Source organism: Cervus elaphus, chromosome 5, assembly GCF_910594005.1.
Source record: "Cervus elaphus chromosome 5, mCerEla1.1, whole genome shotgun sequence".
Taxonomy (NCBI): Eukaryota; Metazoa; Chordata; class Mammalia; order Artiodactyla; family Cervidae; genus Cervus; species Cervus elaphus.
Window position 1 is genome coordinate 74,094,468 of NC_057819.1, and position 1,153,433 is coordinate 75,247,900.

The 1,153,433-nt window shown below is 38.7% G+C and overlaps 1 protein-coding gene and 1 pseudogene across 4 annotated transcripts; both read right to left on the minus strand.

The window, feature by feature from the left end:
- Nucleotides 1-4,049: 4,049 nt before the first annotated feature.
- On the minus strand, nt 4,050-825,116 carry CA10 (carbonic anhydrase 10). Of its 3 annotated transcripts, XM_043902702.1 has the most exons (9): nt 824,486-825,116; nt 705,354-705,428; nt 507,776-507,918; nt 167,480-167,665; nt 31,639-31,734; nt 16,047-16,119; nt 9,969-10,123; nt 7,262-7,436; nt 4,050-5,352 (listed from the first exon to the last, which is right to left on the minus strand). In XM_043902702.1, the coding sequence occupies exons 1-9, from the start codon at nt 824,544-824,546 to the stop codon at nt 5,330-5,332; spliced, it is 987 nt and encodes a 328-aa protein (XP_043758637.1). In that variant the 5' UTR covers nt 824,547-825,116; the 3' UTR covers nt 4,050-5,329. The 3 variants fall into 3 exon arrangements, with proteins under 3 accessions (XP_043758637.1, XP_043758638.1, XP_043758639.1); XM_043902703.1 differs by lacking the exon at nt 31,639-31,734 and having other exon boundaries at nt 824,486-825,001; XM_043902704.1 differs by lacking the exon at nt 7,262-7,436 and having other exon boundaries at nt 824,486-825,001.
- A 133,481-nt stretch (nt 825,117-958,597) lies between these two features.
- Nucleotides 958,598-959,286, minus strand: LOC122693178 (annotated as a pseudogene). Its single transcript, XR_006340842.1, has one exon. The product of XR_006340842.1 is annotated as an mRNA turnover protein 4 homolog (transcript).
- Nucleotides 959,287-1,153,433: the final 194,147 nt, after the last annotated feature.

The following is a 1,153,433-nucleotide window of genomic DNA, read 5'->3' on the forward strand; positions in this document are numbered from 1 at the left end:
CCTTTCTAAAACCAGCTGGAACATCTGGAAGTTCACCGTTCACGTATTGCTGAAGCCTCGCTTGGAGAATTTTGAGCATTACTTTACTACTGTGTGAGATGAGTGCAATTGTGTGGTAGTTTGAGCATTCTTTGGCATTATCTTTCTTTGGGTTTGGAATGAAAACTGACCTTTTCCAGTCCTGTGGCCACTGCTGAGTTTTCCAAATTTGCTGGCATATTGCATGCAGCACTTTCACAGCATCATCTTTTAGAATTTGACATAGCTCAACTGGAATTCCATCACCTCCACTAGCTTTGTTCGTAGTGATGCTTCCTAATGTCCACTTGAATTCACATTCCAGGATGTCCGGCTCCAGGTGAGTGGGAGTGATCACACCTTCGTGATTATCTGGGTCGTGAAGATCTTTTTTGTATAGTTCTTCTGTGTATCCTTGCCACCTCTTCTTAATATCTTCTCCTTCTGTTATGTCCATACCATGTCTGTCCTTTATTGAGCCCATCTTTACATGAAATATTCCCTTGGTATTGAGCGGGTAACAGGCAGGAAAGCTAGGGGTCTCCAAGCAGAGGAAATAGGCTGCAAGTGTCAGACACTTTTATCTCTCTTAAGCAGCAGGAGGAAACAGTCGAGAGATTTTTTTTTTCCTTCTCTAAGCAAATTTAAAAGGAGATTTCTCTTAAAATATTTGTTACCATAATGACACCTGGTTTCACCTGAAGTTAGCTATTCTCAAACCTTGAGTTAACCAGTGCCTTTTTGCTCATGGAAATGTTTGTTTTAAGCTATGTTAATGTACTATGCATTTACCCCTGACTCTGTCTTTAAGTCCGTTTGGCCTAATGGCTCATAACCTACTTGACAAACCAGTATGTTATACTCAGACATTGTTCCCCTAATTATGTAAATGGAACTATTTGTATGGTAATCTGCCCTTCTACAAGATTCAAGTCAATTGTTTTATGGTCCGGGATGAATCATCTGGTGCCAAGGTTATCCCAAAATACATCTTATGGATGAGGGCCTGGTGCCATTCTGAGGTTTAAGACATTCCTTTCTTTCATTAACAGACCACTAGTGACTATATAACATTCAGCTGAAGACTAGCAGGGGGTGCTTTTTCTTCCCCCTTCTGATGCCTATGCCAGAAACTTTCTCTATCTCCTTAATAGTTTAATAAAATTTTATTACACAAAAGCTCTGAGTGATCAAACCTCGTCCCTGGCCCTGGATTGAATTCTTCTCCTCCAGAGGCCAAGAATCCTGGCGTCTTTTCGTGGGTCAACAGCAACCTTTTAGTATCTCCAATTTTCTTGAAGAGATCTCTAGTCTTTCCCATTCTATTGTTTTCCTGTATTTCTTTGCATTGATCACTGAGGAAGGCTTTCTTATCTATCCTTGCTACTCTTTGGAACTCTGCCTTCAAATGAGTATCTTTCCTTTTCTCCTTTCCCTTTTGCTTCTTTTCTTTTCACAGCTATTTGTAAGGCCTCCTCAGACAGCCTTTTTTTTTTTTTTTTTTTTTTTGCATTTCTTTTTCTTGGGCATGGTCTTACTCCCTGTCTCCTGTACAATGTCACAAACCTCCATCCATAGTTCATCAGGTGCTCTGTCTATCAGATCTAGTCCCTTAAATCTATTTCTCACTTCCACTGTGTAGTCATAAGGGATTTGATTTAGGTTATACCTGAATGGCCTAGTGATTTTCCCCACTTTCTTCAATTTAATTCTGAATTTGGCAATAAGGAGTTCATGATCTGAGCCACAGGTAGTTCTTGACTTATGGTCAATTGTGCTAATTGGTGAATAATGAGAAAGTGAGTTTCTGCTTCTAGCAATCCCTCTCTTAAGTTTTCTGGAATAGAAGAACTGGGATACTCTTGTGAAATATCCTAGTTTCTGTTTTCATGTTCCAGAGAGCCTGAAACTGCTCTGGGGTCATGAAGGGTAAGTAAGGACTCCCCTAAAGGTGTTTTCATGTTAACTGATTTTCCTCAATCAGACATTTTAGCCTGGTGAAGGTGGATATGGGCCATGCCTGAGGACCAAACTCCTGTCCAAACACCAAATGACTGTCACATTTCAGAACATGTGGTGCTGTGAGTTGTGGTTGTTCTGACATCATTACGGACACTGAACTGCTACTGATGGAAGTGGGAACAAGTCCTTAAATGGTCTTGGAAACTGCAGAAAATGTTCTTAAGAGGGGAACTGTGGATCTCCACACTAAGAATAATTTTTCTCATACATCTTGCCCAGAGTTCCCTTCTGTGTATATTTACCTCCCTCTCCTATTTGTTAAGGAGGGAATTGAGTTCAACATATATTTTCCTGAAATGTCTAATTATCTTCCTAAGAAAGAGTGAAGGTGAAATTGTTAGTTGCTCAGTTGTGTCCAACTTCTCAGGGGAAAGGACTGTCCCTGTAAGCCTGTGGCTCATTGGGCAACACCAGATGGCCTTCACATGCTGAATAGCACAGCAGCAGCATCGCCCGACCTTCCTAAGCACCATGGACTGAAAATGAAAAATGCATTTTTATTCCTTGATATCTTTATCAAGCCAACTATCAGGGGCTTTGCTGCTTTTAAAAATTCTTCTTCTTCTTCACTTTTTAAAGTGGTATAAATCTAACTAATCTTTATTACTTCTACCTGGTTTGAAGGCAAAATACTCCAATTTTCACTTCATAGTTTGGAAAATCCAGTGAGTGGGAGAAAGGGCATTTTGGATGGGCTTAAGAGGTGGGAGACAGGCTAGTTCACTCCATTTTGAGTTCTGTTTGGCCAGAGTGAAATTCTGCCTGTGCCCAGGGACCCCCAAGGGATGACAACCTGATTTCCCTTTTTCATCTTTGTACTGATAACTGAAAAAGAGACAAGAGTGAAGGGATAATAGAAAGTCTGTGAGAGATCACTGTATCCAAGTCGCTTATGTACAAGAACATTCTTCCAGGGAGGTCAGTTGACTTGTCCAAAGTTACAGAAGATGCTGGTAACAGAACAAGGCCCAGAAACTCAGCCTCTTACCTTTTTCTCACTGATACTCTTTCCTTTTTGCCCCAACATACTCTATGTACTTACCTCTGTGCTGAATGCTGGATATCTATTGCTGTCATTTGGTATTTACTTGGTGCCCTTTTTGTGATTGGTGCTAACCCCTCCCTGGAGGGGAAAGTATGGTATGGTGCAGAAAAACCTTTAATAGGTAGGCCACACACATGCTCTATAGGCACTATTTATAGAACAATCATCGCAGGTATTTTGTGAGTTGCTTTAATCAGCTATGTAGCATTTAAGGCCTCTTAATTCATAGAAGCAGTTATTGAGATATCCAATTAACAGATCAGAGAAGTGGAAACTTGCCTAGGATCACACACAGCAAGTAGGCAAATGGTACACTGAAGATTTGAAGCCAGGCCTGGCTGATACAATATATCACTCCTTTTCATTGCAGTCTATAGAATATTTTGACTCAGAGGGAAGGCGGCAAGCCATACAGAGAAAGACTACCACTTGCCCACCCTAAATATTTTCAGGAAGATCTGGTTTTATGCAAAAAGTGATGCTTAGACACAGAGTCACATGTCATCATGGTTAAACCCATCATCGTTTTGGTACAAAATGTTTAAAAAATCCAATTAAGTGTATTATTTCAAATATGAAATATATGACAGATTTTTTTTTCCTTGTCAACAAACCTAGCTACCTGGCTGAAGTTTTTGACATATTTGTGAATGTTCCCATGTGCACAGACCATACATGCCTGTGTTTTCCCACTTTCTGGAGGCTATAACAGAAGTGAGAGATGAAAGTTATTTTTAATTTGGCCTCTGGATGAACATCCAAGTCTTCCTTTCCAGCAGCTAAGCCTATATGCTTTCTCAACAGGGTATTAATTATCTGGCTCTAGAAATATAAACAGATGGGCTGTTCTGGCAGGTTCAGCTGCCCTGCTGGCCATAATACAATTGCTTGTGGACACAGCAGGACTCTGAGGCTTCAGCAGAGAATACTGTCCTCTTCAATAAACTCAGACAGGGGTACTGAGTAACTTGTTAAACACATTTATTGATTTCTTGACAGTAATCAAACACAGTGAGTGACCATTATAAACAAGAAAAGAAAGGCATTCATTTGTACTTTGTGGGATCCAGTTGCACCTGGAGAGAAAAGACACCCCTTACCCAAGAATTTACAAGGCAAAGTGCATTCCTTCAAGGGAGCATCATTGGCATGGGGGTAGAAGTTTTGAAATGCAAGAAATCTGTTGCCTGCTATCTCAGGATGAAGCTCACCTCCTATGCATGATCAAGCCATGGAGTGGAATTAAAATTATGCTTAGCTTATCAAATGCATTCCTAATTGCCACAAATTCAGTAAAAACTGGCTGCAAATTAACAAAACATAGATGAAGGAACAAGTAAAAGCAAGAATGCAGTTGTATGAAAACAGGGCTGAGCCTGTAAGAAAGGAGAATAGATCAAAGCAAGAAAAATGAAATTAACTTGTTAAACACACTTATTGAGCTGTTAACAATAACCAAACACAATGTATGACCTTTGGAAAATAAGAAACAGCAATGGATCAATCTGATCTTGACAAATCCTAGTATAGATATATGACAAAGAGGAGTAATAATTCCATTTTTTAATAGTCTGTGTGGTTATATACATATATATATATATACACACACACACACACACACACACACTATGTATCTCTTCAATGTCTGTCCTTTTTAAATTGTTGAGTAAACAGAAGAATGATAATCTAGAAATGTGTCCTTGGCCAACTTTATCCTGGCTCACCTGTTACCAGCACCCTTAAAGGATCTTAGGACACTATACAAGATTACTCGATGCAAAGAACAAAGTCCACTTGATGCTGTCAGAGCTGTTTTCTCCTCTCTCTCAGAAGAATTTTGTATGTACAAAGGCTGAAAAGTCTCATTGGGTAGATTTATTTGTTCCAGAAAACAGTATCAAAATTGTAATCTGGTTAGTTGGTTATTTTCTTCTAAAACCTTTTATGAATGAGCCTTTTGTTTCTGAAACTTGACTTCCCATCTTGGGTGCTGTGTGAGTGTGTTTGTATGTAGATATATTTGCATGTGTGTGTGCTTGTGTGTGTGTGTTTGTGAGTGTGTGTAAGAGATGTACTCCTCTGCCAAGGTTTTGCAGACACTTTTTATGAAGGAAGGGCCAATCCACAGAGTGAATGAGGCTTGAAGGAGGGAAGGAGAGAGAAGAAAGAAGGGGGACATTTTAGGTTACATCAATTCACAGTCGTAGCATTTCACTGAGGTGGAATTCTTCTTGGCTTGGTTCCCTACTTGAGGAGCCATTCATTTACTGGAAAGAGAGAGAAAGAAACAAATAAAATGAACGACACAAAACAAGACATAATTGGATGAATTTGCACACAGGTTGGGCAGCTTACTTCAAAGGGGAAGGGACAGTTTTTAAATGTCTGCTTACTTGTATGTATCCCAACTAGCCTCTCCACCTTCCTATGAAACTCTGGGTCTGAGATATCTAATAGTATTGTCATTAGCTACATGTGGCTAATATATATATATTAAATTAAATAAAATATATATAAATTAAATTAAAATATAATATATATGTATATACATATATATATAAATTAATTAAAACTATTAGTTGCATTGTCATACTAGCCACACTTCAAATGTTCAATAGCCACATGTGGCCAGTAGCTACCATACTGGTCAGTGCAGACACAGAATACTTCCATGTGTCAAGAAGCTATAGTGGATGGTGTTGCTTTAGACCAGAGGTGGGCAAATGACAGCCTGCAAGCCAAATCCATCTGTGAACTGCTTTTGTGAATATAGTTTTATTAGAACACAGACACACTCATTTATTTACATATTGTCTATGGCTGCTTTCACATTAGAATATCAGAGTACATCAGAACACAAAGCCTATATTTCTCATCTGGCCCTTTGCAGAAAAAGTTAGCTGATCCCACTCTTAGACTATAAGTTCTGTAGGGACAGGGTCATGTCCTTCTTCATCACCTAGCTAAGTGCCTGGCACATAATAAGTGAAAGTGAAAGTCACTCAGTTGTGTCCGACTCTTTGCTACCCCATGGACTGTATAGTCCATGGAATTCTCCAGGCCAGAATACTGTAGTGGGTTGTCTTTCCCTTCTCCAGGGAATCTTCCCAACCCAGGGATCAAACCCAGGTCTCCCATATTGCAGGCAGATTCTTTACCAGCTGAGCCACCAGGGAAGCCCAGCACATAACAGGTGCATAATAAATAGATATTGAATAAAGTGAAGGCTCAATGAATGAATGAGTTGAGTATTTCTGGCTGGAAAGAAACAGAAATTATAGTTTTAGTACTCTGTGTCTGAAAGAGAGAGAAAACTAAAGAAATTTGGGGGAAGTTGGAGCAATACAGTGGAGGCTAGTAGTGGCAGTTGCTTCTAAAAGTTGTATGGTAACATCCACAATCCCCATATTCAAGGAACACATTATCAGTACAAAGGACTTCCCTATCCAGCCCCTCATTTTCTCCTCACAACAAATCATGATGTAGATGGTATAAAGACTGTCATGGGAGCCAGGGATGGAGAGGTAAATGATTTGACTTGTTAGTGTCAGAACCAGGCCTGGAACTCTGGTGTTCTATCTCCTGGTCGAGGACATCTCCATGACTCATCTCCACTTTCCTTTCCATATTGGAGATTTACGACAATGATAAATAGGTACTTAATGTGTAGACGGGAAGAGAGTGGGTTAGATGTGGACTAGAGGGTTGCAGAAAGTGGGAGGCACCTTGAATATCCCCTTTAGTAGGAATTCTAATCACTTCTAGACACAAGGCATTGGGGAAAAAATGTGTTCAGACACATATCTCATTGGCCCCTAGTCACCTGGTATCTAGAGTTATTTGCTCACCTTCTAGGGGAAAAGGGATCTCTTTGTATATAACTAAAAGCTCTAGTGCTTCTAGTTGTCCTATTTTAGCACATAACTTTGGGGAAATCAGCCTCTCTGAGTTCTTCTCTAAAATGGCAATAAAAATGCTATCTTGTCTGTACCAGACAAGATTTAAAGATTTGATCTGTGTTTCTGATTATGACATATAAACTTTTTCAATAGAAAAGCATCATGAAAATATCACTTATAATCATGATTCCTATAAAGAGAGATAGTTCAAAACCTTTCAGAGTAGGTTTAGGTAAGAAAACTAGAGGGATGTGTGTCGACTGCCCTCTGAACCCACCTCTATACTGAAGCTTCTGGGCCCGGTTGTTTGGACAGTCCTTCCCCTGTAAACTGAAGTTGATGTTGGTGCGGATGCAACGGTTGTTGAGTGACTGGACAGGCCTGAAATTGTCACTCATGCTCAGAAAGATCTGAGATGGTTGATTCTGGCTGAGCAGGCGTAAAGAATGCATCTGAGAGGAGAGAAACAGCGGTGAGAGCCACCCATCCTCTTACATGTAGTAGGGAAGAAGTAAGACTCCATAGACCATGGCCAGCCTGGGCAGTGCCATGGGTTCAGTGGGTACAACCCACTGATGCCTCCATGCTTAGAGAGAGCCTTAATTTAAGCTCACTGGTTCCTGGTGTGCCTCTGGACAAGTCAGCTATTATTTTCTGTCCTATGACACGCTGTCAAAGGAGGAAACCCAGATGGGTGTTCTCCAGAGACTCTTCCTCTCACACCCTGAAGTTGAGTAATTAAGGGAATGATTTTCTGATATGAGTATTATCAAAACTATAGTGACTGGCCCAGGAGTCAAAGCTAAACTAAGCTGGATTAATTAAGTTATTTTTCTGTGACTATCAGGACCAAGAACTGGACTAAAATGTTTTCAGCCATGTTCCACCCAGGACTGCAAAACTAAGGAAAACTCTCTAGCATAGAGGAGGATGAACCATGGTTTGGAGGGAGCAGGAGAGTGCAGAGAGAAAGGGTTTCTGCAGTTCTGATTCCAGTGAATTCTTGATATCAATTTCTGACCTTAAATTCCATAAGATGACCCAGGATGTCATGAGTAGATCCTTTTTCTAAGTTCAAGTTATCCTAAACAGTTTGCTTGTCACCAAGAATCCCAATAAATACAGATAGCATCAGGCACTTCAAATTGTTCAAAGAGTTGTCAGGTTGTGAGTACATGTCCTAAAAAGGAGTTTGGTTTTTCTTCCTTTGCTTGTGTTTTCTCTGAGCTTTTATAGACCATCACAATCACAGGATAGACTCATGTAATTTACCCCCTCATTATAAAGAAGATAATTCACTTCATAGAAGTGGGGCCACAGGCTTAGGAGTACATAATGATCCATTAACAAAGGTGACCTCAGAAGCCAGATTTCCTGATTCCCATCCAGTTCTGAGAAATGCTAGCTAGCCCAACAAGGAATATTGTGGGAAGCTCTAAAAAATCCTACATTCAAATATGTTTATGAAATGCTACACATCATATTGCCTCCTCTTGGAGATAGGCATATATTATCATTCTAAAGGCCCTGAGAAGTCTCCCAGCAATGAAACTGATTTAGCTCTTTTTAGGTACAGCTTTTTCAAACATATTTGACAATATCATCCATTTTGCTCATCTGATTTTTGAATACTAGAGTTGGTAGAGCACACTTTGGGAACTAACCCTGATTCCTTTCTCACTCAGGCAGGTAGGGCACATCTATAATTATTTCAAACTGAGTCTTTCCAGATGCTAATTCCTTAAACATAGGTGTGATGAGCTGAATTGTGTCCCCCCCTCCCCAGATGCAAATACTAGAGTCCTAACCCTCAGTACCTCAGAACATGACCTCATTGGGAAATAGGGTCCTTATGCTGTTCAATCACTCAGTTGTGTCCAACTATTCGCGACCACATGGACTGCAGCACACCAGACTTCTCTGTCCTTTACCATCTCTCAGAGACTGCTCAAATTCATGTCCATTGAGTTGGTGAGGCCATTCAACCACCTCATCCTCTGTCGTCCCCTTCTCCTTCTGCCTTCAATCTTTCCCAGCATCAGGGTCTGTTCCAATGAGTCAGTTCTTTGCATCAGGTGGCCAAAGTATTGGATCTTCAGCTTCAGAATCAGTCCTTCTAATGAATATTCAGGATTGATTTCCTTTAGGATTGACTGGTTTGATCTCCTTGCAGTACAAGGGACTCTCATGAGTTTTCTTAAACACCACAGTTCAAAAGCAGCAATCCTTCAGCATCCAGCCTTCTTTATGGTCCAACTCTCACAAACATGCTGACTACTAGAAAAACCATAGCTTTGACTATCTTGTCCTTTGTCAGCAAAGTAATATCTCTGCTTTTTAATATGCTGTCTAGATTTGCCATAGTTTTTCTCCCAAGGAGCAAGCACCTTTTAATTTCACAGGTGCAGTCATCATCTGCAGTGATTTTGAAGCCCAAGAATATAAAGTCTTTCACTGTTTCCATTGTTTCCCCATGAACTGATGGGAGGGGATGCCATGATCTTTGATTTTTGAATTTTGAGGATCACTATAGATGTAATTAAGTGAGGTTATTGAAGTGGGCTCTAATCTAATATGACTAATTGGGGTAGGCCCTAATCCCATTTGACTAATGTTCTTATTAAGGGGGATTTGGACAAAGAGACACAGACATTGGGAGAATGCCATGTAAAGATAAAGGCAGATTGAAGTGATGCTTCTATAAGCTAAGGAATACCAAAGCTTTCCAGAAAACTGACAGAAAACAGGGGAGAAGTATAGAACAAATTCCTCCTTACTTCATCTGAAGGAAATGTCTCTGCAGACAGCATGATCTTGGGCCTAGAGCTTCCAGAACTGTGAGGTAATATGTTTCCGTTTAAGCCACCAAATTTGTGATATTTTGTTAAAGCGGTCCAAGCAAATAAATACAATAAGCACTCCAAAAACCCAGCCAGTCTTCACATTTTCTTCCCCATTAACTAAAATACCACAGAGAAACTCACCTGCATCCTGGTTATATAGACAGGTTTGTTCATTATTATCCAGTTTGCTGTCTCATAGCAGGGTGGGATAGTCATGGACCCATCATAAGTAATGAAACTAGAGGTCTCTGGATATAGTTCCTCTATATTAAGTCCTTGTAGTAAATATGCATCATCTAAAGAAAAAAAAATAAGACTTAAGAATAAGGTTTCTTGAGAAAGTATTGGTTATTACTGATAATATATATTTTTGTTGTTGTCCTTTTCAGATTCCAGTAGACTGTCAGGATAGGCTGCAGGAACAAAGAGTCCCCCAAATATAATCATTTTAAACAAAAATATGTTTATTTCTTGTCTCAGTACTAGTCATGGCAATATGGAGCCACCAAAATGTTTTACACAGAGGAATAGCATGATAAGATTTGCACTTAATGATGCTTCCTCTCATGGTGGCTTGGCCATACAATGAATGTACTGAATTAGAAAAGGAAGCATCTGGCACATCTTTATTAAAGGTTAACATGATTTGTTTAACCAATCTTGCACTTGGACCATATTGGGTACTCTAGCATGCTGCTATTATTGTATTTTATTTTATTAAGGGTGGTGGGGAGGAGGAACTGAAGGAGACTGCAGAATAGGGGGCATTCCAGGCATGGTTCTAGAGTAAAGAAAAATAACACTAAGGTTTTTCTGAAACTATAATCAGCCTCTGTATTCCACCCACATTTGAGGACAGGGTTCAGGGTGTGTGTGTGTGTGTGTGTGTGTGTGTGTGTGTGTGTGTGTGTGTTGGGGTAGAGAGGGAAGGCCAGAAGCAAGAGGCTATCTTTATGGATTTAACCCATTTAGAAGGGTAACAATCCGCTTCCAAAACACGGTTGTGCTGATATCCCAGATTCTGCTGCTGTGTAGATTTTCTTTAAAAGACTTTCCAAAGTCAGCCTGAAATTAATTTAAGCTGTTTTTTTTTTTTTCCATTGTCAGTCTGGTTTAGTGAGAGTGTGTTATAAGATTTGCTCAGACATATGAAATCCAAACTTTCAAAGAAAGTAGAAGCTCACTAGGCTATTACCATCCACTGCATGGGTCCCACACAGGAGCAGGAGTTCATTTGAGTAAACAAGCTATGTTGCTTATGTGCCCTGTGTTGCATTCACCTTGAAGATAATTTTATTAAGTATTATATTGACCTTCCTCTCACCTCCCAAGAAGCTAGATTTGACCAAAACATTCCTATGGATAACAGAGAAACACATGTTATTAAGCACCTTGTTTATGCCAGTCTTTGTCCAGGCAACTGACTCATTACCTTATTTAACCCCCATCTCAATTCCCTCAATATCAGTATTAATATCCTCATTTTATTGATGAGAAAATTACTTCAGAGAGGTTAAGAAACTTGCCTGAAGTTATACAGTAAAGATATGGTAGAGCTAGGAGCTGAGGCCTGCTTAGTTTTATATCTCTTCACCAGAACATATTGAGTCCTCTCAGTATAGTGTAGTAGTATAGTCCTATATAGTATAGCCTTTAGTAGCATGTTGGCTTCCAAAATTCACAGTCCTTTTGGCAATATTCTCCTGTTTCCTCCTTTTATGGATTACTGGCATTGATTTTCTCAACTGGCTCAGCAGAATGATTTTGCACAGTTCCTTCTTTCTTCCTAGTCATCTAATGTATGTTCAAATCAGGCAAATGGACAGTTTGCCTACTGGCTGCCATTTTGTGCTGAATTTACCCCATGATTCCATGCTAACTCCTGCCTCTTTACACCTCTTGAACCAGTTGATGAGACAGATATGTAAGAGCCTCTTCCAGGGTAGAATTTTAAAACGTCTTTAGAAATTATTTGCAATGTTAAATCATGGGGATCTGAGCTGTTCTTTAAAAAATGAGGATATGTCTCTCTCTTCTCTATTTATTCTCTGCCATGATCTCACCCAGGTTTAAATGCTATCTTGATCCAAGTGACTTCCACATTTATATCTGTAGTTATCTCTCCTGAAACCCACACTCATATATACAGCTGCCTACTCTATACTTTTTTGAGGCCCATCTCGAGCTTAATATATTTGAAACTTCTGACTCCCTTCTCACCCATGAATGTGTTTCAACCAAGCAAATGGAGTGATCCTTTCACTAGATCATGTCACTCTCCACTGAGAGTCTTAGATTGACTTTTCATTATGAAACATCTCCAAAGGAAAGACTAATGCAGAAGATTGACCCCATCTAGTACTAATCTCTATGTCTCCTCTGGTTTCAGTATGTGCCCAATAATGGTGATGTCACTGTCTTCCTTTGAATGACAGTGATTTCCACCAGCAGTCCCATGCCAAAGGAGAAACAATAGTTGCAGGGGGCTTAGGATGGTATGAGTCTGACATTTCAAATTGCCCACAAGTTCTGTGCTTAGTTTATGACCCTTCCAAAGTGGAAACATTGGCAAAAAACAAAGAGAAGTCTCTTCAGACTGAACTAAAATTGGGATTAAGAGAAAAACAAGCTGAGAAGCTTCATGTAATGTGAGAGTATTAGCAATACAACTAGTTTTAAGACCTCAGAGCTAAGCTTTCCTTGCCCTTTAGGGAGGAAGACAATAGGAAATAAAGAGCCTAGGAACATCCCTGGGAGGACCTATGCTAAAATCCTTGCTATCCCACTATGGATGAGTAAACTATTGTTCAGGAAATGTTCATTCCCTTCCTAGCTCCAAATCCATGGGAGCATTTTGATGTTGGGCTTGGCCATGTGACTTGCTTTGAACAGTGAACAGTAGATAGAAGTGACAGTGTGTAAATTTCAAGACTAGGCCTTAAGCACCATCATGCATTTCTGATCCCCACCTTGAGAAGTACTTGATCTTTGACCAAAATAAATAAATAAATAAATAAGCCAAAGCCATGTTATCTGACCTTATCTGACCTGAAGATTTACAGAGTCACTCCAACCAACCCACAGATGCAGCAGTGAGAAATCAATGCCTATTGTTGAATGCTTGTTCATTACGCAGAATTTGCTGACTGATAGAGCCACTCATTAAATATATATCATTGACAGAGGGCTTCACTTCTTAGAACTTTGCTTTCCTCATCTGTAAACTGGGGTAACTATTAATACCTATTTTGGGAATAGGAATATGTGAGCACCAGGTGAGATGCTACATGTGAAGCTCTAGCAGAGAGCCTGGAGTATGGAAAATGCTTAGCTAGTATTATTTCCATGTTCCTGATGCTGAAGCAGTTAGCAGAGTGTGTACACATGAGTGAGTGTGGCAGATTGAAGCTATACTGGAGTCTAATTCTGGGTAGCAGCAGAAGAATGGGTTGGTCAGGGGCCAAGGTCAGGTGTTCCTGGGTATTGTGGTTGCATAGTAGCTGGGGAGATTCATTCCTTTCTTGCTTGCTTAAAAGCATGAAAGCAGAGGTACCTGGTAGGTGCCCCTGAGCAGGAGGTATTGTGTACCAGAGTTCATGGGAAAATGCCAGCTTGACCTGCTGTCTCCTGCAGAGCCCCTGGAGGGACTTCTCAGGCTTATGTTTCCCACCCATTGGCTGTGTCCTCACATGACTCCTGTTTCAGAAACGTCCTTGTTGCTCCCTTGTTTGGCAAAATTTCCACAGGCTGGCTGCCTCTAGGTGATTAGCTAGAAAGAAGAGTGTTGGCACTTTCCTGCTGAGAAAATTCATCCCTTTCAGCCACATGTCCTAGGTACTGCAGTGTCTAGGTCATTCTCACTTGTCCATGCAGAGGAAGAGCTGATGAAGGCAAACTTCCTGTCTTTGAACTCTTCAGAGGCCTTTAAGTCCCCCTCCTTGCATTTGTGTATGCTATTTGGAATGTCCTTCATTCTCTTCTTCCCTCCTTCTTTCCTTTCTTTTCCTCTCCTTCTTTCTCTGCCTCCCTCTTTTCCTCCCTCCCCCTTCCTCTCCTTTCTTTCCTCTATTCCTCCCTCCTTTTCTTTCCTTCTGTCTTTCCTCACCAAATGGTTGTTCATCTATTTAGCACTTATTTGAATAGCAATCCCTATTTAAAACTCTTCCATGAATTTTAGGCAGATTTTCTATGATCCCCAAGTGTATTTTCAATACACTGTGCTTATTATGCAAATCTTTAAGAAACACCATTATGTGTCTGGCTACCTGACTAGAAAGTGAGAGACTCATAGATGGGAAATATGTTCTATTGATCTCTCTGTTCACTGGCCCTCAGGATGATTTAATATTTGTAACATGAGTGAGTGAACAGATAAATGAAGGTAGTTGGTCTTAACATTGCTATCCACTTGAGTTATTGTCTAAGGCTGTCTTTCTCACTTCCTATAGACTCAATGGAGGTGAATCAGCAGGAACACCTCACTTGAAGTAGATGAAGTTGAAGTTCCCCTCATTGCCTTTATGGCTATGAAGTAGCCATAAAACTACTGTTCATCGCTGTTTCCAATAAAATCTGTCACCCTGGTTTTCCAGCCCCTATTTTCAACAGAATTGATACTCGTTCATGTGAAAGGCCACCTTCCCATAGCACAAACCCATATGACTGGCTTTATCTTTAGAAGCAGCCACATCACTTAATATTAATCAGCCTAGAGCTGTGAGATGGAGTGGGGTGCAAAGTTTGACTAAAGGTTGACTGCAGCTGGAAGTCTCTTAGATCGTGTGTTGGGGTTTAAAGTGTAATTTGATGGTTGTCCATGGTCTCTAAACTGCAAATTCAAGATTATTTGAAAGCATTTTATTTAACTTTATACTCCTTTAATAAAAAAGTTAAAAAACTAATAATCTTTATGAGCAGTTATAAAATGTATTTTCAACCCAACACAGAAATGTCTCCCTTTGCTGAGCAATCTAAGTTTGAGCTTAAAAGATGTTATAGGTAATTATGAGGAAGAGTAAGATGGTTTTGGAGATAATTCTTCTAGCTGATTCTCCAGGTTCATTTATTACCCCCCCCCCACCATCCCCAAACTCTTCATATGGCAGTGCTGTGTGTGGAGGGCTGGTGTCTGGCCCATCTTTATATCCCAAGAGCCTTACTTGGTGCTGTCATGAGGCAGGCATGAAAGAAATGCTTGCTGAATTGATGAATAATTGAACAAGAGAAGGGTTCTCCACACTCTTCCTCCAGTAGTCCTAGGTGAGATCTGTAAGGCATTCACTTTGTCTTTCCACATCACCATCCGTAGCAGTGTCCTCCACCAAGTGAGGACATGCCAAAGGGATGTGGGGTGTTGGAATGTTTGTGTACTGAATTTTACTTTTGCAAAACCATATTCAAAATCCTAGATTTAGAAGGACCTTAGAAACTGAATTTCAACTTCTTTACAAAGGAGGAAACAAAGTGAGGAAGCTCCTTGCTTAAGGACAAAATCCCACTTTCTTATTCACTTCTAATTAATTAAATTTTTTCCTATTATTTTCTTTAATCCCTTGGTGTATACTATTTCCATAACTCTTGCCAAGTCCTGCAACCTCTGGAATTGCTGCAGAAGACAGTGGCATCCTTTCCACTCTACTCATTTCAACTTTGCACCATTATCTCTTTTCTGCTTACAGATTCAGGGAATAATACACTCTAGAAACTCAAGGAAATTGGGCTAAATTCTATAGCTCATTGTGTCACACATGGAAATGAAGAAAAATGCCACCTTGTCTCACCTGAAAGGGAGACCCAGTGACACAGAGGGGAGATGTGGTCCAGCTGAGGGCCTTGGAATGTGTTGAAGTTGGATCAAACCACCTGGTGAATGCTTTCTCAATCACATAATTGGCAAAGCCCCAAATGTGGCCAGCGGATATGGTGGAGGCTGTCAGCTAGTAGAGTCTCCCAGCTCATTACTAATCCATAGGCTAATGATGACCATCATCATAATAATCATTATTGCTTTAGACAGGCATGGGTGAAAAAGGAACTCTGGGGGTTTCTGCTTGAAATGAGTTGTTTCTTAGCCAACCCTGACTCTCCAGGGTGATTTTCTACAGAATTGAATGATCACGAAGCTGAAAGAGGTCCTTGGAGATCATTAGTTCTGGCGTTCTGCCTTCAAATAGGACTAACCTTTACAGAATAGTTGCTATATAGAAAATTCTAACTTACTTTTATATGTTATTCTTGTGATAGTATCTCTGTTGAGCATTCGATTAAGAAATGGGTTCGATGAATCAGAAACCTGGAGGAGGGGAAAGAAAATATTAATAAAAGGTAGGGAGAAGTTAACAAAGTGCTTTGGTGGAAAAGGAGGAAGGGTGAGGAAAAACACATTGTGCACACATAGACATGGGAGAACTAGTCATTCTTAGGGAAGCATTTCAGGGTAGGTGAAAGTGAGAGTATGGAGGAAGGATGGGAGGTAAAGATAGAGAGGTAGGCAGGAGCTAGCTCATGCCAGGCGTTGAATGCCATATTAAGGCATTTACAGTTTATTTTCTAGGAATAGGGAACCATCAGGGGGTTTTAAGTAGCAAGTAGGGAGTGACATATTAGGAAGGGGATAGTTATCCAAGTACAGAGAGAAAGAGAAAGAGTGCCCAGAGTATTTGTGCTGATGTAACCCATGAAAGGAGAATCAAAAATAGATTGTCTTGTTAGGTAAGGAATCTGTCATGTCCTTTAATTGAGTGCCTTGGTTTCCTGGTACCTGGTGAGTCTGGGCAGAGCTAACATTAAGACTAGACCCTTCTGAGTTGATTGAAAATAATTGAAAAATGTCCAAAGTGCACACAATGTGTGGGCTCTAGTGTGTTGACTATGTGGGTAAGAGGATAAAATATTTACTTGGTATATATGCACTTAAATAGGAAGTTAATGGTGTGTGACTGAGCAGCAATCATAGCCAAATCTCTGTTCTCTCTGGTTATAGCAAATGTGGGGGATTAGGAGGGGACAGAGATAAGTGAAACCCACAGATAAACACATCTCTTATTTTAACAAACAATTCCAACCCTTTTATGACTCAGATTTTGGCTCATTGACATCTCAAGGGTTCAGCTGACCTAGTTATGGGGCTTCTCAATTTCTGTTACTGCTTACCTTGCAGGGAACTGTGAAGGGCAGGTAGAAAGATCAGAAGGAGGGGAAGAGTGCCAGAGGCTTTGTTCATGTCATTTCTAGGTATCAGTGCCCAGAAAAGTCTGGCCTGTGTCCCATGCACAATCAGTTTGGGAATGAGTGAATGGCAAGTCACAGTTTGGATGATTCACTGTGGAGCATCTGGGAGTTGATTATGTTGGACAAAGATAGAAATTCTAAAAAAAAAAAAAAAAAAGATAGAAATTCTGTAGCTTATTTTGAGATTCAGCCTGAAAACTTCAGGTTTGCTCAGGGAAAGAGTGGAAGCATCCCTAAGGGCCAAATTGTCCTGAGAAGATGCAGGAGCTAGGGACAATCCTTTTACTGATCTCAGGATCTGGGGCATAAGTTCTTCTCAATAACTCACAGGGAAACAATCAGGACCTGTGTCAGTAATCTAGTGAAATGAGTGTTTCTACAGAAGCCTGAGAATATTCCAGTAGTTTTCAGTTAGAAGGCTCTCTTCTGGCAAATCAATCACCTTGTCAGCTGTAATGTGCCCACATTGCCAGGATGACATTCACTGACTCGGAAACTTTGAGCAAAGTGAGGCGGTGTCAGTGGCTGAGGCTGAGGCACTCACCAAAGGTCAAGAGATGTTGGGCAGCCCATGTTGGTCATGAGAGTTACTCACAGAAGGCCTGGCATTGGGAAAGTTACAGATGTGAGCCCTTGGATATGCATTGCATAATATTGTGAAATGCCTTCAGGGTGCATAAGAGGAAGCATTCCCAGGTTGAACACAACAAGAAGTTATCAATGTCATAATTGGGGTTGGTTCAGGAATATAAGTCTTTGCCCTATGTTTGTGGGCAGCATGGGAATGTGGAGGGAAAGTTTTAAATGCTGTTTTCTCTTTTCTCCCTTCCAGCTCTACATGAACAAGGTCATTTGTGTCAATATTAAAGTCAAGCAAGACCTGGGTTCCTTTCCTGAATGTACTATTACGAGCTACATGAATGGGGATGTAATGTCAAAAATTCCCTGTACCATTTTCCTCATTTTCCTTAGGGAAACCCCACAGGTTTATTATTAGAATTAAATGACAAAATATGTATGTAAAGTAGATGTCTCAGTGCCTCACATTTAGTAATCTATTATTTTTTATAACAGGGTCTGTGATGATGCCAAGAGGTATAGAGCAGGGATTGGAAGGATCTGTCTGAACCAAGGCAAATTTCCTTTGGGAAGTTTTATTAGGGATTCAGTTCAGTCACTCAGTCATGTCTGACTCTTTGCGACCCCATGAATCACAGCACGCCAGGCCTCCCTATCTATCACCAACTCCCGGAGTCTACCCAAACACATGTCCATCGAGTCAGCGATGCCACCCAGCCATCCCATCCTCTGTCATCCCCTTCTCCTCCTGCCCCAAATCCTTCACAGCATTAAGGTCTTTTTCAATGAGTCAACTCTTTGCATGAGGTAAGAAAGCCTAAAATCATACTTACCTGGTCAAAAGCCTTTTTCTATATTTGCCAGTGACAACCTAAAGGAGGTGGGACTGGTGGTCAGTGGCAGCAGTATGTCCAGGGTTCAGCTCTCCTGGGACCACAAAAAGGCTTAATCTGACCCGGGTGAGGGAAGGAAGTTAGGAGACTGTGTGACCAGAGAGAGCAAAGTGCCTGTTGTAAAAGGTGATGCTCATGAGGAGGGAGGGGGTGTGGTGTCTGGGGCTGCCCCTGTGCCCATTCTGTGTGATGAAAATGTCTTCATGAGAGCTGTGTTAAAACTCCCTAGTGCCAAATGCTGAATTTCTGTTGACTGTCATCAGATTTGAACTTCTGATTAGGGCACTTCCTCTAATGGTCTGGCTAAAACTTTCCAAGGAGCCAGCACAATGACTGCCAAACTTCTAGTGCCACACTGCACCACCCCCTTTTGGAAAGACAGTTTTTTGTTTGTTTTTTTTTAAGAAATTAGAAATGTTTATTGTTTAAAACAAATATTAAAACAGCAAAAGCTAATTGATGGAAAAACTTGTATCTGAAAGTGAGTGTTTCCCATTTTAGGTTTTGTTTTCATAATAACTTGTATATATACTTAATATTGGCTAAATGACAGAATGATCTTGGTTCGTTTCCAAGGCAAACCATTCAATATCACGGTAATCTAAGTCTATGCCCTGACCAATAATGCTGAAGAAGCTGAAGTTGAACAGTTCTATGAAGACCTACAAGACCTTCTAGAATTAACACCCCAAAACGATATCCTTTTCATTATAGGGGACTGGAATGCAAAAGGAGGAAGTCAAGAAACAACTGGAGTAACAGGCAAATTTGGCCTTGGAGTACAGAATGAAGCAAGGCTATGGTTTTTCAAATGGTCATGTATGGATGTGAGAGTTGGACTGTGGAGAAAGCTGAGTGCTGAAAAATTGATGCTTTTTGAACTGTGGTGTTGGAGAAGACTCTTGAGAGTCCCTTGGACTGCAAGGACATCCAACCAGTCTATCCTAAAGGTGATCAGTCCTGGGTGTTCATTGGAAGGACTCATGCTGAAGCTGAAACTCCAATACTTTGGCCACCTCATGCGAAGAGTTGATTCATTGGAAAAGACCCTGATGCTGGGAGGGATTGGGGGTAGGAGGAGAAGGGGACGACAGAGGATGAGATGGCTGGATGACATCACCGACTCGACGGGCATGAGTTTGAGTAAACTCCGGGAGTTGGTGATGGACAGAGAGGCCTGGCCTGCTGCGATTCATGGGGTCGCAGAGAGTCGGACACAACTGAGCGACTGAACTGACTGACTGACTGACTGACAGAATGAAGCAGGGTAAAGGCTAATAGAGTTCTGCCAAGAGAATGCAAGGGTCATGGCAAACACCCTATTCCAACAATGTAGAGAAGACTTTACACACAGACATCACCAGATGGTCGACACTGAAATCAGATTGCTTATACTCTTTGCAGCCAAAGATGGAGAAGCTCTATACAGTCAGCAAAAACAAGACCGGGAGTTGACTGTGGTTCAGATCATGAACTCCTTATTGCCAAATTCAGAATTAAATTGAAGAAAGTGGAGAAAACCACTAGACCATTCAGGTATGACCTAAATCAAATCCCTTATGACTACATAGTGGAAGTGAGAAACAGATTTAAGGGACTAAATCTGATAGACAGAGTGTCTGATGAACTACGGATGGAGGTTCCTGACATTGTACAGGAGACAGGAATCAAGACCATCCCCAAGAAAAAGAAATGTGAAAAAGCAAAATGGCTGTCTGAGGAGGCCTTAAAAATAGCTGTGAAAAGAAGGGACGTCAAAATCAAAGGCGGAAAGGAAAGATATACCCATTTGAATGCAGAGTTCCAAAGAAGAGCAAGAAGAGATAAGAAAGCCTTCCTCAGTGATCAATGCAAAGAAATAGAGGAAAGCAATAGAATGGGAAAGACTATAGATCTCTTAAAGAAAAGTAAAGATACCAAGGGAACATTTCATGCAAAGATGGGCAAAATAAAGGACATAAATGGTATGGACCTAACAGAAGCAGAAGATATTAAGAAGAGGTGGCAAGAATACACAGAAGAACTGTACCAAAAAAAAAAAAAAAAAAAAACATCTTCACAACCCAGATAATCATGATGGTGTGATCACTCACTTGGAGCCAGACATCCTGGAATGTGAATTCAAGTGGGCCTTAGAAAGTATCACTATGAACAAAGCTAGTGGAGGTGATGGAATTCCAGTTGAGCTATGTCAAATCCTGAAAGATGATGCTGTGAAAGTGCTGCATGCAATATGCCAGCAAATCTGGAAAACTCAGCAGTAGCCACAGGACTGGAAAAGGTCAGTTTTCATTCCAATCCCAAAGAAAGATAATGCCAAAGAATGCTCAAAAAACCGCACAATGGCACTCATTTCACACACTAGTGAAGTAATACTTAAAATTCTCCAAGTCAGGCTTCAGTAATACGTGAACCATGAACTTCCAGATATTCAAGCTGGTTTTAGAAAAGGCAGAGGAACCAGAGAGTAAATTGCTAACATCTGCTGGATCATTGAAAAAGCAAGAGAGTTTTAGAAAAAAACATCTATTTCTGCTTTATTTACTATGCCAAAGCCTTTGACTGTGTGGATCACAATAAACTGTGGTAATTCTGAAAGAGATGGGAATACCAGACCACCTGACCTGCCTCTTGAGAAACCTATATGCAGGTCAGGAAGCAACAGTTAGAACTGGACATAGAACAACTGACTGGTTCCAAATAGGAAAAGGAGTATGCCAAGGCTCTATATTGTCACCCTGCTTATTTAACTTCTATGCAGAGTACATCATGAGAAACGCTGGGCTGGAGGAAGCACAAGCTGGAATCAAGATTGCAGGGAGAAATATCAATAATCTTAGATATGCAGATGACACCACCCTTATGGCAGAAAGTGAAGTAGAACTAAAGAGCCTTTTGATGAAAGTGAAGGAGGAGAGTGAAAATGTTGGCTTAAAGCTCAACAGTCAGAAAACTAAGATAATGGCATCCAGTCCCATCACTTCATGGCAAATAGATGGGGAAACAGTGGCTGACTTTATTTTTCTGTGCTCCAAAATCTCTGCAGATGGCAATTGCAGCCATTAAAAGATGCTTACTCCTTGGAAGGAAAGTTATGACCAACCTAGACAGCATATTAAAAAGCAGAGAGATTACTTTGCCAACAAAGGTCCATCTAGTCAAAGCTACAGTTTTTCCAGTTGTAATGTATGGATGTGAGAGTTGGACTATAAAGAAAGCTTAGCACCAAATAATTGATGTTTTTAAACTGTGGTGTTGGAGAAGACTCTTGAGTGTCCCTTGGACTGCAAGCAGATCCAATCATTCCATCCTAAAGAGATCAGTCCTGGGTGTTCATTGGAAGGACTGATGTTGAAGCTGAATCTCCAATACTTTGGCCACCTGATTCGAAGAGCTGACTCATTTGAAGAGACCCTGATACAGGGAACGATTGAGGGCAGGAGGAGAAGGGGATGACAGAGGATTAGATGGTTGGATGGCATCACCGACTCGATGGACATGGGTTTGGGTGAACTCTGGGAGTTGGTGATGGACAGGGACACCTGGCATACTACTGTTCATGGGATCTCAAAGAGTTTGACACGACTGAGCGACTGAACTGAACTGAACTGAACTGAAATATTGTCATTGAATTCAGGCTACAGATGGAGGTTGAAAAACAGTGAGGTAACTGTTAGTAGAGACTTAAAAAAAAATGGTTAACCAAGTTATGACAGAGAACATTTGGCAAAATTTTAATTTACAGGAACTTGGAGAGCAGACCCTTTGTCATACCTCTAAAAGCTCTAAGCTAAATATAAGAGTTCTCAGCAAGACAAATAGGCTGCTAATAATCCTAAGGACATTGTTTTTTGTTTTTTCCCCCTATAGGAGAGTGCTGCAACCAGAGTACAGAAAGCCGTGTCCTGGGGGGGAAAAAAAGGATGCAATTCACTACTTCAGAAGTAGTGAATTTTAGGACTTATATAGAGTAGATATACATCAGATTCAAAGAAAAGTTATGAAGTTTTAAAGTTCATTATGCCAATAAAAATACCTCCTTGGACAAAAAGAATTGCAGTCGTTCAAAAAGACGTAAGATTTCTGAACTTCTAACATTCTATGGATAGAAATCAGAATGAGAATAACAGATATTTCTTACCCAAAGAGGTGAAAACCCTAGAGGTAGAGCCGAGGGATTCAGAGGATTGTGAACAAGTTAATTATCTCAAGGAGCAGAAATGAAATCTAATCAAAGAATAGCCCCAGGCCCAGAGTAGGAGGACATTTTTAAAATTAATTTTTATTGGAGTATATCTGTTTTACAATATTGTGTTAGTTTCTACTGCATAAAAAAGTGAAGCAGCTATACATATGCATATATCCCCTCTTTTTTGGATTTCCTTCCCATTTAGGTCACAACAGAGCACTCACTAAGTAGTATTCCCTGAGCTATACAGCAGGTCTTCATTAGTTATCTATTTTCTATATAGTAACAATAGTGTGTATATGTCGATTCCAATTTCTCAAATCATCCAACCCCTCCTTCTCACCTTTGTGTCCATGTATTTGTATGCTATATCTGTGTCTCTATTTCTGTTTTGCAAATAAAGATCATGTATACCATTTTTCTCAGAGAAGGCAATGACACCCCACTCCAGTACTCTCGCCTGGAAAATCCCATGGACGGAAGAGCCTGGTAGGCTGCAGTCCATGGGGTCGCAAAGAGTCAGACATGACTGAGTGACTTCACTTTCACTTTTCATTTTTTATGCATTGGAGAAGGAAATGGCAACCCACTACAGTGTTGTTGCCTGGAGAATCCCAGGGATGGGGTCGCAGAGAGTCGGACACGACTGAAGTGACTTAGCAGCAGTAGCATACCATTTTTCTAGATATCACATATATGTGTTAATACCTGATATTTGGTTTCTCTCTTTCTGACTTACTTTACTCTGTATGATAGTCTATAGGTCCATTATCTAGATGGTAATCTCCAGATCCATTATCTATGTCCACTATCTAGGTATGATGGTATCTACAAATGATCCAGTATTCTTCATTTTTATGGCTATGTAATATCCCATTGTATATATATACAAATTATACACACCCACACACACACACACACACAGAGATTATATATATCTATATATCTCACATACTCTTTATCGATTCCTCTGCTGATGGATATTTAGATTGATTTTATGTCATGGCTATTCTAAATAGTGTTATGATGAACATTGGGGTGCATGTGTCCTTTTGAATTATGGATTTGTCTGAGTATAAGACCAGTAGTAGTGTTGCTAGGTCATATGGTAGTTTTATGTTTAGTTTTTTTTTTTTTTTTTTTTTTTCATTTATTTTTATTAGTTGGAGGCTAATTACTTTACAATATTGTAGCGGGTTTTGTCATACATTGACATGAATCAGCCATGGATTTACATGTATTCCCCATCCCGATCCCCCCTCCCACCTCCGTCTCTACCCAATCCCTCTGGGTCTTCGCAGTGCACCAGGCCCGAGCTCTTGTCTCATGCATTCAACCTGGGCTGGTGATCTGTTTCACTATAGATAATATACATGTTTCGATGCTGTTCTTTCGAAACATCCCACCCTCGCCTTCTCCCACAGAGTCCAAAAGTCTGTTCTGTACATCAGCTGCAGTACATATACTCCATGGAATATTACTCAGCCATTAAAAAGAATTCATTTGAATTAGTTCTAATGAGATGGATGAAACTGGAGCCCATTATACAGAGTGAAGTGCACCAGAAAGATAAAGAATATTTTTAGTTTTTTAAGGAACCTCCATATGGTTTTCCATGGTGGCTGTATCAATTTACATTTGCACCAACAGTACAGAAGGGTTTACTTTTCTCCACATTCTCTCCAGCATTTATTGTTTGCATAATTTTTTAAAATTTAATTTTAATTGGAGGATAATTGTTTTACAATGTGTTTTTTTGTAGATTTTTAAAATTATAGGCTGGCTGGTGTGAGGTAATACATATTGTAGTTTTGATTTACATTTATCTAGGAATTAGTGATGCTAAGCCTCTTTTCATGGCTTTGTTGGCCATCTATATGTATTTTTTGGATAAATATATGTTTAGGTCTTCAGCTCAATTTTTGATTGAGGTTTTTTTTATATTGAATGTATAAATTATATTTTAGAGATTAATCTTTTGTCAGTTGTTCCATTTGAAAATATTTTCTCCAATTCTGAAAGTTGTATTTTCATCTCATTTATGGTTTCCTTTGCTATGCAAAAGCTTTTAAGTTTCATCAGGTTCCATTTGTTAATTTTTGTTTTATTTTTATTACTCTAGAAGGTGGCTCAAAAAAGATCCTCCTGTAATTTATGTCATAGAGTATTCTGCCTATGTTTTCCTCCAAGAATTTATATGATCCTACCTTACCTTTAGGTCTTTAAATCATTTTGAGTTTATTTTTGTACATGGTGGTAGAGTGTTCTGATTTTATTGTTTTACATGTAACTGTCCAGTTCTCCCAGCACCATTTCTTAAGAGGCTATCTTTTCTCTATTGTGTATTCTTGTCTCGTTTGCCAAAGATAAGGTGTGTGACAGGGTTCATAGGTGTGTGAGTTTATCTCTGGTTTTCTTACCCTCTTCTACTGATCTGCATTTCTGTTTTTTTGTGCCAGTACCTTATTGTCTTAATGACTGTACCTTTGTCTATAATCTGAAATCAGGGAGCCTCATTGTCCAGTTCTGTCTTTCTTTCTCAAGATTGATTTGGCTTTTCAGGATCTTTTGTGTTTCCATACAAATTGTATAATTTTCTGTTCTAAGTTTTGTGAAAAATGCCATCAGTGATTTGATGGGGATTGCATTGAATCTGTAGATTGCTTTGGGTAATATAGTCATTTTCACAATATTGATTATTTGAGTCCAAGAACATGACATATCTTTCCATCTGTTTTTGTCATCTTAGATTTTTTTTTTTAAATCACTATCTTATAGTTTTCTGCACATAGATCTTTTGCCCCCTTAGGGAGGTTTATTCCTAGATATTTTATTATTTTTGTTGCAATGGTAAATGAAATTATTTTCTTGATTTCTCTTTCTGATGGTACATTGTTGGCATATAGGGTTTCAGATTTCTGTGTATTAATTCTGTCTTTTATGGCTTTACTAAATTCATTGATTAGCTCTAGTAGTTTTCTGGTGGCATCTTTAGGATTTTCTATGAATAGTATCATGCCATCTGAAAACAATGACAGTTTTACTTTGTTTTTGTTTTGTTTTGTTTGGATTCCTTCTATTTCTTTTTCTTTTCTGATTGCTGTGACTAGTATACTTCCAAGACTATGTTGAATGGTGAGAGAGGACAATCCCTTGTCTGATTTCTGATCTTAGAGGAATGCTTTTAAATTTTCACAATTGAGGAGTTTGTTTGCAAGAGTTTTTTCATTATATAGCCTTTATTATGTTGAGATATGTTTCCTCTTTGTCCATTTTCTGAAAACTTTTTTTTTTTATTCTAAATGGGTGTTGAATTTTGCCAAAAGTTTTTTCTGCATCTATTGAGATGATCACATGACACATGGTTTTTATTTTTCAGTTTGTTAACATGTTTTAGCACATTATTGATTTGCATATACTGATGAATCCTTACATCCCTTGGATAAACCCTGTTTGATCATGATGTATAATCCTCTTAATGTATTGTTGGATTCAGATTGCTAGTATTTTGTTGAGGAATGGCACATCTATATTCATTGGTATTATTGGGCTGTTTTTTGGGATATCTGTCTGGTTTTGGTATCAGGGTGATAGTGGCCTTGTAGATTGAGTGTGGGAGTGTCCCTCTCTCTGCAATATTTTTGGAAGTGTTTGAGAACAATAGGCATTAACTCATCTCTAAATGCTTGATAGGATTCATCTGAAAAGCCATCTGGTTCTGGGCTTTTGTCTATTGAAAGATTTTGAATCAGAGTTTCATTTTTATTATTTGTGATTGGTCTGTTAATATTTTCTGTTTCTTTCTGGTTCAATATTGTAAGGTTGCAACTTTTACAGAATTTGTTAATTTCTTCTAGATCTCCCATTTTATTGGCATATAGTTGCTTGTAGTAGTCCCTTATGATCCTTTATATTTCTTCAGTGTCAGTTGTATTAATTTAATTGACCTAATTTTATTTAATAATCTCTCCTTTTTTCATTTATAGTTTTATTGATTTGAGTCCCTTTCCTTTTTTTCCCCCTTGGGGAATCTGGCTGAGGTTGATCAGTTTTTTAAAAAATCTTCTCAAACAATGAACTTTTAGTTTCATTGATCTTTGCTATTGTTTCCTTCATTTCTATTTCATTTACTTCTGCTCTGACCTTCATAACATTTTTTCTCCTACTAACTTTTTCTTCTTTCTCTAGTTGCTTTAGTTGGAAGGTTAGGTCGTTTATTTGAGATTATTCTTGAATCTTGAGGTAGGACTGCATTTCTTTTCACTTCCCTCTTAGAATTGCTTTTGCTTTTGCTGCATCATATAGGTTTCAGGTTGTTGTGTTTTCATTGTCATTTGTTTCTAAGTATTTTTAAATTTCTCTTTGATTTCTTCAATAGTCTTTTGGCTACTTAGTAGCATACTATTTAGTCTCCATGTGTTTGTGGTTTTTACTGTGTGTGTGTGTATGTTTTTTTTTTTTTTCCCCTGCAATTGAATCCTAATTTTATAGTGCTGTAGTTGGAAAAGATGGAGAAGGCAGTGGCACCCCACTCCAGTACTCTTGCCTGGAAAATCCCATGGACAGAGGAGCCTGGTGGGCTGCAGTCCATGGGTTCGCTAAGAATCGGACACGACTGAGCGACTTCACTGTCACTTTTCACTTTCATGCATTGGAGAAGGAAATGGCAACCCACTCCAGTGTTCTTGCCTGGAGAATCCCAGGGACAGCGGAGCCTGGTGGGCTGCCATCTATGGGGTCGCACAGCGTGGGACATGACTGAAGTGACTTAGCAGCAGCAGCAGCAGCAGCAGTTGGAAAACACACTTGATGCAATTTCAATTTTCTTAAATTTAGCAACATTTGATTTGTTACTTTATATATGACCTATCCTGGAGAATGTTTTGCGTGCCCTTGAGAAAAAAAGTGTATTCTGCTGCTTTTAGATGTAATGTCATAAAAATATCAATTAAGTCTCTGTTTTAACCTGTCATTTAACGCCTTTGTTTTCTTATTAACTTTTTTGTCTGGATGATTAGCCCATTGGTGTACTTAGTATGTTTAAGTACCTCACTATCATTGTGTTACTATGGATTTCCCTTTTTTTATGGCTGTTAGCACTTGCTTTATGTATTTGGGTGCTCCTATATTAGGTGCATAAATATTTACAATTGTTATATCTTCTACATGGGTTGATCTCGTGATCATTATGTAGTGCCCTTCCTTATCTCTTGTAACAGTTGTTAAAGTCTTTTTTTTTTTTTTTTCTGATATGAGTTCTTGTATTCCTGCTCTCTTTTTATTTACATTTGCATGGAATATATTTTTTCTTCTCCTAATTTTCTGTCTGTATGTGTCCCTAGGTCTAAAGAGGACTTCTTGTGGACAGTACATATAGTCTTTTTAGAATCCATTCAGCCATCTTTGTCTTTTTGCTGACACATTTAATCCATTTATATTTAAGGTAATTATCAATATGTATGTTTCTCTTACCATTTACTTAACTGTGTTGGGTTTTTGTTGTTGTTGTTGCTGTTTTGTTTTTTTAAGTTATTTTTTTTCTTTTATTGTGTTTAGCATCTAGCAAAGATTTTTCAGCAATTTTTATAAAGCTAGTTTGTTCGTACTGAATTCTCTTAGCTTTCACTTATCTGTGAAGCTTTTGATTTCCCTTTTGAATATGAATGAGACCCTTGCTAGATAGAATAATTTTTGTTGTAGGTTTCCCCCTTTCATTACTTTAAATATATCCTGCCACTCCCTTCTGGGCTGCAGAGTTTCTGCTGAAACATCAGCTGATATCTTAGGATTCCCTGATATATTATTTCTTGTTTTTCCCTTAATGCTTTTATTATTTTTCTTTTAATTTTTGTTAGTTTGATTAATATATATCTTGGTGTGTTTCTTCTTGGGTTGTATCCTGTATGAGATTCTCTTTGCCTACCAGATTTGGGTGACTATTTCTTTTCCCACGTTAGGGAAGTTTTCAACTATAAATCTTTTGAAATATTTTCTAGGAAATTTTCTCCATCTCTTTTTCTTCTGAGACTCCTATTGTGTATTTAGCATTGTCACAGAGGTCTCTGAGACTGTCTTCATTTCTTTTCATTCTTTTTTCTTTATTCTGCTTTGCAGAAGTTATTTCCACCTTTCTATCTTCTTTGTCACTTATCCTTTCTTCTGCCTCAGTTATTCTGCTATTGATTCATTCTAGAGTGTTTTTATTTCCAGCTATTGGGTTGTTCATTACTGTTTATTTTTCAGTTCATCTAAGTCTTTGTTAAACACTTTATCTATCTTCTGTCCATGCCTACAAGTTTATTTCTGAGAATTGGGTCATCTTTACTATCACTACTCTGAATTATTTTTCAGATAGGTTGCCTATTTCCTCTTCACTTATTTGATCTTGTGTTTTTACCAGTTTCACCATATTTATTATTCTTCTTATTGTGTCTAACCTACTGTCTTTGAAGTCTCCTTTCTGCAGGTTGTAGAGCCATTGCTCCTCTTGCTTATGGTATCTGCCCCCAGTGGATAAGGTTGGCCCAATGGCTTGTGTAGGTTTCCATTTGGGAAGGACCGGTGCCTGTGCTCTGGTGGGTAGAGCTGAGTCTCATCCCTCTGATGGGCAGGCCCACATCATGTGGTGTGTTTTGGTATATCTGTGTGGTTAGCACTTTAGACAGCCGGTCTGTTAATAGATGGGTTTGTGTTCCAGTTATGCTTGTTTTTTAGCATGATGTATTAAGCACCTTGGAGTCAAGGTGGAGACTTTCTGATGAGATTTTGCCAATCAGTATTCCTTGGGTCTCAGAATTCTCTGAGATTTCCCAGGTGGTGCAGTGGTAAAGAATATGCTTGATAACATCATTGGCTCAATGGACATGAATTTGAGAAAACTCTGCAAGATAATGAAAGACAGAGGAGCCTAGGGTGTTGCAGTCCATGGGGTTGCAAAGAGCTAGACATGATTTAGTGACTGAACAACAACAAGAAGGAATTCCCCAGTGGTCCAATGTCCTGGCCTTGGCACTCCCACTTCAGAGGCTCAGGCCTAACCCCTGGTTAGGGAACCATGATCCTGCAAGCCACACAGTGCAATGAAAAAAGGGTCAGGAAAGAAAATAAACAGATAAACAAAACCCAAGACAAATAGCAAAGACAAAAACAAAGAACAATAGTTTTTTAAAAAGGAAAACAAATGAAGAAACAAATAAAACCCAAGACAGATGGTAAAAGAAAAATGAAACAAAGAAAAATAAAAATTAAAACACACACACACACACACACAAAGAAACAAAAAACAATCAAAATAAAAACCCAGAGAGCAACCAGACAAATAAAAGAACCTAAAAACCAAATCAGAGCAATTAAAAACAAAACCAAGAAAAACAAGAAAGAAAACCAAAGTAGAATACAAACTAAAAATGAAGTAAAATAAATGTTAAAAGCAAAGCAAGGAAAGAACACATAACAATGGAAAGGCAAAGTAAAAATAGAAAAATAAAAACTGCATTAAAAATAATGAAAGCAGCGACAGAACAGAACATATAAAAATAGCAATAAGTATATTTTCTTGGTGTCTCATCTGTCAGTGTTTTTACCCCCACTATGATCCCCAGCCAAACTCTGCTTTCCCTGGTATTCTCTAGGTGGGTTTCTGGACTTCTTGTGGACAACATGTGGGCAGTTCAGACTCTGAGCTGGCCCAACCATCATATGTACTTGACCCCATCGACTGGTCTCAGTTGTGGGAACACCCATTGTCCATTCATATATTCCACAGATGCAGAGTTTATCAAGATGATCATGGGGATTTAACTTGTGGCTTATGCAATAACATGAGAAGATTTTCATTCCTCTTCCTTATTCACTCAATTCTTGAGTGTTAGCTAAGGCTTTAGCCCCACCTCTGCATGTGGGCCTCCCACAGAGGTCTGCTCCTGAGGCTTCCCCAAAGCACTCAGGTCTGACCTGGTGAGGACAGGGCATGGAGGTGATCTGGCTGCTGGGTCACAGGAGCCCTGGCAAAGACAGGTGCATGGGGGATCAGTGGCTGCAAGAGATATTGTCCAGCCAGTGAGGAGGTACACAGGGAAACCAGTGGCCAGCGGTTCAAGAGATCCAGCTATAGTGGCAGCATTTCCCAGAATCCACTGTCTACAGTGAAAGGGTCAGTCCTGTTGGTGACCTTTCCTAGTGTCTGGTGACAGGTGCTTCTTCTTCTTTATTTTATTTTATTTTTTTTAATTTGCAAACCTGTTTCACCTAACAATGGTCAAAATGTTGTGTAATTTTTTAACAACTTAAACTTTTATTTGTTGGAAGTATGCTGTTGATGATGACTACAAGGAGATGTGGAGCCACCCTAGAATGTCATAAAGCCAGCATTGGTGAATTTTCTTAATTATTCACAGGGATGTTTACATGAGAGAGGTAAACTGGGAGGGAAAGATGATACTCAAAGCAATTCCTGAAAGCTGGAGGGAACTGTTTAGTGCAGTGGTTGGAGGGGAAGGGACATCTCACATTTTCTTTTTATCCCTTTTTCCAAGGGTCATCTGATTGACAGCCTTTTAATCCTGTGGGGTATAAGTGAGAAACCATCCCCCCTTCCATTGATTCCTTCTGATTCCTCTGCATGAGTGGACCTAAAACCTGCCCCTGGATCCAGCCTTGTTTTTCTCTCCAGGACAGAAACTATCTGGATCCTCAGGCCCCAGTGCTCTGAACTCATTGTTTTTGCAACTCACAGAAAGGGTCTTTATTTTTCATAAATCTCATGTACATAAATGTTGGACATAGATATTTACCTTTGGTAATATCTATGCAGCTTGGGTTATTTTGCTATTTTTCTAAGATTCAATGGGACTATAAATTGATATTGTGATTGGGGTGGAAATGGTAAGAAAAGAAGAATGAAGGAATGCAACACACTTACTTTTATAAATATAGAAACTACCACCAATCCATTTGGGCTCTTTGCAGCTTCTGTGACATTGGTATATAGCTCGTGGTTATAGTGGATGAGCTGCACCTGGCAGGAGGAAAAAGCAATAATGCAATAATGAGAACAACAATGTAACATTAAAAGATGTGAGGCACCCCATAGCCACCCTACATAAGGGTAAACTGTAAAGTAAATTGTAAAGCAATTGGAAAGATAATTCTATAATTAAGATTTGAGGGATATGGCATGTGTCATAAAATACATGCACATGCTCACACATATACAAAAATATCCATACATATTTGCAATTATTTTCTGGTAACAATCATGGCTTTAATAAGTTCAGTGCCCTTCTGGCTCTGGCTTCGTTTGAGGACATTTCCACTAAAGAGTATGCAAAATTATTTTTCCTTATTAGAAGCAGAACTGCCCTACAGAAGTGGGCCAGCTTTCCAGGCTGCACCTACAGTGCTCATTAGCAGCAAGAAAATCTTCCTCATGGCCATGGGCAAGCAGGGACTTGCTAGATCCTGTCAGTCAAGTGACTCTGAAGGAGACTGGCCCACCTGCAAGATGAAGTGCTCCTGAGGGAGAGGAAGTTGGTGGCTTAGGTTTCTGATGCATCAGCCTGCCCAGGTTATCTGTACAAGACTTAACTTGCTCCTCATTGAATGAAGATCAGTAATCTGCCTGTTGAACCTTTATGCATTCATTTCAGGCTGTGGTTTTAAAATATATTTTAACAGCATGGGGGTATAATTTTGTGATAAACTAAATGATAGAGAAGTTTAAAACAAAAGTTGCCCCCAACTTTTCTAATCATAGTCCAAGCAATATGATTATTAAGAGTTTAGTACATATCCTTCCATATATTTTTGTGTTTGTAACTCACTCGCTCACTCACACACACATTTTTAAAAAATATTAAATGAGTAAATTCCTAGACACATACAACCTACCAATATTTCATCAAGAGAAAATAGAAACCTGAGCAGATGAGTACAAATAAGGTGATTGAAGTAGCAATCAAAAACTTCTCAAATAAATAAATAAATAAAATCCCTGGATCAGATGGTTTTGTGGGTGAGTTCTTTCAAATAAGTACAGCCGCTATGGAGAACAGTGTGGAGATTTCTTAAAAAACTGGAAATAGAACTGCCATATGACCCAGCAATACCACTTCTGGGCATACACACTGAGGAAACCAGATCTGAAAGACACACGTGCACCCCAATGTTCATCGCATATCAATCCTTCTTAAACTCTTCCAAAACACAGAAGAAGAAAGAACATTCTCAAATTCATTTTATTAGGCCAGAATCATCCTGACACAAAACCAGACAAAGACACTGCAAGAAAATAGAACTAAAGGCCAATATCCTTAATAGTGTACCAGGTGGCACACTAGTGGTAAAGAACCTGCCTGACAATGCAGGAGACATACGAGATGAGATGCAGGTTAGATCCCTGGGTCTGGAAGATCCCCTGGAGGAGGGCATGACAACACACAATGTAACAGAACTGAGGGCCCTGAGATAAATCCTCACACTTATGGTCAACTGATCTTCAACAAGGGTGTCAAGAACACAGGATAGACTCTTTAGTAAATTATTTTGGGAAAACTAGCTATCCCATGCAGAATAATGAAATTGGACTCTGCTTCATACCACATATAGAAGTCAACTAAAAGTGGATTAGACTTATGTATTAAACCTGAAGCTGTAAAACGAGTAGATGAAAGAAAACATAGGAAAAGATTTTTTGACATTGGTCTTGGCAATGGCTTTTTTATTATGACAGCAAGAAGCACAGGCAATAAGCAAAACTAGAAAAGTGGAATTGTATCAAACTAGAAAGCTTCTGCAAAGTAAAATGTATGTGTGCTCAGTCACTCAGTCATGTCTGTTTCCTTGTAACCCATGGACAGTAGCCCTGCCAGGTTCCTCTGCCCATGGAATTTTCCATTTTCTATCATTTCCATTTCCTACTCCAGGGGATTTTCCCGAGCCAGGGATCTAATCTAATCATTTGCATCTTCCACATTGGCAGGTGGATACTTTACCACTACAGCCACCTAAGAAGCTCAAAGGAAGCAACCAAAACAATAAAATGGCAACCTACAGAAAAGGAGAAAATATTTCCAAACTATGTATCTTATAAGGATTAATATACAAAATATACAGGTAACTCACACAACTCAATAGCAAAAACAAAAACAGAAACCTGACTTTTAAAATGGGCAAATGATTTAAATTGACGTTTCTCGAAACAAAACACACAAATGTCCAATAGATACATGAAAAGGTGCACAATATCATAAATCATTGAGGAAATGCAAATCAAACCCATGATGAGATATAACCTAACACTTGTTATAATGGCTATTAAAAAAAAAAGACAAGGATAACAAGTATTGATGATGATGTGGAGAAAAGGGAACACTTGTGCACTGTTGGTGAAAGTATAAATTGGTGCTGCCACTATGGAAAACAATGTGAAAGTTCCTCAAAAAATGAAAAATAGAGCTGCTACATAATCCAGCAACACTACTGTGCATATATGTCCTAAAGAAATGAAATCTGACTCTTAAAGAGGTATTTGCACTTCCATGTTCATTGTATCATTATTCACAATAACTAAAATATGGAAGCAACATGAGGGTCCATTGATGGATGAATGAATAAGGAAAATGTGATACATGCCCCTTCCTTCCTACACACTGGAATATTATTCAATAATAATAGTGACTGAAATCCTATATGTGACAAGACCAATCAACTAGATGAGCCAGAAGTACTTTATGCTAAGTGAAATATGTCAGACACAGAAAGACACATACTTAATAAACTCACTCATATGTAGAAAATAAAGTAGTCAAACTCGCAAAAGGAGAGTATAGAATAAATGATTCAAAATCTTGAAAATGAAATGGAGTTACAGATAAAAAAGCCTGGAGACAACGATTGAGAAGATGTAAGAAATGTTTAAGAAGGACCTAGAAGAAATAAAAAAGAGTCAATCAATAATGAATAACTCAATAAATGAGATCAAAAACACCCTGGAGGGAACCAACAGTAGAACAACGGAGGCAGAAGATAGGATAAGTGAGGTAGAAGATAGAATGATAGAAATAAATGAAGCAGAGAGGAAAAAAAGAAAAAAAGAATTAAAAGAAGTGAGGACAACTTCAGAGACTTCTGGGACAATGTTCAATGCCTCAACATTCGAATCATAGGAGTCCCAGGAGAGCAAGACAAAAAGACCATGAAAAAATACATGAGGAGATAATAGTTGAAAACTTCCCTAAAATGGGAAAGGAAATAGTCACCCAAGTCCAAGAAACCCAGAGTGTCCCAAACAGGATAAGCCCAAGGCGAAACATCTCAAGACACATATTGATCAAATTAACAAAGATCAAACACAAAGAACAAATCTCAAAAACAGCAAAGGAAAAACAACAAATAAAACACAAGGGGATTCTCATAAGAATAACAGCTGAACTTTCAATAGAAACTCTTGAGGCCAGAAGGGAATGGCAGGGCATAATTAAAATGATGAAAGAGAAAAACCTACAACCCAGATTACTGTAGCCAGCAAGGATCTCATTCAAATATGAAGGAGAAATCAAAAGCTTCACAGACAAACAAAAGCTGAGAGAATTCAGCACCATCAAACCAGCTCTTCAACAAATGCTAAATGATCTTCTCTAGACAGGAAACACAGAAAGGTTGTATAAACTTGAAGCCAAAACAACAAAGTAAATGACAAGGAGATCATACTTATCAATAATTACCTTAAATGTAAATGGGTTGAATGCTCCAATCAAAAGACAAAGACTGGCTGAATGGATACAAAAACAAGACCCTTATATATGGCTGTCTACAAGAGACCCACCTCAAAACAAGGGACACATACAGACTGAAAGTGAAGGGCTGGAAAAAGATATTTCACACAAATGGAGACCAAAAGAAAGGCGGAATAGCAATACTCATATCAGATAAAATAGACTTTAAAATAAAGGCTGTGAAAAGAGACAAAGCAGGACACTACATAATGATCAAATAATCAATCCAATAAGAAGATATAACAATTATAAATATATGTGCACCCAACATAGGAGCACCACACTATGTAAGGCAAAAGCTAACAAGTATGAAACGGGAAATTAACAATAACACAATAATAGTGGGAGACTTAAATACCACACTCACACCTATGGATAGATCAACTAAACAGAATATTAACAAGGAAAAACAAACTTTAAATGATACAATGGACCAGCTAGGCCTAATTAGTATCTATAGGACATTTCACCCTAAAACAATCAATTTCAACTTTTTCTCAAGTGCACATGGAACCTTCTCCAGGATAGATCACATCCTGGGCCATAAATCTAGCCTTGGTAAATTTTAGAAAATGGAAATCCTTCCAATCATTTTTTTCTGACCACAATACAGTAAGATTAGATGTCAATTACAGGAGAAAAACTATTAAAAATTCCAACATATGGAGGCTAAAAACACATTTCTGAATAACCAACAAATCACAGAAGAAATCAAGAAAGAAATCAAAATATGCATAGAAATTAATGAAAACACAACAACCCCAAAACCTATGGGACACTGTAAAAGCAGTGCTAAGGGGACGGTTTGTAGCAATACAGGCTTACCTCAATAAATAAGAAAAAAAGTCAAATAAATAACCTAATTCTACACCTAAAGCAACTAGAAAAAAAAAGAAATGAAGCACCCCAGCGCTAGTAGAAGGAAAGAAATCTTAAAAATTAGGGCAGAAATAAATGCAAAAGAAACAAAAGAGACCATAGAAAAAATCAGCAAAGATAAAAGCTGGTTCTTTGGGAAGATATATAAAATTGACAAACCATTAGCCAGACTCATCGGGAAACAAAGGGAGAAGAATCAAACCAACAAAATTAGAAATGAAAATGGAGAAATCACAACAGACAACATAGAAATGCAAAGGAACATAAGAGACTACTATCAGCAACTATATGCCAATAAAATGGACAACTTGGAAGAAATGGACAAATTCTCAGAAAAGTACAACTTTCCAAAGCTGAACCAAGGGGAAATAGAAAATCTTATCAGACCCATCACAAGCATGGAAATAAAAACTGTAATCAGATATCTTCCAGTAAACAAAAGCCCAGGGCCAGATGGCTTCACAGCTGAATTCTACCAAAAATTCAGAGAAGAGCTAACATCTACCCTACTCAAACTCTTCCAGAAAATTGTAGAGGAAGGTAAACTTCCAAACTCATTCTATGAGGTCACCATCACGCTAATACCAAAACCAGACAAAGATGCCACAAAAAAAGAAAACTACAGGCCAATATCACTGATGAACATAGGTGCAAAAATCCTTTAAATATTCTACCAAACTGAATCCAAAAACGTATTAAAAAGATCATATATCATGACCAAGTGGGCTCATCCCAGGGATGCAAGGATTCTTTAATATCTGCAAGTCAACCAATGTAATACACCACATTAACAAATTGAAAGATAAAACTCATATGATTATCTCAATAGATGCAGAGAAAGCCTTTGACAAAATTCAACATCCATTTATGGTAAAATCCCCCAGAAAGCAGACATAGAAGGAACATACCTCAAATAATAAAAACTATGTATGAAAAACCCACAGCAAACATTATCCTCAATGGTAAAAAAGTGAAAGCATTTCCCCTAAGTCAGGAAAAAGACAAGGGTGCCCACTCTCACCACTACTGTTCAACATAGTTCTGGAAGTTTCAGCCACAGTGATCAGAGGAGAAAAAGAAATAAATGGAATACAGATGGGAAAGGAGTAAAACTCTCACTGTTTGCAGAAGATATGATCCTCTACATAGACAACACTAAAGACTCCACCAGAAAATTACTAGAGCTAATCAATGAATACAGTTAAGTTGCAGAATATAAAATTAACACACAGAAATTCCTTGAATTCCTATATACTAACAATGAGAAAATAGAAAGAGAAATTAAGAAAGCAATTCCATTCACCATTGCAACGAAAAGAATAAAAATAATTAGGACTATATCTAACTAAAGAAACAAAAGACCTATATATAGAAAACTATAAAACACTGATGAAAGATATCAAAGAGTACACAAATAGATGGAGAAATATACCATGTTTGTGGATTGAAAGAATCAATATAGTGAAAATGAGTATAGTACACAAAGTAATCTATAGATTCAATGCAATCAATCCCTATCAAGCTACCAACAATATTTTTCAGAGAACAAGAACAAATAATTTCACAATTTGTATGGAAATACAAAAAGCCTCAAATAGTCAAAGCAATCTTGAGAAAGAAGAATGGAACTGGAGGAATCAACCTACCTGACTTCAGTTCAGTTCAGTTTAGTTCAGTTGCTCAGTTGTGTCTAACTCTTTGTGACCCCATGAATAGCACACCAGGCATCCCTGTCCATCACCAACTCCCGGAGTTTACTCAAACTCATACCCATCGAGTCAGTGATGTCATCCAGCCATCTCATCCTCTGTCGTCCTCTTCTCCTCCTGCCCCCAATCCCTCCCAGCATCAGGGTCTTTTCCAATGAGTCAACTCTTCGCATGAAGTGGCCAAAGTATTGGAGTTTCAGCTTCAGCATCAGTCCTTCCAATGAACACCCAGGACTGATCACCTTTAGGATGGACTGGTTGGATCTCCTTGCAGTCTAAGGAATTCTCAAGAGTTTTCTCCAACACCACAGTTGAAAAGCATCAATTTTTTGGCGCTCACCTTTCTTCACAGTCCAACTCTCACATCCATAATGACTTCTGGAAAAACCATAGCCTTGACTAGAAGGACCTTTGTTGGCAAAGTAATGTCTCTGCTTTTTAATATGTCTGACTTCAGGCTATACTAAAAAGCTACAGTCATCATGACAGTATGGTACCGGCACAAAAACAGAAATATAGATCAATGGAACAAAATAGAAAGCCCATAGATAAATCTACACACCTATGGACACTTTATCTTTGACAAAGGAGGCAAGAATATACAATAGAAGAAAGACAATCTCTTTAACAAGTGCTGCTGGAAAAAACGGGTCAACCACTTGTAAAAGAATGAAACTAGAACACTTTCTAACACCATACACAAAAATAAACTCAAAATGGATTAAAGATCTAAATGTAAGACCAGAAACTATAAAACTCCTAGAGGAAAATATAGGCAAAACACTCCCCGACATAAACCACAGCAGGATCCTCTATGACCGACTTCCCAGAGTAATGGAAATAAAAGCAAAAATAAACAAATGGGATCTAATTAAGCTTAAAAGCTTTTGCACAACGAAGGAAACTATAAGCGAGGTGAAAAGATAGCCTTCAGAATGGGAGAAAATAATAGCAAATGAAGCAACTGACAAGGAATTCATCTCAAAAATATACAAGCAACTCCTGCAGCTCACTTCCAGAAAAATAAAAGACCAAATCAAAAACTGGGCCAAGAGCTAAACAGATGTTTCCCCAAGAAGACATACAGATGGCTAACAAATACATGAAAAGATACTCAACACTCATTATTAGAGAAATGCAAATCAAAATCACAATGAGGTACCATATCATGCTGGTCAGAATGGCTACTATCCAAAAGTGTACAAACAAGAAATGCTGGAGAGGGTGTGGAGAAAAGGGGACCCTCTTATACTGTTGGTGGGAATGCAAACTAGTACAGCCACTATGGAGAACATTGTGGAGATTCCTTTAAAAACTGGGAATAGAACTGTCATACGACCCAGCAATCCCACTGCTGGGCATACATGCCGAGGAAACCTGAATTGAAAGAGACACTTGTACCCCAATGTTCATCACAGCACGGTTTATAATAGCCAGGACATGGAAGCAATCTAGATGTCCATCGGCAGATGAATGGAGAAGAAAGCTGTGGTACATATACACAACGGAATATTATTCAGCCATTAAAATGAATACATTTGAATCAGTTCTAATGAAGTGGATGAAACTGGAGCCAATTATACAGAGCAAAGTAAGTCAGAAAGAAAAACACCAGTACAGTATACTAATGCATATATATGGAATTTAGAAAGATGGTAACGATAACCCTGTATGTGAGACAGCAAAAGAGACACGGATGCATAGAACTGTCTTTTGGACTCTGTGGGAGAAGGGGAGGGTGGGATGACTTGAGAAAAGAGCACTGAAACATGTATATTATATGTGAAACAGATCACTAGTCCAGGTTCAATACATGGGACAGGGTGTTCAGGGCTGGTGCACTGGGATGACTGAGAGGGATGGGATGCAGAAGACTGTGGGAGGGGGGTTCAGGATGAGGAACACATGTACACCCATGGTTAATTCATGTCAATGTATGGCAAAACCCACTACCATATTGTAAAGTAATTAGCCTCCAATTAAAAAACAAAAAAGGAATGGTGGTTGTCAGAGGTTGAGTGGAGAGGGAAATGAGGTTATTGTACTCTAGTACAAAGTTTCTGGAGCTCTGCAGCAACAGAATGGTGGTGATAGCTAACAATATTATATTGTAAACTTGGAATTTTCTAAAAGTATAGATCCTAAGTTAAATCTTATCACACATACTCATACACTGGTAACTATTTAGGGGTGATGGATAGGTTATTTAGTTTGATTCTGATGATCTTTCACAATGTGTACATGTATCAAAATGTCAAAGTGTACACCTTAAATGCATACAATTTTTATACATCAAAGATATCTCAGTAAAAATAAAAAGTGGAAAAAAAACAAAAACAGTGGACCCGGGGAAAAAAATGGAATATCTTTCTGGCTTACTTCACTGTGTATAATGGGCTCCAGTTTCATCCATCTCATTAGAACTGATTCAAATGAATTCTTTCAGGAAGGCCCAGAGAGATGGGATGGGGAGGGAGGTGGGAGGGGGCGATCAGGATGGGGAATACATGTAAACCCATGGCTGAGTCATGTCAATGTATGGCAAAAACCATTACAATATTGTAAAGTAATTAGCCTCCAACTAATAAAAATAAATGGAAAAAAAAGTTGAATTAAAAAAAAAAAGAAATAATACTCAGCCATAAAAAGGAACACATTTGAGTCAGTTCTAAGCAGGTGGATGAGCCTAGAGCCTATTATACAGAGTGAAGTAAGTCATAAAGAGAAAGATAAATATCATATTCTAACACATAAATACAGAATATAGAAAAACGTTACTGAAGAATTTATTTACAGGGCAGCAATGTAGAAGCAGATATACAGAAAAGATTTATGGACATGGGGAGAGAGGAGGAGAGGGTGAGATCTATTTTAAAAAAAGAAAGAAAGAAAGAATGTCAATGTATGACAAAAACCACTAGAATATTGTAAAGTAAATAGCCTCCAACTAATAAAAATAAATGAAAAAAAGAAAGGAAGAGCACTTCTGAAAGCATGTAAAGAGTTAGTCCAGATGAAAGTTCTTTTTGAACAGTTGGTGTAGGATGGCCTGGGGAGGGGCTTTTTAGGATGATGTCTCATTATTATCCATGTATTGTCAGAGTATCAGTGGACTTAGTGATAATTTTGATATTGAACTAAAATCCTATGATGAGGTCAATTGTTGTTACGGCTGGAGGAGCTCTTGTTATGGCTGGAGGAGATCAGGGACTAGGATTTACTCTGATATGTAGGGGTTTGGTGGTCATTGTCTGTTGTCATGTAAGTAAAGATTTACAGGAAGCCCCTACGTATGAAGTCGTTAAGTTTCAAAGGTGCAAACATGAGTTCTTTTGTCCAGTCACATAAGTTAGTTCATGTCTTACATATATTGTCACATACATGCATCCTATTTGTGTACTACACTGTACAGTACTGTATAGTGTTCAGTAGTACAGCACCTTTATTTAAAACCCAGGATGTCCGAGAGCAAGAGGGTAGATAGGATTGAATCCAGCAAGGAACCAAAACCTGTGCCATCATCGTCAGATGTGAGTGAAATCACAGCTTGCCCTCCATCTCCTACTGCTGATGATACTTCAGTTCTACCATTTCCCACCTCCTCTCTCTCCTCTAGTCAGTCAGTAACTCTTCTTGCCTGTTCACTCAATGCCAGCCCCTGTATGCCAGAAGTTGTACTGCACTGTAAGATTAAAAATGTTTTCTTTAATCTTTGTGTTTTTTTTAATATACTACTTGTGTAAAAAGTCCTATAATCTATTACAGCACAGTACTATAGAACCAATTGTGTTAAAAAAAAAAAAAAAAAGAAGGAAAAGAAAAGGAAAGAAACAATGGAAATGGAATCATTTGTATTTGTAAGTAATTATAAACTTGATTTTTAAAACTTTTTAAAAATTTTAAAAAAAGTTTGTAGATATCTTTCTAAGTCCATGTAAATGAATCTGCCTAAATCTTTCTAATAGTTGTAGAATTCTCCATCGTATAAATTCCTTGCAACATGTTTATCATCCTCTCAATACTTTTCAGGTTGTTTCCATTTTTTGTCTTTTGCAAATAATGTCAAAGAAAGATCAGCATACATCTTTCTTCCCTGGTGGCTCAGAGGTTAAAGCGTCTGCCTGGAATGCAGGAGACCCGGGTTCAATCCCTGAGTCTGGAAGATCCCCTGGAGAAGGAAATGGCAACCCACTCTAGTACTCTTGCCTGGAGAATCCCATGGAGGGAGGAGCCTGGTAGCCTACAGTCCATGGGGTCTCAAAGAGTTGGACATGACTGAGCGACTTCACTTTCTTTCTTTTCTTTCTATAATGATATTAGTATTTTCCACAGGTTGATGTGAGTATAATCAGTTCAGTTCAGTCACTCAGTCATGTTTGACTTTCATGCTGACTTTCAGCGACCCCATGGGCTGAAGCAAGCCAGGCTTCCCTGTCCATCACCAACTTCTGGAGTTTGCTCAAACTCAAGTCCATCGAGGTGGTGATACCATACAACCATCTCATCCTCTGCCGTCCCCTTCTCCTCCTGCCTTCAATCTTTCCCAGCCTCAGGGTCTTTTCAAATGAGTCAGTTCTTTGCATCAGGTGGCCAGAATATTGAAACTTCAGATTCAGCATCAGTCCTTCCAATTCAGGATTGATTTCCCTTAGCTTTCTTTATGGTCAACTCTTACATCCATACATGACTACTGGAAAAACCAGAGCTTTGACTAAGTGGACCTTTGTCAGCAAAGTAATGTCTCTGCTTTTTAATATGCTGTCTAGGTTTGTCATAGTTTTTCTTCCAAGGAGAAAGTGTCTTTTAATTTCATTGCTGCAGTCACCATCTGCAATGACTTTAGAGCCCAAAAAATAAAATCTCTCAATTTTTTTTTTCTATTCTTTTCCCCTTCTGTTTGCCATGAAGTGATGGAACCAGATGCCATGACCTTATTTTTTTGAATGTTGAGTTTTGTTTTGTTTTGTTTGTTTGTTTGTTTTCACTCTCCCGTTTCACTTTCATCAAGTCACTCTTTAGTTTTCCTTCACTTTCTGCCATAAGGGTGGTGTCGTCTGTGTGTCTGAGGTTATTGCTATTTCTCCTGACAATCTTGATTCCAGCACGTGTTTCACTCAGCCCAGAGCTTCTAATGATGTACTCTACATATAAGTTAAATAAGCAGGGTGACAATATACAGCCTTGAGGTACTCCTTTCCCAATTTGGAACCAGTTTGTTTTTCCATGTCTGGTTCTAGCTATTGCTTCTTGACCTGCATACAGATATCTCAGGAGGCAGGTAAGGTGGTCTGGTATTCCCATCTCTTGAAGAATTTTCCAGTTTATTGTGATCCACAGTCAAAGCTTTGGTGTATTCAACAAAGCAGTAGATGTTTTTCTGGAACTCTCTTGCTTTTTCAATGATCCAATGTCAAGAATACTGAAGTGGTTTGCCATTCCCTTCTCCAGTGGACCACTTTTTTTTCAGAACTCTCCACCATGACCCATCCACCTTGGGTGGCCCTACAGGGGGCTACTCATTGTTTCATTGAGTTAGACAAGGTGGTGGCCCATGTGATCAGTTTAATTAGTTTTCTGTGGTTGTGATTTTCATTCTGTCTGCCCTTTGATGAATAAGGATAAGATGCTTATAGAATCTTCCTGATTGGAGAGACTGACTCTGGAGGAAGCTGGACCACGCCCAGTAAATCTTTAATCCAAATTTCTGTTGATGGGCGCGGCTGTATTCCCTTCCTGTTGTTTGGCATGAGTCCAAATTGTCGACCCAAACCTCCACTGGAGACTCCTGAACACTCACAGGCAAGTCTGACTTAGTCTCTTATGGGAACACTGCTCCTTTCTTCTGGTTCCTGGTGCACACAAAGTTTTGCTTATGCCATCCAAGAGTCTGTTACCCCAGTCTTGTGGAAGTTCTGCAATCAAATCCCACTAGCCTCCAAAGTCCAATTTGCTGCATGTTCTGAGTCCCTTTGTCAGATTTGCAGATTGGGAAATCTGCTGTGGGTCTTAGAACTTTCTTAACAGCGTGAGAATTTCTTTGCTATAATTGTTCTGCATTTTTTGATTCATCTGCTCGGTGGCTGTATGGTGGGGTTAATGGTGACCTCCTCCAAGAGGACTTATGCCACACGCTGTGTGATCCAGGTCTGCTGCAGCCAGAGTCCCTGTCTCTGTGACAGACCACTGCTGACCATGCCGCCACAGGAGACACTCAAATATTCAAAGGCAGGTCTGGCTCAGTCTCTGTGAGGCCCCTGGGTCCTGGTGCCCATAAGGTTTTGTTTGAGCCCTCTGAACGTCTCTGGCAGGTATGGGGTTTGATTTTAAAAGCGAGTTCTCCCCTCCTACCCTCTTGTTGGAGTTTTTCCCATTGCCCTTAGATGTGGAGTATCTTTTTTTGTGGTATTCAACATTCTCCTGTCAATAGTTGTTCAGCAGCGAGTTGCAGTTTTGGAATTCTTGCATAAGAAGATGAGCAAAAGTCCTTCTACTTCTCCATCTTGTCATAAGCTATAAGACACTTATTGGACTACTCTAATATGTAGCACTACTTATTAGAGTATCTAATAAGATGGTGCATATAAAAGTGATTTATGACTCTGAAAGTATAAAGAGTATTCATTATTCCCAATATCTTATATTGGATTTTAAAAGGAGGTATTGTTTTAGAAACTGAGAAAGTCAATGACCAGAAAAGGGTATTTTTCCTTGATCTTTGCAAAAGCATTTCTAACCCAGTGAACTGCAACCTTCACTGTGCATCCAGTTCACCTGGGTGCTTTTAAAATCCACCTATGCCAAATTCTGATTCATTTATGGTGGGAACAAGGCACTGGTATTTTTTAAAACTCTCCAGTTAGAGGGTAGCTGGAGTGGAGGACCAGTGCAACATAGTCAATAAGCATCAATATCCCATATCCCATCAGTGTGTACTCAGAAGGATGGAACTTTTAATCTGAAAATATCCTGAACATCTTGGGTCTGTAGAGCTCCTCTCGTTGGGAGCACATATTATTGCTGCTCTCAAAATATCCTTTTTGTTTATCACTTCTTCACTTCTTGTGAGTTTTGCCAATGATGGCAAATGGTTATACAGCAGTTATTCTGCCATCAAAAAGGCAACCTCAGGCAGGAGTTAGTGAATCTGTTATGCCTGTACAGACCTCAAGCCAGGCAAACTTACAGGCCTGGGCTCATCAGTCCCCCCCCCCCCCCCCACACACACACACACCGACCACCTTTTCCCTCCCACCCACACAGCCAGGATTTTACATGGATGGAGAAACAGGAGCTAAGGAGGGACCTGTCACACCTCCTTTTAATGTTGAGTAAGCTTCTTAATGAGAATCAAAACACATTCTGCTATCTACTAAGACCTTCCTACCATGTGACCTAGAAAACATTCCTTGAAATTTCAGCATGTTCTGAGAACTAGGCTTTGGAGAACAGTCAAATAGAAGGCAACCCAGTGGAGTGATTATTCTCTCCAATGTATATGACTGAAAATGCAGGAAAATGTCTCTTGGTTGCCCCATAGAGTGGAGTTCCACGGGGCCAGGGACTGTGAGAAAGGGACTGGCAATATAGAAGTGAGGTTGTGCTCTCTCTAAACTCAAGTTAACATGCTTAGAATTTTGATCCAAAGTCTTTCTTCCTCTATGTTTCATGGTAAGTTGGCTAAGATTGAGATCAGATTGAACCATATGAAATTGACTTTTTAATTCACAAAAATGGTGATTTTATAAAGTTAACATAAAATAAATCTATTTTGAATAGATTTCCTCCTACTCCTCTCACAAATTAGATATTTTTAAAAGATGACATAGTACTTTGCTACTCACTGTGCAGTGCAGGGACCAGCCACAGATCTGGGAACTTGTTAGAAAAATGCAGAATCTTATTCCCTACTCTATACCTCCTAAATCATAATCTGTATTTTAACAAATTCCCAGTGATTTGAATGTAAATTATTAGTACTCGAGAAGTACTGGTTTAACAGATACTGCTGACTAGTTAGCAGGGTCCTATTTTGCCTGGCTGTTCACCCCTCTTCTGATTCATTTTGAGTAAGTTTAGGGGTGCATGTGTTATGCATGTTGGAAGACAGTGAGAAATGGAGTATTTCCTGCCATATCAGTGTTGACTTAAAAAATAGTCACAACATAAATGTTGAAAGTTATATTGTACATGGTGGGAACTTTAAGGACTTCAAGCTTGGGAGACAGCATTTCAAGTAACCCTGAGAGAACTGCATTGAGGAGGCGATGGGAGAAGTCAGGTTATGTAGAAGTCTTACAACAAAGGACAGTAATCTTTGAACATCAAAAGATTACTATTAACTAAAGAAAACCAGATATCTAAAATTAAGGAATTTAGCACTTTTCTGTGTATGGGAAGATTCAAGAGTCTGGCTCATTCCTCTCATATGCATCTCAGCTATCTGGGGCTGGTATCCTGTGTTTTTCAAACCCTGAGTTCCCTTTGGGCTCACTGTAGAGTGTCACTGCAGTCCTGGTGGCTGAGAGATCACAGAAATTCTTCTTTCCTGAATGCCTTTAGAGCCTACTTTGGAGGGCTAGAATCGCTGATGATGTGGCATCATTGGTTATTGATGAGAAATAAAATACTTTCTACTATATCAGTAAGCAAGGATGCCACAATCATCAGTGATTCCAACTTTCTGATGCCTAAACACATTTAGGAAGGAGAAGAATAACTATGATCTAACAGCCATCAGACTGCAGCTATTACTTAAGTTGAGCTCTGAGGAACTCAGGATGTGAAAAATACAGGATACTGGCCCCAGATATTTGAGGTGCATATGAAAGGAATGATTTCAGTTAACCCAGACTCTTGCAGCTTCACATTTAAAGAAAAGCACTATATTCCTTAATGTGATATATCTGGTTTACTTTAATTAACAATAATATTTTGATGTTCAGACTGCCTCCCCTCTGTTGTAAGATTTCTATATAACCTAACTCCTCTGCCTACTTCCTCAGAGCAGTTCTCTCAGGGTTACTTGAGATGCTGTTTCCTGGGCTTGAAGTCCTAAAGATTCCCACCAAATAAAAGATAACTCTCAACTTTAGGCTGGTATTTTTTTTTTTAGGCTAGTATTTTTATATTGACAGTTATGGTGACCATGAGGGAGCCAGAGCAGATTCCTCTCCTCCACCTGAACTCTTCGAGGATCTGGACCCTTGGTACCAGCAAGGTCACCTGTGTCCATCCACCTCCTTATGTTAAACAAATTTGAGTGAGTCCCTCCTGTTTCTAGGCTCTCCTGTTATTGGATGATGAGCTGAAGTTCTACTCAGTGGGAGAAGTAGTTATCCTTGAAACTTGGTTTCAAGAAGAGGTACCTGGATTGCTGTTTAGACAGTGAGTGGATTATCTTCAGTTGAAGGACTGGGAAGATTTTGCTCAGTTTAGGCACTGAGAAGGTTACCCTGGGTGTAAATGCACTGGGAAGACTCAGTTTGGATACTGAGTGGTTATTCTCAGTTCAGAAACTGGGAAGACTTGCTCAGTTACGTACTGCATAAAATGGAACTGAATGGTTAGGGGGAAGACTGGCCTGTCATTTTCCTTGAATTGGCTACCTTACTAAAGTTTGTAAAGATAAAACTGAAAATTTATAAGAGGTTCTGAGCACTGAAGAAGGGATTCTCTCCTCCTAGTCGGCAACAGCATTCTCAAGTAACTGAAAAGCTTGCAAGAGTGGTGGAAACAAGACTTCACACCACGAAGCTGTCCTTATAGGGAAACTCACTCGTGTAGTTAACAAACTGCTCAACCAGGGACATGCTTAAAAATTGGTCATTCCATGATCTGAGCACCACATCGTGGAAGATCTGAGCACACTGGGAGACCTGCAATATGATAGAAGGGGTTAAAACAACTCTGGAGCAAAATCAGAGAAGTTAAGCTCCCAAGCAGCATACAGAGGCCCACCACACAATCGTTACTAACAATTTTATCTTGACAAACTGACTTCAAAATAGGAAATAAAGGTTTCAAAATAAAAGAAGACAAAATGACAGACTGCTGGCCTCTAGCCAGTACACCAGCTAGGTAAATACATGTACAAAACTTACCTGGGAATTAAAGGAAATTTCACCCTGAAAATTGAGTGGTCTTTTTCATTGCACACACAGTTAAATTACATTAAGGTTGTACGCTGGATTAGAAATATATATATATATCTTTTCAGGCTTTAAACAAAGGCCTTCTAGGGGGAAATCTACATTTCTCTGTGTCTTTGAGATGTAAGTGTCCCATCTGATCTTCCTAGGACATTCTGTGTTTGTGTGTTTTGTTGGTGTTTTTGAAAATGTGGCCTTTGTCTTACTACTTTTGAGAGTAAACTCTCTGACTTTAGGTTATATCCTCCCCTTACATCTTAGTGGTTTGAATCACTATTGGGATAATGTTTATTGATGGCCAAATGAATCCTTTTAAAATTGGGGAAACTGACAAATCGGTGAATCTAGAGTGCTCTCATTATAAACAGTTATTTTATTGGTACCTATAAAACAAAAATTAAAGCTGAAAAACTGTATCTAATGTTTTACCTAAGAACTTTTGTTGTTTAAAGCAAGTAAGACAAACTTGTGAGGCTTCATATGTGATCTTTGCTTCCCCTCAATGGGTCTTAGATATGCTAACAAGAGCATTAGAATAATTGTTAACAGAAAAATTTGTAAGAAAAGTATAGTTATTATTTACAACAAGGTAAATTTTAAAAGGAATTATCTCAAATAAATAAAGAAATCTTTGTTTGGCTACCTAAAATGGGATAAATAAAATGGAAATTTATGTTATTAAAACAAGATTTGATATTACTACACTACCTAAAGTCCTCCCTGGTAGCTCAGCTGGTAAAGAATCTGCCTGCACTGCAAGAAACACCAGTTTGAATACTGGGTGAGGAAAATCCCCTGGAAAATGTATAGCCTACCCACTCCAATATTCTTGGGTTTCCCTGGTGCCTCAAATGGTAAGGCATCTGCGTGCAATGCACGAGATCCATCTGCAATGCAGAAGATCTGGGTTTGATCCCTAGGTTGGGAAGATTCCATGGAGGTGGGCATGGCAACCCACTCCAGTATTCTTGCCCGGAGAATCCCCATGGACAGAAGACCCTGGCAGGCTACAGTCCATGGGGTGGCAAAGAGTCAGATATGACTAAGCAACTAAGCACAGCACACTACCTAAGGTTAAATGGGCCAAAAGAGACCACTTACAATAAAAACTAAACAAATTTGTTCTATTTACTTCAATTTTAAAATATGTATCTAAGAGGCTAAAAGTGCTTGCACTGAGATATCTGGCCAGCAATTATTGGGACAAAATTAGGCCAAAGGCCTGACCTCCTTGGCTCAACCTCACTCTAGGGCTCCCAGAACTTTTATATAAAAGTAGGTAAAATGGACTGGGAATAGAAGAAAAAAAAAAAAAAAAAACTTTTAGAACTCCTCCTCTAAGACCAAAGTTTGTTGATTTGATCCTAATTTAAAAACTAAAGTTTAAATGCATAAAAATTGACCAAATTTAAATGAAAGTATATAAAATTGGTATAGTTAATAGGGGAAACATACTGACTGAAACCGCCCACCATAGCCAGGCTCTCTAGTAACCATTTGCATGAGTTGTTTTATGACAGGAGGTCCTGGTAAGGAACATGGAACTAATAAGCTACCACCAACAGGAAGAGTTTGGGAAAGGCCTAAAGGAGACACCATATGTCTGACCACCTCACAGAATCTTTCTCTCTGGCATCCATCTTGGCTGAGCAATGCCTACACCACCAACAAGGACTCTGAGTCAGAATGATTGGCTAAAGACAACCCAGAAACTAATCCCATCACCATAAATCCCAAAACTGTGAGCCATGTGGCAGAGCAGTTCTTCTGGGTTCCCTTACCCTACTGCTCTCCACATGGGTGCCCTTTCCCAATAAAATCTCTTGCTTTGTCAGCACATATGTCTCCTCAGACAATTCTTTTCCAAGTGTTAGAAACAGCCCACTCTCGTGGCCCTGGAAGGTGTCCCCCTTCCTACAACATATTTACATGGGACTTATATAAGATGGCTACATCTCTTGTATAATTGTATTATGTGATAGATACGTTTCACTGAGTGATAATTCCCCTGTGTGGTATTATAACACAAGACATATAGCTTGTCACTACGGAAATATTAACTAAACACACTTAACCAATAGGGTTACCTGAGACATACAAATAAGAAAAACTGGGAACTAACATATAAGTGCTAATAAAAATAAAAACAGTGATTTTGTTTTGGATTCAATTTGTAAACTCAGGAAGATCTTTACAAACAAGACTTTGCAGAAAGGCATGATAAATTAAACTGTAAAAGTTATAGACTGTAGAACTCATAAAATAAATTTCAGTTTAGTTAAAAATGTTGTCACTGATTTAAGTAACTTTAGGTGGCAAAACTGTTCTTTAGAAAACTAAAACAAATGGCTTTCTCTTACAAATCTCTACAAACCAAAATATAAATACAGGCCATAAGGACCTGAGACTAAGCCTAATTAGGTCAATTAGACAAGACTTGAAATCAAGGTGGGGAAATAGCAACTTAAAAATTCAAACCACTGGGAATGCTCCCTCAGCCAAACTTTACAGATGGTAACCCTTAATCATCTCAACAAGCAACCTTAATATACTCTCCAACTGTTTGTAACTTGCTAATTGTAAGTCACAATTGTAAGTAACTTACTAACTGTAAGTTAATTTTAACTTACTAATTGTAAGTTTATATTGTAATACCTGGTTCATAACTAAACTTTTAGTGAAGTATGAGAACTCTAAATTTGTCTGTTTATATCTGTGTACCCATTATAAACATGAGATATCACTACTTTTGGAAAGTATTATCAATATTAAATTTATAAAGAATTCTATTTAATTTAAAATGAAAACAGTTACCTTTAAAGAAACTGGCGAAAGTGACTTTCAAGTTCACACGACATGGGAAACATTCAATATTTAGTTGAATATTAAGTTGATACCTGGTATTAATGGGTATTATTGAGACCTGGTATTAATTAAAAATTGATTAATATTTAAGTTTGTTGACCCAATTAATGTAGCCATGTCATTGAGTCATTAAAATTAAATACAATACTTTACTGTAACTAGGTTTAATAAACAAGACCTTATTATATCAAAGAGTCATGTCTGACTCTTTGCAACCCCTTGGATGGTAGCCCACCAGGCTCCTCTGTCTTTGGAATTCTCCAGGTAGGAATACTGGAGTGGGTGGTTGTTCCCTTCTTCAGGAGATCTTCCGAATCCAGGGATTGAGCCCAGGTCTCCTGTATTGCACGCAGGTTCTTTACTCTCTGAGCCACCAGGGAAGCCTGCAACAGTTATAGTAAGGAATTCCCTGGTGGCTCAGAGGGTAAAGAATCTGCCTACAATGCGAGAGACCTAAGTTCGATCCCTGCGTTGGGAAGATCCCCTGAAGGAGGGCATGGCAAACCACTCCAGTATGTTTGCCTGGAGAATCCCCAAGGGCAGAGGAGCCTGGTGGGCTACAGTCCATGGGGTTGCAAAGAGGTGGGCATAACTGAGTGACTAAGCACAGCACAGCATATCTGTTGCAAGGAAAATAACTTGATATGATGAAATTTTAAAGTAAGTGTAAATGAGATCAGAGCTTTGGGGTAGTCTCTTTTACACTTTAGGAATGTCTACTTAAAATGTTCTTTCCAGATATTTGGTAACTTAATATAGAGCTGTGCTAATTTAAGTTAAGTGATGGAAGTTTATTAAATAGTAGAAGATACTGAGACATCAATTACTAAATAGAGAAACTGAAGGCATTTAGGACTCTTAATGAAAAACATTTGGTGTCACCCTGAGAGGTCCTCTATAAGAAAACAAATGTTTTTAAAAATTATCACTCACCGAACTATAAAATGCCAATGTAAAAGCTCATAATTGCTTACTTCTTAGCTTTTACTAAAAATTAAGGTTTTAAGATTTGAGGATTCTAATTTAAACATGTAATTAAAGCTTTTAAGAATGATACAGTAACATTTCAAGATATGGTAAGAAGTAGAATGTATGTTTTCAATAAAGAAGGTATGAGGAATGGAATTACATTTTATTGAGCAAAGAGAAAGAATGAGCTGGTTGATTTTATTCGGATAGAAAATGAGAGACAGGGTGGATACAAAAAATGATGAGACACTGTGAAAAGGAATCCTAAGGAGGAAAAACTTTTATGCTTAGGAAAGATTAACTAAGCTTAGATTGAAGTTAATTAAATTAATTTTGTTGAGTAAGCTAATGCAAGACTGTAGTTTGATTCCTCTTTCTGTTAAAAGTGCTCCTTTTTGATAAAAAATTGTGTTTCTATGCCTGTAAGTGATCTGTATTTATTTTTTAATAGTTATTGTGAATTTGGTTAAATTAATACATATATTTTTTCCAGTGACCTATGATCCTGTTTTCTTTTAAAACCTTTTTGATATTTCTAACAAATTTCCCAAATTCAAAATCTAAGTAAAGGTCTCTTAGCCTCCAGCTGACTCATATGCTTCAAAGAAACATCTCTGAGACAACTCAAAGAGGTATGTTAAACTAAGTTTATTTGGCATTTTTCATTCAGAAATGTTGTCAAGTGATTGAAGGTGAACCTTACGTTGTAATGTAGGTATAAATGTTATTCATATATTCCAGAATTTATACAGAATTACTAATCTGATATGTTCTAATATAATGTTATCAGTCATAATTCTACTGATTATTCTAAACTGTTATATGTTGCAGAAATATAAAGGTTTCCTGCTAATTGCATTGTACTCAAACCTTCAACCCCAGGACGTGACTGAGTGCAGCACAGCATATACAGCATACATGGCATATATGGCATAATGAGAATGTTGCCTGCTCTGGGATGAGCATCCCAGTGCTGTGGAACAAAAAAATGGTCATGAAATATCTCTTAAGTATTGGTTGAATTTTTTTTACCATGGTGAGGGACTGAGGAATGGAGCATTTCCTGCCATATCAGTAAACAAAGATGTCACAGTCATCAGTGATTCCAGCCCTCCAATGCTTAAAAGCACTCAAGGAGGAGAATACCTGTGATCTGACAGCCATAAGTTGAGTCCTGAGGAACTCAGATTGTGAAAAACACAGGATAGTGGCCCCAGATAGTTGAGATGCATATGAAAAGAATGATGTCAGTGAGCCTAGAATCTTGGATCTTCCCATACATAGAAAAGTACTAAATTCCTTAACTTGAGATATTTGGTTTTCTTTAACAATAATCTTTTTGATGTTCTGGCTACCTGTCCTTTGTTGTTGGATTTCTATATAACTTGGCTCCTCCCCTTACCTCATCAAAGCTTTCTTTCAAGGTTACTTGAGTTGCTGTCTCCTGGGTTTGAAGTCCTAAAAATTCCCACTGGATAAAACATAACTTCTATTTTTCAGGTTGTGATTATTATTATTATTTTTTTTTATGCTGACAATAGACTGGGTTCTGATCATAGGAGGTATAGACTAGGAACAAGGGAAAAGTGTGAACAGGAGATAACATAATCACTATGGACTGTAAGAGGGAGACAAGCAGGGAGGGACTGGAGATAGCTAGGATGTAATTTCTGGTGGCGGCTGTTACGGCAGAGAATGTTCCATAGGACTTTGCAGTTTATAGAATGTGCATGTGTGTGGCGAGTGGGCACCAAGAGATCCCCTAGGCCTCAGACCAGTCAGGACCACCAGAAGACTTCAGGAGGCAACTTGACAATGGCCAGTCTTCTTGTTTCCACCCATCAGAACACAATTTTGGCATCAAAGGCAAGAGGGAAATCCATGCATCAATAACAGGGCTTAACTATGAAAAAGTACTGCTTTCCTTTCACCTGCCTCCTAAGTCCTTGTCAGCAGCAATTATAATTCCTGTGGCTATTGATTTTGTTGTACCTTAGGCAGGCACAGTAGAGCCAATCCAATTCACACTAACCACGCACATCATGTATAGGTATGGGTAGATCTAGGGGCTAGGAGTCTGCTTCTTGTCCTTTTATTAATTTGGGATTGGAAGTTGAGAAATGAAATATTTCCTGCCATATCAATAAACAAGGATGTCACAGTCATCAGCGATTCCAGCCCTCCGATGTGAGCTCTAAGTGCGCTCAGGAAGGGGAATATCTGAGATTTGGTCACTCCCTACAGTGAGCCCCAAGGGAGCTCAAGCTGTGAAAACCAAGTGATACTGGCCCCAGAGAGGTGAGATGCATATAAACAGAACAGTTTCAGTGAACCCAAACTCTCTCATCTTCCCATACATAGAAAAGCACTATATTTCTTAACTTGAGATATCTGGCTTCCTTTAATTAACAATAATCCTTTGATGTTCAGACTACCTGCCATTTGTTGTAAAACTTCCATGTAACCTGTTTCTTCCCCTTGCCTCTTCAGAACAATTCTCTCAAGGTTACTTGAGATGCTGTCTCCCAGACTTGAAGTCCTAAAAATTCCTGTCAAATAAAACATAACTCAAATTTTAGGTTGTGAATAATTTTTTTTTTAAAGTTGACAGGAGCAGCTGTGTACAAATCTTATCCCACTAGGAAAAGAGTGTAAGATTAGTGAGTGAATCCTGAAAGTGATGTGTGTGGATACTTTCTGTCATTTATGGGTAATATTTTAAAATCGAATCCTACAAAGTCAGAATTTTGGATCATTTGCATGACCAGTTAAGCTGTAGTTTGAACACCAACTCCGGAGCTTACTCAAGGTTATCAAAATGTCTGACATGAGATGGGAGATTAATAAGTGAATGCTTGACCTTCTGAGCAAGAGTGTGAGACAGCTAGAACTTCAGGGACAATGTTAAAACTGCTTACAAGAGCAAACTCTTTGTGGGCTAATGATGATTTCAGAGAACTTTCTGTATCTAAGTTCCTGAGATCTGATGTGATTCATCATTGTGTGGCACTCTAATCTTGTGTTCTTATCCCAGAATATGATGTCTCACCTCAAATCTTTACAAGAATCTAGAACTTGTTCATTCAAATGAAAAAAAACAAAACAAAACACTTTTTTTTTGACGGCCATCTATGTGCTGAAACCAAATGAAGTGAGATTGATAAAATCCTTGTTCTCCTAGAGATCATTTTGGATGATAGGCCTCTCTACAGAAATGACACTGAAACTGAATTCTGCTGATGAAAAGGATCCAGGTATGGGAAGGCTAAAGGGAGGTGCATATTTGGCAAACAGTGGAGTCAACACAAAGAGCCTAAGGTAGGGATAAATAGCAGACTGGTTGGAAAGTGTAAAGGTGCCTCAAGATAGAACTAGCTCCTACAAGGCTTTGTAGACCCTGGTGAAGAGTTTTGATTTTATTCCAAATGCAACAGATGGTCACTGGCTTTAGGGAAAAAATCAAAATCAATTGGTCTATTGTGCATTGCTTTGTTTGCTTTTTCTGATGTGCACCTTTGAAAAATTCCTCTGGTCACCGTTACAGGGCAAAGTTGAAAGAAGAAGCTCTGTCTACTATTCTTTACCTTACAGTTCAGCTTTGGTTTCATCTTCCTCCAGACACATTCCATGAACCACTGACCCTGAGCATCAAGTGTAGCTCCTCTCTGGTATCATGTGCTTTCACTCAGTGGGCAAGTTCAAGATATCTTACAACCAGGATGGCATAAGTAGTTAGGTAATCAGAATAGATAAAAGCCATTGACAGCTGGTATAGTCACATGGTATAGTGACTATATAGGGTATATGTTGAATATCCTGTTGATGCTAGCAGCCATCATCATTTGTTGATGATCATCACCAACATTTGTTGAGTACTGCTTTGTGCCAGAGACAATACCAGTAGTAACTTCATCTCATTCAAATCTTACAAAACTGCACGAGAAAGTGGCACTATCTCCATTTAAGTTATGGGGAGCACTTGGCGACTGAAAGACTATTTTCTCAGGAAAATGGTAAAGTTAGGATTGTGCCTAGTTCCTATGACTATAGAGCACACATGCATGCCTCGTATGATTTTGAAACTGTTTTCTTTATGTCTGTATCTACTTTTGAAAAAAAGCATCTCAAGAGCAGGGATCTTCCTGGTGCCTGTCTTGGAACTTGGCTTAGAGGAGATGTTGGCAAGTGTTTGCCGAATGACTTTGAATTCGGCATCTCATAGAGTTGGGCATTAAAGAAAACCCAGGCCAGCCCACTTTTCAAAATGAAGAAACTGAGATAAGAAAAAGGCTCTGTCTCATCCAAGATTATATAGTCATTTGTATACCCATCTGTTCAAGAAGTATTTACTAGAAATTTGTAAAGTGAAGAAGAATCATATGAGGAGAAATCAAATAGGGAAGCAGGACCAAACTGTGGGGAGCCTGGCAGACCTAGGGTCTGGATTCCATTCTAAGGGTGACAGAAAATTAAGTTCATGTCCTAGAATTCTCTTAGGACCAAAAGGAAAGCTTCTCCTCTGCCCCATAACTGAAGTGCGGAGCAAGCAAACACTAGCCTTTGGTGACAAGCAACCCAGCTTTCAAACTAATTGACAAGAACTTATTTTTACTAAATGAGCAGACCTACTTCAAGCAGGCTTCCAAGTTGACAGTAAGTTGTCCTTGTTATTGGTTAGATTCTGTGCAATCTTTGGTATAAAGGTCTCCAATCACATCTTCACTTTGCAGCAGTGAGCTGATTTACCATTGTACACCTAGCTGCAGCTCAGTTGTTCCCCAGGCCTCAGCAGATAGACCAGCTGTGTTTTCAGATTGATTTATACACCTTATTTTGTCTTCCTCAACATAAAGTTGCATTAGCAGAAGTCCCTTATTTAATTCAGGAAAGATAAACCTTGCTCAGAGGACCATATTTGACATTTGGAGTGATAACACCACACCTGAAAATCCCTGCCCAAACACCTCAGTGGCTTGCTATTGCTTTTAAGACAAAGACACAAATCTGAGCACAGGCCTTGTGGACCCTAACTTTTCCAATCATGTCCCCTTGTTTAATGTGCTCTGGACAGAGAGACTTTCTTCTTGTCTTCCTTATGAACTATGCTTCCTTCTTCCTTAGAGTCTGTGAATACACTATCTTTCTGCTTAGAACACATTTCCTTACCTTCTGTGCCTAACTCCCATTTATGAGCAATTTGACTCCCATTATGAGCACTATGACTCCCATTTAGTTCTCAAGTTAAGGGTCATCAGTTGAGGGAGAGCCCCATAACCTAGTCTTATGTCATCTTGTACCTTTCCCCTTTGAAACACATATGAGAGCTTTATTTAAATATTTTTTGTGTGATTGACTAATGCCCATCACTTTCACTAGAACATAAGCTTCATCCAGGCAAAGACTATATCCAATTGCCTCTTGTGATGCTTCCATTACCCAGCATAGTATCTGCCACATATGAGAAGTAGTAACATAAAAATAGTTGTTAAATGAATAAAGAAAATTATGCAAGATGAAAATAATGCAACAAAATGTGATGTTCTGGGGGACAAGGAGAGAAAGGTGCTTGGCTGAGTCACTAGTGGAACAGTCCAGTATCATAAAGTGTATCTCTAATGGCAACCCAGAAACTAAATATCATATTAAGCCATATGGATTGTGAAGCCTGGCTTTGCTACTGGATTCAGTTCAGCTCAGTTCAGTTGCTTACTCTTGTCTGACTCTTTGTGACCCCATGGAGTGCAGCAAGCCACACAACCCTGTCCATCACCAATTTTCCAAGCTTGCTCAAACTCAGGTCCATCAATTCAGTGATGCCATCCAAAACTCTCATCCTCTGTCCTCACCTCCTCCTCCTGCCTCCAGTCTTTCCAAGCATCAAGGCCTTTTACAGTGAGCTATTTCTTCCCATCATGTGGAAAAGGTATTGGAGCTTTGGCTTCAGCGTCAATTCTTCCAATGAATTTTCAGGATTGATTTTCTTTAGGGTTGACAGGTTTGATTTTCTTGCAGGTGAAGAGATTCTCAAGAGTCTTCTCCAACACCATAGTTCAAAAGCATCAATTATTCATCAATCAGCTTCCTTTATAGACCAACTCTCACATCCATACATGACTACTGGAAAAACCATAACTTTGACTAGATAGACCTCTGTCGGCAAAGTAACGTCTCTGCTTTTTAATATGCTGTCTTAAGTTAGTCATAGCTTTTCTTCCAAGAATCAAGCGTCTTTTAATTTCATGCTGCAGTCACCATCTTCAGTGATTTTGGAGCCCAGAAAAATAAAGTCAGCCACTGTTTCTATTATTTCCCCATCTATTTGCCATGAAGTGATGACACCTGGTGCCCTGATCTTAATTTTTTAATGTTGAATTTAAGGCAACTTTTTCACTCTATTTCACTTTCATCAAGAAGTTCTTTAGTTCTTCTTCACTTTCTGCCATAATGGTGGTATCATCTGCATATCTGAGGTTATTGATATTGCTCCCAGCAATCTTGATTCCAGTTTGTGCTTCATCCAGCCTGGCATTTCACATGATGCACTCTGCATATAATTTAAATTAGCAGGGTATTCTCATCTCTTGAAGAATTTTCCACGGTTTGTTGTAATTCACAGAGTCAGAGGCTTTGGTGTAGTCAACAAAGCAGAAGCAGATGTTTTTCTGGAACTCTTTCGCTTTTTCAATGATCCAATGGATGTTAGCAATTTGATCTCTGGTTCCTCTGCCTTTTCTGAATCCAGTTTTAATGTCTGGAAGTTCAAGTGTGATTCATGTACTGTTGAAGCCTGGCTTGGAGAATTTTGAGCATTACTTTGCTAGTGTGTGCAATCGTGCAATAGTTTGAACATTCTTTGGCATTGCCTTTCTTTGGAATTGGAATGAAAACTGACCTTTTCCAGTCCTGTGGCCACTGCTGAGTTTTCCAAATTTGCTGGCATATTAAGTGCAGCACTTTAACAGCATCATCTTTTAAAACTTGAAATAGCTCACCTGGAATTCTATCACCACCACTAGCTTTGTTCATAGTGATGCTTCCTAAGGCCCACTTGACTTCACATTTCAGGATGTCTGGCTCTAGGTGAGTGATCACACCATTGTGGTTCTCTGAGTCATGAAGATCTTTTTTGTATAGTTCTTCTGTGTATTCTTGTGACCTTTTCTTAATATCTTCTGCTTCTGTTGGGTCCATACCATTTCTGTCCTTTATTGTGCCCATATTTGCATGAAATATTTCTTAGGTATCTCTAATTTTCTTGAAGACATCTCTAGTCTTTCCCATTCTGTTGTTTTCCTCTATTTCTTTGCATTGATCACTGAGGAAGGCTTTCTTTTGTCTTCTTGCTATTCTTTGGAACTCTGCATTCAGGTGGGTATATCTTTCCTTTTCACCTTTGCTTTTAGCTTCTCTTCTTTTCACCGCTATTTGTAAGGCCTCCTCAGACAACCATTTTGCCTTTTGCATTTCTTTTTCTTGGGGATGGCCTTGATCACTGCCTCCTTGTAGAAGGTCATGAACCTCTGTCCATAGTTCTTCAGGTACTCTGTCTATCATGTCTAGTCCCTTGAATCTATTTGTCACTTCCACTGTATAATCATAAGGGATTTGATTTAGGTTGTACCTGAATGGTCTAGTGGTTTTCCCTACTTTCTTCAACTTTAGTTTGAATTTGGTAATAAGGATTTCATGATCTGAGCCAGAGTCAGCTCCCAGTCTTGTTTTTGCTGACTGTATAGAGCTTCTCCATCTTTGGCACAAAGAATATAATCAATTTGATTTCAGTATTGACCATCTGGTGATGTCCATGTGTAGAGTCACCTCTTGTGTTGTTGGAAGAGGGTGTTTACTACGACCTTTCTCTCAGTGCTCTCTCTCAGCAAAACTCTGTTAGCCTTTTCCCTGTTTCATTCTATACTCCAAGACCAAATTTACCTGTTACTCCAGGTATCTCTTGATATTCTATTTTTGCATTCCAGCCCCATATGATGAAAATGACATCCTTTGGGGGTACTAGTTCTAGGACGTCTTGTGGGTCTTCAGAAAACCATTCAACTTCAGCTCCTTGAGCATTAGTGGTTGGGGCACAGACTTTGGATTACTGTGATATTGACTGGTTTACCTTGGAAATGAACAGAGATCATTCTGCTGTTTTGAGATTGTATCCAAGTACAGCATTTTGGACTCTTTTGTTCACTATGATGACTACTCCATCTTTTCTAAGGGATTCTTGTGCACAGTAGTAGATATAATGGTCATCTGAGTTAATTTCACCCATTCCAGTCCATTTTAGTTCACTGATTCCTAAAATGTCGATGTTCACTCTTGCCATCTCCTTTTTGACTGCTTCCTATTTACCTTGATTCATGGACCTAACATTCCAGGTTTCTTTTTTTTTTTTTTTTTAATTTTTTTATTAGTTGGAGGCTAATTACTTCACAACATTTCAGTGGGTTTTGTCATACATTGATATGAATCAGCCATAGATTTACACTTATTCCCCATCCCGATCCCCCCTCCCATCTCCCTCTCCACCCGATTCTTCTGGGTCTTCCCAGTGCACCAGGCCCGAGCACTTGTCTCATGCATCCCACCTGGGCTGGTGATCTGTTTCACCATAGATAGTATACATGTTGTTCTTTTGAAACATCCCACCCTCACCTTCTCCCACAGAGTTCAAAAGTCTGTTCTGTATTTCTGTGTCTCTTTTTCTGTTTTGCATATAGGGTTATCGTTACCATCTTTCTAAATTCCATATATATGTGTTAGTATGCTGTAATGTTCTTTATCTTTCTGGCTTACTTCACTCTGTATAATAGGCTCCAGTTTCATCCATCTCATTAGGACTGGTTCAAATGAATTCTTTTTGACGGCTGAGTAAAATTCCATGGTGTATATGTACCACAGCTTCCTTATCCATTCATCTGCTGATGGGCATCTAGGTTGCTTCCATGTCCTGGCTATTATAAACAGTGCTGCGATGAACATTGGGGTGCACGTGTCTCTTTCAGATCTGGTTTCCTCAGTGTGTATGCCCAGAAGTGGGATTGCTGGGTCATATGGCAGTTCTATTTCCAGTTTTTTAACGAATCTCCACACTGTTTTCCATAGTGGCTGTACTAGTTTGCATTCCCACCAACAGTGTAAGAGGGTTCCCTTTTCTCCACAGCCTCTCCAGCATTTATTGCTTGTAGACTTTTGGATAGCAGCCATCCTGACTGGTGTGTAATGGTAGCTCATTGTGGTTTTGATTTGCATTTCTCTAATAATGAGTGATGTTGAGCACCTTTTCATGTGTTTGTTAGCCATCTGTATGTCTTCTTTGGAGAAATGTCTGTTTAGTTCTTTGGCCCACTTTTTGATTGGGTCATTTATTTTTCTGGAATTGAGCTGCAGGAGTTGCTTGTATATTTTTGAGATTAATCCTTTGTCTGTTTCTTCATTTGCTATTATTTTCTCCCAATCTGACGGCTGTCTTTTCACCTTGCTTATAGTTTCTTTTGTAGTGCAAAAGCTTTTAAGTTTCATTAGATCCCATTTGTTTAGTTTTGCTTTTATTTCCAATATTCTGGGAGGTGGGTCATAGAGGATCTTGCTGTGATTTATGTCGGAGAGTGTTTTGCCTATGTTCTCCTCTAGGAGTTTTATAGTTTCTGGTCTTACATTTAGATCTTTAATCCATTTTGAGTTTATTTTTGTGTATGGTGTTAGAAAGTGTTCTAGTTTCATTCTTTTGCAAGTGGTTGACCAGTTTTCCCAGCACCACTTGTTAAAGAGGTTGTCTTTTTTCCATTGTATATCCTTGCCTCCTTTGTCAAAGATAAGGTTTCCATAGGTTCGTGGATTTATCTCTGGGCTTTCTATTCTGTTCCATTGGTCTATATTTCTGTCTTTGTGCCAGTACCACACTGTCTTGATGACTGTGGCTTTGTAGTAGAGTCTGAAGTCAGGCAGGTTGATTCCTCCAGTTCCATTCTTCTAACCCCACCCACTGGGTAAATCCTCCACAATAAAAAGGAACCACAGACCTCCAGAATACAGAAAGTCCACTCCAGACTCAGCAATCTAAACAAGATGAAAAGGCAAAGAAATATCCAACAGGTAAAGGAACATGAAAAATGCCCACCAAGTCAAACAAAAGAGGAGGAGATAGGGAATCTACCTGAAAAAGAATTTAGAATAATGATAATAAAAATGATCCAAAATCTTGAAAACAAAATGGAGTTACAGATAAATAGCCTGGAGACAAAGATTGAAAAGATACAAGAATTGTTTAATAAAGACCTAGAAGAAATAAAAAAGAGTCAATTAAAAATGAATAATGCAATGAATGAGATCAAAAACACTTTGGAGGGAACCAAGAGTAGAATAACGGAGGCAGAAGATAGGATAAGTGAGGTAGAAGATAAAATGGTGGAAATAAATGAAGCAGAGAGGAAAAAAGAAAAAAGGATCAAAAGAAATGAGGACAACCTCAGGGACCTCTGGGACACTGTGAAACGCCCCAACATTCGAATCATAGGAGTTCCAGAAGAAGAAGACAAAAAGAAAGGCCATGAGAAAATACTCGAGGAGATAATAGCTGAAAACTTCCCTAAAATGGGGAAGGAAATAGCCACTCAAGTCCAAGAAACCCAGAGAGTCCCAAACAGGATAAACCCAAGGCGAAACACCCCAAGACACATATTAATCAAATTAACAAAGATCAAACACAAAGAACAAATATTAAAAGCAGCAAGGGAAAAACAACAAATAACACACAAAGGGATTCCCATAAGGATAACAGCTGACCTATCAATAGAAACCCTCCAGGCCAGAAGGGAATGGCAGGACGTCCTGAAAGTAATGAAAGAGAATAACCTACAACCTAGATTACTGTATCCAGCAAGGATCTCATTCAGATATGAAGGAGAACTCAAAAGCTTTACAGATAAGCAAAAGCTGAGAGAATTCAGCACCACCAAACCAGCTCTTCAACAAATGCTAAAGGATCTTCTCTAGACAGGAAATGCAGAAAGGTTGTATAAACGTGAACCCAAAACAACAAAGTAAATGGCAACGGGACCACACCTATCAATAATTACCCTAAATGTAAATGGGTTGAATGCCCCAACCAAAAGACAAAGATTGGCTGAATGGATACAAAAACAAGACCCCCATATATGCTGTCTACAAGAGACCCACCTCAAAACAAGAGACACATACAGACTAAAAGTGAAGGGCTGGAAAAAAATATTTCATGCAAATGGAGACCAAAAGAAAGCAGGAGTCGCAATACTCATATCAGACATTCCAGGTTTCTATGCAATATTGTTCTTTACAGCATCAGCCTTTACTTCCGTCACCAGTCACATCCACAACTGGAGATGTTTTTCCTCTGGATCTGTCTCATTATTCTTTCTAGAGTTATTTCTCCATTATTTTCCAGTAGCATGTTGGGCAACTACCGACCTGGGGAGTTCATCTTTCAGTGTCATTTTTTTTTTTTTTTTAAACCTTTTCATACTGTTCATGTGGTTTTCAAGGAAAGATTACTGAAGCAGTTTGCCATTCCCTTCTCCAGTGGACCACGTTTTGTCAGAACTCACCACCCTTGTGCCCCTGGACAAGGCAGGCCTCTCATCTAAAAATAGGGATGATGCAGATGGCCAACAGGCATAGAAAAGATGCTCAACACCACTACAGGGAAATGAAAACCAAAACCATGATAAGCTATCCCCTCACACCTATCAGAATGTCTATCATCAAAAAGAACACAAATAAAAATTTTTGGCAAAGATGTGGAAAAAAGAGAACCCTCCTACACTGGGTTGGTGGAAATGTAATTGGTGTGGTCACTGTTGAAAACATTATGGATGTTTCTCAAAAAACTAAAAACAAAGTTACCAAAATGTGAAAGAAAGTGAAGGTCACTTAGTAGTGTTGGACTTTGTGACCCCATGAACTATACAGTCCATGGAATTCCCCAGCCAGAATAGTGGAGTGGGTAGCCTTTCCCTTCTCCAGAGGATCTTCCCAACCCAGGGATCAAACCCGTCTCCTACATTGCAGGTGGAATATTTACCAGCTGAGTACAAGGGAAACCCAAGACTGTCCTATGCCCAAACCCAAGGGTGTCCTATGCCTTCTCCAGTGGATCTTCCTGATCCAGGAATCAAACCAGGGTCTCCTGTATTGAAGGCCAATTCTTTGCCAACTGACCTATGAGGCAAGCCCCATGAGGGAAGCCACACAGGGTAACCCCATAGAGTCACCATATGATCCAACAATTCCACTCTTTTGTATGTATCCCCCCCCCAAAAAAAGAGGACACTAATTTGAAAAGATGAATGTATTGTCAGTGTTCATAGCAGTATTATTTGGGAAATATCCTAAGAGTCAATCAACAGATGAATGGATAAAGAAGATGTGGTATATACATATATATATATATATATATGTATATATGTATATATATATGTATATACATGTATACACACACACACACACACACACACACATATATATATACACATATATACAATGGAACACTCATTTTTTAAAAAATGAAATTTTTCCATTTGCATCAACATGGATAGACTTGGAGAGCTTTATGCTAAGTGAACTTTATCAGACAGAGAAATGCAAATACTGCATGATATCATTATATGTGGATCTAAAAAAATACAACAAGGTAACAAATATAACAAAAGAAACAGTTTCACAGATGTAGAGAACAAACTAGTGGCTATCAGTGGAGGGAGGAACAGGATGAAAAATAGGGGAAGAAGAATAAGAGGTACAAACTATTAGGTATAAAACTACCAGGATATACTGTGCTTCCTATTGGTGCTAGCAGTAAAGAACTTGCCTGCTAATGCAGTAGAGATGAGGGTTCAGTCCCTGGATCAGGAAGATCCCCTGGAGAAGGGCATGGCAACCCACTTCAGTATTCTTGCCTTGAGAATCCTATGGACAGAGGAGCCTGGCAGGCTGCAGTCCATAGGGTTGCACAAAGTCAAACACGACTGAAGCAACTTAGCACACACGTATATTGTACAACATGGGGAATATAGTCAATATTTTATAATAACTATCAATGGAATATAATCTTTAAAAACTATGACTCACTATATTGTACCTGTCACATACATCATATTGTACAGCAACAATACTTTAGTAAAAACAACATCATGATACTGATTAATTCATAGAACCATGCTGATGATTTTATGACACTGAATATAGAAATCTGATACTTGTTGAAATTGTTCAGTCGTGTCTGATCTTTGCGTCCCCATGGTATGTAGCCTGTCAGGCTCCTCTGTCCATGGAATTCACCAGGGAAGAATAGCCTTTCCCTTTTCCAGGGGATCTTCCCAACCCAGGGATTGAACCCAGGTCTTCTGCATTGCAGGCAGATTCTTTACCATCTTAGCCACCAAAGAATCTAGTAAGCACTCAATGATTAGTTATTTTTGTTTTCACACTATAATTATTATATAAAGCATATATAATAGAATTTTCAACTCCTGAAGAAACAGGGGTAGGTGTGTGCAGCCCTATTTTCTGGATTCTCACTTTGAGGTGTTGCCTATTCACAACCTATATCATTCTCCAATATATCTTGTTTCATTTAGACATGCATGGAGCACCTACTGTATTCCAAGTACTGGATGAGGTGAGAGCTTTTGAAAAGAAATGCCTCTCCAGTGGCTTATACTATAATTCAGGTAGTGGGAGAGTTTCTCTGTAAAGAATCATTTAACAAATATGATCATATTAGCTGTATGGCCTCCATTACAGCCATACAATGCTGCTTTTATATGAAAGCAGCTATAGACAAAATATAAAATAATGGGCATGGCTGGGTTCCAACAAATCTTTATTTACAAAAATGGTGGCAAACTATACTTTGGCTCTGCTGCTAGTTTAAATTTGAGAGATGAATACAATACTTTATGGGCATATATTTTCCATATATTATTCTATAGAGACCCTGGAGGAGGGCATGGCAACCCACTCCAGTATTCTTGCCTGGAGAATCCCCACAGACAGAGGAACCTGGTGGACTACAGTCCATTGGGTCATAAATAGTCGGACCTAACTAAGCAACTTAGCACAGCACAGCATTCTATAGAGAAAGGAAGAAAATACATATTTTAAAGAATCTAAATATTATACTCTCCCTTCCCTTTAAATTATAATGGTTACCATTTCACATTCCTATAGCCCTCTAAACCTTTCAAGGTATATATATCTCAAGTGAATTTAATAGTAGTCAGTGCACAAGTCTCATGTGACCATCCAATGTCAGACTCCAGAAGTCTAGAGGCAAATGCTATATAGTTCCAAATCCTTGAGGAGCTTGCCCATGTTGCCCCATTTGTTCCTAAAATAGACAAAAGATATAAGGAAGGTACAGAGAAGTTAAGCAACTCTTCCAAGGTCACACAGTCAAATTGTGATCCTGGTCCACTTTTCTTTTTGAGTGTACAACATTTTTTTCCACAGAGATGAAAGATGTTTAATATTTGAGGGTAGATTACATTTCAACAGCTGCTGCTGGAACAACAATTATAAGCTAGAATTTATTTATGGAAAGTCATTAACAAGTTTTTCTCTCTGTGTAAGAGCACACACAGTCTGCAGAGAAGCAGTTTGAGATTTAGCAACTGTCACATTCTCACCCTCAGTTTGGCAATTATCATTGGTCTGCCTGGTGACTGATGGTATCCTGCATTTTAAAATGCAATTATAGCTAAGAATAAAAAGAAGTGCTTAAGTTTCATTGAGTGAAAACCTCCAATGTGGTTCAGGTATCACACCACAACCTATAACATCAGAGTGATATATGGTGTTTCCACCACCACCACCTCCTCCAAGAAGATAACAAAATTTGGATTTTAAAGCATGGTGTTTTTCACAGAGTTCTGCAAATTGCACAAGTGTGGAATGAAATGTTTGGGTGCAGGGTGATGCTAGAAAAGGCAATCCTTTGGGCCTTCTCAGATACCCTTCTGTCCAATAACCTCAGGCTAGTGACTTAGCTCCTCTGTGCCTTAGTTTCTTCACATATAATATGGGGATGCATCTAAGGATTGTCATGAGAATAAAACAAGATAATCTACTACACAGTCTTTCAGGAACTAGGCAGAGTATAATCAAATAAGCAACATAAATGAGGTGACATATACAAAGAACCACACATATAAAAGGCAGTTATCAAATACTGTTTTTTCATTCCATGACACCAAGATCAAACATACTTTCCTTCTTATTGCTTTCCTGACTTCAAATTTGTTGTCACAAAAGAAACTGAACACCAAGAATCTTCCAGAGATTTTTCACACCCTTCTCACAGTTTTATAAGAATCATTGAATTAGGATGTTTCCTGATACTTTTTTCCCTGAAATATTCTGAAAAAAATATTAATAGCTGTTTCTAGAAGCTGATCTTTCCTCCTACAATCCTTTTTCTGAAGCAGCCATATCTCTACCACTTCTCATAAAAGAGACTGCTGAAAGCTGGAGCAAGATGGACCTTCTGTAATGAGGTCCACATGATCCCAGAATAGACCTACATGGACTGTTTGTTACCTGTCAGTATCTAAAGGTGGGGTCTGAAGGTACTTTTGGACTTCATCTAATTTTAATTAAGTCTCTGCCTCACTGTTTCCTGTAACCCAGACTTCATTGTTTCTATCTTATTTCTCTTCAACTGCCTACTTCCCATCTATGCTTTCTCTACCTTAAAAGCATCCCAGCAGAGAACATGAATGAGTATCACTTATTTGTTCTGGAGTCTAACATCCTAGGTTCAGGTCCTGGGTTATTTAGTCTTTTTTGAGTCTCAATTTCTTCACATGCAAAAATGGGATTACAATACAACCACTGAAAGAATCGTTGGGATGATTAAATGAGTCAAAGCATGTAAATGAGCTAAAGTGCATGAATGTGACAAAGCAGGCTTTAGATGCAATACCTGGCATTTTCTAAGTATGTAAATACTTCAATGGACAAACACATGTATGAAAATTCATCATGCTTGATCATTATAACGCAACATATGTCTAATGAAATATATATGTTTCCCCTTTTTCCTTGAAAATTGAAGTACTCAATACTCAATCTTTTCAGAATATCAATAAATAATTCTTGCAGATATCTCAATGGGAGTAGCTGGGGTTGAGACTGAGAGGCTACTTGGATGACCTCTTTAGAAGAAAAGGAAAGCAGCTCATCTGAGGAATAGTGAGACTCCTCTAGGAAAAAAACAGAGGTTAAATTAAGCAAATTACAGAGGAAGAACCTGTCACTCGAGGCTCTCAGATCAGAGCAAAACAACCACCAGACCAGGTTTTCTTAGATTCCAACCCTTTAAGCAAGTAACTATATCAAGACTTTTATGACATGTTGTTCAGTCACATTTGTTTTCTATAGAGGCCATAAACACCTATCACACAGGAAGAAAAGATTACATTCTCACAAACTACTTGCCAAAGTTGTTGTATTCAGTTGGTGTTAATTCAGAAGTGTCACTTTTGATGAGTGCTCTCCTAAGTGCTGCTACTAATGAAAATAGAAAAGCAACATCTATTAGATAAAGAGAGAAGTGTTTTCTTTACTTTTGTGAACAAAACTGCAGAGTAACTTGGATAAAATGCTAACAAAACTAGGCTTTATTTTGAACACATTAATTGCATAAAGTGTAATACTTAATAAATTAGAAATATATATTTTCAAAATCATTAAATATACATAAACAACATCTAAGATGGATTGACTTTGGGCATGAGGAGCAGAAAGAACCCTTAACTGATGTTAAGGAGATTTGGCTTTGAAGGACAGTTAGCCATCCAATAGTTGGGTAAGACCCTGCTTCCTTTTTTACCCCTTTATCTGGAAAACAGAGATTTCAAAGAGAGAGAGTTTTGTGATTTTTCTTAAAAAAAAAAAAAAATGCTCATTGGTAGTAGGTATAGGCTGTTGCTTTTTCAGTTTCCATTAAAGTCAATAGTGACATTAAATTGAAACCAAATGTTTAAATGAAAGTTTCAGTAGACAGCATGTTTAAGCTTAGGGTTGCAAATGGAGTGACTACAGGGGCCAAGCATGTTGTAAAGATAAGAGGAGGGTGCTGGGTATGACAACAGCCAAAGAACACATGTACAGGTCAGGAAGAGTCCCTGGGCCTCCTGGTTTCCAGTTTGTGACCTCTGGTTTCTCATATGATAATGTTTAGGCTAAATCAAATCAAACCCAAAGAAAACAAAATACCCCAAGTCTCAGAATTGATTCCCAAGTCTTCATTCATTTGGTCTTCAATATAGCTTATTTATATCTCCTATATACTTGGTACTTTGCTGGGTATGAAATGATAAAAAAGGTAAGATCTTAGAGCCAGAAGGAAGCACATGTCCAAAGGTCCTGTGGCATGTGTAAATGTACAGGTTGGAATGCAGAAGTTAAAGGGAAACTAAGGTAAAATAACCTAAGAGTAAAAAATAGGGGCCAGACTATTCCTAGTCTTGAAGACCCTGGAAAGAATTTTGCCTTTATCTTAAAAACAATGGAAAGTCATCAAAAATTTTAAGGTGAAAAGGAGCATGTGTGTAGAGGAGTGGGAATGGTGATAATATCAGATTTACTTTTTGTGCAGATCACACAACCAAAGACTGTAGAGGGAAGTCTGTAACTATTTTACTATAGAGATGTATAAGTCTCTTCACTAGAGAAGAGACTCTTCACTATAGCACATTTTCTCACTATGGTGTCTGACTCTTCCACGAATCACACTGCCAACTGCCTGTCAACTTTCCCCTATTGTTGCCCTTTCAGAATTTGCCTAGCTTTTCAGTCAGCCATGCATACCAAATCCTGGAATCAGGTCAATTAAATTCAATAACATACCTCATGCCACGGTGTTTTACAGGCTTAAAATAATTTGAATACCTGCCTACATATTTTAATCATTAAAGACACTACAAGTTATTTAGTGATTTTCTTTTCTTTTTTTTTTTTTTAATTTAAAAAAGAGTACGAAGGGATTCTGGTTCAAGAGGGTGGAGTAAAAAGACATGCTCTCATCTCCTCCTCTGAGAGCATAAAATTGCAACTGGCTGTTAAACAACCATTGACAAGACGATGCTGGAACCCACTTAAAAAAAAAAAAGATATCCCATGTACAAAGACAAAGAAAAAGCTGCAACGAGATGATAGGAGGGGCACAATCACGATAAAATCAAATTCTATACCTGCCAGGTGGGTGACCCACAGACTGGGGACAATAATACCAAAGAAGTTCTTGCACTGTTGTGAAGGTTCTGAACCCCATGTCATCCTGTGGATCTGACAAAGGGACAGGGAATGCACAGGGAATATGGCTTTGAGGGTCAGTGAGATTTGATTATAAGACTTCTGGAAGACTGGGGGAAATTGAGACTCCAGTCTTGGAGGGAGAAACAAAATTTTTCATTAACCAAGTCTCAGAGGAGAGAAGCAGTGACCCCACAGGAGACTGAACCAAACCACCTGCTAGTGTTGGAGGGCCTCCTGTGGAGGGGGCTGACCACAGGGACAGGACACTGGAAGGTCCCCTGTGGCATAAACCCTCTTGTTCATCATTAATTAACCTTACCATAGAGTCCATAGACCCCCAGGTCTGGGTCGCCTTAGGTCAAACTACCAGGGAGAGAGTACAATCCCACCTATCAGCAGATAATTGGATAAAAGCTTTAGTGAGCAAAACCCTGTCCACCAGAGCAAGACCCAGTTTTCCCATTACCAGTCCCTCCCATCAAGAAGCTTACCCAAGTCTCTTAGCCTCAGCCATCAGAGGGCAGACAGAAGAAACAAGAAGAAGCTCAGCCTCACAGCAGGTAAACCAAACCATTTTACAGAAAGCTAATCATGATAATAAAACAGAAAGCTGTGTCCCAGATGAAGGGACAAGATATAATCCCAGAAAACTAACTAAATGAAGTGGAGATAGGCAACGTTCCAGAAAAAGAATTCATAATAATGATAGTGAAGATGACCCAGAATCTTGGGAAAAGAATGAGGGCAAAGATTGAGAAGATGCAAGAAATGTTTACCAAAGACCTGGAAGAACTAAAGAACAAACAAACAGAGATGAATGATATACTAGAAGTAATCCGTAGCAGAATAATTGAGGCAGAAGAACAGATGAATAACCCGGAGGACAGAATGGTGGAAATCCCTGTCACAGAATAGAATATAGAAAAAAGAATGAAAAGAAATGCAGACAGCTTAAGAAACCTCTGGGACAACATTAAATCCACCAACATTTGCATCATAGGGGCCTCAGAAGGAGAAGAGAGAAAGGACCTTAGAAAATATTTGAAAAGATAATAGCTGAAAACTTCCCAAACATGGAAAAGGAAATAGTCAATCAAATCCAGGGAGCACAGAGAGTTCCAGGCAGGATAAACCCAAGGAGAAACACACTGAGACACATAGTAACCAAATTGACAAAAATTAAAGATAGAGATAAAATATTAAAAGGAGCAAGGGGAAAATGACAAATAACATACAAGGGAACTCCCATCAGGCTGTCAGCTGATTTCTCAACAAAAACTCTACAAGCCAGAAGGGAATGGCATGTTATATTTAAACTGATGAAAAGAGAAGAACCTGCAACCAAGAATACCCAGCAAGACTCTCCTTCAGATCTGATGGAGAAATCAAAAGCTTCCAGACAACCAAAGTTAAGAGAATTCAGCACCACCAACCAGCTTTACAACAAATGCTAAAGGAACTTCATTAGGCAGGAAACAAGAGAAGGAAAAGACCTACAGAAAATAAGCCTAAAACCATTAAGACAATGGTAATAGGATCATACATATCAAAAAATTACCTTTAATGTAAATGCACAAATCAAAAGACATAGAATGGCTGGGTGGATGAAAACATGTACATCACTTACCACATCACTCTGCTTGACTCCCCAGTTTGTACGCAATTATTTTGTATTGTTAAGTTAATCATCTTCCCATTATGGCTTGCGGTTGTAATTATCTTTTAGTTTTTTCTGGCTATTGATTGTGAAAACTGATAAACATCTTTTACTATTGTAATTATGTAACTGTAATAGTTGATACTGTAATCATTTAAAACTGTAATCACTTAATAGCATTGTTTCATGATTGATGAACAGAAAAATAATAGACTCTATATCACCAAAGCTAGGATCTAGTAGAAAAACCTGTAATCACTTTTTAAAAAATCCAGCTGCATTCAGAATTGCCTTGATTTTTTTTTTTTTTTTGAAAAATACAAATGCTCAGGTATTGCTGTTTTTTTTCCCTCCAGAGTTCCAGATATGTTTCTAATGAGTATTCTTTTTTGAAAACAACTGGACTATATGATGATCTTTTATCTAGCTTTTTTCATGTTTTCTATTTCATATCCAGTGCTCCCATTTCATTTAGTATATGTTCTCCAATTTCTGCATCTTTTTTTTTTAATATTCTTTCTCAAGTCTTTATCAAGAGTTCCACAAAGGCTTTTATATACATATATAATTAATATGTATAATATAAATATATTTTAGAAAACATTAATTTTTGCCTAACTAACAACATTGTGAGAGTTTGATTCCACTTGTTTGACCTAGTATGAATAGAATGCTAGCTTTCTAATTAAAAAAGAGATTTTTGCTAGGGAACTATAGCAAATATCTTGTAATAATTTATGATGGAAAATAATTTCCAAAATAATACATGTGTATTTTTATAATCAAATCACTTTGCTGTACAACTGAAACATCATAAGTCAACTATACGTCAATAGTATATATATATATATATATAATAAAAAAGAATAAGGAAAAAATATTAATCCATATTATAGGAAATGGAAGGCTATCAAACAGGTTTTGAAAAATCAGGAAAAATATCCAAGAATATTATGAAAGATCAATACAATGAATACAAAAGAACTTTGGGCAAATACAGAGAATTTAGTTTATTCTAAAAAGTAAGATGCAGGTCATCCAGTTATTAGAAAATAAATGATAAAAATACCAAGAAAGCCCCAGTACATAGGTAGAAAAGTGTAATAGTGATAATTCAGAAACTAATTTGCACATTGGTTCTGGCCTTTTATTGTAATTCAAAATTAAGCCAAAAGCCAGAGGATAGTGGAATCTGTTTTCAGAGTACTTAAATGCTTATAGGAGAGGGGGAGCTGCAAAGACAGACCACACTCTAGAGGAAGGAGGGGACCGTGATGAATGCAGAAGAATGGGCTTATTGTCAACCTAATATAGTCTTAGAATCCAGCCCTCATTCTCCAATCCAAGCAGTGTTTTATAATCAGGGAGTGGTAGACAGTTGGGTCCGGACAAGACTTTACTGTATGTGACTGTCCCATGCATTGCAGGGCCTTTACAAGCTTTGTTCCCCTCCCACTAATTGCTTCTTTACTCCTCTCCTCTGATCACGGTGACAATCCTAAAATACTAAAGGCCTCCCATACATTTTCAAACAACCTCTCCAGTATAAACAGCTATAGTATGGTGGGATGATGGTGATGTCTCTGCTTTTTATTATGCTGACTAGGTTTGTCATAGCTTTTCTTCCAAGGAGCAAGCATCTTTTAATTTCATGGCTGAATCACCATCTGATTTTGGAGCCCAAGAAAACAAAGTCTGTCACTGTTTTCTTTTTTCCCCCACTTATTCATCATGAAGTGATGGTTCAGGATGCCATGATCTTAGTTTTTTGAATGTTGAGCCAAACTCATTTCCCTTGGGGAAAGTTTTGAATGTACAGCTGATGTACAGCTATGACTCAATGACCAAAAAAATGGACTGAGACTCCCTTTTGTTCAGGACTTCATGCCCCTTTATCATAATCCTGTTCTTTGTGCTTCTACAATCAAAAGCCTGAGGAATCAAGAAATCAAGAAATAACGTTCTAAATGATGCCCTTCTAACTTCTCTCAACTCTCAGGCAGGGAGAACCAAGCTTCCCCTAACTCCTGCAAGTTCCCTTACTCCTTTTGATCAAATATTCTGATCAAACTAAGATCTCATCTCCCTAGAGGAAAAAATCCCTGCTAGGACAACATTTTATCAGCCAGTATGCCTCTGATATTAAGGCCAATTTGAGCAGTATTTGGTGTATATGTTAGCTGTGAAACTATGACTACAGAAAGGAGAGAGAACATTTTGATGCTGGATAGCCATGATATTTTTTAGGCTCCATAGAAAACTGGTTAAAATGAAACTGTTTTGGAATTGCAAAATGGTTTCTTTTTGTATTTGCAACAAGGCTTCCCTGGTGGCTTAGATGTTAAAGAATCCCCCTGCAATGTAGGAGGATTTGATTCCTCAGTTGGGAAAAATCCTTGGAGAAGGAAATGGCTACCCACTCCAGTCTTCTTGCCTGAAGAGTTCCAGGGACAGAGGAACCTGGCAGGCTACAGTCCATGGGGTTGCAAAGAGTAGGACATGACTGAGCGATGAATACCTTTCACTTAGAAAAAGATAGCTTCTTTACTTTTATTTGTTTGTTTGTTCATAATTTTGTCCCTGGGAGAACAAAAATATGCCTAGGAGAAAGCTTGAAGTTAACTCTTATCATATTCTTGAGATACACAGTCCACCTTGCCTTAGCTTTCACTCTTGGGTGAAAGGAAGGTGGGAAGCAGAAGGTATTTTACATCTCAAGTGGAAACTATGAGATCTCCATTTGTCTGGCAATATGTATATGTAACAGTATGTGTCTTTGTCTTTGGATAATATTGCTGAGGCTAATTTGTGAATGAGCTTAAAAGAAAAGTGCTAAGTCACTCAGTTGTGTCCAACTCTTTGCGACTCGATGGACTATAGCCCGCCAGGTTCCTCTGTCAATGAAACTCTCCAGGCAAGAATACTGGAGTGAGTTGCCATTTCCTTCTCCAAAAGAAAAATAAGTGCTTACAAATAAAATGACTTTAAATACAAGAGAAACACTAAAGATGTTTGGGTTTACTAGTCACGGGTCTCGTATTACATTGAGAAAAGAAATTGTGCCTTGGGAAAATACATGTTTTTAGAGGTTACAAAATATGTTCTCAAGTTTGCTAATTTAAAAATCGCCAATAGGACAAACAGTTCACAATTGCTTTCTTATTGGTTTTTGCTAAAAGTCAAGGTTTTTTAAGGGTTTAAAAATTATAATATGTGACCAGAGCTATTAAAGTGACAAGGGAAGTATTTTAGCTTGTAAAGCAAGTAGTTTATAGGTTGTTGGCAAAAGAAGAAATAAAGACTGGAGATAACCCTAACCCTCATTTGAAGAAAATGAGATTAATCGTGTCTTAGAACTAATTGTGTATAGATGGGAAGAAATGGAACAAGTTAATATGTATCTAGAAAATGATAAAAAGTCTGTGAAAAAGAAACACTGGGAAAAGAATTTTGTATGTCATCAGGACTTTCTAAAATTGATTAGGACTAGATTAAATTTAATTAGCCAAATAAGTTTTGTGATTAACAGTAAACTAGTCCCAGACTGGAATCTGGTCCCCTCTGTTAAGAGAGCAAGTTTTCATAGAGCACCAGGCTAGGCTCCCTGTACTATATAGCAACTTCCCACTAATTATTTTACACATAATAGTGAATATATGTGAAGGCTACCTTCTCAATTCATCCCATCCTCTCTTTCTCCCACTGTGTCCACAGGTCTGTTCTCTACATCTGTGTCTCCATTCCTTCCTTGCAAACAAGCTCATCAATACCATTTTTGTAGATCCCATATTATAAGTGTTAATATAAAATATTTTTTCTCTTTCAGATGGGGGAGGGGATGGAGGCTCAAGAGGGAAGGAATATTTGTATAATTATGACTGATTCTCATTGTTGTATGATAGAAACCAACACAATATTGTAAAGCAATTTTCCTCCAATTAAAAAAAAAAAAACTAAAAAACAAACAAACAAAACTAGTTACAATGCTAAGAAATGAAAGAGAGAGAGCAATTCTTCTTGGAATGCTGCTTTTGATAACAGGCTGTGTGAATTTCATTGCCTTTTGCCAACAAAGGTCTGTCTAGTCAAAGTTTTGGTTTTTCCAGTAGTCATGTATGGATGTGAGAGTTGAATTATATAGAAAGCTGAGCACCAAAGAACTGATGCTTTTGAACTGTGGTGTTGGAGAAGACTCTTGAGCATCCCTTGGACTGCAAGGAGATCCAATCAGTCCATCTTAAAGGAAATTGGTCCTGAATATTCACTGGAAGGACTGATGTTGAAGCTGAAACTCCAATAATTTGGCCACCTGATGCGAAGAACTGACTCATTGGAAAAGACCCTGATGTTGGGAAAGATTGAAGGTGAGAGGAGAAGGGGACGACAGAGGATGAAATGGTCAGATGGCATCACCGACTCAATGGACATGAGCTTGGGTAAACTCCGGGAGTTGGTGATGGCCAGGGAGGACTAGAGAGCTGCAGTCCATGGGGTCACAAAGATTTGGACATGACTGAGCGACTGAACTGAACTGAAGTGAATTTCATTCATCTTTAAAGTCATTTGTTACTTTGGTAAAGTAAATAATTATAATATTACTATGATTTATGAAGATTATGGACTTCCCTTGTAGCTCAGCTGGTAAAGAATCTGCCTGGGTTGGGTCCCTGGGTTGGGAAGATCTCCTGGAGAAGGGAAAGGCTACCCAGTCCAGTATTCTGGCCTGGAAAATTCCATGAACTGTATAGTCCATGGAGTTGCAAAGAGTCGGAAACGACTGAGCGACTTTTACTTTCACTATGAATTCTATGGCACAAAGTTCATTCTGCTTTCACAAAACTTAGCCCCTCTTAGTGAGACCTGTGCTATCCTAATGTCCTTGTAGCATGGCAATGGGCTGCTCCTAAATCAGATAATTTTAGATGGGTCAACAGGTGGCGCTAGTGGTAAAGAACCTACCTGCCAAAGCAGAGAGAGGCAGTTGGATCCCTGGCTCAGGAAGATCCCCTAGATGAGGGGATGGCAAGCCATTCCAGTATCCTCGCATGGAGAATCCCATGGACAGAGGAGCCTGGCAGGCTACAATCCACAGAGTCACAGAGTCAGACACAACTGAAGTGACTTAGCACTCACACAACAATAGCTGTAAACTAAACTATGGCAAGTCCAAATGGCCACTTGGCTCTTCCCAGGTCCCTGACAAACCTTATTATTATTTTTTTTTTTAATTTGATGGACAAGTCATACAAGCCTTAATAAAAACTTCACAAACTTCTTAAAATTATCACTGTCACTATCATCCTTAATCATCAGGGAAGGGCAACAAAACTAATGGGAAAACTGGGTTCAAACAGAAAAAAGATTATTTATATGGGATCAAACTAAGTGCTTAATATGATTATAAATTTTATGAATTTTTGTATTGTGGGTTTTTAATCTTTGCTTCTCAGATTTAAAAAAAAAAAAAAGAAAGAAAGAAACCTCTTTCCCTCAAGCTACTTATAATTTACCACAATTAAGTAACTTAAATTTAAAACACTTCTTTTCTCTCTGCCTGTCCCTTCAGAGATTGGAGATGCTTGAGTTCTATGCAGTCTTATCAGGTAAATTAAAAAAGAAAAAAATAGACTGTCTCTGGACATGTACAGAAATCTCAAAGTATTTTGAAAATCTCTTGAAGAGAGAAATCCTCCAAGAATGGAAAGCCCTTGGTTTGGCTTTCTTGGCCTTGAAAAGCCCTTGGGAATTTAGTCTGAGACGCCTGAGAAATTATGTGAGTCAATGTAAAGGAAACCTATGTGGTCAATGGGCCAACCTTATTTAAAAACAACAACAACAACAAATTAGTCTTGACTGTGTTTAATTAAAATGGGGGTAATTTTGAAAAAAAAATATTTCACTGAATATTAAGTTTTAGTTTTGTTAATTAAAGTCTGTATTTACCAAGAGTCATTTCACATATAATTCTTTGCTGAAAAGCTTAATTAAATTATTAAATGGTACTCTATGTTTATTTCTAAAGTTTATCTCAGCAATCTATCTTTGAATGAAGTTCAGATGCCCCACAACCTGCAATCAGGGGATTATGCATACTGGAAAAGACATAATGTAAAGGACTTTCTTCTACCTGGGTGGAAGGACTCTTATCAGGCACTTTTAACTAGCTCATGCACAAGGAAGCTGAAGGGAATTGACTCTTGGATTAGTTTCCACTCACAAAGGGCCACTGCACTGGACTGGTCTATAGAGAGGATTGCTGACTTCAAAATCACCTTAAAACAGTGCTCAAGCAGAGGAGAATATACACTCACATCAGGACAAGAAGAAGACGACATCAGAAGAAGACAGTTTGCCCAAGATCCTCAACCTGAAATATATGATCATTTATAATGTTTTCTTGACTTCTTGGATCTTTGCTTATGATCCTATGCTAGTTTAACATAATCAATCAAATTGCTGAGGGTGTGGCAAATTACCTGTGTCTAGTATTTCTGGGTTACCTGAGTGGATTTCTCCACTCCAAGGTTCTAACTGGTTGGCTGTTAAGAAATTTATTTTAAAAGAAAACTTAGAGTCATGTTTAAGCTATTATTGATATTTTTAGATGAGGATACCCACATCTGGCCAGTTTATAATACCTGCTCTGACCCTGTCAATAAATATAAAATATCCTCTATTACTCAAGTTCAATCACAGCAACAAGCATAATTTAAGCCAAGGAATAAAACATCCCACAAATATGGGATGAATTTATGTAGTTAATCATCAGGCTATGGTAATTTAAGTTTAAAAGCTCTTCTATTCTGGAAACAATTAAATCATACTTGTAGACCCTGGTTTGATCCCAGGGTCAGGAAGATCACCTGGAGGAGGGCAGGGCAACCCACTCCAATATTCTTGCCTGGAGAATCCCATGGACAGAGGAGCCTGGTAAGTTATAGTCCATGGGGGTCACAAAGTGTCAGACACGACTGAAGCAACTGAGCATGCAGTGAACAGACTAAGTCAGACAACCTGGGATGTACTAAGTTGTACCTAATGGAAGTTCTTGGCTTAATTCTTACTTATGACTTCACTAATACTGCTAGATATGTTATTTGCATTTTGCCTGTTTTACAAGATTGTTGTTTCTTGCATTACTAAAGTGTGATTGAGCCTCTAATAAAATTCTGTAGTTCCATATGAGATCAATGATTGCTATAATGTAACTCTTGCTATGGGAAGAAGCAGTAAGAGGGAATATTTTCCTGGTCCATAAGAGACTAGTAAGACAAGGTGGGCAGAGATTTTTTGCTACTACTGCTGCTGCTGCTAAGTCACATCAGTCGTGTCCGACTCTGTGTGACCCCATAGATGGCAGCCCACCAGGCTCCCCCGTCCCTGGGATTCTCCAGGCAAGAACACTGGAGTGGGTTGCCATTTCCTTCTCCAATGCATGAAAGTGAAAAGTGACAGTGAAGTCGCTCAGTCGTGTCCGATTCTTAGCGAACCCATGGACTGCAACCTACCAGGCTCCTCCGTCCATGGGATTTTCCAAGCAAAAGTACTGGAGTGGGTCACCAGTGCCTTCTCTGTTTTTGCTGCTAGTCTGGACTAATCCAATAATAGCAATTTGAGCAGCCCATCAGCAAAATATTTGCCAGACCTAGAAGTGAGCATTCTTATCACCATGGGATGAAATGATCATAGAATGCCCGTCCCAACTATGGTTGAATTTATGGTCATGACAAGATCCTACTGATTGGAAATTGGAGCTTGCCATCTATCTCTACAAAGATTAAACCATAGCCACTACAGCTGTTGACCTTCAACACTCCCTAAAAGGAGTGCAGAATGAAGATCAGAAATGAAGCACTCATCCTGTGCTCTAGGAAAAACTGACAAAATAGGCCTTCAGACAGTTGTTTTCAGGTAAGGATTTTCATGAACCCAGACTCTTACATTATCGCATACCTAGAAAAACACTAAAATTATTAATGGTGACAATTGCTTTGGTTTATGTGTTACTACCACATAAAAGGTTGAAATTTACTGAGATAAAATTAGACAAGTGGCTACCTGGCTACAAGTCTCCTTGAAGTGCCAGGTTTACGTTAGGATTCAGGTTTATTCTCTTGAAAATAAATAAGATATATTTTTTCTATTAATATTCAGGCTGTCACTCCTCCAACTATTTATGTATCTGCTATAACAATATTAGTCATACTGGGTTAATTTAAAAATACATTAAAAATAGGTATGACCATGCCAAATGGCTCCATACCTTTGGACAGGATAACCAAAGTGCTGACTCCATCTGGACCACAATCAAAATTGCTATCAAATGCAACTTGGTCCTTACTTCTGCTTTGGCTCTTGGTTACAATAGTTTGTTTTTGTTGTTGTTGTTTTACTGATCTTTGGCTTCTGCCTTTTTTAAAACCACTTGTTAAGTTTGTCTCTTTCAAGTTACAACAGTTTCACATGAAGATAATGGTGTTGCAGAGAATCCAGCCACTCCTCAGAACAGATCCTGCTGAAATAACAACAGAAGTAATTGTGGGGTGAGTGACACAGGGAGAGAGGTCTGTGATCCAATTAGGTAGGATCTATTAGCACTTTGCCAGTCTAAAGAAGCTACAGAATATAGACCATCATGCCTCATCCTCAAAATAAAGATCTCTTGGGGTTCTCATCTCTTGGGATGGGAGAGGATTTGATTACAACCCCGAAGAAAGGCAATGCCAAAGAATGCTCAAACTACCGCATGATTGCACTCATCTCACACACTAGTAAAGTAATGCTCAATATTCTCTAAGCCAGGGTTCAACAGTATGTGAACCGTGGACTTCCAGATGTTCAAGCTGGTTTTAGAAAAGGCAGAGGAACCAGAGATTAATTGCCAACATCCGTTGGATTATCAAAAAAGCAAGAGAGTTCCAGAGAAACATTTATTATTGCTTTATTGACTATGCCAAAGGCTATGACTGTGTGGATCACCACAAACTGTGGAAAATTCTTAAAGAGTCAGGAATACCAGATCAGCTGACTTGCCTCTTGAGGAATCTGTATGCAGTTCAGGAAGCAACAGTTAGAACTGGACATGGAACAACAGATTGGTTCCAAATAGGAAAAGGAATATGTCAAGGCTGTATATTGTCACCCTGCTTATTTATCTTATATGCAGAGTACATCATGAGAAACATTGGGCTGGATGAAGCACAAGCTGGAATCAAGATAGCTGGGAGAAATATCAATAACCTCAGATATGCAGATGACACCACCCTTATGGCAGAAAGCAAAGAAGAACCAAGGAGCCTCTTGATGAAAGTGAAAGAGGAGAGTGAAAAAGTGGTTTTAAGCTCAACATTCAGAAAACTAAGATCATGGCATCTGGGCCCATCACTTAATGGCAAGTAGATGGGAAACAGTGGAAACAGTAGCTGACTTTATTTTTGGGGGGTTCCAACATCACTACAGATGATGACTGCAGCCATGAAATTAAAAGACACTTGCTCCTTGTAAGAAAAGTTATATTCAACCTAGACAGCATATTAAAAAGCAGAGACATTACTTTGCCAGCAGATGTCCATCTAGTCAAGGCTATGTTTTTTCCAGTAGCCAAGTATGGATGTGAGAGTTGGACTATAAAGAAAGCTGAGCACCGAAGAGTTGATACTTTTGATGTGTGGTATCGAAGAAGACTCTTGAAAGCCCCTTGGACTGCAAGGAGATCCAACCAGTCCATCCTAAAGGAAACCAGTCCTGAATATTCATTGGAGGGACTGATGTTGAACTGAAACTCCAATACTTTGGCCACCTGATGTGAAGAACTGTCTCATTTGAAAAGACTCCGATTCTGGGAAAGATTGAAGGTGGGAGGAGCAGGGGATGACAGAGGATGAGATGGTTGGATGACATCATCGATTTAATGGACATGAGTTTGAGTAAACTCCAGGAGTTGGAGATGAACAGGGAGGCCTGGCACGCTGCAGTCCTTGAGGTGGCAAATAGTTGGACAGAACTGAGCGACTGAACTGAACTGAACTGGACTGATGCCGTCTACCAGGGTGGACAGCTGGTGTTTGTCACGTGGAGTAAAACTGAAGTTTTGTTCTCAATAAGATGAGAATGATGCCCTTTTCCTTTCTCCATTGAAACAGTGGGAATGAACTGGCAGTGAGTAATTTGTTGTGGCAAAAATAGAGTTGAGTAAATAGCCTTGGGCACTAACCAACCAAACAGGCTGTCAGAGTTATGCAATCTTGGTTATGCTTTAGCTGTTACTTCAAAAAAAAAACACTTGTATTTGGACTTGTCTTTCATGAAGCTCATTATTCTGAATCCACATGAATTATACTCTCCAACTTGCATTCTTCTCCCAGTACACTCCCTTGTAGCATTCTGCATTTCAGAAATAAATTCGCTAGCTGATAATCTCAGAGACCCCAGACCCAGTTACTGAGCTGCCTGACTCTTTCATCCAAAACTCTCTGTCTGTATTTCTCCTTGATAGAAAGCCAAGATTTTGGCAATATTATCTTGCTTGATCTTCAATTTCAAAAATATTGAGGGGGGAACTATTACATAGTTTTTTTATGATCCTGCAGGGTCCTGAATGCCTCTCATTTAATTCTTTTAACAACTGTACCAGCAGCAATTTTCCCCAGTTAACAGATGAGGAGACTGAGGTCAGAGAGGTGGAATGACTTGCCTAAAGTCTTCCAGCTAGCAAAATGTGGAGCCGTGAATCAAACCTGCTCTTTGGCCTTAGGTGAAGCCTCTGCTTCCACATGGTTCTTGTGCATGCCCTGCCTGCTTACAGCCTCATTGTTCATTCTGGTCTGCATTCTTTTTTCTTTCCTGAACCTCTGGGATACCAACTCATGTGTGAACGTGAGAGACTGAATGATACCTGAAACACCCTCCACCTCTGCCTTTCTCTGGCTGTATCTGGACTGTTCATTCCACTCTCAAATTTCCATGTGTTTATCTCATATCCACAATGAATCGTGACAGGAACACTTGTGAACATTATTACTGAGCCTGTAGTTGAACCAGGACTGTGTTAGTTCATTCACATACTCTGTCTAATTTAATCTTCACAAAAACTTCATGCATGAGAAAATTATCATTACCTCCAATTTACAGAAAAGGAAACTAAGGCATAGAGATGTTATGTAATATGTTCAAGTCACACAGTTATTAATGGATCAAGCAAGATGCCAAAGACAACATATTAACTGCCAAGTTATGCGGCCTCCAAATGGATGTAAATGCTTTGGACCTTGGAGTGATCATTCAGATTTGAGGGACTGGCTAAATAAATCACTCATTACGGCACGGAGGCCACTGACACTGAGTGTCCCTTAGTGTTAGTTGCAGAGAAAAGGCCCAGAGGCCCAGTCTCCTCTCTCACCCTCCAGTCTCAGCTCCAGCTGCCTGAGCTCCTATCCCTAAGGTTGGGAGGAGAGGCTCAGTGTGCCGAACTGCTGTGTCTCAGGTTCTGTCTCTCCTGGGCAGGAGATACTCCAGACACGCTGCCAATCACTCTCCTGCAAGTTCTGGCCTGGGATCAGCCTCTCGGATTTTCCCAACTGCTAATGCTGTCTCATTCCTCCTACCTCCAGGCCTCCCTGCCCTTTGTTGGTCCTCAGAGCCTCCACAGCCCCATCAACTTCTCCAGCATTCTCTCACACTCTTCTCTATTCCTTCCCCCACCCCAACTAGTCATGCAAGGGGCTCCTGGCTGCTCCCTCCATGTGCTGAATAGTTTCACACAGCTTGGCCTTTGCCTGTGCTGTTGCTCTTCACCTGGAATGGCCATTTCCTTAAGCCATCTTTTCTGCCAATTGAAAGACCCTCCTACCTGCCATGTTCTGCATATTAGCTTTCTTGATTTCCCTGTCTGAATTTGTTCTCTTCCTCTTTTTAAATTCTTATAGCACTAAAAGTTGGCTTTTACTGTTTTAAATGATAACTTTTGTATGTTTGTAAAAATCCCCCAAAAATCTCTAAGTAGTGGAAAGAATTGTAAATCTGACCCTGGCCCTGGCTTTATCTCTGCAACTTAGAGCCAGTGAGTTAACTTCTATGAACTTGAGTTTCTTCATCTTTAAGGTAGGGATTGTTATTCTTGCTCAGTTGCTAAGTTATGTCTAACTCTTTGCAACCGCATGGACTTCAGCACTCCAGGCTTCCTTGTCCTTCCCTGTGTCCTGAAATTTGCTCAAACTCATGTCCATTGAGTCAGTGATGCCATGAAACCATCTCATCTTCTGCTGCCCCCTTCTCTTTCTGCCCTCAATCTTTCCCAGCATCAGGGTCTCTTCCAATGAGTCGGCTCTTCACATCAGATGGTCCAATTATTGGAATTTCAGTTTCAGCATCAGTCCTTCCAACGTATATTCAGAGTTGATTTCCTGTAGGATTGACTGATTTGATCTCCTTGCTTTCCAAGGGAATCTCAAGAGTCTTCTCCAGTACTACAATTGGAAAACATCAATTCTTTGGCACTCCTCCTTCTTTATGGTCCAACTCTTACATCCAAACAGGACTACTGGAAAAAAACATAGCTTTGACTAGATGGACCTTTGTCAGCAAAGTGATGTCTCTGCTTTCTAATATGCTGTCTAGGTTTGTCATAGTTTTTCTTCTAAGGAGCAAGTGTCTATTAATTTTGTGGCTAGAGTCACCACAGTGATTTTGGAGCCCAAGAAAATAAAATCTGCTACTCTTTCCATTTTTCCCATCTGCTTGCCATGAAGTGATCAGACCAAATGTCATGATGTTATTTTTTTGAAAGTTGAGTTTTAAGCCAGCTTTTTCACTCTCTTTCACTCTTATCAAGAGACTCTTTAGTTCCTCTTTACTTTCGGCCATTAAATTGGTATCATCTCCATATCTGAGGTTATTGATATTTCTCCCAGTAATCTTGATTCCAGCTTGTGATTCATCCAGCCCAGCATTTCATATGATGTTCTCTGCATATGTTAAATAAGCAGGGTGACACTATACAACCTTGATGTACTCTTTTCCCAGTTTTGAGCCAGTCCATTGTTCCATGTCTGGTTCTCATTGTTGCTTCTTCACCTGCATGCACATTTCTCAGGAGACAAGTAAGGTGGTCTGCTAAAATTATTTCTCTAGTTTTTCAACTTATTAGCAAGGGGTTATATAAATTAATGCATATAAAATACCCAGCACATGCCAGGCATATACTAGGCCTTCAACAATCTTAATTTCCCCTTCAACTCAACTTTTTTATTACCTCTTCCCCAAAGTACAAATATACCTACATATACACATACCACCTCCATCACCACCACTGCTGCTATCAAGTAGATGGCTGCAATGTACATGGGTTCATAGCATGTCTGAGCTGTAAGTTTTATTAGCAGTTCATTGTTTTACATATAAGTTACTAATACATGGGTTGGGGGTCAGTTGCCCTAAGTTGCCCTAAGTTAGTGTAGTAATATAACTGACACTTATTGGTTTCCTAGTATATACTGGGTGTTGTACTTGGTGATTCACAAATATTATCTTATTTAATCCTCTCAATGAATCCCCTGTGAGGTCATAACATTTTCATCATCCCCCTTTTACAGAGGTGGGGTGGAACCAGGGCTTCTCTGATGGCTCAGTGGAAGAATCCGCTTTCAATGCATTCAAGGCAGAAGACATGGGTTTGATCCCTGAGTCAGAAAGATCTCCTGGAGGAGGGCATGACAACTCACTCCAGTATTCTTGCCTGGGAAATCCCTGAATAGAAGAGCCTCATGGGTTACAGTCAATAGAGTCACAAACAGACGAACACGACTGAAGTGACTGAGCATGCATGTATGCACACATTCAAGGAACTAAGGCTTAAAGAAGTTAAGTAGTTTTTCCAATATCCCATTTGCTAATGCATTTAAGACCTAGAATTTTAATCCCAGAGCCTAATTCCATTCCCAGCTCTTAACCAGAGGCCAAAATAATACTGGACTCCAGAGATCTTGCTTTCTTTCCAGAACCCTCTCCAGTGCCTCAGGTAGGGCTGCCGGAATTCAGGCAAAGCTCATGTCCCAATACCTCTGCCAGAGCTATTTGCCTGGCTCTGTACAATAGATCTGAATTAAACAGAAATAAATTCTGAATTAAACAGAAATAAATGGAATTTATTTCAGATCTCTTGCCCTTCCTTCAATAGATAAAATGAGTTCCCTCAGGGATCGGTTGCTTTCTGTGGGGAGTTCCAGTAAGCTTTGCAGGAGAGGAAGCCTGGAAGAACTCCAATAACTTAGGTTTTTCTGTGGCACACCCTTAGGCCTGCGCAAGAGACAAGAAGGTTAACTCTGTCTTGGACTGATACAAAAGCACACACCTCTCCTGCTGGTAATTGTGTTGAACATGCTTCACGCCTCATGGCCTGTTGAATTGAATGGGTTCCAGCAAGGACTATTCTTTGCTTTCTTGGTCAGTGAATGTAGAGAGAAGTAGAGCAGCGATGAGCAAACACAGCCTCCCAGTAACAGCCTTGAAGCTTCTTATGCTCATTCTCATTTTTCAGCATTTGGAAAGCAGAACGCCTAAAACCCCAGACAGGAAAGATACAGGGCCAACCCAAGGCAATCCCATATGGTTTCCCCAACTGGCTGTGGTAAATTTTTGTGTCTAGGCAAGGAAAACTTTGGAGCTCTTGCAGGGAATTTTATGTTCCAAGTTGCAACTGATACTAAACCATGCTCACAGTCTCACCACTTGGAATTCTCTTGGATCTGCTCCTCTTGCAAGCCCTCTTACAAGGCCATCATCCACCCAGCACTGCACTGATACACTTGCAACAGATCTGCTTAGGAAGACTCTTGTTTTTCTTATTCCTAGCAGTCACAAAGTCCTCTAGATTATCAGGAATATTTCTAATAGTTCTTTCAATTATCCCTGTCCTCTTTATTCCCAGTGCCACTACTTTAGTTCAGGGCCATGCCTAACCTTACCAGGATTATTTCATAACTTCCTAACTAGTGTTGCTGCTTCCAACCTTATGTCCCTCTAATATAGTCTAGGAACAGTGGGCATTATGATGACTTAAGTCTAAACATTTTACTCTCCTGCTTAGGGAATTCTTCTGACACCTCATTCTCCTTAGGGAAACATCTAGGCTCTTTTGCATCACTGAAAACCCCTTCACAATTTTGAACCTTGCACTGTTTCTGCAAACCATATATGCTAACCCTATGCAGTTTCCTAGACAGACCCACCTGTACATCTGCACCTTTGAAAATGCCTTTCCGCTCACCTGACCTGCTTCCTGAGCACTCAGTATGCAGGTCAAGAAGCAATAGTTAAAACTGTACATGGAACAACAGGCTGGTTCCAAATCAGGAAAGGAGTACATCAAGGCTGTATATTGTCACCCTGCTTGTTTAACTTATATGCAGAGTACATCATGAGAAGTGCTGGGCTGGATGAAGCACAAGCTGGAATCAAACTTGCGGGGAGAAATATCAATAACCTCAGATATGCAGATGACACCACCCTTAAGGCAGAAAGTGAGGAGGAACTAAAGAGCCTCTTGATGAAAGTGAAAGAGGAGAGTGAAAAAGTTGGCTTAAAGCTCAACATTCAGAAAACTAAGATCACGGTGTCTGGTCCCATCACTTCATGGCAAATAGATGGGAAACAATGGGAACAGTGAGAGAGTTTATTTATTTTCTTGGGCTCCAAAATCACTGCAGATGGTGACTGCAGGCATGGAATTAAAAGATGCTTGCTCCTTGGAAGAAAAACTATAACCAACCTAGACAGTATTTTAAAAAGCAGAGACATTACTTTGCCAACAAAAGTCCATCTAGTCAAAGCTATGGTTTTTCCAGTAGTCAAGTATGGATGTGAGAGTTTGATTATAAAGAAAGCTGAGCACTGAAGAATTGATGCTTTTGAACTGTGGTGTTGAAGAAGACTCTTGAGAGTCCCTTGGACTGCCAGGAGATCAAACCAGTCCATCCTAAAGGAAATCAGTCCTGAATATTCACTGGAAGGACTGATGCTGAAGCTGAAACTCCAACACTTTGGCCACCTGATGTGAAGAACTTTCTCATTTAAAAAGATCCTGATACTGGGAAATATTGAAGGTGGGAGGAGAAGGGGACGGCAGAGGATGAGATGGTTGGATAGCATCACTGACTCAATGGGCATGAGTTTGGGTAAACTCCGGGGGTTGGTGATGGACAAGGAGGCCTGGTGTGCTGCAGTCCATGGGGTTGCAAAGAGTCAGACACGACTGAGCGACTGAACTGAACTGAACTTCCCTCCCCCAGATATATCCTTCACTCCTGTGTCCATCTTGCAGACTCTTACTCATTCTTCAAAACCCTGCCCAGGCTTCACCTTCCAGGTGGGAAAGCGCTACTGTGCCTCTGTGCTACCTTTATTCCTACAACATAGTTTATTTACCACATAAACTAAGACATTTACCACTCCAAGTTACAAGTATTGTTCATAGAAACATCTCCCCAGAATGATGAGAATTACTGGAAAGCAGAATGTAACTAAAAGAAACTTTCTCCTCAGGAGCTAATATAGCCCCTCTTGCATCACTGTTACTAAATGCACTTTGTTGATATGAATTGATCAAGCTGATTCTTCTTACAGAGTACAACAATCACAGGGAAGAATTGTCCTCTTACTTAGGGAAAAATTACTTGACATGTCTTAAAACTATAAAATCTTTGAACAAGTATTTTGTTTTTCTTTTGCAACTACTTTTTTTCTTTTTTGTGTGTGGCTGTGCTCTACATAAATTGCCTGAGTTTTATTCATTTAATCAGTCTCAGATGATTATCTTGGGGGTAGGGTGGAATGTAACAAAAAATGATACAGTGTAGCTTTTCTTATTCTGAGAAACATATAGAGTAGCTTCTGAGGAAGTCATTATATTGGGAAAGATGCTGTTATATGCATTTTATTAATTAATCTATATATCTACCTGTCATTCTTTCTTTTCTATGGCCTTCCTCATAACAGTGGTGCACACTTCTGCTGTTGGTAAATTGGCACAATAAATCTGTTGGGCCAACCTCTATTTCCAGCAGTTAATTTAAGCATTTTATCACATGCCTATGATCTCAGGATTGAAGTCAGTTTTAAAGATTAATACCATTTAATCATCTACCTAGAAGGAGGATGCCAGAAATCTATTTAAAGTCTTGCTATTCATGCCTCCATTTCCTTTGTGCTTGTATTGTGATAAGCATAAACATCCTTTTTAGGCTGCTGCTAATAACTACTTAAAATGATTAAGGTAAGTAGTTATTTCCTGTAAGAAAATTGCTCTGCTGTTATTAACATGAAATTAACACAGCTCTCATTTCATTTTCAGCTTCAGCTCACAGACTTTTGCCTCCCAGTTGCCTTGAATAAACTGAGAACCATCTCAAGGAGGATGCTCCTTCATAAAAGATGAGCTCTAAAAAGGTAAGAAGGTCAGAAATTGTAGCTTTGCAGAGGACACTATGATAGAAACAGCTGCTGGGAGGGAACACCTGGCTTACCTCTGCCTTGTAAGCACATCCCCCTAACCTGCCAAGGGGTTTGCAGGAGTAAAACTGACATAATTAGCATAATTGTCATTGTTCTTCTAGCCTGAGCAATGTGAATGGGATCTGTGATTCTTTAAATCTCCCAATTCTCTGGGCTAATGGTTTTAAAATTTTGTCTTAACTGAACACATGCATGGCATCCACATGATACAGACTCCCATGGGAATAAGCTGCTTTTGAGAAAAACCCACAAATATCTTGTAGAATCATAAAGCGCTGTCAGTAATGGCTGGCTATGGCAGTTTCACACCATTAAGGTTGCTCAGTGTTACTTCAAGTGCAGTCTATAAACGTGTGTGCTAGGGCTTCTCAGGTGGCTCAGTGGCCTTGAAGTGGAATCTATGAACTTGTGTATACAAGTTTTTAAGCACCTATTTTCAATTATTTTGGATATATACCTAGGAGTAGAATTGCTGGGTCATATGGTAACTTTATGTTTAATCTTTTGAGAAACTGCCAAACTATTTTCTTACATTTAAAAACTGATCATTACCTGTGCCAGGCACAGAGTTAAAAAGTTTGCAAGGTAGAGTACTTGTCTAGAGACAGGAGGGAACCAAAGCATCGAGGTTCTGCAAGCAGATCTCTAGGATCCTCTCCCATTATCCTTCTCACTCACCTACTCTGAACTGTCCTGTGAGTGGCACATCCAGGATGAGCATCACCTAGGGGCTTGTTAGAAATGTAGAGTTGAGTGCCCTACCCAGACTATTGCATCAGCATCTCTGGCAGTTAAGCCCAGGCATATGTTTTCAAGCAATGCATGTGATTTTGATGGTTTCTCAAATTCCAGAAGCTCTGAGATAGATTTTGGGGTAACTTTACAGCTATCTTCTTTCCTCTTATATTAGAAAACCTACCTATAAGCAAAGTGAATGACAGAGACACTGCTTGAGGGGTAGATTTGAATTTTCTCTACTTGATATAAAATAACTCACTTGCAACACTCCTCACTTTGAGAAAACTGTGTGCGCCTTACCTTACTTCAATGACAATACCAGATCATTCTGTAGTTATGCATGAAGAGTCACCTCAGGCCCATGTCATGTCATTAAGCTCTCAACTGGTCCCTATAGGAAAGATCTAGGGTCTTTTTCCAGATTTCTTTTTTATTGAAGTATAACTGACATAAAATATCCTATTACTTTCAGGTTTACATCATACTGATTCAATACTAATATACATTAAGAAGTAATCACCATGATAAGTCTAATTACCATCTAGCACCATACAAAGTTATTACAGTATTAATAACTATATCCACTAGGTTATACATTATACCCTAATGACATTTATTTTATATCTGAAAGTTTGTACCTTTTAATCCCTTTCACCTATTTCACCTGCCCCTTCTCCTAACTTCTCCCCACTCTGGTGACCACCAATTTGTGTCTTGTATCTATGAATCTATTTTGTTTTATTTGTATTTTGTATTTCATATATGAGTAAAAATATGCAACATTTGTCTCTGTCTGACTTATTTAATTTAACATAATACCTTCTAGGTCCACCCATATTTCACAAATGGCAAGGTTTCATTTTTTGTGGTTACTATTCCATGATATATCTTCTTTATCCATTCATTTATTGATGGACACAGATGCTGCTGCTGCTGCTGCTAAGTCCTTTCAGTCGTGTCTGACTCTGTGCCACCCCATAGATGGCAGCCCACCAGGCTTCCCTGTCCCTGGGATTCTCCAGGCAGGAGTACTGGAGTGGGGTGCCATTGCCTTCTCCTGATGGACACAGGTTGCCTCCATATCTTCTCTATTGTAAATAATGCCAAAACAAATGGAGTGCAGATATCTCTTTGAATTAGTGTTCTTGCTTCCTTCAGATAAATATTCAGAAGTGGAATTGTTGGATTACATGGTAGTTGTACTCTATGATCTTCATAGTTATTACTGAGACTGTACTCTTCCTTAGCACCCAGGCCAAACTACAAGTATGACGATTGTTCTACAGTGGAGTCCACTGGTGTAAATTAACCCTCTGTGACTCCCGAATTGTCAAGGGCAAACTTGACTTGTGATATTTGAAGTTTGTGTTGAGTTTTTTTTTTTTTTTTTTGGTTACTACTGGTCAAGAAATGGCAATGTGGTAGTGTTTTGAAATACTATATATTTTGTTGTTATACAGACCAAATTCTGGTTCTGACATTTAAACTTGAATATGCTTCTTAATTCTCTAAGTCTTCAACCCCTTTCAGAAAAAATGGGTTATGCATTCCTGGGGAATGCATAAAGGAAATATGGTACATATATGCAATGGAATAATAGTTGGCCATTAAAAATGAAATAATGCCATTTGCAGCAATATGGAAGGACCCAGAGAATGCCATGCTGTGTGAAGTAAGTCAGACAGAGGAGAAATATTGTATAACATCCCTTATATGCAGGAACTAAAAATAAATGATATAAATAAACTTATTTATGAAACAGAAACAAACTCACAGGCTTAGAGAATGAATTTATGCTCCTCAGGGGGAAGGGTGAGGAGAAGACATAGTTATGGAGTTTGGGATCAACATGTACACTCTGCTATATTTAAAATGGATAACCAGCAAGGTCCTTCCGTATAGCCCAGGGAACTTTATTCAATGTTATATGGCAGCCTGGATGAGAGGGGAGTTTGGGAGAGAATGGGTGCATGTACATGTATGCCCAAGTCCCTTTGCTATCCGTCTGAAACTATCACAACATTGCTAACTGGCTATACTCCAAAATAAAATTTAAAAGTTTTAAAATAAATATATAAAACAAGATCTCATTACAAATCAACATTAAATATGAACATTCATAGTCAATTCTGATGATAAGAAACAGTAATTTTAAACTCCAATTAAGTAAAATGCTATTCTTTTCATTAGCAAACTTTTATTACTTAAAAAATAATCTCATTCATTATTGGCATCATATTTTTAATTTCATCAAGAAAAAACTGCAGAAATATTTAAAAAGTGTTGATAATGCTTGCTACATGGCATAAAATTTGTCCAATAAATAGTGGTTATTATTGTTATTAATCCTTGCTAATGGTAACTCTCCATGGTTCTCCTGCACCCCCCTCCTTGTTACCTTTTAATAATACTAGTAAAGAGAAATACATGGAAAGAGGAAGATAATTAAGGTGGAGGAGAAAGAACAAGAGAGGCACAACTGTCATGGATTCCTAAAGACTGCTTGGACTACTTCAGTCCTCTGGTTTCCTCCTGTCTCTAGATTTTTTTTTTTTTTTTTTTTTTTTTTTTTGCAAAGGGCTCTATCTGTGAACTACAGCTCAATGCTTGGCATAAGATAAGTGCCCTGCAAAAAAATGCAGTAAAACAATTTGGCAGTTCCTGAAAAAGTTAAACATATAGTTATCATGTAACCCAGCAATTACACTCTAAGGTGTATATCCAAAAGAATTAAAAGTAGGTACTCAAACAAAACCTGTACATGCATATTTATAGACATACTATTCATAATAGACAAAAGGTGTAAAAGATCCAAAGGTCTGTTAATAGACAAATGGATAAACAGACTGTGGCCTGTTCATATCACGGAATATCATTCAGTCAAAGAGAGGAATAAAATCCTGATACATGCTACAACAGAGATAAAACTTGGGAATATTGTGCTAAGTGAAAGAAGCTGGCAGACTCAAAAAGTCATATGTTGTATGATTCCATTTATATGAAATATTCAGAATAGTTAGATCCACATCAGAAAGCAGATTTGTGGCAGTCAGAGGTTGAGGGAGGGGGAGAATAGGGAGTAACTACTTAGTAAGCACAAGCTTTCTTTTTGGGGTGATGGGATTGTTTTGGAACTAAATAAAGGCAGTGTTTGCACAACATTATCAATGTTCTAAGAGCCATGGAATTGTTCACTTTAACACAGGCAATTTAATGATGCTAATACTAAAACTCAAGTTAAAAAATATTCATGTATATATATTTAAAGAACAAAATGAATGGAAGTTTGAGCCTGCATGATTTATGTTATTCCTGAAAAAACACAACCATTTAAAAAGATTCTGTTGCTTCCTGCTATAACTAAATATCCCTTGATCATGTGGGGATCTCAGTGAAGGATGAGTGGCTTCCAGCATGTGTTCATGGTTACAAATTTGACCTTGCTAGTCCAGGAATTTCACGTAGAAATAAGGAATTATGAAAGTTGTTAACAATTCAGCTGCTTCTAAAAGAGGCGAACATCTAATACAGGGTCAGAGGAATGGTTTAATGCAGCCAAGAGAAAAATATGAAGGTAAAGCATACAGGCAAGCCCTTCTGAGAGACAAATCAGGAGGATAAAATTGGCAGTTCTTCTCCAATCACAATTAGGGAGGATCTGAAATCTCCAAGATTCTGCCTCTCTCTTTATCTTAATTAACAAAGCAAATACTTGTTCTCTTTCCCTAATGGATTATCCAGAAAATAGAAAATCAAGCTTTTCAGAGAGACAGATAATAAAAAGAGTGAAGGGAAAGGGAGAAAAGGGCGGCCTGAAGACCAAGAGGTATATTAATTAAGCTTTCATAATCCATTAATTCACTCACTCTCAAAAGCAGTCATATTCCTTTTTTTGTGAAGTGTAAGGAATCAAAGATATATATGACAGACATATTTTGCCATCAAAGAGTTTACTGTCTACTGTGGAGAGGTGGAAGGTGAGCGTGTGGACACAATTAATAAGCAAGTCTTATCAGTGTGTATAGACTGTATTGTGTACATAAATCACTTGGAGAGCTCATTAAAATGAGAATTCTGATTCATTATACATGAGATTCTGAATTTCTCAAAGGACTGAGGTGAAATCCATGATGCTGGCCTGAGGACCACACTTGACATGGCAAGGAGCTAGAATGTGATAAACACAAAAAGAAAGTGGTGATATAAAGCAAGTTTCAGCAAATGATGGCCTGTGGGTCAAATATGGCTCGCTGACTGTTTTTGTATGGCCTATGAACTAAGTATGGTTATATACTTTTAAATGGTTGGGCAAAAACATGCTATCTCATGACAACTAAATATATATATAATTCCAATTTTAATGTTGTAAGTAACACTTCAGTGGAACATGGACACACCCATTCCTTTATACATAGGCTTGTGACTGCTTCCTTACCACAAAGGAAGCATTGAGAAGTTACTACTGAAACCATATGGCCTACAAAACCTAAAATATTTATTCTTTGGCCTTTTACAGGAAGCCTTTATTTTCCACTGATATAATATATTAAAGGATTTCAGAGTAGAAAGAGAGACTAGATTCTGTTTGATTAATCAGGGGAAACCTCAAGGAGAAAGTGCATCTGAGTGGTGAGTGCTTCTGATTTGGAAGTGCATTTGAGTAGGTAGGAATAGACTAGTGGACAGGACCTGAACAGCTGTGTTTAGGGGGAAAGAATTCTAGTAGGTACAAAATCTTGGGAATGGGAAAAGCAGGGGATGTGACTGCAGATCTCAGTGTCAAAAACACGAACAAACCAGGCAACTGACCAGAATGCCAATGTGAAAGCATCCCTAAAACTTCCCTTTGAATAAGAAAGAGAAATGATCTGATACAATGAAACCCCATTCCCAACTCTGGGAAGATGAAAACAACTGAATTACACATGTATCTGTGAGCCACAAAAAAGCACAGGCATAATATTGGAGTGAGAACTTGGGGCCCAGTATTCTCAAAGTTGGGTAGGGACACTGCCCCAAGGGAGTGTTGGGGTAGTGTGTTTCAGGCTGTCACAATAACTGGAGAATATCTGCTGACATTTACTGCCCAGGCGCCAGAGATGCTAAAAGGAACTGCAATGAAAAACAGAGGACTGTAATTCTGGGCAACATCAATATTTTTTTTTTTTTTGTAAATATCAATACCACTCCCACTAACAATGTCAGGCTAGGACTCTGCTATGGTGCAGAAAGGACATGGGTTGAGGAATAAAAAGACTGGATGAAGGGAGTGCCACTCACATGATACTGATGCTGATGCTTGGCTGAAAGGCTTTTATTTTTCCCCTCAGATTCCAAGGAAAGCCAAAATGCCAGAGAATGCACAAATCCAAAGGGAACCTGTGTTTTAAGTGATAATTACAGTGCCCTTGAAAGATAAGATTTGGGTAGGGATAACGGTCTGTGGCTACCGTTTACCCATGATCACTGTGTAGAGGGGCTAGACTGCTGGCCTTAAAATCAGAAAGAGCTTGGTATGATTTCAGTTTTGTCTTTTCTGAGCTGAGTAACCCTTAGTAAATTATTTAAATATTCTTAACCTTATTTTCCTAGCCTGTAAAATGGGTATGGTGAAGGATTGTTAAAAAGATTGACAGATAAACTTTGGGACAGGCTTAGCACAATATTTGGGCCCATAGTGGTACCCAGTAAATGTATTTCCTCTTTCTTTGCTTTGATGACCACAAATGGATTTCTTCTGCCAAAAGAGTTGCTGTTACAGGCTGGTTGGCAAAATTAGAGGGAGATCAATTTTAGTCAAGCATGACAATTGGTGTAAGGCAGTGTTTCCTTATCTCAGTACTATTAACATTTTGGGCTTGACAATTATTTGTTGTGAAGCTGTCCTGTGCATTGGGGGATTTTTAGAAGCATCCCTGGCATCTACCCTCTTCTGGGGGACCAAAACTGTGCATGGTTGAAAACCATTGGTTAGGGTGAGTGAAATAAGTTATAGCCATTCTGAATGAAAGGAGAAACATGGGTTGCTTTTATTTTATTTTATTTTTGTGTAAATCAAAATTATGACCACAGATCTCAAAACTCTGTGGTCTATAAATACCACAAAATATCACGTTTTCATTCAGTGCCAGCCACTGTACTCAGTCCTGGGTACAAGTCATGGCTTCTGTACTTCAGGTGAAGATAACCTGCTTTGCAGAGTCTAAGATCACGGCAATCTGATTCCATCAGTACAGTTCAGTTCAGTCGCTCAGTTGTGTCTGACTCTTTGTAACCCCATGAATCGCAGCACACCAGGCCTCCCTGTCCATCACCACCTCCTGGAGTTTACTCAAACTCATGCCCATCGAGTCGGTGATGCCATCCAGCCATCTCATCCTCTGTCATCCCCTTCTCCTCCTACCCCCAACCCCTCCCAGGATCAGGGTCTTTTCCAATGAGTCAACTCTTCGCATGAGGTGGCCAAATTATTGGAGTTTCAGCTTCAGCATCAGTCTTTCCAATGAACACCCAGGGTTGATCTCCTTTAGGATGGACTGGTTGGATCTCCTTGCACTCCAAGGGCTCTCAAGGGTCTTCTCCAACACCACAGTTCAGAAGCATCTATTTTTCGGTGTTCAGCTTTCCTCACAGTCCAACTCTCACATCCATACATGACCACTGGAAAAACCATAGCCTTGACTAGATGGACCTTTGTTGGCAAAGTAATGTCTCTGCTTTTTAATATGCTGTCTAGTTTGTCATAACTTTCCTTCCAAGGAGTTAAGTGTCTTTTAATTTCATGGCTGAAATCACCATCTGCAGGGATTTTGGAGCCCAAAAAAATAAAGTCTGACACAGTTTCCACTGTTTCCCCATCTATTTCCCATGAAGTGATGGGAACAGATGCCATGATCTTAGTTTTCTGAATGTTGAGCTTTAAGCCAACTTTTTCACTCTCCTCTTTCACTTTCATCAAGAGGTTTTTTTAGTTCATCTTCACTTTCTGCCATAAGGGTGGTGTCATCTGCATATCTGAGGTTATTGATACTTCTCCTGGCAATCTTGATTCCAGCTTGTGCTTCTTCCAGCCCAGCGTTTCTCATGATGCATATAAGTTTCTCATGATGCATATAAGTTAAATAAGCAGGGTGACAATATATAGCCTTGACATACTCCTTTCCCTATTTGGAACCAGTCTGTTGTTCCATGTCCAGTTCTAACTGTTGCATCCTGACCTGCATATAGGTTTCTCAAGAGACAGGTCAGGTGGTCTGGTATTCCCATCTCCTTCAGAATTTTCCACAGTTTATTGTGATCCACACAGTCAAAGGCTTTGGCATAGTCAGTAAATCAGAAATAGATGTCTTTCTGGAACTCTTGCTTTTTCAATGATCCAGCGGATGTTGGCAATTTGATCTCTGGTTCCTCCGCCTTTTCTAAAACCAGCTTGAATATCTGGAAGTTCACTGATTCCATCACTTCATGGAAATAGAAGGAGAAAAAGTGGAAGCAGTGACAGATTTTATTTTCTTGGTCTCTAAAATTTTAAAGTCACTGTGGATGGTAACTGCAGTCATGAAATTAGAAGATGTTTCCCTCTTGGAAGGAAAACTATGAAAAAGCTAGACAGTGTATTAAAAAGCAAAGATATCACTTTACCTGGAAAGGTCCTTATAGTTGAAGCTATGGTTTTTCCAGCAGTCATGTACAAATGGAAAATTGGATGATAAAGAAGGCAGAGTACTAAAGAATTGATGCTTTGAACTATGGTGCTGGAGAAGACTCTCAAGAGTCCATTGGACAGCAAGGAGATCAAACCAGTTAATCCTGAAGGAAATCAGCCCTGAATATTCACAGGAAGGACTGATACTAAAGCTGAAGCCCCTTAACTTCAGCTATCTGATGCAAAAAGCTGACTCATTGAAAAAGACCCTGATGCTGAGAAAGACTGAGAGTAAGAGGAGAAGGGGACGACAGAGAATGAGATGATTGGATGGCATCACCAATGGATGTGAACTTGAGCAAACTCTGGGAGACAGTGAGGGAGGCCTGGCATGTTGCACTCCATGGGGTTGCAAAGAATTGGACACAAGTTAAGGACTAAACAACAGGAAAGAAAGTTCTTCAAACTCTGACCACCAAGCAGCCATTCATTTTGCAGGTAAAGCCTGTCACTGTATGTCTGGAAAACATTTGGTTGGGCATCTGAACCGATAAGATGGGAGAGTAGGTAGATTTATGCTCATGTTTAATCTGAAAGGGAATGGCTACTCACTCCAGTATTCTTTCCTGGAGAATTTCGTGGACAGAGGAGCCTGATGGGTTACTGTCCATGAGGTCACAAAGAGTCAGACATGACTGAGCAGCTAACATTTGTTCACATTCACTTTTTAATCTGAATGCTGGGACCAGGCATAAGGCCAAACCCACTGGCAAAATGGAAGTGAGGATAGATTTATCTTAGAGGATGTAGTTTGTTTGATAGGAGACATTATGTGGAGGTGTATTGTTTATATAAGTGCAAAACACTCAGAGCTCAAGGCAGAAGGTAGGTCTTATAAATCAGTAGACAAGTAAAATAAATACATTAATCTAGATATTCCTGCTCCTTGAATAAGGGTGAAAGGGAATGGTGTAATAAATTTATTTAAGGGAATCATATAAACTTAATGGATTCTCCATCAAACTACCCAAAGGCTTAACTTCCACCCTGACCCGCCCAAGGCCATGTTCTCTATGAGAAAGTTCCAGAACTTTGGCATTAGAAGCTGAAGCTTGTCTTCTTAATACCAATAATCAAAAGTAAAGAAATGGAAAAACAACATGATTTAGATGAAGGCAGGGAGAAGAAATCTAAGGTTTAGAAAAGGCTGCTCTGTGCCAAGTACTTGATGCATACACCACCTTATTATATTTAATTCAAACAAAAATCCTGTGGGCCAATCATTTCTAAATTTGTCTGCTAATAAGAACTATCATATATGCTTATTACAAATCCATATTTGTGTTCTACCCTCAGACCTTCTGAAACTGACTTTCTGGGGGAAAAGGAAAATATGCATTTTTAACTATCACCTCAGGAGTTTTTAACAGCAAACTATAATTTATCATCCCTAGTTATAGATGTGGAAACTGGGTATTGCCTGACTTCTAAATCCTTTCTGTGGCTTCACACTGCTTGCTTAGATATGACAGGTCCAATTAAAACAACAAAGAAAGTGTTGTTGTTCAGTCATTCAGTGCTGTCCAACTCTTTGCGACCCCATGGACTGCAACACGCCAGGCTTCTCTGTCCATTTTCTAGAACTTGTTCAAACTCATGTCCATTGAGTCAGTGATGCCATTCAACCATCTCATCCTCTGTTGTCCCCTTCTTCTCTTGCTTTCAATCTTCCCCAGCATCAGAGTCTTTTCCAATGAGTCAGTTCTTTGCATCAGGTGGCCAAGTATTGGAGCTTCAGCTTCAGCATCAGTCCCTTCAGTGAACATTCAGGGTTGATTTCCTTTAGGATTGACTGGTTTGATCTCCTTGCTGTCCAAGGGACTCTCAAGAGTCTTCTCCAACACCACAGGTTGAAGGCATCAATTCTTCAGCGCTCAGCCTTCTTTATGGTCCAGCTCTCACATCTGTACATGACTACTGGAAAAACCATAGCTTTGACTATACGGACCTTGGGGCTTCCCTTGTGGCTCAGCTGGTAAAGAATTAGCCGACGATGTGGGAGACCTGGATTCAATCCCTGGATTTGGAAGATCCACTGAAGAAAGTGATGGCTACCCAGTCCAATATTCTGGCCTAGAGAATTCCATGAACTTTCACTTTCACTTTCATACAGATCATGGTTGGCAAAGTAATGTGTCTGCTTTTTAATATGCTGTCTAGGTTTCTCATAGCTTTTCTTCCAAGGAGCAAGTGTCTTTTAATTTCATGGCTGCAGTCACCATCTACAGTGATTTTGGAGCTCAAGAAAATAGTCTGTGACGCTTTCCTTTGTTTCCCCATCTATTTGCCAGGAAGTGATGGGACCGGATGCCATGATCTTAGTTTTTTAAATGTTGAGTTTTAAGCCAGTTTTTTCACTCTCCTCTTTCACTCTCATCAAAAGACTCCTTAGTTCCTCTTTGCTTTCTTCCGTAAGTATAGTGCCATCTGCATACATGAGGTTATTGATATTTCTCCCCGTAATCTTGATTCCAGCTTGTGCTTCATCCAGCCTGGCATTTTGCATGATGTAGTCTGCATATAAGTTAAATAAGCAGGGTGACAATATACAGCCTTCATGTACTCCTTTCCTGATTTGTAACCAGTCCATTGTTTCCTGTCTGATTCTAACTGTTGCTTCTTGACCTGCATACAGGTTTCTCAGGAGGTAGGTAAGATGGTCTTGTATTCCTATCTCTTTAAGAATTTTGCACAATTTATTGTGATCTACACAATCAAAAGCTTTAGCGTAGTCAATGAAGCAGAAGTAGATGTTTTTCTGGAATTCCCTTGCTTTTTTTATGATCCAGTGGATGTTGACAATTTGATTTCTGGTTCCTCTGCATTTTCTAAATGCAGCTTGAACATCTGGTCATTCTCAGTTCATGTACTGCTGAAGCCTAGCTTGGAGAATTTTGAGTGCTCTTTTGTTAGCGTTACTTTGTTCAAAGAAGATGGCCTTGAAATTTGTTACTGCTTTGCATATCAGCTTCTTAGAGCTTTGAGATCCCATGTGGTGAAGACAGCACCTGTGACTCCTAGGACTTAAACTCCAACCTTGCACATTATTAATTCTGTGACCTTGGGCAAGTTACTAAAGTTCTCCTAGTCACAGTTTTTTTCATTTTTAAAATGGTAATAAAAAATAATATTTGCTCCAACTGCCTCCAGACTCATTGTGTAGACTGAATTAGATAGTATATATGAAAGAGTTTTGCAAATGGCAAACTCTGTGAGGCCTTAACATTACAAAGTTCTGATTAGATTGACCCCCAACTATCCACAAAACCAGTTTTTATTTTGTGCAAAGCTTTTGTAAAGATTGAACTTTCCTTTTCACCTTTGAGTCACTTTCCATTGTCTGGTCAGTGTAAGAAAAAGGAATTCATACTTCAGTTCAGTTCAGTTCAGTCACTCAAACATGTCCTACTCTTTGTGACCCTATGGGCTGCAGCACGCCAAGCTTCCCTGTCCATCACCAACCCCTGGAGCTTATTGGAACTCATGCACATCGAGCCAGTGATGCCATCCAACCATCTCACCCTCTGTCATCCCCTTCTCCTCCTGCCCTCAATCTTTCCCAGCATCAGGGTCGTTCCAATGAGTCAGTCCTTCGTATCAGGTGGCCAAAGTATTGGAGTTTCAGCTTCACCATAAGTCCTTCCAATGAATATTTAGGAATGATTTCCTTTAGGAAGGATTGGTTTGATCTCCTTGCACTCCAAGGGACTCTCAAGAGTCTTCTCCAACACCACAGTTTAAAAGCATCAATTCTTCAGTGCTCGGCTTTCTTTATAGTCCAACTCTCACATCCATACATGACCACTGGAAAAACCATAGCGTTGACTAGACAGACCTTTGTTGGCAAAGTAATGTCTCTGCTTTTTAAAGTGCTATCTAGGTTGGTCATCGCTTTTCTTCCAAGGAGCAAGAGTCTTTTAGTTTCATGGTTGCAGTCACCATCCTCAGTGATTTTGGAGCCCAGAAAAATAAAGTCTGCCACTGTTTCCCTTATTTCCCCATCTATTTGCCATGAAGTGATGGGATTGAATGCAATGATCTTAGTTTGCTGAATGTTGAGTTTTAAGCCAAATTTTTCACTCTCCTCTTTCACTTTCATCAAGAGGCTCTTTAGTTCTTCTTTGCTTTCTGCCGTAAGGGTGGTGTCATCTGCACATCTGAGGTTATTGATATTTCTCTCAGCAATCTTGATTAAAGCTTGTTACTGACAGATAAAAGAAACATGAATAGTATTCCCATTGAAGCCTGTTACTCAACATAAGAAATCCAGGATAACCATTTACTGCAACATGGATAGGCCTAGAGATTGTCATATTGAGTGAAGTAAGTCAGATAGAGAAAGACAAATATCATGTGGAATACAGAAAAATGCTACAAATGAACTTACCTACAAAACAAAAATAGAGTCACAGATGTAGAAAACAAATTTACGCTTACCAGGGCTTAAGGGGGAGGGGAGGGGAAAATTGGGAAATTGGGATTAACATATACACAATAAATAGTTATCTACTGTATAGCACAGGGAACTCTACTTGGTACTCTGTAATGGACAATATGGAAGAATAATCTAAAAAAGAGTGGATATATGCACATGCATAGCTGATTCACTTTGCTATATACCTGAAACCAACACAACATTGTAAATCAACTATATGCCAATTAAAAAGAAATAATAATAATAGTGTCGGCCACCCTCCCATGCCATCTGTGCCCGGTCATGAAAATCCTGACGTGTGGCAGCAAATGCTCCAGTAGATTAATCCGGATACTGAATATTAACCAAGCTTTAGGAAGAATGGTTGAGTGTTGTCTGCACCCTCTAGTGGATAATGCTGTCAATGAACCTTCAGACATGTAGACTTTCATCCCTTCTGTTTCAGGCAGAATAATGCCACCCCCCTCCCCAACCCCACCCAAGAGACGTCCCTGTCTGATCTCTGAAATCTGATCCATTACTCTACATAGGAAAAAAGGACTTGGCAAATGTGATTAAATTAAGGATCCTGAGATGGAAAGATTATCTGGGATTATCCCAGTGAACTCATTTATCACAAAGGTCTTTGTAAGTGAAAGAGGAAGGAAGGGGAATAGAGGGAGGTCTTTGTGCTACAGGGGCACAAAGTATAGTGATCCAGTGTGAGAAAGGTTCAACAGACCACTGCTGGCTTTGAAGATGAATCCTTCCCTAGAGCCTCCAGAGAGAACACAGCCCTATCAGTATCTGAATTTTAGCCCAGGGAAGTTCATTTTAGACTTCTGATCTCCCGAATAGTACATAATAAATGTATGTTATTTAGAAGCACGAAGTTTGTGGTCATGTGTTAGAGCAGCCATAGGAAACTAAAGCATGCTCTCTCTGAGTGTTTATCAGTTGGCAGGCTAGTGCAAGTTGGTCCTGAGCGTTGCAAGGCATCTACAGTCCTGCAGGATGTTAATCTCAGCTTCCCTCCCAAGTCACTGTGATCACCCCAAACGTACCCATCTATGCCCAGATGCTTCATGGCATTGGCCCCGTTGAGAATAGCAACTTATACAGCTGAGGCATCTGGGGAGGAAAGGTGCATGTGGTAGCAGGCTTCAGAAAAGTCTGGAATGAAAAGCATATACACTTAAACCTCAACAATTTTTGTTAGCATTATTGGTACAGCAGTCTACTGGAAACTCCTTCATGCTTCTGTGACCCCTGCACACCAGGGTGCACCACTTGGCTGAGAGTACTGCTTTTTAAGTGTTTGTGAAGGAAATAAATAAGTTATTTGATTAATTATTTCTCAGGCCTCCAAGAAGTTTTTATTGTGCCTTAAAATATTAAAAAAATATAAGGCAGAAATAAAGAAATGAAATCTCATTAAAAGGATGAAAGAGATGTCCTGGTGCCTGGGGTGGGAGGGAGGAAGGATGGGGTTTGAGGTCCTGTTTCTGAGCACAAGTTTTGGCCCTGTATTCCTGACTGCAAAAGTTAGACAGGCAACAGCCACTTAAACTTCCTTGTAGGTCCCATGTGAGGGTCAAAGGTGAATCATAAGGGATGTCAGGAGTGACATATTGTTTTTCAGCCATGGTGTATGAAGACTCAAATGCTGGAAATGCAAATATATGTTTGATGTCCAGAAATGTTCCTTAAAATTAAGTGAGAGATGGTTGGAAAATACACCCAGCTTGATAAGAAATAGCCAGAGGCAGGCTGGTTTGAGTGGTTCACACAGCAGGGGAAGGAGAAGATGGGATGAATTGAGAGAGTAGTATTGATATGTATGCACTACACGCATGTGTGCTAAGTTGCTTCAGTCTTGTCCAACTCTTTGTGACCCTAGGGACTGTAGCCTTCCAGTCTCCTCTGTCTGTGGAATTCTCCAGGCAAGAATACTAGAGTGGGTTGCCATGCCCTCCTCCAGGGGATATTCTCAATTCAGGGATCAAACTGGTATCTCTTATGTCTCCGGCATTGGCAGGCAGGTTCTTTACACTGAGCCACTTGGGAAACCCATAGATACACTACCACGTGCAAAATAGATAACTAGTGGGCAAGTGCCGTATAGCACAAAGAGCTCAGTTCAGTGCTTGTGATGACCCAGAGAGAAGGGATGGAGTCGGGGAGGCAGGGTGGCTCAAGAGGGAGGAAACATATGTATACATAGAGCTAATTCATGTGGTTGTACAGCAGAAACTAACATGGCAATGTAAAGCAATTATACCTCACTTTAAAAAAAATGATGGACTGAAAAAAAGAAAAAAAAAAATTCAGATTTCTGAAGGCTATGGATGCCAGGGAGGATGGCATGAAGAATCAGAGTTGAAGCCTGTGAACTGTTAGAGACACACTGATTGTCGGTACACGACGAGAAGGAAGCCCTGAATGAGGTGGGTTAGAGGAGGGCTTGGGCGTCACTGTGTTTTCCAGAAAACGAAATGACCCACATCCAATGTGTTTCTTCCTGCCTCTACAAAGCTGCCTTTGTGTTACTGATGCTAAGGACCCATGTAATGGCCCTGCTAGAAGAATTTTAAATCTGTAAATGACAGCTTTTGCAGGCACAGCAAATCACGAAACCTTATAATCAAACACAGAGGGGCCCAGATCATTGAAGGACTTGGCATAATGGGTGATAAAATGAAGTTTAATGTGGACAAATGTGGAATAATATGTCTTGGAACAAACAATCAAAGGAGGAACAGATGCTAAATGAATTGTTTTGCATTACACTGACCAGGGAATAGAAATGGACCTGACCAGCAGCCAAAGATATAACAGAGAGGAAAGCTGGAGAAGCCAGTCTCCTTTGCTGAAAAAGAGCCCTAGAAAAGTCAAAGGGAGAAGAATGATCAGATAAATGCGTGCCTTGCAGGTGCCCTATGCTCCACACAGACAAATGACAAATGACAATTGCCTGCTGACCATTCTGTGAGTTAGGTCCTGACTGCTGCTTCTCATGCTCTTTCGCCAGCTCCTTTGGTCACTCTCTAAACATTTATGCACCCTATGCTTTGGTGCCACCTGAGGGCTTGGACCTTGCTCTTCTCCAGGCTCACTACCTTTGCAAAGAATCTCATTCAATTCCTTGACTTTAAGTATCATCTATAATCTGTTGACATTTAAAATTAAATCTTTAATTAGCCTTTCTCTGAAGCTCTAGGTCAGTGGGTCTCAAAGTTATCTAAATACTGGAATCACCTGAGGGTGATATTTTCAAAAATCTCAACATCCAGACCACACCCTAGACCAATTAGTCAGAATCTTTGGGGGTGGGACCCAAGCATCAGTGAGTTCAATGTGCAGGTGATTCCAATGTTCAACCAAGTTGAAAACCTCTGCTTTAGACTTCTTGACTCATTTCAGTTCACTTTAGTCGCTCATTCATGTCTGAGTCTTTGCAACCCCATGGACTACAGCACACCAGGCCTCCCTGTTCATTGCCAACTCCCAGAGTTTACCCAAACTTATGTCCATCGTGCCAGTGATCCCATCCAACCATCTCATCCTCTGTCGTCCCCTTTACCTCCCACCTTCAATCTTTCCCAGCATCAGGGTCTTTTCCAACGAGTCCATTCCTCACATCAGGTGGCCAAAGTACTGGAATTTCAGTTTCAACATCAGTTCTTCCAATGAATATTCAGAACTGATTTCCTTTAAGATTGACTATTTCATTTCTCTGATGGGATGTATAATTGATGTCTCAAACTTAACAGGGTCAAACATAATTATATCCCCACTCTATTCCTGGTTCTCTCCAGGCCTCCCCATCCACTAGTTGCTCAAGCTCCAAATCTAAATTTTATTTTTATTCTTGCTCTTTTGCTGTTTTTCTGAGTATCTATATCTAAGCTACCAGCAGATTCTTCAAATCTAACTTGAAAATAACAACATCCTCCAACCATCTAGCCTAGACTGGATCATTTAATATCTGCTTATTTTTTAATGTTTATTTATTTATTTTTGGCTGTGCTGGTCTTCATTGCTGCATGTAGGCTTTCTCTAGTTTCAGCAAGCTGGGGCCACCCTCAAGTCATGATGTGTGGGCTTCTCATTGTGGTGGCTTTTCTTGTGGTGGAGCACAGACGTTAGGGTGCAGGTTCAGTAGCTATGGTGTCTGCAACATGTGGAAACTTCCTGGACCAGGGATCGAAGCCGGTACCCCCTGCATTGGTAGGCAGACTCTTAACCACTGGACCACCAGGTCCTGTCTGCTTATATTTGTCTTCTCCCTCATTTATTCTCCTTTTGGTATCCAAAGTGATTTTACAGTTAAGACCAAGCTATGTCATACTCTGCTTAGAAACCTCTGATGGTTTCCATTTCATATAGAATAAAATCCAAGCTAATTATCCTGAATGTCGAAGCTCTCCATGACCTTTTGCATCTCTCCTTTATAATTTCATTTTATATTGTTCCTCTCTTATCCATAAGGCCTAGACATTCTGACCTGAAACATCAAGTTCATCCCCATGTTTGGAATCTTGAATCAACTGTTTCATACACACATAATGTAATTTTCTTGATCATCACGTGGTTCATGCAGTCTCATGATTTGTAGAGGCTGAGCTCTATAGCCTACACCAGTGGATTTCAGACCCTTGTCCAGTGTCTATTTCAGTTTTATTCTGAAGATTAAATGTGTCAAATGTCCTACACAAACTAGACCTCCCAATCTTTTCTGAACTTATTGTGGAGTCCTATCCCAAGGTCCCAGGTGCAAGGCCTTGCACCAAGGCCACAGAAGCAGAGCCTAGAACAAGTTTCCAAAAGTCACCCTGATCATCACCAGCAGGGTTTTTGACCTCAAATTAGTCAAAAATGTCCACACCAGTAGTCACCCTATAGCACCCTAACCTAATGGCAACTTTCAGCGGCAATTTCCTTTGTCTTGAGGCTATAAAAATTGACTGCTAACCCATGAAAAGCATCAACTCTCCCTGGTCTGTCAGGAGGTCAGTGCAGTGTGTGTAGGGTGCATTCATTATCTCTACTTTTTATTTTTAATAAAAGCACTCCCTTCTGAAATGTTCTATGTCTGGAAAGCCTTTTCCAACCTGCACTCAGACTGCCATGACACTTAAATTCTATGATATCCTTCCATTGCACACTCATCTCCAGTTGCATTGATGTCCTGGCTATTTTTCAAACTCATCAGGCAAGAGACTTGCACCAGTTCTTCCCTTTGCTCAAAACATGTCTCACTCAGATACCCTGTGTCTCACCTCTTCAAATGTTGGCTTGCATGTTTCCTCCTCCATGAGGTTTGTCTTGACTACAGTAATTAGCTCTGCACCCTCTTCCATCCACTCCTGAGACCATTCACTTTGCTTTTTCTGGCTGATGTGTCCCTGACAACTAGAAGAGAGCCTGGCATATAGTACTTGTGCTTAGTCACTCAGTCATGCCCAAAGCTTTGCAACCCCATGGACTGTACTCACCAGGCTCCTCTCTCCATGGAGATTCACCAGGCAAGAATACTGGAGGAGGTTGCCACACCCTCCTCCAGGGGATCTTGCCAACCCAGGGATCAAACCCAGGTCTCTTGTATTACAGTCAGATTCTTTACCATCTGAGCCACCAGGGAAGCCCACCACAAATATCTATTGAATGAAAGAATGAATAAGTAAATAAATGAATATATACATTCATCAAAGAATGAAATCTTTCAGCAACTGCAGTGAAATTAGCTATTATTGATGCATACCCCACTTCCCCAGTTTTCTTCATCCTGGGATTATGAACAATTCTAATGTTCCAACTTTACTACTGACACCCCTGCACAGCAGCAGGACCAACTCCCTCTCCTGACACTCTTATATCTTCTGTAGTCATTTATGAGGCCCTAAAGGGGTCCCTGCAGGAGGAAATGGCAACCCATTCCTGTATTCCTGCCTGGAAAATCCCATGGATGGAGAAGCCTGGTGGGCTCTAGTCCATGGGGTCATGAAAAGTCGGACACAACTGAGTGACTAACACAACAAAACAAAGTGGTCCCAGTTACCAGTCTGTTCCTTTTCTCCAGCTCCAGGCTTTCAGCGGCTTTAGATACTTGAAGTCATGAGGAGCCCTCCATGGGCTCCCTGCCCATGCTTCCCTGGCCCCCTCCTGACCCAGCAGGCCCTGCTGCTGCTTTCTCATTGCCCGGCATAGTATCTACTGCTACTGCTCTTCCATCATTGACTCTGACTACTATTGCTTTGTTCTCCCCAGAAAGGGAGAAAATGTTCCTCTCCCTACTCTCTGTTGCTAAGGCTCACCTGGACCCTGAAGCAAAACAACTTGTGCTCTAAGCCTTTCAAGATTGTGTGACAAATTGTGTCTTTTTCAGTTTTACTTAGGACTTAGAACAAACATATGACAGATGTGAACCTGCTACCCATTGTCACCTTTCCTCTGGTCTTTGCTCCAAGCTTCATTTGAACCAACCTCCTCCCTCTTCCTTCAGAGATGTGGGCAGCCCCCAGGGCATCAATTCATGTGAGTACCTATCTGCCAGCAGGTGTCCTCTGACCTCACACCCATCTTTCACTTAGCTTCAACCAAGACATCTCTCCCAAGCATGGAGAACAAAGCTAGTCTTCATTAAAAATAAAAAGAGCCTTATAGAAGAATCCAATGTGTTGAGTTATAATATGTTGGTAAACTGCTGTCCCATCTGAAGGTACAGTTCTGCATGAAAAGACTATGTTCCTGGCCCAACAGATGGCCTATGGCAACAGGTTATCACTGATCTTTTAAAATGAATTATGTTAAATGATAAATCATTCCCAGTTATGTGTATACCAGTTTCATCTCCTCATACAAATCAGTCTATTCATTTACAAGTTATTTTAGCAGTATTTATAGGCTGGTGGTTGCAGGGTAAAGAGAGGTGACTATTATTAGTACTATTTCCAATCACTTGCATTTATCTAGTGTTTTATGCTTTTTAATGCTTCCATAGTTGTTCCCTCATATGATTTCTGCAATATCCATAAGAGGTAGACATTAGAGTTGAGGACAATGAAACCCAGGAGTTCATGCAAGGTGAGAAACCCTTCTTTCCTCGCCAGGTCTCAGAGCCAGTTTATGTCAAGTCTGTGTCTAGAAACCAGACCTTTGAGTTATTGGCCTCCTAGGTGATTGATGCTGAGGAGAGAACGAGACAGGGAACACCAGCTCTGTCCGCTAACCAGCAGGGTCTTGCTGGGAAAACTGGCAAAGATCTCTGCACAGGGTGTTCTCTTAGCTGAATTGCTGTGGTGGCCTCTAACAGGTTCCCTCCTTGTATTCTTCCTTTGCTTCCATCTGTTCTCAATGCAGCATTTTCAGTCCGATTCCAGACTATGTGACTGCAACTCTCAGAACCATCCCACAGCTTCCTACCCAGGTCCACGTGAGAGCATAAACCCTGGCAATGGCTAACAAGGTCTGACCCCATGGTCACCTCTGATTGCTCATACTCCTGTCACATTGGCCTCCTTGGTGTTCCTCAAATGTGGCACACTCCACTGTGAGACCTCCACCACATCTGCTTCCTGCCTGGCATAGTCATTCCCCATCTCTGCTTGGCTCACCTCGTGCCCTCAAGTTTTGCTTATGTCTCACCTTCTCCAAGCTGCCTGCCCCACTTTCTTTAGACCTGCCTTGCCTGCCCACCCGCCTTCTTCCTTCCTCATCCTTCTCACCATGCTTTATATATTACTTTTCTCTCTAGCACCTACCATCTTTCAATATACTACATGTGTTAGCTTCCCTAGGCTGTTATAACAAATTACCACAAACTAAAAACAACAAAAATTTATCACAGCAATATAGTAAAAAAAAAAATTCAGATCTGTGTTTTAAAGTAAAGGGGAAAAAAGCAAAAATAAACAAATGGGACCTAATGATACTTAAAAGATTTTGTACAGCACTGGAAACAATTGACAAAACAAAAAGACAATCTACTGAAAGGGAGAAAATATTTGCAAGAGATATGACTGATAAGGGATTGATACCCAACATATATAAACCATTCACACAACTCAAAAACAAAAACAACCCAATTAAAAAATGGCAGATGAACTGAGTAGACATTTTTCCAAAGAGGAAATGCAGATTGCTAGTATGTATATGCAAAGATGCTCAACATCACCACTCATCAATTCAGTTCAGTTTCTAAGATGTGTTCAACTCTTTGCAACTCCATGGACTGCAGCTAATCATTAGTTAAATGCAAATCAAAATCACAATGAGATATCACTTCACACCAACTAGAATGATTATCATCAAAAAGAACAGAAATAACAAATATTGGTTGTGGAGAAAGGAAACACTCAACATTATTAGGAATGTAAATTGGTGCAGGCACTATGGGAAACAGCGTTCAGGTTTCTCAAAAAACTAAAAATAGGGCTACCCTATGGTCCAGCAATTCCACTCCTAGATGTATACCAAAAAAAGAAAGTAATACTAATGAGAAAAGATACATACATCCCAAAGATGAGAGCAGCATTTTTTGCAATTGCCAAGATATGAGACTAGCTTAAATATCCATTGACAGAAGAATGGATAAATAAATATATATATGTATATTTCACAATGGAACACTACTCAGCCATTAAAAAAATAAAGTTTTGCCCTTTGCAGTGATATGGATGGACTTGGAGGGCATTATGCTGAGTAAGATAAGTTCAACAGAAAAAGACAAAAGCTATGATATTACTTATAAGTGGAACCAAAAAAGTACAACAAACTACTGAATATGACAAAAATGAAACAGACACAGATATAGAGAAAAAGCTAGTGGTTACCACTAGTGGGGAGAGGGAAGGGGGAAGGACAATATAGGGGTAGGAGATTAAGGGGTACAAACTACTAGATGTATAATCTAGTCAAGGGTGTTTTTTCCAGTAGTCATGTATGGATGCAAGAGTTGAACTATAAAGAAAGCTGAGCACTGAAGAATTGATGCTTTTGAACTCTGGTGTTGGAGAAGACTTTTGAGGGTCGCTTGGACTGCAAGGAGATACAACCAGTCCATCCTAAAGCAGATCAGTCCTGGATGTTCATTAGAAGGACTGGTGTTGAAGCTGAAACTCCAATACTTTGGCCACCTGATGTGAAGAGCTGACTCACTTGAAAATATCCTGATGCTGGGAAAGATTGAGGGCAGGAGGAGAAGGGGGCAACAGAGGATGAGATGGTTGGATGGCATCACTGACTCAATGGACATGGGTTTGGGTAGACTCTGGCAGTTGGTGATGGACAGGGAGTCCTGGCATGCTGCGGTTCATGGGGTCGCAGAGTCGGACATGACTGAATGACTGAACTGAACTGAAGCTATCAGCATATATTGTACAACAGGAGAAATATAACCAATATTTGTTGTTGTTGTTCAGTCGCTCAGTCATGTCTGACTCGGTGACCCTATGGACTGCAGAATGACAGGGTCCCTGTCTTTCACTGTCTTCTGGAGTTTGCTCAAACTCACATCCTTTGAGTCAATAATTCCATCCAACCATCTTATCCTCTGTCACCCTTTTCTCCTCCCACCCTCAATCTTTCCCTGCATCAGGGTCTTTCCCATTGAGTCAGCTGTTTGCATCAGGTGGTCAATATATTTGAGTTTCAGCTTCAGTACTTCCAATGAATATTCAGGGTTGATTTATTTTAGGATTGACTTGTTTGATCTCCTTACTGTCCATGGTATGCTCAAGAGTCTTCTCCAGCACCACAGTTTGAAAGCATCAATTCTTCAGTGTTCAGCTTTCCTTTTAGCCCAACTCTCACATCTGTACACGACTACTGGAAAAACTATAGTTTTGACTATAAGGATCTTTGTAGGCAAACTGATGCCTTTTCTTTTTAATACACTGTCTAGTTCTCTCATAACTTTCTCTCCAAGGAGCAAGAGTCTTTTAATTTCATGGCTGCACCAATTGTTCATAGTGATTTTGGAGCCCAAGAAAATGTGACAGCCCAAGCCTGTGACTGTTTCCATTTCCCCCCTTTTCTTTTTAATACACTGTCTAGTTCTCTCATAACTTTCTCTCGAAGGAGCAAGAGTCTTTTAATTTCATGGCTGCACCAATTGTTCATAGTGATTTTGGAGCCCAAGAAAATGTGACAGCCCAAGCCTGTCACTGTTTCCATTTCCGCCCCCCCCCCCCCCCCCGTCTATTTGCATGAAGTGATGGCAATATTACATTATTTTGTAATAACTATAAATAGAGTATAACCTTTAAAAATTGTGAATCACTGTATTGTACACTTGTAACATGTATAATATTGTACAGCAACTATCCTTCACAGTTCTGGACACTAGAAGTCCAAACTTAGGTGTGGCCAGGGTGGACTCCTTTTGGTGTCTTTGAGGAAGATTCTGCCCTATGCCTCTCTCCTAGCTGCTGAAGAAAGCCAGCAATCTTTGGCAATACTTGGGTTGTGGCAGCATAGTTCCAGTCTCTGCCTCTGTCTTCATGTGGCTATTTTTTGTTTGCATGTGTCCAAATTTCCCTCTTATTACAAGGATACTAGTCCTTGGATGGAGGCCCACCCTGATGATATCACCTTAGCTAGAATGATTAAATCTGCTGAAATCATGTTTCCAAATAAAGTCATATTCACAGGTACTGGGAGTTAGAACTTGAACATAACCTTTTGGAAGCCACAATTCAAGCCATAATAATAATTTAATTTTTATATGTTTCTTGTTTATTGTCTGTTTCCCTAAGCTCTTGTTTCTTGCCTACTTTCTCTAAGTAAAGATTGGGACCTTTGTTATGTGCACTGGTTGAATCCCAAGATATTTAACAAACATCAACTTCCTTCCCTCAAGTTCTTAATTTTTAAAATATTATTTTTAACCTTAAATGAAATTTTTATAATAACTAATTATCAGGTATCCCTCCATATATGGAAACTGACCGAGAAAGGTAATTTCACAGTAATTTTTCTAATGTGTTGCCAGAAGAATCCTACTTTGACAAATTGGACATTCTATCAACATTTCTAGCTTATATTCAAATTTCACTTACTAGAGGCTGCCACAACTTGTTGGAGTCTGTATGAAAGGAGAGAAAATTTTTAGATGCGTTACCTCTATTTAGTACCCTTCTTTCTGCAGAGCTTGCAGTCACAGTTCCCTTCCCCATCCACCAGTCCTGCCTTAGTTTTGTCCTCAGCTTATTTCCTCCTTCAGATGTCCTTTCTCAGAACTTGGTTATCAGTCTAGTGAATCAGACTCCTATCATACAAAGGCCAGAGGGATACTGGTAATCATTCATTAATTCATTCACATCATAATATATTTATTGAACACCAACTATGTACCAGGCATTATGAGTTTCCCTTTCTACCACCTTAAAACCTCATAGCACACTGTTAGGTGGGCATTATGGCCTTGTAGTACAGACAAGGGCACAGAGGCAGAGAGAGGAATCATTGTGATGACTCATCTGGTAGGTGGTAGATCCACGTTCAAATCAAGATTCTTAGGATTACTGCCTTAAAACCCAGCTCCTTATCATTCAATTTGAAGAGGAGAAAAGTAGATCTTACTCTGCCTCTTCTTTTACATTACTCTCACCCCTTTTGCGGGGGCACACTAAACAGCACATAGAGGGGTGGTGACAGTTCTTACTCTCAAGCTAGTTAATAACTTTGTCACTAGTTTGGCGTTGTCTGTGTTACAGGCTCCTGTCCCTCCATGGACACATTACATTTGCATGCAGGTAGAGCAGGTGCTGTGTTCTGGTGGCTTCTATTTGTGCCCCTGGAGCCCCTCTCCATCCTTCTACACTCTACCTGGGGAGCCCAACTTGTGTACTGCACCAATTTGAACCTAGCATGCCCTCAAGCTATCCTGGGGTTCCACTAATGGCAGCCCTGGAAAAAAAAAACCAGAGGGAAGAAGTCAGGGAGATCAGGTCCTTATGCCCCTGTTTCCTGCCCTGTGAAGTTATCTTGAGCTGGCTGTGTCCCAAAGGCACACTGCTTCTTTCAGGGCTGCCAACCTTACAAGAATGTCTCTCTCTCTCCAGCTTCTGGTAACTTCTCCCTCCCTTCGTCCCTTTGTGCCTCCAAGCAATCTCTGGGTTAATGTATTATTCCAGGAGGCTCCCTCATATTCTTGCCTTTATAAACAGTCTTTTCGTAAAACACGTTCCTTAAATAATCCAATTTTGAGTGTTCTGTGTCTATCTTATTGGGAATTTCCTGTATACAAATTACTGTGTCCATTGGGTAGAAGAAAAGGCAGAGGTTTATGTGGAAAAAGTAGCTGACTAGGAGCTGGAATGAGGTCTCCAGTTTAGTGCTCTGAGGACACAGAAGAATGTCCAATTGGTCTGAGATAAACCTCTGGTAGGATACCCTGTATCTAATAGATCAATTAATTTTGGCTGATGACAAGTTGTGAAGTATGAGTTCCACTAAAGGAGAATGGCTTCTCTTTCAACTGTTGCTATGGGTGTTTTTGGAGTGTCAAAGAAAGATCATCCTTCTTTCTAAAGCTATTCATGCAACCTTCTATCCTTCCATCCATCCATTTCCCTCTGTGTTAATTCAGCCGACATAATCTGAGTACTTACTCCTGTCAAACATGGAAGATATAACATTAAATATGGCACAACTAATAGTCAACTAAAACAATAGTTAGAAACTCAAGAATCTAGGTCAGAAGACCTCGGTTTGAGTGCTTATTCTGTGATTTATGTGGCCATGTGGTCTTGGACAAGTCACATCTCTCTAGGCCAATTTTTTTTTTTTTTTTTCATACATAAAATGAAATCAGCCGAGCAACTGATTTGAGATCTTTTCCAGGTCAGACATGGTAAGATTCTACATCCAGATGAATTCAGTGTAAAATAAGCTCATCACAGAAGTGCAAATACTGCAATAATATAGTAAATAGTCTCCTCTGTATACTTAGCCCCTCCAGTCTATCTCCATAATGTAGGCAGAATGAGAGAGTGGGCCCTTCCAAAGAAAATCTGTCTTGTTTCTCTTTTCATTTGTCCTCTGAGGAGGGATTCCTATTCTTCTTAGGCTAAAGATCAACATGCTTAAGAAGGCCTTTATGACATTTTCTAACATTTAGTTTTACAGCAAGTCTTGATTTCCTTTCTTTGCTCCTTAAACTCTTAGCCCTCTTGTAACAAGGCCTCTGTATGAACCACTTGTCTTTTTCCCATCCTCTACCCAGGGAGAATCACTCATTTTTCAGTGAAAAGCTTACCCACCATTCTTCCGGGATACTTTCTCTCATCTCCCAGGCAGGGCCCGGCTCCTTTGTTGTATATATACATGTGTAAGTTGCTCACTCGTGGGCAACTCTTTGCAAACCCATGGACTGTAGCCCACCAGGCTTCTCTGTACATGGAGTTACCCAGGCAAGGATATTGGAGTGGATTGCCATTCCCTTCCCCAGTATGTATACATAGAACTGTGTTTTCTCTCCTTAGAGCACAAACCTTACTCTTATCCTAAGTCTTAATAAAGAGGTGTTTTGGTTTCATCTTTAGCTCCCCTACTAGCGTCTCAGTCTCATGAGAGCCTAAACACTGGTTGGGAGCATGAGTCTGGAAGTTGAACAGGGGTTGTTGGAGTAGTCATGGTTCCAGCACTGGGGAAGTCACTTTGCTCTAAGTCTCAACTTCCTCCTCTATGAAAACCATGGTATGTTTATTACTGGGTTGTTGGAAGAGGAAAATGAAGTTATGAAGGCTAAGAGCTTAATACAGAGTCCAGAATGTATTCAGTGTGCCATACATGGAAGTGTTGTCAATGAGGTTAATTTTCCATTTGTTGTGTTTCTGTGCTCATGATTATGGGTCCATGTGGTCTGCATTTGACTCCTGAGTGAATCTGTTTGCCAGAAGAGAACTCTCATGGGAACCGTGACTCCTCTTCTCTCTCCCTAGCATACCAAGTCCATCACCACCAGAGTTGGCTCTCCTTTCAAAATGTATCCAGAGTCCAACTGCTTCATCTATGCTTCTGCTGCTAATACTCAGTTCTAAGCTGCCAGCAGCTCTCACCAGATGATTGCACTGGTCTCCTAACTGGTCTCACTGACTCTGCCTTTATCCTCTAGTCTTTTTCTGGCACAATAGTCAGAACAAGCATGCTAAAATCTAAATGGAATCATGCCACTCCTCTGCTGGAAAACATCTTTAGTGCTCATTGCACTTAAAATGAAAGCCAAATTCTGCCCTTCAAAACCTTCATGATCTTTTCCAATCTGGATTCCTTTTATTTCTTTCTTTTCTCTGATTGCTGTGGCTAAAACTTCCAAAACTATATTGAATAGTAGTGGTGAGAGTGGGCACCCTTGTCTTGTTCCTGGCTTTAGGGGAAATGTTTTCAATTTTTCAACATTGAGGATAATGTTTGCTGTGGGTTTATCATATATGGTTTTTATTATGATGAGGTATGTTCCTTCTATACCTGCTTTCTGGAGGGTTTTATCATAAATGGATGTTGAATTTTGTCAAAGGCTTTTTCTTCATCTATTGAAATAATCATATGAGTTTTACCTTTCAATTTGTTAATGTGATGTATCACATTGATTGATTTGCAGATACTGAAGAATCCTTGCATCCCTGGGATAAAGCCCACTTGGTCATGATGTATGATCTTTTTAATATGTTGTTGGATTCTGTTTGCTAGAATTTTGCTAAGGATTTTTGCATCTATGTTCATCAGTGATATTGGCCTGTAGTTTTCTTTTTTTGTGGCATCTTTGTCTGGTTTTGGAATTAGGGTGATGGTGGCCTCATAGAATGAGTTTGGAAGTTTACCTTCCTCTGCAATTTTATGGAAGAGTTTGAGTAGGACTGGTATTAGCTCTTCTCTAAATTTTTGGTAGAATTCAGCTGTGAAGCCATCCGGTCCTGGGCTTTTGTTTGTTGGAAGATTTTTTATTACAGTTTTGATTTCTGTGCTTGTGATGGGTCTGTTAAGATTTTCCATTTCTTCCTCATTCAGTTTTGGAAAGTTGTACTTTTCTAAGAATTTTTTCTATTTCTTCCAAGTTGTCCATTTTATTGGCATATAGTTGCTTATAGTAGTCTCTTATGATCTTTTTTATTTCTGGGTTGTCTGTTTTGATTCCTCCATTTTCATTTCATTTCTTTTTTTTTTTTTTTTTCATTTATTTTTATTAGTTGGAGGCTAATTACTTTACAAAAAAAGCGCAGGACCAGATGGCTTCACAGCTGAATTCTACCAAAAATTTAGAGAAGAGCTAACACCTATCTTATCCGTTTTCATTTCTAATTTTGTTGATTTGATTCTTCTCCCTTTGTTTCTTGATGAGTATGGTTAATGGTTTGTCTATTTTATTTATCTTTTCTAAGAACCAACTTTTAGCTTTTTTTTTTTTTTTTTTTGGCTATGTTCTTCTTTGTTTCTTTTGCATTTATTTCTGCCCTAATTTTTATGATTTCATTCCTTCTACTAACCCTGGAGTGCTTCATTTCTTCTTTTTCTAGTTGCTCTAGGTGTAGAGTTAGGTAATTTATTTGATTTTTCTCCTGTTTCTTGAGGCAGGCTTGTATTGCTATGAACCTTCCCCTTAGCAGAGAAGGCAATGGCAACCCACTCCAGTACTCTTGCCTGGAAAATCCCATGGATGGAGGAGCCTGGTAGGCTGCAGTCCATGGGGTCACTAAGAGTCGGACACGACTGAGTGACTTCACTTTCACTTTTCACTTTCATGCATTGAAGAAGGAAATGGCAACCCACTACAGTGTTCTTGCCTGGAGAATCCCAGGGACCGGGGGCGGGGTGGGGGGGGCGTGGGTGGGGGCTGGTGGGCTGCTGTCTATGGGATCGCACAGAGTCGGACACGACTGAAGTGACTCAACAGCAGCAGCAGTTCCCCTTAGCACTGCTTTTACTGAATCCCATAGGGTTTGGGTTGTTGTGTTTTCACTTTCATTCGTTTCTATGGATATTTTGATATCTCTTTCAATTTCTTCTGTGATTTGTTAGTTATTCAGAAGTGTGAGATTTAACCTCCATATGTTTGTATTTTTAATAGTTTTTTTTTTCCCTCCTGTAGTTGACATCTAATCTTACCGCATTGTGATCAGAAAATATGCTTGAGATGATTTCACATTTTTTGAATTTACCAAGGCTAGATTTATGGCCCAGGATGTGATCTATTCTGGAGAAGGTTCTGTGTGCACTTTAGAAAAAGGTGAAATTCATTGTTTTGGGGTGAAATGCCCTATACATATCAATTAGGTCTAACTGGTCCATTGTATCATTTAAAGTTTGTGTTTCCTTGCTAATTTTCTGTTTAGCAAGTTGATCTATCCATAGCTATGGATAGTTGATCTATCCATAGGTATGAGTGGGGTATTCAAGTCTCCCACTATTATTGTGTTATTGTTAATTTCCCCTTTCATTTGCCTTACATATTGTGGTGCTCCTATGCTGGGTACATGTATATTTATAATTTTTATATCTTCTTCTTGGATTGATCCTTTGGTCATTATGTAGTGTCCTTCTTTGTCTCTTTTCATGGCCTTTATTTCAAAGTCTATTTTATCTGATATGAGTACCGCTATTCCTGCTTTCTTTTGTTTTCCACTTGCATGAAATATCTTTTTCCAGCCCTGCACTTTCAGTCTCTATGTGTCCCTAGGTTTGAGGTGGGTCTCTTGTAGACAGCATATATAGGGGTATTTTTTGTGTGTGTCCACTCAGCCAGTCTTTGTCTTTTAGTTGGGGACATTCAACCCATTTACATTTAAGGTAATTATTGATAAGTATGATCTCCTTGCCATTTAATTTGTTGTTTTGGCTTTGAGATTATAAACCTTTTCTCTGTTTCCTGTCTAGAGAAAATCCTTTGGCATTTGTTGAAGAGCTGGTTTGGTGGTGCTGAATTCTCTGAGCTTTTGCTTGTCTGTAAAGCTTTTGATTTCTCCTTCATATTTGAATGAGATCCTTGCTGGGTACAGTAATCTGGGTTGTAGGTTTTTCTCCTTCATTACTTTAAGTATGTCCTGCCATTTCCTTCTGGCTTGAAGAGTTTCTATTGAAAGCTCAGCTGTTATCCTTATGTGAATCCCTTTGTGAGTTATTTGTTGTTTTTCCCTTGCTGCTTTTAATATTTGTTCTTTGTGTTTGATCTTCATTAATTTGATAAATATCCAGATTGAAAAAGTAGAAGTAAAACTCTTACTGTTTAGATGACATGATCCTCTACATAGACAACCCTAAAGACTCCACCAGAAAATTACTAGGGCTAATCAATGAATATAGTAAAGTTGCAGGATATAAAATTAACACACAGAAATCCCTTACATTCCTATACACTAACAATGAGAAAACAGAAGGAGAAATTAAGGAAACAATTCCATTCACCATTGCAATGAAAAGAATAAAATACTGAGGAATAAATCTGCTTAATGAAACAAAATACCTTTATATAGAAAACTATAAAACACTGATGAAAGAAATCAAAGATGACACAAATATATGGAGAAATATACCATGGATTAGAAGAATCAATACAGTTAAAATAATTGCACTACCCAAGGCAATTTACAGATTCAATGCAATCCCTATCAAACAACCAACCGTATTTTTCAGAGAACTAAAACAAATAATTTCACAATTTGTATGGAAATACAAAAAACCTCGAATAGCCAAAGCAATCTTGAGGAAGAAGAATAGAACTGGAGGAATCAACCTGCCTGACTTCAGACTATCCTACAAAGCTGTGGTCATCAAGACAGTATGGTACTGGCACAAAGACAGAAATATAGACCAATGGAACAAAATAGAAAGCCCAGAGATAAATTCACGCACCTATGGACACCTCATCTTTGACAAAGGAGGCAAGAATATACAATGGAGAAAAGACAATCTCTTTATCAACTGGTGCTGGGAAAACTGGTCAACCATTTGGAAAAGAATGGAACACTTTATAACACCATACAAAAATAAACTCAAAATGGATTAAAGATCTAAACCTAAGACCAGAAACTACAAAATTCTCAGAGGAAAACATAGACAAAACACTCTCTGACTTAAATCTCAGCAGGATCCTCTATGACCCACCTCCCAAAGTAATGGAAATAAAAGCAAAAATAAACAAATGTGACCTAACTCAGCTTAAAAGCTTTTGTACAATGAAGGAAACTATAAGCAAGGTGAAAAGACAGCCTTCAGAATGGGGGAAAATAATAGCAAATGAAGCAACTGACAAAGAATTAATCTCAAAAATATACAAGCAGCTTATGCAGCTCAATACCAGAAAAGTCAATGACCCAACCAAAAAATGGGCCAAAGAACGAAACAGACATTTCTCCAAAGAAAACATACAAATGGCTGACAAACACATGAAAAGATGCTCAATATCACTCATTATCAAGGAAATGCAAATCAAAACCACAGTGAGGTACCATATCTTGGCAGTCAGAATGTCTGCTATCAAAAATTCTACAAACAATAAATGCTGGAGAGGGTGTGGAGAAAAGGGAACCTTCTTACATTGTTGGTGGGAATGCAAACTAGTACAGCCACTATGGAGAAAAGTGTGGAGATTCCTTGAAAAAACTAGAAATAGAACTGCCATATGACCCAGCAATCCCCCTGCTGGGCATACACACTGAGGAAACCAGAATTGAAAGAGACACATGTACCACAATGTTCATCACAACACTGTTTACAATTGCTAGGACATGGACGCAACCTAGATGTCCAGTGGAAGATGAATGGATTAGAAAGCTGTGGTACATATGCACAATGGAATATTACTCAGCTATTAAAAAGAATGCATTTGAAAGAGTTCTAATGAGGTGGATGAAACTGGAGCCTTTTATACAGAGTGAAGTAAGTGAGAAAGGAAAACACCAATATGCTGTATTAATGAATATATATGGAATTTAGAAAGATGGTAATAATGACCCTACATGTGAGACAGCAAAAGAGACACAGAGGTAAATAACAGACTTTTGGACTCTGTGGGAGAAGATGAGGGTGAGATAATTTGAGAGAATAGCATTGAACCATGTATATTGCCATATGTGAAATAGATTGACAGGTATGTCTGATGCATGAGACAGGGCGCTCAGGACCATTGCACTGGGATGACTCTGAGGGATTGGATGGGAAGGGAATTGGGAAAGACGTTCAGGATGGGGGACACATGGAAACCCATGGCTGATTCATGTCAATTTATGGCAAAAAATCACTACAATATTGTAAAGTAACTAGCCTCCAATTAAAATAAATAATTAGTTAAAAATACTGAAAATGGACCCCTATCTTCAGAAGTTCTTATTTAATTGATCTAAAGATGGGACATAAAGCAATTCTAATGTCTAGCCAGGGTTGCAATTCATGTATGTAGACCAGAAGAAAAATGCACTACAGTATCATGTGCAAAAGTCCTGAGGTATGGAAAAACTTGGAGTGTTTCCAGAGCAGAAAAAAGGAGGCTGTGGCTGGAGGGAGGGCCAGAATTGGAGAAAGAAGCAGGCCAGGGTGAACTGCTGAGCTTGCCATAGCTCTAGACCTGCACCCTGTAGTGAAGTGAAAGCTGCCCAGATGAGTTCGACCTTTTTTGACCCTATGGACTATACAGTCCATGGAATTCTCCAGACCAGAATACTGGGGCAGGTAGCCTTTTCCTTCTTAATAATTAAAGTGAGTCAACACTGAAGAACTGGTGGTATGATCTAGTTTAACAATTGATGTTTTCTTAGCAGAGAAATGCAATATCCATAATACATTATTTTGAGCTGAACAGAAGTTAACTAGAATAGAATTGTCTCAGGAGAGACCAATGACAATTTGGTAAAAATAAAATCTTTTTGAAGGCAACAGGAAACCTAAATTTCAAAAGCTGAAGTTGAGAAATGGTCTTAGGATCACATCTCAGGTGCCTGCAGTTTGGGGGCACTCCCAAGAGCTGTTCTGACACACCTCTCCCCTCTGCTTTGGTGGAACTCTAAAGGGAAGATAAACACAATTTCTGTGCTGTCTGAACACCCGAAGTTCAGAAGTCTGGCCTCAATCCTCACAATCAATAGAGAGACCCTATCAATGTTGGCCAGCTCTTATCCTAAGAATTAGGTTTGCATTTGCCTGGGGTCATATTACAGGAGATGGGAGGTGGGGGTGACTTTTTACTCATTTTTCTGAGAAAAGAAGAAGTGTTAAAAAAGTAAGTCACTTTCTCTGGGTGGCAAGTGTCCCAGTAAAGCATCCTCCACTGAGTTTAATGAAGAGTGAAATCTGCCAAACTTGAAAATGCCTTGGATTGAAGTCAAAGTTCTGGCAAGAGGTTGCAAGAGCTTCCTTTCTGTGCTTGCTGCACAGTCTCTCTTCTTGGGGCTGACTATCCAGCTTCAAAGGAAACAGAAATTGGCTCCATTCTGTCCTAATTTTATACAATTTGTGTTAGATTATGCCAAGGATTAAACAACATTTTGCTTTTTTAATTTTTTTGCTTTACCAACAATAGTCCAAGAAAACTTTCGATTAGAGTAGCAGAAAATACTGATTAGAATCAATCAACACCTCTAGAAGTTTAAATACTTAAGCTAATTAAATGGTTCAGTAAACCTGAAGCTAAACTTGCAAACAGAAATTGGAATATATAAAAGGATTCTCAGATTAAAACAGATAATTGTCTAACAAGATCAACATCGACGTCACCAAGGCTCTGTTGTTCATCAGTTTTCTTTTTTTTTTTTTTTTAATTTTTTTTTTGTTGTTGTTGTTCATCAGTTTTCAATGCAGTTCACACTAGCTTTAAAATTATTATTCAAAAACAAAAACGTATGACTCTTATCAGTAGATGTGATATTCTCACAAAGAACTGATTTAGAGATAGATTTTTGGGAAATTGGCAATGACCATGACCATGTGATTTTTAAATAGTCCTGAATGTTATAAGAGAACACTGTTTCCTTACCCTCAATACAAATAAAGCCATGCAAATGCAAATAGATCTTGCTTATTTTGTTTAATTTTAGGAGAAGCACCAATCTGAATGAGTGAAAAAATACTGTATGGATTCTTTTCAAAGACCTATCTTTTCTAACTCTTCTGCTACAAAACAAAGTCAAGCTATCTATCTTTGGTTGCGTTCCCCTAGACAAGGCATGCGATGAGGGGTCTAGTTCAAGTAATTTATTGGGAACATGTTCCCTAGACAAGGGGAGGAAGGAAAGCAAGACAGAGCTGGAACAAATATCTAAGCAAGGATGTTGACTCAGCTAGAGATTGCTTCACTCTGAGCCTTAGGGAAGTGCTAGAGTGTGGGTTACACAACAGAATTAGCCCCACCTGAAGCAGGGGTCCATTATGCTCCTGCCCTGTATACATAAGTCACTAGCTGTGGGCTTCTGCTGGGGATGGGTGAGAGTGTTGGGCATGGTCTCTTGGGCAATAGCAGGAGCAACTTCCCAGGAACAGGGTCAGCTGTCAGGTGCAATCAGTCACATCCCCTGGGGGAAGGGCTCAAGGCTACTAGATAGTATTTTGACAGCAGGACTGCTCTACTGGACCAAGGAATTTCTGCCTCATAGAGAGCACTGGGTGATTTTAGGACAGGGCTGAAAGCTACCTTTGATGACAAGTTCATTCTAAAGTGTGAGCCACTCCAGGCTCTAGACACTGTCCTGTTCACCTCTGAGCATATGAGCCACTTAACAAATGTTTGTTAAATAAATGGTAAACAGATCACTTACAGTGTTAACTGTAGATGCAGCAGTTTCCATGTCTTTTCCAAACATTTTACAAATACCCATGGGGAATACAACAAAAATACACTTCTTGAAGTTCACTCTCATCAGAAAACATGGGTGAGAACTCTAGTGTAGCTTTCCATTAGGTATGTGGCTTTGGACCTCAGTTGTCCAATCTTTAAGATAGGTAAATAAATAAAATTTTGCAAGGCTCTTATGAAGATTAATAGACATGGCACATACAAATACTTGGCAATTTGGCTTTTTTTCATAAAATGCTCTTTGGCAGAGAGGCTAGAGTTAAGGAGTAGAGCCACTTAAAGCTAAAGGATTAAAATGCTTTAATAATAAAAAAAATACTGTGTAAAGTTAAAACTATACTGGAACTGTGCTGTAAATTGATAGTCACTATGGATTAATATTATTCTATAGAACACATTTTTTAGGAATGAAGCTACTTCATAAAGCTAGGTAGACCTAGAGTAAGTGTCTCATTGTTTTATTTCCCAGCATAGTTTGAAACTCAGGCCCTGAACTTCTCTTAACTAGAGAAATGGTGAGTTGCAGGCTGAACATGAGTTTCCCATGTGTTGACCACTTGTAGAGTCTCTGTGCTGCTGCTACTGCTAAGTCACTTCAGTAGTGTCCGACTCTGTGCAACCCCATAGACGGCAGCCCACCAGGCTCCCCCATCCCTGGGATTCTCCAGACAAGAATGCTGGAGTGGGCTGCCATTTCCTTCTCAAATGCATGAAAGTGAAAAGTGAAAGTGAAGTGGCTCAGTCGTGTCCGACTCTTAGTGACATTATGGACTACAGCCTACCAGGCTCCTCTGTCCATGCGATTTTCCAGGCAAGAGTACTGGAGTGGGGTGCCATTGCCTTCTCCAAGGGTTTCTGTGCACATATGCACAATAACTATTACTCCCTTTTAGACTATCTTGTGTGACTTTTTGGGGTTGCAAAACACCCCCTATCACCTGCCAGGAAGGCAAAAAGAAAGCAAGAGGGCTCTTCAGATTAGGGCATGGTACTGCAGGCACTCTCTGCCTTGGTGTTATAGCTGTCTCTCTTGACCTCTACAGACTCTCCTTTTCTACCCCTGAGGAAAACTGTTCATGGATCCAGAACAGAAGGTCATTATGGAGATTCAGCCAAACTCTAAGTCATAGGTTAGATTTTTAATTATTTGGAACATGAACGTGTCAATTGTCCAACTGGGCGATTTCCACAGAATGTGTTCCTATTTTAGATTTCCTAAAGAATTTAGGAAATTCTGTCTGCTGTTCAGAATGACCTCTCTCACACACATCAAATGGTTTGAACATTATTCTTCTTGTCATTGACTAGGGACAGGACTAATCGTTGGACTTCGGTATGGTCAGAAAGAGGAAGGAATATATGACTGGCTATTTCTTGACTTGGTCGTGACCACAGTAAGGAAATAGAAACCTAACAGGCAGGTATAAGAGGAAAATTAGAATCATCCATTGACTGACCCCATCAAAGATGGGGACAGGGGGATCACCTGAGGAAAATGGTGATGGTAAACTCTTATGAAAAGAGTAGGGTCTGAAATAATATGAAAATGCTGTATATCGTTCCTAGATGTCATTCAAGCCTAGAAACTAGAACTAGATTCCCTGACCCCTAGGTTTACTTAGACCAGAGCAAAGAATAGAGTATGAGTTATGAATATTTTTTTTGCTATTCTGCCCAGAATCTATCTATTCTCCCCACCCTTCTTGATAATAGCATCCTGCCTTTCCTTTGGAGAACTGCCCCTGCCTTATTGTATACAGTAGGTGGGAAAATACCAGTCCTGGTTCATGACCTCACAAGTTAGGCTCGATTCAGTCTCCTAGGAATTTGAATTATAAGTGGAGTGAAATATGGCTGGAATATGATTAAGATAAGACAATTTGATGGCAATACATAAAAAGACTAAGTCTGAGATCCTTAGTTACTAACTATGCCAAAGCCTTTGACTGTGTGGATCACAATAAACTGTGGAAAATTCTGAAAGAGATGGGCATACCAGACCACCTAACCTGCCTCTTGAGAAATCTGTATGCAGTTCAGAAAGCATCAGTTAGAATTGGATATGGAACAACAGACTGGTTCCAAATAGGGAAAGGAGTACGTCAAGGCTGTATATTGTCACCCTGCTTATTCAACTTATATGCAGAGCACATCATGAGAAATGCTGGGCTGGAGGAAGCAAAGCTGGAGTCAAGATTGCTGGGAGAGATATCAATAACATCACATATGCAGATGACACCACTCTTATGGCAGAAAGTTAAGAAGAACTAAAGAGCCTTATTGATGAAAGTGAAAGAGGAGAGTGAAAAAGTTGTCTTAAAGCTCAGCATTCAGAAACTAAGATCATGGCATCCAGTTCCATCACTTCATGGCAAATAGATGGGGAAACAGTGGACACAGTGGATGACTTTATTTTTCAGGACTCCAAAATTACTGCAGATGGTGACTGCAGCCATGAAATTAAAAGATGCTTACTCCTTGGAAGGAAAGTTATGATCAACCTAGACAGCATATTAAAAAGCAGAGACATTACTTTGCCAACAAAGGTCTGTCCGGTCAAGGCTGTTGTTTTTCCAGTGGTCATGTATGGATGTGAGAGTTGGACTATAAAGAAAGCTGAGTGCTGAAGAGTTGATGCTTTTGAACTGTGGTGTTGGAGAAGACTTTTGAGAGTCCCTTGGACTGCAAGGAGATCCAACCAGTCCATCCTAAAGGAAATTCGTGCTGAATATTCACTGGAAGGACTGATGTTGAAGCTGAAACTCCAATACTTTGGCCACCTGATGCGAAGAGCTGACTCATTGGAAAAGACCCTGATGCTGGGAAATATTGAGGGCAGGAGAAAGGGACAACAGAGGATGAGATGGTTGGATAGCATCACCGACTCAATGGACATGGGCTTGGGTGGACTCTGGGAGTTGGTGATGGACAGGGAGGCCTGGCATGCTGCAGCTCATGGGGTCACAAAGAGTCAGGAACGACTGAGCAACTCAACTGAACTGAGATCTTTGTTGCTGACCTTATGTTCCTGACCATCTTGTGGCCTTTGATCACCATTTTTAAAAAGTTAATTTAATCCTTAAGTTTGCAAGGGTGGCTTTCTGTTGCTTATAGCCAAGGAAAAATTAGTACTTCAGTATAGAGGGCAGTAGCATACCAAAGGAGAGAAATGTCAGTCTCTATCTCTCTTCACTATTTCATATATGCACATACTTGGCTGATTTAAACACTGACAAGCTTCTTACACCTCCATGAAGTTTACTTCAGACTTTGTGTCAGTTTGAAAAAGGTAAGGTGTGATATTATGTGCTGTCATCCATTTCTGTCTCAAAGAGGCAGTGTTATAGTGGATTGAGTATAGATTTTGCAATCAAAGAAAACTGGGTTTGACTGCCAGTTCTATCATCTGCAATTTGTGCAACTCTGGGCAAGTTAGGCATCCTTTTATTTTCCCTACCTGCCAAAGTGGAACAATAACAGCTATCTTCTCATAGGGTGATGTGAGAGATAAATAAATCAATGCTTATAAAGGACCAAGTATTGCCACTTTCACTAGAACAAATTATTCCCTTCCTCCCTTTTGAGCTTCCTGGGAGGTGGGTTGGAATCCTCATCATCATAGTTATTTCACAGTGTTGAACCTTCTCAGGATACTAGATGAGGTCACACTCATCTAGTGGATGAGAGGTGGATGAGAAGAGACTGTCTGTGGTTTCAAACATTGGAGATATGATTGGAAAGTGATATATACTCTCATTAAGATAATGCACTTAAAAGGTGATGGGAGAAGCTTAGTTTAGATGTAAGCAATAGTGTGCTCATATGGAGACAGTAAAAGGAGTCTATAGACAGAAACATATGCAGAAAATAGATTCCATCTTTATTTATGTGAGACAGTTTCAATTAGTAGCCTGACAAGAGAGTGGGCAAGTAGGGATGAGAATTAACAGATCTCTTTCTGCTCTTGATCCTGGCTATATAGCTACTTATTATTCAGAGAATGGAAAAGCAGCATAGTCTGTTAGCACAAGAACACCTCTCTCAAATTCTATTTTAGAAGAGTTATAGCTTATCAGCAATCATATTTCCTTTAGCTTTATATTATCTCATTGTTAATTTGTCATAGGGGAAGGAACAAAATTATTGGGGTGGGGAAACAATTTAGGAGGACTGTTTCCAAGTAAGCTCCTTGGATAGCTCAGTTGGTGAAGAGCCTGTCTGCAATGCAGGAGCTGCTGCTGCGGCTGCTAAGTCTCCTCAGTCGTGTCCGACTCTGTGCGACCCCATTGACGGCAGCCCACCAGGCTCCCCTATCCCTGGGATTATCCAGGCAAGAACACTGGAGTGGGTTGCCATTTCCTTCTCCAATGCATGAAAGGAAACGTGAAAGTGAAGTCGCTCAGTCGTGTCCGACTCTTAGCGACCCCATGGAGTGCAGCCTACCAAGCTCCTCCGTCCACGGGGTTTTCCAGGCGAGAGTATTGGAATGGGTTGCCATTGCCTTCTCCAGCAATGCAGGAGACCCCAGTTCAATTCCTGGGTTGGGAAGGTCTGCTGGAGAAAGGATAAACTACTAACTCCAGTATTCCTGGGCTTCCCTTGTAGCTCAGTTAGTAAAGAATCCGCCTGCAATGTGGAAGATTTGGGTTTGATCCCTGGGTTGGGAAGACCCTCTGGAGAAGGGAAAGGCTAGCCACTCCAGTATTCTGGCCTGGAAATCCATGGGGTTGCAAAGAGTTGGACAGGACTGAGTGACTTTCACTTTCCAAGAAATTTCATTCAGAATTTTGTGTTATTATTTCTTGACTTAATAAATGCTATTCAAAACAATATAAAAAATGGCTCTGCTTTATTTCTCCTGCTCCTTATCCAAGGGCAGTCCCTTAGGCCACCTCACTCAGGGGTTTTCCCTCCGGATTTTATATAGCAAATAAGGTTTACACATGACAGCTCCTTGAATCATTTTCAGAGGAATTTGGTTGGAGTGGGGAGAGTCTGGGGCCTGAAGGTGATAAGATTAAGGAAATATTTGGGGGAGAAGAAATGCACCTGGGTAAGAAACTATATCCAAAGAAAAGATGTCTAGAATATTCAGTTCCTTCTTCTGTATCAAAAATGTCACACTGATTCAGAGGAGAAAAAGGGAGAAAAAAGAAAAAATGCCAATGTTATTCCTTTGGGTCCTTTCTCCTTCTCCTCTTCTCCCTCCAGGATTGAACCCTGGCTGGTGAAAGTAACAGAGCTTCCCTTTCAGGTGATGTCAGTATCATGGTTTAAGTAATACCTCACCATTTGCTAAATGTATAAACTTGGGAATCTCATTTTGCCCCATAATCTGCAATTTCTCCCATATTATTTGCAGAGGGGTATTTTAAGCATATACTACCTCCCCTACTAAATTGTAAGCCTCAATAAATGTCGAACTGAATATAAAATCTGTTCCTTATACACTCTTCAGGATTGCTGCTGAAAAATTGCTTTTACCTTTGACAGAAAGTCCAAGATTCACCAGGTTCATGGTGGGCCCAGCACTTGCTCATCAAGTTTTGTTCTTTCAAGCTTTGACAGTGGAGGCACGGGGACCTTAAGTAGGATGTGGACATGGAAAATTAATTACAGTGTTATGTGAGTAATCTATGAAATCTAAGTTGCCATTTTTGGAAACTTACTTCAGTGAGGAAGGCTTTTGTATCTCTCGCTTTTTTTTTTTTTTTTTTTTTTTTAAGCACAGCATTGTAAACTGGAAGCAGTAGGCAGTCCCCAGAAAGGTCACACCTTTCCTCTGATCTCACTCTAGTCTCTTTTTTCCTTCTGAGAGCTCATCTAAGGATACTGCATGTCAGCATGCATGCAAAACTACATTATGGAGAAGAGGAATTTGATGAATTATAAAATATCACACAGCACTGGAGAGAGTCCAGGATAAATGGGCTTTCAATAAATAAATGCCACCAAAACCCTCACATAAATGATGCATGACATTGCAAATTGAAGCATGAAATTTTAAACTCCCAGATGGTTCCCCTCCTTTTTCTTTTCAGCTTGTCCTCACAAAAACTTGTGCAATAATTATATCACTCATCACTGAACTTAGACGACACTTGAACTCAGCCTATTGCTGAAAACCAGACTGGGAAGTTGAGTTAATGGGGATTTAAAGGCACGATCTATGTTGTATTTCTCCCTGTAATCTCAAAATCTAATATAGGATAGGGATACAGTAGGTCTCAATAATTGTTTCTTGAAAGTTTCTGAATGGGACAAAGAGCTGTCTCTGTCTTAGAGAGGTTAAAACCCTTTTGCAGATGTCTATCCTTCATGATTTAAGAGGTTAAATATATGTGATGGAGATGAACCTGGATTTTCCAGCCTTTTAAAGAAGTGATGAGGTGGATGTTGAGACCAGATAGACGGCAATTTGATTCTGAGCTTTGGAATAAGGTAAGTATGTAACTTCTGAACTCTGGTTTTCCACCATTAAGATGAATGCAGCAGAAGTAATAGTAATAATAATAACAATCAATTATACCTTCATAACATTATTCCAAAGACTGAGCTAATAATAATGCACCAAGAATGACAGGTAACAACAGACATTATACAAATGCTTGCTCATGTTCAGGCTTCCTCAACTCTTTCAGTGATTTGGCCAGATTCCACTAGACCAACTTTTTGCTCCAACATCAAGGTCAATTCCAATCTTGTGGGTTTGTGACATTTTTTTTTCCTTTACAAGTACCTTCCATCAGGGCAGAAGTGAGTGTTCTTTTAATCCAGGTCTATTTTGTATGATTTGAAATTTTAATTGAAGAAGTGAGGAAGAGGGATGCATATTCACCATCTCAGTTCATGTAAGCAACTCTGCTAAATCTTAGGCTGTGGGATGGTGTCAGACTTTATGTCCACATATCAAAATTTACAGTGTATTGTGGTCTTTCACCCATTTTCTTATTTGACACTCACAACAGCTCTGGGGGGAAGCTTGGACTAGGTATTAACACTATTTTCCAAATGAGAAAATGGAATCTCAAAAAGACACATTGGTAATAAAAGAACCAAAGCATATTGAACCTGGAGGGTGTCTTGGAGATCATGTGGCACAACCCCTTCATTTTATGATTGGAAAATGAAGCCCAGATCAGGAATTGAGGGACTTGCCCAATGTCTCATGGTCTTTGGTAGATTGAAATCCATCTGTCTTGATCCTTACTTTGGTACATCTCTCCCTTGGTTACATCAGTAATGTCTTTCTCTCTTTTTTAATAACAAATGGCTTATTCCCCTTATACTACAGTCTATGAAGTAAAGACTCCTCGTGAAGTTAAGCCCCCACCTGATGAGACAAAGAGTGAATAGCTGATTGGGGAAAAAAAAGACCAAAAACAGTAACTCAGTTTTATCAATGAGCCTTCAAAGATGGGTTTCTGGTTCCTAATTATAAGATCGGGCCAAGTAAGTAAGTTTCCATGTACATAGGTTAGTGGAAGATGAATGCCAGGATGAATCAAACTTGGGTGTGTATTTATTCAAGCTATCTGAGGATATATCTTTTACTTGAGCATTTGAATTGTGATAAGGAAGATCAGATTTGTAGCTAGAAGAAAAGTGCCGAATGTCAAGTTCAAAGAGGGAAGCTAGGGGTGAAAATGGAGGATGAAACATGCAGGTGATACCAAGAGGCTCAGGAGCAGGATGAAGAACAATATTCAGAACTAAGGATGTGAATGGCCACTAAGTTCTATGAATGCCTGGGATATGGTGTGGGGACAAGCATGCTGCCTGGCAGTAGCACACAGGACTGGACATGATGTCCACTGAGTGATCCTGTGAGTGTCATCTATAGGAAAGACATCACTTTAGGGAAGTAAATAGTCATAAATTCAAATAATTACATTTTTTAGGTCGCTGGGGAAGTTTTCATTATAGTCCAACTCTCACATTCATACATGACTCCTGGAGGAACCATAGCTTTGACTAGACACACCTTTGTTGGCAAAGTAATGTCTCTGTTTTTTTATATGCTGTCTAGATTGGTCATAACTTTTTTCCAAGGGGCAAGTGTCTTTTAATTTCATGGCTGAAGTCACAATCTGCAGTAATTTTAGAGCACCCCAAAATAAAGTCTGTCACCATTTCCCTTATTCCCCATCTATTTGCCATGAAGTGATGGAACCAGATGTCATGACCTTAGTTCTTTGAGTGTTGAGTTTTAAGCCAGCTTTTTCACTCTCCTCTTTCACTGTCATCAATAAGGCTCTTTAGTTCTTCTTTGCTTTCTGCCACAAGGGTGGTGTTATCTGCATATCTGATATTATTGATATTTATCCTGGCAATCTTGACTCCAGCTTGTGCTTCCTCCAGCTCAGCATTTCTCATGATGTACTCTAGCATGTAAGTTGAATAAGCAGTGTGACAATACACAGCCTTGACATACTCCTTTCCTGATTTGGAACCAGTGTGCTGTTCCATGTCCAGTTCTAATTGTTGCTTCCTGACTTGCATACAGATTTCTCAGGAGGCAGGTCAAGTGGCCATCTCTTTAAGAATTTTCCACAGTTTATTGTGATCCACACAGTCAAAGGCTATGGCATAGTGAATAAAATAGAAGTAGATGTTTTTCTGGAACTCTCTTGTTTTTTCGAAGATCCAATGAATGTTGGCAATTTGATCTCTGGTTCCTCTGTCTTTTCTAAATCCAGTTTGTACATCTGGAAATTCAAGTGCAGTTCATGTACTGTTGAAGTCTGGCTTGGAGAATTTTGAGCATTACTTTGATTGTGTGTGAGATGAATGCAATTTTGCAGTAGTTTGAACATTCTTTAGCATTGCCTTTCTTTGGGATTGGAATGAAAACTGATATTTTCCAGTCCTGTGGCTACTGCTGCATTTTCCATATTTGCTGGCATATTGAGTGCGGCACCTTCACAGCATCATCTTTTAGGATTTGAAATAACTCAACTGGAATTCCATCACCTCCCTAGTTTTGTTTGTAGTGATTCTTCCTAAGGCCCACTTGACTTTGCATTCCAGGATGTCTGGATCTAAGTGAATGATCACACCATCGTGATTATCTGGGTTGTAAAGATCTTTTTTATATAGTTCTTCTTTGTATTCTTGCCATTTCATCTTAATATCTTCTGCTTCTTTTAGGTCCATACCATTTGTGTCTTTTATTGTACCCATCTTTACATGAAAGATTAAATGATTTTTGATAGATAAATTTAATAAATGAACTTAATAAATTAAAGATTTCCTGAGTATGGCACTGGCCATCAGAACAAAACCCCGTTTTCCCCTAGGTCAGGCTCTCCCATCAGGAATCTTCCATAACCCTCTTATCCTTCTCCATCAGAGAGCAGATAGACTGAAAACCACGATCACACACACACAAAAAAAAAACTAACCAATCTGATCACATGGACCACAGCCTTGTCTAACTCAATGAAACTATGAGCCATGCCATGTAGATCCACCCAAGATGGATGGGTCAAGGTTCTGACAAAATGTGACCCCCCGGAGAAGGGAATGGCAAACCACTTCAATACTGTTGCATTGAGAACCCTATGAACAATATGAAAAGGCAAAAAGATAAGACACTGAAAGATGAACCCCCAAGGTTGGTAGGTGTCCAATATGCTACTGGAGGTCAGAGGAGAAATAACTCTAGAAAGAATGAAGAGACAGAGTCAAAGCAAAAACAACATCCAGTTTTGGATGTGACTGGTGATGGAAGTAAACTCTGATGCTGTAAAGAGGAATATTACATAGGAACCTGGAATGTTAGGTCCATGAATCAAGGCAAATTGGAAGTGGTCAAACAGAACATGGCAAGAGTGAGAATCAACATTTTAGGAATCAGTGAACTAAAATGGACTGGAATGGGTGAATTTAGCTCAGATGACCATTATATCTACTACTGTGGGCAAGAATTTCTTAGAAGAAATGGAGTAGTCATCATAGGCAACAAAACAGTCCAAAATGAAGTACTTGGATGAAATCTCAAAAATGACAGAATGATCTCTGTTAGTTTCCAAGGAAAACCATTCAATATCATAGCAATCCAAGTCTAAACCATCACCAGCAATTCTGAGGAAGTTGAAGCTGAACGGTTCTATGAAGATATATAAGAACTTCTGGAACTAACACCCAAAAAAGATGTCCTTTTTGTTATAGGGGACTGGAATGCAAAAGTAGGAAGTAAAAAATACCTGGAGTAACAGTCAAATTTGACCTTGGAGTACAGAATGAAACAGGGGAAAGGCTAATAGAGTTTTGCCAAGAGAATGAACTGGTCATAGCAAACACCTTCTTCCAACAACACAAGAAAAGAGTCTATACATGGACATCACCAGATCGTCAATTCCAAAATCAGATTGATTATATTTTTTGCAGGCAAAGATAGAAAAGCTCTATATAGTCAGCAAAAACAAGACAGGGAGCTGACTGTGGCTCAGATTATGAATGCCTTATTGCCAAATTCAGGCTTAATTTGAAGAAAGTAGGGAACACCACTAGACCATTCAGGCATGACCTAAATCAAATCCCTTAGTATTATACAAAGGAAATTATAGATTCAAGGGATTAGATGTGATAGACAGAATGCCTGAAATATCATGGACAGAGGTTCACGACATTGTACAGGGGGCAGGGATCGAGACCATCCCCAAGAAAAAGAAATGCAAAAAGGAAAAATGTTTAAGTGAAGCAAAAGGCAAAGGAGAGAAGGAAAGATACACCCATTTAAATGCAGAGTTCCAAAGACTAGCAAGGAGAGATAAGGAAGCCTTCCTCAGTGTTCAATGAAAGGAAATAGGGGAAAACAATAAAATGGGAAAGCCTAATGATCTCTTCAAGAAAATTAGAGATACCAAGGGAATATTTCATGAAAAGATGGGCTCAATAAAGGACAGAAATGGTATGGACCTAACAGAAGCAGAAGATATTAGGAAGAGGTGTCAAGAATACACATAGGAAATATACAAAAAAGATCTTCATGAGCCAGATAAATACAATGGTGTGATCACTCACCTAGAGCCAGAGATCCTGGAATGCAAGGTCAACTGGGCCTTAGGAAGCATCACTACACACGAAGCTAGTGGAGGTGATGGGATTCCAGTTGAGCTCTTTCAAATCCTGAAGGATGATGTTATGAAAGTTCTGCACTCAATATGCCAGCAAATTTGGAAAATGCAGCAGTGGCCACAGGACTGGAAAATATCAGTTTTCATTCTAATCCCAGAGAAAGGCAATGCCAAAGAATGCTCAAACTACTGCACAATTGCACTCATCTCACATGCTAGCAAAGTAATGCTCAAAATTCTCCAAGCCAGGCTTCAACCTTACGTGAGCCATGGACTTTCAGAAGTTCAAGCTGGATTTAGAAAAGGCAGAGGAACCAGAGATCAAGTTGCCAACACCTGTTGGATCATCAAAAAGTGAGAGAAAACATCTATTTCTGCTTTATTGACTATGCCAAAGCCTTTGACTGTGTGGATCACAATAAACTATGGAAAATTCTGAAAGAGATGGGAATACCAGACCACCTGACCTGCCTGTTTAGAAACCTATATGCGAGTCAGGAAGTAACAGTTAAAACCGGACATGGAAAAACAGACTGGTTCTAAATCGGGAAAGTAATACATCAAGGCTGTGTATCGTCACTCTGCTTATTTAACTTATATGCAGAGTAAAGGTCTGTCTGGTCAAAGCTATGGTTTTTCCAGTGGTCATGTATGGATGTGAGAGTTGGACTATAAAGAAAGCTGAGCACCAAAAATCAATGCTTTTGAACTATGGTGTTGGAGAAGACTCTAGAGTCATTTGGACTGCAAGGAGATCCAACCAGTCCATCCTAAAGGAGATCAGTCCTGGGTGTTCACTGGAAGGACTGATGCTGAAGCTGAAACTCCAGTACTTTGGCCACCTCATGCGAAGTGTTGACTCACTGGAAAAGACCCTGATGCTGGGAAAGATTGAGGACAGGAGAAGAAGGGGATGACAGAGGATGAGATGGCTGGATGGCATCACCAACTCGATGGGCATGGAACTGAGTAGACTCCGGGAGTTGGTGATGGACAGGGAGGCCTGGCTTGCTGCAATTCATGGGGTCTCAAAGAGTTGGACACGACTGAGCAAGTGAACTAACTAACTAACTGACTAACTAAATATACCATGAGAAATGCTGGACTGGATGAAGCACAAGCTGGAATCAAGATTGCTGGTAGAAATATCAATAACCTCATGCATACTGCTGACACCACCCTTACAAAGAAAGCAAAGAACTAAAGAGCCTCTTGGTGAAAGTTAAAGAGGAGAGTGAAAAAGTTGGCTTAAGACTCAATATTTGGAAAACTAAGGTCATGGCATCTGGTTCCATCACTTCATGGCAAATAAATGGGAAAACAATGGAAACAGTGACAGTCTTTATTTTGGGGGCCTCTAAAGTCACTGAAGATGGTGACTGCAGCCATGAAATTAATAGACACTTTCTCCTTGGAAGAAAAGCTATGATCAACTTAGACAAGATATTAAAAAGCAGAGACATTACTTTGCCAGCAAAGGTTCATCTAGTCAAAGCTATGGTTTTCCCAATAGTCATTTATAGATGTGAGAGTTGGATTATAAAGAAAGCTGAGCACCATTGAATTGATGGTTTTGAACTGTGGTGTTATGAGAAGACTCTTGAGAGTCCCTTGGACTGCATGGAGATCCAACCAGTCCACCCTAAAGAAAATCAGTACTGAATATTCATTGGAAAGACTGACGTTGAAGCTGAAACTCCAATTCTTTGGCCACCTGATGTGATCTTTTCCCATTTGAAAAGACCCCAATGCTGGGAATGACTTAAGGCAGGAGGAGAAGGGGATCACAGTGGATGAGGTGGTTGGATGGCATCAGCGATTCAATGGACATGAGTTTGAGTAAGCTCTGGGAGTTTGTGATGGACAAGGAAGCCTGACGTACTGCAGTCCATGGGGTTGCAAAGAGTGGTACATGACTGAGTGATTGAACTGAACTAAACTTGCATGAAATGTTTGCATGAAATAGAATGCATACCTTCCACCTTTCTAGGAAGTTTGACTGTCAAGATTTCATTTTCCTGAGCCATGCGTCTCAGGAGAAATGTGCTCAGCTGCCCAGCATGTCATCAGGTTGAGGGGACTTTCCTAGTAACCCTCTCCATGGCAAGGCTAGTAGTGAGCCATCCCGGTGTCCCCAGTCCTTTGTAGCAAGTAGAAGTGGCACAAGGAAGATACCCTATAGCCACTCACTGGCTGATAGGGGAAGGATGATTTTTTCTATCTCCTTCTTCAGCATCAAAGAAGGTATGTTTGCTCATTGACAGGGGTCTCTTTTCTCTTACAACTTTTCTGTTTTTTTTTTTTTTTTTTCTGTATTCATCCTGATCCCTGTCCCTCAGATTTAATTAGGTGGTAGATACTAATGGTCAGCTGTATTTGTTTCAGAGTTTGTTCCTACAGTCTCATTCACTCATCCACTCATCTATACAGTGTCTATCCTCTGCTGGGTGTCACAGCTTTTCCTGGAGATAGATAGGTAAGAAAGACAGAGACCTTGAAAAATCTTGGATATGTAAAGACCCTCTGAGTATAAAAATTAAAAAAAAAAAAAAACTGTAGTATGCAACAATGACGCATACATATACAGATCCTGTGGGACCCTGAGGAGAGTAAGGGTGACGCTGGTGTAATAGTGAGTAATATTTGATGCCTGCAAGATAGGGGCATAGAGAGGACTTCAGAGCTGTGGTGGATATCTAACCTGAATCTTGAAGGAGAAGTAGGATTTGACAGGCCTTTAAGCAGGGCAAGAGAGTTGAGTGTCCTGGGCAGAGGAACTGCCTACTCAAAAGCCTGGAAATGCAGAACATGTTGTCAGAGAAATGACTGAAAAACTACTCTTTTGTTTTCTGTTTATGTAAATGTGATGCATTCTTTCAAGTCCCCTCTAACCCTCACTTTTTGTAAGAAGTGGACCTAGACCACCTAAGGAACACTCTGAATATTCATTGGCAGGACTGATGCTAAAGCTGAAGCTCCAATACTTTGGTCACTAATGTGAAGTGTTAACTCATTGGAAAAGCCCCTGATTCTGGGAAAGATTGAAGACAAGAAAAGAGCTGCAAAGGATAAAATGGTGAAATAGCATCATTGTCTCAATGGACATGAACTTGAGCAAACTCAGAGATAGCAGAGGACAGGGAAGCCTGGTGTGCTGCAGTCCATGGAGTCACAAAGTGTTGGACATGACTTAGTGCCTGATCAACAACAACAAGGGAATACTTGGCCTCCTTTTAAAAGAATCTTATAGAATTATTTGTCAACACTTATTCATCAAATGCCTTCTATTGTTACTTAACTTTTCAAGGTATGTCTCTTTTTTTCCTGACTATACTGCTGGTAGCTTTTGGAAAGCATGGAGAATATCCTATTCATATTCTGTTGCCCTACTATGACAAGTATAGTACAGAATTCCTAGAAATATTTAATATGAACTTTGAATGAGCCAGACAGGGACTTACTAGCTCTTCCAGAGATCTGTCCTCATTTGATAGATAAGAGGACCAGAGAGAGGAAATGAATTGCCTACATTTATGAAACCATTTGATGTGATCAGACCCAGGTCTTCCTGTTCTCAGGTATCAGTCTGTCTGTCCTATCAGCTGCTTCTTTAGTTACTGAATAGTTGGGTGATATATGGATGGATGAATGGGTAAGAATGGGTGGATACCATGGTGCTTGATACATGTCAACTGCACCTTTGTCTTGATGTGGCTCATTCTTCAGACACTTGCTAAGCTCCTTTACCTTTCATCCCAGTGCCCCCAACTATCACGGCTGAGGGGAGCTTACATTTCCAGAAGCTGAGATTCTTCATCAATGGACTATCTTTCACCTGAGCCTTCCAAGGACAATTTTCACTGAGCAGCTGGCATTTAGAGGTTGAAAGAGGAAGGAAGAGGAAATAATCTCCTGCTTTCACTTTTATACCTCATAAAAAAAAAAAAAAAAAAAAAGAAAGGAAAAAAAAAAACAAAAACAAGAAACTCTTCCCGTTGTGTTTGGCAAGTGTTTTCAGGGTAACAATCAGCTTTTGAGTAGTAATATCCCACACATTCTTAATAAACTCAGATTAATAAGATGTCAACAAGACGATTTAAAAAATTAACTTAAGTTCTCTTGTCTCAAAGTTTCTGAGTTGGAGAACCTTTATGAACAGAGTTGGCTGCAGGTCTGTGATGTCCAGTAGTGTCTTGATTCCATATAGTGACTTGTAGTGGTCTTGGACTAAGCTGTCACTTTTAGCAGCTATGCCCCCAGGAGATAGGCAGTCTTTCCCCCATTTCAAACATGAAAATGGAATAATAATGATATTCCCTTATGTTTGTAAAGAGCTGACTGCAAAATATTTTGCATTTGGCAAAGCATTTTATTTTCTTCATTTTTTAAACACTATCATTATTGAGTTGATTAAATATCCATCCTAATTATTTATTGAATATTTATTGAGATCCTAATACCACTGTAAACATTAGGGACAAAGCAGTAAAAAGAAGACAGTGCTTTAATACTGCAGAGCTGGCTTTTTAAAATATGTTTTATTTGAAATAATTTTGTATTTTCTGAAGAGTTGCAAAGATAATACAGAGAGTTTGCATATACCTTTCATCTGTCTTCCCTTAGTGTTATATAACTGTGGTAATTTTATTAATACTATGAAATTAACACTGGCACAAAACTATTAACAAAACTAGAGACTGCATTCAAATTTACCAGCTTTCTGCTACTGAACTTTTTCTGTTCCAGGTCCAATGCAGGATCCCACATTCATTTAGTTGCAATCTTTCCTTAGTCTCCTCCAATCTGACAAAGTTCTTTAGACTTTTTTTGTTTTTCACCATATTTTATACCTGTTTCTCAATTTGGATTTGTCTGAAGTTTTCCCATAATTATACTGGGATTATGGATTTTTGTTTGCAAAAATTACAAAGACAAAGTGCTCTCCTCTTCATGTCTCAGGAGTACCAGATACCCACATGACTTTTCTGCTGATGTTATGCTGATCACTTGTTCTGGATTTTTCCTCTGTGAAGTTACTATTTTCCCCTTTCAGCTCTCTATTATTTGGAAGCAAGTCTCCAAGTTCTGTCTCCACTCAAGAGGTGGGAAGTTAGAGTGGAGCTTCCCTTTTTAAAAGTATTTTTATTTATTTATTTGTCTGCACCGGGTTTTAGTTGCAGCACTTGGGATCTTTAATCTTTGTTGCAGCATGCAGGATCTTTAGCTGCTACATGCAAACTCTTGGTTGCAGCAAACGGGAACTAGTTCCCTGACCAGGGATCAAACCCAGGCTCCCTGCACTGGGAGCATGTAGTCTTAGCCACTAGACCACCAGGGAAGTCCCAGGTGGACTGTGCTTTTTAAGGGAAAGAGATAGGAAACTTCAAGTAATTGAGTAAACAAAAACAAAATTATCATCGGTGACTCAAAACAATGATCTCAGAGTTAAAACAGTCACTCTGTGACTGTGAGTGACTGGGCAACTCCAGTTGCGATCTGAATAACAAAAAGACAGAAGTGAAAAAGCTGGGGGAAGGCAATCTAAGGAGAGGGAAGCTTCTAATGCAGGAACAAGGGCAGCGTCATTCCACATTTCACTCTCTTCCAATTCCTTTCCACCCAGAGGGCATGCCAAAGCCCTTCCACTGGCCCACAAATCTCCACTCTCTGTCCTTCCCACCACTATCTCTCTGGCCTCACGCCTCTTCTACTAGACCCCACTGACGGCATTAATGTCCCCCAAAGGCAGCAAGCATAGTGAGGCGCCACACCCAGTCCTTGGCACTGGCTATTTCCTCCAAGGAAACTCTTCCCTCTCAGCACTGGTAGCCAGCCTCCTGACTTCCTTTAAGGTTTGCCTGAAATGTTATCTTTTCAGCGATGCCTACCTTGACATTCTTATCAAAAATAGCGTCATGGGCCTTCACTGCTGATAACTTCAAGATGCCTCCTCTGCTTTCTTTTTCTGTCTCAGCTTTAACTTGCAACACACACACACACACACACACACACACACACACACACACACACAACACACCCAAGACCCAGTGAGTGAGTAGGTTCCCCTGTCACTTGGGACATCAGCACTGAGTCAGAGGGAAGTCTCACATAAAACCATGCCATGGGCACTTTAGTTGACGGGGCCTGCATGGCAAGCCAATAGACAACGTAACTGTTTAATTTCCACAGCCTTTGCTGCTTTGGTTTTGACAGGTTTACAGGTTTACTCCTTCCTTGCTTTAGACACTGCATAACAGGTCTAAATGCACACTGGAGTTTACATTATCACACATAGGCATTCATGCATTCTGTTGCTCTCTCTTAATTTGCTGAAGGGGCATCTGCATCACGTTTCCTACCAACCTATGCATGAAAAACGTCTTTTGAGGAGAAACTGACATTTTGAGTGAAAGTTTCCAGTATTTCTAAAGGAGATAGAATCCAGGATTTCTAAAGCTTCCTTTATAGTCATCATTTTGGTCCAATTTTTGCCCACCCAATAAACACCTAGTCCTTGTAGCCCTCACTGGAGGCATTCCAGCAGGATAGACAAAGCTGGCCTTTTAATAGCTATGCTGTGATGGTAGAGAAAGGATAACTGGAAAGACCAGTAAAGCAGCCTGAAAACTTTAGCTGGCATATGTTGTACTGTATCATTCCATTCCTGCTAACTCTCACAAAACGGTTTTCTCTAATGATGTTGATATTGAGATGACATTTATTTTAAGAAAACATAAAAGTCAACTCAACCCACATGGTCAGTAAGGGGATATGTCTTGAATAGACCTCTCTCCCACATAGCCAATGAATCAATACAGAAGAATCAGTAAGGCATAAGTTGGCACCATTATTATCCCCATTTTATAGATGAGAAAACTAAGGCAAAGACTGATAAATAACTTCCCCAAGGCTAGTACCAGCACAGGAAGCTAGACTCAAGTTCGAGGAATCTGGATGCGTTCTTAACCCCATGTCAGTGGCTTTAGTGCAGATAATAGCAATCTTCTCTGTTTTCCTACTGCAGGCAGTGCTTTATCCTAGCACAAAAATTAACTTGCCAAGGACTGTAAATATCTCCTTACTAGAATGGAAGCTCCTGGAGGACATGGATTGTGCATTATTCATATTTGAACTCAGAGGGTGGCTAAAAAGGTCACCCAGCAGAAACTCAAATGTGTGTCTATAAGGAATACATTATATGTATAATCCATTACAGAGAGTTTTTGGAGTATTCATTATTTTGGATAAGTCATTCTAGTTCCTCAATGGAGAAGTTATTAGACACATCAGTCAAGAACATATTCTCCCTAGATTCTTTTTCTGAACTTGTTGAACATTATTTCCTAATATAAATGTCTTGTAAATCTGGCCTTGAAACCGAGACTTAAGCAAGGTTAAAGCAGTCAAAGTGTATTTGCAGTGAAGAAAATCATACTACAGCTTGCAAAACCAGTTTTGCAAATTCAACCCGGACCCCCAGCTCTTAACATGAACAAACTCTTTTTCCTTTTGAAGAAGAAATTGAATACATGCCAGTATAAAAAAAAAGAATGCATGTTCAATATTAAAGTTCCATTGGAACTGATTTTTTCTTATAAAATACTGAATCACTATGCTAGATACCTGAAACCAGAACAATACTGTAAATCAAAATACTTCAAAAACAACTTTTTAAGAGCTACAACTAATTTAAGATCATATGTAAAAAACAATGCTACACGTTATAATAAACCAAAATGAAAATGAGATTAAAAATAAGTGTATTGATATACTGACACAAAAACAAAACACCAACATTAAATAAGATAACCTGCAATGTTGATCAAATTCAACATTGAGTCTGATTAACATTGGAAACTGAATTTCTAAACAGTTGGAATTTTTTAAAACATTAATAATGAGAAAACTTTCAATGTGGATATTTTGGACTTCAATATTCAAACAAGTTTTGGAGAGGATCCTATATCTGAGACTCAGAGTTAAGTCAGTGCAAGGAATTGGATAAGTTGTGGGGTTGTCACAGCGCCTCGGAAGGGACAGATACTACATAAAAGTGAAATAAGGTGAGACTACGTCTCAAGGCACATTGATTATGTTGATAAATTTCCTGTGTTTTTTTTTTTTTTTTTGAAGGGTGGGTCTTATTGTAAATATTCTGTTCCAATTTACTCACAAATTTAGCTCCCCGAGTCTGCATTTTTTAAAATTCAAGACACTCATCAGCCCACTAAAGGAGAAGAAAAGAAGATATAGAGGGAAGGGGCTGAAAACATTCTTGATATCCTCTCTCTGTCATAAAAAGTACTAAGATTCTTTACCTGGCAATTTCTTTTTTATCCAAACAACCCTCTGAGACTGACATTATTATTACTTTTATTTTTTTCTCATTTAGGAGAAATCTACATAAATTGTTAAAGGATACACAATTAAGAGGCAGAACTGCCACTTGAATGCTAACCCTTAGATAATTTATTTGAGTCCAGCTTGTGACTTTTTTTTTTTTTTTTTTTTGCTTTGGCAGAAGCAAAGAAGGGGAAGAACAAATGTCAGCAACCAGGAAGGTGAGTGACACTGTTGTGATGTGCTCCTAATGTCCCTGTGATGTATAAGGTTGCTGTGGTTCTCAATTACAAGGTGCAAAACCCTTTGAATGCACAATATGGATTGACTACAGTTATTCTTTCCATTTATAAGTGATATTCCTATTTGCCTGGGATGCTTGCATCCATGCCAACAAAGGTCTGTCTGGTCAAGGCCATGGTTTTTCCAGTAGTCATGTATGGATGTGAGAGTTGAACTATAAAGAGAGCTGAGCACCGAAAAATTGATGCTTTTGAACTGTGGTGTTGGAGAAGATTCTTAAGAGTCCCTTGGACTGCAAGAAGATCCAACCAGTCCATCCTAAAGGAAATCAGTCCTGAGTATTCATTGGAAGGACTGATGTTGAAGCTGAAACTCCAATACTTTGGCCACCTGATATGAAAAACTGACTCATCTGAAAAGACCCTGATGCTGGGAGGGATTGGGGGCAGGAGGAGAAGGGGACGACAGAGGATGAGATGGCTGGATGGCATCACTGACTCAATGGACATGAGTTTGAGTAAACTCTGGGAGTTGGTGATAGACAGGGAGGCCTGGCGTGCTGCAGTCCATGGGGTCACAAGAGTCGGACACGACTGAGAGACTGAACTGAACTGAATCATTTCATTTTCTGGATGAAGAAAAGGAAAGTCAGAGAAGTAAGTTGCTTACTTAACTAAGGTTATCTAGACAGAGGGTGACCATATGATTGATACACTGTGCAAACTGCAGATGTTGTTATGATGTTACCAGGACCAGCTGGCATCAAGCTGGACTGTCCCAGGCAAACCAGGGCATGTGATCATCTTGTGTAAACACCTCAAAACTTTGCCTTCTACTCATAGGGAATGAGAAAACATGTCATTTGCTGATACCCTTTGTAAGAATGAGTTATTATATGGGGGTAGCAAAGGTGCTCCTAGCAGCCCAGAATGGGGGTAAACTTCCTTGTACTTGTTCAGTCTGATAAATTTTCCCCATAAGTCTAAGCCGGTGTTAGTAGGGGTTTGACTGACCTATGCAGAGCCTGCGTGAGCATTAGCAGAAGGTGCAAATCTGCTGAGGACAAATACACAAAGTAGGGGATGGTGACTTGTGCAGTATATGTTATGTTAGTGTTCCAAGGAGTATTAACACTGGTAAGAAAATGGCAATCAGAAAGGGCCTCAGACCCATCTTTGTAGAGTAAGAGTTTTTGGAATCAATTCACAATAGCTGATGGAATTTTTAGAAATCTTACCTCCCACACAGATGCCATTCTAGATTCTTGTTAAATGTTGATGGAGGATGAAAAATAACTCTATATCATGAGCATTACTGTTAGTCTCGTTAACAAGGGAACTGAGATACAAGGAGGTTGAATAACTTGTTTAAGGCCATAGCTGATAAGTGACAGATGAAGATTGAAACACAGGAATGAAAAATTGCATCAATTTTAACTTCTGCAATTAATAGCTGCTCACACAAGTAGGTCTCTGCTGCCCACCCGGGACAGGAAACACAACAGTCCTAGGGAGGCAGCACAGCAGGGAGGTAATGTGTCCTCCACAAAGGCCCTTATGGAGACAGCAGCCACTCTGGGGTGGCCACATGGGCCCACCACAATGAGTCTTTCTTGAAGCAGAGAATTATTTGCTTTGAAAAACTAGTATAGGGACACTAAGTACTGAGGCAGGAATCTGGCCCCTGGGTCTCTCCCTTCCTCTGGTTGGTAAAGTGATTTAAAACCTCCTGGCTATGCTCATTTTGTCAAATAGCTCCTGTAGGATTCAGTTTCAAGGCTCAAGCCAGAAATTTCTGGCTCAGCAAATAGATCCAAAGCAAGAAATTGTATTCACTCAAGCTACTTGTGAGACTAAGGAATATGGTTTCTCATGTTTTGCAGAGGGAAACAGATGTGTCTATTTACAACCAAATTCATAGATATATAATATCTTGCTTATAATATTTCAAAGAAGTGAGAGAAAAATATATGCATCTGTATGAAACTTTCCAGTTGCTATCCATTTGAGAGGAGAAGGCAAATGAAGCTATTATTGTTCTCAGAAGGCACTCGAAATGATTCTGTGTCATATTTTACATAGCAATTCTGCCACTTGGAGAAATAGGTTCCTGTCTCACTTTACAGTTAGAAAAACTTCAGGTTACTCTTAAGGCTGGTGTAGGACTGAGAGAGTCCAAAAGATCATTTCAGGTAACAGACATAATCATTTATGATCAGAGAGAACAGTATGATCAAGAAGCTACTTAAAGGCATAACTACAGAGGAGATCTGACTTATCTAAGGTCATTCAGTGCATTGCTAGGTTCAAATCCTAGCTCTTCTCCATACCAACCAACTGACTGAAGGCAGGCTCTTTGATCTTTCCAACTTTCCTTCCTTCTTTGTAAAATGATGCTGATGAGTGCTACCTCACAAGTTTCTTGTAAGGATTAGGTGCAATAAGGCACCAACTTTTGCTCAAAAGTTGGAACATAGTGTATGCTCAACAAATGAAATCTGATGGTAGTTATAACATCAGTACATTGTATCTTTATATGTTTTATCTGCAAGGATATTGGACTATATGAGCTCTACTGGCCAATAACTGATTTGCACAGCACTTTTTAAAGCCCTAGCTCAGTTTTGTCTTTTGTTTTTTGTTTTTTTTGACATCGCACAGTCACTCTAGAGTGTTTATAGAACTGACATTATTACCCCTTGTCACAGCTTAAAAGGTTAAGGAAGTACAAAGACTTGCCCAGTTCTGGCTTTATAAAGATCACACAGCTAGTAAATGACAGAATAGGGTCTTGAAGTCAGATCTACCTCAAAATGTTGCCCTCTGACCCGTGGTCCCAGTGTCTGTCTCCTGGGCCAAAGTTCTTTTCTCATGATGCATTTGTCTCTGCTTTCCTGCAGCTCTCTTCCAGACCAAGGCAATGAGTGCTCATGGAGACTGCCTCTAACAAGCTGATCCAATGAATAATCATGAGAAAAATCCTATTTTTGCCCTTTTACCACTGAGATGGGGACAGATTTATAGAGGATGAGTCTGGCTGGTATTTGGGAATGGATAGTTACTGTCACTTACTATATCCTAGACTGCTTTGACTAAATAATAACTGCCCAGAATTCTGTCCTTTCCAATCAATTCTGAATGTGAGCACACCACAGGCAACTAAGTGGCATAATTCGTTTGAGGTGACCATAAATCTAAGACTTCTGCCAGAAATGATGCAAAGAATTAATGGAACATGAAATCAAGTAAATGGAATTGAGTAGAGTAATTAGTTCATATTTTAATCCTCAGGTCTGTTTATTATCCATCAACTGGTGAGCAATTAAGTCAGCACCTCTGAAATGATTAGCTTTGTTTCAGCAAAAGTTTATTGATATGTCAGAGCAAATTAATCTGGAGGTTTTAAATGGTTTTATTTTGAATTGCATAGCAGCACATCCATGGATCAGCTAGACATCTAATTATTTAATTTTACAATATTATTAATTAGATTACTTATATTTAATATTACTGAATCTATAATGTTCTGGATGGTTATTGAGGAGAGTTGGTAAGAGGAATGATTCAAACTGTAGAAAAGCATGGCTTGTATCCTTGGGTTCTTAATGTAATAGTAAGGTTGCATTTTCTTATTGAGACAAAAATGAAGGACCTTTAAGGAATTTCACTTTTTAGTTTGACCTTCCAAATTTTTATGTCCATACTACTTGCAATCAGACACTATAATGGTTCTCAGATTGATGGTATTTTGGTTGGACACTCATCAATGCCCATGTTTGTAAAATAATTTGTCAATATCTTTGCTTTTATGAGTTTGATTGTATAAGTACCCTTGTGATGGGGTTCTGCTCACTAAAGCAGGAGGCCTGAATATCACAGTACACTTGCTTTCCTGGGCAACTAAACCAGCTGACCTGAAAGGGACTTTTGAATCTTAGGATTTTTAATAACTGAATTTTTATTTGGGCTTCCCTTGTGGCTCAGCTGGTAAAGAATCTGCTTGCAATATGGGAGACTTGGGTTCAATCCCTGGGTTGGGAAGATTTCCTGAAGAAGGGAAAGGCTACCCACTCCAGTATTCTGGCCAGGAGAATGCCATGGAATAGTCCATGGGGGTCTCAAAGAGTCTGTTGCAAAAGGGTCTTTTGAGTCTTAAGATTTTATATAATTGAGTTTTTATTTAGCATATTTTAAATCTCAAAGTAAGAGCCAGGAAATTTGGGTCCTGGTCCCAAATCTTGGTGATTTGGGGAAGGTCTCTTGCCCTCCCTGACTCTAATTTTCTGTGTAGGTAAGAATGTTGAAAGAAATGATCTCAGTGGGACCTGTAACACTGATACTTTAGATTGAGGCTTTGTGGAGACTTTTATAATAGCATGCATGCATTTTGGAGATGTGATCTGTGGTGAAAATTTTACAAATTTTAGTGAACATTGGAATTAGTCAGTCTAGTAGTGAAGAAGTTATTTTAGCTTGCATTTTCTTTTCCAGTTGATTTTATTGATTTTATTCATGTGGCTTTGGAAATTGACAAAAACATACAAATAAGAAGAGGTGGCAAGAGTACACAGAACTAAAAAAAAAAAAACAAACAACAACAACCCAGATCTTAATCATCCAGATAACCACGATGGTGTGATTACTCACCTAGAACTAGACATCCTGGAGTGTGAAGTCAAGTGGACCTTAGGAAGAATCACTACAAAGAAAAGCTAGTGGAGGTGATGGAATTCCAGTTGAGCTATTTCAAACCCTAAAAGATGATGCTGTTAAAATGCTGTACTCAATATGTCATTAAATTTGGAAAACTAAGCAGTGGCCACAGGACTGGAAAAAATCAGTTTTCATTCCAATCCCAAAGTAGGTAAATGCCAAAGAATGTTCAGACTACAGCACAATTGCACTCATTTCACATGGGATTCCCTGGTGGCTCAGACGGTAAAGCGTCTGCCTGCAACACGGGAGACCTGGGTTCGATCCCTAGGTTGGGAAGATCCCCTGGAGAAGGAAATGACAACCCACTCCAGTATTCTTGCCTAGAAAATTCCATGGATGGAGGAGCCTGGTGGGCTACAGTCCATGGGGTCCCAAAGAGTTGGACACGACTGAGCAACTTCACTTTCTTTCTTTCGCATGCTAGCAAGGTAACGCCCAAAATCTTTCAAGCTAGGCTTCAGCAGTATGTGAACTGAGAACTTCCATATGTACAAGCTGGATTTAGAAAAGGCAGAGGAACCAGAGTTCAAATTGCCAAAATCTGTTGGATCATAGAAAAAGCTAGTAGTAGTAGTGTTAGTTGCTCAGTCGAGTCCAGCTCTTTGTGATTCCACTGGACTGTAGCCTGCCAGGCTTCTCTGTCCATGGTATTCTAGAGGCAAGAATACTGGAGTGGACTGCCATTCCCTTATCCAGAGGATCTTTCTGACCCAGGGATCTAACCTGGGTTTCCTGCATTGCAGCCAGATTCTTTACCATTTGAGCTACAGAATTCCAGAAAAAGCATCCATTTCTGCTTCGTTGACTATGCTAACGCCTGTGACTATGTAGATCACAACAAACTGTGGAAAATTCTTGGGTCTTCCAGTTCAAGGTGACAAAGTAGAAGGGGGTGTGCTCATCTCCTGCAAGAGCAGCAATATTGCAACTAGCTGTTGAACAACATAGACAGGAGGATGCTAAAACTCATCAGAAAAAGATACCCCACATCCAAACACAAAGAAGAAGCTGCAGTGAGATGGTAGAAGGGGCACAATCACTACCAAATCAAATCCCACACCCTCTGGCTGGGTGATCCACACACTGCAGAACAATAACACCAAAGAAGTTCTCATACTATTGTGAAGGTTCTGAACCCCACATCAGTCTTCCCAGACTGGAGACCTGACAAAAGAGCTGGGAACACCCAGGCAACATGGCTTTGGGGGCCAGTGGGATTTGATTATAGGCCTTCCAGAGGACTGAGGGAAGCAAAGACTCCAGTCCTGGAGGGCAAAAACTTTTTTTTTTTTGGTCCTTTAGGAGAGGATCACTGACCTCACAGGAGACTGAACCAAAATTACCAGCTGGTGTTGGAGGGCCCCCTGTGGAGGCGTGGGTCAGCAGGGACTCACCACAGTGTCGGGGCACTGGAAGGTCCCCCTTGGTGTAAACCCTTTTGGAGTCCCCCATTAAACCTACCATAGACCCATTAAGCCATAGGCCCCATTAAGCCCATAGACCCCAGGATTGGGTCATCTCAGGCCAAAAAACTATCAGGAAAGGAGCGCAACCCCACCTATCAGCAGACAACTGGATTAAAGCTTTTCTGAGCAAGACCCTGCACACCAGAGCAACACCCAGTTTTCCCATCACCAGTCCTTCCATCAGGAAGCTTACACAAGCCTCTTAGGTTCAGACATCAGAGGGCAGACAGAAGAAGCAAGAAGAAGCATGCCCTCACAGTAGGCAAAACAAAAACCATATTACAGAAAGTTAATCATGATGATAAAGCTGAAAGTTATGTCTCAGTTGAAGGGAAAAGATAAAATCCCAGAAAAACAGCAAAATGAAGTGGATATAGGCAACCTTCTAGAAAAATAATCCATAATAATGATAGTGAAGATGATCCAGGATCTTTGGAAAAGAATGGAGGCAAAGACTGAGAAGATGCAAGAAGTGTTTACCAAAGATCTAGAAGAACTAAAGAACAAACAAACAGAGATGAACAATACACTAGAAAGAATCAAGAGCAGAATAACCATGGCCAGAATGATGGGAATCCCTGCCGCAGGACAGAATATAGAAAGAAGAATGAAAAGAAATGAAGACAGCTGAAGAGACCTCTGGCACACCAACTTTTGTATTATCAGGGTCCCAGAAGGAGTGGAGAGAGAGAAAGGACCTGAGATAATATTTGAAGATATAATAGCTGAAAAATTCCCAAACATAGGTAGCCAAGTCAAGGAAGCACAGAGAGTCCAGGAAGGATAAACCCAAGGAGGAACACACTGAGACATACAGTAATCAAATTGACAAAAATTAAAGACAGAGATAAATTATTAAAAAGAACAAGGGAAAATGACAAGTAACATACAAGGTACTCCCATTAGTCTATCAACTGATTTCTATCAACTGATTTCTCAACAGAAACATTATAAGCCAGAAAGGAATGACATGATATATTTAGTGATGAAAAGGAACCTATAACCAAAAATACTCTACCCAGCAAGACTCTCTTCCAGATTTGATGGAAAAACAAAAGCTTTCATGACAAGTAAAAGCTAAGAGAATTCAGCACCACCAACCAGCTTTACAACAAATGCTAAAGGAACTTCTCTAGGCAGGAAACACAAGAGAAGGAAAAGAAACAGAAAATAAACCCCAAACAATTAAGAAAATGATAATAGGATCATTCATACCAATTACCTTTAACGTAAAAGGATTAAATGCACCAAAAAACATAGACTGGCTAGGTGGATGAAAATATGTGCATGTGTGTACTTCCTTTTTACTACTTCACTCTGCTTGATCCCCCCAAACTGTATGTACTTATTTTATATTGTTAAGTTAATCATGTTCCCATTATGTCTTGCAATTGTAATTATCATTTATTTTTTTGTCTGGCTATTGATCATGAAAACTGATAAACATCTTTTACTATTATAATTATGTAACTATTACTCTCTTAATACAACTGTATTATGATTGATCAAAAGAAAAATAATAGAACTCTATATCACCAAATCTAGGATCTAATAGAAAAACCTGTAATCACTTTTTAAAAATCCAGATGTATATTAGAATTGTCTTGAATATTTTTTTAAAAAATACAAATGTTCAGTATTGCCTATTTCTCCAGAGCTCCAGATATGTTTTTAATGAGCAGTCATGTTTAAAAATAACTGGAGAATATCATGATCTTTTACTTTTATTTAGTTTGTTTCACTGTTTGTATTTTATATTCAGTGCTCCCATTTCATTCACTTTATGTTCTCCAATTTCTCCATTTCTTCATTTTTTTGATGTTCTTTAAGAAATCTTTATCAACTGTAGTAGAAAAGCTTTTGTATATACATATATAAATAAATTAAATATGTATTATTTATATTAGATAACTTATGAATTTTTGCCTAACTAAAAATATTATGACATTTTGATCCCACTTGTTTGACTTAGTATGAATAGAATGCTAGATTTCTAATGAAAAAAACAGATATTCAACAAACAATAAAGGTTTACTGTATAGCATAAGGAACTACAGTCTATATATTAAAATAACTTATGATGGAAAATAATTTTAAAAAGAATATATGTGCATTTGTATAATAAGTCATCTTGATGTGCACCTATATATGGTCATCCTGCTTATTTAATGTATATGCGGATTCTATCAGGCAAGACACTGGGCTGGATGAAGCACAAACTGGAATCAAGATTGTGGGAAGAAATATCAATAACCTCAGATATACAGATAATGCTACTTTTATGGCCAAAAGCAAAGAGGAACTAAAGAGACTCTTGATAAAGGATAAGGATAAAGGATAAGAGGATATTGAAAAAAAAAAAAACTAGCTTAAAACTCTACATTCAGAAACGAAGATCATGGGATCCGGTCCCATCACTTCAAGGCAAATAGATGGGGAAACAGTGGAGACAGTGACAGACTTTATTTTCTTGGGCTTCAGAGTCATTGTGGACAGTGACTGCAGCCATGAAATTAAAAGAAGTTTGCTGGTTGGAAGAAAAGCTATGACCAACCTAGACAGTGTATTAAAAAACAGAGATATCACTTTACCTACAAAGGTCTGTATAGTCAAAGTTAAGGTTTTTCCAGTAGTCATGTATAAAATGAGAGCTGGACAGTAAAGAAGGCTCAGCACCAAGGAATTGATGCTTTCAAACTGTGGTGCTGGAGAAGACTATTGAGAGTTCTTTGGACTGCAAGGAGAGCAAACCAGTCAATCCTAAAGGAAATCAGTCCTGACTATTCATTGGAAGGACTGATGCTGAAGCTGAAACTCCAATACTTGGCCAGCTAATGTGAAGAGCTAACTCATTGAAAAAGATACTGATGCTGGGAAAGATTGAAGGCAGGAGGAGAAGGAGATGACAGAGGATGAGATGATTTGATGCCATCACCGACTCATTGGGCATGAGTTTGAGCAAACTCCAGGAGATGGTGAAGAACAGGAAAGCCTGGTGTGCTGCAGTCCATGGGGTCACAAATAGCTAGACATGACTGAGCAGCTGAACAAAATAACACTAATTATTTCAATGGTGTCAACTTAAGTGCTTGCCAGTTGATGGTTCATGAGAGTGTTAAAACCAGTTGTTGTTTGTTGTTTAGTCATTCAGTCATGTATGACTCTTTTGAGATCATCATCAAGTGGAAAGATAAGAATCAAGTACAGGAAGATGGTGGCTGTCATAATGCCATCCTGGCAGGACCAGGTTCAATTATGCTGCAGGTTAGGATAGAATCAATGAGATAATGAGTTGATCTCAGCAATTTGTCTTCAAATGCAATGTCTTCTCTTTTGGGCAGCCACAAAGTGTCCATCTAAAATTGTAATCCAAGAAGCTGCTAACTGGACTGGGTTGTCCATTCCCTGAAGTAATTATAAAAATGTCCAAAGGGAAAAGTGCCTATACTTACATCAGCATCGTCACCTGCTTGCTGATACCATCAGAATCAGCTTTACCACTGGGCTTCTGATCTCTGTTTGCTTTGCTTCTTAAAAGCCAGTTTGCTTGCTGAGTGGGAATGCTTCCTGGAATCCAGAGCTTTGGCATCTAACACTGGCAAAGGCAAGTTCCCTGGTCTGATCTTACCAGTAATTCCAAGGCTAAGATGAAGAAATTAAACAAAATTTTCTAGCACACTAGCTATCAACTTTCCATTGTTATAGGTATATCAAAAATTCATTTACCTTATATTTGCAAATAATTTGATATAAACGCCAAGAACTTCTATTAATAATGCCATTGATTTTATTAGGTTTGCCTTTAAGACAGCAGAATGTATTTTATGACATAATGGGCATAATGTATACCTTCTGAAAATTACCATCTTGGATCACAACAAACTGAAAATTCTTAAAGAGGTGGGAATACCAGAAGACCTACTCTGTCTCCTGAGAAACTGGAGATGGAATGACAGATTAATTGAAAATTGAGAAAGGAGTACATCAAGGCCATATATTGTCACTCTACTTATTTAACTTCTATGCAGAGTACCTCACGTGAAATCCTGACTGGATGAATCAGAAGCTGGAATCAAGAATGCTGGGAGAAATATTAGCAACCTCAGATATGCAGATGACACCACTGTAATGTCAGAAAGTAAAGAGGAAGTTAAGAGCCTCTTGATGAAGGTGAAAGAGAAGAGTGAAAAAACTGGCTTAAAAGTAAACTGTCAGAAAACTAAGGTCACGGCATCTTGTCCCATCAATTCATGGCAAATAGAAGGGGAAAAAGTGGAAACAGTGACAGGTTTTATCTTCTTGGACTCCAAAATCACTGTGGATAGTGACTTGTAGACATGAAATTAAAAGATGCTTGCTCCTTGGAAGAAAAGCTATGACAAACTGAGACAGAGTATTAAAAAGCAGAAACATCATTTTGCTGACAAAAGTCCATACAGTCAAAGCTATGATTTTTTCCAGCAGTCCCGTACGGATGTTAGAAGAGGACCATAAAGAAGCCTGAAAGTGAAGTGAAAATGTTAGTTGCTCAGTCGTGTCTGACTCTTTGTGACCCCATGGACTGTAGCTTTCCTGGCTCCTCTGTCCATGGGATTCTTCAGGCAAGAATACTGGAGTGGGTTGCCATTCCTTTCTCCAGGAGATCTTCCCAACTCAGGGACTGAACCCAGGCCTCCTGCATTGCTAGCAGATTCTTTACCACTGAGCCAGAATTGGGCAGGAAAGAAGGCTAAGCATTGAGGAATTGATGCTTTCAAACTGTGGTGCTGGAGAAGACTATTGAGAGTTCTTTGGACTGCAAGGATATCAAATCAGTCGATCCTAAAGGCAACCAACTCTGAATATTCATTGGAAGCACTGATGCTGAAGCTGAAGCTCTAATACTTTGGCCACCTAATGCAAAGAGCTGACTCACTGGAAAAGACCCTGATGCAGGGAAAGATTGAGGGTAAGAGGAGAAGGGGGAGACAGAAGATGAGATGGTTGGATGGTATCTCTGACTCAATGGACGAGTTTGAGCAAACTCCAGAAGATAGTGAAAGACAGGGAAGCTTGGCATGCTGCAATTCATGGGGTCACTAAAGTCGGACACAACTTAGTGACTGTACAACAACAATCTTTTAAATGAAATTCATTTACTCATTCAATCTACTAAGTGTCTGTCACATGTATTGGAAGATATTACAAAGTACAACCTACTCTGTGGCTGAAGGGATTTAATAGTCTGTGGGAAAGTGGTATTTTCCAGTAGATTAATTACTCCTTAAAGGCAGGTGCATGGGGTTACAAAATAGTTGGACATAAGTGACTAAACAAAAGCACTCAGGCTTAATCACATTATAGGCAGGATTTTTACCTATTTTATTTATGGTAGCACATGGTAAGCTCTCAATCATTATTTGTTAACTAAATGAATAAATGAAAGTAAATCACAAAGCATATAAATAATGACTAGATGTTAGAGTGAGAATCTGTAGTCACCTACGGATGTGACTGAATAAGTTCTGGATTGCACTGCACAATAATTGATTCATGTCTGTGCCTTGTCCTCCCAATGGATACAAAATTCCTCCAAGGTGACACAATTGTTCAATTCCTTTCTGTCCTTTACCACATTTAGAATAGGATTAGGTTAGTGCCCTTTAAATACACTTTGATTTTCTCAAAAACATACCTCTTTTTCAGAAATCCCACAGTCTGTCTTAGTGATTACTTTGAACTACCAAATGGTTGGGATAGAGGGGAAGCATTTAAGACTGTCAGAGAGTGAAATAACTGATCTGTGACAGTCTGAATGGAATGAGAAATACGTAGAATCTATGCTGTGGCCATACATATCCCAGACAGGGATTCGAATCCACCAGAATGTGTGGTGGCTAGGAGCTGAGAGTGGCGTAGAGTGCTGTTGGCCGTGGGCAGACAGCCAGAGGGGACAGGAGGGAGGACATCTGTGGTGGGAAGTGCCCTTGGAGGAAAGCCAGGCAGCCTCGGGGGCGCGACACTACCGCTGAGTCAGGTGCAGGTGGTGGAGCCATCATTGAAACCTCTCTCTCCCCACACACTGGCACTGGCAGCTGACCAATAGAGAAAGACGTCAGTGAGGGTGGTACTTTGAGTACCTGTCACATTGAGCAATAGAGAAGGACCCCAGCCAGGGCCGCCCTCTGAGTGCCTCCTGTGCTAAGCAGTAGAAAAAGACCAGCTAGGAAGGCCCTTTGAATGTCAGCTGCCAGAGGCTAGAAAAGAATTCTGGTAGTGCCATATCTTCTGCACCTGTGACCATTGACTTCCCTGTGCATGTGGAGCCACTGGGATCCATGCGATCCAAGCAGTTGCATCACCTCCACACCAAATCCTCACTGGGACAGACCCAAATCCTCAAGGGAAGCCTCAGGACAAAACTCCTATGGATGACCTACATACAGAGATGAATATAAAATGACAGTTGAGATCCGGGGGTAGAGTGACTAAGGAAGAAGATGGAAAACTTTCCACCACCTCAACACACTGCAGATTAAATCCACATGATCAACTAAGTAGACTCTGAATCTATGGAATATATAAAAGGACAATGAATGTTCCCACAAGAGAAAATACTCTAGCTCTGGCAGCTGGGGACATTGGAGGCAAGAACATACAGGAGTAGGGCCAGATTAGTCTAAGCTGTCTCCATAGCAGGTCCAGAGACCAGCTTCCCCAGCAAGTCCAGAGACCAGCCCTCCCCAGTATGAATCAAACTATAATAATAATATCATTATTATACAGAGGGAGAAAAAATGCTGACAGTTGAAATCAAAGAAAAATATTTATTATTATTATAGTTTGATTCATTCTGTAGCTGGTTCTGGATTTTTTTTCTCTTCTTTTTTCTTCTATTGCTGTGTTTGTTATTTTTATTACTACTAAATCTCTAGTCATTCTTTAGGGAATGTTTTTAAAATCATACTTTTAATGTTTATATATATATACATATATATATATATTCCTACTTTTCCTTTGGCTTTCTATGGTTCTGTGTTTTGTTGTTATTTTCTTACAGTTTTTCTTTAATATATATGTAGATTTTTTATGTACTTCTATTTAATACTGCTTTTCTATTTTGTTATTTTTCTTTCTTTTTAACATGTTTGTTTTGTTTACTTTGCTTTATTCTTCATTTGGTACTTTATTTTGGTCTTGTTTTCGGTTTTGTGCTTTAATTAGTTTTGTTTTTAGTTGGTTGATATCATTTCTGGTTTCCTTTGCTTGCTGGGAAACTCTCTTGTACTTTCCTTTGGTCTGTTTTGGTTCATGTGTATGTATGTGTGTGTGTCTTTGTTCCTTTGTTTTTGTTTTTATTTGATTGATTTTACTTTTACCATTTGGGGTTCTCTTTTTGTTTTTTGCTTGCTTGCTTGCTTGCTTGTTTTTTGCTTGTCTGTTTTAATCCCCTTTATTGTCATAACAGACAGCTTGCACGGTCTTGGTTCTCCATCCAGAAGTCAGACCTGAGCCTCTGGGGTAGGAACAGTGAGTCTGGGGCAATAGACTACCAGAGACCTCTTGACCCCAGAGAATATCAATCAGTAAGAACTCCCATGAAGGCCTCCACTTATATCCAAGACCCAGTACCATCCAACTGCCTGCAGCAAAAAGTGCAAAAAACTTTACCCAAACAACAAGCAAAATAAGAATATAAAGCAAATCATCAATAGACATGCCTCACATAAATGCCCCAAAACAAGCCACATCACATGGCTCTGCTCATCAGCTGAGAAAAACTCACTTCCTCCCACCAGAATGCAGGCGGGAGTTCCTCCCAACATGAAACCTACAAAAGTCACTGGACCAACTTCACCTACTGGAGGCTGAGACCAAAAGCAAAAGGAAATACAAACCTATAGCTTGGGGAAAGGGCACATCAAACACAGTAAATTAGACAAAATAAAAAGGCAGAGAAATATTGTGCACATGAAGGAACAAGGTAAAAAACAATAATACCAAATAAATTAAGAGGAAATAGGCAAATTACATGAAAAATAATTTAGAGTAATGAAAGAAAAGATGATCCAAAAATCTCAATAATAGAATCCAGAAAATGCAAGAATCATTTAATACATTTAACAAGGACCTAGAAAAAATAAAGAATAAACAAACAGTGATGAACAGCATGATAACTGAAATTAAAAATATACTAGAAGGAATACATAGCAGAATAACTGAGGCAGAAAAATGGATACATGACAAAGAAGATAGAAAGGTAGAAATAACTGCTGAGGAGCAGAATTAAAAAACAAAACAAACAAACAAAAAAAGAATGAAAAGAATTGAAGTCAGTCTCAGAGATCTCTGGGACAATAATAAACAGATCAATGTTCAAATTATGGAGGTTCCCAGAATAAGGAGAGAAAAAGAAAGGGTCTGAGAAAATTTTTGAAGAGATTATAGTTGAAAACTTCCCTAACATGGGAAAATAAAATAATCAAGTGCAAGAAGCACAGAGAGTCCAATACAGGATAAACTGGATAAATTCAAGGAGAAACACACCAAGACACATATTAATCAAACTAACAAAAATTAAACATGAAAAAAAAAATTAAAAACAGCAAGGGAAAACCAACAAGTAATATACAAGGGACACCCCACAAGGTTAACAGCTACTTTCACCAGAAACTCTGCAGATGAAAAGGGAATGACAAGATATATTTAAAATAATGAAAGGGGAAAATTTGCAAACAAGGTTTCTGTACCCATCAAGGATCTCATTTAAATTGATGGAGAAATCAGAAACTTTACAGACAAGCAAAAGTTAAGAGAACTCAGCACCACCAATTCAGCTTTACAACAAATGCTAAAAGGACATATAGGGAAGAAGCACAAGAGAAAGAAAAGATCTACAAAAACAAACCCAAAACAATTAAGAAAATGGCACTGGGAACATATATTCAATACTTCCTTTAAACATAAGTGGATTAAATTCTCCACTCAAGAGATACAGATGACTGTATGGATTAAAAAAAATAAAAATGAAAATGAAAAAAGACCCTTTATATGTTGTGTACAAGAGATCTACTTCAGACCTAGAAACATATGCAGACTGAAAGTGAAAGAATGAAAAATATAGTTCATGCAAATGGAAATCAATAGAAAGCTGGAGTAGCAATTCTCATATTAGACAAAACAGACCTTAAAACAAAGATTTTTACATGAGATAAGGAAGGATACTAAACAATGACCAAGGGATTGATTGAAGAAGAAGACATAACAATTGTAAATATTTATGCACCTAACAAAGAAACACCTCAATACATAAGGCAAACACTAACAGCCATAAAATGGGAAATCAACAGTAAGGGATTTAACATCCCTTAGTAGGGGATAGTAGGGGATTTAACATCCCACTTACACCAAAGAACAGATCATCCAGATAGGAATTAATAAGGAAATACAAGCCTTAAATGGCATTAGACCAGATACACCTAACTGATATCTTTGGGACAGTCCATCCAATTGTGGAATATACTTTTTTCTCAAGTTCACATGAAACAGTCTCCCAGGTAGATCATATCTGGGGTCACAAATCAAGCCCTGGTAATTTTTTTTTTTAATGGAAATATACCAATCACCTTTTCTGACCAAAACACTGTAAGATTCATTATCAACTAAAGGGGAAAAAGCACACACACACACATACAAATGCACAGATGCTAAATAATACACTTCTGAGTAACCAAAAAGTCACTGAAGAAGTCAAAGAGGAAACAAAAAACTATTTGGAAACAAATGATCACAAAAGCACAATGACTCAAAACCTATGGGATGCAGCAAAAACAGTTCTAAGAGGGAAGTTTATAGCAATACAGTCTTACCTCAAGAAATAAGAAAAACATCAAATGGGAAATTTTACCTTATACCTAAAGCAACTGGAAAAAGAAGAACACAAAATCCCCAAGTTAGTTGAAGGAAGTAAATCATAAAGATCAGGAAAGAAATGAACAAGAAATGGACACAACAGCAAAGATCAATAAAATCAAAAGTTGACTTTTTGAGAAGCTAAACAAAATTAACAAAACATTAGCCAGATTCATCAAGGAATAAAAAGAGAGAAGGTTAAAATCAATACAATTAGAAATGAAAAAGAAGTTATAAAAGACAACATAGAAATAATAAGGATCATAAGAGACTAGTATGAGCAACTATATGCCAATAAATGGATAACCTAGAAGGAATGGACACATTCTTAGAAAATTTAAACCTTCCAAGCCTGAACCAGAAAGATATAGAAATCATGAACAGACAAATCACAAGCACTGAAATTGAAATTATGATTTAAAAATCTCCCCAAAAACAAAAGCCTAGGGACAGATTGTCTCACAGGTGAATTCTATTAAACATTTAGAGAAGAGATAATGCTTATTTTTCTCAAACTCATCCAAAAAACTGCAGAGGGAGGAACATTTTCAAACACATTCTATGAGTTCACCATCACCCTGATACCAAAACCAAAGACATCACACACACACACACACACACACACAATAATTACAGTCCAATATCACTGATGAACATAGACGCAAAATTCTAGCAAAGAGAGTACAATGACATATTATAAAGGTCAAACACCATGATTAAGTGGGGTTTATCCCAGGGGTGCAAATATTCTTTAATACATGCAAATAAATCAATGTGATACACTGTATTAACAAATTGAAAGATAAAATATTCACATGATAATCTCAATAGATACAGGAAAAGCTTTTGAAAGAATTCAGCACCAATCTATGATAAAAATTCTTCAGAAAATAGGTATAGAAGGAACCTACCTCAACATAATAAAGGCTATATATGATAAAGTGAAAGTGAAAGTGAAGTCGCTCAGTCGTGTCCAACTCTTTGCGACGCCACAGACTGTGGCCGACCAGGCTCCTCCATCCATGGGAATTTCCAGGCAAGAGTACTGGAGTGGGTAGCCATTTCCTTCTCCAGGGGATCTTCCCAACTCAGGGAACGAATCTGGGTCTCCTGCACTGCAGACAGATGCTTTACCGTCTGAGCCACCAGGGAAGCCTGGTATATGTATATATACATATACATATATATACATATACATATATATACATATACATATACATATACATATATATATGATAAACCCACAGTAAACATTATTGTCAATGATGAAAAACTGAAAGTATTTCCTGTAATTTCAGGAACAAGCCAAGGGTGCCCATTCTCACTATTATTATTGAACATAGTTTAGGAAGTCTTAGCTATAGCAATCAGAAAAGAAAAAGAATTAAAAATAATCCAGACTGGGAAAGAAGAAGTAAAACTTTCACTTTTTGCAGATGACATGATACTATACATAAAAAATCCCTAAAGATACTTTAAGAAAATTACTACAAATAATCAATGAATTTAGATTAATTGCAAGATTCAAAATCAATACACAGAAATTCCTTAATTTCTATATGATTAACACTGGAAAATCAGAAAGATAAGTTAAGGAATCTATCCCAACCATACCATTGCAACAAAAATAATAAAATACCTAGGAATAAGCCTACCTAAAGAGACAAAAGACCTGTATACAGAAAACTACAAGACACTCATAAAAGAAATCAAAGAAAATACAAACAAATGGATAGATGTATCCTGTTCTTGTATTGGAAGTATAAATATTGTGAAATTACTATATCACCCAAAGCAATTTACAGATCTGATGCAATCCCCATCAAATCACAAATAACATTTTTCACAGAACTAGAACAAAATTTTTTTACAGTTTGGATGGAAACGTAAAAGACCCTGAATACCCAAAGCAATCTTGAGAAAGAAAAATGGTGCTGGAGGAGTCAATTCTCCTGACTTTATATTACAAAGTTACAGGCATCAAGACAGTATGGTACTGGCACAAATTCAGAAATATAGATCAATGGAACAAGACAGAAAGCCCTGAGATAAACCCAAGCACCCATGGGCAACTTTGACAAAGGAGGTAAAATATACAGTGGAGAAAAGACAGTCTCTTCAATAAGTGGTGCTAGGAAAACTGGACAGTTACTTGTAAAAAACTGAAATGAGTAAACTTCCTAACACCATACACAAAAGTAAACTTAAAATGGGTTAAAGACTTAAATGTAAGAACAGAAACTATAAAACTCTTAGAGGAAAACACAGGCTTTGACATAAATTGCAGCACAATCCTCTGTGACCCACCTCCTAGAGTAATGGAAATAAAAATGAAAATAAACAAATGAGGCCTAGTTAAACTTAAAAATGTTTGCACAGCAAAGGAAACTATAATCAAGATGAAAAGACAACCTGAAAACAGAGAGAATAATAACAAATGAAGCAACTGAAAAAGGATTAATCTCCGAAATATACAAGCAACTCATGCCTCTCATAAATAAATAAATGGGCAGAAGACCTAAACAGACATTTCTCCAAAGAAGGTATCTGTAATGGCCAACAAATACATGAAAAGATGCTCAACATCACTCATTATTAGAGTAATGCAAATCAAAACTACAATGAGGTATTACCTCCCACTGGTCAGAATGGCCATCATCAAAAATCTACAAAATATAAATGCTGGAGAGTATGTGAAGAAAAGGAATCCTCTTGCACTATTGTTGAGAATGTAAATTGATAGAGCCACTATGGATAACAGTAAGGAGATTTCTCAAAAAGCTAGGAATAAAACTACCATATGACCCAGCAATACCACCTTAGGCATATACTCCAAGAAAACCGTAATTGAAAAAGACACATGTACTCCAATGTTCATTGCAGAACTATTGACAATAACCAGGACATGGAAGCAACCTAGACATCCGTCAACAGATAAATGGATAAAGAAGTTGTGTTACATATATACAATAGAATGTTACTTAGCCATAAACATAATGGATTTGAGTCAGTTGAACTCAGGTGGATGAACCTAGAGCCTGTTATACAGAGTGAATGAAGTATGTCAGAAAGAGAAAAACAAATATCATATATAAATGCATGTATATGGAATTTAGAAAAATGGTATTTGATGAACCTATTTACAGGGCAGGAATAGAGATGCAGGCAAAGAGAACAGCTTGTGGACTGAGCCAGGGGAGAGTCGGGTCAGATGGATTAAGAGATCAGTATTGACACATATATATTACCATGTGTGAAATAGAGAGTTAGTGCCGTATAACACAGGGAGCTCAACCCAGCATTCTGTAACACCTAGAGGGGTGGGATGGAGTGAGAAGGTGGGTAGAAGGTTCAAGAGGGTGGGGACATACGTATACTTGTGGCTGATTCACACTGTTGTTTGGCAGAAGCCAATACAACGTTGTAAATAATTAATTGTCCTCCAATTAAAAATTAAAAAAAAACAAACAGAAAAATGTTTCAGTTCCTAAAATGTAAGCTCAGTAGCTCCAGATCAGTTCAATTCAGTTCAGTCTCTCAGTCGTGTCCGATTCTATCCAATTCTGTGCAACAGTATAGTCTACAGCCTGACAGGCTCCTCTGTCCATGGGACTCTCCAGGCAAGAATGCAGGAATGGGTTGCAATGCCCTCCTCCAGGGGACCTTCCTTACTGAGGAATCGAACCCGCGTCTCTTAAGGTCTACCTGCATTGGCAGGCAGGTTCTTTACCACTAGCGCCACCTGGGAGTTACTGATTCAGTGACTGAGTGATTCATTTCACAAACAACAATTATTTTAGGAACTGTGCTAGGTGCATGACACACAAATATGAATAGCAACAACAACAACAAAAACCTGTCCTTGAGGGAATTACCAAGATTATTTATTCCTTAATTCAGCAAACATTTATTGACTCTGCTGTCATGTGACAGTTTAAGGTTCTGGGAATACAGTGATGATTAAGATTAAATTACTATTAACAAAGAACTCTGTTTCCAGAAATGAGAATAAACAACTAAAAAATTTATAGTGATGGGTAATTTAGTAGAATTGGGGTCAGCAAATTTTTTCTGTAAATGATAAGGTAGTAAATATTTTGGCTTTTGCAAGTCACATATGATTTCTGTTGCATATTCTTCTTTTTTAAAAAAGCCATCCTTTAAAAATATAAACCATCCTTTGCTCCTTGGTTATATTTGTCCCATGGTCTACAGTTTGTGGACTCTTATAATAGATGAATACAGGATTTTCTGGAAGTCAAAAGAAGACAACAACACTTTACAGGCTGGGAGGAGGGAAAGGGGCTTGGAAAACAAACCAGATGGGCTGTGCTGGATATAGGGGGAGGGAGACAGCTAGTAATCAGGCTAGAGGGAAGAGCTTTACTATGGCACTCAAGTAGCTCTTCCATGTTTATTACTTGCTTATCTATTATTTTTAAATATTCCAATTTTCATTTTCCCTTAAATCTCCAATTGTGCTAATGGATCATCCCTATCAGGAAGCCCCAGGCTCCCACAGAATGCTAGTTAGATTTCTCTAGTATCTCCACCAAGAAACATTCAGTATCTCACCAGGCTCTGATGCTCAGGCATGTGCACTTTCACACCCTTGCACACTTCAGGAAAATTTGGTTTTAGTTGCTTATTCTTACAAATTTGTGTTACTTTAATGAAATGAATCTCTCAAAGATGCAAATAATTGATTTTAAGAGGACAAGGCCTGCATTATCTGTCGTGTAGTCTCAGTTGTTTGTTCTGAGATACTTATTTCTCTATTCTGATTCAAAGTCACAAAAATACATATTTTACATTGGACCTTTATTTCTCTTTTTACTTAAACAGATCTTATCTACATAGCAACAGTTATAGATTTTTTCCATCTTCAAATGTGTTCAAACAGAATCAAGATTCAGGAAACTAGGTCTGGCCAGGAACTGGCCACAGGAATCCCAGGAAGTGGCTGGTACAATTCTCAGTGTATCCCCTGAACCCTTTGAAATTAAGAACTTAAAGAAGGTTTTAAAAATGATTACTTCCAATTCCCCCAAAATATAAAGATTCTTCCTATTTAGCCTCACTACTGCAACTTAATCCATAGAAATGATCATTTTCAAATATTATCTTTTTTCTGGTTAATGTATTTTTACTTTTCATTAATACCTTACTATATACTGGACATTAATTTAACCACTGAGACTTGATTAGCAAGCTAAAGGTCTTACTTATTAAAAATGGTCAATTTTCCCAACTTAAAAAATCTAGATATTTGAATATCTGAATATGCTCATTTATCACCAACCCCCAACAAAGCATCCAGGACTTATTGTGTAGGACATGAATAATTTTTATAAAAACACAGTTGCTGACTGTGTCATACATCCATGCAGCTTTATAAAACAAAGCAAATGATTGCCATCAATTACAATAACCTCACTAGACAAGACTGCAATTAATCTACAGCTCTTCAGATAAATGACTCTTCCATTGTGCCAAGGAAAATGCCTGACATTAATTGACTTATCACAATCTGTAATGATAGATGGGGCAGATGGCAATGTGATTATTCACCATCAACAAAATAAACACATGCTTTGTTCCTGAAGTGTCTACTTGGGTCCTCTCAGAGGATAACCCCAAATAGAAACCAAAGGAGGCTCTGAAAATAACTCAAAATAAAAATAAAATGTTAACATACAGGTTGTAATATAGTTACTTCACTGAGGCTAACCTTCAGCAGAATCCAACTGAAAAACAATTCCTCTAAGGAGATCATAGGTTAGGTAGGAATCTGGCATTAGAAGGTGCAGTAAAGCCCATGTCCCTTTGGAAGACAACCCAAATCATTCCTAGAACTGTTTCCTACAGATATAGGAAGGAGAGTCAGTCCTGCTCAGCCTGGTCCTCTAGGCAGCCCTTACTAACAGATCACAGATGAAATCCATGCACAGTGCCTTGACACAACTTAAGGCCTTTGCTGTCCCCCATTTCCTGCTTTATCTTTACTGTCTATCAACTATTGAGTACTTCTGGTGCTCCTTACATCTTTAATCCCACCTAATTTTCAAAACAACTAGAGAGGGGTCTAAACTCAGCTTTAGAAGGATTAAGTAACCATATAAAGGGCACACAATTAGTGTGTACCTTTGACTCCCAAACTTAAAATTGTTTTGCATTGCTTCTCTTCTCAGCCCAGTTCAAAGTGCACCTCCTCTGTGAAGCTTACTCTGAACCCGTCAATAAAAATTTGTCATTTCTTCCTTAAAGTTAGCCAGGGCCCTGTTACATCTCCATTACAGCAGAGAGTGCAGGCATGCTCAGTTTTGCAGTTGTGTCCAACTCCTGTGAACCCATGGGCTGTAGCCCACAAGGTTCCTCTGTCCATGGAATTTTCCAGGCAAGAATAGTGAAATGGGTTGCCACTTCCTACTCCAAGGGATCTTCCCAACCTAGGGATTGAACCCATGTCTCCTGTACTGGCATGCTAATTCTTTACCACTGCACCATCAGGAAGACCCTACAGCATGGCATTATACTTTACTGATTTGAAGATAGCATGTCTTTGAGCTCCTCTGTGGTAGGAGCTCTGTCTTTATTTTATTTTATATTTAATGTCCATGTCCCTAGTAACTAGCACAGTACCTAGTTAGGTCTTCAGTTGATATATTTTGAATGACCATGAAAATCTGGCCACTGTCCTCATTAAGCTTGCAGATCTCTTTTTCAGAGATGCCAAGTTTAAATATGATCTTGATTAAAAATATTAATCAATATTAGTCAAGACCAAATCAATAGTGAAATACATACTTCTGTTATTTCAAGAGGGTACTCTTGACATCAGTTATTGAGAACTCTTAAACAGAAACCTAGTTACAGGGTACTTAGCATATAAGCATGCCTGACCTCTAATGATAACCATCCTCACATGTAACGGGGGCAAAACAGGTCAAATTAACTACACCCTGCTTGTCAAGTGTCATAACACATATGATATTCATTTAAATTCTAGCTCTTGTCTATAACTGAAGGAGTAATTGGTTCACTGATGTGGTCTGAATTCTGTCTGGGTCAATGAACATGATGATACTCACACAATGACCTTTCCATCCTAGGGAAACTCAGACTATTTAGCTACCTGACATTTACCTTGCTATAAGTTATAGTTTTGTGTGAATAAGACCCATTCTACCAGAAGGGATAATTATGGAATTTATGTGAACACATATGACATATAGAAGACTGATTGCCCAGATAATGTGACTATTAATGAAGACACACATAGAAGGTGAGGGTTTAGGGTTGAAATAATGTTCTAGTGATATCTTATGGCATTAGTCACAAGGGAGCTTCACCAGTGTCTCAGGAAGAACTTTCAAGTATCACTGTGGTTTCCCTGGAAAACAGTGGAAGATCATTATAAACATCTATATCAACTTGCACAAGACAGATGGAGAAGGGAGGCACAGATCTTCTTATTTCACAGATTCAAGAGGAGTCTTTCAATCTGTCATTCCACCTTGGATATAAATAGGCATCACATTTTATTAACTGGCACTTACTCATACTACTTCAATAACCCACATACCTCCCCAGAGAAGGCTTGTCCATTGAGGAGGTGCTCTGACCCTTGGCTATCCTCACTCCCAAAGTGTAGCCGGATCTCCTCCAGCCGATGGCTGTATGTCATTGGCCCTCCTGATATGTTGACCAAGTGCTCCTTGTCCAGACGCAAGGACACATGTCTTCCAGTGTTGTACATGGTTCCACTGACCTGCAAGACAATGGGCAACAGGTAAAAAAAGGCTCTTCTTCCATTTCTAAGTTTCTCACTCAACTCAGCATGGTGTTTAGACCAATCCCTTCTGTTTCTTTTGGATAGCAAGACACTAAGCTAAGTCCACATACAGAGTAGGAAGTGACAGGCTTCCCAGAGGGCATTCCTGTCTTACATGGCCCCTATGGTACTTTCTGTGAGGCATAAGCCACATTGTCAATTAGGAATCTGAGGTAGAAATTCAAAGGAGACCTCCTCAACTGTGACTAATATTTTGGCCACTGCACCTTATAAAGAATTAACTTGGCTTCTTACCATAAATATTTGGAATGGAAAGATGCTTCAAAAGTTAAAATCTCAGGTATGAGAAATTGAAGAAAGCAATTAGTAAGGATGAGATGTTACAAAGACCAAGAGAGAGATGAGGAAGATAAAATGAGTAAACAGGAGCAAACTCTACAGGGAGACTGAGGCTTAGGTCTGAAGTCTCAAACATCCAGTCTGGAGTGTCTTGTTTAGGTCCTTCTCTTACCCTGTACAGAGTCAGAGTGTTGATCTGTCCTTGCAACTCATGGCCTCAATGTTGAGTTAAAGAGTTTCATACAAGTTTCTCATCTCACAGATTCTTATTCCATGTTGCTTCAGCCCATGCAAGCTGCTAATCTTACTACTTACTGTCTCTTTTCCTTCTTTCCTCTTTAACTTGATGCTCACTTTCATTTTCTTGACTATGACTTTAGTGCCTCTCAACACTTGATTCTAAAACACTGAATCCTACCTGGAACTTCATTGCCTTGGTCTCCTGGGTCAACCTAGCTCTAGGAGCAGACTGAAAGTTTAAAGGAAACTTTGAATGGGTCTGGATGATATGCTTCTGGGCTACTGGTTGCTGAGCTACTTGGATTTTCTACCCATTTACTCTGACTTCTTTGGGTTCAGCCCTAGGGACTTTTTAAGGGATTCACATAACTTCTGATAACTTCATTAGAAAGGTTTTTCATATATTTGCTCTATAGCATTAGCCTTACCTGCCCCTACAGTTCCCGAACACCAGTCCTGTGAATGATTCGTTATTTTAGTTCTACAGATTTCTCATTGTGGCAGAGACAGCAGTGCTCATTAAATATTTCACTGACTTATTAATACACCATCTTGCTATAAGGTAGAGCTCATGTGACTGATGTTGGCCATGGTCTGTGAGGGGCCATGACGAGTGTAATTTCCAGGCTGAAACAGTGAAACACTTATGCACAATTCTCCAGTCTCTTTCTTCACCTGATGTATCAATCAAGGGGGCAATATGGAAATATGTAAGTGTGGTACAGCTACAAGATGGAACCTGTGTCAGCCTGGGTCCTTGGCAGATTATTGGCAGATTGCAAAAAATGGTTAGAATTCTTCCTCTCCCTGTAATTACTCTACTTACAATGTGACCTTGTAGCTACTCACATCAAGATAGGAGTTTTCTCTTTCACCCCTTGAATTTGGACAGGTCTTGTCACTTGTTGGATACAATATTCTAATTCAAAGAGCAGGCTTTCAGAGACCTTGCATGTGTCTGTACTCCTTTTCAGAAACTTGAGACCAACATACAAACAAGCCTGGGATAGCCTGTTAGAGCATGACACCAGAGTGAGGAGAACCATCCCAGTAGAAGCCATTTTAGACTGGCCATACTATGACTGATCCAACAGTTGACTGGCTTAGTCTGGCCTAAACCAGAAGAATTTTCCACAGACCATAGCTTTCTATACCCTGTGGAGCTAAAACAACAATTGGCTGTTTACAGTACCTAAGCTTTGAGATTTGTTATAGAGCAAAATATAACTGACATATATTAAGCTAATCATCCTCTCTGTCCTGTGAGTCTGGAACTATCAACAAAAACTCTGGACAGTCTAGAGTAGCTGAACTAGAAAGTCACTTGGGTCTCAGATAGCCAGTCTGCTGGTCAGCTAGAAAGTCTTACCAAAGTAAGAGAAGGCAGCAGATATGCCAACAGTGGCAGAGGAAACTATGCAGAGACAGAGAATTGGAGATAATATCTACTTTACCTTCAGAAATCCCTTGCACATCTTTGTTCCAGTTCCTTCATGAGGCCCAGGCTGCACTTCCTCTGATACTTTATATCTTACAAAGGGATTTATTTTTTTTTTAAGTTGTCTATTCCCTGAACCAAATGATCCATATCAAAGACTCTACTTCTTTTTCCAATCTCAAATAAATGTATATTTAATCAGTGTTACAAAATGAGAGGTTGCCTTCTTTCCTTGTCTCAGTTCAAGGCTTTCTTTGCATTGAAATGGTAGAGATAGATTTGTGTTTGACACTGCTTTAATCTTTAAGCAAAATTTATTTTTTTTCTACTTATTAAGATAATACATAGGAATTATACATAAGTAGGAAGATACAGAACAGCTCAAGGAAAAAAAAATTCAGTCACAATTCCACAGCTAACCAATAATCAACACTAATATTTTGGTATATACCTCTTCATGCTCATAACCATATAGGCCCATATTTTAATGAAATCATTTTATATATGTAATAAATTATTTTCACATGGATTTCTATATATGTAAATATATTAAAATGTATATATCTAATATATTATATACTATCATGTATAATAGTTTAATATATTTATTACATATCATTTTATACTGATATATAGCAAACATATATTAGTTTTAGTCACTTGAATATTTTGAGGTTATTAACCATTCTGCTGCAATATCACTTTGAAATGGTTTCATAATATTCCACTGTAAAAATATATAACTTACTGTTGAATCTTTACAGCCCCTTCACCTTTTCACTATTGCTAAAAATATTGCAGTGTGGTTACCAGTGGGGAGAGGGAAGGAGGGGGAAGCAATATAGGAGTAAAAGAATAAAGGGATTAATATGGGATTATTTGAAATCATTTGTGTGAAAATTGTGCAGCACTGTAATTGGATCTTTGATTCAACAACAACAACAAAATACTGCAATGAACATCCTTATGGAAAAACATTTTTACTAGTTCAGAGATATTTCATTATGCAAACTCTGGGTTAGACGGTGTACACATTACAGTGCTTATTGTCTATTGCCAAATCCATATGCTGTCAAAAGTGGATCCCACAAAGCAGAACTGGATCTCAAATTCTCTTCAAATGACCTTAATTCAACTAGCAACATTCATGATGTACCTATAGTATGCAAGCTGTATACAGGAGCTACTTCAAATTATTAGAGGATATGTGCTCTATTCAAACAAACAAGTATATTTGACTTCCCTGCACTTCTAAAAATCATCTCAGTGTGTTTGTCGAACTTTCCTAAGAAACTTATTGCCCACTGAAGCAAAGCAGAGACCATGTCCTATGTTTGTCTGCACTTTCCAAGTACTTAGAAAACACCCTGATACAAAGTAGAGACAAGAATAAAGGGCTCTTGAGTCAAAAGATTCCTAATATGCCTCTTGGTTACTTGGGTAGTTCAGTTAATTTCTTGAAGCTTCAGTTTCCTTAATAGTAAAATAGAGACAAGAGAATTTCTCCTATGAAAATGAGGGATAAAAAAGTATAAGACATGTAGAATGAATACCAAAATGATAGAAATAAACTCTTCAGTAATTACTTCAAATGTAAGTGGATTCCACTTATATGAGGTACCTAGAATAGTCACATCATGAAAATAGAAAGAAGAATTATGGTTACCAGGGGTTGGGGAGGAGGGACAGAGAAGAATAGACGTTATTGCTTAATGGGCAAAGAGTTATGCCCATTGAGATGGGTAAGACAAAAAGAGTTCTAAAAAAAAAAAAAAAAAGAGTTCTAGAGGTGAATGGAGGTTGTACTTAATACTGCTGAATGTACAAGTTAAGGTTAAGATGTGGTTTTAAGATATGTGTTAAGATGTGGTTTTAATATATGTATTAAGATGTGGTTAAGATGTGATTTTTATACATAAAAAAACTGGGAAAAATTCCTTCATGAGTTTGTTGTGAGATTTAATACATGTAATGATCAAACATTTTAATTCTTTTCTTTCCTTACTTTTGACAGTGGGTGTCTAGCTGATGTGAAGGGACCTGATGTCGAGAGACTGTAGCCCAATGGAATATAGTGCCACTTTCTAAAAGTCACAATGAAGAACTTTTATTGACTTCCACATTGTGATGATTCAGTTGCCTCTCATTTTGGATTTTAAAGCTTCGGATACGGGAAATATCCAAGATCATTTTGAAGGCCACAAAGCAAACTTCAAACCAGGATAACCAGGAATAAACTAGTGTTCCTTCTAGTTCTTCCACTCCATACTTCCAGACTCCTCCTACTTCCAAGGCTCTATCTTTATTCATTCCTCTGTCTATGTTCTAGGATCTGGGGACGGTGTGGTGAGTGAAACCAGGAATGGTCCCTGCCCTCAAGAAACTCACAATATCCATTATTATAGAGACCAGAGTGAGGGAAGGAAGTTATGGGGAATCCATCTGAAATTCTACCATTTGCTTATGTATTCTAACAATTAGAGACAGCACCTCCATTCCCCAATCCTTCCCCCAGACACTGAGAAAAACAAACAAACAAACAAGCAAATACAAAATTGTGTAGCCAAGGTAATGGTGTGTTGCACTTTAATTTAAAAAATAAAGGCTTGACAACATTATATATGATATCTAATAGCACATCTGCACTGTAGTAATTAACATTGCAGCAGTGTCTTCTTACCTGCAATGCTAATTTACAGTGTTCCCAGTGAACTACTTTGATGCACAGCATGTTGGAAAAAAGTTGTATTATGCAGACCAGGAAACTGAGTTCAGACCATTCAGGATATAAGTTGAAGCTGCAGGAGATATCCAGGTTGCCTCTGGCTGCCTCACAGTTCTCCTTTTCATTTTATTTTAATTCACTACAAAATGAGATGAGAGATGTGATGCCCATTTTGTAAGTGAGAGAAGTAAGTGTGGTTGGTGAATGCTCAATGCTTTATCTCCTGATTCCAAATCCAATGATCTTGATATGAGCAAATGCTCACATTGTAAAGTTGGCTGTTCTAAGATGGCAGATACAGTGTTTTGTAGCAGTTCACAATTAACCAGGGCCTCTTATTAATGGACTCATTTCCTCTTTCATTCTGCTGACATTGCAGCATTAGAAGGAAAAAAAAATTCAGCCAAATATTTTTAAGGGGTTTTTCATTCTTTGAAAATGAGCAACAATCCTCTTTATAACACTTGGCATCTTGGTTTGACTCCTTAATTGGTGTCAGATATGGTTCTAAGTACAGGCTTCCTGGATGGCTCAATAGTAAAGAATCCACCTGCAATACAAGAGATGCAGGAGACTTGGGTTTGATCTCTGGGTCAGGAAGATCCCCTGGAAGAGGAAATGGCACCCCTCTACAGTACTCTTGCATGGGAAATTCCATGAACAGAGGGACCTGGTGAGCTGCATACAGTCCATGGGGTTGTAAAGAGTTGGACATGACTGAGCAGGCATGTACACACACATGGTGCTAAGTACTAAATCTGAGCTTAATTAATCTTCACAATTTCTCCATCACCAAATCCAGTGTGGTACTTAGATCTGTGCTGTTTGCTTCCTTTTGGATGGGAAGCTATGGGGCCAAGCCTGCATAGAGTGGAGGCCTTCCACAGGCATACCTGTTCTCCTTGACCTCTGTGGCTTTTTCGTGTCTTGAGGCAAAGAGAACAAGGGAGCCAGAGCTTGATCCCACATGTCTCTGGCCTATACTTTTAACCAATGGGAACTATTAGATCACACAACTGATTACAAAACAATGCATTCTTCAAATACGGATTGATAGAATAGGAAACCCATAGTGGTTCAGAGTTCATAATGTCTGGGTTTATTTATTATATTAGGGTTCTCCAGAGAAACAGAATCAATACAATGTGGAAAGAGATTTATTTTAAATAATTGGCTCATGTGATTATGGAGGCTAGTGAATCCAAAATCTGAAAGGTGTACTGGCAGGCTAGAGATCCCAGAAGTAACTGACAATGTAGTTCAGGTCCTAAGGCCAATTACTGTGGCATTCCTTCTAGCCTGGGGAGGCCAGTCTTTTTGTTCTACTCAGATTTTCAACTGATGCAATGAGGCCCAGCCAAATTATGAGGGGAAGTCTGCTTTATTCAAAGCCCACTGACTTAAAAACTTATATCATACAAAACTACCGCCACAGAAACATCCAAAATAGTGTTTGGCCAAATATCCAGGCAGCATAACTCAGACAATTTAACTCATAGGGATGGGGAAGGAGGTGGAAGGAGGATTCAGGATGGGGAATACATGTACACCCACGGCAGATTCAAGTCAATGTATGGCAAAACCAATACAATGTTGTAAAGTAAAATAAATAAATTAATTTTAAAAAAGAAAACAATAAAAAGTAATGTGTCATGAAAAAAAAAATAACTATCATATTTATCTTCAAATCCCATTTAATTTCTTTACTACATCTTCCTTAAATAGCTCCTAAGCAGCTGTGCTGATACCACACATACAGGGTGATATATGTCATATAATAGCATGTATTTTCTGTGGGCTCCCCTGGTGGCTCAGCAGTAAAGAATCAGCCTGCAACGCAGCGGCCACAGGAGATGCGATTTGATCCGTGGATTGGAAAGATCCCCTGAAGGCGGGCATGACAACCCACTCCATATTCTTGCCTGGAGAACCTCATGGGCAGAGGAGCCTAGGGGTCTACAGTCCATAAGGTCACAAAGAATCTGAAGTGACTTAGCATGCATGCACACATAATTTCTGTATTATATAGTTTAAAAAGTCAACTATACTAAAGTTGTTATCCAAACATCAGTCATATGGGAGGAGAGCCAGTTTGTAATAATGTATGTTTGAATTACAGAACAATTAAAAAGAAACAAGTTATTAATAACTTTTAAAGTAAATTGATTTTAATAAATTGGTTATATACACAACAATAGGTTTATCTCTGAGTTTGCATGGGATATCAGAGATGATTCTGCTCAAGTCCTTCAGGTTGTCAATCTCCCTATTATCAGATTGTGGAAAAAAGAGGAAGTCAATCTTTTTTAAAAGACCTAATTCACAAAATAAATATATTGACACTCTTTTGGCTTAATGGAGATAGCACTTGTATGGTTGATGTCTACTGTGGACAGCTAAGCTTGAGTGAATCTCACCTTCAGAAACTACAAAACACCCAATAAACAGTTACTTGTTTGGTGTGTTACAAAGCTTATGTGACATTTCTATTCTATTCTATTTCTATTCCCTCTCAAGGCAGTCTGAAATCTCCTCTAAATACTCAGAAATAATTCCCCACAGCATTCATGGAAAAGCAACACTACAAATAGAGTATAGAACAGGAAACAGATTTCCAGCTGTGTAAAAGGGAAAGACTGTCATCTGATGAACAAAGGTTGATTCTTAGCACAGATGGATGGGAGAGTCAGGGTAGAGGACACAAAAGAATTTTGAGAACTAATTATGTTTCACATGCCATGTCACATTTTGGATCATAAAATAGGTACAAGTAAAAGCTAATGACTATTCAAGGTTATGTGAGGAGCAAGAGAGGATGCTTCCACTCAAAAGACTTTCTGAGCAAAAGCTCATGTTCTTCCCACCGTCTTAGACAACAGCTTCAAAGCTACCATAGAGATACTGCACTCCATTTCTCAGTGACCCTGTAAACTTTAGAATTTAAATATTTTATTGTTGTTCAGTTGCTCAGTCATGTCCTAGCCTGCGACCCCATGGTCTGCAGCACTTCACACTTCCCTGTCCTTCACCATCTCCTACAGCTTGCTCAAACTAATGTCCTTTGAATCAGTGATGCCATCCAACCATCTCATCCTCTGTCGTCTCATTCTCTTCCTGCCTTTGATCTTTCCCAGTAGCTAACTTTCTACTGAGTAGCTCTTCACATCAGGTGGCCAATATTAAAGTTTCAGCTTCAGCGTCAGTACTTCCAATGAATTCAGGAATGATTTCCATTAGGATTGACTGGTTTGATCTCCTTGCAGCTCAAGGGACTCTCAAGAGTCTTCTCCAGCACCACAGTTCAAAAACATCAATTCTTTGGTGCTCAGCCCTCAGTCCAACTCTCACATCCACACATGCCTACTGGAAAAAACAAAGCTTTGACTAGACAGACATTTTTCAGCAAAATAATGTCTCTGATTTTTAATATGCTAAGTTTGTCATAGCTTTTCTTCCCAGGAGTAAACATATTTTAATTTAATGTCTACAGTCAACATCTGCAGTGAATTTGGAGCCCAAGAAAATAAAGTTTGTTACTGCTTCCCTTGTTTCCCAATCTATTTGCCATGAAGTGATGGAACTAGATGTTATTATCGTAATTTTTTGAATGTTAAATTTTAAACTAGCTTTTTCACTCTCCTCTTTCACCTTCATCAAGAGGCTCTTTACTACCTCTTCACTTTCTGCCATAAGGCTGTTGGCATCTGCAAGTCTGAGGTTACTGATATTTCTCCTGGAAATCATGATTCCAGCTTGTGCTTTATCCACCCCAGGATTTCACAAGATGTAATCTGCATATATGTTAAATAAGCAGGGTGACCATATACAGCCTTGTCATAATCCTTTCCCAATTTTGAACTAGCCTATCATTCCATGCCTGGTTCTAACTATCATTTCTTGACCTGCATACAGATTTCTCATGAGGCAGGTAACTTGATCTAGTATTCCCATCTCTTTCAGAATTTTCCATAGGTTGTTGTGATCTACACAGTCAAAGGCTTTAGCATAGTCAATGAAGCAGATGTAGATGTTTCCTGGAATTCTCTTCTATTTCTATGAGCCAACAGAAGTTGGCAATTTAATCTCTGGTTCCTCTGCCTTTTCTAAATCCAGCTTGAACATCTGGAAGTTCTTGGTTCACATAATGTTGAAGCCTAGCTTGGAGAAATTTAAGCATTACTTTATTAGTAAAGTAGCAGCACTACTAGTAGTAGTAGCACTACTTTACTAGTAAAGAACATTATTTTACTAGTGTGAAATAAGTGCCCTTTGTGTGGTAGTTTGAACATTTTTGTCTTTGCCTTTCCTTCGGATTGGAATGAAATTTGACCTTTAACAGTCCTATGGCCGCTGTTGAGTTTTTGAAATTTGCTGGCATATTGAGTGTAACACTTAACAGCATCATCTTTTAGGATTTGAAATAGCTTAGCTGGAACTCCATCATCTCCACTAGCTTTGTTCATAGTGATGCTTCCTAAGGCCCACTTGACTTTGCACTCCAGGGTGTTTGGCTCTAGGTGGGTGATCACACCATTGTGATCATTAAGATATCTTTTTTGTATATTTCTTCTCTGTATTCTTGCCACCTCTTCTTAATATCTTCTACTTCTGTTTGGTCCATACTGTTTCTGTCCTTTATTGTGCCAATCTTTGCATGAAATATTCCCTTGGTATCTTCAGTATTCTTGAAGTGATCTCTAGTCTTTCCCATTCTAGTGTATATCTCTATTTCTTTGCACTGATCACTGAGGACTTTCTTATTTCTCTGTGTTATTCTTTGGAACTCTGCATTCAGATGGGTATATCTTTCCTTTCCTCGTTTGCCTTTAACGTCTCTTCTTTTCTCAGCTATTTGTAAGGCCTCCTCAGAAAATCATTTTGCCTTTTTGCATTTCTTTTTCTTAGGAATGATTTTGATCACCATCTCCTGTACAATGTTATGAACCTCCATCCATAGTTCTTGCAGGCATTCTATCAGGTCTAATCCCTTGAATCTATTTGCCACTTACACTGTAGAATTTTAATAATAGTCTCAATTTATTTTTCCATATAGAAACCCTTCTCACCCCTACCAGAAGTGCTGGTACTCTTTCCTTTAGGATTCTTTCTTCTCTAGCAGGTTGTCTTTTTTTTTTTTTTTTCAATTATTTTTATTAGTTGGAGACTAATTACTTTGCAACATTGCAGTGGATTTTGTCATACATTGACATGATTCAGCCATGGAGTTACATATATTCCCCATCCCGATCCCCCCTCCCCCCCCCCCCCCCCCCCCCGCACCCGATTCCCCTGGGTCCTCTCAGTGCACCTGGCCCGAGAACCTGTCTCATGCATCCCACCTGGGTCGGTGGTCTCTTTCACCATAGATAATATACATGTTGTTCTCTTGAAACATCCCACCCTCACCTTCTCCCACAGAGTTCAAAAGTCTGTTCTGTACATCTGTGTCTCTTTTTCTGTTTTGCACATAGGGTTATCATTACCATCTTTCTAAATTCCATATATATGTGTTAGTATGCTGTCATGTTCTTTATCTTTCTGGCTTACTTCACTCTGTATAATGGGCTCCAGTTTCATCCATCTCATTAGAACTGATTCAAATGAATTCTTTTTAATGACTGAATAACATTCCATGGTGTATATGTACCACAGCTTCCTTATCCATTCTTCTGTTGATGGGCATCTAGGTTGCTTCCATGTCCTGGCTATTATAAATAGTGCTGCGATGAACATTGGGGTGCACATGTCTCTTTCAGATCTGGTTTCCTCAGTGTGTATGCCCAGAAGTGGGATTGCTGGGTCACATGGCAGTTCTATTTCCAGTTTTTTAAGAAATGTCCACACTGTTCTCCATAGTGGATGTACTAGTTTGCATTCTCACCAACAGTGTAAGAGGGTTCCCTTTTCTCCACACCCTCTCCAGCATTTATTGCTTGTAGACTTTTGGATAGCAGCCATCCTGACTGGCGTGTAATGGTACCTCATTGTGGTTTTGGTTTGCATTTCTCTGATAATGAGTGATGTTGAGCATCTTGTCATGTGTTTGTTAGCCATCTGTATGTCTTCTTTGGAGAAATGTCTGTTTAGTTCTTTGGCACATTTTTTGATTGGGTCATTTATTTTTTTGGAATTCAGCTTCAGGAGTTGCTTGTATATTTTTGTGATTAATCCTTTGTCTGTTGCTTCATTTGCTATTATTTTCTCCCAATCTGAGGGCTGTCTTTTCACCTTACTTATAGTTTCCTTTGTTGTGCAAAAGATTTTAAGTTTCATTAGGTCCCATTTGTTTATTTTTGCTTTTATTTCCAATATTCTGGGAGGTGGGTCATAGAGGATCCTGCTGTGATTCATGTAGGAGAGTGTTTTGCCTATGTTCTCCTCTAGGAGTTTTATAGTTTCTGGTCTTAAATTTAGATCTTTAACCCATTTTGAGTTTATTTTTGTGTATGGTGTTAGAAAGTGTTCTAGTTTCATTCTTTTACAAGTGGTTGACAAGTTTTCCCACTTGTTAAAGAGGTTGTCTTTTTTCCATTGTATATCCTTGCCTCTTTTGTTGAAGATAAGGTGTCCATAGGTTCGTGGATTTATCTCTGGGCTTTCTATTCTGTTCCATTGATCTATATTTCTGTCTTTGTGCCAGTACCACACTGTCTTGATGACTGTGGTTTTGTAGTAGAGTCTGAAGTCAGGCAGGTTGATTCCTCCAGTTCCATTCTTCTTTCTCAAGATTACTTTGGCTATTCGAGGTTTTCTGTATTTCCATACAAATTGAGAAATTATTTGTTCTAGTTCTGTGAAAAATACCATTGGTAGCTTACTAGGGGTTGCATTGAATCTATAGATTGCTTTGGGTAGAATAGCCATTTTGACAATATTGATTCTTCCAATCCATGAACACGGTATGTTTCTCCATCTGTTTGTGTCCTCTTTGATTTCTTTCATCAGTGTTTTATAGTTTTCTATGTATAGGTCTTTTGTTTCTTTAGGTAGATATACTCCTAAGTATTTTATTCTTTTTGTTGCAATGGTGAATGGTATTGTTTCCTTAATTTCTCTTTCTGTTTTCTCATTGGTAGTATATAGGAATGCAAGGGATTTCTGCGTGTTAATTTTATATCCTGCAACTTTACTATATTCATTGATTAGCTCTAGTAATTTTCTGGTAGAGTCTTTAGGGTTTTCTATGTAGAGGATCATGTCATCTGCAAACAGTGAGAGTTTCACTTCTTCTTTTCCTATCTGGATTCCTTTTACTTCTTTTTCTGCTCTGATTGCTGTGGCCAAAACTTCCAAAAGTATGTTGAATAGGAGTGGTGAGAGTGGGCACCCTTGTCTTGTTCCTGATTTCAGGGGAAATGCTTTCAATTTTTCACCATTGAGGGTGATGCTTGCTGTGGGTTTGTCATATATGGCTTTTATTATGTTGAGATATGTTCCTTCTATTCCTGCTTTCTGGAGAGTTTTAATCACAAATGAGTGTTGAATTTTGTCAAAGGCTTTCTCTGCATCTATTGAGAGTATCATATGGTTTTTATCTTTCAATTTGTTAATGTGGTGTATTACATTGATTGATTTGTGGATATTAAAGAATCCTTGCATTCCTGGGATAAAGCCCACTTGGTCATGGTGTATGATTTTTTTAATATGTTGTTGGATTCTCTTTGCTAGGATTTTGTTAGGGATTTTTGCATCTATGTTCATCAGTGATATTGGCCTGTAGTTTTCTTTTTTTGTGGCATCTTTGTCTGATTTTGGAATTAAGGTGATGTTGGCCTCATAGAATGAGTTTGGAAGTTTACCTTCTTCTGCAATTTTCTGGAAGAGTTTGAGTAAGATAGGTGTTAACTCTTCTTTAAATTTTTGGTAGAATTCAGCTGTGAAGCCATCAGGTCCTGGGCTTTTGTTTGCTGGCAGATTTCTGATTATGATTTTGATTTCCTTGCTTGTGATGGCTCTGTTAAGATCTTCTATTTCTTCCTGGTTCAGTTTTGGAAAGTTATACTTTTCTAAGAATTTGTCCATTTCTTCCAAATTGTCCATTTTATTGGCATAGAGCTGCTGGTAGTAGTCTCATATGATCCTTTGTATTTCAGTGTTGTCTGTTGTGATCTCTCCATTTTCATTTCTAATTTTGTTAATTTGGTTTTTCTCTGTTTCTTAATGAGTCTTGCTAATGGTTTGTCAATTTTGTTTATTTTTTCAAAAAACCAGCTTTTAGCTTTGTTGATTTTTGCTATGGTCTCTTTAGTTTCTTTTGCATTTATTTCTGCCCTAATTTTAAAGATTTCTTTCCTTCTACTAACCCTGGGGTTCTTCATTTCTTCCTGCTCTAATTGCTTTAGGTGTAGAGTTAGGTTATTTATTTGGCTTTTTTCTTGTTTCTTGATGTAAGCCTGTAATGCTACGCTTTTACAGTGTCCCATAGGTTTTGGGTTGTTGTGTTTTCATTTTCATTCATTTCTATGCATATTTTTATTTCTTTTTTGATTTCTTCTATGACTTGTTGGTTATTCAGAAGGGTGTTATTTAGCCTCCATATGTTTGAATTTTTAACAATTTTTTTTCCTGTAATTGAGATCTAATCTTACTGCACTGTGATCAGAAAAGATAACTGGAATGATTTCAATTTTTTTGAATTTTCTACCAGATTTGTGGCCCAGGATGTGATCTATTCTGGAGAAGGTTCCATGTGCACTTGAGAAAAAGGTGTAGTTGATTGTTTTGGGGTGAAATGTCCTATAGATATCAATTAGGTCTAGCTGGTCCATTGTGTCATTTAAAGTTTGTGTTTCCTTATTAAGTTTCTGTTTAGTTGATCTATCCATAGTTGTGAGTGGGGTGTTAAAGTCTCCCACTATTACTGTGTTACTATTAATTTACTCTTTCATACTCGTTAGCATTTGCCTTATGTATTGCGGTGCTCCTATGTTAGGTGCATATATATTTATAATTGTTATATCCTCTTCTTGCATTGATCCTTTGATCATTAAGTAGTGTCCTTCTTTGTCTCTTTTCACATCCTTTATTTGAAAGTCTATTTTATCTGATATGAGTATTGCGACTCCTGCTTTCTTTTGTTCTCCGTTTGCGTGAAATATTTTTTTCCAACCCTTCACTTTTAGTCTGTATGTGTCTCGTGTTTTGAGGTGGGTCTCTTGTAGACAGCATATATAGGGGTCTTGTTTTTGTATCCATTCAGCCAATCTTTGTCTTTTGGTTGGGGCATTCAACCCATTTACATTTAAGGTAATTATTGATAGGTGTGGTCCCGTTGCCATTTACTTTGTTGTTTTGGGTTCACGTTTATACAACCTTTCTAACAGGTTGTCTTTTACTGTAATTTGACTGAATACTCTGGACTGAGGAATGTAACCCTAACATCCACGACAGTATCAGTGATCATGTTGTGTGCCAGGGCTTGACTTACAGTCTACACTTAATTCCGTGCTGCCCATGTGAGGAAGACCTTAAGATCCATGTTACACAAGGAGGAGATGGAGGCTCAAGGCAATACATGACTCTATCTAAAGCTGTATGTTTAGGAAACTGGCAGAGTCAGAATGCTGCCCTGGCTTGTCTGATTCCAAATTATACAGCTCCTAAAAGAGAAAATGTCAGGAGTTGGCAGAAAGACTGTTTGGGAAATCATTTAGTTCACAAGTAGCTGCTGGGATTGGAGATAAACTCTTAAAATCCAAATATGATTCCCCACAGATGTGAGAGGTTGGGTTTAATTTTTTTTGGCTGAGCCTGGCCTAAATATCCTTGGGGATTTCTTGACCATCCAGGCAGCAGGAGAAACCTCTGTACCCACTTGCTGGTTGTTAAGAAATGGATTCATACCTCATTATCCTAGTGTTGGCTTTATCGACTGGATGGTCAAACTCATAATGTTGGCTCAGTGCCTACAGGGATTAGCGAAGAAGTTCCTACAATCATGTCATGTAATCAGGTATCATTTCTTTGGAACTGAGGTTTCCTATGATGTGCCTCTGATTGCTCTGCTGAGGTATGTAATAGACCTTTGAATGTAATTAGTGAGCCTAAGAAATTTAAGAACATCACTTAGTCCAGTTTCCTACTGAGTAGCTCAAGATACCAAAGAGTTGATTTGTAAAGGCTGAATTCATGAAGCTGATAGGTTTATTGTTCATATAGACACTCTGGAGGCATCCATGGAAGAATAAACGATGTGGCAGAAACAACTGGAGTCAAAGTATTGGCCTCACTACAGTGTACATATACACAGATTGGCAAAATAGGTGGATTTTAGAGTGAGAGGGGCTTCGGAAATAATCAAGCCCAACCTTTCACTCAATAAACCTGGAAAGTGGGACACAGAGAGGTTGAGAGACTTATGTAAGATTGTATAACAACTAAGTGGCAGACCCAAGACTAGAAATCAACCAGTTAACTCTGCTTCTTGCTCTGTGCAGCACATCACCCCTTCCTCTTATTCTTTTATTTGCCCTTTAAATTGTTTCACACTGAGGATACACTAGAATATGGACTCAGAAATGTCAGAGCACTGAGAAGTATATACACAACTACCACAGTCAATAGAAAAAAAAAAAAAATAGAAAAAAAAAAGCAGCCTGACACCTGGACATATCATTTACATATCACTCATCTGGATATAGAGCGCCTCTCAGTGGTTGTTCAAATGTTTTGTGCCATGACTTTAGAGCACTGAGTAGAAATGAAGGGGGTTAGATGCTGAGAGGTGAGATGAAGATAAACGATATGTAGTATTAGAAGCAGGCGTTTTTACAATGTACCTTTGAAAGAAAGAGAAGATAAATAGTTGGAGCTTGCGAGTTGGAGTAGTTAGAAAGGGAGTTACTAAGATGTGGGTAAAAAGAAAAAGGAGCTGGACTAGAATGATCAGCTTTGAGTTGGCATAGATGGAGCTGCACAGGCAGGTTAAAGGACAATCTCACCCACCACTCTTAACCCTGAAGAGAGGATAGAGGTTTTATTCCCTAGGAATACTAGTTTACTTGTCTCTCTGTAGCCCATCCATCTAAGTCACTCTGCTCTTCCTATATGAAGAAACTGAAAGTTTGGCGTCAATATTGAAAAACTAGATGCAATGTTCAAATATGCTTCTTACAATTATACTAATCCTATTATTATTATAAAGATAAAAATATAACCTACGTATGGTAACCCTGAGTCATCAAATCACAGATGATATCTTTCAATTTGAATACTTCAGGGTTTCTAGGCTGCAGTAAAGCATCCCTTAACATGATTGGTTCTGGTGGTAATGACAGGAGGAATTAGGAGTACTGTGAAAGATGCTGCCTGACCTGCAAAGGTATAGGCTATGTATAGAGAATGTCCTTTGTCTTCCATCTCTCTTAAAGGGACTGTAGGCAAGTAGCTGGCATTAGGCTTGGCATGTTCTTGCCTTACATAGTTGTTGGCACTGAAGCCTTTCCCCTATGCCCCAGGTTTGCCCAGTATCTGACCAGGGAGGGGGAAGTAGAAAGATGTGTCTGGAATGAGTTTTTCCACTATAACCCTCGTATATAGATTTTCAGGCATGAGTCCTATATATTTCTTTTTGTTCCATTGCTGTCAACTAATGATTTTATTAATTTAATGTTATTTGAATGATTTAATTTTATGAATAAAATTTAATTTTGATAATTTTACTTCTGTATCTTATGAACATTTTAAACCCTTACACAAAATCTGAAGGTAGTGTGATCTTCCCATTTTCCAGATGAGGAAATTGAAACACAGAAGATTATATTACTTGCTCAGTTACATTACAGCTAGTGGGCTAAAGAGTCAGGTATTGGATGCAGACTGCCTGATTTAAAGGTTGGTCTCTTTCTCGTCCACTCTGCTTCTCCTAGCCCTTAAAAAGCCAGCCTCATCTGTATCACTGTGGTTCAGTTTTGGGTGAAGGATTAGTTCTCCAATTCTCTTAGTTAGACTAGAACTCTAAATCAGCCTGCTAGGCATTTGAATGCCTAGAGAATTCTTGCCAAGCATCTCAGTTGTATCAAACTTTTGGGATTCTCTAGAGAGTGACCAATTGTACAGAATAATCGGAATCAAGGTGGTATCAGCTGATTGACCAGCAGTGCTGCCCTCGTGGAAATATTTGCTCATCTGCTCCTTTTGATGAAGGTGAAAGAATAGAGTTAAAAAGCTGGCCTAAAACTGAACATTCAAAAAACTAAGATCAAAAAACCAAAACTAAAACCAAACCAAAACAAAACAACAACAACAAAAAATACCTAAGATCATGGCATTCAGTTCCATCACTTCATGGCAAATAGATAGGGAAACAATGGAAACAATGATAGATTTTATTTTCTTGGGCTCTAAAATCACTGCAGATGGTGACTGTAGCCACAATTGAAAGATTCTTGCTCCTTGGAAGAAAAGTTATGACAAATCTAAACAGTGTATTAAAAAGCAAAGACATCACTTTGCTTACAAAGGTCCATATAGTCAAAGATGTGGGTTTTCCAATAGTCATGTACAAGTGTGAGAGTTGGACCATAAAGAAGGCTGAACACTGAAGAATGGTTGCTTTTGAACTATGGTGCTGGAGAAGACTCTTGAGCGTCCCTTGGACTGCAAGGAGATCAAACCAGTTAATCATAAAAGAATCAGCTCTGAATATTCATTGCAAGGACTGATGCTGAAGCAGAAACTCCATTTCTTTGGCCACCTGGTGCGAAGAGCTGACTCATTTGAAAAAACCCTGATGTTGGTAAAGATTGAAGGATTGAAGGCAGGGAGAAAAGGGGACAACAGAGGATGAGATGGTTGAATGCATCACTGACTCAAAGGACATGAGTTTAAGCTAACTCCAAGATATAGTGAAGGACAGGGAAGCCTGGCATGCTGCAGTTCATGGGGTCGCAAAGAGTCGGACACGACTGAGTGACTGAACTGGACTGAACTGAATGACTGAACAACAACTACTTCTTTTGGGGTTTGTGTGGTAGCTCAAATTAAGATTAGGTTGAGTACATGCCTATAAATAGAAATAATTTTTGGTAGGGAGGGGAATAATATAGACATGTTTCTCTGTATTTACCTTTCATACTTCCTGTTGTATCCCTAGTACCTCAATACTGCTTGCTTTTTATTTATTGTGATTTATTGTGAAGTGGACAAGATGATATTCTGAGCATATCTGGATGCTGCTCAGGTCCACCCTCAGATTAACCCAAAATGTCTGCGGTGGGACTCAGGAAACTGCCATCTTCTTCTTCCAGATTGCCCTTAATGTTCATTTTAAGCAAGCCAGACATATTCAGTACTGGTGGGTGTGCACAGTAGTATACTATAAGTTTCTTTATCTTTTCCCTATTCTTTATGTTTCAAGGAGTTTCTTTGATAATTATAAAGATGATAGCAAATTCAACACCCATGTATGATAAAAAAAAAAAAAATGCTCCAGAAAATGGGCATAGAAGGAGCCTACTGAAACATAATAAAGGTCATATATAATAAACCCACAGCAAACATTATTCTCAAAAGTGAAAAATTGAAAGTATTTCCTCTAAGACCAGGAACAAGACAAGGGCACCATTCTTGCCACTATACAATATAGTTTTGGAAGTCCTAGCCATGACAATGAGAGAAGACTCTCACTGTTTGCAGATAACATGATACAATACACAGAAAAAAATCTAAAGATGCCACCAAGAAAATTAAAAGAGCTATTCAGTGAACTTAGTAAAGTCATAGGATATAAAATTAATACACAGAAATCACTTGGATTCCTATACAATAATAACAAAATATCAGGAAGAGAAATTAAGGAAAGGATCCCATTCACCACTGAAAGAAAAAGAATAAAATACTTAAGAATAAACCTACCTAAGGAGACAAAGACCTGTATGCAGACATTTCCAACACTGATGAAAGAAATCAAAGACAGCACAAACAGATGGAGAGATATAGCATGTTCTTGGATAGGAAGAATCAGTACTGTGACAATGACTATACTACCCAAAGCAATCTGTAGGTTCAATGCAATCCCTATCAATTTTCCAATGACATTTTTCACAGAACTAGAACAACAAACAAAATTTACAATTCGTATGGAAACATAAAATACCTTGAATAGTCAAAGCAAACCTGAGAAAGAAAAACAGCTGGAAGAGTCAACCTTTCTGACTTCAGACTATACTAAAAAGCTACAATAATCGAGACAGTATAGTACTGTCACAAAACCATACATATATATATCAGTGGAACAAGATAGAAAGACCAGAGATAAACCACGCACTTATGGGCACCTTATATTTGACAAAGGAGGTAAGAAAGTACAATGGAGAAAAGACAAGTTCTTCAATAAATGGTGCTGGGAAGCTGGACTTAAATTAGAACACTTCCTAACAGTATTGCTGGTGCTGCTAAGTCGCTACAGTCATGTCCAACTCTGTGCAACCCTACGGACAGCAGCCCACCAGGCTCCTCTGTCTACAGGTTCCTCTAGGCAAGAATACTGGAGTGGGTGGCCATTTCCTTCTCCGTCCTAACAGTATAAACAGAAATAAATTCAAAATGGATTAAATACATAAACGTAAGAACAGAAACTATAAAACTCTTAGAGGAAAATATAGGCTTAAGAAATTTTGACATAAATCATAGCAAGATCCTCTTTGATGCACATTATAGACTAGTGGGAATAAAAACAGTAATAAGTAAATGGGACCTAATTAAACTTAAAAGCTTTTTCAAAGCAAAGGAAACTATGAACAAGATGAAAAGAAAGCCTTCATGATGGGAGAAGATAATTGCAAACAAAGCAACTGATAAAGGATTAATTTTCAAAATATGCAAGCAGCTCATGCAGCTCAATGTCAGAAAAACAAAATCCAATCAAAATACGGGCAGAAGACCTAAACAGACATTTCTCTAAAGAAGACATCTGTAATGGCCAACAAACACATCAAAGGATGCTCAACATTGCTCATTATTCAGTTCAGTTCAGTTCAGTTCAGTTGCTCAGTCATGTCCGACTCTTTGCAACCCCATGAATCGCAGCACACCAGGCCTTCCTGTCCATGACCAACTCCCGGAGTTTACTCAAACTCATGTCTATCAGTGATACCATCCAGCCATCTCATCCTCTGTCGTCCCCTTCTCCTCCTACCCTCAGTCCCTCCCAGCATCAGGGTCTTTTCCAATGAGTCAACTCTTCGCATCAGGTGGCCAAAGTGCTGGAGTTTCATTTTCAGCATCAGTCTTTCCAATGAACACCCAGGACTGATCGCCTTTAGGATGGACTGGTTGGATCTCCTTGCAGTCAAAGGGACTCTCAAGAGTCTTCTCCAACATCATCCAAAAGCATCAATTTTTTGGCGCTCAGCTTTCTTAACAGTCCAACTCTCACATCCATACATGACCACTTAGAGAAATGCAAATCAAAACTACAATGAGGTATCATTTCATACCTGTCTGAATGTCCATGAGCAAAAAATCTAAAAACAATAAATGCTGGAGAGGGTGTGGGGCAAAGGGAACCCTCTTGCACTGTTGATGGGAATGTAAATTGATATATCCACTATGGAAGAAAAAACTAGAAATAAAACAACAGTGCCATGACGTATTGAGTCATTTCAGCCATGTCCAACTCTGTGTGACCCTATGGGTTATAGCCTGTTAGGCTCCTCTGCCCATGGGATTCTTCAGGCAATAATACTGGAGTGGGTTGCCATGCTCTTCTACAAGGAATCTTCCCGACCCAGGGATTGAACCCACATCTCTTAAGTCTCCTGCATTGGCAGGCCTTTTCTTTACCAGTATGACCCAGCAATCCCACTACAGGGCATATACCTTGAGAAAACTATAATTAAGCAATTAAATATATATTATATTAAAAAAAAAGACATATGTACCCAAATATTCATTACAGCACTATTTACAATAGCTAGGATGTAGAAGCAACATAGATGTCCATTGTCAAATGAATGGATAATGAAGTGGTACATATATGCTACAGAATATTACTCAGCTGCAAAAAGAATGAAGTTGAGTCAGTTGAACTGAGGTGGCCAAGCCTAGAGCCCATTATACACAGTGAAGTAAGTCAGAAAGAGAAAAACAAATATCATATATTAAGCATATATATGGAATATAGAAAAATAGTACTGATAAACCTATTTGCAGGGCAGGAATAGAGACACAGACATAGAGAATGGACTTGTGGACACAGTAGTGGAAGAATAAGGTGAGATGAATTCAGAGAGTAGCTTTGAAATATATACATTAACACGTGTAAAATAGATTGCTGGTGAGAAGTTGCTATATAATAACATAGGGAGCCGAGCCTTGTGTTCTGTGATGACCGAGAGAGGTGAGATGAGGGAATGGGAGGGAGGCTCATGAGGGCGGGAATAGATGTATACTTGTAGCTGATTCACATTGTTGTATGGCAGAAAACAACCCAACATTATAAAGCGATTACTCTCCAGTTAAAAATAAAAATTAAAAAAAGATAATTCCAAGAAAGACAATAGTATAAAATCTCTTTCTAAATACATATTGACTCATTTTCAGGACACCATTTATCCTTACACTGTGAAAATTCAAGGTCAGTCCACCTTAGGTAACATACTAAAACTTGTCTTAGAAAAGTATTTCTAGCTTAATGTCACTTAATTCAATCTCTGATTTACAAGGCTTTAGGCAAGTAACTCTCCATCTCCAGTTATTTGGTGTCCAAAGAGAAAAATATCTTCTAAGAAGAGCTTGGTGGGACACAATGGCACATAGGCACCAAAAGAGCAGACAGATCACCTTCCTAACATTCTTCCACATGGGTGTCCTGGGTCCCACTGGTTGGGTTAGAATCCTTGATGTCAGTTTTTCAAAGAAATTAAAAATAGCAAATGTTTGGAGAGTGTTTAGAGAATAAGTCCTTTGGTTCATTCCTCATGCCACTGTATGCAAGATAAGTATTTAACATTTATCTCTCACCATGTTCTTGACCCTATGGACTCTTGTTTATCAAGAGCTGCTACCCTCTAGGACATACTCAAATGCCCACAGTGATCAGTGGGCAACATAAATAAGTGAGGTAGGTGAGGTGTGATGGAAATGGTGGGAGCAATTGGGGACAGTGTCCTGGGTATCTCTGGAAGGGTATACAAGATAAATCAGGTGATGCTTGCCTCAGGGGGAAGACAATGGGGATCAAGGAAAGGAAAGGCAGAGGACACAAAATTCACTTTGCATTCTTGTGCTCTTTGGTATTGTTTTAAATTTAAAAGTAAACAAAATGTTTTTTAAATTGAAATAAGATACACTTTGGACAATCACATCAAATGCTAAATCATGGATGAGGTACAATGATGACAATGTGGACCCAAGAGCTAGTCTAGAGTAGCTGCCCATAGAAATAGAAAACAAAGTTACATTTGCAATCTTAAATTTTCTAGTAGTGAAAAGTTACATGTAAAAAGAAAAAAAAAACAGTAAAATTAAGAAAGTATTTTGTTTAATCCAATATATCCAAAATATTACTTCAACCTGCAACCTATACAAAAGTATTAATGAGATGTTTGACTTTCATAATGTCTTTGAAATTCAGTATGTACTTTACGTTCAAAGAACATCAATTCAGACTTGCCACATTTCAGGTATGCAATAGCCACATGTGACTGCCTTATTGGACAGGGTAGCCTAGTCAGTCTTCTTTTCCAACCTGTTCTTTCTCATAGTTTCCTATTAAGGACTGAGCAAACTGGGAAGCTATTGGAGATGCTAGACTCAGGAGCACTAAACACCCTAGGAATAAATTAGGAGTATGGTATTAGTAAGTTTTATCTGCTTTCCACCTGCATACACAGTTCACTATCTGTTCAGGTTTTTCTTTTCCTCTCCCCTTATTTTTTTAGTGATTCATATAGTAAAGTTTAGGGAGCAACCATGCATGAAAGTAGACAAATGATCATCACCTGGGCTGGTGTTTAGAGCCTACTGTCCTTGAAACTCAGATATGCATGGCCTAGCACTATTCACTAAGGATGTACAATGTCCTGTTATCTAAATTATAAACCTTTTAATATTTCTCCTAAGAAGTTGGCTGAATCTGAAAATCATGAAATAAAATGAAAAGATAAATTACATAAAAGTGGGAAACCTTTTTCTCACAGGTATATTGGTGAATACAAATGGGAGAATTCCCAAGTGCTGCTATCCCACTGCTTCTTCTCCTCCCAGGAATAGACAGCCTATGTTTCATACATGGAAGTCATTTATTCTGTATTAATTAAAGCTCTCTGTCTTGTCAGTTAACAACTGTGCATTTGGGATTTCATATTGTCCAGTTTTTATGTGCTTTGCAATTTTCAGTGGCTCTGCAACCGTAATGAACATTTCCTGTGCTATGGAAGGAAGACTTAAGGTCTTTGGCTGATAAATAAATATAACCCACAAGCGAAATTCAAGGACGACAGACACAATCAAATATTTTCTTGGATTCATACTGCTGTCATTGACTGCTGCAGCCCCTAAAAAGTGAGGGGTGACTCTGAGAAAAGACACCAATTTCTAGAAACAGCATGGGTCCTTTCTGGAAACAGGCAGTCAAGAAAGTTACATTTTCTGACTAGAGGTCACATCTAGATCTACGGTGATGAATATATCAGCATCACTCTCATCTGTCAAGCCTGTGTGTCTATTGCTGTGCATGCATTAACAACTTGATCTTTGCTGCTGCCCTGAGAGACAGATATTTTTTATTATCACCATTTTGATGAAGAAATTGAGGCTCAGTGAGGGCAAATATGTCACAGAGCTGTGAGTGTCAGAGATGGTAAATGTGAAATGCATGTGGACTGCATACACTGGCTTTGAGGAGGGAGAGATGACTTCTATTCAGGAGTGCCAGTGATGTTTCCTAGAGGAGATGTTACTGAAACGAGCCTTGGGGATGAGCCTTGTGGATGTCCAGACATACTTAGGATAGCAGAGACATGGGGATGGGAAAATATAAAAGATGCAAAGGGGAATGGAAGAAGGAACTAGTATTCCTAGAGTGACTGAGACAGGAGCAAGGGTAGGATGACATGGGGAACCTGCGACCGGGGAGTGGCGGACTCCTAGCTAATGCTTTACACAGATCATCTCCTTTTCCTGTTTGCAAAATCTGTGAGGTTCTCTCTGTTACAGATAAGAAAAACTAGGCTCAGAGATGTTCAGGGATTTGTTGAGGCTGCACAGCCAGCGAGCAAAGAAGGAAGGATTTGAGTGCATATCCGTCCCACTCTTTCCACTATACTGTGAAATTATGTTAGAAAAGTACACTTTTCTTTAAAAAAAAATAATTTCCTGCTGGCATGTCCTGTTCTACTATACTGATTCTTCTGATTTGCCACATTTCTGTATCTCTCTGTCCTCTGTAATGCTTATCATTATACCAACCGCCATTGCCATCCCTGTCAACCCTCTTCTCCCTCTTCCCTAGTCTTTGACTAATAGGAATAAATCTAAAAATCACCAGTTAGTAAAAGCCCAAAATAAATGGTTAAGTGGCTGACAGTACCTGCTAGAATCTCACCTTAGGGATGAGAAGATAAATACTGCAAAAATAAAAATATCTCAGAAATACATGGCTCAATTTTATGCAACTGATACTCTATTTCATGGCTCCAAAGCATCATTTAGATGAGCTTATTTGGATCCTTAATATAGTAAAATGCCTACTGAAGGAATGCTGTGCAGTGTGTGTGCTGTGAGGGTGAAGATTCTTTGTAATGTATCCTAAAATTCTCTCTCTGGGTATTCAGGATGAGAAATCAAATAGTACCTTTCAATTTCATCCATGGCAAAAGTAGTGAATGGCTCAAAAGTAATTTGTACAATTGATGTAGCTGATAGTAGAAGAGCATATTCACAGATGAGTTTGAGCAAATTAAAGGCAATGCTATGTTTTCTATAGGGAGAAGACCATCTTAAACCCAGAGGGCCAAAAAGAAATCATCCAATTCTTTCCCACATGCCTTCCCTGTTCTGCTTCTATCATCCTACCCACTGAAAACTTATGCAGATTTATTTTTAATGAGGTGCTCTCAGAGCACCTTTCTGTTACGCAATCCCCTACTGGTGGCTCAGAAGGTAAAGGATCTGCCTATAATGAGGGAGACTGGGGTTTGATCAGTCTCTGGGTTGGGAAGATTCCCTGGAGAGGGGAATGGCTACCCACTCCAGTATTTTTGCCTAAAGAAATCCATGGACAGAGGAGCCTGTCAAGCCACAGTCCATGGGACTGCACAGAGTCAGACACGACTCAGTGACTAAAATACCTCTTTTAAAAAGAACCTGTAATATGGCGAAACCTCTTTTTACTAGTCTTCTAACTGTTGCCCCCCTCACCCCACCCCCCACACACACAAGAGGAACTCTCCTCATCTTTGTCACTGACATACAATTATTCAACAATTATTAAAAAATCTCACTTCCCCAAAGTCTTTATAATCTGTCCCCGTCTCTCTGCACACTAGGGTATAGAGTTCTGTTCCTATATACCTATATTTTATGCTGTCCTTTCCTTTCTACCTCTCAGTCACTGCCTAATTTAAACCTTTATTTTACTGTATTTTCTCAAATCTCAGATGTCATAGATTTTTTAAATGCACCATGATTTTATGTCCCACAATGAAAAGAAAAATTACTACAAATAAATTGACAAGCACCATCATTACAGAACACACCCGAAACAGATATTAAAATATGAAAAGAATATGTGTATCTTTAAAATTGACACACAGTTCCTCAACTAAACGCTTACAATTGTCTCCTAATCGCTCATACAATTTTATAGAGGGAGAGCAGCCTCTCCCTACCTCTCTCTACCCTGAATTATGTCTCCTTTTCCTCTGACTGGAGGTGGTGACGAATCAGGTGTAATGTAAATGATGGGAGCTGAAAATGAAGTTTTGTTCACTCATCCATAGCTCACCTCTGCTGTGGGTGCCTGATTCCTAACAGGCCGCAGACATTGTGGTCCATGGCCTGGGGTTTGGGGACTCCTGCTTTATAGACATGGTGATGAAGCTGTTTTGTCCAGGATTCCCATGGCATCCTGTGTAAAAATATACACACTGCTTTGTAATTATAAGCCTATAAGTTCCCCTCCAAGGACTATGAGGAATTTTAGGATAGGCTTCATCTCTTATTCACCTCAATATTCCAGGTCCTTGGCGCAGGGCAGGTCCTGGGCTAGATACTACTGAAAGCAGGTGAGGACTGCTTGATGCTCATATCTTCTGGTAACAGCAACTAGAGGGCAGTGTGGAACCATTCAGTTCAATCATTTGCTCAGCCATGTCTGACTTTCTGTAATCTCATGGACTGCAACACACCAGGTCTCCCTGTCTATCCACAATTCCTGGAGCTTACTCAAACTCATATCGATCGAGTTGGTAATGCCATCCCAACTATCTCATCCTCTGTCGTCCCCTTCTCCTCCCACCTTCAATCTTTCCCAGCACGAGGGTCTTTTCAAATGAGTCAGTTCTTCACATCAGGTGGCCAAAGTATTGCAGCTTCAGCTTCAGCATCAGTCCTTCCAATGAATATTCAGCACTGATTTCCATTAGGATGGACTGGTTGGATCTCCTTGCCATCCAAGGGACTCTCAAGAGTCTACTTCAACACCACAGTTCAAAAGCATCAATTCTTTGGTGCTCAGCTTTCTTTATAGTCCAACTCTCACATCCATACATACTACTGGAAAAACCATTGCTTTTATTAGACGGACCTTTGTTGGCAAAGTAATGTCTCTGCTTTTTAATATGCTAAGTTGGTCATAGCTATTCTTCCAAGAAGCAAGCATCTTTTAATTTCATGGCTTCAGTCACCATCTGCAGTGATTTTGGAGCCCCCCAAAATAAAGTCTGTCGCTGTTTCCATTGCTTCCCCATCTATTTGCCATGAAGAGATGGGTCCGGATGCCATGATCTTAGTTTTCTGAATGTTGAGTTTTAAGCCAACTTTTTCACTCTCCTCTTTTAGGTTCATCAATAGGCTCTTTAGGTCTTCTTTGCTTTCTGGCATAAGGGTGGAATCATCTGTACATCTGAGATTATTGATGGTTCTGGCAATCTTGATTCCAGCCTGTGCTTTATCCAGTCCATTAGGAATTGTTGTTCTCCAGGAATGTAGGTTGCAGAAATTAAAGGAAGCCAGCCTCCTGTGGGCAAACTGGCTGAGAGCCTCACAGGCTATAAAGTTCCACAGGCACCTCACTGTTCTGCAGGATCTACTTTGAGGATGCTTCTTACATCTCCCTGTCCCTGGTCAGCCCACCCACTAGGTGTTTTCAGGTGGCTGCCTCAGCACTTTAATAGGAACCAAATGCTCTTCCCAGCTTTCCATCCAGGGCAGAAGGGGGAGGCCATAGAGAGGGAAAAAAAAAAAATTCCTCCTTAACATCTCCATTCTCATTTCTAATAAAAACAGCCTTGCCATGAAGTGCCTGAAGTATAAGTGCTTCACTTTGAAAAACAACAGGTAGCAGCATCAATATTTGATTTTTTAAAAAAGGCTGTGTGAATACTTTTAAATATTAAAGATAAAGGCAGAGACTCAGATTGCCTTTTCATCTTAGCAGCTGAAACATTTTAAATGAAAAAATGGTGCTAATGAGCAGAATAAGACTGCGCAGCAAATGGTATCAGGTTACAATAAACCAAAATCATTTTGAGGTAGGAGAGGGGAGCAAGGGGTGGGAAGCAGTATCTTCACTAGGAAAGTTTTTTGTTCATTATCTCTTTAATGAGAGATATACTGTGCAGCCCTGCCAGAGTAACTTACTTCTAGATCATTGTGGGCTGTTTAGCTCCATCAATTAGTGGTCTGGGACAGGATCTGAGGAAACCTCATAAATTAACTACACAACTTCCTAGATAATGAACCCAATATGTCAATTTCCAGCGATCAAAATCATGGAATTCAATAAAGCACAGTTCTTTTAGTAACGGAATATACTTTTAAAATGGAGAACTGCAGGGTCCCAGTCCTCCTGAGATAACTATGGGCTAGAGTTAATAAAGGCATGGAGCTGTACTTACTATCTGGAGATACCCCATGGGGTTTGTGTGGCAGAGAATATCTTTCAGGGACAATAAATTCCTTCATTACGTTTCCATTACTGCATCAGTGCAGGGATCTCTGATTTACTTGTAACAAGAAGGCTGGGTATTCCTAAAGCTTGGTATTTAATGATAATGAGTGCTTGCAAGTCAGATAGCTCTGTGTGTGTGTGTGTGTGCACGCGCGCGCGTGTCTTGGGCTCAGGCAATCCAGCAGGAAAGTCAGCAACCTGTGAGGGCTCTAGGAAAGGCTTTGGAGGGCTTAGATGACTCAAGCCAGACAGACAAATAGATACCCAGGAAGTCAAGAATATATAGTCTGAGAGCCCTGAAATCATACTTGAGTAAAGAAGCTGAGGTTACTACTAGGTAGGTAGTACCAAGTGTGAAATCTGAACTGAAGATGCATGGGCTTTTTTAGGTAAGGTAAGTGAGATTCAATAATAAAAAAAAAAAAGGAGTGCTGGACAGGAAAAGAGTATAGGATCTAGGCTGGGAAGCAAGAAGAGATGCTTGGAATTCATACTGATTTGGAGTTGCCCATACAAGTGTATGAAGGACCAGTCACTTAGTGGTGATGGGGGCAAGGAAAACCCAGCTCAATGGGTATCTTTTTAAGAAGTTCCACATTCAGTAGCTCCTTTAAGAGCAAGGGCTTCATGGTCAGGCTTGCTTGATTCTATAATCTACATTCAAGGGTGAAAAAATAACTATTTGATTTAAAATACAGAAGTAGATGGAATAAATTTTTCACAACTCTCCATGCAGGAATAGATGATCCTCTGACATCCTGCCCAACTGTGTTGGGAAGCTCTGATTTGGAGGGAAAAAACAGATAGGAGAGATGAATTCACTAGTATTCTTCAGCTTGACTCTGGGGGAGAGGACAGATAACACAGAGGAAAAAGAACAGCTCTTAGAGTCAGGTTCAAGCTGATTTCTCTGCTCTTAGCTGGGTGGTATTGGGCAGGTTGCTCAACTTATCTGAGCTGTGGTTTCCTTAAATGACATTTAATTTGCTTGGCAGTCTATCTATTTCAAAGGAGATGGGAAGATAAATAAATACCACTTTACTTATTTTGGCTTATTTTCTGTTTATTTCTCTAAAACCAGAGAGAAGAAAAAACAAAAATCAGAATTCTTTCCCTTGAAGCAATTCTTACCTAGAGAGGAACTTACTTAGGAAAGTAAAGAAAGCGAAAGAGAAAGTGAAGTCACTCAGTCGTCTCTGACTCTTTGAGACCCGATGGACTGTATGTAGCCTACCAGGCTTCTCCGTCCATGGGCTTTTCCAGACAAGAGTACTGGAGTGGGTTGCCGTTTCCTTTTCCAGGGGATCTTCCCAACCCAGGGATTGAATCTGGGTCTCCCGTACTGCAGACAGATGCTTTACCAGCTGAGCCACCAGGAAAGCCCCGATTAAGATTGCTGTTAATTCAAATAACTTGGAAATAAATTTGTGGGAAAATAATATTTCCATAAGTCAAAGGGCTGCAATAATAATACATTAATTGTGGTGTTTATTTAAGGTGAGAAATGGATTGTGCCAAATTCAAACTATTGCCAGAGGTCCCTGATGGGCAACACTGGCAATGCCTATCAACTTTTCTTGTCCTTGAAATGAGATTTTCCTGGTTGTCTAGAAGTTGTGGGAGGTGGCTTGACAAAGATTTCCCACTATTTAATGGAAAAAAAAAAATCTCTTCTTCAGTTTTTGATACTTATCTTGGTCTTTACTAAATTCAACTAATGCACACTGGATATTTACCATCTATAAGTTTGTTTTATATGTTATGTCATTTAATCATTATAATGATTAGATGAAGATTGTTTAATTATGACTTTATGTTTTTAAAGATGAAAAAAACTGAGGCTCAGGTAGGTTAAGAACTTAAGCAGAGGGACAGCAAATAACAGGAGAGAGGAGCACCATATTCATGCCTTTGGATGGATTCCATGTCTCACATTATTTATTGTATTTAATTTATTTTCCTGAGTAATTTCTGGATTTGATCCTCTTAGATTTTTAAAATAAGCTTTACATTTGGGAATAATTTTAGGTTTAGGGAAAAGCTGCAAAGAGAGTATGGAGAGTTCTTGTATATCCCCACCCAAATTTCTTTAATGTTAACATTGTATATAACCACTGTATATTGCCACAGCTAAGAAATTAGCATTGGTGCATCACTACTAACTAAACTATAGGTTGTATTTGGATTTCATCAGGTTTTCCACTTGTGCCATTTTTCTGCTCCAGAATGCAATCCAAGATCAGTGCAGTTGCACAGTCATGTCCAACACTTTGCAAACCCATGGGCTACAGCATGCCAGGCTACCTTGTTCATCACCAACTTCCAAAGCTTGCTAAAATGCGTGTCCATAAAGTTGGTGATGCCATTAAACCTTCTCACCCTCTGTCATCCCCTTCTACTGCTGCCTTCAATCTTTTCCTGCATCAGAGTCTTTGCAATGAGTCAGATCTTCTCATCAGGTGGCCAAAGTATTAGAGCTTCAGCTTCAGCATCAATCCTTCTTGTGAATGTTCAGAACTGATTTCCTTTGGGATTGACTGGTTTGATCTCATTGTTATCCAAGGGACTCTCAGGAGTCTTCCCCAACACCACAGTTAAAAAGCATCAGTTCTTTGGCTCTCAGCTTTCTTTATGATCCAACTCTCACATACATACACAACTACTGGAAAAACCATAGTTTTGACTAGGTAGAACTTTTTAATATGTTGTCTAAGTTTGTCATAGCTTTCCATCCAGGAGCAAAAGACTTTTAATTTCATGGCTGCAGTCAACATCTGCAGTGATTTTGGACCCCAAGAAAATAAAAGTGTCAAAGTTTCCATTGTTTTCCTGTCTATTTGCCATGAAGGGACAGGACAAGATGCCATGATCTTCGTTTTTTGATTGTTGAGTTTTAAGCCAGCTTTTTCACTCTCCTCTTTCACTTTCATCCAGAGGCTCTTTAGTTCTTCTTCACTTTCTGTCATAATGGTGGTATCATTTTCATACCTGAGGTTATTGATATTTCTCTGTGAAATCTTAATTTCAGCTTATGCTTCACCCAGTCTGACATTTCACATGATGTATGCTGCACATAAGTGAAATAAGCAAGGTGACAATATACAGCCTTAACACACTTTTTTTCTCAATTTGGAACCAGTCCTTTGTTCCATGTCCAGTTCTAACTGTTGCTTCCTGACCTGCATACAGGTTTCTCAGGAGGCAGGTATGGTGGACTGGCATTCCTATATCTTTCAGAATTTTCCAGTTTGTCATGATCCACACAGTCAAAGGCTTAAGCATAGTCAATGAAGCAGAAGTAGATATGTTTTTGGAATTATCTTGCTTTTTCTATGATCAAATGGATGTTGGCAATTTGATCTCTGGTTCCTCTGCCTTTTCTAAATCCAGCTTGAACATCTGGTTCATGTACTGTTGAAGCCTAACTTGGAGAATTTTGAGCGTTACTTTACCAACATGTGAGATGGGGGGAAATTGTGCAGTAGTTTGAACATTCTTTGCCATTGCTTTTCTTTGGGATTGTAATGAAAATTGTTATTTCCCAGTCCTGTGGCTACTGCTGAGTTTTCCAAATTTGCTGGCATATTGAGTGCAGCACTTTCACAGCATCATCCTTTAGGATTTGAAACAGCTCTAATTCCATCACCTCCACTAGCTTTGTTCATAGTGATGCTTCATAAGGTGTAATGGACTTTGCACTCCAAGATGTCTGTTTCTAGGTGAGTGATCATACCATTGTGGTTATCTGGGTCATGAAGATCTTTTTTGTATAATTCTTCTATGTATTCTTGCCACCTCTTCTTAATAGCTTCTGCTTCTGTTAGGTCATTATCATTTCTGTCCTTTATTGAGCCCATCTTTGCATGAAGTGTTCCCCTGGTATCTCTAATTTTCTTGAAGAGATCTATAGGCTTTCCCATTCTATTATTCCTTCTATTATTCCTCTATTTCTTTGCATTGGTCACTGAGGAAGGCTTTCTTATCTCTCCTTGCTATTCTTTGGAATTCTGCATTCAGATTGATATGTCTTTCTTTTTCTACTTTGTCTTTAGCTTCTCTTCTTTTATCAGCTATTTGCAATACCTCCTCAGATAACCATTTTGCTTTTTTGCATTTCTTTTCCTGGGATGGTTTTGATCACTCCCTCTTGTACAATGTTACAAACCCCTATCCATAGTTCATCAGGCACTCTATCAGATCTAATCCCTTAAAACTATTTGTCACTTCCACTGTATAATTGTAAGGGATATGATTTAGGTCATACCTGAATGATCTAGTGGTTTTTCCTACTTTCTTCAATTTAAGTCTGAATTTGACAATAAGGAGTTCATGATCTGAGCCACAGTCAGCTTCTGATCTTGTTTTTGCTGACTGAATAGAGCTTCTCCATCTTTGGCTACAAATATATAGTCAGTATCATTTTGGTATTGATTATCTGGTGATGTCCATGTGTAAAGTCATCTCTTGTATTTTTGGAAGAGGGTTTTGCTATGACCAATGCATTCTTTTTTTTTTTTTTTTTTTTTCATTTATTTTTATTAGTTGGAGGCTAATTACTTTACAATATTGTAGTGGTTCTTGTCATACATTGACCTGAATCAGTCATGAATTTACATGTATTCCCCATCCCGATCCCCCCTCCCACCTCCCTCTCTACCTGATCCCTCTGGGTCTTCCCAGTGCACCAGGCTGGAGCATTTGTCTCATGCATCCAACCTGGGCTGGTGATCTGTTTCACCTTAGATAATATACATGTTTCGATGCTGTTCTCTCGAAACATCCCACCCTCGCCTTCTCCCACAGAGTCCAAAAGTCTGTTCTGTACATCTATGTCTCTTTTTCTCTTTTGCATATAGGGTTATCTTTACCATCTTTCTAAATTCCATATATATGTGTTAGTATACTGTATTGGTCTTTATCTTTCTGTCTTACTTCACTCTGTATAATGGGCTCCAGTTTCATCCATATCATTAGAACGGATTCAAATGAATTCTTTTTAATGGCTGAGTAATATTCCATGGTGTATATGTACCACAGCTTCCTTATCCATTCTTCTGTTGATGGGCATCTAGGTTGCTTCCATGTCCTGGCTATTATAAACAGTGCTGTGGTGAACATTGGGGTGCATGTGTCTCTTTCAGATCTGGTTTCCTCGGTGTGTATGCTCAGAAGTGGGATTGCTGGGTCATATGGCAGCCAATGCATTCTTTTGGCAAAACTTTTTAGCCTTTAGCCTGTTTCATTTTGTACTCCAAGGTCAAACTTACCTGTTACTCCAGGTATCTCTTGACTTCCTACTTTTGCATTCCAGTTCCCTATGATGGAAAGGACATCTTTTTTTGGTGTTAGTTCTAGGAGGTCTAGTAGGTCTTCCTAGAACCATTCAACATCAGCTTCTTCAGCACTAGTGGTTGATTAGCATCATCATTTTTGAGATTGCACCAAAGTACGGCATTTTGGACTCTTTATTGTCTATGAGGACTATCCCAGTTCTTCTAAGGGATTCTTGCCCACAGTAGTAGATATAATGGTCATCTGAATTAAATTCACCCATTCCATCTCATTTTAGTTCACTGATTCCTGAAATATTGATGTTCACTCTTGCTGTCTCCTGTTTTATCACTTCCAATTTACCTTGATTCATGGACCTAACGTTGCAGGTTCCTATGCAATATTGCTTTTTACAACCTTGGACTTTACTTCCATTAACAGTCACATCCACAACTGGGCATTGTTTTCACCTTGGCTCAGCCTTTTCATTCTTTCTGGAGCTATTTCTCCACTCTTCTCCAGTAGCATATTGAACACCTACCGACTTGGGGAGTTCATCTTTCAGTGTCTTTTTTGCCTTTTCATACTATTCATGGGGTTCTCAAGGCAAGAATAACTGAAATAGTTTGCCATTCCCTTCTCCAGTGGACCACGTTTTGTCAGAACACTCCACCATGACCTGTCCATCTTGGGTGGCTCTACACGACATGGCTCATAGTTTCATTGAGTTAGACAAGCCTGTGGCCCAAGTGACTGTCAGTTTTAATTTGTTTCAATTTCACTTGGGAGATGGTTGGCATAGGAATAAATTTAAAGTCCAATGTATTTGTATGTTGTATTCATTTTTAAAGATAAAGTAGTTTTTTGCTTTCTTTCTTTCTTTCTTTTTTTTTTTTTTTTTTGGTCGAAGCAATTCTGAAAACTTATTGCAAATGATACTTTCATTTTGTCTAGGAATCTTGGCTTGCTTTTACCGTGGCAATGAAGGTTTGAAATTGGGATTCAGATTTCAAAAGTAACTCTCCATCACTGTCTTCTTTCAAGGATGGAAAATTTCAAGTCAATTTTGGGCTTTAGTATTCACTGCACCAAACATTCCTGAAGTTTCCACACTTGCCTATAAATAAGATGTTCCATCATCTTTAAAATGTCAAATCTTCTGATAAATTGAATTTTGTAAAATATTGCTCTATTGGTGTTAGTGCATAACTTTCTATTGAAAATTTCTGACTGGGGCTTTTCTGTTGTGTACTTGCACAGATAGAGACATTTATGATGTCAGGTCCCTGACTCTAAATTCAGATCCTGGCACTACATCAAATGCAAACTGATCATAATGACCTTCTCCTCATTGCTGTCACCTTAACTTTGTAGTAAATTTTCTTTAATGCTTTCAAAATAATGTAGAGATGAGCCCTGTGAATCTACACTGTGGCTAGTGTAGTATAGTAGTATAGTACATAGTGGGTGTGTAATTTGTGCTTCCTTTTGCCCCAGAACAAAAGAAAGTCAAACTTGTCTCAGAACTCAATTTTGAGAGATCATTGCATTTACAGAAAGGCTATTGAGGAAAACTGATGACAGGACCATACTGAACAGGGAAAATTCAAAACAAACTGTTTCTCTTCACACCAACTTTCCCAGGGCTGCTCTCAAAATAATATGCAGTTATGTGCAGGTTTATTTCTATTTTTTTTTAAAGCAAATAACATTTTCATATCTTTATAATGAATGCCATCTGTTCTTGCCATTTGTTAGGGCAACTCAATGAGAAAATATTATTTGGATTGTTGTTGTTCAGTCACTCAGTCATATCCAACTCTTTGTGACCTGATGGACTGTAGCACACCAGGCTTCCATCCCTGTCCTTCACTATCTCTTGGAGTTTGCTCAAACTCAGGCCTGTTGAATCGATGATGCCATCCAACATCTGATCCTCTGTTGCCCCCCTCTCCTCCTGCCCTCAATCTTCCCCTGCATCAGGGTCTTTTCCAATGAGCTGGCTCTTTGCATTGGGTGGCCAAAGTATTGGGGCTTCAGCTTCAGCATCCTTCCTACCAATGAATATTCAGAGTTGATTTCCTTTAGGATTGACTGGTTTGATCTCCTTGTTGTCCAAGAGATTCTCAAGAGTCTTCTCCAACACCACAGTAAGAAAGCATCAATTCTTCAGTGCTCAGCCTTCTTTATGGTCCAAATCTCACATCTGTGCATGGTTACTGGAAAAACCATAGCTTCGACTTTATGGACCTTGTCAGCAAAGTGATATCTCTGCTTTTTAATATTCTGTCTAGGTTTGCCACAGCTTTTCTTCCAAGGAGCAAGTGTTTTTTATTGTTTGTTCTGTTTTTGTTTTTGTTTTAATTTTATGGCTGCAGTCACTGTCCACAGTGATTTTGAAGTCTAAGAAGATAAAGTTTGTCACTGTTTCCATTTTTCCCCATGTATTTGCCCTGAAGTTATGGGACCAAATACCATGATCTTCACTTTTGTCTGTTGAAGTTTAAGCCAGATTTTTCACTCTCCTCTTTCACTTTCATCAAGAGGCCCTTTAGTTCTTCTTCACTTTATGCCATTAGAGTGAAATCAACTGCATAAATGAGGTTATTGATATTTCTCCCAGCAGTCTTGATTCCAGCTTGTGCTTCATCCAGCCCAGAATTTTGCATGATGTACTCTGCATATAAGTTAAGTAAGCAGGGTGACAATATACAGCTTTAACATACTCCTTTCCCAATTTTGAACCAGTGCATTGTTCTATGTTCTGTTCTAACTGTTACTTCTTGATCTGCATACAGGTTTCTCAGGAGGCAGGTAAGATGGTCTGGTATTCCAATCTCTTTCAGAATTTTCCACAGTTTTTTTTTTTTTTTTTTGTGTGTGTGTGTGTGTGTGTATGTGTGATGCACACAGTCAAAGGCTTTAGCGTAGCCAAGGAAGCAGAAGTAGATGCTTTTCTGGAATTCCTTTGCTTCTTCTATGATCCAATAGATGTTACCAATTTGATCTCTGGTTCCTCTGCCTTTTCTAAATCCAGCTGTACATCTGGAAATTTTGTTTCACATACTGTTGAAGCCTAGCTTGAAGTATTTTGAGCATTACCTTGGTAGCATGTGAAATAAGGGCAATTGTGCAGTAGTTTGAACATTCTTTGGCATTGCCTTTCTTTGGTATTGCAATGAAAACTGACCTTTTCCAGTCCTTTGGCCATGGCATCATCTTTTAGGATTTGAAATAGCTCAACTGACTAGTATAAATATTTAGCCTGTTCATAATATTTTAAAAGGGTGACTGGCTTTCTTTGGGATAATACCCCAGGATCCATGGGATGCTAGAGAGATGAGAGCACTAAAAGGGGAGCTTTGCCACCATTAGCCAAACTGTGTCCTTCATCCAACATACTATGCTGTCCATGCTCCTTCTTTACTGGGGTGGACTCATGTGCTTCAGGGAAAACTCAAGAGCAAACTCCTGTGGGTGGCCCACACATAGATGTGGGGTTGAAATCACAGCTGAACTCCAGGGGACACGCAGCTAAGAAAGAAAAGCTGAAATTACTTCTCACAGTTGCCCAAGTAATGAACTGACACCCCTGTGACTGGCCTTGTAAACTCATTGCCTACAGAAGATCTGAATGGACAATGAATGCTCTTGCAACCAAGATGCAAATGCCTTAAGCTTTAGCATTTGTGGACTTTGTGGGCACATACACATGGGGGTTGGGCCAGGACAGAGTCAGAGTTGCCCCCGTAATGCCAACAGCAGGTCCAGATACTTGTTGATTGTTGCAATCCTGGGATTTGACTTCAATAAATCTATGCTGGGGGCCTGGTGAAAATAACATCCAGGGTCAGTTACTGGTAAACCCACAGTTAAGGTGAGACTGATAGAAGTCCCAACAATAGTATAATCTGAGAGCTCACACAGCAAGTGAAAGGTGACAACAGAATATACCCACAGTTGAACAGCTACACAAAAGGAATACTCAGCATCTTTCCTCCCAGTTGGAGCCCCAGTTTCACCTGCCTATCACTGCAGATCAGAAACACAAAGAAACTGATCTGAAGGCTTCTACTCCAACAACTAGGGAGCAGAACCCACCTCTGACAGGACAGTGACAACCACATAGTGAAAGAAGAGGCCCTGCTCAATACCCAGAGCAGGCTTGGGCCAGCACAACGTGTCATGCCTCCTACACAGGGGATAATGGCCAGCATAGACTGAGTAAAGAGGTGGCAGACATCAATACCATTAAAAAAAAAAAAATTGCACCAAAAAATTTTAAACCCATGTAGGCTACACAAATATGTTCCCACAGAAAAGAGTCCTCCAAGGTAGTCTGAAGATCTTATATCAGGCAGAACAAGCCCCAGAGCATTCAACATTGAAGACTGAAAGATTTTGAGTGCAGGAACTCCACAGGGCTGGGTGAAACAGAAACTCCATTCTTGGAGGATGCACACAAGTTCCCATGTACACTCGAACCCAGCACAAAGCAGTATCTGCATAGGAACCTGGGCTACACCTACCTAAGGGTTTTAGGGGTTCTCCTGGAGAGGTGAAAGTCAATTATCACTCACTGTGAGGGCAAGGACACTGGTAGCAGAAGCTCCAGGGGATATTGATCTGAGTGAGATCTCCTAGAAGTCCACATTTCAGCACCAAGACAAGGCCACCCTTAAACCTGCAGGCTCAAGAGCTAGAAAGCCTCAGACCAAGAAACCACCAAGACAGGAACACAGCCCCACCCATCAGAAGACAGGCTGGCTAAAGTTATACAGAGTTCGCAGCCACCTGAAAACACATCCATTGACACTTCCTTGCCTATCAGAGGGACAAGATCCAGCTCCTCCAATGAGAGGGCAGGAACCAAGAAGCCTACACAAGCCCCTGGATCAACCTCACCTAGCAGGGAGCAGACATCAGAAGCAAGAGGAATTATGATGCTGCAGCCCATGGAAAGTAGACCACAAACACCAAAATTCAGACAAATGAGTCAACAGGGAAATATGCTGTAAACAAAGGAACAAGGTAAATATGTGGAAGAAAAACCAAATGCAGCATAGATAGGCAATGTATCTGAAAAGAAATTCAAAGAAATGATAATAAAACTGATCCAAAATCTCAGAAAAATTGTGGAAGCACAGACAGTGAATATACAAGTAGAGTTTAACAAGGAGTCAGAAAATTTAAAGAAGATACACAGTAGTGGAAATCACGGCCACAGAATAGGATAAAGAAAAAGAATGAAAATAAATGAGGACAGACCCACTCAGAGATTTCTGGGACAATATCAAATGCACTAACATTTGCATTATATTGGTCCCAGAAGAATAGAGAAAGAGAAAGGGTCCAGAGTGGTTATAACCAAAAACTTCCCTAACATGGGAAAGAAAATAATCAGTCAAGTCCAGGAAGTGCAGAGTCCCATAAAGGATAAACCCAAGCAGAAACAAGCCAAGACACATATTAATCAAGCTAACAAAATTTAAAAACAAAGAAAAAATATAAAAAGCAGCAAGGGAAAAAAACAGCTAATAACATACAAGGGAATCCCTATGAGGTTAATAGCTGATCTTTCAACAGAAATTCTGCAGGCCAGAATGGAGTGGCAGAATATATTTAAAGTGATGAAAGAGAAAAACCTACAACCAAGAAAATTCAGTACCACCAGACCAGATTTTGGAGAAGGCAATGGCACCCCACTCCATTACTCTTGCCTGGAAAATCCCATGGATGGAGGAACTTGGTAGGCTGCAGTCCATGGGATCGCTAAGAGTTGGACATGACTGAGTGACTTCACCTTTACTTTTCACTTTCATTCGTTGGAGAAGGAAATGGCCACCCACTCCAGTGTTCTTGCCTGGAGAATCCTAGGGACAGGGGAGCCTGGTGGGCTGCTGTCTATGGGGTCACACAGAGTTGGACATGATTGAAGCGACTTAGCTGCAGCAGCAGCAGACCAGCTTTGCAACAAATGCTAAAGGAACTTCTCTAGTCAGGAAATACAAGAGAAGGAAAAGGCTCATAAAAACAATTAAAAATGGTAATAGGACTATACATATTGAAAATTACTTTAAATGTAAATGGATTAAATATTCCAACCAAAAGACATAGATTCGCTCAATGGATACAAAAATAAGATCTATATATATCCTATCTGTGAGACCCATTTCAGACCTAGGGACACATACAGATTGAAAATGAGGGGATGGAAAAAGATATTCCATGCAAATGGAAATCAAAAGAAAGCTGGAGTAGCAATACTTTAATCAAACTAAATAGAGTTTAAAATAAAGACTGTTAAAATAGACAAAGGACACTCCATAATGATCAAGGAATTAATCCAAGAAGATACAGCAATTCTAAATATTTATGGGCCCAACATAGGAGCACCTCAATGCATAAGGCAAATGCTAATATGTAATAATCACATATAATAATAACATATATAATATATATACATATAAATGTATATAATAACACTAATAATAATAAAACAAATCCATAAAAGGGGAAATCAACAGCAACACAATAGTGGATGACTTTAACACCCAACTTAGGCCAATGGAAATATCCTCCAGACAGAAAATTATTAAGGAAACACAAGTTGTAAATGATACATTAGACAATTAATTGATATTTAAGTAGACTTAATTGATATTTACAGGATATTTCATATAGAAGTAGCAAAACATGCTTTCTTCTTGACAGCACGTGAAACATTCTTCAGGACAGATTACATCATGGGTCACAAAAAAATCCTTGAAGTTGAGGATAATTGAAATCATCTCAGGGATCTTTTCTGGCCACAAGGCTATGAGGTTAGATATTGGTTATTGTGGAGGGGGGGGACAAACAAACCTTAATAAACATAAACACATGGAGGCTAAACAGTGTGCTACTAAATACCAAGAGATCACTGAAGAAATCAAAGAGAAAACAGAAAATCCCTAGAAAAAAATCACAGTGAAAACATGATGAGCCAAAATGCATGGGATGCAGTAAAAGCAGCTCTAAGAGGAAAGTTTATAGCAATACAATCCTACCTCAAGAGGCAAGAAAAATCTCAAATAAATATCCTAACCTTATAGCTAAAGCAATTAGAGAAAGAAAAACAAAATCCAGCCAGGAGAAGGAAAGAAATCCTAAAGATCAGATCAGAAATAAATGAAAAAGAAATGAAAGAAACAAGAGCAAAGATCAATAAAACTAACAGCTGGTTCTTTGAGAAGATAAGCAAAATTTATGAACCGTTACCAGACTCATCAAGAAAACAAGAGAGAAGACTCAAACCAATCAAGTCAAAAAAGGAAAATTTATGACTAATACCACAGAAATGCAAAGGATCATAAGAGGCTACTAGAAGCAACTATATGCCAATAAAATGGACAACTTGGAAGAAATGGACAAATTCTTAGAAAAGTATAACTTTCCAAGACTGAACCAGAAGAAAATAGAACCTATGAAAAAAAAAAAAAAAAAAGAACCTATGAATAGATCAATCATAAGTACTAAAATTGAAATGGTGATTAAAAATCTTCCAACAAGCAAAAGTCCAGGGCCAGGTGGCTTCAAAGGCAAATTCTATCAAATATTTAGAAAAGAACTAGCACCTATTTTTCTCAAACTCATCCAAAAAATTTCAGAAGACAGAACACTCCCAAACTTATTCTACAAATCCACCATCACCTTGACACCAAAATAAGACAAAGACATCGCAAAATAAATAAATAAATAAAATTACAAAACAATATTACTGATGAAAATAGATTAAAAAATCCTCAACAAAATTGTAGCAAGCATAGTCCAAAAACACATAAAAATGATCATACATCATGATCAAGTTGTGTTTATCCCAGGGATGCAGGCATTCTTCAAAATCCACAAATCAGTCAATATCATGTTAACAGACTGAAGGATAAAAGCCATATGACCATCTCAATAGATGCAGAAAAAGCTTTTGAAAAAATTCCACACCCATTTATAGTTAAAACTCTCTGGAAGTAGACACTGAGGGAACCTACCTCAACATAATGTATGCCATATATTACAAACTCACAATCAACACTATTCTCAGTGGTGAAAACCTGAAAAAATTTCCTCTAAGATCAGGAATAAGACAAGGATGTTCACTCTTCCTACTGTTGTTCATCATAGTATTGAATGTCCTAGCCATGATAATAAGAGAAGAAAAAGAAATAAAATGGATCCAAATTTGAAAAGAAGAAGTAAAACTGTCAGTTTGCAGATGTCATGATCCTATACTTAGAAAAGCCTAAAAGTGCCATCAGAAAATTCATAGAGCTAATCAATGAATTTAGTAAAGTTGCAGGATACAAGAGTAATACTCAAGAGTCTCTTGCATTCCTATACACTAATGATGAAAAATCATAAAGAGAAATTAAGGAAACAACCCCACTTAACATTGCAGCAAAATAAAAAAAATAAAAAAATAAAAAAAATAAAAAAAAAAACCTTTGAATAAACTTACCTAAAGAGACAAAAGACCTGTATGCTGATAACTATAAGACACTAATGAAAGAAATCAAAGATGGCACAAACAGATGAAGAGATATATTGTGCTTTTGGATTGGAAGAATAAATATTGTGAAATGACTACTACTCAAAGCAATCTACAGATTCATTGCAATCTGTATCAGATAACCAAAGGCATTTGTCACAGAACTAGAACAAAATTTTTACAATTTGTGTGGAAACATGAAAGATTACAAATAGACAAAGCGATCTTGAGAGGAAAAAAAAAAAAAAAAAATGGAGCAGGAGAAATCAGGTTCTCTGACTTCAGACTATACTACAACGATAGTCATCAAGACATGGCACTGGCACAATACCAGAAATAGAGACTAATGGAACAGGAAAGAAAGCCCAGGGACAAACTGACACACCTAGTGGGCAACTGACATTTGTCAAAGGAGGCAAAAATATACAACGGATAAAAGGTAGTCTCTTCAAAAAATAGTGCTCGGAAAACTGGACAGCTCCATGTAAAATAATGATATTAGAACACTTCTTAACTGCAAGTAGGAAAATGACCTCAAAATGGATTAAATACCTAAATATAAGGCCAGACAATGAAACTCTTAGAGGAAAACATAGAACAGTCCTTTAAAAAAAACAAATATTTCTTTTAACTTACAACATTGTTTTGATTTTGCCATACATTGACTTGAGTCCACCATGGGTGTACTCGTGTTCCCCATCCTAACCGCCCCTCCCCCCACCTCCCTCCCCATCTCATCCCTCTGGGTCATCCCAGTGCACCAGGCCTACGCATCCTGTATCATGCATTGAAACTGGACTGGTGATTCATTTCACATATGATAATTGACATGTTTCAATGCCATTCTCCCATATCATCCCACCCTCGTCCTCTCCCAGAGAGTCCAAAAGACTGTTCTATACATCTGTGTCTCTTTTGCTGTCTCGCATATAGGGTTATCATTACCATCTTTCTAAAATTCATATATATGCGTTAGTACACGGTATTGGTGTTTTTCTTTCTGTCTTACTTCACTGTGTATAAGAGGCTCCAGTTTCATCCATCTCATTAGAACTGATTCAAATGTGTTCTTTTCAATGCCTGAGTAATAGTCCATTGTGTATATGTACCACAGCTTTCTTATCCATTCATCTGCTGATGGGCATCTAGGTTGATTCTATGTCCTGGCTATTATAAACAGTGCTGTGATGAACATTGGGGTATAGGTGTTTCTTTCAGTTCTGGTTTCCTCAGTGTGTATGCCCAGCACTGGGATTGCTGGGTCATATGGCAGTTCTATTTCCAGTTTTTTAAGTAATCTCCACACTGTTCTCCATAGTGACTGTACTAGTTTGCATTCCCACAACTCATCAAGAAACAAAGGGAGAAAAATCAAATCAACAAAATTAGAAATGAAAATGGAGAGATCACAACAGACAATGCAGAAATACAAAGGATTATAAGAGACTATTATCAGCACCTATATCCAAATAAAATGGACAACTTGGAAGAAATGGAAAAATTCTTAGAAAAGTACAACTTTCCAAAATTGAACCAGGAAGAAATAGAAAATCTTAAAAGACACATCACAAGCATGGAAATTTAAACTGTAATCAGAAATCTTCCGACAAACAAAAGCCCAGGACCAGATGGCTTCACAGCTGAATTCTACCACAAATTTAGAGAAGAACTAACACTATCCTACTAAAACTCTTTCAGAGGAAGGTAAACTTCCAAACTCATTCTATAAGGACACCATCACCTTAATACCAAAATCTGACAAAGATGCCACACACACACACACACACACACAAAAAAAAACAAAACTATAGGCCAATATCACTGATAAACATAGATGCAAAAATCCTTAACAAAATTCTAGCAAACAGAATCCAACAACATATTAAAAAGATCATACATCATGACCAAGTGGGCTTTATCCCAGGGATGCAAGGATTCTTCAATATCTGCAAATCAATCATTGTAATACACCACATTAACAAATTGAAAAAATAAAACCCATGTGATTATCTGAATAGATGCAGAGAAAGCCTTTGACAAAATTCAACACTCATTTGTGATTAAAACTCTCCAGAAAGCAGGAATAGAAGGAACATATCTCAACATAAAAAAAGCTATATATGACAAACCGACAGCAAACATTCTCCTCAATGGTGAAAAAGTGAAAGCATTTCCCCTAAGTCAGGAACAAGACAAGGGTGCCCACTCTCACCACTACTATTCAATATAGTTTTGGAAGTTTTGGCCACAGCAATCAGAGCAAAAAAAAGAAATAAAAGGAATCCAGATTGGAAAAGAAGAAGTACAACTTTCACTGTTTGCAGAGGACATGATCCTCTACAGAGAAAACCCTAAAGACTCCACCAGAAAAGTACTAGAGCTAATCAATGAATATAGTAAAGTTGCAGGATACAAAATTAACACACAGAAATCCCTTGCATTCCTATACACTAACAATGAGAAAACAGAAAGAGAAATTAAGGAAACAATTCCATTCACCATTGCAATGAAAAGAATAAAATACTTAGGAATATATCTACCCAAAGAAACAAAAGACCTATACATAGAAAACTATAAAACACTGGTGAAAGAAATCAAAGAAGACACAAATAGACTCCTTACCTTTGACAAAGGAGGTAAAAATATACAATGGAGAAAAGACAATCTCTTTAACAAGTGGTGCTGGGAAAACTGGTCAACCACTTGTAAAAGAATGAAACTAGGACACTTTCTAACACCATACACAAAAATAGACTCAAAACGAATTAAAGATCTAAACGTAAGACCAGAAACTATAAAACTCCTAGGCAAAACACTCTCCGACATAAACCACAGCAGGATACTCTATGACGCACCTCCCAGAATATTGGAAATAAAAGTAAAAATAAACAAACGGGATCTAATTAAGCTTAAAAGCTTCTGTACAACAAAGGAGACTATAAGCAAGGTGAAAGGACAGCCTTCAGAATGAGAGAAAATAATAGCAAATGAAGCAACTGGCAAAGAATTAATCTCAAAAATATACAAGCAACTCCTGCAGCTCAATTCTGGAAAAATAAAAGACCCAATCAAAAAGTGGGCCAAATAACTAAACAGCCATTTCTCCAAAGAAGACAAAAAGATGGCTAACAAACACATGAAAAGATGCTCAACATCACTCATTAGCAGAGTAATGCAAATCAAAACCACAATGAGGTACCATTACTCGCCAGTCAGAATGGCTGCTATCCAAAAGTCTACAAGCAATAAATGCTTGAGAGGGTGTGGAGAAAAGGGAACCCTCTTACACTGTTGGTGGGAATGCAAACTAGTACAGAACAGTCTTTGACATAAAAATCTTTCACATAATCATAGCAAGGTCCTCTTTGACCACCCCCGTCCTTCTAGAGTAATGGAAATAAAGATAAAATAAACAAAGGGGTCTTAAATTTAAAAGCTTTTTGCACTGCAAAGTAAGCCATAAACAAAACAAAACAAAACAAAACAAAAAACAGCCCTCAGAATGGGAAAAAATATTTGCAAATGAAACAACTGACAAAACATTAAACTTTGAAATATATAAAAAATTCATGTAGTTCAATATCAAATGAACAACCCAATAAAAAAATGAGTGAGTGACCTAAATAGATATTTCTCCAAAGAAGACATACAGATGACCAACAAATACACGAAAAGGTGTTCAACGTCACTAATTACTATGGAAATGCAAATCAAAAGCACAATGAGATGTCACCTCACACTGGATACAATGGCCATCATTAAAAAATATACAAACAATAAATGCTGTAGAGAGTGTGGAAAAAAGGAAACCTCCTACACTGTTGGTGGCGATATAAATTAGTACAACCACTATGGTGAACAGTATGAAGGTCCCTTTAAAAAACTAAAAATAGAGCTACCATATGAGCCAGAAATCTCATTCCTGGGCATATATTCAGAGAAAACCATAATTTGAGAAGATGCATGCACCCAATCTAAATATTTATCAACAGAGGAATAGATGAAGAAGATGTAGTACATATATCCAGTGAAACATTGCTCAAGCATAAAAAAGAATGAATAATAATAAAAAGAATGTTGCTGCCACTTGCAGCAACATGAATGGACTTGAAGACTGTGGTACTGAATGAAGTAAGTCAGACAGAAGGACAAAAGTCATATGATACTGCTTATATGTGGAATCTTAAGGGTACAAATGAACTTACTAACAAAATTGAAATAGAGTAACAAATTTAGAAAACAAATTAATGGTTAACAAGGGGCACCTGGGGGAAGCATAACTTGGGAGATTGGCATTGAATTATGCACACTATGGGTTCGATAAAGGACAGAAATGGTATGGACATAACAGAAGCAGAAGATATTAAGAAGAGGTGGCAAGAATACACAGAACTGTACAAAAAAGATCTTCACGACCCAGATAATCATGATGGTGTGATCACTCACCTAGAGCCAGACATCCTGGAATGTGAAGTCAAGTGGGCCTTAGATAGCATCGCTACGAACAAAGCTAGTGGAGGTGATGGAATTCCAGTTGAGCTATTTCAAATCCTGAAAGATGATGCTGTGAAAGTGCTGCATGCAATATGCCAGCAAATTTGGAAAACTCAGCAGTGGCCACAGGACTGGAAAAGGTCAGTTTACATTCCAACCCCAAAGAAAGATAATGCCAAAGAATGCTCAAAAACCACACAATTGCACTCATCTCACATACTAGTACAGTAATACTTAAAATTATCCAAGCCAGGCTTCAACAATACTTGAGCCATGAATTTCCAGATATTCAAGCTGGTTTTAGAAAAGGCAAAGGAACCAGAGATCAAATTGACAACATCCACTGGATCATCAAAAAAGCAAGAGAGTTCTAGAAAAACATCTATTTCTGCTTTATTGACTATGCCAAAGCCTTTGACTGTGTGGATCACAATAAACTGTGGAAAATTCTGAAAGAGATGGGAATACCAGACCACCTGACCTTCCTCTTGAGAAACACATATGCAGGTCAGGAAGCAATAGTTGGAACTGGACATGGAACAGACTGGTTGCAAATAGGAAAATGAGTACATCAAGGCTCTATATTGTCACCCTGCTTATTTAACTTATATGCAGAGTACATCATGAGAAATGCTAGGCTGGAGGGAGCACAAGCTGGAATCAAGATTGTCAGGAGAAATATCAATAACCTCAGATATGCAGATGACACCACCCTTAAGGCAAAAAGTGAAGAGGAACTAAAAAGCCTCTTGATGAAAGTGACAGAGGAGAGTGAAAAAGTTGGCTTAGAGCTCACCATTCAGAAAACTAAGATCATGGCATCTCGTCCCATCACTTCATGGGAAATAGATGGGGAAACAATGGAAATAGTGTCAGACTTTATTTTTTTGGGCTCCAAAATCACTGCAGATGGTGATTGTAGCCATGAAATTAAAAGACACTTACTCCTTGGAAGGAAAGTTATGATCAACATAGATAGCATATTAAAAAGCAGAGACATTACTTTGGCAACAAAGGTCCATCTAGTCAAGGCTACGGTTTTTCCAGTGGTCATATATGGATGTGAGAGTTGGACTGTGAAGAAAGCTGAGCACTGAAGAATTGATGCTTTTAAAGTGTGTTAGAGAAGACTCTAGAGTGTCCCTCGGACTGCAAGGAGATCCAACCAGCCCATCCTAAAGGAGATCAGTCCTGGGTGTTCATTGGAAGGACTGATGCTGAAGCTGAAACTCCAGTACTTTGGCCACCTAATGCGAAAAGTTGGCTCATTGGAAAAGACCCTGATGCTGGGAGGGATTGGGGGCAGGAGGAGAAGGGGACAACAGAGGATGAGATGGCTGGATGGCATCACTGTCTCGATGGACGTGAGTTTGAGTAAACTCCAGGAGCTGGTGATGGACAGGGATGCCTAGCATGCTGCAATTCATGGGGTCGCAAATAGTCAGACACGACTGAGCGACTGAAATGAACTGAAGTGAACTGATATATAAAATAGATAACTAATAAGAACCTACTGAATAGCACAGGGAATTTTTCAATGCTCTGTAATGACTTAAATGAGAATAGAATCTAAACAAGAGTGGATATATGTGTATGTATAACTAACTCACTTTGCTGTATAACAGAAACTGACAAAACTTTGTAAATCAACTATACTCCAATAAAAATTTTAATTTAAAAAGAACACATATTGCCTAGCCTAAGTAAATCTCAAGGATTTCACATGTAGTCAAAGTAGAAATTATTAATAGGATATCTTACATGCATTTTTAAATCCATTATATACTTACTGTATAGTTACAGCACATCTCATTTTGAATAAATATCAACTTATATTTGGGAAAACTTGATATGAGTTTTTATTTCATAAAAGTTATAGTAGAAAAAGTAGATTCATACTCCTAATTTGTAAGCACACTTAGAAATTTCCCAATAATGGAATTGAGTGTAAGGTTTTACTTGAATCTCCCCGGGACCCATCAATTGCATGTGTATTGTCAATATGTGTCAAGTTCAGTGTTAGGTTCACAGGCGACTCTCCCAGGACTCCATTGACATCAGAGGAGGACCAGTGGCACAACCAGAAAGTCCTCCAGATTCAGTGTTTTCTGGAAGTCAGGTATAGCTGGCTGGCTTGTGGGCTTGTTGGTAGTTTCAGGGGTGTATTAATCATTGACTGGGTGACAGGACCAAATCTATTTTAGAACAGGGCCACGGTGTTTAGAACAAGGTGACACAGTCAGTGAAGTCTTACAGGATTCCACACTTTGTTAGAAGGTTTTATTCCATCATTTGATGATCTCATTTAGATGATATTGAAGAAAAGACACCTTGACCACATAATAACGGCCTTGATAGCTGTAAAATCACATCTAACATCTTTATACAAAGGAAATAGTCCAGTGCTTAATCATTTGTTCTTGTTGATGCTTTAAAGCGTTGACATTTTCCCAAGGCCTTGTGCTAAGGAATGGGAGCCCAAGGCTGAGCTGTTTTTGCTTCTGTTCAGGAGGCAGAATCAATAAACAGATAATCATGGTAGAATGTCTAGAAGGTTTGGTGGAGGGAATCACAGAAGCGAAGCTTCCAGCTCCAGCTGTATTATAGGGAGGAAAATATGGGGAAACTTGCTTGCATAAAGTAACCTATGATGAGACTGTTGATGAAACCGGAGCTCTGAGGTCTCATGTTGTCAGGTCAAAAAGTTGAGGGGAGGTGGGCCCTGGGAGTCATGAACTTCATTTCCCATCTTCTGCAAGCTGCAGTTGTGCATCAGTTGTTTGAACTGGGTACTTTTTGATTCACAAAATCAAAAACATAGATAGGCAGTTTGTGGCAGGAAGTGCTGGATCTGGAGATGCAAGGATACTGAAAACAATTAGGTGGTCAGAGCCAGGTAGGGTTAACAAATGGAGAGAGGTCTAGGGGTACGTAGTGACAGACCTTGCTTTCCATTTTCCAAAACTGGGGGAAATCTTAGTAGTGGATGGATTGAGAGCCCTGCTGAGGGTTTGGCATCTCAGGTTTCCTGCCTGTCTAGCAGTTTTCTCTGTACTCTACCCTCCAAGACAGGATTCTGGCCTGCAGATGAACACTGAATGGCTTTATAATTTAAAAAATTAAATTACTCCCCAAATAATTCATTACAAATTTTGTGTCCATGAGCTGTATTAATAGTGATTAAGAAACTAGTGCTCTCAGATTCAATTAGCAAAACCACAAGTACTCACAGAGGGTTATACTGGAAAACAGGAAAATAGGCAGGTGTGCAAATGTGACCTACCTGAAGGTGCTGCAGAAAAGCTTGAAAACGCATCCCCTTCAGCAAGTGCTTTCCTTGTATTGCCATTTTCTTTTTGGGTGACAAATGCAGCTGATGATGAGGCCAGTGGAACTTTAGGCTTGGACTCAGACTCTTAAGTCAGGATTCCCAGACTTGCCTGTTGAATTACTGCTTGTGAATATACAGATTCCTCAGCCCTACTTCTGGTGATTCAAGTTCAAGGAGTTCAGATACGGGGCTTAAAAATCTATAGCTTAAAAAGTAACTCACATGACTTGTCATAAGACAAGTTTGGGGAATGTGCTCCAAGTAGAAACTGGAGCTGATCACAGCTGTGAAATGCCATCTGTGGGGATGGATGATGATGGGACATGCGGATGCCATTTACTAGCTCTTTCTGGTTTGTTTTTGCCATAGATAATGTAGAAGACTATCTCTCTCTGTGGATTCTGAATAAGTAGTAGTTTAATCCAGTAAACACGAAAACAAGAAGACATCATGACTTGCTAATTAATTATCTCTCTTTTATATAAATAAAAGAAAACAAATAGCTTTGGGAATGTAACCATGGAAACCCAACCTGGATTTCTGGAACATTCTTGGTATTCTTGCAAGTAAAACCTTCTTTGACAAGAAAAGAGGAGAGTTTTTTACTTAAATGTCTTCCTGGCTCATAGAATTTTTAGGACAAAAAAGACATTGAAGAGAATGGAGTCTAATACCATCGTAGTGTAGATGAAAGTCTGCTAACTGAGACAGATGAGGCACCTGCCCAAGGCCACTCGAGTGATGAGACGAGCTATCTAAAGACAGGAGAAGTGACACCGTGTTTCCTGAACCTTGGCTTCTGGCTTCCAGTGCCTCCTTCTGGCACAACTACTGCCTCCGTGTTTCCTGAACCTTGGTTTCTGGCTTCCAGTGCCTCCTTCTGGCACAACTACTGCCTCTAAGATACTCTCATTATATGGCTACAATATGCTAGGGAGCAGGAAAGGAAGGAAGAACTGGAATTTGTTTCAATAAATACTAAATAAGAACCTAACATACTCGGTGAAATTGGTGGCATAATAGTTGTTGTTGTTTAGTCAGTAAGTCATCTCCTAATCTTTGTGACCCCATGAACTGCAGCACATCAGGCTCCCCCGTCCTTCACAATCCACTGGAGTTTGCTCAAATTCATGTCCATTGAATTGGTGATGCTATCTAACTGTCTCATTCTCTGCCACTCCCTTCTACCTTTGCCTTCAACCTTTTCCAGCATCAGGGTCTTCATCTGTTCACATTAGGTGGCCAAAGGATGGGAGCTTAACTTCAGCATTAGTCCATCCAATGAATGTGAAAGTGCAAGTCTCCAGTCGTGTCTGACTCTTTGAGACCCCATAGACTATACAGTCCATGAAATTCACCAGGCCAGAATACTGAAGTGGGTAACCATTTCCTTCTCCAGGGGATCTTCCTAACCCAGGGATCAAACCCAGGTCTCCTGCATTGGAGGCAGATTTTTTACCACTGAGCCACCAGGGAAGTCCTTCCAATGAATATTCAGTGTTGATTTCCTTCAGAATTTATTGGTTTGATCTCCTTACAGTCCAAGGGACTCTCAAGAGTCTTCCCCAGCACCACAATTTGAAAGCATCAATTCTTCAGCACTCAGCCTTCTTTATGGTCCAACTCCCACATCTGTACATGACTACTGGAAAAACCATAGCTTTGACTATATGGGACTTTGTCATCAAAATGATGTCTCTTCTTTTTAATGTGCTTTCTAGGCATGATAGATATACAGATACATAAAATAAGACTGCTGCCCTTTAGATTACAAAGGCATGTAAATGAATAACTGAAATACAGTGGAACAGACGCTAAGCAGAAATGTATGTAGAACAGTGGTAACTGCAGAGAGGAAGAAACAAACTTCTTGAGAAATCAGAAAGTCTCAGAGGGCTTTGAGTCAGAAGTTAAAGTTCACCATTCTAATGAAAGAAGTAGCACATAGGGCAGAAAGCAAATGTTCAAGAGGATGGAGGAGAGAAGACTCTAGAGTAGGTGTCATAAACATTTTCTGTGAAGAGCAAGGAAATAAAAATTTTAGGCTTTGTGGGTCATATGTTTGCTGCAACTGCTCTACTCTGTCAGCTACAGACAATGGGCAAGCAAATGGGCACATCCTTGCCTTAGGTTGTGTTTAGTTACTCAGTTTTGTCTGACCCTTTGTGACTCATTTCAGGCAAGAACACTGGAGTGGGTTGCCATTTCTTCCTCCAAGGAATATTTCCAACCCATGGACTGAATCTTCATCCCCTGTGTCTCCTGCTTTACAGGCAGATTCTTTACCTGCTGCGTCATCAGGGAAGCCCGTAAAATTAGGAGTTAGCCAGATTTGGCCCATGGGATATAGTTTGCATGTCAATCTAAAGTATATAAGTGGTTAACAATGGATGAATGGTTAACAAAACATGAATCTATTTAGCTTCAGTTCAGTTCAGTTCAGTTGCTCAGTCGTGCCCGACTCTTAGCAACCCCATGGACTGCAGTACACCAGGTTTCCCTGTCCATCATCAACTCCTAGAACTTGCTCCAACTCATGCCCATTGAGTCGGTGATGCCATCCAACCATCTCATCCTCTGTCATCCCCATCTCCTCTTGCCCTCAATCTTTCCCACCATCAAGGTCATCTCCAATGAGTCAGTTCTTCACATCAGCTTCAGTATCAATCCTTCCAATGAATATTCAGGACTGATTTCCTTTAGGGTTGACTGGTTTGATCTCCTTGCAGTCCAAGGGACTCTCAAGGGTCTTATCCAAAGCCAGAGTTCAAAAACATCAATTCTTTGGTGCTCAGCTTTCTTTATTGTCCAACTCTCACACCCATACCTGACGATTGGAAAAGCCATAGGTTTGACTAGATGGACCTTTGTTGGCAAAGTAAAGTCTCTGCTTTTTAATACATTGTCTAGGCAGGTCATAGCTTTTCTTCCAAGGAGCAAGTGTCTTTTAATTTCATGGCTGCATTCAACATCTGCAGTGATTTTGGAGTCCAAGAAAATAAAGTCTGTCACTGTTTCCATTGTTTCCCCACCTATTTGTCATGGAGTGATGGGACTGTATGCCATGATCTTGGTTTTTTGAATATTGTGTTTTAAACCAGCTTTTTTCACTCTCGCCTTTCACTTTCATCAAGAGGCTCTTTAGCTCCTCTTCAGTTTGTGTCATAAGGGTGGTGTCATCTGCATATATGAAGTTATTGATATTTTTCCTGGAAATATTGATTTCAGCTTGTGCTTCATCCAGCCTGGCATTTCACATGATGTACACTGCATATAAGTTAGATGTGCGGGTAACACTATACAGACTTGACATACTCCTTTCCTGATTTGGAACCGGTCTGTTATTTCATGTCTGTTTCTAACTGTTACTTCTTGACCTGCATACAGATATCTCAGGAGGCAGGAATGGTGGTCTGGTATTCCCATCTCCTTAAGAATTTTCCAGTTTGCTGTAATCCGCACAGTCATAGGCTTTGACATAATCAATAAAGCAGAAGTAAATATTTTTTGGAACTCTCTTGCTTTTTCTATGATCTTAGCTTGGTAAGGACCAAATTAAAAAGGGATTTGCATGGTAAAGACTTGCTTGCATGAGTCACTTATCTTCTCTGAGCCTTAGCATCTCTGAGCCAAGGCATCTTCTCTGAGCCTTGATTATGAAATAGCAATCAAAGTAACTCCCCAAGAAAGACTGTTGTGAATATTATCTGAGATAAATCTAGGACAATTCTCGGCATTTTGCTATAAAATATTAGTTGCTAATGCTCTACAAATAGGATACATTTAGAGATGGGGATGTTGATTTGCCATGGGTTCAGAATTGCCTCAAGAAGCGAAGTACTTGTTTCCAATAGCAGGGTAATAAGGAGAGAGGCTGTTTGGCTATAAGTTCAAAGGGGAAATATTCAATGGGATATTTTTCCACTGAGGCTTCAGGTCAAATGGCCTCTTATTATCTGAACTTACTTAGACTTCCAGGAGAAATATCAATAACTTAAGATATGCAGATAGCACCACCCTTATGGCCGAAAGTGAAGAACTAAAGAGCTTCTGGATGAAAGTGAAAGAGGAGAGTGAAAAAGTGGACTTAAAGCTCAGCATTCAGAAAACTGACATCATGGCACCCTTTTCCATCACTTCATGGCAAATAGATGGGGAAACAGTGGAAACAGTGGCCAGCTTTATTTTTGGGAGCTCCAAAATTACTGCAGACGGTGACTGAAGCCTTGAAATTAAAGGAAGCTTGCTCCTTGGAAGAAAAGGTGTGGCAAACCTAGACAGTGTATTAAAAAGCAGAGACATTACTTTGCCCACAAAGGTCTGTCTAGTTCAAAGGTATGATTTTTCCAGTAGTAATATACGGATGTGAGAGTTGGGCCATAAAGACTCTTGAGAGTACCTTGGACAGCTAGGAGATTAAACCAGTCAACCCTATAGGAAATCAACACTGAATGTTCATTGGAAGGGCTGATGATGAAGCTCCAATACTTTGGCCACCTGATGTGAAAAGACAGCTCATTGGAAAAGACCCTGATGCTGGGAAAGATTGAGGGCAGAATGAGAAGGGGGTGACAGAGGACGAGGTGGTTGGATGACATCACCAACTCAATGGACATGAATTTGAGGAAACTCCATGAGATAACAAAGGAGAAGCAAGCCTGTGGTCACAAAGAGCTGGACATGACTGAGCGACTGAACAACTAATATTAAGCCCAATGGAAAGTTATGAATATCCTTCCAACAAGTTTTCTCTTTATTAATTTCTTCCACTGGCTGTGAGCATCTTGAAAGTGTAACATTCATCTCTGTGTCCATGACATCTAGCAGCCAGTAGAACTCAGTGTTTGATAGAGATGCCTTGTATCCATCATTCCATCTGTGTGTCTTCTTTCTCATTCCTGTGCCATGTAGACTTTTGATCTTATAGCAGTAACAATATATAACATTTTTTTACTTCTTACTATATGCGAGGCACTATCCTCAACAATTTATGTACTTCAGTTCCATATCTTCTATTACATGGGGTAGATATTAAACAATGATATAGTTACATAACAGTGATGCATGTTATTACTCCTATTTTGCAGGTGATAAAACTGGGGCATAGAATACATTCTACAAATTTTATAGCTACTAAGTGAGAGGACTGGGATTTGAGTCAGATTTGTCTGATTTTAAAGCATATGATTGTGCCCTGGAAGGATACTTATTTGTGCACTATCTTTTGATGTTCCAAATTATTCATTGTAAGTCAGCCTCTTTCCTCAACCAGACTGTGTTTCTGAATATTTTTTTCTCAGTACCCAATTTAATATAGGAAAGCTAACACTTAATAAATTCCTGAAGACTTAATTTGAAAAGTCCTTTGTCCCACGGTCACTTGGATTGTTACAAAGAATGCATTACTAACTCATTCTTGGCCTTTGGAAAGTACCACTCTTTTGACATATGGCAAGAGTGGAAATAATTTTCTCCGTTTATATGCTAAGCAGCATTACAACAGCTGCCTGAAAATATTGGCCTGCCAACCATAACACATACCAACCTAGATAGCATATTGAAAAGCAGAGACATTACTTTGGCAACAAAGGTCCGTCTGGTCAAGGCTATGGTTTTTCCAGTGGTCATGTATGGATGTGAGAGTTGGACTGTGAAGAAAGCTGAGCACCGAAAAATTGATGCTTTTGAACTATGGGGTTGGAGAAGACTCTTGAGAGCCCCTTGGACTGCAAGGAGATCCAACCAGTCCATCTTAAAGGAGATCAGTCCTGGGGGTTCATTGGAAGGACTGATGCTGAAGCTGAAACTCCAGTACTTTGGCCACCTAATGCGAAGAGTTGACTCATTGGAAAAAACCCTGATGCTGGGAGGGATTGGGGGCAGGAGGAGAAGGGGACAACAGAGGATGAGATGGCTGGATGGCATCACCGACTTGATGGACATGGGTTTCAGTAAACTCCAGGAGCTGGTGATGGACAGGGAGGCCTGGCATGCTGCGATTCATGGGGTCGCAGAGTCAGACATGACTGAGCAACTGAACTGAACTGAACCATAACACAAGCACCTGGATATTTGAATTACAGACGACAAGTCAGCCCAGAAGTGCAGTCTCTCTGTTGAGGAGGCCTGATACTCAGCATCTTCTTGGAGAAAATACCTTCTCAGTTAAATTCAAATCATGGGGGCCGGTCCTAAGATAGCAGAGGAATAGGACAGGGAGACCACGTTCTCCCCCACAAATTCATCGAAAAAACACTTGAACGCTGAGCAAATTCCACAAAGCAACTTCTGAATTCAGGCAGAGGATATCAGACATCCAGAAAGGCAGCCCATTGTCTTCGAAAGGAGGTAGGACAAAATATAAAAGATGAAAAGAGAGGTAAAAGAGGTAGGGACGGAGATCTGTCCCGTGAAGGGAGTCTTAAAAGAGAAGTTTCCAAATACCAGGAAACACTCTCACCGGCAGGTCTGTGAGGAGTTTTGGGATCTCAGAGGGCAACATAACCAGGAGGAAAAATAAATAAATAAAACCCACAGATTACGTGCCTAATGGCAACTCCCAGCAGAGAAGTAGCCCAGACGCTCGCATCTGCCACCAGCAAGCAGGGGCTGACAGGGAGGTGCTGGCTACATTGCTTAGGGTAAGGTCCGGGCCTGAATGCCCTGAGGGCAATCTGAGGGAACTAACGTGAGCTAGCAACCCAAACTGTGGGATAGCCAAAGAGAGAGAGAGGGAAAAAAAAGAGAGAGAGGGAGAGAACTATCTCACGAAAAAGCCCTAACGTAAGGCACTGCCAGGTCCACTCACAGAACAAAGGACTGAGACAATACCAGCGGAGAGATAGCCAGGGGCAGACAGGCCCATCCCCCACCGGAGGCAGGGAGGCAGGCATGCAGGCCCAACAAAGGCTGCACCATTGTGGAGTACCCAAGAACCTGAACCTGAGTGGCTTAGACCTGGGAAGTGCACGCAAACCCAGGGCCCACCTAGGACAGTCTCCTGGTAGAGCAACCTATAGCCTGAGAAGTGTAGACTGGGAAAGCACACGTGCTGTGAGCGGGGGCAAACCCAGTGTGGCCGAGACACTGCAAGCATCGGCCAGTGATATTTGTTGCAGTGTTCCTCCCTCCCCACGGCACGACTGAACAAGTGAGCCTAAATAAGTCACCACCTTCGCCCCCTTGTGTGAGAGCGGAAATTAGACACTGAAGAGACCAGCAAACAGAAGCAGCTAAAATAAACAGAGGGAACCGCTTTGGAAGTGACAGGTGCAACAGATTAAAACCCTGTAGTTAGCACCAACTACATTGGAAGGGGCCTATAGATCTTGAGAAGTATAAGCTGGATCAAGGAACTATCTGAAACTGAACTGACCCCACACTGCCTGCAACAACTCCAAAGAAATTCCCAGATATATTTTTACTATTATCATTTTTCAATTTTTTAAATTTTAAGTCCTCTATTACTCCTTTAATTTTCATTTTTATAATCTACTGTTACCTTGCAAAAAAATCCTATTTTTAAAGCAAACTTCATATATATATATTATAATTTTTGTGACTTTGTTTTTTTTTTTTTTTTTTTTTAAGGTGAAACAGCTTCATGTTATTATTTTGATGGTTTTTAAATCTTTTCCCTTCCTGACAAAACAACCTATATGACACGTGACATTTTGGGATTTTTCAAGACAAATTCAAGAGAAAATTCAATTTGTCCTTCTGTTTTACTATATGGCTGAAGAAGAATGTAAACCTACAAATTTCTTCACTTTAATTCTTTTTTCTTCCCTTCCTTATTAAAACATGTCAGCCATTATGATCCTGCCTTCATGGTATCCTTTCTCTTCCTCTCAGTCATGTCGTGGTCTTCAGAACTGGAAGCATCATGGAATCATCACAAACACACAGCACTCGGCACTCACTGGGTGTGATCAGAGCCATAGGGACCCATCTCCCCACCAGGGGTGCAGGATTCCCTTCCCCAGACCCCTTCTGAGGCCGGGGATTCTCCCTAAGCTCCTGTGGGTCACAGATGGAAGGAACCCTGGGGTCCAGGGCAGGGCTGCTGCTGGCCCAGCTGGTATGTGGAGAGGCTGGAGCTCTGCGCCGGGCTCCTGATGCTGCATCCAGCCTGGCTTTCCAGCACCACGTTTGCTTTCTCACAAGGATACTATGAGGCGAACAGATACACGAGGCTAAGAGAATCCTGTGCGGCATTATGATATAGGTCAGAAACGTGCTGTGACTGTGAAATCTCATTTTCCCATACACCACGTGTTGGTGCTCTGGCAACTGGGGAGGGTCATCATAAACATGATGCTTTTATTTCCTCTTACCCAGCTGGCTTTTATTCCAGGAAACTGGGGGTCTGTGTGTCTTTTTTTTTTTTTTTGCCCTGCACTGTGAAAGGAAGGTCTCTTGCTGAATGCTTCAGTGAGTAAAACTTTCTTTGGTGTTCAGGTAATTCTCTGGTGCCTTTAAATGCAATTGTTTTGTTTTGTTTTTAAATCTCCAAAGATTTTGATGTTGAAATAATTCTCCAGCACTTCTAAATGCTACCAACCAAAACAAACAAATACAAACAACATTTTAACAATACAGATTTGTAAACATATACAAAAATATGAAAATAATCATAATGAAGCATTGTGTCCTATCACCTGGCATGAATAACCATTAATCGATAAGAGCCAATCCTTTTCCATTCACATTCCCAATCTTACCCCCACTTCTCATATTGCTTTGAAACAAATCCCAGATATTGTGTCATTTCATTATTGATTTTGTATATGCACCTCTTAAAGGTGAGTTCTTTTTTACCCCCACCATGATTACAATACTAGTATCACAGTAAAAATAATATCCTCTTAAATAAATCATCAAATTATCAGTCTTGGTTCAAATCTCCAACTATCTCAAAAATCACATCAATTAACATGTTCCCCTAACCAACCCTGTGTTTTCTTTTTTTTTTTTTCTTTTTTTTTTTTTTTTTTTTTGTTTTTTACACTTATTCCCCATCCCGATCCCCCCTCCCATCTCCCTCTCCACCCGATTCCTCTGGGTCTTCCCAGTGCACCAGGCCCGAGCACTTGTCTCATGCATCCCACCTGGGCTGGTGATCTGTTTCACCATAGATAGTATACATGCTGTTCTTTTGAAACATCCCACCCTCACCTTCTCCCACAGAGTTCAAAAGTCTGTTCTGTATTTCTGTGTCTCTTTTTCTGTTTTGCATATAGGGTTATCGTTACCATCTTTCTAAATTCCATATATATGTGTTAGTATGCTGTAATGTTCTTTATCTTTCTGGCTTACTTCACTCTGTATAAGGGGCTCCAGTTTCATCCATCTCATTAGGACTGGTTCAAATGAATTCTTTTTGACGGCTGAGTAAAATTCCATGGTGTATATGTACCACAGCTTCCTTATCCATTCATCTGCTGATGGGCATCTAGGTTGCTTCCATGTCCTGGCTATTATAAACAGTGCTGCGATGAACATTGGGGTGCATGTGTCTCTTTCAGATCTGGTTTCCTCAGTGTGTATGCCCAGAAGTGGGATTGCTGGGTCATATGGCAGTTCTATTTCCAGTTTTTTAACAAATCTCCACACTGTTTTCCATAGTGGCTGTACTAGTTTGCATTCCCACCAACAGTGTAAGAGGGTTCCCTTTTCTCCACACCCTCTCCAGCATTTATTGCTTGTAGACTTTTGGATAGGAGCCATCCTGACTGGTGTGTAATGGTACCTCATTGTGGTTTTGATTTGCATTTCTCTAATAATGAGTGATGTTGAGCACCTTTTCATGTGTTTGTTAGCCATCTGTATGTCTTCTCTGGAGAAATGTCTGTTTAGTTCTTTGGCCCACTTTTTGATTGGGTCATTTATTTTTCTGGAATTGAGCTGCAGGAGTTGCTTGTATATTTTTGAGATTAATCCTTTGTCTGTTTCTTCATTTGCTATTATTTTCTCCCAATCTGACGGCTGTCTTTTCACCTTACTTATAGTTTCTTTTGTAGTGCAAAAGCTTTTTGTTTTGTTTTTTTAATATTGTATTTTTGAGACTTTAACCTCTACTCTAGATTTTTAATCTTTGCTTTTTGGTATTTGCTATCACTTTTGTACTTTTAATAACCCAATCTTCAGTACCCAATTTTACTTGGGAGTTTGATTACTGGCTTGATTGTTCTCTCCCCCTTTTGACTCTCCATTTTCTCCACCAGGTTGCCTCTATCTTCTCCCTCCCTGTTCTTTTCTCTACCCAACTCTGTGAATCTCTTGTGTGTTCAGGGCTGTGGAGAGCACTTAGGGAACTGATTACTGGCTGGATCTGTCTCTCTCCTTTTGATTCCCCCTATTCTACTCCTGGTCACCTCTCTCTACTTCCTCCCTCTTCTCTTCTCCATGTAACTCTGTGAACCTATCTGGGTGTCCTTCACTGTGGTGAAGCTTTACATGATTAACCTAGATGTGTTATTACTGGTGCTGTATAGATGAAAACCAGAGGAAGGAGGCTTAAGTCCAAAACCTGAGAACACAAGAGAATGCCTGATTCCAGGGAATATTAATCAATAGGAGCTCATCAAAAAGCCTCCATACTTACACTGAAACCAAGCACCACCCAAGAGCCAACAAGTTCCAGAGCAAGACATACCACGCAAATTCTCCAGCAACACAGGAACATAACCCTGAACTTCAATATACAGGCTGGTCAAAGTCATACCAAACCCACAGACATCCCAAAACTCACTACTGGACACTTCATTGCACTCCAGAGAGAAGAAAACCAGCTCTACCCACCAGTACACCGACACAAGCTTCCCTAACCAGGAATCCTTGACAAGTCACCTGTCCAACCCCACCCACTGCAAGGAACCTCTACAATAAAGAGAAACCACAAACTGCCAGAATACAGAAAGGCTACCCCAAACACAGCAATCTAAACAAGATGAAAAGGCATAGAATTACTCAGCAAGTAAAGGAACATGGTAAATGCCCACCAAACCAAACAAAAGAGGAGGAGATATGTAGTCTACCTGAAAAAGAATTCAGAATAATGATAGTAAAAATGGTCAAAAATCTTGAAAATAAAATGAAGTTACAGATAAATAGCCTGGAGACAAGGATTGAGAAGATGCAAGAAATGTTTAACAAGGACCTAGAAGAAATAAAAAAGAGTCAATCAATACTGAATAATGCAATAAATGAGATAAAAAACACTCTGCTGGGAACCAACAGTAGAATAACAGAGGCAAAAGACAGGATAAGTGAAGTAGAAGATAGAATGGTAGAAATAAATGAAGAAAAGAGGAAAAAAGAAAAAAAAAAAAAGAATTAAAAGAAATGAGGACAACCTCAGAGACCTCTGGGACAATGTTGAATGCCCCAACATTCGAATCATAGGAGTCCCAGAAGAAGAAGACAAAAAGAAAGGCCATGGGAAAATACTTGAGGAGATAATAGTTTAAAACTTCCCTAAAATGGGGGAGGGAATAGTCACCCAAGTCCAAGAAATCCAGAGTCCCAAACAGGATAAACCCAAGGCAAAACACCCAAAGACACAACTCAATCAAATTAACAAAGATCAAACACAAAGAACAAATATTAAAAGCAGCAAGGGAAAAAAAAAAAATAACACACAAGGGGATTCCCATAAGGATAACAGTGCTGATCTTTCAAAAGAAACTCTTCAGGCCAGAAGGGAATGGAAGGACATACTTAAAGTGATGAAAGAGAAAAACCTACAAACCAGATTACTGTACCCAGCAATAGTCTCATTCAAATATGAAGGAGAAATCAAAAACTTTACAGACAAACAAAAGCTGAGAGAATTCAGCACCACCATACCAGCTCTTCAACAATTGCTAAAGGATTTTCTTTACACAGGAAACACAGAAAGGGTGTATAAACTCGAAGCCAAAACAGCAAAGTAAATTGCAACAGGATCATACTTATCAATAATTACCTTAAATGCAAACGGGTTGAATGCCGCAACCAAAAGACAAAGACTAGTTGAATGGATACAAAAGCAAGACCTCTATATATGCTGTCTATAAGAGACCCACCTCAAAACAATGGACACATACAGACTGAAAGTGAAGGGCTGGAAAAAGATATTCCATGCAAATAGAGACCAAAAGAAAGCAGGACTAGCAATACTCGTATCAGAACAAATTGACTTTAAAATAAAGGCTGTGAAAAGAGACAGAGAAGGACACTACATAATGATCAAAGGATTAATCCAAGAAGAAGATATAACAATTATAAATATATATGCACCCAACATAAGAGCACCACAATACGTAAGGCAAATGCTAACAAGTATGAAAGGGGAAAGTAACAATAACACAATAATAGTGGGAGATTGAATATCCCACTCACATCTATGGATAGATGAACTAAACAGAAAATTAACAAGGAAAAAAAAACTTTAAAAGATACAATGGACCAGTTAGACCTAGTTGATATTGATAGAATATTTCACCCCAAAATAATGAATTTCACCTTTTCTCAAGTGCACATGGAACCTTCTCCAGGATAGATCACATCCTGGGCCATAAATCTAGCCTTTATAAATTAAAAAAAAAAAAAAAAAAAGTAAAAAAGAAAAGAAATCTTTCCAAGCATCTTTTCTGACCACAACACCATAAGATTAGATGTCAATTACAGGAGAAAAACTATTAAAAATTCCAACACATGGAGGTTGAACAACACACTTCTGAATAACCAACAAATCACAGAAGAAATCAAAAAAGAAATCAAAATATGCATAGAAAAGAATGAAAATGAAAACACAACAACCCAAAACCTATGGGACACTGTAAAAGTAGTGATAAGGGGAAGGTTTATAGTAATATAGGCTTACATCAACAAACAAGAAAAAAGTCAAATAAATAACCTAACTCTTCACCTAAAGCAACTAGAAAAGGAAGAAATAAAGAACTCCAGGGTTAGTAGAAGGAAAGAAATCTTAAAATTAGTGCAGAAATAAATGCAAAAGAAACAGAAGAGACCATAGCAAAAACCAACAAAGCTAAAAGCTGGTTCTTTGAGAAGATAAATAAAATTGACAAACCATTAGCCAGACTCATCTAGAAACAAAGGGAGACAAACCAAATCAATAAAATTAGAAATGAAAATGGAGAAATCACAACAGACAACCCAGAAATACAAAGGATCATAAGAGACTACTATCAACAACTATATGCCAATAAAATGGACAACTTGGAAGAAATGGACAAATTCTTAGAAAAGTATAACTTTCCAGAGCTGATCCAGGAAGAAAGAGAAAATCTTAACAGACTCATCCCAAGCATGGAAATCGAAACTGTAATCAGAAATCTTCCAACAAAAAAAGCCCAGGACCAGACCAGCTTCACAGCTGAATTCTACCAAAAATTTAGAGAAAAGCTAACACCTATCCTACTCAAACTCTTCCAGAAAATTTCAAAGGAAGGTAAACTTTCAAACTCATTCTATGAGGCAACCATCACCCTAATACCAAAACCAGACAAAGATGCCACAAAAAAGAAAACTATGGGCCAATATCACTGATGAACATAGATGCAGAAATCCTTAACAAAATTCTAACAAACAGAATCCAACAACATATTAAAAAGATCATACATCATGACCAAGTGGGCTTTATCCCAGGGATGCAAGGATTCTTCAATATCTGCAAATCAATCAATGTAATACACCACATTAACAAATTGAAAGATAAAAACAATATGCTTATCTCAAGAGATGCAGAGAGGCTTTGACAAAATTCAGCATCCATTTATGGTAAAAACCCTCCAGAAAGCAGGAATAGAAGGAACATACCTCAACATAATAAAAGCTATATATGACAAACCCACAGCAAACATTCTCCTCAATGGTGAAAAGTTGAAAGCATTTCCCTAAGTCAGGAACAAGACAAGGGTGCCCACTCTCACCACTACTATTCAACATAGTTTTGGAAGTTTTGGCCACAGCAATTAGAACAGAAAAAGAAATAAAATGAATTCAGATTGGAAAAGAAGTATTAAAAGTCTCACTGTTTGAAGCTGACAAGATATTCTACATAGAAATCCCCTAGAGACACCACCAGTAAATTGCTAGAGTTAATCAATGAATATAGTAAAGGTGCAGGATGTAAAATTAACAAACAGAAATCCCTTGCATTCCTATACACTAACAATGAGAAAACAGAAAGAGAAATAAGGGAACAATTACATTCACCATTGCAATGAAAAGAATAAAATACTTAGGAATATATCTATCTGAAGAAACAAAAGACCTATATATAGAAAACTATAAACACTGGTGAAAGAAATGAAAGAGGACACAAATAGATGGAGAAATATACCATGTTCATGGATTGGAAGAATCAATATGGTGAAAATGAGTGTACTAACCAGAGCAATCTATAGATTCAATGTGATCCCTAACAAGCTACCAATGGTATTTTTTACAGAACTAGAACAGATAATTTCACAATTTGTATGGAAATACAAAAAAACTCAAATATCCAAAGCAATCTTGAGAAAGAAGGATGGAACTGGAGGAATCAACCTGCCTGATTACAGGCTATACTGCAAAGCTACAGTCATCAAGACAGTATGGTACTGGAACAAAGACAGAAATAAAGATCAATGGAACAGAATAGAAAGCTCTGAGATAAATCCACACACCTATGGACACCTTATCTTTGACAAATGAGGCAAGAATATACAATGGAGAAAAGACATTCTCTTTAACAAGTGGTGCTGGGAAAACTGGTCAACCACTTGTAAAAGAATGAAACTAGAAGACTTTCTAGCACCACACACAAAAACAAACTCCAAATGGATTAAAGATATAAATGTAAGACCAGAAAGTATAAAACTCCTAGAGGGAAACACAGGCAAAACACTCTCTGACATAAACCACAGCAGGATCCTCTATGACCCACCTCCCCGAGTAATGGAGATAAAAGCAAAAATAAACATATGGGACATAATTAAACTTAAAAGCTTTTGCACAACAAAGGAAACTATAAGCAAGGTGAAAAGACAGCCTTCAGAATGGGAGAAAATAATAGCAAATGAAGCAACTGGCAAAGAATTAATCTCAAAAATATACAAGCAACTCCTGCAGCTCAATTCTGGAAAAATAAATGACCAAATAAAAAAATGGGCCAAAGAACTAAACAGACATTTCTCCAAAGAAGACATATGGATGGCTAACAAACACATGAAAAGATGCTCAACATCACTCATTAGCAGAGTAATGCAAATCAAAACCACAATGAGGTACCATTTCATGCCAGTCAGAATGGCTGCTATCCAAAAGTCTACAAACAATAAATGCTTGAGAGGGTGTGGAGAAAAGGGAACACTCTTACACTGTTGGTGGGGATATAAACTAGTACAGCCACTATCAAGAACAGTGTAGAGATTCCTTAAAAAAAAGACTGGGAATAGAAATGCCATATGACCCAGCAATCCCACTGCTGGGCATACACACTGAGGAAACCAGAACTGAAAGAGAGACGTGTACCCCAATGTTCATCGCAGCACTGTTTATAAGAGCCAGGATATGGAAGCAACCTAGATGCCCATCAGCAGATGAATGGATAAGAAAGCTGTGGTACATATACAGAATGGAATATTAGTCAGGCATTAAAAAGAATATATTTGAATCAGCTCTAATGAGGTGGATAAAACTGGAGCCCATTATACAGAGTGAAGAAAGCCAGAAAGAAAAATGCCAATACAGTATACTAACATATATATATATATGCAATTTAGAAAGATGGTAATGACAACCTTATTTGTGAGGCAGCAAAGAGACACTGATGTATAGAACAGTCTTTTGGACTCTGTGGGAGAAGGTGAGGGTGGAATGATTTGAGAGAACAGCACTGAAACATGTATATTACCATATGTGAAACAGATCGCCAGTCCAGGTTCGATTCATGAGACAGGATGCTCAGGGCTGGTGCACTGGGATGATCCTGAGGGATGGGATGGGGAGGGAGGTGGGAGGGGGGTTCAGGATGGGGAACACATGTACACCCATTGCTGACTCATGTCAATGTATGGCAAAACCACTACAATACTGTAAAGTAATTAGCCTCCAATTAAAATAAATAAATTAAAAATAAATTCAAATCATGGTCCATTGGACTGTACTTCTTTTTTTTAATAGTGGTGATTGATGTCAAGCATTGATTCATTTTTTTCTGATAAGAAAAGACCATGGTTACTTTTTTAATCTCTCCATTTTCCATGGAAAAAGGATGCACAATAGACATAGGATGGTTTTCTGATTATCTAAAACCCAAGTCCTTTAGGAAGGAATCTATCTTTTCTCCTGTGTATGTGGTCTTGGCAGGAGAGCAGTTCCCAGTGCTTGTCTTCCTCTCTAGAAGTCTGAGGCTCAGATCCTTGCAATATTTCCTACAGCGAGGAAGTAGGAGACTGCATTTCACAATAGTAAGTGGTGACCTGACAGAGGTCAACTTGTCCTAATGATGGTGGAACAGTGATGGCAACAGTGATGTTTCAGAGCCTTTGATGGCCTCTTGACAAGAGGTGGTTGTTATAATGCTTGATATCTCTTGTTCCATGTATTCTCCTCTAGTCTTCCCTTAATATTCTTTCAACAAATATCCTTTTTGCTAAGACAACCAGTTATTTCTATTGCTTGCAACCAGTAATCCTGGGTGACACAGTTTGGAATATAGTTTTACTGACAATCTCCCAGTTATTTGTTGTCTAAAATAGTTTTTTTTTCCCCCCCAGAGCAGCTTCATTGGCTGATGGGAAACTTATTTCTTTCCTTTCTTCCCATATTTCAGAGATGTTGATGAGCAGGAAGATGTCCGCAGAGCAAGAACTTATTTGGAAATAAGTACTTATTCAAGTGGCCCATTAGAGAAGTACGAAAGCTAGTGTTTTCTTTTCTCATTGCTATGTGCCTAAAATGTAGAACAGTGTCTTGAACACACTGGGCACTCAATCAATACATATTTGATCACTTAATGAATTAATGGCATGTGTGCTAAGTCACCTCAGTCGTGTCCAACTCTTTGCAACCCTATGGACTGCAGCCTTCCAGGCTCCTCTGTCCATGGGATTCTCCAAGCAAGAATACTGGAGTGGGTTGCCATGCCCTCCTCCATGGGCTCTTCCCAAGTCATGGATTGAACCCACACCTCTTATATCTCCTGTATGGGCAGGAAGTTCTTTACCACTAATGACACCTGGGAAGCTCAATGAATTAATTAATTGGTCCTTATTAATACATAAAAACTCGGGTATTTTCACATTTGGTCTTTTTTTGTTGTTGTTACTATATGATTCTATTCATGTTAAGTTTCAGGGCAAGCAACACTAATTTAGATTGGTGATTCTCAACCGGGGTCAATCCCCACCCTTCACTGAGGGACATTTGGCAATGTCTGAGGACATTTCTTGCTTTCACAACTGGTAGGAGGTGGTTTACTACTGAAGTCAAGTGGGTAGAGCCTAGGGACACTGCCGAACATCCTATAGTACATGGGACAGCCCCTGCAACAAAGAATTATCGGCCCCAAATGTATTTGTGCCAAGGTGAACTCATTCTATGAAAATATAGAAGTAAAAAATCTATTCTATACATCTGTGCCTCTTGTTCTGTCTTGCATACAGAGTTATTGTTACCATCTTTCTAAATTCCATATATATGCGTTAGTATACTGTATTGGTGTTTATCTTTCTGGCTTACTTCACTCTGTATAATGGGCTCCAGTTTTATTCATCTCATTAGAACTGATTCAAATGTATTCTTTTTAATGTCTGAGTAATATTCCATTGTGTATGTGTACCACAGCTTTCTTATCCATTCATCTGCTCATGGCATCTAGGTTGCTTCCATCTCCTGCATCGAAACATGTATATTATCAAGTGTGAAACAGATCACCAGTCCAGATTGGATGCATGGGACAAGTGCTCAGGGCTGGTGCAGTGGGATGACCCAGAGGGATGGGATGGAGAGGAAGGTGGGAGGGGGGTTCAGGATGGGGAACACATGTAAATCCATGGCTGATTCTTGTCAATGTATGGCAAAAACCACTACAATATTGTAAAGTAATTAGCCTCCAACTAATAAAAATAAGTGAAAAAGAAAAAACAACAACAAAAAAGAAAATACAGAAGTCAGAAAAGTGGTTACTTATTGGGGAATGCTGACTGGAAGGACTACAAAGGAACTTTTCAGAATGGTAGAAATGCGCTATACCTGTGTTGTCTCAAAGATTAACTACTAGGCACATCACATTTAGTCTTCATAAACAATACCCAAACACTGTATTATCTACATTAGACAGATAGAAAAACTGAAACTCAGCAAGGTTAAGTCATTTTTTCAAGGTCTAATAGAGAAGCTGAAATTCACAGTAACAGCTACTACTGAAGTCCATCTAGTTCATGCTGTTCCACTCTCCATCCTGAGGCAGGGAAGAAGAAGATGAGATGCAAAGGAAGAGAAGACTAAAAAGAAGAAAGAAGAAAAGAGAAGGTAATAAAGTGAATCAAAGACCTGGTAGATTTCAGAATGAGTCACCTTACTGGGACAACTGAGAATTTCCTGAGGTATCCTTTCCTATTTGCAAAGAGAGGGCAAGGGCAGCTTGCATGGGTGCTGATGTTGGTGTAAGAGAATATAGGAGGCTCTTAGGTCTGGTTATGGGAATTAAATAGGTTTTCATTTAACATATGGTGGTTTTAAAAGACTCCCCCCCAAAATAAATAAATAAATAAAAGATTTCCATCAAAATCTACTATGGAGAATCTCCAGGGAACCCCATTTCTCCTCCTCCTGGAAGATTTTCCCTGACCACTCTACTGGGGCTTAAAAAATGAACAGATCCAGGCCCAATTCCAGGCTTTATTACTAATTATCTGTGTGATTCTGGACAAGTTACTTACCTACCTGAGGCTCAGTTTCCTTCTCTGAAACACTTCGATGAAAGAAAAACCTACGTACATAGAATATACCACTGAAGGAAAACTAAATAAATCTGGTTTTCCCTCTTCTTTTCCCTTTCCTCTGACATTCAGTGGCATTTACAGTATTTGTCATATAATTCAGTTCTCAATTAGACAATTTTCTAATAAAAGACATTTATCTTATTGTAACACTATAATGCTGTATTTATTTATAATTCACTTTTTTTTTTTCTATCAGATTACAGCCTGTAGCTTAAAGGAACAGGTTCAGTACATTTGCCATTAGCTTCTTCAATGCACCACAGACAAACCTTGCATTGATTCTGCCCTTTCAGGATACACTCCAATATACATCGCATGGTTTCTGGCTCCCAGCTGTAACCCTCTGCCAGTGTTGCACATGGTATTTCCCCTGCTGGGAAACCAACTGCTCTGCCCACTCTCACCTCCCCCAACTTCCACCTGGCTAACAATTTCTTAGGGAGGTAGTCCCTTAGCCCCAACTTGCAATGGCTCTCTAAGCTTGTTTCACATGCTGGGCATCAACACAGGTAGTGTTTACACCCCCATCCACAGACTCATTTGTCACTTTCCATTATAAGTGCCTAGAACAGTAGATCCTCTCATGTTCTATCTGTGAATCCCAGCAAATGGCTCTGGTTCTTAGCCTTAGGTGATAATGGGGAGATGACTCTCTGAAAGATGAAGATAGGTGGCTTCTCTAGACATAACTCTTCTCAGAATAAGGTATATGTCTCACCTCCCCATCATGTTCCAGGCCCTTTGGTGGGCCCACAGTCTGCACCAGCAGCAGCCAGCTCCATCCCTGCCCTGTTAAGTAAAGCCTGGTCAGTGGTTTACTTAGCTGCTTCCTTACTTGCTGGCCATGGAAGGAGGCATTGTAAATCACATGCTTTTACAGACCAATGAGTGAGGAACAAGAGCTCATTCTAGGTGGATGCCTGGGACTTGTCTTAATGTGCTGCTCCACTAGAGCCCTGACATCTGACTTCCCTTGCTTGCCTGGGCCCTTGATGACTGTGCCACAGTGAAGAGAATAAAGGAGAGCTCAGTAAGAATATGACAGTCAAATGTGCTTGCAGCTGGGCCTACTCTCCTATTTCCAATAGGATGGTGTTCCTGTTGTGACAACTGTCCTCTGAGTTGCAAGTAATAAATCTCTGCCTTAAGTGACTAACTGAGATTGTACCTCTTGCATTTGGCAAACCCATATTCATTTGCCATTTCTCCTGCCATTTTCCTAACTCAGGTAAGCACTCTCTCCACTTTGGCTTCTTCTCTGCCTTGGATGCAATTCTCTTCTTAAATTTACCAAAAATAGATTTTAATTTTTTTGCTTAAAAATGTGTCTTCTCTACAAAGTTGTGAAAAACTTGATTTCAAATTCATTCTGTTACTAAGAAAGAGTTAGATGAACAGGTGGATCAATTTTAAATGTTCTACTAGCTCTTTGAAAATGATGCTGTGAAAGTGCTGCACTCAATATGCCAGCAAAACTTAGCAGTGGCCACAGGACTGGAAAAGGTCAGTTTTCATTCCAATTCCAAAGAAAGGCAATGCCAAAGAATGATCAAACAACCACACAGTTGCACTCATCTCACACACTAGCAAAGTAATGCTCAAAATTCTCCAAGCCAGGCTTTAGCAATATGTGAACCATGAACTTCCAGATATGCAAGCCAGATTTAGGAAAGGCAGAGAAACCATAGATCAAATTGCCAACATCTGCTGGATCATAGAAAAGGCAAGAGAGTTCCAGGAAAGCATCTATTTCTGCTTTATTGACTATGCCAAAGCCTTTGGCTGTGTGGATCACAATAAACTGTGGAAAATTCAGAAAGAGATGGGAATACCTGACCACCTGACCTGCCTCTTGAGAAAACAGGTCAGGAAGCAACAGGTAGAACTGGAGATGGAACAACAGACTGGTCCCAAATAGGAAAAGGGGTTGTCAAGGCTGTACATTGCCACCCTGCTTATTTAAATTATATGCAGAGTACATCGTGAAAAGTGCTGAGCTGGATGAAGCACAAATTGGAATCAAGATTTCCAGGAGAAATATTAATAACCTCAGCTATGCAGATGACACCACCCTTATGCCAGAAAGGTAAGAAGCACTATAGAACCTCTTGATGAAAATGAAAGTGGAAAGTGAAAAATTTGGCTTAAAACTCAGCATTCAGAAAACTAAGACCATGGCATTTAGTACCATCTCTTCATGGCAAATAGATGGGGAAACACTGGAAACAGTGGCAGACTTTGCTTTGGGGGGCTCCAAAGTCACTGCAGATGGTGACTGCAGTGGATTTAAAAGATGCTTACCACTTGGAACAAAAGTTATGGCCAACCTAGATAGCGTATTAAAAAATAGAGACATTACTTTGCCAACAAAGGTCTATCTAGTCAAGGCTGTGGTTTTTCCAGTAGTCATGTATGGATGTGAGAATTGGACTATAAAGAAAGCTGAGCACCAAACAATTGATGCTTTTGAACTGTGGAGTTGGAGAAGACTCTTGAGAGTCACTTGGACTACAAGGAGAGCAAACTAGTCCATCCTAAAGGAAATCAGTCCTGAATATTCATTGGAAGGACTAATTTTAAAGCTAAAACTACAGTACTTTGGCCACCTGCTGCAAAGAACTGACTCATTTGAAAAGACCCTGATGCTGGGAAAGGTTGAAGGCAGGAGGAGAAGGGGACAACAGAGGATGAGATGGTTGGATGGCATCACCGACTCAATGGACATGAGTTTGAGTAAACTTCAGGAGTTGGTGATGGACAGGGAGGCCTGGCATGCTGCAATCCATGGGGTCACATAGAGTCGGATAGGATTGAGTGATTGAACTGAACTAGCTTTGTATCTTGGTCATATTGATGTTTGTTAACAATGTACTAAATGCTACTTGTAATAATTATCTGTATAGAGTTTCCCAACACATCATCACTTTCATAGATTTTATCTCCACTTTTGGGGCAAGGGGTAGTATCCACTTCCCATGGAAGCAACATAACATGTTGGTCAGGAGGACAAGCTATGGTTTGAGGTTTAAGTTCAGGCTCTCTCAGCTACGTAACGTGTTTTTGGGCAAGTTACTTGTCTTTACATAGCTTTAGTTTCTATATCTGGAAAATGATAACCAAGATACATACCTTGAAGAACTTTAGGAAGAATAGTGTTGATTATGTAAGTATTGAGAATATAGTTTCTCTCTGTACACTGTAATAGTATAGTGGATCACATACATAGTAAATAGTAGAGGTAGACAAAGCTCTATATGCTCCATTTATGACTTGCTTACTGTACTAGTCTAATGCTGCTAACAGAAGTGTCTGTCATTTTGAATTTCCACTCAAAACAGTTCATGTGATCAAATGGCAATATTACAATGAATTTTTAAAATTCTATCTTTAGATACAAAGGTACAATATCCCATCTATATAGTTTTGATTGAAATGTACAGTGCCTGTACACAATAGATATTCAACTGTTTGTTAAATACAACACCCTGTGGATTCTTAGCTCCTTTCCTTGCAACTGCTAAGCTTTCTCACTGACTACACCAGGAGGATATTTATATGACTCTTTGGATTGACTGATGCAGTCTCACTCTCTCTGGCTCATGCGTATGTGCTCAGTCACTAAGTCATGTCTGACTCTTTGGGACTCCATGGACTGTATCCCTCCAGGCTCCTCTGTGCATGGGATTTCCCAGGCAGGAATACTGGAGTGGGTTGCCATTTCCTTCTCCAGGGGATCTTCCAATCTAGGGATTAAACCCACATTTCCTGCATTGGCAAGAAGATTCCTTACCACTGAGCCACCAGAGAAGTCCCTCTCTGACTCATATTAGGGCAAATGTCTGTGACCAAGAACCTAAAGAAATTATTCCATACCCCATAAGCAGATGGAGGCCTGTGTCTGGGAATTATCAGCACTGTGTTGTCACCACCTCAGATGACTAGACACAAATGAATTCTTAATGGTGCTATGGTAGAATCAGCTCTTCTGGGTTAACTACATAAGTGAATATTCTCGTGTTGCCACTTGTGAGAATCCTGGTAGCCTTTGAAGGGAATTTAGTCTTTTCATTTCAGGTATTAATGCACTTCAACAGTAATGCTATAGAACTTGGTTTGAACCTCTCTTTTATAACCCATTCAATTCTGCTTTGCATGAAAATTACTTGGGTATATTTCTATATTTTCCACTAGATGGTAAATTCTTGAAAATAAGCACTACTCCTATCTACACGGAGAAACATCATGCATGATGTGTAGAGAGAGAACTTGAAGGATGAATAAGTAGAAAGATATGACATTGTACCTGCTCCTAGTTTAGGTATTTTGACAGGTACTTAACATATGCGCTTCCCAAGTGGTGCTTGTGGTAAAGAACCTGCCTGAGAATGCAGGAGACACAAGAGATGTGGGTTCAATCCCTGGGTGGGTAAGACCCCCTGGAGCAGGGCATGGCAACCCACTCCAGTATTCTTGTCTGAAGAATCCCATGGACAGAGGAGCCTGGTAAGCTACAGTCTACAGGATTGCAAAGTGTCAGACACAACTGAAGCAACTTAGGATGTACTCACACACTTAACACGTATTATGGGTAGTTCTCACCTGAGAGATAGATATTACTTCTCCAGTATTACCAAAGAGAAAACAGGCCCAGAGAGGTTAAGCAACTTGCTTTAAGTAATGACAAGTACAAATGGTGGAGCTAGAAAGAGCCCAATTTTGTTTGATTTCAAAACCTGTTCTTCCATTTTATGAGCTACCTCCTAATGCTTTGCTTAAAAACTTAGTAATTGTTGAATTGTGATCTGATAAACCCAATAACGGATAGAGGGTAAGTAATCATCAGTTCAGTTCTTTCAGTCACTCAGTTGTGTCCGACTCTTTGCGACCCCATGAATCGCAGCACACCAGGCCCCTCTGTCCATCACCAACTCTCGGAGTTCATTCAAACTCATGTCCATTGAGTCGGTGACACCATCCAGCCATCTCATTCTCCGTCGTCCCCTTCTCCTCCTGCCCCCAATCCCTCCCGGCATCAGGGTCTTTTTCAGTAAGTCAACTCTTCGCATGAGGTGGCCAAAGTATTGGAGTTTCAGCTTCAGCATCAATCCTTCCTTCAGCTAAGCATAATCAAATTCTATTTAACAGCTTCTAACTACTTGAGCAGTGGAAGATGGGTAACAGCATATGTTTATCAAAATAACTACATTATGAAAAGCCAATTCATTAAAATAGTAAGCAAAGATTGAACTAATGAATGAAGCCTAGTGTAGAAGCTCAGCCTCAGTTGCTAGATATATATTAAAGCCATTATGATAGCATTCTGTTGATTATGTTTAAATTAAAAACAAATTGACTAGTAGCTATTTTATGTCTTAATCCACCTAAGGGGAAAAAAAAAAAAAAGGAAAATGAGCACCAGGACAAAAAAGATCTAATGGAGAGGCTGGTGTGTATGATGCAAATAAGAGTCATAAATCATGTGTGAGTAAACTTTAGGGATGATTAATGTTTTTCCCAAAAGTTACTATTATAACTACAATAATATCTTATGTTTATGCAGCTACTTGTAACTTAAATGTAATGCCAAACTCCTCATCAATTTTAATCCTCAAGCAACACTATAAGGTATGTCTTATCACTCCCACTTCACAGGTGAGGAACAGAGGTTCAGAAGTTATTGTCCAAGGCTGTCAATAGTTAATTGAAAAGCAACAGTGAGAATGCAGACCTTCAAGGTACTGCTTTTCTTCAGAGTTTATTTTCCCTAGTTCATGGAGAGAACTGGTTATCTAGTCACTTTATTTCCATCTTCCATTCTTTCTGCATTGCCCATGTTACTGAGGAAACAGAATGCCTTGTATCTGAGTCCATCTATGTTGAAGGAATAACAAATGATGATTTGTGTTTTAAAATAAACTTGGAATAGAGGAAGGGGCAGAGAGAATTATGTGCCATGAACTGAATTACTGACAAATTCCTTTGGATCAGAGGCCATTTGGGGAAAAATTCAGAGAAACAAAAACCAAGATGCCTCCTTTGACAGCTATCTGGCTGTAGATTTATGTGATAAGATGGTCTAAGATTATTTGCCTGCCCCACTAGTTAGTCACATGACAAGTATATATTAAAGTCCAGAAGTCATTACTGGCTGAAAAATGAGGAAAAAATATAGATTATGTTAATTCTGCCCCATGTCAAAACTGCTTGGTCAAGACAGAAAGATAAAACCAATAGTGTTTGACTAGAGGTTGAGTTTAGAGAAATTTACTGAAACATTTCTCTTGTATGATGAAACAGTGGAAACACCAAAGAGCTCCTTTGTAAATTAGTACACAGATGTACATGGTACATATGTTCAGTTCAGGTCAGTCACTCAGTAGTGCCCAACTCTTTGTAACCCCATGGACTGCAGCACACCAGCCTTCCCTGTCTTTCAGCAACTCCAAGTGTTTTCTCAAAATCATGTCCATTGAGTTGGTGGTTCCATCAAGCCACCTCATCCTCTGTCATCACCTTATTTGCCTTCATTCTTTCCCAGCTTCAGGGTCCTTTCCAATGAGTCAATTCTTCACTTCTGGTGGCCAAAGTATTGGAGTTTCAGCTTCAGCATCAGTCCTTCCAATAAATACTCAGGACTGATTTCCTTTACAATTTACTGGTTTGATCTCCTTGCAATCCAAGTAACTCTCAAGAGTCTTCTCCAACATCACAGTTCAAAAGCATAAATTCAGATATCTTTATAGGTCAACTCTCACATCTGTACATGACTACTGGAAAAACAATAGCTTTGACTAGACGAACTGTTGTTAGTGAAGTACTATCTCTGCTTTTTAATACACAATCTAGGTTGGTTATAGCTTTTCTTCCAAGGAGCAAGCATCTTTTAATTTCACGGCTGCAGTCACCATCTGCAGTGATTTTGGAGCCCCTCAAAATAAAGTCTCTCACAGTTTCCATTATCTCCCCATCCATTTGCCATGAAATGATGCGACTGGAGTCAATGAACTTAGTTTTCTGAATGTTGAGTTTTAAGCCAACTTTTTCACTCTCTTCTTTCACTTTCATCAAGAGATTCTTTAGTTCTTCTTCACTTTCTGCCATAAGCATGGTGTCATCTGCATATCTGAGCTTGTTGATATTTCTCCCAGCAATCTTGATTCTAATTTGGGCTTCATCCAGACTGGCGTTTTCCAGGATGTTCTCTGGATACAATTTAAATAAGCAGGGTGACAAGACACAGCCTTGATGTACTCCTTTCCCAATTTGCAACCAGTCTGTTGTTTTGTGTCCAGTTCTAACTATTGATACCTGAACTGCATACAAATTTCTCAAGAGGCAGGTAAGGTGGTCTGGTATTCCCATCTCTTGAATAATTTTACACAGTTTGTTGTGATCCATGCAGTCAAAGGCTTTGGTGTAGTCAAGAAAGCAGAAGTAGATGGTTTCCTGGAACTCTTGCTTTTTTGATGACCCAGCGGATGTTGGCAATTTGATCTCTGGTTCCTCTGACTTTTCTAAATCCAGCCTGAACATCTGGAAGTTCACAGTTCGCATACTTTTGAAGCCTGACTTGGAGAATTTTGAGCTTTTTTTTTTTCCTCCCTTCATCTTTTAGACATGTTTTGTGTTCTTCATGCTTTCTTTCCTTACCACCTCATTTCTGACCCTTCTTTGACGACTCTTCAGTCAGGGTAGGGGTATCATTCATCTACCTTGAGCTTCCATCTGCCCTAGAATATTTGTGTATACTAAGATTCTTCACATCTGATACAATCTGATGGGGATTTGCTTTTCAGAGTCTTTTTCTCTTTGTACACAATAAGTCAAACACCAGATGGTGACTGCTGGACCCATCTCAAAAAAGTCAACAGATGCTGGTAGTTGTTTGGAAGAAAACTGAATTGAACTAGGCAATACAGATGTTTGCAAATTAAAACAGCCTCTTTTTGGCCAGGGTTTTTTGTTGTGTCTCACAAGGCTCAAATGGAGAAGTTAATTACACCAGTCATCTGGAATTTCTTGAGTATCCCAAGAGGGAAAGGTGCATTTTTAGTTTGTTTCTGGTTCCATTGTTAACCAAAATGAGTATGTAAACAGGGAATTACGCTTCCTGGGCACCTACAAGTATAGATATGGTATAGAGCTGAAAGACAATTGCTGGAAGGACCATCTCCATTTCACCAGGAGAAAACTGAAGTCAGAAAGGTTACATTCTTGTTTCAAGTTCATACAGGTAACTGGTGGCAGAGATGGAAGTGGAGACTAGCTCTTTTTATCCCTGATCAGCAGATGTCATCTAACAATATTGTATTCATTTTAATTTCTAGGCACTGGGCTCTAACACACCTTCTCTTACCAAGGCAGTGTTCTTTTTTATATACAATTTAATTTCAATTGTATGATATTTAAAAATTGATATCAAATAGAAACAAACATCATGTATTTTATATATATATATATATACATATATATATATATATACTAGATGTAATATGCATTGTCATAAATGTCTTCATTATTTCAATCAATATTTAATAGGGCCTTTCTGTAAACTCTGGCATATAGAGAGTCAGAATTTCAATATAAGAATTCTGCAATATAAATATGATAAATTTATAATAATAGAGTGAAAAGTAGAGAAGAAAATAAGGAAAGAAAAGAAGTAGAGAGTGTAACTCCCAAAATATATTGACTACAGCAAAATCAAGAATATGTCTACAAATATAAAACAAGATACTTGAAACTTTAAAAGAAAAAATCTAAAAAATGCTCACTTTAAGTAGGGTTTATGATGAAATATCAGTTAAATAGAAAAGAATTATCCAGGACTCACAGTTAATCACAACTGAGCTGCTAGTTCCGCTCTGGAAGAAAGAGACACACCATAAAGAATATAGGATGCACAAGGCAGGATGGCATCTAGAAAGCACATGGATTCAGATCCAGATTTTCCAGAAGCTTTAACTTTTCTGCTGCTCTGTTTCATTGTTTGTAAAGGGTCAATGCAAGGCTTAATTGTGGGAGTGGGATGATACAATGTATGCAGAATACACAGCCTAGAGGCTGACACACAGCATCTGTTCTGTACGTCTTCTTGCTCTTCCTCACTTCTAAAATTGAACTTCCAGAAGGCTTTCTTGGGTTTGATTCATCCTCAGAATTGTGTCTGGAATCATTTTCTCATAAGATGAAACAGAACCAACATTCAGAATTATGTGACTGGGCATACACACTGAGGAAACCAGATCTGAAAGAGACACATGCACCCCAATGTTCATCGCAGCACTGTTTATAATAGCCAGGACATGGAAGCAACCTAGATGCCCATCAGCAGATGAATGGATAAGGAAGCTGTGGTACATATACACCATGGAATTTTACTCAGCCGTCAAAAAGAATTCATTTGAACCAGTCCTAATGAGATGGATGAAACTGGAGCCCCTTATACAGAGTGAAGTAAGCCAGAAAGATAAAGAACATTACAGCATACTAACACATATATATGGAATTTAGAAAGATGGTAACGATAACCCTATATGCAAAACAGAAAAAGAGACACAGAAATACAGAACAGACTTTTGAACTCTGTGGGAGAAGGTGAGGGTGGGATGTTTCAAAAGAACAGCATGTATACTATCTATGGTGAAACAGATCACCAGCCCAGGTGGGATGCATGAGACAAGTGCTCGGGCCTGGTGCACTGGGAAGACCCAGAGGAATCGGGTGGAGAGGGAGATGGGAGGGGGGATCGGGATGGGGAATAAGTGTAAATCTATGGCTGATTCATATCAATGTATGACAAGACCCACTGAAATGTTGTGGAGTAATTAGCCTCCAACTAATAAAAAAATTAAAAGGAAAAAAAAAAAAAAAAAGAATTATGTGACAAGGTTCCAGGGGAGCCACCACCATCTAATAAAGATTCTATTCTCACTGGTGTTTTCTACTTAACAAAAGAGAATATTTTTATTAAGGAAGACTTTTTGCCATTGAAAAATCAATCAGAAGATTCAACTAACATGGTTGCTATAAGAATTGAGGGTGATTGAGGTTTTGTTTTGTACTAACCTAATATAAGTGTCTTTGGATGAAGGTCTGTTTCTTGGCATCAGCTTCCTCTGGGAGGTAAAGGACCTGACTGTCCTTCCTAAAAATAGTTGCTCCAGGATGTGACTAGTGCTCACAGAGCTCAGGGTGGATCCCAGGATGGCACAAAGTGTCTTCTGCAAGGTCCTTACCCACACTCATGGTGGTCAGAGGGCAACACTGTGCTGGGCACTTGTAAGGAAGAACTGGTAAGCATATATGTTAATGCTTCTGAATGTCTAAAATACTCTCTGAGTAAGTGAAAGTCGCTCAGTTGTGTCCGACTCTTTGCAACCACGTGAACTATACAGGCCATGGAATTCTCCAGGCTAAAATTCTGGAAAGGGTAGCCTTTCCCTTCTCCAGGGGATCTTCAACCCAGGGATTGAACCCGGTTCTCCCACATTGCAAGCAGATTATTTATTTACCAGCTGAGCCACAAAGGAAGCCCAAGAATATTCAAATGGATAGCCTATCCCTTCTCCAGTGGATTTTCCCAATCCAGGAATTGAACCGGGGTCTTTGGCTTTGCAGGTGGATTCTTTACTAACTGAGTTATCAAGGAAGCCCACTTTTCAAAAATTTGATTTGGAGAGTTGAGGCCAGAATCCATAGATTCTGAAAATTATGTGATGAAAAGGTTGTAGAAAGAAACCAATCTGAACAGGCTACATTCTATATGATTACAACTATACGTATACATGTGTGTATGTTTGCTCAGTCTATATGTACACAAGCTTGCTCAGTTGTGTATGACTCTTTGTGGCCCCGTGGGCTGTAGTCCATCAGGCTCCTCTGTCATGGGGTTTTTCCAGGCAAGAATACTAGAGTGAGTTGCCATTTCTTCCTCTGCAAGATCTTCCTGATCCAGGTATAGAACCTGTGTCTCCTGCACCTCCTGCATTGGCAGGCAAATTCTTCACCACTGAGTCAACTAAGAAGCCCAATTATAACTATATAACATTCTGAAAAAGGCAAATTTTGGCGGTAGTAATAAGGTTGTGGTTACCAGAGGTGGAGTGGAGAGAGATGCACAGGTGGAGCAGAGAGGATGTTTAGAGTAGTGAACTTATTTTATGATATTGCAATGATGGATACCTATCATTATACACACTTCCAAACTGACAGAATATGCAACACGAAGAGTAAACCCTAATTAATGTAAACTATGGACTCCATGATGTATCAATATAGGTTCATTAATTGTAACAAGGATGTTGATAAAGACATATATGGGTAGTGGCAGAGAGTCTATGGGAAATTCTGTATCTTCCTCTCAATTTTTCTGTGAACCTAAAACTGCTCTAAAAAATAAAATATTTTTTTGGTAAAGTCCTAGAACTCAGAACAATTTATCTAGATACTTTATTTTATGGAATCTGGAAAGGGACAGAAGTTTCTAGTAATGCCAACAATGGGATCAGAATCTAAAGTGCTATTCTTCAACCAAGTTTTTATTGCCATCTCTGACAACCTGGCTATTGACCTTCTTTCCTTGACCATTAACATAAGTTGAATGCTACAGAGGGGATATATCTCACAGGTTCCTGGTTCCAGTTCTATTCTTTTTCAGAGAATGGCACTGAGGCCCAGAAAGACAATGAGACTTGTCCAGGATCTCATGAAAATTAGTAAGAGAGCCTGACCAGAGCTTACCTCCCATATCATGGGCCCACTGTCATTCTAATTCCATACGCAGAGTCTGTGGCTATTCAGTCTTCAAAGAAGGCCAACATGCTTCTACCACTCTCAGGAAGTGCAAGTTCAAGGGTCATGTCTGAGGACATGCTGGGGCACTATGCAGAGAAACCTTCTTCCTTTGTGGTAAAGGAAATAAGTAGATTAAGCCAACAGACTAGATGAGGAGACCTACAGTCATGCTATTTAAATCTTTTTGGGTAATTCAAGTAAAATTCATGAGGTGTGGACCACTCTAGCTTGGGATTAAAGCTAAATTCACAATAGTCATAACAGTGAGTTACTGTGGGTTTTTCTCTACCTAGAGTTCAGTTGCCTGAAGCACTTCAAATCAGGGAAGCCATCCCTTAATTACAGTGTAGTATCTGCTATTTTGTCCCTTCCTCTTCAACTCCCCAAACCTCTGTTTGTTGCCAAGTTCTTTAGCATATATGCCAAGAACACTGCTGCTTTCCCTAAAGCTATCAAGGCCTGGGAAGGTCACTGCAAAGCCACTTCCCACAGTTGTTGGCATTTTTTTTTTTTTTTTAATCTATAAAGCATAGAATAAGTGTCTTTAAAATTGAGGATGATGACCTTGCTAACAATTATTCAGTCATTATCCTCACCTTTAAAGACATCTTTTTTATTCTTTTCCCCAGAAGCATCCTAGAAGTACCCTAGCAGATACATCTCTTACCTACAGACCATCTGCCAGCTGTGTCTGCCAGAACAACTGCCCATCAGCTGGAAGTAGAACCTAGAGAGCCTTTGCATAGCTCTAGCATCAGGGAGCCAGGCAGACCTGTCACAGACAGCCCCAGCTATTGGTGGCTGGCAGCCAATTTGGGCGTGGGATAGCTATTGAGGGCAGAGAGCATGAAACTGGACCTGCATTTGTCTGTACTATGTGAAGTGATGATGTTTCTGTGGATCTTCCAAGTGCATGCACAAACACATTATGATTACTGACTTGTGGAGTGTTGGTTCTAGAACTGGCCTTAGGATTATTTAATCCAATGGTTCTTACACTTGACCATGCCTACTGACCAAACTAGCCACCTGGAAGCTTTTAGAAATTACAGATTACTGGATCCTACCCTCTGACCTAGTAAATTAGAATATATAAAGGTAAAGAAAAAAAATCTATATATGAACACCTTTCCAAAAGATTTGGATATAGTCAGCTCATCATGCATCCATGGATTAGAATTTTGTAGTCAATGATTATAGTTCACATGCCTCCTTTCCACCAGAATAATTCTTATTGAAGAGGATGCCACAACCTTGAGAATAGACCTGTGTTGCATTCATGGCAAAGCCCTGACAGACCTGGATCTAGAAGCAAATCAGTGACTTCTTATGTCTTTGCTTCTTCCTACAATATATATTACAGGTTTCTCTGGTGACTCAGTGGTAAAGAAGCCACCTGCCAATGTAGGAGACATGGATTTGATCTCTAACTCAGGAAGATAACCCAGGAAAGAAAAAGGCAACCCACTCCAGTATTCTTGCCTGGGAAATCCCATGGACAGAGGAGCATGGTGGACTACAGTCCATGGAACCATAAAAGAGTAGGACATGACTTAGCAACTAACCAACAACACCAACATATACTGCCCTGTCCCCTATTAATGGCCAAACCAGTCTACCTATTTTGTCCTGTTCACAGCACAACATATGTGCACATGACTAGGCAAACATATTTATTGATCAAAATTTATTTAATCTAACTTGACCTCCCTTTGGAAGCTTATCTTTGTACAACATGAGTCCTTTAGGTCAGAGACTGAAAAGCTTTAGAGAGACTCTGAGTCTTTAGAGATTAGCCTCTGAAAATGTATAAATATTTCTGTTCTACACATTTGAGTCTGTATACACACATCTCTGCTTATTTTTTGAAGAAGGTTCATAGCTTTCACCAGATGTTCAAAAAGATTTACCTTCTACCTAAAGTGACTTGAGTCTCTAGCATATAATATCCATGATAAGAGGCTGCTTTTCTACTGTTTTGAAGGAGATGGCTTAGAACTTAAAAAAAGGGGGGGGGGTGATAAAAAAGAAAAAAAAATCTACTTTAGGAAGTTAGCTTAACCTACTGGTTTTTGATACATCTAGCTATACTAAACATAATGAAAGTGTTTGATAAAGTGTCAGCATAAAGGACATGAATATAAAAGCTAATGCAACTTTGGCTATTCGAGGTTTTTTGTATTTCCATACAAATTGTGAAATTCTTTGGTCTAGTTCTGTGAAAAATACCGTTGGTAGCTTGATAGGGATTGCATTGAATCTATAGACTGCTTTGGGTAGAATAGCCATTTTGACAATATTGATTCTTCCAATCCAGGAACACGGTATGTTTCTCCATCTGTTTGTGTCCTCTTTGATTTCTTTCATCAGTGTTTTATAGTTTTCTATGTATAGGTCCTTTGTTTCTTTAGGTAGATATACTCCTAAGTATTTTATTCTTTTTGTTGCAATGGAGAATGGTATTGTTTCCTTAATTTCTCTTTCTGTTTTTTCATTGTTAGTATATAGGAATGCAAGGGATTTCTGTGTGTTAATTTTATATCCTGCAACTTTACTATATTCATCGATTAGCTCTAGTAATTTTCTGGTAGAGTCTTTAGGGTCTTCTATATAGAGGATCATGTCATCTGCAAACAGTGAGAGTTTTACTTCTTTTCCTATCTGGATTCCTTTTACTTCTTTGTCTGCTCTGATTGCTCTGGCCAGAACTTCCAACACTATGTTGAATAGTAGTGGTGAGAGTGGGCACCCTTGTCTTGTTCCTGATTTCAGGGGAAATGCTTTCAATTTTTCACCATTGAGGGTGATGCTTGCTGTGGGTTTGTCATATATAGCTTTTATTATGTTGAGGTATGTTCCTTCTATTCCTGCTTTTTGGAGAGTTTTAATCATAAATGAGTGTTGAATTTTGTCAAAGGCTTTCTCTGCATCTATTGAGATAATCATATGGTTTTTATCTTTCAATTTGTTAATGTGGTGTATTACATTGATTGATTTGCGGATATTAAAGAATCCTTGCATTCCTGGGATAAAGCCCACTTGGTCATGGTGTATGATTTTTTTAATATGTTGTTGGATTCTGTTTGCTAGAATTTTGTTAAGGATTTTTGCATCTATGTTCATCAGTGATATTGGCCTGTAGTTTTCTTTTTTTGTGGCATCTTTGTCTGGTTTTGGAATTAGGGTGATGGTGGCCTCATAGAATGAGTTTGGAAGCTTACCTTCATCTGCAATTTTCTGGAAGAGTTTGAGTAAGATAGGTGTTAGCTCTTCTCTAAATTTTTGGTAGAATTCAGCTGTGAAGCCATCTGGTCCTGGGCTTTTGTTTGCTGGAAGATTTTTTATTACAGTTTCGATTTCCTTGCTTGTGATGGGTCTGTTAAGATCTTCTATTTCTTCCTGGTTCAGTTTTGGAAAGTTATACTTTTCTAAGAATTTGTCCATTTCATCCAAGTTGTCCATTTTATTGGCATAGAGCTGCTGGTAGTAGTCTCTTACGATCCTTTGTATTTCAGTGTTGTCTGTTGTGATCTCTCCATTTTCATTTCTAATTTTGTTAATTTGGTTTTTCTCTCTTTGTTTCTTAATGAGTCTTGCTAATGGTTTGTCAATTTTGTTTATTTTTTCAAAAAACCAGCTTTTAGCTTTGTTGATTTTTGCTATGGTCTCTTTAGTTTCTTTTGCATTTATTTCTGCCCTGATTTTTAAGATTTCTTTCCTTCTGCTAACGGAATGGGAGGAATCAACCTGCCTGATTTCAGACTCTACTACAAAGCCACAGTCATCAAGACAGTATGGTACTGGCACAAAGACAGAAATATAGATCAATGGAACAGAATAGAAAGCCCAGAGATAAATCCACGAACCTATGGACACCTTATCTTTGACAAAGGAGGCAAGGATATACAATGGAAAAAAGACAACCTCTTTAACAAGTGGTGCTGGGAAAACTGGTCAACCACTTGTAAAAGAATGAAACTAGAACACTTCCTAACACCATACACAAAAATAAACTCAAAATGGATTAAAGATCTAAATGTAAGACCAGAAACTATAAAACTCCTAGAGGAGAACATAGGCAAAACACTCTCCGACATAAATCACAGCAAGATCCTCTATGACCCACCTCCCAGAATATTGGAAATAAAAGCAAAACTAAACAAATGGGACCTAATGAAACTTAAAAGCTTTTGCACTACAAAGGAAACTATAAGCAAGGTGAAAAGACAGCCCTCAGATTGGGAGAAAATAATAGCAAATGAAGAAACAGACAAAGGATTAATCACAAAAATATACAAACAACTCCTGAAGCTGAATTCCAAAAAAATAAATGACCCAATCAAAAAATGGGCCAAAGAACTAAACAGACATTTCTCCAAAGAAGACATACAGATGGCTAACAAACACATGAAAAGATGCTCAACATCACTCATTAGCAGAGAAATGCAAATCAAAACCACAATGAGGTACCATTACACGCCAGTCAGGATGGCTGCTATCCAAAAGTCTACAAGCAATAAATGCTGGAGAGGGTGTGGAGAAAAGGGAACCCTCTTACACTGTTGGTGGGAATGCAAACTAGTACAGCCACTATGGAAAACAGTGTGGAGATTTGTTAAAAAACTGGAAATAGAACTGCCATATGACCCAGCAATCCCACTTCTGGGCATACACACTGAGGAAACCAGATCTGAAAGAGACACGTGCACCCCAATGTTCATCGCAGCACTGCTTATAATAGCCAGGACATGGAAGCAACCTAGATGTCCATCAGCAGATGAATGGATAAGGAAGCTGTGGTACATATACACCATGGAATATTACTCAGCCATTAAAAAGAATTCACTTGAACCAGTCCTAATGAGATGGATGAAGCTGGAGCCCATTATACAGAGTGAAGTAAGCCAGAAAGATAAAGAACATTACAGCATACTAACACATATATATGGAATTTAGAAAGGTGATAACGATAACCCTATATGCAAAACAGAAAAAGAGACACAGAAATACAGAACAGACTTTTGAACTTTGTGGGAGAATGTGAGGGTGGGATATTTCAAAAGAACAGCATGTATACTATCTATGGTGAAACAGATCACCAGCCCAGGTGGGATGCATGAGACAAGTGCTCCGGCCTGGTGCACTGGGAAGACCCAGAGGAATCGGGTGGAGAGGGAGGTGGGAGGGGGGATCGGGATTGGGAATAAAGACCTGCCCTCTGTAGTTGAAATTAAAAAAAAAAAAAAAAGCATCAAAAAAAAAAAGCTAATGCAACTTAAGAGAAAAAGTTAGATTGGCTTAAAATTGCACTGTCACTAATATGAAGCAAAAGTATGTCCAAGCCAAAAAGTCTCACGGAAAAGGCAAGTAAAGCCAGAGAAAGCTTAAGACACAGACTTAAAAGGATAATAAAACTTTTATCAGGGCAGAACTTGGGAGAAATACAAAGCAGTAATTTTTAAAGTTATGCTAGTACACTAATTTGAGTAACCAAGATTTATAATTAGGATTTTGTGCCAACTCTTCACATTGCCAAACACTTTAAATGACTCCAGGAAGAACATGATGAAGGTATAGGATACATTGCACTGAACATCGAGGAAGAGTCAAATGCACAAGGTGGAGAAAATGGTGGGAAGTTTTGTCACTCAAACTCCTAAAACCTCTTACGCAAAGTGGGTGTTGATGGCTATTTGGTTAAAAGAGTGTTCATATGTCTTTCATAGCACAGATTGAACTATATTATTACTCTATGGCATTCCAAATTACGAATTACTCTATGACCTTTCTGAGTTAATTCAATATAGGTTCCTGAGGGCAAGAACTGTGTCTGTCATTTTCTATTTCTATTCTCAGTACTTAGGATACTGTCTTGTATTAGTTATCTGGTCCCATAATAATGCTGCAAAATAGCTACAAACCCTCAGTGGCAGGTAACATTAAACATTTATCAAGCTCATGAGTCTTAGGGGTTCAAATGATCTGAGCTGAATTTGTTCATGTATCTGTGGTTAGCTCCAAGTCAATTAGACAGCTTTGCCAAATTTACTGGGTTCATTCACATGTCAGGGGTTTACCTGGCTATTGGCTGTAACAATAGTCTTGGTTGGGATGACTCAGTCCATATCTGGTGCTTCAACAAGCTAGATTGGGTAAGAATCTCCTAACATCTCACTGGACAAAGCAAGACATATGGTTAAGTTCTGAGTCCAAATGATAGGATATTTCCAAATTGGTACTACCAAGTACCGAATTAGTTGGCAAAGGGTATGAATACAGAAATAAGTAAAGAATTGAAGCCATTAATGTCATCAGTCTCTCACATGCCTAGAATACAGTAAAAGCTCAATAAAAAAAGTTTGTCAAAACAAAACTGGTCAACCACTTGTAAAAGAATGAAACTAGAAGACTTTCTAATACCATACACACAAATAAACTCAAAATGGACTAAAGACCTAAATGTAAGACCAAATAAAACCCCTAGAAGGAAACATAGGCAAAAGACTCTTTGACCTAAATCACAGCGGGATCCTCTATGCCCCACCTCCCAGAGTAATGGAAATAAAAGCAGAAATAAACAAACGGGACCTAATTAAACTTAAAAGCTTTCATACAATGAAGGAAACTATAAGCAAGGTGAAAAACAGCCTTTTCAGAATGATAGAAAATAATAGCAAATGAAGCAACTGACAAAGAAGCAACCTCAAAAATTTACAAGCATTTCATGCAGTTCAATACCAGAAAAATAAACGACCAAATCAAAAAATGGGCCAAAGAACTAAATAGACATTCCTCCAAAGAAGACATACAGATGGCTAACAAACACATGAAAAGATGCTCAACATCACTCATTATCAGAGAAATGCAAATCAAAACCACGGTGAGGTACCATCTCATGCCGGTCAGAATGGCTGCTATCCAAAAGTCTACAAGCAATAAATGCTGGAGAGGGTGTGGAGAAAAGGGAACCCTCTTACACTGTTGGTAGGAATGCAAACTAATACAACCACTATGGAGAACAATGTGAAGATTCGTTAAAAAACTGGAAATAGAACTGCCATATGACCCAGCCATCCCACTGCTGGGCATACACACCAAGGAAACCAGAAATGAAAGAGACACGTGCACTCCAAAGTTCATCACAGCACTGTTTACAATAGCTAGGATATGGAAGCAACCTAGATGTCCATCAGAAGATGAATGGATAAGAAAGCTGTGGTGCATATACACAATGGAATATTGCTCAACCATTAAAAATAATGCATTTGAATCAGTTCTAATGAGGTGGAAGAAACTGGAGCCTATCATACAGACTGAAGTAAGTGAGAAAGAAAAACACCAATACAGTACATTAATGCATATATATGGAATTTAGAAAGATGGTAACGATGACCCTATATGCGAGACAGCAAAAGAGACACAGAGATAAAGAACAGGCTTTTGGATTCTGTGAGAGAAGACGAGGGTGGGATGATTTGAGAGAATAGCATTGAAACATGCATATTACTGTATGTGAAATAGATCACCAGTCCAGGTTTGATGCATGAGACAGGGCACTCAGGGCCGGTGCATTGGGGTGACCCTGAGGAATGGGATGGGGAGGGAGGTAGGAGGTGCATTCAGGATGGGGGGCACATGTACACCCATAACTGATTCATGTCAATGTATAGCAAAAGCCCCTACAATGTTTTAAAGTAATTAGCCTTCAATTAAAATAAATAAATTGATTATTAAAAAAAAAAGTTTGTCACAACAAATGAATTGAATGTTCTCCAGAGAAGATATCATATGGCCAATAAGCATGGGGGAAAAATGCTTGACATCATTAGTCATTGTTGTTTAGTCACTCAGTTGTGTCTGACTCTTTGTGACACCATGGACTGTAGCCCGCCAGGATCCTCTATCCATGGGGATTTCCAGGCAAGAACACAGGAGTGGGTTGCCATTTCCTTCTCCAAGGGATCTCCCCAATCCAGGGACCAAACTCTTGTCTCCTGCAAGTCTCCTTCATTCCAGGAGATTCTTTATCATGGAACCACCTGGAAAGCCAAATCAAAACCACAGTGAGATGTTATTTCATATCTACTATGGTGACTAGCACCAAAATGTCAGATATTCACAAGTGTTGGCAAGGACCTGGAGAAATTGGAAAACTCATACATTGTTTGTAGGAAAGTAAATTAGAGAAATCACTTTGAAAAACAGTCTGGTGTTCTTCTACAAGTTTAACATTGATTTGCCATTTGATTTAGCATTTCCACTTCATGAATATACCCAAGACAAATGAAAAGATAAGTCCACACAAAAACTCATGCACAAATGTTTGTAGCATCATTATTCATAAGAGCCAAAGGGTGGAAACAATTCAAATGTCCATCAGTTGATGAACAGATAAAATGTAGCATACTCATACAATAGAATAACTTGTCCAGAAAAAGGAATTAATTAGTACACATACTACAACATGCATAAGGCTTGAAAACATCAAGTTAAATAAAAAAAGCCAAACACAAAGGGCCACATATGACACGATTCCATTTATGTGAAATGTCCAGAATAGGCAAATCTATAGGGTTGGAAAGCATATTTGTTGCCTAGAGCTGGGTGAAATGGAAGGGACTTCTACACAACAAAATTTTTCTTTATAATATAATTAAAAAATGTTATAAAATTGTGGTGATGCAGCACAACTCTATAAATATAAACAACAACAACAACAACATTGAACTAATTTTATAAACTAGTTGGGTGAATCGTATGATATCTCAATAAAGCTTCTACCAGAAAACATTAATTAAATAAGTTAACTCCTATGAAGGTACAAGTATAGTACTTGGCCATGTAATCATACTTCATGAAAACTGTGATGTTGTAGATTGCAATAAGCACCATTATTTTATGTATCACCAAGAAAGAAAAAATACTGCCAAGTTAACTACAACAGGCAATTATAATGTGTACTCTGATTTCAAATATGTTGTGCTTAGACGATCAGTCACGTATGACTCTTTGTGACCCCATGGACTGTAGCCCTCAAGGTTCCTTGGTCCATGGGGATTCTCCAGGCAAGAATACTGGAGTGGGTTGCCACACCATCCTCCAGGGGATCTTGGCAACCCAAGTATTGAACCCACATCTCCTGCATTGCAGATGGATTCTTTACCAGCTGAGCCACTAATGAAGCCCTCAGAGATGTTAATTGTAGAAAAATATGTGTCTTAGAATCAATGAAACACAATGCATGTTGAAGAAATGTTTGTAACATCTGAAATTAAATCTATTCAACAAAAACACAGATCTTTCATTCTTCCAAATTCAAATTTTATGCTCACACACAGTGCCTAGATTAATGGTCTTTAGGTATCCAATTCATGACTCCCAGTCTCCATCAACTTCAACAAGTATGACCAAGTGAAGTACCTGTCCTCATTAGTCCAACCTGCCCTGCCATTTCACTGTATCCCTGTCCTAGGAGTCCCTGGACTTCCTGAGTATCTCTTGACTCTTTATAGGGAGGGGGGCCTGGTCATAGCCTACCTTTCCCTCAGTGACTGGTAGGCATTTCTGCCTTTGAAGTCCTTCAGGCATCTTTTATTTCCCCCATGACAGGATGAGACTGGGATATGCTGTAGTGACAGACACCTTGCTCCTGGTGGCAGATTCCACTAAGAAGAGAGTGAAAAACCACATACATATTCATTCTGGGCAGTCAGAGCTATTGACTGACAGACAATGGAATGAATAAGAGCACTATCTATCCATCTTTTGATTGTCAGTAATCTGCGGTCCCTCTTGGGAACTGGCAAGAATTCTTTTCTCTTTCTTGAAATTCACCAGTCTCTTTTAGGACAGATAGGAGAATAAATTCATCATAGGCAGGCTCTCTGGCACTTTCTTAACAGTATAAATATTCTTCATTTCTAATTTAAACACAAGAGGAGAAAATAATAAGCTCTTAAATTCTATCTTCCTTATATACAAACCTTGTGTGAATTATAGAATGTTCTTGTGAGGAAAGGCAATTAAGAAAAAATAGTGACAAGAAGCAATCTTTCTCAGAAACAAAATCTAGAAAGAGCAGTGAGTAAATCTATAAGAGCATTGTGGATGTTATGTTCACTTTATGTTAGTTCTCTTGGGTCTGACATTTTGTTTTTCTTTTCTTTTCTAATATTTTATTTTATTTTATTTTCATTCATTTTTATTAGTTGAAGGTTAATTACTTTACAGTATTGTAGTGGTTTTTGCCATACATTGACATGAATCAGCCATGGATTTACATGTGTTCCCCATCCCGATCCCTACTCCCGCCTCCCTCTCCATCCCATCCCTCTGGGTTTTCCCAGTGCACCAGCCCTGATCACTTGTCTCATGCATTCAACCTGGGCTGGTGATCTGCTTCACCCTTGATAGTATACTTGTTTCAATGCTATTCTCTCAGAACATCCCACTCTCACCTTCCCCCACAGAGTCCCAAAGTCTGTTCTGCACATCTGTGTCTCTTTTTCTGTTTTGCATATAGGGTTAGCATTACCATCTTTTTAAATTCCATATATATGCATTAGTATACTGTATTGGTCTTTATCTTTCTGGCTTACTTCACTCTGTATAATGGGCTCCAGTTTCATCCATCTCATTAGAACTGATTCAAATGAATTCTTTTTAATGGTTGAGTAATATTCCATTGTGTATTTGTACCACAGCTTCCTTTTCCATTTGTCCGCTGATGGGCATCTAGGTTGCTTCTATGTCCTGGAAATTATAAACAGTTCTGCGATGAACATTGGGGTGCACATGTCTCTTTCAGATCTGGTTTCCTCGGTGTGTATGCACAGGAGTGGGATGGCTGGGTCATACGGCAGTTCTATTTCCAGTTTTGTAAGGAATCTCCAACTGTTCTCCATAGTGGCTGTACTAGTTTGCATTCCCACCAACAGTGTAAAAGGGTTCCCTTTTCTCCACACCCTCTCCAGCATTTATTGCTTGTAGACTTTTGGATAACAGTCATCCTCACTGGTGTGTAATGGTACCTCATTGTGGTTTTGATTTGCATTTCTCTGCTAATGAGTGATGTTGAGCATCTTTTCATGTGTTTGTTAGCCATCTGTATGTCTTCTTTGGAGAAATGTCTATTTAGTTCTTTGGCCCATTTTTTGATTGGGTCAAAGACAACCCATTTTTTACAAAAAGTATCTATCTCAATGACATCAGCAAACTTTGATCTTGGTGTTTGAGGCATATAATTGAGAGTCCCTTGGACTGCAAGGAGATCCAACCAATCAATCCTAAAGGAAATCAGTACTGAATGTTCATTGGAAGGACTGATGTTGAAGATGAAACTCCAATACTTTGGCCACCTGATGTGAAAAACTGACTCATTTGAAAAGACCCTGATGCTGGGAAAGATTGAAGGCAGGAGGAGAAGGGAACAGCAGAGGATGAGATGGCTGGATGGCATCACTGACTCAACGGACATGAGTTTGAGTAAACTCCAGGAGTTGGTGATGGACAGGGAGGCCTGGAGTGCTGCGGTTCATGGGGTCACAAAGAGTCGGACAGGACTGAGTGACTGAACTGAACTGAACTGAACTGAACTGATTCTCATAACAGTATTTATGCTTGAAGCATGTGAGATTGTTATTCTGAAGTCTTAATTAAAGCCTTACTAAAGATATTCCTCAGAGAACAAGCTGAAAAGACCACAATCGATTAAGCTTCAGGGAAGGATTACAAGGTATGGTTCACAGGATCTGCATAGTTGTTATCACCTATCCTCATAGTTGGGTATCACAGCTCAGAGGTGGAAAATAGCTTCATTTTTCAACAGAATTCTAAATGATGCAAAGTGGCTGCATGGCATGCCATGTTGAGAAGCATTCAGAAGCTGCTTCAGAACTTTAATTGGAAAAAGTTCACTATTATTGATTATGCCTACCTAGGCTTTTAGCAGGAGCTGGGAGTAAGACTGGTCTTATGTTAGGGCCAGTAGGTCTGCTGTTTATATTTATTAGTTTTCCTAAAGGAGACAGCATCCTAGAAGGAAAGGATTTGGAATCAATCACACATGTTCTCAATCCTGGTTTTGCATTTAATCTCCCTGAAGCTTCATTTTTTTTTCATTTACAAATGGGGGTAATAAAAATTGTTATCTGTTATAAATTACCTACTTAGTGCTATGGGCTTTGCATGGGATTTACTTAGTGACATGGGCTTAGTTCAAAAGGGATTTGAATATTTCCACTCATGCTGTTCTCACAAGTGCCCAGCACAATCAATCCCTGGTATTGTAGAAGAAAGATACTTTCCACTTTGGAAAAAGCATCCTCCTCAGTCCAGTGTATTTGAACTCCACCTAATGTGCTAGTCAGGATCTGCTTGAAGGGAGGACTTGTACATGAAATTTGAAAAACCAAAAGAGCTTCACATGATCCAAAGGACATCTGAAGATTAATTTTAAGTTGAGAGGGGATTGGTGAGTCTGGATTCAGTCTGAGGGGTAGATGGCTAGGGACATCCACAGAGTGTCCCCACCTCTGGTTAATGTGCAGATTATACTAGAAACTGTTGTGATGAAGGACCTGGCTACCTTCGTTTCATGCCCATTATTCCATTAGGACATGATACTAGAAGCCTGCAATGTTTGCCTGATTTTAGCAAGTTCTGTAACCTTCTTTCAAGTAACCAAGTTATATTCACTTCCAGATTCCGCTAAATCTCTTCCATATTTATGTGCACTATCCCTTCACCAATAACAGTAGAACTTCTATCTTATTATTATTTTTTTTGAAAAGATTTTATTTTAATTTTTTTAGGTTATTTAATGAACTAGTGGTAAACAAAAATGTTGGGTTTGGCTGTGTGAGCATACTAAATTCTTCAGAGTATTTGAAAATCACTGGAGAGGTAAAGTGACCAATTAAACATACTCTTTTGAGATTGCAGATTTCTGTTCAATTTAACACTTTGGTCTAATCAAAACTCTTGATTGACAAGTACTAACATGGCGTGTTCAATCACTATAAGTTGTTTATCTCTGTTGAGAGATTGACAGTAGAACTTCTATCTTATTGACACTAAATTTAGAGTAACAGACAGTGAGGCTCATAGCCTAACATCTCAGGACCCTGCCAGTCAAGCCAAGACACCCTTCTGGCTGAGGGATTGACATGCTACTCCAAGTTTAAATGGGGAATAAACCTGTCACAGTACAAGTTACTTTCCCTGACATCTCTTGAAATTGTACCAGAAATGAGTAATGCTCAAACCTCTGGATTGGTAGGAAACGAATACAGTCTAGCCAAAAGGGCTATTCAGGAAGGTTAGTCTGAAGTTTGGCTCTGAGGAGCTGATGAGGTTGGAGAACCCTGTCCAAGTTTTCCTGAAGAAGTAGCCCTACCTTCCATCCTCCTGATATTGAGTCTTCCCCTTCTGAGTCTTCACTGTTCCAAAATGGCAGGCAGAAATGGTCAGCTTCCCTTCTTCCTTCCCAGCCTTCCTATATTTCAGGCCTTCACTAGAGACCCCATTTCCTTTTTACTCTTTCTTTCCCTCTAATCCTGATTTCTGTATCTCTTTCTCCACTATAAACTCCAACTAAACAATGAAAAATTTATGGTGATTTCAAATCTTGGAAATGTTTGGTTTATTTCTACCTTTTCTGTTTTTTTTCTATTCATTTATTAGCTGGGGGTGGGGAGATTGGCATAGAGGAATAAACAAAAACTACTACAATTTAGGAAAAGCAGAGAGCTACACAATGCTTATTTTTAAGCACCAATTTTAGTGAAATTAAGAGCATATGGCTACTCTACAACTCAGTTTGCTAATTAAGTGGGTGAGTGATATATTAAATTTTAAAATACAATTTAGTCAGACAATAATTACCAGTGAACTAATTAAATTTACTTTTCATTGTTTTCAATTTTCATCACAAATGGAGTTTTAAGTTACTAAGTTGTAATGATTCTAGCATCTTTCCTTTTGTCAATGAATAAAAAGCAGGCAACACAAAGATAATAAAAGAGATTTCCTTCCCACAGTGTGTTTTATAGGAAACATGTAGTGTTACAGGGAAGAGGTAATTCTGACCCAACGCTGGATCTGTTCCTTAAACCTTTGCTTTCCCTTGCTTTTGTTCACTAAAAGGGTGTTTTGTTTGTTTGTTTGTTTGTTTTGTTTTGTTTTGTATTTTTAAATATACATAATGCCCTGCCTTGGGGAACCCTTCCCCTCTACTTAATGTTAAATAAGTGTCTTTGTTCAGGACCCTGTCTACCTATAGGTAGCTACAGGAAGGAAGAAATTAACACAACTCCTCCCCAAGGCTTACCATTCTAAGAGATATTTGCAACATTAATGGCTTTTTTTTTTTTTTTTTTTTTTACTTCCTCACCTCCCCCCATCTCTGTTCTATAAAAGAATCTGGCATCCATACCATCCAACCATGGTTATTTTGAGACATTAGTCTGCCATCTTCTTGGTCAGCAGGCTTTCCAAGTAAAGTCACATTACTTGCCTCAACACCCCATCTCTTGCAATTATTGGCTTGTTGTACAGCAAGCAGAGTGAGCTTGGACTCTGTAGGTTGGTGAAAATGTAACTGCAGCTTCGGACTGTGGATTTTAAATTACTGTAACTAGGCTCAAGCACACCTTTATTGATCAAAATAGGAACTATTACAATTAACACACTTTTGCCAACAAGAAACAAGTTTGTTTTTTCCTGTAGTGTAGAATTCCATGCTTTGAGATTCAACAAACTCTTGGAAAGCACTTTCTGCATCCTGCTGGCCATGGAAGCATTTTCCCTGCAAAAAGTCGAGATGCTTGAAGAAGTGGTAGGTCAGTTGATGAGAGGTCAGGCAAATATGGCAGATAAGGCAAAACTTCACCACCTAAGTTGTTCAACTTTTGAAGTGCTGGTTGTGTGATGTGTGGTTGGGTGTTGTCATGGAGAAGAATTGGGCCCTTTGAGTTGACCAATACTAGCTGCAAGCATTGCAGTTTTTCAGTGCATTTCATCACTTTGCTGAGTATGTTTATCAGATGTAATGGGTTTGCCAGGATTCAGGAAGCTGTAGAGGATCAGAGGAGCAGCAAAACACCAAACAGTGACCTTGACCTTTTTTTGATGCAAATTTGGCTTTGGAGAGTGCTTTATTCCATCTTCTCAGTCCAACCACTGAGCTGGTCATCGTCTTGTCACATAAAATCCACTTTTCATTACATGTCACAATCCAATCGAGAAATGTTTCTTTATTGTTGTGTAGAATAAGAGAAAATGACACTTCAACGATTTTTCTGATTTTCAGTCAGCTCAAGAGGCACCCACTTGTTGAGATTTTTCACCTTTCTAATTTGCTTCAAATGTCAAATGATTGTAGAATGGTCAATGTTGAATTCTTTCACAACTTCTCATGTAGTTATAAGAAGATCAGCTTCGATGATTGGCTTCAATTGGTGGTTGTCAACTTCTGATGGCTAGCCACTATGTTCCTCATCTTCAAGTCTCTTGTCTCCTTTGCAAAACTTCTTGAACTTCTTGCTGTACTGAACATTCATTTGCTGTTCCTTTGTGAAATGTGTTGTTGATATTGTGAATTGGTTTCACTGCTTTATCACCCACTTTGAACTCAAATAAGAAAATAACTCAGATTTGCTTTTTGTCTAACATCATTTCCATAGTCTAAAATAAATACAAAAAACAAAAGCAAAACAAAACAAGTAATGTCATTAGCAAAAAAAAAAAAAAACAAGGCTAGAGATGTGCATTAAAATGATGTGCAATATAACCACAATAGCCACATTTATTTAAGAATATATTCCAATATCAAAAAGCAAATTTCAACAATGCAAAAACCACAGTTACTTTTGCACCAACCTAAATAGTTAAGTGTAGAGAACTAGGAGCTATGTTGTTTGGTTCAAAGCTTGATTTAGATACTATGTGATTTCAACCAAGTTACTGAACCTCTTTGTGTCTCAGGTTCTTCATATTGATCAGTGCCTATCTCACAGGGTTATCATGAGAAACAAATACATTAATTCTCAAAAAAAAAAAAAAAAAAAAAGAAAGAAACAAACAACTAAATGTTGCCTGGCACATACTAAGTGCTAAGTTAGTGTTATCTATAAAGATTTTGAAACAATTCTTACTCTTTCTGAACTTATCTCTTCCAATGTCAAGCCTAGTCAAAAATGCAAATTTCTAGAAATGAATCTGGGGAACAAGAGTAAGAGCCTAAATTCATTGATGATAGTATCTGCCACACATGCTTAGCCAATTATTCTTAATTTGTGACATATCACTGTCCATATTTCTCCTTCCTATGTTCTCCTCTTGTCTGTTTCATAGATTCTCACAACTGAAATTTTGCAAGTGACTACAGTTGATGGTTCATTTCTTGATTTGTATCAGGTAAAGATCTTCTTGTGAACAGTTACAGAGGTCATGAGAAGACAGAGCATTAAAATCTAAAATATTTGAGTTACCTCCACAATAGATCAGTTTCTTCTGTAAGCCTTCAGAATAGGGAGGAAAGTAAAGTTGGCAGGAGACAGGAGAGAAAAGGAAGGAAAGGCCTTGGCCACCTTACTCTAGGAAGATTTAGTCAGAGTCACAGTTTGCATTACTGGCTGCATTCTTAGTCATGCACTGGGGGGTATTTTCCCAGCATCAAGTGTAAATATGCTACTTGCTTGGTAATTCACATATCACAATCTGATTAATAAATGGTTAGTGTAATCTAATTAAGGTATAAAGACTCCCTGGCCCCAGGAAGAGTTCAAGTCCTTTCTGACAGGCAGACTTGCCCCTTGCCAACATGTTTACCCTTATAATTATCATGGCATTATTACATCTGAATAGATTTGGTATATAATTTACACATTTTTTTGTAGAGAAAATGATTTTACTTCCTACAAAAGTTTGGTTGGGTATCACATATCCATAAATCTTGGATATATACAAAGAAATATATATACATTTCTTCCTTAACATATGGGTCAGGGTTTCTATGGACTTGTTTATAGGCAAAGTTAATCTGCTATTGACAGCTCTTATACTCATTTGCATTTGTGAAAAACCTTTCAAGAATTACTACAAAATCCTTGCAGCTTTTATTGACCTCTTCTTGGCCTTTAACTTGACCTGGTATGAATTTTAATTGTCGACTCTTAGTTACTGATGTAGACAAATTTGCCTCACAATTCTATTAGGAGACCTAAGGTCAGTTTCCTCTTTTGAGAAATCAGATAATTATGTTTAGTCACAAAAGGGAACCTCTTCTTCTTAGCTTAAATGTTGATGATCTTAAATAGCTTTACAATCACCTGCATGCAAACTGCTCAGGCATAGAAATTAGGATTGTCTTCTATGATACCACATACTGGGAGCTGCTGAAATTGATCAATGGTTTTGCTAAATAACTCTTCACAGATGTTTGCTTGGCTATCAACTGTACTAAAAGTTAAAATCACTATTGGTCACAGATATCCTCCAAAGCATAATTGGATTATTTTCACTAACTCTGTTCAATAGATCAATTTGTTGTTACCTATCTTTCTTTTATCCCTGGGTCTTAATTTTAAGCCCAAGTGGTCTGCAGTAACATGGACTAACACAAAATACTTGTTTTAAGCCAGGAAGTTGAGATAAGGAGCACCAATGACAATCACATACAAAAAAAAAAAAAAAAAATAGCTTGCTTAGCTCTGGACAAGTCCTATCCCAACTTGTTTTATCCTATCTATGCTCTTTACCCAAGATCTCTCCAGTTCTAGACCCCCATTTCTATCTATGGGTCCTCTCCTATGAAACTTGCAAGTGCAGCCTGTTCAGAGTCAACTTTTGACTGCAGTTTGGACATTGTGGTTTCTTCTCATCGAAATAAACCTCTGTTTCTATTTGTACTCTCAGTGCCCACCAAGTTTTGTTTGATGTTCCATCTGCACTCTTCTAACTTGGATGGAGCACCAAAGAGAAAAAAATAAATTTGCTTTCCTAGAAGAAAATTACCTGCAACAATGCAAAATGAAGCTACACACATTTAATTGAAGTGGAAGGAGAAGACCCTGAAAACTTTCTTGACCATTTTTACTAATTAAATATGTATGTACCATCTTTTGTTTTATATTTTATTATTTAGTTATCTGTCTGATGCTCTGTATTGGTGAATGTAAAATACCCATTGGGTTTCCACAGGTTTACAGATAAGACCTTTTTTCCTTAACCTTCTTTTTCCAATAATGCCTTTTTTCCCGTTTTATTGAGATATCAGTTCAGTTCAATCACTCGACTGAATGTCCGACTCTGAAACCCCATGCACTGTAGCAGACAAGGCTTCCCTGTCCACCATGAACTCTAAGATCTTACTACTCATCAATCGAGTCAATGATGCCATCCAACTATCTCATCCTCCAAGGGACTCTCAAGAGTCTTCTCCAACACCAGTTCAAAAGCATCAATTCTTTGGTGCTCAGCTTCCTTTATAGTCCAACTCTCACATCATAACCATAGATTTGACTAGACAGAGATTTGTTGGCAAAGTATTGTCTTTGCTTTTTAATACACTGTCTAGGTTGGTCAAAGCTTTTCTTCCAGGGAGCAAGACTCTTTTAATTTCATAGCTGCCATCACCACCTGCAATGATTTTGGAGCCCCTCAAAATAAAGTCTCTCGCTGTTTCCACTGTTTCCCCATCCATTTGCCATAATGTGATGGGACCAGATGCCATGATCTTAGTTTTCTGAATGTTAAGCTTTAAGCCAACTTTTTCACTCTCCTCTTTCACTTTCATTGAGACGTTCTTTAGTTCTTCTTCGGTTTCTGCCATAAGCGTGGTGTCATCTGCATATCTGAGGTTATTGATATTTCTCCGGACAATCTTGATTCCAGCTTGTGCTTCACCCAGATCAGCATTTTGCATGATGTACTTTGTATATAAGATAAATAATCCTTTTATTTATGACAATACATAACCTTGACATACTCCTTTCCTGATTTGGAACCAGTCTGTTGCTCCATGTCCAGTTCTGACTGATGATTCCTGAACTGCATACAAATTTCTCAGGAGGCAGGTAGGGTGGTCTGTTATTTTCATCTCTTTCAGAATTTTCCACAGTTTGTAGTGATCCACACAGTCAAAGGTTTTGGCAGTCAATAAAGCAGAAGTAGGTGTTCTCCTGGAATTCTCTTGCTGTTTTGATGATCCAACGGATGTTGGCAATTTGATCTCTGGTTCTTCTGCCTTTTCTAAATCCAGATTGAACATCTGGAAGTTAGCAGTTCATGCACTGTTGAAGCCTGGCTTGGAGAATTTTGAGCCTTACTTTGCTAGCGTGTGAGATGAATGCATTTGTGAGGTAGTTTGAGCATTCTTTGGCATTGCCTTTCTTTGGGATTGGAATGAAAACTGACTTTTCCAGTCCTGTGGCCACTACTGGGTTTTCCAAATTTGTTGGCATATTGAGTACAGCACTTTCACAGCTTCAAATATTAAGATTTGAAATAGCTCAACTGGAATTCCATCACCTCCATTAGCTTTGTTCCTGGTGATATTTCCTAAGGCCCATTTGACTTCATTTGACTTCATTTGATGACCGGCTCTAGGTGAGTGATCACACCATCGTGATTATCTGGGTGATGAAGATCTTTTTTGTATTGTTCTCTGTGTATTCTTGCTACATCTTCTTAATATATTCTGCTACTGTTAGATCCATACCATTTATGTCCTTTATTTTGTCCTTTATTATTTTAAGATATAATTGACATGTAACATTGTGTAAGTTTAAGGTGTGCAACATACTGACTTTATTTATGTGTATATTGCAAAATGATCATCATAATGATTAGTTAACACATCCAACACCTCATATAGTTTCAGTTTTGTGTGTAGTGGAGACTTTTATAATGTACTACTTAACGACTTACTAATGTACAATATGGTGTTGTAACTATAGTCATCATGCTGTATGTTACATCTCCAGAATTTTTTCATCTTTTATTTGGAAGTTTGTACCCTTTGACCACCTTCACCCATTTCTCTCACTCCCTTCCCCTGAGAAATGGAATATCCCCTTCCATGTCAGTAAACAAGGTGCCACAATCATCAGCAATTGCAGCCCTTCAGTGTGAGCCAGTGAGCCTAAAGGACACTCAGGAAGGAGAAGAAAATCTGGCATTTAGCAGCCATAAGACTGCAGCCACTCCCTATGATGAGCCCTGAGAAACTCAGGATGTGAAAATGGGATACTGGCCCCAAAGAGTTGAGGTGCATATCAAAAGAATGATTTCATTGAGCCCAGACTCTTACTTCTTCCCATAAACAGAAATATGCTAAATTTCTTAACTTGAGGTAGCTAGTTGTCTTTAATTTACCAAAAAAATCTTTTGATGTTCAAACTACCTGCTCTTAGTTGCAAAACTCCTGTATAACTTGGCTCCTCCTCTCACCTTCTTGGAGCAATTCTCTCAGAGTTACTTAAGATGCAGTCTCCCGGGCTTCAAGTCCTAAAAAAATTCCCACCAAATAAACACAACTCTCAACTTTAAAGTTGTGGATATTTTTTAGGTTGACACTCCTGACAACAAGCAAACTGTTCTCTGTTTCTGAGTTGTTTTTATTTTCATTTTTATTTTTTTTTAGATTCCACATAAAAGTGAGATTATACATATCTGTGTTTCTCTGTCTGATTAGTTTCATTTAGCATAATGTTCTCAAGGTCTACACATTTTGTCAAAAATGGCAGTGTTTCCATCTGTTTTATGGCTGAATAATATTCCATTGAATCTGTATTTCACATTTCTTTACCCATTCACCTATTGATGGACACTTAGTTTGTTTACACATCTCCATATCTCAACTGTATGAACATAATAGAGTAGATATCTCTTGAGATAGTGACAACAGGCCTTGAAATCCTCAAATATAAATTTTTCTACACTGAGGGTGTCAGTAAGAGGAAAGACAGTACTTTCCCTGAACTCTTCATTCCTGTATTTCTGAGATCCTTTACTGAACATTTCTATTTCCTGTGTTTGAAGTCTTTACATACTGCTTTGCAGGGCTTTGTGACCACTGGATCTGTGGTCTCACCGGTTGCTTTCAGCACTGATTGAATGAATCTTATATACATATAGTTCCAGTTCTATGTTTGCCAACCTGGGGGTAGGGTACCATGTTATAGTATCACGTTATTTGTGTTTCTGTGCCTTAGAAAGGGCTTTCCCTCTGTCTTTCAATTTTCTATTCATGTACTTAATAAACATATATTAAGAAGTTATTGCATGTTTAGATGCTGGAGATTCAAAGTTGATCCAGTGAAAGACTCTTCATTAGGGAACTTTTACTTTGTGTGGTCAGGATTACTGAATCAAGTAAGCAACTGAGTAAATAATATAATTAGAGTGCTATGAAGGTGATAATCAGGGTGATAAGACAGAATAGTGGTTCTCTTTTGTTCCCATAGAGCTATACCCACATTTTCACTAAAAATCAATTATAAGGGATTATTAATAATCTACTTGTACATCTCCCCTATACATTATGCATGACTTTGGTGGATTACTTGGCAGGGAAAAACTCACCAAATAAGTAAACTAATGGAAAAATAACAAACAACAATGAGATAGCAAAAAGAGTTATGTGTTATTTATCTTTTTATTACGAGCACCTGGCACTATGCCTGATCTTGTAACAGGTGCTCCGGAAATAAGCATTTGTTGAATTGAATAATGCATTTCTTCAACGGCTGAAGCCATGCCTCATGTTTTGAACCTACTCAGCAAGTAGAATATTTAATGCACAAGAGAAGCAATGTATAATTTCAATTGCATGAATTAATCTAACTTGAGGTTTTATTCCATCAGCACATGGAATACAGTGTGAGATAATAATAGAAGTTAACATTTGTATAACAATGTATAGTTTTCAAAGGACTTTCATTAATTCAGGAAATTCTTTCTGAGTACCTGCCTTGTACCAGGCACTGTACATGAGTGGTATAAGGTTTGACCAGATAGTAAATGTCTCTCTGCATGGAGCCATCATGTTGGAGGAAGCTGAAAATCACAATATCATACAGTAAGCTTGAGAGGTGCATAAGTCAGACTTCATTATCCTCATTTTACAGATGGGGGAAAAAAAAATAATATTGAGGTACATGTCTAAGATATGAGCTGAGTCTCAAATCTGTGACTTTTGCCTCCATATCCCTTTTCTGAATGGTGGATCTTGGAAATAATTGATATATCCATGACACTTTGGTGTGTTCCTGTGGAAAGCAATGGTCATCTCTGGAATGCAGACAATATCAGACTCTTTTTAACATGGAATTACACATGGAAGGGACCTTAGGGAGCATTTGGTTCATCTACTTTATTTTACAGATAAGTAAATCAAGACCTAGGGAAATGAAATGACTTTCCTTCATGTTACAAAAGTATTCAGTCAGAAAGTCATGAACTCTCAGAGTGAAAAGTCCTTATCCATTTTACTGTTGAGCAAATTTGGATCCAGAGATGTGAAGTGATTTGCATAAAATTATATACCTAGGAAATGGCAGAACTCCCAAAGGAATCTGGGTCCCTTAGCTTTTGGTCCATTGTTCTCACCACTAGCTTGGAAAACACTTAAAAGCTTATGCCTGTTGTTCACAAAAAGACTTGTAAAAATGCCCATAGTGCCTTTAAGCACAATGGTCAAAAAATAGATATAGCAAAAATGTCCATTGTGGTAGAATGGATAATAGTTACATAATACAATAAAGAAATGAAAAAGAGTGAGCTACTGTGTCACAAGACAACATCAGAAAATCTTAACATATAATCAGTAAAAGAGGTCAAGATACAAAAAGAGTCCATATTGTATGATTTTACTCAAGTGAAGTTAAAAAATAGGCAAAATAGTGATAGAGGTTATATATCACAAAATAGTGATAGAGGGAGCTGCTGGTTGAGAGGGGGCATGAAGGAATTTTCCAGGGTGCTGGATATGTTCTTTGTTTTGATCTGAATGGAGGTAACAGAGGTATAAACATATATAAGAAGTTCTCAAATTGTCCTTTTAAGATCTGTGCATGTATCTGAATGCAAGCTACGTCTCAACAGATTTGATGAATGAAAAAAAATAATGAAAGGTTCTAATTGTCATCTCCTGTTCTCTTATAACAGGTCTGAGAAGTAAGACCAGGCTTGGGAGTATTAGGCTCAGTGAGTTCTGTGACAACCGCGCTGTTCATGGAACATGCTGCCCAGCCACAGCTCTGCTTGAAAGGCTGTTGATTTCAAGACTTCAGTCAATAAACATCTTTAAGCTTCCTACAGACCAGGGGTCTTCAATCCCTGGATCATGGGGTTTGGTAATGGTCTGTGGCCAATTAGGAACCAGGCCACACAGCAGGAGGTGAGCAGTGGCCAAGCAAGCAAAGTTTCACCTGTATTTACAGCTGTTCTCCATCTATTGCGTTCTCACCTGAACTCCACCTCCTGTCGGACAGGTGGCAGCATCAGATTCTCACAGGAGCATGAACCCTGCTGTGAACTGTGCTCATGAGGGGTCTAGGTTGCCCCCTCCCAATGAGATTCATCCCCAAACCATCCTTCCCCCAACACACACTCCCTTTCCAAACTGCGGGAAAACTGTCTTCCACAAAACTGATTCCTGGTGCCAAGAAGCTGGGGACCACTGCTATAGACTATACATATGTCAAGACTTTGTATTGCAATAAATGCTTATCTAATGGGTTTGGATTAGACAATATACTCAATTTGTTATTTCCCAATTATCTCCTGATTTTTTTTTTTTTTTCTGATTCCTCAACCTATATCAATGAAGACAACAGAGTTTGGATCTAAGAGATTGTTTTTTTTGAAAATACTTCCACATAGGTGGCTTTACAGAAAAGAATTCTAGAGGCAATTTCAGATTTACATCTGCATCACAATTTCTTGAACTTATTATTTTGTTTTGTTTCTGAGGTAGAACATCCACACAAACACCAGTTGCAGCATTATTTAGAATAGAAACTAATAGGAAACAAATAAATATTCAATGATAGGGAATGCCTATGTGAACTGTGGTGTATCTGTTAAATGGAATATAATGCAGACATTAAAATTTAGACAATAGCTTGGAAAGTTCTTTTGGTATATTAAGAGGAAAACATAAATGAAATTGCACATTCAGTATGTCTAATTACTCAACAGTATACGTGTTTATTAAAATGCATATATACTCAAATGTCATCATGAGTTGATTATGTTTAGATGGGAGAACTAGAATATGTTGCTTTTCTTTCTACTCTTCTATAGTTCTTAAATTTTCTTTAATGAGTGTGCACTATATTTATAACTTAAAGAATGACATCTTAAGACAAAACAGATCAATTTCCAATATCTTTGACGCATATTTTCAGATGTTGTCTATTTTTCAGAGCTATCACATATCTCTAATAATTTCACATTCTTAAACAAGTAAACTGAGGTTTACTAAGCCCTAATTTTGTGTCAAAGGCTTCTCACAGCTCTATGAGGAATAAAATGAAAATATAACAGTGTAAATAAAAGGAACAAAAAAACATATGGAAGAAAAGACTAATGTAAGTGTGAAAACTTAGAGTTTATTTTGACCTATTTCCTATTAGACATTTGATACAATTATGTCAAAAACATCCCTTGATGAAAGTGGTTATGATCATTCCCATCCATTTATTCCACAAACATTTATAAACATCTAATGTGTGTCATACTGTTCTTGTGGTTCTCAAGGCAAGGATACTGAAGTGGTTTGTGGTGGACAGGGAGGCCTGGTGTGCTTCAATTCATGGGGTCGCAAAGAGTCAGGCACGACTGAGAGACTGAACTAAACTGAATGTGTGTCAGTCATTGTGTTCAATGCTAGTGATAGAGTTAGGGTAAAGGGACAAAGTAGGTGATTAAACAGTTAATCCCACTGGAGGATTGTAAGTAGAAAAAATATGGGAGACCCTTGTGAGTGTGTGTGTGTACGTGCTCAGCCCCTTCAGTTGTGTCTGACTCTTTGTGACCCCATGGAGCATAGCCCACCCAGCTCCTCTTTCCATGGGACTCTCCAGGAAAGAATACTGCTGAGCATTGCCATGCCCTCCTTCAAGGGATCTTCCTGTCCCAGGGATCAGCCCACATCTCTTGCATCTCCTGCATTGCAGGAGGATTCTTTACTGCTGAGCCCCTTGGGAAGCACTTGGGAGACCCTTGTAATTAATGTTTAATTGCTTAGCAACAAAACCCTGCAACATAAGCAAAAGACATGCCCTGAAACAATAAAATAATGGTGACATGAGACCCATATCTTTCCCAGTGAGCTCAGTAAGTTAATGATCCCTAGGACATCCTCTCTGCACACATAAAAAGCAATGATTTCTGGACCTAGTTTGACCATGTAGGGACAAGAAAACTCCCCTGCTTAACCTGGAGGAGGAGCTGATGATGAAATCATGACATATACTCAAGAAAGGCAAAGAAGTACTTCTTCCCCTCTCCACTTTTTCTTTGATTATATAATTATAGCTCAGTGAGTTCTCAGAGATTGGCACACCCTTGCCCACCCACTTGTAAGCCTCACAAGCATCCTATTCTAATAAATCAGGCCTTAACTATCAGGTCAGTCGTGTCCTACTCTTTGTGACCCCATTGACTATGCAGTCCATGGAATTCTCTGGGCCAGAATACTGAAGTGGGTAGCCTTTCCCTTCCCCAGGGGATCTTCCCAACCCAGGGATCGAACCCAGGTCTCCCACATTGCAGGTGGATTCTTTACCAACTGAGCCACAAGGCAAGCCCAAGAATACTGAAGTGGGTACCTATCCTTTCTCCAGCAGATCTTCCCGACCCAGGAATCGAACCGGGGTCTCCTGCAATGCAGGCAGATTCTTTATCCAACTGAGCTATCAGGGAAGCCCCACAAGAATAATAAATCACTTCTCAACTTCTCTCACTGAATTCTTTCTGCACTAACACCTAAAGGACTATGGTACTGGAGCTCTTCAGAGCCCCAGGAAACAACACCCATCTGATTCACTGGGGTTACAAAGATAAATAAGATACAGTTCTTATGGCTCTATGTAAATTATATATAAAGAAAAATGTATCACAAGGGAGCTCATCCTCTGACCAGCTGCAAAACACACTGAGAAGTTAAATGACTTCTCCAATGTCCTACAGAAAGACAGTGTTGGAGCCAGGAGTCAGGTTGCTCCTCTGCAACATCCTGGTTTTGAGGATTATTGTGTGATGTGGGTTACAGATGCTGCAGGACTGCCAAAGTCTTCAGCAGCCAGCAAAACCTTCAGGGAAGGGACAACCTCACTAGGCTTCACCATGGATGAGATCTGGGTACCTGGAGGTGACAGGGGGAGATCCCAGCCACTCAAAAGCCCAGGAGGCAAGAATGATCCCATGCTCCTATAGTATTGTAAGGAAATGGGTCCCCAGTAAGGTAATAAGGCTAGAATATGAGACAAGCTATTTAGTCACTTGGATTTCAACCTGAGATTGTCACCTCTGCAGCAAGGCCCAATCTCAGCCAGTCTTATCCAAGAATCCAATTATAAATCTATAAATTAGTATTGGTGTGTCTCTTATTTTGTACCTTTTAAAAGAGATTGATTATTTCTGTCCATCAGAATGTGAAATCCAAGAGAACACAGACAACATCTCCCTTATTCCTAGCTGAATTCTTAGAGCCTAGAACAAAGCCTGGAAAATAAACTTTCATGAAATATTTGTTGAATTAATTAATTGATGTTATGAGAGCACCAAGGAAGTTTTCCAGCTTGGATAGAAATAAGGGTGGATGTCAAGAAGGCTTTCTGTGGGAGGTGGCAATTGAGATAGGCCTCAAAGGATGAATAGATTGTCTGCAGTGTCTGAATAGAAGTGGGAGGGCTGAGGGAAGTGAGAGAAGACATTGTTGAATATGGGAATATCACAGGAATGACATGGTGGAGAAAAAACACCAGAGAGGAGATGGAAAGTGTCAAACTGGTACCTAAAGATGATGCTCAAAATGAGGCAGGGACTAGATTCCACCAGGATTCCATCTTATTAGGATCGATTTAAAAGAAATCAATCGGATGATTTAAGTGGGGATGGTCACAATTGGATCTTTGTTTTAGAAAGTCTGGCAGTATGGAAAGACACTTTGGTTGACACAAGACTGGGGTGAAGATTTCAGCTGGGAAAGGGAAAAGTAGGTCCTGACCTCTAGGACCTGGCTGGGACTGTCAGCTAGAACTCGGGGTTCCCCTGATGAACATACACGCCTTCACAGATCATGAGAGAGAAGGCCACTCTGACCATGATGGGTCAAGTCAAAAACAAGCCCACTTCATAATCCTATGACACACACACAAAGCACAAACATTGTCCTAACGATAAAAATGACCAAACATCCCCCTTTTCTGTTAGTGTCAGCCACTGATGCTGCTTTACCAATTACACTTTTAACCCTGTTTCATTCTTCCAGTATTACAGATAAGATATACAGTCTCAGAATTACCTCCATTTCTTGACAACACACAGTTCAGAGCTGCTTCCTCTTCCTTGAACCCTCCTCCAAAGCACCTAACACAAGTTTAAATCCTGTAATAAGTCCTTCCTAGCACCTGGTATTGAGAAGCCTGATGATACCCATTCTGCCTCATTGGTAAGAGCAATAGACTAGATTTGTTCAACTGAGTATGTCTTCCTGGTGGCCTTTGGCTGGAAGACAATGACACAGCTAAAAGATTGCTACAATTAAAGTGCTACAGTCCACCTGTACCACCTTGTGAGAGCCTACTGTTAAATTTTAGGAATTTTGCAAGTTGTTAAATACATCATTATTGATAATTAAAATCTATAAACTTTCCATTAAATTTAATTATATTGAAACAATAGCAATGCATCCTCAAAACTCATTACTTCCAATTTCTTTTATTACATTTTATGATTTTCTCTGCTCTGGAGATTATTAGAATCATATATATATATATATATATATTTTATCTTTTATGGCAGAAATGGTATAAAATGATGTGCCACTGTGCCTTTCTTTCTTACTCCATGTTTAATGATATCTTTCATACTGTTAGTGGGAGATTTGCCATACCGGAAGTATTTATAATATGGAAATTGACAAATGCTACAAGTCAAAGCTTCTCTCTATCTCCAGCTCTTTGGTAAACCAACACCCCACTGTTAGGCTAATCCACAGATACTGAGGCCTTGCATCGAGGCACTAAAAGCAGGGGAGGGGATCATTGCAGGGGATTCAAGAACTATACAGTTGACAAGAGAGCTGACAGAGAAGGGAATTAATTATCTGAATTTTTCTTCCAGTCTCTGGTATGAAAGCTATGACACTTGGGTTCCCTTTGCTTAAGGAATCTTGGTTTTAGTTACCAAGATATGCTTTCCTGATTCTCCTTCTACTTCCCTGAGCCCTACCTGCTCCCAGGCTGATTTCTGGCCTTTGGTTTGAAAGGCAAGAAAAACCTCAGGGGAGTTCTGCTGGCCTCAGAGCACTGACAGGGAGTGTCAGGCTGAGGGGATCATGTTTAGTAACCTTCCAAACTGTTCATCATAACCTAGGAGGACAAGCACAACTTTGTGTCTTAAATTATTTACTTAGGGTATGGCTTAGAAATAAAGATGCACTGAAATATGTATATTACCATACATAAAATAGATGACCAGTGCAAGTTTGATGCATAAAGCAGAGCACCCAAAACCAGTGCTCTGGAACAACCCAGAGGGATGGGGTGGGAGGTGAAAGAAGGGCTCAGGATGGAGGGACACATGTGTACCCATGTCTGATTCACTTTGATGTATGGCAAAAAAACATTAAATATTGTAATTATCCTCCAGTTGAAATAAATAAATGAAAAACAAAAGAAGAAATAAAGATGCTTAATTTTACTTACTTTTTAAAAAATTTTAATTGGCATTAAAATTTCACTTATGGAAGTCAGATAATAGAAAAGCACAGAGCAGATAGAAAATAGTAGAAAGACAGTCATCTATAACAGATAAAATTTTACCAGTGGGGGAGGAACAAAAGTTCTGTGCTCTGAAGGAAGGGGCTTCCTAAGATGATTGTCTCTGGCAGAACAACAGTCCATGTAATTAATGGTTATAAAATACTTTAAAGGTCTAAAGTACTTCATCAATGCTGAGATGTAACTGTGCCATTTCATCATGACATGTTTTATCACCTGTGTTCACACTGGAATTCTCAAATAGTTTTCAGTGCTGTAGTCTTGGCATCAATACATTGGTTTGTTCCATATCCAGTATGCTCACCTGGGCAGCGGTGGTGAGGGCCAGAGGTGTGAGGAAGACTAGGCCTAGACTTACATGTGAAGAGGGAAGGGTCAGTAAGAGTACTACCTCCTGCAGGGAGCCCATTAAGATAGACCAGTAATCTCTCTTCAGGACCCCAGCAATTCTGGCTCTACCCCTTGAGTCTCCCTCAGGTCAATGTTGTTTTGCATAGTCATTCGCATGTTTCACCTGGCATTCTGGAATTGTGCCCCTTGCCTCTGTTGCATCCTCTGCATAGGGTCTGTCCATTATAGAGTTGTAGCCTTTAGAGGATTCTCCAAAAAAGTTGCATGCAATTTCAAGGTAAGAGTGAAAGCTTTCTCTTACAAATAGTCTCCACTCCCCACACTATAACCCACTACACCAATCCTGATACCCCATGGATATTCCAATGCTTCCAAGCACTCTGGAAGGTGAAAGCACTCTGGAAGTTGAAATAAAATGAAAGTGAAAGTCACTCAGTCATGTCCATCTCTTTGCAATCCCATGGATATACAGTCAACGGAATTCTCCAGGCCAAAATACTGGTGTAGGTAGCTGATCCCTTCTCCAGGGGATCTTCCCAACCCAGGTTTTGAACCCAGGCCTCCCACATTGCAGGCACATTCTTTACCAGCTGAGCCACCAGGGAAGCCCAAGAATACTGGAGTGGGTAGCCTATCCCTTCTCCAGAGTATCTTCCCGACACAGGAAGGTAGGTGTCATTTAAACAAACAAACAAAACACTCTTACTTTGTAGATTGGAGAACAGAGGTCAAATAGCTTACAGAAGAGCTCACGCCATGTTCTGACTCAGTCTAGTACCCTTTACTCATTAATTCCAAATTGCTGGGTGTCTTTTGCCACTATCTGATTTCCTACTGCCTTATTTACCACTACAGTCAAAATAATAACCATCTCAACAACAAAAGCAACTGACATTGCAGAGAGTACTTTCCTCAGCTCAGAGCACATCCGTATAGTGACCTTAATTTATATGCGCTGTAGCTCCATTTCTAGCCACATGACCTTGGGCAAGACCTTAACCTCTTGGGATTTCTGCTGCTTCAATTATCACATATAACAACTCAACATCTAATTGAGGCAGGGAAAATTTTATTACTAGTAAATTATTAATAAATATGCATTAATACTGACCTATTAAACTCTTTAGAGTTTACAAAGCACTTTCTCAAGTGTTTTCTCATATTTTTCTCCCAATAGCTCTGTAAGGTCAGCATGGCACACAGTCCTGCCCCATTGTAAGAGTGAAGAAACTGAGACCTAGAGATGCAAGCAGCATTTTATAAAGTATATTTTGGGAGCATATTAATCCCTGGAGATACTTTATGGGGAAAAAAAAAAAAGATGAGTGGGAAATAGTGTATGCTGTATCTTTGCTTAGAAAGTTAAAAGTGTAAGGCACAGTAAAGGCTCTGGTAAGTTCTATAGCAAGAAAACAAAATTATCTTACTTAAAGAGTTGCTAAAATGTATATGTATATATGTACATATTATATATATATATATATATATATATATATATATATATATATATGCTTTCATGTACATGCTTTCATGTACACTAAGTCACTTCAGTTGTGTACTACTCTTTTAGACCCTATGGACTGACCCCAGGTTCCTCTGTCCATGGGATTCTCCAGGCAAAAATACTCAAGTGGGTTGCCACGCACTCCTTCAGGGGATCTTCCTGACCCAGGGATTGAACCTGTATCTCTTAGCTCTCCTGTATTACCAGGGTCATCTGGGAAGTCTATATATATTATAAACATGAAAGATTGCCTCCCTCTCTGCAAACCTATTAATATTTTGAGAAACTAGGTTTCTGTGGAGTTCAAGATCTGTGGAATTAACTAATCTTTAGGAGAATCTGGACTAAACTACTTAATCAAGGTAGTGTGACTGGGAGAGCTGATAGTCTGTCTCTGAGTCAGTACACAGTGGTGGAGTCATTAGCCGAGATATATTTCAATCTTCTGTTTACAATAAATTTAAACTACCCGTATTGGTCAGTTTCCTGTTTGCTTTGATCCAATAGAGTTGGGCAGTCACTCCAGTCCCTATTGACTTTAACTTGTTGCCCACGAAATGCTGAGTTGCTAGTGTACTAAGCTAACTTCACATCACTGCATGGCTGGTCCAGACTTAAACATCCAGCAAAAATACGGGAGTGGGAGTTTGTGAAAAGGTGTATGGAGGCTTCTGTGCCCTAGTCTAGAAGGATCATGCATTGCAAGTTTGACTTCGGGGGTATCATTGCTTTTTCTTTCCAAGCAATTCTGAACATTCCAGAGATATACTCCAGATACTGAAGAGGGAGGATTGGGTAAGGGGAGTAAAGCAGTAGTTTCCTACCAGGAGCAATCCACCTGAGGTTCCCTCTGCTAAGAGACATTTGGTGATACTTGGAGACATTTTAGGAGGTGCTACTAAATCTAGTGGGTAAAGGCCAGAATTGCTACTGAACGTCTTTTGATGCACAGGACATCCTCCACAAGTAATTCAAAGTTTCAAAAGTGCTGAAGTAGAGGAACCCTGGACTAAGGAAGTGAGATAGTTTGGACATGTGCCACGTTACTGAGGCAGTGTAGAGTAGCGGAAAGAACTCTGACCATATGCCTGAAAACCAGAGTTAAATCTTGGCTCTGCCAATGTGAAAGAGCCTTTCTGGGGCTCACACCCATGTGGTTCTCCTCTGCTTCCTGGCATACAGGAAAAGTTCATAAAGGAAGCCTCTCCTTGCCCCTTGTCACAGATAGGTAAATCCTATGCCTTAGTACATGATAGTGGACAGAGATGAAGTGATATGACCCCTTCTGATCCTGGCCCCTAAGCTGGCCATGAAACCTTCCAACTCTGCTCCCATCTACCTTCCAGCAGAGAATCCAGTAGAGAATGCTGAGGCCTGATCTAGACATTGGATCAAGGAATTCTAAAACTTAGACCTTTGGGTGCCCAAGAGGTCCAAAAATGTTGGAACTTGGGAAGGGAAACACTACTTTATTTTTGTTAACCTCTGAAAGCTAGCAGTTTCTCAATTTGAGTGAAAGCACCAAACCATTGTATTGCTAATAGTACTTATGACTCCTTCTCTAATAGAAATCAGAGATGTTTTCATATTACATTATAGTTATTACATCAACATCTCAAAATATCATTTTTGCTAAAGGAAATGCTCAAAATCCTTCAAGCTAGGCTTCAACAGTAGCTGAACCAAGAAATTCCAGATGTACAGGCTGAATTTAGAAAAGGCAGAGGAATCAGAGCTCAAATTGCCAAAATCTGCTGAATCATAGAAAAAGAAAGGGAATTTCAGGAAAAAAAAAAAAAAAATCTACTTCTGTTTCACTGACTGTGCTAAAACCTTTGATTGTGTGGATCACAGCAAACTGTAGAAAATTCTTAAAGAGATTGGAATACCAGACCACCTTACCTGCCTCCTGATAAATCTGTATGCAGGTCAGGAAGCAACAGTTAGAATGGGACATGGAACCATGGACTGGTTCCAAATTGGGAAAGGAGTATGTCAAGGCTATATATTGTCATCCTGCTTGTTTAAATTCTATGCACAGTACATCATGCAAAATGCTGGGCTGGATGAAGCTCAAGCTGGAATCAAGATTGCCAGGAGAAATATCAATAATCTCAAATATGCAGATGATACATCCTAATGGCAGAAAGCAAAGAGGAACTAAAGAGCCACGTGATGACTGTGAAAGAGGGAGAGTATAAAAGCTGGCTTAAAACTTGACATTAAAAAATGAAGATCATGGCATCTGGTCTCATCACTTCATGGCAAACAGATGGGTAAAAAATGGAAACACTTACAGACTTCATTTTTCTATGCTCCAGAATTACTGCAGATGATGACTGCAGCCATGAAATCAAAAGACACTTGCTCCTTGGAAGAAAAGCTATGACCAACCTAAACAGCATACTAAAAAGCAGAGGCATCACTTTATCAACAAAAGTCCATATAGTCAAAGCTATGTTTTCTCCAGTATGGATGTGAGAGTCGGGCCATAAAAAATGCTGAGCACAGAAGAACTGATGCTTTTGAAATATGGTGCTGGAGAGGACTCTTGAGAATCCCTGGGACCTCAAGGAGATCAAACCAGTCAGTCCTAAAGGAAATCTACCCTGAATATTTATTGGAAGGACTGATGCTGAAGCTGAAACTCCAATACTTCAGCCACCTGATGTGAAGAGCCGACTCACTGGAAAAGACCTGATTCTGGGAAAGATTGAAGGCAAGAGTGAAGAAGGAATTCATAGGGCCTGGACTCCATCTCAGGCCTGTTCATGCTGATCATGCTCGGCCACCTCCCCAGTGAACTCTGAACTCTGTGTTTAGTGTCTATGAAAAAACAACAACAGAAGGATAAGACCCCCTCCGGACAGGGGAATCTTGAAGATCGTATCCAGGTTACTCATCGCCTAAGAGAGCACATACACTAATCACCCCTTCCTCCAGACAGGAGGAAATTTTTCTGTACCTGTCAAAGTGTAACCTCATGTTTATTGATTATTGGCTAATTGTTTAACTGTCTGAGCACATGGCACATAAGTGATGGGGTTATTGGGATTGCATTTACCCTTCCTTAGTTTATGTAAGTCTCAAGGAATTTGGGGTGGTGGGTTCGGACACGTACACATGGGGTATAAAAGATTTTCACAAATGCTGATCGGGGTCCTTGGCTAAGAGGAGACTTTGCCTTGGGCCCGCCAATGTAATAAACTGCACTCCACTATCTGCATTGTCCTTCTGAGTGAGTTTGTTTCCCGGAATGCGTGGCTACAACAAAAGGAGAAGGAGTGACAGAGAATGAAATGGTGCGATGGAATCATCGACTCAATGGACATGAGTTTGAGCAAACTCTGGGAGATTGTGAAGGACAGGGAAGCCTGGTTTGCTGCAGTTCATGGGGTCACAAAGAGTTGGACACCACTGAGCGACTGAACAATAACCTTTTGATTATAGTAGTTATCAGTTAAAAACTGTTAGTCATTCATTCTTTTTCATCTCTTTGTGACCTGATGGACTGTACCTCTGTCCATGGAATTCTCCAGGCAAGCATACTGTAGTGAATAGTCATTTCTTTCTCCAGGGGATGTTCCCAACCTAGGGAATGAAGTCAGATCAAACCAATAGAATTGCAGGCAGCTTCTTTACTGCTTGAGTTACCAAGGAAGCCCCAAGAGCGGCTGCTTAATCTGTCTAATAATGCACTAATAAGGAAGAACACACATTACTATATTACAATTTTCTTTTAATTTTAATATTTATTCTGATAACTATTTCCAACTTGATTTTCTATGTAATCCTATGTATTTTATGTTATTCATTTACAAAAATTTTTCAGAGAAGGTTCATAGGCTGCAGCACTCTGACAAAGGGGTTTGTGGCACAAAAAGGTTCAGAGCCCCTGCTCTCTGAGTGGACTGCATGGATCAGAGCCCTTCTTCCCCCAATGGCACCATCTCATCCCCAGGGGTGCCCTGCCAACCCACATTGGGCCATACCATGAGCAAGGGAGAAAACTTTCTGCTGTTAAGCCACTGAGATTCGAGGAGGTTTTTGCCACAGCCACACTGATTAAGCCTGCCAAGCTTCTTAATTACTCTCAGCCTGGCTTCTAAACTTCTTGAAAATAATCATATCATCTAGTCACAGGGTGGTTGGGAAGAGTAAAGAGGATAACATGTATGTCATGTGCTGTTGATGAAGAGAATATTATGAATTAAACAAACCCCTTTGTCAGACTGCTGCAGCCTATGAACCTTCTCTGAAAAATTTTTGTAAATGAATAACATAAAATACATAGGATTACATAGAAAATCAAATTGGAAATAGTTATCAAAATAAATATTAAAATTAAAAAGTAGGGCTGCTTTTCCCTAAATCAAGAAAAAGCAAACAATGACTCACCTGTTTTTGTAAGTCACATTTTATTGGAACACAGGCCTATCATTTATTTACATATTGTCTGAGCTGTTTTCCTGGCAGAAGTGAGGCAAAGACCAGAAGGCCTGCAAACCTAAACTATTTGCCGCTGGCTGTTTAAGGAAAAGTTTGCTACCCTCTGCCCTGAGCCCTGCTTTTTTCACTTAGATGGTAGTGGGAGGGAAAAATAGCAGCCTCTTTGTATGGACGGAAAACCTGGGGAGATGCTATCTTCAAATCCAATTAGAAGGTTCCAAGGGCACACACAGCAGTTCCTGTCACCTAAGGGCATTGACTGAATTCTAAGACAGAACTGGCAGCCCCTTTGGCCTCTGCTTGAACTGGTTCAATATGTTGATGCTTCCTTTGGGTTATTTCTTTTGATCAAGTGGACAAATACCCTCATATATGGAGGAATGCATGAAGCAGATTAACTAGGGCAGTTTGTTTCATATCCTTCCAGTGGTATTGAAGGAGGAAACAGAACAGGCTCTATCTTGAAAACAGGATTCCATCTTGGGCTGGACTGTGGACTTTGAGCTATATGCCCAGTATCTATGGAAATGACATACCAACTGGAAAACCAGCACCGCCCCGCCCCCCCCCCCCCCCCCCCCCCCCCGGCCAAGGAAGAGCCCTAGGGCTCTCTGTTGCTAAAAGAATACCCTAATTATCTGTATAATTGAATAGAATCATACATTCTATTATGCTTATTGGGGTATGATCACAGGCCTATTGATAATTGTCTACTGTTAACTACCTAGGCTTAAGGCATATGATCGTGGTTTAACTTTGACTGTATCTTTCTTTTTCCTTTGTTCAGACTAGTTTCAGGGAAACTTATACACTTAGGGTATATAAGGTTTTCACAAAAACTGGTTGGGGTCCTTGTCTAAGAGGAGACTCTGCCTTGGGCCCACCAGTGTAATAAACTGCACTGCACTATCTGCATTGTCCCTCTGAGTGAGTTTGATTCCCAGAACGCATGGCTGTAACAGTATATCTGCAAGTAGCAATGAAGATATGATCACAACCTGTTTATAGATAAGGAAACTGAGTCATAAGAAGTTAAGAGAATGTGAGACAGGAACTACCATCATGCAATCATCATATATATTTCTTAAAACCCTACTATATGGAATGCAGGAATTGGGTAGTGGGAAGTGGGGGAAATCATAAGATTTGCCCAAGTTAATATAAACAGTAAATTGCAGAGCTGGGCTTTTAACCCAGTTTGGTTCCATGTCCACTACCGTGTATACTGCCCAATATTGCTCTCTGCCATCCTGTTCACTTCCAGCAGCATCATTATCAAAGACTTTCGTGTTACAGATGTGTTTAGTAGGTGAAAAAGTCTCTGACATTTGCCAGTTCAGAGTGGTCTTTCAAATGATGCATGGTGAATGCTTGTTTGTCATCTGCTGTTGAATTGCTATGTGATCCTAATTAATTCATTAACCAAAATGAGCCTTAGTTTATTCAACTGTAAAAACAAAATGATAATTTAATCCTACTTGATGGGTAATTTAAAATTCACTGAAAGAAGAAAGGAAACAAATATTTGAGTTGATTTTTCCTTTTTTAATCTTGCACTGGAAAAACACATTTTTCTTTGAAAGACTCACAAAACTGAGAGCTGCCAAAATTAGCATCTGACTTTTCCTTTTTAAATATATATATATATATATATATATCTTATTTGATTCCATTATTTGACACATCATAGAAAGGTATAATGCCAAAGCTAGCAGGGAGTTAAGAGATCTTTCTAAGCAAACCCTTCTTTTAGCTATTGAGCACACATGGGAGCCAGGAGGAAGTTATTTGCTTTGTGTGTCCCAGGAACTATGGGCTGAGACTGGAATTCTAGTCCATGATTCCCAGAGACTATGTTCTCCACAATACTTCCTTGCCTCCTAAAGGAGGAACCTGTTCAGAGCACCCGACTTGGGGGATGATTGTTTAAGCTTAAAGGTCATAATCATCAATGTGTCCATTTCCTATGGGGCTAAGTGTGCAATGCTAAATCTGTCAGCTTTGGTTTGAAGATGGTCTAGCTTTGAATGCCACTAACAAATGAGACCTTGGGCTTGCTGCTTCCTTTTTCTGCAGAGTCTTTCTTTCCTTGCCTGTAAAAGAGAGATAATAATACAGACAGTACTCAACTTACAATTTTTTTAACTTTATGATGGAGCAAAAATGATGTGAATTCAGGAGAAACTATACTGAGAATTTTGATTTTTGCTCTTTTCCAGGCTAATGATATGGGGGATGACACTCTCATGATGCTGGGCAGGGCAGCAGCCACAACTCTCAATCAGCCATTTGGTCACCAGGGCAAAAAATCAATATATTGATAACTACTGTGTACCCAGACAACCATTCCGTTTCTCACTTTCAGAACAGTATTCAATAAATTACATGAGATATTCAGCACTTTATTATAAAATAGACTTTGTCTTAGATGATTTTGCCCAACTATAAGCTAATATAGGTGTTCTGAGCACGTTAATGGTAGGCTGGGCTAAGCTACAATATTTGGTAGGTTAGGTTTATTAAATGCATTTTTGACTAATGATACTTCCAACTTACAATGTGTTTATCAGGATATAACCCTCTTGTTGAGGAAGACGTGTAGTACCTACCTCATAGTATATTGGGGGTTAAAGTCCATGGAATCGAATAAGACTTGATAAATGCTAGCTAAATTACTTCTATTGTTCTAGCAACCTAAAGTAAGGATCCTATGTCTAGTTCCTCCTACTGCACATTATGTCATGTGCCATCTGGAGATCTACAAAAAGAATGCTAAGAAACAAGGTATTAGTAGCCATGGCTCTCTGCCCACTTTTATTATTGAGAAAAGCTGCATTCAAGAAAATCACTGTAAATTTAGGTATCTTACTTGATATCACTAAATGGGATTTTAAACATGCATTTTTTTCACATTTTGATGTCAACAAGTATGAGTTCTGAAGTAATCACCCATAAACAAATTAAACTTCCTGAGGTAAATCTTCTGCCACTGTTTTCTCTCCAGCCAAATGTTGCCCCTTGACATCTGATTTAATCTGAACATGGGTCCCCTCAGAGGCAGCCTCCTTCTGGCCACAGGATTGGCCTTGGATCCAAGGCCACTGCAAACCCTTACTAACTGTGAAATGTCTTTAAGCATTAAGCTTTGACAAGACCGATGCCCAGGAAGCAGGCTTCTTAGCCATGGACAGGGGTCCCAGGCTCATTGTTTTATAAACAACCAAGCTTTCCATGGGGCACTGGGAGAATTTGCTGTTTGGGGCTAATTAGCCTCATTAAGAAATCCTTGACAAGCAAATGGAACTGAAACGTAGTCACCCTCTGAAACAACTTAGCAGATGTACAACCTGAACATAATTTCCAGCAGTTTCCCAAGGCCTCAAAGTCCCACATTCATATTTCCTCCAGGAAGAAGTGATACAGGTGTAGTCTCCCTCCAGAGTCTGGAGACGAGGGCTGCTGGTGTCCCTTTGTATTTTCTTCTAGATTGAGAACTCTGTCCAGTGGAATTTCATCCTGTCTCTTCTTCATGAATTTAGATCCAACCTCCAGAGTTCCACTCAAATCTTATTCACTGCCAGACTGTGCACGCTCACTGTCTTTCTGTCCTTGTTTGACAATTTACCCTAGGATGAGTACTTATATCCATCTTCTCATTTAACCATTATAAGGACTTTATAAAGTGGTCACTGCCATCATTCCTGTTTTATAGATGACAATCAGAGTTGTTAACTGAGTTTTCTCAAGTTCCATAGCTAGCCAGTGACACAGCCAGAATTTAAAACCTAAAAATCTGACTTCAGAACCTGAAATCTGCATGTAACACGGACCTCAACTGTAAAGGCCTAGACTGTCCTCAGACTGAGTCCACACCATCCCCACTTCAGTGTGTCCTTGCTTTTTGTATGGCACATAGAAGGCACTCAAAAAAGGCACTCCCAGCTGACACATAGTAGGCACTCAATAAGTATTTGTTCCATGACTCCATGGGTAAACTCTGAAGATGAGAATCTTGTTTGATACATCTCAGTACAATTTAATTCATCCACTCAGTGGTGTTGGATTCTTTGTGACACCATGGACACCAGGTTTCCCTGTCCATCACCAACTCCGACAGCTTGCTCAAACTCATGGCCATTGAGTCAGTGATGCCATCCAACCATTTCACCCACTGTCTTCATCTTCTCCTCCTGCCTTCAATCATTCCCATCATCAGGGTCTATTCCAATAAGGCACCTTTTTGCATGAGGTGGTCAAAGTTATGTAGTTTCAGCTTCAGCATCAGTCCTTCCAATGAATATTCAGGACTGATCTCCTTTAGGATTGATTGGTTTGATCTCCTTGCAGTCCAAGGGACTCTCTAACACCACAGTTCAAAAGCATCAATTCTTTGGTGCTCAGCTTTCTTTATAGTCCAACTCTCACAGCCATGCGTGACTACACGAAAAACCATAGCTTTGACAAGATGGATCTTTTTTGGCACTTTCATCAAGAGGCTCTTTAGTTCTTCGATTTCTGCCATTAGGGTGGTGTCATCTATGTATCTGAGTTTACTGATATTTCTCCTGACAATATTGATTCCAGCTTGAGCTTCATCCAACTTGGTATTTGGCAAGATATACTCTGCATACACATTGAATAAGCAGAGTGACAATATGCAATCTTGATGCACTTCTTTCCCAATTTGGAACCAATCTGTTGTTCCGTGTCCAGTTCTAACTGCTGTTTCTTGACCTGCATGCAGATTTCTCAGGAGGCACATAAGGTGGTCTGGTATTCCCATCTCTTGAAGAATTTTCCACAGTTCCTTGTGATCCACACAGTCAAAGGTTTTGGTGTAGTCAATAAAGCAGAAGTAGATGTTTTTCTGGAACTCTCTTGCTTTTTCAATGATCCAGCAGATGTTGGCAATTTGATCTCTGGCTCCTCTGCCTTTTCTAAATCTGGCTTGAACATCTGGAAGTTCATGGTCCATGTACCATGAACCTGGCTTGAAGCCTGGCTTAGGGGATTTTGAGCCTTACTTTGCTAGCGTGTGAGATGAGTGCAGTTGTGTGGTGGTTTGAACATTCTTTGGCATTTCCTTTATTTGGGATTGGAATGAAAATTGACCTTTTCCAGTCCTGTGGCCACTGCTGAGTTTTCCAAATTTGCTAGCATATTGAGTGCAGCACTTTCACAGCATCATCTTTTAGGATTTGAAATAGCTCAACTGGAATTCCATTATCGCCACTAGCTTTGTTTGTAGCAGTACTTCCTAAGGCCCACTTGACTTTGCATTCCAAGATGTCTGGCTCTAGATGAGTGATCATGCCATCCTGGTTATCTGGGTCATTAAGCTCTCTTTGTATAGTTCTTCTGTGTATTCTTGCCACTTCTTCTTAATATCTTCTGCTTCTGTTAGGTCCATAATATTTCTGTCCTTTATTGTGCCCATCTTTGCATGAAATGTTCCCTTCGTATCACTAATTTTCTTGAAGAGATCTCTGGTTTTTCCCACTCTATTGTTTTCCTCTATTTCTTTGCACTGATCCCTGAGGAAGGCTTTCTTATCTCTCCTTGCTGTTCTTTGGAACTCTGCATCCAAATGGGTATATCTTTCCTTTTCTCCTTTGCCTTTCACTTCTCTTCTTTTCTCAGATGTTTGTAGGCCCTCCTCAGACAACCATTTTGGTTTTTTGCATTTCTTTTTCTTGGGAATGGTCTTGATCACTGCCTTCTGTACAATGTCAGGAACCTCCGTACATAGTTCTTCAGGCACTTTGTCTATCAGATCTAATCCCTTGAAACTATTTGTCACATCCACTGTATAATTGTAAGGCATTTAATTTAGGTCATCCCTGAGTGGTCTAGTGTTTTACCCTACTTTCTTCAAATTAAATCTGAATATAGCAATAAGAATTTCATGATCTGAGATGCAGTCGGCTCCCAGTCTTGTTTTTGCTGACTGTATAGTGCTTCTCCATCTTTGGCTGCAAAGAATATAATCAATCTGATTTCAGTATTGGCCACCTGGTGATGTTCATGTGTAGACTCTTTTGTGTTATTGGAAGAGGGTGTTTGCTATGACCAAGAGTTTCAGTTTCAGCATCAGTCCTTCCAATTAATATTCAGGGTTGATGTTCTATAGGATTGATTGGTTTAATTTCTTTGATGTCCAAGGGATTCTCAAGAACCTTCTTCAGCACCAAAATTCAAAAGCATCAGTTTTTTAGCACTCAGCCTTCTATATGTTCCAACTCACACATCCATACGTGACCACTGGAAAACTCATAGCTTTGACTAGACAGATCTTTCTTAGCAAAGTGATGTCTCTGCTTTTTAATGTGCTATATGCATTTGTCATTGTTTTCTTTCTGAGGAGCAATGCTCTTTTAAATTCATGGCTGCAGTCACTGTACACAGTGATTTTGGAGCCCAGGAAAATAAGATCTGTCACTCTTTCCACTTTGGCCCATTCTGTTTGCCAAGAAGTGATGGAACCAGATGTCATGATCTTAGTTCTTTGAATGTTGAGTTTTAACCCAGCTTTTTCACTCACCTCTTTTACCCTTATCAAGAGGCTTTTTAGCTCCTCTTCACTTTCTGTCATTACAGTGGCATTATCTGCATATCTAAGGTTGCTGATATTTCTGTCAGCAAACTAGATTCTAGCTTGTCAATCATCCAGCCCAGCATTTCCATGATGTATTCTGCATAAAAGTTAAATAAGCAGGGTGACAATGTATAGCCTTGTTGTACTCCTTCCCCAATTTTGAACCTGTCAGTTGTTTCATATTCAGTTCTAACTGTTGCTTCTTGAGCCCCATACAGGTTTATCATGAGGCAGCAAGGTGGTCTGGTATTCACATCTCCTTATGAATTTTCCTTTTTTTTTTTTTTTTTTTTGATGCACACAGTCAAAGGTTTTCACTTAGTCAATATAGCAGAAGATGTTTCTCTGGAATTTCTTTGCTTTCTCTATCATCCAACAAATTTTGGCAATCTGATCTCTGGTTCCTCAGCCTTTCCTAAACCCAGCTTGCACATCTAGAATTTCTTGATTCATTTACTGCTGATGCCTAGTGAAGGATTTTGAGCTTACTAGCTTATGAAATGAGTGCAATTGTCTGGTGGTTTGAACATTATTTGGCACTGTCTTTGTTTTGGCTTAGAATAAAAACTGACCTTTTTCAGTCCTGTGGCCACTGCTAAGTTTTCCAAATTTGCTGGCATATTGAGTGCAACACTTTAACAGCATCATATTTTAGGGTTCAAAATAGCTCACCTGAAATTCCATCAATTTTACTAACTTTGTTCTTAGTAATGCTTCATAAGGCCCACTTGACTTCACACACCAGGATGTCTGGCTCTAGGTGAGTGACCATAACATCATGGCTACCCAGGTCATCTCGACTCTTTTCTGTGTAGTTCCTCTGTCTATTCTTGTCACCTCTTCATAATCTCTTTTGCCTCTGTTAGTTCCTTACGGTTTCTGTCATTCCATCCTTGCATAAAATATTCACTTTATACCTCCAATTTTCTTGAAGAAATCTCTAGTCTTTCCCATTTTATTCTTTCCCTCTACTTCTTTGCCCTGTCCATCGAAGATGACCTTCTCATCTCTCCTTGCTATTCTCTGGAACTCTGCATTCAGTTGGATATATGTTTCACTTTCTCCCTTGCTTTTTTTTTTTCTTCTTTCCTCAGCTATTTGTAAAGCCTCCTTAGACAACCACTTTCCCCTTTTGCATTTCCTTTTCTTTGCAATGCTGGTCATGTCCTCCTGCACAATTTTATGAACCTCTGTCCGCAGTTCTTCAGGCACTCTGTCTACCAGATCGAATCCCTTGAGTCTTAATCACCTCTACTGTAGACTCATAAGGGATATGATTTAGGTCATACCTGAATGGCCTAGTAGTTTTCTATATTTTCTTCAATTTAACCTGAATTTTGCAATAAAGAGCTCATGATCTGAGCCACAGCTCCAGTTCTTGTTTTTGTTGACTATATAGAGCTCCTCCATTTTTTTTTTTTTTTTGTGGCAAAAATATAACCAATCTGATCTCAGTATTGATCATTTGGTGATATCTGTGTGTAGAACCATCTCTTGTGTTATTGGTAAAAGGTGTTTGCTATGACCAGTGTTCTCTTGACAAAACTCTGTAAGGCTTTCCCCCACTTCATTTTGTATTCCAAGACCAAACTTGCCTGTTACTCCAGGTATCTCTTGACTTCCTACTTTTGCATCCAAAACCCTAAGATGAAAAGGACATCTTTTTTTGTTGTTAGTTCTAGAAGGTCTTGTAGGTCTTCATAGAACCTGTCAACTTCAGCTTCTTCATCATCAGTGTTTGGGGTGCAGCTTTGGATTATTGTAATGTTAAATGGCTTGCCTTGTAAATGAACTGAGCTCATTTGGATTATTGTAATGTTAAATGGCTTGCCTTGTAAATGAACTGAGCTCATTCAGTTGTTTTTGAAATACCCAAGTACAGCATTTCAAACTATGCAGGGCTACTGCATAGACAAGTATGTATTTTGTTGACTATGATGGCTACTCCATTTCTTCTAAGGGATTCTTGGCCACAGTAGAAAATATAATGGTTCTCTGAGTTAAATTCACCCATTCCCATCCATTTTAGTTCACTGATTCCTAAGATGCTGATTTCAGTGTCGCCATCTCCTGCTTAAGCACCTCTAATTTACCTTGATTCATAGAGTGAACATTCCAGGTTCCTGTGCAATGTTGTTATTTACAGCATCAAACTTTACTTTCAATACCAGACGCATCTATAACTGAGTGTTGTTTCTGCTTTGACCCAGTCACATTCTTACTGGAGCCACTAGTAATTCCCCTCCATTTTCCCCCAGTAGCATATTGGATACCTTCCGACATGGGAGGCTTATCTTCTGGTGTCATATCTTTTTGCCTTTTCATACTGCTTTTGTTAATGGGGTTCTCATGGGAAGAATACTAGAGTGGCTTGCCACTCCCTCCTCCAGTAGACCACATTTTGTCAGATATCTCCACTATGACCAATCTGTCTTGTGGCCCTGCATGTCATGGCTTATAGCTTCATTGAATCATGCAAGCCCCTTAGTTAATTTTTCTTTTAAGGACTTAAAGTAATTGGGTATATATCTAATTGTTCAGGTGTTTACTGTCTTCTACCTCATTAAATGGAAGCTCTATGATGTTTCTTTCGTTCCCTGATGTTTTCCTAGTATATAAAAGTGTGCCTGGCACACCGTAAGTACTCAATGAATATAAACAGATAGGATGTAATGGGTGGTGTATCAGAAACTCAGAGAAGGGGCATCTCACAGGACTTGGTTAGGCAAGAGGGAAGGGTCATAAGTCCCTTTTGGAAAAGGTGCCATCTGTTCTGAGTTTTGAAAAATTAAAAGGTAATAATAGCCAAACAGAAAATGGAGACACTATGCAGTAGCCCTGCATAGTTTGAAATTCAATGGAGAATGCAAATATTATGTGCAAAGATTCTAAAGAAGAAAAAACATGATGTATTTGGGGAACTTTAAGTGGTTCTAAATGACAAGAAGGACAGAATCCTTCTGCCATAGTCTAAGGAAGAGATGTAGACTTAGTCTCATCATCCTCATCTTCTTTCAATCCCTAATAATTTACTAGAGAGGTTTTATCAACCAAGAAATTTTTAAAATATTTTTTGTGAGCCCTGCTTTTCCTAAACTAGGTAGCACTTTGTTTTCTTTACTTTTGTCTTCCTTTGTTTTTAAAAGGCAAAATAAATAAATAAATAAATAAAAATAAAAATTCCAGGTTGAGAAAAGAAAATGTTTATTTCTTTCTTTACCTTCTGTTTTACCAGAACCCAAACACCATAAAATAAGTTGGTGAAATGCCAGATAACCACATCCAGAGTATTGGCAAAGGGCCATGTGGACCAGACCAGGCCAGATCAGCCAACCCACAGAAAGTCAGGGGGTAAGGAAGAGGGCTCCAGCTCTAATGAAGTGCAGTGGCTTTATTGATGTTTTCTGCCATGGTTGGCTGCTTCTCTGGAAAGGAATTATGTTCACTCTGGTACAACCAGTTACCAAAGAGTTGATTTGTGGTTCTTCTCATCTTTTTACTTCTTCAGCATAAATGGATATATGGTCTTTCTCCTCCATTTGCTGCAAGGGATAAGGATGAAACCCAAGTGTGCTCACTATGGAGGGAGAGAAGGGTGAAGCTTTTTTCAGATAACTGTATTTTCTAGGCATCAGGGTCAGAGACTCCCATCTGAACTAAGTGATGAAGATAGCTGTTAACACTTTAATGCTGTATCAGTACATTTTATGGTAGAATTGTCCAGAATCCTGGAGTTTCAGCTTCAAAGGCATGTCCTTTGCTCCCCCTGCCATTCCAAACTTATCTTTCCCTATTTCATCAAGATAAACAATAATCATTTACTAAGGCATCAAGATGTGTTACACTTTATGATACACATAGAGAGAATCATCTCCTTTGTTCCTCTCAATAGCCTTTCTCTAAACTAGTCCCACCTCTTTCCTTACCTCTGTTGTCTTCACTCTCAGTCACTCTGCCCTGATTCATTTTTCTTTTAAGAAAATGTCATAACTATGCTACATAATATTATGTACTTATTTTTATTGAGCATTACTTCCCAAGCTAAAATAAAAACACTTTAAGCACTTTGTTTCTGATAACTGCTACATCTCTAACATATAATGGGTATTCAATAAATATTTACTAATAGATAAATGAACAATTCCATGCATTAGGTTTTTTTTTTTTCCTTTTTTAAAAAATAATTTATTTATTCTAATTGGAGGCTACTTACTTTACAATATTGTAGTGTTTTTTTTTTTTTCCATACATTGACATGAATCAGCCATGGGTGTACATGTGTCCCCCATCCTGAACCCCCCTCCCACCTCCCTCTCCATCCCACCCCTCAGGGTCATCCTAGTGCACTGGCTCTGAGCACCCTGTCTCATACATCGAACCTGGACTGGTAATCTATTTCACATATGGTAATATACATGTCTCAATGCTATTTTCTCAAATCATCCCACCCTCGCCTTCTCCCACAGAATCCAAAAGCTGGTCAGAATGGCTGCTATCAAAAAGTCTACAAACAATAAATGCTGGAGAAGGTGCAGAGAAAAGGGAATCCTCTTACACTCTTGGTGGGAATGCAAACTAGTACAACCACTAAGGAGAAGAGTGTGGAGATTTCTTAAAAAACTGGAAATAGAACTCCCATATGACCCAGCAATCCTGCTGCTGAGCATATACACCAAGTAAACCAGAATTGAAAGAGACATGTGTACCTCAATGTTCATCACAGCACTGTTTACAATAGCTAGGAATGGAAACAACCTAGATGTTCATCGGCAGACGAATGGATAAGAGAGCTGTGGTACATACACACAATGGAATATTACTCAGCTATTAAAAAGAATGCATTTGAATCAGTTCTAATGAAGTGGATGATACTGGAGCCTATTATACACAGTGAAGTAAGTCAGAAAGAAAAACACCAATATAGTAGATTTTATTGCTTTTAAGGAAGAAACCAATCAAAGGGGAAGATAACATACTCAGGATAAGGCTGAGTAGAGCTGAGCCAAGATTTGATCCCAGGCCATCTGACTTCAAAGATACCTTTCTTAATATGTCCTTTTACACACCCTACATTCTAGCAGAACTGGTGTTAGGGTGAGGTAAGTGAGGCAATCATTTCTGCACAATTTAAGAAGGCACCAAATAATCCAGTAATCAAAATAAATGTTTTACTGCCCTATTAAAAAATAAAAAAAAAAATCTTCACACTGAAAAAAGCATGGTAAACAAAACTTCAAAATTATAAATAAAGGAACAGTATTACTGATTTTTCCTTTTGTCTCAAGCTCCGATGTGGTTCAACACAGCACTGACCCATCTTTATTTAAAACATTGACATTATCCTGACTCCTGCCCTGCCTTCTAGTCAAAGTGGTATGTTAAATCTCTTATTCTCCAGGTACTTCTGCTCTCCAGGTCTTGCTCAAATCCTCATGGACTTCGAGATATGTGCCTCTGGAATCACTGGCAGTTTGATGTGTTTAATAAATCTCTCTAAACCATGGTGGATTGGTCACATAGTCCTATGTGACATCTCTTGCACACTGTTGCCTCCAGAAATTCTGATCCCTTCACCTTACTAACCAATGGCCACTGGAAAGGGCTTGTTGACTTCATTTATCAGCTATTAGTTCAGTTTGTCAGAACTATTGTCTGTAATGTCACCTTGTTCAATTACTGGATAATTTCTTTGCATTTCCCTTATTATTTTGTGAATATGAGTGAAACATGGAAAATTGAAAGAGCTGAAACTAGTGATAGGGAATGTAAGTCTTATAAACTAACCTAATTAAAACAAAAATTGGAAGTCAGTAAGCATGCTAAAAGAAACATTTTCTGAGTGTCAATCAGAGTCTTGTTGCATTTGCCTGTTGACCATGTGTCCACAAGTGGAAAGAAAGAACAGGATTAAAGGATGAATAAAAATGTTAAAGCCACATTTTCAAAGATTCTCTTAAAAGGTGAGGTTTAATCAGAGTTGATGCTTTTTTTTTTTTTTTTAGTTTTTCTGGGAATATCTTTATATATCATTATAATGGCTAACCTAGAATGTATTCTATACCAGGCAATTTACATGTGTTTACTCATGTAATCCCACTAGCAACCTTAAGGAGCAAGGGTTAATATTATCCATTTTATCTTTTTTTTTTTTTTTTGGGGGGGGGCTCTCGGGCGGCGGGGGGAAGGGAGAGGACAAGGCCGGGAAGGGGGCGCGCGCTGGAGAGCCAAGCCCGGCTGGGGTCTACCGGGCCTGCGAGAGCCGTTCACTGCTGCCACCGCCAGGACTCCCATTTTATCTTTTTTTAAACTTATTACAGATGAGGAAACAAGCTGAGAGAAGCTAAGTAATCTGCCCAAGGCCTTACAGTTACTGAGTGTCAGAGATAGGATGTGAACCTAGGTGGTATGACTCCAGAATCCCAGCTTAAAAGACATCAAACCTCTTAAGTTACATGTAGCTCTACTGGACTTTATCTATTTTTCATAAATTTACTTTTGTTCTTAATTCCATAAGCCTTACATATAGAAGCAATGCCCTGCCCAAGACCTCTCCCATTTTTGATGTTCCTAATCCTAGCCTATTCCAAGGCTCAGGTAAAAAGCTACCTTTTCATGTTGCCTTCCTTGACAAGCTATTAATAGAAGTAATCTATCCTTCCCAGAACAATTAAAAGTACTTTGTTTGTCTATCCCTCAAAATTTATTGTTCTTTTACTCAACACACATGTAATCTCTCTTAATTTATTGGAATTTCATCTTTTCATTGTACAAAATAGCATAGTAATAAATACATGTAGGAGAAGGAATAGAGGAATGATTATGCCCAGTATCTCTAGCTCCTGGGCAGTCAGAGGGTTCTGTAGATTTTCCATGACCTTTCTATGCAATTGATAGGAACTGTGTGTGCATGTGTGTGTGTTATTAGCTTAATCATGTCAAACTCATTGCAATCCATGGACTGCAACTCAACATCCTACTCAGTCTATGGATTTCTCCAGGCAAGAATATTGGAGTGGGTTTCCATTGCCTTCTCCAGGGGATCTTCCTGATCCAGGGATCGAAGCTGGGTCTGCCACATTGCAGGCAGATTCTTTACTGTCTGAGCCACTAGGGGAGCCCCAGAAAATATGAAACACCATATAAATATAGAGGAAGTGAAGGGTACTAACTACTGAAAAGTGTAGCAGTAACTGATTAATAACTCCTTTCATGGAGATGATCTTGCTGGGACACCATCAGTAAGGTGTGTCATGTACATGGTATAATTTGCATTGGGTTTTTTCCAGGAAATTCCACCTACAAGTCCCAACCAGACCTTTGAAGCTCAGGTGTGGGAAAGATGGTTTCATCATGTGTAAAATATGAAGAATTACTCTTCCCCTTTGTACCTCATGGGGCTGTTGTGACAGCAAATGAAAGAAGATGTAAAAGGGTTTTATAAGCTAGGAAGCAATATAGTGATTTTATCATAGCTTTACATAGCTTATTACATTTTCCCTGGGCAGATTTAATTATGACCACTCCATGTTGGAAATGGCAACCCACTGCAATACTCTTTCCTGGAAAATCCTATGGACAGAAGGGTGTGGTGGGCTACAGTTCATAGGGTCATAAAGAGTAGGACACGACTTAGCGATTAAACAAAACCACCAATCCATGTTCTCATGTCCTCTAAATTCCTCCTTGTGCTGGATACTCTGCATTAGCCCTCTCAATCCTGCCTCCACCCTTTCCCACTGTCGCTGCTGTGGGACAATGAGCATTATGGTCATTATCAGCTTGCATTACATACTGGCATCTGCTTTGATTTGGCCAATGAAAAACCTGAAAGGAGACTGGGTCAAAAAAGGAGTAAGAGGCCAGGGGACTTATTCCATCGTCTATTCCTCACTTCCAGGGTCCCAGTAGGGCTGGCTATGTCCTTCAACTGTCACTGTCTCTTTTAAGGCAGCCCTCTCTGCCTGGCCCTCTCCTTCATTTTTTCGTTCCAAAGAGCAGTGACTGTCAATTCCAGGCACTGCATTCTCCCTGCAACGTCTGTACACCAGGCACACACCAAACCTTTCTCAAGTTATTTTCACTTGGTTATAGTCTCCTACTGGGACCCTCACTGATTCGTCTGCTTCTCAAGGTATCACCTTCTTCATGAGGCTGTCCTTTGCTGTTTTGTTGTTCAGTTGCTAGGGAATGTCCATCCTGACACTTTGCAGACCCATGGGCTGTAGCACACCAGGCCCCTCTGTCCTCCACTATTTCCCACAGTTTCCTCCAATTCATGTCCGATGAGCTGATGACAACATCAAACAATCTCATACTCTGTTGCTCCCTTTGCCTCCTGTCCTCAACCTTTCCCAGCAGCAGGGGCTTCTCCGACGAGCCAGCTTTTCACAAGTCGCCAAAGTATTGGAGCTTCAGCTTCAGCATCAGTCCTTCCAATGAATATTCACAGTTGATTCCCTTTAAAATGGTTTGGTCTCCTTGCAGTCCAAGAAACTCTCAAGAGTCTTCTCCAGCACAACAACTTGAAAGAATCAATTCTTCAGCACTGCACCTTCTTTATGGTACAGCTCTCACATCTGTACATGACTACAGGAAAAACCATAGCTTAGACTATACAAAGTTTGTTGGAAGAGTGATGTCTTTGCTTTTTAATATACTGTCTAGGTTTCTCATAGCTTTCATTCCAAGGAGCAAGCACTACAATTTCATGGCTGCAGTCACCATCTGCAGTGATTTTTGAACACAAGAAAATAAAATCTGCCACTCTTTCCACTTTTTCCACTTCTATCTGTCTTGAAGTGATGGAACCATAGGCCATCATCTTAGTTCTTTGAATGTTGAATTTTAATCCAGCTTTTAAACTTTCCTCTTTCACCATCATCAAGAGATTCTTTAGCTCTTCTTCACTTTCTGCCTTAGAGTGGTATCATCTACATATCTGAGGTGGTTGATATTTCTGTCAATAATCTTGATTCCAGTTTGTGATTCATCCAGCCCAGCTTTTCACATGATGTACTCTGCATATAAGTTAAATAAGCAAGGTGACAATACACAGGCTTGTTACAATCCTTTCCCAATTTTGAATCAGTCAATTGTTTCATGCCCAGTTCTAAATGTTGCTTCTTGACCCACATGCAAGTTTCTTAGCAGATCGGTTAGGCTCTCCTAGCAAATCCCAATCCAGCAGCCAGCTAATGTACCTTGCTCTGAACTCAAATCTCCCTTTGTTTATATCTTTGTCAACTTTTGCCAAAGTGAATGCTTGTAATGAATATTTGGTCTAATGGATATTAGTGGCGTTAAAAAGTTTTTTCATGTTCTGATAACTTTGGGACTCATGGGTTTAAACAAACTACTTTCCATCAACTCCCTTTTTAACTGTAAGACATTTGAGAGTCTTTGATTTGCTATTATGCATGTTACATACCACCAGGAGAGAACACACACACACAAGAACATGCACAAGCTGTGTAACTGTAAGAAACCATCTACTGTAAAATGTATTACTATTTCACAGATGTTAAAATATGAAAAAGTGTTCTTTGAACATGCAATATAAGATTATGCACACCTTTCAATTGTTATTTCTTGAGGATCACTTTCTGAGTAGAAAAATCCCATCAGAACAGAGCACTATGAAACATATTTTGGCAAACTCTGATGTATGCCATTTACTAGCCAACAGTATTATAACTCCTGAGCATTTCTTTTATTATTGAATTGTTGTTTATCTATAAATTGGTTGTTAGGTAATTAACACCATCTGCAGACATACAAATAATATCCTAGGAGTGGTTGAGTGAGTTCTGTGACAGAGGCTGGCTCACTGTTGACTAAGCCAAGCCCAGTTCTATTGCCTCCTGCGCAGACAACTAACTGCATTTCTCAATCTTCCTCACAGGTGTGCCATGTGAATTCCTCATAATAGAATGTGGTCAGAAATAATATGTGTTGCTTTCAAGTTTAGCCCACAAAACTCTCCCCTTTCTGCTCTCTTCTCTCATCGACTGGTGGAATGGCAAAGTTGGAGGCCATGTGTTGAACTTGCAGACATATCATTAGCCTACATTTCTTAACACACAAATCCCCTCTATGCCCAACCTCCCATTAATGCTGTTTGGATTTTGACTAAGCAAGAAATATATTTCTAGTACAAAGTCACTGAGACTCTGGCCTTCATCTGCTTCATATTGTGGCTGGTGTTACATAAACTAACACAACCCCCCATGACTAGGGAGTGGCTGGGTTTAGGAGTGTGGCCTGTGGCTAGACATTGTACACAACGCTGGCCTCTGTAAACTCAGGACATATGTCCACACCCAGCCTTCTCTTCTTTGATATCTTCCCCATGTTTCACCAAGTGCTAGCTGTTCCCTTGCTTACTCTTCCTGGTCCTTTGGACATAGTTTTTCTAAAACACTTATGAAGTTACATTTCATCTCTCTATGCCTGTCTCCCTCTTTTGCCACAAGTTCCATGAGGTCAAGGACACCATATAGTGGCTGGCGTTGAGTGCATATTCAAAAAATATTTTAATGAATTACTAGAACCCTTTATAGTCAAATAAGGCATCTTGGGACCTTTCCCACATATTTAGTGTATTTCCAAGTAAATCCCACCATTTGAATAAATATAAATAAAACTAATCCAAGACTCCAAGAGGAATCAGATTTTGAGAAAAAACTTTGAAAACAAAGCAAAAAAGAATTATTTCATCCACAGACTTTCCAAAGGGCTATTTTGTAGGTAAATTCATTTTGTTCATTAAATTAAGCAAGATTTTACTGTTAAAATAAAGGTTTCCCAGGTGGCTTAGCAGTAAGGACTCTGCCTGCCAATGCAGGAGACCCAGGTTCTATCCCTGGGTTGGGAAGATCCCCTGGAGTAAGAAATGACAACTCACTCCAGTATTCTTGCTGTAAAATTCTATGGACAGAGGACCATGGTAGGCTATAATTCACGGAGTTGCAAAAGAGTCATACACGGCTTAGTGACTAAACAACAACAAACAAGACTCCAAAGACTGCTGGTGATAGTTTAGTTTAAGACTGTGTTTTTGGAAACTAATCAGGTGTGTGATACTAAGTAGCTTAATCTTTTTTCTCATTTGTAATATGTGAATATAACAATAATAACACATAGTTGTTGTTTTTCAGTTTCTCAGTCACGTCCGACTCTTTGCAACCCCATGGATAATAGGACAGCAGACTTTCCTGTACTTCACCATCATCCAGAGCTTCCTCAAACTCATGTCCATTGAGTCAGTGATGCCATCCAACCATCTCATTCTCTGTCACCCCTTCCTCTCCTGCCTTCAATCTTTCCCAGCATCAGGGTCTTTTCTAATGAGTCAGCTCTTCACATCAGGTGGCCCAAGTATTGGAGCTTCAGTTTCAAAATCAGTCCTTCCAATGAATATTCAGGACTGATTTCCTTTAGTATTGACTGGTTTGATCTCCTTGAGATCCAAGGAACTTTCCAGAGTTTTCTCCAACACCACAGTTCAAAAGCACCAACTCTTTAGTGCTCAGCCTTCTTTGTGGTCCAACTCTCACATCCATACATCATTAGTGGAAAAACCATAGCTTTGACTATACAGACCTTGTTGGCAAAATGATGTCTATGTTTTTTAATATGCTGTCTATGTTTGTCATAGATTTTCCTCCAAGAGGCAAGCATTTTTAAATTTCATGACTGCAGTCACCATGTGCAGTGATTTTGGAGCAGAGTAAAATAAAATCTGCCACTGTTTCCAATCACTTCCCCATCTATTTGCCATGAAGTGACGGGCCCAAATGCCATGATCCTTGTTTTTTTGAATGTAGAGTTTTAAGTCAACATTTTTACTCTTGTCTTTTACCATCATCAAGCGGCTCTTTAGTTCCTCTTTGCTTTCTGCCATAAGGGTCGTGTCATCTGCACATCTGAGATTATTGATAGTTTTTGCAGGCAATCTTGATTTCAGCTTGTCAGTCATACAGCATTTCGCATGATGCTCTATGCATAGAAGTTAAATAAGCAGGGTGACAATATACAGCCTTGACATACTCCTTTCTCAATTTGGAACGAGTCTGTGGTGCCATGTCCCATTCCAATTGTTGCTTCGTGATCTGCACACAGGTTTCTCAGGAGGCAGGTAAGGTGGTCTGGCATTCCCATCTCTTGAAAAATTTTCCATAGTGTGTTGTGATCCACACAATCAAAGGCTTTAGTATAGTCAGTGAAGCAGAAATAGATGTTTTCCTGGAATTGTCTTGCTTTTTCTATGATCCAGCAGATGTTGGCAATTTGAGCTCTGGTTCCTCTGCCTTTTCTAAATCTAGCTTGAACATCTGTAAATTCTCAGTTCACATATTGTTGAAGCCTAGCTTAGAGGATTTTGAGCATTACATTGCTAGCATTTGAAATGAGTGCAATTGTGCCACAGTTTGAACATTCTTTGGCATTGCCTTTCTTTGGGATTGGAATGAAACATGAGCTAGTTTTTAATGCATTGTGTAACTTTGTGTAACTACATGTAAAGTGCTGAAAATAGCGCATAGCATACAGTAAGTAATCATTAAATGTTAGCTATTTTTATTATTTCGTGGGCTAGGTGTTTTATTCATTGATTTAATTAAGATGTCTAATTCTCACCTGGGTCAGCACACTAAGTTCCATTAGTCACATCCAGCTCACTGCCTGTGTTTGCATATCAGCATAAGCTAAGAATAGTTGTTATTATTTTAAGGTATACAACAAAGACATAGATAAACAAAGCAGAATGTGCATTGGGCCATATGTTTCCAGCACAGTCTAAAACATTTACTCACTCACTGGTCCATTATAGAAAACATTGCCAATCTCTGCTTCAGAGTAACAGCTATTTACTTGTGGAAGTGGCAGTGTTATATCTTCTTAGAAAATAGTTGTGAAGAGCTCTATGGATACTGGATTTAAACTCCTGACTCTAGTTATATAAGCTTGGACAGATGGTGTAATTTTTCTGAACCACATTTTCCTCACTATAGATATGCAAAATATAAATTTATCCTTGTAAATAGGGATGGTTTGGTGGTCATGCCTAATTCAGGGGACTATTTTGAGAATTAACCATGAGAACATTTGTCTACATGCCTAGTTGAAGGTCTCACTAAGAATAGAATATTATTTTCTTTTTCCCTCATATCAGCACTTTTCTATTGGCCCAGGGATCCAAAATTATTTTTAACCAGCAAAATTGTTGATTCAGAGCACAGTACAAGTCCTGTGCAAATATCATCTGCTGGGGGTGAAGGTGGAGCTATAAGCAACTACAGAAACTCCATGTCAGAGACCTCTGATGTTATAGGACCTAGGAGGACAACAGGAGTCCCAATATCATGGTCCTGCATGACCCCTTCTGAGAATTGATCTCCAGCTCTTTTTGGTTCTTTCTCATTTTCTTGATACATATAATCCTGCTTGAAAGTCTAAGTTAATTTACAGGAATGAAAGTTGTAGGCAGCAGAGATTTGTGTTATTAAAAGACTATCCCCCCATGAATGTCTTCTGAATCCTCTGAAGAGCCCATTACACCCTCCCTGAAGTTGCCCCCTTTTAATTTCTAAAGTGTTTTAAATCTTTACTAACTTAATAGCTTCAGTGATTATAAACATTTGTTATATACATGGATTGCTGAAGCTTCAATTACTGCTCCCATCAAACTTAAGCATTGTATGCCTGGAGCTGACTGTGAGGGGCTGGGCAGAGGCAGGACAGGAGAGCAGGGAAGGCCAGGTTCAATGGGGGATCAAAGACAGATCCACACAAATAAAGGCAGCAGCAAGGAGTGACAGTTGAATGTTTCATGCTAATACTTAGGACAAGGAGTCACAAGGGACATATATGCAATTGAAAACCAGTACAATGTCAAAAGGGTGAACTCTCCTGGTGGCTCATTTGGTAAAGAATCTGCCTGCAAATGCAGGACTTCCAGGTTCGATCCCTGGGTCAGGAAGATCCCCTGGAGAAGAAAATAGCAAACACTCCAGTATTCTTGCCTGGGAATCCCATGGACAGAGAAGGCTAGTGGACTATAGTTCGTGGGGTTGCAAAGAGTCAGACACAAGTTAGTGAGTAAGCCACAATCACCACCACAATGCCAGAAGAACTACAGAGGGAGAGGAAAGGAGAATATAAACTAGCATTTGTTTAGGTGCTTACTATGTGCCAGGCATCATTCTAGAAGTCTTCATTACCAGGTTAACTTTTTAACTTTCATAGTGGTTCAGTGAGGTAGTTTTAATTGTCACTCCAACTTTACAAAATGAGAAACTGATTTAGAGACAAGTGGCTTGCTCAAGGTCATTCAGATAGAGAAAGCATCCAGGCTAAGTTGATTTCCAAGCTTTTGTTTATTTCAAAAACATAAGATGATTGAGAAACCATCATGAAATTCAGGAATGGCCCTCACAATAAGGGATAAAGGGTCTTTGCAAATATAAATAAGTCAAGAAGATGCACACGGGCAATTCCAAAATGCACACAATTCACCTCATGTATAATAGAATGGGGATGTCTTTACCACTCTCTGTCTCTCTTTCTCTCTCCACAGAAATCTTTTGCATTTCTATACAATAAATATGAATGATCAGAAAAAGATATTAAGAAAACAATCCCATCCACTATTGCATCAAAAAAGGTTAAAATATCTAGGAATAAACATACCTAAGGAGGCAAAAGACCGAAACTACAAGATACTGATGAAAAAAAGGCAAAGATGACACAAACAGATGTACAGATATTCCATGTTCCTTGATTGGAATATTGTCACCATGATTATATTACCCAAAGCAATCTACAGATTCAATTCAGTCTCTATCAAACTAGTACAGACATTTTTCACAGGTTTAGAACAAAAGAAAGTTTTATGATTTGTATGGAAGTATGGAAAAACAAATGACTCTGAATACCCAAAGCAATCTCGAGAAAGAACAATGGAGCTGGAAGAATTAGGCTCTGACTTCAGATTATACTATGAAGCTACAGTAATCAGAACAGTATAGCAATGGCACAAAACCATAAATAGAGATAAATGCAGCAGGATAGAAAGCCCAGAAATAAACCCAGGCACCTATGGATACCTTATCTTTGACAAAGAAGACAAGAATATAAAGCAGAGAAAAGACAATCTCTTCAATGAGTGGTACTGGGAAAACTGGACAGCTACAGGTAAAAGAATGAAATTAGAATACTCTCTAACACCATATACAAAAATAAATTGAAATGGATTAAAGATCTAAATATAATGCTGGAGAATGTAATATTTTTAGAGGAAAACACAGGCAGAATGCTTTCTGACATAAATCACAGCAAGATCTTTTTTGACCCACCTCCTAGAGTTCTTAAAATAAAAAAGAAAAATAAACAAAGAGTCTAATTAAACTTAAAAGCTTTTGCACAGCAAAGGAAATTATAAAAAAAGAAAGAAAGAAAGAAACAACAACAACAACAACAACCCTCAAAATGGGAGAAAATATTTGCAAGTGAAGTGACTGACAAGAGATTAATCTCCAAAACATATGAACAGCTTATGTAGATCAATATAAAATAAAGAAATAAAAAAAAATGGGTGGAAGGTCTAGATAGATATTTCTCCAAGGAAAACATAGATATGGTTAAAAAGCACATGTATAAAAGCATGTATAACATCACTAATTACTAGACAAATGCAAATCAAATAGTATAGTGAGGTATCACCTTGCACTTGTCAGAATGGCCATCATTAAAAAATTTACAAACAATAAATGCTGGAGAGGATATGGAGAAAAAAGCACCCTCCTACACTGTTGGTGGGAATATAAATTGGCACAGCCATTATGCAGAACAGTATGAAGGTTCTTTAAAAGAAAGAAAAACCAAAAATTGAGATACCATATGATTCAGTAATCCCATTCCTGGGTATATATCCAGAGAAAACCATAATTCAAAAAACTGCACACACTCAATGTTCATTGCAGCAATATTTACAATGGCTAGGGCATGAAAGCAACCTAAATGTTCATCAACAGAGGAATAGATGAAGATGTATTACATATATATATATATATATATGTAACTCACTCAGCCATAAAAAATGAAATAATGCCAGTTGCACCAACATGTATAGACCCAGAGATTGTCATACTGAGTGAAGTAAGTCATACAGAAAGACAAACACCATGATATTGCTTACATGTGGAATCTAAAAAACTTGTACAAATAAAGTTGTACAGAACAAAAAGAGAGTCACAAATGTAGGAATGAGCTTATGGTTATGGATACTGGGGTTAAGTGGGGGGATAGGCTTCCCAAGTTGTTCAGTAGTAAAGAATCTGCCTTCCGATGCAGGAGACACAGGAGATGCATGTTCAGTCCCTGGGTCTGGAAAATACCCTGGAGAAGGAAATGGCAACCCACACTAGTATTCTTGACTGGAAAACCCCCTGGACAGAGGAGTTTGGTAGGCTGCAGTCCATAAGCTCACAAAGAGTCTGCCACAACTGAGCGACTGAGCACACATACGCAAACATAAGTGGTGTGTAGGAATACACTGGGAGAATGGTATTGACAAATATACACTACTATGGGTTAGGAAGATCCCCTAGAGAAGGGAATGGCTACCCACTACAGTATTCTTGCCTGGAGAATTTGAGGGACAGAGGAGCCTGATGGGCTACAGTCCATGGGGTTGTATAGAGTCAGACTTGACTGAGAAACTGACACCTTCACTCTCACAGTTATAGAATAGATAGCTGATAAGGACCTATTGTATAGCACACAAAACTTGACTCAATACTCTGTAAAGAGTTATATGGGAAAATAACCTTAAAAATAGAGGATATGTGTATATATATATATATATATATATATATATATATATATATATAAAACTGATTTATATTGTTGTACACCTGAAATTAACACAGCATTGTAAATCAATTGTACTCCAATAAAAATTAAAAAAATAAAATACATCTGATTTACAGATGACTATGCTTTTCAAGAAACCATTTCTGAGGTCCATTCCAGCCTTACAATTATATGCTTTTATGCTTTGTAGCTCCTGTTATCCTTATTCATGAAAAGTTTATGATCTGCTAAAGCAAATGAGGTACAAATCTTGAAAAGTTTAGGAGTTCACCTCATTAAATAGCTTTTGCACAGGCTTGAGCAATCATGATTGCTCCCCAGGTGTTCCAGAGACAGAAAGTTGACACTGCTTCAGAGCGGAACACAGTGTGCAACCTCTCTGCTTACTTTACATCAGATGGAGAGAAGGAAGCCACGAAATAGAATAGTTGACTGATACTGGTTTAAGAGATGATGACATGTGATTGACTCACTCTACTGGCTATTTGTCTCTTGTCATTGTCCCATATCCTCTCTATATGTTGGTTGTATTTCATATTACAAGTATAAGGATAGGGACTGTAAAACTTGTATTCCCAGACTCCCTTGCAGCCAGAGTATAGGTCTTTGACTGGGCTTCTGCCAATTGGTTGTACCCATGTAAGACTTGGATTCAAAAGTGGGCAATTTGAGGAAAGAACCAGCTGGTGATCTTGTGATGTAGGCTTCTACTTCTTCAGACCTTCTAGCATTCAGGCATGAGCATCATTGAAGATGAGGGGTAATGACTATGACAGTGATGGTTTCACTAAAATAAAACAGTTCCCCTGACATGCTTAGACATTATTTTTATCTCTACATTTTCAAAGCCCAGCTCTCTGGTCCTCCATCAGAGTCTGTGAGTCAGCTAACATCTTTTAAAACTTACTGGGTTTTACTCAAACTACAGGGGATGCTGTGATTTTGTAATTTAGAGCCCTGACCAGCACTGTCAAGTGATAAGCAATAGGTGAATCTAGCAACATAGCAACAGCTTAAAGTATGATTAAAAATTTAGTCTCTATCCTCCCAAGTTTTGTGTGCTCACTTTTTATCTTAAGGTTGGTTCAATGGATCCCAACATATCTTCACACTTTCTTGTTCCAAGTTTAAAATAAATGAATGGGAATAAAAGAAGCTTTCCTTTGTTACTTAATTATTTTAATATAAAAGATGAAATATTTTCTAGAAGCTTCTCCATGTTTCTCTCTTTTTAATTTTTTTCATCTACCAGAACCAGATCATAAGAGTACCAAAGGGAGCATCTGACCAAAAGAAATATAATGGCTATTATAAGCTTAGACCAAACATGATTTAGTGCCAGAGGCTAGAAAATCCAGATTCTAATATCAAGAAAGAAAAAAGGGGGTGACTCCTGGATAGGCAACTGATGTGTACCACAATTACATCCAAATCTTACTCTTCCTTTGACAAGACCTGGCAATAAGAATCTGCTCCTATAAGAGGAAGCTTTACTCCTAGATTCTGTTTCCATTTTCCCCAGGACAGCTTCTAGATGCTTGAGAACCTTCCAATGGACCCACTATCAGAGAGATCGGGGTTTGAGGCATGGCTCTGTCATTTACCCAGTGTGACCTGGGCAAGAACTTTCTCACTTCTATTTCTTCATCCATAAAATAGAGGCAGCAATAGTGCTGCCTCATGAAGCTGTAGTAACACACAATTCCTTGCACATGATGAACAATAATTTAGAGAGAGGAGGAAGACTAATGTGGGATGATCTGACACATAACCCTCCCATAGAGGGTAGCTTGGCAATGTATAACTTCATGATTTTAGAACAGATAGTTTCATACCAACCACAAGGTGAGATGTTTGCCAAATGTGTGTTTACAAGTGTGTTATAAAAATGCTACACACATTAGCTCCTTTGACCTTCATACAATTCCTTTGAATAGTTGAGGCATTAGACACTTAAAGATCCTCATGATGAACATGAGGGTACATTTGGTAAGCAGCAGGGGCAGAATTAATCACCAGGTCTACGTGCCTCTTTTCATTTTACCTTGGCACATGCAAACTGAGCAGCAAGGTCAGCAGCAGAATGCGTGATAACCATTGAGGTTACGAACCATCTGAAGAATTCAGGAGTATTATGCTGGCTGTCTTTAAATCTCAGCAGACTGGCTTTTAAAATAGTGATTTTGCTTATAATTTTAGGTTCCACAGATTGAAGTCAAGAATCAAACTGCTGGAGAGAAATTATAAACAACATAAGAAGGGATATGCAGTATGAGCTAAGCAACAGAGTAATGGGTGATGTTGGTGAGAAGTGAGTTTCCTGTTACAGGAGGTAATCAAGCAACCCCGGTCTCCTGTAGAGATAACTGGTACTTTGGATGGAAGCATGGAAGTATGACTAGATGGTTCTGAGGACCTTTTTAGCTCTGAGATCCATGATTTTGTGAGATAAAGGACAGGGCAACACCAACCTCGTAAGAGACTCTGGAATGGGTAGAATCTACATTTTCAGCAGGATCAAAATTCAGAGTTGATTAACTTGCACAGGAATCTTGGAGTCAAACAGGCTTGATCTCTCTGCCCTTTCCCTCACTTCTCTGAGCCCTTGCTAGGAAGTGACAGTCAAGTCTTTTGGGCAATGATGCTTCTACCTTGGGCATTAGTGAGAGAGGCTTGTTCTGAAAGAAAAGCAGGATGACTGTTGTTCTCACTGGTGGATCTCAGTAATGCCACCACCCAGGATGCCAAGACAAGCCAAGGCATCCCGTCCTTCTCCTGTCAGCACTCTCTCCTCCATCGTGACACAGATTAAGAGTGCTATTTTCAATAGGTTTTGATGCATTTTTAAGTGCTTACCCTGAGGATTGTTTCTTTCTATCCCTGTTTTATTCTCCCAACTTCCAGCCAGCTGATCAAATTTCTAAGTTCAAACACTCTTTAAAATTGGACCACTTAGAATGAAGCAAAATACACTGAATTGACTAAATGTCTAGCACTTTTAATTAATCTTTGAGTAATACTTCACTAATTTTCAATGCTACCTTTAAAACATGGAGCTATGTTCCAACTTCAGACTCATTATCTTATCTTTACGTGTAAATCTATTGCTGATTCATGTCAATGTATGACAAAACCCACTGAAAAAATAAATAAATTAATTAAAAAAAAAAAAAAAAGAAAGGCAGGGCTGAAAAACCACTACAATATTGTAAAGTAATTAGCCTCAAACTAATAAAAATAAATGAAAAAAAGAAAAAGAAAGGCAGGGCTGTCTGCCAAAGAATAAAAACCAATGTGGTGTAGAAGTCTCTTCTTGGAAGTTGGCTTTGTAAAACCTGCATTGATAGACTATATATATATATATATAGTCTAAATATATATATATATATATATATATTATATTATTAATAATATATACAATATATATTAATATATATTAATAATATATTATATATATTTAGACAACTCTTTCCTAAAAAAAAAAAAAAAAAGAAAAGAACAAACTAAGAAGAATCAGCTAGGAGAAAATTATTATAGTACAGGATAAAATGATATTTTGCCATGTTGACATTAATTTATCTTTGTTATTTATCCTAAAGTGCCTCTCCTGTGGCTCAGAGGGAAAAGAAAATGCAGGTTCCATCCCTAGGTTGGGAAGATCCCCTGGAGGAGGGCATGGCAACCCACTCCAGTGTTCTTGCCTGGAGAGTCCCATGGACAGAGAAGTCTAGTGAACTGTAGTCCATAGGGTCACAAAGAGTCAGACATGACTGAAATGAGTAAGCATGTATTTATCTTAATTATTTTATGTTTTTATTGGTGAGCCACCTTACCAAAACTGTGGTTTATAATTTAATTTTCACTGTGAGTAGAGAGAAGCCATTGGAGTCATCATAATGATGAAAGAACAGTGATAGTAAGACCATGGAAAAAGATACAAAGATGATTTATGTAATTTTATTTTCCTTTTTGCAATTCATTAAATCACTGTCTTCTCAGAATGACCATGAGAAAATTAAAACACTTCCAAGAAGAGCTTGGAGTTCAGCATCATTAGTGGAAAAGAAATGGGTGCCTTGATGAATCTGACTGCAGAAATCTACAGAACACAACTTAATCAGCTTCTACGTTGATTTTGGATGCTTAGAGGCAGGTTTAACATTGAACACATCTTTTTAATGAATATTGTTTTCCTTTGAAAAGCAATATGTAATACATGAGAATGATTTAGAGATTATCTCAAACTTTAGTTTCATAAAGTAAAATTGCACATAGTCCTTTCCAAGTTTTCATGGAAAATGGAAAGAGAATGGATACTCTTCAAGAAGTTGTCTCCTTCCATGGATTCTCTGTCTATGCTTCCCAAAAGCATTATACATACAACGGCAATTACTTAGAAGAAAGAGAAATTGCCTGTTGTCCAAATGATCATAATGAGGTTGGGCCACCAGTGTTTCACTTCCTTTTAAACTGCAAGTTGAGAGAGACCAGCTGAGTATATGCATCTGGAATGGCAAGAGTATCCTTTTCTTCCATAGTACATGATCTATCTTTGTGGAGAGTTCATTTCAGTCCAAGGGACTCTCAAGAGTCTTCTCCAACATCAATTCTTCAGTGCTCAGCTTTCTTTATAGTCCAACTCTCAGATCCATACATGACTACTGGAAAACCATAGCCTTGACTATGAACTTATGTTGGCAAATTAATGTCTCTGATTTTTAATATGCGGTCTAGGTTGGCCATAGCTTTTCTTCCAAGGAGCAAGCATCTTTTAATTTCATGGCTACAGTCACATCTGCAGTGATTTTGGAGCCCCAACAAATAAAGTCTCTCACTGTTTCCTTTATTTCCCCATCTCTGCCATGACGTGATGGAACTGGATGCCATTATACTAGTTTTCTGAATGTTGAGTTTTTAAGCTAACTTTTTCACTCTCCTCTTTCACTTTCATCAAGAGACTCTCTAGTTCTTCTTCATTTTCTGCCATAAGGGTGGTGTCATCTGTGTGTCTGAGGTTATTGCTATTTCTCCCGACAATCTTGATTCCAGCTTGTGGAACCCAGCTTGCTGGAACCCAGCCCAGCATTTCTAATGATGTACTCTGCATATAAGTTAAATAAGCAGGGTGTCAACATACAGTCTTGATTTACTCCTTTCCCAATTTGGAACCAGTCTGTTATTCCATGTCCAGTTCTAGCTATTGCTTCTTGACCTGCGTACAGGTTTCTCAGGAGGCAGGTGAGCAGACACCTGCAATATGAGGCAGGGGGCAAAGGCTTTGGTGCCTGACAAGCTTGGACTTGAACACTTGCTCCTCCATCTACTAGGAGTCCTTGAGAAAGTTGTTTAAATTAGTTGCACTCTAGTTAGCTCCTCAGCTGCTAAAAGGGGCTGATGAAACACCTCTCATATGGTTCATTTCAGTTCAGTTCAGTTGTTCAGTCGCTCAGTCGTGTCTGACTCTTTGCCACCCCATGAATCGCAGCATGCCAGACCTCCCTGTCCATCACCAACTCCCGGAGTTTACCCAAACTCATGTCCATCGAGTCGGTGATGCCATCCAGCCATCTCATCCTCTGTCGTCCCCTTCTCCTCCTGCCCTCAATCCCTCCCAGCATCAGGGTCTTTTCCAATGAGTCAACTCTTCGCATGAAGTGGCCGAAGTATTGGAGTTTCAGCTTCAGCATCAGTCCTTCCAATGAACACCCAGGACTGATTTCCTTTAGGATGGACTGGTTGGATCTCCTTGCAGTTCAAGGGACTCTCGAGTCAGAGTTAAAGGTAGCCAGTGATGGGGATTGGACATAACAGAAATCATTCCAATATCATGCAAAAGCAGATTTTATTGGGGAAATTTACAAGCAGAGGATATGCAAGGTTAGTCCCCATTCTTTCCTTTATTTAGAGAACTGTCCAGGGGCCAAGCTGACTGGACATAGTGTGAGGTTGTGCTTTGGGAGTAGGACACCCTGTTACTCTCCTTTTTTAGGTAAAGTCTGAGAGTACTCTCAAAAGAGTGACAAAAATGATTTGCTCTTGCATCTCAGTTATCCAAGAGGTTTGTAGAAAAACATCTTGCAGCTGGACACCAGGTCTTCAGGGGAGTTGTTTATTCCTGGCATGTTATCACCTCTAACTTGTGGGAAGTCCAAACCTCTTTCACTTGTAGATATAACAGCCAATGACCAAGGGTGACATGCGCTGGAAACAGAGTTGGGAAAAACTGTTGAGGAGTAGATGATAAGGTTTGAAATGGAGTTGCAGCTGTACCTTGGATTATGTGTTTGAGAAGAGAGGTCACTTTGCCTTGATACATGTATCAATATTTTGAAAGTCAATATTTACTTTAGGGTTCCTCAAAAGTGGAACCATAGTCTGCTGACAATACACTTTACTTAAACATTCTAGCTATCTATGGCCTATTATTCACAATATGCTCCCAGGCTTTCCTCCTTGGCCTCACTATGAACCACCATGGGCACTGAGCAAACTAGCAAAAGGTAAGAGGCAATTAGATTAATAAGAAAGGCACTTTTGTTGTTGTTATGTTTTAATACAATAAAGTAAGCATTTACCATTCTACTTTCTAGGCACCAGGGAATGCAGCAATGGTAGTGGGTGAACACTACCAACTCCAAACAGTTATTGAGTTTTACTACCTGAAGACAACACTCTAAGTATTTTATGAGTTTTATTTTTTATTTTTTTTTTTGAGTTTTATTTTTTAATTAAATTATTTATTTTAATTGCTAATTACTTTACAATATCATAATATTTTTTTGCCATACATTGACATGAATCAGACATGGGTGTACATGTGTCCCCTCTCCTGAACACCACTCCCACCTCCCTCCCTATCCCATCCCTCAGGGTCATCCCGGTGCACAAGCCCTGAGCACCCTGTCTCATGCATCGAACCTAGACTGGAGATCTATTTCACATATGATAATATACATGTTTCAATGCTATTCTCTCAAACCATCCCACCCTCGCCTTCTCTCACAGAATCCAAAAGTCTGTTCTTTATCTCTGTGTCTCTTTTGCTGTCTCGCATATAGGGTCATTGTTACCATCTTTTTAAATTCCATATATATGCATTAATATACTGTATTGGTGTTTTTCTTTCTCACTTACTTCACTCTGTATAATAGGCTCCAGTTTCATCCACCTCATTAGAACTGAATCAAATGCATTATTTTAATGGCTGATTAATATTCCATTGCGTATATGTACCACATCTTTCTTATCCATTTGTCTGCCGATGGACATCTAGGTTATGTCCATGTCTTAGCTACTGTAAACAGTGCTGCGATGAACATTGGAGTGCACGTGTCTCTTTCATTTCTGGTTTCCTCAGTGTGTATGCCCAGCAGTGGGATTGCTGGGTCATATGGCAGTTCTATGTCCAGTTTTTATGGAATCTTCACACTGTTCTCCATAGTGGCTGTACTAGTTTGCATTCACCCCAACAGTGTAAGAGGGTTCCATTGCTTGTAGACTTTTTGATAGCAGCGATTCTGAGCGGCATGAGATGGTACCTCATTGTGGTTTTGATTTGCATTTCTATGATAATGAGTGATGTTAAGCATCTTTTCATGTGTTTGTTAGCCATCTGTATGTCTTCTTTGGAGAAATATCTGCTTAGTTCTTTGGCCCATTTTATGATTGGGTCATTTATTTTTCTGGTATTGAGCTGCATGAGCGGCTTGTATATTTTTGAGATTAGTTATTTGTCAGTTTCTTCATTTGCTATTATTTTCTCCAATTCTGAGTGATATCTTTTCACCTTGCTTATAGTTTCCTTCACTGTGCAAAAACTTTTAAGTTTAACTAGGTCCATTTGTTTATTTTTGCTTTTATTTCCATTACTCTCGGAGGTGGGTCATAGAGGATCCTGCCGTGATTTATGTCAGAGTGTGTTTTGCCTATGTTTTTCTCCAGGAGTTTTATAGTTTCTGTTCTTACATTTAGATCTTTAATCCATTTTGAGTTTATTTTTATGTATGGTGTTAGAAAGTGTTCTAGTTTCATTCTTTTACAAATGGTTGACCAGTTTTCCCAGCATCACTTGTTTTAGAGATTGTCTTTCTTCCATTGTATATTCTTGCCTGCTTTGTCAAAGATAAGATGTCCATAGGCGTGTGGATATATCTCTGGACTTTCTATTTCATTTCATTGATCTATATTTCTGTCTTTTTGCCAGTACCATACTCTCTTGATGACTGTAGCTTTGTGAAGTCAGGCAGGTTGATTCCTCCAGTTCCATTCTTCTTTCTCAAGATTGCTTTGGCTATTATAAAGTTTTTTTAATTTCCATTCAAATTGTGAAATTATTTGTCCTAGTTCTGTGAAAAATACCATTGGTAGCTTGATAGGGATTGCATTGAATCTATAGATTGCTTTGTAAATCTATAGATCTGCATTTTCATTATATTGATTCATTTTCACTATATTAATTCATCCATGAACATGGTATATTGCTCCATCTATTTAAGTCATCTTTGACTTCTTTCATCAGTACTTTATAGTTTATATATATATACATATATATATATATATATATATGTATATATATATATATATATATATAGGTCTTTGGTCCATTTAGATAGATTTATTCCTAAGTATATTCTTTTCTTTTCTTTGCAATAGTGAACGGAATTGTTTCCTTAATTTCTCTTTCTGTTTTCTCACTGTTAGTGTATAAGAATGCAAGGGATTTATGTGTGTTAATTTCATATCCTGCACATTTACTATATTCATTGATTAGTTCTAGTAATTTTCTGGTGGTGTCTCTAGGGGATTTCTATGTAGAGGATCATGCCATCTGCAAACAGTGAGAGTTTTACTTCTTCTTTTCCAATCTGGACTTCTTTTATTTATTTTTCTTCTCTGATTGCTGTGGCTAAAACGTTCAAAAGTATGTTGAGTAGTAGTGGTGAGAATGGACACCCTTGTCTTTTTCCTGGCATTAGGGAAATGCTTTCAACTTTTCACCATTGAGGATCATGTTTACTGTGGGTTTATTATATATGACTTTTATTGTGTTGAGATATGTTCCTTCTATTCTTGCTTTCTGGAGGTTTTTTTTTTTTTTTTTTTTATCATAAATGGATGCTGAATTTTGTCAAAGTCTTTCTCTGCACCTATTGAGATAATCATATGGGTTCTATCTTTCAATTTGTTAATGTGGTACATCACATTGATTTGCAGATATTGAAGAATTCTTGCATTCCTGGGATAAAGCCCATTTGGTCATGATGTATGATCGTTTTAATATGTTGTTGGATTCTGTTTGCTAGAATTTTGTTAAGGATTTTTGCATCTATGTTTATCAGAGATATTGGCCTGTAGTTTTCTTTTCTTTGTGGCATCTTTGTCTCGTTTTGGTATAGGGTGATGGTGGCCTCATAGAATGAGTTTGGAAGTTTACCTTCCTCTGAAATTTTCTGGAAGAGTTTGAGTAGGATCGGTGTTAGCTCTTCTCTAAATTTTTGGTAGAATTCAGTTGTGAAGCCGTCTGGTCCTGGGCTTTTGTTTGCTGGAAGATTTCTGATTACAGTTTCGATTTACATGCTTGTGATGGGTCTGTTAATATTTTCTATTTCTTCCTGGTTCAGTTTTGAAAGGTTATAGTGTGTTTGGTGGGAGAAGGCAATGGCAATCCACTCCAGTACTCTTGCCTGGAAACTCCCATGGATGGAGGAGCCTGGTAGGCTGCAGTCGATGGGGTCGCAAAGAGTCGGACACAACTGAAGGACTTCACTTTCACTTTTCACTTTCATGCATTGGAGAAGGAAATGACAACCCACTCCAGTGTTCTTGCCTGCAGAATCCCAGGGATGGAGGAGCCTGGTAGGCTGCCGTCTATGAGGTCACACAGAGTCAGACACGACTGAAGTGACCTAGCAGCAGCAGCAGCAGCAGTGTGTTTTATAAAACAATAACACCTGTCTTTGAATTAGGTGGGCAGCCAGTCAACTAAATAGACAATACTAGCATTGAGTACTATATGACTAACAAACAAATGCTATTGGAGCACAACAGAGAATATGAGGAGGTAAGAGAAGTGGCATTTGAGCTAGAATCGTGAGGAAGTGTAAGTATTAGCTAGACAGATCTGGAAGGAAGAGCACAAACAAAGTCATGTGGTGGTACTGATGATGGTGGTAATCCAAAAACAAGGGAGAAGAGGGAAAAGAAGAGGACGTGTAGAATGGGAAAAAAAAAAATAAGATTTAAGAGATATAAACTTTCAGCTACTATAAATATCATCAGTAGGGTAAAACTAACCTTTCTCATGATGGTCTATACCCAGCTCATATTCTCTTTTAGTGGGTGAACCATGTCTCTCAGTGCAGGTTTTCAACACATATTTTCCACTCATTTACTTGGAAGGGACCATGATAAACAAACATAAATAGGGCTACTACAACCTTTGTTGATGGCACCAAATATCAAGGCATTCTTTCTGTAGGCTGAAGGTTGGCTCTCAACCTCTCATCTGTTATTCTTGCTTGCCAAGGTAAACACACTATAGAGGAAATAATGTCATTATTTCTCCTCTTCCCACCCCCCCACCCCGCCCCAAGATCCTATAACACCTCTGTAAACTCAGTGACATGCTCTATGTAAAAGCACTTTGCAAAAAAGCACCAGCAGCCAGTATGCAGGCAAAGCCAGTGTTGTAAAGAAGCCGAAATCCTCCTTTTCAGTCAGAGTTCCCCGTGTGGAGGCGGCCATGGCCAAGCAGTCTAAAAACAGAGATGAGGTAGCAAGAAGACAGGGTATGTGGCATATGGAGAACCCAGGTCTTCACCACACTAAACTGCAGGGAATCTAATTTAGTATCTTGCCAAAATCCATTGCCACAAGATAGTAAAACAGAGTCAAGAAAAATACATATGTTCATTCATTCACTTGAAGCAATGTTTGTAGAATGCCTGTGCCAATTTCTGTGGACACCATGGTCAGGATCTCTCAGTATGTGAGAAAAATTGACATGTGAAAAATAATTGTACATTATATGTGCCAAATGTTAAGAAACAGTGATAGCACAGAAAATTGAAGTAATTGGTGGGCTGAAATTTGCCAGGATGTGAAAAAAAAAAATCTTCCCAAAAGTGAACATATGTGAGTATGAAGGAGGAAGCAGATTGTCTTTTAATTTTTATTGTATATACTTAATTCCTTTCACTGTAATGTTTTACCCAGGAAAAACAGAGTAAAGGGATAATAAAAGAGGGAAGGGGGATATGAGGCTGGAGATTAGGAAGCAAAATGTTGTGTGAACTTTTATATTGTCATAATAAATTGTGCATATATATATATATATATATATATATATATATATATATATATATATACTGGTTTGAAGTCAAGTCACACACACACACACACACACAAATAACTTTGGAAGTAAATCAGTGGGAGGGTCTTGTGTAAGATTCAACATTTCAGGAAAAAATTTCAAAGAAGCAGCACTGAAAGAATAGAAATAGCAACCTTTGTACACCTTTCCATTGCAAACTGAGTTTCTAGAAATTATGAGTCTCCTCTTACAGCATTATCATGGCAAATGATATGGAAGTAGGATCCTACTTTTTCAATTACAGTAGGGTTGAGAAGGTGAGATCTCACATTTCTGATGGTCCACCCTTTGACAGATGCCATAAAATTTTTATTTAATTCTTATAACACTGTATAACCATTAGGCATGAAAGGTTACATTCATTCCATCAATGGCTGGGAATTGTGGTTTGGAGTTTAGAAATTCTGTTTCTTAGGTTATGCAGCTGGTATGTCAGGTCTCTTTTATCCCAAAGCATATGCTTTGTCCACTATACAACACTACTCTGAAAAAAATGAACACCATTCTTTAAAGAAATAGTCTTTAATGTGTACATAATCAAATGTGAGAACGAAAGTTATTGTATATATATGAAATATATCTATATAAAGATTATTATGATTATTTGTCATTACTTCATTGTCATTGAAAACTTTCTATTATTTACAACTTCTAATTTTTTTTTTTTGAATCTGCTTCATTGGGAGGCTAGATTGTTGTAGTTCCTAACCAGCTAATTATTTAATAGAAATGCAGTATAACATCTATGGTTCAGGTTAATATTTCTTCTCTCCTGGACAAGGACAAATTTGTATGATGGTAGAATCAGTATATTCCCAGACTCTGAAATCCTATGCTAAAGCCTTTGACTGTGTAGATCACAACAAACTGTGGAAAATTTTAAAGAGATGGGAATACCAGACCACCTTATTGCCTTATGAGAAACCTGCATGCAGCTTGAGAAGAAAGAGAACCAGACATGGAACAATGGACTGGTTCGAAATTGGTAAAGGAGTATGTCAAGACTGCATGTCGCTGGCCTGCTTATTTAATTTACATGCATAATAGATCATGTAAAATGCTGGGCTGGATGAATCACAAGCTGGAATCAAGTTTGTCAGGAGAAAAACCTCAGGTATGCAGATGACACCACCCTAATGGCAGAAAGCGAAGAAGAACTAAAAAGCCTCTTGATGAAGGTGGATGAGAAGAGTGAAAAAGCTGGCTTAAAACTCAGCATTCAAAATATGAAGATCATGGCATCCAGTCCCATCACTTCATAGCAAATAGATGGAAATGAAGTAATAACAAATGACAAAATGGAAACAGTGACAGACTTTATTTTCTTAGGCTCCAAAATCACTGCAGATGATAACTACAGCCATGAAATTAAAAAATGCTTGCTCCTTGGAAGAAATGCTATGACAAACCTACACAGCATATTAAAAAGCAGAGATACTACTTTGCCGACAAAGGTCCACCTAGTCAAAGCTATGGTTTATCCATTAGTCATGTATGGATGTGACAGTGGCACCATAAAGAAGGCTGAGCATTTAAGAATTGATGCTTTTTAAATGAGGTGTTAGAAAGGACTCTTGAATGTCTCTTGGACAGCAAGGAGATCAAACCAATCAATCCTGAACGAAATCAACCTTGAATATTCATTGGAAAGACTGATGCTGAAGCTGAAGCTCCAATACTTTGGCCACCTGATGTGAAGAGCCTCACTGGAAAAGACCCTGATGCTGAGAAAGATTGAGGACAGGAGGAGACGAGGGTGATAGAAGATGAGATGGTTGGATGTAATAATCAACTCAATGGATATGTTTAAGCAAACTTCAGAAAGTGAAAGATGGGGAAGCCTGGTGTGCTGCAGTCCAAAGAGAATCAAAGAGTTGGGTATGACGGAATGACTGAACAACGAACAACGAAATCCTGACAGTGGTATTTATCACTATGAATTTAAAAATTGAAATGCTAATGTCTTGAAACATTTTATCTTCTCAAAGGTATACTTAATTATCTTGTTTAAAACTCTGGTGAAGTAGGTGGTACAAGTATTACTATCCTTATCCTACATTCATCCATTAATTCATTCACTTGACAAATATTTATTAACATATTTTAAAAATTGAAGCCCTCTGAGTCAACAGAAGAAGCAAATGACAGACTGGAGTTGGGGATCCTGGATCTGGGTTCTGAATCTGGGGCATTTCTCACTAAACTATCTTGTCTGAGTTTTGGTTATTGTCTAGGTGGTTTAGACATATATTCACGCTGTCTTAGTTAAATTATTATAGGAAAAATCCTGATGGAAATAGTACCTTCTAAATCAATTCCCATTTACCTCCAAACCCCCAAAGAAATATGTCTTTTGGAACTGCTCTAAGCTTCAGAAAATCCTAAGAAATACACACAGTAAGTTGTATTCTAACTCAGTTATAGGGAATGGAACTGCTTAATTATTGTGAGGGACTGAATGCAGTTATTACTCAGAGTTGAAAGTGCCTTGCTTCTTATTTGAAGATTGAACAACTTTTTTTCTGGAATGACTTGACGCATTATCAAAACTTCCACAGAAATTCGACACATTCCACGGCAGAGCAAGTGCCCCCGCCATTACATAGCAAACATCTCTACATACATACCCTGTACTTCTCAACAGTAAATGGTTGAGAACACACAATTTTCCTCAAGAGAATCTTTAGATTAGCTCTCTAGCACCTTCTGTGACCCTGCTCTTGCCTGTCCCTTCTTCCCATACACCACCATTGTGCCCTTAATAGAAGTCTACGAATAATAGTTATTTTAATTTCTTATATTTTCCCTACAAAATTGAGTACATACATCCTAATGGCAAATATCTTATTTTATTAACATTTGTAGCCTTGATACCTAACAGAGTACCCTACAAAACAGAAGGCCCTCAAAAATGTTAGAGGGAGACACAAGTGTGTGAAATCAGGGATTCATAGACCTTGGTTAATTATATATTCCTTATTGAGTAAAAAAAAGCAAGAGTCAACAGGCTCTGAATATATCCTGTGCTTTCCTACCATGTACAGAATGATGCAGTTTAAAAAGCTCTACCTTTTAGAAGAGGTAAGTTAATATGTAAATGACAAAAATAATTGATTTGTTCATCAGATATTAGGTAAATTGCTACTGTGGTCCAGACGTGCAATAATGACTATGTATAAAAAGGAAATGACAGGGTTATGGAGGGTCTTATAGGCTGGACTATAGTCAAGTAACTTAAATAAAGTAAACCAAAAACCTAAATATAAAGGAAGAATTGAACAGAAAGAAAATTGGAAAACTTTGAAAGACATACAAAATAGAGCTCTAACAAAGGAATTCAAATGAAAATCAATTATGGAAATCAACAAAACACAGACAAGCAATGAGCCATGGGGTTCTTACCACTTAGATTAATTGTTCCTCAGTGCCATACAGGATGGTACCTTCCTTGTAAAGTATAACTTATCTGTTACACTAAACCTGGAAAATAAGCACCTGGATTTCTTTTATGGATAAAAACATGGGATCTTAGGGATAAAGTAAATACAATATAGTATTAAGAGGCTAGCTTTGGTGGCTGGCAGAACTGGGTTTGAATACTGAACCAAAATTTAACTGTGTGGGCTTGGAAAAATCATGCTAATCCTCAGGATTTTTACCTGCAATATAGAGGCAAATGATAGTACCCATCTCACTGATGAGGCAGGTAAAGTACTTATTAGTACAGTATTCTGTATAGAACCCATTACCTATTGACTGTTTCTTTAGTTCAAGACTGTAATCTAGCAAGGCAGAGTTACTACATCCAGTCCTCTTTATTCCAAACTGATATTCCTTTAAGCCTGCTGTCTTTCTGGGTGATTTGATACACATTCATTAGATGTCTGACATGAACCAAAAGGCAGAACATAGCTCTTCTGATCACATTATTAGGAAATTCTGTTCAACTTGAGTTTTGAATCCTATCTCGATCTCTCACTGAGTTGAGATTCAGGTTAGGACAAAAATGCCCTAATAAAACTTCCTTGTGGCTTTAATGATACAGAGTTGGTAAATTATAGATAAAAAGAAGGATTAATTATAGCCCTCTCTTATGTTTTTAAATTTGGAGAGTAAGTCTAAGCCTAAGGATGAGAAGGATGATTTTAGTTTTGAATATATTGGGTTTGAGATTCCTATGCATTATACCAGTACAGAGGAAAGTACAAATGAGAAATACCTCATAAAGGCATTGTCAAGCGGAACTGACTACATGAGGGAGTAAAGTTAGGAGGATTTGAGTATAGAAGCAAAACACCAAAACCACAGTCCAAGAATGTGTGCTATACGTACAGATACCTTAAGTGAAACAGATAAACCTTGAAATCAAAGCAGCAGCACAGGTAGACCTTGTGAGAATAAACTCACAGTTTACCAGTTGAGAAAGAGAAAGCAAAACAGAGCTGAGGCCATGGCAAACCAGAGCTGAGTCCCCTTCAATGAGACCTTTGTGGTTGCTCAGAAGTAGAAGTAAATTAATATTCTGAAGGGCTAAGTGGTCGTGGTAGAGACAGATGGTACTGGCCTTCATTTCCATAAGCCAAACAGTCAGGCTTTCCTGGAGAGGACCAGATTCTTATATGATATAGAATTCCTTTTGCTCACCCTCAAGAAGGATATGTTCTTTTTGTTCCTCTTTAATTTCTTGTAGCTGCAAAAAGTCAAGGCTTAACCTTTCTTGTTGTTCAGTCACTAAGTTGGGTTCAACTCTCTGCAACCCCATGGAATACAGCATGTCAGGATTCCCTGTTCTTCTCTATCTCCTGGAGTTGCTCAAACTCATGTCCAATGAGTCAGTGACGCCATCTAACCATCTCATCCCCCATTGCCCCCTTCTCCTCCTGCCCTCAATCTTTCCCAGCATCAAGATATTTTCCAATGAGTCAGCTCCTCCCATCAGGTGGCCAAAGTATTGTAGCATCAGCTTTAGCATCAGTCCTTCCAATGAATATTCAGGGATGATTTCCTTTAGGATTGATTGGTTTGATCTCCTTGCAGTCCATGAGAATCTCAGGAATCTTCTCCAGCACCATAATTTGAAAGAATCACTTCTTCAGCGCTTAGTTTTCTCTACAGTCCAACTCTCACATCCATACATGACTACGGGAAGAACAATAGTTCAACTAGATGGACCTTTGTTGAAAGAGTAATGCCTCTCTGAGGCTGTCTAGGTTTCTCATAGCTTTTCTACCAAGGAGCAAGCATCTTTTAATTTTGTGGCTGAAGTCACCATACACAGTGATTTTGGAGTCAAAGAAAATAAAATCTGTCACTCTGTCCATGTTTTCCCATTCTATTTGCCATAAATTGATGTGACTTTATGTGATTCTGTGATCTTAGTACTTTGGATGTTGAGATTTAAGCCAGCTTTTTTACTCTCTTTTTTCACCTTCATTAAGAGGCTCTTTAGTTCCTCTTTGCTTTCTGTCATTAGAATGGTATAATCTTCATATCTAAGGTTATTGATATTTCTCCTGGCAATCTTGATTCCAGCTTGTGCTTCTTCCAGCCTAGCATTTCGCATGACATACTCTGCATACGGGCTTCCCTGGTTCCTCAGCTGGTAAAGAATGTGCCTGCAATGCAGAAGATCCTGGTTTGATTTCTGGGTCAGGAAGATCCCCTGGAGAAGGGATAGGCTACCCACTCCAGTATTCTTGGGCTTCCCTGGTAGCTGAGAAATTAAAAAAAAAAATCTGCCTGCAATGCAGGAGACCTGGGTTCGATCCCTGGGTTGGGAAGATCCCCTGGAGGAGGGCATGACAATCCACTCTAGTATTCTCACCTGGAGGATCCCCATGGACAGAGGAGCCTGGCGGGCCACACTCCATAAAGTGACAAAGAGTCAGACATGACGGAGCGACTCAGCATGGCACAGGAATCTGCAGAGTGACAATATACAGGCTTGACATACTCCTTTCCCAATTTTGAACCAGTCCATTGTTCCATGTCTGGTTCTGACTATTGTTTCTTGCCCTGAATACAGGTTTCTCGGGAGACAGGTAAGGTGATTTGGTATTCTCATCTCTTTTCCACAGTTTGTTGTGATCCAGAGCCAAAGGCTTTCATGTAGTCAGTGAAGCAGATTGTTTTTTTGGAATCCCCTTGTTTTTTCTCTGATCCAACAGATGTTGGCAATTTGATCTCTGGTTCCTCTGCCTTTTTAAAATCCAACTTGTACATCTGAAGTTCTTGGTTCATGTACTGTTGAAGCTTAGCTTGAAGGATTTTGAGCATTACTTTGCGAGCATGTGAAAAAAGTGCAATTGTACAGTAGTTTGAACATTCGTCATTGACTTTCTTTGGGATTGGAATAAAAAGTGAAATTTTCCAGTCCTGTGGCCACAGTTGGGTTTTCCAAATTTGCTGGCATATTGAGAACAGCACTTTCACAGCATCATCTTTTAGGATTTTAAATAGTCTGCTAGATTTCATCACCTCCACTAGCTTTGTTCACAGTAATAATTCCTAAGGCCCACTTGACTTCATACTCCAGGATGTCTAGCTCTAGGTGAGTAACCACACCATCATGGTTTTCCAAGTCATTAAGATATTTTCTGTAGAGTTATTCTGTGTATTGTTGCCACCTCTTCTTAATTGCTTCTGTTAGGTCCTTGCTGTTTCTGTCCTTTATCGTGCCCATCTTTGCATGAAATTTTCCCTTGGTATCTTCCCTTTTCTTGAGGAGCTCTCTAGTCTTTCACATTCTATTACTTTCCTCTATTTATGCATTGTATACTTAAGAAGGCTTTTTTATCTCTCCCTGATATACTCTGGAACTCTGCATTCAGTTGGGTATATCTTTCCCTGTGCCCTTTGCCTTTAGCATCTTTTCTTTTGTCAGCTATTTGTAAGTTCTCCTCTGACAACCACTTTGCCTTCTTCCATTTCTTTTTCTTGGGGAGGGTTTTGGTCACCACCTCCTGTATAATGTTATGAACTTCCATCCATAGCTCTTCAGGCACTCTGTCTCCATATCTTATCCCTTGAATCTATTCATCACCTCCATGTATAATCATAAGGGATTCGATTTAGGTCATACCTGAATTGTCTAGTGGTTTTCCATACTTTCTTCAAGTTGAGCCTATATTTTGCTAAGTAGTTCATGATATGAGCTATAGTCAGCTCCAGTTTTTGTTTTTACTTATTGTATAGAGCTTGCCCATCTCTGGCTGCAAAGAATATAATCAACCTGATTTTTAGTATTGATACCTTCCTACACCAACATTGAATCGTCAGTTCTTGTGTCAGTTATATTTGCCATCATATGTGACTTTAACTGTGTGTATGCACTGAGAGTTAGATTTTATAGTCCCTTTTGCTGATTTTGTAACATTCACATGTATCCATTCTACTGTATTACCTCTAATTCTCACAGCATATTTTCTGATAAACCAATGTGCATAGGAATTCATCTTCTTTGCTGGTAAATATTTTATTGAGTCATGTTCCTAGTACTATTTCTGGAACAGATCTGACTCTTCTGTAAGAAAATTTGCAATGTGAATTTTTCTGAAACCATAAACAGGCACATTCATAAAGATGTACCAGTAAGTAGGATAAATAGCAGGATATTTGCACAAAGTTTCAAGAGAATTTGGATGAGGCAATAGTTCATTCCACTCTGAAGACTAGGCACCTTGGCTTGTAGGACTAAGCACCTGTCCATGTAAACATGGAAAGAAGCTCCTCCAAGCAAAAGACACAGCATGTGTTGATTTATCCTTTTGGTTACATTGGCAGAAAACCTGTACCTGGTCAACTTAAATTTAAGGAGATTTATTATCTCACAATGCAAGCCATCTATATGTGGGGAAGGCTCCAGGCAGGGTGCATCAGGGCTCTGACCTCACTTCTCTGTGGCCTTGTCTTCCTTTGTGGGTTTTGATCCATCAGCAGGCCAAACAACCGAGAGGGAGGGAGTGCCACCCCACCCATAAGCAGATAATTGGATTAAAGTTTACTGAGCATGGCCATGCCCACCAGAGCAAGACCCAGTCTTTCCCACACCAGTCCCTCCAATCAGGAAGCTTACACAAGCCTTTTAGAGTCATCCATTAGAGGACGGACAGAAGAAGCAAGAAGAACCATAATCCCACAGTGGATAGAACCAAAATTGCATTACAGAAAGTTAATCAGAATGAAAAAGCAGAAATTATATACCAGATGAAAAGACAAGATAAAACCACAGAAAATGGGGGGAGGAGCCAAGATGGTGGAGGAATAGGACGGGGAGACCACTTTCTCTCCTACAAATTCATCAAAAGAATAACTGAACGCAGAGCAAACTTCACAAAACAACTTCTGATCGCTAGCTGAGGTCATCAGGCGCCCAGAAAAGCAACCCATTGTCTTTGAAAGGAGGTAGGACAAAATATAAAAGATAAAAAGAGAGACAAAAGAGCTAAGGATGGAGATCTGTCCCAGGAAGGGAGTCTTAATAGAGGAAGTTTCCAGACACCGGGACACCCTCGCACTGGCGGGTCTGGGGGAAGTATTTGAATCTCGGAGGGCAACCTGACTGGGAGGGGAACAATAAATAAAACCCACAGATTACGTGCCTAAAAGCAACTCCCAGCAGAAAACTTCCAGACACCCGTATCCGCCACCAGCAAGTGGGGGCAGAACGGAGAGGAGTGGGCGGCATTGCTTAGGGTAAGGACCAGGCCTGAGTGCCCTGAGGACAATCAGAGGGAGTTTTTGTGAGTTACCAACTTAAACTGTGGGACAGCAAAAGAGAAAGAGAAAATTAACCGGCTGGAACACACTGCCAGCCCTTCACAGAACAAAGGGACCGAGCAAGTCCACAGGAGCTAGACCTCTGCGGACCGGCCCAGCCCCGCCGGAGGCTGGAGGCTGGGGGGAGGGGAAAGGGGCAGGCTCGGCCCCAAGGACCACATCCCCTACCACACTGCAAACAGGCCTCCAGTTTCTAATCAAAGACCTCCTGAGATTCTGGATGGTCGACATCCGCCAGGAGGGTTGCGGCGAGACACAGGGCGCAGGCACCCGACCGGTGTGGGTGGGGACTGGAGCTGGGGACGCGGAGGGCAGAAGGCGCACTCACCCGACTGATGCGGGCGGAAACTGAGACTGGGACCACGGAGGGGAGAAGGCGCGCCGCACCCGGGGAGAGTGCGCCCGTCAAGCTCCTGGCTGCCTGAGCCGCTCTGACAGGGAAGGCACAAAATGCAGGCGCAGCCGATTCTGCTCTTTTGTGGAACACCTGAGGGCTGGAACCGCGCGCAGCGCAGGGCACGCTCCATATAGAGCAACGGGAGCCTGAGCAGCGTAGAGGGGAAAGCAGTGCCAGCCCCTCCCCGCAGCGTGACGGAACTAGCAACCTGAATAAGAGACCACCTCTGCCCGCCTGTGTCAGGGTGGAAATTAGGCACTGAAGAGACCTGCAAACAGAAGCCAAATAAACAAAGGGAACCGCTTCAGAAGGGACCGGTGCAACAGATTAAGATCCCTGTAGATAACACCGACTACAACAGAAGGGGCCTGTAGATATCGAGAAGTGTAAGCTGGAACAAGGAGCTATCTGAAACTGAACCGAACCCACACTGACCACAACAGCTCCAGAGAAATTCCTAGATATATTTTTACTTTTTTTTTTTTTAAGTAGGAAAAACTTTTTTTTTCTTTTTTCTTTTTTCTCTTTTATTTTCTTTTAAAATTCCCTATTACTCCCCCATTACTCCTTAATTTTCATTTTCATAGATTTTTACAATTTTTTTAATTAGGAAAAAAAAATTTTTCTTGTTTTTTTTTCTTCTTTTTTTCCCCCTTTTCTCTTCTATTTTCTATTTTTCTTTTTCTCTTATTTCCTTTTAAAGTCCTCTATTACTCCTCTACTACTCCTTAATTTTCATTTTCATTACACTATAACCTTAACAAAAAAAAAAAAAGAAGAGAAGCCCTATTTTTAAACCGAACTTCATATATATTTCTATAATTTTTTTTTGTGTTTTGGTTTTTGTTTTTAATATAGTATTTTTAAGAGTCTAACCTCTACTCTAGATTTTTAATCTTGTTTTTCAGTATATGATATAAATTGTGGACATTTAAGAATCCAATATTCAGTTCCCATTTTTGTTCAGGAGTGTGTTGATTATTCTCTCCCAATTTTGACTCTCCGTTTTCTACCTCAGAACACCTCTATTTCCTCCTTTCCCCTTCTCTTCCCAATCCAATTCTGTGAATCTTTGTGGGTGTCTGGGTTAGGGAGAACACTCTGGGAACAGACAACTGCGTAGATCTGTCTCTCTTCTCTTGAGTCTCCCTTTTTCTCCTCCTGCTCATCTCTATCTCCCTCCTCCCTCTCCTCTTCTTCATGTAACTCTGTGAACCTCTCTGGGTGTCCCTAATGGGGGAGAATCTTTTCGCCATTAACCTAGAAGTTTTATTATCAGTGCTGTATAGTTGGAGAAGTCCTGAGACTACTGGAAGAAGAAAACTGAAATTCAGAGGCAGGAGACTTAAGCCCAAAACCTAAGAACACCAGAAAACTCCTGACTACATGGAACTTTAAGTAATAAGAGACCGTCTAAAAGCCTCCATACCTACACTGAAACCAACCACCACCCAAGAACCAATAAGTTTTAGAGCAAGACATACCATGCACATTCTCCAGCAATGCAGGAACATAGCCCTGAACGTCAACATACAGGCTGCCCAAGGTTACACCTAACACGTAGACCCATCTCAAAACTCATTACTGGGCACTCCATTGCTCTCCAGAGAGAAGAAATCAAGTTCCATGCACCAGAACACCGACGCAAGCTTCCCTAACCAGGAAACCTTGACAAGCCAATCGTCCAACCCCATCCACTGGGTAAAACCTCCAGAATAAAAAGGAACCACAGACCTCCAGAATACAGAAAGCCCACTCCAGACACAGCAATCTAAACAAGATGAAAAGGCAGAGGAATACCCAACAGGTGAAAGACCATGAAAAATGCCCACCAAGTCAAACAAAAGAGGAGGAGATAGGGAATCCACCTGAAAAAGAATTTAGAATAATGATAATAAAAATGATCCAAAATCTTGAAAACAAAATGGAGTTACAGATAAATAGCCTGGAGACAAAGATTGAAAAGATGCAAGAAATGTTTAATAAAGACCTAGAAGAAATAAAAAAGAGTCAATTAAAAAGGAATAATGCAATGAATGAGATAAAAAACACTCTGGAGGGAACCAAGAGTAGAATAACGGAGACAGAAGATAAGATAAGTGAGGTAGAAGATAAAATGGTAGAAATAAATGAAGCAGAGAGGAAATAAGAAAAAAGAATCAAAAGAAATGAGGACAACATCAGGGACCTCTGGGACAATATGAAACGCCCCAACATTCGAATCATAGGAGTCCCAGAAGAAGAAGATAAAAAGAAAGGCCATGAGAAAATACTCGAGGAGATAATAGCTGAAAAGTTCCCTAAAATGGGGAAGGAAATACCCACCCAAGTCCAAGAAACCCAGAGAGTCCCAAACAGGATAAACCCAAGGCGAAACACCCCAAGACACATATTAATCAAATTAACAAAGGTCAAACACAAAGAACAAATATTAAAAGCAGCAAGGGAGAAACAACAAATAACACACAAAGGGATTCCCATAAGGATAACAGCTGATCTATCAATAGAAACCCTCCAGGCAAGAAGGGAATGGCAGGACATACTTAAGGTAATGAAAGAGAATAACCTACAACCTAGATTACTGTATCCAGCAAGGATCTCATTCAGATATGAAGGAGAATTCAAAAGCTTTACAGACAAGCAAAAGCTGAGAGAATTCAGCACCACCAAACCAGCTCTTCAACAAATGCTAAAGGATCTTCTCTAGACAGGAAATGCAGAAAGGTTGTATAAACGTGAACCCAAAATAACAAAGTAAATGGCAGCGGGACCACACCTATCAATAATTACCTTAAATGTAAATGGGTTGAATGCCTCAACCAAAAGACAAAGATTGGCTGAATGGATACAAAAACAAGACCCCTATATATGCTGTCTACAAGAGACCCACCTCAAAACAAGAGACACATACAGACTAAAAGTGAAGGGCTGGAAAAAAATATTTCACGCAAATGGAGACCAAAAGAAAGCAGGAGTTGCAATACTCATATCAGATAAAATAGACTTTCAAATAAAGGCTGTGAAAAGAGACAAAGAAGGACACTACATAATGATCAAAGGATCAATCCAAGAAGAAGATATAACAATTATAAATATATATGCACCCAACACAGGAGCACTGCAATATGTATGGAAAATGCTAACGAGTATGAAAGAGGAAATTAACAGTAACACAATAATAGTGGGAGACTTTAATACCCCACTCACAACTATGGATAGATCAACTAAACAGAAAATCAACAAGGAAACACAACACAAACAGATGGAGAAACATACCGTGTTCATGGATTGGAAGAATCAATATTGTCAAAATGGCTATTCTACCCAAAGCAATCTATAGATTCAATGCAACCCCTAGTAAGCTACCAACGGTATTTTTCACAGAACTAGAAGAAATAATTTCTCAATTTGTATGGAAATACAGAAAACCTCGAATAGCCAAAGTAATCTTGAGAAAGAAGAATGGAACTGGAGGAATCAACCTGCCTGACTTCAGACTCTACTACAAAGCCACAGTCATCAAGACAGTATGGTACTGGCACAAAGACAGAAATAAAATCAATGGAACAGAATAGAAAGCTCAGAGATAAATCCACGAACCTATGGACACCTTATCTTCAACAAAAGAGGCAAGGATATACAATGGAAAAAAGACAACCTCTTCAACAAGTGGTGCTGGGAAAACTGGTCAACCACTTGTAAAAGAATGAAACTAGAACACTTTCTAACACCATACACAAAAATAAACTCAAAATGGGTTAAAGATCTAAATTTAAGACCAGAAACTATAAAACTCCTAGAGGAGAACATAGGCAAAACCCTCTCCGACATAAATCACAGCAAGATCCTCTATGACCCACCTCCCAGAATATTGGAAATAAAAGCAAAAATAAACAAATGGGACCTAATGAAACTTAAAAGCTTTTGCACAACAAAGGAAACTATAAGTAAGGTGAAAAGACAGCCCTCAGATTGGGAGAAAATAATAGGAAATGAAGTAACAGACAAAGGATTAATCTCAAAAATATGCAAACAACTCCTGCAGCTCAATTCCAGAAAAATAAATGACCCAATCAAAAAATGGGCCAAAGAACTAAACAGACATTTCTCCAAAGAAGACATACAGATGGCTAACAAACACATGAAAAGATGCTCAACATCACTCATTATCAGAGAAATGCAAACCAAAACCACAATGAGGTACCATTACACGCCAGTCAGGATGGCTGCTATCCAAAAGTCTACAAGCAATAAATGCTGGAGAGGGTGTGGAGAAAAGGGAACCCTCTTACACTGTTGGTGAGAATGCAAACTAGTACAGCCACTATGGAGAACAGTGTGGAGATTTCTTAAAAACCTGGAGATAGAACTACCATATGACCCAGCAATACCACTTCTGGGCATACACACTGAGGAAACCAGATCTGAAAGAGACACGTGCATCCCAGTGTTCATCGCAGCGCTGTTTATTATAGCCAGGGCATGGAAGCAACCTAGATGCCCATCAGCAAACGAATGGATAAGGAAGCTGTGGTACATATACACCATGGAATATTACTCAGCCATTAAAAAGAATTCATTTGAATCAGTTCTAATGAGATGGATGAAACTGGAGCCCATTATACAGACTGAAGTAAGCCAGAAAGATAAAGAACATTACAGCATACTAACACATATATATGGAATTTAGAAAGATGGTAATGATAACCCTATATGCAAAACAGAAAAAGAGACACAGAAGTACAGAACAGACTTTTGAACTCTGTGGGAGAAGGTGAGGGTGGGATGTTTAAAAAGAACAGCATGTATATTATCTATAGTGAAACAGATCACCAGCCCAGGTGGGATGCATGAGACAAGTGTTCGGGCCTGGTGCACTGGGAATACCCAGAGGAATCGGGTGGAGAGGGAAGTGGCAGGGGGTATCGGGATTGGGAATATATGTAACTCCATGGCTGATTCATGTCAATGTATGACAAAACCCACTGTAATGTTGTGAAGTTACTAGACTCCAACTAATAAAAAATAAAGAAACAAACAAACAGAAAACAACTAAAGGGAGAAGGAAAATAATTCAGAACAATAACAGTGAAGGTGATTCAGGATCTTGGAAACAGAATGAAGAAGATCAAGAAACGTTTCCCAAAGATCTAGAAGAACTAAAAAACAAACAGAGGTGAACAATGCACTAGAAGGAATCAATGGCAGAATAACTGAAGCAGAAGAACTGCAAGTGACCTGGAAGACAGAATGTGGAAATTAGTACAATGAATAGAATACAGAGAAAAGAATGAGGAAAAAAAAAAAAAAGAAGAAGCAGCAGCAGAAGAAGACATTCTAAGAGAGTTCTGGGACATTAAACACACCAAATTCACCTTGTAGGGGTCCCAGAAGGAGAAGAGAGTAAAGACCTGAGAAAATGTTTGAAGAGATAATAGCTGAAAACTTCCCTAACATGGGAAAGGAAATAGTCAACCAAGTCCAGGAATCACAGAGTTCCAAGTGGGATAAAACCAAGGAGAAATACACTGAGACAAATAGCAATCAAACTGATGACAATTAAAGACAAAGATAAAATATTAAAAACAACAAGGGAAAAATGACAAATGATATACAAGGAGACTCCCATAATGTTATAAGCTGATTTCTCAACAGAAACTACAAGCCAGAAGGGAATTGCATGACATATTTAAAATGATGAAAGGGCAGAAAAGGGAAGAACCCACAACCAAGAATACTTTACCAAGCAAGACTCTCTTTAAGATTTGATGAAGAAATCGAAAGCTTTCCAGACAAACAAAAGTTAAGAGAATTCAGTACCACCAAAGCAGCTTTACAACAAGAGCTAAAGGAACTTCTTTAGAAGGAAACACAAGAGAAGGAAAAGACCTACACAAAATAAACCCAAAACAATTAAGAAAATGGTAATATGATCATACATATTAATAATTACTTTAAATGTAAATAGTTTAAATGCACCAAATAAAAGACATAGACTGGCTTGGCTGATGAGAATGTGTGCAATTATGCACTTCCACTTAGCACATCACTCTACTTAACCCCCCAAGCTGTATGTAATTATTTTATATTGTTAGGCTAATCATGTTTCCACTATGGCTTGTAATTATAATTATCTTTTATCTTTTGTCTGGCTATTTATTGTGAAAACTATTAAATGTCTTTTATTACTGTGATTTAAAAAAGTGAAGTCACTCAGTCTTATCTGACTCTTTGTGACCCTATGGACTATAGTCCGCCAGGTTCCTCCGTCTACTGGATCTCCAGGCAAGAACACTGGATGGGGTTGCCATTTCCTTCCCCAGGGGATCTTCCCAACCCAGAGATTGAACTCAAGTCTCCCTCACTGCAGACAGACTCTTTATCGGCTTCCCTGGTGGCTCAGGGTAAAGAATCCGCCTGCAATGTGGGACACCTAGGTTCAATCTCTGGGTTGGGAAAATCCCCTGGAGAAGGGAACGGCTACCCACTGCAATATTCTGGCCTGGAGTCCATGGGGTTTTAAAGAGTTGGACACAACTGAATGACTTTCACTTTACTACTGTGATTATGTAACTATTACTCTCTTAATATCATTGTATCATGACTGGTCAACAGAAAATAGAATTTTCAATCACTAAAATTACCATTTAATAGAAAAACCTGTAATCACTTTTAAAAATTCAGATTTTTTTTTGAAAAATACAAATGCCCAAGTATTGGTTCTTTCCTCCAAAGCTCCACATGTGTTTCTAATGAGCAATTATGCTTAAAAAAAATTGGACTATATGATCATTTTTTATATTCACTCAAAACTTTGATATGGTTCTATGTATTTTAGCATCTGGTATTACTGCTAAAAATAAAAAAAAATAATAATAATTTATTATTTTAGTGATTTTAAAAAATTGAATGATACTTGAAAATTGTAATCAAATTCTGAGAATATAAAGAAATGCTATGTTGTAAAAAAACAAATCAAAACAGGAAATTAACATGAGATACAGTGCTAAAATACAGATTTTGATCAAATTTCATAAAATTTTATGCTAGTGTCCATTATTTGTTTTCACACCTTATTCATGGCTCCATATTGTATTCACTTGCATTCAGCAGCTTCGACTTCATGCATCAAATTATGGTAAATTCTCTTTTATTTTTATTATGTTACAAATGGTTTATAATTTTGCTTCTTTTGACTTTTTAACTTCATTTAAAAGTGAACATTTAACTTCCAAATACATGGAAGTTTTAAAGTATCCTTGATATTAATTTCAATTAAATGCTTTCTTCTCTGCAATCACTTGTTGTGCTTTTTCAGACCTCTAACTTTATTGAGACTGACAATGGCTAAGTCAAAGATCTCTCTTGGTAAGTGTCACTTTGCACTTGAAAATGTGTCGGTTATTTTCAGACATCTTTTGATATTGATTTCTAAAATAATTCCACAGTAATAACAGAACAGACTCTCTATGATTTCAGTACCTTTAGACCATAAATTTTTGCACCTTATTTTATGTCCCTGGGTATGTTCCAGTGTCTCCTAATTTATAGTCTATGGAAGCTTGAATAGAATTTGCATCCTACTGTTGTGTTCACCATATTGTGTGAACCGTATATAACCTTGCTCTGTATTTTTTAAGTCTCCTGTAGATGTGCTATCATACTTTCATAATTTAAAAAAGAAGAAGAAAAAGTTACATCAATAAATCAATAAGTAATTAAAATTTAAGCATTCTGTCTGGAACCATAAAACCTGGCTCTCTACCTAAAGATAGGCTTTCAGTTTTTACAAACAAATCTATGAAACAGAAGCAAAAACGTGCTTCTGTTGCAGAAAAATGAGCAGAGTAAGGACTGCAAATATGCTATTTCCAGAGGTTGAGCAAAAGGGGTGCTTATAACAGAGCCTTGTTAAGTTACCTGTGAATGATAAGTACTATGATTGCATTCATTGCTGAAAATATATTGTGTATGCAAGAAAGATGGAATTGATGGAGATGTAAAGTGTGCAAACAAATTTATCCAGAGTTAAGCTAGAGTCAACGTATAAAAACAGCTACAGAAGAAATTAACCATGGGAATATCTGCAAGAGCTGATATAGTCTCTTCCTTGAAGGGAACCCCAAGCACCTAGCACATTCCAAGTTGGCAGGTGGAGACTTGTTTGGGTTGCTTTGGGAAGGAGCCATTTTCTTTAGGGTGGTGGTGACTTATGATGGCTGGCTAACATTTGGCTCAGAAAAACTTCTCTAATTGACAGTCATCTAAACACATTGCCTTTGAATAAATCATTGCATTTGTAAGATAAGACAAATTCTCATTTATTTTGTCAGTTTAATTGCCTTGAACATTGGATCAAGACTTTGCCTGAAAAGAACTTTCAAAAAACAATTTCAGACCTCTGCTATAGGGAAGGTCTGATGCTGGTTGACATTTCCTCCCACAGGAAGACTTTCTTAGACCCAAGACATTGTACTATCTTCTGGTTATCTGAAATGATATAGGCCCATCTTCAGTAAAGAAATTTCTGATGGAATGAAGTCCTACTAACAGTCTCTGGTTATATACACTATTCTTTTCTTACAACAATATACCAAAGTAATTCTAAGTTTTTTGTTTTTTGTTTTTCACAGTAGTGCTTTAAAGAAGACTGAAATATCTTAATGATACATTTAGTGTGATGAGGAATGGAGTTGTAGAAAGAGTGAAAAAAGGTCAGAGAGTCTTTGTTATCTGGGTTTTTGGGACTGGAGCCTCTATTTAAAAGGTTTTAGAGGCAGACTTATATGCAGAGTACATCAGGAGAAACTCTAGGCTGGAGGAAGCATAAGCTGGCATCAAGATTGCAGGGAGAAATATCAATAACCTCAGCTATGCAGATGATACCACCCTTATGGCAGAAAGTGAAGAAGAACTAAGGAGCCTCTTGATGAAAGTGAGAGAGGAGAGTGAAAAAGGGCTTAAACTCAACATTCAAAAAACTAAGATCATGGCATCCAGCCCCATCACTTCATGGCAAATAGATGGGGAAACAGTGGCAACAGTGGTTGACTTTATTTTCAGGGGCTCCAAAATCACTGAAGATGGTGATTGCAGCCATGAAATTAAAAGACGCTTACTCCTTGGAAGGAAAATTATGACCAACCTAAACAGCATACTAAAAAGTAGATCCATTACTTTGTCAACAAAGGTCTGTCTAGTCAAGGCTATGGTTTTTCCAGTAGTCATGTATGGATGTGAAACTTGGACTATAAAGAAAGCTGAGCACCAAAGATTTGATGCTTTTGAATTGTGGTGTTGGAGAAGACTCTTGAGAGTCCCTTGGACTGCAAGGAGATCCAACCAGTCCATCCTAAAGGAAATCAGTCCTGGGTGTTCATTGGAAGGACTGATGTTGAAGATGAAACTCCAATACTTTGGCCACCTGATGCGAAGATCTGACTAGTTTGAAAAGACCCTGATGCTGGGAAAGATTGAGGGCAGGAGGAGAAGGGGACGGTAGAGGATGAGATGGTTGGATGGTATCACCAACACAATGGACATGGGTTTGGGTAGACTCTGGCAGTTGGTGATGGACAGGGAGGCCTGGCGTGCTGTGGTTCATGGGGTCACAAAGAGTCAGACACGACTGAGCAACTGAACTGAACTGAGAGGGAAATACCATCACAATTATATGAACATATCTATTACCAAATTGACTACTTATAAACTACAATACCTGCTCAAAATCAGCCCCTAAAGTATAGCTTAAATCAGTGTCATTATAAATCTCTCATTGACTCCATGAAAGTTTACGAATATACTTTGTAAACTGATTATAAAGTAAATTTTAAAAATTTGCCTCAAATGAAATATTTTATGAAGTTAAAAAAAAAAAAGTACTGTTGAAGAATGGCTAGAAACACATGCAGAATTATTAATGAATGATGATGTGACAGAAACATAAGTAGGCATTATTCAAAGAAGAAGAAATCCTCAAGCATAATGATAGCCTTGTCATTATAGAAGAGAATGTGATTAATAAATAAATTAGGGAATAATGAAAAAATCCTTGAATTTTTCAAAAACAATATTTTTATGACTTTTCTGAGATAGTCAATCTTACACTGAAGGATCTGTGTGAAAATTGCATGGTTTTGTTGGAAAAATTAAATCAAAGGGAGAAACAAAACCAGATCATTCTTTTTGTATTAAGCTAGTACAGTTATATTTTCACTTATTCTCTTTTTCAATATAAGTAAAATACATGTATTCTAATTATTTTTCATTATAAAATCCAAAATATCTTTTCATTCATTTTTCAAAAGAAAATTTGTTCCCCATTAAAAAAATTCACTTTGAATGGCCATTTTCAAATATCTATTTCTTTTAAATAAGATGAAACTTCAGAAAACATCCACTTTACACAGGGACACATTATTGCATATGAGACTAGAAAAGCCCATTATAAAGGACATCTGATATAGAAGCACGACTTTGTCCTTGTGGTGTTTTTAAAATATACCCACCATTTTTCAGATACTTCTTTCTTTAATAGTCATAGTCTAATTTTTCTGTTCTTGAGTGTGATCTGATTAAAGACTTGCTTCTAACAAACAGAATGAAACAGAAGTGATAATGAGCATGCTGGGTTGAATACATACCCTTCCTCACAAAAGAAAATTTGTGTCCACCCAGAACCTCAGAATGTGACCTTATTTGTGCATAAAATCTTTGCGGATATAACCCCACATCCAAGGTCAGAAGCAGCAACCATGCTTCGCTGGACCAGCCGTGAGGAGATAACCCACGTCCAAGGTCAGAGAAATCCCAGTATAGGCACTGAAGTGGCTGTGAGGAGACACCCCATATCCAAGGACAAAGGAGAAGCCCCAGTAAGATGGTAGGAGGGGCGAATTCACTTTTACAATCAAGCACCATTCCTGCCAGAGACACTCAGAGGGCTCAAACAAACCTTGTGCACAAAAGGACCCAGGGACCCCACAGAAACTGAGACAGAACTGTGTTTGAGCATCTGTCCTGTGGAGGTAGGGGTCAGCAGTGGACTGCCACAAGGACAGGGGCTCTGGGTGCAGCAGACCTGGGTATGGCAGAAGCCCTCTTGGAGGAGGTCGCCATTAACCCCACCATAGAGCTGCCAGAACTTACACAGGACTGGGAGATAGACTCTTGGAGGGCACAAACAGAAACTTGTGCACCAGGACCCAGGAGAAAGGAGCAATGACCCAACAAGAGACTGGCCCAGTCTTGTCTGTGAGTGTTCAGGAGTCTCCAGTGGAGGCATGAGTTGGTGGTGGCCTGCTGCAGGGTTGGAGGCACTGAGTGTAGCAGTACATACATGGGATCTTTTGAAGGAGGTCACCATTATCTTCATTACTTCCACTATAGTTTGGCCCCAGGCAAATAGCAGGGAGGGAACACAGCTCCAACCATCAGCAGAAAACTGGATTAAAGACAAGACCCAGTTTCCCTCAGAGTCAGCCTACAATCACAGAAAATGAACCAATCTGATCACATGAACCACAGCCTTGTCTAACTCAATGAAACTATGAGTCATGCTGTGTAGGGCCACCAAGATGAACTGGTCATAGTAGAGAGTTCTGAACAACCTGGTCCACTGGAGAAAGGAATGGCAACCACTTCAGTATTGTTGCCTTGAGAACCCCATGAACAGCACGAAAAGGCAAAAAGATGAACTGAAACAGGAACTCCTCAGGTCGGTAGGTGCCCAATATGCTACTAGAGATCAGCGGAGAAATAACTCCAGAAAGAATGAAGAGACAGAGCCAAAGCAAAAACAAGACTCACTTGTGGATATGATGGAAGCAAGGTCCGATGCTGTAAAGAGCAATATTGAATAGGAACCTGGAATCTTAGGTCCATGAATCAAGGCAAATTGGAAGTGGTCAAACCCACAGGAGATGGCAAGAGTGAACATCAACACTTCAGGAATAAGCAAACTAAAATGAACTGGAATTGGGTGAATTTAAATCAGATGACCATTATATCCACTACTGTGGGCAAAAATCCCTTAGAAGAAATGGAGTAGCTATCATAGGCAACAAAAGAGTCCAAAATGCAGTACTTGGATGCAATCTCAAAAACGACAGAATGATCTCTGCTCGTTTCCAAGGCAAAGCATTCAATATCATGGTAATCCAAGTCTATGCCCTGACCAGTAATGCTGAAGAAGCTGAAGTTGAATGGTTCTGTGAAGACCTACAAGACCTTTTTGAACTAACACCCCAAAAAGATGTCGTTTTCATTACAGGGCCTGTAATGCAAAAATAGGAAGTCAAGAAACACCTGAAGTAACAGTCAAATAATAGAGGTTTGCCAGGAGAATGCATTGGCCATAGCAAACACCCTCTTCCAACAACACAAGAGAAGACTCTACACATGGACATCAGCAGATGGTCAACACTGAAATCAGATTGATTATATTATTTGCAGCCAAAGATGGAGAAGCTCTATACAGTCAGCACAAACAAGACCAGGAGCTGACTGTGACTCAGAACATGAACTCCTTATTGCCAAATTCAGACTTAAATTGAACCAAGTGGGGAAAACCACTAAACAATTTAGGTATGACCTAAATAAAATCCCTCATAATTATACAGTGGAAGTGACAAATAGATTTAAGGGGCTAGATCTGATACACAGAGTGCCTGAATAACTATGAACAGAAATTCATGACACTGTACAGGGGACAGGGAGCAAGACTATTCCCAAGAAAAAGAAGTGTGAAAAAGCAAAATGGCTGTCTGAGGAGCTAGCTTTCAAATAGGTGTGAAATGAAGTCAATGTATGGCAAAACCAATAAAATATTATAAAGTAAAATAAATATTTTTTAAAAAAAATAAAAAAAAGCAAAGGAGAAAAAGAAAGATATACCCATTTGAATGCAGAATTTCAAAGAATAGCAAGGAGAGGTAAACTGTCTTCCTCAGTGATCAGTGCAAAGAAATAGAGGAAAACAATAGAATGGGAAAGACTAGAGGTCTCTTCAATAAAATTAGAGATACCAAGGGAAAGTTTCATGCAAAGATGGGCACAATAAAGGACGGAAATGGTATGGACCTAACAGAAGCAGAAGATATTAAGAAGAGGTGGCAAGAATACACAGAAGAACTGTACAAAAAAGATCTTCATGATACAAAAATGTTTCATGCAATGATGGGCACAATAAAGGACAGAAATGGTATGGACCTAACAGAAGCAGAAGACATTAAGAAGAGGTGGCAAGAATACACAGAAGAACTGTACAAAAAATATCTTCATGTACAAAAAAGATCTTCATGATAATCACGAAGGTGTGATCAGTCGCTCAGAGCCAGACATCCTGGAATGCAAAGTCAAGTGGGCCTTAGGAAGCATCACTACAAACAAAGCTATTGGAGGTGATGGAATTCCAGTTGAGCTCTTTGAAATCCTACAAGATGATGCTATGAAAGTGCTGCACTCAATATGCCAGCAAATTTGGAAAATGCAGCAGTGGCCACAGGACTGGAAAATATCCGTTTTAATTCCTATCCCAAAGAAAGGCACTGCCAAAGAATGCTAAAACTACCACATAATTACACTCATCTCGCATGCCAGTAAAGTAATGTTCAAAATTCTCCAAACCAGGCTTCAACAACACATGAACTATGAACTTCCAGATGTTCAAGCTGGTTTTAGAAAAGGGAGACGAGCCAGAGATCAAATTGCCAACATCCTCTAGATGATTGAAAAAGCAAAGAATTCAAGAAAAACATCTATTCCTGCTTTATTGACTATGTGAAAGACTTTGACTGTGTTGATCACAATAAACTGTGTAAAATTCTTAAAGAGATGGGAATACCAGACCACCTGACTTGCCTCTTGTGAAATTTGTATGCAGGTCAGGAAACAACAGTTAGAACTCGACATGGAACAATAGACTGTTTCCAAGTAGGGAAGGGAGTATGTCAAGGCTGTATATTGTCACCCTGCTTATTTAACTTACATGCAGTATGCATCATGCAAAATGCCAGGCTGGATGAATCACAACCTGGAATCAAGATTGCTGGGAGAAAATGTCAATAACCTCAGATAGGCAAATGATACCATCCTAATGGCAGAAATAGAAGAGGAACTGAAGAACCTCTTGATGAAGGTGAAAGAGAAGAGTGAAAAAGCTGGCTTAAAACTCAACATTCAAAAAACTAAGATCATGCCATCCAGTCCCATCACTTCATGGTAAATGGATGGGGAAACAATGGAAACAGTGACAGCTTTTATTTTCATGGCCTCTAAAATCACTGCGGATGGTGACTACTGCCATGAATTTAAAAGACCTCTGCTCTTTTGAAGAAAAACTATGACAGACCAAGACAGCATATTAAAAAACAGAGACATTCGATTCCCAACAAAGGTTCGTCTAGTCAAAGCTATGGCTTTTTTCCCAGTAGTAATGTACAGGTTTGAGATTTGGATCATAAATGAGGTTGTGCACTGAAGAACTGATGCTTTCAAACTGTGGTGTTGGAGAAGACTGTTGAGAGTGCCTTGGACTGCAAGGAGATCAAACCAGTCAATCCCAAAGGAAATCAACACTGAATATTCATTAGAAGAGCTGATGCTGAAGCTGAAGCTCCAATACTTTGGCCACCTGATGCAAAGAACTGACTCATTATAAAAGACCCTGATGGTAGGAAAGAATGAAGGTAGGAGGAGAAAGTGATGAGATAAGGAGATGTTTGGATGGCATCACCGACTCAATGGACATGAATTTGAGCAAGCTCCAGAAGAGGGTGAAGGACAGTGAATCCTCACGTGTAACAGCCCATGAAGTAGGACACACTCTGAGTAAATGAACAGCAAGAGACTTCAGGTGCATCCTGAAGTCAAGAAATGCTAGTGTTTCTGGCAGCTATAAGAAACTAGAAAGAGTCAAGAAAGGACTCTTCGCCTAGATTCTTTTAGATAGCATGACCCTGCTGACTGCTTGACTTTGGAATTCTCACCTCCAGAAATGTGAGAAAATAAGTTTCTATAGTTTTAAGCCACCCAGTCTGTGGTTCTTTCCAAAGGCAGCTCTAGGAACCTAGCATAGGATGCCTTTGGAGACTGAATCATAGAAGGCACTGAAGCATTCTCTTTGTTCACTATCTCTCTTGGACCTCTAACTCCAGGGCAAGTTAACTGCTGTGTCATGAAGACACTCAGGCAACCTACAGAGGGGCCCCAATGGTGAGGAGCCAAGGCCTCCTTTCAATGGTCATGTGGGCAATTTATCTTAAGGGTGAACCTTCCAGCCCCAGCCAAGCCTTAATATGACTGCAAGCTCTGCCAGCATGCTGACTGCACCTCCCTGAGAAACTCTCAGCCAGAATCCCAAGTGAATTCCAAATTTCTTATTTACAGAAACTGATAATAAGTATTCATTGTTTTAAGCCACTGAGCCTTTGCATTTTTTTTTTTTATTTTTTTTATGTAGCAACAAACAGCTAATACCTTTGTTCCCTCAGATCTAATTTCCCTGCCTCCAAATTTTCTCGGTTTCCCAGGTGGCACTCGTAAAGAAGTGCCTGCCAATATAAGAGCTATAAGAGATGTGGGTTTGATCCCTGGGTTGGGAAGATCCCCTGGAGGCAACCCACTTCAGTATTCTTGCCTAGAGAATCCCATGGGCAAAGAAGCCTGGCAGGTTACAGTCCATATAGTCGCAAGAGTCAGAAGCGACTTAGCATGCACGCAAAGTTCCTGAAGATGCAACTACAATCACAATGCATTTAAAATTGAACAGGGAGATTTCTCCCCCTAAGGCCATCATAATTTCCTATAACTTCATTTCCACTACTTATTCATTTCCTATTTCTGATAAATTAAAAAGTGGGCTTCTTTCTACCATAGAATTAACTAATAAAGCTCTGTCATCTCTGAGATATAAAAATTTTAAATAAAGAGTGGCTGCCACATTCATAAAAGAGATTTATTAGTTTTATTACCTCAGATATTTCAAAGAGCATCTAAAATGTCTTATAATCTCCTTGGAAAATGCCCTTAAATGCAAATTCCAACACTGACATTCTATTCAGTAAGCTTTAGAGGATGTTCAAAGGTTGCATGTTTTTCATATTTGGTCTCTGGTCTCCCTTACTCCTCAGAAAGTTCAATGAAGGCTGCTCTGTTCTTCTAGTAGCTTTACCAGTGAATATACAAAGGAGGGAGAGGTATACTTTGTATACCAGAGTATATAAAGGAGGGAGAGGATTCCTGATAACTGAGCCCCCACAAGAATGTGACACAGGTCTACAGAGTCATTGGTCATTGCTTAATATACCAGATTCATCCAGCCCCTGGAGTGCATGAAGAACAGGTGCTCAGGTCCTGAGCAGACAAGGTAAAATAAGATAAAGACCTAAGATTGTCCATCAAGGAGACGACTCCATAAAAAGATCATCATATGCACTGTGGTGCAGACAATAATGCAAACATGTACACAGGTCAATAGGAAAAAAGAAGAGATGAGCTGAGTCTGCCAAATGCTATTTTACTCCAGAATATATTTGCCTTCAGGATCATTCACCATTAGAAATTGGATGGGAACCCTCTTCAAGGTGATAACTGCACCCATCACTGTTGAAGGAGGAGGAAAAACGAGAGAAGAAACAAATCCACTTACACTACAAGCTCAGTACTATAGGCTCATATCCCTGGATTGAATGAAAACACTTGGTCATCTATATGTGGTAATCCTGTGCTGGAGCTGCCTGTGATCAGAAATGCTAGCAAACACCAAGTACTATAGAGTGTTCTAGGTGTTTTAGAAGTATTAGCTCATTAAACCCTCCTAATAACTTGAAGAGGTAGGTATTATTACTATCCGCACTTCAGAAAGAAATTGAGATACAGTAAGGGACAAAGCTGGATTTAATCCTGGGCAATCTATCTTCAAACAGTGCCCCTCCATATTAATCTCTCTTTACTACAGCAGATTTGGAATTTTGATAAAATTTGGCACAAGGCAGAATTTTAGGACTTTCAAGCAAATCACACAGGTCTAACTGGTGAGCTTGTAGTTACAACATAAGGCTGGCTTGTGTCTGTGTTTGGTATATATGTACAAACAAGAGTTAATGATGGGGAGGCAGACAGCTGTTTTGTGACCATTTTTGAAAATAGTTAGGAAGGCAATGCTGATTTGGATCAATGCATCATCATTGTGTACATTTTAAGTATAAGTAAACTTTAATGTAACACATTTACCTGTTAAGGAAAACAGATTTTGAGTCTTAAATTAGCTGTAATGCATCTTTCCTTTCCTCCTCAATCTGTGGCCCCAAATAACTCTGTAGGTAGATAAACAAATAGCTGAGAAAAGAAGAGAAGCGAAAAGCAAAGGAGAGAAGGAAAAATATACCTATCTGAATGCAGAGTTCCAGAGAATAGCAAGGAGAAATAAGAAAACCTTCTTAAGTGAACAATGCAAAGAACAGAGGAAAATAATAGAGTGGGGAAGGCTAAAGATGTTTTCAAGAAAATTAGAGATACCAAGGGAACATTTCATGCAAAGATGGGCTCAATAAAGGACAGAAATGGTATAGACCTAAAAGAAACAGAAGATATTAAGGGGCTGGAAGAGTACACAGAAGAACTATACAAAAAAAAAAAAAAATCTTAAAGGCCCAGATAACCATGATGGTGTGATCACTCACCTAGACCAGACATCTGGAGTGTGAAGTCAAGTGAACCTTAGGAAGTATTACTAGAACAAAGTTAGTTGAGGTGATGGAATTCCAGTTGAGCTATTTTAAATCTTAACAGATGATGCTGTGAAAGTGCTGCACTCAATATGCCAGCGAATTTGAAAAACTCAGCAATGGCCACAGGATTGGAAAAGGTCAGTTTCCACTCCAGTCCCAAAGAAAGGTAATGCCAGTGTTCAAACTACCACACAATTGCACTCATTTTTCATGCTAGCAAGGTAATGCTCAAACTCCTTCAAGTGAGGCTTCAACAGTACATGAACTGAGAACTTTCAGATATTCAAACAGAATTTAGAAAAAGCAGAGGAACCAGAGATCAAATTGCCATCATTCAATGGATCATAGAAAAAGCAAGGGAATTCCAGAAAAAAAAAAAAAAAAAAAAACTACTTCTGCTTCAGTGGCTATGCTAAAGCCTTTGACTGTGTGGGTCAAAAAAATTGTGGAAAATTCTTAAAAGAGATAGGAATACCAGACCACCATACCTGTGTCCTGAGAAACATGAATGCAGGTCTAGAAGCAACAGTTAGAATAAGACATGGAACAACTGACTGGTTGAAAATTGGAAAAGGAGTACATCAAGACTGTATATTGTCACCCTGCTTATTTAACTTATATGCAGAATACATCATGTGAAATGCCAGGCTTGATGAATCAAGCTGTAGTCAAGATTGCCAGAGGAAATATCAATAACCTCTGATACACAGATGACACCACCCTAACGGAAGAAAGCAAAGAGGGACTGACTGAAGAACCTCTTGATGAAGGTGAAAGAAGAGAGTGAAATAACCGGCTTAAAACTCAAAACTCAAAAACAAACAAACAAACAAAAAACTAAGATCATGGCATCCAGTCTAATCACTCATAGAAATTAGATGAGGAAACAATGGAAACAGTGACAGACTTAATTTTCTTGAGCTCTCCAAAATCACTGTGGAAAGTGACTGCTGCCATGAAATTAAAAGACGTTTGCTCCTTGAAAGAAAAGCTATGACAACCCTAGACAGAGTAGTAAAAAGCAGAGATATTACTTTGCCAACAAAGGTCCATATAGTCAAAGCTATGGTTTTTACAGTAGTCATGTATGGATGTAAGAGTTGGACCATAAAGAAAGATGAACGCTGAAGAATTGATGCTTTCAAACTGTGGTATTGGAGAAGACTGTTGAGAGTGCCTTGGACTGCAAGGAGATCAAACCAGTCAATCCTAAAGAATCAACCCTGAATATTCATTGGAAGGATTGATATTAAGCTGAAACTCCAATAGTTTGGCCAGCTGTTGTGAAGAACTGACTCATTGGAAAAGACCCTGATGCTAGGAAAGATTGAAGGCAGGAGAAGAAGGTGATGACAGAGCATGAGGTCATGACCTGATTGGATGGTATCACCGATTTAATGGACATTCAGTTCAGTTCAGTCCAGTCGCTCAGTCGTGTCCGACTCTTTGTGACTCCATGAATCACAGCACGTTAGCCCTCCCTGCCCATCACCAACTCCTGGAGTTTACTCAAACTCAAACTTAATGGACACTAGGTTGAACTAACACTAAGAGATAGTGAAAGACAAGGAAGCCTGTTGTGCTGCAGTCCATGGGGTGGTGAGGATTCAGACACACCTAAATGAATGAGTAACAAAAACTCCTCAACTCCTTGAAAAATAACATAATCAGAAGACTAATATGGCAATATCTTCTCTTTTGGAGAAATCTCTACAAAGCACAATTGAAGCAGTCTCCTTCCTAAGCATCCTCTACCTTTCTGATAGATTAAAGTTTATCTAATTGCAGGAATGGCATCAACTTTCAAAAAACTGAGCCTAATGAATGGACTTCTGAATGTTGAAATATACAAAATACCAAAATCATTTTCATATATCATTGCAGTGTACCCTTGTGTGGAGTCTCCCCAAACTTTCAATATCATGGCCACTTGGAATATGATAATATAATATTTCTATCCTATTCCAAGAGGCATTTATATGGGACAGTATAAAATGTTTGAGGTTGGTGTGTACTTTTCAGTTATTAGCACCTTCCAGTTGCTGTCATCTTGGGGGCAGCAGTGATATGGTACATAAAATCATGTTGCTTCATGTAATGGCAGGAATCTTGGTGTTCAGTTGAATATGGCATTGGTAAACCATGCTTAGGTAAATGCATGAAGCTGATTCAGGCTGGAGTCTGATAGGCTAGGGGCTCCTGTATCCCCAGGTTCTGATTAGCACTCCTTGGGAGCTAGGAGCTGAGAAAATGAGTATCTTAGTCAGACCTGATACATTTCTGAGACTCTAAGAAAATAGTATTCCCTCCTCAAATATCAGTCATACAGTCTGTAAAAGATATCTCAAAAATATGTTCCTGATAAGAGGCTTTTGTAGGTCTTCTGTATTTATGTATATAAAACATTATCCCTATAATATGAAGGAATTTTTCTTATTGCTGTTGGTTTTCTATGACCAGAGTTAGAGGGAGGCAATTGAGGCACTGGCATTGGATGTAACTTAAGAGGATCCAAAGTCTTGGTTAACAAGATGAGTAATACTTTCATGCAATATATATCTTTTTAAAATTAAGACTAATAAAAAAATACAAGATGCAGAATAAAAACAAAATTTTAAGCAAAAGCAGAAGCTGGGTCTTCACCTGGGTGACACACCTCATTGTCTCACCCTAATCTATGCTCTGTTGGACCCTGTCAAGATTATTTAAAATGTTGTATGAAAATATTATATACCTTGATTTATAAATTTTTCAAAAAAAATTTGTACCTGAGGCTAGTGCCTCACTTTGTTTATCCTAGGCCCAACTTTGGTTACATTTCTGAGATTAGACTGATTGTTTCTAACTGTGCCTAAATTGATCCAATGGCAATTCTCTTTCCACTCATACCCTCATTCAGCAAGCCTCTGATCTCTGCCAGGTGCTGTGTCAGGCACTAGGGATACACAGTGCCAGCCTGTGGCCACTGATACACATAGACATGAGCAATATACTCAACAGGGGTATTGTAAATGCATCCATTCATTGATTCATCCCACAGTGTTCAGTGAGAACATCCTGGTACATAATATGTACCAGGTACAACAGGGAATTCAGGAAGTGAATAATCAGTTCTATGTGGGTCAGTATTTTCTTGTGTCAATAAAAACACTCATTTACAGTGACATACCAAGACAATGAAACCATCCCAAAGATAAAGAAGTTCAAGAAGGTAAAGTGATTGTCTGAGAAGGATTTATGAATAGATGAGGAAAGAAGAGAAGCAACAAGCAAGGGAGAAAGGGAAAGATATACCCAACTGAATGCAGAGTTCCCGGGAATAGCAAGCAATGATGAGAAGACCTTCTTAAATGAACAATGCAAACAAAAACAGTAAAATGGGAAAGACTAGAGCTCTCTTCAAGAAAATCGGAGACATGAAAGGAAGATTTCATGCAACATTGTCCATGATAAAGGACAGCAGTGGTAAGAACCTAACAGAAGCATAAGATATTAAGAAGAGGTGTCAAGAATACACAGAAGATCTATACAAAAAACGTTTTAATGACTGGGGTACCCATGAAGGTGTGGTCACTCACGCAGAGCCAGACATCCTGGAGTGTGAAGTCAAGAGGGCCTTAGGAATCATTACTAAGAACAAAGTGAGTAAAGATGATGGAATTCCAGCTAAGCTATTTCAAATACTAAAAGATGATGCTGTTCAAGTGCTGCACTCAATATGCCAGCAAATTTGGAAAATTCAGCAGTGGCCACAGGACTGGAAATGGTCAGTTTTCACTCCAATCCCAAATAAAGTTAATGCCAAGTAATGCTCAAACTACCATACAATTACACTCATACCACATGCTAGTAAGGTTAAGTAAGTTTAGTAAGGTTGAATCCTTCGAGTGCTTCAGCAGGATGTGAACTGAGGACTTCCAAAGGTACAAGCTGGATATAGAAAAGGCTGAGGAACCAGAGATCAAATTGTCAACATTCACTGTGTCATAAAGAAAATAAGGGAGTTCCAGAGACATATCTACTTCTGCATCATTGATTACGCTAAAGCCTTTGACTGTGTGGATCACCACAAACTGTGGAAAATTCTTCAAGAGATGGGAATACCAGACCACCTTATCTGTCTCTTGGGAAACCTTGTGAGGGTCAGAAGCAAAAGTTAGAACCAGACATGAAACAATGGACTGGTTCCAAATTAGGAAAGAATACAACAATGTTGCATATTGTAACCCACTTATTTAACTTACAAGCAGAGTTCATCATGTGCAATGCTGGGCAGGATGAATCACAAGTTGGAATCAAGATTGCTGGGAGAAATATCAACAACCTCAGATCTGCAGATCATACCACTCTAATGGAAGAAAGCAAATAGGAACTAAAGAGCCTCTTGATGAGGGTGAAAGAATAGAGTGAAAAAAGCTGGCTTAAGACTCAACATTAAAAAGAAAGAAGATTAGGGCATCTGCTCCCATCACTTCATGGCAAATAGAAGGGGAAAAAGTGTAAACAAAGACAGATTTTATTTTCTTGGGTTCGAAAATGGTGACTGAAGCCATGAAATTAAGAGACACTTGCTCCATGAAAGGAAAACTAAGGCAAAGCTAGACAGTATATTAAAAAGCAGAGACATTATTGCTGCTATAGTCAAAGCTATGGTTTTCCCAGTAGTAATGTATGGATGTGAGAGTTGGACAATAAAGAAGGTGGAGCGTGAGTGCTGAAGAACTGATTTTTTCAAATTGTGGTGCTGGAGAATATTCTAGAGTCCCTTGGACAGCAAGGAGACTTTCTGTCAATCCTAAAGGAAACCAACCCTCATTACTCACTCGCAAGACTGATGCTAGCTGCTGGAGGACTGCGACTCTTCTTCCTTCTCTGTCTGCCCTCTGGTGGATGAGGCTAAGAATCTTGTAGAAGCTTCCTGATGAGAGGAACTCAGTTCAGTTGTCACTCAGTTGTGTCCAACTCTTTGTGACCTCATGGACTGCAGCCTGCCAAGCTTCCCTGTCCATTACCAACGCCCAGAGTTTGCTCAAACTCATCTCCATCAGGTTAATGATGCCATCCAACCATCTCATCCTCTCCTCTATTATCCCCTTCTACTCCTGCCTTCAATATTTCCCAGCATCAGGGTCTTTTCAAATGAGTCAGTTCTTTGCACCAGGTGGCCAAAGTATTAGAGTTTCAGCTTCAGCATCAGTCCTTCCAATGACTATTCAGAACTGATTTCCTTTAGGATTGACTGGTGTGACCTATTCACAGTCCAAGGGACTTTCAAGAGTCTTCTCCAACACCACAGTTCAAAAGCATCAATTATTTGGTTCTCAGCTTTCATTATAGTCCAACTCTCACATACATGACTACTGAAAAAAACAAACAAACAAACAAACAAAACATAGCTTTGACTAGACAGACCTTTGTTGGCCAAGTAATATAACTGCTTTTTAAAAAGCTGTCTAGTTTGGTCAAAGCTTTTCTTCCAAGAAGCAAGCATCTTTTAATTTCATGGCTGCAGTCACCATCCTCAGTGATTTTGTAGCACCTCTCCCCCCAAATAAAGTTTCTCACTGTTTCCATTGTTTCCCCATCTATTTACCATGAACTGATGGGACAGGATGCCGTGATCTTAGTTTTCTGAATGTTGAGCTTTAAGCTAACTTTTTCACTCTTCTCTTTAACTTTAATCAAGAGGCTCTTTAGTTCTTCGCTTTCTTCCATAAGAGTAGTGTCATCTGCATATCTGAGGTTATTGATATTTCTCCCAGTAATCGTGATTCCAGCTTGTGCTTCATCCAATCTGGCATTTCTCATGATGTACTATTCATATAATCTAAATAAGCAGGGTGACAATACACAGCCTTGACATACTCCTTTCCCAATTAGGAACCAGTCTGTTGTTCAATGTCTGATTCTAACTGTTGCTTCTGACCCTTGTAAGGTTTCCCAAGAGACTGGTAAAGTAGTCTGGTACTCCCATCTCTTGAAGAATTTTCCACAGTTTGTGGTGTTCTGCACAGTCAAAGGCTTTGGCATAATCAATAAAGCAGAAGTAGATTTTTTTTTTTCCTGAAACTCTCTTGCTTTTTCAATGATCCAAATGATGTTGGCAATTTGATCTCCGGTTCCTCTGGGTTTTCTAGATTCAGCTTGAACATCTGGAAGTTCACAGTTCATGTACTGTTGAAGCCTAGCATGGAAAATTTTGAGCATTCCTTTGCTTGTGTGTAAGATGAATGCAATTGTGTGGTAGTTTGAACATTCTTTGGCATTTCCTTTATTTGGGATAGGAATGAAAACTGACCTTTTCCAGTCCTGTGGCCATGGTTGAGTTTTCCAAATCTGCTGGCTTACTGAGAGCAGCACTTGAATAGCATCATCTTTTAGGGTTTGAAATAGCTCAACTGGAATTCCATCACCTCCACTAGCTTTGTTCACGGTAATGTTTCTTAAGGTCCACTTGACTTTGCATTCCAGGGTGTATGGCTCTAGGTGAGTGATCATACCATCATGCTTATCTGGTCATGAAGATATTTTTTGTATAGTTCTTCTATGTATTCTTGCCACCTCTTCTTCTTTTTTTCCAATTTGTTAATGTTTTATTTTGTGGGTTTTTTTTTTTTTCCATTTATTTTTATTAGTTGGAGGCTAATTACTTTACAATATTGTAGTGGTTTTTGCCATACATTGACATGAATCAGCCATGGATTTACATGTGTTCCCCATCCCAATCCCCCCTCCCACCTCCCTCCCCATCCCATCCCTTTGGGTCTTCCCAGTGCACCAGCCCTGAGCACTTGTCTCATGCATCCAACCTGGGCTGGTGATCTGTTTCACACTTGATAATACACATGTTTCAATGCTATTCTCTCAGATCACCCCACCCTCGCCTTCTCCAAAAGTCTTTTCTATACATCTGTGTCCTGCATACAGAATTATTGTTACCATCTTTTGAAATTCCATATATATGTGTTAGTATACTGTATTGGTGTTTATCTTTCTGGCTTACTTCACTTTGTATAATGGGCTCCAGTTTCATCCATCTCATTAGAACTGATTCAAATGTATTCTTTTTAATGGCTGAGCAATATTGCATTGTGTATATGTACCATAGCTTTCTTATCCATTCATCTGCTGATGGGCATCTAGGTTGCTTCCATGTCCTGGCTATTATAAACAGTGCTGTGATGAACATTGGGGTACACGTGTCTCTTTCAGATCTGGTTTCCTCGGTGTGTATGCACAGCAGTGGGATTGCTGGGTCATATGGCAGTTCTATTTCCAGTTTTGTAAGGAATCTCCACACTGTTCTCCATAATGGCCTCTTCTAACTGCCACCTCTTCTTAACATCTTCTGCTATGAGAGGAACTGGTGGTCAGAAAAATTGTGTGTTACTCTGGTTGGCAGGGCTGTACTCAGTAAAACTTCAATTCAGTTATCTGCTAATGGATGGGGTTGCATTCTCTCTTTGTTATTTCTTTGGCCTGAGGCATCCAAGCTCTGGAGTTTAGGGCCAATATGGTAGGGTTAATGGAGACCTACAAGAGGACTTAGGCCAAGAAGCCCCTTCCAGGACCACAGCTGTCAGTGCCCTTGTCCCCACAGCAAGCCACTTCTGACACACACTTTCACAGGAGACCCTCCAACATAGCAGGTAGTTCTGGTTCAGTTTGTCAAGAAGCTACTTATAAAGACCCCAGTTTGGCATCTTTCCTAGAGAACTCAGTCCATTTGTTGCTGTCTTGTAGAAATGGATTTGGATTATTCACATTCCATATCCACAGTGTTATTGATGCAAACAGACTGGTTCCAGTCTCTGTGTGGTTAGAGCCCTGGGTATGATAGCTGCCAGAAAAAACCTCACTGTGCTGTGTTTAGTCACTCAGTTGTATCCAACTCTTTGCAACCCCATGGACTGTATGTAGCCTACCAGGCTCCTCCATTCATTGCTATTCTTCAGGCAAGAATACTGGAGTGGGTGGCCATGACCTCCTTCAGGGTATCTTCCCAATCCAGGCATGGAACACAGGTCTCCCACATTGCAGGTGGATTATTTAATGTCTGAGCCACCAGGGAAGCCCCCAAAACCTCACTGTGCTCTGCTTAGTTGCTTAGTCATGTCTGACTCTTTGGGACCCCACGGGCTAGATTGCCAGGCTCCTTAGTCCATGGGGATTCTCCAGGCAAGAATACTGGAGTGGATTTCCATGCCTTCCTCCAGGATATCTTCCCAAACCAGGGAAGGAACCTAGGTCACCTGCACTGCAGGAAGATTCTTTACCATCTGAGCCATGAGGGAAACCCAAAACCTCACTACCCCTTCTCCAAATTATTTTCTTTGCCTGAGGTAGACTCAGGTTTTTTTACTTGCACTTTACATCAAATTCTGAAACAAAATAGAAAAGAAATGCACATCCATTGAGTATCTACTATGAGCCAGACTCAAAACACTTTGAAGAGCTGTAATCTCCCTAATGACTTGAAAGTTTGGTGGCATTAACCTTATAGAGGAAATTATTTCAGAAAGATTAATTAAAATGACCTAGGTCACACCAAGTTCCACCAATAGCTGGTAAGTTGTGAAGCCAAGCTTCAGATTCAGATCTGTTAATTGGAAAGTCTGATTCTCTCCATTGCACCAAGCCCACAAGCATCCAAGGCAAAAAAAAAAAAAAAAAAAAAGGAATTCCAGGTGGGCAGAGCATAACTTATCATCTCCACCTACTTAGACAAATACATTAGTTTGAATAACCATTTTTCAAATATTTATTTATTGAGTGTGTCTTATGTGGTAGGCTCTGTAGTAGTTGCTGCATTTGAAGTAGTCATAGCAATTTTTGAATTCCAAAAGAATTTCTCTCAACATTCTCCTGGTTGTTATTATTGTTCAGTCACTAAGCCATGCCCAACTCTGTGACCCCATGGGCTACAGCATGATATGCACCCCTGTCTTTCACTAACTCCTGGAGTTTGTTCAGATTCATGTCCATTGAGTCAGTGATGCTATTTAACCATATCCTCTGCTGCTGCGTTCTCCATTTGCCTTTAACCTTTCCCAGCATTAGGGTCTTTTCTAATGACAGACTTTTTGCATCAGGTGGCCAAAGCATTGGAGCTTCAGCTTCAGCATCAGTCCTGCCAATGAATATTCAGGGTTGATTTCCTTTAGGATTGACTGGTTTCATCTCCTTGCAGTCCAAGGGACCATCAAGGATTCTCCAACACCACAATTTGAAAGAATCAATTCTTCAGCATTCTGCCTTCTTTATGGTCCAACTCTCACATCCATGCATGACTACAGGGAAAAACCATAGCTTTGACTATCCTTTTCTTTTTTTTTTTTTTTATTGTTGCTGTTCAGCATTGATGTCTCTGTTTTTTAATATGCTGTCTAGGTTTGTCATAGTTTTCCTTCCAAGGGGCAAACATCTTTTAATTTCATAGCTGCAGTCACTGACTGCAGTGATTTTGGAGCCTAAGAAAATAAAATCTGTCATTGTTGCCACTTTTTCTCCTTCTATTTGCCACAGAGTGATGGGACCAGATGCCATGATATTTGCTTTTTTTCTTTTTCTTTTTTTTAAATAATGTTGAGTTTTAATCCAGCTGTATTTGCTCTCCTCTTTCATAGTCATCAAGAGGCTCTTTAGTTTCTCTTCACTTTCTCCCATTAGGGTGGTGCCATCTGCATATTTGAGGTGATTTGTATTTCTCCTGGCAGTCTTGATTCCAGCCTGTAATTCATCCAACCCAGCATATCACGTGATGTACTCTGCATAGATGGTAAATAAGCAGGGTGACAATATACAGCCTCGATGTACTCCTTCCCAATTTTGAATCATTCCACTGTTGCATGTCTGGTACCAACTTGCTTCATGACCTGCATACAGGCTTCTCAGGAGGCAGGGAAGGCAGTCTAGTATTCCCATATCCTAAAGAATTTCCTACAGTTTGTCGTGGTCCACACAGTTTATTCAGTTTATTAACTTTTTACAAACCAAAAAAATACACTATAGTGAATCAATAGCAGAATAGCTTATGCAGAAGAATGGTTAAGTGATATGGAGGGAAGAAAGGTATAAATCACTGCCTCAAAACAGAATACAGAAAAAAGAATGGAAAAAAAAAAAAATAAAGACAGGCTGAGACCTCTGGAACATTGAACACACCAAATTCTGCGTTAAAGGGGTCCCAGAAGGTGAGGAGAGAGAGAACGGACTATGCAAAATTTTGAAGAATTAATAGCTGAAAACTTTCCTAACTTGGAAAATAGTCAGCCAAGTTCAGGAAGCACAAAGTGCCAGTCAGGATAAACCCAAGGAGGAACACAACAAGACACATAGGAATCAAATGGATAAAAATTAAAGATAAATTATTAAGAGCAACAAGGACAAATTGACAACAAATAAGGGAACTCCCATAAGGTTATAAGCTGATTTCTCAACAGAAACTCTGCATACCAGAAGTGAATGACACACTATATTTAAAGTATGAAAGGGAGGAATTCACAAACAAGAATACCCTACCCAGCAAAGGAACTTTTCTAGCAGGAAACACAAGAGAAGGAAAAGATCTACACAAAATAAACCCGAAAAAATTAAGAAGTGGTAATAGGATCATACATATTATTTACCTTAACTTTAAATGGATTAAATGCATCAACCAAAAGACATAGACAGGCTGGGCTGATGAGAATATGTGCATGTGTGTATTTTCAATTACCACATCACTCTACTTAACCCCTAAATTGTATGTAATTAGTTTATATTGTTAGGTTAATCTTGTTTCCATTATGGCTTAACATTTTATTTTTTGTCTAGCTATTGATTGTGAAAACTGATAAGTATCTTTCACTGTTGTGATTAAGTTTATTCTCTTAATATCATTGCATCATGATTGGTCAACAAAAAATAACAGAATTTTATATCACTAAAACTACCATTTAATAGAAAAACTTGCAATCACTTTTTAAAATACAAATTCAAAGCAGAATTATCTTAGAAGCTTTTTGAAAAATACAAATGCCCAGGTATTGTTATTAAAAAACAAACAAACAAACAAACAAGAAAAAACTTCAGCAATAGTTTTTGTTCGACTACCAGATAGCTAAATGATCATTGATTGCATCAGCCACAGTAAAATCAATATACACTCTCTTGAAACTGTAATATTCAAACATAGAAAACTTAATTTTATACACAAAGGGTGAATAATTGCCTGTTGGGTTGGGGTGGGGTGATTTGCTTGGTTTTGCTTTTTCCATGTAGTCATAGAAGTAGAAAATATCACTTTTTTCAAGTAATTATGGCATGTAGCTTACACACAGCTTGCTCCAAAGAACCCTCTACCACCTTTAGAAAAATTTTCTCTAACCAAAGCTAAAGTTTTCTGTTCATTCTATACTCGACTACACTTTACTATGATTAGATGCACAATCTTTTTGTTGTCTATTTCTCTCTCCCTATATCTGTCCCTTTTCTTAGAGTGTTGAAAGAATTTTAAATTATACTAGGCAATATGTAGCATACTTTTCCCCTACAAGGATCAGTTCCTGACATTTTACCTGAATTAAGGTCATTCTCTTCAGCTAGTTGAGGAGACAGGAACACTCATATTTACTCCTGATCATTTAGAATAATCTTAATAGGAAAAATAATTTGCTTTACATAATATGAAAATAATAGTAAAGGTTCCTCTTTGGGAAAGGGAAATACAAAATTAGACAAAGAAAATTAGACATAAAAAATACAGAAACTGTTTTTGCAAACTATTACATATGGGATGGATAAACAACAATGTCCTATTATATAACACAGGGAACTATATTCAATATCCTGTAATAAGTCATAATGGAAAAGAATATGAACACATATATGTATAACTGAGTCATTTTGCAGCAGAAATTAAACACAACAGTTTAAATCAACTATATTCAATAGAATATTCAATAGAATATTTTTAATGAAAAAAAAAAAAAAGTAGCTTCTTGATGAAATGTGGGCCTGAAAAAATGCTTCAAGGACAGGAGAAACAAATGTGCTATAAGCAGAGAAGTCTTGAGTGCTAGAGCAAAGATGTAAATTGGGGCTATTTCATGAACACAAAAGTTAAGCCATAAAATGTGACTTCCGATACAATTTAAGAGAGATCTATATGACAAAACCCACTGAAATGTTGTGAAGTAATTAGCCTCCAACTAATAAAAAATAAATAAATAAATAAAAGAAAAAAAAAGAAAAAAGCAATTTCTTTTTTAAAAAAAAAAGAGAGATCTATGAGAAATAAACTTCAGAAAACTGCTCATATATATCAGTGTATTACAGGTGCCTGGCAAAACATTTCTGTGAAAATACACAATATGTCATATGGATAAATCTGTCCTGAAATTTACGGTTCCATATATAAAGTCATAATGTATATAAAGTAGAACAACATGGAGCAGCGGTTCATTGCTCTAATCCATGTTGATTGAATGAACTTCAAATAATCTATCAACTTTGTGTAGGAGCAACAAGTACAATGACCATCTCAAAAGGATTCAAATGAGCGGGAAATGCAGGTCTGGTCATATTCATTTTATAGGGGTAGGTGGGTGGAGAATAGACCAAGATTTCTTGACCTAATGCAATGGGCCAGCTGTCTGCAAAGCACATTACATTATCTCATTTCAACTTCTCCATAATTCTGAGTCAGATACCGCTGTCCTCATTTCACAGGTGAGAGAACTTACACTGAGAGAGGTTGAGTTACATAAGCAAGGACACATAGGAAACAGATACTGCATTGGAATAGAAGCCTCACAAAAGCAAGTGTCTTGGACATCACTGTACTTTCAGCTCTTAAAACACTGAATGACACCGACCCAACCGCTTGCCCAGACCATTTCTCCAGACTAGCCTGTACTGATTGCCCCTTCCTTGTGCTCTGAAAGTGGTTTATGAGGAGCAAAGTAGAGGCAGCCTGGTATCTAGAAACCCTGGCATTGTGTTCAGAGGCAACAGACCCAGTTCTAGGCACAGCCACTTACTACAGTTATGACTTTGGAGATATCATTAGGCCCCTCAAATCTCAGTCTTCTTATCTCTGAAAATAGTATAATACCCTTCTTATTATCTTTATACAGCTTCATAGGTTATATGCTGCACAACTCCACACTCCGTAATCTGTGATTTAAACTGAGTGCTGTGAAGCTGTATTACACAGTAGCTCTGCTTCTGTTTGAAGGAACGTGTGCACAGGAGAAAGAAGCCACAAATGGAGCTGAACAAACCTGAATTCAAGTCAGCACCACCACTGTCAAGCTGTGCAGGCTTGTTCCAACTCCCTCACTGTAAATAGTAACAGAAGCATGTACCTCATAGGGTTGTTCTGAGGAATACATGTAAAGCACTTGGAGCTTGTAGCCAGTGCTTCAGTACTTTGGCCACCTGCTGCAAATAGTCAACTCATTGGAAAAGACCCTGATGCTGGGAAAGATTTAAGGCAGAAGGAGAAGAGGGTGACAGAGCATGAGATAGTTGGATGGCATCACTAATTCAACGGACATGAACTGAGGCAAATTCCAAGAGATGGTAAGGGACAGGGAGGCCTGGCATGCTGCAGTCCATGAGGTCGCGAAGAGTCAAACATGACTTGGCGATTGAACAACAGCAACAGTCAGAGTTTGAGAGATAGCCAATTATTATTTTTTATTATGCTATTTAATCATTTTTTTTTTATTCTGTATTAAGCCTATTTTAGGGTCAGTTTTCCTGACTAGACTGGTATAGAAGGTAAATCTGGTATAGAAGGTAAGTCTGTGACCACTTATCCTTCTATCATCATTCCCCCAATGCTGAGCACAAACTGGGCTCTTGATAAATATTTGTTGCACAAATTGAAAAAGCTGTTAGCAAATAGTAAAACAGAGTCCTTTTCACCATATCTCGTTATGAATTGTCCTCTTCAGAGTGGAACATTTTAGCCAAATATCTCTTATCTCTGTTAAAATGTTTAGATTTCACTAAATTTTTTTCCCCATCCTTAGTTATAACTCAAATCTTTTTGTTTTGAGAGATATTAAGAGTTTTCTATGTGATTGCCAGCCAGAAATCCACACTCAGCAATGGAATTTTTTATGTATTCTGCTCCTTTGGATTATATAATTAAGTTGAAGAAATATATAGGCAATACATGCTATCCAGGACTTTAAAACTTAAGAGGCCAGAGATGGAGTCAATATCATACAACAGTGAGCTTGTTCAAGTTTGTTGACAGCATAGAGATGGGTGGACCCTCAACCATGACCACACTCTGGTTCCATTTGAGAAGATGCCAGGTTCGCTGATTTGCAGGGGAGAAGATCACATTTGTTCTTGGTCTGCACACTGATGTGATGAATGGAGGTAACTGACTGCCACGGACACTTACGGCAATATATATATATTATATACATATATATATATTCTTTTTTCTAAATTATAGTTGATTTTGAACGATTTGGGGACTAGGGGTGCCAACCCTCTATGCAGTCAAAAATTCTGTAAGAAAATATGGGCCGGGCCTGTAACACCTGATGTACTGGGTCCTGATAACTTAGATCAGGCCTTCCCTACTTGAGAGTCCTCTCTATCCAAGGTTCCACTGAATCCGTAATTCTTCATATATGGATACTACTTACTATTGAAAAATTCCCATGTATAAGTGAGAAAGTCAATTCCTAGGCAGGTTGATAAGGAGTCCAGGGCCCCCGAGAAGGAGAAAGGGGTCTGGGGCTCTTAAGGAGGAGACAAGGGTCTGGAATTCTCAAGGAGGAGGAAAGGACAAACTTTTTTTCTACATTCCTTAGTAAGGATTACATAACAATAATGTATCCTGCTTGAGGACATGTTTCTCCTTCCTGAACACTTTCTGACTAATCTTGTCATCTTAAAATGTATATAATGGGAGTGGGTCTAGTAAGATCTTTACAACCTTGGGACATTCTTTTGATTTATTGTAATTAATTAGAAATGTATATAACTTCCTTGCTAACACTAGCGAGGGGGCACTCTCCACCTCCTTCTGATGTCCATGTCAGAAGCTTTCTCCGACCCCTTTTCACTTTAATAAGACTCTGCCACACAAAGGCTCTTGACTGATCAAGACTGGTCCCTGGTCCCAAAGCTAAATCTTCTTTGGAGATCATGAATCTGAAATCTTCCACCGTAAGCTATCATAAGTGTGCCTGTTTAGTTCAAACCTATTTTGTTAAAGGGTCAACTGTATCTAGGAATGTGGTTTTTTGTTTTTTGTTTTTTTTTTAAGTAGTAAATTCATGTCAATTATAGGTAATTATAGTACTGGACATTCAGAAAACTAAGATCATGGCATCTGGTCCCATCACCTCATGGGAACTAGATGGGGAGACAGTAGAAACAGTATCAGACTTTATTTTTTGGGCTCCAAAATCACTGCAGATGGTGACTGCAGCCATGAAATTAAAAGACACTTACTCCTTGGAAGGAAAGTTATGACCAACCTAGATAGCATATTAAAAAGCAGAGACATTACTTTGGCAACAAAGGTCCATCTGCTCAAGGCTATGGTTTTTCCAGTGGTCATGTACGGATGTGACAGTTGGACTGTGAAGAAAGCTGAGCGCTGAAAAATTGATGCTTTTGAACTGCGCTGTTGGAGAAGACTCTTGAGAGTCCCTTGGACTGCAAGGAGATCCAACCAGTCCATCCTAAAGGAGATCAGTCCTGGGTGTTCATTGGAAGGACTGATGCTGAAGCTGAAACTCCAATACTTCGGCCACTTCATGCGAAGAGTTGACTCATTGGAAAAGACCCTGATGCTGGGAGGGATTGAGGGCAGGAGGAGAAGGGGACGACAGAGGATGAGATGGCTGGATGGCATCACCAACTTGATGGGCATGAGTTTGAGTAAACTTCAGGAGTTGGTGATGGACAGGGAGGCCTGGCGTGCTGCGATTCATGGGGTCGCAAAGAGTTGGACACGACTGAGTGACTGAACTGAACTGAACTGATAGTAACGGACATTTGCTTGTATATTATTTAATTTAGTCACCATAGAAAATGAGGTAGTAATAATGAACCTCCAGACTGCAGACACAGAGAGTTTAAGCAACTTGCCTAAAATCGCACAGCTAAAATTAAAATACTGGTTTGAATCTAAATACTGTGTTCAGGAGTAAATATTTTGAATCTCTGGAATCAGAAGGAGCTAGACTTAAATTCTAGGCAAACCTCTCAAGAGCCATTATGTATTATGGAACCCACTAAAAATTTATAAGTCTCTGTTCCACCTTATGTAAAATGAGAATAATAGCTGTATTCATCTTATAGAACTGTACTAAAGGTTAAACGAGATATGCCATCTGATTCATTTAGATTCATCTGATTTGTGTCTACCACAAAGTAGGTGTTCCATCAAGTATATTTTTTACTACTTTTTAAATGTAATACTCCTGCATCATGCTGTTTATGTAATACAGATGTTCCCCATTCCCCTCATTCTTAAGAGAATATGGCTTTACAAGTTCTTTTAAGTTTATAAAGTCTAATTTCCCTCACGTGTTTTATTTAACTGAAACCATACCTTAATAAGAAATATGGGGGCTGTATTGCTTGCCTTTTGAAAAACTGAAAAGGGGAAAGTGGATCCTCGGGCTTACCTGGTGGCTCAAAAAACGCTCAAACTACCACACAATTGCACTCATTTCCCATGCTAGCAAGGTAATGCTAAAAATCCTTCAAGCTAATTTTCAACAGTACATGAACCAAGAACTTCCAGATATACAAGTTGGATTCAGAAAAAGCAGAACAGAGATCAAATTGCCAACATCCATTGGGTCACAGAAAATGCAATAGAATTCCAGAGAAGCATCTATTTCTGCTTTATTGACCACACTAAAGTCTTTGGCTGTGTAGATCACAACAAACTGTATTAAATTCTTAAAGAGATGGGAATACCAGAATACTTTAACTACCTCCTGCAAAGCCTGCATGTAGGTAAAGAAGCAACAGTTAGAACCAGACATGGAACAATAGATGGGTTCAAAATTGGAAAAGGAGTACATAAAGGCTGCATAATGTCACTCTGCCTATGTAACATATGCAGAGTATATCAAGTTAAATACCAGGATGGATGAATCATAAACTGGTATCAAGATTGTCAGGGGAAAATATCAATAACCTCAGATATGCAGATGACAACACCCTAATGGCAGAAAGTAAAGAGGAACTAAAGAGCTTCTTGATGAAGGTGAAAGAGGAGAATAAAAAAAGTTGGCTTAAAACTCAACATTCAGAGAACTAAGATCATGGCATTCATGTTAGGAAAATTAAATAAATAGTCTTATTTAGGCTTCAAAGACAAAGCAGAGCAGGCCTCTTTTTAGGGGAAGCACACTGACTGAAAACGCCCACCCTGGCCAGGCACCATAGTAACCATTTGCATGAGTTGTTTTATGACTGGAGGTCCTGGTAAGGCACACAGAATAAGCCACTACCAATCAGAAGAGTTCAGGAAAGGTCAAAAGGAGACACCACATGTCCGACCACCTCCCAGAATCCTTCTTGCTGGCATTCATCTTGGCTGAACAAGGCATGCATCACCAGGAAGGACTGTGAGTCAGAGTGACTGGCTAAAGACAGTTCAGTTCAGTCGCTCAGTCGTGTCAGATTATTTGTGACTCCAAGGACTGTAGCATGCCAGGCCTCCATCTGCATCTTAAAATCCCAGAGTTTACTCAAACTCAAGTCCGTTGTGTCGGTGATGCCATGCAACCATCTAATCCACTGTCATCCCCATTACCTCTCGCCTTCAATCCTTCGCAGCATCAGGGTCTTTTCAAATGAGTCAGTTCTTCACATCAGGTGGCCAAAGTACTGGAGTTTCAGCTTCAACGTCACTCCTTCCAATGAATATTCAGGAATTATTTCCTTTAGGATGGACTGGTTGGATCTCCTTGCAGTCGAAGGGAATCTCAAGGGTCTTCTCCAACAGCACAGTTCAAACACATCAATAATTAGGTGCTCAGCTTTCTTTATAGTCCAAATCTCACATACATACATGACTACTGGAAAAACCATAGCCTTGACTAGATGGACCGTTGTTGTCAAAGCAAAGTCTCTGCTTTTTAACATCCTGTCTAGTTTGGTCTAGTTTGTCTAGTTTGTTTTTTGGGGATTCAAAATAACTGCAGATGGTGATTGCAGCCATGAAATTAAAAGACGCTTACTCCTTGGAAGGAAAGTTATGACCAACCTAGACAGCATATTAAAAAGCAGAGACATTACTTTGTCAAGAAATGTCCATCTAGTCAAGGCTATGGTTTTTCCAGTGGTCATGTATGGATGAGAGAGTTGGACTATAAAGAAAACTGAGCGCCAAAGAATTGATGCTTTTGAACTGTGGTACTGGAGAAGACTCTTGAGCAAGGAGATCCATTCAGTCCATCCTAAAGGAGATGAGTCCTGGGTGTTCATTGGAAGGACTGATGTTGAAGCTGAATCTCCAATACTTGGGCCACCTGACACAAAGAGCTGACTCATTTGCGAAGATCCTGATGTTGGGAAAGATTGAGGGCAGGAGGAGAAAGAGACAACAGAGGATGAGGTGGTTGGATGGCATCACCGACTCAATGAACATGGGTTTGGGTAGACTCCAGCAGTTGGTGATGGATAGGGAGGCCTGGCGTGCTATGGTTCATGGGGTCACAAAGAAGTGGACACGACAGAGCAGCTGAACTGAACAGAACTAGTTTGGTCATAATTTTTCTTCCAAGGAGTAAGCGTCTTTTAATTTCATGGCTGCAATCACCATCTGCAGTGATTTTGGAGTCCCAAGAAATAAAGTTTCTCACTGTTTCCACTGTTTCCCCATCTCTTTGCCATGGAGTGATGAAACCGGATGCCATGATCTTAGTTTTCTTAATGCTGAGCTTAAAGCCAACCTTTTCACTCTCCTCTTTAACTTTCATCAATAGGCTCTTTAGTTCTTCTTCACTTTCTGCCATAAAGGTGGTGTCATCTGCATCTGAGGTTATTTATATTTCTCCCAGCAATCTTGATTCCAGCTTGTGCTGCTTCCAGCCCAGCGTTTTTCATGATGTACTCTGCATAGAAGTTAAATAAGCAGCGTGACAATATACAGCCTTGGTGTACTCCTTTTCCTATTTGGAACCAGTCTGTTGTTCCATGTCCAGTTCTAACTCTTCCTTCCTGACCTGCATACAGATTTCTCAAGAGGCAGGTCAGGTGGTCTGGTATTCCCATTTCTTTAAGGATGTTTCACAGTTTACTGTGATCCACACATTCAAAGGCTTTGGGAGAATCAATAAAGCAGGAATAGGTTTTTTTTTCAGGAACTCTCTGGCTTTTTTGATGATCCAGTGCGTGTTGGCAATTTGATCTCTGGTTCCTCTGCCTTTTCTAAAACCAGCTTGAATATCTGGAAGTTCTCTGTTCACATATTCCTGAAGCCTGGCTTGGAGAATTTTGAGCATGACTTTACTAGCGTGTGAAATGAGTGCATTTGTGTGGTGGCTTGAGCATTCTTTGGCATTGCCCTTATTTGGGATGGGAATGAAAGCTGATCTTTTCCAGTCCTGTGGCCACTGCTCAGTTTTCCATATTTGCTGGCATGTTGAGTGCAGCACTTTCACAGCATCATCTTGTAGGATTTGAAAGAGCTCAACTGGAATCCCATCACCTCCACTAGCTTTGTTTGTAGTGATGCTTCCTAAGGCCCACTTGACTTCACATTCCAGGATATCTGGCTCTAGGTGAGTGATCACACCATGGTGATTATCTCAGTCATGAAGATCTTTTTGTACATTTATTCTGTGTATATTTGCCACCTCTTCTTAATATCTTCTGCTTCTGTTAGGTCCATACCATTTCTTTCTTTTATTGAGCCCATCTTTGCATGAAATATCCCCTTGGTATCTCTGATTTTCTTGAAGAGATCTCTACTCTTTCTCATTCTATAGTTTTCCTCTATTTCTTTGCACTGATCACTGAGGAAGGCTTTTTTTTTAAAAAATCTCTCGTTGTTATTCTTTGTAACTCTGCATTCAAATATGTATGTCTTTCCTTTTGTCTTTTGCTTTTCACTTCTCTTCTTTTCACAGGTATTTGTAAGTCCTCCTCAGACAGCCATTTTCTTTTGTGTATTTCTTTTTCTTGGGGATGATCTTGATTCCTATCTTCTGTACAATGTTGCAAACCTCCATCCATAGTTCATCAGGCACTCTATCAGATCTAATCCCTTAACTCTATCTTTCACTTCCACTGTATAACCATAATAAATTTGATTTAGGTCAACCTAAATGGCCCAGTACTTTTCCCTACTTTATTTATTTTAAGTCTGAATTTGGCAATAATGAGTTCATGATCTGAGCCACAGTCAGATCCCAGCTAAAGATAATATGGAAACTAATCCCATTGAGCCATGTGGCAGAACAGGTCTCCTGGTCCTACTGCTATCTGACCCAGGGCCCTTTCCCAATAAAATCTCTTGTTTCGTCAGCACATGTGTCCCTTCAGACAATTCACTTCTGAGTGTTAGACAAGAGCTCAGTTTTGGGCCTTGGAAGGGGACCCCTTCCTGCAACACTCTGACCTTGCTTATAACCTGCCTGGACATTGTCCTGATTGGAAGTGACTGTGAGTGATTGTCTGCTGTGAGTGCAAGAATTGCAGCACCATAGATGATGTGAGGGAGGAATCTTGAGATTGAGAGGAACCTTGAGAGGAACCTTGAGACTTAGGAATCTTGAGTCCCTGGAGAGGGCCTGACCAACCGAGACCCAGGTTTAGCAACATTTCAAATTTCACATGACAAAATCAACAGCATTAACATGAAACCAGGCTGGCAATTTGGTTACAGACTGATGATCATATCAGTTTGAGTCCACCCTGGGATTATAAGTGGGAATCCCCAAACTGTATCTTTGAAGTCTCACCCACTGAGTGGACATGCTGCCTGGGACCTTTTCCCAATTGGAACTCTGGACTGCTGTCACATGGAACTTCCCAGCACTGTTTAAGTCTGGGGGCCTTTTGGTGATGTACGTACTATTGCTGTCTTCTGCTGTTTCTATTGATGTATGTACTATTGCTCTCCTCTGCTGTTTCTATGTCTTTTGTTTCCCTTGTAATGTCAGTACATTGCAAGTAGAGTAGATAGTCCTCTAAAAAGTATTTGTATTGTTTATCTGTATTTGAACCTGAGTCGAAAGTGAAAACTTTTGGCAAAACATCCAGTCCCATCACTTCACGGCAAATAGATGGGGAAACAATGGAAACGGTTACAGACTTTATTTTCTTGGGCTCCAAAATCACTGCGGAAGGTGACTGCTGTCATGAAATTAAAAGACGCTTGCTCCTTGGAAGAAAAGCTATGAGAAACCTAGACAGTGTATTGAAAAGGAGACATCACTTTGCTGACAAAGGCCTGTATAGTCAAAGCTATGGTTTGTCCAGTTGTCATGCATGGATGTGAGAGCTGGACCATAAAGAAGGCTGAGCACTGTAAAATTAGTGCTTTTGAACTAGGGTGCTGGAGAAGACTCTTGAGAGTCCTGTCAACTACAAATTGGCACTAACCAAGAGCATTGCCAATGACTGAACAATAATGCCACTTGCCATCTGCCTCTGCAGAGATTGAACCTGGTGCTGCTATAGCTGTTGACCTTCAACAGCCTCTGAGGGAGTGGGATGAGGCACTCTGTGCTCCAGGGAATCTGATGGGACAGGTCTTTAGATAATTGGATGTTTTCAGGAACAGATTTTATGATCTCAACCCTTGCATCTCCTCATATCTAGATAAGCACTAAGTCCCTTCATGGTGACATCAGATCCTTATGACTAACAAAAATCTTTTGTAAAATGAGTGTGTAATGGTATTGAACTCCTTCTTCACAAAAACCTTATATATTGACCTTCCCCCACTGCCACTTTGGGGCAGCCTTTCAGAGCTATCTGAGATGCTGCCTTCCAGGCTGCAGTCTTCATTTTGCTCCAAATAAAACTTAACTAAAAACTCTCAAGTTGTGCATATATTTTAGTCAACAGTCCCTTGGACTGCAAGGAGATCAAATCAGTCAATCCTAAAGGAAATCAACCCTGAATATTCAATGGAAGGACTGATGGTGAAGCTGAAGCTCCAACACTTTAGCCACCTGATTTGATGAGTTTTCTCATTGGAAATGACTCTGATACTAGGAGAGATTCATGGTGATAGAGAAGGGAACAACAGAGGATGGCGTGGTTGGATGGCATCATCTACTCAATGGACATGCGTTTGAGCAAACTCCAGGAGATAGTGAAGGACAGGAAAGCCTGGTGTGCTTCAGTCCATGGGGTTGCAGGGTCAGACACGACTGAGCAACTGTACAACAACAACAGATAGTAAAGAATCTGCCTGCAAAGCAAGAAACCCAGGTTTGATCCTTGGGTTGGGAAGATCACCTGGAGAAGAGAATGGCTACCCACTCCAGTATTCTTGCTTGGAGAATCCCATGGACAGAGGGACCTGTGGACTATAGTCTATGGGGTATCAAAGAGTCAGATATGAGTGAGCAAATAAGCACACACATATATATGTGGATACTCCATAGAGCTTGAGTCCACTTTACTGCAAGACATTAGCCTGAATACTAATATATTATTTTTAATAAAAAAGAGAACATTAAAAAAGGTCCCAATGATATTTAACTATATGATAAAACTCACAGAAACAACTGGATAGAGCATGGGGTGATGAAATACATCTGTAATCTAATACTGTAATGTTGTGGGCCATCATATTGCCTCCAAGACTCTGTTCCCAAGTCCACGGTTCCCCTCCAGCTCTCTTGGATGGGTGCACACAGCACAGGACATCTCACAGGCTTCTGAGAATATGGCTGATAGAAAGAGCTGGCAGTCATTTCTGAGGATGATACCCACAGGGGACACAGAAGACCAAGGAAGGACATTATCACTGGTGACATATTTGACATCATTAAAAAATCAAAATAGAGGAGCTATGATTCAGGTATCCAAAGTGGAGCCAGGTGGCCATTGTGAATGTGGTTTCAGACACATTCCTGTATCACTGAGAACTTGAGTTTTCCAAACAGTATCAAATTCAAGGCCATCACCAGCCATTTTCAAAACAATATCTGCTAGCAGTTGCCAGCTGCAACCTTGTAGTTTCAGAAATGCCCCCTACTTTGCAACTATGTAATAATTTTGAACCCCAAAGAACCCTTGCTTAAAAAAAAAAAAAAAAGAAAAGAAAACCCTTAGGTCCTATCAGCTCCAGTCATACTTCTTGACAATTTATGTAACCTTGCAGTTCTTTGCCTTTAAAAACCTCTCCCAGTCCACTGGAACACAATTCAAGTGTTATTTGAATCTGTGTCTTCCAGGCTGCAATCCTAATAGACCACAGATAGATGTCTCTTTATTTCAAGCAGGTCTCCGTTTCCAAAATTTTGGTTAATATCACTTACATTTACTTAACCCATAGTGTATAACACCACCCCCACCCCCACCCCAGGATCAGTGCTTTATATAGTTCATCTCCCTTAATCCTCACAACTGCCCATAGGAAGGTCCTATTTTCATCCCCATTTTACAGATGAGACAGAAAATGGTTGAGTAATTTGTACAAGGTCACTTGAGAGTTTGTGTTCTTATGCTGCTCATCTTGCCACCCATTTGACTCTAGGATAGATTGAGAGCAAAACTCAGTAGGAGAAGAGGGAAGAATTTCAACTTTGTATTAAAGCTGCCTTGGGTGTGGTTATAGCTCTGTATCCTACTACTTTTGTGAGTTTGACAAAATTATTTTATCAGTTTCCTCTTCTATGAAATGGGGGATAATGCCAGCTGGAAGCAATTATGCAGAGGGGATAAATTATTTAGTATGACACATCAAGCCCACAGTGCCTGACACACATTGAGCATTCTATATACGTTAGTTCTTGTTATTTTATGGGAACACACTTTATAAAATTTGAACTATAATATATTTTTAATTCCACAATGGCAAGAGAGTAACATGGGCCATCATTTAAGAAAATATATTGACAAGCTGTCACACATGATAGACTATAAGAAACATCTCATTTTCAGTGATGCTAAAATGCTAAATACAGTGTTGTATACCTATGGACAAACAACCTAAAAGAATTTAGGTTCCCCACCCACCCCCCATCACCCACAACAAGGAAAGAAAGCAATATAAACAGAGTGTCAATTTTATGAGGAGGCAAGACCACAAGGGAACCAAAGAACAAAATACAGGTGCTCACTGGCAAGCTGTCTGCTGTTAGGAGGTGATTTCAGGCAATTAGACCACACCAGTCTTTTCATTTGCCTAGCCACGGAGTTCAATAATGGCTAAGTCTGGCCTTACCTCTCAAAGTAAAAAGAGGCAATGTTAAAGACAGTGACTAATTCCTTAGGTGAACCTTGAAAATAACACAATTTGGATGAGTAATCCATGAATTGGAAGAGACCACTGTGTGGATCACAGCAAACTGGAAAATTCTAAGAGATGGGAATGTTAGACCACCTTATCTGACTCCTGTGAAACCTCTATGCAGGTCAAGAAGCAACAGTTAGAACTGGACATGAAACAGCAGACTGTTTCCAAATTGGGAAAGGAGTACGTCAAGACTGTATTGTCACCCTGCTTATTTAACTTATATGCAGAGCACATCATGTGAAATGCTGGGCTGGATGAAGCATAAGTCAGAAGCAAGATTTCAAGGAGAAAATATCAATAATCTCAGAAATGCAGAGGAGACCACTCTCATGGCAGAAAATGAAGAGGAATAAAGGAGTCTCTTGAGGAAGATGAAAGAGGAGAGTGAAAAACCTGTGTTAAAACTCAACATTCAAAAAAAATGAAGATCATGGCATCTGTTCCCATCACTTCATGGCAAATAGATGGGGAAACAATGGAAACAATGACAGACTTTATTTTCTTGGGCTCCAAAATCACTGAGGATGGAGACTGAAGCCACGGAATTAAAAGACACTTGCTTCTTCGAATAAAAGTTATGACAAACTTAGAACACATATTAGAAAGCAGACACTACTTTGCCTACTAAGGTCCACATAGTCAAGCTATGTTTTTTTCCAGTAGTCATGTATGGATGTGAGAGAAGGACAACAAAAGAGGCTGAGCACCAAAGAATTGATACCTTCGAACTGTGGTATTGGAGAAGACTCTCGAGAGTCTTTTGGAAAGCAAGGAGATCAAACCACTCAATACTAAAAGAAATTAACCCTGAATATTCATTGGAAGGACTCATGCTGAAGCTGAAGCTCCTATACTTCAGCCACCTGATGCGAAGAGTTGACTCATTGGAAAAGACCCTGATGCTGGGAATGATTGAAGGAAGGAGAAGAAAGGGATGGCAAAGGATGAGATGGTTGGATGGCATCACTGACTCAATGGACGTGAGCTTGAGTAAACTCTGGGAGATAGTGAAGGACAGGGAAGCCTGGTGTGCTGCAGTCCATGGGGTGGCAAAGAGTCAGACACGAGTGAACAACAGCAACATTAATGATGGCAGGATGTAGGAGAGGAAAAAGCAGTGGACTCAGAGCCTGGAGACTCTTGTCTTGGCCTCCAGCTTTCTCTCTAATTTCCTATAGGACTTGGGTTGGTTGGTTTACCTTTGAACCTCACTTACCTGGCTGCCACTAAGGGGCTGAAGAATGAAACAATGAGGTATCTTGGGGCTCTGAACAAGTATGTGTCTTCACCTAATGCTACTGTAAAACAGTTAAACTGAAGATGGTATTAGGAAATTGGACTTTCCAACACTTCAAGCATTTCTGACCTGTCCCCTGGACAATCCTGGCCTTTTGCTGCCTGATCCTTCCACCTGAAAATAAGCTAACAAACCAGAGCAAAATTTCTTCCTAAATCAGACCCAGTCCTAATATATCTGAGATCCTTCTTTCATACATGAAGTAGCACTGGAAGAGATGCTGCATTCCAAACTATTGTTTTAGTTTGTTTCCTATTGTTAATGCTCGTTATTTAAATGGTCACTCACAAGGAAACAGATGAGAGAGACATTTCAGCAAAACAACAAAAATAACAATTTCTAAATTCCTGAATAAGCCCACAAAGTGTCTAGAAGTGACTTGTATAAAAGGACTGATATTTGTAAAGTAAGTGGCTGCCAAGGAGAATGAAATAATAAGACACAAATCACAAATAAAGTACTGAAAAATTCAGAACAGAGATAGGAGCTACATAAATATTGAACCTCAACTCAAATTTATATCCATTTACTTGGTCCATTACTGGGAGGAATGAAAAGGTGAATATGCCGCAATTCCTGGGCTGGTGGATTCTTACATTCTTGTGAGGCAGAGAAAAAGCAGAGAGACTCCTTTACTACATAGCTGCCAGTGTAGAGCACTAGGGTAGAGGTATTAATACAACAAAGATTGCTTGAAGAAGCAGAGAGCCATAATTTGAGCTGAAGTCCTTGTGAAAAGACCTGTGGAGAAGAATACAAGAGTGGAATAGTTTTTTAACAGTTCAACAGGATCAGAAAAGAGGAATTGACATTATAGGTGACTGAGGCAGCAGGAGCCAAATCCCTGATTCAGGACAATAATCCAGAGGATGATGACTCCAAAATGGATTTCATGTGTATAAGTGTGTTGTAAAAGAGAGAGACAGATGCAGAGAGACAAGAGAGACAGAGACAGAGAGAAAGTGAGACAGACAGATGGACACACACACAGAAAATGACTGTATTGTATATGCAGCGCAAAGCAATGAATTTGTTTTGAGGAAGGAAGTGACATGACAAAATTAAAAGCTATTGTCGTCCAAACGAACCAAAGTCACTGCTCTTCTCCACAAAACTATATACTCTTTGATAATAATACTAAAGCACTATTTACTGAGCATCTACCACTGCCAGCATTTTACAATTGTGTCCCATTTATTCATCACCACAACCATCTTACATATATTATTATGCCCATTTTGTAGATGAGGCCACTGAGGTTCTGAGAAAGGACATAATCTGTCTCTCATGGCAGAGCAAGAACTAAAGAAAAGGCTACCAGAGTCTAAAGACTGCTTTATCCCACCTGCAGTATACACTTTTTACCATGTGCTACTGATTTTATCAGGACAAAAAAAAAATCTCCTATTTTAACAAAGAGCCTTGGATGAGAAGTACCATTATTAGCATAGCTCTTCACGGTTCACTCATAATCCTGAGCACAATACCATAAGGCTTAAGGTAATAAATTGTTCCAGGTAAAGATGCTCACCTAATTTACCTGCCATGATATGACTCAATCACTCATGACTTTTTTTTTTTTTTTCTTTCTTTCTCCTATTCCAGCAACAAACAATTGTTGGGTTTGGGGGAAGTACAACAACCTCACATTCTGTTCTGACAGTCATTCTTATATACTGCTGCTGCTGCTGCTAAGTCGCGTCAGTTGCGTCCGACTCTGGGTGATCAGATAGATGGCAGCCCACCACGCTCCCCCGTCCCTGGGATTCTCCAGTCAAGAATACTGGAATGGGTTGTCATTTCCTTCTCCAATGCGTGAAAGTGAAGTCACTCAGTCGTGTCCGACTCTTCGGGACCCCATAGACTGTAGTCTACCAGGCTCCCCTAACCATAGGATTTTCCAAGCAAGAGTACTGGAGCGGGTTGCTATTGCCTTCTCCCATTCTTATATAATAGGGCAAAAAATGGAGTGGTCTGTATTTGTGATCTGACTGCTATTAAAGACAGCAGACAAGACAGGCATATTATTCTGCTCCCAACATTTATGATTTCTGGCCTAGTCAATAAGTATGATAACAATCCTTCTGATTTTGTGATAGGGTCTAACCTTAGAAAGCATTCATTTTTAGCACAGTTAAGAGCCATGAAATTAAAAGGCACTTACTCCTTGGAAGGAAAGTTATGATCAACCTAGATAGCATATTGAAAAGCAGAGACATTACTTTGCCAACAAAGGTCCATCTAGTTAAGGCTATGGTTTTCCCAGTGGTCATGTATGGATATGAGAGTTGGACTGTGAAGAAAGCTGAGCACCAAAGAATTGGTGCTTTTAAACTGTGGTGTTGGAGAAGACTCTTGAGAGTCCCTTAGACTGCAAGGAGATCCATCTAGTCCATCCTAAAGGAGATCAGTCCCGGGTGTTCATTGGAAGGACTGATGCTGAAGCTGAAACTCCAATACTTCAGCCACCTCATGTGAAGAGTTGACTCATTGGAAAAGACCCTGATGCTGGGAGGGATTGAGGGCAGGAGGAGAAGGGGATGACAGAGGATAAGAATGGCTGGATGGCATCACCGACTCAATGGACATGAGTTTGGGTAAACTCTGGGAGTTGGTGATGGACAGGGAGGCCTGGCGTGCTGCAATTCATGGGGTCGCAAAGAGTTGGACACGACTGAGTGACTGAACTGAACTGAAGGTTAAAATTGAATGGGAAATGAAGGACTTACTCATTAGCTGGCATCACTGAATTAGCTGTGAGGCCTACATTCTGAAACTCAGGGAAAAGGGGCTCAGTAAGCTCATATTATCCTTTTCTGAATATCCATAACTGTGTCCTGCAACTATAGATATTATTATGTAAAGCATGAAACAGAGGAGGAAAGAAACTATTCATCAAAGATCTCTCTGGGAATCTTCATCACAAATGCAAATCATGTAAGTTTCTGAATTCTAGGTGCACACCTGGAATCTTATAGTTTTGTAGCTTGTAGTTTTCTTTAGGGGAAGATTAAAAATAAAGATAACTATGCATGGTCTCTTTTGCTGTCTTGCATACAGTGTCATTGTATGTAAATTCCATATATATGTGTTAATATACTGTATTGATGTTTCTCTTTCTGACTTACTTCACTCTGTATAGTAGGCTCCAGTTTCATCCACCTTATTAGAGAACAGCATTGAAACATGTATATTATTGTACGTAAAATAGATAACCAGTACAAGTTTGATGCACGAGGCAGGACACTCAAACATGGTGCTTTGGGACAACCCAGAGGGATGGAATAGGGAGGAAGGTGGGAGGTGGGAGGGTGGGTTCAGCATGGGGGGACACATGTATACCCGTGGCTGATTCTTATCGATGTATGATGAAAACCACCACAATATTGTAAAATAATTGATCTCCAATTAAAATAAATTAATTAAAAAAATAAAACTATATTCTCCACTTTGGTCTTCCCTGATAGCTTAGCTGGTAAAGAATCTGCCTGCAATGCAGGAGACCTGGGTTCAATCCCTGGGTTGGGAAGATACCCTGGAGAAGGGAAAGGCTCTCCACTTCAGTATTCTGGCTTGGAGAACTCCATGGATTGTATAGTCGACACAACTGAGTGGCTTTCACTTTTAATTTTTTACTATATTCTCCACTTTAGTGAGCAGGAGAGAAGATCCAATGAGATTAAAATCAGAAGTGAAACATGCAGATAAGAGCTTCATTTTATGCTGAGAAGGCACTGTGAGATTTACCTGGTATTCTTACCTTGTTTGCTTTATGCAGGCCATTCCCACTGGGAGGAGACAGAAACTGTGTCCTTACAGAGGCCAGAAATACCCACAGCTCACCCTTTCCACCATTTTCACCTTTCCAGCTATAAAACCCTCAACTGCTGTGCTCGTTATAGCTGAAAATGTTAGTCATTTCATTATACAGAGTCCAAAAGTGGAATATAAAAGTTGTTTACAAGGGCCAGCCAAGACATAATTCTCAAAGTTGACTTTGAGAACTCCTTCTACCTTCACACATTTTCATTCTTTAAATCTGAAGCACAGTCCTATTTTTATAACAGCTAGCACAGGAAGTTATTAAAACACTTTGCTCCAATGTACCTTGGTTCCCATCTCAGCTAGAATACTGTAAATGTTGTGGCCAGCACGTTTGTGCAGTCCCCATGTCGTAATGAAATGATTTTTGTGGCTAGTAAGGGGAAGGTGAGGACAGACTTCAAATCTATGTCATGTGATGTAGTGATGGAGAGGATAAGTGCTGAAGTCAAAGCAAGCTTGAGTCCTAGAGCTGCCTTGTAACTCCTGTGTGAATGGGTTAGCCTATCAAAAGTCTCAGAATCCCCCTGTACAAAATGGGAACAACAATGATACCTGCCAGATAGGATGTGGTGTGGATTAGATAAGACAGGTAAAGCAAATAGTAAGTTTCCAATAAAAGTTAGGTATTAATATTAACTATTCTGCATCAAGACTGGGTTTTGGAATCTATAGCAGATTGCAATTTTGTAACCATATCCTCCTGTTATAATCCCTGACTTCTTAAAACAACTTTATTGAGACATCATTGACACCAAAAGTTATATTTTATGTTTTGATATATATATATATATGGTAAAAAGATCACCAGAATCAAGCTAAATAATTTACCCATTGTCATGTTATCATAGTTATCATGTTGTATGCTTATGTATACATTCTGAGAAGATTCAAGTTTTATTACCCTCTTAGCAAAATATATAATATAATACTGTTAACTTTGCTAACCATGCTATACACTAGTTCTCCAGAAATCATTCATTTGCATAAATGAAACTTTGTACCGTTTGACCAACAACTCATTTCCCTGCTCCTCCTCTGGCAACAACCAGTCTGCTTCTACCAGTTTTCCTATCTTAGATTCCACATATAAATGCGATAAAGTAGTATTTGATTTTCTATGTCTATCTTATTTCATTTAGCAAAATGCCTTCAGGTTTATCCTTGTTATCTCAAATGAGAGAATTTCCTTCTTCTTTAAGGTTGAATGATATTCCTGTATGTGTGTGTGTGTGTGCATAAATGTGTGTATATGTGAGAGAGAGACATTTTCTTTATATATTTAACCATTAGCACCTAGGTAGTTTCCATATCTTGGTTTTTGTGAATAAAGTCACAATGAACATGGGGATGCAGATACTTCTGTAAGATCTTGTTTTCATTTCCTTGGGATATATACCCAGAAGTGGGATTGAAGAATCAAGTGGTAGTTCTAGTTTCAGTATTTTGAGGAACTTCCACTTTCTCAAGAGAACTCAGAATTAATAATGATTAATCCTAGCTTCCTCTTCTTTTATTGAAGGATTCCAAGCTATAGTAAGATTACATTCCTTCTTGGCCTGGACTGTGAGAGAGTGAAATCAGGACCTGGCACACTCAGCATCCTGTGCTATGTTAGGGCCTCTCTGGTCTCCACATTTGTTATTCTTTTTCCTCATACTGGAATTACTTGACCTAGAAGGGTGTCTGGAATTATACTTTTGGCTGGGTTTGGAAATAACCTTGGAGGACCCAACCAGCTAGTGAGGCACATGATTTCTTTTGCCGCATATCATAAAGGTCACTGAAAATACTAGTTAGGAGAGCTGAGGTTCAAGTCCTGCTCCACTCCCTGTTGACATTCTGTCTAGTGTCCAGTTTTGTCCGACTCTTAGCAACCCCATGATCTCTCCATAGAATTCTCTAGCCAAGAATACTGGAGTGGGTTGCCATTCCCTTCTCCAGGGGATCTTCCCGAACCAGGGATCAAACCCCTGCATTGCAGGCAGACTCTTTACCATCTTTGTTACAAGGGAAATTGCCTATTGACATAATCTTGGACAAATTATACAATCTCTCAGAGCCTTGATTTTCTTATCCAAAAATTGAAAAGATGTTGCTATTAATTTTACAGAATATTTTTAAGACTAAAAGACATAACACAAAAGAACATTATCAATTGTAAACAACTACATAAATGTTATTTATTACTTTTGTAAGCAGGACCATCACTTTCTGATCAGTTTCCTATATTGAAAATTTTGAGGGTCTCTGTGGCTGAAGATTTCTTACATAAAATTAAATGTTTTTCTTATCCAAAGTCAGAGCAGTAAGGTTGAATGAGGAACGGGTACAATGGTGAGAGGCAAGAAACTGCTGTACTGGGTCACGCCAGGCCACATGGCTATGGAACGTGAATTTTGCAAAGAGAGTGTAAGTTCACTTACTTCTGATTTATTAGAATTGAACTTCTTCAGAGTTTTTCTTCTTTATGTGAACTTATCCCACTTCATCCTTACATTCTTTTCAAATCCTAATTCTGGAAAGTCATTCTTTTCTGGTCTATTGAAATACCTTGGACTTATTACTCATCAAATATTAATTTTTAAATGGTATACACTTTTAAGGGGTCCAGCACTGGCCCCATGAAATTAGTCCTTCCCATTTGGAACCATCCAATTATGCAGAGGTTCAGACACAACCAGATTTGCAGTTCTCTTTGCCAGTCCAAGAAGCCTCATTTGCAGCATTCTCTCTCTCTCTCTCTTTTTTTTTCCCTTCCTTGAAACACTTGTCAAGTTAAGTGGCTGAAAGTAGGACTACAAAGACTGGATGGGAAACTGTACCAATTGTGAAATATATATTTTGATGCCATGGAGGACGTGGGCCTGCCATTTCATGCAGCAGGTCTGCAAGGATAAATATCTGAGGCAAAGAATTGACTGGTGCAGGATAGTTGGCTACTACCCACACTTACTTCTCTGAGAAAGTCTGGGGTCACATATAATTGACTATGACTGAGCACACACACAAAAATATTGGTGGTGGTGGTTTAGGTGCTAAATTGTCTGACTCTTTGTGACCCTATAGACCTTAGCCCATGGGGTTTCCCAGGCAGAATACTAAAGTGGGTTACCATTTCCTTCTCTAATGGATATTCCTGATTGAGAAATTGGACCTGCATCTGCTGCAATGGCAGGAGGATTCTTTATTGCTGAACCACTGGAAGAAGCCACTATCCCTAGTGTTAGCAGTCCCAAATAATTATCAGTAACGCTGAACTTGGAGGACCAGCAGCAAGTGTGTTTTTTCTTCCTCCTAGACTTTATCCATGTTGCAGAAACACATTATCAACTTGATAAACATATAATGATATATATGCCAACGTCATCATAGCAGCTATTGATCTCTCGCCTTCATTAAAATACTGGGAGTATTCAGTCACCCTCTATGAAGGTAACACAAACCACTGGACCAAACCTAGGAGGGCAGAAGCAAAAAGGAAGAAAGAATTCAACCTTCTTCAAGGAAAGAATCCAGCTTTCCTTGAATCCTGGGAAAAGGAGACATTAAACACAATAAGTTAAAAAATAACAATGAAAAGGCAGAAAAAATATTATACAAATGAACAAACTAGAAACACAGAAGTACAAATAAATGAAGAGGAAATAGGCAAACTCCCTTAAAAAGAATTCGGAATAATGATAGTAAAGATGATCAAAACCTTGAAAACAAAATGGAGAAAATGCAAGAATCAATTAACAAAGACCTAGAAGAATTAAAGAATAAACAAACAACACAATTACTGAAATTAAAAATACTCTAGAAGGAATCAAAATCAGAATATCTGAAGCAGAAGAATGAATCAGTGACCTGGAAGATAAAATGGTAGAGATAACTTCTGAAGAGCAGAATTTAAAAAAAAAAAAAAAAAAAAAAGAGAGAGAGAGAGAGAGAGACTAGATATCAAGTACAAGTGGGAAAAAAAATAAAAAAAACAAAACTGTAAGAAACACAAACACAAGGAGATTAAACAACATGTTTCTAAATAACCAACAGGTTACTGAAGAAATCAAAAGGGAAAAAAAAAAAATTCTAGAAACAAATGACAATAAAAACATGACAACTCAAAACCTGTAGGGTGCAATAAAAGCAGTTCTAAGAGGGAAGTTTATAGCAATATAATCCTACCTCAAGAAACAAGGAAAACATCTAATAGACAACCTAACTTAACAGATAAAACAAATGGAAAAAGAACAACAGCAAAAAAAATTAGTAGAAAGAAAGAAATCATAACGATCCAAGCAGAAATAAATGAAAACAAAATGAAAGAAACAATAGTAAAGATTACTAAAACTACAAGTTGGTTCTTTGAGAAGATAAAATTGACAGGCCTTTAGCCAGACTCACCCAAGAAAAAAAAAAGAGAGAGAGCGAGCGAGCGAGACAGAAGAGTCAAATCAACAAAATTAGAAATTAAAAAGGAGATGTGACAACAGACAATGCAGAAATAAAAAGGATTATAAGAGCCTACTATGAACAACTATGGCATCTGGTCCCATCACTTCATGGGAAATAGATGGGGACGCAGTGGAAACGGTGTCAGACTATTTTGGGGGGCTCCAAAATCACTGTAGATAGTGAAGGCAGCCATGAAATTAAAAGACACTTACTTCTTGGAAGGAAAGTTATGACCAAACTAGATGGCATATTAAAAAGCAGAGACATTACTTTGCCAACAAAGGTCCGTCTACTCAAGGCTATGGTTTGTCCAATAGTCATGTATGGATGTGAGAGTTGGACAGTGAAGAAAGCTGAGCATCAAAGAATTGATGCTTTTGAACTGTGGTGTTGGAGAAGACTCTTGAGAGTCCCTTGGACTGCAAGGAGATCCAACCAGTCCATCCTAAAGGAGATCAGTCCTGGGTGTTCATTGGAAGGACTGATGTTGAAGATGAAACTCCAATACTTTGGCCACCTCATGCGAAGAGTTGACTCATTGAAAAAGAGCCTGATGCCGGGAGGGATTGGGGGCAGGAGGAGAAGGGGATGACAGAGGATGAGATGGCTGGATGACATCATCAATTCGTTGGACATGGATTTGGGTGGACTCTGGGAGTTGGTGATGGACAGGGAGGCCTGGCATGCTGAGATTCATGGGGTCGCAAAGAGTTGGACATGACTGAGTGACTGAGCTGAACTGAACTGAACAACTATGTGGCAATAAAATAGACAACTTGGAAGAAATAGATTCTTTTAAAAAAGTTCAATATTCCATGACTGAACAAGGAAGAAATAAAAATTATGAACAACTCAATTACAAGCACTGAAATTGAAGCTGTGATCAAAAATTTCCAATAAAACAAAAGCCCAGGACCAGATGTCTTCACAGGAGAATTCTATCAAGCATTTAGAGAAGAGCTAATGCCTATCCTTCCAAAACTTTTTCAAAAATTGCAGAGGAAGGAACACATCGAAACTCATTCTATGAGGCCACCATCACCCTGATACCAAAACCAGAAAAAGACAACACACAAAAAAGAAAACTATAGACCAATATCACTGATGAACTTAGATGAAAAATACTCAACAACATTTTAGCAAACAGAATTCAACAACACATCAAAAAGCTCATACACCATGATCAAATTGGGTTTATCCCAGGGATGCAAGGATTCTTCAGTATATCAAATCAGTGTGATACACCATATCAACAAATTGAAAGATAAAAACCATCTGATTATCTCAATAGAGATGAAAAACTCTTTGACAAAATTCAGCACCCATTTATGATTAAAACTTAAAAAATGAGTATAGAAGAAACATACCTCAACATAGCAAAAGCCATATATGATAAGCCTATGGCAAACATTATTCTCAGTTGTGAAAAATTGAAAGTGTTCCCCCTAAGACCAAGAACAAGACAAGGGTGTCCACTTTCACCACTATTATTCAGCATAGTTCTGGAACTCCTAGCTACAGCAATCAGAGCAGAAAATAAATAAATAAATAAATAAAAGGAATCCAGATTGGATAACAAGTAAAGCTCTCACTGTTTGTAGATGACATGATACTGTACAAAGAAAACCCTAAAGATAGTGTAAGAAAACTACTAGAGCTAATCAGTGAATTTATCAAAGTTCCAGGATACAAAATCAATACACAGAAATCACTTGCACTCTATACTAACAATGAAAAATCAGAAAGAGAAATTAAGGAATCTATACCCTTCACCATTGCAACAAAAATAAGTAAATATCTATGAATAAACTTATCTAAGGAGAAAAAAGAACAATAAACAGAAAATTATAAGACACTAATGAAAGAAATTGACATAAATAGATGGAGAGATATTCCATGTTCCTGGGTAGGAAGAAACAATATTGTGAAAATCACTATACTACCAAACACAATCTACGGATTCAATGCAATCCGTATCAAATTACCAATGGCATTTTTCACAGAACTAAAACAAAAAATTTCACAACTCATATGGAAACATGAAAGATACCGAAGAGCCAAAGCAGTCTTGAGAAAGAAGAATGGAGCTGGAGGAATCAAACGTCTTGACTTTAAGTTATACGATTTGGGAGGAAGGTCAAAAGGAGGAAATAGGCTGCAAATTTCAGGCATTTTTTTTCTCTCTCTTAAATGGCAGGAAAAAAACAAACTAGGGTTATGTTTTTTCCCCTTTTCTATACAAATATAACAAGAGGCTTCTCTTAAAATTCTGTGTTGCCATCATGACACCTGGTTCCACCTGAACTTAACTTTTCTCAAACTGTGAGCTAATCGATGCATTTTTCTTATGGAGATGTTTGTTTTAAGCTATGTTAATGTGCTATGCATTTACCCTAGACTTTGTCTTCAAATAGGTTGTGCCTAAAGGCTCAGAATCGACTTGACAAACCAGTATGTTATGCTCATATATTGTTCTCCTAATCTATGTTAATGAAACTATATATTTGTATGCAAATCTGCCTTTCATCAAGATTCGTGTCAGTCCCTTTATGGCCAGGGATGACTCACCTGGGGACAATGTTATCTCAAAATGCATGTTGTGGGTGAGGGGCCTGGTGTCATTCTCTGAGATTTGAGACATTTCATTTCTTTAATTAGCAGACTGCTAGTAGCTATATAACATCTGGTTTGGGGGAAAAGTTATGACCAACCTAGATAGCATATTAAAAAGCAGAGACATTACTTTGTCAACACAGGTCCATCTAGTCAAGGCTATGGTTTTTCCAGTAGTCATGTATAGATGTGAGAGTTGGACTATAAAGAAAGCTAAGCACTTAAGAATTGATGCATTTGAACTGTGGTGTTGGAGAATACTCTTGAGAGTACCTTGGACTGCAAGGAAATCAAGCCAATCAATCCTATAGTAAATCAATCCTGAATATTCATTTGAAGGACTGAAGTTGAAGCTGAAACTTCAATACTTGGGCCACCTGATGTGAAGAGCTGACTCATTTTAAAAGACCTTCATGCTGGGAAAGATTGAAGGTGGGAGGAGAAGGGGACAACAGAGGATGGGATGGTTGGATGGCATCACTGACTCAATGGACATGAGTTTGAGTCAACTCTGGGAGTTGTTGATGGACAGGGAGGCCTTGCATGCTACAGTCCATGGGTTCACAAAGAGTCAGACATGAGAGTGACTGAACTGACTGATTAAGCCAAGTAGGGGGGCACTCTTTCTGCCCCCTTCTGATGTCTGTGTCAGAAGCTTCCTCTATCTATTTTATACTTTAATAAAACTTTATTGCACAAAAGTTCTGAGTGATCAAGCCTTGTCACTGGCCTTGGATTGAATTCTTCTCTTCTGAAGGCCAAGAATCCTGGTGACTTCCATGGTTCAGCAACAACCTTTCACTACAAAGTTACAGTCATCAAGACAGCATGATACTGGCACAAAAACACAAATATAGACCAATGGAACAAGATAGTAAGCCCAGAAATAAATCCATGCACTTATGGGTACCTTATTTTTGACAAAGGAGGCAAAACTATACAATGGGGCAAAAACAGCTTCAACAAATGGTGCTGAGAAAACTGGACATGTACATGTGAAATAATGAAATTAGAACACTTCCTAACACCAAACATGAAGACAAACTCAAAATGGATTAAAGACCTACATGTAAGAACAGAAACCATAAAACCCTTAGAGGAAAATATAGGCAGAACTCGATGACATAAATCAAAGCAAAATCCACTATGACCCACCTCGTACAGTAACAGAAATAAAAAAAAAAAAAAAAAAAGTAAACAAGTGGAACCTGATTAAACTTAAAAGCTTTTGCACAGGAAAGGAAACTAGAAGCAAGGTGAAAAGAGAACCCTCAGAAAGGGAGAAAATAATAGCAACTGAAAAAACTGGCAAATGATTAATTTCCAAAATATACAAGCAGCTCATAAAACTCAATATCAGAAGAAAAAAAAAAATCAAAAAGTGGGAAAAAGACATAAAGAGACATTTCTCCAAAGAAGAGATACAGATGGCTAACAAGCTTGTGAAAAGATGCTCAACACTGTTCATTATTAGAGAAATGCAAATCGAAACTACAATGAGATATCACCTCACACCAGTCAGAATTGCCATCATCAAAAACTCTACAAACAATAAATTCGGGAGAAGGTATGGAGAAAAGGGAATGCTATTGCACTGTTGGTGGGAATGTAAACTGATACAGCCACGACAGAAGACGGCATACAGATTCCTTAAAAACCTAGGAATAAAACCACCGAATGACCCAGCAAGAATAAATAGAAGAACTGTACAAAAAAGATCTTCACGACACAGATAATCACGGTGGTGTGATCACTCACCTAGAGCCAGATATCCTGGAATGTGAAGTCAAGTGGGCCTTAGAAAGCATCACTATGAACAAAGCTAGTGGATGTGATGGAATTCCAGTTGAGCAATCTCAAATCCTGAAAGATGATGCTGTGAAAGAGCTGCACTCAATATGTCAGCAAATTTGGAAAACTCAGCAGTGACCACAGGACTGGAAAAGGTCAGGTTTCACTCTAATCCCTAAGAAAGGCAATCCCCCAAAATGCTCAAACTACCGCACAATTGCACTCATCTCACACACTAGTAAACTAATGCTCAAAATTCTCCAAGCCAGGCTTCAGCAATACATGAACCGTGAACTTCCAGATGTTCAAGCTGGTTTTAGAAAAGGCAGAGGAACCAGAGATCAAATTGCCAACATCAGTTGGATCATCGAAAAAGCAAGGGAGTTCCAGAAAAACATCTATTTCTGCTTTATTGACTACAACAAAGCCTTCGACTGTTTGGATCACAATAAACTATGGAAAATTCTGAAAGAGATGGGGATACCAGACCACCTGACCTGCCTCTTGAGAAACCTGTATGCAGGTAAGGAAGCCACGGTTAGAACTGGACATGGAACAACAGACTGGTTCCAAATATGAAAAGGAGTATGTCAAGGCTGTATATTGTCACCCTGCTTATTTAACTTATATGCAGAGTGCATCATGAGAAACTCTGGGCTCGAAGAAGCACAAGCTGGAGTCAAGATTGCTGGGAGAAATATCAAAAACCTCAAATATGCAGATGACGCCTCCCTTATGGCAGAAAGTGAAGAGGAACTAAAAAGCCTCTTGATGAAAGTGAAAGAGGAGAGTGAAAAAGTTGGCTTAGAGGTTAACATTCAGAAAACTAAGATCATGGCATCTGGTCCCATCACTTCATGGGGAATAGATGGGGAAACAGTGGAAATAGTGTCAGATTTTATTTTTTTGGTCTCCAAAATCACTGCAGATGGTGATTGCAGCCATGAAATTAAAAGATACTTACTCCTTGGAAGGAAAGTTATCACCAACCTAGACAGCATATTCAAAAGCAGTGACATTACTTTGCCAACAAAGGTCTATCTGGTCAAGGCTATGGTTTTTCCAGTGGTCATGTATGAATGTGAGAATTGGACTGTGAAGAAAGCTGAGTGCCGAAAAATTGATGTTTTTGAACTATGGTGTTGGAGAAGACTCTGTGAGTCCCTGGGCTGCAAGGAGATCCAACCAGTCCATCCTAAAGGAGATCAGTCTTGGAAGTTCATTGGAAGGACTGATGCTGAAGCTGAAACTCCAGTACTTTGGGTACCTCATGCGAAGAGTTGACTCATTGGAAAAGACCCTGATGCTGGGACAGATTGGGGGCAGGAAGAGAAGGGGACGACAGAGGATGAGTTGGTTGGATGGCATCACCAACTCAATGGACATGGGTTTGAGTAAACTCCGGGAGTTGGTGATGGACAGGGAGGCCTGGCGTGCTGTGATTCATGGGGTTGCAAAGAGTCGGACACGACTGAGCGACTGAACTGAACTGAACTGAACTGATGACCCAGAAATCTCATTCCTAGGCATATACCCTGAGGAAACCAAAATTGAGAAAGACACACGTATCCCATTTCAGCACTATTTACAAGAGCTAGAATATGGAAGCAACCTAGATGTCTATGGACAGATGAATGGATAAAGATGTTGTGGTACATATGCATATTGGAATATTGCTCAATCATAAAAAGGAATGCCTCTGTGTCAGTTCTAATGAGGTGAATGAACCTAGAATCTCTTATACAGAGTGAAGTAAGTCAGAAAGAGACAGATAAATATCGTATTCTAAAGCATATACACAGAATCTAGAAAAATGGTACTGAATAATTTATTTTCAGGGCATCAGTGGAGAAACAGACCTAGTGAATAGACTTATGGACATGCGGAGAGAGGAAGAGACAGTGAGATGTATGGAAAGAGTAACATGGAAACTTAGATTACCATATGTAAAACAGATAGCCAACTGGAATTTGCTGAATGACTTAGGAAACTAAAAGAGGGACTCTGTGTCAACCTACAGGGGTGGGATGGGGTGGGAGAAGGGATGGAGGTTCAAAAGGGAGGGGATATATGTATACATACGGTTGATTCATGTTGAGGTTTGACAGAAAGCAACCAAATTCTGTAAAGCAATTATCCTTCCATAAAATATAAATTAATTAAAAAAATACTGGGAGTATTCAGAATATAAACACTAGCAATAGCCAACTTAATAAGTGGAAATTAGGGGGGAAAGAGACTAAGAGTGATATCAACAGATATTGCACTAAACACTTGATTCATTCCTCTTCTTCACTGCTCATGAGCTATTTGTGATCTCTTACTAAATCAAGGATAGATACTGTACTTTTTGAAACTTTAACATAAAAAAAAAAAAAAAACCCTCTCATGCCATGTATGAGTGTGTAATACTTTTTATAGCAGAACAGTGATTATGCAGTTTCCTGCAAAGTTGTTATATAAACCAATATCATTAAATTTGGAGATTTAGGAAAACAAAATTGGCAGCTGTTTATTTTTCCTGTTTTGCCATTTAAAATTAGCAGGAATAAAAAGGAGACTACTTACATTCCTTTCAGGCTAGAGAATATAGGAGTTGGAAAGAGCAAAGGGGACTTAAGTCTTAAGTCTCTTCATCTTCAGAGCTCTGAAATAGATGAGGACTAAGACATGCTTTTAGTGACCCAAGATAGAAGAAAAGGAGTAATTTTGCTTAGGAGAAACAGTGATTTTTTAAAAGTGAGAAATACAAAGGCTTACTGATTAGGGAAAATGTGAATTCCCTATCAGGTGGGAAGGTGGGAGATCGAGGTGGGAACACTCAGAGGTAGGTGTGTGCTAAAGTATGAAGACGGGGTGTTCTTTGTGTGTGTGTGTGCGTGTGTTTGTGTGTGTGTTTGAGCAACAATGGAAGAGATTTTTAGTTTCTTTCAAATTCAGTGCTATTTAATCTTCTGATTTTAGTTTAAGTTTACTAAACTCACAGGTTAAAATTGCAAAGGTGGATAAATGAGGATACGAGAGAAAATGTTGAGCAGATGCAATGCACAATGTTAGAAAGGCAGTAGAAAAGAATTACACTTGTGAAAAAAGCGCCACCTCCCCCACCCCCACCCTCCAGGGCTCTTTCCCCCTCCTTGTTATATAAACTCACTGAATTGGAAAACTGAGAAATAGGTCACAATGTATGGGGTTTTTTTAGATGATTTGGGCAACTTTCTAAATACCAACTTTACAAGGCAACTCTTGGCATAGCAAAGAGAGATCATAATTTAAAATTCATGGGAAAAAAAAAAAACAGCTATAATCCATGTAGAATAAATCTTTGAAAATTAGTCAATTAAACTGGATATTTTTTGTTTGTTTGTTTCTTCATATCTAGGAAGCTGATTTACATAAAAGAAGTCTAATGTGAACAATGAACACATACACAGAAAATAAGAGTTGAATAAAAGATTATTTATGCATATTACTAGACATTTCAAAGGCTCATATTGAAAGAGGAATAACTAAAAGCTATATCTGAAAAGAACTCCAGAACTATGACCTTCTTAATGGATAGCCAGTGAAAATTTGCTGCTTGATGCAGAGAGCTTGCATCCAGTACTCTGTGACAACAGATTGGATGGGTGGATGGGATGGGGTGGGAGGCAGGAGGTAGGTTCAAAAGGGAGGATAGGTTTGTATACGGTATGGCAGAAACCAACACAGTATTCTAAAGCAATTGTCTTCCAATTAAAAAAATGTACAAAATAAAAATAATTAAAAACAAAAACAAAAACAAAAACCATGCTGAATGGATTCTGAAAGGCTAGTGTGAAATGGAGTATTTCCTACCATATCAATAAACAAGGATTTCACAGCCATCAGCTATTCTGACCCTTCAGATACTAATTTCTTAGCCTGGAGAATGTCCAGGAAAAACAATGTCTGCTATCTGGCAGCTATTTAGCTGCCCTACCAACACTCCCTAGAGCAAGCACCGAGGAGTTTGGGGAGGGAAAAGACAGGATGCTGACCCCAGATAGCTGAGATGCATATGAAAGGAATGATTTCAGTAGGCCCAGACTCTTGCATCTTCCCACACATAGAAAAAACACTAAATTCCTTAACTTGAAATATCTGGTTTTCCTTAATAAACAGTTATCTTTTAATATTCAGACTACCAATCCCTTGCTGCAAACTTCTGTATAACCTGACTCTTTCCTCTTTCTTCCTCTCCCCTCACTGGACCACCCCACCTCCTCAGAACAGTTCTATCACCTTACTTGAGATGCTATCTCCTGGACTTGAAGTCTGAAAAATTACCACCAAATAAAACATTACTCTCAACTTCTGGGCTGTGACTATCTGTTTAAGTTGACAGTTTTGGTGACCGATGAATGACCCAGAGCAGATTCCTCTTCTCTGGCTGAACTCTAGGATAATCTGGAATCTTGATACCAGCAGAGGTCCCTTGTTTCAATCCACCTCCTCGAGGAGTCCAGACAGATTTGAGTGAGTCTCTCCTGGCTCTTGAATCTCTCATATTGATTGATGAGCCTGAGTTTTAGATCAGTTCAGTTCAGTTCAGTCCCTCAGTCATGTCCGACACTTTGTGACCCCATGAGCTGCAGCACGCCAGGCTTCCCTGTCCATCATCAACTCCTGGAGTTTACCCAAACTCATGTCCACTCGGAGAAGGCAATGGTCCCCCACTCCAGTACTCCTGCCTGGAAAATCCCATGGATGGAGGAGCCTGGTAGGCTGCAGTCCATGAGGTTGCTAAGAGTTGGACACTACTGAGCGACTTCACTTTCACTTTTCCTTTCATGCATTGCAGAAGGAAACGGCAACCCACTCCAGTGTTCTTGCCTGGAGAATTCCACGGATGGGAGAGCCTGGAGGGCTGCCGTCTATGGGGTCTCACAGAGTTGGAAACGACTGAAGTGACTTAGCAGCAGCAGCAGCAGCATGCCCATTGAGTTGGTAATGCCATCCAACCATTTCATCCTCTGTCGTCCCCTTCTCCTCCTGCCTTCAATCTTTCCCAGCATCAGGGTCTTTTCAAATGAGTACGCTCTTCACATGAGGTGGCCAAAGGATTGGAGTTTCGGCTTCAACATCAGACTTTCTAATGAATACCCAGGACTGATCTTCTTTAGGATGTACTAGTTGCACCTCCTTGCAGTCCAAGGGACTCTCAAGAGTCTTCTCCAACACCATAGTTCAAAAGCATCAATTCTTCAGCACTCAGCTTTCTTTATAGTTCAACTCTCACATCGATACATGACTACTGGAAAAAAAAAACAAAACAAAACATAGCCTTGACTAGACAGACCTTTGTTGGTAAAGTAATGTCTCTGCTTTTTAATATGCTGTCTAGGTTGGTCATAACTTTCCTTCCAAGGAGTAAGTGTCGTTTAATTTCATGGCTGAAATCACCATCTACAGTGACTTTGGAGACCCAGAAAATAAACTCTCTCACTGTTTCCCCACCTATTTGCCATGAAGTGATGGGACCAGATACCATGATCTTAGTTTTCTGAATGCTGAGCTTTAAGCCAACTTTTTCACTCTACTCTTTCACTTTCATCAAGAGGCTCTTTAGTTCTTCTTCACTTTCTGCCATAAGGGTGGTGTCATCTGCATAGCTGAGTTTACTGATATTTCTCCCAGCAATCTTGATTCCAACTTGTGCTTCCTCCAGCCCAGCATTTCTCATGATGTACTCTGCATAAAGTTAAATGAGCAGGGTGACAATATACAGCCTTGACGTACTCTTTTTACCATTTGAACCAGTGTGTTTTTCCATGTCCAGTTCTAACCGTGGCTTCCTTACCTGCATACAGGTTTCTCAAGAGGCAGGTCAGGTGGTCTGATATTCCCATCTCTTTCAGAATTTGCCACAGTTTATTGTGATCCACACAGCCAAAGGTTTTGGCGTAGTCAATAAAGCAGAAATAGATGTTTTTTTTTTTTTTTTTTTCTGGAACTCTCTTGCTTTTTTGATGATCCAGCAGATGTTGGCAATTTGATCTCTGGTTCCTCTGCCTTTTCTAAAACTAGCTTGAACATCTGGAAGTTCATGGTTCATGTATTGCTGAGGCCTGACATGGAGACTTTTGAGCATTACTTAACTAGCATGTGAGATGAGTGTAAGTGTGCAGTAGTTGAGCATTCTTTGGCACTGCCTTTCTTTGGAGTTGGAAAGAAAACTGACCTTGGAAAGGAAGACCAGTCCTGTGGCCACTGCTGCATTTTCCAAATTTGCTGACATATTGAGTACAGCACTTTCGCAGCATCATCTTTTGGGATTTGAAGTAGCTCAGCTGAAATTCCATCACTTCCACTAGCTTTGTTTATAGTAATGCTTCCTAAGGCCCACTTGACTTCACATTCCAGGATGTCTGGCTCTATGTGAGTGATCACACCATGGTAATTAACTGGATCATGAAGATATTTTTTGTACAGTTCTGTGTATTCTTGCCACCTCTTCTTGATATCTTCTGCTTCTGTTAGGTCCGTACCATCTGTCCTTTATTGAGCCCATCTTTTCATGAAATGTTCCCTTTGTATCTCTAATTTTCTTGAAGAGATCTCTAGTCTTTTCCATTCTGTTGTTTTCCTCTATTTCTTTGCATTGATCACTGAGAAAGACTTTCTTCTCTCTCCTTGCTATTCTTTGGAACTCTGCTTTCAAATGGGTATATCTTTCCTTTTCTCCTTTGGTTTTTACTTCTCTTCTTTTCATACCTATTTGTAAGGCTTCCTCAGACAGCCAGTTTGCTCTTTGGGAATTTCCACCACCCCCCCCCCCCCCCCCCCGCCCCGGGGGATGGTCTTGATCCCTCTCTCCTGTACAATGTCATGAACCTCTGTTCATAGTTAATCAGGCACTCTGTCTATCAGATCTAGTCCTTAAAATCTATTTGTCAACTCCACTGCACAATTATAAGGGATTTGATTTAGATCATACCTGAATGGTCTAGTGGTTTTCCCCACTTTCTTCAATTTAAGCCTGACTTTGGCAATAAGAAGTTCATGATCTGAGCCACAGTCAGCTCCCAGTCTTGTTTTTGCTGACTGTATAGAGCTTCTCCATCTTTGGCTGCAAAGAACACAATCAATCTGATTTTGGTGTTGGCCATGTGGAGATGTCCATATATAGAGTTTTCTCTTGTGTGTTGGAAGAGGGTGTTTGCTATGACTAGTGCATTCTCTTGGCAAAACTCTATTAGCCTTTGACCTGCTTCATTCTGAACTTGAAGGACAAATTTGCCTGTTACTCCAGGTGTCTCCTGACTTCCTACTTTTGCATTCCAGTCCCCTATAATGAAAATGACATCTTTTTGGGGGTGTTAGTTCTAAAAGGTCTTGTAGGTCTTCGTAAAATTATTCAACTTCAGCTTCTTCAGTGTTACTGTTACTGATTAGGGCATAGACTTGGAGTTTTATTTGGTGGGGGGGCGGGAAGATATCCTTGAATGTTGGCTTCAAGAAGAGGTACCTGTGTTGCTCAATTTAAACACTAAGTGGGGACACTCTCAGTGTAGAAGGCACTAGGACAATTTTGCTTGAGCAGGTGTAGAGAAATCACAATTATCCAAGATGGCCTGGTCAGGCTCTCTTGTTATATGTTCTGTAAACAATGACTTTACATGATTATATAACAGCTGAGATCATTTATAACAATGCACATGCACATCATGATGTAAGCCCTTGGCCATGTGCCACCTTTTGTTCTGTGTATGTATACAAACACCACCTGAAAATTCCTTGTGGTTATATTAGCCATTCTGCAAAAAGTATGTCTGCCTTGCTTCTGTGTCAACCATTAGTGAGTAAAGCATGTCTGCAGTTCCTACAGCTTCTCATATTTTCTTCCAGTTTCCCTGCTTGAGCCTTGTCTACCCTGCACACAGTGATCAGCAAGACAATTGGCATGGTCAGCAACATCCTTCAGGTAGGGGAGCCTGAGGCTCCAACAGATAGAGGAAGCCACTGGCCACCACATAACATGTGGTACCAGGTGGCCTTGGCCCTCTCGGTGTGGGCCTTGGTGGAAGACTGGGAGTCAATGAATGGGTCAATGGTTAGCCTTGAAAAGGTGTTTCAGGTGGTGAGCTATTGTTTGCCCAACAAAGTAGCACATACTCCTGTTGGCATCATGGGGTGGATTTTCTTGACTGGCCTGAAGGCTAACATGGATAATACCCTCCATGATTCTGGGCAAGTGCATAAGCTGCAGATAAGGAAGGAAGTACTAGAACAGCATATGCATTTGCTGGAGCAAGAAATGCATAGCCTTGATGAACCCAGTGCCTAAGACAATGAGGTAATAAGGGATGGTGACAATGAACATTATGAGACCATGGGTCCCTGCTTATTAGCAAGGCCTGTTGTGCAACAGAAGATGAAACATGAGCAACCTTTGGCCCGGGGTGGGGGGCATCCCCAAGAAGCCTCCAGTGTGACTGAGTCTATGACTTATTGACCATATTCTGAGGTGGAATTGGTCGATTTAGGTAAGCAATTTCGGCAGCAGCAAGAGGAACCCTTAGAAGCTTGACTTTTGCGAGCCTGGGACACAGGGTAGATGGTATTATTTGTTCCAGGGATAAAATAGAACAGTTGGCATCTATAACCACTAGCCTCTCATTGAGACAAATATTACAGAACGCTAGGCAACTCAGGCAGGAGGCACCTAACTAAACACATACCCTGATGGAATGGAATAACAATGCCATCTTCTCTGTGTGGATAAATGTGGGAGAAACCCCAGACACTGTAAGTAAGTGGCATACCTTTTGCCAAGTTAACTGAAGTTGTGAGAGAACTGTGCATGAAACAGGCTATGTTTAACCTAAATATTCAAGGCCCTGATAATGAGCATTTTACAGGTGGCATGTGAGATGCCATTTTGAACAATGCCCTGTCTACCTCTTTCAGATCCTTAACTGCTATTCTTATGCCTTATGTGGGCTGCCCCATCTACAAAGTGACCATGATGTTAGCAAACTTGAGAAAAGTAGACGGATGGTGGCAGGCAAAGGGGATTAGAAGTATGAAGACCCTGAAGGAGGGCAGAGCTGGTAAAGACCCCATCTGGGTGATGCAAATGTTGGCCAATTTGCCGGCAGTGGGAGTTGACAGAAATAAAATTGATCAACCGTCCAATGTTATGCTTCTAGAGCTATGGAGGCAACTGAGACCAGAGCAGCAGTTTACCAAGTGTGGAAGCACCCACAGCAAGAGATATAGGTGGTTTATTTCAAAGATTACATGGTGCCCATGGATGTTGCTTCACATGTCCTTTTCCACTTTGAATGGAGCTCAGGCCAGTGTGTCAACCTGAAGATCCCAAGTGGGGACCAAAGGCCCCATGTAGAGCTTATAATTCTCTGTCACAGGCTAATGCACAGAGAGTAATGGCTCTGGTTGACTCTGTTGCTGAATGCAGTCTTATATACAGCAAGCCAAAGCAGTTTCCCAGGCCTAGTGCACAAATTGATAGCTACGGCAGCCAAACAGTTAAGGTAAAAGCTGTGTCCTTACCTTCGGAAATTGGACAGCTCCCTGTGCAGAGTTATACTGTAAAGACTGTGTCCTTACCTTTGGAAATTGGACAGCTCCCTGTGCAGGTGTATGCTGTGTATGCATTACCCAATCCTGGAATATATCTTGGGGATAGATGTTCTACAAAGGCTTAATGATGCAAATCTCTGTGGGGGGATTTTGCCTCTGAGTGCATGGGTAAAGGCTGCTGTTAGAGGATACACGAAGCATACCCCACAGTTACTGCCAGAAATGTGGAGGTTAACAGCTATGAGACAGTATTTTCTACCAGTTGGCCATGAAGAAATAGGGGCCACCATTGTGCTGGCAAAAGTGGGCATTGTATGGCCTTCTCATAGTCTGTTTAACTCCCCCGTGTAGCCTATTCAGAAACCTGATGGCTCATGGTGAATGACCTTCAACTACAGAGAACTGAATAAGGTGCTGCCACCTATGCATGCTGTCATGCCATTGATTTATGATTTGATGGATCTATTTGTGAATGTATTGACCACAGCGTTGGGCACTTATTACCACATGGTGGCCTTAGCTAATGTTTTTTTTTTTTTTTTTTTCTCTATAACTATAGATAATGAGGGAAATGGCAACCCACTCCAGTATTCTTGCCTGGAGAATCCCCAGGACAGAGGAGCCTGGTGGGCTGCGGTCTATGGGGTCGCACAGAGTCGGACACAACTGACAAGACTTAGCAGCAGCAGCATAATAGATGATGAGAGACAATATCAATTTGAATTCACTTGGTAGGGATGCCAATGGACATTTCAGGTCCTACCCCGAGGATATCTACACAGATGAACCATATGTCATGGCCTCGTTGCAGAAGACTTGGTGAAATAGAAGCATCCAGCATCAGTGAAATTGTTTTGTTATATTGATGATGTGCTACTAACCTCTGATTCTCTTGCAGATTTAGAACAGTGTGCACCAGTGCTTACAAAATATTTGGAATCATGTGAGTTGGCTGTGAAAGCCACGGAAATCCCCTCTATGAAGGGATGGATCCAGTGCTGAGAGGTGGTTTTGTGGGTCGTTAATGAGAAACCCTGCAGGTGTGGAGTTGCCCCTGTGGAGGCTCTCCTGTATCCCACTACTGGCTCCAACAGTTCAAGGACAGATGGTGGGCTGGACTTGGCCATGGAAGATAAAGGCACCTCACATGAAGTGGGTGACTCTTCTAGCCTTGGGGGGGGGGCAAGGACTGCAACATGAATTCCAGGTTGTACACTGGGTGATGAGTGCCTGGTCGCTTGTGTGCAAGTCAAGTTTCCAGTACTTGGCACTGGGTTTTGCTATGTATTGGAGGAGTAACTTGCACCTAGTAGTTTGTTGCTGTGGTATGTGGGTCCAAGGGTCAACGTTACTTGTCAAGTGGGCATTGTGGAAGATAGACTGCACAAAGATTGCAAACAGAGAGACCCTGAAGGGTAGAATGTAGAGAAATAGCAATTAGCCAAGATGGCGGCGGTCAGACTCCCTCGCCCCATGTTCTGTAAACAACGCCTTACGGCTGCATTAGCCACTGTGAATAAAGCACGTCTGCCTTGCTGCTGCATCAGCCATTAGTGAATAAAGCGTGTTTGTGGTTCCTAAGGTTCCTCATATTTTTTTTCCAGCTTCCTGGCTCATGCCTTGACAGCAGGGGATCCTCAGTGTAAAAGCACTGGGAATACTGGGTGGTTATGTGAAATGTGAAACCCCCTCCCAAGGAGAGAAAACATAGCACCACCATTTTGAGTAAAACCCCCTCCTGAGGAGAGAAAACAAAACTTTAAGACAAAGAAACTCAACGAGCCAGTCAGGGCAGGACAGGAAGTCCCTCACCCCCTTACTCTAACCCACCGATCAGTAGCTAACAAGACATCCTTAGTTAAAGAATTAACCAATCCCCTTAAGCTTCCCATTTTCCCCACTATATGGTATAAAAATAGATCGCCGCCTTCACTTGGGGCTCTCTCCGCATGGCCATTAGGTTGTGTGGAGGGAGTCCCTGCTCAAGCTTGTAATAAAGCTCCTCACTGCTTTTGCATCGATCCGCGGCTCCTGTGGTGTTTGGTGGGATTCCACGATCTGGGTACAACATTTTGGGGGCTTGTCCGGGATCCCCTGGACCCTCCAGGACCCGCGCTTCGGAGGATGAATGGCCGGTAAGCAGTAGCAGCAGCTGCATCTGCATCTGTAAGGGGGCTCCTATCTGTAGCTGGATTTAAACCTAGGCGGACGCGTCGATACGGTCTCCAGCAGGGAGCCAGAAGAGACGTCTTCCAGCTCCCACTCAGTAGTTCCATATATATATATATATATATATATATATATATATACACACATCTGATATACATCTGATATACTCTGTACCTTTTGTTCTCGGAATTGCGTGCTCTGTTAATTGTCTGGTGTGTCATCTTGTTTGTTCATTGTGTGACTGACGACGGACCAGACCCAGTGGCCGCAACTGGGACCCTTTTGTCCCTGGTCTCCTCCTGACGTGGACAACTGGCCAGAGTGCCCCAACCGGTAAGGAACAAGAGACTTTATTGACCTCTCTCCGCTTCCCTCTCTCTTTCCTCTCCTTAGCCCTTCCTATCCTTCCCGTTTTTCTAGTCCCCCGGTCCTGGATGCAGGAATCTGGTCGAAGGGCCTCAGCTTGAGCTGAGGATTGGAGACTGATCACCTCCTCTTGGCAGAGAACTTGAATTTTCTGGTCTGGTTTCTAGTAGGGCCGAGTTCCAGTCCTCCCTTTTCTGGAAGCCCAGGGAAAAGTCCCATAATGCCTGGGTGTCTGCGGGTGGCAAGAGACGTCTGTAAGGCCACCCCTTTTGCCCCCCTTTCCCGCCTCCTCCTCCTTCTTCTTTCAACCTGGCTTCCTTTCCTCCTTTTGAAATCTTTGAAGACATCTGAAGTTTTGTGTCTCTATAAAAGGTTTTCTGAGAGACTGTATTCTTGTATTTAAGGGAGTGTCTGATGAGGACAGCCAGGTTTATATGTGTGTGTTTTAACTCTGTTCTGTGTTGTGATTTGTGATGGCCATTTTGCTTTGTCTGGCCACCATTTAGACCTGCCACCATTTTGTTAGAACTTGATTTTCTTTCCCTGTGCCTTGAGACCAGGGCTCTCAGGAACAGTTATCTAGACCATCTCTAACCCCTGAGACTGAGAGAAAAAGGAAAAACGCCTTTAAAAATGTTATTTATATAAAAATTTATATTGTAATATTTAATTCATGACCAAACTTAGAAAATGAAGCTAGATCTTGCACTGTGTCTGTCTAAATATGTCTTGGTATGTCTTTGTCTCTGGGTAATATTTTTTAGGTTAATTTGTAAATGAGCTCTATTTAATTGGCTTAAAAAAGGTAAGCACTTACAAATAAAATAATTCTAAATTAAACAATAAATTCCAGGTTTAGGTGAACTGGGAAATATTCAGTATTAAATACCTGATATTAATGTTTGTTTGTTGACCTATCTAATATAGACATGTCTTAGAGTAATTAACATCAAGTAGAATATTTTCTTTGTACCTAGGTTTAATATATGTTAAATATTATATCTGCTACAAGTTTGTCAACAAGGAAATTACCTCAAGTGAAGAAACTTCTAAAAAATGTAAATGAGGTATGAGTTTGTATATAAACTCTATTAAGAATAATTATTCTTTAAGAAATCTGTTTAAAATAGTCTCTCCAGATTGGTGTAACTTAAATTTCTAAGGGTTGTGCTAAACTAAGTATTGGAAGTCTATTAAATAATTAGGTCATTTCCAAATGAAATAAGATTTGGAAACATTTACTACTAAACACTGATTTCCTTTTACAGAAAAACTAAAGAGATTTGGGACTATAAATGAATAATGTTTGATGCCATCCTAAAATGTTTTAAGAAAGTGAGGGTTTTAGAAATTATCACTGGTATTTATGCTCACCAATCTATAAAATGCTAATATAAAAGTTAGCTCTTGGTTGCTAAAAGAAAGCAAGAAGTGTGCTTTCAGTAAAAAAAAAGTATGAAAATATACTAAAAAGAGTTATGCATGATCAGGATTTTCTAAAATTGGATTACAATTAGTTAGATAAATGGATTTTGTTAAGAATGACACGGTCATAAGAAAATTGGTTAGAGCCAATTAGGTCCAAGATGGCGGAGCTGACTTTCACTAGACCTTGAGCCTTGGTATTTGCGCCCATTGTGACATATCAACAAGCTAAATGATACACCCATCAACACTGACTAAACCTGACCAAATGTTCTAAAGCTTTAAATTGATCTTTTCGATAAAACTTCCTAAATCGAATTCTTTTAAAGTTCCTTTGACATCTAGCTAACTTTGGGGTGTTTCAGAGGGCCCCTGAAACATCCCAAAGAGATATATTAAACTGTGGTTATTTGGTTGGTTAAATTACATGAAAAAGATTATCAAATGAGTAATAAATCCACTCATGTTATAATGTATGGAAAATTACTAATACAGATATCCTATAAATTATATGGAGTTCTTAACATTTTGATATTTCTTGGTATTCTAATGAAAAACCTGATGACTTCACAAAAGTTAACAAAGGACTGAATGAACCAGTGAATATGCTTATAACTTTTATGGTTTCTATCTGAGAAATTACAGGTTTAAATCGTGTGTTTTCCGGGAGTAGGGAAAACCTTCCTCTCAAACTAATTATAAAAATAATTTGGTAAAATTACACGTTATAAACAAAACAATTATATTTTCTCTCTATCTGACTCCTCCAGAAATTTGAAACTCTTAGGTTTCCAGTAAGTTTATCAAATGAACTAAGAAGGTTATTTCACTAACAGGTACAAAAATCTCAAGGAATTTTTGAGACCTTAAAAAGAAAAGAGTTCACCTAGATTTGTTAGGCAAAATCTGTGATAAGCCTTTGGTGTGAGTTTCCCAGCCCTGTTTTATATTAAAAGTTCAGTCTGACATCCTATAAGTGTTTCAGCAAAATAAAAAGTCTATGATCAATTACGGTTATATAAATCATCAGACCAAAATTAGTGAAAACGGACCTATTTTGCAAACAAACTAGCCTTAATTTGGTTGTATTTGATAAAAATGAGGGTAACTTTAGAGAGAAAAAGATATTTCAAAAAATGTTAAATCCCAGTTTTTTAATGGAGGTCTGCATGTAGTAAGACTCATTTCTCAGATAGTTCTTTGCTGTTATGTAATATTAATGTGAAAGTTTGTTTCTAAAGCTTATCTCAGCAATCTATCTTTGGATGAAGATCAGATGCCTCATGACCTGCAACCAGGACTGGAAAAAGACATAATTTAAGAGACTGTCTCCAACCTGGATGGAAGGACTTTTTATCAGGTACTCTTAACTAGCTCATGCACAATGAAACTGAAGAGAAATTAACTTAGATTAATTCCCACTTCCAAAGGCCCCTACACTGGATTGGTCTATAGAGAAGACAGCTGACCTGATCTCACCTTAAAATGATGCTCAAACAGGAAAAACTACACTACACCAGGATGAGAAGACAACAACAACAGAGGTAGACAGCTTGCCCAAGATGCTGGATCTGCTTCGTATGATCATGTATAATGTTTTCTTGACTTCTTAGACCTTTGCATATAAATCAAATGCTTTTCTATGATAGGCCTGATCCTATGCTAGTTTTAGAAATCAATCCAATTGTTGGGTTTGTGACCAATTACCTGTATCTAGTTCTGGGTTACTTTGGTAAATTTCTCTACTGCAAGACTAACTGGTTGGCCCTGAGGAAATTTACTTAAAAATTTATAGTCATATTCAGGTCACTGTGATACTTCCAGATGGGATCCCCTCACTGAGCCAATTAATAATGCCTACTCTGACTCTGGCCATAAATTTGAGCCTTTTTCTATTCCTCAAGCTCAATCAGAGCAACAAGAAAAGTTTTAGCAAAAAAAAAAAAAAAAAAATCTCCCACAATTATGAGATGGATTTATATAGATAACACCAGGGTATGGTAATTTAGGTTTATAGTCTCCTCTGTGTTGAAAGCAATTAAATCATACTAAGGATAATCAGTCTAGTAACACTAGAAAACTGGGCTAGGTGCCTTATAGACGGTAGTGCCAATGTATAATTTCCCTGAAAGATAAAGATTCATACAGAGTAGACTAAGTCAGATGACCTGAGATATACTGGGCTACATCTAATGGAAGCTCTTAACTTAAGTCTTACTTGTGACTTTACTAATACTGCTGGCTATGTTCTTTGTATTTCACCTGTTTTACAAAACTGCTGTTTCTTACACTGCCAAATGTGTGACTGAGGCCTCTGATGGAATAATATATAGTTCTCTATGAGATTGATGATGATAACAGTGTAACTCCAGATATGAGAAAAAGCAACAAGAGGGAATGTTTTCCTGGACCAAGAGGCTAGTAAGACAGGAGGTCCAGAGAATTTTGGATACTGTTTTATGGCCTAGTCCAGTAACAGCACATTGAGTGGCTGGTCAACAAAATCTTTGCCAAACCTGAGAATGGACATTCTCAGCACCATGGGATAAAATGGTCATGAAATGCCCCCCTCAAAATCATGGTCAAGGTTATGAGCAAAAAGGGGCTCTGCCAACTGGAGATTGACACTTGCCATCTACATCTACAGATATTAAATCATGGCCACTAAAACAGCTGACTTTCAACGGCCCTGAAAAGAGTTCAGGGTGAAAATCAGGAATGAGGCACTCAGTGCTCTGAGAAAAAAACTGGCAGAACAGGCCTTCAAATAGTTAGATCTTTTCAGGAGATTTTATGAGTCCCAATTCTTGCATCTTCTCATACCTAGAGAAACACTAATGTCATTAATAGTGACATCTGCTTTGGCTATTAAGGAAAATTTTACAATTAAAAGTCAAAATAGAGTACTCAGCTATGGTTCAGACATCCTGGTAAATAACTAGGTGTTACTATGGGTGTAATTTCAGATCAGACATTGTATTGCTAAACACTTGAGTTTTCTTTGTCGTGTCTGGCTTAGATGCCACCATTCTCCAAACAATGTCTGCTGGAAGCTAGTAACTTCTACCTTACTTTTTATAAAACTGGGCAACTGGCCACCTGACTAAAAGTCTCCCCGAAGTACCAGGTCCAGACTGGGTTTCAGGCTTCTTCTTCTAAAAAGAAAGAGATTTATTTTGTCTACTAAAATTCCAGTTATCCCTCCTCCAGCTACTACTAATTGGGTCTGTTATAACAAAATGGCAGACCAAGGGATTGAGATTTTAATCATACAAGGCTCAGATCTAGGACTTGGAACTCAGGAATACTTCCAATTCAGTGTCTCTTCTTCAAGCTGAGGCAGTCCTATGCCCCATTTTGACAGGAAGTTATCACAGTCATAGTTGCCCTGTTCCCTAAATTAAAACTGAGCAGGACTCTGTGGGGTGGTGACTCTGGAGTACAGATCTGCTGTGTGTTCTCCATTTCTTATCTGTAGGATATAGGCTTCATGCAGCCTCCTTGACCTTCCCTGAGTTTCAAAGGGTGGATTCAAACAATTGCTAATCAGGGAAGGGAGGGAATACAGAAACAGAGGGGAAACAATCAAATGGTGGTACAGCCTTGAGACAGGTCCTGGTTCCTACTCAAAGAAATATGCAAAACAGTGTCTTTTGAGTTCTTCTACAGAACTGGAGCCCCCACCCAGGTGGAGGATGGTAACTTCAGACTAAACACAAGGTTCCTGGATCATAGCTCTGTTGCTTCACCACCAGCCAATCAAAAAAAAAAAAAGTCACAAACCCTGCAGCCCTCACCCAAATGTTGCCTCCTGTTTCTGGGGACCAGTGATGACCATCCTGTTAGGTCTCCTGTTTGGCCCCTGTCTATTTTATCTCTGAGAAGCGCCAACAGTTTCAAACTAAGTTGCTGTTATTACACAAGTAAAAGCTGGTTTCCGATATAAAACACCCCAACTTAGGTCAGGTATAGAGAGACTTCTGCTCTGCTAGGCAGGCCTACGCCCAGGCACAGCAGGAAGAAGTTACAGAAGAAAGAGACCTCTGCCCCAATTCCCAAAAAGAATCTTGAGTATGAAGTTTCTCAGGGGGGGTTGTTAGGGGAAGCACACTGATTGAAACCGCCCACCCTGGCCAGGCACCATAGTAACCATTTGTATGAGTTGTTTTATGACAGGAGATCCTGATAAAGAATACGGAACTAATAAACCACCACCAGCCGGAAGAGTTCGGGAAAGGTCGAGAAGAAACACTGCCTGTCCATCCACCTAATGTTACTCAGATATCAATATTCCACTGTCTCCACAGATGACATAGTTGACTCTGTAGAAGACCCATGATTGGGCCTTCCATAGGAACTAGAAGAGGGGGAAATGTGAAATGTGAAACCCCCTCCCAAGGAGAGAAAACATAGCACCACCATTTTGAGTAAAACCCCCTCCTGAGGAGAGAAAACAAAACTTTAAGACAAAGAAACTCAACGAGCCAGTCAGGGCAGGACAGGAAGTCCCTCACCCCCTTACTCTAACCCACCGATCAGTAGCTAACAAGACATCCTTAGTTAAAGAATTAACCAATCCCCTTAAGCTTCCCATTTTCCCCACTATACGGTATAAAAATAGATCGCCGCCATCACTCGGGGCTCTCTCCACATGGCCATTAGGTTGTGTGGAGGGAGTCCCTGCTCGAGCTTGTAATAAAGTCCCTCACTGCTTTTGCATCGATCCGCAGCTCCTGTGGTGTTTGGTGGGATTCCGCGATCCGGGTACAACAGTTACTGGGTGGTTAGTCTCAGTTTAGCAACTGGGAAGTCTTGCTCAGTTCAATGCTGAGTAAGGTGGGTTGCTAAGAGGGAAGACTGACCTATCGTTTTCCCTTGAATTGGCTACCGTAAGAGAGTTTTTTGAAATAAAACTGCAATCTTATGAGAGCTTCTGAGCTCCAAAGAAGGGACTCTCTCTTCCTGGACTGCAACAGTTTTCTCAAGCTACTGAGAAACTTGAAGGAGTGGTGGAGGCTAGATCTTATGCCCCATAGCTTGTCCATGTAGGGAAACACACTCATATAATTAACAGCCTGACTAAACAGAGACACACATATGAATTGGCCATTTCATGATCCAAGCACCCATGGAAGACTTATAATCCCCTGGGAGACCCAAAGAACATAAGATGGGGCTAAAACAACTCTAGGGCATAGCCAGAAAAGTTAAGCTGCCAAGCAGCACACATTGGCCCACCACAAAATCATTATTAGAAATTTTATTTAAACAAACTGACATCAAAAATAGGAAATAAAGATTTCAAAATAAAAGAAAAAAGAATGACAGATTGTCAATACTCCAGCTCCATAAATGTACATGCAAAATTTACAAGTGTTTGCTTGATTGGAAATTCGAGAAAATCTTGTCCAGGAAATTGAGGCGGGGGCGGGGGCGGGGTTCCTTGTGTATGCAGTTAAACTTAAAAGCTGGCTTGGTAAAACGTTAAATAAAGGCCTTCTAGGGGAATGCACACATTTCTCTGTGTCGTTGAGATGTGATTTTTTTTTTTTTTTTTTTTTTTAATCTGATCTCCCTAGGCCATTCTGTGTTTGTTTTGTTTGTTCAGGTTTTTCAAAATTTGGCCTTGAAAGTAAGACCCTCTGAATTTAGGTTAAATCCTTCCCAACTCTCTTATGGGGAGGACTTTTGTGTCTTAAGGGCTTCCCTTGTGGCTCAGCTGGTAGAGAATCCACATGCAATGCCCAGACCACTAGGTTCAGTCCGTGGGTTGGGAAGATCCCCTGGAGAAGGGAAAGGCTAACTACTCTAGTAAGAATACTTAGAGAGAATTCCATGGGCTGTATAGTCCATGGGGCTGCAAAGAGTTGGACACAACTGAGCGACTTTCACTTCACTTTGCATCTTAATAGTTTTAATTTCTGTTGAGATATATTTTGTGTGCTAAGTCACTTCAAAAGCGATAAGTCATGTCCAACTCTTTGCAAGCCTATGGACTGTAGCCCACCAGGCCCGTCTATCCATGGGATTCTCCAGGCAAGAGTACTGGAGTGGATTGCCATGCCCTTCTCCAGAGATATATTTTACTGGTGGCCAAATGATGGATCCTTTTTAAAATTGGAGAGACTAACAAATTGGTTAATCTTGAGCACTATTATTGTAAACAATTGTTTAATTGGTACATATAAAACAAAAGTCAAATTAAAGGTGTGAAAATTATAATAATTAACCAGAAAACTTCCATAGTTTTAAAACAAGTAAGGAAAAACTGGTTTGAGAAGCCTCATCTGTGGTCTTTGCCTCCCTTCATTGAGTCTTACAGATGGTAATAAGAATATTAGAATAATTATAATATCAATAGGAAAACTTGAAAGGAAAGTCCGGCTATAATTTCCAACAAGGTACATTTTAAAAGGAGTACTCTCAAATGAATAAAGAAATATGTGAACAGTTATTTAGGATGGAATAAATAGACATTTATGCAATTAAAGCAAGATTTGATATTACTACACTACCAAAGGTTAAATGGACCAAAAAGGACCTCTTACTAGTCCCCAAAAATAAAAACCAAATGAAACTGTTCTATTTAGCCCAGTTTTTAAAAATATATACTTCAGAAGCATGAAAAATTTACACTGAGATATTTGACCAGCAGTTATTTGGGACAATTGAGCAAAAGGGTCTGACTTTCTTGGCTCAGCCCCACTATGGGGATTACAGAGCTTTTTATATAAAGTAGGTAAAATGGACACTGAACAACAACAACAACAAACTTATAAAACCCCTCTTCTAAGACCAAAGCTTATGGATAGGATCCTAATGAAAACTCAAGTTAAAGGTTTGAAAGTTACTGGAATTTAGGCAAAACTATTATGACGAACCTAGACAGCATATTAAAAAGCAGAGACATTACTTTGCCAACAAAGGTCCATCTAGTCAAGGCTATGGTTTTTCCAGTAGTCATGTATGGATGTGAGAGTTGGACTGTAAAGAAAGCTGAGCACCGAAGAATTGATGATTTTGAACTGTGGTGTTGGAGAAGACTCTTGAGAGTCCCTTGGACTGCAAGGAAATCCAACCAGTCGATCCTAAGGGAGATCACTCTTGGGTGTTCATTGGAAGGACTGATGTTGAAACTGAAACTCCAATAATTTGGTCACCTGATGTGAAGAGCTGACTCATTGGAGAAGACCCTGATGCTGGGAAAGATTGAGGGCAGGAGGAGAAGGGGATGACAGAGGATGAGATGGTTGGATGGCATCACCGACTCAATGGACATGAGTTTGGGTAAACTTCGGGAGTTGGTGATGGACAGGGAGGCCTGACATGCTGCAGTCCATGGGGTTGCAAAGAGTTGGCCACAATTGAGCGACTGAACTGAACTGAACTGATCCAACAATATAATTAAACAAGATTAGCAACCATCTTATATAAAGCCCATTTTAAATACACCAATTTTATATCAGTTAATTTCAGTTCAGTCGCTCAGTCGTGTCAGACTCTTTGCAACCCCATGGACTGCAGCATCAGTCCTTCAAATGAATATTCAGGACTGATTTCCTTTAGTATTGACTGGCTTGATTTTCTTGCTGTCCAAGGGACTCTTAAGAGTCTTCTCCAACACCACAGTTCAAAAGCATTGATTCTTCTGTGCTCAGCTTTCTTTACAGTCCAACTCTCACATCCATATGTGACTACTGGAGAAACCATAGCTTTGACTAGACAGACCTTTGTTGGTAAAATAATGCCTCTGGTTTTTAATATGCTGTTTAGGTTGGTCATAGCTTTTCTTCCAAGCAGCAAGCCCCTTTTAATTTATTGGTGGCAGTTACCATCTGCAGTGATTTTGGAGCCCAAAATAATAGTCTGTCACTGTTTCCATTGTTTCCCCATCTATTTGCCATGAAGTGATGGGAGCAGATGCCATGATCTTAGTTTTCTTAATGTTGAGCTTTAAGCCAACTTTTTCACTCTACTCTTTCACTTTCATCAAGAGGCTCTTTAGTTCTTTTTTTATGTATTTTTTATTTAGTTCATATTTGTTGAATTATTTTTATTTTATTTTTTTATTGTGGAATAGACAAGACATATAGTTTCTCACAAATAAAAATCCCATGGAGAGAGGAGACTGGCAGGCTACATTCATGGGGTTTCAAAGGGTTGCACACAACTTAGTGACTGAGCAAACACATGAAATATTAACTAAACATACTGAGGAAACAAATAGGTTATCTGAGCCATACAAATACATAAAAACTGAGAACTAACATGCAAGGGTCAATAAAAATAAAAATAGTGATTTTGCTTTGATTTAATTTGTAAACTGAGAAAGATCTTTGCTGAATGCCTCAAGTAAACCATTAAAGGCATGATAAATTAAACTCTAAATTTCTAGAACCTACAATTCATATAATAATGTTCAGTTTAGTTAGAAATCTTGTAACTGACTTTAGGAAATTTAGGTGACAGAACTAGAACTCTTCTTTGGGAAACTAAAAGTAATTGTCTTTGTCTTGCAAGTGTCTAAAAAAACAGAAATATAAATGCTGGCCACAGGAACCTGAATTAGCTCAAACAGGCAAAATCTAAAGCCAAGGGGAAAACAAAGGCAATGTTAAAATTCAAACCACTGGAAATGGTCCCTTAGCCAAAATTATAGATAGTAAGTTTTAGTCATCCTTGCAAACAACTTTAATGCACTCTGTTTGTAATCTAGTAGATTTATATTGTAACATATGATTCATATAAAATCTTTAATTAAGCCATGCAATCTCTAGTTTGCCTGTTTATGTCTATATACATATAGGGCTTCCCTGATAGCTCAGTTGGTAAAAAATCTGCCTACAATACAGGAGACCCCTGGTTAATTCCTGGGTTGGGAAGATCTGCTGGAGAAGGGATAGGCTACCCACTCCAGTAATCCTGGGCTTCCCTTGTGGCTCAGCTGGTAAAGAATCCACCCACAATGCTGGAGACCTGGATTCAATTCCTGGGTTGAGAAGATCCCCTGGAGAAGGGAAAGGCTACTCACTTCATTATGCTGGCCTGGAGGATCCCCTGGACTATATAGTCCATGGGGTCGCAAAGAGTCGGACACGACTAAGCAACTTTCACTTTCACACATTATACACATGAGATATCTCTACTTCTAAAAAGTACTATCAAAATTAAGTTTATAAAAAGTGCTATTCAATTTTAATGAAAAGTTCCTGCATTTACAGAAACTGGCCAAAATGGCTTTCAGATTCATGTGAACTGGGAAATATTCAATATTAAGTTGATACTTGTCATTAATACTTAAGTTTGTTGATCCAATTAATGTGACATGTTGTCAAGATTATTATATGAGGTTTAATACATAAGACCTTATTAGATAACTTGCAATAAAAATAACATAGTGAAATTTTAAAGTAGATGTACATAAAATAACTTTGGAATAAAATCTTTAAAGTGTACTTAAAATGATATTTCCAGATATTTGGCAACTTAAAATTCTAGAGCTGTGTTAATTCAAGTCATAAAAATTTATTAAATAGGTAAAAGATATGGAGGCATCAATTGCTAATTAGAAAACCTAAAGATATTTGGGAATACTAATGAAAATATTTGCTATCACCTGAGATTCTCTCTATAAGAAAACAAATGCTTTAAGAAATTATGACTGCTGTTTATGTTGACCAATCAACGTCAATGTAAAGTTGGCTCAAAATTGTTTATTTCTTAGTTGTACTAACAGTTAAGGTTTTAAGAGTTGAGGATTCTAATTTAAACATATAATTAAAGTGATTAAGAATAATACAGTAACATTTCAGTATACAGTAAAAAGTAGAAGGTATGTTTTCAGTAAAGAAGGTATGAGGAATGAAATTACAGTTCATTGAGGAAACAGAAAGAATGGTTGATTGTATTTGGATGGAAAATGAGAAACAGACTGGATACTGAAAGCAATGAGAGTATGGAGAGGAATCCTAAAGGAAAGAGTTTTATGTATAGTCAAGACTGACTGAATTTGAATTGAACATGTCTAGGTGTATTTTTTTATGTGAGTTAGTGAACGACTAGAGTTTGGTTTTTCTGTTGAAAGTGCTCCTTTTTGATGACAAACTGTGTGAGTTTCTGCACCCTTAAGTGATTTACATTTGTTTCGTTTGGTTGTTTTATGATTATAGTTAAATGAGCATTGTTTAAGTGACTTATAATCCTGCGGTGTTTTAAAATTTTTTTGATGTTTCTAACAAACTTCCCAAATAACAAAACCTAACTAGGCTCTTTTAGCTTACAGCTGAGTCTCAGATGGATGCTTGGATAAAACAGCTCTGAGACATCTGATAGAGGAATGTTAAACTAAGTTTATTTGGCATTTTTAATTCAGAAGCACTGTCAAATGATTGGAGGTTAATTTTGGGTTATAATATATGGATAAATGTGATTAATATAGATACTACCAAACTTTATATGGAAACCTTAATATTTTATATGCCCTGATAAAATGTTATCAGTTATAATTCTAGTGATTATCCTAAAATGTTATATGTTACAGAAATATTCAAGTTTCCTCCTAATTGCATTGTACTTGTCTTTTTTTAAAAATTAATTATCTATTTAAGTTGGAGGCTAATTACTTTACAATATTGTAATAGTTTTGGCCATACACTGACATAAATCAGCCATAGGTGTGCATGTGTTCCCCATCCTGAACCCCCCTCCCACCTCCCTCCCCATCCCATCCCTCAAGGGTCACCCCAGTGCACCAGCCCTGACCACCCTGACTCATGCATTGAACATATCTGTTTCACATATGATAATATACATGTTTCAATGCTATTCTCACAAATCATCCCACCCTCACCTTCTCCCACAGAGTCCAAAAGACTGTTCTTTACATCTGTGTCTCTTTTGATGTCTCGCATATAGGGTCATCGTTACCATCTTTCTAAATTCCATATATATGCATCAGTATACTGTATTGGTGTTTTTGTTTCTGACTTATTTCACTCTGTATAATAAGCTCCAGTTTCATCCACATCATTAGAACTGATTCAAATGCATTCTTTTTAATGGCTGAGTGATATTCCATTGCGTATAACTAGTACAGCCATTATGGAGAACAGTGTAGAGATTCCTTAAAAAACTGGAAATAGAACTGCCATACTTAAGTCTTTAATAATGCTATTTTGTTTTGTCCTTTATAGATTATTATAATTTTACACTGTTTTCACAAAATGAAGGTTTACAAGAAGACTCATAAAAAGAACTTTTAAATAATTGTGTTTCTGATAGCCTTTAGGTAATGCCCCTGAACTGAGTAACAAATGACAAACTGTAAAAAAAAAAAAAATCTGATTATTTCATGCAGATGAAAAGGAATCTATTACCTGGGACTAGATGAACTGATAAAAATGATTTATAACTCTGACTTTAAAAAACATACTAACTTAAGTCCATTTTCCAGTAAACTTTTTTTTCTGTTATGCTGTGACCTACAAATTGATAAAGTATCCTTTTGTAAGCAAAGATGAAGCATTTATCTTTTCCTTTCTACTTGATCCTGCCAAAATTTGGCTTCTCCAGCTGGCTCTCCTTTGGACTTGATGGTTTACTACAACTGGATTACAACTGGTTATACCAATAAGTGTTTTAATCTATTGTTTCCAAATTGTTTATGCCTTTGTCTCTCTGGCACACTTTGACTTTGTCAGTGTTACTAGCGATGCTACTTATATCTATTTTATAAGATTATTGTCTCTTATAGTGAGTAACCAGACCTCCAAAAAACGTAATGGTGAATAGGTGACTTAAAGTAATTGATTAGCTATATAGCTTTATATACAATAAATAATTGCTTAATAGCGTGATTCTAGGTATGGGAAGAAGCAACAAGGGAAATATCTTCTGGATCTTAATAGATTTGAAAATAGAGGATTTAGAGAATCTTTTATTATCTATCAACAGATCTAGCTCAGAAACTAACACCTTAGACTGACACATCAACGAGAACCTTCACTTGATCTGAGATGGGTCTCCCAGCAGTTCAGTTCAGTTCAGTCCAGTCGCTCAGTCGTGTCCAACTCTTTGAGACCCCATGGATTACAGTATGCCAGGCTTCCCTGTCCATCACCAGCTCTCAGAGCTTGCTGAAACTCATGTCGAATTGGTGATGCCAACCATCTCATAGTTTGTCGTCCCCTTCTCCTCCTGCCTTCAATCTTTACAAGCATCAGAGTCTCTTCCAATGTCTCAGCTCTTCACATAAGGTGGCCAAAGTATTGGAGCTTCAGCTTCAGCATCAGTTCTTCCAATGAATATTCAGGACTGAGTTCCTTTAAGGTTGACTGGTTGGACCTTCTTGCAGTCCAAGGGACTCTCAAGAGTCATCTCCAACAACACAGTTCAAAAGCATCAATTCTCTGGTGTTCAACTTTCTTCATGGTCCAACTGTCACATCCATACATGACTACTGGGAAAGCCATAGTTTTGATTATATGAACCTTTGTTGGGGATGATGAAAACCATCCCAAGAAAAAGAAATGTCAAAAGGCAAAATGGTTGTCTGAGGAGCCCTTACAAATAGCTGAGAAAAGAAGAGAAGTGAAAGGAGAAAAGGAAAGATATACCCATTTGAATGCATATTTCTAAATAATAGCAAAGAGAGATAAGAAAAACTTCCTCAATGATCAATGCAAAGAAATAGAGGAAAACAATAGAATGGGAAAGGCTAGAGATCTCTTCAAGAAAATTAGAGATACCAAGGGAACATTTCATGCAAAGATGGGCACAATAAAGGCCATAAATGGTATGGACCTAAAAGAAGCAGAAGATATTAAGAAGAGGTGGCAAGAATACACTCAAGTACTATACAAAAAGGATCTTAATGACCCAGGTAACCACGATGGTGTGATCACTCACCTAGAGCCAGACATTCTGAAGTCTCCCAGCATGGTGGGACAAAAGATGCTCATGCAATGTCTCTCAAATAGCAGTCAAATTCCTACCATGTGGGCAGACTGTGAAATGATTTCTTGTCATAACGATAACCAAGGATGTCACAGCCATCAGCTATTCTGATCCTCCAAATATTAATTTTTAGCTTGGAGAATGTCCATGAAAAACAATGCTTGCTATCCAGCAGCCACTGAGGTGCCAGCACTCCCTACTGTGAGCTCTGAGGAACTCAGGGGACAAACAATGCAGGTGAGAGTCAATTCCTAGGCAGGTTGATAAGAAATTCAGGGTCCCTGAGGAGAAGAAAGGGGTCCGGAGCTCTTGAGAAGGAGATAGGGGTCTGGGGCCATCAAGGAGAAAAGGACAAACATTTTTTTTTACTTTGGTTTGTCTTAGTCAATATAACAAGGTGTCTTCCTGGAGGACCTGTTTCTCCTTAAGAAGAACTTTCTGACTAGTCTTGTTATCTTAAGATGTGTATTGTGAGAGTGGGTCTGGTAAAACTTTTCTATTGTTAGTTCTAATCTTGTTAATTTAAGATGTATGTATGTTGGGAGTGGGTCTGGTAAAAGTATATGAGTTGATAAGACTAGTGAGTGGGGGCACTTTCCCCTTCTGACATCTATGTCAGAAGCTTTCTCTGTCCCTTTTTCACTTTAATAAAACTCTGCTGCACAAAAGCTCTTGAGTGATCAAGCTTGGTCCCTGGGCCCAAAGTGAACTCTGGAGATCATGAATCTGACACCATTCACCATAAGCTATCACAAGGTGATTGTTCCAGATAACTGAGATGCATTTTAGAGGAATTATTTCAGTAAGCCCAGGCTCTTTTCTCTTCTTATACATAGAAAAGCACTAAGTCCCTTAACTGGAGATATCTGATTTTCCTTAATTAACAATAATCTTTTGATGTTCAGACAATTTGCCCCTTGTTGCAAACTTCTATATGACATGACTCTTCCCCTCACCTCCTCAGGGCAGTTCTCTCAGGTTACTTGAGATTTTGTTTGCTGGGCTTGAGAAGTCCTGGAAATTCTCACCAAATACAACATAATTCAACTTCTAAGTCGTGACTATATTTTTTAAGTCAACACTAGAATTTGTTCAAAGCAGAACTGAAAGACTTCCTGCATGGTCCACCATATATAGAAGCTACCCTCTTTCTATTGACACTATTTCTTGTTTAATTTACTCTCACACACAGAGCCAGAGTCAAGGAGTGGAAAACACAGAGAGGTAAATTCTCATGTAGGCTTCAGTTCAGTTCAGTTGCTCAGTCGTGTCTGACTCTTTGCAACCCCATGAATCACAGCATGCCAGGCCTCCCTGTCCATCACCAACTCCCATAGTTTACTCAAACTCATGTCCATCGAGTCAGTGATGCCACCCAGCCATCTCATCCTCTGTCTCCCCTTCTCCTCCTGTCCCCAATCCCTCCCAGCATCAGGGTTTTTCCCAGTGAGACAACTCTTCGCATCAGTTGGCCAAAGTATTGGAGTTTCAGCTTCAGCATCAGTCCTTCCAATGAACACCCAAGACTGATCTCCTTTAGGATGGACTGGTTGGATCTCCTTGCAGTCCAAGAGACTCTCAAGAGTCTTCTCCAACACCACAGTTCAAAAACATCAATTTTTCAGCACTCAGCTTTCTTCACAGTCCAACTGTCACATCCGTACATGACCACTGGAAAAACCATAGCCTTGAGCAGATGGACCTTTGTTGGCAAAGTAATGTCTCTGCTTTTTAATATTCTTTCTAGGTTGGTCATAACTTTCCTTCCAAGGGGTAAGTGTCTTTTAATTTCATGCTGCAATCACCATCTGCAGTGATTTTGGAGCCCAAAAAATAAAGGCTTACTTCAGTGCATATGCATGGAGAGAGAGAGAAAAAGAAAGGGAGAGAATAATCCAAGAACTTTTAGTTGTTACTACTGTTGCTGTTATTATTATAATTATTAGATAATACAGGATGTTTGAAAGTTGTCTCATGATCTTCTGTTTTTGCCTTGATTTACTAATTATTATTTGTCCTTGAATGCAGCTGAAATTTCACTATGTCCTGAAAGATATCTCTGATTATCCTCAATGAGTTGGATGGTACTACCTTGCTCTCCATGACTAATGCTACATTTCTTGTTGCAGAGAAGAGTCAATTCTGTCTCCATGTTGGAACTCTGACTTGTTTTTCATTGCTTTTGTTATTATAATCATATATAGTGGCCTGCCTCTGAGAACCCAAACCCTCTACCTGATTGTTAAACTAATAAGCCTTTGCTCAGGTCACAGGGAGATAATCTGACCCTGCCCACCTGTGAACGGCTGCAGGAAAGAAGAAATTAACACATCTCTTTCAGAAGACTGGACATCCAGATATGTTTTGCAAGACTGATGGCCATTTTTACTTCCTTACTGCCTCTCCCTCTCCATTCTGTCTTGTTTTACTTTATTTCCTCACCTCTCCTATCTCTATTCTATGAAACAACCAGGCATCCAGATCCCAATAAGATGGTTAATTTGAGACATTAGTCTGCCATCTTCTTAGTCAGTGCTCTTTCTGAATAAAGTCATATTCCTTGCCTCAATACCTTGTTTCTCAGATTCATTGGCCTGTCATGTGCCAAGTCGAGTGAGCTTGGACTCAATAACAGTGTGAACAAACAGCTTTTTCACTGTATTGTGAATATGATTTTTCATTACCCTGATGCTGGGAGGGATTGGGGGCAGGAGGAGAAGGGGACGACACAGGATTAGATGGCTGGATGGCATCACAGACTCGATGGACATGAGTTTGAGTAAGCTCCAGGAGTTGGTGATGGACAGGGAGGCCTGGTGTGCTGCGATTCATGGGGTCGCAAAGAGTCGGACACGACTGAGCGACTGAGCTGAACTGAACAGAACTGAGCAAGATTCTGAGCTACTTGAGGGACTACCTGGAGTTAATCCAAATTTCACAGTTAAGGGCACAGTCCTTCACCAGGTTGCCCACACTACTCCAGATACCAGTCACAAGTTCAGGGTCCCTGGGGCTACCCTCACTTCTGACTAGCTGTCTAGAAATCAGAGGTCCCTGTGAACTCCCTCAGGCTTCATAATTCACTAGGTCAACTCACAGAATTCAGGGAAAAGCTACATTTATTATTAGAATACAATTCAGAACAAATAAAAGAAGGGACACATGGGGTAAAGTATGGGAGGGCTCCAAATGAGAAGTTTTCGTCATCCTCAGGTATGCATTACCTACATGGCACATCAGTCTGCATCAATACACAGAGTAGAGCCAGCCAGGGAAACTTGTTCTAGGTTTGGTGTACAAAGTGTTTACTGAAGCTTCCTTAGGCCTCCCTGATTGAATCATTGGCTACATGGTTGAGTTTAATTCTGAGCCCTTCACTCCATAGGAAATATGAGATGTCTCAAAGCCTCAATCCTCTAATCACATGGTTGGTTTTCTGGCCTGGCCAGCTCCTGTCCTGAGCCACCTCATTAGCATAAACTATTAGATTTGTGTTCTAAAAGGCCTGCTATGAATAACAAAGACACTCATGTCACTCAGGAAATCCCAGTGGTTAAGTAATTATCTCCCCCAAAACAGGGACAAAGGTCAGCCAAATTCTTTACCTCACAGAAACAAAGATTATGCACTCTTGAGTGCTTAGTAAAGTATGTGGTAGGTGGTCAATAAATATTTACTGAATAAATGATAATAAATGATTTACTGAATGCATAACAGAAGTTAAAACAAGGCCACCATCTTAACCACACAGAAAGAGAGAGTTGGCCAATTATCTTGATTTTGAGGGTAGATTTATTCCTCGCATATGAAGCCCTCACATCCCTTATTCTATTCTCTCCTCTACTTTCTTCTATTATCACTGAGTTCTTCAAACTAGCAACTAATGTCTTGCTACAGTAAAAGAGACTCTAAGCTCCTCCTTAAAATTCTGCCTTTGCCTTTCAGACCTTATCAGTGGAATTTCAGTGTTGATTACTGAGGAAGATAGAAAAGACAGAAAACAGGGCAAGACAACCAAATTTCTCTTTCAGTAGCAAAATTGTCTAGATGCACAAGAACATTTCATTTCTGGTGTTCATTCCCCTCCACATTATATTAATGTCACTTTGGTTGCCATTCCATTATTATTATTAATCAAATCAATAAACAGTCTTCAATCTTGGTGCTTACTACCTATCAAATTGAACATTCAGGTTGACTGGATAGCACAAACACATATTTCAGGTGGCAAGGAGAACATTGGCTCCTGAGAGACATCTGAAGCTCAGTTTGGTTCAACAAACAATGATTGAGTGCTTAGTATACACAGAAGAACTATAAAAAAAAGATTTTCATGACCAGATAATTACGATGGTCACTCACCTAGAGCCAAACATCCTGGAATGCCAAGTCAAGTGAGCCTTAGAAAGCATCACTATGAACAAAGCTAGTGGAGGTGATGGAATTCCAGTTGAGCTATTTCAAATCCTAAAAGATGATGTTGTGAAAGTGCTGCACTCAATATGCCAGCAAATTTGGAAAACTCAGCAGTGCCCACAGGACTGGAAAAGGTCAGTTTACATTCCAATCCCAAAGAAACACAATGCCAAAGAATACTCAAACCACCATACAAATGCACTAATCTCACACGCTAGTAAAGTAATGCTCAAAATTATCCAAGCCAGGCTTCAACAGTACATGAATCGTGAACTTCCGGATGTTCAAGCTGGTTTTAGAAAAGGCAGAGGAACCAGAGATCAAATATCCAACATCCGCTGGATCATTGAAAAAGCAAGAGAGTTCCAAAAATATCTACTTCTGCTTTATTGACTATGCCAAGGCCTTTGACTGTGTGGATCATCACAAACTGTGGAAACTTCTTAAAGAGATGGGCATACCAGAACACTTGACCTGCCTCTTGAGAAATCTGTATGCAGGTCAGAAAGCAACAGTTAGAACTGGCCATGGACCAACAGACTGGTTCCAAATAGGGAAAGGAGTATGTCAAGACTGTGTATTGTCACCCTGCTCATTTAAGTTATATGAACAGTACATCATGAGAAATGCCAGATTGGATGAAGCACAAGCTGGAATCACGATTGCTGGGAGAAACATCAATAACCTCAGATATGCAGATAACACCAACCTTATGGCAGAAATTAAAGAAGAATTAAACAGCCTCTTGATGAAGGTTAAAGGGGAGAGTGAAAAAGTTAGCTTAAAGCTCAACATTCACGAAACTAAGATCATGGCATCTGGTCCCATCACTTCATAGATGATGGCAAATAGATAGGGTATCAGTGGAAACAGTGGCAGACTTTATTTTTTGGGGCTCCAAAATCACTGCAGATGGTGACTTCAGCCATGAAATTAAAAGACGCTTACTCCTTGGAAGGAAAGTTATGACCAACCTAGACAGCATATTAAAAAGCAGAGACATTACTTTACCCACAAAGGTCCGTCTAGTCAAGGCTATGGTTTTTCCAGTAGTCATGTATGGATGTGAGAATGGGACTGTAAAGAAAGCTGAGCACTGAAGATTTGATGCTTTTAAACTGTGGGTGTTGGAGAAAACTCTTGAGAGTCCCTTGGATAGTAAGGAGATCCAACCAGTCCATCCTAAAGGAAACCATTCCTGAAAAATCATTAAAAGGACTGATGCTGCAGTTGAAACTCCAATACTTTGGCCACCTGATGCAGACTCACTGGAAAAGACCCTGATGCTGGGGAAGACTCAAGTTGGGAGGAGAAGGGGATGCCAGAGGATGAGATGGTTGGATGGCATCACTGACTCAATCGACGTGAGTTTGAGTAAACCCCAGGAGTTTGTGATGGACAGGTAGGCCTGACATGCTGCAGTCCACGGGGTTGCAAAGAGTCAGACACGACTGAGTGACTGAACTGAAATGAACTAGTATGCTGGGCCCTGGAAATGCATAGTAAGAAGACAGTTTCTTGTCTTGAGGAACACAATGTCTAGGGGATCATGAAGACTGGGAAAGGGCAGAATTTATTTTCCCTCTTAGGGTCTTTCAACTCAATAGAAATTTCTCAATTTCCCTATGTAATCCTCTGAGATGTGCCTGGACTATTTAAGATCCAAATTATTTCACCAAATCCTGCATTTCTCATCTCACCTTCCTGATGTAGTTTTCTCCGTGACATTCATCACCACTTTTATGTAGTTTGCCTATTTGTTTGCTTGTCTGCCTCCTTCCACTAGAATGCAATCTCCATCTAGGTGAGGGTTTTTGTCTGTGGTCAAGGAAGGCTGTATCTTGAGTTCTTAAATCTATGCCTCAGATACATTAGGTGTTCAAGAACATTTTGTGAATGAATGAATGAATGTATGAACAAGTCTACTGAACAAAGGCTTTTCATTTTTCCAACTGGTGAAGCTTCCTCTCTCCTAATGAAAAATTTTAAAAGATGTGGTTATGACAAGACTGTCCCTTTAGAGTGGTTTGGAGATGTTCCCTAGGCTGATGGGCACAGTGTCCAGGCCACAGAGAGCAGGGAAATGGAGTCCATATGTACTCAGCGTCAGACAATTTAGTGTGTAAACTACAAACTTTAGTGTGTACTTTGTATTTGTTGTATCATTTAACACTGTGAGATAAGATTTATTGTGCTCATTTCATAAATGAGGAAATGGAGAGTGGTCACAAGCTTGCCTGTGGTTCCACATCTTATCAGTGCCAGGACTGAACTCTTAGAACAAGCCTATATAATTACTTGCAATGAAAAATGATCTAAAAAGGATTATGTATGTAACTGAATCACTTTGTTTTAGGCCTGAAACTAATACAACCTTGTAACTCAACTATACCTCAATTTAAAAATACCATCTTAAAAATACAACACAACACAAGCCTGTAGACTTCATGTTCCACATTCTTCCCATCTATGACATTAGGCTGTCTACACCAAGTCTTGGTGAACACAAAAAATGAGCAAGATGTATTCACTCCACTGCAAGTACTGACAGACTAAGATGGATAAATCCATGCTTTAAAAAAAAAAAAAAAAAATGCTGATCACGCATATACCTGCAGACATAGAGGATCTCACAAAACAACACCTGATAGTGGGAAGGCGTGCCTGACCATTGGAAAGGAATATATAGATCTATGCAAAACTTGGTAGGATGAAGGAAAGAGGGGAAAAGAGGAAAGTGAGCAGGACTGGACCTTCCTCATGGGTCCACATTTCAGCTGGGAACTGAAGCAGGAGCCAGATCCCAATATCAGGACAATTATTTGGGACAGAGGAGAAGAATGTGAATCTTTTGGAGAGTGAGCAGCAGATCTGTGACAGTCTGAATGGAATGAGGACCACACAGCCAATCCTGGCCACAGCCTTTGTACCCTGGACAAGCATACAGGTCCCCTGGAATGCATGGCAGTTGGGAGCAGGAATATAGGGCTTGGAGAGCAATCTCAGGGTCAGGTCTGCTGTTAACAGCAGGGAGATGGCTCGATGGGATGTGGGGAGGAGACTGTGGTGGGAAGTGCCTTTGGGGGAAAGTTGGCCAGCCATGGAGGCAAGGCGATACTGTTGAGCCATTAGCAGGGGGTGGAGTCATCACTGTAGCCTCTCTCTCCCCAGTCACCAGTGCCAGCAGCTGCCCAATAGAGAAGGATCCCAGAGAGGGTGGCCATTTAATTGGCTGATGTGCCAAGATACAGAGAAAGACCCCAACCAGGGGGTGTGCCTTTTAAATGCCTGATGCACCAAGCCACAGAAGAGAACCAGTCAAAGGGACCCTTTGAATGTCAGCTGACAAATGCTAAAGAAAGATTAATAGTGCCACACCTCCTATGGCTGAGGCCACCAGCATCCCTGCACACTTAACACTGCCAGGGTCCCCACGGTGCAAGCAGCTCTGCCACTTCCACACTCAATCCTTACTTGGGCAAAGATGCCAGAAGGTTGAGAAAACCTAAGAGGACCAAACCACTGGTGCCTGTGGCCACCAGATACCCTGTGTACCTGGCATTGCCAGGGATCCCATGATCCAAGCAGCAACACTGCCTCCATATCAGGTCCTCACTGGGGCAGACCCAAGTCTTCAAAGGCAGCATGAGGAGCAAACTCCTATGGGTGATCCACATACAAATGTGGGGGTAAAAGTGCAGTTGAACTCCAGGGGCAGTGTGGTAAAGAAGAGGGTTGAAAGCCTTCCCACCTCTTGTGTACACCTCTTGATGTACAAGTGATATATCAAGTCCACACAATCAACTTGTCAGACTGTGTCTATGAAATATATAAAATGACAAAGATAGTTCCCCCAAAAGAAAATGCACTAGTTCTGGCAGCTACAGCCATTGCAGAAAGAACACGCAGAAGTAGGGGCAAAATAGAGTGAGTTGTCCCAAGAGCAGGTCCGGAGACTAGTTCACTATCGAAGGGCATCCTAGAAGGTAGAGGTGGACTGTGATTCACACCAAGGGAAATGACGCTGACAGCTGAGATCCAAGAAAAATATTTATTATTATTTTAATATTTTGATTTGTTCTGCAGTTTTTTTCTTCTTTTTCTTCTTGTTGCTGTGGTTGTTGATTTTATTATTACTATTAACTCTATTTATGTTTTTGAGAACTTTTTAAAAATCACACTTTTTATTTCCTTTATATACTGCTACCTCTACACTGGTCTTTTGTGGCTCTGTTTTGTTTGTTTATTTGTTTGTTTTTTCTTTTAAAAATTATTTGGCTTTATTTATTTATTTTTTTTGCACTTTGTTTTTCTTATTGTTCTTTTCCTGCTGTAGTCATTTTTAATCTATATAAATCTTTTTATATATTTCTATTTAACGTTGCTTGTATATCTTTTTTTCTTTTATTCCTTTCCTTTTCACCATGTTTGTTAGTTTGCTTTGCTTTCTTTGTTTTATTCCCTACTTGGCACCTTCCTTTGATTTTGTCTTCTGGCTTATGTTTTAGTCAGTTTTGTTTTTAATTGGTTGATAAGATTTTTGGTTTCCTTTTCTTGCTGGGTCACTCTCTTGTACTTTCTTTTCTTTGGACTGTTTCAGTTTGGTTTGTGTGTGTGTATGTTCCATTGTTTTGTTATTATTTGTCTGATTCTATATTTACAACAAGTTTGGGGTTCATCTTTTGTTTCTTGTTTTGTTTTCTTTTTTATTTCTGTGTGTTTGTTTTAATACTACTTTAATGCTATAAGAAACAACATGTGGAATCTCGGATTGCCAGCCAGAGATTGGGCCTGAGCCTTTAGAGTTGGAGTGCTCTGTTACCCACTTCTGCCCCTGCCCTCAATCTTTGCCATCATCAGGGTCTTTTTCCAAGAGTCAGCACTTCACATCAGGAGGCCAAAGGATTGGCAGTTCAGTTTCAGCATGAGTCCTTCCAATGAATATTCAGGGTTGATTTAGGATTGACAAGTTAGATATCCTTGGTCTCCAAGAGTCTTCTCCAGCATCACAGTTTGAAAGCATTAATTCTTCAGTGCTCAACCTTCTTTACGGATTACTGGAAAAGCAATAGTTTGACTATACGAATCTTTGTTGGCAAAGTGATATCTCTGCTTTTTAATAACCAGTCTAGATTTGTCATTTTTTTTTTTCCCATCTATTCACCATGAAGTGATGGGACCAGATGTCATGATCTTTGTTTTTTGAATGTTGAGTTTTAAGCCTGCTTTTTCACTCTCCTATTTCACCTTCATCAAGAAGCTCTTTAGTTCCTCTTCACTTTCTGCCATTAGGGTGGTGTCATCTGCATATCTGAGGCTATTGATATTTCTCCCGGAAATTTTGATTCCAGCTTGTGATTCATCCAGCCTTGCATTTTGCATGATATACTCTAAATAAAAACAAGCAGGGTGACAATATACAGCCTTAACGCACTCCTTTCCCAATTTTTTAACCAGTCTGTCCATGTCCTGTTCTAGCTGTTGCTTCTTGATAGGTATACAGGTTTCCCAGAAGGCAGGTAAAGTGGTCTGATATCCCCGTCTCTTTTAGAATTTTCCACAGTTTGTTGTGATCCATACCGTCAAAAGCTTTAGCATCGTCTATGAAGAAGAGGTAGATGTTTTTCTGGAATTCCTTTGCTTTTTCTATGATCCAATGGATGTTGGAAATTTCATCCCTTGTTCCTCTGCATTTTTTATATCCAGCTTGTGCATCTTGATGTTCTCCAGATGTTGAAGCCTAGCTTGAATGATTTTGAGCATTACCTTGCTATCATGTGAAATGAATGCATTTGTGCAGGAGTTTGAACCATCTTTAGTGTTGCTTTTCTTTGGGGCTGGAAATGAAAACTCACCTTTTTCAGTCTTATGGTAGCTGATGAGTTTTCCCAATTTGCTGGCATATTGAATACAGCATTTTAAAAACATATTTTAGGATTTGAAATAATTCAGCTGGTATTCCATGAGCTTTGTTTATAGTAATGCTTCTTAAGGCCCACAGAGTTCACACTCCGGGATGTCTGGCTCTAGGTGAGTGACCACACCATCATGGTTATCTTGGTCATCTGTACAGTTCTTCTGTGTATCTTGTCACCTCTTAATCTCTTCTCCTGCCGTCATGTCCTTGCTGTTTCAGCCCTTTTGTGTGCCTATCTTGCATGAAATTTCCCTGTGGAATCTCTAATTTTTTTGAATAGATCTCTGGTCTTTCTCATTCTATTGTCTTCCTATTTGTCTGCATTTTTCACTTAAGAAGGTTTTCTTACCTCTCCTTGCTATTCTCTGGAACCCTGCATTCATTTGGGAATATCTCTCCCTATCTCCTTTTCTTTTCATGTCTCATCTATTTGTAAAGGTTTGTCAGACAACCACTTTGCCTAATTTGTGTGTGTGTGTGTGTGTGTGTGTGTGTCTGTGCTTGTAGGCCCTTCCACTTTGCCTTCTTGAATTTCTTTTTCTTGGGCACTGTTTTGGTCACTGGTTCCTGTAAAATGTCATGAATCTCTGTCTATAGTTAATCAGGCATTCGGTCTATCAGATCTGATCCTTTGAATCTATTCCTCACCTCCACTATAAGGAGGTGGTTTAGGTCATACATGAATGGCCTATTGGCTTTCCTTACTTTCTTCAATGTGAGCCTGAATTTTCCAATAAGGAGCTGACGGTCTGAGTTATAGTCAGCTCCAGGTCTTGTTTTTGTTGTCTGTATAGAGCTTTATCATCTTCAGCTGCCAAGAATATAATCAATCTGCTCTCAGGACTGACCTTCTGGTGCTGTCTCCATGTAGAGTCATCTCTTGTACTTTGGAAGAGGGTTTTGCCATGACCAGTGTGTTCTCTTGGGAAAGCTCTGTTAGCCTTTGCCCTGCTTAATTTTCTAATCCAAGGTCAAACTTGCCTGTTACTTCAGGTATCTCTTGACTTTCTACTTTTTCATTCCAGTACTTTATGATGAAAAGGACATCTTTTTTGGTGTTAGTTGTAGATCGTCTTGTAGGTCTTCCTAGAATCATTCAACTTCAGCTTCTTCTGCTTAAGTGGTTGAGGCGTAGACTTGGATTACTGTGATGTTGAATGGTTTGCCTTGGAAAAGAACTGAGATCATTCTGTCATTTTTGACACTTCACCTAAGTACTGCATTTTGAACTCTTTCTTGGATGATGAGGGTTACTCCATTTCTTCTAAGAGATTCTTGCCCACAGTAGTAGATATAATGGCCATCTGAATTAAAATCACCCATTCCTATCCATTTTAGTTCACTGATTTCTAAAATATTAAGGTTCACTCTTACCATCTCCTGTTTGACCACTTGCAATTTACCTTGATTCATGGACATAACACTGCAGGTTTCTATGGAATATTGTTCTTTATGACATCGGAGTTTACTTTCACCACCAGACACATCCACAACTGGACTTCATTTCTGCTTTGGCTCAGCCTGTTCATTCTTTCTGGAGCTATTTTCTGCTCTTCCCCAGCAGCATATTGGATATCTACTGACCTAGAGGCCTCTTCTTTTAGTGTCATATCTTTTGGTCTTTCCATATTTTTCATTGAGTTTTCAAGAATACTGAAGTGGTTTGTCATTCCCTTCTCCAGTGGACTATGTTTTGTCAGGCCCTGGCTATGAGGGACATGCACTTCAGCTGCCCCATACAGCCATAGGACATGCCTGAGCCTTGGCTGGTCCTCTTGAGTTTGTAAAGCTTCACTGGCCTCTGGGTGCTGCCCAAGGTGCCACCCGGGGGCCTGGGCAAAGGCCCTGTTGGAGTTGTTGGCTGGAGCCATTGATACTGGAGGATTCCCAGTAGCAGAGGGCTCTCTGGCTTCTCTGCTGTCTCTGGCTGCCCTGGGACTGATCTGCAGCCCAGGAGCTGTGGGGAGTGGAAGGCTCCCCAGCATCACCACTGTGGCTGGCCACCATGGGGCCAATCCACAACGGGGTTTTCTTTTTATAGGAACCCATTTGAGTCAGTGCTAATGAGGTGGATGAAGCCAGAGCTTATTATACAGAGTTAAGTAAGTCAGAAAGGGGAAAAAAAAATTCTATTTTAACACATATGCATGGAATCTAGAAAGATGGTGTTGGTGAACCTATTTGCAAAGAATCAGTGGAGACACAAATATAGAGAACATACTCGTGGACTCAGAGGGGGGAAGGAAAGGGTGGGATGAATGGAATGAGTAGCACAAAAACATATACACTATTATATGTAAAACAGCCAGTGGGAATTTGATGTATGACTCAGGGAGCTCAAACCTGTGTTCTGTGACAACCTAAAGGGATAAAAGGATAGGGTGGGAGGTCAGAGGGAGTTTCAAGGGGGAGGGGACATATGTATACCTATGACTGATTCATGCTGATGCACGGCAGAGAGCAACACTATATTGTAAAGTAATTATCCTTCAATTAAAAGTAAATTAATTAATTAAGGAAAAAAGACATGATGATGTGTAAGGTTGGGGTTTCATTACCCTTTGCACCATTCACAGAATGCTGGACAGGGCAGATGTAAAAATGCTGCAGTGAATGAGCTATTGGCTTCCCTCATATTGACTGTGCCCCTGGACACTTACTGTCATGAAAGATCAAAGGAACAAAACTCCCACTTTCCAGATCTGAGCTAAGAAGTCCCCAGTAAGCCACCAGGTTAGGCCCCTGAGGAACTTCTCTAACAGTGAGAGGGGTCTGAAATTAGTATGCTGTCTCCATGCCTTGCTTAAAGGTAGATTGGAGTTCTTGTAATGGCCTCTCCACATAACTATTCTCCTCCCTCCTTGCAGCTTATTTTTACTACAGTTCTCTGCTGTATACACTTTATCTGGCTTTTTCTAATATTGGACCATGTTTCTAGCATATTCTCAGCTACCAGGTTTCTTTGGACCTAGAGCAGAAGCAGAGTCTTAGCTCCTTCTGCACCCTGAAAATCATATGACTGACACTCAGGATAACCTACTGGACTTTATGATTATCAGATTCTTCTTTAGAGGTAATAGGAAGACATCCTTTTTGATTCATTTATTTCCCAGCCTGTATCAAACCACCTTCAGGAGGGCCAGCCAGAGAGCATGGAATTGATCCCAGAATGTCTTCTAACATAGTCACATAAACATATGTCATGTACATATCATGCTTACTTTTTGAATTTTAGTAGAAATGTAGCCTTATTTAACGGTTTTTAAATCACATGAATAAACACTGAAAATATTTTTAATGCAAGTTAAATTATTAGTAGAACTATTAGTAGAAAAGTTAAAGGGGAAATTTGAAAATGATGGTAAGACACATAGTTCCTCAAAGAGTCCCCTTGATTGAAAAGTTAAAACTCAGAAATACCTGGAATCCCCAACCGAGGAATATGACACAATGATTTATTTCCATTTGGTTCGTAGTAAGAATGACTTATTTCTTTGGCTTCCCTATGCTATTAGAAAAGGTCCTGTAAAACTGAGATTACTGACCATTTTGCTAAGTAATGAGTCCACATATCTACATAGAATGTAAGTAAGCATTGATGTAGAATTGATTAGCAACTGTAATTGCAGTAAGATGCAATTACATCTTTGCTGCTGGGAACGATGATTTGTGGTATATTGAGAGTGAAAATTGTGATTTGCAGGGACATGGGGTTTCCAATATTAATGCTGGATCTATAAGTATCCAAATTGAATAGCAAATAACCTAATAATTGAATGAGATTGTAGGGTGTAATAGTTAAGAGCATGGGCTTTAGAAGGAGACAGATCTGACTTCTGAGGTAAAATTTAATATGTATTCATTTGCTGACATGCAACAAGTTCCTCAAATTCTGTCTCTGTCTCTTCTACAATGAAGTGGGAATGCCAATAGTGTTTACTTCTTTAGATGATTGTGAGGATTAAAACAAACAATGTAAGTAAAGCAAAGATTGTGTCTCTCATACTGCAGGTGCTCAAAATCAAACAAAACAATGGGTTCTATTAGTCTACCAGAAACTCTAGTTATTGGAAGACAACCATCCAATGGCCCACTGAAGCAAAGTCAGCCTAAGAATGAGATGCACTTTTGTGACTGATTAGATTCAGATTTAGAGGCAATTGGCAATCTGTGGTCCCCCAGTGCATATTCTGAGGTTCTGCCCAGTGAACTCAATCTGGAAATAGTAGGGGAAATCTTCCCAGAATGGGAAATGTAAAAGTGAAATGCCAAGGTTGCCTAATTATTTCCAACAAATTCTTAAAGCCTTTCAATGTGAAAGATGCATAAGTGTTTGATTAATACCCACAATTTCTACATTATTCAGTATTTTAAATACAAATAAAGTTGAGTTTTCCTTAAACAATTGTATCAAGATTCAAATAAAACAGGTGTAAGATGAGATGTGGGAAAAAAAAGTTATGGAAAGATACTCTACGTTTTATTTCTGCTGCATCTGGGAAAGCATTCATCTTATCTGCTGCCGTTTCCCTCTCTTTCTTTTTTATTACACATTAATCTGCACAGATGGTGAATCATGGTATTCTTTGCTACTAGCTGCATAGAGGAATTTTTAATGAAAAGGGAATTTAAAGGTTTTTACATGAAGCATTAGGATCTCTTCTACTTTTTCTCATAATGTTCAAATTATTTTTACTCTTGTGAGTTACAAATGCATGATTGTGGTACTGCTCCTGGAGGAAATTGACCTATTATTTAAAAAGGTGATTATGGCCTAAAGCAGCTATCTCCTGCCCCACCCAGTATGAGGTTGCCAAGTCCCCAGTAAAAGGCACTAAAGTGGTTAAGATATGAGATTCATCCCTGAACTGACCCTATTCCACACTATGAGCCCTACCCAATCTTTGCCTAACCTTTGTTGATATATCTCCTGATCATCTAGCCTTCCTTTTAACAAATTCAACAGGGTTGTGGCCTTGACTTAGCTGCATCTCTAATCTCCAACTAGAATATTTATTCTCTCTCTTTTTTTCCTGGCCCAGCACCACTCAGGCTAACCACCTGGTATCTTGACACCTCCTGTTTGACCTTAAGACACCCCTCCCCCTCCCAAACAACACTCATAAGCAGCTCTATTGGACACAGCTCAGTGTTTATATAATCACTCACCCTCCTCAGGTCTGGCCCAAGAAGGTTGATGTTGGACATTAATGATCATTCTCAAAGAAATCTTATAGGAAGAAATTACAAGTTAGCTATGAAACCTAAGACTTTTATTAAAAATTATACATGCAGAAACACAATCATATAAACATATATACAAAACTGAAAGTCAAATAGTGTCTAATTTGTTCTAATCACATTTAATAGGAGCACACTACTTTAAAAATAGACTTATACCCTCTAAAGACATTCAAAATATAGTGACACAGAATGATGTTAATGTTTAGTTTTTAAACCCAAAATGCAATAGTGAAAAAAGTCAAAAAGAAACTCTATACAAAAGGAAAACTATTAATAATCAGTCAATATTAATAGTTAATAATAAGGCTACTATTCATAATTAAGGCCAGGTACAAAAAATTAATACAATCTTAAGGTTAAGAAGTTCATCTCTATTGAAGTTAAACTGTAAAATCTCAGTCTTGAACAATGAATTGTCATGTATACCCCTTTGATGACCACAAACCACTTAAAATGCAAAAGCAGAATCTTTGAGGACAAAGAAAGGAGATCAGAGGGAACTCACTGTCATGGGAAGACTAAGTGCTTTAAGATCAGGAAGCCTGGAATCTGGCCTTAGTCCTGCCATACATTCTTTGTGATCTTTTTGGGCCTCAGTTTATACTTATAAACTGTATAAGTTTACTTGTGTGGCATTCAAGTTTGGTTAATATAAGAGATTATCAGGAACCAGTGAAAAACTCCTGGAACATAAACGAGAGTCTCTTTTCCAGATCCTTGGTATTATTTCATATGATGATCATATAGAAGGCAGGTTTCAGGATCCTGGACAGCTATTATGACTCAGGATGTGGAAAAGAGTGAAAGGAGCTTATCTGATAGAGTAGGAAAAAATCAAGGGATGAGAAAGAGTCTGGATGTCAAATCTTTGGGAAACTGGCCTCAACTATCTCAGATGAAGTTTGTCATTGTACTGTTTGGGCTCCCCTATAACTTTAGAGAGATGTCCATGAGAACCCATTTAGCATCTCTGGAAAGATCAGATGCTTCATAAAACAAACCCCTTGAAGTTTAGTGCCCATTTAAGCCCTCTCTAGAGATTCCCATATCCTATATTGTGTAATCACCCAGGGGTGAGTCTGACATGCCCTGGCATTAAAGAAGTTTTAGAAAGAGAGTACCTGTCTTATCAAGTGTCTGGCAACTACTAGACCACTGAAAAAGCATGCTAAGACATGTACTGAATGAATTAATGTGTTTCAGATACTGCAATCTAGCACAAACATAGACCTTAATAGGACAAGTTACTCTGGGAATCAGGCAAACTTCCAAAGGCTATCACTACAACAAAGTTTTTTGTTTGTTTGTTTGTTTTAATTAGTTTAAGTGGAGGATAATGACTGTACAATATTGTGATGGCTTTTGCCGTACACCGACATGAATCAGCCATGGGTGTACATATGTCTCCCCACCCTGAACCTTCTCCTTCCTCCCTCCCCACCCTATCCCTCTAGGTTGTCCATCAGATAAGAAAATCTGAGGCGGTTCTAAGATGGTGAAGGAAGAGGACGGGGAGACCACTTTCTCACTCACAAATTTATCAAAAGAACATTTGAATGCTGGGTAAATTCCACAAAACAACTTCTGAATGCTGGCAGAGGACATCAGGCACCAAGAAAGGCAGCTCATTGTCTTCGAAAGGAGGTAGGACAAAATATAAAAGATAAAAAGAGAGACAAAAGAGGTAGGGATGGAGACCCATCCTGGGAAGGGAGTCTTAAAAAAGAGAGAGGTTTCCAAACACCAGGAAACACTCTCTCTGGTGGATCTGTGGTGAGCCTTGGAATCTCAGAGGGCAAAACAACCGGGAGGTAAAATAATTAAAACCCACAGATTACGTGCCTAACAGCAACTCCCAGCAGAGCAGCAGCCCAGACCCTTGCATCCCCCACTAGCAAGGGGAGGCTGGACAGGGAGGAGCAGGCTGTATTGCTTTGGGTAAGGACCAGGCCTGAATGCCCCAAGGGCAATCTGAGGGAACTAGCTTGAGATAGTAACCCAGACTGTGGGATAGCTATCCTGTGGAAAGCCTTAACCTAAGACACCGCCAGGCCAGCTCACAGAACAAAGGACTGAGCAGAGCTAGCCAGCTGTGGACCGGCCCATCCCTCATAGGAGACAGGCAGGTGAGGTCAGCCAGAGCCGGAAGGGGGCAATCATGGTCCCAAAGAGGCATCCTACCAAACTGCAAGCAGGTTTCATTACTAACCAAGACTTCTTGGGATTCTGGATGGTCGACATCTGCAGGGAGGGTCACAGCCAGAGATCAGCTCCCCAGAAGAGACACAGGACACACCTGAGAAGGCGCGCCCGTTTTACACCTAGAAAACTGAGCGGCTGGGACGGAGGAGGTGATAAGTGGCAGTCTTCAACGGCGGGTGACTGCGAAGCACCTGGTCACCTGAGCGGCTTGAACCTGGGAAGGGCACAAAACCCGGCAGGCCCAACCAAGTCTGTGCCTTTGTGGAGTACACAAGAACCTGAACCTGAGCGGCTTAGGCCTGGGAAGTGCATGCAACCCAGGGCCTGCCTCAGACAGTTCCCGGCAAAGCAACTTGGAGCCTGAGCAGTGTAGACTGGGAAAGCACGCACGTGTGAGCCGGGGCAAACTCAGTGTAGCTGAGACACTGCGAGCACCGCCCACACACGCCAGTGGTAATTGTTTGCAGTGCTCCTCCCTCCCCACACACCACTGAACAAGCAGCCTAAAAAAGTGACCACCGCCGCCCCCTTGTGTCAGGGAGGAAATTAGACACTGAAGAGACTAGCAAACAGAAGAAACTAAAATAAACAGAGGGAACGGCTTTGGAAGTGACAGGTGCAACAGATTAAAACGCTGCAGTTAGCACTAACTACATTGGAAGGGGGCTATAGACCTTGAGAAGTACAAGCTGGACCAAGGAATTATCTGAAAATGAACTGACTCCACACTGTCTGCAACAGCTCCAGAGAAAGTCTTAGATATATTTTTACTATTATCACTTTTTAAATTATTATTATTATTTTTTTTACTTTAAAGTCCCCTTTTACTCCTTTAATTTTCATTTTTAAACCTATTACTACCTTGCAAAAAGAGAAAGAAAAAAAAATACCCTATTTTTAAAGCAAACTTCATATACATATTTCATAACTTCTGTGACTTTGTTTTGTTGTTGTTGTTGTGTTGTTTTATTTTAATATTGTATTTATGAGAATCTAACCTCTACTCTAGACTTTTAATTTTCCTTTTTGGTATTTGTTATCAACTTTCTATCTTTAAGAACCCAATCTTCAGTACCCATTTTTACGTGGGAGGGAGACCACTGGCCTGATTGCTCTCTCCCCCTTTTGACTCTCCTTTTTCTCCACAGGTGGCCTCTATCTCCCCCTCCCCCTTTTCTTCTTTACCCAACTCAGTGAATCTCTCTGTGCGTTCCAGGCTGTAGAGAACACTTAGGAAACTGATTACTGGCTGGATCTGTCTCTCTCCTCTTGATTTCCCTGTTTATCCTCTGTCTCCGTCCTCCCTCTTCTCTTCTCTGTTTAACGCTGTGAACATCTCTTGAGGGATCCAGACTGTGCAGAACATATAGGGAAGAGACCACTGGCTACCTTGCTTTCTCTCCTTTTGATTCCCCCTCTTCTCCTCCTGGTCACCTCTATCTCCCTCCTCCCTCTGCTCTTCTCCATGTAACTCTGTGTACCTCTCTGTGTGTTCCTCACTGTGGAGAAACCTTTCATCATTAACCTAGATGTTTCAACATCAGTGCTGTACAGATGGAGAAGTCTTGAGTCTACTTTAAGAATAATACTGAAAACCAGAGGCAGGAGGCTTAAGTCCAAATCCTGAGAACACCAGAGAACTCCTGAATCCAAGGAACGTTAATCAATAGGAGCTTATCAAAGGCCTCCAAACCTACACTGAAACCAAGCACCACCCAAGAGCAAACAAGTTCCAGACCAAGACATACCGTGCAAATTCTCCAGCAACGCAGGAACATAGCCCTGAACTTCAATATACAGGCTGCTCAAAGTCACACCAAACCCAATGACATCACAATACTCACTACTGGACACCTCATTGCACTCCAGAAAGAAGAAATCCAGCTCCACCCACCAGAACACCGACACAAGCTTCGCTAACCAGGAAACATTGACAAGCCACCCATCCAACCCCACACAGAGCGAGGAAACTCCACAAAAAAGAGGAACGACAAACTGACAGAATAGGAAAAGGCCACCCCAAACACAGCAATATAAGCAAGATGAAAAGGCAGAGAAATACCCAGCAGGTAAAGGAACAGGATAAATGCCCACCAAACCAAACAAAAGAGGGAAAGATAGGGAATCTACCTGATAAAGAATTCCAAATAATGATAGTGAAAATGATCCAAAATCTTGAAAGCAAATTGGAGTTACAGATAAATAGCCTGGAGATAAGGATAGAAAAGATGCAAGAAATGTTTAACAAAGACCTAGAAGAAATAAAAATAGTCAATATATAATGAATAATGCAATCAATGAGATAAAAAATACTCTGGAGGGAACCAACAGTAGAATAACGGAGGCAGAAGATAGGACAAGTGAGGGAGAAGATAGAATGGTATAAATAAATGAAGCAGAGGGGAAAAAAGAAAGAAAAGAATTAAAAGAAATGAGGACAACCTCAGAGACCTCTAGGACAATGTGAAACATGCCAACATTCAAACCATAGGAATGCCAGAGGAAGAAGACAAAAAGAAAAGCCATGAGAAAATACTTGAGATAATACTTGAAAACTTCCCTAAAATGGGGAAGGAAATAATCACCGAAGTCCAAGAAACCCAGAGAGTCCCAAACAGGATAAACCCAAGGCAAAACATCCTAAGACACATATTAATCAAATTAACAAAGATCAAACACAAAGAACAAATATTAAAAGCAGCAACAGAGAAACAACAAATAACACACAAGGGGATTCCCATAAGGATAACAGCTGATCATTCAATTGGAAACTCTTCAGGCCAGAAAGGAATGGCAAGACATACTTAAAGTGATGAAAGAAAATAATCTACAGCCCAGATTACTGTACCCAGCAAGGATCTCATTCAAATATGAAGGAAAAATCAAAAGCTTTACAGACAAGAAAAAGCTGAGAGAATTCAGCATCATGAAACCAGCTCTCCAACAAATGTTAAAGGATCTCCTCTAGAAGGAAACACAGAAAGGGTATATAAACTCGAACCCAAAACAATAAAGTAAATGGCAATGGGATCATACTTATCAATAATTACCTTAAATGTAAATGGGTCAAATGCCCCAAACAAAAGACAAAGAATGGCTGAATGGATACAAAGACAAGACCCCTATATGTGTTGTCTACAAGAGACCCACCTCAAAACAAGGGACACATACTGATTGAAAGTGAAGGGCTGGAAAAAAATTTTCCATGCAAATAGAGACCAAAAGAAAGCATGGGTAACAATACTCATATCAGCCAAAATAGACTTTAAAACAAAGGCTGTGAAAAGAGACAAAGATGGACACTACATAATGATTAAAAGATTAATCCAAGAAGAAGATATAACAATTATAAATATATGTGCACCCAATATAGGAGCACCACAATATGTAAGACAAAGGCTAACAAGTATGAAAGGGGAAATTAACAATAACACAATAATAGTGGGATACTTTAATACCCCACTCACATTTATGGATAGATCAACGAAACAGAAAATTAGCAAGGAAACACAAACTTTACATGATACAAAAAACCAGTTAGACTTAATTGATATCTATAGTAGATTTCACCCCCCCAAAAATGAATTTTAAGTTTTTCTGAAGCACACATGGGACCTTCTCCAGGATAGATCTCACCCTGGGCCATAAATCTAGCCTTGGTACATTCAAAAAAATTTAAATCATTCCAAGCATATCTTCTGACCACAATGCAGAAAGACTAGATGTAAATTACAGGGGAAAAACTATTAAAAACTCCAACATATGGAGGCTGAACAACACGCTGCTGAATAACCAAAAAATCACAGAAGAAATTAAAAAAAAAAAAAAAAAAAGAAATAAAAATATGCATAGAAATGAATGAAAATGAAAACAAAACAACCCAAAACCTATGTGACACTGTAAAAGTAGTGCTAAGGAGAAGTCTCATAGCAATACAGGCTTACCTCAAGAAACAAGAAAAAAGTCAAATAAATAGCCTAACTCTACACCTAAAGCAACTTGAAAAGGAAGAAATGAAGAACCCCAAAGTCAGTAGAAGGAAAGAAATCTTAAAAATTAGGGCAGAAATAAATGAAAAAGAAACAAAAGAGACCATAGCAACAATCAAAAAAGCCAAAAGCTGGTTCTTTGAGAAGATAAATAAAATTGACAAACCATTAGCCAGACTCATCAAGAAACAAAGGGAGAAGAATCAAATCAACATTTAGAAATGAAAAGGGAGAGATCACAAAAGACAACACTGAAATACAAAGGATCATAAGAGACTATTATCAGCAACTATATGCCAATAAAATGGACAACTTGGAAGAAATGGACAAATTCTTAGAAAAGTGCAATTTTCCAAAACTGAACCAGGAAGAACTAGAAAATCATAACTGACCCATCACAAGCAGGGAAATTGAAACCGCAATTAGAAATCTTCTTACAAACAAAAGCCCAGGGACAGATGGCTTCACCGTGAATTCTACCAAAAATTTAGAGAAGTGAAAACACCTATCCTAGTAAGTCAAGAAACACCTGGAGTAACAGGCAAATTTGGCCTTGGAGTACGGAATGAAGCAGGGGAAAGGCTAATAGAGTTTTGCCAAGAGAACTCATTGGTCATATCAAACACCCACTTCCGACAACACAAGAGAAGACTCTACACATGGACATCATCAGATGGTCAACACCGAAATCAGATTGATTATATTCTTTGCAGCCAAAGGTGGAGAAATTCTATACAGTCAGCAAAAAGAAGACTGGGAGCTGTCTGTTCAGATCATGAACTCAAATTCAGACTTAAACTGAAGAAAGTAGGGGAAACCACTAGACCATTCAGGTATGACCTAAATCAAATCCCTTATGACTATACACTGGAAGTGAGAAATACATTTAAGGGACTAGATCTGATAGACAGAGAGCCTGATGAACTATGGACGGAGGTTTGAGACATTGTTTAAGAGACAGGGATCAAGACCACCCCCGTGGAAAAGAAATGCAAAAAGGCAAAATGGTTGTCTGAGGAGGCCTTACAAATAGTATGAAAAGAAGAGAAGCGAAAAGCAAAGGAGAAAAGGAAAGATATTCCCATTTGAATGCAGAGTTCCAAAGAATAGCAAGGAGAGATAAGAAAGCCTTCCTCAGCGATCAATGCAAAAAAATAGAGGAAAACAACAGAATGGAAAAGACTAGAGATCTCTTCAACAAAATTAGACATACCAAGGGAATATTTCATGCAAAGATGGGTTCGATAAAGGACAGAAGTGGTATGGATCTAACAGAAGCAGACGATATTAAGAAGAGGTGGCAAGAATACACAGAAGAACTGTACAAAAAGATCTTCATGACCCAAATAACTTACCTAGAGCCAGTCATCCTGGAATGTAAAGTCAAGTGGGCCTTGGAAAGCATCACTAAGAACAAAGCTAGTGAAGGTGAGGAATTCCAGGTGAGCTATTTCAAACCCTGAAAGATGATGCTGTGAAAGTGCTGCAGTCAATATGCCAGCAAATTAGGAAAACTCAGCAGTGGCCACAGGACTGGAAAAGGTCAGTTTTCATTCCAATCCCTAAGAAAGGCAATCCCCCAAAATGCTCAAGCTACTGCACAATTGCACTAATCTTACACGCTAGAAAAGTAATGCTCAAAATTTTCCAAACCAGGCTACAGCAATATGTGAACCGTGAATTTCCAGATGTTCAAGTTGCTTTTAGAAAAGGCAGAGGAACCAGAGATCAAATTGCCAACATCTGCTGGATCATCAAAAAAGCAAGAGAGTTGCAGAAAAACATCTATTCCTGCTTTATTGACTACGTTAAAACCTTTGACTGTGTGGATGACAATAAACTGTGGAAAATTCTGAAAGAGATGGGAATACCTGAGCACCTGACCTGCTTCTTGAGAAACCTGTATGCAGGTCAGGAAGCAACAGTAAGAAAGGGACATGGAAAAACAGACTGGTTCCAAATAGGAAAAGGAGTACGTCAAGGCTGTGTATTGTCACCCTGCTTATTTAATTTATATGCAGAGTACATCACGAGAAACGCTGGGTTGGAAGAAGCACAAGCTGGAATCAAGATTGCTGGGAGGAATATCAAAAACCTCAGATATGCAGATGACACCACCCTTATGGCAGAAAGTGAAGAGGAACTCAAAAGCCTCTTGAGGAAAGTGAAAGAGGAGAGTGAAAAAGTTGGCTTAAAGCTCAACATTCAGAAAACTAAGATCATGGCATCTGGTCCCATCACTTCATGGGAAATAGATGGGGAGACAGTGAAAACAGTATCAGACTTTATTTATTATTATTATTATTAGTGGAAACAGTGTCAGACTTTATTTATTATTATTATTATTATTATTATTATTATTGGTCTCCAAAATCACTGCAGATGGTGATTGCAGCCATGAAATTAAAAGACGCTTAATCCTTGGAAGGAAAGTTATGACCAACCTAGACAGCATATTAAAAAGCAGAGACATTACTTTGCCAACAAAGGTCCATCTATTCAAGGCTATGGTTTTTCCAGTGGTCATGTATGAATGTGAGATTTGGACTGTGAAGAAAGCTGAGCACCAAAGAATTGATGCTTTTGAAATCAGGTGTTGGAGAAGAGTCTTGAGAGTCCCTTAGACTGCAAGGAGATCCAACCAGTCCATCCTAAGGGAGATCAGTCCTGGGTGTTCATTGGAAGGACTGATGCTGAAGCTGAAACTTCAGTACTCTGGGCACCTCATGAGAAGAGTTGACTCATTGCAAAAGACCCTGATGCTGGGAGAGATTGGGGGCAGGAGGAGAAGGGGACGACAGAGGATGAGATGGTTGGATGGCATCTTTGACTCGATGGACATGGGTTTGAGTAGACTCCGGGAGTTGGTGATGGATAGGGAGGCCTGGAGTGCTGCGATTCATGTGGTCACAAAAAGTCGGACATGACTGAGTGACTGAACCGAACTGAATACCTATCCTATTCAAATTCTTCCAGAAAATTGCAGAGGAAGGTAAACTTCCAAACTCATTACATGAGGACACCATCAGCCTAATATGAATACCTGAGAAAGTTGCCACAAAAAAAAGAGAAAACGACAGGCCAATATCAGTGATGAACATAGATGCAAAAATCCTTAACAAAATTCTATCAAACAGAATCCAAAAACATATTCAAAGATCATACATCATGACCAAGTGGGTTTTATCCCAGGAATGCAAGGATTCTTTAATATCCACAAATCAATCAATGTAATACACCACTTTAACAAATTGAAAAATAAAAATCATATGAGTATCTCAATAAATGCAGAGAAAGCCTTTGACAAAATTGAACATCAATTTATGATAAAGCCCTCCAGAAATCAGGAATAGAAGGAACATACCTCAACATAATAAAAGCTATATATGACAAACCCACAGCAAACATCATCTTCAATGGTGAAAAACTGCAAGCATTTCCCTTAAAGTCAGGAACAAGACACGGGTTCCCACTCTCACCACTACTATTCAACATACTTTTGGAAGTTTTGGCCACAGCAAGAAGAACAGAAAAAGAAGTAAAAGGAATCCAGATTGGAAAAGAAGAAGTAAAACTCTCACTGTTTGCAGATGACATGATCCTTTACATAGAAAACCCTAAAGACTCTACCAGAAAATTACTAGAGCTAATCAATGAATATAGTAAAGTTGCAGGATATAAAATCAACACACAGAAATCCCTTGCATTCCTATACACTAACAATGAGAAAACAGAAAGAGAAATTAAGGAAACAATTCCATTCACCACTGCAACGAAAAGAATAAAACACTTAGGAATATATCTACCTAAAGAAACAAAACATGTATATATAGAAAACTATAAAACACTGGTGAAAGGAATCAAAGAGGACACACATAGATGGAGAAATATACCACGTTCATGCATCGGAACAATCAATATAGTGAAAATGAGTATACTACCCAAAGCAATCTATAGATTCAGTGAAATCCCTATCAAGCTACCAACGGTATTTTTCAGAGAACTAGAACCAATAATTTCACAATTCATATGGAAATACAAAAAAACCTCGAATAGCCAAAGCAATCTTGAGAAAGAATGAAACTAGAGGAATCAACCTGCCTGAATTCAGGCTCTACTACAAAGCCAGTCATCAAGACATTATGGTACTGGCACAAAGACAGAAATATAGATCAACGGAACAAAATAGAAAGCCCAGAGATAAATCCACGCACCTATAGACACCTTATCTTCAACACAGGAGGCAAGAATATACAATGGAGAAAATAATATCTCTTTAAAAAGTGATGCTGGGAAAACTGGCCAACCATTTGTAAAAGAATGAAACTAGATCACTTTATAACACCATACACAGAAATAACCTCAAAACAGACTAAAGATCTAAATGTAAGACCAGAAACTATAAAACTCCTACAAGAAATCATAGGCAAAACACTCTTCAACATAAACCACAACAGGATCTCCCATGACCCACCTCCCAGAATATTAGAAATAAAAGCCAAAATAAACAAATGAGACCTAATTAAAATGAAAAGCTTCTGCATAAGAAAAGAAACTCTAAGCAAGGTGAGAAGACAGCCTTCAGAATGGGAGAAAATAATAGCAAATGAAGCAATGGACAAAGAATTTAATCTCCAAAATATAAAAGCAACTCCTGCAGCTCAGTTCCAGAAAAATATATGACCCAATCAAAAAGTGGGCCAAAGAACTAAACAGACATTTCTCCAAAGAAGACATACAGATGGCTAACAAGCACATGAAAAGATGCTCAACATCACTCATTATCTGGGAAATGTAAATCAAAACCTCAATGAGGTACCATTACACGCCAGTCAGGATGGCTGCTATCCAAAAGTCTACAAGCAATAAATGCTGGGAGGGTGTGGAGAAAAGGGAACCGTCTTAAACTCTTGTTGGGAATGCAAACTAGTACAGCCACTATGGAGAACAGTGTGGAGATTCCCTAAACAACTGGAAATAGAACTGCCATATGGCCCAGCAATCCCACTGTTGGGCATACACACCAAGAAAACCAGAATTGAAAGAGACACATGTACCCCAATGTTCATCACAGCACTATTTATAATAGCCAGGGCATGGAAGCAACCTAGATGTCCATTGCAGATGAATGGATAAGAAAGCTGTGGTAGATATGCACAATGGAATATTACTCAGCCATTTAAAAGAATACATTTGAATTGGTTCTAATGAGGTGGATAATACTGGAGCCTATTATACAGAGTGAAATATGCCAGAAAAGAAAAACACCAAGCATATATATGGAATTTAGAAAGATGTTAAGGATAACCCTGTATGTGAGACAGCAAAAGAGACACAGATGTATAGAACAGTCTTTTGGACTCTGTGGGTGAGGGCGAAGGCAGAATGATATGGGAGAATGAGAATGAAACATACAAATTATCATATGTGAAACAAATTACCAGTCCAGGTTCGATGCATTATACAGGGTGCTTGGGGCTGGTGCACTGGGATGAATCAGAGAAATGGGATGGGGAGGGAGGTGGGAGGGGTGTTCAGGATTTTGAACACATGTACACCCATGGCAGATTCATGTCAATGTATTGCAAAACCAATACAATATTGTAAAGAAAATAAATAAATAAATAAAACTGAAAACAAAATAAACAAGCAAAAAAGATGATCTGAGCTGACACCATGGTGAGAAGGATGGGTGGTTATACTACTACAAATAAATATGCTTGTCTTAGGGTACAAGGTCATTCTCCTTAACCAGTTAAAACTAGGGCACTAAATAGATAAGGATGTACAACTTTGGAGTTTAGGAGTGGTTTCCCCAAAACTGAGAGGGAAGAAGAGTTCAGGTGTTATCCAAAATGAAGCCCCAAACCTCCCTACCCATATCATTCTTTAATTATTATTTAGACCATTCCACTGGTGCATGAACTTTCAGAATTCTAGGGTCTGACCTACCATCACTTTGCTCTGTCTTACACTATCCCTATAAGAAAGTTGAAATTCAGAAGAAAAGAATCACATAGAATTGAACCCAGTGATACAGTTATGGTAATGACTGATTATATACAGTTAGCAGTCTCTCCAAGAGATTGACCTGTTGATTCAGGAATCACCACTAGCTTCTTTTGAGCCATAGCTTTATAGTCCATGCTATGCTATTTTGCCCATCATGAAAGGGCTGGCAGTTCACAAATCATCCGAGGGCAGGATCACACTCTGAAGTGACTTGAATAAATGCTTTTTTGTAAGCTGATGTGCTTTTCCTGCAGCCACGCTGTCATTAAAACACTGATGCTGCTTAGTCTCTTCAGTTGTGTCTGATTCTGTGCAACCCTTTGGACTGCAGCCTGCCAGTCTCTGTCCATGGATTCTCTTGGCAAGAGACCTAGAGTGGTTTGTCATGCCCTTCTCCAGTCATTAAAACACTAGGTCAGATCAAATAAATCCATCAAGGTGCTATAAAATACGCTTGCAAAGAGAATGGATGTGATGTTGAGAATAATAAAATATTCCATACATGATAACTCGCTTCAGTGTGTCCAGTTCTTTGTGACCCTGTCGACTGTAGCCCAGCAGGCTCCTCTATCCAAGGAACTCCAGGCAAGAATACTGGAGTGTGTTGCCATGCCCTCCTCCAGGGGATCTTCCTGACCAAGGGATCAAACCCACATCTTTTAAGTCTCCTGCATTGGCTGCTGGGTTCAATGCCACCTGCCATGCCCAAAATAGTGCATAAAAGTTATGAACTAAATCAGCTATTCTTTCAGGCATGTGAAACCGACCATATACATCCAATGTATTATAAATACTGTAAGCACACATATATCATACAATGAGCACTTATTGATGTACTCAGAGAAACACAAAGTGATGAAGGTGTTTGCATCATAGAAGCATTTTCTATCAATGAGGCATTGGCACATTGACTGAAACAATGTTTAGCCTCTAGTCAACGGTTTTTCCAAGGACAATCCCTCTCGTGAATAATTTTCATGGAGAACATGTATATCACTAGAAGGATGATTCACAAATAGGAAATACAGAGAGATACACTTATATCATGAAAGAAACCTCTCAGGTAGGTAGCTCTAAGATGTTCTAAATGGATTTTTTGCTTTCCTCTAAAACCATGTTTTTAATCTCAGATCATGGGGGAAAATGTACCCCCAACTTTGAGCCAAATAATGAGTGAGCTGGGAGTGAAACATCCTTTCCTCTTTCCTTCCTTTCCTCTTGTCCTCTCTCCCTTCCTTCCTCCCCTCCTTAATTTCCTTCCCTTTAGCTTCTCCCAGACTGTTTTTTGGAAAGTGCATTAGATGCTCCTACTCACACTATATTAGCACTGCCAGCATTCTTAGTGAGCATTTGCTTATGTAAGCAGAGTTGCAGATACAAATGAGCTACCACCCCTGCTCCGAGAGAGTTCACCAACTACTATCAAAAACCACATGTAGGCAGTTAACAAAAATGCCAGTAAGAACAAAACTTGTCATTGAAAAAAGAATATAAGCAAAGGAAAGAATGACTAATTTCAACTCTAAGACTTTGAGAAAGTATACTGTACAAGATGGCATTTGAACTTTGACTGAGAGAGAATTTTCACCACTAAGGAAATACCAAAAAAAAAAAAAAAAAAAATCCACCTAGGAAATAGCATGTTAAAGACCTGGAGAAGAGAAAGGCAGTGGTTGTTCTCAGTCCTCTCTGTGAAGCACTGTGGAATTGCTGATGCTCACATGAGTTTCTGGAGTTGAACTACCTCCTCCTCCTTCTAGCAAAAAGGATAGAAGCTAGTCCAAACAGTGACGTGGAACCTTAGTCACAGAGCTTTGTCAGCTTCATCACTTATCTACTCCCTTAGAAAGAGTCTTGAAAATCTAAAAATTCCATTTTATTTCCTTTCTAGTCCTTGTTAAACCAAGATAATTAAACCAGAGTAATTGAAAAATAGCACCTAAATCATTGCTCGCTCAGATATTATCAAGTCCATCCTGATAGGTTCATGCTTAATTTAGTATTTTTACCCTCAGAGATCTCTTAGTCTCTCTTTGCTATCTTGCTATCCGCCATCTATCAGAACATCTTCAGCATTTAAGATGTCTTAATACATGTCAGAAATTCAAATGTAGGAAAGGATTTAAGTTTTCTTGCAAGAGTATCATGAGGTCTGAATAATAAAGACTATTTGTGGTGCTATCCGGATCTGGTTCATTCCGGATTTGCCAGAGTCAATTGTTAAATAGTCAGAAATTTTGTAAGCTTGTTAATATTATATTGGTACCTTCAAATTGATCAGAGTAGGAGTATTTATAGTATGGAAACTGGTAAAGGCTCCAAGCTTTTGAATCTTATTTTCAGAGAGTAGTTTGTTAAGTTTTTACCTTACCATACTGAATATTTTGCTTTTTAAAAGTGCCCAAATATTCCACATCAGTTAGCTATGAGCACGCAAAGACTTTCAGAAGATTATCACCATATTCTATGACGAATGGAATGTTGGTGTCCAAAGAAGCTCCTTGGTAAATGATATCAACAGTGGTGCTAGTCAAAAGCCCACTGCACTAGTCAAGACTATGCATGCTGCAGTGGAAAGAGTAGAAGCATTGAACTACAGCATCTAAGAATATGAGCTCTATTCCTAATTGACTGTGTGCTTTACAGAATTTTATTTATGTCTGTTTATCTATGTCTCTGTATTCTGTTGTTCTCATCTGAAAAATAAGGATCTTAATATTTATGTAACAGAGATATAAAAATTAAAGTGGATGATATGTGAAGGCACTCAGAATAACGTATAGAATAGAATGAAGTAAAAGTAAAAGTGCTAGTCTCTCAGTTGTGTCCAACTCCTTGTGACCCCATGGACTGCAGCCAGCCAGATTCCTCTGTCCATGGAAGTCTCCAGGCAAGAATACTGGAGTGGGATGCTATTTACTTCTCCAGGGGATCTTCCTGAACCAGGGATTGAACTTGGGTCTCGTACATTGCAGGCAGATTCTTTACCACCTGAGCCATGAGGGAAGCCCATATAGAGTAGAATAAAGTGAAGTGAAGTCACTCAGTCGTGTCCTACTCTTTGCGACCCCGTGGACTGTAGCCTACCAAGCTCCTCCGTCCATGGGATTCTCCAGGCAAGAATACTGGAGTGGGTTGCCATTTCCTTCTCCAGGGGATCTTCCCGACCCAGGGATCGAACCTGGGTTTCCCGCATTCGAGGCAGATGCTTTAACCTCTGAGCCACCAGGGAAGCAAGCACCCGATAAATAACTCTGGTAACAGACTAATGTAAGTTCAAATGTTAGTACTACTGCTTCCAAGCTTGTATAATCTTGTTGCTCTTGTTGTTCAGTCATAGAGTACTGTCCGACTCTTTGCGACCCCATGGATTGCAGCACCCCAGGATTCCCTGCCCATCATCAATTCCCAGAGCTTGCTCAAACTCATGTCCATTGAGTCAGTGATGCCATCCAACCAACACATCTTCCGTCATCCCCTTCTCCTCCTGCCTTCAATCTTTCCCAGCATCAGTCTTGTCCAATCAGTCAGTTCTTCGCATCAGGTGGCCAAAATATTGGCCATCACTTTCTGGCATAAGGATGGTGCCATTGCATATCTGAGCAATTATTTTGGCAATTTTATCTCTTGTTCCTAAATCCAGCTTGTACATCTGGAAGTTCTTGGTTCACAGATTGTTGAAGCTTAGTTTGAAGGATTTTGAGGATTGTCTTTGCTAGCATATAAAATGAATGCAATTTTGTAGTAGTTTGAACATTCTTTCACAATGTCCTTCTTTGAGATTGAAATGAAAACTGACTTTTGCAGTCCTGTGGCTATTGCTGAGTTTTCCAAATTTCTGGCATATTTAGTGCAGCACTTTAACAGCATCATCTTTTAGGATTTGAAATAGCTTAGCTGGAATTCCATCACCTCCATGAGCTTTATTTGTAGTAATGTTTCCTAAGGTCCACTTGACTTCAAACTCCAAGATTTCTGGCTCTAGATGAGTGATCATATCATCGTGGTTATCTGGGTCATTAACACATTTTTTGTACAGTTCTTCCATATATTCTTTCCACTTCTTCTTAATATTTTCTGCTTCTGTCAACACTGTTTATGTCTTTTATTTTGACCATATTTTAATGAAATGTTCCCTTGGAATCTCTAGTTTTCTTAAAGATATCTACAGTTTCCCCCATTCTGTAGTTTCCCTCTGTTTCCTTGCATTGTTCACTTAAGAAGGTTTTCTCATCTCTTCTTGCTATTCTTTAGAACTCTGCATTCAGATGGGTATTTCTTTTCTTTTGGAAGAGATGTTTGAAACAAGGTGTTTGCTATAATAGTGAGTTCTTTTGGCAAAACTCTGTTAGCACTCACCCTGCTTAATTTTGTAACCCAAGGCCAAACTTGCCTGTTACTCCAGGTATCTCTTGATTTCATACTTTGCATTCCAATCCCCTATGTTGAAAAGGACATCTTTGTGTGTGTGTGTGTGTGTGTGTGTGTGTTAGTTCTAGAAGTTCTTGTTGGTCTTCATAGAACCATTCACCTTCAGCTTCTTCTGTATTAATGGTTGGGACATAGGTTTGGATTACTGTAATATTGAATGGTTTGCCTTGACAACTAACCTAGATCATGCTGTCATTTTTGAGGTTGCATCCAAGTATTGTATTTCATTCTCTTTTGTTGACTATGAGGGCTATTCCATTTCTTCTAAGGGATTCTTGCCCACATTAGTAGATATAATGCTCATCTGAATTAAATTTGCCCATTTACATCCAATTTAGTTCACTGATATCCAACATGTCAATGTTCATTTTTGCCATCTCCTGTTTGACCACTTCCAATTTACCTGATTTCATGAACCTAACATTCCAACTTCCTATGCAATATTATTCTTCATAGCATCAGAGTTAACTTTCACCACCAGACACAGCCGCCACTGGGCATTGTATCCATTTTGGCCTCACCATATTCATTCTTTCTGGAGCTATATCTTGTTCAAATTATCTAACTTCTCTGATCTTCTTTTTCTTCATCTAGTAGCATTGATACTTCATAGGGTGTAGTGAATTAGGTAGCCAGAACTCCAAATCACTCTGCTCTCAGTATTGAAGAGGCTATAAGGCAAAAACTATACTTACCACACATTCCTGCAGCTAGCATTCAGATGTGAATTATATTCTACCAATAAGATGCACCTGTGTAGGCCTTGGAATGCAGATGCAAGGCAGAGTCCAATCCTGAGCCACAAATCTAGCCTTAGAGCATTGAAAAAAAATTAAAACATTTCAGCATTTTTTCTGATCAAAATGCTGTAAGGTTAGATATCAACTACAGGAAAAAAAAATATATATATAAACACAAACATATGAAGGCTAAACAACACACTTCTAAATAACCAACAGATCACTGAGGCAATTTAAAAAAATCAAAATATGCATAGAAATAAATGATAATGAAAACATGACAACTCAAAACATGGGGGATTCAGTAAAAGCAATTCTAAGAGGGAATTTCAGAGCAATATAAGCCTACATCAAGAATCAAGAAAAACATGAAATAAAAACCTGACCTTACACCTAAATCAACTAGAAAAAGAAGAACAAAAGGCACTCCAAAATTAGTAAAAGGAAAGAAATCCTAAAGACCAGAGCAGAAATAAATGAAAAAGAAATGAAGGAAACTACAGCAAAGATTAATAAAACTAAAAGAGTTCTTTGATAAGATAAACAAAAGTGACACTTACTACACTCATTAAGAAAAAAAAAAAGAATATTCAAATCAATAAAAATTATAAATGAAAAAGGAGAAATTATACAAGACAATGCAGTATACAAAGGATCATAAGAGACTACTACAAGCAACTCTATGGCAATAAAATGGGCAACCTTAAAGAAACAGATGGATTCTTAGAAAAGTACACCTTCCAAAATTGAACCAGGAAGAAATAGAAAATACGAATAGATCAATCACAAACATGGAAATTGAAACTGTAATAAAAAAAAAATCTTCCAATAAAAAAAAAAAAAAAAAAAAAACAACAACAACCTCATGTCCAGATGGCTTCATAGGCGAATTCTACCAAAAGTTTACAGAAGAGTTAAAACCTATCCTGTTCAAACTCTTCTAGAAAATTGCAGAGGAGAGAAAACTCCCAAATTCATTCTATGAGTCTAGCATTGATTGGATACCAAAATGGGATGAAGATACCACAAAAAGAAAATTAGAGGCCAGTATCACTGATGTACATAGATGCAAAAATCCTCAACAGAATTCAGCAACATATTAAAAGGATAATACATCATGACCAAGTGAGCTTTATCTCAGGGATGCAAGGATTGATCAATATATGCAAATCAATCAATTAACAAATATTAACAATTAGCAACATATTAACAAATTGAAAGACAAAAAAACATATGATCACCTCAATAGACGCAGAGAAAGCTTTCCACAGAATTAAAAACCTATTTATGATAAAAATCCTCAAGAAAATCAGCATAGAAGGAATATGCTGCTGCTGCTAAGTCATTTCAGTCTTGTCCGACTCTGTGCTGCCCCATAGACGGCAGCCCACCAGGCTCCCCTGTCCCTGGGATTCTCCAGGCAAGAACACTGGAGTGGGTTGCCATTTCCTTCTCCAATGCATGAAAGTGAAAAGTGAAAGTGAAGTCGCCTCAGTCATGTCTGAATCTTAGTGACCCCATGGACTGCAGCCTACCAGGCTCCTCCATCCATGGAATTTTCCAGGCAAGAGTACTGGAGTGAGGTGCCATTGCCTTCTCCATAGAAGGAACATACTTCAAACAATAAAGGCCATACAAGACAACCCCACAGCAAACATTATTCTCAATGGTGAAAATCTGAAAGCATTTCTTTTAAGATTAGCAACAGTGCATGCCCACTCTTGCCACTATTATTCAACATAGTTTTGGAAGCTTTAACCACAGCAATCAGAGAAGAAAAATAAATAAAAAGAATCTAGATTGGAAAAGAGGGAGTAAAATTCTCACTATTTGCAGGTGACATGATACTATACATAAAAAATCCTAAGGAAGCCACCAGAAAATTACTAATCAATGAATATAGTTAAGTCACAGGGGATAAAATTAATACACAGAAATCCCTTGCATTCCTATACACTAACAATGAAAATTCTGAGAGAAATTAAGGAAAATATACCATTCATCATTGCAAGAAAAAGAATAAACTGCTTAGGTGTAACCTAGAGAGACAAAAAACTTGTATGCAAAAAACTATAAGAAACTGATGAAAGAAATGAAAGAAGATACAAACAGATGGAGAGATAGATCACATTCTTGGATTAAAAGCATCAATATTGTGAAAATTATTATACTGTCCAAAACTACCAATGGTATTTTTCACAGAACAGGAACAACAACAACAACAACCACAATTTGTATGGAAACATAAAAGACCCCCCAAAGTCAAAGCAATCTTAAGGGAAAAACAAAAAAATGGAGCTGGAGGAATCAGTCTCCCTGACTTCAGACTATACTACTAAGCTGCAGGCATAGTACAGCATAGTACTAGCACAAAAACAGAAATACAGGCCAATAGATGCAGAGACAAACCCACACACCTATGGGCATCTTATCTTTGACACAGGTGGAAAGAATACACAATGGAGTAAAGACAGCCTCTTCAATAAGTGGTTCTGGGATAACTGCCCAACTACATGTAAAAGGATGAAAGTAGAATATGTCCTAGCACCATACACAAAAATAAATTATAAATGGATTAAATACTCAAATATATGTCCAGAAACTATAAAACTCTTAGAAAAAAAAAAAAAAATAGAGGCAGTACACTCTTTGACACAAATCACAGCAAGATCCTCTTTGACCCACCTCCTAGTGTAATGGAAATAAAAGCAGAAATAAACAAAAGGCAACTGATTAAACTTAAAGGTTTTTGCACAGCAAAGGAAACAGTAAACAAGATTAAAACACAATCCTTTGAACCTGAGATAACCCTATATGCAAAACAGAAAAAGAGACACAGATGTACAGAACAGACTTTTGGACTCTGTGGGGGAAGGCGAGGGTGGGATGTTCTGAGATAATAGCATTGAAACAAGTATACTATCAAGGGTGAAACAGATCACCAGCCCAGGTTGGATGCATGAGACAAGTGCTCAGGGCTGGTGCACTGGGAAAACCCAGAGGGATGGGAAGGGGAGGGAGGTGGGAGGGGGATCGGGATGGGGAACACATGTAAATCCATGGCTGATTCATGTCAATGGATGGCAAAAAACACTACAATATTGTAAAGTAATTAGCCTCCAATTAGTAAAAAATAAATGAAAAAAATTTAAAGAAACTGACAAAGGATTAATATCCAAAATATGTAAGTAGCTCATACTGTCAATATCAGAAAAACAAACAGCCCAATCAAAAAATGGGCAGACCTAAAAAGATGTTTCTCCAAAGACATACAGATGGCCAATAAACATATGAAAAAATGCTCAACATCACTAATTATTAGGGAAATGCAAATCAAAACTATAATGAGATTATCACCTCACATCACTCAGTATGGCCATCATCAAAAAATCTACAAACGATAACTATTGGAGGGGATGTGAAGGAAAGGGTACCCTCTTGAACTGTTCGTAGGAATGTAAATTGATACAGCCACTATGGAGAATAACATGGAAATTTCATTAAAAAAAAGGACTAAAACTACCATATGACAGAGGAATCCCACTACTGGGTATTTACCAGAAGAAAACCATAATTGAAAAAGGGAAATGCACCACAATCTTCATAACAGAACTATTTATAATAGCTAGGACATGCAAAAAACTAAGATCATTACATCAGGTCTCATCACTCTATGGCAAATAGATGGGAAAGCAATGGAAACAGTGACAGACTTTATTTTCTTGGGCTTCAAAATCACGGCAGATGGTGACTGCAGCCATGAAATTAAAAGATATTTGCTCCTTGGAAAAAAAGCTATGACAAACCTACACAGCATATTAAAAAGCAGAGACATTTCTTTGCTGACAAAGGTCTGTATAGTCAAAGCTATGGTTTTTCTAGTAGTCATGTTGGATGTGAGAGTTGTACTATAGAGAAGGCTGAGCTTCAAAGAACTGATGCTTTTGAACTGTGGTGTTGGAAAAGATTCTTGAGAGTCTCTTGGATTGTAAGGAGATCAAACTAGTCTATCCTAAAGAAAATCAGTCCTGAATATTCATTGGAAGGACTAATGCTAAAGCTGAAGCTCCAATACTTTGGCTACCTGATGCAAAGAGCCAACTCATTAGAAAAAACCCTGATGCTAGAAAAGATTGAAGGCAGGAGGAGAAGGGGACAACAGAGACAAGATGGTGGGGTGGCATCACTGACTCAATGGACATGTGTTTGAGCAAGCTCTGAGAGATAGTGAAGAATAGGGAAGCCTGGTGTGCTGTAGTCCATGGGGTCTCAAAGAGTCAGATACAACTGAGCAACTGAACAGCACCACCAAAAGACATGGAAGCAACCTAGATGTCCATCCACAGATGAATGGATAAAGATGTGATACATACATACAACGGAATATCACTAAGCTATAAAAATGATCAAATTTGATTCAGTTCTAGTTAGGTTGATGAATCAAGAATCTGTTATATAGAGTTAAGTAAGGCAGAAGCAGAAAAACATATATCATCTATTAATGTATATATATGGAATCTAGCAAAAGTGGTATTGATGAGCCTATTTGAAGGGAAGAAATGGAAACACAGATATAAAGAATGGACTTGTGAACTCAGTGGGGGAAGAAGAGAGTGGAATAAATGGAGAAAGTAGCAATGACATATATACACTACCATATGTAAAACAGGCAGCTCGTAAGAAGCTTCTATATACCACACAGGATCCCAGATTGCACTCTGTGATGATCTTGAGGGGTAGGCTAGGGGGAGAGGAGGGAGGCTAAAGAGAGAGGTTGTATATGTATAATTATGTGTGATTTGCACTGTTATGCAGCAGAAACTAACACACTATTGTAAAGCAATTTTCCTCCAATAAAAATATAAATGAAAAGCAAACAATCAAAAAATTCTGAGTTAATCTGAAGCTGAGTTATACATTCAGTATAATAGGACAATATTGAGAGTTTATAATAAAGGGAATAAATGAAAAAAGTAAGATATAAAAAATATTATTTGTAAGGCAAAGAATATTTCTTGAAAAAATTGGAGAGAAACATGATATATTAATAATATTAAAAGGTGGCCGATACTCAAAGATGGAACTCTGTATTTTTTACTTGTTTTTATTTATTTTTTGATTGTCTCTTACAAAGTATTGTTAATTTTACTATGAAAAACACAAAATTTTATTTAAAATAAGCAATGTGGACTTTCTTTTCTGGAAATGACTAACTAGGCAATATTTATTCTCAAGATGTCTTTTAGGAGCAACAGGAAACAGGTTAGGTTTTGTTCTTCATCAGGTAAAAAGTCGTTTCCTAAAAGTTCATTCTTAGAGTCCCTACTTCATCATTCACAAAAAAAGGAACAGACTTCTCAGAAATAGAAAGATGCCTCTGGTGAATCAAAAAAATGAGGAAATACGTCACCTTTGGTATCCATAGTTATTTATTCATTTCTCAGTAACTGTCTTTTCAACGTTTTTCACTTGTTCCTCACAAGAGTCTTAAGAGATTAGGATATCAAGCATTATGAATGCCCATGAAAATCAGGGACAATGAGAATAATCACCTACAAATATCACACCATAAGCTAATTAATATGTGACAACAGACTCTAATCTCAGCTCTTAATTCGGTGCTCTCTTCAATGACAATAGCTCTCTATGTATAATTCTGATTACTCCTGGAAGGGAAGAAAAGCTTATCAGGCTATCAGCTACCCAAAATATTAATGGGTGGAGGTCCTGTATAATGCCTACTCTAAATCTGCTATATTACAACTCTCAGCAATATCACATGAATACCAGTTGTATCACATTCTTTTATTCAGCTATTCATGCAAACTCATTCATTATATACCAAGTATTAATACTATGAAAGTCTTGGGAGTTTGGTGGTGGTGGCCTTCAGGAAGCCTATAGTGGAGAAACAGAGAATTAAATCTAGAAGTATAATACAGTGGGAGGAGTAGTGTGAAACAGACACAGTGAGGTGTCACCGATTCATGGAAGAGGGACATGCTGCTCCTCATTTATCCACTGTGCCTTCAACAAATGATCACCACGTGCCTGCTTGTTACCGTGCTTTGTGTTAGCTTCTGGTGATACAGAGTAAAGAACACTTGGTCTTTATCTTCCATTGTCATTTACTGGAGATGACAGAATGAATCAAACAGACTTAAAACAGATTTATACTAAAAGAGAATTGTGATGAATGTGACAAAGGGTAGTTAATTAGTGTTGTAAAAAACACATGATTTATCCTTTTTATTCAAAGGAGAATTTCTTTGCAACACTCTAACAGAAATTGTGAAATTTTCTATTTCCTCAAAGGCTTGAACATTCAGAGGATAGTTTCCAGATGCTGATTGGAAGTAGTCCAATTTGTAATGTTTTTACCTTTATTATAATAATTTGATAGATTCACTATTACTTATCATACTGTAACTTTAGTCTCTCCTTCCCCACCATTTCGTATAGTAGATGATTATCCTCTTGTCCTCAGTTTATATATGGAGTATAAACTTGGGCTGTTCCTCTTTTCCCAACAAGTAACAAATACACTCCTAAAGAGAAAGTTGCAATTATATCCATATTATTCATATTAAAGCATTACCACCTAACCTGAAGCATCTTCCACTGAAGGAAACAGATGACACTGGGATATTTACATTAGAAGAATTGAAAAACTGACTTTACTCTCTTCTTTGACCATTGTAGAGGAAGAGGCTAACTATTGTTAGGAACATCAGAGATAGTTCTTATTATAAAGTGGCTCATTAGTGCAAATCCTCTACTTTTCTTTCACCATCTTTCTTCTCCTCTGACCCTGATCCTTATTACATCTTAGCTAGCATGCTTACATCCTCACTGCTTCTGAGGTGAAAGCAGTCAATTGTTCACTTTAGCAGAGAAGAGTCTCTCTGGTTCATCCTTTCTCTGTTCATGAAGCAGACCCAGGGCTTCTTTTACATTTTCTAGGTTTTTTAATCCAGAGGACAGAGAAAAAATGAGATACATTTTTCATTGAACTATAGTTGATTTACAATATTACATTAGATTCAGGTGTACCACATAGTGATTCAATATTTCTATGGAGATCACTTTCTCTCCTACAAATTCATCAAAAGAATAACTGAACACAGAGCAAACTTCGCGAAACAACTTCTGATCGCTAGCTGAGGTCATCAGGCGCCCAGAAAAGCAGCCCATTGCCTTCGAAAGGAGGTAGGACAAAATATAAAAGATAAAAAGTGAGACAAAAGAGCTAAGGACGGAGATCCGTCCCGGGAACTCTTAGGCGGCATTGCTTGGGGTAGGGTCCGGGCCTGAGTGCCCTGAGGACAATCGGAGGGAGCTTCTGTGAGTTGCCAACTTGAACTGTGGGAGACCAAAAGAGAGAGAGTAAATTAACCGGCCCAAACACACTGCCGGCCGCTAGCAGAACAAAGAGACGGAGAGGGTCCAGAGAGGAGCTCGCAGGCTGCGGACCGGCCCAGCCCCGCCGGAGGCAGGAGGCAGGGGGTAGGGGAAGGTCGCCGCGAGACACAGGGCGCAGGCACCCGACCGGCGCGGGCGGGGACTGGGGCTGGGGACGCGGAGGGCAGAAGGCGCGCGCACCCGACTGGCGCCAGCGGAAACTGAAACTGGGTCCGTGGAAGGGAGGGGGCGCGCCACACCTGGGGAGAGTGCGCCCACCAAGCCCCTGGCTGCCTGGACCGCTCTGACGGGAAAGGCACAGAGAGCAGGCGCAACTTTTCGCTCCGCGCTTTTGTGGAACACCCGAGGGCTGGAGCCTCGCGCAGCGCGGGGCGCGCTCCATATAGAGCAGCCGGGAGCCTGAGCAGCGCAGACGGAGAAAGCAGCGTCAGCCCCTCCCGGCAGCACCAGCCCGACCCCGCAGCCCAAGCCCGTCCCCATAGCGCCAGCCACTTCCGGCAGCGCCAGCCCCTCCCGGCAGCGCGACGGAACTAGCTACCTGAGTAAGAGTCCACCTCCGCCCGCCTGTGTCAGGGCAGAAATGAGGCTCTGAAGAGACCGGCAAACAGAAGCCAGATAAACAAAGGGAACCGCTTCAGAAGGGACTGGTGCAACAGATTAAAATCCCTCTAGGAAACATTGACTACACCGGAAGAGGCCTGTAGATATCGAGAAGTGTAAGCTGGAACGAGGAGCTATCTGAAACTGAGCCGAACCCACACTGACCGCAGCAGCTCCAGAGAAACTCCTAGATACAATTTTACATTTTTCCCCCTTTTTTTTTTTTCTTTTTTTTCCTTTTTTTATTTTTTCTCTTTTATTTTCCTTTAAAATCCCCTATTACTCCCCCATTACTCCTTAACTTTCATTTCCATAGACTTCTACGATTTTTTAATTAGGGGGAAAAAAAAAAATTTTTTTTTCTTTCTTTTTTTTTCTTTTTTCTTTTTTTTTCCTTTCCTTTTTCTCTTCTATTTTCTATTTTTCTTTTTCTCTTATTTCTTTTAAAGTCCTCTAGTACTCCTCTACTACTCCTTAATTTTCATTTTCAATACACTATAACCTTACAAAAAAAAAAAAAAAAAGAAGAGAAGCCCTATTTTTAAACCGAAGATTATTCTCTCCCAATCTTGACTCTCTGTTTTCTACCTCAGAACACCTCTATTTCCTCCTTTCCCCTTCTCTTCCCAATCCAATTCTATGAATCTTTGTAGGTGACTGGGCTACGGAGAACACTCTGGGAACAGACAGCTGCGTAGATCTGTCTCTCCCCTCTTGAGTCCCCCTTTTTCTCCTCCTGCTCATCTCTATCTCCCTCCTCCCTCTCCTCTTCTTCATGTAACTCTGTGAACCTCTCTGGGTGTCCCTAACGGGGGAGAATCTTTTAGCCATTAACCTAGAAGTTTTCTTATCAGGGCTGTATAGTTGGAGAAGTCCTGAGACTACAGGAAGAATAAAACTAAAATCCAGAGGCAGGAGACTTAAGCCCAAAACCTGAGAACACCAGAAAACTCCTGACTACATGGAACTTTAAGTAATAAGTGACTGTCCAAAAGCCTTCATACCTACACTGAAACCAACCACCACCCAAGAGCCAATAAGTTTTAGAGCAAGACATACCACGCAAATTCTCCAGCAACGCAGGAACATAGCCCTGAACATCAACATACAGGCTGCCCAAGGTCACACCTAACACGTAGACCCATCTCAAAACTCATTACTGGGCACTCCATTGCTCTCCAAAGAGAAGAAATCAAGTTCCACGCACCAGAACACTGACGCACGCTTCCCTAACCAGGAAATCTTGACAAGCCAATCGTCTAACCCCACCCACTGGGTTAATCCTCCACAACAAAAAGGAACCACAGCCCTCCAGAATACAGAAAGCCCACTCCAGATACAGCAATCTAAACAAGATGAAAAGGCAAAGAAATACCCAACAGGTAAAGGAACATGGATTATAAACTTTCAAAGTGTTAAAAAGACTTCAAAAATCTCACAATATAAATGCATGATTGGAGCAATGAAGGGAGCAGTCAAGATAGTGGAGGAGTAAGAGGTCGTGGAATTCATCTTTTCCCACAAACACATCAAGGATACATCTAAAAATGGAAAATTTCCACAGAGGACCTGCTAAGCATGAACAGAGGACCTCAGCCACCTAAAAGGACAAGAAAGATCCCATGCAATCAAGCAGGATAAAGGAAAGAGGAAAGGAAAAAGAAGTGGAGGGGAAGTAGGATGGGAGTGGCACCCCCGGGTGGGGGGAGCTGAAAGTGAGGAGTGGTTCCCGCTTATGGGAAAGCCCTCTCATTAGCAGGGAAATCAGTTGAGACAAAAGGAGAGCTTCAGGGCTATCAGAAGAGTGCATCATCGGGTCTGTGGCAGGCAGGACAGAGTGAGACCTACACAGATGGTCCATGCACTGCCCTGCATTCCCCCAACCTGAGATGTGTGGTCATGGGTGCACATGGGGGCTTGGTGCTGGAATGTATATTTGGAGAGCAGACCCAGGGAGAGGAATGGCATTGGTTGTGAGGTGACAGCCTGGGGATGGGAGTGCAGATCTCTGCAGCTGAGAATTCTTGGGGAGGAAGTCTGGATCTCCACAGAAGCAAAGTGCCTTTATTGAGTGACACGCAAAGGACAGGGCCACCATTGCAGTTTCTCTTTTAATCATAGGCCACTGTCTCCAAGGGCACCAGACAGGGCTCATGCTGGAGTAGCTCGCAAGCCCCTGGTCAGCATCTCCTCTGCCCCCTCTGCCTGCGTGGCCCACTTGCCCTAATTACCACTTTGGCTCCCTGCTGTGTGATGGGGCTGCACATACTAACAGCCATCCTGATACTGTCCCACCTAGACAACCCAGGCACCCTGATTGCTTCCTTCACCTCCTACCTGACAGGCTTGCATGCTCCAGTGGTCTTGGGAACAGATGCCAGTGGGTGGGCCACATGCAGAGGATCTAAAAAAAATCAGCTGAGGCCTAGCGGCCATGTGACTAAGGAAGAAGTGTTGAAATCTCTCCTCATGGCTGTACAAAGCATGGAGGGACACCTCCACTGATGGCTTCTTAACTTTAGCACCTGACAGACATCTGAAAGGACAACAAATGCTCCTGCAGTTGAGTCAGGTCTAGCTTTAGCAACTGTAGGCTCTGTGGGCATGTGCAATGGGATTTGTGTCAGGCCAGAGTCTGAGCTGCCTCCACAGCTTCCACAGTGGGTACAGGTGTAGGACTACTGCCATCCTGCAACCTGACTTCAGTGGATCTGAGCTGGTGACATGGCGAAAACAAGGCCTGAGAGTCACAGGGGTCAGTTCCTGGCATACCTATGGTGAAGGTGGGACTGAGACTGAGCCTGGACAACAGCTGAAAGGTGACACAGAAAGCATACTCACCGGTAAACAGCTCAAGAAGAGGAGTTCTCAGCGTCTTCTCTCCAATTAGGAGTGCACCAATCCCACCTAGCCCCTATGGCTAGATCAGAAACAGCTAAGAAACATATCTGGGAGCATCTACTGCAACAACTAGGGAGTAGACACCCAAAGAGCAAAAGCCCTGCTCAATATCCAGAACAGTTTCTGGTCATCACAACACCAGTCAAACCACCTATCAATGGGATAATGGCCATACATTGAGGAAAGCAGTGGCAGTCATCCATAATATAACAGCCCTCACAACAAATATGAACAAACATAGGCTACACAGGGATATTCCTACATAAAAATAGCCCTGCAAGACAGCCCTGCAAGAAGGCTGGCATTGGGGGAAAGAACTCCCAGAGCATTTAGCCTGGAAGGCCAGAAGGACTTGGGTTTAGGAGCTCCACAGGGCTTGGGAAAACAGAGATTCCACTCTTGGAGGGTGCACACAAAGTTCATCATCACATGCACTGGGACCCAGTACAAAGCAGCAGTTTCATAGAAAACTTGCCTGGACATCCCTAGGGGTCTTGAAGTGTCTCCTGAATAGGTGAAGGTCAACTGTATCTCACTGGGGAGAAGGACGCTGACAGCAGAGGCCCAAGGAAATGTTGGGTGGAGTGAACTCTCTCAGTGGTCCCCATTTTGGCACCTATACCCAGCCCCACCCAACAGCCTATAGGATCCAGTGCTGGAAATGGGATCTTGTTCAAGCCAAACAGTAGCAAGATAGGAAGAGAGCCTCATATGTCAGAGGAGAGGCTGTTTAAAGTTTTCTTGAGCTTGCAGCCATCTCAAAACTCAACCTTTGTCATAGGCCTTCAAACTAGAAGGACAAGACTCAGTTCCACCCACCAAAAGCAGGCAACAGTTCCAACCATGAGAAAGCCTGTAAAAGGCTGAGGACCACCCTCAACCACCAGGAAACAGACACCAGAAGCAAGAGGAGATATGATCCTGCAGCGTGTGAAAAGGAGACCACAAACAGAAAAATTTAGATAAAATGAAAACATCAGAGAAATTTGTTGCAGACAAAGGAGCAACATTAAAACCTATAAGAACAACTAGATGAAGAAAAGATAGGCAATCTAATTAAAAAATAACTCAGAGTAATGACAGTAAAGATGGCTCAAAACCTCAGAAAAATAATGAAGTTTCAGATTGAGACGATACAAGAAACGTTTAACAAAGAACTAGAAGAACTAAAGAACAAGCAAAGGAAGATAAACAATGCAATAACTGCAATGAAAAATATGCTAGAAGTAATCAATAGCAGAATAGTTGAGGCAGAAGAACAGATAAGGAAACTGGAAGATAGAAACATAAAAATAACTACCACGGAAGAGACTACAGGGAAGAGAATTAAAAAAAAAAAAAAAAATGAGGACAATCTCAGAGACATCTGGGACAATGTTAAATACACCAACAGTCACATTATAGGGGTCCCAGAAGAAGACAAGAATGAGCCTGAGAAAATATTTAAAGAAATTATAGTTGAAAACTTCCTTAACACAGGAAAGGAAATAGTCACCCAAGTCCATGAAGTAAAAAGTCCCATGCAGGATAAACCCAAGGAGGAATAAAATGAGTCACATATTAATCAAGCTAAGAAAAATTAAATATGAAGAAAATATTAAAAGCAACAAATACTATATAAGGGAATTCCCATAAGGTTATCAGCTGATTTTCCAGGAGAAACTCTACCAGCCAGAAGGGAGTGGTACTATATATTTCAAGTGATCACTGGAAGATAGGAAAAAGAACTACAAAAACAAACCCCAAACAATTAAGAAAATGGCAATAAAAACATACATATCAATAATTACCTTAATTGTAAATGGATTAAATGCCCCAATCAAAAGACTCAGACAGGCTGAATGAGTACAAAAACAAGATTTGTATATATGCTGTCTACAAGAAATCCACTTCAGACCTAGGGAAACACACAGACTGAAAGTGAGGGGATGGAAAAAGATCTTCCATGGAAATCAGAAGAAAGCTTGGATAGAAATACTCATATCAGACAAAATAGACTTTAAAATAAGTTCTGTTAAAAGAGACAAGGAAGGACACTACATAATGATCAAGGGATCAATCAAGGAAAAATATATAGCAATTATAAATATTTATGTGCCCAACACATGAGCCTCTCATTATATAAGACTAATGATAACAGCCATAAAAGGCAAATCAATAGCAAAGCAATAATAGTGGGGGATTTTTAACACCCCAATTGCACCAATAGACAGATCATCTAAACAGCAAATTAATAAGGAAACATAAACCTTACATGACATATTAGACCAGATAAACTTAATTGATATCCATAGGATGTTTCACCCAAAAGCAACAGAATAATAGCTATCTTCAGATGCAGAAAGAACATTCTCAAGCATGAATCACATCTTGATCAGAAATCAAGCCTCCATGAATTTAAGAAAATTAAAAGAATATCAAGCACCTTCTCCAACCACAACATTATGAGATTAGAAATAACTTAAAAGAAAGAAACTGTAAAAACCACAAACACAAGGAGTCTAAACAATATGTTACTAAACAACTAATGGATCATTGTAGAAATCAAAGAGGAAACATAAATGAAACAAACAAACAAACAAACAAAAAAACACTAGAGAGATACAACAATCAAAACATAATGATCCAAAACCTATGGAACACAACAAGAGGAAGTTTACCTCAGGAAGCCAGAAAAATCTCAAATAAAGAACCTAAACTTAGACCTAAAGCAACTAGCAAAAAAAGAACAAACAAAACCCAAAGTTGATAGAAAGAACGGAATCATAAAGATCAGAGCAGAAATAAACGAAACAGAGATGAAGAAAATAATAGCAAGATCAAGGAAACTAAAAGCTGTTCTTTCAAGAAGATAAACTGATACACTTTTAACCTGACTCATCAAGGAAAAAAAAAAAAAAGAGTACTCAAATCAATAAAATTAGAAACAAAAAAAGAAAAATTACACCTGACACAACTGGAATACAAAGGATCATAAGAGACTACCACATGCACTATATATATGCAATAAAATGGACAACCTAGAAGAAATGGAAAAATTCTTAGAAAAGTACAACCTTTCAAAATTGAATGAGGAAGAACTGGAAAATATGAACAAACTTATCACAAGTACTAAAATTGAAACTGTGTGATTTTAAAACTTCCAGGAAATAGAAGTCTAAGACCAGGTAGCTTCCCAGGCAAATTCTATTAAACATTTAGAGAAAAGTTAACATCTTTCTTTCTGAAACTCTTACAAAAAAATTGCAAAGGAAGGAAGACTCTCATGGTCATTCTATGAGGCCACAATCACCCTGATACCAAAACCAGACAAAGATGCCACAAAACAAGAAAATTACAGGCCAATATCACTGATGAACATAGATGCAAGACATGATCCAGTGGGATTTATTCCAGGGATGAAAGTATTCAATACATGCAAATCAATCAATGTGATACACCATATTAACAAATTGAAGAATAAAAATCATATGATCATCTCAATAGATGCAGAAAAAGTTTTTGAAAAAATTCAATATCTATTTATGACAACAACAGAAACAGAACTCTCCAGAAAGTGGGCATAGAGAACCTACCTCAATATAATAAAAGCCATGTGTTACAAACACTTGGTAAACATCATTCTCAGTGGTGAAAAAATTAAAAGCATTTCCTCCAAGGTCAGGAACAAAACAAGGATGTCTACTCTCATCACTTTTATTCAATACAGTTTTGGAAGTCCTAGCCATAGCAATCAGAGAAGAAAAAGAAATAAAAGGAATTCAAATTGGAAAAGGGCTTAAACTGTCCCTGTTTGCAGTGACATGATAGTATACATAGGAAATTCTAATGAAGTTACCAGAAAACTGTTAGAATTCATCAATGAACTTGGTAAAGTTGCAGGATACAAAATTAATACACAGAAATTTCCTTGAATTCTTTTATACTAACAGTAAAAGGTCAGAAAGAGACATTAAAGAAACAATCTCATTTACCATCACATGAAAAATAGCAAAATACCCAGGAAAAAAATGTAATTAGGGACTAAAGATCTGCACTCAGAAAACTATAAGATGCTGATGAAAGAAATTAAAGATGACATAAACAGTTGGAGAGATATAATATGTTTTTATATTGGAAAAATCAATATTGTGAAAATGACTACACTACCCAAGCAATTTACAGATTTAATGCAATCTGTATCAAATTACCAATCTTATTTTTCACAGAATTAGAACAAAACTTTACAATTTGTGTGGAAATACTAAAGACTCCTAAACAAAAAAACAAACAAACAAACAAAAAACAGTTAGACATTGGCAAATAAATAAATAAATAAATAAATAAAACAGAAATATAGATCACAAGAACAGGTTAGAAAGCCCAGAGATAAACCCACACATCTACTGATACCATATCTTTGACAAAGGCAGTAAGAATATAGCAATGGAGAAAAGATAGCCTCTTCAATAAGCAATGCTGGGAAAACTGGACAAACATGGAAATCATAGACTATATACTCTGTGACATAATTACAGCAATAAGAATTTGACCCATCTTTTAGAGTAATAAAGATAAAAACAAAAATAAACAAGTAGGACCTAATTCAACTTGAAAGTTTTGCATAGCAAAGGAAACCATAAACTAAATAAAAAGACAACCCTCAGAATGGGAGACAATATTTGTAAATGAAGAAACTGACAAAATATTAATCTTCACAATACACAAACAGCTCATGCCACTCAAAATGAAAAAAAAAAAAAAAAAGAAAAAATCAACCCAATCCAAAAAAATGGTATGGTGACCTAAAAGACATTTCTCCCAAAAAGGTATACAGATGGCCAATAGGCACATTGAAGATATGCTCAACATCACTAATAGAGAGATGCAAATTAAAGGAGGTAACACTGCACACCAGTCAGAATGGTCATAATCAAAATGTTTGCAAACAATAAATGCTGGAGATAAGAAAAGGGAACCCTCCTACACTGTTGGTGGGAATGTAAATTGTTACAATCACTATGGACAGCAGTATGGTGGTTTCTTAAAAAACTAAAAATAGAGCGACCATGAGATCCAGCAATTCGATCCCTGGGCATATATCTGGATAAAACCATAATTTGAAGGTGCATGCACCCAAATATTCATTGAAGTACTATTTACACTGGCCAGGGTTTGAAAGCAACTTATCAACAGAGGACTGGATGAAAAACAGGTGGTACATATTTACATCAGAATATTGCTCAGCCATAAAAATTAATGAAATGACTTTTTGATCCAGCAACATGGATCGACCTAGAGATTATCATACTGAGTGAAACAAATCAGACAGAGAAAGATAAATATAATATGGTATAGCTTATATGAGGAGTCTAAAAAATAGTACAAATAAACTTACAAAACAGAACTAGAATCACAAGCATAGAAAACAAACTTATGGTTACTAGGGGGGAAAGGAGGGAAGATAAATTGAGAGTTTAGGAATGATATATAAACACAATTACATATTAAATAGATAACTAATGATGACATGGCATTGCATAGGACACTCTACTTAATACTCAGAAATAACCTATATTAGAAAGGAAATAATCTATATTAGGGGGTGAAATCTAAAACAGGGTGGATATATGTATATGGATAATTGTTTCACTTTGCTATTCACATGAAACTAACAACATTGTTAAACAACTATAAGCCAATGAGCTTTTCTAGAAAAAAAAAAATAGTAGTGAAGGAAAAAGAAAAATGTACTTTTGGAATTCTCTAATAATGTTATGAGGAAACCTGAATCAACCTTTTGCCCGATCCAATATATGCAGCAAGTTCTATTTCAGTTCAGTTCAGTTCTGCTCATTTCAGTCACTCAGTCATGTCCAAATCTTTGCGACCATACGGACTGCAGCATTCCAGGCTTCCCTGTCCATCACCAGCTCCTGGAGCCTGGTCAAACTCGTGTCCTTTGAGTCAGTGATGCCATCCAACCATCTCATCCTCTGTTGTCCCCTTCTCCTCTCACCTTCCATCTTTCCCAGCATTAGGGTCTTTTCAAATGAGTCAGTTCTTCACATCAGGTGGCCAAAGTATTGGAGTTTCAGCTTCAGCATCAGTCCTTCTAATGAATATTCAGGACTGATTTCCTTTAGGATGGACTGATTGGATCTCCTTGCAGTCCAAGGGACTCTCAAGCGTCTTCTCCAACACCACAGTTCAAAAGTATTACATCTTCCGTGCTCAGCTTTCTTTATCGTCCAAATCTCACATCCATACATGACTGGAAGACTACTGGAAAAACCATAGTTCTGACTAGATGGACCTTTGTTGGAAAAGTAATGGCTCTGCTTTTTTATAAGCTAAGTTGGTCATAGCTTTTCTTTCAAGGAGCAAGCATCTTTTAATGTCATGGCTGCAGTCACCATCTGCCGTGATTTTGGAGCCCAAGAAAATGAACTCTGTCACTGTTTCCATTGTTTCTCCATCTATCTGCCATGGAGTGATGGGACGGGATACTATGATCTTAGTTTTTTGAATATTGAGTTTCAAGTCAACTTTTTCACTCTCCTCTTTCATTTTCATCAAGAGGCTCTTTTATTCCTCTTCCTTTCTTCCATAAGTATGGTGTCATCTGCATATCTGAGGTTTTTGATGTTTCTCCCAGCAATCTTGATTCCAGCTTGTGCTTCATCCAGCCCAGTGTTTCTCATGATGTACTCTGCATATAAGTTAAATAAGCAGGGTGACAATATAGAGCCTTGATGTACTCCTTTCCCAATTTGGAAACAGTCTGTTGTTCCATGTCCCATTCTAACTGTTGCTTCTCATCCTGAATACAGATTTCTCAGGAAGCAGGTTAGGTGGTCTAGTATTCCCATCTCTTGATGAATTTTCCACAGCTTCTTGTGATCTATATAGTCAAAGGCTTTGGCTTAATCAATAAAGCAGAAGTAGATGATTTTCTGGAACTCTCTTGCTGCTTCTATGGCCCAACTGATGTTGGCAATTTGATCTCTGGTTCCTCTGCCTTTTTAAAATCCAGCTTGAACACCTGGAAGTTCATGGCGCATGTACTGTGAAGCCTTGCTTGGAGAATTTTGAGCATTACTTTGCTAGTGTGTGAGATGAGTGCAGTTTTGTGGTAGTTTGAACATTCTTTGTCATTGCCCTTCTTTGGGATTGGAATGAAAACTGACCTTTTCCTATGGCCACTGCTGAGTTTTCCAAATTTGCAAACATATTGAGTGCAGCACTTTAACAGCATCATCTTTAGGATTTGAAATAGCTCCAACTGTAATCCCATCACCACCACTAGCTTTTTTTGTAGTGGTACTTCCTAAGGCCCACTTGACTTCTAATTTGAGGATGTCTGGCTCTAGATGAGTGATCACACCATCGTGGTTATCTGGGTCATGAAGATCTTTTTGTATACTTCTTCTCTGTTTTCATGTCACCTCTTCATAATATCTTCTGCTTCTGTTAGGTCCATGCCATTTCTGTCCTTTATTGGGCCCATCTTTGCATGAAATATTTCCTTGCTATCTCTAATTTTCTTGAGATCACTAGTCTTTCCCATTCTATTTTTTCCTCCATTCCTTTGCATTTATCATGGAAGAAGGGTTTCTTATCTCTCCTTGCTATTCTTTGTAACTCAATATTCAGGTGGGTATATCTTTCTTTTTCTCCTTTGCCTTTCACTTCTCTTCTTTTCCCAGCTATTTGTAAGGTCTCCTCAGGCCACCATTTTTCCTTTTTACATTTCTTTTTCTTGGGGATAGTTTACTTGTCACTTCCACTGTATAACAGTAAGGGATTTGATTTAGGTCATACCTGAACGGTTTAGTGGTTTCCCTACATTTTTCAATTCAGGTCTGAATTTGGTAATAAGCAGTTCATGATCTGAGCCACAGTCAACTCCTGGTCTTGTTTTCACTGGTTGTATAGAGTTCCTCCATCTTTGACTGCAAAGAATAGTGAATCTGATTTCAGTCTTGACCATCTGCTGATGTCCATGTGTAGAGTCTTCTCTGGTGTTGTTGTACGAGGGTGTTCAGTTTCCTTATTTACTGATTGCATATCTGACAGTGTTAATCCCTTTTCTAACCAATCCCCAACCCCTCTTTGCCTCTATTATTTGCAGGATTAATGAAGATTCCTCTATTCCAGGCTCCTTCCACTTCTCATGGCTGTAGGAGGCAATGGATGTAATATAAACCACATGGATTTGGTGCTCTCTGCCTGTTCAGAACTTGTTTTAGACCATGGTTCTTCTGCTTTCTAGTTGAATATGCTTGGATGAAATACTTCATCCCTCAAAACTTTGTGTTACTCACAGAGACTTAAAAACAGTAAAAAGTAATATTTACCTGTTCCAAACCACTTCAGTATTCTTGCCTGAAAAGTTCCATGGAAAGAGAAGCCTGGTGGGATACGTTCCTGGGGTCAAAAAAGAGTCAGACTCAACTGATCGATTAACATTTTCACTTTTAACCTTCCAAGAAGACTTCTTGGTTTGCTTCTGTTTTCGCCATGAGAGATAATTATGAGAAACCCAAGAACTGCAACAATTAAAGATGCAAGCAAGTTCTTTATATTTTGTTCATTAAGGCAAGTAAAGCTTAAAGATTTTCCCTAAGGTTGGAAACAAAAAAGTTATTCATCAGTGCCCCAGCAATTGCAGTTGACTCTCCCCTGTGGCACTGAGACAACAACAGAATTGGAAAATGGAGCTTACATATGAAGTTAGAGATATCTGGGCAAATATCAGGTCTCAAATGGGGATAGTTCCTCTCAACCTCTCAAGTTTACGAGAATTTAAGAATGGATCTAAAAGCATGGGCCATAGAGAAAACACTTAATAACTCAAGTTGGGAAGACTTCATTTTCCCTTTTAGCAAAAGAAATCAAAGGCTTACGGGGTTAAGACATAGAATTTCTATCACCCCTTGGCTTCTCTTCTTACTTGCTTAGGATCCAATGTGCATCACCATAATCAGTGCATTTCCCATAACTTAATTCCTTTGTTTCCTCTCCTTTCATCACACTCACCTGGCACACCATATAGTTGTTTGGATTTAGCATTATGCCTACATAGTTCCTGCCCCAACTCAAATGAATTTGAATTCATACAAATGTAACTATACAGCTATATTTTCTTTTGTGCCATGAATGTGCGCTCAGCACTGTGGGGATTTTCACATTGCTTTGGTCAGTTCGTTGTTGCTGTTGTTCAGTCACTCAGTCATGTCTGACTCTTTGTGACTCCATGGACTGAAGCACACCAGGGTTCCCTGTACTTCACCATCTCCCAGAGCTTGCTCAAACTCATGTCCTTTGAGTCAGTAATGTCATCCAGCCATCTCATCCTCTGTTATCCTCTTCTCCTCCTGCCTTCAGTCTTCCCCAGCATCAGGATCTTTGCATCAAGTGGCCAAAATATTGGCCATTAAAAACTCAGCCTTCTTTATGGACCAAGAAAGCTATGGTTTTTCCAGTAGTCACATATAGATGTGAGAGTTGGACTATAAAGGAAGCTGAGCACTGAAGATTTGATGCTTTTGAACTGTGGTGTTGGAGAAGACTCTTGAGAATCCCTTGGACAGCAAAGAGATCCAAACAGTCCATCCAAAAGGAAATCAGTCCTGAATATTCATTCGAGGACTGATGTTGAAGCTGAAACTCCAAAACTTTGGCCACCTGATGTGAAGAACTGACTCATCTGAAAAGACCTTGATGCTGGGAAAGATTGAAGGCAGGAGGAGAAAGGGACAGAGGATGAGATGGTTGGATGGCATCACTGACTCAATGGACATGAGTTAGAGTAAACTCTGGGAGTTGGTAATGGACAGGACAAAGAGTTGAACATGACTGAGCAACTAAACTGAACTGAACTCTCACATCCATCCATGACTACTAGAAAAACCATAGCTTTGGTTTTACAGAACTTTGTCACAAAGTAATGTCCCTGCTTTTTAATATGCTGTCTAGCATATTAAAAACTGCTTGGTTTGCTTCTTGGTCATAACTTTTCTTCCAAGGAACAAGCATCTTTTAATTTCACGGCTGCAGTCACCATCTTCAGTGATTTTAGAGCCCCCCAAAATAAAGTCTGTCACTGTTTCCCTTATTTCCCCATCTATTTCCCATGAAGTGATGACACCAGTTGCCATGATCTTAGTTTTCTGAATGTTGAATTTTCAGCCTGCTTTTTCACTCTCCTCTTTCACTTTCATCAAGAGGCTCTATAATTCCTCTTCACTTTCTGCCATAATGGTTGTGTCATCTGCATATGTGAGGTTATTGATATTTCTCCCTGAAGTCTTGATTCCAGCTTGTGCTTCATCCAGTATGGAATTTTTCATGATGTAGTCTGCATTTATAAGTTAAATAAGCAGGGTGACAATATACAGCCTTGACATACTCCTTCCCCTATTTGGAACCAGTCCATTGTTCCATGTCTGGTTCTAATTGCTGCTTCTTGACCTGCATGCAGGTTTCTACATGTAAGGTGGTCTGGCATATTCAGGGATACCTATTTTATATCCTATCCTCACCCTCCTCAAATTACCCTTCCCATTTTCACTCTCAGTTTATACCCTTGATTATTTTTAACTGGAGGATAATCATTTACAGTATCATGATGGTTTGGCATGCATCAATATGAATTATCCATAGGTATGTCCTCTGCATCCTGAACCCCCCACCCACCGCCCTCCCCAGGGCATCTCTCCAGGTTGTCACAGAACACTGGCTTTGGATGCCCTGCTTCATACATCAAACTCACACCACTTATCTATTTTATACATGGTAATGTAATGCTCTTGTCTCAAATCGCCCCACCCTCTTCTCCCACTGGCATACATAGTGAATCTAGAAAGATGGTACCAATGATTCTATGTACAGGGCAGCAAATGAGACATAGATGTAAAGCCCTTGATTATTTGATTCATAACATAAAATAATTGTATACAAAGCTTCTTTATTTCCCATTAACCCTGCATCCTCCCCCAACTGCATCCACACCTAGACCTTTCTCATCCCTCCAACCATGGGAGTGATTTATCCCTTCACCTACTGATGGCTAGTACCTCATTTCTCACACTGGATCCCACCTGCTTTTGCTTACAGGACAACTTGAAACCTACAGATAACTCATCTTTTCTTAGCATTACAAGTGAATTGGATTATTCCCATCAACAAATAAATATGTCTTAATTTTCCCTGTCTGGAAGACAAACAAAGCTTATTTTGACCCCCATTCCTCTCTACCCTTCTCTCATACATATACATTTTTACATCCACAGCTGCTGCAAGAACAGCTGTTGGGAGTCCTCAGCTGCCAGAATTGCTTCTAGTAGGTAAGAGCTCCTGTCCAAGGTCATGCTCCCTTCCTAGATAATCCTCAGTCATGCAAAACAAAGTCATGCAAAGTCATGCAAAAACAAAGGTGAGAGACCCTTACTTTAGTGGAGTATCATTCTGAAGGGTCTCTCAGCTTCAGAGCTCACTATGGATTCGCCTTCAGCCTTTGTTGAGACATCATCACAGTCCATCTTCTCCCCCCACTCAGTCTTTCTTCCTTCCTTTCCCATGTAAGAGTTAAACTTGCAGCCCATCTTGAATAAACTTCTTGCACACAAATTTCGATCTCAGAGCCTTTTCTTGGAGAATCTGACCTGCAACACCTCCCTTAAATGGTAAGCTCCATCAATGATGAGACTTTATCTGTACAGTTGTCAGCTATATGTAGAGCCTAGAACAGTGCCTGGAACACTGTAGGTAGGTGTTCAATAGATAGTTGCCAAACAAATGAATAAAGTGGCAGAACTGGTAATAGATCCAGTTCTGTAAGATTTTAAAGCCAGTGCTCTCTGCCACACAAACACTACTGGGAAGGCATTTACCAACTAGTAACATTGAAATTCAGTTAAATTTGAAACACTGCCTTTGTTTCTGCACATGCTTGGTGCTAGATGACACTTGCAGTTAGCTAAGGTATAGGGATATATTGAAAGAACTCATAATCAAAAATGGCAAACCTAGGAGACTTCATGTATGGCAGTGTAATTACTTAGATGGCATCAACACACCAGAAAGCCCCTGGAGAATCTAGACCCAGGCTCAACCTGACAGATTTCTATCTTAATTTTGAATTTCCTTGGGCCTCTGTCACTTGAAGTCAAACAGCATTTTAACAAATTTTGAGTGTGTGAATAACTTTTCCCTTTATTCTGCCCTGGTATTAAAGCAATATTAAAGACTAGAATATTTATCATGTTGACAACTCCTGTCTGCTAGATTAGATTTTATCAGGAAACTGAATTTTCCTCTGAAAGCATTCAACTCTGTGTCTTCTCCATTCTTGACTTCCATTTAAGATACTTTTCGTATTAGCTAGCTCTATGCCAAAATAAAATGGGAAGCAGCCAATAGAAATAGTTGAGTATATTCAACATCTTCATTCCAAACTGTCTGACAAATACAAAATCAGTTACTAAATAAAAAGCCTGTTTGGCTAAAGAATGATGTTGTATCTTCAAATGACTCCTGTAGCATCTTCTGGATTAAAACTCACAGCATCATAGATCATATTTCAGTGATGTGTTTAGAAACCTACTTTACCAAATCACTAGGAAAGCTATGAGCTGTGGCATCTGTCCAAATGCAGACAGAATCAAACTCTGATTATGCTAATCTGATATTGATGCAAGGACATTAGTGAAATAGGTTACTCTCATTGAATAAAATGCCCTTGGATTTCATAACCACTTTGTTGACATGACTTCATTTGGTTCCCTGAAAAAGCAAGATATACACCTTCCTTTGTATTTCAGGGAAGACCATAACTCAAGTGAATGCATCACAAGCACACACATTTTTTTTTTTTTTTTAAGAGCAGTTATGCTGTCCTTTCTACAGTCAATATATATTTGTAGTCATTTCCCAGTAAAATAAAAGGTGTACCAAGATAGCTCTTCCCTGGCCTGTGTATAAAAGAAATCAAAACAAAACAAGACAAACTGACTTTCCAGTTAAAGCACCACTAAATAAGACTGGATGCCATTTCTGTTTTGCAAAATTACAGTGTAGGGAGTTCAAGTTTCCCTGAAACTTGAGGTCAGGCTTTCAGAATTAGTTACTACTTATCTCTAAACTGAGCATAGAGCTCCTTACCATGATTTCAGGAAATGAAAGCCACAAAAGGTAGGTGAAATTCAGAGATAAACACTATCAGTTTGAAAAGAGGAAAATATTGTGTCCTCTGCTCTTTCTATTGAGTTATTTTGAGACATGGGAAGATACTTCAGAAGCATGGAAAACAATAGAAATGAAAAGCAACACCTTTTGAAATGAGATTGAACCTATCAATTTCCAATCATCCACTCAAAGGACAACAAACCCATTTCAGGAAATCTTCTACAGTTTTTGTTTTTTGTTTTTTGTTTTTTTTTTTTTGATAGCTTTTTCTTCAAAAGTCACCTGGAGGTTCAGATTTTTATAATTTGATTTCCCAGAAAAAAAAAAAAAAAAAAAACATATTCTTCTCTTAGGAGGTTATTTAGTACCCCTGAAATTTTCAGAATTCATTTCTTGTGCAATGTGCTCATCTCAATGATGCTAACCACAGAAGGTAACTAAGAGTGATGAGAAAGATCCCTCTCCTCAACAGCCAGCAGGCCAACTCATAACCCCCTCCTCCATTTTAACTGCACTGGGTCTTTGAAACTACTGCACTTTCTTCCACTCCATATGCAACTGGGAATATTTTCCACTTTAAATTTTGAAATTGTAGACATGAATAAAATGTTTCAGTTCTTTGCTTAATCTGCTCCACTTGTATCGGTTATGCTTTCTTTTCAAATTCTGGTGACTGAATCTATTTAAACCAGATCCACCAGTCAGAAGCAGAGTGACAAGTATTAACAGGACAAAGAAAAGCTCACATCTTTTTGTGGGTTTGGGCTGGAAGGAGGGGAGAAGGGAGGCTTAGAGAGGAGATAGTGTCAGATGGGAGCCTTAGAGACAATGCACAGAAACCCTTTTCATCTTACCCTTCAGCTCTTCTGGAAAACTTAATCTCCAAAGATTTAGTTTAATTTTTATTGTAAACAAAATATTTTCCTACCAATGGTAATTAATAAAAGTAGAAAAACAGACTAGCTGGTTTCCCTCTTCTTAATTAGGTACCCTTGACAATGCATAGTTTTATTTAATTATTTGCTTTGTTCTTCCTTCTATCTTTCCTCATTCCACAAAAGACTTCATATAGATTATAGGAAAAAATGTATATAACATTACAAATAGCAAAATAATCAAATAAAGCAAAACATTAGAGTAGAACAGCAGGATCCAGAGAGGAACTCAGCAGGTTATAAAGTCCCACTGATTTTATAACAGGTAAAAACTTGGTTCTGAAAATCTTGACCCTCAAAGGGAAATGAACAACACAATTACACAATTATCATGGCGGAAAAAAAAAAAAAATCAGTTGTACAGAGGAAGCAAAGTTTTCCCAAGTAGTTAGTATTAAAGAGTTTCCTAGAGTTTCCTTCAGGAAGACCCACTGACACAATGTCCTTTACAAAACACCAGCAGCAATTTAAGGGTAGACATTCCCCTTAAATTGCTCATAAATCTGAGTTTTATAAAGTAAAATAAATCTTAAAGATGTTTGTGACTGGGGCAAGGGGGCGGATTATGGTAAGCTGTAGTTCTTCAATTTATCACCTTGTTAACTTTGGATTGTTTTATGTGAAATTTTCTCAAAAAAAAAAAAAAAAAAGAAAAGGCACCCAGTGGAGAGAATGTGTTGGAAACTATGGATGGGCATTCAACATGACCAGTGGAATATGAGTGGAAGTCGCAATAGGCCAGCTTTGCATTTAAGGCTTATGTGGCATTACATGCTTTACTTTGCTGTCTGAAAACTTTTGATCTGTCAAAAGGACAGACTCTAGGTAGTTGCTGCCACTTCAGCCTGGGTCATAGAACATATCTGACCTTTACTTGGAGCGTCGGTGAGTCCTATTCCAGAAGACCTAAAGGCCCATGAGCAGGAAATACATGTATGTTTTATACCACTGCGATTTTGTAGTTTTTTGTTAAATAGCATTGTAGTTTTTGTTAAATAGCATTATTGTGGCAATAGCCTTCCAATATTCTACCTTGACTACTTCAAAAAGTTGTTCTGAAGATTAAGTAAAAGAAATGATCAGGGATGCTATTTATATATTCACAGTTAATGGTTAAATTATAATAGCTGTGATGTTTATTCCAATATACAGGCTTATAGAATTTTCAGGAGATTGATCTGATGCTTGGTGGAGAATGAACTGATCCTGGGACAGTCAGGGATCCAGGAAAATTTTGTGAAAAAATTGGAGCAAGAGAATAGTAGAGGATGTGATTCATTATGCTGAGCAATACCAGATACAGTAGTTGACATCTTATGTGGACCGTGAGTATTGCAAAAGACACTGCATATATCATGTATGAATAGGGGAGTGAATTGAGACTACCGGTTGAATGATACTAGCTGACAATCCAGAAGGAGCTCAAAGAACTGTGATAAAATAGCAATGAGATACCAAAAGGAGTTTGGAAACTCAAGTGGAAAGCTGGCTGGTCTACTGTTAAGTACTAATCATTTGATGTGATTGATATTACTTTGTTCAATCATAAGATTCTGAATTATCCCCTTGTCTTTTTCCAGAGGTATGTCTTTTTCATAGGAGTTATGATAACAATCACATTTGTGGATATTCTTACTTTACCTACTTTGGTCACCCTAGCCCAAATTAAATACAATAAACATTAATCAAGCACCAAACAAAAATTTAAGTGTATACTTACTGGGCACCTTCTATGACCCAAATAAAATATGGCCTCAGGGGTAAGCAAGCAGACTACCAGACATGGTTAAATTATATGCCATATTATACAATACATGAGAACTGTACTTCGTAAAGACTATGAGGTATAGATATCATTCATGGCAATCAAAGCATGCCAACTCAAAGTATGCCACTTTGTATAAAAATTATTTTAGGTTGAATGCATTAGAGTTCCCAAAGCCTCTTATCTGCCAAAAAGCATTTCTCCATATTATAGGTAGCATTTTTTACCTCTCTTGTGAACTAAAAGCATGACATAAATAAAATTCACTTTAAATCATGCACATATTATTACATAGGTAACACTTTAATAGCATCATCTTTTAAGATTTGAAATAGATCAGCTGGAATTCCATTACCTCCATTAACTTTGTTCATAGTAATGCTTCTCAAGGCCCACTTGACTTCATACTGCAGGATATCTGGCTCTAGGTGTGTGACCACATTTTCCTATTTAACTGGGTCATTAAGAGCTTTTCTGTATAGTTCTTCTGTGTATTCTTGCACCTTTTCTTAATTTCTTCTGCTTCTGTTAGGTTCTTGATATTTTTGTCCTTTATTGTGCCTAACTTTGTATGAAACATTCCCTTGGTAGTTCCAATTTTCTTAAAGTTTTTCCCATTCTATTGATTTCCTCTGTTTCTTTGCATTGGTCACTTAAGAAGGTTTTCTTATCTCTCCTTGCTACTCTCTGGAACTCTGCATTCAGTTGGGTATATCTTTCCCTTTCTCCTTTGTCTCTCACTTCTTTTCTCAGCTATTTGTGAGGCCTCCTCAGATAACCATTTTGTCTTCTTGCATTTCTTTTTCTTGGAGATGGTTTTTGCCATCACCTCTTTTACAACGTTATAAACCTCCATCCATAGTTCTTCAGGCACTCTGTCTACCAGATCTAGTCCCTTTATATTGGTCATCACCACTATATAATTATAAGAGGTTTGATTTAGGTCATAACTCCCTGCTTTCTTCAATTTGAGCCTGAATTTTGCAATAAGGAGCTCATGATCTGAGCCACAGTCAGTCCCAGGTCTTGTTTTTGCTGACTGTATAAAGCTTCTCCATTTTTGGCTGCAAAGAATATAATCAATCAGATTGCCAACATATGCTGGATCATAGAAAAAGCAAGGGAATTCCATAAAGATATCTACTTGTGCTTCATTTTTACTGTGTGGATCACAATAAACTGTGTAATATTCTTAAAGAGATGGGGTTACCAGAACACCTTACCTTCCTCCTGAGAAACCTGTATGCAGGTTAAGAAGCAACAGTTAGAACAGGACATGGAACAATGGACTGGTTCAAAATTGGGAAAGGAGTACTTCAACGCTATATATTGTCGCTGTGCTTACTTAACTTCTATGCAGAGTACCTCATGCAAAATGCTGGGCTAGGTGAATCACAAGCTGGAATCAAGATTGCTGAGAGAAATATCAACAACCTCAGTTATGCAGATCATACCACTTCAATGGCAGAAAATGAAGAGGAACTAAAGAGCCTCTTGATGAAGGTGAAAGAGGAGAGTGAAAAAGCTGGTTTAAAACTTAACATGCAAAAAACCAAGATCATGGCACCCAGTTCTATCACTTCTTGGCAAATAGATGGGAAAAATATGGAAACAGTGTCATTTCATTTCCTTGGGCTCCAAAATCAGTGCAGACAGTGATTGTAGCCATGAAATTAAAAGACACTTGCTCCTTGGAAGAATAGCTAAGTCAAACCTAGACAGTGTTTTAAAAAGCCATGCTGACAATGGTCTATAGAGTCTAAGTTATGTTTTTGTTTTTGTTTTTGTTTTTCATTAGTCATGTATTGATGTGAGAGCCGGACCTTAAACAAGGCTGAACAACAAAGAACTCATGCTTTTGAACAGTGGTATTGGAGAAGACTCTTGAGAGTCCCTTGGGCTGCAAGAGCAAGCCAATCAATACTATAGGAAATCAACTCTGAGTATTCATTGGAAGGACTGAAGCTCCAACATTTTGGCTAACTGATGTGAAGAGCTGATTCATTGAAAAAAACTCTGATGGTGGGAAAAATTGAGGGCAAGAGGAGAAGGGGACGACAGAGGATGAGAAGATTGGATGGCATCACTGACTCAATGGACATGAGTTTGAGGAAACTCAGGGAGATAGAGATGGACAGAGAAGCCTGGCATGCTACAGTTCACGGGGTCACAAAAAGCCGGACATGACTTAGTGACTGAATAACAACAACTGCTCAGCCATTTATGACTCTTCCTGGCCCCATGGACTATAACCCACCAGGCTCCACTCTCCATGGAATTTTCCAGGAAAGAATATTGGAGTAGGTTGTCATTTCCTACTCCAAGAAATATTCCAAACCTAAGGATTGAACGAATGTCTCTTGCATCTCCTGAATTGGCAGGTGGATTCTTTACTACTGTGCCGCCTGGGTGTGTGTGTGTGTGTGTGTGTGTGTGCTTAATCACTCAGTCGTGTCTGACTCTTTGTGACTCCATGAACTGTGGCCCGTCAGGCTCCTCTGTCCATGGGGATTCTCCAGGCAGCAATACTGGAGTGGGCTGCCATGCCCTCCTCCAGGGGATCTTCCCAACCCAGGGATTGGATCCAGGTCTCCTGCATTGCAGGTGGATTCTTTGGCACTGTACCACTAAGGTAGACAATGCTGAAATAATTTCCAGGGTCAGCTATTTCTCTGTTAAATTACAAATAAATTATGGAAACATGATGTATTATGCACAATAATGGGACCACCTCAATAAATTATGACCATCATCAAAATTGCTTTAAAAAAAAATGAAGTATAGTTAATTTATAAATTTACATTTGATTCATGTGTACAACATATTCCCTGTGCTGTGTATTATATATTCATATCTCATTTAATAAAATAAGTAGTAGTTTGGAACTCTTAATCTCCGTCCACTATTGTTATCTTTTCCCATCTGTCTCCCCTTTGGTAACCACAACTTTGTTCTTTGTATTTATGAATCTGTTTCTGTTTTGTTATGTTCATTCATTTTTTTTTCAGATTCCATATATAAGATTCCAAATATATACATATATAAAACCACATGGCATATATACCACGTGGCATATATGGTTTTTCCCTATGTGTCATGTTTTTCTGATCAATACATCTGTTAATGGACACTTAGGCTACTATGTTGGCTATTGTAAATAATGCTACTCTGAACATTGGACTGCATATATTTTTTGAATTAGAGTTTTCATTTATTTCACACATTATACTCAGGGGTAAAATTGTTTAATAATGTTCTTCTTCTTCTTCTTTGTTTTTTTTAAGGAATCCCATAGTGTTTTTCATAATCATATTTTTTTTGTGTTTTTCAACTCACATTCCCACCACGGTGAATTAAGGTTCCCTTTTCTCTACATCCTAACCAACATTTATTATTTGTAGTATTTTTCTCAACAGCCATTCTGACAGGTGTGAGGTGATATCTCTCTTTTTTTTTTTTTTTTGCATTTCCATGATGATTAGTGATGTTGAGCATCTTTTCCTGCACCACTTAGCCATCTGTATATATTCTTTGAAAAAAAAAAAAAATTCTATCCAGGTGTTCTGCCAAATTTTTTAATTTTTTAAAAAAAATTTTTTTGACATTGAGTTACACAAGCTCTTTATTTGGATATCAATTCTTTACCAGGCATATCATTTGCAAATATCTTCTATTCCGTAGGTTGTCTTTTTGTTACATTGATGGTTTCTTTTACTCTGTAAAGCTTTTAAGCTTAATTAGGTCCCAACTATTTATTTTTGCTTTTGCTTCCCTTGCCTGAGGAGACAGATCTAAAAAATATTGCTAAGCAGACCTATGCTAAAGAAAACACTGTCTATGCTTCCATTTAGGAGTTTTCTGGTCTTATATTTAAATCTTTAATTCATTTTTTTGATAATTTTTGTATATGTTGTGAGAAAATGTTCTAATATTATCCTTTTACAGTATAGGTAGCTACCCTATTTTTCCAATATTTATTGAAAAGTCTGTCTTCCTATTACACATTTTTGCCTCCTTGTTGTAGATTAATTGACCATATGCCTGTGGGTTTGTTTTTGTGCTCTCTCTTCTGTTTCATTGATCTGTGTTTTTTTTGTTTGTGTGCCAATGATACACTGTTTTAAATATTGTAACTTTGCAGTTTATTCTGACGTAAGGAAACATTATGCCTTGATATATTGCCAAGAAAAAAAAAATGATGCTTTTGAACTGTGGTGTTGGAGAAGACTCTTGAGAGTCCCTTAGACTGCAAGGATATCCAACCAGTCCATCCTGAAGGAGATAAGTCCTGGGTGTTCACTGGAAGGACTGATGCTGAAGCTGAAACTCCAATACTTTGGCCACCTCATGAGAAGAGTTGACTCACTGGAAAATACCCTGATGCTGGGAGGGATTGGGGGCAGGGGGAGAAGGGGACAACAGAGGATGAGATGGCTGGATGGCATCACTGACTCGATGAGCATGAGTTTGAGTACATTATGCCATGGACTGTAGCCTGCCAGCCTCCTTTGTCCATAGGATTCTCCAGGCAAGAATACTGGAGTGGGTTCCATTTCGTCCTCCAGGGGATCTTCCTGACCCAAGAATCAAATCCATGTCTCCAGTATCAACAGGTGGATTCTTTACCTCTGAGCCACCTGGGCATCATAGTGGGCCCTTAAACTATTTTCATTTTTTTTAAATTGTCTTTCTTCTTGTTATTCTGATCAGATAATTTCCATTATTCTATCTTCCAGGTCACTTATGCATTCTGTATCACCTAATTTGCTGTTAATTCCATCTAGTGTATTTTTCATTTCAGCTATTCTTTTATTCAGCTATGATTTGTTCTTATTTTTTACTCTTTTTTTGTTGAAATTCTCATTGTGTTCACCTATTCTTCTCTCATTTCAATTATTATTCTAATGACTATTGCTTTGAACTCTATCAGCAAATTACTTACCTTTGTTTAATGAGGGCTTTTGTTCTTGTTCTTTTATTTGAAACATAGTCTCTGTCTTCTCACTTTATTTTACTTTATCTTTCTATGAAATTATGTGAACCAGATACTTATTCTAGTCTTCAAGGCATGTCCTTGTATAGAAGTGGCCCTGTGTGTGCCCCATAGTTTTCGTAGAAGAGCTAGATTTGAAATGAGCATCTCCCCCCTTAAGGTGTGCTGACAAGTAACTCCTTCATGGGATGGATGGCTAGAGTTGGAGAGGCTAGAACCAGAATAAAATGTAAGCCAGAGTTTCCCCTATGCTCAACGACTGTCACCACCTTATAGGGAGTGGGCGGCAAAGCCTGTAGAGATGGAGCAGGGAGGTAGTTGGGTTTCTCCTGGGTTTGATGGCAGCCACTGCCTTGATTTGGCATGTGGTCAGTGCTTGAGGGCTTGGGGTTATATTTCTGTGTTGTTTTTACTCTACCCACCCTCAAGTGTGTGAGCCTTGGTTAGAAGCTACATGGGGACCAGAGGGTTTGGTGTCATACCACTGAGCTGGCTCTGCCCCCACCCAGATGTACACGGATGTGGTCTCCATCCTTAAGTTAGCCTTTCTCCCTCCTAGAGTGCACAACGACATGGTTTCCTGATTATAGTGGGCTCTGCCAAGGAGCTAGTCTCGGTCCCTTCTGAGTGTGTGTGCCAATGCACGCACGTGCAATGTCTGCCTCCACTCTGTCCAGAGGCAGGGCTAGGGTCCAAGCAGGCTCTGTTACCTCAAGTGTGAACACTCTTTTTGACAATTACTGCTTCCACGTTAGTGAGGAGCAGCACTTGAGTAAGAGGGGCTAGAGCAGGGACCTGGAGCAGACTGGCCCTGTTGGGGCAGCACTTCCAAGCTAGCCTCAGCCCCAGGCTGTTTAAAATCTGCTGTCTCTGCTCTGTGACAAAGAGTAGGTAAGTATGCCTTCACTTTTTATGAGTAGAGTCTCAGTTTCTTACAACCCTCTAGTAAGCCCCATTGGTTTTCAAACCAGTTAAGTGGTTTGGATCTCAGGGATGAGATGCTTAATACGTAGTTTAAACTCCTTGCTCCCCAGACAGGATCTCAAACCTGTGATAACCCCCTCCTCTTCTGTGCTGCCTCCTAGGGGCCTGGTTCCCAAACAGATTGCTTTTCCTCCCCTTCTACCTGACTCCATGTGGATTTTTCTCTATGATCTTTGTTGTAGAAAACTTGTTCATCTAGTCCCCATATCAATTTCAGTGAGAGTCATTCTATATGTAGCTGTAGTTTTGATATGTTCATGAGGGAATGTGAGTTCAGCATCTTTCTACTTCATCACCTTGATCTTAAGTCTTTCCTTCAATTCTTTAATATTAACTCTACCTTACTGATTAGAAAATAGGCTCAAGGAGATAAAGTAACTTGCTTAAGGACTGTCAGAGTCCAAGTTCTTTTTTCTATCCATCCTGCTACCTTCATAGTTTATTTACTCTGCTCCAAACAGTGTAATCATTAAAAAGCAATGGCAAATGGGGAAGAAAAAAAAAAAAAAACTTTGCCTGCTGTATCTCCTCTCTATAGCTAGAGAAAGAGTTTACTATCATCAGGGTCAATGATCATGAAGCAAAAATGTCTGAAGACTTAAATTTGCTTTTCAAATACCACTATTTCAAAGGGTGATTACATGACTCCAATGATATGCTTCAAAACCACCACTGTGCCTGCAATGAGAGGGAATATTTTCATCCATTAGAAGAGACTGTTAGAGGAAAACATCTTATTGATATCATACCCAAGGGAACAGCATGTGAAAGAACATCATCATATTTTACTGAACTTTCAAATACTCCAAAAAGTATAAAGTATATTTTATTGTTTGAAAAGCCTTGGTAACAAAAGAATAAAATATCCATCTAAAACTCAAAGTACATTCTAATAATGTTACATTCACATTAATAACATTAAAAAATTCACTAGCTCACCAGTCTGTTCTAGGAATGAATATCCCTCATTTACAGAAGGAAAAGCTTAACCCTCTAACTCTGCACTCTTTATAGCGGGGGAAATGTGGAAGTTTAAGGGCAGAGTGGAGGCCATTTATTTATAAAGGCTTCCTCTCAATTAGCAAGATGGTGGGGTGGGATGGATTTCTTGTGCACAGGGAGATAAACACAGTTGGCCTTTGACATTGGTTCCAGGAATCCCCATGGGTAACAAAACCTGCTCAAGCCTCATATATAAAATGGCACAGTGCAATGAACATAACCATCCACAGCTATGAAACCCGGAATACTGAGGGCCAACCATAGGAGATTGGCTTAATTTGTCTATCACTCTACAATCATAGGGGTATTGATCCTAGTTTCTGAGAACCCATCTACATAAAGCTTTCAGGGCACTCTCAAGAAATCAGCAAAGAGAACTTTGAAACTGACAGTAAGACTCTCAAGTAAAACAAGGAGAGAAAATGTACCAATTTTTGGTAGTTGGGGAACTGGAGGCTGGGTGAATCACTCTGAGGCGGAAGAAATTCTAAAGAAATGCCCTTGATGAGACATCTTCTTGTTGGTAATTGAGAATGGTGCTTCTCATTTCCACCAGGCATGGCCACTCAAACAGCTTACAGACAAGTCCCCAGGCTCTTTTTTTTAAACTTTTTGTCAGAGACTCCTATGAAATTGGAATATTGATATATATTCTGAGAAACTCGAAAAAGGATGAAGTCCCCTCCAGGTCAGACCATTTTAGCTTGAGAAAAACTGTTTGCTTTGGAGAAATACACTGAAAGGATGAGAATAATAGTACCATGTTTCAGCAGCATTTGTGAGATAAGGATAGAGAACTAGTGGGTGAGAGAAGCAGAAGTGACCCCCATCTCCATATGCATTCCACTCTCAGGAAGCATATGTCACCCTAACACATGCAGAAAGAGGGACTAGGAGGCTGGGGTAAGCTCCAGCAATGCTCCTGAGTGCAGATACTGGGCTAACTAACATTGGAATTGCATGCCTTTGATTTAATTACTTTATTCCTGGTGCAGTTTGAGAACTGAGGGTCACCTTTGAATTCCTTTCAGTCTCAACACTGGATATGAAGAATAACCTAAAATTTCCATCCATTATCATCATTATTATCTACAGAGAAATATGGGCAGTCTGAGGAATGAATGATAGCAATATGCCAGGTTCGTTTTTAAATTATAAATGCCATAATGACTGAAAGGATGGCTGCCTAGGAAAAACAGGGACAGCATTTACACTAGCTGGTCTTATGAGGCTCATAACTTTAAAACACTTATTTTATTTTTATTTTTTTAATATGTTCTGAGCTGTGCAGAACTTGGAAATAAGCCAACCAGGATTTCCATAGTACAATTCATGTTCTTTAGGGGAATGGTCCAGCTGCAGAAACACCAAAGCATGTCCTCAGCACAATGTAAGAGACAACAGAAGCAAGAGAAGACAGAAAATACTTCCACCCTGTGTACAGAGAGAAAGCACCTATATTTGTGTTGTAGAAGTGAAAACTGTAGATGTTCCCCCTTAGTCTATAGCTGCAAGATCTAGTACAATGATGACAATAACTATCTTGGGCATTTTATGTTGCACTTTTTGTTTGAAGGATATAGGAAAATTACCTATACAGAAGCAACTTTCAATGCATGCTTTGCCCACTTGCCGAGGAAAAGAGTTGCAGTCAGACAACAAAGCCAACCTATAGCACCAACTCTAAGGATAAAACATGCATCATGCCAGAGCCAAAACAAATAGGCCACAGGGATGGGTTAACAGGCTGAACATGGTGAAAACCTGGTGTAGGGCACCACTTTCCCTCATCCTTTTAAATTATGAAAAAGAGAAGGAAACAGGCTGAAGGTCAGTGTTCTTCTAATCCTATCCCCTCTTCTTCCTAAATCCTTAATGGAAATGGAAAATATTCTCCTTTGTCTTTTAGCTTTCATTGCAACATTCTGGAAAGGAACACTGTTGGAGTCAGACAACCTAAAGGTTGAAACTCAGCTCATTTTCTTTTTGTCCTTGTGACTCTAGGTAAACTATGTCACAAATGTACATTTCAAATTCCTGGTCTGTAAAACTAACCATTTCAAGTTGTCCAGGGAATTAAACATTATATATCTATATCTATATAAATGGATGTGGGAGTTACTTAATATATTTATTTCCTTTCTCTTTTCCTTCTCTTTGTAATTCCAGGATCTGGGGCTTTTTTTTTTTTTTTCCCCACTCATCTATCATTTCAGTCAATAAACATTTATTAGGTGTTTTCTTTGTGCCATGTACTTGGCTACTAACCAGAAGCTGTAAACCATGGCTATAAAAAATTAGTGGGCCAAAGGAACCCACTAGATTGAAAAGTGTACATTGAAAAGTGTCACTCTTATTCAAGATCTCGTGCCTCCTCCTTGGGGGAAATGTCATACCACACAGTAACGGGCAAGGACAACATGTGCATCCAAAGAGATTTTGTTGCTCCCTCTTGAATCTGGATTAGAGGACTCTGACTGTTGTTAATTCACCCTGAAAGGTGATTAGCACATACACCATACACTTTCTCTTTCCGCTATATAGGTCCCAGTCTATGAAAAGGCAAATTAAAGGCTTTACTAAATGTGTAATAATAAGTGTCAGGGAACATCTGATCTTTCTAATTTTTCACAACCCTGTTAATGTCTATTTCTAGTCATAGAGTGTAGCAATATGGGATGCACAAAATGGTTTGACTATGTTAGTAAAGTCATGTATTTATATATTATCTGCACTTAGTTACTTTCACCCTTTACAGTCTTCTAAGTGGGTAATGTACAGTTATTATCTTTCAGGAAGCCCCTATATATCATAGCATCATACCATTAAACTTTTTAGAAATTCATCACAAACCAGTATACATTGATGTCTTATTCATTCCTTCTGGGCCATTTTCAGCAGGTCATTTTTTTATATCTCTGCAGTGCTGAAATATGGCTCACTCTAGTATCTGTCCACTTTGTAATCACAAAAGGAAATCTTGGCAGTTATTGTATATTACACTCGAGAAAAACGCTAGTAATACTTTGAATTGATTGAACAGTGTGGTCTCTACACTGCCTGGCACAAGGCTATTTTCTCACTCCTATTTACATTTTAAAAAATCTTACTTTTTGGATTCAGAAACTGAAATAACCATTAAAAGACAAAGTGTTGACAAATATTAATAATCACTTACTTGGAAAAGCCTATAAGCTTCTGCCTATCTCTTTCCGTTGGACTTTCCAGCTTTCTTCCAATATGGGTTTAAAATGTTGTATGCAATGCCTGCAGTGTTGCTAGAAACATAATTTCAGTTCAGTAGCTCAGTGGTATCCGACTCTTTGCAACCCCATGCACTGAAGCATACCGGGCTTTGCTGTCCATCACCAATTTCCGGAGCATGCTCAAACTCATGTCCATCCAGTTGGTGATGTCATCCAACCATCTCATCCTCTGCCATCCCCTTCTCCTTCAGTCTTCAATCTTTCCCAGCACCAGGGTCTTTTTCAATGAGTCAGTTCTTCACATCAAGTGGCCAAAGTATTGAAGGTTCAACTTCAGCATCAGTCCTTCCAATGAATATTCAGGACTGTTTTTCTTTAGGATGGAGTGGTTTGATCTCCTTGCTGTCCAAGGAACTCTCAACAGTCTTCTCCGACACCACAGTTCAAAAGCATCATTCTTTGGCACTCAGCTTTCTTTACTGTCCAACTCTCATATCCATACATGGCTACTGGAAAATCCATAGCATTGTCAGCAAAGTAATGTCTCTGCTTTTTAATATGCTATCTAGGCTGGTCATAGCCTTTCTTCCAAGGAGCTAGTGTCTTTCAATTTAATGGTATCAGTCACAATCTAGAGTGATTTTGGCGCACAAGAAAATACAGTCTGTCACTGTTTCCATTGTTTTCCTATCTTTTGCCATGGAATGATGGGACTGGATGCCTTAATCTTTGCTTTTTGGATGTTGAGTTTTAAGGCAGCCTTTTTTACCCTCCTCTTTCAGTTTCATGAAGAGGCTCTTTGATTCCTCTTCACTCTCTGCCATAAGGGTGGTGTCATCTGGATATCTGAGGTTATTGATATTTCACCTGGCAATCTTAATTCAATCTTGTGCTTATCCAGCCTGGCATTTTGCATCATGTACTGTGTATATAAGTTAAATAAGCAGGGTGACAATATACAGCCTTGACATACTCCTTTCCCAATTTTGAACCAGTCTGTTGTTCCATGTCTGGTTCTGTTTCTTCTTGATCTGCATACAGATTTCTCAGGAGGCAGGTCAGGTGGTCTGGTATTCCCATCTCTTGAAGAATTTCCCACAGGTTGTTGTGGTCCACACAGTCAAAGGCTTTAGAGAAGTCAATGAAGCAGATGTAGGTGTTTTTCTGGAATTATCTTGTTTTTTTGATGACACAACAGATGTTGGCAATTTGATCTCTGGTTCCTCTGCTTTTTCTAAATCTACCTTGAATATATGAAAGTTCACAGTGCATATACTGTTGAAGCCTGGCTCGGAGAATTTTGAGCATTACTTTGCTAGCATATGAGGTGAGTGCAATTGTGCGGTAGTTTGAACACTCTTTGGCATTGCCTTTCTTTGGGATGGGAATGAAAACTGACCTTTTCCAGTCCTGTGGCCACTGCTGAGTCTTCCAAATTTGTTGGCAGCATACTGAATGCAGCACTTTCACAGCATCGTCTTTTAGGATTTGAAATATCTCAGCTGGAATTCCATCACCTCCACTAACTTTGTTCGTAGTGATGCTTCCTAAGGCCCACTTGACTTCACACTCCAGGATATCTGGTTCTAGGTGAGTGATCACACCATGGTGGTTATCTTGGTCATGGAGAATTTTTTGTATAGTTCTTCTGGGTATTCTTGCCACCTCTTGTTAATATCTTCTGCTTCTGCTAGGTTCATGCCTTTTCTGTTCTTTTTTGTGCCCATCTCTGCATGAAATGTTCCCTTGATATCTCTAATTTTCTTGAAGAGATCTCTAGTCTTTCCCATTCTATTGTTTTCCTTTATTTCTTTGTTAGAAACATAGTATCACTAAAAGGTAGGGGACTGGTTTTGTGAAATAACCTAGGACATCTCTTGTTCTGGAATAGTGGTGGCTAAAACTGGCAAATAACTTGAGTGAATTGCTTTGCGATTTCTAAAGAATGAGGCATATCTAAATTCCAAGCTTACCTCTTGCAAATATGTCATTAGGAGGAATATAGCCATGTAGGAGGCAAGCAAATACAGATGATGTATTAAGAGAGGGATTAAGATGACTGTATGGAAAGTCAGAGTCCCACATAATTACTTCCATGCTTCCAATCCATTCCCCAGTTGGTGGCAACTGTGATTGGGAGGGGCAGGATACAGGGCACAGGCAGCTCAGTTTGAATGATGCTTCAGGAGTGCATAAGATGGTCACTATGGAGCCCTATACCAAGGTCACAGGTGTGAATCCTTACACCAAGCTCAAAGAAAAAAACAATCTCTGGAACTGACAAAATTTCTTGTCCTGTGACAAAAATCACAGGACAGAATTCTCTGGAATTCCCCATAGCGACTGTTACCATGAGCTTCTGAATCTAAAATGGCCAGTTCCCTGACCCCATATTAAATAAAATGCTGCTCTGTTACCCACCCTAAGGGGTTCCCTGGTGGCTCAGAAGGTAGAGTCTGCCCGCAATGTGGGAGACCTGAATTCAATCCCTGGATGTGGAAGATGCTCTGGAAAATGGCAACTCACTTCAATATTCTTGCCTGGAAAATCCCATGGATGGCGGAGCCTGGTACGCTATAGCCCATAGGGTCACAAAGAGTTGGACACAACTGAGCAATTTCACTCACCTACCAAATAGCATCCTAACCAATCACCTAATGCCACCATTCTAGTAGGAATTTTCTCTGTCTTGAGGCTATAAAATTGGTCTAGCAGCCAAAAATTGACTTCTAAGGCTTCTCTGCTGACTCATATGGTAAAGAATCCACCTGCAATGTGGGAGACCTGGGTTCGATCCCTGGGTTGGAAAGATTCCCTGGGAGGGCACGGCAACCCACTCCAGTATTTTTGCCTGGAGAATTCCCATGGACAGAGGAGCCTGGCAGGCTACAGTCCATGAGGTTGCAAAGAGCTGGACATGACTAAGCACACAGCCAGCAAAAGCATTTGGTTCTCCCTTGAGCTCGCCCACTGTTCTAACAGTGTCTCCTGCTCTAATAAACTTTGTTGTCTTTTCATTCTGCCTCAGGTCTGGAAATTCTTTTCTAACCCTCACACAGACCATGACAGTCACTGAAATTGTTTCCAATATGAATACTTGTAATAAATCAAAGACTTCTTTTAAACACTTGTTATAATAGATGCTGTTGTCAATTCACCCCAACCTCCTTTTCTAGGTCAGTGGACAGGCCTCCCAACTTCTTTGAGTGTTGTTTGCAATCAGCTTACCCTCCTCCTAGGAACTGCTGCTGCCCTGTAAGAATAGTAATGCTCTAATAAGTGTTTATCAACAAGCTCTCCTGATTGAAAACAAAGATCCTGGTGTGCAGCATGTACAGATTTCTGTAGTATAAACATTCCTACCACAGTGGATTTCAAGTTATCAACTTTAAGTCACTGAGTGCAAATGAGGGAAAAGATGCACAAGATAGGCTCTTTAAAGTTAATGTAAACCCGTTTCTCAAGCCCAGCACTGTGAAAAGCTGTCTTGCCTGGGGATTCCAAGGAGGTTAGATTCAGTTTAGGCAGTCTCCTTAGACCTAGGGATAGGTGGGAGATGGACAGCACTGTGGTAGCATTCATGCTCAAGAACTCCCTGTGGGATCAGGCTCCAGTTGGATTCTAGTTTGACCCATATCTTTGTTGAATTTCTTCCCTTGTCCTGCCTCCCCCATTCCATTGCAGCTTTCACTTGAAGATGCTTCCTTTGCAAATCATTTGCATGAGAATCTCTATCTCAGGCTCCAAATCTGGCCTTGGAGAACATCAGGCTACAAAAAGGTGATGCAACACTTATTTTTGAATAATAATTTTGCTAAAATCTTATTATATCAGAGTTTCTCAAGCTCAGAATAAATAATTTAGGAGTCATTGAACACTGAGCTGATTTCCACATTCAATCCTACCTAACAAATGAGCACGAAGCAGCAATGTGCTGTCCATAATATCCCCTCTCTTTATCACAGCACATGGAATGTCTTTTTCTTATATTCAAAAATTAGTGAAAATAATTGTCTAAAAATTGAAAAAAAAGTAACTTTCTTTCAATTAAAAAATGAATATTTTCTGAGTATTTTAGAGAAAAATTCAAATTACAAAAAAAATCTCTGTTCTTTGTGCTGTGGTGTGATGCTTATTTGTGTATTAAAGATGGGAGAAGACATTTTCAGGCAGGTGAGATGCTGCTAGTTTGAGAAGATTGCATTCAATATGACACAACAAACTATGTGAGTGTGTACATGCTCACTTATTGGTAAAAATGAGGTCATATGTACTATGGTTTGTTTATGGTCAGAGAAGGTGTTTCAGGGATAAGGGCCAGATCTGACTAAATGTCATATTAAATATCACATCTGATGATGATCTGAGGGAAAAATAGGAAAAGAATCTGTTCAGCACTGTAAGTGAATGCAAAATGAAACACATTACTAACTAGACACTGGCTTTAGTGTATGAATAAAACAGAAGTGGGACTGAACTGGCTAGTCTTTTTAAAAAATTTATATTTATCTTATTCATAAAGGCTGTATATATTTAAGGTACACCCCATGATTATTTGATCTACATATGTATAGTGAGACATATAGTATATGATTACTATAGTCAGCTAATTAATGTATCCACCCTCCCCTTTTTTTTGGTGGTAGTTAGAGTGTCTGAAATCTACTTTTTTCTTGGCAAATTTTCAATATGCAATACAGTAGGATTAACTTCAGTTAACATACTGTACTTTAGATTTCTAGATCTTATCCTATATAAGTGCAACTTTGGGCCATGAAGGTGGTGGGGATGGGAAGATGAACTGACTAATCTTAATGTTACCTACAACAGTTTGGATCTTGTCTTAGTATACTGCAGAATGAGGAATCAGGACAACTATATTATAAAATGATAAAGATATGAGGTAGTCCATCCTAAAGGAAATCAGTCCAGAATATTCATTGAAAGGACTGATGCTGAAGCTGAAACCCCAATATTCTGGCCACCTGATGCGAAGAACTGACTCATTTGAAAAGACCCTGATCCTGGGAAAGATTGAAGGTGGGGAGAGAAGGGGATGACAGAGGATGAGATGCTTGCATGGCATCATCAAATCAATGGATATGAGTTTGATTAAACTCCGGGAGTTGGTGATGGACAGGGAGGCCTGGCGTGATGCAGTCCATGGGGTCACAAAGAATCGGACATGACTGAGCAACTGAATTGAACTGAACTGAGCAACTGAACTGACTGACTGATGAGATACTGAAAAGAAATGGATTGGTTATTTAGTTTTTCATAATAATTCATGCAACATTAATAAATTTGCAACTATATCATGGTAAATTTTCATAAAAACTGTCTGATAGTTGCTCAAATGTTCAATTGTTTATGATGTACAGTTCAGTTCAGTCACTGAGTCGTGTCCGATTTTTTGCGACCCCATGGACTGCAGCACACCAGAGCTCCCTGTCTATCACCAACTCCCGGAGCTTGCTCAAACTCATGTCTGTTACGTCGGTGATGCCATCCAGCCATCTCATCCTCTGTCCTCCCCTTCTCCTCCTGCCCTCAATCCTTCCCAGCATCAGGGTCTTTTCCAATGAGTCAGTTCTTTGCATCAGGTGACCAAAGTATTGGCGTTTCAGCTTCAGCACCAGTCATTCCAAGGAATGTTCAGGACTGATTTCCTTTAAGATTGACTGCTTGGATCTCCTAGCAGTCCAAGGGACTCTCAACAGTCTTCTCTACTCCCACAGTTCAAAAGCATTGATTCTTTGGCACTCAGCTTTCTTCATAGTCCAACTCTCACATCCATACCTGACTACTGGAAAAACCATATCTTTGACTAGATTGACCTTTGTTGGCAAAGTAATTAATGTCTCTGCTTTTTGATAGAGACAATGTCTAGGTTGGTCTTACCTTTTCTTCCAAGGAGAAAGTGTTTTTTTTTTTTTTTTTTTAATTTCATAGCTGCAGTCACCATCTGCAGTTTATGATGTTGAAACTCCCCAAACCATACTTTTTATTCTATTTTTTTCAGTTTTAATCTAGTTCTTTTGTTTTAGATAAACAGAACTTAGAAGAAAATTAGCATTTTCTTAAGTCCTTCAAACAGAATAAACTTCTTTTCTTTTTTTTTTTCCTGAAGTGATAAGAAAATGCATTTTGTTCCTATATTCAGACCAAAATTTTCTAAGTTGTGATAGCCCTTAAATAGGATTCAAAGTCTAATGTTTATGTAGGGAGAGCTTTGCTGATTTATCCAGCAAAATGATCAGTCTTATGAAGGAGTAGGCTGCCCAATTTTAGAACATACTTAGAGAAAACACACAACTGATAACCAGATTTTTAACATCAAAATTTAGAATTTCGCTGTGTGTGTGACTGTTTCTATGTCACCAAGTTGCTCTGTCAGTATTATCTTCTTGATTGTGATGGAGACACTTGTTCTGAAATGCTTGAGAGATAAGGCTATCTGGGAAGAAATCTGTAAAAATTAGGTCACCTCCCCTTCCTCTTCTTCTCCCTCATATTTAGTTGGATGGCAAGAAAACTGAGCTGCAAGCAGCGTATGTGAATCAGATGCTTTATTGTCTATTTTTGAAAGAACAGTTAATTTGTAAAATGCTTTGTTATTTAGTTAATCTTTCATGCAACATTAATTAAGTTGAAATATATCACATTAAATTTTCATAAGAAAAATTAGAAGTCTGATAATTGCTCAAATATTTGATTGTTTATGATGTTGAAACTCCCAAAATCATATTTTTTATTCTAGATTTTCAGTTTTAATCTAGTCTTTTGTATTATCTGTGTAATCATGTAACCATAAAACTGCATGTAACAGATACTTAATTTGTGAGATTACTGAAGGAAAAATTTCCTTTTAGAAATTCATCTGCCTAAATTTCATTAAACACCTGCAGTAAATTCTCCCTGTATCCTTTTATAAAAGTTGTGTTTGGTTCTCAGATAACGAGAGTTTTCTCTCATGTATGTATTGGCACCAAAATCATACAATTTCAATCCCTCTAAAATGTATGAAAGAGGAAAACCTATTCCACTTTGATGCAGAAGAGAGAGGCACAGGTTCCTTAGTCAAATGTACTCAGGAAGAGAAAGGAGGGAAGAAAGGAAGGGGAGGACAGAGGTTTAGGAAAAGGTGAAGAGGAAAAATAAAATTGGAGAGTATTGGAGAGGGGAAGAAAGGATAAGAAAATAGGAAAGAATAAGAGATGGAGAAGAATGTGGGAGATGCATAGGGAGAGAGAGAGAGAGCAAAAGAACAAGAAGCAGGAGAAGAAAGCAAAGTCAATTAAAAAAAAAAAAAAAAAAAAACAAACTCACCAGAATAGTAAAGAATGAGATCTAGATATATTTATAAAAAAAAAAAGAAAAAGAAAAACTAAATCCAGTATCCAGATGTTTCTTTGGGAGACTTGCCTAAAGACTCTGCATTGATTTACTTACTGGGAGATGTCAAGAAGTACATATTTCCATGAAACAACCAAGACAGTGTGCAGTAATCCTCAGCCCAGATCTAAGCTAGGCAACCATGTACTAGAACCTCGTACCAACAACAGAACACCTTTACTCTGAACCTGTTTCCCAACTTAGAATACAGCATCTTAGCCTTTCTCATTTGGTTTAACTTGTATCACTTTTCAATACTATGCTCTGAAACCTTCCACTGCTTGCCAAAAGCTCTGCACATAAATATAATTATTTTGGCCTCAGTTTTAAACCATTAATCAAAATCCTTTTGTTTGTTTTATCTTGAATTCTCCATTATAGCTACTCAGAGAAAAATATCTTAGAGGAGAAAGAGTCCTGCATTCAAAATTTTGAGGAATAATTTTAATAGAGGATAAGAAGAGAAGAATGCAAGTTTCTTCCACACCAATGCTAGAGTTTTATTTATTTATTTATTTATTTATTTTTTTTATTTTTTATTTTTTTTTATTTATTTTATTTTATTTTATTTTTTTTTAATTTTTTTTATTTTTTTATTCTTTGAATCAGCCATGGATTTACATGTATTCCCAATCCCGATCCCCCCTCCCACCTCCCTCTCCACCCGATTCCTCTGGGTCTTCCCAGTGCACCAGGCCGGAGCACTTGTCTCATGCATCCCACCTGGGCTGGTGATCTGTTTCACCATAGATAGTATACATGCTGTTCTTTTGAAATATCCCACCCTCACCTTCTCCCACAGAGTTCAAAAGTCTGTTCTGTATTTCTGTGTCTCTTTTTCTGTTTTGCATATAGGGTTATCGTTATCACCTTTCTAAATTCCATATATATGTGTTAGTATGCTGTAATGTTCTTTATCTTTCTGGCTTACTTCACTCTGTATAATGGGCTCCAGCTTCATCCATCTCATTAGGACTGGTTCAAATGAATTCTTTTTAATGGCTGAGTAATATTCCATGGTGTATATGTACCACAGCTTCCTTATCCATTCATCTGCTGATGGGCATCTAGGTTGCTTCCATGTCCTGGCTATTATAAACAGTGCTGCGATGAACATTGGGGTGCACGTGTCTCTTTCAGATCTGGTTTCCTCAGTGTGTATGCCCAGAAGTGGGATTGCTGGGTCATATGGCAGTTCTATTTCCAGTTTTTTAAGAAATCTCCACACTGTTTTCCATAGCGGCTGTACTAGTTTGCATTCCCACCAACAGTGTAAGAGGGTTCCCTTTTCTCCACACCCTCTCCAGCATTTACTGCTTGTAGACTTTTGGATAGCAGCCATCCTGACTGGGGTGTAATGGTACCTCATTGTGGTTTTGATTTGCATTTCTCTAATAATGAGTGATGTTGAGCATCTTTTCATGTGTTTGTTAGCCATCTGTATGTCTTCTTTGGAGAAATGTCTGTTTAGTTCTTTGGCCCATTTTTTGATTGGGTCATTTATTTTTCTGGAATTGAGCTTCAGGAGTTGCTTGTATATTTTTGAGATTAATCCTTTGTCTGTTTCTTCATTTGCTATTATTTTCTCCCAATCTGAGGGCTGTCTTTTCACCTTACTTATAGTTTCCTTTGTAGTGCAAAAGCTTTTAAGTTTCATTAGGTCCCATTTGTTTATTTTTGCTTTTATTTCCAATATTCTGGGAGGTGGGTCATAGAGAATCTTGCTGTGATTTATGTCGGAGAGTGTTTTGCCGATGTTCTCCTCTAGGAGTTTTATAGTTTCTGGTCTTACATTTAGATCTTGAATCCATTTTGAGTTTATTTTTGTGTATGGTGTTAGAAAGTGTTCTAGTTTCATTCTTTTACAAGTGGTTGACCAGTTTTCCCAGCACCACTTGTTAAAGAGGTTGTCTTTTTTCCTACACCAATGCTAGAGTTTTAAAGGAAGATTTCATTTAAACTAGAGGGTTTAAATCCTAGTTAGATCATCATTTTGGGGTCAGCTTCAAATAAATATATTCTTTGTGTCCTGTCTAACAACTATTCATATAACATCAAAGAGGTCCTAGATTGGAAATGGATTCCCAGGAAAAGGGTCTTATTTGATGCTTCAGCTTCTTCTACAGTCTCAAGTGGCTTCGTTCCCTGAAAGAACACTTTTTGTAATAGAATCCACAATGAAATACATGTAGGTCATTCATTTTTCACACATCTGGAGCCAGAATATCTAATATTTAAAAGGTCCTCCTCCAAATAATACTTCATTCTGCTTAATGTTCTATGCTAGTTCATATTCTAGCATCCCCATAAAGCCTGATTAAAAAATTCAATTTTTTGACCCTATAAAAATGAATGCTATCCCACTGTCTCTTCCACTCTTTCTTCTAGTTTCCTGATGGTGCTATTGCTAATTAGGCCACTTTTTCAAAAAGGATGAGGTGTCTTCTTTTGCCAGAAATTTTGCTTGTATGAAGAAGACTTCAAGGAGATTAGAGAGATCAGATGATGGATTAAAAGAGTGGTCTCACTTCCTCTCATAAAAACACCAAAATCACAATTGCTAAATGACCACTGACAAAAGACAGGAACCTATCAAAAAGATCTGCTACATCCAAAGATAAAGAAGGAGCCAAAATGAGATAGTAGGAGAAGTACTTCTGCAATATAGTCATAAACTGGAAAATAACTTTTATCAGAAACATTCTCCCACAAGGAATGAGAGTTCTGAGTCCCATGTCAGGCATCCCAATCTGGGAGTCTAATATCAGGAGGAGAAGCCCCTATATCATTTGACTTTGTAGGTAAGCAGGGAATGAAGGAGCTGCAAAGGACTGGGGGAACAGAGATTCCACTTTTAAACTTCACACACAAGGTTTCACATGCACTGGGACTCAAGGCTAAGCAGTGATGCCATAGGAAACTGTGTCAGATCTACCTGTGGTCTTGGTGGTTCTCTTGGGGAGGTGGAGATTGAATGTCACTCACTGAGGGGGAAAGAACCCTGGTGGTGGATGCCCTATGGAATATTCATCAGTGTAAGCTCTCCTGGAGCTTGTCATTTTGGCACCCAAGACCTGGGCATACCCGAAGCCTGAAGCTTCCTGTGCTGGGACACCTCAGGCTAAATAATCAACAGGGTGAAAAGACAGCTCCATTTATCAGTGATAAATTTATCCCAAAGTCATCCTGAGCAAACAGATATTTCTAAATACACTTATTGATACAGCCCTGCCCACCAGAGGATAAGACCCAGCTCCACTCTGGTGGACATGTACCAGTCTCTCCCACCAGGAAGCCTGCATAAACCCCTGGACCAACCTCACTCAGCAAGGGGAAGACACCAGAATCAAGAACTACATACCTGTAGCCTGAGAAAAAAAAGGCTAAAAACACAGAAAGTTAGACAAGATGAGATGTCAGAGAAATATATTCCACATGAAGGACAACTAGAAGAAATGTATTCCACCAAAAGAACTAAGTGAAAACCAAACAAATGAAGATTAAAAACAATAAAATGAAATGAAAAATACTATAGAAGCTATCAATAGTAGATTAAAAAATGCAGAAGAATGAATAATGAATAGTAAGAATGATGGAAATCATTACTGTGGAACAGAATAAATAAAACAAACAAACAAAAAAAATGAGTACAATCTCAGGGACCTCTGGAAAAACCTTAAATGTACCAACATTTGCATTATAAGGGTTCCAGAAAATGAAGACAGAGAGAAAGAGCTAGGGGAAAAAATGGAAAAGATAACAGACATAAACTTCCCTAACATGTGAAAACAAAACAAAACACTCATTCAAGTCCAGAAAGCTCACAAAGTTCCATACAGGATAAACCCAAGGAGGACACCAAAACACATATTAATGAAACTGACAAAAATTCAAGACAAAGATAAAATATTAAGTGCAACAAGCAAAAATCAGCATGTACCATACAATGGAATCCCCATACGGTTAACAGCTGATTTTTTAGCAGAAACCCAAAGGCCAGAAGGGAGTGGCACAATATATTTACAGTGATGGTAGGGGAAAATCTACAACCAAGAATGGTCTATATCCAGACACTCGTCCAGATTTGATGAAGAAATCAAAAGCTTTACAGACAAGCGAAAGCTAAGAGAATTCAGTATCATCAAGTCAGGATTGCAAAAATTGCTAAAAGTTCATCTGTTGTCAGAAAAAGTCACAACTAGAAACAAAAGAAATTATGAATGGGAAAGCTCATCATTAAAGGCAAACATATAATAAAGGTAAGAAAACATCCACACACAAACATGATGTCAAAACCAGCAATCATGAGGAGAGTACGAATACTGGATATTGGAAATGCATTTAAAATTAAGATATCAGCAACAAGCAACTTAAAACAATCTTATACATATATAAATGCAATATATATATATCAATAGTTAATTTAAACATAAGTGGATTAACTGTTCCAACCAAAACTCATAGACTGAATAGAAACAGAAAGTAAGAACAGAGCAGAAACAGAAAGTCTACAAGAAACCCACTTCAGATCTAGGGACACATACATACTGAAAGTGAGATGATATAAGAAGGTATTCCATGCAAATGGAAATCTAAGAAAGGTGGAGTAACGGTACTCATATAATAAAAAATTAGGTTTAAAATGAAAACTATTACAATAGGCAAAGAAGAAAACTACATAATGATCCAGGGATCAGCCCAAGAAGAAGATATAACAATTATAAATATACAAGCACACAACATAGGAACACATCAATATATAAGGCACATTCTACTAGCCATAAAAGAAGAAATTTACAATAACACAAGAATGGGAAACTTTAACACTCCACTTATGCCAATCTAAAGATCATCCAGACAGAAAATCAATAAGGAAACATGGGCCTTAAGTGGCACATTAGACCAGAGGGACTTAATTTATATGTACAGAGCATTCCATCCGAAAGCAGAATACACATATTCTTCTCAAGTGCATGTGGAACATCCTCCAGGATAGACCAACATGCTTGCCACTATGCACATTTCAATAAATTTAATAAAATTTAAATGATATCAATCATCTTTTTCAACCACTATATTGTGAGATTAGAAATATACTTAAAAAAAAAACAACTAAAAAAAAACCTGTCAAAAATAAAAACAACTAAAAAACGAAAAAAAAAAAAAAAACAAAAACACTAAAAAAACCTGTCAAAAATCAACAATATGTTCCTAAACAACCAATGGAGCACTGAAAAAAAAAAAAAAATCTAACAGGAAATTAAAAAATACCTAGAGACAAATAAAAATGAAAACATGACTTTGAAACCTATGGAACACAACAAAATCAGCTTCAAGAGGGAAGTTTATAGCAATAGATCCTTAAAACTTGGGAAATAAGAAAAATCTCAAATAAGCAGCCTGAACTTATACTTAAAGCAACTAGAGAAATTAAGAACAAGTAAAATCCAGGGTTAAGAAAAGAACATAAATCATAAAGACCAGAGCAGAAATAAATGAAATAGAGAAAAAGCAAACAATAGCAAAGATCGTGGAAACTAAAAGCTAAAAGATAAATAAAACTGATAAACATTTAGCCAAATTCATCAAGAAAAAAAGTAGAAGACTCAAATCAATAGAATTAGAAATGAAAAAGATGTTACAATTAATACCAGAGAAATACAAAAGGTATTAAGTGACTACTACCAGCAATTATATACCAATAAGATGAACAGCCTAGAAGAAATGATCAAATTGTCAAAAATGCCAAACCTTCTAAGATTAAAAAAGGAAGAACTATTAAACATGAACAGATGAATAACAAGTACTAAAATTGAAACTGTGATTTTAAAATTTCCAAAAAACCAGACGACTTCACAGTCTAGTTCTACTGGACATTTAAAGAAGAGCTAAAATCTATGCTTTTGAAACTATTCCAAAATGCTGCATAGGATTAAATATTTTCAAACTCATTTTATGAAGTCACTGTCATTTTGACATCAAAATCAGACAGTGATACCAAAAATACAGAAAACTACAGGTCAATATCACTGATAAACAGATGCAAAAATCCACAGCAAAATACTAATAACATAAATCCAACAATTCATTAGCAGAATCACACAGCATGATCAGTTGAGATCTATCCCAGGTATGCAAGATTTTTTCAATATCTTGTAATCAGTCAGTTGTGATACATCACATCAAAAAATTGAAGAATATAAATCATATGGTCATGTCAAAAGATGTAGGAAAAAGGTTTGACCTAATTCAACACCCATTTATGATTAAAAAGTTACACACACACACACACACACACACACACACACAAAGCTCTCCAGAAAGTGGGCTTAGAGAGACCTATCTCAAGATAATAAAAGTCCATATAACAAACCTACAGCTAACAGCATTCTCAGTTGTAAAAATTGAAAGCATCTCAACTAAGATCAGAAACAAAAAAGGATGTCTATTCATCAGTTTTATTCAATATAATTTTGATAGTCCTAGCCATGGTAATCAGAGAAAAAAAAGAAATGAATCAAAATTGGAAAAAAAGTAAAACTGTCACTGTTCACAGATGCCATGATGCTATGCAAAGTTAATCCTAAAGATGCTACCAGAAAACTACTAGGGTTCATCAATGAATTTGGTAAAGTTGCAGGATAAAAAATTAATACAAAAAAATCTTTTGCATTTCTATACACTAACAACAAGGGAGTAGAAGGAGAAATTAAAGAAATAATCCATTTTAACACCACTTCAAAAAGCATAAAATATCTAGGAATAAACCTACCTAAAGAGACAAAATAACTGTCTGGAAACTATAATACTGATGAAACAAATAAAATCTGACACAAGCAGATGGGGAGATGTTTTCTTTGACTGGAAGAATCAATATTGTCAAAATGACTATACTACCCAAAATAATCTACAGATTCAATGCAACCCCTATCAAATTACCAATGGCATTTTTTCATAGAACTAAACAAAAAAAGTAAAATCTTAAATTTGTATGGAAACACACAAAAAAATCCAGAAAAGTGCAATCATTATAAGAAAGAAAAAGGGGGCTGGAGCACCCATTCTCTCTGACTTCAGGCTATACTACAAAGTTACAGTAACCAAAACAGTTTGATACATGCTGTATGGTGCAGCAAAAAGAAAAAAAAATAAAATAAAAAATGGTACTGGTAATGGAACAGTATAGAAAGTCGAGAGATAAAGTCATGCCTTAACTGTCACCTAATCCATGACAAAGGAGGTAAGAATATATTATGGAGAAAAGTCTCTTCAGTAAGTGATCCTGGGAAAACTCGATGGCTACATGTTAAAGAATGAAATTAGAACATTCTCTAATATCATACACAAAAATAAACTCAAAATGGATAAAAGACCTACATGTAAGACCAGAAACTACAAAACTCTTAGAGGAAGACATAAGCAGAACACTGTTTGACATAAATAGCAGCAATATCTTTTTGGATCTAACTTTAAATTAATTAAAATAATTAAACTTTTAGTAAATAAACAAGTGAGACCTAATTAAACTTAAAAGCTTTTGTGAAGCAAAAGGAATAATCCATTTTACCATCACTTCAAAAAGCATAAAATATCTACGAATAAACCTACCTGAGGAGACAAAATAACAGTACTCAAGACTAAACAAAATGAAAAGACAACCTGCAGAATGGGAGAAAATATTTACAAATTAAATGACCTACAAGGGATTAATCTCCAAAATATACAAACAGCTCATGAAGCTCTATATTACAAAACAAAACAAAACAAAACAAAACCAGAAACAGACCAATCAAAAGATGGACAGAAGACCTAAATAAACACTTCTCCAAAGATGCCACACAACCATCTCATCCTCTCTCACCCCCTTACCAAATCCTTCAGCAATCCCACTCCTGGGCACTGATCCAGAGAAAAGCATAATTCAAAAAGATATATGCACTCCAAAGTTCATAACAGCACTAAAAACAATAGCTAAGATATAGAAGCAAACTAAATAGCCATTGACAACAGACTGGATAAAGAAGATGTTGCATGCATATATAGTAGCATATTACCCAGCTATAAAAAAATAATGAAATAATGTCCTTTGCAGAAACATGGAACGAACTAGAGATTATCATACTAAGTGAAGTCAGTCGGATAGAGAAAAAGAAATATCACTTATAGGTGGCATGTAAAAAAAAAAAATGGTACAAATGAATTATTTACAAAATATAACCAGATTATGGGCTTCCAACACAAACTTATGGTTACCAAAGTGGAAAAGCAGACAGAGGAGGAATAAATTTTGAGTTTGGAATTAACATATACACACCATTATATATAAAACAACAAACAAGGATCTGTTGTGAAGCACAGGGAACTCTACCCAATATTCTCTTATAATCTATTGATACATTGGAAAAGAATCTGAGAAAGACTGGGTATATATATATGAACACCCAAATTACTTTGCTATACACCTAAAACTAACACCACAGTGTAAATCACCCAAACCTCAGTATAAAATAAAAATCAAATTGGAAAAATTAATGCCAAATGACTGATTTGACAGTTAATGATTTCCATAATTATGGCAAAATAGTTATTTAATTCAAATAACCTCCATAGGGCTTCCCTAATATCTCAGTTGGTGAAGAATCTGCCTGCAATGCAGGAGACCCTGATTCGATTCCTGGGTCGGGAAGATCCCCTGGAGAAGGGATAGGCTACCCACTGCAATATTCTTGGGCTTCCCTGGTGGCTCAGCTGGTAAAGAATCCACCTGCATTGTGGGAGACCTGGGTTCAATCCCTGAGTTGGGAAGATCCCCTGGAGAAGGGAAAGGCCATCCACTCCACTATTCTGGCCTGGAGAATTCCATGAACTGTACAGTCTGTGGGGTTGCAAAGAGTCAAACATGACTGAGCGACTTTAACTTCACTTCACTTCACTTCAACCTCCATTTAACTTCTATATATCTATGTTCACTTTTAATCTTTAATGACATTTATTGTCTTGTTTATAATTTTACAAGAAATAGATTTTCATTGAAGGTAACAACATATATAAGAAAACAAAGCAAAAACAAACTATCACCTATAATCCCCATCTCTGCAGAGACAAACATCATTAGCATTTTGATGCATTTCCTTCAAGTGTCTACATACTATTTTTCTAATTGACATAAAATAAACTTGTTAGTTACAAGTAACAAAATGTTGATTTGATATTTCAGTACATTAAAAATTATCCTCATGATATGTCTAGTTATCATCAGTCACCATACAAAGATGTTAAAATATAATTGACTATATTTCCCACATTATACATTTCACTGTATGACTCATTTTGTAATTGGAATTTTGTACATTGAATCACCCTCAGCTATTTCACTCATCCCTCCACCAATTTGCTTTCTGGTAACTACCAATTTGTTCTCTGTCTCTATTCGTCTGATCTGTGTTCTTTTTTGTTGTTTGTTTGTTTTGTTTTTTAACGTTTGTTCATTTCTCTTCTTTTTTAGATTCCATATATAAAAGAAATCACATGGTATTTTTCTTTATGTGACTTATTGCATTTAGCATAATGCACTCTAGGTCCAAAATACCACTCCCTTTTATGGCTCTCCATTGTACATACATACCTTATCTCCTTCATGTATCTAAAGATGGATACTTAGGTTGCTTCAATTATCTTGATTATTGTAAACAATGCTGCTATAAATATAGAGATGCATATATCTTTTCAAATTAGAATTTTGGTTGTCTTTGTAAAAATACTCAGAAGTAGAATTGTGGGTTTAATTTCCATTTCTCTGATGATTAGTGATGTTTGGCATCTTTTCATGTATCTGTTGGCTATCTATGTGTCTTCTTGGGGCAAATGTCTGTTCAGGTTCTCTGTGTTTTTTTAAAAAAATGGATTTCTGTTGTTGTTGTTGTTTTTAATGTTGAGTTATAAAAGTACTCTGTATATTGTGAATATCAACCCTCATCAGATATATCATTTGCAAATATCTTCTCCTACTAAGCCAGTGGCCTTTTCATTTTGTTGAGAGTTTTGATCTCTATGCAATAGCTTTTTAGTTTCACATAATCTGATTTGTTTAATTTTTCATTGTTTCCCTTACCTAAGGAGACATATGCAAAAAAAATATTGCTCAGGCCAATGTCAAAGAATACATTACCTATGCTTTCTTCTAGGAGTTTTGTGCTTTATGATTTTTATATGTCGGACACGACTGAGTGACTGAACTGACTGACTGATTGACCCACTGTATGACTTCTGATTGAAACATTTGGTGCATTTAACTTTAAGATAATTATTGTTAACTATGGTTCAACAACAGACTGGTTCCAAATAGGAAAAGGAGTACGTCAAGACTGTATATTGTCACTTTGCTTATTTAACTTACGTGCAGAGTACATCATGAGAAACGCTGGGCTGGATGAAGCACAAGCTGGAATCAAGACTGCCGGAAGAAATATCAATAACCTCAGATATGCAGATGACACCACCCTTATGACAGAAAGTGAAGAGGAACTAAAAAACCTCTTGATGAAAATGAAAGAGGAGAGTGAAAATGTTGGCTTAAAGCTTAACATTCAAAAAACTAAGATCATGGCATCTGGTCCCATCACCTCATGGGAAATAGATGGGGAGATAGTGGAAACAGTGTCAGACTTTATTTTGGGGGGGCTCCAAAATCACTGCAGATGGTGACTGCAGCCATGAAATTAAAAGACACTTACTCCTTGGAAGGAAAGTGATGGCCAACCTAGATAGCATATTAAAAAGCAGAGACATTACTAGAACAAATAATTTCTCAATTTGTATGGAAATACAGAAAACCTCGAATAGCCAAAGTAATCTTGAGAAAGAAGAATGGAACTGGAGGAATCAACCTGCCTGACTTCAGACTAGACTACAAAGCCACAGTCATCAAGACAGTATGGTACCGGCACAAAGACAGAAATATAGATCAATGGAACAGAATAGAAAGCCCAGAGATAAATCCACGAACCTATGGACACCTTACCTTTGACAAAGGAGGCAAGGATATACAATGGAAAAAAGACAACCTCTTTAACAAGTGGTGCTGGGAAAACTGGTCAACCACTTGTAAAAGAATGAAACTAGAACACTTTCTAACACCATACACAAAAATAAACTCAAAATGGATTCAAGATCTAAATGTCAGACCAGAAACTATAAAACTCCTAGAGGAGAACATAGGCAAAACCCTCTCCGACATAAATCACAGCAAGATCCTCTATGACCCACCTCCCAGAATATTGGAAATAAAAGCAAAAATAAACAAATGGGACCTAATGAAACTTAAAAGCTTTTGCACTACAAAGGAAACTATAAGTAAGGTGAAAAGACAGCCCTCAGATTGGGAGAAAATAATAGCAAATGAAGAAACAGACAAAGGATTAATCTCAAAAATATACAAGCAACTCCTGAAGCTCAACTCCAGAAAAATAAATGACCCAATTCAAAAATGGGCCAAAGAACTAAACAGACATTTCTCCAAAGAAGACATACAGATGGCTAACAAACACATGAAAAGATGCTCAACATCACTCATTATTAGAGAAATGCAAATCAAAACCACAATGAGGTACCATTACACGCCAGTCAGGATGGCTGCTATCCAAAAGTCTACAAGCAATACATGTTGGAGAGGGTGTGGAGAAAAGGGAACCCTCTTACACTGTTGGTGGGAATGCAAGCTAGTACAGCCGCTATGGAAAACAGTGTGGAGATTTCTTAAAAAACTGGAAATAGAACTGCCATATGACCCAGCAATCCCACTTCTGGGCATACACACTGAGGAAACCAGATCTGAAAGAGACACATGCACCCCAATGTTCATTGCAGCACTGTTTATAATAGCCAGGACATGGAAGCAACCTAGATGCCCATCAGCAGATGAATGGATAAGGAAGCTGTGGTACATATACACCATGGAATATTACTCAGCCGTCAAAAAGAATTCATTTGAATCAGTTCTAATGAGATGGATGAAACTGGAGCCCATTATACAGAGTGAAGTAAGCCAGAAAGATAAAGAACATTACAGCATACTAACGCATATATATGGAATTTAGAAAGATGGTAACGATAACCCTATATGCAAAACAGAAAAAGAGACACAGAAATACAGAACAGACTATTGAACTTGTGGGAGAATGTGAGGGTGGGATATTTCAAAAGAACAGCATGTATACTATCTATGGTGAAACAGATCACCAGCCCAGGTGGGATGCATGAGACAAGTGCTCGGGCCTGGTGCACTGGGAAGACCCAGAGGAATCGGGTGGAGAGGGAGGTGGGAGGGGGGATCGGGATGGGGAATACGTGTAAATCTATGGCTGATTCATATCAATGTATGACAATACCCACTGAAATGTTGTGAAGTAATTAGCCTCCAACTAATAAAAAATTAGAAAAAAAAAAAAAAGAAAAGAAAAACATTATGTTAGAGAGTAGTAACATCCTGATTTTTCGAAACCTTTTGGACATATTGAGTTAAGTACTACACTTCCACATAAAAAAATAAAACAAATAATTTACAGCTAAAAAAAAAAAAAAAAAAAAAAAAAAAAGCAGAGACATTACTTTGCCAACAAAGGTCCATCTGGTCAAGGCTATGGTTTTTCCAGTGGTAATATATGGATGTGAGAGTTGGACTGGGAAGAAAGCTGAGCGCCGAAAAATTGATGCTTTTGAACTATGGTGTTGGAGAAGACTTTTGAGAGTCCCTTGGACTGCAAGGAGATCCAACCAGTCCATCCTAAAGGAGATCAGTCCTGGGTGTTAATTGGAAAGACTGACGCTGAAGCTGAAACTCCAGTACTTTGGCCACCTCATGAGAAGAGTTGACTCATTGGAAAATACCCTGATGCTGGGAGGGATTGGGGGCAGGAGAAGGGGACGACAGAGGATGAGATGACTGGATGGCATCACCGACTCTATGGGCATGAGTTTGAGTAAATTCTGGGAGTCTGTGATGGACAGGGAGGCCTGGCTGCGATTCATGGGGTTGCAAAGAGTCAGACACGACTGAGCGACTGAACTGAACTGAACTGAATGCAAGCGTCACCATTTTTTTTTTTTTTCATTTATTTTTATTAGTTGGAGGCTAATTACTTTACGATATTGTAGTGGTTTTTGCTATACATTGACATGAGTCAGCCATGGATTTACAGGTGTTCCCCATCCTGATCCCCCCTCCCACATCCCTCCCCATCCTATCCCTCGGGGTCTTTGAATCAGCATCACCATTTTTAAAAATTATTTTGGGATTGTCTTTTGTGGTTCTTATTTGTTCCTTTCTTCTTTTGATCTCTTCCCTTGAGATTTGGTGACAATATTTAGCACTATGCTTGGATTCCTTTATTGTGTGTGTTTGTGTGTGTATCTGCTATCAATTTTTGGTTTGTGGTTACCATGAAGTTTTTATATAGCAATATATGATTATTTTAAGATGATGAGTTCTTCACTTCAAATGCATTGTAATAACCTTCCTTTTTTACCCCCCATACTTAATTTTTCACACCACATTGTATAGCTTTCTGGTTTGTGTATTTCTTAACTACTTATTATAGATATAGATAAATTCACTCCTTTTGCCTTTTAACTTTCCTACTAATTTTCCAGAAGTAACATAAAAAAAAAAAAAAAAAAGTGTGTATTTCATCATAGAGGACTAGAATGAAAATGTAGGAAGTCAAGAGGTACCTGGAGTGACAGGCAACTTTGGCCTTAGAGTACAAAATGAAGCAGGGCAAAGGCTAACAGTTTTAGCAAGAGAACACACTGGTCATAACAAACATACACTTCCAGCAACACAAGAGAGAAGCCTACACTTGGACATCACCAGATGGTCAATACCAAAATCAGATCGATTATATTCCATGCAACCAGAGATGTAGAAGCTCTATACAGACAGCAAAAACAAGACTTGGAGCTGACTGTGTCTCAGATTATGAACTCTTTATTGCAAAATTGAGATGTAAATTGAAGAAAGTAGGGAACACAACTAAGCCATTCAGGTATGACCTAAATCAAATCCCTTACGATTATACAATGGAAATAATAAGTAGATTCAAGGGATTAGATCCGATAGACAGAGTGCCTAAAGAACTATGGATGGAGGTATGTAACATTGTACAGGAGGCAGTGATCAAAACCATCCCCAAGAAAAAGAAATGCAAAAAAGCAAAATGGTTGTCTGAGGAGGCCTTAAAAATAGCTGAGAAAAGAAGAGATGTGAAAGGCAAAGGCATAAACGAAAGATATACCCATCTGAATTCCAAAGCATTCAGAGTTCCAAAGAATAGCAAGGAGAGATAAAAAGGCCTTCTTATGTGAACAGTACAAAGAAATACAGGAAAACAATAAAATGGGAAACACTAGTGTCCTCCTCAAGGAAATCAGAGATTCCAGTGGAACATTTCATGCAAAGATGTGCACAAGAAAGAACAGAAACTATATGGACCTAAAAGAAGCAGAAGATATTAAGAAGAGGTGGGAGGCACACAGAATATCTATACAAAAAAAGATCTTAATGACTCAGATAACCATGATAGTGTGATCACTCACCTAGAGCCAGTCATCTTGATGTATGAAGTCAAGTGGGCTTTAGGAAGCATCACAATGAACAAAGGTAGTGGAGGTGATGGAATTCCAGTTGAGCTACATCAAATCCTAAAAGGTGATGCTGTTAAAGTGCTGCACACAATATGTCAGCAAGTTTGGAAAACTGAGCAGTGGCCATAGGACTAGAAAAGGTCAGTTTTCATTCCAATTCCAAAGAAAGGCAATGCCAAAGAATGCTGAAATTACCACAAAGTTGCACTCGTTTCACATGCTAGCAAAGTAAAGCTCAGAGTTCTCCAACTAGGCTCCAAAAGTATATGAATGAAGAACTTCCAGATGTTCAAGTTGGATTTTGAAAGCTCAGAGGAACCAGAGATCAGATTGCCAACATCCATTGGATCACAGAAAAAGCAAGAGTATTCCAGAAAACCATCTACATCTGTTTCATTGACTATGCTAAAGCCTTTGACTATGTGGATCACAACAAACTGTGGAAAACTATTAAAAAGATGAGAATACCAGACAACCTTAATTGCCTCCTGTGAAACCTATATTTAGGTCAAGAAGCAACAGTTATAACTGGACATGGAACAACAGACTGGTTCCAAATTGGGAATGAAGTATGTCAGGCTCTATATTGTCATCTGCTTACTTAATTTCTGTGCAGAGGTACATGAAGTGAAATGCTGGGCTGGATGAAGCACAAGTTCAAATCAATATTGCCAGGAGAGATATCAATAACCTCAGATATGCAGATGGAACTACCCTTATGGCAGAAAGTGAAGAAGAACTAAAGAGCCTCTTGAGGAAAGTGAAAGAGGAGAGTGAAAAAGATGGCTTAAAACTCAACATTAAAAAAAAAAAAAAAAAAAAAAAAAAACTAAGATCATGGCATCAGTCCCATCACTTAATGACAAATAGATGGGAAACACTGGAAATAGTGACAGACTTTAATTTCTTGGTTCAAAAATCAATGGAGACAGTGACTGCAATCATGAAATTTAAAGAAGTCTGCTCCTTGGAAGAAAAGTTATGATCAATCTAGACAGCATATTGAAAAACAGAGAGATTACTTCGCCGACAAACATCCGTCTAGTCAAAGCTATGGTTTTTCCAGTAGTCATGTATGGATGTGAAAGTTGAACCATAAAGAAGTCTGAGTGCAAAATAAGACATGATGCTTTTGAAATGTGGTGTTGGAGAAGACTCAAGTGTCCCTTGGACTCCAAGGAGATCAAACCAGTCAATCCTAAAGGAAATCAGACCTGAATATTCCCTGGAAGGCCTGATGCTGAAGCTCCAAATCTTGGTTATCTGTTGTGTAGAGCCAATTTGTTCCAAAAGGCCCTGATGCTTGGAAAGTTTGAAGACATGAGAAGAAGGGGAAAACAGAGGCTGAAATGGTTGGATCCTATCACTGACTCAAAGGACTTGAGTTTGAGCAAGCTTTGGGAGATGAAGACAGGGATGCCTTATGTGCTGCAGTCTATGAGGTCACAAAGAGTCGGACACAATTTACTCACGTAACAACAAAAAAAAAATAGCTAGTTTTATAAATGGTTGATCTCTTTTCTTTATAGTATATTTTCCTTTGCCAATGAGATTTTTCCTTTTGCAATGTTCGTAGTTTTAGTTGTCATCTTTTCTGCTTAGATAAGTCCCTCTAACATATCTTGTAAGACAGTTAGTAGTGCTGAACTCTTTTTTGTTTTTCTTGTCTCTAAAACTCTTTTTGTCACCTTCAAATTTGAATGATAGTCTTGCTGGGTAGAATATTCTCATTTATACGTTTTTTCCTAATCTAATCACTTTAAATATATTGTGACACTCCCTTCTGGCCTATGCAGTTTCTGCTGAAAAATCAGTGTATAGACTTATGAGAAGTCCTTTATATGTAACTAGTTGCTTTTATCTTGTTACATTTAATATTCTATCTTTAACTTTATATTTTGCAATTTTAATTACAGTGTCTTAGTGTGGCCCTCTTTTGTTTTATCTTATTTGGAACTCCTTTGCTCCGTGGACCTGAATCTGTTTCCTTTCACAGGGTAGGGGAGTTTTCACCTATTGTGTCTTCAAATAAGTTCTCTGCCCCTTTCTCTCTCTCTTTTCCTTCAGTCCACTAGAATAATAGAGTGATTGATGTTGTTTCAGAAGTATATTAAACTACCTCCATTTTATAATTATTTTTTTAAGCTTTTTTTTGTTCTGTTAGGGTGACTCCCACTGCTCTTTTCCAGTTAACTGATCCATTCCTCTGTATCATTTAATCTAATGTGATTCCTTCCACCGTATTTTAAATTTTAAATTGATTTTTAAATTTAATATTTTTAAATTGTATTTTTAAATTAGATTTCAGTTCCATTTGTTTCTTTACATTTTCTAATTGTTACACTTCTCACTGTGTTCTTCCTTTCTTCTCCTGAGATCACTGAGTATCTCAATGGCTGTAGACTGCTTATCTCCATTTTGTTAACATTTTTTCCTGAGATTTTTGTCTTGTTCCCTCTTTGGTACATATTTCTACCTCCTTACTTTGCCTATTTTCTGTATTTATTTCTAGTGTTAGACAATTTGATTACCTGATTTTGGAGAAGTGGACTCATGTAGGAGATACTCTATGGAGGCTATGAACACATTCCCTTCTGGTCAGCAGAGCTCTATGCTCTAAGAGTGCCCTCTATGTGGCACTTTCTGTTGTGTCAGGGCCAACTTCTTTGTTGACCATCACAGCCATACATTCTGGGAGCTCATCTTCTTGGTACAGGACACCTTAGTTGGTGAGCTTAATGTGGGGCTTGGACCTCTCTCTCCTTGGAGAGAAGCTCTGCATTTGTTATTGTTCTCCTGTTTATGGGTTGCTTAGAAAGGGGTATGGGTCTTGACTGTATTATGTCTTTACTCCTCATATCCATTTCATTGCAGCTCTTTATTTATATCTTCAGTTGCAGAAAATCTTTCAGCTAGTCCTGAGGTTCCTGTTGATAGTTGCTCTGTAATTGTAACTTGGTGTACCCATGGGAGGAGGTAAGCTCAGGGTCTTCCTATTCCTCCATCTTGGCAACATTTCTCCCCAAAATAGGATTCTTACATGCATATGCAATGCAACCATGTGTGAGTAATGTTTGAAAGTATGCTTGTTTTGGATTTTGTCCATAAGAGTCCTATGTGTCAGATATGAACAACTGGAATAAAAAGTACCATTGCTTAAAAACTACCATTGTAAATAAGCAACTTGAAAGGTAAAAGAAATCATATTTTACATATGATAAATACCTTTTATTATATTAAGGCATGATTATACTTTGATTTCCATCTATTATTACTCTCTACACTCCTGTGTTCACATTGAATTTCAGCCCTAACAAAAAACAAAACGAAAACAAAAAGCAGAAAAACAAAAAACTGAAACCTGCAGTTCATCATCTGAGCCTTATGCCAGATCAAATATGTTCAAACAAACATAGCAACACTGTCAGGTACTGCATCAAAGCGGCTTCATGGGTTTGTAAACCCTTCATTTAAACATGAGCAAGAATGATGCTCATGGATAAAAGTGTGAAATAAAACACATGATGACTGGGATGGATTTTGCATATTGATACCCAGCTGATCTTAGGCTTCAAAATGTGGCAGCTTTCCCAAATTCTACAAAACCTAATCTTTCAGGGAAATTTTTAAACCTTCTGAGTTAGATACACGTTTCTTTGAGGAAAAACTAAATTCAGAGCCACTGATTTGAATCCTCACTTCCAAAATAAACCCCAATTCATGAAGAAGCATCTCTTAAAAGATTGCAAGCATGATTTAACTATTGTCTACCAAGTTTAGGTATTTTATTACCCCTTAGATTATCCAACTACCATCTGTATTTTACTTTTGACCTTTCACAAATTCAAAGGATATCATCAGACAATTCTCAGCTGTTCTAACAGCTGACAACACAAATCATGCCAGATATAAAGTTAACACCATCAAAAGGAAGTATTTCAAAACTCCAAACTCCAATGCACTTAAAAGTTGACGGGGATCAGGCACACTTTATTAAATTGAAAATATACTTTAAAAATTACATAATAACAAAAAACACTGAAAAGCAACATAATTTATGAATGATTTTTAACTCCAGCTATCTCTCATTCTCTTTTTTTACAATACATTTTAGAGAGAAGTTGTCTTAATTTTGTTTTGTTTTTTAATTTCTTTCACATTAAGGTTTTCCTCTAAGATGGTATGATGAAAAATGAAATGTACATATTCACTATTTTTGTTAGCTTAATTCCTATTCCATTCCACCCGCTATGTACTATCTACCCAATAATGTTTTAAATCCTTGCATACCCTTATGAAAAAATTCAGTTCTTTAACATGGCATCAGGATCTCATCTCACATTACTCTTCCATATTTATTTCCTCATCAACTCCTCTTCAGTCTCTTTGCTTCAGCCTTTCTGGCCATCTTTCAGGTAATCTCTGGAATTCAGGTACCAACCTTCTGTCTACTTTGTGTGTGTGTATGGTTACTTTTTTTAAAATTTTCACTTTGCCTGGGGTACAGTTATTCCCTCAATCATCCTCTTCAAGAAAGAAAGAATGATTGAATACTCAAATTTGTCTTTTTTAATACACTGGTCAGGGAACCTATACATGGTTATGATGACTTGAATGATCAACTTTTTAGAGAAAGTTATATATTGCACCCAATTCAAGTTCCCCTTAGGGTTTGCAAAAATACAACTGCAAATGGAAGAATAATTAAGGCAGGTTAGTTTTTTACAGAATCAGAACAATAAACTACATGACCCTTTTTATAAGGTCCTTTTTATAGAATTTTTTTTATAAAAATGCTTCCTAAGTCATATTTAAAACAGCATACAAACACTACTTAGCTAAATCACAAGAAGATCTTTCAAAACTTGCCTTGTGACCTGAATCGAAGTTGCTAACAGCATTTTGATGGGCCATTTGACTTTTCTGTATATGTGTGAAAACTACATGACAAGAAAAAAAAATGTCAGAAAGCAAAAAGATTTCTTACAAACTTGTGGTAATCAAGGTGAACCGACTGCATAAGGGGTGTAGAAATCAGACCTCAAGGAGCCCAAACCCTGGAAAATCAGTTACTAGTAATAAAAAGTTATCCATAATTTTAACCACAGTTTCTTGCACATAAATGATTTTCCATTTCTCTTGAGTTCACAATAGTAAGTCACCTTCAAACACAATTTTATGTATGTGTGTTTTTTTTTTTTTTTTTCCCACTTTCAACAGCCTACTCAACAGTAAAAGGTAGTTAAAGAAATGCTAGGTTCCTGTAATGAGAAGACCCCATGGACATTATACTCTTCTATAAATTAAGGAGGAGCTTATCATGGGTTGGGGGAGAAGAAAGGAGGGATGTTGGTGTGAGAATAGGAATGATAGTTCAGGATTTCTATATCGGAGCTAGGATTCTTAGCCAGGAAGTCCTAGTAAGATTAATTATTGATTTTCTCATAAACCACCTAAGGTGGTGGTTGTTTGTTTTTCCTTACAGCATGATAAATGTCTGATTTTACTTTTGATAAAAATATTTTCACTTTTTTGAGGTTAAAAGAAGCCCCAGTAAAGAGGTTTCTGAGAAGAAGAATTTCCCAGCATGATATTTAGGGGCGGCAAACAGTTTTCTGACCTTCCTTCATGGGCTTCCAAGGGATAGGATCTCAGGAAACATCCAGGGAGTACAAAGAAGTAATCAGAAGCATGGAAATTGACTTGGTAGAGAGAAAAAGCATGATTAAGACATATTTGTTAGCAATAGACCTGAAGTCTGTGATATTACTCCTGGGTGGAAAGACAGACTCATCACAGAGAACAAGGACTAGAAGTTTGGCTTTCAGAATCAACATCTCCCCTATCCTCAACTTCACAATGGAAGCAAGATGGCTACTTACCTTCCTGCCCCCGGTGTTGATGCGAAGGGGTGTCAGAAAGGGATCAAAGATCATATGACTAGTCTCTATGTTGACTGGCGACTGCCGTTTCCCCACAGAACAAAGATTCCAAGCTGAGTTCACCAATCCCCAGAAAGAAGGAACTAGAAACAGGGAAAAAAAAAAAAAAAAAGTAGAATTAAGCTGGGTGGAAGGCTGGGGAAACAATATTATAAGAACTATGTCACAAAAGTCATAAAATCAGAGAACTATACAATGTTTTCCACCCATAGACATCCTTGGGTGTCATTATGGCAGTTTCCTGGCCTGAATGTTGGTCAGCTTCTCTAAGTCTTACCTTCATGATATCTTAAGATCAGAGATTCTTATTTCAGATTCACTTATCCTGTGGCCTCTTTGATGGGTACAATCAATACTAATACCTTAATAAGAAGATGGCACAGACCAGCCACATCATCTGTTCACACTGAGGTGCACTAAATATTTAGCAACTCCGAGCTGATACTTTGCTTCTTTGTCTGACAGGAATGATATAGGAATCAACCTTGTCCTAGAAAGTAGCATTCAACATATACAAGGTATTATGTTATATGTTGTCAAGACCAAACTGAGGGAGTGAATTATTTTATGAACCCCCCCAATCAATATCAGGGGGCTTCTCTGGTGGCTCAGTGGTAAAGAATCCACTTGCCAATGTAGGGACTCAGGTTCAACTCCTGGATGAGGAAGATCCCCTGGAGGAGGAGATGGCAACCCACTCCAGTATTCTTGCCTGGAGGATCCCATGGATGGGGGAGACTGGCAGGGTACAGTCCATAGTGTTGAAAAGAATCAGCCACAAGTGAACAACTGAGCATGCATGCATGCAATCAAGGCCAAACAGCTTGGCAATTTGACTTAATGTAACAGCAGCTGAAGAATGTGTTCATTGATAAGCAGAAAAGGATGGAATTGAGTGCTGAATGGAAATATCCAAAAGGAAACCATCCACTTATCTTCAGTGTCACAATAAAGAATCTATTAAATAAATTTCTGTCCTATTTCCAGTCCTATTTTACTCTGTTTAGTTAGCAGAATAGTAGTGTAGCTAACCTACTAATTTTATATCAGTGACAATCAGAAGCTGTATCTTCAACCTTTCCCTGCCCCCTTAGTATCTCTCTGGATCCATGCGTCATGCCTCTGAGATTATATGGTCATCATTCATTCATCCATCTACCACATTCATCAGCAGTACAGTGAACTATTATTGCATGTCCATCGCTGGGTTAGGTTTAATTTTGAAGGCAGATATACGTAAGTACAATTACCACACTGGGGGTAGGGAACAGTATACAGTTAAGTCAACTGTGTATAAAACTCTAGAAGAGGGGCACCAAAGCCTGCAGCAGAGGAAGTAAAGAATAAGAGCCACAACCCTCTCAAAAATATCTACTCTCTTAGGAACTCAATACAATTTTTAACTTACAGCAGTCATCATTCCTTCCCATGTCATGGGTGAAGAAAACAGGCAAGAGAGGAATATGGCAAATATCTGCCAAAGATACTATGAAAGAGAAAAGTATTGGACTAGATAGTATGTCTAATCTCATCTAAATTCAAACTTCTATAACCCTTTTAACTGTTACAGCAATTATTGTGTAGAAGTGGGAGAAGAGATAAAAACAATTTCCTTAGAGCCTTATAAGAATGCTTCAACACCAAAATTAGGTGGACTTTATTAGAGTGGAAAAAGTTGGCTTAAAGCTTAACATTCAGAAAACTAAGAGCATGGCATCTAGTCCCATCACCTCATGGGAAATAGATGGGGAGACAGTGGAAACAGTGCCAGACTTTATTTTTTGGGGCTCCAAAATCACTGCAGATGGTGATTGCAGCCATGAAATTAAAAAAACGCTTACTCCTTGGAAGGAAAGTGATGACCAACCTAGATAGCATATTAAAAAGCAGAGACATTACTTTGCCAGCAAAGGTCTGTCTGGTCAAGGCTATGGTTTTTCCAGTGGTCATATATGGATGTGAGAGTTGGACTATGAAGAAAGCTGAGCTCCAAAAAATTAATGCTTTTGAACTATGGTGTTGGAGAAGACTTTTGAGAGTCCCTTGGACTGCAAGGAGATTCAACCAGTCCATCCTGAAGGAGATCAGTCCTGGGTGTTCATTGGAAGGACTGATGCTGAAGCTGAAACTCCAGTACTTTGGGCACCTCATGCGAAGAGTTGACTCATTGGAAAAGACCCTGATGCTGGGAGGGATTGGGGGCAGGAGGAGAAGAGGACGACAGAGGATGAGACAGCTGGATGCCATCACTGACTTGATGGGCATGAGTTTGAGTAAACTCCAGGAGTTTGTAATCGACAGGGAGGCCTGGCGTGCTGCAATTCATGGGGTCACAAAGAGTCGGACACGAGTGAGCAACTGAACTGAACTGAACTGAACTATTGTGGAATATGGCAAATAACTTAATTTGGATAAATCCATGGTAATAAGCCTCTGGTACCTCCATTCCCTTCAATTTACAAAGTTTGAATTAGCTTTCCAGTTATAACAAATTTTCAAAATGGCAGCAATGACCAGAGTTTCATAAGGAGAAAGAGAAGGACGAGGAGGGGAAGAAGTAGATAGGAGAATATGTATATGTTGTTCCTTGGCACTTTCATTTCCCATCATTATTTAAGCTATTTTATCACTGCAAATCACTTTATCATTAGAAGGTACCATGACCCAGGAAATTTAAAATTTTAAGGAAGCTCTTGCATTAAAAATATATATTTAAAAATATAAACTATCATCTCTAAAGTGCTCTTTTAAATTCACAGAATTTTATACTTATTTCTCAATCATTTCAAGATTATAAAAATAAAAGCTTTATAAAAATAAAGGCTTTATAAAAATAAAGCCTCCATCAGTGCATATTCCTACCTGTTTTTGTCAGTGATGTACATAAACATGGCCAATGTGAGGATCCTGGGGATATATTCATGGCACTGCCACAAATTAGCTGTGTTACCTTAGATAGTCATTTATTTCTTGGACCTTTGTTGGTATCTATGGCCTTAGACATAGGCTGAATAATAGACTCTTCCAAAGATGTCCACATCCTAACCCCAGAACCTGTGAATGTGTTACCTTATGTTGTAAAATATACTGGGCAGAAATTACTAAAACTAATTAATTGATTATTAATTATTACTAATAAGCATCTTGAGATGCATAGATTACCTGGATTATCTGGGCCCAACATAATAACAAGGGTCTATTTTCAGAAAGAGGTGTATAAAGATCACAGATACAGAGAAAATATTTAAGGATGGAAAGAGAGGTCAGAGAGGTCAGGAGAGGAGTAAGAAAACATGAGCCAATGAACACAGTTGGCCTCTACAAGCTGGAATAGGCAAAGCAATAGATTCTTCCCCTAGAGCCTTCAAAAAGAATACCAGCCTGCTGACACTGAGACTCATTTCAGACTTCTCACCTCCAGAACTTTAAGATAATACATGTGTTATTTTATGTCACTAAGTTGCTATTATTTGTCAGAACCACAACAGGAAACTAATACAATTCCCTTTCCTAAGATGTCTTAGAGACCTTCCTTGGAAGGCAGATGCGTGATAAACATAGCAACAGCTGGCACAGATTGCATTTTAAATACTCGTGTGGAAATTATTAGCAAAAATAATCCAAACCCATAAATGCATTGTGCTGCTATTTTATGGTAGCGTGGGTGGGCAGATGCTACTGCATTTCATTAATAAACTTCACACCCCAAAAGTACCCGATAAAAACACAAACAGTGGAAGTTTTACATGAACATCTGATTTGCTTTTATTGGGCATGGCATTCTCTATGACAAAAAGTTTCAGAGTTTTATGAATCCACTAAGCTGCTGAAGCCTGTTTGTCTGGTTCTAACTGCATGCTTAGACAACTGAGAACCAGTCTTTCTTGTTCAACTGTGCCACTAGTTTCACTCCTGAAAGGGTATCAAAGTTTATTCGCCACTGCATTGCTCATTTTAAATCAGCCAGAAATTAATGATCTTTCAGAAACTGAAGCCACCTTAGAAGTCATCTAACCTAAATGACTACAATGAAATGAAGGCCATAAGGGGAGGGAATGTCCTCAGCTCAAAGCCACCCAGCCAGGGAGAGGCAGGGAAGGACAGAGTAAGCATCAGTACTCAGGTCTCAAGACTCAAACTGCTGGAAATCCCTTGCTCCCTAGCAGGTTTCATACATGAGCAGATTACCAGAATCAGGGTTTCAGTGTCAAGTTGTTGTTGTGGCCATTGTAAAATTTTTACTGCCATTTCTCTTTTTGTAAAGCAAGAGGTCCATTAATGTCTAGACTCCAGTTAAAATCAATTTCAAGTGCAAAAGTTTAAATCAATTGCTTTAAATATCAATCATGTCAAATAAAGTTAGGACTTTAGAAAACCATTCAACTATAGGTGGGTAGAAAAAGCTTTCAATTCAGGCAAAAAAGATGTGTTTCATCTGCAGGGCCCCAAGAAAACCTAATTGGGATGACTGCTCATGAAGAGCAGGACTAGTCCAGATGAAAGAGGTCAATGTTCTAAGAATCACTGTATGTGCTGAGACACAATTAATGTGTCAAACCAGTCAAGGGACCTCAGATGAAAAAAGGACCTAGAATAAGTCTACAAAGGTGGTATTAATCTAGGTTCTAGGGAAAAGGAAGGCTGTGAAAAAAGAAGCAAGGAGTGCCCATACTTATTCAGTCCGGTCACTCAGTCGTGTCCGACTCTTTGCAACCCCATGAACCACAGCACGCCAGGCCTCCCTGTTCATTGCCAACTTCCGGAGTCCACCCAAACTCATGTCCATTGAGTCATCATCCAACCATCTTATCCTCTGTCATCCCCTTCTCCTCCTGACCTCAATCTTTCCCAACATCAGGGTCTTTTCAAATGAGACAGCTCTTCGCATCAAGTGGCCAAAGTATTGGAGTTTCAGCTTCAGCATCAGTCCTTCCAATGAACACCCAGGACTGATCTCCTTTAGGATGGACTGGTTGGATCTCCTTGCAGTCCAAGGGACTCTCAAGAGTGTTCTCCAACACCACAGTTCAAATGCATCAATTCTTCGGCACTCAGCTTTCTTTATAGTCCCAACTCTCACATCCATACATGACCACTGGAAAAACATAGCCTTGACCAGACGGACCTTTGTTGACAAAATAATGTCTCGGCTTTTTAATATGCTATCTAGGTTGGTCATAACTGTCCTTCCAAGGAGTGTCTTTTAATGTCATGGCTGCAATCACCATCTGCAGTGATTTTGGAGCCACGAAAAATAAAGTCAGCCACTGTTTCCACATCTATTTGCCATGAAGCGATGGGACCGGATGCCATGATCTTAGTTTCCTGAATGTTGAGCTTTAAGCCAACTTTTTCACTCTCCTCTTTCACTTTCATCAAGAGGCTCTTTAGTTCTTCACTTTCTGCCATGGAATTAGCCTGTGGATCTTACCTGCAGAGCAAAGCTGGGCAAAGGAACTAAGGCTCCAAGATTCAGAGTAAGAAACTCTCCCTCTATGGATTTGTGCAGAACTCTGTTATCCCTAGACTTTTAATACTTAACTATGCTCCATATTTTTTTATCCTTCAGGTTTATAAACACCTCATATTACCCTTGGAAAGAGAAGTGTCTTTGTAGAATGCTAGGACAGTTTCTATTTTCAAATTTAGAGAATCACTGCTGAATTATTTTTCTAACTCCCATGGTTTTCCCAGTCAAAATTTTAATTTTCTACCATTTTTAAAAAAGCATCAGTCATTGTGGCTTATTGGCTATGGAGGTCTCCTTTCCTGGCTGGATTGATACAACTTACTTTTGAGAAAAATGTGAATGCAAATAAAGTAAAATAGAGTGAAAATTAATTAGTGGAGAACTTGTCTGAAATGTTTGAATGGCATCATCTCTAGAATCCTTTTCACACAATCTTTTAATTTACATACCAGACAGCAGAACACACACCAGACTTAGAAAGTTTTGCAAATTAATTTTCACAGAGCCTAAACAAATGGAACTTAACTGCTTCATCATAGCTATTTGTTATCTTGCCAAAACATTTCCCTGTGTTAATGCTGTCATTGTATCATAAACTACAAATCCCAATAGTCCTTGGCTCTTGGTCTAGTGAGCTATACAGGATGCGCAGTGACTGTGATCTCAGCTGCTTAAAACATGAGTCTTGGAAAACTCAAAGTCAAACCTATCAGCTGCTTTTTCAAAAACAAGTGAAACAAAAAGCTCAAGTTCGTTTATTAACACATCATGGTAACCCCCAGATAAAACCAAAAGACTCCCACTAGAAAGAAATAGTTTGAGAGAACAATGAACTAGAGGGATTAATTCTGATAGAGTTAAAATTTACCTTGATGCCATTTCTATCCTAGAAAATAATCTCTAGAGTCAGATTGAGCTCTTAGGCATCCTCCTTATTCATCTGTCCTGAATTGTCATTTGTCATTTCAGCAGAATTTCCAGAGACCATGCTGTTATGGTAGGGAGTTTGGCACTTGGAATTAATTTATGGAATTTATGGGACTTGCTAAATTCTATGGAAACAAAACAGACTCAATTAAACACTGTTTATTGGCAATCTATCGTGTGCCAAGCATTAGGCTTGATACTGAGAATTCCTGCAGGAAATACTTACTGAGGACCTACGCTATATGCCAGGCAATGTCATCATTTCTGGGTAGTCAGCAATAAATTAAACAGATATGGTTCCTGCTCTCATTATCCTGCAGTTTAGTGGGGAATATGGGAGATACTGTTCATCTTATTGTTTATCTCCAAGTTTATATATGCATATACATGCAATTAGAACTGCTTGTAAGTATGTTCTAGAAACAAAACAGTAATGAATTATAGAATATAGTATGGATGGGGAGATAACCTAGATAGAATGGTAAGGAATAATTTCTTTGGGAGCGACATCTAACAGACTCTCAAAGGACTGAGAGCAGTTACTCTTGGAAGAATGGCAGGGGAGAGGGTGTTCAAGGCAGAGGAAAGGCACAGGTCTTAGCAGAGAAGAGACTGATGTGTTCAAGCAGTGAAGAGGAAGTCAGTTAATCTAAACTTCATGAGCCACACGAGAAGAAAAATGAGATGAGATGAGATGAGATGAGTTTGGCCGGGGAGATCAGGGACAGGGATTTGCATTTTACCAGGGACAGGGATTTTTATTAGAAAGCAACCAAGAATTTGGGCCAAGGGAGTGTTATGGTCTGATTTATGAAGTAAACACATGCATCTACCTTGGTTGGAATACAACCAAGAGTGAGCCTGATGACCCTTGGAGTAGTTTTGAATAGGAAAAGAACTGGTTTCTAAGCAACAGTTGGGTTTTTATGAGAATCTAATCCTATTGCTATATATATATATATACATATATATATGTATACATATATACATATATACATACACTTATATACATATATATACACTTAATTCTAACTTGAAGGCACACTAATTGAATGTTTTAAAAACTATTCTCTTCAACATGTGTGTCAATAAAGCAACATTTTCCCATAAGCCAAATAGAGCATTATAAGTAATCATTTGAAACAAGGGATGAAGAGATTCAACTAAGAAAACCTTCTTTTGCTTTCAAGCAATAAACTAAGTCCTCAACTTTTCAGCCAAAGGAAAGCAAATGGAAGTTGGAAAAAATGAATACTAGCATAAAACATATTTTCAGTGAATTCAGTCTTACAAATAAAGGCTCCATTTCAATACAGCAATTTCTATTTTAGGGTTGTAAAGCATATGAATATAGTTTAAATAAGAACTTTTCTTTGCTTTTTCCTCACCAGAGCTGATTTACTGTCCCTTTCCTTATTCTCAACTGTAGTAAATCTCCACTTTGAGCCATTATTAATAAGCATGCTTGAAACACTGACTGCTGCAGGTTTCTGGCCCGTTTCATATTTCAGATTTATATCATGAGGGGAACTGGCTTTGAATAATTCCTTTGCCACTGGACTGTTCTTCCATTGTTGGGATTCTGATGCATATTACATGGAGGGCTTCTAACTAGGGCTTCCCCTTCTCTCACTTGGGAGTCTCTAAAGTGTTGGAAATATTCCACTTAATACCATTCATTTAAAATGATGTTCATCTAAAAATTATGGAACATCTCCAATGAGCCAGGTTTTTTTAAATGCCCCTACTCTAATGGAGACCTTTAATGGTGGGAAGCTAACAAATCATGTTATAATAAAACATGTGTTATAATTAGGCATGTGAATATTAAAGTCTAAATAGAGACAGGGGAATAAACTGACTCTGATCCTTCCCTAAAGTGTTGGCATTAGCCTTTCTAGCAGAAGAGACATTTGGATTCATCACTAAAGTATGAACAGAAGCTGCAAAGCATGCAAGTCTTATACTAGTTAAAAGATGAAAGTTTTCCTAGAAACTGAGAGAAATTATTGCTGGAATTTGAATAACTATTATGCAGGGAGATTTTAAACCATTGAATCTTCTGACTTCTCCAACTTGGAGAGTTTTTTATTGTGTAGGAGAAAGACCATGAGCTACCATATCCTTAACAGGTGGTGGGGAAGAGAGGAAGCTTTCAGATCCCCACACAACCCAACCTGAATTCAGAGTAGGAAGCAGTGTAGGTCATAGGATTGGTAACTTAATTTCATACTTCTAATGGGCCATATGAGATTAATTGTTAGATCTATAACTCTTAAGGTCTAGATGAATGAAGGGAATGAACAGTGATATAGGTTATCCTAGATGGTTTTATCACCAAAGAAAATAATTTTAATTTAGCTTTAGAATTTGTTGAATCATTTGTTTGTACAGTGGCTTCATCCTACTGTATGAGATTGGTTCTAACATGGTAACTGGCTTGCATCCCTACAAACACATCAACAGAGGGTTAAGTAAAAGGAAGAGGGGAATTTTCCTCGCTCTGTGCTAGGAACTGGACATATCTTATTTTGCTTAATCCTCCCCACAATTCTGTGAGGTAATACAATTGCTGTTTTTCAGATGAGAAAAAATTAGACTTAAAGAGGTTATGTGACTTTCCAAGACCATTTAGCCAGTAAGTAGATGCTGCTGCTGTTTAATTGTGTCCAACTTTTTTGTGATCCCATGGCCTGTAGCCAACCAGTCTACTCTGCCCATGGGATTTCCCAGGTAAGAATACTGGAGTGGGTTGCCATTCCCTTTTGCAATCCAGTAAGTAGAGGGACTAGAATTTTGGATTAGTTCTTTTGTCTAAGATAAAGGAATAACCAGACAGACAAAGGAACCAAAGTAATGCTTTTGTAGTAACATGTGAAACAATACACAGGTGTATAAAACAGGTAATCATCTCCCTCTTCCCCCTTCCAATGACAATTCTGAGGTAATTGGTGTGAACAATTTAACATCTTTTACCATGCTCATACAAACACATTCAAATACATATACATATAGAGAATTTCCACTTATAAAAAAAAAAAAAAAACATTTTGCTTCAAGTAACAGTATACATATCCTCCATGTGTAAGGCTACAGAGCTTCCATAGGTTGAATATACCTTACCTTTCTAAACCCATTTCATAGATGAAAGACATTAAGCTTATTTCCATTTTATGAAACGAAAATTAATGCTGCAATAAATAACTTCAAACATACTTTTCATATTAGTAGTGTTTTTTAGACAAAGTATGTTGTTATTCAGTTGCTAAGTCATGTCTGACTCCTTTTGACTCTATGGACTGCAACACACCAGGCTCCCGTGTCCTCCATATCTCCTGGAGTTTGCTCAAATTTAAATCCATTGAGTCAGTGATGCTATCTAACCATCTCATGCTGTGTCACTTCCTTCTCCTTTTGCCTTCAATATTTTCCCAAAGTATGCACATGCTTTATTTTAATAGATGCTGCCTCAAAACTTTAAAAGATACTGGCAGTGTCTATGAATACTTGTGTTCCTATCAGCTACATTTCCCCATAATCTCCATGACCCTGAATGCTATTTGCTTATTTATTTTGGGGGGGAGAGTTGCACATTTTTCTTTTTTAAAAAAACAAAAAAACAAAAAAACTTTAACTAGAGGAAAATTACTTTATAATATTGTGATGGTTTTTGTCACACATCAACATGAATTGGCCATAGGTATACATATGTCCCTTCCCTCTTAAACCTCCATCCCAACTCCCTCCCTATCCCAACCCTCTAGGTTGTCACAGAGCACCTGCTTTGGGTTCCCTGCATCATGCATCAAACTCCCACTGGCTATCATTTTAAAACATGGTGATATGAATGTTTAAATACTTTCTCTCAAATCATCCCACCCTCTTCTTGCCTCTCTCCTTTGCTGCCCTCTAAGTAAGATCCTCAGTACTATTTTCTAGATTCCCATATATGTGTGTTAATATACCATGATATTTGTCTTTGTCTTTCTGACTTACTTCACTCTGTATAATAGGCTCTATTTGTTTATTTAGTTATGGCAATCTAACAGGAAGCATGGAATTTCACTGATTTAATTTGCACTTCTTAACTACAGCCAAGGATGAGTATCTTTTCATATGCTCATTAGCTATTTTCATTTCTCTTTTGATCATATTCTTCATGTATTTTTCTCTGGACTATTTATGCTTTTATGTGATTTTTACCTATCATTTGGATTCTAGAAATATTAGCCCTCTGTCACACACTATCAATATTTCCTCCTAGCCTATTACCTAACTTTTAACTTCATTTTTGGCATTCAGTTATCTAGGCATTTTTAAAAATTTTATATGGCTGGATTTATACATCTTTTTGTGAATAAGATTCTGTGTTTTCTGTATTATTTCATATTGCATAATCAACTAGAGTATATAAGCATTTTTCTAAATGTTAAAAATATTTTATTGTTATAATTTCTACAATTTTATCTTATACTATGACACAGTGGTTTAAGATTTTTCCCAGACATAAAGTGAATAATGCCATTATTGTTAATTAAATAAATCATCATGTGACCAAATTGACTGTTACTTTTATCACACATTAAGTTTCCATATACATTACATTTTTTTCCAATTTTTCTGGATTATCCAAACTATATTTATATTCCTATGTCAGTGCCATATTGTTTTCAGTATAGTAAAATTTAAGATCATTTATGAGATCAGGCTTCCTGCTCTCTTTCCCCTGCTACCTCTAAAGGACCATAAATGTCCCAGGGAAATTTGCTAGAATTAGTCACAGTAGGAACTTAACTATTCTAAATTCTGAAAAATTTACCAACATGCTGTTGGACAGCTATTCCATATAAATTCAAACATCTGATGAAACACTTAAAATGCTGCAAAATATGTGGATATCTCAGAATACAGTGCCCTTTATTCATATCTAGTTGAGTGCCCTATATCAATATTGTAAACTTTCTCTCCCTCTAATTCTCACTCTGTCTTTATGTATGCACAAAGCTACCTATTATACACATGTTAAAAGTTGGCAAATTGTGAGAGCCCTGTTGCCCAGATGTGAGTGAAGATGAGTAGTCATTTGCAATTCAGTGTGTTCATATTCATGTAATCTTACAGAAATCTTCAGCAGTTTCAGTCTATCTTGACTTTGGCAGGTATTGAAGGCATTTTCTTTACCATTTTCAAAAGTAAGGGCTTTATTATCTTCATAATGCATCAGAAAAATTAATCTTCATGCCATCACTGAATCCTGGGACCCAAATACAGTAGAATCTGTCACTGAACAAGGAACAAAAATACACAAATGATCTGTTGGTCTTTTCCTAGTTCTGCACTGGGATGGATTGTCCAATAAGCCTGCATGTATTTTCTGTTGAGATGATGGATTTAGCTTCTATAACATAGTGACTTCTACCAACACATTTAATATCTCTTCTTAACATTCCTATTTGACTCTTGATCACCATGCTTCCTATTAGCAAGCAAGAAAACATGCAGGCATTTCACTAGCTGTAGATCTCTGTCATCCCCAAAAATCTTATCAAAGACCAAATCTGGGTGAGTTCTCTGCTTTGGAATGATTCTTGTCCAACCTAGATACCACTAGCCTAATCCAGGTTCCCAATATCATGTACTTTACTTTTTGCAACAATTCCTTAGATAAATTCCCCAACTCCAGGGAATGTTCCACATCACAAATGGTATGAGAGCTGAGCATACAAGAAGAAATCATGACTGGAAAATGGGCTACATCTGTGGTTCACAACAGAATTTAGTACACAAGAAGATCAATATACTACTACTGTTGCCTTTAGCTCTAGAACTCTGATTCTATGCCATTATTCCACTCTCAGTTCCCATATCAATGCTTGGCACACACACCAATGCAACAACTACTTAATAGAGCAGAGAGAATGAAAATCACAATCTCAAAAAAACCAACCAAAATGATCACATGGATCACAGTTATATGTAACTTAATGAAACTATGAGCCATGCTGTGTAGGGTCACCCAAGATGGATGGGTCATGATGGAGAGTTCTGACAAAATGTGGTATATTGGATAAGAGAATGGCAAGCAAATTCAGCATTCTTGTCTTGAGGACCCCATGAGCAGCATGAAAAGGTAAAAAGATACGACACTAAAAGACAAACCTCCAGGTCAATAGGTGTCCTACATGCTACTAGAGAAGAGCAGACAAACAGCTCAAAAAGGAATGAGGAGGCTGAGCCAAAGCAGAAACAGCCAGTTGTGGCTGCATCTGGTGGTGAAAGTAAACTCTGAGGCTGTAAGGAACAATATTACATAGAACCTGGAATGTTAAGTTCATGAATCAAGGTAAATTGGAAGTGGTCAAAAAGGAGATGGCAAGAGTGAATTTTGACATGTTAGTCATCAGTGAATGAAAATGGATGTTAACGGGCAAATTTAAAGCAGATGAACATTATATCAAATACTGTGAGCAAGAATCACTTAGAAAAATTGGAGTAGCCCTCATAGTCAGCAAAAGAGCCTGAAATGCAGAACTTGGGTGCAATCTCAAAAAATGACAGAATGATCTTGATTCGTTTCAAAGGCAAACATTCAGCCTCACAGTAATCCAAGTTTATGTCCCAACCACTATTGCCAAAGAATACAAAGTTGAATAGTTCTAAGCAGACCTAGAAGACCTTCTAGAACTAACACCAAAAAAAAAAAAAAAAAAAGTTGTCCTTTTCATCACAGGGGACTGGAATTCAAAAGGAGGAAGTCAAGAGATATCCAGAGTAATAGGCAAGTTTGGCCTTGGAGTACAGAATGATGCAGGGCAAAAGCTAATAGATTGTTACCAAGAGAATGCACTGGTCATAGCAAACACTCTCTTCCAACACAAGAGATGACTCTACACCTGGACATCACTAGATGGTCAACACCAAAATCAGATTAGTAATATTTTTTGCAGCTGAAAATGGAAAAAGAAAAAAAAAAAAACTCTATACAGTCAGCGAAAACAAGACTGGGAGCTGACTGTCACTCAGATCATGAACTTATTGCCAAATTCAGATTTAAAATAAATAAAGTAGGGGAAAACACTTGGCCATTTAGGTTGACCTAAATCAAATTCCTTATGGTTATACAGTGGATGTGACAAGTAGATTCAAGGGATCAGATTTGATAGAGTGCCAGAAGAAATACAGATGGAGGTTTGTAATATTGTACAGAAAGTGGTGATCAAAATCAACCCCAAGAAAAAGAAATGCAGGAAGACAAATGTCTGAGTAGGTCTTACTAGAGCTGAGAAAATAATAGATGTGAAAGGCAAAGGAAAAAAGGAAAGTATACCAATCTGAATATACCAATCTGAATGCAGAGCTCCAAAGAACAGCAAGGAGAGATAAGAAAGGCTTCTGAAGTGAACAGTGCAAAGAAATAGAGGAACAAACGGAATGGAACAGACAAGATCTCTTCAAGAAAATTATAAAGATACCAAGGTAACATTTCATGCAAAAATGGACACAATAAAGGACAGAAATGGTATGGACATAACAGAAGCAGAAGATGTTAAGAAGAGGTGGCAAGAATACACAAAAGAACTATACAGAGAACATCTTAATGACCCACATAGACACAATAGTGTGATCACTCACCTAGAGCTGGACATCCTGGAATGTGAAGTCAAGTGGGCCTTAGGAGGCATTACTATGAGCAAAGCTAGTGGAGGTGATGGAATTCCAGCTGAGCTACTTCAAATCCTAATGACGATGCTGTTGAAGTACTGCATTCAGGAAATTTGAAAAACTAAGCAGTTGCCATAGGACTGGAAAAGGTCAGTTTTCATTTCAATCCCAAACAAAGACAATGCCAAAGAATGTTCAAACTAGCACACAATTGCAGTCATTTCACATGCTAGCAAGGCAATGTTCAAAAACCTTCAAGCTAGGCTTCAGCAATATGTGAGACAAGAACTTCCAGATGTACAAGCCAGATTTAGAAAAGGCAGAGAAACCCGAGATTAAATTGCCAATGTCTGTTGGAGCACAGAAAAAGCACTGGAATTCAAGAAAAACATCTACTTCTGCCTCATTGACTATACTAAAGCCTTTAACCATGTGGATCACAACAAACTGTGGGAAATACTTAAAGAGATGGGAATACTGGACCACTTTATCTGTCACCTGAGAAACCTGTATGCAGGTCCAGAAGCAATAGTTAGAACTGTATGTGGAACTAGGGACTGGTTCACAACTGGGAAAGGAAGATGTCAAAGCTGTGTATTGTCATCCTACTTATTTAACTTATATACAGAGTACATCATACAAAGTCCGGGATGGATGTAGCTCAAGCTGGAATCAAAATTGCCAAGAGAAATATCAATAGCCTCAGATATGCAAATGACACCACCCCTCTTGCAGAAAGTGAAGAACTAAAGAGCCCCTTGATGAAGGTGAAAGAGAAGAGTGAAAAAGCTGGCTTAAAACTCAACATTCAAAAAGCTAAGATCACAGCCTCTTGTCCCATCACTTAAAAGCAAGTAGACAGGGAAAGAATGAAAATAGTGACAGACTGTATTTTCTTGGGCTCCAAAATCACCACGGATGCTGCCATGAAATTAAAAGATGCTTCCTCCTTGAAAGAAACACTATGGCAAATCTAGACAGCATATTAAAAAGCAGAGATATCACTTTGCCTACAAATATCCATATAGCCAAAGTTAAGGTTTTTCCAGTAATCATGTACAGATGTGAAACCTGGACCATAAAGAAAGCTTTGCACTGAAAAACTGATGCCTTTCAACTGTGGTGTTGGATAAGACTTTTGAGAGTCCTTTGGACAGCAAGGATATTAAATCAATCAATCCTAAAGGAAGTCATCCCTGAATATTCATTTGAAGGACTAATACTAAAGCTGAAACCCCAATATTTTGGCCATATGATGCAAAGAGCCAACTCTTTGGGAAAGATCCTGATGCTTGGAAAGATTGAAGGCAGAAGGAGAAGGAGATGACAGAGAATGAGATGGTTGGATGGCGTCACTGATTCAATGAATGAGTTTGAGTGAACTCTGGGAGATAGTGAAGGACAGGGAAACCTGGGATGCTGCAGGCCATTGGGCCACAAATAGCCAGACATGTCCCCATTCTTCAGCTGCTATTCTGTTCTATAGGTCTATGAGTTTGAATTTTTAGATTTCACATTTTTATTCTTCTTTTATCTCTTGAGTTTCTCTGATCAAATCATATAAATTCTACAGTTGCTAATTTAAATCCTAGTCCTTCCATAAATCATCCTTTACTGGTTAAGTCATCACTCTAGATTTCTAGAGAAGCTCGTAAGATGTCACATAATTTCACATTTAATTATGCATGGTTATATTGTTCAATGCTTTGTAAATTTATTAATATTGTTTACTAAGTAGAAGCAAGCACCTCAAGATCAGGAACTCAGACATAGCACAGCACCTGATTACAGGGCCTAGGCCTATAAAAGATAATTCATGAAGTGATCAAGATTAAATCTCTCTAGATTTTTTAAAATAATTTTATTGGAGTAAACTTGATTTATAATATTATGTTAGTTTCAGGTGTACAACAAAGTGAATCAGTTATACATAAACATATAACCATGCTTTTTTTAGATTCTTTTTCCATACAGGTCATTAGAGTATTGAAGAGAGTTCCTTGTACTACACAGTATGCTATTATTTTTTATCTATTTTAGATATAGTGGTCTGTATATATCAATCTTGATATTCCAAATTATCCCTCCCCTCTTTTCCCTCTGGTAACCATGTTTGTTTTGTGACCCTCTGTTCTGCAAATAAGTTAATATATATATATATATTTTCTGTATAATTTATATTTGCCTTTCTCTGACTTACTTCACTCAGTATAACCAATTAACCAATTCTAGGTATATTTGTTGTGCAAATGGCGTAATTTCACTTTTCTTTTATGGCTGAGTAATAGTTCATTGCATACATGTACCATGGCTTCTTTTTCTCTGTATTTTGAGCAAATGTATTTATGTCTTTATTGAAGGATAATTGTTTTACAATATTGTGTTGGTTTCTCCCAAACATCAACATGAATCAGCTATAGGCATATATACGTCCCTTCCTTCTTGAACTTCTGTCCCATGTCCCACCCCTCTAGGTTGTCACAGAGCACAGGCTTGAGCTCACTGCATCATATAGTAAATCCCCAGTGGCTATATATATTATATATGGTAATGTATATGTTTCAATGTTACACTTTCAATTTGTCCCTTCTCTCCTTCCCCCACTGTGTTCACAAGTCTGTTCTCTATGTCTGTGTCTTATCCCATTGCTTCCCTGCAAATAGATCCATCAGTACAACCTTTCTAGACTTTATATATGTGTATTAAAATATGACATTTGTTTTTCTCTTTCTGACGTACTTCACTCTGCATAATAGGCTCTAGGTTCATCCATTTCATTTGAACTGATTCAAATGTGTACCTTTATATGACTGAGTAATATTCCATTGAATATTTGTACTACATCTTCTTTATCCATTTATCTGTTGATGGACAGCAAGGTTGCTTCCATATTCTAGCTATGGTAAATAGTGCTGCAATGAAAATTGGGTTACATGTGTCTTTTTCAATAATGATTTTCCCAGGGTGTATGCCAAGTAGTGGAATTGTTGGGTCATATGGTAGTTTTATTCCTAGTTTTTTAAGGGATCTCCATACTGTTTTCCATAGTGGCTGTATCAATTTACATTCCCGTGGAAAGGATAAGAGTGTTCAGTTTTTACCACACACTCTCCAACATTTACTGTCTGCAGATTTATTGATCATGGCCATTCTGACTGATGTGAGGTAATACCTCATTGAAATTTTGATTTGCATTTCTCTAACACTGAGCAATGTTGAGCATAGTTTCATGTGTGTATTAGCCATATGTATGCCTTCTTTGGAGAAATGTCTCTTTAGGTCTTTATCGATTTTTTAACTGGGTTGTTTGTTTTTCTGGTATTGAGCTGCATGAGCTGCTTATGTATTTTGGAGATTAACCCTTTATCAGATGTTTCATTTGATATTATATTCTCCCATTCTGCCACAGCTTATGACAGAAAGTGAAGAAGAACTAAAGAGCCTCTTGATGAAGGTGAAAGAGCGGGGTAAAAAAGTTGGCTTAAAATTCAGCATTCAGAAAACTAAGATCATGGCATCCAGTCCCATCACTTCATGACAAATAGATGGGGAAGCAATGGAAACAGTGACAAACTTTATTTTTTCCAGCTCCAAAATCACTGTGGATGGTGACTGCAGCCATGAAATTAAAAGACGCTTGCTCCTTGGAAGAAAAGTTAGGACCAACCTAGACAGTATATTAAAAAGCAGAGACATTACTTGGCCAACAAAGGCCCGTCTAGTCAAAGCTATGTTTTTTTTCTTTTTTTTTCCCCAGTAGTCATGTCTGGATGTGAAAGTTGGACTATAAAGAAAGCTGAGCACCGAAGAAGTGATGCTTTTGAACTGTGGTGTTGGAGAAGACTCTTGAGAGTCCTTTGGACAGCAAGGAGACCCAACCAGTCCATCCTAAAGGAAATCAATTCTGAGCATTCATTAGAAGAACTGATGCTGAAGCTGAAACTCCAATACTTTGGCCACCTGATGCGAAGAGCTGACTCATTGGAAAAGACCCTGGTGCTGGGAAAGATTGCAGGCGGGAGGAGAAGGGGACGACAGAGTATGAGATGGTTGGATGGCATCACCGCCTCAATGGACACGAGTTTGAGTAAACTCTGGGAATTGGTGATGGACAGGGAGGCCTGGAGTTCTGCAAGTCCATGGGGTCGCAAAGAGTCGGACATGACTGAGTGACTGAACTGAACTGATTCTGAGGATTGTCTATTCACCTTGTTTATAGTATTCTTGTGGTGAAAAACCTTTTAAGTTTAATTCTGTCCCACTTGTTTATTTGCTTTTTGTGTTTTGCTTGTTTGTTGTTGTTTTTTCCATTATTCTAGGAAGTGGGTCATGGAGGATCTTTCTGTGATTTACATAAAGGAGTGTGCTGCCTATATTTTCTTCTAGGAGTTTTACAGTATCTAGCCTTATATTTAATCTTTAATCCATTTTGAGTTTATTTTTGTGTATGGTATTAGGAGGTGTTCTAGTTTCATTCGTTTACATGTAGCTGTCTAGTTTACCCAGCACCACTTAAGGACGAGTTTGTCTTGTCTCCATTGTATATCCTTCAATCTTTTGTCAAATGTAAGTTGTCCATAGAAGAATGGGTTTATCTCTGCACTTTCTATCTTGTTTGGTCTATATTTCTTTTTTTGTGCCAGTATCATACTATCTTGGTGACAGGTGCTTTACGGTATTTATCTGAAGACAGTAAGGTTGATTCCTCCAGCTCCATTTTTCTTTATCAAGATTGCTTTGGCTATTTGAGTTCTTTCATGTTTCCCAACAAATTGTGATTTTTTTTGCTCTAGTTATGTGAAAAATACCATTGGTGGTTTGAAAGGCATTGCATTGAATCTGTAGATTGCTTTGGGTAATACAGTCATTTCACAATATAGATTTTTCCAACCCAAAAAGATGGTATTTCTCTCCATCTGTTTGTGTTGTCTTTTTTTTTTTTTTTTAAATCAGTGTCTTATGGTTTCTGCATACAGGTCTTTCATTATTTAGATAGGTTTATTCCTAGGCATTTTTTGGTTGCAATGGTGAATGAGATTGTTCTTTCTCTTTCTGATTTTCATTGTTGCATGTGTTCTAAGTAGCTTCAGTTGTGTCCAACTCTTTGTGATCCACTGGATTGCAGCCCACCAGGCTCTTCTGTCGATGGAATTCTCTAGGCAAGAGTACTGGAATGGATCCCTGTGTCCTCCTCCAGGGGATCTTCCCAACCCCTGGGATTAAATCTGCATCTCTCATGTCTCCTGCATTGGCTGGTGGGTTCTTTAACACTAGCATCACCTGGGAAGCCAGTTTTCATTGTTAGTGGATAAGAATGCAAGGGATTTCTGTGTACTAATTTTATATTGTAACAACTTTACTATATTCATTTATTAGCTCTAATAACTTTCAGGTGGCATCTTCAGGGTGTTCTATGTTCTATATATAGTATCATGTCATCTGCAATCTTCAAACAGTGAGGGTTTTATTTCTTCTTTTCTAATCTGGATTCCTTTACTTTGTTGTTGTTGTTGTTCTCTGATTGCTGTGGCTAGGACTTCCAAAACTATGTTGAATAGCAGTGGTGAGAGCGGGCACCCTTGTCTTATTGCTGATCTTAGAGGAAATACTTTCAGTTTTTCACTGTTGAGAATAATATTTGCTGTGGGTTTGTCGTATATGGCCTTTTCCCAGGTTGTTGTTCAGTTGATCAGTCATGTCTTACTGTTTGCAACCCCGTGGACTGAAGCACGCCAGGCCTCTCTGTCCTTCACCATCTCCTGGAGCCTGCTCAGACTCATCGTTATTGAGTTGGCGATGCCATCCAACCATCTTGCCCTCTGTTGTCCCCTTCTCCTTCTGCCTTCAATCTTTCCCAGCATCAGGGTCTTTTCTAATGAGTCAGCTCTTTGCATCAGGTGGCCAAAGTATTGTGGCTTCAGCTTCAGCATCGGCCCTTCCAATGAATATTCAGGATTGAATTCCCAGGTGGCACTGGTTGTAAAGAACGCACCTGCAAATGCACACATATAAGAGATATCAGTTTGATCCCTGAGTCAAAGATCCCCTGGAAGAGGGCATGAAAATCCAATTCCAGTATTCTTGCCTGCAAAGTGCTGTGGAGAGAGGAGCCTGGCAGGCTGCAGTCCACAAGGTTACAAAAGAGTTGGTCATGACTGAAGCAAGTAGGCATGCACACAAATGTTCCTTTTATGCCTACTTTCTGGAGAATTTTTCTCATAAATGGGAGTTGAATTATGTGGAAAGCTTTCTCTGTATCTATTGCAATGATCACATGGATTTTATCTTTCAAACATTGTTAATATGGTGTATCACATTGATTGATTTGCATATGTTGAAGAATCCTTGCATACCTGGGATAAAGCCCAGTTGATCATGATGTATGATCCTTATAATGTGTTTTTAGATTCTCTTTGCTATAATTTTGTTGCGGATTTTTGCATCTACGTTCACCAGTGATATTTTCTTTATTGTGGCAGTTTTGTCTGGTTTTGGTATCAGGGTGATAGTAGCTTTGTAGAATAAGTTTGGGAGTTTTCCTTCCTCTGTAATTTTCTGAAGGATTTTGAACAGGATAGGTTTTAATTCTTCTCTAAATTTATGGTAGAATTCACCTGCTAGACCATCTGGCCATGGACTTTTGTTTGTTGGAGGATCTTTGATTAGAATTCTGACTTTTGTGCTTGTGATAGGTCTGCTTTTATTTTCTATTTTTTCTTGGTTCAGTTTTGGAAGGTTATACTTTTTTTTTTTTTTTCCTAAGAATTTGTCCATTTCTTAGAGTTTGTTCATTTTATTGGCATATAAATGAAAGTTGCTTGTAGTAGTCTCTTATGATCATTTTTATTTCTGTGTTGCCTATTATATCTTCTTTTTCTTTTCTATATATATTCATTTTAGTTTTTTTTTTTTTTGTTTTGTTTTGTTTTGTTTTGATGAGTCTGGCTAATGGTTTTTCAATTTTGTTTATCTTCTCCCAAAACCACCTTTTAGTTTTATTGATCTTTGCTATAGTCTCCTTCATTTCTTTTTCATTTCTTTCTGCTCCGATCTTTAGGATTTCTTTTCTTCTATTAACTTTAAGGTTACTTTGGTATTCTTTTTCTAGTTGCTTTATGTATAAGGTTAGATGGTCTATTTGAAGTTTTTCTCATTTTGAAAGGTAGGGTTATATTGCTATAAACTTCCCTCTTAACACTGCTTTTGGTGTATTCCATAAGTTTTGAGCTGTCATGTTTTCTTTGTCATTTGTTTCTAGGTATTTTATTTATTTCCACTTTGATTACTTCAATGACTTCTTGTTTATTAAGAAGTGTGTTGTTTAGCCTCCATGTGTTTGTCTTTTTATAGTTTGTTTTTGTTTTTTTTTTTTCCCCCCTGTAGTTGATATCTAACCTTACAACATTGTGGTCAGAAAATATGCTTGAAATTATCTATTTTTCAAAAACTTGCCAAGGCTTGATTTGTGACACAAGATGAGATCTATCATGGAGAATGTTCCACATACACTTGAGAAAAAAAAAAAAAAAATGAAATCTACTTTTTTTGGATGAAATATCCTGTAGATATCAATTAGGTCCAACTAGTGCAATGTATCATTTAAAGCTTCTTTTCCCTTATTAATTTTCAGTCTGGATGATCTGTCCACTAGTGTGAATGGGAGATTAAAGTCCCCCACTCTTGTTGTGTTACTGTTGATTTCCCCTTTAATGGTTGTTAGCATTTGCCCTGGGGCTTTCTGGGTGGTGCTAGTGGTAAAGAACTTGCTTGCCAATGCAGAAGACAAAAAGAGACACGAGTTCAATCCTATGGTCATGAAGATCCCCTGGAGGAGGTCATGGCAACCCACTCCAGTATACTGGCCTAAAGACTCCCATGGACAAAGGAGCCTGGTGGGCCACAGTCCATAGGGTCGCAAAGAATCAGACATGACTGAAGCGACTTAGCACAGCACAGCACACAGCACAGCATTTGCCTTATGCACTGAGGTGCCACTATGCTGGGCACATGTATATTTATTTATAATTGTCTCATCTTCTTCTTGGATTGATCCCTTGATCATTATATAGTGTCCTTTCTTGTCTCTTTTAATGGTGTTTATTTTAAACTACATTTTATCTGATATAAGTATTGCTACTTTTGCTTTCTTTTGATTTCCATTTGTATGAATACCTGTTTTAGGCCCCTCACGTTCAGTCTGCATGTATGTCTAGGTCTGAGGTTGGTCTCTTATAGACAGCATATATAGGGGTCTTGTTTTGTATCCATTCTACCAATCTGTGACTTTTGGTTGGAGTATTTAATCCATTTATATTTAAGGTAATTATTGATATGTATGATCATATTATTATTTATTGTTTTGGGTTTTTAGGCCTTTTCTATCACTTGTGTATCATGTCTAGAGAATTTCCCTTGTTATTTGTTGTAAAGCCGGCTTGGTGGTGTGAACTTCTCTTAAATTTTGTTTGTCTGTCAAGTTTTTGGTTTCTCCTTTGAATCTCAATGAGTTCCTTGGTGTAACTCATTGTAAAGTAATGATTACAGGTTTTTCACTTTCATCACTTTAACTATATCCTGCCACTCCCTTTTGGCCTTCAGATATTCTGTTGAAAGATCAGCCATTAGCTTTATGGGGATCCCCTTGTAAGTTCTTGTTGCTATTCCCTTGCTGATTTTATTTTATTTTTTTTTTCCCTTTGTGTTGAAGTTTTGTTAGTTTCATTAATATGTGTCTTGGCATGTTTCTCCTTGAGTTTACCCTGTATGGGACTCTCTGGGCTTCCTAGACCTGGGTGACTATTTCCTTTCCCATGTTCAGGAATTTTTCAGCTATAATCTCCTCACATATTTTCTCATATTTTTTTCTTTTTTTTCCTTCTTCTGTTACCCCATAATTTGATTGCTGGTACATTTTTTATTGTCCCCTTCTTTAGGGGAATAGTCCAGCTGCAGAAACACCAAAGCATGTCCTCAGCACAATGTAAGAGACAACAGAAGAGAGAGAAGACAGAAAATACTTCCATCCTGTGTACAGAGAGAAAGCACCTATATTTGTGCTGTAGAAGTGAAAACTGTAGACATTCCCCCTTAGTCTATAGCTGCAAGATCTAGTACAGTGATGACAATAACTATCTTGGGCATTTTATGTTGCACTTTTTGTTTGAAGGATATAGGAACATTACCTATACAGAAGGTAATTTCAATTTTCACTGCACACTTTGCCCAGTTGCCGAGGAAAAGAGTTGCAGCCAGACAACAAAGTCAACCTATAGCACCAACTCTTAAGGATAAAACATGCATCATGCCAGAGCCAAAACAAAAAAAAATTAAGAGAGCAATGAAGTCAATAAAAGAACCCATAACTGAGAATGAATACAAAAAAACTAGACTAGCAAGAATACAAAATCAATACCATGGAAAAATGCAATATAAATAAAGGGTATTGTAAAAATAGGGGAATAAAATAAAGTGAATTTACTTGAAAATAAGATGTTCTTGAAAAGGAAATAGGTTATAAAAATTAAAAAGGAATAATACAAAAAAGAATATTAGAACAATATTAAAAAGAAAAAAAGGGAGAAAATCATATATTAAGTAGTAGTAAGAGGACTGCCCTTGCGATTCCTCTGTTTTTCCACTTCACATAGTGTATTCCAGTCAACCTCCCTATTCAGAAAGTCTTCCAATATTTCTAGAAAGGTCTCTGGACCTGTTGTGGGCAGTATGAGATTCAGCTTAGTTTCAGATCTGAACTAACTCCAGATTATACTTGCTCCCAAAGTCCATATTTGCCCCTAAATACCAGTCTCAGGCTAATTGTAAGGATTTAACCATTGCACCTGCAGCTACAGGAGCTAATTCCCTGCCTTTTCTGTCTTTCAGCCCATGGTGTTCCTCTTTGGTTGTGGGTACAACTCTGCTTGTGGGCCACCCTCTGTTGTCTATTCATCGCCTAGGCAAGAAGGGGCCAAGGCCAAAGCTTATTTGGGCTCACTTGCTAACTTGAGCTGGGGAGAGGGAGGGGTATGACAGCCACAGCTGGGATTATGGGAAGCGCCTGCAGTTGTAGAGACCCACTAGATGTTGTTACAGTCTGAGGCAGGACATGTGATCTCCCAAAGGAACTGTCCCCAGGTCATGGAACCCTAAGTAGAGCCAAGTTGCTCAGGCTCCTAGCAGTGTGTGGGCAGTAACATTGCCTGCTCACAGCCTGCTTGTAGCTACTTTGGCAGTGGCTAGGGGCTTATGTTTCACCTTCTGGGATCATAAACTGCAGTCATGTCTAGTCCTGCTGCTAGTGCTCGTACCGGTTTGGCTGATTTTGGAGGCCAACAGTGAATTTAGAGTGTCCTTGCTTCTCCGACACACCCAGCTGTGTTGGACTAGCCCCCACAGAGTATCCTTGCAGCAGCCAACTGCAGTCCTTTCCCTGGAACCTGACATCCAGGACTGAGCCTCAGCACTCTGACTCCACTTTCTGCTGTAAGCCACTTTTAGACTGGTAAGTCCTGTTTAGCAACAAACTCTGTGGTGGAGTCTCTCCATTTTGCCTTCTGAGCACCCACTGCTGCAGGCCCCTCTGAGGTTCTGAAATTCTCTCCCACCTGTGAGGGGGTTTCTGAGCATGCAGAAAAATTTCCTCCTTCATAACTTGCTCTGTGGGGTGCAGGTCTTCATCCTCAAATCCTTTATCTTTTTTTATCTTTATCTTTTGCCCTACCCAATTCTAGGGAGATTGGATTGCTACTTTGGAAGTCTGGGATCTTCTTCCAGTGCTCAGAAGGAGTTCTGTTGGAGTTGTTTCATATTCAGATGAATTTTTTTATATATTTGTGGGGAAGGAGGTCATCTCCCCATCTTATTCCTCTCCTGTCTTGGACGTCCTCCCCCCCTCCCTTTCACACCTTCTTTTTTTTTTTCTTTTTTTAGTGAAGTGCAGTTTATTACGCCGGCGGGCCCAAGGCAGAGTCTCCTCTTAGCCAAGGACCCCGTCCAGCATTTGTGAAAATCTTTTATACCCCATGTGTACGTGTCCAAACCCATTATCCCAATTCCCTTGAGACTTACATAAACAAAGGAAAGGTAAATACAACTACAATAACCCCATCATTCACGTGTTATGTGTTCAAACAGTCAATAATCAATAAGCCCACAGTTACATTCCAACCAGTTAATAATCGATAAGCCTGTGATTACATTCTGATAGATAGTGTCCGGAGGCAGGGGTGATTAGTGTCTGTTTTCTCTTCTTCAAGACTCCCCTCCCCAGAGGGGTGTCTTATCCTTCCATTGTCATTCCCACAGGCGCTAAGCACAGAGTTTAGAGTCCACTGGAGAGGTGGCCACGCACAATCAGCACAGACAGGCCTGAGATGGAGTCCAGGCCCTATGAATTCCTTCTTCATTCCCCCCTCTTGATGCTCTTAGTTTCCATAATGAGCATCACTCATTGAGATATATTGTACCTTAGCCCTCCTGTCACCCACATGAGAGAATGCTATCAACCTCTGGGTTACAAAATTCACAAGACATTGTAGGAAGCAGGGCCCACAGAGCAGTATGATTAAGATTACTATAACAACAGTTACAATGGTTTTCCACCAGTCTCCCTTTACCCAGGAGAGAACTGAAGTCCAAAAGGGAATATTTTCATTAGACATGGCTTTCACTTGATTTTGCATATCCTCCAAGGCAGTAGATACATTTCCAGACAGGTCAGGGATGTACACACAACATTTGACTTTAATTACAGTGCAAGTCCCTCCTTGGGCTGCTGTGAGTATGTCTAATGCCATCCTATTTTGAATTACTGCCTTCCTCATCTGAATTTGTTCTTCGTTCAAAGCTTGAATGGCTTTTGTACTGTCTAAGAGGGCCTGTTTAGTGAAATTAGTTAAGGCCCCTACCTTAACCATGATATCCATTGTCCCTACAGAGGGTACAAACAAGGCAGCAAGATTCCCCTGCCAATGGATATTAGGGTCACTTCTACATCTTGGCTATTGTAAATGATACTGTAATGAACATTGGTGTGCAATTTTTTTTTTCAAATTATGTTTCATATAACAAATAGGTGTTGAAATTTGTCAAAAAGTTTCTTTGCATCTACTGAGATGATTATAAGGTTTTTATTTTTCAGTTTGTTAATGTAGTGTATCACACTGATTGATTTGAATATACTGAAGGATTTTTGCATCTGAGGGATAAATCTCATTTGATTATGGTGTATGACCCTTTTAATCTGTTATTGGATTTAGTTGGCTAGCATTGTGATGAGCATTTTTGTATCTCTGTTGATCATTGATACTGGCCTGTAATTTTCTTTTCTTTTTTTTTTTTTTTTGTGTGTGTGTGTGATACCTTTGTTTGCTTTTGGTATCAGGATGATGATAACTTCATAGAATGAGTTTGGGAATATTCCTTCCTCTGCAATGTTTTGAAAGAGTTTTCAAAGGATAAGTGCTAATTCTTCTATAAATGTTTGACATCTGTGAAACCATCTGATCCTGGACGTTGATTTGCTGGAAGTTTTTAAATCACAGTTTCACCACAGTTTCAACTTCAGTACTTGTAGTTGATCTGTTCATACTTTATATTTATTCCTGTTTCAGTCTGAGTTTGTCTTCTAAGAATTCATCCATTTCTTCTCTGTCATCCATTTTATTGGCATATGGGCTTTCCAGGTGACACTAGTGGTAAGGAATCTGTCTGCCAAAGCAGGAGATGTAAGACGAGTTCAGTCCCTAGGTGGGAAAGATCCCTTGGAGGAGGGCATGGCAACCCACTCCAGTATTCTTGCCTGGAGAATCCCATGGACAGAGGAACCTGGCAGGCTACAGTCCATAGGGTCCCACAGAATAGGACACAACTGAAGCGACTTTAGCATACTTGGCAGGTATTATTGGCATATAGTTTCTTCTAGTAGTCTCTTAACATCCTTTTTATTTCTTGGTTGTAGTTGTAACTTTTCCTTTTCCATTTCTAATTTTATTGATTTGAGCCTTTATGCTTTTTCCTGAGGAGTCTAGCTAAAGATTTATCAATTTCATTTATCATCTTAAATGACCAGCTTTTAGAGTCACTGATCTTTCTTGTTGTTGTTGTTGTTTGTTTGTTTCTATTTGTTCTGTTTGTTTCTATTTCATTTATTTCTGCTCCTATCTTTATGATTTCTTTCCTTCTACTACTATTTCTTTCCTACAACTTTAGGTTTTGTTTGTTCCTGTTTCTCCAGTTGCTTTAGATGTAAGTTTAGGTTGTTTATTTGAGGTTTTTCTCTTCAGGAACCTTTAAAGAAAACATTTGTGCTTGAAAAGACATCAGCAGTGAAATAGATTTAGTGCTATTTTGACTTGTCTCACCACTTGGTGCCCTAAAATATGTTCAGCTCTGAGAAGCTCTGTGTGATTCCACTAAACTGTACTGCCCACAAAGGTACCATTGTTTAGGATGACCTTCCCAGTAGTCCATGTGAAGAGAACTTTCTCATTTTTAAAAATTAAGGTCAGAGAGACCCCACTAGGAAGATTTCCAAATCTGTTACTTCTTCCACTTTCCACTCTTTTGATGGATCTCATGCCCTACCTTTGTACAACTGGGCAGTCTTTATTTTAATATTAATACAACTTCTTGTGTTTATTATTAATATTTGATATTAATACAATTTGCAATTTTGTACATGTCTGTTTCCATTAAAAAATTGGAATTTTTTTTTGAACACAGACCTGCTCTGTCATTGTTGTTACACTCAGTGCCTGCTATATAACAAATTCATAGGTAATATTGTTTCATTTTAAAACAAGAATAAAAAGTAGTCAAAACATGGTATACACTAGTGGAAAAAGAGACAAAAGACGAGGAGTAGGGAGAACTGCATTTTACAGAGCATTTATTTTATGACAAACCACATATCTGACATTTATTCAGGATGTCTATTTAATGTCTGATCACTCTTCCCAAATGAAGTGGGAAGGGAAGATCCAAATCTATGGATACAGTCTTATTTATCAGGATTGTGAAGTATGAATACCAGAAGAACTGAGGATTTGATAACATTATCATCGAAGCAAAAATCCAAAGTTGGGTTACCCAATGAAATAAAGAAAAAAGAATGATTTGAGATGCAAAATCAAAGGGAGAAAGTAGATGAGGGAGGAGACTTGCAATCAGTTCAGTCCCTCAGTTGAGTTGGACTCTGTGATCCAAAGGACAGCAGTATGCCAAGCTTTCCTCTCCATCATCAACTCCCAGAGCTTGCTCAAACTCATGTCCATTGACTCAGTGATGCTATCCAATCATTTTGTTCTCTATCGTCCCCTTCTCCTACTGCCTTCAATCTTTCCTAGCATCAGAGCCTTTTCCAATGATTCAGTATTTCGCATCAGGTGGCCAAAGTATTGGAGTTTCAGCTTCAATATCAGTTCCTCCAATGAACACCCAGGACTGATCTCCTTTAGGATTGATTGGTTGGATCTCCTTGCAGTCCAAGGGACTCTAAAGAGTCTTCTCCAACACCACAATTCAAAAGCATCAATTCTCTGGTGCTCAGCTTTCTTTATGGTCCAACTCTCACAGCCATGCATGACTACTGGAAAAACCATACCTTTGACTAGATGAACCTTTGTTGGTAAAGTAATGACTCTGCTTATTAATATGCTGTCTACCATGGTCATAACTTTTCGTCCAAGGAGCAAGGATCTTTTAATTTCATGGCTGCAACCACCATTTGCAGTGATTTTGGAGCCCAAGAAAATATGTCACTGTTTCCACTGATTCTCTACCTATTATGCCATGAAGGGTTGGGACCAGATGCCATAATCTATTTTTCTGAATGGTGAGTTTTAAGCCAACTTTTTCACTCTTCTCTTTCACTTTCATCAAGAGACATTTTAGTTCTTAACTTTCTGCAATAAGGGTGTTGTCATCTGCATATCTGAGATTATTGGTATTTCCCCCAGTAATCTTAATTCTAGCTTGTTCTTCATCCAGTCAAGTATTTTGCAAGATATAATCTGCATATAAGTTAAATACTCAGGGCAACAATATGCAGCCTTGACATACTCCTTTCTCAATTTTTCCAGAAAAGCATCTACTTCTGCTTTATCAAGTATGCCAAAACCTTTGACTGTGTGGGTCACAACAAACTGTGGAAAATTCTGAAAGAGATGAGAATACCAGACCTGTATGCAGGTCAGGAAGTAACAGTTAGAACTGGAAATGACTGGTTATATTATGTTTAGCCAAAGATGGAGAAGCACTATAGAGTCACCAAATACAAGACCAGGAGCTGAACTGTGGCTCAGATCATGAACAGCGGGAAAAAACACTAGACCATTCAGTCATGACCTAAATCAAATCCCTTATTTTTATACAGTGGAAGTGATAAGTAGATTCAAGGGATTAGATCTGATAGACAGAGCACGAACACCTGAAGAACTATGGATGGAGGTTCGTGACATTGTACAGAAGGCAGAGATCAAGACCATCGCAAGAAAAATAAATGCAAGAAGGAAAAATGATTGTATGAGGAGGCCTTAAAAATGGCTGAGAAAACAAGAGAGGCTAAAGACAAAGGCAAAGGAGAAAAGGAAAGATAGACCCATCTGAATGCAGAGTTCCAAAGAATAGCAAGGAGAGATAAGAAACCCTTCCTCAGACATCAATGCAAAAAATACAGTAAATGAGTAGACTGGGAAAGATTAGAGATTTCTTCAAGAAAACTAGAAATACCAAGGGAACATTTCACGCAAAGATAGGCATGTCGGGGGAGTGTGTCATTTCCTTGGTTCTGTCTTGCCACAGTAAAAATTTGAAGCTGTGGCCCAGTGTTACATCTCAGTTACAGCTCAGTTTCGTTTTTTTAATGAAAGTTGCTCAGTCATGTCCAACTCGTTGCAACCCCATGGACTATATAGTCCATGAAATTCTCCAGGCCAGAATACTGGAGTGGGTAGCCATTCCCTTTTCCAGGGGACCTTCCCAACCCAGGGATCGAACCCAGGTCTCCCACATTGCAGGCGGATTCTTTATGAGGTGAGCCACAAGGGAAGTCCATACCACTCGGTTTTATTCAGCAAGCAAAGGATAGTACACCCAAGAGGTGTGAGGGTGAGCTGACCCCAAAGGAGAGGCTTCAATCTGTCTTGGCTTTCTCCTTTTACACGTTCATCTGCTCCACCCCCTGAACCTGCCCCATGGAAATCTAGCTAGCCAAGAAGGGGGTATGTTTGCTTCACCTGAAGTTCTCACTCTAGTCCATGGATTTTCTTTTGTTCTATTTTCACAGGCTTTTCCCTTTCCTTCACTTTTAGCCACTGTTATTTTGGATTCCTTTTTCCTATTCTAACTACCTAATGTTCCCCGCTCAATTCATTGGGAATAGGGTCATCAGTGTCTTTCTGGCTACTTCCTGCTGAGCTGGGATGGTCATGGGCATTGGGCCTCCCCATCTTGCTAGTCTCAAGCCTCAGAGTCCTTACAGCAGAGTCAATCTAAGGGTGAGTGATAATTTCCATGGTTGGGTGTACATCCTTGTTGAACTGGCATTGCATGTTGTGGTTTGTTGACAAGTATATTGAGTGTCCTCTTCTGTTTTCTTCCAGGGCTTGACTTATGAGGAGTGAATCCAGGAGTCGTGTCCTGGTACTTTGACTGCTGTGGGGGTAGAAAATATTACAGGGTAGGGGCCCTTCCATGTGGGCTGGAGTTGAGCATTTGGGGACCCATTTTTCCAGACTTTAATTAGGACTTGAGTCCTTGGAGCATATAGTAGTAGCTCTTTAGAATCTTCTAGGTCCTGGTAGTATATCTTATTGGAATTTCCCAATGGCCATGGCATAAGACCAGAGGGTCTGTGCCTCTGGATCTAGGAAGAAGTCATTGACATAAACAAAAGGTCTCCCATATAGCATCTCATAAAGACTAACAGTAACCTGCACCTTAGGGGTAATACAGGTGCAGGGGAGAGCTATTGGTAAAGCCTCCTTCCATCCCAGGGAGATCTCTTGGGCTATATTTTTTTAAATCACTGATTTTAAGAATTGGTTGGTTTTCTATTTTACCTGAAGACTGAGACTTCCAGGCACAATGGATATAAGTAATACTCAAAGCTTTAGAGATCCCTTGGGTGACCTTAGAAGTAAATGATGTCCTATTGTCACTTTCTAATGACCTGGGCAGACCAAATCTTGAAATGATTTCACTGAGCAGTTGTTCTGTTTTTTTCTTTTTTTCCCTTCCTCAACCTTCTCAGTCCAAGTGGGAAAGCCTTCACTCCATCCTGTAAATGTATCTATCATGATTAATAGGTATTTATATCCTTGAGATGGAGAAGGCAACAGCACCCCACTCCAGTACTCTTGCCTAGAAAATCCCATGGATGGAGGAGCCTGGTAGGCTGCAGTCCATGGGGTCGCTAAGAGTCGGGCATGACTGAGTGACTTCACTTTCACTTTTCACTTTCATGCATGGGAGAAGGAAATAGCAACCCACTCCAGTATTCTTGCCTGGAGAATCCCGGGGACAGAGGAGCCGAGTGGACTGTCATCTATGGGGTAACACAGAGTCGGACATGACTGAAGCAACTTAGCAGCAGCAGCAGCAGGATCATACCCTTGAGAAACTGGCATCTAGGTGAAGTTCATCTGCCAGTCCTCTCCTGGGTAGCCCCCATGCCATCGGATGGGCTGGTCCAGCTGGGAACTTCAAGCTCCTTGAGGGTTGTTTAATTGGCATGTGGGACAAGAGGAGACCATTGCCTTATAGTCAATTGGAGGCCTGTTACTCTGAAGGAACTTTCTAATAAGCTTTGGAGGGCCTTCTCCACTAAATGAGTGGTGGCATGTAAGGAGTTAACCAACTTCCATGGAAGGTTCCGAGGCAGAAACAGGAGTCCCTCGTTTTGAAAACACCTCATATGATCTTCTTAAAAGCCCTCACTCTTAGGTTCAAGAGTCTTATCTAGTGGGACAACCACTAGACTATTCAGGTATGACCTAAATCAAATCCCTTATGATTATAAAGTGGAGTAAGAAATAGATCTAAGGGATTATATCTGATAAACAGAGTGCCTGAAGAACTATGGATGGAGGCAGGGATCAAGACCACCTCAAGAAAAATAAATGCAAAAAGGCAAAATGGTTCTCTGAGGAGGCCTAACAAATAGCTGTGAAATGAAGAGAAGTGAAAAGAAAAGGAGAAAAGGAAAGATATACCCATTTGAATGCAGAGTTCTAAAGAATAGCAAGAAGAGATAAGAAAGCGTTCCTCAGTGATCAATGCTAAGAAATAGAGGAAAACAATAGAATGGGAAAGACTAGAGATCTCCTCAAGAAACTTAGAGATACCAAGGGTATTCCATGCAAAGATGGGCAAAACCTAACAGAAGAAGAACATATTAAGGAGAGGTGGCAAGAATACACAGAAGAACTATACAGAGAAGATCTTCATGACCCAAATAACCATGATGGTGTGACCACTCACCTAGAAACAGACATCCTGGAATGTGAAGTCAAGTGGGCCTTAGGAAGCTTCACTACGAGCACAGGTAGGGGAGATGACGGAATTCCAGTTGAGCTATTTCAAATCCTAAAAGATGGTGCTGTGAAGGTGCTACACTCAACATGCCAGCAAATATGGAAAACTCAGCAGTGACCACAGGACTGGAAAAGGTCAATTTTCATTTCAATCCCAAAAAAGAAATGTCAAAGAATGTTCAAACTACCACAAAATTGCACTCAGATCACAAACTAGCAAAATAATGCTCAAAATTCTCCAAGCTAGACCTCAACAGTACATGAATCATAAACTTCCAGATGTTCAAGATGGATTTTGCAAATGCAGATGAAACAGAGATCAAATTGCTGACATCCATTGGATTGTCAAAAAAGGAAGAAAATCTAGAAAAGCATGTACTTCTGCTTTATTGGGTATACCAAAGCCTTTGACTGTGTGGATCACAACAAACTGTGGAAAATTCTGAAAGAGATGGGAATACCAGACCACCTGACCTGCCTCTTGAGTAATATGTATGCAGGTCAGGAAGCAACAGTTAGAACTTGACCTGGAACAACAGACTAGTTCAAAATTGAGAAAGGAATATGCCAAGGCTGTATACTTTCAACCTGCTTATTTAAATTATATGCAGAGTACATCATGAGAATTGCTGGACTAGATGAAGCACAAGCTGGAATCAAGATTGCAGGGAGAAATATCAACAATTTCAGATATGCTGATGACAACACCCTTATGGCAGAAAGTGAAGAAGAACTAAAGAACATCTTGATGAAACTGAAAGAGGAGAATGAAAAAGTTGGTTAAAACTCAAGATTCTGAAAACTAAGATCATGGCATCCTGTCCCAACACTTCATGGCAAATAGATGGGCAAGCAACGGAAACAGTGAGAGACTTTATTTTCTTGGGTTCCAAAATCACTGTAGAAGGTGACTGAAGTCATGAAATTAAAAGACACTTGCTTCTCAGAAGAAAAGGTATGACCAACCTAGACAGCATATGAAAAAGCAGAGACATTAATTTGCCAACAAATCTCTGTGTAGTCAAAGCTATGGTTTGTCCAGTATTTGTATATGGATGTAAGAGTTGGGCTATAAAGAAAGCTGAGCACCAAAGAATTTATGTTTTTGAACTGGGTTGTTGGAAAAGATTCTTGAGAATCCCTTGGACTGCAAGGAGATCCAACCAGTCCATCCTAAAGGAAATCAGTTTCCTAAAAGAAATCAGTCCTGAATATTCATTGAAAGGACTGGTGCTGAAGCTGAAACTCCAATATTTGGCCACCTGATGTGAAGAACTGACTCATTTGAAAAGGTCCTGATTTTAAAAGAAAGATTGCAGGTGGGAGGAGAAGGGAATAACAGAGGATGGGATGTTTGGATGGCAACACCGACTCAACGGATATGAGTTTGAGTAAACTCTGGGTGTTGATGATGGGCAGCGAGCCTTGGCGTGCTGCAGTCCATGGGGTTGCAAAGAGTTGGCCACGACTGAGCAACTGAACTGAATTTCAGTATATGAAGGAGTTTCTGGCAAATTAGTCTATGGATCTAAGGTTCAACCCCTATTAGGTCATCGTTCTGTAATGTTCCTCTCTTAGCTGTCTGAGCAGCTGCTTGTTTCCCTCATGTCACTTCCAAGCTCCCTTTTTGGTGTCATTTACAATGGGAGACTGAAACCTCAGCAGACAGATGGGCTACTTCCAAGAGCCTAAGGATTTGATCACCATATTTGATTGGGAACCTTTTGGTGGCCTGGTGACCTCTTTCTTTCCAAATAGCAGCATGTGCATGTAGCACCAGAAAGGAATATTTGGAGTTAGTGTAAATGGCTACTTTTTCCTTTTCCCAGCTCTAAAGCTTCAAACCAGGGCAATGACTCAGCTAATTGGGCTGAAGTAATGGTGGCAAAGGTTTAGCCTCTATGGTCTCAAAGTTGGACACTACTGCATACCCAGCTCTTCTTTTTCCATCTAAGACAAAGCTGCTTCCATCAGTGTACCAGATTTTCTCAGGATTGGTCAGAGGTTCTTCTGACCATCCATTTCTGGGTTTTGTCCAATGTTGCTAGGCAAGAGTGAAAGGGGAGAGAGCCCTTGGGGGTAGGCAGGGGAGTGGCTGGGTTAGGACCCTCGCAAGGGGATATAATCAGGCCTGGATTTTCCATCAGCACTACTAGATATCTGAGGATTCTTTGATCAGACATCCATAAATGGCCTCTCGTATTCAGGAGTTTTATCACTTGGTAGCTGGTAAAAATAGCTATTTTGCTCCCAAAAGAGAGTTTTAAAGCATCTTTGATCAGAACTGAAATACTTGCAAGATTTCAAATGCAGTGAAATATCTCTTCCAAATAAGGGATTAGGACACTCAGGGACTACCTGAAACGTGGGAAACTACTTGTCCATTACAGCAATAAAGAAGTGTTCAGTTCAGTTTCATCGTTCAGTTGTGTCTGACTCTTTGTGACCCCATGAACCGTAGCATGCCAGGCCTCCCTGTCCATCACCAACACCCAGAGTTGGCCCAAACCCATGTCCATTGTGTCAGTGATGCCATCCAACCATCTCATCCTCTGTCGTCCCCTTCTCCTCCTGCGCTCAATCTTTCCCAGCATCAGGGTCTTTTCAAATGAGTCAGCTCTCCGCATCAGGTGGCCAAAGTATTGGAGTTTCAGCTTCAATATCAGTTCCTCCAATGAACACCCAGGACTGATCTCCTTTAGGATGGACTGGTTGGATCTCCTTGCAGTCCAAGGGACTCTCAAGAGTCTTCTCCAACACTACAGTTAAAAACATCAATTCTTCGGTGCTCAGCTTTCTTTATAGTCCAATTCTCACATCCATACATGACTACTGGATAAACCATAGCCTTGACTAGAGGGACCTTTGTGGGGAAAGTAGTGTCTCTGCTTTTTAATATGCTGTCTAGTTTGGTCATAACTTTCCTTCCAAGGAGCAAGCGACTTTTAATTTCATGGCTGCAGTTTAGGTGAATCCTTTTGCAGTTGTTTTTCCTGTAGCACCCCAAGTGATACAAGTTTGGGAGGAGAAGTCTCCAGAGTAGGAGGTCAGCACAGAGTAGGTAGCCCCTGTGTCAACCAAGAAATTCTCAGACCTATCTGCCACATCCAGGTGCACCCTTGGCTCCAGCTCTGTGATGGTTATCTGTGACAGGTGGGCTGGCTGGAGTGGGCCACTTCAGTCCTGTTGAACCATCATGAGGGAAGGTTTGATGCTTGACCTTGAGGCTGTTGTGTCCCCAGGGCAGAGTGACACCCAATGTCCCAATTGATGGCATTTGAAGCAAGCCATTTGGAGACTTGTCACAGTTTGGAAACTCTTTGGCCCAATGTCCTGCCTTTCTACAGATTAGGCACTTGCTTCCTGCTTTGTCCTTCAAGGACTCAAGGTTTGCTATAGGGCTTCCCTGGAGGGCATCCAGTATCTGGGCATGCCTTGTCTCTTTCCTTATCTCCCTTTCCTGGGCCTTGGCCTTCCTCTACTGTTCTCTGTTATAAAAGGGATTGGTGGTTGTCTGGACCATCTTATCAAAAGAAGCATCAGGGTTCCTGCTACTGTAGCTGTTGTAACTTTATCTTAATTTCCAAAGCACATTGGGGCAGGAATTTGTCCTTTAAAATCACCTGTGCCTAGTAAGAGTCTAAGTCTAGATGGTAAACTTTAGGAGGCCTCTTTCCAAAAAGGCAATGGGTTTCTGACTGGAGTCCTGAGTTATTGTTGAGACAGGGCACAGTCCCACAGCTAATAAGCGTCCTTCTATTTTCATGAGTGCTGAGTCTTTCTGAAGCTTATCCTACCCAGTACTGTTGTAACCTGAGAGCCAGGATTCCCTGTGTCAGGGTGAAGATCCCCAGACAGGCTGAAGTGTGACATCCTCCTGGAAATTGAATCCCTGGGCAGGTTGAGACATGTCGACCTCCTGTGACCCTGGAACTGGCGGATCCCAGAGAAGATTGAGGCCTGGGGGCCATCTGAGGACCAGAACCCTAAGCAAGTTGAGGCACTGCCACCCCGAGACTGGAGTTGGGCATCCCCAAGTTCTACAGCATGACCAGTGCTGGGTAGGACTAAGGGATTACAGTGGAAGTGAGAAATACATTTAAGGGACTAGATCTGATAGACAGAGAGCCTGATGAACTACAGACGGAGGTCCCTGACATTGTACAAGAGACAGGAATCAAGACAATCCCCATGGAAAAGAAATGCAAAACAGCAAAATGGTTGTGTGAGGAGGCCTTACAAATAGCTGTGAAGTGAAGAGAAGCAAAAAGCAAAGGAGAAAAGGAAAGATACTCCCATTTGAATGCAGAGTTCCAAAGAATAGCCAGGAGAGATAAGAAAGCATTCCTCAGTGATCAGTGCAAAGACATAGAGGAAAACAACAGAATGGGAAAGACTAGAGATCTCTTCAAGAAAATTAGAGATACCAAGGGAATATTTCATGCAAAAATGGGCTCAATAAAGGACAGAAATGGCATGGACCTAACAGAAGCAGGATATATTAAGAAGAGGTGGCAAGAATACACTGAACTGTACAAAAAAGATCTTCACGATCCAGACAATCACAATGGTGTGATTACTCATCTAGAGCCAGACATCCTGCAATATGAAGTCAAGTGGGCCTTAGAAAGCATCACTATGAACAAAGCTAGTGAATATGATGGAATTCCAGTTGAGCTATTTCAAATCCTAAAAGATGATGCTGTGAAAGTGCTGCACTCAACATGTCAGCAAATTTGGAAAACTCAGCAATGGCTACGGGACTGGAAAAGGTCAGTTTTCATTCCAATCCCTAAAAAAGGCAATCCCAAAGAATGCTCAAACTACCGCACAATTGCACTCATCTCACACGCTAGTCAAGTAATGCTCTAAATTCTCCAAGCCAGGCTTCAGCAATATGTGAACTGAGAACTTCCAGATGTTCAAGCTGGTTTTAGAAAAGGCAGAGGAACCAGAGATCAAATTGCCAACATCAGTTGGATCATCGAAAATGCAAGAGAGTTCCAGAAAAACCTCTATTTCTGCTTTATTTACTATGCCAAAACCTTTGACTGTTTGGATCTCAATAAACTGTGGAAAATTCTGAAAGAGATGGGAATACCAGACCACCTGACCTGCCTCTTGAGAAACCTGTATGCAGTCAGGAAGCAACAGTTAGAACTGGACATGGAACAACAAACTGGTTCCAAATAGGAAAAGGAGTCTGTCAAGGCTGTATATTGTCACCCTGCTTATTTAACTTCTATGCAGAGTACATCATGAGAAACGCTGGGCTGCAAGAAGCACAAGCTGGATTCAAGGTTGCAGGGAGAAATATCATTAACCTCAGATATGTAGATGACACCACCCTTATGGCAGAAAGTGAAGAGGAACTAAAAAGCCTCTTGACAAAAGTGAAAGAGGAGAGTGAAAAAGGTGGCTTAAAGCTTAATATTCAGAAAACTAAGATCATGGCATCTGGTCCCATCACCTCATGGGGAATAGATGGGGAGACAGTGGAAACAGTGTCAGACTTTATTTTGGGGGCCTCCAAAATCACTGCAGATGGTGACTGCAGCCATGAGATTAAAAGACGCTTACTACTTGGAAGGAAACTGATGATCAATCTAGACAGCATATTAAAAAGCAGAGACATTACTTTGCCAAGAAAGGTCTGTCTGGTCAAGGCTATGGTTTTTCTAGTGGTCATGTATGGATGTGAGAGTTGGACTGTGAAGACAGCTGAGAGCCAAAGAATTGATGGTTTTGAACTATGGTGTTGGAAAAGACTCTTGAGAGTCCCTTGCACTGCAAGGAGATCCAACCAGCCCATCCTAAAGGAGATCAGTCCTGGGTGTTCATTGGAAGGACTGATGTTGAAGCTGAAACTCCAGTACTTTGGCCACCTCATGCGAAGAGTTGACTTATTGGAGAAGACCCTGATGCTGGGAGTGGTTGTGGGCAGGAGGAGAAGGGGATGACAGAGGATGAGATGGCTGGATGGCATCACTGTCTCGATAAGCATGAATCTGAGTAAACTCCAGGAGTTGATGATGGACAGGGAGGCCTGGCGTGCTGCAATTCATGGGGTTGCAAAGAGTCAGAAACGACTGAGCCATTGAACTGAACTGAACTGAATCTTAACTCATTGCTGGTTTGTCCATCACAGATGGGAATAGATACCATGATGTAAAGCAATCAAAGCCTGTGCCCTGAGACTGGGAACCTGGCAAAACAGCCATAAGCCTTATCTTCTTATTGCTCTGAGGGAATGTAAGTCACTGATCTTTATCCCCTAGTCCCCCATAAGAGCAATTTATGGTGTTTCCAACATTAAACATTTCATTGTCATAGACCCACTTTAGGTAGTAACAGAAGTAATGGCAAAGGAGTGTGTTATTTGGTCCTGCCTAGGGGCAATAAGAGTAATTTATTAACAAGTGGGGTAGAGAGATGTTGCCTACAAGGTGGCAGGGTCCTGGTTGTAGGGGTTAGTAAGTGGCTTAAGGACAAATTGATAAGAGGCAACAGAGCAGATATTCCAAAAAAGTGGAGTAGAGATTTGATGCAGGGGTATGTGTGTAACTTTAGGAGAAGGGAGGTATAAGGGTTTGGGCCCAAACAGACTGCAGGGTTAACTCCTAAAGTGGCAAACATTATTCCTGGAAGCCCAATTGCCTTTGAAGGGATGCCAGCAGATGGACTTCTATCAGGCATTGTGTGCCTGTCACCTGCCCTAGCGGGTTCAGTGAGAGATGCTGTTATTGCACATGTAGAAACATGGAAGATGAAGGCCTGTATCTCTAGAGGGATTGGATATTATACAGTATTTCCCTCTCAAGGGCCAGCTGTTTTCTGGTTGTCCCTCCAGAAGACTGTAGAGCCAACATTGTGGACCCAGACACTGCTCACAAAAAGAGCATGAAATAGGATGGAAGGGGGAAGGGCACAACTTTTGAAAGAATGATAGAACCCAAGTTCAGATCAGTTCAGTTCAGTTGCTCAGTTGTGTCCGACTCTTTGCGAGCCCATGAATCGCAGCACGCCAGGCCTCCCTGTCCATCACAAACTCCTGGACTTTACTCAAACTCATGCCCATGGAGTCGCTGATGCCATCCAGCCATCTCATCCTCTGTCATCCCCTTCTCCTCCTGCCCACAACCACTCCCAGCATCAGGGTCTTTTCCAATGAGTCAACTCTTCGCATGAGGTGGCCAAAGTACTGGAGTTTCAGCTTCAGCGTCAGTCCTTCCAAAGAACACCCAGGACTGATCTCCTTTAGGATGGACTAGTTGGATCTCCTTGCAGTGCAAGGGACTCTCAAGAGTCTTTTCCAACACCATAGTTCAAAACCATCAATTCTTTGGTGCTCAGCTTTCTTCACAGTCCAACTCTCACATACATACATGACCACTGGAAAAACCATAGCCTTGACCAGATGGACCTTTGTTGGCAAAGTAATGTCTCTGCTCTTTAATATGCTGTCTAGGTTGGTGATAACTATCCTTTCAAGGAGCGTCTTTTAATTTCATGGCTGCAGTCACCATCTGCAGTGATTTTGGAGGCCCAAAAAATAAAGTCTGACACTGTGTCCACTGTCTCCCTATGTATTTCCCATGAGGTGATGGGACCAGATGCCATGAACTTAGTTTTCGGGCATAACATAAACTGATTAAAATCAAATGGGTCCAAGATGGCAGACAAGTCAAATTCAACTAAACCTTGATCATCAATCTGCAAGCTAAATGACACACCCAGAGGCGCCTTGAGAGTTCCAAGGTGCTATCAAAAGACCAAGGAGTGGGTGGTTCCCGAAGTTTTGGAATGATCTTACCACTCATTATCATATGAAATCCCCCAGCCCATAAAAAACTAACCATGTCACATTTCATGGCTGCCACATTCACTCTTTGAGATGGCCCACTGCCTGTGGAGTGTGCTTCTCTCTGAATCCTAACAAATCTACCTCTTACTTATCTCTCACTGAACTCCTTTAGCAATGAGATATCACGAACCTGGGCTTCTTTAGGTCCTGAAACCAGGCACCACGGGTTTTAGCCGGGTTCAAGTCCCTGTCAGAAATGACTGAGTGACTAAGCATAGCACAGAGTCCCTGCCACATGAGTTTGAATCCCAATCTTAGGTAAACAGTTTCAAACACAACTTTTCCCCTTTAGGAAAGATGATGACATGCCCAATACTTTGTAAGCAGTGGCATAGATGGAGAGAGGAGCTGAAGGATGGGAGGAAAATGCAGTGGGAAAAGCATTCCAGGGAACCCCTTTCATAACTTTCCAGAAAAACTGCTAAATACCTGACCAGCACCCACAATTTTCACTGGCTTGATCCTTGGCACAAAGAAGATTAAGGACAGAAGAAACCTCACCCATTTGGGCAACAGCTACTAAGGAACAGCAGATAGAAGAGCCTTTAGGATACACTGGGGAGTAGGCTCTGCCAGAGTCCCTCAGTTGCACCCACTGCTGCTCACCTGTTCCCAGGGGATTCAAGGAGACAAGAAACAAGAGATTGTAAAGGAATTAAGATTTTGTTAGCCAGCTGTCCCTCCAGCCATAGGGGAAAGGACCTCCTACCTTAACCAGAGGTCTTCTGGAATCTGAGACTGAGCCATGTGAGCGTTCTGCCCAGTTTGTTTTTGTTGTCCCAGTTTCCAGCACAATGGGCTTCTTGTCACTCCCCCTGCACTGGATTTATTTCTCATCCAGCTTCCACCATATGAGCTTTTGCAGAGTTTGGCTTCAGCTGTGCTTGGCTTCTGCTTCACAGGGGCTGAGCTGAGGGTGTTTCAGCCGGCTAAATCCAAGAAATGGCACCAGATATGTTGGGGAAGTGTGTAATTTCCTCAGTTCTGTCTCACCGCAGCAAAACTTTGAAGTGGCAGACCAGTGTTACAGCTCTGTTACAGCTCAGTTTCATTCAGCAAGCAAAGGATAGTACACTCTCAAGGAAAGAGGGTGGGCTGACCCCAAAGGAGAAACCTCCATACATCTTGGCTTCCTCTTTTTATACGTTTGTCTCCTCCACCCCGAGCCTATCCCATGCAAATCTGACTAGCCAGAAGGGGGTGTATTTATTTCCCTTTAAGCCCTCACTAAGGGTCCATGGATTTTCTTTTGTTCCATTTTCACGGACTTTTCCCTTTCTTTGTCTTTTAGCCACCACTACTTTGGACTCCTTTTTTCCCCTATTCTAACTACCTGACAGGCACAATAAAGGACAGAAATGGTATAGACTCACAATAGGCAGTAGAAAAAGGAATAAAGGAATTTCATGAGTCAGACAGTAAGGATACAGAGAAGCATTTTACTTATTTCTATTTCTGTGGTCATGGTATCAAAAGTATAGCCACGGCAGACATTTGATCCATCCTTGTACTAATCAGAGAAGGTAGACTGAAGGTTGCATCAAATGCTCATATTGGAAAAAGAAGTAGCAGCACCACTGCAGAAGACCACTGGCCAATATGGCTTTAGAACATAAAAGAATGCCTACTCAAGCTAGTACTTATGTTTCCATTTCTAAAAAAAACATTTCTTATTTTCATACAGCACTGTACAAAGATTCAATTATAATTAAAATAAAGGTGCTTTGTAAACTATTATACTCTCCTGATTTCTTAATTAGTCATGTTTAAATTGCAACATACTTACAATGACTAGCACATTCTTGGTCAGTAGGATCTCTGCAATTCAGTACAGTTTTGTTCTCCTGGCAGTACAACTCAGGTTTGAGTAGTAAGTTCAAGTAATAGATTATGCTGTGATGCTTGCTCAAGTAGATGGCATTGTTGAAGAAAAAGTGAGGTGCTTAATAAACCATACTCCAACTTAGGCCTCTCCAGGAGATCCATGGCAACACAGCAAAATAAATTCATGCTGATCTAAGTGAAGCATTCTTTTAGAAAATGATCTTAGCTTAGAAGACTCTCTCAAGTCAGTGGCTCAGGACATTAAATTCTAAAATCTTTGGAAACAGTGAGACCCTGAACTTTCCTCATTATTGTTGGCAGCTCCTTGGTCATATCTGGAAGAACTGGAAGTGCCTGGAGAAAATAGGAGTTCAGAGTGAGAGCAGATTTAAAGAACATTTTCATTTGAAAGTTCAGATGCAACTGGCAATGTAGGTTGGAATGTAAACGGATACAGCCACTATGGAAGACAATATAGAGACCTTAAAAAACTAGGGATATCGTTATCACCTTTCTAAATTACATATATATGTGTTAGTATGCTGTAATGTTCTTTATCTTTCTGGCTTACTTCAGTCTGTATAATGGGCTCCAGCTTCATCCATCTCATTAGGACTGGTTCAAATGAATTCTTTTTAATGGCTGAGTAATATTCCATGGTGTATATGTACCACAGCTTCCTTATCCATTCATCTGCTGATGGGCATCTAGGTTGCTTCCATGTCCTGGCTATTATAAACAGTGCTGCGATGAACATTGGGGTGCACGTGTCTCTTTCAGATCTGGTTTCCTCAGTGTGTATGCCCAGAAGTGGGATTGCTGGGTCATATGGCAGTTCTATTTCCAGTTTTTTAAGGAATCTCCACACTGTTTTCCATAGCGGCTGTACTAGTTTGCATTCCCACCAACAGTGTAAGAGGGTTCCCTTTTCTCCACACCCTCTCCAGCATGTATTGCTTGTAGACTTTTGGATAGCAGCCATCCTGACTGGCGTGTAATGGTACCTCATTGTGGTTTTGATTTGCATTTCTCTAATAATGAGTGATGTTGAGCATCTTTTCATGTGTTTGTTAGCCATTTGTATGTCTTCTTTGGAGAAATGTCTGTTTAGTTCTTTGGCCCATTTTTTGATTGGGTCATTTATTTTTCTGGAGTTGAGCTGCAGGAGTTGCTTGTATATTTTTGAGATTAATCCTTTGTCTGTTTCTTCATTTGCTATTATTTTCTCCCAATCTGAGGGCTGTCTTTTCACCTTGCTTATAGTTTCCTTTGTAGTGCAAAAGCTTTTAAGTTTCATTAGGTCCCATTTGTTTAGTTTTGCTTTTATTTCCAAATTTAGAAAGGTGATAACGATAACCCTATATGCAAAACAGAAAAAAAGACACAGAAATACAGAACAGACTTTTGAACTTTGTGGGAGAATGTGAGGGTGGGATATTTCAAAAGAACAGCATGTATACTATCTATGGTGAAACAGATCACCAGCCCAGGTGGGATGCATGAGACAAGTGCTCCGGCCTGGTGCACTGAGAAGACCCAGAGGAATCGGGTGGAGAGGGAGGTGGGAGGGGGGATCGGGATTGGGAATACATGCAAATCCATGGCTGATTCATATCAATGTATGACAAAACCCACTGGGAAAAAAAAAAAATAAATAAATTAAAAAAAAAAATAAAACATAAAAAAAAACAAACAAACAAACAAAAAAAAAAAACTAGGGATAAAACTACCATATGACCCAACAATCCCACTACTGGGCATATACCCTGAGAAAACCACAATTGAAAAAGACACATGTACCTCAAATTACACTGAAGCACTATTTAAAATAACTAGGACATGGAAGCATCCTAGATATCCAGTGGGAATTTGCTATACGACTCAGGGGACTCAAACCAGGGATCTGTGACAACCTACAGTGGTGGGATGGCGTAGGAAGTGGGAGAAAGGTTCAAGAGGGAGGGGAAATATGTATAAACTATGGCTGATTCATGCTGATGTATGGCAGAAACCAGCACAATACTGTAAAGCAAATATCCTTCAATGAAAAATAAATACATTAAAAAAAAAAAAAAAAAAAGCTGAGATGCCTAGGAAAGTCAGCAAGGACTGATTAGAAATATAATCAACAATGACTAGATTCTTACAAGCTTCCTCTGTAAACACCCTGAGCCTCAACTCCAAGATCTAGCCACCACCTCCTGCTTCTGTTTATGCACTGGGAAATCAAGAAAAATCAGCGAAGTTCTCACTTTTGCAACATTTTGAGGCTTCTAAAACATTTTCTCAAAACACACAGTTCCATTACTCTCTGCTATAACTGTATACAAGTTCATCAACAATTTGGTAGTTTAACAACCCCCCCCCCCCCCCATGCAAAGTCTCGGTCACCAAACATAAGGATGTACAACCTATTCTCTTCAGGACTGATTTCCTTTAGGATGCACTGGTTGGATCTCCTTGCAGTCCAAAGGACTCTCAAGAGTCTTCTTCAACACCATGGTTCAAAAGCATCAATTCTTTGGAGCTCAGCTTTATTTATAGTCCAACTCTCACATCCATACATGACTACTGGAAAACCATAGCTTTGACTAGATGGACATTTGTTGGCAAAATACTGTCTCTGCTTTTTAATATGCTGCTTAGGTTGGTCATAACTTTTCTTCCAAGGAACAAGTGTCTTAATTTCATGGCTGCACTCACCATCAGCAGTGATTAGTAGTCACCATCAGAGACCAAGAAAATAAAGACTGTCACTGTTTCCACTGTTTCCCCATCAATTTGCCATGAAGTGATGGGACCAGATGCCATGATCTTAGTTTTCTGAATGTTGAGTTTTAAGCCAACTTTTTCACTCTCCTCTTTCACTTTCATCAAGATCACTTTCATCATTAGTTCTTCACTTTCTGTCATAAGGGTGGTGTCATTTGCGTATCTGAGGTTATTGATATTACTCCATGCAATCTTGATTCCAGCTCTCATGATGTACTTTGCATATAAGTTAAATAAGCAAGGTGACAATATACAGCCTTGACGTGTTCCTTTCCCTATTTGGAACCAGTCCTGGATATTCATTAGGAGGACTGATGCTAAAGCTGAAACTCCAATACTTTGGCCACCTGATGCAAAGAACTAACTCATTTGAAAAGACCCTGCTGCTCAGAAAGATCGACGGCAGGAGGAGAAAGGGATGACAGAGGATGAGATGACTGGATGGCATCACTGACTCAATGGACATGAGTTTGAGTAAACTGTGTGAGTTAGGGATGGACAGGGAGGCCTGGCGTGCTGCAGTCCATGGGGTCACAAAGAGTCAGATACGACAGAGGAACTGAACTGAACTGAACCTATTCTCTTAGAAGGAGGCAACTCTTTACATTTTTTGATCTTCTAGAAAGTTGGAAGACATTCCAAATCCAGAAGTAATCAGAGGTGATGAATTACTGATAGCTATGAACATATACCCAGAGAAGGCAATGGCACCCCACTCCAGTACTCTTGCCTGGAAAATCCCAGGGATGGGGTCACAGAGAGTCGGACATGACTGAAGTGACTTAGCAGTAGCAGTAGCAATGAACATATACCAGTGCTCCCTGGTAGCTCAGACAGTTAGGAATCTGCCTGCAATGCAGGAGACCCAGATTAGATCCCTAGGTCGGGAAGATCCCCTGGAGAACGGAATGACAACCCTCTCCATTATTCTTGCCTAGAGATTTCCAGGGACAGAACATGTGGTCAAAAAGAGTTGGACACAATAGAGCAACTAACACACACACGCGCGCGCGCGCACACACACACACACACACACACACACACACACACACACACACACACGAACATATACCAATAGACCCTTAGTGTAATAATGAAGTGTTAATATCATGAAATAACAAGAAGTTATGAGCATAAGAGGCACTCAGTTGATATTGGTTCAGAAAGTAAACAAGGGAGTAGATTAATGTTTGGGAAAGAAAAGTAATCAGGGTAAAATGTTAAAGGGTCAAAGGTCTTCATATGCTATTATAAATGGAGACCTTGCCTAGTGGTTTATTGTTAAGTGCTAACTCAATTCAAGGCCCTGTTTCAGTTTAATCCTCACGATGGTCCTATAATGTGAATTATCCCCATTTAACGGGTGAGGAAACAAGCTCAGGGAGATGGTTTCACAGCTGGTATGAAGTCAGACCTGGATTCAATGTCAAGCAGTCTGGCTCTGGAACTTGCATCTCTTAAACTTAAACTCCACGTGATATCACTCACCTTGATTCTTGACCTTTACATAAACACACAAACCAAATGTTGTTCAAAGAACTGATTAGGAACCTCACACCAGAGATTTGGGTTAAATAAAGCTATGTAGGATCCAGGGATTTGCATGATCAATAAGCAACCAAGGTGCTTACAATGCAGGTGGTTCATAGACCATAAAAACTGCAAATAAACAAATCAGCTGATAAAATTAACATATAATGGGGGAAAATTGGTCTAAATTCACAGCAATGTGATCTGAATAATGATAGATTAATGGGTTGGTTGACAAGAAAGAATAAATCAGAGAAACTAACATTCAGATTTTGCTTCCTGTCTTGTCACATGAGAGAAGCACAGAGGGGGTATTTCTCAGTGGAGGTAGCAATATTTCACCAGAACTTGTAGCCCTTAAGTTTAGTGATCTTCTTTTGTTCTAATTCCTGGTCCACCAAGAAAACCTCAGATAAACATTTCCAAATGTTAGAATCTCAAAAAAGAAAAATAGTTTACCTATTTGGGGCAGGGTTTAGGGAGTGGGTTTCCCAGTTTCCCATTATAAAGTAGACTACCAAGATGACTTATTCATCATCCTGTGCTATTTTCATGAGAAACAGCAACCCCCAAAGGCCAAATGAGCTCTGAATATACCAAGAATACTATGCTCCTTGATTTGAGAATCTGTGCATCAGCCATGAAGGTTTGACCAATATGTGGACTCTGACATGCATTACCAGCATGTCAGTAGGTCCCACCTTCACTTTACCAGAAGAGAGTCTACACTTATTAACATCATTACTTTAGAAACCGCAAACTATATTTAAAAATCAAACATAATCTGTGAATAGGTTTCCACCAGAACATAATGCATAATAATGGAGCACTGAAAACAACCTAAATGTGCAACAATAGTAGGGAAAAATCTTAATAAATAAGGTGCATCCACATAAAGAATATTTGTGTAGCCTTCAACATAAATTTTATATAGAATGCTGTTTCAAATACATTAAAATGTGCAATGAAGTGGAAGACCAACCAAAATCTGGATAGAACTTATCTCTGGATAGTCCAATTATAGGTGAATATTACTGTATATGCAAATATGTCCATATGTCCCAAGCTTTTCACAATGAGCAGGTTGTACTTTCACAATTTAAAAAAAAAAAAAGACTGCTTTTTTGTGCCAAATTTTAATCCTTCCAAGAATTATATTCTGTTAAACAGAGTAACTGTTTTATAACATCTGTTTTCAATGTGGTGAGATAAAGAAAGACTGCCTGCCTGGACTCACTTTCCAAATTTCTTGGCTGACTGAAAAGATCTGAGTATAGCCAGGGATATAATGAAAATGATAGTCTTCCCCTTGTGTAAGAATGGAGAGAAATAACAATCATACTTTATAATTGTCAAACAGGAGACATGAGAAACTTCAATATATTGAGCAAGATTTCTTTTCTTTCATTCCTGCCCTTAGGCATAAGGAGTTAACAGGGATTTAGCTAATTGGCTGGTTTTCATCATAATTTGCTAACAAATCTCTTCCAATCTCAAGAAAAGCCAAAGAGGAGGAAATAATAAGAGGAGGTTTCAGAAAAGCCTGCATTTTATGTTTTGGGAGGTCTGAAGTCCTTAGGCTCAGAGTATTAGCTCCCCAGAAAGTGGAGGCTCCATTAAGGAAGGGGTAAATGTCACTGACATACACACCAGGCCTTCTAGCCTCCTTGAAGAAAAACTGAAATTTATGGCACACACTTGAATTTGTTCTACTACTAAATTCAGCTTAAGCAAACATGGACTCATTCTGGACTGGGAATAGAATATTCAGGATAGCTGAACCACTTGTACCTTGTGAGTACCAGGGACTTCTGGAAGATGCAAGTTAAGCTCATCTCAACTAAATTTACTCTTTCTTTTCCCAAACCAATTAGTTATGCAATTTAATGTAGAGATTATCATCTCATTTCCTGGTCTATCATCCCCCTCTCAGTATCAACTCACTTTGTGCAGCCAGCATTCCACAAAATTTTGAGGTAGGATAAACTGGCTTTCCACACCTTTTCACCAATCTTTTAAACCTCATTCTGCCCTGAATTTGTGTTTCCCTTCCTCATTTGCTTTCAGACTACTTCTCTTGCTTCCAGTAACAGGTATTACAAACAGTCTGAGCACTTATTGTCAGAAATACACAAATACCCTCCTAGAACTGGTGGCAGAATGATTGAAAATGGTGCTAGATCAGAAATCTAGGCCAGATAAGGACTGTATTCAAACTATCCAACAATTATGACAGGAAAAGTAAAAATAATAAAACTAGGTAAAGTAGAAGAGAAGAAGGAAAGAAAGACCATATGGTAAAAAGATATGAAAGAGCATATGGTTAAAAGACTACCAACAGTGACCTCAAGACCTGCTGACAAAGGCTTCAAGCCTCAGGCCATATGCCATTATAGCAAGTGAAAGGACTCCAAGGACAGGAAGGAGAATTCCAGGATTTTTACAAAATGAAGACTGAAGTCTCTTCTATGTTATCTGTTTCTGTTGTTTCTATAAATATTTTTAACCTCCTGAAACTCTAAAGTAACCATCCACTGAGAAGTCTCACAATATTCATTCTCCCTGCTTCCCTTTCCCTGCATTAGATCTAACTGCTTCATTGCCTACGGTACACTACAGCCTTATATATGTAGAATTCAAGACCCTCCACTCTTGGGAAGCACCCTTATCACCTACTGCTCTTCTTCATGGAGCTTGACCTCCAAGTAAACAAGAATTTTGTCATTCTCTGTGTCTCCTGGGGCTTACCTTTCTTCATCGTATTGTGCTCTTTGCCTATATGCCTACTTACTAAAAATATACTCATCCTCCAAGGAATTTCCCTCAATACTTCTCTCTGCCTTGTGAAATTGTATTATCTTCTTTCTCTGAAATTCTATTAGAGCTGTATCCAACACCTCTCCTATGCCCCCTTCTTATAATGTCTCATAATAGTGGCAGAAACTTTTTTATGTCCTAGTATCATTGAATGTAGAGTTCCAAACAATAGCAAGGAGAGATAAGAAAGCCTTCCTCGGTGACCAATGCAAACAAATAGAGGAAAACAACAGAAATGGAAATACTAGAGATCTCTTCAAGAAAATTAGAGATACCAACGGAAGATTTCAGGCAAAGATAGGTGCGATAAAGGATAGAAATGGTACGGACCTAACAGAAGCAGAAGATATTAAGAAGAGGTGGTAAGAATACACACAAGAATTGTACAAAAAAGATCTTCACAACCCAGATAATCACGATGGTGTAATCACTCACCTAGAACCAGACATCCTGGAATGTGAAGTCAAGTGGGCCTTAGAAAGCATCACTATGAACAAAGCTAGTGGAGGTGATGGAATTCCAGTTGAGCTATTTCAAATCCTGAAAGATGATGTTGTGAAAGTGCTGCACTCAATATGTCAGCAAAATTGGAAAACTCAGCAGTGGCCACAGGACTGGAAAAGGTCAATTTTCATTCCAATCCCTAAGAAAGGCAATCCCAAAGAATGCTCAAACTACCACACAATTGCACTAATCTCACACGCTAGTAAAGTGATTCTCAAAATTCCCCAAGCCAGACCAGTAATATGTGAACCATGAACTTCCAGATGTTCACGCTGGTTTTAGAAAAGGCAGAGGAACCAGAGATCAAATTGCCAACATCCATTGGATCATCAAAAAAGCAAGAGAGTTCCATGAAAATATCTATTTCTGATTTATTGACTATGCCAAAGCCTTTGACTATGTGGATCACAATAACCTGTGGAAAATTCTGAAAGAGATGGGAATACCAGACCACCTGACCTGCCTCTTGAGAAACCTGTATGCAGACCAGGAAGCAACAGAACTGGACATGGAACAACACACTGGTTCCAAATAGGAAAAGGAGTATGCCAAGGCTGTATATTGTCACCCTGCTTATTTATCTTCTATGCAGAGTACATCATGAGAAACACTGGGCTGGAAGAAGCAAAAGCTGGAATCAAGATTGCTGGGAGGAATATAAATAACCTCAGATATGCAGATGACACCACCCTTATGGCAGAAAGTGAAGAGGAACTAAAAAGCCTCTTGATGAAAGAGAAAGACGAGAGTGAAAAAGGTGGCTTAAAACACAACATTTGAAAAACTAAGATCATGGCATCTGGTCCCATCACTTCATGGGGAATAGATGGGGAAACAGTGGAAACAGTGTCAGACTTTTTTTTTTTTGGCTCCAAGATCACTGCAGATGGTGACTGCAGCCATGAAATTAAAAGACGCTTACTCCTTGGAAGGAAAGTTATGACCAAGCTAGACAGCATATTAAAAAGCAGAGACATTACTTTGCCAACAAAGGTCCGTCTAGTCAAGGCTATGGTTTTTCCAGTGGTCATGTATGGATGTAAGAGTTGGACTGTGAAGAAAGTTGAGCGCCAAAAAATTGTGCTTTTGAACTATGGCATTGGAGAAGACTCTTGAGAGTCCCTTGGACTGCAAGGACATCCAACCAGTCCGTCCTAAAGGAGATCAGTCCTGGGTGTTCATTGGAAGGACTGATGCTGAAGCTGAAACTCCAATACTTTGGCTACCTCATGTGAAGAATTGACTCATTGGAAAAAACCCTGATGATGGGAGGGATTGGGGGCAGGAGGAGAAGGGAACGACAGAGGATGAGATGGCTGGATGGCATCACTGACTCGATGGACATGAGTTTGAGTTAACTCCGGGAGTTGGTGATAGACAGAGAGGCCTGGAGTGCTGTGATTCATGGGGTTGCAAAGAGTCGGACACGACTGAGCGACTGAACTGAGCTGAACTGAATATCTTTGTAGCTTATAATGTGATAACAAAATATTAATTAATTGATGAATGAATGAGGAATCCTGACCACGGATGCTGAGTAAATGCTACCATACCACACTGATGGATCTCTTTTCTTATTTTTGCTGTCATCACACTAATGGTTTGCCAGACAGTGCTAGTGGTAAAGAACCCATCTGCCAATGCTCAGGACATAAGAGACGAGGGTTCAATCCATGGGTCGGGAAGATCCTCTGGAGGAGGGCATGGCCACCCACTCCTGTATCCTTGCCTGGAGAATCCCATGGACAGAGGAGCCTGGCAGCCTATAGTTCATAAGGTTGCAAAGAGTTGGGAATGACTGAAGCAACATAGCACGCACACACATGCATGCATACTTATATATACTCATGCATTCCTGCCAGTGAGAATAATTTGGATATCTTAGTCAAAAAATAAAAGATTAATAAGAAGAAGGTAAAACAGTAAAAAAAAAAAAAAAAAAAGTTAACGCTTCCATTGTCTCAAATAGAACAGATCTTTTTTTTTTTTTTTTGACTGAACAGCAAGTTGATTTTTATTTATTTATTTTTCATTTATTTTTATTAGTTGGAGGCTAATTTTTTACAATATTTTAGTGGTTTTTGCCAAACACTGACATGAATCAGCCATGGATTTACATGTATTGCCCATCCTGAACCCCCCTCCCACCTCCCTTCCCATCCCATCCCTCTGGTTCATCCTAGGGTACCAGCCCTGAACACTTGTGTCATGCATCCAACCTGGACTGGTGATCTGTTTCACACTTGATAATATATATGTTTCAGTGCTATTCTCTCAGATCATCCCACCCTCACCTTCTCCCATAGAGCCCAAAAAAACTGTTCTATACATCTGTGTCTCTTTTTCTGTCTTGCATATAGGGTTATTGTTACCATCTTTCTAAATTCCATATATATGCATTAGTATACTGTGTTGGTGTTTATCTTTCTGGCTTACTTCACTCTGTATAGTGGGTTCCAGTTTCATCCATCTCATTAGAACTGATTCAAATGTATTCTTTTTAATGGCTGAGTAATATTACATTGTGTATATGTACCATTGATTTCTTATGCAATCGTCTGCTGATGGGCATCTAGGTTGCTTCCAATGTTCATCACAGCACTGTTTATAATAGTTAGGACATGGAAGCATAGATCTTTTTCTACCTAGGCTTTAAAATAGAATTATTTATGAATTTCTGCATATTAAATCCACTTTGTTCCACACAAAGCTTTGGGCACTTTTAGCAATGCAAAATCTTGATTTTTAAGATGTATTTTCACATGGCAAAAAAATAAGTCAAAGACTTTGTCTAGACTTTTTGAACTACCTTTTTCTGTGGGTGGTAAAAGATATCCCAGAAAAAAAGCATCCCAGGTTTCTGTAGAGTGGTAACTGGGAGGACCTCAGCAAACATGATGGAGCTTCACCTACCTAAGTTTTGTAAACAGAGCATATGTTATTGCTGGTGTAGACATGACCTTGTGGATCTCTTTGCAGACCATATTTGTGCTGTACAAAAATCCCTACACAATTGTAAAGTCCCATTAAAGTAGGGAAATTTTTCTCCCACTACGTAGATGTTTAACTTCACTTAATATGACACCATAGTTTGAATTCTTAATGTCAGGACAGGGATCTTTTTCAAACTAGATTAAAATTGTGTATGCATAATTTTAACAACACAGCACTTTGTAGCATAAAGTCATTTACCTCTTTCCTACTAAAAACTTCCTGCTCTTTCTTTCAAGTCCTTCTTGACAATGTCACTTGTGGAAGCCATGGTACACCTATTAGAGCTTGGTAATCAAGAGATGATACAGAAAGTGTCTGTGATTATATACTTCAGCTTCTCTGAGAACTTTTTAACATTTTGGTTGCAAATTCCTACAAAATAACATAGCACACTTATTTATAATTGTATAAGAGTCTCTCTCCAGAAAAATATGAAACATTTCTTTTCCAAAGATGCTAGGAAGGCTTAAGAAATTCTAGGAAAAAGAAAAGGGTGGGTGCGGTTTAGACCAAGCATGCACATCTACAGTTATTCTCAGGGGCTTTGGCACACAATAAACAGATCCATCTCTCCGCTAGTGGTGAACAGGGACAACTGTCCTTCAGAAATTCAAATAGATGGACCCTGGAAACTGAGGTAGGCCTGACTTTAGGCACAGTAGAATGTCTTTTAATGTGGGGATTGAGCAAAATCCCCAATAAGGCTGGGATTTGACATGAGACACTCACTTGTGTGAAGGTCTTGCAGATTCCAATCTGCTTTTTTACACTCTGCCGTGGTACTGCTGCTGGGCTTCAATAGCATCTTTTGTGATTTACCAACTCACTTCTGTAGATAATGCTTATAGGGAGATTTAAAAGGAAATGTGAAGGACCCTCTGCTAGTTTTCATCCTGTTCCAGTTAGAATCACCTCAGGGATGTGGCTTTGCTCCATAAGGAAGCATTTTGTTCCACTTTGCAGGCCTTCCCTCACACACTCCTAGACCCAGCTTCATCACATTCCCTAGGGATATAAACACCAACCAGCTGGCAGCACTCCCCAGAGTCTGGAGTACCACTTCACCAGAACCTCTTCTGAGCTCCAAAGTCCTCAACAGCAAGCCTTACTCAGAGCCCCAAGTTTGGTTGCCTTCTCTGCTAGGCTGCTAATTTCTCATCCCATCTTTCTCTCTGTTCTCCCAGTCCTGGATCACTAGCTTTTTTTTTTTTTTTTTTCCTGTTATTATGACTCTTATGAAGCACCAGGGTTTCTTTTTCCCCTTTCCAATTATCTGATTAAACAATTATTTTATATTAAATTTTCTCTGTTGAAATTATTATGTGGTTTATATTTTCTTGACTGTGCCCTAATAGATATTTATTACTTATAATTGAGTTGCATAGATTTTTACTATATTTCTGATACTGTATTTATATTTTAGATGGTATATTCATGTACTAAAACTGTACAGGAAATCTGCATTTGTTAAAAGAAAACACACACACACACATTATTGATCAATATAACTGTCCTGAAAGATGTCCATGATATACTGAGTGATAAAAGCAAATGCTTTTTATAATTGGCAAGTATGTTATATAGCTAGAGAAAAACAAAAGAAATAATTTTAAAGGATATGTCATCTCTAAGAGAATATTTTATTATTCCTGTTAAGTATTTTTAATGTATGTAATCAGGACAGCGTAATATATATTTTTGCCCCTAGTTAGCTGAAATTGCAATAACTATAAAGCAGTTAAAGTGCAATTTTTGGATGTTTTTGCCACAATTTGAAACTCTAAACATTTATATAATATGTGTGATTTAAAGGCATGTATGCTACTACTTCTAAAATTTAACTGTTTTTGCTGAATATAGCTAAAAATAACCCACACTAAAGTTCATAGCTGAGAAGAATTAGCAAAAACTTTGATTATAGTGTAACTTACATGTCTATTTTCAAACTCATTCATGAATTAATTTTTAACTCTGGGCCCCTGCCTTCAATCAAGCTGTGAGTTCCTGACAGAAAATGACAGCGTTTAAATATTTGAATTATGTTTAAAATTTCTACATCTTGATTCCTTTGTCAAAATTTCAACTTAGAGCTATGTGGATGAGGCACTCAGGCAGATGTGGCAAGGTTGTCTGAATGTGGACAAGCTCCCACATTAAAACATGTTCATTTAGTGTGCAAGCCAAAATAGAACTCCTTATTAAAACACATGACCTTCAATGCATGATAAAGCAGGAGGAAAGCAGGAGGTAGGAAAGCCGAGGGCTGAACAGGAACTTTAGGAGACCTGGGTTCAATGCCATGTTCTTTAGTGTAACATTGGACTAATCTTAATCTGTGAAAATGGGTGTTGGACTAGTACAGCACTATTGCCCCTTAGAAACTTTCATCTAAGCCATTTTAATAATAAGTTTATTTACCTGCATCATTTTAAAGCAACTCAGTGGTTGCCAAAATTTGGGGTAGTGTTGCCCTATCAGTGACAAAACAACATTCAGTATGCAATACGATTACAAATCAGTTCAGTTCAGTTCAGTTGCTCAGTTGTGTCCGACTCTTTGCGACCCTATGGCTGCAGCATGCCAGGCCTCCCTGTTCATCACCAACTTCCGGAGTTTACTCAAACTCATGTCTATTATAAATATTTATTCATAAATTAAATTGATATACTCTTATACTAATTATTATAGGTATTGGGTATCTTCTAAGACACTATATACTAACCAACATCCTCTCTCATTCATCTGTACCCATATCAACCTCTTGAGTGACACCTGACCCTGCCAAACATGTTGTTACATCATAATCTCTAACCTTGATCCCTTTCCTACAGTTATCCACTCAGTTTACATGCTCAACTACTTCAGATCTTTCCTGAATTACCATTTTCTCCTGACCACCCTGTTTAAATCTAAAACCTTTCCCCATGCCCTCCTTGCCCTACTTCTCCCCCTTTTTCTCTTTGCCTTACTACTCTCCTGAGTACTTTGCTGTGTGTGTTTTCCATTTACCCTGACTTACCTCCTCCCCCTTCACTGCCTTTTTCTGTGCCCTGGGAAGCTGTCCTGCATCTACCAGGCTCCTTTGCACTCCAGCTTCCAGTTGAGTTTTGCCAATGGTAGGCACTAGTAAGGACAGGAAGGCAAGAGTGGAGACAAGACCAGACATTTATCCCTTCAGCATCTATCTCTGCAGGGTCACGATTTGTAAAGTGGCTGTTTTCCTCTCCCAAGGCCACACCTTTTGTTGGGTGTCCTTCTACGTCCTCACCTGTTGGGATGACTTGGGACACTGCCTGCTCCCATGAGGGAGGTAGCTTCCTTCTCTTGGTCGCCCCTAGGGAGGTTCACCATTTCCTCTTACTTTCTCTTAGACCCTGATCTTCCTGACCCAGGGATGGATCCTGCATCTCCTGCATCTCCTTCATAGGCAGGTGCCTTCTTTACCAGAGACACCTGCGAAGCCTCAAACTCTGTCTAGTCCTCCATACATAGCTCTTCATTAAACTCTCCTTAATTACTTACATTTGAGTGTGCCAACTGTTTCTTTCCAGGAATCTGACAACTAGTATTTATATTGATACTCTGTTTTCTCTCATTAGAATGCAAAATTCCTGAGGGAAGAGATATTTTAATCCATTTTTATTGCTGCTATTTGCTGCCTCATCCTTAGTCTCTAGCTCATCATAGGCATTTAAGTAGTTGATAAATAAATAGATGAACAATATTCTCCTCCTAGATTCCTATGTTTTGTCTTGTGCACTCCATTTTGGAAATTACTAGCTTAAGATTCAAATATATATTTTTTCTTTGCCTTATTTAACAACTGGGTTAATTTACGCTAAATCCATCTAATACAAAACTCTATTTTTAAACCATAAAGAAAATATAATTTAGTATCTAATCCCTCTGGAAGAACATACTTGCTTCCCACAATATCCCTATAATAAGGGCCCCGATAGACACTAAGTCAGTCATGGGAAAGACTTCATTAGTTCACCTTTCTGGCATGTCTTTGAATTAACAAATTAGTTTTTCTCCCTCCTGATTTCTGCTTTAAGATCTTGTATTTCTTTCCTCCAATAAGGAAGGTAAAAACTGACTTAGGAGGTAAAGATTTTACTGACATACTTTATCTCTATTCACAGTAGAAGTAATTACCTCAGTATCCCCAACTAAGCTACTTAATTTGCATATTATGCTCAATTATTTAATTAATTTACAACATCTAGGGCTTAGTTGCCTGGATCAGATGTGATAATAGTCTTTAGTAGCAATATCCCTTAGAGAAGAATGACTAATTAAACACATGTTTTAAAAAAAAAATCAGCAAAAATTTCTTTTGAGCAGCAAAATTGCTCATAAAAATCCATTTTTGAACTTCATTATGAACATTTTTAGGTCTTCATAGAACCGTTCAACTTCAGCTTCTTCAGCGTTACTGGTTGGGACATAGACTTGGATTACCATATTAAATGGTTTGCCTTGAAAACGAACAGAGATCATTCTGTTGTTTTTGAGGTTGCATCCAAGTACAGCAGTTCAGAGTGTTTTGTTGACTATGATGGCTACCCCATTTCTTCTAAGGGATTCCTGCCCACCGTAATAGATATAATGGTCATCAGAGTTAAAGTCACCCATTACAGTCCATTTTAGTTTGCTGATTCCTAGAATGTTGATGTTCACTCTTGCCATCTCCTGTTTGACCACTTGATTCATGGACCTAACAATCCAGATTTCCTATGTAATATTGCTCTTTACAGCATTGGAAATTGCTTTCATCACCAGTCACATCCACAACTAGGTATTGTTTTTGCTTTGGCTCCATCCCTTTATTGTTTCTGGAGTTATTTCTCCATTGATCTCCAGTAGCATATTGGGTACCTACCAACCAGGGGAGTTCATCTTTCAGTGTTCTATCTTTTTTGCCCTTCCATACTGTTCATGGGGTTCTCAAGGCAAGAATACTAAAGTGGTCTCTCATTCCCTTATCCAGCGGAACACATTCTGTCAGACCACTCCACCAGGACACATCCATCATGGGTGGCCCCCCATGGCATGGCTTAGTTTCACTGAGTTAAACAAGACTGTGGTCCATATGATCAGATTGGCTACTTGTCTGTGATTGTGCCTGTGACGGTTCTATGAAGACCTATAAGACCTTTTATAATTAACACACAAAAAAGATGTCCTTTTCATTATAGAGGACTGGAATTAAAAGGAGGAAGTCAAGAAACACCTGGAGTAACAGGCAAATTTGGCCTTGGAGTACAAAATAATGCAGGGCAAAGGCTAATAGAGTTTTGCCAAGAGAGCACACTAGTCATAACAAACACCCTCTTCCAATAACACAAGAGAAGACTATACATGGACATCACCAGATGGCCAACACCAAAATCAGATTGATTATATTCTTTGCAGCCAAAGATGGAGAAGCTCTATACAGTCAGCAAAAACAAGACTGCAAGGTGACTCACTCAGATCATGAACTCCTTATTGCAAAATTCATATTTTAAACTGAGGAAAGTGTGGAATACCACTAGACCATTCAGGTATGACCTAAAATCAAATCCTTTATGATTATACAGTGAAAGTGAGAAATACACTTAAGGGACTAGATCTGATGCCTGATGAACTATGGACGGAGGTTCATGACACTGTACAGGAGATGGACCAAGACCATCCCCAAGAAGAAGAAATGCCGAAAAGCAAAATTGGTGTCTGAGGAGGCCTTACAAATACCTGTGAAAAGAATAGAAGTGAAAAGCAAATGAGAAAAGGAAAGATATACCCATTTCAATGCAGAATTCCAAAAACAGCAAGGAGAGATAAGAAATCCTTCCTCAGTTATCAATGCATAGAAATAGAGGAAAACAACAGAATGGGGAAAATTAGAGATCTCTTCAAGAAAACTAGGGACACTAAGGGAACAATTCATGCAAAGATGGGCTCAATAAAGGACAGAAACAGCATGGGTTCAACAGAAGCAGAAGATATTAAGAAGAGGTGGCAAGAATACACAGAAGACCTGTACAAAAAAATGTCTTCATGACCCAGATAATCATGATGGTGTGATCACTCACCTAGAGGCAGACATCCTGGAATGTGAAGTCAAGCGGGCCTTAGGAAAGTGTACTCAATATGCCAACAAATTTGGAAAACTCAGTGGTGGACACAGGACTGGAAAAAGCCTGTTTTCATTCCAATCTCAAAGAAAGGCAATACCAAAGAATGCTCAAACTACCACACAATCTCATCCAAGTCACACACTAGTAAAGCAATACTCAAAATTCTCCAAGCCAGGCTTCAACAATATGTGAATCACGAACTTCCAGATGTTCGAGCTGCACTTAGAACAGGCAGAGGAACCAGAGATCAAATTGCTAACATCCAATGGATCATCTAAAAGGAAAGAGAGTTCCAGAAAAAATATCTATTTCTACTTTATTGATTATGCCAAAGCCTGTGACTGTGTGGATCACCACAAACTGTGGAAAATTCTGAAAGAGATGGGAAGACCAGACCAACTGACCTGCCTCTTGAGAAATCTGTGTGCAGGTCAGGAAGAAAAAGTTAGAACTAGACATGGAACAACCGACTAGTTCCAAATAGGAAAAGGAGTACGTCAAGGCTGTATATTGTCACCCTGCTTATTTAACTTCTATGCAGAGTACATCATGAGAAACACTGGGCTGGATGAAGCACAAACTGGAATCAAGATTGCTGCGAGAAATATCAATAACCTCAGATATGCAGATGGCACCACCCTATGGCAGAAAGAGAATAAGAACTAAAGAGTCTGTTGTTGAAAGTGAAACAGGAGAGTGAAAAAGGTGCCTTAAAACTCAACATTCAGAAAACTAAGATCATGGCATCCGGTCCCATCAAATAGATGGGGTAACAGTGGTTACAGTACCTGACTTTATTTTTTGGGGCTCCAAAATCACTGCAGATGGTGATTGCAGCCATGAAATAAAAGGACACTTACTCCTTGGAAGAGAAGTTATGACCAACCTAGACAGCATATTAAAAAGCATAGACATTACTTTGCCAACGACGGTCCTTCTAGTCAAGGTTATGATTTCTCCAGTACACATGTATGGATGTGAGAGTTGGACTATGAAGAAAGTTGAGCACCAAAGTATTGATGCTTTTGAACCATGGTGTTGGAGAAGACTCTTGAGAGTCCCTTGGACTGCAAGGAGATCCAACCAGTCCATGCTAAAGGAAATCAGCACTGAATATTCATTGGAAGGACTGCTGATTGCAATACTTTGGCCACCTGATGTGAAGAACTGACTCATTTGAAAAGACCCTGATGCCGGGAAAAATTGAAAGTGGGGGGAGAAGGGGATGACAGAGGATGAGATGGTTGGATGGCATCACCGACTCAATGGACATGAGTTTGAGTAAACTCTGCGAGTTGATGATGAACAGGGAGGCTTGGCGTGTTGCAGTCCATAGGGTCGCAAGGAGTCGGACACAACTGAGCGACTGAACAGAACTGAAGTGAAGTGAAAGAGCCAAAATTGTGCTTTCCAGGTGGCACTAGCAGTAAAGAACCTTCCTGCTAATGCAGAAGACATAAGAGATGTGGGTTCAATTCCTGGGTCAAGAAGATCCCCTGTAGAAGGGCACAGCAACCCCTTCAGTATTCTTGTCTGGAGCATCCCATGGACAGAGGAGCCTGGCAGCCTATGGTCCATAGGGTCTCATATAGTCTGACATGGCTGAAGGTGCTTTGCATACACATATGTTGAACAACACGATAAAAAGTCAAACAGCTGTAGTCAGAAGACCATAAGATACTGTTGAAAGGAATCAGGAATGACAGAAACATATGGAGATATATATAGTATGTTCTTGAGTTGGAAGAATCAGTATCATCAAAATGATTATACCACCCTAAAAAATTTACAGATTCAATGCAATCCCTATCAAATTGTCAATGGCATTTTTCACAGAAGTTGAACAAAAAACTTACAGTTATATGGAAACACAAAAATCCATGAATAACCAAAGCTATCTTGAGAAAGAAAAATGGAGCAGAAGGAATCAGGCTCCCTGACTTCAGACTCTATTATAAAGCTAAATTCACTTAACAATTTGGTACTAGTATAAAAACAGAGATATAGATCAATGGAACAGGGTACAAAGTCCAGAGATAATCTGATGCACCTGTGATCACCTAATCTAAGACAAAAGAGGTAAGAATATACAATGGAGAAAAGACAGTCTGTTCAATAATGGTGCTCCCATGGTGAACCAAGTCATAGCAAGTGTGAAATGACATATGCAAGCATGCCTAATTGCTTCAATTGTGTCTAATTTTTTGAGACCCTGTAGACTGTAGCCCACCACGCTTCTGTCCATGGGATTCTCCAGGCAAAAAAAAAACTGGAGTGGGTTGCCATGTCCTCTTCCAGGAGATCTCCCTGACCCAGGGATTGAACCCAAGTCTCCTGCTGCTTCTGCATTGCAGGCAGTTTCTTTACCACTGAGACACCAGGGAAGCCCTGTGAAATAAAACTGGTATATAGCTTCCTTAATTAATGCTTTTATTTTCTTTTATTTTGCTTTTATCTCATTGTGCTTTTGACTTGCATTTCCCTGATGATTAATGATGTTGAACATCTTTTCACATGCTTGTCCGCCATTTGATTATCTTATTGAGAAAAAGTCTATTCAGATCATCTGCTCATATTTTAATTGCATTTTTTTTTTTTTAAGTTGACAGTGAAAATGAAAGTCACTCAGTAATGATTGGACTCTTTGTGACCCCTGGACTAAACAGTCCATGGAATTCTCCAGGCCAGAATACTGGAGTAGGTAGCCTTTCCCTTCTCCAGGGGATCTTCCCAACACAGGGATCAAACCCAGGTCTCTCACATTGCAGGCAGATTCGTTACCAACTGAACTATGAGGGAAGCCCTTTTAAGTTGAAATTTATGAATTATTTGCATATTTTGGAATGTTAGCCCCTTATTAGATATATTATTTGCAAATATCTTCTCCCATTTAATAGGCAGTATTTTCATTCTTTTGTACTTTATTTCCCTTACTGTGCAAAAGCTTTTTTATTTGATGTAGTCTCAGTAGTTTATTTTTTGCTTTTGTTTCCCTTGCCTGAGGAGATATAGCCAAAAACATTAAAAAAAAAAAAAAAAAAAAAAAGGAGTGCTTAAAATCACACTGTCCATATTTTTTTTTCTAGAAGCTTTATGGGTTCAGGTCTTACATTTGAGTCTTCAATCCATTTTGAATTTATTTTTTTGTGTATGGTGTGAGAGATTAACCCAATTTGATTATTTTGCACATAGCTGTCCAGTTTTTCCAATGCCATTTTGAGAGAGACTGTCTTTTCTCCATTGCCTATTCTTGTTCCTTTGGCACAGACTAACTGCCCTTGTAAGTGTGAGTTCCTTCTTTACTGTCCCTATGAGCTATGTGTCCATTTTTTATGCTACGACCATACTTGGTTTCTATAGCTTTATAGTATAGTTTAATGTCAGGAGGTATAATATCTTCAGCTTTGTCCTTCTTCCTCAAGATTATTTTAGTTATTCAGAATCATTTGTGTTTCCACACAAATTTTAAGATTATTTGTTCTAGCTCTATGAAAAATGTATTGGAATTTTGATAGGGATTGTACTGAATCTGTAGCTTGCATTGTAGTATGGTCATTTTAACAATATTATTAATTTTTTTTTTCTCAAACCATGAGTATGGCATCTCTTTCCACCTGTTTGTGTCACTGCAACATTATTTACAATAGACAGTATATAGGAACAACCAAAGTGCCCATCAGTCAATGAATGCATAAAGAAGATCTGTTGTACATACACAGTGTAATTCATAAAAAGAATGAAATCTTGCCATTTGCAACAACATGGATGGACCTAGAGAGTATTATGCTAAGGGAAATAAATCAGACAAAGAAAGACAAATACTTTATGATGTCCCTTATATATTGTATCTTAAAAAATCAAAATATATAAATATAATATATAATATAAAAAAACAAACACAGTTATATCTCTGTATTATAGATACAGAGAATAAACAGGAGGTTGCTAGAGGGGATGGATTGGGAGGGAGAAAGAAATAGGTGAGGAAGATCAAAAATTACAATTTTCCAGTTACAAAATAAATGAGTCATGGACATGAAATTTAAATTTAAGATTAAAGTTAAAGAATATGTAATATCTTTGTTGACATATCATAACAGGACTTATCAAGGTGATAACTTTGAGATGTATTGAATTATAAAATCACTATGCTTTGTAAAAGAAACTAAGAAAGTGCTGGAAATCAATTATACTCCAAGAAGAAACAAACTCAGAAATCAGGCTTGCGATAAGCAGAGGTAAGAGGAGGAAGTCAAAAGATACAAACTTCTACATATAAAGTAAGTGACTATAAGGAAAGTTGAGCACCGAAGACTTGATGCTTTTGAACTATGGTGTTGGAGAAGACTCTTGAGAGTCCCTTGGACTGCAAGGAAATCCAACCAGTCCATCCTAAAGGAGATCAGTCCTGAATATTCATTGGAAAGACTGATGCTGAAGCTGAAACTCCAATACTTTGGCCACCTGATGCGGAGAGCTGACTTATTTGAAAAGACCCTGATGCTGGGGCAAGATTGATGGCAGGAGGAGAAGGGGATGACAGAGAATGAGATGGTTGGATGGCATTACCGACTCAATGGACATGAGTTTGAGTAAACTCTGGGAGTTGGTGATGAACAGGGAGGCCTGGCGTGCTGCAGTCCATGGGGTCTCAAAGAGTCGGACGAGACTGAGCAACTGAACTGAATTGAGGGATATAAAGTAATATATATATATATGCATATATACATATATATATATACATATAATACTGCTATATGTTACAAATGAAAGTTGTTAAGAAAGTAAATCTTAAGGGAGTTAAGAGTTTTCATCATGAGGAAAATGTTTTTTGTTTTTAATTTCTTTAATTTTGTATGTATAGGAGGTGATGGAATTTCACCAAACATAGCACGATAAGTATTTCACAATGTATGTAAATCAAATCATTATACTGTAGAGAGGGAGTTCAAAAAGGCAGAATAAGGGGATGTGGAGCTTATCTCCCTTCCTGAACACATCAAAAATTTAGACGTCTAAATATGAAACAAATCTGACTAAAAACTAACTGGTAACTGGCAGGATTCCAGATCAACCAAGCTTGTAAGAAAGATACACACATAAATTGACAGGAAGGGAAGAAAAGTTATTGGGTCAGGATCTATACATATCCTTGGGAGGAGAATCAGAAGTAAAAGCAGATTACGTAAAAGCATATTACACAAAAGCATTCTTCTCTGAGGTAAAGATCCTCATGCAGGAAAAGGCAGAACAAAACACATTTAAAGGCCACAATGCTGCAAACTTGATCTTGACTGTCAGTGCTCCTGCTACAGCAACTTAAGATAAGATTATGCCCATGACAGTGTGGTAATAGCCAATGAGAAAAACAAAAAAAAAAAAGTTCTGCCTAACAGTGTGCACCAGCTCTTCTTCTATCTCCAGCCCCAATCTCCTGCCATGGTGATACCTGCCTGCACACTCATGAGGAATGATGCGACTAACATCTGTGTCAATATCAGCTCTCCCACCTAAGACATCAGACATGTGCAGTCTGCATAAGGACATTTCTACATAAAAACACCCTTAAACATCAAATAGGTAATAGTTTCACTTAAGTTCATAGAGGCAGAGAAAGTTAAGCAAAATGAAAAGTGAGAGGGGCTACTTATAATTGAAATAGCAAGATAAAACACTTGGGGAAAAATGAAACAGAAATAAACAATGTACCAGATAAAGAATTTTAAAAATCAGTAATAACAATGTTAACTGAATTAAGAAAAAGAATTTATATAATCACTGAATATTATAACAAGGAAATAGAAAATATAAAAAAAGGCCCAATTAGACATGAGGATTTCAATAGCTTAAAAAAAAAGTCTAGAAGAAATGAATAACAGACTAAGAGATACATAAGAACACATGAGTCACCCAAAAGATAGATTAATAGAAATTGCCCAATCAGAGCAGTGGCCAAAAATAAATAAACAGTGAAAGCAAGTTAAGTGATCTCTGATATAACATTCGACTGGTGTTCAGTGGTAAAGAACCAACCTGCCAATGCAGGAGACATGTGTTCACCCTCTGGGTCAGGAAAATCCCCTGGAAAATGAAATGGCAACCCACTCCAGTATTTTTGCCTGGGAAATCCCATGGACAGAAGAGTCTGTCAGACTACAGTCTATGGGGTTGCAAAGAGTTGTATACAATTTAGCAAATAAATAACACAGCAACTGGGATAACATTAATTATTATAAATTCTCATTATAGGGGTTCCAGAAGAAAAAGAGAGAAGAAGATTGAAAATGTGTTTTAGGGAATTATTGATAAAAACATCCAAAATGGGAAGAAGGAAACAGATATCCAGGTACAAGAAGCACAAATGGTCTCAAACAAGCTGAACCAAAATGGACAAACATCAAGACATATCATAACTAAAATGGCAAAATTAAAGATATAAAGAGAACTATAATGTCTGCAAAAGAAAAACAAAGAGTCATATACAAGGAATTTACACAGGGCTATCAATTGATTTCTTTCCAGAAATGTTGCAGGTCAAAAAGGATGGGCATGATATATACAAATTGTTGAAAGGGAAAAATCTGTGACCGAGAATACTCTATTCATTTAGAATAGAAAGAGAGATAAAGACTTTCTCAGAGAAGCAAAAACTAAGAGAATTCATCAATACTACATCTACACCAAAAGGAATGTTTAAAGGTCTTTTCTAAATGGAAATGAAGTTAAAAAACTATACAAAATGAAAAATTCCTCTAAGAAAGACAAATATAAGGATTGAAGGCCAACCTACCGTAAGAACTGAAGATCAAACGCTTAGGTAAACCAGTATGCAGATTACAAAAAAAAAATGTAAAAGCAAATATAACTACAATAAACAATTAAGGCATAAGCATAAAGGTGTAAAATATGACACTGAAAACTTAAAATGTAGTGAGAGAAATAAAAAAAATGTAGATATCTTAGAATGTGTCTGAACTTAAATGACTAACAGTTTAAAATAAGTAGATATAGTTATAGGTCAACATATAAAAATCCCATGTTAACCACAAATCAAACCTACAATAGAATACAAAACCCAAAAACAAACTACTAAAAAAATAACCAAACAACAAGAGAAGAAACCAAGACAGTAATTAAAAAGAGAGCTACCAAAACAACCAGAAAACTGGTAGTAAAATGGCAATAAATATGTCTAACAATAATTACTCTAAATGTCAATGAGCTAAATACAGCTGTTTCATTACAATAAAAAAAAAAAAAAAAAAAAACACCGAGAAAATGTCAATATGCTGCTTACAAGAGACCACTTCATGGTAAAAGACAAACACAGACTGAAAGTGAGGAAACAGTAAAGTAAATATTTCATACAAATGAAAATGGTAAGAAAGCAGGGGCAGCAGAACTCTTAACAGACAAAATAAACTTTAAAGTGAAGGCCACAGCAAAGGACAAGGTGAAAGTGAAAGTCACTCACTGTGTCTGACTCTGTGACCCAGTGGACTATACAGTTTATGGAATTCTCCAGGCCAGAATACTGGAGTGGGTAGCTTTTCTTTTCTCCAGGAAATCTTCCCAACCCAGGAATTGAACCCTGGTCTCCCAAATTGCAGGCAGATTGTTTACCAGGTGAGCCACAAGGGAAGGCCAAGAACACTGGAGTGTGTAGCCTATCCCTTCTCCAGGGGATCATCCTGACCCAGGAATTGAACCAGGGTCTCCTGCATTGCAATAGGGTTCTTTACCAACTGAGCTATCAGAGAAGCCATTATATAATGAAAAAGAGACCAATATATAACAGGACATTACACCAAATACATAAGAGGACCAATACATAAGAGGACATTACACCAAATACAGGAACACTTAAATATATAAAGCTAATACTAATGCTGCTACTGCTGCTAAGTCGCTTCAGTCATGTCTGACTCTGTGCAACCCCATAGACAGCAGCCCAGCAGGTTCTGCCGTCCCTGGGATTCTCCAGGCAGGAACACTGGACTGGGTTTCCATTTCCTTCTCCAAAGCATGAAAGGAAAAGTGAAAGTGAAGTTGCTCAGTCCTATCTAACTCTTCGTGAGCCCATGGACTGCAGCCTACCAGGCTCCTCCGTCCATGGGATTTTCCAGGCAAGAGTTCTGGAGTGGGTTGCCACTGCCTTCTCTGTAATACTAATGAAGAAGAACTAAAGAGCCTCTTAATCAAAGTGAAAGAGGAGAGTGAAAAATTTGGCTTAAAGCTCAACATTCAGAAAACTAAGATCATGGCACCTGGTCCCATCACTTCATGGCAAATAGATGGGGAAACAGTGGAAACAGTGGCTGACTTCATTTTTCTGGGCTCCAAAATCACTGCAGATGGTGATTGCAGTCATGAAATTAAAAGATGCTTACTCCTTGGAAGGAAATTATGACTAACCTAGACAGCATATTGAAAAGCAGAGACATTACTTTTTCAACAAAGTTCCATCTAGTCAAGGCTATGGTTTTTCCAGTGGTCATGTATGGATGTGAGAGTTGGACTGTTAAGAAAGGTGGGCGCCAAAGAATTGATGCTTTTGAATTGTGGTGTTGGAGAAGACTCTTGAGAGTCCCTTGTTCTGCAAGAAGATACAAGTCCATCCTAAAGGAAATCAATCCTCAATATTCATTGGAAGGACTGATGCTGAAACTCCAATACTTTGGCCACCTCATGTGAAGAGATGACTCATTTGAAAAGACCCTGATGCTGGGAAAGATTGAGGTCAGGAGGAGAAGGGGATGACAGAGGATGAGATGGTTGGATGGCATCACCGACTCAATGGACATGGGTTAGAGTGGACTCTGGGAGCTGGTGATGGACAGGGAGACCTGGAGTGCTGTGGTTCATGGGGTCACAAGGAGTTGGACACGACTGAGTGACTGAAGTGAATTGAACTGACTAAACATAAAGGGAGAAATTGACAAACATACAATATTATTAGAGGAATTTAACATTCTGCTTGCATCAGTGGACAGATCATCCAGAAAGAAAATAAGCAAAGCAGCAGTGATCTTAAATGACACAATTGACCGGATGGGCTCTATAAGACACTGAATCCCCAAAAAGCAGAATAAACATTCTTTTCAAGTGCACATGAAATGTTCTACAGTATAGGTAACACAGTAGGCCACAGAATGAGTCTCAGGAAATTAGTTCAGAGGATAGAAATTATACCAAGCATTTATTCCAAGCACAAAAGCATCAAACAAAAAAATCAAAGACAGAAAGAAAATTTGTAAAAGAGCAAATGTGGACACTAAACATCATGCTACTACCAAAAAAAAAAAAAAAAATCAATGAAGAAATCAAAGAGGAAATCAGCAAACATCTAAAGACAGAGGAAAATGGAAATGCAACACTCCATCATCTATGGAATGCAGCAAAAGTAATTCTAAGATGGAATTTTCTAGCAGTATAGGCTTTTATCAAGAAACAAACAAACAAAACTCTCAAATAAATCTAACCAACCAGCTAAAAGAATTAGAAGAACAAACAAAGCTCAAAGTTAGCAGAGTGAAGAAAATAATTAAGATCATAGAGGAAATAAAATGGAGACATTTTCATTTAGAGGTCTAAATAAAATAAATAATAAAGGTCCAAATAAAATAATAGAAAGGATCAATAAACCCAAGAGCTGTTTTTCTGAAAAGATAAGCAAAATTGATAAACTTTTAGCCAAGCTCACCAAGAAGAGAGGATCCAAATAAACAAAATAGGAGGGGGAAAAAAAAAAAAAAAAACCAATGCCACAGAGATATGAAATATTATAGCAAAGTACTACAAACAATTATATGTCAAAAGTTGGAAAATCTAGAAGAAATGGACAAATTTCTAGAAAGATATAACCTACCAATACTGAATCAAGAAGAAAAAGATAAGTTGAACAGGCCAATCACTGGTAGAGAAATTGAATTTATAATAAAATAAACTTCCTACAAACAAAGGTCCAGGACCAAATGCCTTCTGGAGGATTATATCAAATATATAAAGAACAACTACCTATCCTTCACTCACTATCCCCCCAAACTGGGGAGGGTAAAGTGACGTGAAGTGGTTCAGTGTCCGAAACTCTTTGCGACCCCATGGACTGCAGCCTACCAGGCTCCTCTGTCCATGGGAATTCACAGGCAAGAACACTGGAGTGGGCTGCCATTTTCTTCTCCAGGGGATCTTCCTGACCCAGGGATCAAACCCAGGTCTCCCTCATTGTAGGCAGAAGCTTTACAGTCCAAGCCACCAGGGAAAGAGGATGGAACCAGAGGATAGAACACTCCCAAATCTATTCTACCAGTCAAGCATTGCATAGATACCAAAAGAAGACAAATTAAAAAATTACAGGCCAATATCTTTGAAGAATATAGGTATAAAAATCCTCAACAAAATATTAGCAAACTGAATCCAACAATATATAAAAAGTATTATACACCACGATCAAGTTGGATTTATTTCAAGGACACAAACAGTTGCAAATCAACCAATGTGATACAATCCTCATACCCTAACGGTAAACCGTCTGACATCAGACTATACTTCCAAGCCATGATAATCAAGACGGTATGATACTGCCACAAAAACAGACCCATAGATCTATGGAACAGAATACAAAACTTAGAAATAAACACACATGCTTATGGTCAATTAATCTATAACAAAGGAGGCAAGAGAAAAGATAATAAAGAAAAGATAATCTCTTCAGTAAGTGGTGCTGGGAAAACTGAACAACCACATGTAAAACAATGAGATTAAAACATTTCTTCAAACAGCATACAAAAATAAACTCGAAATTAATTAAAGACCTGAAACCATTAAAGCTCCTAGAAGAGAACATAGGCAGAATACTCTACCATACAAATATTAGCAAAATTTATTTGAGTTTGTCTCTCAAGGGGGGGAAAAAAAAAGGTACCTAATTAAACTTAGAAGCTTTTGGACAGCCAAGGGGACCACTCACAAAATGAGAAGAGAACTATGAAGTGGGAGACACTATTTGCAAATGATATGACTGGCAATGGGATCAATATCCAAAATACATAAAAAGTTCATACAATTCAATATTTTTTAAAAAATAAATAAATAAAAAAACTAGGTAGAAGTACTGAATAGACATGTTTCCACAGAAGACATACAGATGGCTAATGGGAACACAAAAATAGGCTTGATATCAGTTTTATAGAAATGCAAATCAAAACCCTATGAGATATCACCTCACACCTGTCACAATGGCTATCATCAAAATGTCTACAAGTGACAAATTTTGGAAAGAAAATAGAGAAAAGGCAACTCTTGCACACTGTTGATGGGGATGTAGTAGGAGCAGCTACTGTGGAAAATAGTATGGCTATTCAATAATAGTATAGATTTTAATCAAAAAGTTAGAAACAGAACTACCATACAATCCAACAACTCCACTCTTGGGTATAAATGCAGAAAAAAAAACAAAAACAGTAAAACAAAAAGGTACATACACTTCAATGTCCATAGAAGCTCTACTTACACTTGCCAAAATGTTGAAGCTAGCCAGGGGCCCATCGGCAGATAAATGGAAAAAGATGATGTGATGAGTGTGTATATAAAATAGAGTATTATACAGCCATAAAAGAATAAAATGATGCCATTTTCTGCAACGTGGATGACCCTAGAAAATATTACACTCAGTGAAGAAGTCAGACAGACAAAAATACTGTGTATCATTTATATATGGAATTTTTTAAATAATACAAATAAATGTATGTACAAAAACACAAGCAGACCCACAGATATAGACCCACAGATATAGAAGGCAAAGGGCAGAGGATGAGAGAAGGAACAAACTAGGAGTATGGTAGTAAGAGATACAGATGATTATGCATATAGTGAACAGCAGCAGATTATATTGTATAGCACAGGAATTGTACTCATTGTGTGTTTGTGTGTGCATGCTCAGTCATGTCCGTCTCTTTGCCACCCCATGCACCATAGCCCACCAGGTTCTTCTGTCCATGGGGTTTTTCCAGGCAAGAATACTGGAGTGGGTTGCCAATCTTGTAATAGGTTTTAATGAAATATAATCTTTAAAATACTGAATCACTATGCTTTACATCTGAAACTAATATAATACAAATCAAATATATTTCAATAAAAATAAATGCTTATTAAAATCGTTATACTGTACACACTAAACTTTACATTGCTGTTTGTTAATTTTGTTTCAGCAAAACTTGAAGAAAAAAATCAAAGCAAACAAATAGAAATATAATAAAATTATAGGCCTAACTCTATCAGTTGGAGTAGGAAATAGCAACCCACTCCAGTATTCTTGCTTGGAGAATTCCATGGACAGAGGAAGCTGGTGGACAGAGGAAGCTGGACAGTCCATGGGGTCACAAAGAGTCAGATGCAATTGAGTAACTGAGCATGCAAATCTATCCATATCACTAATTATATTAAAGTAAATGTTCTAAGCAAAATGAAAACACAGAAGATCAGATTAAAAAAAAAATAAGAAAAGGTAAGACTCAACTATATACTGTCTACAAGAAAAAGTCACCTCAAATTTAATTATATAGATTAAAAGTAAAAAGAAGGAAAAAAATACGCCATGTAAACACTAGTTAAAATAAAACTTGAGTGACCATGTTAATATCAAATAAAGTAGACATGAGAATAAGAGAATTACTGGGTACAAAGAACATAATATAATGATGACAGGGTCATTTCACCCTTTGATATCTCAGCTGTTAGGGTGGAGAACTGTAATGATGACAGAGTCCATTTACGAAGAAGACACAACAAAGTTATGTGTATGAACCAAACAACAGATCTTTAAAGTGTACAAAGCAAAAACTGAGGCTGAAATAAAAAACTACTACAATATTGTAAAGTAATTAGCCCCCAATTAAAATAAATTAAAAATTTAGTTAGACTGTAAACACTCCTTTTAATAATTAATAGAACAAGTAAACACAAAATCAGCAAGGATATAAAAGTTCTGAACAGGACTCAGCTTACTTGACATGTATAGAACATTCAACACAACAGAAGAATATACACTGTTTTCAAGTGTACATGGAACATTCACCAATATAGACAAGATCCTGGGTCATAAAACAGACCCCAACAAATTTTAAGTGACTGAAATAACACACTATAAGTTCTCTGACAATAATGAAATTAAACTAGAATCCAATAACAGAAAAAATGTTGAAAAACCCCAAATATTTTAAAATTAAATATTTCTAAGTGATACATTGGTCACAGAGAGCATAAACAAACATTTTAAAATACTTTGAACTAAATGAAAATGAAAATAGTACATCTTGCAGTCAGTTTTATGTAGTTTACTTCACTATTGTCATTATTTAATCAAACATGAATGTAAATATTGTTGAGATAGAAATGATAAACTCTATAGTAATTTTATTTTAAGCAAGAAAGGTAATTATTTGAAAGGTTAGAATAAAGACTTTTTAGAAAGTCCCTCTAAAATATTTTCCCTGAAATTCTCTGAGCATACTGAATGAAAAAATATATTTTAACGATGAGAAACAATCCAGTTCTTGCTTGAATTGAACTACATATTGATTCTTCCAACTAGATGGATATTTACTGAGTATCCTCTGCGCGCCAGAGAAAGACTCAGTTCCTTCCTGCCATGTCTTTATTCCCAAATGTGTGGAGGTTTTCCCTCCTCAAGCAACTCTCAGTGACACCAGCTGAGCATACCTCCATTTAACTCCATTATGACATTATCCTGACATTCTGTCAGATTCTTGTTAAGTTCTCAGACCCATAAGATTGCTTACCCCTCCTACTTCATATGCCAGTCACAGACAGTCGGTTGCTTAGTTATCCATAACTTCTGTCTGATGTGGCTAAAAATTGAAGGGTCTGAGATTTCCAGAGCAGCTAACAGAACTCAGGGAAATGCTTTCTATGTTTACCAATTTATTAGAAGATAAAGGATGTAGATGGACAGTCAGAGGAAGAGATACACAGGGCAAGATCTGGGGAGATCCCAAGCATGGGAGCTTTGCTTCTGTGGACAGGGTCAAAGACAAATATTATAATAAGAAATACTCCTGGTACCCTTGCTAGTTAAAAGTTTATAAGGGTTTTAAGAGCTCTCTGCTAGGAATGGTGTACACACACACACACACACACACACACACACACACACACACACATATACTAGAATATTATAGAATATTAGAATAATAGAATATATATACATCTATTCTATATACATGTAATATATGTGGGTATATATATATTCTAGAATGTAATGTATATACAATATATTATATTAGAGCCAGATACTGTTAAGTAAAGAAGATTAGACCAAAAATTAAAATGAATGAATGGATGCATGAATCTTTAAACAATTTCTGTGTGCATCTTAGAGAATGAGTAGCGGATGAGCAGAAAATCCCATTCCAGGCAGAGGGAAACACTGCAAAGAAATAGACACAGAACAAGAAAAATTTGCTCTGAGAAGCTACTCTTTCTTCCTCCTAAATTCTCTAGTAGGCACTGGATGCACTATCTGCAGTACGACAGCCAAATCATGGAGTCACAGAGCGGGATGTTGGTAAAATAATAAAAGTACATGGAATAATTACATAGCTCAAGGGGTGGGAAGGGAAGAGATAGAACACACATTTCAGGCCAATGCAGATTTTGTGCTCCAAATGAAATTTCTCTAGCATCTTTATTTTATTTTTTTCTCTAGCATCTATAATTTAAAAAATACTATGTAAGGCTGGGCAAAAGTTGTCCAGTTCTGAGCCACCTAGACTGTTTTCACTTAACTTAATTCCTATTAAAGCATAATTTTCTCAAATATCCTTTCATGGTATCTGGAAAGCATAATCCTTCAATCTAATTTTTATGAGTGTGGATTAACAATTAATATGAAAAACAGACGATTTTCCAAAGAAAGTAATTTGCTTGAGTAGAAAAGAAAAATCCCTCCACAAAGTACAAGAAGTCTTTTGGTTTTATTAATTTTATTAGTTAAGAATCTAAAATCTTAAATAAAGCGATCATGGCAGAATTTTTTTTTTTAATTTTATGCTGCATGGCTTTAACAGGAGAAAAGTGATTCCACTCTCACTCTGAATATATTTTTGTAGCAAAAGCACAGATACATTGCACTGTTTAAATGCTGAAATGCCTATTTTGCTTATTCAGAATTATTTTAATTATTAGCTCATGTGATAAGCATGATAAACATTAATCTTTTTGTGATCTAATTCATCAGCCTTTCCAAAGTTCTTAAGGTAAATTCTATTCTAAATTTTATCCTAAAAGGTTCCATTATTTTGTTTATTTCTATTTATGAAAAGTCACAAATATGTTTCATTTTCTCTGCCATAGATACTTTTAGAAATAATGTAATACTTGTATTGGAAGGTAAACTATCTACATTTCAGGAGTGAAACAAAATAGAGAGGAGTTAAAAAGTAACCAGCAATAATAGGTGGGATTGAGGCTGGGAAGAGAAGCTGCAGAGAAAACAGACAAGAAATAATGAAATTTTACTCGAATATGTCATGAATTTGCATGAGAAATATTGCTCTAAACATTCCATATTTGAACAGATGTTACACGGTAATTTGAGTTAATTTGTTAATGAGTATTATCTGAATATAGATTTCAAATGTAGATAAAATAAATTTCTAGATAACAATGTTTTACCTGTTTGGAAAATTGTCATAGATGATTCCATAACTAAGGATCTAGAGATGTTTATTTGGCTTAAACCAATAATTTTGGAGTCTCAGACCAATAATGAAGAAGTGAAGTAAAGTGAAAGTCACTCAGTCATGTCTGATTCTTTGCCACCCCTTGGACTGTCCATGGAATTCTCCAGGCCAGAATACAGAAGTGGGTAGCCTTTCCCTTCTCCAGGGGATCTTCCCAACCCAGGGATCAAACCCAGGTCTCTCACATGCAGGATATTCTTTACCAGCTGAGCCACAAGTGAAGCCCAAGAACACTGGAGTGGGTAGCCCATCTCTTCTCCAGGGCATCTTCCCAACCCAGGAATTGAACTGAGCTATCAGGACAATAATGAGGAGAGTCTAAAAATGAATCTAGACTATAACATGTATATTTTCAGGCAGTCATTTATCAACTGACCTATCAGGGCAATAATAAGAAGAGTCTAAAAATTAATCTAGACTATAACATGCATATTTTCAGGCAGTCATGATTTCAGTTTCCTATGCACAAATGGCAACATCATGGTTATCTACACAAGCTCAGGAATAGAAAGAGAAAATAACCATACTTCTCTCTACCAAACAATTTCTTCTCTAAGAAGCACAGATACTTAGGTTATATTTAAATCTGCTTTGGAGATGCCTAAACATGCAAAATGCTGGACTTCATGGAATCTTGCAGATAATAACTTCTGGGAAACTGGAATTCAATAGAGTTTCTGAAGGTTGCATAATGTGAGTAAATATTGGAGTTCTGGTCACTCAGAGTGGGAAGCTTTCACTAACTTTCACAAGCATTCAGTTAAAGTTTTATACAAATCACAAATAAGAGTAGGGATACACTAGCCCTAAATTATCCTTTCAATCCATCCTGACAAAGCCCAAACAGTCTTGACAGTTAAGTATAAAGCTGATTCTCCAGTAAATTAACTATTAATACTTTCCAGAGAAAAAGAGTCAATGCACTTTAAAGAAAGACAATAACATTTAGACTCTAAACATGAGGCAACCAACATACCAACATATTGTATGTACAGCATACAATAATTTACTAAAATGTGTAGCAGGGAAATATGATACATAACTAAGAACACAAATGTCAATAGGAATAGATTCAGATATGGGAATAATGCTGTAATTAGCTGAAAAGGGCTTTAAAAGTACCTATTATAAATATGCTAATTTTTAAAGGATTGGGTAAATAGACAAAAAAAAAAAAAAAACCCTCAGCAATGAATTAAAAACTACAAAGAAGAACTGAATGCAAATTATACAATTGAAAGTTACAATAGCTGAAATTTTAAAAAAATGAGTAGACTTAACAGTTTATGGATGCTGAAAAAGATTATTGAACTTGAAGATAGAATGAAAAAATCTGTATGAACTAAATCTGAAAAAGAAAATTAAGCTTGATAAAAGGAACAGAGCCTCACTGACCTACTGGACAATACGAAGTGTCTAAATTTATAACTTAAGTTCTACAGGAGAAGAGGGAGAGACTGGACAAAAGCATGTTTGAAAAACTAAAGATTAAAATTTTTCAAATTTGATGAAAAATCACAAATCTCAAGCACAACCACATATCCACTGAAGAAACAGTTATAAGTAAAATTTTGGGAGAGAATCTCGAAGATGGCAGAGCAAAAGGACCATAAGCGCACCTCCTCTCAAATGCACATGAAAATCACAATTCACAGAAAAACTATCCTTTTCAGTCTTGAAAAAGGTTGAAATCTACCAGAAAAGAGGTAGGTAGGAGGGGTGGATTCATGATATAATCAAATCCCATATCCCCCGGCAGTGGGTGGCCCACAAACTGGAGCATAATTGTTGCAGAGGTTCTCCCACAGGAGTGAGATTTCTGAGCCCCACATCAGGCCCCTGGCCAGGGGTCTGGCACTAGGAATGGGCTCCCTGAACATCAAGCTTTAAAGGCCAGCAGAGTTTGGTTGCTAGAGCTCCACAGGACTGGGATAATAGAGTCTTCACTCTTAAAAGGCACACACAAATCTTTTGTGCACAAGGACCAAGGGCAAAGCAGTAACTTGATATCTGCTGGTCTTGGAGAATCTGTGGAGGAGGTGGGGTAGGGGTGGCTGTGGCTTACCTTGGGAACACAGACACTCGTGGCAGATATACTGGGGAGCATTCATCTATGTGAGTTCTTCTGGAGGCTAACATTTTTTGTACCAAGATCTGACCCCATTTCATCCCACTACTGCTACACCTCAGGCCAAACAGACTGGGCGGGGACACAGCCCCATCCTTAGCAGATAGGTTGCCTGCAGACTTCTTGAGCCCATAGCTACCTCTAGATATGCCTCTAGAAGTGGCTGTGCTCACCAGAGGATGTTCAGGAAGTTCCACATAGGATTAACCCACAGAGGATTACACCACAGCAAGTAATCAAAAGGACAAAAATTAAAGAGACATTATTAAGAGGGGCTTCCCTGGTGACTCAGAGGTTAAAGAATCTGCCTGCAATGTGGGAGACCCGAGTTTGATCCCTGGATCGGGAAGATCCCCTGGAGCAGGAAATGGCAACCCACTCCAGTACTTTTGCCTTGAGAATCCCATAGACAGAGAAGCCTGGTAGGCTACAGTCCATGGGGTTGCAAAGACCTGGACACGACTGAGCGATTTCACTTTCACTTTCCTTTCACTTTATTAAGAGCAACAAGGGAAAAGCCACAAATCACATACATGGAAACTCCCATAAGGCTATCAACTGATTTTTTCAGCAGAAAAACTGCAGGCCAAAAGGGAGTGACATGATATACTTAATACAATGAAAGAGGAAAATCTATAACCAAAAATTCCCTACCCAGCAAGGCTCTCATTCATATTTGGTGAAGAAACCAAAAGCTTTCCAGAGAAGCAAATGCTAAAAGAACTCAGCCCAACCAAACTAACTTTACAAGGAATGCTAAAGGAACTTCTCTAGACAGAAAAGAAAAGGCCACATTTAGAAACAAGAAAATTACAAAATGGAAAATTTCACTGTTAAAGACAGACAATAAAAGTAGGAAATCATCCATACACAAAGCTAGCAGGGAAGTTAAAAGACAAAAGTTAAAAGACAAAAACAGTAAAATCATTTGCATCCTCAACAGGCACTGAAAAAATATGCAAAATAATTAGATGCAAAATATAAAATTATAAACAGTAATTGTGAAAGCAGGAGAATACAGAGTATCCAAATTGTGTTTGAAATATAGACTTAAAAAAAAAGAAAACATCATTGAGACAAAAAGCTGGTTTTTTTGAAAAAGATAACAAAATCAGAAACCCTGAGCCAGACTTATCAAGAAAATAAAAAGGGAGAGGGCCTAAATCAATAAAATTAGAAATGAAAAAGAAGTTAAAACTGACAACACCAAACTAAAAAAACCATGAAACTACTATGAGCAACTACATAAATAAAATGGACAATCTAGAAGAAATGGACGAGTTCTTACAAAGATACCATCTTCCAAGACTGAATCAGTAGAAAAAAAAAAAAAAAAAAAAAAAGACAATATGAATAGACCCATACCAGCCCCATCCGCCCCCCAACCAGTAAAAGTCCAGTACAGTCCAGTATTCTTGCCTAGTAAATTCCAAGGACAGAGGCTACAGTTCATGGGGTCACTAAAAGAGTCAAACACAGCTTAGCAACTAAACAACAACAGATGGCTTCACACATGAGTTCTACAAAATATTTAGAGAAGAGTTAACATCTATCCTTCTGAAACTATCCCAAGAAAGGCCAGAGGAAGGAATACTCCTAAACTCACTCTATGAGGCCGCCAGCACCCTGACACTAGAACCAAAGGTACCACTGAAAAAGAAAATTACAAAGCAGTATTATCACCAATGAACATAGATGCAAAAATCCTCAACAAACACTAGCAAACCGACCCCAACAATACATTAAAGAGATTATACACCATAATGAAATGGGCTGTATCCCAAGGATGCAAGGATTTTTCAATATCATCAAATCAATTGATACGATATACCACATTAACAAATTGAAGAAGAAAAAACAAATTATCATGTCAATCAATGCAGAAAAAGCTTTTGAAAAAGCTTTTGACAAAATTCATCATCCATTTATGACAAAAAGAAAAACGCCTTCAAAAAGTGGGCATAAAGGGAAGCTAACTCAACATAGGAAGGACCATATAAGGCAAACTCATAGCAAACATCATACTCAACAGTGAAAAGCTGAAAGCATTTCCTCTAAGATCAGAAATAAGACAAGGATGCCTACTCTCACTACTTTTATTCACCACAGTTCTGGAAATCCTAGTCACAGCAATCAGAGAAGAAAAGAAATAAAAAGAATCCAAATTGGAGAATAAGTAAAACTGTCACTCTCTGCAGGTGACATGATGCTATAAACAAAAAAATCCTAAAAACATTACCAGAAAAGTACTAGAGGTTACTGCTAAATTCAGTAAAGTTACTGGATACAAAACTAATATAGAGAAATCTGTTGCGTTTCTATATGCTAACAATAAGAAATAAGAAAGAGAAATTAAGGAAACAATCTCATTTGCCACTGCATCAAAAAGTATAAAATACCTAGAAATAAACCTAACTAAGTAGACCAAAGACCTGTACTCTGAAAACTATATAAGACACCAATGAAAAAAATCAGAAATGACACAGATAGATGGAGAGATATAACATGCTCTTGGATTGTAAGAATCAATATTGTGAAAATGACTATACTATCCAAGACAACATAGATTAAATGTAATCCCTATCAAATTACCAATGTCATTTTAAAAAGAACTAGAGCAAAAGCTTTATGATTTGTATGAAAACACAAAAAACCCTAAATAGCCAAAGTAATGTTGATAAAGTAGAATGGAGCTGGACGAATCATGTTCCCTGACTGAGGCATATACTCCAAAGTTACAGTCATCAAAACAGTATGGTACTGGCACAAAAACAATCATATAGATTAACTGAACAGGACAGAAGGCCCAGAAATAAACCCTTGCATTTATGGTTAATTAATCTATGACAAAGGAGGTGAAAATATGTGATGGAGAAAAGACAGTTCCTTCAACCAGTGTGCTGGAAAAACTGGATGGCTACATGTAAAAGAATGAAATTGGATCATTCTTTAACACCACATGCAAAATAAACTCAAAATGAACTAAAGACCTATACTGACACAACATTGCTGAAAGAATTGAAGAAGGCCTGAATAAATGAAAAGATATACCATGCTGTAGGGTAGATGGCTCAATATTATTAGAAAAGCCTTTCTTCCCAAATAGATCTAAAGATTCAATGCATTTCTAAGCAAATTCCCAGCAAGATTCATCTGTAATAGAAACAAAAAAAGTTTATTCTAAAATTTATATAGCTATACAAAGAATCTAGAATAGAACAATCTTGAGAAAGTACAAACTGAGAGAACTTCAACTTTTAGTATAAAACCAAAATAACAATAATGATGAGGTTTTAACATAATATCAACAACAAACAGATTGATAAAACAGTACTGAGATTTCACAAAAAAAAAAAAAAAAAAAGCACACTTTGATGTTCAGTTGAGTTTTTGCAAAAGTACTAAAGCAATACAATGGAGAAAAGAAACTATTTTCAACAAGTAGTACTGATCCAATTAGATATACATGTGGGGGAAAAAAAAAAGTAAACCTCAACTTCATACCATAAACAAAACTTAATTTTAGTTGAATCAGAAACTACTTAAAACTATAAAAATTAGAGAAGAAAATGTGATAAAATATCTTCCTGAACTTAAAGTAGTAAACAATAAGCATTAGTCATGAAACAAAAAAATTAATAAATTACACTGTATCTAAATAAAAATATTTTGCTCATCAAAAGGCAGAAAATAAATAGGCAATTAATGGACTGGAAAATATCTCTGCAAAACATATACCATGGCAAAGGACTTTTTGTTCTGATAAACTAAAAGTTGAGTTTATCAATATCACAGATAAAACCAACATAGAAAGCTTAATTTGTTCTTATTTAATGGCAATAAGGTTTTGGAAAATAAAAAAGAATTTTGCTCTTTAGAATATCATCAAAAGCATAAATTATTTAGGTTTTATTCAATGAAATATTTAGGAACTCAACTAGAAATTCCGTATCAGTTAAATATACAGAATTCTATTGATGTAATCCAATTAATGTATCCACTCAAGTAAATAATTCATTGGTATAAAACAAGTAACCCTTTTAGAAGCTGTGCAAAAGATCTGCAGTCACTTCCCAAAAGGTGATATACAAATGGACAGTAAGAATATGAAAGTGTTCAGCATCATTAGTAAGTAAAAAACACAATGGACTGAAAAATATTTTAAAGAATAGATAAAATTCAAGTCCCTGACAATACCAAATGCTGATGAGGAAATGGAGCAACTTTAATACCCATATATTGCTGGTGTAAGTATAGTACAAAATGTCATAACCACATTGGAAGAAGTTCTGAAAGTTTCCTAAAATAGCAAATATATACCCACCAGATGATTCAGACTCTTGACTCAAGAAAAATGATAATATATATTCATATAAAGATTTGCACACAAATGTTGAGACTGTGTTGAAACTGTGACACAGTCAAAAATGGGATATTTCAGGTGTCAGAAAAGCTACTGATACATGCAACAATATGGATGAATCTCAAAAACATTATAAACAGAAGAGAATACCTGCTAAATAACTTCATTGCATCAAGTTCTAGAAGAGATTAAAACTAGTCTATGATGAAAGGATTTGAATCAAATGAATTAATATGACAAATAGGAAGGGACACAAAGAAACTTTTTGGGGTGGTGAAAATGTTCTATATGCTGATGGGAATGTGTTACAGAGGTTACACTCATCACCACCCAGTGAATTTAACAGTTAAGGTAAATGCATTTTACATGAAGTAGATTATATCAGTTTTTTTTTTTTTTTTTTTTTTAAGGCTACACATGGGATTAGTAATAGAAGCCAGCATTTGCTTCTGCCTGACTCGAGAACAGAATTTAGTTTCTTTCTCTCTCTCTCTTTTTTCTTTTTTTTCCTTTTACAGAGATACACATCAAATGACAATCAAAATAGAAGATTGTGACAATACTGAAATTGGTGTGGCCAATTGGGGATTTATCTCTTTAGTCAAAACAACTCCTTTGAATGTTAAGAAAGAATGGGCTGAATTCAGAAAATCAAATGAATCTATCATTTCTTTTCTCTAACATATTCCACAGATAGGCAGACTATAACATATAAAGATATTAAGAATTTAGGGCATGCTTGGAAAGGTGCCATTCAGCTTTACAAGCAAGTAAACAAACACCAGATGTAGAGCTAGATTCCCAATCTGAATTTTAACTTATAATTCACTGACAGGCTATAAAAATTCCTTCGAACTTCTCTCTTACCTGAAATACTGAATCTGGTGGTTTAGATAAACATCATGGAAAAAATATATGCATAAACAGTACAGGCAATGTGTCTTGCAGTGAATATTTTTCTTGGTATTTAACCAGCATTCTTGGTATTTAACATTTCATGCAATGATGAGCACAGTAAAGACAGAAATGGCACGGACCTAACAGAAACAGAAGATATATTTAAAAGATGTGGCAAGAATACCAGGTAATTATTAAAAAAAAAAAAAAAAAAAAAAGCCTTAATGACCCAGATAACCATGATGGTGTGGTCAATCACCTAGAGCCAGACATTCTGGAGTGTGAAGCCAAGTGGGCCTTGGGAAGCATTACTACAAAGCAAGCTAATAGTGGTGATGGAATTCCAGCTGAGCTATTTCAAATCCTAAAAGCTGTTGTGTTAAAGTGTTGCACTCAATATGACAGCAAATTTGGATAACTCAGAAATGGCCACAGGACTGGAAAAAGTCAGTTTTCATTTCAATTCCAAAGACAGGTACGGCCAAAGAATGTTCAAACTATCATACAGTTGCATTCACTTCACATGCTAGCAAGATTATGCTCAAAATCCTTCAAGCTAGGCTTCAACGGTTTGTGAACTGAGAAACTTCCAGATGTACAAGCTGTATTTAGAAAAAGCAGAGGAACCAGAGATAAAATTGCTAATGTTCCTTGGATCGGAGAAAAAAAGCAAAGGAATTAAATATATATATATATATATATTTATACATATAAATATATGCAAATATATGTATACATATAAAATACATATAAATATACATATTTCTGTTTCACTGTCTACACTAAAGCTATTGACTCTGTGGATCACAATAAACTGTAGAAAATTCTTAAAGAGATGTCAATACCAGACCTCCTTACCTGTTTCCTGAGAAGCCTATGCAGAGAAAGAAGCAACATCATCACACATGGGACAACAGACTGATTCAAAACTGAAAGGAGTATATTAAGGCTGTATATTGTCACCCTGCTTATTTAATTTATATGCAGAGTCCATCATGTGAAATGCTAAACTGGATAAAGCACAACTTGGAATCAAGATTGCTGGGAGAAATACCAACAACTTCACATATGCAGATGATACCACTCTAATGGCAGAAAACGAAGATGGGTTAAAGAGACTTTTGATGAAGGTGAAAGAGAAGAGTGAAAAGCTGGCTTAAAACTTAACATTCAAAAAATTAAGGTCATGTTATCTGGTCCCATCACTTCATGGCAAATAGATGAGGCAAAAGTGGAAAAAGCAACAGCTTTTATTTTCTTGGGTTCCAAAATCACTGCAGACAGTGAATGCAGCCATGAAATTAAGATATACTTACTCCTTGGAAGAAAAGCTATGAAAAAACCAAGATAGCATATTAAAAAGCAGAGACAGAACTTGGCTGACAAAGGTCCACATAGTCAAGGCTATGGCTTTTCCAGTAGTCATGTAAAGATATGAAAGTTGGACCATAAAGAAGGCTGAACACTGAATAATTGATGCTTTGAAATTGTGGTGCTGGAGAAGACTCTTGAGAGTCCCGTGGACTGCAAGGAGGTCAAATGAGTTGTTTCTAAAGGAAATCAACCCAGAGTATTCATTGGAAAGACTGACGCTACAAGCTGAACTTCCAATACTCTGTCCACTTGATGTGAAGAGTTGTCTCATTGGAAAAGACCCTGATGCTGGGAAAGATTGAGAACATGAGGAGAAATGGGCAACAGAGGATGAGATGGTTGGATGTCATCACCAACTCAAAGGACATAAGTTTGAGCAAACTCCAAAAATAAAGTCTGCCACTGTATCCAATGTTTCTCCATCTATTTCCCATGAAGTGATAGAACCGAATGCCATGATCTTTGTTTTCTGAATGCTGAGCTTTAAACCAGCTTTTTCACTCTCCTATTTCACTTTCATCAAGAGGCTCTTTAGTTCTTCTTCACTTTCTGTCAAAAGGGTGGTGTCATCAGGAAATCTGAGGTTATTGATATTTCTCCCGGCAATCTTGATACCAGCTTGTGCTTCATCCAGTCCAGTGTTTCTCATAATGTACTCTGCATATAAGTTTAATATGCAGGGTGACAATATACAGCCTTGACATACTTCTTTCTCGATTTGGAAGCAGTCTGTTGTTCCATGTCCAGTTCTAACTGTTGCTTCCTGACCTGCGTACAAATTTCTCAAAAGGCATGGCAGGTGGTCTGGTATTCCCATCTCTTGAAGAATTCTCCAGAGTTTGTTGTGGTCCACACAATCAAAGGCTTTGGCATAGTCAATAAAGCAGAAGCAGATATTTTTTCTGGAACTCTCTTGCTTTTTCAGTGATCCAAAAGATGCTGGCAATTTGATCTCTGGTCCCTTTGCCTTTTCTAAACCAGCTTGAACATCTGGAAGTTCATGGTTCATGTACTGTTGAAGCCTGGCTTGGAGAATTTTGAGCATTACTTTATGTGTGAGATGAGTGCAATTGTGTGGTAGTTTGAGCATTATTTGTCATTGCCTTTCTTTGGGATTGGAATGAAAACTGACCTTTTCCAGACCTGTGGCCCCTGCCCAGTTTTCCAAATTTGCTGGTATATTGAGTGCAGCACTTTCACAGCATCATCTTTTTGGATTTGAAATAGCCCAATTGGAATTCCATCACTGCCAACAGCTTTGTTTATAGTGATACTTCCTAAGGCCCACTTGACTTTGCATTCCAGAATGTCTGACTCTAGGTTGGTGACCACACCATCATGATTATCTGGGTCATAAAGATCTTGTTTGTACAGTTTTGTGTATTCTTGCCACCTCTTCTTAATATCTTCTGCTTCTGTTAGGTCCATACCATTTCTGTCCTTTATTGTGCCCGTCTTTGCATGAAATGTTCCCTCTCTATCTCTAATTTTCTTGAAGAGATCTCTAGTCTTTCCCATTTTTTGTTTTCCTCTATTTCTTTGCATTATCTTTGCATTGATCGCTGAGGAAGGCATTCTTATCTCTCCTTGCTATTCTTTGAACTCTGCATCCAAATGGGTATATCTTTCCTTTTCATTTATATCATATAATATATACCATATATACATCATTATATATGAGATATATATATATATATATGTATATATATGCACACACACACATTTGTTTAAAGATATGCCAACAAATAAAGAACATTTAACTGTAGGGTTATTGCCTGTGTGCTTTCCCTTTTGTAAGGTCAAAAGAAAATCTGGAGGGACAATTTTCAGGTGAGCCTATGCTGGCGCGTCTACCTGGATTATTGCACATGCACATATGGTGAAATATAATTAAGGAAAAAAGAAAATGTGCAGATGAAGTAAAATATCACCTACAGCAAAAATAAACTAGACTGAGGGGAAGGGCAAAGATGAAATCAACTATACCAAAAGCAAAATCAGTCCATTATTAAAGCCCAGGGCTCAGAAAAGGAAGGGACATTTGCAATATGTCAGGGTGAAAGAATTTTCTCAGCCATTTTGGTAGGAGAGCTTTAACTTCTGTTCTCCTTGGCAAATATGCTCAATGTAAAGTTTCTAAGTGAGAACTGACTGTGAATAATATGACTATCATGTTTCTCTCCCTGCAATTAATTTCCCCCAAATTAGTCCGATTCTGGCAACTCTCAACCTGTAATAGATTCTAGATTCATTAGATGACTAATTTAATTAAAGCACTGCACCTTTTCACCTAAAAATGAACACCTACACATCTATAATTCTGTATACATACAATTTCAGAGTATACCATAATGAACAAAAATACATAAGTGAAATGGGAAACAAAAGGAAAGTCAATGCCGCAATTTAAAAAAAAGCAAATAAAGTAGAATTCTAGGCAAAAAAGCATGAAGCTGAGAAGAGAAGATATTTTCATGGGTAAAACATAAATTGGAACTTGACTGTTCAGAATTTTACGTACAAATAATATTGCATTGAAATGCATAAGATTAAATGACAGAATATAGGGAAATTTTAGGGAGAAAGCTGAGGAAACAACGTGGTGAAGACTTTTACATTTCTTTCCCTCTTTTTGACTGACTAAGAAGGCAAAGCAAAGGAAGAAAATTAAACATCAAAATAACATAATTTTAAAAGTTGATCTAATACATGCTTGTATTTGTGCATGTGCATGTAGTTTGGTACTCTACAAATACCTTCTGAGTATCTATGGAAATTTTGAAAACCTTCATCATCTATTTTTATGGCACAAACAATCTTCAATAAGATTTTTTTAATGCAAAAAAAAAGGTTAAAGAGAAACAATAAGCTATATAGAACTGAATCTCTTGAATAGTTCTTGTGTGAAAAAGGAAATTAAACTCATTAAAGACATTATAGAGAAAGACACTATAAAAAAAAGACACTATAGAGAAAATGGCACAAAAAAAGATTGCCTATAAAAATGGCTGAATTATTATATATACCCTGATATACACTTAAAAGTTTAGATAATTAACAAATTGTAACTTAAGAAGATATAAAAAAGAACCAAGAATAGGTAGTCTGAAGAAAGATTAACTTAATCCATTAAATAAATGTTTATTAAAATATGTGTTCCAGGACAAAAGCATAAAATAAGAAAATAAAACAGAAATAGTGGATATTTGAGGGTTAAATCTGAGACTTTTGTTCAAAGGGGTTAAAAATAACAACAAAAGTGAAAACATAAAAATAGATGAACCAAGGTAATTAAGAAAGGAAAGAAGTAAAGCACAAATACATAAAAACTGAAATTCAAAAGAAAAATAAAAACTTTCTGTAACCCACATATCTGCCTTGCAAAAATATTAAAATAAGTTATTAGAGAAAAGAAAATGATGTAATTCAGAAACTCAGATCTACTCTTTAAAAAAAAAAAAGGATGAGAATCAGAGAGAAACAAATGAAGGCAAAATAAAATTTTTATTTTTCTGAATTACTCTAACAATTAAGAATGTGGATAAGATAATAAGAAAAAATGTATTCAATTATTACAACTTATGGATACTAAAAAAAGTTTTTAAAATTAAAGCATCTGGGTAAAAGCAAATTAAGAGTTGGACTTCAGATGGATTAACTTAGAAAGTTTTAAACATGCAAGTCCAGCAGATAGGGAAGATGAAATCAGGAAAGAAAATTAAAAATAGCAATCAGTGAGGCAGAGAAACAATGAGAAGATGGTTCCCAATATGCCAATGAAATAATATTCTCATAAAAAAGTAAAGTATATATTTTAAAATGTATACAATATGGTGAATATGTATAAAACAGAATTTTAACAGTAGTTGTTTTAATGCAGTAGGTGTGTCAGTGATTTAATTTGAGGTTTTTTGTTTCTATTTTCCAAAAATGTTCTGCAATAAATTCACAACACTATTGTAATATGAAATGAGAAATATGAAAATAGTTTTGTAAAGATCAGATCCTTTACTGATCTTTTTTTTTAATATTTTTAAAAGATCAGAATCTTTACTCTTACATAAGAATATACATGCTTATATCTAGCTTTATAGTAATGTTAGCTACAAATATTACAGAGAAATCTGCTGATAAGAATATCTGGAGCAACAGAAATACAATGGAAGCTACATAAATAATTTTCAGTTTTCAAGTAGACACATTGAAAAACATTACAAGGGATAGAGGAAATCAGACTTAATAGCATTTTATTTAACTCATGTAATAAAACTATTGTCTAAATACATAACCAGTATGAAAATATAAATGAGCGAGTTCATTTCTTTTTCTTTTGTCTTTGAATCTGGTGTACATTTCACAAATATATCATATTGCAACTCATTTCCATAATGTACAGTGTAATTCTAGATCCTTACTATGCAAAGTGAAAAAAGTGAAGTCACTCAGTCATGTCCTACTCTTTGCAACCCCATGGACTGTAGCCTGTCAGGCTCCTCAACCAATGGGATTTTCCAGGCAAGAATGCTGGAGTGGGTTGCTATTTCTTCTGCAAGGGGTTTTCCCGACCCAGGAATTGAACCTGGGTCTCCCACACTGAAGGCAGACTCTTTACCTTCTGAGCCACCATGGAGCAGAGTATAGCCTAAAGACCAACAGCACTGGCAATCATTGAAGAACTTGCAGGAAATGCACAAATTCAGTCCACACCCTGGGGCTACTGAATCAGAATTTACATTTCTAACAAGTCATCAAATGATGCTGGTATATAGATCACATACTGAGTAACAAAACTATGTATGTTTAACTCAAACTTCCTCCAGAGTTACTGCAGTGCTTCCCTAGTTATTTCTTAACATTATTATCTTCATCCCTATCAGTTCTCCACAGGACTGGAAAAAGTCAGTTTTCATTCCAGTTCCAAAGAAAGGCATTGCCAAAGAATGTTCAAACTGTCATACAATGGTGCTCATTTCATATGCCAACAAGGTAATGCTCAAAATCCTTCAAGCTAGGCTTCAAAAGTACATGAACTGAAAAACTTCCAGATGTACAGCTGGATTTACAAAGGCAGAGGAACCAGAGATCAAATTGCCAATGTTCCTTGGATCAGAGAAAAAACAAGGGGATTTAAAAAAAAAAACAAAAAACAAAACAAAAACTACTTCTGCTACACTGACTATGTTAAAGCCTTTGACTGTGTGGATTGCAGTTTAAGAACTGTGGAAAATTCTTAAAGAGATGGGGATGCCAGACACCTTACCTGTCTCCTGAGAATCTGCATGCAACTCAGGAAGCAACAGTTAGAACCAGACATCTAACAACAGACTGTTTCAAAATCAGGAAAGGAGAAAGTCAAGGCTGTATATTGTCACCCATATTATTTAACTTCTTCATGTAAAATGCTTGGTTTGATAAATCAAAATCTAGAATCAAAATTGCAAGGGTAAAAACCAACCAGGTATACAGAAGATATCACTCCAATAGCAGAAAGTGAAGAGGAACTAAAGAACCTATTGATGAAGGTGAAAGAGGAGAGTGAAAACGCTGGCTTAAGACCTAACATTGAAAACATGAAGATCATGGCATCCAGTCCCATCACTTCATGAAAACAGATGGGAAAAAAAAATAGAAACACTGGCAGACTTAATTTTCTTGGACTCTAAAATCACTGCACACAGTGACTGAAGCTATGAAATTAAAAGACGTTTTCTCCTTGGAAGAAAAAAATATGACAAACATAGACAGCATATTGAAAAGCAGAGATATTACTTTGCCATTAAAGGTCTGTATAGTCAAAGCTATGGTTTTTCCAGTAGTCATGCATGAATGTGAGAGTTGGACTCTAAAGAAGGCTGAGTGCTGGAGAATTTATACTTTTGAACTATGGTGATGGAAAATACTCTTGAGAGTGTCTTGCACAGCAAGGAGATCAAACCAGTCTATCCTACAGGAAATCGACTGACTATTTATTGGAAAGACTGATGCTGAACATAAAGCTCCAACACTTTAGCTACCTGATACAAAGAGAAGATTCATTGGAAAGGACCCTGATGCCTGAAAAGACTGAAGACAGGAGGAGACGGGGATGATACAGGATGAGATGGTTGAATGGCATCACTGACTCAATAGACATGAGTTTGGGCAAACTCCTGGAGATAGTGAAGGACAGGGAAGGTTACTGTGCTACACTCCATGGGGTCACAAAGAGTAGGAAATGACTTAGTGACTGAACACCAACAGATATTCAAAACTTGGTTGTTTGGATTTGGAATTATCCAAGCTTCTCAATTTCTTCCTTAAATATTTTTATGTGTTATGGTCATTTAATTAGTTTGCAAAACTTCCTCTAGAACTCTGACCTGTTAAATTATCAGTTAAGTGCATTTTTTCTTTTAAATACATAGGAAGAAACCTTTTTTGTTTTGGCCATGCCATGCAGCTTCTGGGATCTTAGTCCCTGAGTCAGGGTTTTTAACCTGAGCTCTTGTCACTGAAAGTGTGGAATCCTAACCACTGGATTACCAAGGAATTCTCAGGAAGAAATTTTTGCTTTTAAAAGAAAAAATGGGTTTGAATATTTTCTATTAATATAACTTTCATAAATACCTGCATAAAATTAGTGCAAAATAATAGAAACACAACTGGTACCTAGGAGATGCTTTGACCAGAGCATGCCAATCAGTAATAATATCTATTAGCATCTATAAAATGTGGGCTATGTATTATACTCCAGGAAATAGGGTCCTAAAGGATAGTCCTACTAGGAGAAGAGGTGAGCCTTCCATTCCTTCCTTTGCAAATCATTTAGTATATTATATAGGGGAAAAAAGCAGATAAGGTATTAGTGCCTGCCCTTGAAGTATCTCAGATGGGAAAGCCAGATATGCAAATAGAAATCTGTTGATTAAGACTCAGAATTCTGGAGGCACTTGGCTTCAAATTTCAATTTCACTGATTACTAGGTGTTTGTGGGCACCTAAACCAATGTGGATCTTGGGATGGGTGATCTTGTGTATAATACATAACCTTTCAGTGTCTCTGTTTTCTCCTCTGTAAGATAGCCATGGTAGGACTTGTATTGCACATGGTAACAAACACATAGTTCTATTTGGAGAAACGATCTGTTGTTGTTCAATCACAAAGTCATTTCCAACTATTTGTGACTCATGGACTGCAGCGCGCCAGGCTTCCCTGTCCATCCCCTGGAGCTTCCTCAAATTCACGGCCATCGAGCTGGTGATGCCATCAAAACATCTCATCCTCTGTCACCCACTTCTCCTTTCAATCTTTCCCAGAATCAGGGTCCTTCCCAATGAATCAGATCTTCACATCAGGTGGCCAAAGTATTGGAGCTTCAGCTTCGACATCAGTCATTCCAAAGAATATTCAGGACTAATTTCCTTTAGGATTGACTGGTTTGATTTCCTTGCAGTCCAAGGCACTCTCAAGAGTCTTTTCCAACAGCACAGTTCAAAAGCACCAATTCTTCAGTGCTCAGATTTCTTTATGGTCCAACTCTCATATCCATGCATGACCACTGGAAAAACCATAGCTTTGACTGTATAGAAATTTATTGACAAAGTGATGTCTCTGCTTTTTAATGCACTGTCTAGGTTTGTCATATTTTTTTTCCTTCCAAGCAACAAACATCTTTTAATTTCATGGCTGCAGTCACCATCAGCAGTGATTTTGGAGCTCAAGAAAATAAAGTCTGCCACTGTGTCTATTTTGTCCCCATTTGCCTTGAAGTGATGGGACCAGATGCCATGAGCTTTGCTTTTGAATGTTGAGTTTTAAGCCATTTTTTTTTTTTTCCCCACTCTCCTCTTTCATCTTCAACAGGAGCTCCTTTAGTTCCTCTTCACTTTCAGCCATTAGGCTGGTATCATTTGCATATCTGAGGGCTTTTTTTTTTTTTTTCCTTTGCAATCTTGACTCCAGCTTGTGATTCATCCAACCCAGCATTTCACATACATATAGGTGAAATAACCAGAGTGACAATATACAGCCTTGATGTATTCTTTCCCAACTTTGGGCCAATTCTTTGTTCCATGTCTAGGTCTCACTGTTGCATTTTGACTTGCATACAGGTTTCTCAGAAGACAGGTAAAGTGGTCTGGTATACCCATCTCTTTAGTAATTTTCTACATGCTGTCATCCACACAGTCAAAGACTTTAACATAGTCAATGAAGCAGAAGTAGATGTTTTTTCTCTGGAATTCTGTTGATCCAGCAGATGGTGGTATTTTTTTCTCTGGTTACTCTGCTTTTTCTAAATTCAGCTTGTATATGTGGAAGTTCTCAGTTCATGTTCTGTTGAAGCCGAGCTTGAAGGATTTTAAACATTACCATGCTAGCCCTAGAAATGAGCACAATTGCATGACAGTTCAAACATTCTTTGGCATTGTTCTTCTTTGGTATTGAAATGAAAAGTGACCTTTTCCAGTCCTGTGGGCATTTCTGAGTTTGTGAAATTTGCTGTCATATTGAGTGCAACATTTTAACAGCAATCATCTTTTAGGATTTTAAATAGCTCAGCTGGAATTCAGACACTTTCACTTGCTTTATTCTTCATAATTCTTCCTTAGGTGCACTTGACTTCACATTCCAGGATGTCTGGTTCTAAGTGAGTGACCATCATGGTTATCTGGGTCTTTAAGACCCTTTTGTACAATTCTTTTGTGTATTATTGACACCTCTTCTTAATCTATTCTGCTTCTCTTAGGTCCTTGCCATTTCTCTCCTGTATTATGCCCATCTTTGCATGAAATGTTCCCTAGGTATCTCTAACTTTGCAGGTTGTGGTATAAGTCCTCTTATAGGAGGGCATCACTAGCCTTACCATAGAGCCTATAGCCCTGCATAGAGCCAATGTGTGGGTGGCCCACAAACTAGAGAACAATTTTACAAAAGAATTTTTCATGCTGTTATGATACTTCTAGGTCCCACATTAGATGTCCCAATCTGGGGATCTGGCAAAGAGAATCCCCAGGAAATCTGACTTTGAAGGTCAGTGGGATTACGGTACTTCCACCAGATTGGGGGGAAACAGAGACACTTGGTGGCACAAACAAAACCTTGTGTGCCACAAGACCAATGGAAAGGAGCAGTGACCTTAAAAGAGACTGAGCTACACCTGCCTGTGAGTGCTTGGGGGTTTCCTACAGAGGGCTGGGTTTACAGGGCCTGCTCCAAAGTCAGGGTGCACTAGCATTAACAGTCCTGTGAGGCATAGTGTGTTGGCATAAGTCATCTTGGAGGAGGTCACCATTAGCCCAACCGTAGAGCATATAGCCCTGTCATAGAGAGTATAGACTCCAGGACTGGGCCACCTCAGGACAAATAACTAACAGCTTGAGGTATCACAGTCCCACCCATCAGCAGAAAATTGGATTAAAGATTTACTAAGAATGACCCTGATCACAGGACCACAGTTGTGTCTAACTCAGTGAAACTAAGCCATGCCGTGTGGGGCCACCCAAAACACACGGATCATGGTGGAGAGGTCTGACAGAATGTGGTCCACTGGAGAAGGGAATGGCAAACCACTTCAGTATTCTTGCCTTGGGAACCCCATGAACCATATGAAAAGGCAAAATAATAGGATACTGAAAGAGGAAATCCCCAGGTCGTTAGGTGCCCAATATGTTACTGGAAATCAGTGGAGAAATAACTCCAGAAAGAATGAAGGGATGGAGCCAAAGCAAAAAGAATACCCAGTTGTGGATGGGACTGGTGATAGAAGCAAGGTCCAATGCTGTAAAGAGCAATATTGCATAGGAACCTGGAATGTTAGGTCCATGAATCAAGGCAAATAAGAAGTGGTCAAACAGGAGATGGCAAGAGTGAATGTCGACATTCTAGGAATCAGAGAACTAAAATGGACTGGAATGGGTGAATTTAACTCAGAAGACCATTATATCTACTACTGTGGGCAGGAATCCCTTAGAAGAAATGGAGTAGCCATCATAGTCAACAAAAGAGTCCGAAATGCAGTACTTGGATGCAATCTCAAAAACGACACAATGATTTCTGTTCGTTTCCAAGGCAAACCATTCAATATCATGGTAATCCAAGCCTATGCCCCAACTGGTAACACTGAAGAAACTGAAGTTGAACGGGTCTATGAAGACCTACAAGACCTTTTAGAACTAACACCCAAAAAAGATGTTATTTTCATTATAGGGGACTGGAATGCAAAAGTAGGAAGTCAAGAAACACCTGGAGTAACAGGCAAATTTGACCTTGGAGTACAGAATGAAGCAGGGCAAAGGCTAATAGAGTTTTGCCAAGAGAATGCACTGGTCATAGCAAACACCCTCTTTCAACAACACAGGAGAAGACTCTACACCTGGACCTCACCAGATGGTCAACAGCGAAATCAGATTGATTATATTCTTTGCAGCTAAAGATGGAGAAGCTCTATACAGTCAGCAAAAACAAGACCAGGTGCTGACTGTGCCTCAGATCGTGAACTCCTTATTGATAAATTCAGACTTAGTTTGAAGAAAGTAGGGAAAACCAATAGACCATTCAGGTATGACCTAAATCAAATCCCTTATGACTATACACTGGAAGTGAGAAATACATTTAAGGGACTAGATTTGATAGACAGAGAGCCTGATGAACTATGGACGGAGGTTCGTGACATTATACAGGAGACAGGGATCAAGACCATCCCCATGGAAAAGAAATGCAAAACAGCAAAATGGTTGTCTGAGGAGGCCTTACAAATAGCTGTGAAAAGAAGAGAAGTAAAAAGCAAAGGAGAAAAGGAAAGATACTCCGATTTGAATACAGAGTTCCAAAGAATAGCCAGGAGAGATAAGAAAGCCTTCCTCAGCGATCAATGCAAAGAAATAGAGGAAAACAACAAAATGGGAAAGACTAGAGATCTCTTCAAGAAAATTAGAGATATCAAGGGAACATTTCAGGTAAAGATTGGCTCGATAAAGGACATAAATGGCATGGACCTAACAGAAGCAGAAGATATCAAGAAGAGTTGGCAGGAAAACACAGAAGAACTGTACAAAAATGATCTGCACGACCCAGATAATCACAAAGGTGTGATCACTCACCTAGAGCCAGACATCCTGGAATGCGAAGTCAAGTGGGCCTTAGAAAGCATCACTACGAACAAAGCTAGTGAATATGATGGAATTCCAGTTGAGCTATTTCAAATCCTGAAAGATGATGCTGTGAAAGGGCTGCACTCAATATGCCAGCAAAATTGGAAAACTCAGCAGTGGCCACAGAACTGTAAAAGGTCCGTTTTCATTCCAATCCCAAAGAAAGGCAATCCCAAAGAATGCTCAAACTACTGCACAATTGCACTCATCTCACACGCTAGTAAAGTAATGCTTAAAATTCTCCAAGCCAGGCTTCAACAATACGTGAACCGAGAACTTCCAGATGACCAAGCTAGCTTTAGAAAAGGCAGAGGAACCAGAGATCAAATTGTCAATATCCGCTGGATCATCGAAAAAGCAAGAGAGTTCCAGAAAAACATCTATTTCTGCTTTATTGACTATGCCAAAGCCTTTGACTGTGTGCATCACAATAAACTTGTAAATTCTGAGAGAGATGGGAATACCAGATCACCTGACCCTCCTCTTGAGAAACCTGTATGTAGGTCAGGAAGCAACAGTTAGAACTGCACATGAAACAACAGACTCATTCCAAATAGGAAAAGGAGTACGTCAAGGCTGTATATTGTCACCCTACTTATTTAACTTGTATGCAGAGTACATCATGAGAAACGCTGGGCTGGAAGAAGCACAAGCTGGAATCAAGATTGCCGGGAGAAATATCAATAACCTCAAATATGCAGATGACACCACCCTTATGGCAGAAAGTGAAGAGGAACTTAAAAGCCTCTTGATGAAAGTGAAAGAGGAGAGTGAAAAAGGTGGCTTAAAACTCAACATTCAGAAAACTAAGATCATGGCATCTGGTCCCATCACTTCATGGGAAATAGATGGGGAGACAGTGGAAACAGTGTCAGACTTTACTTTTGTGGGCTCCAAAATCACTGCAGATGGTGACTGCAGCCATGAAATTAAAAGACGCTTACTACTTGGAAGGAAAATGATGACCAACCTAGATAGCATAATAAAAAGCAGACACATTACTTTGCCAACAAAGGTCCTTTTGGTCAAGGCTATGGTTTTTCTAGTGGTCATGTATGGATGTGAGAGCTGGACTGTGAAGAAAGCTGAGCACCAAAAAATTGATGCCTTTGAACTGTGGTGTTGGAGAAGACTCTTGAGAGCCCCTTGGATTGCAAGGACATCCAACCAGTCCATCCTAAAGGAGATCAGTTCTGGGTGTTCATTGGAAGGACTGATGCTGAAGCTGAAACTCCAATACTTTGGCCACCACATGCAAAGAGTTGACTCATTGGAAAAGACCCTGATGCTGGGAGGGATTGGGGGCAGGAGGGCAAGGGGATGACAGAGGATGAGATGGCTGGATGGTATCACCGACTCGATGGACATGAGTTTGAATAAACTCCGGGAGTTGGTGATGGACAGGGAGGCCTGATGTGCTGCAATTCATGGGGTCGCAAAGAGTCAGACACGACTGAGCAACTGAACTGAATTGAACTGAACTGAAGAATGACCCTGACCACCAGAGCAAGATCCTGTTTTCCCACAGCCTCCCTTCTAGAAGCTTCCACAAGCCTCTTATCTCATCCATCAGAGGGCACTTAGAAGAAGCAGGAATTACAAATCCATGGCCTCCAAAATGAAATCCACAATCACAGAAAATTAATCAAAATGATCACATGGATCCCAGTCTTGGATAACTCAGTGAAACTATAAGCCATGCCATGTAGGGCCACCGAAGACAGATGGGCCATGGTGGAGAGTTCTGACAAAATATGGTCCACTGGAGAAGGGAATGTCAAACTGCTTTATCATTCTTGCCTTGAAAACCCCATGAACAGTATGAAAGGGCAAAAATATTTTAATACCTAGGTAATAACTTTTATTGCATATTCATTAATCATCTTTTCAGAATCTTTTGTATTTTGCACTAACTGAATCAATCTAATCCAATATATTTTCCCTCAGTCAACAGCCATAAACCTTGGGGGTGTTCAATTCTTATTCCTTCTTCCTTTGGCATGATCAACTTTCTGTTTCTCACTTGATCACACTGAGGTAGTTGAAATGTTTTCAAAGGCTTTGAGTCCTGGGTAGGGAAACACCTTGCGCCTTTTGTTAGATTCTCAAGCTTTCTGCTAACATCCTGCTACTTTATCCAAGGTGTCAGCAAGTCAGAAACACCACTTGCTTCATAGAAGGCCCCAGGATCTGCCCCTGTAAAAGCAGACTCCACAAAGAGTTTGTTTTTCTGATAAAATGTAGAGGTGTCTAATGTATGAATATACTTTCCACCACTTAAAAGCTGCGTTCCCACAGTTACTTTTTGCTTAACTGGATGAGATACTTAACCACTATGAACCTCAGGGTTCACCTACAATAATGTGGTATTTTTACCTACCTCCTAGACTGCCTGATCCCTGGTTTAGGAAGATCCCTTGGAGAAGGAAACGGAACACACTCCAATATTCTTGCCTGGAAAATCCCAAGGACAGTGGCGCCTGGCAGGCTACAGTACATGGGGTCGGTCACAAAAGAGTTGGACACAAATTAGCAACTAAATAACAACAACAACAACAAAAGGGTGTCAAACAGTATTAACTGAGAATAATATATATGAAAGATACAGTATAAATAGTACACTGATAAAAAAAAAAAAAAAAAAAATCTCATACTGATTCTCTTCTAATCCTTAACCACAGGAGTTTTGAGGCATCAAATTTTTAGAGCTTCCAATTGCCAGCACAAACATTTCCACATCCCCCCCCCCCCCAAGATGCATTTGTCCTTCAGATACAATTAATGTTAAATAATATGTGTATGCAATATTCTATTTACTTATTAACAACTATATTGTGAAATCTCTTGGATGAAATCTGGGTTAGTTTTATTTTCTTTCTCAGGCATCTAATACAGTGCCAGGAATAAATAGTCACTTAATAAAGCTCTGCTGTTGATAAAAAGTGTCACCAGAGTCTTAAGAAAACTTTCCATGAATCTGTCAGTTTGGTCCCTACTCCAGTTCTACCCTCTCATCTTACAGGTGCTCCATCACAGATGTTCACTTGCTCTCTGCAAAATGATCATTATTAGAAAACACTTCAAATATACAGAAAAACAAAATATCCATTTCTCTACAACTTATATTTCATAAGTATTTCCCTTTGTCATATCTTATTCAAGTTCTGGTTTTTAAGATCTATAAATGTTTCAGATATAGTTGTGAACTTTTCAATCCAATCTTTCTTCATTCTTCCTCTGAGGCAACCACTATCCTATTATGAGTTTAATTTTTATCTCACACACACTAGTAAAGTAATGCTCAAAATTCTCCAAGCCAGGCTTCAGCAATACGTGAACTGTGAACTTCCAGGTATTCAAGCTGGTTTTAGAAAAGGCAGAGGAACCAGAGATCAAATTGCCAACATCCACTGGATCATCCAAAAAGCAAGAGAGTTCAAGAAAAACATCTATTTCTGCTTTATTGATCATGTCAAAACCTTTGACTGTGTGGATCACAATAAACTGTGGCAAATTCTGAAAGAGATGGGAATACCAGGCCGCCTGGCCTGCCTCTTGAGAAATCTGTACGCATATCAGGAAGCAACAGTTAGAACTGGACATGGAACAACAAACATACTGGTTCCAAATCAAGAAAGGAGTACATCAAGGCTGTATACCGTCACCTTGCTTATTTAACTTATATGCAGAGTACATCATGAGAAATGCTGGGCTGGAGGAAGCACAAGCTGGAATCAAGATTGCCGGGAGAAATATCAATAACTTCAGATATGCAGATGACACCACCTTTATGGCAGAAAGTGAAGAAGAACTAAAGAGTCTCCTGAAAAAAGTGAAAAAAGGGAGTGGAAAAAGTTGGCTTAAATCTCAACATTCAGAAAACTAAGATCATGACATCCGGTTTCATCACTTCATGGGAAATAGATGGAGAAACAGTGGAAACAGTGGCTGACTTTATTTTTGGGGGCTCCAAAATCACTGCAGATGGTGATTGCAGCCATGAAATTAAAAGACACTCACTCCTTGGAAGGAAAGTTATGACCAACCTAGACAGCATATTGAAAAGCAGATACATAACTTTATCAACAAAGGTCCATCTAGTCAAGGCTATGCTTTTTCCGGTGGTCATGTATGGATATGAGAGTTGGACTATAAAGAAAGCTGAGCACTGAATAATTGATGCTTTTGAACTGTGGTGTTGGAGAAGACTCTTGAGAGTCCCTTGGACTGCAAGGAGATCCAACCTATCCATCCTAAAGATCAGTCCTGGGTGTTCATTGGAAGGACTGATGTTGAAGCTGAAAGGCCAATACTTTGGCCACCTGATGCAGAGAGCTGACTCATTTGAAAAGACCCTGATGCTGGGAAAGATTGAGGGCAGGAGGAGAACGGGACGACAGAGGATGAGATGGTTGGGTAGCATCACTGACTCAATGGACACGTGTTTGGGTGGACTTCGGGAGTTGGTGATGAAAAGGGAGGCCTGGCTTGCTGCGGTTCATGGGGTCACAAAAACTGGACATGACTGAATGACTGAACTGAACTGAACTTTCTGTAAAAGTGGAGTTACAGTATCTATCTCACAGCGTTATGAGAATGAAATAAAATATATAATGGGGTTGACAATGAGTTAAATGTACAATAGCTGGATCTATCATCTTCATAATCATCGTCATTGTTGTCATCATTATTGTCACTATCACATCTATTTGTCTACTCCACCCAGTAGAGTTTTCCTTTTCTGAGATCTGGAACTCTCTTTCAAAATGCTCTATATATACCAACAGTGTAGCTAAGTTCCTGATACATAGCCATATGTATACATAGCCATATAGCATATGTGTATGAGCCATAGTGCACATATTTATACATTAAATGAATGTTATAAAGACTGGACCAATGGCCATACATTCTCTGATTTCAGGCATAGTCTTAAAACACATTAGACATTGTTCTTTACCAGTTGTCTAATAATATTCAGGCTACTATTCATTCATGTTGAAAAAAATCCAGAATAATAATCATCTCTTAATTATTTCAAGTGGCCCTGATTACTAGTTTGGTAGTATCTTTATGCTTCTGTAATACCTGTCTTCAGAGAAGAATGAGACAAAATAGGTTCTTGAAGTTCAAAAGCTGAGCTAAAATCTGACAAGGTATTGGAGAGATGTGAACCAAGTATTCTAAATATTTAAAAATCCTCTCAAGGTAAAAGCAGCTTTTCAGTTTGTTATAACCCAACTTGCTAGCTCTAATTAAAAACAAAAACAGGATTTGACATTTAATACTATTTGCAATAAAATTCTTCTTTGTTTACTTAATAGCAACAATCAAGGAAGCAACTGCTCTTACTTGCTTCCCCCATCCACTAATTAAACATTTTAGTGCAAAGATCAGCATAATTAAAGAATTAGAAAACAATGAGAATTATTCAGGATAATTTGTAATATCAGTGCCCTGATGGATTGGGTTCAGATTCCAGAATTTGATTGGCAGGACTTTATTAAGCTTTGGCAGCACTTAGGTAGGTTGTGAGCTCCTTTATGAGGCACTTGCACATTAATCCGGCTCTCATTCTCATTAATACTGATGAGTGAAGGCAGTTAATTGAATTATGTATGAAGGACTACTGATTAAATAATATTTCACTCTCCACTATAAAATTAGCTCTGCTGGTTTAACATCCACTGTTGTCTCTAACACAATGTCATAAAAACCTCTTCTCAAGCATACACTTTGATTATTTTCCATCTGTTCAACTGATGTAAACATCTCAGTTTCCACCGGATTCAACCACTCTTCAACTCTGACATGAGGTCACTTTAGAGAACTGATATTAATAGGTACTTATTAGCATCTGTGTAGTAATGAGAAAAATTTCTCCTGGTGCCCCATCTCCTACATTCTGAGGACATTATTATTCAAATCCACTGTGGAATGTGAAGAAAAATTCTAATAATTTAAAATTTTATTCTGCATAAGGAAGAAAATAACTCAGGATCTTCCAAATTAGCCTGGGAAAATTACTTTTTGAGCAGCATTTGTGGCTCTGCCTGCATTTTCTACACCTTCCTCTTCTCATGCAATCCCAGTGATATCTGTTGAGAAAACAAAATATCTCCCTGTCAAAAATACACTCAAGTCTTTCGTCTCTCCTGCTTTCTCTCACTTTCTTCTTTCTTTTGATTTGTCTTTTTTTTTTTTATTATGACATATACTAGGTACCAGATGCTATAATGGGTGCTGTTATACAGAGATAGTAAAGCTGTCATTACTCTTTTAGAGGAACTCACATCTTAATAGGCAGTAAAATAGGCATTTGGATATTTCACATCATGTAATGTAGAGATATGAACAGTGGAGAGAAGGGAGTGACCAATCCTACTTGGAGAAGTTGAGAAGGCTTTGAAATTGGAAGTAACAAATAGGGTGAGTCTTGAAAGATGAGGTGGGATTTTCTAGATCCTGACTGCAATAGAAGGAAGAAAAACAGTACAGGGTGAATTAAACAGCATTTAGATCCATCATCCACTGAGGTACTGTAATAGAGATTACACTAATAAATAATTCAGGTGTTTTGTTTCTCTCTATTATTTAGACAAGATTTGCTGAATACGATCAGTTTTCCAAGGGTGATAGTGTATTACTAGGTGACGTGGTGTAATGGAAGGAAAACATCAACAGACCAAAATTGTATGTTACCTCAATCAAGTTAAATTACCTGGTCTCAGTTTTAGTTTCTTCAACTCTAATGTAAGGAGTTTGGTCAGGACACATCCTACTGAAAGTCTACAAACATCTGACTGATATTAGAGAATGAGGTTGGCCTGTCTCCATGAGAGGTAAGCTAGAAGGCTACCTTGACGAATTTACTAGAGATCAGTGTCTGGCATCTCACTTTGAAGGTCTCAGAACTTCATTTTATCAGCCTACAATGATCTGGACTTGAGTACCTGATTTACATAGGCTAAATTTATGAGATAACAGTTTACTTCATAGTAGGCTGGACCAGGAAACCCTTTCTCAGATAGAGTTAAAGAGTCACTGTGAACTTCCGACTCTCAGACTTATCTTTTCCTCTAAACTTTCTTTAGTCACCAATTTTTCTTTCTATAGATATCAGTAAATATATATTGTCTACATATATTGATCACTCAATAAATTCTCAACAAATTTACAGGGCATCCCTTCTTAAGATGACTATTTCTAATGTCCCATGGGTTGATTTAATAATTCACACTGGAGAGAACAATCTTACTTTTCATATAGCTAAGTTCTTAGACGTTCCTTTTTTCTACCTTCCAACCTATATCTTCTGACTCAAAGATTCTAAGACATATAATAAATTATCTTTTTAAGGTTTGCAAAATATTAGACCTACAGAAGATGCTTGAATGGAACTGAATGTGACAACCTAGCAATCAATAAATAAGCATAGTCATATAAACAGAAAAGGGAAAATATGTCAAGATCATGACTGATACACAAAGCTATCTTTCAGGAAGTTAGCCATGTAAACCATCTTACCTTTCAAATCTCAAGTTCATTAAATACTTATTACAAACAAAGCAACCAAGAGAAGAGAATAAAGCCTAACACCTAGCATTTGGATTATTAGAAAAATGTAATTCTTTAATTAAAATTAATTGGTTTTATGCTGTGCTTTGCTAGTTGCAAATAAGTAAAAATATTCAGGAAATTAAATGCCCAAAACGCAACTGTTGAATTTTCAACTAAGAATTTTGTTTATGTCTCAGCATGACTTCAGAGAAAGAAAAAAAAAAAAAAAAAACTTAGGCCAATAATGGTTTGATCAAATAACTGAAGCTTGATCATTCAACCATTCAAAAAATTAAACCTACAGCACACCAAATAAACATTTTAATTAAAGTTATATTCAGTTCTTACATTCAATGACATTCTCTAACTGAAAGAATTGGGTCTAAGAAAAAGAGAATGGAAATGGAAAAAAAGTATAGCTGAGGTTAGTTTCTAAATTTCTATAATAGTTGATAAAGTTGTGTGTTGTTTGTGCAAAGGTTCTCTGTCTATCCAGGGCTAAGGATGACCCAACTGTAACAGTTAGATTTTCAGAAGTAACTTCTTGTATTATTTTTGCTTGAAACCCTTTCTCATGGCTTCCTTTTAAAAATAAAATGAATCTAGATTGGCTAACATGTTCCTTCACATATCACATATTCTTCTTACCTTAGGAGTATTCACTGTTCCTCTTGAAATAAAATAATCAAAGCCACCTCTCTCAACCAACTTCTCAACATTCTCAGAATACACAATAGTCTACAGAATACACAATAATACTGTCAAAATATGTCATGTATTCAATAAAACACAACAAATAAAGGCCAAATAATACTAATACATATTATTTATTGAATTCCTCAAATATATCTTGCCAGCTGTGTTGGGGAATCAGTGATAAATAAAGCATTTTTTGCCACTGAGGAGTTCCTGATCAACCAAGAGAAGTAAACATGTAAGCAGATGGTCAATATAGAGGAAGATATGTGTTATAAGAGCACAGATGAGGAAGAAGCTCTTTCCAAGAGGAGTGAAGTAACTCTCCCATCTTATTCATGGTATCATTATCCAGTCTGCACTTTGAAAACATATCCGTCTTCTCTTTTGTCCTTTCATATCAAATGGAAATTTCTACTTTGGAAATATCTCAGTCATCTCATTTCAATTCTAAAGGATTAGGCCCTCAGCATCTCTTGCCTAGACAACTACAACAACATCTTTGCCACTATTTTCCTCCCTCTAAAAACCATTTCAATCAATTTTGACCAGCATTAATACAAAAATTTCCATTGGCTCTGATTTTCCCACAAGATCAAGTCCAATCTCTTCAACACGGTTGAGGTAACTTTTCACAAGCTCTACCCTCAAGTCCCACATTCAGGTTATACCAAACTTCTCTTGATTCTCTGTTTGCCATGTTCTTTCTATTATCTGTAGCTGTGAACATTCCCTCTTCTATGCTGGGCATACCTTTCTTCCTGATTCCATCTTCCTGGCAAAAGTCTAATCTATAGACCAAAAAACCATTCCCATTGGCTTTTCAGCATCCAACTTGCAAAGGGGTACCAGATAGCCCTTCACTCAACAACCACACACTATGAGGGCAAAACCTTGACTTTTAAATAACAGCTGAAGACCACACTACAACGAAGTGCAACACATGCACATGTGGTAAAATGTCACCAAGAGAGCTGTCATAATGTGTTCAACTATTTTCTATGGATTTAATACATTTCTCTAAATATCTAACTTACTCACAGCCAATAAGAGCATCATGAGATTTCACAGCTATTACGTGACAAAGACTGAATTATACTCTAAACTCCCTGACTTCCAATTACTCTGCATGATTAGTTCCTGCTTATTCTTCAAATTTTGGTTCATCACCAGACTCTTCAAGAAATCTTTTTAGATGTACCTCTCAGGTGAGTCCTTGCTCTCATCTTCCACATAGAACCTAATTCCTTTATACCACTTATCCCAATTTATCATTATATATCTATTGTTTATTTATTGTATTTTATGTACAAGTTTGTAATGTCCATAATGATATAGAACACCTTTGTTTTATTCACCCATACCCACCCAGCGCTAGCCTGGAACAGTAAGTCTCAAAAATATATCTGTTGAAGGGTACAATTTCATGTTGCATCATGCCAGATGACATGCCTCAAGAGAATAAAAAGGTAGATTACATGTCCAACATATTTGTAGTCTGGTTGCTCGAGAAATCAATAATTGATGAACATCTATGCACATCATGACAGCTAAGTGATTTTCAAGACTTGTCTATATGAAGGCCCCAAGGAAGTCCTAAGAGAAAGAGAGACAAAATAACTTTGAAACTTGCAATCAAGCTCAGCAAAACACTTCCTAAGTTTTCAAATATTCAGTGACTAAATTCATCCTGTCGTAGAAGAGAGTTAGGCTGCCTAGGCTTTTCCCACAAAATGTGTTAAGTTGGGGTGATTGTACAAATATATCTAGATGTATCTATACTGAAACAATTGAATGGTATTTGACACAACCTGGGAGAAACTCTCTCATATTTACAATAGCATTCTCCAAGAAACTCAAAGAACAGAACAGTATTTAGGAATTCCCAAATAAAACTGAATTGATTCAAGGGATGAGATCTGGTAGACAGAGTAACTGAAGAAATATATATGGAGCTCATAATACTGAACAGGAGGAAGTGAGCAAAAGTCACCCCCAAGAAAAAGAAATGCAAGAAGGCAAAGTGGTTTTTTGAGGAGGCCTTACAAGTAGCTGAGAAAAGTAGAAAAGCAAATGGCAAAGGAGAAAAGGAAAGATATACCCATCTGAATGTAGAGTTTCAATGAGAGCAAGGAGAGATAAGAAAGCCTTCTTAAGTGACAATGCAAAGAACTAGAGGAAAATAATAGAATGGGAAAGACTAGAGATCTTTTCAAGTTAATTGGAAATACCAAAGGGACATTTCATGCAAAGATAGGCACATTAAAGGGCAGAAACCACAAGGACCTAATAGAAGCAGAAGAGATTTAGAAGATGTGGCAAGATACATAAAAGAACTGTATAAAAAACAAAAAACAACAAAAAAAATCTTAATGACCTAGATAATCACCATGATGTGGTCACCCACCCAGAGCCAGATATCCTGGAGTGTGAAGTGAAGTGGGCCTTAGGAAGCATTATTAAGAACAAAGCTAGTGAAGGTGATGGAATTCCAGCTGAGCTATTTAAAATCCTAAAAGATGTTGCTGTTAAAGTATTGCACTCTGTATTTCTGTGTCTCTTTTTCTGTTTTGCATATAGGGTTATCGTTACCATCTTTCTAAATTCCGTATATATGTGTTAGTACGCTGTAATGTTCTTTATCTTTCTGGCTTACTTCACTCTGTATAAGGGGGTACAGAACAGACTTTTGAACTCTGTGGGAGAATGTGAGGGTGGGATATTTCAAAAGAACACCATGTATACTATCTATGGTGAAACAGATCACCAGCCCAAATGGGATGCATGAGACAAGTGCTCGGGCCTGGTGCACTGGGAAGACCCAGAGGAATCGGGTGGAGAGGGAGGTGGGAGGGGGGATCGGGATGGGGAATACGTGTAAATCTATGGCTGATTCATATCAATGTATGACAAAACCCACTGAAATGTTGTGAAGTAATTAGCCTCCAACTAATAAAAAAAAATAAATAAATAAATAAAAATAAATAAATAAATAAACTATTGCACTCAAGATGCCAGCAAATTTGGAAAACTCAGCAGTGGCCACAGGACAGGAAAAGGGTCAGTTTTCATGCCAATACCAAAAAAAGACAATGCCAAAGAATATTCAAATTATCATACACTTAGACTCATTTCACATGCTACCAAGATTATGCTCAAAATTCTTCAAATTAAGATTCAGCAGTACATGAACCAAGAACTCCCAGGTATGCAACCTGGATTTAGAAAAGGCAGAGGAACCAGAGATCAAATTGCTGACAGTTTCTGGGTCATAGAAAAAGCAAGGGGATACCAAAAACATCTACTTCTACTTCATTGACTGTGCTAAAGCCTTTGATTGTGTAGATCACAACAAACTGTGGAAAAATTTTAAAGAGATGGGATACCAGACCAAATTTACCTGCCTCCTGAGAAACCTGTGTGAGTACAAGAAGCAACAGTTAGAACCGGACATGGAACAGCAGACTGGTTCAAAACTGGGAAAGGAGTGCGTCAAGGTATATTATCACCCTGCTTATTTAACTTATATGCAGAATACATCATGTGAAATTCTGGGCTGGATAAGACTGCCTTGAGAAATATCAACAACCTCAGATATGCAGATGATACCCATTATTGAGTGGCAGAAGCAAAGAGGAAATAAAGAGCCACTTGATGAATATTAAAGAGGAAAGTGAAAAAGCTAGCTTAAAATTCAACATTCAAAAACTCTAAGATCATGACATCTGGCCCCATCACTTCATGACAAATAGATGACAGTGACAGGTTTTATTTATGTGGGCTCAAAAATCACTGCAGATGGTAGCTGCAGCAACAGAATTAAAAGATGACTGCTTCTTGGATGAAAAGCTATGGCAAACCTAGACAGTGTTTTAAGAAGCAGAACCATCACCTTGCTGACAAAGATCCATCTAGTCAAAGCTATGGCTTTTCCAGAAGTCATATACAGATGTAGAGTTGGACCATAAAGAAGGCTGAGAGCCAAAGAACTGATGCTTTCAAATTGTGGTGCTGGAGAAGACTGTTGAGAGTCCATTGGACAATAAGGAGATCAAACTGGTCAATCCTAAAGAAAATTAACTCTGAATATTCATTGGAAGGACTGATGCTGAAGCTTGAACTCCAATACTTTGGCCACCTGATGTGACGAGCTGACTCACTGGAAAAGACCCTGATGCTAGGAAAGATTGAGGGCAGAAGGAGAAGGAGATAACAGAGGATAAGATGGCTGGATGGCATCACTGACTCAGTGGACATCAGTTTGAACAAACTCAGGGGGATAGTGAAGGGCACGGAAGCCTGGGATGTTACAACTCATGGGATTGCAAAGAGTCAGATATGACTTAGCAACTGAAAAACAACAACAACAACAACAAAACTGACACCATGAGGAAATGTCTCACCTCATTCCTTATAAGTACTCAGAGAAACAGAAGGGAGTCAAAATAATCTTTTGTAACAATGTCAGTCTTCAATGGCAAATCCAAGGTCACCTTACCAGTGTGAACCACAGGGACAGAAGAATCTGGGGATTATGGTCACTGAAACTGGAGAGCAGCATGTTGTTGACAAAAGACAAAGGAGTTATTTGGGGACTCAGTTGTTCCTCTTGGTGGGGAACCAGGCCAGAGCATATGTACTTTCCAAGAATATTGCTACCTATGTTGTTTGTTTATCCACCCAAATGGCTGTATCCTGGATAACAAATATAAGGACATGCCATTACAGAAATGAATGAACAAGAAAAGAAGTGAACTATTTGTTCACTCAATTACATGGACTGAGGTTTTGCAGGTGGTGCTGGTGTTAAAGAATCTGTCGGATAATGCAAAAGGCATAAGAGATGCAGGTTTCATTTCTGACTTAAGAAGATCCCCTGGAGGAGGAAATTGCAATCCACTCTAGTATTCTAGGCCCAATTAATCTAGTATGTGAATCAGGAACTTCCGGATGTCCAATCTGGGTTTAGAAAAGGAAGAGAAACTGGAGATAAAATTGTCAACATTTGTTGGATTATACAGAAAGCACAAACTACCGCACAATTGCACTCATTTCACACGCTAGCAAAGTAATGCTCAAAATTCTCCATGCCAGGCTTCAGCAGCATGTGAACCGTGAACTTCCAGATGTCCAAGGTGGATTTAGAAAAGGCAGCGGAACCAGAGATCAAATTGCCAACATCCATTGGATCATCAAAAAAGCAAGAGAGTTCCAGAAAAACATCTACTTTTGCTTTACTGACTACACCAAAGTGTTTGACTGTGTGATCACAACAAATTGTGGAAAATTCTTAAAGAGATGAGAATACCAGACCACCTTACCTCCCTCCCGAGAAATCGATATGCAAGTCAAGAAGCAACACTTAGAACTGAACATGGAACAACAGACTGGTTTCAAATCAGGAAAGGAGTACGTCAAGGCTGTATACTGCCACCCTGCTTATTTAACTTATATGCAGAGTACATCATGAGAAATGCTGGGCTGGACGAAGTACAAGCTGGAAACAAACTTGCTGGGAGAAATATCAATAACTTCAGATATGCAATTGACACCACCCTAATGGCAGAAAGTGAAAAACTAAAAAGTCTCTTGATGAAAATGAAAGAGGAGAGTGAAAAAATTGGCTTAAAACTCAACATTCAGAAAACTAAGATCATGGCATCCAGTCCCATCACTTCATGTCAAATAGATAGGAAAACAATGGAAACAGTGAGAGACCTTAGTTTTGGGGCTCCAAAATCACTGCAGATGATAACTCCAGCCATGAAATTCAAAGAGGCTTGCTCCTTGGAAGAAAAGCTATGATCAACCTAGACAGTATATTAAAGTGCAGAGATGTTACTTTGCCAACAAATATCTGTCTAGCCAAAGCTATGTTTTTTCCACTTGTCATGTATGAATGTGAGAGTTGGACAATAAAGAAAGCTGAGGGCCAAAGAATTGATGCTTTTGAACTGTGGTGTTGGAGAAGACTCTTGAGAGACCCTTGGACTGAAGGGAGATCAAACCAGTCTACCCTAAAGGAAATCAGTCTTGAATATTCATTGGAATAAGACTGATGCTAAAGCCGAAACTCCAATCCTTTGGTAATCTGATGTGAAGTACTGACTCATTTGAAAAGATCCTGGTGCTGGGAAAGATTGAAGGTGGGAGGAGAAGGGGACAACAGAGGATGAGATGGTTGGATGGCATCAACGACCTGATGGACATGAGTTTGAGTAGTTTTCTCCGGGAGTTGGTGATGGACAGATAAGCCTGGTGTGCTGCAGTCCATGGGGTCACAAAGAGTCAGACACGACTGAGCGATCAAACTGAACTGAGAGAAAGCAAGGAAATTTCAGAAAAAACACTTATCTCTCTTTCATTGACTACACTAAAGCCTTTGACAGTGTGAAAGTGAAAGTCGCTAAGTCGTGTCCAACTCTTGCAACCCCATGAAATTCTCAAAGCCAAAATACTGGAATGGGTAGCCATTCCCTTCTCCAGGGGACCTTCCCAAGCCAGGGATTGAAGCCAGATCTTCCACATCACAGGCATTTTCTTTACCAGTTGAGCCCCAGGGAAGCCGAAGAATACTCGAGTGGGTAGCCTATCCCTTCTCCAGGGGATCACCCAGCAGGGAATCTAACCAGGGTCTCCATTGCAGGCAGATTCTTTACTAGCTGAGCTACCAGTGTGGATAATGGCAAACTGGCAAAAGCTCTTAGAGAGATGGGAATACCAGACCATCTTACCTGTCTCCTGAAAAATATGTATGTGGGTCAAGAAGCACGAATTAGGACCCTATATGGAACAACTGATTGTTTCAAGATTGAGAAAGGAGTATGACAAGGCTGTCTGCTGTCATCATTTGTTTAACCTATACACTGAGCATATCATGAGAAATGCCAGGTTGGATGCGATACAAGTTGGAATCAAGATAGGTGGGAGAAACATCAACAACCTCAAATATGCAGATGATGCCACTCCAATGACAGAAAGTAAAGAGGAACTAAAAAGTCTCTTGACGAGGGCAAAGGAGGAGAGTGAAACAGCCAACTTAAGACCAAATATTAAAAAAAAAAAAAAAAAGCTAAGATCATGGCATCCAGCCCCATTATTTCATTGCAAATAGAAGGGCAAAAGTGGAAGTAGTGACAGATGTCCTCTTCTTAGGCTCCAGCATCACAGCAGATGGTGACTGAAACCATGAAATCAGATGATCGCTTCTTGGCAGGAAACTGATGACAAAACTAGACAGTGTGTTGAAAAGCAGAGACATTACTCTGCTGACAAAAGTTCATATAGTTAAAGCTATGGTCTTCCCAGTGGTTGTGGAAGATTGTGAGAGCTGGACCATAAAGAAGGCAGAATGCCAAAGAACTGATGCCTTCAAACTGTGGTGCTGGAGAAGGCTCCTGAAAGTCCCTTGGACTGCAAGGAGATCAAACCAGTCAATCTTAAGGGAGGCCAACTCTGAATATTCACTGGAAGGACCGATGCTGAAGCTGAAGCTCCAGTATTTTCGTCATCTGATGTGAACAGGTGACCCACTGGAAAAGTCTCTAATGCTGGGAAAGGTTGCAGGCAGAAAGAGAAGAGGGTGTCAGAGGATGAGATGGCTGGATGGCATCACTGATGCAATGAACATGAACTTGGGCAGATTCCAGGAGATGGTGAGGGACAGGGAGGCCTGGTGTGCTGCAGTCCAAGGAATCACAGAGTCAGACACGACCAGGTGATTGAAGAACAATAACAACTAATATTCTTGCCAGGAAAATCCCATGGACAGAGGAGCCTAGCAGGTCAAGGTCTGTGGTGTCACAAGAGTAGAAGAGGACTGAGCATCTAAGCACCAGCACATGGACAGAATGCAAATGGTATAGAGATGAGAGAAAGGCTACCCAAAAAAGGATGGGATACAAATATATGTTCTTCTGCATTTCTTCATGCAGTGAGTCAGTCAAGTGTAAATTTAACTTTACTTTCTTTTAATGATTGTCCCTGGGAATTCTTTACTCCACAAAACACCAACCTCATAGAATTATAGCACGACCCATGTTTTCTCTGATATATTTTTCTTTCTTCCCATTTTCCTTTTATAAACTAAAAGACACAGCTCTCAACTCTGAAAATACCAACTTTCACTGTGGTCTCCCCAAGTCTGCTTTCTGCAGAGTGCATCAATTTGTTTATATTTATAAGGCCTAATAAATATTTTTCAATTAGTTTCTACTATACAACACATCATAAGGAAAGAGCATGGTATTAAAATCAGTCTGTGCGGCTTAATTTTACCTCAGTGGCAGGACTGTGGTTTTCATCAACTTATTTTGGTCCCAGAATAATTGTGTAATCATCCAGTAGTGTCAGGGAGGCCATAATCAGAGAGTAACCAAATGACACTCTCCTCTTTCTTCCCTCTTCCATATGGAATAGCACATTTTTTCCACTCCACTCAAACAGGAGTGAAAGCCAGGTTTTAAACTGAAATTGTCACTTGACTCTCCATTATCCCTACTATTTAATGGGCATCAGTGGACTAATCTAAAAAAAAGAAAAAGAAAAAGCCTTGTTTCAAATCAATCATTTTTCTTATTTTTCTTGAGTAATACAAGAAATACTTTTGCCCCTGAAAAGAATTATCTCTCCTAATTGTGTCTTCTTGGCCCCCAAGTAGGCATCAAGAAAAAGAAGATATTTTTAGTATGGGAAGCATTTTCTTGTGTAAGCACTCTGTGAGGATGTCATTATGACTTCCAGTTTATACAGAAGGAAATTCAGACAGCAGAGCCTTGTGGGAAAAATCTCAAGGTTAGGAGTTAGGAGGAACAGAGTTCAGGTTCAGTGTCATCACACACTTACCAAAACTGGAGGATATATACTGGGCTAATTCAGCTATGCTAAATTGTTTTCCAAAATTACTTTTACTGCACAGTTCTAAGTTAGCATGGGTTAATAGAGACATTTTGGGTGGGATATGGAAAACAGAAGTGAAGTAGCAGCCATGTTCTTGTATGTGGGCAAGGTTAGTGCAAGGTCTGAGGCAGCAGTTGTAGATCAAACACGTGTATGCTTATTGTAGCCTGAGTTGTCTGTATGACACAGTAGCCAGACCTGCAGCAATTACAGTTCATGCTGGACACTGTATGTGTGCTCAGCTCCTTTAAGTACAAGGACAACTTTCCTTACAGATAGTTCCATCATCAAAACTGAAAGCTTTGTGGTCATGAGAGACTAATATGGGTTCAGGTTATCCTCATACATTCTAGCTCACCCATCTCATCTTTGCTTTCCCCTTTTCATATTCATTTTTTCTTCTCCACTGTTTTAAATATGGACTTCAGGCTCCAGTGCTAGACACAGTAGCGGCAACCTCACACAGACGTTTAACCAGCACTCACAATTGCATAGATCCAATCGCTTCTAACAATCCCTTCTTTTCTATAGCTCCTATTTGGTCTGTTTCTTTGATCAAATTCTGGCCCATACACTGAACGATTCTAGGAAATCACTTCCTTTATTCACATCACTGTTTCTTAATCTGTAAATATTCCCTTCTGGCTCTATGGTGAAAGTGAAGGGTGACTCAGAATTGTGCTAAGACGTTTACTTTTTGTTCACAGACATCATAGAATAGGTAATTTATATATGGATAATCACAAAGTAAACTAAAAGATGGTATTGTTGTGAAGATAAGAGTCATCATTAGGAATTAGGTATTGACATGTGTAAAATATTCCAAGGGAGTCCTCGTGCCCTGAGCCACCTGTGTGAAGAAGTGTGTGATGACAATGAAGCTTAACAGTAAGATCTGTGGTTCTTGGGTGTCCTCATCTTGTGTAGGTAGAGTGAAAGCATTAAATCCACACACGTGTCCAACACTTCTTTTCTTTCAAGTATTTTTATAACTAGTCTCCCATTTGTCAAAACGTCTGCTATAGGGTTGCCATAATAAATACATTGGCAATACATATGCAGACCTTGGATGATGCTAGGTACATAACAGTGAATAAATGGTAATTATTATTTCTTAAATTTGTATGTTTACTTTTTTGCTAGATCTCTTAACTTGATCCTTAAGGTAGTCCTGAAATGCTACTATCACCCACTTTATTAAGAGGAAATGAGTACTAAGTATATAAATGACTGATCACGGATATGGCTTGATCATATGGTTTGATCAAGTGCTCACAGGAGCAATAGCAAGTGACAGAACAAGGAGAAATAACCTGATCCACAAGTAATAATGATAAAGTTGCTATTTATGTAGCATATATGATGTATCAGACACTGCCTACAATTATTAGATTATTTAATCCTCATCAAGAAACACATAAACAAACAAAACCTATATAGGTAATCATTTTTGCTCCTTGTTAACAGATTAAGAAACTGAAATTTAAAGATTAAGAGATGCTAAATTATATACTTTATAGACTAAATCTGAACAGTAGATGTCCAAAGGGCTAAGACTGGGGTGGGGGCAATTAACCCAGCTTCAGCATGTTGATAGTGTATCTACGTACTTCTTGTTGTTGTTTAGTCAATAAGTCGAGTCCAACATTTTTGCGACCCCATGGGCTGTGGCCTACAAGGCTCTTCTGTCCATGAGATTTCCCAGGCAAGAATATTGGAGTGGGTTGCCATTTTCTTCTCCAGGGGATCTTCCTGATGCAAGGATAGTACCTGTCTCATAATGTTGTTCTATACCACATCTAACATGTACTGAGAACTCCTTTTTTGTTAGCGATCTCATACAGTAGTCCATATTCAGTCTAAGTGTTGGTGGTTCTTTTATTGTTTATGCCAGGGACAAACAATGTTGATATGCCAGGGATATTAGGAACCCATGTCATTTTGTCCTAATACAGTCTGAGGCCTGTGTCTGTATGACTCATTGAATGATTTTTATGTTTTTAAAGCTTTGCAATCTCCCCAGTGACTCAGTGGTAAAGAATCTGCCTGCAATGCAGGAGACAAGGGTTTGATCCCTGGGTTGGGAAGATCCCCTGGAGAAGGAAATGGCAACTCACTCCAGTATTCTTGCCTGGATAATTCCATGGACAGAGGAGCCTGGTGGGCTACAGTCCATGCAGTCACGAAGAGTCAGACAAGACTGAGTGACTAATGCACACAAAGCATTGCAGAAATATGCAAAGATGAATATGCAACAAATACCTATATGCCTCACAAATCCTAAAATATTTATTATCCAATTCTATACAGAACAGTTTGCCAAAATATTGCCTTTTTTGTTTTTTCAGAGTTTCTTGTATATTTTGGATACTAGTTATTTTTAATATAATTTATCGTTTTATGGCTGTGCTGAGTTTTTGCTGTTGGATCAGCTTTTCTCTAGTTGAGGCACGTGGAGCGGGGACTACTCTTTAGTTTCAGAGTGAAGGCTTCTCATTGCAATGGCTTCTCTTGTTGTGGAGCACAGGCTCCAGGGCATGTGGGCTTCAGCGGTTTTGGCCTGAGGTGTCAGTAGTTGTGGCCCCCAGGCTCTAGAGCACAGGTTCAATAGTTGCGGTGCACTGGGCCTAGTAACTCCGTGATACGTGGGATCTTCCTGGATCAAGGATCAAACTTCTGTCTCCTGCATTGGCAGGAGCCACCAAGGAAGCCTAATCCATGGTCTTATATTATGTGTTTTCTTTCTTTTTTATTTATTTATTTATTTAATTGGAGGATAAGTACCTTACAATATTGTGATGGATTTTGCCATACATCAACATGTGCTACTTCTTTGATCTTGAAATAAATAACTGATTGAGCCAGAAAGGCTACACTGATAAACTCTAGAAAGACAGATCTTTGGCTTAAAGAATGAGTAGATACTGACAGAGAGAAAGAAAGGGCTTGAATGAGGTAGAAGAAAGCTCTGGTGTTTTTCAGGGAAATGAATGAGAAACTAGAAGTTTTATCTTCCCTACTGTTGCCCCACCTTGCTGTAAGTGATTAGAGAATAAATAACTGTAGAGGAGTCTTTATATAGAGGTCTTTATAGGGACATTCTACCTATAATGCTCTAAATCTAGTCCCACACACAGAAATAAATAATTAACATGAAATATATCTAAGTTCATTTATTGGTTATTTTCCATGCATAATTTTATTTGATTCTCAATATCCAATTATGGAGGAAAAAATCAAATTCTCCATTTTAGAAATTAGGAAACAAAAATAAAAGGAAACTAACATACATTTAAAACTCTGATGTGTCATGCACTCTCTAGACACTTCCATGTTTTCTCATGAGTACCACAACAACTCTATATGTCTTATCATCATGTCTTTAGTTATCATTATTGTTGTTAACTAACATATGAGAAAGCTGAGGCTGAGAAGATTAGGTAAGATTTTACAAGGAGCAGGCTTTAAAGGTGGAATTTGACCTCCAAGTCCGGCTAGAACCTTAGTGTCTTGCCATTATACAACCACTTTTCCCCCATGTAGAAAATAAGCAGATGATATAGAATTACACTAATTTAAAAAAATACCAAGATGCTTCCACTGTTCTCTTCAAGTTACATTCTAGGCCATTCAACAGACTGATCTCTTCTTGATCCCTAAATATACTTTTTTTTTAATCTACAGATTGTGGCACTGGCCACTCTCCTTGCAGGGATATCATTAACATACCTTGCCAAAGGCCCAATTAGAACAACAAAAGATACTTCAGGATTTTCCTACCAACCCTGCCCCTGTTGCTCAAAGTGCTCCTCCCCTGCCAGAGGGCACATATCCCAAAGTCTCTCCCTCAATAAAACCTAATGATTCTGACAATGACTTTCCTAAGACACCTTTTAACATTAAAACTGACAACACCTTTCTGAATAACAATAATCTACCCTCTTCGAGACAGAGGCTCTCCGACCCTCTTCGAGACAGAGGCTCTCCGAATTGCTGGATTTGCAATCACCAGTCTCTAAAGCTGATGGTTTTTCTGGCTTTCCAGTCTTAAGAAATGTTGATGCTCAAGGGCAGATAATACCTCAACAGGAAGGTATTAACTTTTTTCACGTGCAATAAATCTAAATTTAGAGTGTAAATCTAAATTTGATATTGGAAAAAAACCTATTCTGGGAAACTCCAACTAAGAGACCTCCCAGGTCCCCTTTAACAAAAACCAGGGGCAAATTCCATCTTTTCCCTCAAGCCCTCAACATCCGGCAGTGCTGCCTGAGACATACCAGTCCTAAACTCCTTTACCTTCAAGCAGTCCCCTCTAGAATACCTACTGGACTTTTTGGGCCCCTGCCCCACAAACTTTCAGTCTTTTACTTGGCCAATTTAGTTTGACTTAACAGGCAGGAAGGCCAGGGCTCTCCAAATGGAGAAAATAGGCTGCAAGTGACAGACATTTTTCTCTCTCTTAAGCAGCAGGAAAAAACAAACTAGCAATATATATTCTCTATACAAGGAGATTTCTCTTAAAATACTGTGTTGCCATAATGACACCTGGTTTCACTTGAAGTTAACTATTCTCAAACCCTGAGTTAACCAATGCATTTTTCTTATGGAAATGTTTGTCTTAAGCTATGTTAATGTGCTATACATTTACCCCAGACTCTGTCTTCAAGTTGGTTCTGCCTAAGACTCAAAACAGACTTGACAAACTGGTATGTTTTATTCATGCAAATTTTCTCTTAAGCTATGTTAATAAAACCATATTTACTTAAAAACCTGCCTTTCTTCAAGATTCATGTCAATCATTCTGTGGCCCTGGACAGCTCACCTGGTGCTAAGGTGATCTAAAAATGCATGTTGTGGGTGAGGGGCCTGGTGCTATTCTCTTCAGTTTTGAGACATTTCCTTTCTCTAATTAAACATACTGCTGGTAGTTATATGACATCTAGCTAAAGACTAACAGGGGGCACTCTTTCTGCCCCCTTCTGATGCCTATGTCAGAGGCTTTCTCTATCTCCTTTATACTTTAATAAAACTTTATTACAAATAAATCTCAATTTGAGAACACATTACAAAGTTATACTGATTTCCAATTAGCTTTTCTAAAATATTTTAGAAAAATATCATTTCATTATCCTTCTGGTAATCTGTGAAATTTCTTCAAAAACACTGAATTTATTATTTCTCGCATTTCTTTTATATAGACAGGACTAAAAATGCCAAAGCTTCATTCTGGTCTCTTAAAAAATACAAAGTCTTTTACACTAAATTTCATTCTACTCAACAAAATAAATTATATGCTCTTATTCAAGTTATTTGCCTATATCCTTACCCCATTAATATAGTCTCTGATTCTAAATATTTAGTTTTTGTATTGATGAAGAAGGAACTCATAGGGCCTGGACTCCATCTCACGCCTGTCCGTGCTGGCTGTGCTCGGCTGCCTCTCCAGCGGACTCTGAACTCTCTGCTTAGTGCCTGTGGGGACGACAATGGAAGGATAAGACCCCCTCCAGACAGGGGAATCTTGAAGATCACATCCAGGCTACTCATTGCCTAAGAGGAAGCATACTGTAATCACCCCTGTCTCCGGGCAGGTCATAAACTTTTTTTCGTATTTATCAGGATGTAATCACAGGCTTATCGATTATTAACTGGTTGGAATGTAACTGCGGGCTTATTGACTATTGACTGTTTGGACACGTACACATGGGGTAGGTGGTGGGTTTAGACACGTACACATGGGGTAGGTGGTGGGTTTGGACACGTACACATGGGGTATAAAAGATTTTCACAAATGCTGGATGGGGTCCTTGGCTAAGAGGAGACTCTGCCTTGGGCCCGCCGGCATAATAAACTGCACTCCACTATCTGCATTGTCCTTCTGAGTGAGTCTGTTTCCCGGAAAGCGTGGCTATAACATTTGGTGCATGGGCCGGGAAACTCTTCACTTTGAGGAGACAGGTCTCATTTGAGGCCACCCCGAGGCTTTGTGGCTTGAATCTCCTAGAGGGGGGAAGGCGCCTCGCCCCTCTGGAAGAATTCAGCCTTTCAAAGCCCGGTTTCTTAGCTTTGGCAGGTAGTGAACGGCAGCAGGGGAACTGAGCGCTCAGGTAAGGAGGAACCCACCCAGCAGGGTGGAAGAGGGGGCCTGATCACTCCCCTGGGAGGGACTAGAAGGAGCGGGGACCCACAGGAGCCTGGAATAGGCAGGTGGCGATTGCTTGGTACACAGGTCAACGAGCGTGCTAGGGTTTAGGAAGGAAATTTGTGAAGGACCTTTAGGAGGTGTGTCCACGCCGTCTCGGGGAAAATTATTACCAAGGGATGGCCAGGGGATTTTTAGGATAGGAAACTGGTCCTTGTATGCTCATATTCTGCCCTCCCCCAGGAGGTGTCCCGTCTGCTGTGAAATTCTTGACACCCCCCCCCCCCCCAAATTGTTAGGCTAGAAGGAGGGGGAAACAGAAGTGAGTATGCATTGGCTTTTCCGGAGATGGCCTGGGACATGAGATATTTAACCCATCTGTGTTTTCATCCGCACCTGATCAAGCCCACCAAGGCAGAATAGACTTTAAGGGAGAAACAGTCTCGGACCATGTGATGTTCTGGTTCAGCTGTGCTGACCAGCAGGTGAAGACACGCTGATCCCCCTTCTCCCTCTGGGATATGACAGGTAAGTCTCTTCTCACCCCAATTAGGAAGGAGGCAGAATGGCAATTTAAGTGTCACTGAGTGGAAATATCAGAAGTACATAGGGTACTGAGAACTTCGTAGACAGAACGAAAAGAAAAAGTAGAAGAAGGTAGACAGAACGAAAAGAAAAAGTAGAAGAAGGTAGACAGAATGAAAAGAAAAAGTAGAAGAAGGTCTGAGAAGGTAAGCAAGATGGGGGAAAGTAAATCTAAGGCAACTGTATCGGAGTGCATGATTAAAAATTTAAAGAAGGGATTAGGAGGAGACCATGGGGTGAAGATGAAGCCTAACTGCCTCCACATACTCTGTGAGGTCGAATGGACCCCTATGGGAGCAGGATGGCCACCAGAGAACACCGTGAACTTAAAAATAGTGGAAGCAATCTACACAGTAGTCACAGGATAGCCAGGACACCTGGATCAATATCCATATATTGACTCATGGCTAGGGTTAGCTTGAGACCCTCCTACTTGGACAAGGTTCTGTATCCAGAAGGGAAAGGGAAAAATATTAAGGGCACAAAAATTGACTGATGATAAAAAAGGAAATTCTACAGGATTTGGACGGGGATGACCTGACCCCTCCCCCATGCTGGATAATGACACGCCTGCCTCCCAGTGCTTCACCAGGACCGGAGGCTGCCTTAATGCCCAATCCAGGGCCAGGTGAAGTTTCTGCAACAGCCGCTACTCCTCCGCCAGCTTTCCCGGAGTTCGTAGAACTGCCGTTTGGGCAGGCTCCGATCCCGGTGACAGAAGCCTCTGGCCAACACTTCCAGGATCCCGCTCCAACCGAACCGCCCAAGCTATACCCACCTCTCCCGGTGAGTACTGACAAGAGGGGGAGGGAGACGTTGGAATTAAGCAGAGACTGCGCTCTGCCAGAGAGCTGGAGGGAATGAAAGACAATAGACAAGAGACTTACAATGCAACTCGGGCCCTCCAGAAAACCTCATCTGCCCCAGGGACAGGACAGCCCTTCAGCCAGTCCCAAGGGAAGCCCTGGGCCCGTTACAGCCAAACCAGTGTGCCTGGTTCCGCCGAGCTTTTGGCCACTGGAAGAATGAATGCCCTAAGGCAGGGAAGGAAGAGGAAGCTCCCGCAGTTATGGGGCTTGCTGACTTGGAAATTAACTAGGGCTGCTAGGGCTCAGAGATATCAGGTCCCTGAGAGCCCACGGTGACCTTAAAAGTGGGGGACCAAAACATTGACTTCATGGTGGATACAGGAGCAGAACTGTCGGTAGTAACAAAACCTGTGGCACCACTGTCCAAAAAGACTATCGCTGTTACTGGGGTATCGGGAGAAGGGATGATTAAATCGTTTTGCCAGCCCAGAAAATGTCAGATGGGGGGGGGGGGCACCAAGTGACATTCCTGAGTGCCCAGTACCCCTGTTGGGAGGAGACTTGCTCTCCAAATTAGGAGCACAGGTGACTTTCTCCCCTGAGGAGAGGCCCACCTTCTGGATGGACTCTATGACTTATTTGCCCTCTCTCTCAATACCACCCCAAGATGAGTGGAGGTTGCATGAGCCTCTGAAGGCAGAACCGGGTGGGCCGGAAGAGCATGAGAGAGCTAGCTCAATTATTCCCTGAGGTCTGGGTGGAAGACAACCCCCTCTCCCCCGAGGCTGGCTGAACATCACGCCCCAGTGATAATGGAACTCAAACCAGGTACCATCCCGGTTAGAGGGTGCCGGTACCTGTTATGGATGGAGCCTGAACTGGCATATTGCCCTACATCAATAGATTGAAACAAACAGGCATTCTAGTAGAGTGCCAGTCGGCTTGGAATACGCCAATCCTGCCAGTCAAAAGGGAAGGAGGACAGGACTATAGGCCTGTACAAGATCTCAGGCTAGTCAACCAGGCTACTGTGACTTTACACCCCACTGTTCCAAACCCCTATACCTTGCTTAGCCTCCTCCCGCCGAGGACTAAAGTTTACACTTGCCTAGATCTCAAGGATGCCTTCTTCTGCATACACCTCGCCCCAGCATCACAGCCCATCATTGCCTTTGAATGGGAAGATCCAGTCGGGAGCACCAGATAACAAAGGCTAACTCCACAGCCATCTTTGGGGAAGACTTGGCTTCTGATCTGGACTCATTCCATCCAGAAGAGTATGGATGTCAGCTCCTACAATACGGGGATGACCTGCTGCTGGCTGCCTGAGACTGAGGAAAAATGCTGGAAAGGGACAAATGCACTGCTCCAGCTGTTGATGGAAGCAGGTTACCGGGTGTTGAAAAAGAAGGCACAATCTACAAAGAGGAGGTAAGGTATCTGGGGTTTGTTTTAAAGAAGGGCTCAAGGTTCCAGACCCTAATTGGGTCCTATATACTGATGGCACTAGCCTGATAAAACAAGGACAACAGCTGTTGGGTTAGCCAGAGCAGAAGGGGCCATCAAGACTGAAAAGAGATGGTGGGAATTGTCAAGTGACAAATTATTGGTACTGGAGGAGCTGGCACACACTCTGGTAAGCCAAACACACCAAGCGACCCACCTAGGCCATGCTGCCTGCTCTCAGGTTAATGCTGCCTCTCGGGTATTCAGACAAAATCCTCTGGGTATTCAGCTGAAAGGCACACTGCCCCTTGAACACCTGGGAGTGGACTTCACTGAAATGAAACCTCACCAACACTACCATTACCTGCTGGTCATGATATGTGCATTCTTGAGATAGGTAAAAGCTTTTCCTACCTGGACTGAAAGAGCATCAGAAGTAGCCCGGTGCCTGCTTAGGAAAATGGTTCCCAGATTTGGATTTCCTACCAGCATTGGATCAGGCAATGGCCTGGCTTTTGCAGCTGATTTAGTACAACAAGTAAGCAAAACTTTAAACATCAAATGGAAACTGCACACTGCATATAGGCCCAGAGTTCTGAGATGGTGGAATGAACCAACTGGACACTTAAAGAGACTCTCCAAGTGGATCAGAGAGACTGACTGCTCCTGAGTGGACTTGCTTCCGATGGCTCTGCTCAGACTCAGGATGACCCCACAGTCCCAAGGCTATTCTCCATACGAAATTGTGTATGGGAGGCCTCCTCCCATAATAAAACAGGTGTCAACAAATTTGCCTCAGGTAAGGGGGGATAGGATTTCACAGCAGATGGAACTGGGTAAGGTAATAAATCGGGTAACTAAGTTTGTACAAGAAAGGGTGCCGTTCCCCCTTGGGGAACAGATTCATGAGTTTACACTTGGTGACCAAGTATGGGTCAAAGATTGGGAACATGATTTGCTAGCCCTTTGGTGAAAGGGCCCTTATGTTATTCTAACTACCCCTACTGCAGTTAAAATTGCAGGCATTGCCCCTTGGATCCATCACACCAGAGCGAAGAAGGCATACAACACTGACCCGGAAGATGCTGAGTGGACCACCCAGAAGGACCCCACCGACCCACGGGGAACCAAGATCATTCTGAAGAGGAAGAAGAGAATGAGATTCCGGACGAGCCCTCTACAGGATGGAGCTGGGTAAACGACTCCTGCTGCTGGGCCTCATCAACGCAATTCTGAACCTGACCAGTGTTTCTGCACAGGACAACGTCTTCATCTCGTGGGCACATTCTTATGCGAACTTCCACAACTCCTCCAACTGTTGGGTATATGGGGCCATGCCCCTGTCAGTAATGGACGGACTCCCCTGGTGGGTATCGCCACTCCGTTATGGGGACTTTATACCACTGTGTTCCTTCTTAGAGCAACAGAAAGGAACTTTTCTCTCTCTCACCAACCATAACCTTTCTTTGCTCTCCTGGTGTAAGAAGAAGCCATCAATGGGCCAGGGACATAGGGTTACATTTAACATGAACACCAGCCTTATGGAGATAACAAAGGCTTATACCTCATATATGAAAATTAAAGAGGAAAAGGGCTCCCTTAACAAAAGGGGGACAGGCCTCCCGGTACCTTGAGCAATACTACCAGGTCTGGGATGAATATTTCTGGATGACTCCTGAGAAAGGACAGTTGATTACCCCTGCTACTATTTGCTGGGAACAAAAAGAACAGAAAGTTGGATTTGGAGACCACCCCCTAGACCCAAAAGAATTAAAATATATGGGTTATTTGTCCCTTGAACAATGTAAACAAATCTTGGAAGTTACCTATCACCCCAATCAGTCTGTTCAGTGGCCCGGTTCCAACTGGAAATATAATCCTGGAATCCGCTGGGTAGCCCCCAATGGGACCCAGTGGCTCTGTGGGCTTAACTTATGGCCATGGTTACCAGTTGGCTGGGTGGGGCATTGCACATTAGGATTTGCTTTCGCCCATGGCAGAATTAGGCCTAGCCTACACCAGCCTCCAGTAAACCTGCCTTATCTGCATGCAAGATGGACACGATCTGTGTTCCAATGGTATGACTATATTGCTGCCTTGTTTGTACCCTCTGTAGGGACAACGGATATCATGGTTAAGGTAGAGGCCTTAACTAATTTCACTAAACAGGCCCTCTTAGACAGTACAAAAGCCATTCAAGCTTTGAACGAAGAACAAATTCAGATGAGGAAGGCAGTAATTCAAAATAGGATGGCATTAGACATACTCACAGCAGCCCAAGGAGGGACTTGCACTGTAATTAAAGTCGAATGTTGTGTGTACATCCCTGACCTGTCTGGAAATGTATCTACTGCCTTGAAGGATATGCAAAATCAAGTGAGAGCCATGTCTAATGAAAATATTCCCTTTTGGACTTCAGTTCTCTCCTGGGTAAAGGGAGACTGGTGGAAAACCATTGTAACTGTTGTTATAGTAATCTTAATCATACTGCTCTGTGGGCCCTGCTTCCTACAATGTCTTGTGAATTTTGTAACCCAGAGGTTGATAGCATTCTCTCATGTGGGTGACAGGAGGGCTAAGGTACAATATATCTCAATGAGTGATGCTCGTTATGGAAACTAAGAGCATCAAGAGGGGGGAATGAAGAAGGAATTCATAGGGCCTGGACTCCATCTCACGCCTGTCCGTGCTGGCTGTGCTCGGCTGCCTCTCCAGCGGACTCTGAACTCTCTGCTTAGTGCCTGTGGGGACGACAATGGAAGGATAAGACCCCCTCCAGACAGGGGAATCTTGAAGATCACATCCAGGCTACTCATTGCCTAAGAGGAAGCATACTGTAATCACCCCTGTCTCCGGGCAGGTCATAAACTTTTTTTCGTATTTATCAGGATGTAATCACAGGCTTATCGATTATTAACTGGTTGGAATGTAACTGCGGGCTTATTGACTATTGACTGTTTGGACACGTACACATGGGGTAGGTGGTGGGTTTAGACACGTACACATGGGGTAGGTGGTGGGTTTAGACACGTACACATGGGGTAGGTGGTGGGTTTGGACACGTACACATGGGGTATAAAAGATTTTCACAAATGCTGGACAGGGTCCTTGGCTAAGAGGAGACTCTGCCTTGGGCCCGCCGGCGTAATAAACTGCACTCCACTATCTGCATTGTCCTTCTGAGTGAGTCTGTTTCCCGGAAAACGTGGCTATAACATTGAAAGATATAGAAACCTCCACCATAAACTCCTCGTTCTATTAAAACAGACACTGGCCCTGCCTATATTTCTAGATACTTTAAACAATGTTTACCATCTTTTTCTATTAAACATATTACAGGTATTCCTTAAAATCCACAGGCACAAGGCATAGTCGAGCATATCACACACTAAAGTTAAAAATAAAAAAAAAAAATTAAAGAAGGGGGAATACACAGGTACACTACTGTCTTCCTTATCTAAAGCAGACTTTACTAGATTCCAACATAATATATTTTCTAAACTCATAATTATTGTTAATACAGCTCTATTTGTTTAAAATTTTTTAAACCTACCACAGGGAAATATTTTAACAAGAGCAGAAAGACATTTCGAGGAATTGAATGACACTTCTCTTCCTCTGCCCATTTTGGACCAAGACGGGTTCAATAAACAATGGAAATATGGGAAATTAATCTTACAGGGAAAGGGATATGCTTGTATTTCCCCAGGTGGATCCAACAAACTTTTTCCTCAGAAAATTCGACCCAAGGGGGCCCCCGACATTCAAAATGGAGATGAAACAACAAGAACCCCAGGAGGAAGAAATTCCAGTACAGGCCATGATGGCTCTAAAGATCTCCAGAAAGCACAGCCCTTGGAGACATCAACCCTACTTGGGGACAAATAAAAACCCTCACTAATCAAGTTAAGAATCTGATTTCTCAACAGAGAATGCCTCAGAGTCCTGAAAATCTTCTTATCGCTATGCTCCATTGGCCTGCGTGAACCCCGCTCAAGCCGGATTAACTAATTTACTTACCCAACTCCCCTTTTTTTGCAGGTCATAAAATAGATGGAGAAACGACCGATCAATCATATCAACCAATAACTCCACCCACATGCCCCTCCCTGGAACCCTCACACCCAGGGGAGAAAGGAAAACTAATTAACATCTCTGTAGGTTATGAAGTCCTTCCTTTGTGTATGGGCCCAGCAAAATTATGCATAAACGTCTGCTGACAAACCGGCTTTTGTCCTGTCTCCAAAAGAAGACTTGCGGACATTGCTGCCCTTTTTCTGTCTGTGACCCATGTTTACTACTGAAACTTTAGGGAAAGAGCTAGGGAAAAAACAAAAAACATTATATATTATGCTGCTTAAGTGGCTTAAAAGGTTACTAACACTACATTGAAACACTACCATGACAGAAGACTTCTTGGCTGGCTTGACGGTGGAATGGCACCTCCTCCTCCCCCAATCGTCCTTGATAAACAAATTAGGCCTAAACAATGGGACATTTGGAAACTGAAGAACTTGGGATTTAGACTAGACATTTCGCAGGGACCAGTCGAAGTCATAGTAACTATTTCTTTTGCTATAATCAGTTATATTTTATACAGGCCTGTGTCCCACTTCCTTTTGTTATAGCCATAAGAAATTTACAACTTGATCTGTAATTTGTATTAATTAGCAATTTTGTGTTACTCCTGTTTAATTCCATCATAGTACCTACTACTGGGAACAAATCAAATTTCATTCACATGATAATGCCTCTCTGAATGTACAATTACTGCAAAAGGAAATCTTTGAAACTTTTTCTAAACGTCTGCCCTCTTCCACTAATTTGAAAACTTTCAGCTGGACAGCTCACTGATCGATTGTCTGGGCTAGACCCACAAGGGGATTGTCTGGGCTAGACCCACAGGATGGTTACAAAGTATTATCCACAGCATCGGGTCTAGAGCTGTAACTTTGGTGATTGTCTTGATAATTGTATTTGTTTTTTATCATTGCCTTTCTATAAGGTTGGTTAATACTAACCAAACTCATTTGGTCAGGGCCTTTTTTTTTTTAACAAATATAATAAAATAGGGGGAATTGTCAGGAAGCATTTAACAAGAGGCTTCCTGTGTGCTGTTTTGGATCTGTCAGGAACCTTATTAATTCCTGAATATTCAGGATTTAAGAGGAGAGGCACGCCTTTCCCAGGGCTGAGGAATCCAGGCATTTCTCATTACAGTGATAAGTGCCCTCTTCCTTTTTATGAGCCATAAGGTAAAAGGTGATTGTTTGTAACTCTTTGATAGGGATCGTCTTATGTTTTGTAAGTCTGGAATTTTAATCTTTATCTTTGCTGAGAATAACCACCTTGTAAGACAGTATATATGCCCACGCCATGTTGATTAAAACACCTCTGCTCCATCAGAGCTTGGGTCCTCGTGTCTTTCTTTCTTTCTTTCTTTTCTTCCTTTCTTTCTTTCTTTTCTTTCTGCCTTTCTCTATCTCTCTATTTCTGGCTAATTCCTTGGAGCGCGGAGGCCCGCTGAGCTCACTTTCTTGCCCAGGCTTTTAAGACCTTCTCAAGAAGGCACACTGTGCCTTCACCCACTCGAGAGGGCACCCGGTGCCTACGTGCAGCAGCGCGAGCCCTAAGAACAGGACTCTACTGGCTTTCCGCATAAACCAGGGGATATCAGCCTCTTTCTCTCTCTTACTCTCCGGACCACCAGGTTCCAGTCCATTAAAGGACCAACAATTAACTATTCTTTACATCTTTCAAGATTCAATTTGAGCATCATCTCCTCCAGGAAGTCTTTTATCACCACCTTCTGTTCTGTGGCAAACATTTCAACTACTCAAGGAAGCTCTCCAGTTTACACATCTGTTCCATGGCATCTTGTCCTCACTCTATTCAAGCACAAACCACACTTATAATAGTCAATTTAGATATTTCTTTCTCACTTTACTGTCAGTTCCGGGAATGCAGGGGCTGCATCATGTTCATTCTGTTTCTCCAAGCTCTAGCATAGTCCCTCATCTACAAGGAGAGAGTTGGTACCTATTAAAGGAATGAGTAGATGAAACCTTTTGTTTTCTGTTTAATAATTTTTAAGCTACAGTTTTAGATTGCAGTTGATGGAGACACACATGAATGCTCATTAATACTCTAATTGTATTGAAGTAGAAGCTTAAAACAAGGATATGGGACTGTGCAAATCTTGTAGAAAATAAAATGCCCAGAGTTCGCTCATTAGGAAAATAGGTACCTTTAGATGCAACGACTTCATTTAAGTAAAAGGTAGAGAAAGAGACCTCACAACTGCCCTGCTTAATTTGATCAAATTTGAACTCTGTATGTTGGCACTGAGCTAATCAGATTACCATCCATTCTCTCTTCATGTGCAAGGAAACTTATTCCTAAGAGAATAAACTCTCCCCTCAAAATATTCAGAGAAGTTACGTATAGAAAAAAACAACACAACACGTAAATAAGTTAGCTGTCTCTTACCAGGACAACCACCGAAAATAACATGCACATCCCAAAGGGCTGCCTCCCAGTTATATTAACAAATCAAAATATCTACTGGTGATGATTTATTTGTGCATCTTCATGCTGAAAACTCATTTATCATGTGCAATTCAATTTGCCCATCTCTATAGATCATAAAAATTCACTGTATTATGCTTCTTATGGTATAATTTAACATCTTGTTTCTCAGAACCAGAATAAATCCCCATAATTAGTATATAATTTTCCTGTGTTATCCCTTAGCAGTCAGTTGCAAACGATGAATTTTATACATGCACATGTGTTATAAGAGTTAATGAAACAAATTTCTCACACCATAATTTCTTCAATCAAGAGAATCAGATTCAGAAAAACAAAACTGTTCAGTTAACAAGAACACCAGCTCTACATTTCCATAATAAGTGCAATATCTTGCTAGTTCCACCAAAATTGTGATTTATATCCAATAACATGGGAAAGAAATATATATGTGTTTTCTTAGACATTGACAGTAGAGATTTTTGGTACAACCATTCTGTGCCTTAGACATTAACAAGAGAGTTGACGCTACTGAAATAAGTGACATCAAGAGCTCTGTTTCACTGGTTTGGAACAACTGTCTAAGCCATTTCATGGATGGTCAATTATTTCTTTATCAGACTTCCATGGTCCAGAGTATATTGGGAGCTAGTGGGCATTTGACCAGCAATGTTGATGTAATATAAGATTTTGAAGAACATCTTTTTATATCCTCACAAATTAATGATTTCAGAAAATTTTCTCTAAGATATATTGGTCTCTTGGCTCTACTAACCCATACCAACTGGTCACAAAAGAAACAACCAGGGGCTGGAAAATTGTGGTCCATAAACCAGGTTAACTTTCAACATCTGGATATGAAAGGAGAAGAGTGACAAATGAAAAGATAGGAAAGATGAGGGGAAACTCACTTAAGGGTTGAAGGACAAAAAAGGATGAAAAAACAGCCCAAAAGTATAAAATTTTATCCCAGACAGAGCTTCCATGGGTCTTAGAGGTAATCAGCTTTCATTACCTGATGTAGACCCTGAAGTAATGAGTTCCAGAGAGAAAAGATGCAGAAGACACATACTCCCAAATCCCTGATCAACAGGGAAATGATGAGATCCTTTTCTTATCTCTAGAAGGAAGTAGCACCTGATGTAATTTCTGCTTCTCTCTAAACCTGAAATCCCATGATAGAGCTGAAATGCTACAGTGATAAACCAGTATGTTTCTATGATGGAAAGGATGAAGTCGTGATGTACAACTTATTTTATTCTCTCCCTGCTAGTTCCCAACAAGCTAGACACAAAAAGGGAATGGGGCACACTTGTGCCTAAAATTATGAAATATTGCAATTAAAACATTACAGAAAATATAGAGAATAACACACACACACACAAAATGAAAGAAAATATAGAGAATAACATAAAAATGCCACATCACCCCACACCCAGATTTAACAAATGTTAACAATGGTAATTTTTCCCACAGATCTCTCTTTGTGAGAAAAAAATGCAAATTCAGATGAAGATACATTTTCATAATTTTTAAGCCCATGTTTCCCCTATATATACTGGCGAGCTGCTTTATGCTTTATGTCCTTTATGATGCTTGTTCTTAAATATTTACTACATATATGTGTATCCATACAACAGATACTACTTACATTTTTTAAAGCATTACATAAGTGTAAAACTTGTTGTTCATTCTGCAATTTGCTTTTTCACACAAGATTGATTGAGACTTACGTGCAGACATGGGCATATCTAGTTCATTTAAGTGTAGTAAAGTATTCCTGAAAAAAGATATCTTTTCTAAAAACGTCATAGCAATTCCTGGACCCTCTTAGAATTTTGATTAAAATATAACTGAACTAATTCAATTGGGAAAAATTAACCTCTTCATAATATTCACTCTTGCCATTCATGTACATTGTGATTCTTTCCCATTCATCCAATTTTTTAAAATCATATGTTGTTTTTGTTTTTGTTTTTTTGTTGCTGTTGGTAAAGGTCTTCCACATGTTATATACATAGTAATAGGTTCCTTATGGCCATCACTGTGAGTGGTACTGTTTTCCCCTTATTATATTCTCCATTTTGCTATGGCTGAAGAACAAACATACTTTCAATTTTTGCATATTCATCAGGAATCTGTTAAATACTCTTTTAAGAGTTTGGCTATATCGCAATATTTTTTTTCCCCTTCTTTTCTGAACCTTCTGTTTTTATTTATTTTTCTTGTTGTTTCATTTTGTTGGTTTTTTTTTTGTTGTTGTTGTTCTTTTTTATGTGGCTGAGACTTTTAGTAATAATTTAAATGTCAGAAGTGGGACCACTATTAATGCAAATACTTTAACATATTATCCATAATTAAGGTATTTGATATAGGGCCTTGGTAGATGCCTTCCAATAGATTAAGAAAATTTTATTTGATCCTTATTTCAAAAATAATTTTTTTCTCATCCATAATATTTGCTAAATGTTAAAAGATTTTTCCTGCTTGTATGGAGAAGTCAATGTAATTTTTTTAAAAAAAATTCAGGGGAGGTTAGTTTTATTTCTTAGTTTTTGAAGGAATCCCCATATTATTCTCCATATTGGCTATATCAGTCTATAGCCCCACCAACAGTGCAAGAGGGTTCCCTTTACTCTACATCCTCTCCAGCATTTACTGCTTGTACATTTTTTGACAATGGCCATTCTGACCACTGTGAGGTGATACCTCATTGTAGTTTTGATATGCATTTCTCTAATAATGACAGATGCACTAAAGATGAGAGCAAATTCGGAAAATGCTGCATTCAATATGCCAGCAAAAATAGAAAACTCAGCAGTGGCCACGGGACTGGAAAAGGTCAGTTTTCATTACAATCTCAAAGAAAAGCAATGCCATAGAATGTTCAAACTACCACACCATTTCACTCATCTCATGTGCTAGCAGGTAATGCCCAGAATTCTCCAAGTCAGGCTTCAACAGTATCTGAACCGTGAAATTCCAGATGCTCTACTTCTGCTTTATTGACAGTGCCAAAGCCTTTGTCTGTGTGAATCACAACAAATTGTGGGAAATTCTCAAAGAGATTGGAATACCAGACCACATTATCTGCCTCCTGAGAAATCTGTATGCACGTCCAGAAGCAACAGTTAGAACCAGACATGGAACAACAGACTGGTTCCAAATTGGGAAAGAAGAAGCTCTAGGCTTTATATTGTCACCCTGCTTATTTAACTTATATGCAGAGTACATCATGTGAAGTGCTGGGCTGGATGAAGCACAGGCAGAATCAAGATTCCCAGGAGAAATATCAATAACCTCAGATAAACGGATGACATCACCGTTATGGCAGAAAGTGAAAAAAGAACTAAGGAGTATCTTGATGAAAGTAAAAGAGGAGAGTGAAAAAGTTGCCTTAAACTTAATATTCAGACAACTAAGATCATTGCATCTGGCCCCGTCACTTCACAGCAAATATATGGGGAAACAATGGAAACAATGAGAGATTTTATATTCTTGGGCTCCAAAATTGCTCCAGATGGTGACTGCAGCCATGAAATTTAAAGACGCTTGCTCCTTGGAAGAAAAATTATGACCAACCTAGACAGCACATTAAAAAGCAGAGACTTTACTTTGTCTTCAAAAGTCCATCTAGTCAAAACCATCAAGTCATGGTTTTTCCAGTGGTCATGTATGGCTGTGAGAGTTGGACTATAAAGAAAGCTGAGCAGCAAAGAATTGATGCTTTTGAACTGTGGTGTTGGAGAAGACTCTTGAGAGTCCCTTGGTCAGCAAGTAAATCAAACCAGTCCATCCTAAAGGAAATAAGTCCTGAATATTCCTTGGAAGGACTGATGCTGGAGCTGAAACTCCAATACTTTGGCCACCTGATGTGAAGAACCATCTCACTGGAAAAGACCCTGATGCTGGGAAAGATTGAAGGCAGGAGGAGAAGGGGATGATGGAGGATGAGGTGGTTGGATGCCATCACCGACTCAATGGACATGAGTTTGAGCAAACTCTGGGAGTTGGTGATGGACAGGGAAGCCTGTTGTGTTGCAGTCCATTGGGGTCACGAAGAATCGGACATGCCTGATTGACTGAACTGAATTGAACTGAAGAATGAAGAGAGTTGAGATTGTGTTCATGTGTTTGTTGGCCATCTGTACATCTTCTTTGGAGAAATGTCTCTTTAGATCTTCTGCCTATATTCTGGATTGGGTTGTTTATTTTTCTTATATTGAGCTTCATGAGCTACCTCTGTATTTTGGAGATTAATCCTTGGTCAGTTGCTTTCATTTGCAATTATTTTCTCCCAGTTTTAGGGTTGTCTTTTCATCTTGTTTGTAGTTTCCAGATGATCCAGCAATCCCACTACTGGGCATATACTCTAAGAACAACATAATTCTAAATGACCTTTGTTCCTCAAAGTTCACTGCATTAATATTTACAATAGCCAGGACATGGAAACAACCTAGATGTCCATCAACAGATGAATGGATAAAGACGATGTGATACATATAAATGATGGAATTTTACTCAGCCATAAAAAGAAACAAATTTGAATCAATTGAACTGAGATGGATAAACATAAAGCCATAGTAAAGTAAGTCAGACAGAGAAAAACAAATATCATTTATTAATGCACATATATGGAATCTAGAAAAATGGTGAAAGTCACTCAATCATGTTTGACTCTGCATCACCATATACTGCACAGTCCATGGAATTCTCTATGCCAGAATACTGGAGTGAGTAGCTGTTACCTTCTCCAGGCACTGATGAAACCATTTTCAGGGCAGGAATAGAGACAAAGATGTAGAGAATAGATGTGTAGACACAGCAGAAGAAGGAAAGGGTGGAATGAGTTGAGGGAGTAGCATTGAATATACATTACCACATGTAAAATTGATAGCTAGTGAGGAGTGGCATTTAACACAGACAACTCAGCCTGGTGCTCTGTGACAACCTACAGGGGTTAGATTGGGTGGGGAGGAAGGTTTAAGAAGGAGGGGTTATATGTATACTTATAACTGATTCATATTGTACAGAAGAAGCCAACACAATACTGTAAAACAATTATCCTCCAATTAAAAAAAACAAATCAATGGAGAGAAGTATATTGAGGTGATTTTTATAATGTTGGCCCACCATCACTTTTCTGGACAAAAATGACTTTAAATATAATACAATGTATTTTAAATATTATGTTGGATTAAATTTGCTAATTTAAAGATTTTGCATATGTGATCATACCTGAAAAGAGCTTATACTCTCTTTTCTGTTTTTATCTGATTTGGGTGTTGATATTTATTATCCTCACATGAGTTGCACAGTTTTCCTTATTTTTCTATTTTCTGGTACAATTTGTATAATATGGGAATTATTTATAGTCATAAATCCATTTATCTCTATAATTTTCTATGAAAAAATTCCTGTAATGGTTACTGGTTCATTTTTAAGTATATTTAACTATTTCTATTTTTCTAGAAAGCTATCCAGTTCCTAAAATTTTAAGTAAGTAACTGAAATAGTATCAAATTTTCTCTTATGCCTCCACTATATCTACAGTTACATTACTTCTTCATTATTCATAATATATATTTGTGCAGTCTCTCTTATTTTTTAATCATTCTTGATTCTTTATGTGGTAATACAATCTGGTTTGTTTATTTTTTTGAAAGGGCCAGTTTTGATTTTGCTAATCATCTCTTGTTTTTTTTTCCAATTTCATTACTGCTTGTTTCCAGAGGATTCCTTTGCAAGACTGTAAAACACTTGAGGTATGAGAATGCAAGGGGAGTCAGCAAAATCAATAAAGATGTGCATACATTCCACGTGCATTAAAAATAACAGAGAAAACTAAAAAAAAAAAAAAACAAAATTAAATGAGAATACTGCAAATCCTTGACTAGATTAAATTACAGTGTCTGTTGTTTAGTCACTAAGTCTTGACCAACTCTTGCATCCCAAAGGACTGTAGCCCACCAGGCTCCTCTTTCCATGGGATTTCCCAGGCAAGAATACTGGAGTGGGTTGCCATTTCCTTCTCAAAAAAGTACAATAAGAACTATTTTTATTAAAAAGATAAAGCTTTAAACAAAAATTACTAGGAAGTTGGGAGTGCAAAAAGTGTCTAATGCATGACTGTATTCTGTAGGTAACAGCGTGTGTGTGAGTGTGAGATCAGCCACTCAGTCATATCTGACTCTTTGTGACCCCATGGACTGTAGTCTGCCAGGCTTCTCTGTCCATGGAGTTTTCCAGGCAAGAATATTGGAGTGGGTCGCCATTCCCTTCTACAGGGGATCTTCCTGACCCAGAGATTGAATCTACATCTCTTGTGTCTCCTGAATTGGCAGGAGAATTCTTTACCACTGCACCACCTCGGAAGCCCTTTTATATTTTATATATGTTAAAAATATAAGGGATGATTTTGTGTAAACCTCTCCAATTTCCACTTTTATATTTTTTGTTACTGCCAGGTACAAAATTACAATGTTATCTTAACTAGAAATCAAGTAGCAGACATTCTTTGAAGTTACAAATCTTCCATATTTCCTTCCTACTTAAAGAAATTATAAAAGATACTCTCATTAGAATTTGTTTCTTGTAACTTACTAAATTAAAAATTACTAAATTAAATTTAAATATGAATGCGGTGGCATTCCTGAGTTTATTTCTTACTCATGCTTTTGCATAGCCTTCTCTAAATAGAAGAGTTGATGCCCCTTTCTACTTTGGTCTGCACACTTTCACTTTTCCCCAGTTTCCCACCTGAACATTAAACTGAGGGCTCCTATAAGACAGAAAGTGCTTCATATATATATATTTTTTATTCTAGGACCTAGTATAGTTCTTAGCACAGGGTACTAAATGAATCTTTCTTGTACAGATAAAAGTGTGTCATTTTGCCATTAATGCTAGTTTCCCTATTCTCTAGAAGTCTGAATAGTAGACCATAAAATACTACAAATCTAAATCCTACTCCTTCAAGAATCAGTCACTTTCTATTACATAGCTTTCCTCTATACTCCCAATTGTAAATCATTTCTTTCCTCTTTTCATTTGTAATGTGGTTTAATCTCTCTCTTTTGTGCCATACTATTTTCTACGTTATAGGTCAGTGATTTACATAGGGCTGTAAAACTCTCTTATCTCTTATCTAATTTGTGTTTTGTATGTAGCAAAGAAAATTATAAATATTTACTGAATAAACAGCTTAAAACATAAATTTTAAACACTGAATTTTCCACTTCACTATTTAATCACTATCTTTACTAGGCCTGCATTAAGTTTCCTGAGCTATGCTTTTGACATATTACTTGGTGATAAGACATCCTGAGGGTATTAAATATTATTTTTCTTCTCTAATTGACTTCTCAATACTGTTTTGTAGCAAGGATACGCACAATTTCCTAGCTTTAGAGGATTTCTAAAGCAATGGTTGAATGTAATCTATAAAAACATTTCTGAATTTATAATTTTGAGGTGTTTAATTTTAGAGGGACAAGAAATATTTATAATTCAAAACATATTTTAAAGCAAAATATTAAACCACTTATATAATTTTTATGTATTATCCAAGGGGTATTTATTAATACTTTTAGTTCAGAAAAATGTAAGTTGTCTCATTTCAATTAGGTTTAATAAAGCTGACATCACCAAATGAAGTCCTAAATTTATTCTACCATTAGATACATAAAGTTTAAGTTCTACAATCAGAAAATGAAGTCACTTTTCAGTAAATTTGCTGGGGAAAATGAAATGGCATGCCAAGTGAAATGATACAAATGCATAAGCAGCAGGGCCAGGAAGACTAAGGTTCCTCTCCTCAGGTGGTCAACTGGGAAAGTTGCTTAAATTCAGACCTCACAGATTGACTGTGTGGGTTACAGAAAAATATGTATGGCTCCTAATACTTATTATGCACCTATCATTTATATTATAATATGTAGTCATTTATCATGATAATGATGGGAATTTTCCACTAAGTCAGCTTGAAGGTCATAGGATCAGACCTCAAAATTTAGACTTGAGATTCTGCTTTAAGTGGAAGTAAGTAGTTTTTTTCTAGGATCATGAAAAATGCTCTAGTGCAAGTACTTTGGGTAATTTTAAAAATTACATTTTCAATGGTTTTGGCATTAGTTCATTATAGCTGATCATGATATGGTAGAATAGTTAATAATAACAAAAAGCCTACATTTTTATTTAGTTATATTAACCAATATATAAAATATGAGGTAATTTATTAAAGCAAATGAGAAAAACAAGTCTACTTTGCAAAAGTACATTTAGATTTTACCGCTTTTCTTCCTCCCCTTCCCTCTCGCCATCTTCCTTTCTCTTAGCTCTCCTCCCTCTTAGTCATCTTCTTTTCTTCTCCTCCTCTTTCTTTTCCCCACTCCAACCCCCTTCCCAGGTGGCACAGTGGTAAAGACTCTGCCTCCCAATGCAAGAGACTCAAAAGACTCAGGTTTGATCCCTGGGTCAGGAGATGTCCTGGGAGAGGAAATGACACTCACTCCAGTTTTCCTGCCTAGAAGATTCCATGGACAGATGAGCCTGGAGCGCTACAGTCCTTGGGGTCACAAAGAATCAGACATGATCTAGCGTGCACCCACACCCCTCCTCACTCCTCCTCTTAACCATTTGCCCTTCTCCTCCACTATATTTCTAATGTCTGTAACATGGGATAGCTGTTTTCACACTTTATAATGGAAAGGTAGTAAAATACCTGTCCTACTACAAGGACTACGGATATTGCAAATGACATGACCCAACAAAATCTACAGGGGATCAGAATACAGAAAAAGGACTATGGATTTGAGGGGAAGGCAATCTTCAAGGAAGCAGAGACCAGAAACACATGCTGATAGAGAAATGACTTAGCAATAATGGAAGAGCAAAGTGGAAATTCAAAAAGTAGTCAGCATAGTTTCCCCAGTAACTAGCCCCACAGTACAGCTGTGAACACAGCTTCAGTGTCATCTAGGGCCAGAAAGACAGAAGTGCCTGTGAGGACTGAGAAGACTGAAGGCAAGCTCACATCCAGGAAGAGCCTTGGGGCTGCATCAGGGAGAATGTACCTAGAGTTGGGAAGAAGCCTGGCCAGAAAGATGCTCCACCTCTCTGTTTCAATATACCATGAACTAAGTTAGTAACGGTAGTGTGTTATTTATTAAAACACAATGCTAAGCAATTTATTATAATTTATCTTGTAATTCTTATAAATTCTTATAATTCTGTAATAATTATTATTTTAATTTTACAGATGAGAAAATGGAAGACACAGAGGAACTTGCCCTGATTCTCTCAAAATCGTAAATTCTCATAATAATCCTACAAGTTAAGTATTATTCATCTTATTTATAATGAGATGAGAATATGATAAATATTAAATGATTCTCAATTAAAATATTAAATGAGAACATTTGGAGAGACTGAGTAACTTAACAGTGGCCACATAGATAATAAATAAAAGCCAAAATTTAAATATAAACCCATGAATCCAAGGAGAGAGCACAGAATCACATACATGTGTATATGAAAACTTTGGGTACCATATTGCTTCCTATGATACCAGAAGCTCCTAAATGGTAGTGGCTATGTAAACTGAAATGCTTATTGAGTTCTACTTTGTACAGAGCCTGGATTTTATGAAATTTTAGAGCTGAAAAAGAACTTAGCTATCATTTATTCCAATGTAATTATTTTACATTTAATTTTTACTTATTTAATGGAAAATACAAAGAAGTGAATGGTTCAAAGTCAAAGTGTATTCAATATGTTTAATAATTATTTGTTAAAGGAGCAGATGGGAGTCACACATAAAGAAGTCTATTCTGTTCTAGCCACATGTGTAGTTTCATGATACTGAATTTAATAATTTCTAATTAGTAGTCTAATAATTCTTCAATATCAAGTGAATTTTCTTTGTAAAACTGGAAGATTGAACAAGGATAAGTGTGAATATAAAAGAGAAAATGGGAATGTTAGTTACCAAAATAATCTGCTTTACAATTAAGCAGATATTAGTGCTTTTTCTGCTTGTGATTGATGCTACAAGGAATTCCTCTGTTGTAGACAGGTAATTAGGGGAACTAGAAAAATCTCAGTGTAGTTTGTTTACCGGCTAGAAATGTAGATAGACATCAGTGCCATATGAGAAGTTCTAAGTTAAATCTTGCACTAAGCATGATAAGAAGCTTGTAAGCTGAGATATGATCAAACCTAGGAAAAGCAAAAATAAAACAATTCTGTAGAAACACTTTTACAAGTATCCACACAAAAAATTCCCATAGAAAAGAGAGTGCTCACTGAACAGAAAATTATTAAACCAAGTAAAATGATATGAAGAAATGAATCAATATGGGGAAGAGTAAGAAGCTAAAATGAAAGTGAGAGTTTGCAATGCAAGAGCTAGAAATAATATATAATCCTAAAAAAGATAACATATTTACCTGCAAAAGATGAAGCAAAAAAGAGACAAAAATCATGTCGGGGAACCATGTGGGGAAAAGAAAACTAGATTTTAAAATAATTGACAATAGACTGAATATATAACTATAAAATTAAAACTCAAGGGATATACTAAACAACAAATATGATTCAGCTGAAGAGAATTAGAAAATAGGTTGAGGAAGCCACACAGAATGAAGCACACAGAGAAAACTATGAAAAAAAAAATTAAAAAGAGATTCAGAGACATAGAGGACAGAAAGAGACAGATTATCTTCCAAGTAACAATAATTTATCTGGATATATACTTATAGTTTGTTAGTTTTCTCATGTCTTTAATGATAGTATTTTACTAACTTTCACTTTTACGTTTGCAATATCCAAGGTACTATACTGATTAAATTTAGATTTCATTAATTCAGGTATGTATGGAATAAGTTTTAGGATAACCATTAAATGAAATTTAGAATTCTAAAAAACTAGAGGAAGCAAAGATAAATCCTGAGAAACAAAATACAATAGAATGCTATAGAGACATGACCATATATATCCATAATCATAATAAAAGAAAATGTGATTAAACTTCCATATTATAAAAAGAATATAAGATCCTATTTTTACAAAACTAAAGTTACACATTTTAAATTAATGAAATAACAACTCCAAACTTTATATGAAAGAGTAAAGACCTAAGGCAAGTCAAGAAGGACTATGGATATATAAGAAATGATGACTCACTATGTCAGACATTGGGACTCATACAATCTGTAGACAACTAGATCAAGGTGGCAGAAAAAAAAAAAAAAAAATTCCACAATCACATTTATACATATTTCAAGTTGGAATATAATGGAAGTAGCATTAAAGATGGGTATACAGGAAAGGATGGATTACTTAATAGGGCTTTCCAGGTGACACTAGCAACCCACCTACCAATGCAGGAGACCTAAGAGATGCCAGTTCGATTCCTGAGTCTGGAAGATCCCCTGGAGAAGGGAATGGAACTCACTCCAGTATTCTTGCCTGGAGGATTCCATGGACAGAGGAGCTTGGCAGGCTACAGTACATAGGGTTGCAGAGAGTCAGACACAACTGAAGTGACTTAGCATGCATGCAGATCACCTAATAATTTGAAGGGTATCAACTGCTTGTGTGGAAAAATTGGATTCCTATCTCATGCCATATAGATAAAATACTAAAATGTGAAAACCAAATTATAAAATTTAACAGAGAAATATAGAAGGATATTTGTACAAAATAGGAGAGTATTAATAAACTAATATAAAATCCACAAGCTATAAAGAAAAAGTTTGATGAATGAATAAATGTGACATATTGACACTTTGGGCTTCCCTTCCTATTCCCAGAAGGTAAACAATACTCCTGCAATGTGGGAAACTTGGGTTCGATCCCTGAGTTGGGAAGATCCCCTGGAGAAAGGAACGACTATCCACTCCAGTATTCTTGCCTGGAGAAGTCCATGGACAGAGGATCCTGGCAGGTACAGTCCCTGGGGTTGCAGAGTCAGATGGACTGAGGAACTTTCACTTTCTTTCACTATTGATGATTTAAATATCCTCTAGGGTGGGATGATCTGAGAGAATAGCACTGAAACATGCATATTACCATATGTGAAACAGATCACCAGTCCAGGTTCGACGAATGAGACAGGGCGCTCAGGGTCAGTGCACTGGGATGACCCTGAGTGATGGGATGGGGAAGGAGGTGGGAGGGGTTTCAGGATGGGGAACACATGTACACCCATGGCTGATTCATGCCAGTGTATGGCAAAAACCACTACAATAGTGTAAAGTAATTAGCCTCCAATTAAATTAATTAAAAAATAAATTAGCTCTATAAATAAAGTGAAGTCTAAGACTAAGAAAAGGTATTTGCTAGGCCCAAAACTAACATGACATAATATTAGTATCCAGAATCCTTAAAAATCCATTAAAAACATACAAATGATTTGTATTAAACTCATAAGATATCCAATCATGTGAAAAAATGCTAACTTTCACTAGTATACCAGAGAAATGCATATTTAAACAACAACATATCATCAGCAAAATTTTGCCCTCAATTTAGGCTTCCCTCCTAGCTCAGTGGGGGAGAATCTGCTTGCCGTGTAGGAGACCAGGTTTGATTCCTGGGTGGGGAAGATCCCCTGGAGAAGGAAATGGCAACCCATTCCAGTATTCTTGCCTAGAGAACCCCATGAAGAGAGGAGCGTGGCAGGTTAAAGTCCATGGGGTTGCAAAGTCAGACATGACTGAACGACTAAGCACACACATACACACAGGAAAAAATTTCAAGGAAGAAAGAGTATGAATAATGGTAGCATATTCATACAAGAAATCATAAAGATCAGATAAAATTAACAAACTATAAACACACTCATAAACTATATACTCAGATTATTTTGAGAATATAATATGAATTAAAAAGGCAGGTTGCAAAAGGACATAATTCAATGTTTATGAACAGATATATGTAACAAGAATAAAAATGATGCACCAACTTTTCCTCTGGTGGCAAAGGGAGAGAAAATTGAATTAAGAAGTTTTTAACTGTATAATGACTTTTTCTGTTTAAAAAAAAAGTCTCCAAAAACACGTAAGAAAAATGCTTTTTCACGTTTTCCTGCTGACATTTTCCTTTGGTAGGTGGCATCATGCCAAGGTTGGGTCAGAAAGCAGGTGACATGTCGGTTTCAATTGCAAAAGAGGAATAATAATGTTGAGGAAGGACCACACCCACCATTTTATTATCCTGTATTTCCAGTGCACAACAGGGTGTCTGGTATTTCAACTGCCACCCATTTAAGGTCACACTGATTGAGAAGAGCTAATTCTAGTTCTTTCTTGTTTTTTAACAGATTCCAACATTTATGCATTTTAGTTGCTTAAAAATGGGGTCATTTTCTTATTGCCTTTATTCTCTTTAATAAAGAAGGCAATTTTAGTTATAAAATTACAAACTTTTTATGAAATTCAGTATAGCTTTTTGTTTTAATTTTATAGCTCATTAAATTTAAAAAAAAAAAAAAAAAAAAGTTTTTTTTGATTGACTCACAGGCCAAAAAGATTACCTGTTACTGCTTCAATCATTCTGAATACTTGAAGAAAAGGGTTGATTTTGTTTCACTTAACTAATTACCACTAACAGCTTTCAATAACTGAAATCTATTTGACTTTTTCTTTTTTCACAAGGAATAATCTAAACATACATCTTATATTTTTATATAACTTTAAATTTATCCTTTAAACTGATAAGTATCATGCATGTAGATAAGTGCGCAGACCACAAGTGTATAGACTGATGAATTTTCACAAAGTGAACAACTCTGTGTATCTACTAGCTAAAATCTCTTACAATGGAATGTTCTCCTCCTGGCTTTTCCGGCTCTTGGCTTCTTAAGTCCAGGAAACTTAACATCCTAACAATCTAAAGTCACTCTATAATTCTGAAATATTTTAAAATATTTTTTGCACATTATATAGTTCTCAGAAAGAATCAATCTGGTATAGGCTAATCTTCAATAACCAGGACAACAATCTATTTTGAGGTGATACTCCTTATATTGTACTAATTCAATCATAGACTAAGCACACAATCTGTTTATTCTTACTTAGACATACACACATATGTGAAATAGGAGCCAAATGAAACATATTAAGGAAGTAAAAGTGTAAAGACTAATTAAATAAAATGTAGATCTTTTGCTGTCTTGGAAGGCGCAGGTGTCCCTCTAAAAGCAAATAGTTTCCTGTACCTAAGCTTCAGGTTTCTTAAAATGACAATAGTAATGAATAACTACATTACAGGCTTGTAATGACTGGAAAAGGTCCGTTTTCATTCCAATCCCAAAGAAAGGCAGTGACAAAGAATGTTCAAACTACAGCACAATTGCACTCATCTCACAGGCTTGCAAAGTAATGCTCAAAATTCTCCAAGCTATGCTTCAATAGTACATAAATCGAGAATATCCAGATATTCAAGCTGGATTTAGAAAAAGCAGAAGAACTAGAGATCAAATTGCCAACATCTGCTGGATAATAGTAAAAGCAAGAGAATTCCAAGAAAATATCTACTTATACTTCATTGACTAGGTTAAAGCATTGGACTGTGTGGAACACAACAAAGTGTGGAAAATTCTTAAAGAGATGGGAATACCAGACCACCTTACCTGTCTCCTGTGAAACCTGTATGCAGGTCAAGAAGCAACAGTTAAAACTGGATATGGAACCAATTCAAAATTGGGAAAGGAGTATGTCAAGGCTGTATATGGTTACACTGTTTATTTAACTTTTGCAGAGTACAATATTGCAAAATGCCAGTCTTCCAGCTGGAAGACTCACCAGCTGGAATCAAGATTGCCAGGAGAAATATCTGTAACCTCAGATATGCAGATGACACCACACTTATGGCAGAAAGTGAAGAGGAACTAAAGAGCCACTTGATGGAGGTAAAAGAGGAGAGTGAAACAGTTGGCTTAAAACTCAACATTCAAAAAACTAAGATCATGGCATCTGGTCCCATCACTTCATGGCAAATAGATGGGGAAGCAATGGAAACAATGACATAATTTATTTTCTTAAGCTCCAAAATCACTGCTGATGGTGACTGCAGCCATGAAATTAAAAGATGCTTGCTCCTTGGAAGAAAACACATGACCAATCTAGACAGCACATTAAAAATCAGAGATATTACTTTGCCAATAGAGGTCCATCTAGTCAAAGCTATGGTTTCTCCAGCAGTCATGTAAGGATTTGAGAGTTGGACCATAAAGAAGGCTGAGTGCTGAAGAATTGATGCTTTTGAAACGGGGCGTTGGAGAAGACTCTTGAGAATCCGTTGGATGGCAAGGCGATCAAACCAGTCAATCCTGAAGGAAATCAGTCCTAAATATTCACTGGAAGGACTGATGCTGAAACTGAAACTTCAATACACTGGCCACCTGATGTGAAGAGCTGACTCATTAGAAAAGACCCTGATGCTGGGAAAGATTGAAGACAGTAGGAGAAGCGGATGACAGAGGATGAGATGATTGGATGGCATCACTGACTCGATGGACATGAGTTTGAGCAATCTCTGGGAGTTAGTGAAGGACAGGGAAGCCCGGCGTGCTGCAGTCCATGGGGTCGCAAAGAGTTGGACATGACTAAGTGACTTCACTTTCACTTTTCACTTTCATGCATTGGAGAAGGAAATGGCAACCCACTCTAGTGTTCTTGCCTGGAGAATCACACGGACGGTGGAGCCTGGTGAGCTGCCATCTATGGGGTTGCACAGACTCGGACACGACTGAAGTGACTTAGCAAGCAACAAAGCGACTGAACATCAACAACACAATGACTGGAAATAGTAAACATGCAAAGTACATAGAACAGTGTCCCCTTCATAAAAACTGTTTAATAATTCAGGATTATGATTATGGTGATAATGATGACTGAGCAGAAGATGCTCATGATTGTGGTGATGATCATTAAATGAAGATTTCACCATTATTATCAGAAACAAGTCAGAGGATATCAGAGTATATTGTCCTGAAGTTTTATAGCTTATTTTTTTAAGATAAAAAGAATAATACATATTGTTTTAAAAATATTTTTCTACCTTAAAGTATGCACGCTCCTGGTACCCCAAACAGTCTCTAGTCTCCAGAATTGTAAGAGACACATGGAATACTACAAACACGGTCTTGCCCAGTTGGATCTTATAAGTAAAAGTAACAGGGGGGGAATAACTATAACTCATTCATTGTCAAAGAGCTCAAAGAATTCAGTGCTAAGTTACATGGTTCAGTATTTCACAATGATTAATAAGCAAGATCTTAAAGAAAGAATAGCACATACTTTAGAATAGACACATTCCTCACTGTAGCTCTGGCTGAAAAACATTGATCATAGCAAACAATTTCCCTAAGGTTCATAGACTCAAGACTAGATGGTCTTTTGCTTTGAATACACTGGATTTTTAAAATTAAAAAAAAAAACTAACTGCCACTTAAACAAAATAGGTTAGGAGACAAGTTGGGAATTGATAAAATCAAAATACTGCCATTTCTATTCATAAACACATTTCCTATCCCCATTTATCTTAAAATATTTTTGATTGTAGAGAAATGAAGCATGCATAATGTATCAATCTTTTCAGAATTGTTAGGCAACTTTGTTGAGACAAACGGATGGTTTTTTGCTGTTCAAACTATGGGTTAAGAGGGATATGATAATAAAAGGGAAGGAGTGAGACACACACAGGCGGCTGGGGAAATATATAACAGAAAGAGAAACCAAACCTTCACCAGAGTGTACATTTTCAAACTTTTTATTTTATATTGGAATATAGTTGGTTATTCCCAGGTGGTGCTGGTGGTAAAGAACCTGGTTGCAAATGCAGGAGATGTAAGAGACACAGGTTCAATTCCTGGGTAGGGAAGATCCCCTGGAGGAGAGCACGGAAATCCACTCCAGTATTCTTGCCTGGAGAATTCCATGGACAGAGGAGCCTGGCAGGCTATGATCCATAGGATGACAAAGAGTTGGACATGCCTGAAGTGATTTAGCATGCAAATAGTTGGTTAACAATTTTGTGACAGTTTCAAGAAACATAGTAAAAAGATTCAGTTACACATATGCATGCATTTATTATGCCATTTTTCAACAATCATATAGAAGGTAAAAACCATATAGTGGAAATGACAAATTCAAGGAATTAGATCTGATAAACAGAGTGAATGAATAACTATGGACTGAGGTTCATAACATTGTATAGGAGGTGGTGATGAAAACCATTCGCAAGGAAAACAAATGCAAAAGGCAAACTGTTTGTCTGAGGAGGCCTCACAAATAGCTGAGAAAGAAAAGAGAAATGGAAGGCAAAGGAGAAAGAGAAAGATACATCCATCTGAATGCAGAGTTCCAAAAAATAGCAAAGAGAGATAAGAAAACCTTCTTAAAGAGAACAATGCAAAGAAATAGAAGAAAACAATAAAATGGGAAAGACTAGAGCTCTCTTTAAGAAAACTAGATAGACCAAGGGAACATTTCATAAAAAGATGGACACAATAAAGGGGAGGGGCAAGGAACTAACAGAAGCAGAAGATATTAATAAGCAGTGGCAGGAATACACAGAAGAGCGATACAAAAAATAATAATAATAAACACGTGGATAACCAAAATGGTGTGATCACTCACCTAAAGCCAGATATCCTGGAGTATGAAGTCAAGTGGGTTTTAGGAAATATTACTATGAACAAAGTTGGTGCAGGAAATGGAATTCCAGCTGAACTATATCAACTCCGAAAAGATGATGCTGTTAAAGTGTGGTCCTCAATATTCCAGTAAATTTGGAAAACTTAGCAGTGGCCACAGGAGTACAAAAGGTGAGTTTTCACTCCAATCTCAAAGAAGAACAATGCCAAAGAATATACAAATTACCACACAATTGCCTTTATTTCACATGTTATCAAGGTTGTAGTTAAAATCCTTCAAGCTAGGCTTCAATACTATGTGAACCGAGAATTTTCAGATATAAAAGCTGGGTTTAGAAAAGACAAAGGAACCAGAGATCAAATTGCCAACATCCAATACATCATAGATAAAGCAAGGGAATTCAAGAAAAACATCTACTTATGCTTCATTGACTACGCTAAAGCCTTTAACTGTGTGTATCACAACAAATTGTGGAAAATTCTTAAAGAGATGGGAATACCAGACCACCTTACCTGCCTGCTGGGAAACCTGGATGCAGGTCAATAAGCAACAGTTAGAACTGGACATGGAACAACAGACTGGTTACAAATTGAGAAAGGAGTATGTCAAGGCTGTATATTGTCACCCTGTTTATTTAACTTATATGCAGAGTACATCATGCAAAATGTTGGGCTGGATGAAGCTTAAGCTGGAATCAAGATCACTGGGAGAAATATCAATATCCTTAGAAATGCAGATGACAACTCACTAATCGCAGAATCTGTAGAGGAACTAAAGAGCCTGTTGATGAAGATGAAAGAGGAGAATGAAAAATCTGGCTTAAAACTGAACATTCAAAAAACAAAGATCATGGCATCCAGTCCCACTACTTCATCACAAATAGATCGGGAAAAAATGGAAACAGAGACAGATTTTATTTTCTTGTGCTCCAAAATTACTACAGATGGTAACTTCATGAAAATAAAAGATTCTTGCTCCTTAGAAGAAAAGGTATGACACACCTAGACAGTGCATTAAAAAGCAGACATCACTTTGCTGACAAAGGTGCCTATAGTCAAAGGTACAGTTTTTCCAGTAGCCATGTATGGATGTGAGAGTTGGACTATAAAGAAAGCTGAGCAAGGAAGAATTGATGCTTTTGAACTGCGGTGTTGGAGAAGACTCTTGAGAGTCCTTTGGACAGCAAGGGGATCAAACCAGTCAGTCCTAAAGGAAATCAACCTGGAATATTCATTTTAAGGACTAATGTTACAGCTGAAGCTCCAATAATTTGGCTGCCTGATGAAAAGAGCTGACTCACTGGAAAAGACTCTGATGCTGGGAAAGATTGAGGGTATGAGGAGAAGGGGATGACAGAGAGATGGTTGGATGGCATCACTGATAGAATGGATGTGAGTCTGAGTAAACTCTAGGAGATTGTAAAGGACAAGAAAGCCTGGCGTGCTGCTGTCCATGGGGTTACAAAGACTCAGTCACAAGTGACTAAAACCCAATGAAAAAATGGGCCAAAGAACTAAACAGACATTTCTCCAAAGAAGACATACAGATGGCTAACAAACACATGAAAAGATGCTCAACATCACTCATTATCAGAGAAATGCAAATCAAAACCACAATGAAGTACCATTACATGCCAGTCAGGATGGCTGCTATCCAAAAGTCTACAAGCAATAAATGCTGCAGAGGGTGTGGAGAAAAGGGAACCCTCTTACACTGCTGGTGGGAATGCAAAATAGTACAGCTGCTATGGAGAACAGTGTGGAGATGTCTTAAAAAACTGGAAACAGAACTGCCATATGACCCAGCAATCCCACTTCTGGGCATACACAACGAGGACACCAGATCTAAAAGAGACACGTGCACCCCAATGTTCATCGCAGCACTGTTTATAATAGCCAGGACATGGAAGCAACCTAGATGCCCATCAGCAGAAGAATGGATAAGGAAGCTATGGTACATATACACAATGGAATATTACTCAGCCATTAAAAAGGATTCATTTTATCAGTTCTAATGAGATGGATGAAACTGGAGCCCATTATACAGAGTGAAGTAAGCCAGAAAGATAAAGACCAATATAGTATACTAACGCATATTATGGAAGTTAGAAAGATGGTAACGATAACCCTATATGTAAAACAGAAAAAGAGACACAGATGTACAGAACAGACTTTTGGACTCCATGGGAGAAGGCAAGGGTGGGATGTTTTGAGAGAACAGCATCAAAACATGTATATTATCAAGGGTGAGACAGATCACCAGCCCAGGTTGGATGCATGAGACAAGTGCTCGGGGCTGGTGCACTGGGAAGACCCAGAGGGATGGGGTGGGGAGGGAGGTGGGAGGCGGGATCAGGATGGGGAATACATGTAAATCCATGGCTGATTCATATCAATGTATGGCAAAAACCACCACAATATTGTAAAGTAATTAGCCTCCAACCAATAAAAATAAATGGGAAAAAAATAAAAAACAACAAAATAATATAATATATAGAAATAAATATTTAATATTATATACAAAGTGTAGATTTAAAGTGTGTACGTATATACTAAATATCTTTTGAGGCAATACTAATACTGTACTAGTCTAAATTTTAGAGTGAACCTACAACCGTGTATTCTTACTTAGACATGCACACATATGTGAAATAACAGCCAAATATAAATATAGTTACTATAAATGTATTATATAAATATATTGAAAGTAAAGGAAAATATCTTTTAAACTGAGGGGAAAATGATAGTTTTTTGTTTTTTTGTTTTTTTCCAATTTGGCCAAGTTTAAGATTCTGGCAGATATGGGCTCCCACTCATGAGTAAACTTATCTCCATGAAGACTGAGGAAATAGTCTAGGAAATCTAAATGATCTCCCACTGAAGTAGATCAGAGTGATGCAGGTGGCTTGTGTAATGAATGTGCATTTCAGTTCAGTTCAGTTCAGTCACTCAGTCGTGTCCGACTCTTTGCGACCTCATGAATCTCAGCACGCCAGGCCTCCCTGTCCAGCACCAACTCCCGGAGTTTACTCAAACTCAGGTCCATCGACTCGGTGGTGCCAATCCAGCCATCTCATCCCCTAAAATTAAATCATCTCTGAGTCTCTTTCAAACCACCACTGTCTTTCCAGACTTGGGGAATCTTAACCCCCTTCACACAACTCCCATGGTTCTCTAGTCAATGGATATCTACTACTGTCCCGCTTTCTATAGTTTAATTCTTCCAATTACCCCAATTTTTCTTATTTAAAAGCAGGTGACAAGAGAAAACCTCTTTGAGGAAATACAACGAACCAGCTTTCATCTGGGAACCTCCTCACTGGATCTCAATTTTTTCCCATCTGTAAAAGGAAGAGTCTGGATTAAATTCTCTGAAGTCTATCCTAGCTGGGTATGCTGGGAGTCTAGGATCTTGTGTTTCCTCTGACTCTTTCTGTTAAATATAAAACCTAAAAATCATTCCAACCTTCTCAAATCAGCATACATTTTCAAAGTACTGTTGCTATAGGTTCTAGAATGGGATACTGAGAAAGATGAAACTCTTGAAAGAAATTGGGACAAGAAAACACTCAAAAAAAAAAAAAAAACCTATTTAGGCAGGAAGAAACCCTAAGGTAGCAAAGGAGTGACCTTGCAATGGTGTGCAGAAAGAGCAAGCCACAAGCCCCACCCTTTTTCCTCCTGATTCTCACTCGGAGTCAGTGCTAATCTTTCTTAGAAAACAATCTCTTCCTGGAATTGAGGTAGGTATTCTACACGGTTTTCTAATGACATAGCTGTGAGTCAGAGAAGTTGAGTAATTTGTCTCACATCACAACGTCTCTAATAAGTAGCAGGGCAGAACAAGAAGAAGACAAGGGTAATAGATAGAACCTCATTTTCCTCAGATCCCTGTGCCAAGGGCCTCTAGGATCAACAAACACTAGTGGGCTGCGTTGATTTTGGCCCACCTGCATTCTCCCTAGAGTCCTCTTGCTGACCATCACTTAATGTTGGCTAACTTTTCAGAATTCCCCCTCTATAATTGAAGTAATAACATCTGACCTCATGCCTCTCAGGGATAGAAATATAAATGAAATAATCAAGGTGAGAAGCAGATAAGCCCATTTTAATTACAGTGCTGAAAACCCTGTGGAGTTTTATGGTATAATTAGCAAAATACAAAGGCTGCAGAGTTGTATTTGGCCAAAGCTTACACTCCCAATTTTTAAGGAAGGAAATATAGATATGGAATCAGTATTTACTATTAAATAATAATGAAACTGAGAACCAGTGTGCACTTGCTTTCAAGCAAATCTATTATACAAAAACTTTATTAATAGAAAAAAATGTAGTAATAGGTGATTTTATCTTTATCTTTCACAGAATTATTCTGGATTATATTTAAAAGATTCTTCTTCAATAGGCTTCATGATGTGTAGCATTTATGTAAAAATTGGAACTGAAAAAAATTATGATTTACACAGTCTTTTAAGGGTACATCTTTGGTATTTTATAAGATAGAACTGAAGTTACCATTTGAGATTTCAGTTGCCTTACCTTGAAATAATTCAATCAATATTGAAGTAGTGGTATAATAATGGAGCATAGGACTTAAGAGTTGAAAAAACTAAATCCCACAGCCATGGCCAAGGTATCAACCTCTCAAGGCCTTCTGTTTCTAGTCTACGAAGTACCATATATCCCTACCCTATCATGTCATTATTCATGTCATTATTGTGAGAGAGTGAGATACCTGGCATGGTATCTGGCTAACAGTGGACACTTCAGTCACCTTGAATCTAAATCTCCAAAGGGAAGCAAAAACACTGAGAATGAACCAATGAAATATGATCACAAATAGTTCTAAGAAACTTCTAACTCCTTATCCATGCGTTCAATTTTATATTTGACTATGAAAAAGCCATGTACTTGAACAGAAAATTGGATTTATTCTATAATTTATTGTATCACAATGTTACATGTGTATTTTCTCCCACATTTTATATGTATACTCTTAGAGAGCAGACATTTTGTAAAGTCAAAAATTTTTATGTCAAGCAAAGACACCTGTTCAGTTCTGTAGAGTACATACCACTTTGTTGCAGAGTATACAGCCACAACTTATCATTTACACCCTAAAATAGAGTCCACCAAGGAGAGACAATAGGGTTTTGGTGGCAGAGACCCCATCCCATTGAGCAATAAATCCTAGCGGGCCCTCATGATTATAGGGACTGGGTCTTGGTCGTAATTTTGATGTTATTTTCCTCTCCCAGAAATGCAAAAATGATTGTGGCCTTTAAAAACAGATTTAAGAGAATGCATTTATCTTGACATTATCAGCTTCTAAAGATCATGCAGTAGGGCCTATTGACCTTTCTCTCTTAATGATGAGTTGCAAAACTGCTTAATAACATTAATGGAATGAAGTGAAAAAGAGTGTGTACTACAGAGCAGTCTCTGTGGAAAGGAAAAGGTGAGAAAGCGATGTTCAGAATGACAAAGAAAACTTGCTTTTTTTCCTATGGGAACTGAAGTCAGATAGAAGCAAAGGGGTACAAACTGATACCATTTCTGTCTCTACTCCATATACACAGTTCTCAGATATACAACTAGCAAAGAAAAATAAAATATTTGGCTTATAATTAGGTGTCTGACAATGACTCCAACTCTTGGAGATGCAAAGCATAAACAAATTTGTTCAATTGTCCCCAATAATGTAAACTTCTATGCTTCTAAAAAGTACCTAATTTTTTTTACCAGTTACCATCATATTTTGGAAATGGCAATGGAATTTGTCACTAATATTATGAAGCAGTGTGCAAATTACCTCCCTTCTCTGGTATTCTGTTTTACAAAATGTTTTTCTAAAAAAACCAAAGGTTTCTAATATCTTAAGGATTAAACACAAAAATAATTGTAAAGTTCTTCACACAGTTCTTTGGTAATATCATGGATTCAATCATTGTTAGCATCTTTCCTCTCAGCCCCAAAATCCCACTTTGCACTAACTTGCTCAATCCATAAAATAAATGGTAAAACAAACTGATAAAGTTGAAAATATTAGAAATTAAGAATGTGAAATACCTTTGGAATCTTTGCAATATAACTTCTGTGAACACACTTTCAGTAAATACAAAGTTTTAACAGAAGGGAAGGAATTTAAAATTGTAAGCATTCTGAAAAATACAGGAGTCATCATGGAGACATTAAACATCTCCAATTTCATGCATGTAAATAAAATGGATTAAGTTAAAAGCACTGAGCAATTTGTCTTCAAACCCAACAGAAAGGTTACATCAACAAACAAAATGAAATGCATAATTCTATGCCTACCCACTACCACTATAGCCCATGAAAAAATAAAAGTGGATATGTGATTGTCTACTTCACCTAAACTATTGAAACGAACTGCAATAACTAGAAGGAGCACGGGAACTAGCATTTCCATGGCAAGCAAAGGCTATGAAAATCATTGTATTTTTATTATTTTCACTTTGCAAGGCATCTTCTTGGAAGAGAAATTCCCTTTCAGTATCAGTCTGCTTGATAGCTTCCTGAAGAATTCTAATGCATAAGGTGTTACATCTTTTTTAACATGGTAGAAACACAATTTGTTGCTATTGTTCAGTTGCTGTCATGTCCAACTCTTGCAACCTGATGAACTCCAGCATGCCAGACTTCCTTGACCTTCACTGTCTCCCTGAGTTTGCTCAAACTCAAATCCATTGAGTCAGTGATGCCTTCTAACCATCTCATTCTCTGTCACCCCCTTTTCCTCTTGCCCTTAATTTTTCCCACCATCAGGGTCTTTCCAATGAGTTGGCATTTCGCATCAGGTGGCCAAAGTATTGGAGTTTCAGCTTCAGCATCAGTTCTTCCAATGAATATTCGAGGCTGATTTCCTTTAGGACTGACTGGTTTGATCTCCTTGCTGTCCAAGGGACCCTCAAGAGTTTTCTCCAGCACGATGGTTTAAAAGCGTGCTGTGATTCATGGGGTCGCAAACAGTAGAACACGACTGAGTGACTGAACTGAACTTAACTGACTGAAGTGACTAACACTATAATCCAGAAACAATACACACAACATGTGTGTCCAAGAAGAAATATAGAAGTTTTACTGTATATTGTTTGTAATACTGAAAAATTAGCAATAATTTAAACATTAATCAATAGTAAAATGGAAAATAAATTGTAGCAAATCCATATAATGGACCATTATTCTGCAGTTAAATGAACTAAAACCCAATACATCTACCATATATAAATAAATATATAAATATAAACAAATCTTAGAAAATGCTAAATAAAAATAAAAGAAAACACACAAGCTATAGAAATATGTATTATATGATGTCCTATAAATACCAATATGTCCCGTCATACCAATACAGTTAGGAGCATGCAAATGTTGCTTTAAATTGTTTAATGTAAACATATATAAAAATACAGTAAAAGTACATAATAAAAAGCTTGCATGAAAATATAAAATTTTGGATAGTGGCATGCTCTACATTGGAAAGAAATGAAAAATGATTAAGGAGAAGTACACAGATGGTTCTAACTATAATTGCAGCTTTATTTTTTAAGAGAGAGAGAGATGAAATAAATATGGCAACATTTTCAGATGAATTTCCCCTTTCTATTCTCCGTTCTGTGGTACTGGGGCTTGAACTCTATATGCTGCATTTCCTGTCTGCTTTCTGCTGTCCTCATGTCAGGTTCTGCCAATGAAAAGCACTGGTGGGAAACTGGAATTTGAGAGGAAGGGTGAAGGAGGGGCTCCCTTCCAGCTTCGGTACTTTTCAACTTTACTGCAGCAGTAAAATGTAATTATGACTCTATTCTTCAGTCTTCCTACCAATCCCAGGACTGGCCTTGCAATGCCTCACCCTCTCATTGGACTATCACCCCACCTCAGTCTCCAGCTGCAGAACTACAAACACCTACCCTGCTGCCCCTGCCATACTATCCTAATATCTGCTGTGCCACAGCTCCCTTGGTATTTTCAAGTGCTTATCAGGTCAAACACTTTTATTAACCCAAGAAACTATAAAGTTGTGTATTCCCAAGGATTAGCCAGAGGAAATCACCTTCTAAGGAGTATGAGCACTAGTTTGTCATGTGATTACCTTAGAGGTTTAAGTTATAGTCACTCAGGGCCCACTTTCCAATTCCCAAAATCTTTGTGGCCTCTTCCTTCCTGATCCCCAAGTTGTAAGAGTGGGAGCTGCTTTGTCTGTATTCCTTTAAAATTGCATCCAATTTCAAAAAACTGTGTGCTGGTTACCTTTTGAGATGCTGGCATGGTTTCTCTTTTTCTAACTGGACTCTGGCTGACTCAGCGACTTTAACCTAATGTCATTTTTCAGGATGAGAAAATTGAGTTTGAAGAGCAGAAATAACTTAATTTTTGCAAAAAGAAGGTATTTGTCATAGAAAGCACACTCTTCCAACAATAAAAACAAAAACTATACACATGGACATCACTGAAACCAGACTGATGATATTCTTAGGAGCCAAAGATATAGGAGCTTTATACGGTCAGCACAATGAGACCTGCAGTTGACTGTGGCTGAAATCATGAGCTCCTTACTGCAAAATTCAGATTAAAATTGAAGAAAATAGAGAAAACCACTAAGTCATTCAGGTATGACCTAAAATATCCCATATGATTAAACAGTACAAGGGACAAATTTCAAGGGATTAGATCTGACAGACAGAGTGACTGAAGAACTGTATAGGAGGTGGTGACTCAAGACCATTCCCAAGAAAAAGAAATGCAAAAAGGTAAAATAGTTGTCTGAGGAAGCCTTACAAATATCGGAGAAAAGAAGGGAAGCAAAAAGCAAAGGAGAAAGGGAAAGATATACCCAATTGAATGCAGAGTTCCAGAGAATAACAAGGAGAGATAAGAAGTCCTTCTTAAATGTGCAATGAAAAGAAACAGAGGAAAACAAAAGAATGGGAAAGACTAGAGCTCTCTTCAGGAAAATTAGACACACCAAGGGAACATTTCATGCAAAGACGGGCACATTAAAGGACAGAAACCGTAAGGACATAAAAGCAGAAGAGATTAAGAAGAGGTGGCAAAAATACATAGAACTGTACAAAAAAGGTCTTAATGACCCAGATGACCATGACGGTTCGATATTCACCTACAGCCAAACATCCTGGAGTGTGAAGTCGAGTGGCCTTAGGAAATGCTACTATAAACAAAGCTAATGCAGGTGATAGAATTCCAGCTGAGCTATTTCAAATTCTAAAAGATGATGCTATTAAAGTGCTGCACTCAATATTCCAGAAAATTTGGAAAACTCAGCCTTGGCCACAGGACTGGAAAAGGTCACTTTTCATTCCAATCCCAAAGAAGAAAAATGCCAAAGAATGCTCAAACTACTATGTGATTTCACTCATTTCACATGCTAGCAATGTGAATGCTCAAAACCCTTCGAGCTAGGCTTCAACAGAACATAAACTGAGAACATCCAGAAGTACAAGCTGGACTTAGAAAAGGCAGAGCAAACAGAGCTCAAATTGCCAGCCTCCATTGGAGCATAGAGAAAGCAAGAGAATTCCAGAAAATACCATATATTTCTACTTCAAAGACTATACTTAAAGGCTTTGGGTATGTGGATCACAACAAATTGTGGAAAATTCTTAAAGAGATGGGAACACCAGACCACCTTACTTGCCTCCCGAGAAACCTGTACACTGGTCAAGAAGCAACAGTTACAACTGGATATGGAACAATGGGCTGATTCAAAATTGGGAAAGGAGTACATCAAGGCTGAATAGTGTCATCCTACTTCTTTAACTTTTATGCAGAATACATCATGTGAAATGCCAGGTTGGAAGAAACAAACTGGAATCAAGATTGCTGGGAGAAATAACAATAACCTCAGATATGAAAACACTATCACTTTAATGGCAGAAAGTGAAGAAGAACTAAAGAGCCTATTGATGAAAATGAAAAATGAGAGTAAAAAGTCTGGATTAAAACTCAACATTCAAAAACCTAAGGTCATGGCACCTGGTCCCATCAAGGCACATAGATGGAGATAAAATGGAAACAGTGACAGAAGTGACAGACTTCATTTTCTTGGGCTCCAAAATCACTGTGGATGCTGACTGAAGTCATGATATTAAAAACACTTGCCCTTGGAAGAAAAGCTATGACAAAACTAGATAGTGTATCAAAAAAACAGACATCACTTTGCTGACAAGGTTCATGTAGTCAAATCTATTGTTTTTCAGTAGTCATGTACAGATGTGAGAAATGGACCATAAAGAACACTGAGCACTGAAGAACTGATGTTTTCAAACTGTGGTTTGGAGAAGACTCTTGAGAGTCCCTTGGACAGCAAGATCAAATCCATCAATCCTGAATATTCATTGGAAGAACTGATGCTGAAACTGAAGCTCCAACACTTTGGCCACATGACGTGAAGCGCTGACTCATTAGAAAAGATCCTGATGCTGGGAAAAATTGAAGGCAACAGGATAAGGGGGTGATGAGAGAGTGGATGGGATCATCAACTCAATGGTCATGAGTTTGAGCAAACTCAGGGAGATAGTGAAGGACAGGGAAGCCTGGCTTGCTGCAGTCCATGAGGTCGCAAAGAGTGGGACATGACTGAAAGAACACCAACAACAAGGTAGAAACAGACGGTCTAGAACCCAGAACTCCTATTGTCAATCCATCATCAATCAAGCTTAAAACACTCTACTCATGACCAAGGAATCACATAACTGGAAAGGCCCTCATTGATCACTTAGTGCAGGGATTGGCAGAACCTTTCACTATAGAGACAGGTATTGGTTGGGATCTGGCCTGTGGGCAATCAGGCCTTAGTTTGACAATCCCACTCTACCAGTTTTCAAATAATGTTATGCATCAGAATCACCAGTTATTGTTGTCCAGTCACTCAGTCATGTCGGATGCTAGACAGCAGCACACCAGGCTTCCTTGTCCTTCACCGCCTTCCTGAATTTGCTCAAGCTCATGTCCATTGAACAGGTGATACCATTCAACCATCTAATATTCTGTTGACCCCTTCTTCTCCTGCCCTTAATTTTTGTCAGCATCAGGGTCTTTTCCAATGACTCAGCTCTTAGCATCAGGTGGCCAAAGTATTGGAGCTTCAGCTTCAGCATCTGTCCTTCCAATTAATATTCAGGATGGATTTCCTTTAGGATTGACTGGTTGGGTCTCCTTCCAGTCCAAGGGATTCTCAAGAGTCTTCTCCAGCATCCGAATTCAAAAGCATCAATTCTTTGGCACTCAGCCTGTCTTATTCTACAACTTTCGCATCCATACATGACTACTGGAAAAACCATACCTTTGGTTAGATGGGCCTTTGCTGGCATAGTGATGTCTGTGCTTTTTAATATGCTGTCTAGGTTTGTCATATTTTTCTTCCAAGGAGTAAGTGACTTTTAATTTCATTCTGCAGTCACCATCTGCAGTGATTTTGGAGACCAAGAAAATAAAACCAGTGTTTGCATTACTTTCCCATATATTGGCCATGAAATGATGCCACCAGATGTCATGATCTCAGCTGTTGTTTTTTGTTTTTTGTTTGTTTGTTTAATCTTTTTGAAAATTTTAACTGGAGGCTAATTAGTTTACAATATTGTGGTGGTTTTTGCTATACATTCACATGAATCAGCCATGGGTGTACATATGTTCCCAACCCTGAACCCCACCTCCTACTTCCCTCCTCATCCCATCCCTCAGAGTCATCCCAGGGAACCAGCACTGAGCACTCTGTCTCATGCACTGAACCTGGACTGGCGTTCTATTTCGCATATGATAATGTACATGTTTCAGCGCTATTCTCTCAAATCATCCCACGCACACCTTCTCCCACAGAGTCCAAAAGTCTGTTCTTTACATCTGTGTCTCTTCTGCTGTCTCGCATATAGGATCATCATCTAAATTCCATACATATGGAATTCTAAATTCCATATATATGAGTTAATATGCTGTATTGGTGTTTTTCTTTCTGACTTACTTCACTCTGTATAATTGGCTCCAGTTTCATCCACACATTAGAACTGATTCAAATGTGTTTTTAATGACTGAGTAATATTCCACTGTGTATACGTACCACCGCTTTATTATCCATTTGTCTGCTAATGGACTTCTAGGTTGCTTCCATATCCTGGCATTATAAACAGTGCAATGAACATTTGGGTACATGTGTCTCTTTCAATTCTGGTTTCCTTGGTGTACATACCTAGCAGTGGGATCTCTGGGTTGTATGGCAGTTCTATTCCCAGTTTTTTAAGGACTCTCCACACTGTTCTCCATAGTGGCTGTACTAGTTTGCATTCACACCAACAGTGTAAGAGGGTTACTTTTTCTCCACATTGTCTCCAGCATTAATTGTTTGTAGGCTTTTGGATAGCAGCCATTCTGACCAGTGTGAAATGGTACCTCATTTGCATTTTGCTGATAATGACTTATGAGCATCTTTTCATGTGCTTGTTAGTCATCTGTATGTCTTCTTTGGAGAAAGAAAGACATTTGGAGAAATGTCTGTTTAGTTTTTGGGCCCATTTTTTTATTGGGTCACTTATGTTTCTGGAATTGAGCTGCAGGAGTTGCTTATATATTTTTGAGATTAATTCTTTGTCAGTTGTTTCACTTGCTATTATTTTCTTCCATTCTGAAGGTTGTCTTTTCACCTTGCTTATAGCTTCCTTCATTGTACAAAAGCTTTTAAGTTTAATTAGGTCCTATTTGATTACTTTTGCTTTTATTTCATTACTCTCGGAGGTGAGTCATAGAGGATCCTGTTGTGGTTTATGTCAGAGTGTTTTGCCTATGTTTTCCTCTAGAAGTTTTATAGATTCTGGTCTTACATTTATATCATTAATCCATTTTGAGTTTATCTTTGTGTATGGTGCTAGAAAGTATTCTAGTTTCATTCTTTCACAAGTGGTTGACCAGTTTTCCCAGCACCACTTGTTAAGGAGATTGTCTTTTCTCCATTGTATATTCTTGCCTTCTTTGTCAAAGATAAGGTGTCCATAGGTGCATGGATTTATCTCTGGGCTTTCTATTTTGTTCCATTGATATACATTTCTATCTTTGTGCCAGTACCATACTGTCTTGATGACTGTGGCTTTGTAGTAGACCCTGAAGTCAGGCAGGTTGATTCCTCCAGTTCCATTCTTCTTTCTCAACATTGCATTGGCTATCTGAGGGTTTCTGTATTTCTGTATTTTCTGGCAATGGTGAAAGGCATTGTTTCCTTATTTCTCTTCCTGTTTTCTCATTGTTCGTGTATAGGAATGCAATGGATTTCTGTGTGTTGATTTTATATTCTGCAACTTTACTATATTCACTGATTAGCTCTAGTAATTTTCTGGTGGAGTCTTGAGGATTTTCTACATAGAGGATCATGTCATCTGCAAACAGTGACCATTTTACTTCTTCTTTTCCAATCTGGATTCCTTTTATTTGTTTTTCTTCTGTGATTGCTGTGGCTAAAACTTCCAAAATTATGTTGAATAGCAGTGGTGAGATTGGGCATCCTTGTCTTTTCCTGACTTTAGGGGAAATGCTTATAATTTTTCACCATTGAGGATAATGTTTGCTGTCGGTTTATCATATATGGCTTTTATAATGTTGAGGTATGTTCCTTCTATGCCTGCTTTCTGAAGGCTTTTTATCGGAAATTGATGTTGAATTTTGTCACAGGCTTTCTCTATCTCAGTTTTTTTAATGTTGAGTTTTAAGCCAGCTTTTTCACTCTCATCTTTCACCTCCATCGATGGCTCTTTAGTTCCTCTTCACTTTCTGCCATTAAAGTGGTATCATCTCCATCTGAGGTTGCTGATATTTCTCTCAGAAATCTTGATTACAGCTTGTGAGTCTTCCAGTCTGGCATTTCACATAATGTACTCTGCATAAAAGTTAAATAAGCAGGTTGACAATATATAGCCTTGACATACTCTTTTCCCAATTCTGAAACAGTTCATTGTTCCATGTCCAGTTCCAACTGTTGTTTCTTGACCTGCATACAAATTTCTTATACAGAATTACCAGAGAGTTTGCTATAACCACAAGTTTCAGGGCCCCACTCCCAGACATTCTGATTCCTCAGGTTTGGAAGCAGGAGAGTTTGTATTACCAACAAAGTTCCTAGGTAATCATAATGCTGCTTAATCAGGGATTATACTTGGGGAACCACTGCTGTGATTCAACTTCTTTATTTTATAAATAACTTCTTTATTTTATACAGACTGATGCTGAAGCTGAAACTCCAATACTTTGGCCACCTATTGCAAAGAACTGACCCATTGGAAAGACCCTCATGCTGGGAAAGATTGAAGACAGGAGGAGAAGGGGACGACAGAGGATTATACAGTTGGATGACACCACCAACTTGATTGACATGAGTTTCAGAAGGCTCCGGGAGTTGGTAATGGACAGGGAATCCTGGTGTGCTGCAGTACATGGGGTTGCAAAGAGTCAGACATGACTGTATGACTGAACTGAACTGAACTGAAAGTGGGGGAAAACACTGGAAGGTAGGAATCACAACAACTTCTGACGTTGTGTTCCCAACATCCAAAGTGGAAATAAGCAAGTGAATACAGAGAGTACAAAGAGAATCAGGTAGAACCTATAGAAGGGTACAGTCTTGTTAGTAGAGCTAAATTAGCCCTTAAGTAAAGGTTACACCAACAAAAATCTGTATTGTCAAAGCTATGCTTTTTCCAGAAGTCATACATGGATGTGAGATTTGGTCCATAAAGAAAACTGAGCACCAAAGAATTGATGCTTTTGAATTTTGGTGCTGGAGTAGACTCTTGAGAGCCCTTTGGACTTCAAGATAAAACCAGTCAATCCTAAAGGAAATCAACTCTGAATATTCACTGGAAGGACTGTTGCTGAAGTTGAACCTCCAATAATTTGGCCACCTGATGCAAAAAGCTGACTCACTGGAAAGAACCTTGATGCTTGGAAAGACTGAAGGCAGAAGGAGAAGGGAGCAGCAGAGAATGAAACAGACAACATTGACTGGCTCAATGGATATGAATTTGAGAAAACTCTGGGAGACAGTAGAGGACAGAGGAGCCTGGTATACAATGGTGTATGGAGCTGCAAAGAGTCAGACATGACTTAGTGACTGAACCACAAAAAAAAACTTCTAGGGCAAGGATGCAAATGAACAAAAGATTGAAAGTAACTAACTGCATGCTAGTATAAAATCCAGCACTAGAAAGAGAATATTACAAAATCCAGAAACCAAAACTGTAAAAAACTGTGGTTATTTGTCATCCATCCAAAATGGCAAGTCATAAAAGAAGTTGGAAAAAAAGAAAAAAAAAAAAAAAAAAAAACCTATACCCTTGAGAAAAATCAGTCAATTAAATCTAGAAATAAACAGATAGTGAAGTTTGCAAGCAAAAAATAAATAAATAAATAAATAAAGCAGCTATTATAATTATTTTCCATGTGCTCAAGGGAGTAGAAGACGAGCCTGATGAAAACTGAAAGCTTTAAAAATACAAAAAAGGAGTTAAGTAATTCAGAAAGAGAAATATATATATGCATCCATATGGAATATAGGAAGATGGTACTGAAGAACATATTTGCAGGGCAGCAACGGAGACACACATATCGAGAAAAGACTTCTGAACACAGCTGGGAAGTAGAGGGTTGGATAAATGGAGAGAGTAGCATGAAAACATATACATTACAATATGTAGCCAGTGGGAATTTGCTGTATGACTCATGGAATTCAAACCAGTACTCTGTGACAACCTAGAGGGGTGGGATGGGGTGAGAGGTTCAAGAGAAAGAGGACACATGTATACCTATGGCTGATTCGTGTTGATGTTTGGCAGAAACCAACAGAGTATTGGGAAGTAATTATCTTTCAATTAAAAATCAACAAATTTTAAAAATACTGTAATGTTCTTTATCTTACAAAGGGATCAACACAAGATGAGAAATAAAATATCTAAAATGAAAAATACACTTCATAAGATTAATAACAGACTAAACACTGCAAAAGGAAACATTCATGAACCAGAAGAAATAGCAGTAGAACTGATCAAACATTAAGCACAGAGGAAAAAAAGAATTAAGAAAATCCAACAGGACTTCAAAGACTTCTAAAATAGTATCAAAAATTCTAAGATATCTGCCATTAGCATGTCAGAAGGAGTTGAATAGATGAAGAGTTGGTGGTGGTTTAGAAATATGAAGGAATCGTGGCCATTTTTTTTTTTTTTTAATTCTATGAAGGCCAAGAAGTTCAGTGATCCATTATTAAAGGTCAATGAAACAGGACTGGTTAAAACAAACAAAAAAAATTAGAAGCATCATAATTAAATTGATGATAACCAGTAATAAAGAGAAAAATGTAAAAAGTGACCAGAAGAAACAGGAAAGATACAACATACAATGAAAAAAAGATGACATTAAACTGATTTAAAATGATGCAAGCCAAAAGACTGGAGTAATTTTAATCTTTTTGTTGTCCAGTTGCTAAGTCAGACATGACTCTTTGGGACCCCATGGAAATATAGAACCCGAGGCTCCCCTCTTTTTCACTATCTCCAACTCTGTTGCTCCCTTCTCCTCCTGCCCTCAATCTTTCCCAGCATCAGGGTCTTTTCCAGTGACTCAGTGCTTTACATCAGATGGCCAAAGTACTTGAGCTTTAGCTTAAGCATCAGTCCTTCCAATGAATAGTCAGTTTGATTTCCTTTAGGATTGACTGCTTTGATCTGCTTGCAGTCCAAGGGTCTCTCAAGAGTCTTCTCCAGCACCACAATTTGAAAGCATTAATTCTTCAGGGATCAGCCTTCTTTATGGTCCAACTTTCACATCCATACATGACTACTGGAAGTAAAGCAATATCAAGTGGAGCAAAATCAAGTGCTAAAAGGAAAACATAAACAAACAAACCTGCAAACTTTTAATTTGTAACCTAGTTAAAATGTGTTTTGCATATAAATGGTAAATAATATTTATTCCTTTTTTTTACTAAATATAAGTAAAGAAAACAATATATGAAAATATTCATTGCCAGGAGATATGTAATAAAGAAATATGAAATGAAGTTATTTGATCAGAAAGTAATTGACAGCAGATGGAAATTTGATTCAATGCAGGGGTAAAGAACATCCGAAAAGTTAAGTAAGTGGATATATATGAAATACATTTTTCTCATTTTTAATCTCTCTAAAAGGTAACTGACCACTTAAAGCAAAAATAAAAATTTGTAACAGGATATACAATATATGTTAGAGAAAAATGTCTAACATCAATAATATAGCTCAGGAGAAGGGAAACAGATGTACACTGTTTTTAGGTTCTCATATTCTAATAAGTGTTTTAAAATACATGATGCAAAATTGATTAGAACTAAAACAAGAAATCTGCAGTTACAGTTCAAGAGTTCAATCATCTGCATTCAATAACTGATGAAGAATTAATGACAAAATCAGTTAATATATGGAAAACCTGAACAATAATTTCAACAGGGGGAATCAAGATGGGGGAGTGAAAGAATGTTCATCTCTTCCCACAAATGCAGCTAGAATACATCTACAAATTGAACAATTCTCATAAAGCAAATGCTGAACAACTGCAGAAGACATTGGACACCAAAAAGGACAAGAACAATCCCTGCATAAACAGGAAGGATGAAGCAAGAAGGGAAAAGGAATAGCAAGGCAGTGAGATAAGACCTCTGCCCCTAGAGGGGGAACTGAAGGAGAAGAAAAGTTACTGTATCCTGGGAAAACTCTTAGGAGCAGGGAGATCACCTGGAGCAGAAGGGGAGCTTCAGGTGCTTGGGAGTGCTCCATTCACTTACTTCATAGCACAGATCAGAAATACAGCTAAAAACACAGACCTAGGTGCCTCTACTCTGAAAATTACAGAATCAGTTCAGTTCAGTTCAGTCGCTCAGTTGTGTCCGACTCTTTGTGACCCCGTGGACTGAATCAACCAGGCCTCCCTGTCCATCACCACTTCCCGGAGTTTACTCAAACTCATGTCCATTGATTCGGTGATACCATCCAACCATCTCATCCTCTGTTGTCCCCTTCTCCTCCTGCCTTCAATCTTTCCCATAATCAGGGTATTTTCAAATGAGTCAATTGTTTGCATGAGTGGCCGAAGTACTGGAGTTTCAGCTTCAGCATCAGACCTTCCAATGAATACCCAGGACTGATCTCCTTTAGGATGGACCGGTTGGATCTCCTTGCAGTCCAAGGGACTCTCAAGAGTCTTCTCCAACACCACAGTTCAAATGCATCAATTCTTCAGTGCTCAGCTTTCTTAACAGTTCAACTCTCATATCTATACATGACCACTGGAAAAATCATAGCCTTGACCAGATGGACCTTTGTTGGCAAAGTAATGTCTCTGCTTTTTAATATGCTGTCTAGGTTGCTCATAACTTTCCTTCCAAGGAGTAAGTGTCTTCTAATTTCATGGCAACAGTCACCATCTGCAGTGGTTTTGGAGCCCCCAAAAATAAAGTCAGCCACTGTTTTCCACTGTTTCTGCATCTATTTCCCATGAAGTGATGGGAGCAGATGCCATGATCTTAGTTTTCTGAATGTTAAGCTTTAAGCCAACTTTTTTATTCTCCTCTTTCACTTTCATCAAGAGGCTCTTTAGTTCTTTTACACTTTTTGCTATAAGGGTGGTGTCATCTGCATATCTGAGGTTATTGATATTTCTCCCAGCAAACTCTTCTAGCTTGTGCTTCTTCCAGCCCAACATTCCTCATGATGTACTCTGCATGTAAGTTAAATAAGCAGGGTGACAACATACAGCCCTGACGTCCTCCTTTTCCTATTTGGAACCAGTCTGTTTGTTGTTCCACATCCAGTTCTAACTGTTGCTTCCTGATCTGCACAGAGATTTCTCAAGAGCCAGGTCAAGTGGTCTGTTATTCCCATCTCTTTCAGAATTTTCCACAGTTTATTGTGATCCACACTTTGGCATAGTCAATAAAGCAGAAATAGATTTTTTTTTTTTTCTGGAACTCTCTTGCTTTTTCTATGATCCAGCAGATGTTGACAATTTGATCTCTTGTTCCTCTGCCTTTTCTAAAACCAGCTCAAATGTCAGGAAGTTCACAGTTCACATATTACTGAGGCCTGGCTTGGAGAATTATGAGCATTACTTTACTAGCATGTGAGATAAGTGCAATTGTGTGGTAGTTTGAGCAGTCTTGGCATTGCCTTTCTTTGGGACTGGAATCAAATGGTAAACTCATTTGAATCCAGAGTTCCAAAAAATAGCAAGGAGAGATAAGAAAGCCTTCCTCAATGATCAGTGCAAAGAAATAGAGGAAAACAAAAGAATGGGAAAAACTAGAGATCTCTTCAAGATAATTAGAGATACCAAGGGATCATTTCATGCAAAGATGGGCTCAATAAAGGACAGAAATGGTATGGACCTAACAGAAGCAGAAGATATTAAGAAGACGTGGCAAGAATACACAGAAGACCTGTACAAAAAAGATCTGCACAATGCAGATAATCACGATGGTGTGGTCACTCACCTAGAGCCAGATATCATGGAATGTAAGTCAAGTGGGCCTTAGGAAGCATCACTATGAACAAAGCTAGTGGAGGTGATGGAATTCCAGTTGGGCTATTTCAAATCCTAAAAGATGATGCTGTGAAAGTGCTGCACTCAATATGCCAACAAATTTGGAAAACTCAGCAGTGGCCACAGGACTGGAAAAGGTCAGTTTTCATTCCAATCCCAAAGAAAGGCAATGCCAAAGAATGGTCAAACTACCACACAATTATGAAATAGATCCAACCTAGAACAGGGCAGTGACACCCATAGAGCAAAGGTAAGGTTGTGATCAACATGCAGGGCAAGTTCTGGTCACCACAACATCTGTCAAACTTCCTATCAAGGGAATAATGTCCAGCATACATTGAGGAATGTGGTAGAAGACATCCACACTAAAATCAGTCTTTGCTATTTCTTAAAAAACAACAACAACAAAAAACTATTTTAAAAAGATATTCGCTATTTAAAATCTTTTTAAAAGAGAAATGTATTATTTCTTTAAAAAAGAAATATTAAACTCACGTGTGCTATGCAGGGATGATCCAACAGAAACATGGTCCTTCATGACAGTCTGAGGGTCTGGAATCAGGAGGAAGAACTCCATGAGCATTTATCTTTGAAAGCCAGTAGGGCTTGAGTGCAGGAGCTCCACAGAATTGGGGGGAAAAGAAACTCTACTCTTAGAAGGTGCAGACAAGATCGCATATTTACTGGGACCCAGCACAAAGCAGTAGCTCCATAGTAACCTGGGCTAGACCGAACTATGGGTTTTGGAGTCCCAAGTAGGTTGGGGTTGGCTGTTGCTCACTGTGAAGGCAATGACACTCACAGCAGAGGGCCAATGAATGTTCATTGATATGAGCTCTCCTGGAAACCCCCATTTCTGTACCATGATCTGGCCCCACACAACAGTTTGTAGGTTCCAGCAAGCCAAACAACCAGCAAGGTAACACAATCCCACACATCAGTATGCAGGCTGCCAAAAAGCATACTAAGCTCACAGCCACACAAAATGTACCCTTGACATGGCCCAGCCACCAGAGGGACAAGACTCATTTCCACTCACCAGAGGCAGGCACAGTCCCTCCTACCAAAAAGTCTCACTCACCAAGGGACAGACACCAGAAGCAAAAGAAACTACAATCCTGCATCGTGCAGAAAGGAGACCACAAACAGAGAGTTAAACAAAATGAAACGAATGAGAAATATGCTGCAGACAAAGGAGCCAGGTAAATAGCTACAAGAATACTTAAATGAAGATGAGAAAGATAATCTACCTGAATAGTCCAAAATCTCAGAGAAAGAATGGAGATCTCAGACTGAGAAGATAAAAGAAATCTTTAACAAAGATTTAAACAACAGAGATGAAAAACACAACTGAAATTAAAAATACACTAGAAGGAATCAAGAGCAGACTAACACTGGCAGGAAAACGAATAAATGAGCTGGAAGACAGAGTAATCGAAATTACGGCCACAGGACAGAATTAAATAATAATAATAATAATGAAATCATAATAGTTTCAGAGACTTCTAGGACAGCATTAAGTGCAACAAAATTCACTTGATAGCAGTCCCAGAAAAAGAAGAGAAAGATAAAGGGCTTGAGAAAATATTCAAAGAGATTACAGTCAAAAACCTCCCTAACATGGGAAAGGAAGCTGTCTTACAAGTTCAAGAAGCACAGATAGCCCCATAGGGAATAAATCCAAGAAGGAACACAACAAGTCACATATTAATCAAACTAACAAAAATTAAATACAAAGAAAAAATTTTAAAACCAAAAAGGGAATAGCAACAAATAACAGCTGTGTGGTTATCAGCTGATTTTTTTTTTTTTCTGCAGAAACTGCAGACCATAAGGGAGTGGTATGATATATTTAAAGTGATGAAGGGGGAAAAATAAATAAATAAGTAAACCTGCAACTAAAACACTCCACCCAGCAAGGCTCTCATTCAGATTTGATGGAGAAATCAAAAGTTTTACAGACATGCAGAAGCTAAGATAATTTAGCACCACTAAACTGGCATTGAATCAAAGTTTCTGAGAATTGAAGTTTCTCTAAAGTTTCTGCTAAACACAAGGGGAAAAAAAGAGGTCACAACTGGAAACAAGAAAATTATAAATGGGAAAGCTCACTGGTAAAGGCAAATATACAATATAAGTAGGAAATCATTCACACACAAATATGACATCAAAAATAGCAACCATGAGAGTATAAATTAAGGAAATGAGAATTGTCTTTGAAATTAAGAGACTAACAACTTAAAACAACCTTGTATATATATATATAGACAGCTATATCAAAACTTCATGTGAAATGCAAACCAAAAAAAAATGCAATAGATACATACACACACACACACACACACACACACACACACAAAGTAACCCAAACACAACACTAAAGATAGTCATCAACCACAAAAGAAGAGAACAAAAGAGAAAGGGAAAGAAAAAAGACCTACAAAAACAAACCTAAAACAATTAAGAAAATTGCAGTAGAATATACATATTAATAATCATCTTAAATTTAGATGAATTAAATGCTCCAACCTAAAGACATAGATTGGCTGAATGGATAAAAAAATAAGACCCATATATATGCTGTCTAGAAGACATCCACTTGAGACCTAGGGATGCATATAAACTGAAAGTAAGAGGATGGAAAAAGATACTCCATGCAAAGAAAAATCAAAAGAAAGCTGGATTAGCAACATTCATATCAGATAAAATAGACTTTAAATAAAGACTGTTATAAGAGACAAAGAAGGACACTACATAGTGGTCAAAGGATCAATTCAAGAGGATGATATAACAATTGTAAATATACATGTGCCCAACAAAGGAAAACCTCAGTATATAAGGCAAATGGTAACAGCCATAGAATGGGAAATTGACAGCAACAATAATGGGGGGGGGTACTTTAACATGGGGGACTTTAACACTACATTTACACCACTGGAAAGAGATGACACATTAGACCAAATAGACTTAATTGATATTTTTGGACATTCCATCTGAAAGCAGCAGAATACACTTTTTTCTCAAGTACACATGGAACATCCTTCAGGATAGATCACATCTTGGGCAAGACACCAAGCATGTGTGAATTTAAGAAAATCAAAATCACATCAAACATCTTTTCTGATCACATCACTGTGAAATTAGAAATCAATTACAGGTGAAGTAAGTCAGAAAGAAAAACACCATTACAGTATATTAACACATATATAGATGGAATTTAGAAAGATGGTAATGATGATCCTATATGTGAGACAGCAAGAGAGACACAGATGTAAAGAACAGACTTTTGGACTCTGTGGGAGAAGGCAAGGGTGGAGTGATTTGAGAGAATAGCATTGAAACATGCATATTACCATATGTGAAACAGATCACCAGTCCAGGTTCAATGCATGAGACAGGGTGCTCAGGGCTGGTGCACTGGGATGACCCTGAGGGATGGGATGGGGAGGGAGGTGGCTGGGGGATTCAGGATGGGGAACACATGTACACCCATGGCTGATTCATGTCAATGTATGGCAAAACCCACTACAATACTGTAAAGTAATTAGCCTCCAAATAAAATAAATTAATTACTTTAAAAAAAGAAATCAATTACAGGAAAAAAAGTGTAAAAAAACATAAACATAAGGAGGCTAAGCAGTATGCTACTAAACAACCAGCTGGTTCCTGATTAAATCAAAGAGGAAACCACAAAATATCAAGAGGCAAATGACAACAAAAATACAATGATAAAAACATTGGATTCAAAAAAACCAATTGTAAGAGGGAAGTTTACAGCAACACAATCTCACCTCAGGAAACAAAAATAATAATTTCAAATAAACAACTAACCTTACTCCTAAAGCAATTAAATAAAAAAGAATAAGACCCAAAGTTAGTAGAATGAAAGAAATCATACAGTTCAGAACAAAAATAAATGAAACAGAGGTGAAGAAAGCAATAGCAAAGATCAATGAAACTAAAAGTTGAATCTTTGAGAAGACTAAAAAAAGAAAAGAAATACAGATAAAGCTTTGGCCAGACATATCAAGAAAAAAGAGGGAGAGGACTGAAATCAGTAAAATTAGAAATGAAAAAGAAGTTACAACTGACACCACAGAAATAAAAAGAATCATAAGAGACTACCACTGTTACTGAGTCCAAGCTGTCTGCTTGCCGCATGATAGGCCAATTAACCAAGAGAAGAGGTGTTGAGGAAAGGAATATGACTTATTCAGAAAGCCAGATGACCAAGAAAATGGAAGAATAATGTCTCAAAATAGCCATCTTGTCTGGGTCTGGATGCCAGGTTCTTTTATAGGACAGAAAGGGGGAGAATTTGAGGAAGTAAAGACGATTATCTTGCAAATATCTCCTACAATGGCCAACCTCAAGTAAAGGGTATATTAATCTCTTCAAGCAGAGGGTCAGGGTCCCCTGAGGCAGGTCACAAAAGCAAAGAAAAATAAAAGTTAAATTCAAAGAAACAGATCAATCATGGAGTCAGAATTCATTCTTCCCTACAACACTACAAGCAACTGTGTGCCCCAAAAATGGACAATCTAGAAGAAATGAAAGTGAAAGTGAAGTCGCTCAGTCATGTCCGACTCTTTGCAACCCCATGGACTGTAGCCTACCAGGCTCCTCTGTCCATGAAATTTTCCAGGCAAGAGTACTGAAGTGGGTTGCCATATCCTTCTCCAGGGGACATTCCCGACCTAGGGATCGAACACAGGTCTCCCACATTGGAGGCACATGATTTACCATCTGAGCCACCAGGGAAGCCCATGAAGATAGAAAGTATGAACAGACCAATCACAGGCACTGAAATTGAAACTGTGATTAAAAATCTTCCAACAAACAAAAGTCCAGGACCAGATGGTTTCACATATGAATTCTGTGAAACATTTTGAAAGAGTTCTGAAATTCTTTCAAAAAATTGCTAAGTAAGGAGTACTTCCAAGCACATTCTATGAAGCCACCATCAACCTGATACAAAAGCAGCCAAAGATATCACAAAAAAAAAAAAAAGAGAGAGAAAGAAAGAAAGCAAATTATAGGCCAATACCATATTTGTCAAGATTTGTAGAATTATAAATTTATAGTTAGAGAATTTAATATAAATTATAACTCAATAAAATGTATTTCAAAAAGACTAGGAGATTTCCACATTCTTAAATTTCATACAGGATCTAGAAAAATACTTAATACCTACTTTGTTTTCTGATAGTCCTTCTATTAAAATTAAACCTGTATTTCTAGCATAAAAGTAATATATGCTAATTACTAAAAATAGAAAATGCAGAAATGTACAAAAGAGAAAATATCCCACTACATAGAGATACATTTTTTTTTTTTTTGCTGGTTTTCCTTTTTATAGTTTCTTATATAGTTATAAGAGAACTTTTAAAAAGCTAAATCATACTATAAAGCTGATTTAATATCTTGCTTTTGTTATTAAACCTATAAAGTTAAAATAATATTATATGGTATATTTTTTGCTGGTCATACTTGAAAATATCTACTTCTAGGTACTGTAAAATAAGTTTGTCTCTTGAACTTAAAAATAAAATATAATTAGAAAATATGCTTTGGGAAATCCCTGGCTATCCAGTGGTTAAGAACTTACTTTCCAGTGCAGGGTGCACAGGTTCAATTCCTGACCAGGGAGTGAATATCCCACATGCCTTACAGCTAAAACACCAAACATCAAAACATAAAAAAGAAGTAATATTTAAAAATTTTAAAAAGACATTGAAAAAATAAAGAAAATATGCTTTATGGTGAAAAACTACTGTATTAGTAAAATGGAAGCCTGACTCTACACATGGACATAAGCAGATGGTCAATACTGAAACCAGATTAATATATTCCTTGTAGCAAAAACTGAATGTGGAACTGACCGTGGCTCAGATCATAAACTACGTATGGCCAAATTCATACTTAAATTGAAGAAAGTAGGGAAAACCAGTAGACCATTCAGGTATGACCTAAATCAAATCCTTTATGATTATACAGTGGAACTGACAAATAGATTCAAGGGATTAGATCTGATAGACAGAGTGCCTGACGAACTGTGGATGGAGATTTAGAACATTGTACGGAGGCAGTGATCAAGACCATCCCCAAGAAAAATAAAAGCAAAAAGGCCAAATGGTTGCCTGAGGAGACCTTACAAATAGCTGAGAGAAGAAGAGAAGTTAAAGGCAATGGAGAAAATTTAAGAAAGATACACCCATTTGAATACAGAATTCAAAAGAATAGCAAGGAAAGATAAGAAAGCCTTCCTCAACGAACAATGCAAAGAAAGAGAGGAAAACAAAAGAATGACAAAGACTAGATTTCTTTTCAAGAAAATTAGAGATACCAAGGGAACATTCCATGCAAAGGCAGGCACAGTCAAGGACAAAAATGTTATGGACCTAACAGAAGGCAAGAATACACAGAAGAACTTTACAATAAAGATTTTAATGACCAGGTAACCACGAAGGTGAGATCACTCACCTAGAGCCAGTCATCCTGGAGTTCAAAGTCAGGTGAGCTTTTGGAAGCATCACTATGAGCAAAGCTAGTGGAGGTAATTGAATTCCAGCTGAGCTATTTCAAAACTAAAAGAAGACGCTTTCAAAGTGCTGCACTAAATATGCCAGGAAATTTGGAAAACACAGCAGTGGGCCACAGGACTACAAAAGGTCAGTTTTCATTCCAATCCCAAAGAAAGGCAATGTCAAAGAATGTTCAAAATACTGGATAATTACCCTTATCTCACATGCTAGCAAAGTAATGCTCAAAATTCTCCAAGCCCGGCTTCAACAGTATGTGAAGTGAGAAATTTCAGATGTTCAAGCTGAACTTAGAAAAGGCAGAAAAACCAGAGATCAAGTTGGCAACATCCATTGGATCATTGAAAAAACAAGACAGCTGTAGAAAAAACATCTACTTCTGATTTATTGACTACACCAAAGACTTTGACTATGTGGATCACAACAAACAGGAAAATGCTTCAGAAGACGGGGATACCAGACAACCTCACCTGCCTCCTGAGAAATCTCCTTGCAGGTCAAGAAGCAACAGTTAGAACCAGACATGGAACAACGGACTGGTTCCTAATTGGGAAAGGAGTACGTCAAGACTATATATTGCACCCTACTTATTTAACTTATATGCAGAGTACATCATGTGAAATGCTGGACTGGATGAAGGACAAGCGGGATTCAAGATCGCCAGGAGAAATATCAATAACCTCAGATATGGAGTTAACACATCCTTATGACAGAATGTGAAAGGAATAAAAGAGCCTCTTGATGAAAGATGAAAATGAAAGAGGAGACTGAAAAAGCTGGCTTAAAACTCAACATTCAGAAAACTAAGATCATGACATCTGGTCCCGTCACTGCAAGGAAAATAGGGTAACAATGGAGACAGTGACAGACTTTATTTTCTTTGGCTCCAAAATCACTGCAGATGGTGACTGCAGCCATGAAACTGAAAAACACTTTCTCCTTGGAAGAAAAGCTATAACAAACCTAAACAGCATATTAAAAAGTAGAGACATAACTTTGCTGTCTGTCTAGTCAAAGCAATGGTTTTTCCAGTAGTCATGTATAGATGTGACAGTTGGACCATAAAGAAAGCTGCGTGCGAAATAATTGATTATTTCAAACTGTGGTGTTGGAGATGTCTCTTGAGAGTTCCCAAAAAGGCCAAATGGTTGTCTGAGGAGGCCTTACAAATAGCCATGAATAGAAGAGAAATGAAAGGCAAAGGAGAAAAGAAAAGACATACCCATTTAAATGCAGAATTCCAAAGAATACCAAGGATAGATAAGAAAGCCTTCCTCAGTGATGAATGCAAATAAATAGAGGAAAACAATAGAATGGGAAAGACTAGAGGACTCTTCAAGAAAATTAGAGATGCCAAGGGAATATTTCATGCAAAGATGGGCACAATAAAGGACAGAAATGGTATGGACCTAACAGAAGCAGAAGATATTAAGATGTGGCAAGAATACCTGGAAGAACTATACAAAAAAGATCTTCATGACCAAGATAACCACGATGGTGTGATCACTCACCTACAACCAGACATCCTGGAATGCGAAGTCAAGTGGGCCTGGGAAGGGGAATTGGAAGTTAAAGCTGGATTTAGACAAGGCAGAGGAACCAGAGATCAAACTGCCAACATCTGTTGGACTATCAAAAATGCAAGAGAGTTCTAGAAAAACATGTACTTCTGCTTTATTGAGTATACCAAAGCCTTTAACTATGTGGACCACAACAAACTCTGGAAAATTCTTAAAGAGATGGGAATACCAGACCACTTGACCTGCTTCTCGAGAAATCTGCATGCAGGTCAGGAAGCAAGAGTTAGAACTGGACATGGAACAACAGACTGGTTCCAAATACGGAAAGGAGTACGTCAAGATTGTATGCTGTCACCCTGCTTAGTTGAACTCATATGCAGAGTACATCATGAGAAATTCTGGGCTGGATGAAGCACAATCTGAAATCAAGACTCCCGGGAGAAATATCAATAACCTCAGAAACACAGATGACACCACCCTTTTGACAGAAAGCAAAGAAGAATGACAGAGCCTCTTGACGAAAGTGAAAGAGGAGAGTGAAAAAGTTGGCTTAAAACTCAACATTCATAAAACTAAGGTCATGCATCTGGTCATGCCATGGCATCATTTCATGGCAAATAGATGGGGAAACAGTGACAAGAGTGACAGACTTTATTTTCTGGGGCTCCAAAATCACTGCAGATGGTGACTGCCGCCATGAAATTAAAAGACGCTTGCTCCTTGGAAGAAAAGTTATGACCAACCTAGACAACATATTAAAAAGCAGAGACATTACTTTGCCGACAAAGGTCCGTCTAGTCAAAGCTATGGTTTTTCCAGTAGTCATATATGGATGTAAGAGTTGGACTATAAAGAAAGCTGAGAACCGAAGAATTGATGCTTTGGAACTATGGTGTAGAGAAGATACTTGAACATCCCTTGGACTGCAAGGAGATCCAATCCGTCCATCCTAAAGAAATCAGTCCTGAATATTCACTGGAAGGACTGATGTTGAAGGTTAAACTCCAATAATTTGTCCACGTGATGCAAAGAACTGACTCATTTGAAAAGACCCTGATGCTGGGAAAGATTGAAGGTGGGAGGAGAAGGGGACAACAGAGGATGAGATGGTTGGGTGGCATTACCAACTCAATGGATATCAGTTTCAGTAATCTTCAGGAGTTGGTGATGGACAGGGAGGCCTGGTGTGATGCAGTCCATGGGGTCGCAAAGAGTCAGTCATGACTGAGCGACTGAACTGAACTGAACATTTACAAAGTTCATTTCCATATGAACATTTGGAATCATGCCTGGCACAAATTAAGCATAATCTAAATGTTTGTTAAAACAGACAAATGCTCATACAGTCCTATAACTAATAAGTTGTCCTAGTAGGTGAAATGTCTTCCACCTCTGCCCATCTCTAAAAATGTTGGTTTTTCTCAGTTTTTAGTCTTCTATTTCTGAGCTCTATTTTCTTTTAGGTAGTCCCATTCACTCAATGGCTTCAAATATCATTTGTTGGCAGGACAAAACCATACATATTCCCCAGACCTCTCTTGCCAACATGCTGCCTCCTCTTTAATGTTTCATAGCATGTCAAAATTAACATGGTTAAAACAGAATACTGGACTCGCTGAACTCCCCATCTGCATCTCCTACAGTTTACCAATTCATATAAAGTCTCCACCACTCACCAAGTTGCTCAGACTCCACATATAAGATTCATTCTTTATTACTCTCTTTCCGTTCAATACCTCAGTGTGACCCGTGCACACTACCTCCAAAACATCTCCAGAATCAGTACACTTACTTACATCTCCTCTCTTGAGTCTCCAATTCTAGCCACCATTATCTCTCACCTACACTTCTATAACCTTTTTCCAACTGCTTTCCCTAAACTCACTTTTCCCTTTTCTCTGATCTATTCTCTCCAAAACAGCTAAAATGATCATTTTTTTAAATGTGTATCATGCATGCAACAACTCTGTTTAATAACCCTGCTTGCTTAGTATCAAATAAGATTTAAATCTCAATTCCTGAAATGTCTTACAAGCCCCTTATTCCCAGTTTCTAATTCTTTTTACATGTTGCTAGATACTTCAATCATTTCCCTGGATTTCTCTGCAACCCACTCACATTCCAATTTCTTCCTATCTCAAGGACTTCCAATTTTTGTGCTCCATCTTGTTTTAACCTTCTTATTTTGCTCCTCTGTTGGCCAGACTCTACTTACTCTTAATTTAAGGCCCACCTCAAATGGCATTTGCCCAATAAGTCCTTCTCATTCATATTAACTTCAGGGATTTTGCCATGCCTTATAAATAAATATCTTATTTGTGTGTTTACTTGGTTGATATTTGCCTCCTGCACTAGATTGCCTCCTGCAATTGTAAGTTTTGAGAAGGAAAGACCATACTTGTGTGTTTAATATATACATGCAGCCCCTATCCAGTGTCTGAATTGAAATGTATTTTTTGACAGAAAGAAAGGAAAGGAGGAAGGAAGGAAAGAAGGGAGGGAAAGAGAGAGAGGAAAGCATTCACTAGTACTGATCAATGTTCATTGACTTGCTTCCCTGAACTGGCAAGTCATTAAAATAATAAGGGAGTTGGGGAGAAAGTGCTGGTTTGTTGGGAAAAGATGATTTATTACAGTATTGGTTCATTATCATTCAGGGCATACATATATACTCTGTCTTCCACCATACTTTCCAGATATTAGAGTACAATTACAGAAAATATAGTAGAAAGGAAATAAATATATAACAACTCTGATGGACTGTTGTCTGCCAGATGGCTCTGTCCATGAGATTCTCCAGGCAAGAATACTGGAGTGGGTTGCTATTTCCTTCTCCAGGGGGTCTTCCTGACCCAGGGATTAAACCCACATCTCCTGTGCCTGGGTTCAGAAACAGAAGCTGACCAAAACTAAGGTGATTTCAGAACCACAAAGCTAATGCAGAGATAAAAAATAAAAAAGGCAATTCTGCAGAGGAATGAAATAAAATCATATATACCATTCCATAAAGACTTTTTTTTTTTTTTTTTTTTTTTTTACTTTAGAGACAGACCTTGCCTTTTTATCTTGTACTCATGTACCTTGAAGAGAAAATGGTCTATCCACATTCTCCATTTTTAACCCTCTCATTCAAGAGACTTTTCATAGAAAATGGCAAGCATAACTGCAGAAGAAACCACATCAGTTACCAGTTACCAAACAATTAGGTTATTTATTTAAAACTTAAACAGACATCCATAGACATTTGAAAAAAATCAGCAGCAAGAAAGAGAAGAACCAAGATTAACAGGTAGACAGCACTGAAAACAAAACTTAAAAAAAAATCAATTAGTATCCTTAGAGAGATTTAAGAAGATAATGTGCCTATAAAAAAAATACACATAAGAGTATAAAGCAAAAATCAAAAATAGCTTTAGAAAATAAAATGTGATTATTAATTTTAAAAATTTAATAACTATGTAAAAGAATGGAAGTTGCTGAAGGCCAAAGTAGAAATAGGAAAGATAAGTAAAAGAAATCTCCTAGAACTTAATACAAAAGCAGAGAATGAAATTATAAGAGCAAAGAAAGGAAATAGAAACTGTGGATTGAAAGAAAAAAAGGCTATAAGATAATAAAAAATAATAATAATAATAATAAAGGAAACTTCCCTAAAATAAGAAGTGACTTGAATATTAGTTCATTTAGTCAATAAGATTCTTATTTTTTGTCAGATATTGTTCCTGGTATTCATAGATCAGTGAGCAAAACAGAAAAAAAAAAAAAAAAATCTCTGCCCTGTTGGAACTTGCACTTCAGCATGTTGAGCATAAATAATGTAGAAAAAAAAATGTAAACATTAAGATACATCTCATAACATTTCTGAACTTTAAGGATAATGGTAGTGTTTTAAAAGCTAGTAGGAGTCTGGGCTAGTGTGTTACATTTATTTATCTGCGAAGTCATCAGACTTCTCATCTTGGATACTATTTACCAGCTGACAATAGAGTAATACATAGAAAATCTGAACAAAGGTAATTTTGAAACTAGAATTCTATCACTGAACAAACAATCATTCATGTATAAGGAAAAAAGAAAGATCTTTAATATCTGAAGACCCAAATAATTGATCACCCATATACCCTTTCTATAGAAAACAAAAAAATAAAGATAACATAAGTAAAACTTAAATATATGGAGTTCAGGAAATTATAAAGTGAATTCAAAATTATAACACAATTTCTGTATGAAAAAGTAGAAAACTAGCATAGCTTGACATATTATATAATGCATATAACAATATGACATATTACTTATATATTTTCATACTGATGAGATACAGGTATAATTTCTTCTGAAACTACATATGAAGTAATATTTTCCCAGGAAAAAGAAACCCAAGAAAGGTATGGTCTAGTTATAAAACATCCTAAAATCAGGCATGATTCTGGGCAACTGTGATAGTGTTAGAAAGATCATTCTGGAGAAAAATATTCAAAAGGAAAAAAAAAGTCAACTCTTCAGGAATAAGGCAGACAGCCTGAAATAAAATATACTAATGTTTATAACTGATATTAGCTGTATCCTGTGAATCACCTGTGCTCAAAAGATGAGGAGGCAAGGTTGTTTAAAAGCTTAGAAAGTGAGTCCATAACTGAGAAGAAGCTGGAACCAGTGTTATAGATTTTGGAGTTGTTCACATAAAACAGGTAGCTGCTGAGGCTGTGAGAAGATCTGAGATGAAAAAGAAAGAGGGTCTGAAGCACAATTCATGGAAGTGACATGAGGAAGATAAGGCACAAAAGGCTACAAAGCCCTTAGATCTAGAAACTGTACATCTAGAAATGTGTACTTTTCCAGAAGGAAGAGGGGGTGTCTGAAAGGAGAATCATTGGTGATCAGACATTGATACTTGGCACAAACGGGTGACCCAACTCTGTTAATGATGTCAGAAGACAGTTTGTGGGGAAACTTGGAGTTGGAATCTAAGAAATTGTCACAGCTGCCATAGTGGCCAGTCCATGGAGTGGATTGTGGGGAGAAAGCCTTTGCCATCACATAGGGATCCTGCAACACAGGTTGGGATCCGAGGGAGACAGTTGACTCTTTCCTACTACCAAAGTTTCCAAGTAAGAACATCCTTTGCTGGATACTTACTACATAAAAGCTTTCATCATTTTTACAATGCTATAGAATATTATACTTTATGACAGCCCACATTTTATAACACTCCCTGTTTTCCCAGTATAAGAAGTAGGGTTCCTAGTTGGAAGTTATGGTCCTGGTGCTTTTGATTATCTACCATCTGACAAAAGATATAAACTGAGGGTAAAAAAGAAAGAAAAACAAAAACAAAAAAAAAAAAAACCCTGCTGTGAATTCTGTAAACAATCATATTATCACATAACAACTCAATGAACAGTGTTTACTCTTACAAGTACCTCACCAAGCCGCTTTTCAATAAAGCTCTATCTATGACTTGTGAAGGCAAAGTAGGCATGTCTTTCACATGGGAGGTTTAGCCAGGAGGAGAAAAGAGTGAATGTTCAGCTAGCTGGGAAGCCAGGGGATAATGAGGACAGTGTTATGAACATTAAGTGCTGGGAGCCATTATGGGAGATCGCACCCATGACGAGGTCATGAAGAAAATACCTGACAGGCAAGGCCGTCCAGGATCCCATCCATGACAAGGTCATGAGGAAAAAACCTGACACGCAAGGCTGTTCAGGATATAAGGGACCCTCCAGGTTGACCTCGGCCTCTACCCCACCCTGTATCCTCCTCCCCCTTTTTCTGTTGTTGTTCTTGTTTGCCCTGCTGCAGATTCTTGTGTTGCCTGCCGAGAGCTCTCCTGCTCCTCTTTCACTAAATAAAGACCAACTTAAAACCCTAATTAATAAATCTCCTGGACGCTGGTACCCTATGAAGGGGCCAGGGATGAATGAAATGCTTCCGTTCAAACCGTTTTGCTGGCATTCTGGCTTGTTTGATAAATGTGTGCTCTCATTGCAAAAAATGCTCATGATTGTTCTAAACATCCTAAGCACAGTACGCTAACAAAAGAAACTATAAGCATAGGCCCCTCCGCGGGGTGAGAAAAGCTCCACAAATAATTGCCACAAATGTGCCTAATAGAAAATACTTTAGATAGAGATTAACTGGTGACTTCTTGCAGGTAGTTAACTTTTAGACTAAGAGCCTGTTTTGTGCTATAACTGCTGTTTTTGCAATCCTTCTCATTTCTGTTCTGTAAAAATGTAATCCTATCTAGTTCCCATAGAGATGACGCCTATTAGAAAGAAAATAGATTAATCACAAGAAAAACAGGGTCCGCTACTGAAGTTGCTTAAGTCACACCAGGTGCAAGCTATAAAATGTTAGCTGGCCTGAAGGCCAAATGATAAGAAACTCTTGTGAACGAAAAGTATGTGGGTGACATCCTGTTTCTGTTGAAGGTTAAGTTGCTGTAATGTTTTGAGATGACCTGTGTGTAAGCAATATGCACTTCCCCCAAAAAAGATGTTCTTAAGGGTATAAAGGGGCAGTGCAAAAATAAACTTCAGACTTAGCCCCCGAGCTTTGTCTCACTGTCTCTCACTCATTCGCCGACTCCGTTCACCCTGAGGGTTCCCCTGGATCCTGTGGGGGCTGGACCCCAACAATTAAGGAAATTATTTTTACTCAGAAAAGCCATGTGTTTCATGGCCAAAAGGCAGCCTTGAACTCTGCTTCTGGGTTGCCCACCCCTGCTTTGGGGTTCAGTGAATGTAAAGTTCCAGGACCTAAGGCTGTATACAGAAGCATACCTAAAGTTTTTGACTCTAGGGCAGATCATTTTTTAATACCCATTCCAACAGTGATTGTTAGCAGTAACCACACAACAGTCATTAATCATTTTCTTTAAAATTGAAAATTTTCAGTGGTTCAGGCATTATTCAGATTCAATAAAATATTTTATGGATGAACTGAAAATTACACTGAACAAAAACATTACACCTTGCAGTTCACATTTTGCCTCCATGTTTTAAATTTTTAAGTACAAACAAAAACTTCAAATAATCACATGGAATGACTAACTGAGGCAATTCAAGTCCTGTTGCTTTGTGCTCACAATAACAGTGTTATTGCTTATTTTCAATTAACTGTTTAAATTCAAGAATACGCAGTACTACACATTGGACTACGGGGACTGTTCTACAGTTAATTCTACCAATCATGGAACAAACACACATAGCTAAGTCCATGTGTATTTGAGGCTAACTGAATAACTGAGAGTTCCCCCAGTTAACTTCTGTGTAGAATACAGTGCTAATTAAGGAATAAGTAGCAAAAAAAAAGGTGCTAATTTGAAGATTACACATATTTTCTTTAAACACAACAAAAAACATAGGAATTATTTGGATCTTAGACCAATAAAACACTTTTGACAGGGCAGAGTTATTTCCTGGCTGGCATTTTTTAGAATTTCCAGCATATGGGGATAATAAAAGGCAGATCAAAATTTTGGTGGGTTTCCTCATTATTATTAAATTCTCCACAGACAGTGTACTTCCTGGCTGCCTACACTCACTGTGGACCATCGCCACTGTGCTTCCCTTTATACACCTCTGACTGAATAGGTTCTGAAGCTCCCAAAGTATTGCCCAAGAGGTCGTTCGGCTAGGGCCACCTGTGTGGATTGGGATTAGTGTAGCACCAGGAAAGCCATGTACCTCTGAGAAGACAGGGTGCAAAAGCCAATCCAATAGGAGTAGTCAGTATTGGATGACTGCAACCTGACACCAACAAACCTTCTCACAGCTTTAATGGATACTTGTACTCAACTTGCATCCTTGTGTACAATGTGCTATTGTTAACATATCTTAAAAAGATTTACAGTTCTTCCCTGGATTTTGGATTATTAGGAACTCAGAGTGGTAGTACAACTGAGAAGACTCCTTCCTTGCAATCACAAATAACAACACAAAATTATTACAATGAAACGACTAATGTTGTTGTTTAGTCGCTAAGTCATGTCCAACTCTTGGCAACCCCATGGACTGTAGCCCACCAGGCTCCTCTGTCCATGGGATTTCCCAGGCAAGAATACTGGAGTGGGTTGACATTTCCTTCTCCAGAGGACCTTCCAGACCCAGGGATCCAACCTGTGTCTCCTACTTGGTAGGCAGACTCTTCACCACTGAGCCACCTGGAAAGCCCCAAAATACTAATACCTTTGTAGATTTTTCAGAGCATATAAAGCATATATATGTCTAATACACAATTTTATTTTTACAAAAATATTTGAAGAGCTAAATTTTATTGTCCTTATTTTACAAGTGTGTAAACAGAGGTTCTGAGAAATTAGGTGATTTCCAAACATCGTAAAGTTGGTACATAATGGAGTGAGACAGAAAACAATCTTCTGTGTGAAGTGTATTTTCTACTACACAGTTTTGAAGTATGGTGATAATAGGGAATGTCATAGATGAAATGATAAAGAGAAGTGCTTATTGCTTCAAGAAGTTTACAAACTATTGTTTACTAGTAGGTCAGATTCCATTATGTTTAATCCAGCAGCAATGACCTTTTCCATTTCGTTAACATAACAGATTCCTACATATCTGTGGGGAGAGAGCAAATTAGCCAAGATGGCATGTTCAGGCTCTCTCACTGCACATTTTGTAAATAATGATCATGTAACAGCTGAGACCATTTATAGCACTCTACATGCGTGTCATGAGGTACTTGCTTGGTCACGGGATACGGTGTGCAGTACGTCTGTGTGAGCCCCACCTAGAAAGCAGAGGCATTTACTGTGTGTCAAGACTGTGTCCATTGGGTCCACCATGAGAAAAGAGAGTATAGCGTGTCTGCGCTATGGCTGCTGCACCAGCCAGGAAAGAAGAAACACTTCTGCATTTCCTACAGCTCCTGGAGTCTTCTTCCAAACGCTTAGTTCATGCCTTTCCTACCCTGGCTTCAGTGAACAGCGTGAACAACAAGACAACTGGTGTCACAAACAGGATCAGTGATACAACATATTTTTAAGATCTGCTTCAAAGGAAGTCTTCATCTGCAAAGCCTTTTCTGACCCCAAAGGCAGAGATAGTTGCTTTCTCCTTTGTCTCATCACTCTAGTCTCACATCCCTTACTAAGGTAAACTGTAATCCTTAATTGGCATGTCTGACTCTAAACTTGTCTCTGAGTTCCTTAAGATCAGGAGTATTAGTTTGTTCTTATTCATATCTCCAGTGTCAAGCAAGGTGTATGTTTCCTATTAGGCTCAGAGTAAATTTTGATCTCTACACATTCCAATTTTGAGGAAAAACATAACTACAGGTATTTATAATTGAGGGTTAGTCAGTGTAACATCACCCTCCTATACTGAGGAGAATGTACCCATTAAATTCTATTTGCTTTCTTTAAAGATTAGGTATCAGAAATCTAGAGAAACACTTTATATCATTGACTCCATTCCAAGCACTTGATTTTGAGAATATAATAGAAGTATCCTGTGAATTAGATCAATATTCTATTTTTCAATGCTGCTAAGATTATTATTTTTTTGTTTGTTTTAATGCTGCTAAGTTTTATTGTCCTTATTTTACGAGTAAAGAGAGACTCTGAGAAACGAGGTGATTTCCAAACATCATACAGTTGTTAAATGATGGAGCAAGACAAAAAATATATACCTCCAAACCAATCTTGTATCACATTAGCAAACTCTCAGAGACAAAGCCAGAATGGGTCCTTGAAAATCATGCAGCTCAATACTGATTTTACACACAGAAAAATAAAGATTATGAAGTAATAAGTGACTTGCCTGAGATTTCATGTTTGGTTAGTGGATGAATCAAGCCAGTGAGAACTTTATAATACTCCTTGCTGTTTCCAAAACACAAAGAATGAAGAAAATACACAGTTGTCCTGACCCACAACAATGCTCAAGGAAATTCAACAGATAATATAAGAACCTACACAGTAAGAATTGAGGTCATCCAGTAGCAGAGGGTTATTCCCTTGACCAAGCAATATGCAAGAGAATTTAAAATGAAATTCTATACTCACACAAAAAGGTCTGTATACACTTTTTTTTAGCGAAGAAATTGATATCACAAAGTGAGTCATTAGGAGGGGCTTGATTTTAGGACATCCAATCTTCAGAATTATAAGGTAATAAACTTGTTTTATTCCAGTGTTTGTGTTAATTTGTTACAGCAGCCACATGAAACTAATACAGTGATTTTATGTAGCACTCAATTATCCTGAATTGAAGGATGCTGGAGAGTAGGTAAGCTTAGGGGCTGTGGGATCTTCTTTACAAAGGGAGACTGAATGAGGATTGAGGTGACTTGCAGTGAATTCCTTGAGGAGAGAAAACCTATGCCCTAAGTGAAATTTGACACCAACGTCAGTAGAGCCTGTAAACTCTAAAAGTGGACCAGGAGGTACAAAGGATAGGGTAAAGCAAACATTGAGCCTGAGCTATCTGACAAAAGACAATGTACCAAACATGACAGCAAAGAACTTGGAGGGGAGAGGCATCAGAAGCCAGGGTCTGAGAGCAGAGGATGAAAGGACCAGGGAGATAAGACAAAGGAAACGATTGGAAAAGCAATTTGAAGAGAAACCTGGTGAGTCCCCTAGAGCTGTCCTCAAGATGGAGCCTCTGCATATCCTCTCCCACCCACCTCACTTCTTATTTCCTCTCTCTCCACAGTGGAGAACGGCTCCGCTCTCCAACAGGTTGCCCAAGTCAGAAACGTGGGAGCCATATATATAAAACCCCTCACTTTTCCTCTCACCTTATATTTGTAAGAAATCTTGGAATGCTGGCTGTGAAATCTGAGGTGGCATCAGGTAAGCTAGCTTTGGTTTTCTTCTGAGGATACTCTTCACGCTTACTCCTAGAAAGGAAAGTTATGACCAACCTAGACAGCATACTAAAAAGCAGAGGCATTACTTTTTCAACAAAGGTCCGTTGAGTAAAGGCTAATGATTTTTCCAGTGGTCATGTATGAATGTGAGATTTGCACTATAAAGAAAGCTGAGCACCGAAGAATTGATGCTTTTGAACTGTGGTGTTGGAGAAGACTCTTGAGAGTCCCTTGGACTGCAAGGAGATCCAATCAGTCCATCCTAAAGGAAATCAGTCCTGAGTGTTTATTGGAAGGACTGAGGCTGAAGCTGAAACTCCAATACTTTGGCCACCTGATGTGAAGAGCTGACTTATTTGAAAAGACCCTGATGCTGGGAGGGATTGGGGGCAGGAGGAGAAGGGGATGACAGAGGATGAGATGGTTGGATGGCATCACTGACTCAATGGACATGAGTTTGGGTAAAACTCCGGGAGTTGGTGATGGACAGGGAGGCCTGGCGTGCTGCGATTCATGGGGTCGCAAAGAGTCGGACACGACTGAGCGACTGAACTGAACTTCATGTAAAGGCAAAAAATCAATATCCAATCCAAAGGCTACTATTTCCCTCTTCTCAAGTTAAATATATTTAGGCTAGAACAATGTCTATGCATCTTCAAATGCCATACTGGGAGTGATTTGGGTTGAACATTTTAGCTCTGCTGCTGCTGCTAAATCACTTCAGTCATGTCCGACTCTGTGCGACCCCCATAGACGGCAGCCCACCAGGCTCCGCTGTCCCTGGGATTCTCCAGGCAAGAACACTGGAGTGGGTTGCCATTTCCTTCTCCAATGCATGAGAGTGAAAAGTGAAAGTGAAGTCGCTCAATCGTGTCTGACTCTTAGCGACCCCATGCACTGCAGCCCACCAGGCTCCTCCGTCCATGGGATTTTCCAGGCAAGAATACTGGAGTGGGGTGCCATTGCCTTCTCCAGAACATTTTAGCAGCGTTCCATAATTTTCTAATTGAGTGAAGGAATGAGGGGAACAGTTTACTATACTGAGGTACTTGGGGCACTGGTTCCCACATGCAGGAATGAGGGTCACTGTGGTAGACCAAATTCTAAGATGGCCCCAAGATCCCTGCCTCCTGTACACATACCCTGTATAATCCCTCCAGCTCGAGCGTAGAAGGGATTTGTATATAGGATGAAATTTCACCCCTGTGATTACACTATATGTGAAAGTAGGAAGGAATATTTTCAGATGTGAATGAGGTCCTCAATCTGTTCACTTTGAGTTGATCAAAAGAGATATTATCCTGAGTGGGCCTAAATTTTAAAAGAGAGTCCAAGACTTCTCAGAAGAGAAAGAAGAGATTCAAAGCAACACACTTTCCTTTTGGCCTTGAGACAATCAGCCATATGGTGAATTCCTATGAACAAGGGTAACTTATAGGAGTTGAGGGCCTCAGTCATGTAACTGTAACTGAATTCTGCCAAAAACGTGCATGAGCTTGCCCCAGTGAGAATGCAGCTGGTCTGATACCTTCTCATGAGATCCTAAGCAGACCCAGCTAAACCATGACCAAATTCCTGACCCAAGGAAACTGTGAGATAATAAATGTGCACTGATTTACATCACTAAATGTGTAGTAAATTTTACACAGCCATAGAAATCTATTATAGGCAGCATTTACTACATGGAGAAATGAAGGTCATGCATGACCCCAGGCAAGCCATTCTAGATCAACAAGGATCTTTACCAGCGAGTGTGATTCCCTTCCTAGGAGGACTGCTAAAAGAAAAGAGAGTTCAAGTTCCTTACAATGTCTGATAGGAGCCTTTCTTAAGTAAAGAAAACTGGCCATTTCAGCAACACAGTCATCAAGGCTAAATTACAAATGGTTGGCAGTAGATTATAATTAACCTCATCTTCCAACAATCTTGAGGTTTTTTTTTTTTTTTTTTTTTTTAATTACCCAACAAGCCAGGGGTGAAAAGTGCATGTTGGGAAAATGTATTGATCTGGGAGAACAATTTTTACTTAATTTTAGAGAAGGCACTGATATAATGAGCCAAAACAACCTCCTAATGCAATCCTGATCAAAAACAAAGATTTAAACTTCTCTATTAACCGTCCAGATGGTTAGAAACTCAATCTCATGATCCCTTCTTGATTGCCGGATCTCTGAGAAACAGTAAATTGATTAGAACTGTTTACTGACTTCCCATTATTCCTAAGATCTCTTTTATTTATTTATTTATTTATTTTTTGATCGAAGGCTAAATGCTTTACAAAATTTTATTAGTTTCTGCCAAACATCAACATGAATCAATTGTGGCCCACACTAAGTGTGATCTGGCTCCTGACCACCTCCAGTCTCAAACCACTTTGCTTCTGTCACTCTGCACTCCGGCCACAGTGAAGTTTGTTCTTTTTCCTATATATGTCAAGTCCATGTATTCAGGCTCACTCCTTTGCCTGGAACACTTTCCTAGGCACACTCTTCACTGCTGCTGTCCCTTCTACACTTCCAGTCTCAGCTTCCCATGGCTTCTTCAGGAATGTCTTCCATTATTTCCAGACTATTCTTGCTGTACTTCTCTAAATCCTTTATAGAATGTAGAGCAGTTTGCAATGATGTGTTTATTTTGCTTGTGATTAGTTTTCTTTATATCTGGCAAAAATTCTGCTCTAATCCAAATGGCTTTAGCAAATATTGAGCCCCTGCTGTACACAACATTTGCACAGTGACCTGGAGGAGTAGGGGTAGAAGGAAATGAGGTTCCTGCTTCTAGAAGCTGGACCCACCGCAGGGTCCTTGTTGCCACTATATTATAATAGCTCATGTCTCTTTCAATACCTCCCTTGGTGCCCCAGTGCCCTGATGGTAAACTCCAAGCCCCAACTGGTAAGGTCTTCCATCATCAGGCTCCTGCCGCCCTCTTGGCCCTGATTCCCCTGAGCCTTTTGATTCCAGTGATCCTCTTCCCAGCCTTCAGAACTTTGCCCATCTGGAACACCCTCTGTGCTCTCTCAGACCAGGAAGCCCCAAACACCCTTAATGGCAATCGTCAAAAATATTATAAGGTTATGGACATTTAGATATCCCTCTCCCGCTATGCTCAGTTCACTGAGGTCATAGTGGGCCTTTTCTGTGTCTTTATCCACCAAGAGCCAAGGATGGTGATGCTGAAATCAGGTGTCCAAAGAGAGCTTGCTGGATGAGTGAGTTCAAGAACCCACATCCAGTTACCTGGGAGTGATCTTTTGGACATGGTAGAATGGAAGTGATTTTTCTTTCTTTTTTTTTGCCTGCTCTAGGTTCCATAAAGTTGGGAAAATATATACCACAAGTGTCTTGTTTTAAAGATTTAAAATGGAGTCAAGCCCTCAGATTTTGATGCCCTAGTCTGAAAAGAGAGAAGAAAATTCCCTACCCAAACACTGCTATGTGAAGAAGGTGGTAAGGGTGAGAGACTGCTTATTATTATTAGAGACTATCTCTCTCACTAGACTGTAAGCTCCAAGAAGTTAGAAGCCGTGCCTTTTTAAATGTCCAATTCCTGGCACAGACTCTCCTCTATAAGTATGCTCAGTTTTTCTACTGCCTTGGGTAAATGGATTGTGAACAGATAGTATTCTGCACAAGTTTTCTGAAATGTGCTAAATGTGTATATATTTATCCTAAATTTTAAACATGTTACCTGTATGTCACAAGATAAATTTCATGCTGAGTCTTTCAATAATATAATTAATTTAAAAATTATCGGGTTTTTTTGTTTGTTTGTTTGTTTGTTTTGGTTTTGGTTTTCATTGTCAACATAGGTGCATGCCATCTTTTGCTTGGATGATTTAAAAAATCACCTCATGGATCTTTATGCCTTTGATATTCTCATTGAAATACAGTTCACCTTCATTACTGTCACCATAGCTGAATTTTTATTCATTTTTTCTTCCAGTTTTATTGAGATATAATTGACACACAGCAGTGTATAAGTTTAGGTATACTGCATAATGATTTGACTTACATATACTGCAAAATGGTTATCACAATAAGTATGGTGAATATACATCATTTCATATAGATGCAAAATTAAAGAAATTGAAAAAAATATTTCTCAGACATCTATAATGTGAATGTTAGTACCCTTGATGCTGTTTCCAAGGTCTTTTATATTGTCCTCATTTATGTTTTCCTTTTTGTTCAATTCCAGTGATTTCCCTTTCTTTGTTTCCCAACTCTGAATTGTTCCTCTGTATCACCTAGTCTTCTGTTGATTTCTTCTAGCATACTTTTATTTCAGCTGTTTGGTTCTTTTTTTTTTTTTTTTTACATTTTCCAACTTATTTACATTTTTAACATTTGTTAAAATTTCTAACTTCTCACTTTGTTTATCCATTCTTCTTCCAAGTTCTTTGAACAGCTTTGTGATCATTACCTTAAGCTCTATTATGTTATCTTTACTTCACTTAATTCCTCTTTGGTCTTATTTTGTTCTTTCATTTGGAATATAGTCCTCTGTTGACTAATTTTGCTTAATTTGCTATTTTTATTTCTATGCATTTGGAAAGTCATTTGTATTTCCCAGCTACGGAGAAATGGCTTTTTATAGGCGACATCTTAGGTATCCCAGCAGCACACTCACCTTTAGTCAAAGAGCTATATGCTCTAGGTGTTCCCTGTATGGGTTGAATGTTGCCAGTCCTGCCTTGAGAGGAGGTTGCCAGTCACTGGTGGTCAGGGCTGGGTCATGAAGTGGCCAGCTGCAGAGTCCTAGGGTTCCTGGGGTTAGTGCTGCCCCAGTGGTAGCTGGACCCATGTCCCAAGGTTGCAGAGCCCAGGGGGCCTTGGAGATGGTGCTCGTCCACTGGTGGTGAGACTTGTCCTGCAGCTAATAATGTCAGTGAACTGGTGTGCAGGACGGGGTCCTGGGCCCTCTGGCATAAGGGCTGGTTTTTTGGATGGCTGTGGGCTTAGAGTCTTTACGACAGCCAACCTACTGATGGGCAGGGACAATCATAGTACTAACAGGCTACAGAGAGGATTCCAAAATAGCACTACCAGAATCAGTGTAATTGTGGTAGAATGAGCTTCCAAAAATGACTGCTGCCAGTGTCCACATTCCCAGGGTGAGTCCCAGTTGTTCCTGCCTCCCTGGGAGACTCTCCAGGGTCAGCAGGTGTATTTGACCCAGATTCTTGCAAATTACTGTTTCTTCCCTGGGTCCTGGAGTATGTGAGATTTTGTGTGGGCCCTTTAAGGGTGGACTCTATCTCCCACAGTCCATTGATGCTCCCAAAAGTAAGCTTTGTTGGTTTTCCTCAAAGTAAAATATTCTAGGGGCTCATCTTCATGGTGCAGAACCCCCAGGCTGGGGAGTCCAAAGTGGGATTGGATTCCTTGCTCCTTGAGGAACACTTCTGCAACTGTAATTATTCTCCTATCTATGGATTGTCCACCTGGGGGTATGGGTCTCAACTGTACTGAGTCTCTGCCCACACCACCCCCCACCATCTGTCTTGTCATTCTTTCTTTACATCTTTAGTTGTATATCTTTTATGCTAGTCTTCTAGTCTTTTTCATTAATAGTTGCATTATAAATAGTTATAATTCTGTCTTGTCCATGGCCATTTGACACATAGCTGGATTTAAAAAACATATTTGATTATGTCTCTTCAGAGCTTAAAAATGTCTTATAATTCTTCTACTGAAAAAAAAAATTGTGTCCTTTTAATAGGAGAATTATAAGACCTTTTTAAAGCTCTGAAGAGACATAATAGATAGCCAACAGGAATTCGCTGTATGTCTCAGGAAACTCAAACAGGAGCTCTGTATAAACCTAGAGGCATGGGATGGGGAGGGAGAGGGGAGGGAGTTTCACGAGGGAGGGGACATATGTATACCTATGGCTGATTCATGTTGAGGTTTGACAGAAAACAGCAAGATTCTGTAAAGCAATTATCCTTCAATAAAAAACAAATTAATTTAAAAAAACAAAAACAAAACTGTGTCTAAGCTCTTGAACATGGAACATAAAGTTTCACAGTGTGGACCCTGATAACACTGCTAACCCCCTAACTCATCATATTCCACTGTGTACCCTGCCTTTTAGAGACTTAGAGGTACCCACCACTCCCCAAACCCATAGTAAATTTTCACTCTTCTTTGCCAATGCTATTTACTCTGATAATCCTCACATTCTCCTCTTTATTCACTTTGGATAAACCTGAAGATTGTCAACACCCAGTTCCAAAATACTTCCTTTCTTTCCCCGTATACTAAGAAATGTGAATCTCAGAGAATGCTTTGGGCTGAAAGTAAAAGAAAAACTAACTCAAAGTGGCTCCAACGATAAGATGTTTTGTTATCTTATAAAAAAAAAAAAAAATGCTGAGGCAGTCCAATGGTTAATTCATTCCTCAAGAGGGCCATAAAAGATCTGAATTATTTCCAACTTTCTGTTCTGGCATCTTTAGTGTAGTTTTTACTCCCAAGTTGTTCAGCAGACATCCCCTCTCAAGCAATGAATAGAAATAGTTATCATTTGTTCATATCTGTGTTAGTGTATTAGTGTATTAGAGTGTCCCAGAGAAACAGGAGAAGGAAATGGCAACCCATTCCAGTGTTCTTGCCTGGAGAATCCCAGGGACGGGGGAGCCTGGTGGGCTGCCGTCTATGGGGTCACACAGAGTCGGACACGACTGAAGTGAATTAGCAGCAGCAGCAACAGAAGCAGAGAAACAGAAAAAACAGAATATCCATGTTTATGTGTGTGTGTGTGTGTGTGTGTGTGTGTGTGTGTGCGCGCGTGCATGTATGTGTCCACAGAGAGAGATATTTCAAGGAACTGGTTCACATGATTATGCATAATGACATATCCAAAATTTTAGGCCATCCTAAATTGATAGGCTATCAGTTTGGAGCAGCTGCTGTTGCAACTGAAGGCCAAAAACTTCTTCAAGCACAATTTCCCTCAACCTTTTTCTCTTAAAGTTGACAGCTGATTGGATGAAGGCCACTAACATTATGGAGGTAATATGCTTTACTCAGGGTCTACCAATGAAAATGTTAATCTCATTTTTAAAATATATTCATAGAGACATCTAGAATAATGTTTGATCAAATATCTGGGTACTGTAGACTAACCAAATTTTATACATAAACTTGGCCTTCATAACATCTAAATCAATTACTGTCAATAAAGAGGCTAAAAGCACCATGCTGGTGTAGATATCAGCCAAGAAAAGCATTTGTGGGACTGGGAAGGTCTCCATCCCTGAGTTCACGACCATGTGGAGGTGAACACTCAAATAAAATGGGGCTCTGTCTGTAAGGCAAAATGAGTGATGCTGGATGAAGCATAGACTTAAGCAAGTAAACAACAAAGTCTGTTGAACACCAGGCAGAATGAATCCCAACTCTTTATGGCCCCCCTTACATGTCCTGTAAGTCCTGTTAGAACCCTTATACTAAGTCATGGTTTTATGGCTTATCTTCTTCTTTAGGGTGTGGGTTTACCCTTACATAAGATCCATGTACAGTTAGATTTTTAACAACAGTCCCACACATGTGCTCAGTATCAGCTGGCTACTTCTTAAATACTGTTGAACTGGACAAAATGGGATATTCCAATGCTATTCAACCTTATTTTGGCCATTGCCACAGAAATCATGTATTTTTATCTACCACAAGCTTCATAAAAGTCACAGGTTTACACTATTATGTCAACTGATAATTATTTCTGGACATTTGTAAAAATTTATGGGACAATAAATATTTTTCAAATAATCCAGTAATATGAGGGTCTATTTTCTTTTACACATTGATAATCTAAAAAGAAAAAAAAAAAGTCCCAGCAGCAAAGTAAAGAACACTCTTAAGCTTATATTTAGTAATGATAATAAGAGAAAAAGGGTCCATTGACCAAAGCAACAATTCAGATAAAGTGGGTAGTCTGGAGTCTGTCAAATATTAGAACCTCAGGTCCAATTACTTAATTCATAAATTCTCATGACTCTTATCTTTTTAAAGAGATTTGAAGTTCCCAAAAGTTTAAAATATTTTAAACAGAAGAACTATATTTAAAAAAAAATCCTATGATGCAAAAACCCATTATAGCATCCAGTCCCAACACTTCCTGGCAAATAGATGGGGAAACAATGGAAACAGTGACAGACTCTATTTTCTTGGGCTCCAAAATCACTGCAGATGGTGAAGACAGCCATGAAATTAAAAGACACTTGCTCCTTGGAAAAACTATGCCCAACCTAGACAGCATTTTAAAAAGCAGAGGCATCACTTTACCAACAAAGGTCCATCTACTCAAAGCTATGGTTTTTCCAGTAGTCATGTATGGATGTGAAAGTTGGACTATAAAGAAAGCTGAGTGCTGAAGAATTGGTGCTTTTGAACTGTGGTGTTGGAGAAGACTCTTGAGAGTCCCTCAGGCTACAAGGAGATTAAGCGAATCAATCCTAAAGGAAATCAGTGCTGAATATTCACTGGAAGGAATGATGCTGAAGCTGAAACTCCAATACTTTGGCCACCTGATGCAAAAGACCTGATACTGCTAAAGACTGAATGCAGGAAGAGAAGGGGACGACAGAGGATGAGATAGTTGGAAGGCATTGCTAACTCAATGGACATGAGTTTGAGCAAGCTCCAGGAGCTAGTGATGGACAGGAAAACCTGGCATGCTGCAGTCCATGAGGTCACAAAGAGTCAGACACGACTGAGCATCTGAACTGAACTGAAAAGTTTAGAAAATGAGGTCATCGGATACCAGTCTTTACCAAGAAGCCAAAGTTCTTTGGGACTCTTAAATCTAGAGGATAATGAAGTTATCTCTTTGATGACCACTGTCATCAAAGACACGTTGAGCTCACAAATTCAAGGAATATTTACTAAGCACCTTGCATGTTCTAACATCATGAGAGACCCTCACTTGCATGATTACATTTTTCAGTGTATAGTTCTCTTTCTCAAACAGAGAAGTATTAAATATCCAATTATGTTGTTAGGTAAACTCCAGAGTCCATGCTCATAACTCCACATCTTGCTGCTTCCCATGTAGCAGGTTTTATACATATTAACTCATTTTAAAACTGGAAATGAGGGAAACTTATATTCTTTTAAATCAGTGCATGAAGAAAAGATAAAACTTCTCCTGTGGTCATCTTAAAAGCACCAACTCAAAACACGGACTTGAGTACATGTAAAGAAAGAATGTGTAAACAGAGGGGAGAAAAGAAAAAAAAAAAAAAAAAGACTGGGGCAGGGGGACTTGGTATACTATGGTTAAGAATCTGCCTTGTAATGCAAGAGACATAGTTTTGATCCCTGGACACGGAGCTGAGATCCCACATGCCACAGAGCAACTAAGCCTGTGTGTTGCAATTATTGAGGCCATGCACTCTGCAGCCCGTTTGACAGAACTACATAGCCCCTGTGTCCATGCCACAATTAATGAGCCTGAGTGCCACAGCTAGAGTCCGTGTGCCACAGTGAAAGATCCCACATGACATAAGGAAGATTTCGTGTGTTGCAACTAAGACCCAATGCAGTCAAATAAGTAATTTTATTTATTTTTTAAATATAGGACAAAGGAGTGCAGTTCAAGATGGTGGAGTAGAAGGATGTGCATTCATCTTCTGAGAGAGCATCAAAATTGCAACTAGCTTTTGAGCAACCATTGACAAGGTGATGCTGAAACCCACCAAAGAAAGATACCCCATATCCAAAGACAAAGAAGAAGCTGCAGCAAGATGGTAGAAGCACAATCATGATAAAATCAAACCCTATACCTGTCAGGTAGGTGACCCACAAACTGCAGAACAATAATATCAAAGAAGTTCTCCCACTGTTTTGAAAGTTGTGAACCCCACATCAGGCTTCCCAGTCTAGGGATCTGACAAAGGGTCCCGGAATCCCTAGGGAATCTGACGTTAAAGACGAGAGGGGTTTGATTATAGGATTTCCACAGGACTGGGGTAAACAGAGACTCCACTCTTGGAGGACACAAATAAAATCTTGCATGTATCAAGACTCAGAGGAAAGAAGCAATGACTCCCCAGGAAACTGAACCAAAACTACCTGCTAGTATTGGAGGGTCTCCTGTTGGGATGTGGGTAGGTAGGGACTCACCATAGGGACAGGGGCATTGGCAGCAGCAGGCTAGGAAGATCCCCCTTGGTGTAAGCCCTTTTGGAAGTTGCAACTAACATTACCATAAAGCCATTAGACCTCAGGGCTAAAAGATCTCAAGCCAAACAACTAGCAGGGAGGGAGCACAACCCCACCTATCAACAGATAGTTGGATTAAATCTTTACTGAGCATGGCCCTGCCCACCAGAGCTAGATCCGGTTTTTCTTTCCCACTGCCAGTCCCTCCCATCAGGAAGCTTGCACAAGGCTCTTCGCCTCCCCCGTCAGAGGGGAGACAGACAAGGCAAGAAGAGCCACAGTCCCACAGTGGTTAAAATAAAATCCATATTACAGAAAGTCAATCATCATGAAAAAGCAGAACGTTATGTCTCAGATGAAGAGACAAGATAAAACTCCAGAAAAAACAACGAAATGAAGTGGAGATAGGCAACCTTCCAAAAAAAGAATTCAGAATAATGATAGTGAAGATAATCCAGGATCTCAGGCAAACAATGGAGAAGATGCAAGAAATGCTTACTAAAGACCTAGAACAACTAAAGAACAAATAAACAGAGATGAATAACACATTAGAAGGAATCCATAGCAAAATACCCAAGGCAGAAGAATGAATAAGTGACCTGGAGGAGAGAATGATGGAAATCACTACCACAGAACAGAATATAGAAAAAAGAATGAAAAGAAATGAAGACATCCTAAGAGACCTCTGGAACAACATTAAACACACCAACATTCACATTTTAGGGGTCCCAGGGGTAGAAGAGAGAGAGAGATAGGACCTGAGAAAATAATTGAAGAGATAACAGCTGAACTCTTCCCTAACATGGGAAAGGAAATGGTTAATCAAGTCCAGGAAGCATAAGAGTCCCAGGCTGGATAAACTGAAAGAAGAATAAACCAAGACCACGGCAGTCAAACTGATGAAAATTAGAGACAAATATAAAGTATTAAAAGCACAAAGGGAAAAAGAACAAAAAATATACAAGGGAACCCCATCAGGCTATCAGCTGATTTCTCAGCAGAAACTCCACAAGCCAGAAGGGAATGGCATGACATATGAACCTACAACTAAGAATACTCTACCCAGCAAGACTCTCATTCAGATTTGATGGAGAAATCAAAAGTTTTCTAGACAAGCAAAAGTTAAGAGAATTCAGCACCAACAAACTAACTTAACAACAAATGCTAAAATAATTTCTCTAGGCAGGAAACATGAGAAGGAAAGTATTTACACAAAAGAAATAAAAAAAAAATAAATAAAGAAAATGGTAATAGGATCATACATATGGAAAACTGTCTTAACTGTAAATGGACTAAATGCACCAACCAAAAGGCATAGACTGGATGGGAAGATGAAAATATGTGCATGTATGCATTTCCACTTACCACATCACTCAGCTTGACTCCCCAAATTGTAAGTAATTATCTTATAGTTAGGTTAATCATATTTCCATTATTACTTGCAATTGTAATTATCTATTTGTCCCGGTACTGATTGTGAAAACTCATAAACATCTCTTACTATTGTGACTATGTAACTATTACTCACATATTACCATTGTATCATGATTGGTCAACAGAAAACTAAAATAACTCTATACCACCAAAAGTAAGATTTAATAGAATAACCTGTAATCACTTTTTCAAATCCAGATGCATATCAGAATTATCTTGAACATTTTTTAAAAATAAAAATGCCCAGGTATTTTTTTTTTTTTTTCTCCAGAGCTCCAGATATGTTTCTAATGAGCAGCCATGTTAAAAACAACTGAAATTTATGGTGATATTTTACTTCTTTCTAGTTTGTTTCACTTTTACTATTTAATATTCAGTACTCCCATTTCATTTAGTTTATGTTTTCCAATTTCTCCATCTCTTCTTTTTATTTTTTTGATGTTCCTTCTCAAAACTTCCTCAAGCATAGTAGAAAAGCTTTTGTATACATATTATGTATGTATAATATTTATATACACATGAATATGAAATTCATGTGTATATATATTTTAGAAAACACATGAATTTTTGCCTAACTAAAACATTTATGACATTTTGACTCTACTTGTTTGACTTACTATGAATACAATGCTAGATTTCTAATTAAAATAGATATGCAACAAACAACAGGGCTTACTGTATAGCATAGGGAAATGTAGCCAATATCTTACAATAACCTATAATGGAAAATAATTTCAATATTGACATATGTATATTATGTATAAATGAATTGCCTTGCTGTGCACATGAAACATTGTAAGTCAACTATACTTCAGTGATATATATATATATATATATATATATATGTATATATATATATATATATAAGTAAATAAATAAAGTAATTTAAAAAATACGGGGCAGAAAAGTAAAACCTTTCAGACCCTCCCCAGGATTATCCATGAGCATTTCAATCAGTAGGGAGGATATTACTAGTTTAGCAAGACTTCCTATAACCTGGCAGAATGCCCTTTGTTGCTCTAATTTAATAATCACAAAGCATAAAAAATATCATTATAAATGTAATTTCCCAGATATCCTGAATAATAAAAGCAGATTTCTCAGGAAAAAAAAAAAAACTATATATATATATATATATATATATATATATATATGCCAGCCTTCTAGCCATTGAAAAGGGATGGCCCCAATCATAAGTATAAATTGTCATATATCTCTGTCATGTCATATGAACACAGTAATGTCAATCAAGTTATTGTAAGACTATTATTAGAAACATGATTATTTTCAGGTGACTTACTCAAGCCTAGTTTCTATGCCCACTGTACCAAGAAATAAATGTGCCCTAGTAAATTTATCAAGTTAATAATACTAATTTATGAAACTAACTGGCAGTCAGCTGCCTTTCCCCTGGGCCATTCACTCTTCCTCCCCATGCCTGGTTTCCTCGTATTGAAATTTGTGTCCCAAAATACCAATGAGAAGTGAGGTTCAGAGGAGTGTAACAACTCTCTCAGCTCTGCACAGCTGATATAAGGAAGTCTACAGGACAGGGAAAGAAGACACAGCATCCAAGAATGAACCAGGTGGCCTGGGGGCACCACTCTTCCCACCTGCCACCAACCGCAAAGACCTAAACTGACACTTGGGGTCCTCTATTTTCCATGCCTGAGTTGGAACCCCATACTGACTCCATTTGAGAGTTTTATTTCTTATCCTCTCACATATAAGCAGTTAAAAATACCCTGAAATATCTCACCTGCCTTCCTTTCCATCCTTCTCTTTAACATTCCTGCTCTTTTTCTTGCCTATGAAAGTCTTGAAGCAGCAGACTGAGGATTGTGAAGAGGATAAGAGTAGTAAGGGAAGACAAGGACCCTCCACCTTGTTTCAGAACTTAAGTTATGACATGCTTCTGGCTCTAACCTGTCTTCAGTTCTCTCCCCTCATGCTGACAACATCCACTTGGCCTGTTATTTTTCATCTGATACTTGGCCCAACTAAGTCCTGACCACGAATATTTCTAAAGTAACATCAGAGACAACATGCATCACAGTCAGCCTCACTGCTATGATCAGCCTTGCCAGACTACCTGTTTCCTTGACATTAAAAAAAAAGCTCTTTCTCAACCAAATTTCAGCATACAAAACCTCAACCCTGACTCCTGCATCTCCCTGACAGAGCCGTCTGTAGATGCAAGAACCTTAAGATATAAGCTCAGAAGAAAAAACACAATATTGGTTAAATTGGCACTCATTTAATAAACTTGCTCTTAAGGCAGTATTGATCTAGCACCTAAATCAGACTATGGTGACTTATACAATAGATTCCATGCCATATAGCAAATGCAAAATTCTGGAAATAATAGATTTCACTCATATTACTTTCCTAAAAATAAAGTAAGAAGAATAAATGTGCATTTACCTGGGACAAAGCTTCCCTGGACCACCTCCTTGTATGCCCACCAGCCTTCGTGGATTTTTGGTGAATTCTGTTGAGCTAAAGGAAAAAACAAAGGAGAAAAGAGACTAAGATGAAAGCAGAGAAGTACTGTATCCTGGTTGTCCGATAAAAAAGAGTGACTATACATAAAATAATCCTTTTCTACCCAAAAGTCAAACTACAGAATGCAACAGCAACCTCCCCCCTCCTTATTTTCAATGTGTTTATTAACCTGTAAAGATACTGTCATAAAGTTTTATTTTAAAAAACACTCAGGATATTTCTACTGAAGAGAAATAGTAAGGATGTATTTATGCCTATTTGAATTTCCCATCACTTATCTCTAACTCACCTCTTTTTTTTAACCTGCCCCCTACACAAGTACACACATACATCTATATAAGGAAGACCTATCAGTCTGACTGAAGAATCAATTCAAGAAATGCCATTTAAAAAGGAGCAAAAGGGAGCCCCTGAATAATTAAAAATGTTGCAACTGACAAAAGCAAAACTGAAAGACTCTGTTATATCAAGAGAATTGCAAAACACTTTGACCTCTGTCCCTTTCCATTCATTGTTTCTTCAGCTACTTATCCATTAAGATGTGGCATTATATAAGATTTTAGCAGGCCGCAAGACAGTCAGAGCATCTGAATCAAGTCTCTTATGATGGAACTGCACAGTTTTTGTTAGCTTTCTTTGACATGCATTGAGAATGATCCAAATTCACCATGCAAAAATCAGTCAGCCTAATCAGGGCTCATTGGATGATATCAAATACAAAACATGATAGGTACAGATTAGAATTGAAGAAAACAAAGGCTTTCACATAATATGTTCCTAAATTCCCATTTAAATTGGCAATTTGGAAAGACAGGGCAGTACATTTAAAAGGCAACTCATTTAAAGTTCTACTGTAGTACTATAGGGGTTTATCTGAGCTAGGGAAACAAGAGAAGTACTGCATTTCCATTTTAATGCTTCCCTGGTGGCTCAGCTGGCAAAGAATCTGCCCTTAATGCAGGAGACCTGGGTTCAATCCCTGGGTTGGGAAGATCCCCTGGAGAAGGGAAAGGCTATGCACTCCAGCCTTCTGGCCAGGAGAATTCCATAGACTGTATGGGGTCGCAAAGAGTCAGACATGACTGAGTGCCTTTCACAAGAAGATCCTCAATAGTCATCTTGCGGTTGCTTCCATCTGACTTCCAGTGGGTGAAGAGCTGATTAAGAATTTCTCAGAGCAAACATGTGAACAGAAAGCAATTTTAGCTTCTGCTGTGTTCTCCACTTTTCTTTAGCTATGGATTGGGATCTTTACTTGATGTGCGACAAGGCCCTGGGAAAAATCAAGGCAATTAATAAAAAAAAAAAAAAAAAAAAAGGGAGGGGGGCAGGGGGGTTGACAATGAAAACTGTCATCACTACCAGATAAGGAAATACACATATCCAAGGTCTTTCTTTTGATAGTAAGGAAAAAACTATTTCGATTTTATTCTCTTTCTTGTGGCAGTTCCAACCACAGAAGATAGATATAATTTAGAATCACCTTATACTTTGGTCCAGACCCAAGCAGGGCTGAAATAAAAATTTGCATTAAGAAATAAAGAAATTTAAAAAAAAGTGGTGGAGCAGCCTATATCACTTTTACTCAAAAGGCTTAAAATGAGATCATAGTTAAAAGGCTCAAAGGTACCTGAAGTTGAAAATTAAGAAAAGGAAAGTCCTTAACATCATTTATTCTGAAGCTGGTATTCTAGAATCACTACAGTGGCCATTCATTCTGATCTTATGATCTTAACAAAATTTCTGTCTACCTGCTGTTCCCAAGGATACGACAAATACCACATTTATTGTTCTCTCCACACTTTTGATGTACCTTCCCCCTGTCCCGACCCCGCCTACTGCAATCCCTCATCTCCCTGAATTTCAGAACATTCAGTTCAGTTCAGTCTCTCAGTCGTGTCTGACTCTTTGCAACCCCATGGACTGCAGCATGCCAGGGGTCCCTGTCCATCACCAACTCCCGGAGTTTACACAAACTCATGTCCATTGAATCGGTAACGCCATCCAACCATCTCATCCTCTGTTGTTCCCTTCTCCTCCCGCCGTCAATCTTTCCCAGCATCAGGGTCTTTTCAAATGAGTCAGTTCTTCACATCACGTGGACAAATTATTGGAGTTTCAGCTTCAGCATCAGTCCTTGCAATGAATATTCAGGATGGATTTCCTTTAGAAGGGACTGGTTGGATCTCCTTGCAGTCCAAGGGACTCTCAAGAGTCTTCTCCGACAACCCAGTTCAAAAGCATCGATTCTTCGGTGCTCAACTTTCTTTACAGTCCAACTCTCACATCCATACATGACTACTGGAAAAACTATAGCTTTGACTAGACGGACCTTTGTTGGCAAAGTACTGCCTCTACTTTTTAATATGCTGTATGGGTTGGTGATAACTTTTCTTCGAAGCAGCAAGTGTCTTTTAATTTCATGGCTGCAGTCAACATCTCCAGTGATTTTGAAGCTCAAAAAAATAAAGTGTGTCATTGTTTCCATTATTGCCTCATCTATTTGCCATGGAGTGATGGGACCAGATGCCATGATCTTAAGTATCCTGAATGTTGAGTTTTAAGTCAACTTCTTCACTCTCCTCTTTCAGTTTCATCAAGAGGCTCTTTGGTCACTCCTTGCTTTCTGCCCTAAGGGTGGTGTCATCTGCATATCTGAGGTTATTGATATTCCTCCCAGGAATCTTGATTCCAGTTTTTGCTTCATCCAGCCCAGCATTTCTCATGATGCACTCTGCATATAAGTTAAATAAGCAGGGTGACAATACCTTGAGGTACACCTTTCCCGATTTGGAACCAGTCCGTTGTTTCATGTCCAGTTCTGACTCTTGCTTCCTGACCTGCATACATTTTATTCAGGAGGCAGGTCAGGTGGTCTATTATTACCATCTATTGAAGAATTTTCCACAGTTTATTGTGGTCCACACAGTCAAAGGCTTTGGCATAGTCAATAAAGCAGAAGTAGATATTTTTCTGGAACCCCCTTGCTTTTTAGATGATCCAACAGATGTTGGCAGTTTGATGTCTGTGTCCTCTGCCTTTTCTAAAACCATCTTGAACATCTGGAAGTTCATGGTTCACATACTGTTGAAGCCTGGCTTGGAGAATTTTGAGCATTACTTTGCTAGCATGTGAGGTGAGTGCAGTTGTGTGGTAGTTTGAGCATTCTTTGGCATTGTCTTTCTTTGGGATTGGAATGAAAACTGACCTTTTCCAGTCCTGTGGCCACTGCTGAGTTTTCCAAATTTGCTGGCATATTGAGTGCAGCACTTTCTCAGCATCATCCTATAGGGTTTGAAATAGCTCAACTGGAATTCCATCACCTCCACTAGCTTTGTTCATAGTGATGCTTCCTAAGGCCCACTTGACTTCGCATTCCAGGATGTCTGGCTCTAGGTGAGTGATCACACATCATGATGATCAGGGTCATGAAAATCTTTTTTGTATAGTTCTATTTACCTTGCCACCTCTTAATATCTTCTACTTCTGTTAGGTCCATACCATTTCTATTATTTATTTTTCCCATTTTTGCATGAAATGTTCCCTTGGTATCTCTAATTTTCTTGAAGAGATCTCTAGTCTTTCCCATGGTATTGTTTTCCTCTGTTTCTTTGCGATGATCACTGATGAAGGCTTTCTTATCTCTCCTTGCTATTCTTTGGAATTCTGCATTCAGATGGGTATATCTTTACTTTTCTCATTTTCCTTTTGCTTCTCTTCTTTTTACAGCTATTTGTGAGGCCTCCTCAGACAACCATTTTACCTTTTTGCATTTCTTTTTCTTGGGGATGGACTTGATCCCTGCCTCCTGTACAATGTCATGAACCTCTGTCTATAATTCTTCAGGCACTCTGTCTATCAGAATTAATCCCTTGAATCTATTTCTCACTTCTACTGTATAATCATTAGGGATTTGATTTAGGTCATACCTAAATGGTCTAGTGGTTTGCCCTACTTTCTTCAATTTAAGTCTGAATTTGGCAATAAGGAGTTCATGATCTGAGCTACAGTCAGCTCCCAGTCAGTTTTTTTGTTTGTTTGTTTGTTTGCTTGCTTTTTTCTGACTGTATAGAGCTTCTCCATCTTTGGTTGCATAAGAATATAATCAATCTGATTTCAGCGTAGACCATCTGGTGATGTCCGTGTGTAGTGTTTTCTTGTTGTTGGAGGAGAGTGTTTGCTATGACCAATGTGTTCTCTTGGCAATACTCTTATTAGCCTTTGCCCTGCTTCATTCTGTACTCCAAGGCCAAATTTGCCTGTTACTCCAGGTAGATCTTGACTTCCTACTTCTGCATTCCAGTCCTCTATAATGAAAAGGACATCTTTGTTGGGTTTTAGTTCTAGAAGGTCTTGTAGGTCTTCATATAACCGTTCATCTTCAGCTTCTCCAGCATTATTTGTCACTTTCATTAATTCAGTAAACATTTGGTGAGTACCTATGACTATCAGGCAGAATTATAAGCATCAAGAACACAAAGTCTATTGTACAAGAACTTATGTTCTCCTGGAAGGAGACAGATAACAGCAAACAAACTGAGCTTAACTATAAGAAGAACACTAATAGAGGAAAGCACTTTGTGGTACAGTAAAGAAGGTGAGGTAACACAGAATGCACTTCCCTGGTGCAACAGTGGTAAAGAATCTGCCTGCCAATGCAGGAGACTCAGGAGATGCAGGTTCAATCCTTGGGTTGGGAAGATCTGCTGGATGAGGAAATGGCAACCCACTCTAGTATTTTTGACTGGAGCATCCCAGGGACAGAGGGGCATGGCGGGCTACAGTTCATAGGGTCGCAAAGTGTCAGACATTACTGAAGTAACTTAGCATGCAGAAAGACACATTAGATGGTATAATAATGATGGCTTTTGAGATTTTGATACTTAATCTAAGATTTAAATAACAACAAAAAAAGATCTGGCCTCCAGAAAATCATTTTCTATAACATTTCAGGGGGATTAAAAGATCCTAAGAAAGCAAGTGTGTGTAGCTTTTCCCAGAAACATAAAAGTGGTCATTGTGTTTGAACCATAGTCAACATATGGGAAGAAAGGGTGCAGATGAGTCCTAATGATTTAGGTAGTAGTCCAGGAGAAAGAAGATGGTGGTTTCAACTAGCATGTGCGTGTGTGTGTGTGTGCGTGTGTGTGTGTCTGTGTGTGTGCACACGCACCCACTCAGTTGTGCCCAACTCTTTGCAACTGTAGCCCACCAGGCTCCTCTGTCCATTGAATTTTCCAGGCAAGAATACTGGAGTGGGTTGCCATTTCCTACTCTAGTCAACTAGCATAATACTAGTGAAAATAGAAGTGAATGGACTATACACACACACACACACATTATATAAAATATATACATATTTTATTTCTCTGTATATTTTAGAGTAAGAGTGATATGACTGGCTGATGAGTAGAATGAAGGAAGTTAAAGACCATAGATCAAGGATAGCTTCTACTGCTTTAGGCCTGAGTGACTAGATATTGATAGTTATTGAGATTACAAGGGATACTAAAGGAAGAGTAGCTTTGAAATGTAAAGTAAAGAGCTCTGTTTGAGAAGGCTAATGAGCAATTATGGGGAGATGTTAAGTAGGCAGTTGGATATAAAAGGTGTTCTGAGATCAAGACAAGACATACATTTATGACTCTTTGACATATAAATGATATTTAAAACCATAGGTTTAGAAGAGGTCACCAAGAAGGAAGTGAAAATATGTAGAGAGAGGCCAGAGGGACACAGAATAGAGTTCTAAGATGTTCAATATTTATAAGTTAAACCAAGGAGGAAAATACAAAATTAAATTGAGAGGGAGAGGTCACTTAAGTTAGTTAAAAACAAAGATAAAGGAGAGAAAATAGTGGCCTCATGCCATTCTTTTGACTATTTTACTTCTCTCTCTTTTCTGTCTTCTTATCTTCTTCCCCCTCTCTATCCTTGTTCTTGAACTTGTAGATTAATAGAAACATTGCAAATATAGTACAGAGTTCCTATATATATCACATTCTCATCTCCTTTATTACTAACATACTTCATTACTACATTTATCAATATTAATAAACTAGTGTTGAAAAATTATTATTAGCTAAAGTCCACAATATATTTGGGTTTTCCAGGTTGTGCTAGTAGTAAAGAACCAGCCTGCCAATGCATGAGACATAAAAGATGTGGGTTCGATTCCTGGGTCAGGAAGATTCCCTGGAGGAGATCATGGCAATCCACTTCAGTATGGACAGTGGAATCCCATGGACAGTGGAGCCTGGTGGGCTATGGTTCATAGGGTTGCAAAGAGTTGGACATGACTGAAGTGACTTGGCATGCATGCACACTTTATTCAGATTCCCTATAGTTTTAGTCTATTGTCCTTCTTCTGTTCAAGGATGGCATCTAGGATTCATGTCTTCTCATGGCTGCAAAAATTTCTTCACATATTTCTAGTCTGTGATTTTCCTATATCCCTGTCTCCTTAAGCAAATTAAAACTATCTCAAGTGCAAATGTTGTGCCTTGTCTACTATAATGCAACTCATATAATAGGTGCATTGGGCACAGTTTTAGTGAATATTTGTTTAATAAATCTAGGAAGAGAGAAAGACATGTAAAGCACCATTCAGAAATGCTATTCACAAGTTTGTTAGGAATACCCACCCCTCAGACTCCTCCCCATATTTGTTGTTGTTTAGTCACTAAATTGTGTCAGACTACTTTGTGACCCCATGGACTGCAGGTTGCTAGGCTCCTCTATCCAGTGAGATTTCTTGAGCAAGAATAAAGGAGTGGGTTGCCATTTCCTTACTCTAAAATAAGTTTAATGTTAAATAGTCTCTAGATTTTAAGAACCATGTAACTAAAATAGTAACAATAGCAGAATGCAAATGAAAGGGGATAAAAAGATCAGCTCTAATCTGTGTAAGTGTGGCTATAATTTTCTTTTCTGCTTCTTTCACCCAACATTGTGTCATGTGTTATTTTCTCTATTCTTATTTTTAATGTGCATATAATATTTATTTTAGTAAACATGCCATGACTTCCCAGTGATTCCCTGTCTACTGACCATTTTTATTGTTTGAATACTGCAATTATCTTTTTTCAGTTCCAGAGTGTCCACTGATCTCCCTCTTTAAGAACCTTTCTTTGAGACAGTATAACAAAATCAGAGTCAAAGAACAATGAATGCATAAGCGCACTTGTTAAATTACTTTATAAAAAAAAATGTTTAGCAATTTGCATTGCCATAGTAATGCCAATGATTATTTTTTAAGGAAATATTGAGGAAATTTCAGACAAATAATGATAAAACAATACTAATCCATTTAAACATAATTTTGACTTCTGAAAAATAGGCAAGAAGTATTGTATCAAGAAGTATTATAACTCTATCTAATGAATGATTCTCTTCTGTCATAAATTGATGAGATGAATATTTCATCAAACTGAAGACACAGTTTGTACTTTACTTTATTACTATTATTTATCATCTTGAAATCAGGTATAGATGTATTGCCCATAAATATTATAGACCAATTTGGTAGTAAAATCTATTCACGTTTTAAAACAGATAGAAGAAACTTCAGACCCAAAAGTTTCAAGTCCATGCCCAGATTCACCTGGCGTCCCAGAAGTCACAGGAATAAGGAGAAGGTATGTGCTGTATTCAGAATACTAAAAGAGAATTAACATAATAAATCAATTCTTAAACCACAGTTGATAAACTATTGATAATTTCTAAAACCAATGAATTAGTTGATTATGGGATTAATCTCATTTCACACATAATTTCCAATCACAACCAATAGCTTTTAATGAAACTAAAATCTCCTCATTTCTATCTTCAGCTTGAATTTAGGAAGGCTTAGTCAAATGAAAAGAAAGGAAATAAGCAGACTTTTTGGTATCTTTTGAAAAGCAGTGTGAAATAATGGAAGATACAAAGCAACCTGTAATTGAATTTAAATTTACTACCAAATTTTGTGTCACTTTGAGCAAATAATTTCATATTTCAAATTCTCAAAAACAAAAAACAAAACAAACAAACAAAAAACCCACAGAACATCCAGTGTTCTTATCTAAAAATTGGTAACAACTACCTTGAAAGGCTGTCAAAAGAATGTCAATATGATACTTTGTGCTTACAATATAACATCTATTGCTTTTATTTGATGTTAATAGTTGGTGGTATGGCATGGGAGAAAGAGGGGGAGGTCTGGGGCACTGCAACCAAAAGGCAGAAAAGGAATCTGGCATATGACACCAAGTAGAAAGTTGTTCAAAAAACAGAAACTAGAACATAATTTTACTTGAATCGGGTTGAAATTTAAAAAAAAAAAAAGAAAGAAATGATATGATATCTTGAAGAAGCAGTATCTGCACACTTCATTCTCCAGATCCTGAGCCAACTCACAGAAGTTAAAAATAGACCTTCCTGACCCAAGGAGAGTTCAAAAGCCCCTGAAACCACTCGTGGCATTTTCAAGTCAAAGTATTGTCACCAAGAAACCTGTGGAACAGAAGTCGAAGTGGGAAAAGAACTGATTCAGGAAACTTATGAAGGGAACTTATGTTATTTGCTGGGACAAAGCCCAATGTCCAATGGGGATGCAGGAAAAGCAGACAAAATGACCCACTAGAATCAATTAGTGTGGTGGGAAATAAGATCAGATGTAATTCTTAGGAACTGGCAAGATGGTTTTAACAACTTTTTTTTTCCCCCCTACATATACCATCAGCTCAACATATCATCCTTCTTTCGGATTCTGACCTACTCGGTGTTTATTGATCATATACTACATGACAGGCACTGTCACATACTTTATAAATGGTGGAAACAGTGAATTATGAGCATATCTGAGTTGTGCAGATGAACCAAACCAGAGTTCCAGTATTTAAGTAAAAAGACAAAAAAAAAAAAAAAAAAAGCTTAAAACCTGAATTATCTGGAAAGCTGGAAAGATTTGCTCATCCTACATATCTCAGCTTGTTGTTTAGTCATTAAGTTGTATCCAACTTTTTTGTGACACCATGAACTGTAGCCCACTAGGCTCCTCTGTCCATTTGATTTCCCAGGCAAGAATACTGGAGTGGGTACTCATTTCTTTCTGCAGATCTTCCCAACCCAGGAATCAAACTGGTATTTACTGCATTGGCAGGCAGATTCCTTACCACTGAGCCACCAGAGAAGCCCACCTCTCAGCCACTATTTCAATAAAGATAAATTAAATATTTATATTCCTCACCTGGATTTTTCATTCCAGTTCTATCCAACTTTTCTAGCAGTCCATTAGGTAAAAGCAGTGCTATTTTCCAGAAGTTCACAATTATAAGTCTTTTGCCCCTGTGACAAAAGCAGTGCTAATAATTCATTTTCCTCTTCTTCCTTAACAAGAGAAGTCTTGGTTTTTAGTAAGGTATATTGACTGCTCAGAATAAAGACTACACTTTCTTAACTTCCTTAGCTAGGTGTGGACATGAGACTAAGTTATGGCCAATGAGATGTTAGTGTGCAGGACATCCAGGAAATGTTACAGGAGGAGGTATGCCTCTTCACATCTCTTCCAGGATTCTATAATGTGGACATGTTATGAAGAGCTCAAGTAGCCATTCTTAACTATGAAGCTTAAGCCTCATTTCCAATAACAAGATAGACAGAGCTGGAAGGACTACCCTTAGAAAAGAGAAATAAACATTATTGGTATTTTCTGTTACTCACTGCTGACAGTAATCCATATTGATCTATGCTCACCTCCAATACCCAAGGAATTAAGACATCAATTCTTCTGCTGTAGCTCTGATCCACTTTCCTACACATTTATACTACCTAGTCAGAGGCCCTCAGCAGTGAGTTAATGGGCAGTCACAGAGGCCTAATCACAGGGCTTTTTGTCTCGATGCTCCGTGAAGCTGCCCCCACAGCTGGCCCACTATTAAGGCACCTCTTCCTAAAGCGGTGCTCTACTTGTGTCTTTCATGGCCCCTGTAAAATTATTTGATGACTGCCAACTATTTATAAGGCAATATCCAGGCTCATTGATCATCACTCAAGGATCAAAACAATAACTCATCAGTGGTTTCCAGTGGGTTACACAATGATGGGCAAGTGAAGCTTTCAATGCTCTTTAGGGCGTGATGAATTTACCTATTTTTGAAACTTACTCTAGTCTCCTTTGAGGGTTATTTCTCTGTGCTCTCACAGGATGTATTATATATGTCTGCCTTATTGTATATAGTATTTTCTTAAATTATTGCTTCATGGGTTTGTCATGTGACAGAATAGGTGCTCAATAAATATTTCTCATGGCTGATTCATGTCAATGTATGACAAAAACCACTACAATATTGTAAAGTAATTAGCCTCCAACTAATAAAAAAATGATAAAAAAATATATAAACTACAAAAAAATAAAAAAATAATAAATATTTCTCTACTGAAATAAATAAAACATTTTTTTTTTCAGTGACTGACCCTATGTCCTAGTCAGACTAAACTGTCTTCTCTTGTTTATGTGTCATTTGTTCATGCTATTTATTCTTCCTATAACATCACTTTCATCACAGCAAATTAATTAAACTCCAAGTATTAATATCAGCTTAAAGGCCACTTTCTCCCTGAAAACTTTCATGTTCCTTCCAGCAGGAAGAAAGCTTTTTCATCTCTTAAGTTTCTTATCATTTTATGTATAATTTATTTCATTTAAATCCAATTCAACACGATTCAATCCAATCCACTCCATTTCAAAAATAATATTTAGAATGTACTCACTGTACTTGACTACATATTCTAGGTTTCTATTTTGGATGGGCCCAAAGTTCAACAAGAAATTGAAAGGAAGTTTTTAACATATTTGAGGTTAATATTTGTGCAATATATTAGTTAAAATAATGTAAGTGATTATAATGCTAGTTTATCTGCTGTAAAAAATAAACTCAATGGCATAAAATCTCAATGGCATAGTACAAGTTTATTTCTCACATATGTAAAATCCAAAATTAGTTTTACTGATTGTTGCACAACTCTCCAATACAGGGCCCACCCAGGCTTTCTGTCTTGTGGCTCTGCTTTCTGCAACATATGAATTCAAACAACCATGGTGTGTATGTACATCACAGGCCAGAAGCAGAAAGTTGTTTTCATGGCATAAGCTTAGAATTGCTTATAACGCTCATTACTCTTTCCTATATTTTACTGACTGGAATTTAGTTTTTTGAATATATTTAAATGTAAAGGAAGCTATAGAAATGTTGTCCAGCTATAGACTACACAATAGTTTTGAACTGGATAGAATGAAGGTAAGTCTTATAGAATCCTCCATATTTCAAAGTGATGAAACATAATCCAGACCACGGGGGACCCTTAGAGGTACAAATCCTTTCTGTGTCCCCGTTTTTTATTTATAGGACATAGGCTTCATTCAGCTTCCTTGATCATCCCTGCATTCCAAAGGGCAGATTCAAATTACTTAATGTAGAAGGGAGGGAATGCAGAAACAAAGGCTGAACACTCAAGAAACAGTACTGCAACTGTGGGGGAAGGTCCTGGTCCCACCTTAAGGAATATGCAAAGCAATCAGCTCAGTTCTGTTGCTCAGTCTTTCCCACTGTTTGCAACATCTTTGAGTTTTTCTATAGGAACTAAGGTCCCCCTCCCCCCCCCCCCCAGGTGGAACAGGGTAATCTCAGGCTGAGCACGAGATTTCTGGAGCAGTGCACTGCTACCTCACCATCAGCCAGTCAGAAGACAGTCTGCACACAGGTGTTGTTGTTTATTCTGATCCCATCACCAAATGATTCTCCCTTTAAAAATTCATTGTCAGAGGCAAGAGGGAACTAAGATGGTGGAGGAATAGGATGGGGAGACCACTTTCTCCCCTACAAATTCATTGAAAGAATATTTGAATGCTGAGCAAACTCCACAAAACAACTTCTGATCACTAGCAGAGGACATCAGACACCCAGAAAAACAGGCCATTGTCTTCAAAAGGAGGTAGGACAAAATATAAAAGATAAAAAGAGAGACAATAGAGTTAGGAACGGAGATCCATCCTGGGAAGGGAGTCTTAATAGAGGACGTTTCCAAACACCAGGAAACCCTCTCACTGGCGGGTCTGGGGGAAGTTTTTAAATCTCGGAGGGCAACCTAACTGGGAGGAAAAATAAATAAAACCCACAGATTACATGCCTAAAAGCAACTCCCAGCAGAAAAGTACCCCAGACACTCGCATCTGCCACCAGCAAGTGGGGGCGGAACGGAGAGAAGCGGGCGGCAGTGCTTAGGGTAAGGACCAGGCCCAAATGCCCTGAGGGTAATTGGAAGGAGCTAACGTGAGATAGCAACTGTGGGATAGCAAGAGATAAAGAATTAAGTTGGGAAAAGCCCTAAACTTAGTCACTACCCGCCGGTTCCCAGAACGAAGGACTGAGCAAATACCAGAGAAGAGCTAGCCAGCGGCGGACCGGCCCATTCCCCACCAGAGGCAGGAGGAAGAGGGGAAGGGAGAGGGGGCAAACTCGGTCCCAGAGACAGCATCCCCTACCAAACTGCAAACAAGTTTCCAGCTTCTAACCAAAGACTTCCTGAGATTCTGGATGGTCGACATCCGCCAGGAGGGTCGCAGCTAGAGTCCCGCTCCCCAGAACTGACACAAGGCGCACCCGACCAGCACGCCCAGAAAGGAGGCTGGGACCGCTGAGGGGAGAAGGCGCCCTGCACCCGGGGAGAGTGCGCTCATCAAGCTCCTGGCTGCCTGAGCTGCTCTGACCGGGGAAGGCACAAAACGCAGGCCCAACCGAGTCTGTGCTTTTGTGGAATACCCGAAAACCTGAATCTGAGCGCCTTAGGGCCAGGAAGTGCACGCAACGTAGGGCCCGCTCCCTGGAGAGCAGCCTGGAGCCTGAGAAGAGTAGACGGGGAAGGCGCACACACCCGCCCCGAGCGGGGGCAAACCCAGTGTGTCCGGAAAACCTCGAGTGCTCCCCACAAAGGCCAGTGACATTTGTCTGCAGCGCCCCCCCTCCCCACAGCACGACTGAACAAATGAACCTGAACAAGAGACCACCTCCGCTGGCAAGTGTCAGGGCGGAAATTAGACACTGAAGAGACCTGCAAACAGCAGCCAAAGAAACAAAGGGAACCACTTCAGAAGTGACAGGTGCAACAGATTAAAATCCCTGTAGTTAACACCGACTACACTGGAAGGGGCCTATAGATAGCGAGAAGTGTAAGCTGGAACGAGGGGCTATCTGAAACTGAACCGACACTGAACCCACACTGCCCGCAACAGCTCCAGAGAAATTCCTAGATATATTTTTACTACTATTTTTTTTAATTAAAAAAATTTTTTTTCTTTCTTTTTTTTTTACTTTTTTCTTTTCTTTTTTCTTTTTTTTTTCAAGTTCTCTATTACTCCTTAATTTTCATTTTTATAACTCACTATAACCTGGCCAAAAAAAAAAAAAAAAAAGACCCTATTTTTAAAGGGAACTCCATATATATGTCTTAAATTTTTTTGTTTTTGTGGTTTTTTACTATTGTATTTTTAAGAGTCTAACCTCTACTCTAGATTTTTAATCTTTGTTTTTCAGTATTTGATACCAATTGTGGACATTGAAGAATCCAACCTTCAGTACCCATTTTTACTCAGGAGTGTGACTACTGGTTTGATCCCTCTCTCCCCCTTTTGATTCTCCTTTTTCTCCCCCAGATCACCTCTATCTCCTCCCTCCCCCTTCTCTTCTCAATCCAATTCTGTGAATCTCTGTGACTGTTCTGGGCTGCGAAAAACACTTAGGGAACAGAGTACAACCTAGATCTGTCTCTCCTCTTTTGAATCCCCCTTTTTCTCCTCCTGCTCACCTCTATCTCCTCCCTCCCTCTCCTCTTCTTCATGTACCTCTGTGAACCTCTCTGGGTGTCCCTCACTGTGGAGAGTCTTTTCACCATTAACCTAGAAGTTTTATTATAAGTGCTGTATGGAGGGAGAAGTCTTGAGGCTACTGAAAGAATAAGACTGAAACCCAGAAGCAAGAGGATTAAGCCAAAAACCTGAGAATACCAGAGAACTCCTGACTACACAGAACATTAATTAATAAGAGATCATCCAAAGCCTCCATACCTACACTGAAACCAACCACCACCCAAGAACCAATAAGTTCCAGAGCAAGACATACCACGCAAATTCTCCAGCAACACAGGAACATAGCCCTGAGCATCAACATACAGGCTGCCCAAAGTCACACCTAACACATAGACCCATCTCAAAACTCACTACTGGACACTCCATTGCACTCCAGAGAAAAGAAATCCAGCTCCCCCCACCAGGACACAGACACAAGCTTCTCTAACCAGCAAACCTCGACAAGCCAAACACCCAGCCCCACCCACTGGGAGAAACCTCCACAATAAAAAGGAACCACAGACTACCAGAATACAAAAAGGCCACCCCAAACCCAGCAATCTAAATAAGATGAAAAGGCAGAGAAATACCCAGCAGGTAAAGGAGCATGAAAAATGCCCACGAAGCCAAACAAAAGAGGAGGACATAGGGAATCTACCTGAAAAGAATTTAGAATAATGATAATTAAAATGATCCAAAATCTTAAAAACAAAATGGAGTTACAGATAAACGACCTGGAGACAAGGATTGAGAAGATGCAAGAAATGTTTAACAAGGACCTAGAAGAAATAAAAAAGAGTCAATTAAAAATGAATAATGCAATAAATGAGATCAAAAACACTCTGGAGGGAATCAACAGTAGAATAATGGAGGCAGAAGATAGGATAAGTGAGGTAGAACATAAAATGGTGGAAATAAATGAAGCAGAGAGGAAAAAAGAGAAAAGAATTAAAAGAAATGAGGACAACCCCAGGGACATCAGGGACAATGTGAAATGCCCCAACATTCGAATCATAGGAGTCCCAGAAGAAGAAGACAAAAAGAAAGGCCATGAGAAGATACTCGAGGAGATAAAAGCTGAAAACTTCCCCAAAATAGGGAAGGAAATAGCCACCCAAGTCCAAGAAACCCAGAGAGTCCCAAACAGGATAAACCCAAGGCGAAACACCCCAAGACACATATTAGTCAAATTAACAAGGTCAAACACAAAGAACAAATATTAAAAGCAGCAAGGGAGAAACAACAAATAACACACAAGGGGATTCCCATAAGGATAACAGCTGATCTTTCAATAGGAACTCTTCAGGCCAGAAGGGAATGGCAGGGCATACTTAAAGTTATGAAAGAGAATAACCTACAACACAGATTACTATAACCAGCAAGGATTTCATTCAGATATGAAGGAGAATTCAAAAGCTTTACAGACAAGCAAAAGCTGAGAGATTTCACCACCACCAAACCAGCTCTTCAACAAATGCTAAAGGATCTTCTCTCAACAGGAAACACAGAAATGTTGTATGAACGTGAACCCAAAACAACAAAGCAAATGGCAACTGGACCATTCTTATCAATAATTACCTTAAATGTAAATGGATTGAATGGCCCAACCAAAAGACAAAGATTGGCTGAATGGATACAAAAGCAAGACCCCTATATATGCTGTCTACAAGAGACCCACCTCAAAGCAAGGGACACATACAGACTGAAAGTAAAGGGCTGGAAAAAAATATTCCATGCAAATGGAGACCAAAAGAAAGCAGGAGTCACAATACTTACATCAGGTAAAACAGACTTCAAAATAAAGGCTGTGAAAAGAGACAAAGAGGGACACTACATAATGATCAAAGGATCAATCCAAGAAGAAGATATAACAATTATAAATATATACGCACCCAACATAGGAGCACTGCAATATATAAGGCAAATGCTAACAAGAATGAAGGGGGAAATCAACAAAAGCACAGTAATAGTGGGAGACTTTAATATCCCACTCACACCTAGGGACAGATCAACTAAATAGAAAATTAACAAGGAAACACAAACTTTAAATGACACAATGGTCCAGCTAGACCTAATTGATATCTATAGGACATTTCATCCCAAAACAATCAATTTCACCTTTTTCTCAAGTGCACATGGAACCTTCTCCAGAATAGATCACATCCTGGGCCATAAATCTAGCCTTGGTAAATTCAAAAAAACTGAAATCATTCCAGTCATCTTTTCTGACCACAATGCAGTAAGATTAGATCTCAATTACAGGAAAAAAACTATTAAAAATTCCAACATATGGAGGCTAAATAACACGCTTCTGAATAACAAACAAATCATCTCATTATCAGAGAAATGCAAATCAAAACCACAATAAGGTACCATTACACGCCAGTCAGGATGGCTGCTATCCAAAAGTCTACAAGCAATACATGCTGGAGAGGGTATGGAGAAAAGGGAACCCTCTTACACTGTTGGTGGGAATGCAAACTAGTACAGCCACTATGGAGAACAGTGTGGAGATTCCTTAAAAAACTGGAAATAGAACTGCCATATGACCCAGCAATACCACTCCTGGGCATACACACTGAGGAAACTAGATCTGAAAGAGACATGTGCACCCCAATGTTCATTGCTGCACTGTTTATAATTGCCAGGACATGGAAACAACCTAGATGCCCATCAGCAGACGAGTGGATAAGGAAGCTGTGGTACATATACACGACGGAATATTATTCAGCCATTAAAAAGAATTCATTTGAATCAGTTCTTATGAGATGGATGAAACTGGACCCCATTATACAGAGTGAAGTAAGCCAGAAAGATAAAGACCAATACAGTATACTAACGTATATACATGGAATTTTAAAAGATGGTAACAATAACCCTATATGCGAAACAGAAAAAGAGACACAGATGTACAGAACAGACTTTTGGACTCTGGGAGAAGGCGAGCATGGGATGTTCTGAGAGAATAGCATTGAAACAAGTATACTATCAAGGGTGAAACAGACCACCAGCCCAGGTTGGATGCATGAGACAAGTGCTCAGGGCTGGTGCACTGGGAAGACCCAGAGGGATGGGATGGGGAGGGAGGTGGGAGGGGGGATCAGGATGGGGAACACATGTAAATCCATGGCTGATTCATGTCAATGCATGGCAAAAACCACTACAATATTGTAAAGTAATTAGCCTCCAACTAATAGAAATAAATGAAAGAATAAAAAATAAAAACTCATTGTCAAGCACAATTTTCAGAGTTGGATTTTGGACAAGAGTCAACCTTCCCAGGTTGCTGGCCTGTTGAGTAAAACAAGCTTTGCTTTCCAACCAACACTTGTCTATTGAGTATTAGCTTTCCAGCGGGAAGCAGTCAATCTTGAGTTCAATAACACTGATTCTGAAGAAAGTTTGAAAGTTTCTCATTCTTCTAAGATGGACCAAAAAGAGGAGGAAATAAGTCTAGGAGAATATGTAGCTAGGGTGACTGTAACTTCTGACTTGCCTCTTGTGTTCAGTCACTCAGTCATGTCTGACCCTTGTGACTCCATGGACTGAAGCACGTCTGGCGTCCCTGTCCTTCACCATCTCCGGGAGTTTGCTCAAACTCAAGTTCATTAAGTTGGTGATGCCATCCAACCATTGCAGCCTCTGTTATCCCCTTCACCTGCCTTAAACCTGTCCCAGTATCAGGGTCTTTTCTAATGAGTCAGCTCTTCGCATCAGGGGGCCAAGTATTGAAGCTTCAGATTCATCATCAGTCCTTTCGATGTATATTCAGAGTTGATGTCCTTTAGGATGGAATGGTTTGATCTCCTAAGTATCCAAAGGACTCTCAAAAGTCTTCTCCAACACCACCGTTCAAACAAATCAGTTCTTTGGTGATCAGCTTTCTTTATGGTCCAATTCTCACATCCTGCATGACTATTGGGAAAATCATAGATTTGACTATATGGTCGTTTGTTGGCAAAGCAATGTCTCTGCTTTTTAATATGCTGTCTAGGTTTGTCATAACTTTTCTTCCAAAGAGCAAACATCTTTTAATCTCATGGCTGGAGTCACCATCAGCAGTGATTTTGAAGCCCAAGAAAAGAAAGTCTGTCACTGTTTTAATGGTTTCCCCATCTATTGGCCTTGAAGTGATGAGACCAGATGCCATGATCTTAGTTTCTTGAATGATGAGTTTTAAGTCAGCTTTTTCACTCTCTTCTTTCACCCTCAACAAGAGGTTATTTAGTTCCTCTTCACTTTCTATCATAAGGGTGGTATCATCTGCATATCTGAGGTTATTGATATTTCTCCTGGCAAACTTGATTCCAGCTTGTGCTGCTTCATCCAGCCCAGCATTTCACATGATGCACTCTGCATATAAATTAACTAAGCAGGGCAACAATATACAACTTTTAACATATTCTTTTTCCAATTTGGAATATGTCCATTGTTCCATGTCCAGTTCTAACTGTTTCTTCTTGACCTGTACACAGGTTTCACAGAGGGCAGGTAAGGTAGTCTGGCATTCCCATCTCTTGAAGAATTTTCCACTGCTTGCTGTGATCCACACAAAGGATTTAGTGTAGTCAATGAAGCAGAATTAGATATTCATCTGGAATTCTCTTGTTTTTTTCTATGATCCAACAAATATTGGCAATTTGATCTCTGGTTCCTTTGCCTTTTCTAAACCCAGCTTGTACATATGGAATTTCGTAGTTCATATACTGTTGAAGCCTAGCTTGAAGGAGTTTGAGCATTACCTTGGTACCATGTGAAATGAGTGCAATTGTGTGATAGTTGGAACATTCATTGGCATTGTCTTTCTGTGGGATTGCAATGAAAACTGACCTTTTCCATTCCTGAAGTTACTGCTGAGTTTTCCAATTTTGCTAACATATTGAGTGCAGCACTTTCACAGCATCATCTTTTAGGATTTGAAATAACTCATGTGGAATTCCATCACCTCCACTAGCTTTGTTCATAGTAAAGTTTCCTAAGGCCCACTTGACTTTGCACTCCAGAATGTCTGGCTCTAGGTAAGTGATCACACTATGGTGTTTATCCAGGTCGTTAAGATCTTTTTTTTTTTTGTATGGTTCTTCTGTGTATTCTTGCCACCTCTTCTTAATATCTTCTGCTCCTGTTAGGTCCATACTGTTTCTGTCCTATATTGTGCCCATCTTTGCATGAAATGTTCCCTTGGTATCTCTAATTTTCTTGAAGGGATCTCTAGTCTTTCCCATTCTATTGTCTTCCTCTATTTCTTTGCATTGTTCACTTAGAAAGGCATTGTTTCTGTCCTTGCTATTTTTTGGAACTCTGCTCAGTTGGGTATATCTCCCCTCTCTCCTTTGCCTTTCATTCCTCTTCTCTTTTCAGCCATTTGTAAGTCTTCCTTGGACAACCATTTTGCTTTTTTTTTTTTTCCCCCCCTTGGGGATGGTTTTGATCACTGCCTCCTGTTACAAACCTCAATCCACAGTTCTTCAGGAACTCTATCAGGTCTTATCCCTTAAATCTATTTGACTTGCCTAGGATATTCCTAATTTACCCTGTCTCAATATATTTATAAATAGGGCTCTCTTTGGCTTTCAAAAAGTCGTGGTTTAGATGATAAATTATAGTGCACATAGCAGTCTTTGCCATGTGAGTTTAGCCATTTTGAAGACAGAATGTAGAGCACTTAGATTCATATCAGATTAGCCACATATTGCTGAAAATTTCATCATGGATGTGTGTTATCTAACCTAAATCAAGAATTGCACCTTTTCCCTCCCTTCCTGTACTCTCTTTCTCTCCTGTTATGGATAAAGAAAGTCACCTGCCATTTCAGTAAAAAGATGCCATAAAGCCATCAGCCACTGCAGCTGTTCCACTGGTGTTCTCTGAGGGTAATTCAGGATGGAGGAAAAACAAGAGAGTAGTCCTAGATAGTTAACAAGCAGACCAAAGGACTGATTCCAATAAGTCTTGAATCTTCCCAAAAATAATAAAGCACTAAAATTATTAACTTGAGATGTCTATTTTTGTGATTAGCAATAATCTTTTTGATGTTTGACTACATTTTATTTCAACAAAAACTTCTATATATTCTGGTTCCTCCCTTAATTCTTTGGAGCAATTCTTCAGAACTACATGAAGTGATGCCTTTTTGGGCAACAGTCTTCTGTAAGGCCCAGAAGAAAACATAATTCTCAACTTCTAGGCTATGCCTTATTTTTTTTTTTTTTTTTTTTCCTGATCATCACTACTAACCTCATCACCATTTACCAGATGATAAATCAGGAAAACCAACTCATCTGAACCCAGACCCAATTACTAGAAACCTGAGGACCCAGATACATCTCCTGTTATTTAAATGTTAGGTGAAAAGAGACAAATTTCAAGGAAATAAGCTTACTGAAGTTATTAAATGTATTAAAGGCTGGGTGGTGATGGAGTTGAGTGGAAGGAGGGGTTCCCCTTTTGCAAGCAACCTTTCTCTGTTAATGACCCTGAGGGATGGGACAGGGAGGGAGGTGAGAGGGGGGTTCAGGATGGGGGACACATGTACACCCATGGCTGATTCATGTCAATGTATGGCAAACACCACTTCAATATTGTAAAGTAATTAGCCTCCAATTAAAATAAATAAATTAATATTTAAAAAATAAAAGTGAATCTGTAATAAAAAGCTGGAGATGCACTTTGCAGCAAAAAAAGTAAAGTAAAATAAATAAATATTCAACATAACCCCCCAAACATTTCTTTAACTCCAATACAGTGAGAATTACTGCTTGAATGAGATGTAGTAAAAGAGACTGAATATATTAAATTATAATTACCTTATAAACAAATTATCTAACTATATTTCATTTCCTTCTAAAGGCATACTAACCTGTTCAAAAAAATAAAAATACAACATTGAATTATAGATGTAGAAGAGAACTTGGAAATCCTGTTTGATGCTCCCCTCATTTAGCAGAGGGAGAAACTGAGACCTAGAAGAGTAAAAGCCTTCAGAAGAATTAACAACAGGGAGCCAACCAATATTGTGACTTAAGGTCTTTGGTGATCAAACTGCTGCTCTTCCAACTATATATAAAAGGATTTTAAATGAGTAGTAAAAGAAAAGTTTAGTCATCATTTAAACAGAACATCTAATTTCAGTAATTTAGGATTATCAGTTCAGTAGCCAGCAAACTCCAAGATTTTCTGATAGTATTTGTACTAATTCCACCAAACAAATTTCTGATAATGAGATTTGGTCTTCTTGGCATGTGCAAAGGATCCTGGAACAGAATGTGCACTTCCACTAGGAAAACCAAGTGGAAGTAGAGTTTGATGAGTTCCAGAATTATGTTACAGAAAGTTCTTTCTGTTCTTTAATCATCTACTTTCAGAACTATGTGCAATGTCTTCTTAAGGTCTACTCGCTTGTATATAAAAGACACATCATTATGAGTGAAAAGAGAGCACTTATGAGAGGCTGCTTTCTCTGAGATCATCTCTAAAAGTTAATCCTTAATGGAAACAGGGGAAAGTGTACTTCAAAATGACTTTTTTCCCTCAAATAAAAGATTTTCTCAAATTTCTGGTAATGCCAAGAACAGCCTTTCTGTTATAAATGTTGCATGCAGTCATACCAAAACCAAGAAATGAAAAGAAATGAACACCTTACCTTTACAAGGTAAGGAAGAAGTTATTCCTGAGAGCCACACCACCCTTAGTTTACAGGAAAAAAAAAAAAAAAAAATCACCAGGTGTCAGGAAGCATTTAACAAGAGGCTTCCTGTGTGTCGTTTTGGATCTGTCAGGAACCCTCTGGCCCTTATTAATTCCTGAATATTCAGGAATTAAGAGGAGAGGCACGCCTTTCCCAGGGCTGAGGAATCCAGGCATTTCTCTTTACAGTGATAAGTACCCTCTTCCTTCTTATGAAAAGGTGATTGTTTGCAACGCTTTCTTTGATAGGGATCCTCTTATGTTTTGTAAGTCTGGAATTTTAATCTTCGCTGAGAATAACCACCTTGTAAGACAGTATATATGCCCACGCCATGTTGATTAAAACACCTTTGCTCCATCAGAGCTTGGGTCCCCGTGTCTTTCTTTCTTTCTTTCTCTCTCTATATCTCTATTTCTGGCTTATTCCTTGGAGCTTGGAGGCCCGCTGAGCTCACTTTCTTGCCCGGCTTCTAAGACCCTCTCGAGAAGGCGCACTGTGCCTTCACCCACTCAAGAGGGCGCCTGGTGCCTACATGCAGCAGCACGAGCCCTAAGAACAGGACTCTATTGGCTTTCCGCGTAAACCAGGGGATAATCTCTCTCTTACTTTCTTATCGTCGACTCCAGACCACCAGGTTCCGGTCCATTAAAGGACCAACAACCAGGCACAAAAGTGGAAAATATATTAAAGATTATTAATAACTCAGCCAATAAAATGGTTTCATCATCCTAGGCGATTTCCCCAGTCAATACTTTGTCTACAAACTAAGCAAATTCTCTATCATCATTGGGTTAATTACGTTCCACTTGCTTATTTTTTTTCTAATTTTAATCATTTAATTGGAGTATAGTTACTTTACAATATTTTGATGGCTTTTACCATACATCAACATTAATTGGGCATAGGTATACATGTATCCCACCTATCCTGAAGCCCCCTCCCACCACCCTCCAGGTTGTCACAGAGCACTCTAGGAGACACGTCCAAAAATATATTGCTGTGATTTATGTCCAAGAATGCTGTGCCTAGGTTTTCCTCTAATAATTTTATAGTGTTTGGCCTTATTTTAGGTCTTTGATCCATTTTTTTAATATGTAATTTTATTTATTTATTTTTGGCCGTTCTTGGTCTTTGCTGCTGTGCAGGTTTTTCCTCTAGCTGCAGTGAGTGAAGTTACTCTCTAGTCGCAGTGGCTTCTTATGGCAGTGGCTTCTCTTGTTGTGGACCACAAGCTCTAGGGTGTGCAGAGCTTCAGCTTTGCAGCTCCTGGGCTCTGGAGCACAGGATCAGTAATTGTGGTGCCAGGCATAGTTGCTCCCTAATATGTGGTATCTTCCTGGATCAGGGAATCAAAACCATGTCTTCTGCATTGGCAGGCAGATTCTTTGGCACTGAGCCATCAAGGAAGTCCTTTGATCCATTTTGAGTTTATTTTTATGGATGGTATTAGAGTGTGTTTGAGTTTCATTCCTTTAAATGTAGCTGCCCAGTTTTCCTAGCTTATTGAAGAGAATGTCTTCTCTCCATTGTATTGTCTTGCCTCCTTTGTCATAGACTAATTGAATATAGGTATGTTGGTTTATGTCTGGGTTTTCAATTCTGCCCTGCTGACTGTCTGATTTGTGCCAGTACCATACTGTTTTGACTATGGTAGCTTTGCAGTATAGTGTGAAGACAGGGACCTGGTTCCTTCAGCTCCATTTTTCTTTCTTAGGATTGCTTTGGCTCTTCGAGGTTTATTGTGTCTTAAAATTTCTCTGGTTATTCAAGGTCTTTTGTTTTCATTCAAACTGTATTTTTTTTTTCTTTTTTTAACTTTACTTTTTTTTTTTTTTTTTGGTTCTAGTTCTGTGAAAAAATGCCACTGGTAATTTGATAAAGATTCCACTGAATCTGTAGATGCCCTTGGGTAATACAGTCATTTTGACAATATTGATTCTCCCAAACAAATAACATCTGTGTCATGCTCAACTTGTTTCATCAGCATCTTGTAGTTTTCAGAGTACACATTATTGCCTCCTTAGATAGACTTATTCCTTTTAGATGCAATAGCAAATGGGATTGTATCATTAATTTATCTTTCTGATTTTTCATTGTTAGCATACAGAAATGCAAGAGATTTCTATGTAATAATTTTGTATTCCACAAGTTTACAGATTCAGTTCAGTTCAATCACTCAGTCATGTCCGACTCTTTGCGACCCCATGAATCGCAGGATGCCAGGCCTCCCTGTCCATCACCAACTCCTGTAGTTTATTCAAACTCATGTCCATAGAGTCGGTGATGCCATCCAGCCATCTCATCCTCTGTCGGCCCCTTCTCCTCCTGCCCCCAATCCGTCCCAGGATCAGGGTCTTTTCCAATGAGTCAACTCTTCCCATGAGGGGGCCAAAGTACTGGAGTTTCAGCTTCAGCGTCAGTCCTTCCAACGAACATCCAGGACTGATCTCCATTGGGATGGACTGGTTGGATCTCCTTGCAATCCAAGGGACTCTCAAGAGTCTTCTCCCACACCACAGTTCAAAAGCATCCATTTTCTGGCGCTCAGCTTTCTTCACAGTCCAACTCTCACATCCATACATGACCACTGGAAAAACCGTAGCCTTGACCAGACAGACCTTTGTTGGCAAAGTAATGTCTCTGCTTTTTAATATGCTATTTAGGTTGGTCATAACTTTCCTTCCAAGGAGTAAGCATCTTTTAATTTCATGGCTGCAGTCACCATTTGCAGTGATTTTGGAGCGCAAAAAAATAAACTCTGACACTGTTTCCACTGTCTCCCCATCTATTTCCCATGAAATGATAGGACCAGATGCCATGATCTTAGTTTTCTGAATGTTAAGCTTTAAGCCAACTTTTTCACTCTCCTCTTTCACTTTCATCAAGAGGCTTTTTAGTTCCTCTTCACTCTATGCCATAAGGATGGTGTATTCTGCATTCTGAGCTTATTGATATTTCTCCCAGCAATCTTAATTCCATCTTGTGCTTCTTCCAGCCCAGCGTTTCTCATGATGTACTCTGCATATAAGTTAAATAAGCAGGGTGACAATATACAGCCTTGACGTACTCCTTTTCCTATTTGGAACAAGTCTGTTGTTCCATGTCCAGTTCTAACTGTTGCTTCCTGACCTGCATATAGGTTTCTCAAGAGGCAGGTCAGGTGGTCTGTTATTCCCACCTCTTTCAGAATTTTCCACAGTTTGCTTTGACTCACACAGCAAGGCTTTGGTATAGTCAATAAAGCAGAAATAGATGTTTTTCTGAAACTCTCTTGCTTTTTTGATGATCCAGTGGATGTGGGCAATTTGATCTCTGGTTCCTCCGCCTTTTCTAAAACCAGCTTGAACATCTGGAAGTTCACGGTTCATATATTGCTGAAGCCTGACTTGAATTTTGAGCATTACTTTACTAGTGTGTGAGATGAGTGCAATTGTGCAGCAGTTTGAGCGTTCTTTGGGATTGCCTTTCTTTGGGATTGTAATGAAAACAGATCTTTTCCAGTTCTGTGGCCACTACTGAGTTTTCCAAATTTGCTGACAAGTTGAGTGCAGCACTTTCACAGCATCATCTTTTAGGATTTGAAATAGCTCAACTGGACTTTCATGACCTCCACTAGCTTTGTTCATAGTGATGCTTCCTAAGGCCCATATGACTTCACATTCCATGATGTCTAACTCTAGGTGAGTGTGAGTGATCACACCATCATGATTATCTGGATCATGAAGATCATTTTTGTACAGTTCTTCTGTGTGTTCCAGGGACTTCCCTGATGACTCAGACAGTAAAGCATCTGCCTACAATGTGGGAGACCCGGGTTCAATCCTTGGGTTGGGAAGAGCCTCTGGAGAAGGAAATGGCAACCCACTCCAGTATTCTTGCCTGGAAAATCCCATGGATTTTCCCCTGGTAGGCTACAGTCCATGGGGTTGCAAAGTGTCAGACACGACTGAGTGTCTTCACTTTCACTTTCTGTGTATTCTTGCCACCTCTTCTTAATATGCTCTGCTTCTATTAGGCCATACAATTTCTGTCCTTTATTGAGCCCATCTTTGCATGAAATGCTCCCTTGGTATCTCTACTTTTCTTGAAAAGATCTCTAGTCTTTCCCATTCTATTGTTTTCCTCTATTTCTTTGCACTGATCACTGAGGAAGGCTTTCTTATCTCTCCTTGCTATTCTTTGGAACTCTGCTTTCAAATGGGTATATCTTTCCTTTTCTCCTTTGCTTTTCATCTCTCTTCTTTTCACAGCTATTTGTAAGGCCTCCTCAGACAGCCATTTTGCTTTTTTGAGTTTCTTTTTCTTGGGGATGGTCTTGATTCCTGTCTCCTGTACAATGGCACAAACCTCTGTCCATAATTCATCAGGCACTCTATCAGATCTAGTCCCTTAAATCTATTTCTCACTTCCACTGTATAGTCATAAGGGATTTTGTTTAGGTCATTCCTGAATGGCCTAGTGGTTTTCCCCACTTTCTTCAATCTAAGTCTGAATTTGGCAATAAGGAGTTCATAATCTGAGCCACAGTCAGCTCCCAGTCTTGCTTTTGCTTACTGTACAGAGCTTCTCCATCTTTGGCTACAAAGTATATAATCAATCTGATTTTGGTGTTGACCATCTGGTGATGTCCATGTGTAGAGTCTTCTCCTGTGTTGTTAGAAGGGGCTATTTGCTATGCCCAGTGCATTCTCTTGGCAAAACTCTATTAAACTTTGTCCTACAAGGCCAAATTTGCTTGTTACTCCATGTGTTTCTTGACTTCTACTTTAGCATTCCAGTCCCCTATAATGAAAAGGACATCTTTTGTGGGTGTTAGTTCTAGGTCTTGTAAGTCTTCATAGAACCTTTCAACTTCAGATTCTGCAGTGTTACTGGTCAGGGCATAGGCTTGGATTACCGTGATACTGAATGGTTTGCCTTGGAAACGAACAGAGTTCATTCTGTCATTTTTGAGATTGCATCCAAGTACTGCATTTCGGACTCTTTAGTTGACTATGATGGCTAGTCCATTTCTTCTAAGGGATTCCTGCACATAGTAGTAGATATTACTACTGAAGATTAGATTATTATCCAAATAATGATAATAATAAATAATAGAAAATCTAAAGAAAAATTAGATTATTACTAAAGATCAGAGATGCTAAGTAATTTGCCTAAGGTCTCATTGATAGTAAGAGGTTGAGCTAAGACTTACAGTCAGGTAGTATAGCTCCATAATCTATGCTCTTAACCACTATGCTATTTCCTCTCAAAAACTTTTTTTCCCCCCTCTAGAGAACTATAATTAAAACAGTAAAAAGGTAATCAAGTGCTGAGAGTTAAAGATGACAGTTGAGCTTAAAGGTCTCCAATCCTGGAGAAACAGAGTAAGAAATAAAACAAGTAGGATGAAAGAAGACTAGAAAACAGATTCAGATGGACATTCAAAGACCAAATCACTCCTCCAACACCACCACTGTCCTTCTGCTGGAATATTCCATCACAGCTACTCACTCTTGGTAATAAATTTTTTCTGCATCTGTGGTTAATTTCTTAGGATACATATTAGAATTGGAATTATTTGAGTCCAAGGGGAGAAATAAATCAATTAGAATTACAATTCTAATCAGAAATGACAAGGATGCTTACAGCAAGGATGAAAAAGTAAAACTACCATTTCTTCTTCAGTGATGTTTACATTGCAGATACACTTCTTGGAATTTCAAATATGCCACTCATTCAGAACAAAGCTACAAAATAAAATGTTGTGGAGATTCAGAAACATTGTATACCTTGTCCAAGGTCATAAATTAATAAGTGTCAGATGCAGAATTGAAAGGAAGTTCCTTTTTTGTTTGTTTTTATGGCTGGAAACATTTTGTTGCATTTCCTTCTGATATTTTTAAATAAATAAAATGGCACAATAGGTTGTAAGTAAACATGGAAACAATTTAAATATTCATCAATATAAGAATGTGTCAATTGTCAAATTCATATGCAGAAAATACTCTATAGTAGTTAATCAATTAGGTCTATAACTATTAAGATAGGCTAAAAATTATATTAAAAAACAACTTGTAAATGATACTGATAATTGGAAATATATATAGTGTAAACTAACACACAGGACATTTATAATATTTTTAAAACTCATAAAATACAATCTAAAATTTTATGCATACATGCATATAAAGTTATATGGATACATATTAATAACTTCAAGAAAGTTATTAGCTCCAGAGGAGGAGAAAAAGTGAGGAATAAAACTGAGGAGTGAAAAAAAAAAAACAAAAAACTGAGGAGTGATTTTGTAGATTACTGCAGATTTTATTTATTTAAAAATATCAGAAGCAAATAAAACAAAATGTTAACATTTGCTATTTTAGAATGCAGGTATTAATACATTATTGCTTGACATGTTAGTTTTCTGGTATACTGAGAATAATTCACAATTTTAAAATAGGAAAGGATAAATAGGTATGAATGTAAGTAAACATATTTATTAGATAAACAATTACCTAGTTTTCAAAATAAGCTGGGAAATCAACAACCTTAGAAGAATAAGGTAGACAAGTCAGTAAGATAGAGATCAATAAAATCCTTTCATGTGGTAGACTGAATAAATGTCCATTTTTCCTACATGGATGAACAGTTTTAATGATAATCTAACTCAGTATAAGAGATTTTTTTTTTAAATGACATATTTATTTTTTTAAATAACATGTTTTCAAACTTTGCATTGAAGAATAAACAAATAAGACTAAAAAGAATATTGTTAGGGCCTTATTCATTCAGATTTCAAAACTTTATAAAGCTACAATAATAATATAAGCAATTGGCAAACAGATCAATGAAACAGTATCAAGTGAAGTGAAAGTTGTTCAGTCTTGTCTGACTCTTTGTGATCCCCTGAACTGTACAGTACATGGAATTCTCCAGTCCAGAATACTGAAGTGGTTAGCCTTTCCCTTCCCCAAGGGATCCTCCCAACCCAGGGATTAGACCCAGGTCTCCTGCATTGCAGGCAGATTCTTTACCAGATGAGTCACAAGGGAAGCCTGAAAGAGTATCGGTGGTGTGTAATTATTTCCTACCATATTTGTTAATAAGATATCATAATGAAAATATTAAAATATATGGCAAAGAAGTAAGTTATTCAACAATTACTAAGAAAATCGACAAATTTTAACAAAAATATTGTCAGATATGTTTGTCACAATATTAGTTCTAGATGGATTAGAAAGCTAAATGCAAAAGAGAATTTAAAAAATGAGCAAATAAAATTTTAAAAATGTTCTGGGTCAAAAATCAAGCAACTTTCAGTCAATACAGGTCATCTTCCTCCTCTGAACCTAAAAGGTATTTTTGCATTTCAGGTAGATCAGCAGCTTAACTGTCATAAAACATTCAGGGAAATGAAAACAAGTGCTGCTCATACCACTATGAAAGGTGAATAAGAATCTGGCTTAATATTGGGGTTCAGGCTAGTACAGATTATATGATGGACTGAGGTTCCCTGAAGGAAATATAAAGGAACACCTTAGGGGAGATTTGGCTTCCCAGATGGCTCAGCAGTATAGAATCCACCTGCAATGCAGGTGTCCTGGTTCAATCCCTAGGTCAGGAAGATCTCCTGGACAATGAAACGGCAATCCACTCCAGTGTTCTTGCCTGGGAAATCCCAAGAACAGAGGAGGCTGGTGGGCTACAGTCCATGAGGTGGCAAAGAGTTGGACATGACTAAAGAACAACAACAACTCCTAGAGGAGATTACCAGGAGTCAAAGACAAAGATTTATATAAATGGGCACTGACAACACTCATTAATAAACTTACAGATAACTAAAAGCTGAACATTAGAGCATTGCCTAAATATAGCATGGAATATCCATACAATGGAGCGGTAAGTCATGTTCATTGAATATTATTTGAGGACACAGAAGAATCCTCCCCCAAAAACACTAATGGAAAAAGCAGCATACAATAGAGGGAAAGTACATAGAACATGGTCTTAATTTTCTGAAGGGACAAATGAAATCTAGAAGGAGCTACAACCAAATGTTACACAAGGTTATTTCCAGGTTCCATATTATGAAGTGAAGTTAATTTTCTAAGTTTAATTTTTCTGTATTTTACAACAGTTTTTGTAACATGTATTTATTTTTTATGATTAACATTAAAAAGTTATAAAAACATTTAAAAGGCAAAACCTCTCACTGTATGCTGAGCTTCCCCAAACCAATGACCCAGATTTCAGTTAAAACCCTAACAAGTCTCTTCTTACGGTTAAAATAGTCAATCTCCTCATGAAATCTAGAAGTAGTTATAACCAAATGTTACACAAGTTATTTCCAGGTTCCCTATTATGAACTGGAATTAATTTTCTAAGTTTAGTATTTTCTGTATTTCAGAACAGTTTTTGTAACATGTATTTATTTTTTTGATTAGCATTAAAATGTTATAAAACATTTAAAAGGCAAAACCTCTCACTGTATGCTGAACCTCCCCAAACCAGTGACCCAGATTTCAGCTAAAACTGTAACAAGTCTCTTCTTATGGTTAAAATAATGAGTTTCCTCAACACTAACTAACTTTCAGACCTATTGAAGACAGCAAGAAAACCCAAAGGATAATCATTCCTGAGCATAACTTCTTATTCACACATTGGCCATCATGCTGCTGGGTAAAAACCATTCCTCTTGATTCTTATTCATTTTGACTCATGCATATAAGACACATGGCAAACCAGAGAAAGCTTCTTAGGAGAAATTTTTAAGGAAAGGAGCACAGTGTTACTTCAGGAAATGTGATAACATTTAGCACTCAGTTTCACTTTGTTGCTATAAATGACAGAGGACCTCACTTTAGGGAGTCTAGCTATTTATGTCAGCATTCAATTTACTAGGAAATCTTGAATACTGTTAGCTAACCCAAAGACTAGCTCCATGACAAGAGGTCTTCCTAAAGTGACATCAGCTGCTCAATGAAATGTACCCTAGAAGGACCTGCTCTCTTCACAGCTAATTAAGTTTCATGAGGCTTCTAGAATAAAAAGTGCAGAAGAGAACTGAATGCATAATGAAATAAATGTTAGCTGAGAAAGGTGAAGGCTGCCTATGCTCTTCCCATATTCTGGTGCTTCTCAAATGTGAAGCCCTAAACCAAGATCAACAGGACAAAACTCTCCAGAGTTAACAGAGCACCACAGCAACTGTTGCCATGAGCCCTCCTGACCAGCTCCCCAACTCCATATTAGGTAAAATACCCATCCTGTACCAACCTGATGAGACAGTTAAAGCTTAGGGCCCTTTAAGGAGGTGAACATTCTCAGCATGCTTTCCTTAAGCCTTGTGCAACAAAGTATCTTGCCAGAGAACTGGCCTTTCTTAAGGTCCCAAACTAATGACTACCCAGCAGGATGTCTTACTCATGGAAATGCTTTTCTTAGACTCTATGTTAATAACTATAATTGTAACAAATCCTGCCTGGGAACCTGTTTCTCAACAACAGTATGTATGTCTTGCCCAGAAACACATTGCCCTGAACTCATTCCTTCTAGTTAATCTTGTACTGAATTTATCTCAGGATGTATGCCTTGGGAAAGGGTCTAATGGAACTCTCACAACCTTAAAGTATTCTTTTTATCTATTCTCAGCCGCCAGTTGGAAAAGTACATAATGCTTAAACTAGCGAGGTGGGTACTCTTTTCCCTCTTCCAGTGCCTTTTGCCAGAGAAGGCAATGGCACCCCACTCCAGTATTCTTGCCTGGAAAATCCCATGGATGGAGGAGCCTGGTGGGCTGCAGTCCCTGGGGTTGCTAAGAGTCGGACATGATTGAGCGACTTCACTTTCACTTTTCACTTTCATGCATTGGAGATGGAAATGGCAACCCACTCGTGTTCTTGCCTGGAGAATCCCAGGGACGGGGGAGCCTGATGGGCTGCCATCTATGGGGTTGCACAGAGTCGGGCACAACTGAAGCGACTTAGCAGCAGCAGCAGCAATGCCTTTTGCTGGAGGCTTTCTTTATCCTTTTCACTCTAATAAAACTGTTACACAAAGCTCTGGGTGACTAAGACTGTCTTTGGTCCCAGAATGATGTTTTCTCCTTGGTAGAGCACGAATCTGGTTGGCACCATTCACCAAACACTGTAAGCTATCACTGACCAATCACATAGCACCACCCTTCCAGCAGGAATTTTGCCTTGAAGCTATAAAAATTGGCTTCTAGCCCATGAAAGGGTCAACTCTCCCTTGAGATGCCCCATTATTCTAACAGTGTCTCCCACTCTAATAAACTCTATTCTCCTCTCATTCTGCCTCATGTCTGTAAATTCTTTTCCAACCCACACATCGACCACAACATCAGACACTGCACAAACCACCACATGTCAACAGATCTCTATGGAAGTCAAGAGTTGAAACAACTTCTCTGTCTCTGCTCTCTGTCTTCTCTCTTTGATTCTGTCTTTTTATTTCTTCTTCTTCTTCTTTTTTTTCCTCAATGTTTCTTTCTGTCTCTTTTTCTGTACAACATTCCTTCTTCTTGCATGTGGAATTGAAACAAAAAAGTTGGCAGTGGGATACTAAACAGCTCCTACTTTACCTGGGATGATGTCTCTTACTTATACATTATTTCATTCAAGCCACTCTAACAGAAGCTTTAATTTAAGCAACATAAGAGGATAAAACTGATGCTCAAAGAAGGATTTTGTCCAAAATCTCAGGTATGTGATAGGGATTGGTCTCAGGTAGCAGTGAGTCCCAGTGGTCACCCTCTGGATAACACAATTCTTAGTCTGTGACTACACTTGCAAGGGGCTTCCCTGGTGGCTCAAATGGTAAAGAATCTTCTTGCAATGCTGGAGACCCAGGTTTGATATCCAGGTCCGGAAATCCTTGAGAAAGGAATGGCTACCTACACCAGTATCATAACCTGGAGAATTCTATGGACAGAGGATCCTGAGATGGGCTGCAATCCATTGGCTCATTTGATGCTCGAGCCCACTCAGTCAGTCTTTGTGGCCCCATGGACTGTACCTCATCAGGCTCCTCTTTCCAGAATTTTCCAGGCAAGAATACTGGAGCATGTTGCTGATTCCTACTCCAGGGATCTTCCTGACTCAGGGATCAAACCTGCATCTCTTGTGTTTCCTTCATTGGCAAGCAGATTCTTTACCACTGCACCACCTGATAAACAATATTTAATATATACACACATATATACATATTATATGCATTATTCTCTTTTCCTTTTTAAAGATATACATTTTTCCTTTTAAAAGATACATATATAATATGCATACATCTGAGGTAAACATGAAGATACATACATACACACTAGATGGGTAAATAGATGATACACACATGTGCAAACATATCAGTTAATTAAATGAGAGCACATAGTAGAGAAACTCAAGTATCAGCAAGCTGGGCATATGATAGATGCTCAATAAATATCTGTTGCATTTTGAACGAACCAGCTCATTGTATCATTGCCCAATCCTCATCACAACAAATATCCCACTTTAGCCAACTAGAATATATATATGCCATGTATTTTCTTGCTTTAATCAGTAGACTCCACCTGAGATATTTCACCATCCTTTACAAATACTGTTCATATACTGGCTCAAGTCATCACAATCAAATCACTGAAACCCCCCTTTGCTTCTGCAGACAGAAACAATCGGCTCTCTTCAAATATCTGTGGCACTTTTTACCTGTTTACCAGTTTACCCTGTTCAGTTCAGTTCAGTTCAGTAGCTCAGTCGTGGCCGACTCTTTGCGATCCCATGAATCGCAGCACGCCAGGCCTCCCTGTCCATCACCAACTCCCGAAGTTTACTCAAACTCATGCCCATCGAGTCAGTGATGCCATCCAGCCATCTCATCCTCTGTCGTCCCCTTCTCCTGCTGCCCCCAAGCCCTCCCAGCATCAGGGTCTTTCCCAATGAGTCAACTCTTCTGTAGATAATCTTTAGTTAGTGTTCTTAATTATTATTTAATCTTCGTATTGTTATTTTATGTTTCCCTTGGCACGGTCTCTTCCACTAAGTGAGGTTCAGTTTTTGCCTTTCCTGTGCTCCTTTACAGTACATACTCAGTAAATATTTAGTTTCTGAATATTTTGAGTGCAGGAGATAAATACTCCTAAGTATTCCTATTTAAGGTGGCAGAACAGGAAAAGGTGATAACTAGGTCTGCTGAGCTTCACCTGTGTAGTAAATGCTTTACATGGATGGCTTCTTTAATTCTCACAACAGATTTATTAGATAGGTTTTATCTCATTTACATATGATAGAACTGAAGCTCCAAATTATTTGAGCAGGGTTATGAACCTGTTAAGTAGAGAAACAGGGACTTAAACCAAGATTTGACTAGAAAATTCATATGCTTAAAATTCTCCCATACTAAACAATAAAGCTTCCAGAAAAATACACAGAAAGAAAAAAAAAATACATAGAAATATATCCTGAGGACCTTGGGGCAAGCTAGCATTTCTTTAACAGGTCACAAATAGCCTTAAGCACTCAGGGAAAAAAGACTAATAAACTGGACTTCATTAAAAAACCAAGAACTTCTATTTACCTAAAGATATAATTAAAAGGGCAAAATCGCAAGTCACAAAGTGAGCAAAGATACACACAAGCAAACGATCTGTATCCATGATATATTAAATACTCTTATAAATCATGTTGATGTATGGTAAAAACCATCACAATATTGTCAAGTAATTATCCTCCAATTAAAATAAATTAATTAATTGAAAAGATAGATAAAATACAAACAATGATTTTTTTTTTTTTTTATAAAATGGGGAAAATACTTCAATAGGCCCTTCAAAGAAGAGGACATCCAAATGGCCAGCATGCCATGAAAACTTGCTCAATGTCATTACTTATCAATCAAATTAAAAGCACAATGAGAGACCACTAACACCCACCAGCACAGCTAAATTAAAACAACTGACAATTCCAAGTACTGACAAGAATATGAAGCAACTGGAATTTTCATTTGGTGCTGATGGCAGTATTGATTGGCACAACCATTCAAGAAAATTGTTTGGCAGTATTTCCTAAAGTTAAAACTGCAAACTCCATCTACTCTATAACCCAGCAACTTCACTTCTAGACATATATACAAAAGAAACTGGATTTTATGTAAACCAAAAGACTTGCATAAAATTTTTACAGCAGCTTTACCCATTATAGTGAAAAACCATCAACAACCAACATGTCAGTGACAGTAGAATAAAAGCAAAACAAAACAAAGAAAACAATATATTTGTATATTCATACAATAGTATACTACACATCAATTTAAAAGAATGAAAAATTGACATGTGCAACAACTTTGGTGAGCCTCACAAACTGTTGAGTTAAAGAAGCAAGACACAAAGAGTACACTCTGTATGATATTAATATTATATATAAGTTTAAGCATAAGCAAAATAAGTCAGCGTATATGAAAGTTATAACAATTTTCCTTAACATTATGAAGTCAAAGCTATTGTTTTTCCAATAGTCACGTATGGATGTCAGAGTTGGACCATAAAGAAAACTAAGCACAAAAGAATTTATTCTTTTGAACTGTGGTGTTGGAGAAGACTCTTGAGAGTCCCTTGGACTCCAAGGATATCAAACCAGACAATAATAGAGGAAATCAGTCCTGAATATTCATTAGAAGAACTGATGCTGAAGCACCAATACTTTGGCCACCTGATGTGAAAAACTAACTCATTAGAAAAGACCCCAATGCTGGGAAAGATTGAAGGCAGGAGGAGAAGGGGACGACAGAGGATGAGATGGTTGAATGGCATCACGGACTCAATGGACATGAGCTTTAGTAAACTCCAGGAGTTGGTGATGGACATGGAGGCCTGGCGTGCTGCAGTCCATGGGGTCGCAAAGAGTTAGACACAACCGAGTGACTGAAGTGAACTGAATGGGGTAAATGGAGAGGTTACTAACTGACTAAAAAGGAGTAAGGAAGAACATCTGTGGGGAGCTGGAAAAGTTCTATATTTTGATGTGAGTGGTGGTTAATATGTATATATATATGTGTGTATATATATAATGTGTGTGTGAATTTCACATGTTATATCTCAATAAAAAAAAGGAATAAAAAACAAATAAAACAACACTGTTTCTCAATGAGTGTAGTATAATAACTAGAAATACAATTGTGTCTATCAATACAACAATCTCCTGTATAAGAACTTATGTGATCTCTGCTTCTTTTAATTAAAAACATATATCACTCATCATACTGAAAAGCTTTCCTTTATCAGACATTAAAACTAGGAGGCAAGGAGGCAAAGTGGTTAGCTGAGGAGGCTTTATAAATAGCTGAGGAAAGAAGAGAGGCAAAAGACCTTGAAGGAAGGCAAAGATGTAAACTGAAGGTAGAGTTCCAAAGAACAACAAAGAGAGATAAGAAAGCCTCCCTACATGAAAAAAAAAAAAGAAATAGAGGAAAACAACAGAATGGGAGAGGTTGTAGGTTTATTCAAGAAAATTGGGGACATCAGGGAATATTTAATGCAAAATGTTCACAAGGAAGGATAGAAAAGGTAAGAACCTAAAAGAAGAAGAAGAGATCAAGAACAGATGGCAAGAATATGCAGAAGTACTACACAAAACAATGTCTTAATGAGTCAGATAACCACGAGGCTGTGGTCACTCACCTAGCGCTAGACATCCTGGACTGTAAAGTCAAGTGACCCTTAGGAAGTATTGCTATGAACAAAGCTAGTGGAAGTGAGAGAATTGCAGCTGAGCTATTTCAAATCCTAAAAGATGATACTGTTAAAGTGCTGCACTCAATATGACAGCTAATTTGGAAAATTCAGCAGTGGCCACAGGACTGGAAAAGGTCAGTTTTCATTCCAATCTCAAAGAAGGACAATGCCAAAGAATGTTCAAATTACCTTACAATTGTGCTCATTTCACATCCTTAAAGTTATGCTCAAAATTCTTCAAGCTAGGCTTCAGTAATATGTGAACCAAGAACTTCCAGATGTACAAGCTGGGTTTAGAAAAGGCAGAGGAATCTGAGATCAAATTGTCAACATTCATTGGATCACAGAGAAAGCAAGGGAATTCCAAGAAAAACATCTACCTTTGCTTCACTGACTACACTAAAGCCTCTGACTGTGTGGATCACAAGAAACTGTGGAAAATTCTTCAAGAGATGTGAATACCAGACCACCTTACCTGTCTCCTGGGAAATCTCTATATGGGTCAAGAAGCAATATTTAGAATCTTATATGGAACAACTGACTGTCTCAAAATTGGGAAAGGAGTACAACAGGGCTGTATACTGTCATCCTGTTTATTAAACTTCTATGCAGAGTACATTAAGACAAACACTGGGCTGGAGGAAGCACAAGCTGGAATCAAGATTGCCGGGAGAAATATCAATAACCTCAGATATGCAGATGACACCACCCTCATGGCAGAAAGTGAAGAGGAACGAAAGAGCCTCTTGATGAAAGTGAAAGAGGATAGTGAAAAAGTTGGTTTAAAGCTCAACATTCAGAAAACTAAGATCATCTCATTTTGTCCCAACAATTCATAGCAAACAGATGGGTAAAATTAGAAGCAATGATAGATTCTACTTTCTTGGGCCCCAAAATCTCTGCAGTTGATAACTGCAGCCATGAATTTAAAAGACACTTGCTCCTTGGCAGAAAAGTTATAACAAACCTAGAGAGCATTTTAAAAAGCAGAGACATCACTTTGTTGACAAAGGTCCATATAGTCAAAGTTATGGTTTCTCCAATAGTCATGTTTGGATTGAGAGTTGGATCATAAAGAAGGCTAAGCACCAAATAATTGATGCTTTTGAACTGTGGTGTTGGAGAAGACTCTTGAGATTCCCTTGGACAGCAAGGAGATCAAACTAGTCAATTGTAAAGGAAATCAACCCTGCATATGCATTGGAAGGACTGTTGACGAAGCTGAAGTGCCAATATTTTGGCCACCTGATTGATGCAAAGAGCCAGCTCATGGAAATAGAACATGATGCTGGGAAAGACTGAAGGCAAAAGGAGAAGGGGGTGCAGAGGATGAGATGGTTAGATAACATCACGGCTCAGTGGAGATGACCTTTAGGAAACTCCAGGAGATAGTGAAGGACAGGGGAGTCTGGCATGCTGTAGTCCTCAGGTCACAAAGAGTCAGACATCACTTAGTAACTGAACAACAATAAACCACATATTTCCTTTGTCCTAGGAAATGCACACTATTTAAGTACTAAAAATTATTTACTCTCCTGGGCTGAATTTTGGTATATTTAATTTCATTCCCTCTTTTTGCTCCCCAGTCACCAAATCTGACCCCATTTGACAAACATCTTCTATGTGTGCCTTTTGCCACTTTGTAACCACATTTGATGCAGGTAAGAGTATAACACAAATAACATATGAATTGAATAAGATGCTAATGACACAAGCTGGCAAGCGGTAGAAAGACAGTAATATTCAGTCATAAAACAGTGGTATGAATTTATACTCCCTTCTGATAACTCCCCGATCCTGAGCAAACCACTTAGCTTCTCACCTATAAAACCAAGATGCTTTTATTGCTTTTCAGGCATTGTGAATATCTGACAGAATAATGCTTGTTAAAAATATCATACAAGCATATATGTATATATACATACATATATACACACACACACACAAAGATATATGTGTATAAAATAGATAAGGGGCTTTCCTAGGTGTCTCAGTGGTAAAGAATATGCCTGAGGAGATGCAGGAGATGAGAGCATGATCCCAGGGTCAGGAAGATCTCCTGGTGTAGGAATGGCAACCCACCCCAGTATTCTTCCCTGGAGGAACAGGAGAGCCTGGCAGGCTACAGTCCATGGGGCTGCAAAGAGTCTGACGTGACTGAGCACACACATGTAAAAAATAGATAATGAGAACCTATTGTATAGCACAGAGAATTCTACTTAATGCTCTGTGGTAACCTAAAAGGGAAGGAAATCCAAAAAAGAGGGGATATATGTATACTTATGGGCTTCCCAGGTGACACTAGTGGTAAAGAACCCACCTGTCCATGCAGCTTAGATTGTAAGACAAACGGGTTCAATCCCGGGGTTGGGAAGGTACCCTAGAGAAGGGTACAGCACCCCAGCAACTGACACCAGTATTCTTGCCTGGAGAATCCCATAGACAGAGGAGTCTGGCAAGCTGCAGTCCAGAGGGTTGCACAGAGTCGGACACAACTGAAGTGATTCAGTACGCATGCACACATACATATATGCATAGCTGATTCACTTTGTGATACAGTAGAAACTGACACAACATTGTAAGGCAACTATACTCCAATGAAATTTTTTACAAATAAAAATAAAATGAATAAAAAAAAAAAAGTTTAAGGAAGCATAGTGGTAAGGCTCACCTGGCTGCCAATATAGGCACACATGAGCTGAGGTAAATGAAGAGGGAGGTCTCAGGATCCCCACCAGAGCTTGAGGACCTCATTAATATCTATCCATCATATATTCTCTGACCTGCAATTCCTTATTTTAACTTGGTAGGTATTCCCCCTGGTGAAAGAAGAACTCCTGCTGGCAGGAACCAAGAACTCCACAAGAAGCCTGTGAAAGTATCAAAAAGGGCTAGGATCGGTAATGACCAGGGGACGTGGAATCCCAGGTCTACATTTTTTTTGTCCACTCCTAGAGAAAAAGTTCCAGGCCATCCCAGTGAACAAGCTTCCAAAGGAATCTAATTGATGAGAGAGTCAATTCCTAGGCAGGTTGATAAGAAGTCTAGGGGTCCCCATGGAGAGAGGGGTTTGGAATTCTCAAGAGGAATAAAGGACAATTTTTTTTTTGTCCCTCTACATTCCTTAGGACTATATAACAATAATATATCCTGCTTGAGGACAGTCTGTGAAAAAACCTTCTGCCTAATTCTGTTATCTCAAAATATAAATCATGGGAGTAGGTCTCGTGAGGTCTTTACAACCTCTAGACATTCTTTTCATTCACTGTAATAACTAATTTGAGAGTATACCATTCCAGTGCTAAGACTAGCAAGGGGGTCCTCTTTCAACCCCCTTCTAATGTCTATGTCAGAAGCTTTCTCTATCTCCTTTATATTTTAATAAAACTTTATTACACAAAAGCTCTGAGAGATCCAGCCTCCTCTCTGGCCCCGGATTGAATTCTAATCCTCAGGAGGCCAAGAACTCCGGCGTCTTTGTGTGATTCAGCAACAACCTTTCATTGATGCTCCTGTCCTTCACTCCCTCAACTTCCATGACAATTCAGTTCAATTAAGTCGCTCAGTCGTGTCCAATTCTTTGCAACCCCATGAACCAAATCATGCCAGGCCTTCCTGTCCATCACAAACTCCCGGAGTCCACCCAAACCCATGTCCATAGAGTCAATGATGCCATCCAACCATCTCATCCTCTGTCATCCCCTTGCCCTCCTGCCCTCAAACTTTCCCAGCATCAGAGTCTTTTCCAATGAGTCAGCTCTTCACATCAGGTGGCCAAAGTACTGGAGTTTCAGCTTCAACATCAGTCCTTCCAATGAACACCCAGGACTGATCTCCTTTAGGATGGAATGGTTGGATCTCCTTGCAATCCAGGGGACTCTCAAGAGTCTTCTCCAACACCACAGTTCAAAAGCATCAATTCTTTGGAGCTCAGCTTTCTTTATAGTCCAACTCACATCCATACATGACCACTAGAAAAACCATAGCCTTGACCAAGAGGACCTTTGTTGGCAAAGTAATGTCTCTGCTTTTGAATACGCTATCTAGGTTGGTCATAACTTTCCTTCCAAGGAGTAAGTCTCTTTTCATTTCATGGCTGCAGTCACCATCTGCAGTGATTTTGGAGCCCAAAAAAATAAAGTCAGCCTCTGTTTCCACTGTTTCCCCATCGATCTGCTATTAAGTGATAGGATCAGATGCCAAGATCTTAGTTTTCTGAATGTTAAGCTTTAAGCCAACTTTTTCACTCTCCTCTTTCATGTTCCATGAGAAGCTTTTTAGTTCTTCTTCACCTTCTGACATAAGAGTGGTGTCATTGCATACCTGAGGTTATTTATATTTCTCCCGGCAATCTTGATTCCAGCTTGTGCTTCCTCCAGCCCAGCGTTTCTCATGATGTACTCTGCATATAAGTTAAATAAGCAGGGTGACAACATACAGCCTTGACGTACTCCTTTTCCTATTTGGAACCAGTCTGTTGTTCCATGTCCATCCAGTTCTAACTGTTGCTTCCTGACCTGCATATAGGTTTCTCAAGAGGCAGGTCAGGTGGACTGGTATGTCTATCTCCTTCAGAATTTTCCATAGTTTATTGTAATCCACACAGTCAAAGGCTTTGGCATAGTCAATAAAGCAGAAATAGATGTTTTTCTGGAACTCTCTTGCTTTTTCGATGATCCAGCAAATGTTGGCAATTTGATGTCTGGTTCCTCTGCCTTTTCTAAAACCATCTTGAACATCTGGAAGTTCACGGTTCACGTGTTGCTGAAGCGTGGCCTGGAGAATTTTAAGCATAACTTTACTAGAGTGTGAGATGAGTGCAACTGTGTGGTAGTTTGAGCATTCTTTGGGATTGCCTTTCTTAGGGATTGGAATGAAAACTGACCTTTTCTAGTCCTGTGGCCACTGCTGAGTTTTCCAAATTCGCTGGCATATTGAGTGTAGCACTTTCACAGCGTCATCTTTCAGAATTTGAAATAGCTCAACTGGAATTCCACCACCTCCACTAGCTTTGTTCATAGTGATGCTTCCTAGGGCCCACTTGACTTCACATTCCAGGATGTCTGGCTCTAGGTGAGTGATCACACCATCGTGATTATCTGGGTCGTGCAGATCTTTTTTGTACACTTCTTCTGTGTATTCTTGCCACATCTTTTTAATATCTGCTGCTTCTGTTAGGTCCCTACCATTTCTGTCCTTTACTGAGCCCATCTTTGCATGAAATGTTCCCTTGGTATCTCTAACGTTCTTGAAGAGATCTCTAGTTCCCTTTCTGTTGCTTTCCTCTATTTCTTTGCACTGATTGCTGAGGAAGGCTTTCTTATCTCTCCTTGCTATTCTTTGGAACTCTCCATTCAAATGGGTATATTTTTCCTTTTCTCCTTTGCTTTTCACTTCCTGTCTTTTCATAGCTATTTGTAAGGCCTCCTCAGACAGCCATTTTGCTTTTTTGAGTTTCTTTTTTGGGGGGATGGTCTTGATTCCTGTCTCCTGTACAATGTCACAAACCTCCGTCTATAGTTCATCAGGTACTCTGTCTATCAGATCTAGTCCCTTAAATCTATTTCTCAATTCCATTGTATAGCCATAAGGGATTTTATTTAGGTCATACCTGAATGGTCTAGTGGTTTTCTCCACTTTCTTCAGTTTCAGTCTGAATTTGCAAATAAGGAGCTCATGATCCGAGCCACAGTCAGCTTCCAGTCTTGTTTTTGCTGACTGTATAGAGCTTCTCCACCTTTGGCTGCAAAGAATATAGTCAATCTGATTTTGGTGTTGACCATCTGGTGATGTCTATGTGTAGAGTCTTCTCTTGTGTTGTTGGAAGAGGGTGTTTCCTATGACCAATGTGTTTTCTTGGCAGAACTCTATTAGTCTTTGCCCTGCTTCTTTTTGTATTCCAAGGCCAAATCTGCTTGTTACTCTAGGTGTTTCCTGACTTCCTACTTTTGCATTCCAGTCCCCTATAATGAAAAGGACATCTTTTTTGGGTGTCAGTTCTAGAAGGTCTTGTAGGTCTTCATAGAACTGTTCAACTTCAGCTTCTTTGGCATTATGGGTCGGGGCATAGACTTGAATTACTGTGATAGTGATTTGTTTGCCCTGGAAACGAACAGAGATCATTCTGTCATTTTTGAGATTGCATCCAAGTACTGCATTTCGGACTCTTTAGTTGACTATGATGGCTACTCCATTTCTTCTAAGGGATTCCTGCCCTCAGTAGTAGATATAATGGTCATCTGAGTTCAATTCACCCATTCCAGTCCATCTTAGTTCACTGATTCCTAGAATGTCAATGTTCACACTTGTCATCTCCTGCTTGACCACTTCCAATTTGGCCGAAAGGAGCTACCCCACACTGGAAGTCAGGGGCAGCGGCAGAGAGGAGCCATGACAATTGTTTCCCTTTAATTTTTAAAATTTATTATATGTTGTAAAATACCAAAAACAACAAGCTATAATGTAACAGACACCAATTGCTCCTCCACCCTTTTCGAAGAGAAGGTGGCTTGTTAAATGTGCAAGGATCTCTTTCAAATATATATATATATATATAGATATGTAGATATATAGATATAGATATTGATAGATATATATATATATAATATATATTACAGGTAGAGCTGAATTTCCATTCCCCATCCTTCTCCTTACCCCCTCCCCCTCGCCTTGAGGTACTTCACTTCTAGAGTTGGTATAAATCATTGGTTTACATCATTTTGGTTCTCTACCCATAATTCCCACAAACTATTGTTTAGAGTGTGGTTAAAATTATGTAAAATGTACCTAGTTATATCCATTCTTTTAAACTTGCTTTTCTCAATACATTCTAACTGCTGTGCAATATACCATTATAAATTATAATTGATTCATCTATTTTTCTACTCATAAATAGCTGGGAGCCCATTTCCTTTTTTTAGCGATTTCAAAATGTGCTTCAGTGAACACTCTTGTGTCGATCTGTTTATACAGTAGGATATGACATTTTAAGAAAATCTAGAATGGATGCCTAAAAGTGTGTGTGTTCAGTTGATGTCATGTCTGACTCTTTGTGACCCCATGGATGGCAGCCAACCAGGCTCCTCTGTCCATGGGATTTTCCAGGCAAGAATACTGGAGTGGGTTGCCAATTCTTCTTCAGGGAATCTTCCCGACCCAGAGATCAAACTCAAATCTCCTGCATCTCTTGCACTGGCAGGTGGATTCTTTACCACTGAGCCACCTGGGAATCCTACCTAAAAGTAGAATTTCTGAATTATAGAATATGCCTATCTATATTTTGACCATTTCCTCTGGGAAGGGACTACCTTTGCTTGTGACCTGTTTCAGGTATTTTCAACATCCTAGTTACTCTCTTTCAGGCTTGTTTTTTCTTTCTTTCTTTCTTTCTTTTTTAATTGAGGTATAGTTTATTTAAAACATTATATTAGTTTTAGGTGTACAGTATGGTGATTCTGATTATTTGTAGATTACATTTGATTATAGGTTATTGCAAGATATTGGGTATAATCCCCTGTGTTATACAGTAAATCCTTGCTGCTTATCTATTTTATGTATAGTAGTTTCTCAATTCGATTTGTACCTCCCGCTCCATCTTCCTTTTGGTAATCATGTTTGTTGTGTCTATAAATCTGTTTCTATTTTTCATATCAATTCATTTGTAGTATTTTTTAAATTCCACAAGCAAGTGACATCATATAATATTTGTCTTTCTCTATCTGACTTACTTCACTGACACAATATTCTCTAGGTCCATCCATGTTGCTGAAAATGGAAATATTTCATTCATTTTTATAGCTGAATAATAGTAATACATATATTCATATCTTCTTAAGCTAATATCTGTTGTTGGGCATCAGACTTGTCTTTAACCCTCATAAATTATACCACCCAAAATGATGCTTACACTTGTGAAGAAATGGTCTAAGTATTTTACTGTGTCAAATTTTACTGTGTGTATGAAATACATAAGGAACTTTTAAAATGCCAATTATGATTCAGAAGGTCTGGGCAGGGCCTAAGATTCTGTATTCCAAACAACTTGCTAAATGATACTGATGCTGCTGGTCTGAGGACCATATTTTGAGTAGCTAGGGTCTTAACAACTTGGAATATATGGGACAGTGTTCAGTTCAGCTTAGTCATGCCCGACTTTTTGTGACTCCATGGACTGCAGCACACCAGGCTTTCCTGTCCATCACCAACTCCCGGAGCTTGCTTAAGCTCCCAGAGGTTGCTCAAACTCATGTCCATCAAGTCGGTAATGCCGTAATGGGACTAACACTATTCTAATTTTTACACAACACTGCTAACCCAGCCCAATGTCACATCAACTTTTTTCCAAGTGTCATACTAAGGATAAATATTGTCCTAAGTCCTCTCAGTCTTTTTAGGAAGAGGTGAGGTTAAAGTCAAGTCCTTCTCTTCTTTCACTTGTGTAAGTATGTTTTTGTACATGTATAACTTTGCATCTACATGAATTTAGAGGCTAGTGATACTGCCTTCTGGTTCTCACCAGACCAAGTCAGCTTATAGAGAAGATATATACAAAGTTGCTTCCAACAATGCATCTGAGCTTCTGCTACCTTGTTTAAAGGTCCATTGCCAAATTAAAGCAATGCTCCAGTGAACTAAGCTTCTTAAACAAACCATTACAATGTTTCTTTCATTATTTTAACAAAGAGTTTTGAGCACTCATACCTAATAGTGTTTTAGGTACTGAGAGAGTCTCTTTTCTCATGGAGTTTATATTTTTTCTGGGGCTATAGATAGAGCTTACATGCAACTTACATTTTTCTGGAGCTTACATTTTTCTGGGGCTATATATGAATAAATAAACAAGAAGATCTTCAGATGCCAAGGATAATGGCAAGAGGTGACAGAGTAGCAAGGTGGTTGCCATGGATTGGTTGGTGAGAAAAGGCCACTTAAAGATGATTTCATTTAGGCTGAGATTTGGATTAGAAGGAAAAGATCATAAATAGATGACAAGGAAAAAATGCAGGTAGAGAAAATAGATGGTACTGGACAGAAGCAGGAAAGCACTTAATATATTCATAGTTCAAAATGGCTGGTTAGCTGCTTAGAGCATAATGAGTGGGGGTAGAGGATGGTGTACACTTACATTGAGGAAGGAGGAAGGAGCAAGATCCTGTTGGCTACATATGTCAGCGTAAGGAGTTTAAATTTTATTTTAAGTGTGATTTGCAGCCATTAGACACCCTTGACATCTTGGATTTGTTTTGGAGGTAGTCTGGAAAGCTTGCCTTTATAATGAATTACAAGGTATTATTTTGGATTTTTGGTCTTAGCAATTAGTTGGGTGTTTAGGCTACTTACTTTGTTGGGGAAAGTTGTAGTCTGGAGTATGTTTGAGGGCAAACGGCAAGAGTTTCATTTAACTGTGGTAAATTGGAGAGACTGGCTAGAACTCTATGTGTAGATGTCAAGTCGGTTGTGGAAAACAGTCCTAGAGAACTGGCAAGCTATTGGAGCTAAAGAACATAGATGATTACTAGGGCAGACCCACGTGATATGCCACACTTACTGATTGATTAGAAAAGGCGAGCCAAGGAATTTGAAGAGTGTCCAATTAAAGAAGAGGAAGAATAAAGATAAGACGTAGAGTCTTATGAGCTCTAAGAAGTGGTTCACGGAGGCAGGAGATCAAAGTATCTGATACTACTGTAAGATAACGGTAGATAAGAACAGAGCATCCATCAACTGTTGAATTTGGCAACACAGAGATTACTGGTGACCCTGACTACAGTCACTGTAGAGTGGTGATGGAGAAGGAAGTCTGTAAGATAAGTTGGAAAGAGAATGCTAGTGAAGAAGTGAGAACAGTAACTTTAGGCAAATATCTCAAGATTTTTTGTGAAAGGAGAAAGAGCAATAGCTGGAAGGAAACAATAGATCATTTTTAATTATAGGAGACCCCAGAGCATATCTGTATGATAATGGGAATGGAGAGGGATAATGTGATGATTCAGGACTGAAGGAAGCTACAATTGCAGGAGCAAAAATTTTGAGAAGGTAAATGAATTGGAATCTATATCAAACACAGTAGAATCGGTTTTTGACAGTTGCAAAGACACTATCTTTATTGAAATAGGATGGGAAGAAAAGAGATGTGTGTAGATCCAGAAGTGGTTTTGGCATTGACAGGATGAAGTGTTCCTATTCTGCTCCATTTTTTTTATGTTTGAGGTAAAAAATGTACAACCTATTCTCAAGTGCAATAGCACTCTCAAATAAAGCGAGAAACCAACATCTGCAAGACCCTACAATAACTACAAAGGAAAACTAACAATTATTTATGAAAATGAGCAAGAGAGAGATAAGCAGCTTCTAAATAATCAGGGAGAAGAAATGAAATATAATATTCCCTTAAGCATTTAAACCTCTTAAATTTCTTGAAATATGTCTTGTCATATCCCACTTCCCCCATTACTATTCCTGGCATTTGAAATATTCCCTTCCTGACAGTCTTCTCCCTATATCCTCTCATTTCATATTTTGAATCTCTCTCATCCTCAAAAATATCTCCTCCAGCAAGCCTTTCCTGATATTTACCCAATGCCCGCCCCTAATCATTGCTACATGTCTTTCCCTCCGTTGATTTCTCAGTCTTATTATATCACCTAGCAAAGTCTTTCCTATATTACAGTTACAGTTTTGCACCCTTTGAAGGAAATAATTGTCCTGATTGTCCTATGAAATAATTGTCCTATGCCTTCTAAATTGTTTTTTACTACTCTGATTCACAGTCTCAGAGACTATCAACAGTTCCCTTTTCCACACAGTTGCCAACTCAGATCTTTAATAGACTCCCATAATAAGTCTAGTCTCAGCAAGCCTTAGAATGGTAAACCATTCTTAAAAGCCAGGCTACCATTCAGTTGGAAGGATTTTGATGTGCATATCAATGTCTTTAAATAATGAGATACTGGTGAGGGATACTAGATCTCTTCCCCCATAACTGGTCACTATATGGAATGGTTCAGTATAAACATGCCTTCAACTGATTTTTACAACACATACACACGTGTAATTCATGAGAATATGTACAAAAGTTTTTTCTTTGTGAGGTGGTAAAGATGATGCTGTTAAAGTGATGCACTCAATATGCCAGCAAACTTGGAAAACTCAGCAGTGGCCACGGGACTGGAAAAGGTCAGTTTTCATTCCAATCCCAAAGAAAGGCAATCCCAAAGAATGCTCAAACTACCACACAATTGCACTCATCTCACACGCTAGTAAAGTAATGCTCAAAATTCTCCAAGCCAGGCTTCAGGAATATGTGAACAGAGAACTTCCAGATATTCAAGCTGGAGAAGGAAATGGCAACCCACTCCAGTGTTCTTGCCTGGAGAATCCCAGAGACGGGAGCCTGGTGGGCTGCCGTCTATGGGGTCACACAGGGTCGGACACAACTGAAGTGACCTAGCAGCAGCAGCATCAACAGTAGGTCACCCTAGTACGCAGCCATTCGAGTGTTAATTCCAGGCTGGAAAACATAGACCAAAAGCCATGTAGATAGAGGCCAACCTCAGAGATATTGTGGGCTGGGTTCCAGACCAGGGCAATAAAGTGAATTTCACAATAAGGGGAATCACACAAATTTTTTCATTTCCACTGCACATAATATTATGGTGACATGAAAGTCTGTTAAGTGTGCAATACCTTTATGTCTAAATAAACGATGTACAGACTTTAATACACAACACTGCTTGTAAAATAAAATATGTTGGGCATCAAAAAAAAAAAAAAAAAAAAAAAGAAAAGGCAGAGGAACCAGAGATCAAATTGCCAATATCTGCTGGATCATCAAAAAAGCAAGAGAGTTCCAGAAAAGCATCTATTTCTGCTTTATTGACTATGCCAAAGCTTTCGACTGTGTGGATCACAACAAACTGTGGAAAATTCTGAAAGAGACGGGAATACCAGACCACCTGACCTTCCTCTTGAGAAACCTGTATGCAGGTCAGGAAGCAACAGTTAGAACTGGGCATGGAACAACAGACTGGTTCCAAATAGGAAAAGGAGTACATCAAGGCTGTATATTGTCACCCTGCTTATTTAACTTCTATGCAGAGTACATCATGAGAAACGCTGGGCTGGAAGAAGCACAAGATGGAATCAAGATTGCCGGGAGAAATATCAATAACCTCAGATATGCAGATGACACCACCCTTATGGCATAGAGTGAAGAGGAACTAAAAAGCCTCTTGATGAAAGTGAAAAAGGAGAGTGAAAAAGTTGGCTTAAAGCTTAACATTCAGAAAACTAAGATCATGGCATCTGGTCCCATCACCTCATGGGAAATAGATGGGGAGACAGTGGAAACAGTGTCAGAGTTTATTTTTGGGGGCTCCAAAATCACTGCGGATGTTGATTGCAGCCATGAAATTAAAAGACGCTTACTCCTTGGAAGGAAAGTTATGACCAACCTAAATAGCATATTAAAAAGCAGAGACATTACTTTGCCAACAAAGGTCTGTCTGGTCAAGGCTATGTTTTTTCCAGTGGTCATGTATGGATGTGTGAGTTGGACTGTGAAGAAAGCTGAGTGCCGAAAAATTGATGCTTTTGAACTGTGGTGTGGGAGAAGACTCTTAAGAGTCCCTTGGACTGCAAGGAGATCCAACCAGTTCATCCTAAAGGAGATCAGTCCTGGGTGTTCACTGGAAGGACTGATGCTGAAGCTGAAACTCCAATACTTGCGAAGAGTTGACTCATTGGAAAAGACCCTGATGCTGGGAGGGACTGGGGACAGGAGGAGAAGGGGACGACAGGATGAGATGGCTGGATGGCATCACCAACTCAATGGGCATGAGTTTGAGTGAGCTCTGGGAGTTGGTGATGGACAGGGAGGCCTGGCGTGCTGCGATTCATGGGGTCGCAAAGAGTTGGACACGACTGAGCAACTGAACTGACTGAAATGACTGAAAGCACCATCTCTCTGTTATCTCCCTTCCCTTGTGGCTCAGCTGGTAAAGAAACCGCCTGCAATGTGGGAGACCTGGGTTTGATCCGTGGGTCAGGAAGATCCCCTGGAGAAGGGAAAAGCTACCCATTTCAGTATTCTGGCCTGGAGAATTCCATGGACTGTATAGTTCATGAGGTTGCAAAGAGTCGGACATGACTGAGTGACTTTCACTTTCTTTCACTTTCACTTTTCAGAAGGATCCTTGTGTGAAAGGGTTACTTAAACCAAATGTGACAGTCAGCAAAAAGAATCCAGCCAATCTTCTAGTTGGAATCAGACAACCAAAATCCTATATTGAGTAGCTGGACATAGGACTTAACTAGACCCCTAAGCTAAGGGCAACACTAGAAAAGAATGCAAGGTTTAGGGGATTGCTAAACCCTCTCACCTCATTCATTCAAAGGCAGAGGTCACCACATGTACCTCTAGTTGATCTACATGTTTTTAATACTATCCATTACACCAACTTAAAAAAAAAAAAAAAAAAAAAAAAAAAAAGCATTTCTAACATTTGTGCTAATCCACGAAGTCTCTAGGTGTATTAATAGATATGGCTATGGAGTGTTGATTGACTACTTGTCATAGCTGCCTTTGAACTGTTGACTCCCAGTCACTGTCTTTCCAATGCTACCCTCTGGAGTATATATTTTTCTCCAAGGCACCTCAAGTGTTAGCTATTCCCACGGTATGGATAAAATTAAGCTGAACACATATAGCACAAGATTTAAATAGGAATGCTCTAAAATAATCTGTAGACATGCTAATTAATGAATGCCTCCCTTCCTCCTCCTCTCCCTCTCTCTTCCCTCTCTTCTGCTCTTCCTCTGTTGATAGTCTGTACTGAAGAGTGATGGTGTCAAGAAGAATGATCATATTTTTCTAATTCATGACATTTCCCTCAAAATTAAATTTCACAGACAATTCTGTTCTCCCAAACACCAAGATTTTCAGGGAAACAAAGGCACTTAAACATGCTCCACCCCTTACTAAGCTATTTTACTGAGCATTTCTCTAAAACAAACACAGTGTTCTCAAGAAAAATGTTGGTAAATAAAATTTTCTCAATTGAATTAAAGACGTAAGAATAAGAAATGATTCTTAATAAAAATCCAAAATGCATCTTATCCCAGATAAACACTCACTTACCTTTCACTCTATATATAAGATAGTTACTCTTGACATGAATACAAATATTCCAGAGATTGCATTTATTAGACTTTTAAACTGCCATACACATGCCCTCATCACTTCTTTTTTAAAAATTATTTCAGCTTTATTGAGATATAATTGATAAATTGTAAGATATTTAACATGTCAGTTCAGTTCAGTTCAGTAATCCAGTCATTCCAACTCTTTGCAACACCATGGACGGCAGCATGCCAGGCTTCTCTGTGCATCAACAACTCCTGGAGTTTACCCAAACTCATGTCCATTGAGTCAGTGATGCCATCCAACCATTTCATCCTCTGTCGTTCCCTTCTCCTCCCACCTTCAATCTTTCCCAGCCTCAGGGTCTTTTCAAATGAGTCAGTTCTTCCCATCAGTTGGCCAAAGTATTGGGGTTTCAGCTTAAGTATCAGTCCTTCCAGTGAATATTCAGGACTGATTTCCTTTAGGATTGACTGGTTTGATCTCCTTGGTGCCCAAGGGACTCTCAAGAGTCTTCAACACCACAATTCAAAGGCATCAATTCTTTGGTGCTCAGTTTTCTTTATAGTCTAACACTCATAACCATACATGACTACTGGAAAAACCATAGCTTTGACTAGATGGACCTTTGCTGCAAAGTAATATATCTGCTTTTCAATATGCTGTCTAGGTTGATCATAGTTTTTCTTCCAAGAAGAAAGTGTCTTTTAATTTCATGGCTGCCTTTACCATCTGCAGTGATTTTGGAGCCCAAGAAAATAAAGTCTGTCACTGTTTTCATTGTTTCCCCATCTGTTCACCACGAAGTGATGGGATAGGATGCCACAATCTTTGTTTTATGAATGTTGAGCTGTAAGCCAGTTTTTCATTCTCTTCGTTCAGTTTCATCAAGAGGCTCTTTAGTTACTATTCACTTTCTGCCATAAGGGTGATGTCATCTGCATATCTGATTTACATGGGGAACACATGTAAATCCATGGCTGATTCATGTCAATGTATGGCAAAAACCACTACAATATTGTAAAATAATTAGCCTCCAACTAATAAAAATAAATGAAAAATAAATAAAGTGTACATCATCATGATTTGATGTGCATATATATTATGAAAGGATTTCCCCATCTAGTTAGTTAACGTATATATGCATCACCCCATATACTTTTCTTTTTTTTTTTTTTTCTGTTTTTGGTGAAAACACAAGTCCTACTTTCTTAGCAATATACAGTATTATCAACAATAGTAATCGTTTATGCTAGAGTCTCAGATCGTATTCATCTTATAGCTGAAAGTTTGTACCCTTTTATCAACCTTTCCCTATTTTCCTCAATTCCCAGTCCTTGGCAACCACTTTTCTACTGTTTCTATGAGTCCTTTTTTAGATTCTACATATAAGTAATACCAAGCAGTATTTGTGTTTGTATGGCTTTTTTCACTTAGCATAAATACTCAAGGTCCATCCATGTTGTTAAATAGGAGGATTTACTTCTTTCTTAAGCCTTTCTATAATGATACTCTATATATATGTGTGTATATGTGTGTGTGTATATATATATATAAATAATCACCTTCATTCATTCATCCATTAGTGGATGATTAAGTTGTTTCCATACCTTGGTTATTGTGAACAATGCCTCAACGAACATGCGGATGCAGATTATCTCTTTTATATTCTGTTTTCATTGCCTTTGGATATATACCTAGAAGATGGATTGTTGGATCAGCATCTTGACTTCTTTTTGTTATCTTTGACATTAAGCTTTTAAAATTAAAGGGCTCAGCCTAAGGTGATATGAATAACTTGGAGACATTTTCAAACTACCTAAAAATTGGCCCAGATTTTCTAAATCAGCATCTGAGGGGTGACACCAAAAATCTGTGTTTTATAAAATATTGCTTGAGTAATTTTGGCACCTGTCTCTGATTAAGCTATTTGGTACAGGAGAAAAGCTTTATAATTGTCTTTCTTTGGGTGCCAGTATACTGCCTCCTATGACCAGGTAGAGACTTAGGACTTTTCAGTGCCTATAACAGTAACTCTATCACTTGCTCCTTTTCAACTTCCTTCTAATTCCTCTTCTAGGTGTCCACAACATAATCCACAGTGACAGCCAGGCTTCTACTCACCTGCACATTTGTCATTTTATTAGGTGCTACCCTGTCTCATCATTGTTTCCCCTCAGCAGCTGGTCAGCCATGCTCAAGTTAGTTTCCTTCCTACTCAGAGGGACTCAGTTAACCTGCCTGTACCTGAGACTCTGACCCTTAAATTAGGGGAAACCAGCCTTTGCAAGCTCCCCAACTGGATAAACAAATGGATGATGCCCCATGACTCTTTGGGTAGCAAGGTGCTATCTGCCTAGGCTGTGTTGACTTCATTGTTGGAGTTTTCCTTCTGCCACAGACCTGAGGATTACTGCTTGGTGAGTGATTCATGCAAAATGATGAATGCAGTTGAGTACATTTCTTCCTCCATGGTTGTCTCATTTGTTCCATGGTCTCAGTTTCTCCTTACCACACAAAGTGGTCCCCTCACTTGATTAGTTAGTTTGATATGACTTCACATTGGTGTGGGTGCTCAGTCACATGTTAAATATTTCCAAATGTACGAGGAGTCAGCCTGAAGCAGTGTAACTATCTCAGACTTTGGAGCCAGCTTGATCTGTGTTCAAATCTCAGCTCTGCCCCTTAAAGCAGTTTAGCCCTGGGCCAGCGACCACCTTTGATTGAAATTCCACTTGGTATCTACAAAATGGAGATAATAATAAAATGCCAACTGCCAAAGGAATTATAATAAATAAAATTATGTTAGGCACATATGTTAGACACTTGTTAGAAACAGGCTCATTCCTCTTTTCTGCTGATAAGCGAGGCTAGAAGAAATCAACCCTAAATATTCATTGGAAGGACTGATGCTGAAGCTGAAGCTCCAATACTTTGGCCATCTGATCCAAAGAGCCAATTCACTAGAAAAGACTCTAATGCTGGGAAAGATTTAAGTCAGGAGGAGAAGGGGATGACAGAAGAAGACATAGTTGGATGGCATCACTGACTCAATGGACATGAGTTTGGGCAAGCTCTGGGAGGCAGTGAAGGGCAGGCACGCCTGACATACTGCAGTCCATGGGGTCGCAAAGAGCTGGACATGACTGAACGACTGAACAGCAACAGCATTCCTCTTTTGGCTCCTCTTACAAAGGAGGGCAGAGTCCACACAACACTCCCTGTCTTTATATCTTTCTTACCCAAAGGATAGCACAAATAAAAATAATTACTGGAAGAACATCATCAAATATCCATTTCACCACCCCTAGATCAACCCTTTTTTAAATCTCCAACTTTACCTCCCCTTTCTTCCTCTCTCAGTGACTTCCCTGAGTGCCTCTAAAACAGTGGACTCAGGTGAGGCAAGGAAGGTGTCTAGGGTGTAGTTTAAGGAGGTGCTCAATCTCTCACTCAATCCTGCGAGCATGTGCTCCCTAGGGGGCTCACTCTAGTCTTGATTTTTTGTGGATTCCACTTCCCTCAATTCATCATATGCTACACTAAGAACAACCATTGCCTTTCTCTTGGTGATTCGGAGGTAATTCAGATTAATCAACGGCAGAGCTCAAGCAATTTTTCTCACTAAGGTGAATATAAGAATATAGGTTCTTGAGCTCTATCCTAGACCTTTAAAGGTACATTTGAAGCTTGAACAACACAGATGGAACTGCACAAATCCACTTATGAGCAGATATTTTTCAAAAAACAGGTACTACATATACTACATGATTCATGGTTTGTTGAATCACAGATATGGAGGGTCAATTTTAAGTTATACACAGATTTTCAACTCTGTGGGATGAGCTTCCCTAATCCCCATGTTCAAGGGTCAAATGACCACCACTCTGTTTGCACATTAGATTTATGGGAAACCTAGACTCTACCTCCACTGTTTTATTGACTATGCCAAAGGCTTTGACTGTGTGGATCACAACAAACTGTGGAAAATTCTTTGAAAGATAGGAATACCAGACCACCTTACCTGGCCCTTGAGAAATCTGTATGCAGGTCAGGAAGCAACAGTTAGAACTGGACATGAAAATATCAATAACCTCAGATATGCCAATGACAATACCCTTAATGCAGAAAGCAAAGAAGAACTAAAGATCCTCTTGATGAAAGTGAAACAAGAGAGTGAAAAAGTTGGCTTAAAACTCAATATTCAAAAAACTAAGATCATGGTATCTGGTCCCATTACTTCATGACAGGTAGATGGGGAAACAGTGACAGACTTTATTTTTGGGGGCTCCAAAATCACTGCAGATGGTGACTGCAGCCATGAAATTAAAAGACGCTTGCTCCTTAGAAGAAAGTTATGACCAACCTAGAGAGCATATTAAAAAGCAGAGACATTACTTTGTCAACAAAGGTCCATCTAGTCAAAGCTATGGTTTTTCCAGTAGTCATATATGGATGTGTGAGTTAGACTATAAAGAAAGCTTCATGCCAAAGAATTGATGCTTTTGATCTGTGGTGTTGGAGAAGACTCTTGAGAGTTCCTTGGACTACAAAGAGATTCAACCAGTCCATCCTAAAGGAAATCAGTCCTGAATATCCATTGGAAAGACTGATGCTGAAGCTGAAACTCCAATATTTTGACCACCTCATGCAAAGAACTGACTCACTTGAAAAGACCCTGATGCTGGGAAAGATTTAAGGTTGGAGGAGAAGGAGATGACAGAGGATGAGATGGTTGGGTGGCATTACCGACTCAATGGACATGAGTTTCAGTAAACTGCTGGAGTTGGTGATGGACAGGGAGGCCTGGCATGCTGCAGTCCATGGGGTCACAAAGAGTCAGACACGACTGAGCGACTGAACTGAACTGAGACTCTACCTTCAGGGATTTGTGTTCCCTCGATCTAGGGTGGAGCCAAATAAGTTTTAAAACCTTTCACGATAAATTTTATAGATGATTAGAGTCAAGTCACTAAAGTCAGATCAAGGATTCTGCTCACAAGTGATTCTTACACTAACGGAATTAAATTTTTTTTTTTTTTTTATAAAAATCCAATGGCTTTCTCTTATGCTCTCAGCCCTGGAATCAGGCTCAGGTTCAAATCCTTACATGTATAATGCTTACATATATAATAATTTACATATATAATTTATATAGGGCTTCCCAGGCAGCATAGTGGTAAGGAATCTGCCTGCCAATGCAAGAGACGCAAGAGACATGGATTTGACTCCTGGGTTGGGAAGATCCCTTGGAGTAGGAAATGGCAACCCACTCCAGGATTCTTGCCTGGGAAATCCCACGGACAGAGGAGTCTGACAGGCTATAGCCCATGAGGCTGCAAAGAGTCAGACATGACTGAGCACACAAATACAGCATTATATATACACATATATGATATAGTCTCTGATTTCCAGTTGCATGGCCTTGGGCTAGTTACTAAACAAAGCAAAATATCTTACTGATGTTTGTTTCTCCAGCTTTTAGCACAGTGGCAGGCACACATCAGTTCCATGAATGTTTCCCAAGCATGTGAATGAATGAATTATCAGAGAATCTGTATTTGCCTTCACTCTCAAATGGATCTTGCCTGTGTCTCAAGACTGTAAACACCTCACTGACCACGGGGCCATTCATTCCATCTCCAAATGCTGCCAACCTGCCCATGCCTCTAATCAAGAGGAGACTTGATTTATGTTGCCAATGGAATGAGCCAGGGAGATGGAATTCTCCACCACTGATTTATCACTGAGTCCCTGAAAACTGAATACAGAGGGAGAGAGAGGTATGAAGAATGACTTAAGAACTACCCCCATCACATTTGTTATGAGGTCCTTTCACTCTGGCAGAGTGCTACTGTTCGTCGCTGCTAATACAAAGATTCTAAAATGCTCCAAAAATACATGGCAAGTGCTATGCCTGTGTCTTCTATCTGACTTTCATCATAGCCCTGACAGTGATGAAGGAACAAACAAACTGGATTTCGTTATTGTTGTTCAGTCACTCAGTCGTGTCAGACTCTTTGTGACCCCATGGACTGCTCCATGCCAGGTTTCCCTATTTTTCACTATCTTCCAGAGTTTGATCAAAGTCACATCCATTGAGTCGGTGACAGCATCCAACCATCTCATTCTCTGTCTGCCCCTTTTCCTGCCCTCAATCTTTCCCAGCATCAAGGTCTTTTCCAATGTATCAGGTGGCCAAAGTATTGGAGCTTCAATTTCAGCATCCATCCTTACAACGAATATTCAGGGTTGATTCCTTTTCATTAGACTGGTTTGATCTCCTGGATTTCAGAGGCTTAATTAATTTACTCTTACAGGCTGTGCTATAAATGTAATACTCCTTGGTGAATGACTATAGTATATTAAAGCAAAATATGTTTCCTCCATATAGTGAATATTGAAAAGAGTTTGTTTTAAAACACTGAAGCTAATTTGGTTCTTTGTTTAATTTATTCAAATACATACTTTAATTGAAAGCCTAACAGCTCAAAAGGATTGTATTAACTTGATCGCCCTCTATTGGTCATAAGGTGAAGTACTACCTGTTTTTGACAGGTTAAAAACTATAGCTACTTTTAGAAAGTACTGGCCTTTTGAACTCCAAACTACTTTTATAGGTAAACTATATATATGTAGAGAAGGCAATGGCACCCTACTCCAGTATTCTTGCCTGGAGAATCCCATGGACGGAGGAGCCTGGTGGGCTGCAGTCCATGGGGTCTCGAAGAGTCGGACACGACTGAGCAACTTCACTTTCACTTTTCACTTTCATGCATCGGAGAAGGAAATGGCAATCCACTCCTGTGTTCTTGCCTGGAGAATCCCAGGGATGGTGTAGCCTGGTGGGCTGCCGTCTATGGGGTCGCACAGAGTCGGACACGACTGAAGCGACTTAGCAGCAGCAGCAGCATATGTGTATAGAGAGATTCATCTCAACTAAATCCTAAATCATATGCTTTATTTTTGCATATTCTAGTTACTGAAAGATCATCTGACTTAATACAGTTGATGATTTATAAAGAAACATGGCCAGGAGCCAGGAGACCAGAGTGCATATGGGCCTGTCCCTGATAGCTCAGTTGTTAAAGAATCCGCCTGCAATGCAGGAGACCCCAGTTCAATTCCTGGGTTGGGGAGATCCACTGGAGAAGGGATAGGCTACCCACTCCAGTATTCTTGGGCTTCCCTTGTGGCTCAGCTGGTAAAGTATCCGCCTGCAATGTGGGAAACCTGGGTTTAATCCCTGGGTTGGGAAGATCCCCTGGAGAAGGAAAGGCTACCCACTCTAGTATTCTGGCCTGGAGAATTCCATAGACTGTATAGTTCATGAGGTCACAAAGAGTCAGACAGGGCAGAGCGACTTTCACTTTCAATTCACTTTCTCATCTGTGAAAGGAAGATTTCCATAAGACAGGCCCATGGCTGTTTTATTCTTTCCAAGTGTTGAGGTATAGAGACTACCCCCCAGGTTAAGAGCCCAGTGCCCTGATTTCTAGTCCTGATTGTAACTTTTCCTATACAGAAAAGAAAGATGGGATGGAATCTCTAGAGCTTCTTTGAATTCTGACACTCTCTATATACTAAGTCATATGTAAGCGCAAGCACATATAAATGACAGGGAGAAACTCTCAAGAGGATAATTCCAGTTAAAATCCTTTCAGTTTTGTTTTGTTGTTGGTGGTGGTGGTTTTTCTAGGAACATTCTACAGAAAACACAGGGCTTGTCCCTTACATAGCCACTTATATTTATAACTAAAACTACTGTCTCCACATGATCAGTGTGAATAAACCCTAACATTTTTATTCTCCAGAGTATGGGGGAGGAAATAAATCTAACATCAGACTCTAGATGCAGGCTATTATATTTTGAAAAAATAAAGTGGCAAGCCCCTCCAGGTATGAAAACGAACAGATGCCTTTGAGTACCTAAACTGAAACACTTAGAACAAAGCAGAGCTGCTTCCCCCTACAAAGTAAACTTACAATATGATCAGCATCATTTTCCTTCCGTCTGTTTGTGTTGGACTCCCCAGTCTCTGGTCACCGTGCATAGGACACACTAGCTTAGACAAGGTGAGCACAAAAGCTCAGAGTATTTAAGAAAGGCAGAGCAAGACAATCCTGGAAGAATATCTTTTTCTAGCACAAGTGAAATATAAAATGCCACATAAATCAACATAAATCATTCAGTGACTTAGCAATGATCTGATCTAGTGTAAATTCACCAAGTTACAATAATAAAAAACAAAACCATAATTTCCTACATTTAATTAGTCATTTAATTTACCAGTCACTTGCATTGCATACTTGTTAAAACAACACTGGGAAGGGGTTGCTATAAGCATTAGTAGGCCCATTTTGTAGATGAAACTACAGAGATTATGTACCTTGTCAACAAAGTAAGCACTATTTCCAGATAGTTAAAATCATGCTGTCATGGGGGAGAACAAGATGGCAGAGGAGTAGGTGGACATGGAGTGCATCTCTCTCCACAGATACATCAGGAATAAACCTTCAGACACAAACCTTGCAGAATACCAGCTAAGAGCAAGCAGGAGTATCTGACCACCAGAAAAGAATATATAGAACCACACAAAACTTGATGGGATGAAGGAAGTAGGGGGATAAAGAGGAGAGTTAGCAGGACTGGATGTGCCCTTGGTGGGTGGGGGAACTGAAGCAGAGGTCTGACTCCCATATCGGGGCAGTTGTTTGGGACACAGGAGAAACATTTGAGGCTGAGAGTAAAGCAGCCAAATGGAATGAGAATCAGACAATCCTTGCCGCAGCCATACCTACCCCGGAAAGGGATGTGGGTCCCTTAAAAAGCACAGCAGCTGGGAGCTGGAGACAAGGGATGGCAGTGCAATCCCAGAGGGAGGGCTGTTGTTGACTGCTGAGACCCAATGGGATGCGAGGGAGGCTATCATGGTGAGAAAGGCCTGCGGAGGAAAACCAGGCAGCCATGGAAGCAAGGTGATACTGCTGAGTCATGCATAGGGGTGGCGCCATCACTGTAGCCTCTCTCTTCCCACACACCAGCTCTGGCCCCTGAACAATAGAGAAAAATGCCAGAGAGGCTGGCTCTTTAAACACCTGATGTGCTGAACAATTGAGTAGGACCCCAGCCAGGGGTGCACTTTTAAGTCCGTAAATGGGCAAAGCAACAGAGAAGGGCAAGCCAAAGAGGCCCTCTGACTGCCAGGCTGCCGGAGACTAGAAAAACACTCTGATAAGACCATAATCCCTGCAGCTGAGGTGGTCGGTGTCCCTATACAGTTGGTGCTGCCAGGATCCCTGAGACCCAAGAAGCTGCACCACCTTCATGCTCAATCCTTACTGGGCACAGCTGCTACAGGCTAGAAAAACGTCTAATAGCTCCATATCCCCTGTGACAATAGCCAACAGCACTCCTGCAAAGCCAGCATTGCCAGGGTCCCCGTGATCCAAGCAACCACGCTATCTCCAATGCACAATGCCCACTGGGACAGAGCTTCTAGAAGCTAGGAAAAAAAGCCCTGTTGTTGTTGTTGTTGTTGTTGCTGCTGCTGCTGCTGCTGCTGCCCTAAGAGCACCGTATTTCCTGCTTCCCCAGCCACCAGCTCCCCCAAGGGTCTCTGCGACCCACACAGCTGCACCACCTCTACACCGTGTCTTTAGCTGGGGCAGACCCAGGTCCTCCAGGGCAGGCTCAGAAGCAAACCCCTGTGGACGATTCACACGCAGACGGGGAGATAAAACCACAACTGAAACCCAGGGGCAGCATGGCTAAGGAAGAGGACTCAAAACCTTCCCACCAGCTGTACAAGCTGCAGGTTAAATCCACACGGTCAAGTAGGCAGACTCCATGTCTATGGAATATATAAAATGACAATGAGAGTTCCCACAAAAGAAAGCACACTCGTTCTGAAAGCTGTGGGCACTGGATGCAAGAACACACAGGAGTAGGACGAGATTAGTCTGAGCTGCCCCCACCGTAGGTTCAGAGACCAGCCCAGTATTGGAGGGCATCCTAAGGATGTGAGGTGGCAAGTGACTCCCAGCAAGTGAAAGGACGTTGACAGCCGAGATTCAAGAAAAACATTTATTATTCTTATTAATAATAATTTTAAAATTATTATTATTTTGACTTGTTCTGTAGTTGCTTTTGGATCTTTTTATTCCTTTTTTCTCCCTTTTCTTTCTTGTTGTAGTTGTTGATTTTATTAGTATTAATAAATCTGTTTAAGCTTTAGAGGAATTTTTTTAATCACAGTTTTTCTTTTAAATATTTCTGCCTCTATACTGGCCTTTTGTGGTTCTGTGGGGTTGTCCTTTTTATTTTATTACTTTTCTAACTGTAATTTTTTATTTTATTTTAATTGGAGGCTAATTACTTTACAATATTGTAGTGGTTTTTGCCATACATTCACCTGAATCAGCCATGGGTGTACATGTGTCTCCATCCTGATACTCCTTCCCCATCCCATCCCTCAGGGTTATCCCAGTGCACCAGCCCTGAGCACCCTGCCTCATGTGTCAAACCTGGACTGGTGGTCTATTTCACATATGATAAGATAAATGTTTCAGTCCTATTCTCTCAAATCACCCCACCCTTGCCTTCTCCCACAGAGTCCAACAGTCTGTTCTTTTACATCTGTGTCTCTTTGCTGTCTCGCATATAGGGTCATCGTTACCATCTTTCTAAATTCCATATATATGCATTAATATACTGTATTGGTGTTTTTCTTTCTGACTTACTTCACTCTGCATAATAGGCTCCAGTTCATCCACCTCATGAGAACTGATTCAAATGCATTATTTTCAATAGCTGAGTAATATTTCATCGTGTATATATACCATAAATTTCTTATCCATTCATCTGTCAATGGACATCTAGGTTGCTTCCACATCCTAGCTATTGTAAACATTGCTGAGATGAACATTGGGGTACACGTGTCTCTTTCAATTCTGGTTTCCTCGGTGTGTATGCCCAGCAGTGGGATTGCTGGGTCGTATGGCAGTTCTATTTCCAGTTTTTTAAGGAATCGTCACACTGTTCTCCACAATGGCTGTACAAGTTTGCATTCCCACCAACAGTGTAACAGGGTTCCTTTTTCTACACACCTATCTCCAGCATTAATTGTTTATAGACTTTGATAGCAGGCATTCTGACTAGCGTGAAATGGTACCTCATTGTGGTTTTGATTTGCATTTCTCTGATAGTGAGTGATGTTGAGAATTTTTTTCATGTGTTTCTTAGCCATTTGTATGTCTTCTTTGGAGAAATGTCTGTTTAGTTCTTTGGCCCATTTCTTTGATTGGGTCGTTTATTTTTCTGTAATTGAGCTGCAGGGGTTGCTTATATATTACTGAGATTAATTATTTGTCAGTTGCTTCATTTGCTATTCCTTTCTCCCATTCTGAAGGCTGTCTTTTCACCTTGCTTATACATTCCTTCGTTGTGCAAAACCTTTTAAGTTTAATTAGGTCCCATTTGTTTGTTTTTTCTTTTATTTCCATTACTCTGGGAAGTGGGTCATAGAGAACCCTGTGATGATTTATGTCAGAGAGTGTTTTGCCTATGTTTTCCTCTAGGATTTTTAGAGTTTCTGGTCTTAGATTTAAATCATTAATCCATTTTGAGTTTATCTTTGTGTATGGTGCTAGTTTATCTTTGTGTATACTCCTTGGAAGGAAAGTTATGACCAACCTAGACAGCATATTAAAAAGCAGAGACATTACTTTGTCAACAAAGGTCCATCTAGTCAAAGCTATGGTTTTTCCAGTGGTCATATATGGATGTGAGAGTTGGACTATAAAGAAAGTTGAGCACAGAAGAATTGATGCTTTTGAACTATGGTGCTGGAGAAGACTCTTGAGAGTCTCTTGGACTACAAGGAGATCCAACCAGTCCATCCTAAAGGAGATCATTCCTGGGTGTTCATTGGAAGGACTGATGTTGAAGCTGAAACTCCAATAATTTGGCCACCTGATGCTAAGAACTGACTCATTGGAAAAGACCCTGATGCTGGGAAAGATTGAAGGCAGGAGGAAAAGGGGACGACAGAGGATGAGATGGTTGGATGGCATCACCGACTCAATGGACATGGGTTTGGGTGGACTCCGGGAGTTTGTGATGGACAGGGAGGCCTGGCATGCTGCAGTTCATGGGGTCGCAAAGAGTCGGACATGACTAAGCAATTGAGCTGAACTGATCGTGCTAGAAAGTGTTCTAGTTTCATTCTTTCACAAGTGGTTGAAAAGTTTTTCCAGCACCACTTGTTAAAGAGATTGTCTTTTGTCCATTGTATATTCTTGCCTCCTTTGTCAAAGATGAGGTGTCCATAGGTGAGTGCGTTTATCTCTGGGTTTTCTACTTTGTTCCACTGATCTGTTTCTGTCTTTGTTCCAGTACCATACTCTCTTGATGACTGTAGCTTTGTAGTAGAGCCTGAAGTCACACAAATTGATTCCTCCAGTTTCACTCTTCTTTCTCAAAATTGCTTTGACTATTTTAGGTTTTTTGTCATTTCATACAAATTGTGAAATTATTTATTCTAGTTCTTTGAAAAATACCGTTGGTAGCTTGATAGGGATTGCACTGAATCTATAGATTGCTTTGGGTAGTACACTCATTTTCACTATATTAATTCTTCTGATCCATGAACATGGTATATTTCTCCATTTCTTTTGGGTCATCTTTGATATCTTTCATCAGTGTTTTATAGTCTTCTATATAGGTCTTTTGTTTCTTTAGGTAGATTTATTCCTTAGCTTTTATTATTATCACTGCAATTAAGGAATTGTTTCCTTAATTTCTCTTTCTGCTTTCTCATTGTTAGTGTATAGGAATGCAAGGGATTTCTGTGTGCTACTTTTATATCCTGCATCTTTACTGTATTCATTGATTAGCTCTAGTAATTTTCTGGTGGAGTCTTTAGGGTTGTCTATGTACAGGATTATGTCATCTGCAAACAGTGAGAGTTTTACTTCTTTTCCTATCTGAATTCCTTTATTTTTCTACTCTGATCACTGTGGCCAAAACTTCCAAAACTATGTTGAATAGCAGTGGTGAGAGTGGGCATCCTTGTCTTGATCCTAACTTTAGGGGCAATGCTTTCAATTTTTCACCATTGAGAATAATGTTTGCTGTGGGTTTATCATATGTGGCTTTTATTATGTTGAAGTGTGTCCCTTCTACGCCTGCTTTCTGGAGGTTTTTTTTTATCATAAATGGGTGTTGAATTTTGTCAAAGGCTTTCTCTGCATCTATTGAGATGATCATGTGGTTTTTATCTTTTAATTTGTTAATGTGGTGTACCACATTAACTGATTTGCAAATATTAAAGAAACCTTACATCCCTGGGATAAAGCCCACTTGGTCATGATGTATGATCTTTTCAATATGTTGTTGGATGCTCTTTGCTAGAATTTTGTTAAGGATTTTTGCATCTATGTTCATCAGTGATATTGGCCTATAGTTTTGTTTTTTGTGGCATCTTTGTCTGGTTTTGGTATTAGGGTGATGGTGGCCTCATAGAATGAGTTTGGGAGTTTACCTTCCTCTGCAATTTTCTGGAAGAGTTTGAGTAGGATAGGTGTTGAAAGTGAAAGTGAAGTCTCTCAGTCATGTCCGACTCTTTGCGACGCTATGGACTGTAGCCCACCAGGCTCCTCCGTCCGTGGGATTCTCCAGGCAAGAGTACTGAAGTGGCTTTCCATTTCCTTCTCCAGGAGATCTTCCTAACCCGGGGAGACAGATGCTCTACCATCTGAGCCACCAGGGAAGCTCAGGATAGGTGTCAGCTCTTCTCTAAATTTTTGGTAGAATTCAGCTGTAAAGCCATCTGGCCCTGGGCTTTTGTTTGTTGGAAGATTTCTGATTACGGTTTCAATTTCCATGCTTGTGATGTGTCGTTAAGATTTTCTATTTCTTCCTGGTTCAGTTTTGGAAAGTTATACTTTTCTAAGAATTTGTCCATTTCGTCCAGGTTGTCCATTTTATTGGCATATAGTTACTGATAGTAGTCTCATGATCCTTTGTATTTCTATGTTGTCTGTTGTGATTTCTCCATTTTCTTTTTTTTTTTTTTTTGATTCTTCTCTTTGTTTCCTGATGAGTCTGGCTAATGGTTTGTCTATTTTATTTATTTTCTTGAAGAACCAGCTTTTAGCCTTGTTGATTTTTGCTATGGTCTCTTTTGTTTCTTTTGCATTTAAATTTATTATTTTTTTCTAGATTTAGTCTTTTGTTTGCTTTTCCTACTTTTATCCCACTGTAGCTATTCTTTAATATATAGAAATCTTCATCTAAGCCAATTTAGCGTTCCATTTCTACTGTTTCTATCTTTTCTTCCTTTTCTTTCTCTCATGTTTGCTATTTTGTTTCACTTTTGTTGCTTTAATCCCAAGTTGACACCTTGCTTTAGCTTTGCTTTCCAGTTTGTGCCTTAGAAGTTCTCTTTTTAATTGGTTTATATCATTGTTGGTTTCCTTTGTTCACCGAGTCAACCTATTGTACTTTACTTATTTATTGTTTGGGCTGTTTTGGTTTGTTTATGGATGTGTGTGTGTGTCTGTTACATTATTTAATTATTATTTGGCTGATATTGTTCTTGCCATTTTGGGGATGAGTCTTTTGTTTATTGTTTTTGTGTGTCTGTTTTTATCCATTTAATGCCATAACAAACCATCTATGGAATCCCCATTCCCTTACCAGAAATCAGGCCCTGAACCTTTGGAATGGGAGCACTGACTCTAGACTATCAGAGAATTTCTAATCCTTGGGAGTATTAATTAGTGAGAACTCCCACAAAGGGAACCACCTGTATACAAGACCCAGCATCATGCAACTGCCAGCAGCACTTTTTGCAGGACACCTCATCAAAAATTTGGAGAAGAATTAAAGCCTATCCTTCTTAAATTCTTTCAAAATATTGCAGAGGAAGGAACACCTCCAAACTCATTCTATGAGACCACCATCACCCTGACACCAAAACCAGACAAAGACAACACAAAAAAGAAATTGCAGGCCAATATCACTGATGAACATAGATGCAAAAATCCTCAACAAAATTCTAACAAACAGAATTCAACAACACGTTAAGAAGTTCATACACCATGATCAAGTTGGGTTTATCCCAGGGATGAAAAGATTCTTCAATATATGCAAATCAATCAATGTGATACACCATATTAACAAATTCAAATGTTAAAAACCATATGATAATCTCAAAAGATTCATAATAAGCCTTTGACAAAATTCAGCATCCATTTATGATTAAAAAAAAAAAAAAACTCTCCAAAAAATCGGCATACAAGGAACCTCCCTTAATATAGCAAAGGGCATATATAATGAACCCTCAGCAAACATTACTCTCAATGGTGAAAAACTGAAAGCACTCCCTCTAAGATAAGGAACAAGACAAGGGTGTGCACTCTCACCACTATTGTTCAATACAGTTTTCAAAGTCCTAGCTACAGCAATCAGAGAAGAAAAAGAAATAAAAGGAATCCAGATCAGATAAGAGGTAAAACACTCACTGTTTGCAGATGGCATGATACTATTCATAGAAAACCCTAAAGATAATATCAGAAAATTACTAGAGCTAATCAGTGAATTTACCAAAAATGCAGGATGCAAAATCAATACACAGAAATCACTTGCATTCCTATACACTAACAACGAAAAATCAGAAAAAGAAACTAAGAAATCAATCCCATTCACCATTGCAATAAAAAGAATAAAATATCTTGTAATAAACTGACCTAAGGAGACAACAGAGTGGTATACAAAAACCTATAAAACACTGATGAAGGAAATCAAAGACGACATAAACAGATGGAGAGATATTCCATGTTTCTGGGTTGGAAGAATCAATACTGTGAAAATAACTATATTACCAAATGCATTCTACAGATTCAATGTGATCCCTGTCAAATTACCAATGGCATTTTTCACAGAACTAGAACAAAATACTTCACAATGCATATGGAAACACAAAATACCCCAAATAGCCAAAGCAATCTTGAGAAATAAGAATGGAGCTGGAGGAATCAACCTTCCTGCCTTCAGACTATACTACAAAGCTACAGTCATCAAGGCAGTATGGTGCTGGCACAAAAACAGAAACATAGAAAATGGAACTAGGTAGAAAGCCCAAAGACAAACCTACCTCAATAGGTAAATTATTTTTTACAAAGGAGGCAAGAATAATAATGGGGAAAAAAACAACCTCTTCAATAAGTAGTGCTGGAAAACTGAACAGCTACATGTAAAATAATTAAATTAGAACACTAACACCAAACATAAAGATAAATTCAAAATGGATTAAAGACTTAAATGTAAGACCTGAAACTACAAAGCTCTTAGAAGAAAATCAAGGCAGAACACTATGACATAAATCACAGCAAGATCCACTATGAACCACCTACTAGAGTAATGGAAATAGAAACAGAAATAAACAAGTGGGACCTGATAAAACTTAAAAACTTACGCACAGCAAAGGAAACTATAAACGAGGTGAAAAGACAGTCCTCAGAAGGGAAGAAAATAATAGCAAATCAAACAACTGGCAAATGATCAATTTTCAAAATATACAAGCAGTTCACACAATACCAGAAAACCAAAAAAAAAAAAAATCAAAAAGAGGAGGAAAGACCTAAACAGATATTTCTCCAAAGAAGACATACAGATGGCTAACAAAAACATGAAAAGATGCTCAACATCGCTCATTACTCAGTAAGTTCAGTTCAGTTGCTCAGTCACGTACAACTATTTGCAACCCCATGGACTGCAGCACGTTAGGTTTCCCTGTCCATCAACAACTCCCAGAGCTTACTCAAACTCATGTACATTGAGTCAGTGATGCATCCAACCATTTCATCCTCTGTCATCCCCTTCTCCTCCCACCTTTTATCTTTCCCAGCATCAGGGGCTTTTCAAACGAGTCAGTTCTTCACATCAGGTGGCCAAAATACTGGAGTTTTAGATTTAGCATTAGTCCTTCCAAGGAATATTTAGGACTTATTTCCTTTAGGATAGACTGGGATCTCTCTGCAGTCCAAGGGACTCTCAAGAGTCTTCTCCAACACCACAGTTCAAAAGCATCAATTCTTCGGTGCTCGGCTTTCTTTATAGTCCAACTGTCACATCCATACACAACCACTGGAAAAACCATAGCTTTGACTACAGGAAAAAACAGATGCACCTTTATTGGCAAAGTAATGTCTCTGCTTTTTAATATTCTGACTAGGTTAAAGTGCCTGGAATAGATTTATGCTCATTATTAGAGAAATGCAAATCAAAACTACAATGAAATATCACATTTCATTGTTTAAACTACAACAGCATAGTGGAGTATATGAGACAGAGACCATCTTGACAGACAAGTTCAAAAATATTTACTATCTGGCTCTTTACAGGAACTGTTTGCTGATCGCTATTCTACAGTTAAACTTCTTAAGATTAAATACTGGCTTTATCACTTTTTTTTTTCCCACTAGTCATGTACTAAACTAGTAGTAGTGTATTTACAAAACAAAATTGCTAAACATCTCTTCCATAAATCACTTAGATATGTGGAACTGTAAACTTATTCCATGATTTTCACTAGAAAGAGAATTTCACTGAAAAGTAAAAGAGTTGTGGCCTCTTGCTGGACACCCTTCAGCAATCACATAAGAGGAAAATATTCAAGGCACTTTTGGCTCTCTTATACACACACATATGCACACCACATAAACAACAGGAAAAATAAAATGCTGGATATTAATGTCCGATCACTGTTAAGAAGGCACCAGTTCTATCATATTTGCAACTCAGAACACACAGCATAAGTTGTGTTGCAAAAAGAAAATCTGTATCCCAAACAAAGCTCCTGCTCTTGTCATATGTTTGTGCTCCTTTCCCATTCAAAAGCCTTCAGAAGCCTCGGGGCAAGAAACTAGTCATTAAAAGCCGTGACCTACTCACTCCTCCCCCTTCCCTAGTACATATTCTGGAATATTACCCTAATTAGCCTAGCACTGGGATAAGCAAACCAAAGTATCTTCAACAAATATACTTCTTACTGATTTTTTATTCTATAGAAAATATCTCTTTATGCATCCCGTAATCAGGTACAACCAAAACAGCTAACAAACCCAAAACAGTTAATGAATTGGAGATGCATAAGACAAAGTTTTTTGTTAAGAAAGAAAGAAAAAGAGCTGTAGAATCAAATTTGTATAAAGAACCACAGGTGCTGGGGACTAAGTTGAGGATAAAGCATATGAGGCAAAATTTACCTTGTGTCAAAACACTCAGTAACCAAGGAAAATGATATTCTAATGAAGTATTTTGAAGAAACAAAGTTAATACAAAAAAAAAGGGTGAAAAAATATCCAAATTTTAAATAAGAAATAAATTCAAAACAAATAGCAATGTGGCAGTGACTACATCCCTATCAATAATTACCTTAAGTGGTAAGGGACTAAATGATCCAGTCAAAAGACATACAGTGGCTGAATGAATACAAAAACTAGGCCCAAGTATACACTGTCTAAAATAAAATAACTTCAGACCTAAAGACACACACACAATGAAGGGGAGGAGATGCAAAAAAGTACTTCATGCAAATATTGTTGTTGCTCTTCAGTAATGTCTGACTCTTTGCAACTCCATGAACTACAGCATGCAAGGCTTCCCTGTTCTATACCATCTCCCAGAGCTTGCTCAAACTCATGTCCATAGAGTTAATGATGCCATCCAACCATCTCATCCTCCGTCGTCCCCTTCTCCTCCTGTCTTCAATCTTTCCCAGCACCAGAGTCTTTTCTAATGAATCAGCTCTTTGCACCAGGTGGCCAAAATATTGGAGCTTCAGCTTCAGCATCAGTCCCTCTAATGAATATTCAGGATTGATTTCCTTTAGGATTGACTGGACTGATCTCCTTGCTGTTCAAGGGACTCACAAGAGTCTTCTTCAAAACTACAATTCAAAAGCATCAGTTCTTTGGTGCTCAGCCTTCTTTATGGTCCAACTCTGATATCCACAACTTCCAAGGAGCAAGCATCTTTTAATCTCATGACTGCAGTCACCGTCTGGAGTTATTTCGGAGGCCAAGAAAATAAAGTCTGTCACTGTTTCCATTGTTTTCCCATCTATTTGCCATGAAGTGATGGGAACAGATGCCATGATCTTAGTTGTTTGAATGTTGAATTTTAAGCCACCTTTTTCACTCTCCTTTTCCACCTTCATCGAGAGGCTCTTTAGTTCCTCTTTGCTTTCTGCCATAACGGTGGTGTCATCTGTGTATCTGAGGTTACTGATATTTCTCCCTGCAATCTTGATTTCAGCATGTGTTTCCAGTCTGGCATTTCACATGATGTACTCTGCATAGAAGTTAAATAAGGAAGGTGACAATATACAGCCTTGATGTATTCCTTTCCCAATTTGGAACCAGTCTGCTCGTCCATGGCCTGTCCTAACTGTTGCTTCTTGACTTGCATACAGTTTTCTCAGGAGGCAGGTAAGGTGGTCTGGTATTCCCATCTCTTTAAGAATTTTCCAGTGTTGTGATTCACACAGTAAAACGTTTAGCATAGTCAATGAAGCAGAAGTAGATGTTTTCCTGTAATTCTCTTGCTTTTTCTATGATCCAATGGACATTGGCAATTTGATCTCTGATTCCTCTGCTTTTTCTAAATCCAGCTTGAACATCTAGAAGTTCTCATTCATGAACTGTTGATGCATAGCTTGGAGAATTTTGAGCATTAGTTTGGTAGCATGTTAAATGAGTGCAATTGTGCAGTAGTTTGAATGTTCTTTGGCATTGCCCTTCTTTGGGGTTGGAATGAAAACTGACCTTTTCCAGTTCTGTGGCCACTACTGAATTTTCCAAATTTCCTGGCATATTGAGTGCAGCATTTTAAAAGCATCTTGTTTTAGGGTTTGAATTGGCTCAGAAGGTGTTGGAGAAAATAGTATTTCTTTATCATGATATGCAAGATTCTCATAATCGGGCTCATTCACTGTTATTGTCACAGTGTCCTGGCGACGCTGACCTTGCAAGATCCCTCACCTCCTATCTTCATTCTTCAAGCCTTTACGTGTGGTATTTCCTCTGCAACGCCCATCCAACTTCATTCACCTGGCACATGCATATTCATCTTTTTAAACCCTTCTTTAATAAAAATTTATGAAATTTTCTGAGTAAGACTTGTTCTCTTCTGTGCCCACAATACTATCTATTATGTGGCTTCCCATAGCTCTCAGGATAAAGATCATTCTAAATTCATGACTTGCCAAGGGCCTTCCAGACCTGGTTCTTTCTTACATCTTTCAGCCTTGTCTTGTCCTGCATTTATCAAGTCCTCTCACACTATTCTCTATCCACTCTGAACAAACTTCAATTTTCACATACACACCACTGGCTCTCTCCTTCCTAAGGCTTTCACATGTAGCCTCTGCCTCCTCATCCTACTCAGTCTTCCAGAAGGTGTCAGCTGAGATGTTACTTTCTCTTGGAAGCCCCCTTGAGTCATGGGTGGCAATTTCTCTTGGATCATGGCCCCAGCTCACCATAAGAACTTTGTGACTGACTCTCTCAATGTCACCCCTGATTATTTTCTTTTTGATACATTCCCTGTCTTTCCCAAAAGGGAGATCATGTTCAGATTCTCCTTGATTTTTCTTATTGGAGATCCCTCCTCATCTTTGTAACCATCATTCTCTAAGATGGGGGGTGACTGATGTGGTGGAAAGAATGCTGACGTAGGTGCTAGCTCAGGCTCAGATCATACTCATCATTCATTCATTCATTCAACAGCCATTTATGGAGTATTTCCTATCCATGTGCTCAGTACTATTCTAGGCAATGAAAAGAACACGCAAAGCTGCAGCATTCATAAAGTTTTCATTCTACTGAGAGATCAGAATAAAAAAATACAGCATTGTGATCAGAAAAATGCTTGAAATGATTTCAATTTGTTTTTAAAAAGAATGAAACTGGAGGAATCAATCTTCCTGACTTCAGACTATACTACAAAGCTACAGTCATCAAGATACTATGATACTGGAACAAAAACAGAAATGTAGATCAATGGAACAAAACAGAAAGTCCAGAGATAAATTCACACACCTGTGGATATATTATCTTTGACAAAGGAGGCAAAAATATACAAGAGAAAAAAGACAGCCCCTTTAACAAGTGGTATTACAGCATACTAACACATATATATGGAATTTAGAAAGATGGTAACGATAACCCTATATGCAAAACAGAAAAAGAGACACAGAAGTACAGAACAGACTTTTGAACTCTGTGGGAGAAGGTGAGGGTGGGATTTTTCGAAAGAACAGCATGTATATTATCTATGGTGAAACAGATCACCAGCCCAGGTGGGATGCATGAGACAAGTGCTCGGGCCTGGTGCACTGGGAAGACCCAGAGGAATCGGGTGGAGAGGGAGGTGGGAGGGGGGATCGGGATGGGGAATACGTGTAACTCTATGGCTGATTCATATCAATGTATGACAAAACCCACTGAAATGTTGTGAAGTAATTAGCCTCCAACTAATAAAAAAAAATAAAATAAAATAAAATTATTGGAAACACTTGTGTGATGTTGAGTACCAAAAACTATGAAAACATCTTGACTACTTTCATTACAACAATTTGTAGACCATGAGTTTTATTTTTCAATGCACTGTATGGTTTTCAATTCTGAAGTGTTAGAAGATATAATTCAATAGCAAGTAACACAAGCAGGCCATTTTAATAAGTGTTTACTTTCAAAAAAATGATTGGGCCTAAAATGTTCTTCCTTGAATCTTACAAACATAAAATGCAGGTAGAACTTCATATTTTTAAAAAGTGAGCAAAAGTAAATCAATAGTGATGAAAATCATGAAAAATAAGATATTTGGCTTCATTGTGTTATTCCATATTTTAGATCCTTAGCTCTGAGTCAACTGTTTATTAAAACAATTATAATTGTCATGAAGTGTTTAACTAGGTACTACTGGTATGTGTGTGTGTGTGTGTATGTATGTGTATGTGTATGTATGTGTATGTGTATGTATGTGTATATGTGTATGTGTATGTATGTGTATGTGTATGTGTGTGTATGTGTATGTATATGTGTATGTGTGTGTATGTGTATGTGTATGACCTTAATAGAAACTTTGTATCTATGCTTCTGAGCTCACATTGTAACAAAAATAAGAACAAATTCAAGATGATCATTTATTTCTGGCCCCTCCCCAATATTATATTTAACCCAGTCCTGTGACCTGTTAAAGGCTATAAAAATAAAGAGTTCTGTGGTGAAACACACACACACACAAAAAGTGGTATTGGAAAAACTGGTCAACTACATGTAAAAGAATGAAACTAGAACCATACACAAAAATGAACTCAAAATGGATTAAAGGCCTAAATGTAAGACCAGAGACTATAAAACACCTAGGGGAAAACATAGCCAGAACATTCTCTGACATAAGTCACATCAACATCCTCTATGACCCACCTCCCAAAGTAATGGAAATAAAAACAAAAATAAACAAATTTGACCTAATTAAAGTTTTTGCCCAACGAAGGAAGCTATAAGCAAGGTGAAAATATTATCTCCCTCAGAATGGGAGATAATATTAGTAAACAAAGCAACTGACAAAGAATTAATCTCCAAAATACACAAGCAGTTCATGCAGTTTAGTAAACAGAGAAATGAACAACCCAATCAATAAGTGGGCAAAAGATATGAACAAACATTTTTCCAAAGAAAACATCAGATGGCCAAAAACACATGACAAGATGCTCAACATCACTCATTATTCACTTCAGTCACTCAATCATGTCTGACTCTTTGCAACCCCATGGACTGTAGCACACCAGGCTTTTCTGTCCAACCCCAAACTTGCTCAAACTAAGGTCCATCAAGTCAGTGATGCCATCCAACCATCTCATCCTCTGTCATCCCTTTCTCCTCTCGCCTTCAATCTTTCCCAGCATCAGGATCTTTTCTAAGGAGACAGTTCTTTGCATCAGGTGGCCAAAGTATTGGAATTTCAGCTTCAACATCAGTCTTTCCAATGAGTATTCAGGACTGATTTACTTTAGGATTGACTGGTTTGCAGTCCAAGCGACTCTCAAGAGTCTTCCCCAACACCACAGTTCAAAAGCATTAATTCTTTGGTGCTCAGCTTTCTTTATAGTCCAACTCACATTGATACCTGACTACTGGAAAATCCATTTTGTCTATGTGGATATTTGTTAGTAAACTAATGTCTCTGCTTTTAAATATGCTGTCTAGGTTTGTCATAGCTTTTCTTCTAAGGAGCAAGCCTCTTTTAATTTAATGGCTGCAGTCATCACCTGCAGTAATTTTGGAGCCCAAGAAAATAAAGTCTGTCATTGTCTCTATTGCTTCCACTTCTATATGCCATGAAGTGATGAGACCGGATGCCACGGTCTTCATTTTTTGAATGTTGAGTTTTAAGCCAGGTATTTCACTCTCCTCTTTCACTTTCATCAAGAGGTTCTTTAGTTCCTCTTCACTTTCTGCCATAACGGTGGTGTCATCTGTGTATCTGAGGTTATTGATATTTCTCCCTGCAATCTTGATTCTAGTTTGTGCTTCATCTAGTTCAGCATTTTGCATGATTTCGCTCATTATTAGAATAATGCAAATCAAAACTGCAGTGAGATATCATCTCACGCTGGTCAGAATGGCCATCATCAAAAAAGTTCATAAATAAATGCTGGTAAGGGTGTGGAAGAAGAGGGAACCCTCTTATACTGTTGGTGGGAATGCAAGCTGGTAGAGCCACTATGGAAGAACAGTGTGGAAATTCTTTAAAAATTTAAAAACTCAGAATAGAACTGCCATATGAACCAGCAATTCCACTGCTGGGCATACACCCCTAGTAAACCAGAATTGAGTGAGACACATGTACCCCAATATTCACTGAACCACTATTTACAATAGCCAGGACACGGAAGCAACCTAGATATCCACTGGCAGATGAATGGATAAGAAAACTGTAGTACATGTACACAATGGAATATTACTCAGCTATGAAAAGAATGCATTTGAGTCAGTTCTAATGAGGTAGATGAACCTGGAGCCTATTATACAGAGTAAAGTCAGAAAGAAAAAGACAAATACTGTATATTAATGTATATATATGGAATTTAGGAAGATGGTACCAATGATCTTACATGCAGGGCAACAAAGGAGACACAGATGTAAAGAACAGACTTTTGGACTCACTGGGAGAAGGCAAGGGTGGGATGATTTGAGAGAACAGCATTGAAACCTGTACATTACCATATGTAATATGGTTGACCAGTGCAAGTTTGATGCATGAAGCAGGGCACTCAAAACCAGTGCTCTGGGACAACCCAGAGGGATAGAGTGAAGGGAGGTGGGAGGGGGGCTTCAGGATGGGGGAACACATGTGTATTTGTGGCCTACTCATGTTGGTGTACGGCAAAACCATCACAATATCATAAAGTAATTATCCTAAAATCAAAACAAATTAATTGAAGAAATAATAAAAATAAACATACAGTATACTTTACTGCTAAGTGCTGTGAGGGAAAATGTGACTATGATATTGCACATGCTATCCTGGGCCAACCTATTAAATCTCTCTGAAACTAAATGGTACATTTTTTTTTAATGGATCTAATAATATCTTCTCTAAATAACTAGCTATATTTTAGTCACTAAGTCATGTCCAACTCTTTGTGACTCCATGGACTGTAGACTGCCATACTCCTTCTGTCCAAGTGATTTACCAGGCAAAATACTGGAGTGGGTTGCCATTTCCTTCTCTGAGGTATCTTCCTGACCCAGGGATCAAACCTGCATCTCCTGCATTGGCAGGCCAATTCTTTACTTCTAAGCCACCAGAGAAGTCCCAGATAACTAGTAGCGTTTCCATAAGGTTCAGGTATGTAGGGAAAGTAATACACTATTGAAAACATACCAGGTATACGCTATTATTATTATTTTATGTGCTATAATTATTTTATGTACTATTGTCAACAAAGGTCCATTTAGTCAAGGCTATGGTTTTCCAGTAGCCATGTACGGATGTGAGAGTTGGACTATAAAGAAGGCTGAGCACAGAATTGATGCTTTTGAACTGTGGTGTTGGAGAAGACTCTTGAGAGTCCCTTGGACTACAAGGAGATCCATCCAGTCCATCCTAAAGGAAATCAGTCCTAGGTGTTCATTGGAAGGACAGATGTTGAAGCTGAAACTCCAATACTTTGGCCACCTGATGCAAAGAGCTGACTCATTGGAAAAGACCCTGATGCTGGGAAAGATTGAGGGTAGGAGGAGAACGGGACAGCAGAGGATAAGATGGTTGGATGGCATCACCAACTCAATGGACATGAGTTTGGGTAAACTCTGGGAGTTGGTGATGAACCGGGAGGCCTGGTATGCTGTGGTTCATGGGGTCGCGAAAAGTTGGACATAACTGAGCAACTGAACTGAACTGAACATCTCTATTTACCCAATTTTATTCAATGTATGGATTTTTTAAAAAGCCATTATTCATTTAGATATTTGAAAATGAGCAAATGTCTGTCTGACAGCTTTATTCCTCACCTAAATATTTGGCTATTGTATCTGCATGTTTGGAAAAGTCATGAATTTACTGTTGTGCACTTGAAAGCACTAGAAAACATCAACCTCTAGGATTATTTTTCCTTTACTATTGAGATAATGGGAATTTTCCTTTCTAAACTTGAAATGAACATTTTTATGTCCCTCTGGGAGAACAAAGCTAAATAATACTGTCCATCTCACATCAATGTTTATATTTCTATTGTAGTTCTTTTTTTTTTTTTTTTTTTTTTTTTGTAGTTCACTTTTATTTAGGACATATATCTGCATGCCAGAAATGTATGGGAAAACACTAAACCATTCTCCATAAAACTTCGGAACCAAATTTAATTTGTCAACTGTTTCCAAAAAATTTTTTTTAATGGCAACACACTTTATTTTTAACTAGCTCTAAAGGAGTTAGTGCATGAAAATAAACTAAGATGTTTTTCTATATCACATTTGCTAAAGAAGAATCTGATATTCTCCATTTTGAAAGGTGCCTGGGAGTGAAGTGAAGATATGGCAAATAGGGGTAAACATTTGGGGCTTATTTAGTGTTTTATTTATATATGTGTTTATCTTCAATTTTACAATAAAATCTGAAGATATCTTCACAGTAATTCTGACAGTATTTTTATAGGTTTCCCAGGTGGTGCTAGCCATAAAGAACCCATCTGTCAACGCAGGAGACATAAGAGATGTAGGTTCAATCTGTGGGTTGGGAAGATCCCCTGCAGAAGGAAATGCAACTTGCTCCAGTATTCTTGCCCGAGAAATCCCATGGACAGAGAAGGCTTGTGGGCTATAGTCCATAGGATCAGAGAGTTGGACAAGATTGAGCTACTGAACTCTGATCTCTTAATCTCTCCCATCATAACTTCCCTCCACTTGTGAAGTAATCACTATTATTAATTTACTGTGTATCCTTCTAGACTTGTTAATATATGATTACAAATATATACATGCATTTTTACCTAAATAGCACACTATGCATACTATCCAGAAAATGTGTTTATTAAGATATATTCTGGAGTCCCTGCCAAAGAGAAACAAAGAGCTCTGGAGGACTATCACATCCTTTCTCACTGCTGTATAGTATTATAAGGACCCACCATAGTTTATCTTAGTCTATCCCATTCCTTCTGCATGTTACTTAGGCTATTTTTAATGTCTTTACATTCAAACCATACAACACTGAATATCTTCTATGTATGTCCTAGTACATATGTATATATATTTCCCCAGGGGGTACACTAGGTGTAAGTACTATCACTGTGGCTTCAGGACATTCATACTTTTCTTCATTTACATTTCAATAGGTACTGAGGACTTGATCACCAATAATAAAATACCAATTTACACTTTCACCACCAGGATCCACTCTGGTTAGGAGACATCATTGTGTTAACATTTAGGGAGGAAGTGAATAAGGAAGGAGAAACTGGTGACTTCTAGCTCTTTGGGGTCATATACACACATTAAGCACGTAAATCCTGAGGGAGTGGAAGAAAGTCAGGATAGTGATATTTCTCCACTATATCTCTAGAGTTAATGCCTCCCTTTCACTACTTTGCCCTGGTTATTCAATCTTCAGTTGATCCTCAGTTCAAATCAGTTCAGTAGCTCACTTGTGTCTGATTCTTTGAGACCCCATGGATAGCAGCACACCAGGCCTCCTTGTCCATCACCAACTCCAAGAACTTGCTCAAATTCATGTCCATTGAGTCAGTGATGCTATTCAACCATCTCATCCTCTGCCCTCCCCTTCTCCTCCTGCCTTCACTTTTCCCCCAGGATCAGGGTCTTTTCCAGTGAGTCAGTTCTTCACATCTGTGGCCAAAGTATTGGAGTTTCAGCTTCAGCATCCGTCCTTCCAATGATTATTCAGGGCTCGTTTCCTTTAGGATTGACTGGTTGGATGTCCTTGCAGTCCAAAGGACTCTCAAGAGTCTTCTCCAACACCACAGTTCAAAAGCATCAACTCTTTGGTGCTCAGCTTTCTTTATGATCCAACTCTCACTTCCATACATGACTACTTGAAAAACCATAGCTCTGACTAGATGGACTTTTGGCTATGCTTTTTAGTTATGCTGTCTGGCTTGGCCATAGATTTTCTTCCAAGGAGCAAACGTCTTAATTTCACGGCTGCAGTCAGCATCTGCAGTGATTTTGGAGCCCGAGAAAATAAAGTCTGTCACTGATTCCCCATTGTTTCCCCATCTATCGGCCATGAAGTGATGGGACTGGACACCATGATCTTCATTTTTTTAATGTTGAGTTTTAAGCCAGGGTTTTCACTCTTTTCTTCCACTTTCAAAGAGGCTCTTTAGTTCCTCTTTGGTTTCTGCCATAAGGGCAGTGTCATCCGCACATCTGAGGTTATTGATATTTCTCCCGGCAATCTTGACTCCAGCCAGTGCTTCATCCAACCTGGTATTTCACATGACGTACTCTGCATATAAGTTAAATAAGCAAGGTGACAATATACAGCCTTGATGTACTCCTTTCCAAATTTGGAACCAGTCCATTGTTCTATTTCCAGTTCTAAGTGTTGCTTCTTAAACTTCATACAGATTTCTCAGGAGGCAGGTAAGGTGGTCTGGTATTCCCATCCCCTCAAGAATCTTCCACAGTTTCTTGTGGTCCACACAGTGAAAGGCTTTGGCATGGTCAGCAAAGCAGAAGTAGATGTTTTTCTGGAGCTCTCCTGCTTTTTTTGATAATCCAACAGATTTTGGCAATTTGATTTCTCTGCCTTTTCTAAATCCAGCCTGAACATCTGAAATTTCTCATTTCACATACTGTTTAACCTGGCTTGGAGAATTTTGAGCGTTACTTTGCTAACTTGTGAGATGAGTGCAATTGTGCAGTAGTTTGTACATGCTTTGGCATTGCCTTTCTTTGGGATTGGAAGAAACCTGACCTTTTCCAGTCCTGTGGCCACTGCTGAGTATTCCAAATTTGCTGGCATACTGAGTGCAACACTTTAACAGCATCATCTTTTAGGATTTGAAATAGCTCAGCTGGAATTCCATCACCTCCACTAGCTTTGTTTGTAGTGACATTTCCTAAGGCCCACCTGACTTAGGACTCTAGGATGTCTGGCTCTAGGTGAGTGATCACACCATCATGGTTATCTGGGTCATTATGATTTTTTTTTTTTTTTGTATAATTCTGGGTATTCTTGCCACCTCTTCTGAAAATCTTCTGCTTCTGTTAGGTCTATACCTTTTCTGTCCTTTATTGTCCCCATCTTAGTATGAAATGTTCCCTTGAACATCTCTAATGTTCTTAAAGAGACCTCTAGTCTTACCCATTCAATTGTTTGATCCTAGATATCTGATATCAGAATCTTCTGGACCTACACTTTCCTTGGATATGATCCTAATGCAATAGTACACTGGAATTAATAGCAATTACTATTTGTTAAGTGACACACAGCATACACCATCTATCTGCACTATCCTATTTTCAAAATAGCTGTTTTAGAAAGGAACCATTTTGATCCGTATTTTATAGATGAAGATACAGTCAAAGAAGTTACATGTACCTATTCAGGGTGTCAACATCCTCTAAGTTGTATAGCAGAAATCTAGACCCAGGCTTCATGATTCCAATGCTGACTCTGGGACTATGACCCACCAGGCTCCACTGCAAGCAATCATTCCATCCTCTGCCTTCCCAAGGCTCTTTATTTTTGTTTATATCAGGTATTGCTCTCTACCTTAAATAGCTATTTGTGAATAAGATTTACCTTATTTTTTGGACTGCAAGTTCCTCAACGGAAAGATGCATGGCTGAGCCACCCGTCTCTATCAATGTTTCAGAAAATAAAGCAACTTAAACACAGTAGAAAACTAATAAGTATATTTTGAAAGAAAGACATACTCACTATTCAACCTTATAAAATTTCTTCCCCTATGATCCAAGATCACTGAGTGCCCTCCAATCTGAATCTGACAATGGCTTCCTGGGTCACCTAATATGGCATCTGTCGTGGGGCTTGTTCCTCAATTATTTCATCTCTAACATTACGAACAAATTGCATTATGGGCAATTCCCTTAGGATTCCACTCATTCAGTATCTGATGATATAACTTAATGTATCTATGCCTTATTAGAATTTATTTGCCTTAATTTGTCAATTGAATTCCATTGAAGCTTGCCTCTTCCCTTTCATATCAAGGCCTGAGTTTCCAAAATTTTGGATCATGCCTTTAGTCTGACTCCCAGTTCAACTGCTGAGAGGGAACTTAGTTTGATAGTTCAGCTTCCAGGCCATCTCCACCCCTGAACACTATCTTTTGAATCATCTTTCAATCTATGCTCTGCTTCCCAAGAAGAATCACACTCTATCCCCATGATTAATGTAAGTCCCCAAAATTTCAGATTAGACTCAGAATCTTGGGCTCTTGTTTACTTGGACAGAAACTTTGCTAACAGGTAATAACAGACACTGTAACAAGGGTCATCAGTGCTCTACTGAAGGAGATAGCCCTAATGTCAAGAAGACTAATCATCACTCCCTCTCTGCCTTTCTCCAGTCAACTAATCCTCAAAGCCATGGTCAAGTACCTCATCCATGTTGCCTTTCCCAATTTGCCCTGCAAAATTATTGTGGTGGCTTAGTCGCTAAGTGGACCATATCCCACCAGGCTCCTCTGTCCATGGAATTTCCCATGCCAGAAAACTGGACTCGGTTGCCATTTCCTTCTCCAGGGGGATCTTCCCAAATCAGGAATCAAATCTATGTCTCCTGCATTGCAGGAGACTCTCATGCATTGCAGGTGGATTCTTTATTCCTAAGCCACCAGAGAAGCCATATTCATCACCCAAGGGGCTTCCCATGTTGCTCAGTGGTAAAGAATCTGTGTGTCAGTACAGGAGACTGCCTGCAATGCAGGATACACATGTTCGATCCCTAGGTAGGGATGATCCCCTGGAGTAGGAAATGGCTACCCACTCCAGTATTCTTGTCTGGAAAATTCCATGGAGAGAAGAGTCTGGTGGACTGCAGTCCAAGGAGTCACAAAGAGTCAGACACAGTTGAGCAACTGAGAAAACATGCATTCATTATCCAAACTAATATTTAATTATGCTGCTGCTGCTAAGTTGCTTCAGTCATGTTGGACTCTTTGTGATCCCCATAGACTGCAGTCCACCAGGCCCTTCTGTCCACAGGATTCTCCCGGCAAGAATGCCAGAATGGATTTCACTCCAATGGACTTTGGAGCAAGTCTCCCTGAGCTGGAATCTCAGAGCCATGAAGTGCCTTTTTCATAGAGCTGTTGTGAAGCCATGTAGGCTAATTCTTTCCAAGCATCTAGCACAAAAATGGGAAGGGTAGGTGCACTTATGTGTTAATTGCTATTTTGTGTATGGCCCAAGGACTGTAGCCCACCAGGTTCCTCCATCTGTGGAACTTTCCAGACAAGAATACTGGAGCTGATTGTTGTTTTCTACTCCAGAGGATCTTCCCAACCAAGGGGTCAAACCCATGTCTCCTGTGTCTCCTGCATTGGCAGGAGGATTCCTTACCACTAGCACCACCTGGGAAGCCCAACTGCTATATTATATATAATGATTAGAATAAATAATAATTTCCAATAAATGGGGTCTTGACTTCCTAAAAGATGATGTTGTTAAAGTGCTGCACTCAATATGCCAGTATATTTGGAAAACTCAGCAGTGGCCACAGGACTGGAAAAGGTCAGTTTTCATTCCAATCCCAAGAAAGGCAAATCCAAAGAATGTTCAAATTACGGTGCAGTTGCATTCATCCCACACACTAGCAAAGCAATGCTCAAAATTTTCCAAGCTAGGCTTCAACAGTATGTGAACCATGAACTTCCAGGTGTTCAAGCTGGATTTAGAAAAGGCAGAGGAACCAGAAATCAATTGTCAACATCTGTTGGATCACAGAAAAACAAGAGAGTTCCAGAAAAACATCTACTTCTACTTTATGGACAACGCCAAATCCTTTGACTGTGTGGATCACAAAAAACTGTGGAAATTTCTTAAAGAGATGGGAATACCAGACCACCTGACCTGCCTCCTGAGAAATGTGTATGAAGGTCAAGAAGCAATACTTAGAACCAGACATGGAACAACAGACTGATTACAAATTGGGAAAGGAGTATGACAAGGCTGTATATTGTCACCCTGCTTATTTAAATCATACAGAGTACATCATGCGAAATGCCAGGCTGGATGAAGCACAAGCTGGAATCAAGATTGCAGGAAGAAATATCAATAACCTCAGATATGCAGATGACACCACACTTATAGTGAAAAGCAAAGAGGAACTAAAGAGTCTCTTGGTGAAAGTGAAAGAGGAGAGTGAAAAACCTGGCTTAAAACTCAACGTTCAAACAACTAAGATCACGGCATCTGGTCCCATCACTTCATGGCAAATAGATGGGGAAACAATGGAAACAGTGAGACTCTATTTACTTGGGCTCCAAAATCAGTGCAGATGGTGACTGTAGCCATGAAATTAACAGACACTTGCTCCTTGAAAGAAAAGCTATAATCAAGCTAGACAGCATAATTAAAAAGCAAAGGCATTACTTTGCCACCAAAGGCCCATCTAGTCAAAGCTACAGTTTTCCCAGCAGTCATGTATGGATGTGAGAGTTGGACTATAAAGAAAGCTGAGCACTGAAGAATTGATGCTTTTGAACTATGAAATAGGATAGGACTCTTGAGATTCCCCTGGACTGCAAGGAGATCCAACCAGTCAATCCTAAAGGAAACGAGCCCTGAATAATCATTGGATGGACGGATGCTGAAGCTGAAGCTCCAATACTTTGGCCACCTGATGTGAAGAACTGACTCATTTGAAAAGACCCTGATGCTGGGAAAGATTGAAGGCAGGAAGAGAAGGGGCCGACAGAGTATAAGATGGTTGGATGGCATCACTGACTCAGTGGACAGAGTCTGAGCAGGCTCTGGGAGTTGGTGATGGATGTGGAAGCCTGGTGTGCTGCATTTTATGGGGTCGCAAAGATTTGGACATGACTGTGCAACTAAACTGATCTGACTTGTATATGGGGACAGCAATGGGAAATGAAGGCTTGATGAATATTCAGAATTAAGAATCTTTTCCTGGGTCTCTGGCAACCTGAGTCCAATGGGTTTTAGTGAGTCTAGCCGATGAATAGTGAAACCAAATTAGGGAGAGCCCTGGGCCGTTAACCTAAAAGTCCCTGTGTATGCCTTTAAAAATGAAGCCACGAAGTACAGGGAGAGTGGAATTTAGCCCCATAAACCAAGTTCTGTTACCTAGTTTGTGTAATCTCTCTATCTAAAACTGTATACTCTTGCTTCTCTCCTCTGAGCTCAATCCTATGCTGACTAAACACTCATCAACCAGAGTCAGATGATTAAGTATGCTGTTGTTCATAACATTGTTAACATACTGAAATCGTTGTTGTAAATATTATCATTAATACACAAGCCCAGGCTGTCTCTCCAGGACAAGATAAGTTAGTAGACCCCTGAGCCATGGCCCACCCTTCTGGAAACACCCTGAATCCTTGAGACTACAATTTTAAAATGTCACAAGATGATGATTAATCCCAGATTCTTGGTCCTCCCCCTTTAAAAACACTCCCAATTCAAAGATCAAGAAGTAGTAGATCTGAGATTTGTCTCGAACTACCTTCGAGAAGGAAATGGCAACCCACTCCAGTACTCTTGCCTAGAAAATTCCATGGATGGAGGAGCCTGGTGGGCTACAGTCCATGGGATGGCAAAGAGTCGGACACGACTGAGCAACTTCACTTTCACTTTTCACCTTTCTTGGTGCTTTGCAAACCCTTACTTTGCTGCAAATACCTGCTGTCAGAGTTTGGTTTTCTGTACCTCCGTACCAAGGGCAGGCAAACAAGCCCTTGCTGGGTTACAAGTGGAGTCCCTATCAAATCCAAGTGGCAAACTGAGGGTTCTGGGTAGACACAGGTGAAATCCATGGCTCAGCTGAGGCCAAGTCCAGAGCAAGACAGCAGCATAGCTGTTTTAGAGCAGAGTCCAATATACGAGGTGAGCCAGATTAAATCAGCCCTCCCTCCACCCTGGAGCAGCCCAGAGAACCTCAGGGAGGCTGAGCATGTAGGTAAAGATGATGCAGCACTGAAGGTCAGAGAAAGCTGGGAATCATGCTGGACCCAATCTATGTTGATCTGGGCTACCTCACTGCCCTGTGCAAGCCTCACTCTGTTGGTAAGCAAGCAGTTTGGTGCTGCCTTCTTTTTTGAAGGCAGGCATGTGGCAGATGACTGATTCCAGGGAGCCAAAGCCAAGCTGTCAGTCAGCAAAGCCCATGGTGCAAACCTTAACGGCAAGTTTGCAGCTGTCAGAGCCCCAGTGGTGGGGCACACATCCTCTGGGCAGGGAGCGTGAATTCACACAGTACAAGAGCCATAACTTAGCAGGAGGCCACGGAGGCTTTTAAATGTCTATTTTTTAAGCTGGTTAGCAAAGCAGAGGAGAAACTGTCAGAGATCTAAAATGAAAAGTTTAATCCAGAGAGTCAGCAAAGAGGTGAAAGAAAGGAGAAAAAAACCAGTGGAAGAAGAGGCCTTGGGATTTTGAAAGAGAAATGAAAAGGAAGGTAACAGGGAAAAAAACAACTGTCACATCTCAAAAACCATTCAAATCTACATTTGTTGAACACTGTTTTACATTCTCTGAGTACTTGCTGCTTATTTTTTTAAGGACACATGCAACTTTCTCTTCCAGAAAAGCTCAACTCCTCTACATATTTGACAAATTTCTATGTGCTCCTACGTCAAAGTTTACCTCTTTTAGAGAGGTCTGTTTTCATATAACTCAATGTTTGTAACAGTGTATTTCAAAGTAAAATACAATTATGATGAACTCTGTGTTTTATAGCTACCCATGATCTCCTTGAGGATATCTCAAGACCCTCAAGACTCAGTAGAGTTCCTAGCACTGTACACAACAGGTGCTCAATTTATGACCACTGAGTAAGTGAAAAAAAAAAGAAAAAAGAATGAATAAGGGAAAAAGTAAAGAAAGGAAGCACAGAAAGAAGGGAAGAGGGAAGAAAGGAGAAAAGAAAAAAAAAAATTCTTCAAAGGGATTCTTGCCCACAGTAGTTGATATAAGGGTCATCTGGATGAAATAAGCCCATTCAAATCCATTTTAGTTCACTGATTCCTAAAATGTCCATGTTCACTCTTGCCATCTTGACCACTTCCAATTTACCTTGATTCATGGACCTAATGTTCCAGGTTCCTATGCAATATTGTTCTTTACTGTATCAGACTTTACTGCTACTACCAGTCACATCCACAACTGAGCTTTGTTTTCGCTTTAGTTCATTCTTTCTAGAGTCATTTCTCCACTTTTCTTCAGCAGCATATTGGGCTTACCAATCTGGGGAGTTCATCTTTCAGTGTCATATCGTTTTGCCTTTTCATACTATTCATGGGGTTCTCAAGGCAAGAATACTGAAATGGTTTGCCAATCCCTTCTCCAGTGGACCATGTTTTGTCAGAACTCTCCACCATAACCCATCCATCTTGGGTGGCCCTACACAGCATGGCTCATAGTTTCATTGAGTTAGACAAGGCTGTGTGGTCCATGGGATCAGTTTGATTAGTTTTCTGTGACTGTGGTTTTCATTCTGTCTGCCCTCTGATAGATAAGGATAAGAGGCTTACAGAAACTTCTTGATGGGAGACACCAACTGGGGGGGAAATTGGGTCTTGTTCTGATGAGTGGAGCCATGCTCAGTAAATCTTTAATCTTTATACTAGTAAATCTTTAATCAGTTATAATCAGTGGATAACTGATATAAAACACTATGTGAAGACAACTCTTAGAAAAGGGTCTAGCTGACACAGTATAAGAGAAAGTAATGGGATGATGGACCTAATAAGTGCCTGAAAGTACTTCACTTCACTTTTCTAAATGTGCCGTGTCAAAGTACAGGGAGTAGACTCAAAAAGGCTTAAGTTAGTAGATACACAAGGAAGTAGAATATTTGTCTTCACATTCTTGAGCTGAAGATCATTCAGCCTTATGAAACACCACCAAGTCTGTCTCCCAACATGACTCGGGCCCTCAGAGTGGGGATTCCATCTTAATGAGCAGGGCACATCATCTGTCAACACAATTGCTAAGTGGTAACATCTCTCCCAGAACCCAAGGAGCAGAACACTCTGGTGCCATTTGGGTAAGACGCATCGCTTGGCTCAGAGGTTAAGAAATTTTACACACTACTCAACCTGAGAGGAATAAATGATATCTGTAGGCAAAAAAAAAAAAAAAAAGTCACCTGCTATTTCAATAAACAAAGAATATTGTCCACCATCAAGCCATCAGCCACTGCAGCCACCCTAGCCAGTGTACCCTGAGGGGAATGTGGGATGCGGAAAAACAGGATACTGACTCTCAACAGTGAAGATGCATATCCAGGAGATAAGTTCAATGAGCCCAGACATATATAGAGAAGCACTGAATTAACTAACTTGAGATGTCTGCTTTTTGTGATTAGCAGTAATCTTCTGACATTCAACTACACATTCAAGGGGTTTTCTTGTTTGTTTGTTTTTTCCTGAAAAAAAAAATGCCATATATCCTACTTTCTCCCTTACCTCTTCAGAACAGTTCTTCATACACACCTGAGAGGCTGTCTCCTAGCCTATGGTCTTCAGCAAAGTCCCCAAATAAAATGGCACACAACTTTTGGATTGTGTGCTTTTCTTCAGTTGAAAGATCTGTGTATCCTTGCTCCCAGTCCAATTCAGCCTCAACGTTTCCTGTTTGGGTGCTTGATGAGCCATTGCAGAGGGGAGGCACCTGGCTTAGAGCAGGGTGCTAGAGGGCTGCATCCTCAACCTTTACACTTTCTGGCAAGAGGATTCAAGGGGCATTAATCTAAACAATACTGTTGACCAAAGCATTGACCTTGTTGTTGTTTAGTCACAAAGTCATGTCCAATTCTTTTGTGACCCTGTGGACTGTAGCCCACCAGGCTCCTCAGTCTGTGGGATTTTCCAGTAAGAATATTGGAGTGGGTTGCCATTTCCTTTTCCAGGGTATCTTCCTGACCCATTAGCTTATAGCTAAATGTAGAAAGGAGGAGGAGAAAGGGGAAAGTATGATTCATATATACTCTTTATGGAATGTGATTTTAAAACTAAACTATCTAGACTATATTTTATACTTAAATTAGTGAAAGCAACATAGAGTTTGCTCCTACTTCAGCTGCAATATCATCTTTAATCAAAGGAATCAGAAATCATATATTCAAATGAGGATATATAAATCAGTTACCTTAGAAAGCTAGGTAGTGCTTTCTGGCATTCCTTATATTATTTTACCTACTAAATTTTGAGATTCACTTCTCTGGAGATTTTTTTCTCTTATACATGTGAATCCTTAGTCTCTAACTCAGGGTTTAATACACAAGCAGGCAGAGTGGCAAAACATATGTACTCAAGAGTCAGATGTTCAAATTGTGATGTTAAAATCAAGTTCAGATCCCAGCTCTGTAACCCAGCAAAGAGAATTTGGTCATATTTCCTATAGTCTTTTCATCTGCAAAATGGGGATAATAGATACCTCATGTACTTGATATAAATATATAAAAATAAAGCATATAAGATACTTAGCATTACCTTTAACACAGAAAACATTCAATAAGTATTGACTGCTGCTATAGTAGGGGTTTAATATATACATATTTATATACACACACCAGTTATAATTTATTTGTTAGGGCATTATTGGGGCTCTTCCTAGAATAATCTGGATATCCTAACTCCCATTTTTCCAAACCACCTCAATGTGGATTTTTGGTGGGGTTTAATACATACAGACAACTGAAAATCAGTGAAATCTAAACACAGTGTCTATGAATTTATTGACTGTTAACTCTAATTATATTTCTTTATAATCATAATATCTTTCACAGTGCTTGGCACTTAACTCCAGTAAATATTTTATTAATGAGTAGTATATTTGTTGAATAAATCATGTAGTGTAAATAAAGTAGGTAAAGAAGCAATTTAGGGTTAGGGTTACCCAACTTAGCTTTAGGACTCTATTAGAATGCTCTCAAAGGGTGAAGAGATGTAACCCTATAAAGTGCATGTAGAAACAATTCCTCAAGCCCTCCTTAAGTGCTACTAGGCTGGACATTTTTCATGCTTTCTGGTTTCCCATCACATTTTGGATGCTTTTCCCTTGTGTATCGGTTTTTCATTGCTTCTGTAACAAATTATTACAACTTTGGTGGCTTTAAACAATACAAATTCATTATCTTAATAGTTCTGGAGTTCAGGAGTCTGAAATGAGTCTTTGGGGGCTAAAATCAAGGTGCCAGTAGACTGATGTCCTGTTTTCAGGCTCCAAGAGCAGATCTGTTTCCTTGCTTTTCCAGCTACTTAGAGACCTTTAGCACTGAGTTATTAATAGCTCACAGTCCTCTTCCTCCATCTTCAAAGTGTACCATTCCAACTTCAGCTTCAGTCATTCTATCTCCTTTTTCTCACACTGATCTTCTTGCCTCCTTCTTTTAAGTACCCTTATGATTATACTAGGCTCACATGGATAATCCAGAATAATCCTCCCATCTTAAGATCCATAGCTTATCACATCTTCAAAGTTCTTTTTATCATGTAAAGCGACATATTCACAGGATCCCAAGATTAGGATATAAACATCTTTGAGAGGGGCCATTATTCAGCCAACCCACTATGTCTGGAGTACGTATTACCTCTTGGGTTCAATTCCACCCAGGTAGAATCCTGGACTTTACTTTTGATAGGACACTGGGCTTCCCTGGTAGGTCAGTTGGTAAAGAATCTGCCAGCAGTGCAGAAGACCAAGTTCAATTGCTGGGTCAGGAAGTTCCCCTTGAAGAGGGATCGGCTACCCACTCTAGTATTCTGGCCTGGAAAATTCTATGGACAGAGGAGCCTGGCAGGCTACAGTCCATGGGGTTGCAAAGAGTTGGACACGACTGAGCAACTTTTACTTTCACAGGCATGTGACATACTCTGGCCAAGCTCAGATGCCTGAGATTTCAGTTCTGAAGTGAACAACAATGAGAAAGTAGGTCTTAAGTGAAATGCACTTTCTGGTGAGACTGGCAGCAGACCTGTCCAGCTTTCCGAACACCAGTGGTGTCTAGTGACTAGTTCACATCAGTGACGGGATCTAGCTGTCTCTGCCTATCAGTGGCAGGACCAGGGGTCTTTTCTAGAATAATTCCATAGCACAATCTTATAAATGTAGCCTCCAATTCCAATTATTTGGCCCTCCCAAAGTTTCAGTGAATATCTGCTTTAACAATCTTTCTGCTTATACTAATTTTGAAAGGATTATTTACAACTAAGGATCCCAGTGGACACAACCTCCTGTCCTGGGTTGTAAGAAAAGCCTGCGGAGAGGCTTATGGAAGTGCGCCTAAAGAATATAATAACAACAACAAAAAAAGAATATAATAACAAACAATATTTTGGTGTATCTCTTAGATGCCAAGCTCTGGGTAAAATGTCTCTGAAGAAATGCAGTGCAGTCATTCTAACTAAGGGTCAGTAAACTACATCATCTGTTGTAATAGATGTGAGGAGGAGGAGGATGGAAAGAGAATAGTCTATGTGGCCGTACTCCTAGACTTTCTCAATCTAAACAGATGGATACTAATGCTGTTTGTGAAGGGATGGGAAAAGAGATTCTGACTATTGATACTGGTCAGCATGGATGTGTCCTTCGGTGATTTTCAAAACACTTTATCCCATTAGATGTCTATATTAAATTAAATAGTCTGGGCATATTCATTGGTTTAGAAAGCAAAAGTATACCTGACTTAAGACTTCTTTTCACCTATGCCATTCTCACCCCTTCATTATTTATAGCTCACTCACTGAGGCCCTTAGTTCATCTCTTTGTAGGACAGGGTGATTTTTATTTTTCAAAATAATGTTTTTGTTTTTGTTTTTTCTTCATTTGCTCTGTGTCTGGGCCTTCTGTCGACTCTAGCAATTAGTAACTGGGTGACTTGGATCAGTCACTTAATCTCTCTGAGTTTAAAATGCCAATATTACACCCCCAAGCAGGTTTGTAGAGAAGACTGAATAAGTGTGTGGGGTGGTGGCTGAGTTCAAGGTCTGAATTCAGAAAAATGGTAGGTTATATCTTATCAGCTGTATGTCCTCAGCAAAGTCAACCTGGGTGCCTCTGTCTCCTCTCAATACAATGGGAGATGGGTAAAAACTTCTTATAATGTTAAACGATTAAATGAGATAATAGATGGAGAGCTCTGCACAGTGCCTATTAGCTACTAATACTATAAACAGGTAAGTGGATGTTTGGACTGGGTGTTTGGAGAGAATTAAAGAGTTATCAAATGAGAGAATGAAATCAACTTAATGTTTTCACGCACCCTCTCCACCACCCTCCTTAACACAGTCTCTAGTGATCCGAAATGCTCTGGAAACAAAAATTTCAAAGCTGCTACAATTGACAGAGGTCAGATCCATGGCTGTCTGAGTTCAAAAAGAGGAGAGAGAGTGACTGTTTAGGAGAACAGGGAAATCTGGGGGATAATGGAAATGTTCTATCTTGATTGTGGCAGTTGCTATATGACTGTCTTCTTTTTCTAAATTCATCAAACAGTAGATTTAAAATGAGTGCATTTTATATATTACACTCCAATAAAGTTGATTTTAATTATTATATTACATGCACTCTATAGAGTAGAGGTTGGGAAAGGTTTTGTGTTTTTTTTTTTTGTTTGTTTTGTTTTTTTCTGTGAAGGGACAGATAGCAAATATTTTAGGCTTTGCCAGCCACAGGCACTACTCCACTCTACTGTTATAGCTCCAAAGCAGTTATAGACAAAAGACAATAAATAAATGTGTGGCTGTGTTTCAATAAAATCTTATTTATGATCTGAAATTTGGTTTCATATAATTTTATGTGTTACAAAATATTATTGTTCTTTTGATTTTCCTCCCAACCATTTAAAAATGTAAAAATCATCCTTAGCTCTGGGCCTTGTAAAAGCAGACAACAGAGTGGATTTGTTTCATGGGCCATTGTTTGCCAAGCCCTGTTCTATAGCTCAAGAGTCTCTGTCAAGCAGTATCCTGACATCTTCTTTAGGGGCTTATCAGTGCAAATGCTATTGTCTGAGAGAGTGGGAATCTAGCTCCTGTGAGTTCTGTGGGTTCCCTCCCAGAATCCATGTCCTTTGTGGTTAGGCTAAGCCACTGCTTCCTTTGACTTCAATTTCCCCATCTGTCCAAGGAGGACAACAACTTTCTCCCAAAGGCCCATAAAGCTCAATCAGCTTTTTCCTTGGGAGAAAATGCTTTATCCAAGTACAGCAACTGATCATGAATCAGGTTATATTTCTGGCCTGGCTCAATTATGAGGAGGAAAGGTTCGATTTTTCAGGTTGTCATTCCTAAATTGGTTATCTTTTCAGGTGATGTTCTTATTTCTGAATGTGCTCTGACATTCACATTCCCAAAAGAAGATCACTATTATTTCAAACAACTGGCAGAAGAACAGTAGTCTCAAACCTTCCTCCTTCTCTGCCAAGCTGACATCCCTAGCACAAACCATCCCTTAGGGGAGGCTTCCCCTGAGAATATTTACCTGGGCAGGGCTAGAACTATTCCAAGTTCCTCTGACAGCAAAGAGAGGTTTAAAAATTGAAACCAGTAGAAACTGAGATTTCTTTTTTGGTTACTGACATTCACACAATCTTAAGGAACCTCTTTGGGTAGTAAAAACTGCCAATACATCCACAAAATTCAAGATCATTTTGGAGTTTCTAAAGTCTCAAGATTTCAAGAAACTATTTTTTTAATAAAAGTTTAGAGACAATAGAGTAAGATGGCAGAGTAGAAGGATGTGAGTTCACCCCTTCTTACAAAAACACCAAAATCCTAACTGCTGAACAACCACCAACAGGAAAAAGAAAAAAACCACACACACACAACTTTTGGAACCTGCCAAAAAGATACCCTGCATCCAAAGACAAGGAAAAGCCACAACACAATAGGAGGGGCACAATCACAGTATAATCAACTCTCATACCTTCTAGGAGGATGACCCACAGATTGGAAAATAATTATACCCACAGACATTATCCCACAAGAGTAAAAATCCTGAGCCGCATGTGAGGCTTCCCAGCCTGTGTCTCTGCAAATGGGAGCAGGAGGCCCCAGAGAATCTGGCTTTATGGGCCAGAGGCATTTTATCACAGGAATTCCACAGGACTGGAGAAAATAGAAACTCCACCCTTTGAGGGTGCACACAAGGTCTAGTGCACACCAGGACCCAGGGATAAAAGAACTGACCTCATTACAGACTGGGCCAGAATTACCTGCTAGGATTGGAGGGTCTCCTACAGAGGTAGTGGGTGGCTGTGGTTCAGCATGGGGACAAAGACACTGCAGCAGCAATTCTGGTGAGTACTCACTGGTGTGAGCCCTCCTAGAGAACAACATTTCATCCACAAGACCTGGCCCCACACAACAGCCTGTAGGCTTCAGGCTGAGACACCTCAAGGCAAATAACAAAGTGTGGGAACACAGCCCTACTCACTCAAAAGGCACATGGCTTAAAGTCTTCCTGACTACAGCCCTGCCCACCAGAGGGACAAGACCCAGTTCCACCCATCAGGAAGCCTATACTAGCCTATTAGCCTCAGCCACCAGAGGGCAGACAGCAGAAGCAAGATGAACTATAATCCCGCAGCCTGTGGAACAGAAACTGCAACCATAGAAAGTTAGACAAAATGAGATGGCAGAGGAATATGTCTCAGGTGAAGGAACAAGATAAAACTCCAGAAGAACAACTAAATAAAGTGGACACAGACAATCTACTAGAAAAACAATTGAGAGTAATGATAGCGAAGATGATCCAAGATCTTGAAAAAAGAGTGGGACACAGAGAAGATACAGAAATGTATATCAAGGACCTAGAAGAACTAAAGAACAAACAAACAGAGATTCACAATACAACAGCAGAAATAACAAATACACTACAGAGAAACGATAGCAGAGTAAGTGAGGCGAGAGAATGAATAAGGGAGCTGGAATAAGGAGTGGCAGAAATCACAGCTGCAGAACAGATTAAAGGGGGAAAAAATGAAAAGAAACAAAGACAATCTAAAAGGCCTCTGGACAACATTTCAAACACACCAACATTCACATTATAGAAGTCTCAGAAGAAGGAGAGAGAAAGGACCTAAGAAAATATATAGAGGGATAATAGCTGAAAACTTCCCTAACATGGGAAAGGAAATAGTCATCCAAGTTCAGGAAATGCAGAGTCCCGGGCAGGATACACCCGAGGAGCACATCAAAACACAGAATAACCAAACTGACAAAAGTTAAAGACAAAAAGAGATATTAAAAGCAATCAGGGAAAAGCAACAAATAATATAAAAGGGAACTCCCATAATGCTGATTTCTCAGCAGAAACTCTGCAAGTCAGAAGGGTGTGGCACAATATACTTAAGTGATGAAAAGGAAGAACCTTCAATCAAGAATACTTGGAGGCAGTCCCAAAATGGCAGAGGAATAGGACGGGGAGATCACTTTCTCCCCAGACAAATTCATCAAAAGATCATCTGAATGCTGAGCAACTTCCACAAAACAACTTCTGAATGCTGGCTGAGGACACCAGGCTCCGAGAAAGGCAGCCCAATCTCTTCAAAAGGAGGTAGGACAAAATATAAAAGACAAAAACTGACACAAAAGATTTAGGGATGGAGACTCATCCTGGGGAGGGAGTTGTGATGGAGGAGAAGTCTTCACACAGAAGGAAACCCTCTCACATGCATGTCTGTGGGGAGTTTCAGAATCTCAGAGGGCAACAAAACAGGGAGGGGAAAACACACACACACAGAATACCTGCCTAACCATAACTGCCAGCAGAGAAGTGGCCCAGATGCTTGCATCTGCCACCAGCAAGTGGGGGCTGGGCAGAGAGGTGTGGGCTACATCATCAGTCCTTAACATAAGGACCCAGCCTGAACGCTCTGAGGACAATCTGAGGGAGTTAATGTGAGAGAGCAACCCAATTCATGGGATCGCCAGAAAGACAAAAAAAAATAGCAGACCTTGCCATGAAAGGCTCTACAGCCTCACTGTGACCCTGGCGTGCTCACAGAACAAAGGACTGAGTGAATACCAAAGGACAGAAAGCCAGCTGCCATATAGGACCCTCCCTCCCTGGAGACAGAGAGGGAGGCATGTAACAGTCAAGCCGAAAGCCAAGGGGCTACTGCAATCTTGGCCCCAGACATCGCGTCTTCCACCAAACTGTGACCAGGCTCTGGGTTGCTAACCACGTCTTCCTGGGATGCTGGATGGTTGACATCCGCCAAGAATGTCACAGCTTGAGATCAGCTCCCCAGAAGAGAGAGAGGGCACACCAGGGATTGTGCTCCCACAGCGCACCTGGGAAACTGAGAGGCCAGGACCAGGCAAGTGAATAAGATGCATGGCCCACCTGGGGCAGTGCACTCAACAAGCACCTGGCTGCCTGAGCTGCTTGGACCTGAGAAGAGCACAAAATGCACGCCCCCCCCCCCCCCGGGTCTGTGCCCCTGCAGAGCACCTGAGAACATGAGCGGCTCAGATCTGGGAAGTGCACAAAAGACAGAGCCTACTTAGGACAGTGCCCTTGAAGAGCACCCTGGAGCCTGAGCAGTGTAGACTCAGGAAGTACACGCTGCCTTGGGCAGTGGCAAACTCGTTGCAGTCCATCCACTGCAAACACTCCCCTCACATGCCAGTGGTATTTGTTTGCAGTGCCCCTACCTCCCCCACAACACAACTGGATGAGTGAGCCTAAATAAATGGCTACCTTTGCTCCCTTGTGTCAGGGCAGAAATTAGACACTGAAGAGACTTGGAAACAGAGGAAACCAAAATAAAGAAAGAAGAGGGAATCGCTCTGGAAGTAACACGGGCAAAAGATTAAAATCCTGTATTTAATGCTGGAGACAACTGAGGGGAACATATAGACCTTGAGAGCAAGTGAAAGCTGAAACAAGACACTAACATTGAAATGACCGCCTCCCCCACTGCCTACAGCAGCTCCAGTGAAATTTCTAGATATATTATTACTATTACCACTTTTTAATTTAAAAAAAAAGTTCTCTATTACTCCTTTTACTCTCATTTTTATAGCCAACAATTATTTCAAAAAAAAAAAAAACTACTTTTTTAGAAAACAAATAGCAAATTTTTTTTTCATTGTTGCAATTGGTTATATTCTCTATTTTTTATATTGTATTTTTGAGAGTCTAACCTCTATTCTAAGTTTTTAATCTTCACTATTTGATACTTGTTATCAATTTCATACTTCGAAGAATCTAATCTTCAGTATCTATTTTTACTTACGGATTTAGTTACTGGCTTGATTGCTCTCTCGCCTTTTAACTCTTCCTTTTCTCCTCCAGGTCACCTCTATCTCCTGTCTCCCTCTTCTCTTCTCTACGTAACTCTGTGAATCTCTCTGGGTGTTCCAGGCTGTGTAGAACACTTAGGGATTAGATTACTGGCTAGATTGCTCTCTCCCCATTTGACTCCCCCTTTTCTCCTCCTGATCACCTCTATCTTATTCCTCCCTTTTCTCTTCTCTATATAACTGTGTGAATCTCTCTGTGTGATCCTGGCCCCTCTTCTCTAGATAGGTCTCTCTAGGTGTTCCTGGCTGTGGAGAATTGTTTCACCAATAAACCCAGGGGTTTTATCTTCTATGTTGTATGGATGGAGAAGTCTTGAGGTTACTATAAGAGAAGGACTGAAAGTCAGAGGCAGGAGGCTTAACTCCAGAACTTTAGAACAACAGAGAACTCCTGACCAGGGAACATTAACAGACAAGAGCTCACCCAAAAGTCTACACACCTACACTGAAACCAAGCTCGACCCAAGATCCAACAAGATCCAGCGAAACCACACCACACTAATTCTCTAGCAAAACAGGAACACAAACATGAACATTAAAAGATGGCCTGTCCAAATCCATGTTAAACCCAAGGGCACCCCAAAATTCACTACTGGATATTTCATTGCACGCCAGAGAGAAGAGATCCAGTTCAACCCACCAGAAAACAGACATAAGCTCCCCCAACAAGGAAACCTTAACAAGCCATTAGTCCAACTCCACCCAAAGAGAGCAGACTCCACAATTAAGAGGAACCACAAACTTCAAGACTGCATAAAGGGCACCCCAAACACAGCAATCTAAACAAAATGAAAAGGCAGAGAAATATTCAGCAGGTGAAGGAACATGATAAAAACCCCCCAAACCAAACAAAAGATGAGGAGATACAGAGTCTATCTGAAAAAGAATTCAGAATAATGATAGTAAAGATGACCCAAAATCTTAATTTGGAAAAAAAAAAATAGTTACAGATAAATAGCCTAGAGACAAGGATTGAGAAGATGCAAGAAATACTTAACAAGGACCTAGAAGAAATAAAGAAGAGTCAAATCAATAATGCAATAACTGAGTTCAAAACACTCTGGAGGGAACCAAGAATAGAATAACTCAGGCAGAAGAGAGGATAAGTGAAATGGAATATAGAAAGATGGGAACAAATGAAGCAGAGAGGAAAAAAGAATACAAAGAAATGAGGATAACCTCAGAGACCTCTGGGACAATGTTAAATGTCCCAACATTCGAATCATAAGCGTCCCAGAGAAGACAAAAAGAAAGGGCATGAGAAAATACTGGAGGAGATAACAGTCGAAAACTTACCTAATATGGGGAAGGAAATAGTCACCCAAGTCCAAGAAACCCAGAGAGTCCCAAACAGGATAAACCCAAGGCAAAACACCCCAAGACACATATTAATCAAACTAACAAAGATCAAACACAGAGAGCAAATATTAAAAGCAGCAAGGGAAAAGCAACAAATAACACACAAGGGGATCCCTCCCCATAAGGATAAAAGCTGATCTTTCAGTAGAAACTCTTCAGGCCAGAAGGGAATGGCAGAACATTCTTAAAGTGATGAAAGAGAAAAACCTACAACCAAGATTACTCTACCCAGCAAGGATCTCATTCAGATATGAAGGAGAAACCAAAAGTTTTACAGACAAGCAAAAGCTGAGAGAATTCAGCACTGGCAAATCAGATTTTCAACAAATGCTAAATGATCTTCTCTAAACAGGAAACACAGGAAAGGTTTATAAAAATGAACCCAAAATAACAAAGTAAATGGTAATGGGATCATACTTATCAATAATTACCTTAAATCTAAATGGGTTAAATGTGCCAACCAAAAGACAAAGACTGGCTGAATGGATACAAAAACAAGACTTCTGTATATGCTGTCTACAAGAGACCCATCTCAAACCTGGGGACACATACAGACTGAAAGTGAAGGGCTGGAAAATATGTAATCCATGCAAGTGAAGTGAAAGTTGCTCAGTCGTATCCAACTCTTTGTAACCCCATGCCCTATAGAGTCCACGGAATTCTCCAGGTCAGAATACTGGAGTGGGTAGCCTTTCCCTTCTCCAGGGGATCTTCCCAACCCAGGGATTAAAGCCAGGTCTCCCACATTGCAGGTAGATTCTTTACCAGCTGAGCCACAAGAGAACCCAAGAATACTGGAGTGGGGAGCCTATCCCTTCTCCAGTGGATCTTCCTGACCCAGAAATTGAACCAGGGTCTCGTGCATTTCAGGCGGATTCTTTACCAACCAAGCTATGAGGGAAGCCCATGAAAAGTGGGGGTCCAAAAGAAAGCAGGAGTAGCAATGCTCATATCAGACAAAATGACTTTGAAATAATGACTGTGATAAGAGAAAAAGAAGGACATGACATAATGATCAAAGGATCAATCCAAGAAGAAGATACAACAATTATAAATACTGATGCACCCAACATAAGAGCACTGAACATAAGAGCATGACATAATGATCAAAGGATCAATCCAAGAAGAAGATGTAACCATTATAAATATTTATACATCCAACATAAGAGCACCTCAATATGTAAGGCAAATTCTAACAAGTATGAAAGGGGACATTAACAGTAACACAATAATAGTGGGACACACGAATACCCAACTCACACCTATGGATAGATCGACCAAACAGAAAACTAGCAAGGAAATACAAGCTTTAAATGACTCAATGGACCAATTAGACCTAACTGATACCTATAGGGCATTTCACTCAAAAACACTGGAATTCACCTTTTTTTTTAAGTGCACTTGGGACATTCTCCAGGATAGATCACATCCTAGGCCATAAATGTAGCCTTGGTAAATTTTAAAATGTTGAAACCATTTCAAGCATCTTTTCTGATCACAATGCAGAGAGATTAGATGTCATCTAGAGGGAAAAAAAAAACTATTAAAAATACAAACATATGGAGGCTACACAACACGTTCCTGAATAACCAACAGATCATGGAAGAAATTAAAAAGGAAATAAAAATATGCATAGAAACTAATAAAAATGAAAACACAACAACCCAAAACCTAGGGAATTCAGTAAAAGCAGTGCTAAAAGGAAGATTCACACCAAACAAGCCTACCTCAAGACAAAAGAGAAACATCAAATAACAACCTAACTTTACATCTAAATCAACTAGAAAAAGAAGAAAATAGGAAACACAAAGTTAGTAGAAAGAAGGAAATCATAAAAATGAGAGCAGAAATAAATGAAAAGGAAACTAAGGAGACTATAGCAAAATTCAACAAGTTAAAAGTTGGCTCTTTGAGAAGATAAATAAAATAGACAAACCATTATCAGGCTCATCAAGAAAAAAAGTGATAAGAATCAAGTCAATAAAATTAGAAATAAAAATAGAGAAATCACAATACCCAACACAGACCGCCCAAAGACCATAAGAGACTACTATGAGCACTTATATGCAAATAAACTGGAAAACATGGAAGAAATGGACAAATTCTTAGAAAAGTATAACCTTCCATAAATGAACCAGGAAGAAAGAAAATCTTAACAGATACATCACAAGCATAGAAATCAAAGCTGTAATAAAAAATCTTCCAACAAACAAAATCTCAGGTCCAAATGGCTTCACAGGTGAATTATACCAAAAATTTAGAGAAGAGCTAACACCTATCCTACTCAAACTCTTTCAGAAAACTGAAAAGGAAGGTAAACACTCAAACACATTCTATGAGACTAACATATTCCTAATACCAAAATCAGACAAAGATGCCACACACGAAAAAAGAAAACTACAGGCCAATATCACTGATAAACATAGATGCAAAAATCTGCAACAAAATTCTAGCAACAGAATCCAAAAACATATTAAAAAGATCATGCACCATGACCAAGTGGGCTTTATCCCAAGGATGGAAGGATTCTTCAACATTCACAATCAATCAATGTGATACCATATTAACAGATTGAAAAATAAAAAACATATGAATATCTCAATAAAGGCAGAGAAAGCCTTTGACAAAATTCAACACCCAGATCTGATAAAAATATTCGAGAAAGCAGGCATAAAAGAAATATACCTCATCATAATGAAAGCCATATCCAACAAACCCACAGCAAATATTATCCTTAATGGTGAAAAACTGAAAGCATTTCCTCTAAAATCAGGAACAAGAAAGTGATGCCCACTCTCAGCAACACTATTCAACATAGTTTTGGAAGTCCTAGTTACAGCAATCAGAGAAGAAAAAGAAATAAAAGGAATCCAGATTGGAAAAGAAGTAAAACTCTCACTTGACCTGATCCTCTACATAGACCCTAAAGATACCACCAGAAAATTACTAGAGCTAATCAATGAATATAGTAAATTTGCAGTATACAAAATTAACACACAGAAATCCCTTGTATTCTTATACACTAACAATGAGAACACAGGAAGAGAAAGTAAGGAAACAATCCCATTCATTCTTTTCCAACGAAAAGAATAAAATACTTAGGAATAAATTTACATAGAGAAACAAAAGACCTATATATAGAAAACTATAAAACACTGATGAAAGAAATCAAAGATGACATAAATAGATGGAGAAATATACCATGTTTGTGGATTGGAAGAATTAATATAGTGAAAATGAGTATACTACCTAAACAATCTATAGATTCAACACAATCCCTATCAAGCTACCAACATGTATTTTTCACAGAACTAGAACAAATAATTTCAAATTTTATATATAAACACAAAAAGCCTTGAATAGCCAAAGCAATTTTGAGAAAGAATGGAACTGGAGGAATCAACCTTCTTGACTTCAGACTATACAGTCGTCAAGACGGTATGGTACTGGCACAAACACAGAAATACAGATCAATGGAACAAAATAGGAAGCCCAGCAATAAATCCACACACCTATGGACACCTTATCTTTGACAAAGGAGACTAAAATATACAATGGAGAAAAGACAGTATCTTTAATAGTGGTGCTGGGAAAACTGATCAACAACCTCTAAAAGAATGAAACTAGAACACTTTATAACACCATACACAAAAATAAGCTCAAAATGGATTAAAGATCTAAATGTAGTATCAGAAACTATGAAACTCTTAGAGGAAAACATAGGCAGAACACCCTCTGACATAAATTACACCAAGATCCTCTATGACCCACTTCCCAGAGAAATTTAAATAAAGAGAAAAATAAACAAATGGGACCTAAGTAAACTTAAAAGCTTTTGCATAATGAAGGAAACTATGAGCAATGTGAAAAGGCAGCCTTCAGAATGGTAAAAATAATAGCAAATGAAGCAACTGACAAATAATTAATCTCAAAAATATACAAACAGCTCATACAGCTCAATACCAGAAAAATAAATGACCCAATTAAAAAATGGGTCAAAGAACTAAACAGACATTTCTCCAAAGAAGACATACAGATGGCTAACAAACACATGAAAGGATGCTCAATATCACTCATTATCAGAGAAATGCAAATCAAAACCACAATGAGGTACCATCTCATGCCGGTCAGAATGGCTGCCACCAAAGAGTGTACTAACAATAAATGCTGAAGAGGGTGTGGAGAAAAGGGAACCCTCTTACACTGTTGGTGGGAATGCAAACTAGAACAGCCATTACGGAGAACAGTGTGGAGATTCCTTAAAAAACTGGAAATAGAACTGCCATATGACCCAGCAATCCCACTGCTGGGCAAACACACAGAGGAAACCAGAATTGAAAGAGACACGTGTACTCCAATGTTCCTCGCAGCACTGTTTATAATAGCTAGGACATGGAAGCAATCTAGATGTTCATTGGCAGACAAATGGATAAGGAAGTTGTGGTAAATATACACAATGGAATATTCAGTTCAGTTCAGTTCAGTCGCTCAGTCGTGTCTTACTATTTGTGACCCCATGAACCGAAGCACGACAGGCCTCCCTGTCCATGACCAACTCCCGGAGTCCACCCAAATTCATGTCCAGCGAGTCAGTGATGCCATCCAGCCATGTCATCTTCTGTCGTCCCCTTCTCCTCCTGCCCCCAATCCCTCCCAGCATCAGGGTCTTTTCCAATGAGTCAACTCTTCGCATGAGGTGGTCAAAGAAGTACTGGAGTTTCAGCTTCAACATCAGTCCTTCCAGTGAACACCCAGGACTGATCTCCTTTAGGATGGACTGGTTGGATCTCCTTGCAGTCCAAGGGACTCTCAAGAGCCTTCTCCAACACCAAGTTCAAAAGCATCAATTTTTACTCAGGTATAAAAAAGAACACATTTGACTCAGTTCCAATGAAGTGGATGAAACTGAAGCCTATTACACAGAGTGAAGTAAGCCAGAGAAAGAAATGCCAATACAGTATATTAATGCAAATATATGGAATTTAGAAAGACAGTAATGACAACCCTATATGCAAGATTGCAAAAGAGACACAGATGTAAAGAAGAGACTTTTGGATTACCTGGGAGAATGTGAAGGTGGGACGATATAAGAGGATAATATTGAAACATGTATATTACCATATGTACAATAGATTACTAGTGCAAGTTTGATGCATGAAGCAGGGCACTCAAAGCTGGTGCTCTGGGATAACCCAGAGGGATGCGGTGGGGAAAGATGTGGGAGGGGATTCAGGATGGTGGAACATATGTACACCAATGGCTGATTCATGTTGACGTGTGGCAACAACCACAATAATACTGGGAAGTCATTAGCCTCCAATTAAAATAAAGTAATTTTTAAAAAAGGATACTCTACCCAGCAAGGCTCTCATTCAAATTCAACAGAGAAATTAAAGGTTTATAGACAAACCAAAATTAAGAGAATTCAACACCACCTGACAAGCTTTGCGACAAACGCTAAAGTCACTTCTCTAAGCAGAAAAGGCTACTAGTAGAAACAAGAAAATTAGGAATGGAAAAGCTCACCAGCAAAGGCAAACATTCTAAAAGGTAGAAAATCATCTGCATGCAAATATATCAAAACCAGCAATTGTGAGGAGAGCACCAATATAAGATATTGGATATGCATTGAAAATTAAAAGACCAGCAACTTAAAACAATATTGTTCACATATGGACTGATAAATCAAAACATCATGGTAACCGCAAATTGAAAATCTACAATTGATACACACAAGAAACAGAAAATGAAATCTGAACACAACACGTAAGTTAGTCATCAAATCACAAGAAAAGAGAATGAAAGAAGGGAAGAAAAAAGACCTACAAAAACAAAGCCAAAACAATTAAGAAAATGGCAAAAAGAGCATACATATTTATAATTACCTTAAGTGTAAGTGGATTAAATGTTCCAACTGAAAGATGCAGACTGGATGAATATATACAAAGACAAGACCAGTGTATATGCTGCCTACAAGAGACCTACTTCAGGTCTAGAGACACATACAGACTGAAAGTGAAGTAAGTCAGACTGAGAAAAACAAATATTACATGATTGTTCATATATGAAATTTTAAAAAAAAATATACAGAAGAAATCATTTGCAAAACAGAAAGAGACTCAGAGATTTAGAGGATGAATTTATGGGTACCAGGGAGGAAGGGTGGGAGGAGGGACACATTGGGAGTTTGGGATTTATACACTACTATACTCAAAATAGATAACCAAGAGGTACCTCCTGTATAGCACTGGGAACTCTGCTCTATATTCTATAATAACCTAAATAGGAAAAGAATTTGAAAAAGAATAGATACATGCATGTGTATAACTGAATAACTTTGTTGTACACCCAAAACCAATACAACATTGTTAATCAAGTATGTTCCAATATAAAATAAAAATTAAAAAATAAAATTGAGCCAATCTTTCATTGAGGAAAATGGTCTCACTGAAGAAAAGCCTTAACGGTTTGCATTAGAGGTTGCAGACGTTTTCTGTAAAGGGCCACATAGCAAATACTTTAGGCATTTCAGGCAATACACACTCTGTTGCAACTGCTCAACTCTGTTGGCTATGGTATAAAAGCAGCCACAGACAATGCACAAATGAATGAGCATGGTTATGCTCCAAGAAAACTTTGCTTACAAAATTAGATGGTGGGCCAGATTTGGCCTACTGACTACTGTTTGATGAGCCCTGTCCTGAACTGGGACTAGGTAGGCTGGGAAAGAAAAAATGAAACTTAGATCAACAGATATTACTTGGAATATCTACAGATAATCTCATAACAATCATTACAGATTAGAGAGTAAAACCCAGCCAATCGCTAGAATTAGGAACAAGATATACAAGCAGACCAGATGAAACTAGATACAATGAGTTTTCCATTTGAAACTGATGAGGAAGCAAATTCAGTGACAAGCAGCACTAGAATCAATAAAAGCCAATGGGGTGTAGAGAACCAAGAGACCACTGTTAACTGGACTGATCACAACAGCATTCACAGAAAAGGAGACTTCTTGTGAGATGGGTATGTTTAAAGTGAGTGAAAATCAGGTAGAGAAACACAACAAAGAACAAAGTCATGGGCAAGTATGCATAAAATGTATGCATAAAATAGTGAGCTAGCAGACTGGAGCAAAGTTGGAAGGGGTTCATGGAGTATCACACGTCCAATTTTAACAGTGTGAACTCTTTTGTAGAGTTAGTGGGAGGTATTGAGGATCTCTGAGCTCCTAGTACAAGGTTCCCTTCAAAGCAAGCAACTCAAAGAATCTTCTTCCTTTAGAAAGACAGTGAGACTAGCTGCATCTTACATATTATGAATGTCATGTTACTGAGTCACACTTATTAAGCCATTGTTATGTGATAACATAACAATGATATGTTATAAACTGATAGTAATAAGCTAAGTGCTTTACTATCTACTTATAAAGTCACAAAGGTGGTTATTTTTATCCCAATTTTACAGGTTAGAAAATTGAGATGCAGAAGAATTTAACTTACACAAAGCCATCCAGCTTAGAAGAAGCAGAGTATGGATTTAAATGTAAGTCTGTCTGTAAGCTTTTAATTATTCTCCTAAACGGCTTCTCAGTGTATTTAAACATATTGTATTTCAAACAAAATATTTTAAAAATCTCATTTTTAAACCATCTCTTCAGAATGTTTCTCCTACTCAAAATCCCCAACACCATATTACCTTCCTCATCTTTTTGTTTTCCTACTAAACATTTTTTTTCCAAAAGCAACAGATTCAAATGAAAAAGGTAGAAATTTAAATCCTATTCAAATTTCAGCCAATCTGAGCTCACTAATTTAACATAAGTTTGTGATTTTTAAATCAATGTCATATCTATCCATCTCACTACATAATTATTTTCACATTGTTTTTGTTTACATTTTAGGTGTACCTTGCTTCAGTGCACACAAACAATATATTTATCTCACATGACTTTTTACTGAAGTATAGCAGTTTACTTTTTACTCAAGTATACAATTTCAAATAAGTAAAAATGCTTACAAATAAAACCTAAAGAGTAATAAACTGTTAAAAACAGTTGCATTCAATTTATGTGATTTCAGATGATCTGTTTCATTTCTCATTCTCCAAATTAATTAAAATTGAATTATTTTAAATTCAATCATGTTAAAAATGTTCTCTTAAAAAAAATTACGAAATAACACATTGGAATCTACTCTACTAAACAAATAGTCAAGCAGTTTCCCAATGCAAAAGTGACTACATGAAGGTGCCATGATTCTTGCTTGGTTATATGTACTTACAGTTATTAAGACCCATTAATTCACTGGGATCTAATATCAGGGTAGCTGGGTTGGGCCTATCTTTGGCTTCTCTAAATTCAATCAACTTAAGAGAAATAAGCTAGAGGCTTAGTGGATTAGTCAAAACAGGCCATTAATCTCTGCATTCTCAATTGTAATCCAGCCTCTACCAAAGTGATTGGGGAAAAAAATCCCAGAAAAAATCCAAACACTCAAAAACGCTCCAAAGCCAGCTCCCTAGAGACTGGCACACTTGGGTCATAGTTTGCTTGCTTTTACTTAACATCATTATAGCATTTGTCATCTGTCCTATTTCTTTTTTGTATTTTCTTTTATGCCTTTTGTTTAAATTCTCAGAACAGTACATTTGAAAAGGAACCATGTTGCAATCCGACAAATGGTCTAGCATTTAATTATTATTTTAAAAATCATTCTCTTATGTGAATAGGAACATAAATTAAAATGATCTTTTCATGTTGAAAATCTATTGAAAAAACTACCATGTGTGTATTAATGCCTGTAAGAAGCTGGCAAGACAAAATAAGGAAAAGAAAAGACAGCAAGGAGATTCTAGTAAAAACAAATGAGTGACAGTTTTAGAACATATAAATATTATATATTTTATCATAAATGGATTGGATCATAATGCCTCATATCTTTATTGCTCTGGTGAAAAAACATATAAATAGAAACTATGAGCACATTTTTGAATCAGGATTTTGTTTACTTCATTGTTGTGAAGGTTGAGTATTTACTGAGTCACATGAGACCATATGCTTATATTAGAAGCCTTGATAAGTCTAAGCTCTAGTTGTAAAATGAAAATGCATCATTAATTTTTTTTTAATTATTAAAGAAAAGTGTCGGCTAGACTCAGTAAATTATCTCTGAAGATAATTTTATGAAAAAGTCATGATGGTCTTCTTTCTTATAATCTCTAAAATATTCCCCAAACATCCTAGCTTCCCCTAGAGAATCAGATTCAACCAACCTTAACTGAATATGTGTTATGGCCAGGCATTGAGCTAAACACTTTCACATGAATTGGCTCATTTAACCCTCATGTTTTACATGATATACCAAATTCCTTTCTAATTTTGCCCAACATATCTTTCTTCTTTTAGCTTCAGCTACAACAATACAAAACCCACCATTTATCAAGTACACATGTCAAGCACTATGCTGCATTTTAAAATTTGTCTCCCTTAACTCCAAAGACAGCTGTTATTATCTCCAGTTAACAAAAAAGGACACTAAGGATTAGTTATGAAAGGCTGCTGCTGCGAACCATGTGTCATGCTGGGATTCGTGACCTCTGGAGGAGAGGATTTCGATCCGGGATCAGAGATGAGGCGTCATCACTTGGAGCTTTTTGTGCAGCAAAGTTTTATTAAAGTATAATAGAGATGGGGAAAGCTTCTGACATAGACATCAGAAGGGGACAGAAACAGTGCTTCCTTGCTAGATTTTAGCAAGGTGTTTTACGTCTGTTAGAAAGCTATTAATCAGATAAGACACCTCAAGGCTGAAGAAGTTTCACTAGGCTCCTCTCTCACAATATGCACTTTCGAGATAGGATGGCACGAGGTGTGTTATCCCACAGCAATAAAATAATTGACAAGAATACTGGCTTGTTGAGCCGTTATCAGTCCAAAGTTTGAGAAAAGAAAAATGTTAGTCTTAGGTGGTACTATTTTGAAGAAAGACAAATTCCAAAGCAAATACATAGTTTCATTAACGTAAGAAAAACGCACTGGTTAACTCAAGGCAGAACCACGGGTGGTCAACACAATTAAATAAGCCTCTTTTAATTTTGTGTAGAGAAGGAAAAAAAAAAAAATCTGTCACTTAACAGTTTATTTCCTCCTGCTGCTTGGGGACCTCTGGCCTTCCTGCCTGTTACGCTCTCAGTTAGAGATTTTAAGATATTTCTTAATGTCACACGATGGGCAACAGCAGAGTTGAGATAAAATTCTTAAGACTTTAATATATAGGACCCTCCCCCAAGGTTTTCAGTAAATGCTTTTATGAAGCAGTCAATGACAACCCCTTAACTCTTTCTCAGGTCCTTACTAGAGAGGTACAAGGTCAGCAATCTACAAATACAGTTTGGGTTAGTTTTTTATTATATCTTATCCTTACACTTGCCCATCTCAAAAGTCACTTCCCACTTTTCTGCTTATCTACAACCTCCAAAATTCTTCCTATAATTTAATTTTGCTGCCGTGATATTTCAAAAACTAGAAAAATTTAGCATCAACAGCAAACTTTGATAATTTTCTTAAAAGTTTCATAACAGTAAAAAATTTCCAACTTAGAAAGGGACCTAGAAATTACCCAGTTCAGTATCCTTGTTTAAAAGAAAACTGGTATTCAGACAATTAAAACTACTTCTTTCACAACACAACACAGTGGAAAAACAAATACTAAACAAAGCATGTCCTAATTCCATCCCAATAATCTTTTTTGAAAATCAACTGAGTCATTCTTCCCAATAATTTATTAAAACGTGCTCTAGGAACAATAATCAAGAAGGCTCAAATCTCTGGACTCAGAAAAGATATTTGCTTGTCCTTAACCCTGGTTTCCTGTCTGATCAGACATTAAGCAAAAATATCATCTTGAATGCCATGGCTATTCACAGTTTTTGCGTAATACTTTCTGGGGATGGACCATTATCAAAATCACCTGTCAAAAAAGAAACAAGAGGCTCAAAATGGAGTTATTTATGCTAAGGCTCCTGTCACCAAATTAAGACTTAATACCTAACCTAACTGCAGTTACAGCCTCTCCTAGAAATATTATCTTAACCAGTCACTTTGGAATTTCCTGTGTGATCAGTCGCTCAGTCGTGTCTGACTCTTTGTGACCCTATGGGTTGTAGCCCACCAGGCTCCTCTGTCCATGGGATTCTCCAGGCAAGAATACTGGAGTGGGCTGCCATTTCCTTCTCCACTGGAATTTCCTAGTCAGCACTAATGAGGTAACCTGCCAGGTAGATTCCTGCTGTCCTCCAAAGGAAGGTAACCTTTCCTGAAACAATCAAGTCTTTGCAACTAACTTCCTTGTTCCAACTTCTGCCTATAGTATGGTAAAAACACGAAAAAACTTTGTATTCTTTTACCCCATAATCACAATACTGGGATTATTTATGGAAATAGTTCAATAGAAATAAATATCTATAGACACAAAAACATATGCCCAGAATGTTAAAACTAGAAACAACATAGGTGCTCAAATATAGGGAAAAGATCAATATAAACAATGCTATTTTAGATGAATAAATTATTACAAAACTATTACAAAGAAAATCATAAATGTTAAAGTGGCAAATGTTAGCCAGCTGTTCACCAAATGTTTCTCTTTATTCCTGGACCCAAGACTAGCCTGCAATTTCCAGTTTCTTTTGCATTAAGATACTGTCATGTGACTGACCAGACATGAGGTATACAGTTTTCCTGTCAGGCTCATAAACACTTCTCTCATGATCCTCCTCCTCAATCTTTTTCAAATTATGAATGTTGATGCCGGGAACAACACTGGAAGCCATGTCTTGAAGACTGCAGAGACTATCAGCCTTGAGACTCCCAAGTCACTACACAAACAGGATTTCTTCTCTTTTATCTTCTCCCTCTACACCAAGGCCCTATTGTCTCTCTCTCTCTCTCTCTCTCTCTCTCTCTCTCTCTCACACACACACACACACACACACACACACACACAGACACCAGTTAGATAATTAACATGAGCAGGAGGTGAGCTTATGCCGTATTATGTTTCTGAGATTGCTGGGCTTACTGAACACAAAACCCTGAATTTCCTGAACTAACACAACTAGAATAGCAACACAGGGGAATACTTAAGATATAATGCAGTTTTTGTTTGTTTCTTTGTTTTTGTTTTTTAAGTACAAAGCTTTAAGGGAAAAATTTATAACTGCAAACTTTGGGAAATTAAAAATTTAGCCTATGAAGAAACAGTTTGTTTTCCTAAATTTTGTTTGATACTAGTGTTGTATCATACATAGCATTAAAATTACCTCAATGACTTCTAGTATCATTCATGTTTGTAACACTAAAACACTTGCACAAACAGTCCCTTGCTCATAAGGAGCAATGATCAAGAAGAAGCATTTCAACTGGACACACAATTAGCCTAAACAGCAAATGCATAAATAAAACTCTGATTTTTAATTTGTTCAACATATTTTACTTTAGATATGGCACATACCGAGCTCAGTAACTTATGCACTATTTTAACTGCACAGGACGCTCATTTAGCCAGGCTTCCCTGGTGGCTCAGACAGCAGAACATCCACCTGCAAAGTGGGAGACCTGGGTTTGATCCTTGGGTTGGGAAGATCCCCTGGAGGAAGGCCTGGCAACCCACTCCAGTATTCTTGCCTGCAGAATTCCCATGGACAGAGGAGCCTGGCAGGCTACAGTCAATGTGGTCACAAAGAGTTGGACACGACTGACTGACTGACTAAGCATGCACTCATTTAGCCACTACAACACAGAACTTCAAAGACACAAACTAAAACCACAAAGAACGTCTTCACCAAAGTGGAAAACGGGGAAGGACCCTGTTAGAGATAACACAAAATAATGACTTTACTACTTCATATTTCATTCTGTAAGATGCAAGTTACTTAGAGCTGGTATCATTACTGTGTATTGCAAGACAGTATTTTTATTCAGACTCAGGCCACACAACAGACATTTATTATTCATAGATGCCTCTTTCTAACTCTCAGTATAAGTTTAATATATCTACCACAAGATCAACAGTAGGGGCCTTTTTATGACTGTTATCCAAAAGTCTACAAGCAATAAATGCTGGAAAGGGTATGGAGAAAACGGAACCCTCTTACACTGTTGGTGGGAATGCAAACTAGTACAGCCACTATGGAGAACAGTGTGGAGATTCCTTAAAAAACTGGAATAGAACTGCCATATGACCCAGCAATCCCACTCCTGGGCATACACCCCAAGGAAACTAGATTTGAAAGAGACACGTGCACCCCAATGTTCATCGCAGCACTGTTTATAATAGCCAGGACATGGAAGCAACCTAGATGCCCATCAGCAGACGAATGGATAAGGAAGCTATGGTACATATACACAATGGAATATTACTCAGCCATTAAAAAGAATTCATTTGAACCAGTTCTAATGAGATGGATGAAACTGGAGCCCATTATACAGAGTGAAGTAAGCCAGAAAGATAAAGACCAATACAGTATACTAACACATATATACGGAATTTAAAAAGATGGCAACAATAACCCTATATGCAAAACAGAAAAGAGACACAGATGTACAGAACAGACTTTTGGACTCTGTGGGAGAAGGCGAGGGTGGGATGTTCTGAGAGAATGGCATTGAAACAAGTAAACTATCAAGGGTGAAACAGATCACCAGCCCAGGTTGGATGCATGAGACAAGTGCTCAGGGCTGGTGCACTGGGAAGACCCAGAGGGATGGGATGGGGAGGGAGGTGAGAGGGGGGATCGGGATGGGGAACACATGTGGATCCATGGCTGATTCATGTCAATATATGGCAAAAATCACTACAATATTGTAAAGTAATTAGCCTCCAACTAATAAAAAAAAAAAAAAAAAACAGTAGGGGCCTTTTTTTCTATATCCTCCTCCTATTTTTTCTATAATCAAATTAACAAGCAAACAAATAACAAACCGTCCAACTGATCATTTCCTCATAGTTATGAACAGCAACTAGGAAATCATAGGCAGAATGATCAGCCAAGAACAGCAAATCCATTATGTTCTTTCAATTTCTAGGCTCCTGGCTCCCCTCCAGGGTTAAGAACCACTGGGCATCACAATTCTGTTACAAAAGGCCACGGGGGAAGTAAAGTTTTCTGACAGAAGATCGAAAACACCTTAGAAACCAGTTTCCTGTATTGCTCTGCGTGAAGACTAAAGAATGGATAGGCTTTTCACCTAAAGCACTCTACTTCATTGCTAACAGTGAGCCTTCTCAAGTGCTGGCTTCTCCCAAGCTGGGACCAAGTGAGAAAACAACCATATCTTTAGCAATCTTTAGTAGTTTGGGCTTCCCAGTCAGTAAAGAACCCACCTGCAATGCAAGAGATCTGGATTCAATCCCTGGGTTGGAAAGATCCCCTGGAGAAGGGAACACTGCCCACTCCAGTATCATGGCCTGGAGAATTCCATGCACTGTATGGTCCATGGGGTCACAAAGAGCCGGACACGACTGAGCGACCTTCACTTCACTTTAACAGGAACAGAGAAGCATGGAGAAAGAACAACAATGTACCCATGGATCCTTAGTTCAAGTCTAATATACTGGTGTCTCAGAACACAAAGGCGCAAAAAGACATTTTAAACAACAGCTAAGTGTCCCAACTAACACTGGTGTCTTTAATGCAGATAAGAGTTGAGTCTGAGAAGGAAATAAAAAACTATTCAATAAGTTGCTCCCTGAAAAAAGTTGCAGTTCTGACTGCATACAGTTAAGAAGCAAGAGGGCAGCTAACAGAGGTGTCTTCTTCATTTTCCCTCACTCTTAACCTCCATACAAGATCTCAATCTTGTTCCCCAGTGTCCTGTGAAGCAAGGAAAGTTGTTCTAAATCAATCCTTGTTATTCATTTATGTACCAATTCAAACATTCATTATTGAGTATCTACTAAAATGCCAAGCCCCAGGTTGAGCAAAGGGGAAAAATGTGCATCATCAAATATACATTATACGAGGGCAAAGCTGTTTAGCTTACTATATTTTTGTCTGGCCCAGTGCCTCACTCATAGGAGGCATTTATTAGCATTTGTGAGATTAATGAACCAACACATTAAATTCCTTCAGGGTGGGAGAAAATCCTCCCACAGACATGTACCTATATTTGTCCTTTTTAAGAATCCTATGAGGTATTTATATTATTCTAATATCATGGAGGAGGAATGCCCTGTATTCACTCAATAAGTCTGCCATCAAAATTGTTTGTCTTGAGGGTGAAAGCTTGCTTGTGTTTATGGCAGGAGGAGGGAGCAGCAAAAGAGGAATATGTTGACTCATATCCTTCAGTTAACATGTTTATTCCAACTCCGGCATTCTTGTCAAATGTGTTGTGAAGCCAGCAGGATTTGGATCTGGAAAATTCACCTGAAAGTCACAGGCTTCATTTCCTATTCTCAGCCCCTTCAGCCTCTGGGCATGAAGTATTAGACGAAGTTAAAGATTAATTCTCCATTTACTATGAAAAAGACCCCACCTCTCCCAGATCAGGAGGAAAAGGCATTTGTAGGCTTTCTCCTTTACAACCACTGAAGATCTTTCCACTTCTATCCTGAAGGCACCTTAATGCAAATGAAATCAAACCCAAATACTGGCTACCTCATTACCAGCTCAATCTTGCTTTTATCTTGAAGGCAATCCCAGACCATTTCTTAGCATTCACAGCTCCCCACACCACCTTCACATGCGAGAAGTCTTTTAGTCTTGCTTAAGATTACACAAGATGAAAACAAAAAAGTAACAGGAAAGATTCAATTGTCAAAGGGAATAAAATGAAGTTGCCACACTGCAAAATCTAGGGTTAGCCAATAGCGTCCTGGCTCTTTTTCCTAGGGTAGAAATATATGAATACAAACTAAGTGAGGAGATAAATTCTGTAGTCTAAATCTGAGATATCAAAAAAGCTTCTGGGAAGCTACATGGAACTAGAGACAATACTGGAAAATAATTCCTGATTTCGTAAAAACAGAGCATAGCTGGACTAAAGCCAAAAGCTTTAACCCTGACAGGTCTATTGCTAAAGAAGAGAAAGGTATAAACTAGACCTACATTCCTGAGGACTTACCCTCCTTTAAAAGTTGCTCTCCTTGCACAGAGAGGCACAAGGGTAATTTCTACTACTATTATATGTAAAGCATTATTATTATTAGAATCAGATTTCCTAAATCCTCTTCTATCTCAGCCTCATTCATCATACTTCACCCTCTACTTATTGCCATACTTACCTCTTCACAGTCCCCTGAATTCATCATGTCTTATCTGATTACCCCGTCTTTGCTAATGTTGTTTCCTATGATGATTCCTCCCCTATCACACTCCTGGTCAATCAGTAAAAATCTTCCAAGTCAACTCTTAAGCTTCCTTTAAGACTCACCACTAATTCCTTTCTGGCACTACTTACTCTCCTTCCTCTCTCTCTCCCCCAAATCTTAACCAAGTTCAATCCATTGAATCCATGTAAAGATCCAAAAGAGAAAATAAAATCACCAAGAAATTAAATATATTAGGGCACTCCATATTCTCTCAATTCAACAGCTCCCTAAGTGGACTCCTCCCAACTTCTGAGTATCTCCTGAAGTGAATCTTTTTCCATTTGAGACATTCTCCACTGTATCTCTTACTCATTCCTATTTGTCTCCTTTTGATGATATAGTTCCCTCTAACTTTTCTATCCAAACCTCTAACACCTATTTAATATTCTCTTTTGCCTTCAAGTCTGACCTTCTCACATAGACAGCATTTATGTGCTCTAGCAAATAATTAGGAATTATTCATATTGCTTTATATCACAATACATTTTGTGCATTATGACACTGCTTGCATAAGTATTCTTCATATTTTTTATATCACTCTACATTATATGTGTATATCTCTACTTTTATAACTCTATTTTAAGCATAATATGGTAAAGACACAGATACTTTACATTGGTATAACACAAAGAACATTCAAGATCACCCTTTGATGTTTCCCTCAACAATTCTTTGAAATAGGCAAAGAAGACAGAACTTTTCATTTCACAAATGAAGAAACAGAGGCTCTAAGAGGCTAAGAGAATTGCCAAAAGTCATATAGGTAATTAAGGCAGAGTTTGATTGCAGGGTGGGTCTTCAAACTCCCATATTCTTTATAATATGGCCTGCTACCATATACATTTGTGGGCCTAGATCTCTTCCCGACCTACACCTCAGGCTTAAATATATAATGCTTAGTTAAGGTGAAAAGTTGGAATAGTAAGTGTGACTGTCTAGGATGGCAATGAAACTCCCTCTTCCCACCCAATAAAATGTTTTTTGACATTGATAATTCTTCACCCTCCCCCAACACACCAAGGATGTATTACTTAGGAAATCTCTCATCTCACTGCCAAGAGAGTCGCATCTACGGTATCTGCCATTCATTTATGGTATCTGTGACTATAAGACATCACATGGGAAACTGAATTTAAAGAAAATGTATTGCCAAGGTCATCAGATTCTTTATTCTTTATCTTTTTCATATTTAATGGGATTTTCTATTACAAATCATATTGATGGCATATACAGTTTGCCATTTTGGAAACACTTTAAAGTTGAGTCTATGTTGAGCTATAATTTAGAAGCAGAAAGAGGAAAAAAAATGCTGTTGCTCCCCTGGGAATAAGCACTGCATTGCTCCCAGTGATTTCCAAGCCTCATCTCAATATTGGGCTCACACGGATAAAGTGGGTCACACTCATAACTATGTATCAAAGCCCAATGTTACCAGTCTTATTTATATGAGAAAGAAAATTAAGAGACATTTCAAGCCAACACCTCACTGAAAGTAGGATTTGTACTCAATATTACAAAATGCAGTAGCTAATGTTTGTTTTTAGAGTTTTATTGTTGTTGTTTGCTTTTAAACAGCTTAAGGGATGAAGGTAAAGATTCTATTTATTCCTCACAAACCCATGCAAAGTTTGTAGGCAAAATTATATTATTGCAAATTTAATATGCCTGAGACACTGTGCTAAGTGAAAATCATTGACCATATTATCTAATTTAATCTATATGACAAACATGGGATATATACCACTATCCCTTTCTACATATTCACATTGATGTGAAACCATTTAACTTTCAGATTAGGGGAGAATGTATGAAATATTCATTTCTTTCAGATATTGCTGATCATAAGACACTGGAGGCAAATGGGTAACAGTTTGTCACTCTGTTTGAATGACAGAGTCATGTGCAACACAAACACTATCTTAATTCTAGATATAGACTGCGATCGCCCTAAAATTCCAGTTTGAAACTCTCTAAGCCTTACCTCCATTTAACACGATTTACTCATTCAATTGGAGATATCAAAATAAAAAAAAAAAAAATAATGAAAACTTTAAAAGAAATCTTATACCAAAACATGAATGATATATTGAATTTTGACTCAGAACTGTGTGTGAATCCTTCAAGCTGAACTTCTGTGGGCTTTGGTTGCCTCATTTATAAAATCACCCTATAAATTTTGATACTAGATGAGTTAAAATATGTGCAGTATTGCATAATACATGTGAAAGTATCACATAATTCTAATTACTATTGCAGTTATTATGAATAAACTGACAAGGAACTAAAGTTATATATAGTTATATATAGAAAAGTAGGATGTTCAACATGAATTAAATCAGACAGCTCTCTTTGGACCAGAAAATTCTCTCCTGATGCTGCTAAGTATTCATTCTCACTGATCTGAGCTCCATTTGTAAGAAGGGAATAGTGTTCTTGCTAGCAAGAGGAAATATTCTCTCTCTCTCTCATCTCCACAAATCTTGGCCGCCTGACATTTTCAGTAAAATGAGATGTCAGCCAAACATACAGACCCAAGAACTCCCAGATCATGACATTCCCTCTTCAGACTAGCTGTGCTGTCCTCAAGTAACCAAATTCTCTCAAATGGAAGGCACACATGCTATGTCCCGAGCAGCTAACTAAAGCTGGTTAAGCTAGCTAGCAGACCCCTCATCCCATTTACTCAGCTTCATCGTAACAAAACGATTAATGCAAAGCCATGAAACATACAAGCCCAGGTGTCTGTATTTTAAACAACATAGACTCATAGACCTAGGGAGAAAATTCCTTTGGGTGTACTTTTAATCTAGGAGCTGGGGTAGGATGAGGGTAGGAAAAGGGAAAGTGTTAGTCACCCAGTCAGGTCTGACTCTTTGCAACCCCATGGATCTAGCTTGCCAGGGTCCTCTGTCCATGGAATTCTTCAAGCAAATAAATGGAAAAAAAAAAAAGAATAACAGAGTCTCAGATAAAAGGAAGATCATACTAAATTAAATAAAAATTTTATTTTTAAAAGATAAAAAAAAAAAAAAAAAAAAGAATAACTGGTTTGGGTAGCCAGTCCCTTCTCCAGGGGATCTTTTTGACCCAGTGATGGATCAAACCCTCCTGAATTATAGACATACTCTATTGTCTGAGCCACCAGGGAAACTCCTGAGGGTAGGAACCTTTGGCAAAGGAAACACTAAGTTACAAAATTCCAGAGCATTCCTGAAAGCCAACCGAAATTCAGTCAATATACTTTCTATAGGCCAAATTTACTTCCAAAATTTCCCTTTTGCAGAATGTTTACACTGCAGACTTTTGCTGGTCTTTTCTATTCTGGTATTCCTCAGTAAGGAAGCCAACCCTACAAATGTAACAAACATAGATATAACTCAGTTACAATTAGTACCCATTTATAAAGCAGGGCAATTGATCCCCAGCTGGTAGAGAGGTGCTTTTTTAAAAACTTGTTTTCAAATTTAAGATTTAGTAGGTTCTATGAATACACGCTTACATTCTTCTCAGTAAAGCTCATTCATGATTAAATTAAGACTGCAAATCACAGAAACAGAAATGATAAAAGCCCACTAAACCCTCCCTGAGCCAATTATTTAACCTTAGTGCATTGCATTCCTCTTAGGGCTGCCAGATGGGAAACAAAGTCTCCCAAACGGTGGCAAATATGAGTCAGAAATAAATTACCAATGAGAACTGTGACATACATGGACATCACTGAATGAGCACCTCTATTCTTCTTACAGAGGGAGGAGGCCACTTTGGTTTTAGAGAAAGAATGACCTTTTAAAGTTAGGTTTATGAGTGTGTAAATAGTGAGTCCATAATGTTGTATCTCTGCCTAAATGTCTTCATAAAGAGTAAACTAATGCTGATCCTAACTAGGCATTCCAGTTAGCCTTAGGAATGCTAAGCTAATAGCAAGTTTGCTGATACTTTTATTTTCTCATTACATAACAATGATAATTTAATAAATGCATGTGAAAGGCCACATACTACACAGCAACTCTCCTGGGTTGGAAATAGTTTCTATTTATATAATTTAGCTGCTGATACACCAAATCTAGTATAGCTGTGACAAATATTTCACTAATGCCTCTTTTGGAAGCTAGGAACAGACTCATTCTCAGCTGGTTCCCTGCTGTGCTGGCCCACCCAAAGGCAGAGGAGGGGTTAGGGACAAAAGATGGGGAGGTCCAGAGCATGAGTGTTAACCTTTTGTAAATCTTAAAGGAACTCAATTTGTCTGATTTGAAAATCATTTATGATTCGAGAAAGAGGCAGGAAAAGGCTATAACTAGTGAAATAACACGGAGAAAAGAGAGAAACTTGAAAGAGATGTAGAAGAGAAAGATGTAAAATGTGGCCTTGTAAGATGCCACCCAGTCTATCCCTGGATATATGACTGGTATAAACCTTTACAGGTCACCTGGAAATGTTTCCTCATACATGTAGGATGCCTAAAAGAGTAGAGGATTGGGAGTGACCCCAGGGCACTTTTGTCTTCTAGGTATACAACATATCTCTAAAGTTTATAGAGGCAAATTTCTAACAATGATAGCCAAGCCCCAAAAAGAATGACTTAAAATAAAAGATCCCCCATTCCTGTCCTGAGTATTTGGAACTGGATCCAGAATAAGGGCCGACAAGGATTTTTTAACTTCCAGAATCAGGTCTGATTTGAAGGGTGGGGACTGGCTGAGCCTAACAAAGATAGAGAAAACATGTCCCTCCATCCTAATCCTGCTCAAATAGGCCTGCTCACAAAGGCAGGGTTTCTGTTCTCCTCTTCTGTTGATTTCATGGGAAGTTGGCTGAGTCCCCAGTTCTGCAGAGGGATGCAGACAGAGGGGAATACTGCAAACAGGCCTTACCCTTGGTACTTAAATGATAAATGTGAAAGAAATGGTGTGGACACTGTCAGTGGGAGGAGGCACTGAACTGAACGGGGAAATACTGCTTAGCCTGGAGCTTTTTCTTGTATCTCCACACCATACCCTCAACTTCCTGCACTGACAAGAACACTGGATATCAAAATCCTTCCCAACACACACACACTCACGCTCACACACAGAGCCAGGCACAAGCTCTGCCTTATTCATTTCAATGCCCTGGCTTCCCACTAGCTCCTAAATCCACACACTGGCACCAGTAGCCTGATGTCTGTAAGTCTGAGCCAGTAAGTACATCCTTACCACTGGAAATTAGGAAAACTCATGATTTAAAGGGGTATTGATGATACTGTGTTGTTTCAGATAGATTTTGCTTTTATTTGGGGGTGGTTCTGATGCATTTGGGGAAGGCATGGAGTATATCTACATCCTTTTGGTTCCTGCTGGCACTCTCCAGTCCCCAAACCCTCCTGCAGTTTCCTGAAAGTGCCTAGATATTAGGGCAGGGCTCTGCATCTATTTTTTTTTCAACCAGGAGCCATCTAGTTTGGGAACTTTGTAAGCTAGAGGAAGGCAGCAGGGGTTGCCAAGGCTCATATTTCCTTGTCAGAGTTCTCAACCAGGAAAACAGTTGAAAATCAACACCAGTCTGCCTCTTCTTTCTTATCTCTCCACCCCTACAATGTTCCAGGACTCCATACAGATATTACCTCCAATACACACACACACACACACACACACACACCTGGGTTTATAAGCTTTTTAATTCTTAAGGCTGTAAACCCACAGAGCTGAAAGGGTCTCTGCCACCATCGCTCTTCTGTCCCACGCCGCAAGGCTACTTAATTGTCTACCCACAATAAAACCCCATACATTCCAAAGACCACAACATAACCCGGACCCGCCTGTGACTCCAGCACGCGTGCCATACCTGATATGCAGACGATGAAATTGGCTTGAAGAAGAAAAAGCACCTCCCAGACTATTTCCATCCTCTGATTCTCATTCCAAGTGCATCACTCGACGTGAAAACAGGGGGGGAAGGGGGAGCCCCACAAGGAACACACACATGCACACACGCACACTTCCTAGCGAGCGCACACTCGCACTTCCACCGGATAGTCGGCCAGGGACCGTCACCCCCGAGATCAATATCGCAGTTTGAACTGTTCCAGCAAATTTCCCCTCGGGCTCGACGGATGTGCGCCCCAGACGTGCTGACACATGACCGATGTCTCGCTGCCCGGGAGGTCTCCTTGCTCACCGGTCTCTGCTCCTTGCACAGGCGGCGGAAATAGCACTAGCAGCGCCGGCAGCAGCCAGCCGAACGCACCAGCTCTGGGCTCTTCCTGCAAAAACGAGACCCCGATCGGCCTGGCTCCCCAAGAAGACATAAGACGATAGCCCCCCGCCGGGCCGTGCCGCGCAGTTCCGGGTCCCTGGCCGCTCGCAGTTTGCGGGCTAAGCCCCGGCAGTCCGCGACGAGTTGCCCTCGAAGTCCGCCCCCCTCACCGGGGCATGGTCAGAGGGTGGCTGCTCCGCGCCGCGCCGTTCTGCTCCTGCTCCCGGGTGCCAGAGGGACGCAGACACAGCATACAGAGGGACAGAAAGAGAGGCAGGGGTTACTGCCCGAGACTACCGGCCGCCTGCCGCCTCCGCAGACCCTTCCTGCCGCCCCAGTCTGCGCGCAGCGTGCCGCCTCGGAGCCCGGCTCGAGCGACCCTCCAGGGCTTGGAGCGGGGGCAGTGGGGGGTCGGCTCCCCGCTGGCCTCGCGAGCTCACGGGCTTCCCACGGCGCGCGCGCCTGCTGTCCCTCTCCTATTTTTCTGGTCTCCCCAGAACCTCCAGTTCCCTCGCTTCCATGGTCCGCGACTAGCGCCGCCGCTGCTGCCGCCGCCGCCGCGATTTTCCGCAATGCAACTGCAGGGGTCGTTATTTCCTCGTCTACGGATCCCGGCGCCTCCCGATTCCGTGGGGAGGCGGCGGGCGGGGGCGGGGGAACGGGAGAGGGGCTCGGCCAGGTGAGCAGTCTCGCCGAGCCCGAGCCCAGCGTCACCCCGGCCGCCAGCCGCTCGGGGCGGAGGCAGGAGGGCGCGGCGGGAAGGCGAGGCCTAACGCGGCCATGAGGACGGGAGCGCTGGGCTTCGGGTTTCGGGGAAGCGCGGCCGCCCAGGCCCAGCGCCGAGCCGCAGCCCCTCACTCTGCCCCGCCCTGGCGGCTGCTGTCACTACAGGATCTGGGGAGATTTTCCCTCTCCTTAAAAAGAACTTTGCGCCAGCGGCTTAGGCGCGGGGGACACGGGCGGACTCATCTTGCGAGTGCTGCGCTGCGCTGCGCTCCCTCCGCTACGGAGTATTGGGGATTTTTTTTTTTTTCTTTGCATAATTCATTCCGTTCCCTCTCTCCTGTCCCTCTCCTGCCCACCTCCTCCTGCCCCCTTTCCGCTCCGGTGCCAGAACAGTACTTACCCCAGAGTTCTCTCTGCCGGCTTCTAGACCAGGTCCTGCAAGTCCCTCACCTCCCTCCTCCTGAAACGGTGAAAACCCGTCTTTCCAAGCCCGGGTGCGGGTAGTGGCCACTGCCAAACACGCCTCTGCCTAGCTCCAGGAAGATACAGCACTATTGGAAACCCGGGCTCTAGGAGAACGAGCTTCGCTTCTTTTCTTTCGTTTATTCTGTTTTTCTTTCGGAAAGCTCAAGTGCTTTACAGGCTTTTGCTGGGCTTCAGATCACTGCCAGCAATATTCAGCAGCTTCTTCAGATTTTCCCGCACCAACCGCGCGAGCGCGCACACACACAAGCCTAGAGCTCCGCTCCTCTAGGCCTCGGGGAAGGTGGGGGCGGCAGGAGCGCCAGCAGCCGCCCAGGCGGAGGCTGTGGTAGGAGCCTCACGCTGTTCCGCAGAAGGTCCCCTCCGCGGCCAGGAAAGGACTTGGCTTCCGGTCAACAGCTCGCGGTGTAGATGCGAAGAAGTCGGAAGGAGACCCTGGGCTCGGGACTGTTTGCTTGAGAAGGCTGGCAACAAGAGGGAAAAAAAAAAAAAAGTGCAGAGTTGTATTGCCTCTATGGCTGCTATAGAGGTCTGAGAAAACCCCAGACTCACCACTTTGGGAGTACTGAAGAAGAGGACAGTGAAGGGGAAATCCCTGAAAAGATCTCGGATTGCTCTGCGTTCTTGTTCAGATTGCAAACTATGACGTTTGGAGATTTTGCACGAGCGCGGATGGACACAAAACAAAGACAGACACGTAACCCGCAAGGGTTGTTTTTGGTTGTACTTTTTATTTTGGGGGGTTTAGAAACCATTTCAGTGTGAGGTTTGGGGTTCGGTCTAATAACAGCATAAAGGATGGAGAAGAAGGGAAATGGTTACCATTCATCCGCACAGTAAAGTTAGTGAGTCTTCCAGGCAGTGTGGCTTGTGAGAGTGCCGGATTGGAACCAAAGGAGTTAGTGTGCGGCGTTCCCAGGATTCTTCAACTAACTGTTCAGGAAGAAGTGCAGCCGCCTTTTTGCAGACTGGCTGTCGGGTGCGGGGTTGGGATGGAGGGCAGGGAGAGTGAGCACTGCGAATATCATGAGCTTCCTCGGCCGGGCAGACTTTGCGAGCCACCGCTGCTTAGTTCTGCTGCCTTCAGGGATTCGAAAAAAAGAACCACAAGCAGTCGACTGCTTTTTAAGACAGACGTGTGACTGAGCTATCTGTTTTCTGAGATGAAGGCCAGGGTCTCCAGGTGGTCAGCATATTAAAAATCTAGGCCCAGATGACAGAAGTCCAGGATTCTTATGCAGAGAGCTTAGAGGCTCAGCAGGAAAGACTCTGAGATCTCGAAATATTAAAAGAATCCGAGATAGTGAGAACTAGTCATTTTAGGATACATGGGGGAGGGGGGGAGCTCCGCCCAAAAGAGATTTTTGAAGGGAGAGGGAAAGCTGTTTGCTAAAGATGAACAGGTTCCACCCTAGGGAGCTTTTGAAACCATGGACAGTGACCTACCTTCTGCACTTGGGAGTAGAATCTGCTTGCCAGCAGGAGAGCTCTCTCTGGAAACAGAACAGTGCCTGGATTTTTATACCAGGATTAATTTACTGACTGGGTTTTCCAGTGGCAGTGGTAAAGAATCCTGTCAATGCAGGAGACGCGAGAGAGACTCAGGTTGGATCCCTGGGTGGGGAGCATCCGGTGGATTAGGAAATGGCAACCCACTCTAGTATTCTTGCCTAGAAAATGCAATGGACAGAGGAGCCTGATAGAGTACATGGGATTGCCAAGAGTCAGACAGGACTGAGCACTGAGGGACTGAATACAGCGCACCCGTTTGTTTGCTAATGAATTATGCAATTATTAGCCCAGTGCCAGATATGAGTCAAGCACACTGGCAAGTCGTTGGAGTTTTGTTAATAAAAATTCATAACCCTTGTTTTCAAGATGCTTATAAACTATGTTACCTTCTATATTTTAACTTAAAAGCCAATGCCAGTAAAATAATACTTTTCTCTTTTCAGTCTGTGTAGTCACCTTCAGCCCTCTCAAAGAATATTTAATCAGCTCTCTGCCACCAAGTCTTTTTAATTAAAAATCCAAAAAACATCAATTCATAGGATAGTATTTAACTAAAACTAGTAACATGTATGTATCAATTGTTTGCTATGTAGTAGGCGTTGCCAAATCCCTTCCATGAATAATCTTCTTTTATTTATATAAATTATATATTATTTATATAAATTTATTTATATATTTATATATATATATATATAAGGGAAATACTGTTATATATACTTCTTATATATAAGGGAAATACTGTTATTATCTACATTTTACAGATGATAATAGAAAGGCCTAGAGTGGTTATTTGTCCAAGGTCTCACTAATTGATAGTGTAGAGATCAGAGTCAAGCATTTCAGATTCAGATTCTGTGCCAGACTATCTCCCCTTACTCTCTAGAAAATAAAATGGATCATCTTGTCATCTTGAGGAGGTAGAGGCCACAACTAGAAATTAAGGCATATTGAAATGTAATGGTAGATTATGCAGTTTAGAACTTAACTACTCTAGAATTGGGAGAAAGAAAAGATCACTGGAAATTGAGTAATGAAAGTTTTGTTTTGTTTTGTTTTGTTTGTTTGTCTTTTATTACTGCATCACACAGCTTTTGGAATCCTAGTTCCTAGTTCCCTGAGCAGGGATTGAACCTGGGCCCTTGGAAATGAAAGTCCCAACCACTGAACTGCCAAAGAATTTCCTCCAAGGCATTGCTAATGAAAGAATGTGAGTGCCTCCTAAGTGCCAACTCAGTTCTTGGCACTTGGAAGACAACAGTGAATTCAAAGTCCCTCAAAATTTAGTTTCCATGTTAGCATTTTCTGGAAGGAAAAAAAAACTCAATATTTTCTTGAGTTATTTCTAGGCTCAACCCATGTTTTCTAAGAAATTTTTCATCTTAATCCATAAAATAACTCAGGAAAACCACGTACTAATTTAAAAATTTCTGTCTTCACTCTTTACTTAAGTGTTTGTTTTTTAGCCCATGAAACTAGCAAAAGAAATTTTAAAAACACTATGAAGCTAGAAAATATTTATTCTTATCCATTGTTTTCATATTTTTAATTTTTTTTTTTTAACTTTTTACAGTATTGTATTGGTTTTTGCTGTAAAACAACATGAATCCACCATAATTATCCATACATCCCCTCCCTCTGGAGCCATCCAACCCATCCCTCCAGGTTGTCACAGAGTCCCAAACTGGACTCCCCGTGTTACAGGGCAGCTTCTTACCAGCTGTCCTTCTTTCACTTCTGCCCAAGTCTTGATAACTACAAAGGATCTCTCTCCACTATATCTATATTTGTCTTTTTCCTACTTTACATTTCTCCACTACAAATTCAGCACAAGTATGGTACACATACAATAGAAAGTCTTGGCTGAGTCCAAGTGTGAGAGTCAATTCCAGTTTTCCCAAAGAAAGCAAGGAACTCTTCCATTCCCTAGAAGAGAACAGTATTGAAATTCTTTGTCTTATTTTTCCGCCTTCTTTTTACTCAGCCCCACTGAAAAAGGAGTGACTCATCTGGTTGATAAAATTTTTTGAGAATTTGACATCCATCAGGGTACATTTCTCTAAGACAGATCTTCTATATATTAGAAGACAAAGTAGATCCATCTCTCTTCCCCACTGCTCTCTTGGTCAACCTATATTCAGGCAAAATAGGTTCACAATTTCAGTATGTGTTTCTGGTCTCCATGCCATATGTAATTCAAGAATAATAGTGATTATCTGGGAAGGCAGACAGGGGAGTGGAGATGGACTGGAGGGAGGTGTTACAAAGGAGTAAAAGGAAGCTTTTTAAAAGTAATGGATATATTCATTATCTTAATTGTGTTGATGGCTTATGGATACGCACATATGTCAAAAGTTGTCAAACTGTGCACTTTAAACATGTGAAGTTTATTTTATGTCAATTATATCTCAAGATTATCCATCAAAATAGATCACTAGCTTTTAAAAATAGAGGCAGGCTATAATCATAAATAATCAGAAATGGATATATTTAATAAACTGTGGCCCGACTAGGCTTAGAGAGGCTCAACTTTAGCACACTGTTGCTGATCGATGTGAAATGTTACTCAGACTTTGAGAAGCATCAAAAATTATAGGAGCTATTCTTTAATTTGGAAGTTGTCACTCAAAGAAGTAGCTCTAATGTTGTCTCTGTATCTTTATATATTTTATTAGTATTGGACTATTAAGTTACAGTGTAACTACCTTCTTGGGGACATATGATAAGCTTTCCTAGTATTAGATGGGGAGAGTTTCCTTGAAATTTGTGAAGATTGTCCAGTCAGTCATTCCTGGAGAAAAGAAATTCTTGGGGCAGAAATTAAAACTTGTTAGATGAGCTTTAGTGTGGAGCCAAGCAAGAATACTTCCATCTCACTGAGTTAGGATGAGAGACAAAGGAGTCTGTAAATTCAGGAGCATACCTAATGGTGATGGCTGGATTCTTCCACTTGGATGTGGGCTATGAGCTAGGCAAGGGGGAAGCTTTATAGTAAGGCAGGAACATACCCCAAGGGAAACCAGTAAGATTGGCATGTAATTCTGTATTTGAGAGCAATCATGTGTAGTAACCAGTTAAAAAGTATCTTTGAATATTCTTCTTTTCTACTGTACCTTCAGATGACTATTGATAACACTATAACATTGTGAGAAAATTTGTGTACCAACACTTACGCTACAATGATAAGGGGTCTTGCAGCAGATCCAAAACTGACGTAGAGGTGGTAGCAGAAGGAAACATATGTTTGTACACCAAACTGCAGAGTGTGATGGAAAGTGACACAGCAGGTAAACCGTTGGTGAAACTATATTGAGAACTATATTGAAGAAAGGATCAGATGAAGACTCGGATGATGACATGGATTGTGAGCGCTAATATCCTCAGGAGTTAGTAGGTGGGAGAGAAGAACCTCAAAAGCAGATCTATAACCGTACAATTCAGCATGCAAACTGAGGCCACCAAGCAGTGTCTTAGTTTCCTGTTGCTTCTGTGATAGATTATTACACATTGAGTGGCTTAAAATGACAGAAATTTTTAATCTTTCAATTCTGGAGGTCAGAATTCTGAAAGAAGTCTGAAGTGCAGCTTTGTTTCTGGAGTCTCAAGGTGAGAATTCGTTCCGTGCCTTTTTCAGTTTCTAAGAGGTTGTCCTCATTCCTTTGCTCATGGCTCAGTTTCAGCACTGCCTTCTCTTCAACCTCTGCGTCAATCATCATATCTCCTTTTACTTCCTGATACCCCCCATTTTTTTTTTAAATAAAAATCCTTGTGATTACGTTGAGTTCCCTGGATAATCCAGGATAATCACTTCCCTCTCAAAATCTTTAAATTAATCACATTGCAGAATTCCCTTTGCCACAGAAGGTAAGGTATTTACAAGTTCTAGGGATTAAGATGTTGACATATTTTTGAAATAGGACATGTCTTTTACTTTTAAAATCTATTTTAAATTAACTACACTTACAGAAATACACTCATATCGGTTAATAGAATGCAGTTTTACTTGTCCTGTACAATTTGAACCAAAAAATGTGGTACAAGGTTTGCTTTTAAAAAGAAAGAAAAAGGATTGGCAATCTGGTTTATTTTTTATCTATTACAATACATATAGAAGACCCTCCATAAAATGCTGTGAAACCAACAGCATGAACCTTGAGAAATTAAATTTTAATTTGTCTCTGAGGATGTATTTTTGAAATAGGATTCTTCTCATCCATTCTATAATTTATAACCAACATAAGAAAGTTAATTTTTTGGTAGAGACAGTGGATGTTTTATTTCTATAAAATAATATTCCTTATTTGTTATTTAAATTAGGACAGAAGAATAATTACTAGGAGAAGGTACATGCTAACTCTATAGAGTTTTGGTCAATAACTTAAAATTCAGTTTGGAAATTAGCAATACCCATACTTTACTTTTCTTCTTTTCATTACAATTCATCTCTCCCTCTCTCTCAAGTATCCAGGCTTCTGCATGCAAGATTTTAAAGGTGGAAGACTTATTTAGAATGAATAAATAGCAGGCATTCTGTAAACTATTTCTAAAAAAATTAGTTTGTTTATTTAAATAACTTCAGTCTTTCTTACATTTGTGTCTTGGATTTGATGGCAGGTTTGATGGTACATTGCAGTGTAGTTCAGTTCAGTTGCTCAGTTGCATCTGACTCTTTGAGACCCCATGGACTGCAGCATGCCAGGCCTCCCTGTCCATCACCAACTCCAGGAGTTTACTCAAACTCATGTCCATTGAGTTGATAATACCACCCAACCAGCTTATCCTCTGTCATCCCCTTCTTCTCCCACCTTCAATCTTTCCCAGCATCAGGGTCTTTTCCAATGAGTCAGTTCTTAGCATCAGGTGGTCAAAGTATTGCAGTATCAGCTTCAGCATCCATCCTTCCAATGAATATTCAGGACTGATTTCCTTCAGGATTGACTGGTTTGGTCACATTGCAGTCCAAGGGACTCTCAAGAGTCTTCTCCAACACCACAGTTCAAAAGCATCAATTCTTCAGCACTCAGCTTTCTTTACAGTCCAACTCTCACATTCATACCTGACTACTGTAAAAACCATAGCTTTGACCACATGGACCTTTGTCTAGGAGCTTTATCTCTGCTTTTTAATATGCTATCTAGGTTCATCATAGCTTTTCTTCCAAGGAGCAAGCGTCTTTTAATTTCATGGCTACAGTCACCATCTGAAGTGATTTTGGAATTGAAAAAAAAAAGGGGGGGTATCTCCCTGTTTCCATTGTTGCCCATCTGTTTGCTATGAAGCAATGGGGCCAGATGCCATGATCTTAGTTTTCTGAATGCTGGCTTAAAAGCTTTTTCACCCTGCTCTTTCATTTTCATCAAGAGGCTCTTTAGTTCTTTGCTTCCTGCCATAAGGGTGGTGTCATTTGCATATCTGAGGTTATTGATATTTTTGCAGGCAATCTTGATTCCAGCTTGTGCTTCATATAGCCTGACATTTTGCACGATGTACTCTGCATACAAGTTAAATAAGCAGGGTTACAGTATACAGCCTTGTTGTACTCTTTTCTCATTTTGGAACCAGTCTGTTGTTCCATGTCCAGTTCTAACTATTGCTTCTTGACTTGCATACAGATTTCTCAGGAGGCAAGTCAGGTGGTCTGGTGTTCCCATCTCTTGAAGAATTTTCCACAGTTTGTTGTGATCCACACAGTCATAGGCTTTGGTGTACTCAATAAAGCAGAAGTAAATGTCTTTCTGGAATTCATTTACTTTGACTCTGTCCCTTCATTCTTTCTGGTGTTATTTTTCCACTGACCTCCAGTAGCATATTGGGCACCTACCCACCTGGGGAGGAATTTCAGTGTCCTATTTTTTGCCTTTTCATACTGTTCATGGGGTTCTCAAGTCAAGAATACTGAAGTTGTTTGCCATTCCCTTCTCCAGTGGACCACATTTTGTCAGAACTCTCCACCAAGACCTGCCCATCTTGGGTGGCCCTACAGAGCATAGCTTAGTTTCATTGAATTAGACAAGGTTGTGGTCTATGTGATTAGATTGTCTGGTTTTTTTATTGAAGCATTATTTACAAAAAGTAAGATATGAGTGTCCACTGATGGATAAATACATTTTTTAAAAGTGGTATATATACACTCAGCCATAAAAAATAACCAAATTTTGCTATTGTGACAGCATGTATATGTCTAGAGGAAGTTACACTAACCAAAATAAGCCAGAGAAAGACCAAATAATGTGTAATTTCACTTATGTGTGCTACGTATAAAACAAGACAAGTAAATAGGAATAACAAAACAGCTTCACAGATACGGAGAACAAGCATGGAGTTTCTAGAGGGGAAGAGTATGGGGTGGGGTGGGGGGGAATAACAAATAAAAAGGCAATTTTCTTGATTTTCTTGATCATTTCACAGTGTACATTTCCATAAAATCATCACATTTTATATCTCAAATGCATATAATTTTTATCAACAAGACCTCAATAAAACTTTGGAAAAGGTATTACAATTTTAAAAAATAAAAAATAATAATAGAGTAGTTCCAAATATCTGAAATAATCTGAAGATTAAGGTAATCATCCTTTAAAGAGAAAAAGATTATATATATTATATATATATATATATATATATATATATATATATAGTGCATGTGTGGTAAGTCACTTCATCATGTCCAACTCTTTGCGACCCTATGGACTATAGCCCATCAGGCTTCTCTATTTGTGGGATTCTCCAGACAAGAATACTGGACTGGGTTGCCATTCCTTCTCCAGGGCATCTTCCCAACCCAGGGATCGAACCCTCATCTTATGTACCTCCTGCATTGCAGGTGGGTTCTTTACTGCTGAGCCACCAGGGAAGCCTATATATATATGCATATATGCCTATAAGTTGTATTTACAGTATGATTGCTGTTGCCAGTATTCTCCAATACAGTTTCTAATTTTAGCCATTCACATAGTCGAGATCAATTGCTGTTGTTTGTGAGAAAGAATAGTAAATGTGGGCAGTAGCACAGAGCAACCTAATTCCTATGTTCCACTCATTCTCGGTCAAATGCCCCTCAATGCCTAAACCTTACAAATAAACCTATTTAGGGTGCTGGTATCATCTGTTCATTTAAAGGCCAAAATTAGACATGGTTTTGTTTTTAATTATATCAAGTTCCTAAAGCAGTTCCTGATCAATTTATTTACTGCTACATCAGATATTTTCAAGCACATTTGCAAGGTTCCTTGGATGATAGCAAGAATAACGAAGGAGAAAGTCTAAGGTGCATAAACCTTGATTAAGGAGCATGGCCCAGTATCAGAAGGAAGGGTTCATTCCCAGTCCTAAGTCCATTTTACCCAAATAACTCTGCTTGATGTGATCTTCTGGATGAGAAACAATTGTGTCACTGAAACGTCACAATATTCTGTGCCCTGCACAGATCACCTTCATCTACGGTACCTACATTAAACTTTTCATTTATCTTCAAATCTCTCAATGGTTCTAAGCTCAGGAGATGTTGGTGTAAGAAACTATGGACACTCATTACCAGGAGAAAAGAGAGGAGTTGGGTTGGTATAGAACCTAGATGAATGAATTAACTAAAATGGAGGAGAAGTGCCTGATGGTGGCGACTCATAGTCCAACACAATATTAAAAAGGATGTAGAAAGTTTGAGTTTATTCTGAGTTTGTGCTCCACATTCATAAGAAATAGCAATCTATACTTTGTGGAAACAGTCTGGTTACAGGTGAAACATCCACATGAAGTAAGACCCCAGTAACCATTAAGATCTCCAAGTAACAGTACTTATTTCTGCAAGAGATGGCAGTTCAGGATGAGGCAGGGTGTCAGGGTCTCTATTAAAGAACCAGAATTAATTTAAGACCATATAACTTGCACTACATTCTAATGAGATATGTTTGAAAAGGATGATTCATTTTGTATCACTTTGATATATTTTTATTTTTAGAAGTTTTAATACAACCAGTTAAACATTAGCTCTTTTATTGAACTTGGGTTTGAATGCACCCTCAATATTTCAAAAATCTTTCATATTGAAAAGTAGAATGAATACAGATCAGAAAAAAAGATATGAGATTCCATGCCAATGATTCATGGCACCATGGGAAGTCTTTCATTTGCCTGGTAAAGCTTCCTCACTTGTAAAAAGGGAGTAAAATCTTTGGGGATGTGGAGAGGGTTGAAACTCAAATGGTAAATACTCTTCTAACTCTCCTAACTTTAAGAGCATATTCAACCTTTAGAGCACATTTTCATTATATATTTTCAAAATTACTTTTTACAAAGTGTCCATAAAAAGCAATATCATTTCAAAGTTATTTGTTTTGCATTTTATTGGAGTGACATTAATTTAGGAAAAGCAGAAGAACCAGAGATCAAATTGCCAACATTTGTTTGACCATAGATAAAGCAAGGGAGATCCAGAAAAAAATCTGCTTCATTGACTATGCTGGAGCCTTTGACTGTGTGGATCAAAACAAACTGTGCCTGCGCCCTGTGTCTCGCCGCGACTTTCCCCTCCCCCCTGCCTCCTGCCTCCGGCGGGGCTGGGCGGGTCCGCAGCCTGAAGCAACCTAGATGCCCATCAGCAGATGAATGGATAAGGAAGCTGTGGTACATATACACCATGGAATTTTACTCAGCCGTCAAAAAGAATTCATTTGAACCAGTCCTAATGAGATGGATGAAACTGGAGCCCCTTATACAGAGTGAAGTAAGCCAGAAAGATAAAGAACATTACAGCATACTAACACATATATATGGAATTTAGAAAGATGGTAACGATAACCCTATATGCAAAACAGAAAAAGAGACACAGAAATACAGAACAGACTTTTGAACTCTGTGGGAGAAGGTGAGGGTGGGATGTTTCAAAAGAACAGCATGTATACTATCTATGGTGAAACAGATCACCAGCCCAGGTGGGATGCATGAGACAAGTGCTCCGGCCTGGTGCACTGGGAAGACCCAGAGGAATCGGGTGGAGAGGGAGATGGGAGGGGGGATCGGGATGGGGAATAAGTGTAAATCTATGGCTGATTCATATCAATGTATGACAAAACCCACTGAAATGTTGTGAAGTAATTAGCCTCCAACTAATAAAAAAATTAAAAAAAAAAAAAATAAATAAATAAAAAAAAAAAAACAAACAAACAAACTGTGAAACGATTTTAAAGAGATGGAGGTACCAGACTACCTTTCCTGTCTCCTGAGAAACCTGTTTGTGGGTCAAGAAGCAGCAATTAGAAGCAAACATGGAAAAATGGAATCGTTCAAAACTGGAAAGGAGAACAACAAGGCTGTAGATTGTTACCCTGCATATTTAACTTGTATGCAGAGTACATCATACAAAATGCCAGGCTGGATGAAACACAAGTTGGAATCAAGATTGCCAGGAGAAACAGCAACCATCTCAGATATGTAGATGATATCACTATAATGCAGAAAGTGAAGAGGAACTAGAGAACCTCTTGATGAGGGTTAGAGAGGTGTGTAAAAAACCTGGCTCGAAACTCAACATTGAAAACAGTATGATTATGGCATCTGGTCCCATCACTTCAAGGCAAATAGAAGTGGGAAAAGTGGTAGCAGTGACGTATTTTATTTTCTTGAGTTCCCAAATCACTGCAGATGGTGACTGCAGCCATTAAATTAAAAGATGCTCGCTCCTTGGGGAAGGAAAGTTATGACAAACTTAGATAGCATACTAAAAAGCAGAGACATTACTTTGCCAACAAAGACCCAGGTAGTCAAAGATATGGTTTTTCCAGTAGTCAGGTATGGATGTGAGAGTTGGACCGTAAAGAAGCCTGAGCACCAAATAATTGATGTATTTGAATTGTGATGCTGGAAAAGACACTTGAGAGGCCCTTGAACTGAAAGGAGATCAAATCTGTCAATCCTAAAGTAAATAAACCCTGAATGAAGTACTGATGCTAAGCTGAATCACCAATACTTTGACCACTTGATGAGAAGAGCCAACCCACTGGAAAAGACCCTGATTTGGGGAGCGATTGAAGGCATCAGGAGATGGGGGTGACAGAGGATGAGATGGTTCAATACCATCACTGGCTCAAAGGACATGAATCTGAGCAAACTCTGGGAAATAGTGGAGGTCAGACGTTCCTGTTGTACTGCAGCCCATGGGGTCGCGAAGAGTCAGATATGACTTAGGTACTCAACAACCACAACATGATTGATTTACAATCCTGTGTTAATTTCAGTTGTACAGCAAAGTGAATCAATTATACACATATCCACTCTTTTTTAAAGAGGCTTTTTCCATATAAAGCCATTACAGAATACTGAGTAGAGTTCCCTTTGGTATACTGCAGGTTCCCGTTAGTTATCTATTTTACAAATAATAATGTGCATATTTCAATCACAGTCTCCCAATTTATCCCTTCCCTATCCACTGGTAATGATAAATTTGCTTTCTGGTCTCTACATCTGTTTGGTAAGTTCATTTTTATTTCTTTTTGGGTTCCACTTATAAGCATTATCACATATTATTTTTGCTGTGTCTGACTTATTTCACTCAGTATGACAATTCCTAGGTCCATCTGTGTTGTTGAAAATAGCATTATTTTGTACTTTATGGCTGTGTAATATTTCATTGTATATATGTACTACATATTTATCTATTCCTCTGTTGATAGACATTTAGTTTGCTTACATATCTTGGCTACTGTAAATAATATTTCAATGATCATTGGTGTTTATGTATATTTTTGAATTCTGGTTTTCTCCAGGTATATGCCAAGGAATGGAATTGTTGGGTGATATGTTAGTTCTATTTTTAGTTTTTTCAGGAGCCTCCATACTGTTCTCTGTAGTGGCTATCCCGATTTCCAATTCCACCAACAGCATTTATTATTTGTAGATTTTTTGGTGATGTAGTGTTGTAGCTTTGATTTGCATTTCTGTAATAACAAGTGATGTTGTGCATCATTTCATGTGCTTTTTGGCCATCTGCATGCCTTATTTGTAGAGGAAGAGCTTCTTGATGAAAGTGAAAGAGGAGAGTGAAAAAGCTAACTTAAAACTCAACATTCAAAAAACCAAGATCATGGAAACCGGTCCCACAACTTCATGGCAAATAGATGGGGAAACAATGGAAACAGTGAAAGACTTTATTTTCTTGGGCTCCAAAATAACTGCAGATGATAACTACAGCCATAAAATTAAAAGATGCTTGCTCCTTGAAAGAAAAGCTCTGATACACCTAGACAGCATATTAAAAAGCAGAGACATTACTTTGCCGACAAAAGTCTGTCTAGTCAAAGCTGTGGTTTCTCCAATAATCATTTATGGGTGTGAGAGTTGGACCATAAAGAAAGCTGAGTGCCGAAGAATTGATGTTTTTGAACTGTGGTGTTGGAGAAGACTCTTGAGAGTCCCTTGGCCTGCAACAAGATCCAATCAGTCCATCCTAAAGGAAATCAGTCCTCAGTGCTCATTGGAAGGATGGATGTTGAAGCTGAAACTTTGGCCACCTGATGCGAAGAACTGTCTGATTGGAAAAGACCCTGATACTGGGAAGGAGGGCAGGAGGAGAAGGGGACGACGGAGGATGAGATGGTTGAATGGCATCACCGATTCAATGAACATGAATTCGAGCAAGCTCTGGGAGTTGGTGATGAACAGAAGCCTGGCGTGCTGCATCCATGGGGTCTGGAAAAGTTGGACACAACTGAGAGACTGAACTGAATCCCTTGTTGATTTTGTATGTTTGCAAATATTTTCTCCCATTCTGAAGGCTGCCATTTTGCTTATGGCTTACTTTACAGTGCAAAATCTTTTAAGTTTAAGTTTATTTAGGCCTTATTCATTTGTTTTTATTTTCACTATTTTCTGTCAAAGTGTTCTGTCTAATTTTTACCTAATAGCTTTATATGATCTGGGCTTACATTTAGGTCCTTAATCCGTTGAAGTTTATTTTTATGTCTTGTTAGAGGTTATCTTAATTTCATTCTTTTACATACAACTGTCCAGTTTCCCCAGCACCACTTATTGACAAGATTCTCTTTTTTCCATTATATATTCTTCCATTCTTTGTCATAGATTATGTGACCAAAAGTACCTGGGGTGTTCTTAGGCTTCATATCCTGTTCCACTGATCTATATTTTTTGTTTTTGTGACCATAACATACTTCTTTCATGACTGTACCTTTGTAGTATAATCAGAAGTCAAGAAGCCTGATTCCTCCAACTCCATTTTGCTTTCTCAAGATTGCTTTAGCTATTCGGGGTCTTTTGTGTTTCCAAACAAACTGTAAAATTTTCAGTTCTAGTTCTGTGAAAAATGCTGTTGGTAATTTGATAGGGATAGTGTTGAATCTGTAGATTCCTTTAGGTAATATAGTTATTTTCATAATACTGATTCTCCCAGTCCAAAAACCTGGCATATAGATCTCCATCTATTTGTATCTTTGATTCTTCCATCAGTAATTTTATAGTTTTTTGAGTACAGGACTTCTCCTTTTTTAGATGGGTTTATTCCTAGGTATTTAATTATTTTTTGTTGTGATGGTAAATGGGATTGTTTCCATAACTTCTCTTTCTCATTTTTTATTGTTATTGTATAGGAACACAAGGAATTTCTGTGTTATTTATTTTGTATCCTGCAAGTTTACAAAATTCATTCTGGCAGTTTTCTGGTAGCATCTTCATGATTTTCCATGTGTAGAAAACTCTGGGAAATAGTGAAGGACAGGAAAGCCTGCTCTGCTGCAGTCCATGGGGTCACAGAGTCAGACACAACTGAGTGACTGCACAACAAATGTACAGTATTACATAATCTGCAAACAGTAAGAGTTTTACTTCTTTTCTAATTTGGATTCCTTTTATTTATTTTTCTTTTCTCATTGCTATGGCTAACATTTTTAAGGTAAGATTATATTGCTATAAACTTCTCTCTTAGAACTTCTTTTGTTGCGATCCATAGGTTTTGGTTTGCCATGTTTTCATTGACATTTTTCTCTAGGTATTTTTAAATTCCTCTTTGATTTCTTCAGTGATCCATTGGTTATTTAGTAACACAGTGATTAGCCTACATGTGTTTGTGATTTTTATAATTTTTTTCTCCTGTAGTTTATTTTTTGATTTCATAGCATTGTGGTTGGAAAAGATGTTTGGAATGGCATCTAAAATAGATTTTCTTCCACTTCCTGTGGCTTGATTTGTGACCCAAAATGTGATCTATCCTGGAGAATGTTCCATGTGTACTTGAGAAAAAAATGTTGCTTTCAGATGAAATATCAATTAGGTCTGTCTCATCTAAAGTGTCACTTAAGGTTCATGTTCCCTTTTTAATATTCTGTCTGGGTGATGTGTCCATTACTGTAAGTTTGGTATTAAAGTCTCCCACTATTATTGTGCTACTGTCAATTTCCCCTTTTATGACTGCTAGTATTTATCTTATATATTGAGATTGTCTTACATTGGGTGCATAAATAGTTACAATTTTTACATATTTTTCTTAGATTAATCCCTTGATCATTATGTAGTGTCCTTCCTTTTCTCTCTTAACAGTCTTTATTTTAAGGTCTATATTGCTTGATATGAATATTGCTACTCCAGTCATCTTTTGATTTTCATTTGTGTGGAATATCTTTTCCCATCCTTTTACTTTCAGTCTGTATGTGTGTCTAGGTCTGAAGTGGTTCTCTTATAGGCATCATATATGAGTCTTATTTTTGTATCCATTCAGCTAATCTGTGTCTTTTCATTGGAACATTTAATCCATTTGCATTAAGGAGGTCATTGATATATATGTGCCTACTGCCATTTTCATAATTGTTTTGGGGGATTTTTCTAGGTCTGTTTTCCTTCCTCTTTTGTTCTCTTCTCTTGCTTTTCTTGCCTAGAGAATTTCCTTTGGTGTTTGTTGTAAAGCTGGTTCTGTGATGCTGAATTCTCTTAGCTTTTGTTTGTCTGTAAAGCTTTGATTTCTCCTTCAAATGTAAATGAGGGCCTTGCTAGGTAGAGTATTCTTGGTTGTAGGCTTTTCCCTTTCTTCACTTTCAGTATATCCTGCCACTCGGTTCTGGCTTGCAGTGTGTCTGCTGAAAATCAACTGATAACCTTATGAGGATTCCCTTGAATATTAGTTGTTGCTTTTAAAGCTTTTATTTGTATTTGATTTTTGTTCATTTGAATGATATATGTTTCAGAGTGTTCCTCCTTGGGTTTATCTTATGTGCTTCCTTGACTTGGGTCATTATTTTCTTTCCTATGTTAGGGAAGTTTTTGACTATAATCTTTTCAAATCTTTTCTCAGGCATTTGCTCTTCTTTTTCTGGGAACCGCTATAACTCTAATGTTAGTGAATTTATTATTTCAGAAGTCTCTTAAACTGTCTTCATTTCTTTTCATTCTTTTTTCTGTCTGTGACAGAAATTTTCAGCATCCTATCTTCCAGGTTACTTTTCTACTCTTCTGTGCCAGTTATTCTGCTATTGATTCCCTCTTGTGTACTTTTCATTTCAGCCATTGTCATGTTCATCTCTCTTTGCTTGTTCTTTAGTTCTTCAAGATCTGTGTTAAAGTTTTCTTGTACCTTCTTGATCTATGCTTCCATTCTTTTTCTGAGGCCTTGGATCATCATTAGTATTGTTATTCTGAATTCTTTTTCAGATATATTGCTTATCTCCTCTTTATTCAACTGTTCTTATAGGTTTTTGCCTGCCTCCTTCATCTGCAGCACATTTCTTTGTCATCTCATTTTGTCAAAATTATTGTGCTCATTTCACAGGATGCAGGCTTATAGTTCCTCTTGCTTCTGTTATCTTCCTCCCTTGTGGGTGAGATTTTTCCAGAGGCTTGTGGCCAGCAGGGTCTTCTCTTTGCTCTGTGGTTGTCACTGCCCTATCAGGGGCAGGGTTTGCTCCATAGTTGTTGAAGTAGAGGCCCTTAGATCTGTTTCTTGGCTGTGATTCTGACCTGTGGTTTGAGGTAGGCATGATTGGAGCAGTCTTGCTAAGAGACGAGCCGCTGAGCATTCCTCCTCTGGAGATTTTCATCTGTGAATGTGTTCTTTTGTGTCCCCTTTCTCTCGTTGTGCAGGCTTACAAAGTATACTGTTGTTGATACTACTGTTTGTCCTGTCTTAACTGGTATGCTGGCAATTCACTGTAGTGATTCTCAGGTGTTTTTCCTGGCCTCTGGTGAAGATCCACTGAGTTCAGGTCCCGGGACTACAGTAGTATCTGGACTCATGGTGGGAGCTATGGAGGCAGCTAAGACTTTGGTCTGATCTAATCCCTGTGCTTACTTGCCCACAGAGCTAATCATTACTAAAGCCAGACCTGGATCAGCTGCAAGAGCACTTGTCCTTTTGGATGTTTCACAGGTGCTGAATTTAGGAAGCCATCAGTGGAGATGTAACTTCACAGTTCATGCAGCCATGAGGAGAGATTTCAGCTCTTCTTCCTTAGTCATACACCTCTGGGGTTCAGTTATGGTTTCAGAACCTCCCCTGGGTCCCAGAACCCACTGGTAAGTTTCCTAGTAGCAAGAGCTATCAGTGTGCTCCTGGGACAGCATGGAGGGTCCCTACACCCACTTGTGTATTTCTTAGAAGTGGGAGACTTATGTACACTCCTGGTACAGTAAGGCAGGTTCTGGCATCCACTGGTGAATTTCCAGTGGTTGGGAAAGTTATCTGCAACCTTCTGGATCAGCAAGAGCGGGTGCTGGGACCTGCTGATAGCATTGCTTGTAGCTGGAACTGTCCATACATTTAAGGTCAGTTGGGGCAGGTCGTATGGCCCAATGGCAGAATTCCTAGTGGGGAAACTGTCTTTGCCCTTCTAAGTTAGTGCATATGGGACCTGGTGTCTGCCCATGGGTCTAGAAGATATGACCAGTGTCTGCCTATGGAGCCTGAGATGGCGGCAGTGACTTATACTCACACTGGAGCTCCTGAATGCAGTGTCCTGTTGCCTTGGAATGTTCACAGGGAAATAAATTATTATGGTGATCTTGCACCTCTCCTCAGGCACCTCCCAATAATGGTTCTGTGCCTCGTTGCTGTACCAGGCTTCTTTCTGTTATGCTCTCATTTGCCATGGCCCAATCTAACTCTGCCTGCTTCTACATCTAACATAGGCTGTTTCCACCCCTAACCCTGGTCCTCTCCCTGAGCCTGAGCTTTAGAGTTTGAACTTCAGCACCTGACTCACTATCAGAGGGGTATCTCAGGTTGGGGAACTCAGTGTGGTGGTTCTGACCCTCTGTGTAGGCTACTCTCCATCTTGCTTTCCACAAACCAGTTGCTGCTCTCCCTTGTTTAGGTGCTGAAATTCTCCCTCTGTCCAGTATAATCTCTCCACGGTGAGCAGTCTTCCCAAGGTTCACGAAACTTTCTTCCTTCACAGCTCCCTCCCCAGAGCATAGGCCTGATTTATTTTTTCTTTTTTTTCCTTTTGTTCTGCCTGGTTGTGTGGAGGTTTTCTTATCTTTTTGGACATCTGAGTTATTCTGTAGGTACTCAGTAGCAGTTTTGTGTGAATTACTCCAATTGTAGATGCATTTTCAATGTTTCTGTGAAGGGAGGTGAGCCCTGCTTACTCCTCTGCCTTTTTTATCTTGTATCTGAATTTATTGTTTAAAGAAAACAAATGTTGACTTTCTGCATATTAGTCAATTTCTTTCACTTCTATGCAATTTAAGAGATTAATAGTTACACCATTTAAAGTTGACAACTGAATTTTTTTGAAGGCTTGTTGACCAATGAAAATAAATAAATACACATAGCAAACTAGAAATGGGTTTTCAATATAACTCAATCTAAGGAACTGGTGTCTTAGGGTTAAACTTGAAAATGTTGTCAGATGATTTAAATGAGAAAATAGAGACTGAATGTAGTTATGTTCATCACAAAAGCCTAGCATCTGCAACATTGGTAGGTAGCATTGCCTATAAAAGCAACTATAGACCTTAAATTAAGGAGGCCATGGATAGTTTCTAGCAGAGAGCTTTTACAAAATCACCTATCTCACTACATTTGTGGCTTAAGTTAGACTACATAAAATATCAGAAAAAAAAAAAAAAAAAGGCATAGAGGGTGGAGATGGGAAAACCTGGAAAGAAATACATAATAGGCAGCTTTTACTAAGTGTTTTTTTCACATGATGGTGGAAGCAGTAACCAACTGTGATTTTGTATTCTGGTCTCAGATTTATTGTTGGAATTTATTCCTTCATTTTTGTGAATGGTATTATATATTCCATTTCTACTATTTTTAAATAGTGATTTTAATGCAATTTTGCTTTAGCTTAAATGAGAAACATAAAAAGGGATTGATAGGTTCTGAATTTTTAGAATACCTTTCAATATGATCAAAAGAAAAAGTGTCCCAAGTCCACTCTTCAAAAAACAGAAATTGACCATCTGCTGCAGAATTATTTTACTGTAAAATCTCTGTAAACAACAAGAATCTACTGTATAGTAAGGGAAATGTATTCAATATATTGTAATAAACTATAATGGAAAATACTTGAAAAAACAAATATATATGCAGATATATTTTAAAATCAATGATTTTGTTGTGTAGCTGAAACTAACACACTATAGTAAATCAATTATATTTCAATAAGAAATAAGCAAAATGCAGTGTGTTCGATAGAGTAGTCACAGCCCAAAGTATACTCCTTGACTAATTTGATACTTGAACAGAGTCAAGACCCTTTGTGCTTTCAAAAAATACCCTTACAATGCTTATTTAAGATGCTCTTCATCTCTCTTTGACAGAACTAGTGAAAACAAAGGCTATTCTTAATTTCTCCATACCTGAAAAATGTAAATACCTCTACCAAATTCACTAGTAATCTTAAAAAGAAAAATGTTGCATAGCATCCAGGAGAGACCAGGGAGGACACAGAAATACAAAACAGACTTTTGAACTCTGTGGGAGAATGTGAGGGTGGTATATTTCAAAAGAACAGCATGTATACTATCTATGGTGAAACAGATCACCAGCCCAGGTGGGATGCATGAGACAAGTGCTCGGGCCTGGTGCACTGGGAAGACCCAGAGGAATCGGGTGGAGAGGGAGGTGGGAGGGGGGATCGGGATGGGGAATACGTGTAAATCTATGGCTGATTCATATCAATGTATGACAAAACCCACTGAAATGTTGTGAAGTAATTAGCCTCCAACTAATAAAAAAAAAATAAATAAATAAAGTAAATGCTATGTTCGGGTTTATGCAGAAAGGCAATTAAAACTATTTTAACTTTGTTCATTTTGTTTTGTCTTGTCTTTGAGAGTTTTGCTTTCTTCCATTACCTCTTTCTTTTCTCTAAATCTTCTCCTGTCTATATTCTTTTTGTGATTACCTTTCTACACTGGACTTGTAAGTAGAATCTGAATTGAAAACCTACTTCTGCAGGTTCTTGCCTCCAATGCCCACAACTGCCAGAGCTAGAGCATTTTCATCTGTGGGAATACTCATTGTCCTTTTAATATTCCATAGACACAAAGAATTACCTAGTTGATCATGTGGATTTAATCTGCAGGTTGCATAGCTCATAGAAATGTTTTTGATCCTCTTCCTTGGTTGCTCCACCTCTGAAGCAAAAGTGTGGTTTTATTCCAAGCTTTACACGTGGGTCATCTTGAGGAGTTTGCTCCTGAAGCTGTGCTGGAGGACTTGGATCTGACCCAGTGAAGACTAGGCATAAAGCTGGCATGGCTGCTTGTATCATGAGGACCCCAGCAGTGCCAGGCTCACAGGCGATATGGCTCTATTAGGATTCTTTTCTAGATTCTGGCAGCTGGAGCTCAAAGCACCTTCCTGGCTGGCTCTTCTCTAATGCTCAGTACATCACATGTTCAAAGGGCCACCCTCACTGGGTCTTTCTCTACTGCCTAACTGCTGTCACCAGTGTGTGGGGAAAAAGAGGCTATAGTAATGACTTCACACCTGCATGTGACTCAGCAGTAGCATCCTGCCTCCATGGCTGACTACCCTTCCTCCAAAGGCATTTCCTGTCACAGATTTCCTCCTTCTCATCCCCTTGGGCCATCTCCCAGTAGTCAACAGCAGCCTTTGCCCAGAATTGCTCTCCAATTTCCATGCCCCAGCTGCCAGCCGCCATGCATTCTGGTGGACTTGTGTCTCTGTCTGGGGTACAAAGGACTGTACCAAGGATCATCTGTGTGGTTCTCACTCCATTCAGACTGTCATACATCAGATGTTTCACTCTCTGTCAGCCTCAGATTCTTCCCTTCTCTCCTAATCGATTCCCCTAGATGTGAAGATCTCTCCCTTGATTCAGTGCTCCCATACCCATGTGTAGATCTGGTTCTCTTCACTCTCTTCTTTTTAGCTTCTTTCCTTCACCCTATGGATCTATGTATTCTTTTCCATGACCAGGGAGTACTCAGCTGGTGCTCTGTGAGATCTGCATCTGAATATGTGTTCCTTATACACTGGAGATACACTCCATGTCCACCTACTCCTTTACTATCTTGTCAACTCCCAGGATCTTTGATCATTGTTGCGACACCCAGGATCTTTAGTTGCAGCATGTGAACTCTTAGTTGTGGCACATGGAATCTAGTTCCCTGGCCAAGGATCAAACCCAGGTCCCCTGCATTGGGAATATGGAATCTAGTCTTAGTCACTGGACCAGCAGGCAAGTCCTGGCTTCTGTTTCTTACGCCAATGTTCCCTTTGTTTTGTTTTTTTCAATTGAGATTATTTAAAATGATAGAGAAATTATATTTTCAACATCTGATAAACTATATTTTATGATAATCATAATATCTTGCTTTTGAAAGCATTTTTAAATTTACAAACTTGTTTTGTCATATATGATTGCATTTAATCTGCACAGTAAAATGGCAGGTCATGAATTGTTATCCTAACTTTAATGGTGAACTAATTTAAACTCAGAGTTTAAATATCTTGCTTAAACTCACAGAAAGAAAATTTGTTATAATCTCAGAAATTGAACCCTTATCCTCTGACTTTAATTACTAACTGAATAAAGTTTGCTTGTGTTGGAAGCCAAATTTATTATATTCAGATGTTTATTACATTCCTTAAAAACCCTGAAGAGTTTCAGGGTATCAGTCTTTAGAAGGTAACAAAAATTTGATAATAATTGCTGAACTCATAGTCTGCAATGTATTAAGACACTTTGTTATTAGCCCTGTGGTTTTGAAGAATTAGTAATATAAAAATCCTATTCTGAGGATTTCTCAGGCCACTAGGGAATGCAAGTATGAAAATAAGTTATTCTAAATATACAGACTGGGTCATAAATGGATACCTGTTCATTATAGAAGGAAAACACTAACTCTTACTTTGGAGGCAGTAGGTATGAGGGATGGATGGATGACAGTGCCAAGGTAACATAAGACTGCATCAGCTGTTTTGTATGATTATAAATTTTTGAGAGTTAAGATTTATGGGATTTCAAAGCTAACCATATTTAGATCATGAAACATTCTTTTTAGTCCTGATGTTTTGTATTCATGTTGGTCATTAAAATCAACAGATTGCAAGCATGGTAATATTATATGTAGAATTATATGTTTGAATCCTCATTTGACATCAAGCATTAAACTGGAAGTAGACAAGATTGGAGACAGGGAGTAAGAAGAATCCTGGGCAATATTCCCAGCAAGATATAATGAGTCCAACCAACTCAAGTGATGTTTTACAATTGAATGAGGAATCAGATTGGATATATATTCAAATATTAATACCTACAGAATATGTGATTAGATGTATGAGAAGGAAGAAAATATGGTTAAAAGCAGAATTCTGTCTCTAACTTCTAAGGAGGTGATAGTGCCATTCATGAAAGGAAATAGCAAAGGAGCTGAAGGGTAGAAGGGCATAACAAAGTAATATAAAAATTCCTCACTGCATGTGTTGAGTTCAGTAGCCCTTTGGAACATCTAAGATGGAGATGGTCATTAAAGAATCAGAAATAAAAACCTATACTGGTGACTCTCAACTTAAGATGGTTCATTTTATGATTTTTCAACTTTCTGATTGTGGTATGTGTGTGTGTATGTGTGTGTTTGTGTACATGTATGTGTGTGTGCAGTAATGGTCACAAAATTTATTGTCTAATCCTTTAAAATCTAGATGGGAAAGGGTTCATTTTTTCATATTGAAAGTAGGACAATTGCAACCTAAGCCTATTTGGGTTAACCTGATCTCATGCTTTCATGATAAGTCCAACAAAAGAAATGAAGGATGAAGATAGAAGGCACTCAGAACAGTGTCCTTTAGTTCTAGGGAGAGAGAAAAGTGGAGAAAGAGGAGGAGGGAGTGAATATGAAAATAGAAATATAATTATTTTCACCCATCAGAAGTAACAAGATACCTCTTCCAGTTTATACAATTGAAAGAAACCAGAGTCAATCTAGTACAACCTACTTGATTTATGATTTTTCCACTTGAAATCATATTTCCTTCTATATCTATACACTGTTTTGTCTGCCATCAAACATTCACCAGTTTTGTGAACAAACAAAATAAATCAAGAAGTAGCTGTGGAGAGCTTATTGTGTGAGGTATCGGACTGCCAAAATGTTCATTTGGGTAAACCCGAATGAATGTTTTGGCCAACCCAATACATTGCTAAATGTTAAAAATGCAGAAATGAGTAAGATACAATCTCTATCTCAAATAGTTATAATTTGATATGGCAGAGGTGTAAGGAAACTATAATGTCTAATAAGTGCACAAATATAAGCATACGCAAGAGACAAAAATAACTTTGAGGAGGAAATAATTACATGGACAATAAGACACAGAAGGCTTTCAAAAAGCGATGATTATTGAAATGAGATTTTTAAGAATGAATAGAACTTCCCCAGCCATGACATTAAGAAGAAGAAGAATTCCAGTCAGAGATATGGAAGGCTTGGAAACTATGGAATAGCATAACAGTGGGTGGAAATAAAGAACTATCATGAATTTCATTACAAACAGTTTGGACTTAACCTATAGGCAACAGGAAGCCATAGAAGTTTAAACAGGAGAAAAATATAATGGACCTATATTTTTGAAAGATCACTTTGACAACTATGTGGGAAATAGTATGCATTGTTTTTTGATGAAAGAAGTAGAAGTTGGAGACAGCAAGAATAGTTAAGATGTTATGCTAAGATAGTTCATCTCTGGGGTATACCTAGCAGCCATTTTTGGGTGAGGTGATAGCGGTTGAGGAAGGAATAGGAAAATAGAGCAAGGAAGTAATGTTCACAACACAGCCCTAAGGTAGGTTGAACAAACACATAAGTACTCCAGGGTAGTAAAGATTCAGGATTAAGCTTACAGCTCAAGAAGACATTTTTGCAGATAGATCGCAGATTTTACAAGCAGTCTTTGGGCTAAAATAAAGCCTGAACATAATGCTTATCAATACCTAAGAATCCAAACAGTCTTTCTGATTCAGCTCAAATTAAGTACACTTACTTCTGAAAGGTTCTCAAACTAGACTTTTGCAGAAGTGTTCCTTCTCCACACTTTGGTATTGCACTGACAAACTGACTTCACTTTGAGGATTTAGCTCCCTCTAGATGTAGTTTACCAAACATTAATTGTGAAGTCACACACTTTAAGAGGGTGATTAGTGATCATGGGCAGAAGGTGAGGAAGTGGGAAAAAAGATTGTGTGCTGTACCGTGTCAAGTAAAAAAGCTTCCCAACCTCAGATACAACTGAAAATATCTTCAACCCAGATTTTCAAAGTATTATCTGTTCAGTTCAGCCGCTCAGTCATGTCCGACTCTTTGCGACCCCATGAATTGCAGCATTTCAGGTCTCCCTATCCATCACAAACTCCAGGAGTTTACTCAAACTCATGCCCATCGAGTCGGTGATGCCATCCAGCCATCTCATCCTCTGTCGTCCCCTTCTCCTCCTGCCCCTAGTCCCTCCCAGCATCAGGGTCTTTTCCAATGAGTCAACTCTTCACATGAGGTGGCCAAAGTATTGGAGTTTCAGCTTCACTATTCAGCTCTCTAGTACACCACTAAGTGAAATTCTGCACTTGTGAAAAGACTGGGTAATCACAGTGCAATGGTCTCTCCTCAGAGCTTGTTCAAGAGTGATCCTCTAATGAGCCTATTACACAGAGTAAAGTAAGTCAGAAAGAAAAACACAAATACAGTATACTAATGCATATATATGGAATTTAGAAAGATGGTAACGATGACCCTATATGCAGGACAGCGAAAGAGACACAGGTGTAAAGAACCGTCTTTTGGACTCTGTGGGAAAGGCAAGAGTGGGATGATTTGAGAGGGGAGCGTGGAAAGGTGTATATTATCATATGTGAAGCGGATCGCCAGTCCAGGTTCGATGCATGAGGCAGGGTGCTCAGGGCTGGGGGTGCACTGAGATGATGCTGGGGGATGGGATGGAAAGGGAGGTGGGAAGGGTGTTCAGGATGGGGAACACATGAACACCCATAACTGATTCACGTCAATGTATGGCAAAAACCACTACAATATTGTAAAGTAATTAGCCTCCAATTAAAAACAAAACAACAACAAAAAGAGTGATCCTCTGAGAGTATTGGTTCAGTTAGAATCTAGGAAGGGAAAGCTGCGTTCTAATTCAGCTCTGGGCTCCCAAGGACCTTTTCTTGACAGCCCCTCGGCTCCTGTCACTGAAAAATGAACAAAGCATCTTTAATGTCAAACAGTTCCTTGAGTAGTCAGTCTCTAGGAAAAAATACCTGCCCCACTTTGATCTCTGGTCCTAAACTTGTCTGGCAGCAGAGTTTTCAAGGTATTTTTGTACTCTCATCTGGCACAGGTCTTTCCAAATTCATTGAGAAAGAAGCCTGGAAAAAAAAAAATCAGGTTTTGTTGTTAGGATACAGAGGAAGAGCTGATGAGGGGCTTAGCAAGAGGGCAACATGAATAAGCCTTTAATTAATATTTATTGTTCTTACAGGAGTGGTGGTGTTTCCTCCTCAGTGGGAGGGAGGGTAAGTTGAATCTATTAACATAAAAAGAAGATTCTATTAGGCAGACATGAATTAATAGAGACCAGATGTGGAGCAAAATGTCCCTTTACTTTTCTCATTAAATCATCTATCTATATATCTATATAATGGGTATCCTGGAGTCCCTTTTATCATGGGCCTCTCATTCCTTCTCCTTACCATCCTTTCTTGTTTCTACTCCTCCACTCTCTCCCAAGGGTCAGAGATCCATCCTGGAGAGGGGATAGCAGACCTTCTTTCAGACTTAACACTCTGGATAGTGACACTAGAGTCTTCTGCTGAAAAGGGAATCTTATTCAAGATAAACAAACTCTCTACACTGCATTGTCCGCCTCTCAGAGTGAAAATTTAGAGTATTATCATTATCCAAATATTGTATGCTACGTCATTCTTCTTCCAGAACACCTTCAATCCTATAATAAATAAGATAGAGCAGAAAAGATGAGTGGAAAAGAGATGTGTTCTGATACATACCTGTTTGTGCCATGTTTTTTTTTTTTTTATTATTATTACTGCTATATAATTGTTATAGCTGAAGAGGTTAGTTCACTCAGCTCTAAACTCCAGATATTGAAAAGTGCTTGTGTTTTTATGTAATAAACATTCATATTCTCATTTTTTTTCAGTAAATAATTCAAAACCATTGTAGAAATAATTTTTAATGAAAAGAAAAACTATAATTTTGTAGTGCAGTAGCCAGTATCAGAAAAATAGTGGGAACAATCTCAATAAGGTGAGAAGAATTGGTTTAAAACACTTTAAATTCAAGCAGTAAGAGAGATGAAAAAACAAATTAGGAACCAGATGCTTGGGAAGCTTATTCCAAAGCTGAGTTAGAATGAAAGCAATATGTACTCAAAGCTGATCCAAAAGTAAAAGGCACGGAACTCCTATCATCCTTGCCAGGAGGCAGGATTGATTTTGGAGTCCAGAGTGTCCTGGAGTTGCAGACTAGGATTAAAGAGAAATAGTTAACCCAGTCAGAGGCTGCAGGAAGAGAGCCACTGTCCCTATCAATTCATTACTAACAATTTGTTATTCATATTTGATTACAGAAAGAAATCTCTCAAAACAAGAAACAAGCTTCTAAACTGAATATTGCACTAGTGTTACCAATTAAATTGTATGGACCCTCGTCAGGCCTTAACTGGCCCAGGCTCTCTGCCGGTGGGGGAGGGTTCTTTTTCCATTTGTGTTCAAGTAGGTGAATAAGGGAACCAAGCTGAGATTGCCACAGCACAAGCTTTATTTAGTGACAAAGAATGCTGAAGCAGAATAGAACTAAGTTCACAGATTAACTTTTCACCCATCTAGGGAGAATGATTTGAATTTCAAAAGTAAAGACAAAGGGAGAAGGAGTGAGGCTAATGGTGAGGAGGCATATGTATTTGTCTACTGGGGAAGGGGAAGGGCTTTTCAGATGGAGTGGGGTGCCAGCTTCCTTTTATTCCTTTTTTGGTCCTGGTTCTCAGTAGTTGTGTCATTTAATATGTTAATATAATAAAATCAATATATTTGTCAATTCAGACTCAGCTTCTGTTGGAGGTCAGATCTTGGTGTTAGCTGGTTCTCTATGGTTGGGTGTGTGTGTGGCTTCCTTTCTTATATCTGGGCCCTCAAACTTAAGGATTGGAGAAAGAGACATGGTGGGTATGTTTGCACAAAAGTTTTTTTTTTCTTTGTTTTTATAGTCTGTTTCTTCTCCACATAGCAGTCTGGAAGATTCTTCAAGACAATAATTCTCAAAAGGGACCAGGTTTGCCCATCAAGAGATATTTGACAACATCTGGAGACATTTTGGATTGTTACAATGAAAATGGAAGTCTACTGGCATCTGGTAGGTAGAAGCCATAAGCATCCTGCAAGGCATAGGAATACACCCTGTAACAAAGAATTATCTGACTTTAAATGTCAATAGTGCTGAAGTTGAGAAACTCTGCTATAATCGTTAGTTGGATCATGCCACTCTTCACCTTAAATCACTCAGATTGCTTTCTCATAATGTTAATAATGAAATTCAATTTATTTTTGAAAGTACACTTTATAAATAAGTAAAACAAAACAAATTTAATTAATTAATTAATTTGTAATAAATAGCAAGATTTGTTTGCAATCTTCCATAATCTTGTTGAAAATATATTAACTTTTGAACCAAAAGGGACTATGGGGATAAGCATCATATGATTTAGACAGAGAGTTCAGATTTAAAGTACACTGGATTAATAGACATGTTAGTTATGGAGGAAGTGACTAATATGCCTGAAGTAGCAAAAGTGGGAAAATGAAAGACATAAGAGATAGGCTAGGTAAGTAATGCTTTCAGATACAGGAGGAAATATTAAGGGAAATGAATGAAAAGTCAGATGGATTTAAAGTGTTAGTGATAGTGAAAATCACAATAAAGTTTTTCAGTTAGTGAAACCACTGAAGATTTTTTAGGGCAGATGAATGGTTGAAATCTGTATTTTAAGTAGACTTTTCTGACAGCATCATACAATATGGAGTACAAAATAATGCTTTTAGATAAAAATTATGGAAAGATTTAAATAATATGAAAGTGATTTAATTCTACCTGGACAAGAATTAAAGTAATGAGAACAGAAAGAAAGGGAACAAAATATTCATGAAGGTAAGGACTTTAAAAACTCATCAAAAAACAATTAAAGTGCCTAATAGGCCAGAAAAAGAACTCAGTGTTGAAAAAAATTGGATTCCTTACTCAAAAGTCTCTTAGGTCAGGGAGTGTCATACATTCACTCATTTTTTTTCATCATTAAATATTTAATGACTGCCCATACATGTCAGACAGGGGTAATTGTAATTCAACAAGGAACAATACAAAAAATGTTCCCCCATGGAATTGATATTCTGGTGGGGAAAATAGATGGTAACACATATGGAATGAGAGAACATAATTATTTAGTTCTATAATTTTAGTAAGTACTTGCTGAGGGCCTAGCATTTATTCACTATTCTTGGAGGAGAAACAAAAATATACCTGAAGCTCAAAGTTTTACAGTCTTGTTGGCAAAACAAGACTAATGCATCAGTTCAGTTCAGTTCAGTAGCTCAGTCATGTCCGACTCTTTGTGACCCCATGAATCACAGCACACCAGGCCTCCCTGTCTATCACCAGCTCCCGGAGTTTACTCAAACTCATGCCCATCGAGTTGGTGATGCTATTCAGCCATCTCATCCTCTGTCATCCCCTTCTCCTCCTGCCCCCAATCTCTTCCAGCATCTGGGTCTTTTCCAATGAGTCAACTTTTCACATGAGGTGGCCAAAGTATTGGAGTTTCAGCTTCAGCATCAGTCCTTCCAATGAACACCCCTAACATATAGGACACAGTAAATAATGAAAGATAACATAAGATGACACTAGAGTTTGTAACATTGATACCATTAAATTATTTGAGACAACTCTTTGAGGCAACTATGTTGATGTCTCTATTGCAGAAGAAAAAAAGACATCCTCAATGATTTAGAAATCTAAAGCCCTAGAACTAAAAAGTGTTAGAGGCAGAAAGTGCACCTACTTCTCTAACCATGGAGCCGTTGCCTTGTTTACACTGCAGGAGTAGGTGCCAAGTACAGTTTCCACAGTGCCAGGTTATAAAAAGATAGTCAACTGCTGAGGTCCTGTGTGTAACTTAAGTTTGGGTAGAGAGGCAGAGAAGTAAACAACACATAGAGGAATCAGGATTTGCTAATTGCCTTGTTTATAATCCATCCATCAGTGTCCATTTATGAAGTTGCTATTTGAGATAAGATTTCTAGGAACTTATTTTAAAAGCTCAACATTCCTTTAAGAACTGTCATCCATTGATAGAAAGGTTAGAGTGAAATAGCATGGATTAGTGTGTGTGTGTGTGTGTGTGTAATACTGTGCAATGGAACAGCCCAGAATTAGGAATCAGAAGATCTTTATTCAAATGTTTCATAGAATATGATCTTGGGAATCAAATAACCTTATCTGAAAATGAGGATTATGACCATGACAAATCATTAAAATAATTTAAATACCAATAAAGGTGTAAAACTTCACCATTAACTTTGGTTACTTCAAGATATTTTTCTTACAACATCTGAATTCTATTTAGAATAAAAAATGACTTATCCAGGATGTTATGAGGATAAAATGAGACAAATTTTATAAATTATAAAGATATATATGTTGTGGTCACTGTCATTATTCTCTGAGAACTATTGCCAAAAATCCTGCTTCACAAAGCAGTGACAACTCTTGGGATTTTCTCTTTCCAAAAACAATGTATTTTCTCAACACCAAGAGTGGATATTATCAACAAGCTTTATGTTTGTGAGAACTGAGAGTTGAATTCTGCCTTTACCTCTTTTCAAGTTTTAAATTGGGATTCATTTCTGGAAAACTCATTACAATTACATGCTGGTGTTTCATTTTTTTAAATCCATATTTATTTTATGTCTTTTCATCTCTTATAGCCTGGAGGATTTACTTATCAATGTTCTGTATTTTGTAAATTTTTACATAGTTTCTTTCCAAAAACATCTTTTTAAAATAATTGCCTCATTGAATAAGCTTTCTGTTCATTTAAAAAATTTTACAGGAGGCAGTACTAAGATGGCAGAGGAATAGGATGGGGAGACTATTTTTCCCCCACAAATTCATTGAAAGAACATTTAAATGCTGAGCAAACCCCACAGAACAACTTCTGAACACTGGCAGAGGACATCAGTCACCCAGAAAAGCAGCCCATTGTCTTCGAAAGGAGCACGACTGAACAAGTGAACCTAAACAAAAGACCACCTGTGCCCCCTTGTGTCAGGGCAGAAATTAGACACTGAAGAGACCTGGAAACAAAAGAAGCCAAATAAACAGAGGGAACTGCTTTGGAAGTGACAGCTGCAACAGATTGAAATACCTGTAGTTAACACTGACTACATTGGAAGGGGCCTATAGATATTGAGAAGTATAAGCTGGAACAAGGAACTCTCTGAAACTGAACTGACCCCACACTGCCCACAAGAGCTAAGGAGAAATTCCTAGATAAATTTTTACTAGTATCATTTTTTTAATTATTTTTTTTTTCATTTTTTAAGTCCTCTATTACTCCTTTAATTTTCATTTTTATAACCCACTATTACCTTGTCAAAAAAAAAAAAGACCCTATTTTTAAAGCAAACTTCATATATATTTCTTATACTTTTTGTGATTTTTTTTTTAATATTGTATTTTCAAGAGCCTAACCTCTACTCTGACATGGTTTCCACTGTTTCCCCATCTATTTCTCATGAAGTGATGGGACCAGATGCCATGATCTGAGTGTTCTGAATGTTGAGCATTAAGCCAACTTTTTCACTCTCCTCATGCAAATGGTGATTGCAGCCATGAAATTAAAAGATGCTTACTCCTTGGAAAGAAAGTTACAACCAACCTAGATATCATATTAAAAAAGCAGAGACATTACTTTGCCAACAAAGGTCCGTCTGGTCAAGGCTATGGTTTTTCCAGTGGTCATGTATGGATGTGAGAGTTGGACTGTGAAGAAAGCTGAGTGTCGAAGAATTGATGCTTTTAAACTGTGGTGTTGGAGAAGACTCTTGAGAGTCCCTTGGACTGCAAGGAGATCCAACCAGTCCATCCTAAAGGAGATCAGTCCTGGGTGTTCATTGGAAGGACTGATGCTGAAGCTGAAACTCCAATACTTTGGCCACCTCATGCAAGGGGTTGACTCATTGTAAAAGACCCTGATGCTGGGAGGGATTGAAGGCAGTTGGAGAGGGGGACGACGGGGGATGAGGTGGTTGGATGGTGTCACCGACTTGATGGGCATGAGTTTGAGTAAACTCTGGGAATAGGTGATGGACAGGGAGGCCTGGCGTGCTGCGATTCATGGGGTCGCAAAGAGTCGGACACGACTGAGCAACTGAATTGAACTGAAGGGAACCTCTACTCTAGATTTTCAATCTTTGTTTTATAGTATTTGATATCAATTTTGTACATTTAAGAATCCAATCTTCAGTACCCATTTTTAATCAGGAGTGTGATTACTGGCTTGATTACTGTCTCCCCCTTTTGACTCTCCTTTTTCTCCCCCAGGTCACCTCTATCTCCTCCATCCCCCTTCTCTTCTCAACCTAATTCTGTGAATCTCTGTGGGTTTTCTGGGCTGTGGAGAAAATATAGGGAACAGAGTACTGCCTAGACCTATCTCTCTTCTTTTGAATCCCCCTTTTCTCCTCCTGCTCACCTCTATCTCCTTCCTCCCTCTTCTCTTCTGTATGTAACTCCATGAACCTCTCTGAGGGTTCCAGACTGTGGAGAGAACATAGGGAATTGTTTACTGGCTAGATTGCTCTCTCCCATTTTGATTGCCCCTCTTCTCCTCTGGTCACCTCTATCTCCCTCCTCCCACTTCTCTTCTCCATGTAACTCTATGTACCTCTCTGGGTGTCCTTCACTGTGGAGAATCTTTTCACCACTAACCTAGAAGTTTTATTATCAGTGCTGTATGTTCCAGAGCAAGACATACCATGCAAACTCTCCAGCAAAGCAGGAACATAGCCCTGAGTATCAATATACAGGCTGCTCAAAGTCACACCAAACCCATAGACATTTCAAAATTCACTACTAGACACTTGATTGTACTTCAGAGAGAAGAAATCTGCTCCACCCACCAGAACACCGACACCAGGTTCCCTAACCAGGAAACTTTGACAAGCCAATCTTCCAACCCCACCCACAGGGAGGAACCTCCACAATAAACAGGAACCACAAACTGCCAGGATACAGAAAGACCACCCCAAACACAGCAATTTAAACAAGATGAAAAGTCAGAAAAATACTCAGGAGATAAAGAAACAGGATAAATGCCCACCCAACCAAACAAAAGAGGAGAAGATAGGGAGTCTACCTGAAAAAGAATTTAGAATAATGATAATAAAAATGATCCAAAATCTTGAAAACAAAATGGAGTTACAGATAAATAGCCTGGAGACAAGGATTGAGAAGATGCAAGAAATGTTTAACAAGGACCTAGAAGAAATAAAGAAGTCAATTAATAATGAATAATGCAATAAATGAGATAAAAACACTCTGGAGGGAACCAATAGTAGAATAATGGAGGAAGAAGATAGGATAAGTGAGGTAGAAGATAGAATGGTGGAAATAAATGAAGCAGAGAGGAAAAAAGAAAAAAGAATCAAAAGAAATGAGGACAACATCAGGGACCTCTGGGACAATGTGAAAAGCCCCAACATTCGAATCATAGGAATCCCAGAAGAAGAAGGCAAAAAGAAAGGCCATGAGAAAATACTCGAGATAATAGCTGAAAACTTCCTTAAAATGGGGAAGGAAATAGCTACATAGGTCCAAGAAACACAGCGAGTCCCATACAGGATAAACCCAAGGCAAAACACCTCAAGACACATATTAGTCAAATTAATAAAGATCAAACACAAAGAACAAATATTAAAAGCAGCAAGGGAGAAACAACAAATAACACACAAAGGGATTCCCATAAGGATAAAAGCTGATCATTCAATAGAAACCCTTCAGGCCAGAAGGGAATGGCAGGACATACTTAAGGTAATGAAAGAGAATAACCTACAACCTAGATTACTGTACCCAGCAAGGATCTTGTTCAGATATGAAGGAGAATTCAAAAGCTTTACAGACAAGCAAAAGCTGAGAGAATTCAGCACCACCAAACCAGCTCTTCAACAAATGCTAAAGGATCTTCTCTAGACAGGAAACACAGAAAGGTGGTATAAACATGAACCCAAAACAACAAAGTAAATGGCAACGGGACCATACCTATCAATAATTACCTTAAATGTAAATGGGTTGAATGCCCCAACCAGAAGACAAAGACTGGCTGAATGGATACAAAAACAAGACCCCTATATATACTGTCTACAAGAGACCCACCTCAAAACAAGAGACACATACAGACTAAAAGTGGAGGGCTGGAAAAAAATATTTCACGCAAATGGAGACCAAAAGAAAGCAGGAGTCTCAATACTCATATCAGATAAAATAGACTTTAAAATAAAGGCTGTGAAAAGAGACAAAGAAGGACACTACATAATGATCAAAGGATCAATCCAAGAAGAAGATATAACAATTATAAATATATATGCACCCAACATAGGAGCACCGCAATATGTAAGGCAAATACTGACGAGTATGAAAGAGGAAATTAGTAGTAACACAATAATAGTAGAAGACTTTAATACCCCATTCACAACTATGGATAGATCAATTTCAATCTAGACAGAAAATTAACAAGGAAACACAAACTTTAAATGACACAATGGATCAGCTAGACCTAATTGATATCTATAGGACATTTCACCCCAAAACAATCAACTTCACCTTTTTCTCAACTGCACACGGAACCTTCTCCAGAATAGATCACATCCTGGGCCATAAATCTAGTCTTGGAAAATTCAAAAAAATTGAAATCATTCCAGTCATCTTTTCTGACCACAGTGCAGTAAGATTAGATCTCAATTACAGGAAAAAAAAATTAAAAATTCAAACATATGGAGGCTAAATAACACACTTCTGAATAACCAACGTATCATAGAAGAAATCAAAAAAGAAATAAGAATATGCATAGAAATGAATGAAAATGAAAACACAACAACCCAAAACCTATGGGATACTGTAAAAGCAGTGCTAAAGGGAAGGTTCATAGCATTACAGGCTTACCTCAAGAAACAAGAAAAAAAATCAAATAAATAACCTAACTCTACACCTAAAGCAACTAGAGAAGGAAGAGCTGAAGAACCCCAGGGTTAGTAGAAGGAAAGAAATCTTAAAAATTATGGCAGAAATAAATGCAGAAGAAACTAAAGAGACCGTAGCAAAAATCAACAAAGCTAAAAGCTGGTTTTTTGAAAAAATAAACAAAATTGACAAACTGTTAGCCAGACTCATTAAGAAACAAAGGGAGAAGAACCAAAAAACAAAATTAGAAATGAAAATGGAGAGATCACAAAAGACAACACAGAAATACATAAGAGACTACTACCAGCAGCTCTATGCCAATAAAATGGACAACTTGGAAGAAATGGACAAATCCTTAGAAAAGCATAAATTTCCAAAACTGAACCAGAAAGAAATAGAAGATCTTAACAGACCCATCACAAGCAAGGAAATCTAAACTGTAATAAAAAATCTTCCAGCAAACAAAAGCCCAGGACCAGATGGCTTCACAGCTGAATTCTACCAAAAATTTAGAGAAGAGCTAACACCTATCTAACTCAAACTCTTCCAGAAAATTGCAGAAGAAGGCAAACTTCCAACCTCATTCTATGAGGCCACCATCACCCTAATTCCAAAATCTGACAAAGATGCCACAAAAAAAGAGAACTACAGGCCAATATCACTGATGAACATAGATGCAAAAATCCTTAACAAAATTCTAGCAAACAGAATCCAACAACGTATTAAAACGATCATACATCATAACCAAGTGGGCTTTATCCCAGGGATGCAAGGATTTTTTAATATCCACAAATCAATCAATGTAATATACCACATTAACAAACTGAAAGATAAAAACCATACGATTATCTCAGTAGATGCAGAGAAAGCCTTTGACAAAATTCAACATCCATTTATGATAAAAACTCTCCAGAAAGCAGGCATAGAAGGAACATACCTCAACATAATAAAAGCTATATATGGCAAATCCACAGCAAACATTATCCTCAATGGTGAAAAATTGAAAGCATTTCCCCTAAAGTCAGGAACAAGGCAAGGATGCCCACTCTCACCACTACTATACAACATAGTTTTGAGAGTTTTGGCCGCAGCAATCAGAGCAGAAAAAGAAATAAAAGGAATCAGATTGGAAAGAAGAAGTAAAACTCTCACTGTTTGCAGATGACATGATCCTCTACATCAAAAACCCTAAAGATTCTACCAGAAAATTACTAAAATTAACCAATGAATATAGTAAAGTTGCAGGATATAAAATTAACACACAGAAATCCATTGCATTCCTATACACTAACACACTCACCATTGCAATGAAAAGAATAAAATACTTAGAAATATATCTACCTAAAGAAACAAAAGACCTATATATAGAAAACGTAAAACACTGATGAAAGAAATCAAACAGGACACAAACGGATGGAGAAATATACCATGTTCATGGATTGGAAGAATTAATATAGTGAAAATGACTATATTACCCAAAGCAACCTGTAGATTCGGTGCAATCCCTATCAAGCTACCAAAGATATTTTTCACAGAACTAGAACAAATGATTTCACAATTTGTATGGAAATACAAAAAAACCTTGGGCAGTCAAAGCAATCTTGAGAAAGAAGAATGGAACTGGAGGAATCAACCTGCTTGACTTCAGGCTCTACTATAAAGCCACAGTCATCAAGACAGTATGGTACTGGCACAAAGACAGAAATATAGATCAATGGAACAAAATAGAAAGCCCATAGATAAACCCACATACCTATGGACACCTTACCTTTGACAAAGGAGGCAAGGATATTCAATGGAGAAAAGACAATCTCTTTAACAAGTGGTGCTGAGAAAACTGGTCAGCCACTTGTAAAAGAAAGAAACTAGAACACTTTCTAACACTGAACACAAAAATAAACCCAAAATGGATTAAAGACCTAAACATAATACCAGAAATTATAAAACTCCCTGAAGAAAACATAGGCAAAACACTCTTTGACAAATATCATAGCAGAATCCTTTATGACCCACCTCCCAGAATATTGGAAATAAAAGCAAAAATAAACAAATGGGACCTAATTAAAGTTAAAAACTTTTGCACAAGGAAGGAAACTATAAGCAAGGTGAAAAGACAGCCTTCAGAATGGAATAAAATGATAGCAAACAAAGCAACTGACAAAGAAATAATCTCAAAAATTTACACGCAATCCTGCAGCTCAATTCCAGAAAAATAAACTACCCAGTCAAAAAATGGGCCAAAGAACTAAACAGACATTTCTCCAAAGAAGACATGGAGATGGCTAACAAACGCATGAAAAGATGCTCAACATCACTCATTGTCAGAGAAATGCAAATCAAAACCACAGTGTGGTACCAGTTCACGCCAGTCAGAATGGCTGCTATCCAAAAGTCTACAAGCAATAAATGCTGGATAGGGTGTGGAGAAAAGGGAACCCTCTTAAACTGTTGGTGGGAATGCAAATTAGTACAGCCAACATGGAGAACAGTGTGGAGATTCCTTAAAAAACTGGAAATAGAGCTGTCATATGACCCAACAACCCCACTGCTGGGCATTCACACTGAGGAAACCAGAACTGAAAGAGACACATGTACCCCAATGTCCATCGCAGCACTGTTTATAATAGCCAGGACATGGAAGCATCATAGATGTCCATCAGCAGACGAATGGAAAAGAAAGCTGTGGTACATATACACAATGGGGTATTTCTCAGCCATTAAAAATAATACATTTGAATTAGTTCCAGTGAGGTGGATGAAACTGGAGACCATTATACAGAGTGAAGTAAGCCAGAAAGAAAAACACCAGTACAGTATACTAATGCATGTATATGGAATTTAGAAGGATGGTAACGATGACCCTATATGTGAGACAGAAAATGAGACACAGATGTATAGAACAGTCATTTGGGCTCTGTGGGAGAAGGCGAGGGTGGGATGATCTGAGATGATCTGACAGAATAGCATTGAAACATGTATATTGTCATATGTGAAACAGACTGCCGGTCCAGGTTCAATGAATGAGACAGGTGCTCAGGGCTGGTGCACTGGGATATCCCAGAGGGATAGGATGGGGAGGGATGTGTGAGGGGGGTTCAGGATGGGCAACTCATGTAAACCCATACCTGATTCACATCAATGTATGGCAAAAACAGCTACAATACTGTAAAGTAATTAGCCTCCAACTAAAATAAATAAATTTACAAAAAAAGAAAAAAAGAAAACAAAAAATAAATAAAAATAAAAAATTTTGCAAAGTATATTAAAGATTAAATGAGTTAATATACATGAAGTGCCTAGAACAGAGCTTGGCATACTATAAACCATCTTTAGATGTTAATTACCACAATTAATATTGCTTCACAATTATTTTTTTAAAGTATAATTGATTTATAATATTATACTAGTTTCAGGTATATAATATAGTGATTTCATAACTTTTTAGATTATACTCTATTTGAAGTTATTATAACGTGTAGGTTGTATTCCCTGAGGTGTACATTATGTCTTGTAATTTACTTCTTACCTAGTAGTCTGTACATTTTAATCTCTTATTGCTATCATTTCTGTCCCTCCTAGTCCTCTTCCAGTTGGGAGTAACCCAAAGTTTGTGTTCTGTATCTTTGAGTCTGTTTCTGTTATATTCATTTGTTTTACTTTTTAGCTTCTACCTAAAAGTGTAAAATAAAGTATTTATCATTCTCTGACTTAGTTAACTAGCCATAATACCCTCCAGGTTCATACATGTTGTTATGAATGGAAAAATCATAAAAATTATTTTTATGATTAGTATCCCCTTTTATATGTATTTATTTAATATGTGTGTGCATGTGTGTGTGTGTATATATGTATCCACATCTCATACTCTTCATCTGGAGAATGCAATGGCACCCCACTCCAGTACTCTTACCTGGAAAATCCCATGGACGGAGGAGACTAGTAGGCTTCAGTCCATGGGGTCGCTAAGAGTCAGACACGACTGAGCGACTTCACTTTCACTTTTCTCTTTCATGCATTGGAGAAAGAAATGGCACCCCACTCCAGTGTTCCTGCCTGGAGAATCCCAGGGACGGGGGAGCCTGGCGGGCTGCTGTCTATGGGGTCGCACAGTGTCAGACACAGCTGAAGCGACTTAGCAGCAGCAGCAGCATACTCTTCATCAATGCATCTGTTGAGGGATAACTAAGTTGCTTCCATTTCCTGGTCATGGTAAATAATGCTAATATTAGGGGAAGCACACAAATTGAAACCATCCACCCTGGCCAGGCACCATAGTAACAATTTGCATAAGTTGTTTTATGACAGGAGGTCCTGGTAAGGACCATGAAACTAATAAGCCACCACCAACCAGAAGAGGTCAGGAAAGGTCAAAAGGAGACACCACATGTCCGACTACCTCCTATAATCCGTCTCTTTGGAACCCACCTTGGCTGAACAAGGTGTGCACCACCAGGAAGGACTCTGAGTCAGACTGATTGGCTAAAGACAACCCGGAAACTAATCCCATTACCATAAAACCCGAGACTGCAAGCCATGCGGCAGAGCAGTTCTCCTGGGTTCCCTTACCCTCCAGCTCCCCACCCAGGTGCCCTTTCCCAATAAAATCTCTTGCTCTGTCAGCATATGTGTCTCCTCAGACAATTCATTTCTGAGTGTTAGACAAGAGCCCAGTTTTGGACCCTGGAAGAGGCCCCCTTCCTGCAACACTGTTATGAACATTGGGATGCATATATTTTTTCTATATATTGTTTTCATTTTTTCCAGATATGTACCCAGGAGTGAAATTGCTGTATCACATGGTAGTTCATTTTTAATATTTTGAGGAATATCTATAATGTTTTCCATAATACTGTGCCAATTTACATTCCGACTGTGTAGTAGGGTTCCATTTTCTCCACATACTAATTAATGTAAATTATGTATTGTATTTTTGACAGTAATCATCCCAACAGGATGGGGTGGCAAAGAATCAGACACAACTGAGCGACTGAACTGACTAAATTGCAATAGGTGTGAGGATATATGTCATGATTTTGATTTGAATTTCCTTGGCAGTTAGTGATGTTGAGCATCTTTCTTGTGCATATTGGTAATCTGTATGTCTTCTTTGGAGAAATGCCTATTTGGATCTTCTGTTGATTTTTTATTTATTTATTTATTTATTTTTTCAGTGGGTTTTGTCATACATTGATATGAATCAGCCATAGATTTACACGTATTCCCCATCCCAATCCCCCCTGCCACCCCCCTCTCCACCCGACTCCTCTGGGTCTTCCCAGTGCACCAGGCCCGAGCACTTGTCTCAGGCATCCCACCTGGGCTGGTGACCTGTTTCACCATAGTTAATATACATGCTGTTCTTTCGCAACATCCCACCCTCACCTTCTCCCACAGAGTTCAAAAGTCTGTTCTGTACTTCTGTGTCTCTTTTTCTGTTTTGCATATAGGGTTGTCGTTACCATCTTTCTAAATTCCATATATATGTGTTAGTATGCTGTAATGTTCTTTATCTTTCTGGCTTACTTCACTCTGTATAATGGGCTCCAGTTTCATCCATCTCATTAGAACTGGTTCAAATGAATTCTTTTTAATGGCTGAGTAAAATTCCATGGTGTATATGTACCACAGCTTCCTTATCCATTCATCTGCTGATGGGCATCTAGGTTGCTTCCATGTCCTGGCTATTATAAACAGTGCTGCGATGAACATTGGGGTGCACGTGTCTCTTTCAGATCTGGTTTCCTCGGTGTGTATGCCCAGAAGTGGGATTGCTGGGTCATATGGCAGTTCTATTTCCAGTTTTTTAAGACATCTCCACACTGTTCTCCATAGCGGCTGTACTAATTTGCATTCCCACCAACAGTGTAAGAGGGTTCCCTTTTCTCTACATCTTCTCCAGCATTTATTGCTTGTAGACTTTTGGATAGCAGCCATCCTGACTGGTGTGTAATGGTACCTCATTGTGGTTTTGATTTGCATTTCTCTGATAATGAGTGATGTTGAGCATCTTTTCATGTGTTTGTTAGCCATCTCTATGTCTTCTTTGGAGAAATGTCTGTTTAGTTCTTTGGCCCATTTTTTGATTGGGTCATTTATTTTTCTGGAATTGAGCTTCAAGAGTTGCTTGTATATTTTTGAGATTAATCCCTTGTCTGTTTCTTCATTTGCTATTATTTTCTCCCAATCTGAGGGCTGTCTTTTCACTTTACTTATAGTTTCCTTTGTTGTGCAAAAGCTTCTAAGTTTCATTAGGTCCCATTTGTTTAGTTTTGCTTTTATTTCCAATATTCTGGGATGTGGGTCAGAGAGGATCTTGCTGTGGTTTATGTCGGAGAGTGTTTTGCCTATGTTCTCCTCTAGGAGTTTTATAGTTTCTGGTCTTACATTTAGATCTTTAATCCATTTTGAGTTTATTTTTGTGTGTGGTGTTAGAAAGTGTTCTAGTTTCATTCGTTTACAAGTGGTTGACCAGCCTTCCCAGCAACACTTGTTAAAGAGGTTGTCTTTTTTCCATTGTATATCCTTGCCTCCTTTGTCAAAGATAAGGTGTCCATAAGTTCGTGGATTTATCTCTGGGCTTTCTATTCTGTTCCATTGATCTATATTTCTGTCTTTGTGCCAGTACCACACTGTCTTGATGACTGTGGCTTTGTAGTAGAGTCTGAAGTCAGGCAGGTTGATTCCTCCAGTTCCATTCTTCTTTCTCAAGATTACTTTGGCTATTCAAGGTTTTTTGTATTTCCATACAAATTGTGAAATTATTTGTTCTAGTTCTGTGAAAAATACCGTTGGTAGCTTGATAGGGATTGCATTGAATCTATAGATTGCTTTGGGTAGAATAGCCATTTTGACAATATTGATTCTTCCAATCCATGAGCATGGTATGTTTCTCCATCTGTTTGTGTCCTCTTTGATTTCTTTCATCAGTGTTTTATAGTTTTCTATGTATAGGTCTTTTGTTTCTTTAGGCAGATATACTCCTAAGTATTTTATTCTTTTTGTTGCAATGGTGAATGGTATTGTTTCCTTAATTTCTCTTTCTGTTTTTTCATTGTTAGTGTATAGGAATGCAAGGGATTTCTGTGTGTTAATTTTATATCCTGCAACTTTACTATATTCATTGATTAGCTCTAGTAATTTTCTGGAAGAGTCTTTAGGGTTTTCTATGTAGAGGATCATGTCATCTGCAAACAGCGAGAGTTTCACTTCTTCTTTTCCTATCTGGATTCCTTTTACTTCTTTTTCTGCTCTGATTGCTGTGGCCAAAACTTCCAACACTATGTTGAATAGTAGTGGTGAGAGTGGGCACCCTTGTCTTGTTCCTGATTTCAGGGGAAATGCTTTCAATTTTTCACCATTGAGGGTGATACTTGCTGTGGGTTTGTCATATATAGCTTTTATTATGTTGAGGTATGTTCCTTCTATTCCTGCTTTCTGGAGAGTTTTAATCATGAATGGGTGTTGAATTTTGTCAAAGGCTTTCTCTGCATCTATTGAGATAATCATATGGTTTTTATCTTTCAATTTGTTAATGTGGTGTATTACATTGATTGATTTGCGGATATTAAAGAATCCTTGCATCCCTGGGATAAAGCCCACTTGGTCGTGGTGTATGATTTTTTTAATATGTTGTTGGATTCTGTTTGCTAGAATTTTGTTAAGGATTTTTGCATCTATGTTCATCAGTGATATTGGCCTGTAGTTTTCTTTTTTTGTGGCATCCTTGTCTGGTTTTGGAATTAGGGTGATGGTGGCCTCATAGAATGAGTTTGGAAGTTTGCCTTCCTCTGCAATTTTCTGGAAGAGTTTGAGTAAGATTGGTGTTAGCTCTTCTCTAAATTTTTGGTAGAATTCAGCTGTGAAGCCATCTGGTCCTGGGCTTTTGTTTGTTGGAAGATTTTTTATTACAGTTTAGATTTCCTTGCTTGTGATGGGTCTGTTAAGATCTTCTATTTCTTTCTGGTTCAGTTTTGGAAGGTTATACTTTTCTAAGAATTTGTCCATTTCATCCAAGTTGTCCATTTTATTGGCATAGACCTGCTGGTAGTAGTCTCTTATGATCCTTTGTATTTCAGTGTTGTCTTTTGTGATCTCTCCATTTTCATTTCTAATTTTGTTAATTTGGTTCTTCTCTCTTTGCTTCTTAATGAGTCTTGCTAATGGTTTGTCAATTTTGTTTATTTTTTCAAAAAACCAGCTTTTAGCTTTGTTGATTTTTGCTACGGTCTCTTTAGTTTCTTTTGCATATATTTCTGCCCTGATTTTTAAGATTTCTTTCCTTCTGCTAACTCTGGGGTTCTTCATTTCTTCCTTGTCTAATTGCTTTAGGTGTAGAGTTAGGTTATTTATTTGGCTTTTTTTTGTTTCTTGATGTGAGCCTGTAATGCTATGAACCGTCCCCTAAGCACTGCTTTTACAGTGTCCCATAGGTTTTGGGTTGTTGTGTTTTCATTTTCATTCATTTCTATGCATATTCTTATTTCTTTTTTGATTTCTTCTATGATACGTTGGTTATTCAGAAGCGTGTTATTTAGCCTCCATATGTTTGAATTTTTAACAATTTTTTTCCTGTAATTGAGATCTAATCTTACTGCACTGTGGTCAGAAAAGATGACTGGAATGATTTCAATTTTTTTGAATTTTCCAAGACCAGATTTATGGCCCAGGATGTGATCTATTCTGGAGAAGGTTCCGTGTGCACTTGAGAAAAAGGTGAAGTTGATTGTTTTGGGGTGAAATGTCCTATAGATATCAATTAGGTCTAGCTGGTCCATTGTGTCATTCAAGGTTTGTGTTTCCTTGTTAATTTTCTGTTTAGTTGATCTATCCATAGTTTTGAGTGGGGTATTAAAGTCTCCCACTATTATTGTGTTACTATTAATTTCCTCTTTCATACTCGTTAGTGTTTGCTGTACATATTGCGGTGCTCCTATGTTGGGTGCATATATATTTATAATTGTTATATCTTCTTCTTGCATTAATCCTTTGATCATTATGTAGTGTCCTTCTTTGTCTCTTTTCACATCCTTTATTTGAAAGTCTATTTTATCTGATATGAGTATTGAGACTCCTGCTTTCTTTTGGTCTCCGTTTGCGTGAAATATTTTTTTCCAGCCCTCCACTTTTAGTCTGTATGTGTCTCTTGCTTTGAGGTGGGTCTCTTGTAGACAGCATATATAGGGGTCTTGTTTTTGTATCCATTCAGCCAGTCTTTGTCTTCTGGTTGGGGCATTCAACCCATTTACATTTAAGGTAATTATTGATAGGTATGGTCCCGTTGCCATTTACTTTGTTGTTTTGGGTTCATGTTTATACAACCTTTCTGCATTTCCTATCTAGAGAAGATCCTTTAGCATTTGTTGAAGAGCTGGTTTGGTGGTGCTGAATTCTCTCAGCTTTTGCTTGTCTGTAAAGCTTTTGGTTTCTCCTTCATATCTGAACGAAATCCTTGCTGGGTACAGTAATCTAGGTTGTAGGTTATTCTCTTTCATTACTTTCAGTATGTCTTGCCATTCCCTTCTGGCCTGGAGGGTTTCTATTGATAGATCAGCTGTTATCCTTATGGGAATCCCTTTGTGTGTTATTTGTTGTTTCTCCCTTGCTGCTTTTAATATTTGTTCTTTGTGTTTGATCTTTGTTAATTTGATTAATATGTGTCTTGGGGTGTTTCACTTTGGGTTTATCCTGTTTGGGACTCTCTGGGTTTCTTGGACTTGGGTGGCTATTTCCTTCCCCATTTTAGGGAAGTTTTCAGCTATTATCTCCTTGAGTATTTTCTCATGGCCTTTCTTTTTGTCTTCTTCTTCTGGGATTCCTATGATTCGAATGTTGGGGCGTTTCACATTGTCCCAGAGGTCCCTGTGGTTGTCCTTATTTCTTTTGATCCTTTTTTCTTTTTTCCTCTCTGCTTCATTTATTTCCACCATTTTATCTTCTACCTCACTTATCTTATCTTCTGTCTCCATTATTCTACTCTTGGTTCCCTCCAGAGTGTTTTTTATCTCATTCATTGCATTATTCATTTTTAATTGACTCTTTTTTATTTCTTCTAGGTCTTTATTAAACATTTCTTGCATCTTTTCAATCTTTGTCTCCAGGCTATTTATCTGTAACTCCATTTTGTTTTCAAGATTTTGGATCATTTTTATTATCATTATTCTAAATTCTTTTTCAGGTAGATTCCCTATCTCCTCCTCTTTTGCTTGACTTGGTGGGCATTTTTCATGTTCCTTTACCTGTTGGGTATTTCTCTGCCTTTTCATCTTGTTTAGATTGCTGTGTCTGGACTGGGTTTTTTGTATTCTGGAGGTCTGTGGTTCCTTTTTATTGTGGAGTTTTTTCCCAGTGGGTGGGGTTAGACGATTGGCTTGTCAATGTTTCCTGGTTAGGAAAGTTTGTGTCGGTGTTCTGGTGCGTGGAACTTGATTTCTTCTCTCTGGAGAGCAATGGAGTGCTCAGTAATGAGTTTTGAGATGGGTCTATGTGTTAGGTGTCACCTTGGGCAGCCTGTATGTTGACGTTTAGGGCTATGTTCCTGCGTTGCTGGAGAATTTGCTTGGTATGTCTTGCTCTAAAACTTATTGGCTCTTGGGTGGTGGTTGGTTTCAGTGTAGGTATGGAGGCTTTTGGACGGTCACTTATTACTTAAAGTTCCATGTAGTCAGGAGTTTTCTGATGTTCTCAGGTTTTGGGCTTAAGTCTCCTGCCTCTGGATTTCAGTTTTATTCTTCCTGTAGTCTCAGGACTTCTGCAACTACACAGCACTGATAATAAAACTTCTAGGTTAATGGCGAAAAGATTCTCCCCCATTAGGGACACCCAGAGAGGTTCACAGAGTTACATGAAGAAGAGGAGAGGGAGGAGGGAGATAGTGTTGAGCAGGAGGAGAAAAAGGGGGACTCACGAGGAGAGAGACAGATCTACGCAGTTGTCTGTTCCCAGAATGTTCTCCGTAGCCCAGACACCCACCAAGATTCACAGAATTGGATTGGGAAGAAAAGGGGAAAGGAGGAAATAGAGGTGTTCTGAGGTAGAAAACAGAGAGTCAAGATTGGGAGAAAATAATCAACACACTCCTGAATAAAAATGGGAACTGAATATTGGATTCTTAAATGTTCACAATTTATATCATATATTGAAAAACAAAAATTAAAAATCTAGAGTAGAGATTAGACTCTTAAAAATACTATATTAAAAACAAAAACCAAAACACACACAAAAATTTTTTTTTAAATATATATGAAGTTCAGTTTAAAAAATAGGGCTTCTCTCTTTTTTTTTTTTTTTTTTGGTAAGGTTATAGTGTATTGAAAATGAAAATTAAGAAGTAGTAGAGGAGTACTAGAGGACTTTAAAAGAAATAAGAGAAAAAGAAAAATAGAAAATAGAAGAGAAAAAGGAGAAAAAAAAAAAAAAAAAAGATTTTTCCCTAATTAAAAAAAAATCGTAAAAATCTATGAAAATGAAAGTTAAGGAGTGATGGGGGAGTAATAGGGAATTTTAAAGGAAAATAAAAGAGAAAAAAAATAAATAAAAAAGAAAAAATTAAAAAAAAATTTTTTTCCTTATTAAGAAAAAAAAGTAAAAATATATCTAGGAATTTTTCTGGAGCTGTTGAGGTCAGTGTCGGTTTGGCTCAGTTTCAGATATCTCCTCGTTCCAGTTTACACTTAGGGATTTTAATCTGTTGCACCGGTCCCTTCTGAAGCGGTTCCCTTTGTTTATTTGGCTTCTGTTTGCTGGTTTCTTCAGAGCCTCATTTCTGCCCTGACACAGGCGGGCGGAGGTGGACTCTTGTTCAGGTAGCTAGTTCTGTCGCGCTGCTGGGAGGGGCTGACGCTGCGGTGATGGGCTGGCGCTGCCAGGAGAGGCTGGCGCTGCTTTCTCGGTCTGCGCTGCTCAGGATCCCGGCTGCTCTATATGGAGCGCGCCGCGCGCAGCTCCCCTCGGGTGCTCCACAAAAGCGCGGAACAAAAGGCTGCGTCAGCTCTTGTGCCTTCCCCGTCAGAGAGGTCCAGGCAGCCAGGAGCTTGACAGGCGCACTCTCCCCAGGTGCGGCGCGCCCACTACCTTCCGCGGTCCCAATCTCAGTTTCCGCCGGCGCCAGTCAGGTGCATGCGCCTTCTGCCCTCCGCGTCCCCAGCCCCAGTCCCCGCCTGCGTCAGTCGGGTGCCTGCGCCCTGTGTCTCGCCGCGACCTGCTCCCGCCTCCGGCGGGTCTGGGCAGGTCAGCAGTCTGCGAGCTCTTCTCTGGACTTTCTCGGTCCCTTTATTCTGCGAACGGCCGGCAGCGTGTTCGGGCTGGTTAATTTTCTCTCTCTTCCCTGCTCTCCCACAGTTCAAGTTGGCAACTCACAAAAGCTCCCTCCGATTGTCCTCAGGCCACTCAGGCCCAGACCCTGCCCCAAACAATGCCGCCCGCTCCTCTCCGTGCCGCCCCCACTTGCTGGTGGCGGATGCGGGTGTCTTGGGCACTTTTCTGCTGAGAGTTGCTTTTAGGCACGTAATCTGTGGGTTTTATTTATTGTTTCCCTCCCAGTCAGGTTGCCCTCCTAGATTCAAACACTTCCCCCAGGCCCGCCAGTGCGAGGGTTTCCCGGTGTCTGGAAACATCCTCTAAAGACCCGCTTCCCGGGACGGATCTCCGTCCTTAGCTCTTTTGTCTCACTTTTTATCTTTTATATTTTGTCCTACCTCCTTTCGAAGACAATGGGCTGCTTTTCTGGGCGCCTGATGACCTCAGCTAGCGATCAGAAGTTGTTTTGTGAAGTTTGCTCTGTGTTCAGTTATTCTTTTGATGAATTTGTAGGAGAGAAAGTGGTCTCCCCGTCCTACTCCTCCGCCATCTTGGCTCCTCCTCTTCTGTTGATTTTTAATCAGACTTTTGTTTTCCTTGCTGTTGAGTTGTATGAGATCTTTATGAATTTTAAATACTTATCCTTTATTGTATATATCTTTATGAATTTTAAATACTTATCCTTTATTGTATATATGTTTTGTAAAAGTATTCTCCCATTTAGGAAGAGACCTTTTCATTCTGATGATGGTTCCCTTCACTGTGCAAAAGCTTTTAATTTGATTAGGTCATATCTATTTATACTTGCTTTTGTATCCCTTGCCTGAAGAGATATATACAAATAAATAATGCAAAGATCCAAGTCAGTGAGCATATTGCCTATGTTTTCTTTTGGAGTATTATTGTGTCAAGTCTTAAATTTAGTTTTTTTTTTTTTTTTTTTAAACCCATTTTGAAATTGTTTCTGTATATGGTGTAAGAAAATATTCTAATTGTATTTTTGGTATGTATCTGTCCAATATTCCCAATATTACTTATTGAAAATACTGTCTTTTCTCCATCATACTCTTGCATCCTTTATTATAGATTACTTGAAGATATATGTGTGGGCTTAATTCTAGATTCTCTAACCTCTGTTCCATGGATCTACGTGGCTTTTTTGTACCAGTACCATACTCTTTGAGTACTTTAGATTTGTATTGATAGTATAGTCTGCAATCAGGGAGTGTGATATTTCCAGCTTTGTTCTTCTTTGTCACTCATGCTTTTTGGCTATTCAAGTTTTTTGCAGTTCCATACAAACAGTAGGATTATTTGATCTAGGTCTGTGAAAATGTCATGGGTATTTTGCTAGGGATTGCATTATATCTGTATTTGTATCAGCTTTAGTTTCATTAATTAATGTCATAGATTTCACAGCATACAGCTTTCATATCCTTTACTAAAGATATTTCTAGGTATTTATGTTTTTAATACAATTGAAAATGGAATTTATTTTTGTTTTCTATTTTTTGTCATTCATTATTATTGTATAGAAGAGAAACAGATTTCTGTACATTAATTTTGTATCCTGAAACTTTATTCAATTCATTTAGTAATGCTTATAATGTTTTGGTGGAGACATCAGGGTTTACTATAAATAGCATTATATAATCTGCAAATAGTGACATTTGTACTTCTCTTCCAGTTTGGATGCCATTCATTTCTTTTTCTTGTTTAATTGCTGTGTCTATGATTTTCTATATCATGGTAATAGAAGTGGCAAGAGTGAAAATCTTTATCTTGTTCCTGATATGGCGGGGGTATGGAGTTTCATCTTCTTACTATTGGGTAAAATATTAGTTGTGGGTTTGTCATAAATGGCTTTTTTAATGTTGAGATAGGTTCCCTTGTACCAACTCTGTTGAGAGTTTTATCATGATTGAGGATTGAATTTTGTGAAATATTTTTTCTCTGGTGAAATGACCATGTGATTTATTATTTTCCATTTTGCTAATGTTGTTCCTGTTGTTTGGTCACTCAACTGTGTTCCAATTTTGCGACCCCCTGTACTGCAGCATGCCAGGCATCCCTGTCCTTCACATTCTCCTCAAGTTTGCTCAAACTCATGTCCATTGAATCAGATGACTATCCAGTCATCTCATCCTCTGCCGTCCCTTTCTCCTCCTGCCATAAATCTTTCCCAGCATCAGGGTGTTTTCCAATGAATCTACTCTTCTTATCAGCTGTTCAAGTATTGGAGCTTCAGCATCAGTCCTTGCAATGAAATTCAGGATTGGTTTCCTTTAGGAATGACTGGTTGCTCTTCTTGCTGTCCAAGGTATTATCAAGAGTCTTCTCTAGCACCACAGCTCCAAAGCATCAATTCTTCAGTGCTCAGATTTCTTTATGGTCCAACTCTCACCTCTGTGCATGACTACTGCAAAAACCATAGCTTTGACTAGATGGAACTTTGTCAGCAAAGTGATGTCTCTGCTTTTTAATACACTGTCTAGGTTTGTCATAGCTTTTCTTCCAAGGAGCAATCATCTTTTAATTTCATGGCTGCAGTCACAATCTGCAGAGATTTTGGAGTCCAAGAAAATAAATGGGTCACTCTTCCTAATTTGTCACCATCTATTTGCTATGAAGTCATGGGACCAGATGCCATGATCTTAGTTTTTTAAATGTTGATATTTAAGCCAGTTTTTTGCTCCCCTCTTTTACCTTCATCAAGAGGCTCTTTAGTTATTCTTCATTAGGGTCATTAGGGTGGTATCATCTGCATATCTGAGTTTATTGATATTTCTCCCGGTGATTTTAATTCCAATTTGAGCTTCGCCCAGCCCAGCATTTTGCATGATGTATTCTGCCTATAAATTGAATAAACCACCTGCTAATGGAGGGGACATAAGAGACATATGTTTGATCCCTGAGTGGGAAAGATCCCCTGGAGGAGGGCATGACAATCCACTCCAGTATGCTTGCCTGGAGAATCCCATGGACAGAGGAGCCTGGTAGACTACAGTCTATGGAACCACAAATAGTCGAACATGACTGAGTGACTAACACTTTAACACTTTCACTTTATTGCTTTGCATCCAGTATTGTTATTCTTGATTATAATCTTATATTATAAGATTTTAATACTCTAGTTATAAGATAAAAATGAAACTGATGAAACTATCAGTAGTAATGATCTCAATGACTTCTCTCTGTGATGCTACAAACCAGAATTACCACTAGTTTATTAATTTGATAGCAAGAGAAAGAAACAACACACAGTACCTTAAGAAATATTTGATTTACAGATACTGGTAATGATCACAGAGAACAAGAATGACAGACTTGATCCTGATAGGATACTAACAGGAAACATGCAGAGTTAATTTTCACTCACTTTCCTTAACAAACAAGATAAACTAGTCTGCCACTATTTGCAAGTAATTTAATACATGTTTTAAAGATATATATCAAGGAAAGGACAAAATTCAGTGTTTGAGTAAGACCCAAATATCCTCTAGCCTACATCCTAAAAGCAGATCTTTTAGCTTGAGTGGTTTCCCCATAAAGACCAGAAACCTATGATTTTTTTATTTTATTTTTTTATATGAGAACAATTAGAATATATTTGAAGTCAACTAGCCTGATTCTCAAATATCCTTACTGTCTAAATTCAGTTTTTTTTTCATTTATTTAGATTAAAAAAAATTAAACTTTTTATATTGGAGTGTAACCAAATAACAATGTTGTGGTAATTTCAGATGCACAGAAGAGAGACTCAGCATACATATACATGTATCCATTCTCCTACATACTCCCCTCCCATACAGGCTACCACATAACATTGAGAAGTCTTCTATGTGCTATACAGTAGCTAATTTAGTCTTTAGTTCATATCTCAGATTTCCAGTTCTGCCAATATAGTAGAAAAGATAACCAGAAAATGTCCTCACTAAAAACTCCTAGAAAATCTATTAAAAATATATTTAAAATCCTGTAAACTAATAGCTAAATTCTAAGAAAGTGAGGAAAATTTTTCAAGAATTAGATATAAAGAGAATACTGTAAACTACAAATCTAAGTTGGTGAGCAGGAATTGAAACTGCCTTAGGTACTAACAAGTCTCAATAATCTGGGTTTTACTCATATTTTATTACCACAGTAGATTAAACTTTGGACCAATGGGAAACAGGGAGATAGAACTGACTCCTATATAAAGCTGAGACTCTTGACATTTGGATTAGTAGAATTATCAAAAACACTTTTTATCTGCTTGGTATTTGAATGAAAAAAAAAGAAAGAAAGAAAGAAAAGAAACAGGCTTCCCTTAAACTTCATGATTGTGAAACTGTAACACATGAATTATAAGTTCAAATGTATACACCTGAAAGGTGTGTGAACTTTTAAACAAGAAACAAATGTTAAAATTGATTCCAGTTTTAATCTTTCAAAGCTCTGTCAGTTCAGTCTGACTATTTGTGACCCCATGGACTGCAGCACCCCAGGCTTCCCTGTCCATTGCCAACTCCTGGAGCTTATTCAAACTCATGTCCATCAAGTTGGTGATGCCATCCAACCATCTTATCCTCTGTTGTCCGCTTCTCCTTTTGCCTTCAATCTTTCCCGGTATCAGGGTTTTTCTAATAAGTCAGTTCTTTGCATCAGGTGGCCAAAGTATTGGAGCTTCAGCTTCAGCATCAGTCCTTCCAATGAATATTCAGGAGTAATTTCCCTTAGGATTGACTGATTTGATCTTCTTGCAGTCCAAGGGACTCTCAAGTATTCTTCAACACCCCAGTTCAAAAGCATCAATTCTTCAGCACTCAGTTTTCTTTATGGTACAACTCTCACATCCATATATGACTACTGGAAAAACCATAGCTTTGACTAGACAGGCCTTTTGTTGGCAAAGTAATGTCTCTGTTCAAAGCTCTAGGCAGAGGGAAATTTAAAATTACCACAGAAAAGTATGAATACCATGGATTCCCTTTCCATAGGAAAGGAAATCCAATCTAAGGAAACTCTCACATCAAAAATATAAAGAAATTAGGAAACCACTAATCATGAGCAAGTCAACACATACACACAAACACACATATGCACATATATAAATCCCAAATGCATGTTCTAGACTCAAAGACTAGTTCACCAAGATTTCTGATTTGAATAAAGTAAAAGACAAAAATGACCTTCTAAGTGTTTAACAGATTTGTGTTGGGAAAAAGAACAAAAACAAGCTTGTCTAACTGATTTCTGTAATTCCTTAACCACAAAAAAACTTTTCATATCCCTAAACTCACACTGTGTCATATATGCTGCTAAAAAGGTACAATCTACACAGAGAAAAGGAATTCTTGCCAATAGCCCTTTTGAAATATGTCCACAGAGGGCAATGAAAAAGAGAGAATCTAATCAGAGAACAGAACCTGGAGTTACCCAATTGACAGACCAAGAAATCTACTCCTTTGTTACAGATCAACATTCCTCCTTTCTGACTTGAAGAATATAATGTTTACCATAGTTACATGACCACTGTATCTTATTTACCAACAATTACCCCAAAGAGGAGTTTTACACCATTTATACCTATTTGATGGCTGGATTTATAATTTAGACATATATCAAAAGACAAGGAGATACTAAGAGAAATATTTTTAGCTATTGAAGAATTCTGAACTTGAGTTTTCTCCCCTGGATGAGTTTTATGTATGGACAAGTTAGTGTGGGGTATACATTAAGGGCTGTGCTTTCTAGCATGCCTGCCTTTTCCAGCCCACTATTCACTTCCCCTCCTTCTGGTTTATGAATTTTCTTGGGGAAATTACTTCCTCTCTCATTCTTGTGGTTTGGGTTGCATTGATCACTACCTGCTTAATAGACTCTGATTATCTTAAGCTAATCAATGAGTCCTAACCTTACTAGATTTGAACTCATAACTTGATGTAACTAAAGGAGAATGTATCTGTGTTTATGAAATTGCTTGGTGGTTATTTTTTGTTGCTGTTGTGCAAAGCTTTGTTCTATATTTTAGAGAAAATATTTTGATTAATTTTCATACAAAAAATAAGCACTAATGTTAATTTCAATGTGTAGCTTTATCTGTGACATAAAAACCACAGCAGTTTAATTGAAGGATACCTATCAATAAATATATGTGTTGGGTAAAGAATCAATTAGGACAGTGAGAAACAAAGAAAAAGTATTGGTTAGGAAGGCAGATTTGGTCTGAATAAGTTTTCTAGTTTTGAAAATCAATGTGAGAATTAATATTTTCAAATGGAGATTTGTATTAGTTTTTTTAATCCTTCTAAAACAAATAACCACAAATTTAATGGCTTAAGACAATGCAAACTTATTATCCTACTGTTCTGTAGGTCAGACGTCTGAAATTGATCTCACCAGGCTAAAATCATGGTGCAGGCAACTGTGCTACTCATGGAATAAGAGAGATTCCGTTTACTTAGCCATTCACATTGTTGGAAAAATTCAACTTCTACTGTTTTTACAACTGAGGTTCCCATTTTTTGCTGAGTGTCAGCTGAAAGTCATTCCAACTTCTAGAAGTTGTTTGCATTCCTTGGTTAGTGGCCCTTGTTTTACATTGTTAAAGAATGCAACATGGATTCAGTCCCTACCCTTTCATGCTTGCAGCCTCCTTTTTTTTTCCTTCCATCATATCTCTGACTTGCTTTATGCCTTCCTCTTCCACTTTTAAGGATTCATTTGCCCAGGCCAAACCATCTAGATGAGCCAGTGTAATCTTCCCATCTCAAAATGTGTACCCTTATTCATACCTGTGAAGTCCCTTTCACCACATATTCACAGTTGTTAATATATGGGCCTGTTTAGGAAAGGCCACTGTCCTGCTTGCCACAGCATTGCTACTCTAATCTTTAACGTCATTTCAGTGGTAAGGAGCCACTCAATTCACTATCTTAAAATTAGGGAACATTGTTTGTAATACTTGCATGAAATCAAAAGAGTATTCATTACCCATGCATTTGCTAAGGCATGACATGCACCTTTGAGTGCTATCTACAGTCCTCCCTGTTACATACATAGGGCAGTAGTTTAGCAATAATGAAAAGCTTCCATATTGGGTCACTGATGAAGATAAACAATGTATTATTTCCCCTTTGCTTAAAAGATCATAGCGACCCATCTCTGAATTCTATTTGGCAGGATACTGCTCCTGCTATATCACTTCAGTCGTGCCCAACTCCTTGTGACCCCATGGACTATAGCCCAGGGACTCTGGCCATGGGATTCTCCAGGCAAGAATACTGGACTGGGTGCCAAGGCCTCTTCCAGGGGATCTTCCAGACCCAGGGATCAAAGTCACATTGCTTATGTCTCCTGAATTGGCAGATAGGTTCTTTACCACTGAGCTACCAGGGAAGCCCTATTAGCAGGATATGGCAGGCCTAATGTGATTTTCAAGGAAATATAAAAACTATCATTTTCTTACTAAGCTTTGTCATAATTTTGTTTACTTGATCTGTATCAAAGACAGATAAATTATTGTTTAATTTATTAAAATCTAAAGCCATCTACAAAATTAATAAAAAGCAATGGTCCTGGGGATTGAGAGAACAGAGTTCTAATTTCCATTTTGCACAATGCAAAATGTTGCCCTTAGATGTGTCACTTTACTCCATGGGCTTTTCATTCAGGAATGGAAAAGGTGGAATAAAATAATTTCAGTTTCAGTGAAGTCATTTCCAGTTATGTAAATTTATATATAGTAATGATATCAGAGATTGAATCCAGACAGAGACCTTTGAAATTCTTCTCTTTTACTGAATCTGTCAATATAATCAGTACCTATGGAAAAACTCATATTGAAGAGTCATAGAGAAGAGTTCTGACAAAATGTGGTTCACTGAAGGAGGGAATGGCAAATTAGTTAAGTATTGTTGCTGTGAGAAGACCATGAATAGTATGGAAAGGCAATAAACTGTGACACTGGAAGATGAATCCCCACCCCTGCCCACCCCAGGTCAGAAGGTGTTCAATACAAATTTGGCCATTACAAATTGTTTCAGAAAGAATGAAGAGGCTGGGCCAAATCGGAAACAATGCTCAGTTGTGGATGTGTCTGGTGGTGAAACTAAAGTCCACTGGTGTAAAGAACAATATTGCTGAGAAACCTGGAATATTAGATCCATTAATCAACATAAATTGGAAGCGATCTAGCAGGAGATGGCAAGAGTGAACATTGACATTTTAGAAATCAGTGAACCAAAATGGACGAGAACAGGCAAACTTAATTCAGATGACCATTATATCTACTAGTGTTTAGGCTAGAGCTTCTAGAATTGACGCAAAAAAAAAAAAAAACAAAAAAAAAAAAACAAGATGTCCTTTTCATCATAGGAGATGGGAGTGGAATAGTGGGAACTCAACAGATACCTGGAAAAACAGGCAAATTTGGCCTTGGAGTAGAAAATAAGGCAAGGTAAAGGCTAACAGAGTTTTGTCAAGAGAACGCACTGGTCATAGAAAACACTCTCTTCCAATGACACAAGAGATGACTCTACACATGAACATCACCACATGGTCAATACTGAAGTCATATTGATTATATTTTTTGCAATCATTGATGGAGAAGCTCAATACAATCAGGAAAAAAGCAAACAAACAAACAAAAAAAATAAAACAAGACCTGAAGTTGACTGTGGCTCAGAGCATGAACTCCTTATTGCAGAATTCAGACTTAAATTGAAGAAAGTAGAGAAAACCACAGGCCATTCAGGTATAATCTAAATCAAATCCCTTATGATTCTACAAAGGAGGTGGTGAATAGATTCAAGAGATTAGATCTGGTAGACAGAATACCTGAAGAACTGTGGACATAGGTTTGTATGGGGACCGTACAGGAGGCGGTGACCAAAACCATCCCAAAGAGAAAGAAATGCAAGAAGGCAAAGTGGTTGTCTGAGTAGGCATTACTAATAGCTGTGAAAAGAAGAGAAGCTAGAGGGAATAAAGAAGGGAAGTGAAAGTCGCTTAGTTGTATCTAACTCTTTGCAACCCCATGAACCATAGCTTGCTAGGCTTCTCTGTCCATGAAATTCTCCAGACCAGAACACTGGAGTGGGTAGTTGTTCCCTTCTCCAGGAGATCTTCCCAACCCAGATATTGAACGCAGGTCTTTTGCATTGAGGGAAGATTCTTTACCATCTGAGCCACCAGGGAAGCTGGTAAAAGAAAGGGAAAGACATAACCAACTGGATGCAGAGTTCCAGAGACTAGCAAAGAGATGAGAAAGGCTTCTTAAGTGAAAAATGCAAAGAAATAGTGGAAAGCTATAGAATGGGAAAGACTAGAGATCTATTCAAGAAAATTAGAGATATCAAGGGAACATTTCATTTAAGGATGGGCACTAGGACAGAAACAGTAAGGACCTAGAAGAAGCAGAACAATTGAGGTGAGGTGACAAGAATATGCAGAAGAACTGTACAAAAAAGATCTCAGTGACTGGGATAAGCATGATAGTGTGGTCACTCACCGAGAGTCAGACATTCTGGAGTGTGAAGCCAAGTGGGTTTTAAGAAGCATAACTATGAACAAAGCTAGTAGAGGTGGTGGAATGCCAGCTGAACTGTCCAAAACCCGAAAGGATGATACTGTTAAAGTGCTCCACTCTGTATGTCACCAAATTTGGAAAACTCAATAGTGGCCACAGGACTGGAGAAGCTCAGTTTTCATTCCAATTTCAAAGGAGGACAATGCAAAGAATGTTCAATTTACTGCTCAACTGCACTCATTTCACATGCCAATAAGTTCATGCTCAAAATTCTTCAAGCTAGGCTTTAGCAGTCTGTAAACCAAGAACTTCCAGATGTATAAGCTTATCTGGCTTATCTGTCTCCTGAGAAACCTGTATGCAGATTAAGAAGCAATAGTTAGGATCAGACTTGGAACAGCTGACTGGTTCAAATTGGAAAAGGAGTAACAAAGCTGCATATTGCCACTCAGCTTATTTAACTTATATGCAGAGTACATTATGAAAATGATGCTTTGTATGAAGCTCAAGCTGAAATTAAGATTTCCAGGAGAAATATCAACAACCTCAGATATATCAACAGATGATACCACTCTAATGGCGGAAAGTGAAGAGTAACAAAAGAACCTCTTGATAAAGGTGATAAAGAAGAGTGAAAAAACTGGCTTAAAACTCCATGCTCAAAAAACTAATGCCATGGCCTCTGGTCCCATCACTTCATGGCAAATAATAGGGGAAGAAGTGGAAACAGTGACAGATTTTATTTTCTTTGGCTCCAAAATCACTGCTGACAGTAAGTGAATCATAAATTTAAAAACTGATTATAGGTTTTTCTATTCAATCCTAATTTTTGTGAGGTAGAGTTCTATCAATTTTTTTGTTGACCAATCATGATACAATGGTATTGAGTAATAGTTACACAATCACAGCAGTAACAGATGCTTATATTTTACAAAGAGTTTTCACAATCAATAGCCAGGCAAAAAATAAAAGATAATTACAGTTGCAAGCCATAATGGGAACATGATTAACTTAACAATATAAAATAAAATAACTACATACAATTTGTGGGCTCAAGCAGAGTGGTGTGGGAAGTGGAAATGCATACATGCACATGTTTTCATCTGCCCAACCAGTCTATGTCTTTTACTCAGTACATTTAATCCATTTACATTTAAGATAATTATCAATATGGAGATCTCCTGGAGAAGGGTAAGACAATCCACTCCAGTATTCTTGCCTGGGAAAGTCCGTGGACAGAGGGGACTGGTGGGCTATAGTATGGGTTCGCAAAGAGTTGGACATGAGAGAGTGACTAACAACAACCACAACCACATCAATATGCATGATCTCATTACCATTTTCTTAATTGTTTTGGGTTTGTTTTCTGTAGATCTTTTCCTTTTCTTGTGTTTCCTGCCTAGAAAGGTTCCTTTAGCATTTGTTGCAAAGCTGGTTTGGTGGTGCTGTATTCTTTTAACTTTTGCTTGTCAGGAAATCTTTTGATTCTCTATCAAATCTGAATGAGAGTCTTGCTGGGTAGAGTATTCTTGCCTGTTGGTTCTTTCTTTCATCACTTTAATATTTTATCTTTGTCTTTAATTTTTGTCAGTTTGATTACTATGTGTCTCAGTGTGTTCCTCCTTAGGTTTATTCTGCCTGGAACTCTCTGTGCTTCCTGGACTTGGTCGATATTTCTTTTCCCATGTTAGGGAAGATTTCAGCTATTATCTCTTCTTATATTTACTCAGGTCCTTTCTCTCTCTTCTTCTTCTTCTGGGACTCCTATAATACAAATGTTGGTGCACTTAATGTTGTCCCAGTGGTCTCTTGGGCTGTCTTCATTTCCTTTCATTCTTTTTCTGTATTCTGTTCTGCAGCAGATATTTCCACCATTTTGTCCTCCAGCTCATTTATCTGTTCTGTTTCAGTTATTCAGCTGTTCTTTCCTTCTAGTGTATTATTCATTTCTGCTTGTTTGTTCTTTAGTTCTTAGAGGTCTTCGGTAAACATTTCTTTCGTCTTCTCCATTGCTTTCCTGAGTTCTGGATCATTTTCACTATCGTTATTCTGAATTATTTTTCTGGAAGGTTGCCTATCTCAACTTCATTTAGCTGTTTTTCTGGGGTTTTATCTTGACCCTTAATGTGGGACATAATTTTCTGCTTTTTCATCATGACTAACTTTCTGTAATATGGTCTTTGTTTTAGCCACTGTGAGACTGTGCTGTTTTAAAACTTATTCTGTCTGTTCTCTGATAAACGAGGCTAAGTGGCTTGTGTAAATTTCCTGATGGGAGGAACTGGTGATGGGAACAACAAGGTCTTGCTCTAGTGGTCATGGCCTTGCTCAGTAAAGCATTAATCCAACTATCTGTTGATGAGTGAGGTTGTACTCCATCACTTGTTTGGCCTGTGGTGACCCAGCGCTGGGGCCTATGGTAGGGGTAATGGTGAACTCCAAGAGGGTTTATGCCAAGGAGGGACCTGCCCAGTCACTGCTGCCAGTGGCCCCATCCTTGTGGTGAGCCCTTGCCAACCCAAGCCTCCACAGGAGACCCTCCAACACTAACTGGTAGTTTTGCTTCAGTCTCCTGTGGGTTTTTTTTTTTCCCTTTCCTCTGGACCTTACTGCAGACAAGATTTTGTTTGTGCTGTCCAATACTGGAGTCTCCGTTTCCCCAGTCCTGTGTAAGTCCCATAATCAAATCTTGCTGGCCTTCAAGGTCAGCTTCCCTGGGGATTCCCAATCCCTTTGTTGGATTCCCAGCCTGGAAAGCCTGATGTGGGGGTTCAGAACCTTGAGAAAAGTGGGAGAACTTCTTTGGTGTCATTGTTCTCCAGTTTGAGTGTGACCCACCCAGCAGGTATTTGATTTTATCATGATCATGCCCCTCCTACTGTCTCACTGTGGCTTCTTCTTTGTCTTTGGAGAGTATCTTTTTCTGGCGGGTTTCAGCACCTTCCTGTTGATGGTTATTAACAGCTGGTTGTGATTTTTGTGCTCTTGCAGGAGTACACATCCTTCTGCTCTGCCATCCTGAACCAGAAGCCCAAGAATCACTGTTAAGGAGGCTCTAAAATGTGTTGGGAATGCTTATACACTAGCTATTACTAAATACTTTCCATGAAAAATATGGAGCTTCTAAAATGCCCCCATTTGTGTCTATTTCCAAAATTCGACTGTCACTTTCATCTGTAACTGGGTGGTAAAAGCAAGCTGGAAGTGCATCTCCAGCTACCCCATTCCTCAAGGGTGAGTCTTAGCATGAAGTTCTCTGGAGAAACAGCATAGAAGCAAACATGATGATCAGTACAATTCATGTGTTTTTTTCTGAATCCCCTCAAAATAAGTTCTCTAAGAAGAAAAACTTGGTAGTTATAGATGAAGATGAAGGCATTAATAATAAGAAATATTTTTATGTTTATTAAGTACCAGCACTTTAGACACATTATATAATTTGATTCTTGTAACAAATCTGTAAAGTGGGAGTATCATGTCTATCTTCTGTGGAAGAAAACCAAGGCACTGGTTCAAGGTCATGGCATTATTTTAACCTGTGTCTATTTGAGATCAAAGACTCTAATATTGACCACCATACTTCACTGTCTCCATAAAGACCTCAGAGAGGCACCCCTTCCACTGCTTTTCAGCTAACACTGAAGGTTGTCTTTCTCTTGTCTTATTATTCTTTAGCATCCAGGTTCACTATTTGTGTTTACTATTGAAGGGTTTTGCTCTGGTGATTAAGGACCTAGAGCTGATAATTACCCTATGATTTGCAAGCAGTGCAATGGCTGACACTTCCCAAATATTTCTGTACAAATATTACCTGCATGCTGTGTCAGCTTTTTGTCCACATTTAGAGCAATCTCCCATTAGTTTTATGGCACATTAAGTCTCCTTTTGGAATGAATTGGGGTAGGAGTGGAATTGGTTACATTAGAGTAAAAGAGGAAACAGCAGGGATGACTGGGAAGTTATACAACAGAAGCATTAGAGGAAAGGAATGAAGAGGAAAAATTAAAAGAAAAAAAAAAAAAGAAGAAGAGGGTAGTGATGGGGTGGAGAGGCTTTTAAAGGAGAGCTTTAAAATAATAAACTAGCAGAAGTTTGGTGACAGTGTGAGGGAAGAAGAAAAAAGTTAATGTTTATTAGATGTCCACACGTGTCTCCCTGTAACTTTAAGCTAGCTTCTGCACTGAACTGGACTCCTCTTGAAGTCTTTCAACTTGGCTTCCATGTGCTTCACCACTATTCAAAGCCATTAAGGCAAAGAGCAAAGGGAAAATGATGAAGAGAGGCATAAGCATCATGTTCCAAGCACTTAACATACTTATATCAGATTTAAGTGAGTGCTTTCTCTGCTAACTTTTTAGCCACTTAAGACTAGAAGGCGTCTTTTATATCTTGGTATATCGAATACTGGCATGGGACTCTCTAAACATTTGTTTATTCAAAAGAAAATGTGATTATATTGAGCAGAAAAATTCTTCTATAGAAGAGCTAACAAAACTGTATTCTTGGTGAAAATTTCAGTAGCCACTCAAATGTAGTTTCACTTACCAATTATAGAATACTAAGGGCACAGAATTTAGTCAGAGTCCCTTTCTTAATCTATTGATTTTTAGGTTGATTTGTATTAAAGGTGTGAAATTACTTTGTAATACTTAGTACAAGAAATACGGTATATCATTATTTATTGCTATAAAGGAGTCTATGGTATATAACAAGTGAAAAATGCAAGATGGAGAAAAAGTGTTTGAAAAGAGAGTATACAAACAAGTGTGCTGGGTTAATATATTTTTTTTAAAAAATGATACATTAAAAAACTAAAATGGTAACCTAATGGAAGGGAAAAAGTTCTAGGGGACAGAGATTAAAGCTAGAAATCTCTAAATATATCTTGCTTTATCTTCTTGATCTTGGGATCAAATTTTTAACATTACCAGAAAATAAAAATAAAATTTAAAAAGCAGTTCCTAAAAATGGTAATCATAAAGAAACAAAAGAACCTGGCTGTGTATTGAATGGGTAGCATAGCCAGCAATACACAGAATTATTTTGCACAATTTAAAACATTTATTATGCCAAATAGCTCTAAGAAGATTCATCCAAAGACAGTAATAATTAAAAACAAAAACAAAAACAAAAACTCAGTATATGATTTTGAGGTAGCATCGGTGTTTTTATTTTCAGGCTATTATGAATTTTGGAATTTAAATAATTAGAAATTATATTAGTGATACTAGGAATGAAGACTTTTGACACGAGAGAAAGATAAAGGTATAGATGTAAGATTGATGAGATTAAATTAAAGTTTAATTGCCTAAATTTTAATTGGAAGTATAAACTTATAATGTGCTTTATCTTTAAATACAAACATGCAAAATCAATCAATATGCATGTAAACCTGTACAATGATTCATATGCACATGTATAATATATATCAACATACATATGATACACATATACAGTATATTTCCACCATAATTCTATCCATTAAAAAGGCCTAGAAACACTGGCCAACCCATGAACAATGAATAAATTTCCTTACCAATTTTTTTCAGATATTCTTGATTCTAGCTCTTGGACACAATCTGTACAAGATGAGCTTGTAATATTGAGGCTGAGCAGGGACCCGTGGGGTTCTTTGGCAAAAAAGTCTTTCTTTGTCCCCCATTTCTTAATTACAGGAAATAGGCTTCATTCAGCCTCCATGATCTCTGTGTTCCAATGGGTAGGTTCAAACATTTGCTAATTAGGGAAAAGAGATGTGGAAACAAGGGAGGAACAGTCAAGAAACAATAGTGCAACCACATGGGACAGGGTCCTGGTTCTCCTTCAAGGGAAATGCATAACAATATCTTTGAGCTGTTTTGCAGATACTGAAATTTCCACCAGGTAGGGGAAGTTAACTGTATACTGCCCACAAGCACTGTAGACTCCAAACCAGTTAGTTGATGATGCTGACTAGAGCTGATCATGTCCTTTTTGAACAATTACTATAAAACTCCTCACTACCCCCTTTCAGGTTGGAACACACAGTTTTGAGGCCGTTCACTTGTTGTGGTTCCCTTTGCCTGGCAAATCAATAGAGCTCTTCTTTTCTACTTTATCCAAATCTGTCTCTGAGATTTAATTCGGTGTCAGGATACAGGGGCTGAATTGACCATCAATATTTCATCATGCAGTTTCCCTGGGGATTCAGTGGTAAAGAATCTGACTGCAATGCAGGAGATGCAGGATATACAGGTTTCCTCCCGGGGTCAGGAAGATTCCCTGGAGAAGGAAATGGCAACCCATTCCGGTATTCTTGCCTGGGAAATTCCATGGGCAGAGAAGCCTGGCGGGCTATGGTCCATGGTGTCGCAAAGAGTCAGACACGACTGAAACAACTGAGCATGAGCACACATTTCTTCATACTCGAAAGCAAGGACGTTACCAAAAACTACACTGAGTTTTTACTTACTTATTTTGGAAGCAAATAGAAATAATGTTCGTTAAGCCCTATTTTGTGTTTGTACTAGTCTTTTACCCGTTAGTGTAACACACAAAAACACTTCATTAATTTACAGTACACAAACATACAAGGGGTTGCATTTGATGAAAAAAAGTAAACCCAGTAAAAGTTCATTTAGATAAATAAAAGCTACCCTTTACACCTAAATAGGGTCTGCTGAAACCTACTCTCACATAAAGTCACTGTTATACGCTATTGCTTAATTTTAAGTCTTAGCCATTTACTGGCTTTTCAGTTTAGCTTTAATTTCAAATAGTATTTTCACTTTATTTTTGTTTTATTCACATTCTATACTCTCCTTTTGACTACTGAATTAACTAAGCAATAGGGTAACTTTTATGTCTCTACTAAAATCAATACAGGTTTATGTTACCTTTAAATATAGAGTAAGCAATAAAATTAGCTACTAGACTATTTCAAGACCACAATTTATAGCTGCAATAAAACTATAGACTTTTAAAATTTTTGTTTTTAAAGAAGCTATATTTTAAAAATATGTTTGATATTTTATTAATAGATGCCCAAATGTTTATAATTATTATATCTTTATTGGATATTTTGCCTTTAGCAATATAAAATAATCAGATTTTTGCCACTTAATTTTTCTTACCTTGAATTCTACTGAGCTGAAATAAAAATTTTCAACTACACTTTCATTTTTCTGGTGCAATTCCCTTAAGTAGCATAGGTTTTAATTCTGTATTTTATCTAGTATGCAAAAGTTTGATGATGGGAATAATACCCATTTGCTTGTAGAATTTCAGCAAGGGTAAATGACTCAAACAAGAAAAATTAATATCAGCTCAACTATGATACAGTAAAGGGGAAGACCTGACTACACATGCTGTTGCCTCTTAACAGATGGATATTCAAATATGACGTGTGACTATCTGCATCATAATCAGCTGGGATGCTCGATAAAAAAGTAAGCTAGGAGCTACATTTTCGACATCAAGTCTGAATCTCTGAGGGATGGAGTCTTGAAGTCTGCATGTTCCACAAGCTCCACATGTGATTTCTATTGTCATTACAGCTTGAGAACCATTAGCCAAGAGAAGAACATAAAAGTGTCACAAAATGGTTGATTTTAGACAGAAAGCTTCCAAATGAACATATCTTTGTGTGTGTGCAGAAAGACTGAAAGTGTTAACAAGAGGAAGTTGACAAGATCCATGAAAATTTTTTTTCTCAATATTGGAAGAGAAAGGTATAGTGTTCGAATTTGCCCTCTCTCCTGATCTAGATTTTTCTGTCACTTTGTATAAATGTTTCCCATTTCTACCTCCCTTCCATCTTTAGCTACTGCTGTTCTTATGTTTATATTCTGCCGGGGTCCAGCCCCAGCAGGATCCAGGGGAACCCTCAGGATGAACGGCGTCGGCGAATGAGAGAGAGAGTGAGACAAAGCTCGGGGCTAAGTCTGAAGTTTATTTTTGCACGGCTCCTTTATACCTTTAACATCTTTGGGGGAAGTGCATATTGCTGACACACAGGTCATCTCAAAACATTACAGCAACTTGACCTTCAACAGAAACTGGATGTCACCCACATACTTTTTCGTTCACAAGAGTCTTTCTTATCATTTGGCCTTCAGGCCTGCTAACATTTTATGGCTTGCACCTGGTGTGACTTAAGCAACTTCAGTAGCCAACTCTATTTTCTTATAATTAATCTATTTTCTTTTTAATAAGCATCATCTCTATGGGAACTAGATAGGATTACATTTTTACAGAACAGAAATGCGAAGGACTGCAGAAACAGCAGATATGGCACAAAACAAGCTCTTAGTCTAAAAGTTAACCACCTGCAAGAAGTTGCCAGCTAATCTCTATCTAAAGTATTTTCTATTAGGCACATTTGTGGCTATCATATTTGTGGAGCTTTTCTCACCCTGTGAAGGGTGAGATTAAACTATTAAGCCTATGCTTAATAGTTTCTTTTGTTAGCGTACTGTGCTTAGGATGTTTAGAACAATCAAGAGCATTTTGTGCAATGAGATCACACATTTATCAAACAAGCCAGAATGCCAGCAAAATGTTTGAATGGAAGCATTTCCTTCATCTCTGGCCCCTTCATAGGTACCAGAGTCCAGAAGATTTATTAATTAGGGTTTTAAGTTGGTCTTTATTCAGTGAAAGAGGAGCAGGAGAGCTCTCGGCAGGCAACACAAGAATCTGCAACAGGGCAAACAAGAACAACAGCACAAAAGGGGGGAGGATATAGGGTGGGGTAGAGGCTGAGGCCAACCTGGAGTGTCCCTTATCCTAGACGGCCTTGCCTGTCAGGTTTTTTCCTCATGACCTCATCATGGATGGGGTCCCGGATGGCCTTGCCTGACCGGTATTTTCTTCATGACCTCGTCACGGGCGGCACCCCGCATAATGGCTCCCAGCAATATTCCATGATCTTAGACTGTAGAACCAAGATTCTTTCAGAATTTTTTTATCAAAAAGGAGAAAACATATTTGAAATGATAACAGTATGTTAACATGCTCTGATTACACAATCAAAGTTTTCTCTTTTATTATTCCATGCAAAAGAGTTTCAGTTTACCAAGCCAAATATCTCAGTACTTTTGCCATCAATCAATGAAACTATAACATGTAATTAAATCATTGTGTACTTCTTCTCCTACTGAACACACATTTACTGACTTTTTTAGGTTAATATTTTGACAGAAAAAACTCAAAATACGTCAAACATATAGTGGTGTGTAATAACTAAATTGAACCTCTTCTCTGTGCCCCAGGCACTAGTAAGGTAATTTTCTATTTATTCACTTCATTTTATTAGGTTATATCATTAAAATGGGTCTCCGTGCAAGCTTCAAATGATATCTCAATTCACTGATTACACTTATAATGGAATTCTACACACTTTTCACTTAAGAAATACTTCCCTTATGAAACAGAGTCTCCCAGTGTTACCAGTGGGTTCAAAATATGTAGGGAGAGTGTGTAATTTCCTCAGTCTGTCTAACCACAGGAAAGATTTGAAAAGGCGGACTAGTGATACAGCCCAGTTACAGCCCAGAGTTTTATTTATTTATTTTTCATTTATTTTTATTAGTTGGAGGCTAATTACTTTACAATATTGTAGTGGTTTTTGCCATACATTGACATGAATCAGCCATGGATTTACATGTGTTCCCCATCCTGATCCCCCCTCCCACCTCCCTCCCCATCCCTCTGGGTCATCCCAGTGCACCAGCCCTGAGCACTTGTCTCATGCATCCAACCTGGGCTGGCAATCTGTTTCACACTTGATAATATACATGTTTCAATGTTATTCTCTCAGATCACCCTACCCTCGCCTTCTCCCACAGAGTCCAAATGTCTGTTATATACATCTGTGTCTCTTTTTCTGTCCTGCATATAGGGCTATCGTTACCATCTTTTTAAATTCTGTATATATGCGTTAGTGTATTGTATTGGTGTTTATCTTTCCGGCTTACTTCACTCTGTATAATGCAGCCTAGAGTTTTATTTGGCAAGCAAAGGATAATGTTGACCCCAAGCAGTCTTGGCTTCCTTTTTTTATATGTTTGCCTCCTCCTCCCTGAGTCTGCCCTCTGCAAATTAGGGCTAACCAAGAAGGGGGCATGTTTGTTTCACCTGAGGTTCTCATTCTGGTCTGTGTATTTTTCCTTTGTTCTCCTTTCATGGGCTTTTCCCTTTCTTTGCCTTTTAGCCACCACTATTTTGGACTCTTTTTTTCCCATTCTAAATGCCTAACATTTCCCCCTCAAGAGATGGGAGGCCCAATTTTTGGGGAATAGGGGCTTTGAGATCTCTCTGGCTACTTCCTGCTGAGCTGGGAATATGAGCAGTGTTTGACCTCCCCTTCTTGCTAGCCTCAAGCTTCAGAATCCTTATAGTGGTGTTCGTCTAAGGGTGAGTGATAGGTATTTTCCATGATCGAGTGCAATTTTGTATACCCTTGTTGAACTAGCACTGCATTTTGTAGCTTGTTGACCTGGGCAGAGACAAAATGGCTTACATAATTGGTAGTGCATAGAACAATCATAAGCAGTATCAATATGGTAGATAACAAGTGGTTAGTAGGGGCATTAGCCCCTTACCAGGAGAATGATCCCCCAAAGAGAGATTGTAGCCACCCTGAGGATTTTTCAATTCATTCTTTGAGATCCTGTAATATCTGAATGTCTCTCTTGAGGACTGTGAGACTTTCTTCAACTTAGCTGGAGGTATTTACCCAGAAACAACACATCTTATTCAAGATGGCTAAAGTCCCTCCTTGTGCAGTGGTCAGGAGATCTATCTCCTGTCTATTTTGGAGTACAACCTGCCAAGCTGTGTTGACTCTTTAGAGCTATCCTGAGAAAACTTATACCCATAAATTTAATTTTGGGGGTGTTCATTCAAATGACACTCATTTGTAGTCCTGAATAGGTATCTGAGATCTCCCAGGGGCTCACAGGTGTATTGAGTGTCCTCTTTGGTTTTCTTCCATGGCTTGACTAGTGAGTAGTGAAGCCAGGAGTTGTGTCCTGGTACCTTGACTATTGTGGGGGTAGAAAGTATTGCAGGGTAGGGACCCTTCCATGTGGGCTGGAGTTGAGCCTTTGGAGACCCATATTTCCAGACTTTAATTAGGACTTGAGTCCCTGGAGCATATAGTGATTGCTCTTTAGAATCTTTTGGGTCCTGGTTGACACCACATAAGTGTATTTCCTGTTGGAATTGCCCAATGGCCATGGTGTAAGACCAGAGGGTCTGATTCTCTGGATCTAGGAAGAGGTCATTGACATAAAAGGTCTCCCATACAGCATCTCATAGGGACTAAGACCCACTTGTTCCTTAGGGACAATACAGGTGTGGAGGAGAGCTATTGGTAAAGCCTCCTTCTATCTGAGGGAGTCTCCTGAGTTATCTTTTTAAAGCACTGATTAGCAAATGAAGGTTGTGTTTAACCCTTCAAGACATTGCATAACTGAACTAAATGAACTTTTATAAAGCATCTAGCTTACACTTCATTTTTTACATATAAAGAAACTGAGAAATTTCTGTTCAATGTCAAATTACAAGTGACAAAGTGTTCAGAAAATGTGAGTTCTTAGTCCAGTGTTGCATATGTTATGCCATGTTGCCAATGAGATATGTCAGAATATTATTGCTCGTGTGTTAATAAAACTTTTTGGACCTATTGATTCTTTAATCTGCTTACAAAATTTGATATGCTTGTGTTCCATAATAAATTTCTTAGCTCCTCTATTTCTTTCATTTCTCTAATCTTTGTGAATCCCTATGGATGTTACCCTTGAAATAGATCCAAAATCTAAAAACTTGGCCTGGTTCTAGGCCTCAGGATCTCTTGCTCTGATATTGTGATTTATAAGAAATATATATTTGATATCCCTCTCATTTCTGTCACAGAGTTCCTAAAACATTTGGAATTATCCTAAGTGATAAGAGTAATTAAAGTGGCTTTTGTTATGTTAAAACAAAACAAAACAAAACACTTTTGGAAAACATTGTCACAGTTGGGTTTCCATTCATCCCTTCATTACTCAAGGTGTCCGCCTGTAAAACCATCAATGGACACAACTACAAGAAGAGATTTAGCATTGACTAGATAGCTGCAGGGGTGATTTGAGTGTGAATTTTAAAAACATACAATAAAAGATACTAAAAATCATTAAATTGGAAAAAAAGCTATGACAAACCAAGGTAGCATACTAAAAAGCAAACATCACTTTGCCAACATAAGTATGTCTAGTCAAAGTTATGGTTTTTCCAGTAGGCTGAATGCCAAAAAATTGATGCTTTTGAACTGTTGTGCTGGAGGGGATTCTTGAGAGTTCCTTGAATAGCAAAGAGATCAGACTATTCAATCCTAAAGGAAATCAACCCTGAATATTCATTAGAAGAATTGATGCTGAAGCTGAAACTCCAATACTTTGACCACCTGATGCGAAGAACTGACTCACTGGAAAAGACCCTGATTCTGGGAAAGATTGAAGGCAGGGGGAGAAGGGGATGACAGGGGATGAGATGGTTGGATGGCATCACTGACTCAATGGATATGAGTTTGAGCAAACTGAGGGAGATCGTGAAGGATAGGAAGCCTGGCATGTTACAGTTCATGGGGTCTCAAAGAGAAGCACCAACAACATTATATTTTACCTCTCACGTAAAATTCATTAACCTCCATCATATATACAAATTTCTTTAACAAAATATCTCATTTTAATTCCTCCTTAACAATAATATTAGTGCCCACTTTTCATATGTATACAGTGAGGACCAGTGATGTTAAGAGGCATTATTCATAGTTAGCCAGCAAATAAAAGATAATGTGCAGAAAGTGAAGTCACTCAGTTGTGTCTGACTCTTTGCAACCCCATACCAGGCCCCAAAATTTTTGAAGCCAATTCATGGTCATATTTTTCACTCATGTGCCTCTAAAGTCAAGATTTTCACCAACACTGAAGAATTCCAGGCTCTACCAAAGGTACTTGGAAAACATCATTCTGGGAGGTTTACCTTTTCATTTCCCCTCAAACCTTGCTCTATGAGAAGCCTTTTATTCAGCCTACTTGCTGGACTATTGTGGCTATAAAGCATAATAAAAATGTTGACAATGATTTCCTCTCCTGTAATGTGTAACTTTTTTGTCAGTGTGTGGAAGTGATGCTGGATTTTCCATACACTTTATAAGTTGTCACATCCTTGTTATTTTGTTTTCCAAATCTATTTACATGCTATGACTTTATGTTAAGCTTTGGTTACTAGCTCACAAATTTATTCTAAACTTAAATTGAATTTTTATTACTTATGATAAAATTGATGTTTTGCACAGTATTTCTCTGCTGTGAGCTTTCATAAGGTACAATCATACCTGAGTCAGAGCCTGGACCAATTAATTATTAATGAATATAATAAAGATATTAATGTTTCTCTATAGCAAATAAGAGGCTACATTTTCTTCCCTCAATTATCACAGCAGATCCTGAATTTTGTTGCATTAAACAGTAAATTCCAACCTCACGACTACCATAGATTACATAATGTTGAATATTAAAATACTTTCACAATCAAAGTCTGTGTGTATATGTGTGGATATATGTATATACATGCATATATATATAACTATACATGCAAAAATATGCATATATATGCATATACACTCACACATGCATGTATATGCATACACACATATAAAGTGTTTTGCACTGATTTTTTTCATCAGCTCTACTATCCAGGAACCCTTTGAAGTAGGGAGATTCAGTATTAATCTTTCAGTTTTTTAAGGTAAAGAAATAAGGCCTCGAGATTTTAAGTGACTTACCCAAGATCACAGAGCTGGTAAGTAGCAAAGCCAGGACTCAAATTCATATTTCACTGGTGTGTCCACAAAAGCTGAATGCTCAGCAGTTGACAATGATAGCCACATGTATTTAGACCTTACCGTTATACCAGGCACTTTGTGTGTATTATCTCATTTATTCCTCAAAACATCTTAATGGAAGATACTAATCCACCTATTACAGTAAACAAGCAAACTATTACAGAGTCAGGGGAAAAAAAAAAAGGAAATGAAACTAACAGTTAAACAATTCAGACTGGGAAAAGTAATTACCTCACCCACATGCTTTCTAAATTGCTTAGTGGTAATTTTAGCGCATGTCTTCTGATTCCCATTTCAGTTCTTCTTCAAATCTTATCTTCCTGATGTTCTTACTCCTTGATAAGAATAAGAGAAAAAAAAAAAATGGTCGGCAGATGTTATATAAATATTTGCTTAAAACGGAGATATCTGATTGCATAATTGTCTACTCCCCTTTAATTCACCTTCCCCAAATTCCAAACCCAACCAGCTTAACAAAGACCATTGTATTGGCTGTGAATGAGATGCATCAGAATATAATAGAGATGCATGAAAACCATAACTTGATACTCAAGTGTCTGGTATTTGACACTTTAAAATTCCTGGTTAGCATGTTTCATGAGCCACATATTGTATTTTCAAATCATAATTTTATGTATATTTATATTAGTAATTACTAAGTGCCACTCATGTATTAAATGCTTTTATTTATACTATTCCATCTATTGCTTCAATAATTCTATATGGAGGGTATTTTATCCTGTTTTTACAAAAGAAACTGTGGCTTTAAGGATTCAAATATCTTTTGAAATCCCATAGCTGGGTAAAAAGTATATTTCAGATTCAAATGCCAGCCTTCTGATTCATGGCTCAGTGACTCTTTATTCAGTGTTTTCCATAGAGCCTAAGACTAGCACAGTTTTGAATTTAGGATGCCTTACCTCTTCCATTAAGCTTTGCTCAGTTATTGTGGTTTATATTGTACACTCACTCTCTGAGTTCCTACAAATGTCTTTAAGTTTGCAGGTCAGTTGTGTTGTTGTTGTTGTTGTTCAGCTGCTAAGTCTTGTCCAAATCTTTGCAACCCCATGGACAGGAGGATGACAGGCTTCTCTGTCCATCACCAACTCCCAGAGTTTGCTCAAACTCATGTCCATTGAGTAAACGGTGCCACCCAACCATCTTATCCTCTGTTGTCCCTTTCTCCTCATGCCCTCAATCTTTCCCAGCGTTAGGGGGCTTTTCCAGTGTTTTGGCCCTTTGCATCAGGTGACCTAAGTATTGGCATTTCAGCCTCAGTATCAGTCCTTCCAATGAATACTCAGGATTGATTTCCTTTACGATTGATTAGTTTGACCTCCTTGGTGTCCAAGGGACTCTCAAGAGTGTTCTTTAGCATCATAATTCAAAAACTTAAATTCTTCAGGGCTCAGCCTTCTTTATGGTCCACCTTTCACATCCATACATGATTACTGGAAAAACCATAGCTTTGACTATAAACGCTTCTGTCAGCAATGATGTCTCTGCATTTTAATATGCTGTCTAGGTTTGTCATAGTTATTCTTCCAAGGAGGAATCATCTTTTAATTTTGTGGCTGCAGTGATATTGGAGCCCAACAAAATAAAAAAAAAACTTTGGAAAAATAGCTCCAGAAAGAATGATAAGGCTGGACCAAATTGGAACTGACACTCAGTTGTGCATGTGTCTGAAGGTGAAAGTAAAATCTGATGCTGTAAAGAACAATACTGCATAGGAACCTGGAATGTTAGGTCCATGAATCAAGGTAAATTGGATGTGGTCAAGCCAGAGAAAGCAAGACTGAGCATCAACATTTTAGGAATCAGTGAGCTAAAATGAATGGGGATGGAAGAATTTAATTCAGATGACCATTATATCTACTACTGTGGGCAAGAATCCCTTAGGGGAAATGGAGTAGCCCTCATAGTCAACAAAAAAGTTCAAAATGCAGTACTTGGATGCAATCTGAAAAACTTCAGAATAATCTCATTTCATTTCCAAAGCAAACCATTCAACATCATGGTAATCTAAGTGTATGCTGCAACCACTAATGTCAAAGAAGCTGAATGGTTCTATGAAAACCTACAAGACCTCCAAATACTAGCACCAATAAAAATCAGTTGCATTTCTTCTTTAAGATGATATCAGGGTCAAGTCTCCAGACCAGAAGATGTTTTTCTTTCTGCATATACATTGTTATCTGGCAGGTTCTAGGGAAATGTAAGAGGCACCAAGGATGGTGCTGGCTATTTGGGAAACTGATAAATCAGTCATGATTATGAGGAGGGCTCAGCCTTTGACTATGGTGAAACAAATGAAGACTAAGAGCTGCCAAATTCAATGCTAGGAGAATAAATTATAGGGTAGCCTTCTTAGTTTCATATGGCAGTGAGAGATTAATACAGAAATAGACTTTGGAAAGTCAAATATTTATAAGGTTGTGGGTAAAACAACAGAACTGCTGGTGTATCAGAGAGAAGAGTACAGCTTAGATATCATCAAGCACTATGAAAATCAACTGAGAAGCAACACTTCATTTTCAAACCCTGGACTATAATAACATTCAAACTACTGCACAATTGCATTCATCTCACGTGCTAGCAAAGTAATGCATAAAATTTTCCAAGCCAGTATATAAACTGTTAACTTTCAAATGTTCAAACTGGATTTGGAAAAGGCAGAGGAACCAGAGATCAAATTGCCAACATTAGATGGATCATTGAAAAAGCAAGAGAGTTCCAGAAAAATATCTACTTCTCCTTTATTGACTATGGTGAAACCTTTGACTGTGCGGATCACCAAAACCATGAAAAATTTTTAAAGAGATGGGAATACCAGGCACCTGACCTGCCTCCTGAGAAATATGTATGCAGGTCAAGAAGCAACAGTAAGAACTGTACATGGAACAACAGACTGGTTCCAAATTGGGAAAGGAGTACTTCAAGGCTGTATGTTGTCATCCTGCTTTATTTAACTTACATGCAGAGTACATAATGTGAAATGCTGGGCTGGATGAAGCACAAGGTGGAATCAAGATTGCAGGGAGAAATATCGATAACCTCAGATACGCAGATGACACCATCCTTATGGTAGAAAGCAAAGAAGAAATAAAAAGCCTCTTGATGAAAGTAAAAGAAGAGAGCGAAAAAGTTGATTTAAAATTCAACATTCAAAAACTAAGATCATGGCATCTGGTCCCATCACTTCATGCCAATTAGATTGGGAAAAATGGAAAAAAATGAGAGACTTTATGTTTATTTATTTTTTTAACTCCAAAATCACTAAAGATGAAGGCTGCAGCCATGACATTAAAAGACACTTGCTCTTTGGAAGAAAAGCTATGACAAACCTAGACAGCATATTAAAAAGCAGAAACAGTACTTTGCCAACAAAGGTCAGTCTAGTCAAAGCTATGGTTTCTTCAGTAGTCAGGTATGGGTGTAAGAGTTGGACTATAAGGAAAGTTGAGCACTGAAGAGTTGATGCTTTTGAACTGTGGTGTTGAAGACTCTTGAGAGTCCCTTGAATAGCAAGGAGATCAAACTAGTTAAATCCTAAAGGAAATCAGTCCTGAAAATTCATTGGTGGGACTGATGCTGAAGCTGAAACTCCAATACTTTGGCTACCTGATGAGAAGAACTGACTCATTGGAAAAGACCCTGATGCTGGGAAAGATTGAAGGCGAGAGGAGAAGGGGATGACAGAGGATGAGATGGTTGGATGGCATCACCGACTGGATGGACATGATTTTGAGCAAGCTCTGGGTTTTGGTGATGGACAGGGAAGCGTAGAGTGTTGCTGTCCATGGGGTCACAAAGAGTCAGACACGACTGAGAGACTGAACTGAACTGACTGATAATAATGTTAAATGATAACTTTTCTTCCATTCAAGTTCTGTCATTGTTGGAATTAGTGGATGTATTAATTATTAAACTGCCATATTTTAGTTCCAAATTCTTTTCATTCTGTGACTCTACAAAAGTGAAAGTGTTAGTCTCTCAGTTGTGTGCAGCTCTTTGAGACCCCATGGACTGTAGCCTGCCAGCTTCCTCTGTCCACAGAATAATCCAGGCAAGAATATTGGAGTGGGTAGCCAATCTCTTCTCCAAAGAGATCTTCCCAACCCAGGGATCAAACCCAGGTCCCTGGAAAATTGAGACTGTGCCAAGAATACAAAGAGAAAGGAAGAGGCCTTGGGGAGAAAAATCCATCAGATTTACTTTTAGGCTATTCTTCCAAATATTTGGAGTGGCCAGAAATCACTTCCTCTCAGTGGGAAGAGGTTAGATTGAGGTTCTTGAATTCTCTTACCTATAGTTACCTTCATTTTAAATTTTATCATTGCTTTGCCACATGGATAAAGTATACCGATGTTACCTCAAGGTTACAGCCTGCTGATTTAAAGTATACAGCTGGTAGAAAGTGAAAGTAATAGAAGAGACACCCCTTGATAGCATTTAGTGGCAAAACAATTTGGGAAAAAGTCACTCTTTGAATAATTATAGACAGAATTTCTTTATACCAGTGAACTTATCTAACCTTTCCATTATTTAATTTTGTGACACTGTCATCCTGCACTTTCTTAAGATTTCAAGAATACTTAAGTCAATTTTCTTAAAAATTTTAGGAAACTTCTGAAGAGAACTCTTTGGGCATGGCACTCATTCTGCTTTTAAAGGAGCATACTCCTCCTTTGGTTAAGGAGGAGTTTTTTTTTTTTTTTTAGTTCAAGTAGTTTTTTTTTTTTAATTAATTAAATTATTTTAATTGGAGGCTAATTACTTTACAGTATTGTAGTGGTTTTTGCTATACATTGACATGAAATCAGCAGTGGGGGTACATATGTTCCCCATACTGAACTCCCCTCCCACCTCCCTCCCTATCCTATCCCTCAGGGTCATCCCAGTGTACCAGCCCTGAGCACCCTGTCTCATGCATCAAACCTGGACTGGCAATCTGTGTCACATATGATAATATACATGTTTCAAGTAGTTATTGGTTGAGCTGAATTCAAAAATTATGGCAGCACACCCAAAATCATCACCTCCTTCTGAAATTCACTTTTACAAGAGGAAAAACCATATCTCATTCCATTCATTTTTTTTGGTATTAAAAAACCTGAATTGAAGAAGACAGGATGCCTATCTGTTTTATATTTCATGGGAAGAATAGTGAGAAACAGCCACTAGAAATTGCTATTTTATTATGAGAGAAGTTAGTGACTTGAAGAGAATTTTTAAAATAGTTGACCATTTAAATATTTGGCCCATATCCTTTTAATTCCTTTTCCTATAAAAATAGTAACTTATTAAAGATTTAAAAGAAGCATATTTTCACAAATATTATTAACATCCTTCTCCCTCTCAAGGGGAAAATCGACATAAGATAATTTAAGCTCATAAAGGTCTTCACAGACTCATTAAGATTCAAAGATTTGATAAGAGAAAGTGTTTGAATTAGTGAGTTGAAAACCATTACTTGACTATCAGTTTATGTGACATTTACTGCTTCCTTGATATTTTACAGTACCTGACAAGAGCATGTTTATGTTTCTGTAACAAAACTCAAGTCTTATAACCCTTTGAGATCTCAAGAGTTGTTAACTCTGTCATAGTGTATGGCTACAGATACCTTTCCTATTCTGCTTGGCATGGAGTTATTTTTGATTTAATGAGTTTTCTCTGTTTCTTGGTATAGCAGCAATCATAGTAGATCCAGAACTTCATGGATTTCCTACCACAATAACTCAAATCTTGCTTTATTAAATCCATGATATAGCATTAGAAATAAAAATTCTTATTAAAGTTGGATAAAAATCTAAAAATCCCAATTTCAGGAAAAGAAAATAAGCTAGTCAGACATGATTGACTTTCACATGGTAATTTATTATTTTTTTTAAATTTTTAATTGAAGAATAATTGCTTTAAAGAATTTTGTGGTTTTCTGTCATTTATCAACAAGAATCAGCCATAGGTACACCCATGTCCCCTCCCTCCTCCCTCCCATCTCTCTCCCATCTCCCTCCCCACCCCACCCTTCAGCCTGTCATAGAGCCCCTGTTTGAGTTCCCTGAGTCATATAGAAAATTCCAATTGGCTTCTTGTTTTATACATGGTACTGTAAATTTCTATGCTACTTTCTTCATATATCTCCCCTTCTCCCTCCTCTCCTCCCACCATGTCCCATAGGTCTGTTCCCCATGTTTGTTACTCCATTGCTGTCCTGAAAATAAATTCATCAGTGCCATCTCTTCAGATTCCATATATATGTGTCAGTATATGATATTTATATTTCTTTCTGACTTACTTCACTCTGTATAATTGGCTCTAGTTTCGTCCAGTTCATTAGAACATATTCAAATGTGTTCCTCTTTATGTCTGAGTAGTATTACATTATATATATGTACTCCAGCTTCCTTGTGCATTCATCTGTCGATAGACATCTAGGTTGCTTCCAAGTTCTAGCTGTTGTAAGTAGTGCTTCAATGAATATTGGGTACATATGTCTGTTTCAGTTTTGATTTCCTCAGGGTATATGCCTAGGAGTGGGATTTCTGGGTCACATGGTTGTTTTATTCCTAGCTTTTTAAAAGGTATCCATACCGTCTTCCATAATGGCTATATCAGTTTGCATTCCCTTCAACAGTGCAAGAGGGTTCCCTTTTCTGCACACCCTCTCCAGCATTTATTGCTTGTAAACTTTTTGCCGAGAGGATCTACTCCACGTTCAAGATCAGGAGGGGTGGCAGTGAGAAGACACCCCTCGTCCAAGGTAAGGAGCAGCAGCTGCGCTTTGCTGGAGCAGACGTGAAGAGATACCTCAAGTCCAAGGTAAGAGAAACCCAAGTAAGACGGTAGGTGTTGTGAGAGGGCATCAGAAGCCAGACACACTGAAACCATAATCACAGAAAACCAGCCAACTTGATCACAGGACCACAGTCTTGTCTAACTCAATGAAACTAAGCCATGCTGTGTGGGGCCACCCAAGATGGACAGGTCATGGCGGAGAGGTCTGAGAGAATGTGGTCCACTGGAGAAGGGAATGGCAAACCACTTCAGTATTCTTGCCTTGAGAACCCCATGAACCATATGAAAAGCAAAATGATAGGATACTGAAAGAGGAACTCCCCAGGTCAGTAGGTGCCCAATATGCTACTGGAGATCAGTGGAGAAATAACTCCAGAAAGAATAAAGGGATGGAGCCAAAGCAAAAATAATACCCAGTTGTGGATGTGACTGGTGATAGAAGCAAGGTCCGATGCTGTAAAGAGCAATATTGCACAGGAACCTGGAATGTTAGGTCCATGAATCAAGGCAAATTTGAAGTGGTCAAACAGGAGATGGCAAGAGTGAATGTCGACATCCTAGGAATCAGAGAACTAAAATGGACAGGAATGGGTGAATTTAACTCAGATGACCATTATATCTACTACTGTAGGCAGGAATCCCTTAGAAGAAATGGAGTAGCCATCATGGTTAACAAAAGAGTCTGAATTGCAGTACTTGGATGCAATCTCAAAAATGACAGAATGATCTCTGTTTGTTTCCAAGGCAAACCATTCAATATCACGGTAATCCAAGCCTATACTCCAACCAGTAATGCTGAAAAAGCTGAAGTTGAACGGTTCTATGAAGACCTACAAGATCTTTTAGAACTAACACCCAAAAAAGATGTCCTTCTCATTATAGGGGACTAGAATGCAAAAGTAGGAAGTCAAGGAACACCTGGAATAACAGGCAAATTTGGCCTTGGATTACAGAACGAAGCAGGGCAAAGGCTAATAGAGTTATGCCAAGAGAACGCACTGGTCATAGCAAACACCCTCTTCCAACAACACAAGAGAAGACTCTACACATGGACATCACCAAATGGTCAACACCGAAATCAGATTGATTACATTCTTTGCATCCAAAGATGGAGAAGCTCTATACAGTCAGCAAAAACAAGACAGAGACCTGACTGTGACTCAGATCATGAACTCCTGATTGCCAAATTCAGACTTAAACTGAAGAAAGTGGAGAAAACCACTAGACCATTCAGGTATGACCTAAATCATATCCCTTATGACTATACAGTGGAAGTGAGAAATAGATTTAAGGGACTAGATCTGATAAACTGAGAGCCTGATGAACTATGGACGGAAGTTCGTGACATTGTACAGGAGACAGGGATCAAGACCATCCCCATGGAAAAGAAATGCAATAAGGCAAAATGGTTGTCTCAGGAGGCCTTACAAATAGCTGTGAAAAGAAGAGAAGCAAAAAGCAAAGGAGAAAAGGAAAGATATTCCCATTTGAATACAGAGTTCCAAAGAATAGTCAGGAGAGATAAGAAAGCCTTCCTCAGCTATCAATGCAAAGAAAGAGGAAAACAATAGAATGGGAAAGACTAGAGATCTCTTCAAGAAAATTAGAGAAACCAAGGGAACATTTCAGGCAAAGGTGGGTTCTATAAAAGACAGAAGTGGTATGGACCTAACAGAAGCAGAAGATATTAAGAAGAGGTGGCAAGAATACACAGAAGAACTATACAAAAAAGATCTTCACAACACAGATAATCATGATGGTGTGATCATTCACCTAGAGCCAGACATCCTGAAATGTGGTCAAGTGGGTCTTAGAAAGCATCACTACGAACAAAGCTAGTGGATGTGTTGGAATTCCAGTTGACCTATTTCAAATCCTGAAAGATGATGCTGTGAAAGTGCTGCACTCAACATGCCAGCAAATTTGGAAAACTCAGCAGTGGCCACAGGACTGGAAAAGGTCAGTTTTCATTCCAATCCCTAAGAAGGCAATCCAAAAGAATGCTCAAACTACGGCACATTTGCACTCATCTCACACGCTAGTAAAGTAAGACTCAAAATTCTCCAAGCCAGGCTTTAGCAATACATGAACTGTGAACTTCCAGATGTTCAAGCTGGTTTTAGAAATGGCAGAGAAACCAGAGATCAAATTACCAATATTCACTGGATCTTTAGGTAGCTGTAAGCATACCTAAAAACTGCCTTGAGGAACTGCCCCTCTGACTGAATGTAAACTTAAGTGTCTTTGTTTAGCTATCAGAGAGATATTCTGACCCTGCCAACCTGAGAATCACTGCAGAAAAGAAGAAATGAACACACTCTTCCCCATGCTGGCCAAGCCAAGAGATACTTCGAAAGACTAAATGGGCTTTTCACTTTACTTCCTCACCCCCTCCTCTCTCTGAACTTCCAGATGTTCAAGCTGGTTTTAGAAAAGGTAGAGGAACCAGAGATCAAATTGCCAACATATGCTGGATAATCAAAAAAGCAAGAGAGTTCCAGAAAAACATCTATCTCTGCTTTATTGGCTATGCCAAAGCCTTCAACTGTGTGGAACACAATGAACCGTGGAAAATTCTGAAAGAGATGGGAATACCAGACCACCTGACCTGCCTCTTGAGAAACCTGTATGCAGGTCAGGAAGCAACAGTTAGAACTGGACATGGAACAACCGACTGGTTCCAAATAGGAAAAGAAGTACGTCAGGACTGTATATTGTCACCCTGATTATTTAACTTATATGCAGAGTACATCATGAGAAATGCTGGGCTGGAAGAAGTGCAAGCTGGAATCAAGATTGCTGGGAGAAATATCAATAACCACAAATATGCAGATGACACCACCCTTATGGCAGAAAGTGAAGAGGAACTAAAAAGCCTCTTGATGAAAGTGAAAGAGGAGAGTGAAAAAGTTAGTTAAAGCCCATCATTCAGAAAACCAAGATCATGGCATCTGGTCCCATCACCTCATGGGAAATAGATGGGGAGACAGTAGAAACATTGTCAGACTTTATTTTTTTGGGCTCCAGGGTCGCTGCAGATGGTGACTGCAGCCATGAAATTGAAAGATGCTTACTCCTTGGAGAAAGTTATGACCAACCTAGATAACATATTAAAAAGCAGAGACAGTGCTTTGCCAACAAAGGTCCATCTGGTCAAGGTTATGGTTTTTCCAGTGGTCATGTATGGATGTGAGAGTTGGACTGTGAGGAAAGCTGAGCGCCGAAAAATTGATGCTTTTGAATTGTGTTGTTGGAGAAGACTCTTGAGAGTCCCTTGGACTGCAAGGAGATCCAACCAGTCCATCCTAAAGGAGATCAGTCCTGGATGTTCATTGGAAGGACTGATGCTGAAGCTGAATTTCCAATACTTTGGCCACCTCATGCGAAGAGTTGACTCATTGGAAAAGACCCTGATGCTGGGAGGGATTGGGGGCAGGAGGAGAAGGGAACGACAGAGGATGAGATGGCTGGATGGCATCACCAACTCGATGGGAATGAGTTTGAGTGGACTCCGGGAGTTGGTGATAGACAGGGAGGCCTGGCGTGCTGTGATTCATGCGGTTGCAAGAAGTCGGACACGACTGAGCCACTGAACTGAACTGAGCTGAATAATGAGTGATGTTGAGCATCTTTTCACATGTTTGTTAGCCATTTTTATGTCTTCTTTGGAAAGATGTCTCTTCAGGTCCCTTTCCTAATTTTTGATTGGGCTGTTTGTTTTTCTGGTATTGAGTTGTATAAGCTGCTTGTATATTTTGGAAATTAATTATTTATCAGTTGTTTCCTTTGCTATTATTTTCTCCCATTCTGAGGGCTGTCTTTTCACCTTGTTTGTAGTTTCCTTTGCTGTGCAAAAGCTTTTAAGCTTAATTAGGTCCCACTTGTTTATTTTTGCTTTTATTTCCATTATTCTAGGAGGTGGGTCATAGGATATCGTGCTTTGAGTTATGTCATTGAATGTTCTGCCTATGTTTTCCTCTAAGAGTTTAATAGTTTCTGCTCTTATATTTAGGTCTTTAATCCATTTTGAGTTTATCTTTGCGTATGGTGTTTCATTCTTTTGCATGTAACTGTCCAGTTTTCCCAGCACCACTAATTGAAGAGGCTGTCTTTGCCCCACTGTATATTCTTGCCTCCCCTGTAAAAAATAAGGTACCCATAGGTGTGTTGGTTTATCTCTGGATTCTCTAACTTGTTCCCTTGGTCTATACTTATGTCTTTGTGCCAGTACCATACTGTCTTGATGACTGTAGCTTTGTGGTACAATGTGAAGTCAGAAAGGGTGATTCCTCCAGCTCTGTTCTTCTTTCTCGACTGCTTTGGATATTCAGTATCTTTTGTGGTTCCATATGAACTGTGAAAAATTATGTTTTAGTTCTGTGAATAATTTCATTGGTAATTTGATAGCGATTGCATTGAATCTGTAGATTGCCTTCGGTAGTACAGTCATATTCACAATATTGATTCTTCTTACCCCGGAATATGGAATACCTCTCCATCTGTTTATGCATCCTTTATTTCTTTCATCAGTGTCTTATAGTTTTCCATATACAGGTCTTTTGTCTCCTTAGGTAAGTTTATTCTTAGATATTTATTCTTTTTGTTGCAATGGTAAATGGGATTGAGTCCTTAATTTCTCTTTTTGATTTTTCAGTATTAGTATATAGAAATGCAAGTGATTTCTGTGTATTGATTTTGTATCCTGCGACTTTGTTAAATTCACTGATTAGCTCTAGTAATTTTCTGATTGTTTCGTTTGGATTTTCTATGTATAGTATCATGTATCATGTCATCTGCAAACAGATTTTTACCTCCTCTTTTCCCATATGGATTATTTTATTTCTTTTTCTTCTCTAATTGCCATAGCTAAGACTTCCAAAACTTTGTCGAATAATAGTGATGGGAGTGGACACCCTTGTCTTATTCCTGATCTTAGAGGGAAAGCTTTCAGTTTTTCACCACTAAGAATAATGTTTGCTGTGGGCTTTTCATATATGGCCTTTACTATGTTGAGGTAGTTTCCTTTTATGTCCATTTTTTGAAGCGTTTTTATCATATGTTGCTATTGGCATTTTCTTGATAATTTTGGGTTTGTTTTTGTAGGTCTTTCCTTTCTCTTGTGTTTACTGGTTATGTGAGTCCCTTTAGTATTTGTTTCAAGGATGGTTTGGTGGTGCTGAATTCGCTTAACTTCTGCTTGTCTGTAAAGCTTTTGATGTCTTCATCAATTTTGAAAGAGATCTTTGCCAAGTATAGTAATGGTGGTTGTAGGTTTTTCTCTTTCAGTACTTTAAATATATCCTGCCATTCCCTTCTGGCCTGTAAAATTTCTGCTGAAATATCTGCTGCTAATCATATGGGTTTTCCCTTGTATGTTGTTTGTTGCTTCTCCCTTGCTGCTTTTAATATTCTTTCTTTCTTCTTAACTCTTTGAGCTTGATTAATATCAATGTGATTAATATCTCAGTGTGTTTCCCCTTGGGTTTAACCTGCAAGGGACTCTCTGTGCTTCTTGGTCTTGAATGACTATTACCTTTCTCGTGTTGGTGAAGTTATCAACTGCAATTTCTTCAAAAATTTTCTTATTGCCTTTCTTTTTTTCTTCTTTCTCTGAGACCCCTATAACTCGAATGTCACTGTGTTTAATATTGTCCCAAAGCTCTCTGAGGGTATCCACTATTATTTTCATTTCTTTCCCTTTATTTTGCTCTTTAGCTATAATTTCCACCATTCAATCCTCCAGCTCACTTATCCGTTCCTCTGCCTCAGTTATTCTGTTATTGGTTCTTTCTAGAGTATTTTTAATTTAATAATTTCAGTAATTTTGTTATTAATCTCTGTTGGCTTATTCTTTATTTCTTCTATTTCCTTGGTGACTGTATTAACTGTGTTAAGTGCTTCTTGCAGTTTCACCATTCTATTTTCAAGTCTTTGGATATCTCTACTATCATTATTCTGAATTCTCTTTCAGGGAGATTACTTCTTTCTCCTTTGATTACTTGGTGTTGTGACTTTCTTCCTTGCTCTTTTATTTGTGCTGTATTTTTCTGCATTTTCATCTTTTTTCTTTTCTTTTCTAACTTGCTCCACTTGAGATCTCCTTTTCCCAGGCTTTAGGGTTGTATTAATTCTTTCTTTTGATTTTTGCCTTTGGAGGGAAGTGCTGGTTGGGTGGTTGGTGTTGATTTCTTGTTAGAGGTGACTTGTGCATGTATTCTAGTGAATGGAGATCAAGTAGGTACTTACAGAACATATAAGTTCTGCGACATATATATACACACTTTCACACATACAATTATAACAAAAGTGTTCTACAGAAAAGAGTACAGGAATCTGACTTGGTGAGCAAGGGAAACCAGAGATGATATCAACCAATTGAAAACAGAGATAGCTAATGCTAGATATGGAAATCTGAGCATGAACAGTGGTCCAACTGGGAATATAGCATTCAGTTCAGTTCAGTTCAGTTCAGTCGCTCAGTCGTGTCCGACTCTTTGTGACCCCATGAACTGCAGCACACCAGGCCTCCCTGTCCATCACCAACTCCCGGAGTCCACTCAAACCCATGTCCACTGTGTCAGTGATGCCATCCAACCATCTCATTCTCTGTCATCTCCTTCTCCTCTGGCCCTCAATCTTTCCCAGCATCAGGGTCTTTTCCAATGAGTCAGTTCTCTGCATCAGGTGGCCAAAATATTGGAGTTTCAGCCCTAACATCAGTCCCTCCAATGAACACCCAGGACTAATCTCCTTTAGGATGGACTGGTTGGATCTCCTTGCAGTCCAAGGGAATCTCAAGAGTCTTCTCCAACAACACAATTCAAAAGCATCAATTCTTCGGTGCTCAGCTTTCTTCACTGTCCAACTCTCACATACATACAAGACTACTGGAAAAACCATAGCCTTGACTAGACAGACCTTTGTTGGCAAAGTAGTGTCTCTGCTTTTTAATATATTGCCTATATTGGTCATAACTTCCCTTCCAAGGAGTAAGTGTCTTTTAATTTCATGACTGCAATCACCATCCGCAGTGATTTTGGAGCCCAGAAAAATGAAGTCAGTCACTGTTTCCACTATTTCCCCATCTATTTGCCATAAAGTGATTGGACCAGATGCCATGATCTTAGTTTTCTGAATGTTGAGCTTTAAGCCAACTTTTTCACTCTCCTCTTTCACTTTCATCAACAGGCTCTTTAGTTCCTTTTCACTTTCTGCCATAACGGTGGTGTCATCTGCATATCTGAGGTTAGTGATATTTCTGCTGGCAATCTTGATACCAGCTTGTGCTTCATCTAGCCCAGCATTTCTCATGATGTACTCTGCATACAAGTTAAATAAGCAGGGTGACAATATTCAGCCTTGATGTACTCCTTTTCCTACTTGGAACCAGTTTGAGCTCAACAATTTAACTTACCTGGTGAAAGAAGAGAGTGGAGGAAAATGGGGAGAATAAAAAAGAAAGAGAGAGAGAAAAGAAAAAAATAGAAAATCAAAGATGAAGAGATGTATAGCTATGCCAGTAAAGAAATGTAGGAAAAGCAGTTGAATATATCAAAAACAAAATCCAAAGAATTCATGAAACAAAAAGAAAAAAAAAATTTGAGAAAGAGAGTTCCCTTTTCTCCATACCCTCTCCAGCATTTATTGTTTGTAGACTTTTTGATAGTAGGCATTCTTACCGGTGTGAGATGGTACTTTATTGTGGTTTTGATTTGCATTTCTTTGATAATTACTGATGTTGAACATTTTTTCATGTGTTTGTTAGTCATCTGTATGGCTTCTTTGGAGAAATGTCTTTAGTTCTTGGGCCCACTCTTTGACTGGGTCATTTATTTTTCTGGTATTGAAATGAGTAAGCTCTTTGTATATTTCTGAGATTAATTCTTTGTCTGTTGCTTCATTTGCTATTATTTTCTCCCATTCTGAAGGCTCTCTTTTCAACTTGCTTATAGCTTCCTTCTTTGTGAAAAAAACTTTTAAGCTTAATTAGGTCCCATTTGTTTATTTCTGCTTTTCTTTCCATTACTCTAGGAGGTGGATCTTAGAGGATCTTGCTGTGATTTATGTCAGAGAGTGTTTTGCCTATATTTTTTTCTAAGAATTTTATAGTTTCTGGTCTTACATTTAGATCTTTGATCCGTTTTGAGTTTATTTTTGTGTATGGTGTTAGAAAGAATTCTAATTTCATTCTTTTACAAATCGTTGACCAGTCTCCCCAGCACCACTTGTTAAAGAGATTGTCTTTTCTCCATTGTATATTTTTTCCCCCTTTGTCAAAAATAAGTTGTCTGTAGGTGCATGGATTTATCTATGGGCTTTCTGTTTTGTTCCATTGATCTATATTTCTGTCTTTGTGCCAGTACCATACTGTCTTGATGACTGTAGCTTTGTAGTATAGACTGAATTCAGGCAGGCTGATTCCTCCAGTTTTTTTTTTTTTTTTTTAACTTCAATTTCTTTTTCTTTTTCTTTTCATTTATTTTTATTAGTTGGAGGCTAATTATTTTGCAATATTGTAGTGTTTTTTGCCATACATTGACATGAATCAGCCATGGATTTACATGTGTTCCCCATCCCGATCCCCCCTCCCACCTCCTTCTCCATCCCAGCCCTTTAGGTCTTCCCAGTGCACCAGCCCTGAGCACTTGTCTCATGCATCCAACTTGGGCTGGTGATCTGTTTCACCCTTGATAGTATACTTGTTTCAATGTTATTGCTTCAGAACATCCCATCCTCGCCTTGTCCCACAGAGTCCAAAAATCTGTTCTGCACATCTGTGTCTCTTTTTCTGTTTTGCATATAGGGTTATCATTACCATCTTTCTAAATTGCATATATATGCGTTAGTATACTGTATTGGTGTTTTTCTTTCTGGCTTACTTCACTCTGTATAATGGGCTCCGGTTTCATCCATCTCATTAGAACTGATTCAAATGAATTCTTTTTAATGGCTGAGTAATATTCCATTGTGTATATGTACCACAGCTTTCTTATCCATTAGTCTGCTGATGGGCATCTAGGTTGATTCCATGTCCTGGCTATTATAAACAGTGCTGCGATGAACATTGGGGTGCACGTGTCTCTTTCAGATCTGGTTTCCTCTGTGTATATGCACAGCAGTGGGATTGCTGGGTCACATGGCAGTTCTACTTCCAGTTTTTTAAGGAATCTCCACACTGTTCTCTATAGTGGTTGTACTAGTTTGCATTCCCACCAACAGTGTAAGAGGGTTCCGTTTTCTCCATACCCTTTCCAGCATTTATTGCTTGTAGACTTTTGGATAACAGCCATCCTGACTGGCATGTAATGGTACCTCATTGTGGTTTTGATTTGCATTTCTCTAATAATGAGTGATATTGAGCATCTTTTCATGTGTTTGTGAGCCATCTGTTTGTCATCTTTGGAAAACTGTCTGTTTAAGTATTCGGCCCATTTTTTGATTGGGTAATTTATTTTTCTGGAATTGAACTGCAGAAGTTGCTTGTTTATTTTTGAGATTAATCCTTTGTCTGTTGCTTTGTTTGCTATTATTTTCTCCCATTCTGAAGGCTATCTTTTCACCTTGCTTATAGTTTCCTTTGTTGTGCAAAAGCTTTTAAGTTTAATTAGGTCCCATTTGTTTATTTTTGCTTTTATTTCCAATATTCTGGGAGGTGGGCCACAGAGGATCCTGCTGTGATTTATGTCAGAGAGTGTTTTGTCTATGTTCTCCTCTAGGAGTTTTATAGTTTCTGGTCTTACATTTAGATCTTGAATCCATTTTGAGTTTATTTTTGTGTGTGGTGTTTGATTCTTCCAGTTTCATTCTTCTTTCTCAAGATTGCTTTGGCTATTTGAGGTTTTTGTATTTCCATTCATATTATGAAATTACTTGTTCTAGTTCTGTGAAAAATGCTTAAAAAGCTGAAAATAGATCTGCCATATGACCCTGAAATCACACACCTGGGCATAAACTGCTTAGAAAACCAGAATAGGAAGAGACACGTGTACCTCAATATTAACCACAGTACTGTTTACAATAGCCAGGGCATGTAAGCAATCTAGATGTCCATCAGCAGATGAATGGATAAGAAAGTTGTGATGCATATAGACAATAGAATATTACTCAGGTATTAAAAAGGACATATTTGAATCAATTCTATTGAGGTGGATGAAACTGGATCCAATTATACAGAGTGAAGTAAGTCACAAAGAAAACACCAATATAGTATATTAACACATATATATGAAATTTAGAAAGATGATAACGATGACCCTATATGCGAGACAGCAAAAGAGACACAGATGTAAAGAACAGACTTTTGAATTGTTTGGGAGAAGGTAAGGGTGAGATGATTTGAGAGAATAGCATCGAAACATGTATATTACCATATGTGAAATGGATCATTAGTCCAAGTTGGATGCATGAAATATGGAAATCAAACCTGGTGTACTGGGACAACCCAGAGGGATGGGGTGTAGAGGGAGGTAGGAGGGGGGTTCAGGATGGGGGACACATGTCTGATTCATGTCAATGTATGGCATAAACCACCACAATTTTGTAAAGCAGTTAGCCTCCAAGTAAAATAAATTTATTTTAAAAAGTGAAAGAGAAAAAAAGAAAATCTTAAAATGATTTTTTTTTTTTTTTTTGAGAAGAAGCACAAAGAGGATTGCTCCACAATACCACTAAAGGCTAATATGGAGATGGAACTATGTAGGGGGGGAATATACCATGTAATTTATAAGAAAAAAAGAAAAAACATCTTAAAATGATTTTTTTTTCTTTCTTCTTCTTCTTTTTTTTTTTTTTTAATGAGGAAAACACCACAGCACCGCTAAAGGCTAGTGTGAAGGTGAAGATATGTTGGGGGAATAAACACTGTGATTTATAAAAGAAGAAACAAACAAACAAAAAGGAAAACAGGAAAAACATTTTTAAAAGGTTCTCAAGGCTCCTGGTTGTGGAGTCTGCCCTGCGGATGGGGTTGGGTTAGTGTCCTGTGTGCTTTCCCGGCTGGAGGAGCTTGTGCCTGCGTCCTGGTTGCTGCAGCTGGATCTCGTCTCTCTGAAGGGCAGTGCAGTGTCCATAGTAGGTTTTAGAATGTCTTTGCATTCAGGATGCCTTTGGGCAGTAGTTCTTGTTTTTGTGGTGTTGGGCGCGTCTATTTCCGCAGCTGCTTCAGAGGGGCCCTCTCAGCGCATCTGCAGTGCCGCCAGCCGCCTACTTGTCCCTGGGATCATTGCTGGTGCTTCTGTTCCCCTGTCCCGCCCTGTGCTGCAGGCAGGAACTTGCTAGGTAGGTGCTTGGGTGGATCCTTCTGCGTCGCGGTCACTTGTGCGTTCCCTCAGCCTCGGAGCTCGCCCTCTGCGTCGCGGGGCATGTGTGCATTTGTCTGAGTCCCCGAGGTCTGCCCTCTGTGTGACGGGGCTTGTGTGCATTTGTCTGAGTCCCCGAGGTCTGCCCTCTGTGTGACGGGGCTTGTGTGCATTTGTCTCCGTCCCCGAGGTCTGCCCTCTGCATGACGGGGTGTGTGTGTATTTGTCTGAGTCCCCGAGGTCTGCCCTCTGCGTGATGAGGCTTGTGTGCATTTGTCTGAGTCCCCGAGGTCTGCCCTCTGCATGACGGGGCGTGTGTGTATTTGTCTCCGTCCTCGAGGTCTGCCCTCTGCATGACGGGGTGTGTGTGTATTTGTCTGAGTCCCCGAGGTCTGCCCTCTGCGTGATGAGGCTTGTGTGCATTTGTCTGAGTCCCCGAGGTCTGCCCTCTGCATGACGGGGCGTGTGTGTATTTGTCTCCGTCCCCGAGGTCTGCCCTCTGCATGATGGGGCGTGTGTGTACCTGTTTGAGTCCCCGAGATCTGCCCTCTGCATCGCGGGCTGTGTGTGCATTTGTCTCCGTCCCCGAGGTCTGCCCTCTGTATAGCGGGGCGTGTGTGCACTTGTTTCACCTCACTGCCCGCATTCTCCGTCACCGGGGTTATTTGTTCTTCTTTTGGCTGTGCCAGGAGGGCTGTGTGCGCTGCCCGTCTGTCTGCCTCCTCTCTGTCGACACCCCAGCCCCGCCCTCTGTGCCAGCTGCTTGTCCCACGCGGCTACCCCGACCTGCCCTCTGTGCTGCAAGTGTTGTCTGCACTGGCTGGGTTTGTATGCCGCCCCACTCTCGGTTCCCTGAGCCCACAGTCTGCTTGGGGACACAGTCCAGGAGCTGTTAAGGGGCTGAGGAGCGCAGCTTTCTCTGTTTACTGACCTTCACGTCCCTGCTTTGCCTGGTCTTCTGAGACTTCACAGCTTCTCTTTGGTCCCGACTGCGAGGGAGTTTCCCTGTGCACGGAACTCTTCCTGTTTCAGGTCTCCCTTCCTCCTTTGGGACTCCTGGCCAGAAGTTCTTTCTCTTTTGATATCTCCCTCCTCTCTGCCTCATTTCAGGGAGCTTAGCCTGTTCCCCTGGAGGCCTGGGATCTTCTGCTGTCATTAAAGGGGCCTTGTAGGAGTTATTTCATATCTTGATGAGTTTTTGATGTATTATTTGTGAGGAGGCTGGTGATCTCCCCATCTTACTTCTCTGCCCTCTTCTTGCCAGATTGCTGTTTCCATTTGTTTGGAATGTGTTTTTCTAACCCCCTCACTATCATTTTGCATGTATATTTATATTTGAAGTGAGTCTTAGCATAAATGTATATGCCATGTTTTTAAATCATTCAACCACTTTATGACTTTTGATTGAAGAATTCAGTCCATTACATTTAAAGTGATTATTAATGTGTACATACTTATTTTCATTCTTTTAATGTAGTTTCCTTTGTAGTTCTTTTTTGTTCCTTACTCCTTTTGCTCTCTTCCCTTATAATTTGGTCACTATTGCTTTGTTTGAATTCCTTTCTCCTTTTTGTTACTATATCTACCATAGATTTTTGATTTGTGTTTACATATACATGCATGTGTGTGTGTGTGTGTACCATGAGGTTTATATTTACATTTTTATTTCCTTCTCCACATTTAATGTTTCCTGACATCATGTTTTGCATCTTTTTGTTTTATGTATCTCTTGACTACTAATTGTGGATATAGATGATTTTACCACCTTTGTCTTTTAATATTTTTAGTAGCTTTATAAACCTACATGTTTGCCTTTACCAAGAAGATTTTTGCTTTCTTAATATTTTTTTATTTCTAGCTGTGACCTTATCTTTTTAACTTTCAGAGTCCCTTTAAAAGTTCTTGTTAAGCTAGTTCAGAGGTGCTGAACTCTTTTAGCTTTTGCTTCTCTGTAATTGTCTTTATCCCTGCTTTACATCTGGATGTTAATCTTGGTGATTATAGTATCTTGGATATAAGTTTTATTCTTTAATCATATTGAATATATGAGTTTCTGGTGAAAAGTCAGTTGATTACCTTATGGAAGGTCCTTTGTACAGACTTTCTCCTCCCTTGCTGCTTTTAAGATTCTCTCTTTATCTTTTATCATTTATTTGTCATTTTAAAAGTGAGATGTTTTGTTGTGGACCTCCTTGAATTCATCTTATCTTGGGACTCTGTGCTTCCTGGAATGATGACTGAATGGTCTCTCAGGTTAGGGAAATTTTCAGTTATTTTGTCTTCAAATAATTTCTCATTTTCTTCTCATTTTGGGATCCCTATGATGCAAGTGGTAGTACATTTGATGTTGTTCCATAGATCTCTTTAATTGTCCTTATTTTTTAAATTCCTTTTTCTCTTTCTTTCCTGTTCAGCTTTGGTGATTTCCACTACTCTCTCTTCTAGTTCACTTATTTGTTTCCTTTGCATCATCTAACCACTGTTATTACTTCTAGTGTAGCTTTTACTTCAGTTAGTTTTTTGGCTTGGATTTGTTCTTTATATTTTCTAATGCTTTGCTAAACTTCTCACTGTTTTCATTCATTCTTCTTTTGAGTTTATTAAGCACTCTTTGTGTCATTATCTAGAACTCATTATCAGGTAGATTGCTGATCTTCACTCAGTTCTTCTTCTGGGGTTTTATCTTGTTTCATCATTTGGAACAAATTCCTCTGTTGCCTCATTTTGGCTATTTTCAATTTTTATTCTATGCATTAGTTAGCTTGCTTACATTTCCCAATCTTGAATAAGTGGCTTTATGTAAGAGATACTCTGTGGGTCCTAGCAGCACACTCTTCTCTAGTCAGGAGAGTTATATGCCCTAGGCATGTCCCCTACATTGGCTTCATGGGCCCTTCTGCAGTGCCATGGCTGTCAGTCGTGGGTGCTCTGGAAGTTGGGAGCTGGCCCCTGACAAGGTTTACTGCCAAGTCTTGCCTCATGTGGAGGATAATCTCTGCTTGTTGGGTGTCCCTGGATGTTCTAAATCTTGCCCTGACACATTGGTGGGTGAGTCAGATGTCACAGCAGCTGCTGTTGGGTCCAGGAATTCCAGGGCTGGTTGTGGATCCTGTGGATTCCATGGCTTGTGCTTCACCTCTGGTGGGGCAAGGTCTTGGGGCAACTGGCTGTTTTCTGAGAGGTACCAGGGCTGGTACTGGCCAATTGGTAGATGGCCTAGGGTGGTTGGCCATGGAACTCAGGCAGATCTTGGGAAAGCGTCAACCCTTTCCAAAGGCCTGCCTGGTAAGGATGTGTCCCCATGTGGATGGCTTTTTGGTCTGTGGTTTCCGGAACTGGTGTCAGTTTGCTGTTGGGTATTTAAGCCCCTAAAGTTAATAGCATGCAGAGAAGATTTCAAATGGTCCTTGTCAGTACCAGTGTCCTCATGGTAGAATGAGGTCCCCAAAGTGTCTACCTCTAGTGTCTGTATGTCCAGGAGGAATCTTATTTGCCCCTTCCTTTTCAGGAGGCTCTCCAAGATCAGCAATGAATCTAACTCAGATCATTTCAAATTATTGCCTCTGTTCTGGGCATTCAGAGTGTGCTTTTGTGTGTGTGTCATTTACCTGTGGTGTCTGTTTTCTGGCACCCTGTGACTCTCCTAAAAGCAAAGCCTATTGACCTTCAAACCAAATGTCCTTCTCAGTGCAGGATCTACATGTAGGTTTGCCTATCCTTTATTATTTGAAAAGAACCTCTGCATTTTTGATTATCTTCTTCATTGTGGGTCACTAATTAGAATGTGTGGGTCTTCACTATCCTGCATCTCCTTTCCTCTAACCAATATTGGTATAGTTCCTTCTTTATATCTTTAGTTGTGGAAAAACTTTTCTCCTAATTTTTAGGTCATTCTCATCAATAGTTGCTCTATAAACAGTTTTAATTTTGGTATCCACATGGGAGGAGATGAGTTCAGTGTCTTCTTACTCTTCCATGTTGGCCACTCTTTGCTATTGCTCTAATTATTTCATTGAATGATTCCACTTTTAGTAAATGTGCAGAATAAGCAAACCAATAGAGGCACAAAGTAGATTTGTGGCTGTCTAAGTCTGTGGAGGTATAGAGTGACTGCTGACAGGTATGAGGTTTGTTTTGTTTTGTTTTTTCAAATTGCTTTTTATTGGAGTATAGTTGCTTTAATTTTACATTAGATGTATGATCATCATACTGTAGACCCAACATGGATGAAATACATGCTTTTAATGTTATCCCAGAATTAATGGTAAAATCTATAAAAAGAGGAAATGGGAGATAAATGACAAACAGTACACAGGGAAAATGTCATGTCAGGATGAAGGACAAACCACCAGAAGATTAGGAAATGACATGGAAGAAATTATTCAAAACACTTCTCAGAAAGAACCAGTCCTGGTGACACCTTGACCTTGGGTTTCTAGCCTTCAGATGTGAGACAATACATTTTTTATATCTAAGTAGCCCAATTAGTGGTTCTGTGTTACAGCAACTCTAGCTAACTAATACAATTTTAACAAAATATGAAAAGGTGATGGTTATACACTTTTAAAAGACGCTATTTCAATTTAAGATGTAGGTGGGTCAAGATGGTAGAATAGGAAGACTTTGAGTACATCTCCCCTCATGAACACATCAAAACTATAATTATATAGAGAGTAAATATTTCTAAGAATGACCTAAAACTAGCAGAACAGTTCTACAACTAAGGATGTAAAGTAAAAGCCATACAGAGCATGATAAGAGGGAAGAACATCAATAGACAAGAGATCACCCAAAAGTCTCCATACCTACACTGGAACCAAGCTCCACCAAAGAGTCAAGAAGTTCCAGTGAAAGACACACCATGCTAATTATCCAGCAAATCAGGAACATAGCTCTGAACATTAAAAGATGGTCTGCCCAAAGCCATACCAAGCTCATAGACACCCCAAAACTCACTACTGGAATCTTCATTGCACTCCAGAGAGAAGAGATATAGCTCTACCTGCCAAAATACAGACACAAGTTCCCTCAACTAGGAAACCTTGACAAGCCACTGGTTCAACCCCAACCACAGGGAGCAGACTTCACAACTAAGAGGAACCACAAGCTTCCAGCCTGCAGAAAGGGCACCCAATCACAGAAATTTAAACAAAATGAAAAGGCAGAGTAATATTCAGCAAGTGAAGGAACATGCTAAAAACCCACCAAGCCAAACAAAAGAGAAGATAGAGAGTCTACCTGAAAAATAATTCAGAATAATGATAGTAAACATGGTCTAAAATCTTGAGAACAAAACGGAGTTATAGATAAACAGACTAGAGACAAGGATTAAGAATATGCAAGACATTTTTAACAGGGACCTAGAAGAAAGAGAGTCAATCAATAATGAACAATGAAATAACTGAGATTAAAAGCACTCTGGTGGGAACCAAGAATAGAATGACTGAGGCAGAGGACAGGATAGGTGAAGTGAAACATCAAATGTTGGAAATAAATGAAGCAGAGAGAAAAAAAGAAAAAAAAGAAAGAATACAAACAAATGAGGACAACCTCAGAGACCTCTGGGACAATGCTAAATGCCCCAACATTCGAATCAAAAGTGTCCCAGAATAAGAAGACAAAAAGAAAGGCCATGAGAAAATACTGGAGGAGACAACAGTCAAAAACTTCCCCTAATATGGGGAAGGAAAGAGCCACCCAACTCCAAGAAACCCAGAGAGTCACAAACAGGATCAAACAAAGGCTGAACACCCAAGACATATTAATCAAACTAACAAAGATCAAACACAAAGAGAAAATATTAAAAGCAATAAGAAACAAGCAACAAATAGCACATAAGGGGATCCCCATAAGGATAACAGCTAATCTTTCAATAGAAACTCTTCAGGCCAGAAGGGAATGGCAAGATATACTTAAGGTGATGAAAGAGAAAAACCTGCAACTAAGATTACTCTACCCAACAAGGATCACATTCAGACATGAAGGAGAAATAAAAAAAAAAAAAATTACAGACAAGCAAATGTTGAGAGAATTCAGCACCACCAATCCAGCTCTTCAACAAATGCTAAAGGGTCTTCTCTAGACAGGAAACACAGGAAAGGTTTATAAAAATTAACTCAAAACAAAAAAGTAAATGGTAACTGGATCATACTTATCAATAATTACCTTAAATGTAAATGGGTTAAATACTCCAACCAAAAGACAAACAGGCAGAATGGATACAAAAACAAGACTCCTGTATGTGCTGTCTATGAGACACCCACCTCAAACCTAGGGGCACATGCAGAGTGAAAGAGAGGGGCTAGAAAAAGATATTTTATACAAATGGAGACCAAAAGAAAGCAGGACTGGCAATACACATATCAGATAAAATTGACTTTGAAATAAAGACTGTGATAAGAGACAAAGAAGGACACTAAATATTGATCAAAGGATCAAGCCAAGAAGATATAGCAATTATAAATATATATGCACCCAACATAGGAGCACCTCAATACATAAGGCAAATACTAACCAGTATGAAAGAGGAAATTAACAGTAACCCAATAATAGTGGGGACCATTAGTACCCCACTCACCCTTATAGATAGATCAAGAAAAAGAGAAAAATTAGCAAGTAAACACAAACTTTAAATGATACAATGGACAAGGCAGACCTAATTGATATTTACAGGGCATTTCACCCAAAAGCAAAGGATTTCACCTTTTGGTCACGTGCACAAGGAACATTCCCCAGGATAGAGCACATCCTGGGTCATAAAGCTAGCCTCAGAAAATTTTAAAAAGTTGAAATAATTTCAAGCATCTTTTCTGATCATGATACATTAAGATTAGCTGTCAACTACAGGAAAAAAGAACTATAAAAAATACAAACATATAGAGGCTAGACACTAATGAATTACAAACAGATCACAGAAGAAATAAAAAGGAAATAAAAATATGCATGGAGACAAATGAAAACGAAAACACAATAACCCAAAACATATTGATTTAGTAAAGGCAGTGCTAATAGGGAAGTTCAGTGCAATACAAATCACCTCAAAAAACTAGAGAAACATCAAATAAAGAACGTAATTTACACCTAAAACAAATAGAAAAGAAGAAGACAAGAATCTCAAAGTTAGTAGAAGAAAAGAAATAATAAAAATCAGAGCAGAAATCACTGAGAAGAGACGTAGCAGACTATAACAAAGATCAACAAAACTAAAAGCTGTTTATTTGAGAAGATGAATAAATTTTAGACAAACCTTTATCTGGATCAGCAAGAAAAAAAAGAAGAATAAAATCAATAAAATTAGAAATGAAATAGAAAAATCAAAACACACAACACAGAAATAAAAGAGATCATGAGAGACTATTATAAGCAATTATATGCCAGTAAATTGGACAACTTGGAAGAAATGGACAAATTCTTAGGAAAGTATACTCTTCCAAAACTGAACCAGAGAGAAATAGAAATATTAACAGACCCATCATGAGCATGGAAATCAAAACTGTAATCAAAAATCTTCCAACAAACAAAAACCTAGGACCAGATGGCTTCACAGGTGAATTCTACCAAAAGTTTAGAGAAAAGCTAACACCCATCCTACTCAAACTCTTCCAGAAAATTGCAGAGGAAAGTAAACTCCTAAATTCATTATATGAGGCCACCATCACCCTAATACTAAAACCAGACTAAGATGGCACAAAAAATAAAACTATACACCTGTAGCACTGATGAACATAGATACAAGAATCCTCAAAAAAATGCTAGCAAACAGAATCCAACAGCATATTAAAAAGATCATGCATCATGACCAAGTGCACTTTATCCCAGGGATGCAAGGTTTCTTCAATATTCACATATCAATCAATGTGATACACCATATTAACAAACTGAAAGATGAAAACAAGTGATTATCTCAATAGATTCAGAGAATGCCTTTGACAAAATTCAACACCATTTATGATAAACACTCAAGAAAGCAGGCATAGAAGGAACATACCTCAACATAACTAAAGTCATATATGACAAGCACACAGCAGACATTATCCTCAATGATGAAAAATTGAAAGCATTTCCTCTAAAATCAAAGGGAGCCCACTCTCACCATTACTATTCAACAGAGTTTTGGAAGTCATAGCCACAATAATCAGTGAAGCAAAAGAAATAAAAGAAATCCAGATTTGAAAGAAGAAGTAAAACTCTCACTGTTTGCAGCTGATATGATCCTCTACACAGAAAATCCTAAAGATACTACCAGAAATTTACTAGAGCTAATCAGTGAATATAGCAAAGTTTCAGGATATAAAATTAATACACAGAAATCCCTTGCATTTCTATACACTGGCAATGAAAAAACAGAAAGAGAAATTAAGAGGAAAAATCCCTTTTACCTTTGCAACGAAAAGAAAAAAACACATAAATTTACCTAAAGAAACAAAAGATATATATATATATATATATATATATATATATATAGATAGATAGATAGATAGATAGATAGATATAGATATAGATATAGATATAGATAGATAGATAGATAGATAGATAGATAGATAGATAGATAGATAGATAGATAGATACACACACATATACACACACCTAACAAACACTGATGAAAGAAATCTAAGATGACACAAGTGGAGAAATGGAACATGTTCATGGATTGGAAGAATCAGTTTAGTGAAAATAAGTATACTACCCAAAGCAATCTACAGATTCAATGCAATCCCTATCAAGCTACCAATGGTATTTTTCACAGAACTATAATAAATAATTTCACAATTTGTATGGAAACACAAAAAACCTCAAATAGCCAAAACAATCTTGAGAAAGAATAATGGAACTGGAGGAATCAACCTTCCTGTTTCAAACTATATTACAAAGCTACAGTTATCAAGACAGTATGGTACTGTCACAAAGACAGAAATATAGATTAGTAGAACAAAATATAAAGCCTGGAGATAAATTCATACATCTATGGACACCTTATCTTTGACAAAGGAGACAAAAAGATACAGTGGGGAAAAGACAATTTCTTTAACAAGTGGTGCTGGGAAAACTGGTCAACTGTATGTAAAAGAAAGAAACTAGAACACTTTCTAACATCATATCCAGAAATAAACTCAAAAGTGATTAAAAATATAAATATAAGTTCAGAAACTATAAAAGCCTAGAGGAAAACATAGGCAGAACAAGTAAGATCCTCTATGATGCACCTGCCAGATTATTGGAAATATAAACAAAACTCACAGCAAGATCCTCTATGACCCATCTGCCAGAGTAGCAGAAATATAAACAAAAATAAACAAGTGGGGCCTTATTAAACTTAAAGTCTTTTGCATAATGAAGGAATCTATAAGCAAGGTGAAAAGGCAGCTTTCTGATTGGGAGAAAATAATAGCAAATGAAGCAACTGACAAAGAATTAATCTCCAAAATATACAATCAGCTTATGAAGCTCAAAACCAGAAAAGCAAACAACCCAATCAAAAAGTGGGCCAAAGACAGAGCAACCCCACCACTGGGCATGCACACAGGACAGCAGAATTGAAAGAAACACATTGTACATAGTGCAATGTTCATTGCAACACTTTACAATAGCTAGGACATGGAAGCAATCTAGATGTTCATCAACAGACGAATAGATAAGGAAGTTGTGTTACATATACACAATGGAATATTACTCAGCTATAAAAAATAATGCATGTGAATCATTCTAATGAGATGGATGAAACTGGAGCCTATTAAACAGAGTGAAGTAAGTCAGAAAGTGAAACACAGATACATTATATTAACACATATATATGGAATTTAGAAAGGCAATAATGATAACACTATATGCAAGGCAGCAAAAGAGACACAGATGTAAAGAATAGATTTTTGGACTCTGTGGGTGAAGGCAAGGGTGGGATGATTTGAGAGAATACTATTGAAACATGTATGTTACAATATGTAAAATAGATGACCAGTACAAGTTTCAGGCATGACACTGGGCACATAAAGCCAGTGCTCTGGAACAACCCAGAGTGATGTGATGGGGAGGGAGGTGGGCAGGTTCAGGATGGAGTGACACACGTGCACCCATGGGTGATTCATGTTGATACATGGCAATAACCACCACAATATTGTAAAGAAATTATCTTCCAATTAAAAAAAATAATTTTACAAAAAATTAATAAAAAATAAGGAAGTAGAGTCTCAATAAGATGATGTGAGGGCAACACATACAAATATATTATAATTATTTTTCTGGTATTGAGTTGTTTGAGCTGCTTGTATATTTTGGAAATTAATCCTTTGTCAGTTGTTTCTTTTGCTATTATTTTCTCCCATTCTGAGGGCTGTCTTTTCACCTTATTTATAGTTTCCTTTGTTGTAAAAAGGCTTTTAAGTTTAATCATAAGTTAATAATTATTTGCTTTTGTTTTTATTTGCATTACTCTAGGAGGTGGCTCATAGAGGGTCTTGCTTTGGGAAAAAGTCCTAAACAGACATTTCTCCAAAGAAGACAAACAGACTGTTAATAAATACATGAAAAGCTGCTCAACAATAAATCATTATTAGAGAAATCCAAATAAAAACTACAATGAGATATCACCTCACACTGGTCAGAATGGCCATCATCAAATGTCTACAAACAATAAATGCTGGAGTGGGTGTGGAGAAAAGGGAACACTCTTGTACTGTTGGTGGAAATGTAACTGATGCAGCCACTATGGAAGACGGTACGGAGATTCCTTAAAAAAAACTAGGAATAAACCAACCATATGCCCAGCAATCTGACTCCTAGGTATTTACACTGAGGAAAGAAAATTTGAAAAAAGACACATGTATCCTATTGCTCATTGCAGCACTATTCACAATAGCTGGCACATGGAAGCAACCTAAATGTCAATCGACAGAGGAATGGGTAAAGAAGTTGTGGTACATATACACAAAGGAATATTACTCAGCCATAAAAAGGAACACATTTGAGTCAGCTATAATAAGTTGGAAGAACCTACAGCCTCTTACACAGAGTGTAGTAAGTCAGACAGAAAGATATATATTGTATTCTAATACATATATATGGAATCTAGGAAAACAGTACTGAAGAATTTACTTACAGTGTAGCAATGGAGAAACAGACATAGAGAATAGACTTATGGGTACAGGGAGAGGGGAGGAGAGGTCAAGATGTGTGGAGAGAGTAATATGGTAGAAATTTACATTACCATATGTAAAATAGATAGTCAACAGGAATTTTCTGTAAGGCTCAGGAAACTCAAACAGGGGCTCTGTATCAACCTAGATGGATGGGATTGGATGGGAGATAGGAGGGAGGTTCAAACTGGAGGGCATATATGCATACCTATGGCTTAAATCTCAACATTCAGAAAACTAAGATCATGGCATCTGGTCCCAACACTTCATGGGAAATACATAGGGAAACACTGGAAACAGTGTCAGACTTTATTTTTGGGGGCTCCAAAATCACTGCAGATGGTGATTACAGCCATGAAATTAAAAGATGTTTACTCCTTGGAAAGAAAGTTATGACCAGCCTAGATAGCATATTAAAAAGCAGAGACACTACTTTGCCAACAAAGGTCTGTCTAGTGAAGGCTATGGTTTTTCCAGTGGTCATGTATGGATGTGAGAGTTGGACTGTGAAGAAAGCTGAACGCTGAAGAATTGATGCTATTGAACAGTGGTGTTGGAGAAGACTCTTGAGAGTCCCTTGGACTGCAAGGAGATCCAACCAGTCCATCCTAAAGGAGATCAGTCTTGGGTATTCATTGGAAGGACTGATGTTGAAGCTGAAATTGGCCACCTCATGCGAAGAGTTGACTCATTGGAAAGGATCCTAATGCTGGGAAGGATTGGAGGCAGGAGGAGAAGGGGACGACAGAGGATGAGATGGCTGGATGGCATCACCGACTCGATGGACATGAGTCTGAATAAACTCCGGAGTTGGCGGAGTCTGAATAAACTCAGGGAGGCCTGGCCTGCTGCGATTCATGGGGTCGCAAAGAGTCGGACACGACTGAGCGACTGAACCGAATTGAACTGATGGCTAATTCATGTTGAGGTTTGACAGAAAACAACAAAATTCTGTAAAGCAATTATCCTTAAATTAAAAATAAATAAACTTTAAAATATCATCATTAAAATGGCAAAAGTTTAAAATAGAGGATTTTAAGAAGAAATAATTTTAAAGAATTTCTTTAAATTTTAAAGAAAAAGAAAAAAAAAATGTCACATACAAGGCATCCCCTCCATAATGCTATCAGATGAGTTTTCAGCAGAAACTTTTCAGGTGCAATGGAAGTGGCATGATATTTTTTAAGTGCTGAAAGGAAATATATACAATCTAAGATACTCTATCCAGCAAGGATATCATTCAAAATTGGAGGAGAAATAAGTTTTTCCAGGAAGCAAAAAGTAACAGTTCCTCACAACTACACTGACCTTATAAGAAATGTGAAATGGTCCTTAAGTGAAAAAAAGAAAAGTCTATAACAAGAAAGAAGAGAATACAAGGAGGGGAAAATCCAACAAAAGGGCAAATATGTAGTAAAAGTAATAGATGAACCATTTAAATAAGCCAGCATGAGGCTAAAAGAAAAAAAAAATTAAATCATCTATAAGTACATTAAAAAGTTAAAGCATAGGTATGGAAATATAAATCATGAAATAAAATTCAAAATATGTAGAAGTGAAAAATAAAACTTTTAGATTGTGTTTGCACTGAAATGATTATCAGTTTAAAACGAACAGTTAAAATTATACCAAAATTATTTGGTAACTACAAATCAAAGACCTACAGTAGACACCCAAACCTAGAAAGAAAGGAACATGAATGTAACACTAAACAAAATCATTAACCACAAGAGAAAAGACTAAAATAAGAAAAGAACAAAGAACTACAAAAGCAACCAGAAAACAAATAGCAAAATGGAAATAATTACATGTTTGTCAATAATGGTTTTAAATCCCAATGGAAAACGTGAAAGTGATGTCACTGAGTCATGTCAGACTCTTTACAACCCCATGGACTGTAGCTTACCAGGCTCTTCTGTCCATGGGATTTTCCCGGCAAGAATACTGGATGCTCCAATCAAAATACACAGAGTGACTGGATAAACAAAGATACATCTGTATGCTACTAAGAAGAGATTCACTTCAGAGCTAAATATACAAAACAGATAAAAGTGAGGGAATGGAAAAAGATATTCCATGCAAATGGAAGTTTTTTAAAAGTTTGGCAACAACATTCACATCAGGCAATTTAGACTTTAAAACAAAGGCTATAAGAAAAGCAAATAAAGGCATTATATAGTGATAAATAAATCAGTTAAAAAAGAGAATATAGCATTCATAAATTCAGATGTACCTAATACAGGAATATATAAGTATATAGAGCAAACTTTAACAATATAAAGGAAAAAATTGAAAGTAATATAATAGTAGTAGGAGACTCTAACAACCACAAACATCAATAGATAATTCTTACAGTATATCAATAAGGAAACAATGGTTTTAGATGACATATTAAACAAGCTTGATTTAGTAGACATCAACAGGATAGCCTCCAAATAGCAAAATACACATTCTTTCAAGTGCACATGAAATATTCTCTGAACTAGATCATATTCTAGGCCACAAAACAAATCTCAGTTAATTTAAGAGGATAGAAGTTATATCCAACTTTCTTTTTCCAACCCCAGCAACATGAAACTAGAAATCAATTAGAAGAAAAAATGAAATAAAAAGAAAACAAGCACACAGAGACTAAAAAAGCATACTACTAAAAAACCAATGGGTCAATGAATAAATCAAAGAGAAAACCAGAAAGCATCTTGAGACAAATGAAAATAGAAATACAACTTCTCAAAATCTGTGGGCTCTAGAAAAAGCAGCTCTAAGTGGAATTCTTTTTTTTTTTTTTTTAGCAATACAATTATCCCTCAAGGAACAAGAAAAATCCCAATTAAACAACTTAATGTACCAAGTAAACAAATCAGAAAAGGAACAAATGAAGCCCAAAGTTAGCAGAATGAAGGAAATCATAAAGATTACAGTTGAAATACATAAGAGACTAAAAAAGACACTGGTAGAAAACATCAATGAAACAAGAAGCTGGTCTTTTGAAACAGTAACAGAAATTGACAAGTGATAAATTTGATAAAAGAATAAGCAGAAATAGATAAGTCTTTGGCAGTGGTAACTAAGAAAGAAAGAGAGAACAAACAAGTAAATAAAATAAAAAATGAAATAAAAGTTTTCACACATAGAGAATACTACAAACAGTTATATGCCCCTCAAAACTGGAAAAACTAAAAGAAGTGGTTGAACTCCTGGGAATGCATAATCTTCTAAGACTAAACCAGGAATAGCAGGTAATCTGAACAGATCAATTATTAGTATTGAAATTGAGTCAGCAATAAAAACTATCCCCAAAATCAAAGTCCAGGACTGGACACCTTCTCATGGAACTTTGGCCAAATGTATAATAATGGAATGCTTAATATCTATCTTTCTCAAACTAATCCCAAAGGTGAAGATAAGGGAATACTCCCAAATGTTTTCTAAAATGTCACCACTACCCTGATACCAAAACCATACAGCAACAACATACAAAAAGAAAATTACAGGTCAATGTTTCTGATGAATAAATAAAAAAAATTCTCAACAAAATATGATAAACCAAATTCAATAATATTTTTAAAGGATCACACACTATGATAAATTGAGATTTAATACAGAAATATGATACAAATCAACAAATAAATCAATATGGTACACTGCATTATTAAAACAGAAGATAAACTTCATATGGTTATTTCAATAGATGCAGCAAAAGCCTTTGAGAAAATTTATTCACATTTATATTAGAAACTCTGAATAAAATTGATATATAAGTAACAAGTCTCAACAAATAAAGCTACTTATGACATGCATTTGTAACATCACACTCCATGGTAAAGAGCTTAAAACCTTTCATCCAACATTAGGGACAAGACAAGGATGCCCACTCTCATCATTTCTATTTAACATAGCATTGGAAGCCCTAGACACAGAAGACAAGAAAAGGAAATAAAGAACATCTAAATTGGAAGGTAGGAAAGGAAACTGTCAGGATTTGCAGATGATATCTATTCTATATAGAAAACACTAGTCTCCACCAATAAATCTCTGAATCAATTCAGAAGAGTTGCAAGATACAAGATTAATGTACAAAAATCTATTGCTTTTCTATATAGTAATAATGTACTATCAGAAAGAGAAATCAAGAAAACCACCACGTTTAAAAATCACACAATAAAGAATAAAATACCTTGGAATATATTTATCTAAGGATGTGGAGAAACTATACTCTGAAACCTATAAGACTTAATGAAGGATACAGGAGATGAAACAAATAAATGGAATGATATTCCATATTCTATATTCTGGATTAACAATTAGTATTGTTAAACTGTCCATACTTCCCAAAGGCAATCTACAGACTTATGTAATTCCTATCAAAACATTTGTGACACTTTTTCCTAGAATTAAAACAGATAATCCTAAAATATCAGTGGATCCTGAAACTAACTAAGGAGCATAAAGCAAAACTTTGAGAAAAAAGGAACAAAACCAGAGGCAACCCACTGCCTAACTTCAGGATATACTATAAGCTACTATAATCAAAATAGTATAGAACTGACACAAAAAGACACACAGATCCATTGAACAAAATAGTGAACCCAGAAATAAACCCACACACATACCTTTAATCAATCTATGACAAATGATGCAGGAATATATAATGGGAAAAGGACAGCTGCTTCAATAAGTGTTGTTGGGGAACTGGACAGATACATGCAAAAAATGAAAGTAGAACTTTTTTATGCCATATACAGAAATAAACTCAAAGTAGACCAAAGACCTAAATGTAAGACCAGAAACCATAAAACTCCTAGAAGATACAAACACTGCAATTTTGACATAAATCTTAGCAACATTTAAATGGATTTATTTCTTTAGGCAAGGAAAACAAAAGTAAAAGTAAACCAGTGTGACCTAATCAAACTTAAAAGTTTTTGCGTAGCATAGCATAGTAAGTTATCAACAACGAAAAGACAGCCTGCTGAATGGAGGAAGATATTTGCAAGTGAAATATCAGATACGAGGTTAATATACAGTACATATAAAGACATCATATAAATCAATTAAAAAACAAACAAACAAACAAAGGATCCAATTTAAAAATGGGAAGAAGACCTGGATAAGAATTTTTGAAGAAGTCACACACATGACCAACAAGCATGTGAAAAGAAGCTCAACATCATTAAACATCACAGAAAGGCAAATCAAAGCTACCATTAGATATGACCTCCCAGCTGTTTGAATGTCTAGCATCAAAAAAGACAACAGATAGCAAGCGTTGCTGAGAAAAGTGAGAAAGGGAAACTTAGTACACTGTTAGAATATAAATCGGTACAGCTCCCATGGATATAGTATGGAGGTCCCTCAGAATAATAAAAAGTGAACAACCATATAATCCAGCAATTCCACTTCTGGGTATATATCAAAAGAAAATGAAAACACTGATTCAAAAAGATATATGAACCTCCATTTTCATTACAGCACTTTTACCACAGAGAAGATGTGGTGTACATGGAATATTACTCAGACACAAAACACAATGGAATGTTACTTAGCCATAAAAATTAATAAAATGTTGCTCTTTGCAACAACATGAATGGGCTTGAAGGATATTTATACTTAGTCAAACACTTCAGGCAGAGAAAACAAATACTGTATAACTTCACCTATAAGTGGAATCTGAAAAATAAAAACAATAAACAATTATAAGAAAACAGAAACAGACTCACAGACAGATACAGAGATCAAACTAGCAATTATCACTGCAGAGAAATGTAAGTGAGGATCAAGAAAGGAAAGATGATTTAGGTGTATGTAGAGAATTGGCCTGTTATTCTTGTGCTTATAGAAATTTTCTAAAGTCAGCTATTTTTTCTAAATTTTGTTATAACTAGGAACTTAAGCTGACTAGTCACTAGAATGTTATAAAAAAAAATAATTCAGTTGCATTTTCAGGTCTACAGTGGATTTTTTCCCCTTGTACTCACTAACATTAGTTCAGCCATCTGTCCTTTTTTCCTAGTAAACCTATACATTTCAAATACTTTTGCCTAGAAGAGCTGACTATTTCTCTTTAACAGCAAAATATAACAATTTCTAATAACTTATCAATGTTTCAAGTAGCAAAAAATGTTATAAATATTACAATGGTTTGTGACGAGGTTGTGTATATGTGTGTGTTCAGTTGCTTCCATCATGTCTAACTCCCTGCAACCCTGTGGACTGTAGCCCACAAGTCTCCTCTGTTCATGGGATTCTCCAGATAAGAATACTGGAGTGGGTTGCCACACCCTCCTCCAGGGGATCTTCCTGACCCAGGGATCAAACCCACGTCTATCATCTCTACAGAATTGGTATGCAGGTTCTTTACCACTAGCACCACCCGGGAAGTCTGTTGATGAGGTTACCAATTCTAAATTCATTGGCAAATACCATGAAGAATGTAATTCTGCTATTTTTTGAGGTGATTTCCATAGACATTTTGTATGGATAATGAGTGTGAGCTCAATCTGAAAGCTTGGTAACAACATCAGCAAGTGCCATGGCTATGTAGTGTTATTGTAGTAGCATTTATCACAATCCGTAACAATCTGTTCTGTATGATTTTTTAGCAATAATCTTTATTTCCTAATAGATTGTAAACTCATGAGACCCAGGACTGTACTTGTCTTGGTCAACACGTTGTCCCACAAATCTTGCACAAAGAAATTTTAATAAATATTTATTGAATGAAAGCATGAATTTATATAGAGTAGTTTTTTTTTTTTGGATGATTGAGGCAAAATATTATCAGTTTGTTACATAATGTAAGTAGCTGTACTTCAAGGGATGTGTTTCTAAAAGCTCCTTTCCAGCTATTTAGCAAAGCTAGTTTTTTAAAAAAACAAAATTTCTTCAGCTTGGATATGTCATCATTTTTTTTTTTTTAAAGAATCTATGTTGTTTTCTATTTCTTAGTAGAAAATTTAAAATCTGTAGGAGACAAAATTCTTTTTATAATCTGACTTAACACATTCGTGATGGAATTCCAGTTGAGCTATTTCAAATCCTGAAAGATGATGCTGTGAAAGTGCTGCACTCAATATGCCAACAAATTTGAAAAATTCAGTAGTGGCCACAGGACTGGAAAAGGTCAGTTTTTATTCCAATCTCAAAGAAAGGCAATGCCAAAGAATGCTCAAACTACTGCACAATTGCACTCATCTCACACGCTGGTAAAGTAATGCTTAAAATTCTCCAAGCTAGGCTCAGCAATTTGTGAACCGTGAACTTCCAGATGTCCAAGCTGGTTTTAGAAAAGGCAGAGGAACCAGAGATCATATTGCCAACATCCGCTGGATCATCAAAAAAGCAAGAGAGTTCCAGAAAAACATCTATTTCTGCTTTATTGACTATGCCAAAGCCATTGACTGTGTGGATCACAATAAACTGTGGAAAATTCTGAAAGAGATGGGCATACCAGACCACCTGACCTGCCTCTTGAGAAACCTATATGCAGGTCAGGAAGCAACAGTTAGAACTGGACATGGAACAACAGACTGGTTCCAATAGGAAAAGGAGTATGTCAAGGCTGTATATTGTCACCCTGCTTATTTAACTTATATGTAGAGTACATCATGAGAAACGCTGGGCTGGAGGAAGCACAAGCTGGAATCAAGATTGCCCGGAGAAATATCAATAACCTCAGATATGCAGATGACACCACCCTTATGGCAGAAAGTGAAGAAGAACTAAAGAGCCTCTGGTGAAAGTGAAAGAGGAGAGTGAAAAAGTTGGCTTAAAGCTGAACATTCATAAAACTAAGATCATGGCATCCAGTCCCATCACTTCATGGCAAGTAGATGGGGAAACAATGGAAACAGTGGTTGTCTTTATTCTTCTGGGCTCCAAAATCACTGCAGATGATGATTTCAGCCAAGAAATTAAAAGACGCTTGCTCCTTGGAAGGAAAGTTATGACCAAGTTAGACAACATATTAGAAAGCAGAGACATTGCTTTGCCAACAAAGGTCCATCTGGTGAAGGCTATGGTTTTTCCAGTGGTCATGTGTGGATGTGAGAGTTGGACTATAAAGAAAGCTGAACACTGAAGAATTGATGCTTTTGAACTGTGGTGTGGGAGAAGACTCTTAAGAGTCCCTTGGACTGCAAGGAGATCCAACCAGTCCATCCTAAAGGAGATTAGTCCTGGGTGTTCATTGGAAGGACTGATGTTGAAGCTGAAGCTCCAATCCTTTGGCCACCTGATGCAAAGAGCTGACTCATTGGAAAAGACCCCGATGCTGGGAAAGATTGAGGGCCAGAGGAGAAGGGGACAACAGAGGATGAGATGTTTGGATGGCATCACCGACTCGATGGACATGGGTTTGGGTGGACTCTGGAAGTTGGTGATGGACAGGGAGGCCTGGCATGCTGCAGTTCATGGGGTTGCAAAGCATCGGACACGACTGAGCGACTGAACCGAACTGAACTGAACTAACACATCCAGCTTTATCTCATTCCATTTTCCAAGTCTTTATCTTTCCTTTCTTCTCAGATACGTGTATTTTGAACTAGTCAGACAGAGCTTTTCAAAACCCCATGTATATCATGTCCTTTCAGAATTACATGATGGTGCCCTTGCCTAGAAAATCATTCCTCTTCACCTCTATGTAGTGAAATATTAATTTCACAAGACTCACCACTGATTGAAACTTCCATAATTCACTGAAGGCATTACACTAAGGGAATAAAAGAATAAGAAAAAGATTCTAATAATAATCATCAATTCAGTTCAATCATTCAGTCCTGTCCAACTCTGTGACCCCATGGCCTGCAGCATATCAGGCTTCCTTGTCCATCACCAAATCTAGGAGCTTACTCAAGCCAACACCATCAATTCGGTGATGCCATCCAACTGTCTCATCCTTTGTCATCCCCTTCTCTTCCTGCCACCAATCTTTCACAGCATCAGGACCTTTTCCAGTGAGTCAGTTCTTCACATCAGGTGGCCAAAATACTGAAGCTTCAGCTTCAGCATCAGCCCTTCCAATGAATATTGAGGACTGATTTCCTTTAGGATTGATTGGTTTGATCTCCTTGCAGTACAAGGGACACTCAGGTCTTCTCAAACACCACAGTTCAGAAGCATAATTTCTTCAGATTCAGATTTCTTTGTAGTCCAACTCTTGCATCCATACATGACTACTGAAAAAAACATAGCTTTGACAGGACCGATCTTTGTCAGTAAAATATTGACTCTGCTCTTTAATATGCTGTCGAGATTGATGATAGCTTTTATTCCAAGGAGCAAGCATCTTTAATTTCATGGCTGCAGTCACCATCTGCAGTGATTTTGGAGCCCAAGAAAATAAAGTCTCTCACTGTTTCCACTCTTTCCTCATCTGTTTGCCATGAAGTGGTGGGTCCGGATGCCATGATCTTAGTTTTCTGAATGTTGAGTTTTAAGCCAGCATCTTCACTCTCCTCTTTCACTTTAATCAAGGGGCTCTTTATTTCCTTTTGCTTTCTTCCATAAGGGTGGTCTCGTCTGCATATCTAAAGTTATTGATATTTCTCCCAGCAAATTTGATTCCAGCTCATGCAAATAGTTGACTCATTGGAAAAGACCCTGAATCTGGGAGGGATTGGGGGCAGGAGGAGAAGGGGATGACACAGGATGAGATGGCTGAATGGCATCACCAACTCGATGCACATGAGTTTGAGTAAACTCCGGGAGTTGGTGATGGATAGGGAGGCCTGGCGTGCTGTGATTCATGGGGTCACAAAGAATCGGACACGACTGAGCGACTGAACTGAACTGAACTGTGCTTCATCCAGATCACCATTTTGCGTGATGCCCTCTGCATATAAGTTAAATAAGCAGAGTGACATTATACAGCCTTGTGGAACTCCTTTCCCAATTTGGAACCAATCTGTTGTTCCATTCCTGTTCTGACTGTTGCTTCTTGACGTGCATCATGATTTCTCAGGAGGCAAGTAGGGTGCTCTGGTATTTTAGCTCTTGAAGAATTTTCCACACTTTGTTGTGACCCACGGAGTCAAAAGCTTTGGCTTAGTCAATAAAGCAGAAGTAGATGTTTTTCTGGAATTCTCTTGCTTTTTCTTTGATCATTGGCAATTTGATCTCTGGTCCCTCTGACTTTTCTAAACCCAGGTTGAACATCTGGATTTTCTTTGTTCACATAATGTTGAAGCCTAGCATGGAGAATTTTGAGCATCACTTTGCTAGCATGTGAGATGAGTGCAGTTGTGTGGTAGTTTCAATATTCTTTGGCATTGCCTTTCTTTGGGATCAGAATGAAAATTAAAATTTTCCAGTCCTGTGGCCACTGCTGAGTTTTCCAAATTTGCTGGCATATTGAGTGCATTACCTTAACAGCATCATCTTTTAGGATTTGAAATAGCTCAACTGGAATTCCACCACCTCCACTACCTTTGTTCATAGTGATGCTTTCTAAGGCCTTCTTGACTTCACACTCTAGGATGTATGGCTTTACATGAGTGACCACAACATCGTGGTTATCTATGTCATTAATATCTGTATAGTTCTTCTGTGTATTCTTGCCAGCCCTTAATATCTTCTGCTTCTGTTAGGTCCATACCATTTCTGTTCTTTATTTTGCCCATATTTGCATGAAATATTCCCTTGGTATCTCTAATTTTCTTGACGAGATCTCTAGTCTTTCCCATTCTATTGTTTTCCTCAATTTCTTTGCATTGATCACTGAGGAAGCCTTTCTTATCTCTCCTTGCTCTTCTTTAGGACTCTGCATTCAGATGGATATATCTTTCCTTTTCTCCTTTTCCTTTTGCTTATCTTCTTTTCTCAACTATTTGTAAGGTCTCCTCTGACAACTATTTTGCCTTTTAGCATTTCTTTTTCTTGGGGATGGTTTTGATCACCACCTCCTGTACAATGTCATGAACCTCCATCCATAGTTCTTTAATCACTCTATCTATTGGATCTAGTAATCATCATACCAAATTTGAATGAAAGTTAAGGCAACTAATGTCTCACTCAGAGTAAAGATCCATATTTTTACAATGGCCCCTTGCCCTACAGAGTTGATATTGCTCACCTCTGATATCAGGCCCCAACCAGTTCCCTCTCCATTGCTCAGCTCCATAATCACAGTCCTGTTAATTTTCCCTTGAACATCTCATTGTCAGTGGGTGTCTCTTTTGGACAGCACACTCTTCTAGAGATCTGTGTGACTAAATTTTATAATTTCTCAATCATTTTCTTTAATGCTCCAACCTACACACCTCTTGTCCTCCTCTACATATTCAGTCCTATGCATATTTCACTTTATCTTTTAATTTATAGCACATATAATGCAGTGTTGTGGTTGTTGAGTCATTCAGTCATGTCTGATTCTTTGCAACCCCATGAACTGCAGCATGCCAGGCTTCCCTTTCTTTCACCAAGTCCTAGAGCTTACTTAAACTCCAATTCATTGAGTCAGGGATGCCATCCAACTATCTCGTCCACTGTCATTTACTTCTCCTCCTGCCTTTAATCTTTCCCAGCATCAGGGTCTTTTCCAATGAGTTGGCTCTTTGTATCAGGAGGTGAAAATATTGGAGCTTCAGTTTCAGCATCAACCTTTCCATGAATATTGAGGACTGATTTCCTTTTTTTTTCCCCCCAATTATTTTTATTAGTTGGAGGCTAATTACTTTACAATATTGTAGTGGTTTTTGCCATACATTGACATGAATCAGCCTTGAATTTACATGTGTTCCCCATCCTGAACCCCCCTCACACATCCCTCCCCATTCCATCCCTCTGGGTCATCACAGTGCACCAGCCCCGAGCACTTGTCTCATGCATCCAACCTGGACTGGCGATCTGTTTCATACTTGATAATATACATGTTTTGATGCTGTTCTCTCAGATCATCCCACCCTCGGCTTCTCCCATAGAGTCCAAAAGTCTGTTCTATACATCTCTGTCTCTTTTTCTGTCTTGCATATAGGGTTATTGTTACCATCTTTCTAAATTCCATATATATGTGTTAGTATACTGTATTGGTGTTTTTCTTTCTGGCTTGCTTCACTCTGTATAATGGGCTCCAGTTTCATCCACTTCATTAGAACTGATTCAAATGAATTCTTTTTAATGGCTGAGTAATATTCCATTGTGTATATGTACCACAGCTTTCTTATCCATTAGTCTGCTGATGGGCATCTAGGTTGCTTCCATGTCCTGGCTATTATAAACAGTGCTGCGATGAACATTGGGGTGCACGTGTCTCTTTCAGATCTGGTTTCCTCAGTGTGTACGCCCAGGAGTGGGATTGCTGGGTCATACGGCAGTTCTATTTCCAGTTTTTTAAGAAATCTCCACACTGTTCTCCATAGTGGCTGTACTAATTTGCATTCCCACCAACAGTGTAAGAGGGTTCCCTTTTCTCTACATCTTCTCCAGCATTTATTGCTTGTAGACTTTTGGATAGCAGCCATTCTGACTGGCGTGTAATGGTACCTCATTGAGGTTTTGATTTGCATTTATCTGATAATGAGTGATGTTGAGCATCTTTTCATGTGTTTGTTAGCCAAGCAACTCCTGCAGCTCAATTCCAAAAATTGGGCCAAAGATCTGATTTCCTTTAGGACTGACTGGTGTGATCTACAGTCCAAGGGACTCTCAAGAGTCTTCTCCAACACCACAGTTTAAAAGCACCAATTCTTTGGGCTCAGCTTTCTTTGTGGTCCAACTTTCACATCCATACATGACTACTGGAAAAACCATAGTTTTGACTAGACAGAGTTTGTTGGCAAAATAATGTCTCTGTTTTTTAATATGCTATCTAAGTTGATCTTAGCTTTTCTTCCAAGAAGTAAGGGTCATTTAATTTCATGACTCCACTCACCGTCTGCAGTGATTTTGGAGCCCAAGAGAATAAAGTCTGCCACTGTTTCCATTGTTTCCCCATCTATTTACCATGAAGTGATGGGACCAGATACTGTGATTAGCATTTTGAATGTTGAACTTTAAGCCAGCTTTTCCACTCTCCTCTTTCATCTTCTTCAAGAGGCTCTTCAGTTCCTCTTCACTTTCTGCCATACGGGTGGTGTAATCTGCTTATCTGAGGTTATTGATATTTTTCCTGGAAGTGTTGATTTCAGCTTGTCTTTCATCCAGTCCAGCATTTCACATAATGTACTCTGCTTATAAGTTAAATAAGCAGGGTAACAATATACCCTGTAGTGTATACTTTACTCATCTTTCTCTTGTTTATTATCTGACTCAATATTCTAGATTAAAGCTCCCGAAATTTGCTAATTCATCAATGCATTCAAATACCTGAAAATAAGAGCAGTTTCAAAGCTTTTTGAATAAATGCAATTCACAGATTTATGTCACTGTGTCACAGTTGGGTTTTCCTGGTGGTCAAACAGTAAAGAATCCATCTGCAAAGCAGGAGACCCAAGTTTAATCCCTAGGTCAGAAAAATACCCTGGAAAAGGGAATGACAACCCATTCCAGTATTCTTGCCTGCAAAATTCCATGGAGAGTTGAGCCTGGAAGTCCACCATCTATAGTGTTGCAAAGAGTTGGACATTACTGACCAACACTTTTTCTAATATAGATTATTTTAGTAAGTAATCTTAACTTTTGCACATAACTTTTTATTATTTCTATTTCACAGATGTCGAAACTGAAATCCAAAGAACTTAAATATGCTGACCAAGGTCATGCACACAATCTGTTACAGGTTCTTTGCAGAAAACACACAGTTTCAATCAGAAAAGTAAAAAGAATTAGATGATTGCTTCAAAATCGCTATACCTTAGTAAAATGGATAGAGAGCTCAGGGTGAAGAATGCTCATTTATGGGTATGGCTAGTTGTCAAAGACAGGTTAGGAAGTGGTTCGGGAGTATTTGGGTCTAGGGGAAATAAATGAGGTAGGAGATATGGAATTAGAAACATTCAAGAGCAGAGTTGTACCATCTGCTGTTGTTGGTCCATCCCTAAGTCATGTTCAATTCTTTGCGACCCTATGGACTGATGCGAGGCAGTCTTCATTGTCCTTCAGTATATTCCAGAGTTTGCTGAAATTCATGGTCATTGAGTCAATGATGCCATTCAACCTTCTCATCCTCTGTTAGCCCCTTCTCTTGCCCTCAATCTTTCCCAGTATAAATGTCTTTTGCAATGAATCAGGTCTTTGTATCACGTCACTAAAGTATCGGAGTTTCAGCTTCAGCATCAGTCCTTCCAATGAACATTCAGGATTGATTTCCTTTAGGATTGACTGTCTTGATCTCCTTGCTGTCCAAGGGACTCTCAAGAGTCTTCTCCATAACCACATCTGAAAGCATCAATTCTCCTGTGTTGTCTTCTTTATGGTCCAACTCACATTCATACATGATTACTAGAAAAAACATAGCATTCGCTATATGGACCTTCATCGGCAAAGTGATGCAAAGTGATGTCTCTGCTTTCTAATATGCTATCTAGGTTTGTCATAGCTTCTCTTCCAAGGAGCAAGCAACTTTTAATTTTGTGGTTGTGGTCACCCACTGAAGTGATTTTGGAGCCCAAGAAAATAAACTCTGTCACTGTTTCCACTTTCCCCTCATCTATTTGATATGAAGTGCTGAGAACAGATGCCATGACCTTAGTTCTTTTTAATGTTGTGTTTTAAGCCAGATTTTTCGCTCTCCTCTTTAGCTTTCATCAAGAGATGATTTAATTTGTCTTCACTTTCTGCTATAGAGTTGTATCGTATGCATATCTGAAGTTGTTGATATTTCTCCTGGCAATCTTGATTCCAGCTTGTGATTCATTCATCCCAGCATTTGGCATGATGTTCTCTTCAAATACGTTAAATAAGCAGGATGCCAGTATATGCCTTGACATAGTCCTTTCCAAATTTTGAATCAGTCCATTGTCCCGTGTCCAGTTCTGTTTCCTTTTTACTTGCATACAGGTTTCTCAGGATGCAGGTATGGTGTTTGGGTATTCTCATCTCCTTGAGAATTTTCCAGTTTGCTGTGATCCACACAGTCAAAGACTTTAGCACAGTCAATGGAGCAGAAGTAGATGTTTCTACGGAATTCCCTTGGTTCTCTATGATCCAACAAACGTTGACAATTCTATCTCTGGTTCCTCTGCCTTTTCTAAATCAAACTTGGATATCTGGAAGTCCTCGGTTCACATACTGTTGAAGTCTAGCTTGTAAGATTTTGAGCACTATCTTGCTAGTACGTGGAATGACTGCAGTTGTGGGGTAGTGTGAACATTTTTTGGCATTTCCTTTCTTTAGGATTGGAATGAAAACAGATTTTCCAGGCCTGTGGCCACTGCTGAATTATCCAAATGTGCTGGCATATTGACTGCAACACTTTAACAGCATCATCTTTTAGGATTTGAAATAGCTCAGCCTGAATTCTTCACCTCCACCAGCCTTATTTGCAGTGATGTTTCCTAAGACCCACTTGACTTCACACTCCAGGATCTCTAGCTCTAGGTGAGTGATCACACCTTTGTGGTTATCTGGGTCATTGGAACATTTTTTTGCATAATTCTTCTGTGTATTCTTTCCATCTACTTATTCTCTGGAACTCTGCATTCAGTTGGGTGTATCTTTCCCTTTGTCCTTTGCCTTTCATGTCTCTTCTTTTCTCAGTTATTTTTTAAGTCTCTCTAGACAACCATTTTGCCTTCTTCCATTTCTTTTTGTTTGGAATTACTTTGTCCACTGCATCCTGTACACTGTTATGAACTCTGTCCACAGTTCTTCAGGCACTCTGTCCATCTTTCTAAACCCTTGAATCTATTTGTCACTTCCACTGTATAATCATAAGGGATTAGATCCAGATCATAGCTGAATGGCCTAGTGGTTTCCCCTAGTTTCTTAAATTTAAGTCTGAATTTTGTAATGAGGAGCTCATGATTTGAACCACAGTGATCTCTAGGTATTGTTTTTGTTGGCTGTAAAGAGTTTCTTAATCTTCAACCATAAACAATAATAGCAATCTGATTTCAGTATTGATCATTTGGTGAGATCCGTGCATAGAGTCATCTCTTGTGTTGTTGGAAGAGGGTGTTTTCTATGACCAGTGTGTTGTCTGGGCAAAATTCTGTTATCATTTGCTCTGCTTCATTTTGTACTTCAAGGCCAAACTTGTCTGTTACTCCAGGTATCTCTTGACTTCCTACTTTTGCATTCCAATCCCATATGATGAAAAAAATATATATATTTTTTTCTGATAGTTGTAGAAGGTTGTGTAGGTCTTCATATAATGGTTCAACTTCAGCTTCTTTGACATCAGTGATTATAGCATAGACTTGGATAACTGTGATGTTGAACGGTTTGCCTTGGAAACAAACTGAGGTCATTCTGGTTTTTGTTTGTTTGTTTGTTTTGTTTTTTTGAGATTGCAACCAACTAGTGCATTTCAGTCCCTTTAGCTGACTATGAGGGCTATTCCATTACTTCTAAGGGATTCTTGCCCACAGTAGTAGATATAATAATGGTCCTCTGAATTAAATTCACCCATTCCCATCCATTTTAGTTCTTGATTCCGAAAATGTCATTGTTCACTCTTGCCATCTCCTGCTTGACCACATCCAACTTACCTTATTCATGGACCTAACATTCCAGGTTCCTATTCAACATTGTTCTTTAAAGCATAGAAATTTACTTTCACTACAGAACACATCCACAACTGGGTATCATTTCCACTTTGGCCTAGCCTCTTCGTTCTTTCTGGAGCTATTTCTCTGCTTTTTCCCAGTGACATTTTGGACACCTACTGACCTGCAGGGCTCATCTTCCAGTGTCATGTCTTTATTTATTTATTTTATACTGTTAATTAGGTTCTCATTGTAAGATAGTTGAAGTGGCTTGCCATTCCCTTAACCAGTGGAATATGTTCTGTCAGAACTCTCCACCACGACCCATCTGTTTCAGTTGACCCTGCAAGGTACACATGGTCGTTTGACTTTTATTATTCTCTTGAAAATACATAGCCAGGTTTTAACCATCCTGTTCATTTCCAAAAATAAACTTCTGGGTCAAACTTAGCCACCTTGCTGAAGGCAGAAAGAATGATCATAATTGGGAGCAAGGGGAAGTAATACACATTAAGGAAAAACTGTCCCTTACATTTACCATGCACATAATCAGGATGTCTGGAATTTTTTTTTTTTTTAACAGCTTTATTGAGGTATAATTTACACACCATTAAATTTACTCATTTTAAGAACACCATTCAATTATTTTTAAAAAGTGAAAAAGTAAGTGAAATTTTTATATTTAGAATTTAAATCAGAAAGACATTTAAGAGTTAACAACAGGTCTTAAACTGAAATTTAGAAGATTTATTGTCTTGTCCAAAATGAAAAGTTGCACTATTAAAATTGAGACCCTTCATAATTTAAAATGAATCGGGTATGACTCAGATTTTTATGGGTCCAAAGTGGGACCCTTTTTCCTTCATTCCTCCTTTATCTTAAACTACATACATTGAATGAATCCCCAATCATATATGAGTAGGTGACTATTTGTATAATTTAAAAAGAAAACACACTACATGTCACAGTAAACCCAGTGTTTCCCTGAGGACCCTATGGTTCTTTGATAAAATATTCAAAAATTAAGGTGTTGATTGATAGAATTTTAGGAAGGAAAATCATGGTTTAAAGTTGTTCATTTGTTTAAATTTACTGAATGCTTACTATACGGCAGGCACTCTTAGACCTTGTAGAGTCAGAAATAAACAGGGCAGACATGTTCTTGCCCTTATTCAACTTAGAGTTTCCTTGGAAAAAGAAGACTCTTTCTTGTAAGAATGAGAAGGGTTGCTCATATACTAATAGATATCTATGTAAGATAAATCTGTATTCTAAAATGAGTTTAAAGTTTTCCTTCTAAGATGGTGAACAAATAGGATGTGGAGACCACTTTCTCCTCCACAAATTCATTGAAAGAACATTTGAATGCTGAGCAAATTCCACAAAACAATTTCTGAATGCTCACAGAGGACATCAGGCACCCAGAAAGGAAGCCCATTGTCTTCAAAAGGAGGTAGGACAAAATATAAAAGATAAAAAGAGAGACAAAAGAAGTAGGGATGAGAATCCACCCTCGTAAGGGAGTCTTAAAGGAGGAGAAGTTTCCAAACACCAGGAAACACTGTCACCAGTGGGTCTGTGGGGAATCTTGGAATCTCAGAGGACAATATAACTGGGAGGAAAAATAAATAAATAAATAATTAAAACCCACAGATTATGTGCCTAACAGCAACTCCCAGTGTTCACAGCCACCACCAGCAGGCGGGGCTGAACAAGGAGGTGCAGGCTGCATTGCTTAGGGTAAAGACCGGGCCTGAATGCCCTGAGGACCATCTGAGGGAGCTAACATGAGATAGCAACCCAAACTGAGGGATAGCCAGAGAGAGAGGGGAAAAAAAAGACAGAGTGAGAGAACTATCCTGTGAAAAGCCCTAACCTGAGGTACTGCCAGGACAGCTCACAGAACAAAGGACTGAGCAAATACCAGAGGAGAGCTAGCCAGCTGCGGACCAGCCCATCCCCTGCCAGAGACAAGCAGGCAGGGGGCAGCCAGAGCCGGAAAGGGGCAATCGCAGCCCCAGAGAGGCATCCTCCACCAAACTGCAAACAGGCTCCATTGTTAACCAAGAGTTCTTGGGATTCTGGATGGTTGACATCCACTGGCAGGGTCGCACTCAGAGATCAGCTCCCCAGAAGAGATACAAGGCACGCCTGAGAAGGCGCACCCGTTGTACACCCAAAATACCGAGCAGCTGGGACAGGAGAGGTGGTAAGATGCACTGCCCACCTGGGGGTGACTGCACTCGCCAAGTACCTGGTCACCCGAACTGCTCAGACATGGGAAGGGCACAAAACGCAGGCTCAACTGAGTCTGCGCCTTTGGGGAGTACTCAAGAACCTGAACCTGAGCAGCTTAGACCTGGAAAGTGCATGCAACCCAGGGCCCACCTCGGACAGTTCCTGGCAGAGCAACCCAGAGCCTAAGTGTAGACTGGGAAAGCGCATGTGCTGTGGGTGGGGGCAAATCCAGTGCAGCTGAAACACTGTGAGCACTCCCCACACATGCCAGTGATATTTGTTTGCAGTGATTTCCCCTCCCCACAGCACGACTGAACAAGTGAGCCTAAATAAGTTACCAACTTTGCCAGCTTGTGTCAGGGTGGAAATTAAACACTGAAGAGACCAGCAAACAGAAGAAGCTAAAATAAACAGAGGAAACCTCTTTGGAAGTGACAGGTGCCACAGAGTAGTTAGCACTGACTACATTGGAAGGGGCCTATGGATTTTGAGAAATATAAGCTGGATCAAGGAACTATCTGAAACTGAACTGACCCCACACTGTCTGCAATAGCTCCAGAGAAATTCCTAGATATATCTTTACTATTATTATTAAAATATTTTTTAAAACTCTTTTTATTTTTAAGTCCCCTATTGCTTCTTTAATTTTCATTTTTATAATCTGCCATTACCTTGCAAAAAAAGGACCCTATTTGTAAAGCAAACTTCATATATATATTTTATAATTTTTGTGACTTTGTTTTGTTTTTTTAATATTGTATTTTTGAGAGTCTAAACTCTACTCTAGATTTTTAATCTTTGCTTTTTGATTTTTTTTTATCAACTTTGTACCTTTGAAAATGCAATCTTCAGTACCCATTTTTACTTGGGAGTGTGATTACTAGCTTGATTGCTCTCTCCCCCTTTTGACTCTCCTTTTTCTCCACCAGGTGGCCTCTATCTCCTCCCTCCACCTTTTCTTCTCTACCCAAATCTGTGAATCTCTTTTTGTGTTCCAGACTGTGGAGAACACTTAGGGAACTGATTACTGACTGGATCTGTCTCTCTCCTTTTGATTCCCCCTTTTCTCCTCCTGGTCACCTCTGTCTCCTTCCTCCCTCTTCTCTTCTCTGTGTAACTCCGTGAACATCTCTGACGGGTCCAGACTGTGGAGAGCACATAGGGAAGTGATTACTGGCTAGCTTGCTCTATCCCCTTTTGATTTCCACTATTCTCCTCCTGGTCACCTCTATCTCCCTCCTCCCAGTTCTCTTCTCCTGTAACTCTGTGAACTTCTCCAGGTGTCCCTCACTATGGAGAAACTTTTCATCATTAACCTAGATGTTTTATCATCAGTGCTGTATAGATGGAGAAGTCTTGAGGCTCCTGTAAGAATAAGACTGAAATCGAGGGGCAGGAGGCTTAAGTTCAAAACCTGAGAACACCAGATAACTCCTGACTCCAGGGAATATTAATCAATAAGAGCTCATCCAGAAGCATCCATACCTACACTGAAACCAAGCACCACCCAAGAGCCAGCAAGTGGCAGAGCAAGACATACCACGCAAATTCTCCAGCAACACAGGAACATAGACCTGAGCTTCAATATACAGGCTGCACAAAGTCACACCAAACCCAGAGACATCTCAAAACTCACTGCTGGGCACCTCATTGCACTCCAGAGAGAAGAAATCCAGCTACACCCACCAGAACACCGACACCAGGTTCCCTAATCAGGGAACCTTGACAAGCCACCCACCAAACCCCACTCATGTGAGGAACCTCCACAATAAAGGGGAACCACAAACTGCCAGAATACAGAAAGACCACACCAAACACAGCAATATAAACAAGATGAAAAGGCAGAGAAATACCCAGCAGGTAAAGGAACATGATAAATTCCCACCAAACCAAACAAAAGAGGAAGAGGTAGGGAGTCTACCTGATAAAGAATTCCCAGTAATGATAGTGAAAATGATCCAAAATCTTGAAAATAAAATGGAGTTACAGATAAATAGCCTGGAGAGAAGGATTGAGATGATGCAAGAAATGTTTAACAAGGACCTAGAAAAAATAAACAGTCAATATATAATGCATAATGCAATAAATGGGATAAAAAAAACACTCTGGAGGGAACCAATAGTAGAATAATGGAGGCAGAAGATAGGATAAGTGAGGTAGAAGATAGAATGTTAGAATAAATGAAGCAGAGGGAAAAAAAGAAAAAAAAGAATTAAAAGAAATGAAGGCAACCTCAGACACCTCTGGGACAATAATAAATGCCTCAATATTCAAATCATAGGAGTCCCAGAAGAAGAAGACAGAAAGAAAGACCATGAGAAAATACTTGAGGAGATAATAGTTGAAAACTTCCCTAAAATGAGGAAGGAAATAGTCACCCAAGTCCAAGAAACCCAGAGAGTCCCAAACAGGGTAAACCCAAGGTGAAACACCCCAAGACACATATTAATCAAATTAACAAAGATCAAACACAGAGAACAAATACTAAAAGCAGCAAGGGAAAAACAACAAATAACACATAAGGGGAATCCCATAAGGATAACAGCTCATCTTTCAATAGAAACTCTTCAGGCCAGAAGGGAATGGCAGAACATACTTAAAGAAATGAAAGAGAAAAACCTACAACCCAGATTACTGTACCCAGCAAGGATCTCATTCAAGTAAGAAGGAGAAACCAAAAGCTTTACAGACAAGCAAAAGCTGAGAGAATTCAGCCACACCAATCCAGCTCTCCAACAAATGCTAAAGGACCTTCTCTAGACAGGAAACACAGAAAGGATGTATAAGCTCAAACCCAAAACAACAAATGGCAAAGGGATCATACTTATCAATAATTACCTTAAATGTAAATGCACTGAATGCCCCAACCAAAAGACAGAGACTGGCAGAATAGATACAAAAACAAGACCCCTATATATGTTATCTACAAGAGACCCACCTCAAAACAAGGGACACATACAGACTGAAACTGAAGGGCTGGAAACAGATATTCCATGCAAATAGAGACCAAAAGAAAGCAGGAGTAGCAATACTCATATCAGATAAAATAGACTTTAAAATAAAGGCTGTGAAAAGAGACAAAGAAGGACACTACATAATGATCAAAGGATCAATCCAAGAAGAAGATATAACAATTATAAATATATATGCACCAAACATAGGAGCACCGCAATATGTAAGGCAAATGCTAACAAGTATGAAAGAGGAAATTAACAATAACACAATAATAGTGGGAGACTTTAATACCCCACTCACACCTATGGATAGGTGTGAAGGGCTAACAGATAATTAACAAGAAAAAAGTCAAATAAATAACCTAAATCTACACATAAAAATTATCACTGAATAGATAATTAAAAAGGAAACACAGGAGTTTCGGTTTCTCGCTCCCAGCAGCGGACAGCACCGCCCCTCAGGACTTCCCGGACCTCGCTCCTCTTTGGCGCCCTCTGACCTGATCGCAGGAGACCGCCTTCCCGCCCAGCCGGGGATATGGAGCGAACCTGGCCGGCTCCAGGCAAGAAGTTTGATAGCTGTGGGGCTGGGTATTGCAGCGCTTGGCTTTGCAGGTCGCTACGCATTTCAGATCTGGAAACCTCTAGGACAAGTAATCACAGAAACTGCGAAGAAGATTTCAACTCCTAGTTTTTCATCCTACTACAGAGGAGGATTTGAACAGAAAATGAGTAGGCGAGAAGCGAGTCTCATTTTGGGTGTAAGCCCATCTGCCAGCAAGGCCAAGATTAGAGCAGCTCACAGGAGAATCATGATTTTGAATCACCCAGATAAAGGGTCTTGACACTCAGGTCCTGGCTGACTTGGTAGACCTCCAGTGCCTTCATACTGATGTGTTTGAATTTTATTGAAGTCTTCTAATTGGTATCAATGGGAGGGGTGGTCTAAAACCTAATATTCCATGAGAGCCCAAAGCTGAAGAGCTCCAGTAGCCATATAGTGAAAGTACAAAGGTTCAGAGATAAAGTATGAGGGTGGATCTCCTTACTTAGCAATCAAAATTAATGAAGCAAAAGACTTGCTAGAAGCAACCACCAAACACTGATGGATACTCAGTGACCGCTCTGATGGAGAAAAGGGGGACCTTATGAATACAGTCCTGCAGATTAATGTAGACCATGGCCTGCGTGATGTTCATACGTGTGCTGACCACAGTCGTTTCTTCCGTGACCAAGCTATGTAATAATAAAAGATGAGCAGTCTGCCTTTGTATTATCTTTCAAAGGAGCACATGAAAATTCTAGCACTGATCTTTCCCCCTTATTTTCTTCCTCCCTCTGATAGTCATACATTTGAAGTCCCCCCTCCCCAGCACCTGCAACAGTGTAGTTATCAGTAATATGATTGGAATTTGTGAGCAAGAGCGCAGAATTTCTTGCTGCTTATATTTATGCTCGCATTGTCCCTTGTTTCTTCAAAGGAATTTAGCACTCTGCCTACGTGAGGTGCTTTAAATGTTTTGAGACGAAACCCTGACTGCCACCCCAGGAAAGTGATCTGAAGCTTGATGGAATTTACAAAAGGGTGTTTTGTAAAGCAGTGGTTAGGAAAGAACACTGCTCTCCCAGAGATCCCACGGCTGACGCATGAGAACTTGGAGAGCTGCTAAAATGATTAAAGGTTTACAGAATGAGCCCTGTGAGGAAAGCCTGGAAGTTGCTGGGAGAAGTCTGAGGGATTCGTACTTAATTATATAGTCTTCTGGTACTGTGTATTTATTCAATTATTCATTCTACAAATATTTATTTACCACCTGTAGCCTGTGAAGCACTGTAGGGGTCCTCAAGAGTTTCAGGTGTGAACCAGGCACGGATCCTGACCCAAAGGAACTTACATTTAGAGGAAAGATAAACCACAGGAGTACTATTAGCGAGTCACAGATGATATGCCAAAGAAGTTCAAAAAAAAGAATATTTTACACTGGGCATCAGGGGGTGCTTCATAGAATCAGTAGCGTAGAGCTGGGCTTTAAAAACAGTGAGATATACCATATGATGGGTGAGTCAGCTCTTCTGAGATGAGTCAGAATTAGCAGAAAAAGGGTATATTAGTTCGATTGGAGTGCAGGGTTTCTCCAAAGCAACGGATGAACACACAGTCTGGAAGGGCTGGCCTGTAATGTACAGTGCATTCAGTTTCTTTTTTTTTTTTTTTGCTCAACACAGCCCCTGGTCATCATCACTTTACTATTCTAAAAGGGAGAAAAGAGACAGAGTCAGAATACCAGCATTATTTTCTTGTACTCCTTTACAACAATGAGTTCATCCCAGGTTACTGCATTTCATCTATCTTAAAATGCTTTTGTAATAATCTAGATGCATCCTTTCATTTTATGACATCCTGTAGTTAGGGAGTTCTCAGCACTGGTGATATTGACTCATTGAGCTGCTAATTCCTCCTGTGGGGTGCTCTCCTGTGTATGGTAGGATGATTAGCAACATCCTTGCCTGCACCTAAGAAAGGCCAGGAGCGCCCCCTCCGTTGTGACAACCGAAAATGTGTCTAGATGTTGCCAAATGTTCCTTGGAGGGCAAAATTGCCCCAGGTAGAGAGCCACTGCTCTAAATGTTAACAGTGTTTTCCTTTGGTACATAAAATAATGGATGACCTGACTTAAAATTGATTCTCAGAGTCACTAAAATATGGTTCTTGCTTTAAAATCCCCATGTGTGTCACAGTTTTTTTGTGCTTTAGTATATTTTCCTGTCCACTGCTAGCCCTGTCCCTTGAATGCCCTCCTGATACCCAGATCTCCACGTGTTCAAAGCCTGGGGATAGTTCAAGGCCAAGCTGAAATGTCTGTCCCTCCTTTTCTGGTGCTTCCAGCAAAAGTAATCCCATGAATTGTCAGCTCTCAGCAAACAAGGACCGTATCTGTCTTGGTCACTGCTACATTGACACTCAATAAATAATTGTTAGATGAACGAAAAAAAAAAAAAAAAAAAGGAAACACAAACTTTAAATGATACAGTCGACCAGTTAGACCGAATTGATATCTGTGGGACATTTCATCCCAAAACAATGAATTTCACCTTTTTCCCAAGTGCACATGGAACCTTTTCCAGAATAGATCACATCCTGGGCCATAAATCTAGCCTTGGTAATTAAAAAAAAAAAAAAAAAATCATTCCAAGCATCTTTTTTGACCACAGTGCAGTAAGATTAGATCTCAATTACAGGAGAAAAAATATTAAAAATTCCAACATATGGAGGCTGAACAACACGCTGCTGAATAACCAACAAATCATAGAATAAATTAAAAAAGAAATCAAAATATGCATAGAAGTGAATGAAAATGAAAGCACAGTGACCCAAAAGCTATGGGACACTGTAAAAGCAGTGCTAAGGAGAAGGTTCATAGCAATATAGGCTTACCTCAAGAAACAAGAAAAAAGTCAAATAAATAACCTAAATTGACACCTAAAGAAACTAGAAAAAGAAGAAATGAAGTACCCCAGGGTTAGTAGAAGAAAATAAATCTTAAAAATTTGTGCAGAAATAAATGCAAAAGAAGCAAAAGAGACCATAGCAAAAATCAACAAAGCTAAAAGCTTATTCTTTGAGAAGATAAATAAAATTAACAAACCATTAGCCAGACGCATCAAGAAACAAAGGGAGAAGAATTAAATCAACAAAATTAGAAAATGAAAATGGACAACATAGAAATACCAAGGGTCACAAGAGACTACTATCAGCAACTATATGCCAATAAAATGGACAACTTGGAAGAAATGGAATTTTTTAAATTCTTAGAAAAGTGTAATTTTCCAAAACTGAACCAGGAAGAAATAGATCTTAACAGACCCATCACAAGCGTGGAAATTGAAACTGTAATCAGAAATCTTCCAACAAACAAAAGCCCAGGACCAGATGGCTTCACAGCTGAATTCTACCAAAAATTTAGAGAAGAGCTAACACCTATCTTACTCAAACTCTTCCAGAAAATTGCAGAGGAAGGTAAACTTCCAAACTCATTCTATGAGGCCACCATCACCCTGATACCAACACCTGACAAAGATGTCACAAAAAAAGAGAACTACAGGCCAATATCACTGATGAACATAGATGCAAAAATCCTTAACAAAATTCTAGCAAACAGAATCCAACAACATATTAAAAAGATCATACATCATGACCAAGTGGGCTTTATCCCAGGGATGCAAGTATTCTTCAATATCCGCAAAGCAATCACTGTAATACACCACATTAACAAATTGAAAGATAAAAACCATTTGATTATCTCAATAGATGCAGAGAAAGCCTTTGAAAAAATTCAGCATCCATTTATTATAAAAACCCTCCAGAAAGCAGGCATAGAAGGAACATCCCTCCACATAATAAATGCTATATATGACAAATCTGCAGCAAACATTATCCTCAATGGTGAAAAATTGAAAGCATTCCCCCTAAAGTCAGGAACAAGAAAAGGGTGCCCACTCTCACCACTACTAATCAACATAGTTTTGGAAGTTTTGGCCACAGCAATCAGAGCAGAAAAAGAAATAAAAGAATCCAGATTGGAAAAGAAGAGGTAAAACTCTCACTGGTTGCAGATGACATGATCCTTTACATAGAAAAACCTAAAGTACCCCACCAGAAAACTTCTAGAGCTAGTCAATGAATATAGGGAAGTTGCAGGATATAAGATTAACACACAGAAATCCCTTGTATTCCTATACACTAACAATGATAAAACAGAAAGAGAAATTAAGGAAACAATTCCATTCACCATTGCAATGAAAAGAATAAAATACTTAGGAGTATATCTACCTAAAGAAACAAAAGACCTATATAGAAAACTATAAAACACTGATGCAAGAAATCAAAGAGGACACAAGTAGATGGAGAAATATGCCATGTTCACAGATTGGAAGAATTAATATAGTGAAAATGAGTATACGACCCAAAGCAATCTATAGATTCAATGCAATCCCTATCAAGCTACCAACAGTATTTTTCGCAGAACTAGAACAAATAATTTCACAATTTGTATAGAAATACAAAAAACCTCCAATAGCCAAAGCAATCTTGAGAAAGAAAAATGGAACTGGAGGAATCAACCTGCCTGACTTAAGGCTATACTACAAAGCTACAGCCATCAAGACAATATGGTACTGGCACAAAGACAGAAATATAGATCAGTGGAACAAAATAGAAAGCCCAGAGATAAATCTATGCACCTATGGACACCTTATCTTTGACAAAGGAGACAAGAATAATACAATGGAGAAAAGACAATCTCTTTAACAAGTGGTGCTGGGAAAACTGGTCAACCATTTGTAAAAGAATGAAACTAGAACACTTTCTAATACCATACACAAAAATAAACTCAAAACAGATTAAAGATCTAAATGTAAGACCAGAAACTATAAAATTCTTAGAGGAAAATATAGGCAAAACACTCTCTGACATAAATCACAGCAGGATCCTCTATGACACACCTCCCAGAGTAATGGAAATAAAAGCAAAAATAAACAAATTGGATCTAATTAAGGATCCAATTCCTAATTAAGGATCTAATTCCTTCTGCACAATGAAGGAAACTATAAACAAGGTGAAAAGACAGCCTTCAGAATGGGGGAAAATAATAGCAAATGACGCAACTGACAAAGGAAGAATCTCAAATATATACAAGCAACTCCTGCAGCTCAATTCCAGAAAAATAAACACCCCCCCCCCAAAAAAAAATGGGCCAAAGAACTAAACAGACATTTCTCCAAAGAAGATATACAATTGGCTAACAAACACATGAAGAGTTGTTCAACATCACTCATTATCAGAGAAATGCAAATCAAACCACAATGAGGTACCGTTACACACCAGTCAGAATGGCTGGTATTCAAAAGTCTACAAACAATTAATGCTGGAGAGGGTGTGGAGAAAAGGGAACTCTCTTACACTGTTGGTGGGAATGCAAACTAGTACAGCCAACATGGAGAACAGTGTGGAAATTCCTTAAAAAACTGGAAATAGAACTGCCATATGATCCAGCAATCCCACTGCTGTGCATACACACCGAGGAAACCAGATCTGAAAGAGACACGTGTACCCCGATGTTCATTGCAGCACTGTTTACAATAGCCAGGACATGGAAGCAACCTAGATGTCCATCAGCAGATGAATGGATAAGAAAGCTGTGGTACATATACACAATGGAATACTACTGAGCTATTAAATTAATACATTTGAATTTGAATTGTAATGAGGCAGATGGAACTGAAGCCTATGGTATAGAGTGAAGTAAGCCAGAAAGAAAAACATCAGTACAGTATACTAATGCATATATGTGGAATTTAGAAAGATAGTAATGATAACTTTATATGTGAGACAGCAAAAGAGACACAGATGTATAGAACAGTCTTTTGGAATCTGTGGGAGAGGGCGAGGGTGGGATGATTTGGGAGAATGGCATTGAAACATGTATTTTATCATATGTGAAATGGATCCCCAGGTTTGATACCTGGGACAGGGTGCTCAGGGCTGGTGCACTGGGATGACCCAGAGGGATGGGATGGGGAGAGAGGTGGGAGGGGGGTTCAGGATGGGGAACACATGTACACCCGTGATGGATTCATGTCAATGTATGGCAAAGCCACTAAAATATTGTAAATTAGTTAGCTTCCAATTAAAATGAATAATTTTATTAAAAAATAAAGTTTTTCTTCAATACAGTGTCAAGAGCTGATTTCATAACATGAGTTGAGTTTTAAAAATAAAGAGTTATCTAGAGTTGGGTTAATTTCTTAAAAAGATATTCGGGGCAGAGGGAGATGTTTGAACAAGATATATTCAGTGATGTGCAGGGTGTGACCGAAGCGTAGGATACAAGTTGGGAGTGGGGGGCGGAGTTGGGAGAGAAGAGATGGGAGTGAAGAACTAAGAAGTTCCAAGTCATGCCATGCTATAGGCAAAGACATTACCCTTGGAGGCTTGGTGGGGAGAGGCATGAAAAAATGTATATAGCCACTTGACAACTAGCATTGACATTTAGAGAGATGGCTCTGTTTGGGACTGTGATGAAATTTTGGGAGGTATAAGCCAAGTGGCAGGGGGATATTTTAGGACATTTTTGGAGGAATCCAGGGTTTGTAATAAAGCTCTCTTTTATAATTCTTTTTTCCTTAAAGTTATTCCAAATTTCTCTCTTTTAAGATATTTGTGAGATTTCATGTTCCTTATCTCTTATTTTTTTCTGAACAAGCTGCTTACGCAGGTGAGTAATAAACAGGAGGTATATTTTCTCTAAGCCAATGGAACTGAACTACTACATAGCAGCCCACTTCTAGCTCTTTTGACTTTCAAAAATCTAAAAATATCCTGAGGAAGACATTTGATGTGAAGTTTTTCATTAGTAGGAATTCAGAGAAACAGCTGAGACTAGAGCTAATGTTCTCTTGGTATAGCAAATGAGGAACAGAGAACAATCGACAAAAGAAATGTCAGGAAATGTTGGGGAATGATTTGTGGTGTGAGTGAGGGCAAGATAGAAGAGGAGACAGGAATGGGTTTTAGAATCCACACTTTTATTTTTGGAAATCTAAAAGTGTGCAATGAAAGACAGGAAAAAATATTTTAAGTTCAATTGTTCCTCTGTGAAAAGCAGAAACACTCAAGTAGAACAAATTCACCCTGTGTCCCACTTCTTTATTTGGAAAAGAAAAATATATATATATTGCAGAGAGGGCATTTACTTCAACTATGCTGGGTGTCTTGCAAAATTAAGGGAGGGAAAGTACATGAAAATGACAGAAAACAACAATATTTGAAACAATAAGACTTTGAAGTGTGCTTAAGATATTGTCACCCTGGAGGAGCATGTGGAGATCTGATGATGAGTAAATGTTTTGGAGTAGACGCATTTTGAATACAGAGCCAGAGACATTTTCCCTGTGGATCACACAGTCTGAGACTAGGATTTCCCATTTATTTCCCCCATCATTTCCTCTACAAATTTACATATTTTATAAAAAGTGGTTTTATGACATGCACACTGGGTAGCATCTAGACCAAAAGATATACTTATTGTACAAAGAAAGCACTTGAGAGCAGAACACCCCTTGTAGATCTTGTAGCTATAATGCTGCCAAGTTCAATTAACCCTACTAAAAGTAAACAAAAATGCAGAAGTAGATTTAACAATTCATTCAAAATTTAAAAGTCAGTGTATTTCAAGTAGGAATTGGAAAAGCAAGCTGTCATCTAGGGCATTTCAAAGGTTTTATGTTAAAATTATATTCATTATCAATGAGGAAATGAATGAGAGAACATTTGGTATTTAAAAGTCAATAACATTTTGCTTTGATTCTTCTTTATTTCTACAAATCATTAGGGATTTTGTCACTCGATTATCTCTATTACAATGCTAGTTGTGTATTTTCTTGTAAATTCTGGAATATTAGAACTGGAAATCCTCTAGGGACATTCTGCAAAACCTCTATAAATAACATAAAGGCTCAGAAAGACAATATTTATTTTCAGAGTATAAAGACTGTCCTGGTAAGAGAATATTTAGTGAATCTACACTCAAAATTATCTCAGAGTTGTAAATTTGGAGACAATGAGCTAATACTTTTTGCCCCCCGCCCCCTAGCACCTCTTCTTAATTTAGTGAAGTGATAGCTCATGAATTCCTCTAAAGCAGGAAGTGAGAGGAAACTATTGGATTTCTTAAATTTCCCTGATTATTAGAATAAGAGATGGTGCCATAGAGAAAAAATGCTGTGTGAGTCAAGTTACAGTTTGAATCTCTGGTACAGTTATTTTCTAAGTTTAAAGAGAATGTTATCTTGCTCTTTTGCTGAGATCCATGGAAAATATATAGGCAGCAGAAAATCATGCAGACAAAGGCCAGAAAAGTGCTTAGATGATAAGGCGCTGTCTCTTATGATTATAGAAATTAAGCAATGGAAACAAAATTCTGAACAAGAAATTTAAAGACAGGGAGGAAAATTAAATCTTTGAAGATCTGCTCTTTTACTTTAGTTTTTGTAATAAAATACAAAGAAAAATAAATTATACATTTTTTGCATCTAACTCATAGTATTTGTCACTTCTGTAATTTTTTCTAATCATCTCAACGTGATTTTTTAAAATGCTGAGACCATTGACAATGACAGTTAGTATGTTTGTGCTTACTGATATGCAAGTTAATGAAATTCCATCTCTAGTCATTGATGAAATCCATTACCACCTTAATCAATATTGCCCTGTTTGTTGCCATGTGGAAATTTAGTTCTTACCTGAAGTTGAAAATCTTGGCTGATTTATGCAGAGATTGGTATTGGTAATCAGTTGATTCTACATGGACAAGGTAAAATAAGGGAGATGTACTTTTTAAAGTGTAGTTCACTTAAAATATTGTTAGTTTTAGGAGTACAACATAGTCATTCAATATTTTTATCTTATACTTCATATAGAGATACTATAAAATATTGGCTATATCCCAATAGTGTGCAGCTCATTTCTGTGTCAGATTTATTTATACCTAGTAGTTTATACCTCTTAATCCTCTTCACCTGTAGAGCCCCTCCCCACATCCTTCTCTGTATTGGTAACCATTAGTTTTTTCATGAGGTCACAAAAAGTGGGGCATGACTTAGTGACTGAACAACAGTTTGTTCTCTGTATCTCAAGTTTATTTCAGTTTTATTATACCAGTTAACCTGTTTTGTTTTTAGATTCCACATGTAAGTGAAAACATACAATATTTGTCTTTCTTTGTCTGACTTACTTCACTGAGCATGATATCCTCCAGGTCCATTCATATTGTTGCAAATGGAAAAGTTCTATTCACTTTAGTGGCTGAGTAATATTCATTATATATATACACCATATCTTCTTTATCCATTCATCTGTTGATGAACATTAAGGTTGCTTCCATATCTTGACTAAATAAAATGATGCATTATGAAAATGGTGTTTATATATCTTTCTAACTGCTAATTCTTTTTCTTTTTTTTTTTTTTTGGTGGGGGGTTAGGGGAAATATACCCAGTTGTAGAATTGCTTGTATGGTGTGTATGGCTCATATGGTAGTTCTATTTTTAATTTTTTGAGCAGTTATACTTTTCCCATAGTGATTGTACCAATATAAGTTCCCACCGATAGTGTATTAGGGTTTCTTTTCTCACCTTTCTTGGCAACACTTGCTATTTGTTGTGTTTTTGATGATAGCCATTTGGACGTGTGTGAGATGATAACTCATTGGGTTTTGATTTGCATTTTCCTGATGATTACAGATGTTATGCATATCTTCATGTGCTTGTTGGTCATGTGTATGACTTCTTCAGAAATTCCTATTCAGGTCTTCTGCCCATTTAAAATTATATATAATATATATATATATTTGGCTGTGCTTTTAAGTTTGATTAGGTCACATTGGTTTGTTTTTATCTTTGTTTTCCTTGCTTGAAGAGACAGATCCATATAAATATTGCTAAGATTTATGTCAAAGAGTATATTGCCTATATTTCCTTCTAGGAGTTTTATGCTTCTTCATCTTACACTTAGGTCTTTAATCTATTTTGAGTTTATTTTCATGTATGCTATAAGAAAATGTTCCACTTTTTTTTTTTTTTTTTGCATGTATCAATCCAATTCTCCAACAGCTCTTATTGAAGAGACTGTTTTTCTCATTATATATTCTTGCATCCCATGTCATAGATTGATTAAAGATATGGGCGTGGGTTTATTTCCAGGATCTTTATTTTGTTTCATGGATCTGTGTGTCTTTCTTGTGCTAGTTCCCTACAGTTTTGATTATTGTAACTTTGTAGTATAGTCTGAAGTCAAGGAACATGATACCTCCAAAGTTTTTTCTTATTGTTCAAGAATGCTTTAGCTATTTGAGGTCTTTTTGATTCATACATATTTTAGGATTATTTGTTCTTGATCTATGAAAAATATCATGGGTATTTAAAATGTATCTATTTATTTTTTAGAAAAAATGCAAATTGTTTATTGAGAAAATGGCAAAAGTAGTTGAGTCTTAGTTGTGACATACAGGATCTTAATCATGGTTTGTGCTTCTCTGTAGTTGAGGTGCATGGTCTCTTTAGTTGCAGCATGCAGACTTTGTTGTCCCACGGCATGTGGGATATTATTTTTCTGACCAAGATAAAACCCATGTTCCCTGTATTGGAACATGGATTCTTAACCACTGGAGTCCCTGTCATGGGTATTTTGGTAGAGAATTTTATTAAATCTATAGATTGCTTCAGGTAATATTAACATTTAACAATATTAATTCTTCTAACCCAGAAAAACTAGATGTGTTTCATTTATTTTCTTTTTTTCTCCAAACCAAAGCCCAAACCCAACAGCTTTTTTTCTCAAGAAAAGTCCCCTTGGAAGAAGACACCCTGAATGACAGCTTTGTTGTTTATAGAAAAATAATCTGTCCTTGTCAGCCTCCCTTGTGTTCATCCACAGCAAAATTCATGGCTGCTCTCCCAGGAAGGCACTGGCAGTCCCTCGTGGTCCAGGCTGGGCAAGGCCTGGAGAGGCCCAGAAGCCCCGGCTACAGTGCCCATCAGCTGTCATCACTGACTTCCTCTAACTGTGAAAGGCTATCTCCCATCTGTAGGAACCTTCTGGAAGGCATGTCCTGCATGTATTTGATGATCACCTTGAGTTCAGCTATGCAATACCCCAAAAGCTTCAGTATGTGGGCCTGCTCTGGAGTCAGCACATCATCTTCTTTGCACACCTTGTGGTCAGAGAGCAGGTTCACCACACCTTTATTTGGAGCCGAGGGCAGACTCAGCTGCCTCAGGTGTGGCTCCATGGAATCTGGTAACTGCTCCAGGAGTCCCAGGTCCAGAAAGCAGCTTTGTTCCCACCTCAGGTGTAGTGCATTTCTGTGTATTTCATGAACCACTCATTCACTTCCTTCTCAGTGTCACTGGTAAAAAGAAGACCAATCTCACTCCTCAACTTTCTGCTGACCTGATGCAGATTTTCTTTGCACTCATCAGATGGGCCTTGACCCAAGTCCACCATCATCACTTTGTTTTTGCCAAAAAACATTAGACTGTGCTTCCAGGCACTGTGGATGTCCTTCAGCTTATTCTTCCTCATGTTAGCCATGGAGAAGATGAAGAGGTACTTGTATGTGTCCACACATTTCCTAAGCTCTTCTGTCAAGTTCTGTTTCAGTTCCAAGCCTTTCTTGGCAGTTTTGGTTAGGAAGACTTTCCTGTTGCCCTTGGATTTGGGCATCTCATTGCAGGCACCTAGATGTGTTTCATTTAAATGTATCATTTACAATTTCCATCATCAAAGTTATAGTTTTCAGAGTATAAGTCTCTCACATCCTTAATTAATTTTATTGCTAAGAATGTTATTCTTTCTGATGAGATGGTAAATTGGATTGCTTTCTTGATTTGTTTCTAATAGAAATTATTAGTGTACAGAAAAACAACAGACTTCCTTATGTTAATCTCATATCCTGAAACTTTGCTGAATTCATGTATTGATTCTCAGAGTTTTCTGGTGGAGACGTCAGGGTGTATTACATATAGTATTCTATCATTTGCAAATAGTAACAATTTTACTTTTTCCTTTCCAATTTGGATGCCTTTACTTCTTTTTCTTTTCTGATTGCTGTGCCTAGGACTTCCAGTACTATGTTAAATAGAATGGTGAGATTGTGCATCCTTGTTTCTGATCTTGAAGGAAAAGTTTTGACATTTTCCCCATTGAGTGTGATGTTAGCTCTGGATTTGGTAACAACAACCTCTAGTATGCTGAGTTATGCTCCCTCTGTAACAACTTTGTTTAAGGTTTTATCACAAATCAATATTTTTAAAATAGTTTTCCTAATTTTGATATCATGGTAATCTTCCATTTAGTCATGGAAGATTGTATGTTTCTAAACTCTATCTATTTAGTCTAGGTTGTCCAATTTCTGGGTGTATAACATTTCATAGTATTCTCTTATGATTATTTGTATTTTTTTGGTATTGGTTGCAATTCTCTTACTTTTAGACTAATTTTGTTTATGTGAGCCCTTTCTTTCTTTCTTTCTTTTTTTTAAATAATGAGTCTGGCTAAAGTTTTATCATTTACTTTTTATATATAGTTTCATTGATTTTTCTCTACTTTTTGGCTTTTGTTTTATTTATTTCTGCTGTTGTCTTTATTATTTCCTTCTTTCTGCTGAATTTGGGTTTTGGTTTGTTTTTCTTTTCTTGTACCTTAAGATGAAAAGTTATGTTGTTTGAGACTTTTTTCTTCTACCTCGAGGTAATCTAATATTGTTAAAAACTTCCCTCTTATAACTATTTTTCTATGTCTCAAAGATTTTAGAACATTGTGTTTTAATTTTCTTTTGTCTCAACACAATATCTGATTTCGTATTTGAATTCTTCATTGACTCATTGTTCTATTTAGTAGCATTTCTCCACATGTTTGAGTTTTTTTTCCCCCAGTTTTCTTCTATTAATTGATTTTTAGTATTATACCATGGTGGATGGAAACAATGCTTGATATAATTTCTATCTTCTTAAATTAATTGAGATTTGTTATTTGACAAGGTATGTGATCTATCATGGAGAACATTCCATGTCCAGTTAAAAAAAAATGTGCATGCTGCTGTTTAGGATGTAAAGTCTTGTAGATATCTGTTAAATCCATCTGGTTGTATGTTTCATTTAAGGCCACTGGTTATTGATTTTCTATCTAGATGTTCTATCTATTGATGCAAGTGTGGTGAAAAGTTCCCAACTGCTACTGAATTACTTGATTACTTCTATTAGTATTTGCTTTATATATTTAGGTGTTCCTACATTAGGTGCACACATATTTATTATATTATATCCTCTTCTTTGGTTTGCCTTTGTTGTAATTATATAATGCCCTTATTTGTCTTTATTATAAACTTTATTTCAAATTATAATTTGTCAGATATAAGTATTGCTACACAAGCTTATTTTCATTTCCATTTTCATGAAATAACTTTTCAACCTCTGTTCTTTCAGTGTGTGTATCGTTAGTTTTAAGTGAGTCTCCTATAGGCAGTATATAGATGTTTTTTTTTTACTTATTCAAATCTCCAACATAAGTCTTCTGATTGGAGCACTTAGTACATTGATATTTAAAGTCATAATTGATAAGCATTTGCTTGTTTCTATTTTATTACTATGTTCTTGTTTCTTTTGTAGCTCTTCTCTGTTCTTTTCTTCTTTTAGGCTCTGTCCTTGTGGTTTGATTTTTTCAGTTCAGTTCAGTCCCTCAGTCATGTCTGACTCTTTGCCACCCCGTGAACTGCAGCACGCAGGCCTCTCTGTCCATCACCAACTCCCAGAGTTTACCCAAACTCATGTCCATTGAGTCTGTGATACCATCCAACCATCTCATCCTCTGTCATCCCCTTCTCCTCCTGCCTTCAACCTTTCCCAACATGAGGGTCTTTTCAAATGAATCAGCTCTTCACATCAGGTGGCCAAAGTACTGGAGTTAAAGCTTCAACAGCAGTCCTACCAATGAACACTGAGGACTGATCTCTTTTAGGATAGACTGGTTGGATCTCCTTGCAGTCCAAGGGACTCTCAAGAGTCTTCGCCCACACCACAGTTCAAAAGCATCAATTCTTTGGTGCTCAGCTTTCTTTATAGTCCAACTCTCACATCCATACATGACTACTGGAAAAAACCACAGCCTTGACTAGACAGACCTTTGTTGACAAAGTAATGTCTCTGCTTTTTAATACACTGTCTAGGTTGATCATAACTTTCCTTCCAAGGAGTAAGTCTCTTTTAATTTCATGGCTGCAGTCACCATCTGCAGTGATTTTGGAGCCCCCCAAAGTAAAGTCAGTCACTGTTTCTCCATCTGTTTGCCATGAAGTGATGGGACTGGATGCCATGAACTTAGTTTTCTGAAAATTTAGTGTTCGATTTTTTAGTGTTCTGTTATAAAAACTTTTTCTTTCTCTTTAATTTTTATATACTTATTGTAGGTTTTTATTTTCATATCTGATTGATGATAGTCATTTAAATTGAAACACATTCTAAAATTCAATATTTTAATTTTCCCCCACAGTGTGTGTTTTTCTGTTGTATTTTACAGCTTTTATGTAACAAGCTCTAGGTACATCCACCTCAGTAGAACTGACTCAAATGCTTTCCTTTTCATGGCTGAGGATATTATATTGTGCATATGTACCACAACTACTTTATCCATTCATCTGTTAATGGACATCTATGTTGTTTCCATGTCCTAGCTATTGCATATAGTGTTGCAATGAACACAGAGGTACACATGTCTTTGTCAATTATGAATTTCTCATTATATGCCCAGTGGTGGAATTTTTGGGTCATATGGTAGTTTTAGGGCTTCCCTGGTGGCTCAGCAGTAAAGAACCCCCTCTTCAATACAGGAGATGTGGGAGTCACATATTCAATCCTATGGTTGGGAAGATCTCCTGGAGAAGGGCGTGGTAACCCACTCCAGCCTTCTTGCTGGGAAAATCCCATGGACAGAGAAGCCTGGCATGCTACAGTAAGTGGGTCATGAATGATTGGCCATGACTGAAGAGACTGAGAATGCATGCAGGTAGTAGTTTATTCCTAGATTTTTACAGCTTTTCCATACTTTTCTCCATAGTGGCTGTATCAATTACATTCCCCCAACACTGTAAGAAGATTCCCCTTTCTCCACACTCTCTCCAGCATTTGTAGTTTGTAGAATTTTAGCGATGGGCATTCTGATACCACACGATATTTGTGATTTGCATTTCTCTAATGATGAATGATATTGAGTATCATCTCACGTGTTTATTGGTCATTTGTATGTTTTCTTTGGAGAAATATCTGTTTGGATCTTCCACCCATTTTCTATTGCATTGTTTGTGTTTCTGGTATGGAGCTGCATGAGCTGCTGTATATTTTGGAGATTAATCCTTTGTCAATTGCTTCCTTTGCAATTATTTTCTCCCATTCTGAGGGTTGTCTTTTCATCTTATTCATACTTTCCTTTGCTGTGCAAATCTTTTAAGTTTAATTAAGTTCCACCTTTTAATTTTGTTTTAATTTCCTTTACTCTATGAGGTGGATAAAAGAGGATACTGCTGTGATTTATATCAAAGAGTGCTCTACCTATTTTTCCCTCCAAGAATTTTATAGTTTCTTGCCTTATTTGAATTTGAATGACTATTTGTTTAAAACTTGTAGGTATATTTATAGGTTACTATATATACACAGACTTTATGATAGCTACAAATCAGGAAACTATAATAGATATGTAAGTGAAAAAAAAGAAAGAAAAAGTAAACCCACAAAGAAGAGACTAAAAGATGGATAAAAGAACAGAATAACTAAAAAACAGTAAGAAAACAAAATGACAATTAAGAAAGTGGCAATAAGTCTACGTCTATTAATAAAGACTGAGTGTAAATGGACTAAATAGTCTAATCAGAAAAAAAAAAGAAAAAGAAGAAGACCTATATATTGGCTGCCTACAAGGGATTAACTACAAAACAGGACACACAGCCTGAAAGTGAAGAGAGAGAAAAAGATAATCCATGTAAGTAAAAAATGAAAGTAAGATTATTGTAGCAAGACTTTTATAAAACTTTAAAAGAAAGTTTACAGCAAAACACAAAGGGGGCATTATGTAATGATAAAGGAGTCAATTCAAGAAGACATAGCTTTCACAAAAATATATTCTTATGAAAAAATATATTTCATAAAAATATAGGCACCTAATTATAAAGAAAGCATTAGCAGACATAAAGGGAGAAATTGACAGTAATATAATAAGAATAGAGGACTTTAATGCTTTTTTGCTTTTCTTTTTTTGGGATGGTTTTGTTTTCTGCCTCCTGTACAATATTACAGACCTCTGTCCATAGTTGTTCAGGCACACTGTTAACTAAATCTAGTCCCTTGAGTCTAGTCCCAAGAAGGCAAAGTGATTATCTGAGGAGACCTTACAAATAGAGGAATAATGAAGAAAAGCAAAAAGCAAGGCAGAGATGGAAAGACACATCCAATTAAATGCATACTTTCAAAGAATAGCTAGAAGGGACAAGAAGGACTTCTTCAATGAACAGTGCTTAACAATAGAAGAAAACAACAAAAGGATAAAGACTGGAGATCTTTTCAGGAAAACTGGAAATGAAATATCAAGGGAACATTCCACCCAAAGATGGGCACAATAAAGAATAAAAATTGTAGAGACCTAGTAGATACTGAAGAGATCATGATGAGATGGAAAGAATACACAGAGCTCCATTTAAAAATCTTAACAAATCAGATTACTGAGACAGTGTGGTTATTCACCTAGGGGCAGACATTCTAGAGTGCGAAGTCAACTATACCTTAAGAAGCACTGTTGTTAATAAAACTAGTGGATGTGATAAAATTCAAGCAGACCTATTTAGATCCCTAAAGGACGATGCCATCAAGGTTTTGCATTCATTATGTCAGCAAATCTGGAAGACCCAGGAGTGACCACAGGACTGGAAAAGGTCAATTCTCATGCCAATTCTCAAGAAGGGCAGTCCCAAAGAGTGTGCTAACCATAGGACAATTGCACTCATCCCCCATGCTAGTGAGGTCATGCTTAAAATCCTGCATGCTAGGCTTTGGCATTATGCAAACCAAGAAATGGCAGATGTCCAAGCTGGGTTTAGAAAAGGAAGAAGAACTAGAGATCAAATTGCCAACATTCCCTGGATTATAGCGAAATCAAGGGAATTTCAGGAAAAAAAAAATCTATCTCTGTTTCATTGACTATGCTAAGGTCTTTGACTGTTTGGATCATGAAAAACTATGGAAAGCTCTTAGAGAGTTGGGAATATCAGACCTTCTTACCTGTCTCCTAAGAAACCTCAATGTGGGCCAAGAAGCAACAGTTAAAACCCTGTATGGAACAAATTATTTGTTCAAGATCAAGAAAAGAGTATGACGGGGCTGTCTGCTGTCACCCTGCTTGTTTAACATACATGCTGAGCACATCATGAGAAATATGGGGTTGGATGAGTTACAAGCTGTAATCAAGATAGGTGGGAGAAACATCAACAACCTCAGATATGCGGATGATACCAGTCTAATGGCAGAAAGTGAAGAGGAACTGAAGAGCCTCTAGATGAGGGTGAAGGAAGAGAGTTAAAGAGCTGGCTTAAGACTAAATACTAGAAAAACAAAAAACTAAGATTATGGCATCTAACCCCATTAGTGCATGACAAATGGAAAGGCAAAATGTGGAAGTAGTGACAGACTTCCTCTTCTTGGGTTCCAAAATCACTGCAGATGATGATTGCAGCCATGAAATCAGAAGATGCTAATTTCTTAGCAGGAAAGTGATGGCAAACCTCGACAGTGTGCCAAAAAGCAGAGACTTTATTCTGCCAACAAAGGTCTGTATAGTCAAAGCTATGGTCCTCCAGTGGTCATGCACAGTTGTGAAAGCTGAACCATAAAGAAGGCAGAATGCCAAAGAATTGATACCTTCGAACTGTAGTGCTAAAGAAGACTCCTGGAAGTCCCTTGGACAGCAAGGAGATCAAAACAGTCAATCTTAAGTGAGATCAACCCTGAATATTCACTGGAAGGACTGATGCTGAAGTTGAAGCTCCAATATTTTGGCCATCTGATGCAAACAGATGACTCATTGGAAAAGTCCCTGATGCTGGGAAAGACTGCCAGCAGAAGGAGAAGAGGGTGTCAGAGGATGAGATAACTGGACAGCATCACCGATGCAATGAACATGAACTTGGGCAAACTTTGGGAGATTGTGAGGGACTGGGAGGCCTGGTGTACTGCAGTCCATGGAATTGCAAAGAGTTGGACTGCATGACTGAACAACAACAGAGGACTTTAATACTCTGCTTACAAAAATGGATAAATGATTTATACCAAAAAGATCAATAGACAGTTGTCTTAAATGACACATTAGACCAGATGGATTTAATAGGTATCTGCAAAGCATCCCATCCAAAACCAGCAAAATGCACATTCTTTTAAACTGCGCATGGAACATTCTCAAGCATAGATCACATTCTAGGCCACAAAACCAGTCTTAATAAATTAAAGAAGCTTGAAATCAAGCCTCTTTTCTGGCCACAACAAAATAAGAAATCAATTCTAAGAAAAACAAAACGAAACAAAACAAAACTGCAGTCCCTTACCAAGTCAGGACTTGCCATTATGCTGGGGGAAGCAGATCTTGCTCACAGCTGTGTCCTAGATCCATGGTTTCTGGCCCTGCACAGTCAATGTGGAAACGATGGGCCATTATCCCTGATGAATACATAAGCACAATCTTCAATATGATATGAACAAATCAAATTCAAAATACAGAAAAAAGACCATATATCATAATCAGGTAGAACTTATTCCAGGGATGCAAGAATGGTTTAGTTTCCACAAATCAATCAGTGTGATATGCCACATTAACAAAGGGACTTATAAAAGTAACCTGATCATCTCAATAGATGCAGAAAAAGCATTTGATAACATTTGTCCATTCATGATTTAAAACTCAACAAAATTATTCTAAAGGAAGCATACCTCAATGGAATAAGGGGAATATATTAAAAATCAACAACCAACATCATTGGAGAAGGAAATGGCAACCCACTCCAGAATAAAAAATAAACACTCAAGGAGAAAGAAACAAATTGTATTGATGATATTAAAGAACTATAGCAAAAAAAAAAAAAAAATGGAGAGGACAGAATAAGATCTTATATAATTTTTTTTAAGTTGAAGAATCCAAGCTTCCATTTTTTTTTATACTTAGAAAGAATATTAATAAGGTTGATTGGGAAAATACAATATTCTGTTAAGCTTATATATTATTTTTGAAGCTCAGCTGTAATTTATGCACTCCATTGGTCACTACGCATGAATTGTTTTATGAAATAAAAATCTGAATTGCTTCTTTTCTCCCTCCACATTCATAAAAGCCTATTCCATGATTTATATTTAAACTACTGCAATACTTTCATTATTATTTTTTAATTTTTCTTTGTTTTTTAAACTTCTTATTTTACATTGGAGTATAGTCTATTAACAATGGTGTTTTAGTTTCAGGAGTACAGCAAAAGTGATTCAGTGATATATACATCTATTCTTTTTCAAATTCTTTTGCCATTTAGGTTGTTACATAATATTGACCTGATTTCCTTATGCTATATAGGAAGTACTTGTTGGTTATTTATTTTAAATATAACAGTGTGTACATGTTAATACCATACTCCCTAAAAATCCCTCCCCCTGTCCCTTTCCCTCTGGTAACTACAAGTTCATTCCCTCAGATTTAAGTCTGTTTATGTTTTGTAAATAGGTTCATTTGGATCTTTTTCTTTTTTTTGGTTCCACATATAAGCAATACCATAGGATATTTCTCTTTTTATGTCTGACTTACTTCACTCAGTATGACATTCTCTAGGTCCATTCATGTTGCTACAAATGACATTCTTTCTTTCTTTTTAATGGCTGAGCGATATTCCATTGTATATATGTACTACATCTTCGTTATCCATTCAACTGTTGTTGGAGATTTAGGTCGCTTCCAATTGTGGCTGTTGAAAACAGTGTTGCAGTGAACATTGGGATGCATACCCTTTCAGACTATGTTTTTTCCCAGATATACGCCCAGGAATGAGACTGCTGGATCATATGATAGCTCTCTTTTTAGTTTGTTTTTTTTTTTAAAGGAACCTCCATATTGTTCTCCACAGTGGCTATGCCAATTTGCATTCCTACCAAGAGTATAGAAGGATTTCTTTCTCTTCACACCCTCTCTGGCATTTAGGATTTTTTTTTTTTTTGATGATAGCCATCCTGACTGCTGTGAGGTGATATCTCACTGTAGCTTTAATGTGCATTTCTCTGATAAAAAGCAATATTGAACATATTTCCAAATGCTTCTTGGCCTCTTGTATGACTTCTTTGGAGAAATGTCTATTTAGATCTTCTTAGATCTTCCAATTTTTTTGATTGGGTTGTCTGTTTTGATTGCACTAAGCTGCATAAGCTGTAAATTTTGGAGACTAATTTCTTGTCAGTCACATAATTTGCAAATATTTTCTCCCACTATGTGGACTGTCTTTTCGTTTTATGGTTTCCTTCACTGTGCAAAAGCTTTAGAGTTTAATTAACTTCCATTTGTTTATTTTTGTTTTTATTTTCACTACTCTGGGAGATAGATCAAAAAAGATCTTACTATGATTTATGTCACAGAATATTCAGCCTATGTTTTCTTCTTAGAGTTTTAGAGTGTCCCATCTGACATTTAGAACTTTAATCTATTTTGAGTTTATCTTTGTGTATGGTCTTAAAGAATGATCTAATTTCACTTTTTTAAATGTAGCTGTCCAGTTTTCCCAGCACCATTTATTAAAAAGACTGTCTTTCTTTCATTTTATAGTTTTGCCTCTTTTGTTGTATATTAATTGACTATAGGTTCATGAGTCTATTTCTGGACAGTCTGTCCTGTTCCACTGTTCTATATTTCTATTTTTGTGCCAGTACCATACTGTTTTGATGAGTATAGTTTTATAGCATAATCTGAAGTCAGGGACCCCAGTTCTTTGAGCTCCATTTTTCTTTTTTCCATTTTGGCTACTCAGGGTCTTTTGTGTATAATTTTAAGTTTTCTTTTCTTTTTTTCCTAGTTCTGTGAAAAATATCCTTGGTACTCCTTCATTGTACCAAGTCATTCCAAAGTTGGATTGGAATAGTGATTCCATTGAATCTGTAGATTGCCTTGGGTAGTATAGGCATTTTGACAGTATTGATTCTTCTGATATCCCCCAAATAGTATATCTTTCCATTTGTTCATGTCATCTTTGATTTCTTTCATCAGTTTCTTATGATTTTCAGAGTACAGATGTTTTGTCTCTTTAAGTAGACTTATTCCTAGGTATTTTACTCTTTTAGATGTGATGGTAAATGGGCTTACTTATTGGACTTCTCTTTCTGGCCTTTTGTTTTTAGTGTACAGAAATGCAACAGATTTCTGTGTATTAATTTTGTAACCTGCAACTTTATCAAATTCATTATTAAAGTCTAGTAGTTTTCTGGTAGCATCCTTAGGATTTTCTATTTACAGTAGCATGTCTTCAGCAGACTGTGATAGTTTAAACTCTTCCAGCTTGGATTGCTTTTATTTCTTTAGCTACTTAAACTATGTTAAATAAAGGTAGTGAGAGTGAAAATCTTTGTCTCATTTCTAATCTTAGGAGAAATGCTTTTAGCAATTCACCATTGAGTATGATGTTATCTGTAGGTTTGTCATCCTTTATCATGTTGAGTTATGTTCCTTCTATGCTCACTTTCTTAAGAGTTTTTATTTTAAGTGGGTGTTGAATACTGTCAAAAGCTTTCTTGCAACTATTGAGTTGATCATACAGTTTTTATTCTTCAATTGGTTGATGTGGTATATCACATTTATTGATTTGGTGGATATTAAAAAATCCTTGCATCCCTGGGGAAAACCTCTCTTGATCTTTTTAATATATTGTTGAATTCAGATTGCTAGCATTTTGTTGCAGACGTTTGTGTTTATGTTCATCAGTGATACTGCCTTAACATTTTATTTTTGTAAGCATCTTTGGTTTTGGTATCAGGGTGATGGTGCCCTTACAGTGTGAATTTGGCAAGTTTCATTCCCCAGGAATTCTTTGGAAGAGTTTCTGAAAGATAAGTGTTAGTTTTTCTCTAAATATTTGATAGAATTCCCCATGTGAAGCCTCCTGGTCCTGGAGTTTTCTTTTTAGAACTTTTTAAGTCAGAGTTTAAATTTCAATATTGTGATTGGTCTGTTCATATTTTATATTTCTTCCTGTTTCAGTCTTGGAAATTGTACCTAAGAATCTGTCCATTTTTTCCATGTTGTCCATTTTATTGGCATAAAGTACCTCATTGTGGTCTCTTGTGTTCCTTTGTATTATCATGGTGTTACTTGTAACTTCTCCTTTTTCATTTCTGATTTTACTGCTTTGAGTCTTCTGTCTTTCTTTTTTTTCCTTGATGAATCTGGCTAAAAGCTTATCAATTTTATTTTTTTAAAAGAACCAGCTTTTAGTTTCATTGATCTTTGATATTGTCTTCCCCACTATTATAATCAATTTCCCCCTTTATGACTGTTAGCATTCGCCTTATATATTGAGGTACTCCTATGTTGGATGCATGTATATTTACAGTTATTATGTCTTCTTCTTGAATCAATCCCTTGGTAATTATGTAGTGTTCTTCTTTGTCTCTTATTTTAAAGTATATATATATATATATATTTGATATGAGTATTGGTACTTCAGCTTTCTTTTCATTTTCCATTTGCATGGAGTACCTATTTTCAACCCCTCACTTTCAGTCTGTGCCTCAAATTGTTTTGTTTCAATCTGTTAGGGCTGAAGTGGGTATCTTGTGGACAGCATATATATGGATCTTGATTTTGTATCCATTCAGCCAGTCTATGTCTCTTGTTTGGAGCATTTAATCCATTTACATTTAAAATAATTATTAATACATATGTTCCTATGGTAAATTTGTTAATTGTTTTTGGTCTATTATCATTCTCTTCTTCTTTTTTTTTTTTCCTCTGCCCTTGGGTGCTGGTGACTTGTTCAGAGAAGTTCCTTTAGAAATTGTTGTAAACTGCTTTGGTGGTGATGAATTCTCTTAGTTTGTGTGTCCTTTAACCATGCCCTTCTTCCTCAAAATTGTTTTGAGTTTCACTTTAAATTAAAGGAAGGTGTGATGGACAGGGAGGCCTGGCATGCTGCGATTCATGGGGTCACAAAGAGTCGGACACAACTGAGCGACTGAACTGAAATGAACTGAACTGCATCATCAAAATGGCAATACATTGAAGAGTTACTGACTTTAGTCTCCCTCACAAGAAGACCGTACAGTAACTTTACATATATAAAACACTATTATAAAAGTGCCAGGACCTAGGATGGGTGTGGGACATGGGCAGTAGCACTTCCATGGACATCAGAGACCAAGATGAACTGTATTAGAAGGCAAAGAGGGGCAACCACATTTTGACCACCTTACCCTTCCCCATGCTTGCATAGGGCAGCATCAAGAGGGTTCTCCTGGGTTTACCATTTCTCTAGTGGGAAAATGCTAGCCCAAGGTGAACATCTGGCTCCCTTCACATTGTCAAACACTTTCCAGGAAGCTCAGTGGAATCTAACACCACAAGCATCACTGGGGGAACCTGCGGATCTATAACACAGGATTTCAGATAGAGACTGAGAAGGGGAAGAGGCTTACAGCAACCTGTGTTCACATCTTGACAGTCTTAACTTCTGCCTGCAGTGGTGCCTGAACAGAGATTTCAGCCAGGAATCAGCAGCTTTGCCCATTTGTAGAGCCAAACTAGTGGTCCTCTATGGCCAACGAGTTTGTCTGGCAGTTATGCCTGATTTGGAAACACAGCCAGTGGGCTATACCAGCTGTGGAGCACAACCTAAGGCTCTACTCAGGCAGGGAGAAAATTTGCTCTCCTATCCTACTGCTAAGCATAATGTCCGGTGTTACTCTGTGGAGCATATCCTGCATCTCTGCTTAGTTCAGCGACCATACCCAGCAAAAGAGCTCAGCATATATCTTTGTGTAATTGCCAAATATAGCCTGTGAAGGCAGGGAGCCCAGCCAGAGGGCCCACCAAATTGGGGAGCATAGCCTATAATCCTACCCAACCAGAAAGTCTGGACAGAGGACTCCACTGTCACAAAGCATTATCTACAGCTCCAACTAACTTTGGAGTATAGCTAGGGGCCCTGCCCAAACAGGGCAGGAATCCACCAACATTACCCAACAGCTGAGCACAGCCAAAGCTCTATCCAATTGCAAACCCCAGGCTGTGTCTTCAATCAACCTTGAAGCACAATCTGTCGTTCCATACCCTGGCATTTGCATCAACTTGGATGAACCATTTACGCTAAGTGAAATGTCAGACAGACAAAGGCAAACACTCTGTAATCTCACTTTTATGTGAAATTTTAAACTGAACTCATAGAAACAGAGATAGCAGGTTGGTGGTTGCCAAGGATAAGGGCGTGCCTAAAATGAGTAACAGTGGTCATAGGGTACAAACTCCCAGTTGTAAGTTGAATATGTTCAGTTCAGTTCAGTTCAGTTGCTCAGTCATGTCCGACATTGAATATGTTACTAGGATCTAAATACAGTATGGTGACTAGACCTAACAATGCTTTATTATATACTATACTGAAGACAATTTTGTGTCATTTATATTTCAACAAAGCTAGGAAAAATCAAACTAAGGATCAAAATTAACTTTTCCTCACCAATATCCAACAAATCCAGTATTATTTATTGTAAATACTACTCTTCTTCCCCCTCCACCCCTGAATACAAACCTACGCAGTTTTGACACTGTTCAGTTTTGTGCATTGACATGGTATTCTCTACTATTGATTTGTCTATTATTACACAATATCTATATGATTATTTTAAAATGCTCTCTTTTGTACTAGATTGGTTTCTTTCTTGATTTTGTATGTTGCTGCATTTATTTCATCTTTACTACTGACTCTCTGATTCAAATAATAGTTATATCTGGAAGTTAAGATTGAGAGTGAGAGGGTAGATTATAGGTACTTTTTCTTCTATTAAGTTCTCCTTTACATGAAATAAAACAGATTTTTCTGAAACTGAATCTGAATAATGGTACTTACATTTCTCATAATAAGCTATGTAGAAAGTAATTGCAGATTTCCTGTTTACCAGTTCACGTCCACAACTCAGAATACCTGGCACACTTAGCATCATTCATTTGTGTTAATAAAGTTTGATAAATTCTGCCATAGAATACTTTCAGCTTTCAGGAAACAGACTTCTTTACTTCAGACCATACTCCAAAGCCACAATAATCAAAATAGTAGAGTACTGACAGAAAAATATAAATATAGTTCAATAGAATGCATAGGAAGCCCATAAATCCACATGCTCATGGTCAACTTATGGATGGAGGAGACAAGAATAGATAATGGAGAAAAGACAACCTTTTCAAGTGGTACTGGAAAAACTGAACAGGTACATGTAAAAGAATGGAATTAGAACATTATCTAGCATCATACATAAAAATAAGCTCAAAACGGAGTGAAGACCTAAATGTAAATCTGAATACTATAAACGTTTGAGGAAAGCATATACAAAACACTCTTTGACATAAATAGCAGCACGATTTTCTATGATCCATCTCCCAGAGTATTGGAAATAAAAACAAAAGTAAACAAATGGAGCATAATTAAGCTTAAAAACTTTGTGCAACAAAGGAAATCATGAACAAAATGAAAAGGCATTGTCTCCCACAGAATGGGAGAAAATATTTATAAATTACGCTACTGACAAGAGATTTTCAAAATACTCAAACAGCTCATGCAGCTGAATATTAAAAAACTTACAAATCCAGGTAGAAAATATAAATAGATATTTCTCCAAAGAAGACATGCAGATGGCCAAAAAGCAAAGAACAATGCAAAAATTGCAAATTATTAGGGAAATGCAAATCAAAATTACAATGAGATATCACCTTACATCAGTCAGAATGGCTATCATCAAAAAGTCTACAAACAATAAATGGTGGATAGGGTGTGGAGAAAAGGAACCTTCCTACATTGTTCTTGAGAATGTAAAGTGATATGCTATTATGCAGAACAATGCGGGGATTCCTTAAAAAACTAAATATGCAATTACCATATGAACCAGGAGTCCCACTCCTGGATATAAATTCAGAAAATACCATAACTCAAAAAGATATATGCACCCAGATGATCATTGCTGCACTATTTACAATAATCAAGACATAGACACAACCTAAATGTCCATCAACAGAAGAATGGATAAAGAGCACATGGAACATATATACAATGGAATGTTACTAAACCATTAAAAAGAATAAAATCATGCCATTTACAGTAATATAGATGGGCCTAGAGATTATCTTACTAATTGAAGTAAGTCAGACAGAGAAGTACATATATCATATGGTATCATTTATGTGTGAAATCTAAAAAGTGATACAAATGAGCTTATTTACAAGCAGAAATAGACTTACAGACTTTGAAAACAAAGTTATGGTTACCAAAAGAGATAAATTGGAGGGAGGGACAAACTAGGAGATTGGGATTAACATGTAGACACTACTATATATAAAATAAATAATCAAAAGGTATCTACTGTATAGTACAGGGAATTCTACTCACTATTATGTAATAACCTACATGGGAACAGAATTTGAAGTAAATGACTATATGTATAACTGAATCAGATTGTCGTACACCTGATACTAACACAACATGGTAAATCAACTATCCTTCAATACAAAATAAAAATTAACACAAAAATTCTTCCAGTTGTCATAAGTAAACTCAGGTAACTTTACACCATAAGCTGGCAGTAATTCTTGCTATTGTTTAGTCTCTTAGTCCTGTCTGATTTATTGCAACCCTATGGACTGCAGCAGGTCAAGCTTATCTGACCTTCACTATCTCCCAGAGCTTGCTCAAATTAATATCTATTGAGTCAGTGATGTTATCTAACCATCTCACTTCCTGCCACTATTTTCTTCTTTTGTCCTCAATCATTTCCAGCATCAAGGTTTTTTGTTTTTTTTTTTTTTTCCAGTGAGTCAACTCTTTGGGTCACGTAGCCAAAGCATTGGCCCCTCAGCTTCAGTATAACTACTTCCAATGAATATTCAAGGTTGATTTCCTTTAGGATTGACTGGTTTTATCTCCTTGCAGTCCGAGGAGCTCACAAGAGTCATCTCCAGCACCATAGTTCAAAAGCATCACCTTTTCAACACTCAGTCTTCTTTATGGTTCAACTCTCACATACTTACATGAAAACTGGAAGAACCATAGCTTTGATTAGACAGACCTTTGTTGGTAAAGTCTTTGCTTTTTAATGTGCTGTCTAGGTTTGTCATAGCATTTCTTCCAAGGGGCAAGCATCTTCTAATTTCATGGCTGCAATCACTGTCCACAGTTATTTTTAAGCCCAAGAAAATGAAACTTGTCACTGTTTCCACATTTTGCTCATATATTTGCCATGAAGTGATGGGATCATTTGCCAGGATCTGAGTTTTTTGAGTGAGTTTTAAGCCAACTTATTCACTCTTCTATTTACATTCATCAAGAGGTTCTTTAGTTCTTCTTCACTTTCTGCCATTAGAGTGCATCATCTGCATTATTATTGAGGTTATTGATATTTGAGGTTATTAATGTTTTTGAGGTTATCAGTATTTCTTCTGGTAATCTTTATTCCAGCTGTGATTCATCCAGCCTGGCATTTTATATGATGTAGTCTGCATAGAAGTTAAACAAGCATAGTGAAAATATATAGCCTTGACATATTCCTTTCCCAATTTCAAACTGTTTTTCCATGTCCAGTATTAACTGTTGCTTTTTTTCTGCATACAGATTTCTCAGGAACAAGTAAGGTGGTCTGGTGTTCCCCTCTCTTTAAGAATTTCCCACAGTTTGTTGTGATCCACACAGTCAAAGGCTTTATAGTAGTCAATGAAGCAGAAGTAGATTTTTTTTTTTAATCCCCTTGCTTTTTTTATGATTCATTGGATGTTAGCAATTTGATCTATGGTTCCTTTGCGTTTTCCAAATCCAGCCAGCTTGTACATCTGGAAGTGTTCAGTTCATGTACTGTTGAAGCCTAACTTGAAGGATTTTGAGCATTACCTTGCTAGCCTGTGAAATTATTGTAATTGTACGGTAGCTTGAACATTCTTTGGCATTGCCTTTGTTTTGAGTTGGAATGAAAATTGACCTTTTCTAGTCCTGTGGCCACTGTTGAGTTTTCCAAATTTGCTGACATGTTGAGTGCAGCACCATCTTTTAAGGTTTTAAATAACTTAGTTGGGATTCCATCACCTCCACATTAACAACACCATCTTTTAAGATTATAAACAGCTAATTTGGAATTTCATTACCTCCACTAGCTTTGTTCATAGTAATGCTTTCTAAGGCCCACTTGACTTTACACTCCAGGATATCTGGCTCTAGGGGAATGACCACATCATTGTGGTTGTCTGGGTCATTAGGAACATTTTTGTATGGTTCTTCTGTGTCTTCTTGACACCTTTAAAAAAATCTCTTCTGCTTTGTTAGGTCCTTGCCATTAGTGTTCTTTATTGTGCTCATCTGTGCATGAAATTCTCCCTTGGTGTGTGTGCGTGCTGTCACTTCAGTCGTGTCTAACTGTTTGTAACCCTGTGAACTGTATCCTGCCAGGCTCCTCTGTCCATTGGGATTCTCCAGGTGAGAATACTGGAGGGGGTCGCCAGGCCCTCCTTCAGGGGATCTTCCCCACCCAGGGATTTAACCCATGATTCTTGAGGCTCCTGCATTGCCGGCAGAGTCTTTACCAGTGAGCTACCAGGGAAGTTCCATCCCTTGGTATATGATGACTGAAAAAAGAAGGAAGTCTAAACCCCGAAAGGGATTGTTCTCACATTGCAGAGTGTATTCATAGATACAGTAAAAGAACACTTTTCTTAAATAAATTAAGCCATAAATGTACAAATTCAAAAAAAATACTATGTGATCAAATTGGGGGGGAGGGCGAGTGCTAAAGCATGATAGTCATAGAAGTTACAGTCAATTGCAAGATATAAAAATTAACACTACTGTAACCTAGGTAGAACAAAAATATCAAAAAAAAAAAAAAAAAAGGCTTCACAATTCTCTTCAGTAACAATTCAACAGAAGAATATATTAGAATAATATTTTCAGAATTGTGAGAAAAGTGAACACAGAAAGTTCACACCCTGCTAAGTTATTGTAAAATGGTGGAGAAGTAATGTCTGTAATTTAGTAATGTAAATCCTGCACATTGTCACCCTGCTTATTTAACTTATATGCAGAGTACATCATGAGATATACTCGGTTAGAAGATTCACATGCTGGAATTAAGATTGTCAGGAGAAATATCAACAAAACCTCAAATATGCAGATGATACCACTCTAATGGCAGAAAGTGTAGAGGAAGTAGACTTTTGATGAAGGTAAAAGAGGAGAGTGAAGAAAAGGCTGGCTTAAAACTGAACATTCCATAAACAAAGATTGTGGCATTTGGTCCCATCACTTCATGGCAAGTAGATGGAGAAAAAATGGATAGTGTGACAGATTTTATTTTCTTGCTCCAAAATCACTGCAGACGGTGACTGAAGCCTTGAAATTAAAAGATGCGTGCTCTTTGGAAGGAAAGCTATGGCAAAGCTACAGAGCATATTAAAATGCAGAGACATCACATTGCCGATAAAGGCCCATATAGTCAAAGTATGGTTTTTCCAGTTGTCATGTAGGATATGTGAGTTAGATCATAAAGAAAACTGGGCACCAAAGAATTGATGCTTTCAAATAGTGATGCTTGAGAAGATGCTTGAGAGTACCTTGGACAGTAAAGATAGTAAACCAGTCACTTCCAAAGGAAATCAACCCTGAATATTCATTGGAAGGACTGATGCTGAAGATGAAGCTCCAAGACTTTGGGTATCTGATGGACAAAGTTGACTCATTGTAAAAAGACTCAAGCTGAGAAAGACTGAGGGAAGTGGAGAATGGGACGACAGAAGATGATATAACTGGATGGCATCACCCACCCAATGGGCATGAATTTGAGCAAAACCTGGGAGATAGTGAAGGACAAAAAAGCTTGGCATGCTGCAGTTAATGGGGTCACAAAGAGCCAGACATGACTTAATACCTGAACAACAACAACAATTTAAGAATATAGAAGAAAATTACACTCAGATGGATTGATTAAATCCTTTATGAAAATCTAGACAATCAGAAGAAAGAGAAAATGGAAAACAGAATTAAAATGAATGTCAGTAATTTGAAAGATAAAAGAAATAGCAGTGATCATTGTATGTATTTAAATATAGAAATTAGATTTTACAATCCATCCTAGATGGACTATAATGCAAAAAGTATAAAAGCTGACAATGTAAAATGTAATAACTAATCAAAATCAAGAATAGGAAGATACAATATATCAGTTCAGTTCAGTTCAGTCACTCAGTCGTGTCCGACTCTTTGTGACCCCATGAATCACAGCATGCCAGGCCTCCCTGTCTATCAACAACTCCTGGAGTCTACCCAAACCCATGTCCATCAGCCGGTGATGTCATCCAACCATCTCATCCTCTGTCGTCCCCTTCTCCTCCTGCCCTCAATCTTTCCCAACATCAGGGTCTTTTCAAACGAGTCAGCTCTTCACATCAGGTGGCCAAAGTACTGGAGTTAAAGCTTCAACAGAAGTCCTACCAATGAACACCGAGGACTGATCTCTTTTAGGATGGACTGGTTGGATCTCCTTACAGTCCAAGGGACTCTCAAGAGTCTTCTCCAACATCACAGTTCAAAAACATCAATTCTTTGACACTCAACTTTATAGTACAACTCTCACATCCATACATGACCACTGGAAAAACCATAGCCTTGACTAGACAGACCTTTGTGGACAAAGTAATCTCTCTGCTTTTTAATGTGCTGTCTAGGTTGCTCATAAATTTCCTGCCAAGGAGTAAGTGTCTTTTAATTTCATGGCTGCAATCACCATCTGCAATGATTTTGGGGCCTAAATAAATAAATAAATAAAAATAAAGTCTGCCACTGTTTCCACTGTTTCCCCATCTATTGCCATGAAGTGATGGGACTGGATACCATGATCTTAGTTTTCTGAATGTTGAGCTTTAAGTCAATTTTTTCACTCTCCTCTTTCACTTTCATCAAGAGGCTCTTTAGTTCTTCTTCACTTCTGCCATAAGGGTGATGTCATCTGCATATCTGAGGTTATTGATATTTCTCCCGGCAATCTTGATTCCAGCTTGTGCTTCTTCCAGCCCAGGGTTTCTCAGGATGTACTCTGCATATAAGTTAAATAAGCAGAGTGACAATAAACAACCTTGGCGTATTCCTTTTCCTATTTGGAGCCAGTCTGTTGTTCCATGTCCAGTTCTAACTGTTGCTTCCTGACCTGCATACAGGTTTCTCAAGAGGCAGGTCAGGTGTTCTGGTATCCCCATCTCCTTCAGAATTTTCCAGTTTATTATGATCCACATAGTTGAAAGCTTTGGCATAGTCAATAAAGCAGAAATAGATGTTTTTTCTGGAACTCTCTTGCTTTTTCGATGATGCAGTGGATATTGGCATTTTGATCTCTGGTTCCTCTACCTTTTCTGAAACCAGCTTGAACATCTGGAAGTTCTCGTTTCACATATTGCTGAAGCCTGACTTGGAGAATTTTGAGCATTACTTTACTAGCGTGTGAGATGAGTGCAATTGTGCAGTAGTTTGAGCATTCTTTGGGATTGCCTTTCTTAGGGATTGGAATGAAAACTGACCTTTTCCAGTCCTGTGGCCACTGCTGAGTTTTCCAAATTTGCTGGCATACTGAGTGCAGCACTTTCACAGCATCACCTTTTAACATTTGAAATACCTCAACTGGAATTCAATCACCTGCTCTAGCTTTGTTCATAGTGATACTTCTTAAGGCCCGCTTGACTTTGCATTCCAGGATGTCTGGCTCTAGGTGAGTGATCACACCATCGTGATTATCTGTGTTATGAAGATCTTCTTTGCATAGTTCTTCTGTGTATTCTTGCCACCTCTTCTTAATATCTTCTGCTTTTGTTAGGTCCATAACATTTCTGTCATTAATTGTTCCCATCTTTGTATGAAATATTTCCTTTGTATTTGTAACTTTCTTGAATAGATTTATCATCTTTCCCATTCTGTTGTTTTCCTCTATTTCTTTTCATTGATCACTGAAGACTGCGTTCTTATCTCTCCTTGCTATTCTTTGGAAATCTGCATTCAAATGGGTATATCTTCCCCTTTCTCCTTTGCTTTTTGCTTCTCTTCTTTCCTCAGCTACTGCTAAGACCTCCTCAGACAACCATATTGCCTTTTTGCATTTCTTTTTCTTGGCAATGGTCTTGATCCCTGTCTCCTGTACAATGTCACAAACCTCTGTTCTTAGTTCTTCAGGCACTCTCTATCAAATCTAATCCCTTGAATCTATTTGTCACTTCCACTGTATAATCATAAGGGATTTGATTTAGGTTATTCCTGAATGGCCTAGTGGTTTTCCCTACTTACTTCAATTTAAATTTGAATTTGGCAATAAGCAGTTCATGATCTGAGGCACAGTCAGCTCCCGATTTTGTTCTTGATGACTGTATAGAGCTTCTCCATCACTGGCTGCAAAAAAAAAAATATAATCAAGCTGGCTTCTCTATTGATCATCTGGTAATGTCCTTGTGTAGTGTCTTCTTTTGTGTTGTTCGAAAAATGTGTTTTCTATGACCAGCACATTCTCTTGGCTTTCCTGCCCCTCAGCATCTCCCAGAGCTTGCTCAAACTCATGTCCGTTACGTCAGTGATGCCATCCAGCCATCTCATCCTCTGCTGTCCACTTTTCCTCCTGCCTTTAATCTTTCCCAGCATCAGGTCTTTTCTAATGAGTCAGCTCTTCCCATCAGGTGGCCAAAGTACTGAAGCTTCAGCTTCAGCTTCAGTTCTTCCAATGTATATTCAGGATTGATTTCCTTTAGAATTGACTGGTTTTATCTCCTTGCAGTCCAAAGGACTCCCAAGGGTCTCTCCCACACCAAGGTTCATAAACATCAGTTCTTCAGTGCTCAGCCTTCTTACTGGTTCAACTCTCAAATCTACACACGACTACTGGAAAAACCATAGCTTTGACTATATGAAACTTTGTTGGCAATGTGTCTGCTTTTTAATATGCTCTTTAGGTCGATCATAGTTTTTCTTCCAAGGAACAAGTATCTTTTAATTTCATGACTGCAGCAACCATCTGCCGTGATTTTGGAGCCCAAGAAAATAAAGTTTGTCACTGTTTCCATTCTTTCCCCATCTACTTGCCTTGAAGTGATGGGATTGGATGCCCTGGTCCTAGTTTTTTGAATTCTGAATTTTAATCCAGCTTTTTCACTCTCCTCTTTTACTTTCATCAAGCAGCTTTTTAGTTCCTCTTTTCTTTCTGCCATAAGTGTGGTCTCATCTTCACTTCTGAGGTTATTGATATTTCTCCTGGCAATCTTGATTCTAGCTTGTGCTTCAACCAGCCTGGCATTTGCCATGGTGTACTCTGTATAGAGGTGTATCAGGGTATCAATATACAGCCTTGACACACTTCTTTCCCAATTTGGAACCAGTTTATTGTTCCATGTCCAGTTCTAAGTGTTGCTTCTTGACCTGCATACACATTTTTACATGAGGCTTGTAAGGTAGTCTGATAATCCCATCTCTTGAAGAATTTTCCATGGTTTATTTTGTGATCCACATAGTCAAAGTCTTTAGCATTGTCAATGAAGCAAAAGTAGATATTTTTCTGGAATTCTTTTGCTTTTTCTTTGATCCAATGGATGTTGACAATTTGATCTCTGCTTCCTCTGGCTTGTCTAAATCAAGCCTGAATATCTGGAAGTTCTTGATTCATGTACTGTTGAAGTCTAGCTTTGAGAATTTTGAGCATTATTTTAGTTGCATGTGAAATGAGCAGAACTGGGCAATAGTTTGAACATTCTTTGGCAGTGCCTTTCTTTGGGATTGGAATGAAAAGTGACCTTTTCCAGTCCTATGGCCTGTGCTGAGTTTTCCAAATTTTCTTTATAATCCTAAGGACTGTAGTCCGCCAAGCTCCTCTGTCCGTGGGGATTCTCTAGACAAGAATACTGGAGTGGGTTGTCATGTTCTCCTACAGGGAGTGTTCCCAGACCAGAGATTGAAACCAGGTCTCCCACATTACAGGCAGATTCTTCACTGTCTGAGTCACCAGGGAAGCCCATCTATTTATTTAATCTGTATCTATATTTAAACCTCATGGTAAAAACAACCCAAAGTTTATAATAGATGCACATGCTAAAAAGAGAAAGGAATTCAAACATAAAACTAAAGATAGTCATCAATGAAAAAGGCAGGTAATTTCTTATGCTCCAAACCAATGGTTAGGTCTCCATGCTCTCACTGCTGGGGGCCAGGTTCTGTCCCTGCTTGGGAAACTAAGATCTCACTGTTACATGGTGCAACCAAAACTTAAAAATCACAAGGGGGAGAGAACTACAAAAGGAGAAAGACAAAAAAGCAACTACTAAAACAACCAGAAAACAATGAACAAAATGGAAATTAGTACATAGCTATAAATATTTAATGTAGAATCTAAATTCTCCAATCAAAAGACAATAGAGTGGTTGAGTGAGTAACTGGCCTCCAATTAAAATAAATAAATAAAATAAAAAGCAATTGTATATTAAAAAAAAAACAACTATATATATACTGCTTACAAGAAATTCAGATTTAAAGAAACATACAGATTGAAAACAAGGGAATGGAAAAATGATATTAAATGTAAATGGAAAAGAAAAAAGTGAGAGCAAAAAAAGAAAAAAAACGGGAGGGTAAAAATACTTATGTCAGTCAAGATAGAACTAAAACAAATTGTAACAAGAGACAAAGAGGGACATTGAACAATGATCGAAATATCAATTAAAAAATATATAATGGCTGTAAATATATATACACTCATCATAGGAGCACCTAAGTGCATAAAGCAAATATTAAAATAAAAGAACATAAAGTGAGAAATTAATAAAAGTAATATGCAAAAAACAATCCAAATGACCCAATTTAAATAATGAGAAGAGGATCTGAATAAACATTTCTTTTCCCCAGAATAGACCTGCAGATACCCAATAAGCAAATGAAAAGATGATCAACATCACTTATTATCAAGGAAATGGAAACAAAAATCACATTGAAGATATCACCTCACACCTGTCAGAATGACTATTATTAAAAACTCAACAAATAATAGGCTTTGGTGAGGATGTGAAGAAAAGGGAATTCTCATGCACTGTTGGTAAGAATTTAAATTGGTGCAGTCACTTTGCAAAACAGTATGGAGAGTTCTCAAAAAATCAAAAAAAAGAACTACCATATGATACAACAGTTTCATTGTTGGGTATTTATACAAAGAAAATTAAAACACTAATTTAAAAAAATACATGCACTTCTATGTTCATTGCAGCTTTATTTGCCATGTAAAGATTTGGAAGTAATCTAAGTAGCCACAAGAGATAAATGGAAAAATAAGATGAAATATGTTAAATACAATGGGAATATTAAAACAGGATGAAATATTGTCATTTGCAACAATATTGATGGACCTAGAGGGTAATATGCTAAGTGAAACAGGTCAGATAAAGACATAGTGATCATACCTTATGATTTCTTATATGTGGAATCTAAAAAACAAGACAAATGAACAAACACAGTTAAACAGAAATATAGTCATCAATACAGAGAACAAACGAGTGGTGCCAGAGGGAGATGAGAGAAAAACATGATGGAGATTAAGAGATACAAACTTTCACTCTCAAATAATTAACTTATGGGCATGATATGTACTGTGTGGGGAATGTAGTTTTAAAGTATTTTTTATTTGATGACAGAAGATAAGTAGATTTATTGTGGTGACCATTTTGAAATGTATAGAAATATCATATCATTATGCTGTGTGCCAGGAACTAAACTACTGTCACAGGTCAATTGTGCTTAAAAAGCAAACTCATAGCAAAAGATAGTAGTTTTGTGATTGCCAGAGGTGGGGTGAGGGGTGAAGGTGAATTGACTGGAAGTAGTTAAAAGATACAAACTTCCTATCACGACATAAATAAGTACTAGGGATGTAATGTGCAGCATAATAAATGTAATTAGCACTGCTCTATGTTATATATGAACATTGTTAAGACAGTAAATCCTACAAGTTCCCATCACAAAAAATATATTTTTATTTCTAATTAAATTATTTTCATGTTACCCCATCACTTAATTTTTTAATTTTTAAAATTAAAATTGTTTTTATTTATTTTATTGAAGTATGGTTGATTTATAATATTATACAGCAAACATAGTGACTCAGTGTTTTTGCAGATTATATTCCATTATAGATTATTACATATAATTATTATACCTGTGTTACACAGTATATTCTAGTTGCTTGTCTATTTTGTATATAGTGGCTTGTTTCTGTTACTCTCATATGCCTAATTTGTCCCTATCTGCTTCTCTCTCCTCTTTGATAATTACAATTATTTTTTTTTCCATAGCTGTGAGTTTGTTTCTGTTTTGTACACACATTCATTTGTATTAATTTTTAGATTCAACATAGAGATATGTAGTATTTATCTTTTACTTCACTAAGGATGATATTCTCTAGGTCTATGCAGGTTGCTTCAAATGGTAGTATTTCCTTCTTTTGGTGGCTGAGTAATATTTTTACAGTATATACTGTACAGTATATATATATATATATATGTTATGTACATATATTTTGTATGTTATATATGTGTATATTGGGCTTCCCAGGTGGTGTTACCGGTAAAGAACCTACTTGACAATGTAGGAGATGTAAGAAAGAGATGCAGGTTCCATACTTAGGTTGTGAAGATCCCCTGGAGAAGGGCAAGGCAACCTACTCCAGTATTCTTGCCTGGAGAATTCCATGGACAGAGGAGCCTGGTGGGCTACAGTCCATGGGATTGCAAAGAAACAGACACAACTGAAGCAACTTAGCACACATGCATATTCTTAATCTAATCATCTGTTGATGGGCATTTGGGTTGCTTCCATGTCTTGGCTACTGTAAATAGTGCTTTTGTGAACACTGGGGTGCATGTATCTTTTCAATTTAGTGTTTTCACTTTTTTCTAGGTATATACCACGGAGTGGAATGCAGGATCATATGGCAGTTCTATATTTAGTTTTTAAAGGAGACTCCATACTGTTTTCCATAATGGTTGCATCAGTTTGCATTCCCATTGACAGTACAGAGTGTACAAGTGTCCTCTTTTCTCGACATTTTCTCTAACATTTGTTCTTTATAGACTTTCTGATGATAACAATTATGACAGATGTGAGGTGATACCTCATTATGATTTTGATTTGCATTTTCTTTATAAGCAGTGATGTTAATCATCTTTTCATGTGTCTTTAGCCACCCGTATGTCTTCTTTGAGAAAGTGTTCATTCAAGTCTTTTGCCCATATTTATGAATTGCTATTGAGTTGTATGAGCTGCTTGTATATTTGGAATATTAACTTCTTATCAGTGGCATCACTTGCAAATATTTTCTCCCATGATGAAAAAGCAGGTTGCTTTTTTCATTATGTCCATGATTTCCTTTGTTATCCAAAAGCTTTCAAATTTAATTAGGTCCCATTTTTAAAAATTTTATTACTTCTGCATTAGAAGATTGAATGGAAATGTGTCCCATGCTATTTGATTGGAAGAATTAATATTATTAAAACAACTGTGTTCCCCAAATCAATTTTCATATTTAATGGAATCTATAGCAAAATACCTAGGACATTTTCCACAGAACTAAAACTAATAATTCTAAATTTTAATGAAACCACAAAAGACCCTGAATTTCAAGGCAACTCTGAGAAGAAAGGAACAAAGCTAGAGGTATGACTCTCCTGGACTTCAGACTATACTACAAAGCTGCAGTAATTCAACAGCGTGGTATTGACACAAAACAGAAGTGTATATTGATGAAACAGCAAAAAAAGTCCAGCAATAAAGTCCCCCACGTAGGATCAATTAGTTTATTACAAAGGAAGAATGCAATGGAGAAAAGAAAGTTTCTTCAACAAGTGGTACTGAGGGTACTAGATAATCACATATAAAATGAAATTTGAACATATCCACACACTATATTATATACACAAATAAATTCCAAATGTTTTAAAGACCTAAATGTAAGACCTGAGGTTATAAAATTCTTAGAAGAGAACATAGGTGGAACACTCTGTGACACAACTTGTAGCAAAATATATTTTAAAGTTAAATTTTTTATCTATAAAAGATGAGGGATGTTCACTAAACTTATTGTGATAATCATTCATGATGTATGTAAGTCAAAGTATTACATTGTATATCTTAAATAGTATTATATATCAACTATATTTCAATAGAACTGGAAGAAAATAAAACAAAAACCTGAAAACAAGTGTTGAGGGGTGTCATCAACATTCACTCTGCTATGGTACTAACTTTTTAACCTAAGAAATAAACTGGAAAATATAGGCCATGAAAAACAAGAAAATAAACCATAAAGAAAAATATAATCAAAATTAAAGTCTAGGAAACAGAAAATGAAACCTAGGAGGTAGGAAAAAGGAGTTCAGCTGTCTTCTGCATCTACTCTGTAGGCCTGGAGAACAATTTTTACTGAATGCAAGTTTGTGTGCCTGACACACAGTGAGGCCAAACAAACCAACACATTGGAATCTAAAACAGAGAAAGGTTTATTTCAGGACCATGAAAGGAGAACAAGTGGCTCATGCACCTCCGAATCTCTGAACTTTCCGAAGAATTTCAGTAAAGCGTGTGTAAAGGCAAGATGAGGAAGGAGAGTTCCAGAGTACGTGATTATTTAGAAGTAACTATCAACACAAGGCTTGCAGGACCTCAGTTCCCCAAACAGGGATTGAACCCGGACCTACACAGTGAGAGCCCACAGTCCTAACCACTGGAGCACCAGAAAATTCCCAAGGCACTAAGAGACGATTTGTTAGTTTTAATCAAAGAGACAATGGACTTTCAAAGCACTACTTTGGCTCTTGTTTTGGAAAATGACTTGGAGGAGACAAAGAGAATGTAGGGGTGATGGTTATGAAGATAATTCAGTAGTTAAGACAGAAGAATGCAATGAAAGGAAAAGCCGCTCAATGTGAACATGTAGAGCCACATCTAAAACAAAGATGCAGGATTCAAAATGCAGTTCTAGTTTTAGCTTTAGCATGAACAAAATAAAAATACTACTGCTATTGTAAAGTTTTATTAAAAGGTGTGATTACTTTCAGTGGAAACACTCCAAAACAATTCTGTTCATCGATGCCTTTTATTATCTTGAATTCCTGGGCACCCTTATAGTAGGTCTTCAGTTCAGTTCAATTCAGTCGTTTAGTTGTGTCCGACTCTTTGTGACACCATGGACTACAGCACGCCAGGCTTCCCTGTCCATCATCAACTCCCAGAGCTTGCTCAAACTCATGTCCATTGAGTCAGTAATCTCATCCTCTGTCATCCCTTTCTCCTGCCATCAATCTTTCCCAGCATCAGAGTATTTTCCAATGAGTCAGTTCTTCACATCAAGTGGCCAAAGTATTGGAGCTTCAGCATCAGTCCTTCTGAATATTCAGGACTGATTTCCTTTAGGATTGACTGGTTGGGTCTCCTTGCTGCCCAAGGGACTCCCAACAGTCTTCCCCAACACCACAGTTCAAAAGTATCAATTCTTCAGTGCTCATCTTTCTTAATGGTCCAACTCTTACATCTGTACATGACTACCAGAAAAAAAACAAAACAAAAACATAGCTTTGACTATGCAGAACTTGGTCAGCCAAGTAATGTCTCTGCTTTGTAATATGCTCTCTAGGTTTGCTATAGCTCTTCTTCCAAGGAGCAATTGTTTTTAATTGCATGACTGTGATCACCATCTGCAGGGATTTTGGAGCCCAGGAAAATAAAGTCTGTCACTGTTTCCATTGATTCCCCATCTATTTGCATGAAGTGATTGGGCTGGATGCCACGATCTTCATTTTGTAATGCTGAATTTTAATAATCTTTTTCACTCTCCTCTTTCATCTTCATCAAGAGACTCTTTAGTTCCTCTTCACTTTCTGCCATAAGGGTGGTGTCATCTGTATACCTGAGGTTGGTATTTATCCCAGTAATCTTGATTCCAGCTTGTGCTTCATCCAGTCTGGCATTTCACATGGTGTACCCTGCATAGAAGTTAAATAAGCAGGGTGACAATGTACTCCTTTCCCAATTTGGAACCAGTCCATTGTTCCAAAAGTTTTTTCGGAATTTTTCTGGAATTCTTGAATGCCTTGGGCTCATTATTTTTCTTCTGTATGTTTGTTTCCTCCCCTTAAACTAGACTGTAGCCTCTTTGAGGTCAGAAAAGTCCTCTGCTACTTTCCAGTGACTGTTAACAATTTCCACAGTGTCTAGCATATGCAAGGAAATCTATAAGTGCTTATATAATACAAATAAATTGAACTTGAATTCAGTGCATCTATTTCATGATTACAAAGAAAGCTGAGTGCTGAAGAATTGATGCTTTTGAACTGTGGTGTTAGAGAAGACTGTTGAGCGTTCCTTGGATCACAAGGAGATCCAACCAGTCCATCCTAAAGGAAATCAGTCCTGAATGTTCACTGGAAGGACTGATGTTGAAGCTAAAACTCCAATACTGTGACCACTTGATGCGAAGAGCTGACTCATTGGAAAAGACGCTGATGCTGGGAAAGTTTGAAGGTGAGAAGAGAAGGGGACAACTGAAGATGAGATGGTTGGGTGGCATCACCGGCTCAATGGACATGAGTTTGAGTCAACTCCAAGAGTTGGTGATGGACAGGGAGACCTGGCATGCTGAAGTGCATGGGCTCGCAAACAAAGAGTCGGACATGACTGAACGACTGAACTGAACTGAGCAGATTTCATGATTACACATTATTAGATTCTTCTCAGAGCAAGTTCTCTTCACCACAGTTAACACTCAGTGGACTAACTGAGAATTGGAATTTAAAATCTTAAAGAATGTCTTTTGATTTGGACTGATATCTCATCTACAATTTCTATTAAATTTAAATGAGTAAATCACCATTCATTATAGTCCAGGTAATGAGTATGTTTAAATTGAAAGAGTGTTTTCGATCTGAGTGATAATGCAATCAGAATGCAGCTGTTATGTTCAAATAAGTTATGAGAACTGGTGGTGGTGTAGATAATGTGCGTGTGTTAGTTACTCAGCTGTGTCTGACTCTTCATGATGCCAAGGACTGTAGCCCACAGGCTCCTTTTTCCATGGAATTCTCCAGACAAGAATACTGGAGTGGGTAGCTATTTCCTTCTCCAGAGGATCTTTCCCATCCAGCAATTGAACCAGAGTCTCTAGCATTGCGGACAGATTTTTTTTTAACCATCTGAGCCACCAGGGAAGCCCTGTAGATAGCATCCCAGGAACTTTAAAGATGAGGGGCTTTAGCCTTACGGAGTGTAAGTAGATTACTTAAATTGACAATTATTTGATAATAAAGCTGTATTTAGAACACTGATCAACTGCTCTTATGCTGACCCTTCATGTTATATTGCACAGCTTCCTCAGAGAGAACATTGCTAAGAAAAATGATAAATCACATTTTTTCTGTTTCTAGTCATTGCCATTTTCTCCTATCAGTGATCACCTCCTGACGAAAAGGGAGCAGAACAGCCCAATGCGCAAGAATTTTCCAATTTGCCAACAAATTGTTCTCATGATTTTGGGGAAAGAGTAACCTTAAAATGATGAATGTTTGTCCTAATAACAGCTCCTTCAGCACAGACATTATTCATAGTATGTAAAAAGGTCATCCATTTTAGTGCAAATGAAAATTGAAATGGAGAGTGCATCATGCCTTTTTTTCTAATAAATGATGCTGGGTCAGGTGCAGTGTGGTTGGTGTAGTTTGACAGCCTCTGTCCAGATGCTTATGTCCTTGTGACCTTCACTTTCTTCCCACTGATGATCACAGGGGCACATGATCAGAAAGGAAGCTAGCTTTCTAATATTTATATAATAATCTCTGCAGCCTTTTCACAGGGTATTCAAGGATTCTCATGATCTGTATCAAGCTACCACTTTTACTTGTCTTCTATCATTTTCAGTTCCAATATCAACCTGCTAATCACTTGAGATTATTATTATTTATATATCACTCTTTCAATCTCTTCTATACTCTGTTTTCCCTGCCTTTTAAGCTCTTTCCATCTTTTCTTTCTTTCTTTCTTTTTTTTTGAAAACTGAGTAATTCTTTTCTTTCAAAGTCCAGCTCAGTGTTCCCACTGGGTTCATCTTCATCTCTTTCCTTCCTTAAGTTGCATCATCAGGACACCCTCAATAACTTCAAAATTTATTAAAGTTGTTCATATTAATTGTATAGTAGTCAGGTGTATGTCTGTCCTCTTATCTATAGGTTGTACTTCCTGGAAGCAGAGACCTTATGTATAATTGCAGAACTAGTGCCCAGCACAGTGCTTAGAAAATAGCAGAAAATTAAATATTTCCCTAAAGAATGAAAGTTCTGATGAGTGGTTGGTGAAAGACAGCATCACACTTACTAATATGTCTTTAAGGAGCCTTTCTCAACTATAGATATAACCTCAGCCAAAATCAGTATCAGTGATCAAGAAGTGGGACCTTCCATTTTAGCAAAATCACAACTGCCAAGATTTATGCATGTTTGTGAGAGAATTAAACTTAGGGCCCTTTAAGGAGGAGTGAACATTCTCACTCTTGTTTTCTTTAAGCTTTGTGCAATAATATATCTTGCCCGATAATTGGCCTTTCCTTAGGTCCTTAACTAATGAATACATAGCACAATGTCTTACTCATGGAAATGCTTTTCTTAGACTCTATGTTAATAAACAAAATTGTAAGAAATCTTGCCTGTTTCTCAAGACTTGTACCCCTGACTACACATCAACAGTATATCTCACCCAGAGACATTGCCCAGAACCTGTTCTCCTTGGCTAATCTTGTGCCAAAGTTATCTCAGGATGTATGCCTTGGGAAAGGGTCTGGTGGAACTCTTACAAACTTGAGGTATTCTTTTTATTTATTCTCAGCAGCCAGTTGAGAAGTTTATAATGGCTCTATTAAACTAGTGAGGTGGGTACACTCCTACTCCCTTCTGATGTCTATGTCAGAAGCTTTTTCTGTCACCTTCACTTTAAATAAAAGTCTACACAAAGCTCCAAGTGACTGAGACCTGTCTTTGGTCCTGGAGTTAAATCTCCTTCTCAGACCACGAATTCATTGGCACTGTTCCCTGTATGTATAAGCTATCATCTGTATCACCAAGCAATAATTTTCCTGAAGTAATATTTTGTTCAGTTGAAAAAGGACAGGGGTTCTGGCTGCAGCAGACCTGAAAGGTGCAATGTGCAGCAAGAGTCCTCTTGAAGGAGGACTCTTCCATAGAGTCACTGAGAAGACAACCCACAAACAGGAATAATTATACCAAAGAAATTCTCATACTGTTGAAAAAGCTCTAGGGCCACAGAAGTTATCCTAACCTGGGGATCTGGTAAAGGGACAGAGAATCCCCAAGGAATTTGACATTGAAGGCCAGTGGGACTTAATTACAAAATTCTGCAGGACTGGGGAAACACTCTTCCTCAGTGATATCTAAGGGATGGCAGTGTTTAATCTGTTATGTTTAAAAGAAATGGTGACACTACTAAGAAAGCAAGTATCAATAGAACAATAGGACAAAGTCTGCAAACCACTGTCACAACCACAAATGTCACAACCATCTGTCACAACCCCTCATTTTATATTTGAGCAAACTCAAGCCAATGAAATAGACTAGGGATTGCCAGAAATCATTCTGCCAGGGAGATAAATGAAGACATATCAGCTACTTAGCATAGAATTGGGACATGTTGGTCTAACAGTCAAAATACATGTACAATGAATGAGTAGAAACTCAAATGAGAATTTTACTCTCTCCTACCTATATTAGATATTTTCCCCAAAACCCCTCTCCTCTCCACTCAAAATAATCTAATAATTTTGCATAAAATTAACTTTGTTTACAAAGCAATTTGTATAATATATATTCAAATATTTTATCATATAAATAAAGAAAAGTGATGTGTGTCATTGATATATCAGAAAGGGAGAAATTGGCATTCAGATCTGGAATTAGGGTAGAGAAATAATAAACTAGAGGAACAATTTTTGTAAGACAATTAAAGATGAGCAATGAAATATGGTTAAATCAGCTCTCTACAAAAAGAAGTACATAAACATAAGAATAAATTATACTTGCATCCAGGTTTAGGTGTCAGAGTTGAGTTCTAACCCTGGCACTGCCATTCACTTGCAATGGACTTTGAGCAAGTCACTTCACTTCTTGTTCCTCCCTACCTGCAAAATGAGACATGTAAAAAGATATTTTGATGGTATCTCCAAAATCTAGCATTCTCTTATTGTAGTAAAAAATAGTATATATCTGCTTCCACTTCACACTTCTTGGTATGCCAAAAGCAGAGATGAAAAATTGTAATAGCAAGCCTATGTTACATTTATTCACCCTCAAATCTTCTAATGTCACTCCTATTTAAGTACTTGACTTTGTTGGTGGCACATTGGTTCCTTAGAGGATGCTGAATTTTGTTCATGATCCTGACCATAATGGCAGTAGCAGTAATAAAATGTGTTGATGAAATGGTCCTATGAAAAATATTTTTCTACATTTGCTTTGGTCCTCATATGGTTACAGGCTTCCCTGGTAGCTCAGCAGGTAAAGAATCCACCTGCAATGCAGAAGACCCCGGTTTGATTCCTGTATTGGGAAGATCCGCTGGAGAAGGGATAGGCTACCCACTCCAGTGTTCTTGGGCTTCCCTGGTGCCTCAGATGGTAAAGTATCTGTCTGCAATGCTAGAGACCTGGGTTCAGTCCCTGGGTTGGGAAGATCACCTGGAGAAGGGAACAGCGACCTGCTCAAGTATTCTGCCCTGGAGAAATCCATGGACAGAGGACGCTGGCAGGCCACAGTCCATGGGGTCACAAAAAGTTGGCCACGACTGAGAGACTTTCAAACTTTCATGTGGTTACAGCCTGTCTGTCAGTTTCATTTTTCTTCTCCTACCGTCACTAGTTCTTGCCAAAAAAAAAAAAAAAAGAAAAGAAAAAAAGAAAAAAAACTCTTATCAGCGAAAGAAAGAAAGTGAAGTCGCTCAGTCTTTGCGACCCCATGGACTGTAGCCTACCAGGCTCCTCCGTCCATGGGATTTTCCAGGCAAGAGTACTGGAGCAGGTTGCCATTTCCTCCTCCAGGGGATCTTCCCGACTCAGGGATTGAAACCAGGTCTCCTGTGTTATAGGCAGACGCTTTACCGTCCGAGCCACCGAGAAGTCTTATCAGGGATCAAATCTCATTAAAAAAAAATCTGTCTAGAAATGAAGGACACTGAGTTTGTGACTTGCAATCTCCTTTAACAGAGTAATCTCTGAACGCTTTAATGAGATCTAAATGATTCTAAATTATCTGACTTTCTCTTCTTTCTTCATTTTGTCTGTAGTCTCTCTTTCTCCCTTTTGTAAACCTTGATTTCTCTCTTCCAGGCTGAAAGTCTGTGCATGGACTGTACTTATCTATGGGGTTGTGCAGTTTATCTTTCACCTACACCACTATGTCTCGCCAACATCTATCTTCAGCTGATGTGCCATTTTCTCAAAGAGAACCATGCATTTCCCAAATATAGATCCATTATCCCTATTTTCCTGTCACACATCACACATGTGCTTTACCTTCATAGCACTGTAGTTTTTATGTGAATGTTAAAATACATCCCATCTCTCTCAAAATGATAAAAAACATGAGGTCAGGGACCATGCTTATCTGTATTTCCTATGCACAGAACATAATGGAAACTCAATAAATATTTCTTTGTCAATAAATATTTGCCCTTATATTGCTCATTTTATCAACTCTGGACTCAGCTTTGTACAACTATTGAACATCTTTGGGCCTGGTGGGTACCAACTTAGTATAAAAAAGGCAACTGATAATTAATCACACTTAACATTGATCATATCAATTTACACTAGTAATGATATTCTTTACATTACAATATTTTGAATAAATATTACTGTATCTTATTTAAGAATTGTTCATAGCAAAGACAAGGAATTCACTTAATGCAGTCAATATAAAAGCTACATGTTGCTATTTTTCAGTTGCTAAGTTATGTCTGAGTCTGCAAATCTGTGGTGTGAACACCAGGCTTTTCTGTCCTTCACTATTTCTTGGAGTTTCCTCAAACTCTTGTTCATTGAGTCAGTGATGCCATCCAATCATCTCATTCTATGTTGGCTCCCTCTCCCCCTTTGCCCTCAATCTTTCTCAGCATCAGAGTCTTTTCCAGTGAGTCAGTACTTTGCATCAGGTGGCCACAGTTTTGGAACTTCATCTTCCACATCAGTCCTTCCAATGAATATACAGGGCTGATTTTCTTTAGGATTGACTGGTTGGGTCTCCTTGCTGTCCAAGGGACTCTCAAGAGTCTTCTCCAGCACCACAATTTGAAAGCATCAATTTGTCAATGCTCAGCCTTCTTTATGATCCAATTCTCACATCTGTATATGACTCCTGGATAAACCATAGCTTTGACTATATGTGCCTTTTGTCTCCAACATGATGTCTCTGCTTTTTAATATGCTCCGTAGGTTTGCCACGGCTTTTCTTTCAAGGAACAAGCGTCTTTTAATTTAGGAGCTGCAGTCACCATCTGCAGTGATTGTGGAACCCAAGAAAATAAAGTCTGCCACTGTTTCCACTTTTCCCCCATGTATTTGCTATGAAGAGATGGGGCCAGATGCCATGATCTTAGTTTTTTTGAATGTTCAGTTTTAAGCCAGGTTTTTCACCCTCCTCTCTCATCTTCATTAAGAGGCTCTTTAGTTCCTCTTCACTTTCTGCCATAAGGGTGGTGTCATCTGCATATCTGAGGTTATTGATATTTCCCCTGGCAATCTGGCATTTCATATGATGTACTCTGCATAGAATTTAAGTAACCAGGGTGACAATATACAGCCTTGACATACTCTTTTCCCATTTGTAACCAGTTCATTTTTCCATGTTAAGTTCACGTACTGTTGAAGCCTAGCTTTGAGAATTTTGAGCCTTACTTTGCTAGCGTGTGAGATGAGTGCAATTGCATGGTAGTTTGAACAGTCTTTGGCATTGTCTTTCTTTGGAATGGGAATAAAAACTGAGATTTTCCAGTCCTGGGGTCACTGCTGAGTTTTCAAAATTTGCTGGTTTATTGAGTGCAGCACTTTCACAGCATCATCTTTTAAGATTTGAAATAACTCAGCTGGAATTTGGTCACCTCCACTAGCTTTGTTTGTACTAATGCTTCCTATGGCTCATTTGACTTCACACTCTAGGATGTCTGCCTTTAGGTGAGTGAGCACACTATCATGGTTATCCCAATCATTAAGACCCTTTTTATAGTTCTTCTGTGTATTCTTGACACCTGTTCTTAATCTCTTGTACTTCTGTTAGGCCCTTGCTGTTTATGTCCTTTATTGTGCCCATCTTTGAATGACATGTTCCCTTTTTATCTCCAATATTTTCTTGAAGAGATCTCTTGGAGGACCCCAAAAAATTCTGTGCACACCAGGACCCCAAGGTAAAGGGGTAGTGACCCCACAAAAGAGTCAGTCAGACTTGCCTGTGTTAGTGTATCTCCCACAGGGTTGGATTAGAACTTGCCTGCCACAGGGACAGGGCACTGGCAGAAGCAGTCCTGGTGTCATATGTTGGCATAAGTCCTTTTAGGAGTTTGCCAGTAGTCCTACCATAGAACCTATAAACTCTAGGACTGGGTTGCCTTGGACCAGACAACAAACAGGCAGGGAGCACAGCTTCACCTATCAGCAGATAATTGGATTAAAGTTTTATGAAAACCACAACCACACAAAGCTAACAAAAATTATCATATAGATCACAGCCTTGTGTAACTCAGTGAAGCTATAGGCATGCTATGCAGGGCCACCAAGATGGATGGGTCATGGTGGAGAGTTCTGACAAAATGTGGTCCACTGGAGAAGAGAATGGAAAAGCACTTCAGTATTCTTGCTTCAAGAACCACATGAAAAGTATGAAAAGGCTACATGGAGTCTAGTAAAAATCAATTGCAGAATTTAGAACTGCACGTCACTGGACTGAAAAGTCTTCAGGCAACCTATGGAATTACCTAGCCCTTAAAACTATTACTCCACATTTCTTTTTAAAGTCCTTATTGAATTTGTTACAATATTGCTTTTATGCTTTGACTTTTTGGACATGAAGTACATGGGGCCTCAGCTCATCAACCAGGGATCAAACCCACAACCCCCACCCTGGGAGACATAGTGTCAATCACTGGATCATCAGGGAAGTTTCATCACTCCGTATTTCAAGGTCTCTCACCTTCTGAGAAGACCTGCATTCTGTGTAGGTGTTTCTCCCAGGGTCATTCTTTCCTTTTGAGATGGATCACATTTTGTCTTTGGAATGTGTATCTCTCTAAATAAATCCACTTCTTACCTATCACTTTGTCTCTCACTGAACTCTTTCTTCAATGAGACATTAAGAACCTGAATTTCATTAAGTCTTAAGAACAGGTGTGTGATTTCAATTGGTTTTGGTTAGGTTTGAGTCTCAGTTCATGGGTTCAAGTCTCAATCTTAGTTGTTTGGTTTCAGAAGCTCTCATAATGATGCCCATAGTTCAGGCTTCTGAATGTGAGTCCTGATAATAGAAACTTAAGTATTAGGGTTTTGGGGTTGAGAATACTTATAAATGATATGTCTATTTTCCCTTTCTGAGTTCTGAATCTATTGAGATAGATAAAGATTAAGGGAGAAGGAGAAATGGATACTTCTATTACTTATTAAAGCCAAAGTAGGCAAAAGTATAGCTGAGAAGACTTTCAAGATAGCTGAGGAATAAGGCAGGGAGATCATCTCCCCACATGCAAATACATAAAAAGTTCATTTGCATGCAGATCAACTCCTACAGTACATCTTCTGAATGTTGGCAGAGATGTTAGACTTCCAAAAAGGCAAGCCAAACTCCTCAGGATGAGGTGGGGCAGAAGATAAAAGAAAAAAAAAAGAAAAGAAAAAAGACAAAGGATTTGGGGATGGTAATTTGCACCCTGAGCAGGGGGTCGTGAAGGAAGAAAAGATTCCACACATTTGAAAAATCCCTCATGGGTGGGAGGGGGAGCTTCAGAATCTCAGAGAGGAATGCAGCAACCTGTACTTGGAAGGCAAAATAGAGAGAATTCACCACAGATATTGTTGCTGAATAAAACTTCCTGTCAAGAAATGGCTTATGCGTTCACTACAGCAAGTGGGGACTGGGTGAACAGGTTCAGGCTTTGGGGGTCAGGCACCAGGGAGATGACCAGAGTTCACTGCCAAGAAGATACTCTGAGGTATCTTCTTGTATGTATCTTCTTGTATGACACAGCTGAGGGAGTCCAGGAAAAACCCTGGTCCTGCGAGAAAGCAAGAGCTCATTGCTGTGGGAAACTTCTCAGTCCGCACTCTCACGGAACACAAGACCATGCCTTTGTGACTGCCACAGGTGGAACCAGTCACTGCAGTCTCTGACTCAAGAAGTAGAAAAATCAGTATGAGATCCAGAGGTAGAGGACAGGAGGCTACTACAGTCCTGACCTGAGGGGTCACAGCTGTCACCAAACTGCAAGCAGGCAGGGGTTGCTGCCCACATCTTGCTGGGAGCCTCAACAGCTTGGCTCTGCTGAGGGACCCATAACCCGGGATCAACTCCCCTGGGGAAAAATATGACCTGCCTCAGACTGTGGCAACTTCTCACAGGTCTTGGCCACAGCAGGCACCCCCCCACACACACACCCCAACTGTGTCTACAATACCCATCTCTCTCCCCAGTTCAACTGAGCGAGTCCTAATAAGCCGATACTGTGGCTCAGATGGTAAAGTGTCTGTCTACAATGCGAGAGACCTGGGTTTGATCCCTGGGTCGTGAAGATTCCCTGGAGAAGGAAACGGCAACCCACTCCAGTAGCCTTGCCTAGAAAATCCCATGGACGAAAGAGGCTAGTGCAGGCTACTGTCCATGGGGTCGCAAAGGGTCAGGCACGACTGAGCGACTTCCCTTTCCTTTTTCCCTTTCACTCCCTTATGTCTGGGTGGAGAACAGACACTGGAAGGTGACCTACAAGCAGAGGCGGGGCCAAAATCAAAGTATAGCACCACATGATGCATGAGCAAAGGAGAGAAGGGACCTGCAGCTGCAGGTTCAGGGGATTAAATCTCCTCAATTAGCCTGAGACTGTGGGCATTAGGGGCAGCTGTGGGCTTTGGGAACACGTACAATCTGGAGTAAGGTAAGATCTGAGTCTGAGCTGACCCTGCACTGCTCAAAACAGGTCCTCAGACATTCCTAGAAATATTGGAGGATTTTTTGAATAGACATATTGACTAGAGCAAACTATTTGGAAAGGAAAATGTAGGAATCACAAGGACATTCTTCTTAAAACCATTCTATATATATTTTCAACTTTTTTTCCTGTTTCATATTGTTCCTCATGTTCTTTCTTTATTATTCTTTTAATTTTTAGTTTTATAACCTACTTTTTTTTCATTTATTTTTATTAGTTGGAGGCTAATTACTTTACAATATTATAGTGGTTTTTGTCATACATTGACATGAATCAGCCATGGATTTACAAGTATTCCCTATACCGATCCCCCCTCCCACCTCCCTCTCCACCGGATTCCTCTGGGTCTTCCCAGTGCACCAGGCTTGAGCACTTGTCTCATGCATCCAACCTGGACTGGTGATCTGTTTCACCTTAGATAATATACATGTTTCGGTGCTGTTCTCTTGAAGCAGAACAGAATTTTGGACTCTGTGGGAGAAGGCGAGGGTGGGGTGTTTCGAGAGAAATTTTTCTTTTTTAAAACATCTATTTTTAAGTAAATTCATTTTGTTTTTTCCTATTTTTACAGCACTCTATTATTTATACAGCACTTTTTTCTATGTTTTTGATTTTGTATTTTTGCTAGTCTAGATTTACTCTTCATTTTCACTTACAGATTTGTTTATTGGCTAGATTGCACTCTTTTTTCTTTGACCCTTGTTTATATCTTATTTTCTTTCTCTTTTTCTCTCTTCTCCTCATAAATGTGTGACTTTTTGGGGTGTTCTTGGCTGTTGAGTGTTGCTTTCACTATTAGCCTTGAGGTTTTGTCTTCTGTGCTATGTGGCCTATGAAATCTTGATGATACTGTTGGGGTCAGGCCTGATTCCCAAGGTGGTAGACCTGAGTCCAGGATTTTGAACCACCAGAGAAATCCTGACACCATGGAATATTAACTGGCAAGTGCTCTCCTAAAGGCCTCCATCTCAACACTAAGACCAAAACCCACTCAAAGGCCAGCAAGCTCTAGTGCTGGACACCAAAACTTTAGCAAAATAGGAACACAAAACTACCCATTATAGAAAGGCTCCCTAAAGCCATACCAAGCCCACAGATACCCCAAAACACACTACAGGACATGACACTGTCCTTTAGAAGGACAAGATTCAGTTCTATCCCCCAGAAGACAGACACAAGTTCCCTGAACCAAGAAGTCTTCATATGGCACTGGTCTAACCCCACACATGGAGAGCAGACTCAAAAATTAAGAGGAACTAAACCTCCCAGCCTGCAGAAATGAGGCCCCAAGCATAGTAAATTAAACAAAAGGAAAAGACAGAGAAGTACGCAACAGATGAAGGAACATGGTAAAAACCCACAAGACCAAAACAATTAAGAGGAATTAAGCAATCTATCTGAAAAAGAATTCAGAACAATGATAATAAAGATGATTCAAAGCATTGAAAATTAAATGGAGGCATAGATAAATAGACTGGAAACATGGATCAAGAAGATGAAAGAAATGTTTAACAAGGACCTACAAGAATTAAAGAAAAGACAGTCAGCAATGAACAGAACAATAACTGAGATAAAAATGCACTAGAGGGAAACAATATCAGAATAACTGAGGCAGACTGTTCTGCCTCAAATGAGCTGGAAGATAGAATGGTGAAAATAATTGAAGTAGAGCAGAATAAAGAAAAAAGAATAAAAATATATAAGGACAGTCTCAAAGTGGGACAAACTAAGTACAAACCAACATTAGAATTACAGGGGCACCAGGAGAAGAGAAAATAAAGAGTATGAGACAATATTTGAGGAGACTATAGTCAAACCTTCCCTAACATAGGAAAATAAATAGCCCAAGTGAAGGAATCCCAGGTAGATCCCTTATATGACCAGCCAAAGAAGAAACACACCAAGACACATAGTAATCAAACTAACAAAAATTAAACACAAAGAACTAATATTAAATGCAGCAAGGGAAAGCAACAAATATATAACGGGATCCCTATAAGGCTAATTGCTGAACTTTCAACAGAAACTCTGCAGGCCAGAGGCAGTGGCAGAATATACTTAAAGTGCTGAAAGGGAAAAAATCTACAACCAAAGTATTCTATCCAGCAAGGATCTCATTCAGATTTGAAGGAGAAATCAAATGCTTTACAGGCAAGCAAAAGTTAAGAGAATTCAGCATCACCAAACCAGCTTTACAATAAATGCTGAAGGAACTTCCCTGAACAGGAAACATTAGAGAAATAAAAGGCTTACAAAACCAAACCAAAAACAATAAAGTAAATGATACTAGGATCATACAATATAATTACCTTAAATATAAATTGATTAAATGCTTCAATCAAAAGACACAGATTGGCTGAACAGATACAAAACCAAGACCCCTGTATATGCTGTGTACAACAGACCCAATTCATACCTTGGGGCATGTAAAGACTGAAAGTGAAGGACTGGAAAAAGATATTCCATGCAAATGGAAATCCAAAGAGTGCAGAGTAGTAATGCTTATATAAAATAAATTTTAAAATAAAGACCATTACAAGAGAAAATGTAGGATATTACATAACAAACAAGATAGCAATCCAAGAATAAGATATAATACTTACAAATATAAATTACCCAACATAGAAGTCCCTCAATACAGAAGGCAAATGCTAGCAACTATTAAACGGGAAATCCACAGTAACAGAAATATAGTGGAGGGGTTTAATAATCCACTCACAGCAATGAACAAATTATCCAGACAGAAATTTAACAAGGAAAGATGAGCTTTAAATGATACTTTGGACCAATTAGACCTAATTGGTATCTACAGGGCATTTCATCCAAAAGCAGTAGACTTCAGTTTCCTCTCGATTGCATATGGAATATTCTCCAGGATAGATTATATCTGGGGTCACACATCAAGCTTTGGTAAATTATAAACTATTTAGATTATTTCAAACATCCTTTCTGACTACAATGCTATGAGATTAGCTATCAACTACATGAAGATACACTACAAAAAGACACAAACATGTGCAGTCTAAACAATACACTTCTGAAAAACCAAGAGGTCACTGAAGAAATCAAAGAGGAAATAAAAAGATAACCTAGAAGTAAATGACAATGAAAACATGACAACTCAAATCCTATGGGACACATTAAAAGCCATGCCAAGAGGGAAGTTTTTGGCAATACAAGTCTTTGTCAAGAAACAAGATAACCATCAAATAAACAACCTAAACTTACATCTAAAGCAACTAGAAAAAGAAGAACAAAAAGCCCCCAAAGTTAGTAGGACAGAAATCCTAATGATCAGAGCAGAAATAAATGAAAAAGAAATGAAGGAGACAATAGTAAAGACCAGTAAAACTAAAAGCTATTTCTTTGAGAAGATAAACAAAATTGGCAAGCCATTAGACAGACTCATCAAGAAAAAAAAGGGATAATACTCACATCAATTAAATCAGAAATGAAAAAGAAGTTAAAACATATAACACAGAAATACAAAGGATCATAAGAGGCTATTACAAGCAACTATTAATATATGCTACAAAATGGACAACCTGGGACATATAGATTAATACTTAGAATAATATAACCTTCCAAAATTGAACCAGGAAGAAACAGAAAATATGAACAGGCAAAAAAAAAAAAAAAAAAAAAACCAAAAAACACTGAAATTGAAATTGTTATAAAATATTTTCCAACAAACAAATGCCCAGGGTCAGATAACTTCACAGGTGAATTCTTCCACAAGTTTAGAGAAAAGCTAATACCTATCCTGTTTAAAGTCTTCCAAAAGATTTCAGGGTAAGGCAAATGTCTAAACTCATTTTACAAGGCCACCATCATCATGATACCAAAAAAAAAAAAAAAAAAAAAAAAGACTAAGAATACTACAAAAAAAGAAAATAAATAAAAAAGGAAAATTATAGGCCAATATAACTGATGAACATAAATGTAAAAATCCTCAGCCAAATTCTAGCAAATTTGCAAATAGAATGCAGCAATACATTTAAAATGTATTAAAATAAATTTAAAAGATCATACACTATGATCATGTAGGCTTAATCCCAAAGATGCAAAGATTATTCAATATACTCAAGTCAGTCAATGTGATAAACAATATTAACAAATTGAAAGATAAAAAGTACATAATCACCTCAATAGATGTGGAGAAAGATTTTGACAAAATTCAACACCCATTTATGGTTAAAAAAAAAAAAATTCTCTAGAAAGAAGTCACAAAAGGAACATACCTGAGCATAATAAAGGTCATATATGACAAACCAATGGCAAACATCATTCTCAATGATGAAAAACTGAAAGCATTATTTCTAAGATCAGGAAGGAGACAAAGGTGCCCACTGTTATCACGATTATTCAATATAATTTTGGTAGTCCTAGCCACAGCAATCAGAGAAGAAAAAGAAATGAAAGGAATTCAGATTGGAAAATAAGTAAAACTTACACTGTTTGCAGATGATATGATACTATACATACAGAACTATAAAGAGGTCAGCAGGAAAATAATAGAGTGAATCAATGAATATAGGAAAGTCACAGTATATAAAATTAATACACAGAAATCCCTGTCATATCTATACATTAACAATGAAAAATCAAAAAGATAAATAAAACAAGTCTATTCACCATTGCAACAAAAAGAATAGAATGCCTAGGGATAAACCTGTAGAAGAAGAAGAGACTAAAAAGAGGTGGTAAGGATCCACAGAAGAACTTTACAAAAAAGATCATGACCCAGATAAACATGATGGTGTGATTACTCACCTAAAGCCAGACATCCTGGAATGCAAAGTCAAGTGGGCCTTAGGAAGCATCACTACGAACAAAGCTAGAGGAGGTGATGGAATTCCAATTAAGCTATTTCAAATCCTGAAAGATGATGCTGTGAAAGTGCTGCACTCAATATGCCAGCAAATCTGGAAAACTTAGCAATGGCCACAGGACTGGGAATGGTCAGTTTTCATTCCAATCCCCAAGAAAGGAGATCCAACCAGTCAATCCTAAACGAAATCAGTCTTGAATATTCATTGGAAGGATTGATGCTGAAGCTGAAACTCCAATACTTTGGTCACCTGATCCGAAGAACTGACTCACTGAAAAATACCCTGATGCTGGGAAAGATTGAAGGTGGGAGGAGAAGGGGATGAGAGGGAGAGATGGTTTGATGGCATCACTGATGCAATGGACATGAGTTTTAGTAGACTCTGAGAGTTGGTGATGGACAGGGAAGCCTGGCATGCTGCAGTCCATGGGGTCACAAAGCATCTGACATGACTGAGTGACTAAACTGAGCTGAACTGAAACCTATAGAGAAAAAAACACCTGTATGCGGAAAACTGTAAGAAACTGATGAAAGAAATCAAAGATGAAACAGATGGAGAGATATACCATGACCTTTAATTGGAAGAATCAATATTGTTAAAATGACTCTACTAACCAAACCAAGCTATGGATTCAATGCAATCCTTAGCAAACTAGCAGTGATATTTTTCACAGTACTAGAACAATAAATTTCACAGTTTGTATGGGAACACAAGAGACCCTGAATAGCCAAAACAATCTTGAGAAAGAAAAATGGAGCTGGAAAAATCAAACTTTCCTGACCTCAGACTACCAAGTTATATATACTACCAAGTTATAGTCATTAAGACAATAGGGTACTAGCACAAAAACAGAAATATAGGTCAATAGAGCAAGATAGAAAGCCCAGAGATAAACCCAGGCACCTATGAGCACCCTATCTTTGATAGAGGAGTCAAGATTATACAATGGAGAAAAAGCACCCTATTCAATAAATGGTGCTGGAAAGGCCAGACTGTTATGTTGTAAAATAATGAAATTAGAACACTTCCTAACTCCATACACAAAGATAAACTCAAAATGGATTAAAGACCTAAACTAAGATCGGACACTATAAAACTCTTAGAGGAAAAGATGTTCAACATTGAAAAGATGGAAATCCATGTGAAAAGATGATCAACATTGCTCATTATTAGAGAAATGAAAATCAAAACTACAGTGAGGTGCCATCTCATTTTGCTCAGAATGGCCATCATCAAAAAATCTACAAAGAATAAATGCTAGAGGGGATGTGGGAAAAGAAAACCCTCTTCACTGTTGGTGGGAATGTAAAAAGATAAAGGGATTATAGGGAACAGTACAGAGATTCCTTCAAAAACTAAGAACAGAACTATCGTATGACCCAACAATTTCACTATTGAACTTATACCCTAAGGAAACCATAACTGGAAGCGTTCCATGTACCCCAGTATTCATTGCAATACTATTTACAATAGCTAGAACATGGAAGCAACCAAAATGGCCATTGACAGATGAATGGATAAAGAAGTTGTGGTACATATATACAATGCAATATTACTCAGCCATAAAATGGAACATAGTTGAGTCCGTTATAATGAGGTGGATGAACCTAGAGCTTATTATATAAAGTGAATTAAGTCAGAAAGAGAAAAATAAATATCATACATTAATGCATACATATGGAATCTAGAAAGATGGTACTGAAGGACCTTTCAGGGAAGCAATTGGTGACACAAACATAGAGAAAAGGCTTGTGGATGCTGTGGGGAAAGAAGGGGGTGGGACAAAGAGCAAGTAGTATTGAAACATATATATTACTGGGTGTAAAATATACACTGAGAATTTACTGTATAACAGAAGGAGCTCAAACCGGGTGCTCTGTGACAACCTAGAGGGGTGGGATTGGGTGGAAAGGAGCTGTCAGAGGGAGGGGACATATCTATGACTGATTCATTTCGATGTGTAGTAAAAACCAACACAATATTTTTAAGCAGTTATCCTTCAATTAAAAATATTTTTTTAAAGAAAAAACGTATGGTTGAATATTACAAAAAGAATCTTGGATAATATTGTTTATTTTTACTTGTTAATTTAACATAAAAGGAGTATACACCTTAAAGCTTAACAATAAGCAAAAACTAATCTAAAGTTTAGTATATTCACATGTAAACTTATACATAAATGTCCATAGTAGTATTGATCATAACTGCCCCAAAATGAAGACAATCCAAATATCCATCAATAGATGAAAGAATAAACAAAATGTAGTATACTCACACAATGGAGCATCATTCAGCCATAAAGAAAATTAAGTACTGATACATCCAACAACATAGATGAACACTGAAAACATTATTAAGTAAAATAATTCAGACACAACAGGCCACATATTATATAGTTACATTCATATGGAATATGCAGGATAAGGAAATCCGTAGATGCTAGTAGTAGTTAGTTAGTTAGTTAGTTAATAGGTAGTAGTTACTAAATGATGGGTGGAATGAGGCATTGCTGCTTAATGGGTATGGGGTTTCTTTTGAATGATAAAATATTCTGGAAATAACAGTGATGGTTCTACAACACTGTGATTGTATTAAAAACCACTGAATTGTACACATTAAAATGGTTAAAACAGTGAAAAAAATAAAGCCAAAGAATAATTCTTTGTTATGACACACAATAAGCTTCCTAATACTCTTGCTTTCCTCTCCCATTTTCTTTTTTTCCTTGCCTTCTTTGAAATAAAGATCGTTGGGGAAAAGAAAAATGACTCCACATTTTTAGGTTATTCCAGCTGACTTAAGAACTTAATTTACATAAGACAGATTAGCAGGAGAAAATCAAACAGAAGTCCAATAGCATGCATACTAGGAAGAGACCAAAGAAACCTGACTAGCTTGCCTAAATGTCCAAAACTCTCATTTTAAATAAAGTAAATTTTTAAATTTTTATTTAAATAATTAAATATTTTAAAATTTTATTTTATATATTATTTGTTAGGTAGGTAGAATAGAAAAAGAAGTCCAAACTGACAGTGGCTAAAAGACAGATAAAGAAAGGGGGAAAGCCCATGAAAAGGGAACAAAGGAAAAATCTGCAGACCTGAGTGAGAACCTCAGGTGAAATAAGTATTTTTCTGATCAAAGATGGGTGCTAGCCTTAGTGTGCTTAGGGCAGGCTCTGTGGGATGAGCAAAAATGTATATAAAGAGGGAGCCAATATGGATTAAAGCCTCTCCTTCAGAGTTGGCCCACCCTCAAGTCTCTCTGAGGTGTACTATCGTTTGTTTACTGAATAAAACTCTGAGCTGTAACTGAGCAGTAACACTGGTCCATTGTTTCAAATCTTTGTTGCAGTAAGACTGAACCCCCCCCCAAAAAAAAAAAAAAAATTATGCACTCTCCTGACATATTTGTTTATGAATTACTAATGATTTTATTTAACTGAATATTTTATTCAAATAAAATAAAATTTAAAAAAGAGGTAAACATCCTGTTTTGTAGTGATTTGGGACTTCAAAGTGGAGGAAGGCAATTCACAAGGAGCCAGATAAGAAAGTGCTTGTTATTCAAATATATGCTGTGCCAGGCAGAGACAGAGGCACAGAATGAATTCTGATCTCCAGGCCCTACAGAATTTCCCCACCACACTCAGCCCATATTCTTTGGGATTATCTTTGGTGATAGTGCTATTCTGCCAAAAAGGCTCTTTATCTATTTTTTTTTTTTTTTTTTGGTCAGTTAAGGCGAAGATAGCAAAAACTTTCTTAGTCTTCTGTTTTTTAAAAATAATCAGTATGAATTAATCTTCATGCCAAGCAGGGTATTTTGGGTGGCAAGTTTTTCTCCCCTACAAAGTAAATTATCAAATTTTCACTAACAACAACAACAACAAGCTCTAGACTAAAAACTTTAAGGAATTGTTAACGCTAATGTTATTCAAATTGTTCTAAGATAAAAAATCATGGGAAAAAAAAATCATGGAAAGCTATCTGATATATTAAATAATGATAGTATGATCTAGACACTAAAACCAAAGGTAAAATATGAGTCAAGCAAATAAGATCACATAAATAAATCTATTTAAAAGTTCCATTTAGCAAACAGAATCTAGTTGTTCATATGTAGAAAGAGGTGTATTTGTCATGGCAATAATGAAATTTAAATCTTATAATTCTTCAGTCAAAGCTATGATTTTTCTAGTACTCATGTATAGATGTGAGAGTTGGACTATAAAGAAAGTTGAGCACCGAAGAATTGATGCTTTTGAACTGGGGTGTTGGAGAAGACTCTTGAGAGTTCCTTGGGCTGCAAGGAGACCAAATCAGTCAATCCTAAAGGAAATCAGTGCTGAACATTCATTGGAAGGATGGATGCTGAAGCTGAAACTACAATATTTTGGCAACCTGATGTGAAAAATCAATGCAGATGGTGATTGCAGCCTTGAAATTAAAAGACTCATACTCCTTGGAAGGAAAGTTATGACCAACCTAGACAGCATATTAAAAAGCAGAGACATTACTTTGCCAACAAAGGTCCGTCTGGTCAAGGCTATGGTTTCTCCAGTGGTCATGTATGGATGTGAGAGTTGGACTGTGAGGAAAGCTGAGCACCGAAAAATAGATGCTTTTGAACTGTGGTGTTGGAAAAGACTCTTGAGAGTCCCTTGGACTGCAAGGAGATCCAATCAGTCCACCCTAAAGGAGATCAGTCTTGGGTATTCATTGGAAGGACTGACGTTGAAGCTAAAACTTTGGCCACCTGATGTGAAGAGCTGACTCATTTGAAAGGACCCTAATGCTGGGAAAGATTGAGGACAGGAGGAGAAGGGGATGACAGAAGATGAGATGGTTGGATGACATCAGCGACTCGATGGATATCAGTTTGAGCAAGCTCCAGGAGTTGGTGATGGACAGGGAAGCCTGGCATGCTGCAGTCCACGGGGTCGCAATGAATCGGACAAGACTGAGCAACTGAACTGAACTGAGTCCTTCAGTTACAGAAGCTCCTTCTGAGTCATTTTGCTTAATTCTGGACTTTTTAATTTGGACTTCATTGCTTAAAGAAGGCTGTTGAATTAAGTTTTACATCCCACAGGACCTGGATTATCTTCTGACATACTTACACAAAAATATCACACAATATAAATATATCATGAACAATTAGAATTTAGGAATGCAAGACACTATTAACATAATCACAATAATAGAAAAATAGAGAAACATGCCAGGACATGGAAGCAACCTAGATGCCCATCAGCAGATGAATGGATAAGGAAGCTATGGTACATATACACTATGGGTTATTACTCAGCCATGAAAAAGAAGTCATTTGAATCAGTTCTAATGAGATGGATGAAACTGGAGCCCATTACACAGAGTGAAGTAAGCCAGAAAGATAAAGACCAATACAGTATACTAACACATATATATGGAATTTAACAAGATGATAACGATAACCCTATATGCAAAACAGAAAAGAGACACAGATGTACAGAACAGACTTTTTAAACTCTGTGGGAGAAGGCGAGGGTGGGATATTCAGAGAGAACAGCATTGAAACAAGTATACTGTCAAGGGTGAAACAGATCACCAGCCCAGGTTGGATGCATGAGACAAGTGCTCAGGGCTGGTGCACTGGGAAGACCCAGAGGGATGGGATAGAGAGGGAGGCGGGAGGGGGGACCGGGATGGGGAACACATGTAAACCCATGGCTGATTCATGTCAATGCATGGCAAAAACCACTACTATATTGTAAAGTAATTAGCCTCCAACTAATAAAAATAAATGAAAAAAATAATAAAGTTAATGTTGTTAAGGAGAAAAAAAAAAGACTGAACCCTTTATTTTACTTTCCAATTTGAAAATTTTGATTTTTAATAAGATTTGGCATTTTCAACATAGTTATTAAATATTTAAAACCCCAGAAAAACAAAAAGAGAAGAAAGCATTGGGCATATTTCAATATCTATTCTAGATAAAATAATACAAAATATTGAATCTGATGAGGCTGCCCTTCATCAAGAACTGACCGAACCAAGAACTGCCACCAAACATTGTGCTTTATTATTTATAATCATTCCCTTGAAAAAATGGGGATACTTGATATTTCTTTTCTCTGCCATCCTAAGGGTCATAGGCCCATCATACAAATAGTATATGAATGGGAACAAAAAAGACATAGGAAGATTTTATTTGAAGAGAAAATTGCTCCAAAGAATCTAATGACAAGCAGAATTAACAAAAGATTCAACATATTTGTCTGATGCAAGTTTAATATTGCTAAAATCAGTGACATTCTGATGAACAAACAAACAAACAAAAATTTTAATAAGAAAAATGATGTCATTTGCAAAATAAAATATGTGTTGTAAATTAACACATTCAATATAGTTGCAGCCAAAACCACATCCCAGGTTGATAAAGTTGATGGGAAAAAAAAAAAAATATATGGAAAGAGTAAGAACACCAAAAACAAGAGAAATAGTAAGAATGTGGGAATCACTTTGCAAAACATTGACCAAAAGCAAGCCTCTAGTAATTAAAACAAAATGGTAGCAGTACAAAAATAGCCATGTAAATTAGTAGAATGCAATGGAAAGTATGAAGACCTATTTATGTAAGTGATGCTGATATGTGAGACAGATCGCTGCATAAATCATTGAGTATATCAGGGACTATTCAATCAGTATTAGAACAACTGGGTAAATTTGAGGGAATAGATCCAATATCTTTCTCCAGTGAGGCATGGAAGTCAATTCTGGATGCAATAAAGATACAAAGGTAAAAAGCAAACCTTCAAATTCTTTGAAGAAAATATGGAAAAAATATGACCATGACTGTCACAGAGAAAGATTTCATGAGTCACACAAAGCAAAAGATTAAAACAAAATATTGATAACAATCAAAATGTAAAACTACTATATACTAAGAAACAAAATAAAATAGTTTAAGATGAGCCACTGACAAGAAATAGATATTTTTATCTCATATAGGCAACAAATGGTTAGTCGGTGGACATTAACCATCATGCCTGGCATATTTTGCATGCCCTTCCTGATACTTGGAGAATTCTGCCCAGTATGTGAGTAGTATGGCCTCCCCAAGCTGTTAGAACACAGGTGTCAATGGTTAGATGCACAAGGTAAGACTTTGATTATGAAAAAAAGTCCCTGGCTCTAGGGGAAATCAAGCAGTGTTTCCAGACTTTGGTCTGCAAGTTTACTACTGGCACATGCAATGTTTGGGCCCAGTTGTACAGCAGTGAGGACTTTGTCATGACAATTCTGTAGCAATATGGGCAAATCATAGGACCTCCAAGTCTGACTCTCTGGTCTCCACAGATTCTATTAATTGCCCAGCATCCTTTGAATATATAACCTTTCTGCTTACACTGGCCAGAGAGAGTTCTTCTGATTGCAAGTAAGAATAATCACTAATATAATTTGTAGCCAGTATACAAAAGATACTAAAAAGCAGTAACAATCAAGACAATGAAAATTAAGCAATGAGGTAGGTAATCCTTCACACTCACCACGTAAGGAAACACTGGAAATCTATCCACTGAAGAAGAGATGTTGTAAGAAAATCTATCATTATGGTTGATGGAATTGGGATGTAAATGAAATTATGATGTACCAGTTGCTGATTCAAATTTGTACAATCATGTGGAAGAACACACATTATATAAAATGGAATATATGCATACCTATGACAGAACTAGTATGTATTCTGGAGCAACCTTTTCCATGTACACAAGGAATCATGAACAAAGATGTTCACTGGAGCTGTTTGCAATACTGAAAGTTTAAAAAGAGCTCATAAAGTAAATAGGAAAATAAATATAAAATTTATGCCATTTCATCCAATGATGTTCCATGTAGCTGTTAAAATGGACTAGCAAAACAAATATGCACCAGGAATAAATGACAAAACAATGTTGAGAGGCCAAAAAATGTAATGGAATTCTGAAAGATGTTATTCCATGTTCATATTTTTTTTCAAAAGTGTTCTATAAAAATTAGGGATGCATATAAATTTACCAAAAGTATAAAAGTTATGCACATAAAGGCTATTCACCAATTTTGAGATGTTCATCTCTGCAGAGAAAGGTGTAGTCAGTGGGACTCCCAAACATTTTAGTTGTTATTTCCTTAAAAATATGTTCTAAAACAAATGTGTCAAAATGATAAAATTTTAAATCAGTTAGAGGGTATATAAGTCAAGCAAGAACAGACAAGAAAGAGTTCTTCAATAAACAATGCAAAGAAACAGAAGAAAACAACAGAAGGGGAAAGAGTAGAAATCTCTTTAAAAAAAATTGGAGCTATCAGAGGAACATTTCAAGCAAAAATGGGCACAATAAATGACAGAAATGGTAAAGACCTAACAGAAGCAGAAGATATTAAGAAGAGGTGGCAAGAATACACATAAGAACTGTACAAGATAATTCTTAATGACCTGGATAACCACGATGGTGTGGCCACTACCCTGGAGCCAGACATTCTGGAGTGTGCAGTCAAGTGGGCCTTAGGAAGCATTACTATGAACAAAACTAGTGAAGGTGATGGAATTCCAGCTGAGATATTTCAAATTCCAAAAGATGGTGCTAAAGTGCTGCATTAAATATGTCAGCAAATTTGGAAAACTCAGCAGTGGCCACAGGACTGGAAAAGTCAATCTTCATCACAATTCCCAAAAACCAGATAATCGCACTAGCTTCCCAAACTAATAAGGTTATTCTCAAAATTCTTCAAGTTAGGCTTCAGCAATACTTGAATAGAGAACTTCCAGATGTACAAGCTAGATTAAGAAAAGGCACAGGAACCAGAGATCAAATTGCCAACGTTTGCAAGATTATAGAGAAATCAAGGGAATTCCAGAAAAACATCTACTTCTGTTTCATTGACTATTGTAAAGACTTTGACATTGTGGATCACGACAAACTGTGGAAAACTCTTAAAGTGATGGGAATATCAAATCATCTTACCTGTCTCCTGAGAAACCTTTATGCGGTCAAGAAATAACAGAACCTTCGTGGAACAACTGACTAGTTCAAAATTGACAAAGGAGTGTGAGAATGCTGCATATTGTTGCTGTGTTTGTTTAACTTATATGAAGAGTACATCATGTGAAATGCCAGGCCAGATGAAACACAAGCTGGAATCAAGATTGCTGGAAAAAATACAAATAACCTCAGATATGCAGATAATACCACTCTAATGGGAGAAAGTGAAGAGATACTACAGAGCCTCTTGATGAGATTGAGAGAAGAGTGTAAAAAGACCAGCTTAAAACTCAATATTAGAAACTAAGATCATGGCATCTGGTCCTATCACATCATGGCAAATACAAGTCAGGGAAAAGGTAGAAGCAGTCACAGGTTTCCCCTTCTTGAGCTCTAAAATCATTGTGAATGGTGACTGTAGCCATGAAATTAGAAGATTAAAAAAAAAATGAAAAAAAAAAAAAAAGAAATTAGAAGATGATTGCTTCTTGGAAAGGAAGCTATGACAAATGTAGACAGTGTATTAAAAAGCAAAGACAAAAAAAAAAAAAAAAAAAAAAAGCAAAGACATCGCTTTGCCTATAAAGGTCCATATAGTCAGAACTATGGCCTTTCCAGTAGTCAAGTATGGATGTGAGAGTGGGACCAAAAAGAAGACAGAACACTGAAGAATTGATGCTTTTGAACTGTGGTGCTGGAGAAGACTCTTGAGAGTCACTCTTAAAGGAAATCAACCCTGAATACTCATTGGAAGGACTGATTGTAAAGTAAACTCCAGTCTTTTGTCCACTTGATATGAATAGCCAACTCACTGAACAAGACCCTGATGCTGGGAAACAGTGAAGGCAGAAGAAGAAGAGAGCAGCAGAAGATGAGATGGTTGGATGGCATCACTGATTCAATGAACATGAACTAGGTAATTTCAGGGGGATGGTGAGGGATGGGGAGGCCTCGCATGCTGCAGTCCATGGGGTCACAAAGAGTCAGATACAACTTAGTGAATGAACAACAACAGCAGAGGGTATATGAGTACCCATCATATTATTTCTGTATATGTATTTGAAATATTTCATATTTAAATTTATAATTAAAACCACTACAATATTGTAAAGTAATTAGCCTCCAATTAAAATAAATTAACTAATTAAGAAAAAGAATTTTATAGACACGTAAGTAAAAGGAAACAAAGAAAAGGAGATGATATATTGACAATAACAAGAGCATGACCATGTCCTCAGGATGTTTTAACTCAAAACAGCATAAACATGTACAGTCATAAAGCTTTGTCATCCCTTATTTGTCTCTCCTAGAATTGAGTATATATCCTTCCTCTTATACTGCAAATCAATTGAACAGGGAGACAATATGGGATTCCATTTAAGAAAACTGAGATCCTTGAGGCTGTATTTCCTGAATGAGCATATGAAAAGTTAAAATGAAATAGTAAACATTAAAAATGCTGGTTCACTGACTCACCAAATCAATACATCAAGGTGATTAAATAACCAAAAGAGTACCAGCAAATGCATTATACAGTGGGGTGACAAACAAGTGTCATAATAGAAAGTAACTTAAACTTAAAAAATAAAAAAAGATATTCAAAATTATCCTTGAAAATACTGTAGGAAAAAACCATGTTATGTCCCATTGAGGTTAAATACAGCATCTCACCTGCTGTCTTGAAACCACTTTCTTTAGTTAAACCATTATATAAACAGTATAAATCATAGTTGTCTTATACTTAGAAATGAAATTATAGTAAAACCATGTGTATCTTTAAATGTTGTAATCACACTCAAGGATAAGTCTACATTATCAGAACCAGGAGAACCTGAGCTTAAGGTTCCTCCTCCTCAAATCTGTGTGGCTGTGCTCAGTCATACCTGGCTCTTTGCAACCCCATGAACTGGGTTCCTCCATCCATGGCAATCCTCAGGGAAGAATACTGGAGTGTGTTGCCATTCCCGTCTCTAGGGGATCTTCCTGACCCAGGGATCGAACCTGGGTATCCACCATTGCAGCAGATTCTTTATCATCTGACCCACCAGGGAAGTCCCAAACTTAAGGTTATCCTGAGTTGATCTTTGTCTCCCAAGTCCAGGTAGATGTTGAAGTGTACATTCAGTTAGTGCAATACTGGATAAAATCAAGTGCTACTAAACTATAGTTTATCTCTCCTTTGTCCTTATATATAAAGCAAGTAGAATTGAATTTACATGAATTAATAGAGAATATTATGTGACTCAACTTTAAATGAAGTTGTTTCATTATTACAAATCATCATAATTTACTAAAACATGCAGAAACCTGTAATTTTAGTTGTTGTTCAGTCACTCAGTCATGTACGACTTTGCGACCCCATGGACCACAGCATGCCAGGCTTCTCTGTCCCTCACCATCTCCTGGAATTTGCCAAAGTTCTTGTCCATTGCATCAGTGATGCCATCCAGCCATCTAATCCTTTGACGCCCTCTTCTCCTTCTGCCCTCCATCTTTCCCAGCATTAGGGTCTTTTCCAATGTTAGCTGTTTGCATCAGCTAACTAAAATACTGAGGCTTCAGCTTCAGCATCAGTCTTTCCAATGAGAATTCAAAGTTGATTTCCTTAAGTATTTTGTGTTACATAATCACAATTGTAAAAGATGTTCTCATTTTTCACAATGAATAGCCAGACCAAAAAAAAAAAAAAAATACATTGGCAAACCATAATGGAAACATGATTAACCTAATAATATAGAATAATTACATGCAATTTGGGATATGTTTTCATCTACCCATCCCGTCTATTTCTTTTGATTGATGCACTTAATCCATTTACTTTTAAGGTTATTACCAATATGTATGATATTATCATTTTCTTAATTTTTCTGGGTTTATTTTGTGTAAGTCTTTTCCTTCTTTTATGATTTTTGCCTGGATAAGTTCCTTTAGCATTTGTTGTAATACTGGCTTAATGGTGCAGGATTCCCTTAACTTCTGTTTGTCTAGAAAGCTTTTGATTTCTCCATCAGATCTGAATAAGAGTCTTGTTGGGTAGATTTTTCTTGGCTGTAGGTTCTTCCCTTTCATCACTTTAAATATATCATGCTATATCTTTCTGGCTTGTAGAGTTCCTGTTGAGAAATCAGCTGATAATGTTATGGGAATTCCCTTGTATGTTATTTGTCATTTTCCCTTAATGATTTTAATATTTTATCTTTGTCTTTGATTTTTATCAGTTTGATTACTATGCATCTCAGTATGTTCCTCCTTGAGTTTATCCTACTTGGGACCCTTTGCCCTTCCTGGACTTGGATGTGAGTATTTTCTTTCCCATATTAGGGATGCTTTCAGCTATTATGTCTTCAAATGCTTCTCAGGTTCTTTCTTTCTCTCATCTCCTTCTGTTTTACAATAATGATTTCCTCTCATCTCCTATTCTATTTTACAATAATGATTTCTGTCATTCCATCTTCCTGGTCATTTATTTGTTCTTCTGCCTCAGTTCCTGTGCTATAGATTTCTTCTAGTGTATTGTTAATCTCTGCTTATACTTTGCTTCTTCCAGGTCTTGATAAACATTTTTTGCATCTTCTCCAGTCTTTTTTCCAAGACACTGAATCATTTTCACTATCATTATCCTGAGTTCTTTTCTGGAAAATGTGTATCTACACTTCATTTATTTGTTTTTCTGGAGTTTTGTCTTGTCTCATCTGGGACATAATCCTCTACATTTCCATTTTGATTAACTTTCTGTGATGTGGTTTTTGTTCTGATGACTGCAGGAGTATATATTTTGTTTCTTCTTTAGCCCATCCTCTGGTGGGTGAAGCTATGATGAGGCTCTTATTTGTTTCAATATCATTGTATCAAGACTGGTCAACAGAAAAAAAATAGAATTCTATCACTAAAACTATGATTTAATAGAAAAATCTGTAATCTCTTTTTGAAATCCAGATGAACATTAGAATTAGCTTGGAATTTTTTGGAAAATACAAATGTCCAGGTACTGCTTTTTCTCCAGTTTCATATGTGATTCTAATGAACAGTCATTTTTTAAGAACAACTGGATGATATGATGACCTTTTACTTTTATCTAGCTTGTTTCACTTTTTCTAATTCATATTCAGTGCTCCCATTTCATTTAGCTTGTTTTCCAATTTTCCTGGCTCTTTTTTGTTGCTGTGAAAGACTGAAGACAGGAGGAGGGCAGACTACAGAGGATCAGATGGTTGGATGGCATCACTGACTCAATGGGCATGAACTTAGGCAAACTCCAGGAAATGGTGAGGGACAAGGGAGAATATCATGCTGCAGTCCATGAGGTCGCAAAGAGTTGGACACAAGTTGGTGACTGAACAACACAACAACAACATAAAAAATAAAAATCATAATATATAGTGGAAGTATGTGTTACTTTGTTCTGCATTTTCCAAGTCTCCTCTAAATGTGTTATTATACTTTAGTAATTTTTTAAAATTTAAAAAAAAGAAAAAAAATTCAGTCATTTTAAACCTGTTCTTTTAACTTCTGCCTTATACTGTTTCCAATAAGAGATAAATTATATTTAAAAAACTAATATCTAGATATACTCCCATATATATATATATATATATATATATACATACATATATGTGTGTGTATATATATATATATGAAATCTGTAATTTTATCAATTCAATATCATCATAACATGCTTATATTAATGATATCTTGCTCATTTGTTTATTTTGGATCAATTCAAAAGAAGGCAACATCTTTCTAAAAACCTTACCACTGGATTTAATTTCTATAAGCTGCTGTACTGTACCTAAAAAAAAAATCATAGTTTATCATAATGTTCTATAATTTATGTGCCCACCATATGCTATATTCCAAAATGTCAACTCAGGAAACACATTTTAAGAGCATGAGTCAATGTGGTTTACAGTCCTGATTCCTTCAGTATTTATACACTAAACTGAAGGTAGGCTTATCAAATTTCAAATGATGATGATCAGAGATGTAGAGAATATTTTCATATAAAAAGTTTGGAATGATATGATGAATAAAGCAACATGGGATTTAAAAGAACTAAATATAAGGCCTCAGGCCTGAGTTGAAAAAAAAATCAGCTGCTCAAATAGAAAATAGGGGAGATTCATGTCAAGAATATCATATTTGAAAAAGAATTAGAAATTTTATCAGCAAGAAGTTCATCAAGAGTAGTGGGATTGCTTGTAACTTCATAGAGAAAACAAATATTTTTGATGGGAATGAATGAACACAAATTTAGGAAAGTACTATAAACTATAATGTTATTACCATTAACAATTTGAGTGTGTTAATACGTCACAATTTGTACAATTACATTTCAATGTAAACACTATTTGACATATAAGCAAATACATCCAAATATGGATAAAAGGATAGTGTTTCTATTATCTACTGCTGTTCAATAAAACAGCCACAAATTTAATGGCTTAAGTGTATTTTTTTCACAATTGTGGAGTATGGGAATTACTCAGATTTCAGCTAGATGGTTGTTCTGCTCTAAATTGTGTCAACTCTTGTCAGTTAGCTTTGAATTGCATTTAGCCTACACCTAGCCAGAGTCAGAAGGACCATTAAATTGGATGTCTTAGGTCCTCCAACTCCCTTTCTTCTTTCCACATGTTTATTATCCTCTCATTTGCACTCTAAGTCAGGATTTCAAAGTTCTGCAATATTGATATGTTGAGCTGATCAATTTTTTGTGGAGTCTGTTGTTTGCTTTGTAGGCTGTTTAGCAGAATCTTTAGCTTTTATGTACTAGATATCAGGGGCAACCATTTCCTCTCTCCTTTCCAATGTGACAACTAAAAATGTCTAGCAATACTGTCAAATACCCAAACACTTTCATTTCTGTTTTTGATCTATTGGATTCATCAACAGTTTGTACAGAAAAACCTAAGTAAACATTTTAGCCAACCCAATACTTTCCATATTACTGTCTCTTAGTGTTGTTGCAGATATTGAGGTAATAAATGCAAAGCCCTGCATATGGTTCCTGGTGTTTAATAAAAGTTCAATGCATGTTTATTATTGCTATTATATTAGAATTGCATTCATTTCACGTGCTAGCAAATTTATTCTCAAAATTCTTCAAGCTATTCTTTAGCAGTATGTGAACCCAGAACCTCCAGACATACACACTCAGTTTAGAAAAGGCAGAGGAACCAGAGATCAAAATGCCAACATTCATGTATCATGGAGAAAGCAAGGGAATTCCAGGAAAGCATCTACTTTTGTTTCACTGATTATGCTAGAGCCTTTGACTGTGTGGATCACAACAAACTGTGGAAATTTCTTAAAGAAATGGAAGTAACTGTCTCCTGAGAAACCTGTATGCAAGTCAGGAAGCAACAGTTAGAATCAGATGTGGAACAACTAATGGGATCAAAATTGGGAGACAAGTGAAAGGTTGTTGCTGAATGATAAGAGGCCAGGATTCTTGGCCTCTGGAGGAGACAAATTCAGTCTGGGGCCAGACACGAGGCTGGATCGCTCAGAGCTTTTGTGTAATAAAGTTTTATTAAAGTATAAAGGAGATAGAGAAAGCTTCTGACATAGGCATCAGAAGGGGGCAGAAAGAGTACCCCGCTGCTAGTCTTCAGCTGGATGTTATATAGTCACTAGCAGTCTGTTAATGAAAGAAAGGAATGTCTTAAAACTCAGAATGGCACCAGGCCCCTCATCCGTAAGATGCATTTTGGGATAATCTTGGCACAGACGATTCATCCCAGGCCATAAAATGATTGACTTGAATCTTGTAGAAGGGCAGATTACTATACAAATAGTTTCATTTACATAGATTAGGAGAACAATATCTGAGTATAACATACTGGTTTGTCAAGTAGGTTCTGAGCCATTTGGCGGAACTGACTTGAAGACAGAGTCTGGGGTAAATGCATAGTATATTAACATAGCTTAAGACAAACATTTCCATAAGAAAAATGTATTGGTTAACTCAAGGTTTGAGAATAGTTAACTTCAAGTGAAACCAGGTGTCATTATGGCAACACAGTATTTTAAGAGAAACGTCCTTTTAAATTTGTATAGAGAAGGAAAAATATGACCAGTTTATTTCCTCCTGCCACTTAGGATAGATAAAAATGTCTGACACTTGCAGCCTATTTCCTTCATTTTGGAGATCCCTGGCCTTCCTGCCTGTTACCCTCTCACAAGTACGACAAGGCTGTATATTGTCACCCTGATTATTTAACATCTATGCAAAATACATCATGTACAATGCCAGGGTACGTGAATTGCAAGCTGGAATCAAGATTGCCAGGAGAAATATCAACAAACTCAGATATGCACATAACAATACTCTAATGGCAGAAAGTGAAGGGAACTAAAGAGACTCTTGATGAGGCTGAAAGATGACAGTGAAAAAGCTGGCTTGAAACCCAACATTCAAAAAGCTAAGATCATGGTATTCAGTCCCATCACTTCACTGCAAATAGATGAGGAAAAAGAGGTAGCAGTAACAGATTTTATTTTCTTGGAGTCCAAAATCACTATGGATGGTGACTGCAGCCATGAAATTAAAAGATGCTTGCTTCTTGGAAGGAAAGCTATGACAAAACTTGATGGCACATTAAAGGGCAGAGATCACCTTGCCAACCAAGGTCCATATAGTCAAATCTATTTTTTTTTCCCAGTAGTCATATACAGATGTGAGAGCTGGACCATGAAGAGGGCTGAGCTTTGGAACTGAATCGATGCTTTTTAATTGTGATGCTGGAGAAGACTCTTGAGAGTCCTCTGGACTGCAGGGAGATCAAGCCAGTCAATTTTAAAGGAAATCAACCATGAATATTCACTGGAAGTCCAGGTGCTGAAGCTAAGCTTCAATATTATGACCACTTTATGTGAAGAGCCAACTCATTGGAAAAGACCCTGATGCTGGGAAAGATTGAAGGCAAAAGAAGAGGGTGGCAGAGGATGAGATTGTTAGATATCATTACTGACTCAATAGACATGAATTTTAGCAATCTCCAGGAGACAGTAGAGGACAGAAAAGTCTAGCATGATGCATTCCATGTGGTCACAAAGAGTTGAACATGACTTATCCACTGAACAGCAGCAAATCTTCACCTTCTACTTATGAGTTTGCACAAGATTAATTTTAAGGACAGTGATTGTGAAGAAATTTCAATTAGAAGCTTGAAGTGTCTAAGGCTTTCTGCAAAATACTTGCTCCCACTTGTGTTAATCTGAAAAAGCCTTGCCTTTCTGTGCAGTCTTGCCATCTTTGTTTCCAAAATGGAGTACATGGTGTCTTAAACTATGGTATCTCATGGTGTTTTCCCTGCTTTTGTGTTGAGAAGAAATTTTGGTGTAAAAAATTGCTTCTTAATTTGAATCCAAGCTGAAATCAGATATTTTTCTTTTGAATATCAACATTGTAACCATATCATTATTCATAACATTAATAACCATCATGTTTTAATACACCAGTTCAGGATTTAACAAGTTATCTACATGCTTCTACTGTCCTACTACTTGTATAGTTATTTTGAAGTAGATTTAATCTTAAAGAAGTAGTCAGGTTAAATGAAATTTAAGTTGCTTAAAATATGATTGGCCATGATTTTACTTTAATCTGTTTTAATTTCTCAAGGTCTATTAAGTCATATAAATACCACTTAAAAATGAAGGAGAGCTAATTATGTAAACATATACAGCATTAAAAATGTTGTAAATATAATTTAATGGCAACGTTTTTTGAGTGGTAGTACTTAATACACTTGAAAGACAGTCCTTAAAATTCACTTGGACATGAATAATAAAATTCTTACAAAAATATAAAGTAAGTATGGAGGTGAAATCAGCTTTTGGTTCTATTGGAAACTGCCATCTACATAGTAGGTTTTCAACATTTTCTCAGGTGTGTGGGATAGAAGTCTTATCTGAAACAAAACAAGGAAGGGAAAGAGAACGTAGTGTAGGGACTATGACAGGTTTGAAGTGCTGTCCACAGTTCTGGAAACCAGATTTGCCCAGGAATGATATGAACAAAAACATGATTATAGTAAATCCCTCAAAGACATCTCAGATGTGTAACGTTTTGGACTAAATGAGTGAATTTGTTTAGCTGCGCCCAGCATAAGATAGATGTCTTTCTACCTTAATGGAATTGGAAGATGTTACCAAAAAAAAAAAAAAAAAAAAAAATCACCAACCTAGGCTTGAATAAATAATAATACAATAACTAGAAAACTTCTAATTTATTTTCATGTAATGTGTGCTTTAAAGAAATTTAACCAGAAAAGAAGCTACAGTTAGAAAGCTGTAGTTAGAAAATCACTTTTAATCAAAGTGATTAAAAGAAGATATTGGCTTAAGTTTCTCTCTCAGAATGTTTTTATACACAGATTCCTTTCTTTTCAGCTACTTTAATAAATACATAGCACTAACTGGGAAGTTGGTACTTTTTACAGTATTTGGGTAGACAAAACGTTCAGGTTTCTCTACTTTACTATAAACCAATTCCCTTTCTTCTTTTCCTTACTGTTTCTCATTATTAAGACTTAGGAACACACCACTCTACTGAAATTATCTTAAATATCACTGAGAAACTGTTCTTTGGAAAAATCTAATGTTCTTTCCTAACTTTGACTATCCTCAATACTTTTAAAGCACTAGATGCTTTTGCATTATTTATTTAAACCTTCTGTCTGACAATTTTTATTTTGTCATCTTCTCTGGATACTTATTTTGTTGTTGTTCATTCACTAAGTTTTGTTTGACTCTTTGTGACCCCATGGACTGCAGCACACCAGGCTTCTCTGTCCTCCACTATCTCCCAGAGTTTGCTGAATTCATGTCCATTGAGTCAGTGATGCTATCTAACCATCTCATCCTCTGGTGCCCTCTTCTCCTTTTGCCTTCAATCTTTTCCCAGCACCAGGATCTTTTCCAGGGAGTGGGCTCTTGGCCTCAGGTAGCCAAAGTAGTTGAGCTTCAGCTTTAGCATCAGTCTTTCCATAAATATTCAAGGTTGGTTTCCTGTGGGATTGGCTGGTTTGATCTGTTTGCAGTCCAAGGGACTCTCAAGAGACTTCTTCAGCACCATAATTTGAAAGCATCAGTTCTTCAGCACTCAGTCTTCTTCATGGTCCAACTCTCACATCCATACATGGCTACTGGAAAAACCATAGCTTTGACTATATGGACCAAAGTCAGCAAATTAATGTCTCTGCTTTTTAATATGCTGCATATGTTCGTCATAATTCTCCCTCCAAAGAGCAAGCATCTTTTAATTTCAAGGCTGCAGTCATCGTCTGCTGTGATTTTGAACCCTAAGAAAATGAACTCTGACACTGTTCACTTTTTCCCCTTCTGGTTACCATCAAGTGGTAGGACAGTATGCCATGATCTTAGTTTTGTTAATGTTAAGTTTTAAGTCAGATTTTCACTGTCCTCTTTCACCCTCATCAAGTGGTTCTTTAGTTCCTCTTCAATTTTTTCCATTAGGGCTTATGGCAGTCTTGATTCCAGCTTGCAATTCTTGCAGCTGGGCATTTCACATGATGTAATCTGCATATAAGTTAACAACAACAACAACAGCAAAAAAAAAAAAGAAAGAAACAAAAAAACAGGGTGACAGTCTACAGCAATCTCATACTCCTTCCCCAATTTTGAACCAGTTTGTCCATGTCCTGTTCTTTTGATTCTTGGTCCATATGCAGGTTTTTCAGGAGATAGATAATAGGGTACTCCTTATTTAGGGTACCTAAAAATGGTACTCCCATCTCTTTAAGAATTTTCCACAGTTGTAATTGACACAGTCAAAGACTTAACATAGTCAATGAAACAGATGTTTTCTGAAATTCCCTTGCTTTCTCATGGTCCAATAAATGTTGGCAATTTGATCGCTGGTTCCTCTGCCTCTTCAAAACTCAGCTTGTACATCTGGAAGTTCTCAGTTCAAATATTGCTAGAGTGTATCTTTAAGGATTTTTAAAATTTATTTATTTGAATTGTAGGATAATTCCTTTACAGTATTGTGGTGGTTTCTGCCATACATCACCATGAATTTGCATAGGAATGCATGTGTTCCACCTCCCTCCTCACTCCATCCTTCCAGGTTGTCACAGAGCACAAGCTTTGGGTGCACTGCATCATACATCAAAATCCAACTGGCTATCTATTTTACATATGGTAATGTATGTTTCAATGCTATTTTCTCAAATCATCCCACCCTCTCCTTCTCCCACTGGGTCCAAAATTTTTTTTGTTTTTGTTTTGTTATGTCTATGTCTCCTTTGCTGCCCTGCATGTAGTATCATCAATACCATCTTCTGAGATACCATATTTATGCATTCCATGCATGCATGCTTGCATGCTAAGTCACTTCAGTCATGTCTGACTCTTTGCAACACTATGGACTATAGCCCTCCAGGCTCCTCTGTCCATGGGGATTCACCAGCAAGAATTCTGGAGTGGGTTGCCATTTCCTTCTCCAGTATTTATCCATTAATATATTATATTTTTCTTTATCTTTCTGACTTACTTCACTCTGTATAATAGGCTCTAGGTTCATCTACCTCATTAGAACTGACTCAAATGTGTTCCTTTTTATAGCTGTGTATCATTCCATTTTGTATATGTTCCACAACTTCCTGATCCTTTCATCTGCTAATAGACATCTAGGTCATTTCCATGTTCTACTATTGTAAATAGTGCTACAATGAACATTGTGGTACTTAAGTCTTTTTCAGTTCTGGCTTCCTCAGGGTACTTGCCCAGTAGTGGGACTGCTGAGTCATATGGTAGTTTTATTCTTAGCTTTTTAAGGAATCTCCACACTGTTCTCCATAGTGGTTGTATCGGTTTGCATTTCCACCAACAGTATAAAAGGGTTCCCTTTTCTCCACACCCTCTCCAGCAGTTACTGTTTGCAGACTTTTTGATATGTGCCATTCTGACTGGTATGAGATGATACCTCATTGTGGTTCTGATTTTCATTTCTCTAATAATGAGCTATACAGAGCATCTTTTTATGTGTTTATTAGCCATCTGTTGTCTTCTTTGGAGAAATGTCTGTTTAGGTGGTCTGCCCATTTTTTGATTTGGTTGCTTGTTTTTCCGGTATTGAGCTACATAAGCTGCTTGTATATTTTGGAGACTAGTTATTTGTCTGCCGTTTCATTTGCTATTAATTTCTCCCATTCTAAAGGTTGTCTTTTAACTTTGCTCATAGTTTCTTTTGTCTTGCAAAAGCTTTTAAGTTTAATTAGGTCTCATTTGTTAATTTCACTTTTTTAATTTCCATTACTCTAGAAGGTGGTCATAGAGGATCTTGCTGTGGTTTAGGTCAGAGCATATTCTGCCTATGTTTTCCTTTAAGAGATTTATAGTTTCTGGTCTTTAATCCATTTTAAATTTATTTGTGTGTATGGCATTAGAAAGTGTTCTAATTTCATTCTTTTACATATAGTTGCCAAGTTTTCCCCGCAGTCCTACCACAGAAATCAGAAAAAAAAAAAAAAGAATTAAAAATAATCCTGATTGGAAAAGAGCAAGTAAAATTCTCAGTGCTTGCAGATGATATGATTCTCTACATAGAAAACCCTAAAGATGCTTTCAGAAAATTACTAGAGCTAATGCATGAATATAGTAAAGGCACAAGATATGAAACTAATGCACAGAAATCCCTTGCATTCTTATACACTAACAAAGAAAAATCAGAAGGAAGAATTAAGGAAACAATCTCATTCACCATTTCAACAAAAATTGAAATACTTAAACTTAAATTTACCTAAAGAAACAACCAACAACAACAACAACAAAACCTGTATGCAGGAAACTACCAGACACTGATGAAAGAAATCAAGGACAACACAAACAGATGGAGAGATATACCATGTCCTTGGATTGGAAAAATCAATATAATGAAAATGGCTATACTACCCAAAGCAGTCTATAGACTCAATGTAATCCCTAATATACAATGGAGAAAAGACACTCTCTTCAACAAGTGGTGCTTTAAGGGTTTTCAATGTTATCTTGCTAGCATGTGAAATGAGCACAATTGCTTGGTAGTTTGATCATTCTTTGACATTTCTCTTCTTTGGAGTTAGAATGAAAACTGATATTTTCCAGTCCTGTCACCACTGTTGAGTTATCCAAATTGTCTGACAATGAGTGCAGCACTTTAACAGCTTCATCTTTTAGGATTTTAAAAATATCAGCTGGAATTCCATCACCTCCATTAGCTTTGTTCCGAATAATTCTTCCTAAGATCCACTTGGCATCACTCCAGGATGTCCAGCTCTTGGTGAGTAACCACAGCATCATGGTTATCTGGGTCATTAAGACCTTTTTTGCGTTTTCTGTGTATTCTTACCACCTCTTCTTAAGCCCTTCTGCTTTCGTTAGGTCCTTGCCTTTTCTGTACTTTATCATATGCCCATTGTTGCATGAAATATTCCCTTGATATCTCCAATTTTTTGGAAGAAATTTCTAGTCTTTCCCATTCTATTTTTTCAGCTCTATTTATTTGCATTGTTCACTTAAGAAAGTCTTCTTCTCTCCTGTTGCTATTCTTTGGAACTCTGGCTTTCAGTTGGGTACCTCTTTCCCTTTCTCCTTTACCTTTCACTTCTCTTCTTTCCTCAGATATTTGTAAAGCTTCCTCAAAAGAACACTTTATTTTCTTGCATTTTTTCCTTTGAGATGGTTTTGATTATCACCTCCTTTACAATGGTCAAAACCTTCATCCATACTTCTTCAGCCACTCTTTCTACCAGATCTAATCCCTTAAATCTTTTTATCACCTCCACTGTATAATCATAAGGGATTTGATTTAGGTCATACCTGAATGGCCTATTTATTTTCTCTACTTTCTTCAATTTAAGTCTGAATTTTACAATAAGGATCTCATGATATGAGGCACAGTCAGCCCCTGGTCTTGTTTTTGCCGACTGCATAGAACCTACCATATTTGGCAGCAAAGAACAAAGTAAATTTTAATTTTGGTATTGACTATCTATTGTTTTACTTGTATAAAGTCATCCTTTCTGTAGTTGGAAAAAGGTTTGCTATGACCAGTGTTCTCTTGACAAAATTCTGTTAACCTTTACCCTGCTTCATTTTATACTTCAAGGCCAATTTCGCCTATTATTCCATGTATCGCTTGACCTCCCACTTTGGCATTCCAATCCTCTTTCATAAAAAGGACATTTTTTGGTGTTAGTTCTGCCAGGTTTTGTAGGCCATCATAGAGAGTAATTCACCTTCAGTTCCTTCAGCATCAGTGGATGGGACATAGACTTGGATTACTCACGTGTTGAATGATTTGCTTTTGAAGGAAACCAAGGTCATTATGTCCTTTTTGAGGTTGTACCCAAACACTGGATTTCAGACTCTTCATTGACTATGGGGGCCACTCCATTTCTTTTAAGGGATTCTTGCACACAGCAATAGATATGGTGGATATGGTGGTCATCTGAGTTAAACGTGCCCCTTCCCATCCATTTTAATTCACTGATTCCTATGATGTCTATGTTCACTCTTTCCATCTCCTGCTTGAAAATGTTGAATGTGTTAGCTGCTCAGTCATGTCAGGCTCCTCTATCCATGGAATTAGAAATCCATGGAAAAGAATACTAGAGTGGGCAGACATTCCCTTTTCCAAGAGGTCTTCCCAACCCAGGGATTGAACCTGGGTCTCCTGTATTGCAGGCAGATACTTTACCATCTGAGCCACCTGTGATATACTGCTTGACCATGTCAAATTTACCTTGATTCATTGACCTAACATTCCAGGATCTTATTCAATATTGTTCTTTACAGCATTGGACTTTAGTTTTATGACCTGACACATCCTCAACTGTGCACAATTTCCACTTTGCCCCAGCTGCTTCATTCTTTCTGGAGCTTTTAACAGTTGCTTTCTGCTCTTCCCTGAGAGCCTATTGGAAGGTTCCAACCTGGGGAGCTCATCTTCTGGTGTCATATCTTTTTACCTTTTCACACTGTCCATGGGGTTCTCACATCCAGAATCCTGGAGTAGGTTGCTATTTCCTCCTTCAGTGGACCACATTATGTTAGAACTCTTCACTATGACCTGTTGGTCTTGGGTAGCCTTGCACAGCATGTCTCATGGCCTCATTGAGTTATGCAAGCTCCTTCACTCAAAAAGGCTGTGATCCATGAAGGGGAGATAGTTATTTTGCCATTGTTTAATAGTAATAGCTGCTAATTTCCATTTATGCTCCATCTTTCATGCCTTTATTTCTGTCTATTCACTCCCTCAGAAAGTATATTCACTATTGTTTCTTCAGCTACTACTCACAGGAAGATAAATTTCAAATATAAATTCCAAAATATGAATCTATTCATTAACATTTCTAAATTGTTTCTAAACTATGTCTGTTTGGATGGCTCATCTGTACTAACCAGGACAGGACAGACTCTGTTGCACAATAAATAGGTCTTGAAGATTGGTAACAATAGAGGGGAAAAAAAAAAAAAAAAAAATATATATATATATATATATATATATATATATATATATATTGCTACTCACTGTGCTGAGCTTAGTTGCTCAATTGTGTCCAACTATTTGCCACCCCATGGGCTGTAGCCTGCCAGGCTCCTCTGTCCATGGGGATTCTCCAGGCAAGAATACTGAAGTGTGTTGCCATGTCCTCCTCCAGGGGGTCTTCTCAGCCCAGGGATCGAACCCATATCTCTCACATTGAAAGTGAATTCTTTAACATCTGAGCCCCCAGGGAAGCCATGAATATTGGAGTGGGTAGCCCATCCCTTCTCCAGGGGATCTTCCTGCAGCAGGAATCAAACTGGTATGTCCTGCATTGCAGGCAGATTCTTTACCAGCTGATCTACCAGGGAAGCCCTATTGCTACTTATGTCACACCAAATATGGGCAGATTGCTCTCTTTTAACAGAGAAAGCAATGGCACCCCACTCCAGTACTCTTGTCTTGAAAATCCCATAGATGGAGGAACCTGGTAGGCTGCAGTCCATGGGGTCGCTAAGAGTCGGACATGGCTGAGCGACTCCACTTTCACTTCTCACTTTCATGTATTGGAGAAGGAAATGGCAACCCACTCCAGTATTCCTGCCCGGAGAATCCCAGGGATGGGGGAGCCTGGTGGGCTGCCGTCTATGGGGTCGCACAGAGTTGGACACGACTGAAGTGACTTAGCAGCAGCAGCAGCTCTCTTTTAAATAGTATCCTCAAGGATCCTGATCTTTTTCTCTATAAACATGAGGCATCCAGATCAGACACAGACATGAAAGTGGCAAACATCCCTTCCTACCACATTTGATTAGCCAGAAACCTAGTCATATGATCTCAGTCTACTTTAAGACTCATAAATATCTTCATGTGAGCACAAAAGAAAAATCAAATATGATTTGACAAGAAATATTTTCTCTACCACAACATTCTTACTCAAACTTAATTCAATACAAATCTAACTCATTTTCCTACACAAATTTTGGTTAATCAACTATTTCAAACTATTTCTAATGGTCATTCGCTACTTTTTCTTGAGTATCTAAATCTTTAAAAAGACATTACCTATGACAAGTCTTTCTACTTTATTCCATATATGAAAATTGACACCAAAACATTGTTTCTTCTTTCAAAATAGCAGTCATACATTATCAGTACTGATACTTTGGTGTACATATTCATACACTTCTGCTTGTGTTAGTTTAAATAACTCATTATATCATCTCTTTTTCACTTTATTCTGTATGATCGTTCTGTAAATATATTCTTTACACAATGTTTCCTTCATGTCTCTCCCCTGCATAAGTGACTTCTTATTTTTCTTAGCATCAAGCCCAAACTCTTGTGAATCTCATAGTTTTGCACAATCTGGTCTCATACCACTCAGGTGACATGATCTTGCATTGCTATGTTAGTCAGGACTCTCCAGAGAAGTAGATCTAATAGAATATCTATATCTACATATATATTTATGTCTCTATTTCTAACTCTATAATATCTTTCCCTACCTAGAAGGAGATTTATTACATTATATTGATGGAGGCTGAGAAGTTTCACCTTCTGCTGTCATGAAAAGTTGTGGTGCTTTTCAAAGTCCTGACAGCCAATAGCCTTTGTGTAGATTCCAATCTGTTTATGAAGGCCTAGAAATAAAGAGCACTGAGGGCAAAAGTTTGATCTCCCAGCGTTAACAGTCATGAAGAAAGTAAGTTCAACTTTCCTTTGTATTTTGTTCTATTCAGGTCCTCAATGGATTGGATGATGCCAATTCACATTGAGGAGGACCATCTATTTTACTCAGTCCACCAGTTCAAATCCCAAGATTTTCCAGAAACATCCTCAGAGACACACGTAGAAATAATGTTTAATAAGTAATCTTGGCATCGTGTGGCCCAGTCAAGCTGACAGATAAGATTACCCAATTGCTTTTTAATATGTCCATGGTAGCCTGGATAGGGCATTTCTCTCATAATTCCCATCCTCCTCCTTTACTTTTCCATATATATAGGCCATACTATTACTTGTCTCAGTGATCTTTTCCTAACCTAAAGCATGTCAGTTTTTTTTTTTAATCATCTATTCAACTCCTATTTATCTTTTAAAACTCACTTCTACTTCTTTTATGAAACATTATTCTCTATTCTAGGCCATGCTAATCTTTTTATTTCTTGTTCTCAGTTTATCACTTCATTGTTTTTTATTTTTTGTTAGATTTTTCTCCTAAGTTAGTAGATAAGCACTAATTCAGGACTCAGAGCTTTTTTTTTTTTCCCCATGATTGCATATTTCTATTCTTATGTACGCATTTGTGCCCTAAATTTCTCTTACAACATCTAGGAGAGTGATAATCATATGCGTATGCATGCTAAGTCATTCAGTTGTGTCCAACTCTGTAACCCCATGGACTATAGCCTTCCAGGCTTCTCTTTATGGAATTTTCCATGCAAGAATACTGTAGTGGGTGGCCATTTCCTATTCCAGGGGATCTTACCAATGCAAGATCGAACCTGTGTCTCTTGTGTCTTCTGCATTGGCAAGTGGATTCTGTACCACTGGACCACCTTCTAAATAAAATAAAAGTGTTGTGAGATTCAGAAAATTAAATAAGACACTAATAAGACTTATTTATTTTTGTAACATATGTTTCCATGGACATTTTTATGACTTCTATTAATACCAGGTTATTATTTCCCTTGGGGCTTCCCAGGTGACACTAATGGTAAAGAACTTGTCTGCCAATGCAGGAAATGTAAGAGATGCAAATTCTGTCCCTGGGACAGGAAGAGCTCTTGGAGGAGGAAATGGCAACCCATCCCAGTTTTATTGCCTGAAGAATCTCATAGACAGAGAAGCTTGGAGGTCTACAGCCCATAGGGTTGCACAGAGTTGAACATGACTGAAGTGACTTACCACAGATTATTTTCCTGGAATATCATCAGCAACATATAAATGTTTAAAAATACTCCTAAAAAGCTTCAATACAGTGTAAGTATTCTTACCATGTGTTTACTCTTTGCAACCCCATGGACTGTAGCCCACCAGGCTCCTCTGTCCATGTGATATTCCAGGCAAGAATTCTGGAGTGGATTGCCATTTCATCCTCCAGGGGATCTTTCTGACTGAGGGATCAAACTCACCTCTCTTAATTCCCCTGCATTGCTAGGTGGGGTCTTTATCACTAGCACCACCTGGGAAGCCCTCATTCTTACCATAAACTTACACTAAGACATTTAACTGACTCAAAATATCAAAACATGCATTTATTCATTGGCAATTTCTGGGCAACTTTCATCTTCATTTTCAATTCACCTCACCTATTTGCAGAATTTGATGTTTGTCCATTAAAATTTTCCTGAACATTTAGGTCTTCCCTGAACATACTTAGCTGTTCTCCTGGGTATTTGTGCTTTGGTCAAATTCAAGTATGAGCTTTCAGGATTTGATGACTCATACCATTATTTCTTACTGCTTATATTGCTTTTCAACTTGTGGCTACATATTACTAAATTCTTAATTGTTCAGCAGGAATGGCAAAAATTAAGCTTGCTTTGTGGACATATTTCTCTCTTCCTTTCAGTCCTTTTTGTCTCTTCAGTTATTTTCTCTGCCTGTATGTTTCTCTATGAACTCTGTCCCTTGATCCTCTCCTTTTACTTTGGTACATTCTTATAAAAAGTTCTATAACTCTCATTTTATTCTTAAATAAATACTTGAGTATAAAATTGAACCCGGGTCTCCTGCACTGTAGGCAGATGCTTTACCATCTGAGCCATCAGGGAAGTCCTTAAATAAATACTTGAGTATAAAATTTTAGATCATCCATGCCTATATATCAGTTCAGTTCAGTTCAGCTCAGTTGCTCAGTCATGTCCGACTCTTTGCGACCCCATGAATCGCAGTACGCCAGGCCTCCCTGTCCATCACCAACTCCCAGAGTCTACCCAAACCCATGCCCATCGAGTTGGTGATGCCATCCAGCCATCTCATCCTCTGTCGTCCCCTTCTCTTCCTGCCCCCCAATCCCTCCCAGCATCAGGGTCTTTTCCAATGAGTCAACTCTTCACATGAGGTGGCCAAAGTATTGGAGTTTCAGCTTCAGCATCAGTCCTTCCAATGAACACCCAGGACTGATGTCCTTTCGGATGGACTGGTTGGATCTCCGTGCAGTCCAAGGGACTCTCAAGAGTCTTCTCCAACACCACTGTTCAATAGCATCAATTTTTCAGTGGTCAGCCTTCTTCACAGTCTAAGTCTCACATCCATACATGACCACTGGAAGAACCATAGCCTTGACCAGACAGACCTTTGTTGGCAAAGTAATGTCTCTGCTTTCTAATATGCTATCTAGGTTGTTCATAACTTTCTTTCCAAGGAGTAAGTGTCTTTTAATTTTATGGCTGCAATCACCATCTGCAGTGATTTTGGAGCCCCCCAAAATAAAGTCTGACACTGTTTCCACTGTCTCCTCATCTATTTCCCGTGAGGCAATGGGACCAGATGCCATGATCTTAGTTTTCTGAATGTTAAGCTTTAAGTCAAATTCTTCCCTCTCCTCTTTCACTTTCATCAAGAGGCTTTTTAGTTACTCTTCACTTTCTGCCATAAGGGTGGTGTCATCTGCATATCTGAAGTTATTGATATTTCTCCCAGCAATCTTGATTCCAGCTTGTGCTTCATCAAGCCCAGAGTTTCTCATGATGTACTCTGCAAATAAGTTAAATAAGCAGGGTGACAATATACAGCCTTGACGTACTCCTTTTCCTATTTGGAACCAGTCTATTGTTCCATGTCCAGATCTAACTGTTGCTTCCTGACCTGCATTGAGGTTTCTCAAGAGGTAGGTCAGGTGGTCTGTCACACACATCTCCTTCAGAATTTTCCACAGTTTATTGTGATCCACATAGTCGAAGGCTTTGGAGTAGTCAATAAAGCAGAAATAGATGTTTTTCTGGAACTCTCTTGCATTTTTGATGATCCAGCAGATATTGTCAATTTGATCTCTGGTTCCTCTGCCTTTTCTAAAACCAGCTTGAACATCTGGAATTTCATGATTCACGTACTGCTGAAGCCTGGCTTGGAGAATTTTGAGCATTACTTTACTAGTGTGTGAGATGAGTGCAATTGTGCGGTAGTTTGAGCATTCTTTGGGGTTGCCTTTCTTAGGGATTGGAGTGAAAAGTGACCTTTTATATACACACCTAAAATTAGTTGAGTCACACAAAAATTATTCAGGATATTTACAAACACCATTTTCTGTTCTATTTCAGTTTGCTCCTTATATGTTAAACCACCAGGGCCTCTGGTTTCCCTATTATCTGCATTAAGTTGCATATTTTCCAAGTAGTCTGACAGTGATGTGGAGACATCTTAATGGAATCAGTATCCTATAAGGATATTGCTAGTTTGTAAATGTTAAACTGGCAGATACACTTGAGGAAAATCCTGTTTATAGGGTCTGATTTAAATATCTACAACTATCCAGGATGGCAGGAAACCCAGGATCTATTCATAGCCATAGACAAACTAATGAATCTCTCTACAGTTCAGATTTCTTATTTGCAAAGAGACACAGTCAGATCAGATGATGTTTGATGCCTGTTTGAAAATTTCTATTTTGTATTTTTCATCATTTATATTCATTTTGATTTGCAAACAGATGAGTATTGAGCAAAGCTCTTGCTTTAATGCTCAGAAGTACTACTTATTGTATTCAATGACTTCTAATGAGCAAAAGACATGACTTTGCCAACAAAGATCCATATGCTCAAAGCTATGCTATTTCCAGGAGTCATGTACAGATATGAGAGTTGGACCATAAAGGAGGCTGAGCACCAAAGAATTGATGCTTTCAAATTGTGGTGCTGGAGGAGTCCCTTGAGAGTCCCTTGGACATCAAGAATTAATCCTAAAGAAAATCAGCCCTGAATACTCATTGCAAGGACTGTTGCTGAAGCTGAAGCTCTAATACTTTGACCACCTGATGCAAAGAGCTGACTCACTGGAAAGGACCCTGATTGCTGGGAAAGATTGAAAGCAAAAAGAGAAGAGGGTGACAGAGGATGAGGTAATTAGGTACCATGACCAACTCAATGGACATGAATTTGAGCAAACTCCAGGAGATATTGAAGGACAGTGATGTCTTACATGCTGCAGTCCATTAGGTCACAAACAGTTGGATACTACTTAGTAACTAGGCAACAGTACCAATAAATTAATAGATACTTCATAAGATGAACTCCAATGACCACAAAGATCTTCCTTCTGAGTGGAAGATCCAATACTATTATTTTTTCCAATTTATAGTTCATTCTTCAGAGTGATCATGGATAACAAGAACCAAAAGCTTTTTCTTTTTTTCAGAAAAGCCAAGGTATTCTTTATAACCTAGCTTTGCAAACATGAACCACAAATTTATCAGCTCACCAGGAATGTTTTAAACCACCTTGCCACTAAGACCTGTCTGGAAAGGGAACAATATGATATATATCTAAGCACTTTCTAAAATGAAAGTTGCATTTAAACGTGAGATGGTAGAAATTATAGTACTAATGGTAATAGAACTCAATGAAAAATGATAGTACTATGAATTGGGCTTTCTAACAGTGAGGTGAGTCCTAAATCCTGCACCAGGCCTTATTAAGTTTGTATAGGTTAGCCTGGATACTTACTACTATATACAAACAGGTACTATATTTCTATATATGGGCTTCCCTGGTGGCTCAAATGGTAAAGAACCTGGATCTAGACCTAGATTCGATCCCTGGGAAGGTTGCCTGGGGAAGGAAATGGCTACCCATTCCAATATTCTTAGCCTGGAGAATTTGACGGACAGAGGAGCCTAGTGGGCTACAGTCCATGGGGTCACAAAAAGTGGGACATGACTGAACAACTAACACACACACACATACACACACACAAGCACATGCACACACATGTGATACATATAACTTTGGCTGCTCTAGAGGCCTAGGAGCAGTAGTCATTGAGTAGAAACAAATGCTGCTGGTACCTGGATCTTGTTTTTGAAATACTGTTATTCAATTAAATAAACCAGAGCACACTGAAAAAAATGACTGACACTACTGCTTATAGTGGGCTTCCCTGGTGGCTCAGTGCTAAACAATTCACCTGATAAACAGAAGACGAGAGTGTGACCCCCAGGAAGATCCCATGGAGAAGAAATGGCAAAAGGCTTCAGTATTCTTGCATGGGAATTCCCATGGACAGACAGATGTGTGGGCTACATCTCATGGGGTTTCAAAGAGTTAGACATAACCTAGCAACTGAGCATGCATACACAGCTTATGGCACAGAAAATAAAGGATGAATCTGAAGCATGTTACAGTGCCAAACAGTAAGAAAAATGTAAAAAAGAAAGACACAAAGGAAGAAAATGACACTATTGAGTTATAACTTAAAGGATAAAATGAGGAAAACTGAGAATAAATTTAACAACAACAAAGACTTATTCATTAACACCCTGAAAACCTCTGAAGATCACAGTGGAAATTTCGATTTCATGTTATATGAGGGATAAAGAATCTGAAGTCCACAACCTTCATTTAAAATCTGATTTTGATCCTCGTAGCATGTTCATCAAACTATTTAGCTGAAGCCTTGATTTCTCAGTTCAGTACATGTTTTTTTTTTTTTTTTCCTGAGTTGTCATGAGCACAACATGAAATAATACATACAGGAGTAACAAGAGTACTGTGAAACTATAAAGCAATATAAAAATAGCAGATTTTATCTATTAGCTTAATTAGCCTGTTGCAGTAATTTTTCAGAGCATTATCTGGTGACTCCAAGGAATTTCTAAAGCTGTATTATGAAGTTCCAGAAAGCCAAATTACTTTCCTAGAATTCTAAGATATTATTTTTTACTCTCATTCTTTCAAGAGCATAGAGTGGGGTTCCTCAGAGTCTACATGTTATGTGATGACATCATCATTCTAATGAAGGTGTATTTTTTTCTTGTGTTTAATGACTTCTCAGTTTTAATTTCTCCTATCAATAGACATAATTCATATAGACAAAAAGCTTTGAAGTTTTCAATTAATATTAAGATTATGAAAGGTTTTTGAGACCAATAGTGTTGAGAAACTCTATTTCATCTTTTTATTATATATCATAAAATGATAACAAAGGGAAATTGTAAAATTTAGATAAAAAAATTCAGTCATTCTAGGGCATGCTTTATTTGAATTACTTAACAGTAGTTAGCACTGTCAATTAAATATTTAACAGTATTTGAATTACTGTTAAGCTATTCTGAACAAAACTGAAAAGAAGTCTATGAGGCCCTCCTCAGTATGAAAGCCCCTCTATGACTCCTGCCTCTTGTTTGTTGCTGAAGTCTCCCAATTCTCCCCTGAGTCAAAAAAGAGCAGGTTCAAAGAGTTAATAATTAGGATAATTAATAATCATGATAACCAGACAGTATCTATGACACAAGCTGCTCCATCTTAAGTGGTACTGAATCTATAACTAACACAATTACAGGAGCAGGCCTCTAGAGAATGGAATTAGCACTATTGCTTGTAATAGCATGTAACTTTGTGAACATAAAAATAACTGTGGCTTGTTTTGTCTATACATGTAAGTGGACAACTAAATTGTCAGCAAAGAGGTACTACAGACTCATGTTGGCATCTTCTATTCTAAGAATGCCATGGCCTATGTCAGCAAGAAGAAGCTACAGAAGACAGAGCTTCACCTACAATCCCATAGAAATGAAATCATGTGTGACAGTGGGGGTTTGTAAGCAACTCTTGGCAGGGAGCAGTTCTCTGCAGATCTTTTGTCTTGTCACTCTAGCAAAGCTATTTTTTAACTTAACTTTTACACTAGGTACCCAACCCCCTCCTCCAGGCTCTATTCATGTCTGGCCCAAGAATTCTTCTCAAATCTTTTGATCACACAAAGCCTTGCTGAATCTGTTGATCCTTTCCTTGTATAAATGAAGTAGAAATGAAGAATAAGTAATTAGCAGATGGCTAGATCATTTTCCCAGTTTCCCTTCAGGAATCTCATGAGAAAACTATGAAACAAGGTAGTATCAAAAGAAAGATCACAAGGAATCAATAAACCTGCTTGCAGTGGAAGATTGGAAATAATATGACTCCTATTAAAAATGATTGACTGAGATCACTTCCCCCTTTTCCCTTTAAAAGCTTTTATGGCTGAAAAGAATCTTAGGTGATCTCAGGAATTAGTTCTGAGACACATGTTCACCTTCTTCCCAATAAAGCAACATTCTATTTCTATAAGCACTTATCTCTCAAGCATTGACTTTCAAACATACAGCAGCCAAATTTGAGCTTAGCAATATGAATTTGAGATATTATTTCATTTGGTGTACAGAAGTTAGGGCCTAATCTGTCTGAGATACTAAAATGCAGATGCAATCTGGATTTCTAACCCTGAGGCAAATGATGTGATACAGAGGACTGAACAAATAATTCTAATACAAATATCTTGTGTTGCATATACCCAAATGAAGAAGCCTCCCTAAGGAGAAAATAGGGAGAATTATTAGAACAGGAAACATTTAAAAGTTAAACTTTAAGGAAGAGAAAAATTTAAAAAAAAAAATCCAGAAGTTGGATTTTCATTCTAGAATTCTAAATATTCCAGAAATTAGGAACAATAGTTAACAAAAGAATGGCAGCATAGCATAGAAGACTGAGATTTCCTTAAGAATGGCTAGATGATTTTTATGACTGTTTTTCTTACCAAAATGATTTTGTTTGCCTGATTTTACTATCATTCTTTAACAGATTCCTACTGATGGGAAAATTAAAGTGTCACAAATGATGTGTGAATTCAAAACAAGTATGTTAAAAACAATGATTTTTAAAACAGGAAAATAAAGGAAGAAATAATAAATATCCTGAGCTTGTTTTCATGTCAGGTATATAGTATTCTTATTTTTCATTGTATTAAAAGTTCCTTTCATGGTCAGTTCAAGTGAATCATACTCTAGTAATTTGTCTTCTTTACATTTCTCAAATCATATTGCACTGAAACTTCAAAGCTCTGTTCCTATTATTTCTGTCTTAAGAACTAGAAAAAGACCAATGGGTTTACAGTACAGCAAAGTCTGATGTATATTTCACATATATTATCCTGTGTTGAAAGAAAGAAGTGAATAATATTTTGATGGCCAGCTGACTCCTTGCATATATAAAAAGAATGCTTCCCTTATTTCCATACACTACCTAAGCCCATTTATTTTCTTTAAACACCAAATATTTTATTTCCTGGGGTTTAATGAGGGTCTCCTGTGAAGTTGTGGGTCAGCAGTAGCCTGCTGCAGGGACAGGAGCACGTGCAGCAGCAGTCCTAGGGAGGCAGGGCGTGTGCCATAAACCTCTTGGAGGATATTGCCATTAACCTTACCATAGAGCCACCAAGTGGACGACCCACAAACTGGAACAATTATATCAAAGAAGTTCTTACACTATTGTGAAAGTCTAGGCCCCATAACAGACTTCTCAACTTGGAGGTCCAGCAAAGGGGCTGGAAATCCCCAGGGAATTTGACTTTGAGGGTCAGTGGGTTTAGATTACAAAACTGCCATAGGACTGGGGAAACAGAGGCTCTTCGAGGGCACAAACAAAAGCCTTGTGTTCACCAGGACCCAGGAGAAATGAGCAGTGACCCCGCAAGAGATGGAGCCAGATTTGCCTGGGAGTGTTTGGGAGTCTCCAGCAGTGGCGTGGGTTGACAGTGGTCTTCTTGGGGTCAGGAGTGCTGACAGCAGCAGTCCTGGGAGATGCAGTGAGTTGACATAAGTCCTGCTGGAGGAGGTCGCCATTGGCCTTGTCAGAGAGCCTATAGACTTAACGTAGACACTGTAGACACTAGGATTGTGTTGCCTCAGGCCAAAACACAGGGAGGGAGCAGAGCTCCATCAATCAGCAGAAAATTGGATTAAATACTTATCAAGCATGGCCCTGAACCACAGCCAGTCCCTTTTGTCAGGAAACTTGCACAAGCCTCTAACATTCATCCATCAGAGGGCAGACAGAAGAAGCAAGAGCTTCAATCCCATGGTCCCCAGAATGAAAACCACAATCACAGAAAACTAAACAAAATGATCACATGGATCATAGCCTTGTGTAACTCAATGAAACTCTGAGCCATGTTTTGCAGAGCAACCCAAGATAGATGGGTCCTAGTGGAGAGTTCTGACAAAACATGGTCCACTGGAGAAGGGAATAGCAAACCACTTCAGCATTCTTGCCTTGAGAACCTCATGAACACTGTGAAAAGGTAAAAATATATGCCTCTGAACAGTGAGCCTCCCAGGTTGGTAGGTGTCCAATATGCTTCTGGAGAAAAGCAGAGAAATAGCTTGAGAAAGAATGAAGAGGCTGAGTCAAAGCAGAAACAGTGTCCAGTTGTGGACGTGTCTGGCGGTGAAAGTAAAGTTTGATGCTGTAAGAAGAATGCTGCTTAGGAATCTGGAACATTAGGTCCATGGGTCAAACTAAATTGGAAGTAGTCAAAGAGGAGATGGCAAGAGCAAACATCAACATCTTAGGAATCAGTGAACTAAAATGGACAAGAATAGGCGAATTTAATTCAGATGATCGTTATATCTACTACTGCAGGCAAGAATTCCTTAGAAGAAATGGAATAACCCTCATAGTAAATAAAAGCCTAAAATGCAGTACTTGGGTGCAATCTCAAAAATGACAGAATGATCATGGTTTGTTTCCAAAACCTTTCAAAGTCACAGTAACCAAGTCTATACCCCAACCACTCATGTTGAAGAAGCTGAAGTTGAACGGTTCTATGTAAGACTTACAGGACCTTTTAGAACTAACACCAAGAAAGATGTCCTTTTCATCATAGGGGAGTGGAATGAAAACTCGGGAAGTCAAGAGATACCTGGAGTAACAGGCAAGTTAATGAAGCTTGCCAAGAGAACTCACTGATTATAGCAAATATTCTTTTGGACATCACCAGATGGTCAATATTGAAAGCTGATTGATTATATTCTTTGCAGCTGAAGATGGAGTTCTATCAGCTCAGTTCAGTTGCTTGGTCATGTCCGACTCTTTGAGACCCCATGGACTACAGCACATCAAACCTCCCTGTCCATCACTACTCCATCCCTGTTCACTCCCAGAGCTTGCCCTAACTCATCTCCATTGAGTCGGTGATACTATCCAATCATCTCATCCTCTGTTGTCCCCTTCTCCTCCTGCCTTCAATCTTTCCCAGTATCAGGGTCTTTTCCAATGAATAAGTTCTTCACATCAGGTGACCAAAATATCAGAGTTTCAGCTTCAGAATCAGTCCTTCCAATGAATATTCAGAACTGATTTCCTTTAGGATGGACTGGTTGGATTTCCTTGCAGTCCAAGGGACTCTCAAGAGTCTTCTCCAACACCACAGTTCAAAAGCATCAGTTCTTCAGTGATCAGCTTTCTTTATAGTCCAACTCTCACATACATACATGGCTACTGAAAAAACATAGCTTTGACTAGATGGACCTTTGTCGGCAAAGTAATGTCTCTGCTTTTTAGTTCTATATAGTTAGCAAAAACACCAGTAGTTGACTGTGGCTCAGATCATGAGCTCTGTATTACAAAACTCAGACTTAAATTGAAGAAAGTAGGGAAAACCATTTGGCCATTCAGGTATGACCTAAATCATTTCCCTTATGATTATTCAGTGGAAGTGACAAATAGATTCAATGGATTAGATCTGATAGACAGAGTGCCTGAAGAACTATGGATGGTGTTTCATAACACTATACAGGAGGTGGTGACCAAAACTTTCCGAAAGAAAATGAAATGCAACAAGGCCAAAAGTTTGTTTGAGGAGACCTTACAAATAGGTTAGAAAACAAGAGGAGTGAAAGGCAATGGAGAAAGGAAAAGATACGTCCATCTGAATGCAGAGTTCCAAGGAACAGAAAGGAGAGACAAGAAAGTCTTCTTAAGTGAACAAAGAAAAGAAATGGAGGAAGACAACAGATTGTGAATAACTAGAAATTTCTTCAAGAATATTAGAGATACCAAGGGAACATGCAAAGATGGGCACATTAAAGGACAGATATAGCACCTAACAGAAGCAGGAAGGATTAAAAAGAGGTGGTTATAATGTACAGAACCTTAAAAAAAAAAATTCTCAATGACCCAGATAATCATGATAATATGGTCACTCATCTAGAGCCAGACAGGCTGGAGTGTGAATTCAAGTGGACCTTAGGAAACATTAGTAGAAACAAAACTAGGAGAAGTGGTGGAATTGCAGCCAACCTATTTCAAATCCTAAAATATGTTGCTGTAAAAGTGCTGCACTCAATATATCAGCAAATTTGGAAAACTCAGTAGTGGCCACAGGACTGGAAAATGATGTCAGTTTTCATTCCAATCCCAAAGAAGGGCAATGCCAAAGAATGTTCAAACTACCACATAATTCTGCTCATTTCAAATGTTAGCAAGGTAATTCTCAAAATCCTTCAAGCTAGTCTTCAACAGTATGTGAACCAAGCTCTTCCAGATATACAAGCTGGATTTAGAGAAAGTAGATGAACCAGATATCAAATTGTCAATATCTATTAGATCATAGAAAAAGCTAGAGAAGTATAGAAAAATATATAGTTCTGCTTCATTGACTACACCAAAGTCTTTAATTGTGTAGATCACAACAAACTGGAAATTTCTTAAAGAAATGGGAATACCACACTACCTTACCTGTTTCCTGAGAAACCTGTATGCAGGTCAAGAAGCAACAATTAGAACCAGATGTGGAACAACGAAATGGTTGCAAATTGGGAAAGGAGTACTTCAAGGCTGTATATTTAACTTATATGTAGAATACATCATGTGAAATTCTGGACAGTATGAAGCACAAGCTACTATCAAGATTGCCAGGAGATATGTCAATAACCTCAGATATGCAGATGACACCACCCTTATGGCAGAAAGTGAAGAGGAACTAAAGAGCCTCCTGATGATGGTGAAAGAGGAAATTTAAAAAGCTGGATTAAAATTCAACATTCAAAGAACTAAATCATGGCCTCTGATCCCATCGATACATGGCAAATAAATAGATGGAGAAAAAATGGAAACAGTGATACATTTTATTTTCCTGAGCTCCAAAATCACTCTGGATGGTGAGTATAATCATGAAATTAAAAGATGCTTACTCCTGTTTTAAGATGCTTACTCCTTGGAAGAAAAGTTATAATAAACCTAGAAGGTGTGTTAAAAAGCAGAGACATCAAATTGCTGACAGAGGTCACTATATTCAAAGCTATGGTTTATTCAGTAGTCATGTATGGATGTGAGAGTCAGAACATAAATATTGCTGGGCACTGAAGAACTTCTGTTTTCAAATTGTGGTACTAGAAAAGGCTCTTGAGTGTGTTTGGGCATGAAGATCAAACCAGTAAATCCTAAAGGAAATTAACCTTGAATATTCATTGAAAGGACTGACGCTGAAGCTGAAGCTCCAATACTTTGGCCACCTGATCCAAAGAGCCAACCTGTTGGATAAGACCCTGATGTTGGGAAAGAGTGAAGGTAGTAGGAGAATGGGACAACAGAGGATGAGATGTTTGGATGACATTATCGACTCAATGGACATGAGTGTGAACAAACTCTGGGAGACAGTCTAGGACATGGAAGCCTAGTGTGTCACAGTTTATGAGTTCCCAAAGAGTCAAACACAACTGAGCAACTGAAAAGCAGCAAATGATTATTAAATGTTCTCAATTATTATTATTTTTAAATATACCATTGTCTTATTTTAATCAGTTTTATCTGTGCTCAGGTGTCATAATATCAATGATAATTTAAAATCTTCAAAAATTCACAAACTGACCAAGGGAATTGTAACATACAGGGCCTCAGCAATCTAGTTAATTTTCATAAATAACTGTTTTGTAAATTTAGAAAATATTATGGCATTCTAACCAAGATCAATGTGTCTTCTTTTTTTAAGTTTTATTGCCTAGATTAGACAATTATTGGTGATATCATCTACATTTCAAATATCAAAACTGTTTCTAATTTATTTAGGTAATTATAGACATAAATGCACACAGCATAAATGACAATGTCAAGACCTTATTTAAGGAGTTTCACTCTTTTTAAATGCATCATCTGCCTGAACAGCATAATTACAGAACACAGCTCCAACGAGAAATCCAGTGAACTATATATGATTCTTAATGCTGAAAATGCTACTCATTGATTTAAACATTGCTATTGACAATTCAAAAAAATGTTTTAATAAAGCAAGTTGCTTTTTAATGTTAATGTAATAATCATGATAGATAGTTCTTTATAATCAAAGACTAATCATTAATTCCTTTGACATTCAGAGCAGTGATATTAATTATAACAAACTCTTTCAAACATCAAATATAGTCCAGAGCTCGAGTAAAATGCATTGCAAGTTGTAATTTTTTTGCTGTATTTTAGCCAAATTGAATATTTTCCTTTACTGTAGATCAAAAAAATTGAACTGTATTTTTGAAATGTTTTATAATTGTGCCCTATTTTTTTTTCTTGGGCCTCATGAGTTTGAATTTATTTTTGACCTTAAAAGAACACTCATTTTTTTTTTTTTTTTTATCTAGACTTTTCTCCCCAGATATCTCTGGGGAGATATCTTTGATTTATGCATGTTCTCATTATTTTTCTTGTTTTCCCTGACTCATGAAAACTTAAAAAAACTATTATAACCATTTATCACATGCAGTAAGTAGAATGGAAAGCAACTACACAAATAGTTTCTTCACTTTCACAATTTAGTTGCAGAAGGAAACAATCACTCCATGAAGATCTGAATACTCTAAAATTGTCCTGATTCATTTTGTCTTGGGTATATAGGTTTTGTTATATCATCATGCTTTTGCTATTTTTTTCCCAATTGCTTTTGAAAGTAGGGTCTTGTTTTAGGGATAGTGATATAGAAGGCATGCAGATTTCAGAATCACATAAAGTTCATGTTTGTTTATTGAATGATCTGCCAAAGATGGTATTCAATCTAAAAGGAGAATAAATTTGAGGAATGTTGTAAGAACTAGCTCAATAAATAAACTAACATTTATTGATCATTCAATTTGTCTCAGACAATGGGCTTCCCTGGTAGCTGAGAGGGTGAAGAATCCACCTGCAATGCGGGAGACCTGAGTTCAATCCCTGGGTTGAGAAGAGCCCCTGGAGAAGGGAATGGCTACCCACTCCAGTATTTTTGTCTGGAGAATTCCATGGACAGAAGCCTGGTGGCCTATAGTTCATGGGGTAGCAAGGAGTCAGACATGAATGAGTGACTAACACTTTCACCTTTTTTTTCAATTTGTTTCAGACAATGTGCAGTTTACATGTATCATCTCATCTAATCTTTACAACAACTCAGAAAAGAGAATTTTGAAGTGATAAGAATGCTGACCTAGAATATTCCTTGCTCCAAAGTTTCTTTGAAGAATTTTTGGCAGTGAGTTCCTCTGAGTTACCCGTGTAAATGTTTTCCTTCTTTCTCCTCTTCTCTTTCTCCTCCTTCTTTGCTTCTTCTTTTTAATATTGGTATCTTTGTGTGTGTGTGTGTCTTCTGTTACAATGTCCATCCTTTTGTTAGATAGGAAGTTAGGCATAAGCAACAAGGGATGGCCTAATTGAAAAGGATGCAAGCTGATCACTAAGCTCCAGGCCAGACAAGCCCCAGTGCAGTCCAGGGAGAGCTCACAGATATGCTACCAAATAACCACAGAGGTATTTCTAACTCCAGAACATGCACCCTAGGCACACAATAGATAGGAACTAACCATAGGGGCTTTTTCAACTCTGGCACATGCACCTTTGATGCACAGCTTGTCCTCAAGTGAAATTAACCATCTGAGATCTCACTAAGGGTTTATAAATATTCTATATATACACACATCTGATTATAACAGACTGAACTATGGAAAAAATATGTGCAATAGGGTCTGTTATATAACTTGCAACTGTCAATCAAAACTGTCACCCCATGCCCACCTAGATGAATATGTGAAAGCCCTGTCTTGATTAACCTCTGTACATTTTCATTCTGGCACCAGTGTCTCTCTTGGCTTGGTCCACCACTCCTTTGAGGTGATCTTTCTGTTCTTTCCTTAATGAACTTGTTTTTGACAAGGGTAAGACTTCAGATTCTTTCGGTCTTTACCAAGAACAGAGGCTCGCAACGGAGTATCCCCTTCTACCCTTCCCACATTTAGTAATACTTCCTTCCCTCTCATTTATTTATTTCATCTCTATATGGGTAAATTTGACAAATAGACATCATATGTATTTAAGGTGTCAAATTTGATGTTTTGATGTATGTATGTATATATATAGTAGAATGATCATTATAATCAAGCTCATTAACATGTCCATCACCTCACATAGCTCCATGCTCTTTAATTCCTTTTGTGTGTATGTGATGAAAAAACTTCAGCTCACTCTTGAAAATTTTGAGTATAAAATACAATAGTATAGAGCTGCCAGCATGTCCTAAGTGACTGAATTTAGCATCATGCTGTGACCTCCAGGTTATACAGAGCTAACTGGAGTGGAAGTATTCATTCTCTTTTGGGCATGGACTATTCTCATAACCACCTCCATCACTCTGCCAGTTCTTTTTCCACTTTTAAAAGTGAAAGTAAAAGAAGTAGAATGAATAGAATAAGCTAAAAGATTACCACATAAAATGGCAATGATAAAGTAGTCAAAACGTGCAGCTATACTAAACACACATACACACAAAGCTCCATGTAGATAAAATTGTAAAGGAGAACAAAAAAATAGATCTAAATAAATTGAATCTATTCCTTTAACTATAACCTTTGTGGTTGGCTGCCTGTGTTTAGTCATGATAGCTCTGCACCTCTGTAAAAGAATGTTACCTATCAGTTCAGTTCATTCTCTCAGTTGTGTCTGACTCTTTGCAACCCCATGGACTGCAGCACACCAGGCTTCTCTGTCCATCACCAACTACCAAGGCTTGCCCTAACTCATGTCCATCGAGCCAGTGATGCCATCCAACCATCTCTTCCTCTGTTTTCCCCTTCTACTCCTGCCTTCAATCTTTCCCAGCATCAGGGTCTTTTCCAATGAGTCAGTTCTTTGCATCAGGTGGCCAAAGTATTGGAGTTTCAGCTTCAACATCAATCCTTCCAATGAATATTCAGGACTGATCTTCTTTAGGATGGACTGGTTGGACCTACTTGCAGTCCAAGGGACTCTCAAGAATCTTCTCCCACACCACAGTTCAAAAGCAGTAATTCTTCAGTGCTCAGCTTTCTTTATAGTCCAACTCTCATTTCCATACATGACTACTGGAAAAACCATAGGTTTGACTAAACAGAAATTTGTTAGCAGATTAATGTCTCTGCTTTCTAATATGCTATCTAATTTGGTCACAGCTTTTCTTCCAAGGAGCGAGCCTATTGCCTGAAATATACAAGATAGCCCTTTCTTAAGGCCCTGCCTTCCAGGTTTGACCTTTAAAGGAATAACACAACCCTGGGATCCGATGGGTGGCCCCTAACAGCACCCAATGGCTGTGTGGATCAAATTTATGGCCTTGGCTTCCAGTCGGTTGGGTCGGCTGCTGCACTTTAGGATTTGCCTTTGCTCATGGGAGTATTAAACCATCTTTACAATAAGCCCCAGTAAATCTGCCTTATTTACTTGCGTGGTGGGCAAGGTCTGTATTTCAATGGTACAATTACTTAGCTGCCTTGTTCATACCATCTATAGAAGCAACAGATATTATGACTAAAATAGAAGCTCTAACTAACTTCACAAAACAGGCCCTCCTAGACAACACAAAAGTTATCCAAGATTTAATTGAGGAACAAATACAAATGAGAAAGGCAGATTCAAAACTGGATGTCTTCAGACATACTTACCAGAGAAGGCAATGGCAACCCACTCCAGTACTCTTGCCTGGAAAATTCCATGGATGGAGGAGCCTGGTAGGCTGCAGTCCATGGGGTCGCGAAGAGTTGGACACAACTGAGCGACTTCACTTTCACTTTATATATAGAGAGAGTTTCAGAATGGAGAAAAGCGTTTGTCTTGTTGGAGGCTTACAAAAACATTGTGACCAGACCCACACGGACATCTTCAAGAACAAAGAATTATCACATCTCTTCTGGAGTCTGGCCAGCACCAAGAAGCTTACAACAGCCTGCAACACCTCCTCCGCTTTTAGTATAAAAGAAGCCTGAATTCTGACATGTGTAAGATGGTTCTTTCAGACACTAGTTTTCCCTCCATCTTTAATGACTGCTGGCTTTCCAAATAGTTGCTATTTTCTGACCCAAGAATTAGTTTCTCAGTCTATTGACCTGTCATGTGGTGAGCAGTATGAGCTTGTAATTGGTAATAAAACCAATTTAGAGGATCGACTATTGTAACTCACTTAAATTACTGAAATTAAGAACATTACTGAAAACAGAGAAATCTTGAGTTGGCTGATTCTCCAAAGGAGAACTTTTCTTAGAAGTCTATGAGAAGTAATCCTAATCATTAGAAGTTGCCACTGTTCTCTTTTTTCCTCCTTTTTCTTCTGCCTTCACCTTCTTCCAGTTGATTTTCCTATTACTAAAGATGAGCTTTGCCCCAAAGATTACTGGTTTATGCCAGTAATCCTCTCAATTGTCACTGTATTGTAGTGACTGTACAGAAATCTCATTGAATGAGTGCCTTCAGGATGTACTCTGCTTCTTCAAGAAAATAGTTCTCATACATATAGTTACAACAAAACATTTATTCTTTTAGGATTCTAAAAAGTTGTAAGTTGGGGAAAAACACTAGAAATCATTTGGTTTAATGAATCCAAGGCAAGGGTTAGTAAATGAGGTCTAGGAGGAAAAAATGACATATCCTACCAAATCCCAGAGTGGACTGGTTGTTAAGACAGCACTAGGGCTCAGTTTTTCTTGTTTTCTTAGTGTATCTTTCTTTATATATGAATCTATTTATTTATTTTTGGCTGTGTTGCATATTTGTTGCTCTATGGGCTTTTTCTCTAGTTGCAGTGAGTGGAGACTACTCTCTAGTTGTGATGCATGGACTTCTCACTGCAGTGTCTTCTCCTGTTGGGGAGCACAGGCTTTAGGCACACGGGTTTCAGTAGTTATGGCTCCTGGGTTCTAGAGCACAGCTTAATAGTTGTGGTGCACATGGTGAATGGACTTTGTTGCTCCACAGAGTGTGAGATCTTCCCTGACCAGGGATTGAATCTGTGTATCCTGCGTTGATAGGTAAATTCTTTACCACAGAGCTACCAGGGAAGACTTTAGTGTATCTGATTCTCATTCAATGTTTCTATTCTCACCGGTGACTTGGGTTTCGGGAAAATATATTCATTTAGTTTTATTAACCGCATTACACTTCACACTTGAAAATAACTTAAGAAAAAAAAAAAAGAGTGAAAGAAAAAAAGTTTGCCATTTTATACCTGGTTAATTGTTCTTCAATTCCAAAAATTTCCTGAATTTGTATGCTTATTCTGGTAAACAATGCACAACACCTCCTTGTAGTAATTCCAAGATTATCAGAGTCTGTGCAAAGAAGTACAGAATGAATAGGTTGCATTTACAAAAAGTACTGAGAGTTTGAGGGGATCCTTGTGTGGCTTAATGTTAAAAGAATGCACCTGCTAATGCAGGAGACACCATTGATGCAGATACAACACTTGTGTCAGGAAATCCCCTGGAGGAGGAAATGGCAACTCACTCAACTATTCTTGCCTGGAAAGTCCCATGGACAGAGGAGCCTGGTGAGCTAAGTCTGCAGAGTTGCAAAAGATTCAGATACAATTTAGTGACTGATAAACAACCACATTTTCAGAATCATTGTTTCCATTTCTCCCCTCATATTTGCTCTAACCATACTTGACCGCTTACTGTTTCCTAATCAGCCCTCATAGTTTTACATTTCTGTGTCTTGTTTTCTTCCTGGAATACTGTTCTCTCAACTTGGATTAAAAGAGATTTCTACTTCAATACAAAACTAAATCCTGTTATTGACATTTCTGGCACTAATATTAAAATATCAATAAATAAAATAACTCTTAAAAGAGATAATATTAGGAAAATCTATATCACAGGTCAAGCACAGGTCAATTTTTGATGCAATATGATGCAAGCTCACAATTCTAGGGAGTTACTCGAAAGCAAAATTATGACCTATAGAAATCACATTGATATTTTAAACTATCAAATTTGCTAATGATTAACATCTACATTAAGTGTGTATAGACTTTTTAAATTACTATTTTATGATGAATACTTCTATGATCTTGGAGTATGCTTTTAGATTTAAAACAGGTAAATGTGCTTTCATTTTTCTGGAAAAACATGTAACTCTGTGCATAAACTACCTCTATGCATTTTCAATGTTGATAGAATAAAATTTGGACTTTCTATTTTTTTGACATCTCATGATAAAAACTGAAAAGTGCAGAAAAGTTGAAATAATTGTATATACTTACCATCTGGATACTACAATTGTTGGCATTTTGTTACATTTTCTTTATCACATATCCCTCCTTCTATCACTCCATCTGCCCATCCATTGATCCATGTTAATTTTCATGCGTGTTAAAGCAATTTGAAAACAGTATAGTTCAGGCCCTCACCTTTGTTAATGCAAGTGTTAGGACTTTCATATAAAATTTTGGCAATTCAAGAATATACATTTCCTTTCAAGCAGTAACATATATTTATACTATAATTTTAAATATCATGTGGTTTCTTTCCAGATAATAAGCCTGGTTAAATTTAGTAACATTTGTGTAAGCTCACATGTTTTTATATTTTCTTACAAAATTTTCCTATGAGGTCAGATAACCAGAAAGTAAAGAATTTTTAATTCTGGTAGTTTGGAAATTACAGAAATTCCATGAGAAGTGTTTTAATACTATTCCTATATAAATGTTTGCTGCATAATTTGTTTTCCCAGCTTCTGTAGAATTATGCTTAAAATCAATTTCCTTAATATGATTATTTTCCTTAACCTATGAGTCAAGGGATAGTACCTGGTCTGAATGAATAAGTAATGGATGTTTAGAGATACACTTCATGAAGTTCCAGAGTTGTCCAGAGGAGATATGAGAATAGTGATTTAGGAAAAGGGGAAAAGAAGTGGAGATAGGGCTTACAAGTTGATAAATCAAATACTATAATGTTATTTAGCACTGTAAAATTAACAAGAAGCACTAAATAGTTAAAAGTAGGAAACTCTTAAGAGAGGCTGAAAGAAGTTGCTGCTGCACACATCTTGGCTTTTGAAAGACCAGATCACACATTGAGCTTCTGCAATGGACCAAGCATTGTAATAGGCACTAGAGAAACATCTTCCCTTTTGGTTTGTGAGGAAATGGTGCTTCACAAAATTATATTCTTAAGTATTAAGAACATAGGCACAAGTCACCCCTAACAAGAAGTCAACACAAATCACTCAACCAACCTTTCTCTCCAAGGGCAAAAACCAAAAGGAAGGAGTACAACCCTAAAGCCTGAGTAAAGGAGACCTCAAGCAGAGCAATTTAGACAAAAAAAGAAAAAAATGAAAAGACAGAAATACAGCACAGATTAAGGAACAAGATAGAAACTCACAAGAACAAATAAATGAAGAGGAAATAAGCAATCTACCTGAAAGAGAATTCAGAATAATGATGCTAAAGATGTTCCAAAGACTTGAAGATAGAAAGAAGATGCAAGAAACAATTAACATAGTTAATACAATCACCAAAGGCATAGAAAAAAAATAAAGAATAAGCAAACAGAGATCAATAGCACAATTACTGAAATTAAAAATACTCTAGAAGAAGCCAGTAGCAGAATAACTGAGGCAGAAGAATGGATAAGTGAACTGGAAGATAGAATGGTGGAAATAACTGCTGAAGAGCAGAATAAAGAAAAAGGATGAAAATAATTGAGGACAGCCTCAGAGATATGTGGGACATTATTAAACACACCAACATTTGAGATATAAGGATCCCAGAAGAAGAAGAAGAAGAAGAAGAAGAAAATAAAGGCACTTAGAAAATTTTTGAAGAAATTTTAGTTGAAAAGTTCTCCAGTGTGGGAAAAGATATAGTCAATAAAATCCAAGGAACTCAGAGAGTCACTTCCAGGATAAATCCAAGCAGAAACACATTGAGACACATATTAATCAAGCTAATATATATCAAACACAAAGAAAGAATATTAGAAGCAGCAAAGGAAAAGCAACAAGTAACATACAAGGGAAAACCCATCCAATTAACAGTGGATCTTTCAGCAGAAACTCTGCAGGCCAGAAGGGAATGGCAGGATGTATTTAAAGTACTGAAAGAAAAAAAATCTACAACCAATATTACTTTACCCAGCAAAAATCTCATTCAAAATTGATGGAGAAATCAAAATCTTCACAGACAAGCAAAAATTAAGAGAATTTAGCACCACCAAACCAGGTTTACAACAAATACTAAAGGGGATTACATTGACACTAAATAGAAGAGAAAGGAAAGACCTACAAAAACAAACCTGAAACAATTAAGAAAATGCCAGTAGGAGCATATATATTAATAATTACTTTAAATGTAAACGGATTAAATGCATCAACCAAAAGATACAGACTGAATGACCAAATACAAAACAAGATCCATATATATGCTACCTCTAAGAGACCCACTTCAGACCTAGAGACACATACAGACTGAAAGTAAAACATGGTAAAAGATATTCCATGTGAATGGAAACCAAAAGGAAGCCAGAGTGGCAATCCTGACTTCAGACAAAATAGACTTTAAAATAAAGAATATTATAAAAGACAAAGAAAGACACTACATAATGATCAAGGGTCAATCCAAGAAGAAGACAAAACAATTGTAAATATTTATGCACCCAACATAGAAGCACCTCAGTACATAAGGCAAACACTAACAGGCATAAGAGTAGAAATTGACAGTAATGCAATAATAATAGGGGACTTTAACACTCCACTTACACCAATAGATAGATCATCAAAACAGAATCAATAAGGAAATAAAAACTGTAAATTAAACATGAGAGGAAATGGACCTAATTGATATCTTCAGGACTTTCCATCCAAAAGCAGAATACATTTTCTTCTTAAGTGGGTATGGAACATTCTGCCAGATAGACCATATTGTGGACCACTAATCAAGCTTCAGAAAGTTTCAGAAAATTTAAATTGTATCAAGCGTCTTCTCTGAAAACAATGTCATGAGATTTGATGTCAACTATGGGGAAAAAAAGGCAAAATCTCATGGAGATTAAACAGTACACTACTAAATAATGAAGAGGTTACTGAAGAAATAAGAAAGGAAATCCAAAATTACTAGAAACAAATAACAATGAAAACATGATGACCCAAAACCTAAGGGATTCAGCAAAAGTAGTTATAAGAAGAAAGTTTATAGCAACACAATCCTAACTCAAAAAGAAAGAAAAGCATCAAATAAACAATCTAACTAATTTATCAGCTTCCCTGATACTTAAGTTGATAAAGAATCTGCCTGCAATGCGGGAGACCTGGGCTTGACCCCTGGTTTGGGAAGATCCCCTGGAGAAGGGAACAGCTACCCACTCCAGTATTATGGCCTGGAGAATTCCATGGACAGTAGTCCATGAGATCACAAAGCGATGGACATGATTGAGTGACTTTCGCTTTAACTACGTCTACATCTACAGCAGCTGGATAAAGAAGAAGAAGAAGAACAACAACAACAACAACAAAACCCAAAGTCAGCAGAAGGAGAGAAATCATTAAAATAAAGGCAGAAATAAATGAAAAAGAAAAGAAGGAAACAATAGCAAAACTTAATAAAACCAAAAGCTGTTTTATTGAGGAGATAAACACAAGTGACAAACCACTAGCCAGACTCCTCAAGAAAAAAAGGGAGAAAAATCAAATCAACTAATTTAGAAATGAAAAGGGAGAGGTTACAACAGACAACACAGAAATATAAAGGATCATAAGAGAATATTATGAGCAACTATATGCTAATAAAATGGACAACCTAGTGGAAATTGACAGATTCTTAGAAAAGTTAAACCTCCAAAGGCTCAATCAGGAAGAAATAGAAATGATGAACAGACCAATTACAAACACTGGAATAAAAACTGTGATCAATATCTCCCCCAAAAAACAAAAGCCCAGGGGCAAATGGCTTCACAGGGAAATTCCATCAAACATTTAGAGAAGAACTAATGTCTATTTTTTTTTTTTTTTCTGAAACTCTTCCAACAATTTGCAGAAGAAGGATATCTGATACCATATGTAGAAAACCCAAAAAGAAAGTATCAGAAAATTACTAGAGCTAATCAGTGAATTTAGCAAAGTCATGGGATACAAGGTCAATACACAGAAATCACTTGCATTCCTATATATTAACAATGAAAAATCAAAGAGTGATTAAAGAATTGATCTCATTCACCATAGCAACAAAAAGAATAAAATATCTAGAAAAAAGGTTCCTAAGGAGATAAAAAGAAAAACAACAAAACTATATATGGAAAACTATAAGATATGGATGAAAGAAATAAAAAATGACATAAATAGATGGAGAGTTATTCCATGTTCCTGGGTAGGAAGAATCAATATTGTGAAAATGACTCTACTACCAAATGCAATCTACAGATTCAATGTGATCCCTATCAAAGTACCAATTTTTCACAGAACTAAAACAAAAAATTTCACAGTTCATATGGAAACACAAAAGACCCCAAATAGCCAAAGCAATCTTAAGAAAGAGGAATGGAGCTGGAGGAATCAACCTTCCTGACTTCAGACTATACTACAAAGTTACAGTCATCAAGACAGTAGGGTACCAGCACAAAAACAGAAATATAGACCAATGGAACAAGATAGAGAACCTAGAGATAAACCCATGCACCTATGGGTACCTTATGTTTTACAAAGGAGGCAAGAATGTAAAATGGGGAAAAGATAACCTCTTCAATAAGCGGTGTTGGGAAAACTGGACAGCTAGGTGTAAAAGAATGAATTTAGAACACTTTTTAACGTCATCCACAAAGATAAACTCAGAATGGCTTAAAGACTTAAACGTAAGACCAGAAGCTATAAAACTCTTAGAGGAAAACCTAGGCAGAACACTAGATGAAGTATATCAAAGCAATATCCTCTATTACGCCCCTCCTGGTGGTGGTGGTGGTTTAGTCGCTAAGTTGTGTCCAACTCTTGCAACACTGTGGACTTTGCCTGCCAGGTTTCTCTGTCCATAGGCTTCTCCAGGCAAGAACACTGGAGTGGGAGGCCATTTCCTTCTCCAGGATATCTTTCCAACCCAGGAATTGAACCCAGGTCTCCTTCATTACAGGCAGATTCTTTACTGACTGAGCTACAAGGGAAACCCCACCCACCTCCTAGATTAATGGAAATAAAGACAAAAATAAACAAGTGAGACCTAATTAAGTTTAAAAGCTTTGCACAGCAAAGGAAACTACAAACAAGTTGAAAAGTCAATCCTCGGAATGGGAGACATTAACAGCAAAGAAAACTGACAAAGAATTAATTTCCAAAATATACAAGCAGCTCATGCAACTTAACACCAGAAAAACTAACAACCCAGTCAAAAAATGGGAAAAAGACCTAAACAGATATTTCTCCAAAGAAGACATACAGATGGCTAACAAATACATGAAAAGATGCTCAATAGTAGAGAAATGTATATCAAAACTACACTGAGATACCACCTCACACCGGTCAGAATGGGCATCATCAAGAAGTCTACAAATAATAAATGAGGGAGAGGGTGTATAGAAATGGGAACCCTTTTGCATTGTTGGTAGGAATGTACATGGATACAGCCATTATGGAACACAGTATGGAGGCTCCATAAAAAATCTAGGAATAAAACCACCATATGACCCAGCAATCCCACTCTGAGGCATATACCCTGAGGAAATCAAAATTGAAAAATACATATGTACCCCAAAGTTCTTTGCACTATTTACACAAAATATTCTAGAACATGGAAGCAACCTAGATGTTCGTCGACAGATGTATGGTTAGAGAAGCTGTGGTACATATATACAATGGAATATTTCTCAGCCATAAAAAAATAATATATTTGAGTCAGTTCTAATGAGGTGGACAAACCTAGAGCCTATTATACAGAGTGAAGTAAATCAGAACAAGACATATAAATATATCAGTCAGTCAGTGAGTTCAGTCACTCAGTCGTGTCCGACTCTTTGCAACCCCATGAATCGCAGCGTGCCAGGCCTCCCTGTCCATCACCAACACCCGCAGTTTACTCAAACTCATGTCCATCGAATCAGTGATGCCATCCAGCCATCTCATCCTCTGTCGTCCCCTTCTCCTCCTGCCCCCAATCCCTCCCAGCATCAGGGTTTTTCCAATGAGTCAACTCTTCTCATGAGGTGACCAAAGTATTGGAGCTTCAGCTTCAGCATTAGTCGTTCCAATGAAAACACAGGACTGATCTTATTTAGGATGGACTGGTTGGATCTCCTTGCAGTCCAAGGGACTCTCAAGAGTCATCTCCAACACCACAGTTCAAAAGCATCAATTCTTCTGTGCTCAGCTTTCTTCACAGTCCAACTCTCACATCCATACATGACCACTAGAAAAACCATAGCCTTCACCAGATGGACCTTTGTTGGCAAAGTAATGTCTCTGCTTTTTAATATGCTATCTAGGTTGGTCATAACTTTCCTTCCAAGGAGTAAGTGCCTTTTAATTTCATGGCTGCAAGCACCATCTGCAGTGGTTTTGGACCCAAAAAAATAAAGTCTGACACTGTTTCCACTGTCTCCCCATCTATTTCCCATGAGGTGATGGGACCAGATGCCATGATCTTAGTTTTCTGAATGTTAAGCTTTAAGCCAACTTTTTCACTCTCCTCTTTCACTTTCATCAAGAGGCTTTTTAGTTCCTCTTCAATTTCTGCCATAAGGGTGGTGTCATCTGCATAACTGAGGTTATTGATATTGCTCCTGGCAATCTTGATTCCAGCTTGTGCTTCTTCCAGCCCAGGGTTTCTCATGATGTACTCTGCATATAAGTTAAATAAGCAGGGTGACAATATACAGCCTTGACATACTGCTTTTGCTATTTGGAACCAGTCTCTTGTTCCATGTCCAGTTCTAACTGTTGCTTCCTGACCTGCATACAGGTTTCTCAAGAGGAAGTTCAGGTGGTCTGGTATCCTCATCTCCTTCAGAATTTTCCACAGTTTATTGTGATCCACACAGTCAAAGGCTTTGGCCTAGTCAATAAAGCAGAAACAGATTTTTTTTTCTGGAATTTTCTTGCTTTTTTGATGATCCAGTGGATGTTGGCACTTTGATCTCTGGTTTCTCTGCCTTTTCTACAACCAGCTTGAACATCTGGAATTTCACAGTTCACATATTGCTGAAGCCTGGCTTGGAGAATTTTGAGCATTACTTTACTAGCGTGTGAGATGAGTACAACTGTGCTTTAGTTTGAGCATTCTTTGTGATTGTCTTTCTTAGGGACTGGAATGAAAACTGACCTTTTCCAGTCTTGTGGCCACTGCTGAGTTCTCCAAATTTGCTGGCATATTGAGTGCAGCCCGTTCACAGCATCATCTTTCAAGATTTGAAATAGTTCAACTGGAATTCCATCACATCCACTAGCTTTGTTCATAGTGATGCTTTCTAAGGCCCACTTGACTTCACATTCCAGGATGTCTGGCTCTAGGTGAGTGATCACACCATCGTGATTATCTGGGTCATGAAGATCTTTTTTTTACAGTTCTTCTGTGTATTCTTGCCAACTCTTCTTAGTATCTTCTGCTTCTGTTAGGTCCATACCATTTCTTTCCTTTATCGAGCCCATCTTTGCATGAAATGTTCCCTTGGTATCTGTAATTTTCTTGAAGAGATCTCTAGTCTTTCCCCTTCTGTTTTTTTCCTCTATTTCTTTGCACTGATAGCTGAGGAAGGCTTTCTTTTCTCTCCTGGCTATTCTTTGGAACTCTGCATTCAAATGGGAATATCTTTCCTTTTATCCTTTGCTTGTAGCATCTCTTCTTTTCACAGCTATTTGTAAGGCCTCCTGAGACAACCATTTTGCCTTTTTGCATTTCTTTTCCATGGGGATGGTCTTGATTCCTGTCTCCTATACATTGTCATGAACCTCTGTCCATAGTTCCTCAGGCACTCTATCACATCTGGTCCCTTAAATCTATTTCTCACTTCCACTGTATAGTCATAAGGAATGTTATTTAGGTCATACCCGAATGGCCTATTGGTTTTCCCTACTTTCTTCAGTTTAAGTCTGAATTTGACAATAAGGAGTTCATGATCTGAGCCACAGTCAGATCCCCATCTTGCTTTTGCTGACTGTATTGGAGCTTCTTCGTCTTTGACTGCAAAGAATATAATCAGTCTGATTTCGGTGTTGACCATCTGGTGATGTCCATGTGTAGAGTCTTCTCTTGTGTTTTTGGAAGAGGGTGTTTGCTATGACCAGTGCGTTCTCTTGGCAAAACTCTATTAGCCTTTGCCCTGCTTCATTCTGTACTCCATGGCCAAATTTGCCTGTTACTCCAGGTGTTTCTTGACTTCCTACTTTTGCATTCTAGTCCCCTATAATGAAAAGAACATCTTTTTTGGGTGTTAGTTCTAAAAGGTCTTGTAGGTCTTCATAGAACCATTCAACTTCAGCTTCTTCAGCATTATTGGTTGGGGCATAGGCTTGGATTACCGTGATATTGAATGGTTTACCTTGGAAATGAACAGAGATCATTCTGTCATTTTTGAGATTGCATCCAAGTACTGCATTTCAGACTCTTTTGTTGACTATGATGGCTACTCCATTTCTTCTAAGTGATTCCTGCCCACAGTAGTAGATATAATGGTCATCCGAGTTAAATTCACCCATTCCTGTCCATTTTAGTTCGCTGATTCCTAGAATGTCGACATTCACTCTTGCCATCTCCTGTTTGACCACTTCCAATTTGCCTCGATTCATGAACCTAACATTCCATGTTTCTATGAAATATTGCCCTTTACTGCATTGGACCTTGCTTCTACCACCAGTCACATCTGCAACTGGGTATTGTTTTTGCTTTGGCTCCATCCTTTCATTCTTTCTGGAATTATTTCTCCACTGATCTCCAGTAGCATATTGGGCACCTACCGATCTGGGGTGTTCCTCTTTCAGTATCCTATCATTTTGTTTTTCATATGGTTCATGGGGTTTTCAAGGCAAGAATATTGAAGTGGTTTGCCATTCCCTTCTCCAGTGAGAATATCATATAAATATCTCCAGTATAATTATCATATACTAATACATATATGTGGAATCTAGAAAGATGGTACTGAGGAAATTATTTGCAGTGCAGCAATGGAGAAACAGACATAGAGAACAGACTTATGGACACAGGGGGAGGGGAGGAGGGAGAGAGTGAGACATATGGAGAGAGTAACATGGAAACTTACAGTGCCGTATGTAAAATAGATAGCCAATGGCAATTTGCTATATGATTCAGGGGCCTCAAACAGGGGATTTGTAACAGTTTGAAAGGGTGGAGTGGGGAGGGAAATGGGAGGGAGGTTCGGGAAGGATGGGACATGGGTGCACCTCTGTGCTGATGTTTGACAGAAAACAGCAAAATTCTGTAAAGCAATTTCCTTCAATTAAAAAATAAATAATATTTTTACAATAGATTTGAAAGCTAGACTAGATAGAAACAAGTTGTGGAAGGAAATTGGTGATGTGCACCATAAGACCTCCATTAATGATAACATCTATAAAAATGCTTGATAATAATGCACGTAGTACTTATTATGTCCCAAGAACTATTATAAACTTTTTACATTTATATATTATTACTTTTATCAAATGGTACATTTCACTTAATTTTCATTTAATATTCATAAGAGTTCTATGTGGTTGATATTGTTGTTATTGTCATTTTACAGATGTGGACACTGAGGCTCAAAGCAAGGCTTGACTTTTTGAACTCAAGAATTGTGTTCTAAAATCTTTGTTGTTTGCAATTGCAGCTTGATAATATCTGTTTAAAAAAATTATCCTTAAACTGCTATTTTCAGCCCTTAATGACAGGAATACCCCCTGTTTTCAAAAATCTTCAAAGCATTCTTTGACAATCAATAAAATTCATATAAGGTCTTAGGTAAAGCCCACTTCTCTGTTTGGTCTTTGAAAGGCTAGACAATCAATATGTTGCTCAGATATTACAACTATTCCACTCTTCTTTTGTTTTCTAGTCTCACTTTTATATTCTGTTTCTGTGCACATAAGAAACAATGTCCAAAGTAAGTAAGTAAATAGACAAATGTGACAGGAGAGTGCTCTTTTGCTCACCTGTTTGCTTCTACTCTGATAATTTTATTTAAAATTCTGTATCTTTCATAATTTCCATTGAAATAAAGATGAAATAAAATTATTTTAAGGCAGGACATGAAATATTGAACATAAACTTTTCTCTGCCATTTGAGCAGCTACCCCCTCCTTGTTAGTGTGAATTGTGCATCTGCATTACACTTTAACTAGATATCTTTAAAAGACCCAAGAATACCTGCTTGCAAAAAAAAAAAAAAAAAAAATTGCAATTTTTTCTTGGTGTCGGCAAAGTAACTCCTTATGTGATATCATCTCTTTCTCAATCTTGTTAGGGTTCACAATGGCCCATTGCTCTCCTAGTTGGATGGTATGTTACTTTAATGTATAAACTCTCATTTCAAATAATTATATAACTGCTTTGACCTCTAATGGGTAGAATAGCCTTTGAAAGACTCTCTCCTAAGTTATAATTCTCTGCCTGATGCTAATAAAAATTTCCATTTCTTTCTTAGCTTGTCTATTGATTGAAATTTTGTTTACATTTGCATGGTATAGTCAGCAGGATGTTATAGACACTACCAGAGGATACCTGGAGTCTACTCAGAACTGACACTCAACACCAGCATGGGCCCTTTTGATCCCCACTGGCTTCTTGGTATTCCTCATGTTTCAGTAATTTACCTGACATCTGGAACTCAGTGTTCACGTGTTGATCCTAAAAAATTCACTTGAGGTGTTTTGGAGGTGGCGCTAAGTGGTAAAGGACTCACCTGCTCATGCAGGATATATGAGACACGGGTTCGATCCTTGGACCAGGGAGATTTCCTGGAGGAGGGCATGGCAATCCACTCCAGTATTCTTGCCTAGAGAATACCATGGACAGAGGAGCCTGGAAGGCTATGGACCATAGGATCACAAAGAGTCAGACGCCATTGAAGCGACTTAGCACACATGCACGCACACTTGGAGTATTAAGGGGCACTGATGAATTTTCTAAGCAGGGACCTATAGGGATCTGGCCAGGGAAACACAGATAGTTGTGTTTTGCTAAATTTGGCTCAAATTTAGAAGAAAGACAGGTAGATATATGGTCAGAGAAAACTGTTTGCTAGTGAAATGAGATTGCATTATTTAGCTCCAAAAAAGAAGGGATATTTGCTCCTTCCAGCCACAGAGTGTCCCCAGGAAACTAAGAACTAGAGCAAATATCTGAGGATCAATATTCCTGATATGCAACGTTCCCAAAGGGAACACTTCTACAACCATTAAGTAAATACTGCTATTCTAGGGATTCATAATTAAGGCAAGTCTAGAGGTCAAAGAGAGAAACCAAGACGTGGTAGAGTTTGACTGACCCAAGGCTAACTCCTGGGGAACTAGACTCAGAAGCACCACGTATCTGATTCACCACACTGTCCTCAGAAAGTTGTTCAGGTCATATCTCATATTTGAATTAAGCTGCCAAATTAATGATGGAAAATTGTACTTCAAAGACCGAACAGCTCCCTGATGGACAGCAACCCATAAGAACCTCAACTGGGTTTATGTATAACACTTACGGAATGGAAACTTGTAAGTCCTTACTTAGTTGGGAACTTTAGGGAAATCTATCCCTGAAAATAGACAAGATAGGGCTCTTTTGATGTTCCAAAACTGGAATTTTCCATGCGCAATTAGAAAAAGACAGTTTGATCAACATCCTTAGAATTTTGACCCAAAGAGAACAAGTCATTTTAGGAGAGAAACTGCTTTTCTCTTCTTGTACCTTGAGATGTGAATGTTTCTCCCAGGCTCTCAAGAACTCTTACTGTTATATAGATTATCTCCAATTCCTGAGGCTAAGAAGAAAAGTGTTTGGGGGTGGGGGAGGGGAGAGGCCTTTTCAAACATACTGTGAGAGCTCTGTCTGTGTCTATATGAATGTATGTATGTGTGCGTGCCCTTGTTATATACATGATATGGTCCTGACTACAAATGCCATTACCAAAGTTGATTTGTTTAATTGGCTTAAAGGAAATTAACTACCGACATATTAAAGTTAGTTTCAGTTTATTGGTTTAATTAATACAGACATATCTTTAAAGTCATCAACATTAAGTACAATAATTTTACTGTGCCAGGGTGTATTGAAAGTCAGCAAGATCTTATTTTTTCTGTTATAAAACTTTGTCAGCAAGAAAACTAACTTGGCATGATAAAACCCTTAGGTAAATTACATGTAAATAAGATAAGAGTTTTAAGGTGAATCCATTAAGAATAGTTATGCTTCAGGTACACTGAAAAATAGTTACTCTAGATTTTTGGTAACTTGAAACTTTAGAGTTTTGCAAAATTAAGTTAAAAAATGGAGAAATTCATTGACTCTCCAGATAATTTTAAAATAAGATTGGAATCTTAAGACTGGAGCATTAATTATTAAACAAGTCTAAGTTATCAAAATGAAAAATGTTTGAACTTATTGGACATATATTGTACACAATGAAGAAAGAAATTATGCAGTGGGAAAAATGTATGCTTCTAGAGATTATAAAATATGTTCATAAGTTTGCCAATCTAGAAATACTGGTATGGCAAACAGTTCACATTTACTTGCTACTTGGTTTCTGCTAAAAGATTGTTTTAAAGGTTAAAGCTACTAGAAATAAACGGAAACATTTCAGTATGCAAAGAAAGTCATGTGTTTTCAGAAAAAGAAGGTATATGGAAAGAAAATGCATTTTGTTAAGGAAAAAGTGGTTATTTCCAAATGGGGAAAAAAGGAACAAACTATTATAATATAAATATGAAAAGGTGTGGGGTGTTTGTTGGAAATGGATTCTGTCTGTGATCAAGACTGGCTAAGATTAGACTGAATTTAATTAAGTAAATGAATTTTGTTGTTAGAAATAAGCTGGTGCAAGATTGGAGTTTGTTTTTTTCTCTATGTTAAGAGGGCTTTCCAAGTGGTGCAGTGGGAAAGAATCTGTCTGCAATGAAGGAGGCACAAGAGACTCAAGCTCACTCCTTGGCTTGGGAAGATCACCGTGAGAAGGAAATGGCAACCTGCTTCAGTATTCTTGCCTGGAAAATTCCATGGACAGAGGAGTCTGGCAAGCCACAGTCCATGGGGCTGTCACCTGGACATGGGTGAGCGAACACACGCATCCTTTTTCTCTGTTAAGAAGACAAAGTTTTGTAGGAATATTTAACTGCTTTGAATAATAGATTCATTACCATTTAAGTGATTTACCTTTGAAAAGATTTACTGACACTTTAAGTGAATAAGTGAATAAGTTTAAGTGAATAAATATTGTTTCACAGTGACCTATAATCCTATTTGACCAAGGGCATTAGAGCTTTTTCTAAATTTTTTTTTTCTTTTTCTTTTTAGAAAAAAAATATTCACAAAGATTAAATTTTAATTAAAATTCTTTTAACCTCTGTCGAGCTTTGGGATGCTTTCTCCTGAAGCATTTCAGAGAGAGATGTTAAACTAGTAAGGTTTATCTGTTATGTTCAGTTACATGGGAAGCATTGTCAAGTGAGTGGTCATAAACCTTCTTAGGTTATATTGTATAGGTAAATAATATTAAAATGATCTAGAAATTATTTGAAACTTCTTAGTATTGGGTATGTCCTGGTGTGATGTTGTCAGTCATAATTCTAGTTATTATCTTAAAAATTGTGTCACAAAGTAGTCTAATTTATTTGTCAACTGTATTGCAATCAAGTCCTTAACTAGGCTTTTAAAGTCTTTTGTCATTTATAGACAGTGGTATTATGACACTTTTGCAAAAATGCTTCATCTTCAAGAAAATTAACTGAAAGAACTTTTTGATAAGTACAGGTTTTGCATAACTTTCAGACATAGCCACTGAACTGGAAAAGAACTTAAAGAATACACTGATAATTTCATTACTGTGTGTAAAAGATTAAGATCAAGAATTAGTTACATAGGACTGAGTGAGCTGATGAAATTGTAATATTTTTTAGGTTTTTTTGTCTGCAGTATTACTGGCTTTCAATTTTTGTTTTCCAAATTTAAGAAAATCTTTCCTTTTAAGCTAATTATAACTTGCAGCAATTTGGTAAATTATACCTTTGCAAACATAATTGAAATATTTATACTTTCTTACTACATGATCACTCAAAAATTTAAAAACGCTTATGGAATACTCTTATTTTTATGCCAAATTAGTTATCTGAATAAGTTCAATAAGAATCTCTTGTCCTTATAACAGGATGTAATTGGAAACATTGGTGCTATTACCATGGCTTTGACTGAAATATTTATCATCCCTGAGAATATGCAGACTCAAATATGATCAAACAGCTTTAAAGAGCTAAGGAGAACTTTTTGGATCCATAAAGCTTGTTGGAAACACTAGCTGGTGTCCTGCTGGGTTCACAGCAGCCTTGCTAGGTATGGAAGGGAAGCCACTTTCTGACAGGAGGAAGAATCTCAAGATATTTTGAGGATCATGGAAAGAATATTATCCAAATCTATAGATACTACAGAAATCTGATAGAAAGCACTTGGTGTGACTTTTGTGGCTATGAGAGATCTTTTCAAAGTTTAATATGAGATTCACTGTTGCCTTATGTAACTGCTCCCCTTTCATTTCTAATTGATTTTAATCTTCTCCCTTCTTTTCCTGATGAGTCCAGCTAATGGTTTGTCAATTTCGTTTATCTTTTCAGAGAACCACTCTTTAGTTTTTATTAATCTTTCCTGTTGTCTCCTTCATTTCTTTTTCATTTATTCCTGCTCTGATTTTTAGGATTTCTGTCCTATTAACTTTGAGATCTTTTTTGGTTCTTCTTTTTCTAGATCCCTTATGTATAAGGTTAGGTTGTTTATTTGATGGCTCTCTTGTTTCTTGAAGTACGCTTATATTGCTGTAAACTTCCCTCTTAGCACTGTGTTTTCAAAATCTCATAGGTTACGAATTGTCACGTTTTCATTGTCATAGACTTCTAGGTATTTTAAAATTTTCTCTTTGATTTTTTTTCAGTGATATCTTGGTTATTCAGAAGTGTATTTATTAGCCTCCATGTATTTATGTTTTTTTTATAGTATTTCCTCCAGTGAAAGTATTAGTATTAGTCGTGCATTTGTGTCCAACTCTTTGTGACTCCATGGCCTGTAGCCCATGAGTCTCCTCTGTCCGTGGGATTCTACGGGCAAGAATACTGGAGTGGGTTGTCATTCCCTTCTCTAGGGGATCTTCCCAACCCAGAGAGCGAATCCAGGTCTCCCACATTGCAGACAGATTCTTTACCACCTGAGCTACCGGGGAAAACCTTACACTTTCACTTATAGTATTTCTTCTTGTAGTTGATACCTAATCTTATAACATTGTGGTCAGAAAAGAGGCTTGAAATGATTTCAATATTTTAAAATTTACCAAGGCTTGATTTGTGACCCAAGATGTGATCTACCCAGGATAATATTCCATGTGCAATTGAAAAAACAGCAAAATTGGATGAAAGGTTGTTGTTCAGTTATCAATCATGTCCAACTCTTTGCAGCCCCATGGACTGCAATATGACAGAGTTATCTGTTTTTTGCTATCTCCCACAGCTTGCCCAAACGTATGCCCATTGAGTTGATGATGCCATCCAACCATCTCATCCTCTGTCGTCCCCTTCTCCTCCTGCCCTCAGTCTTTCCCACCATCAGGGTCTTTTCCAATGGGTCAGCTCTTCACATCAGGTGGCCAAAGTACTGGAGTTTTAGCTTCAGCCTCAGTCCTTGCAATGAGTATTCAGGGTTGATTTCCTTTTAGGCCTGACTGGTTTGATTTTCTTGCTGTTTGAGAGACTCTCAAGGCTCTTCTCCAGCACCACAGTTCCCAAACACCAATTCTTCAGCACTCTTTTTTTTTTTTTTTTCTGTTTTTAGTGATCCAGTTTTACATCCATACATGACTACTGGAAAAACTATAGCTTTGACTGTATGATCCTTTGTTGGCAAAATATGTCTCTGCTTTTTGATATGCTATCTAAGTTTGTCATAGCTTTTCTTCCAAGGAGCAAACATCTTTTAATTTCATGATTGCAGCCACTATCCAGAGTGATTTTGGAGCCTAAGAAAATAAAGTTTGTCACTGTATTTTCTTTCCCCTTCTGTTTGCCATGGAGTGATGGGACTGGATGCCATGTTCTTAGTATTTTGAATGCTGAGTTTTAAGCCAGCTTTTTCACTCTCCTCTTTCAACTTCATCAAGAAGCTCTTTAGTTCCTCTTCACTTTATTCCATAAGGGTGGTGTCATCTACATATTCACGGTTATTGATATTTCTCCTGGCAATCTTGATTCCAGCTTGTGCTTCATCCAGCCCAGCATTTCACACGATGTACTCTGCATAAAAGTAAAAAAAAAAAAAAAAAAAAAACAGAGTGACAACATACAGCCTTGATGTACTTCTTTCCCAATATTGAACCAGTCCACTGTACCATGTCCAGTTCTCACTGTTGCTTCTTGATATACCTGTAGGTTTCCCTAGAGGCAGGTAATATGGTCTGATATTCCCATTTCTTTAAGAATTTTCTACAGTTTGTTGTGATCCACACAGTCAAAGCGTTTAGAGCAGTTAATGAAACAGAAGTAGATGTTTTTCTAAAATTCTCTTGCTTTTTCTATGATCCAAAAGATGTTGGCAATTTAATCTCTGATTCCCATGCTTTTTCTAAATCCAGCTTGTACATCTGGAAGAGCTTGGTTCGCATATTGTAGAAGACTAGCTTGAAAGATTTTGAGCATTACCTTGCTAGCATGTTAAATGAGCAGAATTGTGCAGTAGTTTGAACATTCTTTGGCATTGTCTTTCTTTGGGATTGAAAAGAAAACTGAAATTTTCCAGTCCTGTGGCCATTGCTGAGTTTTCCAAATGTGTTGGCATATCGAGTGTAGCACTTTCATAGCATCATCTTTTAAGATTTGAAATAGCTCAGCTAGAATTCCATAACCTCCACTAACTTCATTCATAGTAGTGTTTTCTAAGGTCCACTTGATTTCACACCTCTGGATGTCTGACTCTATGTGAGTGATCACAGCATGGTGGCTATCTGGGTCATTAAGAACTTTTTTGTATAGTTCTTCTGTGTATTTTTGTCACCTTTTCTTAATAGTTTCTGCTTCAGTTAGGTCCATACCATTTCTGTTCTTTATTGTGCACATCTTTGCATGAAATCTTTCATTGGTACCTCTAATTTTCTTGAAGAGATCTCTAGTCTTTTTCATTCATTATTTTCCTCCATTTCTTTGCACTGCTCCTTTAAGAAGGCTTTCTCATCTCTCCTTGCTTTTCTTTAGAACTCTGCATTCAAATAGGTATATCTTTCCTTTTATCCTTTGATTTTTCCCTTCTATTCTTTTCTCAGCTATTATTTTGCCTTGTACATTTCTTTTTCTTGGGGATGGTTTTGGTCAAAATCTCCTGTACAGTGTTATGGACCTCCATCCATAGTTCTTCTAGCACTTTGTCTATCAGATCTAATCCTTTGGATCTATTTGTCACTTCCACTGTATAATCATAAGGGATTTGACTTAAGTCATACTTGAATGGTCCAGTAGTTTTCCTTACTTTCTTTAATTTTGATCAAATTTTGTCATCTGGAGTTCATGATCTGAGCAAGTCAGCTCCCGGTCTTGATTTTACTGACTGTATAGAGCTTCCTCATCTTTGAATGCAAAGAATATAATCAACAAATTCAGTGTTGACCAAAATCAAAAGAGTAAGTCGTCTCTTTTATTGTTGGAACAGGGTGTTGGCTATGACCAGTGCATTGTCTTGGCAAAACTCTTAGTTTTTGCCTGCTTCATTTTGTCCTCTAAGGACAAACTTCCCTGTTTGTCTAGTATTTCTTGACTTCCTACTTTAACATTCCAGTCTCCTATGATAAAAAGGATATGTGTGTGTGTGTGTGTGTGTGTGTGTGTGTGTGTGTGTGTGTTTGTGTGTGTTAGTTCTAGAAGGTCCTGAAAGTCTTCATAGAACCATTAAACTTCAGCTTCTTTGACATTAGCGGTTGGGGCATAGACTTAATTACTGTGACATTGAATGGTTTGCCATGGAAATGAACTGAGATCATTTTGTCGTTTTTGAAACTGCACCCAAGTACTGCATTTTGGACTCTTTTGTTGACTATGAGAGCTATTCCATGTCTTCTAAGGGATTCTTGCCAACAGTAGTAGATATAATGGTCATCTGAATTGAATTCACACTTTCTCATCCATTTTAGTTCACTGATTCTTAAAATGTCAATGTTCACTCTAGCCATCTCCTTTTTTTTTTTTTTTAATTTATTTTTATTAGTTGGAGGCTAATTACTTTACAATCGAGGCCATCTCTTTTTTGACCACTTCAAATTTACCTTGACTTATGGATTCCAGATTCCTATGCAGTATTGTTCTTTACAGCATCAGGCTTTACTTTCTTTCTTTTCTTTTCTTTTCTTTTTTTTTTTTCATTTATTTTTATTAGTTGGAGGCTAATTACTTTACAATATTGTAGTAGTTTTTGCCATACATTGACATGAATCAGTCATGGATTTACATGTGTTCCCCATCCCGATCCCCCCTCCCACCTTCCTCCCCATCCCATCCCTCTGGGTCTTCCCAGTGCACCAGCCCTGAGCACTTGTCTCATGCATCCAACCTGGGCTCGTGGTCTGTTTCACCCTTGATAGTATACTTGTTTCAGTGCTATTCTCTCAGAACATCCCACCCTCGCCTTCTCCCACTGAGTCCCAAAGTCTGTTCTGTACATCTGTGTCTCTTTTTCTGTTTTGCCTATAGGGTTATCGTTACCATCTTTTTAAATTCCATATATATGCATTAGTATACTGTATTGGTCTTTATCTTTCTGGCTTACTTCACTCTGTGTAATGGGCTCCAGTTTAATCCATCTCATTAGAACTGATTCAAATGAATTCTTTTTAATGACTGAGTAATATTCCATTGTGTATATGTACCATAGCTTCCTTATCCATTCGTCTGCTGATGGGCATCTAGGTTGCTTCCATGTCCTGGCAATTATAAACAGTGCTGCGATGAACATTGGGGTGCATGTGCCTCTTTCAGATCTAGTTTCCTTGGTGTGTATGCCCAGGAGTGGGATTGCTGGGTCATATGGCAGTTCTATTTCCAGTTTTTTAAGGACTCTCCACACTGTTCTCCATAGTGGCTGTACTAGTTTGCATTTCCACCAACAGTGTAAGAGGATTCCCTTTTCTCCACACCCTCTCCAGCATTTATTGCTTGTAGACTTTTGGATAGCAGCCATCCTGACTGGCATGTAATGGTACCTCGTTGTGGTTTTGATTTGCATTTCTCTGATAATGAGTGATGTTGAGCATCTTTTCATGTGTTTGTTAGTCATTTATATGTCTTCTTTGGAGAAATGTCTGTTTAGTTCTTTGGCCCATTTTTTGATTGGGTCATTACTTTCACCAGCAGAAAGTACACCACAACTGTAGATGTAAATCACATCCAACTGGTCTGACATATCGTTAAAAGCTTGTCTTTCCTTATTAATTTTCTGTCTGAATGATCTATCCATTGGAGTGTGGGGGATATTAAAGACCCCAACTATTAGTATGTTACTGTCATTTTCTCTAATAGTTGTTAGTATTTTCCTTATATATTGAGGTGCTCCTATGTTGGGTGCATATATGTTTATAGTAGTTATATCTTCTTGAATTTATCCTTTGATCATTATCTGGTGTCCTTCATTGTCTAACAGTCTTTGTTTTAAAGTCTATTTTTCCTAGTATTGCTGCTCCTGCTTTCTTTTGTTTTCTGTTTGCATGGAATATCTTTTTCCAGCCCCTCAGTTTCAGTCTGTGTGTGTCCCAAGGTCTGAGGTGGATCTCTTGTAGACTGCATATATAGAAGTCTTGTATTTGTATCCATTTAGCCAATCTATGTCTTTGGCTTGGAGTACTTAGTCAACTTATATTTAAGGTAATTATTGACATGTATGATACTATTACTATTCATCATATTGTTTGGTGTTTGTCCTTGTAGGTCCTTTCTTTTTTTTCCTCTAGTGCTCTTGTCTAGAGAACTTTCTTTAGTATTTGTTGTAGAGCTATGGTTTTTCCAGTAGCCATTTGTTGGACTTGGATGTGAGAGTTGGGCCATAAAGAAAGCTGAGCTCCAAAGAATTGATGCTTTTGAAACGTTGTGGTGGAGAAGACTCTTGATAGTCCCTTGAAATGCAAGGAGATCGAACCAGTCAATCCTAAAGGTTTTCAGTCCTGAATGTTCATTGGAAGGACTTATGCTGAAGCTGAAGCTCCAAAACTTAGACTACCTGATGTGAAGAACTGACTCATTGGAAAACACTCTGATGCTGAGAAAGATTGAAGGTAGGAGAAGGTGATGACAGAGGATAAGACAGTTGGATGGTATCACTGACTCAATGGACTTGAGTTTGAGCAAGTTCCAGGAGTTGGTGATGGACAGGGAAGCCTGGTGTGTCCATGGGATCACAAAGAGTCAGATACCACTGAGTGCATGAACTGAACCAGTTTGGTGGTGCTGAATTCTGTTAACTTTTGTTGTCTATAAAGGTTCTGATTTCTCCTTCGAATCTGAATCAGATCCTTGCTAAATTGAGAAATCTTGGTTGTAGGTCTTTTCCTTTCATTACTTTAATTAGATCTTACACCTCCCTTATGACATGCAGGCTTTCTGTTGAAAGGTCAGATGTTAGCTTTATGGGGATCCCCTAGTACGTTTTTTGTTGCTTTTCCTTGCTGCATTTAATATTTGTTCCTTATATTTAAATGTTTTTACTTTGATTAATATGTGTATTGGCATGTATCTCCTTAAGTTTATCATGTGTGGGTATTCTGAACTTCCTGGATTTGAGTGGCTATTTCCTGTCCAAATTAGGAAGGTTTGTGACTATTGTCTCCTCATATATTACCTTGCTATCTCTAATTTCTTGATGAGATCTCTAGTCTTTCCCATTCTATTGTTTTCCACTATTTCTTTGCACTGATCACTTAGGAAGTATTTCTTAACTCTCCATGCTCTTCTTTGGAACTCTGCATTCAGATGGGCATATCTTTCCTTTTCTCCTTTGCATTTCACTTCTCTGATTTTCTCAGCTATTTTTAAGACCTACTCAGACAACCATTTTGCCTTTTTGCATTTCATTTTCTTGGGAATGGTTTTCATCACTGCCTCCTATACAATGTCATGGACCTCCATCCATAGTTCTTCAGGCACTCTGTCTATCAGACCTAATCCCTTGAATCTATTTGTCACTTCCATTGTATAATCATAAGGGATTTGATTTAGGTCATACCTGAATGGCCTAGTGGTGTTCCCTACTTTCTTAAATTTAAGTATGAATTTTGCAATAAGGAGTTCATGATCTGAGCAAAAGTAAGCTCCCAGCCTTGTTTTTGCTGACTGTATAGAGCTTCTCCATCTTTGATTGTACCATCTGAGCCATCTCTGGCAGGCATGAGGTTTGATTCTACATGCAATTTTGCCCCTCCTAGTGTTTTATTGGACCGCGCAGAAGCGTGGCCCTGAGGAGCTACCCCTCGTCCAAGGTCAGGTGTAGCGACCGAGAGCACCAGGCTGTGACAGCGCAGGAGCGGCGGCCAAGAGGAGCTTCCCCACCTCCGAGGTCAGGGGCGGCGGCCGAGAGGAGCTACCACATGCTCAAGGGCAGGGGCGATGGCTGAGAGGAGCTACCCCATCTCCAAGGGCAGGGGCGGTGGCCGAGAAGAGCAATCCCACCTCCAAGGAGCAGCTGCTGCAGGGTGCAGGAAGGCTGAGAGGAGCTACCCCATGTTCAAGGTCAGGAGAGGCAGCCTGAGAAGATACCCCTCGTCCAAGGTAAGGAGCAACAGCTGCACTTTGTTGGAACAGCCGTGAAGAGATACCCCACTTCCGAGGTAAGAGAAACCCAAGTAAGACGGTAAGTGTTGCTAGAGGGCATCACAGGGCAGAAACACTAAAACCATAATCACAGAAAACTAGCCAGTCTGATTACAGGATCACAGTCGTGTCTAACTCAATGAAACTAAGCCATGCCATGTGGGGCCACCCAAGACGGTCGGGTCATGGTGGAGAAGTCTGACAGAATGTGGTCCACAGGAGAAGGGAATGGCAAACCACTTCAGTATTCTTGCCTTGAGAACCCCATGAACAGTATGAGAAGGCAAAATGATAGGATACTGAAAGAGGAACTCCCCAGGTCAATAGGTGCCCAATATGCTACTGGAGATCAGTGGAGAAATAACTCCAGAAAGAATGAAGGGGTGGAGCCAAAGCAAAAACAACACACAGCTGTGGATGGGACTGGTGATAGAAGCAAGATCCGATGCTGCAAAAAGCAATATTGCATAGGAACCTGGAATGTTAGGTCCATGAATCAAGGCAAATTTGAAGTGGTCAAACAGGAGATGGCAAGAGTGAATGTTGGCATTCTAGGAATCAGCAAACTAAAATGGATTGGAATGGGTGAATTTAACTCAGATGGCCATTATATCTACTACAGTAGGCAGGAATCCCTTAGTAGAAATGGAGTAGCCATTATGGTCAACAAGAGAGTCCGAAATGCAGTGCTTGGATGCAATCTCAAAAACGACAGAATGATCTCTGTTGGTTTCAAAGGCAAACCATTCAATATCATGGTAATCCAAGCCTATGCCCCAACCAGTAACACTGAAGAAGCTGAAGTTAATCGATTCTATGAAGACCTACAGGACCTTTTAGAACTAACACCCCAAAAAGATTTTCTTTTCATTATAGGGGACTGGAATGCAAAAGGAGGAAGTCAAGAAACACCTGGAGTAACAGGCAAATTTGGCCATGGAGTATGGAATGAAGCAGGGCAAAGGCTAATAGAGTTTTGCCAAGAGAACGCACTGGTCATAGCAAACACCCTCTTCCAACAACACAAGAGAAGACTCTACACATGGACATCACCAGATGGTCAACACCGAAATCAGATTGATTATACTCTTTGCAGCCAAAGATGGAGAAGCTCTATACAGTCAGCAAAAACAAGACCAGGAGCTGACTATGGCTCAGATCATGAACTCCTGATTGCCAAATTCAGACTTAAACTGAAGAAAGTAGGGATAACCACTAGACCATTCAGGTATGACTTAAATCAAATCCCTTATGACTATACAGTGGAAGTGAGAAATAGATTTAAGGGACTAGATTTGATAGACAGAGAGCCTGATGAACTATGGATGGAGGTTCATGACATTGTACAGGAGACAGGGATCAAGACCATCCCCATGGAAAAGAAATGCAAAAAGGCAAAATGGTTGTCTGAGGAGGCATTACAAATAGCTGTGAAAAGAAGAGAAGCAAAAAGCAAAGGAGAAAAGGAAAGATATTCCCATTTGAATGCAGAGTTCCAAAGTATAGCCAGGAGAGATAAGAAAGCCTTGCTCAGCGATCAATGCAAAGAAATAGAGGAAAACAACAGAATGGGAAAGACTAGATATCTTTTCAAGAAAATTAGAGATATCAAGGGAAAATTTCATGCAAAAATGGGCTCAATAAAGGACAGAAATGGTATGAACCTAACAGAAGCAGAAGATATCAAGAAGAGTTGGCAAGAATAGACAGAAGAACTGTAAAAAAAAGATCTTCATGACCCAGATAATCAAAATGGTGTGATCACTGACCTAGAGCCAGACATCCTGGAATGTGAAGTCAAGTGGGCCTTAGAAAGCATCACTACGAGCAAAGCTAGTGGATGTGATGGAATTCCAGTTGAGCTATTTCAAATCTTGAAAGATGATGCTGTGAAAGTGCTGCACTCAATATGCCAGCAAATTTGGAAAACTCAGCAGTGGCCACAGGACCGGAAAAGGTCAATTTTCATTCCAATCCCTAAGAAAGGCAATCCCAAAGAATGCTCAACTACCGCACAATTGCACTCATCTCACACGCTAGTAAAGTAATGCTCAAAATTCTCCAAGCCAGGCTTCAGCAATATGTGAACTGTGAAATTCCAGATGTTCAAGCTGGTTTTAAAAAAGACAGAGGAACCAGAGATCAAATTGCCAGTATCCGCTGGAGCATCAAAAAAGCAAGAGAGTTCCAGAAAAAACATCTATTTCTGCTTTATTGACTATGCCAAAGCCTTTGACTGTGTGGATCACAATAAACTGTGGAAAATTTTGAAGGAGATGGGGATACCAGACCACCTGAACTTCCTCTTGAGAAACCTGTATGCAGGTCAGGAAGCAACAGTTAGAACTGGACATGGAACAACAGGCTGGTTCCAAATAGCAAAAGCAGTATGTCAAGGCTGTATATTGTCACCCTGCTTATTTAACTTATATGCAGAGTACATCATGAGAAACCCTGGGCTGGAAGAAGCACAAGCTGGAATCAAGATTGCCAGGAGCAATATCAATAACCTCAGTTATGCAGATGACACCACCCTTATGGCAGAAAGTGAAGAGGAACTAAAGAGCCTCTTGATGAAAGTGAAAGAGGAGAGTGAAAAAGTTGGCTTAAAGCTTAACATTCAGAAAACTAAGATCATGGCATCTGGTCCCATCACCTCATGGGAAATAGATGGGGAGACAGTGGAAATAGTGTCAGGCTTTATTTTTTTGGGTCCAAAACCACTGCAGATGGTGCTTGTAGCCATGAAATTAAAAGACACTTACTCCTTGGAAGGAAAGTTATGACCAACCTAGATAGCATATTAAAAAGCAGAGACATTACTTTGCCAACAAAGGTCCATCTGGTGAAGGCTATGGTTTTTCTAGTGGTCATGTATGGATGTGAGAGTTGGATTGTTAAGAAAGCTGAGCGCTGAAAAATTGATGCTTTTGAACTGTGGTGTTGGAGAAGACTCTTGAGATTCTCTTGGACTGCAAGGAGATCCAAACAGTCTATCCTAAAGGAGATCAGTCCTGGGTGTTCATTTGAGGGACTGATGCTGAAGCTGAAACTCCAGTACTTTGGCCACCTCATGTGAAGAGTTGACTCATTGGAAAAGACCCTGATGCTGGGAGGGATTGGGGGCAGGAGGAGAAGGGGACGACAGAGGATGAGATGGCTGGATGGCATCACCAATTCGATGGGCATGAGTTTGATTAAACTCTGGGAGTTGGTGATGAACAGGGGGGGCCTGGCGTGCTGCGATTCATGGGGTCGCAAAGATTCAGTCATGACAGCGACTGAACTGAACTGAACTACTGTCTTATTGGGGCTTTTCCTTTCTCCTTGGATGCAGGATATCTTTCTTTGGTGGGATCCAACATTGTCCTGTGAGTGTTGTTCATCAGTTAGCTGCGATGTTGGTATTCTCCCAGGAGAAAATGAATGCACATCCTTCTACTCCACCATCTTAAATGTGCCTTTTGGGGGGTAGTATATTTTATGACAAACTGAGTGAGTATGCTGAAAGAGATGGGACTACTAATTTATGTTACTTCCTCCTGAGAAATCTATATGCAGGTCAAGAAGCAACAGTTAGAATTGGACGTGGAATGATGGACAGGTTCCAAATTGGGAAAGGAGTACGTCAAAGCTATATACTGTCACACTGCTTTTTTAACTTACATGCAGAATACATCATATGGAATGGTGATCTGGATGAAGTACAAGCAGGAATCTAGATTGCCGGGAGAAATGTCAATAACCTCAGCTATGCAGATGACACCACCCTTACAGCAGAAATTGAAGAGGAACTAAAGAGCCTCTTGTGAAAGTGAAAGAGGAGAGTGAAAAAGCTGGCTTAAAACTCAACATTCAGAAAACTAAGATCGTGGCCTCTGATCCCATCATGTCATGGCAAATAGATGGGAAACAATAGAAACAGTGACAGACTTTATTTTTGGGGGGCTCCAAAATCACTGCAGATGGTGACTGCAGCCATGAAATTAATAAATCCTTGCTCCTTGGGGAGAAAATAAAATAAAATCAAAACTATGACAAACCTAGACAGCATATTAAAAAGCAGAGACATTACTTTGTTGACAAAGGTCCTTCTAGTCAAAGCTATGGTTTTTCCAGTAGTCACGTATGGATGTGAGAGCTGGATCATAAAGAAAGCTGAGCTCCAAAGAACTGATGCTCTCAAACTTTTGAACTGTGGTGTTGGAGAAGACTCTTCAGAGTTCCTTGGACTGCAAGGAGATCAAACCAGTCCATCCTAAATGAAATAAGTCCTGAATATTCATTGGAAGTACTGATGCGGAAGCTGAAAATCCTGTAATTTGGCCACCTGATGTGAAGAACTGACTCATTAGTAAAAACCTTGATGCTGGAAAAGATTAAAGGCAGGAGGAGAAAGGGACAACAGAGGGTGAGATGATTGGATGGCATCACCAAAGCTATGGACATGAGTTTGAGTAGGCTCTGGGAGTTGATGATGGACAGGGAAGCCTGGTGTGCTTCAGTCCATGGGATTGCAAGGAGTCAGACACGACTGAGCAACTGAACCGAATTGATTGATTTATGTAACTGAAATAATAATCGAGATCTGCTTTAGATTGAAAAAAAAGTTTAATATGAGGTTTCTTATGAAAATTTTCACCAAAACCAAACAGCCTATAGAATCAGTTATACTTATATCAACAATCAGGCCAAGCTTATTTAAAACAATATTAATTTCATTATATTTGGTCTATATTTGGTCAAAATGAGGGCAATTTTAGAGCAAAAATTTTTTTATTTCAACAGTATATCTTTCTGAATATTATATTCTAGTGTTGTTTAATTGTCTTTGAGATTTTATATTTACTGCCTAATCTCTCCTGATATCTCAGCCAGTAAAGTCTGCAGTGCAGGAGACCCCAGTTCGATTCATAAGTCAGGAAAATCTCCTGGAAATGTGACAGGCTACCCACTCCAGTGTTCTTGGTCTTCCCTTGTGGCTCAGCTGGTAAAGAATTCACCTGCAATACAGGAGACCTGGGTTCACCTTGGGTTGGGAAGATCCCCTGGAGAAGGAAAAGGCTACCCACTCCAGTATTCTGGCCTGGAGAATTCCATGGACTGTACAGAGTTGAACATGACAGAGCTTCTTTCTCATAGTACACATCACATAAGATTCACTTCTTGAATGACTCCTTGTTACTATGTTACATTATTGCAAAGTTTAATTGAATTATTAAAAGGTTATTCTAAATTTATTTCTGAAGCTTATCACAATAATCTATTTTTAGATGAAAATCAATGCTGCATGACCGGCATCCAGGAAATTATGTATATTGGAAAAGACATCAGATTAAGAACTCCTTACAGTCACTTTGAAAGGGGCCATATCAGACCTCCTCTGCTAAATGGACTGTAACTCCTCTTTTCGACATCTGGCTTTGACTCACTGAGACAACTACTACCAGGATAAGAAGATAACATCTGAAGTAGATAGCTGACCCAGGATGCTGGATGAAGCATGTATACTGATTACTTTGATGACTATTCACACTTTTGCTTATGAGCTAAATGCATTTCTTTTCAGGCTCAATTATCTGTATGTTTAAAAAAAATCATTCGAATTCCTGGTTTGTGGCCAATTATCTATGTCCAGTACTCCAGAGTTACCTTGGTGGATTTCTCTCTCTAAAGCTCTAACTAGATATCTTTTAGGAAATTTATTCTAAAAGAAAGAAGTTATGAGTTTGATCAGGCCATTATTGGTATTACTAAATGGATTTCCCTCTTACTTAGCCAATCAAACATACTTTCCCTGACCATGACCATACATATGAATTTTCTTTAAAGTTACTCATTAGATCAGAGAAATGGGCTAAATTTTCATCAAAAACTATAACTTCCCAATTTTCAGGAGAGACTTTTCCTCACTTATAGGAGAGATATATATGGCTATACCAGGGTGAGATCATTTAATTTTAAAGGCCCTTATGTTGGGAATAGTTAAAGCATGCTAAGGATGATTAGCCTAACAACACTAGGAAATTGGACTGAGTGTTTTGTGAAGTGAAGTGAAAGTAGCTCAGTTGTGTCCGACTCTTTGTGACCCTCTGGACTATACAGTCCATGGAATTCTCCAGGCCAGAATACTGGAGTGGGTAGCCATTCCCTTCAACCAATATATCATTCACTTTGAGAACCAAAGATTGGTTTAGAATTGATTGGTTGAGATGCCCGGGATAATAGTGGGTAGCTCTAAACAGGACCCAGGGGATTTATGGAACAAATTTATGGCTTTGGCTCTCCTCAGCTTGGTTAGAAAGAAGCACAGTTTATTTCCTTTGAGCTCAAGGTCACCTGTGGGTGGCTTTGGAGAACAGGCTCTGCCAATCTACCTTTAAGATGGGCGTATTAGGTTCAATCAGTTTTCCAGGGATAGGAACATTTCGTCATTATATTTGTTCATTCACTTGAAATAAAAGATGTCATTACTTAACAAAATTTATTCAGCAAGATTTGAATGATAGTAAAAAAGCCATTAACAGGGCTTCCCAGGTAGCACTAGTGGTAAAGAACCCACCTGCCAAAGCAGGAAACGTAAGAGTTGTGGGTTTGATCCCTGGGTATGGAAGATCTCCTGGAGAAGTGAATGGCAGTCCACTCCAGTATTATTGCCTGGAGGATCCCATGGGCAAAGGAGCCTGGCAGGCTATAGTCCACAGGGTTGCACAGAGTTGGACTCCACTAAAGGGACTTAGCATGCATGTACAGGCCATTAACTTGCTAAATTCAGAAGTTTCTTTGATGAGAAAAGTAGTTCTATAGAAAAGTATGGCCCTCAATATTCTAACAGCTTTTCAAAGGGGAACTCATGCTATAATACAATCTTAATGTTGTATTTTTATATCTAATGAATCTTTTTTTTTTTTTTTAATCTTCTAGTATAACCCATCTTATGACACACATGCAGAGTTAAATTTCTACTCTGAATGATCCTGTTCTTAGTTTAGGTGAAATATGAAGAGATTTGGTTCAGGAGGATCTTAAATCTTTACTAATGATATTAAAACCTCTCTTCACAATTTTGATTACAGTTTGCATAATGTAATAATATCTAAAGAACTTGAAACTAGTGATCACATCTACACCTTTTTTTTAATAAATTAATGAACATGCTCAATGCACATGCAAGGCGAAATTGATATAAGTCCTGTTGGATAGCTTGGAATTGACTGTCAGTCCTTGCCACACATCCTACCAATATAGTCCACCTGCCACCTCAAGAAAAAAGAAAGGACTGGGCTATTAACTTAGACTCAACATCAAGGGACATGATAAATGCAGGTCAGGAAAGCAAACATGCTGGCATTGAGGCAATATTTTCTATGAAAAGATAACTGGTCAATGTGGGAATAAATTAAATTTATTTTTAAGACAGGGCAGTTCAGTTAATTTCAGTTCAGTTCAGTTCAGTCGTTTAGTTGTGTCTGACTCTTTGCGACCCCATGGACTGCAACATGCCAGGCCTCCCTGTCCACCACCAGCTCAATATGAACTTTTCTTTGCTCTTTGAGACACTAGTCCCTTCCCTTTTGTGAGTATTGCACATCTGTACTTTACATTATTTAGATAACCCTTAGAAAACACAGGAATGTTTGTTCACACACACACACACACAATGCAGATTTCTCCTGGCACCAGCAAGATAGGTCCTTGGGAGATAACATTCCTTTCTCAATCCTGTCAGGTGTCACAATTACCCACTACTCACCTTGTCAGATTATGTAAATGGTCCATATGTTACATGGATGCATGATATCCCTTTAATGCATCACCCTTATAAGTCTCAGTCACTCATGGAACTCAAACTTGGGTTCAGAAAATACCTAGAGGGGTGGGACAGGGAGGGAGGTGGAAGGGATGTCCAATTGGAAGGGAACATGGGTAAATCTATGTCTGATTCATATTGATGTTTGGTAGAAACCATTGCAATACTGTAAAGCAATTTTATATATATATATTTAATTTAAGGATAATTTCATATATACATATATATGTATATATGTGTGTGTATATATATACATATATATATATATATATAACTATGCTTTAACCTGTAACAAATTCAAGCAGTCTTTAGAGTTTTCTGGAAGATTATCTCCCAGGTAATAATCTTTAGATTGGCCTGAATAAAATTTTCTATTTATTTCATAGATTGGCTACTGATTTTTTGGTTGTTGTTTTTGACACTTGAATTTTTATGGTTTCAGAAAGAATGCTCCCTGAGGATTCAAAATAACTATCAAACTAACAAAAAATTATTGTATTTTTGAAAAGACATCATGAACATTTTTACTGAGGCTGTGTTAAAAATGATACATTATTTGCTTTTCATTAATAAGAGGTTTTGCCAAAATGGTGGATTCTGGGTTCAAAACCTGATGTTATCAAATCAATGCCTATCTCTAAAAGTATAAGGAAAAGATCTTGAGACTTATATTGTCTCTGTGAATTGATGCTTCCTAGTGTAAGAATACCCACATTATATTCTGACTCCATCATTTTTGATCATTCATTTGCAAATGAATTTATTCTTCAACATTCTAATGGACTTCTGCCCATCACAATAATTATCAAGATGTAACTGGTTATGTATCTCTGGATTTTTGAGCAAAGTTCCATAGAAGATCCATTTGGGCCTACTAGCCACCTAACTTTTAATCTCTGATGTCTAGTAGCTCTCATTTCAAAAAGAATCAATGGCTTTAAAAAGAATCTTTGGATCTAACCTGCCTTAAAATATATGTATCTTTCTCTTCCCTCCTAGGACTGATGAATTTTTCAGTCCTTGAAATCAAGGTGAGTTGAAAAATGATTGTATTTAACCAAAAAATAAATAAATAAATAAATAAAAACCTGACAAAGAACATATAATTGCAACTTGAATAAACCTCAAAATAATACAGGAAAAACTTCCTTGTTATTGCTATAGCACCAGTGGAGTTAAAATGTAACACATGAGAAACTACGATTGGTTTTATTGGTGTGTTTGCACCTTAGTTGCGGTTTTGTCTCTCAGTCGTGTCTGACTCTTTGCGACCCCATGGACTGTGTAGCCTGCTAAGCTCCTCTGTTCATGAGATTTCCCAGGCAAAAGTCCTGGAGTGGGTCACCATTTCCTTCTCCAGGTTATCTTCCAGACTCAGAGATTGGACCCAGGTCTCTTGCATTACAGGAAGAGTCTTTACTGACTGGGCCATTCCTTAGCTAGGAACATAATACTGTTGCCTCTAAAATAATAAAGGGGAAAAAAAATCTTAGAAATGGAAGTGTAAAAATAAACACATATTTAAAAGTTTGAAATGGTGTTATTGTCAAAGGAATCACTCACTCAATTGGATGGTTTGTTATTGTTCAGTCTCTATATCGTGTCCGACTCTCTGTGATCCCATGGACTTCAGCACATCAGGTTTCCTGTCTTTCACTTTCTCCAAGAGTTTGTTGAAACTCGTGTCCATTGAGTCCTCCTGCTTTCAATCTTTCCCAGCATCAGGGTATTTGCTAATGAGTCATTTCTTCACATCAAGAGGTTAAAGTATTGGTACTTCAGCTTCAGCATCAGTCCTTCCAATGAATATTCAGGGTTGATTTTCTTTAGGAAATTGAATGGTACTAAAGATGGTGATTGCAGTCATGAAATGAAAAGACACTTACTCCTTGGAAGGAAAGTTATGACCAACCTAGAGAGCAAATTAAAAAGCAGAGACATTACTTTGCCAACAAAGGTCCATCTAGTCAAGGCTATAGTTTTTCCAGTGGTCATGTACGGATGTGAGAGTTGGACTGTGAAGAAAGCTGAGTGCCTAAAAATTGATACTTTTAAACTGTGGTGCTGGAGAAGACTCTTGAGAGTCCCTTGGACTGCAAGGAGATCCACCAGTCCATCCTAAAGGAGATCAGCCCTGGGTGTTCATTTGAGGGACTGATGCTGAAGCTGAAACTCCAGTACTTTGGCCACCTCATGCGAAGAGCTGACTCATTGGAAAAGACCCTGATGATGCGAGGGATTGGGGGCAGGAAGAGAAGGGGACGACAGAGGATGAGATGGCTGGATGGCATCACCAACTTGATGGACATGAGTTTGAGTAAACTGCGGGAGTTGGTGATGGACAGGGAGGCCTGGCCATGCTGCAATTCCTGGGGTCACAAAGAATCAGACAAGACTGAGTGACTGAACTGAACTGAACTGAAAGTGTTTAAGTAGAGAAGAGTTAAGACCTGAGTTACATTTAAAAGATTAAAGGAAAGATTTGATTTAGCTACAAAGTAAAGAGTATTTGGAGTGGAGCAGGAATGGAAGCAGAGAGATCCACTTGATGGCTATTGCCATAGGCCAGATGCCAGAAGGTAGTAGGGTAGATTATGATGGGGAAAGCAGAAATGAAGACAAATATGTATTTGTGGTACATATTGTGGACATAACAAACTGAAAATGTATTAATGAATTCAAAAGTTACAATCATGCGTTGCAAAAGGAAGGAATGAGAGATGACTTCTAAGATTTTGACTTGATGTTGGATGTTGATAGCATTCACTGAGATGGAAAGCATGGAACTGGAACAAGTTCGGGGATGTAAATAGAAACATTCATTTGGATATACTGTATACACTATTGGTTCTCAAGTGGCATTTGAAAAAGAACTTAAACCATTTTAACCTTAGATTTGAACTCTTTTAACCTGAGTGTATTCTATATTCATATATATGTGCAGACATGCATAAGACAAAACTAGAAAATTCATGAATTAGGTTTTGAGAGAGTCAATTCCTAAGCAGGTTGATAAGAAGTCTGGGGTCCCCAAGGAGGAGAAAGGACAAACATTTTTTTTTTTCTACATTGCTTTGTCTTAGTCAGTATAACAATGTATCTTGCTTGAGGCTATGTTTCTCCTTAACAAGAATCTTCTGACTTATCTTGTTATCTTAAAACTTGTATACTGTGAGAGTTAGTCTGCTAAGACCTTTCTCTTGTTAGTTCTAATCTTGTTAATTTAAGATGTTTGTTGTGGGAGTGAGTCTGATAAAAGTATACAAGGCCTTGCTAAAGACTAGCAAGGGGGCTCTCTGTCCCCCTTCTGATATCACTGTCAGAAACTTTCTCTGTCCCTTTTTCACTTTAATAAAACTCTGCTACACAAAAGCTCTTGAGTGATCAAGCCTGGTCCCTGGTCCCGAATCTAAATCTTGTTCTTCACAGATCACAAATCTGACACTGTTCACCATAAGTTATCAGTTTCCACTCACATCTGTAGACAACACTTAAACTCGATTCAGTTTCCAAAGTCAGAAAGTGGTCACTCCTTGGAAAACTTTATGCCCCAGTTCCTTTTGTGTATCTTGTCTTTTCAAATAAGCGGTAAGCTTTTGACAATAAGAACAAACTATATCTTATGATTCTTGGAATCCACCCAGTAATTAAGAGCATGGTATAAAGAAAATAATTGAAATTTTGAGAAGAGATAGATGTGAATTACACTGTTTTTGCTTATCTTGCATTTGAGAAAGTTACTTAGCCTTGATAAATTTATACATTTTTATCTGCAAACTCTAATAATAATATCTACTCTCTTGTGTTTGCTCTGAAGATTAAAAAAAAAATGCTTAGTGAAAGGTTAAATAAAAAAGGTTTAGCAAAAGCTTAGCAGAGTTCTTGGAATATATTGAGGTATTCAATAAATGTTAGTTTTTCTTCCCTAAACATGTTTATATAGGCATAGTCAATACATATTTGTCAAATAAAAGAATGATATTATCACCTTTAATTCCTAATGGGTCCTGCATTTTGAATGAAAAGGACACTCTGTTAATGTTTTCCTATCTGCTGTTAGTAGCCCAATGGTGTCACAGATCACAAAACATGCTTAATGTTTCTTGTTATTATCTATCAGTACAGTTGAACACAGTCCATAGAATGTAACTGAGTCAGATTAATTTTAATAACTTGAAAGTGAACATTAGTATTCATGGAAATAGGAATAAAATTGCCTCCATCATAAGTTAATTCATTTTAAAACAGTTGACTCTGAATTTCCACCTGTATCTTTAAGAAATGATCTTTCTACCTTCTCATTATTTTCTCTTATAGACACTTAGAATTTAATCTCAGTTGTACTTAGAGTAAAGTTAGAAAGTAGCTGAAAAAGACTGTTTCTTACTGAACTGTTTATACCAATGTTACTTAAATTTTGATAAATTATTCAATAGTTAAAATAATTTTCCTCAAATATTGTTTGACATTGTATTTTATGTAATGATTTTCCTCTTGTAGTACTACTCTAAAAAATTGTTACTACTAAATACTATGTCATGGAGCATGTATCCTATTAAATTCCAGGTAATGGGCAGAAATTTGAAAGCTACTTATTGATAAACAAGCACATAGATTTTGAAGGGTTTTCCATCTTCTGTAGAGTTACTTCTGCTCTCATGTTTAACTGACATTAGGCATCCAACTCTTTTCCTGATAACATTCATATCTATAGAGATCCATAGACACTTCACTGGGTTTGTATTTTAAAACCGTTTACCGTCATAGAAAATCAGCACATATTTGAGTCAAGTATACTAGGGAGTAAATAGTTATTTGGTCTACCAGAGTTTTTGGTCCATAACAGATTCCAGACCTTGATTTTGGAAAAGAACTTCAGCATTTCTCCTTAGTCTGGTATTTCAGGAAGTATTTGACCACAGTGTAAAGGTCTTTATTGGAGAAGGTAATTGTATCAAGGAAGAATTTCTAGGAATAGGTGACAGAAAAAAATCTTAAAAATGCAGGTTAACTTATAAATATACAAAGCATGGGAAAGCACTCTCGGGAAGAAAGCTCTAATGCATGAAATACTCTTATGTGGCTAATTTGAGATAAAGTAAAACTGGCAGAAGTCCAGTAGTCATTTATGGATGTAAGAGTTGGACCATAAATAAAGCTGAGCACCAAAGAATTGATGCTTTTGAACTGTGGTGTTGGAGAAGACTCTTGAGAGTCCATTTTCAGTCCATCGACTGAAAAGAGATTAAACCAGTCCATCCTAAAGGAAATCAATCCTGAATATTCATTGGGAGGACTGATGCTGAATCTGAAACTCCAATACTTTGGCCACCTGATGTGAAAATTGACTCACTGGAAAAGACCCTGAAGCTGGGAAAGATTGAAGGTGGGAGGAGAAGGGGATGACAGAGGATGAGATGGCTGTATGGCATCACTGACTCAATGGACATGAGTTTGAGCAAGTTCTGGGAGCTGGTGATGGACAGGGAAGCCTGGAATGCTGCAGTCCATGGGGTCACAAAGACTTGGGCATGTGTCTTTGTGACTGAACTGAACTGAAGGGAAAATTGGCAGATGCTAGAAACTATGCATAGCACTAGACTGGCTAAGGCCATATACCTGTTTCAGGAAGGAATGATAAAGAATAAGGACAGCAGTAAAGAAATAGTACTTCTTGAAACATGGCTCTATAGGATTTTTCTTCCCCCCAGGCAAACTTTATTGGGGGACCTTGCTTTAGCAGGGAGGAGTGAGAACAAGCAATAGGTTTCCTTGCTCACTTGCTCCCTGAGTGGGGGATGAGTTTGTTTCTTATGTGGGATGAGGGTAGGAGTGTGTCCAGGAGTTGGACCAGAGGGGTGACTTAGGGGTTTTGCCCACCCCTCTGGTGATGCAGAGGGGTGATGCAGAGTGATTGATTGCAGAGGGCATGAACAATACCCTACTTTTGCTCCCAACACCTGTTTTTTTGCTCCAGGTTCTTCGAGAGCGGCAAATGGGTTTTTTGGTTTGCTTGTATCTTTTGTCTTGAATTTGTCCCAACTATACATGCATCCAGTTATTTTTCGTCCCATATAGTTTCTTTGCATTTTGTTGGGGGAGGTTTGTCGAGGTACAAGCACTGCATCACTTGCAGCAAAGGGTCCCAGATCCCAGGCCTGTCTCATTCACACACACCCTGCCCGAAGACTCTACACTCTTATTCTTAAGGGGTGATGGGCCAAGGATCTCTTCTTTTGAAACATCTTCCTGCTGGACAGGGGCTGCATACTTTAGCCTTCATTAGTGGCATAGAAGTCCCTCACTGACTATTTCAAGGATCTGTAGGGACCTGGTCCACCCTCCACTGGAATGTGTTGAATTCCTTGAGCTATCATGAGACTTATTGCAAACTACTGTAGCCTAGAAGATTCGTGTGTGTGCATGTGTGCTAAGCCACTTCAGTCACACCCAGCTCTGTGTGAGCCTATGGACTGCAGCCAAGCCAGGCTTCTCTGTTCATGAGACTTTCCAGGCAAGGATACTGGAGTGGGCTGCAGCGTCCTTCTCCAGGGGATCTTCCCAACCCAGGGATCAAATCTGTGTCTCTTACATTTACCTGTATTGGCAGACAGGGTTCTTTACCACTAATACCACTTACAAAACACAAACTTCATCAAAAAGTTAAACAAACAAGTTAAACAAACAAGCTATAAAGGAGGAGAACAATAGCAATTAAAGGACCTAGAAAGTAAAGGAACCAGGCTAACTTTGGGAGGGCTCGCCTAACTGTTGACCAGACAAGGGAAACAATGACACCCCTGCCAAAAAGCCATTATATTGGGTGTTTTTTTTTTTTTCCCCTAATCTCAGCAATAAAGTTTAACATGTTTCTTTGTTTTTAGAATAGAAGGTCTGAACCTGTTGGCCCCAGGTCTCCTTCTTGGACCAGTCAGTCTCAGGTTCACAATGGGAGGGAAGACAATGGAGCCGCAGACAAAATGCGGCATAAATCAGGATGACTAAAGAGTGCTATAAGAAAATGAAAACCTCCTGGAGGTTTGTCGAGGTACAGGCACTGCATCACTTGCAGCAAAGGGTCCTAGATGGGCCAGAAAGTTATTTTACACCTCGTGGGATTCAAGAGAACAAGCTGAAGAACCAGTTTTCAGTTTCCCTGCCCATATAGAATCATGAGTACTGGTGTTTAATTATCTGCTGAAGCAAAATGGCTTGTTGTCAAATTTTCTCAATGTTGGTTCTTACCTAGGAAGAGATGTGGTACATGCAACAAGTATTGGCAAGGGTACATAGATAATCAAGAATCAATTTCCTTTTGGTGCCCATAGCAGTGAATAACTTACTTATGTTGGTTTTTGAGTTGCTTCTATGAAACAAAATCTCAGTCCCATATTTTCAGGGGCATTTTTTTTTTTTTTTTCTTTTTAAAGTCCCCCTTTCTCCCAGAGAGCTATGTGAGCATGTAGAATAACAAAAGCATATTTTGCATCTGTATATACATTTGTAATTTTCTCTTCCCTAAGGTTTAGGCTTGAATTAGGGCTATTAGCACAGCTTTCTGAGCTGAAGTGTTAGGTGGCAAAGGTTTTGCTTCTATAACACTATGAGCATTCAGAATAGCATTCTCTGCCCTACTAACTCCATCTTTAATGAAGTTACTGCCATAAGTAAGGCATTATTCTTCAGGGTTTTCTATGGCCTGGTCTGTTAGATCAGGTATACAGGCATAAATCTGGTCAAGTGTTTCAAGGCAGGAATGTGTTAATTCTGGGCCCTCCATGGGCATTAGTAAGTTATCATGGCAAGTTTTGAGTGTTACTTCTTGGGAGTCAGGGAGCAAAGTCTGGTACTTAGTGGGGCAGCCTCCAGTTATCTAGTGGTGGTCTTTAATTTCTAGAATCTCTTGTACTTGATGAGGGTTCTGGGCTTCCAGTGGCTCTCCAAAAGTAAGCTTGTTAGCTTGTTCCACTAATAAAGCATTGGCAGTTACTGCCTGAAGGCAGCCAGATCAAACTCAGACCATGGAATCTAGTTTGGAAATAGTCCATAGGCTGAGGAACTTCTCCTAGCTTTTGTACAAGGACCCCCAGGGCTGTCCCAAGATTTTCAGTTATGTACAAAGTAATTTTTCTTTTTTTAGTAGGGGAGACCCAGAACAGGAGCTGCAGTGGCACCCCACTCCAGTACTCTTGACTGGAAAATCCCATGGATGGAGGAGCCTGATGGGCTGCAGTCCATGAGGTCGCTACGAGTCGGACATGACTAAGCAAATTCACTTTCAATTTTCACTTTCATGCATTGGAGAAGGAAATGGCAATCCACTCCAGTATTCTTGCATGGAGAATCCCAGGGATGGGGGAGCCTGGTGGGCTGCCATCTATGGGGTCACAAAGAATTGGGCATGACTGAAGCGACTTAGCAGCAGCAGCAGCAGCAGAACAGGAACTCTGGTGAGGGCTTTTTTGATGTTATCAAAAGCCTTTTTCTTGTTTCCCAGTCCAAAGTATTGTTCTGTATCTGGGCCTTTAGTAGCTTCATATAGAGGCTCAGCAATTAGTCTGAATCGTGTAATCCAAATTCTGCAAAATCTTATCATGAACAAGAAAGTACAAAGTTGCATTATTCCTTTTTTTGTCTTTGGGTGCTTAGGCTTAATATAGCTTGTTTTCTATAAGGAGATAATGGTGTGCTTCCAGAATTTATAATATATCTCAGATATTTAACTTGCTGCTTTGAGATTTGTGCTTCTTTCTGGGAGGTACTGTAACCCCAGGCCCCAAGGAAATTAAAGGTATTCTGATCCGAGGCCTCCAATCGGTGGTATCTGACTCTTGACAACCCCATGGATTGTAGCCCTCCAGGCTCCTCTGTCCATAGGATTGCTCAGGCAAGAATACTGGAGTGAGTTGCTGTATTGCTCTGCATCCTGTTCATGATGCCAACTGTCTCAGTGTTCACACTGTCCGCACTGTCTGCTAAACACAGGGTAGGCAAAGCATGAGCTAAGAAGCTAGAAGGAGATTCAAGGAGCCACAGGGACCGCAGACAGGTTTATTCTCTCCTGGGGGGCAGAGCAGCCATGGCAGCAGCCACAACATAGGCATAATATAGCCATAACATAACCTTGTATACCATAATCATGCTGCTGCTCCCATGTAGCGCCCACGTAGCCTCAGCCAGGGTTTTGTGGTGACGCTCCCATAGGCATTCAGCACAAAACAGCTCATGACAAAGTGAGTACCTCGTGACCAAGCGAGTAGCTCATGACCTATGTGCACCGTGCTGTAAGTGATCTCGGCTGTTACATAAACATTATTTACAAGACGTGGGGCCAGAGTGAGAGGCTGTGGCGCAAGAGAGCCTGGACACACCATCTTGGCCAAATTGCTCTCTTCTCACAGTCACCATTTCCTCCCCTAGGGGATCTTCCTAATCCAGGGATCAAACCCACGTTTCCTGCATTAGCAAGTGAATTCTTTACCACTGAGCCACTTGGAAAGCCCTTCAGTGGTGGGACTACATATTGATACATCATCTACATATTATGGAATAACTCCTTCTTTTCCTTAGTTCTTTTTCTAGGGCCTGGGCAAACAGGACTGAAACCCGCAGGGCAATATTGTCCATGTATATTGTTTCATTTGGCCCAAGTGGGGGTTAGTCCACTTGAAGGCAAACAGATAGCTGGAATGCAGGGTGTATCGGGATGCAAAGGAAGGCATCCTTGAGATCAAGCACAGTAAGTCATTTGTCATTTCCAGGAATCTGGACTAATATAAGGATTGGCACCAGGGGATGTGTAAGGGCCACTGCATTATTTACTGCTCTAAGATCTTGTACCTTTTGACATTCCCCATTTGCCCTAACAACTGGCAGAAAAGGGGTATTGAATAGAGACTGGCAGGGCACTGAGGCCATGTTTTAGGAATTTATCTATGAGAGGTTGCAAACACTTTTTGCTTTGACCTTTGTGGGGTACTGACTTTTGTTAAGATAAGCGACTTCTGGTTTAAGGCTAATTTTTACAGATTGGGCATTTATAGCCTTCACAGGGATTTTTTTTTTTTTTTTTTTTTTTTTTTCATCCCAAACTTCAGAGTATACTGTGTGAAGAACAAGACTGGGAATAAGCCCTTATTCTTCAGCTGTTTTGTCCTAGTCAGAATCAAGAAAAGGGACTGCTCGTGATGTCATAGTTGTAACTTGGCTCCAAGGGAGCCCAGAAGATCTCTCCCTGGTGGTGTAGTAGGACACTCAGGCACAACAAAAAAGGCATGTGAAATTAAATGGTGTTCAATTGGCAAATGAGAGACCCAGTGAAGTAATGAGTGCGAGACTTTCCATAACTCCAGTCACAGTAGAGTTTTTGGATGAAAGTGACCCAGTGTGAGAGATCAGGGCAGAGTAATGACTCCTGTAAAGATCAAAACATTTATTTTATTATCTGTCACAGGAAGGACCACCCAGGGCTCCTGAATGGAGATAATCATCTCATTGAGGGGAGCTGCCAGAATCCCTGGGCTGCTTCAGACATCCAGCAAGGTCATCTCCAGAGCAGAAGTCCCCCTTCCCCTTTGAGACTGGTGCAGTATCACTTTCGATGACCTGTGTTTTGTGACTGGTCCAGGGAATGTTCTTTTTGGCACTTTTGGGCCCAGTAGCCTGCTGAATTGCATTTGAAACATTTCCCCTTTGCTGATTTTACTTTCAAGTAGATAGTTAAGCTTCCTTTCCCACTTTGGGTTGTTCTGAGGTTGCAAGGCCTGACTGCAAGGCCAGCTATGGCCATCAGTTTAGCTTGAGCTCTGTCCTGACTATTTTCACATTGGTTTCTCTCTTTCTCCTCAATTTGATGTCAATTATTACATACCCCAAAGATCACCTCTAGGTGTTGAGGTCTCAGGGTTTATGGGCCTAACTGTAACTTTGGGAGTCTCCCTGTAATATCAGGGGGAGACTGACTGATAAAATCCTAGCTGGAAATGATCCTTGAGAGTGGTAGGTTAGATGTTAGTAAATTTTTGAAAAGCATCCACAAGCCATCTTTGGATTTTCCTTTTTCTCCTGGGTCACTCCTTTAACCCTTTCATAGTTATCTGGCTTTTTAAATACACTTTATCATCCCTTCTAATACACATTGGATCATATGCTTCCTGGCTTTTGTTCCCTCCTGGGAATTATAATTCCAACAGGTCTCCTGATTTGGGACAATGTCTCCACCCATAACAAAATGTTCAGGTTGGTTCCTGGCAAGCTGGTCAGCCTGCCCCTGGGTTACAGTCCAAATTCTCTATTTTTCCTCAGGGATATAGCAAGTATATAGGACTATTTGGGGATCCTTCCAAGTAAGCCAAAGGCCAGAATTAAGACCTAAAACCTTTCAACAAACTTACTAGGATCTTAAAAAAACTGCTCCAGTCTCTGTTTGCAAGGGGTTAATTTAGTTAAAGAAAAGGACCCATATACACTGATTGTCCCTTCATCATTTGCCACTTCCCTAGAAGGGTATATTTTTCCTGATCCTGGGTGATAAGAAGTTCCACTGTGAGTTACTATGGAGGGACTCGTCTCTCTCTCCTGGGGTAATGGGATATAGGGAGGTGGAGTTTGAGATTGGTCAGAGGGATCTGGAGAAGTAGGTGGCTCTGGGGAAGCAGGTAGCTCTGGAGAAACAGTGGAGACTTAGTTTCCTCCCTGAAATTAAGGAAGGTTAAAATGAGATCATTGTTTTCTAATGCCACAGACCCGTTGACTACCAGAGACACATAGAGCAGTTTTTTTTTTTTAAAGGATCATGAAGGCATGAACATAGGGAACATCAATTCATTTTCCCATCTTGTGAAAGGAAAGTTCCAATTGCAAGATGGTTTTGTAATTTGAAAACCTATTTTCAGGCAATTCTCCAATTCCCCCAATTTACATAAAGGCCTGGCAGGCAGTGTTATAGTAGAATTTAAGTTTTTCCATATATATATATATATATATATATATATATATATATATATATTTAAATTTCCAGTTTTTAAGGATACATTGCAGAAGTGTTTCTTCTGGAATAGAAGAGGATCCTCTCACATAGAACAACCTGCAACTGACAACTCTCCTAGAAATAACGCCGTGTACCAGAGACATTTACTAGGGGACTTTCATCAGAAAGGAATCAGTGTTTTCTGAATTCCCTTCTTACCCAGTGGGGCTTTGATCATCCTCTACTTTCCCATCAATTCACAGCCAGATATCTCTGGTCAACACAGTCGCTCACACGAGGGATCCCTGATAGGGGACGTTTGAACCAGTGCCAGTGCACTTCCAAGGCTCTCCTTGAGGGGGATATATTGTCTATAAAGCTTATGTCCTACAAAAATCTTCTCTATGTTGGCATGTATTCCTCAAGATTGAGCATCTATAAAGCCTAGGATGTTGGCTGCTTGGAAATGCCCAGCCTAATAGATAGTCTGTAATAGGGTATGGGTTACCAAGGCTTAAGATGAAGGGGGTCCTAGAAGAAAAAAAGGAACTCCTGAAGGTGCAAAAAGGAGGAAATGGAGTTTGGCAGAATGGAAAATGCCATAAGGGTAAGGACATGAAGGCCTAGAGGTGGGAGCATTTCTGCAGGTGACTTTTTTTGAACATGAGTGAAGTGAAAGACTAGAAAACAGAGGAACACAAACCCTTTCCCGCTGTTTGGCAACTACCATAAAATTGGGTGAGTCTGGTGATTCCATTCAACATAGGCAACAGCTAGTTTGAACAATGTTTCCCTTGCAATTTGAACCCTATTAGTTTAGGGTCTCTCTTTGAGATGCTCCAGAAGCCCTCTGAAGGAACCCAAAGCTAACTTGAGGTTTAAAAAAAAAAAAAATTAGTTAGAATTTTATATTTGGAAAGTCTGTCAAAAATCTCAGAAAGTTTTAAAACACCCAGTCAGATAGAATCATAAGTCACTGTGAAACAATAATTCCATGAGCGAAGATGGAAAAATAAAAAAAAAAAAAATTCAAAAGTAAATACAGTTTACTGAAAGGCAGAGAAACTCACACAACATAATAACAAAAGGAGTATTCACAAAAGGAGTATTCCAGGAAACTTTGTTCTTTATGAGAGAAACCAAACCCCATCTTGAATCAACCTACTGTTAATAAAATCCATTTATCTAATTAAATTTAATCCAACTTTAGAAAACCCTGACTCCATATCATATTTTTTTCTCAACATTCCTTTTCCATAAACTTCTGCAACTTTCTGTAGCCATACTTTGACGTTTCTTTGTTCCATTGAGAAATATCCAGCTCTCAAACAAAATCACCCTTTTTCCTTTAACAAAATATATTTGCATTCCTCATACCTTCTCGTCTGAAACCACACATCTTACTTTCCTTATGCAACCATTAATTTTTTTTTTTTTACACATTAACATTCTACAGATTTGGTAGAGGACATATCAAGGTGACACCTAGAAGTCTTAGTTTCTCCTTTACAAGAAGACAAAGTAGGTAAATTTAGACCTATTTAGCAATTTAAATTCCAATATTTTATCTTATTTGAAATGGCTTGTATATTCAGTGAATTCTTATCAATTAAAACTTAATTTAGTTTCAATTTACCAAAACTTGGAGGTACTGTTTTAGATGGATGCTCCTAAAATGTAATTATTCCCACAGCTTACCAAAATTTTCCTATGCCAGTTACATTTGCTTAAAAATTTAATCACATCAGATTATCTTCCATGTTGACGACTGTTACAACAAAAGCAACATGCACTTAATGACTTTCAGTAACCTTAGGTACAATAAAAGTATTGCACTTAATGTTGATAACTTTAAAGACAGATCTGTATTAATTAAACCCATGAGTTTAAGCTATCTTTACTACCAGGAATTAACTCAATATGGAGTATTTCCTAGATCACATGAACCCAAAATGTATCCGGTAACCTTTCCAGTGGCCATGTATGGATGTGAGGGTTGGACTATAAAGAAAGTTGAGTGTTGAAGAATTGATGCATCTAACTGTGGTGTTGGAGAAAACTCTTGAGAGTCCCTTGGACTGCAAGGAGGTCCAACCAGTCCATCCTAAAGGAGATCAGTCTTGGGTGTTCATTGGAAGGACTGATGTTGAAGTTGAAACTCCAAAATTTTGGCCACCTGATGCGAAGAGCTGACTCATTTGAAAAGACCCTGATACTGGGAAAGATTGAGGGCAGGATGAGAAGGAGACGACAGAGGATGAAATGGTTGGATGGCATCACCGACACGATGGCCATGGGTTTGGGTGGACTCCGAGAGTTGGTGATGGACAGGGAGGCCTGACGTGCTTCGGTTCATGGGGTCACAAAGAGTCGGACGCAACTGAGTGATTGAACTGAACTGAACCGTGCTTTACATTTCTGAGAATGTATATAAGCAATCAGTTTCCTTTAAAACAATTAAATACAGCTCATTTACAAGTAAATTTTTACATAAAACATACTGAACAAGAGATTTCATAGCTTTCCTACTTAATTTAAAATGGCCCATTCCTCCCCCTGGCAGTCTGAGAATGAGTGATGAATCAGGTACTTTCTGAGAGCCCAAGCTGAATGGTTTCTTGTAAAGGCAGAAAAAGAGATGCAAGCTCCTTGAACTTAGGCAGAACCAGTTAAATTGCGAAAGTGGAAGAGGGAAAAATGCAAGGTCCTTTCCTCACTTTTTGTTCTTTAAAATCCCACCAAGTAATCCAAGTTTGGAGTCTCAGGCAATGTGAGAGGTATTTGTGTTTCAATGTTAAAGACTCTCCCATGCCCATAATTTTGGCAGAGATTTGCAGGAGAGGTTGGATACACAAAACTACACAAAACAAAGATTCCAATGACAAAAACTTAAGGACACAAACAAGAAGTTTTCAGGATAAATGGAGTGGGAGTGCAGGCATAAGGATCAAGGGAGAGGTAAAGGGAAGAGGGGGAGAAAAGACTAAAAGAGAGAAGGAGATAGCAAGGGAAAAAAGATGGGAGTATTGGGCTGATAGAACTTCTAGCCATTACATGACACAAGGTTAAATTTCTATCACTCTCATAACTCTGCCATCAGGAAAAGCCCAAGGGACCAGGGACCTTGCTGTCCGGTAAGCCTCTCCCACCTCTGCTTATCAGCCCTTAAGGTGACCACTGCTCATCAGAGGAAGCACGGTCTCACAAGCTGGAAGGAGCGATGCTGTAGCTGCATTATGTCCATTCTCTCAGAAGGATAGGACAGAAGTAGGAGAGGACACAGAGAGGAGAAGTAGAGAGACATCAGGAGAGGGAAAAGGAAAATGGGAGGAGAACCTGAATGAGGGCACTGTGGCTCCCAGGAGCTAGGAAGGCACTTATCTAATGCAGTGATGCTGAAACAAGAAGTTCAGGTAGCCACTCGTCACACACAGGGAAACTGCATTCAGTGGTCTTGGCAGTGCCCAGATCATCTCTCTGGAAGAGGACGACTGCCGCACATTAGGTGCCATCAATCTGATTCCAACAAGATTCTTGTCCTTTCTCAATGTATAGAAATTGACTAGAAGTCAGACAAGAAATTCACGAAAGACTCTACTGGGACCTCTGCTACAGCAGAGGGGAGTAAGAACAAGCAACATGTTGCTGTTTGCTCACTGCTAAGTTATCTTCAGATGAGACTTTTTAAATTTATTTTATGATAGAGAAAATTATGAAGAGCTGATCCTGATTTATGCAGAAACTTGGGAAAATACACTTATGGATTAAAAAAGAAAATAGTAGGGGCGAAGCAAATTCAATGTGTTTTAACATGTTAATAAGTAAAGGGGAAATTTGATAGTATTCAATTTATGCAAAAATTGAGGATACTACCTCAATTCATTATCTATTTATAAGTAACAGAGAAATATAGAGATACTTTCATAACTTAAAGAGAAGAAAATCTTAAAGAGAAGGTCAATACTATGCTTAATGAAGGATTGCTAGACATTTTATGTATATGTTGCTATTTACTCGCTAAGTCCTGTCTGAATCTGTGACTGCATGGACTGCAGCAAGGCAGGCTTCTCTGTCCTTCACTATCTCCCAGAGTTTGCCCAATCTCACATCTATCGAGTCTGTGATGCCGTCCAATCATTTCATCATCTGTCATCCCCTTCTTGGCCTGCCTTCAATCTTTCCCAGCATCAAGGTCTTTTCCAGTGAGTCAGCTCTTCTCATCAGGTGGCCAAATTTTGGAACTTCAGCTTTAGTATCAGTCCCTCCAATGAATATTCAGGGTTGACTTCCTTTAGGATTGACAGGTTTGGTTTCCTTGCTGTCCAAGGGACTCTCAGGAAGCTTCTCCAGCACCATAGTTTGAAAGGAGAAATTCTTTGGTGCTCAGCTTTCTTTATGGTCTAACTCTCACATCTGTACATGACTACTGGGAAAACCACAATTTTGATTATATGGATGTTTGTTGGAAAAGTGATGTATTTTCTTTGTATTATGCTGTCTACACTGGTTATAGCTTTTCTTCCAAGGAGCAAGTGTCTTTTAATTCCATGGTTGCAGTCACCATCTGCAGTGATTTTGGAGACCCCCAAAATAAAATTTGCTACTGTTTCCATTGTTTCCCCATCTATTTGCCACTAGATGCCATGATCTTAGCTTTTTGAATGTTGAGTTTTAAGCCAACTTTCTCTTTCTTCTTTCACCTTCATCAAGAGTCTCTTTAGCTCTTTGCTTTCTGCCATTAAAGTGGTATATCTGCATATCTGAGATTGTTGATATTTCTCCAGCTATCTTGTGAGTCTTCCAGCCTAGAATTTCACATGATGCACTCTGCATATAAGTTAAATAAGCAGGGTGACAATATACCTTGATATACTCCTTTCCCAATTTGGAACCAGTCTGTTGTCCCACGTCCAGTTCTAACTGTTGTTTCTTGACCTGCATACAAGTTTTTCAAGAGGCAGGTCAGGTGGTCTGGTATTCTCATCTCTTGAATTTTCCACAGCTTGTTGTGATCTACACAGTCAAAGGCTATATAGCATAGTTAATGAAACAGAAGTAGATGTGTTTCTGGAATTCTCTTGCTTTTTCTAAGATTCAACAGAGTTTGGCAGTTTGATCTCTGGTTCCTCTGCCTTTTCTAAATCCTGCTTTTACATCTGGAAGTTCTCAGTTCATATACTGTTGAAGCCTAGCTTGATGGATTTTGATTGTTACCTTGTGAGCATGTGAAATGAGCACAATTATATGCTAGTTTGACCATTTCTTTATAGAGAGGTTGCATTACTACTTAAACGCAAAGGACTTGGGACTAGACTGCCTAAAACTGAATTCAGTTTTGCCACTTATAAGCTGTGTGATCTTGGACAAGTTTCTTCATCTTTTTGTATCAGTTTCCTCTCCTATGAAAAATAGCAATAATTATCTCACAAAGTTGTGAGATTAAATGAGTAATCCCATATAAAACATGAAGAACAGTGCCTGACATACAGTAACTGTTATATATCTGTCAGCTATTTTTATTCTAGAAGTTAAAACATAAATACCTACCACCAACAATACTACTTGGTATATTTTAAAACTATCAGACAATGAAATAACATTAGAAAATAAAAGCAAGTTATAAATAAGGAGGAAACAAAATTATTACTATACTCAGATTATGCTGTCATTCATCTGTAAAGATGTAAAAGAAAAATCAATTGAAAATCATGATAAAAATGAAAAGTATATAAAAAAAGATGAGACAAGTAGTAAAAGAATAGCTGGATAGTATATTTAAATTGAGTGAAATGAACTTTGATGTGTCAATTAATGGCACAGATTATAAGACAGTGTAAAAATAATCAAGATCAAACTACATGCTGTCTATAGGAAACACACTTTAAGTAAAAAGACACAGGCAAGTTAAAGATAAATATATGCATAAAAGTATTTTGGTAACACTAACAAATAAAAACTAGAGTGCCCATATAAATATCAGACAAAGAGATAGTATATGGAATAAAAACATTATTTTATGATGAGATAGTGACTAATAGAAGATATAGTAATTCTAAATGTGTATGCACCTATAAGAGAATTTCAAAGTGCATGGAACAAAAATTAGTAAACCAAAAGGAAAATCTGAAAATTCATAACTTTGGTTGGAAATTTGAACATCTCTCAACAATTAATAAAACAGAATATTAATAAGAATGTAGAGTATTTAAACAACAGTATCAACCAGCTTAATTGACTTGAATAATAGAACACCATCCGAAATCAGACACTGCCCCAAAACAGACACCATCCAAAAACAGACCCAAAAGACAAAAACATATCCTTGACAAGTACAAGTAAGAAATTGACCAAAATAGATCATCTTCTGGGCCATACAATACATTTCAGTAATTATGAACAGCAGAAGTAGGAGACATTATGTTCTCTGATTACAGAAGAATTAAGATAAAAATGAGTAACAGAAATATACTTGCAAAGATCTTAAATATTTGAAAACCTGAACAAGTCACTTTTAAATAGTTGATATGACAAAACAAGCACACACACACACATACAGGAGAAGAATTAAACATATTTTGAACTGATTGAAAATGAAAACATAATGTATAAAAAATTCTGGAATATAGTTAAAATAATGTTTCAAGAGAATTTATGCCATTAAAATTCGTATACTATCCAAGAAGAATGGTATCCAATCAAAGATTGCTCCAAATTCCACTTTAAGAAACTGGAAAAAGAAAATTAAATATAATGTAAAAATAAGCAGAAGAAAGGGAGAATTTAAAGGAAAATAAATCAATGAAAGAGAATCAGAAAAAAAAAAAAAAAACATACTGCTTTAAAAAAAAAAAATTGCCATAATTGATAGAATTTCAGACAAATTGATGAGGAACCAAAGAAGGAAAGCACAAATTAACTATATGATGAGTAACAGACACAACTACAGACATTAAAAGAATAACAATAAAAATTTTGTACAGATAAACTTGACATCTTTGATGAGCTGGACAAAATTCTGTGAAAGATATAAACTATCAAAATCACTGAGGAAGATTTAGACAACCTGAAGATATTCTTATCTTATTGAGAAATTGACTTTGTAGTTTACCTCGCCACAAAGAATGTCCCAAGCTTGGATGACTTCCCTGGTGAATGCTATCAAATATTTCAAGAAGGAATGTTCCAGAAAAGAAAGAAACTATTTTTAATTAATTTTATGAGTTCAAACTATAAAATGGACAGTAAAGCACCCTTCAGATGTCTCTTGGTGAAGGTGCAAAAATACTTAACAAAATGTTAAATCAAATCCAAAGTGCATCATCATGACTAAGTGCTTTTATCCTGAAAATGCAAGACTGGCTTAATATTTGCCAATCAGTGTAATTGATCACATAAGGGGCGGCCTTGAGAAGATACCCCTCATCGAAGGTAGGGAGCAGCAGCTGCACTTTGCTGGAACAGCTGTGAAGAGATACCCCATGTCCGAGGTAAGAGAAACCCAAGTAAGACAGTAGGTGTTGCCAGAGAGCATCAGAGGGCAGACACACTAAAACCATAATCACAGAAAACTAGCCAATCTGATCACAGGACCACAGCTGTGTCTAACTCAATGAAACTAAGCCATGCCATGTGGGGCCACCCAAGACGGTCGGGTCATGGTGGAGAGGTCTGACAGAATGTGGTCCACAGGAGAAGGGAATGGCAAACCACTTCAGTATTCTTGCCTTGAGAACCCCATGAACAGTATGAGAAGGCAAAATGATAGGATACTGAAAGAGGAACTCCCCAGGTCGGTAGATGCCCAATATGCTACTGGAGATCAGTGGAGAAATAACTCCAGAAAGAATGAAGGGATGGAGCCAAAGCAAAAACAATACACAGTTGTAGATGGGACTGGTGATAGAAGCAAGGTCCGATGCTGCAAAGAGCAATATTGCATAGGAACCTGGAATGTTGGATCCATGAATCAAGGCAAATTTGAAGTGGTCAGACAGGAGATGGCAAGAGTGAATGTCAACATTCTAGGAATCAGCGAACTAAAATGGACTGGAATGGGTGAATTTAACTCAGATGACCATTATATCTACTACTGTAGGCAGGAATCCCTTAGAAGAAATGGAGTAGCCATCATAGTCAACAAAAGAGTCTGAAATGCAGTACCTGGATGCAGTCTCAAAAATGACAGAATGATCTCTGTTTGTTTCCAAGGCAAACCATTCAATATCACGGTAATCCAAGCCTATGCCCCAACCAGTAACACTGAAGAAGCTGAAGTTGAACAGGTCTAAGAAGACCTACAAGACCTTTTAGAACTAACACCCAAAAAAGATGTCCTTTTCATTATAGGGGACTAGAATGCAAAAGTAGGAAGTCAAGAAACACCTGGAGTAACAGGCAAATTTGGCCATGGAGTACAGAATGAAGCAGGGCAAAGGCTAATAGAGTTTTGCCAAGAGAACGCACTGGTCATAGCAAACACCCTCTTCCAACAACACAAGAGAAGACTCTACACATGGACATCACCAGATGGTCAACACCGAAATCAGACTGATTATATTCTTTGCAGTCAAAGACGAAGAAGCTCCAATACAGTCAGCAAAAGCAAGACCAGGAGCTGACTGTGGCTCAGATCATGAACACCTTATTGCCAAATTCAGACTTAAACTGAAGAAAGTAGGGATAACCACTAGACCATTCAGGTATGACCTAAAGCAAATCCCTTATGACTACACAGTGGAAGTGAGAAATAGATTTAAGGGACTAGATCTGATAAACTGAGAGCCTGATGAACTATGGACGGAAGTTCATGACATTGTACAGGAGACAGGGATCAAGACCATCCCCATGGAAAAGAAATGCAATAAGGCAAAATGGTTGTCTCAGGAGGCCTTATAAATAGCTGTGAAAAGAAGAGAAGCAAAAAGCAAAGGAGAAAAGGAAAGATATTCCCATTTGAATGCAGAGTTCCAAAGAATAGCCAGGAGAGATAAGAAAGCCTTGCTCAGCAATCAATGCAAAGAAATAGAGGAAAACAACAGAATGGGAAAGACTAGAGATCTCTTCAAGAAAATTAGAGATACCGAGGGAAAATTTCATGCAAAAATGGGCTCAATAAAGGACAGAAATGGTATGAACCTTACAGAAGCAGAAGATATTAAGAAGTGGTGGCAAGAATACACAGAAGAACTGTACAAAAAATATCTTCACAATCCAGATAATCACGATGGTGTGATCACTGACCTAGAGCCAGACATCCTGGAATGTGAAGTCAAGTGGGCCTTAGAAAGCATCACTATGAACAAAGCTAGTGGATGTGATGGAATTCCAGTTGAGCTATTTCAAATCGTGAAAGATGATGCTGTGAAAGTGCTGCACTCAATATGCCAGCAAATTTGGAAAACTCAGCAGTGGCCACAGGACTGGAAAAGGTCAGTTTTCATTCCAATCCCTAAGAAAGGCAATCCCAAAGAATGCTCAAACTACTGAACAATTGCACTCATCTCACACGCTAGTAAAGTAATGCTCAAAATTCTCCAAGCCAGGCTTCAGCAATATGTGAAACGAGAACTTCCAGATGTTCAAGCTGGTTTCAGAAAAGGTAGAGGAACCAGAGATCAAAATGCCAATATCCACTGCATCATTGAAAAAGCAAGAGAGTTCCAGAAAAAACATCTATTTCTGCTTTATTGACTATGCCAAAGCTTTCAACTGTGCGGATCATAATAAACTGGAAAATTCTGAAGGAGATGGGGATACCAGAACACCTGACCTGCCTCTTGAGAAACCTGTATGCAGGTCAGGAAGCAACAGTTAGAACTGGACATGGAACAACAGACTGGCTCCAAATAGGAAAAGGAATACGCCAAGGTTGTTTATTGTCACTCTGCTTATTTAACTTATATGCAGAGTACATCATGAGAAACCCTGGGCTGGAAGAAGCACAAGCTGGAATCAAGATTGCCAGGAGCAATATCAATAACCTCAGACATGCAGATGACACCACCCTTATGGCAGAAAGTGAAGAGGAACTAAAGAGCCTCTTGATGAAAGTGAAAGAGGAGAGTGAAAAAGTTGGCTTAAAGCTCAACATTCAGAAAACTAAGATCATGGCATCTGGTCCCATCACCTCATGGGAAATAGATGGGGAGACAGTGAAAACAGTGTCAGACTTTATTTTTTGGGCTCCAAAATCACTGCAGGTAGTGACTGCAGCCATGAAATTAAAAGACGCTTACTCCTTGGAAAGAAAGTTATGACCAACCTAGATAGCATATTAAAAAGCAGAGACAGTACTTTGCCAACAAAGGTCCGTCTGGTGAAGGCTATGGTTTTTCCAGTGGTCAGGTATGGATGTGAGAGTTGGACTGTGAAGAAAGCTGAGTGCCAAAAAATTGATGCTTTTGAACTGTGGTGTTGGAGAAGACTCTTGAGAGTCCCTTGGACTGCAAGGAGATCCAACCAGTCCATCCTAAAGGAAATCAGTCCTGAGTGTTCATTGGAAGGACTGATGCTGAAACTGAAACTCCAATACTTTTGCCACCTCATGCGAAGAGTTGACTCATTGGAAAAGACCCTGATGCTGGGAGGGACTGGGTGCAAAAGCGAAGGGGACAGCAGAGGATGAGATGGCTGGATGGCATCACCGACTCTATGGGCATGAGTTTGAGTAAACTCTGGGAGTTTGTGTTGGACAGGGAGGCCTGGCATGCTGTGATTCATGGGGTCGCAAAGAGTCGGACACGACTGAGCGACTGAACTGAACTGAACTGAAGACTAACGAAGAAAAATATACAGTCTTTTCAGTAATTATGGAAAAGTTATTGATACAAATTAATGCACATTCATGACAGAATTCCTCAGCAAAGTCATAATTAAATTTAAAAAAAGAAAAATAAAAGGTCGTTTCCCCGCCCCCCCCACCTCCCCCCTACCCCGAAAGACTCACAGTTGTTTTCAGCATTACATTGGAGAGCCCAGCCAGGCCAATGATGTAAGTTAAAGAAATAAACACTAAATCTCCCACCTCCCCTCCTCCCATAGTTATAGCCCAACACCTCCATGCTCTGGTGCGGAGCGGCACTGTCTGCAGAAGCGTCCCTGCAGTGGTGCAGGGCTCACGCTTGGCGGCAGGGCGTCTGGCTGGGAACTACCTCTGCACATCCTGTCTCAATCAGAGGCGGCAGAGTACCGGCGCATCACGGCTCCAAGAAAACAGCTCGAATGATGTCCCAAATCCATGAGATCTGTATAGGTTTTCAGCCATCTGATTTTGTAGCTCTCGAGAACTACAAGATACTCCAAACGCTTACTAGAGACCACAAGAAAGACCCAACAGAACATATTTTTCTCCCTGAAAACCTCAATAAGTTAGTTTTGTCAGATGAGTAAGTGAGCTTGGGAAGTGAATCAGCAACTGAAGGCATCAGGAAAAGCACTCTTGAATAGGAGAATTTGGAGCATCTCCGTTTTCTAACTCTGACAATGTTGCAGAAGATTTACCAGTGGATTCATTGGAAGATGATTTTGAGAAGGAGTTCTTATTTCTAAAGAACCTCTTAAATCCTGGTTGTTGGAGTGCTAGTGAATTTCCCAAGGAATGACATTGTATTTGGGAGGCCCAAGGCTAGTCTCCCATTCTAGGAGCCTTCTGGAGGATCTAAGCCTCTTCCTCACTCCTCAGGATTCCTTCCTTCACAAATCTTTGACCTGGGCCTTTGCACTGCTGGAGCTTTCAACAACTGGGCTTCCCAAGGAGGAATCAGAACTTTGTGTTTCACACATTGATGAGGAGCCAGTGCTTTCACAGAGGCCAAATAAATTATTTTGGCTGGTGAAAAAATAACTGGTTTTGGTCTGTGAATTTTAAATCCTTATCACTCAAACACATCTTTATTAGTCAAAATAGGAACCATTACAATCAACACATTTTTGCTAATGAGAACTAAGTTTGTTTATTCCTGTAGCATGAAAATCCATGCTTTAGAGTTTGATGAACTCTTAAAAAGCATTTTAGGCCTCCTGCTGGTTGTGGAAACATTTTCCCTGCAAAGAGTTGTCAAGATGCTTGATGACATGGTAGTTGATTGATGGGAGGTCAGGTGAATATAAGGCAACATTCCATAGCCCAATTTGTTCAACTTTTGAAGTGTTGGCTTTGTGACATATGGTTGGGCATTGTCATGGAGAATTAGGCCCTGGTGACCAATGCGGCCAGTATGTCAATTTTCAGTGCATTTCATTCATTTACTGAGCATACTTCACAGATATAATGGTTTTACCAAGATTCAGAAAGCTGTTGTGGATCAGACTGGCAGCAGACCACTGAACAGTGACCAGGACCTTTTTTGGGGTGCAAGTTTGTCCTTGGGAAGTGCTTTGGAGCTTCTTCTCAGTCCAACCACTGAGATGATCATCACTGGTTGTCACATAAAATCCGCTTTTCATCGCACATCATAATCCAATAGAGAAATGGTTCATTGTTGTTGCATAGAATAAGAGAAGACAACACTACAAAATGACAGTTGTTTTTTTTTTTTTTTTCTTTTTTAATTTGTGGTCGACTCATGAGACAAGCAGAGAAGGAAATGACAACCTACTCCAGTACTCTTGCCTGGAAAATCCCATGGATAGAGGAGCCTGGTGGGCTACAGTCCATGGGGTCACAAAGAGTCAGACATGACTGAGCAACTTCACTTTCACTTTTATGCATTGGAGAAGGAAATAGCAACCCACTCCAGTGTTCTTGCCTGGAGAATCCCAGGGACAGGGGAGCCTGGTGGGCTGCCATCAATGGGGTCGCACAGAGTCGGACATGACTGAAGCGACTTAGCAGCAGCAGCAGCATAAGGCATGACTAGCAGAGGTTTTTCACCTTTCCAATTTTCTTCAAATGCTGAACGAATTTCTTCAAATGTAGAACCGGCAGCATTGAGTTCTTTGGAAATTTCTCATGTAGTTGTAAAAGGATTAACTTTGATGATCCTCTCAACTGGTCATTGTCAACTTCTGAAGGCTGGCCGCTGAGATACTCATTTCAAGATTCTCATATACTCTGCATAACTTCTTGAGCCACCATCGCACTGTTCGTTTGTTAGCAGTTCCTGGACCAAATGGTTTGTTGATGTTAGTTCCTGCTGCTGCTTTATGATCCATTTTGAATTTGGAAAAAAAAAAAAAAATCGCTCTGATTTGAATTTACTTTTTGTCTAACTTTATTTCCCTTGTCTAACATAAATATAAAATAAACAGCAACTAATAAGTCATAAGAAAAAAAATGTGAAGAAATGCACATTAAAATATTGTATAACATAATTATATTTATTTAAGAATGTATTCCAAAATCAAATTTCTACAATGCCAAACTGAATTTACTTTTACACCAAACTAAATAACAAAATATAAGTGATTTACTTACACTATCCACCATCATATTAATAATCAGTTGAATTCAACTCTCAACAGTTGTAACCAAGACATATCAGCCTAGTTCAATCTATTCACAGACTTAGATCCACTTTCAAACCCAGATCATATAATATGTGGAAAACATTAGAAACTACTGAGTATGCAATAGATAACAAAACTTAGTTCTGAATAACAGCTAGGAATAATTGTCAATAGAAAGTGGGTTTATTTGTTTAGAAAGCCTCTTATGTATAAGTTGCCTTTCTGGCTGTGAGAATTCTATATGTAGTTTATCTACATATAGACAGCATGAAAATTGGGTTGTGATTTGGGGTTAGTTAGTACATAAAACAATGGCAGGGGGAATTTTCTGTTGTGGAAAATAACACTAGAACCAGACTAGTTTTGTCTTTAGTTAAAAAGGTAGATTAAGATTTGAGAACTCAATTTGCTTTGATGAAATCACAGAGAAAGTTGCTTCTTGTTTTCTCCAGCTGGAAGCTAGAATATATTATTCCTTAGTTCTTTTCCTCCATACAAAATCATGGACACCCTCCAACTTTATTATTGAATTTTATTAGGGAAGTTGCAGATAATTTGCTAATTCCAACCTCTGAAGAAATAGAACATCTATCTTCCCATCTTGTGAACCACAAGAATATCCAACACTATTTCAGACAGTGTGCAGGTGTTTTCAGGCCTGACTCTGACACATTGCTACCACAATGTACTGTATTCATATGCTTCCCAAAAGAAGTTGAGGGGAGGCTACTCCCTGAGCAACTGGCAGTAAGCATTCCTGAAATTATGCAGAAAATTTCATCTGAACGAGGGAAAATTAATTTACTCTCATACAAATTTGCAACATTTACCCCCATTGTTACTGAAAATGAAAGTCCATGTGTCCGATGCATGGTGAGGCCAAACTATACTAAAATATTCAAGTTTGGAACATGGAAAAGTTTATTATGGGGTTATGCAAGGTGAGGCTCGTTCTTTAAAAACTGCAAACTCTTCAAAAAACTTTTAGCAAAGCCCTTTTATAGTAAAGGTGAGAGGGGTGTGGCTAGTTGTTGCAACCTTCTTGATGTCTGATCCTTTTTTCCTGAAGTAACAGGTAATGTTCATTTGGTAGAGAGTTACACAAACATCATTAACTCAAGACCATGAAGGTTATAGTCAGGTAATTATGTTCACATAAATTTCTACCAAATGAACATTGTTATCTGTCCTGACAAAAAAGGGCCAGGTCCTAAGGCATAGCTTTCAACCTCCAATGTCCTAGTACTCTAGGAAGAGGCAGATCTCAGTTGGCATCTCCCTCAGGGCCAGGTTCCTGCCCAGCTGTCATCACTGATGGATCCAGGTGTCCAACCCATCTGGAGCTTAGGCCCCTCAGGCCACCCAAATGAGGGGGTGCAGGTCCCACAGCCTGTGACCCAAGCAGACTGCCACTGCTATTAGGTTGCAGACAGGGGTGAGGGAGAGGTTCACTGCTTCCTCAAGGTGTGGGCCAAGACCAGTGGGTAGCCCTGGTGAGGGCTCTGCAGCCCTGCAGGATAGAGTGTCCACCTTATTTTCTAGACTACCTCCTCTCCCTCAGCTGGGGGAGCTGGAAGGCCTTAGGGAAAAGACCAAGTCTGCCTCTTACCTCACTCTCTGCCTCATGACCACCACTCCATTGTTGACTGAATCCCCTCACTAACTGCTGCTCCTCGACAGTTTGTTGCTTATGGGTGGGGCCCCCTGGGGCACCGACCAACGACTAGATGGAACCATTGCCTGGTGACAGGGTGTGGAGTAGTGATGCACAGTGATGACTGGATGCTAAAGGCTGTGCTCACTGCACTTTGTTACAATTCCCCCCTTTTGTTTGATACTTCTCAATCTTGAGGATAACAAGTGAGTATGTTTAGACTCAGCAAAGTAACTCGGTTTTAGGGTGACTCATTTCAACCTCTAATTTCATTTCATCCTTCCCCAAGTATTTCAGGGAATGAGGAGATGACTGAGTTAGCTACTTCCTGTTGAAATGAAGCAGAGTCCTAACTTAAAATGGGGAATGGATATCAAGTTGGAAATATTCTCAAGTCCCAATCTTATATAAAACTCTTCAATCAGAGTCTTATATAAGAAATATCTTGTATAAACAATTCAGGAGAATAAGCCCTGATAAAACAGTCTGGACTGACGCTCTGGTGGAGACTTGTGACCAGGTAGCCAGAATCACAGAAGTATAATTTACCAAATTTCTGTAAGTCATCAGTAACTTCAGGGGAAAGGCCTCCCCATATCTAGAGAACACAGATCAAAATCAGTAATAGTCCAGACAGAATCCATAAACAAACATATGCACCAGTTTACTCAGTAAGCACCTATTTTGTTATCCTTATCAAAACAATGAAGTGCCAGAACTGTGACAAGAACAATACATGTCACAAAGGTCCTGGCACAAGTGGTACCTGGTAAATGAGGGTGTCCCTGTTTTGCTCTAAAGGAGTCACAGCTCACCCCTGACTTGCTCAATTTTTCTCCCTTGACTTCATGCTATCAAGGGATTGTCTCAATAGAGGTGTGTTATTACATGGGGCAGAGTAAGCAATACTGGGTTTAGGCAGTTTCATTATGTTTTATGGAAACCAGATTTTCCCAAAGCCATTATTTCATAACTCTCTTAATTAAGAAGCTAACAGTTCCTCTTTCACTATTCATTCTTAAGTACTAGCACATAGCTGTAAGAATCCCCTTTCCCTTCAAGGATGAGCATCACTGTAAGATTGTCTTGTCACTCTGCTGAGTCTGTTGCAGACAGCCTCAGGGCCCATCATGGCTGCCAGTGAGAGGGAAAGTTTTTCCCCCTATAAGTATGATAAAAATTTCTTACTATGTTTGTTTAAAAGTCCTTCCTATGAATCTCCTTGAAAATGAAGCACTTTTGAAAAACATTGGCTTAACTATATATTGAAAACTTAATAGGCAAGGTTAAAGATCTGATCATAATGTGTTGACAAAGAACCTTAACCAAGTTGCTGTGATATAACCAGAATTATGGCTGATAGATTATACCAGGGCATACCTACCTTTCAGAAACTTCATATAATTTCTAGACTGTCTAAGGTATTAACATCATCTTATCCACACAGCATAATCTTAGAAGGTTTATCACTCCTTTGATAATACTTTCCATGTAATGCTACATACCAAATAACACCAATTAAATATTCCTCCTTGAGATGCCTTAAGGCTTCCCTAATGAACTTCAAAGTTAGCAGGGAGCAGAAAGAGTTTTAATTAAAATTTGATATGTGAGAATTTTGTCAAAAAGTTTCAAAACACTTGTCAAATAAGATCATTGATCACTGTAAAACAATACTTGTTTCTTATCCAAACTGAGAAGAGATCTCAAAAGGATATACATATTACTTAAAACCAATGAAGTTCATGTAATGTTTTACTAACAGCAAAAGTCTGAGTGAACTTGCTCTCTAGTAGATGCTGCTTTTGTTCAGTCACTAAGTCATGTCCAACTCTGTGACTTCATGGACTACAGTATTACAGACTCCCCTGTCCCTCACTGTCTCCCAGAGTTTGCTCAGATTTATATTGAATTGGTGATGCTATTGAACCATCTCATCCTCTGAAACTCCCTTCTCCTTTTGCCTTCAGTCTCTCGCAGTGTCAGGGTACTCCAGTATCATTTTCCAATCAGTCAGCTCTTTACATCAGATGGCCAAAGCATTGGAGATTCAGCTATAACAACAGACAACAGCAGTGAATATTCAGTGTTCATTTCCTTTAGGATTGACTTGTTTTATCTCCTTGTTATCCAAGGGACTCTCAAGTGTCTTCTTCAGCATCACAATTCAAAAGCACCAATTCTTCAGTGCTCAGCCTTCTCCATGGACAAACTTTCCATGATTAATAGAAAAATCATAGCTTTAAATATACAGGTTTTTTTTTTTGTTTTTGTTTTTTTTTTGCCAGTGTGATGTCTCTGCCTTTTAATATGCTGTCTAGGTTTGTTATAGCTTTCCTTCAAGGAGCAAGCATCTTTTAATTTCATGGCTTCAGTCATCATTGGAAGTGATTTTGAAGTCTAAGAAAATAAGATCTGTCACTTGCATGCCAAATTGCTTTAGGGATGTCTGACTCTTTGCAACCCTATGGGCTATAACCCACCAGGTTCCTCTGTCCACAGTATTCTCCAGGCAAGAATACTGGAGTGGATTGCCATGTCATCCTCCAGGGAATCTTCCTGACCCAGGGATCTAACCCAAGTCTCTTATGTCTACCTGCACTGGCAGGCAGGTTCTTTACTGCTAGAACCACCTGGGAAGCCCCATTTTCCACTACCTTTTGCCATGAAGTGGTGGGATGGTGTGGGGAGAGAGCAAATTAGTCAAGATGGCATGGTCAGGCTCTCTTGCCCCACAGTTTTTTAAATCATGTGTATGTAACAACTGAGATCATTTATAGCACTGTGCATGTGCCTCACAAGGTACTCGCTTGGTCACAAACTACTTTGTGCTGTAGGCATATATGAGATCCACCTAAGAATCCAGCAGCATTTTATGGCTGTCATGACTGTGTCTATTGGGTCAGCCATGCCTCTCTGTTGTTATAGCTGCTGCGCCAGCCAGGAGAGAGGTTGTGTTTTGTTAGGTTATGTTATGACTGCTGCTTTGGCTGCTGCATCAGCCAGGAGAGAAAAAAAAATGTGTATGAAGTTCCTATGACTCCTCAAGTCTTCTTCCAACCTCTTCACTCATGCCTTGCCTATCCTGGGTTCAGTAAACAGTGTGAACAGTGAATAACAAGACAACTGGTATCACAAATAGGATCAGCAATACAGTTGCCTTAGTCGGCATGATACCCAGCAGACAGAGGCTCCATGGAAGATCCACATAACTTCTCCACAGAACTTCTGAGGCTCCACAGGAGAAGAGGTGGCAGGATACCCAGCAGGTAGGGGAGCTTGAGGCTTCACTTGATGAAGGAAGCCAGTGACTCCCAGATAGCATATGGTACCATGTGGCCATGGTCCTCTTGGTGTGGACTCTGGTGGAAGACTGGGAAGCAGGGCATGGTTCGCCAGAGAACATTGAAAAGGTGCTGCAGCAAGTTCCCATTTGCTGAACAAGGCAGCATGGACTGCTGCTGGCAATGTGGGGTGGATCTTCCTGACTGCCCTGAAGGTAAATATGGATAGTGCTCTCCAAGATGCCACACTGGTGTGCAATGCACAGAGATGCTTGGAAGAACTGGAACAATGTATATTGGCATTAGAGCAAGAACCTCGTGGCCCTGAAGAACCCAGTATCTCTGACAGAGGCGGCAAGTGAAGTGATGATGAACATCATGAGACTGCGGGCCCCTGTTTGCCAGCAAGGCCTGTTGTGCAGCAGAAAGTTAAGCATAAGCAGCCTATGGCCCAGGAGGGGCATCTTCAAGGGGCTCCCAGTGTGACTGCATTCATAACGTATCAGCTATATACTCAGGTGGAGTTGGTTGACTTGGGTAAGCAGTTTGGGCAAAGCAAAGGGAAACCTTGGCAGCTTAGCTTTTGTAACTCTGGGACACAGGGTGGTCCTGGCACCTCTGGGGGATTTTGCAGTGTCCTTGCTGAGAGACGTAGAGGGACAGTGTGTGAGACACCATTTTGAAAGTGTGAAGATCCTGAAGGGCAGGGGTCCCATTCAGGTTATGTGGATGTAAATGTGGACTGATTTGTGCGAAGGCAAACTGTAAAGGCTGTGTCCTATGATGTATATTGTACTGTAAAGGCTGTGTCCTGTGGTGTGGTGTGGACAATGTACTGTAAAGGCTGTGCCCTCAGATTTTAAAAAAAAGTGTAATCACGTGGGTGGACTGATTGCAAAAGATCCCCTCGAAAGGGTGTGCCCAGCCCCTGTAGGAGCTTTTGTGGATCCTTTATAAAAAATTCCACAGGAGTGAAGTTGCCCCTATGGAGGCTTTCCTGCAATCTCACGAGGACAGACTGTGGACTGGACTTGGCCATGAAAGATAAAGGCACTCCACATGCAGTGGGTGGCTCTTCTAGCCCCATTAGGGCAAGGACTGCAACATGAGCTCCAGGTAATACCTGCCATTGGGTTTTGCTATGTATTGGGGATGTAACTGTTTTTTTTTTTTTTTTTTTTTTGTAGCTATTGCTGTTGCAAGATGTAAATCCAAGGGTCAGTGTTACTTGCCAAGGGAATATTGCAGAAGATAGACTGCAGACAGGATGTGAAGCAAGAGACCCTGAGGGGATGGAGTGTGGAGAAAGAGCAAATTAGCCAAGATCTTGTTGTCAGGCTCTCTCACCCCAACTTTTGTAAATAATGACTATGTAACAACTGAGATCATTTATAGCACTGCACATGTGTGTCAGGAGTTTTGTGTAACAGCTGAGGTCACTTATAGCATTGCACATGGACATCACAAGGTACTTACTTGGTCATGAGCTACTTTGTGCTGTAGGCATATATGAGCTCTACCTGAGAAAGCGATGGCATTTTACTGCTGCATCACAGCTGTGTCTATTGGGTCAGCCATGAGAGGAGAGAATATACTGTGTCTGTTATTATGGCTGCTGGGCCAACCAGGAGAGAGGTTGCCTCCTGTTAGGTTATGTTATTACTACTGCTTTGGCTGCTGCGTCAGTCAGCAGAGAATAAACATGTCTGCAGTTCCTACTGCTCCTTGAGTCTTCTTCCCGCCTCTTAGCTTGCACCTTGCCTACCCTGGGTTCCTCAAACAGTGCAGACAGTGTGAACAGCGAGACAAACAGCATGCCATGATCTAACTTTTTAATGTTAAATTTCAAGCCAGATTTTTCACTCTGCTCTTTCATTCTCATCAAGAGGTTCTTTAGTTCCTCTTCACTTTCTGCCATTAGGGTGGTATCACCTGCATATCTGTGATTGTTGATATTTCTCCCAGCATTCTTGATTTCAGCTTATGATTCATCTAGCCTGGCATTTTGCATGATGTAATTTGTGTAGAAGTTAAATAAGCAGGGTCACCATATGTGGCCTTGTTATACTCCTTTTCTCAGTTTGAACCAGTCGGTTTCTCCATGTCCAGTTCTATCTGTTGCTTCTTGACCTGCATACAGGTTTCTCCAGAGATGGGTGAGGTGGTCTGGTATTCCCATTCTCTTTAAAAATTTTCCGGTTTCCACACGGTAAATGGCATTAACATAGTCAATGAAGCAGAAGTAGATGTTCTTTCTTTCTTTCTTTTTTCATTTTGTTTTTTTAAATTAAAAAAAAAATTCATTTATTTTTATTAGTTGGAGGCTAATTACTTTACAATATTGTAGTAGTTTTTGCCATACATTGACACAAATCAGCCATGGATTTACATGTGTTCCTCATCCTGATCCCCCCTCCCACCTCCCTCCCCATCCCATCCCTCTGGGTCTTCCCAGTGCACCAGCCCTGAGCACTTGTAGATGTCCTTCTGGAATTTTCTTGCTTTCTCTATGATCCAACAATTGTTAGCACTTTGACCTCTGGTTCTTATATCTTTTCTAAACCCTGATTTTAGAGCTGAAGGTTCTCAGTTCATGTACTGCTAAAACCTAGCTTGAAGGATTTTGAACATAACCTTATGAGCATGTGACATAAGCACAATTTTCCAGTAGTTTGAATATTCTTTGGTGCTGCCCTTCTTTGAAATTGGAATGAAAACCAGAACTTTGCTGCCTTATGACCAACTACTGAGTTTTCCAAACTTGCTGACATATTGAATGTATCACTTTAGCAGCATTAATCTTTAGGGTTTTAAACAGCTAGATTCCTCAGTTCCACTTGACTTCACATTCCAGGATGTTTGGCTGTATGTGTATTCTTGGCAACTCTATTTAATCTTTTCTGCTTCTGTTAGGTCCTTATGATTTCCTCAGGGTGTATGCCTAGGAGTGGGATTGCTGGGTCATGTGATGGCTTTATTCCTATTTTTTTAAGTTATCTCCATTCCGTCTTTCATAGTGGCTGTATCAATTTACATTCCCACCAACAGTGAAGAGCATTCCTTTTTCTCCACACTCTCTCCAGCATTTACTGCTTGTAGACTTTTTGATGATGGCCATTTCTGACTGATGTGAGGTGATATCTCATTGTAGTTTTGATTTGCATTTCTCAAATAATGAGCAAAGTTGAGCATCATTTCATGTGTTTGTTAGCCATCTGTATGTCTTCTTTGGAGAAATATCTGTTTAGGTCTTTTCCCCACGTTTTGATTGAGTTGTTTGTTTTTCTGGTATTGAGTTGTATGAACTTCTTGTATATTTGGGGAATTAATCCTTTGTCAGTTGTATAATTTGCTATCATTTTCTCCCATTCTGAGGGTTCTCTTTTCACCTTGCTTATAGATTCCTTTGCTGTGCAAAAGCTTTTAAGTTTAATCAGGTCCCACTTTTTTACTTTTATTTTTATTTCTGTTATTCTAAGAGGTGGGTCATAGAGGATTTTGCTTTGATTTATGTCATTGAGTGTTCTGCTTGCATGTTCTTCTAAGAGTTTTATAGTTTCTGCTCTTGCAGTTAGGTCTTTAATCCATTTTGAGTTTATCTTTGTGTATGGTGTTAGGAAGTGTTCTAATTTCACTCTTTTACATGTAGCTGTCCAGTTTTCCCAGCACCATTTATTGAAGAGGGTATCTTTGCCTCATTGTATATTCATGCATCCTTTGTCAAAACTAATGTACCCATTCATTCATGGGTATATTTGTGGGCTTTCATTTATTTGTGGGTCTATCTTGTTTCATTGGTCTATATTTCTGTTTTTGTGCCAGCACCACACTGTCTTGATGACTGTAGCTTTGTAGTATAGTCTGAAGTCAGGAAGCTTGATTCCTCCAGCTCTGTTCTTCTTTCTTAAGACTGCTTTGGTTATTAGGGGTCTTTTGTATTTCCATATGAGTTGTGAAATTGTTTATTCTAGTTCTGTGAAAAATGTCATTGGTAATTTGATAGGGATCACATTAAATCTGCACATACCAATCTGTGCTTGGTAGTATAGTCATTTTCACAACATTGATTCTTCCTACCAGGAACATGAAATGCCTCTCCATCTGTTTAAATCATCTTTATTTCTTTCATCAGTGTCTTTTAATTTTATATGTATAACTTTTTTCTCCTTAGATATGTTTATTCCTAGATATTTTATTCTTTTAGTTGCAATGGTGAATGGGATTGATTCCTTAATTTCTTTTTCTGATTTTTCATTATTAGTATATAGAAATGCAAGTGATTTCTGTGTATTGACTTTGTATCCTGCTACTTTGCTAAATTCACTGATTAGCTCTAGTAATTTTCTAATATTGTCTTTAGGGTTTTCCATGTACAGTATCATGTCATCTACAAACAGTGAGAGCTTTACTTCTTTGTTTCCTATTCAGATTCCTTTTACTTCTTTTTCTTCTCTGATTGCTGTAGCTAAGACTTCCAGAAGTGTGTTGGATAATAGTGGTGAGAGTGGACACCCTTGTCTTGTTCCTGATCATAGGGGAAATGCTTTCAGTTTTTCACCATTTAGACTACTGTTTGCTGTAGGCTCATCATACATGGCCTTTACTCTGTTGAGGGAGGTTCCTGCTATGCCCATTTTTTGAAGAGTTTTCATAAACGGGTGCTGAATTTTGTCAAAGTTTTTTTTCTGTATCTATTGAGATTGTCATATGGTTTCATCTTTCAATTTGTTAATATGGTGTATCACATTGATTGCTTTGCATATATTGAAGAATCTTTGAATACCTGGAATAAACCCAGCTTGATCATGGTGTATGAGCTTTTGATGTGTTGCTGAATTCTGTTTGCTAAAATTTTGTTGAGGATTTTTGCATCTATGTTCATCAGTGATATTGGCATGCAGTTGTGTGTGTGTGTGTGTGTGTGTGTGTGTGTGTGTGTGTGTGTGTGTGTGTGTTGTCTTTGTCTGGTTTTGGTACCAGGGCGATGGTGGCCTCGTAGAATGAGTTTGGAAGTGCTCCTTCCTCTGCAATTGTTTGAAAGAGTTTTGAAAGGATAGGCATTAGCGCTTCTCTAAAAGGTTGATAGAATTCTCCCATGAAGCCATCTGGTCTTGGGCTTTTGTTTTTTGGGAAATTTTTGAACACAGCTTCAATTTCAGTGCTTGTAATTGGATTGTTCCTAATTTCTATTTCTTCTTGGTTCAGTCTTGAAAGATTGAACATTTTTAAGAATCTGTCCATTTCTTTCAGGTTATCCATTTTATTGCCATATAATCGTTCATAATAGTCTCTTATAATCCTTTGTATTTCTGCATTGTCTGTAGTAACCTCTCCTTTTCCATTTCTAATTTTGCTGATTTTATTCTTTCTTTCTTGATGAGTCTGCCTAAACGTTTGTCAGATCTGTTTATTTTCTCAAAGAACCAGTCTTTAGTTTCATTAATATTTATTACTGTTTCTTTCATTTCTTTTTCATTTATTTCTGCTCGGAACATTATGATTTCTTTCTTTCTACTAGTTTTAGGGTTTTTGTTTGTTTGTTTTGTTTGTGTATTTGTTTTATTCTTGTTTTTCCAGTTGTTCTAGGTGTAAAGTTGGGTTGTCTATTTGATGGTTTCTTGTTTCTTGAGGTAGGATTCTATTAACTTTCCTAGTAGAACTCCTTTTGCTGAACCCCATAGGTTTTGAGTTGCTGTGTTTCATTGTCATCTGTTTCTAGGAATTTTCTAATTCCCCTTTTCATTTCTCCCTAGATAGCATATTAAAAATCAGAGACATTAATTTGCCAACAGAGGTACATCTAGTCAAAGCTATGGTTCTTCCAGTAGTCACGTATGGATGTGAGAATTGGAATATAAAGAAAGCTGAGCATTGAAGAATTGATGCTTTTGAACTGTGGATTTGGAGAAAACTCTTGAGAGTACCTTGGACTGCAGGGAGATACAACCAGTCCAGCCTAAAGGAAGTCAGTCCTGAATATTTATTGAAAGGACTGATGCTGAAGTTGAAACTCCATTCCTATGGTCACCTGATGCGAAAAACTGACTCATTGGAAAAGACCCTGATGCTGGGAAAGATTGGGGGCAGGAGGAGAAGGGAATGACAGAGGGAGGATTAAATGGTTGGATGGCATCACTGACTCAATGGACAAGAGTTTGAGTAAGCTCCAGGAGTTGGTAATGGACAGGGAGGCCTGGTGTGCTGCAGTCCATGGGGTCACAAAGATTCAGACACGACTGAGTGACTGAACTGAACTTGATTTCTTCAGTAATCTGTTGGTTATTTGGAAACTTGTTTAATTTCAATGTGTTTGTGTTTCTTGCAGTTTTTTTTTTTTCTCTCTCTCTTATAACTGATATCTAGTCTCATAGCATTTTGGTCAGAGAAGATGCTTGATACAATTTAAATTTTTTAAAATTTCAGTTCAGTTCAGTCACTCAGTTGGGTCCGACTCTGTGACCCCATGAAACGCAGCACGCCAGGCCTCCCTGTCCATCACCAACTCTCGGAGTTTACTCAAACTCATGCGCATCGAGTTGGTGATGCCATCCAGCCATCTCATCCTCTGTCGTCCCCTTCTCCTCCTGCCCCCAATCCCTCCCAGCATCAGGGTCTTTTCCAATGAGTCAACTCTTCGCATGAGGTGGCCAAAGTATTGGAGTTTCAGCTTCAGCATCAGTCCTTCCAATGAACACCCAGGACTTATCTCCTTCAGGATGGACTGGCTGGATCTCCTTGCAGTCCAAGGGATTCTCAAGAGTCTTCTCCAATACCACAGTTCAAAAGCATCAATTTTTCGGCGCTCAGCTTTCTTCACAGTCCAACTCTCACATCCCTACACGACTACTGGAAAAACCATAGCCTTGACCAGATGGACCTTTGTTGGCAAAGTAATGTCTCTGCTTTTTAAATATACTATCTAAGTTGGTCATAATTTTGCTTCCAACCAGTAAGCGTCTTTTAATTTCATGGCTGCAGTCACCATCTGCAGTGATTTTTGGAGCCCCCAAAAATAAAGACTGATACTGTTTCCACTGTCTCCCCATCTATTTCCCATGAGGTGATGGGACCAGATGCCACGATACTAGTTTTCTGAATGTTGAGCTTTAAGCCAACTTTTTTCACTCCCCTCTTTCACTTTCATCAAGAGGCTCTTTAGTTCCTCTTCACTTTCTGCCATAAGGGTGGTGTCATCTGCATGTCTGAGGTTATTGATATTTCTCCTGGCAATCTTGATTCCAGCTTGTGCTTCTTCCAGCCCAGGGTTTCTCATGATGTACTCTGCATATAAGTTAAATAAGCAGGGTGACAATATACAGCCTTGACGTACTCCTTTTCCTATTTGGAATCAGTCTGTTGTTCCATGTCCAGTTCTAACTGTTGCTTCCTGAACTGCATTGAGGTTTCTCAAGAGGCAGGTCAGGTGGTCTGGTATTCCCATCTCCTTCAGAATTTTCAAGTTTATTGTGATCCACACAGTCAAAGGCTTTGGCATAGTCAATAAAGCAGAAATAGATGTTTTTCTGAAACTCTATTGCTTTTTCAATGTTCCAGTGGATATTGGTAATTTGATCTCTGGTTCCTCTGCCTTTTCTAAAACCAGCTTGAACATCTGGAATTTTTTAAATTTACTGAGGTTTAATTTGTGACCCAAGATATTGTCTATCCTGAAGAATGTTCCATGTGCACTTGAGAAGAAGATGTATTCTTCTGCATTTAGATGCAATCTCCTGAAGATATCAGTGAGATCCATGTCATCTAATGTATCATTTAAGATGTGTTTCCTTATTAATTTTCTGTTTTGATGATGTGTCCATTGGTGTGAGTGGGCTGTTAAAGTCTCCTACTATTATGGTGTTACTGTCAATTTCTCCTTTTATGTCTGCTAAAGTTTGTCTTACGTAATGAGGTGCTCCTATATTGGGAGCATGTATGTTTACAATTATTATGTCTTCTTGGATTGACCCCTTGATCATTATGCAGTGTCCTCCCTTATCTCTTGTAATCTTCTTTATTTAAGATCTATTTTGTTGACATGAGGATTGCTAGTTCAACTTTCTTTTGATCCCCATTTGTAAGGAATATGTTTTTCCATCCTCTCACTTTCAGTATACATGTGTCTTTAGGTCTGAAGTGGGTTTCTTATAGACAGCATATATATGGGTCTTTTTTTTGTACCCAGTCAGCCAATCTGTGTCTTTAGGTTGAAGCATTTAATCCATTTACAATTAAAGTAATTATTGATATATATGTTCCTACTGCTGTTGTCTTAATTGTTCGGGGCTGATTTTGTAGATCCTTTCTCTTCTCTTCTATTTCTTGACTATATAAGTCCCTTTTACACTTGCTGTAAAGCTGGCTTGGTGGTACTGAATTCTCTTAACTCGTGCATGTCTGAAAAGCTTTTGATTTCTTCATCAATTTTTGTTTTTGAAATCAATTTATTTTTTATTGAAGGATAATTGCTTTACATAATTTTGCTGTTTTCTGTCAAACGCCAACATGTATCAGCCATAGGTATGACTCTTGAATCTCTCTCCCATCTCCCTTCCCATCCCACCCCTCTAGGTTTATACAGAGCCCCTGTTTGAGTTTCCTGAGGCATACAGCAAATTCCCATTGGCTATCTATTTTACATATGGTAATGTAAGTTTCCATGTTACTCTCTCCATCCATCTCACTCTCTCCTCCTCTCTCTCCATGTCCATAAGTCTATTCTCTATGTCTGTTTCTCCATTGCTGCCCTATAAATAAGTTCTTCAGTACCATTTCTCTGGATTCCGTATATATGTGTTAACATACAGTATTTATCTTTCTCTTTCTGACTCACTTCACTCTGTGTAATAGGTTTTAGGTTCATCCACCTTATTAAAACTGACTCAAATGTGTTCCTTTTTATGGCTGATTAATATTCCATTGTGTATATGTACCACATATTCTTTATCCATTCATCTGTTGATGGACATCTAGGTTGCTTCTATGTTCTAGCTATTGTAAATAGTGCTGCAATGAAAAATGGGATACATGTGTCTCTTTAAATTTTGGTTTCCTCAGGGTATATGCCAAGAGTGGGATTGCTGGGTCATATGGTGGTTTTATTCCTAGTTTTTTAAGGTATCTCCATATTGCCTTTCATAGTGGCTGTATCAATTTACATTCCCACCAACAGTGCAAGAGTGTTTCCTTTTCTCCACACCCTCTCCACCATTTATTGTTTGTAGACCTTTTGATGATGACCATTCTGACTGGTGTGTGGTGATATCTCATTGTAGTTTTGATTTGCATTCCTCTAATAATGAGCAATGTTGAGCATCTTTTCATGTGTTTGTTAGACATCTGTATATCTCCTTTGGAGAAATGTCTGTTTAGGTCTTTTTCTCACTTTTTGATTGGGTTGTTTGTTTTTCTGGTATTGAGTTGTATGAGGTGCTTGTATATTTTGGGAATTAATCCTTTGTCAGTTGTTTCAGTTGCTATTATTTTCTCCCATTCTGGGGGTTGTATTTTCACCTTGCTTATAGTGTCCTTTGCTGTGCAAAAGCTTTTAAGTTTAATCAGTTCCCATTTGTTTACTTTTATTTTAATTTCCATCAATTTTGAATGATACCATTTCCAGGTACAGTAATCTTGGTTGCAGAATTTCCCTTTTTGGTAATTTAAATATATCCTGTCATTGCTTTGTGACCTGCATATTTTTTGCTGAAACATCAGCTGTTAAGAGTATGGGGTTTACCCTGTATGTTACTTGTTGCTTTTCCCTTGCTCTTTTAATATTCTTTCTTTGTGTTTAGTCTTTGTTAGTTTGATTAGTATGTGTCTTAGCGTATTTCTCCTTGGTTTTATCCTGTATGGGACTCTGTGTCTTTGCACTTGATTATTTCTTATTCCATGTTGGGGAAATTTTCCACTATAATCTCCTCAACATTTTTCTCATACACTTTCTTTTTTTTCTCTTCTTCTTCTGGGACTCCTGTAATTCAATGTTGGTACATTTGATATTGTTCCAGAGGTCTCTGAGACTATCCTCAGTTCTTTTCATTCTTTTCACTTTATTCTACTCTTCAGAAGTTATTTCCACCATTTTATCTTCCAGCTCACTGATTCATTCCTCTGCTTCAGATATTCTGTGTGTTTTCTTTTGTGGGAGTTCTGTGTCCTTTTATATTTTCCGTAGACACAGAGTCTGCCTAGTTGTTCGTGTGGATGTAATCTGCAGCTTGCACAGCTGATGGGAAAGTTTTGGGTCTTTTTCCTTAACCACACTGTCCCTGGGTTTCAATTGTGGTTATATTTCCACCTCTTCATGTGGGTTGTTTACTAGGATTTGCTCCTGAGGCTGCCCTGAGGACTTGGATCTACCCTAATGAGAGCCAGGTGTGGAGGTGGTGCAGCTGTTTGGGTGGCAGGTGTTCTGGCAGCACCAAGTACTCAGGGGAGTTGGCAGCTAGGGAAGCAGGAAATATAGGCCCTAGAAGGGTATGGCAACCAGTATTGGCCAATACACTCTAGTATTCTTTCCTGGAGAACCCCCTCCCTGACAGAGAAGACTGGCAGTTCGGAGTCTACAAGGTCTCAAAGAGTTGGACACAACCGAAGTGACCCTGTGCACGTAGATGCAAGACTGTTTTTGCCTGTGGCAGGTCTGCCACAGTGAGAGTTGAGTGTGAAGGTGGTGCAGCTGCTTGGCTTGTGGGCACCCTGGCAGCACCAAATGTGCAGGGACATGGACTATCTCCACCCTAGAAGTTATGGCCCTATCAGAGTCTTTTTTCGAGCCTCTTGTAGCTGGCAATCAGAAGGCCTGTTTGGCCAGTCTTTCTCCATAGCTCTGCCCATTCAGGCACTTAGAGCACTCCTTTGCCTGGGATCCTTCTCTGTTGCTCAGTGCATAAGGTACATAGAGGGGACCCCTGGCTGGGGCCCTACGCTGTAGATCGGTGTACCAGACACTTAATGGGGCACCCTGGGTGAGGTCCTACTCTGTAGTTTGGTGCATCAGTCACTTATAGGAGCACCCTGGGTGGGATCCTACTCTGTAGTTCAGTGCATCAGGCATTTGATGGGCCAGACTCTCTGTTGTTCAGCTGCCAATGCTGTTGTGTGGGGAGAGAGAGGCTATAGTGATGGCTCCACCCCCTATGCATGACTCAGCAGTATTGGCTTGCTTCCATGGCTGCCTGGTTTTCTCCACAGGCATTTCCCACTGCAGTATCCTCCCTCACATCCCCTTGATCCATCTCTCCACAGTCTACAGCAGGCCTCGCCCTGGGAATTGCTTCACAATCTCTGAACTCCAGCGCCCAGCCACTGCACCTTCCAGGGGATCTATGTCCCTGTCCGGGGTATGTATGGCTGCAGCAAGGACTGTCTGATTCTCATTCTATTTAGGCTGCCACAGATGAGCTGTTTCACTCTCAGTCTTAAATGTTTCTCCTCTGACACAGACAATTGCCCCGGTATGAGAATCGGACCCCTGCTTCAGTTCCCCCACCCACTGAGGGCAAGTTCAGTCCTACTAACACTCCTTCCCCCACCCCCGCCCCAGTTCCTCCATCCTTTTGTGTGGTTCTATATATTCTTTTCCACTGGCCAGGTACTCCTTCTGCTCTCAACTGGCATTCCACATGCACTTCTGTGTCTGAAGTTGTATTCCTGATGTATCTGTGGAGAGAGATGTACTCCACGTCCACCTACTCCTCAGCCATCTTGTTCTCAACTCCATCCTTTATCATGTCCATCCTTGCATGAAATGTTCCCTGATATACCCAATTCTCTTGAAGAGTTCCCTAGTCTTTCCCATTCTATTGTTTTCCTCTGTTTCTTTCCAATGTTCATTTAAGAAGGCCTTCTTATCTCTCCTTGCTATCTTCTGGAAATCCGCATTCAGTTAGAAAGTTAGGTATATCTTTCCCTTTTTCACTTACCTTTCACTTCTCCTTTCCTCAGCTACTTGTAAAGCCTTCCCAGACAACTCCTTTGCCTTTTTTGGATTTCTTTTTCTTGGAGGTGGTTTTGATCACTGACTCCTGTACAATACTAATGTGTAGAGTCATCTCTTGTGTTGTTGGAGGAGGGTGTTTGCTATGATCAGTGCGTCCTCTCAGCAAACTTCTGTTAGCCTTTGCCCTTCTTCATTTTGTACTCAAATCCCAAACTTGCCTGTTTCTCCAGGTGTCTCTTGACTTCCTATTTTTGCATTCCAGTCTTCTCTCATGAAAAGGACATCTTTTTTGGTGTTAATTTTAGGTGTTCATAGAATCATTCAACTTCAACTTCTTTAGCATTAATGACTGGGCCACAGACTTGGATTACTAAGATATTGAATGACTTGCTTTGGAAATGAATTGAGATCATCCTGTCGATTTTGAGACTGCACCCAAGTATTGCATTTCAGACTCTTATGTTGACTATGAGGATGTAATGGTCATCTGAATTAAATTCACTCATCCTGGTCCATTTTAGTCCTCTGATTCCTAAATTTCTAAAATGTTGATGTTTATTCTTGTTATCTCCTGTTTGACCACTTCCAATTTACCTTGATTCATAGACCCAACTTTCCCATGCAATATTGTTCTTTACAGCATTGGACTCTACTTTTGCCACTTTACTTTCAGCCAAAGTTTCTACTTTGGCTAGACCACTTCATTCCTTCTGAAGCTATTTCTCTACTTTTCTCCAGTAGCATTTTGGGTACTTACTGACCTGAGGAGTTCATCTTTCAGTGTCACATTTTTTTTTGCCTTTTCATACTGCTCATGGGATTCTCAAAGCAAAAATAGTGAGGTGGTTTGTCATTCCTTTCTCCAGTGGACCACGTTTTGTCAGAACTCTCCTCCATGACCCATCCATCTTGGGTGGCACTACATGGCATGACTCATAGTTTCACTGAGTTAGACAAGGCTGTGATCCATGTGATCAGTTTGGCTAGTTTTCTGTGATTAGGTTTTCTTTTTTCTTTTTTTTTAATTTTTATTTATTTATTTTTTTGTCATACATTGATATGAATCAGCCATAGATTTACACGTATTCCCCATCCCGATCCCCCCTCCCACCTCCCTCTCCACCCGATTCCTCTGGGTCTTCCCAGTGCACCAGGCCCGAGCATTTGTCTCATGCATCCCACCTGGGCTGGTGATCTGTTTCACCATAAATAGTATACATGCTGTTCTTTTGAAGTATCCCACCCTCACATTCTCCCACAGAGTTCAAAAGTCTGTTCTGTATTTCTGTGTCTCTTTTTCCGTTTTGCATATAGGGTTATCGTTACCTTCTTTCTAAATTCCATATATATGTGTTAGTATGCTGTAATGTTCTTTATCTTTCTGGCTTACTTCACTCTGTATAAGGGGCTCCAGTTTCATCCATCTCATTAGGACTGATTCAAATGAATTCTTTTTAATGGCTGAGTCATACTGTCTGCTCTATAATGGATGAGGATAAGAGGATTGTGCAAGTTTCCTGATGGAAGGGACTGGTTGTGGGGAAAACTGGGTCTTGCTCTGCAGGCAAGGCCATGTTCAATAAATCTTTAATCCAATTTTCTGCTAATAGGTGGGGCTCTGTCCCCTCCCTGTAGTTTGCCCTGAGGTGACCTCCTTCAAAAGGACTTATGGCAGCATGCCTCAGCTCCCAGGAAGGGCTATTGTAGTCAGTACTCCTGACCCTGGAGCAGGCTACTGTCAAACCACACTTCTACCAGAGACTCCTGGACACTCACAGGCAAGTCTGGCTCAGTCTCTTGTGGAGTCACTGCTCCTTTATCTGGGGTCCTGGTGAGCACAAGGTTTTGTTTGTGCCCTCCAGTGTCTGTTTCCCCAGTCCTGTGGAAGTTCTGTAGTCAAATTCCACTGGTCTTCAATGTCAAATTCCCTGGGAGTTCTCAGACTCTTTGCAGGATCCCCAGGTTGGGAAATCTGTTGTGAGCCCTAGAAGTTTTGCAATAGAGTGAGAGCGTTTTTGGTATAAGTGTCTTCCAGTTTGTGGGTTGTCTGCTCGGTGCCTCTATAGTGAAGCTAATGGTGACTCCTCCAAGAGGACTTATGCCACAGGCTGCACCTCCCAGACTGCTGCAGACAGAGCCCCTGTCCCCGTGGCAGACCACTGCTGACCTGTGTCTCTGCAGGAGACATTCAAACACAGATCTGGTTCAGTCTCTTGGGTGGGAAGGAGTCTCTTCTCCTTTCCCATTTATGTCCTCCAAGCATCTCTTGTGGGCATGGGATTTGATTTTAGACATGATTGTGCTCCTCCTACCATCCTGTTGGGGCTTCTCCTTTGCCATTGGATGCAATGTATCTTTTTTTTTTTTTTTTTTGCTGGGATTCAACATTCTCCTGTCAATCAATGGTTGTTCAGCAGCTAGTTGCAATTTTGCTGTTCTCACAGGAAAAGATGAGCACACATTCTTCTACTCTGTCATTCTAGCTGTTGCGGCCCACCAGGCTTCTCTGTCCATGGAATTTTCCAGGTAATAAAGTTAAACCAGGCAATATCAGAGTTATATTTAGTAAAACCTAGTATTGCTGAATTTTAAACTAAATGTGCCATGCTCTTAAGTGTCATTTGTATTGAATGTATAACGTCTAAGTAAGACTAGCTAACCCCACCCCCCACCCCATCCCGCACGTATTCTATGAATTGTGAAAAGTACACAGTTCTCCCTCTGAAGGCTGCAGATTTCCAGGGGCATTCCTTTATCAACTCCGGGTTTGATCTCAGTTCCTACTTTTACTTGCCATCCTATGTCTTTCTTCACAGAAGTTCACATATACGTTTCAGTTCTTTTCCTTATTACACACACACAGACACATAATTCACAAAGAACTCAGTATAGGCATTTGTGGGTGTTCTTGCCTCTACTGAAATTTGAGGAATAAGGGGAGGTTTAAACCATAAAAACAGGGAACTCCCTGGCTCTCCAGTAATTAGGACTTCACTCTAACTGCTGATGGCCCAGGTGCAATCCTTGGTCAGGGAACTAAGATATCACAAGCACGTGGCACAGTGAAAAACAAACAAACAAATATTTTTACTGATTATTAGACCCTCAGCATTTTCAAATGCTTTATCCACCTTAGTACGAGACAAGAACAAATCCAACTCCATATTGGATATATTCCTTAAGCTCTAACTTTTGTGCTCAGTTGCCTGTGTTTAATTATGCTGGATCTGTACCTTGGCAAAATAATGTTGCCTATTGTCTGAAATATAAAAAATAGCCTATTATCAAGGCTCTGTATCAAAGAATTGATCTTTAAAGAAAAGAGACTTTATTCATATAGAGATAAAAAGTTGCAGAACAGAGAAAAAAAACATTTGTCTATTGAAGATTTACAGAAACATCATGACCAGACCTACACAAACAGCTGTAAGAACAAAAGATCGTCACATCTCCTCTGGGATTTCGCAGACACCATGAAGTTTGCATGAACAAGTCAGACACCCTTCACTTTCAGGTTTATTTAAAAAAGAAAGAAAGAAAGAAAGAAACCCTGAATACTAAATCAGGTAAAATGGGTCTTAGGGCCACTCGTCCAGCACCTTCTCAGTCTGCTGGTTTTCCAAATAAAGTTGCTTTTCCTTACCCCAATACTTTGTCTCTCAGTTTATTGACTTGGCCTGTGGTAAGCAGTACAAGCTTGGATTTGTTAACATTTTAACAACCCTGATTCAGTTTCCTGACATCTATGCAGCCCACCTATTCTTCTCTCTTGCCTTCTTTTATCCAGTTCCACTTTTCTCAGACATAGAAGTAAATACTTCCTGTATTTTTATATAGGGCAGATTAGTTCTTTCAAGTCCTTTCATACAAGCTTAGTTTTTGGCTCATTTGTAAACCTAAGCTTTAAAAATTACTCTAGTGTAATGACATTTTTAGACAATGTCATCCTCCATTACTCATCTGTGTGAATAGAGATTTTATTTTACAATTTAATTATACTTCTCAATATTTGTACAAATCACAAAAGTGTTACATTTCATAAGAAATAGTGGGCAGTTAAATAATTCATACTCAATAATAGTCTACCATGATAAAATCATTGAAATGAAAAAGAGATGTTCATCATATGTCTAGAAGTTATTTATGTTTGGAGTAAATCTAAGCTATTTTATTATACTTAAGAACTCATAGCAGTGTTGGTCATCTGGTGGTATTGAGTAAAGTTTTAGGGGAAAGTTTGGGTAAGTAACTAGCATATTTTAAATTCAAGAAAACTGGCTAAGTTCTGTACACTATTATGCTTGCCTTTTTTCTTCATTAATCGGTTTTATGAAAAGAAGATAAATTAGGAAAGAGCTCAAATCATTTAAGCATATACTCATAAAAATAATAATTAAAAAAAAACAGAATCAATATTCTTCAAGTTAACATTGAAACAATGTTAAGTGGAAGTTGTTTTCATTTTTCTTTTTACCACATTTACTTATTGGATTTAGAAAAGGAAGAGGGACCAGAGATAAAATTGCCAACATCTGTTGGATCATAGAAAAAGCAATGGAATACCAGAAAAAGTTATCTTTCATTGACTCTGCTAAAGCCCTTGACTGTGTAGATCACAACAAATTGTGGATAATTCTTAAAGAGTTTGGAATATCAGACCACCTTATTTGCCTCCTGAGAAACCTGTATGCATGTCAGGAAGCAATAGTTAAAACCAGACATAGAACAATGGACCGGTTCCAACTTGGGAAAGGAATATGTCAAGGCTGTATATTGTTACCCTACTTATTTAATGTATATGCAGAGTATATCATGTGAAATGCTGGGCTGGTTGAAGTACAAACTGGGATCAAGATTACCAGGAAAAATATTCATAACCTTAGACATGCAGATGACACCACCCTAATGGCGGAAAGTGAAGAGGACATAAAGAACCTCTTGATGAAGGTGAAAGAGTAGGGTGAAGAAACTGGCTTTAAATTCAACATTCAAAACACTAAGATCATGGCATCTGGTCTCATCACTTCATGGCAAATAGATGGGGAAAAATGGAAACAGTGACAGATTTTATTTTCTTGGGCTCCAAAATCACTGCAGACAGTGACTGCAACCATGAAATTAAAAGACACTTTCTGCTTGGGAGAAAAGCTATGACCAATCTAGACCAATTAAAAAGCAGAGACATCATTATGCTGACAAAGACCCATATAGCCAAAGCTATGGTTTTTCCAGTAGTTTTGTATGAGTGTGAGAGATGGACCATAAAGAAGGCTGAGAGCTGAAGAACTGATGCTTTTGAACTGTGTGTGTCAGTCATTCAGTCGTGTCCGACTCTTTGCGACCCCAGAGACTCTAGCTCTCCAGGCTCCTCTTTCCATGGGATTTTCCAGGCAAGAATGCTGGAGTGGGTTGCCATTCCCTTCTCCAGGGGATCTTCCCAACCCAGGGATCAAACCAGAGTCTCCTTCATTGCAGGCAGATCTTTACCATCTGAGCCACCAGGAAAGCCCTAGAACTGTGGTAATGAGGAAAACTCTTGAGGCTCCTTTGGACTCCAAAGAGATCAAACCAGTCAATCCAAAAGAAACCAACCCTTAATATTCATTGGAAGCACTGATGCTGCAGCTGAAGCTCCAACATTTTGGCCACCTGATGGGAAGAGCCGACTTATTGGTAAAGACCCTAATGCTGGGAAAGATTGAGGGCAGGAGGAGAAGGGGATGACAGAGGATGAGATGGTTGGATGGCATCACTGACTCAATGGACATGAGTTTGAGCAAACTCTGGGAGATGGTGAAAAATAGGGAAACCTGGCATGCTGCAGTCCATGGGGTCAGAAAGAGTCTTACATGACTGAATGACTGAACAGCAGCAATAACAACAGGTTATTGGAACAATAAATACAGATATCTAGGGGAAATTAATGCATACATATCTATTCTCTAAACTATCTTACAAAAAGCTAGAGTCAAAATTCAACCGAGTTACAGAATAACAAGACTATTAGTCCCCCCCCCCCCACACACACACATTTTCTCTGTCATAGAAATTCTTGCATAGAAAGTAGTTTTCATATTAAGTTGTTCCAGAAGTAGCACATCTTGTAATTTTGGCAGCATTGTCAAATATGTCTGTGACTAGGATTGTTGTCTATATTGAGTGATCCTTACACCATTTCCAATGGTTCATCACATCTGAAGACTTCCTTGTGACATGAACTGATGTTTCTCTAGAGAAGAATTTATTTAGTAAAACATCAAATTTGGCCACCTGATGTGAAGAGCTGACTTATTTGAAAAGACCCTGATGCTGGGAAAGATGGACAGCAGGAGGAGAAAGGGATGACAGAGGATGAGATGGCTAGATGGCATCACCAACTCGATGGACACAGGTCTGAGTGGACTCCAGGAGTTGGTGATGGACAGAGAGGCCTGGCATGCTGCAGTTCATGGGGTCACAAAGAGTCGGAAATGACTGAGTGACTGAACTGAACTGAACTGAAAACATCAGCAACAATTATATATCTCCATAGACATGAAAATTCAGAGTCCACAGCCTCAGATGTGAATAAGAGAAACCGGAAAGGAAATGCTTTCACTAATGGTCTTATGTCTTTACTCATAATGGTGATAGTTGGGTCCCCTTCACCACAAGTAGATTTTAGCCATCAGAACAAAACCCCCAAACTTTGGAATACATTTTTAATTATACTAATATATACATATTTTAAGTTATTTTTTGTCATTTTATTCTCAAATTACATGATAACTGTATGATAATTGTCCACAAATAGAAAGTAAATGTAAATTTAATTAATTTTCCCACTGATGTAAGAGTCTACTATCTTTACAATAAGTTCTTTGGCTTTTCCTTTATAGTTTAATTTCTCAGACTATAATTGTTACTTGCAAACTCTTGATATCATTGGTGCTTTCACTGGTTAGGCAGGTGACAGCCAAAGCATGAGCTAGATCATATAAACATGCATATCCATCTTAATGTCACTTTGGCACACCTTATAAATTGTCTCTTTTACTAACCCTTGACTGGCAGACCATTCATTTTCATCTATTATGAATGCAGAACAATCTGATTTTTCATATGGCACCTTTTTTTTTTTTTTTTTTGGCCTCCTTTTCAGTCCCTTATTCAGTTCACTCACTTAGGCAATGATATAGTATCATGTATCACATAATCATATGATCTAGCTTCAGTTGGTGTTACAGTTTGGATGTCTAAAAAGATTCTGAGATTCAGATTCATGAAGAGGATGCATATTGGGGAATGTTCTGAGGGTGTGGCATTTGGGAAGAAAAGAGCAGGATTGAGCAGAAGAAGCTGTGATGCTGTCCTAGTGAAGGGCCCAACTGACCCTATGGTGTGGCTCTGGAGTATGGGATGATTCCTGAAAGCTATCCCAAGTTGAGGCACACGCCCAAGTCATTCATTTATATAAATTTAGATGGATCTATTTTGCATATAGGTTTTCCTGAAAGGAGGTTGACTCAACCAGCAGGTTTTCTTCAATTGGGGCAGTCCTCAAGGGTGGGTGGCAGCTGAGGGTCATCTGGCTGCACTCACAGCAACTGGGAAAAAACAAAATTTTTATTCCTAAAGATGTGAGTTCCATACCACAGTACCTATCACATAATTTAATGGTCACCCAATTTATATGCTCTCTCTAGCTCAATGGATTAAAACTTTTATTTTATTTTTTTAAAAGCAGTACTTTTTGTTCCAAGCCATTTGGTACACCAAATATTCCTATATAAAATATACAAAAGCAATTACTTTCCCAGAAATAACTCCTAAGATACTTTCATAGTTACTTAGACATCCAGGGCTCCTTGGAACACTCTTGAAAGCCTGCTAGATAAATAGCTGTAAAACTTGGCTGATCATTAGCTGAAAGCTTTTTTTTTTTTTTTAAGAGGGAAACCACACACATAGATTCTTGGGTTTTATACTATGAGATTTGGGTTAATTAGGTCTATGATTGGACATTAGTATATAAAACACACACACATATATGATCCATGTGATTCTTGTAGATTTGTATTCTAGATAATATTAAAAAAAAAAACAACCAGATTTTCTTATTAGTAGGAAAAGCTGTATAGATATGATCACTATTCCCCAAAGCTGAAAACATCCCGGGCACATAGATAGGAAAGTGAGTAGGGTTAGGAGGCCTGCTATGCTATAATTTTCTTCCGTTCTTTGTCATCTGTGTTTCCATTAGTTACATGTTGTTAACGTTTATAGCTTTGTGCTATTTTTCAAAAATACCTTGATTACAGTTTTCCTAGTTGCTGATATTATTGGTTAGGTGTTGTGAAAAGAAAGTTCTGAGATGTTTTAAGCTACCATCTTCACATTAACTTTTCTTACATGTACATCTCCAAATATATTTTACAAAGCCAAATTTTCTCCAAAGAGACATTCTCCACTGGCAGTTTATGAGTGGTCCTGCTACTCTACATTAGTACTTGTTTGTTTTATTTTTCAATGTATTTATTAAGTAAATATTTGTTGATTACCTGTCAGGGGGAATTTGCCCCTGGTTTGTGTGGAAGGGGATCTGGGAGGTCTCCTGCTTGGAGTTTCCCAGAATAGGTTTCCCTTCAATATCAAATTTAGATTTACACTCTTTGGCCCAATGCATTTCTCTACAGCAGCAAGGGCAGATTTTTGGATATTTTGTTTTGTTTTGTTTTCCTTCTCTATATACATTTAAAAGGAGGTTTCTCTTAAAATACTGTGTTGCCATAATGACACCCGGTTTCACTTGAAGCTTACTATTCTCAAACCCTGAGTTAACCAATGCATTTTTCTTATGGAAATGTTTGTCTTAAGCTATGTTAATGAGCTATGCATTTATCTTAGATTCTTACTTCAAGTCGGCTCTGCCTAAGACTCAGAACCGATTTGACAAACAGGGTATGTTTTACTCATACAAATGTTATCTTAAGCTATGTTAATGAAACTGTATTTGCTTGGAAACCTGCCTTTCTTCAAGATTCATGTCAATCATTTAGTGGCCCTGGACAACTCACCTGGTGCAAGGTTATCTCAAAATGCATGTTGTGGTTAAGGGGCCTGGTGTTATTCTCTTCAGTTTTGAGACATTTCCTTTTTCTAATTAGCAGACTGCTAGTAGTTATATGACACCTGGCTAAAGACTAGCAGGGGGGGCACTCTTTCTGCCCCCTTCTGATGCCTATGTCAGAAGCTTTCTCTATCTCATTTATACTTTAATGAAACTTTATCACAAATAAATCTCAATTTGAGAACACATTACAAACTTCTACCAATTTCCAATTAACTTTTCTAAACTATTTTAGAGAAATTTCATTTCATTATCCTTCTGGTAAGCTGTGGAATTTCTTCAAAAACACTGAATTTATTATTTCTCATATTTCTTTTATATAGATAGACTAAAAACGCCAAAGCTTCATTCTGGTCTCTTAAAAAATATAAAGTCTTTTACACTAAATTCCATTCTGCTCAACAAAATGAATTATATGCTCTTATTCAAGTTATTTGCCTACATCCTTACCCCCATTAATATAGTCTCTGATACTATATATTCAGTTTTTGTATTAAAAAATATAGAAAGTTCCACCATAAACTCCTGGTTCTATTTAAACAGACAATGGTCCTGCCTATATTTCTAGACACTTTAAACAATTTTTCCAATCTTTTTTTATTAAACATATTACAGGTATTCCCTATTGAAAGGTCGGGGCATGCCCTGGGAAAGTGCTACAAGGCAAATTCCGGAGGCTGGCTAAACTTCCGGAGACCGACCCCCTGCAGCTTGGTCCAATCAGGTACCAACACAGAGCCCTCGGACACTGACCGCCGCTGTAGCCCGCGCTTTCTTCCTTATATGAAAAGACCTGGCTTGGACGCCTGCCCTGACTATAAAACCCCTCCCCACCCCTCATACCTCGCAGACTCCCTTTGTCTCCTCACTCACCCACCCCCAGGAGTTCTGCCCGAGAGCGACCGCTCAATAAAAGGCCTTTACCACCGGTCATTAGAGGCGGCTTTTTTCCTCCCACGGCATTTTTTTCTAACACTTATAATCCACAGACATGACATAGTCGAATGAACACATCACACACTAAAGTTACAAATAAAAAAATTAAAGAAGGGGGAATACACAGGTACAGTACTGTCTTCCTTATCTAAAGCAGACTTTACTAGATTCCAACATAAGATGTTTTCTAAACCTATAACTATTGTTAATGTTATAGCTATGCTTTCCAGGAAACAAACTCACTCAGAAGGACAATGCAGATAGTGGAGTGCAGTTTACTACACCGGCAGGCCCAAGGCAGAGTCTCCTCTTAGCCAAGGACCCCGACCAGCATTTGTGAAAATCTTTTATACCCCATGTGTAAGTGTCCAAACCCACCATCCCAAATCCCTTGAGGCTTACAAAGGAAGGGTAAATACAATCACAATAACCCCATCATTCACGTGTTATGTGTTCAAACAGTTAATAATCAATAAGCCCACAGGTTGCATTCCAACCAGTTAATAACTGATAAGCCTGTGGTTACATTCCGGAGGCAGGGGTGATTAGTGTCTGTTTTCTCTTAGGCAATGAGTAACCTGGATGTGCTCTTCAAGATTCCCCTGCCTGGAGGGGGTCTTATCCTTCCATTGTCATTCCCACAGGCGCTAAGCACAGAGTTCAGAGTCCACTGGAGAGGTGGCCGCGCACGACCAGCAAGGACAAGCCTGAGATAGAGTCCAGGCCCTATGAATTCCTTCTTCATTAATACAGCATCATTTGTTTTATTTTTTTTTTAACTTGCCACAAGGAGAGATCTTGACAAGAGCAGAAAGACATTTCAAGGAATTGAAGGACCTTCTCTTCTCTGCCCATTTGGTACCAAGACGGGTTCAATAAAAAATAGAAATCTGGGAAATTAATCTTACAGAGAAAGGGATCTGCTTGTATTTCCCCAGATGGATCCAACAAAATTTCCTCAGAAAATTTAACCCATAGAGGCCCCTGGCATTCAAAATGGAGATGAAACAACAAAAACCCCAGGAGGAAGAAATTCCAATATGGGCCATAATGGCTCTAAAGCTCTCCAGAAAGCACCGCCCTCAGCGACATCAACCCTATGATCTCCCCACTTGGGGACAAATAAACACCCTTACTAATCAAGATTATAAAATCTGGTTTCTCAACAGGAAATGCCTCAGAGTCCTGAAAACCTTCCAATCGCTATGCTGACCTGCGCGATCCCCAACTCGAGCGGGATTAACAAATCAGATTTAACTGGGCTTACTTACCCAACCCCCCTTTATTACAGGTCATAAAAAGGACGGAGAAGAGACCGATCTTATCTACCAATGACTCCACCCAAATGCCCCCTCCCTGGAACCCTCACACCCTGGGGAAAAAGGAAAACTAATTAACATTTCTTTAGGCTATGAAGTCCTTCCATCGCCTGGGCCCAGGAAAATTATGCATAAATGTTGGCCGACAAACGGGCTTTCGTCCTGCCTCCAAAAGAAGACTTTCTGACATTGCTGCCCTTTCTCTGTCTGTAAACCATGTTTACTACTGAAACTTTAGGGAAAGAGCTAGGGAAAGAACAAAAAGCATTATATATTATGCTGCTTAAGTGGCTTTAAAGGTTACTAGCACTACATTGAAACATTACCATGACAAAGGACTTCTTGGCTGGCTTAAGGGTGGAATGGCATCCCCTCCTCCTCTTCAAATTGTCCTTGATAAACAGAGTAGGCCTAAACAATGGGACATACAGAAACTTGCTGCCAGCACCAAATAACTTGGGACTTAGACCGGACATTTCACAGGGACAAGTTGTGGTCATAGTAACTATTTCTTTCACTATAATCAGTCATATTTTATACAGGCCTGTGTCCCACTTACAATTCAACCTGCGACTTGTATTAATTGCCAATATTGTGTTTCTCCTGTTCATTTCAATCATAGTACCTACAACTGGGAACAAATCAAATTTCATTTACATGATAATGACTCTCTGTATGTACAATTACTGCAAAAGGAAACCTTTGAAACTTTTTCTAAACATCTGCCCTCTTCCACTAATTTGGAAACTTTAGCTGAACAAATTATCCGGGCTAGGCCCATGAGGATGGTTTCAAAGTATTACCCACAGCATTGGGTCTGGAACTGTAACTTTGGTGATTGTCTTGATAATTATATTTGTTGTTTATCATCACCTTTCTATAACGTTGTTAAATACTAACCAAACTCATTTGGTCAGGACCTTTTTTACAAATATAAAATAGGGGGGATTGTCAGGAAACATTTAACAGGAGGCTTCCTGTGTGCTATTTTGGATCTGTTAAGAATCCTTTGGTCTTAACAGACCAAAGAGGAGAGGCACGCCTTTCCTGGGGCTGAGGAATTCAAGCATTTCCTATGATAGTTTCTCATTACGGTGATAAGTAGCCTCTTCTCTCTTTAATAGGGATTACCTTGTTTTATAAGTCTGGAATTTTAATTTTTATCTTTGCTGAGAATAACTACCTTGTAAGACAGTATACATGCCCACACCATGTTGATTAAAACACCTTTGCTCCATCAGAGCTTGGGCCCCCATGTCTTTCTTTCTTTCTTTCTCTCTCTCTCTTTCTCTCTATTTCTGGCTGATTCCCTGGAGCGCGAAAGCCAGCTGTGTAACCCAGGGGATATTAGCCTCTTTCCTTCTTTCACTCTCTCATTGTCGACTCCGGACCACCAGGTTCCAGTCCAATAAAGGACCAACAGATTATCCACCATGTGCTAAACACCATTCTTGGTATTTGGAATAAATCAGTGGAAAAACAAGACATTTTAGTAAACTGACAAACAGTACACATAAGTAAGCAAGTTTTATTGAATGTTGCAAGGTGTTAAGTGCTGTGGAATAAAGAAAAGGGACAACAGAATAAGAAGGATCAAGGGTATCCTGAAAAGAGGGATTGAGGTGGTAATTTTAAATACAGAGTTTCAGCTCAGTTTTATTGAGAAGGTGAATAAGTTTCAAAGGGTATGAGGGAATTAACTCTGTGGTTATCTGGGGGAAGTCTTTTTGAGCTACAGATGGGTTTCTCAGTCATGACATTATTGGCATTTTGGGTTGAATTTTGTGTCTGTGTGTGTGTGTGTGTGTGTGTGTGTGTGTGTAGGTCCTATTCTTTGCAGAATGTTCAGCAGCATTTCTTATTTCTACCAACTAGATATCAGTTGTATCAACCCTCCAGTTGTTACAACCAAAAATGATCCAAACATTACCGACTGTTCCAACAGAGGCCAAAATCATCCTGATTAAGAACCACTGGTTATATACTATGTAAACAGTTTGTCTTTTTCTGTATGGATCCAAAAGGTTTCAGTTACTTAGAATCCATTTTCTTTTTGAATTGTAAAATGCTACATTAGTCATAAAGAAAGTTCTCATATTTGTGAGAGTTACAGTCCTACTGTCTATGATGTTTCAAAGATCTATTTCTGAATAAACATTCTCTTAATTATTACAACAGTATACACATTGTTCTCTAGTAGGGTAAATATTTTAACATCATTATTGACTAGTTACACTCTTCCATATGTCTTTCAGACCAGTTAGTCACAATCTATAAAAATAGTGTTGGAATTATGAAGGAAAGTCATTAAAATTATTGATTAATTTAGAGGAATTTGACAACTTTATGAAATTGATTCTTGCCATCCATAACCAAAAGTATGGATGGCATTTATTATAGGGCTTTTTATTTAGGGCTTTTTTTCTTTTTTTTTCTGTCCTACAATAAAATATATTATTTATTTTCCCCAAATAGGCCTTAGACGTTTTTGGATAGATTTATTTCTGGTTATGCAATAGGCTCTGTTGCTAATAAGAAGACTGCTTTTAAAAGCATTTTTAAAAATATTTTATTTTTTAAACTTTTTATTATATAAATATATAAAAATATATTTATTATAGCTGATTAACAATGGTATGATTATTTCAGGTGGACAGCAAAAGGACTCAGTCATACATGTACCCATTTTACCCCAAACCCCCTTCCTGTGCAGGTTGCCATATAACCTTGATCAGAGGTCCCTGTGCTACAAAGTAGTAACTTGTTGGTTGTCCTTTTTAAATACAGCAGTGTGAACATGTCAATCCCAGACTCCCTAACTATCTCTTTCCTCCATTCTTTTCTGCTAGTGACCGTAAGTTCTTTCTCTAAGTCTGTGAGTTTGTTTCCATTTTATACATAAGATCATTTCTACAATTCCTTTTAGATTTCACATATAAGGGATGCCATACAGCATTTATCTTTCCCTGTATGACATACTTCACTCACCATGACAGTCTCTAGGTTCATCCTTGTTGCAGCAAATGGCATTATTTCATTCTATTTAATTACTTAATAATTACTGCATTGTGTACCCCATCTTCTTCATCCATTCCTCTGTCAATGGACATTCAAGTTGCTTCCAGGTCTTGGCTATAATAAACAGTGTTGCAATGAACATTGGATATATCCTTTCAGACCATGTTTTCCTCTGGGGATATGCCTAGTATTGGGGTTGTAGTGTTATATGGTAGCTTTATTTTTAGTTTTTTTTTTTTTTTTTAAGGAATGTCTATGCTGTTCTTGGTGGTTATACTGATTCACACTCCCACCGAGAGCGTATGAGAATTCCCTTCTCTCCACATCCCCTCCAACATTTATTATTTGACGACTTTTTGAAGATGGTCATTTTGACTGGTGTTGAGATGATATCTCACTGTAGTTTTGATTTGTATTTCTCTAGTAATCAGTGATGTTGAACATTTTTTCACTTGCCTTTTGGCCATCTGTGTATATTCTTTGGAGAAATGTCTATTTATAAGGCTTTTGCACGTTATTTGATTGAATTGGTTGCTTTGATGATGTCAGGCCATTTATAAATGTTAGTGGAGGTGATTGAATTCCAGCTGAGCTACTTCAAATCCTAAAAGATGATGCTATTAAAGTGCTGCACTCAATATGCCAGTAAATTTGGAGAACTCAGCAGTGGCCACAGGACTGGAAAGGGTCAGGGTTCACTCAAATCCCAAAGAAGGGCGATGCCAAAGAATATTCAAACTATAGCACAGTTGTACTCCTTTCACATGCTAACAAGGTAATGCTCAAAATCCTCCAAGCTAGGCTTCAATAGTACATGAACTGAGAATGTCCAGGTGCAGAAGCTGGATTTAGAAAAGGCAGAAGGACCAGAAATCAAACTGCCAACATCCTTTGGGTCATCGAAAAAGTTCAGGAGTTCCAGAAAAGCATCTACTTCTGTTTCATTGAATATGCTAAAGCCTTTGACTGTGCAGATCACAACAAACTGTGGAAAATTCTTAAGGAGATGGGAATACCAGACCAGCTTACCTGCCTCCTGAAAAACCTGTATGCAGGTCAAGAAATAGCAGAACCTGACATGCAACAATGGACTTATTCACAATTGGGAAAGGAGTATGTCAAGGTTGTATATTGTCATCCTGCTTATTTAACTTAAATGCAGAGTGCATCATGGGAAATGTTGTGCTATATGAAGCACAAACTTGAATCAAGATTGCTGAGTGAAATATCCATAACCTCAGATATGCAGATGGCACCACCCTTATGGCAGAAAGTGAAGAGGAACTGAAGAGCCTGTTGATGAAGGTGAAAGAGAAGAGTGAAGAATCTGGCTTAAAATTCATCTTTCAAAACCTAAGACCATGACATCCAGTCCGATCACTTCATGGCAAATAGATGGGGAAACAATAGAAACAGTGACAGACTTTATTTTCTTGGGCTACAAAATTGCTGTGGACCGTGACTGTAGTCGTGAAATTAAAAGATGCTTGCTCCTTGGATGAAAAGCTGTAACAAACCTACACAACATAATAAGAAGCAGAGTCATTACTTTGCCTACAAAGGTCCATATGATCAAAGCTATGATTTTTCCAGTAGTCATGTATGGGTGTGAGAGCTGGACCATAAAGAAGGCTGAGTGTCAAAGAATTGATGCTTTTGAACTGTGGTGTAGGAGAAGACTCTTGAGAGTCACTTGGACTGCAAGGAGCTCAAACTGACTATCCTAAAGGAAATCAACCCTGAATATTCACTGGAAGGACTGATGCTGAAGCTGAAGCTCCAATACTTTGGGCAACTGATGGGAAGAGCCGATTCACTGGAAAAGACTCTTCTGCTAGGAAAGATTGAGGGCAGGAGGAGAAGGGGACAACGGATGATGGGATGGTTGAATGGCATCACCGACCCAATAGACATGAGTTTGAGCAAGCTCTGGGAGATGGTGAAGGACAGGGAAACCTGGTGTGCTAGAGTCCATGGGGTTGCAAAGTGTCAGACAAGACTGAGCAATTCAACTGAACTGAAAGCTGGAGACAAATCCCTTGTTAGACATATCATTTGTAAACATATTCTTCCATTTTTTAGATGGTCTTTTCATTTTGTTTGTTGCTTCCTATGCTGTGCAAAAGCTTTTGAATTTAAGCAGGTCCATTTGGTTATTTCTATTACCATTATATTGGGAGACAGATGAAAAAAGATATCATTGCAATTTATGTCAGAGAATATCCTGCCTATATTGTCCTCTAGGGCTTTTTATAATGTCTATAATCCATTTTGAGATTATTTTTCTGTATGGTGTTAAAGAATGATGTGATTTCACTTTTTACATATAACTGTACAATTTTTCCAGCACAAATTGCTGAAGAGACTACTGTTCCAACCTTGTGTAGTTTACCTCATTTGTTGTAGATTCATTGATAATAGGTACATGGAATTATTTCTGGGCTTTCTATCCTATTCCATTAATATATATTTCTATTTTTGTGCTAGTACCTTACTGTTTTGATGATTGTAGCTTTGTTGATGTTGTTGTTATTGTGTCCATCTCTTTGTGACCCCAGGGACTGTAGCACACTAGGCTCGTGTGTCCTCCACTGTCTTGTGTGGTTTGCTGAAATTCATGTCCATTGAGTCAATGATGCTATCTAACCATCTCATCCTCTGCCACCCCCCTCCCCCTATTGCCTTCAATCTTTTCCAGCATTGGGTCTTTTCCAGTGAGTTGATTCTTTTTATCAGGGGCCAACAAATTGGAGCTTCAGATTCAGCATCAGTCTTTCCAATGAATATTCAGGGTTGATTTCCTTTAGGATTGACTGGTTTGATCTCCTAGTTGTTCAAGGGGCTCTCAAGAGTCTTATCCAGCACCACAATTTGAAATCATCAATGCTTCAAATGCTTAGCTTTCTTTATGATCCAACTTTCACATCTGTTCATGATTACAGGAAAAACATAGCTTTGACTCTATGGACCATTGTTGGCAAAGTGATGTCTTTGCTTTTTAATATACTAAATTTGTCATAGCTTTCCTTCCAAGGAGAAAGTGTCTTTTAATTTCATGGCTGCAGTCACTATCCCCAGTGATTTTGGAGCCCATGAAAATAAAATATGTCACTTCTTTCACTTTCCCCCCTTCTATTTGCCATCATGATGAGGTCAGATGTCATGATCTTAGTTTTCTTAATGTTGAGTTACAAGCCAGCTTTTTCACTTTCTTCTTTTGCCCTCATCAAGAAATTCTTCTGTTCCTCTTCACTTTCTGCCAATAGAATGGTATCATCTGCATATCTGAGGTTGTTGATATTTCATCTGGCAATCTTGATTTCAGCTTGTGATTCATCTAGCCCAGTATTTCATAATGTATTCTGCATATAAGATAAATAAGTAGCTTTGTAGTATAATCTGATGTTAGGGAACCTGATTCCTCCAGTCTATTTTTCTTTCTCAAGATTGCTTTGGCTATTCAAATTATTTTCTGACTTCACACAGTTTTTAAGATTTTTTATTCTAGCTTTGTGAAAAGCGACATTAATAATTTGACAGGGATTGCACTGAGTCTGTAACTTGTCCTGAGTAGTATAATCATTGTGACAATATTGATTCTTTTAACCCATGAACATGGTATATGTTTCCATCTGTTTGTGTTCTCTTCCATTCCTTTCATCAGTCTTATAGTTATCAGAGTACAGGTCTTTTGTATTCTTAGGTGTTTTTATTCCTAGGTATTTTATTCTTATTGATGTGATGTTAAATTGAATTGTTTCTTGAATTTCTCTTTTTGATCTTTCATTGTTACAGTATAAAAATGCAAGATATTTCTGTGTATTAATTTTGTAATCTGTAACTTTACCAAATTTATTGATGAACTCTGGTAGTTATCTGGTAGCATCTTTAAGATCCTCTATGTATAGTATAATGTCCTCTGCAAACAGTGAAATTTTAGCTTCTTCTTTTCCTATTTGGTTTCTGTTTACTTCTTTTTTCATCTCTAATTGCCATAGCTAGGACTTCCAACATCCTTTCAACAGAGGATGAGATGGTTGGATAGCATCACCGACTCAATGGACATGAGTTTGAGTAAACTCTGGGAGGTGGTGATGGATAGGGGGGCCTGGAAGAGAAGGCAATGGCAATCCACTCCAGTACTCTTGCCTGGAAAATCCCATGGATGGAGGAGCCTGGTTGGCTGCAATCCATGGAGTCGCTAAGAGTTGGACACAACTGAGTGACTTCACTTTCATTTTTCACTTTCATGCATTGGAGAAGGAAATGGCGACCCACTCCAGTGCTCTTGCCTGGAAAATCCCAGGGACAGGGGAGCCTGGTGGGCTGCCATCTATGGGGTCACACAGAGTCAGACACGACTGAAGAGACTTAGCAGTAGCAGGGGGGGCTGGTGTGCTGCAGTCCATAGGGTCACAAAGAGTCAGACACAACTGAGCTACTGAACTGAACTGAACTGAGGATTTCCTAAACTATATTAAATAAATATGGCAAGAGTGGACTATCTTGTCTTGTTCCTTCCTGATCTTTGAGGAAATACTTTCAGCTTTTCATCAAGTATGTGATGTTAGCAGCAGGTTTGTTGTAGATGGCCTTCATTATGTTGGGGTATGTTCCCTCTATACCCACTTTCTGAAGAGTTTTGTTTTGTTTTGTTTTAATCATGAATTGGTGCTGAATTTTGCCAAAAGCTTTTTCTGCATATTTTGAGATGATCATATGGTTTTTATTCTTCAGTTTGTTAAGATAGTGTGTCACACTGACTGATTTACAGATGTTGAAAAATCTATGCATCACTGGGATGAAATCCATCTGATTGCTTTAATAGTGTTGGATTTGGATTGCTAGCAACCTGTTGAAACTTTTTGCATCTATCAGTGATATTGCCCTGTAATTTTCATTTTTTTTTCTGGTTTATTTGTCTGGTCTTCAGATCAGGGTTATTGTGGCCTCATAGAATGAGTTTGGAAGGTTTCCTTCCTCTGCAATTTTTTTGAGCAGTTTCAGAAAGGTAGATACTAACTCTTCTCTAAATGTTTGATAGAATTTGCCCGTTGAGCTATTTGGTCCTGGACTTTTGTTTGTTGGGAGTTTTTTAATCACCATTTCATCTTCTGGGCTTGTAATTGTTCTGTTCATATTTCTATTTCTTCCTGGTTCAGACTTCAGAGACTGAACTTTTCTAAGAAATTGTCCATTTCTCCCAGTTGTCCAATTTATTGGCTCAGTGTAGTCTGTTATGATCATTTGTACATCTATATTGTCATTTATAACTTTTCCTTTTTCATTTCTGATTTTATTAATTTCTGTCCTATCCATATTTTTATGAATCTGGTTAAAAGTTTATCAATTTTGTATATCTTTTCAAAGAACCAGCTTTCAGTTTCATTGGTCTTTGCAATTATTTTATCTTTGTTTCGTGTATCTTCTGATCTTTATGATTTCTTTCCTTTTACTAACTTTGGGTTTTGTTGGTTCTCCTTCCCCTAGTTGTTTCAGATGTAAGGTTGGGTTGTCTATTTGAGATTTTCCTCATTTTTTGAGATAAGATTGTATTCCTATAAACTTCCACTTAGAATTGTTTCTGCAGCCTCGCATAGGATTTGGAATATTGTGCTTTTGATTTTATCTGTCGCTACGTTTTTTTTTTTTTTTTTTAATTTCCTTTGATTTCTTCAGCAATCCATTGGTTACTTAGTAGCCTATTGTTTAAGTGCCACATATTTGCGTTTTTATAGTTTTTTTTCCTTGTACTTTATTTCTAAAATATTGCTGTAATTGAAAAAAATGCTTGATATGATTTCAATTATATTAAACTTACCAAGGCTTGCCTATTTATCCAGCATGTGATCAATCATGGAATGATCCATTCGTACTTGACCAGAATATTTATTCTGCTGCTTTTGGATGGATATCAGTTAAATCTATCTGTTTTAATGTGAAATTTAAGGCCTGTGCTTTCTTCTTATTTTTCTTTCTGAATTATCTGTCCTTTGGTGACAGTGGGGTGTTAAAGTCCCCCACTATTATTGTGTTACTGTTGATTTCTTCCTTTATTTGCATTTGTATTAGTATTAGCCTTATGTTTTGAAGTACTCCTATATGGGTGCATATATATTCACAATTGTTACATCTTCTTCTTTGACTGATCATTTGATCATTATGTAGGGTCCTTCTTTGTTTCTTATAGCAGTCTTTATTTTAAAGTATATTTTCCCTGATATGAGTATTGTAGGTCTCTTGCAGACAGCATATATACAGGTCTCAATTTTGTATCCATCCAGCCATGGCACTAGTGGTAAAGAACCCTCCTGTTAATGCAGGAGACTTAATTAAAAGACACTTACTCCTTGGAAGGAAAGTTATGACTAACCTAGACAGCATATTAAAAAGCAGAGACATTACTTTGTCAACAAAGGTCCGTCTAGTCAAGGCTATGGTTTTTTCAGTGGTCATGTATGGATGTGAGAGTTGGACTGTAAAGAGAGTTGAGTGTTGAAGAATTGATGCTTTTGAACTGTGGTGTTGGAGAAGACTCTTGAGAGTCCCTTGGACTGCAAGGAGATCCAACCAGTCCATCCTAAATGAGGTCAGTCCTGAGTGATCATTGGAAGGACTGATATTGAACCTGAAATTCAAATACTTTGGCCACCTGATGCAAAGAGCTGACTCATTTGAAAAGACCCTGATGCTGGGAAAGATTGAAGGCAGGAGGAGAAGGGGATGGCAGAGGATGAGATGGTTGGATGACATCACTGACTCAATGGACATGGGTTTGGGTGGACTCCGGGAGTTGGTGATGTACAGGGAGGCCTGGTGTGCTGCGGTTCATGGGGTCACAGAGAGTTGGCCACCACTGAGCAACTGAACTGAACTGAACTAACAGATGCAAGATAGCAAATTCTCGTTGGCTATCTATTTTATAAATGGTAATATATAGGCTTCCTTGCTACTCTCTCAATTCGCCCCACACTCTCCCTCTTACACTGTGTCTACAAGTCTGTTCTCTGTCTGCATCTCCCTTGCTGCCCTGAAAATAGGTTCGTCAGTACCATCTTTCTAGATTCCATACACATGCATTAACATACACTATTTATCTTTCTCTTTCTGACTAACTTCACTTTGTACAATAAGCTCTGGGTTCATCCACCTCATTAGGACTGACTCAAATGTGTTTGTTGATAAAGCTAAGTAACATTCCACTGTATATATTGTGTCTGCACAATTTCTGTATCCATTCATCTGTTGCTGGACATCTAAGCTGCTTCCATATCCTAGCCATTGTAAAAAAATGCTGCAATAAGCATTGAGGTACATGGATCTCTTCAAGGTATGGTTTTCTTAGGGTATATGCCCAGTAGTGAAATTGCTGGATGATGTGGTAGTTTTTTTTTTTTGTTTTTTTTTTAAGTTTTCAAAAATAAAATTTATTTCTTAATGTGCATAATAGGAAACAACAACAACAACAAAAACCTCAAGAAGTGAAAAACAAAATTATTCATAATTACAAGCAGTTTGCCATCTGACATATCCTTCTAGGTCTCATTTGTGTATTTTTACAGCTAAGCATCCATTTTTATGCAATTAAGATCATGCAGTTATGTATCATGCTATTTCACACATCATGAATATTTGCCATTTCAAAGTCCCAAAGCTATGAGTATTTTGATTACCTAGAATACACTGCACCAACTCAGTCTGGGGAAAAAAAAAAAAAAGTAATCCTGCCTTTCTTGGTGACAAAATTTTCAGAGATGACAGAAATGACAATAGGCCAATAGAAAGATATATTGGCAGAATTATGATTAAAATACTACTTTCCCTTTACATTTAATTAAAAAAGAGACATAAAGCAACAGAGTACATCAAGTATAATGCTTCTAAGAGGATTTGTTATCCGATCTAAACTATTAAAGTATTAGCAAGGAGGTATGTTTGCATTGAATTAACTATTTAACAATGAATTTTCCTCTAGTACAGTCAAGAGATGCACACACATCAATGGTTGTCATCAAAATATAAATAGGAACATCACATATAGCCCTCCCTTTATGCTTCCTTCTGCCACTCTGCTGCCAGCCTAAATAAACAAGTCCTGGTGTACATTTCTCAGAGATGGTTTAACAATCCCATGCCCAAGATGTTGCCTTTTTTTAAATAATCATTTATAAAATAGATATTTACAAATTGATTAATTGACTAGTTCTACTTTTTATCATACACTATCACCTCAGGACATCTAAAAGGCCCAATGATGCAAAATAATGAACTGGGTCCACAATAAACATAGATACTTTACAAAATGCACATACAGACCTATGATTACAACCAAAAACTGTCTTTCAGAAAATGGAGATATTAGCCAAGAGCCCTTCCCCTCATCCTTCCTCCTCCAAAATTTCAGTGACTAAGTAGCAGACTGCATCTAGCTCCAAGAATTGGATTGATGTACACAATTCCAGAAGACACAGACATTTCTAAAAACCAAAAGAAAAAAAAAAGCATTTATTAAGGGGTTATTTTAGTACCTCTACTTTTAATATACTTAGGGCATTAAGACTTTCTTATTCTTTAATACACAGCAATATTAACTAAAATACACAAACAGAACAATGGCTAGACCAACTGAACTTGTCTGAAGACCAATGGACACAGAGCCCTTCTCTCTGCACTTTCTTTTCTGTCCCCTCTGCCCATCCCCAGTACCCAGTGAACAGTCAGCTTACTCTACAAGACAAGTCCACTCCCCAAATACAAACATTCCTATGAATTAGCAGAAAAAAATACTTAAAGGGTGTTTAATTCTCTACTTCCAAAATAGCTTTTACACATCTAGAAAGGCTAGATGTTTCAAATTAGAATTTAAGCTTGTCCACTATACATACACATAGTAGCACAGAATACACTGAACACAAAGGCTAGTGTCAACAGGAACGTTCTAGCCTAGAACCCTTCCCCTCTCTCATCTCTATCAACCCAGCCTAATAAGCAGCTGTAATGCTTAGAGGGCATTTGACAATTTCACTTCCACCAGTTGTTTTCAAAGGTCTTACCTACGAATTTTAACATCAAGAGTACACTAAGTAGTTATTGGTTATTTTTGTCATTTAGGAAGACTAGATGTTGTAAATTTGGACATTTGTTCCTTATGTAAACTATATACACAGCAAAGTAAAACAAAATCCAGAGACACATACAGCACAATGGTTAATCTTGTCTAACAATAAACATACTGGTATAACCCCCCTTACAGTTTCTTCCTGAATAATTACAAATAAAATAATACGTACTGATCAGAGAGGTGGTTTGGCCGATTGATAATTTCATTTCCAAAAGAATATTTCATATAAATCTTAGGCAAAGGATATATCTACAAAATACACTACCTCTACTTTTAACATACTCTGTATTTCTAACCATCTAGAAAGACTATGTGTGTGTACTTGGTTGCTCATTCGTGTCCAACTCTTTGCAACCCCATGTACTTTAGCCTGCCAGGCTGCTCTGTCCATGGGGATTCTCCAGGGAAGAGTACTGGAGTGGGTTGCCATGCCCTCCTCCAGGAGATGTTCCCAACCCAGTTATGTTTCAACTAAAGACTCAAGTTTGTCCACTATATATACAATAGTGTTGAATAAACTATACACATGTGACAATGGTTATATCTGAAGGTGTCTTCTATGAAGGAACGTTCTGGTCTAGAACATTTCATTTCTCCCAATTCCCCCTTTTCACCATATATCCAACAGTGGACAGCGAGTATATGCAACATGTGTCATTTAGATGTGATTCATTACAATTTCATTTTCAAAGGTCCTTTTCAGAAGGCAGCCTTTCAGTGAATTTTAACACAAAATGTACAAAGCATGTTAGTTTACTAACCCTACTTTTGTCATACATTGGCAACCTCTTTAATATCTAGAGGCTAGACATTATAAAATCGGGACCCATTTGTCCAGTATATACATAATATATGCAGTAAACAAAATGCACTTAACATATAGAGCGATAGTAAGTTGAAAGGTTCTAGTACACACTAGCAAAACATCTTTTGCAAACTTCCCTCCCACCTCCCACAACCCAATGAAAAAGCATAGAATATATTGCTCAGGGAGGAGGTTTAACTATTCCATTTATAGTGACAGTATTTCCTATCAGTTTTAAAAAGTTATTTACAAGAAGCATTAGTCTACTACTTCTACATTCAAATGCATCAAGAACTTCTAAATATCTAGAGAGACTAGATATTTCATATAAGAACTTACTTGTCCACTATGTACAGAGCAATGTTAAATACAATTGCACTCATACAACAATGGTTATAATTTGAGGTATCTTATAAATATGACCATTTTGGCCTGGACCATTCCCTCCCTAACTTTCTTCTCTCCACCACCAATCCAGTGGACAAATATAGGCACATGTAATGCTTAAAGGTGTTTGAACAAGTTCATATCCAAAAATCATTTACTGAAGACAACCATTCCTATGAATTTCAACAAAAATTGTACAAAATATGCTAATTTTATGAAACACTCTGTCATACCCTGGCAACCTCTTTAACACCTAGAGACTAGATGTCGCAAAATAAGGACTCATTTATCCATTATAAACTTAAAGTTCAGTTTTCAGTCATGTCTGACTCTCTGCAACCCAATGGCTTTCAGGTTGCGAGACTTGCATGTCCATCACCAACTCATGGAGCTTGCTCAAACTCATGTCCATTGAGTTAGTGATGCCATACAATCATCTCGACCTCTGTCGTTCCCTTCTCCTCCTGCCTTCAGTCTTTCCCAGCATCAGAGTCTTTTCCAACGACTCTGTTCTTCACATCAGATGGCCAAAATATTGGAGCTTCAGAATCAGTCCTTTCAATGAATATTCAGGACTGATCTCCTTTAGGATGGACTGGTTTGATCTCCGTGCAGCCCAAGGGACTCTTGAGAGTCTTCTCCAACACTACAGTTCAAAAGCATCAATTCTTCAATGCTCAGTTTTCTTTGTGGTCCAACTTTAACATCTGTATGTGACTACCGGAAAAACCGCAGGCTTGAGTAGACTGACTTTTGTCAGTAAAGTAATGTCTCTGCTTTTTACAATGCTTTCTAGGTTAGTCATAGCTTTGCTTCCAAGGAGAACATGTCTTTTAATTTCATGGATGCAGTCACCATCTGCAGTGATTTTGAAGTCCAAGAAAATAGTCTGTAACTATTTCCATTGTTTCCCCATCTATTTTTTCCATGAAGTTATGGGACCAGATGCCATGATCTTTGTTTTCAATTGCTGAGTTTTGAGCTTTTTCACTCTCCTCTTCCACTTTCATCAAGATGCTCTTTAGTTCCTCTTCACTTTCTACCATAAGTGGGTGTCACCTGCATATTTAAGGTTATTGATGTTTCTCCCTACAATCTGGATTCCAGTTTGTGCTTCATCCAGTCCAGCATTTCGCATGATGTACTCTGCATATAAGTTAAATAAGCAAGGGTGACAATATGCAGCTTTGATGTATTCCTTTCCCATTTTGACCCAGTCAGTTGTTCCATGTCACATTTCAGTCATGTCCAACTCTTTGTGACCCAATGGACTGCAGGACACCAGGCCTCGTTATCCATCACCAACTCCTGGAATTTACTCAAACTCATGTCCATTGAGTCAGTGATGCCATCCAACCATCTCATCCTCTGTTGTCCCCTTTTCCTCACATCTTCAATCTTTACTAGCATCAGGGTCTTTTCAAATGTGTCAGTTCTTCTCATCAGTTGACCAAAGTATTGGAGTTTCAGATTCAACATCAGTCCTTCCAAAGAATATTCAGGACTGATTTCCATTAGGATGGACTGGTTGGATCTCCATTCAGTCCAAGGGACTCTCAAGAGTCTTCTCCAACACCACAGTTCAAAAGCATCAATTCTTATGTGCTCAGCTTTCTTTATAGTCCTACTCTCACGTCCATATATGACTACTGGAAAAACCATTGCTTTGACTGGATGGACTTTTGTTGCCAAAGTAATGTCTCTGCTTTTTAATATACTTTCTAAGTTGGTCATAACTTTTCTTCCAAGGAACAAGCGTCTTTTAGTTTCATGGCTGAAGTCACCATCTGCAGTGATTTTGGAGCCTGGAAAAATAAAGTCTGTCATTGTTTCTACTGTTTTCCCATCTATTTGCCGTGAAGTGATGTCACCGGATGCCATGATCTTAGCTTTCTGAATGTTGAGTTTTAAGCCAACATTTTCAGTCTCCTCTTTCACTTTCATCAAGAGGCTTTTTAGTTCTTCTTTACTTTCTGCCATTAAGAGTGGTGTAATTTGCATATCTGAGGTTATTGATATTCCTCCTGGCAGTGTTGATTCCAGCTTGTGCTTCATCCAGACCAGCATTTCTCATGATGTACTCTGCAGATAAATTAAATAAGCAGGGTGACGATATACAGCCTTGATGTACTCCTTTCCAGATTTGAAACCAGTCTGTTGTTCCATGTCCAGTTCTGACTGTTGCTTCTTGACCTGAGTACAGGTTTCTCAGGAGGCAGGTCAGGTGGTCTGGTATTCCCATCTCTTGAGGAATTTTCCACAGTTTGTTTTGATCTTCACAGTCAAAGGCTTTGGAATAGTCAATAAAGCAGAAGTAGATATTTTTTTCTGGAACTCTTTTGCTTTTCTGATGATCCAACGGATGTTGGCAATTTGATCTCTGTTTCCTCTGCCTTTGCTAAATCCAGCTTGAACATCTGGAAGTTCACGGTTCACATATTGCTGAAGCCTGGCTTGGATAATTTTGAGCATTACTTAGCTAGTGTGTGCTGCTGCTGCTGCTGCTAAGTCACTTCAGTTGTGTCCAACTCTGTGCCACCCCGTAGATGGCAGGTCAGCAGGCTCCTTCGTCCCTGGGATTCTCCAGGCAAGAATACTGGAGTGGGTTGCCATTTCCTTCTCAAATGCATGAAAGTGAAAAGTGAAAGTGAAGTCGCTCAGTCGTGTCTGACTCCTAGCCACCAGGTTCCTCCATCCATGGGATTTTCCAGACAAGAATACTGGAGTGGGTTGCCTTTGCCTTCTCCAGCTAGCGTGTGAGATGAGTGCAATTGTGAGGTAGTTTGAACATTCTTTGGCATTGTCTTTCTTTGGGATTGGAATGAATACTGACATTTTCCAGTCCCATGGCCACTGCTGAGTTTCCCAAATTTGCTGCCATATTGAGTGAAGCACTTTCACAGCATCATCTTTTAATATTTGAAATAGCCTAACTGGAATTCCATTACCTCCACTAACTTTCTTTGTAGTGATGCTTCCTAAGGCCCACTTGACTTCTCATTCCAGGATATCTTGCTCTAGGTGAGTGATCACAGCATCATGATTATCTGGGTTGAGAAGATCTTTTTTGTATAGTTCTTCTGTGTATTCTTGCCACCTCCCTCTTCTTAATATTTTCTGCTTCTATTAGGTCCATACCATTTCTTTCCTTCATTGTGCCCACCTTTCCATGAAAAGTCCCCTTGATATCTCTAATTTTCTGGAGGAGATCTTTAGTCTTTCCCATTCTATTATATTCCTCTATTTCTTTGCGTTGATCACTTAAGAAGGCTTTCTTCTCTCTCCTTGCTATTCTTTGGAACTCTGCATTCAAATGGTTATATCTTTCCTTTTCTCATTTGCCTTTCACTTCTCTTCTTTTCATAGCTGTTTGTAAGGCCTCCTCAGACAACCATTTTGACATTTTGCATTTCTTTTTCTTGAGAATGATCTTGATCACTGCCTCCTGTACAATGTCAGGAATCTCCATTCATAATTCTTCAGGCCCTCTCTCTATCAGATCTAATCCCTTGAATCTATTTGTCACTCCCACTGTATAATCATAAGAGATTTGACAGGTCATACCTGAATGGTTTAGTGGTTTTCCCTACTTTCTTCAATTTAAGTCTGAATTTAGCAATAAGGAGTTCATGATCTGAGCCACAGTCAGCTCCCAGTCTTATTTTTGCTGACTGTATAGAGCTTATCCATTTTTGACTGCAAAGAATATAATAAATCTGACTTCAGTATTGACCATCTGGTGATGTCCATGTGTAGAATCTTCTCTTGTGTTCTTGGAAGAAGGTGTTTGCTGTGACCAGTGTGTTCTCTGGTTCATTTGCCTTTTTTTAATCTAGCTTGAACATCTAGAATTTTCAGTTCATGTGTTGTTGTAGCCTAGTTTGGAGAATTTTGAGCATTACTTTACTAGCATGTGAGATGAATGTAATTGTATGGCATTTTGAACATTATTTGGGATTGCCCTTCTTGGGGACTGGAATGAAAACGGACATTTTCCAGTCCTGTGGCTGCTGCTGAGTTGTCCAAATTTGCTGGCATATTGAGTGCAGCACTTTCACAGCATTATCTTTTAGGATTTAAAATAGCTCAGCTGTAATTCCATCACCTCTACCTGCTTTGTTTGTAGTAATGCTTCCTAAGGCCCACTTGACTATGCACTCCAAGATATATGGCTCTAAGTGAGTACCACATCATCATGGTTATCTGGGTCATTAAGATCTCTTTTTGTGTGTAATTCTTCTGTGTATTCTTACCCCTCTTCTTAATATCTTCTGCTTCTCTTAGGTCCATAATGTTTTGTTCTTTTTCATGCCCATCTTTGCATGAAATATTCCCTTGGTATTTCCAATTTTCTTGAAGTGATCTCTAGTCTTTCCCATTCTATTGTTTTTCTATATTTCTTGGCATTGATCCTTAAGAAGGCTTTCTCATCTCTCCTTGCTATTCTTTGGATCTCTGCACTCAGAAGGATATATATATTTCCTTTTTTCCTTTGCCTTTCGCTTATACACAGCAAAATCAAATGCACATAATATATAAAAAATGGTTTCATCTGAAAATGCCCAGGTATAAACACACTAGCACATTATCTTTTGCAGTTCTTTCCCTCCCACCTCCTCCAAGCCACCTAACAAATATAGACAACAGTATACTGCTCACAGAGGTGGCTTAACATTTAACATTCCTAAAGACAGTAATTTCTATGAATTTGATCAAAAGAAAAAAAAATGTACACAGTGATATTTCTTACCTCTGTATTTACCATATGTTGGGCACTTATTAACATCTAGATGGACTAGGCATTTCAAATAATGGCTTAATTTGTCCACTATATACAGAGTCATCTTGAATAAACTGCCAAATATAACAGTTATAATCTGAAAATGCCTTCAAAATATGAGCATTCTAGCTGAAGACCCTTCCCTTCTCTCCCTCTCCTCCAATTCAGAAGGCTATAAAGCTCAAATTTTCAGAAGACAATCTTTTCTAGAAACTTTAATGTACAAATTTTATTATTTACTGACTCTACTTTTGTCATACACTGGCAACCTCTTTAACATCCAGAAAGACTAGATGTTAAATGTTGTAAATTAGGACTCAGTTGCCCATTTTATACACTATATACACAGCAAAGTGAAACAAAATGCATGGACAGAAAAAAGACAATAGTTAATCTTTCCTCACTATCAACATACTGGCACAGAGGTCTGCATTTCCTTCTCCTACCCCCAATCTTGAACCAGTGCACAAAACACAATCTGTACTGTTCCAAGAGATGGCTTGACTAACCACACCCCACCCCCAACAACATATGAATCTTAGCAAAAAGATATTTACAAAAATGTATTTTTATTACCTCTACTTTTAATATATATCAGGCACTTGAGACCATAGTAGTTCAGGTGGTAAAGAATCTGCCTGCAGTGCAGGAGTACAAGGTTCAATTCTTTGGTCAGGAAGATCCCCTGGAGAATTGAATGGCTACTCACTCCAGTATTCTTGCCTAGAGTATCCCATGGACAGAGGTGGCTGAAAAGCTCACAAAGAGTTGGACAGGACTGAGCGATTAACACACACACACACATTTCAAAAAAGTACTTGTCAACTATACATACAGCAGTGATGAATAAAATACACACAAAACAATGGCTATATGGAAATGTCTTCCAAACATGACCAGTGTTGCATAGAACTTTCTATTCTTCTTCTTCAAGATCTTCCATTCCATGTCCTCCAACCCACTGAACAAAACATGGAATTTGGTGACTCTGGGTATTTGCTCTGGTGACCAAACAGCTCCATTTTGAAAAGTCATTTCCAGAAGACATTTATTTTTTATAGCTTAAAAATCAAGGGCGGGTGGCATTTACAAGACACACGATTTTTCTAACTCTATAATACGTTGGCAATCACTTTTTATTTAGGAGGCCTAGATATAGTGAAAGTTTTCTTTCTAAATGTTGGGGGAAAGTTGAGAGCAGCTTTTTCATATTATATACACAAGCCTTCTATCAGCAGCCAGTAAATCTTGTCAAAGGACTGTGGGCACCTCCTGTTTGCCATATGGGGCACCTTATTCTGCTATTTCTATCTTCTAATATAAAGGTCTTAGTAGAATGATGACCTGCTGGCCTGCTAACATTCCACCTGTCGCCAACCACAGTTCCATTCACCTTCCGGGCCCATTAAGACCTTTCTCCACTAATGTCCAGAAAAGATGAGGTCTCGTCCAGCTGGGACAGAGTGGTCACCTCTGGTCGCTGATCTTCACGGCTCCAAGGACGAAGGGTGGGCCAGCTGTCTCCGCATGCTTTCCTGGGTCCTGCAGGCTCTAACAGATCTCCGCAGTATTTGAGAGGCTGCCATTCTTCTCAGGCCGGCACACCCAACTCCCAAGCGGGCAACATCCTCAGTGGCCAGGCAGAAGGGTTGCCTAAGCCCAAGCCCTGCAGGATTGGGTGAAAAAATCTAGCTGTCTGCAGGATCCTGGCTCGGAGGGGGTCTGCTGCCATTAGGTCATGGTTGTGGGGTTGGAGGAGGAGAGGTTCCTGACTACTTCAATACGTGGTCCTCACTAGCTGGCCGCTCTGGTCAGTGCTCTGCAAGAGACAACTCAAGACTGTCCTAGGGACCCCGTGCCCCCAGTTTACCCACAGAGCAGAGGCCAGAGGGCCAGGAGGACCCCAAGATAGAAGGCCACCATCCACTTCTGGCCATGTTCTCTACCAGAAGTCCATATGTAGCTCTATTCCTAGTTATTAAAGGAAACTCCATACTGTTTTCCATCGTGGTTGTATCAGTTTACATTCCTACCAACAGTGCAAGAGGATTTCCTTTTTTTCACATCCCATCAGTTCAGTTCAGTTCAGTCACTCAGTCGTGTCCAACTCTTTGCAACCCCATGAACTGCAGCACGCCAGGCCTCCCTGTCCATCACCAACTCCCGGAGTCCACCCAAACCCATATCTATTCAGTTGGTGATGCCATTCAACCATCTCATCCTCTGTTGTCCCCTTCTCTCCTGCCTTCAATCTTTCCCAGTGTCAGGGTCTTTTCAAATGAGTCAGCTCTTCGCATCAGGTGGCCAAAGTATTGGAGTTTCAGTTCCGCATCAGTCCTTCCAATGAACACCCAGGACTGATCTCCTTTAGGATGAACTGATTGGATCTCTTTGCACTCCAAGGAACTCTCATGAGTCTTCTCCAACACCACAGTTCAAAAGCATCAATTCTTCAGCACTCAGCTTTCTTTATAGGCCAACTTTCGTATCCATACATGACCACTGGAAAAACCATAGCCTTGACTAGACGGACCTTTGTGGACAAAGTAATGTCTCTGCTTTTTAATATACTGTCTAGGTTAGTCATAACTTTCCTTCTGAGAAGTAAATGTCTTTTAATTTCATGGCTTCAATCACCATCTGCAGTGATTTTGGAGCCCAGAAAAATAAAGTCAGCCACTGTTTCCACTGTTTCCCCATCTATTTGCCATGAAGTGATGGCACCGGATGCCATGATCTTAGTTTTCACATCCCATAGCCAGTGGGAATTTGCTGTGTGACACAGGGAACACCACCCAGTGCTCTGTGGTAATCTAGAGGGGTAGGATGGGTGGGAGATGGGAGGGAGACTCAAATGGGAGGGAACATATCTATACCTGTGGCTGACTACTGCTGATGTTAAACCAGCACATTATTGTAAGGCAAATATTTTGCAATAAAAGAAAAATATTAAAGAAAAAGAGAGAGAGACACACAAGAGATTCAGATTTTATCCCTGGGTCCCGAAAATCTTCTGGAGAAGGAAATGGCAAACCACTCCAGTGTTCTTTCCTGGAGAATCCCATGGGCAGAGGAGCCTGGCAGCCTACTGTCCATGGGATCGCAAAGAGTCAGAATTGGCTGAAGTGACTTGCCATGGAGTCAGTATATGGCTTTTGTT

Bases quoted from the DNA above. Each gene is read 5' to 3' on its own strand.
- CA10 (XM_043902702.1), bottom strand. From the start codon at position 824,546: ATGGAAATAGTCTGGGAGGTGCTTTTTCTTCTTCAAGCCAATTTCATC. The intron at 705,429-824,485 runs GTATGGCACGCG...TTTTTCCTTTAG, and splicing joins TTTCATCGTCTGCATATCAG to CTCAACAGAATTCACCAAAA. The intron at 167,666-507,775 runs GTAAGTAGCCAT...ATTGTCTTGCAG, and splicing joins TCAACACCGGGGGCAGGAAG to GTCAGTGGAACCATGTACAA.